General features: G+C 44.0%; 1 protein-coding gene, 4 long non-coding RNA genes and 1 other non-coding gene across 57 annotated transcripts; 2 read left to right on the top strand and 4 right to left on the bottom strand.

The window, feature by feature from the left end:
- Positions 1 to 17,754: 17,754 nt before the first annotated feature.
- LOC129641836 (uncharacterized) lies at positions 17,755 to 30,968 on the bottom strand. 2 transcript variants are annotated; one of them, XR_008709476.1, is made up of 4 exons: positions 30,824 to 30,968; positions 27,530 to 27,796; positions 22,877 to 23,050; positions 17,755 to 20,902 (listed from the first exon to the last, which is right to left on the bottom strand). It is a non-coding gene; the product is annotated as an uncharacterized LOC129641836 (long non-coding RNA). The 2 variants fall into 2 exon arrangements; XR_008709475.1 differs by having other exon boundaries at positions 17,755 to 23,050.
- Positions 30,969 to 117,284: 86,316 nt separating this feature from the next.
- On the top strand, positions 117,285 to 888,752 carry KCNMA1 (potassium calcium-activated channel subfamily M alpha 1). Of its 45 annotated transcripts, XM_055537192.1 has the most exons (31): positions 117,849 to 118,490; positions 344,672 to 344,833; positions 501,219 to 501,280; positions 559,780 to 559,873; positions 561,353 to 561,464; positions 623,031 to 623,106; positions 629,841 to 629,916; positions 633,254 to 633,424; positions 635,002 to 635,093; positions 654,423 to 654,533; positions 657,550 to 657,655; positions 659,391 to 659,473; positions 662,932 to 663,001; positions 668,719 to 668,874; positions 703,946 to 704,055; positions 720,316 to 720,384; positions 729,977 to 730,063; positions 737,672 to 737,748; positions 748,426 to 748,599; positions 780,516 to 780,609; positions 798,373 to 798,496; positions 803,249 to 803,473; positions 807,357 to 807,549; positions 845,383 to 845,496; positions 850,156 to 850,286; positions 867,817 to 868,011; positions 870,639 to 870,757; positions 872,823 to 873,047; positions 875,344 to 875,372; positions 882,464 to 887,249; positions 888,334 to 888,752. In XM_055537192.1, the coding sequence occupies exons 1-30, from the start codon at positions 118,158 to 118,160 to the stop codon at positions 882,613 to 882,615; spliced, it is 3,822 nt and encodes a 1,273-aa protein (XP_055393167.1). In that variant the 5' UTR covers positions 117,849 to 118,157; the 3' UTR covers positions 882,616 to 887,249; positions 888,334 to 888,752. The 45 variants fall into 45 exon arrangements, with proteins under 45 accessions (XP_055393159.1, XP_055393152.1, XP_055393033.1 ...); XM_055537201.1 differs by lacking the exons at positions 748,426 to 748,599; positions 882,464 to 887,249; positions 888,334 to 888,752 and adding exons at positions 741,480 to 741,488; positions 846,280 to 846,360 and having other exon boundaries at positions 117,870 to 118,490; positions 872,823 to 875,544; XM_055536844.1 differs by lacking the exons at positions 748,426 to 748,599; positions 780,516 to 780,609; positions 798,373 to 798,496; ... (8 more) ...; positions 882,464 to 887,249; positions 888,334 to 888,752 and adding an exon at positions 754,174 to 756,320 and having other exon boundaries at positions 117,900 to 118,490.
- Positions 320,769 to 320,840, bottom strand: TRNAC-ACA (transfer RNA cysteine (anticodon ACA)). Its single transcript has one exon. It is a non-coding gene; the product is annotated as a tRNA-Cys (tRNA).
- On the bottom strand, positions 629,876 to 630,574 carry LOC129621137 (uncharacterized). Of its 2 annotated transcripts, none has more exons than XR_008699017.1 (3): positions 630,380 to 630,574; positions 630,133 to 630,267; positions 629,876 to 630,009 (listed from the first exon to the last, which is right to left on the bottom strand). It is a non-coding gene; the product is annotated as an uncharacterized LOC129621137 (long non-coding RNA). The 2 variants fall into 2 exon arrangements; XR_008699016.1 differs by having other exon boundaries at positions 629,877 to 630,006.
- On the bottom strand, positions 761,413 to 768,537 carry LOC129621144 (uncharacterized). Its single transcript, XR_008699018.1, has 3 exons — positions 768,442 to 768,537; positions 767,603 to 767,825; positions 761,413 to 761,586 (listed from the first exon to the last, which is right to left on the bottom strand). It is a non-coding gene; the product is annotated as an uncharacterized LOC129621144 (long non-coding RNA).
- Positions 888,753 to 921,183: 32,431 nt separating the features above from the next.
- On the top strand, positions 921,184 to 1,016,573 carry LOC129620921 (uncharacterized). 6 transcript variants are annotated; one of them, XR_008698861.1, is made up of 4 exons: positions 921,184 to 921,321; positions 929,292 to 929,449; positions 1,004,966 to 1,005,126; positions 1,016,452 to 1,016,573. It is a non-coding gene; the product is annotated as an uncharacterized LOC129620921 (long non-coding RNA). The 6 variants fall into 6 exon arrangements; XR_008698860.1 differs by lacking the exon at positions 1,016,452 to 1,016,573 and adding an exon at positions 1,010,900 to 1,011,113; XR_008698878.1 differs by lacking the exons at positions 1,004,966 to 1,005,126; positions 1,016,452 to 1,016,573 and adding exons at positions 981,613 to 981,731; positions 984,225 to 984,979.
- The last annotated feature ends 41,264 nt before the right edge of the window (positions 1,016,574 to 1,057,837 follow it).

Here is a 1,057,837-nt window from a genome sequence, read left to right as displayed (position 1 = left end):
CTAAATTGTTCCCAACATTTTCTAGGCGTTTTGTTACAGGAAACTCTTCTGTTTATCCTGTTTGCCCTCATGCCTGGATAGAAGCTTCATGGACACCAGTAGTATCTTACTTAAAAAAAAAAAAAAAAAAAAAAGATCTGAACCAGGAGGGTAAAATAGTTGGATTTGCTTGAGTTAGGTAGTGGGGTGGGTAGGCATTCATGCTCAATATTCTTCAGTTTGTTAATTTATTTCCTAATCAGTAAACAAAGGGATCCTACTTCATATTGAAGGCCCCTTTCTGTTTCCAATTAGTAAGAGCTCTAAGTGTGTGAGCAAGTTTCCCCACACCCCAATCCCCATACCCGACCCCACCCTCTCCCCGCCACTCCCCTCCCACCCCCATCTCCCACCTCCACCCCCACCCCCATCTCCGGCAGGAAGGGTAAAATTCTTTGGTGTGAGAGTGTCTTAGATGTCAGGACAGGAAGCTAGGCTTAGTGGATATGGAGCGATAGAAGTTATAAGGCAAAGAGCCTGGGATCTCATCTCAGCCCCTTGTCTCTGGCTGAAGGAGTAGGAGCTGATTCAACACCTGTCACCAGGTACCCATTCAACCATCTAAGAAGTAACCAGCTCTTCCCCATCAATATGGGGGTGTGACCATTTGGGGAAATGACTGCAAACCCTCATTCTACTTGCAATCTCAGTATCAGATTGTACCCTGGGTGGCTGGGTGGGAATAAGTGGCAAAATTAACTTGATTGCTATTTCTTCCTTCTTTTGATCCTTCCCTGTCTTCACTTAATTCATGGCTGGTAAATAAAACTCCTAAAGAGACAAAAGGCAGCCCAGAAGAGACAAAGTCAGGGTTTTTTGATAACGGTGTTTCTGGGAACACAAAAGCATCTCTGAGGGTATGTTTGGGAGGTCTGTGGTGAATCGGTTTTTTCCTTAAAAGTGTGAGGACACAATACTTGATTGGCAATTAAGAGGAAAAACCAAGCCCTCTCAATTTCAGTTTGCCCTCTAAAGTGGCTGTTTTTAAATCTATGTATTGTATACATTCATATAAAAAGTTCAGGAAATTGAAACACACACTTCAGTGACAGAAGTTAAAAAACAAAAAACAAACAAACAAAAAAACCTGTGTAGGAAATCACCTCTATTCATTTTAAGGCACTTCAAAAAAAGCTCTGGTCAGCTCGCTGCTAAGGAAACGTCTTCAAGGTTGAGTTTGGATTTACTTGAGTATCTTGGATCTTTGTCCATTCCTCCTGGGACCCTGTTGCTCCTGTCTGCCCACCTCTTGCCTTCGGTTCCCCTTCTTTAGCTTTGCTACATTTGCTTCTTGGTGAAACCGCTCCATGTGGAGAGACTGGTACGTGGAAAGTCGTGAGGGCTTCTTCCCTGTGGTCTCACATCACCTTCCTTGTTTTGACACAGCTGCTGTTGGGAAGGCAGTTTCCTCCTCCTAGTAGCTGAGGTTTTGGACTTGAAGAGGATTTTCCAGATATCAGCTTGATTTCCAGCAGATGACAGTTGGTGGTTATCTCTTAGGGCCAGGTCTGCCCCCCACCCCCTGCACCTTCCACTCTGCTTATGCCAACCCCTCAGTCACTTAAGGACTCAGATCCAGTCCCACCTCCTCCAGGGTCCGGGAAGCACTGCCCCAGTCTGTCCCTCCTCTCATAGGGGGATCTCACCATTCTGAGAAGTGACATCACTTTTACTGTCTGTATCACTCATTTTACTCAAGGGATGCTTGACCAGAGGACGCCATGGCCTCTGGGAACACTGTTCTCTTCAGACAAGTCTGCTGTTTGGGTAGGAACATAAGTGAGGTTGGGGAGAAGTGGTGGGGGTGCGTGGTGGTGCCGCTTGAGTAGACCACCGCACCTGGAGAGCAATGCAGTGACAAATGCCACAGCCAACACCCCCACCTCTGGGTTGCTCATTCGTAGACACAACAAACCCTGCTTTACTTAACTAGTCTCACACTTGTCTCTTTTCTCTTGAGATCCTAAATTTAATTCTTCAGAGGAGAAAACACTTTTATGTTCCTTTGACGCCTAACATAGGGCTGGGTGTGCCAGAGGTTACCAACAAATGCATGTTGAATGAATGAATCAGTGAATGAATGAATGAGATATCTGAGTACCAACAGAGACTTCTGTTTTCCTTAATTCCCAAGTGTCAGATGACTATCTCAACATCCATAGTTTTTAATCACCTCGAATCCAGAATGTATAAAATTCTCCTTTATGGTTTTTCTCTTCCTAATCTGCCCTCCTTTCTTACTTTCCCAGCAGAAACCTCAATAATTTTGGAATCTTATCTCTCTAGGTACCTAAATCACCAAAGCCCACTGAGTTGGTTATTTTCTTTTGCTTCCATACAACCATGGCCTAGGTTTCAGGCTCTTATCACCCAAGCCTAGACTCTTGTAAAAAAGTTTCTGCTTTATTGCCTTGTACAACTCAACTAGGCTAATCTTCCTAAAACATTCCTTTATTCAAGTCACTCAGCCACATTTAGAAAGTAAAACTATCCATGGCTCCTGTAACCAGCGAGATACCATTCAGATGCCTTAGCCTGCACTCAAGGCCTCCTTCATCTGACTAGCTGGTTCCTGGCCTGCCTCTCTCCACCTGTACTTTGCAAAGTTCCTGTCCAGCTGGTTTGCTCACTGGCTCCCCAGCAGATCTCGGGCATTCTTACATCTCTTTCTTAACATTTTATCCTATCGCTCAGCCCTTTTTGTTGGATCTTTCCAAAGGCTGCCTGGTCAAGAAATCAACAAGTTCAGGTCCCATCTCTTTAATGTCTTTAGCACTAGCCTCTTGCAAAGACCACAGGCTATTTATCCTTGAAGTTCTTGAAACTCAGCCTTCAGGGCCCCACTGTCCCAAGCTCTGGGCCTTATTTTATATTTGTAATCTTTTATTATTTTTCTTAGAGAAGATCTCCCAATTGTATAGACTTCCAGCCTACACCAAACTCTCACCCACCTCTGCTCCTGACCATTGGTAGTAACTCATTTGCTGTGTAACTGATCTGTGGGCCTGAGTTTGCTCCCAAGTGCCTTGTTACAATAGGACACTTCCAGAAGTTCAGAGCTCACAGTCTCCTGTTTCCTTTACTTCCATTTGGATCAAAGCCACAAGAGTATGTTGACATGTATTTTGTGCAACACTTAATAGCTCCCGGATGGAGCAGAGACACAGAAGATTTTGCCCTTGGCTTCAAGGGACATATTGTTGGGAAGATTAGATTAAGTATGGACAGCTATGAAAGGAGGAAGGTAATGTAAGTACCATGAGAGAAGTCCGAACTGTGTGCTCCTGGGTTTGGTGTTGTGCCTACAGTGTCCCCACATCGCAGCAGGGCATCCTGGGTTTGCTGGGAGGGTGCAGATCAGCAGAGAGTAAGGTAGCCCACCGCCCTCCAACCCTGGACCTGTCTGCAAGCAGCTGGTGAGGCCCTGTGTCCTTGGTCCCACCAGCCAGCTTCTTCCTGGCTTCTCTAGCAACTCATGGTCTGAAAAGAGAGGTCCAAGTGTTTCCCAGGCTGCTTGCCAATGTACTGGGCTCTTAGGAGAGCAGTTACTGCTTTTACTTTTCAATGCCCATGAATTGATTTAAATTTGTAAAATCAATGAAACAAACAAACAAAAAAAGTCTATGCAGTTGTTGGACAGACAGAAAAAAGGGAGAGAACTCTAGGAGAGGCCCTGTGCGGAGGGGGTCTTGAAATTAAGCTTCATTAGCTTCAAGGCAATAGCCTCTAGTCAACCTCCTCCTTCCTGTTGAGCTCAACTATTCCTCATTTTCCTTCATATGAAACCCCTCACTCTCATCGCTTTTAAGAGTTTCCTTTGCTACATACAGATGCTGAATCCTCATTTCAACCATAGAGAAACGTAAGGAGAAGAAGCTATGGCTTGCTGTCTCGCTTGGGAGCCAGGAAATTGTTTTCCTGAAAAATTGGTACTGTTTCCTTCTACTAGGGAAGTCCAAGAGTCTCATGTCACCCACCTGCTCCTTGCTCTGCTTTCACTGCCAGGAAGTTCAGAGCTACAGTTGGGGCACAGTTAATTAACTCCAGTCTCCTGAGGCCAATTCTTTGTGATTTGATTTCTCTCCTCCCTCTCTACTCCCTGGCCTCTCCCACACTGGCCCTCCCCTTCTTGTGTTAGCAGGCTTTGGTTCTATTATATTTTAATAGATTTATATAGGTCAGTTTGAAGCTTTTGCTGAAGCCTCATTTCACAGTTCCCCGTGCCTTTTCATCAACTCCCTTTACGAGAAAAAACCTGGGCCCACCCCCAACTGGGGACTCATGGTGGCAGAGCTTTCTTCCCTTGAGGACTGAGCAAAAGGGTTTTCTCCTCAGCAGCTGGCTTCTCATGGCGGCTCCTCCTCTATCTGATCAGCAGCCCTGAGGCCTCCTTCTGTCACAGCTTCTGAAAAAAGCATCTTTAGGAGGCTTTTGCATATATGGGACCCATGTTGGACCCTGGCCTCCTAAACCCTTGAAGGGACTACCTGTTTCCCTTTCTCCTCATCTCCTAGTCTCCTTCCTGCCTCAGGGAGGAGAATAGCTCCCCTGAGGGCGTCTTTCTTTGTAAGCTCTTCCTCTTGGCCTTCCTCTCTCCACTGGTGACTGTGGTCTGGGCTGCTGCTGCTGCTAAGTCGCTTTAGTCGTGTCCGACCCTGTGCGACCCCATAGACGGCAGCCCAACAGGCTCCTCCGTCCATGGGATTTTCCAGGCGAGAGTACTGGAGTGGGGTGCCATGGCCTTCTCCTTGTGGTCTGGGAGGTGGGGCCAATCTCCGAAGGTTTGGTTGCCCTGGCAACATGGGTGGGGCTAAGCCTACCAATTGGATGACAGTTATTCAAGAACTTTCAGTTGTTTGCTGGGGAAACGACTCTTAACTGTATTTCACAGATGAGGGGCATGGCTTGATTAGAGTCATTCAAGCCGGGATTAAAACTCAGATTATCCTCTCTCGAAAGAGGCTATCACTGTATCTGCCAGGATAGCTCCAGTGTCACCTCCTGCTGTAAACTGGAAATGCTGGCCCTGAGTGATCTCAGAGATGCTCTTACCAAATGGCCAAATGTGACCTGATTCTGATCCAGGAGAAAAATCCAATGCCATAGTCCACTTAGGGCCAGTTGTCCCAAGTGTGGACTTCAGGATGCCCAAGTCAGAATTATCTAGGGTACTTGTTTCAAATGTCAGGTCCCAGGTCCCCTACCTATGCCTGGGGATGGGCCTGGAAAGATGAGCTTTAAAATAAGCTTCTTCGGTGACTAATGTTTTGAGGACCACAGATATGGGCGATGATATATCATATAGATGTGCAGGGATGAGCAGAAAATGATAATATTTACAGTTAATTTTTAAAGATCAACTTCATTGAAGTGTAATTTCCATACAATAAAATGGGCCTATTTAAAATGTACAGTTTGAAGGGCTTTGACAAATGTTTACACTTTTGTAACCATCATCACAGTTCGGATAAAGGACTTCTCCCTCATGCAATCAATTCCTGGCATTCAGCCCCAGCCCCAGACCTACTGATCTGCTTTCCTGGACAACAGATTAGCTTTGCCCTTTCTAGAGCTTCAATAAATAGAATTATGCAGCATGTCCTCTTTTGTATCTGAGTTTGCTTAGCGTGATGTTTTTGAGGTTCACTCATGTTGTTGAATTTATTATTATGAATTTATCATTAGTTTGTTCCTTTTTATGGCTGAGTGATTGATAGTCCTTTGGATAGACAAGACTTTGTTGATACATTCACATGATTTGGTTTGTTTCCAAATATTTTCTATTATGAATAAAGTTGTTATAAACATTCTTCAGTCCATCCAGAGTTAATTTTTGTGTATGGTTTGAGAAAAGGAATGAGTTTCCCCCCTTTTCCTCCGCAACTAATAAAGATGTATAGTTGTCCTGGCACCATTTATTTAAGTTTCTCCTTTTCCCCATTGAAAGTCAACTGACTATATGGAGTCCATTTCTGAACTCAGTGTCCCTATGTGGCTTACCCTTAAACCAATCCCCCCACTGTTGATTGCTATAACTTTCTAATAAAACTTAACATCAGGTAGTGTGAGTTCTTTAAATTCTATTTCAGATTCTTTTCATTTCCATGTGAATTTTAGAGTCAGTTTGTCAGTTTCTACAAAAAGCCTGCTGAGATGTTGATAAGGGATTACACTGAATCTGTAGATCAATTTAGGGGAAATTGTTAAGGATTTTTGAAGGATATTGAGTTTTTTGGTAATATGTTTCTTTGCTTTTGATGTTAGAATAATACTGGCTTTATAAAATGAGGTTAGATCTTGAAGAGCTGTATACAGCTCTCTGTCCATTGCAGTATTATTCACAATAGCTCAGATATGGAAATAAACTAAATGTCCATTGATGAGTGAATGGATAAAAAATGATATTTTATATATATACAATGGAATATTATTCAGCTATAAAAAAGAAATCATGCCATTTGCAATAACATGGATCCACCTGAAGGATGTTATGCTAAGTGAAATCATCCAGACAGAAAAAAGACAAATATTGCATGATAAATAGAACTCACAGAAGCAGAGCATAGAGTGATGGTTGTCAAGGATTGGTTGGTGGTGGTTTAGTTGCTAAGTTGTATCCAACTCTCTGCAACCCCATGAACTATAGCCTGCCAGGCTCCTCTGTCTAAACTGAAGGAAATGGGGAGATGCTGGTCAAAGGATACAATGTTTCAGTTATGAAATGAAATAAGTTCTGAGGATCTAATGTACAGTATGGTGACTATATTTAAATACTGTATTGTGTACTTGAAATATGCTAAAAGAGTAGATCTTAAGTGTTCTTACATACACACACACAAAAGGTAACTGTGTAAGGTGCATGCATGCTTGGTAAGTCGCTTCAGTCATATCCAACCCTTTGCAACCCTATGGACTATAGCCTACCAGGCTCTTCTGTCCATGGGATTCTCCAGCAGGAATACTGGAGTGGGTTGCCATTTCCTCTTCCAGGAGATCTTCACATTCAGGAACCAAACCCACATCTCTTATGCCTCCTGCATTGGCAAGCAGGTTCTTTGCTACCTGCACCACCTGGGAAGCTCTGGGTATGTTAAGCTGATTTAGTAATCATTTAACAGTGTATACATGGATCAAATTATCATGTTGTGCACTGTGTATACATACAATTTTTGTCAATCATACCATAGTAAGGCAGGAAACAATGAATTGGCAGCTTCTCTCATCTCTTTTTTGGAAGAGATTGTGTAGAAATGGTGTTAATTCTTAAGTGTTTGGTAGAATTCAGTGGTGAAGTCATCCGTGCCTGGAAATTTAATTTCCTTAATAGTTACAGGCCTATTCAGATGATCTATACCATGTTGGGTGCCTTGTAGTAGTTTGTGCTTTTGAAGGAATTGGTCCATCTCATCTATGCTGTCAAATTTATGTGTATAGAGTTGTTTGTGAGTGAAGTGAAGTGAAAGTCGTTCAGTTGTGTCCGACTCTTTGTGACCCCACAGACTATACAGTCCATGGAATTCTCTAGGCCAGTAGCCTTTCTCTTCTCCAGGGGATCTTCGCAACCCAGGGATCGAACCCAGGTCTCCCACATTGCAGGTGGATTCTTTACCAGTTGAGCCACAAGGAAAGCCCAAGAATACTGGAGTGGGTAGCCTGTCCCTTCTCCAGGGGATCTTCCCCACCCAGGAATCAAACCAGGTCTCCTGCATTGCAGGCACATTCTTTACCAACCGAGCTGTTTGTAGGGAAGTTGTATGTAGTATTTCCTTATTATTTTTTGATGTCTGCTGGGGCTGCAGTGATATCATGTTTCATTCTTGATATGGGTAATATGTGTCTTCTCTCCTTTTTTCTTTGTCAGTATTGGTAGAATTTTGTTGATTTTATTGAACTTTTCAGAGTTTTTGTTTCATTGATTTTCTATGGTTTTTTTTTTCTGTTTTCAATTTAATTTATTTCTGCTATTATTATTCTCTTCTGCTTGCTTTTAGTTTAGTTTGCTCCTCTATTTTTAGTTTCTTCTTATGGGACATTAGACTACTGATTTGAGGCCTTGTCTAAATGTAAACATTTTATTAAGTGCTATAAATTTCCCTATCGGCACTACTTTAGCTGCGTCACACAAATTTGGTTCTTCAACACTACACTAAATGACAGTCTAGTGTTCATCCTTTGGGCCAAGTTTCAGGAAACCTCAGTATAGGGACAGATAATAAATACCTTAGGGTTTGTGGGACCCTGATCTATGTCACTTCTACTCTTCTTTTTTCCCTTATAACATTTAAAAAAATAAATTTATTTTTCAGAGCTGGTATAGGCTCACAGCAAAGTTAAGGGAAAGGTACAGGGTTTCCTATAGACATCCTACCCCCACATTATCAAATCCTTGACATTTGCTACAATTGATAGACCTACGTTAACACATCTTTGTCATTTATAATCCATTGCTTACCTGAGGGTTTAGCCTTGGTTGTGTACATGCTATGGACTTGGACAAATGTATAATGACATGCATTAATTATATCATACAGAGTAGTTTCTCTGCCTTAAAAAATCCTCTGTGTTCTACCTACTCTTCCTCCCTCCCCCAACCCTAGCCACCATGGGTTGCCAATATTTTTATTGTCTCCATAGCATTGCTTCTTCCAAGAATGCCATATAGTTAGACTCATACAGTATGTAGCCTTTTTCAGATTGGCTTCTTTCATTTAGTAATATATATTTAAGATCCTTCTATGTCTTTTTGCAAATTGATAATTCATTTCTTTTTGACTCTGAATAACCATTCCATCTTTGGATGCACACTGCAGTTTTTTATCCAGGTATTCAGGAATAACTTTTTGCTTCCAGGTTTTAGCAATTATGAGTAAACATCTGTGTGCAGGTTTTTGTATGGACCTAAGTGTTCAACCCGCTTTAAGTAAGAACATAATTGCTGGATCATATGATAAAAGTATGATTAGTTTGGTTAGAAACTGCCAAACTGTCTTCCAAAGTGTCTGTACCATCATTCTACATTCCCAACAGCAATGAACGAGGGTTCCTATTGCTCCACATTCTCACCAGTGTTTGGTATTGTCAGAGTTCTTGGGTTTGGCCATTCTAATCGATGTGTAACATTTTAAAACTGTAAAACTATTCTTAGCTTGCATGCTATACAAAAACTGACTTGTGGAGCTATAGTTTACCAGTCTCTGCTTTGGACCCATTTACCATGTTCGCTTTCTGAGTATGTCAATAGCCTAGAATGGTGCATGTTCTGGCTGAGCTTTTTTTTTTTTTTTAACTATACATACAACACACACTCACACAATGCCTTACTTCTTCCAATTTCTCCACAACCTTCTCTTTTTCCAGGACTCATTTCAATTCTTACCATTACTTTCATGAAATTTGTTTTATCTGGTTCGTTCTACACCTGGCTGTTTCAGAAAACCTACTGCATGTGATTTTGCTCACACTATTTTATGCTACATGCATACTGCCCTGATTTACCACTTTACTGTTCCAGGTATCTTAATTTATTTCCACAACTAGATGGTAGGTTCCTAGAGAGCCAAGATTGATCTTAACAGCTATTAGGTTGGTCCAAACATAATTGTGGTTTCAGATCGTGAATTTTAAATCATTATAACTAGGCTCAAACACGTTTTTATTAATCAAAATAAGAACCATTATAAGCCATACATTTTTGCCAATGAGAAATGTTTGACTATTCCCGTAGTGTAAAAACCTGTGCTTCAGAGTTTGACAAGCCCTTGGGAAGCATTTTCTGCCTCCTCCTGGTTGTGGGACCGTTTTCCTGCTAAAAGTTGTTGAGATGTTTGAAGAAGCAGTACTCAGTTGGCGGGAGGTCAAGTGAATATGGCAGAGGAAGCAAACTATGCTTCAAAATGACGATATTTTTGATTTTTGTTCAACTCATGTTGTACCCACTTATTGAGCTTTTTCGCCTTTCCCATTTGTTTCAAATGCCGAACAGCCATAGAATGGTCTATGTGGAGTTGTTCTGCAACTTCTCTTGTAGTTGTAAGAGCATCAGCTTCGATGACTGCTCTCGGCTGGTGGTTGCCCACTTCCAGTGGCCGGCCACTGTGCTCCTCATCCTCAAGGCTCTCATTTCCTTGGCAAAGCTTCTTGAGCCGCCACTGCACTGTACGCTCATTAGCAGTTCCTGGGCCAAATGAGTCGTTGATTTTGTGAGTTGTGTCTGCTGCTTTGTGACCCATTTTGAACTCGAATAAGAAAATTGCTCGAATTTGCTTTTTTTGTCTAACATCATTTCCCTAGTCTAAAATAAATATAAAATAAACAGCAAGTAAGAAGTCATTAGCAAAAAAGCAAAGTGAGAAATGCGCACTAAAATGATGTGTAACATAACCACATTTATTTAAGAATGTATTTCAACATGAAATGGCAACGTTCAATAATGCAAAACTGCAGTTACTTTTGTACCAACCTAATACAATGTTAACAATTCTTTGTTTTATGACAACCCTTTCTGGTTTATAAAGTGTTCTCATGACCTTTTTCTTTTCTGTTCATCAGAGGACCATGTGAAGCAGTCTGGACAAGGAATTTTAGCTCTAGTTGACAAATGAAGAAACCAAGGCTCAGATAGTTGTCACTGTCTGAGGCTCATGACTAGTAAATGATGGGTCTAGGCTCCAGTGCTTCTCTGATAGCTTCCCTGATAGCTCAGTTAGCAAAGAATCCTCCTGCAATGAGGGAGACCTGGGTTTGATCCCTGGGTTGGGAAGATCCCCAGGAGAAGGGAAAGCTACCCACTGCAATATTCTGGCCTGGAGAATTCCTGGGACTAACAATCCATGGGGTTGCAAAGAGTCAGACACGACTGAGCGACTTTCACTTTCAGGCTCCCTGCTGCGTCAGCACCCTGACACCCAGCAGTGGATGGGTGCCCTGAATGCCCTTGGCTCAGTCTATAGCATGAATGCCTGATGCTGAGAGTCTGTGTCCATCTCCCTGGCTGTGTGGTTGAGTCCCTTTCATCCATATCTCTACTTCCTCCGCCCTTCCCCTGCTGTTTTCTGCCACATGCTACTGTTATTTTAGGGAGGACTTGGGCTGTCACCCTCTGGGAAGAGACTCTCAAGATAGGATCCTCGATCCTTTCATATTTGAAAATTCTTTCTCTAGAGAAAGAGGACTCGGGCCGAAACGTGCTCATTACCTGGAAAGGCCGCATTCCAGGGGTGGCCTTATGGCATAGGGCTTTCACAGCTCTCCTGGGGAGAGACTTGACCCACCATCACATGTCCTCCACGGGTGCATACTGAGGGTGGGGGCCTTCAGGCTTGCTGGGCTCTGGCAGAGGAAACTGCCTCTTTTATAGTGTGGTCTCTGCATTAACAGAGGAGATGTTGGTGGAGAAACTAGGGATGATGGGGTTTTCACAGCCTTAGTAAGCAACTTGGCCAACACGAGAGTGAGTGCAGGCCTGATCACCTCTGCTGTGCAGCAGAGATCCTGTACCTGTCCCCACAGTAAGTCCAAAGCCTTAAAGTTAGAGGAGGGTCTCCAGCCTGCACCTGGGATTTCAGAACAACCATCTCCCCTCTTGACACCCTAAGCCCAAGCCTGGACCTGCCTGCTGTGTGGCCAGCAGCCTTGCTCTCTCCATACAGGCCTGGCTCCCATAGGCTTGCCCATCTCCACCCCCACCCTGGAGCCAGAGGGCAACCTGGGCAAGATAACCAGCCCTGCTAGCTGCAAGTCCAACTCCCAAAGCTAGGATTTTAAAAGGAGAAGCTTGGGGAGTTCCCCAGCAGTCCCGTGGTTAGGACTCAATGCTTTCACTGACATGGTCCCGGGTTTAGTCCCTGGCTGGGGAACTAAGATTCTGCAAGCAGCATGGTTCAGCCAAAAAAAAAAGAGAGGCTTATCTGGACTCAGACATGGAGGCTCCCTGGAGTCCATGACAGACACACTCAGGTCCCAGGGGCACTTTCCGTGGGGCTCAGTGCTTATATTAATTCAGAGATAACACAGCATCCTACTTGGAAAAACTCATTTTCCTTTAAGGTCCCTTCCTTTGTTCAATCTTCTGCAATCCATTTTCTCCTTCAAGTCTTTCTGAGTACCTCTTCCCAGAAGTCTCTAAGGTTCTGTAGATTTGGGGGAGAATAAATAATAAACAACAAACACTATGGAGTATTGGAGCTTCCTTGGTGGCTTAGATGGTAAAGAATCTGCCCGCAATGTGGGAGACCTGGGTTTGATCCCTGGGTTGGGAAGATCCCCCGGAGGAGAGAATTGCTACCCACTCCAGTTTTCTTGCCTGGAGAATTCCATGGACAGGAGTTTTTGGGCACTCCAGTCCCTAGGGTCACAAAGAGTTGGACACGACTAGGATACTAACACTTTCACATTTCACTGAGCACTGAATACAGGCAGCACTGTTCTAGGCGCCTACCATTAACTTATTTAATCCTCACAACAACTTCCTGAGACAAACACTTGACTTATTCTGGAATTTCCCAGGGAGTCCTGGCTGCTTATCAAAGCAACATTAGGTGCAGATAGATAAACCTAGCCAGGGTAATCATAAAGTGGATTTCTGAAGGGTAAGGGGAGCTCATTAAGTCCATGAGAAGGTGGATTCTGGCTGGAGGCTCCCAATCCCATTTCTGTCCCTAAGCACTTAGGGAGATGATGTTTCTCAGCCTACCTTTCAGTTAGGCCAATACAACAAGGTGGGAAGGGGAATGATTTCCAGCTCTTCCAAGCCTGGCCCTAGGAGTCCTCGCCAGATCCTTGGCTTTCACTCTCCCTGTGAGAGGAAGCCTGAGATGGGGAGCCACAGAGTAGAAGCAGCTGGGCCTCAAGTCACCACTTGGACCAATGCTGTCCCGCTGAGCTGTCCAGCCTACATGGACCTGCATGTGATTGGGAAATGGACCTCACTGCAAAAGCTGCTGAGAGGTCAGGTCTTGTTTTCTGAAATGGCTTAGCCTATTCTGATCAATAAAGTCAGATAACTAGGTTCAGTGGCTTCACAGCCAGACACAGTGACCTAAATCACATTCCAAAACTGCTTCCATGGAGATACCAATGCTACCACTGGCAGTGAAGACACAGCAGCTTACACGAGCATCACTGTGGTGCCCGACAGTGGTCCCTGCAGATGGAGTCACTGCTGGGCCTCTGGGCCACAAGAGGAGAGCAGGCACCGCCCCATTCCTGCTCAAGTAGCGCGCAGCCTGGAGGATTAACGTGCGGGTCCTGCCCTCAAAGGCCTAACTGTCCAGGTGGAGGAGTGAAAACCCATAAAAGGCTATGGTCATGGGAAAGAAGGTGGTGAGAGCAGAGAGATGCTGGACTCTGATTCCTGCAAGGAGAGAGGCTTTTAGGTCAGGATGAGTGGCTTATGTGTTGTTGGGCTTCTGGTATATTGCCTAAATCTATGTCAAGTTAAGTCACTATTTTTTGCAATTTAAGAACCTAAGGAAAAATATTGAAGATAAAAATGAGTATGAATTTATATTTATTAACAACAGCAAAATATCCTACACCCCCAAGCTCAGTGTATGTATAGGTATGGATGTACATACCTCACCCTACTCTCTAAGTTCATTGCTAACTTCCTCCCCTTCTGAACAGCCCTATTCGGCAGAATGAAGTGAAAGACAACTTTTATTTGTTGCTGTGGCTCTAAGCCATTACATTTTTTAAGATCTTTTATTATGAATGCGCTAAACGTATAATGAATGCAAAGTCCTGCTCTTTAGTCAGTACTTTCTTTAATGATGCAATAACAACATTATCTGTGGCTCTACTATTATTCTTGATCATTGCTTGTTGAATTCAGTATCTGATAAGAGTTCTGAAAAACAAAAAATCCCACTGTATTAAAATGCTCTTTCAGGGGCTTTCCTGGTGGTCAGGTGGTTGGGAATCCACCTGGTAATGCAGGGGATACAGGTTTGATCCCTGACCCAGAAGGTTTCCACATGCCTTGAGCAGCTAAGCCCATGTGCCATGACTACTGAAACCCGTGCACTCTAAAACCCGTGCTCTGCAACACGAGAAGTCACAGCAACGAGATGCCCATGCACTGCAGCCAAAGAGAGCCCCCCACTTGCCATGACTAGAGAAAGCCCTCATGCACAACGAAGACCGAGCATAGCCAAAAATATAAATAAATAAAATGCTCTTTCAGACAGGTTTAATGTTTAAAACAGAGGGCTGTTAACACTGAATGTGTGGGAAACACATTTTTATTTTCTCATACCCATCAGTCATTCATTCTCAAGTCTGTTTCTCTGGTTAACAACATAAAACATTGCATTCATCAGTAACCACTTAAAATATAATCCCTGACAAAATGATCACATATTAGTAATCATACTTTTGTTATATGCTTGTGTTTCTGAGTCTTCCTGCGTCCCTTGAAGTTTCCTATCCTGCACATCTTAATAAAGGATTAATAAAGGACAGCAAAAGATTGGAAATGAGTCAAAGGTCCATAAAATGGAGCATGCCTAAATAAATTACAGTACATCTCCCAGTGGGATACTACACAGTTACAGAAAATAAGGAGGAGATGGTTCATGTTCTGAGATGAAATGATGTCCAAGGATATATTAAAAAAGAGCCAAGCACAGAACAGAGTACAGAGAGTGCACTCTGATGTAAAGGAGAGGTTAGAACATGTGTTAGCTTGCAAAAGTATGAAATACCTCTGGGTGGATGTATCCAAGAATGAGAAAACATCCGTTGCCTGTTAGGGCAAGGGGTGGGAGGAGCGGAATTGTGTGGCTGAGAGACTGGGTCAAGATAGAGAATTTTCAATGTATATGCTTTATTTTTACACACTAAATTCTTTAGTGTGTATTTGCTGAGGGTGAGATCTTTTATGTAACCACCATGTAATGATAAAAATCTGGCAATTTAACATTAAAATGCCATCATCTAATCCACCATATTTTGGTAACTTCAGCTGCCTTAATAATGACTTAGTAGTCATTTTTTCCCCCCAAGTCTAGGACTCCACGGAGGAGCACATGTTTCATTTAGTTCCCTTTAATGTGTATTCTAGTTTCCTTTAATTTGGAATGCTTCCTATGCCTTTCTTTTTGTCGACAGCAGCCATGATTAAGCCTCTTTAGGCAGCTTCTCCGGCAGCAGGTGTAGACAGTTGGGAGCTAGAACAGCAGAGCCTGGGGAATGGCTGTCAGCTTCAGCCGAGTTTGTGGTCTGATATATGGGACTCCTTTGAGTACTTCTTGAAGTGATGGAGTTCTTCCGGAGATGGTGATTCTATGCTCCTGGGGCACAGGCATCATAAATTGGGTCCTAGTAGAAATTTAACCTTTTTTTTTTTTTGAGGGCACAGGCTGGTGAGGCTAGGTAACATTTAGATTACAAACTTAGGTACATTTATAAAGGGAGGTTGTCTATAGCTTTCATTAGAATATTTTTTAGGCTTTTTATTATATGTTATTTTAAACACATATAAAAGCAGAGTAAACGGTTTAATGAACTTATTGCCCAGCTTCTTCCATTAAGCTGTCTTGCAACTCTTTTTCCCATGAAAAATATTAAGTAAAACCCCTCACACATCTTTTCTTTTTACCTTTAAATACTTCAGAATATATTTCCAACAGATAAGGTTTTTATTAAAAAAAAAACAAAAACAAAAAGAATGCTACTACTTCATTATCACATCTTATAAATTAATAATATTGTCTTAATAGAGTCTCATATCAGTGCATATTCTGTTTACAATCTCTCACGATGTCTTTTTGTAGTTGGTTTCTTTGTACTGAGATCTGAACAAGAAGCCATTCTGGTGTGGTCCTGAAGGACAGTAGTGAAGGAATATACTCCCTCGGGGCAGAACTTGACCCAGAGCAACTGGCACTCATTTGCCTGACATTAGAGATGACCAGAGATGTGGATCGACTTTGATACATGGGCAGCATTCCAAATTAATAGTTTGGCTGGCTGCTCAGGAACCTGAAAAGGACACAACTTAATGATCACAGTGGGAAGGTTTCTTGGAAAGAGATATGTGGGTAGATCTCTTTGAATGACCACAGAATGTGAAGATCTGTGTCCCAATAGTCACCTAAGAGTAATTATACCAGAGAAATTCTTCAGTAAGCAAGTAGATGAAATCATCTGTTCTCTGGAGGTTAGTTTCTTTTCCCAGCAGTCTCTGTCCTTACAAAGGCCTCACGATTGAAGTGGCCATGGCAGTAGTGCATAGGCTCAACAGCATGGACTGTCCACCTCCTGAAGCCTCTCTGTCGATGGTCTCTGCTGACTGGCCGACCTGCCCACAGCACACAGGCCAACACCACGCCCCCAACAGAGCGCCATTCTTTGGGAGAATCAGTGAGGCACCTCCATTGCAAGGGATGGTATTTTGATCTTCCTGACGCAGGTCCTTACTCTTGATATGGATTTGCTTTTCCTGCCTGCATTATTGTTTCCCAAACTAGTATCCGTGCATTGACAGAAGAAGTTATTCACCAAGATGTTATTCCACCTTGCACTGCTTCTGATGGAGGGATTTATGTCATAGCCACTGAAGTAGAGCAGTGAGCTCGTGCTCATGGAAGTCAATGGTTTACTGCATCGTCTTGACTACCGTATCTTTAGACGAAGTCTTGAAATCAGGTTGTATAAGTCTTGCCACTTTGTTCTTAAGTTTTTTGTCTGATTGTTCTATATTCTTTTCATTTTTCTTATAACTTTTAAAATAAGCTTGTCAATTTCTACCAAAAAATTTGCTGCGATTTGAATGGGATTATGTTGAATCTGTAAGGTGAATTTTGAGTGAACCAACATCTTAACAGTGTACATGGCATATTGCTCTATTTAAGTCTTCTTTACTTTCTCTTAGCAATGTTTTGCAGTGTTTTGGTTTACAGGTCTTGCATATCCATTTTGTTAAGTTATTTGTTCTTAAGTATTATATGGTTTCTGGTGCTATCGATACTGTGGTTTCGGGCTGGGCTTCCATCAGGGACATCTACTGAATCTTGGACTAATATTGGGGCTCTTTTGGCTCTGGTTTCTGCTGAGCCTGTCTGGCCAACTGCTGCTGTGTCCAGGATCTCTCCCTTCCTCCATCACTTTATTGTTTGGTTCCTTAGACCTTTCTCCTGAAGTTTCCTCTTCTCTTACAAACACATTACTTTTGCTATCATCTTCATTGTAGTCTGGTTCAATAGCAGCTCTTTAGTTTCTCTATAGTTAAGTCGGAGGAGGGTCAAGAAGAGTGGCTTATCCAGGGTTTAAGGTGAATAGCACTCCTGCCAATTTGCCCATTAATCTGCCTATTTTCAATCTGTGTGTCTAGTAGGTTAAGAGTATGTATCATGTAATTTATTGCCACTTGATTGTTGTTCCTTGCTTCAAAGATGCAATTCTTATGATCCTTACAAGGATTTTTATCTAGAGATTTTGTCTCTTCACTTGAGCATTTAATATCATAAGTGGCTTGTGATTTTGACTTTATTTTTTTGTCTCCTGTGGGATTAGAATTACTATTTTTTTTAATATCCTATTATTTTTATTTTTAGGCAACTCTCCTCCCTCAGCTTATTTTTCTGTTCACATGCAGAAGCTATAGTTTGTTTGTTTTTGTTTTTGTTTTCTGGATACCTTTTATTCCAGTATTTTGTTAACATTGTTTTTTAATCATAAACAGTTCCATTTTGTTAAGTTTTTTTGTGTCTCTTGTGGTGATTTGTTCTGCTAATGAATTACAGTGATTTTTTTCAAACGTTAAGCCAACTCTACTTTTCTGGGATAAACCCCACTAAGTCACATGTAGTATCCTGTTATATTTTGCTGGATTCAATTTGCTAATGTTTTGTTAAGGGTTTATAGTCACAAGAGATTTCTTATCAGGATAATGTTGGCATGATAAAATGATGTGGGAGTGCTTTATTCACCTCTCTTATGAAAGTGTTAATGTAAGATTGGTGGTTTTTCCCCCTTAAATGTTTGGTAGATTTCACCAGTGAAACCATCCTTCTTTTTTTTTTTATTACTTTCTTTTTTTTTTTTTTTAATGGGCTATTACTTTTTTTTAAATGAATTCAATTTTTTTCATGGATATAGTATTATTCAGATGATCTCTTTTATGTCAGTTTTATAATTTGCCCCTTTAAAGAAGAGGTAATTTCATTCTATTGATGAATTTTGGGGCATAAATTTGTTTATATTTCCTTTTATCATGTTAATGTTTGCAGGACCTATAGTTATGACTCCTCTTTAATGTCTAATGTTGGTAATTTGTGTTTTGTCTTGGTAAGTTTAGAAGTTTATCAATATTATCACATTTTTAAAAGACAACTTTTGGTTTAATTGGTTAATTGCTATTTATTGCCCATTTTCTATTTCATTATTGTTATTCTTGCCTTCATTTTCTACTTTCACCTAGTTCTTTTGGGTTTAAGCTGCTCTTTTCTTTTTTACTTTCTTACTGTAGAAACTTAGATGCTAGCTTTTAGAACTTCTTCCTTCTAAGTACTGCTTTATCTATTCTACGTGTTTTTTTGTTTTGTTTGTTTTGTTTGTTGTTTGTTTGTTTGTTTTTCTTTTACAGTTCTAATTGTGTCCGTTCCTGGGGGAGGGTGGGCTGAGGAATTTTAAAACCTCATCAGCTGTATCCCCCTCCATTGTGCCTGCTCATCAGATGCTAAAAAAGGTTTTGTGATCATAAAGTTCTGGACTATTTGAAACCAATTCAGTGTGGTTTTTAGGTAATTTCTTACTGAACCTACCAATTATATCCTTATACATAAGCCCTAGAGCAGTTGACTAACTGTTCAGGGGAGAGAAGGTTTGTGTCTCAGATTTTGTATTCTCTCTCCTGCTTCATAAAAGGTGTTGCTATAAAGAGTATTTCATATCAGCTTCCTTTTTCTCCTATTTTTCTTCATGTGAAATAGCATAAGCTCTATTTGAACCCAGGGTCATTTTTTTTTTTGGTTTGTATTAAGTTAAACCGTCTCTTCATACTCAGCAGGTTTGTTAGAGAAATGGTCTTCTAGGTTTGGTTCCAATTCAGCAGGATTAAGAAGTGGAAATATATTGAAATGAGGATAATAAAGGACATTTAAAATGCTATCAGAAATCCTATTTGGTGAAGTAAGAACAAATTAGTTTTTACTCCATTTCCCCCACATTCCATTTTAAAACAGGTGGCCTTTTTTTAAAGACAGACGTTTTCATGGGCATGTGATGCATTAGCCTTCCTGGACTTTCTCAGCAGGGATACAGACCTAGCCAAGTGACCTGAGGGTGTTGTCCCTGAGTTAATTTAGCAATTAAATATGGAGAGGAAATGGATAATTTTATAGTCTACAGATGTCAGAGGTTCCTTCTCAACCTTTCTCTATATTTTCAATGCATAAGTCTTTTTGAAAAACACTTGGAATTTCATTTCCAGGATATAGAAATTTGCAAGAGTCATTACTCTCTATGTATCAATGCAAGTAAGTTGTAGTTGCTAAAATCCGTAAGAATTTAAAATGAACTAAATTTCAGAGTGGAAAGAGCCTTTGCTAGGAGAGTGAGACATGAGGCTGCTTTCATCAAAGGGGTACGTATGGTGGCTAGAACAGCAGACCCACTATAGACAGGGAATTTTTGAAGATGCATTGAGAAGCTAGCTGAACAAGCTGACATTTCCATGAGCTGGAATGATGTTTAAAAATCTCTCCGCACCCCCAACCTTAAATGCTAAATGGCATTTATCCACCAGTTCTTGTCTGTAGGGCTTCACCAACTGCATGGCCCTAGCCTGGTGAAAATGAAGGATAGAAATCAGGGTGGACAGAGCGTTTGCTTGGAGCAGTCACCTATTGCTTCTAAGTCTTCACTGAGTACACAACAGCAGCAAGGACAGGAAGGATAGAACCCCTCAAGGCATGTATGCCTACCAATTCTTTACCAGTGAGCACACGGTCAAAGGTGGAACACATGTGAAGAAGCAGGAAGACTGGCCTGTAATTAAGAGGAAAAAATAGCCAATAGCGACAGAACCAGGAGTGACCCAGATGTTGAAATCAGCAAACAGACTCTTCAAGTATTATAACTGTTGAAGTGTTTACTGGAAAAGATGGGCAAGATGAATGAAAAGATGGGCATCTTTTCCACAGAGAATCTGAAATCCTATAAAGGAATAAAGTGGAAATTCTAGAGCTGGAATGAAAATTTTATTTGAAGGGCCTACCAGTAGACTAGATACAGCAGAAGAAAAGTATCAGGGGAGTTTGTAATTTCCTTGGTTCTGTCTTGCCGCAGCAAAAATTTGAAGTGATGGATGGACCAGTGATACAGCTCAGTTTTATTTGGCAAGCAAAGGAAAATACATCCTCGAGGCATGAGAGTGGGCCAACCCAAAAGACATGAAGAGAAGAGAGGCCCCAGGCTCAATTTTGGCTCCTCTTTTTTATATGTTTTTTCCTCCTCCCCTGAGCCTACCTTATTTAAATCAGGCTAGCCAGGAGGGCTGTTTGTTTTACCTGAGGTTCTCACTCCTTCCTTTGTTCTATTTTCGCTGGCTTTTCCCTTCTTTGTTTTTTAGCCATGACCATTATGGACTCCTTTTTCCTATTCTACCTAACATTCTCCTCTCAAGAGATGAGAGGCCCAATTCTTTGGGAAGAGGGGCGTTGAGGTCTCTCTGGCTACTTCCTGCTGAACTGGAATGGCAAGGGCCATTGGGCATTCCCAATGGGGCATTCCTTCTCTTGCTAGTTTCAAGCCTCAGAGCCCTTATAGTGGTGTCCACCTAAGGGTGAGTGTTATTTTCCGTGGTCAGCTATAGTTTTATATATCCTTGTTGAACTGGCACTGCATGTTGTAGCTTGCTGACCTGGACATAGATAAAACAGGTTAGACAATTGATAATATATGGAGCAATCATAAGCAGCATCAATATGGTGATGACAAGGATTAGCAGGGGCATTAGCCAACTCCGTATTTCCCCTCGCCAGGAGAAGGATCCCCCAAAGAGAGATTGTAGCCACCCTGAGAACTCTCCAGCTTGTTCTTTGAGATCCAGTAGGATCTGAATGTTTTTCTTGAGGACTGTAAGACTTTTTTAACTTGACTGGAGGTATTGACCCAGAAACAACACATCTCATTCAAGATGGCTCAAGTCCCTCCTTGTGCACGGATCAGGAGATCTATCTGCTGTCTATTTTGGAGTACAACCCCTGCCAAGATATGGTTGGCTCTTTAGAGCTATCCTGAGAAATCTTATCCCCAGAAACTTAATTTTGGGGGTGCTCATTAGAATGGCACTCATTTGTAGTTCTGAATAGGTATCTGAGATCTCCCAGGGGCTCACAGGTGTATCGAGTGTTCTTTCCTGTTTTCTTCCATGGCTTGACTCGTGAGTAGTGAATCCAGGAGTCATGTCCTGGTACCTTGACTGCTGTGGGGGTAGAGAGTATTACAGGGTAGGGGCCCTTCCATGTAGACTGGAGTTGAGCCTTTGGGAACCCATCTTTCCAGACTTTAATTAGGACTTGAGTCCCTGGAGCATATAGTGGTGACTCCTTAGAATCCTTTGGGTCCTGGTTGACACCCCACAAGCATATATCTTGTTGAAATTGCCCAGTGGCCATGGTACAGCACTGGAGGGTCTGAGCCTGTGATTCTAGGAAGAAGTCATTGACATAAACAAAAGGTCTCCCATATAGCATCTCATAAGGACTAAGACCAACCTGTTCCTTAGGGGCAATACGGCTGAGGAGGAGAGCTATTGGTAAAGCCTTCCTCCATCCAAGGGAGGTCTCCTGGGTTATCTTTTTTATCACTGATTTTAAGAATTGGTTGGCTCTTTCTACTTTTCCTGAAGACTGAGCCTCCAGGCACAATGGAGATAATAAGTAATGCCCAATGCTTTAGAGACCCCTTGGGTGACCTTAGAAGTAAATGTTGTCCCATTGTCACTTTGCAATGACCTGGGCAGACGAAATCTTGGAATGATTTCATGGAGCAGTTTTTCTACCATCTCCTCAGCCTTCTCAGTCCAGGTGGGAAAGCCTTCAATCCATCCTGTGAATGTATCTATCATGACTAATAGGTATTTATACCCTTGAGAAACTGGCATCTGGGTGAAGTCCATCCGTCAGTTCTCTCCTGGGTAGGTCCCATGTTGTTGGATGGGCTGGGCCAGCTGGGGTCTTCGAGCTCCTTGGGGGTTGTTTAATTGGCAAGTGGGACAAGAGGAGACCATTTGCCTTATAATCATTTGGAGGCCTGTTCCTCTGAAGCACCTTTCTAGTAATCTTTGGAGGGCCTTTTCTGCTAAGTGAGTGGGGGCATGTAAGGCATTAACCAACTTTCACTGGAGGTTCCCAGGCAGAAAAAGGAGTCCCTCCTTTTGGAACCACCCCATATGATCTTCTTGAAAGCCCTCACTCTTAGCTTTAAGAGTCTCTCCTTCAGTATATGAAGGAGTTTCTGGCAAATTAGTCTGCGGAACCAAGGTGGCAATCCTTATTAGGTCATTGTTCTGTAATGCTGCTCTCTTAGCTGCCTGATCAGCTGCTTGGTTCCCTCGTGCCACTTCCATGCTCTCTCTTTTTAGTGTCCTTTACAATGGAAGACTGAAACCTCAGCAGGCAGATGGACTGCCTCCAAGAGCCTAAGGATTTGATCACCATATTTTATTGGGGACCCTCAGGTGGTCAAGTGGCCTCTTTCTTTCCAAATAGCAGCATATGCATGCAGCACCAGAAAGGTATGCTTGGAGTCAGAGTAAATGGCTACTGTTTTTCCTTTTCCAGCGCTAAACCTCAAGTCAGGGCTATGAGCTCAGCTAATTGGGCTGAAGTACCTGGTGGCAAAGGTTTGGCTTCTAAGATCTCAAAATTGGAGACTACTGCATATCCGGCTCTTCTTTTTCCATTCAAGACAAAGCTGCTTCCATCAGTGTACCAAATTTCCTCAGGATTGGTCAGAGGATCTTCTGACAATCCCACTTAGGGTTTTGTCCAGTGGTCCAAGGTTTCTAGGCAAGAGTGAAAGGGGAGAGCCTTCAGGGGTAGGCAGGAGGGTGGCTGGATTTAAGAACCTCACAAGGGGATATAGTCAGGCCTGGCAGCACTACTTGATATCTGAGGGTCCTTTGATCAGACATCAATAAGTGGCCTCTTCCATTCAGGAGTTGTTTCACTTGGCTGGTAAAAATAGTTAGTTTGCCCCCAAAAGAGAGTTTTAATGCATCTTCTATCAGGACTGCAATAGCTGAAAGATTTTGAAGGCAGGGAGGCCAGCCTCAGGCAGTTGGGTCGAGCCTCTTGGATAAGTAAGCTACAGGCTGGGGCTCCGGTCCCAACCTTTGAGTTAACACTCCCAAGGCTATTCCTTCCTTTTCATGGACATAAAGTTGGAATGCTTTTTCTGGGTCTGGCAACCTCAAGGCAGGTGCTTGTTTTACTGTAGTCTCTACCTTCTTTTGAGGAGTTCCCCACATCAGTGGGACTGAATCACCCTGTCCCTTCAATCTTTCATATAAGGGCTGGGCAATTAGACTATGGTTGGGTATCCAGATTCTACAATACCCAGTTAGCCCCAGGAAAGCTTGCAATTGTTTTTGAGTCGTGGGGGAGGGCGACTGGAGGATTCCTCATGCTCGATCAGAGGACAGCCTCCTGGACCCCTGTGTAATCTGAACTCCCAGGTAAGTGACCTTTGTCTCGACCATCTGTGCCTTAGCATGGGAGACTTTATATCCTCTCTCTGCCAAAAAGTTTAGAACCTGAATTGCATGTTGTTGGGCATTTTTCTCATCTGGAGAGCAGATTAGTAAGTCATCTACATATTGTAATATTTTCCCATTAGGTCCCAGGTCTGGATATAGGAGATCCCAGTTAAGAGCCTGCCCAAACAGGTGGGGGCTATCTCTGAACCCTTGAGGTAATACTGTCCAAGTCATCTGTTGGTGTTTTTCTCCTGGAGCCTCCCACTCGAAGGCAAAAAGATACTGGGATTCTTTAGCCAGTGATATGCAAAAGAATGCATCTTTGAAATCCTGGACTGTAAACCACTTGGCATTGGGAGGGATTTCTCCCAAGATTACATAGGGATTGGGTACTGTGGGATGGAGGGGGACTACAGCTTCATTTATGATCTGGAGATCTTGAACCATTCGCCAGGTCCCATCCTTTTTTTTACAGAGAGAATCAGGGTGCTACACGGCAAATTGGTGGGGACCAATAGCCCACGGGCAAATAATTTATTTATTAGAGGCTGTAGTCCTTCCCAAACTTCTCTTCTGAGGGGGTAATTTTTCCGGTTTGGAAACAGTGGGAACTCAGAGGACAGTGATGACCAGTTCAGCTTGGTGGGCTTGTCCAGGACTCCCCTGGTCCCACACCTGGGAGTTAATTTTGTCCTCCCGTGGTTTTTGGTCCCTCCCTATTGGAGATGGTGTGATGGGTTCCTCAGTAGTAACCAGAAGCTGTAGGGCTCTAGGGGCTGAAAAACTTTCCATCACAAGGGTGGCTCCCAGTTTAGTGAGTATATCGCTTTCCAATAAGGGAGTAGGACTTTCAGAGACCACCAGAAATTGGTAGGAAAATATTTGTCCATCCCAGCAATGAAGAAGTGCTCAGGTGAATCTTTTTGTAACTCTTTTACCTGTAGCACCCAAAATGGTACAGGTTTGGGAGGATAAGGCTGCAGAGTAGGTTAGAACAGAGTAGGTAGTCCCTGTGTCAACCAAGAAATTCTCAGACCTTCCTGCCACATCCGGTTGCACCCTTGGCTCCAGCCCCGTGATGGTTATCTGTGACAGGCGGGCTGGCTGGAGCGGCCGCTTCAGTCTTATTGAACCATCGTGAGGGAAGGCTTGGCGCTTGACCTTAAGGCTCTTGGGTCCTGAGGGCAGAGTGCCGCCCAATGTCCCAACTGATGGCATTTGTAGCAAGCTGTTTTAGAAGAATTGTCATGGTTTGGACACTTTGGTCCAATGTCCTGCCTGTCAACAGATTAGGCATTTGCCACATGCCTTGTCCTTCAAGGACTTGGGGTTTGTCACAGGGCTTCCCTGGACGGTGGCAAGCATCAGGGCATACCTTGTCTCTTCCCTTTTCTCCCTTTCCTGGGCCTTGACCTCCCTCTACTGTTTTCTGTTATAAAAGGTATTGGTGGCTGTCTGGACCATTTCATCTAAAGAGGCAGCAGGCTCCTGCTGCTGTAGCTGTTGTAACTTCATCCTGATGTCTGATGCACATCAGAACAGGAATTTGTCCTTTAAAATCACCTGTCCCTCAAAAGAGTCTACGTCAAGATTGATAAACTTTTTGAGGGCCTCTTTTAGGCTTTTCAGAAAGGTAATGAGGTTCTTGTTGGACTCCTGAGTTATTGCTGAGACCAGGCACAGTCGCACAACTAATAGGCTTCCTTCTATTTCCATGGGTGTATTTCCTTAGGAGTGAGTCTTTCTGAAGCTTATCCTATCCAGTACTGTTGCATCCTTAGAGCCAGGCATGCCTGGGTCAGGGTGCAATGCAGATCCCCAGGCAGGTCGACGCATGTTGACCTTCTGGGACCCCTGGACTGCTAGGTCCCCAAGAAGGTTGAGGTATGACAAACTTCCAATGACCAGATTTCTAGGCATGTCAAGGCAGGTCGACCTCCTGGAACCCCTGGACTGGAGTTGCATATCCCCAAGGTCTCCAGCATGACCAGTGCTCGGTAGGATTAAGGGTTTATAATCTTAACTTGTTGCCAGTTTGCCCACCACAGATGGGAATAGATACCATGATGTAAAGCAATCCGAGCTTGTGCCCTGAGACTAGGAACCTGGTGAAACAGCCATAAGCCTTATCCTCTTATTGCTCTGAGGGGATGTAAGTCACTGATTTCCTCTCCTAGTCCTCCATAAGAACAGCTTAGGGTGTTTCCAATGGTAAACATTTCATTGTCATAGACCCACTTTAGGTAATAGCAGAAGTAATGACAAAGGAGTGGGTTATCTGGTCCTGTCATGGGCATTAGGAGTAGTTTAATAATGGGGGGTGGGGGGTGGAGCAATGTTGCCTACAAGGGAGCAGGGTCCTGGTTGTAGCAGTTAGTAAGTGGCTTAAGAACAAATTAATAAAAAGCAACAGACCAGATGTTCCATAAAAGTGGAATGGAGATTTGATCCAGGGTTATGTTTGTAACTTTAGTAGAAGGGTGGTAAAGGTTTGGGCCCAAACAGCCTGCAGGGATAACACCCAAAGTGGCAAACATTGTCCCTGGAAGCCCAATTGCCCTTGAAGGGATTCCACCAACAGATGGACTTCTAGTAGGCATTGTGTGCCTGTCACCCACCCTAGCTGGTTCACTGAGAGATGCTGTTGTACATGTTACAGGAAACATGGAAGATGAAGGCTGGAATATCCAGAGATTGGATATTATACAGTATTTCTCTCCCAAGGGCTAGCTATTTTCTGGTTGTCCCTCCAGAATCTTGTAGAGCCAACATTGTGGCCCAGACGGGGCTCAGGAAAAGAGCAAGAAACAGGAGGGAAGGGGCAGGGCACAACTTTTGAAAGAATGACATAACCCAAGGGCATAACATAACTGATTAAAATCAAATGAATCTAAGATGACAAGTCAAATTCAACTAAACCTTGATCCTCAATCTGCAAGCTAAATGACACACTCAGAGGGGTCAGGACAGTTCCAAGGCACTGTCAAAAGACTGAGGAGTGGGTGGTTCCCCAACTGTTGGAATGATCCTCCCACTCATTAGCATATGAAATTAGCTCGAAAAAACTAACCACCCCACATTCCATGACTGCCACACTCACCCCGTGAAATGGCCCACTCCCTGCAGAGTGTGCTTCTCTCTAAATCTGAACAAATCCACCTCTTACCTATCGCTGTGTCTCTCTCTGAATTTTTTTGCAATGAGACATCAAGAGCCTGAGCTTCATTGGGTCCTAAAACTAGGCATCATGGATTTTGGCTGGGCTCAAGTCCCAGTCGGATTTGACTGAGTAAGCATAGCACAGAGTCCCTGCCACATGGATTTGAGTCCCAATCTTAGATAAATGGTTTCAAGCACAACCTTCAGAAATGGAAAGATGATGATCTGATCAATATTTTGTAAGCAGTGGCATAGATGGAGAGAGGATCTGAAGGACAGGAGGAAAAAACAGTGGGAAAAACGTGCTGAGGAATCCCCTTCATAACCCGCTAGGAAATCGGCTAAATACCTGATCTGTGCTCACAGTTTTCATTGGCCTGATCCTTGGCACAAAGGAAGTTAAGGACAGAAGAACCCTCATGCACTTGGGCAACAGCTACTAGAATGTAGCAAACAGTGGAGCCTTTGGGACACACTGGGGAGTAGCCCCTGCCAGAGTCCCTCAATTGCACCTCCTGCAGCTCACCTATTTGCAGGGGTTCGAGGAAACAAGAAAAGAGAGATTGTAAAGGAATTAAGATTTTGTTAGCCCAAGTCCTTCAAGCCATAGGGGCGAGGACCTCCTACCTTAACTGGAGGCCTTCTGGAATCTGAGACTGAGCTTTCTGCTGTTTGTTTTTGCTGTCCCAGTTTCCAGCATGCAGGGTTTCTTGTCATTCTCACCACGCTGGGTTTTCTTCACGTTCAGCTTCCACAGCTTTCACCAAGTTAGGCTTCTGCTGTGCTTGGCCTCTGCCTCGTGGGGGCCAAGCTGAGGTTGTTTCGGCCAGGTTAAATCCAAGTCACGGCACCAGAGATGTCGGGGCAGTGTGTAATTTCCTCAGTTCTATCTCACTGCAGCAAAAATTTGAAGCAACGGATGGACCAGTGTTACAGCTCAGTTTATTTAGCAAGCAAAGGAAAATACATCCTTGAGGCGAGGGTGGGCCGACCCAAAAGACATGAAGAAAGGTCCCTCAGCTCAATTTTGGCTCCTCTTTTTATATGTTTTTTCCTCCTCCCTCTGAGCCTACCCTTTAAACTGGGCTACCCAGGAGGCCTATTTGTTTATCTGAGGTTCTCACTCCAATCCTCGGACTTTATTCTATTTTTGTGGGCTTTTCTCTTCTTTGTCTTTTATGGACTCCTTTTTCCTATTCTAACTACCTAACAAAAAGGTCAGGAACTTGAAGGTAGATTAATAAAATTTATCCAAACTAATACATAAGGAGAGAAAAATGAAATTGAATTTAAATTTTAAAAGTTACAGAAGAGTTTCAGATAACACTAGGATAATATAAAGCACTAGAGTATATACATATTTGGAATCCCTTAAAGAGAGGAGAGAGGAGCTTCCCTGGTAGCTTGGTGATAATCTGCCAGTGCAGGAGACTCTGGATTTATCTCTGGTCCAGGAAGATCCCACATGCCCCGGAACAAATAAACCTGTGGGCCACAGCTACTGAATCTGTGCTCTAGAGACCAGCACTCACAACCACTGAGTTCATGTGCCACAATTACTGAAGCCTGCACTTCTTAGAGCCCATGCTGTACAACAAGAGAAGTCACTGCAATGAGAAACCCATGCACCACAATGAAGAGGAGCCCCCACCCTCCACAACTAGAGAAAGACTGCGCAGCAACCAAGACCCAGCACAGCCAAAAGTAAAATTTAGAAGAGAAAATGGGTGAGAGAAAATATTTGAAGGGATTGTGCTTGGGAATTTTCAAAAATTAATAAATACTAATGTATTAATTCATAAATCTTAGAAGCCAAGGAAAACCCAAGTAGAATAAATGACAAGGAAAACCATACCAAGTCTCATCACGGTCAAACTGCTGAAAACCAAAATTAAAGAGAATATCTTAAGCACAGTCAGAGAAAAAGGACACAAAAGAAGTGAAAGACAAAGGAGAAAGAGAAAAATATACCCAACTCAACGCAGAGTTCCAGAGAACAGCAAGGGGAGATAAGAAAGCCTTCTTAAGTGAACAATGCAAAGAAATAGAGGAAAACAATAGAATGGGAAAGATTAGAGGTCTCTTCAAGAAAATTAGAGATTCCAAGTGAACATTTCATGCAAAGATGGACATAGTTAAGGATAGAAATGGTAAGGATCTAGGAAAAGCAGAGATTAAGAAGAGGTGGCAAGACTACACAGAAGAACTGTACCAAAAATGTATTGATGACGTGGATAACCACAATGGTGTGGTCACTTAATTAGAGTTAGACATCCTGGAGTGTGAAATCAAGTGGGCCTTAGCAAGCATCACTATGAACAAAGCTAGTGAAGGTGATGGAATTCCAGCTGAGCTATTTAAAATCCTAAAAGATGATGCTGTTAAAGTACTATATGCTAGCAAATCTGGAAAACTCAGCAAAACTCAGCAGTGGCCACAGGACTGGAAAAGGTCAGTTTTCATTCCAAGTCCAATGAAAGGCAGGGCCAAAGAATGTTCAAATCTCCATACAATTGCACTCATTTCACATGCTAGCATGATTATGCTCAAAATCCTTCAAGCTAGACTTTAGCAGTATGTGAACCAAGAACTTCCAGATGTACAAGCTGGATTTAGAAAAGGAAGAGGAACCAGAGATCAAATTTGCCAACATCCACTGGATCATAGAAAAAGCAAGGTAATTCCAGAAAAACACCTACTTCTGCTTCGTTGACTACACTAAAGCCTTTGTGTGGATCACAACAAACTGTGGAAAAATTCTTAGAGATGGGAATACCATACTACCTTACCTGTTTCCTGAGAAGCCTATATGAAGGACAAGAAACAACAGTTAAGAAACAACTGTCAAGAAACATGGAAGAACATGGAACTAAGAACTAGACATGGAAGAACAGACTGTTTCAAAATTGGGAAAGGAGTATGTCAAGGCTGTATCTTGTCACCCTGCTTATTTAGCTTATATGCTGAATACACAAACTGGAATCAAGATTTTTGGGAGAAATACCAATAACCTCAGTTATGCAGATGATACCACTTTAATACCACTTTAATGGCAGAAACCAAAGAGGAACTAAAGAACCTCTCGATGAAGATGAGAGAGGAGAGTGAAAAAACTGTCTTTAAGCTCAAAATTCAAAAAAGCTTAGCTCATAGCATCCAATCCTATCACTTCATGGCAAATAGATGGGGAAGAAATGGAAACAGTGACAGACTATTTTCTTGGGCTACAAAATCACTGTGGATGGTGACTACAGCGATGAAATTAAAAAACACTTACTCCTTAGAAGAAAAACTGTGACAAACCTAGACAGCATATGAAAAAGCAGAGACAGTTTGTTTGTTTGTTTTTCTTTTTTGAGCATTAGCAGTCCCAGACTCTTAGTTCTACAAGAAATCCTGCACTTTCCTTCAGCACAACCCAAGGGACAGACCCCAGCACTTGCCACCACCCTGGCATTCTTGGCCCACAGTGCTTTTGTGGTGAAGGAAAAAAGGCACTTGCCTTGGCCACTTGAGACATCTTTGTCAAACAAGACGGTGTCTTTGGAGAACAAGATGATGGAGGAGTATATGGACATGGAGTACATCTCTCTCCGCGGATACATCAGGAATACACCTTCAGACACAGAAGTGCATGCAGAACACCAGCTGAGAGCAGCTAGGAGTACCTGACCAGTTGGGAAAGAATATATAGAACCACACAAAACTTGGTAGGATGAAGGAACTAGGGGGAAAACAGGAGTGTTAGTAGGACTGGACCTGCCCTCGGCGGGTGGGGGAACAGAAGGAGGGGTCTGATCCCCACATCCGGGCAATTGTCTGAGTCAGAGGAGAAACGTTAAAGGCTGAGAGTGCAGCAGCTGATCTGTGGCAGCCTAAATGGAATGGAAATCAGACAGTCTTTGCCGCAGCCATACATACCCTGGACAGGGATGCAGGTCCCCTGGAAAGCGCAGCAGCTGGGAGCTGGAGTTTAGGGATTGTGGAGCAATCCCAAGGTGAAGGCTGCTGTTGACTGCAGAGAGACGGATTGAGGGGATGTGAGGGAAGAGACTGTGGTGGGAAATGCCTGTGGAGGAAAGCCGGGCAGCCGTGGAAGCAAGGCGATACTGCTGAGTCATGCGGAGGGGGTGGAGCCGTCACCATAGCCTCTCTCCCCACGACACGCCAGCATTGGCAGCTGAACAATAGAGAGCCTGGCCCATCAAACACCCGACACACTGAACCACAGAGTAGGACCCACCCAGGGTGCCCCTTTAAGTGCCTGATGTGCCAGTCTACAGAGTAGAACCCCAGCCGGGGGGCCTCTATGTGCATGATGTGCCAAACAACAGAGAAGGACCCCAGGAAAGGGAGCCCTCTTAAGTGCCTGAATGGGTGGAGCTATGGAGAAAGACTGGCCAAAGAGACCTTCTGATTGCCAGCTATAAGAGGCTTGAAAAAAGACTCTGATAGGGCCATAACTGCAGTGGAGGCAGTCTGTGTCCCTGCACACTTGGCACTTCCAGGATCCCTCCAAGCCAAGCAGCTGTACCACCTTCACGCTCAACTCTCATTAGGGCAAAGCTGCCACAGGCTAAAAAGTCTTGCATCTATGTGCACAGGGTCGGTTTGGTAGTGTCCAACTCTTGGCGACCCTGTAGACTGCGGCCTGCCAGGCTTCTCTGTCAGGGAGCGGATTCTCCAGGCAAGAATACTGGAGCATATTGGCCATTACTGGTTGCCATACCCTTCTAGAGCACTTTATTTCCTGTTGCCCTAGCCGCCAACTCCCCTGAGTACCTGGTGCTGCCAGAAACCCTGCAACCCAAGCAGCAGCATCACTTCCACTCCTGGCCCTCACAGGGGCAAACCCAAGTCCTCCAGGGCAACCTCAGGAGCAAACCCCAGTGGACGACCCACATGCATAGGTGGAAATAAAATCACAATTGAAACCCAGGGCAGTGTGGTTAAGGAAGAAGACCCAAAACTTTCCCACCAGCTGTACAAGCTGCAGATTAAATCCACACGATTAACTAGGCAGACTCTGTTTCTATGGAATATATAAAGGGTCATTGAGCACTCCCATAAAAGAAAGTGCACTCGTTCTGATAGCTGTGAACATTGGAGGTAAGAACACACTGGAGTAGGACCAGATTAGAATCTGAGCTGCCCCTACAGCAGGTCCAGAGATCAGCACAGTGTTGGAGGGCATCCTACGGAGAGATCAAGCCCTGGGCCTTTGGGGTGGGAGCACTCACACCAAGACCCTAGGCTACCATTAAACTAACCCTAGGGAGTATCAAATAGTGAGAACTCACACAAAGGCTGCTTGAATACAAGACCCAGCATCACCCAACCGCCAGTAGCACCCTGTGCAGGATGCCTCATCTAAACAACAAATAAAAATACAAACCAGTCATCAACAGACAGGATTACCACCTCAGCCTTGCCCATCAGAGGAAAAACAAACAAAAACTCAGCACAAATCTCACCCTATACGAAGCTTACACAAACCACTGGACCAAGCTTAGGAGGGCAGAAACCAAAAGGAAAAATTCAACCCTGATGCCTGGGAAAAGGAGACCTCAAACACAATAAGTTAAAAAATAATGAAAAGGCAGAGAAATACTACACAAATGAAGGAACAAACTAGAAACACAGAAATCCAAATAAAATGAAGAAATAGGTAAACTAACTGAAAAAGAATGCAGAGTAATGATAGTAAAGATGATCAAAAACCTTGAAAACAAAATGGAAAAAATTCAAGAATCAATTAACAAAGACCTAGAAGAATTAAAGAATAAACATACAAGACAACATGATGAGTGAAATTAAAAATACTCTAGAAGGAATCAATAGAATATCTGAAGCAGAATGAATCAGTGAGCTGGAAGATAAAATGGTGGAAATAACTTCTGAAGAGCAGAATAAAGCAAAAAGAATAGACAGAACTGAGGATGGTCTCAGAGACCTCTGAGACAATATCAAACACACCAACATTCGAATTATAAGTGTTCCAGAAGAAGAAGAGTAAAAGAGAGGATATGAGAAAATTTTTGAAGAGATTATAGTTGAAATTTTCCCCAACATGGAAAAGGAAATAGTTGATCATGTCCAAGAGGCACGAAGAGTCCCATACAGGATAAACCCAAGGACAAACATGCCAAGACACATATTAATCAAACTAACAAAGACTAAACATAAAGAATATTAAAAGCAGCAAGGGAGAAACAACAAGTAACATACAAGGGAAACCCAATACTCTTACAAGCTGATCTTTCAGTAGAAGCTCTGCAGGCCAGAAGGGAATGGCAGGATATATTTTAAGTACTGAAAGGGAAAAATCTACAAGATTTTTGTACCTGGCAAAATTTGTACCAAGATTACTGTACCTGGCAAGGATCTCATTCAAAACTGATGGAGAAATAAAAAGCTTTCCAGACGAGCAAAAATTAAGAGAATTCGGTACCACCAAACCAGCTCTGCAACAAATGTTAAATGGACTTATATAGTCAAGAAATACAACAGAAGAAAAAAGATATACAAAATCAACCCCAAACAATTAAGAAAATGGCAATAGGATCATATTTATTAATAATTATTTTAAATGTGAATGGATTAAATGCTCCAACCAAAAGACACAGACTGGCTGAATGGACACAAAAGCAAGTCTCACATATATGCTGTCTACAAGACACCCACTTCAGACTTAAACACACATATAGACTGAAAGTGAGAGGATGGAAAAATATATTCCATGCAAGTGGGAAGCAAAAGAAAGCTGGAGTATCAATCCTCATATCAGACAAAATAGACCTTAAAATAAAGATGATTACAAGAGATAAGGAAGGACACTACATAATGATAAAGGGATCGATCCAAGAGGAAGACAGAACAATTATAAATATCTATGCACCCAACATAGGAGCACCTCATTACATAAGACAAACACTAACAGACATAAAATGAGAAATTGACAGCAACACAATAATAGTAGGAGACTTTAACACCCCACTCACACCAATGAACAGATAATCAAAACAGAAAATTAATAAGGAAACACAAGTCTTAAATGACACATTAGGTGAGATGGATCTCATTGATATCTTCAGGACATTCCATCCAAATGCAGAAGAATACACCTTCTTCTCAAGTGCACATGGAACATTTTCCAGGATTGACCATATCTTGGGTCACAAATCAAACCTCAGTAAATTTAAGAAAATTGAAATCGTATCAAGCATCTTCTCTGACCACAATGCTATGAGACTAGATATCAATTACAAGAAAAAAACTGTAAGAAACACAAACACATGGAGATTAAACAACATGCTTCTAAATAACCAACAGGTTCCTGAAGAAGTTAAAAGGGAAATAAAAAAATTTCTAGAAACAAATGACAATGAAAACACAACAACTCAAAACCTATGGGATGCAGCAAAAGCAGTTCTAAGAGGGAAGTTTATAGAAATACAATCCTACTTCAAGAACCAAGAAAAACATCAAATAGACAATCTAACTTTACCCCTAAAAATAACTGGAAAAAGAAGGAAAAAAACCTCCAAAATTAGTAGAAGGAAAGAAATCATAGAGATCTGAGCAGAAATAAGAAATGAAAGAAATAATAGTAAATATTAATAAAACTAAAAGCTGGTTCTTTGAGAAGATAAACAAAATTGGCAAACCTTTAGTCGGATTCATCAAGAAAAAAAAAGAGAATCAAATCAACAAAATCAGAAATGAAAAAAGAGGTTACAACAGACAATGCAGAAACACAAAGGATTATAAGAGACTATTATGAGCAACTATATGACAATAAAATGGATAACCTAGAAGAAATGGACAGATTCTTAGAAAGGTTTAATATTCCAAGACTGAACCAGGAAGAAATAGAAATTATGAATAACCTAATTACAAGCACTGAAATTGAAGCTGTGATCAACAATCTTCCAAAAGACAAAAGCCCATCACCAGTTGGCTTCACAGGAGAATTCTCTCAAACATTTAGAGAAGAGCTAATGCCTGTCCTTCTAAAGCTCTGTCAAAAAATTGCAGATGAAGGAACACTTCCAAACTCATTCTACGAGGCCACCATCACCCTGATACCAAAACCAGACAAAGAAAACACACAAAAAGAAAACTACAGGCCACTATCACTGATGAACATAGATTTAAAAATCCTCAACAAAATTTTAGCAAACAGAATTCAGCAACACATCAAAAAGCTCATACACCATGATTAAGTTGGGTTCATTCCAGTAGTGCAAAGATTCTTCAATATACACAAATCAATGTGATACACCATATTAACAAACCGAAAGATAAAAATCATATGATCATCTCAATAGATACAGAAAAGGCCTTTGACAAAATCCAGCACCCATTTATGACTAAAACTCTTCAAAAAATGGGCATAGTACCTACCTCAACATAGTAATGGCCATATATGTTAAGCCTACAGCAAACATTATTCTCAGTGTTGAAAAACTGAAAGCATTCTCCCTAAGATCAGGAACAAGACAAGCGTGTCCACTTTCATCACTATTGTTCAACGTTGTTTTGGAAGTCCTAACTACAGCAGTCAGAGAAGAAAAAGAAATAAAAGGAATCCAGATTGGAAAAGAAGTAAAGCTCTCACTGTTTGCAGATGGCATGACACTGTGTATAGAAAACCCTAATGATAGCATCAGGAAATTAGTAGAGCTAATCAGTGAATTTCTCCATCAGAGGGCAGACAGACTGAAAATCACAGTTACAGAAAACTAATCAATCTGATCCCATGGACCACAGCTTTGTCTAACTCAATGAAACTATGAGCCATGCAGTGTAGGGCCACCCAATATGGGTCATGGTGGAAAGTTCTGACAAAACGTGGTCCACTGGAGAAGGGAATGGCAAACCACTGCAGTACTCTTGCCTTGAGAACCCCATGAACAGTATGAAAAGGCAAAAAGATAGGACACTGAAAGATGAACTCCTCAGGTTGGTAGGTGTCCAATATGCTACTGGAGATCAGTGGAGAAATAACTCCAGAAAGACTGAAGAGATGGTGTCAAAGCAAAAACAATACTCAGTTGTGGATATGACTGATGAAGGAGGTAAAGTCCAATGCTGTAAAGAGCAATATTGCATAGAAACCTGGAATGTCAAGTCCATGAATCAAGGCAAATTGGAAGTGGTCAAACAGGAGATGGCAAGAGTGAACGTCAACATTTTAGGAATCAGGGAACTAAAATGGACTGGAATGGGTGAATTTAACTCACATGACCATTATATCTACTACTGTGGGCAAGAATCCCTTAGAAGAAATGGAGTAGCCATCATAGTCAACAGAAAAGTCCAAAATGCAGTACTTGGATGCAGTCTCAAAAATGACAGAAAGATCTCTGTTTGTTTCCAAGGCAAACCATTGAATATCCAAGTAATTGAATATTGTAGACTATGGTAGACTTGGGGCATAGACTATGGTAATCCAAGTTTATGCCCCAAACAGCAATGCTGAAGAAGCTGGAGTTGACCAGTTCTATGAAAACCTACTAGAACTAACACCCCAAAAAGATTATAAGGGACTGGAATGCAAAAGTAGGAAGTCAAGAAACACCTGAAGTAACAGGCAAATTTGGCCTTGGAGTACAGAATGAAGTAGGGCAAAGGCTAATAGCGTTTTGCCAAGAAAATGCACTGGTCATAACAAAAACCCTCTTCCAACAACACAAGAGAAGACTCTACACATGGACATCACCAGATGGTCAATACTGAAATCAGATTGATTATATTCTTTACAGCCAAAGATGGAGAAGTTCTATACGGTCAGCAAAAACAAGACTGGGAGCTGACTGTGGCACAGACCATGAACTCCTTATTGCCAAATTCAGACTTAAATTGAAGAAAGTAGGGAAAACCACCAGACTATTCAGGTATGATTTAAATCAAGTACCTTACAATTATACAGAGGAAGTGACAAATAGATTCAAGGGATTAGATCTCATAGACAGAGTGCCTGAAGAACTATGGACGGAGGTTCATAACATTGTATAGGAGGCAGAGACCAAGACTATCCCCAAGGAAAAGAAATGCAAAAAGGCAAAATGGTTGTCTGAGGAGGCTTTACAAATAGCTGTGGATAGAAGAGAAGTGAAAGGCAAAGGAGAAAAGGAAAGATATACCCATTTGAATACAGAGTTCCAAAGAATAGCAAGGAGAGCTAAGAAAGCCTTCCTCCGTGATCAATGCAAGGAAATAGAGGAAAACAATAGAATGGGAAAGACTAAAGATATCTTCAAGAAAATTAGAGATACCAAGGGAACATTTCTTGCAAAGATGGGCACAATAAAGGACAGAAATGGTATGGACGTAACAGAAGCAGAAGATATTAAAAAGAGGTGGCAAGAATACACAGAAGAACTATACAGAAAAGATCTTCATGACCCAGATGCTCACTATGGTGTGATCACGCACCTAGAGCCAGACATCCTGGAATGCAAAGTCAAGTGGGCCTTGGGAAGCATCACTACGAACAAAGCTAGTGGAGGTGATGGAATTCCAGTTAAGCTATTTCAAACCTTAAAAGATAATGCTGCCAAAGTGCTGCACTCAATATGCCAGCAAATTTGTGAACTCAGCAGTGGCCACAGGACTGGAAAAGGTCAGTTTTCATTCCAATCCCAAAGAAAGGCAATGCCAAAGAATGCTCAAACTAGCACACAATTGCACTTATCTCACATGCTAGTAAAGTAATGCTCCAAATTCTCCAAGCCAGGCTTCAACAGTATGTGAACTGCGAACTTCCAGATGTTCAGGCTGGATTTAGAAAAAACAGAGGAACCTTAGATCAAATTGCCAATGATCCGTTGGATCATTGAAAAAGCAAGAGAGTTTCAGAAAAACATCTATTTCTGCTTTATTGACTATGCCAAAGCCTTTGACTGTGTGAATCATAACAAACTGTGGAAAATTCTTCAAGAGATGGGAATACCAGACCACCTGACCTGCCTCCTGAGAAATCTGTATGCGGGTCAAGAAGCAACAGTTAGAAGTGAACAAGGAACAACAGACTGGTTCCAAATAGGGAAAGGAGTACGTCAATGCCATATATTGTCACCCTGCTTATTTAACTTCTATGCAGAGTACATAATGAGAAATGCTGGACTGGAGGAAGCACAAGCTGGAATCAAGATTGCTGAGAGAAATATCAACAACCTCAGATATGCAGATGGCACCACTCTTATGGCAGAAAGTGAAGAAGAACTAAAGAGCCTCTTGATGAAAATGAAAGAGGAGAGTGAAAAAGTTCGTTTAAAGTTCAACATTCAGAAAACTAAGATCATGGCATCTGGTCCCATCACTTCATGGCAAATAGACAGGGAAGCAGTGGAAACAGTGACAGACTTAATTTTTTTGGCTCAAAAATCACTGCAGATGGTGATTGCAGCCATGAAATTAAAAGACGCTTGCTCCTTGGAAGGAATGTTATGATCAACCTAGACAGCATAGTGAAAAGCAGAGACATTACTTGTCAACAAAATTCCATCTAGTCAAAGCTATGGTTTTTCCAGTAGTCATGTACAGGCATGAGAATTTGACTGTAAAAAAGCTGAGCACCGAAGAATTGATGCTTTTGAACTGTGGTGTTGGAGAAGACTCTTGAGAGTCCCTTGGACGGCAAGGAGATCCAACCAGTCCAACCTAAAGGAAATCAGTCCTGAATATTCATTGGAAGGACTGATACTGAAGCTGAAACTCCAATACTTTGGCCACCTGATGCGAAGAACTGACTCATTTGAAAAGACCCTGATGCTGGGAAGATTGAAGGCGGTAGGAGAAGGGGATGACAGAGGATGAGATGGTTGGATGGCATCACCGACTCAATGGGCATGAGTCTGAGTAAACTCTGGGAGTCGGTGATGGACAGAGAGGCCTGGCATGCTGCAGTCCATGGGGTCACAAAGAGTTGGGCACAACTGAGAACTGAACTGAACTAATCAGTGAATTTAGCAAAGTTGCAGGATACAAAATCAATAGACAGAAATCACTTGCATTTCCATATACTAACAATGAAAAATCAGAAGGAGAAATTAAAGAATCAATCCCATTCAGCATTGCAAAAAAAATAATTAAATTCTAGGAATAAACTTACCTAAGGAGACAAAAGAACTGTACACAGAAAATTATAAGACACTAATGAAAGAAATCAAAGATGATATGAACAGATGGAGAGATATTCCATGTTTCTACATAAGAAAAATTAATATTGTGAAAATGACTATCTTCCAAATGCAATCTACAGATTCATTGTGATCCCTATCAAATTACCAATGACATTTTTCACAGAACTAGAACAAAAAATTTCACAATTCATATGGAAACACAAAAGACCCCAAATAGCCAAAGCGGTCTTGATAAAGAAGAGTGGAACTGGAGGAATCAACCTTTCTGACTTCAGATTGTACTGCAAAGCTACAGTCATCAAGATAGTAAGGTACTGGCACAAAAACAGAAATATAGACCAATGAAACAAGAATGAAAGCCCAGAAATAAACCCATGCACCTACGGTTACCTTATTTTTGACAAAGGAGGCAAGAATATACAATGGGGCAAAGACAGCCTCTTCAATAAATGGTGCTGGGAATACTGACAGCTACATGTAAAAGAATAAAATTAGAACACCTCCTAACACCACACACAAAGATAAACTCAAAATGGATTAAAGACCTAAATGTAAGACCAGAAAGTATAAAACTCTTAGAGGAAAACATAGGCAGAACACTTGATGACATAAATCAAAGCAATATCCTCTATGACCCACCTACTAGAGAAACAGAAATAAAGAGAAAAGTGAACAAGTGGGACCTGATTAAACTTAAAAGCTTTTGCACAGCAAAGGAAACTATAAGCAAGGTGTAAAGACAACCCTCAGAATGGGAGAAAATAATAGCAAATGAAACAACTGACAAAGTATTAATTTCCAAAATATATAAGCAGCTCATACAACTCAAGGCCAGAAAAACAAACAACCCAATCAAAAAGTGGGGAAAAGACCTAAACAGGCGTTTCTCCAAAGAAGACATGTAGATGGCTAACAAAAGCATGAGAAGATGCTCATCATCGCTTATTATTAGAGAAATGCAAATCAAAACTACAATGAGATACCACCTCACACTGGTCAGAATGGCCATCATCAAAAAGTATACAAGCAATAAATGCTGGAGAGGGTGTGGACAAAAGGGAATGCTCTTGCACTGTTGGTGGGAATGTAAATTGATACAGCCACTATGGAAGACAGTATGGAAATTCCTTAAGAAACTAGGAATAAAACCACCATATGACCCAGCAATCCCACTCCTAGGCATATACCCTGAGGAAACCAAAATTGAAAAAGACACAGGTAGCCCATTGTTCATTGCAGCTAGAACATGGAAGCAACCTAGATGTCCACCTACAGATGAATGGAGTATTACTCAGCCATAAAAAGGAACACATTCGAGTCAGTTCTGATGAAGTGGATGAACCTAGAACATATTATACAGAGTGAAGTGAGTCAGAAAGAGAAAGATAAATATTGTATTCTAACACATATATACAGAATCTAGAAGAATGGTACTGAAGAACTTATTTACAGGACAGCAGTGGAGAAACAGACATAGAAAATAGACTTATGGACATAGGGAGAGGGGAGGAGAGGGTGAGATGTATGGAAAGAGTAACATGGAAACTTACATTACCATATGTATAATAGATAGCCAACAGGAATTTGCTGTATGGCTCAGGAAACTCAAACAAGGGCTCTATATCAACCTAGACGGGTGGAATGGTGAGGGAGATGGGAGGGAGGTTCAAAAGGGAGGGGGAAATATGTATACCTATGGCTGATTAATGTTGAGGTTTGACAGAAAACAACAAAATTCTGTAAAGCAATTATCCTTCAATAAAAAAAAAAAGACAAAAAATTTCCATCAAGTTAAAAACAGAGAAAATAATAAAACCAATATACCACCAGCCTCCTTCTTATACTAGCAACACACTGTCCATATTATTTCACCTCTAACATGCTCATGCCTACCACCCCGTGACCCCCAAGTTATTTTGAAGCAAGTTCAAGATTTCATGTCATTTTACCCATGAAATTTTAGAATATATCTCTAAAAAATAACTCAAAATCTTAACCACTATTCTGTTATCAAAAGCTAAAAAAAAAGATTATTTTATATAATCAGAAAAAAAAAAAGCAGAGACATTACTTTGCTGTCAAAGGTCTGTGTAGTCAAAGCTATGGTTTTTCAAGTAGTCATGTATGGATGTGAGAGTTGGATCATAAAGAAGGCTGAGTGCCAAAGAATTGATGCTTTCAAACTGTGGCGCTGGAGAAGACTCTTAAGAGTCCCTTGGATAGCAAGGAGGTCAAACCAGTCAATCCTAAAGCAAATCAACCCTGAATATTCATTGGAAGGACTGATGCTAAAGCTGAAACTTCAGTATTCTGGCCACCTGATGTGAAGAGCTGGCTCATCGTAAAAGACCCTGATTCTGGGAAAGATTAAGGACAAGAGGAGAAGGGGGCGACAGAGGATAAGGTGATTGCATGGCATCACTGACTCAATGGACATGAGTTTGAGCAAACTTGGAGATAGTGAAGGACAGGGAAGACTGGTGTGCAGCAGTCCATGGGGTTGCAAAGAGTCAGAAATGACTTAGCGACTGAATAACAACAACCTTTAAAGATACAATAATGAGAATGTTGTCTGACATCTAATCAAAGACAGTAGACTCCAGAAGTCATTGGAATGGCTTCTTTAAAATGCTGAAAGAAAAAAAAATTATTCAAAATACATACTTCAAAGATGAAAGATAATTAGATATTGTCCCACAAAGAAAAGCTGAGAGAACTTGGATCCTGCTGACTTTCATTACAAGGAATCATAAAAAGTTCTCAGGCAAAATGGAAATGATTTTTTTATAGGAAGCACAGTTTTTCATTATTTTATCATTATGTTTAGCATCTTTGCATATTATTATTTGTCTGGAATTCTTAATATTTTCCTAGGATTTATACCCTAAAGTGGAATTACTAAGGACAAAGAATATGATTAGAAATGTTATTTTTACAACAACAAAAACTGCTAGTTCAGTTCAATTAGTTCAGTCACTCAGTCATGTCTGACTCTTTGCGACCTCATGAACCACAGCACGCCAGGCCTCCCTGTCCATCACCAACTGCCGAAGTCTACTCAAACCCATGTCCATTGAGTCAGTGATGCCATCCAACCATCTCATCCTCTGTTATCCCCTTCTCCTCCTGCCCTCAATCTTTCCCAGCATCAGGGTCTTTTCAAATGAATCAGCTCTTCGCATCAGGTGGCCAAAGTATTGGAGTTTCAGCTTCACCATCAGTCCTTCCAATGAACACCCAGCACTGATCTGCTTCAGGATGGACTTGTTGGATCTCCTTGCAGTCCAAGGGACTCTCAAGAGTCTTCTCCAACATCACAGTTCAAAAGCATCAATTCGGGAGGAGCCAAGATGGTGGAGGAGTAGAATGGGGAGAACACTTTCTCCCCCACAAATTCATCAAAAGAGCATTTAAACGTTGACTAAATTCCACAAAACAACTTTTGAATGCCGGCAGAGGACATCAGGCACCCAGAAAAGCAACCCAAGTCTTCGAAAGGAGGTAGGAAAAATTATAAAAGACAAAAAAAGAGACAAAAGAGGGAGGGACAGAGTTCCGTCCTGGGAAGGGAGTCTTAAAAAGAGAGAAGTTTCCAAACACCAGGAAACCTTCTCACTGCCGAATCTGTGCCGAGCTTTGGAAGCACAGAGGACAACATAACAGGGAGAAAAAATAAATAATTAAAACTCGCAGATTGCGAGCCCTACGGTAACTCCCCCAGCGGAGAAGCAGCGCAGACGCCTACACACGCCATTAGCAAGCGGGGGCTGGGCAGGGAGGCGCAGCGCGGGCTGCATCGCTTAGAGTAAGAACCTGGCCTGAATACCCTGAGCGCTATCTAAGCGAAATAATTTGGGCTAGCAAACCAGACTGTGGGATATCTACCACGTGAAAAGCCAGCCCTAACCTAAGACACCGCCAGGCCCGCGCACGGAACAAAAGACTGAACAGAGATAGCCGGCTGCAGACCTTCTCCCTCCGGTGACAGGCAGCCAGAGCCGGAAGAGGGCAATCGCAGCCCCAGAGAGACATTATCTATAAAACTGTAAGCAGGCTTCTTTGCTAACTAAAACTTCTTGGGGGTCTGGACGGTCAACATCTGCCTGAGAAGGTGCACCGGTTGTACACCCAGATAACCGAGTGGCGGGGAGGCGATAAGTCGCAGCATTGGCGCTCGCCAAACACCTCATCACCTGAGCTGCTCGGATCTGGGAAGAGCACAAAATGCAGGCCCAACCAAGCCTGCGCCTCTGAGGACTACCCGAGTGCCTGAACCTGAGCGGCTTGGACCTGGGAGGTGCATGCGGCCCCGGGCCGGCCTCTGGATGGTTCCTGGCGGAACAATCTAGAGCCCGAGCAGTGTGGGCAGGGAGGCTACACGCGCCGTGAGCGGGGGCAGACCCAGTGTGGCTGAGGCACTGCGAGCGCACGCCAATGTTATCTGTTTGCAGCATCCCTCCCTCCCTCTCCACAGTGCGACTGAACAAGTGAGCCGAAAAAAAAAAAAAAGTGTCCTCCACCGTCCCCTTTGTGTCAGGGCAGAAACCAGACACTGAAGAGACCAGCAAACAGAAGAAGCTATAACAGAGGGAAACGCCTTGGAAGCTACAGGCAATAGATTAAAACCCTGTGGTTACTACGGACTACATAGGAAGGGGCCTATAGATCTTGAGAAATATAAGTTGGACCAAGGAACTAGCCAAAAATGAACTGAACCCACAATACTCACAACAAAACCAGAGAAAGTCCTAGATATATTTTTACTATTTTTACGATCATTCTTTCTTTCTTTTCTTTTTTTTTTAAATTAAAAAAAAAAATTTTAAGTCCTCTATTGTTCCTCTAATTTTCACTTTTATAACCTATTACTTTGCAAAAAAAAAAGATCCTATTTTTTTTCTTCTTCAGCAAACTTCATATATATATATATTTTATAATTTTTTGACCTTGTTTTTTTTTTTCTTCTTCTTTTCTTTAACATTGTATTTTTGAAATTCCAAACTCTACTCTAGATTTTTAATTTTAGCTTTTTGGTATATGTTATCAATTTTGTACCTATAGTTTTTTTTATAATTTCTGTGACTTTTTTTTCCCTCTGTTTCTTTCTCTTCTTCTTTTATATAACATTGTATATCTGAAATTCCAAACTCTACTCTAGATTTTTAATTTATGCTTTTTGGTATTTGATATCAATTTTGTACCTGTATTTTCTTTATAATTTTTATGACATTGTTTGTTTTTGTTTGTTTGTTTGTTTTCTCTCTTTATTTTTCTTCTTCTTTTTTTTAACATTGTATTTTTGAAATTCCAAACTCTACTCTAGATTTTTAACTTTTGCTTTTTGGTATTAGTTATCAATTTTGTACCTATATTTTCTTTATAATTTTCGTGACCTTGTTTGTTTTTGTTTGTTCATTTTTTCTCTCTTTCTTTTCTTCTTCTTTTCTTTAACATCGTATTTTTGAAATTCCAAACTCTACTCTAGATTTTTAATTTTTGCTTTTATGTATTTGTTACCAATTTTGTACCTTTAAGAACCCAATCTTCAGTACCCATTTTTCACTAGGGAGCGAGATTACTGGCTTGACTGCTCTCTCTCCCTTTGGACTCTCCTTTTTCTCCACCAGGTCGCCTGTGTCTCCTCCCTAACCCCTCTCTACTCTACCCAACTCTGTGAATTTCTGTGTGTTCCAGACGGTGGAGAACACTTAGGGAACTGATTACTGGCTGGATCTGTCTCCCTCCTTTTCATTCCCCCCTTCTATCCTTCTGGCCACCTCTGTCTCCTTCCTCCTTCTTCTCTTCTCTGTATAACTCCATGAACATCTCTGAGCGGTCCAGTTGTGGAGTGCACATAAGGAAGTGATTACTGGCTAGCCCACTCTCTCCACTATTGATTCCACCTCATCTCATTTGGGTCACCTCTAACTCCCTCCTCCCTCTTCTCTTCTCCATGCAACGCTGTGAACCTCTCTGAGTGACCCTCATGGTAGAGAAACTTTTCATCTTTAACGTAGATGGTTTATCAGTGGTGCTGTGTAGAAGGAGAAGTTTTGAAACTACTGTAAAAATAAGACCAATAACTGGAAGCAGGAGGCTTAAGTCCAAACCCTGACTCCAGGGAACTCCTGACTCCAAGGAACATTAACTGACAGGAGCTCAACAAACGCCTCCATACCAACACTGAAACCAAGCACCACACAAGGGCCAACAAGTTCCAGGGCAAGACATACCAAGCAAATTCTCCAGCAACAAAGGAACACAGCCCTGAGCTTCAAGATACAGGCTGCCCAAAGTCACCCCAAAGCCATAGACATCTCATAACTCATTACTGGACATTTCATTGCACTCCAGAGAGAAGAAATACAGCTCCACCCACCAGAACACTGACACAAGCTTCCCTAACCAGGAAACCTTGACAAGCCACCTGTACAAACCCACACACAGCGAGGAAACGCCACAATAAAGAGAACTCCACAAACTGCCAGAATACAGAAAGGACACCCCAAACTCAGCAATTTAAACAAGATGAAGAGACAGAGGAATACCCAGCAGATAAAGGAACAGGATAAATGCCCACCAAACCAAACAAAAGAGGAAGAGATAGGGAATCTACCTGATAAAGAATTCTGAATAATGATAGTGAAATTGATCCAAAATCTTGAAATTAAAATGGAATCACAGATAAATAGCCTGGAAGACAAGGATTGAGAAGATGCAAGAAAGGTTTAACAAGGACCTAGAAGAAATAAAAAAGAGTCAATATATAATGAATAATTCAATAAGTGAAATTTAAAACACTCTGGAGGCAATAAATAGTAGAATAACAGAGGCAGAAGATAGGATTAGTGAATTAGAAGATAGAATGGTAGAAATAAATGAATCAGAGAGGATAAAAGAAAAATGAATCAAAAGAAATGAGGACAATCTCAGAGACCTCCAGGACAATATTAAACGCTACAACATTCGAATCATAGGGGTCCCAGAAGAAGAAGACAAAAAGAAAGACCATGAGAAAATACTTAAGGAGATAATAGTTGAAAACTTCCCTAAAATGGGGAAGGAAATAATCACCCAAGTCCAAGAAACCCAGAGGGTCCCAAACAGGATAAACCCAAGGCGAAACACTCCAAGACACATATTAATCAAATTAACAAAGATCAAACACAAAGAACAAATATTAAAAGCAGCAAGGGAAAAACAACAAATAACACACAAGGGAATTCCCATAAGGATAACAGCTGATCTTTCAATAGAAACTCTTCAAGCCAGGAGGGAATGGCAAGACATACTTAAAATGATGAAAGAAAATAACCTACAGCCCAGATTACTGTACCCAGCAAGGATCTCATTCAAGTATGAAGGAGAAATCAAAAGCTTTTCAGACAAGCAAAAGCTGAGAGAATTCTGCACCACCAAACCAGCTCTCCAACAAATACTAAATGATATTCTCTAGACAGGAAACACAAAAACGGTGTGTAAATTCAAACCCAAAACAATAAAGTAAATGGCAACGGGATCATACTTATCAGTAATTACCTTAAACGTAAATGGGTTGAATGCCCCAACCAAAAGACAAAGACTGGCTGAATGGATACAAAAACAAGACCCCTACATATGTTGTCTACAAGAGACCCACCTCAAAACAGGGGACACATACAGACTGAAAGTGAAGGGCTGGAAAAAGATTTTCCATGCAAATAGGGACCAAAAGAAAGCAGGAGTAGCAATACTCATATCAGATAAAATAGACTTTAAAACAAAGGCTGTGAAAAGAGACAAAGAAGGTCACTACATAATGATCAAAGGATCAATCCAAGAAGAAGATATAACAATTATAAATATATATGCACCCAACACGGGAGCACCGCAGTATGTAAGACAAATGCTAACAAGTATGAAAGGAGAAATTAACAATAACACAATAATAGTGGGAGACTTTAATACCCCACTCACACCTATGGATAGATCAACTAAACAGAAAATTAACAAGGAAACACAAACTTTAAATGATACAATAGACCACTTAGACCTAATTGATATCTATAGGACATTTGATCCCAAAACAATGAATTTCACCTTTTTCTCAAGCGCACATGGAACTTTCTCCAGGATAGATCACATCCTGGGCCATAAAGCTAGCCTTGGTAAATTCAAAAAAATAGAAATCATTCCGAGCATCTTTTCTGACCACAATGCAGTAAGATTAGATCTCAATTACAGGAGAAAAACTATTAAAATTCCAACATATGGAGGCTGAACAACACGCTGCTGAATAACCAACAAATCACAGAAGAAATAAAAAAAGAAATCAAAATTTGCATAGAAACGAATGAAAATGAAAACACAACAACCCCAAACCTGTGGGACACTGTAAAAGCAGTCCTAAGGGGAAAGTTCATAGCAATACAGGCACACCTCAAGAAACAAGAAAAAAGTGAAATAAATAACCTAACTCTACACCTAAAGCAACTAGAAAAGGAAGAAATGAAGAACCCCAGGGGTAGTAGAAGGAAAGAAATCTTAAAAATTAGAGCAGAAATAAATGCAAAAGAAACAAAAGAGACCATAGCAAAAATCAACAAAGCCAAAAGCTGGTTCTTTGAAAGGATAAATAAAATTGACAAACCATTAGCCAGACTCATCAAGAAACAAAGGGAGAAAAATCAAATCAATAAAATCAGAAATGAAAATGGAGAGATCACAACAGACAACACAGAAATACAAAGGATCATAAGAGACTACTATCAGCAATTATATGCCAATAAAATGGACAACATGGAAGAAATGGACAAATTCTTAGAAAAGTACAACTTTCCAAAACTGGACCAGGAAGAAATAGAAAATCTTAACAGACCCATCACAAGCACGGAAATTGAAACTGTAATCAAAAATCTTCCAGCAAACAAAAGCCCAGGTCCAGATGGCTTCACAGCTGAATTCTACCAAAAATTTAGAGAAGAGCTAACACCTATCCTGCTCAAACTCTTCCAGAAAATTGCAGAGGAAGGTAAACTTCCAAACTCATTCCATGAGGCCACCATCACCCTAATACCAAAACCTGACAAAGATCCCACAAAAAAAGAAAACTACAGGCCAATATCACTGAGGAACATAGATGCAAAAATCCTTAACAAAATTCTAGCAATCAGAATCCAACAACACATTAAAAAGATCATACACCATGACCAAGTGGGCTTTATCCCAGGGATGCAAGGATTCTTCAATATCCGCAAATCAATCAATGTAATACACCACATTAACAAATCGAAAAATAAAAACCATATGATTATCTCAATAGATGCAGAGAAAGCCTTTGACAAAATTCAACATCCATTTATGATCAAAACTCTCCAGAAAGCAGGAATAGAAGGAACATACCTCAACATAATAAAAGCTATATATGACAAACCCACAGCAAACATTATCCTCGATGGTGAAAAATTGAAAGCATTTCCTCTAAAGTCAGGAACAAGACAAGGGTGCCCACTTTCACCATGACTATTCAACATAGTTTTGGAAGTTTTGGCCACAGCAATCAGAGCAGAAAAAGAAATAAAAGGAATCCAAATTGGAAAAGAAGAAGTAAAGCTCTCACTGTTTGCAGATGACATGATCCTCTACATAGAAAACCCTAAAGACTCCACCAGAAAATTACTAGAACTAATCAATGACTATAGTAAAGTTGCAGGATATAAAATCAACACCCAGAAATCCCTTGCATTCCTATACACTAATAATGAGAAAACAGAAAGAGACATTAAGGAAACAATTCCATTCACCATTGCAACGGAAAGAATTAAATACTTAGGAATATATCTACCTAAAGAAACTAAAGACCTATATATAGAAAACTATAAAACACTGGTGAAAGAAATCAAAGAGGACACTAACAGATGGAGAAATATACCATGTTCATGGATTGGAAGACTCAATATAGTGAAAATGAGTATACTACCCAAAGCAATTTATAGATTCAATGCAATCCCTATCAAGCTACCAACAGTATTCTTCACAGAGCTAGAACAAATAATTTCACTTTGTATGGAAATACAAAAAACCTCGAATAGCCAAAGCGATCTTGAGAAAGAAGAATGGAACTGGAGGAATCAACCTACCTGACTTCAGGCTCTACTACAAAGCCACAGTTATCAAGACAGTATGGTACTTGCACAAAGGCAGAAATATAGATCAATGGAACAAAATAGAAAGCCCAGAGATAAATCCACGCACATATGGACACCTTATCTTTGACAAAGGAGGCAAGAATATACAATGGATTAAAGACAATCTCTTTAACAAGTGGTGCTGGGAAATCTGGTCAACCACTTGTAAAAGAATGAAACTAGAACACTTTCTAACACCATACACAAAAATAAACTCAAAATGGATTAAAGATCTCAACGTAAGACCAGAAACTATAAAACTCCTAGAGGAGAACATAGGCAAAACACTCTCTGACATACATCACAGCAGGATCCTCTATGACCCACCTCCCAGAATATTGGAAATAAAAGCAAAAATAAACAAATGGGACCTAATTAACCTTAAAGGCTTCTGCACATCAAAGGAAACGATTAGCAAAGTGAAAAGACAGCCTTCAGAATGGGAGAAAATAATAGCAAATGAAGCAACTGACAAACAACTAATCTCAAAAATATACAAGCAACTCCTACAGCTCAACTCCAGAAAAATAAATGACCCAATCAAAAAATGGGCCAAAGAACTAAATAGACATTTCACCAAAGAAGACATACAGATGGCTAACAAACACATGAAAAGATGCTCAACATCACTCATTATCAGAGAAATGCAAATCAAAACCACTATGAGGTACCATTTCACACCAGTCAGAATGGCTGCGATCCAAAAGTCTACAAGTAATAAATGCTGGAGAGGGTGTGGAGAAAAGGGAACCCTCTTACACTGTTGGTGGGAATGCAAACTAGTACAGCCACTATGGAGAACAGTGTGGAGATTCCTTAAAAACCTGGAAATAGAACTGCCTTATGATCCAGCAATCCCACTGCTGGGCATACACACTGAGGAAACCAGAAGGGAAAGAGACACGTGTACCCCAATGTTCATCACAGCACTGTTTATAATAGCCAGGACATGGAAGCAACCTAGATGTCCATCAGCAGATGAATGGATAAGAAAGCTATGGTACATATACACAATGGAGTATTACTCAGCCATTAAAAAGAATACATTTGAATCAGTTCTAATGAGGTGGATGAAACTGGAGCCTATTATACAGAGTGAAGTAAGCCAGAAAGAAAAACACCAATACAGTATACTAACACATATATATGGAATTTAGAAAGATGGTAACAATAACCCTGTGTACGAGACAGCAAAAGAGACACTGATGTATAGAACAGTCTTATGGACTCTGTGGGGGAGGGAGAGGGTGGAAAGATTTGGGAGAATGGCATTGAAACATGTAAAATATCATGTATGAAACGAGTTGCCAGTCCAGGTTCGATGCACGATACTGGATGCTTGGGGCTAGTGCACTTGGACGACCCAGAGGGATGGTATGGGGAGTCAGGAGGGAGGAGGGTTCAGGATGGGGGACACATGCATACCTGTGGCAGATTCATTTTGATATTTGGCAAAACTAATACAATTTTGTAAAGTTTAAAAATAAAATAAAATTAAAACAAAACAAAACAAAACAAAAAACAAAAGCATCAATTCTTCGGTGCTCAGCTTTCTTTATAGTTCAACTCTCACATCCATACATGACCACTGGAAAAACCATAGCCTTGACTAGACGGACCTTTGTGGACAAAGTAATGTCTCTGCTTTTTGATATGCTGTCTAGGTTGGTCATAACTTTCCTTCCAAGGAGTAAGCATCTTTTAATTTCATGGCTGCAATAGTGATTTTGGAGCCAGAAAAATAGTCAGCCACTGTTTCCAATGTTTCCCCATCTATTTCCCGTGAAGTGATGGGACCAGATGCCATGATCTTAGTTTTCTGAATGTTGAGCTTTAAGCCAACTTTTTCACTCTCTCTTTCACTTTCATCAAGACGCTCTTTAGTGCTTCTTCAGTTTCTGCCATAAGGATGGTGTCATCTGCATATCTGAGGTTATTGATGTTTCTCCTGGCAATCTTGATTCCAGCTTGTGCTTCCTCCAGCCCAGCATCTCTCATGATGTACTCTGCATATAAGTTAAATAAGCACGGTGACAATATACAGTCTTGACGTACTCCTTTTCCTATTTGGAACCAGTCTGTTGTGTCATGTCCAGTTCTAACTGTTGTTTCCTGACCGGTTTCTGAAGAGGCAGGTCAGGCAGTCTGGTATTCCCATCTCCTTCAGAATTTTCCACAGTTTATAGTAAGTGGATCTATCTCTTTGCCAAATTTCCCTCAGTATATTGAGGGCTATCATCAGTGTGAACTCACTTTGAGTTACAAGTTTAAGGAAGCCTATATTAATAATTGCAAATAAAATGCATCAGCCTTATTTCCTTCATCATTTCAGAAAAGTTTTCAGCTGGGTCAGCAGGTACAGACAACTCTTCACTTTAAGACAATGGTCCTCAACTCTGAACATTAACATCTCCTATTTCATAGAAATATTATTAATTCTTAAAACTGAATGCTTTACTGTGAATTTATATGAATTCAGTTTAGTATGAATCCTCAGGGACAGACATGCACATCTATATATCTATATTTTTAAAAATTCTCAGGTAATTCCAGTGTGTAGTCAGACTTAAAGGATCACTGCTTTAAATTTTTTAAAAGTTTGGTCAGTGTTTAGTAGCCAGATGGATTTTAACTGTTGACCTGTGAAGTACCTTTGACTTTTGCTTTCTTAGGGCTTGGATTTTCTTCTGATCATGGTTATACTTCAAAACTAGGATTGATGGATAAAATACAAGATGCTCAATTAAATTGGAATTTCAGATAAACAGCCAATCATTTTTTAGAGAATGTATGTCCCAAGCATTGCAGATGATATGCTTATCCTAAAAATGACTGGTTGTTTACATGAAATTCAAATTTAACTGGATAGTCTGTGTTTTTACTTGCTAAATCTGCTATGCTCATCATAGTTACACCTCAGGACACTCTTGATTTTCTGTGATATTTTCCTGCTCTTGCTGAGGACTGGTGTTGGGACTCTTCGTTTTATGAAGATGTTTGTGTCTACAGTAGATTTCAGCCTCATATTCTTTCTTCCCAGGGCAGAAACTGCATTCACCAGACTTCTGGAATCAGTCCACAAGGAAACTTTCAACACGCTCCATGAAGTCTTGGTGGCCCTGTGGCTCGTCCTAACATCTGTTGTGGGAAGCTTTGCTTTGGTGTAGGAACGGGTTCCCAATGGCCATAAGGTTTGTAATTGCCTCTTTAGACAGAGAGAGAATCTTCTGGTGCTTCTGCCTGCTGGTGAACAGAATGTGTGGTGTGGAGTAGGCATTTGTTCAGACAGCAGTCACTGGAACTCCTGATAGCTGTGTGCAGGTGAGGGGAGCTGCTGCCCATTACCCCAGGAAAAGGGTACAATAGGGCATGTTTTTGTTTTGTTTTTGAGTGTGTGTGTGTGTGTTTAAAAAATGTTGCTTCTCCCTTTAGTAAAGTCAGTCTCAGAGGGTGTGAACCAAATTGTACAAGTTGCCCTGGGGTGGGCGGAGGGAGAGGGGTCTCCTGTGTATAAAGGTGTTTGGACCTGAAATTTAGTGGCTCCCTGAGACTTGAAGTCAGGGGCACTTGATGAGGTCAAATGAAAAGAGACCGGCTAGAAAGCAAAGGGGAGTCTGGAAGTCATGTTGGATTCAGAGCCTGCCACCCCTAGAGTGATTTGGTGAATGCTAGCTAAGCATATCTTTCATGCACTGGAGAAGGAAATGGCAACCCTCTCTAGTGTTCTTGCCTGGAGAATCCCAGGGACGGGGGAGCCTGGTGGGCTGCCGTCTCTGGGGTCGCACAGAGTCGGACACAACTGAAGCGACTTAGCAGCAGCAACAGCTAAGCTTATGGATGAGAACTGGAGAACTGAAGTCTCAGAGCCCCACCAGGGGACCCCACTGTAGCTCAGAGGGAAACTGATCCAGTCAGAACATGCCACCAGCCCACCACCTGAAGCTGAAAGAGTGACTTTCAATAGTGACATCTAGTGGTGACATCTCACAATGGCAGCAGGGAGCTGAGCTTTTTCTTTATCCACCTGGTGCCAGGAAGCAGGACCCATAGAGTAGGCTTCTTAGGCAGGGGAGGAGGGAGGGCTTCTGTACAGAAGGTACAGAAGGGTAGGTGGGTACTTAGACAGTTAGGGCAAGTGGCTCAACTGGGTTCATATCCTTGTTCTGCCCCTATGAGGAATTGACAAGTTACTGCATCTCTTTCTGCTACAGCTTCTCTATCTGCAGAACGAGGACAATAACAGTACCTATCTTCTGAGGCTGTTGTGAGGGTTAGATGAGTTATGCATGCTAGAATAGTGCTTGGACATAGTAAGTGCTCAGGAAATTGTGCAGGCTGATGTTACTGTTGTTAGGAAAGATAAAAAGAGATGAGACGATGTTGGTGCCCAAGTGAGCTGACGCCACAACAAGCTCAGAGAGAGAAGCCATAATTCTCGCTTTGCAGATGATGTGCTGAGTTTCAGAGATGAAAGTGACTTGCCCAGGTGCATGTCACGTGATTTTATGGACATGATTTGAACTCTGGTCCTCTAATCTGACTTGTGTTTTCCTTGAAGCTTGAAATGACCTAACCTAAAAACCAGGTCTCTGTGATTCTTCGAGCCTGATAGGAATCAGATCCAAGGTTATTTATATGGCAAATGAATCTGAAGCTGAAGTGAACTCCATGGAAGAAAAAAAAAGCCCCATTTATATCACCTCTGATTTTTTATCCTTGACCCATTGTTTCTCTTCCATCTTCAGTGCCTCTGCCTTGGCATGACCCTCGTCTCTTACCTGAACTCGATAGTCATCTCCTAACTCCCTGGTCCTTCTCCCCTCTGTGCATATAGAAGCTTGGTCCTTCTAAACCGCACCCCCACCTCGGGCCTTCCAGTGTCTCCTCACCTCCTCTGAGGCTGTCGGGACAGTTGAGCTGTGTGCAGTCAAACCCCAGTCTCTCAGACTCTTTTCCTGCTACTTTGCTCAGAGCCGGGTTCTCTTTCTTTCTCTAATCAAAGCATTTGGACCCTTCTGTAGTACCACTCACTGTGCTGTATTGTAACCATTGTTTGCGCTCAGTGGTTCCAGGAGACTGTGCATTCTTTGAATGCAGAGATCATATCTGACCCCTTGGTGTCCCTAAGTGTCTGGTAGATTATCATGCTAGGAAGTGTTGATGAATGGGACCCATCATCCTTGGGCTTACTTAGGTTGCAGAGGTGGCCACTCCTTGAGCTTAGGGTCAAAGGCAACTCCTTAGTGTTTTATGGGTGGTATGAAATAGATGGGAAGAAAACAAATGGCCCTTATACACTATACTGGTATGAAAATTCTGTACCTTTTAAGAAACCTGAAACATTGCAGTCTGGCTCTGTATAAGAGCTCTTTAGTCAATAAACTAGACAAACCAAAAGTTTATAATTGCCAGAACTTACCGAGGTACTTTGTGGTGATATCAGCAACAGCTGAAGTTGGAAAGCTTAGAGGCAAGTTCCAAAGGGCAGTGACAGCCAGAGCCCTGGGGTTCTCTGAGGAGCTGTATGGGCATGGTGGGAACCCATGGCAGCCCAGCAAGCCTGCCAAGCTGACTGCCTGGCTTCAATCCCAGCTTGGTTACACTGGCTGTGTGCCCTGGGCAACCTGCTCTCTCTGTGACAAAGTTTACTGTTTACCATCAGATCAGATCTGTCTCCTGGGCAGACTAGTTCATGAGGAAATATGCCCCCTTTTCCCATCTGTCCCTTGCCTCACCACCTCTGCTTCTCGTGGTAGAGTTGATCCTTCTCCAGCGGATCTTCCCAACCCAGGAATTGAACCGGGGTCTCCTGCATTGCAGGTGGATTCTTTACCAACTGAGCTATCAGGGAAGCCCATAGTCGAGAGAGCACTGGGTTTTAAGACGGGAGGGGACCTGGTTTCTGGATCCTGATTGTCATCTATCAACTCTATGAACCTCTTGGGGCCCAGGATCTTCTGTTAAATAAGACAGTCAGACTAAGGCTCAGGATTCCTCAGGATCATCCAGCTCCAGATTGTTTGTCGCGTCATCTCATCCCCCATTGCTGACTCAGAGCTGACCGTTCATCAACCTCTTGAAGAGGGTGGCAAGGAGAGCCCCCATCTGCTGTGGCTGAGGGAAGCTCAAGAGTACCAAGCTCCACATTACATCAATGAGATGGGATGCCAGCTGCTCAGCTTGTGAGTCCCGCCTCCCCACCTTGCTGCTGCTGATGCAGAGGGTCTGAATGTTCCTAATGGGGTAGGTGATGATCACTCCTTGGGTGTCCGGCGTGGGCTCAGGGGATCTTGTCCAGTTGCCAGTTAAGCAACATTTCAGCAAAACGGAGACTGGCCTCTTGCTTGCCTTGCACACCTTGGGGAGTAGGGTGTGGGGGCTGGGAGCGTGTGAACCCTCAAGACACCAACCAGGGATTCCGGATCCTAAGACCTCTGGAACCTGTCCTGTCAGGGACTCAAGTCTTCAGTTTTTCTCCAATACTATGAGCTTCCCCATCTCCAAATCATTTCTTTCTTTAAAAAAAAAAAATTGCTTCAGTTAGCTAGAGTCAGTTTCTGTGTCTTAGAATCAAAGAGCCCACCGCCACTGGGTGGGAGGGATTCGGTTAGATGACTCATGGGTCTCTTCAGCCCTGGCACATGTTGAATGAGTGAGTCAATAAACGACAGACTGATGGAACGAAACCAGCTCTCCTCTAGTCTGAGCTCCGAGAGAAAGTAAAATTAGGGTGGGGGGAAAAAGAAGGTGAGGAATGTGACTCCATGTGAATTCCAGCCAGACTGAGAAGCTTGTTGACTGGACCAGGACTCGGATGAACACCAGGAAACCTGCCCCAGTGAGAGCTTCTTTGTTGACTGGGCGGTGACCTTAGGAAAGTCATGCCACCTCCCTAGATCCCATTTTTCTCTCTCAAAAGAAAAGGATCATGCCATGCTCTTTGCTCATCCCTCTTCTGTAGCTAAATGAAAATGCACGCATGAATAACAGCAGGCTTGGGGCAGCCTGCGTGGAGGGCTTCCTGTTGGGCTGTGAGCGATTTGAGGAAGCCGTTTCCATCTTGGTAATTGGGGCCAGATGCTTCAATGCAGACCCTGCTGACTCATCAACAGCTCTGCCTTCCTCCAGGCTGGGCTGGGGTCAGTTCTGAGCTGGTACCATCTGTCTTCACAGAAGCGCCTTGCCAGGGTGGTGCAGAGCGGGGATGCGGAGGAACACATATTTAGGGAGAGCACAGAGGGGTTCTGAAGGATGGGGAGTTTTTCTAGCTGGTGTGAAGATTTACTGGAAATAAATCACAATTTCTAAGAAGAAATTGGATAAATGAGTGTCTACACATGGAATTCAGAAGGGCTATGAAACGCATGTGTGTTTGGAACAGGAAATGTTCCGCAGAGCCCGTGCAGGATGTTTCCTGGCTGTTTGGGGGCTGTCTCGGGGCTGCAGGACCAAGCTCATGAACCGGGCAGTACTGAGGTTTGGGAAAGCGGGCTAACGGCTCTCTTAACCTCGTGCCCTTCGGTGCTTTCTGCTTCCCCCGCCTTCTGTTTGCCTCTGCCGTTCTTCCTGGTCCCCCATTCTTCCAGTTTCAGCCTCTTGTTTCTTCATGCTGCCTTCTCTGCAAGAACCCATTTTGGTTGCAAATGACTGACACTCAACCATAGCAACTTGGGGACACAGAGAGACTCTATTGGCTCCTGAAGTCAAGTCCTAAATTTGAACCACCAAATCTTCCAAAGAGAAGGGTACAGCTGGGCTTCAGGAATGGCTGGAACCAGGGCTCGGATCTGCTGGCCATCTCATCTTTGCTTTTCTCTGTGATGGTTTCACTGTCTCTCACCATAGTCCAGCTTCTGCCACATCCCACCAGGGAAACACGGCTGCCAACAAGGCCCTCGGCTCACTTTCTGCAGTTCCCACTACTGGAGAGGGGCTGGCTTTTGCTTTGGATCCCAAGGTAAATTAAGTAGGAAACCCAATTGGCTAAAAAATCACAGCTCAAAATCATGCCTGTCCTAGCTCTGCCAATGACTACTGTGTGACCTTGCAAAATTTACTTTGCCTCTCTGAACACCAGTTTTCTCATCTAAGGAATGGGGATGAACAGAGTTCCCAGATCAGAAGCAGTTATCACCTAGTAGTTGGGAATAGAGAGGCTCTGGGGCCAGACTGCCCTGTTCCAATCCTACTTTTGCTCCTTAGAAGCAGTGTGACCTTGGGCTGGTCCCCCAATCTCTGGGTGCCCTAGCTTCCTCATCTCTAAAATAGGAGCAATAATAGCATTTACTCGTGGGGCTGTTTGAGGATTAAGGGAGTTCCCTTCCCCAAAGAACGTGGCACAGTGAGTGCATCTCCCAGGCCATCAGTGCTGGCATCTGCTCCTTGCTGCCTCTGTAGCTCTTGATGACTTTTTTCAGCGTCTCTCCATGGCTGCAGCTTAAGTAAAATAGACGGTGACTTGATTACTCAGCTGGTGCCCACTCTACTCCTGTTACTGCTACTCAAGAACATGAGTAAGAATCAAGATGTTCTTATAGGAATAAACTTGAATCTCTTCTAATTTATATTTTAAAAGTGATTGTTCTTGAGCCTTGGTTCCCTATTATTAATGGATTACTTTTAAGGACAGATTCTGAGCTCTGTGTCAAGTGGTTCACATCCATCGTTTAATCGTCACAACACAGCAAGGCAAGTGTCCTTAGCCCTGTTTTACAGATTCAGGACGTGTGCCTCAGAGGAGAACAGTAGCTGCCTAGAGATCACATGTCTGGCTTATGGAGAAGCTGAGATTCAGAGCTAGGACCTCCCATCTGCTTCTCCACTCTGAGTTGAAGGCCTGCTTGCACATAAGCTGATCCTCTGCTGGTTGGGGTTTCGTCTTGTTCACCTGTGGCCCAGCAGCTTTCTCAGGATAGATGATAGACTCTGAGTGTTGGACATTGTGCCTCAAGTCTCAGTCCCCCTCCCGTCTCTCCCAGAGGTCAGGCGACGCAGCAGGGGCTCTGCAAAAGCCCCCTGACTCTGGAGACATGGGTGGAGGATACGGATGAAAAGAGCATGTCAGTTCCGCTTCCCACCAGGAGGTGGCGCCAGTCTACGGGCCAGGCCAGTCACCAGGGCTGTTCTCCCGGCTTGGAGCTGGCGGTGCAGCCTCAGGCCTCCTCAGCGCCCTCACTGGAGAAGCACCAGTTATTGGCATTATCTAGGGGGCGAGTGGCAAGGAGAGAGACCCAGGGGAGCAGCAAGAGAGCAGCAGGGAGTGCAGCTGAAGTGCACCGAGGGCTCAGGGCTCCTGCTTCCCTGGGGACTGCCAGGATGGCCATACAGCCCCAGCCGGGTGATGCTCGGGGAGCTGGGCCACCCTGGGCCAGGCAACAGGATTTTTCTGAGCCTGAGATGCTCTGAGCACAGCCTACACCCTGAATGTGAACAGTAAGAGGTAATAACTGAGGCATATCCCAGCACAGGGCTGGGGCTGTGTGTGTGTGTGGAGGGGTGGTGGGGAGAGGACCCTGGGACCCAGGCCTTCAGGCATGGAGGGCTGCATATCAGGCCTGGGACATAATGTCCAAATCAGAGCATGTGTACGACGAGGGAACCCCCCGACAGGATGCACGGCAGGCCGACACAACTCTTGTGAAACATGTTTGATGAACCATCATTCCATAAGATAACTACCACGTCTTCACATGTGTGCATGCCAGGGCTTCAGAACAGAAGAGGTCTGAGCCTCCTCCACCTCTCAGAGCCCACTGCGCTCAGTGCCCCCGGTCCCGTCGTCTTTCTGCACAAGGAACCTCAAGGTCCTTGACTCTTGTCTGATTGGTCTTCCTTCACCTGGCAGGAGGGAACCATGTGACTCCAAGTTCCCCTCTATCTCTGTTTCCTTAAAAAAATAAGATGTAGAATCCTCTTCAGAGATGTGGGGCTCCTGAGCGCCACCTGATTTAGGACTACTATTTATCCATTCACTCCATTCATTCATTCATTCAGTAATGACCAATCACTGCCATGTGCCAGGACCCCTGGCAGCGGCTGAACTCAACGGATACAGCCCACTGCTTCAGCAAGCTCTGAGGTTTAGTGGGGGAAACAGACAGTTGAGAAGGCAATTGCTGCACAGTATGAGAAGTGCCCCAGGGGGGGAAGTACACAAGAAATATCATGGAGAGCTTCCTGGAGGAAGAGGCACCTAAGGTGAGGGGGAGTCAGCCAGGCTTGAGAAGTGAGGGGTGGAATTGGACAGAGGGCTTCAGCACCTCCGTGTTTAGCAGGTGGAAGGCCGGGTTTTTTCTACCCCCTAGGTTACTCTCATCAGAGGGACCCACTGCCTGCGCTGGCAGGAAGTCCACTTCCATCTGTCCATGTCACTGCAGTCTCGTGCAGAAAAATCAAGAATCTCAAAGGGACTTCCCTGGTGGTCCAGGGGTTAAGACTCCATGCTTCTAATACAGAGAGCACAAATTTGATCCCTTGTTGGGGGACTAAGATCCCACATGCTGTGTGGTGTGGCCAAAAATAAAATATATTTAAAGATGTTAAATTTCATAGTAATCTGATATAATCATTTATTTAAAAATACATGAACAATCTTTAAGTCTATTCTGTACATCTGATAAAATTTCATTCTACCATTTTTATGCTTTAAAGTCTTATTATAGATTACTTTATCTTGCATCTCTGCAATAAAATTAAACACACACAAATTTAAAAAAAATTTTATTCCTTGTGATCACATCCTAGATTAAGCTATATTATAATTTTAATGAATACACAAGTGAGCAAAGCCATATGAGTAAATTAAAATTTTTATAAATGATAAGTATAAATGTAAAAAGGAAATTCATTTCTTAATAATATAAACTGAGCATTTAAATATTAATTGGTTCATTTATCCATTGTGGAATATTACTAATTGCTAGAATGAGAAAGAGTTCAGTTAATTTCTCTTTTTATAGAATATTTTTATAGAGGTAAGCACTGGAAAGTTTTGTTCACATAAACAGTAGGAATGGATGTATTTTATTGTAACATTGTCATATATATCATTCTTGGAACTTTTTATGGATGACATTCTTAAAAATCAATGATCTATCATCAAAAATCACTTTTAACATTACATCAGCTAATAGTTTGACTAAGTCCCCAAGTTTTGTTGAAAGCCAAGAATTAGAAATCATTGATTTGCAAAGGATTTGCAACCCAATCATTAGAGTAATTAATGTTCTCAGTTTCTGGGAAGTATATCAAAAAAGCTATGTACTGAGACCTATCAAATAACTATTAATTATCCTCTCATTCCTTTACAGAGGAACTTTTTAAAAACTGATATTCCCAAAAAGAGTTGGGAAATATGCAAGCATAAATTTCAGTTTACCTTTACCATCTTCATATTTTTGATGAAATGCTTTTGTCTCAGTGAATGCTTTAAACACATTTCCATCTAAACCTCGGAAAATGTTCACCAGATAGTCTAGGTGCAAAGCTAATTGTCATTGTCAAACTAATTAACCAAGTCAAGTTTACTTATTTCAAAATATGACACACACTCAGGAAAGTTCACTATGTAGAACTTTCAGTTCAGTTCAGTCGCTCAGTCATGTCCGACTCTGCAACCCCATGAATTGCAGCATGCCAGGCCTCCCTGTCCATCACCAACTCCCGGAGTTCACTCAGACTCACGTCCATGGAGTCGGTGATGCCATCCAGTCATCTCATCCTCTGTCGTCCCCTTCTCCTCCTGTCCCCAATCCCTCCTAGCATCAGGGGAGGGATTTTCCAATGAGTCAACTCTTCGCATGAGGTGGCCAAAGTACTGGAGTTTCAGCTTTAGCATCACTCTTTCCAAAGAAATCCTAGGGCTGATTTCCTTCAGAATGGACTGGTTGGATCTCCTTGCAGTCCAAGGGACTCTCAAGAGTCTTCTCCAACACCACAGTTCAAAAGCATCAACTCTTCGGCACTCAGCTTTCTTCACAGTCCAACTCTCACATCCATACATGACCACAGGAAAAACCATAGCCTTGACTAGATGGACCTTTGTTGGCAAAGTAATGTCTCTGCTTTTTCATATGCTATCTAGGTTGGTCATAACTTTCCTTCCAAGGAGTAAGCGTCTTTTAATTTCATGGCTGCACACCTTCTGAAGTGATTTTGGAGCCCCCCAAAATAAAGTCTGACGCTGTTTCCCCATCTATTTCCCATGAAGTGATGGGACCAGATGCCATGATCTTTGTCTTCTGAATGTTGAGCTTTAAGCCAACTTTTTCACTCTTCACTTTCACTTTCATCAAGAAGCTTTTTAGTTCCTCTTCACTTTCTGCCATAAGAGTGGTGTCATCTGCATATCTGAGGTTATTGATATTTCTCCCAGCAATCTTGATTCCAGCTTGTGCTTCTTCCAGCCCAGCGTTTCTCATGATGTACTCTGCATAGAAGTTAAATAAGCAGGGTGACAATATACAGCCTTGATGTACTCCTTTTCCTATTTGAAATCAGTCTGTTGTTCCATGTCCAGTTCTAACTGTTGCTTCCTGACCTGCATATAGGTTTCTCAAAAGGCAGGTCAGGTGGTCTGGTATTCCCATCTCTTTCAGAATTTTCCACAGTTTATTGTGATCCACACAGTCAAAGGCTTTGGCATAGTCTGACAGAATGTGGTCCACTGGAGAAGGGAATGGCAAACCACTTCAGTATTCTTGCCTTGAGAACCCCATGAGCAGTATGAAAAGGCAAAATGATAGGATACTGAAAGAGGAACTCCCCAGGTCAGTAGGTACCCAATATGCTACTGGAGATCAGTGGAGAAATAACTCTAGAAAGAATGAAGGGATAGAGCCAAAGCAAAAACAATACCCGGTTGTGGATGTGACTGGTGATAGAAGCAAGGTCCGATGCTGTAAAGAGCAATATTGCATAGGAACCTGGAATGTCAGGTCCATGAATCAAGGCAAATTGGAAGTGGTCAAACAGGAGATGGCAAGAGTGAATATCAACATTCTAGTAATCAGCAAACTAAAATGGACTGGAATGGGTGAATTTAACTCCAATGACCATTATATCTACTACTGCGGGCAGGAATCCCTTAGAAGAAATGGAGTAGCCATCATGGTCAACAAAAGAATCTGAAATGCAGTACTTGGATGCAATCTCAAAAACAACAGAATGATCTCTCTTTGTTTCCAAGGCAAACCATTCAATATCACAGTAATCCAAGTCTATGCCCCAACCAGTAACGCTGAAGAAGCTGAAGTCGAATGGTTCTATGAAGACCTACAAGACCTTTTAGAACGAACACCCAAAAAAAGATGTAGAACTTTATGGGTCAATAAATAACAAAAAAGCAAACACACTTAATTTGCTCTTTGCTGACTTTCCGGAAGCCCCACCTCATGGCTCTTCTGAGTCACACCACCTTCCCTTTGTCCTGGAGGGTTCCACTATCCTGACTATGGTGTTTATGCTTCTTTATAGTTTGCTATATATGGGTATTCACCCTGAACAATACAGTATTGCTTAATTCTGATTTTTTTAATAAATAGAAATGTACTGTATGTTTTAAAAAAATATGTCTTAATTTTGCTTGAGAAATCCAGCTTTCATTTATATGCAATGGCAGTCTGCTACATTTTCCTTTTGGTATAGTTGTCCATTGTTCAAAGTTACCACATTATATTTATCCATTCTGCTATTAATGAACATTTGAGTAATTTTTGTTTTGGAACTGTAAGAATCATGTTTCTATGAATAGGCATTTTGTTCAACCTAGAAGTAGAATTACTGAATTCTAGGGTAGGCCTATCTTCAATTGCATTATGCAGTGCCAACCTGTTTTCTAAAGTGGCTGTACCAAATTATACCCCTACTCTCAACATGAGAATTCCTTTTGCTTCACATCCTCACTCACACTTGGCGTGATCAGTTTGAATAGTACACGTTTGTGTATTTTTGTAACTCCTGGATACTTGTCATTCTTTGTACTTTTGTACTTATACATTTTGGTGGGTACAGAGTGATATCTCACAGTGATTTTAATTTGCATTTCTCTGATACTAAACGGAGCTGAGCTCCTCCTGTGAATTGCTTGTTCAAGACTCTTACCATTTGTCTATTGGAATATTTGCTTTTTGCTCTTTGTAGAAGTTCTTTTTGTATTTTGGATATGATCCCAATACCACTTATATGTATTGCAAAGATCCTTTTCCAACTTTTAAATGGTTGTTTTTGATGGAAATGTTCTTAATTTGCTGCTACTGCTCCTAAGTCGCTTCAGTTGTGTCCGACTCTGTGCGACCCCATAGACGGCAGCCCACCAGGCTCCCCCGTCCCTGGGGTTCTCCAGGCAAGAACACTGGAGTGGGTTGCCATTTCCTTCTCCAATGCATGAAAGTGCAAAGTGAAAGCGAAGTGGCTCAGTCGTGTCTGACCCTCAGCAACCCCAGCGACTGCAGCCTTCCAGGCTCCTCCGTCCATGGGATTTTCCAGGCAAGAGTACTGGAGTGGGGTGCCATTGCCTTCTCCGGTTCTTAATTTAATGGGGTCCAAATAGCAGTCCTTTCCTCATTTGTTACAGCTATCTGTATCCCAGTTAGGAAATTTTCTCCTACACTGGATCCATGAAGACAGTCTCCCATATTATCTTATAGAAGTTTCATTGTTTTATTTTACCTTTAGGTTTATAATACACCTGGAAGTGATTTTTGTATGAAGTGCGAAGTGTTATTTCATCCCCCTTCCCATAGAGATATCCAATATTACAGTTTTACTTATAAAAATATTGTCCCTTTTCCACTCTCTTATAGAGCCACACTTGTTAAATTGTGTGTGTGTGTGTGTGTGTGTGTGTGTGCTTTGCAAGGCTTCTGTGCTGTCTATTCTGGTCTTTAGATCTATTTGTCCAAATTACTGTGCTTTTAGAACAAATCTTGATATTAAGTAGAATGTGTTCCCCCAACATTTTCTTCTTGAACATCTGAGCCATCATGTTAGTTTGGGTTCTCCAAGAAGCACACCAAGATGGTATTTGTTCAGTTGCTCAGTCATGTCCAGCTCTTCTGTAATCCTGTGGACTGTAGCCCACCAGGCTCCTCTGTCCATGTGATGTTTCAGGCAAGAATACTGGAGTGGGTTGCCATTTCCTACTCCAGGGGATCTTCCCAACCCAGGAATCAAACCTGCATCTCTTTTATCTCCCGCATTGTAGGCAGATTCTTTACCACTGAGCCATCGAGGAAGCCCAAGATGGCATTAAATATTAATAAGTAAATTTTATTAAGGGAAATGCTTATCATCATACTCAGCTATATTAACACCAGTTCCTTAATGTCACCTATTACCTTGTCCAATTTAAGCTAATCGTGGCTTGTCTTGGTTTTATCATCATCTGCCTGAATGGTTCACTGCATTGGTGAACTCAGTAGAAAGTGAATATGAAATGTTACTCACATGCTGCAGTGTGTGCAAAGGACGCCTGAAGCTCCATCTTCGTGCCTATCTGCTAAATCGGCTAAGGTGCCCCTTCATCCGCTGGTCTAAAGCCCTTTCCTTGGCTCGCGACTGTTCACATGAGCGACACTCTCCCACAAACAACACAGTCTTGTCAGACACAATAATTTTCATCTGGGGAAGGCATGTACAGCGAACAGGGGTCGGGGTCGGGGAGGAGCTGGGTGAATCAGCAGATCTCTCTGTTGGAGACACGTGCCTCCCCCCACCCCACCCCCACCCTACCCCTGGGAAATTACTGCTCCACCCAGCCTTTCTCAGAGGGTGGACCGTGTGACGGAAAGTGCACAGGATGGTTCTAGCTGGGACACAGGAGTGATAAGAGTGTCTCACAGGTGAGATAGTTATTCCTCTTTCAACTCTCCTCAGTACTTCTGCGAAGGCAATGGCATGCCACTCCAGTACTCTTGCCTGGAAAATCCCACGGGCGGAGGAGCCTGGTGGGCTGCAGTCCATGGGGTCGCTGAGGGTAGGACATGACTGAGCGACTTCACTTTCACTTTCCACTTTCATGCATTGGAGAAGGAAATGGCAACACACTCCAGTGTTCTTGCCTGGAGAATCCCAGGGATGGGGGAGCCTGGTGGGCTGCCGTCTATGGGGTCGCATCGAGTCGGACATGACTGAAGCTACTCAGCAGCAGCAGCAGCAGCAGTACTTCTGACCACTTAAGAAAATCTTGTTTGGAGTTTGTAAGTTTTCAAAATGGCTGTAACCTTTGTTCATCTTTGTACAAAGAGAACACTGGGCTACAGACAGTGTCTGGTTAATATTTAATCAGTTGTTTGCTTTTCTGTATGTTTGTTTTTGCGGTCATCTCCTAAGTGGTAGTGAAGTCTTGCCAAGTTCCAAGGAGTGTTGTGAATTGGTCCTCACCAACAACCCCATGAGAGAGTCCTAGGTCCCCTGTTTTTCAGATACAGAAGCTGAGGTTCAGAGGATTTTAGTAAATACCCAGAGAGTCACAGGGAGAAAAGGGCCAGGCTTGGAGTCAATCCGGAGCCCGTATTCTTAGCAGCTACTCCCTACCATCTCCTCTGGGACAGTGATACTAAGTTTCCTATAGAAATTATTTAAATTAAAGCTAATTTAAATATAATTTTTAAAGTAAATAATTAAAAAGTAGAGGTACTAGTTGAATGTGGCAAAAATTGAGACAAAAGTCCTAGGAAGATCCAAGTCTGGGAAACATCAGTTTAGCCCAGGCTAAACCACCCTGCCCCGAGGGCTTCAAGTCTCCAGCTCTGTCTGGGTCACTGCCAGGAGTCAATGCAGAGCCAGCTGGGGTGCAGGGGAAAAGCAGGGGCCCATTCTGGTCCCCATTTAAAGGTTGTTGCAGGGTAACCCATCAGGATATGGGCTGATGTATATCCTTTTATCTCTTTCATAGTTTTTACCATGTAATTGTTTTACCCATTCAACAATATGGTGAAATATGGTGATAATATGATAGCATAAACCAGAGCTTTCTCAGAAAACGTAGTGGAATGGTCAAGAGGGGTTGTGAGGATGAATGAGTTAATACATGTCAAGTATTTAGAATAGTGTCTGGCACTACATATATGCATTTAAGGGCTTCCCAGGTGGTGCTAGTGGTAAAGGACCTGCCTACCAATGCAGGAGACATAAGAGATGTGGGTTCAATCCCTGGGTTTGGAAGATCCCCTGGTGGAGGGCATGGCGGCCCACTCCAGTAATCTTGCCTGGAGAATCGCATGGACAGAGGAGCCTGGTAGGCTACAGTCCATACAGTCGCAAAAAGTCAGACATGACTGAAGTGACTTCACACACACACACACACACACACACACACACACACACACACGTGCACTTAGAGGGGTGTTTGGGGTGAGGATGGTTAAAGGAGGAAGAAAATGGGCTGAGGGCTAGGGACCAGGAACTCTCTGAGTCCTGGAGGAAGCAAATCTTTAATGAACTCTAACCAGTCGCAGCTTCACAATTGATCTGTCTGATGTGTTTCAGGTGGTGGCACAGACCTGCCAGAGCCAGCTGGGGAACCCCAAACCATTCTGCCCTGGTGCCTGGAGAAGCAGCGTCTGACGGGGGGCCAAGCACCACCAGCGGCAGCGTACGGAGCAGACCAGTAACGGGTTCTTGTATCAACATTCGTCAGACACCTACCCTGTGCTGAGAGCTGCACAAAGCTGGGTACCGAATCGAGTATGTGTTGTTTCTTGAGATGGGTGCCATCAGGCAGAAGTGGGCTCTTAAGGCTGTCAGAGTTGGATTCTTCTAGACCTCTGAATGAGTCAGCCTAAGACCAACAGGACAGGATTAGGCAGGGACCCAGGCTACCCGGTGAGACAGGTGCTGAGAGCTGGGACGTGCTTCCATGCGCCTGCTGAGCTGCAGCACTCTGCTGGGCGCCCATAGACCTGCCAGTGGCTCCAGAGCAAGGCCTTGTATAGAATAAACATGTGCATGCCGTGCTCTAGTTATCTAACTGCACAAATCCTTTATCCCTCCGGGTCTCAGCTTTCCCATCTGCAAACTGCAATTTGTTACAGCACCTACCTTCCAGGGTTGCTGTGTGGACCAAATTAGCTAAGGCAGGAACGATGCCTGCTGCTGCTGCTGCTAAGTCAGGACACAGGCTGCTAGAGGACAGAGCCCTGTTTGAAGCCCCCGTACCCCCTTCACTAGGTGATACATCCCAGGCATGATGTGACGTCCAGCCCTAGGTCCTCTGAACTGACCACAAAGAGGAACTATGAAGTTCAGCACTTAGAGGGTAACTGGGACCCTGTATGCTCGAATAGACAAGGATTTGTTTTGTTTGATTTACATTGCTGCTATGGACAAAAATGTGGCCAAAGTGTTCATCTGGACAAGGGCACAGGATTAGTAAGCTAATGAGGATGGACTTTATCTATACCTTCATGGCTAAAGCGAATCATCTAAGTTTTAAATGAGATGCTCCTTGAATTTCCATACATGTCTTAGGTACACACAGGCTCAGAAAAAGGTCTTCAACAGCGTGAGACCCACATTGGCAGTTTAGCATGAGGCTCTGGAATCACACTGCCTTGGTTCAAATCCTGGCTCCACCACTTCCAAGCCAAACTAGGGGGATTCCTGGCAGGCATCAACCTCCTCCTGGGTAAGATGGTGATGATAGAGGCATCTGTTTTGCAAGGTTCTGTTAATTCAGCTGAGGCTTCGCCAAGGCTATGCTATATAAAGCACTTAGCACAGGGTCTGGCAAACAGGCTGCTGCTGCTGCTGCTAAGTCGCTTCAGTCGTGTCCGACTCTGTGCAACCTCATAGACGGCAGCCCGCCAGGCTCTCCTGTCCCTGGGATTCTCCAGGCAAGAATACTGGAGTGGGTTGCCACTTCCTTCTCCAATGCATGCATGCATGCCAAGTCGCTTCAGTTGTGTCCGACTCTGTGCGACGCTATGGACAGGCTCCCCTGTCCCTGGGATTCTCCAGGCAAGAACACTGGAGTGGGTTGCTATTTCCTTCTCCCCTGGCAAACAGGAGGTGCTCTGTAATGAGACCCATTACCATAATTAAGACACAGAATCTCACTTAGACTTACAAGGCGGTACCTTTGCGGCCCAAACACCAACAAATCATTCTCCCCACTTGTGGACATGATTGATAGCTCAGTCTGGAGTGCTGGCATCTAAGCTCCTACATGCCTCTTACCTTCTGGAAGTCAGCCCCTGCCTCTGTGCGTCTTTATATCCCCAGCCTGCACCCTCTCCCTTCGTGACCTGGGCCCAGTGCTTGGAACAGTGGGGTCTCCCTAATACCTATCCCCTCAGGCTGAGTGTGCCATCCATCAACTAGGGGAGGGTGGCACAGAGGACCGGCACAGTGGCAGTGCCTGGGTCCTGGACCAAGAAAATGATGCTGTGAGGACCCTGTAGACAGACACCTGGCTGAGACTTCAGCAAGGCCCTTTTTTGATTAAAAGTGGTACTTTCAGGGGACTTTCCAAGCGTATCATAATTGATGGGGTACTAATAGCACACACCAAGATTTAATACAGCCAGACTGGGCAGATCATTGAGCCCCTTCTGACTCAATTTTCATCTCAAGAAATAGGAATAAAAAACACTTGTTCCTTTAGGGTTTTGTAAGGATCAAATTAAATGATGTGTGATGTAAAGACTTTCTCTCTCATACACACACACACACACACACACACACACACACACTGTTTACTAACAACTGGTTTTCCATCTTCCACCCTGACACGCTGGTGGGAAGATAGGGGGGCCAACATGTAAGTCCCTTGGCCCTACATCACTTTGATCCCGTCAAGCTCCCCTCTTGACTGCAGCCTCCAGGAAGAAAAGGCTGGCACGCTGCTTACTGGGCAGGAGGAGATGGATCATCAAATATGGTGGCGATGATCCTAGTGATTCATCACTTCAGTGGGGTGAGGCCAGGAGTGTGACATCCCATCTCAGGTGGGAGATCCACGAGCTAAAGGTAATCCCTCTCTAAGGGCAGAGACCTCAGAGGTGAGTGCAAAACACAGCTCAGGTGCTTGCTCTGAGAGAGGAGGGCCCTGCTGACGACTCCACCCCCCTCTCAGGAGGGGTCTACTGACTCCAACTCCCCTCTCCTATGGGGTTTGATCAGCTTCAGTTCAGCTCTTTAGGACTCTGTCTCCTGGGCTTCTGAACTGGCCCCTGCCAGACTCCAGTTCTCACCTTGTCACTTACAAAGCTGTGACACAGAGTCGGATGCTTGGTAAATCAGGAGTCACCCTTGGCACTCTGACTCCAGAGTCTGAATGTTTTACCCCTACATCATTTTGTTGCCACCACTTGGATGGAAGGAAAGAAGGAAGGAGGAAGGCTCTGTTCCAAGTTGTGAGGATGGGATGAAAGACTCTGTGTGTGAAACTGCCTTTGCACATTCAAAATATCAAAATAGACTAAAACCATTGCCATTGTTAGACCAAAGCTTGTCTCCTTCAGAAAGAAGTTTGTCTTCTCTATGCTGGGCCTTCAGAACCTCTGACATCTTGAGATTCTCAGGGCTTCTCCAGCCTTTGGGACTCTCCTTACCCTCCAAGCTCTAAGGCTTTTCTCTCTCTCTGGGATGTGAGGGAGATAGGACTCCACCCCAGAAAAGGGAGAGTCGGAGTTTCCTGCCTTTGGCCACCTTGCATCTCTGTGTGACCTTGGGCAAGGCGCCCACCCACTCTGTGTCCACAACCACCTTGGTCTCTGATGAGAAGGTCACCCTGCCCTGCTGGTCACAGGGCTGGGAGGATGTGGGAGAGCCTGTGTGTAAATCAGGTTCTAGATCCCAACATCTGAGTCCTGACATCACCTGATGCCACAGAGACTGATAACAGCACAGACACAGAACACTTCCTTCACCAAGAGTGTTGTGTTGGACCGGGCTGCTTCAGAGTTTATATCTGTTTACAGGTTGTTATTGTTTGTTTTTTTTTTTTTTCCTTTTGCAGTAAAACTCGCATATAATGAATCTTATTACTCCAAAATGCTCTCTCATGCCTTGTCCCAGTCATTCCTCTGCCAACCCCAGAGGTAATTGCTGTTTTTTTTTTTAATATTTATTTATTTGGCTGCTCTAGGTCTTAGTTGAGACATGTGGGATCTTTGATCTTCGTTGTGGAATGTGGGATCCGGTTCCCCGACCAGGGATCAAACCTGGGCCCCATGCATTTGGAGCTCCGAGTCTAAGCCAGGGAAGTCCCTGTAATTGCTGTATAGATCACTTGTTTTAGCCATAAATTAGTCTTGCCTGTTTATGGGAGACTTTGACGGGCATTGCCAAGGGTCCCCTGAAAGATGGGGACCCATCTTTCAGTCTCCTCAGGAGAACAAGAGAGGCTTGGGACTAACAATTTCTACCTTCTCTTCTCCCACCTCTCAGCTTCTCCTACATCTGACAAGCAACACGGAGTAGAGCGAGTATTTGGGAGTTTGAAGGTGGCCCACCTTCAGGGAGCTTGCACCCTTCTGCCTGCCCCTGGGACTGGGCTGGACATAATTCCTGCTGTGTCCCTTTCTAGGAGGGTCTGATTGGCATCCCCCAGTGCAGGCTTTCTGCCACCATTTGCAGGATTGCCAGGTGGATGGGAGCAGGCACAGAAGGCAGGGGCTGTCACCTTCTAAGGACTGTCAGAGGCCAGTGGACATTGGTCCCAGGTCACACCACCTGGTTGGTCGCTGGTGGCTCTGACCCTGTAGTGAGGGGTACAGGAGATTTGAATCAAGTCTGAGCTGAAAAGTGGGAGCTCTAGATTACTTTTGGCTTAAAATTCTGGTGAGGAGCCATGTTTTACCTTTTTGTTTCAGATAGGTTGAAAAAATGCTCAAGAAGGAAATACAAAATCAAACTCTTTGCATGAATATTATCCCCAAGTTTTGGAAAATTCCCACGGGTACGTAGCCTGCCCTGAGGCCAGCCTCTCCCAGTGTCTGCTGTCCCCTGGGGGTGGCCAGAGAAGGTGTGCATGTGCCAAAAGCCAGCTGGAAGGATAGAAGCTGTGATTCCAGGGGCTCCTGAGAAGTGCAGAATGACATGACCTTAATCGACCTTTCCTGGGTGAAGAAGAGGCCCCACAGCAGGGGAGCTGGGAAGAGGATGCAGTGTGGTGCTGGAGGCTTCCTGAGCAATCAGACAGGGTGGGGGACGGCTCCACTGCCCAGCAGGCAGGACCTCTCTGCAAAGCCTGGAAACCATCACCTCCTGCTGTCTGTTGGTCAGGATGAGAGAAGAGAGTCTTGTGACCTGGATCACAGGTGAGGCAGAGAGGGCAGCAAGGACACTGGGGTGGGCAAGGAAGGAAGTCAGGAAGGTTGTAGCTGGGAGTGCCCTGAAGAGTCCCCTGAGTTGGCAGATCCCTGAAGCTGATGGCACGGAAGCAGGCCCCGGACGGGGAGGGGTCAAAGGACTCGCCTGGCAGTGGGAGGAGCCCTGAAAAGGCCAGGTGGCCAGGCTAGAAAATGATGAAGTAGTGGAAAGGGAGACCTTTTTTGCTTCCTGTTGCAGGATTTCATGAGTGAGTGTGTGTGTGTGTGTGTGTGTGTGCGTGTGTGCGTGTGTGTGTATGTGTGTGAGTGAGAACCTTGGGGGCTGACCCAGGAGCTTCAGGGTTACTCTGTGTCAGAGGTTCCCCCCAAATTTAGGAAGCCCTTCTGTTCTGTGTTCTTCAGGGCTGACACAGCCCCTCTGCAGCCCCAGAACTCGCAGGACACAGCCAGGTTGCACCTGCAAGACCAGCCGCGGCGGGAGGCCACCTGGCCTGCCTGGCCTCTCCCCTCCCATAACCTGAATGCAAACTCAGAGAGAAAAAACTCTTTCCCTCCAGCTGGGATCTCAGAATCACCAAGCACCTGTCATGAAACTCAGACTTGCCCTGGTCTGGGCACCAGTGACCCCCAGAGCTTGGCCCTAGACAGCACAGGCAGATGGCCAAATCCTACCCATTCAACAAAAGGGGGGAACAGGGCTGGTGTGTTGGGGTGGAAAGGGTTGTTATTGCTGAGAAGCATGAAATAAGCACTTTCTCATTTTGAATAGCTGGAGCTCTCCAACCTTAGACTGTAGAAACTTACTAGAGAGCTAGAAAGGCTCCATCACTGGTGATATCCAGGCTGAGACTGGATAGACGCTTGGCAGGGACCACGTGTGTGTGTGTGTTTCAGAGGAGGAACAATTGTGTGACCAACAACAGTTCACACAACTATTGTAGGCTTGCACTAGATTCATGTTTCCCCTCCATGTACCGTCCTCCAGACTTTTGAAATATCGGGGACCCATTTAATTATATATATATATATATTTTTTTCTCTTTAATTCTTTCTTTTGGCCACAAATACTTGTTTAAAGAAAACTTGCAATCAGTACCATGAACAACAACCAGAATCATGTGGTATAAATAGACAGTAATGGTTAAAATCATCATCACAACCACCACCACAATCTAAAACAGTGTTATCAAATCCTGGCTGTGTACTATCGTCTGCCTTGTTGTCTAGGTCAAAATGGAGATGGCAAGTTAGATGATAAAGAGAGATCCGCTCCCCAAAAGACTTCCCTTAAGATCATTAGAAAAGATGGACTTCCCTGGTGGTGCAGTGGATAAGAAACCTCCTGCCGATGCAGGGAACATGGGTTCGATCCCTGGTCTGGGAAGATTCCACACGCTGTGGAGCAACTAAACCTGTGCCCCACAACTACTGAAGCCCTTACACCTAGAGCCTGTGCTCTGCAACAAGAGAGACCACCACAGTGAGAGGCCCGAGCCCAGCAATGAAGAGTAGCCCCCACCCGCCACAACTCGAGAAAGCCCATGCAAGCATGAAGACCCAGTGTAGCCAAAAAAAAAAAAAAATTTCAGAATGAATTAAAAAGTGAACAGGCTGCTCCTAAGTGGTTCCATCCAACACCTGCTCGTATGGACATCACGCCCCCAACTTGGACCAGTTGTTGCCCTTGGTTGGTTCCTTCCGCTGCAGCCTCACATGGCCAGGGAAAGATGCCTCCGACCCCTGTTCCACCTTCTGTAAAATAAGGTGCTTGGCTGGCGAACCCTTGCGAGGGTCCCTTGCAGCTCTGACATTCCTCCCACCTTCACTTTTACAGGATTTCACTCTTAAACAGGATTGTTCAACTCCTGTGTGATTTTAGGGTGGGCTTTCAACAGCCATTGTCCAAGCAGGGAGATGGACTCCACTGTAGGTACCTGCTGGCCCCGCAGGGAAAGCCTGCTCTGCTCCTAGGCTTCCATCTCCAAACTCCCCAGAGCCTCCCCCACCCACCCTCAGCCCCCACCTCCACACTTCTGAGTCTGGGTCTGGCTTCATGTAAGCTAAATGTTGGTTTGAAAAATAGGATTCCATTAAAAGACATTTTCTTCTTGGAAGAAAAGCTATGACCAACCTAGACAGCATATTAAAAAGCAGAGACATTACTGACAAATGTTCATCTAGTAAAAGTTATGGTTTTTCCAGTAGTCATGTATGGATGTGAGAGTTGGACTATAAGGAAAGCTGAGCACCAAAGAATTGGTGCTTTTGAACTGTGGTGTTGGAGAAGACTCTTGAGAGTCCCTTGGATTACAAGGAGATCAAACCTGTCAATCCTAAAGGAAATCAGGATTTCCTGAATATTCATTGGAAGGACTGATGCTGAAGCTGAAACTCCAATATTTTGGCCACCGGATGCAAAGAACTAACTCACAGGAAAAGACCCTGATGCTGGGAAAGATTGAAGGCAGGAGGAGAAAGGGATGACAAAGGATGAGATGGTTGGATGGCATCACCAACTCGACAGACATGAGTTTGAGCAAGTTTCGGGAGTTGGTGATGGACAGGGAAGCCAGATGTGCTGCAAAAAGTCGGACACAACTGAGCAACTGGACTGAACTGAAAGGATGACTGTCTGCCTCCTTACACAGGCCTCTGAGATGGAGCCTGTTCTTATTTGATTTGTCCATGGGCACTTGCAATAGAAGGGGTAGGTAGGGGGAGTCAATTTATCACATAGTGTGAGACAGAGAAACAGGTTTCATTCAGGTCTTTGTTTATAACTTGGAAAAGTGTTTTGAAATATTTTTTTCAACATGCAGTCAGCAGGAGGATGCCCTGTTAAGAACAGAGCCTGTGCCAGAATATAGCAACAGCCGCTTGAAGCAAGGTCATGATGTGAAAGCTTGGCTGGAGGAAGGAAAGGTAAATTACTAGGTGATTATGCACTTCACGTAGGAAGGGTTTCTATAAGGAAATCCTTTAAACAGGCAATCCCTGGTGTGGTCAGGTTTTAATATGATGACCATGTTTCAACCAGATGCATTTCAGGGATAGATTTCCTCCTGAAATGACTAATCTCCTTTCTGACTCTATGGATTTTCCTATTCTGGGCATTTCACAGAAATGGAATCATACACTATGTGGTCTTCTGTGTCTGGTTTCTTTAACTTAGTATAGTGTTTTCAAGGGCCATCCATATTGTAGCATGCATCAGAACTTCATTCTTTTTTATGGCTGAGTAATAATATTCCATTGCCTGGCAAATCCCATGGACGGAGGAGCCCTCCGTCCGTAGGCTGCAGTCCATGGGGTCACTAGGAGTCGGACACGACTGAGTGACTTCCCTTTCACTTTTCACTTTCATGCATTGGAGAAGGAAATGGCAACCCACTCCAGTGTTCTTGCCTGGAGAATCCCAGGGAAGGGGGAGCCTGGTGGGCTGCCGTCTCTGGGGTCACACAGAGTCGGACATGACTAAAGTGACCTAGCAGCAGCGGCAGCAATAGTGGTATAGGGCTTCCCTGGTGGCTCAGATGGTAAGGAACCTCCTGCAATGTGGGAGACCTAGGTTCAACCCCTGGGTCTGGAAGATCCCCTTGAGAAGGGCATGGCAACCCACTCCAGTATTCTTTCCTGGAGAATCCCATGGACTGAGGAGCCTGGCGAGCTATAGTCCATAGGGTCGTAGAGTCAGACATAACTGAAGTGACTTAGCATGCATGTAGGAGTATGCCAAGTTTTATCCAGCCATTCATCAGTTCATCGATATTTGGATTGTTTCCTCATTTTTGGCTATTGTGAATAATGCTGCTCTGAACATTTGTATACAAGTTTCTGCATGGACGTGTGTTCTCAGTTGCCTTGGTATGTGCCTAGGAGTGGAATTGCCAAGTCACGTGGTAATCCTATATTTAACTTTTGGAGGAAGGGACAGACTGTTTTCCACAGCAGCTGTACCCTTTTGCATTCCCGTGAGCACTGTCTGAGAAATCTAGCTTCACAATATCCTCACCAACACTTGTCATTGTCTGTTCTTTTGTTTTAGTCATCCTAGTGAGTGGGAAGTTGTATCTCCTTGTGTGGGCTTGACTTGCATTTCCCTAATGCAAACCTGAGATTTAACCCCAAGTCTCGCTGGGCAGGGACCAGGCCACTGGTAGGTCTGGGGCCGTTTTCTCCCTGACTGGGGTGGGCGGGGCACATCCTCCAGGTTTCTCCTGTGGAGGGTGAGTGGCCCATTAACAGCTGTTTTCAGTACTTTTCCTCCTGTGATTTGAGAGCAGATCCTGGAAGTGCCTCTGAACAGGAGTCAGAGGATGGAGAAACACATCAAGGACCCTCAGATTCCAAGACCCCAGGCTGTGAGAGCTTTCTGCAAAGCAGCAGGTGGGTGGTGCCTGATGAGTCTTGATCCCAGCTGTGCCCCACTGACTACTCAAGGCCGGCACCCAGTAGGCATTTGGGGAACACCTCTTGAATGAATGGGCTGAATGTGAGAGTAAATGCTACCCAGTCCAACCCTTTTATTTTACAGGCAGGAAACAGGCCCAGCTAAGTCAAAGTTTATAGCCAACAAGTGGGACAAGCAGAGATGCAGGCCAGCCCTTTGGCTGTGCAGTTGAGAAGAGGTGTTCCTTCCATGGCCCCAGATGGCCAGGGCCTGCAGGATGCGTCTCCCGGAGGGACCCACTGTGTGCAGCCCCTGTCTCACCTCTCCCCAACTCCCTCTGATCTCCAAGAACATCTGCTCATTAGCAGCCCAACTTGGATAGTTGGGAGGCAGGAGGAGCCAGTTAACCTTTGCAGTTTGAAATGCTTTCATGGGAGTAAGGAAAGAAGGAATGAGAAAAAGGAATTCTTGACAATTATGTTAATAGCTGTAACTAATTAAAGACTTACTAAGGACCAGGCACTGTGAGTGGCTGCCTTGCACATTTTAATTTTTATTCATCATTCCTAAAATATATTATTGCCCATGGTCGGATGGTTCTGGTCGCTTCCCGAAACAATGCAGATGATGAAATCTTTCTAAATAGAAATGGGAAGAAAATATAGGTGGGCCCAGGTCTCCTAGATTAGTGCTCAGCCCAGCAGAGGGACTGGAAAAGTTCCCGCCGTGTGAACTGCGGGCTGCCCATGGTCCCAGGGCCTGTGTTCCCGTGGCAAGAGCCGGACACCTATATGGTCTTGGCTTCAGAGCCTAGTCCCAGCACGTGCATCTGACTAGTTCCCTTTTAACATCTAGAAGTAAGTTGATGATAATCCCTACCTCCCAGCCTTGTAGAGAAGACAGAATATGTGCAATGGAAAGGGTCTCAGGTCCACAGCTTGGCACACAGTAGGCATTTGGCAGTGGCTGGTTCTCTTTTTTTCTCCCACTGACAAACCAATGTCTACTTTCAAGAAAGAGGGTAGCCTTGCATCCTCTTCCCCCAAGGAAGCAGCGTTTTAACTGATATCACTTAGAAACCACAGGCTGAAGGCTGAAAAAAATGCATTTCAAAAGGTAATTTGGAACCCATGAAAAAACACCAACTTGTACACCTAAGAAAAATTGAAATGTCCTGCCATTTTTCAGCTGATGTAGGACAGAGCCTTGATAGAGATTTCCCCAAATGTGGTAACAATTCTGAAGATGTGCATGACATTACCAATAGTAAATTGTGAAGCTGAAAAGAACTTTTCTAAACGATCAATGGTAAAAACCCTTGCAGGGCCTTACAGACCCTTAATGACTCAGGCAAGTTTTGTCACTGCATCTTTTCCTCAGCTGCCTTTCTCAGCCTCCTGAATGGGGAGAGTAAGTTCTCAGACACACCTGTGCAATGGTTGAGCAGGAAGTCCTGACCTGCCCTGTAAACCTCTTGGGCTCAGGATGTCCTGCAGGTGCCCTGCGTGAAGACTGGGGACAGGAGAAATGCGCAGTGGAGGCCGCTATTTGGGGCTCGACTTGAGGAAGGCTGCTTCTCCTCTGGCACTAGGAGAAGGGAGTGGGGTCTGCTGCTCTGGGGGTGTTGCAGTCTCTTATTGCCGTCCGGACGATGTGGGGAGGAAGATAACAATGATTTCCTTCACTGAATGTCTACCAGATGAGACAAGAAGTCCCAGAATGCCAGAGATTAACATTCTTATCACCCTTGCAGCATGGGGACTCTGAACAGGTTAAGTCTGGCTTCAGAAGAGTACCAAAGAAAATAATGTTGTTTGTGCCTGAGAGTTGGGGTAAAACTTACATATGCTCCAGATGCATATTACTAACATATTATGTGCAGTGTAATAACTGGATCTATGCCCGCTTATTTTTCCTTTAATGATGTAACGGATACTGGTTAAAGAGCAGTTTAAGAGGGTAATTATAAAAATTATATATATATATATATATACACTTTAAATGTTTTACTAATTTAGTCAGTAGGAGCATATATTACTTTGTTTTTTTACTTTGTATTGCAGAAAACCTTCAACATATACAAAATAGAATAGTATAATGACCCTCATGTGCCCATCATCGAACTCTTATGAATTGTAGCCAAGTTTGTTTCTTTTGTATCTGTTCTCCCAACCTACTATTACTTTGAAGCAAATCTCAGATGGAAATAATTTTACTTAATCTGTAACATTTCAGTCTGCATCTGCTACAGGCTGAACTGTGTCTCTCCAAAATTCAAATGTTGAAGCCCTAGCCCCCAGGGTGATGGTTGTTGGAGATGGGCCCTTTGGGAAGTAGCAAGGGTTAGCTGAGGTCACGAGGGTGGGATGCTCATGATGGGATTAGCACCCTTGTAAGAGGTGACATCAGAGAGCGTGCCTCTCTCTCCAGTGACAGGCATCAACGAAAGGCCATGTGAGTATCTGGTGAGAAGGGGGCCACTTGTCACCCAAGGATAGTGCTTTCACCAGGCACTGACCTTGCCGGGACCTTGATGTCAGACTTCTAGTCTCTCAAGCCGTGAGAGAGAAATTCCTGTTGCCTAAGCCACCCAGTCTGTGGTATTTGGTTACGGCAGCCCATGCTAACTAGTACTGCATTTCTAAAAGATAAGGGTTCTTTAAAACAACCAAATATAACAATAACATTATCACAGCTACAAAATGTATCATTGAATCTTTCATTTCACCAAACATCAGCAGATGGACTTACGGGGGGTGGGGGGCGAAGGCCCTTCTCTTGAGTGGGCAATCAGCTTAGTGGCATCCTTTGTTGCCTTCAGTGAAAACCACATTCGTAACACGTGATCTACAATTTGCAGCTTCAGTTTTTTAATGCGGAATGAGAATCTAAAGATATTTTGGAAGATGTGATGACAGAATCCTCCAAAGTAGTTATTACCCTCCCCCACCATTTTTTATAGTTGTCTCACTCACACCTATTTTGGCATCATTTGGGTTTTTTTAGAAGCACACTTTTATCAAGCGTTTTCAAGGCATTCACCTTAGCATTCATAGAAATGACTCACTTTTATACTCATACTTAGTTTTTTTGCTTTTTTATTTTATTTTACTTTATTTATGGTTTTCTTTTTTTTAATTTTATTTTATTTTTAAACTTTACATAATTGTATTAGTTTTGCCAAATATCAAAATGAATCCGCCACAGGTATACATGTGTTCCCCATCCTGAACCCTCCTCCCTCCTCCCTCCCCATTCCATCCTTCTGGGTCGTCCCAGTGCACCAGCCCCAAGCATCCAGTATCGTGCATCGAACCTGGACTGGCAACTTGTTTCATACATGATATTTTACATGTTTCAATGCCATTCTCCCAAATCTTCCCACCCTCTCCCTCTCCCACAGAGTCCATAAGACTGTTCTATACATCAGTGTCTCTTTTGCTGTCTCGTACACAGGGTTATTGTTACCATCTTTCTAAATTCCATATATATGTGTTAGTATATTGTATTGGTGTTTTTCTTTCTGGCTTACTTCACTCTGTATAATAGGCTCCAGTTTCATCCACCTCATTAGAACTGATTCAAATGTATTCTTTTTAATGGCTGAGTAATACTCCATTGTGCATATGTACCATAGCTTTCTTATCCATTCATCTGCTGATGGACATCTAGGTTGCTTCCATGTCCTGGCTATTATAAACAGTGCTGCGATGAACATTGGGGTACACGTGTCTCTTTTCCTTCTGGTTTCCTCAGTGTGTATGCCCAGCAGTGGGATTGCTGGATCATAAGGCAGTTCTATTTCCAGTTTTTTAAGGAATCTCCACACTGTTCTCCATAGTGGCTGTACTAGTTTGCATTCCCACCAACAGTGTAAGAGGGTTCCCTTTTCTCCACACCCTCTCCAGCATTTATTACTTGTAGACTTTTGGATCTCTGCCATTCTGACTGGTGTGTGTGAAATGGTACCTCATAGTGGTTTTGATTTGCATTTCTCTGATAATGAGTGATGTTGAGCATCTTTTCATGTGTTTGTTAGCCATCTGTATGTCTTCTTTGGTGAAATGTCTATTTAGTTCTTTGGTCCATATTTTGATTGGGTCATTTATTTTTCTGGAGTTGAGCTGTAGGAGTTGCTTGTATATTCTCAAGATTAGTTGTTTGTCAGTTGCTTCATTTGCTATTATCTCCTCCCATTCTGAAGGCTGTCTTTTCACCTTGCTAATAGTTTCCTTTGATGTGCAGAAGCTTTTAAGTTTAATTAGGTCCCATTTGTTTATTTTTGCTTTTATTTCCAATATTCGGGGAGGTGGGTCATAGAGGATCCTGCTGTGATGTATGTCAGAGAGTGTTTTGCCTATGTTCTCCTCTAGGAGTTTCATAGTTTCTGGTCTTACATTTAGATCTTTAATCCATTTTGAGTTTATTTTTGTGTATGGTGTTAGAAAGTGTTCTAGTTTCATTCTTTTACAAGTGGTTGACCAGATTTCCCAGCACCACTTGTTAAAGAGATTGTCTTTAATCCATTGTATATTCTTGCCTCCTTTGTCAAAGATAAGGTGTCCATATGTGTGTGGATTTATCTCTGGGCTTTCTATTTTGTTCCATTGATCTATATTTCTGTCTTTGTGCCAGTACCATACTGTCTTGATAACTGTGGCTTTGTAGTAGAGCCTGAAGTCAGGTAGGTTGATTCCTCCAGTTCCATTCTTCTTTCTCAAGATCGCTTTGGCTATTCGAGGTTTTTTGTATTTCCATACAAATTGTGAAATTATTTGTTCTAGCTCTGCGAAGAATACTGTTGGTAGCTTGATAGGGATTGCATTGAATCTATAAATTGCTTTGGGTAGTATACTCATTTTCACTATATTGATTCTTCCAATCTATGAACATGGTATATTTCTCCATCTGTTAGTGTCCTCTTTGATTTCTTTCACCAGTGTTTTATAGTTTTCTATATATAGGTCTTTAGTTTCTTTAGGTAGATATATTCCTAAGTATTTTATTCTTTCCGTTGCAATGGTGGATGGAATTGTTTCTTTAATTTCTCTTTCTGTTTTCTCATTATTAGTGTATAGGAATGCAAGGGATTTCTGTGTGTTGATTTTATATCCTGCAACTTTACTATAGTCATTGATTAGTTCTAGTAATTTTCTGGTGGAGTCTTTAGGGTTTTCTATGTAGAGGATCATGTCATCTGCAAACAGTGAGAGCTTTACTTCTTCTTTTCCAATTTGGATTCCTTTTATTTCTTTTTCTGCTCTGATTGCTGTGGCCAAAACTTTCAAAACTATGTTGAATAGTAATGGTGAAAGTGGGCACCCTTGTCTTGTTCCTGACTTTAGAGGAAATGCTTTCAATTTTTCACCATTGAGGATAATGTTTGCTGTGGGTTTGTCATATATAGCTTTTATTATGTTGAGGTATGTTCCTTCTATTCCTGCTTTCTGGAGAGTTTTGATCATAAATGGATGTTGAATTTTGTCAAAGGCTTTCTCTGCATCTATTGAGATAATCATATGGTTTTTATTTTTCGATTTGTTAATGTGTATTACGTTGATTGATTTGCGGATATTGAAGAATCCTTGCATCCCTGGGATAAAGCCCACTTGGTCATGGTGTATGATCTTTTTAATGTGTTGTTGGATTCTGATTGCTAGAATTTTGTTAAGGATTTTTGCATCTATGTTCATCAGTGATATTGGCCTGTAGTTTTCTTTTTTTGTGGGATCTTTGTCAGGTTTTGGTATTAAGGTGATGGTGGCCTCATAGAATGAGTTTGGAAGTTTACCATCCTCTGCAATTTTCTGGAAGAGTTTGAGCAGGATAGGTGTTAGCTCTTCTCTAAATTTTTGGTAGAATTCAGCTGTGAAGCCGTCTGGACCTGGGCTTTTGTTTGCTGGAAGATTTTTGTTTACAGTTTCAATTTCCGTGCTTGTGATGGGTCTGTTAAGATTTTCTATTTCTTCCTGGTCGAGTTTTGGAAAGTTGTACTTTTCTAAGAATTTGTCCATTTCTTCCACGTTGTCCATTTTATTGGCATATAATTGCTGATAGTAGTCTCTTATGATCCTTTGTATTTCTGTGTTGTCTGTTGTGATCTCTCCATTTTCATTTCTAATTTTATTGATTTGATTTTTCTCCCTTTGTTTCTTGATGAGTCTGGCTAATGGTTTGTCAATTTTATTTATCCCTTTGTTTTGTTTTTGACCACACTATGAGGCATGTGGGATCTTAGTTACCCGATAAGGGATTAAACCTGTGCTCCCTGCAATGGCTGATTGGAGTCTTGACCACTGGATCACCAGGGAAGTCCCCTTAATTGTTTTATAGTATTTAGTTACAAATTAGCAATAACAAGTATGACTGGCACACATGTGTTTGGGAACAAACACACGTTGATTCCTTCTAATCATCCTTCTCTAAGAAGAGTCTTGGAATGCTGGAGAGTGGGTTGTGGGCATCATATAGTGGGTTCTACAGAAGCATTAAGAGTATCAAATGATTTGGTAAGTCTGTTAGGAAAAGACTGATTAGGTGAGCTTCTTCTGGGTTTTTTGAACATCTTTTTACATGATCACAAATGGTTCCACACCATTCATTTTATATATTGAATAGTGTCCATTGTACCATGTATCTTAACCCACATGTTTCTTATCTGTGGCCAAAGAAATTATTCCTGGTTTTTGCCTGTTTTGTTTTTGGCTAGTATACCAAATGCTTCCATGAGCCTTCACAATCAGTCTATCTCCAGGACACATTTCTTAGTTTGGAATTGGGTCGAACAAAAGATAGATGTATTTAAATTTTTTTTATTGATACTGAAAATTGTTCTCCAAGATTGTCACACTGATTTATACTGCCACCCACTGTATTTAAGAGTGTGTATTGCACACCTCCTATTACCAAACATTTTCATTTTTACCAATCTGATAAACAAAATTTAGTATCTTGTTTTTATTCTGATTTAATTTTGAGTGGGGTTTACCACTTTTCATGTGTTTCATGAGTATTGGCACTTGTTTTTCTGTGAAGAGTAAGTTCATATCCTTTGCTTGTCTTTTAAACAGATTTGTGAAGCTGTATTTAAGTTAACAATATCTGCCCTTTGGTTTTCTATGTGTGACATAAATTCACAGTGAGGCTGAGATGGTTGAGTATTCGTCAAAGGAAAGTGTACTCTGTCTTCTGATGTGTGGAATTCTCCTGGGAGGAGGTTGCCAGCTAGGGCTCCATGTTCCAGCCCCTTTTAGGGTAGGTGGGGCCATGTGACTGAGCTACAGCCTCTGGGCTGCGAGCAGGGATGATACACACTAGTGGGCGGACCCCAGCCCATTAGCATTTCCCAGCAACCCTCCTCAGCGATGCCAGTGGTCGAAACTGACAAGACCCCTGCCAGCCGGGCCTCTGGATGAAGTCGAGGAGAGCTGCCCTGCACTGTGCTGTTCATTGAAACCACTGAGCTGGAGCCATTATACATTTTAGGGTCTATCTTTTGTAAAAGTAGTAGTTAGCTTCTGCTAACTGGTACACAAAATACTTAGCAAGTAGCCTTTTCTAATTTTTGAATTAAATATGTGTGCTCTTTGTTTTTGACCTTTTCTATGCTACTTGTTTTTTCACCATATAGATTGAGAATTTTTCTTACATAGTCTTTTTTTTTTTCACCTCCAATAACTGTTGGGTTTTGTGTTATGCCAGGAAAAGAAAATCACCCTACCCCAAGATTATTTTTAAGTCAAATATGTATCTTTCTAGAACTTTCAAGGTTTACATTTTTCTTTAAAATTTTGCCCATATGTAGTTTATTTCAATGTAAGGTGTGAAGTTTCCAGCTTCATTCCCCCATCCCCTCAGTAATTAGGCTGATTCCCATACCATTTGATTGATTAATCTAATTTTAATACTGATTTGAATTGCATTTTATTTATACCAAGTTCCAATATGCATTTGGGTTTATATGTGGACTTGCTTCTGTTGAGTTTGTCTTTTAATGCACTGTCCCAAAGTTTTTAGTTACTGTAGATTTACAATGAATACTTATAAATACCTGGTGAGGAAGTCTGTTTTCATTTCCCCCTATCATTTTCCTAGCAAGTCTCATATCTTTGTTTTTGCAGATAAACTTTAAAGTAAGTTTGTCTTGTCAAAAGAAATCATATTGCTGCTTTAACTGGAATTGCTTTGAATGAGGAAAACAAATTTTTACAGCACTGAGATTCTGTATTCAAGATTTCATAATTCTTCATTTATTCAAATATTATTAACATTCCTCAGTGGATTGTTAAAAGTTTTTTTCATACAGCTCCTGGACAGTTCTTGTGAAATTTGTTCTAAGGCGTTTTATCATTTTTCTTGTTATAAATAAGAACTTTTCTTCCAGTAGACTCTCTAAGTGGCTGTTGTTTGTATAAGAAGAAACCGCTCAGTTCAGTTCTCTGCTTTGTTTTTAACATTTTTCAGTTGAATTGCACATATAGTCATATCATCTGGAAATCGTATCGCACCTGCTTCCTCTTTTCTAATGGACTTGCCTCTTATTTTTCTCCTTATCTAATTGCACTGGCTTGTACTTCCATAAAGACAGAGGGATCCAGAGTGGCAGCACCGAGTCCCACCAGGGGATGGAACCAGTGAGGCTGTCCGGAAGGCAAGCTGGAGGAGTATGCGGGGCCCCGGGGGAAGGCAAAAGGGAGGCTGCAGCGAGCTCTGAGCGAGCTGGGTGAACACTATGGTGTGGTAGGGAGAGCTGGGGGGGATTAAGCCCAGGCTCTCTCTGTGTTAGAGGGTGACATCTGAGTCAGCAGCCCCGAAGGCCATGTTCCCTGAATGCTGACCTTGGCGAAATGATAATAAAGTTTAGCTACTTTTCATCCCCTTCCTGAGCCCAGATTGGCTTCTGATCCCATGAGGCCTCGCGATCAACCACAAGCTCTCCTCCTGTGTCTCTCTGGATAGTCACACCACTGAAAGGGTCCTTGGAGCCCAAAAGCCACCTCCCGCCCCCAGGTTGTCTGTGGAGAAGGAATCACTAATGTGGGTGTTCAGGTGGTGGACAAGCTGGCAGGAGGGTCTCCTTGCACCCCTTCCTGTCTGGGGGGCCACCTCTGCCTGCCCCACTGGGGGGTCCATGGGCTCAGGAAATTGGGGGCTCAGTGGATGATTTCCTTCCCCCCAGATGCTGACTTGGTGGCAGCCCTGCTGGTGACCTTCTCCTTCCCTGGCCCTGGTACAAGGCCTCCTGGTGTCGTCGGCTTTCCTATAACCAAGCAAAGTGGGGCAGCGATCCCGGGTGGTGGCCCGCCGTTAGGTGACTGGATTTCACTATCAGAATGGAAAATCTTCAGGGGTTATTATTTTCCAAAGGGCTGGGCACCTCCCACCCTCATCTCCATGAGTGCCTCCTTGAACGCAATCCAATATCCTGGTGAAGATCACAGTGAAACCAAATCTGGTGTCTGCCGCCTCGCCTTAATCCCTGTAAGTCTTGAGCCCATCATTGAGAGCTGACCCAGCACTGGCACCCTGTGGCTACATCCTAAAATGACTTGGCTTGACATGGACAATGAGGGACAAAACCTGAGGCCACTGCCCTTAGGAATTTGGTCCCTCTTAAGCTGTGGGTAACAAGCGATCCCCAAATACAGACACCCTCGGCAAGCAGGAAAACCTCTTAGTCGAGGATAAAATTGACATAGAAGGGTCCTGACAAATTCGACGATGGGGCTCTGAACCATAAAAGAGTGGAGGAGCCAGTTCCCCTTAACCTTTCCTGAGTCCAAAGGCATCATTAGCTTCCTAACCCCTGTTTTACCCCCGACTCTTTAATCTACTCCAGAGAACAAGGACATTGGATTAGCACTATGGAGCCCTATCACATTTCTCATCAAGATTTATACACTCATCCTGTCCCCACCCTTTCATCCCTTCCCTTTCCCTCTGCTTACAGAATAGTATCCTCCCTGCTTCTGCTTCCTATCTGACCCATTCCTCTAGACTAAACCCAGTTTCTACTCCCCTAGGTCTCACTGGATGCTCCCTGCTCTTTCTGTTCTCAGAAGGCCAGGAATATTTGGAATATGATTAAACCTGCCTGCTTTCCTGCTCCTGCCACTCTTTTGCTCCTTGTTCTGTGGACCCTGAGCCCTTCTAACTAGATTACAAACTCCATGAGGACACGTGTTCTCCTTCTCTGTTATCTTTTTCGTGCCCCTGTGTCTGCTGCAGGCTTGGCACTTGGTTGAGAATTTTAAATACTTGATAGATAGTTTTCATTTTCTATCTCAAGAAATCATTCCAAGTTGCTTAAGGAGAAAAAAAAAAAACACAGAGAAGGCAAAACAGAAGAAATAATCAGGAAGCAATTGGATATTTTTCACAAGATGTTCTGAGAATGTCTGCCTCTGTGTAAGTGGGGCATGCTTGCCCTCATGGGTATACAGGTGGTACTTGGGATCCAAGCCAACATTAGGTTCATTAAGAAGATGCTTGCTGACCACCTGCACGTGGACGCGTTCTCACAGTCCTGAAATTTCCTCATTTGAGATGCCGTTTGCTTCACATGCTGTAACGAGCCCACAGTAATTACAGGGAGCTGAGGTTGGAATGCCTAATAAGCTGTGGATTAAGAAATGATGTGATAGCATCTTGCAGATTGTAATTAACACGCAATTCTATTATGTCGTATCAGAGCTTTGTCTTCTTGCTGACAAGTAATTCCCCCAAATAATCACTTGTCTTTCAGCATCTTGATGAAAGGACTAATCATAAAGAGCTCCCTCCTAGAAAGGCCAGTGGAACAATTTGGGGACAATTACACGAGCACCAGTAGCTGCTGGGCAAAATTACCTGGATTTGAATACATGGTGAGTGAGACCAAGTGAGGGGAATGAGGCCTTGGCTGGGCATTCAGACAGCACCTGCCTGTGACTGCCGGCTTTCTAGACACCCTGGAGTAGAAGAATCAAGCCCTCATCAGGAGGATTCAAAAGAACTCGAATCATTTTTTTCCCTTAAATGATAGTAGTCATGATTATCTGTAGAAAAGTTGGAAAATATAAACAACAAGATCACTACCAACATCTTGGTTAGCATAATCATTGTCATTCCCAATACCACTACCACCATGTTCATCATCATCAAAATTGTTACATTTAGGAGCTTATCCTCCATCCCAAATACTTTGCGAGGCACTTGAATGCTGTATCTAGGTCTAACCAAAATCTTACAAGGTGGGTAGTTATAGTTCCACTTTATACATGGAAAGGCTGAGACTCACACCTGTCCCAGCTCACACAGAGCAATAGCAACTAGAGGTGGACTTTCAGTTCAGGTCTGTGTGTCTAAAATCTGTGTTGCCATGCCTGTTTTTGTCCTCATTTTTAAGGTGGGATAATGACCCTCTCTCTTCTAAATAGTTGTGAGAGTTGAAGGAGATGGTGAATGTGAAAGTTCTGCAAATCATAAAGTCTTGAATAGATTTAGGGCTTGTTAGACAGTGTCTCGGAGAAGGCAATGGCACCCCACTCCAGTACTCTTGCCTGGAAAATCCCATGGATGGAGGAGCCTGGTAGGCTGCAGTCCCTGGGGTGGCTAAGAGTCGGACACGACTGAGCGACTTCACTTTCACTTTTCACTTTCCTGCATTGGAGAAGGAAATGGCAACCCACTCCAGTGCTCTTGCCTGGAGAATCCCAGGGATGGGGGAGCCTGGTGGGCTGCCGTGTATAGAGTCGCACAGAGTCGGACATGACTGAAGCGACTTAGCAGCAGCAGCAGCAGACAGTGCCTGGCATCCATCCAGGCACCATACCCAGCTGCCAATTAAATGAGCAGTATTCATTGAATGTGTTTAACTGGGTCTCACTGAGAAGCCGGGCCTGGGAAGATCTGTGCAGTGTTCTTCTGGGGCAGGGGGAGGAAGGGAGAGGAGTAAAGCTAGGTCCATGGCATGGGTGTCATAAGTTGAGAGGAAAGAGAATGATGACTCAGCCAACTGGAGTGGTGATTGCCGGGCAGTGGGGTTACCCCGATCATGTCCATCAGTCACCACCAAGAAGTACTTCCTCAACCTCAAGATACTGTGCTTAATAAACAACTCAAAACAAGTTCCCTAGGTCCTTTTCCAGTCAGATTCTCAACTTCTTATATAAAAATTCCAGAGCCACTGTGGGTGCTGGGGAACAGGAGGGGCATAAGTTTGAAGATGTGGGGTGAGCGCAGTGAAGGGTCTAAGTGTGAGAAGTGGACTGGAGCCAGACTTGAAGCAGTGTTCTCTCTGCTTCTGTATCTGCCTTCCTCACTGCCTCTTGTCTTAGGAAATAAGTAGAATTCAAAAGCTTTGTCCCTCTCAGGTGTGTATGAGTGTTGGAATCAGGAACGGGCTCTCTCATTGAAAGGCAGAGGTAAGGAGGTCCTGCTATCCTGAATGTCTACCCAGAATGCCAGCCAGGAGCCCCACCAGGCCTTGGATGCTGACCTCTGCTCCCATGTTGGAGGTCCTGATGGCGACTTGAGAAATTAATTGAACTTCTGTTGGGCAACTCTCCGCCAGGGCACCTCTCCAGCCTCCTGTGGCTTCTGCATTTGTCTTGGAAGATCACCAAGCCGGGAGTGGAGTTTGACCAAAAGTAGGTGGAATTGACTCATAAGCCAACTCAGGCAGTCGCTACCAAGCCAAAACAGAAAAGAGAAGGTGGATGGGAAGAAAAATTGGGCAGCATCAATAAAGATGGTACTTTGCTAGGAAGAAGTTGCAGCCACACCTGGGAAAGAGTGAGACTAGCTACATGCAGCCACACCTATCCTCCTGCTGGGGTCACAGAACCTGAACTTGACCTCCACATCTGTACCCTGTGTAGACGAACCCTCCAGGCCCCAATACTGAGCCACCTGGATCTGTTCCGGCATGCACAAGTAACAAGGCTGCTGATATCATGGGGATCTGATATCAGGCATCTTGCATCTGGATACACGACCTTGCGGCCAGTGAACCGGGAGAAGCAGGGAGTCAATGATGGCTATTCTGCTCACAGTTGTGTGGTGACACCCTTCAAGGGGACACCAGTGGCCATGATTTCTTTCTTGGTGCTGTGTTCTGTGTGTCAAAGTCCACTTGTGTCTTCATTCTTTAAACTGTTGCTAGACTTAAGAGAGAAGGCGGTGTTCATGGGGCATTTGCTCTGGGGAAGTTTTTAGAAGAGTGAGGATCATGGACAGAGAAGATTTTCTGCGTAGGGAGGAATGAATGAAGGCTTAGGAAATTAAGCTGCTGAGTTGTGGCAGTGAACACATGCTTGGATAATCTGAGCTGAAAAATCACCTAGGACTCAAAAAATGTGCATAGATGTATAATCTAATTGGAGTTCAGCAGCAGGGATCTGCCAGCCTATTAACCACTATTGATTAGTAGATTTTGATGCCGAAGCTGTCACTGGCCCACGGGCTGTGGAGGCTGCAGGGATTCCCAGGGAAAGAGAGGAAAGCTGTACTCAATGTCTCCTTCCTGCTCTGTGGCATGTTGCTCCTCTCTTCTGTCCTGTCCCACAAACAGATTTTCACAGAGAAGAGAGAGAGAGAGAGAGCTCTTCTGGTCAAAGTGGGTCTTGACCCCTGGGGATGTGGAGTACAAAGTCATCATATCTCAGCTGCATTCTCTACCTAAAGATAAATATGGTGGCTTTGAGAGGGTGTTGTGAGTCTCTCTGACATCCTACTTTTAGATGAACTCACAGGGACCTTAGATGAACTTCAGAAACAACACACTTAAATAACAGAATCTCCAGAGACTCAGCCTATCAAGTCCTGGCATCCCCTGGTCCAGGGCTGACCCAGCCAAGAGTCCTGTGTTGGTGCCCATGTGTCTCCACTCTGGAGTGAGATTTTAGGAACCATTTCTTTGAGCCCGTGACCCAAAGAATCCCTTACTTTTCATCCTGTTTCTTCAGTCTCTGGGTCCTTCAAGTTCTACCTGCTCCTCAGCCATGTTCCTTTCTCTATGTTTCATGTAATAGGAGCCACTGTCTCCTTGCCTCCCTTGTTCCAACCTGTCGAAACACCTGATGAGGCTCTAGAAACCGAGTTTTAGGAGGGATGTCTGAAGAAGGATGAGATGTTCCAACTGGAGAGGAGTAGATGCCAGAAAGAACCACCATCACGCTCTTCAACCTATTGGTAGGTGGTATGTGTATGTGGAAGGGTAATCAGATTTGAGGTGACTCAGGAGGTAGGACTAAGACCCATGGGTGAGAGCTGGAGGAGGACAGGTTCCAGGTCAGAATAAGGAAGTTAGCAGCTGCACTAGTTAGGAGCTGAGCCATCGTGCAAGCTGCTGATACTGGAGGAAGCTTCTCTGTTGTTTACATTATCATTGTCTTCATCATCTGTATCACCGTCACCATTTACTGAGCACTTACAGGTGCCAGGCCCTCAAATAAGCACTTCATTCATGTGATCTCAGCATCCCTTCTACTTAGTGTTACCTGATCTTCTCTCTCTATCCCCTAAACCCTCTGGCTTGTAGTTTGGGGGAGATGTTTGGAGCTTGAAACAAGGAATTTGGATAAGGCTGGAGAGTCTGGGTGGTCCTGGTAGGGAGGTACCTACAGAACTGCAGGGCTTAGGAAGCAAAGTATTTGCCTAATGCAAAAGTAAATGTGCCCTTCTGTACCTGATAGCCAGGCCTTGTTCTTAGTGAAGGGGGCAGATAAATGTGCTTGCTTACTTTGGCTCAGCCTTCCCTGCACCCACTTTTTAAATGGTATTTATTTGGCTGCACTGGGTCTTCGTCTCAACGTTTAGGATCTTAGTTGTGACATGTGAGACCTTATTCCCTGACCAGGGATGGAACCTGAGCCCCCTGCACTTGGAGCATAGAGTCTTAGCCACTGGACCACCAGGGAAGTCCCAGCCTTCCCCTTTTGATTCCCTTAGCCGCACATGTCATGAGATATAACATCATCACTCTCCTTTCAGCCTCGTCCCCAACCTACATGGAAAGCGGCACAGAGAAATGAGTTATGTGTAATGAGATTTTACATATAATTTTAAGATTTTGGTTTCCTCTTCCAGGGAAATGTTTTTCTACCAGGCTAATTTCTCATAATACAATGAAAGTCTCTGTTCCCTTATTATTGCAAGAATGTTATGGTTCTGAGAGCAAGTGGGAGTATCTTAGGGGGCTTGGCAGGAGGCTTGGTTCCCTTCAAGCCACGCTACATGGATAAGTGGCAGGACTGATAAGGATAACTAGAAGGAGGAATGGGAGTTATTGTTTAATGGGTACAGAGCTTTGCTGTGTGCTGATGAGAGAATTCTGGAGATGGGAAGAAGTGATGGCTGCAGGATACTGCGAATGTACCTCATGTCATTGATTTGTACCTTTAAATATGGTTAAAATGGTAAAAGTAAAGAAACAGCAGCTAGGCATAACATTTGGAGATACAAGGGTGAATAGCTAGCAGAGGAAACAACGGAAGCATTCACAGGGATTGTTCCTTTGTCAGAATCTTGTCCGTTGTTGGAGGGGGTGCAAAATGGCATAATCCTGCTGGGGAGCAGTTGGCAACATTGATCAGAATCACAGATGCCCATGCCCTTTGATCTCACAATTATTTACTCTGTTTATTCTAAGAGTGTGCCTGCTCTTGCACAAAATGACAGTGGACGAGGGTCTTCACTGCAGCAGCGTTGGAGTAACGGAAGGCTAGCCTCGGAAACAGTCCACGTGTCCACCCAGAGGGGGCTGGTTGAAGAAACAGGATAGAGAGACACCGTGAAGCACAATGTAGTTGTAGGATCTGTCCACAGTAAAGGTTTATCATGAGGTTAAAAACATCAAAGAGTCAGGTCAGATCAGTCAGATCAGTCGCTCAGTCGTGTTGGACTCTTTGCGACCCCATGAATTGCAGCGCGCCAGGCCTCCCTGTCCATCACCAACTCCCGGAGTTCACTCAGACTCACGTCCATCGAGTCGGTGATGCCATCCAGCCATCTCATCCTCTGTCGTCCCCTTCTCCTCTTGGCCCCAATCTTTCCCAGCATCAGAGTCTTTTCCACTGAGTCAACTCTATGCATGAGGTGGGCAAAGTACTGGAGTTTCAGCTTTAGCATCATTCCTTCCAAAGAAATCCCAGGGCTGATCTCCTTCAGAATGGACTGGTTGAATCTCCTTGCAGTCTAAGGGACTCTCAAGAGTCTTCTCCAACACCACAGTTCAAAAGCATCAATTCTTCGGCGCTCAGCCTTCTTCACAGTCCAACTCTCACATCCATACATGACCACAGGAAAAACCATAGCCTTGACTAGATGAACCTTTGTTGGCAAAGTAATGTTTCTGCTTTTGAATATGCTATCTAGGTTGGTCATAACGTTCCTTCCAAGGAGTAAGCGTCTTTTAATTTCATGGCTGCAGTCACCATCTGCACTGATTTTGGAGCCCCCAAAAATAAAGTCTGACACTGTTTCCACTATTTCCCCATCTATTTCCCATGAAGTGATGGGACCAGATGCCATGATCTTCATTTTCTGAATGTTGAGCTTTAAGCCAACTTTTTCACTCTCCTCTTTCACCTTCATCAAGAGGCTTTTGAGTTCCTCTTCACTTTCTGCCATAAGGGTGGAGTCATCTGCATCTCTGAGGTTATTGAGATTTCTCCCGGCAATCTTGATTCCAGCTTGTGTTTCTTCCAGTCCAGCATTTCTCATGATGTACTCTGCATATAAGTTAAATAAGCAGAGTGACAATATACAGCCTTGACATACTCCTTTTCCTATTTGGAACCAGTCAGTTGTCCCGTGTCCAGTTCTAAATGTTGCTTCCTGACCTGCATACAAATTTCTCAAGAGGCAGATCAGGTGGTCTGGTATTTCCATGTCTTTCAGAATTTTCCACAGTTTATTGTGATCCACACAGTCAAAGGCTTTGGCATAGTCAATAAAGCAGAAATAGATGTTTTTCTGTGTAAATAGAGTGCTCTCTTTATGTAAGAGAAGGGGAAATATCTGAATATATGTGTATCATATGTGCATAAAGGAACACTGGAAGATACATCTGAAGCTAAAGAAAGTGGTTACCTGAAGGAATAGGAGTGAGGAAGGGAGTGGGTGGACAGACCCAGATGGGGCTAGAGTCTCATTGTGTTTTTGTATATTGTTTCAATTTTTTAATTGCATGAATAAATTACCTAGTTTAAAAAAAAAGATTAAAAGATTAGTAAGGCCCTGTGCAAACTCTAAAATACTCTACAGATGTAAGAAGTTAATAATGAGACAATAACTATGATGATAATGCTTTAACAGCTTCTACTTGTGGGTGCTGTGGACATACTTGATCTCCTTTGTTCCTCCCACAGTGATCCTCATTGTTGAAGACAGGAACCGGGCAATCAGAGAAGTTAGTTCGATGGTCCAACACCACAATCCTAGTAAGGCAAGGAGCTGGGATTTGAACCCAGATCTCTCTGCTGCCACACGTGGCTCTTGACTGCACCACACCCCGCAACACCCCATTGCCCCATAGTATATTTATCTTATATGAGAGCCGTCTTTGTTTACACACTGCCAGTGCTTCTCCTGGCATCGCCACGGCCATTTTCCAAGCCAAGTTCAACTCTTACTTGTCTTCTTTATGTGCCATTCTTGGAAAACCCATCACCTTGACACCGCCAGCCGGCCCCAGTTCGGGTAGTCATTCTGTCTTCAGGAGGTATTTTTGGTCGCAATTTTCCTACACTGTCCGGACGGGTGCCATGATTAGGCACAACGGTTCTTTGCGGTTGCTCCTCGTCTTCCTGAAATATCCATCCAGGACCATGCTGGCCCCACTGCCTTGGATGGAGCCCAGAAGAAAGTTTTTATGGAACACGTCTTTAAAGCGGTTAACGATTTAGGAATGACTTGGCAACGAAGACATTATGCACACGTACGCACAACAAAACTTTTTCCTGTACTTGGACAACCTCGGAGCCGCACACTTAAGCCTGCAAATAGGGCCGGGTAATTACATGGTCCCAAAGGAGCCCCAACAGTCCTGAGAAAATTGACTTGGTTTCTGAAGTTTGGTTGTAAAAATAATTAGATCACAGGATATTTAAAAATAGGGTTCCAGAGGTAGAGCTGTGGGCTCCATCCTCAAATGACTTCACTCGAGGGACCCCAAGTCGAGAGTAAGTTGAGATGCAAAAGCACCAGTATTCGGCAGATGGAAATTCCAGGCTATATTTCCCAGGGCACGTGTCTGCTGCTGGTGGGATTGCCAGATGGAAGGAGAAGCCTTTTCAAAAGATTCCATTGGGGAGGTTCGCAGCCTGTGAGCGCCCAGTGTGTTTCCATAAATGAAGCCCAAACCACCATTTCCCAGCACCATGCTTGATGACTCGTCTCCACCACCACAGTTTACACATTTTTAAAGTTAATGATGCTCTGTGCCCAGAAAGCAAGGCAACTGACGTGCAGGTGCTCCCCTGGAGGGGTGAGTGATGGGACGTTGTGTGGAAGCTGAAGGACCAGTTTGTTTCAGGATAAATGGCCTTCTTGTGTTCTCTTTTTCCTATCTCAGCTGATTTCCTATAGCCAGCCTAGCATGTTTGGCTGGAGCATTGGGGTAGGAAGAAGAAAAAGCTGTGAGTCAGTTTGTTGGGTTTTTTGCTACAATTGTCAGCCAAGTTATCTCAGAATATCATCTCTCCCAGGTCATCTTTTCCACCCAGACTGAGCACAGGGTGACAGTCCAAGTCTCCCTGGCTAACCCAGAGTTTCTAGACCTGTTCCTGGTAAAGTTTGTTGGTGGGGACCTGGCTTTTCCTTTTGGTAATGGGTGTGTTGAAAACCCATTTTACGTTCTTCGAAGATGTCTAGGGTGGCTTGTGCTAGGATGGGGAAGAAAACTCTGAAACTAGTCTCTGAAAGTAGATGCTCAGTCTGACCATCTCGGTGGGGGTTTCCATCAGAAGCTTCGGAAGCGCTGTTTCCCCAGTAGCTCTCAGATGCAGCTGTGGGCTGTTGGTGAGGCCCGGGGGTCTCCCCCTGGGTGGGGACAGTTGATAGTGGTTGTTCTCAGTGGTCTATGCTGAGGGGAGTCTCTTTTTTCCTGTAGCAACTTTCAGTGAGCCCCTCCGTGAGATAATATTCCTGCGATTTTGTGGATCTTCCATACAAAGTTTCTAGCCTGTTTCCTGACAGCTCTTCTTCTTCTTTTTTTTAAATTATAGTTTATTTACAATATTGTGCTAGTTCCAGGTGCACAGCATAGCGATTCAGTTGTTTGTTTCAGATTATATTCCATTATAGGTTGTTACAAGACACTGAATACAATTCCCTTTGCTATATAGTAAACCCTTGCTGTTTATCTAGTTTCTATAGTTTGTATCTGTTAATCCCATATTCTTAATGTATCCCTCTCCCCACCCCCCCAGCTCCTTCCCCTTTGGTAACCTTAAGTTTGTTTTCTATGTCAGTGAGTCTATTTCTGTTTTATATACAGATTCATTTGTACTCTTTTTTTTTAGATTCCATGTATGTGACATAGTATTAGCCTTTCTTTTTCTGACTTAACTAAGTATGATATTGACCTACAAGACCTTTTAGAACTAACACCCAAAAAAGATGTCCTTTTCATTATAGGGGACTGGAATGCAAAGTAGGAAGTCAAGAAACACCTGGAGTAATGTAAATTTGGCCTTGGAATACAGAATGAAGCAGGGCAAAGGAACATAGAGTTTTGCCAAGAAAAGGCACTGGTCATAGCAAACACCCTCTTCCAACAACACAAGAAAGACTCTACATGTGGACATCACCAGATGGTCAACACTGAAATCAGACTGATTATATTCTTTGCAGCCAAAGATGGAGAAGCTCTATACAGTTAGCAAAAACAAGACCAGGAGCTGACTGTGGCTCAGATCATGAATTCCTTATTGCCAAATTCAGACTTAAATTGAAGAAAGTAGGGAAAACCACTAGACCATTCACGTATAACCTAAATCAAATCCCTTATGATTATACAGTGCAAGTGAGAAATAGATTTAAGGGACTAGATCTGATAGAGTGCCTGATGAACTATGGAATGAGGTTCGTGACATTGTACAGCAGACAGGAATAAGACCATCCCCATGGAAAAGAAATGCAAAAAAGCAAAATGGCTGTCTAGGGAGGCCTTACAAATAGCTGTGAAGAGAAGAGAAGTGAAAAGCAAAGGAGAAAAGAAAAGATACAAGCATCTGAATGCAGAGTTCCAAAGAATAGCAAGAAGAAATAAGAAAGCCTTCCTCAGTAATCAATGCAAAGAAATAGAGGAAAACAACAGAATGGGAAAGACTAGAGATCTCTTCAAGAAAATTAGAGATACCAAGGGAACATTTCATGCAAAGATGGGCTCAGTAAAGGACAGAAATGGTATGGACCTAACAGAAGTAGAAGATATTAAGAAGAGGTGGCAAGAATACAAAGAAGAACTGTACAAAAAAGATCTTCATGATCAAGATAATCACGATGGTATGATCACTCACCTAGAGCCAGACATCCTGGAACGTGAAGTCAAGTGGGCCTTAGAAAGCATCACTATGAACAAAGCTAGTGGAGGTGATGGAATTCCAGTTGAGCTATTCCAAATCCTGAAAGATGATGCTGTGAAAGTGCTGCACTCAATATGCCAGCAAATTTGGAAAACTCAGCAGTGGCCACAGGACTGGAAAAGGTCAGTTTTCATTCCAATCCCAAAGAAAGGCAATGCCAAAGAATGCTCAAACTACCACACAATTGCACTCATCTCACATGCTAGTAAAGTAATGCTCAAAATTCTCCAAGCCAGGCTTCAGCAATACGTGAACTGTGAACTTCCAGATGTTCAAGCTTGTTTTAGAAAAGGCAGAGGAACCAGAGATCAAATTGCCAACATCTGCTGGATCATCAAAAAAGCAAGAGAGTTCCAGAAAAACATCTATTTCTGCTTTATTGACTATGCCAAAGCCTTTGACTGTGTGGATCACAATAAACTGTGGAAAATTCTGAAAGACATGGGAATACCAGACCACCTGACCTGCCTCTTGAGAAATCTGTATGCAGGTCAGGAAGCAACAGTTAGAACTGGACATGGAACAACAGACTGGTTCCAAATACGAAAAGGAGTACGTCAAGACTGTATATTGTCACCCTGTTTATTTAACGTATATGCAGAGTACATCATGAGAAACACTGGACTGGAAGAAACACAAGCTGGAATCAAGATTGCTGGGAGGAATATCAATAACCTCAGATATGCAGATGACACCACCCTTATGGCACAAAGTGAAGAAGAACTCAAAAGCCTCTTGATGAAAGTGAAAGTGGAGAGTGAAAAAGTTGGCTTAAAGCTCAACATTCAGAAAACGAAGATCATGGCATCTGGTCCCATCACTTCATGGCAAATAGATGGGGAAACAGTGGAAACAGTGTCTGACTTTATTTTTGGGGGCTCCAAAATCACTGCAGATGGTGACTGCAGCCATGAAATTAAAAGACGCTTACTCCTTGGAAGGAAAGTTATGACCAACCTAGATAGCATATTCAAAAGCAGAGACATTACTTTGCCAACAAAGGTTCATCTAGTCAAGGCTATGGTTTTTCCTGTGGTCATGTATGGATGTGAGAGTTGGCCTGTGAAGAAGGCTGAGCGCTGAAGAATTGATGCTTTTGAACTGTGGTGTTGGAGAAGACTCTTAAGAGTCCCTTGGACTGCAAGGAGATCCAACCAGTCCATCTTAAAGGAGATCAGCCCCGGGATTTCTTTGGAAGGAATGATGCTAAACCTGAAACTCCAGTACTTTGGCTACCTCATGCGAAGAGTTGACTCAGTGGAAAAGACTCTGATGCTGGGAGGAATTGGGGGCAGGAGGAGAAGGGGACGACAGAGGATGAGATGGCTGGATGGCATCACTGATTCGATGGACGTGAGTCTGAGTGAACTCCAGGAGTTGGTGATGGACAGGGAGGCCTGGCGTTCTGCGATTCATGGGGTCGAAAAGAGTCGGACACAACTGAGTGACTGAACTGAACTGAATATTCTATAGGTCCATCCATGTTCCCACGAATGACAGTATTTCATTCTTTTTATGGCCGAGTAATATTCTATTGTATAATATTAATATAATATTTCATTATATATACTATGTATATGTAGTATATATCTTTTTCTTAAGCCACTTGTCTGTTGGTGGCACTTAGGTTGCCTCTATGTCTTGGCTATTATACTTAGTGCTGCTGTGAACAGTAGGGTTCAGGTGCCTTTTTGAATTAGAGTTTGTCTTTTCTACCCAAGAATGGGATTGCTGGATCATCTGGCAGTTCTATTTCTAATTTTTAAAGAAACCTCCCTACTGTTCTCCATAGTGGCTGTACTAATTTACATTCCTACCAGCAGTGAATGAGGGTTCCCTGTTCTCCATACCCTCTTGAGCATTTATTATTTGCAGACTTTTGATGGTGGCCATTCTGACCAGTGTGAGGTGATAGGTCATGGCAGGTTTGATTTGCATTTCCAGGCAGCTCTTTTAAGGACCGTGTTCCCATATTCCTACAGTTGGGAACTCACTGTAGAGACAGTTATACTTGGAGCTTCTACTCCCCTGTGAAGTGTTCCTGACATTATGGAGAGAATTCACCAGTCCTTGGTGATGATGTCTGATCCCAGGTGGCCCTTAGAAGCAGCTCCAACTCCCACTGTCTTCTAACCAGGTGAACCAAATCCCATGGATGAACCAAATCCCATGGATAAACCAAATCCCCTGACCTGCTGCTCCCTGGGATGGGCATACAAATCATCTCCATCATAACCCTCAGGTCACTTTTCTTTGGTACAACATAGTCTTGTTCAGAAAACACAGCTGAGATATGAGTACAGACCTCAAGCTGGCTCTAAGAATTTACTCATACTTTCACCCTGCAGAATAGACCACTTCCACTATTTTCTTCTGTTGAGATGGTGCAAGTCTTGTATTTCTGCATGTGGGAAGGCAGGTCTGATGGCAGCAGGCCCCTGGATATGGGTCTTGGTTTCTCACACAGGTGACCATTCTCCCGTTCACACTCCAGGGATCCATCCTCCATCCTCAACACTGTTGGCACCGTGGACCAGATAATTCTTTGCTGTTGGAGACTGTTCCTTGTTTCAAGTATGTTTAGCAGCCCTGGGTTTTACCTACTGGATGCCAGGAGCAACACCCCTCTCCACCAGATGTGATAAGTGAAAGAGCTCCAGTGATGCCAGCCTGCTCAGGATTCCCAGCACATGTCGCCCCACCTGCGTCTGGGTCTTTGCTCATGTTCCTACCATCAGGGATGCTTCTCTCCTCCCCAGAAGAGAAGACACCTGATTCTCTTGCCACTGGAATGTTCCCTTCCCTCCCTCTCCCACCAGTATTCCCTCTGAATGGTTCTACAGTAGCTTTGACTGTGTTATAGTGGTCATTGCTTGCTCATCTGTCTTGAGCTCCTAGGGACCTATGACAGGGTCCTAGTCTAGTTTGTAGACCCCATGGCCAGCAGAGTTCCTAGCACATGTACTCTGAGTGCAAGCCATGTAGCCAACAGCAGACTACAGGGTGTATCCTCGCTGAGGGTTGGCACACCCTGGTCACTTAGGATGGTCACACATGAATTGGCCCTGATCTTTTCAAGTTGATTAAATAGCTTGCAGTACTATTTCTTGGGGTGGGGTGGGGGGAGCGGTTCGTATAATAACATTTTATTCTACTCTCTCTGAGGCAGTTCCTTTTTAAAAAATAAATTAAAAAAATTATTTACTTGTTTACTTATGGCTGTGTTGGGTCTTTGCTGCTGTGCAGGCTTCTCCAGTTGCTGAGAGTAGGGGCTGCTCTCCAGCTGTGCTGTGGTATCTCATTGCGGTGGCTTCTCTTGTTGCAGAGAATGGGCTCGAGAGCACAGCTCAGTAGCTGTGGTGCGTGAGCTCATTTGCCCCATGGTCACGCCCCACGACCAGGATCCCCTGGTCAATCCCAGACCGGGGATTGAACCCATGTCCCCTGCATGGGCAGGCAGATTCTTTACTACTGAACCACCAGGGAAGTCCTGAGGCAATTCTTAACCCTCTTAATTCATGAAGTATATACATCCTGAATGCACTTTAGGGGGCTGCAGAGTCACTAAAAGTTTTGTGTATATGCATGAATAGACATTGATTTTTTTCCATCCCTGGGGGTGGAATCCCATAGGTTTCATCAATTTTCCAGATGTAGCCATGAGTTTAAAACTGTTAAGGATAATTATTTTAGTCGAATAACCTAGAGCTAACCATCTAAATATCCACTACTGACTTAGGGGTTGTGGGGGACAGAGGGAGGCACTAGACTCAGACCAGCTGTGAAGCAATAAAAGATGACTTCAGGGCTAAGCTGCACAGCACAGATTATCAGTGCAAAGGGGTCCTAGACAGGAGGACCAGATACAAGGCCAAGTGTCTGCGGAAGACCCTGGGAGGGCCCGTATGCCGTAGGATTGTTGGCTTTCAAGCTCTTTGTTCCAAAACTTGTACTGACTATGAAGAAAAGTGGCCAGTTATCATTACTTGTGATAGCTTCTTTAAAATCAATTCATATGTATCTTGAGAACCTGCTCTATACAAAGTTCTGTGCCTATTGCCTGGAGAAAAAGCACAGCTCTTTGGAGGAAAAAAAGCTTGTTTCCCTATGGGCTCATCTGCGTAGGAGTTTGGGGCTTTGGACAAACACTTGGCCTCTGAGTCTCAGAATTTCATTTGTAAAATAATAAAATCTCCTTTTGTGGAATCCTTCCTTATGTCAGGCTCCTTCCATTGAGAAATACCCTTCCCTCCATCGGTCATGAGGTTTTAACTGGGGGTTTTCACTGTAACACCCCACACCCCAGGCCAGGCAGACACGCGATGCTTGTTGCATCACAGTCGTCTGGTCCTCCTGAGCTCACTGGCGGGAGTGTGGCCGTGACTCAAACTTTGCCAGCTGAAGCCCTTCCCTGGGGTTTTTCCAGTGGGAGATCCATCTTTGTCCACTTGGGCCAATTTAAATTGAGGTGGTTTTCTGTAACCCAAATGGTATTAATTGTAACAAAGTACCTACATTGTGAGATTTATCAAAGTAGAAATTATATGGAGCAATTAACAAGGTACCTACATATTAAAAATATACATGAAAAAATAACAGACAGTAATGTTGCAATCAAAGAAGGATCTCTGTGTAGCCCATGTTTGAATCTGGGCTCCCAAAATGTGTTAGGCAGCCTCTTCCTTTGTGTCTTTAACACACAGTTTATCTGCTTGCAATGGCTACCACTCTTTACCCACCAATAAACTTATGTCAGTTCTACTTATTCTTTTTTTTTATTAAAATTTTAATTTATTTACTTTTAGCCGCATCAGGTCTTAGTTACAGCAGAGCACGTGGGCTCTTGTCGTTTCAGGGTGCAAGCTCTCCAGTTGTGGCACTTGGGCTCACTTCTCTGCAGCATGTGGGATCTTAGTTTCCCTGACCAGGGATCAAACCTGTGTCTCCTGCATTGGAAAGTGGATTCTTAATCAGTGGACCACCAAGGGAGTCCTAGCTGACCTTATTCTCGTCAAAAAGTCTATTTTGTCTGATAATAAACAGCCAACTGCTTTCTGTTGGTTAGAATGTGTCTGCTGCAGCTCTCCCCTGTCCTTTACTTTCATCTTTTCTGAATCTTCAAGTTATAGATGTGTTTCTGGGAAATAGCACATTCCTAAATAATTTCAACCCAATCAGGTGATCTTGTCTTTTAATTGGTTGGTTGAATCTATTTACCGTTATTGTAGTTTTAGATGTTTGAATGTTGTTGTTCAGTTGCTAAGTCATGTCCAACTCTTTGTGACCCCATGGACTGCAGCACACCAAGCTTCCCTGTCCTTCACTATCTCCTAGAGTTTGCTCAAACTCATGTCCATTGGGTCAGTGATGCCATCCTATCATCTCATTTTCTGTTGCCCGCTTCTCCTCCTACCCTCACTCTTTCCCAGCATCAGGGTCTTTTCCAGTGGTCAGCTCTTTGCATCAGGTGGCTGAAGTATTGAAGTTTCAGCTTCAGCATCAGTCCTTCCAATGAATATTCAGGGTTGATTTCCTTTAGGATTGACTGGTTTGATCTCCTTGCAATCCAAGAGACTCTCAAGAGTCTTCTCCAGCACCACAATTTGAAAGTATCAATTTTTCAGTACTCAGCCTTCCTTATGGTCCAACTCTCACATTCGTACATGACTTCTGGAAAAATCATAACTTATTATTCAGACCTTTGTCAGCAAAGTAATGTCTCTGCTTTTTAATATGCTGTCTAGGTTGGTCATAACTTTTCTTCCAAGGAGCAAGTGTCTTTTAATTTCATGGCTGCAGCTGCTATCTGCAGTGATTTTGGAGCCCAAGAAAATAAAACCTGTCAGTGCCTCCACGTTTTCCCCTTCTATTTGCCATGAAGTGATGGGACCAGATGCCATGATCTTAGTTCTTTAATGTTGAATTTCAAGGCAGCTTTTTCAGTCTTCTCTTCACCCTCATCAAGAGGCTCTGTTTGAACACATTCTATCATTTTCTTTTATTATTTCTGTTTGTCCTACTTCATGCTGCTCCCCTTCCCCCTCATCCGCCACCGTTCCCTTTTCTGTTCTTTGACTTTCACCCCTCTTTGATTTGGGAGCAATCCATTCCATTTTTATTCTTTCAGCTCCTAAAATTTTAACATATTCACCTGACATAATCTCGAGTTAATTCTTACATCTAACCCTCTTACAGACAGTTTAAGAATTGTGCTGTGCCTAACGCTGATGCACACGCTGCCCAACATGTTACTGAATCTAGTGTTTTGGTTCCAGCCTGTTTGGTCCTTCCCAAATCAGTCATTAATATTGTTGTCAGTGTTTCTTCCTCATTCCTCCCTTCTGCATTCCATTTCTTGCCCCCCAAAGTTCATCCTTCAGAAATTCTTCCAGGGAGACACTGTTGGTGACAGATGCTTTCAGTTTTCATTTGTCTAAAAACCTTTTATTTCAGCCTCACAGTTCAGTGGCAGTGTAGTTCTGCATCGAGTTCTAGGTTGACAGTCATTTTCACGCAGCTCCCTGAAGCCCTTCCATTGTTCTGCTGATCCTGGGCTCAGTTTTGCTGTTGAGAGGTCCACTGATTGTCATTCCTCTGAAGGTAAGTTCTTTTTTCTCGCTTGTTGTTTTTCATATTTTGCTCTGTGACACTGGTGAATTATGGTTTCGCCACAAAGCATCTCTAGCTGGGTTTTTTATTTATCCTGCCTAGAACATGGGCTTCCTGATTTATGAAGTCTTGTTTTCCATTAATCCTCAGTCATTATCTCTTTGAGTCTTCTCTCTCATCTTTCTCCATGATCAGTTTCTGGAACGCTCATTAGATATCCATGAGAGAAATTCGCCTTTTATCTGCTCTGTCTGCCATGCCAATGCACTTATTTCTATCTTTTTCTTTTGTAAACTGGCTGTTCTTCTCAGATCTACTTTTATTTGCCTAGCTCTTACAGTCCCACTGAGTCTAATTGCTATTTATCCTACTCAGTGAGTTTAAAAATTTTAGTGGCTATTAAATCTTTCTCCAGAAGTTTTTTTTGGTTCTTTTCCAGATCCGCTTGGCTTTTGTTCCACTGCATTCCCCTCCCCCCATTTTTCTATTTCTTTCTTTTATACCTTTAATAATTTAAAGTTACTAATTTTATATTCTCTCTGATATTATTCATTTACCAGAAGTTCTTGGCAGCCCTAGCTGATTTTGCTTTCCTTTTATCTATTGACATTTGCTCCTGATGCAGTGATTTTCCGTGGGCTTTGAAATTTTGGATTGTGAGTGAAGCTTTATCTTCGGAAAGTGAAGCTTTATCTTCAGAAAGCTTTCCCCATCTTGAGTTGAAGATATGTATCTTCTCTTCCAAGTTTTTTATTCTTGCCAGTTAAGATACTTTAATGTGTATATTGGGCTTCCCTGGTGGCTCAGCAGTACAGAATCTGCCTGCCAATTCAAGAGACTTGGGTTCAGTCCCTGAGTCAGGAAGATCCCCTAGAGAAAGAAAAGGCAACCCACTCCAGATACAGTCCATGGGATTTCCAGGGTTGCAAAGAGCTGGACACAACTTACTGACTAAACAACAATAACAACCACAGTATGTATATTAGATGCTCAACCATCTTTATTGATGGTATGGACAACCTACGAAAAGATAAATAAATCTCATTACCCTCCACCTTTTACTGGAAGGGGATTTATTTCTCTACCTCTTTCCCTCTAAGCATTTTTGCTTATGAGTCTGAGTTTTTTTTTACTATTGTTGAGACATACATTCTTGGGACACGAGAATGCAGCTCTTGTCTCTCAGAAGAAGAGACACAGGCAGATGTTCTGGAAAGGGGGGAAAGAGGATGGAAGAGTCCTTCAGTCACAGGAGGAGAGACAATATCAAGCAGCGTCAAAGAGGAGTGAACAAGACCACCATCATCTCCGGGTTGAGAGAGGGGGGCAAACACAAGGAGAACGTGGCAAGGGACCAGAGGGTGGGGGGAGGCAGCTCACAGTGTGGAGGCTAGAGACTTGGAGAAGGTGGGAAGAGGTATGTATATCGCCACCTTTCCACTTTTATTCATGATGACAGAGGACAGCAGAAGGCCAAGACTTACCACGTGCCAGGGACTGTGCTAAGAGCTTTGTCTGGATTCTTTCCTTTGATCCTCATAACATCTCATTGAGGAGGCACTTCTATTCTCCCTAATATACAGATGAGGACACTGCCATTGAAGAAGCTAAGAAATGTAACCCATACCCCACAGCCAGAGAGAGGAGCAGAGCTGAAATGTGACCCAGCTGTATCCTGCGCCAGAACCGAACATGGGTTGCCATGCCCTTCTCCAGGGAATCTTCCCAACCCAGGGATTGAACTCAGGTCTCCTGCATTGCAGGCAGATTCTTTACCATCTGAGCCACCAGGGAAGGCCACATGGCATGTGGTGGGTGCTTAGTAAATACTTGCCTAGTAAGCAACTCATGTTTTTTTCCTTTGTAGAGTTGAGGAGCTGAGCCTTGGAGCGGTGGAATAGCATGTGTTAGGGTAAGGTGCTGTCCTTCCCTTCTCCTCCCTGGGCTTTAAAGTCGTCACCGGAGGGACCCGCACCCTGGGCACTTTCTCTGGTGAGGAGGCTGGGCTGGGGGAGATTTTCGAGAAGCATGTCATCCTGCCAGTTGATAAAATGATGAGGAAGGAGTTGCTGCCTGAACAATCCCTTGGCAGGGTGACAGTTTTTAGGTATCGATCATGCTGAGTCCCATTATTATCATCCCCATCTCGGTGATGAGAAGAGACCACATAAGGGAGGGATTCCTCCCTTGTCCCCACCTCCTGCACACACAGCCCAGGCTCACCTTCAACCACTGCAGAACCTGAGACTTGGTAGGGTTGGAATGTCCAAACTGTGGGGTTTCCTCTGGCCTGTGCTTTGCAGGTAGACCCAGCATCTCAAGCATTTATTCTCCTGGGAAAGGAGAAAACCCAGAGTGACAGGTGTTGGGAGGGTGAGGGGTGGTGGGAATATTCACTGCCAGGAATTCGCCACCAGGATTTTGTGCCTTTCCTTTATAAAGGGAATAACTTCTTACTGCAGAAGTCTGGGAGCCCCCTTATTCTACGGCTGCAGGCTGCCTGTGAGTGGAGCACCCAGCAGAGGCCACTGACCCGGCAGCGGCGTGTCTGTCTTCCTTGGGTCTCTGGTCTCCTCATTGTCCTCCCTTCGCCTCCCTCTTCCTGCCTTTCTCTCTCTCTCTCTGTTCCTGTCTCTCTCCCTCTCCCTCCTTAACTTTTCCTGTCATTTCTACCCTCTCCTTCTCTGCTCTCCCGATCCCTCTCCCCGGGATGTGCACTTTGCTTTCTGTGAACTTTTCTACCGCTCCTTCTACCTCCCAACGCTCTCTCTCCAAAGGCACAGCATGACACCCCATTCTCTCACCCCACCATGCCTGAGAAGGTCCTGGCTTGCCTGCAGGCTCAGGGCTCATCCCACAGAGGCTCTTCAAAGCTCCTTGAGCTTACAGTTCATGAAAAGCATCCTGGCTCCAGGGAGAGGCCAAAAAGCTGGGCCTGCTGAGTTTAAAGTTCCTCACTGGAGAGTGTTTCCTGGGGTACCTGGGATGCCCGGCCCCTGTAGGGTGCCCAGAGGCCCCGATGCTGTGGGGACAAACTCCCAGGTTGCCTACCATCAGCCCCAGGGGACTTCTGAGGTCCTCTGTGCTCACCCACTGTGGGGACCCCCCTAGCCGTGGGCTCCCAATGCAACAAAGAGCCCCATGGGGCTCAGAGACCCAGATCAGCATTTTAAAGAAAGGTCAGCCAGAAGGGATTGCTGAGACCTGCTGGGAGCAGAGGGGATGATGGCTAGGGAAGTTCGCCAGCCCCAGGCCCCCAGCAGGCCCATCTGCTGCCCAGGTGGCATTTGAGAGGTCAGGAAAGGCACAGATAAGAAAGGGGGAGACTTGGACTCCAACTTCAGCTCAGGTGCCAGTGAATGAAGATCCAGGCAGATTACATAATATCTCCAAGACTCACAGTCCTCCATTTCAAAAGAAAAAGTCAGAGAAAATGGTCTCTAGAATCCGTCCAGCTCTGGCGTTAGGATGGTCCCAGGAGAGGGCTGAGGGCTGAGTGACCTTGAGGCTGCTGTTGTCCACTGATCCCAGGAAGGCCTCGGAACAAATACCAGCAGTGTGTGACTCTGGACAAGGGGGGTACGTGACCTTTTGAGCCTCAGTTTCCCCATCTGTGTAGTAAAGTAACACTTACTTATGGGATCCTGTTAGAATGAAAACAAGAGGGAAAGGCCAGGGTTTCTCAAAGGATAAGCCATATGGCCCCAGGCAGTACCCAGGCTGACTTTAGCTCATCTTCATCCTGGCACTCAGTGACAAAGTCAGGCCCTGCTCAATCCTTTCTCAAACCCAGTTGCCACAGAGACAGTCAGCATGACTGTAACACATCTCTATCACTCACCAATTTCCCCTTTAAGCAAAGGAAGTCCAGGCCTCAGGGTAAGGGCTGGCTGTTGAGAATATCAAGTTCTGATTTGATAACATCGTTTTTATTTATTATGTCTGTTTTTACACTTTACTTCTATTTATTCTTTATCTCCATGCTTGTATTTTATCTTATTTAAAAATTTTTTATTTCTTATTTAATTTGTCTTCTGCCCATAGTAATGCTGGTTTTCCAAGAAGGTCATAGAATATCCTCTTGATATAAATTTGAGTAAGTAAATGCAATCTCTTGGAGACAAATATTAAGTAGTAGTAAAGGCAGCAGGATGCTCTGGTGTAAGCTGTGTGGGTGATCTAAGAGTTGGGGGAAACATTTGCATAAACCTAGCAACATGTCAAGTGCTTCCTATGGTCCCTGACCTCTTTGGTGTATTTGTTGTTGTTTTGTTGCTAAATTGTGTCTGACTCTTTGGCGACCCCATGAACTATAAGCTCACCAGGCTCCTCTGTCCGGGGGATTTCCCAGTGGGTAATCATGACTGTCACTGCCCTCAAAGGAAGGGCACGTGCTGCCACATGCCGTTTCTCTGCCTGTCACCTCGGCTCCCAAGTTGTGCTGATGACACCCGTGTCCTTGTAGCAAGCCCTGCGGGCAGTGCAGGGATAAATCCTGTTCAGTCTCTAGATTAGTTCTGACTCAAATGGTCTCTCCCATCGAGTTTAATGGAAAGTCATTCCAATGGGCCACCAGATTATGAAACCATTGAATGTCTACAGTAGTGAGAAGGGGTTGGAATTCCCATCGGAGCCACTGTACTTTGTTAAACAGAGTATGTTTCACACCACCACCCTTATGGCAGAAAGTGAAGAGGAACTAAAAAGCTTCCTGATGAGAGTGAAAGAGGAGAGTGAAAAAGTTGGCCTAAGGCTCAACTTTCAGAAAACGAAGATCATGGCATCTGGTCCCATCACTTCATGGCAAATAGATGGGGAAACAGTGGAAACAGTGTCAGACTTTATTTTTCTGGGCTCCAAAATCACTGCAGATGGTGATTGCAGCCATGAAATTAAAAGACACTTACTCTTTGGGAGGAAAGTTATGACCAACCTAGATAGCATATGAAAAAGCAGAGATATTACTTTGCCAACAAAGGTCCATCTAGTCAAGGCTATGGTTTTTCCAGTGGTCATGTATGGATGTGAGATTTGGACTGTGAAGAAAGCTGAGCACTGAAGAATTGATGCTTTTGAACTGTGGTGTTGGAGAAGACTCTTGAGAGTCCCTTGGACTGCAAGGAGATCCAACTGGTCCATTCTAAAGATCAGTCCTGGGTGTTCATTGGAAAGACTGATGCTAAAGCTGAAACTCCGGTACTTTGGCCACCTCATGCGAGGAGTTGACTCATTGGAAAAGACTCTGATGCTGGGAGGGATTGGGGGCAGGAGGAGAAGGGGACGACAGAGGATGAGATGGCTGGATGGCATCACTGACTTGATAGACATGAGTTTGAGTGAACTCCAGGAGTTGGTGATGGACAGGGAGGCCTGGCGTGCTCCGATTCATGGGGTCGCAAAGAGTCGGACACGACTGAGTGACTGAACTGAACTGAAACAGTATGTATTACCTTATGAAGTAAAAGACACTTATGCATAGCCACCAATGTGTCTCAGTATAGTGTCACCAAGACAGATCTTCAGATAAGAGTCAAGAGCAAGTGAAAACAAAAACTGCAAGTCCATGACTATCCATCACCCAGGAAGTTCCCAAGATGATTAGGGCCGCTTGTGTATTAACTTTGTTCAACTCAGAGATTTCTATTGTGTTACAAGAAGGGAAGAACAAAATGAAATTTATATAGAAGCCAAGGGATGGTTCTTTAAACCTCCCATCCAGCATAGTGCCTTGCAGGAGATATATTTAACACAGCATCCTGGGGCTCCCTGGGGCTTTCTGAATGCAAAGATTTAGCCATGTGCCTGGGATTATCTGCCTCTAACAGTCTGGTCTGTCAGACCTGCATAGTGTAAGATATCTTTCTAGAAGTATCTGAAGTATCCAAAGTTTGTGATCATAAAAGCCCATGTCAGAAGTCCCCAGGGAGGAAGATCTCGGGGGGAGGGGGGCACTCAGTGGATGCCCCCAAACAGCTTCAGCACCTGGAAAAGCCACAGGTCGCTCCTCTCTGTGTTTGGACTGGTAGCCATCAGCACAGTGCTCTCTCTGGATTAGTAGGACAACTGAGCAAAATCCCCCCTGGTGGCAGACTCAAGGACTCAGGTCCCGACCAGTGGTGAGGACCTATCTTGCCTTCTTGTCCTCTAACACTATTCCTAGGACGGTGTTTCACATATGCTGAACATCTAACAGCCTTCTGCTGAAACCTGGCAAGCTCCTTCCATAAAGAGTTGTAATGAATTTTCCTCCTGAACTCAGCTTTCAGTTGTAGAAGCCTTGTTTCCTTAACAGCTTATTTACTTTGACTACCAGGATATTGCTAGATTGGAGTTTTGTCTTATTTTGTTTGTTTTTGCAAAAATGTTGCAAAAGCAGAATTTCTTGGTTTCACACAGATAGCCTTACCTCTCATTAAAATACCATGGTTTATAATTTGTTAGGCCATTAAATTATTATCTCACCTTTGGGAAGCAGGAAGTTTGGCAAGTGTGGGGTAGATACTAAAGTTGAAGAAGGGATGTGACTTCAAGGGTGCCAGTTGTCAATGTGAAACAAAGGGATCCAGCTTTGGATAATGTTATGCTAAAAGCAGACACCAACAGTGTAAGTCAAAATTAGAAGTCAATGAAAGCCACAGAGATGTCTGACTTTTGACTCATTTCTCCTTATTTCTCAAGAGGGTTTATAAGTGGGAAGGATGGTCTCCACATTGTCTTTTTTTTTTTTTTTTTTGCCAAAGCAGCAAGAGTTTCTAGGCAGAGGCAGGATTAAATCCCTTGATTCATCTGCACAGTCCACCCCTTTTATTTTTATATATCTGTATTTTTTTCTTTTTTCTTTTGGCCGTACCTTGCAGCATGCAGGATCTTAGTTCTCCGACCAGGGATTGAACCTGTGCCCCGTCCAATGGAAGCACAGAGTATTAACCACTGGACTGTCAGGGAAGTTCCTCCTCCCCTTTTATAATGTAGTCAGTAGAGGGCCTTGGAGCACAAGTGATAAGGAGTTGAGTTTTAGACTTGATCTTGAAACAGAGCCTGAACCAGAGCCTTCACAAAGATCTAATCAGGGACCTTCTATGAAGAGGATGAGAAAGTCTATCAGTCTGAGAGTGAGGAGTCCTGAGGACGACCTCTTTCCTTTGCTGTCTTCTTTTTCCCACTGTGAAAATGGGTGGGTGAATTTTTGCCCTGCCTATGTCCCAGAGACAAGGTCCACAGTACTGGTGCTCTGGTGGGGTGACGCTGCTCGCAGAGATGAAAGGGAGGTAGAGATTTCCAAAAGTCGAATGGGGTGAAAGTGCAAGACAGGTTCTAAGCAGGGCAGGGCCCATGAGTTGGGCCTCCCTTGCCCCAGTCATGGATGCAGTTTAGGGGAATGAAGGCTGCATTCTTTGGTTGGCACAGGGGCCAATGATTGAGGAAGGTATGGTGGGACCACAGACACTATGTTCCTCAGAGCCATTGGCTTTGATGTGTTAGAAGAGGGCAGAATTTTCCATGGGTTCTTTTTCCTAGCCCCCAAATTTTTCACTTGGAACTGGCTGATATAAAGCCCCGATGTGGGGCAAGGCTGGGAAGTAGCTCACAGGTAGGCTGGCTTGGACTTGCACCCATCTGGAAGACAGGCACTGGGCCTATGATATAAGAATGCCCATAGAAATCTTCAGGGCATCTTTTTGACTTGTATGAATCTCTGACAAAGTTTTAAGACTTATTTAAAAAGATGAAGTTTTGGAATAACCTAAATGTCAGCAGTAGACCATCAAATAGAATATTATTCAATTCTTTTTTAAAAAATGTTTTCTTGTAATTAAGATACATTGGGAAAATTCTGTGTTCCATGGCCCTCAGACTCACATTTGCACCTCATCAGTCACATGTCAGTCTAACTCCACCCTGTACCCAAAATCTCTGCTGTCATTAAGAACTGAAAACTTCAGAGGGCAGATTTGCAGCTGTAATGCATAATACAGAACACTTCATGAAAAAACAAAGTATTTTCTATGATATTTAATGACACAGAGGAGAATGCTTACAATTTAATGTTAAGGGAAAATAGAATAAAAATTAGATGTTCGATCTAACCCTAATTTTGCAAAAATACACACCCAAGAAAATGTGTGAAAGAAATACATAAAAATATTAATAATGGTTACCTGTTGATGGTGATCATTCTAAGTGAATTTTATATTATTTTATGAAACTTTAGGAGTCTGAGTTATTCTTATAAGTAGAAAAAGATACTTATAGTAAAGTAGAAAAAAACATTTATAGTAAACAAACCCTTCAAAGCTTGCTATCTGAGTCCCTCTCTCCATCCTGGGAACCAGTGCTCCCTTTTGGTATTCAAAGGCCCTTAAGTATGGTGCTGCCATGGTCCTATTCCTTTGTTATAAATCACAAAGAGATAAATTTCTCCAAAAGTACTTTCTTGTGATGACTCAATAGATTTAAGCCTCAGTTTCCTTGCCTGTAAAATGGGAGACTAGCCACTGTCTGTTCTGATGCTACAAAGAGATTATAAAGACTAAGGCATGGATTTTCCTGCAAAGATGAGCTCGATAAAGGACAGAAATGGTATGGACCTAACAGAAGCAGAAGTTATTAAGAAGAGATGGCAAGAATACACAGAAGAACTGTACAAAAAAGATCTTCTCGACCCAGATACTCACGATGGTGTGATCACTGACCTAGAGCCAGACATCCTGGAATGTGAAGTCAAGTGGGTCTTAGAGAGCATCACTACGAACAAAGCTAGTGGAGGTGATGGAATTCCTGTTGAGCTATTCCAAATCCTGAAAGATGATGCTGTGAAAGTGCTGCACTCAATATGCCAGCAAATTTGGAAAACTCAGCAGTGGCCACAGGACTGGAAAAGGTCAGTTTTCATTCCAATCCCAAAGAAAGGCAATGCCAAAGAATGCTCAAACCACCACACAATTGCTCTCATCTCACACGCTAGTAAAGTAATGCTCAAAATTCTCCAAGCCAGGCCTCAGCAATACGTGAACCATAAACTTCCTGATGTTCAAGCTGGTTTTAGAAAAGGCAGAGGAACCAGAGATCAAATTGCCAACATCTGCTGGATCATCAAAAAAGCAAGAGAGTTCCAGAAAAACATCTATTTCTGCTTTATTGACTATGCCAAAGCCTTTGACTGTGTGGATCACAGTAAACTGTGGAAAATTCTGAAAGAGATGGGAATACCAGATCACCTGATCTGCCTCTTGAGAAATCTGGATGCAGGTCAGGAAGCAACAGTTAGAACTGGACATGGAACAACAGACTGGTTTCAAATAGGAAAAGGAGTTCGTCAAGACTGTATATTGTCACCCTGCTTATTTAGCTTATATGCAGAGTACATCATGAGAAACACTGGACTGGAAGAAACACAAGCTGGAATCAAGATTGCCGGGAGAAATCTCAATAACCTCAGAGATGCAGATGACAGCACCATTATGGCAGAAAGTGAAGAGGAATTAAAAAGCCTCTTGATGAAAGTGAAAGTGGAAAGTGAAAAAGTTGGCTTAAAGCTCAACATTCAGAAAATGAAGATCATGGCATCCGGTCCCACCACTTCATGGGAAATAGATGAGGAAACAGTGGAAACAGTGTCAGACTTTATTTTTCTGGGCTCCAAAATCACTACAGATGGTGACTGCAGCCATGAAATTAAAAGACGCTTACTCCTTGGAAGGAAAGTTATGACCAACCTAGATAGCATATTCAAAAGCAGAGACATTACTTTGCCAACAAAGGTTCATCTAGTCAAGGCTATGGTTTTTACTGTGGTCATGTATGGATGTGAGAGTTGGACTGTGAAGAAGGCTGAGTGCCAAAGAATTGATGCTTTTGAACTGTGGTGTTGGGGAAGACTCTTGAGAGTCCCTTGGACTGCAAGGAGATCCAACCAGTCCATCCTAAAGGAGATCAGTCCTGGGTGTTCACTGGAAGAACTGATGCTGAAGCTGAAACTCCAATACTTTGGCCACCTCATGCGAAGAGTTGACTCATTGGAAAAGACTCTGATGCTGGGAGGGATTGGGGGCAGGAAGAGAAGGGGATGACAGAGGATGAGATGGCTGGATGGCATCACCAACTCGATGGACATGAGTTTGAGTGAACTCTGGGAGTTGGTGATGGACAGGGAGGCCTGGCGTGCTGCGATTCATGGGGTTGCAAAGAGTTGGACACCACTGAGCGACTGAACTGAACTGAACTGAAGGAAAGTAAGTTAAATAGTATTTTAACACAATGGTAATTTAAGGAGTCATGGGTTACCTGGTTGGTGGCTAAGACAGTAAAGAATCTGCCTTCAATGCAGGAGACCTGGGTTCAATCCCTGGGTCGGGAAGATCCCCTGGAGAAGGGTATAGATACCCGTTGAAGTATTCTTGCCTGGAGAATTCCATGCACAGAGAAGCCTGGTGGGCTACAGTTCATGGGGTCACATAGAGTCAGACATGACTAACACTTTCCCAGTAGTAGTTACAGCTTAGAAATCACGGTAACAATGTAAGCTCTCTTAGCACCTTTATCACAGCAGTGTATATGCTGCTAGGACTCACAGATGGATAATTAATATTATTGTGGTTGTAGATTTTTACATCTGGAGTTTTCTCTTTGGAATTTTCATATCTTTTTTTTTTTTTTTGGAATTTTCATATCTTCTATTTCTGTTTTAATAAGCCCCCTTTTCGAACTGAAACAAAATAATGTCATGTGCTGCCATAAAGGGCCACCAGAGGGCGCTAAATCCCTTACAGAACCCATCTGACTTCTCTGGGTCTAGGCCTGAAAAAAATGAAATCCAAGGTACATTCATTATGATGTTGGGTCTACATTTAAGTAAATAAGCCTCTTTGTTCTCCTTGGCTATTACTTTAGTTTCTCTGTCTTTTTAGTTTGTTTATGCACGTTTATTTATTTTAAATCAGTTGGGATTGTTCAGATTCAAATAATTTAGAAACGTGAAGCCCCGACGTGCTTTGAAAGCTTCCGTGGACACATGCTCACACATGAAGAGGCTGCCCTCCTCACCGAGAAGTTTATAAATGTGATGAGAAATGAATAGGTGGCTTGTGTTGTTTTCAGAACGGAGGAGGTTGGAATTTCTACTTTTGCAAAGACTTTTCCTTCTTGTGCAGTGGCCCTCAATTCCTGGCCTGCAGAAATACCTACAAGAGGTGGAATGCACTGGGGCAATTTGTAGGTGCTACTCTGTAGCCCTCGCATTCCTGAGGCTGTCCCAGGGAGCAGGAAGGCGGGGAGCGGGTGTGCATGTCAGGGTTCAGAGGACCCATCACCCCCAGAGTGGTCCTGCCATGGCGTGGAACCTGTTCATGCCCAGTTGTCGGGGGCCACATGGGCTGCTGTGTAATGGCTGCGGCAGAGGGCAGAGGCATTGCACCTCAGTTCTCATCCCAGCTGATGGGCCGTGGGATGCAGCACAGAAGTGTGGGTCACGGAGCGACAATTTTGTCCACATTCCCCCCACAACACAGACACACACACACACACACACACACACACACACAGACTGGCTTAGGGTTCAGAAGCTCTGATCTGAGTTTGGCTGTTTGTTTTTGGGTCACAGTATTACTTTCAGGATGGGGGAGGTTGGATTCTCCTTTTGTAAAGGTTTTTCGTTCTCGCTCATTGGCCCTCAATTCCCAGCCTGTAGACATACCTACAAGGGGTGAAACACACACAGAGACCTGCATGTTGTCTTTTTCATCCTTACAAACAGTCCTTTGAGGTAAGCAGGGCAGTTCCTGTTGCTATTCCAATTTACAAATGAGAAAACACAATGAATGAAGGGGTACTTGAGGTTCCCTTTTAAGTGTGAGGTATAAACTCTTGGGGCCAAGTGCCAGGTTTTCTGAAATCTGTGCCTGGTAAGGCAGTAGTGCGAGAGCTGAGCTGTGGCCTGATGAGGTCTGTTTCTGGTGGACGCTGGTGGATGGAGGCACTCTTTCATTTGGTGCCCACCAGTCAGGAGGTGGTCGGAGAAGGCAATGGCACCCCACTCCAGTACTCTTGCCTGGAAAATCCCATGGATGGAGGAGCCTGGTAGGCTGCAGTCCATGGGGTCGCTAAGAGTAGGGCACGACTGAGCGACTTCACTTTCACTTTTCACTTTCATGCATTGGAGAAGGAAATGGCAACCCACTCCAGTGTTCTTGCCTGGAGAATCCCAGGGACAGGGGAGCCTCGTGGGCTGCCCCGGGGGTTGCACAGAGTCGGACATGACTGAATCAACTTAGCAGCAGTAGCAGCAACAGTCAGGAGGTGGTGAGGGCTGAAGATTGTAGGAAGAACAGGATCTTGACTTTGATGGGGAGCATCTCTGAGGATCCTGCCTAGTCTAGGTTCTGTGTTGCCTAACACAGAAATTGCGAAAAGCTTTAATCAGCACAGGGATGACAAGTGATGAAAGAAGCAGAGGAGATGATGCCTCAGGGGCCTCCCAGCACCCTCTGGAAGGATGATGAGATGATGAAGGTGATGATGGAGGAGAAACCCAGTGAGGATTCTGCAGTTGGGGTGACAGAAGTCATAGCAACTGGTGGCCTTCTGCTCCTCACCTGCCCCCTCCCCACCCCGCCTGGTGTCTGAGGGGAACCCAGACTATGGGGAAAGTCCAGCAAGGCCTGGAGGTGATTCATTGGTTTGTAGAAGCTTAATTATGTGAGGAAAGGGAATCCATCCTGGGGGTTTCATATTCCACTGGGGAGACAGTTCTATCCTTTGCTGCTCTTTTAATCCTCATGTGTTTTGCTTTTAAATTTCAAATCTAAAATTTGAGGAAAGTCCTTAACTTTATTGGTACGCTGAGACCCAGAGGCAGCAAAGTATAGCCACTTAGAAGGCCAACCCAATAAATCAAGGACCCTCTGGGCTATGACCACCTTCCTGCACATCCCCACAGCATTTCTGGGGCTGACGCCCTCAACCCAGTGCTGGAAAGGACCCAGGGTCTCTGCATGCACAGGACTGGTGCAACAGGAATGTGTTCAGAGTGGTTTCTGAACACAGAGAACTTTTCTAATAGATGTGGGTCCCAAGCCCAATAAATGTGTTCTGAATAGAGCAGGGAAGGAAGCTTCAAACACCCCCTTGAACCTCGCTGCCCAGCTTGCCCTCCCTTGCCCCAGCCTGCCCTGCATCCTAGGGCCTCCAAGGGCAAGGGGAGGGGCTGAGCTCTGACTCAGGCAGAAACAGCACAGGCCTATACCTTGAAGGATGCTAACTTGGCCTTCACCACAGGAAGGGCTGAAAGGAACCTGAGAATTCCAATTAAGCTTAAACTAATGAGCTGGAAACTTTGGGGAAACCACTGTGGGCAATGAGGGGAGAGTGTGATCATCTCACTTTTAATTAGCGCTGGAAAAACCTGTGGTCCAGCTAGTAGCAGGACGAAGGGCAGTGTCCAGAGGGAGCATCAGAGGAGAATTCCCCTGGTGGTAAGGCACAGTGGCTGTTGAACAAACCCAGATGCCTTCTTCACCTCTAAGTGGGGAGAAGGGAAGATCCTAAGTGGGGAGAGGTGGCCTTGAAAGGAACATGAGCTGCGCTCCTCACACGATGGAGGCTGAGGCTGGATAAACGCAGAGTGACTTTAGGGAACTCTGTTGTCTCTAGGAGCTGGCACTGTCCCTGAGACCAGGTCTCCCCAGCCCATCTCTGGCTACTTTCTTAGGCAGCCTCTGTCGCTTAATAAGGAAAAGGCAACAAACAAACAAACAAAAACTACCATCTGCTGCTATCAAAGGGCACAGACCACCGCCAGGCCGGCACGGGGGACTGGGGCACCTAGGAAGGCGACAGGGAAGAGCCTGTAGGGATTTGAATAGGGGTCGATCGAGGGTGTGTATCCTGGAGAAGGGTCCTCCTCACTCCCGAAGCCCGAAAATCTTGGGGCGTCCGGCCTGTGCAATCAACAGCTGGTTACTTCTCCCCTCCCCACTGGGGTCTGCTTTGGGGAAATCGGCCTGCCACGGGCGCCCGACGGTACTCCTCGGGCGCGCCAGGGCGCTCGGCTGGGGGCGCAGCACCTTGGAGAGAGGTGTCGGGTCCTGCGCCTGGGTTTGGGGCTCTGTACCCTTCGCACTGGGACTCAGGGGTGCGTGCCAGGCCGCCGCCAAGGGGTCTGCCGGCCCCCTGCCTAACTCGGAGCTGAGGCGAGCCAGCGTGGCGAGCCTCCTCCCCTCCCGCCTCGGGCGGCCTGAGCCCGCGCCGGCTCCAGTTGCTGCAGCTGCTGTTGCTGGCGGCTGCGGGGAGCGCGCAGAAGAGGCTCGGGAGGCGAGGACGGGGACGAGGAGGAGCCTGAGCAAGCGGGGAGGAAGATCGAACGAAGGCCGAGGAGGCTCAGTGGCGTGGCGACGCGGCTCGGGGATCCCGGGAGCATGGGCTAGCGGCATCGGCGGCGGGCCAGGAGCGGTGAACCTGCCGCGGCCCGACGCACACCGGGGCGGAGAGCGAGAGCCGAGCGCAGCGGGGAGAGGAGGGGCTGGCGCGGGGGTGCCCGGGAGGGGGCTGATGAGACGTTATTAACGAGTTGCCGCCTAATAAGCCCAGAGCGGCGGGCTAGCTGTCCGACCGGCGTGCGGGGAGGGGTCCCGGGCCGGAGCGCGGCGCACACGCGTGGCGCACGGCGGGCGGCGCGGCGCGGAGCCGAGGGCACCCGGGCCGGCGCGCAGAGCCGGGGCGGGCCCGGGGGCGGCGCAGACCCCGGGCGCCGGCGGCTCGCGGCGCCCCCTCGCTCTCGGCGCTTGGGGCCGGCGCAGCCCGGGACGAGCGGGGCGCGGGCCTGGGAGGGGATCTGCCCGCGCGCTCCGTCCCCCTCCCCCCCGGACGGGCGGGCGGCCGGGGGGAGGGAGGGCGGGCGGCGGCGGCGGCGGCCCGCTGTATATATCTCCGCGCACCCCGCCAGGTCGCGCACAGCGCCCCGAGCCCAGGCGCCTCCCCGCCCCCTTCTCGCGCTCCGCGGCGGCAGCAGTAGCAGCAATATGGCTGTTGATGGGTGTTCGGGGTGGTGCCGGCGGCGGGAGGAGCTCCCCCGAGCCCCTGCGCCGGCTGCCCGTTGCTAGCTATGGCAAATGGTGGCGGCGGCGGCGGCGGAGGCAGCAGTCTTAGAATGAGCAGCAATATCCACGCGAACCATCTCAGCCTAGACGCGTCCTCCTCCTCCTCTTCTTCCTCCTCCTCCTCTTCCTCCTCGTCCTCGGTCCACGAGCCCAAGATGGATGCGCTCATCATCCCAGTGACCATGGAGGTGCCGTGCGACAGCCGGGGCCAACGCATGTGGTGGGCTTTCCTGGCCTCCTCCATGGTGACTTTCTTCGGCGGCCTCTTCATCATCTTGCTCTGGAGGACGCTCAAGTACCTGTGGACCGTTTGCTGCCACTGCGGGGGCAAAACGAAGGTAACGCGCGCCCCGGGCGCCTCCTCCCTGCGCCAGCCCCGCCGCTTCTCGGCGTCCCCTGCAGCCCACCTCCTTGCTCCTCAGCGCGCCGTGCCTCCCTCCATCCTTGCCTGCCTGCCCCTCGCCGTCTTCCCTTCCCTCCGCTCTCCCGGCGCCCGCCAATTGGGGCAGCGGCCGGCGCACCGAGGGTGAGGAATTGCCCCCAGCGGATGCGCTCCGGGACGCGGACGCCCCATCCCGACCTTTTAATTTATTATAGGGTTGTTTGCGGCAGCGGCTGGGGCCGAGACGGGGGACGCGCGCCGCTCGGGGGCCCGTGGTGCGGAGTTAGGGAGAGCCGACCGGGCGGGCACCGAACAAGCTGGGGGCCGTGGGTGAGCTTTCCGCGCGGCTCACCTGCCCGGGCTGGGCTCCTTGTGGTGGGCGAGGGGGAGCACGTCAACTCGCACTTTAGAAACCTGTTGGGGAGGTGAATCCGTGGAATCAGAAAAGGAAAATCCTATAGGCAGGGAGGACATCTTTTGGAACTAGGGAATCCCAAGGGAGGAACATGACCAGAGGGCGTGGGGCACCTGGAGGGGCGAGAGAAAGTTGGGGAGTAGCATCCCACTTTTAGAGACAATCCGCGGAGGCTGCCGCTTTAGGAGTGTAGCGAGGTGGCAAGCCTGACATCCCCTCCCTCTGTGACTCTTAGATATTATCCTGGAACTGACCCTCTCCAAGTTCTTCGGCATCTGTGTTCTCGCCCCCAGGCCACCGCCTTTAGGTCCGCGAAAATGCCACCGACCGCGTGGCGCTGGAGCCGGGGGTGGACCACCGAGAGCCGGCCAAGGCCGCGGTGCTCACGCGAGCCTCCTCCCCGACGTTGTTGAGGTGGCTGGATGTCGGCTATTCCTGGCGCAGAGACGCCCACCAGCACCCGGGCTCACTACACCTTATGCGCGGTTGCTAGGCTGACTGCCTGGTCTGTCGCGTCGTGTCCCTAGAGATGTCCTCTCTCCACCGCCCCCCCACCCCGCACTGGCTGAAGGTGCGGGGGGCAGCTTTTCATAGAAAACTGCAGGATAAAAAAAGAAAGAACTGGAAAAAAAAAGAGTGACCGGGCTGCTTTCTGTTTAGACCACTTTTTAATCTAGGGGTCTAGCCAGTGATAGCGTGTTCAGAGGGAGGGGGGATCAGAGAGGGACAGCGAACCGTGCATGGTAGAAGCAGATCTCACGTCTTTTCTAATAAAGTTAGTCCGAGGACCCCTCAAACTTCCACAGGGCATAGCAACTTGTAGCAGCCTCCTTAATTGCTTCTGAGAGGGAGTAGGTAAGACAGGGGCTATGGGTGACACAAGGGTGAAAGGAAGCTCTCTCTTTCTCTCCTGATCATTAATTATACATCCTGTCGGGTACTGGGGCTCAGCTGTGTTTTGTGGCAGCACATTTGTGTTTTGGAAAATACTGATGTGTTGGAAATAAGGGAGAAAAATAAAAGCCATCATCCGATCCTTCCTCCTACTTCTCTGAGACCTCCAGATGTTAGCCAGCCAGTTTTCTCTGGAGTTACCTTCTTGGTCATAGCGGTTTCTCCTTACTTGTCAGCGTGGAAGACCTCCCACATTCCAGAGAAGCCAGCAGGTTACACAGGATCCTAACCCTGGGACCCCCCTAGACCTGGCCCCTTGCCCAGCCCTCCTGACTGGGCGCCTGTTCATGTTGTCGTGTTGTTTCGTTGGTAAGTTGTGTTGGACTGTCTTCCGGTGACCCCATGGATTATAGCCCACCAGGCCCCTCTGTCCATGGGATTTCCTAGGCAAGAATACTGGAGTGGGTTGCCATTTCCTTCTCCAGGGGATCTTCTGGATCCAGGGATAGAACCCGCATCTCCTGCATTGCAGGCAGATTCTTTACCCCTGAGCCACCTGGGAAACCCACGCTTATTCATAGAGTCTTCTTATTCACACATTCCCTCTCCTCTGCCTCCCCAGCAGTCTTCAGTCTAGGAATGTTTTTCCTTTACAGAGATTCTGTGACTACCCTTGGGTGGGTGGGGGGTTGGCGGGGAGAAAAGAGTCGTACAAATCTCAAATGTTTTCTAGACTGATTTTAGTGAACTTTTAAATGACCTCTTATCTTTCAGGAACTGGGCAGGCTTGATCATACTGAGAACTTTTCTTTCAGTGAGTGAAAATAAGTTTCAGTGTTTTTGTGATCCTGGGGTTTTAAACGCAGCTTCTGAAGTCTTTTTACTCTAGGAGGTACATCAGTGCTACCGCAGTGCATGTGGGGAAATGCTGATTGGATATTTCACGTAAAGAGTCTCTTTCCTAAATGATGACCAAGCATAACTTCTGTAAGTTTTCTCAAGAAAATAGTTTTTTGGCAACAATCATTTAAAAAGAACAATCCCTTTATATCAAGCTATATTTTGAAGCTCCAATACATGCCAAGTTGACATAACCGGAAGTGTCTACAAAGAATCAGCCTGGAACGAGAGATGCTTGCAGTTGGTTGGGAAGATGTGAGGCCAGTATAGGATGAGATAGGGTTACTTTTTGTATCTTTAGAGTCCTTTTTAAAAACATGCTTAGGATCACGGCCCCCTGATTTGCTCAATTAAACAAGTGTGTGTAGCCATCTCATTTTGCCCAATAGTAGTTACTTGGGCCCTTTTGTAAACTTTTCTTTCTACCCTTGAGGTCTGTATTTTTACTGCAGTCTCTCTCTCTTTTTTTCTTTTTTTTTGTCCTTCATTCTTTTTGCTTTCCAAGTATTTAGTAGTTGTCAAGATGCCGTTCAGAAGAATGCATTTGGCTTCAGTTTGGAATAATTATTTTAGTGCTGGGTTTCCCAAGCAAACCAAAGCTGCTTTTCCTCACTATTCTACCAGCCCTCAGATATGTTCACCCTCATCCTGATTTAGCCCCAAGATGGTCTGACCTGGAGTTAGGGTCTTTTTCACATCTGAAACTCGAGGGGAATAAGCTTCAGCTGGAGCTCTGGAATTACAGCATTTGGCCTCTGGGACTGTACCATCCTTTTTGATCAAAGGAACCCGAAACTGGGTGTACATCAAGAGGCATCTCATCCTTAGTCCCTCTGACCTCCGAATCTCAAATCGTGAATGACTTCACTGTTCTGAAAAGAATGGCACATGGGCTTCTTTAGGGAACAAAAGACAAAAAAGAATCCCGTTTTCTCGCTGTTTGGAACTTGGGCACAGTCATTCCGGTATTATACTCTTTGCTGTACTTTTTCACCTCATGGTCTTTTTCTCTGATGGGTTTCATCAGAGCCCTCCGTTCACTTGGCTGTGACGTTTCCAGGTCGAAGCCAGCCGCAGACTGTACTGAACAAGGAGCTGCTCTGGCAGCCTCAATAAGGGTGTGACCTTGAAGGAGTGGTTTTAGTCTCTCTGGTCTCTTTCCTGCTGTGTGAAATATGGGGTTGAATTCTGTGACTGCTAGTGCCCCTTCCTGCCCTGGGACTCAGTGGAGGATAGTAGAAGGAGTTGGCGATCTATGGGTAAAGTCTCTAGCTCAGGACACATTTTGTAATTCTCCAGCTTCAGAGTGCTTATGTGTCTTTATTTCCACCTTCTGCTCTTCCTCCAGCCCACAGGCTGCTTTGCTTTAAATGCCTGGGGAAACTGAGGCCATTTTCCTACGGTGGTGTGGTTTGCTGGGAGGGGCCTCCTGTGGCCAGGCATAGACTCATCCTTTTCTCAGTGCAAGCCATCCTCCTCGGAGAAGTTTGTGTTCGATCAAGTCTGGTCTGCACGTAATGAATTATGGAGGTATTGTCTTCATGGCTGTGTCTGAGAAAACAACACGTTTTCTCTGTCAGGCTCGTGACTAATATAAACATCAGATCCCATTACGGCTTGGTGATTACCCAGGGTCTGGCCTGGTGCGTCCAATCAGGGCTGGAGCTTCGGAGCCTCAGAATTCTTGATTGCAGATTGGCCCCGGTGCCTCATCTCATCCTGGAGATCGGCGGCACTGGACGACCTTCAGATGCTCCGCTTTGATGGCATCACTTAGGGTGGCCTTGGAGAAGCGCTCAGGTCCCAGGCACTGGGGAGCTGCAGGTGACCTTCCTTGTCCTGAGAGCTTTTTCTCCTTGTTCCTGGATCTCCCTGTGGAAATGCACGCTTCCGTAGAGACACTGCATTCAGACAGACCCGAGTGCAAATCGTGGAGCCTGTGCTTGTTACCTGGGCATCTGTGGCCGGCAGCCCAGTTAAGCTGTTTGTCTTCACCTGTAAGAAGAGCGTGATGATGCTTCCTTTGTAGGTTTCTTATAAGGAGGGACATTACTGGGTATATACCACCCAGGAAATGCCTGTCACTTAGCAGGCCTGTCAGTGGGAGCTCTCATGGCTTCACAAGATGGCGAGTTTAAAATTTTCTCCTTAAGTCCTTGAACTTTTGACCCTGGAAGGGCACTAACTACAACAAATAGAAGTTTGAACCAAAAGGGACCTCTAGACCCTGAAGTTGATTGTCCTTGGGTCTCAGACTGAGATTTGGACTCATGACTCTTGGCTGCTGCGAGTCTGGCAGGTGGGGGAGGGGCAGCCTGGGAGGGCTCCTGGACATGGATGTGGATGTGGAGGAGAGCTTGGCAGTCTGGCTAGTGCTTTGATGGTGGGGAAGAGAGTGGATGAGCCTCGTCATCGTGCAGCTCCAGGAGCTGCAGACCTAGTGCAAGTGAGAGGTTTGGTGGCCACGCATGGCTGTCTAATGTCCCTTGAGAAGGGATGGATTCCACCCATTATCCCCAGTCCAGTGCTCACAGACCTGTTCCCCTGAGGCTCTGACAGGTTCCCCACCAGGGTGCCCTCTCCCCAGACCCGCTCTACCCTGATGGTCCCCAGAGCGGTATTTCCTCCAGTGTGCTCTGTGGAGCACATGCCCTTGAATTTACCTTGTGAAACAAAATTGAAAGTCAAGACACAGCGTACTTCCTGACATAGCTGACATAGCTGTGGGCCCTTGGAGAGTCACATCACAGGTTGGGAGAAGTTCCGCGGGAGAAGAATTGGGTATACTGCCATCGGCCATACTCACTTTGAGCAGCTCAGCCTAGGTGTCAGGGTCACTGGGTAGCATCCCAGAGTCAGCCTGTGACCTTGGGTAAGGACTTTGCCACTTTGTACCTTAGTCTCCTCATCTGTACACTAGGGATCGTCGCAGAGCACAGCCCCTTGGGATAGGTACTCTAGGGGACCCCACTTTATAGCTTTTCCTAGGAGGACACCAGTGACTTCAAACCATCTTCTGGCCCTGCTTCCAGGTGCCAGGGGCCTAAAGAGCTGCCCTAGTATGTGGCCTTGGGGAGAAAGGACTCCCAGGGCAAGGATCACTAGGGCCTTCTTTCCTGGATGGGGACATCCTCTGTGTGGCTGTTACAGGGAGTTCTTGCTTTGGGTCTCTCTCTGGCCAGGGCGAGAGGAGCCTGGTACTGAAGCAGTCAGGTTGGCATTGGATTACAATGCCAGGACCTCCTTCCCAGTGTGGGCAGCCGGGGTGTCCCTGCTCACAGTGGCAGTGGCCGTGCTAGCCTGTGAATCACAGGAGCGAACACCATCTTCCTGGGGCATCAGAGCTGTGGTGCCCCTGCTGGGATGCCCCTGTGGTTTCCACAAGAGGGGCTATGTTGGTGCCATGTTGCCACAGCTCCTGGAGCCCTGAGGGGAACCCTTTTCTCTGCAAGCCCTGTCTGGGGGTCAGGCAAGGTTGGCCTCCCGCAGGACCTCTGACCTCCCAGAGCCTTTCTGTGCATAGCAGGGAGTTCTTTTATGAAATGCTTCTTAAAAAAAAAAAATTATTTCGCTGTTTCAAGTCTCAGTTGCAGCACATGGGATCTCCGCTGTTCATTGTGGCAGGCGAACTCTTAGCCGCACCTTGTGGGATCTACTTCCCTGACCAGAGATGGATCCTGGGTACCTTGCATGGGGAGCGCAGAGTCCTAGCCACTGGGTCAGCAGGGAAGTCCCTGAAATGCATCAGGTGGAACGCTGACCCTGGGCACACGGAGAAGGACGCTCAGGGGGCCCAGCCTCGGAGGCAGGGTGTGCACTCTGGGGAGAAGGCTCCAGGGCTGTGCAGTTGGGATGTCAGATCCCCTCCTCCAAAGGCCAGAGGGAGCATCAGTGTGTTTGCTCCTGGTGCTTCTCACACCTTAATATGTACACGAATCACCTGGGGAACTAGTGGGATGCAGATTCTGATTCAGAAGGTCCAGGATGGGGCCTGAGACTCTGCATTTCTCATGAGACACAGGCGCTGGGCAGACCACGCTTTGAGAAGCAAGTATCCGGTCCCTTCCTCAGTCTCCGGGCAGTCCCTCTCTGAAGACAGGGCTATTTTAAAATATGGAAATTCCCATTTCCTCAGCATGGGAAGGATTGAGAAGAGGAAGGCTCACTGTGCCAGGACAACCGGGTCGAGAAAACTCGGCTCGGGCCTTTTCTCCTTGCTGCAGTTCAGTCTGGACCCTCGCTGCTAAAGCTGATTGTTGGCATGTCTTCGCCCAAGGAACCCACAGCACCCTTGGTTTGGGCTTGGGTCATGGTGGCCAGGGCAGCATCCTTCAGGTGTGTGGGGTGTGGTCTGCATGTCACCCACAGGCTCTCCCTCGTGCCAGTGGGTCCCACTGCAAGGGGTGAGACTTTCCGAAGTCCAGGATGGCAACTCAGCCAAACCACCCTCTTGCAAAATTAGAGGCTCTTGGTGGAGCGGGGGCTGCTCTGTGGTGAAGCTCCGGGAAGCCAGCCGCTGGCCATGCCCTCCGGACTGTTTGAAGTTGGTGGGCCGCAAAACTGCAGCCTGATTTTCCATAGAGACCCAGGTGGGCCTTCCCAAACCCTCTCACAGAGGGTGCAGTGTGAGAGGATTGGGCTTAAGACCTGATCACTGAGTGTGGAGAGATGGGTGGCCCTGAGCTGTACCGCCCTCCAGGGATACTCCTCCAGAATTCCAGCAGGGGCAGTTGGAAGTAGCTCGTTTTCTCACTCTGCTGTCGGGTTTTTCACGGCTCATACTGTCAGGGGCTTTTTCCTGGAGATGTGCTTTTTGTGTTGTTCCATTGTCAAAGGGGAGAGCCTGGAATAGACATTTATCTTGATCATCTTCAGCTTAGATGAAGGCCTTAGCATGATGCCTGGCACACAGTAGGTCCTCAAATAATTAAAAAAAAAAAATTTGGTTGCACTGCGCGGCATGTGAGATCTTAGTTCCCCGACCAGGGATTGAACATGTATCCCCTGCCCTGGGAGCATGGAACCCCAACCAGTAGATCGCCAGGGAAGTCCCAGTCCTCAGATAAATCTTACGGTTATTATTATTGTTGTTTTTGCTTTTGTTCTGTAGTAAGTGCATCCTGTGTTCCAGGAACCAAGCTAGGTGCTAGAAGAAAAAGAAGATCCGGTCTGTTTGATGAAGGGGAGGGAAAAATTCAGTTATCTTCTCATGGGTACACACATGTCTGGTCTCTGAGTTGCCTGCAAACCCGCCTGAGGGCAGGAAGAGTTGTGTAAATATAAGCAAACATGTATTTTGGGTGGGTCCTTTCCACAGTGGTTTTCGAGTGGGCGTGAGGGGAGCTGTGTGGGAATGTTATAGGTACAAATAGAGTTTGCTGATCTTTGAGTTTGCTGCTCTTTAGGGTAATTTCTTAGAAGCTATGGAGAAACTCTGAGTGAAAGAGATGGGTTTGATTCAGTGACAAAATGATATTTGAGTCACTTTTGAATTTAAGTTTTCATGCCACCCTGGTCTCCCCTGACCGGTGGGTGACAAGCATTAGCTCATGACGAGCCCTTGTTCTTGAGCTGTATGAGTCAGGCAGGGGATGAAAGGACAGCTTCAAAACAGTGGCAGCCTGAAGATGGGCTTTGCTTTGTTTGGGACATTATTTGGTGATTGTCCTTGGGGGATTGTGTCTAATTGCCAGTTTGGAAATGTAATTGGCACTCCGGGTCCAGAATGGATCTACTTAACATCGTCAAGCTGAGCCTCGGAATCATCTCCGTGTAAGATCTCATTACCTGGGTAACTAATGCTTCTTTACATGGCCAAAAGAGAAATTATTTAAAACATCTCATTTACTTTGTATTCTTTATGCTGCTTCACTGGCCTCCCTACTAGGCTTTTCCGGTTGACTCTGGGCCTTTCAAAGGAGTTAACAGGAACTTCTGTGTTTCTTCCTTCTCCCTTTTCTCCTGCTGTCCATCCTTTTCCTGACTTCCCTTCTTCCCTATTGGTTCCTGCCAAGTCCAGGAGCAGAGGGACTGAAGTTTGCAGGTTAGTGGACAGCAAGTGAGGGCTTGATCTCGCAAGTTTAGAAGCATGTGGGATTGTGACGTTGTAAGTGTAGAAAGGTACTCTGGGGCCGGGGTCCTACCTGCTCTTCAGCACCAGTGCTGGAAGCCCTCTGCTCCATCTCTAGAGGGGACAGGGCTGTTCATGGTCTTCTGAAGTCACCATTCCATGGGGGGCTCACACCCACCTTTGAATGGAAAGGTCTTTCTCCTTGCACTAGCCGCTCTTTGCTTCTGGGGTGTTTCTGGGACATACAGGACACGTCTTGGTAGGTGATGGATTTTGGATTCAGTCCAGTCCAGAAAGGCCCAGGGCTGGTTTAGGTTTAGGTGTCAGCAATGATCTTGAGATGTAGAATTCCCTTGACTTTTGTTGCTACCATGCAGGCCACCTTCTTTTTTTTCTCATGACTCTCTCTAGTCCTTCTTCCCCAGAAGTGGTGAGATTTCCCCATGTCCTGTTCCCCACAGTTTGCACTAAAAAAAATTTTTTTTAAAGATTTACTTATTTATTTATTTTGGCCTGTGGTGGGTCTTTGTTGCTACATGTGGGTTTTCTCTAGGTGCCGCAAGTGGGTACTACTCTTCGTTGTCGCTTGCAGGCTTCTCATTGCGGTGGCTTCTCCAGGCACACAGGCTTGAGTAGTCGCAGCATGTGGGCTCCGTGGTTGCATCTCCTGGGCTCTAGAGTGTGGGCTCAGTAGTTGAGGTGCATGGGCTTAGTTCTCTGTGGCATGTGAGATCTTCTCGGACTAGGGATTGAACTGGTGTCCCTTGCATTGCAAGATAGGTTTTTAACCACTAGACCACCAGGGACGTCGCTGTGTGGGTCTTACTGGACGCTGGGGGTGAGGATGTGGCTGCCCCTGAGCCATCAGTTCACCTCTTTGCCACTGGATCGTGCCTGGCATTTCCAAAGTTCAGCTTCTTTCAGAGTTTAGTGCTGGGCTTGGCTGACAGCAGATGTGATTTGGGGGTGATGCGAAGAATCCAGATGTGGAGTGAGGATCCTTTGTTAAGAAGCACAAGTTGGACTCTACTTTCTAGGTGTTGGCTGCTCCCAAAGGATGGAGAACAGACAGCGATCTTGAGCCTCTTTTTGAATACAGCTGCTTCTAGAATTGAAGATTATTCCTCTCCAACTGCTCATCTTATCTCTTCTCCTCTGGGCTTCTCTATGCCACTGCCGTCATTCTCCCTATTCTGCTGAGCAGAAACAAATCGGAGCAGAAAGAGAGCATACAAGAGGGGAGGGTGGAGGAGGGCAGTGGGGAGCAGGAGATGCTCACACAAAGGAAAGTAGAATTTCTCTTCTGGGAACTGGAGGTTAGATAAATATGTAATTGGATGGACTTTGTTTTTAGTCCCTTCAACCTTTGTCTTAATGAATAAATCATGATAAGTGACCTCACCCCCAAGGTGTGCAGAATGATATAAAGACTAGTGGAAAGCGTGCTTTCCCTCTTGGAAGAGTTTAGCTTTTCAAGTGAGAAGTTCCCTCTGATTAACTGCTAATGTGAGGTGTGTGTGGCCCTGTGACCCAGACGCCAGGGGTTATGAGGTTTCTGGGGGCTTTTCTTCTTTGTGCATCTGTTTACGCAGGAGCAGGGTTCTTTTCTTTGGGAGAGGATGCTGTATGAACTTGTTTTCTCTATACTTGACTTTGGAAAGTAGACTTTTTGTGGCCTTGGAAGGGGAAAAAGTAGATGTACAATGATTAACAAATGGAGAGCTCAGAGATAAGGGCCCTGAGGCTCAGAGGAAAGATCTGGAAGATGAAAGGGTTTATCCAAGTGCCGGGGATTTTCATGGCCAACATTAGCTGGCCACCGCTTAATACATTGTTTGTTTTCTTTATGCATCTGGGAGCACTTTGCTCATAGTGCTTAGTGGCATTGATTTAACTGCTCGTGAGTTAAGACCATTTCTCCCATAGATTGTGGCAGCCACAGCTGACCAAGTGGTAAGATTCTCGAAGAATACAGGAATGGAGTCTTGAGCCGAGCCCATCAGAGAAGTCAGTAATTTGCCTGTCTTAAAGAAATCCATTTCTTAATGTTCATGTACTACCGTCTTCCCGTAAGATTTCTTTTTCAGTTTGTGTTTCGAACTTTTGTCCTTAATCCTAAAGTATGTATATATGCATTGTAGAAGATGTAGGTGAGACAGAGAGGCACTAAAAGAAAAAGGGATGCCTCGAACCCATCACAATGGCTACTGTGTCAAAAGCCCAGAAAACAGCAAGTGTTGGTGAGGAGGTGGAGAAATTGGAACCCTGGTGTGCTGGGAATGCAGGGTGATACAGCTGTTAGGGGAAATGTATGGTGGCTCCTCAGAAAAGCTGAAAATAGAACTACCACCCGACCTAGCAGCTCTACTACTGGGTACATATCTAAAAGAAGATATTTGTGTATTTCTGTTCATATCAGCATTATTCACGATAGGTGGAAGCAACCCAGATGTCCAAAGATGGATAAATGGATAAACAAAACGTGGTATGTACATGCAATGAAATATTATTCAGCTTGAAAAAGGAAGGAAATTCTGACACGTGCTACAACATGGATGCCCCTCAAGGACATTATGTGGGGTAAAATAAGCCAGTCCTGAAAGGAAAAAAACTGTGTGATTCTACTTATGTTGAGGCGCCTAAATTCCTAAAGACAAAAGTAGAATGATGGTTATTTGGGGGGTGGGGGGATGAGGGAGTTGTTGTTTAATGGATATAGAACTTCAGCTTTGCAGGATGAAAAGGTTCTGCATGGTAATATGAATATACTTAATATTACCAAAAGGACTTCCCTGGTGGCTCAGATGGTAAAGCGTCTGCTTACAATGCGGGAAACCTGGGTTCGATCCCTGGGTCGGGAAGATCCCCTGGAGAAGAAAATGGCAACCCACTTCAGTACTCTTGCCTGGAAAATCACATGGATAGAGGAACCTGGTAGGCTACAGTCCATGGGGTCCCAAAGAGTCGGACACAACTGAGCAGCTTCCCTTTAATGTTACCAAATGGTGCACTTGAAAATGGTTAAGATGGTTAAGTTTATGTCTGTTTTCCCACTATTAAAATTTTTTTAAGAAAGGAAGAAAATCCCTCTAAACCCCACTTCCTGGAGTTTGTCATCGTATCTTTGAGCACATTCTTCACTGTGGTGCTCATGTTGGTTGGTGGGGCAGCTGATATCTTTCCTCCGAGGTCTGGTAACAGGCAGTCCCGGGAGAAGTTTCCTGGCTGGCCTTGTTTGGTTCTGATGGTACCCATAGTGGGAGCAGAAGGACGGACCCAGCAACCCTCTTTCTGCCGGTGAGTCTCGTTTGATAGTGTGTGAAGTGAAGGGACACTGGATTTTTTATTTTTTTGCCTCTGTCTTGAGGCATGTGGTAACTTAGTTCTGGAACCCATGCCCCCTACAATGGAAGCATGGAGTCTTAACCACTGGACTATCTGGGAAGTTCATGTGTTTTTTATTTTGATGTATAAGTAGCTATAGTATCTTAGGCAAGTCACGTCTCCGGGTGAAACATGCTAGTTTTCTCATGTGAAACATGCTCTCTGATTCATTTCAGGGAGATTTCAGTAGACAGCTAATTTTTTTTTTAATTAAAAAATTTTTAATACCAAAAACATTTTTTATTGGAGTATAGCCAATTAACAATGTCGTGGTAGTTTTAGGTGAACAGCAAAGGGACTCACCCATACATACACATGTATCCACTCTCCCCCAACCCTCCCCCCATCCAGGCTGGCACATAGCATTGAGCAGAGTTCCATGCGCTATGCAATAGGTCTTTGTTGGTTATCCATTTTAAATACAGCAGTGTGTACATGACCTTCCCAAAGTCCCCAATTATCCCTTCTGCCTGGCAACCATAAGTTCGTTTTCTAAGTCTGTGAGTCTCTTTCTGTTTTATAATAAGTTCATTTGTATCATTTCTTTTTAGATTCCACATGTAAGAGATGTCATATGACATTTCTGTGTCTCTGTCTGACTTACTTCACTCAATATGACACTGTCTAGGTCCATCTATGTTGCTGCAAATGACATTATTCCATTCTTTTTAATGGACAGCCATTTCTTAAATCGGATTTTAGAGCTATCACTCTTACCTGATAAAGAACCCAAGATTAACTTACCCAAGGCAGTGGGTCCAGGGAGCAGGTCTGGTTCCTCAGTGAATCCCCAGAGTGAAATTTGATTGACCTGTTCTCAGAACTTCCATATTCATTTTGATGAGGTGGCATATTTAAGAATTACAGTCTGGGGGCATAGGCCCCATTGGAAATACTATCAAACTTATCATTAAAAGAAAAAAGAGTCTCAGAAATAGGTTTTTGTGACTGTGTTGTTACTTCAAATGACATAACCACACTGTTATTGAAGTTTTAGTTTTAATTTCTGATGTGGGGGAGAGGCTGAAAAGGTCTTAGATTATAGTTGTTGCTGTTGTTCAGTCGCCAAGTTGTGTCCGACTCTTTGCGACCCCATGGGCTTAGATTATAGACTAGACTATAAACAGTCCACTATGATAGACTGGCTTTGTTGAGGTTGGGAATAAAAAGAAACATCTGATTTGAGAGGAGGTCATGCTTACTTTCATGCTTTTCCTTAACTTGCCCCAGAAGACAACGCCAAAGCGAGAATGTTCATCTCAGTCGTATTCCACGACATTCCAGCGGCCAAAATCAGGGATAAGATGACCACAGTGTCTGTGGCAAAGGAGAGCATGTCCGATGGAGTCAGTAACTTCTGAAATGCCGCCCCTCCCTGCCCCAAGCCCCCACCCCCGCCTCAAATCATAACTAGCACATCAGAACCTGCTGAATAGCCTCTTAGGTTATATAACATTAATCAGATTATGCTACCAGGGCCATGTATTAAATTTTAACTTGCCACAGATCCATTCTGTTAATACTTCACAGATCCACAGAGTGCCAGGTAGTTTGGGGGCTTTATCGAGCGAATTGGTGATGATGTAGGACTTGACGAGGCCCAGATAAAAATACTTTCCTTAGATTTTCTGCTATATTTTAACTTTTATTGGAGGGTTGCAGGCATCCTGCAAGTGTTTCTTACAAAATAAATGAAAAAATTGAAGACTGTAGTTTTTTTTTTTTTTTTTATCTGTAGTATTGAATAGTTGATTTCTGGCCATGAGCCAGTTAGGACAGAGAGTTTTTTGAAAGCTCTGGAAGCTTTTCATTTTCCAGTGACAGGCGATGCAAGCACTCTGCTTTTAATTGGACCCTTCTTTAAGTCAGGAACTGAAATGTTATCATGCAAATCTCTCCTGAGTTGCATGGAAACTAATAAAATCACGAAGGTTTCTATTTGTACTCTATGAACACAGACTGTAATGAAACTGAAACAGCTATCTCCAGGGATGATGCTATTTAAATGCTAGGCAAGGCTTGACAGCGGTTTTAATGGTGAAAAGAAAAGCCAGCAAGAGAGCACTCCCATTCTCTCCTCCCCGCCCCACCGTGCCGGTTCACCCCTGCCCCTCTTTGCTTCCTGACCTTGGAGAGATTCGCTCAGAGCAGAGACCTGTCATTGTTAGTACATCCTGCCTACCACCTGTTGTAGAAAACAGCACCTGTTCTCAAACATTCTCTCTCGGTCTTTTCTCTCTCTCCTCAGACATTGCATTGATCTCCACACTTACCAGTGCTTTTGTTTTGCTGAGTCTTTCTGTGTGAACTGGGGTAACTGGCTTTTTAGGGAAAGTTTTTAAGAAACTTTTTAAAGTAGTTACTATAGCATCGAGTGCTCCTTTAAAATTCCATATGTTTATTATGTTTTTTAAACCTCAGGACAGTCCTGCGGAGTGAACTTTTTTTTTAATTAATTAATTTATTTTTGGCTGCTCCAGGTCTTGGTAGCTGCACGCGGGCTTTCTCTAGCTGTGGTGTGTGGGCTTCTCACGTGTGGGGAGCACAGCCTCTAGGCACGAGGGCTCAGTAGTTGTGGCTTAGTTACCCCGCAGCATGTGGATCGAACCGTGTCTCCTGCATCAGCAGGTGGATTCTTAAGCACTGGACCACCAGGGAAGTCCTGGAGTGAACCTTTTTGTGATTCCCAGTTTGCAAATTAGGAGACTGAGGCATAGAGGATGTAATTTTCTTTCTTTTTTGGGTGACAAACTTTGAGCATTTGTGTGCCTGGTAGTTCCTAAGTGCTTTATATTATTTAATCCTCGCCACAACCCAACGACAGAGGCGGTGTCCTCATCCTCGGTTTATAGGTTAGGAAATAGAGACGTGGAGAGGTGGAGTGACTTGCTCAGGGTCACACAGTAGTGAGGGCCAGTTCAGTTCAGTTGCTCAGTCGTGTCCGACTCTTGGCGACCCCATGAATCGCAGCACGCCAGGCCTCCCTGTCCATCACCAGCTGCCGGAGTTCACTCAGACTCACGTCCATCGAGTCAGTGATGCCATCCAGCTATCTCATCCTCTGTCGTCCCCTTCTCCTCCTGCCCCCAATTCCTCCCAGCATCAGAGTCTTTTCCAATGAGTCAACTCTTCACATGAGATAGCCAAAGTATTGGAGTTTCAGCTTTAGCATCAGTCCCTCCAATGAACACCCAGGACTGATCTCCTTTAGAATGGGCTGGTTGGATTTCCTTGCAGTCCAAGGAACTCTCAAGAGTCTTTTCCAACACCACAGTTTAAAAGCACCAATTCTTCGGCGCTCAGCCTTCTTCACAGTCCCACTCTCACATCCATACATGACCACTGGAAAAACCATAGCCTTGACTAGACGGATCTTTGTTGGCAAAGTAATGTCTCTGCTTTTCGATATGCTATCTAGGTTGGTCATAACTTTCCTTCCAAGGAGTAAGCGTCTTTTAATTTCATGGGTGTAAGTCCAGGCAGTGGGCAGGGCAGCCCATGTGTCTAACCCCTGCACTGCTCACCTACAGTCACTAATCCTGCAGTGGTAGGCGGGCTCTGCTCAGCTCATCCCTGCCACATATTGAAGGAAACTTTGAAGACCTCTCTACATACATATAGTATGTAGAGAATCAGGCACCGTCCTTAGATAAGATGTGACATTCCCCTGGACAAGTTTGGAGAGTTCTATACTATCTGGATAGAAATGAACCTCGAGGGTTATCTAGTCCTCTGAGTCTCTCCTTGTCTTGGTTTCCCTTGCTGGTCAGTGGGCCAAGCACCTTTTCTCTACCCAGCAGGCAGGTGTGCTGTGGTGCAGCTGTGCATGTTGCTCACTGCACAACTGCAGGACTGCTATGACTTTCACATCAAATAATACAAGACTGCACTTTATGAAATAGGGCAAATATACCATATCCCTGTGATGAGGTGGAGGTGGAGGCATTGAATAACATTTTGGGGCATTTTTCTGATGATCAGTCTTCCTGGAAGTTTTGGATAAAAACATAGTTTTAATATTAACACATATACAGAAGCTATTAGGAGTAGGATGCAGAATTCAAATGTATTTTTAAAAATCTTGAGAAATGGGCAGGAATAGAGGTGCAGATGTAGAGAACGGACTTGTAGGCACAGAGGGGAAGGATCAGGTGGGATGAACTGAGAGAGTAGCATTGACGTGTATCCCCTGTGCTGTGCTTAGCTGCTCAGTCATGTTCAACTCTTTGCAACCCCATAGACAGTAGCCTGACAGGCTCCTCTGTCTAGGGGGATTCTCCAGGTAAGAATACTGGAGTGGGTTGCTGTGCCCGCCTCCAGGGGAGCTTCCCAACCCAGGGATCGAACCCAGGTCTCCCACATTGCAGGCAGATTCTTTGCCATCTGAACCACCAGGGAAGCCCAAGAATACTGGAGTGGGTAGCCTATCTCTTCTCCAGGGATCTTCCCAACCAGGAATCGAACCAGGGTCTCCTGCATTGCAGGTGGATTCTTTACCAGCTGAACTGCCAGGGAATGTAAACCAGATAGCTAGTGGGCAGCTGCCGTGTAGCACAGGAAGCCCAGCTCAGTACTCTGTAATGACCTGGAGGAGTGGGGTGGGGCAGGGATGGGAGGGAGGCCCATGAGGGAGGGGATCTCTGTATACTTAGAGCTGATTCACGTAGTTGTATAGCACAAACTAACACAGCATGGTAAAGCAATTTTACTCCAATTAAAAAATAAATTGAAAAAAACAAAAGCAAAACCCTTGAGAGTTTCGTGTGGGAAGGGCAGGGGCACTCATTCAGGAGTGTGTGGAGGAGTGAGATAGTTTGACACCCACCAGCAGAGGCCTCTCAGTAGACTCTGAACCAAGCATCCTGATGTGGAATGATGCCTGACATGCTATTTGCTCATATCTCAAGCTCTGCAACTGTGTTATTAAAAGAATGGAAATTCTATGAAAAGCAAATAAATATCTCTGAATTCCCTGGCCTGCTATAAATAAAGTGCATCTTGAATGTCGGTGGGCCAGAGAATTTAATCTGCACACTCAGAAGGAGGTAGTGGTAACTTATTCAGTGGCTGTGAATCTTCCCTTGCCTTGGAAAGATCGATCCCTCGCCCCCTTCAATTCCATGGCCTGAAAATACATTATTGTATCACATTATGGATTTCTTTCTAACCATTGGACACTGTGGCCTTGTGCCTGCCAAACCCAGTGCACAGAATATTTGGTAGCAGATACGAATGGGTCAGTCCACGAATCTTTATCAGTGTGGCCGTTCTTTTTCCAGGGACGCAGGGTTGTGTAAGACATAATTTCCTCCCTGGCAACACCGGTAGCCACATTGCATGGTTCTGGGGTACTATTCCCATGACAATCATGAATGATGGATGCCCTTGGAATTGTGCACTTTGCAGCCCACACGTCCATACATGTGACTTTTCTCGTCATCTGGCTGAGTGAGCATAATACAAGTGAAGTTAAAAATGTGGCATGAGGTCCATAATTCTTAAAGGCCAACCAAGTATGAGAAACGTTAAGAACCCGAGAGTCCAAAAAAGTGGACAGCACTGAGAATTGGTCAGAGTGGGGGTGGCCAGAGAGTCCACTGGGGCTGTGAGGTTGTAAAAGTGGACCCAGCCTGCCCATCCCTAGGCCTGGCCTCCAGGACAGGCTGCTTCCGTGACTTCTGAGCACTGTGACATAGGGGGCCTCCCGTGCTTGTTCTTAGCATGAGCTTTGGAGAAGGGTGAAAGCTTGGGTGCCTGCCCATGTGGGTCTGTGGGCAAGGAATAACAGGACCCCGAGGATTTGGAAAAGCCCTCTGTTGCTAGCTGTGCTATTTTTAGCTCCCTCCCACAGCCTCTGCTGTGTCCAGGTGTCTGTCAGCAGAGCATCCTGTGCCTGTATGGAAAACGGCTGTGGGGGTCCAGGCCGGCCGGCTAGGCGGAAGCAGTCTTGCTACCAGGCCTGGTGGCCGGGCCGGGCCTCAGAGGCTGGCAGGCTGCTATGGGTCCGTTGCGTAACTAGCCTTTCCGCTGGTCACGGTGCTGCTGGCTCTGGGTGAGGAGGTCAGGCCAGAGTAAACAGGTCCACAGTCCACTGCTCCTCCCCGAGCCCCAGCATGTTGGGCACACTCATGGGCCTGGTGATGGGCTGGTATGGGCAGGAGCTGCTCTTGCTCTAGAACTGTCTGACCATGGCTGCAGAGTGCCCAGGCCTGGGCTACCTGCCTGGACTGGGAATGGTGGAGATGGCCTGGCCCCATCCATGGCTAGTCCGGATGTGGTAGGAGGCTGGGCAGTGGCCTCAGAGATGGTTTACTCCTTCCTTTCCTACCCTCCACGCTGCCTCCCACATCCTTCATGGCTGGCTTGTGTGCTGGGAAGGTCACCTTCCTGGGAAGCCTTCTCTGCTAGCCTGAGTCGAGGCTTGGTCTCTCTACTGTTACTGCACCTTATCCTCTGTATCCTGTTTGAGCAACATCCATCGAATTCTCCCTGTGGACAGGGCTGGTGGTTTTCCTTTCTTTGAACTCCTGTGCCTCCTCCAGGTGGTCCCAGGGAGTGGGCAGCAGGTGTTGGCTGATCAATAATAGTGTGGCAGCTTGTCTTCAGAGAAGCTCCCAGTAAGCCACGGATCTGCTGTTCAGACTCTTGGGTAGTGCCCCCTGCCCTACTTTTGAAACAGGGCTGGCTCTGTGACTTGCTTATAATCAGTAGAATGTAGTGGGAACGGTTTTGCTTCTTCCAAGACATGGTCAGAAGCACCCTTGCAGCTTCCCTCGTGGCTTCCTGGAGAAGGAAGCACACAGGGTCCTTCTGGGTGTCACACACACTATTGAGCACTCCACCTGCTTCCTTGGGTTAATCTTCCAGGAGAGGCCATGAACCTGACTCAGGCTCGTATAGAGTAGCCTGACCACCCTGAGAGCTCCATGCTCTGAGAAGAGCAGATTACTTGGAGAGGCCTGGGGATGTGCTGCCGTGTGGAGGGAGAGAGACTCTCCAAGGAGCACCAAGGCACCAGACATGGTGGGCAGAGTCGATCTTGGAAGTAGATTGTCCAGCTCCAGCTGACATGAATCAGAGCTGAGCCAGCCAGCTCATCCTCCCTGAGTTTCTGACTTATCAATCATAAATAAAATTAAGTGACTATTTCAAGCCACTGCATTTTGAGGTAATTTTTTATCATAGAACTAGATGACTGGAACACTCAACTATTAAAGGGTGATCGTTCCACAAACTCTGACTTTTGCCCTCTCTCTGGGTTGCTCTTAGATTTCTTCCTGAGCTCTCTGAACCCAGCCATAGAGGACTTCCTTCACTTTGCTGAACTTTCTGTTTCTATACCCCTGGGCCTTCACAAACGCCATCCATTCTACTTGGAATTCTCTTTCCTTGACCTCCCTCTCCTGTTTGTCTAGTGACGTGCTGGTACCTGTTTAACCTCTAGGAAGAGCGCCTCCATTTGTAGCGTTTGTCGATACATTGGTGGCATTTGTCGGTTTTAAATATTCCCACCGTGGCTGATTCCAAGATAATCAGCATGATGGCGCAGAACAGGAGGCAGGTATGTTGTCCATATTATGTGTATGTGGAGACTGAAGCTCAGAGAGGCTTATTTCCCTCCGTAAATCATGGGCAGGCGTGGATTCTGGTCTGCTTGGCCTCAGGGACCATGGTTTTTCCGCTGCCCTCTGCTCATGAAGGACTTGGAGCCCATCGTGAGCACAGGCGGCGGCGCTGCTGGGCTATCCCCTTACTTCTAGGCTAGTGGTTCTTCCATTGCTTCTTGCTGGCTCTTCCTCATGCTTTCCACACCTAACCAGTCACAGATAAATTAATTTTTCTCTTGGACCATATTACTCTATCTAGATTCTTTGGTCATGGAAGTGAGAGGGTAACAGGCAGGAAGGCCAGGGATCTCCAAACGTAGGAAATAGCCTGCAAGTGTCAGACATTTTTATCTCTGTTAAGAGGCAGGAGGAAACAAACTAGCGATATTTTTTCCTTCTCTATACAAATTTAAAAGGAGGTTTCTCTTAAAATACTGTGTTGCCATAATGACACCTGGTTTCGGCTGAAGTTTAACTATTTTCAAACCTAGAGATAACCAATGCCTTTTTCTTATGGCAATGTTTGTCTTAAGCTATGCTAATGTACTATGCATTTACCCCAAACTCTGTCTTCAAGTCGGTTTCTGCCTCTTGGCTCAGAACCTACTTGACAAACCAGTATGTTATACTCAGATATTGTTCCCCTAATCTATGTAAATGAAACTATTTGTATGGTGGTCTGCCCTTCTTCAAGATTCAAGTTAATAATTTTATGGCCCAGGATAAACCATTTGGTGCCAGGATTATCCCAAAATACATCTTATGGGTGAGGGGCCTGGTGCCATTCTGAATTTTAAGACATTCCTTTCTTTCATTAACAGACTGCTAGTGACTATATAACATCCAGCTGAAGACTAGCAGGGGGGTACTCTTTCTGCCCCCTTCTGATGCCTATGTCAGAAGCTTTCTCTATCTCCTTTATACTTTAATAAAACTTTATTACACAAAAGCTCTGAGTGATCAAGCCTCGTCTCTGGCCCCGGGTTGAATTCTTCTCCTCCAGGGGCCAAGAATCCCGGTGTCTTTGTGTGATTCAACAACAACCTTTCAGAAGCATTGAACTAAGAGGGGCCTGTGAGTCCATCTTGAGGCTTGATTAATTCTGTGTATAAGACTAGGTTTGCCGCTGTAATGAGCAATGCCTACATATCGAGGGCTTAATATAGAAGTGTATGTATTGTTCATATAAAGTACCATTGATAGTGTGTGGGGGGTTTTGGGGGTTGGGGTAAGGGACTTGTTCCAAGCAATCGTTCAGGGTTGGTTCCTTTTTTCTGTCTCCCCTGCCCCCTCCCCCCACCCCACAACTTGTGGGATCCTAGTTCCCTGACCAGGTATTGAACCAGGGTACTTAGCACTGAAAGCGTGGCATCCTAACCACTGGACTGCCAAGGAATTCCCAGAGTTGGCTCCTTATGTCTGTGGATCTGCCATTTCAAAGGGGACGCTAAACGTCTCTGTTGAATCCTCTGCACCCATCTGACAGATATGGAATGAGAAGTAAGGATCGTGAGGTGTGGTTTTGTGAAAGTGATCCTGGAAATCATTCCCATCACTTCTGCCCACACGGTCCATTGGTCAGAACTTTCACATGGTACCTTAACTGCAAGGCATCCTGGGATATGTAGTGTTCCCAGGAGGAGCAGGAAGTGGATTTGGAGAGCACTCAGTTGGCAGACGGGGCTCCAGAGTGAGACAGAGTGAGGGGTTTTGCCGTCCGCTGCTGGCTCTACCATAATTAACGATGACCATGACCCAATAACCACTCTGGCTGTTAATACTGAAAATTAATACTCAGTGTTAAGATGGAATATTCAGAATAGAAATACTGAATGTTAAGACAGGGTGCCACTAGGTATCACACACACTGTTGAGCACTCTACCTGCTTTTCCTCACGTGATCCTCTCAAAAGGCCTGTGTCGTAGGTGTTGTTACCGTTATCCTCATTTTGTAGCTGAGCAAACGCTGTGGCTTGCTGTGGGTATAGCATGGGCCCAAGGGACGTCACTTACGAAGTAGCAGGATCTGATCCAAACTCAAAATACTCTGGCTTCGGAGTGTTAAGTCTTAGCCACTTCCTCCACCGCTCTGGGGTTCCCTCAGCTCTCCTCATTCTTGACCCTGCCTTCATCTTATAAGTTATTCTGCTTCTTAAACACCTTCAGGAACAAATGGACCAAGGGGTTTAAATGCCTCCTCCCTCCAGGTTCCAAAGAGAGCAGAAGAGAAGGCCATCTTGAGTGTCTCCAGGTGACGTTGACCCCTGTTCCCCGCCAGAGTAAGGGGTGGAGTGCCGGGGTAGGGGCACTGTCTCTGCCCTCCCTCTGATGTGAAAGGACCGTCTTCTCAGCTCTCTCCTGCTTTGAGTATTATTAATACCTTGATGGGGCTCTTTGGAATATCAAAAGCAGAAGGGGAGTGGATGGCAGAGGCTGGTTCCCCAGTCCCTTGGCTCTCTTGCTGCCCCATGGCGAAATGGGGCAGGAAATGTCATTTCCCTTTGGCCCATTCCATCCAGTTCAGATGTCATGTTTAGCAGAGTGAGTCCAAAAGTTCACTGCTGAGACAACAAGGGATCAAACATGAGGAAACGTGAGTGATGTGGCTGCTCTTTTAAAACTCAATGGGCCGTAACACACGTGTCCACCTGGGCAGCATCTCTCATTCCAGTTAGCTCGGTGTAGTTAGCAAGAGTGTGCCATCTGGAGCCAGACTTCATGGGCTCAAATCATAGTTTTGCTCCTTGCAGACTTAAGAGATCTTTTATAAATTGCCTAAACTCTCAGAGCCTCGGTTTACTTACCTGGAAAGTGGGACTAGTAACAGTAGTCACTTTATGTGGTTGTTGGGAGGATGCTGCTGCTAAGTCACTTCAGTCGTGTCCGACTCTGTGCGACCCCATAGACGGCAGCCCACCAGGCTCCCCCGTCCCTGGGATTCTCCAGGCAAGAACACTGGAGTGGGTTGCCGTCTCCTTCTCCAATGCATGAAAAGTGAAAGTGAAGTCGCCCAGTCGTATCTGACTCTTTGCGACCCCGTGGACTGCAGCCCATCAGGCTCCTCTGTCCATAGGATTTTCCAGGCAAGAGTACTGGAGTGGGGGGCCATTGTTGGGAGGATAACGTGTGTTAATTCTTAAGAGTAGCATCCGGTACAAGTGCTACATAATTGTTAGTAATATTGTTATTTCACTTTGGTCACCTTTGAGAGACTGACTCTTGCTAACATGGACTGTTACAATCACCTCCTAGGTGGTAACTCCATTTTCCAGAGGGATGGCTGGCATGCCTATACTCGTGTTGGAATGTAGTGTAACTGAAGCCCGGGACTGTATGCTGTCCATCTTTGCATCTGAAAGTCCTATGCCAAAGTTGCCTGAAATATCATCCCCATGTTGAGGACTCCAAAATGACAGGGTCTTTTTTATGTTTATCTCCGTTTCCTTAGCAACTTACACCAGTGTCCAGCATCACAAAATTCTTCTCGAATAAATGCGGGACTGAAAGAGCAAAGGATTTCATCCTTACTTGGAAAGGGAAGGTCTCTCCTTGGGAACAGGCTGGTGATAGCATCGGTGTATTCTTGTGAGTGTTGCTGGGGTGACATCTCTCAGCATTTGAAAGTCAATTTGATTTTAGAAAACTGTCCAAGGGAGTTTGCAGGCAAGTATAATGAATAAGAGAGGAAGCCAATGTGGGTAAGGTATTTCTGGTCCCCTAAATGTGTAATTATGATTGCACATAAGAATCTGAAAGTTCTGAGTGGTGTGTAAATTACCTCTGTAGGCGATTTCCAAAGAAAAGTTCTAGAAATGCTTTGAGTATTGGCAGCATTGGACCCAATGTGTCATTCCCCTACCAGCCTCCCCGCCACAGAGGGGAAGCACACGTTTTGAATGTTGACTTGGTCTCTTTAAATGTAGCCTTGGATTTGGACAAAGGTGGGCTTGGGTCCCGGCTCTGCCTTGCACTAGCGCCGTAGCTGTGGACAGTTCTCCTTGGCAAGCTCACTCTCTCCTGCAGTAAAATGTGAATACTGAGAATACTTGCCACTGGGGGGGTCTTCTGTGCAGGTTAAATGAGATGATCACCTTGAGCTCTTAGTGCCTCTTAGGTGCTTAACAGATGGCTCCTGCTATGATGCGATGGAGTGCTATTTTGACCCCTCTCCTCCATCAGTAGCCCTGGATGAGGATGCCAGGAAGATGAGGAGGAAGAGACCCTTTGAGGGAGCGTGGTAACCAGACGCCAACAGTGAGTACCAAATGAGAGTTGGATGAGACAGTTTTGTGGGTCTCTGGTGCTTTTGTAAGGATTTGGCTTTGGCTCTAAGTGTTCTGCCCTGCACCACCCCCTCCCCTTCCTTCCTCAACCTCAGACAGATGGAGATCATAGCAAAGGGGAGAAAAGAGATGGAAGGTGTTGGAAGGCCCAGAAGGTGCTTCTTCCAGAAGGCTGAGGGTCTGCAAAGAGGCTGTTGAGTCTGGTAGGCCCATCTCTCTTCTGTCCTGAGCAGCCTTCTCATCCTGTGAATGCCCTCAGAGGCCCAGTGAGCTGAGAATGGACAGGAGATCTTTGGGGCTGTAAGAGCCCCGAAGAAGGCCCTTCTCCAGCCTCAGCTTCCTTGCTGGGGTTACTTCTTATTTTTCTTTCTTTTTTTTAAATTAATATTTATTTAATTAATTAAATAATATTTAATATTATTTTAATAAATATTTATTTATTATAATTATTATTGCTTTACAGTGTTGTGTGAGTTCCTGCTGTACAGCAAAGTAGATCAGCGGCATATATACATATATCCCTTCTTTTGGGGGTTTCCTTCCCATTCAGGTCAGCACAGAGCATTGAGTAGAGTTCCCTGTGCTGCACAGCAGGCTCTCATTGGTTATCTTTTCATACATAGAATCAATATAGTATATGTATGTCAATCCCAGTCTCTCAGTTCATCCCACTGTCTGCCCCGCTTGGCACCCATATGCTTGTTCTCTATGGCTGTGTCTCTGTTTCTGCCTTACAAATAAGATCATCTGTACCGTTTTTTGTAGATTCCATATATATGCTTTAATATCTGATATTTCTCTGTTTCTGACTTACACCAGGTTTACCTGTCCCTTGAGTTTCTTCCATTGAGGAACATATGCTACTGATGCACTGTGTCAGGCCAGGTGCCTGATTTAAGGTTTACGTAACATCTGGTATTTGTTCTCGGACTTTTTCCTCCACTGGGGATTATGTGTTCTGAAGCATCAGAAACATCCTCTGTACACCAAGCTCCTCCAGGAAAACTTCCGGATCACCTTTCTTTCCCCCTTCCGCCCTGTCTTAGCTCAAGTTGATTCTGCCACAGTCCCTCAGTTAAGCAAATAGTTTGTTCTCTGGCAACTTGTCCTGTATGGGGCTGGGCTCTGAAGAGGATCCAAGGGTATCCCTTGTGGTGGTGCTTCCTTGGGGGAACCCACCGTAGATTGGGGCTGAGTGAGAGACAGACATGGGTGCTCTTTCCTCCGCTTATGCGGTGAGATGGGGAGGGCCGGGGATTTGGGCCCCAGGACCTGGGTGCAGCCCTTGCCTTCCCTGCTGATGCGCTATGTGGTCCTGGGCAAGTTGCTTTCTCTAAACCTGAGCTTCCTTGGTTGTAAGATGAAGACCATGGAGAAAGTTCTACCCAGCATGTGAGAACTAATCAGTTGCTAGTGGCCACCATGTTTAGTGTGGATCCAGGTGGAATGATGTCATTTAGCCGAAGCAGGTACATTCAAGCCCACTCTCAAGTCACCCTACACCAAGTGCTGAGTTAGGTCCAGGATGGAGACCAGCCCTGGAGAATTATACATTGCTTCACTTGTCCGGCTCTCTGGCTAGATTGTAAGCTCCTAACCCTGGATCGCTCAGGATTTGGCAGGTGCTGGGCTGTGAACTTCACTTCCCTCTGTATCCTCAGAACCAAGCACACAACCTGATACAAAGTGGGCACTTGGTGGAATTTGGCTAATGAATGAACACAGGGGCATTCAATAGACTCTTGCTGATGAATTGACTAATAGTCCACGCTGGTTACATTTATATTTTGGGCACTGAATCTCTTTGTTGTCTGCGGCTTCTTGAGCACTGAGGGTATTTAATTATCCCTTGAAGCTGAGGTTGAACCTTTCAGGACACCTTCACCAGGACTAGACCCGGCGCGCGTCCAGGCCCCGGGCGGCGGCAGCGTGTGGTTGCAAAGGAAGCCTCTCCCCACCCCGCTTTCCGGTGGCTTGGCCTGGGGTCCTGAAGTGTCTCACGCCCGACTTCCCCAGAAGAAAGGGTGTTTTGTGTGTTCTGTGTGTCTGAGCGTCAGACGGTGGCTTCTCTCCTACAGACAGTCTTTGCTTGTGTTTGGTAAAATGACAGCTTCGTCCTTTTCTCCACCCTCCCCGTCGCCCGGCCCCATCTCCTGCTTTCATTCCGGGTGTGAAGGGACCTCTGTCAGGCCAGCCACCCGCTCTGGTGAGATGAGCCAAGTTCCTCATCACACGATGCCGAACAGAATTACCGCAAATTGGACAGAGAAAGCAATTTTAGCTTGAACACAAACATCCTGTCAGAGAACAGAGAGATGATAATTTTTGTTGCACACAGGGAGTGACAGAACAGAGGAGAGCTGAAGCATCTATTTAGGCTAATTAGGCCTTAGGTGTGCACTGAGGTTGCTGTGTGAGCTGGCCTGTAGCCTGAACCACCTCCCCTCAGGAATCCACGTTCAGTTGGCCCAAATGCTCCCACGAGCTTCCTGATTTACTGTTAGCCCCACTGGGTCTGATTTTAGACAAAAGCATTGTTTTGGGGCCTGATTGGCTTTGCGTTCTGTACGTAGGCAGAACATGTATTGGGGAGAGACACAGAGCACCCCAGGTAGGGCTGCTCGGTTTCAGTCAACCAGAGTTTATCAGGCTCCTGGGAAGTTTTAAACCCTGTACTGTGACTGGGAGAAGGTGGGGCAGGGGACTTGCTATTTCTTGAGAGCTTAAAATGCGTTGCCTTCTGAACTGGCTGCCTTGCATCTTTGTTGTTGTTCAGTCACTAATCTGTGTTCAACTCTTTGCGACCCCATGGACTACTGCATGCCAGGCTTCCCTGTCCGTCACCATCTCCCAGAGTTTGTTTAGACTCATGTCCATTGAGTTGGTGATGCCATCCAAGCATCTCATCCTCTGTTGCTGTCTTCTCCTCTGGCCCTCAATCTTTCCTAGCATCAGGGTCTTTTCCAATGAGTCAGCTCATCAGGTGACCAAAGTATTGGAGCTTCAGTATCAGTCCTTCCACTGAGTATTCAAAACTGATTTCCTTTAGGATTGTCTGGTTTGATCTCCTTGCTGTCCAAGGAACTCTCAAGAGTCTTCTCCAGCACGACAGTTCTAAAGCATCAGTTCTTTGGTGCTCAGCCTTCTTTATGTCCCAATTCTCACATCCATACATGGCTACTACATCTTAGCTGATAAAATTCTCACAGCATCCTTGAAGGGCAGGTGCTGTTCAGGAGCTGAGACTCAGAGAGGTTAATTCACCCCTCTGGGGTCACACAGATGTCCTTGGAGCTGGAAGACACAAACCTTGAGAGCTTCCAGTCCTGTTGTGTGGTACAGAGTTCTAGACCATTCGAAATTATTCCCACAATAAACAATTACTATAAGCCTTTGCCTCATGAAGTGGATCCAGAAATGAATCAGCCCCAGGTTTGTCTTACTGGGAGCAAACAGCCTCTAGAGGACTCTTCACTTTCATTGTTTTGTTTGGGGCCAGGAGCTATGTCAGAGATGTGTGCAGGGCAAGGTGAAGAGGCAGGGACTTATTCTCAGTGGTGAGAGAGGAAGGCTCTCCCCACTAGAATGTCACGTTTGAAACATGCCGTGAAGGATGAGAATCAATCTGCCAGTCTTTTGACTTTCACTTTTAAAATTGAGGTCTAAATACGCACAGGGCACACATGGATCTTAAATATCAAGGTGGGTGAATTTTCAGTCACATATATACATACCTGTGTAACCACCAGTTCCTGGAAGCGAGAACCCTTCCTCATGTTCTGTGTTCAGGTAGAAAGATGAGAAGCCGACTGTGAATTCCTCTGAGGAATTCAGAGGAAATGGAGCTGATGATCCTTCTCAAACCTGGTTTCCATCATAAGGGGAAGGAAGATGAATATTCATGGATCTTGATCTCTTTTTGCATCATTTACATTTTGCCTTCTCTGGATTTGTGGCTTCCCACCTGCCCCTGGGTTCTGAAGAATAATTGTTTCACGCATCACATTCTTACTGCACTGGGAGGAAAAGAGGGAAGAAGAAAAGAAATTAGGCGAAGGGAAATTGACTAGACTCTGAATAGTTTAGCCAGCTTTGTGCACATGTTTTAGGATGTGCTGCCTCTGGCCACATTTGTGGAATATGTGCCTTGTCTTTGGGGTTTGTGGTAATAAGACCTGCTGCTGAGCCCTGATATGTGGTTTCCTCCATATGTTCTTGGATGGGGTGTGTTTGGATCTGGCCCTTGTGTGGGAGCAGAGGGAGCTAGGAGACAGTAGAAAGCCGCTGGGACTCCCATCTTCTTCCTTGACCACTTTTAGCTTAAATCATGCAAGGAGGCAAATGTACGCTTGGCCGTTTTGCAGACTTTGATCCCCTCTGTTGGGTTATGGTCACGTGCCTTTCTCTTCTCTCAGCCTCCTCCCCTGCTCCCCTGGCCCTGTCACCCAGGAGTGCCTGTTGTGTGCACTCAGTATAGCATCTTTGGGGAAGTTGTCTGTGGCTTGCCATCACAGGGACATGGAATTGGATTATAAGGTGATAAGCCGGTATCTGGTGATAAGCCAGTAGTATTCATCTGTAGACATTGGGTGAACATCGACCCTGGTGAATAGCATAGGATAAGTTTAGAAAAAAAATCACAGTAGCTCACACTTTTGAGAACTTGCTATGTGCCAGACCCAGAATGAAGGACTTTATATATCTGAGTCAGTTATGAGGCTTTTGATTTCTAGTAGCCGAAATGACAACTTTACAGAAATGCTTAAACATTTAAGGGACTTCATTGGCTTATAGAATTTAAGGGACTTCAGGTGAAGTGTGATCCAGGGGTTCAATGAAGTCTCCAAGGATTCAGTTTCTTTCTGTCTCTCTAGTCTACTTTCTTTACAAGTGGCCTCATCTTGAGGTTGCTTTGCCTCTGGTTTCCAAGATGACTGCCACAGCTCCAGAATACACATGCTGTTATGTTCCTGCATGGCAGAAAATAAAGCATCTTTGCTCTAGCATACCTTGCACAAGTCCTGAGGGTCAATCTAATTGGATAGGCTGAGGCCAGGTGGTACAGTCGGAACCTTAAAGATGCCTGAATGGAAAATAGGGTCTGCAAGAAAAGGGGAAGATGGACATTTGGAAAGCTGTCAACCAAAGTCCCCTACATATCAGGGTCAAATTTAGTTTTTACAACACTCTGTCAAGGTTGGCACAGTTATTACCCCCATTTACAGAGAAGGAAGTGGAGGAGGTACAGAGAAGCCAAGTAATTTTCCTGAGTTCACACAGCTTGTGGCTCGAATGAGGAGATGAGTTTTCAATGGTGCAGTGGTAAAGAATCCGCCTCACAATGCAGGAGATGTGGGTTCAATCCCTGGGTCGGGAAGATCTCCTGGAGAAGGAAATGGCATCCCACTCCAGTATTCTTGCCTAGAAAATCCCATGGACAGAGGAGCCTGGTGGGCTGGAGTCCATCGGGTCACAAAGAGACACCACTGAGCATTTACGCCCATTTCTTTTTTTAACTGAGATAAAATTCAGTCTTTTAAAGCGTACAACTTCAGTAGTAGTGTATTCGCACAGTTGCGCAAACATCACCATCATCTAATTACACGACAGTTTCATCCCTCTGAAAGGAAGCCCTGAACCTTCTAGGCAGTCACTCTGCACTTCCCCTCCTCCCAGCCTCTGGCTCATCTACTTTCTATCTCTGTGGATGGGCCTAATCTGGACTTTTCATATAAACAGAATCCCGTAACATGTGGCCTTTGTGTCTGGCTCTTTCACTTAACCAGCGAGCTGTTTTTGACTGGGATCTGCTGTGCTTAACCTCAAGATTCTCCATTCCTGTCTTAACCATCATTAAATAGGCAGTGCTGCCGGCTGGCTGGAGAAGAAAGAGATTCTGTGCAAGAAAGAGAGAGGGAGAAAGAGAGGAAGACTCCACTGATGGGCTGTTGACTTTTTGGGGAGCCATCAGACTGGGGCTCTGTGAGCGGGGGCCTCTGTATCCCAGTATCTTCCAGACCTGGACAGTGAGGAATCATTCTGCCTTCTCGAGCACCCACATACACCAGGCAGTATTTGAAGTCCTGGGAGGACAGGAAGGAAGAAGACTGGGTTGGGAGCAGGGATGGGCAGATAACAATCAATCGATAAATGAATTATTTCCAGCAGCATGCCGGAGAAAACTGGGGGATGGGATCAAGGGTGCTCGAGGGGCTCCCTTGGTGGGTGGCCAGAGAAGGCCTGTCTGAGGAGGTGTCATTGAGCTGAGATCAGCTTGAGGACAGAGGTGCCCGGGCAGAACTGGGGGGAAGAACGTGCTCCAGGCTGAGGAGCAGGAGGCGTGGGGCCTGAGGGTGGGACTCGGTGGTGTCCTCTGGTTGGAGATGGTTATCTCTGCCACCTTGTTCCTGCTTTTCCCTAGTGGTTCCTCCCTCATAGGGGCCGCACTCTACCTGCATCCTCTGCTCCGGAAGGGTTTGGCCACTGCCTGAAGCTGCTGGTGAGTGTCTGCCCTGAAGGCTTTGGCATCTGTTTGGGGCTTTATCTCTTTTTGTGTTCTGAGACTTGAGCTGAGACTTCCTCTTATTTCTGATTTAGTCTTGAATGTGCCAATCAGCTGCTTTTATTTTTTTTTTTTTAAAGAATGTGATTATTCAAAGACTTTCATGCTCTTTATCTTTAAACGTGCTGTCGACCAAATCCTGGGACTATTGTCCTAGTCTAGGTGAGCGCCCAATGCCACTTGCCCCTGGGAGCTCTGAGCCCTGTCTGTCAGTGAGTGTAGATGGAGGGGAAGATGAGGCTCCTGCCTTCAGGGAGTCTGTATAGTTGGGAGGAAAGATCTAGCCACAGTATAGAACCCTCATTGCAGAGTCCTGGGGTGGCGTGTTCTGGCAGAGTGGGGAGAGGGTATCAGGGAAAGTGCCCACAATGGATGGTGGGGGTGAGGTGGATTCAGGAGAGAACAAGACATCCACCATCCCTCCCTTCAGGGCCAAGTAATCCTGTTGTCAGGGCCTGATGAAACAGGTCATCTTCTCTTCGTTCTCACTTTCCCCTATACCCTCTCCCAACTCTGCCAGAACACGTCACCCCAGGACTCTGCGGTGAGGGTTCTATGTTGTGGCTAGATCTTTCCTCCCAACTATACACACACACGTGTCACACACGTGTGCACACACACACACATGGAAGTCTAGAGTGGGATGAAGGACCATGGAATGTGGCAGGGGTCTGTTCTCATCTGCTGCAGGGCCCCAGGAACGCTTCTCTGCAGAAGTGAGTCCTAAGGACAGAGGTGTTGGCCAGCCAGGGTGGGCAAAGAAAGTGCGGAGGAGTTGGTACTTTTTGACATCCCCATGGCTCCAGTGACCCTTCACGGAGGGGGTGGGCTGGAAGCTGCAAGGCTGGGGAGGACTTAGAGAGGCGATGACAGTGTATTCCAGGCCACAGGGACCCTAGGAGGGAAGACAGAGGAGGAGAACAACCAAAAGCTCTAGGAGGACAGGAAAGGGTCTCTGATGCTTGTGGCTTAACCTCCCATGGCTAGTATGGTGCCGAGTCTGGAGAAAGTGCACTCCCTCCTCAGGTGGACTGAGTGTGTGTATTAGTTTCTTATTGCTGCTGGGACAAATAACCATACATTTAGTGGCTGCTGCTGCTGCTGCTGCTGCTGCTGCTGTGTCGCTTCAGTCGTGTCCGACTCTGCAACTCCATAGACGGCAGCCCACCAGGCTCCGCTGTCCCTGGGATTCTCCAGGCAAGAACACTGGAGTGGGTTGCCATTTCCTTCTCCAATGCATGAAAGTGAAAAGTGAAAGTGAAGTCGCTCAGTCGTGTCCAAACCTCAGCGACCCCATGGACTGCAGCCCACCAGGCTCCTCCGTCCATGGGATTTTCCAGGCAAGAGTACTGGAGTGGGGTGCCATTGCCTTCTCTGTTTAGTGGCTTAAGACACCACAAATTATTCTCCTCCAACTCTGGAGATCAGAAGTCTGTAATTGGCTTCACAGGGCTGCTTCTTCTGGAGGCTCCAAGGGAGAGCATCCCTTCTTTGTGTTTTGTAGCTTCCAGAGGCCACCTGTATTCCTTATCTTCTGGCTCCTTCCTCCAGCTTCCAAGTCCATCACTCAGGTCTTTGTTTCCACCATCACATCACCTGTCAGGTCAGGTGAGTCCGACTCGAAGCTGGCTAGGGTAATTTATTGGAGACAGTCACAGGGAGAGGGCATGAGGCAAGGCCACTGCCATTGCCCAAAGTTCTTGTAGGGTCTTCCGCTTGGTCAGTGTGCCCAAAGTGGCACTGGAACCACCAAGATGGCCCTTTGCAAGAGTTTGTTGGCTGAACATGGTAAATTCCAGATGGCTCTGCATGCTTCAGAAAAGGAGGGCTCCAGGTCACCAAGGGAACCCCGTGATGGAGTGGTGCCATTTGCTTGGTCCCTCTCAACTTTGTGCCCCAGAAATGACTTAGGAAAAAGGCAACTTCCAGAAGCAAACATGTCTTTCTTGACTCTAAGGAGGGATGCTATGTCAAGGACCTTTGGGGTCTGAGCATTTCTCTGGAGGAGGGGCTGGTACCCGACTGTCTCATCTTTCCTTGCTGACAGTTGGAATGACAACGGGACAGGGTGAGCCCAACTTAGAGTCAGCCTGGCCGTCTAGCAGTTTTAGCTGCAAAGGGACGAAGGCAGAGGTGCCAGGGGAGGCCAGGGGGCCTTAGGAAGGGTGGAGGGTGGATTCTGAGGAGGAGACCCAGGCCACAGCCCTTCCAGCATGGCCGGAAGGTGGTGTGAGGGGATGCATCTGTGGCTGTGTCCCCAGAGCGGGGGTGGTGTCGTGGGGAGCGTGGATTCAGCTCTGGCTCTGCCACTCACAGCTGCATGACCTTGGATGAGCTGCGTATCCCTGCATGTTGGCTTTCTGTAAAATGGGCCTCTCCTCATGGAGTGTGCGCCCGTGTGGTGAGCTAATATGGGGGAGCATGTGGCATTTAGGAAGCACCCTAAGAATGAGCTGCTTCTGTTAACATTGCCGTGTTTCTTCAGCCCCAGGGCCTGCAGGGCCTGGCCTGGGATGTGGAAAAGCTTTCCAGAAAGGGGAGTGGGAGATGGTGCCCGCCTCCTCCCCCGGCCATGGCAGAGTGTGGGGAGGCTGCTTGGGGCTCACTCCCCTGAGACTCCGTGGGGGGCTGTCCCAGCAGAAGCCCACGTGCCCTGTGTGTGTGTGGATGTGTGTGGATGTGCAGTGGACACTGAGCAGAGGGCTGGCAGGCTGTGAAGCCCTGCCATCCAGCCTCTCCAGGGGCCACCCCAGAAGAAGAATGTGGGCAAAGCCCATGTTTGGAGACTGACCTGGCTTGAGGCTCAAGGCAGTCCCTTACTAGCTGTGTCATTTCTCCAAGCCTCAGTTTCCTGATCTGAAAGGTGGGAATCCCACCCACCTTGCTGGCACGCTTTTAGGCTTAGGAAAGATGAGGGTGCTGTTCACAGAGTCCTTCCCGGCGGTGGGCAGGGTGCCAGCTCTCTCCTGCGTCATCTGCTTGACCTCATTGAAGGAGGGCCTCCCATACAGCCCCTGGCAGCTCGAGAGGGGCCTCTTCTTCCACGTGGCCTCGGGGAACCATCCCGTGTCCCCGGGGCAGCAGTTGGGTGGGGTCCTGGTGAGGGGGTCATCCCTCTGCAGCTTCTTTGTTCCAGATGCTCAGGTGGCCACAATTAGAACTGCTGCTTTTTATGGCTCTTCCTTCGTGTTCAGCCTCCAGGCTGTTTTATGGGTCACTGTTCTTGGACCCACGCCTCAGGGGGAACCAGCCCTCTGGGGTGTCCCCAAGCATCTGTGGGCTGCAGTGGCATAGGGTGGCCACCCCTAGCTGCCTGTGAAAGGAGGAGGCTGGGGAGGACCAAGGCAGTAAAGCCAGGACCAAGGGTTTCCAGTCACCCTGAGGCCCTCAGAGAAAAGCCTTGAATTTCCAGGTGCCCACCTCCCATGAGAGCCGTTGGCTAATGTTTAGGAAGGGCGTGACCACCTGGTTTCTGCGCTCTGACCTCAGATAACCTCAAAAGACCTGAAGAGTAGAATGTGTTAACTTTTAAAAACGAATGGTGACTGCCAATTGTTTTTTTTTGAAGAGGCTTATTTTATTTCAGTTCCTATTTCTCTGTTTCTCACCATCCTTGACAGAAAGACTTTCTGTGTCCGCTGTGGTTTTACGGGAGGCAGTTTGGTGGAGGGTTAAAGGTGTGGGTTTAGGGTCACACAAATTACGGTGTGAATCCTGTCCTCCCCACTCAGCTGCCTGGACTGCCACCCAGTCTAAAGGAGCATTATTTGACTGTGAGCAGTTACTTCCCAGGGGCTGGGAAGAGTCAGCATCCTGCCATGCATAGGGCAGCCCCGGACAGACAAAAGTTGCCCAGCCCCCAATGCTGGTAGCTTCCTTAGAGAGACACTGTTAGTGGGTCCCCAGTAACACCTGGAGCTTATTGTACACTTTTATGCATTGGGCACTTTTGTAAGAGCTTCAGATTAACTCCATGAGGTAGGAAATATTGCATCATCCATTTAGAGATAGAGAACTGAGGTTCAGTACCTTGTCCAAGGTCACCCTGGTAGGAAGGGCTGGAGCTGGGATCAGAAGCCAGGCAGTCCAATAGAAGGTGTGCACCCATATCACCCAGCTGTGTTGCTCTGAGGCTGTTCTTTCTCCAAGAGACTATGGTTCTGCATGCATGTGGGGGTCTATGGAGGGAGCAAGAGGTGGTGCTCCCTGCAGGGCAATCGGAGAGGGTGGGCATGAGCTCAGGCTTACATATTGCCCCAGCTCTTCTCCCCCACCACTCACTTTTGTTTTAACTCAACTCTAGATTGTACTTGTAAGGGAGTTGTCATTTTATAGAAAATTTATTTATTTCTTTATGTGTAGCTGTGCTGGGTCTTTGTTGCTGCATGCAGGCTTTCTCTAGTTGCAGTGAGCAGGAGCTGTTCTCTAATTGTGGTTCATGGACTTCTCATCGCAGTGTCTTCTCTTTTTGCACAGCATGGGCCCTAGGGCGTGAGGCTCAGTAGTTGCGGCTCATGGGCTCAGTTGCCCCATGACATGTGGGAACTTTCTGGATCAGGGATGGAAACCCATGTCCTTGTGTTGGCAGGTAACCTTGTGTTGGTTGGTAACCATCGGACCACCGAGGAAGCCCCCACCACCCATTTATGACTCCTTCCTCTAAAAGTGGCCAGGACCTCAGAGGGTAGGAATGGGTGTTCAATCATTGAATGGATCTACATCCCCCATCCCCCCACCCCCACTGATATAGATGCTCAGTTGATCATCTGCATGTTTGATTCTCAAGCTCTAGACCACATCCTTGTGGTGGGACATCTGTCTCAGCCTTCTGATCAGTGGAAATGTTTTTCTCATTCCCGGACCCCTATTTGTGCTGTGGAAATCCACGCTGAAGTGGTAGAGAAAGGGAGGCAAGGGTGATCGAAGGAAGTCCAGAGGGAGGCTGGCCCTGCAGGGACTCCTGAGAACTCTAGCATCACAAATACCAGGGCCTGTGGCTTTATTTTTAGCAGTTTGAGGGGCCCCAAGGGCAACAGGGGAATGGGGGAATCCAATTTTTGGCTCTGTCTTGCTAATGGAACCTCTAGCAGCTTCTTTGCCTGATTTGTTTTGCTCTGAAGTCTGTCTTGCCTGCAGCCTCACACTGTACTTTTACTTCGACACAGCTTGGAAGAACGCAGATGATGATGTCAGCCATAGGACTCGGGGTCTTGCTTCCTGCCAGCTCCCGCTTTTCCTAGGAGGAAGGTGGCTATCCCTCTGGTTTCATGCCCTCCCCCTTCCTGGGCTCCAAGCAGCCAGCTTCTCTACCAGATGAATGACTATTCCCAGAGGTGTTTCCTGGGACTGCTGTGAGAATGTTCCCATGCCTGCTTTGGTTGCTTAGAAGCCTTGAGTCCATAGCAGGGATGAGGGTGGTTGCTTGGCAGGAGGGGCCTGCTGAGGGCTCGACAAGCAAAGAACAGCACGTAGGATGCTGGTCCCACAGCTATGGGACTGCCCCAAGGGCTGAGGGGATGGGGACCCAGCGCAGTGGTCAGATGTAGGGCAGAGAAACACTTCCTAACTTGGTGCACTCACTTTATTTCTTCTCCACCATCAACATTTAAAATCACACAGCTTTATTGAGACATCACTTATATATCATAAATATTACCCATTTAAATTGGTTTTGAGTGTATTCACAGAGCTGTGCGACCATCACCACCATCTAATTCCAGACCATTTTTATCGCCAGCCCTACCAAAGGAAAACCCTTACCCCTGAGCAGTCACTCCCCTTTGCCTCCTTTTGCCCAGTCTGGCAGCTGCTAGACTGCTTTCGGTCTCTAGGATTTGTCTGTTCTGGTTATTTCATATAAATGGAGTCATACAGCATGTGACCTCTCTGATCTCCATATCATGCTGTAAGAGTGAGCCTCTGTCCTTTTCTCTGAGCAGCTCTGTATGCAACGGACATGAGAGTCACTGGAACCCAGAACATTCATATCACAAGGGCATCTTTCTCTCCTACCCTAGGCTTTAGGGCCCTGATGAGGTGGGAGATGCCATCAGATTTTGCTGTCATATACTGGTGAGTTTATGCCTCACAAGTTAGAATAAATCCAGAAAGCCATCAGTCAAATGGAATGGTGACGTGTATAAAGGACGGTCTCATTCCTCGGTGTCCCTTAGTATGGTATAGTTTTGGTGAGAAGCAAGGTTAGTTTCTTAGGTGGCATCAGTCTTCTTGCAAACAAAGGAACAAGGGCTGAGCATCTACTGTTCCTTGCTGGGAACTCAGTTCTTCCTGGATATGTAAGCATTAGCAAGGTCTATGCCTTCTGTTTTGGCTCTTGGTCCAAATAATTTGTTACATCTCTTGACCAGATTGACTTTGGCCATGTCCTTAAAGCCCAATAAATTGCCTTGAGGTTCACATAGTTTCTGGTTGAGTCACTGGCCAGTGAAGTAGCCTTGATGCTTACCAGGGCCTGTTGGGAGGGGAGGGACCATGGAGATGACCTCTGACAATAAAGATACGTTTGGAACTAGACTGCAACTTCCAAATGCAGGAGCTGCTTCATCCTGGAGCTGGTGAGAAGGAGCTACCAATAGATACTTTGGTTCCTAGATTACGAAAGAGGCATAGATTTGTACTTCAAGGGTTAAAGGTTATGTGGTCTGAGTCTAAGGTGATGGCATGGTTTGTGTTTGATTGGCTAAATCATGACCTGTTTGCTTCTTCATCCACATTGCCAGACAGTTATGGAGTGCCTATCACTCACTGATCCACAGCACAAACTTGGCTTTGAACATAGCCTTAACTGTAGCTGCTCTTTGATGACCTATTTGAGATTGTCCTTTCTTTTCATCCACGAGGCCTTGGTTGGGATGGAGATCATCATGGTTCCTGGTGTCCCTGGACGTGAACTTGTTGGTGTAGCTGTGGGACCTTGGGCAGACCCTTCACTTGTGAGCCTTGATGACCCTCTCTGTCAAGAGATGTGATGCTTAGATGAGATCATGTTTCTGAATTTATTTTGGAAAGGTGGAAAGGGCTGGCCATAAAAGCCTCATGGTCAGACCTCCTATACATGAAGGGCCAGGGTGAAGTCTCTCCGTGGCTTGGCGGACGAGAAAATTGCCTTTGCTCAGCAGGAGGGACCTTTGACCATCTCAGTCTGGGCAGAATCATTAAGTACCCATTAGGTGGCTGCCGCTGTGTTAGGCAGCTTAACAAGCGGTTTCACACCCTGTCGCAGGAGGCAGGGTGGTGGAATGGAAGAGGTGTAAGGAGTGGAGCAGAGCCCTGGTGCACCCCTGGGCTCTGTCACCTTGAACAAGGTGTGTGTGTGTGTGTGTGTGTGTGTGTGTGTGTGTGTGTGTGTGTGGTAGCAACTTCTCCGTGTATCCTAACACCTAAAAGGGCTGTTGTGAGGACCAGGAGGGAATGTGTATAGACTCTTGGAAATGTTCAATACATCCTACTTCCTGCTCCTCCTTTTCCTTTCGATTGGTCTGTTTCTCTCACTTCACAGATGAAGAGACCTTGGGCCACTCCCTTGTATAACAATATTGAGGAGGGGGGCATTCCCATCTCTGTTTATATACCCTTGGGAGTGGAGAGCGGACTACAATCCCAGGCCCAAGGTATTCTCTCCAGTTTGGAATAGTTTTGTGTGAATCTTGAAATGCGCCAAGGTGGAGGGTGCAGTGTTTACATCACGATAATGAGCTGTTCATCTTGAGAAAATCATATGATTGGTTCCCTTCCCACAGTTGAATGTCAACCCATCTCTACGTCGTGAAAATTCATCCCATGGGATGTGGGATGTGGGATGTGGGATGTGGGATGAATTTTCATGACGTAGAGATGGGTTGACTTTCAACCTTGTCTTGATGTCCCCTTTATACAGGTGAAGGCCTGTGGCATTGTAGGAACTGGTGAGTGTTTGGGATGGAGGTGGAGGAGATTAACTTAGGGAGCTGTAGGATTGAAGAGCAAAGGCAGCCATTAGGAGAGCTCTAGAGCTGAGGTAGAATGACATCATTATGACTGGGGTCAGAGGCTTGATCTTGACCTTGAAAAGTCAGTGTTGGGTTGGGGTGTCCAGCACTTTTGCCTGGAAAATCCCATGGACAGAGGAGCCTGGTAGGCTGCAGTCCATGGGGTCGCAACAACTGAGTGACTTCCCTTTCACTTTTCACTTTCATGCATTGGAGAAGGAAATGGCAACCCACTCCAGTGTTCTTGCCTGGAGAATCCCAGGGACGGTGGAGCCTGGTGGGCTGCCGTCTATGGGGTTGCACAGAGTCGGACGTGACTGAAGCGACTTAGCAGCAGCAGCAGCAGTATAGCAAAGGGAACTGTGCTCAATATTTGTCATAACCTTTACAGGAAGGGAATCTGAAGATTACACACACACTTATTGATGTGCTATACACTTGAAACTAACACAATATTGTAAATCAACTACACCTCAGTTAAAATGAAAATCAAAAGCATATTAAGGGGGAGACAATCATGTGATGATCTCTTTAATTGCTGGAAAAGCATTCAAATATAATGCAGTTGGCATTTCATGAGAAAACATCAACAAATTCGGCACAGAAAGGAATTTTTTAAATTTGGTGATGGATACGTACAAGAATCTGTAGCCAATGTTATTCTGACTAGGTAAACATGGGACGCATCCCCTTCGAGTTAGGACTAAGACAGGAATCCTGCTACCTCTGCTGTTCACTGTTGAACTGTAGATCTGAGCCAGCGCAATAAGACAGGAGAAACACAAGAGAGATGTGAGCAACAGGCAGGAAGAGATAAAAGCGTAATTATTTGCTGGTGATCTGATCATCTGATTAGAGGAAATCCTAGACTCTGAATCTATAAATTCTTAGAAGCGACAGAGTTCAGCCAAGTGACCAAAGGTCATGTATGAAAATACATACCTTTCTCATAGACCAATGGCAAAAAACCGGAAAGCAAAGTTGAGGAAACCAGGGCTCTGTGTAGTGAGGGGTTTTGACATCATATGGATCATGGAAAAAGCAAGAGAGTTCCAGAAAAGCATCTATTTCTGCTTTATTGACTATGCCAAAGACTTTGACTGTGGATCACAATAAACTGTGGAAAATTCTTCAAGAGATGGGAATACCGGAACACCTGATCTGCCTCTTGAGAAATTTGTATGCAGGTCAGGAGGCAACAGTTAGAACTGGACATGGAACAACAGACTGGTTCCAAATAGGAAAAGGAGTTCATCAAAGCTGTATATTGTCACCCTGTTTATTTAACTTATATGCAGAGTACATCATGAGAAACGCTGGACTGGAAGAAACACAGGCTGGAATCAAGATTGCCAGGAGAAATACCAATAACCTCAGAGATGCAGATGACAGCACCCTTATGGCAGAAAGTGAAGAGGAACTCAAAAGCCTCTTGATGAAAGTGAAAGTGGAAAGTGAAAATGTTGGCTTAAAGCTCAACATTCAGAAAACGAAGATCATGGCATCCGGTCCCATCACTTCATGGGAAATAGATGGGGAAACAGTGGAAACAGTGTCAGACTTTATTTTTCTGGGCTCCAAAATCACTGCAGATGGTGATTGCAGCCATGAAATTAAAAGACGCTGACTCCTTGGAAGGAAAGTTATGACCAACCTAGATAGCATATTCAAAAGCAGAGACTTACTTTGCCAACAAAGGTCCGTCTAGTCAAGGCTATGATTTTTCCTGTGGTCATGTATGGATGTGAGAGTTGGACTGTGAAGAAGGCTGAGTGCCAAAGAATTGATGCTTTTGAACTGTGGTGTTGGAGAAGACTCTTGAGAGTCCCTTGGACTGCAAGGAGATCCAACCAGTCCATTCTGAAGATCAGCCCTGGGATTTCTTTGGAAGGAATGATGCTAAAGCTGAAACTCCAGTACTTTGGCCACCTCATGGGAAGAGTTGACTCATTGGAAAAGACTCTGATGCTGGGAGGGACTGGGGGCAGGAGGAGAAGGGGACGACAGAGGATGAGATGGCTGGATGGCATCACTGACTTGATGGACGTGAGTCTGAGTGAACTCCGGGAGTTGGTGATGGACAGGGAGGCCTGGCGTGCTGCGATTCATGGGGTCGCAGAGAGTCGGACACGACTGAGTGACTGATCTGATCTGACCTGATCTGATGTGGCATCCATGGCGGTGACTGTCTCCTTGTCTGTGAGCAGTGTGACAAAGGACAAGTAGCTTTATTTTGATTTTCATAGGGGAGGAATCTGTGGTTCCGAGAGGTTAGAGTGACCTTTCCCAAGGTCACTCTGTGCATCGGGAAAACAACTGGGACCTGGCTTCCTGGGGAGTTCAGTGCTCCTTCCCTGGTGCTACTCCCTAATTGCCCTCTTCAGACCTAATCCTTTCTACATGCTGGTCTCCCCTTGCTCATCTCTGGCAGAGGCAGGGCTCTGTGGGACCCATGGTCCAGAAGCATTTACATTTGTGTTAGAGTGTACTCTATGATTTCTTTTATATACATTTATTTTCACTTATTTGGCTATGCCAGGTCTTAGTTGTGGCATACAGGATCTTTGCTCTTTAGTTGTGGCTTGTGGGATGATCTAGTTTCCTGACCAGGGAATGAATGAACCCAGGTCCCCTGCATGGGGAGCGGGGGGTCTTAGTCCCTGGACCACCAGGGAGGTCCCTGTGATTTCTTCTATGAGCAGCATCTCATCCTTCCTAGAGCACTTGCGTGTGAGACGCTGGATGGGGCTCGCTTTGAGGGTGCCTGGTCTGAGATGGAAACAGGGAACACAGAGGCCAGCGGTAGTTGTTGGGTGTGTTCTGGATTCTCTCTCCCTCCATTTTGACTTGCCCAGCCCTCCACTGCTTCCTCTTAGTCCGATTTACATCTTTACTTTTTAATTTTATTCAATGCCTCTGCAACAGTTATAACAACAACATACATTCACTGCAACTGGGGGAATAAATAACACAGAAGAAAAGGTAGTCTTATTTCCTCTCTGACAGCTATCTGCTGCAGCTTCACCCCACTGGTGATGAAAGCCTTGTATACATTTTGCCAGTCACTCCTCCTGGTGCAAACAGGTTTTCCCTTCATTCAGTGGAATTGACAGACGCTGTGCTAGGTGCTGGGGGTACCCAGTGAGCCAGAGATGAAATCCCTGCCTTCATGGAGCTTGTCGTCTGGAAGGAGGAAGTATCTACTAGTGAGATATCTAAAGTGTCAGTTCTACTGAGAAAAATAAAGCTGAAAAAGTCCCCCACCCCCCTTTATAATTTTGAATGAAGATGTCAGGGTAGAATTTACTGAGAAGGCAAACTTTGTGCAGAGACCAGGGGACACGGGTTCGATCCCTGGTCCAGGAGAATTCCATATGCCATGGAGCACCTAAGCCTGTGCGCCCTAGAGCCTGTGCTGCCCAACAAGAGAAGCCGCCGCAATGAGAAGACTGTGGACTACGATGAAGAGCAGCCCTCGATTGCCGCAACTAGAGAAGGCCTGAGTGCAGCAATGAAGACCCAGCTCAACCTAAAATAAATAAATACATAAAAAAAAACAGTTGCCAAATATTCATGTAATGCTTGATTTAGCCATTCTCTTAAATATTTTTTTTCTAATTTTTCTTACATCTTATTTTTTATTGAAGTATAGTTGATTTATAATACCATATTAGGTTCAGGTGTACAAGATAGGGATTCAAAACTTTTACAGCTTATACTCCATTTAATCTTATTTTTATTGAAGTATAGTTGATTTATGGTACTACATTAGATTCAGGGGTGCAACATAGGGATCCAAAACTTTTATAGATTGTACTCCGTTTAAAGTTATTGTAAAATATTGACTGTATTTCCTGTGCTGTAGAATATATCCTTGTAGCTTTTTTATTTTATTCATAGTGTTTTATACCTCTTAATCCCTGTCCCCTTTCTTGCCCCTTCCCTCTTCCTTCTCCCCACTGTCAGCCGCTCTCTTCTGATGGACTTTCAGGCTGTTTCTTTACCCACTAGGGCAGTACTGTAATAAACACCCTTGTACATGTTGCCTTCCATTCTGGTGCTTCTATTCTCCTTGTTGGAGTGTGGGATTTCTAGGTCGGGGGCACGTGTATATTTCATTTTAATAGATAGTGTTCGATTTCTCTCCAGAAAGGTTGTGTGACTGCTTTCTATGGTAGAACTGTTCCTAAGGCTCAGATGGCTTTGGATGCAAGTTGCTAAATAGCTGCTCTGAACAGGGGAGATCACACCTACAAAAAAAGGACAGCCCTGGAATCCTCTCTCTCGGCGGAAGGTGTGTAGCCTTTTGGAGTGTGCTGCCGGGAACATCATGTGCTGTTTTGGGGAGGTTGCATTTGATGGTTGTGACGTCAGGATCACCAAGAGGATGAAAACACAGCTGCTGCTGTGTTGTTTGCATTATGGTTCATTTTCCATACACTGAAAATAAGCACAGCAGCTTATTTTGAGGAGCAGCATGGATACAGTCACACCTTGTCACGGGGTGCTGACTCGTGCTCCCAGAGCGTCTTAAGGAAAAGGCTCCCTCTGAGCATCTCATCTTATGCGCCTGCGCATGTGGGTAGAACAGCGGTGGGTGTGTGCTTGACCCTCTACCCCACCCCTCAACATTCCCACTGGGATCTGGTAAACTTTGAAGTTGACTTCTCATCTGTTTTATAGCTGTATATACTTGGGTGAGTCGTACTGTTGGGCACTTAGGCCGTTTCCTATCTGTCCCAGTTCAAACAATGAGTCATCTTGTGCAGGAGTCTTTTGGCAGATGTATGAGGATATCTGTTGGGTAGATTTCTAGAAGCAGAACCACTGAATCAAAAGGGATTTGCCACTTATGTGTTGATAGATATTATGAAACCGACTTCCCTCTGGAGAAGGACCAGTGTCCCCATCCAAGAGAGTGCCGTTGGCCACACAGGGTCTTGTCACATGTTTTGAGTTTGCCAAGCTGATGGGTGAGATGTTTCTCATCGCTGTTTCATTTTGTATTGATTTCTCAGGAGTCAGGGCAGACATTTCATCGGTTGAGATGTTTTTGTTTTATGTTTGTTTACTGTCTTTCAGACTCTTTGTCCTTTTTATTTTCCTGGTGGATTATTAGTCCCTTCTCTGGCCCCTTCCAGCACAGTCTGTCCACATTAGGAGGACATTTGACACTCTGATTGGATAACCTAATGTGTCTGACTATTTAGAGGTTGATCCATGTCATCTTTATTGTCAGGAGTGAAAATCTAGGCAATGGCGAAAAGGAAGTAGGTCTCAACCACAAACTCAATCATGGTTGGTTGCATTTGGGCAAGTATATGTACGGACTAGTCCTCAAACCGGTGAACTCTGCCATAACAGAGAACTCTTGGACCCTGGTGTCCATCAGTCTGGGAACATCATTTTTATGGTCTCATTTTAAACATTTATTTATTTATATGTCTGTGCCGGGTCTTAGTTGTGACATGTAGGATCTAGTTCCCTGACCAGGCATCAAACCCAGGCCCCCTGCCTTGGGAGTGCAGAGTCTTAGCCACTGGACTGCCAGGGAAGTTCCTGTATGGTCTCATTTTTATCCTATCATGGGTTGGAGGAAATATGAGGAAACTTGGCTGTCTGTTGCTATAACATTTTGCTCTCTTTGCTTGAATTTGCAACTAACTCTATTGCCCAAGTTTCTGAAGCAGTGACTCCACGGGTCACCCTGCAGTCCAGGTGGTTTACCTACTATCTCCAATGACCACCAACTTCGGTAACTTAACACAATGATGGACATCTCCCACCTCCATGATATTTATCATTAACACCCAAGTGGGTGTTCCTGATGAGGCAATCCCCAAGTGTCTGGTCAAGGATCCAGGTTCCTTCTGTCCATGGCTCTGCACTATCTAGGTCCCAGAGGCTGCCTCTGTGTCCCCAGCTGCCAGAGGGGAAAAGAGAGAAGGGGATTGTGTGAGGGAAGGTTTCATGGCAGCTGCCCTGCCCACATGCCGCTGACCAGAGGGAGGCTGGGCAGTTGAGGCCAGCATGTGCCCCAGGTGGTCGGTGCTGACCCCAGGTGCCTGGTGTGCCAAGATCTCCGAGTGCCATGTGGGACTTTGCATTTCCAGATTGTCTTCTCAAGTGTGATCTCACTCCGTCCTTTGACAGCTCTGTGAGGGAGAGGTAAGGTGGATGTTTTTAACCCTTTTTTGGAGCTGAGTGGGTCACAGCCTAGAGACGTTGGTACCTACGCAAGGCGAGGCACTTAGGTCTTGACACAGGTGCAGGGACAGTGGGCTCGAGAACAAAGCCGTCACCTGCCTGGCCCTTTCTGATACAACACAGAGCAGTCACCCATGCTGGGCATGCCTGGGCCAACCTCTGTGCGTGGGAGAATGGGACTGCTTGGTGAGGGGACAGCGGAAGCTGATCTGAGCGTATCCCCCACCCTGGTGTGTGGCGAGAGGGGGGAAGACGGCTCTTACCCTTTGACCATACCAGCTGAATGGTGAAGGGTGACCGTACTGCTACGGGTAGGAAGGCTTGGCCAAGGTGGCCCATGAAGGACAGAACTGGAGCTCACCTGGTGCCTGCAGAGGAGCTGTCCCTCACCTTGACTCTGTCTACCGTCCCTTTGCTATCATTTGCCTGATGGTAACGTGGAAATTGGGGCTCTCTTCTTCACACTCCCATTTCTTTGTATTTAATTATTTTGAAGCATTTGATGCTGCAGTGAGATCAGCATGTGAACTGTGATATCTCGTCTGTTCTATTTCGAGCAGCAGGGACGCAAATGTGGGATGATGCTGTCACCGCCCCTCTGAGTCAGGACTGTGCCTCCAAGAGCCTGCTGGATGGACTGAGCCAAGTGGCTCTGAGCACACTGTGTATGCTTTCTTCTCCAGGGTGGGCACCTGGGTTTCCTTGTAGAGTGAGTGACCTGAACTAACCTGGTCAGAGCCTCTAGGGACAGAGTCGTAGGTGGATGTGTGGATCCTCAAGGTAGCAGATATAGCTGCAAGCTACAGAATGAAGACGGGGTGTTAAGAGGCCAATGTGCAGGGCTTTCACTGTTGCTCCAGTTGAATGGCCACTGAAATTGATATGTGCAAAAGAAATGTGTGCAAAAGAAATACCATCTTGCCCATCACTTTTATTGGATTCTTACGAGGGTCACATGAGATAATGTGTATAAAAGTGCTTTGTAGATGGAAAAGCATGCTGCAGTATAAGGTATTATATTAATAGTAACAACTGTTAATCGTGGTGATTCATTTGGGGTCAGAGCTCTCATTGCTGCTACTGTTACTCCGGACATACTTCAAATCTGCAATTACAGGGCAGTTTCCTTTGGTACTTAATGATCATGGATTGTTGGTGCTGAAAAGAATCTTGGGGATTAACTAATCCAGCCTTGCTACTTTGTATGTGGTGAAACATACATGGAGGGAAGGGACTTGTTTGAGGTCTCCGGAGCCTGAGACTTCAGACTCTCAGTGCTAGAGTGGGTGGTTTTGCTTTTTGGGTTATGATAGCCTGTGCTTTTGAAGAGGCTAGAAACCAGGAGCTTTGGGTGGGACATTTATCCTTAGTCATTAGGTGGAGTTGCTGCTCTGACTCATGTCCGCTTGCTCACACTGACCCCACTCAGAGAGCCACCGCTTGAGGTTCTGGGCAAATTCGGACAGTGCTCACAGGAGAAGCTCAGATGCCAAGAGGGTTGGGCACAGAGTCCAAGAAAGAAGGGAGTAGGAACTGAAGTGGCTTGGCAGCAAGGAAAGGAGACCAGGGCAATTCCAGATAAAGGCAGGAAGAGGTGTCCCTGCTCCTGACCGAGGTCTTTATCAGACCCTACTGACCTCGTGACTCTCCATCTGCCCTCCCCGGAGTGGGGAGGGAATGCTGACCACCAGGCACTCTCAGGAGGTGTGGCTGCAGGACAGGGAGGCCCCCTTTGGAGAGAAGACTGGGGGATGTTCTGTGTTCAAAGGGCAGCAGGCTTACTGTGGATAGTATAGGGACCAGTGGGAGGAAGTTCTGGCAAAAGTGACTCTGGCCTCCTATTCGTTATTCATTTCTTGCCTGGTGGAACCCTTTACTGCGTCCTGGTCTTGCTCCCGTGTCACCTTCTAGATGAGGTCTAAAGGAACCCCTCTATTTCAACACGCACCTCTCACCACCCCCATACTTTGACCTCTCTTTCTGGACTGGATTCACCATCCAAAATATATTGAAAAGTTGGAAGTTAGTATGTAGAGTTCCTGTCTACACTTCACCCAGCTTCCCCTGATATTCACATCTTAGTAACTGCAGAGTGGAACCTAAACACTGAACTTTGGTGTAATGCTACCCACTCATTTACAGACCTCTTATCAACGTCACCGGTTAGTCCATGTACTCCGTTTTTCCTTTGCAGGGTTCTTTGCAGTCTGTGACGTGGCTTCATCTTTTGTGTCTTGGACATTTTTGATGAGCTTTGCCAGTTATTTTTACAGAGTATCCCCACGTTTTGTCTTGTATCTTCTTGTAGGTAATATGTACTGATTTTATTTTACTGTCTAATGGGTCTCCCCCTGAACTGGATTGCTGGCTTCCCCAGAGCAGGCTGCCTGATCTGTCTGCTTTGCTAATGTACCCCAACCCCGACTGGAGTGCCTGGCACCCATGCTGCGTGATACTTGCCGAGTGACAGCTGAGGTGGTGAACTCCCCAGCATTAGCTGGGCATCTGCTCTGGAATGAGAGAAATCCAGAGCGGCCAGGTGCTGGCAGAGCCTTGGTGGGTGGCTGGGGTGGGTGTGCCCTGAGTCCTCTTCCATCACTCAGATTCTGTGATTTTATAACCTGATGGGGATAGATGAGCTCAAGTTCATAAAACTCCACACATGTTAGCTGAACATGTGCTGGCTGTGGAACCCTCTGCTGGGCACTGAGCATCGAAGCTCTCAAGTTCATGTATATTCCCTATGGGCTGAAAGTCCAGGAAAATGGCTGAGAAGGAACAGTGGCCATGCTGCTGACAGTTAATGGTTTAAGTCTGCATCACTGGTTCCCAGATTCCAGCCTGGTTTGGATTCACCCAGCAGACTCTGCCACAACACAGATTGCTAGGTCTCACCTGCAGAGTTTCCAGTTCACCTGGTCTGGGGTGGGGCCTGGGAACTTTCATTTCCAGCAAGTTTCTGGGTGATGCTGATGCTGCTGGTCCAGGGACCCCACTTGGAGAACCATGGCTCTAGATTCTCAGAGGAGAAAGAGGCAACTGCCAATGAGCAGAAACTGGAAAGGCTTCATGGAGGAGAAGGTCAGGCTGGAGTGGGGTGAGATTTACACCGGGGGGATCAAGCCACACACAGCCGTCACATGCACACTGTGGGTGCCTTTTGTCTGCCTTTGCCCCATCCCGTTGACCTCTGACCTCACTGTGGCCTTGTCTGGCCTTCTTGGTTCCGTGAACAATCTCAGCCAGGGGAGTCTGAGCCCCCAGAAGAGGAGTCTGACTCAGCCTTTGACAAGAGTTGACCTTGGCTGGCTTGGATCGAGTCACTCTGAGGCCTGGACTCGGCCCGTGGTGCACAGGCTTTCTGGATGTGTTTATTTGCCTGGGCTGTGCCTGCTGCCTGCTGGCAACCTTGGAGGTGTTGCTGTTGGGCTCCGTGGCTCTATTTCTGTTTTCCCGTCTGGCACCAGCTCAGTGGGGGCAGATGAGGTGTGCGGCCACCCTTGCTTTCCTCCTGACTCCATGTTTTTCTTGAGGCTGGCCCTTGGTCAGGTGGAACATTTCCATCTCTCTAGAGTATCTGCTGTGGAAGCAGATGGGGTCTTTTTGGAAAGGGAAATTCTGAACAAGGAAGAAAGCCTTTAGGGAGACAAATAATTAAATTATGTTTGGATATATGACACAGTGATGGTAGGAATGTTTACATATGTGTGTGTGAGCGTTTAAGCTTCCAGAATTATTCAGGACTTTCAGTACTTTTAAGGGACATTCAGAAATTGATGTTAGAGGTAAGGGGGGTGGGGATGGGCGTCAGCAAGCTTGGAGAGGCAATATTGCTTGTGCTGTTGGAACACCGTGTGCAGGAAAGCAGCATGTTATACAAACAGAACCATAGTTGAGACAAGAGGGTGTTTCTGGTTCACCCTTGTCATCTTAACCAAGACCTTGAAAGGGTATCTCTCCTGAGATGTCACCTCCTCAACTATCCCTGGGCAGTCACCAAATGGCTCTCTCTTTCGTCTATGAACCAGAGTTGCTTTATAGCAGACCTCTCTTGTAAGTATTTGTGTATGGGATCAGGGATCAGCAAATTACAGCCTGCAGATCCAATCTGGCCCACTGCCTGTTTTTGTAAATAAAGTTTTATTGAAACACATTTGTGCCCATTTGTTGATGTATTGGCCACGGCTGCTTTAGCACTACAATGGCAGGGGTGAGTAGTTGCTCCAGAGATCCAATAGCCTACACAACCCAAAATTTTGACTATCTGGCCCTTTGTAGAGAAAGCTTGCCAGCCCTGGCACCAGAGAGTGAGCTTCTGGATGGCAGGAATGGAGTTCCATTCACCTTTGCCTCTTCTGTTCTCCTCTTGTAGTAAGTGCTCAGTAAATCTGTGTTGAAAGGCAGTGGGTCGCTTGGTCACTTGGTTGAGTGTGCAGGGCTGTTGGACCACTCTGTGCCCCAGTTTCTCTCTATAGAAAACCGAGTTCATTGATTTATGGTGAGGTTAGAGCAGGATACTAGAAATCTTACTGGAACTGTTGGCCTACCTTCGGATCTTCTTGATGATTCTAACCTCGCTCAGCACTGGATTTCTTTCTGAAACCCTTGCTCCCCTGGTACCACCCTCTCAGTGACCTTTTTTTTTTTTTTTTGCTTACAGATGAAAATACTCACTGGGCCTTTCATTCATGACCCTTTTCTTGGGCTTTTTTCTTTAAAATTTTTTTAAAATTTTATATTAGAATATAGTTGATTAATAATGTTATTTAGTTTCAGGTGTACAGCAGAGTGATTCAGTTATACATGTACATGTATCTATTCTTTCAAGTTGTTTTCCCACTCAGGTTATTACAGAATACTGAACAGCGTTCTCTGTGTTACAGAGTAGGTATTCCTGACCCTTCTTATTTTGACCCTGACCTACCTGTCTGCCTTGGTCTGTCACTTCTTCACTGCTACCTGCTGCATTCAGAATTTTCTGCATATTTAATGTATCTTTCCCTGAGACCCTCCCCGCTCCCATTTCTGCTTCTCTGCCCTCTGGTCTTGCACATCCCCTTGATGCTAACCCTGCTGGAATCATCTGACCTTAACCAGCATGAGTAACTATCGTTTACCTACCCAGGGTAGTGTTTTTTGTTGCTATTTTTTAATCCTTAGGGATGCTTGTTAACAATCTCCTAGTGTGGTTACGATGGTGACCCAAGTTTGAGGAAGTTAAAATAGAGTGCTTCACAGCAATATTTGTCTTTTTCTGGGACTCTCTGTTTTCTCCTCAAATAAATTGGAATCATCTTGATGGCAGAGCTGGGTCTTATTTTTTTTTTTTTTCTTTCAGAGTAGCACATTTATATGAAGATTAGGGCTGGGAGGTGATTTGTTGGTGAGATTACCTCTAGCAGCAGGCCCTGCGTCTGGGAGACACTCTGTAAATGTTTGCTTGTTGATCGATACAAGATAGGAGAGTGCTTGGGAAAGCAAAACAGGTTCTGTAAAGCAGGGGATTATCCCTGCAAGCCGGCCTGATGTATACCTTCTACCGATTCTGCGAAAGATGGCCTTACAGCCCTGCATGCTTAGCGGCACAGACACAGAAACTTAGCCCCTGAGAGCGCTCACCAGGCAGGATCCTGTGTGTCTTCCTAGCTCTGTCCTCTTCACTTTTATCTTCCTAAAAGTGCAAAAGCTCCTTTTTTCCCTCCCCCTTTGACTTATCCCAATAATGCAAAGCCATAGAAGTGCATGCTGCCAGGGAAAGGTTTGTTTGGACACTAAAGAATGTAGAAAAGGGTTTAGCTTGTAGAATGAGTTTCGCTTTCCTGTTTAAAATGCTCAGAGACAAGTGCAAATGTTTCATCTCCGCCCGGCGAGTTCTCCTGCCTGTTTGCCCGAGCCTGTCCTCAGTGGCCTCAGAAGGGGGTTTTTGCCTTCTACCGGGTGTGGCAGCACAGCCTCGTGCCGGGTCTCCAGGCAGATGCGGTGTCATGTCTTGTTTTCAGTGATGTGGCAGCAAGGTGATATTTCAGACAAATAATTACAAAGAGTGCTTTGTTTAGAATCATTGTGTGGGGTTATTTAGAACATGAGAACATTTAGAACATGTTGTCATACACTGAGAAGTGCTTTATAGACCACCCATCAGGGTTATAAACCCGTGTCCTGGTTAGGACTCTCTGTAACTGAAATAGGCAATTCTGTCTGTAATGGAAAGAGATAAAGCAACAAAAACAATTAAATAAAAACAGAACTAGGAGTCAACAGTGAGGCCCGATTTAGGAGAATTCTCTGCTGCTGCTAAGTCACTTCAGTCATGTCCGACTCTGTGCGACCCCACAGACAGCAGCCCACCAGGCTCCGCTGTCCCTGGGATTCTCCAGGCAAGAGCACTGGAGTGGGTTGCCATTTCCTTCTCCAATGCATGAAAGTAAAAAGTTAAAGTGAAGTCTCTCAGTCGTGTCCGACTCTTCGTGACCCCATAGACTGCAGCCTACCATGCTCCTCCGTCCATGGGAGTTTCCAGGCAAGAGTACTGGAGTGGGTTGCCGTTGCCTTATCGAGGAGAATTCTCTATACATCTTTAAATATTTACAGCCATCTAAAGCATATGTAGGAACCTTGCCTTTGACAAATAAGTGCTCTGATGGCATGTGGATAAAAACCTTTTTCTCCTGTTGTTTCCTTATCAGCGTGTTTATGTGGGGGAAAAATGTAGGTTTTAGAACTGATTTCTCCCCTCACTCATGATTTCACTCCATTAACATTAGGCTTAATTATTCCAACGTATTATATTAAAGCTGTTGCTTCATTAAAAAAAAATTTGAATGGGGGGACTTCGCTGGTGGTCCAGTGGTTAAGAATCTGCCTTGCAGTGCAGGGGATGTGGGTTCGATTCCTGGTTGGGGAACTAAGATGCCACATGCTGCAGAGAAGCTAAGCCTACGTGCCACAACTAGAGAGTCTGGGCTAGAGATCCCACATGCCATAGCTAAGACCTGATGCAGCCAAATAAATATTAAAAATTGAATGGATTATTAGCTTTTTAATAAAGAGTAATGTTTACTATCTACTGATGAGGGCTCAAATCATTTAATTTATTATTGCATCCCTGTTTGTTCACGAAACGGAACGCAGACTATTGCCTTCTAGAAACGGGGAGTTTTGGCTCTGCTCCAGTGAACATAGACAGCAGTGTGTGTGTGGCGGGGAGGGGAGTTCATGTAGGATCCAGGACATGTTTCACATGGAGCACAAGATGAGGCTGTCAAACATGAGACTCTGCAGCCTGTGTCTGATTGCTCAAATCGGTTTTCCTCTGTTGTCCTCAGAACCAAGAGCACAGGTGGGAATAGCTCAGTGGGGTGACCACGTGGCCCAGTGTTTCGGTGAAGACCGTCTGGCATGCAATCTCTCTAGTGTTCTGAACTGACTGGTTTTGGATTTACAAGTGGAGAGCATTACATACTGATTTCAAAAAAGTGTTGCATGAAAATTGAGGCACTTATATAGTGGAGATAGAAGATGCGTGTTGATAAACAGACTGTTTGATCTGGGCATTCAATTTCATGGTGATAGAAAGGGTGCTTGGTCAAATTGGCTTCTAGTTTTGATAAAAATGAGGTTCCAGAAGGCCAGTCTGGCTCATGTACTTTGAGAAGGAGGTTTCAGAAAGGAATGTTGGTGCATTCCCCCGCAGAAGTAGCACTGCTATAATCATTCAACCCCTGGGGTCTTGGTGCTGAAGAATGAAGGCATGAGTGAATTCAGTCTTTGTCCTCAAGGAACATATAGCGCACCTGCTCAGAAGGGTGTACCTAAAGGTGGTGAAGACCTGTGTTCTTGGATGCCGAAGATATCTGAAAACAGGGCAGGAAAGCTGTTCATCCGGGACTCACGAAGCGCATAGGCTGACTTACAGAGGTTGCATCTGAGCCCATCATTGAAGAATATGTATTTTACAAACAAACAGAGATGAGAGAGGTAAAAGGAAGAGAGAAAGTGTTCACATGCAGAGCATGTTCGAGGCAGGTTAATGAATATATTTGGAGAGCCTGTTATATGACTAGAGCTCCATTCGAGTGAAAAGAATGAGATAAGAGCTTGGTATAAAACCAAGTAATATTCCCTGTGCTTATCTTCACTCCTTACAGACAAGAATAATAAATGTTGTCTTTAATTGTGTTAATTTATTTGATCATGACAGCTGCCCGTTGAAGTAAGAATCATCTTTGTTCTCAAATTATAGAAGGGGAAACCGAGATGCTTGCAGTGAAGGGAGCTGCTTGGGTTCACGCAGTTGATATGTCACAGTGCCAGGACTCACGAGTGCTAGGCCGAAGCGGAGCTTGTAGTCTGGGCCGCGGCCGCAGGGGCTGCCGCTTCTCTCCCAGGATGCAGTGTTTCACCTCCCTCGCCAGAGTGTGAGCGGCTTGAGAGCAGGGATACGGTTCGCTCCTTTTGGTCCTGCCATTATCCAGCACACTGTGCAGTGATCTGAGCTTGGTAAATGCAGGCTGAGGACCAAAGATGCTCTATGGAGATTTTAAGGAGAAACTGGGCATACCTTCTGGGTTTAGAGGGACAGTCAGAGAAGGTTAGGGAGGATGTTTCTGGGTGAGAGGAGAATGCAAAGGGCTGGAGTGGGTAAGTGACTGGGCAGTGTAGGGAATGAAGAGTGCCAGTTCCTCTTAGGCAGGAGTGTGGGCTGCATGTAGGGAGCTGGATGTGATGCTGGGGATGTAGGTGGAAGCCAGTGGTGTGCCTTGAGGACCTGGGAGTGCTGGCTTTTCTGGGGAATTTCTCAGGGTCTGAAGGATGAGGTTAAACCTCCAACCTGTGAAGTGATAGTAGATGGCCAAACCCTCTCCTGACTCGAGTTTTGGTGTCTCTTTCAGAGATAAAGGCTGGAACTGCATGACCCACAGTGTGGACTCCAGGGAGCACTTCCACTGTTACAAACATTTATTGTACAACTCAAGTTACCACATTCTATGACTGGGGAGCAAATAAGAATTGTTCACAGATGAATGTTGCTTTCATGTATTGGTGCTTGTTGTTGGGAGAAGACGCAGTGGATAGTGGGGACCAAACCTGGCCCAAGGCATTCAGGGACTACAAAAGAACCAGCCTGTAGACTGACAGCAATTCTCTGATCTTGAGTTGCTGACTGGTGCGGTACCAAAGGGCTTCCCAGATGGCACTAATGGCAAAGAACCCACCTGCCAATGCAAGAGATGTGGGTTGGCTCCCTGGGTCAGGAAGATCCCCTGGAGGAGGGCATGGCCACCCACTCCAGTATTCTTGCCTGGAGAATCCCAAGAACAGAGGTGCCTGGCAGGCTATAGTCCATAGGGTCAGAAAGAGTCTGACACGACTGAAGTGACTTAGTACACACGCACGCAAAGTGCCAAAGATCTACCCTTTGGGGTTTTGTAACCAAGCTAAGTACCTGAAGAAATCAACCAACTGTCACCAAGTCAGGTCCTTGGTAAAGGATGATAAAGCATGACAAATGAAAGAGGAAGCAAGTTAATCATCCTATCCCATAAAGCAGGTCCTTGCAACATGCGTCATTTGTGAATAAGACTTGGCTTTTCAGAAATGGAGAATTCCTTTATTTTTTTCAGTGGAGAAAAGTTACTGTCATTTATTCATTAGGTCAGGGATCACTTACTGAGTGCAGCCCATGCTTACACACAGTGCAAGGCACAGAGAATTGAAGAACAAACAAACCCCCCAAAAAGTGGCCATTAGCAAGCGTGACCTGGTTGCTTCCATATGTTGCCTCTTAGCAGTGATGGCTCAGTGAGCGCGGGTGTGCAGATGTCACCTCTGTAACTTCCGGTCACCAAAGGGGAAAGGGGGAGGAGGGGTGAATCAGGAAGACGGGGTTACCAATATACACACAGTTGAGTTCAGTTCAGTCCAGTCGCTCAGTTGTGTCCGACTCTTGGCGACCCCACGAATCGCAGCATGCCAGGCCTCCCTGTCCATCACCAACTCCCGGAGTTCACTCAAACTCACGTCCATCAAGTCAGTGATGCCATCCAGCCATCTCATCCTCTGTTGTCCCCTTCTCCTCCTGCCCCCAATCCCTCCCAGCATCAGAGTCTTTTCCAATGAGTCAACTCTTCGCATGAGGTGGCCAAAGTACTGGAGTTTCAGCTTTAGCATCATTCCTTCCAAAGAAATCCCAGGGCTGATCTCCTTCAGAATGGACTGGTTGGATCTCCTTGCAGTCCAAGGGACTCTCAAGAGTCTTCTCCAACACCACAGTTCAAAGGCATCAATTCTTCGGCGCTCAGCCTTCTTCACAGTCCAACTCTCAATCCATACATGACCACAGGAAAACCATAGCCTTGACTAGATGAACCTTTGTTGGCAAAGTAGTGTCTCTGCTTTTGAATATGCTATCTAGGTTGGTCATAACTTTCCTTCTAAGGAGTAAGCGTCTTTTAATTTCGTGGCTGCAATCACCATCTGCAGTGATTTTGGAGCCCCCCAAAATAAAGTCTGACACTGTTTCCACTGTTTCCCCATCTATTTCCCATGAAGTGATGGGACCAGATGCCATGATCTTCATTTTCTGAATGTTGAGCTTTAAGCCAACTCTTTCACTCTCCTCTTTCACCTTCATCAAGAGGCTTTTGAGTTCCTCTTCACTTTCTGCCATAAGGGTGGTGTCATCACAACCACATACAAAACAGACAACCAACAGGGACCCACGTACAGCACAGGGAACTCTACTCAGTACTCTGTAAGGACTATATGGGGAAAGAATCTGAAAAAGATATATGTGTGTGTCTTATGCGCTCAGTCATGTCTGGCTCTGTGTGACCCTATGGACTGTAGCCTGCCAGGTTCTTCTGTCCGTGGAATTTTCCAGGCAAGAACACTGGAGTGGTTTGCAGAAATGGAAAATTCCTTTAAAATCTACACCTTCCCTGGGGTCTCCTCCCTGGGTGTGGTCAAGATTGAGTGCTGGAGACCAGGCCTTCCGGAAGTGGGGTTGGATGTGTTGCCCTTTTCTGCTGAGCCAGTGCTGAGGCTGAACTTGGAAGACAGGTGACAAGGATGGGCTGTCGGTGAAAACCACAAAGAATAAAGAGGCAGCACCCGTTTCTTCTGCCACAGAGCCAAGGAGATCATCCCACAACTTGGGGCTCACCTTGACCCTGCTCTGCCCGTATGGAAAGTTAAGTCACTCATCAGAGAATGGTGGAGCAGTTTCCATCAAAGATGGGCTTTTTCTCAAGAAGTTGATTATTATTGTTACTCAGATATCAGATGTTAGAAAATTAGAGCAGCGTGGGCTCCAAGGCCAAACCTTGTAGAGCCATTTTCTTTTTGGGATTAGAATCTCTGGGTGTTAACCAGTCCCCAGAGACCCTACATTCTGCACTGATGTCCCTATGTGAGAAATGATACCCAGGCTCTAGTAAGCCTGAGTTTGTCAGGACCTGGATTCCAGTGGCCATTTGTGTCCCCATCCTTCGTTCTGTGAAACTTGGTCAGTGATACATTAACCTGACTTCTGATGATCTTCAGTTGCTCAGAGTGGAGGCAGCTGTGGTCAGGCCATCATGAGGCTGAAAGGAAGAAACCCAGCCTGGGAGTCCAGGGAGCAGAGGCAAAGGGTCAAGACCAAGGAGGAGCAGGCAAAACCATGAGGACCAGGCTCTCAGTGGCCAGAGGTCAGCTGGAGTAGCCCTGCTCATGCATTGGGCATGAAGATGCCCATTAACCATGACGGTCCTGGACCTGTGAGTGATATTTGTAGCCAAAGGACGGTTGGAGGCCCACAGTGCTGCAGACTGAAGCAGGAGGGGATGGAGATGCTGGAATTCTCTCACCTCGCCAGAGTCACCTTTGCCCTGAAAAGTGGCAGATGGGGCTGGTGGCCAGGCATGGGTGCAGACAAAGCACACAGGAAGTGGGGCCTCCCTGGCTGGCTGCTTGTCCCTGCCTTGGGGCCGTGCCCATAGCTCAGCAGTCACAGTCTGTTAAATAAAGTCGGCTGAGAGTCTCATCTTAGCTAGATGGAACCAAACACCTGGGTGTCTGCCAAGACCTCAACGGCTCAGGTCAAGGCCCCCAGAGGGGCACAGCTCTGAGAGCTGCCCTCATGGGTGTCCTGGTGGGGGCAGGTGCTTCCTTCCAATTGGTCAAGAGAGGGCAACACTGCTTGCTTGGGGATTCCAGAGGGGACTGGTGTAGGGCGTGGCCAAGCAGAGGCTGTTTCCGGCTGCATGTGCACTTCCTCTGGTTCCTAAATTCCAGCTTGAAGAGAATGATATTAATACTAATTGTTAGGCTCTTATTCCATGCATATTAACATGTTTATGCCTCATAACAACCCTGTCTAACGGACTTGGTTATTTCTGTTTTACAAAGGAGGAAGAGGAGGAACTAGGAGGCTAAGTGACTTGCCAAGTGCATTCCACTAGTGAGTGTCAAGGCTGGGAATGGGCTGGGGTTGGGGAGAATTCAACCCCAGGCCCATTAGCTCCAGGGCCATGTACCAGGCTCAGTGTCTGTGTCAGTGACCTTGAGGAAAGACCCCTCATTGGCCCGGGTGGGGCTGGGTTGAGACACATTTGATCTTGCTGGAGAAATTGCCAATCTCCTCAACCTTTGACAAATATGAGAAGAGGAGCCTCAGCACCATATCCCAAGGGCATGTCTCTTGGTTTACTGAATTTTCAAAAAGAGGTTTTACTTTCCCTTTATTGCCCAGATGTGGGAGATGGACATGGGCTTGTAGAACCGGTCTCTGTCGTGCCTCTCTCCTACCCCTGCTTAAACTCAGATGCTCTTTAAAGTTTTCCCTTCACCTGTCAAGGGGCATGTGCATCTGTAGTCAGGGCCAAACTGGCTGAGGCTGGTGGGCCTTACGAGGCCATCCTCCATGTGGCCCCCATGCAGTGTTCCCAGTCACCACCAAGGTCATCATGGAATAAATGGGATGGCCATGTGAGGAGGGATGCCTGCTCCCCACGGAGGGGGAGAGTGGGAGGAGGAGGAGATTTGGGCTCAGGGCTGATTGGCCCAGGCCACTGAGCCTTTGTTCAGGCTTGAGTGTCAAATGGATCCTGGTATCTGCCCTGGCTTTGCCTTCTAGAACCTAGAATCAGGGAGGCACTTCACAGATGTAATTGCTAACTATGTCATGGTCAGACAGGCAGGTGTCAGAATTTGATGCCTGGGGTCACTAGTGAGTCATGTGACCTGAGCCAGTTGCCTTTGAGCAGGAGCAGCGACATAACTTGTAAGGGCCAGTGTACAGAGAACATGTGAGCCCCTTGTTCAGAGAACTGTTAAGATGGTGACTTCAACCAAGTGTGGGGCCTTTCGAAGTGCAGGGACCTGTGTGACTACGCAGATTGTACTCAGTCTTCCTCCTTTGCAAAATGGGGATAGTAGTATATCCACCATGGGCTTGTTATGCTCCAGCCATTTATCTCAACCCCTAGATATAACCAACTGCTTGCAGACTCGGTACCTCTCCATTTCAAGAGGCAACACTGAAATCCAGAGAAGTTGGGTCCCTAGGTCACTGGGCTGATCAGATGCAAAGCCAGGACCAGAATCCTGGACTCTGGATGCTCAGAAAAAGAAATCACTCATTTTTAGATTTGTAGGTGGGATACCAGGAGAAATCAGCCCCCAGAGCTGAGATAGGCCTGTAGAAACCATTAGGAAACCCTGTGGATCCACATACCACTCAAGAGAGAGACCCACCGGCTGAGGCAGGGTGCTTCCTGGAAGAGACGCCGCCTGTGTCTCATGGGGGCTCTCGGCTGTAGGTGGCCCAAGGCACTGTCCAAAGCTGTTGGCCTCTCATCCAGCTGGTTTAATTTAGTGCAGTCCTACAGGAGGCTGTGCTAATTATAGCCCACTGGCCATGCTGGTAGCTATAAATAGGATGGGGAACACCTGTTCAGTTATTAGTAGGCACTTACCAAGGTACCTACAAAGAGTTCAGCCTTTGGGGGCGCAGCAAGCACCTGGAAGCCTTGAACTTCGCTTTTAATTTATAGAGAAGTCAGAGGAAGCCAGTGGGGGGATGCGGAGTCTAGAACATGGTTTGGGCACCAGGCTGTGAGAGTTCGAATCTTGGCTTTTCACATTTGTGAGACCTTGGAAAAGTTACTCAAACTCTCTGTCCTTCAATTTCTCTTATCTATAAAACAAAGGTCTTAATAATATGTACATAATAAGGATGCTGTAAAATTAAACAAGTATATGTACTTTATATATAGACATATAAGAATTTAATCATTATAATACATAATTATCCTATTATATAATTATATATTAATCTGTGTGTGTGTATATATTATTTTAAAAAGCTTTGTATCTTAAGAATAAGAAAATTATTGGTTATTTATTACTGTATGACATGGCATGAGGACGGTCATTCTCCACCTGCCCAGAAATAACCATCGTGTGTGTAAACCTTGATCTTGGAGGAGCACTGGGTCTAGGGCCCTCCCAGCCTTGGGTGACATGGGGCTGTCTGACAGTTAAGAGTGTGGGTGAAATTTCAGTTCTGTTACTTCCCATCAGGCATGCTATCTCCCATCTATGTCTCCATTCTTCTTCAGTAAATAACGAGCATCTTCTGGAGTTTTGGCAGGATTAAATGAGATAATACCTCTAGAGTACTTAGCACAATGCCTATTACAGTTATGTGAAACAGTGTAATTTATTATTGTGAATTCTCTTCTTCTCCTGTGACTTTGGCTAAGACACAGCATCTCCAGGCTGATGTAGTTATGTCCCCTGGAGAATGGGGCAGACAGAGGGCAATAGCCTGAAAATGAGAGTTGAGTCACCTTCCTTTGCAGTTCTTATTGTCCAGCCGTTAGTGCCCCTCCTCCTGGGCACCAGGGCACCTTCTCTTTTTAAAAAATTTTGTTTAGTTTTTTTTTTTTTTTTGGCCATGCTATGTGGCTTGTGGGATCTTAATTCCCCAACCAGGGATTGAACCTGGCGCTCAGCAGTAAAGCAGTGAAAGCATGGAGTCCTAACCACTGGACAGCTGGGGACTTCCTGTTCCATGTCTTAACGATGCTCTTTGCTTCCTGTGTCTCTGTCCTTCTGCCCCAACTGGGTTCTGTGTGCCTAGCCCTGGACACAGCACGTAGTGGGCACCTAGGAAGCACGTCCCAGTGGGGAGTTGTGTTTGTCATGACGTAGGAAGAAGAGCTAAAGGGACAGGAATGGTTCGCTTTGTATGGAGAAGCCAGGGGCATGGAGGTAGGGACAGGACACGTGGGAGCGCTCCTGGGAGAGGGCACCTATTCCCTTTATCCTGTGCCTCCGAGCAAAGATATCAGGTACAAGTGTCAAGGAGGCTGATCTCCGTCAGGGTAAGGGTGAGTTGCTGGGCCCTGGGCCTGCTTGAAGGGAGAGGCCTGGGCAGAGCTCCCACCTGGGATTTAGGCAGACTAGTCCAGGCATGCAGCCTGGGTACCAACCATACCTACTGAGCCCCCCATCTGCTTTTTAACAAGATGCCAGCTGTGGGCATGGAAATCGAAGGAGCCCTGTTGTAGACCGGTGCTCCTTAAGCCAGGAGCCACTCTTACCAATCCACAGCTGAGAACATTCAGGCCATTATGGGCCGTGAATTCTCAAAGGTTAACTTCTGTCTCTGGATCACTGGGGAGCACTGATTTTTCTCCCTGGACCAAGAGCATCAGCCTCACTTGTTAGAAATGGAAATCCTCAGGCTCCACCCCAGAGGTGGGGAATGAGACCCCCCAGGGTGGGGCCAGCCCTCCAGGAGGCTCTGAAGCACTGAGCTAGATAACCAGGAGCAAGGACTGTTAGTCCCGGCTGCACAGTGGAATCAGTTGGCGGAAAAAAAAAGCACAAAGGCAACACCTGGGTCACGAAGAGCATCTGGATGTGGCAGGGCCTTTGGGAACATCAGAGGCTCCCCGGTGTCTCCTATGCAGCCAGGACTGAGAACTGGTGCTTTAGGCACATGTACTAAGTCTCAGCTTTCTCAACTGTAAATTGGGTAGAATTGTGTAGGATAACTCCTGGAGCCCGGGAGAGCCTGTCATGTGCTGTCTGGGACCTGGGAAAGCACACAGGAGACAGGTTTCCCCTGTCAGGAAAGCTGCAGCCGTGATTCCTGTGCTGAGACGAGGCAGGGCTGGATGTCCACTATGGCCTCAAGGGTAGAATTGTCATGCGGTGGCTGGCTGATCCAAGGAGTAAGTGCTGTGAAGACGATCCCCTGCTTGCTGCAGTAACTCTGTTTTGGGGAAGGAGATGGCTCGTTCCCTGAGAGCCCAGTGCAAGCTGCCCCTCGCTGCCTCCAGTGCCTAGTTCTGGGGCTCGCTTTTGGTGGGGTCCATTTGCTCAGTGCTGGGGAGATGATGAAGTCTGCCCCATTCCGGCTCCCTTGGATAGGATGGAAGGGTTGCTGGGGAGCTGAGCCCACTTGGTCTGAGCACTGGTGGTGGCAAGAATGAAGTTTACAGAAATATTTACCCAGAGTAATCCCTCTGCTACGCCACTGCCCGTCTCCCAGGAAGCTAGGTAACAAACACAGAGTTCTGGCTGTGATTTATGGAGGGGCGAACCGAGCCTTCCAAGGGCTGGGACGAGGCAGGAAAAAGGGTGGTGGTTCTGGTTGCCAGCACCGAGGGGCTCATGGAAATAGCCGTTAGTTCCAACTACAAAAGGGGCAAGCTGTGTGTACATTATATGCTGGATTCAAAACTGAATGTGGAATGTGATCATAACCTAATGTTAAAAAATGAGATTACGTGGTACTTCCTGTGTGCCTGGAGGGGCTGTTCTACATGTTACCTCCTGTGATCTTCAACAACCACCCCATAAGCTGTGTGCTGTTCTCTCTCCCATTTTAATACATTGTTGTTGCTCTTCAGTCACGGAGTCCTATCTGACTCTTGCTTTCAGGGGTTTCTGATGGTCAACCTCTGCATGTCACAGATGGGGAAACCAAGACCCAGAGGTTAGGTACATGCCCAGGAATCATAGTGAGTAAGCAGCAGAGACACAATTCAAAATAAGGTCCCAGTGGTTAAAGCATATCTTGAAAAACAAAAGGTTTAGTCAAACCTCTTCATGTTTTCCGGTTGGGAATGACTTAATTCGGAATACCTGGATTATGTAACACCAGAAAAATAATCCACAGGATATCTGTTCTGGAAAGGTTCACAGGAATTATCTAGCACAGTGTATGATCTGGCCACCTAAGATGGCTGTTTTCTTGCTCTCTGTATCCCCTGCTTCATCTACACCCTACTCACCTGACCTTCCTACAAGCTTGCCCCATCTCCAGCTAGAAATTGCGGTAATCTTTAGATCAGAGCATCTCCACTGGTAACTTACTAAAGAGGCCCTGAGGGATGTGTCCCTCTGTTAGTTTCCCTAGTAACTGACGAGCCCACCTGATGTCAATTACCTTTAACTGGTGTCCTCCCCCTGCCCCTCCCCTGAAGAGAAGCCTGCTGCCTCGTTCTACCTGCTGTCTGCCACGTGGGGTGGGGTGTCACTTCAGGACCTTGCTTCAGGCTTGTAAGTCACCCCACACTCTGCCCTCCCATCCATTAAATCATCAGTATCTCTGTCTCAGACTCCAGGCTCTTCCTTAGGTCTTGAAGTTGAGTGAATACAGGGCTTTTTGGCCTGCGGGTACAGCCCAATAATTGGTGGGGTCAGCCCAGAGACGGAGGAAATTCCCTTGAGCACCGAGATGTTGGGAAATAAGGACCTCTGGGAAAGGGAAAGCTGTGAAGGCTGTCCACTAAGTGGAATCCAAGAGTTGTAGGGGTAATCCCGGGGTGCCCATCCACTAATGTTACTGAAGGTGGGGTCTGGCTGCTCACTTCTCAAAAGCCAATAAGGAGGCAAGGTTGGTGGAAAGGAAAGTGTGCTTTATTTCAGAGGCCGGGCAGCTCGAGGGGAGGGTAGACTCCTGCCCAAAGGTCGGTTCCCTGCCACTGACAATCAGAAGACAACAGCATTTATAGGTGGAGGGAGCTACATGTAGAAAGAAGACAATCAGCTCTGACAGTCAACTTGAAATTGGTCATGTGATGGTCTGACCAGCGTCATCTTGATTGTTTTAAGTACAGTTAATCTTCAGTTCCAGGGTAGGTTGTTCCCATTGCTTTGATGCCAGTTCTCAGAATTGTGGCAACTTATGTCATGGCTACAGTCTGGTCATCCTGTACTTAACTTCTCCACCTGGTGGGGGTTTCCGTCTCTGTAAGACAGTTCACAGACTGTGGCTCAGAATATTATCTGTAGCCCTTGAGGAGGAACTGAAGGTTCTTGACGATGCTTACTGACTATTGTTTTGTCCTGTTTGAAAGCTTTTTTTCTGCATTTTCTCACTACTCTAATTAAACTTATTCTTTGGCAAAATTTTTTCTACAGACAAAAGGCAGGCAGAGGACATGGTGGGGAGGAACCATAGAGTCCTGCTTGATTTCACTAAACGTGGAGCCCAAAGGGTGCAGGGGAAACCCACGGTGGCTGTCCGCTTGTATGTGGGGCCCTGTGGCGGCCGTCCTTGATGAATGGGGGCCACCAAGAGGTCTGGAGAACAATGACCCCTTGTGACTCTGCTGTTCTATCAAAGTGAGCCTTTTGTTATTGGTTAAGCCAGCTTTTTAGAATTGGTGTTTCTGTTCTTGTGCCTTTGAGATGCAAATGATCTACCTGGAATCTTGGGAATTTTAATTTAAGATCCTAAGTGATCTCTTAGGGTGAAGAAAAATGAGAAAAGTCTTTTAAAACTCTACAGGAATAATTATGTTTGTGCTGTGCGCTCAGCTGCTTAGTCTCAGTCGTGCCTGATTCTTTGCGACCCCATGGACTATAGTCCACTGGGCTCCTCTGTCTATGGAATTTTCCAGGCGGGAATACTGGAGAGGGTTGCTATTTCCTGCTCCACGGTGTCTGCCCAATCCAGGGATCGAATCCACGTCTCTTGTGTGTCCTGCATTGGCACGCTGATTCTTTAACATCGTACAACTTTGGGAAACCTGTATAATTATGCTTGGGGAATGTCTGTCAATGATAGTCTCTCTAGACACTGGTAACTTGAAAGTAAACTAAGTTAAATGAAGAGAATTCATTAACTAGCTGGGTTATTTCAAATAGGATAAAATATTGAAACATGCATTGCTGGATGGGTCTAAGTTGACCTGCCTTTGCCTTCATAGGAGAGGAAGGCTAAAGCATAAGTTTTCCAAACAGGAAGGGCTGGTATGACAAACGGTTAACAATTACTTGCTTCTTAGTTTTTGCCAGAGATTAAGGTTTTTTAAGGGTTAAGTTATAATCAGTTATTGGAGAAGGCAATGGCACCCCACTCCAGCACTCTTGCCTGGAAAATCCTATGGACGGAGGAGCCTGGTGGGCTGCAGTCCATGGGGTCGCTAAGAGTCAGACAAGTCTCAGCGACTTCACTTTCACTTCTCACTTTCATGCATTTGAGAAGGAAATGGCAACCCACTCCAGTGTTCTTGCCTGGAGAATCCCAGGGACGGGGGAGCCTTGTGGGCTGCAGTCTCTGGGGTCACACAGAGTTGGACACGACTGAAGCGACTTAGCAGCAGCATAATCAGTTATATTTCTAGTTGTTCTAGCCAAGTTTGCTTTATCAATTACATTGTAACCAGGTGTTTAACCACCCTTTTAAGTCTTTTGTGATATACAGACAGTTGTTGTACTTTGGTACTTTTGCAAAAGTGCTTCATCTCCAAGAACTTTCATAAGGAGACCTTTTGATAAGTACAGGTCTCTGATCAACTTCAGATTATACTGCTGAACTGGGTAAGAAAGTAAAGAATCCTAACGGAAAACCTGATGGCTTCATAAAAACGGAAAGGGATTGGTGGCTGCGTGCAGTGGTCAATATGGTTTTAATCTTTATGTTTTTTGTCTGGAATATTACTGGTTTTTATGTTTTCCATTTATAGGGAAGCCCTTCCCCTCAAATTAGTTAAGACTTACATTGATGAGGTACACCAAACCTGTGGGTAGAATTTAAACATTTTTCTTTTCTTTTTTCCTATTCTCTCCAGAAGTTGGAGCCGCTTGAGTTCTGAGCAGCCTTCCCAGGTGCATGGGAAAGACTGCTTCCTGGCATGTGCAGGAATTTTAATATTTTGGGGACCTCTCAAAGAGAGACATCCACCAAGGAAGAGCATCATGTCAGGCTTTTGGCATGACTTTCCTGACCTTGAGAGGCTTTTTGGGAATTCAGTCTGAGATGCCTTCTGAGGAATTTCACCACAGGCAGATTGGAGCAAGCTATGTGGTCAACTGACCAGATTTGTTTCACAAATAAATTAGTCTTAATTTGGCTCTGTTTGGTGGAGATGTGGGTAACTTTAGAGAGAAAAATATTGTGTTTCAATGAGTGTTAAATTCTGGTTCTGCTGATTGAGGTCTGTATTTGAGACAGTCACTGTGTTGGCCATATTTTTGCCCTGATGTTCAGGATGGAGCGAGAATTCTTTAGTGAGGTTGTCACAGAGTGTAGCTGCTCATGACACATGTCACTGCTTGCTGTGAGTCTGCTGCTGAAAACACATGTACAGTGTTCACCATTTGGTATGATTGACAAAACGTATAGCCTTTAAAATGTTTTCCCATCAACATACCTCTGAGCTTGTTTGCAATATCTGATTGGTTCCCCCTCAATATGAGTAACTTGGCAAATCTAAAAGTGGTCTAGCACAGGTGTCTCTGTGGTAGAGAATCCACCTGCCAAGCAGGAGACACAGATTTGATCCCTGGGTTGGGAAGATCCCCTGGAGGAGGAAATGGCAACCTACTCCAGTATTCTTGCTGAAAAATCGCATGGACAGAGAAGCCTGGTGGGCTACAGTTCATGGAGTCATGAAAGAGCTGGAGACGACTTAGCCACTAAACAGCAACGACAAAGCACCAAGGAGCATGATGATCTGGCCCCAGGGCAAGCAAGCAGCATTCATCCCGGCTTTGAGGGACATGTACTTTGGTCTATTGAAAGACTTGCAATCAGAAGGGAGATTGATGGGAAAATCTTCACGTGTGGAGGTGTGGGGAACTCATTTTGGCTTATACATGGTTTAACTTAAACTTTACTGACCAGAGTGGCCTATTTTGTGGCCCGTCAAATATGCACTCTACATCTGCTTTGTCCATTGAGGGGAATGCATTTGAAGGTCAAAATGGAGTAACTGTGGTTCAACTAGGCAGACACTGGTGCTGTGATTTTAGACAAGTTCTTGTACAGTATTACTGAAAGCTTGAGTTTTCTGAGCTGTACTGCAGACCATGACAAAAGCCACATCATCTCAGAACGCGGTACTACTTGTATTTTGCTCGATGGTCATGCTTTCCCCTGTGTTGTGCTTGTTGGATTAGATTCATTTCATTGCTTCCCTAGCCCGAGTGGAGGAAATCCAGTCAAGGACTGGGGAGCAACAGCCTCCCTGAAAAATGAGTCTAATTGCCAAGCGCTCTCTGGCCATCACTTATCCAAGTACTTGGTACCTCTCCAGGTGGCTGATCTTTTCTGTGCCTTCTGAGAACCAGAGTGTGGATTCTGAGGCCTAGTCTCAAGATTTAGGGATGGTGGATTCCAGGGTAGGCATTTTGAGAAAGAACTCATTTATCTGGGTTCACAGCCCCTGGTTCACAATTCCAAAATTCCCGAAGCTCTGAAAAGTGAACATTTTTTCCATAATCTGGAGGCAAACCTGCCCTGAACTAATGTGGGATTAATGATGATCTCTGTTCATCCAGCTCAGTGTGAAGAGGGGGTAGTCTCCCTGAAGACATGGGAGTGCATGTGGCTGGGTCATGTGGTCCAAACCCCACAGGAACACAATTAATTTTCTAAAATCTTAACTCGAATTCTAAAACACATCTGGCCCCCAGGTTTTTGGGAAACTAGAGTGGTCCTGAGGTGTAAGCAAGGTGTTTGGTGTGGTTTCTTAGATAATTGAATTGTAGTCTCTAACCGTGCACTTATTTCCAACTATACCAAAGGCCCACTTCGTGTGTGTGTGTGTGTGTGTGTGTGTGTGTGTGTGTAGGCTGAAAATGCGTCACTTTATTTTGCTGAGCCACAGATGAGGAATAACGAAGCTAAATAAAACGAGAGTGAGAGGAATGTCTCTACATTCGTTGTAGACTCTTCTCATAGCTCCTCTGCTCTGTTTTACTATTTCCTTCCTCTTTGTTCCTCCTCCTTTAAAATATTCAGCTGCCCCCTTCCTCGGAACTGCTGACTGCACAGTGCTGTGTGGTTTTCTTTCTAACTATTAGTCTTGCAGGTCATTAAACCTTTCTGCTGCTGCAGCTCTTTCTTTCCCAGTAAAGGCTTCAGAACTTCAAAGTTTTTAAAGCTTATACCTTCAAGGGCCCTGGGAACTCTGGGCTCCTGAGACTAGAGGAAGGCGTACCCAGTGTTCATTTAGCTGCAGGAAATGGCACAGATGCAAGCTCTGAGAAATACTTGGAGATGTCTAAAAGAAGTCAGGCTGAGGGCATGTCAGACTTTAAGCCAGGATTCAAAGTGTGGCTTTTCCCAAGGCCCAGGAGACAAACTTTAGGTGCTTGCTGGGTGGGATGTTGGAAATGAGATTTCTGCATAAAACCAGCCTCTTCAGGGGAGCTCCGTCCTCAAGGAACAGATAGTCAGCAGACACCTGCTAGAGAGAGCCAAGGAAACAGACAAGGGGACTTAACTTGTTTTGACTTTGGCTTGGTGGTGGGTAGGAGAATGAAACAGTGTCTCCTGTGAAAATTTGCATGAACACAGATCTATGGTGACAGTTCGGCCTTGAATTTGTACTACCTGTGTGTCCCAAGGAACCCCAAGCTGTGAAATTCATCTGATATAATTTGGGGTTGGTAGCGTCATATTGTGCCTGGCAGAGTCAAATGAGAGTCATCTTTGGAGGACTGTACTCATAGTTCAAGTTCTGAAAGATTCTGTAGATAAAAGCCAGCCATTCCAACACAAGATTTTACCCTCAATTACAGATGAAGAAGCAAGTCCTCATGAATGAAGCAGAAATAACAAGCAAAGGAATCAAACCCCCAAGGGTTTAAGATACAAGACCAATGGGATATATAATGTCTTTAAATGTTAATAAAGTAAAACAAGTCATTGAAAACAATGAGCAGAAAACACTATACTAATTTTAAAGATCTACAGATATTTGAAGAAAAAACAAATAGGACATCCAGAAATGAAAAATATAATAACTGAAATTGAACATACCGTCTTCAGCACTAGGTATGTGCTATCACAGGTTCTTCTTATTAGAAGCATCAAGATAGCAGTTCTGAATAAGGCTGCAATAAGAACAACATTAAAAAGGTTAATTTGCACAATTTTGTACCATTGAATGGGGGCTTTCCTGGTGGCTCCCCCAGTAGCAGTAAAGAATCTACCTGCAATGCTGGAGATGCAGGACCCTCAGGTTCAATCCCTGAGTCAGGAAGAACCCCTGGAAGAGCGTATGGCAACCCACTCCAGTATTCTTGCCTGGAGAATCCCATGGACAGAGGAGCATGGTGGGCTGCAGTCCATAGGTCGCAGAGTCGGACACGACTGAAGCGACTTTGCATGCACACATGTACGATTGAATGCATCACACTGCATTAGAAAGAAAACAGATATGGAACCCAGGCAGTCTTTCATTTCATGACTGTGTGACATTTTGGGTTACTTCTTAACCTCTCAGATTCTTGGTTTCCTCTTGTGTAATCTGACCCTACAGTTTTGCTCTGAGGGTTCAACTAGACAGTTTTTACAAGAGTCTTGATTCCCTCTTCCTCCTTTGATTCTGAAGACTGCATCTCTTTCCCACCTCCTTCTCCCTGGAGAAGGGTCCTACAGTTTCCTGTTTAATTAAATTAGCTCCTCAGATGAATGAAGGGACTGTGTCATAATCACTGAGAGTTCCCCCAGGGACTTGTATGTGTTCAGGAGCTACACATTCATCTGGAAGCTAGGGGCTCTATAAGGAGGGGGCTGGGATGACTGAAAGTCAGACTGCCAACCAGAGGGGGTCAGTTCCAGGTAGCGAAGGCCTGGCTAGGCCTCCCATCCCAGGATGGTGGTGGATGGCACGGTTCTGACTTTGAGATGGGCCTGAATGTGGTTAATATGCTGACAGATACGGATTTTGGTCAGCTATAGCCTGCAAATCCTATCCCCAATTAACTTAATCCCAGCCCTTGGGAAATCTGAATTTTGCATTGAACTTGAACTCTACTTCAGGGCTCAGGCCCAATCTGTTAGTGCCCTGCAGGCATCCTGTCCTCTTGGTCAGCTCTCCCGGCAGGAGACCTGCCAGGACTGTCCCAGGTGGCTGCGCTGGACACCAGGGGGCCATGGGGATGGGAGGCACCTGGCAGGAGTGTCCCCATCTTCCTGGCTGTCTCCCTCTCCCTCCTTCCCCGGTCACCTCTCCCTCCTCTTGCCACTTTCTTTGCGTGCATTCTTTTCCTCCTCCTCCTTTTTCCTCTTCTCTTTTTAATCTCCTTCCTCTTCCCTTTCTCTTTGGCAGAGAAATGCAAGACTATTTTTTTGTTTGTTTGTTTTTCTGCTCTGGGAAATGAGTACAGTGAGGATTTGGGGGGTAGGTCTCGTCTGGGCTTGCCTAAACCCAGAACAGTCTTGGCACAGAGTAAGATTTGAGGAACTGTCAAATGGGGTTGTCCTGGACTTTGGGAAAGCTTCTGGACCTTTCCTGGTGTGAGTCCAAATAGTGACAGTGGAATTCTACCCAGGAAGAGCAGCTGTGAACCTGAGCAGCACTGGCCTCAGGGAGGAAATGGCAGGTCCCCCCTCTGCAGTGACACGGGCCCAGCCCGGCCTTGGAACTCAGCACGGTCAGGCCTGCGGATGACGTCACCTGCCTTCCGTGGGACAGCTGCAGCCAGCAGCAGGACACGCAGGAAATGCCAGCAGTAACTGGAAACTTTATTTTCAAAGGCTTCCCACAGCATTCGTGCATGGCAAGAATTGTCTGTACTGCGGGATTTTTCAGGTGGCTGCGCTGGACACCAGGGGGCCGTGAAGCCCCTGTCTTCCCTGGGGCAGGGCTCCTGTGGGTGGTATTCAGGGACATTCCCCAGAGGACTGCAGCTTTCTGTTCGTGGGATTCCATTGAAACAAACCTTCAGAACCCATGGGATCTGTTTGGGCAATACTCTTCAAGACCCCCTTTTGCTATTCCATTTAAAAAGTATTTTCTTCTTCTTTTCCTGTCTCTCCTGCCTCGTCGTCTCTGTGCAGTGGGTGAATGTAAGAGAAACGAAGCAAGAGAGAAACGCAGAGATTTAGAGGACAGACTGTTTTGAGGAGAGGCAGCCTCTGCCTGGCCGTATCCAGAGGTCTGGAATGGGGAAGAGGCATCGACTGGGTCTGTGTTCCCCCTGATAAGAGAATCGGAGCTGTGGGGAGGCACATTTCATCTTGGGATTGCAGTGGGGGTGAGGAGCTCACACCTCCACCCCTGCTGAAGAGCAGCTGCAGTGCACGGGGCTTGCTCATAAGCCTCGGCGTTAGAGAGAGTTTCTGCTTCAGCAGACAGCCTCCAGCACGGTACTCTAATGATTATGGGTTACTGGGCACCTATCCATCAGGCTTAGTGCTAAGTCCTGTACCTATCACCTCGTCTCATTCTTGCGACTGTTCAGTTGGGTGGGAATGATCATTAACATCGCTTTAATTGCTCTGCCAAATAATGTGAGTAGAATCAACTGAAGCCTCACACATGGCTTTCTCAAGTGTAGGTATGCCTTAGAAGCTCTTTGAGAGCAAGTTAAACACTTAGTCTCTCGGGCCTCCTCCCCAGAGTCTGAGGCAGGGCCCCTGAATCTGTTGTTCATGGTATACCCTAGCTCCTTGCTAGGCTTCCCAGGTGGCAGAGTGGTAAAGAATCTACCTGCCAATGCAGGAGATGGGGGTCAGGAAGATCCCCAGGAAGAGAACATGGCAACCCTCTCCAGTATTCTTGCCTAGAAAATCCCATGGGCAGAGGAGTCTGGTGGGCTACAGTTCATGGGGTCACAAAGAGTCGAACATGACTGAGCGACTGAGAATGAACACACACACACACACACACACACACACACACACACACATGTAATTAACTCACAAAGAATCCAGTGGCCTGAGGTCACAGGCTCGTAAGTGGCAGGGGCTGAATGGAATCAAGGAAGTCTGACATCAGAGCTCCCCTCCCCCAAGTCTTAACCAGCAGGATTTACTGGGTTGGCCAAAAAGTTTGTTCAGGTTTCTGTAAGATGGTGCAAAACCCTGAACGAACTTTTTGGCCAACCCAATACTTCTCGGCATGGTTTTGATATATGTTGAACTCACCAGCATTTTCTTGCATGCTTTTTTCTCTCCCCCTTTTTATCTCAGTCCTAGCTGTCACATGAACCTATTACCTTCAATTGTTGAGGAGACGCCACTTTGGGAGACGTGTGCTCCGCAGAGAAAGCTCTGTCTCTGCCTCCCTGCCTCCTCACGGTTTATCTCCTTTCAGGGAGCGCGTACTATGGGAGCTGTCATCTAAAAATGGACTGGCTCAGCGCTGCAGGGATTCAGGAGGGGGAAGGTGACCACTTGCAGGAAGCCGGTGTCAGGCGGGGGACTAGAGGACATCTGAGGTCCAGCCCAGTGAGGACAGTCACCGAGCGCGGCCCTCGACGGAGCTCCCACTGTCATGGGCCGGTGCTGCCAGAAGCGTGACTGGCGGGGGAGGCGGTGGCATCCTGGCCCCTCTCACCACCTGCCTGAGTTACTGCAGTTGCCTCCTGGCTGCTCTGCTCCGTTTACTTCACTGCCTTCTCCAGGCCGCCCTGCGCGCAGCTGCCAGATTAATCTCCTGAATGCTGATTTCATGATGTCACCCTGAACTCCCTTCCCTCCCGTCTGGGCGCAGAAGCCTGAGCTATGCCTCAAAGTCAGGCCGTTTGCCCTCAGACCCTGATTTGCCTTTCCAACCTCGCCTTCCTTGTCTGCTCCACCCCCCACAACCCGCCCCTGCCAAACCCCACTCTACCTGGCCTGGGCCACAGAGTGCCCTGAACAAGCCCTCAAGACACATCTGTTCTTAACTGGGGTTCCCTCCTCCTCCCCCAGGTGTTCAAGTTCCTTGTTCATTCAGGGTTCCATTCATTTTTTCATTCACTCAGCACTCATGGTGCAGGAAGAGGCTAGGGAGAGACAGAGACGTACAGAACAGGCCCCCTGACCTTGAAGAGCTCTTGGTCTAGGGTAGGGGCATGTAGGAGAGCACCTTTGATCAGTGTGGTGAAAGCTATTCCAAGCTGTGCACAAAGCCTCCTCTTCCAGGAAGCCCTCACTGATTGTTCCATCACTGAGAATTCACTCTGTCCTGGAGCTGTACAGATCCTAGTCTCTGTTCTTCTCTTTCAGCGCCTTGTTTTCTGCCCTGAAAAATTTACTTTCTTTTATTGCCAGTATCTCTTGGACTTTATCCTAAAGGAACATACCACACTACTGCACCATGTGCCTATTAATAGGAATATGTGTTTATATTGGGGTCTGATTATAAAGCATGCTCGTATTTGTGATTCTCCTGATTCTCTTAACAATGGTAGGGGACAGGCAGGACAGACTTGACTAGCCCCCGTTTGCAGAGAGGTAAGGCGCATAGTTTCTAAGTGGCAGACCCAGGATTGAGGCCCGCCACGTGTGTCTTACCACATGTGCGCTGCACAGCCCCACAGGAGGATGGATGGATGCACTCCCTTCACCGTGGACTCTCCCCTGGGCCTGCAGTGTGCATCAGGTGTGTTAGAGGAGGATGCGAGAGTGGAGAGGAGACTCTTGCACCCAAAACCCAGAGCATCCATTAAGGAGCAGAGAGGTACATGGGGTAACCCAGGCTGGTTAGGATAAAGGGTTCACTGTTCTCCTAATTCTTGTCATTCAGGCACTCCTTCTTGTCCTCCATGGAGACTGGCAATAGCTGATGGAGCTAGACTAGAAGGAATAGAGGGCTGGTGAGGAGCGGGGGGCTGAACTTGGATAGGATGGATGAGCAGAGAGCAGGTGAGCAAGGCCGGGGGACAGAGGCAGTCAGGAGACTTGCCACCTCTCCCTGGAGTTGGACGAGCTCTTGGGTTTCCTTAGCACCCAGAGAAAAGCGGGGGGAAAAAACTTCAGGCCCCACCACTCAGCTTAAAAATTTCAGAATTCCATGTGGTTCTTTAAAGTACTTAGTGGAGCTGAAGCCAAGGTATATAGAAAATGGAATCCCAGCTCCCTTTCACCCTGGCAATTGATTGTTGGTTTTGCAATTATTGTGAAGGTGCTGTTGCTGTGAACACTAGCTGGTTGGAATGCTTGGGCTTTTGAAGCTTAGCTGTTTGAGCTACCTACGTGTTAAAAAAAAAATCTTACCTTGCTTTAACAAGAACGAAGTGTGTTTCTTCAGCCCAGGCATGAATCAAAAATAGTTGAACTTTTTTTTTTTTTTTTTTTTTTTGCTCAAGTTTAAAAATAAAAAAAGTCACCTTTGGGCTGAGATCAAGAATGGAAAATTTCAGGGCATAAGAGTAATTTTTTTTCCATGTGTTCTGGCAATGGACGATAAGGCGTTTTGATGGAAGCTTGCATGGAAACATCAGTTGTGAGTCCCACTACATTATTGCTTTGCAGTGTTTCCTTGCTTAAGCTGTCCTCCGTGAAAGCCCCTTTCCCTCCTCCAGGTCCAGCTGAATATGCAGAGTGTAGGAGAGATGTGTGTAATTGAATATCAGCAACTAATTGGAATAGGCAAAAGAAGAGGTGATTAAAATTAATAGAAGCTTCAGCTTCTTCAAAGGTGATTTTTGTCACATAAAGTGCAGATTAGTATCCCAAAAGATTAATTGCTAAATCTCTAGATGGGGTAATGACAGGTGTCTAGAAATAACTGCCATGTCTAGAAAATTGTGTTGACAAATGAGAAAATAAGGATGGGACATTTCTGAATTTTCATAAAAAAAGTTCTGTGTAGTCCTTGACACTGTAGTTAATTTTGAAGGGTATTATGGTTAGAGTTTTATTTAAGAGACTCTATTTTTGCAGCTCAATATTATTAAGGTATGAAGAAACTGTTTTATGTATTTTGATTTTACTGTTTCTGACAACATCTTCCCGAGGAAGTATACTTTTGTGCAACAGACTGCCTCAGATGCTAATTCTAAATTTAGAAGCCACCTTCAATGGGTGCTGAAATCAGTCACACAAAATTCAGGTGCTTACTTAGAAATCTGAATACTTGGGAGGCTGGCCAGGTCTCTGGTGGAGATTTGGGCAGTTGACCTCTTTTAGGATCCCAGGGTTGTTAGGATGTGGCATTATCAGCTGTGGACCAGCCTCTAGACAGCCACATCAACACGTACTAATTTCGCAGGGACAATGGGCACACCCTCAAAACCCCAATCCGGGCCCCTGGGTTTTCATTTCATTTCTGTCACCTACTGGCCGTGTGACCTTGGCTGTGATGATTCATGTGGCAGCCTTGGTTTCCTCATCAGTAAAATGAGCGCGCTGAATCACGCATGCTCTAGGGTCCTTTCCAGACCTCCAACCCTGTAATTAACAAATTCAAGGATTCAAGTAAAAGCATTAGCTCTTTCTTACCTGGGCTGTTTGTAGTGGTCAAAAATGATAACATGTATTATTATCATTGTTGTCTGTACTGTACAGCATGTGGGATCTTAGTTGTCTGACTAGGAGCTGAACCTGGGCCCCCTACATTGGAAGTGCAGAGTCTTAACCACTGGACCCCTGGGAAGTGCGATAGCATTTTAAAAAATGCCCCTGCTGGTTAAAATAGCCATTTCCCTAAGCTCTGTGAATGCCTTCCTCCCTCTGGCTCCTTCCCTGATAGCATCTGGACCTCCCCACAAGGCAGCTCCTAAAGGCACAAGGCTTGGCACTGCAGAGGGTCTTCAGTCCTGGCCCCTGACTGCCTGGTGGAGGGAGCAAGTCACATAGCCTTGCTTACCTCAATCCATTGCCTGCAACATGGGGATTATAACTGTTGTTTAGTCGCACAGTCATGTCTTGACTCTTTGTGACCCCATGGATTGTAGCCCCTTGGGCTCCTCTGTCCATGGAATTTTCCAGGCAAGAATACTGGAATGGTTTCCCATTTCCTTCTCCAGGGGATCTTCCTGACCTGGGGATGGAACTCTCATTTCCTGCATTGGCAGGTAGATTCTTTACCACTGAACCACCAGGGAAGGCCTGGGGATTATGATAGCATTTACTTTATTGAGCTGAGGGTGAGATTGAATAATATATTAATATGTGAAATGCTTAAAATAGGATAAACGTAAAAGACGCTTGCTCCTTGGAAGAAAAGCTATGACCAACCTAGATAGCATATTAAAAAGCAGAGACATTACTTTGCTGACAAAGGTCCGTCTAGTCAAAACAATGGTTTTTCCAGTAGTCATGTATGGATGTGAGAGCTGAACCATAAAGAAAGCTGAGTGCCAAAGAACTGATGCTTTTGAACTGTGGTGTTGGAAAAGACTCTTGAGAGTCCCTTGGACTGCAAGGAGAGCCAACCAGTCCATCCTAAAGGAGATCAGTCCTGAATATTCATTGGAAGGACTGATACTGAAGCTGAAACTCCAATACTTTGGCCATCTGATGTGAAGAACTGACTCATTGGAAAAAACTCTGATTCTGGTAAGGATTGAAGGCAGGAAAAGAAGGGGATGACAGAGGATGAGATGGTTAGATGGCATCACCGACTTGATGGATATGAGTTTGAGCAAGCTTCAGGAGCTGGTGGTGATGAACAGGGAAGCCTGGCATTCTGCAGTCCATGGGATCGCAAAGAGTTGGACACAACTGAGCAACTGAACTGAACTGATATGAAATGCTTACAATAGGATAAACATTGTAGAAGGGATAGCTCTGTGTGTGTGTGTGTGTGTGTGTGGTCTGTATGTGCTCAGTCATTCAGCCATTTCCAATTCTTTGTGGCCCCATGGAATTTTCCAGGCAAAAATACTGGAGTGGGTTGCTATTTCCTACTCCAGGGCATCTTCCCAACCCAGGGACTGAATCCACATTTCTTCTGTCTTCTGCATCAGCAGGCAGATTCTTTACCACTGCACCACTTGGGAAGTGCTATATACACACCTTTATCATAGGGCTTTATTCTATATTGAGTGAGGTGATGTTAACAGAAGGAGCCTTTCCCTTGTCTTAGGCTCTTCCAAAGGTCTCACACTCTTCATTTTCCCTGTGGATGTGGGGTGCATCTGTGGGGACAGGGAGGTGGGATAAAGAGCTCTGGTTGCTTTGCTGGAGTCTCCACTTGAGGAAGGCCCTGGGCCCAGTGGTCCTCCAGCTTGTGGGTATTATTAGGCACTTTGGAAGTTCATAGGAGGCTCAAGGTGGAGGCTGGGCCCAAACCATTGCCGGCCCCAGCCTGGCTGTGGGCCTGGTGGATCAAGAAGTGTGTTCCTCTCAGAGCGTCCTGGTCAGAGACAGGAGGTCCGGTGTTAAGGTTTAGTCTGCTGGTGCCACTTGAGTGCTGCTCTTGACGGCTGAAGAGTCAGCTACTTAGCATCCAGGAAACCCGACAGCTGTGTTCAGAGTCAGACCTGCTTAGAAGAGAAGTGAAGGCAGCAGGCTGAGTGGACCGGAAGCCACTTACATGCTCCAGGTACAGGTGATGCTGCTTTTCCAGTCTCAGCTTCTTCATCGTTGTTAGGGTGGAGTTAGCTAGATCAGGGGCTTGCAAGCTCTGTTTTTTCCCTTGGGACCCACAATGAGAGATTCATTTTTTTAACCCGACACAGCCGTCCAGGTGTGTAATTCAGAGTGCCACGCAGTAGCACCCTCTGTGTGCAATGTTTTCTGTTTTCTATTCTGCTAGGTGGTTTTCTGCTTCAGCTGAAAAATGCCAGTTGTGAACTCTTAAATTGATTTTGTGATCTGCTCATGGGTTGCAGTCTGCAGTTTGAAAACACCAGGCTAATTGAGAGTTGAGGGCCCTCGCGGTTCTGTTGGGACAGCGGTGGGGGGAGCAGTGGCTTCTGGTTGTTGGACCAGAGACAGTGTGAAATGTTTAGTGGGTGATACCAACCAGATATTTAATTGCAGAGGTGGAGCCAGGAGCTGCTGCTTCCGTTTTGACCTTTTCTTTGAAAACAAGGGCTTCCCTGGTAGCTCAGATGGTGAAGGATCCTCCTACAATGCAGGAGACCTGGGTTTGATCCCTGGGTTGGGAAGATCCCCTGGAGGAGGGCATGGCAACCCACTCCAGTGTTCTTGCCTGGAGAATAATATGGACAGAGGAGTCTGGTGAACTGCTGTCCATGGGATTGCAAAGAGTCGGACACGACTGAGCAAGTAACATGTAGACTCCAAAGTGTGGTGACAATATGTGTAGGGTTATAGGTCCTTCTCCAGTATGCTCAGTCCCAATGGGAATGAAGTTAGGATTTCTAGCTGAAGAGGAGAGCTGGGGAGAACAGTAGACTGTGTGGTCCCAGCTGGTTCTCAGCAAAGTTGTCGCCTCCAGCCTTTCCACCAGCGCGACCCAGCCACAGCACCATGGATGGGGCACACATGGGGGTGGGAGGTGAGGTGGGGGTGGGATTCACATCCTTTCTCAGCTGCATACCCCGGGCACTAGTTTGGTCCTGGAGAGGCATCCACCTGCCCCACCAAGTGGTGACTTAGGAGTTGCTGAATCACGGGGAGGTCTGGGGTCACAGGAGAAGGATCAGTGTCATGGTGGTGGACATGCAAGAGTTTGGGGCAGAAGCTACTTACTAACATGTAAAAAGTATTTCAATATTTTAACACTGGTAGCACCGCACCAGTGCAGACATCTGAATTTCAACCCTGGGCGTGTGGCCTGTTGTCTTCAGTTGTCTTAAAGAGACCACCATGAGACGCCACCTCTTAGGATCAGCTGAGGGTGATCTGAATGCCTTCCGAGTGTTGACAGGGGCTGGGCTGACCAAGGGCATGACCAAGGATTATTAGATATTTGGGGCTGGAAGTCCCAGGCAAGAATAGCCCATCAGGCCTTTTCAAGTCAGTCAGCACATTTTTGGTGTAGCACTGGAGCCTGAATGTCCACTGCTGCCGTATGATAAAGCTGCATCAGCAGATCTCCATCTAAGGTCACAAATACTCTAAAGGAAGACTCATTAGAAAGTGTATTGCTTGGGGAGGCCCTGAGATTCACCCAATGGGGACTGTGCCAGGACTTCTGTCAAGATGCCTGGCTTGACCCTGACTTCCTAGCCTCTGTTTCTTAGGTGTATGTTGGGCCTCTGCTGTCTTCCATCTGAATGGGCAGTGGTCTTATTTGGAGTCCTAGTGTTGCTGTTGAGATGGGGCAGTATTCTCGACTGGGACACGCATGCCTAAGGACAAAAAAAATCCCCAGTTAACACCAGCTGTATTGTAGCAACCTGTTTTCTTAGAACTGGCCAGAAGCCTGGCTTCACTACCTCAGGACACCTGCCATCTGAGACACTTTCCGGGACTGCATGGAAGCTGGCGAATCATGGATCTGAGGTCTCAGTTGCTGTGTCCCATGGCTTTGATGGGTTCCCTCCCCTGATATCATTATGATCCAGTACATCTGATGAAATAGCTGTCTGCTCACGGCTGGGAGGGGAGTGGTCTTCAGTATACCCCTGACTCTGCAAGTCTGCAAGCTGAGGGAGGTGCCACCCAGGCATCACCTGACTCCTGGTGCCTGTCCTTCCTTTGTGTTCTTGTTTTTTGTAAAGACTAGAATTACAAACATTCCAGGAGTTACCTGCTACCTAGAGAAATGAGAAGCATTTTCCTTATACCAACCAGGAGGACTAAGAATGACCGCTTCACAGCTTTGTTGCGAAGACCCAGTGAGACTGAGCACTTGAGAAGGCTTTGCAGATTATGCAGCACAAGGGGAAAGAACTGATTATTATTTAATTACTATTTTGATTATTTAGCATTTCTTATCATCCAAACATCCAAATGCCTCATTTGACTGGTGCCGTCTTTCTCTAATTCCAGTCTGGGATGTTTGCTTACTTGTTCAGAAAATGATGTAACAAGAAAAAAAATCACCTCTCAGGCAGGCTGAGTTTCTTTCTTTCTGTTTATTATTTATTTTTGACTGCACTGGGTCTTTGTTGCTGTGTGTGTGCTTTCTCTAGTTGAGGTGAGCAGGGGCTACTCTCGAATTGCAGTGCTCAGGCTTCTCATTGTGGTGGCTTCTCTTGTTGCAAAGCATGGACTCTAGGGTGCCCCAAGGCCTGTGGGATCTTCCTGGAGCAGGAATTGAACCTGTGTCTCCTGCCTTGGCAGGTAGATTCTTAATCGTTGGACCACCAGGGAAGCCCCAGGATGAATTTCGGAACCTTGCCAGACAATGAATTTTTTTTTTAATATTGGGGAGGGGTTATGCCAGATTTCCCAACCCTTCTGATAGCACATTATTACTGTTTTTTTCTCCTACATTTTCAGTTCATCTTGGAAACCCTAAAGGGGATGAGAATTACCTTCTCTGTTACTGCTCAAGAGTCTTGCATTCACCATATAAACAGTATCAAACTGCATACTTGTTTCCCGTAAACTCAGTTGGGCTAATATTATGGACCCGTTTCTCTCACCTTTGGCTGTCTGGGTATTTGTATTTATCTGCACATCCTTCATGCCCTGGCCACACGTCATCCAGGAGGAGCTTACGCCCTCCCACTTGGTGAATGCCCATAACTCATGAACTCAACATCAAAGAGCTAATTGGGGACTTTGATTCCTAGTGCTTCTGAAAGCTTTAGGGCAAGATTAAGCTGCTTTTTAGCTGTGATTGACAGCTGCCAAGATTGAAATAATGAGCCCAGAGCTCCTGCTTCCCTGCAAACAGCTCTGGAGTTAATTTTTTTGCATTGTTCTCCATGCCTCGCAGAAACCTGCCTCTTGTGCTGGTCTTCACTTAGTGTATGTCACATCCATCTCCAGCCCTTTTGCCAGACTGAATTGCCAGAATTTTCTGAGTGAGTTATTTATTTTAGTCTGCAACCAACCAGCTGTTGCAGCTAGAGGACCATCAGAGAGAACATATGCTTGATTGCCTCCGTGACTTTCGTTTTCAGTCCTGACAGGGCACATAGGAGATGGGTTGGAGGCACTGGGCTATGACTGTGCCTGGGGAAATGCTCCGGCGGTTGTGTTTTCTTAGGCTGTTTTTGGCTCCCTGATGTGTATCCCAGCAGCGTGACCCTGGGTGTTGATGGAAGATGGCTCCCTGGTGTTAGGAATGGGGCGCTTGGCTGAGTGTGTCCCTGGTCATCTCAATCCTCAGTTCTGGATGGATCTGATCCATATCTCCAGGGTCCCTGGTCCCACTTGATGCAGCGTGATCGTGGCTTTATCACCACCTTCCTCCTCATCCACAACACAACCACTTCTGCAGGAGTACTTTTGAGGTGACAGAGGTCTGGCCCCTGAATTATGTTTTTTAATTCTTCCTAATCACTTTGAAGGCTCTCATTCTATTTTTAAAGAAGACAAGACAGGCTCAGTGAACTTAGATGATTGGTCCCAAGTTCCCCAAATGGTAGGTGGTAGAAAGTGTCTTGGAACCCCAAATTGAAACCCACACTCTTTTCTTGGGCACAGCACAGATTCACTCTGGATTCTCGTCCGACCCTCTTTGAGACGAGCTCAAAATGCTTTTGAAACCCTGTGTTTTGCTACTGATTCTTTGTAGAATATCAGTGTTTGCCTAAGTGAATTCTTGGGTAGTAACTCAAGAATGTGATAGTTCATTGGAATTGACCTCGCTGATTCCAGCACAGAATTGGAGCCCCCAAACACAGCCCAGATTTCTGACTTCTCTGGTACCACCTGCATCTCTGAATGCCCCGCTGTGGCTTGTATGTATGTGCAAAACGCACGGGGAAGCTGAGTTTGGATCTCTGTACTGTTCCCTTTTCATCTGTTTAGTTTAACCTCCAAAGCTTTATACCAAGTTCTTGGTGCCAAATGGAAAATGATGTTTTTATATTGCTTCATACATCATTCTTAACTCCAGCCTGGGGGTTGGGATCTTGGAACAATTCAAGACACTCGGCATAGGACTCTGCTTACAGCTATGAGAGGCTCTTGGATTTTTTTTTTTTTTTTCGTTAAGTTGGCTGAACCAGCAGAACTTAGTTTTACCATTGTTTTTTTGCATTCAGTTCAGAAAGAGAAGCTTGAAAAAGCAGGTGTCACCGAAGTGTCATTTTAGTAAATGATGTTTTTTTTTTTTTTCTGTTAAAAGAGAGGTTGACCCTTCTTTGATGCTGATTTTCAGGTTATTTCTCCAAGGTCTACATATCTTTTTTTTTTTTTTTATTCTCCTGACTATGGTGTTTTCTGTCCTGGATACTCACTTCTTATAAGAGTCAGAAACGACCCTTGATCCATCGAGTTTTATCTGCGCTCAGATCAGGTCCCAAGAAGCACCAAGGGCCTTGTGCCTCTGTCTTGCAATCACCGGGCATGTGAGGAAGGGTCCTGCTCATCCTGTGCCTGCAGCTCATCAGCCACATCTCCCCCCAGACCCCCAGCTTGCTTCCCTGGACTGAGTGCCCTCCCCTCCCCATCAGGGGAATTCCTTGTAATGCTTGTTTCTGTGGTGGTTGCCCGTGTGATGCCTCAGGGAGGCCTCTGTCGCTGGCATTTGACCTCCTTCTCACCACTTCTGGCCTTTCAGTGGAACTGGGCTGTGAAGGCATCTGCGAGCTGAAAACCATGGTGTCCCCTTTGTGGGACTCACCAGGACTATCCCGGAAGGAGAGGATTACTTCCAAATACACATTGCCGTCGCAGTGAGACTGGAGTAGCTGAGCTGGCCAGGCTGGACCAGAGGGTCTTGGTCTTTCCTCAGTACTCCATACATGCCATCCTCAGGGAAAGGGGTCTTCCTTGAAGACTCATGGCTGTGGCATCTGCTGAGCCCTAGCTGGAATCTCTGAGCATCACTGTGCCCATCAGAATTATTCAACTGAGGCTGTGTCTTAGTAGTGTGCTGTTCCGGTCATTGGGCAGGATGAGTTAAATTGGAAGCAATTCCTGGCCCCTGTAGAGTGGGGCTCCTAAATTTGGGTGATACTTTCTTGGAAAGAGCATTGATCATGGGGTTGAGGGGCTGCTTCTACTCTTTGCCTTCTCTGGGTCTCAGTTTTCTCATCTGTAAAATAGGACCATTAAGAGACTGGGTATACAACAAGACGGTTCAACTTATACAGTATTGTAGGTCAATATTAGTTCTCAAAGAAGCTGGAAAAAAAAGAAATTTGGTGTTTCTAAGAATTTTCTACTGAAGTCCTTTAAGGGGAGAGAAGGATAAAGGTAAATGAGCCCTCCCCCTATCTCTTCCCTCAAAATAGAGCAGAAAAATCCAGGGTCACCCACATTGTGCAAAATACTTCATAAACTTGTGCAAGGCGTTCTGTCCTTCCAAGATGTGTGTTTTATTCATTATAAAAATTGTGTCCTCCCTACATTTCCCCTCTTTTGTTCTACCCAGTTACGTGTGTATTTTTCTTGCAGCTTTGCTTGTATAAGAGATCCTTTGTCAGCTTTCAGCAGGTGTTCTGTGAAAATGTTTCCATATGTAGATGTACTTTTGATGTATTTATAGGTGATGTGAGTTCCATGTCCTTCTATTCCACCATCTTGGTCTCCTCCCTGCATCTTTGAATCAATTTTATATTCTATGAGTTTGACCCCTGAGTGACTATGTTGATCGCCAACACCAAAATCTTGGAGCCTTACCTCTGGGAGGCAGAGCTTGGGGAGCAGCGATTGGGACATGCTTGGATTGGAGGCGGCAGCATATAAAAATAGTACAACCACCCCCCCCTCCCCTCAATGGACTACTGTGTTCTCTGCTTGTCTCAGGGTTCCATTCTCACATTGTTTTAGGATCTTTCCTTTCCAGACTTAACAGTTACGTCAATGTCTTACCTTAAAAGTGCCCCATTTGGGAAAATGTACTCATAGGAGCCCACTCAGCCCTTGCCACTCTGCAGCCTCGTTTCTCCCTAGACCTGGGTCCCTAGGAGAGGCATAAGGTGCTTGTTTGGGAATGTTTTCCAAAGCCTTTTCTAGCTCTTCTGTTCTGTGGGTCTGCACGAGGTCACAGCGCCAAGACAGGCATGCTGACCAGGGTGTTGATGGCACAGCGGTATGTTCATCCGCGAGATACAAGAGACAGCCAGGCAGGGGAGAACAGTGTGAGGTCCCAGAGGGGTCCAAGGCCCCAGGGGCTTCCCAGCACTCCCAGCAGCAGAATGAAGATAGCTCCGGATGGTGTGGCACCCCTGGGGAGCACACATGCTCAGGTCTACACTGTAGGCATTGCGAGACCCAGCTCCAGCCAGAGCCAATGTGGGAGCCTCTGGGGAGAGGTGGTCCAGTCTTGCCTGGGAGCTGGGCCTGTCCTCCATCTTTTCTGACCCCTGTTCTCCCCACCGGATGCACCCGGGCTTCTGCCAGAGGCAGTTCTGTCTCTGCCTTCGTTTCCTTTCTTCTTCACTCTACCCTGGCCCTGGTGGTGAGCAGACCAGCCATGAGCACCACTGCCCGGCTCGGGACAGTCTGTTGGATGGCGAGGGCCAGGGCCCCTGCATGGCCCCTGAATCTTAAGTCATTCCTCTTCAGCCTCTCTCCCCTCTTAGCATCCTCCTCTTCTGAAAGTGAAGCTGTTCTCTCCCTGGATAAACCAGCACTTTCACCCTCCTACCTTGGCAATGGAGAAGAATACATCAAGTGGGCCAGCGGTCTCTGAATGTCAGTGACTTTCTCTCCAGTTTTACCTTTGTCTTGGGGAATTTCTTACTTCTTGCTGCTACCACCAAGATGCCAGTTCTAAGGGGACACCAATGGCACCCCACTCCAGTACTCTTGCCTGGAAAATCCCATGGATGGAGGAGCCTGGTAGGCTGCAGTCCATGGGGTCGCGAAGAGTTGGACATGACGGAGCGACTTCCCTTTCACTTTTCACTTTCATGCATTGGAGAAGGAAATGGCAACCCACTCCAGTGTTCTTGCCTGGAGAATCCCAGGGACTGGGGAGCCTGGTGGGCTGCTGTCTATGGGGTTGCACAGAGTCGGACACGACTTAAGCGACTTAGCAGCAGCAGCATTTTCCTCTAACCATGGTGACCAAAGCTTGAGTACATGGTTCTCTCATCTTGGCGTAATCCTTATGTACGGTCATTCCAGGTGTGTTGGTTTGACCTCCCAAAGGTGTGTACTGGTGGTTGTTGTTTTAATTTAAAAATTTTTAATTTTTATTTTCTATTGGAGTATAGTGGCTCAGACAATAAAGAATCTGCCTGCAATTCAGGAGACCTCGGTTTGATCCCTGGTTCAAAAAGATCCCCTGGAGAAGGGAATGGCTACCCACTCCAGTATTCTTGCCTGGAGAATTCCATGTACAGAGTAGTCTGGTAGGCTACAGTCCATGGGGTCACAAACAGACACTCCTGGGCGACTGACACACACATAGTTGGTTCACAGTGTTGTGTTAGTTTCAGGTATACAGCATTCTGATAGTTTCAGATTCAGTTATACATACACAGGCATCCATTCCTTTTCAGATTCTTTTCCTATATAGGTTATCATAAAATATTCAGTGTAGTTCCCTGAGCTGTACAGTAGGTCCTTGTTGATTATCTATTGATTTCTATCTATCTATTTGATATCTATCTATTGATTATCTATTATCTTGTTGATTATATGTAGTAGCAGGTATATATTAATCCCAAACTCCTAATTTACCTTTCCCAACATCTTCCCTCTTTGGTAACTATAAGTTTGTTTTAGAAGTCTGTGTGAGTCTGTTTCTGTTTTGTGAATAAGTTTATTTGTGTTTTTTTAATTCCATATATCAGTGATATCATGATATTTGTCTTTCTCTGGCCGACTTACTTCACTTAGTATAATAGTCTGTAAATCCATCCGTGTTTCTGCAAATGGCATTATTTCATCCTTTTTTAAATAGCTGAGTCATATTCCATTGTGTATATGCACCACATCTTTAATTCATTCCTCTGTTGGTGGATATTTAAGTTGTTTCCGTGTCTGGGCTATAATAGTTCTGCAGTGAACATTGGGGTGCGTGTGTCCTTTTAAACCATATTTTTCTCCAGGTATATGCCCAAGAGTGGGATTACAGGGTCATGTGAAGTGAAAGTGTTAGTTGCTCAGTCGTGTCTGATTCTTTGCAACCCCATGGACTGTAGCCTGCCAGGCTCTTCTGTCCAAGGAATTTTCAGAAGCAAGAATACTGGAGTCATTCCTTTCTTCAAGGGATCTTCCTGACCCAGAGATCGAACCCGAGTGTCTTGTATTGCAGGCAGATTCTCTACCATCTGAGCCCCCAGGGAAGCCCAAAACGAGTATGGAAGTTCCTTAAAAAAAACCTAAAAATAGAGCTGCAGGTTCATATGGTAGCTCTATTTTTAGTTTTTTAAGGAACCTCCCTACTGTTTTTTCACAACTGTTGTGACAATTTCCATTCCCACCAACAGTGTAGGAGGGTTTCCTATTCTTCACAGATTGTTGTTCTGTAAATAGGACTTCTGTCACCTGAGGCACTGAGTATCAGGCACCTGGTCCCTTTATAGGTATCCTATGGTGCTGGAAGGACCCTCCAGAGACAGTTTTTCTATCCTTCTTCCTCCATGCAGGACTGTATCAGTTATATTCTAGAGATATCATTTGCTCTTGAAAGGTCTCAAGAAATAGCCCCAACCACTTTTGAAAGTTTTTCTAAATTGAGGGTTGCAAAAAAAAATTTTTTTTGTATATAAAGGATAAAATAGGAAATTAGATTTTGTTGGCTATGCTGTTGCAACTACTCAAACGTGCCTTTGTAGCATGAAATCAACCACAGACGATATACAACAGAGGACCATGACTGTGTTCTAATAAAACTTTATTTACCAAAACAAACACTGGGCCATATTTGGCCCATGGGCTGTTAGTTTGCTGACCCGTGTTCTAAATGATCGTCTTTGGAGTCAACCCATTTCCTTTGGTCTTGCAAGTTCTGGGCACTGCCTGAGTCAGTTCCTCCAAGGGGATGGCAATTCCATGTTGACTTACCAGTCTCTGCTTCGAAACCCCTCTGTGAGAATACTTGCTCAGGAGAGGGCCTGGGTGGTTCTGGAAACATGTGCCTTTCCATGCAGAAGGCTTACTGTGTGCGGAAAGGCTGGCTGTCACCCCAAATTCTAGTTGATCTGGAAAAGACATGCAGTGGTGGGCCTGGATCAGGGAGCCCAGTCTTGGGTGAGGCTAAATTACTATGAATGCTCAGACACTTGGGTTTTTGGCTCCATACCCCTTCCCTGTCTTCTTAAAGCCAAGATAAATGAAAGTCAAGAGCTGTCAGAGCTTGGGCATAATATTTCAGGTTTAGTGGGTAGAGTAAAATATAATTGACCAGTTCTATTCCTTTTTCCGAGCCCTCATGATTCCTTAATAAGTCAGGGTGGGGATGGCAGGTCGGTGGGGAAGCAGGAGGGCTCTTTAGTAGATGTCCTGATTCTGGGAGGTACTGGCTTCTAAGAGGCAGATTCAGTATGACTTTTTTCAGCTTCATCTTTGTACAGGGAGTTTTTTAATGGAAATTTGAATGCTTGCAGCTAAACACCCTTGCTATTAGCATCTTTCATTTTGACAGAGGAGTTTTCTTCCTTGGCTCTGATGGATTATCCAGGCTGGGCTGGATTTCTTTGTGGAGTTATGGGCACTCTTTAGGGGAAACGTTTGGTGTGGTTTCTAGGACTAGACTGATGAACTGAGCACTGGACACTGCAAGTAATGGCCTTGGGCAAGATCCTTAACCTCTCCAGGCTCACCTGCACAGAGGATGGTGACACCATCTTCATGGTCGCTGGAGGACTGAATGGGGGTCGGTAGGTACATACAGCGGGTGCCGTATGAAAAGTGAAAATGTTAGTTGTTCAGTCGTGTCCAACTCTTTGCAACCCCATGGACTGTAGCCCTCCAGGCTCCTCTGTCCATGGAATTCTCCAGGCAAGAATAGTGGAATGGGTTGTTGTCCCCTTCTCCAGCGGATCTTTCTGACCTGGATATCGAACCTGGATCTCCTGCATTTCAGGCGGATTCATTACCAGGGAGATGCCCTGTAAAGGAACACAGTAATTTAGTTGTAAGAGTCAGGCTTGGTTCAACTATCCAGGTCTGTTTCCACATCCTTGAGGTTGTCTGTGTGCTTCCATGACTAGTAACCACTTAGCAGTAATCTTTTGAGATGTGAAGGAGGCCTGCAGGGGCCAGCAACTGCACAGTGGACAAGCATTTCTCAGAGTCAGCCTGTCCCTTTCTCTTTCTCGTGGATACATTCAGGCAGTTTGGGAGCCAGGCGGCACTTGGAGAAGGAACCCGTGTCTGAGAATCTTGAGATATAATCTTCTTGTGTGAACTTTCCCAGAGGAAGGCGATAGGAGTGGCCTGGGACTCCATATATTTTGGGGTTTTGAAGAGGCTACTAGCTTTGGACTTTGTACCAAAGTATTTATAGACTCTTAGAGGCTGGAATGTTCCCTTGTTCTTCTCCTGTGTGAGGTATCTTCTGTCCAAACACTTTCGACTTTCCCTGCTTCCTGTGTCCTGAGTGTCTGTGTAGGGCAGGGGCCACGCTCACCCTTGCCTGGCTGGTGGACCAGGGCTTTCCACAAGTCTCTGGAAGCCAGGACCCCCCAGCACACAGGAAGTCAGTGGGAGGCAGTGAGTTGAGGGTTCAGTGGAGGAGGGAGGGCTTGCAGGCCTGGAGAGGGGACAGAACGAGGAGAAACAGGGGGAGGAGGAGGAGGCAGTGGAGATGGTTCTCTCACTTTCACAGAGAGTGTGTGATCACAGCCAGCCTCACACAGACTTTCCCTCCAAATGAGAAGGGAGTGAGCAAATGTAATTTTGGTGTCTGTCTTTTGACTGATTCCCTGCGGAGTTTCCTTCTGGGCTGTGGCACTGAGTCCCCCGCTCCCTTGTAAGGGACGGAGGGGCCAGGAGAAGTGAGTTCTGATTTCCCCTGGAGGAGAGCCACCAGGAGAAAGTGAAGGGCTCTGTATAGGCCCTGGGGTTTCAGGACACCGAGGTGATATCAAGGACACGGCCGGAGAGGACTTCAGGACAGGGTAGTGGGGTCAGCAGCCCAGCTCGGTCTGGGCTGAGCTATACTGGGCCTCTGTTCCTTCACTGAGGCATGGGCCGATGTTTTCCAGGCCCTGTTCCATGGCCCCGCTGCCAACACAGGTGTGCATTTTGGTGGAGGCCTGCCGGCCTGTGCGCAACACCAGGGCCGTGGAATCTTTCCCTGGAACAGAACCCTGCTGGGAAGTGCGCAGTCCTGGGAGAAAGTGTTCCCGGCAAGGCCTGGGGTGCCCCTGTGCCCAGCTGCCTGTGGCTTGTGGCACAGAGGTGCCAGATTGTATGCACTGCCCTGCTGGAAGGCCTGTCCCATCTGTGTGTGAAAGTCAGACTCAGTGATTATAAACCAGGGAGGCCCCCGTCAAGGCCCCAGCATCCTCCTAGCCCTGCGAGCTCCTGGTGACGGGTGACGGTGTTGGGAGGAGTAGGGCTTGGTGGAAAATCTACTTAACATTTTCATCCTGCTCTCCCTCCCCCCACTACCAGCCAACATGTGTTAGGGGAGTAGAAACTCATTTCAATACGAATTGAATCTGTGAAAAAATATAATTAGGAAGATAAATTGAAAAATGCATATAATACACATCTGTGCCGTATATAAATTACTTGATCCACATCACTACAGCCGTCCATTAACCCAGGAAGTTAGGAGTCATGTGTGGCATGAAAGTCTCTTGGGAGATCTTCCCAGGGAACCCAACTATTAGGAACTGTTCAAAGTGGAACTGAAATGATAGCATATAGGTAAGAGCATCTTGGAAACTTCCTGATTCTGTTTAAATTCGTCATTCAAGAGGTTTATCACAGACCAGGAGAAAATGCCATCTTTTCTCTGTATTTAAAAAAAAAATTCTTTTTAAGCTTTATTTTGTATTGGGGTATAGCTGATTAACACTGCTGTGATGTTTTCAGGTGAATATCAAAGGAACTCAGCCATACATATACATATATCCATTTTCCCCCAAGCTCCCCTCTCATCCAGGCTGCCACATAACATTTAGCAGAGTTCCATGTGCTATACAGTAGGTCCTTGATGGTTATCCATTTTAAATATAGCAGTGTACACATGTCCATCTCAAGCTCCTTAACTATCCCTGCCCCCCAACCTCCCCCTCCCACCCACGCAATTCCCCTGCCAACCATAAGTTCATTCTATAAGTCTGTGAGTCTCTTTCTGTTTTGTAAGTAAATTCATTTGTATCATTTCTTTTTAGATTCCATATATAAGGGATGTCATAGGATATTTCTCCTTCTCTGACTTACTTCACTCAGTATCTTTTGCACCTGGTGTGGGATGGCTTGTGGGAGGAAGGCTGGGCAGATGAGGGTCATGTGATTTTTGTTTTCCTATATTGGAAAGCAGTGCTGTTTGGAAAGGGATTACACTTTTTTGGTGTGTCCCCACAGAGCAGAGTAAGGTAGATATTGGATCAGTACAAAGCATCGCTTTCTAGCAAAGCATTTTGATTAAAAACATGGCTTGAAGCCCAGATCTAGCACCTACTAGCTGGGGAGTCTCAGGAAAATTTACTTCTGTGGGTCTCAGTCTCTTCAACAGGAAAATGGGAGAACTGTAATGAAGCCTCATAACCTCATACTCTGAAGATTTAAAGGAGGATGTAGAAGAATATGAGTAGTGCATGGTTAGGGCAATTCAGTAAAGAGTGGGCATTATTGCTAGAACATATGATAGCAAGGGTAGCAATAGGAAGAAAAATTAGCTGTACTATAAAATTAAACTGGCCTACAGTGGGATGGGACAGTTGGGAGGTAGTGAGTGCATCATTAAGCTTGGGGATTTTGGCAACAGCTGGGAGGCTGCCTTCTTTTCAGGAGTGCTGTCTGGAGATATTTGGGTGAGATTTAGAAATCACCACTGAGTAGATTCAGTGATCTGCAAACTTGGCTGTCCCATCTAAACCATCTCTAAAAATAACAGTTGTTTTTGAAAATATTCACTGCAAGTAACTCAAGCAACACCAGTGTTCATAGAGGAATTTTTAAAATAATTCATAATCTCACAACCTCAAAATAACCATCTCGAACAGTAGGAGAAAAATCACTAAAGAATCTTTCTATGAGTATATACAGCTGGAAAAAGACATAGATCATAGATTGGCAGGAATAATTTTAGAATAATAGGATCATCTTAATGTTAACAGAGTATTAATTTCTTTGGCTTAATTTTCTAATAGGGCACATTGGAAGGAAATGTTGAGCTCTGGATAAATGTTTCTCCATTGAAACAGATAATTTTCTAAAAGATCTCACTAAGGTAATGAAAAATTTTAAGAGGTGGGAGTCATTACTTTCTTTTTTTATAAAATTTTACTGAACTATATAGTTGATTTACAATATTGCGTTTATTTCTGCTGCACAGAGTGACTCACTCTCTATTAAGTATTTTGAATTTTAGACTTTTGAGTCCATGAAGAAATCAGCACTCATATTCTTTTTTTTCTTCTTTCTAGCATTCATATTCTCCATCTTACCTTCTGCCTCTGGCTTGTTTTAGTAAGAGTATTGCTTTTATGTTGTTAAGATTGATAATATTTAATAAGTTCCAAAGTTGTTTAGTCTTGAGCCTTTCCCCTATGTAGGAATCCAATTTTCACATGTATTATTTCTGTCTCCAATTTGTTCAGCAATCTGAAGTGGTGTTATTTTGGTCTTCAGTTTGTTTTCTTTCATCTAACTTCTTTGTCATCCAACTTTCTTGTGTTATTGAATATATATTCTGATTAATTTCTACTACAGTATTAAACACTAGTTGGAAATTTCCTGTTTCTTTGGTTCTGTTTTTATTGAGACAGGGTTCTTCATCTTCTGTATGCTTTGTCCCATATTTTTCACCTGTAGTATCTGTACACACACAAATACCATGATATTTTTTAACTTGCTTATGCTGAACTTGGGTAGCTTTGTCTGATCCTTCTAATTGCGCTGATACTGTGGGCAAATGCTTTATGACTCTCTTTGGAGCTCACTCAAAGTCTCTGCCTTGGTGTCTGAGCTGTAGTTTGAGATGATTTCTGATGTCTGCTGTAGGGAATATGGGAATCTAGGAGGGTCAGGGCTTAGAGCTGTGTGTTCTTTTGGGTAGGGTTGGATGCTGCTCTCCTGAGAATTTGCTAAGTGTCCTGTTCCAGGGTTCCTTCCACCCATGGGGCATGTACTGTCTTCCATGGGGAGATGCCCTTGACATTTAGATGATCTCCTCAGTTAGGCATTGAGCCCTGGAGTCTGCACTTCTATGGGAGAGACCAAGGGAGGGACCCCAACTCTCCATAGCGGTTTTATAGCCCTCTTCCTAGCAGTTTCTGATTTGTCTCCTCAACGTTTTCCATATCAAGTCAGAAAAGGGGAAAAACAGCAAAGTAGACATAGTCGGCTTTTTTCCAACATGTAGTAATTAGTGAAAAGTCTCTTGATTTTGGCCTCACCAGTGAAGTTTCTGGGGGATAGGGGTAGGGACAGAGACCTCCCAGTTCAGTTCAGTTGCTCAGTCATGTCCAACTGTTTGCAACCCCATGGACTGCAGCACGCTAGGCTTCCCTGTTCATCACCAACTCCCAGAACTTGCTCAGACTCATGTCCGTCGAGTCAGTGAAGCCATCCAACCATCTCATCCTCTGTCGTCCCCTTCTCCTGCCTTCAATCTTTCCCAGCATCAGGGTCTTTTCCATTGAGTCAGTTCTTCACATCAGGTGGCCAAAGCATTGGTGCTTCAGCTTCAGCTTCAGCGTCAGTCCTTCCAATGAATATTCCGGACTGATTTCCTTTAGGATTGACTGAAAATCAATTGACAGAAACCTCCCAAATCCTATTCTCTGACCCTCACTCAGGTCTCCCCTTTACAAGGCATTTCTTGTTTGATCACTGCTGATTTTCCTCCCTCATTTTAAAAAAGTTTTTATTGATTTGTTTGATATTGCTTCTTTTTTGTTTTCTTTTGCCTAATTATTGAGAAAGGGAATTATTATGATCTGGCTCCACTGTGCCATCTTTCTCCAAAAGACTCTTTTGAGTATCTTCTGAAAAATAATCTTTCCCGTGCTTCAGCTAGAAACATAGAGTCAGATCTAGAAACATGAGGCAGAGAAATCTATATTTTAACAAAGTTTCCAAGACAGTTTTAACAATCACCCAAGTGTAGGATCCTTTTTAAGTTTCCTATAAGGTTCTTTCCACCCCTGAGATTCTGTGATTCATTCTGTTCTCTTTAAGAAGCAGGGAGGGGGCGTTAGCACAGGGCTTCTGTCATCTCTCTTTCCCCAGATATTCTCAGACGTGGTTTCCCCTCATTGAGGAGGAGGGGGTCACATATCTCTTCTTATTCTAATTATTTCTTTTGTGAACGGTAGGTAGGAGGAATGAGTTTGGAGGGCTGTCTCGTTTCTGCTTTCCGCAGTGACCTAACAGTACCCTCTATCTTTTAGGAGACCTGTACCTGAGTCTGTGTTACAGATAGTTGTCCTCAACTCTGCCTGAGCATTAGGGTCACTTTGGAAGCTTTGAAAATACTGATGGCTTGGGTCTCACCCCTGGAGATGCTGTGTTCATTGGTCTCGGATAGGACCCAAATCACTGGCCTTTTCTTAGAGCTGTCCTTGGTGTTCTTGCTAACTAACCTGCTGCCAGGATTGAGGACCACTGCTGTGCTGTGCTGAGTTGCTTCAGTCGTGTCTAATTCTGTGTGACGCTATGGACTGTAGCCCGCCACGCTCCTCTGTCCATGGGATTCTCCAGGCAAGAATACTGGAGTGGGTTGCCATGCCTTCCTCCAGGGGATCTTCCTGACCCAGGTGTTGAACCTGAATCTCTTAAGTCTCCTGCATTGGCAGGTGGGTTCTTTACCACTTGCACCACTTGAGAAACCCAGAGAACCAATGGGTTGTTCTTGTTTCTGCAGTGACTCATGGCCCTTTCTCTATTGCCTTCACTTACACTCCAGGCCTTGGTAATGGAGCATGTATTTTCCACCCACTAAATATTTCCCCACACAAAGTCATTAGGACAGTAGTGTGTTGTGGTTGAAAGCATGGGCTTTGGGGTAATAGAAACCTGAGCATGGCTCCTCTTTGTGCCCCTACTGCCTGAGTGATCTTGGGCAGGTAACCTAACCTCTCCATACCTCCATCTTCTTATGCAAAATAAGGATTTATTTTGCCATTTTGAGGGTTGTTTTGAAGACCCAAATTAATTTTGAATGACATTAACTACATGTTATAACAGTTTCTTTTGGGTTAGTGCTTGCCTGGTATATTCTTTACTGTCTCTTTATTCTCAGCCTTTTAATATGGTTTTACTTTAGACATGTCTCTTATAATCATATTAAATTTTGTTCAATTTTTTAATCTAATCTGATCATTTCCATCTCTTGATAGGTAAAGTTAATCTGCTTATGTTTACTATCGGGGCTTCCCTTGTGGCTCAGTTGGTAAAGAATCAGCCTACAATGCGGGAGACCTGGGTTTGATCCCTGGGCCAGGAAGATCCCTGGAGAAGGAAATGGCCACCCTCTCCAGTATTCTTGCCTGGAGAATTCCATGGACAGAGGAGCCTGGCGGGCTACAGTCCATGGGGTCACAAGAGTCGGACATGATTTGGCGACTGAACCACCACTGTATTTCCTATCATTGCTAATGTGATTTCTGAGTTTTCCCCCACTGTTTGATTTTAGGTTTCTGTTGATCAATTTTTTTTTCTTTGCTCTTCTTTTACCTTTCCTGTCCTATGAAATGCCTAGTTTCACACTCATTCCTTTTTCCCTTTGTTGGTTCACAAGCAAGAGATCATGTTCTATTCTCTTAGTGATTCTTCTGAACATTTTTAACATACATATTTAACCAAAACTTTTCTAGGAGCATTGAGAGTGATACCATATTATTGATAAAATACTGTATAGAAAAGATTGAGCAAAGTGCCTGATAGTCATTAAAATGCACAATAATTTCCAGTGGCTAGTTCTGCTCTTTCTATTGCCAACACTGAGGTTAATATTAATATCATCGCTTTACCCAGAGAGCTGCTGAGCATCACTTTTATCCATGAGCACATTATCAAGAAGCTGAACATGATGAAAATTATTCAGAAGAATTTCTAGTCTGAATAGTGATGTGCATGCTCAGTCACTTCAGTCATGTCTGACTCCTCACGGCCCCATGGACTAGCCTGCCAACCTCCTCTGTCCACAGGATTTTCCTGGCAATAATACTGGAGTGGATTGCCATGCCCTCCTCCAGGGGATCTTCCTGACCCAGAGATCAAACACATGTCCCCTGCGTCTCCTACATTGCAGGCATATACTTTACCACTGAATAGTGACAGTTTTTCCCAAAAGAGGGTCTGTTAGGAAAGAGCACTCTGTCTTGGTGCATTTTGGGTCTGGGCTCATGACAACATCCCTTTGCAGGAGTCTTCTCATTTACAAAGTGTTACATTGAGTATTCAATGAGATAAGTCTTTTCAAGTGCTTAGCACACAGTAGGTATTCCATAATTGGCCACCGTTTTATGGATACCAAGCTGAACTTCCCTTTTCAAACATCCTGGTCTTGACTTGTCATCTTACCCTGTTCCTCTGAAAGCCATTTCTGGGGGAGTATCCCTCTGGCCCTGATCCCCTGACCCAAAGCTCCTGTGGGATGAGCATGGAGATGACTGCTCTCAGCACCACCTGGTTGGGGCACAGCCAGGCAGGAGGCAACTCAGCACTGGGAAATCAATCATGATGATTCTGGGAGGAATTATCGGTGAATTAGTGGAATGCTGCGAGGGACAGTCCAGATGGAGGTAGGTGTAAAGTAGAGCTTTGCTGGATGGAGTTGTTTTTGCACAACATATTGATCTCCTTGGGGTGGGAGAAAAAGAGAAACAGCAGCTCCTTGCCGATCTCCAGGAGTGGCGGGTGGGAGAAGACAGGTGGGAGTCTGTGGGCCCCCTCAGCTGGCTTTTTTTAGATGTACCATCAGGTACTGCAGCTGTATCCCCACTGCTCCCTGGCAATGCAAAGGGCAGATTACTAAGCAGGGCTGGGCTGGCAGTGCACTTTGCTCTGTTTTTGCTCAGTGGCCACAGTGTTCCCAGGGGTAGGTGTTGCAGATACTCTGAGAGGGGGCAGTGCCCATGTTGGGTGCCCACAGTCTGAGCTTAGAACTGAGAAGTATGGCTGGGCATTCAGCCCATGGTTCCCCAGTGCCTGGATCTGATGAGCCCTAAGGGGGAACCTGGATGTTGGGGGATGAAGGACTTTGCCAGAGCTGGTCTCATCCCTAAAGATGCCTCCTAGATCAACCCCTAAGAGGACAGAGTTCTGGTCCCCAAGCCTCAATTCTGCTTTACCTCCATAGTATATTGTCTGGGACTTATCCCATCCGGGTGTCTGTTCCCTAACCTGTAAAATTAGAAATGCAGATATTTTAGTAGATGAGGGGTCAGGAGATGGGACCTAGGTTTTAATTCCAAGTTATCTCCATCATTGTGTGATCTTGGATAAGCCTTCTAATTTGGGTGCTTCACCATCTGTAAAGTACAAACTAATAACATCTGCCCTTGCTACCTGGGCCAGAGAAATTGGGACGGCAGATGAGAGAGTGGCTTTGCAGGCTCTGGAAGTGGGAGAGAGTTAAAGAGAAGAGGGAGTCTTGGGGTCATCTGCTTCTTACCTAGGGTTGGGGGAGCTGGAATATGGATGGTGTAGGTCACAGTGCCTAGCCTCTTCCCAGGGGTCCTCTTGGACTAGCCAGCCTGTATTAGAATCTGTTCAGCTGCCTTACTAGTAGGTGCAGGACTGCAATTGGAGGCATGAGGGAGACAGGTCGCTACTCTGCAGGAATAGGGACCTGCTGGCCGAGCAGCCCAGCTTTGGAGATAACTTGTGTGAAGCAGGGATGTGAAGCCAGACCCTGTGCTAACCCCTTCTCATGTAGGATCTGGCATACCACTGAATCAGCGTCCTGACGACCAGCCCTTTACAGGCATGGACCAATCAGATTGGATGTTGCTGGTATAACTGGAGTGGGATCCTGCTGAGTCAGGCTTTAACCCTTTAGTCATTAGGCTGTGGAAGGTCCAGAGGGGTCCTTGGAGGAGGGACCAGGGTTGGCGTACTTGGGGGCTCATAGACTGGGGACTTGTGATCTGGCTGGGCTGTTGAGAAGTGGCTTCATATGAGCCCTGGAATATGGTATATGCATGCTCCCAGATAAACATGAGGAATCTGAGATTGAGAGAGGTTAAGTGACTTTGCCAAGGCTACACAGCTAGTAACCTGGGATTTGAACCCAGGTCTGCTTAACTATAGAGTAAGGCAGGGATGCAGAGTTAATGATACCAATGAAGACTCTAGGGTTGGAAGGGGCCAGAGTCTTAGGGGTCATGGGGCTGCTTCAGTGGCCGAAGAGCTTGGCAAGGAGTCTTGGCCCATAAGACCACTATAGGAGTTCCTGGAAGCTGGTGGCCAAGGGTGAGTCTGAGTGGGTGTGTGTGCAGGGGGTAGGGTAGAGCACATGTATACAGTGTGTGTTTCAGTGTATGTGAGTAGGTTGTAGAGTGTAGCTTATGTCTCGAGTGTGTGTAAGTGTGTGTATAAGCATAGGAGTTGTGTATGTGTATGGTGTACAGTGGGTCTAGAGTTATGAGAATGTCTGAGTGGTGTGTATGTGTGAGAGTGTGTGTGTAGAGTGGAGATTGGATATATGTATGGTGTAGAGTGGGTCTAGAGTTATGTGAATGTGTGTAAATGATGTGCGTGTGTGAGTGCAGGGTGGGGATTGTGTATGTGTATGGTGTAGAGTGGGTCTAGAGTTATGTGAGTGTGTGTGTATGTGTGTGTGTGTGTGTGTAGAGTGCCTTCCCAAAGGCCCTGCTCTGCCAGCAGCCCACTCATCCATCATCATAATGGAAGCCCATTCCATTCCCTCTGAGCCTCGCCAAAAAATTAGAGTGAAGGAGAGCCATAAAGAACGTTCACGCCCCGGGAGGATCAGGCAGCATTTTACAGTCTGAATGGCCCATTGTGATGATTTGGGTGGCAGTGGGACCTGCGTTGCCACCAAAACTCTTAATGGATCCTTCGGAGCTGTTACATTCTGAATAACAGATTGTTTCCCATTTCTTAGGGCTAGGTAGGGTTTTTTTTTAAGTATATATTTCTTGTTTTTAAAGCAGAATGGAAGGAAGAAGGAGGAAGAGGGGGAGTTGGGGAATAAGCGATTGAGAGAGTTCAGACATAACTGAGTCAATTCTGAAGCTCTCAGTCAGGAGAAAGAGGATGCTGAGTAATTTTTGGTTTTTTGCAGTTATGGGAGGAGAAGTGCCGAGTAGGTAAACAGGAGTCACATGCGGCCATTTAGACCTTTGAGCCCAGATAGGAATTCTCTGGTCTGTTAGCGTTTCCTTCTGGAATCAAGATTCACTTAGAGCACTGATGTGTTGCTGATACTGAAGTGTGTATGTGTGTGTAGGTCTCAAGTAATTACAACGATGTCATGCCTCACCTTCATGTAATGTCTTCATGTAAAGTTTGGTACTTGGGTAATCCCCAAACTCCTAATAGCAGCCCTGTAAATTGAGGGTTGTAGATTTATGCTGTAAGTATGGGTGTAGGTTGTGGTTGTAGGTTATAGGTATGGGTATAGTTTGTAAGTATAATTTGTAGTTAGATGTTATAGATGTAGGTTGTAGATTATAGCTTGTAGCCATAGGTTGCTCAAGTGACTTGTAGGTATCGGTTACAGGTTGTAGTTGTAGGTTGTAGATTGTAGGTGCAGGCTGTAAGTATAGGTTGTTGGTTGTAGATGTAGGTTGTAAGTTACAGGTGTAGCTCACAGGCAGATGTTATAGATTGGAGGCGTAGGTTGTAGGCTATAAGTATATATCGTAGGTGAGAAATAGAACAAAGGGCTTTTCATTTCTTAAAGTCACATGCGTTTGGGAGCAGACATACCTGAAGCTAGAACACAGATCCTTTGATGCCGAGATTCCTGATCTTTCTGGGTATATGTTCTTTTTTGAGAAATGAGATGTGTTTCAAAGCAGTATATATATATTTTGCTATTATAAATACACATAAACATAGTTAGAGGAAGGACCTTGTCTCTAGTTGGTTCCCTTTTGGTGTATTTCCTTCAAGCCTCTCTACTTTGTATGGATTTTCAAATTATTTCCATTTCCTTAGCTGTGACTGTACTCCTTAGCCAGTTTTGTATGCGGCCTCCCTCTTCCCCCAACTATAACAGATCTGTGCTCCTATAAGGCTGGAACCATTTTTTATGGCTGCATGCTATTCCAGTGTGGCTGTACCACCATTTCTTAGCCTTTCTCTTGAGTTGGGTATTTAGGGTGTTTGTACTGTTTGGATGTCTAAGTAAGAAAACAGCTCCAGCAATCATCTTTGAGCTGAGTTCTCTTGAAGATGGTTTCCTGGGGCACGATGGGGCTGGGGATTTGTCACACCCAGGAGAAACTGGGGAAGGGCTGGTAACTCCCTGATGGGAAGCCTGGCCTGGGGTTACATGGCTGCCTGGCTCAAGTGTGCCCTTGGCAGGAGCTACCTTCCCCAAGGCCAGTGCTGGGCAGTGTAGTGGGCCAGCCCTGGGGTGGATAGAGTGAGAGAGAGAAGGGCTCTTTCTTCTTTAAGGCAGAAATAGGATTTCCAGGCACAGAGCTAGGGAAAATGAATGCCTCTTGGAGATTTGGTTTTACAGAGATAGTCGAGGTGGGTGCACAGTGGCAAGAGCAGCCACACCCTTGTGATCCTTCCATCCATATTCACCCCTCTGGTATTTCTACCCTCGGTTGTCAACAAGTAACAGGCAGTTCTCTGCACAACCAAAGCCCAAGCAGGGAATAGTCCTTCTTCCTATGTCAGGGTTGGGGAAAAACCCCACTTGGTGCTCATCAGAGGGATTTCAAGGGAGGTGTTTTCAGGGTTCAGTGAAGTAAAAGATCTGGGAAGAAATACACTGGCCTCAGTTATTCCCACCCAGTGGAAGCTTGCTTTGTATAGAGGACATCTGTCTTTCCCTTTGCTGGTCAGCCCCTCATCGGCTGCTGGCCTCTTACCCTCCTCACTTGATCAGATGGTCCAGAGAGCCCACTGGCCTGCAGGGGACAATTTGCCCCTTTTGACGTCATGGGGAGGCTCAGAGGTATCTCGATGGAGACAAATGATGAGTTAGCACATGCCTGCTTGGGGGATCCTTCTGCAGTTGACATATTTTATCACACCCGGCAGGGTTTGCATCATGCTGTAAGGCAGGGCAAGCCTCTCCTCTCTCCCAGCACCAGTTCAGTGCATGAGTGAGTGAAAGTCACTCAGTCGTGTCCAACTCTTTGTGACCCCATGGACTGTAGCCCACCAGGCTTCTCTGTCCGTGGAATTCTTCAAGCAAGAATACAGGAATAGGTTGCCGTTTTCTTCTTGAAATTCAGTACATTCCCCCACCAATTGCTGCTTTTTGTAGGCGATTATTTCTGGTGCATATTGACTTGTTACTGGAAACTGTTTGGGAGGGATAATGAGCTGGGTAGTTTTCCTCTTCATTTTTCTTTGTTATTGTTGTCAAATTCATATGGGTAACTGGGCTCTCCACTTACACTTTATTGATCCCTGAATTTAGGGGATGGCTCTGTAATTGACAATTACCTCCACCCATTGTGGCAGAGAGAAGAGCTGAACCTAGGGATGCTGACTGCTGGAAGCTGTACCATTCCAGGACCGAGGTTCTTGCCTGAGACAGGGGCACTTCTGCCCGGACCTGGCTTGACACAGCCAAATTGTCTGGCTCTGGTTTTCTTTTGCTGTCCTAACAGCGATCAGACCAGATGATACTGAGCCCTGGCCCACTCAGTGCTTACATTTTCCAGGCTGGGATGGAAGCCCTTTTCTTTGGTGGCCTAGTGTGTGAAGACTCAGGCACTTCTTCATTCACAGATGACACTGTCAACCCTGAGTAGTCTTGCCATTGTTTTTCCCAGGAGGCCTGATAGATGTGTGCTGAGTCACACACGGGCTCAGCCAGAGTCCCTTGTGACCAAGCTGTGCATTTTCAGGAAGGCTGGCAGGGCTGGTGATACAGCTTTGAGACTGGGACAGCCTGAATCTAGCGATGCCCGGATGGGGAATCAACCGTGACCTTGGCAGGGTGGGTGAGGGGCTGCCCATGCTGCCCTCCACCCCAGTGCTCTTGGCTGTCAGTTTGGCTTATGCATAGTTGAATTACTCTTGTTTCAGATTATCATGGAAAATCTTGCCGTCAAGTACTTAGGGCAGGATTAGGTAGAATAGGTGATAAAGGTCATCAGCATTATTTACAACCTCTTGACTTTTTATTCACCCCGTAGGCTGTGGATGAGCTGGATGCTTACAAGAGTGGCATTAATGAATCAGGCACACCCGAGTTTGGAGCCCAGCAATGGTGCCTTGGGCTGTATCAGCTTAAATATTAGCCTCCCTGCGCATCTGTTTACCTTCTGTCAGTGGTAGAAAACAGCGCTTATCTAAGAAGTTTGCTTGTGAAGACAGAGTGAGTGAAAGCTGAGTTTTGCAGCATCCCCACACCCGTGGGATGCTTTTAGGTGGGACCCAGACAAATTTCTTATTATAGTTGTGTATTTGAATACGTTGGTGAAAAAATAGAACTGGCACATCAGAACTCGTGATTTCACAGATACTATTGCTCAGGACAATGCTAATTTTACAAAAAGTGAGACAATTTAAAGTTGAGTTCAGGAAAAACGAGCAGTGAATTTTTGTGCATGGCAGGGAGACAGGAATTGGTAAGGTGGATGAGTTGAACAGAATTTTGGGTACTACCCAGCTCTGTTATATTCAAAATCTCATGGAGAGTACATGGTGGGAACACAATCTGTGTATCTTTGCTTTCTTGTCTTTTCCTGGGGCAGGGAGATGTAGGGTGCTGGTGTGAGACACAGAAAAATTGCCGGTAGCTCAGCTTTGTCTGTCATCATCCTAAATAAGGACCAGGTGGCCACTTTCCCTCATCTTTCCAGGGCAGGTGTTAGTCATTATGAAATTAGAGCCTTAGAGCTAGAAGCAGTCTTGGAGACAGTCTACTCCATTTTATAGTAGACTTTAGTGATTAAAAAATTATTTTACCAAAAAAAGGACTCAGAGAAATATACTTACTCAAAGACAGACAAATAATTAGTGGAATGGCTGAGACAAACCCTTTAAGTGTTTCCCTTGAAGACCTTTCTTTCCTCTGTGCTGCTTCATTGTTTGAAGTGTGTTCTTAGAACAAGACCCACCTAGACTTAGCTGTGTGTGGATGAAAAATGTTGCCTGCCTACCAGCAACGAAGAAACAAAGGATGCTGCAATCATCAGCTGCTACCATTGCCCCAAGGGTGAACCTCAGGGAACTCGGGATTGGAAAGAACAGGATACTGGTCCGAGATTGCTAAGTGAAAGTTGAAAGTGTTAGTCGCTCCGTTCTGTGTGACTCTTCGTGACCCTATGGACTGTAGCCCACAAGGCTCCTCTATCCATGGGATTTCCCAGGCAAGAATACTGGAGCGGGTTGCCATTTCCTTCTCCAGGGGATCTTCCCAAACCAGGAATCGAACTTGGTTCTCCTGAATTGCAGGCAGATTCTTTACCCACTGAACCACCAGGGAAGCCCATAGATAGCTAAGGTGCATATCAAAGGAATGATTTCAATGAACCCAGACTCTTGCATTTTCCCATACATAAAAATAGTGCTAAATTTAGTAACTTGAGATGTCTGGTTTCCTTTAATAGCAATTTTTTGATGTTCTGACTACTTGGTCATTGTTGCAAAAACCCCTATGTAGCCTGACTCCTTCCTTACCTCTTTGGAGCAGTTCCCCTGAACTATCTGAGAGGCGCCTCCTGGGTTTGAGTGCCCAGAGTTCTCTGAATAAAACACAGTGCTTAACTTTTAGGTGGTGCATGTTTTTTTCAGTGAACATGTGTAAGTCCAGGATGGTGAGGATCTTACTCTTCAGCATGGCCTATGTTTCTCCTTGTGGTGAGAGGATTGGACATCCAACTGTTTAGACCCTACGGGAAGAAGAGGAAATGAATTTTAAAATTATAAGTGCTGGCTTTTTGTGTCTGCCGTGTTTCAGGCTAGCTGTGTGACCTGGGGGTGCTACTGACCTCCCAGGGCTGCGTTTCCTCCTCTAGAAGAGGGTCTGGCCTGTGCAGCTTGAATGACCCAGGGTGTGGGACGGCCTCCTGCCCAGCTCCCTCAGTCAATGTTTGTGTGGATATGCCATGTTTTATTGGTCTTTTCCTCTGTTGTGGACTTTCGGATTGTTGCCACCTTTGACTGTTGTGAAGCGTGCAGCTATAAATGTTTGTGTACACGTTTTTATTTGAACACCTGTTTTTAATACTTCTGGATACATGCCTAGGAATCAAATTGCTGGGTTACAGTGGTAATCCTGTCTTTAATGTATCGAGGAAACGGCAGGATTCTTGAGGGTACGTTTTGGCCCCGTCTTCTGCTCAGGGCTGTGCCCTGCCCATACAAACTCTGAGAGATGGTCTGAACAATGACTGTGTACCAGGCAGGGTTTTGCATCCTCACTAGTCACCTCCAGGAGGTGGGCGCTGCTCCTGTCCCCAGTTTTCAGATGAGAAAACTGAGACTCAGAGTGGTTTAGCATCATACTCCTGGTCATACAGCTTGTGAGTAGTGGATCTGGGTTTTGAGCCCAGATGGCCCGTCTGCAGAGCCCAGTCTTGCCCTGAAACACCACTTGATATCTCAGGATGAGAATGTGCACAGACAGGGCCACAGGCTGAGCCCGGGGTGGGGACTCCTGATGTGTGGTGGAGACTATCTGTGCAGCATGATGCCCACAGGAGCCCCTGGGTTTGAAGGCTCTCTCTCTGGGTGCACTCAGCTGTACCCTTGATTTTTCCACTTTGTCTTCTCGCCACCCACCTTGCTGCCAGCCTCACCACCACCTTTCCTTTTAGTATTGGGTTAGCTAAAAAGTTCCTTTGGGTTTTTCCCCTAAGATCCTACATAAAAACCCGAATGAACTTTAGGGCCAACCTAAATGAATGAAAATGGTTTGTGACCTCTTCTAGAAATAATACCATAGAAAACCCCTGCCCTGTGGTTCGATAGAGGTGGGGTTGGGAAGGGGAGAGAGAAAGTGCTCCTTCAGCAGATCTGAGGGGAACCCAGGGGACCACTCAGCCTGGGGGTTTTCATGGTTCCTCCAGGGCTGCCACAGAGGTGACCCTGAGTTGGGCTTGGGCTCTGGTGTCTGAGCTCCCCCGCTCCCCAGGCTGCATGGCAGTCCACAGAGCAGTGTGCTTCATCGGCTGTTGCATTAGCAGCACTTACAGAGGATACCCCACGCTGGGCTTGTTTTGGAACCCATGATATTCCCCTCACTGAAGCTGAAGGTGGGGGACCCTGAGGAAGGGATGGCCTGGCTGGGGAGAGGGGCGAAAGCCCTCCTGGGAAATGAAGAGGGAGCCCCAAACCAGTTTGTTGTGTGGGAGATGGCCCAGATTATGGTTTACAATGCAAATTGGGAGCGTGCCAGGGCCATATTAATACTGCATGAGGCAGTAAGGGGACCACAGGCTTGAAACTGGAGCTCTGGCCTAGAATGGAACTGAACAGTGGGCCTTGTCTTAAAGGGACATGACGTGCTCCCAGAAGTATGTGCCGCATTATTTCCCTCTAATGCTGTTTACTATATTTGCACACAATGCCCCCGAAGGGTTTAAAAAGGAAATGGCAGTGTAAGCCGGGAGGTGTTTTTTTTATTACGCTTGGTAGCACCAGTTAATGCTCATCAACTTAATTATTGTTTCTTTTGTTACCTTGGTGAGAAGTTGGGGAGCGGGGAGGGGGGAGAGAGAGTGTGAGAAAGAGAGTGTGAGAGAGAGAGGAGGAAACCTATATGCCTACCTCTGTCCTCTCCCTAATATTTTGCTGAAATCTATCTTAGCCAGTAAGCTGATTGAGAAATCTGGGACTCTTTTAGAGGTAAAACAAAAATGAATAGCTCAAAACCACCGATACAGCATAGAATCATCTGTTCAAAGTGCCAGTTTTGACTCTTCTGCTCTTATGATTGAGTTCATGGCTGTGCTCCATTGTGTCCACGGACAAGGGCACGTCAGAGCGCTGTTTCTTGTTGGAATATGTGGACCACTCACATTTTTCTAGAAACCAAGCAATTACACAGTACAAATGTCTGGATGCTGTTGCCTTATGAGGAAGAAAAGGAAGTGTCAGGGATTTACTTGAGAGTGTAATCTCCATCCAAATGGTGTTGTAGAGTGTTTTCCCAGACACTAAAGGAAGATTCAGCTCTATATAGTGTAGCTTTAGTGTTACGTTTGCTTCAGAATGCATCTATTCTTTTCAAATTAGTTAGGTCACTTTTGGCTGCAGGTAATGGGAAACACTAACTTTATTTATTTATTTTATTTTTATTTTATTTAACTTTACACTATTGTATTGGTTTTGCCATATATCAAAATGAATCTGCCACAGGTATACATGTGTCCCCATCCTGAACCCTCCTCCCTCCTCCGTCCCCATACCATCCCTCTGGGTCGTCCCAGTGCACCAGCCCCAAGAATCCAGTATCGTGCATCGAACCTGGACTGGTGACTCGTTTCATATATGATATTATACATATTTCAATGCCATTCTCCCACCAACTTTAATCTGCTTAAGGAAATGTATTGCCCATAAGTAGAACAGAGGTGGCTGGGGTGGAGGTGGGGGCCCTCCAGCGTGGCTGGCTCTGTGGCCAAGTGATGTTTGAGGTCCTGACTCCTTCTGTGTCTTTGCTCTCCTGTCTTTAGTGACAGTTTCATCCTAGATCTGGTTCCTCTCATGGCTGCAAAATAGCTGCAGGAGTTCCGGGTTCACATCTGGATTTAGCAATGTTCAGGGGTGGGGACCGTCCCTTCTGGTGAGGCTTTTTAAAGAGAGGAAACCTTTCCTGGAAGCCCCTCCCTCATGTTCTCTATCTGTCTCATGGACCAGAAGTAGGTCGGTTGCTTGCCCCTGAGTCAGTCAGTGGGAGTGGAATGGGGGTGCCCACTGGTATTGATTATGTGGGACCTAGCAGCTGGGGAGAGAATGGGCTCAGCTTGCTTGAGGCCTCAGGGACAATGTGAGGAAGCAGTGGGAACCTGACAAGACAGGGCCATGCTAAAAAAGCAGGCGGGGGTGATGTGTGGCTGTCTCTTGCATCCATAAGTAGTGAAAGACAGCTCCCAGTTACCTGAATGCATGGGGCATCGTGGAATGCTGGAACTCAGAAGGGGAGTAGAGACAATCTGCCCCAATCCTTTCATTTTATAGATAAGGAAACTGAGCCCCAAAGGTTGGGGCAACTTGCCCAAAGCCACCCAATCCAGTGTGAGAATCAGGCTCCAACTGTGTGGGCATCGTGGGCTGGTGGGGTATTCTGGTTGATGTTACACAGTTTGTGGAAGAGCACCAGAACCCAGGGTGGGAGAGTAGTTGGCAGGCCTTCTGGAAACTATCTGTGGGGCCTGCCATTTTCATTCAGTGAATGTATCGATCCACCATTGAGCCTCTAACTCTGCATTCTCTGGGTGTTATGAGGAAAAGTATATTGTCCACAAGAGAAGTTTAACTCATCAAGGCATAGTCAAAGCTGATGTGTGATCTCTTCTGGAGACAGTTCTTATTTTTCATATTCTTTTTTTTAATATTTATATTTGTTTGTTTGGGTATGCAGGGTCTTAGTTGAGGCATACAGGATCTTTAATTGTGGCATGTGAACACTCAGTTGCAGCATGTGGAACCTAGTTCCCCAACCAGGAATCAAACCCGGGGCCCCTGCATTGGGAGTGTGGAGTCTTAGCCACTGGGCCACCAGGAAAGTCCCCCTATTCTTACTTCTTGATTCCAAAGACTTGCAGCTGATTCTGCAACACAATAAAGTGAAAGATGCTCAGTCGTGTCTGACTCTTTGCAACCCCATGGACTGTACAGTCCATGGCATTCTCCAGGCCTGCATGCTGGAGTGGGTAGCCCTTACCTACTCCAGGGGATCGTCCCAACCCAGGGATCGAACCAGGTCTCCCACATTGCAGGTGGATTCTTTTAGCAACTGAGCCTCAAGGGATGCCCAAGAATACTGGAGTGGGTAGCCTATCCCTTCTCCAGTGGATCTTCCTGACCCAGGAATTGAACTGGGGTCTCCTGCATTGCAAGTGGATTCTTTAACAACTGAGCTATCAGGAAACACAATAAGCGCTCCATAAACGCGTGTCCAGTTGCATCAATTAAAGCTACACAAGGTCTAGAAAATGTTGATTTTCTTATTTTCACCTGCACAAGATGGTGATAAAATCAAGTCGTGATAGTGATTCTCTGGACAAGATTGTCCAAAGGAAAATATTAAACCACCTGCCTGCCTGAGAATGAACCCGTGTGGCCTCATTTGGGGACTGTGGCCTTGATGATTAGGTACAAACCTGGCATCAGGCCTTGATGTGGGTGCAGCTCGCCGGTGCTGAGAAAGCCTGGAGCTCATATCCCTGAAAGTCATCCCTGATTGCCCTTGACCCCAATGTCTAGAGGAAGTGTGTCCTCCTCTTGCCTCCTATACAACCCCCAGGGCACTCCTCAAACCCTTCCTTCTCTCATTGTCAAGGAGGTTCTAGCTGTCTATTGTGGTCTGATGCCAGTTGCAGAAAATGTGGGTGGGGAGTAGCTGGCAGACAGCTAGCTCAGTCCCTGGGTGCCACCCTAAACAAAGCAAAAAAGCAACCCACAGCTGCCTCAGTGTGCCTGGCTTTTTTGTTTTCTCCCCTAGAACCAAGTTACCAGGGCTCTAAATCGTTCAGTACTCAGAACATCACCACCCTCCTGCCCCGCTCACCGTGTCAAGGTTTCTAAAATCAGGCTCTGGTTTCTGTGCCATCTTGAGAGTGTCAGAAACTCCAAAATACTTGAAGGTTCCCAGAGGAGAAAGAAGTAGCCCTCTTATTATTCTGATAGAGTGTCTTTTGCACCTTCTTGACTTTCTCAGCATTTGGATTCTTGAGCCCAGTTGGTCTGCGAAGGGAGAGCGAGTTCCATCAGCGCTTGTCCTCTTGTTGTGCCGATGGAAAGTTCTCTGCATCTGTTTTATTACTCAAGCATTCCACATTCCCTTCTGGCATCTCACGTGGTGCTGCTGCTCGCCTTTGTGGGGACCCGTCTTACTTTATAGGTGGTAACAGCTGAGCTCTCTATAGAGTGAATTTTTATAAAACAAATCCAATTCTCACATTGACTTCAGTTGGATAGTGAAGGTTAATTTCACCAAGGGAAATGTGGTTTAATCATTCCTTTTTTTTTTTTTTTCCTGCTAGTTGAACTGTAACATGATGCTTGAAAAGTAACCATGAATAACATAAAGTCCAGACATCTAAGCAAATGGACCACACCCATGTAATCAGGAAAACAGAACATCTTCAGAATTTCTTGAAATAAACACTTGAGATACAAGGCATGTGTGTGTTCTCTCTGGAGCATTTCTGCTTTCTAGAATCCACCCCTCTGATAACCGTCATGTCAAGCCTACCCATCATCAGACTGTGGGAATTTTTCTCCCAGGCAGGGGTTACCTGGCTTGCATTTCCCATGTCCCAGCTACTGTCTTTGTCTTTTTCATATGCATATTCATATACCCCCCTTTTAAGGAAAACCCAGCATATGAAAAGCCATATTTACAAATGAGATCAACTGCAGGCAATCTTACATAATACCAATGTTACTTTCTTTTTTTTTTACTGTTCAAATGGGTGAACTCCTCTCTTGGATTTATAAAATGACTTACCTTAGGAACCTATAACTATTTATTAAGTACTTACTGTGCTCCAGGCATTTTGACAGATACTGTGTGTTTATCTGAGATGTGAGTGCAGTGGAGACATGATCCAAGGTCAAGTAAGACATGGCTTTACTTCTCAAGGATGTGCCAGTCCAGAGGGAGACAAAATGTGCTTGCCCTTGAACTTGCTACCTAAGTGAGATATCAGAGAAGAGTTGTGAGATGGGAGAGGGAAAAACTGCTCCCGTCTGAGGGTGGTTCAGGAGAGCTTGTAAAGGAGGGGACATGTTACTCTGCCACTTGTGAGACCGTTAGGTGGAGTTTCAGGGTGGGGGTCTCCATCCTTCATGTGTCAGCACAGAGAGAGTTCCGTGAGAGGCAAAGTGATAGATAAGAAGTGATTTATTAGAACAAAACACTTGTGAGGCTTACATACAGGCAGGTGAGAGGGTGCTGTGCCTTGAGAACTTAGTGGGCTGCCGTTTTATAATCACAGGAAAAGTGGGGAGGGGGAAAAGACCACTTTCTCATTCTTGAGTAGATGTCATGTTTCCATCATTAGCTTCTCCTCTAGGTTGGGCAGACGAGTTTTTGTTCCTGCACGATCAAGCCAGGACTGTAAAAAAATATTTCAAGTCTCTGTACAATAAGCACTTCCATAAATTATTATTTTTTTTATATGTGCAGAGAATATGTCCTGCTGCTGCTAAGTTGCTTCAGTCATGTCCGACTCTGTGCGACCTCAGAGACGGCAGCCCACCAGGCTCCCCTGTCCCTGGGATTCTCCAGGCAAGAACACTGGAGTGGGTTGCCATTTCCTTCTCCAATGCATGAAAGTGAAAAGTGAAAGGGAAGTCGCTCAGTCGTGTCCGACTCTTAGCGACCCCATGGACTGCAGCCTACCAGGCTCCTCCGTCCATGGGATTTGCCAGGCAAGAGTACTGGAGTGGGGTGCCATTGCCTTCTCCGGAGAGTATGTCCTAGGGATCATTAACTTACTGAGTGCGCTGGGCAGGGTGTGGGTCTCTTGCCACCATTGTTTTATTGTCTGGGGGCATGTCACGTGTTTCTGTGGCATGGTTTTGTGGTTAAGCAAACATGCTTTCCTGAGTAATCATTAATTTACAGGGATCTCCCATATTTTTTCTACTGACAATCCTTTGGTGGAATTAACTATTTAATCCCTTACGTTGTCCTTTTTACCCTGTCCCCATCATTTGGAGATGTGACTCTGATGGAACTCATGCTTGCATTTTGATGTGAACAACACGGAAAGGAGTCTTACTATGTTTTGAAGGTAGGTTCTGCTATTTAATGTGTGAAGCTGAGTCAAAAGGAAGATGGAGGTTTGTTACAGGAAATTAGGGCTCTCTGCCTTAGCAGTTCTCTAAGTTCAAAATGTGATACAGTGGGTTTACCTAAATAATTGGTTGTCCTGAGAACCATTCTCGTGCAGTTTGCAGCGTGGCAAAGTTTGAACCTTTGGAGATTGCCCTCCGAGGGTAGAGGCCAGAAGCATACCCTAAACTGGGGTCCTCAAACTCTGCTGCCTATGAATCCTGCTCTCCTGGGGGCTTCCTCAAGCCCTGCTCCTGGGCAGCGGCAGCTGTAAGGTGTGGGTGAGGGGCTGTTGCTAAGAAAACTATTTCAGCGTCTTCTGACGTGTGTGTCTAAATTAGCATCTTTAAATACAATTCCCAGCAGTTACTTAGTTTTGAAACTACTGGGGATTTGGGGGGAGGTGAGGGGTGTTGAGGGGGAGGAGAGGCATGAAAAGGCAAACATGTTGGGGGTATTTTTTTAAAAAGTTAAAGGAAAGAATGTCAGCCGGGGGAAGCGCAAGCGTCAGTCATGGGTGTGGAACCCTTCTGTAGGATCAAAAAGTCCCCCTACTTTGCCCCAAGACACCAGAGGCAGCCCCGAGGAGCCAGTTGGAAGTGGCTTATGGGAACATATGGGAAGCCCTGAGTCCTCTTAGGGTCCCCAAAAGTCAGTGTATTGAGTTAGGATTTGGGATGGGCATATCTGACTGATAACCACCTCTAAGGCAAGAGTGTTCAGGTGTTTGGGAATCTGGATGTGGTACTGGGGTGGATGAGTATCATCACTCCCAGTGGGCTGAACAGAGAATGGGAATCTAATAATAAAAATGATGATGCTTAAAATAGATAACAACACTGCTCACATTTACTGGGTGCCTCCTGTGTATCACTGACTAAAGCTAAGAGCTTATCTTTTAACTTGTCTTACCTTCATAGCTGCTCTCAGAATTGATTCTCTCATACTTTTGGTTTAAAAATGGGAACTGAGGCAGGGAGAGGTTGAGTAACCTGCCCCAAGTCAGCCTAGCAGTAAGTGGCTGAACTGGGGTTGGAACCTGGCTTCCCAGCACTAGGGTGCCTGCCGCTAACCTTGAACTTTGCTGTCACCAGGAATGAGGCTCCAGGATGGAAACTGAGGAAACCAGCTGAGAGCAAGGATGTGGAAGGGGAAGACAGGGGATAGGGCTCAGAGATTTACTGAGTAGAGGATGGTGTCTCCTCTGACTTTTTAAAGGTTGCTTTTGGATGAGAGTGACAAAAAGGTGTCAGTCTATCCTGGGCATTATCAGCTTCTAGAATCCTGTCGACAAAGAACATGCCAATGAAGAAAACTTGGAAGGTAAATTTAAAAATCTAATAAAGTGTTTTAATAGGGAGGAGAGAAGAGGGTGGGAACCATACTCTTGGTATATAACTTTTATATTGTTTTGCTTCTTTATGTAAATATAACACCTATTAAAAACATCAAATTAAATACAAATGCAGTGAAACAGAAAAAAAACCATGCCAAGCTATGATACACCTCATGGCCTTTGCATGTACTGTTCTCTGTGGCTAGAATTACTGGTTCTGCCTGCTTTTTGTATGCTGGCTCCTTCTCATCGTCAGGTCTTAGCTTAAAACCACCGGGATAGAGAAGACTTCTAACCATCCAGCAATGCTCATTCAATGAATATATGTTGTGTGTCAGGCCCATTACTCTAGGGACATGGCATGTAGTAAGGAACAGACACAAATCGGTGTCCTTGAGGAGCTTCATCTATTGAGAAACAGAAAATACATAATAAATACACCACATAACAAATGTGTGCCACTAAACAGAGAAGGCAATGGCACCCCACTCCAGTACTCTTGCCTGGCAAATCCCATGGACGGAGGAGCCTGGTAGGCTGCAGTCCATGGGGTCGCTAAGACTCAGACACGACAGAGCGACTTCACTTTCACTTTTCACTTTCGTGCATTGGAGAAGCAAATGGCAACCCACTCCAGTGTTCTTGCCTGGAGAATCCCAGGGACGGGGGAGCCTGGTGGGCTGCCGTCTATGGGGTCGCACAGAGTCGGACACGACTGAGAGACTTAGCAGCAGCAGTGCTTTTGTTACTCACTTCACTACCCACTTTGGCTCTTTCAAAGCCCTTATCATGATCTGTAATTATTTTTTTTTGTTTACTTGGTCCTTGTTGGCTAACCTCCCTTGGTGAGCTCAGTAGCTGCGGCTCCTAGGCTGTAAAGCACAGGCTTGATAGCTGTGGTGCATGGGCTTTGTTGCTCCATGGCATGTGAGATCTTCCCGGATCAGGGATTGAACCCCTGTTTCTTACATTAGCAGGCAGATTCTTCACCACTGAGCCACCAAGGAAGCCCAGCTTATCTCTTTAAAATGGAGATGGTGGTGCCTGTTGCTCTTAGTCAAGGATAGGAGGGAGGGTGTGGGAACAGACTTGGGGTGAGCTGGCTCCCAGGAGCAGAGGAGTGTATGGTATGGGATGCCCAGGGGCCTCCTCTGGGGCGAGTGCTGCACTAAAGCCAGGCTGAGGGACAGTGGAGGACATGCCCTCTTCATCTCCATCCCTGGGTGGCATGGGGACCAAAGAGATCACATCATTGTGCTTCAGATGGTAGTACACTCATATTAACTCATGATAATATCTTATGATAGGAGCTAATGTTTAGGGAGTTCTGCTCTGTGCTAGATGCCATGCCAAGCCCTCTGTGTGCATCCTTTCGCTGAGTCCTCACTGACTCGGTGTGATGTGGGAATCTGCCAGATGAAGGGACTTGCCCAAGGTCACATAGCTGGTAGAGCTGGGAACCCGCCAGCTCCAGACCTCGCACTATCCAGCCCCTCGAACAAGTCCCTTTTCTTATTTCTAGTGTCGCTAAGCAGAAGACACTTACATTGTCAGAAGACCCCTAGCTTGAACTATAGGAAAAAACAATTCTCATTCTGTGTTTCACCAAGGAAGGTTGTAGCTGTTGAGATTTTCGCAGAATTACTTGGCTTTGTAAGCACTCATGGTATTTATTGTTCTTGCTTTTACTAATAAAAGCCACAATAACTCAGTAACTCAGTCTTTGGGTCAGAGAGGCAGCTGGCGGGGTGACCCTGGTTGGGATGTTAATACTCTTTTATTTTTTCAATTGGAGTATAATTGCTTTACAATGTTATGTTTCTGTTGTATGATGAAGTGAATCAGCCATACATATATCTTGGACCTTCCCTGCTTCACAGCCCGTTCTAGGTCATCACAGAACACTGAGCCTTAATACTTTTTTGCATTCTCCTCCCTGTTATCCAGGCTAAAGAAATGAGAACCAGCGCCCATAAATAATCATAAAACAAAAACAATTGATTGTCTGCTCCCTGGGGTGTTGACTGACAAACAGGGACTAAGCCTTTTATGAGGCTGACCTTCCAGTATGACTGGCGTCTCTGGTGAGCTTGAGCAAGTGCAGGGTGGGAGTTAATCCTTGCTTTGCAAGTTGGGGGTGGAGAAGCAGTTTTTGCTCTGGCCTCTCTTCTCGGGTACAGATGGTGTGTGGATCTCCTCTGCAGCCAAGGTGGAGCTGGTGCTGTTTTTCCCTTCCCTAAAGCGTCTTGGGTGATGGAGCAAGTCGTCTTAATCCCCCCTGAGCATTTTGCTGGCTGTGCGGCTGCATGGAAAATCTCAGTGGGCTGATCCAGGCCAGGCCCCGGCCAGCGAGTCTTCGAGCTCTGCGGGGCTGACGTGGCCTGCAGCTTGAAGGGAATGGAAAGGTCACATAGGCTCGGGACGAGGGAGCGGACGGAGCCAGTGGCATTGTCCGGTAACGTTATATGGAAGATGAAATTGTAGCGTGGAGTCGTGAGATGCCGGGCGGGGCAAAGAGACCTCAGCATTTTCCATGATTAACTTTCTAATAGTAACTGTGTGTACGGCCGGTGCTTAGCAACCAGGAGATGATCTCCGCGGAGAGCGCATTAATACAAGTGCACGTGGCTTCCCACCATGGTTGGGTTTTCCCCATTTTGCTTCTATTACTGTCTTGGGGAGCCACTCCGGAGTTCAAACCCCCAATCTGCTGTCCCCGATGGCAACGTGGGGAGGCAGCCGAACCTGTCTCCTCTCCTAATGGGTCCGCTCCCTCCATCTGGAAGCCCCAAGCCTTAGGTGACCACGGAGCTCCCTCTCAGCATAAGGCAGAAAGAAATGGGTGCTGAGTGAGGTCATGAGGAAGTGAACGCAGAGCCGGGTCTGCGCCCCCAGTCTCGCTTCCGGTCCTGGGTTCTGGAAAGCAGCCTCTTGCATTTTTCCTCCTGTCTGCAGCCACCTCCACGAAGGCATCGTGTCTTGGCCTGCTGGAAGGGACCCGTGAGCCCCAGTCCAGCCAAAAGACCAGCAGGTCGCCACCCTTCTGAACCTGGCAGTTTCCAGAGTCTGCGGTTTATTAGCTATGCATTGGTAGTAACATGCCCATACTCTGCTCGAGTGCCTCTGTTGCTTCCTGGAAGCTCCAGAGATCCAGATCTCTGTGTGGTGCAAAATCACTAGGAGCCTGGGCTCCTTCTGGTGGGTGCTGGTGACCCCACACCCATAGAGCCGAAAGACCCCCGTGCTTAGCATTAGCCTGTGTTTCAGAGGGGCTGACTTGATTGCCCGGTTGCTGCTGTGAAATTGCCTTCTGGTTGCTTAATAAAGGAGGCCTGGGTTCTGGTTACATTAGCTCCTTCCCATACAGCATGATATAGATCTGGAGCAGGAAAGGGAGGGAGGGATTCTTCCTGAGGACCCAGGGGAGAACCCTTTTCATCCCACTGTGTCTCTCCAGCTGAAGTTTGCACCAGGGGGAGGAAGCACCGACACCTCCACCTACCAACACACCTTCCCTGTGTTCACACTCATGTGCACACCCACACATGCTGGCCTGCTCCTCTTCCCCCTCATCTTACAGACACCCTCTGCTACTCCACTCCCTGGTGCCCAAACATTTCCACTTCCCAGACTTGCACACTTGCTCACACACTGCAGTTCCCCAAACATGCCTCCTTGCTGGACCCTGTCCCCCTCAGTCCACCTGTACACACTCAGATCCTCACCCTGCACCCCATCCCCTCACATGGGCGCCCCACTGTATCCTCTTGCACTCACACGGAAGGGGTTCCTGACCTGCTTAGTGGCATCTGAGTCACAGAAATGTGATGAGACCTGAGAGATGGAAAGTTCTGCAGGTGTCCTGCTCACTGATAGCAAAGGAGGAGGAAGAAGAGGCAAGAGTTCTGGCTGCTTCACAGGGTCTCTGAGGCCTCGGCCTCCTTTTTGAGAGGATCTTGCATTCATTTAGACATTTACTGTGCCCCTCTGTGTGGCAGGCACTGTCCTAGGCGCTGGGGACACTGCAGAGAACAAAGCAGACACAGGCCCTCTGCTTGGGGATTTGCTTTCTAGGTGGGAGCCAGACCATTAACAGGATCTTTAAGTAAACAGGATAAGTCAGGTGGTAATAGGTGCAAATGGATAAGTAAAGGATGGAAGGGGGAGAAGTAGTGATGAGGAAGTGCTGATTTACACAGGGCAGTGAGAAAAGCGCTTTGGCAAGTTGAATTTTGAGCAGATAGATGCTAAGGATGAGTGCTGGGGGAAGGAGGGATTGTGAAGGGGACTGGGGAGGGCTGGAACTCAGAAAACCTTTGCTCCTTGATGCTTTGCATGCTTCAGTTCTATACCGGGCTGCTTCTGTGTTCTGAGCTCTCCATGATGACCGGATGGAAAGACCCAGCCCTTCCTTGGATCAGCTCCTGGCTAGTCAAGTGGCCAGTGGGATGCAGGAATAGTGTGCATGCCCAAGAGAGATGTTCCCCAGGCTGGTGGACCCAGGGCTGGCGGCAGGGCACTGAAGAGGGGGCAGCTCTTTGGAGGAGCTGATACTTTACAGAATCTCCAGGAAGGAGAGGGGCTAGCCTTGAATGAGAGGAAAGAAGAGGGAAGACATTGCAGGCAGAGGGGTGACCCACAAAGATTTGGGAAATGCCCCCCGCACAATGTCTGGTGGAGGCTTCCTAGCAGTTGGGGGCTCCAGGAGTGCTGTTTACTCTTGCCTTCCTGCTCTGTTTGTGCTGGGCAAACAAGGGAACGAGACAGGTGTAAAATCCTTCACCTGGCAAGCAAGCTGATGCTGTTGTGGGATAAGCCCTGGGGCTCCCTGTCCCCCTCCCCAGTGCCCGACTGGGAATGCCTGACCCACGCTGCTCCCCATCCCTACTGGTTATTGTCCTGGTTCCCTCCTCAACGTGGTGGGAGCCAGATTTCCTGTCTCATTGGTCTGATCTCACCTTCTGGCCGGTGCTGCTGTTAGAGAGGCAGGCTGGGAAGGCTTTCCTACAGAGGAACATGCAGACCTGTGGATGTACCCACCTCTCGCTCTCAGGGAGGACAGGATGGTGGTCTGCAAGGGTTACCATTTGATGGGCTATTTCTCTTTTTGCATTAATTACCTAGGTTTGCAAACAGTTTTTCAGATTAAAAACCCAGGTCCTTCTAGCTTTCCTTGAGTAAAGATGGAAGATGGACACTCAGGGGCCTGTGTTCTTGTGGCGATGATTGGGGGAGAGCGCCCAGGGCTCCTCCCACCCAGAGCCCCCTTCTTGCCTCAGCAGCCTGGTTCCCAGGGGCACATGGGCAAGCTTGTACCCCTTTTTTTGCATTAAGGAAACAAAGACAGGATTGTTCTTCTGCAAGTTCTCAGGGATTGAGCCCTCAGACTCTTCTGGGTCATTTTCATTTCTCAACTGGAAGTTAGTAGGAGGGAGCCCCTCCCAGTTGTTTTGACCTGGATGTGATTATGTATCAGTAATAATGGGAAGAAGCAGGAGTGGGCAGGGCTCTAGACTGCACTGTTGAAAGACATAAGCCAAATCTCCCAATGTCTGTAAAAACGGTGTCTAGATGTGGGTCAAGAGGTAAAGGTCAGAGGTCCTTCTCAAAGCTTGAGCAGAAAGAGTTCACAGGTTACAGAGGGTGGGGACAGCTAGGGCCGCCCTGCCTCTTCTCTTACTCCCTCTAGCTGTCTTCTCCTTGCAGTCCATTCGCCAAGCCAGTTTCCCAGTGAATCTCTCTAGGAAGGAATAAGACGGTATTGATATGGTCAGGGTCTAACCAGATGGTCAACCCCTCCCCCGAGCGTGAGGTTCCCTTTGGCTTCTTGGATTCACATGTCATTTCCAGTAAGTGGGACGCCTAGGAGTGAGTCAGGAGGAGCCACTGCAGTGGGAACTGGGCTCTTGAGTCTGTACTGCCATGAGGAGTCATGTCTGCTCTCTGGTCCTTGCTCTGAGGAGGAGACTGAACTCACAGCGCCTGGGCAAGCTGCTGTGGCGTGGCCACTTGTGGATGGGGTGTCAGATGACCACCTGGGGAGTGTGCCAGTGGGGCAGCCAGGACCTGGAGTGATCAGCTTCCTCCTTGCCAGTGCTTTCCAAGGTCTAGTGTTGGCCTGTGGTTTTGGGTGAGGCCTGGCCCAACTCTGAGGGCGGGCCAGTGTGTCTTTGGGTACAGAAGTCTCATCAGGTGGCACTGCCAGGCCCTCCACTTTGAACGAGGCCTGGTGCAAGGGCAGTGGCGGGAACCACACACTGCCCGCTGCTGATATTAGCGGGGAGGCTCCAGGCACGGGTGCCAGGCAGGCAAATTGATTTTTCAGCCTGCGGAACTTCTAAAGATAGGCTCGGGTGGTGCTCTGCTGGCACCGGGAGTGATGGGCCATCTGTGAATCACAGACCCACCCGCTGTGGGAGCGCAGGCCCCAGGCAGGCAGCAGTGAGACAGGCCCAGATGCAGGAAGGAGGGCTAATGTGATGAGGGTGAGTCAGCCTGGCTGCCAGGCCAGGGTCCCCTCCCGGGTGGCCCCAAGGAGGGGCTCTGCTGCCTGGCTCCGGGAGGACTGTGGCTATCTGTAATTTATGTGGTTCCTTTGACCGGGTGGAGCAGATAAAGCCTGACGAGAATAAATGAATAATTGTCAGTGTGATCTGTGCTTCTCTGGCTCACAAGCCTCATATATTTAAGAAAATGGGTTGCTTGGTTTATTTCTTAAATCACCATTTAAAGTCCCTCCGCATTCCCATTCTGAATCCTCCATCCTCCCCTTCCTTTTCCATTCCTTTTTTTTTGAGTTACTTGGTCGGCTCTTTGGGGTGCTTGTCACACTCACATTTATGTAGCACTGTACAGTTTGCAAAGCACTTGCAGGCACCACCTATTTTCTGCGTTCCCTCCAGGCTCTGAACAAGTGCTGGGGAGGCAGCCCTGAACAGACAAAGGTGCTTACTCTCAGGAGGTGCGGCTAAGCCACTGCTCAGAACATCTAGGGAGACAACAACATGAAGTGATACCATTTTCTTTAGGATGAGTAAGAAAAGGCTCCAAGGAGGAGACAGGACCCGACCAGGTGGAAATTTGAGGGAAAAGCCTTTTGGGTAGGGGGATCAGAGAGTGCAAAGGCCCTAAGGTAGGAATAAGCTGGCTTGTTTCAGAAACCGCTAAGAAGCCACTCTGAATGGAATTTAAGGCATGAGAGAGGGGAGAGAGGAGGAGGCTGGCAGTGGCTGTTTTCTTGTAGGGCTTTGCAGGCAATGGTGCAGAGTCTGGCTTTCCTGCTCAATGTGATGGGGCGTTATTGGAAGGGTTTAAGTAGCTATGCATGTGATCTGATGAACATTTTTAAAAGCTTCCTGTTGTGGTAGTGAGGCCAGGACACAAGGGCAGGAGGAGAAGCAGAGAGCCTATTAGGAGGTTCCTGCACTTATCTTGCTAAGCTAATGGCATGACCATGGATTGGACTCTAAGGCTCATTTTAGATAACTCATCTCCATCCTTCCAGCAGCCCTAATAGGGAGAGAAAGGAAAACACAGAGGTTCAAAGAGTACCCATGACTTGTCCCATGGCCACTAAGCAGCAGGGCTAAAAGTTGCCGCCAGAATCCCCAGGTAAAGGCTTCCACTCTCTCCGCTTCTCAGTTGTGGTGTCTCAGGGGACCTCCCACCTCTCTCTTGCACAGTGTGATACTGGGTCCTGAGCGGGAGTGGGGGCTCCCCGTGGCCACTCTAGTGTTATCGCTGTCATAACAAATACCACTGACCGGGGTGGCTGTTAGTTTGGAAACCAGCCACTGTACATGGAGGGTAAGGAGAGATGGAAGAAAGAGAGAGCACCCCATGTTGATAGGTGGCAGATTATATAAGCAAGAGAACTTACCAACCAGGCTTGCCTTGGGTACATCTCTGCGCCCACCCACTGGAATCTTAAAGTTTCTATGGAGGCCTTAACTCATGGAGGCCTTAACTGGGTTCAGGCACATACTCCGTCCAGATGGTCTCAGCAACACTTTGCTCTCTCAAGGCTGTGTCCTTGGAGCAGCTCTCACCATGGGAATGGTGCAGAATGTTCATTCTAAGGACAGAGGAGGAAATGAGGAGCCTCTGGTTGCCCGGGTCCAGCTCACGGGTCAACCAGCAGTCGTGTCCTCTCTGGACCTCTTCCAACAGTGGCTCACACAACCCAAGTTGATGTTTCCGCTGTTCTGGAGGCTTGAAGTCTGCTATCAGGGTGTCGGCAGGGTGGGTTCTGCTTCAGCCTCTCTCCTTGGGTTGCAGATGGCTGCCTTTCCCATGTCCCCATATGGTGTTCCCTCGGTGCAGGTCTCTGTCCTCATCTCCTCTTCTGAGGCCACCAGTCATAGTGGGTCAGGGCCCACTGTAATGATCTCATTTTAACTTGATTACCTCTTTAAAGGCCCTGTCTCGGTATATAGTCGTGTTCTGAGGTCTTGGGGCTGAGGACTTCAATGTGTTGATTTTGGAAAGACACAATTCAATCCTTAACAGCCCCTGTCCTTAGAGAGCCAGCTTTGCGGGCAGCGTGAGGTTTACATGAGATGCTGCTCTCCCTTGACCCTCTCGGTTTGTCTCTAGATAATGATCAGCCGGTACTAAGATATTTGCAAGTGTTCACATACAGGTGTCCGGTCCAGTGCCACAAGCCTGGGAGGGGAGATGGGGTCCCCAGAGACAGCAAGTGCCTTGAGATTGTGCAACGTGGAGGCTGGGAGTGAGTGTAAACAATGGCATCTCGCACAGCCACCAGAGAGCACGCGGACGATGAGCTGTTCGCCAGGTCAGGTGGTCAAAGAACAAAGTTACCAGAAAGAATATCCAGTATTTATTGAGCACCTACTTACTAAGTGCCAGGTATGCTCCCAGTCACCCTGCACTCTATGTCATTATTGTTATCATCCCCATTTTAGAGATGAAGAAGCTGCACCTTGGAAAGTTTTACTAACTTGTCCGTGCTCCTTCGGCCAGGCAGTGGTGGGAATGGGGATTTGTGCACATGCTGTTTTCTGATCCCGAAGTCTGTTTGTTAAACATCTATGAAATGCTTCCTTTAAGAACTTGTCCCCGAAGAGAATGGATGTTTCAAGTTTTGAAGTAGATTTGATTTCTTTGCAGAGAGTAGACAGATTTCATCTATGTCTGCTGTTTAACTTGTATATGAGGCTTTTTTTTTTACCTGTCAGTGTTTCTCAAAATGGGGTCCCTGGAGGAGCAGATCAGCATCAGTTGAGAATGTATTAGAAATGCAAATTCTCAGACCTGACCCTGGGTCTGCTGAGTCAGAATCTGAGGCTGGAATCTATCCAGCCCTCTGTGTTTCAACCAATCCTCCAAGTGAGTCTCATGCTTTCTCAGTTTGGAGACCACCAGTCCACATTGATCCCAACATACTAGCCGGAGTTTGCTTTTGGAAATCCAAGGCTGGATGTTTCAGGTAGGAGGAGGACCAGAGCATCATCTCCCAAAGTTAGTTCCATGTGATGTTAGCGGATGTTAGGCCAGGTGTCTGTGGTCACAATGTTTGAGAACCGTGGGTTTCCTTATTGCAGACCTTTAACTGTTGACTGGGCTTTCCAGGCAGCTCAGTGGTAAAGAATCCGTCTGCCAGTGCAGGAGATGCAGGTTTGATCCCTGGATTGGGAAGATCCTCTGGAGAAGGAAATGGCAACCCACTCTAGCATTCTTGCCTGGGAAATCCCATGGACAGAGGGGCCTGGTGGGCTATGGTCCATGGGGTCACAAAAGAGTCAGACATGACTTAGTGACTAAACAACAACAAAACTGTTGATTGCTCTTTTGCTCTTTTTGGAGATACTAATGTTTATGTTCCCCACACTTATTTGACTGTGGAATCCTTTTTGTGCAAGCAAATCCCAGGACTGATGTTTGTTAAACATTGCACTCCCTGGAGGGTTCTGGGGGAGCTATAAGTGTTTGAATTGAAATCTTCACACTGATGAGTTTCCATCAGTCAATTAAGCGGTGTTTACTTGTAGGTATGCTGTGTTCCTTCCTGCGGTAGAAGCTACGAATGATTCCAGAAATGAAGGGGGATCATTTTTTTTTTTTATCAAACACCTCCTCTATGGCAGGCAGAGTGCAAGGCCCTACAACCTTAAGGCTTTGACCTCATCTGTCTCAGTTACCTAATGAGGAAAATGAAGCACAGAGAGGTGTAATTGCTTGTCTGACAGCTGGTAGGTAGTGAAGTTGGGATTTCTCTCCAAGACTGTGTGGACCCCAAACTGTATCCCTTTCTTTATCTGTATGACCTCGTGAAGCTCGCAGGGGGTGAAGGCAGGAGCCACTTTCAGAGCAGAAAACCAGAACCTCAAGTGATGGCTGTGAGTTGACGCTGTGAAGGAGGAGGCTGGAGGAGGCTTTGAGCCCTGCAGCGTTGATAATAGACGGGGTGGGCAGCATTTGATGAGCCATTCTTCAGCACAGTTTTAAAAAAAACAGCATTAATTATTTTTCTGTCTTAAATATAACACACGCTCCTGGTAGAAGACTCTGAAAATACAAAAAAACTATAAAAATGCATTCCCAATTAAGATGACTTTTCTTTAAAAAAAAATTAAAACCAGTGAGTTGAGGATGTAGAGAAATTGAAAACTCTCTGCATTGCTGGTGGGAATGGAAAGTGGTGCAGCTGCCGTGGCGGTTGCTTAAAAAATGAAGCATAAAATGACCATATGATCCTGCAATTCCACTATTCGGTGTATACCCCAAAGAAATGCAGACCACGACTGAAACAGATAACTTGTATGCCTATGTTCACAGCAGCTTTATTCATCATAGCCAAAAAGTGGAAGTGTCTGTTGACAGAAGAACGGATTAACAAAATATTAGCTTTAAAAGAAAAAGATTTTGACACACACTGTACCATGGATGAACCTTGAAGATATGATGCCAGGCATAATAAGCCAGTTACAAAAGCACTGACATTTGTGTGATTCTACTTATATGAAATATCTAGGGTTCTCACATTCATAGAGAGAAGAGGTAGGAAGGTAGTTGACTGGAGTGAGGATGGGGTGGGGAAGAATTAATAGAGTTGTTTAATGGGTCCAGCTTGTCCGTCGGGGAAGATGAAAAAGTTCCTGAGATGGTTAGTGCTGATGTTGGCACAGCAGTGTGGATATACTTAATGCCAGAAGACTGTCCGCTTAAAGATCTTTAAAATGGTACATTTTATGGTATTTGTATTTGATCACAATTTTTAAAGCATAAAGATGAAAGGAACTATTACATCCCAGAGGCGATTGCTGCTAATATTTGGATATGTTTCATATCAGTCTTTTCTCTATGAATTTAGATGCATAGAGAGATCCTTTCCCATCTCATTGATAGTTCTTTGAAAATATGCTTTTAAGTGATGCATATTCATTTTTCAAGTAGATGCATGGCAATCTACTTGAACAGATGGCTAACCTGTGTAACCGTCTCCCTACGGTTGGTCCTCTGAGTTCGCTTCGGTTTTTCCCTGTTTTAGGCTACGCCAAGGTCTGTATGTGTCCATTTTTATTCACGTCACACACTGTCTCCTTAGGACTGACTCCTAGAAGTGGAATGGTGCATGTTTTTAAGATTCTCTGTTCACGTTGCCAGGTTGCTTTCCAGAAGGATCGTGCTGCTTTCACGCGGTCTCACCCACAGGGTGTGAGAAGGAGTGTTTTTCTCCCATTTGCTTCCCTCCTTTCCTGAAAGGGAGCCTGGAGGATGCAGAGAGAGAGAGAGAGAGAGAGAGAGAGAGAGAGAGAGAGAGGCAGCCTGGTCCCTGCAGACCTCAGAGCTGCATCTTGGCCTGTGCCGCCTTCTCTTGGGCAGCGAGTGGTCACCTGGTTAGTGAGCTGAGACAGGGATGATTAGCATTCTGAACAGCCAGGGGTTCGGAGCAGGAAAGAACAGCCAGTTCAGGGATAATCCTTTGATACTGGTGCTGTGGTTCCAGTCTAGAGATTTTTATCAGGGCTGATTGCCAGGCCAGCTCTGGGCTGGGGCAGTGCCGGCAGTGTGCTGAGCCAGTCAGATGGGGTTCACTGAACCTCCTGATTTAGCCCTTTGATCTTATTTCACAGTTGTGGGGGGAACATTTGAAAGCCATCTCTGTGTTGCTTTTCTCCAGTTTACTCTGGTACTACATTTTAAGGAGTGAGAAAACTGCCTACTTTCTCATGGGCATTTTTCTGTCTAATAGGAAACTAAACCAGGTTGCAAGAATGTATATTATCCTATGATGTTCCATACAGTCATTTATTTTTTGAGTAAAAGAAAAAGAGAGGCTGCAAAGCATTTTCTGTTTTTTAAATTTTAGAAGTTTTTGGTGGATTGTAGAAACCTACCCTAGCCCATTTGGGAACTAGTGTACTGCTCTTTATACTGAGCTGACAGCATAAACACGGGTCTGGAATGAATGGCTGGCTTCTTCAGAATTAAGCTCTGCAATGGGTGGTGGGAGGGGCTTAGAATTCTGAGCCTGAGAGATGCTGGGAGCTGCAGGGTTTGGGGTCGCACAGAGTCGGACACGACTGAAGCGACTTAGCAGCAGCAGCAGCAGGGTTTGGAGGAAGAACTCTGTCTTCATCTCTCTCTCTCCTTCTCTCTCTCCCCACATTAAAAAGCCCCCTCCCCCCCCCCCCCACCAATACTTGGAAACATCAACTCTGTGTCCTTGGTTTCTCTCTGGGTGTAGGAAGCCCTAATAAGGCCCCCCAAAACATTTTTTTTGATTTGGGGTTGTTCTTAAAAGGATGTGTTTCCTGGCTTTAACCATACCCAGGGAGGGGTGGGGCTCCCTTGAGCTGTACCCCTTGGATGTGGAGATGATGGAAGGAGACAGAATGTGTCGTGGGCCTGGTGATCAGGTCTGTCCAAGGAGGCTCACTGTCTCAGAACTTTTAGGAGAAAGTCTTAATTAGCTTTCTAATCCCACATGAGCCAGTGCGGTTGAATTCACCCAAGAGGGAAGGGGAGTCACTCGGCTGTTTTCTAAGAGGAAATGAGAAAAAGAGAGTGTCTCTTGCAGGCAGCATGGTTTTTAGGGACTGGCTTCCTCTGTGCCTTTTCTAGTCTGTTGCCAAATCCTAGGAGTTCTCCCGCAGTCCTTCTCTGTGTACATTCCTTCTCTCCGTTGCCTAGTTCAGGCTGCCGTTGCTGCTTGCTTGGACTATTGCAATCGTCTTCCAGATGGCCCCGTCACCTCTCATTTCTGATTAGTCAGACATCTGGCTACCCAATTAAACTTTCTAAATGTTAGCTGATGATTTCACTTTCCTCATCAAATGCTCTTTCCTGACTCCTCATTAGCCAGAGGAAAACAAAAAGCCCAAACATCTTTTCTTGGTGTTCAAAGATCTCCATAATTCACCCCTGTCTGCCCTCCCCTCCATATCCCTGGCCTGGCATCTTTATTTCCTGCCTTGTGTGGTAGGATGTTCTGTCCTTTTTGCTTCCTTGTTTTTTAACCCTTTAGGTCCACTAATTTTCATAGCCTGGGGCCAAAGCCAGCTCTTCCAGGATGCTTCTATTTTTGGCATTCAGCCCAAACGTCATCTCCCCTTCCTCTAACTAGCTCTCTCCTCCCCCATTCCCTCTCTTAAAGTACTAAACTTTTGGGCCTTCTATTAGTTTTCTGAATACTAGGCTTATCTCCTTGAGCTTTGTGAGGATCTGAATCATCACTGCGGCGTGCCTTGTGCATGGCAAATATGCCATAGTGTTTCATGAGTAAATGTACAGATGGCTGAGGGTGTCTGGTGGGGCTCAGCCTTTGTTTTCACCCTGCTCTGCTGTTTGCCCTGACCTCGCTTGGACTGGTTCTTGCTGGTAACAACTTGCTGCCCAGGTGCCACTTCACTTAGGCCTGCTTGTGTATTTCCAGGCACGTAGCAAGGGGCGGCAGGTTAGTGATTCATGAGTGGGAGGAAGAGGTGATTGCCTTGAGAGCTGCTGACTCAGCTGCCCGTCGCTAACCTGGGGCTCCTCCGGGCTGTGAATCAATGAGCGGATGGCATGAATGAACAGATGGTCATGGAATTTCAGGGGACCCAGATCTCTTGGATCTGCATTTCCCAGCTTTAGAAGCACACAACTCAGGGCCTCATGGGGAGTGCTAGGAGCCTCAGTATAAACATGGCATATTTTTCTGAAGAAACAGTTCTTCTCGAGGCTTTGGGAATACATATTCTTTAATACTCAATCATAGTTATCACAGGGAGTAATGCAAATATGTAGGCATTTTAAAAGAGAAAATGGAACACTTTAAAGAAACTCCTTACCTGCAGAAGCCTTGCTTCAGGGCAGCCCCAGCTCTGAGATGGGAAGTTGGTGTTCATGTTTCATAACTGTGGAAGTTGTAATGGAGAGGTTTGCAGTGATCTGGCCTGTTCAGCACCCCTCACACCTGGTTGCTTGTCACCCCATCACTGCCTGCCTTCCCACCCCGTGGCTGATCTCCAGCAGAGTGTAGACTGTGATGAAGGATTAGACTTGATGGGTGCATAGAGCTGGGTTTGAATCCCTCTAGCAGTATAGACCCGGGGTCCAGAGGATGATGGGAGAAGGGACATTTGTGTTCATCTTCCCAGAGGAGAGACATAAAAGCTAGAAACATGGTAAGACTGAAAAGTACATGTGGACTAAATGACATAGCCAGTGCAGTGTAAGCCTGTGGGGATCAGTATGAGAAAAACATTTCTTTCAGGCAGGAGCATCACCCAAAAGGGGACCACTGGGAGCACTTCACCTGATGATGCCACTCAGTGGTACCCCTCATGGAGAGGCCCTCCAGGGCCACCCCTCTGCATCCTGCGATCTGCGATCGTCCCCTCCTTGTACCCCACCCCCCTTTCAGGCGTGCTGAATGTTGCATGGCTGTGTGACTTTGGGCAAGTCACCTGCTCTGGCCCTCAGTCCAACTTGTTAAATAAGTAAAGTTTTTTCATGCTTGATACGTTGTAACTGACCCTCTCTGCACTGAAGAATCCCATAGCACCTTCCACTGCAATTCCAACATGAGGATGGACCAGTCCTTGGCTCCTTTTGGTTTTTCTGAGAAATGGTTTACAGAATGCCAGCTTCCATGCAGGCAGGGATTTGCCTGATTCACCCTCACAACCTCACCTGCTGGAGCAGTGCCGGGCTCAGGATAGTTACTGGGCTGTTATCTGATGGCCAGATGCTGGAAGCAGATCCATTAACATGGGAGGGCAGCCAGAGCCTAGAGGATGTGCTCAGAACTTCTGAGAAATTTACTTACGAAAATGGTGTGAATTTAATGACCTCTTCAATGTGAAATAAAGCTACCAGGCTTTTCTGAATTGGTCTTTAAGAGCCTAAACTAAACTCTGGGTTTCATGGAACACTCTACCCGGAGGAGGAGGCTCTTTAGGGCAGGTAGCAGGGAGAGGCAGGCATCTTGAGTGGAGGAAATAAGCTGAGAAAGGGTTCAGGGGCAGCTTACTCAAGCATTCTGGCTTCAGTCTTCCCATCTTCCTGGCACATTCAACTAGAGATGAAGCACTATAGGAGGCATGTTCTCCATGTGAGAAGAAGTGCTGTGAAGAACAGGCGCTTCTGGTGTCAGAGCATGGTTACCAGTGGAAGCGTCAGGTAGAAACTCCTTTCGTGACTTTCCCCCTCTTTCCAGGCATCACAGCTGTTGTTTCATGGCAGCCTGAGATAGCACTGAGAAGCTGCTGGCACCTCAGATGCGTGTTTTAGTCCCAGCTGTTAGGTTTTTCTGCTGTGTGACTTTGGGGCTGCCCCGGAGCCTCTCTGTTTCCTGGGTCTCACTTGCCAGAGGAGGGGGTTACACTGGTTATTTCTAGGGCACTTGTAGCTCTAAGATGCTTGGGTGTATGATCTCATTGCGATGGCACACAGCAATAGTGCAATCCCTGCTGTATCTCAAATTTGAATTACATCTTTATGAGTGGAAAAAGCGTCTCCTGCCTCCTGGGACATTTTCATTTAACTCGGATGTACCTGACCCTGGTCTGTTTATAGACACAGAATTTGCTGTGTGGCCTGAGGCCTTAGCCTGCCCGCCTTAGCTCCCCACCCGCCTGGGGTAGCACCTGTTTGGCACTTGAAGGCTGTGTTCTGGCACGTGCCTGGGGCTCCCCTGAGTGTGGGCTTTCTTGCCTCTGCAGAGACCAGCACCTGGAGTCTTGGTCTGCGTCTACGTAGCTCTGCAGAGGTGCCCGGGGAGGAAGAATGGGGCTGGGAGGCAGGGATGGAGGGCGGTGTGGGCTGGGGACGGAGGCCCTGAAATGACAAGCTCAGTGAGTCACTTAGCATCGGCTGCAGCTGGAGAGAGTCGAGGAGGGAGTTATGGCGCTGCCTCATGCAGAAGGCAAGGGACCAACCATGAGATGGCGTTGGTTTATTCTCACGGGGGCGGCACATCCTTCTAGGGCACAAGCATGGAGGAGTCGGTACAGAAGAAGGTTCACTGAGCTGGGAGGTGGGAGAGCAGCAGGGTTCAAGGGGGAGCTCTGCCATGTGGCCCTGAATCTGATCGAGGGCCGTTCTTGTGCCATCTCACTGCAGGCACTGTGAGTGCTTTACAGAGGTGACCTTATCCCATCCTCACAGCCATCCCAAGACGGGAGGCGCTGTTCTTCTCAGTTTGTGGACAGTGAATCTGAGGCACAGAGAGGTTAAGCATCTTGTCAGAAGTCACCCAGCAATAATTAAATGGGATTCAGTGCTCCTGGCCCTGAGAGTCTATGGGCTCAATCACTACATCAGTGACTCCCAGTCTTAAACTTGTTATCAGAACCACCTGGAGGACTGGATCATGCCACCGCCTAGCTGCTGATTCTGATTGGGTCTGGGATGAGCCCAAAATGTGCAGTTCTTTGAAGTTCCCAGGTGATGCTGATGCTATGGACCTGGGACCACATTTTGAGAACCGATCTTCCACATCCCAGTCTCCTCGCTTGTGAAACAAAGGGTTGAAGTCTCCTACCACGAATGCCATCCTCTAATCATTCAGAATTATGTTTAGTTTGGGCCAATTTAATTTATGACAGAGCAATAGCGGTTTGATCAACTCGCCTACTGCTACTGCGTTTCCGTCACTTGTCTCCTTTTATTTTTGGCAATTTGCTGTTACATGTTTTGATGCTTTCCTACTTAGTTCATCAAGTCCCTGACTCCTGGATGGTCACTTTGGCTTATACGCTTTCTCAATATAAACCTCTTGCATTGTCTAATCTCTCTCTCTCTTTTTTTTTTTTTTCTTGAAAATCCCTTTATTTGGATACTGACACCTCCAATATGGCATTATTTTCTTTTACTTGATTTTTGCTAATATATTTTTGGCCCTTCTTTTAATTTTAACTTTATCAATTTGTTTAGGGTACATTTCTTATAAAAAGTATCGTTGTTCAGTGGCTAAATCATGTCTGGCTCTGTGACCCCATGGACTGCAGCATGCCAGGCTTCCCTGTCCTTCACTGTTGGCTGGAGTTTGCTCAAACTCATGTCCATTGAGTCAGTGATGCCATCCAACCATCTCATCCTCTGTTGCCCTCTTCTCCTCTTGCCCTCAATCTTTCCCAACATCTGGGTCTTTTCCAGTGAGTCAGCTCTTCACATCAGGTGGCCAAAGTATTGGAGCTTCAGCTTCAGCATCAGTCCTTTCAATGATTTAATTTTATATTTATTCACCATATATTATACCATGTTTTATAGTATATGTATGTTTGTGTATGTGTGTTTTATTCTAACAGTGACTATATTTTGGCTTTCTTTTCTTTTTTTTTAAATGTTTCTTTGTAGACTCCTTTGTCTTGCTCAAATGAACCACTTTAAATTTTGTTTTATAGTTTTTCACTAAGAATGTTAGCTTTACCTTCGTTGTTTCTCAGGTGCTTAAAGTTATTGAACCATATTTTGCTAATGGTTAATGTTCAGAATGAAACAGCTTCTCTTGACTCCCTACCAAGTCAGGTAAATAACTTAAAGCTTTTCTATCTTTTCACCCCCCTACCTGTAAAATGTTACATTTGTGCTTTTATTATGTAATGTGGTATTCTAAATCTCTCCTGTGTTATAACAGTTCTTACGTTGTTATCTTCCCTTTAAGGAAGTGTTGTTTTTAATTTTCATTTGGGTTAGTGATATGTCACGGTTATAACAGTTAACTTAGACCTAATTGGGAGTATTTATTGCCAGATCTTTATTCCCACAGGCATCCCCTACTATTGAATTCCTTATTTTGATTAATGTCTTGGTCATAAATGGAAAAGCTTAACACCCATGGAGCTTTGCTGAAAAACGTATACTTGTTTGGTGCACTTTGTATCTTCCAATGTGAATGACAACTTGGCCCTGCCCTTGAGTTTTGCAAAAGTCAGATACCTGCCTTGGTTTTCTTTCTTTCATAGGTAACCTGCCATCTTCTGTTTGGAGGCGTTTATATTTTCATCATGAAAGAAATAAATAAACATGGACCCAGTTATCAGTGAGCATTTTGACCTTCAGACCTAGTTCTGTCTTTACTGTTAGGAGGTTTTCTGGAATTTTCAGAGGTTTTCAATTCAGTTCATTCCGGATTGTCTGCCTGTCCTCTAGATGTGCAATCTTTTTGTATAACCTGCTGTCTTAGATCTCACAGTATTTCTGCTCACATCTTTCTTCTTCATTTTGGGAGTGTTTTTTAAATTTGTCCTGCACAACACATCTGATTTCAGAAGTTCCCTTAACTTTTCCTGTGGACGGAGAAGAGATGGTTTCTTAATGCTTCAGTTATCATAGGAGCTCTCAGGTACTGGGAACTATGCTCTAGGCTCAGTGCTAACCATTTGCTTGCTTTACCCCATATAATCCTTACAACAAGTGTGAGAGGCCTGTACTTCGCGTGTCCTCACTCACTGTATAGATTGGGGAAACAGATGCTCAGAGATGTCGAACCTTGCTCATCTTCACCCTCTAGTGAGTGCTGGGGCTGGAATTCAGGGTCATACAGTTTTCACAGTAGAGCCTGTGCTCTTAGCCATGTTGATACAATGCCTTCCCAGCCAGGCCATCATTTACAAATCTTTTTCTTCACTTTGAGTGCCGTGTTCTCAGCTTTTTGGGTTGAAGAATGTTTTCACAACTCTGGTGGGAGGTTTCTGTGTTTTTCATGCATAAATGTGGACTGTGTTTGTCCATATGTCAGGAGGGTCAGTTCTCCTGGGTCCCCTTTTCTGTCTGCCTCACAGCTGATAGAATGATCTTATCAGCTTTTCCACCAGAGCACGGGCTGATGAAATGAGGTCTTATAAGATCCAGTGGGCTGTAAGGCCAGGCTTCATGAGCTCGAGCTCTGAGTTGTTCCAGAAGGGAAACTTAATCCCTGTGATATTTCTTCCCCAGTTTGGTGAGCCCATTCCACCGAGAGCCAACCGTTTGCATCTGGCTCGCTGTTTGGCCTGGCCACCGTGCCGGGTACAAACTGTGCTTGAACTCGCGCTCCTTCCTGGAGCTGCCACCTGCCGCGTCAGGGACAAGCCCCTGCCCCCAGCCAGTTCTCTTCTTGGTGTGTCTGCCACGTGATTCCCAGGGCTTCCCAGGGCTGTGCTGAGGCTCCTTTGTGACGAGAGGAACCTGATGTGTGCGGCTTGTCTGCCCCCTGCCTGGCTCACGTCCCGATCAGTCCTTCAGCCTGGGCAGCTCTGCTCTGCAGGTCTTAATGTCCTCTACTCCCGGTTGCACAGCCATTCTGCCACTTCTCAAGAAGCCCGTCTGCCCAGGGGCCCACTGCCCTCTCTCTTTCCTTATCACTTTTCCCCCAGAGATTCTTCTAGATTTATGGCACAGGGATGGCACCTGTGCCTGGTTTCCTGAGCTGTGCCAGTTCCCCAGGCTTGCAGTCCTCATTTGGTTATGTTAACAGGAATCTGGACATGAAGGCGTCACAGCCTGTGCCAAGTTGCCATGCTGACTCATTAATGGACGGTTCCCTCTGAGACTGGCTGAAGGGCCTTGCTCCCTCTACTTCCTACGTGCGTGAGTGTGGGGAGGGATGGGTCACTGCTTCTGCCTGACTTCTCCTCTGCTTATTTCTTTCACTTTATCCTTTTCTTCCCACTTCAGATCTTCAGTCTTAGCAGGAGAAGAAGACTGTGGCCTCTGGATTTGATGCATTGAGTTGGATAAGTCCACTGTAGCCACAGCTTCTATGATTCTGGCAGCATTGCTCTTGGTGATCAAAGTCAGGCGAAACTGAGGTCTGTTTTAGTAGATTAAGAGACTTTATAATAAAGAGTTGGTCCTCTGCCAGCTCTCCTTACACATCACTGTCAGGCCAGGAACTCAGGATGTAGAAGCCTGTCTGGGGGTTTCTGGAACCCAGAGGTGGACATGCTCATGTAGCATAGATTCATTGTCTGGAGGTGAGGGCAGTGGTGTCAGGAGCAGACTGAGTGTGTGCGCTCACTCATGCTCACGGGGCACGGACTCGGTGTACCATTTCCAAATCCATCCGGGTCTGGTGCTTGGCACGCTCACTTCCTTGAGGTTTAGTTGATTGACAGTCACTTCTACCGAGAAACCTGACACTCCAGAGGCATTACATGTGATAAGCAAACAGCCTTGGCTCCCAGGCTGAGAAAGGATGATCTTTCCTCACTGGACGTTGATATTCATAAATGACAGTAGGTAATTAAGCACTGTCTGCCTTCAGAAAATTCATTAGGTGTGATGGTGGGGTTTTGCCAATGAGAGGACAGAGAACCAAGAGGGGACATGGTCAGGTCGGTGGTTAACTCCCAAGGCACGTTTGAGGTCTGCTCCCTGAGATGCTTCTTACTGCGATATATTGGCCTCTGTAAAGACTTGGGGTGTGGGGGGGCTGGTCCCTTTGTTTGCTTTGTCAACACAGTAGATGCTGATGACCTTGTGAGGAGGAAGAATCCAGGGGAGCAAGGTCAGAGGGTAGGGGGCTGATGAGGAAGGGGAGCAGGAAACTCAAGGAGGGGAAGACAATGAGTTTGGAGAGGCTGAATTTGAGGTACCCACGGGACCCCAGGTAAAGATAGCCAGTAGGCAGCGGGAGGGAAATAAGTCCATGGAGATGCAGTGGGTAGCATCAGGCCCCTACTTCGCTTTCTTCTTGGAAACCCATTCAATGTTTTGGAATGCTAGTTACTTTCCCTATAAAATGAGAATGTTCAGAGCTTCCTCATGTTCTGTTGTGAAATCAAGAGAGCCAGTTAGCATGGTGTTGCTTTGGGTCCCTTCTGGTCTGGCAAGTTGCTCAATATTTCTTCCTTGAAGTGCTTTTTCTGGAATAGTCTTTTTTTTTTTTTAATTGTTTTTATTTATTTTATTTGTTTGGCTGTGCTGGATCTTAGTTGCAGCACACAGGATCTTTAGTTGCTGCATGGGCAATCTAGTTCCCTGACTAGGGATTGAACCCAGGGCCCCTGCATTGGGAGCATGAAGTCTTAGCCCCTGGACTACCAGGGAAGTCCCTGAAATATTCTTTGTAACAGCCAGGAGGTGTTCAGGTCTCTGGAAGTCCCCTGGTGAGGATTTTGATGAGAAGGGTAACATATAGATGGGATTTGGTTGTCAGTGAGATGGTCAGGGAGGGTCTGGGATCCAAGATGGGCTGGCTAGGCCATGTGGTCAGGTGGGTGCAGCTGCTTGAAGGATAATTTAGGGACCCTGGAGGTGGGTGAGAGCCATCAAAGCAAACACGTCGAGCACTGTGTGCCTTTCAAAGCTGTCCATCCCCAGTGAGACTTCTTCTAAGGCCTCCAAGGAGGGCTCTGCGTCTTTATCGACCCATGCTTGCTGAGCCTCTCTGGCGGATGGTCTCAGGCAGCCTCAGGACCAGTGAGCTTCCCAGGGAGGAAGACTTCCAGAGACTGGCAGCCTTCTGTGAGAAACCACAGGGAGTAAGGCAGGAGTGGCTCAGCAGCCCTCTGCCTCCCCCTTGGGGAAACGCAGCGCCTGTCTCTGGCCTGAGGTCTCTTCGCATCCTCTGCCCAGCCCCTTGGGTTTGGGCCAGGGCACAGCTACTGTGTCCACCTGCACCAGCCTCTAGGGCAGCAAGCCTTGGCTTGGGCTTCCTGCTGGGTGTCTCAGGGGAGCATTCCGGGAAGTTTGTGTTTTCTCTCACAAACGAGACAACAGGGCCCAAGAAGTCAAGGGCACTTGTTGGCCCATGTTCTTGTTGGTGTGCTCACCGGGGGTGCAGAAGGTGGCAGGGGAAGGTTGTGTTCTGTCCTCTGGGTGGTGGGCAGCTGTCGGGGGCTTGAAGAGCAGGACAGTGGTATGCTGGGGCTGGGACTCAACGCCATGACTCAGAGTCGGGCAGCCTGAGGCTGGAGGGCACAGGAAGGGGACGACCAAAGTCAGGGCAAGCAGTTAGGAGTCCTTCTAGTGTTACAGGCACGAGGCCACAAAGGCCTGGGCTGGGACAGAGCCAGGAAGTTTTTTCAGACATGTAGCCTATTTCTTGGGGCTCCGCCCCAGTATATTAGTAATGTTAGGAATTCCAACTTGGCTTTAAAAAAACCTGTTTTTTTCTTTAGGGAACCCAAGTATTGCAGGTTGAATTATGTCCGCTCCAAAAGATGTTGAAATCCCAGCCCCTAGTACCTATAAATGTGACTGACCTTATTTGGAAATACAGTCTTTGTTTTCTTTTCATATATTTTTTTACATTGAAGTATAGTTAATTTATAATTTTAAAATAATTTCTGCTATATGGCAAAGTGGCTCAAAGTTATATGTATATTTATTATATATATGTATATATATATATATACATGCATTCTTTTTACTATTCTTTTTCATTATGGTTTATCCTAGGAAATTTAATAAAGTTCTCTGCTATACAGTAGGACCTTGTTGTTTATCTACTCTGTATATAAAAGCTTATAGGTGCTAACCCCAACCTCTCACTCCATCCCTCTCCCAACCCTCTCCCCCTTGGCAACTACGAGTCTGTTCTCTGTATCTGTGGCTCTGCTTCCGTTTCAGGGATAGGTTCACTTGTGACATATTTTAGATTATACATATAAGTGGTATCATATGTGTCTTTCTCTTTTTGACTTCACTTGTATGATAACCTCTAGTTGCATCTGTGTTGCTGCGGATGGCATTGTTTCGTTCTTTTTTATGGCTGAGTGGGACGGGGGAGCCTGGCGGGCTGCCGTCTATGGGGTCGCATAGAGCCGGACATGACTGAAGCGCCTTAGCAGCAGCAGCGGCAGCGGCGGCATTTCTTTGGGGCTTTCCTGGTGGCTTAGTGGGTAAGGAATCTGCCTGCCAATGAGGGAGATATGGGTTTGATCCCTCAGTTGGGAAGATCCCGTGGAGAAGGAAATGGCAGCTCTCTCCAGTATTCTTGCCTGGGACATCCCATGGGCAGAGGAGCCTGGTGGGCTACAGTCCATGGGGTTACAAAAGAGTCGGTCACAACTTGGTAACTAAACAACAATAAGTATTTCATCGTATAGATGTACCACATCTTCTTTATCATTCATCCATGGACACTTAGGCTGTTTCCACGTCTTGGCTATTGTCAATGGTGCTGCTTTTTTGAATTATAATTTTGTCTGCACAGGACTGGAATTGCTGGATCATATGGTAGGCCTGTTTATAGTTTTCTGAGGAATCTCCACACTGAGCTCCATAGTGGCTGCACCCACTTACAGTCCCCCCAGCAGTGTAGGAGGGTTCCCTTTACTCCGTCCCTCTCCAGCATTTGTTATTTGTAGACTTTTTAATGATGGCCGTTCTGACCCATACAGATACCTTGTTGTTTTTACGGGCATATCGCTGATAACTAGTGATGCTGAGCATCTTTCCTGTGCCTATTTGCCGTCTATAGGACATGCAGTCTTTGCAGACGATCGAGCTGAGGTCATCAGGGTGGGCCTTAGCCCAGTAGTGTGCGCTTGCATGCCTGCTCAGTCATGTCTGACTCTCTGTGACCCCATGGACTGCAGTCTACCAGGCTCCTCTGTCCGTGGAATTTTCCAGGCAAGAATACTGGAGTGGGTAGCCATTTCCCTCTCCAGGGGATCTTCCCGACCCATTAGCACTGCTGTCTTTACAGGAAAGGGAACTTTGAACACAGATAGGCACACAGGGAGAAGGCCAGGTGAAGATGGAGGCAGAGATGAGGGTAATGCACTTACAAGGCAAGGAAGGTCAAAGATGGCCAGCAGAGCACCAGAGCTGGAGCAGAAGCGAGGAACAGAGTCTCCCCCATAACCCTCAGGGGGATCCAACCCTGTTGGCATCTTGATCTCAGACTTCTGGCCTCTAGAATGTGAGGCAATAAATTTCTGCTGTTTAAGCCACCCACTTCTTGAAGCTTTGTGATAGCAACCCTTGGCAGATGAATACACCCAGCTTTCCAGACCTCATTTTTCCACACCCTGGAAACTGCTTCCACTGATGTCAAAGGATCATGTATGTGAGCTCCTGCCCTTGAGGAGTTCACTTCTGATAAGCCCTCCCAATCTGGCTATCAGAAGCTGCTCTCTGAGTCACGGGGAATCCAGGTAGCTCCTATGGGCAGAGGCTGCCAGTTCATAGCTTGCCCTTGGCCCTAGGCTCAAGAGGGGCTGGGATATGAAAGCTAGGACCTAGTTGTTGGGGAGCTTCTGGTCTGGTTGGTGAGACACTCAGACTAAATAGAAGTTACCTTTTAAAGTCAAGCCCAACATGGTGAGTTTCTCTGGCTTTCAAAGTCTTCTGCCATGGTCATCCCATTCTACTGAGAGACATGGTCAATCATGTGTACCTCCTCCAGCCCTGTATTGATTTTTCAGTGCTCGAGACCGTCCCTTTTATGTTACTTGTAGCCTCCACGAGGGCAGAAGCCTCTGCCTGTCTTGTTCACTGTGCAGAGGGGAGGCCAGCATGGCCTGGGGCTTACCTCCTTCCACTGGCCTGAGTGGGGTGTTTGATCAAGATCATCCTCTTCATGGAGGGAAGGAAACCAAGACTCTAGGCTGGAGTGATTTCTTCAATGTTTCACAAGCAGAACTAGGCACAGCGGCTCCCTGGCACAAAGTAGGCTCCCAGGAAATGTGCGATTTGATGGGCACCATGTCAGAGTTGTGTGTTAAAGGCTACCCTTAATGTTCCAAGTGAAAGAAGTGACAAATTTTATTTTCTTGGGCTCCAAAATCTTTGTGGACAGTGACTGCAGCCATAAAATTAAAAGACGCTCCTTGGAAGGAAATCTATGACAAATCTAGACAGAGTATTAAAAAGCAGAGATGTCACTTTGCCGAAGAAGGTGTATAGTCAAAGCTATAGTTTTTCCAGTATTTGGATGTGAGGATTGGACCATAAAGAAGGCTTAGTGCTGAAGAATTGATGCTTTTGAATTGTGGTGTTGGGAAGGCTCTTGAGAGTCCTTTGGACTACAAGGGGATCAAACCAGGCAATCCTAAAGCAAATGAACCCTGAATATTCTTTGGAAGGACTGATGCTGAAGCTGAAACTCCAATACTCGGGCCACCTGATATGAACAGCCAACTCATTGGAAAAGACCTTGAGCTGGGAAAAATGGAAGGCAAAAGGAGAAGGGGACGACAGAGGATGAGATGGTTAGATAACATCACCAACTCAATGGACATGAGTTTGAGCAAACTCCAGGAGATAGTGGAAGACAGAGGATCCTGGCATGCTGCAGTCCCTGGGGTTGCAAAGATTCGGACACGACTTAGTGACTGAATAGCAACAAAAGTGTTCCATAGGAGCAAAGCTTATATCCTTAGCTAAGACCATGGACCTTCAGGGACAGTGGTAACCTCTTTGCTGGAGCCTCTGTGCTCCCAGGCCTGCTGGAGCACACACTCCCCTCCTGTGCTGATTGACAGGCGTGGTATCCACGTGTGGCCTTTTGCAGGCAACTGCAGGAGGGTGATGAGCTTTACAAATCTGCCTGGTGCCTAAAATTGAACCGTACACATAATTCACTTGCTCAGCTGGGCCTGCGTTCCCTCTGCCATCCAGCCTCCAGCTCATGCTTGATGCCTTACAATTCTGGACTTCTTCAGCATGGCCGGCTTGTCCCAAATTCCTGACCTTTGGGCCTTGGGTCCCCATGGGCAGCTCATTGCCATCTGAATGAGCCCTGGCCCAAGGTAAGGCTTCTTCAGTGTTCTACAGCCTCTCGTCTGCTTTCGAAGCACCACACCTGCCTGAGGGCAGGTAGAGAAGGGGATGAGAAGCCCCCTCCCCAACCCCGGGAAGGGGCAGGGGTCATGATTTTCACCCAGGGCCCCCCATTTAGAAAGCATTGCTAGAAACTGAGAGTTATCATTGAGTCCATTTAAAGGACCCAACCCCATGCCAGGAACTCTGAAAAACACAGTTACTGTTTCCAGAGAGACAAGACCAGTGGAAAACTCTAGTTTAAACCCTCAGACTGGTGTTCAGGTACCCAGTCAAATTCCTGTCTACTAGCTTTGTTCTGAGGCAAAAGATTTCATTTCTTTTAACTTAATTTCTTTGTAAACTTCTACAAGGTCTTGGCGAGCAGTTGCAGAGCACGTGGCATGTTGTCAGGACCCAGTAAATAGGAGTCGAGAGTACCCACCCCCCCACTGCCTCCACTGCAGGGATCAGAGCTGACCCCGTGACAGTGCCTGCCAGGTGCCAGGTTCCTTTAAAGGCGCTTTTATAAGTACTAGTCACTTCACTCACATGGGAGCTCAGGGAAAGACAGAGGCACAGACTGGTTAGGAGGCGTTGTCCAAGGTTCCAGGATGCGAAGCTGGGGTTTGATGCAGACCATCTGGCCCCAGATCTGTGCCTTAAACATCCGCGCTCCATGGCCTTGTTGAGACCAGCATATGAGACCCTGGACAACCTGCCTTATGTCATCTTTCCCCCATACCTCCTAGTTGCCTCATCTTTAAAATTGGGATGGTGAGGTACCAAGTGAGACCTTTAGGAGAATTTTCTCTCTCTCTATCTTTTCTTTAAACTTTTTATTTTATATTGGAGTATGCATGCATGCTAAGTCACTTCAGTCGTGTCTGACCTATGTGACCCTATGGACTGTAGCCCGCCAGGCTCCTCTGTCCGTGGGATTCTCCAGGCAAGAATACTGGAGAGGGTTGCCATGCCCTCCTCCAGGGGATATTCTCAACCCAGGAATCAAACCCGAGTCTCATATGTCTCCAGCATCAGCAGGCAGGCTCTTTACTATTAATGCCACCTGGGAAGTTATATTGGAGTGTAGCCAGGTAACCATATTATGATAGTTTGAGGCGGACAGCTGAGTGGCTCAACCAAACATATACATGTATCCATTCTCTCTCAAACTCCCCTCCCATCCAGGCTGTCACATCACACTGGGCACAGTTCCCTGTACTCTACGGGAGGTCACTGTTGGTTATCCGTTTGAAAAATGGCAGTGTGTACCTGTCCATCCCAAACTCCTACCTTAGGAGACTTTTTTGAGCTTTGTAGAGGGTTTAAGGAGGATGGCTGATGCGTCCTAGGCACTCAGTACATGGTAGCAGTTCTTTCAGTAAGAAACACATGTATGTGCCTGTGTGTGCATGTGTGCTAAGTCGCTTCAGTTGTGTCCGACTCTGCCACCCTATGGACTGTAGTACACCAGGTTTCTCAGTTCATGGAGTTCTCTAGGCAAGAATACTAGAGTGGGTAGCCATTCCCTTCTCCAGGGAGTCTCCCCGACCCAGGGATTGAAGCCAGATCTCCTGCATTGTAGGCTGATTCTTTATAGTCTGAGCCATGGGGAAGCCCTTGTGTGTGCACAGGTGACCAAAAATGCAAGCTGTCACATACAGAACACCCACAGGCCGATACAGCTCTTTTACTATAGGTGTTTAGAGCATGGAACTCTGTGTGGCTGGATTAGGAGAGGTGGGGTGAAGTGTTCCAAGTTGAGGGTGTCCGTTTGGGCAAACGTAAGGGGAGGTAGGAAAGCAGAGAGCCAGAAGGGTGCCAGGAGCAGAGTTTGTGTGGGAATGCTGGGTGTGGGAAGCTAGGTTGGGGACTTTGGCTGGGAATTATGACCTGTGAGCTGTGGGGAGGCTCTGACGGGTGCCATGCTCGTGGGGGATCATTTCAGACTCTGCTGGCCCATTAGCAGTTGGGCTGTCACGGATGGGGGCGACTTCTCATTCATTCAAATCTGTGCCCATTTCTGATGAACAGAGCGGTATTCACAAAGGGAGGGAGCAGCAGGGCATGTGGGATGCTTGCCCAGTCCCTCCATCTGCTATCCCGAGAGGCCGGCCCGCAGGTCCTGGACGCGTCCAGGGCTGTAAGCTTATTGCCTTTCAGCTGCTGTTTGTCTCACCCATGCCTGTCCCACAAGGGGCATTAAAAATATCCCAGTGGCTAATAGCATTTCTCAAAATAACTGCTTGCAAAGTGCTTTGCTGGGGCGAATGGCTACTAAAATTAGACACCCTGGAGAGTGAGTATGTATGTGTGTGTGTGTGTGTGAGAATTTTGAACTCATTTCCTCCTAGATGAGGCCCACAGTTTTCACCCTTTTCTTCTGTGGTTCCTCCTTCTGTCACTGGGTGTCCCAGAGCGCTGTTTACCGGCTCACCCCCGTGATGCCCTCTTCAACCCCCAGTCCTTGGCTAATTGGAGCGGCTGCTGCCCTACATTGCCTGGTTGTCCTGCCCCGAGGAGCAGAATTTTGAAGAATCTTGGGGGGTGGGGTGGCCTCATTGTACAGCAGCCTCATTCCTCAGTGTGCCAAGTAATAATAGCACACCATGGGGGGAATCTCGCTCGGCCTGCACTCCAAAGGGGAAACTGGGCCACGAAGCAGCCAGGCAGCCCCACTCAAGGTGCCCTAGTAACTGAGGGCACAGACGCACAGTTTTCCAGACTCTGGTTCCAGGCTGAGGCTCTAGAATTCTTGAGTGGTCTCTAGTCCTTGGGACCACTAGGTCTCCCAAGGGCCACCAGTTCTCCTGTCACTCATGATACAAAAGGGAAGGAGGGTATCCTTGGAAGAGTTATGAAAACAAAGTGAATGGGCACTGGAAGGGAATCTGGATGCAGGGCAAAGGGAATTTGAAAGCCAGAGCTGGTTTTTCCCTTAGGTTGTAACTGCATCGAATGAGGTGGGCCTCGGTGTCCCCATGTTTGAAATGGACATTCAGTGACTCACTTAACAAGCATCTTTTGAGAGCCTTATGTGGGCCCGGCACTGGAGTTACCAAGAGTGTTCCAGGTGAAAGCCGGGTCTGGAGACATTCACGAGCCAGTGTGCTGTGTGTGTGGCAGCTCAGAGGGCCCAGGGCTCGCTGTGGTCCAAGGTGAGGAACGCTGGCTGTGTCACCGTGTCTGCTGGCCTTGTATCGTCCCTAGAGATTTGGGTCCTGGAGGCGAGAGCCTTAGGAGCAGGAATGGAGGCCCAGGAGGAGGGAATTTCCCTTTTCTGGTGGGAACTGTATATGATAGAATGTTTATATAGTAGAAGGAGCACAGGCTCTGGAGTCAGGTGGGCCTTCGTGACCTTAGGCTAATTGCATAAGATCTCTGAACCCTTCCCCCCCCACCCCAGCTATTAAATGTGAATCCAAAAGGTACTGACCTCCAAGGGCTATTGTGAGGATTACAATGAGGCCACCCTACCTCTCAAGATTCTTTGCAATTCTGCTCTTCAGGGCAGGACAACCAGGCAATGACAGACTGGATCCAAAGTGCCTCGGTGGTCCTGGTGTGTAGAAGGCGCCCCACACACTGTAGATATTGGAGGCGTTAGTTATATTAGTATTAATAAAAACTGTGTCTGCTGAGAAGTTCTGATAATCACTGCTTTCAATCAGGGGGCTGGTCATTTCATTTTTGAGTATTATCAAGCCACTGCTGTCTGTAAAGCCATCAGAAAGCCAGAGTCGCTTACTGGAAACCAGCTAGGCTAAGTTTTGAATGCGAGTGTGAGTAGAGGTAGGAGTACATTTTTTAAGGTTTCAATGTAATGAAACCTTGGTAAATCACATCCTATGTTAGATTCTTTACGGAAGCAGGATATTTAAGAGAAACCTTTTTCAGAAACCCATGTGTAAAGCCCTAAAATCGTTAACTCTTAAAGTTGGCAGGGGCTGCAGACATCAGGATATATAGTCTTCTAACTCAGGGATCCTTGAGTAGGAGTGAATTTGACTGAGCCGCCAGTCTCACCCCATGGGACATTGGACACAGTTGGAGTGTGATGTTTCTGTTACCTAGAGGGTAGAGACCAAGGATGCTGCTAAGCATTCCACAATGCACAGGACGGCACCCGCCTTCCCCAAACACACACAATAAAGAACTGTCTGGACCAAAATGTCAGTAGTTCTGGCAGGGGAAAGTGACTTCCCAAGGTAATGTCTGAGATGGACCTGGGACCCAGAACTGAGTTGGTTGACCAGAGGCCAGAGCTTTTCCTCTTATATTTAGTGCCTTCATCTCATTGTATGAAACAAATAATCAACTTTAATCATGCTCCTGAGATCTTATTTTATACTTTATTACTTCAAGTCACTTTCTTTTGTGATATCCTAAGTTTTCTGATTTGAGAAAGCCAGATTTCACTATTCTAGACCTGGCTAATAGAGAAGGGTCACTAGATTTAGTAAATAAAAACACAGGATGCCCAGTTACACCTGAATTCCAGATAAGCAGGATAGAGCTTTTGCTTATGTATGTCCTCTGCTATATTTGGGACATACTATTTTAGTAAATTAATAATAAAGTATTTCTTATTTATCTGAAGTTAAAAACATAGATGGGCATCTTGCTTTGACCTGGAAACCCTGTAATCTAGAGATCACACGCAGGCTGTGGGACCTTTCTATCCCTGCCTGAGGCTTCTGGCATTGCTCCAAGACCCCTCTGCCTGGAGGGGAGAGATGGTCAGGAGAGGGGAGGGTGGCCCTGAGCATGGAGCCAACATCTTCAGCTCTTGCCCACAGGTGTCTGGGAGGGACTGGCCATCCATACTGGGCTAAAGGGAAATGGCCTGTAAGCTGAGAGGGTGGCCAAGCTGTCCCATTTTATAACTGAAGAGATTAAGTGAAGTGTCAGCAAGTGAGTTATGTTCCTGGAACACCAGGTCTAGGGAAGTCCTGGCAACTTTGCTCCTGAATCAGGAGCAGAGTCCTGCCCATCCCACTGGCTTCTAGAGAACACTGCCACCTTGGCCCGGGGCGTGCTGGGGCTTTGGGCGCTGGCTCCTCGGCTGGGCCACAGCGCCTTCCAGCACTGAGGTGCTCTCCGTGCATGGTGCCTGGACTCTGGGCCTGCCTGCAGGGTTGGAGCTGGGCAGCTGCAGCAGTTCAGGGGAGAGGACAGCTCAGCGGGAGAGGACGGGGCAGGATGCACCCACAGAGCCGCCTCTGAGCTGTGGGCCTGGCTGCTGCCAGTCTATGACCTCAGCCCCTTTGTTCAGAAGAGGCTTAGAGGTCGAGGCTGTTAACAGGCGAGGTGACAGGAGGATGCTGACCGCTGCTCCGGCCTCTTGACCTCACACGTCCTGCCTTCTCTACTGATTCTGCATCTTTGCCTGCTAGTCCTGACAATGGGCTGCAAAGCAGGTAGAGGTCAGCTGCTACTCTGCTCCATCCCCTCCGCCTCCCCACCCAAGGTCTGGGCTTGCTGGGTGTCAGGATGCCGCCTGTCCCTCTCCCCAGAGCAGCTTCTTGTTGCGGGAATTCATCTCCACGGCCGTTCCTGAAGGGTGATCAGTTGACCATGGCCTTGATGGTGGCTTTTCTTCATGTTGACCAGGAACAGCTTTTGAGGGTCTTCAGGGGTAACTTATTCACCACATTGCCTGCCGTCTTGTGGGCATCCACGGGCCTCCTGAGGACCAGTGGATACACCTGACGGTGCTGTGTAGGCGCATAAGTGCATGTGAACCAGTACATGGAAGAGAAGAGCACAGCAACGCTATTTTGTAGAAAGCATCTGATGATAAACGTTGAGGTCACTGGTTCTCAGACTCGAGTGGGCATCAGCATCACCTGGATACTGTTAATACAGAGACCAGCCCCAGCTCAGGATTCCTGGCTCCAGAGTTCAGCGGTAGGGACCAAGACTTTGTACTTCTAACAAATTCCCGGGTGATGCTACTGATTCAACACCATATTTTGAGGGTCACCAGCTTAAATGATGGCCCTTCTCAAATGCCTTGTGTTTCAATTTTATTTTTATTAAAATATTCATTAAGTAACTAATCAGACAAATTGAATGCCTGCTATATCCCATGCACCAAGTTTGGGGGTAAAATGTTAAAAAAAACAGCCTCAGGGAACCCACAGTACAACAAGGGAACTGCACATTAAAAACAATTGCCAACTAATCTATTTGCTTCTACTGGAGTGTTATGTGGGAAGAGCAATAGGGGTGTAGAAGGGCCAGTTGAGAGGGATCTTTTTGAAGGTAAGCATGATAGTTTCCTTCTCTCTGCGTATTGCGCTTTGTGTGGTTTGTCTCCCCAGCTGACCTGTAGGAACCCTCAGGGAAAAGGCTGAAGTGAATCTCAATTTTCCTTTTAAAAGTGTTTTCTAATTCTGAGGACATGGTAGGCGACCAAAAAAAAAAAGCATTTGCCAAAAGAGGAGATATCAGTATCAAAGAAGTGATGCCTAGTGGTGGAATTTCAGACCCAAATGTGTGTGGGAGCTTACAGATTTGGATTCGATTATTTATGCCCACTTCTTGGGCTGACCTGGATAGAGACCAGCTTAAGCAGGAGGACACCCTCTCTGGTCTCCAGCATCAACTCACTGCCTGAGATCATGGGAAATACTGCTGAACATTTCACCTGCAAGAGTCTTGAAACCTGCCATGTTCTTAGAAAGCTCATTTCCAAGAGCTGGAAGTGGTCCTGAGCTGATGCTTAGCTGGGACCTGTCTTGGCCTGAGGGGACACAGCCTCACAGCAGGGGAAGCAGACCCAGGTAACTTTCTTTACACCCTGTGGGGCTGAAGAGGGAGGAGACCCCCTCTGTGGTAACTGCTTGGAGCTGTGAGCTCCAGCTGGAAAGTGTGCTCCTTGTTCTGAACAGGGCCAGGAGAGACCCTTGGGCTTTGGCCAGGGCCAGGGGCCGCCTTCTCTGTGACTTCTCCTTCATATTGTGTCCTCCCTGACTTCAGGAGTAGTGGACAGCAACAGAACTAAGCCTGCTACCTCCATCATCTATCGCAAAATTATTCATAATATCTCTTGCTGTGTGCAGAGTACCATCCTTTAAAAACACCTTTCAGTTCAGTTCAGTTGCTCAGGCGTGTCCGACTCTTTGTGACCCCGTGAATTGCAGCACACCAGGCCTCCCTGTCCATCACCAACTCCTGGAGTCCACCCAAACTCATGTCCATTGAGTCGGTGATGCCATCAAACCATCTCAATCTCTGTCGTCCCCTTCTCCTCCTGCCCTCAATCTTTCCCATCATCAGGGTCTTTTCAAATGAGTCAGCTCTTTGTATCAGGTGGCCAAAGTATTGGAGTTTCAGCTTCAACATCAATCCTTCCAGTGAACACCCAGGACTGATCTCCCTTAGGATGGACTGGTTGGATCTCCTTGCAGTCCAAGGGACTCTCAAGAGTCTTCTCCAGCACCACAGTTCAAAAGCATCAATTTTTCGGTGCTCAGCTTTATTTACAGTCCAACTCTCACATCCATACATGTCTACTGGAAAAACCATAGCCTTGACTAGATGGACCTTTGTTGGCATTTTTAAAATAATGTGTAGGTTTATAATAGATTGAAAAGGGTCAACAGAGGTGAAGAACAGTCAATATTGATGGAGCGCATGCCCTCAGACACAGTTCTGAAGCACTCTGCCTGTGTTCCTTCATTCAGTCTTGAAAACAACTCTCCAAGTGGGGGGTGAAGTTTCCCCCATTTTAAAGAAAATACTGAGGCTGTGAGAATTTCAGGAATTACTGAAATTGCTCCAAAAATAAAAGGGCAGCATCAGGTTTGGATTCCATGAGACTCCAGCACCGGGATTAATTGTTTCCCTGTCCTGCTCCAGACAATGGTGGGATGGGGGGATGGGAGGAAGATGAAGGCAGAGATTAGACTTTGGGGTTTGTGCCCTATCTGCTCCTCCTGGACCCTGGCTTCCTCCATAGTCTGTCCAGCTGCAACAGCCTATATTAGCCCCTCTTTCCAACCTCTGTTTTGATCTGCTATGGACATTTAATTTGGTTTGGATTGTGATGATGCTGATGACGATTACTACTACTACTATTGTTGCAATAACTATCTTAGTAGTAATTGCAAAGCCCCTGAGAACAGGCCCTGACTCCCTTCTGCTCTCCCAGGACCCCTCACAGCAGAGATCAGGGTGGGGCTGATAAACACTGAGGCTCACCAAGAGCTGGTACGTGGTCCACGCCCAGGGTGATTAACCATCTGGTTTGCTTGGGACTGTTGTGGTTTTAGCGCTGCGAGTCTTGCATCTTGGGAAAACCCTCAGTCAGCTCTGGGCAAAGCAGGACAGTTGGTCACTCTGTACCCCAATTGACAGATGAAGACACTGGTGCCCGAGGTGGGCAGGGTGGGCCTGGCAGAGGTGGACAGAGCATGCCTCAAGCCTCGCCATGATTCTTGATGGAGACTGACTCCAAGGCTTGCTCCCTGACTCCTGATCTGGTACTCTCTCTTCCGCAGCCTCCAGAAGTGAGGCTCAGTCTTCCGTTCTGTGCTCTTAAGACACAGCTTTTATAGGCAGCTGCTGTCTTCTCTCTGATTCCTTGATGCATCTCATCCTCTTTTGGAAAAATAACTTGGGCAATCAAGAAGCCTTGGCTGAAAGCTCCTGGTGGTGCACTTGTGATGTACTGGGGGCTGATTGGGGTAACTCTTTGAGGGGAAGTCAGGCATGCTCCAGAGGCTTGTGTTTCTGCTGCACTTCCGTGTGGTTTGTCTCCCCAGAACCAATTTTTGCTGAACCACGGGCACAGTGGTTCTTCAGCAGGGACAGGGGGCAATTGACAGATTCTCAGTTGAATCCTGGAGAACAATGCATTCTAGGCCAACACCCTCTAAAGTAGGATGTACAAAACTGTCCTTTGGAATATGTAGGAAAATATTAAAATATTTCTATTTTTGTGAGCTTTTTAAGTGATTTTCTGTGTACATATTACAGTATATGTAATACTCATATGGTATGGCTCTTGATGTATATATATACACACATGGGGGTATATGCTGATGGGAGCTGCTCTTCCAGAATGCTTGCCATATTTCTGCAGAAGTGTTTTAATGATAATGAAATCTCTTGGCTGGAGGATAGGTGTTTGAATCTCTTTCAGCAAGGGGAGGTCCAGATGAAGAACAGAGTGAGTTTTGAGATGTCCCTGGTGGCCCAGTGGTTAGGACTCTGTGCTTCCAGTGAAGGGGGTACCAGTTTGATCCCTGGTCAGGGAACTAAGATTCTGCAAGCCCCCCAGCACTGCCAAAAAAAAAAGTAACAGAGCAGTTTTCAGTGTAAATTGGCTTAGAACATCCCTCTGTTGATGTTTAACGGATGCAGATGGTACTTAAGTGTCTCTACGGATGGTGTGTACCCTATTTATAGTAACAAGTCTCGAGAGCAGTTCTGTGCAACACAGAGGTAGCTTCCTGCTGTCACGCTTTGCACACTTGTGTCGTATCTCTTAATAGGATGAATGTGTTAGCTGATGAGTGATGAGAGGCAGTGTTTGATAGAGCAGTGTTCTCAAAGTGGGATTCCCAGACCAGCAGCATTGAGCATCACCTGGGAACTTGTTGGAAATGCAAACTCTGAGGTTTCACCCCAGACTCCCTAAATCAGCAACTGGGGGTAGGGGCTCAGCACTCCTTGTTGCAGCTGATCATTCTGATGTGTGGGCAAAAGTGAGAACCACTGAGATACCCTGGCAGGAGCATGGAGTTGGAGTCCTGGCTCTGCCCCTCCTGCTTCTGTGAACTTGGGTAAGTTACTAATGGTCTCTTCGGAGACCTGGTTTCCCCATCTGACTACTGAGGGTTTGAACAACTCTCTCCCAACTTTAGTATGAAGATGGAAATAGGGGATAATTGATGTAAAATGCTTAGCCCCATGCAGAGCAAGTAGAGGTATTCAGTATCCAGCCTCAGGTATTGTTTTTCCCATTAATTGGATACGATGAGGGTGGTAGCACCCGAAAGGAGGAGGCCCAGAAACACCTGGTTCCCAAATTGCTTCCCTCACTAGCTCTGTGATTCTTGGGCAAGTGGATCTCCTCGATAAAATGTGCTTAACCACACCAGTCTAACAGGATCCAATGATTGAAGTGCTTTATAGTTTGTAAAATAATCCAATAAAAGAAATTTCTAGGGAGTTATTTACTGAGGTGACTCGTACTTTGTCCTCTGGGAAAATATATCCCCTTTCCTAAAATAATAACAGAAAAAGTCAAAAATCTCACCATGGAGGACCTGCAGGCTGGGTCACAGAAGACTGTTTTGTCCCCAGGACCACTTTATTTTTCCTCCCTGCCATTTCACTTCCCTCCTACCCTGATCCTATCCATCAAATCCTGTCTTCAACTTGCTTCCCCTGTGCTCTGATGCTGAGCCTCTATTAAAATGTCAAACGCAAGCCATGAAAATTCTGCCTGGCTTCCTGGAGGAGAGGAGGGTGGTGGTGACCGTCCAGCATGTCCTTCTGCCATTACAGTAATTGCTTGGGTGACCATGCCAAGGCATCAAATAAATCGCCTCCTCCCTTTATGTGTCTCGGTGCTGTTTTTTTGCAACATGAATTGTCCCAGTGCGGAGATAAGCTCTGCTCGTAATTTCACCAGATCCTTAAATGAGGAAAACGGGCAAACAGCTTTCCCTTGCCCACACACTCCCTCTTTTTTTTCCGTGATGGTGTCCAATGACAACACATCCATCTCCAGAGAGGCCTGGAGCCGGGCCAGCATGGGCTGCTAGAAGGTTCCTGTCCTCCCCGGAGAGTGCCGAGGGCCCTGAGAGGGTGTCTGCAGAGCAGAGATGGAGCAAGAGAGCTTTGGGGAGGAGGCCCCTCCACCCCGGGAATTACCATCCAGAGGCAGTAGCTCTTCTTGGGAGGAGAGGCATGTCAGTTTCCTCCTGCTTGCCTGCCTCGATGAGCCACTCGTTGATGAGGTGAGGGCTGATGTCACAACCATGACTCCTCATTAGGCTGCTGATGAATAAGGACAGCGGGAAAAATGAGCTGGGCTCTGCAGTGGCATTTCTCTCCCTTCCTGGCAAACTGTCGGGACGTCCTTCTCCTGTACGAGCGGAGGAGAGAAGGGTCAGAAAGGAGAGATTCCTGATATGCCGTTAGTGGTACAGCCAATTAAAAAGAAATTAAAACAGAAATCTCTGCTGGAATGCAGGCGTCTCCTCTCCTGGCCCTTCTAAACCCTCAAACAAATTAATTGGATGGGTGTTGACCTGAGGGGATCAGCTGAAGGCTTAGATACCAGTTCTTTCTGTGTGGTGGGTGGAGAGGAAGGGGCTGTGTGTGTCTCCCTCACAGGGGATATGAGGGTGAGTTGGGGGCAGTTTGGGAATTGAAAGGAGATTTGAGCATTTTGGGGCAGAGAAGGCAAAATCTGCTGGAATTTCACCTTGATGGGAAGCAGAGGATTGGGAGACAGACCCTCTCTAGCCCTGGAGAAAACCATTTAAGGATGTGAAACACTGATACCTCCTAATTCTTCTTCTGCTCTGCAGACTCGCAAGCCTCACGAGGGCTAGAAGGAGCATAAGGAAGTCCTTTGTGAATGAGGAGTGTTGCTGGAAAGGGGAGGGAAAAGTCCAGAATGTTCCCATGGTGCTGTCAGTCGGCAGGGAGATGGAGGGGATGGCTGCCCATTTGCCAGGCATACTTTTTTTTCAGAAGCTTTCTTCGCTGTTTAGTTAGGTGACCTGGGAAAGAGGCGGAAGGAGAAGGCTGCCTCCCTTTCCTGGAACCTGGACATTTGGAGTCACCTGGGTCCCTCCCTGACCTTGCCAGGCCCTCAGCCTGCTTTCTCCATAACCTCTCTTTCCTTTTCTAGACTCTCTTTTTAAGAACTTAGAAAACAGCAGCTGTGTCTCTTTGGCCCAGGGATCCAGATGGAGCATCTTATTGTGGTCAGGGCAGATGAGCAGGCGTGGAGCAGAGCCCTGCCCTGTCTGCTTCTGGCCACTGCTTTGTCCCAGGGTCAGCAGTGGCCTCCCTGGGAATGCTTCCCACCACACACTGAGCCATAAAAAATTCAACTGCAGGGTTATCAAATATTTAACTGCCAGATGAATGAATGCAGATTCTTATGAATTCTTTGCTTTGATTAAATAAAATTGAAAGATGGGGATTGTCTTCTCAGCACTTTAGCAAAAGGCGAGTCAGGCCAGCTAATTTCTGCCTGGGATCTGTCCCCAGGAACAGCTGGCATCCTGGTGAACCCACCTGCTCCACGTGTCTTTACCGACTCTATACTCCAGAGTTTTGGACTTTGCCCATGTTGTATTCAAGAAGGGCAGCTCTGAAAGACCAGCAGTCCTTTCCAGGAGATAAAGCAATGTCCCAACAGATCCAGATTCCAGTATCTTCAACCTTGGGTAGCCCTCAGTCTTCATTTTTCTTACCTGTAAAATGTGAATAATAATAATAATAATTATAATACCACCTTACTTAAAAAATGATTGTGTGATATAGATATAAAATGTCTCATACCTGGCATTTGGTAGGTTCTAAGAAATTTTTACTATCATTATTATTTTATTTTTATAATACCATCATTCAGTTGAGTATCTCCTAGGGTTTGGGAAAGCATGATTTTGGAGGCCTGCTTTGTAGGCTGTTGCCTGCAATTGTTAATTGCAATTGTTAGCAATTGAGCAGTCCTTTAACAAGCCTACTTTTTGTCCATTCATTCATTCAAGGCTGTTGGGTCCATTTGTTAACAATTGGACACCTCCTAAGGAAAATACACTTTCATTGGGGAAAAAACATATATACACTATTCATGTAGGTACATCTGTGTCTCTTAACATGCTCATCATGCAGGGAGAGTTAAAGATTCCTAACAGTTGAGGCTGCTAGAGGTGGAGTTATTAGGAAGGCTTTACCAGGAGGTAGGGTGAGGTGTGGGGCCAGCACTTAGGAGAAGCCTGCAGAAGTTCCATTGGTTTCAGAAGAATTTAGAGAGGAGAGCCACAACCCACTGTCTCCAAGTATGTAGCACCTTTGAGTTCGGCTAAAAAGATGCAAATCAGATATAATCTTTTGTCCCAGGCCTACATTTGTTGTCTGTCCTGCTCCTGGGGACATTAGGGAGCCATTTCCTTATTTTCATGGGCCATTCTAATAGTTTAGCAAAAGTAAACCCAGCCCTGTCGGAGTGCCTTTGGCTCAGCTGAAGATCTGCTCTGCTGGCGTGTAAGAGTATGCCTGGTGGGTGGGATGGGATCAGACAGGAGCTTTCCAACTGGGATTTGCCTGCTGGAGCCCTGGGTCACCGCAGCAGACCCTCATGCGGGTCCGAAACTGGAACCGGATCCTGTGGCCAGACGGGAGGCAGCAGGGCCAGCCCTTCCCTTTCACTGGCCTGTAGCCAGCCCAGGTCTGGTGGGAAGGAAGGGACACATCCTGATGTCTGAGTGCCCTGCGATCTCATCGTCGATGCTGAGGGCAAAGGCCTACATCACGCTTGATACCCATTGGCGTCCTAGTGGGTGAGGTCAGCGGGTCCTCAGGGAGGTGCATTGGACTTCTATCTTGGTTGAAAGCCAACCTGCCCCATGGGTCCATTCTCCTTGTTCACCTATTCAGTCAGTCAGTCGATGAGCAGATTATTTCCTGAGACTTGAGGTGTTGAGTATTGAAAAAATCTGCAGGCTTGAGATGGGAGAGGGCACAGGAATGACAGGCAGGGACAAGCCCCGCCACCCAAGGAGCCCCCAGTCCAGTCAAGGGAAGCAAGAGAGAGACACAGGAAAGGTTCAACAGCAGCTAGTACTGACCTCAAAGGCAAGATGCATGGGTGGCAATTCAGGAGATGTCCTAAGGCAGCACCTACTCAGTGCTGCAAATGTCCAGAGCAGGAGTGACCGGCTGGCCTTGGTGGGTGGGGCTTGTGGGGGAACCTGCCTCCTTGCCCAGCACCTGTGTCTCTGTTTCATTAGCTGCTTTATATGAGAAGAGAGAAATTCTGTGTCTTTCTAGATCCTAACAAGGGTGCATAGTGTCTGAGGACATTCTTTTCTATTTCCTAGTCCCCTCCTGCTGTCTTTGGAGGTCCTACCGGCACAGTGCAAGTTATTTGCAGAGAACAGAAGCGTGCAAAGAGGCAGACATAAAATCATCCATAATCACATCAGAAACATCTACTACTATTCACATTCTGCTTTATTTTCTCCTAACAATATTACCATTCATTTTTCTTTATAGTGCTGAGATCATAGAGTACATGGAATTTAGTGTTCTGCTTTTATCTTTAACATCAGCATATTATCAGCATTTCCATGTGTTACTGAAACTCTATAAACATATTTTTAAATGACTTATATCCCATGATTTGGACAGTCACCCCTTTTCTTCATATTTCTTCTTTCATTTTTCCTTTTTTTTTTGGCTATAATCATAGTTACACTGGATATCTTTCTATAGAATTATATGCATAAATTATATATATAACCTCATTTGTTCACTTATTTAAAAAACTTTGAGTTTATGTAATGTACAAGATGTGCTTTTCAGCCTTGAGAGAAGAGCTTTTAAACACTTGGATCCTGGGAATCTTATGAGAGGACTTGGGAGGAAACCATCTGAAATACAAAAAGGCATGTAGATGAACTACTTAAAAACATGCAGTTTTGTGATACTGTTATCTGTAGCCACTATCCCTGGCTTATGATAGGACGATGGGCAGGTTAATTGTCCTGGGCCTCAGTTTCCACAGCTGAGGTCACTAGATGGGTTTGAAGCTACTTCCTGCCTCCAATAGTCTGTGGTTCTTACTGGAAATGTAAGACCATCCAAGGGCCCCTCTTTCCTGATACCTCCCTGAGGCTGTGTTTGGAGTGTTTCTGGTCCACAGATGATGCTTATGGGCCTGGACAGAGCCTGTCCCCTTCCCCTTCTGGTGGGGATCACAGTGGTCATTAGCGTAGCCCTCTTTTTGCATAGCTAGTTTGGGGCTTGACTGCAGCCCAGCTCTGTTTGCAGTTAGCACAGAAATGGTGAGCAGAGCAACCTAGGAAGGAAGACTCTTCACCGAATGATGACATATCAAAAGAGAGGTCGCTTTTAAAACTCAAGCAGAGTAGATCTTGGACTTATGGGGTTATTCCTACCACGTTAAGCCCATGATAAACTCAGAGATTGCATTTTCCTGACAAACACTGAAGACAGAAATCTTGAAAGGCTTTAAAAAGATGCCACAGAATTAAATAAAGGCCTGGGCTGGAAAGATACCCTGGAGAAGGGAAAGGCTACCCACTCCATGTCTGTCCATGAACAATTTCATGGACTGTATAGTCCATGGGGTTGCAAAGAGTTGGACATGACTGAGCGACTTTCACTTTCACTTTTTAAAGAGTATTAAATTAAGGCTATTAAATTAAGGCTTTTCAAAGGATACTAAATTAAGGGAAAGGCTACCCACTCCACTACAGTCCATGGAGAATTCCATGGACTCTATAGTCCATGGGGTTGCAAAGAGTTGGACATGACTGAGCGACTTTCACTTTCACTTTTCAAAGGGTATCTGGTACCTGCAGAATATTTTAGTTGGGTGGTTTTGTGTGGCCACATTCTCTAGACCCAGAAGATAGCACCCGAATTTATGAGATATTGTTCTCAGTTTATAAACAGCATGATTGAGGCAAGCTTGCGCATTTAAATAGGAGCTGAGAGATGGGCTAGTTTCCTAAGGATAACAGTTCCTCCCTGGCGTTATGCTTCTAGCTTTCCTGGGTCAGAGAACTTAATTTTAACAATTCACAGGGAAGAATCTGGTTCAGGGTATTGACCTATACTCAGCTAACTCTTGAATGACTTATGAATCCAGTTATAAAAACAAACAAGGAAGGTGGTTGAGTGAGGTACCCCTGTCATAAATGACAGGCTGCCACCTCCTATCCCTTCCTAGTAAAAGATACCCTTAATCTGTCAGGATGCTCTTTAAAGCTAAGCCATGACACAGGCTCAGAGACCTTCTTAACAGTGCTTTCAGCCACTGCCAAACAAATGGAGTTCAAATATTTGCTTCTGGAGTAAAACCTTCTTGATACTCCTGGGTATTGAGGCATTCTTTCTCCTATGGGCAACAAACACCAGGCAGGAAAAGAAATCAACATTGCAAAGGTTCCTTGGTGGGCACAGAGGTGAGAGCCTGATAAATTGCCTTTCTCTGGGAATGTTGGTCCAAGGAACTGAGTGCCGTCTTGAGCAGGACCAGTGAAGATGAAAAAGCATAGATATCTTTTTTGCTATCCTTTTTGCATTTCACGCTATGATAATGAGCTATGTTGTATGCACATCCCAAAGGGCTTATCCCTGCATTTTATCATGTGTTCTCCATAGCAACACCTGTTGGTTAATCAAGGTTGCGTTATCTCCATGGAGCAAGTGATAGAGGCTTAGGACAGATAAATGCGCTGCATGAGGCAAGTCACGCAGCTAGGAACTCTCCCTAGAAACCAGGTGTCCCTGCCTCCAGGTGCCAGTTATCTTGGTATGCCTTAAAAAAAAATTTTTTTTTTAATCTGTCAAGTTTGTGCTAATAGGAATTCCTCTGGGGCAAGCTCATGTTTTATTTCTGCATATTTGATTACTTTTCCACCTCCATCTCAAGTTAGAACTAACACACAGGAAATGCTCAAGAAAATATTTATGGCCTATAACTCAGCAGATGGGTCGTTCATTCATTCATTCATTCACATATGTAAGAAACAAGGAGCTTTCTCTTTCCTCCCATGCTGGCCTGTCCCCGTCCCTTCTGGGGGTAAGGTGTGTCTTGAGTTTAATCACAAGAGCAATCCAGCTAGGAGGCAGCCCTGACATAGGCACCTGTGCAGCCAGTGATGACATTCTCTGTCCCATGGAGGCTTTCTTCCCCACAAAGAGGCTGGTCATTATGTCTTTATTTGCAGCCATTGACGGCAGGACCCACAAGCCTCTAACCAGCTCACGACCTGGGGTTAGACCTGCTTGAATCCTGAGTAGAGGGATCCTTGCAAGGAAGAACTTCCAGAACAGTGGCAGTGCCTCTGCTGCAAAGGGTAGAGGCCTGGGGGGACAAGGACCCCATACTTGGTGCTGGGGCAGGGCAGCAGGAGAGAGGCCAGTACCAGGAGGTGTGGGGGGATGGGAGGTAGATTGGATCTTAGGGCTGGAGGGAGGGGTGGGGGGCCTAATAGCTGGGCTCCCTCATCCCTCTCTGGACCATCTTTGTTTTCTGAGTTCTACTGCGTTCCTTTTGGGGATGGCCTTTTGACATGTGCTAATTATAAATTGTCCTTTGGTGCATTCCGAGAGTTCAAATAATTAGAATTTCTAATTCCAGTCCTCTGAGCTGCTCCCAGCAGCCTTATCCTGCGAGAGGGGCACTTGACACATTTCCACTTCTCCTGAAAGTCACTGCAAGAGGCTGGCAGTGCAGCCTGGAGCAAGGATCCAGATTTGGGGGCTAGGCATGGCAACCTCTCCCTGGGGTCCAGTGCAAATGTCCCAGAAGCTCTTCTCTTTGCGATTTGTTGGTTTCTAAAGAGGAACAATTTCAAGGCAAATGGACAGGGCAAAGTGTCTAACTGGGGTTCCCAACCTCTGGGCCACAGACCAGTACCTCCTGGTGGCATTAGATTAGAAATAAAGTGCACGATAAATATAATGCACTCAAATCATTCCAAAACCATCCTCCAGCCCTCACCATCCACCCAACCCCTCCTTATCTTCCATGAAACTTCCATGGTGCCAAAAAGGTTGGAGACCACTGGTAAGGGATAGGCCCCTGAGCTCTGACCCTAGTCTGGCCAGAGCTTGTGGGACTGTGGGCAGAGAAATTTTTGGACCTCAGTTTGCTTACCTGTAGACCGAGGGAATCAGAGCTGTGATTGCGCAGGGCCTTACCAGTTCTGAGATCATTTGAATCCATGAATTGTAGAAATAGTTCTGAGCTGGAGCCCTCAGATCACATAGTAACTTTGGCTGAGTCAGCTATGTGATTTCATTTGCATGCAATCTGATACCAAGATATTAAATAACTTTGTTCAAAGTCAAGATAAGAGCTTAAGCCATGGTTTTTGTCCCCCCCCCCCCCCCAACCTCATTGTCTTGCTTAACCTCCCTAGCCTTGGTTTCTTCAACTGTAAAATGGAAATGATAATACTCAGGTCATAGTATTGGTAAACTCTGTGTAAAATGCAAGGGCTTCCCAGGTGACTCAGTGGTAAAGAATCTGCCTGCCAATGCAGAAGACTCAAGAGACATGGGTTCGATCCCTGGGTTGGGAACATCCCCTGGAGGAGGAAATGGCAACCCACTCCAGTATTCTTGCTTGGAAAATCCCATGGACAGAGGAGTCTGGTGGGCTACAGTCCATGGGGTGGCAAAGAGTCAAACATGACTGAAGGCACACGTGCACACACATGTAAAATGCGAAGGTCTAGGCACATGTGAGGGCCCGTCAAACGGATGCTGCAGCCTTGCACTGAAGGAAGGGGCACATCACAGTTTCTCCATGTCTCATCCTTCACAGGGCTGGTCTCCTGAAGCATCTTTAGGCTCTTGTAGCAGTTTGGTGCCCAAGGTTGTCCTGGGGAGAAGATGGGAGCTCCAGGTCTTACTCTGACTGAAGACTCAGGCAGCATTCCAGGGAGTCACCTGTGGGGACTCAGAGAGACTTGGGTGTTAGTCCTGAGATACCCCTAGGAGTGTGCCCTTCCTTCTTGTCCATTAGTAATGGTGAGTGTGCTTGGATATTTTATCAGTATACTGCATGTACACTCTTGTTACTTTATTTACAGGATGTGGGGATAGTACCCAAGGCTGTGCAGCTAGTAAACAGAAACAGGACAGGGGCTGGTCAGAAACAGAAGCTTCCAGCTGCAGGAGGCAGCCCAACAGCCCCATCGCATCACCCCCGACCTGTGGTGCTTCTCTTGCTGTTGTCCTACGTTGCCTCCCGGGCCTCTCCCACTGGAGCCTGTGCCCCAAAGCTGCCCTTGCTAGCTGATATCCTCAAGCCTTAAAGTTGAAAGGAGAGGACATTAGTGATGGAGGGACGCTTCAGTGTTGCTTGGCTCAGCTCTTTCAGGTAACTGATGCTGGGATGGGGGCTAAGGTAAATGACTGAGTGGCTCCATGATCACATGTTGCTGTTTAGTCACTAAGTTGTGTCCGATTCTTTTGCATCCCCGTGGACTGTAGCCCACCAGGCTCCTCTTTCCATGGGATTTCCCAGGCAAGAATACTGGAGTGGGTTGCCATTTCCTTCTCTAGGGAATCTTGCTGATGCAGGAATCGATCCTGCATTGGCAGACAGATTCTTTACCACTGAGTTACTCGGGAAGCCCCCATGACCACACAGTTTGTTGAAAGAGCCTGGAATGATCAGCTCTCCTGATCAGGGACCCAGTGCTCTTTCTCTTACACCCTACTGCCCTTCTTTCCTTGACATTCCATCAGGGGTCATACACTGGTGAAAGCGAGGTACAAGACTTTTGGTTGGCTGATCTTTGAGGGAAGGAAAAACAAAGAATTTGAAGTCTCCAAACGGGGCGCACAGCACACGTCCTGTATTAGTCAACTCAAGGTGCAATAGCAAACACCCAGACTGAGGGGCTAGAGAACAGACATTTATTCTCTCACAGTCCTGGAGGGTAGAAATCTGAGATCAAGGTGCTGGCAGCGTTGATTTCTTTTGAGGCCTCTCTCCTTGTCTTGTGAGTGACCATCTTCTTCCTGTCTTCACAGGGTCTTCCCTCTGTGTGTCTGTATCCTCATCTCCTCTTCTTGTAAGGATGCCAATCAGATTGGCTCAAGATTCACCCTGGTGACCTTGTTTTAACCACTTACCTCTTCAAAAACTGTGTTTCCAAATACCGTCATATTTTGAGGTACTAGGGGGTTAGAACTTCAGCATAGGTATTTGAGGGGAAGATTCAGGCCCTAACACTTCTCATATTGGTGTGTCTGATTTTACACCTTCTATCCATTTGTATTCAGCCCTATCTTTATGGGGGTCTTGGTGAATGATCAGCAGAGATCCCAAAATGGAATGAATGTCCCAGGGGTGTTGGAGAGGGGGAAGCAGAGGGGCCTACCCATGACCACCCTGACCTTTACCCCATGGTGGACCTGCTTAGTGAGGACGGGAGGACCCAGTCTGCTCAGAATGCACGTGTTTGGGGCCGGCAAGGGAGCTGGTAGTCCTTCTAGGGAGCGTAGCTGATTAATATAATCATATTAACTGGCCCTCAAACAGACATATTTATAGCCATGGTGACACATTATTAAGGATCTAATTTGGATCAGGACTCTGGGAATTTTATTTTTAGGTCCAGAGGAGAGCCCTGAAGTCAGGTGACCAGGAGGTCTCCCCGGAGCTTTGTGTTTCTTCTCTCAGGGTAGGAAGAAATTTACAAGGTCCCATCAACCCACCCTTCCACATGGTGCCTGTATCACTGCATCTGTCCCCACTGAGCGACCATCCAAACTCCTCTAAATGCGACCTGTATTCTATCCCAGAGGCCCATCTTGACCTAGGAAAGTGGGAAGGAACTTCTTTCTACATCTTCTGTTCAGCTGTCTGGGTCCACACAGCTGGAGAGAACGTGTCCCCCCATTTGGCAGCTCTTCAGAGTCACTGGAGTCAGGGCTAAAGATCTGCTGGCTGTCACTGCTCCAGGCTGAGGGCCCCACTTCACCTTCAGCAGCTCCTCTCAGAATATAGCTCCGCCTCGATTTTTTGAAAAATGTAAATAAATGTTCAGTCCTGGGCTCTAGGACCTTCCCGAGTGCCTGCCTCATGGTACTGCTCCAGTTCTGGGTCCAGATGAAACTTGGCCAATTGTAGTCACCTGGCCTTTGTTGAGGAATTCTGGGGAAACCAGGCTTCTTCTAAAGGGAAATCACTCCACAGGCACCTGTGCTCTTGGTTTGGTGAGGAGAAAGATGGAGGCTGAGTATTGATAGTGGGAGTCTGACCCAGGTGAGGGGCAGCACCGTGCCCCTGGGTCAGGCCATAGCACAGAGGGGGTTGGCCAGAGCACCCTGACGTGTGATCCTTCTGGGAAATGAGCACCTGGGCAGCTCTGGTTTGCATGCTCCGCTCTGCCCACCCCAAGAGTGATGGAGTCCGTTCAGCCACACTTGTAGGTGACTCTGATGGTGGGAGCCTGGGGAGCGTCTTCTGCAAGGCTGTGTCCGCTGGCTCACAGCAGACACCTGCAGTGCCACGCACTTGAGACCCAGCTCTGCTGCTGACCAACCCTTCCGGAGACCTTGTGTGAGCATCCTCACTTCACTGATCTCCAGCTTCTCCCTGCTTCCTCTGTAGTTTTAAGGTTGAAGCACTATGATGCTGGTCAGTACACATGGACAGGCTTCAGAGTTCTCCCCAAATGTCACGGATGAAAGATTGCGAAGCTGCCTCGGTGTGCACAGATATTTATATTTTAGTGCCTAGCAACAACAATGAAGCAAAAAGAAATAAATTAGTTTTCAAGTGTGGGAAAATCAGACTTCAGAGGATATTTTGTAGAAGCTTCATACATAATAGGAGTGGGCTGATGGTCCCAATCCCACTTTTTCTCTGTTCCTTTTTAAAGCTCTGCTTTCTGTTAAAGGCGATAAAACTGTGTATGTGGGTGTGAGTCCAAGTTTCGGGACAAACAAATGGCTAGAAATTGCACTTCTCAGGGAAATGGCTTTTGGTGGCTCTTCCAGAGAAACTCCTGTCATTTGAAATGAGATGAGAGTTTCCCAAGTTAGATGCCAGCTAGATGGCAGATCCCATGGACAGGATTTTAAAAAGGATTAAATGACTCGTTCTGTGTGGTCAGGATTCTAGTCAAGTGGCTTCTTTCTACTCTTCTGCTTGGCTTGCAGCTAAAAATAAGATTCAGAAATTGGGTTTTTCTCTTCTGTCCTCACCACAGAGGCACCCTTGTGAGCACGGGCATTGTTCCCAAGGAGGGTCAGGTCTAGAGGACTCAGGTGGTGGCCGAGTCTCTCAGCAGCTCTGGGCACTCAGGATAAGGTGGGTGGCCTTTGGTTTACATTTCTGGGTGAAGCTCTTCTCTCTCTCTCTTTTTTTAAGAGAAGTTTTATTCTGTTTTTGGCTGTGCTGGTTCTTTGTGGCTGCATGGGCTTTCTCTAGTTGCAGAGGGCAGGGGCTGCTCTTCTCTGCTTTCTGTGGGCTTCTCATTGTGATAGCTTCTCTCGTTGTGGAGCATGGGCTTAGCTGTGGTGCACTGGTTCAGTTGCTCCGCAGAATATAGGGTTTTCCTGGAGCAGGGATGGAACCTGTGTCCTCTGCATTGGCCAGCAGACTCCTGTCCGCTGTCCCACCAGGAAAGTCTGAAACTCTTCCCTTGACCCACTTGGGGACTCCCTCTGGGTGCTTCCCCACAACCCCTGGTCCTCTCTTTGCAGCACTGAATGCAGGTCTCTGTTAATGTGGTTCTGTGGCATCCCCTCCTTGCTTTGCTCAGTCAGATTCATTTTCGTTGCTGGACCATCAGCTCCACGAGCTTGGGGACTGGGTCCATCTGTCATTGTAGTGTAGTCCGTAATCATGTGTGGGGTAAGTGAGCATACTTCTACTGCTAATGTCCTCCCCAGAGCAAGCACAGGAAGAGAGCTGCACCTGCTTCTCTTTCCTGGCTCCCGTCAAACCGCTGGTGACGAGTGAAGAAACTGGCCCCTGGGGTTTCTGCCAAATCCTGCATCCCCCTGGCAGAGGTACCAGAGGCACCTGCCCTCTGTACCCTCATTCCCCGTGACTGATGGGATTAAGAGATCCTTGGCAGCATCACTAGGTGTTCATCTGCTATTAGCTGATTAAAATGGGGGTGGGGGTGGGGGAGTGCAGAAATCTGCGTCCCCGGACAGCGTGTTCTTGATGCAATTGAAGAAAGACGAAAGAACTCTCTGAGACTTGCTGGTTTGTGTGGCCCTATTTTTGGCATCAGACCCATTGTGAATTGCTATCTTTCTCCCCAACCATCAGCTGGAAAATCCATTAACAAATTAAAATTCCCTTCAGAGGCCGACCGGCTTTAGTTTCTGGGTTTCTAAATGACCTTAATTTTTATCACCGATGCCGTGTAGGTTTGGAAGCTTCCATTGTCACCAAATCTCCTGCTACTCGTGAGACAGCGCAGTGCTGGGGTTTTACAGCTGGGCCAAGCTTCCGGGTTCCCGGGTGGTTCCCCTGGAAGCCTTATTGGCTTCTGAGGGTCTTTGTGTCACTTCTTTTTTCTCTAAATTAGTTTTTATTGAAGTATGTGGTGGTGGCTCAGTCGTGTCCAACTCTTTGTGATTCCATGGGCTGTAGCCTGTCAGGCTCCTCTGTCCATAGGATTCTCCAGGCAAGAGTACTGGAGTCAATTGCCATTTTCTTCTCCAGGGGATCTTCCCAAGCCAGGGATTGAACCTGGGTCTCCTGCATTGCAGACAGTCTCTTTACTGACTAAGCTACCAGGGGAGCCCTTACTGAAGTATAGTTGCTTTGCAGTGCTATATTTGTTTCCACTGTACACCAAAATGAATCAGCCATACGTGTACGTATATCCTCTCCCTTTTGGATTTCCTTCTCATTTAAGTCCCCACAGTGCATTAAGTAGAGTTCCCTGTGCTATACAGTCGGTTCTTATCAGTTATCTATTTTAGTATCAATAATGTATGTGTGTCAATCTCAATCTTTCAGTTCATCCCACCCTGCCTTGGTATCCATGCATTTGTTCTCCATGTCTCTGTTTCTGGTTTGCAAATAAGATCATCTATACCATTTTTTGAGGTTTCCCATATACTTATGCACTGATTTACAACACCCATTTTTCTCTTTCTGGCTTACTTCACTCTGTATGACAATCTCTGTGTCCATCCACTTCCCCACAAATGACCCAATGTCATTGCTTCTTATAGCTGAGTGACATTCCATCGTCTGTGTGTGCCACACCTTGTTTATCCACTGTTAATGCACATTTAGTTTGCTTCTGTGTCCTAGCTGTTGTAAATAGTGCTGCTGTGGATACGAATTTTTTTAGAGCAGTACACACAGTCAGCCCACTACCAGCACAGAGGGGCTAAAGTAGCTTGCCTGAGGTCACGGGGCTATGGGATTATAGTTCAGGCAGCCTGACTCTAGAAACCCCTGGTTCTGTCCATATAGAAAAAAATTAAAATGAAGACATGCCAAAGCAAGGTTATGCAAATTGCGATCTGTTTTAAATGTTTCCATGAATTAAATAAAGGAGTGCTTTTAAAAAGAAATCAAGTACCGTATGATCATGATATTCAAAGGGCAGTTACTTAATATGTAAACTTAATATTAATCCCTAGAGTATTACAAGGGTGAGATCTGATAAGCCCTGAGGATGAAATCTGAACTTGACAAGCAGTGGTGTCTTTATCCACTCTGTGAGTGCATCTCCCTGGATGCAGGCATAACCTCATCAGGGATGGCTTTGAGGCCCAAATCCCAGGTCCCTGGTGAATGTAGAGCTTGCTAGTGGCCTCAGTGCCTCCCTGTCTGCTTCAGGCAGACTTTCTGAAATTTTGTGACTCCCCAGTCTCTGGTCTTAGAATACTATGCTCTGTTTCCTCCCAAGTTTAGAAACTTGGGTTCTGGTGTCAACTCTGCCAGAAAGCAGCAGTGACCTTGGGAAGGTCAAATGCCTCCAACTTAACTTTCCTATCTGCACATAGAGGTATTGGAAGAAAAGGTGACCTTTATGGGCTCCAGCTGCTCCAGACATCCCTGCGACTCTAATGCTGTGACTAAGAGCTCTGTCACTCGATTCTGTGGCTGAATATTAAGCAAAACTGACTGCAGTGTCTGCAACCCTATTGGATCATCCTCGATGGCACCCAGAGCCCCTGGGTCTTCTAGTCACCAGACATGATATCCACTGAACACTACTCATCCACCCTTATTGTGGATGACTGCAAGGGAGACAGACCTTCCATCATGAAAAAACGCAATCAATCAAGAGGACTTGATTAAAGTATATTTATTTGGTGTGGAGCTTGTCCTACCAGCAGTGAAGCAATAGCCTCTGCGATGTAAGATTTGTTTTAACAAATGGATGTATAAGGCCAGGAGCCATGGGAAGTGACAATGCCTGTCAAATAGAGGTGGCAATAGCTTTATCACATGGTGGCCTTCACAGTCTCGCCCAGAGGTCACCCTGAGATCTTGAGAGAGGCTCTGCATTCTTCCAGCTGGGTTTTCTTCCTGCAGATTTCTGTCTTTCTTGTTTCCCTTTTCTCTATTTTTATTTACTTCCCCCACCCCTTCCTTTTCCTTTATTTTTCTCTCCTTTGTCCTTCTCTCTCCCATTCTTCCCTCTTTTCTTGTGAGTCCTATTTATGTGATTTAGGCTTCACTTTCTTCAAGGCTTCCAAATCGAAGGTGATCACTCACCTCCCTGGTAGGCATCTCCATTCCATATGTCATAACATGAATGCCCTCTGTTCTGTGAAGGGGCATCGTAGCATAGAGATCTCTCTTGCATAGATGGGTTATTTGCTCATATTCTCTCCTCTCTCTTACCTTTCTGGCCCCTGACTGTCTTGCTGGAGCCGGAGTCATCCTGCCTCATGCGCAGCTCTTTCTATGGCTGTTGAAGCCATCAATGATTGATTATAAACCACAGTGATGCCTTTCTTGAGAGTCACCATAATTGAACACATGCATGATATTTATGTTTGTGTGCTTGGTTGACCTTTGTCTCTCACTAAGAGTGTAAGCTCTTTGAGAACAGAGCTTTACAGACAGATCCTGTCTGTCTTTCTCACTCTTACTCTCCTGGAGCTCTGCACAGCATGTGGTTTGCACTAGGTTCCCAATGCATGCTTGTTGAATGACTGTATAAGGTCACTTGGGCTTTCTAACATCCTGGGAGGGTAGGTGAGTTGGTATGTCAGTCTCCTTTGGAGGTAAAAAGTAGGTCAGATAGCTGGGTGACTTGCCCAAAGCATCACCGCTATCCATCAGATGACACAGACCTGACTTGCTCCATTGTAGGGGACCACAGTGAAACTGATCCTTCCCCTGCCCATGGGGAGCTTCTTGTCCAGTTGAGGAGACCAGGTGAAGGAGGGGAAGGGCTGTGCGAGGAGCCTGTTCTTGATAGTGTGAGGAGTGAGGCATGGGCAGCTGAGCTTCAGAGAGGCAGGGAGCTCCGAGCCAGGGATGACGGATCAGTCCTGAGCCCATCTCTGCTTCCGTCTTCAGCAGCTGTGGTCAGTTTCTGCTGCTCCTGCCAAGGGTGTGCCTTTGCTAGACTTCCCCTCCTGCTAGCTGAGACCCCGCCAGAGTACTTCCTGGGGTGGTCTTCCCTACCAGGGCTGATTTGGGTCTGTTCTTTTTCTCCCAGCATCCCATGAACATCTCCATAGGTGCGGCTGCCTAGCCCCAGGTGAGGGGCACTGTGCATCAAGACCACACTGTGGGCGGTGCCCCTGTAGTTGTCATTGGCTGAGGGATAGAACTGGGAACCTGGCAGGGGCTGGCCCACTCTCTTAATATGATATAGGCCCAGGAGGGGCCCACCCCTGAAAAGCTTTTGTTTTACATTGGAGGAGGGTATCGACACTCATTCGACGCCTGCTGTTTGCTGGGCAAGGCAAGATGCTTTATATACAGTATCTATATCCCTACAGCCCTCTGGGGCTGACACTGTTATTATCCCCACTTTACAGATGAGAAAGCTGAGGCTCAGTGCATTTAAGTGACTCATCCAAGGTGGGTACAGCTCATAGGTAGCAGAGTTTGGATTCAAACTCAGGCTCGTCTAACTCCCCACCCCCCCCAACCCCGACCCTAGCCAATAAATATTTCTATGCTACCACAATGCTTCCTAAGACCTGGGAAAAGCCAGGCAGCTCCAGGGACAGGGGTGCCATCCTGAAGCCAGAAGGGAGGGCCTGGCCAGCATGTCTTTCTTTCCATTTGTGTTAGAATGTGCTTGTCGCTGTAGACTGCCTGGTGCCCTTGGGCCAGTGGCTGCCAGCTTTACCCTTGGCTGAATCTCCAGCCTAAGAGCCCTTGCCACAGCTCGGGAAGACCAAGCAGTTTGCCCCTAGTGCTCTTGGAAACAAGCCGTGGGCAAAGAGCCTTGTTTCTGCTGAGGTCTCTGCTACTTCCAACCTCAGAGACTGTTTTGGGTCTCCAGGTAAGGGCCAGAAGGACCCAAGCTGCCCTCCTCAGACTTTAACCTCTGGGTTGCTGGTGTGTGTGTGTACCATTTTGGGTGTACTTGTCTCTCATCTGGTTTTGGTTTAGAATTTGTGCCATATCCCTTTGTTCCCTTCCTATGGATTTACATACAACCACAGGCCTGTGTAGAAGACAGGTGCTTGGTCATCTCAGCCCCTGGAGCTAATGGAAGGAAGCAATGCATTTAATGAAACCAGATAAGCAATAATTTAGAGACTTTCTATCCAAGCCCTCTGATGTAATTTCCTCCCATGGCAGATTTATCTTCTCAATTCTGTTCAACTCAGACCAATATTAGAATGGCTTTCTCCTTCTTGTTTGCACACCAGCCTGGGTTGGCTGCCAAGGACACGGTACCCGGAAGCCCGGAAGAGAGTTTGCCTTACAAGGCAGGGAGCCCAGCTCCCTTTCTGGGCCCTGCCTCTCACTGGCTGTGTGACTTTGACTCACTCATTTAACCTGTCTGAGCCTAGGAAGCTTCATTTCTCAAATGGGTATTCAGTAGTGATACCTGAATTGCTTGAAGGGTCTATGTCAGGCCTGGGATTTCTAGATGGAATGCTTTAGGAGAAGGCAATGGCACCCGACTCCAGCACTCTTGCCTGGAAAATCCCATGGACGGAGGAGCCTGGAAGGCTGCAGTCCATGAGGTCGCTAAGAGTCGGACACGACTGAGCGACTTCCCTTTCACTTTTCACTTTCATGCATTGGAGAAGGAAATGGCAACCCACTCCAGTGTTCTGGCCTGGAGAATCCCAGGGACGGCGGGGCCTGGTGGGCTGCAGTCTCTGGGGTCACACAGAGTCGGACACTACTGAAGCGACTTAGCAGCAGCAGCAGCTTACTTAGCATTCCTCAGACTTTTTGCTTTTCTGTTAATAAGAGCTGTGTCTTTCTCACCTGCTCCCCTTCTTTTCCATTAAGGTTTAAAATGAAATTAGGAGGTTCTCTTCCTGGCCTCAGTGTGTCCTGCAAGGATCGTCTCCTGACCTCCCTCTCTGTGCACCAAAGATATCAAGAGCTGAAAAAGAGAGTGGCCTGGTGGGAATGGAATCCACGTGTGTGCGTGTTCAGTCATGTCCGACTGTTTGTGACCCTTTGGACTGTGGCCTGCCAGGCTCCTCTGTCCATGGGTCTCTCTAGGCAAGAATACTGGAGTGGGTTGCCATTTCCTCCTCCAGGAGGTCTTCCCAGCCCAGGTACTAAACAAGCGTCTCCTATGTCTACTGCATTGCAAATGGATTCACCTGCTGAGCCATCAGGGAAGCCCAGGAAAGAAATGATTATTTGTAAAAGGCTTCTCACTTCTTCAAGGGCTTGCAGGTGGAGGATCTGACATGAGCCTCCTGGAACCCATGGGAGAGAAACAAGCCTCATAGTCCAGATGAGGACACTCCAGTGCCCAGAAAGGTCAAGCAGTTTCCATAAAAATCACACAGAAATCTGATGGCAACAGCTGAGCCAGAATCAGGGGTTTTGACACCTAAGTTGGTGCTTCTCAAACTTTAATGCACCCAAGAATCTCCTGGGGATCTTGTGAAAATGCAGATCCAAAGGTCCGAGGTAGGGCCTGAGATTGTGTATTTCTAACAGGATTCAGGCAGTGCTGATGCATGACTTGGAGTAGCAGGGGGTTCCATAAAGCTGGGAGGCTGGGGTCTTTGCAGCCCAATCAAGTGGGAGTGAGCCCTCTTCTTGTGTGAAACCTCCCGCACCTCCTTACTGTCTTCTGTACCCTCAACTCTTTCCTGAGTTTTCTTTTCCTTGTGCAGGGAGGGCCTGGGCTGCTGCCCCAGTGCTTCCCGGCCCACTTTCTCCGGTTTCTTCTTGCTTGGGGCTGCAGTGAACGTCACAGCTCAGTCAGTTTCTGGGGGGCCCCCCTGGCTCACACACCTGCTGTTTCAGGCTCACAGTCTCCGTTCCAGGGAGATTTGATGCCTGAATTAACTCCCTCTTGGAGCAATCCACCACCTTGAGTGCTAACCTAGTTTGTATTTTTAGAGTGTGCTCCGTCAATTACTTAACTTGCAGAGCAGCTCTTCTGTGCAGTGGGGAGGTGCCAGCAAGGAGTGTTCTTCTTCCAGTTTCTGCAGGCTGCCCCCTCCTCCTTCCCAACTCTCCAGAGGTCAGAGTCCCTGTTCTTTGGTGCTGCATCCATATCATTTAGGATGGAGAGGTTATCCACCCCATTTGGTAGAGGTGGCGGAACCACTGAGGCCCAGAGCGGGTGTCGGCAAGCTCGGGCCATGCCTGGTGATGGTGCCAAAGAAGAGGGCTCCTCAACCCTTCACCTCCCCACTGGGGAGACGTCAGGACAAAAGGGCATCTTCCCAGGCTGAGCAGAGCCAGGCTCTCCCTGAGCCACTGCTTTGAAGACTGCGATTTGAAAGGAAGCCAGCTGGGGGCCGTGTCCTGGGTCCCATCAGGTAGAATGAGCTCCTGGCTCTGATTTTCTTTCTAAAGTTCAGCTGGAAAACCCACATGCTGGGAGACAGAGGCCAGGGCCACTTAAGCCTGTGGTTTCTGCCACACTCTTCCTACCCCAGGGGACCTTTGACTCCAGCCCGAGACAAGTGGCCGAATGACTTGGTTTGAGTTTCATGAGGTCTCGCCACCTCGGGTGGAGGTGTTAATGAGCAGCGCTTGCCAGGAAGCCAGCAACAGGCAGACTGGCTTCCCAGCTGGCAGGGCTGGTGGAGCCTCCGTGGGTTGGGGGCAGAGAACTGCTTTAAAGCTCCGGGGTGACACAGCCAGCAGCCGAGACTTCTTAACAAAGCTCTGCCCCTTTACTCAAGGCCCCTGGATGTGACAACTTCACCCATTCTTCCACCAATTAAACATGAGCGCCAGCTGTGTTCACAGTACCGGGCAGGATGCTAAGGGTGTTCAAGTCTCAGGGCGGGGCATCAACAGGGCACAGTCTTGTTCTCAGGGGCCTGAGACAGCTTCCTGGGAAAGCACGCTGTGTATATCTGTAAAGGTAAAAGCATCAGGCAGTGTGTACATGTATGTGTGTGTGTGTGTACATCCATGTGTATACAATGTGTATTGATCTGTGTGAGGAACTGGGCGTGTGGAGAGATATGTGTGAATGTGTATATGTGTGTGCTTACGTCTTTTTGCGTGTACATATTTGTGTTTGCATGTAAATGCTACTATAACATATCTTTATGTGTTAGTGTGCGTGTTTGTGTATATATCTGTGTGTATATATGTGTGTTTGTGTCACTGTGTGCATGTATCTGTGTCCCTGTATGCTCATGTGTGTTACATCTCAGTGTTTGTGTGTATATGTGTTTATATGTGTGCATATGTCTGTGAATATTTGAGCCTGTGTGTTCAGGCTAATGTGTGCATCAGTTCAGTTCAGTTGCTCAGTTGTGTTCAACTCTTTGTGGCCCCATGGATGCAGTACGCCAGGCTTCCCTGTCCATCACCAGCTCCCGGAGCTTACTCAAAATCATGTCCATTGAGTCGATGGTGCCATCCAACCATCTCATCCTCTGTTGTTGCCTTCTCCTACCGACTTCAAACATTCCCAGCAACAGGGTCTTTTCAAATGAGTCAGTTTTTTGCATCAGGTGGCCAAAGTATTGGAGTTTCAGCTTCAGCATCAGTCCTTCCAATGAATATTCAGGACTGATTTCCTTTAGGATGGACTGGTTGTATCTCCTTGCAGTCCAAGCGACTCTCAAGAGTCTTCTCCAACACCACAGTTCAAAAGCATGAATTCTTTGGTACTCAGCTTTCTTTATAGTCCAACTCTCACATCCATACATAACTACTTGTAAGACCATAGCTTTGACTAGATGGAACCATTAAATTCTGCAACTGAACAAGTCACTCTGCAAATGTCAGACTGGGACAGGTGTCACGATAGAAGAGCAAGCACAGTGCTCTGGGGAATAAGGCTGAAAAAAAGAGGGTGGGCCTTGGAAGGCTTCTTGAGCTTGGCCTTGAAAAATGAGTGGAGTGGGAGGTAGAGGAAACAATGCAAGAAGAATCTGAAAGGGAGGAGGGCGCATACTTTATTCATTCATTTAACAAACATTAATATAGCAGATATTATAGAGCAGGTGTTGTTCTAAGATAAAGGTTGGCATTGTGCTAAGAAACAACTTGCTAGGTGGTCTTGTCCTCCCCCTGACTTTATAAATAAAGTTTTATTGGAACACACATGCCCATTCATTTACATATTGACTATGGCTGCATTGGGCTCCAGGAGAAAGTTGAGAAATTGGAACAGAGACCATATGGCTGGCAAGGCCTAAAATACTGTTTGGTTCTTTCCAGAAAAAGTCTACCACTCTGTTCTATATCCTTTACAGATATGGACTCATTTAATCTTCATAATTTGAGAAGGTATTATTATGCCCACTTTACAGATGAGGAAACCTGAACTCAGAGATATCAAATACTATGCCAAACTCCATACAGTTAGGAAGTAGACGGAGTGTGAACCCAGGTGGTTGGGCTCTGGAGGGCCTGGGCTCTGGTCACCGTGCAGTGCTGAGAGCAGCCCCTCAGGGAAGGAGAACAGGCCGAGAAAATTTTGAGTGCAGGCTTCAGAGCACTGCCTTGACCTTGCCAGACTTTGACTTGGCTTTGGACAAGGGCAGCGATGTCTCTGAGCTCTGCTTCGGCAATTGCTATAATGTGAATATTCAGGGGCTAGCCTGCCTAATGGGAATATCAATCTCCAAGCTGTATCTTTAAGTTTTAGATACTTCTCGTAGGCGACAGCTGCATGCCATTAGCTGGGCACGGCTCACGAGGGCTTCTGCACCAAGCCTTCCTAATTTGGTGTACTGGTCAGTGTTTGTTCAGTTGCCACGTGCTGTCGTCCGTCTTGCTTGCCTGCCATAAATCATACATGCACAGAAGGCCTGGGATGTGTCTTTCTCAGTTGTGCAGGGAGAGAGGCTTCTCTTTAGGCTGGAGGATTCCAGGACCACAGTCTTATCAGGAAGGAGCTGTTAAAATGCCTGAATCCAGAGGACCTTCTACAAGAGCCGAGAGTCCTGTGCAGGAGGGATCATGAGGCTAGCAGGTGCTGTCAGGGCCTCCCAGGCCCCGACCCTCTCTTCCTGGAGCCACAGTGAGCCAGAGAAACTGGAGGTGCCCAGGGTCAGAGCCCCCACAAGCAGCCCCAGTCCGAGACTCTGATGGGAGGATAAATACCCCAGATTCTAGTTCTCACGTGGAACAGCTTTTAGGCATGTTCTGCCCCCACAGAATTTCCTGTGATGATGGAAATGTTCTATAGCTGTGTTGTCCAATATGGCAGCCACTGGCCACATGCAGCAATTGAGCTCTTGAAATGTGGCTAGTAAGACTGTGGAACTGAATTTTTTAATTTTAACTAATTGTCATGTCAAGTAGCAAGATGTAACTGGTGCCTGGGGTGTTGAGCAGGGCAGTTCTGCCGTGCCTCGCAGAGGTCCCCAGAAGGACCAAGTCTTTTGTCCACCTTTGCTGTCCCAACTGTCATCAAACTCTGCATTGAATCTCACCTTGCCCACTCCCTGACTGCTGCTTCCCTGGAATTGCCACCCAAACAAAGTGCAGATCTTCCTTGACTTTCTGCCTTCCTTGACTTATGTTGGGGTTGAAATGAAAAGTGAAAGCTCACTTGTGTCCGACTCTTTACGACCCCATGGACTGTAGCCCGCCAGTCTCCTCTGTCCATGGGATTCTCCAGGCAAGAATGCTGGAGTAGGTGGCCATTCCCTTCTCCAAGGGTCTTCCCGATCCAGGGATCGAACCCAGTTCCCCTGCATTCAGGAAGATTCTTTACAGTTTGAGCCACCAGGAATTATAGCCCAACAAACATATTGTGAGTTGAAATACATTGTGTGTGAAATGCATTTTGAGTCCAAAATGCATTTAATGCACCTCACCACCCAAACACCGCAGCTTAGCTTAACCTGCCTTCATTGTGCTCAGCACACGTGCATCAGCCTACTGTTGGGCAAATCACCTAACACAAGTCCTGCTTTATGTTGAAACTCTCATGTAGTTTATTGAGTATTGTACTGAGAGTGAAAAACAGAGTGGTTTTCCTGGGTGTGGTACGTGCGTCAGTTGCTTACCTTTGTGACTGGGTGGGTGACGGGAGCCGTGGTTCACTGCTGCTGCCCAGCATCTCGAGAGAGTGTTGTTCCATACATGGCTCGCCCAGAAAAAGGTCAAGGTTCAACATCTAAGTATGGTTTCTGCCAAATGTTTTTGGTTTTGCACCATTGTAAACTTAAAAAATCATTGAGTTGAAACATTGTAGGTCAGAGGCTATTTGCATTTTTCCAAATCCTATAAAATTGCCCCTTGTTTTAGTTGAAAAAGTGGTTGAATGTTGGTACTTTCCTGATTCAGCTTGCACTGAAATTCCCACTTTGGATTAGTGTCTGGTGGAATCCAACCTCATGCATGGAATGTTGAGGTTTATGTTGGTTTCTGTGTGCAAGGCATGGCAGGGCGGTTGAAGTCATTCCCTGCTCTGGGTTCAAAACTTGGCTCTGCCTCAAAGTAACTGTGTATCTTTGGGCAAGTCACTGACTCTCTCTCTGCCTCAGTCCTCAGTGAGGCTAATCCCATCTGCATGTCTGCTCTACCTGTCTTGTAGAATGCTTGGAAGGAATGAAGAAGCTCATGGAAGGGGCTGTTCACTTAAAGACGTGAACAGTGAGAATGTAAGGTGCTCTCCTGTGCTGGGCTGTTTCCAGGTGTGGGGTCCCAGCTGCACTTCCTGGGTGGAAGGATGCCTGATCATGGATGACAGGTTCCAGACACTGTGTGCCTTTGATGCTACAGGACTGGGCGCCCAGGCTGCCCCAGGCATCCCTAGATGGGGGCACCTGAGCCTGTCTTTGCATGCTTAGATCTTTTTTGGCAGGGAGCACTCAGCAGCTAGCATGAGCTCCTGAGCAGAAACTCTGGGAAAACTCACCTTGGCTGCTGTTAGATAAGCTCAGGGGTGTGATGAACTGATGGCTGCTCAGAGCGTCAGTTTGTTTCCCTTGTCCACAAAAAGGCTGTAAACAGTTTAACCAGGTGGTGAGTGCGAGGCTTTTAATTTTTAGCTTTTTCCTGAAATGGTACTGAGCAGGAGAGTGGCATTGCTAGTAGTATGGGTTTCCCATCTGTCTTCTAGGACTTCCTAGGGGTTTGTTCTTTCAGCTCAGACTGGCTTCTCTTGAAGTTCAGAGCCTTCCAGAACTTCCTCCCATGATGCAGGGAGACTCATCTGTCAGGGACCATTCAGGAAATCTTGGCTCCTGCCAGTGAGTGTAGTGGATGGAGTTTCTGTGGGGAGCTGGGTATAGGTGTGGGAAGAGATCCAGAGTCGAGCAGGAAATAGAGAGGTAACCAGGAAATGGTAATAGGAGGAAGCTGCTAGCATCCCTCAGGCTGGAGGGCCACGGGGCGGTTGGCTTCCTGGAGCCCAGGATCCAGCAGCACCTGGGGATGGGGGCACTGTGGAAGGCCTGCTGGCTGGGGCCAGCAGAGGAAGGGGTTTCTGGGGGAGGGATGGAGACCCAGAGGTGGGAGAGACACCATGCAGATTGGCAAGAGGGGGAGAAGTACCCTGGTTTTCCTTCGTGTGTTTACAGGGAATACAGTCTTCTACCTGGATATTCCTTTTGACAAGACTTCCCAGAGGAAGGGAGTCAGGAGAGTGTAGAGGAGGTCTCAAGGCTGGGTCTGAAGGCAAGCAGGCAGACGACTAGCATGGGGGCCTGAGAAAGAGCCATAGGATGAGATGCTCTCATCCTGGACCCGTGGATGAGGTTCAGAGAGCCTGTGCACCTCTAGGAAACACAGGCACTATTTTTCTATATATGCTTGTGCATTTTGCTCAAAAAAGTCAGTGTCTTTCTTCAGATTCTCAAGTTAGTCTGAAACCACAAAAAGATTCAGCATAATCAATAATCCAACCCTCATTTCTCATGAATGGGAAATCCAAGGGCAAGACGGGTTCCTATTAGGAAGCTATTAGAAAATAGGTTCAGAGAAGGCAATGGCACCCCACTCCAGTACTCTTGCCTGGAAAATCCCATGGATGGAGGAGCCTGGTAGGCTGTAGTCCATGGGGTCGCTAAGAGTTGGACACAACTGAGCGACTTCCCTTTCACTTTTCACTTTCATGCATTGGAGAAGGAAATGGCAACCCACTCCAGTGTTTTTGCCTGGAGAATCCCAGGGACGCGGGAGCCTGGTGGGCTTCCATCAATGGGGCTGCACAGAGTTGGACATGACTGAAGCAACTTAGCAGCAGCAGCAGCAGAAAATAGGTTAAAAAATAGGTTCCTATTCTCTTGGTCCCTATATGTATATCTATATCTATATATAGCTGTGTCTATAATATATATTCTGCTAACTGGCTGTTGTCCTTCGATCATCCCAGCTGAGCAAACCTATTAGGGAAAGTCCCTTCTCTGCTTCTCCAGAACCAGCCATGTGTCTCTTCAGCCATCCTGAGCTCAAGCATACAGACATGCTCTTGCAGCCCGTAGCAGCCACGCATTGATCTGCATCCTGGTGTAGGTACACAACCCAGTGTGCGGAGGATGCAGAGCTGGTGCTGGAGATAGAACCCAGTTCTTCTTCCTTTAATCTTCCTCCTTCAATAAGCATGTGCCTTGCATCTACCACGTGCCAGGCATTTTAACTCACTGCTGGGGAGACATTGCTAATCAAGATAGATGATATATCCATCTTGTTATGGGGGTAGAGATAGAGTTGGAAAACAAACAGAATAGTCAATCTAGGTAATTTCTGGTGGTGATAAAGGCCAAGAAGATAACAGGAAAAGGTGATGGGATAGAGTATTTAGAGTCAAGTATGAGAGCTACTTTTGATGGGGGAGGCCTCTGCTAGGAGATGTGAAGGGTAAGAGGGAGTTAGTTTTCCAAAATCTGGAGAGAAAGCATGTTTGATGGGCGTAAGAGCCAGTGCAGAGGCCCTGGAGTGGGGCTGAGGGAGCATAACAGCAACAAAATGGGCCGAATGAGAGCTCCTGCCTTAGAGTCTGACTTGTCTGACAGGCTCTGCCTCATGTAGGATCTTTTTGCTTTAATGGGTGAATGGGTGGCAAAGCTCCCCTTCCTTAGCCAAGCCCCATTCTCAGCAGTGTGTCTGGCAGGTGGCTAGAAGCTGGCATTCTGCCTCCTGACACAGTGGCTGATTTTTTTTTTTTTTTGGTATCTTTGAGATGCCAGGAGGATGGAGGATTGTTTCTGTTCAGGCCATCCACTGCACAAAAGCTCTGAGATCAAAGAGCATGGGCTTAATTTGTTTTGTTGATGTTGCAGAGGAAATCATGCTTCCTTGGACTGAAAGCTCTGAAGACTAAAAGCTGAATGGAGAGGGGGAGTTTGGATTAAATGAATGGGCTGGCCGGCTCTGACCCAGTTTCCACCCAGCACAGCAGTGACAGGGGAGGGAATTGCATTTCTCTCTGTGCTGGCCCCGGGCCGGTCACTTCTCCAGCTTGCCCTTTCATGGGAGGCGGGCCTTCTGTGCAAGTCAGGCCTGATGGAAGTGTCCTTGAAGGGAACTCGGGAAGGGAGGGGTGGAGGGTCTCTGATCTCTGTGTGTAGCAGCCCCATGCCCCACTTGAGTTCATCTTGGATGCTTCAGGCCTGCCTGATGTTACCCTGTCCCCTTAGCAGTGAGGGCAGGTGTAGGTTTAGCTGAAGGTCACTTTAATTTTTGTGTGTGTGTGTGAACCTACAGCATGTGAATGAACTGGGAGGAAAATTTACTAATCCTCTGGCTTGCAAAGGAACATCAGATGGGAAATTCTGAGGAGGCCCAGAGTGGGCTGGATGGGGTGCGGGGGGCATTCGGTTCCGGGGGTCCTGGGTTGGCTCCACGTTTCATTAGCTACGTGACTTGGAGCAGGTTACTTGGTCTCTTTTAGAGGCCTCAGCTTCCTCACTCTTAGCATGGGGGGAGTGATACCTAGCTGTCCTGTCTCTCAGGATTGATGACCCTAGAGGGATACAGGGCTTGAAACTGCTGCCAGGCACATAGTAGGCACTATCTGTTTGCTTTAGTGAAAGAGGCATCATGGAAAGAGATCAAAGCTGGTATATTATTCTAGAACCTTATAACTTGAAGGAGCTAGCATTACTATGTATTAACAGCGACAGGGAGGAAGTGAAGGTGAATGGTTGCAAGATGAAGAATCATCCAAGTTAGGGCTGATCGAAAGAGGTTAGGCAAGGCTGAAACACAAAATGAACTAAAACTGGTAAAAACAGCTAAAGATAGCCACAGACCTTTGTAAAACAATAGGCCCAGAGTTAGATGATGAACAAGATGGGATAGTATCACTCCTCAGGAAAGATGACACTGTTAGCAAAGAAACGAAACAGAAAGTGAGCATTTCTGTGTTTTCTCTCTGTTATCACCTAGAATGACCCTCTTCGGAATGAAAAAGGATAGAGCAAGTCTCTTGCAGGGAATTGGAGAATCATTTTAAAATGCATTTCTGAGGCCCGATGGGCTCCTTGGCAGGGTCTTGAAATACAGTGTGGATGTGATGATAGAATTGCTGGGGGGAGTCTTTTGATTGATGGTTCTTTTTATTAGGGGTTGTATTTCCAAGCTCATTTGCATGTCTGGTAATTTTCGATTGGACGCCAGACATAGTAAATTTTACCTTGGTAGGTGCTGGATATTTTAGTACTTCTATAAATAATCCTGAGCTTTGTTCTAGGACACAGTTAAGTTACATGGAAGCAGTTTTCTGCATTTGGGTCTTGCTTTCAAGCCTTATTAGATGCCTTGCGTACATGCTAACTCACTTTAGCCATGTCTGACTCTTTGCGACCCTGTGGACTGTAGACCTCCAGGCTCCTCTGTCCATAGGATTCTCTAGGCAAGACTACTAGGGTGGGTTGCCATGCCCTCCTCCAGGGGATCTTCCTGGTCCAGGGATCGATCCTGAATCTCTTAGTCTCCTGCATCGATAGGCGGGTTCTTTACCATTGGCACCACTTGGGAAGCCCTTAGATTCCTTAATCTAGGACTAAATTTTTTCCCACTACAGAGGCAATACCAGTCTGACTACCTGGATTAATTTAAGAGCTGCCATAAAATATCACCGATTGGGTGACCTAACAACAGAAAATTAGTTTCTCACAGTTTTGGAGCTACTAGAAGTCTGAGATCAAGGTGTTGGCAGCCTTGTTTCCTCTGAGGTTTCTCTCCTTGGCTTACACATAGTTGTCTTCTTGCTGTGTCCTCATGTAGTCATCCCTTTGTCTAATATCTGTATCCTAATCCCTTCTTAAAAGGACATCAGTCAGGGCTTCCCTGGTGGCTCAGTGGTAAAGAATCCACCTGCCAATGCAGGAGACAGGGATTCGATCCCTGGTCTAGGAAGATCCCACATGCCATAGGACGACTAAGCCTGTGCACCACAACCACTGAACCTGTACTCCAGAGCTGCAGCTGCTGAGCCCACACACCACAGCTCCTGCGGCTCACACGCCCTGGAGCCTGTTCTCCACAAGCGAGGCCACTGCAGTGAGAAGCCTGCAGCCAGAGAGTAGCCCGCACAGCAGCGAAGACCCAGCACAGTCATAAAAACATACATTTTAAAAGGGCATCAGCCATATTCCATTAGGGTCTACCCTAATGACCACATAGAGCTGTGTTCAAATGCATGGGGTAAGGGGGTAGGGTTAAGGATTTCAACATAGGGATTTTTGAGGTCATATTCAGCTCATAACAGTATTTTGATTTTTGAACTTTCCTGCTCTGGCTGGTGGGACATGACCTATTCCCGGCCCCACATGAGTTCCAGGGGCTGTTCTCTGTGCTCCTTCAGGGTGTTTCTGTCTCCCACCTTGGACTAAGTCTTCAGTACTTAGCTGAACACTCAAGAAGGTCTCTCTGCTGATCCTCAGAGTGTTGTCTGGGCAGCTTTTTCCTCTCGGGTGCTCTGTCCTGTGAACTCTAGGTGCCTGGGCTTCCCTGGAATCCCAGCTCTGATTCTTCAACTCAGCAAGACCCCTGGGCTCTGCCTGGGCCCTTTCCTCTGAGCTGTGGCCCAGATACTCCCCAGGCTGAAGGCTGGGGTATTCATGGGTTCACCTTGTTTGTTTCACAGGGATCACTGTCCTGCCCTGTCTGAGCTCCAGTGTCTGCAAACTCTTGTTTCAAATATCACACCTGATTTTTTTAAGTCGTTTTACTAGAGGAGGTAAATACACCCCCTGTTACTTCCTCTGGGGAGTCTTTGAATTGTGGGGAATACCTCTAGTGTTCTGGAACTTTTCATTCTAGCTCGTATGTCTAGTGGGTGTTAGAAGTTGAATTTTGGAATTTCTATTCTAATGATGTTGTGGCTTATCCCTGGGAATAAATTTTTGATTGGATTGTTAAGCTGAGTGCTTGTGAGCCTTTGGAGATGCAAGCAGTGGTCACAGGCGCCAACCTGGTCTCCATACAAACAGAACAAGCCGGACCCACCAGTTATTAAGGAGCCAGCGTCAACATGTAGGTCCTCTTTCACCTGAAGTCACAGCCATGAATTTTTAGTACATACCAGGATTTCCCTTGTGCCAGGTTTTGTCTTTATGGCAACCCAGTCAAACAGGTGCCAGCATCCCTGTTTTCCAGATGAGGAAGTTGCAGGGTGATAAAGGATATTTCCCAAATCTCCGGTTTGAACTCGGTTCTGCCAGCCCTTCAATGAGATGCCATTATTGCCCCACATCTTCATTACCATCTTAGTTAGGGAGAATCCAGGAGCTGGAACTTCAACCCAAATCAGCAAAACAAAAACAAAAGATCAGATACAAGATGAAAAATCTTTCTTTGTCCCTGCATTGAGATAAGAAAACATCCCTAGAAGCAGATGGAGACTAAACACTTACTCCGGGAAAAGGCCTCATTTTTAGAAGGGAACTGAGAGATTATTCAGTCCCTAATATATAGTTGGGGTTAGTGGCGGCCGGTGGCCAATAGCTCTTGTAACAATGTCACTGTCTTAGGATGGTGGCGTCACAGCAGCTTCCCTGGCAGGACTTCCCCTTGATGGCCCCCATCTTCATTGTATGGAGGGGCTTTTTGTATTACAATGAGTGTGTGTTTCTAAAGTATATAATTATTCCAGTAGCTGAATGGATACAACCTTGTCGATTATAAATAAATCATCACCTCGCCTCCGCATCACCATCAAAATGTCTTTCACACTCCAATTAAATTAACGCACTTATTTATTGTCTAATAAACTTTTTCCAAAAGTTTGCTCCCACCTCCGTCTCCATCTAGAGAAGAACCTGGTTAAATGTCACTGCTTTGCCCGCCTGTGCAGCCACCTCACTCTGTCCTTTGAGTGTGACTCCCTCCATGTGATCTGACACCTGATCTGGGGTCCTGTTTGTGGTCCTTTCTGAGATGTGACCAGATTTACCCCTTTGCATGGGAGACCCAGACTGAACCGGGTGGGAGGAGGCAACAGGCGGGGAGAAGATCAGAGTCTGGTAACTTCCTCCTTCTCATGGCAAGGTAGGGGTGGGAGAGGAGGGAAGAGCCTTGCTGAATTTTGTTATTAGTAAAAGAGCACTTTGCTCTCTTGGAATGCCATCTCACGTCCAGTTCAGTTCAGTTCAGTCGCTCAGTCGTGTCCGACTCTTTGAGACCCCATGAATCGCAGCACGCCAGGCCTCCCTGTCCATCACCAACTCCCAGAGTTCACTGAGACTCATGTCCATCGAGTCAGTGATGCCATCCAGCCATCTCATCCTCTGTCTTCCCCTTCTCCTCCTGCCCCCAATCCCTCCCAGCATCAGAGTCTTTTCCAATGAGTCAACTCTTCTCATGAGGTGGCCAAAGTACTGGAGTTTCAGCTTTAGCATCACTCCTTCCAAAGAAATCCCAGGGCTGATCTCCTTCACAATGGACTGGTTGGATCTCCTTGCAGTCCAGGGGACTCTCAAGAGTCTTCTCCAACACCACAGTTCAAAAGCATCAATTCTTCGGCGCTCAGCCTTCTTCACAGTCCAACTCTCACATCCATACATGACCACTGGAAAAACCATAGCCTTGACTAGACGGACCTTTGTTGGCAAAGTAATGTCTCTGCTTTTGAATATGCTATCTAGGTTGGTCATAACTTTCCTTCCAAGGAGTAAGTGTCTTTTAATTTCATGAGAGCTCCAAGCAAATACAGAGTCTCTGCTTTTATTTTCACTGCTGTTAGCAAAGTTTTGGTGGGAAGGAGACATGACATTAACTGGGGTGTTTTGTCAGAGTCAGGGGTGTTCCACAGAAAGTACTTGTTAGGCCTAGTTCCCTGTGGTGAAAAGACGTGAATTTCAGAAACGTTTTGTGAAAGTACACAAGCTTTGGCTGACTGCAGGCTTGTAATTGAGGTATATGCCCTGGGAAGAAAGAAAAAAGCAAAGACACAAGTCTAAGAATATATAGGTGCCCTGACATGGTGATGGCTGGCAGCCTTGCCCGTGAATGGGAGGGGCAGTCACTAGAATATGTGGTCCACACACTGCGGAGACTGCCCATGCCTAGGCAGGTGAGCACCTGGCCTCTGATTGAGTATACCCAGAGTGTAACTCAGTTCATGTGCCATGTCTTCCAGAAGCCATCTGCCTGCTTCAGGCTGGAAATGACCTTCCTTCTCTGAACTCCAGTTGTTCCCCATCCATGTCTCTGATGTTAGGGCTCTGGTCATTTTATTTCTGGGATCTGAGTTAGTTACATGCCCTCCTACATCCTTATCTGGTCTGCACCCTCCTCTGAGGATCGGGTCGAGGTCTAGGTCAAGGTCATCTTTTTGACCCCTCCAGTGCTTTGCATGGAGCTGATGTCACCTCTCACAGGTGGACAGATTACCTCAGACTTCAGTGGTTCTTTTCTTCAACTGCCTAATGTTATCCGTTAGGCGGGGTATTGCTCAGGGTGAAAAAAAAGAAGTGATGCTTTACTGTTTGATTCTAGGGTTCCTCTGGGTCAGGTGGCCCTTATATTTCAGGGGTCCAGGACTGATGAGGAGTGGCATCAGCTGGGATTTGAGGCTAAGCCAATAAGGGTTTGGACCTGCTGCATTAGCTGGCTTCTTGCCATGGGTCTCAGATGGGTCCTTTTCTCCTCTGCACTCAGGAAAGTGTAGGTTTGGGGCAGGACATGACTGGTGACACTCTGAAATTTCTAAGCTCTGTTAGAGTCAGTATATCCTTGTACTAAAAGGCTGTCTTAAAGCGGAAATAAAAGAGGCTTTTTGTGATAATAAAATTATGTGTTTATGATATAAAACTCAGGAAATAAAAGCATCGTAAAGCGAAAGCAGTATAATCTATAATTCTGCAGTGCAATGATCATATTCGGTGTCTTTTATTATTAAAATGTAATGTTATTCTGAAAGCATGATTGGATCGTACTTTATGTAAAGCTTTAAAATATATTTATTATTTAAAATGTAAGTAGCATATACGATAAATATTAAAATGATTCATGAAGATATAAAATGCAAAGGAAAAGTTCTATGCCCATCCATCCATCTGAATCCCTGAAACATTTCTCCAAAAGTATCTGCTCTTCAAAGATTATTCTGTATCTCTCCATGGGGTGGGGGGAGGGATGTGGAGAGGGAAATGCATATATTAGCTTTAGTTAAGGCTTATTTTTTACTTTATTCCCTGGTAGAACAGATGGTAAAGAATCCACCTGCCACTGCAGGAGATGAGGGTTCGATCTCTGGGTCAGGAAGATCCCCTGGAGAAGGAAATGGCAACCCACTCCAGTATTCTTGCATGGGAAATCTCATGGGCAGAGGAGCCTGAGGGACTGCTGTCTATGAGGTTGCAAAGAGTCAGACATGATTGAACACGAGTGATTGAACACACACACACTCACACACACACAAACTTAGAGATCCATAGTGAACATTTCCTCCTGTTGCTACTGATATTTCAATAATATCTTAAGTGGTACCACTGTACTCCATCATGTAGATGTCCCATCACTATTCTCTTTAGAACATATAGTTTTTTTCCAGTGTGTTATTAAAAGTAATACTTTGAAATAAACACATCTTTACATATAATATTGCCTCCCACCTGCTTATTTTTTCAGGACAGATTTCTAGAAACAGAAATATTATAGCAAAGGAAATATTATAGCTGTTGATAGATACTGTCAAATTATGATACATTTTTTTTCTATAGAAACAGGACCATTTTTCTGACCCATAAGTTCCTTTTGATGTTTTGAAGATTAAAAGAGTAATACCTGAAGACCTGCTCTTTTTTAAAAAGAATTCAAACAACACAGAAGTACTTACTTGCAATGAAAAATAAAATGCACCCCTTCCTCCTCAACTTCCCCTCTCTACTCAGAGGTAAGCCCTGATAGAGCCAAACTGGGAATTGGATGGACCTAAATTTGAATTCAGATGCTGTTACTGCTTAGATGTGTGATGGTGGATTAGTTATGTACTCTCTGGGCCATGGTTTCCTCATCTGTAAAATGGGTGTGTCAGCAATTGACTTGTCAGATAGTGTAAGAAGAAAATGGGTGTGTGGAGAGGTAGCCACTGGCCAGGGGGAGCCAGAATTATAATTACTGTCTTTGTTGAATGACGGATTGCTGCTCTCTGTGATGTGTGATCCACAGCCTCAGTCTGAAATCGTGCTAAAAAGCAATCCGCTTATTCTGATGAGCGCTGGTCCCTCTCTGCAAGATTGCTTTTAAATCTGAGCTGATAGAATCACCATGCTGTGAGCTCCCCAAGCAGGAGACGGTGTTTCCCGCAGCTTGGGGAGCTGCAGCTGTTCCACTGAGCTTTGGTTTGTGTTCTAGGGTGGTTGTCCAGGCCCTTTGAGTAGCAGGATATCATCACCCCATTGTTAGGATAGATGCACCTTGGCTTACTATTGCTGAGAAAGCAGGCATTAAGAAGAGTAAGGCAAGAGAAGTCCCAGCTTGAATGGGCACTCACCAAGTGTCCCCTTGAAGTGTCAGCCTGCTCAAGACTGTAGGCATGACACCATAAACCCTCCTATTTATACGACACTAAACCGTGCACACATCTTTAGTAACACTAAGCCTTGGGTTGTTTTAACAGCATCTCTCATTATAACTTTTTTTTAACATTTACCACACTGTTGCGCCATCTTTGCTCAAGTGTTGTGGTGAACAAGGCGGTTTGCACCCAGTGGCGGAACTGCTGATGAGAAGGGGCCACTAAAGCCCACAGCCCAGGATAAAGAAGGATGACCCACCACTGACAAGGCTGGGGGCCCAGCTGACCACTGTTCTGGATCCCAGGATCCAAAACGTCCCATGTGGTCCTCAGGCTGCAGGTGTGAGATGAAAGAGTGAGGGTGGATTGTGATTCTGGGGGAGCCAGAGGAAGGCCTTTCCTTGTAACAGTGTTCTGACCGGTCAGCCTCAGCAGCATTTTGTCTACATAATCAGTAGCTACTGGAAGACGGGTGGACTCCGTGAGAGCTCCCTCAACAGGTGGAAACATTAAATTATTTTATCTGTTTGCCAGATGTTTATTGAGCATCTATGGGAGACACCAAGGTTGTAATATTAATGGCCAGGCATGAAATGAGAACATGGGTACTGGTGTGGACTGGGCTGTCTGGAGACAGACCTTGGCACAAGATGTTTATTAGGGATCAACTCCCTTGAAAGGAGGGGCAGGGGCAGGAGTGGCCAGAGGGGTGAGGAGAGGGTGATACGGACTCTGCCAAGCCTCAGCCAGCCCAGCAGGGTCCTTGGAGTGAATGTTGCCCAGTAGAGTTGGTTCCATCAGCCCAGAAGGGCTGGGCTCTCTTCCCCAGATGCTCATGATCCCAGGAAGGCCATGATCTTGCAACTGAGGCTGACCCTGATGGGCTCAGCTGACCCCCTCCCTGGAGCTGGGCAGTGCTTCCATCCTTGTGGGGATGGGCCAGGGCATCCCACAGGCAGGCACAGCTGAGGATGCAACTGGAGCTCTGCCTGAACCTTGAAAAACACCTTGGCCTCTGGCTGTCATGAAGGAACAAGGAGAGCTTCCAGGGGAGTAAAATGGTGTGGGCAGAGGTGTGGAGGTAGGAAAATAGCACACGTGGAGCCAGAGTCAGAATGAAAGTCACCGTGGCTTGGATGTCTAGGCAGAGACTGATCGCCATTGAGAAACGGCCTGTAGGTACCTCTTGTGTGTGCCTCCCAGGTATTTGCTCTCTAGCGATCCTCTGAAGCCTGTTGTTCCCATCACCTTTATGGTCTTCCCGAGTGCCCCCAGATAGCCTTTGCTCCATGTCCTCCAGCCTGAGCACCTTGGGTCCCCGGGGAGATTATCTGCTTTTTCTGGTGCAGAGCCTGGATTTTCAGGGCTTATCACTAGTGAAGGTGGAGGTGACTGCTGGGGCAGCAGACCAGAGTCTTGAGCATGTCCTTGACCTGGCCACCCATTTTGGTTAATGGCTGTTCTGAGGAAGGTGTGGGGGGGGGTCCTGATAGAGCACCCCACCTCCCAGCTGTGAATCAGCCCTTGTCCTCTGACCAGCATCTGGGAGAAGCCACCAGCCAGGCGATCATACTTGCTGGGCATCTTGAAGCCCCTCAGGTGAAGAAAGTCTGGGCCTGATGGCTTGGTTGTTTTCATTCCTGAGTCAGCTCTGGAATGAAAGCATCTTGGTAGGTGGTGACTTGGTTCAGCTTCACTGTGATGCCCAGTGAAGAGGTCTCCTTGGCCAGGCTGTTGAGACATCAGGGGCTGTAAGGAAAGAGCGTGGGAACAGAAGTGTCATCCCTTGAAAAGCTTCCCCAGGGCCCAGCCAGGTGCCTCCTGCTCATCCTTCTCCTCCTCTTCTTTCCCTGGTCCTCCCCCAGCCTCCTGCCTTCCCCTGGCTCTCCAGCCTATGCTGACCCTTGGCCTATGAGGGCCACACCTTAGAATCCCTATTCCATAAAGTTGGATTTCCTCTCATGCATCCTCAGAGGCCCTGATTGGGTGCCATCATGGTATTTTGGGATTTGATGAGGGACGAGAGATAGAGTGACCTGGTGGCCTGTTTGTGGCTAACTTCCCTCAGCCTTGACTGATGATTACAGTGACGTGTGGACAGCAGGCAGGTCCCCAGTGCAGCCGCGTGGGATTGAGTTTCCTGAGCTGTTCCGTATCAGCCATCAGGGAGCCAGACTGCTGGCTGCTAAATGTGCCAGCTTGTACCTGCATGGGGCTTGGGTTTCAACCCTACCCTCCCTCCCGCTAAATGCTGAGCTCTCTTAGGAAATGTTGCATAGCTGAAATAACAATTACTCTACAGGTACAGTGATGGAAGTGTCCGAAGGTAATGTTAAATAGAAATTTTCATTAAAGGGTCTTATTGAAATAGGCCCTTCACTGTTTTTTGTTTTCTGATCTAGAAATCAATCATAGGAACCTTGATATATTTTTAATTTTCCATATGTGCTTGCATTGTACATGGTGGAGGGGGAGAGGGAGGGAGAAAGGGAGGGAGGGAGAGAGAGAGAGAATCTTTCTGTGGAAGATCCTGAATGGGTCCTTTCCCTTTAAACTCCCAACACAGCTCAGCTAACCCATGGGGCCTGCATCAGCTCAGCACACAAGATACTCTTGGAGCTTACCTTGATAGAACTCTGAGATACTCGCTATGTTTTTTCCTTTTTTTTCCCCTGTGGTTTTTCTGAGCCTGAACAAAGCTTGTTCTCTGTCTCTAAATACTGCTGGGTGGTTTTTGCGTTTGGAGTCTGCATTGTGGGTCTGTTTAAGGCAAGCCTTGGGCATCTCATAGGTGCTCCTGCGCTGCAGTTGGGTTGCTATAGAAACCGAATCTCACAATGTGGCGTGGGGCCTTTTCAGTTGTACATGTGCTGCTCCTGACCTGGGAATGACGGTGATGGTGACCTCTTTGCTCATGGCCTGAGCTGAGAAGTCCCTGTGCTAATTAGTGAGGCGTTTCAAGGCCCTGACCATGGTGACCACTATGGGAAAACCACCCTCCAAGGTGGTTTTCCCTTCGCTCAGGGGCAGCCTTTGCCTTTGGACAGGCTGCCTAGCTTTTCCTCCAGCCTCAGCAGCACTCACTGGGTCAGGGAGTCCTTGTGCTATTGGGACTGTCTGGGAAGCCCCTAGGATAACCTCCAGAGCAGTTGGGAACATGGACTGATACCACCCTGGGGACAGTCTCCCCCTTGTAGCATGGAGATGACCGAGGCATGTCACATGGCATTTTATATCTCACGAACCAGCTGATACAATAGTGAATATAACTGCCATGTGGCAGATTAAGCAGGCTCCGAGTCAGCTCACAGGTGCTGGTTCATTAGTAATTCCAATCAAAGACATTAGCTACTATTTAAGGATCTGGCAGCTTGGCCACCTACACCACACTTCATCCGGCAGCCTGAAGCTTTTGAAGAAGAGACGGAAAAGGTCGCTCTCTTCCCCGCTGCTCATCCTTGGAGAATTAACTTCGGTGAAGCATTGGGTGACTCTCAGGTTGAGTCTTCCCCCAGAGGAGAAGGCAGTCTGGACAAGTCAGGCGGGAAAGTCTCCAGCCATATTAAGCAAGCTCTGTGCTTGTCAGCTTTCTAAATTATATCCTTGTATTCTCAAAGCAGCCTATTGTAGGTGTTTTCTTGGCCCCATTTCTCAGATGAGGAGACTGAGGCTCAGAGAGGTTAAATAGATCACCAGTGTTTACTCAGCTAGGAAGTGGCACAGCTAAGATTTGACTCTGGTCTCCGATTCCAAACCCCAGTCCCTTCGTGTGTTCTCAAAGCAGCCTATTGTAGGTGTTTTCTTGGCCCCATTTCTCAGATGAGGAGACTGAGGCTCAGAGAGGTTAAATAGATCACCAGTGTTTACTCAGCTAGGAAGTGGCACAGCTAAGATTTGACTCTGGTCTCCGATTCCAAACCCCAGTCCCTTCGTGTTCCAACTCAGAGACAGTGCAGGGCCAGGCAGGCCTGACTCCTTGTGAACTGAGGTCTTTGTGCTTCCTGACGGCTGTCATTCTCTCTGATGGGCAGGTATCTCACCTGGTTCTCTGGCTCTTATCAAGTTCAACCTAGATGAACCACCCTAAGAAGAATTTTCCAAGGCTTACCACCACTCCTAAGTGGCTGTGAAAATGCCCATCAGGGGTTTAGTGATGGGTCTGAAGGAAGTAGGTATCTTTGGCAGACGCTGTGGATGCAGGGGCTTCAAGACCAGCAGGAGTCTACTGGGACCACCTTTCCTGTGGGAAAACATGCATTTGGAGGGGGTCTGGCCTCCCATGGGATACTGGTGGCCTCCAGGGCTTTTTCTCTTGCCTGGTTGCCTATCTTTCTGTGCGTACCTGTCCTTTTCTGGATCCTGGCTGACCCTGGGCTGTCATCATGGCATTGGTTGGGCAAACACATTTGCTGAAAACGAAACATGTGCTAGGAAGGAACATCCTCCCTACACCTGGGCCACCTGTGCAGAGTGAGTCACACTGCTCTGTCCACCCCCGGAAGCCTCCCCAGACTGGGACAGGAGGAGGGACAATGATGGGGTAAATAGCAGTTGTCAGACACTTAGGGAAATGAGTTCAGATTCTCACCAGACAGGAGCTGGAGCCCCAAGTACTGAGTGCTGGTTCCTGTTGCCACCTGCCATGCCACTGGGTTGTGGAGGGGACAAGGTGATGGGGGGTCAGCCACCCACAATGCTGAGTCAGTGCACACACACGGGCATGCTAGATGTGGATGAGAGCTGCCAGTGACTCTCCTGGGGAACACTGCCATGTGCCAGGTTCCAGGAGAAACCCTTTTTGTGTTCTCTTGCTCATCCTCATAAGGAACCCTGGGAGATCCACACACTGTTGTGCCCGTTGCACAGATGAGTAAATGGAGGCACTGTGTGATTAAGTCACTTGGCCAAGGTCTTACAGCTAGTGAAGTAGCGGGTCCAGAAGGCCAGGCCAGGCTCATCTGACGTTAGTCCTGGGTCCCCCTGAGGTTGCAGGGGCTGAGTGGGTAACCTAGGAGCAAGAGAGGGCTAATGCATAGAGTGCAAAAAGCCCAGCTGGGAGGGTGAGAGGACCAGTGGGGTAGGAGTGACAACGGAGGTGGCACTGGGAGGTGGCACAGGTGGCGAGGGGAAGGGGGCCTTGGGTGCCAGGCTTCCATTTGCTGGCACTGGGAACCAAGGATGGGTGTTCCTGCCCTCGAATGTTCGTTTGTCTCACCTCCCGGGTCTGGTCTGGGGAATTCACACTTGGGGTGGCTGCTGTAGCCTGGGAGTGGGTGGGACTCAGAGTGCAGGTTGGACGTGGGCACAGTGGGTAGCAAAGAGGAATGGCCTTGGAGGGGCTGGAGCCAGATCTTGATCCCATGAGTAGGGAGACACCTCAGAGAAAATGGGCCTTTCTGGTCTCCTGGGACATCTCTTTTCTGATCCCCACACCCCCCGTAAGAACTGTGAGTGGCCAAGTCCCCTCCACTGCTGGCTCCTCCAGCAGAGGGCAGTCCCCAGTGGACTCCAAGCTGTTCCGAACTTATGCTCCTGTGGCCTCGACGGAGTGAGTGAGCCCCCATGACCTTCACTTGGCCAACTGTGGGACCCTACCTTGGTATATGAGACAGAACAAATCTCAGCCTATTGCTCAAGCCTTCTATTTATAGTCAGCACATAATTAAGCAGATCCTCCTGTCCTGGACCAGAAGGGGTCGCCTGGCTGATGGGCCATGTGGTGAGTTTGTGGGGCCGCCGTGTGGCTAATAGGAGAGAGGAGAGTTTGGAAAGCCTCTTGTTGATGTTCACGCTTCATTTCTTCCCAGTATGTTTTTGGTCAACAGAAGGATTAAAAATAGCATTTAGAAATGTGTTCCCAAGTATGACCCTGGGGGGCTATTTGGATCGTAGTTGCTTGCTTCCCTGTTTGTATGGTATGCTCAGTTCTTAACAGCCCTAGAAAGAAAGCCCAGCAGAAGATTTCAGGTGTCCGCCTCCCTAGTTGGGTCTTGCTTTGCTTTGTCAAGACCCCAGAGTTCCTTGGCCAATGTCTATGATTCACTGAGTTCCCCCTTGAGTCTGGTATATGCAGTATATCACCTGAAGGCATTCTGGTAAAGATCCTTCTCTATCCTCACTCCAGCTCCTTCACAGCTCCCTGTTACCTACAGTCAATTTCAGACTCAGCCTGGTATCCGAGGCCTGGCCTCAGCTCACCTTTCCAGCAGCATCGTACCCTCTTCTCCTAAGCCACCTTCAGTCATCTGGGGCTCCCCGCTTCTCCAGAACTGGGAGAGGGGTGGCTACCTCTTGAATTTTGACTTCTGCTGGAATCCCCTCTCACTTCCTCTTTGCCTGTTCTCATCCTTCTCATTCTGCAAAATCCAGTTCACCTCCAGCCTCCTGGGATTCCTCCAATCTCAGAATGATCTCACGTTTTTCTTTTTTTTTCTCTGGACCTTTAGAGCAATTCTGTCTGAACACTTTCATTTGGCAATTAATCATGTTATGCCTGGCAGTGTCTTCCCCACTATTATCTCAAAGTGTTATTTAAATATTTCATCAGCATTTAAATCTTCATATTTGTCCTGCCACCTCAACTGAACTGAGTCTTGTTGGAAGGTGCAGAGAGGGTCATACGCTTCTCCAGCAGGCAGCTGGATGTATTGGTCTCATCCATGCAGATTCCACAGCCTCCTGTGTTTCATCCTTGCTCTGCCTCTTACTGACCATATGACCTTAGGAAAGTTTTCATTTCTCTGTGCCTCAGTTTCCCCACCTATAAAATGTGGATAAAAATCGCACCCACCTCATAGCGTTTGGAAGGATCCAGTGAGTTAATACAGGCAAAAAAGGGCTTAGAACAGGGCATGGTAGTGTCTGCTGAGATCTGTCCTATGCCTATTTCCCCTCCACCCAGCCCCAGCCCACTGCCATGGACAGAGTAGATGGGCCAGATCTGCTTATTTGTTTTATTTGGTGTCCTCTTATTTGTACAGATGAGAAAGCCCTGGCCCAGAGAGTGTAGGGGGGTTTCTTAAGGTCACACGGTAGGAAGCGATGGAGAGCCTGAGGTGGCAGAACTGAGATTCCAGCGCTTCAAGGGGAGACCTTTCTTTTCATATGCTGCCCCCTTGAGGGGGCTTTACTTTGCAAGAGGCACTCAGAGAAAGCTGTTATTTTATGCTTGAACACCTTTTCCCTGGAGCAGATGGGCTGGGGTTGGCAGAGGCACCACCGGCCTACAGGACTCCAGGGGGATCATTCACATCGATTGTTCACAGCGTGTTCCATGGGAATGGCCTCCCCTCGAGGTGTGCAAAGAGACCCTCCCATCATACTCCTGGGTCTAGTGATGGAGCCTGAGGCCTCCTGCATCTGGGAAACGCAAAAGCATCAGAGCCAACAAATACCATTCATCCCACTTGAACAGGTTAAAGGCCTCCGAAGGGAGGCGTGGCTCCTGTCCTGTACACTGCCTGTCCTCGTGTTCCCCTGGCCACTTTCTGAAAGACTCCTCAGAGACTGGGGAGGCATTTCAAGGTGGTGAACTATTCTCAAACACCTTCCCTCCCTGCTTTGTGCCAGGAGAGGGATCAGAGGCTGGCTGGGACATGTGGTATAGTGAGCTACACAGGTCCTCCAGGATCAACACCAGTTTCCTGCTGCCCCATCCCAACCCCAGGAGAGAGTGAGGTTGGGGGTGGGGGGGGGGCGGCGTCAGAAATTGTAACATCTGAGCTAAGCCTTAAAAAGTGTTTTGTAGGCTGCTTTTCAAATAGAGCCAAAGATGACAACTTTCAGACAGATTTGTGATAAAGCAATACATACAGTAAAATATAATGATGTTCATGGTAAAACCGTGTGTGATGCTAGTGATAAAGAATCTGCCTGCCATGCAGGAGATGTGAGTTCGATCCCAGGGTTGAGAAGATCCCCTGGAGAAGGGAATGGCTACCCACTCAGTATTCTTGCCTGAAGAATCCCCATGGACAGAGGAGCCTAGTGGGCTACCATCCATGGGGTTGCAAAGAGTCGGACATGACTGAGCGACTAATACCATGTATATGGTAGAATCTAGGTGGTGAGTATTCAGGTGTTCTCTGTAAAATTCTTTCAACCTTGTTATGTGTTTGAAATTTTTCGTAATAACATATTGCGAGGGGAGAGTAAGGACTTTGTAGCTGACTGCCCAAGTAGCAAATCCCCTCTCTGCTCCTTTCTAGTTATGTGACCTTGGACAAGTTACTTAAGCTCTCTGAGCCTGTTTCCTCATTTGTAAAAATGAGGCTAATCATAGAACATATTTTAGGGGGTAAGATAAATGCATTTGAAGTACTTCTTAGGCAAAGACTTGGGACAGTAACTGATGCACTTAATATCCAACTGATAAATATCATTGTTATTTTCAATTAGAGAGCTTCGTTTGGATGGGCTCTCAGAAGAGGATATTGAATTAGGCAATTAGAAGATTATTAGTGACCTGAAGGAATAATTCTAGGAACATAATGGGATGGGAGGAGAAGCCAGAGCAGGGGTTTCAGTAGAGAGGAAGGTGGTAGAGAAGTCAAGGTAGTAAGTCTAGACCTAGTTTGCAGAAGGCTTATTAGAAATTGGGGAGAGAACTGGGGTAATGGCTTGAGAGGGAAAGGAATTTGGCAGTCAGAGGAGACTGGCTTGTGGGCCTCAGGAAGAGAGAAAAGGGGCAAGAGATAACGAAGGTTATACAAGTGCTGCCTTGCTCCTCAAAGTGTGGTCCCAAGGACCACCATCAGCTGCATCACTCAGGAGCTTGTTAGAAAAGCAGGATGCTGATGTTTATTAGAGAAGCTCTGCGCTGGTCCACAGATTCAAACTGCAGGATGGGAAGGGCCCTGCCAGGCTGTGGCAGGATGCTCAGATGCCCAGTCACAGCCCGAGTCAGGAGGCAGAGTGAGGAGGCAGAGGCCGTGGGCCAGCCGAGCGTTTTGTCACTTTTCCCTGGGGTCCGGGGACCTCAGGTAGAGCCCCCTGGAAGTGTTCTGTTGCCTTTTTCTCTTGTCAGTATGCTCTAACAGAAGTGGGGTGTTGGAAGAGCCATGGGAGCCCACGCTGCCTGCCCTGTGCAGTAATAAAGGAGGGGACACATACCCACCCGACTTGACACACGACATTTCGAGGGCGTTTTGAACAGCTAATCCAGAGAACACTTCCAGGGTTTGTGCCACATTCATGGTGTCTAATTGAAAAAGAAAACATTAGATGCTAACAGAAAGATTAAGTGTATTGACATGAAGGCATAGATTTCTAGCATCTGTTGAAAAAAAATCAACTGATCTGGCCGCATGGGACCTGACAGTGATCTGGATCTGCTGGATGTGCTTTCTAGATCACCATAGTCCCTGCTGACCCTTTCCGTCCTGTGTCCCCAACCTAACTTGTTAAAGCGTTTGAGTCTGTCACTGCTGGTGTGTGTAGCCTCTTGCTTTTAGGAAGTGGCCAGTGGCAGCCACATTGAGGGACTTGCCCAGGGTCATCTGTTTTGTCCACAGAGCATGGTTCTGGCTCCGAGTGTAGGTCTCTTACCTCTGTATCTTATAACCCCTCCCTCTGTGGGTTTATAGGCTCTGCCACCGGAAGCCCGCTTCAATCTCTATGAAATCCCATGTCTACTTCAGGGGGCCTTGGTTTGGGCTCTCGGGGGCCTAAACAGTTGCATTAGGAAGTGTGTATATGCCTGTTTTATGACATTCCCACAAACCAAGTTCCCCTTGGTGAGTTGCTCTGAATTTTCTATCCACAAATGTTCCTATACCTTTTCACTCCAAAATTTTACCTGTTGAAAAGCCTATTTAATAGGAACTTGACATTTAAAAAATCAACCCGAATCCCACCAGCTTAGTGTAGCAGCTTTCCCTATCTTTCCTTTAAAAAAATGTTTTCAGTCCCTGAAAAGCTCTTCTTATTTTACCCTGTGCCACTGACAATGTATTTTAGGTTGACTTCCTGCCTTCCACCCTCCTTCCCTCCCCTTTCCTCCCCTCTCTTTTTCTTTCCCTTTCCTTCCATCCTTCCCCAGCTGATAACCGCTGAGTAGCACAATGCTTCCATCCTACATTTAGGGTTTATAACACAATGCTTCCATCCCACATTCAGAGTTTATCTCCTGAAGGAGGATACAGTTGCCCGATCCTGCTCAGAAAGCATCCCAGGCCCACCCTTGGTAATGGAGCACTCTATTCTGCCACCTGGCTTGCCAGATAAGTTCCAGATCCTTGGGGGTAGAGAAGCTCAGCATCAAGGCTGAGCTGGAAACACCTGTCTAGCCCTTGCTTTTCCATCTCCTTAAGTGGAACATTTCAGCTGAGGGATCATGTGTGTGTGTGTGTGTGTGTATAGGATATGACTGGACTGATAGAGTTTTAGGTACCAGGAACCCTCTCCCTTTCTAGCCTGGTATAATCAGGTAATTTTCTTTTGATACTTCTGACTCATAATAAGTTATCTGTTCCATACAGTCATCTTTACTGTGTATGGCTTTCTTAGAATGTAGGTATGTGCTTTTGAAACAGTCATTGAATTATATGCCAGCAGGCATATTTTAGTACACAGTCATCATAAAATGCAAATGTTATGCAAACAGTATTTCCCTGGGAAGGCCATGCTCTATGTTGCTAGAAACAGCCACTGCTTTTGGGGCTGCAGTAGCTGTGTTACCTTGTGTGAGTTACTTTACTTCTCTGTGCTCAGTTTTCTTTTCTATAAAATAGAGCTGATCATTCCTAACCCTGCTGGGAGGGTTAATTAAAGGAGAAACGGTATGTAAGGGCTTCCCTGGTGGCTTGGTGGTAAAGAATCCGCCTGCAGTGCAGGAATCACAGGAGATATAGGTTCAATCCTTAGGTTGGTAAGATCCCCTGGAGGAGGGCATGGCAACCCACTCCAGTATTCTTGCCTGGAGAATCTTATGGACAGAGGAGCTTAGTGGGCTACAGTCCATGGGGTCTCAAAGAATCGGACACGACTGAAGCGACTTAGTATGCATGCACGGGCTGTGAAGTACAAGCAAAAAGCCTGGCAAACAGAGCAGAGACTCCACATCCTTCCCTCTTCTTTTCCCTACAAGTTTTCTTTAGAGCTTGAGAACCTGCCAAGGAGTTAATAATCTGTTAACAAACACTTAAGTGTTCCAGGGAAGCTCAGCCTACAAAGGATTGCTTTTCAAGAGGGAAGAATCTTCTTGTAACGTAAACAGTCAACTCTGATTTAGCTTTTAACTTGGTAGGACTCTGGTTTAACCTGTTGAGTTTTCTTTGCCTAGTTCTACCTGGAATTCTTGGAACTCTTCTCCAGTTGGGTATGTAGCTTGTGAAGGCCAGCTTTGCTGGGGTCTTCCTAATTTCCTTAGGAATGGACTTTGGACTGGGTCATGGTGCTAGTCTCCTCTAGGGGATCCAGATCTGCCTTCCCTTCCTGGTTCAGACATGCTCTGCACCTCCCAAGACTGATTCACTGTCTCCACTTCTTGGGGGTCCTCTGATGAAATTCCACGCATGGTCTAAAATTGAGAATAAAACCATTTGAAAAGCCCTCTCTTCATTCTGGATTCTGGGTCCCAAACAATTGAAGACTGACGATTCTTCTCTCTGTTGCTGCCAGCTGGGTGAGCTGAGCTCTTTCTCTCCCAACTCTGGTCTTTTTTGTCCTGATTTGCAACCCATGGGATATATTTAACACTGGAGGGAGGGCAGAAAATTTGGAAACCTAATTCAACCAGCAACCCAGTGTTGCTTGAGCATTGTCTGACATCCTCGTGCCTGACTTTGATGTTAAGCCATAAACTTATGGTATTACTGATTCTAGGTGTTGATGGAAACAATTCAGGCTTCAGGGTTTCTCCAAGTGCAGGAAGCACACAGTGGGTGGTTTTGGTACCTTCCAGTGATACGCAGATAAGACCTTGAATCACCAGGCAGAAGAGAGTCCTTTTTCACTTTTCTTCCAGTCCTGATTATCACATGTAGAGTATCTTGGTTTGGTGTTTTGTTTTTAATATGTATTCATTTATTTAGCTGTGCTGGGCCTTAGTTGTGGCACACGGGGTCCTCGCTCTCCATTTCAGCATGCGGGGTCGTTAGTTGTGGCATGTGGACTCTCATTTGCAGCATGCGGTTCTAGTTCCCTGACAAGGGATCAAACCTGGGGCCCCCTGCATTGGGAACTCAGAGTCTTAGCCACCTGACCGCCAGGGAAGTTTATCACTTTGGTGTTTTGAAAACTTCTCAACTCTCCGCCTTGTCCCCTTTGAACAAGGCATGGCCAGCCTTGGCTGAGAGCCTCTGTCAGCAATGGCATCTGGCTGGAATTTCGTGACCTGGTTTTGTTTTGCATTTTGATTATTTTGAAAGTTATCTTCTATTTTTTCACGCGTTATACCAGTTTTTCACATATAGCAGTGTTCTAAGGTTTTATTGAGATATATTTAATTAAAAACATGAGTCTGCTTAAAGAAGAAGCTGAAGAAGTGAATGGTGCAGGTAGCAAGTAAATGGGGCAGAGTGTGTGGTGGGCAGGTGTGAGTAGCTTAGGAGGCATTGACTGAGTCCCTCTCCTGGATTAGCCCCCCGAGCTGCTGACCTCGACTCCATTTTTGACCTTACCATTGACAGATCACATTGGGGTAACTTCCACCAGCCAGATAGTTCCTTGAAGGTGGAGGCACCATCTTTTTTTTTTTTTTTTTTAATATTTTCTATGTATTTATTTCTTTTTGTCCGTGCTGGGTCTGTGTTTCTGCTCAGACTTCTCTCTAGTTATGGAGGGCGGGGAAGCCCAGGCACCATCTTTTGCATCCTTGTCATCCCATGCTCCTCACAGGGACCTCAACACATTATTACTCAACTATTTAACGCAGATCGTGATGGACTTGTGGTGATCCTGGTGCAGCTGATTTCCTAGCAGTCGCTTCTGCCATGGGGAAAGTTGTCCAGAAGTTAAGAGTTGGGCGTTACTACAGATGTCAGAGGCTATGCTAGTCCCCCCCCCCACCTCCTCAGTGGTCCACACAGCCCTAAGGCTTGCCTTTGTGTGTTACTTCAGCGAGGCACGTGCTGTGTGTGTATGGTTGGGAAGCAGGAAGAAGCTTGTGCTAGCTGGTGATGTGGGCATACAAGTCCTGAGTTGGATGAGGGATGGGTCCCTTGGAGGCAGTGGCATGTTGGTGCTATAAAACATTTAGGGCTGGCTGTGGCTCTGACTGCATGGCAATTATCTTTGTGGCCTGGGCTCCAGGCTTGGGACAGGTAAAGCACTGGGTGTCACTCAGCCTTGATGTCACCCTGTTGGTGACACGGTTGGTGATGATCTGTCAAAAACTTGGGGTTCCCTGCCTTCTGGGCCTGGCAGGGCCACTGCCTCCCCATGGACCGTATGTGGGGCCTTTCAAGTGTGCGGGGCTCTGTTTTCTCACTGGCCTTTCAAAAGGATTACGTGCATGGGTACCAAGTCTCTTCAGTCCAACTCCTTGCAGCCCTATGGACTGTAGCCTGCCAGGCTTCTCTCTCCATGGGAGTCTCCAGGCAAGAATACTAGAGTGGGTTTTCATGCCCTCCTCAGGGGATCTTCCTGACCCATGGGTCGAACCTGCATCTCTTATGACTCCTGTATCAGCCAGGGTTCTTTATCACTAGTGCCACATGGGAAGCTCCAAAGGGACTGGGGACAGACAAATGAGCCTCTTTATTTCCAGATGTCACCACTGCTCCTTGGTGTGGCACGGGACACCAAAAGTAACCTCCAAAGTCTCTTCCCACTTTAAAGTTTTTTGAATCTGACCCTGGATGATTACACTGAGTTACAATGTAACTCGATTACATTGAGTTACACTGGTGTCAAATGAGGAAATTAAATCAGGACAACCACTTGCTTTGGATGAATTTCTTGCAGGTATCATAATACAATAGGATTAACCAGTGAGCAGGTCATCTTTGTCTTGTTCACCACCATAGGCCCAGCACCTAGCATAGTGGCAATAAAAATAGGCTCATGAAGTGAAAGAACAGGAGGTGATTATGTGAGTTTTGTGAGAAGTGGTAAATGAGCCCAAAGGAGGCAATGTCCCTTTGGCTTCTTGGTAAGCATGACCTCACCCTAGTAACTTGACAAGGGAAAGGGAAAGAGAAAGCAAGAGTGAAGATGAGGCTCTGGGTCTGGAATCCTGCAAGTGGGAGGGGCTGGCTGTGTGCTTTTCTGATCCAAGGTCCCGGCCTCCTAGTCACTGACGTCTGTCCCACAGCACAGACTTTAGGGGGGGGGCTGCAGGCAGTCTGCACTTGCTGCTGTATTCATGTTGCAGCTGCTGAGACACCCGTTGGCTGCAGCTGCCCCGGGGCTGAGCCCTCCGCATCTGCTCAGAGGCCTGCAGTCACTGCTGTAGGCTTCAGACTGGCTGGAGCCGAGGTAAAGCAGCAGAGGGGTCCCAGGCCTTCCCTCCAGCCTGGAACCCTCCCCACTCCTCGTGCTTACAGCCCCTCTGCTTGGAAAGTCACAAAGGGCCAGGAGCAATCCCTGAGATCCTCTTCTGCTCCCTAGGACTGAAAGAGTATCCCCAGGACCCCAGAGGTCGCGAGGTACAATTATATTTCAGTCATTATGAAAAATTGTAGAATGTCATGCTGTCAATAGTTTCCCTTTTAATATTATTTTGATTGTTTTGCAATCCAAGAATGAGAGCCAATCTATGGTCCCTCCAGTGCTCAGTCTGGGCAGCCGAGACCACCAGGAGGGTGAATGATCAGTTGTTACATGTGCTTGGGAAACGTGCCTTGATACACCGCCTCCAGGAGGGACGCTGGGGGTTGACCAATGTGAGTTAGAAATCGATCTTATCTTTTGGAACTCATGCAAGTGCAGAGATGGACAGTGGACGGTTCAGAGGAGGGGGAAGCTGCTGCCTTTAAAAGGAGTAGTTCTCTCTGCAGCCCAGAAGGCCAAGATGAAATGTGATCAAGAGTGTGAAGAGGGCAGAGAGGAGTGGTGACCTGTGAACTGTAATCAAGGCATGTCAGTGGTTCAGCCCTTGACCTTTGTTGGTTAGCATACTCCAAACTTTATCAAAGCCCACTCTGAGCCGGCCCCGATATGAAGGTGCACTGTGTTAAGACAGAGATGAGTTAGGTTAAGTGTCTCTGGTGGGGATTGCACTTGGATGGGCTGGGGAGGCACATGTGGATGTGATGTTGAGCTCCTGCCTGTATCCTCCATGGTCATGGCCATTACCTTGGTGAGGTCCTCCTCGACTTCACCTGCAGCAAGTGCCTGCTTGGTTTGTTCTCCGGGGAGTACTATGCTGACATTCACTAGCTTGAGCTCCCCAGGTGGATGTTCTCAGTGGTTGGTAGAACCATATTGTGGCATGGTTGTGAGAAGATGGACTTTTGTTGTGGATAGCGTCCAAACCATTTGTGCAGAAGGAGGTGGACTGGGATTCAGGGCTCCAGGCTGCTAGGCGTAGCTCTGCCCCACATCTGTTAATGGGACTTAGGAACAAGACTGGCTTATGCTTCTCTTCATCTAGTCAGTGGGAGAAAGGTTGCCTGGTGTATTGTGCCTGCATACACATGTACATATAAAAATCTCACAAGGTATTCTTTAGCTCTGAAAGATGTAAACCGATAATAAAAGCATCTTATTTGAGAAAGATCACAAAACAGTTAAAGTTATTAAACAGGTTTCTACTTCCTGTGGTCCTTTTCAGGGTCCTTAATATATGATACTAAGAGGTTGACCAAAAAAAGCTTTGTTTTCCATAAGATGTTATGGAAAAGACTGAACGTACCTTTTGGCCAATCCAATAATACAGTAAATCGCTGCAGTGGGGTACAGTGGGCAGTGATTCACAAACTTAGTTGATCATGGAATACTTGGGTTGTAGAGGAGCCTACTAACCAATGTTCCTTCGCATCTACTTTGGGAACCACTAGTCTAGATAAGTGGTCCTCAATCCATGATGATTTTTGCCCCCAGGGGACTTTTGGCAAATGTTTGGAGACATTTTACTTGTCACAACGTGGGAGGGCAGAAGAGTGCTACTAGCCTCCAGTAGATGGAGGCCAGAGATGCTGTTAAACTTTCTAAGGCATACAGGACATGCGCACATCAAGTTTATCTTGCCAAAATATCATTAGTGCCAAGGTTGAGAAACCCTGGATGAGATGGTCCCTAAAGTAGCCTTCACCCTCCCAGCTCTAACTTTTGGGGGAGTGGGCCTTTTGGTGACACTCCGTAACTTGGTGCACCTGTTTACCCAGGGTGATGTCTGGCCCTTTCACGTCATTGCTCTCTGGAAGGCAGCAGAGATGAGGTCATTCTGCTTTATCCTTGTTGATACTTGAACATTCCTGGCTCACAAGCCACGTACTCGTATATCCATAACCGCGGTCTGCATCTCTGGGAGCATGAGGGCTGGTGGCCAGGTGAGCAGAACACAAAGTCTCCCTTTCCTGGGTCTTATTTCCACTCTCAGTGGCCAAGTTGGGGGAGCTCACTCTGCTCTGTTGCCGGAGAGACTTGGATTTCAAAGCCCACACTGCCTGCCGGGAGCCGTTCCCACAGACAGTGCTGAGATTCCAAGAAGACTCTTCAGCTCACAGAGATTCATCATCTTTATGAAGTTTTAAAATCAGAGATGGGTTTTACAGATACTCAAGATATTCTGGCTTTTTGTGCTTCCTCTTGACCACACCCCCTGCTCCAAACACACATTGTCCTCCAGTAACCAAAACACAATAGGTAATGGAAATTCCATCACAGCTGACCCCCAGAGACCCAAATGGGACCAGTGCAATTATGTCTGAAGCATGGTGCTGTCGTGACTAATTAGCCTTTCACAGAAGTGAATGCTCCCCTGTACAACTTCAGGGAGATCAGCTGGTTGTGGCTTAAGGTAGACTATTTGTAGTATCTCTTCCTTTTCTGGGCTTCAGAGGCACACATCCTCTAAGGAGTCCCTGCCACCACCGGACCACATGAACAGTCCAACTCAAGGTGGAAATATACTTCCTGCCTGCCTCCTACCCCATCAGTCCTGTGCTTCTTCTCATCACAGGGCGCCTCGTTATCTTCAGGGGCATGAGCCATTTACCGAGACACTTGTTTCTCCCTGGGAAGGCTGTGTAGGCAAGGATCAGCAGGCTTAGCGAGGCCAGCTCTGTCACCAATGGTAACTTAGAATCGTCTTGAGGAAGCCATGGTGGAATCTGTCCCCTCTCTTTTCCATCCTAGGTGGTGGGGTGCATTGTCCTGTGTCCAGAGATCAAATGAGATCAAATGAGTGAAATTAATGCAACAAATTTTACTGGCCACTGGCCCTGGAGTGGGTTGTAGGAAACACCTTTTTCAAAAAAACACTCAGTGATGGGTGACTTATTGGATGAATAAGTTAATTGGTTCAGACTTTTATTGAGTGTTAACCATGTGCTAGGGAAGTGCTGCTGTTTCTTCTGAAGGCTGCAGAGTCTGCAACTACAAGACACAGAGAGGGAGACGGAAGGCGCTGTAAGGTTTTGGGCCAGGTGTTGGGGGGCAGCAAAGATCTCCCACCATCACAGTCAGCCCCCATTCGGTGTTACAGGTTCTGGCGCTTTGCTGAGTACTTTCTGTGTCTCAGCTAACCCTGCAGCTCCCCATCTGTTCACCCACTCAGTCACCCACCCTGTCATCCACCCACCCAGCCCACTGCTAATCCTCCACCCAGCCATCCTCTATCCGCTCTCCCAGCTACCCCTTCAGCCACCTTCTGCAGTGGGCCTTAACAACCTCCATTTCCAGGTGAGCCAACTGATGCTTATGGGAGGTTAAGAACCACCCAAGTTGTAACCAGACCTCAACTCGTTTTTCCAGCACACTCTGAAGCCATGCTCTTAATTCTGTGCCTCCCACGAGTGCTGATTTGAATTCAGGTCCTTAGCGCCTAGCTTGTACCCAGTCTCCACAACCTCAGTGCTCCAGCCAGGCTCAGGGCTCTGGGGAGGGTCAGAGTGACCACCCAGAATGTGACAGCACCATGCTGCTTACATGCAGTAGGCAGGGCTTTCCAGCTTCAGGAAGGATTGTTGTGTGCTCAGAAATTACATGTTTACCTGTTAGAACTGAAATAACCTAAGAGGAATTTTTCAGGCCATGGCTACAACCCATAAGTGGATCATAAAATCAATTTAGTGGGTCACAACCAATGCAAAAAAAAAAAAAAAAGGATATGAAAGTACATCCCGAGTAATAAGGTTAGATGTTGTTCCATGAGCCTTGTGTTGCAGTTACTTATATACTAGATATGTATGAGTCACAATGGAAAATAAATTTCTTACTGTGGGTGAAGCTTACAAATTTGAAAGCACCACCCAGGAGGGGAGTTGGGCAAGCCGCCAGCTACAGAGACAGGCACGCTGTGTGTGCTCTTTGAAGCTCTGCTTGGTGGGTGGGTTGAAGGGGAAAAAGGACACAGCAGGTCTTGGCAGGTCAGTCAGCAAGGGTTGGCTGAGAGCCCACTCTGAACTGGGCTTTGTTGGTGTTTTGGGGGCTTCATGATGTTAGACAGGAGGTCCCTGCTGACCTTGAGTTCTTCCTTTCCAGTGCGAGAGAACAGCTCTTCCCAGCAAGGAGAGGGGATGTAATAGGCAGTGTCTACAAGAATAATGATGGAACAGTGCAATGTAGCTCTGGTTAAGAGCATGAACTCCAGGGTAGCCGGCCTAGGTTTAAATCCTAGCTCAACTCTATCTCTTACAGTTCACAGCTTTGGGTAGGTCACCTAATCTCTCTGTGCCTTAGTTTTCTCATCTGTAAAATGGGCGTAAGAAGGATACACACTGTGTGAAGTTATTATGAGGATTGAGTTAGTATTTACAGAATGCTCAGAACAATGCCTGGCCCAGAGCCACCATATATGTATGTATGTGTTTGTTATATCTGGTGGCTCAGATGGTAAAGAATCTGCCTGCAATGTGGGAGACTCAGGTTTGATCCCTAGCTTGGGAAGATCCCCTGGAGAAGGGAATGGCAACCCACTCCAGTATTCTTGCCTGGACAATCCCACGGACAGAGGAGCCTGGCGGGCCGTAGTCCGTGGGGTTGCAAAGAGTTGGACATGACTGAGTAGCTGATACTCGTTACATGAAGGTGAGCATATGAGCTTTATCTGAGTGTCAAACAGGAAGCTTTACCAAGGCTTAGAGCAGGCCTGGATGATTATTTTTCTAATATTCTTCTTCCCATCATTCAGTTTAGTTGCTCAGCCGTGTCTGACTCTTTGCGACCCCATGGACTGCTGCGCCCTAGGCTTCCCTCTCCACCACCAACTCCATCATCTTCCCATCGTGGTCATCCATAACTACTGTTTTCTCATCATAAAAATATTCTAGACACGGTGCAGAGTCTCCTATGTATGTCCTTCTGTCCAGGGAAGTGGGGCTTCTTATGTCCATTTCTCAGATGGCGATGTGGCTTGCTTAAAGAGGGGCCAAGCCAGGCCCCAGCCCCTGGTGGGTCTGGTTCTGAGACCTGTGCTTTTGAACCAGAGGGTGCATCCTGTCCTTGGCCTGCCGCCTCTGCTTTCTTTGAAGATGTGGCTGGTTTGGTCCTTTTCTGGCCCAGAGAAAAGGGTACTGTTCTCTCCACTGGGCAGAAGGAGGGTTTTGAAGCACACTGGTTCTGTGGAGTGCCCCAGCCCTCCCTGAGGGGTGACTCACAGAGCCACAGGGAGAGCTGGCTTCCCGATGGCGTTCACAGCTGCTGGAGCCCCCAGACAGCCTTGCTGGGGGCTGTGCTGGGGTCTGAGAGGTATCAGCAGCCTGCTGTTCCCCACACCTGGCTCATCCTCTCTCAGTCTGAGATGCAAGGCCCCGCCTGGGCGGGGAGCCCATGACAGATGCAGCTCCTCTTTGAAGTGCGGGACTGAAGAGACTTCCAAACAGGAAGCATGGCCCAGCAGAAACCCATGCATTTTTAAAGGCTCTCCTGCCTTTGGAAGAAGGTCCCCGAGAAGTGCTGGAATCATTAGGGTGCTTAGTTATCTGGCTCAGCTCCAGGGAACCCAGGATATCAGTTATGGTCTCAGCAGAAGTCCTGCCACCTGGGCAAAGCTGGAGGGCAGCCCGCCTGCCCCACCAGGGTGCCGGGCCCGCATCCTTTTGATCCCTGACTTATTAATGAGCTTTGATTGCTTGTTGCATGCCTACTGCATATTCACTAGACACAGTGCTGGATATAGATCTATATCTATAACTATAGAATATATAGTCTAAATATATATAAATATATATTTGTGGCATCCCACTCCAGTATTCTTGCATGGAAAATTCCATGGACAGAGGAGCCTGGTGGGCTGCAGTCCATGGAGTCTCAAAGAGTCTGACATAACTGAGCAACTGAGCATAATATAAAATATATAAACACATAAGAATATATATTATTAATTAATATGTATTATTAATAAGTATATGTTGATATATTATTAATATACATTCTTATTAATTCTTACACCCTGGAAGTAGAGGCTGTTTTTATTGTCTAAGAACCTCCTGTGAGCATTCCTTCCATGAGTGTTGCAAAGGTAAATTGTTGAATGAATAAATGAACATGGGCCTTCATTTCTAACCCCTTATGGAGATACAGAAGATCCCTGTGATGAGAGCACATGCCCACTGACAGCCTGTCTGAGCTCCGCTTGGCTGCTTACTGGCTGTGTGACCATGGGCGAGTGTCTTGACTTCTCTATGCCCCTGGTCCTCATCTGCAGAACGGGAGATATTCGTACTAGTTGTGAGGATGAGAAGGATTACAACCCCCTTGCCAAGCATTTCTTATCATTTTTATCTTACAGCTCAGGAACTTGAGTTTTCGAAGGGTTAAATAATCTGCTGCAGTTTGTGGGGCAAGTTTAGATTATAAACAAAGCAAACAAAAGAGGAGGCAGATCTGCAAAGCCGGGACTGTTTGTCCTCTGTGACAGCGTGCCATTCCTCTGGCTAGATTAATTCTCAGCTCTTAAGTCAGAGGCTGAGAGGCTGATGTTCCAGAAGTCCACCCTCCCAGACAGAGACTAATGTGCTGTTCATGGGTTGACCGGACGTTTGAAATGAGATGCTGGCCTTGGAAGGGATGAGGGAGGGAACACTTAGCTCCCAGATTTGGGGAGGGGAGGGACTCTGCTCATCTCAAAGAATCAGACCCCTCTTTTATTTTTCAAGGGCCTTGGGGGTGGGGGGGACAGCATCCTGAAAATCTGACCTGCTGCAGCAGAACTAGGCTTTACAGGCTTTGACCTACCTGTAAAATATCTGAAGGTTTCCAAGTTCACACTGACTCTGTGAGCAGGCAGCCCTGGGTTAGCGCGGACTGGAGAGGCAAGGAAGGCATTTGGTTGGTTCTCATTTTTATTCTATGGTCTCTGAGCTTGAGAATAGAGTCCCTACCCCCTGGCGTCCCCTTTCTCTTCATCAACAGTGACACGCTGTGTCCACATTCCCTTCTTGGCGCCGTCCTAGGGTATCGGGCACACAACAGTGTCTGCCTCTTTTCAGAATAAAAATTATACCCCTTATTTTTCAAAAACAAGAGGGGTATAATTTGTGACTAAAACCAAGGTGCTCAGACTGTGAAAATATCTGCTGCTTGGATGTTTCTGTGTCGCCTGAAAGCGAAAGTGAAGTCGCTTAGTTGTGTCCAACTCTTTGGGACCCCATGGACTGTAGCCCACCAGGCTCCTCTGTCCCTGGGATTTTCCAGGCAAAAGTACTGGAGTGGGTTGCCATTTCCTTCTCCGGGGGATCTTCCCAAGCCAGGGATCAAACCTGGGTCTCCTGCACTGTAGGCAGATGCTTTACCGTCTGAGCCACCAGGGAAGCCCTCAATTAGAGAAGTCATTTCTAGCTCAGATCTGGAGAAGAAACTCTTTATTTGTTAGTGAGAAGCCCTTTGTGAGTGTCTTCCAGTGAGAAACGGGACCAGTCGAGCAAGTACGGGCAAAGCCAAGTCTCCTTAATTTATTCATTGACTCTTCCTTTTTTTTTTTTTTTAGGCTAGGAAACAATCACATACTTTTGGCCAAAACCAGCCCTGGGGCAGGAATCCAACAAAACATCATACTAATTAGATAATCTAATTTCCAGAGAGAGACCCCAGCTCAAACTACTGCCTTGCTAGCAGTGATGCAGAGATGACAAAAGGATCAGTGAACAGAGGCCCATCATTCCCTTGAAGTTCACATGGACCCTCACCAAGGTTAGGGCTTGGCCGGAGCTTCACCTGAGTTTTCTGTGTGTGTGTGTGGGGGGGGATATCTGTAATAGTGAGAAATACCATGCTTAGAGGAAAAAGTGCTATAAACTGGATGACTTAAATAAACAGAAATTAACTTTTTCATTGTTCTGGAAACCAGAAGTTCAGAATCAAGGATTTGCAGGTCTGTATTCCTGAAACCTGTAGAGGAGGCTCTGTCCTCGCTCTCCGCTTCCAGGGTGGTCGTCCATCCTTGCATTCCCTGGCTTGCTGCTGCAACACGCCAGTCTCTGCCTCTATCCTCGTGTGGGCTTCTTCCTGTGTCTCTGTCTTCTCAGGGCCTCCTCCTCCCTGTTTTACTCTCTCCTCCTTCATAAGCACGCACATGATATTGAATTAATGACTCACTTGGTTACATCTCCAAAGACCTTATTTCCAAATAAAGTCGTGGTCACAGGTACTGGGGTTTAGGACATAAACATATTTGGAGGGGAATGCAGTGCAACCCATTATGTATAGACGCCTTGTCTGAACACTCAAGAGATGGATCAGGCTTTCTCCTGCCAGTGTGAAGAAGTGAACAAGCTGGGGTTCTCCTGGAAATCAGGTTCCTGGAAGGAGGAGAAAACTGCAGGTAGAGGACTTGAGCTCTGAATGTCCTTTTTTCCAGATCTGTGTTTCCTTAGATGGGTTCTCCAGACTAGCAGCATCTACATCAGCTGAGAACTTGTGAGAAATGTCAGTTCTTAGGCCCCACCCCAGACTTCAGTTCAGTTCAGTCACTCAGTATTGTCTGACTCTTTTCGACCCCATGAATTGCAGCACGCCAGGCCTCCCTGTCCATCACCAACTCCCGGAGTTCACCCAGACCCATGTCCATCGAGTCGGTGATGCCATCCAGCCATCTCATCCTCTGTCGTCCCCAATCCCTCCCAGCATCAGAATCTTTTCCAATGAGTCAACTCTTCGCATGAGGTGGCCAAAGTACTGGAGTTTCACCTTTAGCAAAATTCCTTCCAAAGAAATCCCAGGGCTGATCTCCTTCAGAATGGACTGGTTGGATCTCCTTGCAGTCCAAGGGACTCTCAAGAGTCTTCTCCAACACCACAGTTCAAAAGCATCAATTCTTCGGCGCTCAGCCTTCTTCACAGTCCAACTCTCACATCCATACATGACCACAGGAAAAACCATAGCCTTGACTAGACGAACCTTTGTTGGCAAAGTAATGTTTCTGCTTTTGAATATGCTATCTAGGTTGGTCATAACTTTCCTTCCAAGGAGTAAGCGTCTTTTAATCTCATGGCTGCAGTCACCATCTGCAGTGATTTTGGAGCCCCCAAAAATAAAGTCTGACACTGTTTCCACTGTTTCCCCATCTATTTCCCATGAAGTGGTGGGACCGGATGCCATGATCTTCGTTTTCTGAATGTTGAGCTTTAAGCCAACTTTTTTCACAGTCCACTTTCACTTTCATCAAGAGGCTTTTGAGTTCCTCTTCACTTTCTGCCAACTGAACCAGAAAATCTAGGGTGGGGCTCAGCCACCTCTGTTGGATGGTTCTGATGCTACAGTTCAAGGGTTATTCTTGTATGTTTTTGTCTTTTGTTCTTACTGCAGTGCTTTCAGATGGGGTTGCCTGTTGATGCTGGAAGATGTTTTGGGTTAAAGTAGATATTAATAGTTCTGGAACTTCCTAGTGGTCCAGTGGTTAAGACTTTGCCTTGTAGTTCAAGGGGTGTGGATTTGGTCCCTGGCTGGGAACCCCGTGGACTGTAGCCTGCCAGGCTCCTCTATCCATGGGATTTCACAGGCAAGAATACTGGAGTGGGTTGCCATTTTCTTCTCCAGGGGGTCTTCCCAACTCAGGGATTGAACCCATGTCTCCTGCATCTTCTGCATTGGCAAGCGGATTCTTTACCACTAGCACCACCTGGGAAGCCCTATTTCAGGCTCTGCAGGAGCCTAAAATCTCTTTGCCTTGGGGTCAAAAAACCAAAACAACTGATATTGTAACACATTCAATAAATACTTTAAAAATGGACTACGTTGGGACTTCCCTGGTGGTTCAGTGGTTGAGAATCTGGCTGCCCATGCAGGAGACATGGGTTTGATCCCTGGTCCTGGAAGATCCCATGTGCTGTGGAGCAACTAACCCAGCAAGCTGCAGCTACTAAGCCCATGAGCCTAGAGCCTGTGCTCTCTGCAGTGAGAGAAACCTCTCTCATGCTCTCTGCATGAGAGGCCAGCACACCAGAACTAGAGAGTAGCCCCCACTTGCCTCAACTCGAGAAAGCCCATGTGCAGCAATGAAGACCTAGCACAGCCATAAATTAAAAAAAAAAAAAAAAAAAGATTCTCTAAAAAGAATGATTTATGTCAAAAAATCTTTTTTTTAAAATTTTTTCTTAGATAGTAAGCTATTTATTTTATATAATATTTATTGGGTATTTATTGTATATGAAACACTATTGTACATCCCTGGTAGAATGCAAAGATGAATAAGGCACAGTTCCTGTTCTCAAGGATTGGATAATGTATGTGGAAGGGGGTGAAGGTGGAGACTAGAGGCTAGAAGAGTTTGTTAAATATAGTAGTTCAGTCCAGTTCAGTTGCTCAGTCATGTCCAACTCTTTGTGACCCCATAGACTGCAGCGTGCCAGGCTTCCCTGTTCATCACCAACTCCCGAGCCTACTCAAGCTCATCGCATCAGTGATGCCATCATATAGGTGAACCGGCCTCAAAACCTGAAATGTATGTTTTGCTGTGGCAGTGTTGGTTTTGTTTTGGTATGAGCCATTGTATAGTTCTATGGTCTAAGTCAAACAAGTTCTGTGACTAGCTCCGAGCTTTTGATATGCTTTATGCACTGAACATTGAAAATTTCCAGGAAAGGAAACAGTAGCATTTTCAAATTTCATTGATAAAAGAAGTCCTTCTGTACGGAGTATCCCATTGGACTGGCATTCTGTAGAGTATGCACTGGGAAACACTGCTCCCGTCCACATATGAAGGCATTCAGCAAACTTTTTATGAATCATCTTCTAAGAACCAGGCCCTGTGTTGGGGGAACAGAGCAGTGAAGACATAGTTTCTCTCTCCATGGAACTGAGAACTTGTGCTGGGGCTGGCAGACTGCAGGCTGTGGGCCAAGCCTGTCCTGCCGTCTTTTTTTTTTTTTTAATGGCCTACTAGCTCAGAAAGGTTTTTTCATTTTTTTTGAGCTGAAAAAATTTTTAATAAAGGATATTTTATGAAATGTGAAAATTCTATGAAATTCACATTTCAGTGTCCATAAATAAAATGTGATTGGAACACAGCCGCTCTTGTTTGTTTACGTTTTATTTCTGACCACTTTTGTTCTGTGATGACAGAGTTGATTAGTTGCCAAAGAGATTTTAGGCTCCTGCAGAGCCTGAAATAGGGCTTCCCAGGTGGTGCTAGTGGTAAAGAATCCGCTTGCCAATGCAGAAGATGCAGGAGACATGGGTTCAATCCCTGAGTTGGGAAGACCCCCTGGAGAAGAAAATGGCAACCCACTCCAGTATTCTTGCCTGTGAAATCCCATGGATAGAGGAGCCTGGCAGGCTACAGTCCACGGGGTAGCAGAGAGTCAGACAAGACTGAGCACCCATACGTCCAGAGCCTAAAATATTTGCCAGCTGACCCTTTACAGTTGACAGCTCCTGCTGTATGGAAGCACAGAGGCTGTGAGCAAGTATTTGTGGATGCCTTGAATGTTTTGGAGGAGGAGTGAAAGCGCCACGTGATTAAAGAGCTTTTCCTCAGTGGAGGTGGAGGGGCCATTAGGGAAGGCTTGCTGGAGAGAGAGCTCAAGTCTGAGTGGGAAGTCTAGAATATGACTGGGTGGAGAAGGTTGTTTCAGGGAATGGTACATGCAAATCCATGAGTCATAAAGGAGACCCACTCATGGAAGGAAGGGAAGAAAGTCCAGTATGGCTGGAGAGGAAGAAAGGTGAGGCTGAGAGTGGTTTCATATGTGGATCAGATATAAGGCAAAACCCAGACATCCAAGAACATCCCTGAAGGCCATGCTGAGGATGCTGAACTTGACCCTGAGAGCAGTGGGGAGTCATGGAAGAGTTTAAGCACAGGGATGATAGAAGTGATGTCAACTGTGCGAGATCTCTCTGGCTTAGTGTGGAGGATGGATGGGCTGCTAAGTCGCTTCAGTCGTCTCCGACTCTGTGCGACCCCATAGACGGCAGCCCACCAGGCTCCCCCGTCCCTGGGATTCTCCAGGCAAGAACACTGGAGTGGGTTGACATTTCCTTCTCCAATGCATGAAAGTGAAAAGTGAAAGTGAAGTCACTCAGTCGTGTCCGACTTTTAGCGACCCCATGGACTGCAGCCCACCAGGCTCCTCGGTCCATGGGATTTTTCCAGGCAAGAGTACTGGAGTGGGGTGCCATTGCCTTCTCTGGGAGGGTAGATGGGGCACTGGAGCAAAAGCAGATACCTTATTATTAATTATGAAGCCTAGCAGTCAGTCTGGGGAGAGAAGGTGTGGGTAGGGGGAAATGCGTGATTGGAGGTGCAGAGGCTTTCTGTGATACTCACCGCCTTCGTGCTGGACCCTGTGTGTTTTGTGATAGCCTTCTACATGATGGGCCTGCATCCTCTTAGACCCTGACTTATCAATGAGCATTGATTGCTTGCTGCACACACTACATATCCATTAGAATCAGTGCTAGATGTAGAGATATATTTATCTTTATTTAGAATATAAGTTTGTATAGATGTAGTAATTAATAAGAATATACATATTCTTGTTATATGTTGATATTTACAGATGTAGGTATGTATTCGTCTAGAATATGTATTTATATTCTATAGATATAAGAATTTATAATCAATATATTTTATAGAATACATTCTAAAGAATGTATAATATATATTTCACAGAATATATATATATTCTGTGAAAGTGAAAGTTTTAGTTGCTTGGTCATGTCCAGCTCTTTGCAATCCCATGGACTGTAGCAAGACTGCTCTGTCTGTGGGATTTCTCAGGCAAGACTACTGGAATGGGTTGCCATTCCCTTCTCCAGGGGATCTTCCTAATCCAAGGATCAAACCTGGGTCAGCCACAGTGTAGGCAGATTATTTACTCTCTGAGCCACCAGGTATGTGCCCCTATATATATTCTATATATATGAAAATTAATATGCCAGGATTCTGACCTCAGGATTCTTAATTGGAAGGGATGATGGATGCTTGAACATATCGAGGGCTGATAACTAGAGGAATAAATAATACTGTGAGGGGACAGAGAGTAAGGTTTGAGTGAATATCATTGAGAGGTGTTAATTCTTATTAAGAGATCTGGAGAGGCTTCATGGTGGAGGTGCCTTTAAACAGTTTTGAATAATGTCCTGCATTTGGAAAGAACTGTAATTAGTCCAACAGGACCAAAACAATGGACTTGTGACAGTATGAGGTGTGTATACAGCAAAGGGCTCAGGAAGCAGTGTGGCTGGAATGAGTGATGAGTGGAAGCTTATGGAAGGTGAAGAGGTGGTCCTGAGGCTCTTGATCTGGCATGGAACTTGACCTAGTCTTCTGACTGATTTAATGTTCTTGCCACTTTAATCAAGGCTGTGCTGAGACCATGAGCAACTCTCAGGAGTAAATCTGCAGGGCAAGAGAAGACTCTCTTTCTCTGATGGCCAGGGGTCCTGCCTACCTCATTTCATGACCTCCTGAGGCAAGTATAAACAATAAAACACACCCCCTCCCCATCGCCTTGTTTATAGGCTCATATCCAACAGCAGACTGTTATATTATCAAGTCCTCTAGGGTTCCTAGCCCTTTCATCCCATGGCTGTGTCTGTTTCTGACTTCTGCTTTGACATTCTTCTTCTGGGTGGTGCCTGCCCCTCAAAACTGTGAGGTGTTTTTTTTTTTTTTTCCAAAACAAATAACTTTTTATTGAAGTATGGTTGATTTACGATGCTATATTTGTTTCAGGGGCTTCCCAGATGGCTCAGTGGTAACGAATCTGTCTGCCAATGCAGGAGATGCAAGAGGTGCAGGTTTGATCCCTGGGTCAGAAAGATCCCCTGGAGAAGGGAATGGCAACCCACTCTAGTATTCTTGCCTGGAAAATTCCATGGACAGAGGAGCCTGGTGGGCTGCAGTCTATGGGGTGGCAAAGAGTCGGACACGACTGAGCGTGCATGGATTAGTTTCAGATGTTTAGCAAAGTGATTCAGTTATACAGACATTCACAAGTGCATATCTATTCTTTTTCAGATGGCTTATTATAAGATATGAAACGTAGTTCCCTGTGCTGCACAGTAGATCATTGTTGTTTGTTTTATATGTAGTAATGTGTGTGTATATTAATCCCAAGCTCCTAATTTATTCTCCTCTTTCCCCTTTGATAACCATAAGTTTGTCTTCTATGTCTGTGAGTCTTTTTCTGTTTTGTACATTCACTTGTATATATATTTTTAGAATCCACATATGAGTGATATCATGTTTGTCTTTCTCTGTCTGACTTCAGTTAGTATGATAATCTCTAGTTCTATTCATGTTGCTGCAGATGGAGTCACTTCATTCTTTTTTATGGCTGATTAATGTTCCATGTCCGTTATCCATTCATCTGACGATGGACATGTAGGTTGCTTCCATGTCTTGGCTGTTGTAAATTAGTACTGCTGGGTACATTGAGGTGCATGTATCTTTCGGAGTTAGAGTTTTCATCTTTCCTGGATATACGCCCAGGAGTGGAATTGCCGGATCATATGGCAACTGTAAGTTTTTTTTTTTTTTTAAGAAACCGCTATACAGTTATTTATAGCGGCTGCACGGATTCATATTTCTACCAACAGTAGGAGGGTTCCCTTTTCTCTACACCCTCTCCAACATTTATTATTTTAGACTTTTTGATAATAGCTATTCTGACCAGTGTGAAGTGATACCTCATTGTGGTTTTTTTTTTTTTTTAATCATTTTTCTAATAATTGGTGATGTGGAGCATCTCTTCATGTGCCTGTCGGCCATCTGAATGTCTTCTTTGAAGAAATGTCTATTTAGGCTTCTGCTCATTTTGGGGATTGATTTGTTTGTTTTTTTGATATTGAGATGTATGAGCTCTTTATATGTTTTGGAAATTAATTGATTGTTGGTCACATCATATGCAAATATTTTCTCAAATGATGCAACTGGCAGGGCTTTTAATGAGGTTTTTCTTGGTTCTTGGCCCTGTTTTCAGGGCTGTGATACAGGGTTACTTGCAGTCTGAGTCTCTGTCATGTCCCATAAGATACTTAATAAAGGTGGGTGATGATGGCAGGCCCCTTAAAAACAGTTTGGCTGATTTATTTTTAGATGTCTTTTCAAATGTGAAATAAAACAAATATACAGAAAAGTGTATAAAATATGAAAGTACAATAAAAAAGTGAATGATCAGGAGACAATCCAGGTAACCAACCAGGTCAAGGAATAGAATGGTGCCGGGGTCCCCAGGAGCTTCTCCGCATGTTCCTTCTCCTTACCTGGCTTCTCACCTCTGACGCATCAGTGCCAAGGAACGCTAGTAACAACTCTGTCCAGCTTCCAGTCAGAAAAGCAGCTGCAGAAGGAGAAGAAAAACAGAACCTTGGTATTCAGGCAACAATCTGACCTTTCTTCAGAGCAGCCCACACAAAGGAGGTCTGGTCTCCGTGAGTTCCAGGGGCCAGGCTGACAGTTGTTATGGAAACATGGGGCTCGCAGGATGGTGGCTCAGGTGATGTGGCCACAGCACTCAGCCGGGGGCTCCCCTGCTGTAGGGCTCTTGTCTCATTGCAGTTTTTATGTACTTCTGACAAGAAGCTCCTGAGATTTAAAAGAAGATTCCTCTCTCGTGTTAGCTTCCTCCCAGCATCCTCCTGACCCAGCCACACTTCATTATTGCAGATGGAGCACTACAGGAGGAAGAGAATGCTGCTGTTGATCCAGGGGAGACTGTGGGTCCTTAGGCGAGAATGTGGCAGAACTAAGTAAGAGTTCAGTAATCATTCATTAGCAAATGTGACGTGCAGGTTTCAGACAGCTTTGCAAGCTGATTTTTCTAACAATTGTCTTGGGCCCCTCTCTGATTAGAGTTTGTGTTTATGGAAGGATGCCCATCTGACCAGGCATAAGGGGAAAAGCAATCTACGTCGGAAGAGATGGCTGAAAGGCTTCTAGGAGAACGGTGTGTGTGCCTTTTGAGATTTCAGTTCTTGAATCACTCACCCCAGTAGCTCTTCAGTATTTATAATGGGTGCACTGCAATTAGATTTGCAAATTCAGAAAATTGGGGAGTGGTGAGGGCTCCCGTGGGGAGGGAGGCCCCTGTGTTTGCAAGTACGTGGGTTGCATGCACTTTGCTTTGGCTTCCTGTGGACTCTATTTCTGACTTCATCTTTGGGCTGGACCTGCTACTTTGTCAAGTGTGCCCTCCTGACCGAGGTCTGGAGACAGGGGAAGGGTGTGGGTGCCCCGGGGGCAGCGAGCCGCCACGTCCAGACGCTCGGTGTGCTCTGTCTGGGTGGAAAACCTCATCTGAAGCCAGACTGAATCACACCAGTTTCTAAGACATTCTTCAACCATGTTAGGCAAAAGAGTCCCCCGCTGACAAGCTGGGATAGAAGGAAACCTGATATAATTTTGGAAAAACCTTCTTCGAGAAAGAAGGTTCTCACAGCTGCTGAGCCTCTCCCCGACGTCCAGGGTTGGAGGGGTCCCAGGCCACAGGGAGGAGATTGATGGGTCCAGGGGTGCCAAGTGGAGAGTGGAGGCTTTGCAGGGCTGGGGTGCTGGCCATTCCCAACTCGCAGTAGAAGGAGAAGGAGAAGCAGTTGTCAGAACACAGTAGAAATAGAAGAACCCTCCCCTCTCCCCCGGCTGTTGAATTATTGTTATTATTTCACATTAACAGCCAGGCCAGACTCTCTTGCATTTGGCTGCTGTGTTGGAAATCCAGATCCAGGCTAGGGTTGTGGGAACCCAGAAGCATAGGAGGCTGGAGTTTCAGAGCCCAGCCAGGCTTCCAAGGTGGGTGCAAGCTCAGAGCACAGGGAGACAGGCCTCTCTGCAGACCCCCAGCAATCTGTGCCTGGGTCCTCACACTGCTAACATCACTGGGTCTTGAGTGTATCTGTATGCCTGATCACCTGGCATCCCTCTGCCTCCTGAGGTCTCTCTGACTTGCTGGGCCTTGGTTTCCTGAATGGGGGTCATGTTTCCCATTGGGAAAGGCTCTGGGGCAGGGGGAGTGGCCTTTATTGCAACAGCTCTTTTGACCTGAAGCCAAACCCCATCCAAGTTCAGCAAACGGAAGAGGTGGAAAAATATTCAGTCGGTGAGGTCTATAGGCATGTATTGGGTTAGGTCCTAAATTGTGGTGGAAATTTTCCTGGAATGGGTTAGATCCTTTTGTAAACAAGAACATTCATCTTTTTTTGACTGACGTGCCTAGTGAGGCGTGTGCCTCTCAGAAGCCCCATGACATGTATTCTTGTTTGGGATTTGGTGTTTGTATTTGAAAATGTAGCTGCTCGGAGGAACATCAGTGTGGGAGCCAGCAGTCCTGTTCAAGCTTCAAGTCATGGAAACTGGCCTGGTTGGGCCAGGATGTCAGTGGTGCCCGGGGAAGGGCCTGCTTTTCCAACGCCTCCTAAGCCGTGTTTTACTTTACTCATTCAGTGTGCATACCTGCTCATCACTTGCTGTATGCCACACACTCTGGATAGCTTAAAAAATGGACCTTGACTTCAAGGATCTTTCAGGCTAATTGGGGCATTCTGACATGCATGGATGAGAAGACAGCTAAGGCTGCCAGCCAGGGCCCGTGCGGTGTTGAGAGAGAGTGGATTGTGGGCACTGGGGTTAGGACATGGAGGGCTGTCTGTCATCTGGAGACGGCACCACTGGGCTCCTGGGGCTTGATGGAGCAGAATGAAGATGGGCGGAGAGAAATGCAGAGGGCATTCCTGGGATGGGAATAGCTGTAGAGGTCATGAGGACTGGGTCCTCCCAGAGAAAGCTGGTGGGGGAGCGGGCTTAGTTAGGAGTGGGAGGGCAGCCGGCAGGCCTGAAGACTGGGTCTTGGGGATATGGAAGGAGCAGATTTGGCCAAGGCAGTTTCCTCCTGGAGCTTACCCTCTAGTGGAGATGGGTGGGAGCTTACCCTCTCATGGAAACTGAAGGGGAATAAGTGCCCCCGGGTATAAGGCTGGGCAGTGGTAATGGCTATGAGGAAGAGTGCTGCAATCTAAGGGGATGAAAGGAATTCGCTTCCCTTGGCATTCCCAGGGACTTTGCTCACCAGTCATTCACCTTTTTCCTCCACGTTGCTTTTGTCTGTTGACTTGGAGGGCATTGTTCAACCAACCATCAGCAATTCATCCCACTTGCTCTCTGATGGTAAAGACTTTCTTTCCAGATGCCTTTTGAATGATGGTTTGGGGCCACAGAGGCAGTGTCTCTGTTTCCAGGGAGATTGTTTAGGTTCTGCACATTTCCTGCTGTAGAAGCAGCAGGGGCTGCCGAATTCAGAGTGGGGCTGGGAACTCAGGACTCCATGGTATGGCCCTGAGCCCTGAATACTGATGCAGTCCCTTCCCTCCGCTCTCGGGACCTGCTCCAGCTGAGCTGTTAGAGCCCTGAGGGACCTCATCTCCATCCCTTGGGTCCTATCTCTCCTGGCCCCAAGGCTGTCCCTGTATGGTGTGACAGACACACCTGGGTTCCTGGTCACTATGACCTCTCTGGGCCTGAATTTCCCATCTGTAGCATGAAGACTAGGGGAGTGGTCCATAGAGTTTCCTTTGGGTACTCAATAAACTTTAGAAATAATAGAGCATTTCAGAGGGTTGCCAGCTTTTTATTTTTCAAGCAAGAAAGAACCTGTCAAATGCCAGCTCTAGCATCATTGTCATTTCATTCAAAGGGCATGTTAATACCCAACCAAGGAGTGATGACATAACATCAGAGAAAAGGATATTTCTCCCCTGGGGAGGAGTGTTGGGTGTTTTTCACTGGCACACACACACATATTACACTGAGCTCCTGCTTTCCATTTCTACACTCCATTGTAGCACCGCGCTGCTCTGTGGCCCAGTGGGTGGGGACCACGGGCCCGGAGCGCCGGAGAGGCAGCCTCACAGGATGCTTTGCTGTGGGGAGCCAGATCTTCCTGATGCTCAGTCTGCCACAGGCTCCCTTCCTTCCTCTGCTTTGCACCTCTTGACCCTTCCACTCTCTCTCTCAGCAACTCCTCTCTCAAAGTGTGGATACTCCAAACTGCCCTGGGCTGCTTTTCAGGAGCTGGGAGAGGTGGAAGAGAGGAGGAGCCCATGACCTCCCTAACCAGATGATCTGGTCCTTCAGATGCCAAAACTCCACACCTTTGGATGGGATTCAGTTGTTTCCCAATCAAGTTCCCATTGTTGTTTTTATTCCATTTGCCTTTTTTCTACTCAGGTGGGTCATAAAAGTTAACCGGGCTATGATAGGCAGATTTCTGCCTTCTTTTGTGAAAATGAAGGTTTTGGATTTCCTCTGGGTCTTAGTTATCCTTATCCAGTCTGTTTTGACTAGAAACAAAGCTGGCCTTTACTTTGGTGAAGAAGACAGAGATGGGGTTTATTGTCTAGAAAAATCTGGATTCCCATCCTGATGGGCCCTCTATTAGCTATGGAACCTTGGGCAGGTCATTGTCCAAGGTCACACAGGTGCATACTCTGGCACTTAGTCGATAAAACTGTTCACTGCGTTCTCACCACCTACTTTGCATTCATCATCACAGTTGATCCTCCTAGATATTCTCTGAAGAAGGTGTTTGTACACCTGTTGTTCGGCTAAGGACACTGATGCTGGATAGAGTGGAGTGACTTGTACTACATTGTATAGCCGATACGAGGGGAAGTCAGGAAGTGGACTCGGGGCACAAGGATCCCCTGTGCCTGCCACCCTTTTTGTGCTGTGTCTTAGCCATGGGGGTGGGGGCGGGTCTACTCTGTCTTTTAAGTGAACAAGCTGTGTTTGCTTGAAGAAGCTTCTACCCTTCTAGGACCCTAGGCTTCTTTCTAAAGCGAAGGAACCAGCCTTATACATGTTCTCAGGTCCCTTACGGCTCTGACGTCTACAGATCTAGACTCTGAAATGCACTTCATTAAAAAAAGAAACACATCTTTTGAAGGGGTTTGAGTGCTCTCCATGAAACAAGAAGTCCCTCTGGATTGCCTTCCCATACAGTGCCAGATTCTTCCTACAGGGAAAAGGGACTTGTACTGAGCATATAGGCCTCAGTGGGATTTATAAGACTGTACTAACCATAGACCTGCAGACAGGCTTAGTGCCTCAGTGGCTTATCTTTAAAATGGGCATCATGGTGCCTAACTTACAATCTTGTTAATAGGATTCACCAAGCGAATACAAGGCATTCAGAAAATTGTGATCTATTATCAATCTTTCTGAATATCTGATCCTGCCTCAGACCTGCCTTCTGTGGTTACAAGTGATTCCTCAACTGGAAAACAAGTGTGATCTTTGTCTTCTGACTTGAGCCCCTGTGGTGGTTTTCTTGTGCCTATGGTTCTTGAGTCCTTCTCCCAGGTCAGGGCAGGCTGCCCTCAGACTGATATGGTAGCTCAACCGCCGTGTCTTTGCATGTGAGCAGGCTGTTGTGGGCCCAGCCCGGCCACTCTGGCTGAGAGGTCAGAGCTGAGGTCTCTGCTAATCCAATTCCAAGTCTCTGAGGTCCAGAGAGTGAACTCTGGACTGTCACTTCTCTGTCCCCATTTTGTTAAACTGATTGATTGAGAAGGAGATCGTTATTTTGCAAACATGGTGTATAGGCTGAGATGGATGCATCAGTCTTGAAAGTTCAGGGTTGACTCATTAATTTTAAGCAACAAGTGTGGCAGGTCTCACCATGGGATATATGTCTAATGGGTCACTCTATTCCCTAATTGGCACCCTCTCCCGTAGACCATTTTTCCAACACCCTATCCATACATGGCTGATTGTAACCAGATGTCTGTACTACACAATTCTGTTATTTAGAAGCCATAGGGTATAAGGCAGTTGTTTCAATGCTAGTAATAAGCAGCATTTTATAAGGAGATTCCATCTCTTCTTGGTACATTTTGCCTATCCTGAGGCAGCAAGGAAGAGGAAAAAAACATGGCCTTTGGTCTTAGAATAGACTGGATTTAAATTTCACTTCTGCCACTTTAAAGATGAGTGTTCTTGAAAATTACCCATCCTCTGTGAGCCTCATAACATTCCTACCTTGCAGGATTGTTGTGAGGATTAAATAAGATGGTATAAGACTGCCAAGGAGAGAACATGGCTGGTAGAGACAAGAAGAAGTCAAGGATTTCCTAACAGCCAGTTGACCCTCTCAGTCCCCAGGCATCAGGTGGGCAGTGCTGAACGTGAGAAGAGCCAGTAAGGACCCCAGTGCTTCCTTAGCATCTCAGGCTGCTGGGACATGGGGAAGCACAGGACTCACGGTCCAGAGGTCAAGGTTAGGTGGTTTCAGAGCTAGGCAGAACCTTGGAGAGTGTTTCCATTGCCCCTTTGAATTGGAAGCAAGGAAACATGAGGCACAAAAATGGTAAGCGACTTGTTAAAGAGCCCCCGGCCCTTTTCTGCTGCCACCCTTTCCCTTCCGTGATGACCTATGTCTTCACACACTGTGCAGGTGGGCTCCTAGGAGTGTGAATCTGGACAGGGTACCTGGGAAGCCAGAGCTAAAAATGCCCATGACGATGAGTTATCTTACAACCAGCAGAGAGACCCAGGCAATGCGATGGTTTTCTGACATCCCAGAGCAACTGGCCTTGTCCGAACTTCTTTTTAAGCTCCTGCAGGCTGTTTCTGTGGACGTGCTTCTCCTTCCCTGGACATGTAACCTGTAGTTAACAGACACAATAGCTGCTGCATGGGTTGAAGGTGGAAGTGTTAGTCTCTGAGTCATGTCTGACTCTCTGTGACCCCATAAACTGCAGCCAGGCTCCTCATGGGATTTCTCAGGCAAGAATACTGGAGTGGGTTGTCATTCCCTTCTCCAGGGGATCGTCCCGATCCAGGGGTCAAACCTGGGTCTCCTGCATTGCAGGAAGATTCTTTACTGTCTGGCACAAATGTGGTGCCCCATATACATCTGGGTCCTGGGGGGCTGATGAGGCTACAAGGTGCAGGGGAGCTCCCTCCTACTCGGGGCAGGTTGGATGATTACGACTTCCCAAGGGCAGAAACCAATCCTGCCTCGTCTCCACCCCCACCTGCCCAGTCTCACATGCCCACCTCCTTCCTCCTCTCTCTTTGCAAAGCCCTATGAAAATCCCAGCTGGTGGTGCCCACGTTATGCTTTATTTGCTTGAGCTGCTCGAGGTATTCGGCCTAATCCCTAATACGCAGGATTATTGGTACCTGGGAGAATCCTGTGGCTGGGCCACCCTTCTAGGATGTGAAGGGGGCTGTAGGGGGCAGCTGGAGAGGGTGGGAGACAATTTCCTCTTGAGCTGTTTGGAAGAAGTGGGAGTGGCTGGAGGGCAGATCTCCAGCCTTTAGGCCTGGTGAAGACCTATGGCAGAGGGATGGGATGATAGTCTGTGAGGGTGTCCTAGAGCCCTGTGGGTTTATAGGTGTGGATGTTCAGGCATTTCTGGGTCTTGGGCCAGGCTGCAGCACAGGATGTCAGCACATTGACCATGAAACAGAGCATCTTATAAAAGCTAACATGGGCCTATGGGTTTTTACTCAGTAGATTTCGAACTTCTTTTTCTGCAGAAAACCCCTTCACTCAGGTGCAGTCTATAGGTGAAAATGCTCAGTGTCACGGTGATTTGATTTTCACAGGGCCTGGGGGCCTTGCCTTCTCGGCTGCCACTTGCCAGCCTCCTAAGGCACCTGATCAAACCCACAATGCTGGCCTTTAAGGAACAGAAAAGTGTGGATCTAACCTACCGCTCCCCATTGTCTCCCAGATGGGGACTCTGTTTACTTTGCTTAGAGAGGTTGGGTGGCTGGTCAAGGCCACACATCCTGTGCCTGGCAAAGCCAGGGCTAGAATACAGGCTTCCTAACTCATATCCCAGAGCCCTTGGCCTTGCTGTGCTGTGCTTAGTTGCTCAGTCGTGTCCAATTCTTTGTGACCCTATGGACTGTAGCCCTCCAGGCTCCTCTGTCCATGGGGATTCTCCAGGCAAGAATATTGGAGTGGGTTGCCATGCCCTCCTCCAGGGGATCTTCCCAATCCAGGTCTCCCACACTGCAGGCAGATTCTTTACTGTCTGAGCCTTGCTACCATCCTTCTAACAGGAGACAAGGACTTCTGGATTCCTACTTTGTGCTCAGCTGAGGGAAGCTGCCTGCCAGGCTGCTGGCTCAGTTTTTCTTTATGAGAGAGGGCATGGAGGGGCAGAGGACTACTTCTGGGGAAGAGTGAGGGCGGGGGTTCCAGGCAGACTGAAGCAGGATCCATCAATGCAGGCTCAGGAGAAATGGCTTTCTGGTGTCGACCAGGGAAATGCGAGGATGAAGTGGGACTATGAGACATGAGGGGAGGGCAGATGGAGGTTTCTGGGTCCTCCCTTCCCCCACAGCCTTCTGGATGTTGAGCACCCAGGAAGTACTCCATAGCACCAGCCCTGGACAGAGAGAGGTCTAGACATGGGACTCCCAGGGATGGGAAGTGCTCTGGTCCTGGACAATGCCCCGCCCCAGAGGCTCTCCAGGCCCGGCAGCATCAGGCCAGGTTGCCCTATTAGGGATGCAGACTGCACAAGAGAAGGGGTCTCCTCCTCTGGTAGCATTTGCATAGAGAACCTCAGTGCTTAGCAGGAGGGCTCGCAACCTGTCAACTCAGCCACGTTCATTTCCCATCTGACACTCTGCTCCATGAAGGGTGATTTAGGGTTCCAAGCTGGTTCTTGGCCAAGAAAGGAACCGTGTTCCTCTGTTCTTGATTTAACTGTCCTCTTAAGGCACAGGAGCCTTGAAGAAGGGTCTCTGTGGTACACGCAGTACCCAGACGTCGGCCAAACTGAGTGTTCTGATGGTAACAAACCTCTCCTGGGCCCTTCACAACAGTCCATAATCCTTCCGCACACATTATCCCCGAGAAGAAGTCAGCTCAGGTGCTTGTCTCTCTTTGGTGTCAGACAGCTGGGTTTAAATTCTGACTGTGTCTTCCTGGGCCAGCTGATTAAGCCCTCGTCTGCAAATGAGTGCATTGAAACCTGCCTTGTAGAGTCATGGTGATGATGTTCAGAAACTGTGGTATTGTTTCTGAGTATTATCATCCTTACTTATTAGTGATATTATTTGTTCTAGATATTGTGCTTGCTGATGACTGACTTCCCATCTGCTACAGCTCTCCCTCTCTCCCTCCTTTATCTCCTTCTGGCCTCCCTCCCTCCTTCCCTCCCCTCTCCCTTTAGCCTTCCTTCCTACCTTTCACCAAGGTGCATCAAGTGCTTACTTACTCTGAGCTTATAATGTTTCATCGTTGAGGACACAGCCGTGAACAAAAGAGACAGAAATGCTTCCCTCATGGAGCTTATAACCAAGTGATGACTACAGATGGTGGAGGAGATCCTCGGGGAGGCGTGGGCCATAGATGGGGGTGATGGAGTAGGGGACTGGTGGGGGGGGGTGTCACATTCAAGGGGGTGGCAAGAGAGTTCTCAATGATGGGTTGAAGATTTGAATGAATAATAAGGGAGGGAGCAGCCGTGGCTATCTGGGGTGGGTGTTGGGAGTCAGCCAGTGCCATCAGCCCCAGCTGGTAGTGGGCCTAGAACATTCTGCCAGCACAAAGAGGCCAGTGAAGCTGAGCGAGCGAGGCGGGTGAGTGGGAGGCTTGTAGGATGATGGCAGAAGTGGGCCAGATCAGGTGGGTTGGACTGTGTGACGTCTCTGACTTGTCCTCTGAGTGGGATGAGAAGGACTTACATTTTGAAGCATAGCTTTTCTCCCTGACGATCACTGCTTAAACAACTCCCTAGATCCAACTGAAATGTTAACTAAACCCAAAACAGATTTGGAGCTTTGCAGGGGGTAGGTGGCCTCAGCGGGGATGAGCAAGGGGACTCTGGAATCTTCCTCCCTCCCCGAGGCAGTCAGCCAGCAGGTGTGGGGCCCAGGGTGGCCTTGGCACCTGGCACCTAGAGGTGAGTGAGTCCAGCTGAGCAGGAGCAGGTGTGGCCGAGGCACCCAGGGAGGGTGTGGCCAGCACAGCAGGCCAGCTGGCAGGACCTGTCAGTGCCAACATCCTGTTTGTGCCCAGGGAGATAACCAGGCCCTGCCCGTGACAGGCGGGTATCTGAGAGTTGAGCCTTGATGCCATCCTTGCCCGCCCTTGATAAAAAAGATGGTATTTTCAGAAAGTGCTGCACGCCACCTGACCAGATTATATGGCAGGACACATCTGTGTTTACAGAAGGGGTTTTGAGAAATGAAATGGCTTGTCCAAGGCCATCCAGAAAAGCTGGACTTGAGGATCTTTTGACCCTCAGAGCTCTTCTTACCACACAGAAGACTCAAGGCTCCCAGTATACTGGGTCCAATGCGGGAAGGATGAGAGACAACCGGGATCAGAGGACCAGAAGCAATGGGGTCCTGGGATTAGCTCAGGCCTGCTCTCCCTTGCTGGGCCTGGGCAACTCCCACTGCTGGGGAAAGCTGAGCCCCTTGAAGATGAGAAGTGTTGCCCTGTGGGGCCCCCACATCAGACCAGGTGGAGATTTCTGCGGTCCTAGGAACATGAGGACTCCAGATTGCAGGCTGGCAGGGCAAGGATCTGCTTGGGAGTGCTGGGTTCCCTGGGCTAGATGCGGCAGAATCATCCTGTCAGGAGCAACAAGAGGGAAGGGAAGTAGAGCTAGCTGCGGGGTGTGTCTTGGCTCGGTGGATACGGAGTGGGGCAGGGTGGCACTGGGCAACTGGGCCTGTGGACCATCCCCACCCCCCAGGCACTCTGTGTTCTCATCCATTCCATGACGGGGTTGACATCCAAAGGCACGGCTGAGGTCCCTTGTCAGGCTTTGATCTTTGACCTAATGGTTTGCGGGAAATGCCTGATCATCTAACAGATACATGCTTTGGACAGTGAATATTAATGTGGGTGACTATGGTCCAGTCAGGCTGTTGGCCGCAGGGGGCATAGGAGGGGTGAGGCCGCGTGCCCAGGCCCAGGCCCAGGCCATGAGAGCTGAGAGCTGCCTGTGTGGGCGTGTGATGGCAGGGGGCTGCCAGCTACTCTGTTCCCCAGGGTCCCTCCAGCCTCTTGGAGGCAGCCTGCCCTGTCCTCGAGTCCAGGCACTGAGATTAGAACTGCCCTGTGTTGCCCCCAGAAGCTGTGGCTTCTTATACACAAGACTCTGGTGGGAGAAAGGGCAAAATGGAGCCCCTTCCTTGGGTTGGTGCGGGGGGGGCGGGTGGTGGTGTGTGTGGCTGTGGCCTGACCTCCACCTTTCAGGACACCCCCAGGAACCACCTGGTCTTTTTTTTTTTTTGCTTCTCCTTCCTCCTTGTTCCTCTCTTCCCTCCAAGGCATCCTTTTCTTCATTTTAGAAGATCTCATGATCTTTCTGAGGCTAGGGTAGCTGGAGCCTGTAGCTGGTGGAGCTCTCTCTCTTACACACCCATTCACCACCCCTATCATACTCCACCCCACCTCACCATGGTTTCTTGGAGAGGGAGCAGGGATCAGGGCCAGCTCACTCCTGACACCAGGGGGAGCCTGTCTGGCCCAGCTTGAGTCCTCCTGGCAGAGGGACTGGGTCCTTCTCTGCAGTGGCAGGTGGACAGTGTGAGGATGGAAGGACACCCACTCTGCCGTTCAGAACAAAGCCCCATTCCCTGTCGTGGAGCAAGGAGAGAGAGCAGTGTCCTGGGACCCAGGGGCCCACCTCTCTCTGGTGCTCAGTTTCCTCATCACAAGGGCGGTTGATCTAATGGAACGTACAGGGATCTGAGAGGTCACTGGGTCCAGGGCTGCCTGTGTAGGAATCTGGGCTTCCGCTGTCCCACGGGAGTGCCACACAGCTCCTGCTGGAACCTCCACAAGTTGGGTGGGTGCCTTATCTCCTGGGGGCTCATTTCCTAGTTAAAGCCTCATAGCTGTTAGAACCTATACTCGTTTATCTTCTGTAATTATTAAGTTTTCACTACGGTCTGGTGTCCCTCCCAGGGCCTCCAATTGATGGCTTTAGTGTTAAGTGCACTGAATACCCTTGGAGCCAGCCTGTCCCGTCAGTGGGTGCTCAGCCACGCCAGCTGTAACTACCACACCCCTAGCCCTGTGCTAAGTGCTGTGCACTGCTTATCTCACATAAGCTTTGCTGCCGCCTTCCTGGGGTCTGCCTGCCAGTCCCCATTTTACATGGAGGAAGGCTGAGGCTTGTGGGCTAACATGCCCGAGGTAGCCAGCTTTACGTGGCAGAGCAGACCTAAGTCCAGATGGGTTTGCTGGAGTTCTCAGGCTCTGTGAGCCTTCCTCTGATAAACACCTGCTCTCCATTGGCCTGTCTGTAAAATGGGGATAATTTCACCTGCCAGGTCTAAGGAAGATAATGCAGAGAAAACACTTAATTTTTAGTTTCTGGCACCCAGCTCTGGCTTGATGAATGATGGTCAATCACTGTTGTATTGGACTCTGCTCCTTACCATTCTGCTCCCCTCAACTCCCACCCCTATATGTACCCAACAAGGCCACTTCTCTGGGCCTCTGCCCCCTTTCTCTGGAGCAGGGATTATAACTGCTCTTGAAGCTTTGGCCAGAGTGAGGTCAGAGGTGCAGAAGGACTTTCCCTTCAGGCCAAGGACACTAACCTGGCGGCCTAGCATCAGGCTTTGTGGTGTTCCCATCTCCCTGCTTCCCCAACCATCGCCCCCTCAAGTCCTGTCTCCCACACATAATTATGCTCACAACATGTAGTGTAAGCAAATAATAATGAGACTATTATCTCCCTTTAGTCTGTGTTTTTCCTTTCCTATCATAAAGTAATTAAAATAATGAATGCCTTGTAAAACAATAGGTAAGCGGGCTGGCACGAGAGCATTATCTGCCGTATACCTCTTGTGCTCTGAATTATTGATGCAGTGAAACCACTGTGTCTGGGGAGGACTCCCTGCCTCCCAGCCTCTTGCATGCCGATTGCCTCCTCCAGAGTCAGCCAGTGGCTGGGGATTTGTACCCCAGGATCGAGGAGCAGAGAGCTAGCTAGTCCTCCAGGTCGTGGCCCTGGACTAGTTCAGAAATGTCTCTAGGAGGCACTGCTCAAAAGGAGACACAAGCCTGTAATCTGAGGGCCTTGCCCTGATCTCTTCCCTGTGTGGGCAGAGGGAGAAGCTGGGATCAAGCTGGGGGTTAAGATGCACATCTCAGTTCATATCAGGGCAGGGATGATCGAGTCAGGCCAGAGTGATTAGAAGCAGTGGTTCTCACCCTGGGGTTCCCAGACCAGCTGCATCAGCATTCTCTGGGACTTATTAGAAATGGGGGTTTGGGAGTGGGGCCCAGCACTGTAGCTGCACCGGGTCTGAGTTGTGGCACAGGGATCTTCCATCTTCACTGTGGCGTGAGGGATCTTTAGCTGGAGCATGTGGGGTCTAGTTCTCTGACCAGGGATTAAACCTAGGCCCTCTGTGTTGGGAGTGTGGACTCTTAGCCATTGGACCGCCAGACAAGTCGCTCAGCACTGTTTCTCCACAAGCTCTCCAGGTGATGCCCTTGAAGTTTAAGAACCACTGCTCGAGGGTCTGTGGTTCCAGGAGGCACAGGGAGCGGTGAGACTAGATAATAAAACATGTGCTATCGTGTGCTGTTGGGCACTGTTTAATCCCAGCAACACCTAGAGGGCAGGCAGTCTTCCAAAGAAGGTCCCGTGAGGCCGAGTGGCTGAATCTACACCTTCAGTTACTAGAGGTTGCCCCTGGATCAGGGCCTCTGTCTCTTCCTGGACACCCACCTGTGCAGCCTCCATATGGCCAACACTCAGGGCCCTAACAGGCCATTGGGATTGGCCTCAGGTGGCTTGGGTAGCTGGCTCCAAAGACATCATCAAGCAGCCCCCAAATATACCCACCCTGTGCCCCCACCCCAGGGCTCCTTTTGGATCGTTCCAGTGCTGGGGAGCCCAGTACACTTGGAAATTAAGCATGAATGCCTGGTGTAACTGATGCTCAGTCTGTCTTCCCAATGCCCTGAGTCAGGGGTGGCTGGCGGGGGAGAACCAAGCGTCAGGAGCAGCTTCCTGCCTGCCTGCAAGTCCCCAGGAGGATGACTCATTCAGTGCCTCCCAGCTCTCCTTTCCTCCCTCTGTTCCACCCCCTCACCACAGACAAAGATTTCTACCTCTGCCTTCGGGTTTTCCTCCTCACTCCAATTTACAATGATCCCCAGGGTCAGTTTGTTTTATTAATGGATTCTAGCATTTTAAGAGACACAGATGTATAGAACAGTCTTTTGGACTCTGTGGGAGAGGGAGGGGGGGATGATTTGGGAGAATGGCATTAAAACATGTATAATATCATATAAGAAATGAATCACCAGTCCAGGTTCGATGCAGGACACAGGAAGCTTGGGGCTGGTGCACTGGGATGACCCAGAGGGATGGTATGGGAAGGTAGGTGGGAGGGGGGTTCAGGATGGGCAACACGTGTACACCCGTGGCGGATACATGTTGATGTATGGCAAAACCGATACAATATTGTAAAGTAAAAAAAATAATAAAAAATAAATGATGAACATAATTTTGCTGACATCTTTTTGAAACATCTATGTCTGCAAAAATAATCTCAATGGTTATTTGAGTAGGGGGCCTAGTTAAATTTAAATTTTAATTTAATTTTAAATGAATGTGTTTTAAGTATAAGTATTCCCATGCAATATTTTGTTGTTATTCAGTCCCTAAATCACGTCTGACTCTTTGCGACCCCATGAACATGAGCACACCAGGCTTTCCTGTCCTTTACTATCTCCCTGGTTTGCTCAAACTCTATGTCCATTGAGTCAGTGTTGCCATCCAACTATCTCATCCTCTGTTGCCCCCTTCTCCTCTTACCCTCAATCTTTCCCAGCATCAGGGTCTTTTCTAGTGAGTCAGCTCTTTGCATCAGGTGGACACTATTGGAACTTTAGCATCAGTCCTTCCAGTGAATATTCAGGGTTAAAATCTTTACATACTTAAACTGAAAAATTATTTGTTGTTTATTTGAAATTCAGATTTTGCTGGGTTTCCTGTATTTTACTTGGCAGCCCTTAAGCCCAGGCTCTGTAGTCAGTGAGGGGCTGACATTCATAACCCCTTTTATTCTTTCATTCATGTTTATTAAGCCAGCTTTATACCAGGCTCTCTGTTGGACACTCAGGATTCAACAGTTGGAGGATGCAGACTATAAAAGACATAAGTAAGAGATCTACGGAGTGTGTTACAAGTTTTAAGTGCATTGTAGAAAAATAAAGCAGAAAGGCAGCATCATTAGAAGATAGTTGGAATTTTGAAAGAGTAGCCAGAGAAGAATGATTGAAAAGATAATGTATGAAGCAAAGACTTGAGGGAGGTGAGGGGGTAAGCCATGATCCTTGGTGGGAGAAGAGTATTCTAGGCAGAGGACACAGTGCGTACAAAAGCGTACAGTTTAGGGCCTCATGTGAGACTGTTATCTGATGAGGTCAGCCTTGTTTCCTCAAGCACATTTTTAGCCACGAAGGGGAATTTACTGTCTCCTGTCTAAAAAAGTCTGTGTAGGATTTCAGGTGCCACTGGATCCAGGTGTTCCAATGATGACATTAGTATCCTACCCTTTCTTCTAGTTTCCTCTGTGTTAGCTTCATTCTCAGAGAAGGGTAACCTTTCTTACTCTTTTCAGCAAAATCGCAGGCTTGAGTTGTATTGGGTTGGCATAATTCATATAACCATCCTTGGCCCAACTGCTATTACCAAAGGGATAGACTGGTCTGATTGACCAGCCTCCACTCCTGGAGACAGTGTATACCTTTAGTCCCTTTTGAACCATGCAGACTGAATGAGAAGGTGGAGATTTCCTTCAGAAAATAGGGTGTAGTTGTAAGAAGGGTATGAAGGCTGGGCAGGTGGAGATTACAGAATGCCGACTTCACTTTCTTCCTGGCCACTCTCATCCTAGACAGGATGGTTTCTCTCCTGAGCTTTTTGATTTTTTTTTTTCTTTAAAATGGGAAGAGGATAATTTCATTCTTTCTTTCACAAAAATAGTTTAAGAGGAAACAAAGGAAAGATTCTTTTTAAAAAAAGATTTAAAAAAACAATCAAAGCCATAATCCATCCCTTCTTCCTGACCTCTGTACCTTCAAACCAGCTCCACCTCAGCAGGGGTCCATCTGGCTTTAATTCTTTTGGGTAGAATATGTTTTTTAAATCCTCTTGGTGCCCACGTCTCAATCCTTGTTCTCTCTCTTGCCAGGAGGCCCAGAAGATTAACAATGGCTCAAGCCAGGCAGATGGCACTCTCAAGCCAGTGGATGAAAAAGAGGAGACGGTGGCAGCCGAGGTCGGCTGGATGACCTCCGTGAAAGATTGGGCAGGGGTGATGATATCTGCCCAGACGCTGACCGGCAGAGTCCTGGTGAGTCCCTGGCCCCCTCCTCACATGAGGGGGCCTGCTGTCTGGCCCACGATCTCTGCTTTTATGGGGATGTGGTGTTTCACTCTGCCTTCTCCAGACCATTGGCTGTTGCGAGGCGGGGGTGAAGAGCGCTTATATGGGATCATGGAGAGACTGGCCTCTTTGTGCACATCTGAGCCAGTGGTCTGTGGGGGGGATTTGCAGAGTGAGCATGTGGGGCAGAGAGGGCCTGTTGGGGAGGATGTAGAGCATTTCCTCTGCTAGCAGAGTAGGTGTGCATTCTCACACAGTACACACACAGACACACACATACAGCTTGACTATCTTGGTGAGAAGAATGGATCAGAGAAATGTGTGCTCAGAATTCTGCAGAGGCTCTATAATATGGGATCTGGTGAGTTCTGAGTGTATGTGTTTGCTTGCACATGCACAGGTGTGCATGTGTGTGTTTGGTGGCTTTCTGAAGATGTTACTATTGTCCTCGGGCCGCCATAATTTTCAGAAATCCTGCCCTATGTGATCAGAATCGTGCCCGTGGTAGAAACCCTCGGTCATGCTGGTGATGAAACTCATCAGCAGCCCACCTGTGACCACTGGTCCCATGCTTGGAGCATTGCTGTGTGACCTTATTTCTGAGGTGGCTGTTCTCAGCCCCACCTGCAGCCTAGGCTCATCCTTTCCCTTCTCTGCACACTTACTGCATTCTCTCTCATCTGCTTGTTTGGAGCTAGGCTTCATTAACTGACTTCATGAGCTCCTGGTTCTTGGCAAGTATTGTGGGTGGAACAAGCCTGCAGTGACCGGTAATCCCTGTTTGCGTGGGGAACCTGGGACATGGTTCTTTTGGTGCAAAGACTGGGAAGATTGTGGGTAAACAGACATGAGCTGGTCACCTGGTCAGGCCAGGCTCATGCCATGGTTGGGCTTCTTCTCTGGGTAGCCCTGACCACCAGCTTTCTTGGGTCTGATGAGTCAAGAGTTTCCTTGAGAAGGATGTGACATTGTAAATAACTCCCTGTGATTCTGGAAGCTGTTTTGTATGGGCTGTCCTTCCTTGTCCTGATGCTGGGGCTCAGTCAAGAGTCATTTGGCTTAGACATAGAATGAATGGGGATGTCCTGGTGGCTAGGGAGTATCAGAGATCAAGCAAGGATGCTGAAAGGTAGATGCCGTCACTCTTGATGTTTCATGGCAAAGCTCAGTGAGAAGGTGACCACAGATGTTGGGAGATGGTGAAATTTCACCCATCAGAATCCTTGGGGAGAACTCTGCATTATATTTTTGATAACTGTCTCACGCACTGCTTGAGGAAAGGAGTAAGTCACTAAATGTCATGTTCAAGTCACCAAACTGGTGGCCAAACAGCCTTCAAGGAGGACAGGGCTCTGTTACCTGAGGGACCACCAGGGGCTGTGCCTTCTGAAGAATCTGGCTATGGCGTCATAGATTATGTTATTGTTAAGTAGTAGCAAAAAGAATCCCAGGGACGGAGGAGCCTGATGGGCTGCCGTCTATGGGGTCGCACAAAATCAGACACGACTGAAGCAACTTAGCAGCAGCAGCAAAATAGAAAGTGGGAAAATTTAAAGCTGGGATTATGGTAAGGAGGAGAGAGAAACTGGTGAGGCCAGTTGCTGTGTGGAGGAAGATGGGAGGTGGGTGGTCTGGGTTGGTGGGACTTAGGCTCTCCTGGGAAGCCCTGAGTGTCTCGTCAGGAATTGAAGGTGGCTTGTTATGGGTTGTGCTGTCTGACCATCACCCTCATCTCCCCTCTAGAGTCTTCAGTAAAGTCTCTGTTATTTTTTCACACTTGTGTGTGAGTAGATTCTGTGTGGGAAATTTAAGGTTGGAGTCTGGGTCTGTGCATTCACCTGGGTTGAAATGGAAGTAGTGCATTGTACATGTGTAGTACAATGAGAGAAACAGTGAGAGGAACAGTGAGAGAACAGTGAGAGGAACAGTAAGAGGGTGAGGGAACCGCAGACAGCGCGGTCGCACAGTGTGGTGCCTGCTGCTTCAGTGTGGTCCCTTAGGACCATTCTGTCTATCTTCATCAGCTAAGAGATACTGAGCACCAACTGTAGGCCTGGTGTTTTATCATCTCTGTGAAAAATAATGAATAATGCTAATTCCATCGCAGCATGGTTGGAAAGTATTGAAGGGATGTCTGGAGGAGAAATGCTTTGAATACAATGTTGTGTGAGTGTGTCTGTGGTGGAGAGGCTGAGTGTGGGGAAGCAGGGGGTCAAGGAAGAATTCACAGGGCTTCATTGGAGGGAAAGCCTTTGAGCTGAAACGTCTATTTCAAGGTGAACTGAGCACATTTGATGATAGAGACAATATAAAAAAGAAAAACATAGCTGAGCTTGAAAACAGGGACTACGTAGTGGGCCAGGAGCTGAGAATTATGCCTAATAAAACAGAAAGCATTTGAGTGGAGCTTGGCAATGTGGGTTAGGATCCTGAAAAGTTAAAGGAGAGGAAATGATTGCACAGTGAGGGAGCAGCGGGAGAAGATCAGGGGCATGGTGTGCTGGCAGTGAGGCTGGAGCTGGCAATACAGAGGCACCTGAGGGGCAGTGAGACTGGGAACGTGGGTTGGAGACAGCTTGTCGGCTCTTCAGATGCTGAGCTGAGGACTTTGGACTGGAATCATCCATTTTTGGGATGCATCACAGTTTGTATTTCCATCTACCAGCTTGGGTTGTTTCTACTTTTACTTCAGATTTTTATGGGAATATGATTTTTTTTGGGGGGGGGGAATATGATTTTTGATTTCAGTTTGGTAAATATCTGGGAATTGGATTGTTCTATTTTCTGGTAAGTTTAAGTTCGCAAGAAACTATCAAATTAGCTGTACCTACCAGGACTGTGTGAATGTTCTGGTTGTTTTTCATCCCTGCTGGTACTTGGTAATATCAGTTCGTTTTTAAAATTATAGCATTCTAAACAGTGTGTAGTGATATCTAAGTGTGGTTTTAATTTGTACTTCCCTATGTTTGGGGCTTCCCTGGTGGCTCAGATGGTAAAGAATCTGCCTGCAATGTAGGAGACCCAGGTTTGATCCCTTGGTGCGGAAGATCCCCTGAAGATCTTGGCTGCTGCTGCTGCTGCTAAGTTGCTTCAGTCATGTCCGACTCTGTGCGACCCCATAGACGGCAGCCCACCATTGCCTTCTCTGGAAGATCTTGGCTACCCATGTTTGAATATCAACATCTTTCCATGTCTTTATTTGCCATCAGTATATGTAAAGTGAAGTTTCTATTCAAATATTTTGCCCATTTCTAATTGATTTGTTATTATTGAGGGTTTTTCCCATTTTTATTGAGGATTATTTTCACTGCTATCTAATTGTCATCACCCCGAAAGGAAACCCTTTACCCTATTTTAGCAGTCACTCTCCATTTCCTTATCCCCAGCCCCTAACAACTACTAATGTACTTTCTATCTCTATGGATTTGCATATACTGGACATTTCATGTCAATGTAATCATGTGCTGTTTTTTTTTTTTCAAGTCAGATACTACTACTGACGACGTTGCTGAGAGCCTGTCGGGAGCCAGGCACTGTGCTAAGCCCTAAATGTTGTGATCAGATTGAAGGGCAAGGACAGTGTTGACTTTGTTCCTTAGCTCCCATTTTGTTATAGGGGTGCATGATGAGGAAGGCACGGAGCCAGTCTTATCAGTGAATTTATGTCCATTTTACAGTTGAGAAAATCAAGGCCTAGGAAGGGCAGTGAAGTGACAGAGCCAGGCTGGTACTTGCAGGCCTCCGGACTCCCCATCCAGTGCTCTTCCCGTGTCATCACTTCCCATCTGAAGATAATGCCTTCTTTTGAAGCTACTGTCGTCTGTTGCTTTGGCTGTGACGTGACTGTCTCTGAGCCCAGTTAGGTCCTGAGGCTGCTTGTTCTGATGCTCCTAACATTTGCGTGGACCAGCATGGCATGCTCAGGCCTTCTTGGCTGGGACTGCCCATGAGGCCAGCTGATTTCTGAAGATCTCATGGGAGAAAAGGTGGCCTGGGCTGCTCAGGTGCGCTCAGGGTGCATCAGTCCCACTGCCCGGAGAGCAGGAAGCTCTGAGTACAGGCGGCACCTTCAGAGCAGACCTCTCCTTTAGGGAAGGCAGGTCCGTGCTCTGAGCAGGAAAGAGATTTCCTACTGCAGTCTCAGCGTGCGAGGGGAAGCAGCTCTCCCTTCTCAGAACCCAAAGCTGTGTTTGTCTTGAACTGTCCAAATGTTTATCCTTGCAACAATGGGACTCGAGTGAGACTAGACACCGGCTGTGCAGTTTTTCTTTTCAATTTTTAATTTGTTTTCCTTGACGCACAGTTCAGGAGCTTGGCCTCCACATCTGGGCGCTTATTTGTCTCATTGTCACAGGTGAATCTCAAAACCAGGCAAGGCGGGGAAGGCCCAGCTGGGGAAGGATTGTCCAAGACAGCCTTGGCCTATCTGTGGAGTCACTGGTTGTCCGGATCTCTCAGACGAGCACACCGTTCATTCAGGAAGTATTTACTTCTCACCTGCACCAGGCATTGTTCCAGGCACCGGGCAGAGGGCAGCGAGCACCAGGGATTCAGCGTGTGCTTTATTCATGTTGCTAAACTAGATAAAAGGTTGTAGCGCTCAGTGTAAACAATGAGAAACGAGGGTCACTGTTTACCGGTGCTTTTATTAACTGTTAATTCTATTAACAACTGGATGACCACGTCTCAGAATAGCCCGTCTTTGTCTTGTGTCTCAGCCTTAGCTTTACAGAAACAGTGAGACCTCCTAGGGCCTCCTCTTTTTTTTAAAAAAATTTTTTTTAACTTTTTATTTTGTATTGGAGTAGAGCCAATTAACAGTCTTGTGCTAGTTTCAGGTGGCCAGCAATGGGACTCCTCCATTACTCATACATACTTACATATACATACATACATACTCATACATACATGTGTATACACATGTATCCATTCTCCCCAAAGTTCCCTCACATCCAGGCTGCATAGGGCTTCCTCTTAGAGTGATGGCTGAGGGTTTCTGTATCAGAGTGCACCCCCAGACTCTTAAGGATGACTGCTTTCTTAAGAGTAGTCATAAGAAAGTAGTACTTTCTTATCTCTTTCTTAAAGCACAAATACTTGTTATCTTCTGATTAGAATGTTGGTGCATGCTTAATTCAAAATTTTGGAATGTATTGGGAGAACTGATGATCAGTTCCACTTTGGGACCTGGAGCTGGTCCATGCTGAAGGATGTTTCAATGTCACAGTGAAAGCCGGTGAGATGCCGCCCAGCTGTTTGGGTGTTTCTGGGGACTCTTCTCACTACATCTCATGTTATCTGCTTAAGCACAGACTTGGGGTAAATAGTTCTTTGTGCCAGGATCGCTGTGGTCCTTCTGGTTAACCTCCAGTGAACACTCTAAATTGGGAAAGGGACACTGACCCCTTTTCTGTAGCGGTTGCTGGGAGGCAAGTTCTTGGGCCATCGAATATACACAGCGTCTCAGGGTTTACATTCTGTATTTGCATCCTCCCAGCTTCATCTCCGCATCTCTTCTCTTATTTCCCCTTTGCGTACCATTTGAACTTTACACGTTGTAGTTCTGTGCTCTGTAGAGTTTGGGGAACTAAATGAAATCTTTCTAGGAATAAGCCAGTACAGGCAGACCTCAGAGATACTGCAAGCTCAATTCCAGACCACTGCAATAAAGTATCACAATAGAGCTAGTCATGTGAATTTCTTGGTTTTCCAGTACATGTAAAATATGTTTACATTATACTAGAGTCTGTTAGCTGGGCAATAGCATTATGTTTTTTTAAAAACAATATATTATACATACGTTGGGCTTCCCTGATAGCTTAATTGTTAAAGCATCTGCCTGCAATGCAGGAGACCCCGGTTCAATTCCTGGGTTGGGAAGATCCGCTGGAGAAGGGATAGGCTACCCACTCCAGTATTCTTGGGCTTCTTGTGGCTCAGCTGGTAAAGAATCTGTCTGAAATGCAAGAGACTTAAAAAAAAATCTTAATTAAATCTTAATTTAAGAGACTTAATTAAAAATCCTTTATTACTAAAAAATGCAAACAATCATTTGAGCCTTCAGTGAGTCATTTACTATCATCAAAAGATCACAGATCACCCTAACAAATGATGAAAAATTTGACATATTGCAAGAGTTACCAAAATGTGACACAAAGATGTGAAGTGAGCAAATGATGTTGGAAAAATGGCACCTATAGACTTGCTCAAGGCAGGGTTGCCACAAATCTTCAATTTGTAAAAAACTCAGTATCAGTAAAGTGCAATAAAGCGAGGTGTGCCTATATATATATAAACAAAAAGGATAAGAACCACACAGAGTAGGCTTTTGTTTATATTGTTTGGTTGTGCTTTATAGATTCACAAGCCAAAATTAGTGTTAGAAATAGTCTAGGTCAGGGTTAAGTTTTTCTGTAATGGGCCAGCTAATAAATATTTTAGGCTTTGCAAGCTATAGAGAGACTTTGTCACAACTCCAGTCTGCCACTGTAGTTTGAAATCAGCACAGACAGTACATGGGTGTGACTCTGTTCCAATAAAACTTTATTTATAAAAACAGGTGGGGGACCAGATTTGTTTCATGGGCCATAGTTTACTGATTCTTGGTCTAGTTTGACTTCGTATTTCATAAACTAAGAAATTGAGAGGCAGAAATTGAAAGAAAAATTTTAGGTAGGAATTCCCTAAGATAATATAATACAAAATGGCGGTACCAGTGAACACATTTATAATGGGAAAAATTATAGGCATACAGGGTTTAGAGATAGATATAGGCACACACATCAACACCATCTCCATTAGCACCTTGTTTCTGAATATTCATATTAATTTCCACAGCTATCTCAGAGTGACTGTTTCCCTTGAAAAACTATGTATTGTGGCCAAGCATGGCCTCACCTCAAGGTGTGAGCACAGTCTACACTGGCTGGGTTGTGTAGCTGCTCAGCCCCTTTATAGATTCAGTGTTTTGTGCTCACTTCAAAGCCTGGTCTTGCCAATATATCTATCAGCTCCTTGAACAAAGATAGAGCCTTTAGAATTACTCTTTTTTTTTTTTGCTTATTGACCTCATATTCCCATGCTGCTATATTTAAATATTGCTCCAGGAAACAGACACATCTAATCCATGAATTGAAAATATATTCTACTTGCTTTACTGTCTGGGGAATGATTTGTTGAAATAAGGAGAAAGAAAAATGCCAGTCTTTCCTTTTATCTTCCTAAACATATGCATGCATGGCATTTTATATTAACATAGTATACATAGCCTAGACCATTCTATCCTTATCTCCTAGGGCCCCATAGAGAATATGTAACAAGCCTTTCAAAGAGAAATAATCCTATTGGCTTAATAGAGTTAAATAGGCGCATTCACTGCTGTGCTGTCTGTACCTGAAATCGGACCAGTTGAACAAAATGGAGAGCACGTGGGCAGAGCTTAATCACATAGGTGACACCGTTGACTTCATTTCTCCCTTTAAGTGCCTCATGGTGCTGGTGACATTTCTTATCAGCATCTTCTACTTTGTATTTTCAGTGGTGCTCGGTGGCAGATTCACATACCTCACATTTCCATCTCACTCTCTTCCTCACCTCCTTCCCTATCCCCCTTTTTTACATTTTAGACAAATGTACATAAAATTTCTATGTCCCTTACAGATGACGCCCCATGTAGCAGACAGATCTTGGGTTGCATAGCCTTTTTTTTTTTTTTTTTTTAAGTAAGAATGCCCCCATGCTGCTGCTGCTGCTGCTAAGTCACTTCAGTCATGTCCGACTCTGTGCAACCCCATAGACGGCAGCCCACCAGGCTCCCCCGTCCCTGGGATTCTCCAGGCAAGAACACTGGAGTGGGTTGCCATTTCCTTCTCCTATGCATGAAAGTGAAAAGTGAAAGTGAAGTCAGTCAGTCGTGTCCGACCCTCAGCGACCCCATGGACTGCAGCCTACCAGGCTCCTCCGTCCATGGGATTCTCCAGGCAAGAGTACTGGAGTGGGGTGCCATTGCCTTCTCCAATGCCCCCATAGTGAAATGGTATATCCTGCTTTTCATGCAGTTGGGAGTAAATTGAGATTTAATTTGAGTTTACTCCCCTGAGCTTCTTTTAAAGGAACTGGGTGGTAATCCACACTCCTATACCCCATGACTTAATAATGGCTCTTTATTTCATCCTGTGGATAAATAGAGTTTATATTTGCTGTTTGAATCAGTAAATCGAATAAGGAAAGCTTTATTTATTTTATTAAACATAAAGGTTTATCTGTGATGAAGGGTGCAATAGACTGCACTAGATTTGTTACTTGGGACCCAGCATCATTGGGTGGGAGAACAAGTCCGAGAAGTCACTGAATTCAGTAGGAACCCATGGTTAGTAGTGAGCTGTCTGTCACTGCAGATGTTCAAAGAAAGGCAGGATCTCATTTGGTGGCACTGCTGCTGATGGTTGGCCAGATTTCATCCTCATTACTTTAATTAGGGTCCACAGAAAATTAGATGTAGGAGATGCTCCAGAATAAAAATACTTCCCTGGAAGTTGAACAGATTTCTTGTCCCGTTTTCAAGATCGTCCAGTGAGTATCACCGTGTAAGTCCTGCAGTAAGAAAGACTATGGCCCGGCATTTCCCACTCCTGTTTCACCATGGAACCCTTACCCCATGAAGCATCTGTGGGCATCACAGAGAACAAACTTTGGGAAAATTTTACTTACCCCAGCTATCACCTATGGGCCAAATCTGGCTCACTGCCTGTTTCATACAGCTCACAAGCTCAAGATGGTTTTTACATTTTTACATGGCTTTTAAAAAAAATCAAGATTATTCTGTGACATGTGAAAATGATGTGAAATCATATTTAAGTGTTCATAAAGTTTTATTGGGACACAGCCATGTTCTTATTTACATGTTGTCTATGGCTGTTTTTGCAATGCACTACCACAGCAGAATTGGATAGTATCCGCAGAGTCCAAGAATCACCACCCTGGAGGAGTTACTGTTGGGTACTGGACAGAATGCATTTGGTGACTCCCAAACCAGACCATCAAGTTCCCCTTCTGCTCTGTGGCCAATAGGACTCAGAGTGGAGTCTCAGGAACTCAGAGTTCCTGAGAACTTGTTCCCACGGTTCAAGGCAATGGATGAGATGTACCATCCAGTCCCTTCTTATAGAGACCCTCTACATTTACTTCCACAAGTTCAACTAAATGATGCAGTAGAGAGAGTGATACAGGGGTCAGAGCTAGGCAGGACCCCAAATCCCACAGTTGACTCAGCACAGGAATTTCCACTTCCCACGGTCAGTGGAATATGTCTGAGAATTGTGCAACAGGGTCACTTTCTGTCTCCTGGACTCCACCTGCCTACATCCTCCTACAATCAGTGCACCCCAGGCCCAGCCCGGCAGCCCAGTGTCTGGTCCCTACTGTGGAAGATGCCCCTGGTCCAGGCCTGCAGGCCAAGTGCCTCAGCCATACCAGCCGCTGGACTGTGCTGCCAGTCTGCAGGGCATAGGCTGTGTGTGCCCGCCTCTCCAGCACATTTTGCAAAGAGCAGCTATTAATTTTGCTAGCTGGTGTGTTGGCTTCTCTACCCTCCCCCATGAAAATAAAGGAGACTTTCAGAAATTAATCCCCACAGAGTCCTGGGGGAAGGAAGAGCCTTCTGGCCCAGGAGCAGTCTGGTTCATCCCAGCTGTTCATCCCCGGCTTCCGCAGCCTCTGGTGGCCAGTACTTATGCTGCTGCCTCTTTCCACTGGGGTTTTTGCCAGGAGTGGGTGCCTGTTTTGTTCTTCTGTCTCATCCATCTGTTTGTTTATCCGTTTCTATCCACTCATCCATCCGTCCAATGCACATGCCTTCGCTGGTGTTCCCCAGCACACAGGAGTGAATATGGCACCCAGGCAGTGGATAAGGCAGGGCACTCAGTGCTCTCCCTTGTCTCTGTTGGCTCTGGTTTAGCTTCTCTGTCTGGACTGGGAGATAGCAGCCTACCCTGGGGCTGATCCAGCACCATCTGAATTGGGGCTTCTACTCTCTTTTGCTCCCCATCTGCCCTGGTGTCTCATTCATTTGGAGCCAGCAAGAAGGACAGGTGGAGCACTTAGCATCCCCAGATCGCCAGGTCCTGCTTTTCCTCTCTTCCTGGGACCTGCCTCCTTGGCGAGGGATGCTATGGTGCTTGGCACGTGGAGGGCTGCTCTGTGTGGTATGGCAGGGTGGTTAGGAACACAGCCTCTGTGGTCATTCTGTTGAATCTCAGCTTTGGGGCTTTCCCCCGGGCCAGTTGCTTCATCTTCTAGTGCCTCAGTTTCTTCATCCATTCAATGAACGTAATAATAGTCTCTGCCTTTTAACGTTCATTTTACTTTTTATTTTGTATTGGGGCATAGCCAACTACCAATGTTGTAATAGTTCCAGGTGAACAGCGAAGGGACTCAGCCATACATATACATGCATCCGTTCTCCCCTGAACCCCCGTCCCATCCAGGCTGCCACATAATATTGAGCAGAATTCCATGTTCTATACAGTAAGGTCCTTGTTGCTTATTCATTTAAATATAGCAGTGTACATCTGCCTTTTCATGTTGTTAGGAGGATTTGATGCATCAACATATGTAAAATGTTTAGAATAGTGCCTGTTATGTGGTTAGTGCTAATAAGCATTTGCTATTATTAAACAACAGAATGGGAAAGACTAGGGATCTCTTCAAGAAAATCAGAGATACCAAAGGAACATTTCATGCAAAGATGAGCTCGATAAAGGACAGAAATGGTATGGACCTAACAGAAGCAGAAGATATTAAGAAGAGACGGCAAGAATACACAGAAGAACTGTACCAAAAAAGATCTTCATGACCCAGATAATCACGATGGTGTGATCACTGAACTAGAGCCAGACATCCTGGAATGTGAAGTCAAGTGGGCCTTAGAAAGCATCACTACGAACAAAGCTAGTGGAGGTGATGGAATTCCAGTTGAGCTATTCCAAATCTTGAAAGATGATGCTGTGAAAGTGCTGCACTCAATATGCCAGCAAATTTGGAAAACTCAGCAGTGGCCACAGGACTGGAAAAGGTCAGTTTTCATTCCAATCCCAAAGAAAGGCAATGCCAAAGAATGCTCAAACTACCGCACAATTGCACTCATCTCACATGCTAGTAAAGTAATGCTCAAAATTCTCCAAGCCAGGCTTCAGCAATATGTGAACCGTGAACTTCCTGATATTCAAGCTGGTTTTAGAAAAGGCAGATGAATCAGAGATCAAATTGCCAACATCCGCTGGATCATAGAAAAAGCAAGAGAGTTCCAGAAAAACATCTATTTCTACTTTATTGACTATGCCAAAGCCTTTGACTGTGTGGATCACAATAAACTGTGGAAAATTCTGAAAGAGATGGGAATACCAGACCACCTGATCTGCCTCTTGAGAAATTTGTATGCAGGTCAGGAAGCAACAGTTAGAACTGGACATGGAACAACAGACTGGTTCCAAATAGGAAAAGGAGTTCGTCAAGGCTGTATATTGTCACCCTGTTTATTTAACTTTTATACAGAGTACATCATGAGAAATGCTGGACTGGAAGAAACACAAGCTGGAATCAAGGTTGCCGGGAGAAATATCAATAACCTCAGATATGCAGATGACACCACCCTTATGGCAGAAAGTGAAGAGGAACTCAAAAGCCTCTTGATAAAAGTGAAAGTGGAGAGTGAAAAAGTTGGCTTAAAGCTCAACATTCAGAAAACGAAGATCATGGCATCTGGTCCCACCACTTCATGGGAAATAGATGGGGAAACAGTGGAAACAGTGTCAGACTTTATTTTTGGGGGCTCCAAAATCAGTGCAGATGGTGACTGCAGCCATGAAATTAAAAGATGCTTACTCCTTGGAAGGAAAGTTATGACCAACCTAGATAGCATATTCAAAAGCAGAGACATTACTTTGCCAACAAAGGTTCGTCTAGTCAAGGCTATGTTTTTTCCTGTGGTCATGTATGGATGTGAGAGTTGGACTGTGAAGAAGGCTGAGCGCTGAAGAATTGATGCTTTTGAACTGTGGTGGTGGAGAAGACTCTTGAGAGTCCCTTGGACTGCAAGGAGATCCAACCAGTCCATTGTGAAGGAGATCAGCCCTGGGATTTCTTTGGAAGGAATGATGCTAAAGGTGAAACTCCAGTACTTTGGCCACCTCATGGGAAGAGTTGACTCATTGGAAAAGACTCTGATGCTGGGAGGGATTGGGGGCAGGAGGAGAAGGGGACGACAGAGGATGAGATGGCTGGATGGCATCACTGACTCGATGGCCGTGAGTCTGAGTGAACTCCGGGAGTTGGTGATGGACAGGGAGGCCTGGCGTGCTGTGATTCATGGGGTCGCAAAGAGTTGGACACGACTGAGCGACTGATCTGATCTGATTATTATTTTTGTTAATATTAAGGGAGCCTGGTCACCATAACGTGGAGGAAACATGAAGATGTGGAGACACACAGGGACAGGGAGTGGAGGATAAATCCTCTCCTGTGACAGTAATGGAGGAGCCCTCAGACATTGCCAAACTCAGACATCGTTTAGGAGTGCTGAGCCACCTCTGGGCATGGCCATCTAAATGGGGTCTGAGTATTCCAGGACCCAGGTTTGGGTCCAGCCAGGCTATGATATTTGGTCCATGCACACAATTCAGGCCCTGTCGTTTCTGAAGCTGGCTCATGCCAGCCTGACTCATCACTGTCAAGTCAGCCAGGAAATTCTCACTTCATACAGCATCCTGAGCTGGCTGGGGGCTGGAGGGCTGGCTGGGCTCTCCCTGGGAACTGTACATTGTAGGCACGTGTGTCACAGGAAACACCCTGGCAGGCTGACAGATGAATCTTGAGGAAAGAGGGACAAGTGTGCTCACTGTGGGCCCCGTATCCAGTCCTCCCTGGATGTGGGTGAGGCTGATGAACACCGGGCTGGTTTCAAAAGGCATGCCAGTACCTTCTGACATAGGGAGGTGTCTTTACTATTCATTGGCAGGCAGCAACCCCAAATCTGTTGGGAAGATGGAAGAAGGTGTGTTAAGTCACCAGAAGAGAAGGACACAGGTTCTACTGTATATGCCTGGACTCTCCTCCGAGTCATTCACCCATTCCTTCAAGCATTCCTTGAGTACCTGAGAGGTGTCAGACGCTCTTCAAGGCACTGGACACATAGGGGTTCTTCTAGCAAAGTCTGCAAAGTGAAATCATCCCAGGTGTTGAAAGTGAAAATGTTTTGTTGCATTTTCTTGCAGTGCTTTTGGGTGGCGAGGTGCTTGAAGGAGTTTGGTGATAAATCAGGGCCTGTGACCTTTCCATCCATCCTCGGACAGGACTGGAGACCCACCTCTTCTAATCCTGATCACATGTCCTGTGTCTTTCTGTGGCTGGATGCAAGGGGCCTGAGTTTAACCATATATGATTCATGTTAAACTGGCACACTCTCTCTCTCCTTCCCACTCTTTCTTTCTCTCTCCCTCCCCTCCCTCCCAGTTAGTAAAAGCTGGCGCCCCCTGGAGGCTCTGTAGGAAACAGAACATCTGTATTTGAAGTCCACCATCTGTGGCTTCCCAGGTGGCCCAGTGGTAAAGAATCTGTCCGCTAATGCAGGAGATGCAAGAGGATGGGTTCAACCCCTGGGGTCGGGAAGATTCCCTGGAATAGGAAATGGCAACCCACTCTAGTATTTAATTCCATGGACATAAGAGCCTGGTGGACTACAGTCCATGGGGCCTCAGAGAGTCGGACATGACTGAGCACACACACACACCAGGTACACCTCACGCTGGGACACTTTTTCATGCACCTTTTTCCCCAGGGCCTTCGGGAAATGCTCACAGTTTAGCACCGCCTGTTTGTCAGAAAGGTACCTGATGGACTGAGACTCTCCCTGGAGCCTCCATTTCAGCTGTGAAGAAGTTTGTTGAACAGGAAGACTCAAAAATAGAGCTGATAATGACAAAGTCGCCAGCCATTGTCATTGCCAGGAAACACGTGTTTGGAAAATCACACTCGGGACCACACACGAGCTGATGGTTCCAGGCTTAGTTTACGAGGCTATGTTTAGGAGGAGGCAGACTGACTCGTGCCTCTGGGCCCCAAACACCCCAAACTGGTGCACTCAAAGCCCTGTTTTTAGGGTCTGGGTTCAGAATGAGGCTTTTCCCAGAAAAACGACTACTTCAGAAGAATGACAACAACAGAAAATCTGCCCTAAAAACTTAATTGCAGAAAATGTCCTCAGGTGTTTGAGTTGTGGAGGGAAGTAGGACAGGACACTTACTTCTCTGCCTTTCTTAAGGAAATTAGGGCACTTGAAAGCGCAATTAAATGTAGCCAGGCCTCTTAAGCACTGGGGCTGTCCTTTTTGCTCATCTAATTAACTGTAGTTCACAAAATTGGCCCCGTGCTGACATGGAAGGCTCTAGGAAACTGAGGAGCCAGGGGCCTGTTTGAGTGGAAGCTCGCTTCCTGGTTCACAATCCTCCGGGGACACAGATCTTACCTGAGGACATCCAGGTTACCTATGAACTTGCCTCCTCCCTGGGCAAGCAGACCTCTGGGCCTTCCTTGTTTGCTGGAGGTGAGTTAATCCAGAAAGTAAATGGACTGGGCGTTCTGGTTTCTTGTACCTATGGAAAAGCCAGGATCCAGCGCATGACGCTGAAAGGTTGAAAAACCTTCACCTTCCCAGACTGCTTTTAGTGAAGAGGCTGAATTTTGATCTTTTCCCCATCATTTTTCTCTATTCAGCATTTTTTTTTTCTCTTCATTTCATGGTGGCTGTTGAGGAAGCAACTGTCCCCAGGGAAACGGAGCAAACAGTTCATGGAAAAGGAGAGAGGAAGACAAGGCCCACTCCCACATCACTCGCCCTCAAATTTTGGCTTTGCTTATACTAAAAATAGCTTGCAACGAAAGCTAAATGACAGAAAGGTAGCATTTCACAGGGCAGAAGCTACCGGCTCCCTGACCTCCACAGGGACCTGCTGGTTTTGTTAGCCTGTGGGCTTCAACTTGCCCAGGAAGGGGTGAGGTACAGAATCCCGCTGGGAGGGGACAACCTGTTTCCTTCTGTGTCATGCTGGATCTCTCTGGAGTTAGTTCTGTCAGTCAGGCACTCACAGAGCCTTCTGCCAGGGCTTGTGCCCCAGGAGTGACAGATAACTTCCTGCAATGGAGAGCGGCTGGTTTCAGGGGCTGCTTGTTCCCACAGGCCCCTGTGTGTGGGCTCCGGGAGAAGCTGCCATGAGGTTACTGTCTCCCCCAAGCCATGAGGTGGGCAGTATGGCTTCTCAACCACTTTCAACCTCTCCGGGAAGAAAGCTTACATCCTCAGGAAGGAGGAAATGAGTTTACTGACCTAGCTTCATGCAATGTATCCATCTGGGCCTTGGGGATTGGTGATGGTGTTTTAAGATCAATTTGGGATATGAGAGCAGAGGTTACCATCACTTCCTTTCATCTGAAGAACGGTGAATAGCGGAACACTGTGTTCTTAATCCGGGCTCTGCCATAATCTCTCTGGTGACCTTGGATAAGTCCACTCCTTTTCAAGGTCTTGGTGTATCCATGGATAAAATAAGGGGGACTGTGAAGAAAGCTGAGTGCCAAAGAATTGATGCTTTTGAACTGTGGTGTTGGAGAAGACTCTTGAGAGTCCCTTGGACTGCAAGAAGATCCAACCAGTCCATTCTAAAGGAGATCGGTCCTGGGTGTTCATTGGAAGGACTGATGCTGAAGCTGAAACTCCAATACTTTGGCCACCTCACACAAAGAGTTGATTCATTGGAAAAGACCCTGATGCTGGGAGAGATTGGGGGCAGGAGGAGAAGGGGATGACAGAGGATGAGATGGCTGGATGGCATCACTGACTCGATGGACATGAGTTTGGATAAACTCCAGGAGTTGGTGATGAACAGGGAGGCCTGGCGTGCTGCGATTCATGGGGTCGCAAAGAGCTGGACACGGCTGAGCAACTGAACTGAACTGAATAGTCTGTTCCCTTGCAGTTCAAAATGTTGCTATGTTTTCTCACTTCCTCTACTGTCCTTTATTCAGCAAAGGCAGCAAGTGGTGCATTTGGCAATGAGCTCAGCCCTTGGGGAACTGGAAAAGGAGAAAGAATAGTCCTTTCTCAGCTTCCAGATAAACTGGAGGGATGCAGAAAATAGTTAAGGACCCAATCTCCTGGCCCTGCTCTGGCTTGGCACTTCATTTAAGACAAAAACAAAAACTGTCCCTGTGTCATCAGTCCTCTGCCTCCCTCTCATCTCTTATGATTCTTTTCCTCCTGGACTCCTTTCCAGGTGTATCACCATATACAGAGAGAGAAGCAGGTGGCAGGAGGAGCAGGGCCTGTGACCGTGGAGTTGGGTAGGAGGAAGGATGCGGTAGGAGGAGGGGTCACATCCCAAGGGACCAGTTGCTCTTGGAAGAAGTGTCCTCCTGTAAACCACTTCAGTCTTGGATATCCCTCCTCTAGTTATCTCCCAAGAGTCAGAAACCCCTGAGAGGATCACGTTCTGATTTGGTAACCCCACTGGCACCAAAGTTGAACTGAAGAGCCTTCTTTCCCATGGAGCAGCCTTTTGGAGACCCTCGGGGAGGTCGGGGTTCTGCCCTTTGCTGTTTGCATTGCTTTGACAGATGTCAATGAAAGTCCCAGAGTTCCTGGAAGTCTGTTCCTCTTCTGGGCAGAGGGCAGAGGCAGCTCCATCTCTTGATATCTGTAAATGTTTCAGAAGAGGCACATTTATTTAAAGTCATGACCGACAGAGACACCCAAGAGGTGCTGAGAAGCGAGGAGACATTACCATGGCAAGAGTCATTTTTCATTTGGGGAGCAAGGTAGCTGATATACCTATATACCTATATACCTAGGGGGTTGACAGGAGCTGCCAGGCATTTAGCCTCCAAATTACAGCAAAGGTGTGAATACTGAGGTTCTTAGTGGGTTTGATGTTGCAGAGTTTCCCCTAAATGAAGCTTTATTTTCAGTAAACTTCTTTGATGAACTTGAAAAAAATAACCACAACAGACCCTCAATTGGCCGTCTATTTTGATGTTTGCAATTTAGTTCAAGAAAAGACCGTCCGTGTCCTTGGGAGTAAGGACTGAGCCCTTCCTTGGATGCTAAATGACAAAACATCATTGTTCCTCTGATCTGTGCAAACTTTGCAAACAATAGAATTTTCTAGTAGCTTTTCCTAGAAAGTTACATTGCTGAAGCAGATTTTCGTAGCTTCCTGGACCAGGAGGAGTTGCTGTGTTGGGGGCTCAGGGCTCTCTCCAACAATTCAACCTCATAGAGACGATGTAGCAAAATACCCTTCCAGCCTCCAAAGATACAGTTCCTCTTCCCCAGGTTATGATGGAGAGATTCAGATAGAACAGAAATAAATAAGTAACTTGATTCTCTTTCATTTAACTCTCAGACACAGCCTCTGGGGCTAATTATTTCTGCTGTGGATTTTGTCAGACCTTGAATCTCAATCCTTTTGCCATAGGTGGTATATTTTAGAAATACAAAATGACATGAAAAATAATCCGCTTTCCTGAAAGACAATTTTGTGTACATTAAACAGACACATTAAGCCATTTTACAAGTGAGATGTTTGTTCTCAGGGATCTGGAGGAAATCTGAATTTCTAATTCTGGGCTCTTTAATAATTTTCAAAAGAACTGAGGATAATAATTAAATGTCTTTGAACTTCCCCAGGCTGTCTTTTCTTCCATGATCTCACAGCATTTGAAAAGGAACAGAATTCTCTACCTTGATGAAATCCTTAAGAGGATAGAGGGGACATTGGCCTTAGGAGGAGCTTTTTAGCAGAATGAGGGAATCTAAGGTAAAGAGGCCCAAGAAAAATACACAGGGTCACTTTCAGAGCTTCAGACACGGGTGTAATGGAAGAGCCTTCCAGCCAGTCTTTTTCTTTATAGCCTTGGCTTAGCCTTGCCTTAGCCTTGCTAGGGCTTGGAAAAAAGGCCAAGGAAAAGAAGAAAGATCGATATTAGTTGGGGGCTTCTCTGGTAGCTCAGCTGGAAAAAAATCTACCTTGAATGCAGGAGACACAGGTTTGATTCCTGGGTCAGGAAGATCCACTGGAGAAGGGATAGGTTACCCACTCCAGTATTCTTGGGTTTCTCTGACGGCTCAGCTGATAAAGAATCCATCTGCAAGTGGGAGACTTGGGTTTGATCCCTGGGTTGGGAAGATCCCCTGGAGAAGGGAATGGCTACTCACTCCAGTATTGTAGCCTGGAGAATTCCATGGACTGTATAGTCCATGGGGTCACAAAGAGTCAGACATGACTGAGTGACTTTCACTTTCAAGGGTATCTGTAATGAGAATATATGTGACATCTAGCATTTTATAGCTCTGGAATTCAAGGATTAGAAGAGATTTAGTCCAGGGAAGGTGAACAGGTTTCATCTCTAGGGCCCATTCTGATTAATTGGTTGGCCAGATTGGTTGGCTTTGCTGGAGATTCAAGGCTGTGCGGCAGAGTAATTGGGATTATTACTCTACAGAATGCTGTGATTGATTAGTGATGTCTGCCATGAGCAATGTCTTGGGAGGTGGCAGTGCCAGTGTTTTTTATGCCTTGTTATGCCTTTGCTACCTCTGTTTTAGATCATTTTCCAAAAAGTCTATGAGTGATTTAAGTGAAGTTTGTCCAAGGTCACGCAGTCAGTCCAAAGCAACAAATAGACAAGAACCCATGTTTCCTGACTCTCTCTAATATTTGATACTGGAGCTCCATAGGTTAGATCTTAGAGAAGGAGAAAGCTGTCAGCTTCCTGGATGAGCCTTCTTTTTCTTTTCTTTCTTTTTCATATTGAAGCCTAGTTTCAGATTTTTCCATCTGGAGACTTTCTTCAGTGTGTGGAGAAGTGGAGGGGGTGGATTTCAGATCCACAGTGATTCTACAGACAAACAGAAATGCAAGCAAAAATTTTCCCCTTTATTAGGTCTCCTCTCAAAGCTCTTTCAGCACCGAGCACAGGTTGATCACAGCCCTCCTACTGCAAGGCTGTCCCCTTGGCCCACTCTCGGGGTTCCGTTCTCCCAATCTCTGAAGATGCCTTTTTCCACACCCCACTCTCTTGCACCATAAAAAGTTTTCAGTGGGGGTTTATGTGTCATCATTTTCTCTCTAGCTTCAGAAGCCTCACTTTCTATTTCTGCCTGTTTTCTCCCTTTGTGTTTTATCTCTTCAGGTATTCATGCTCACATCTTAATGACTATGCTTACAAAGATAAATACATTTTGCTTTTGACCAAAAGCAATTTCTGCCCTGACTTTGAATTGAAAAGTCTGTAAGCATTGCTGGGTGGGAACAGGGGGTAGAGTCCTCAGCTTCGACCTGGGAATCATAAAAGTTTGCTAAGCTTTTATCGCTTCCATCAAGATGAAAATGGGATTCCAAGGCTTCAGATGTGATAGATAAATAATAAGGAAGACTCCAGCTTTTGTCAGAGCAAAGCTCTCTGAACCAGTTTTATGAGTCAACCTATTATATGCGTTCTCTGGCATCTATTTTATTCTGATGTCAGAGAGAACCTTCCCCAGGAATTCATGCAGCACCAGGGATAGATAAGGATTTCAGACAATTGGTAGATCTTGGAAAAAAAACTCACAAATCATGTCCTTGAGCCATAACTCACCCCCACTCTCCTCACCCATTCCTCATTTTGCTCCTTACTTCTGCTGCGATGGGAATTGAAATAGAAAGTTCCACTAGCTGTTAAGACCCAGGCTGGGTTTAGATGCTGGGTGGTGATGGATAGGGTAATATGACACGACAGCAGTTCGATGCCCTAGGCTGCCTTTCACCTCTGAAATGGCTGGGATTCTTTGTCATGACTGAATTTTCCATCTTAGCATCAGTAACCGGCTGCATATACGTGGAAAGAGCTCAGCCTGCATTTCCAGGCACTCCTTAGGAGAGCTCTGAGTTTTACCCTCTCTGGAAACCAGTGCTGTCAGTTGCCCCTGTGCCACCCTGGATGGCTGGGAAAGGACCCAGTAAGAGTTTCCTGGAGCTTGTTTCTACTTGGAGTGATTTGATGGAAAGCTGATGTAGACATCTTACATCATGGCAGAAGCCATGTCCTATGGACTTGCCCTCTGTGCTTCTGCCTCCAACGTCCTGCTTTAGACTCTGAGGCCTCTTCCTTGACCCATGATGTGTGGGTCATAATGACTCCCCATTTGCCCCATCTCCTCCCTTTAGTCTGCCTTGCGTGCTATTGTCAGATGAATTCTCCTTAAAGCCAGCTTTGCTTAGCTTCCCCTATGGCTCAGAGACTTTCAGTGGCATCCCATGGCCTGAAGCCCAAACTGCTTATGCAGACAGTCAGTGCTGACCATCATCTGGCCCCTACTCGCTTTCCAGCCAGCCTTTCTTCTCTTCTCCAATGTTCTTGCGTGTTCAAATCGTTCTCCTCTTGAAAATGCAATGTGGGGTTTTCTCCTCCTCTGTAACCCATCACCCTTGTGCATTCTTTAGACTGTGCTGCTGCTGCTGCTGCTAAGTCGCTTCAGTCGTGTCCCACTCTGTGCAACCCCATAGACGGCAGCCCACCAGTGCAAGTGACCTATTAGTGCCTTAAATGTCCCCTATTTAAGGTATTGCCCAAGTGGTTAAGAGCACTGGCTGTAGAGCCAGACCAGCTGAATTTGACTTTTGCTCTGCCATGAACTCATGTGACCTTGGGCCAGTGATAGTCCTACAGGCAGCACCTAACCTTGTATTGAAGTGTTATGAGGATTCAGTGAGCTAATATTTATAAAGTACTTAGAACAGTAGCTGGCACAGACCAAATATTATATAAACTGTTTGTCAAATACAGTAAATGGTAAATACCTTGAGAACAGGAAGCATGTATTTTAATATTATAATCTCCTTTGTCTTGCACTGGGCTAAAATAATCCTGAACCAGATTGCTGTGAGAATGAAGTTAAAAGAGAGGGAAAGCACTTTGTCACTTCTTCATCCAACTGATATTATTGAGCATCTGGAAGTACCAGGCTGTCTGCTAGGTAGTTTGTTCATGATCAAAATGGAGTGAGATATGGTTTCAATATTCAAGGAGCTCACAGTCTAGGGGAAAAGATATAACTTTAAGTCAATGTCTAAGGACGTTGACTATGCCTATATGGATGACAAGTGACAAATATTATTCTGTTCTCACCCCCATGCTACAGATGAGAAAACCAGGGCACAGCACGAAATTTTTTACTTTCTATTATTTTCATTTTTAAATTTTTTATTGAAGTATAATTGATTTACAAAGATTAAAAAAATAATTTAGTTAAGACAGTACATCCAATAAGCATCAGGATTGGAATTTAAAACTGGATTTGTGGTGCTTCTCATTCATGAATGAGTGAAGGAATGAATGGATGTGTGAAAGACTATATTGGACCATCCCGAAGACCCATGGCTCTGGGAAAAGATCAGTCCAAGGATGTGCTTTACAGGATGAGTTCTCAGTCAGCTTGGAAAGGTGGTAAACGCCTGAAGCCATAACCATTTGTCCAGTCAAGCATTTTTAGCATTTTTGTTTTGGGATCCACTTCATCTCTATTGTCTTACCTTGATGCCCTCCAGGTATTTATCTCTGAGGCAAGGATGGTTTTATTTTCTGATCCTTTGGGTCATATCCAGGACAAAAGGTGGATGTGATGACGGAGAGAACAGGTTTATGACTGTTCCCTCTTTAATCTGTTTTGGTCATAACGGGACCATTTGGAAGGTTTCCGTGGGTACAGGGACAGTGCTTCGTATCTACTGGGCTTCATCAGCCACGGAATAATGATCAAGACATCAGGGAAAAGTCTGGAGTGAGGCTGGCTGGTTTCCATAGCAACCATCGCTTGCCTGAATTCTGCTCACACACTTCCTTCTTTCCACGCAGGCCTGTGTTTGTTTATTACTGGCTTAGCCCGGGGGTGCTTAAGTGGCCACGTAGGTACTGTCTCCACCTGCACTGCTGAGGTCACCCTCACAGTTTGGACATGGACCCACAGGTGAATTGGCCAGAGGCACAAAGTTTGCCCCACCAGGAAACGCTCTCCTTCGGGGCCTAGATCTTGTGCTGACGTCATCATGATGATGGCAACTGGGGGGTAAGGGAGCTTAGAGACGCTGATCTAGGACTAATAGAGTCAGACACCATGTAGGGTCTGGCAGTGAATCACAGACTGCCCTAGAGAGTGGTGGTGATGTGCATAGGTAAACAGATGGCTTGTTGTTCTCCCCTGGGATGGCCTTGGGCTGGCTGAGTGTGCGTGGACCAGAGGAACTGGATATGGCTGTCCAGCATGGGAACCACTAACCCCAGGTGGCTAGTGAGCATTTGAAATGTGGCCAGTCCAAATTGAGATATGCTTTGAGTACAAATTGAGTACAAAATTTTAACATGAAAGGAAGACTCCAAAATCTTATTGATAATAATAATTTTTATATTGATTGTATCTTGAAAGGGTAGTATTTAGGACAGTCTCAACAGAACCTAATCTAGGCTAAATAAACTCTTATTAAAATTAATTTCATCTGTTTCTTTTTGACTTAAAAAAACATGCTCCTGGATGGATAGGGGGATGATCGTACAATGTGAATGTACTTAATGCCATTGAACTTAGAAATGGTTAACATGAATCTTACATTGTATGTTTCACTACAGTTAAAAGAAGGCAAAAAGAAAAAATTATCCAATGGGAAAGGAACCATTTCTTTCAGGCCTCTTTCTTAGGACCATTTTTCTAAAAGCCCCAAGGACACCTCCCCATTTATCTCTTGGGCCAGAACTGAGTCACATGCCTGGTTCTAAACCAATTGCTGGTGAAGAAATGCAACATTGTGACTGGCTCAGACTGCAGAGGGCTACCAAGGAGTGAAGCCAGGGTCTCTGTGATGCGTCACTTGCATCCCTGAAGCAGGGTTCTCTGAAGAGAGGAGGGAAAGGGCAGCCAACACTGCAGCCTTAAAGATGTACAAAACGGGACTTCCCTGGCAGTCCAGTGGTTAAGACTCTGTGCTTCCAATGCAGGGGACATGGGTTCAATCCCTGGTTGGGGAACGAAGATCCCACATGCTGCTCAGGGCAGCCAAAGAGAGAGAGAGAGAAAAAAAAAAAAAGATGCACAAGAAAACGAATGTATGTGAGCTTCAGGTGAAAGCATTTTAAAAACTTCCTCCTCCAGCAGTTGTTGCTGTTCAGTCGTTCAGTCATGTTCGACTCTTTGTGACCCCCATGGACTGCAGCACCCCAGGCTTCCCTGTCCTTCACTATCTCCTGGAGTTTGCTCCAACTCATGTCCATTGAGTTCATGATGCCATCCAACCATCTCATCCTCTGTCACCCCCCTTCTCCTCCTGCTCTCAATCTTTCCCAGCATCAGGGTGTTTCCCAGTGGGTGGGCTCTTCACATCAGGGGCCAAAGGAATGGAGCTTCAGCTTCAGCATCAGACCTTCCAGTGAAGGTTCAGGGTTGATTTCCTTTAGGATTGATTGGTTTTATCTTGCTGTCCAGGGGCCTCCCATGTAAAGATTTGTCTTTAAATATCTACAGATTTAAATAAATCAATCAATAAACTAGTAAATAAATCAGTTAAGTGTCCCAAAAATGCCTCCTAGAAAACTTAAAATTATGTATGTGTCTTGTATGATATTTCTTCTGATAGGGCTGCTCCATAGCATTTGTGGTTAATCACAGAGTCTAGGCTATTCTCTCCTGTTTATAAACTTGATGAGCTTGGACAGGCTGCTTTACTGGGTCTCATTTGCTTCATCTGTATTATGGGAATAACAGTAACAATCCACTTCCTACGGTTGTGAGCTAACATATGCAGAGCACTCAGAACTGTGTCTGGCCCATAGGAAGAACCTGAGAAGGCTCAGCTCTCATCAGACTGCAGGGGGCCAGTGGCTGTTCCAGGGCCTCCAGGCCCTTCCTAACCTGGTCATCATAGCTCCTCCGGCAGGCAGAGTGCTGACTCTGAGAAGCAGAGGAATCACCCCAAAGGGAGATTTTAATCAGTTATGGCTGATGAGCACTTGATGGATGGCTTTCCTTTTCTGGATTGTCCCAAGATGATTCTTCTGAGACAAAGGGCCTCCTCCTGAGCCTTGTATCAGTTCTGAGGAAAATACAGAGGAAAATAAAAGATGCAGAAGAGGAAACCCTTGGTTGGGTGCCACCTTATCAGGTCTGAATTCACTGGAGTCAAGCCAATGGCTCTGGAATGAGCTGTTGCTTGAAGCTAGGGTGCCCAGCATCCTTGTGCTCAGAGTCCACCTTCTGACTCTGTTTAGGATCATCCCTATCAGGAGGGTGTCTGAGGGAAGGCAGGACCTGCATTTAAAGTTATTTCTGAGTCAGTGGAAGAAAATAAAGTCACAGTGAATTTGTGATTGCCCTCGCTGTTGTTTTGGACCAGGAATACACGTGGTGGATTTGGGGAGACCTCTGGGGAATGTGGGAGTGTTCTTTATGTCATTGAACTTAGATCACAGTAATTAGGTCTCAGCAAACTCTAGTCTCAGTTTAAATTGCTACTTATAACTTAGAGAAATAAAATTTCAGTGCTATAAGGCACCATACAAAGTACCCTAGAGAAGGAAACAGGCTTGGAAGGAGCAGGCTACATGTCATTTTTACACGGCAAATTAGTATCATTTTTCTGAAGGCGTTTTCCTTATATTTTCTCCAATCAATCATTCTGAGAACTTAGGGGAAAACAAAAATGAACTTTTGGGCCACCCTGATAAGTTTCCTCTATTTTAAATCACTCTGATTTTCTGTTCTCTGCATCTTTCATTTTTCTTTATAAACTTAAAATTCTCTAAAATAGTATTTATATACTTTGATTATTTGTTCAGTATTTTGTTTATCATCTATCTTCTCTCATCTGCATTAGAATTCCTACTAACTCCATAAAAGCAAAAATTTTGTCTGCCTGGATCACTGCAGTATCTTTAGCATCAACTTCCTGGAGTATAGTCAGTGTTGAATGAATGAATCTGTTGAAGGAGGGGCTGAGAGCTAATGGGCTTCAAAGATATTGCTAATGCAGAGTCTCTGGAGAGATATAGGGAGAGAGACTCTAAGGTCAGAACAGCACAGAGTTGTCCTATACTAAGTAATAAATAATGAATTTCAAAGAGGTCATAAGTCTTGGAACTTTGAGCTCTTTTGAAGTAGACAAGTCATTTCCCATCATGGTGCCCACTATACTGCTTGATGTAAACAGGACACAGGGTGGATGCTTAGAGCATCATTCCCTCAATAGAGAAGGCATTTTTTCCTACCAAGTTCCAGTAGTGTTTTACTAGGTTGGAGGAAGAGGAGCAGGTCTTCTAAATGAAGGGATGCTAGAATCAAATCTGTGAACACAGAAGCCTACTCTGTGCAAAGCTCTGAGTTGAATGTGGACCTGTGACTTGTGTATGAGTATTTGAGGGTTCGTGTGTAGGACAATGAGAGAAACAAGGATTAACATTTTTTGGCAGGTTCCTAAAAGGTGCTTTCATTCTTTGGAAAGGTAGGCTGAGCAAGAAAGTAATGCAAGAAAAGACTCTTTTTCAAGGAGCCAAAGTAAGGGCTCTGGATAAAAGGATTCCTTTGTGAGGGAAATGAAGGAAGGAGACAGAGGGGATGCTGTGGTTGAACCATGGCCTGAATGAAGACCTAAAGTAAGAGAAGTGCTTCTCAAAGTTAACAGTCCAGGCTAGACTAAGACTTTAAGAAGAATTGGGGGCTGACCCCTAAAAAGATTTGGGGGCTGACCAAGCCTGAGGTCTGGGTGTGGAAGCCAGAGACGGGAAGGAGATGCAGGATAGAAAATGCAGAATGTTCTTCATGCTTCATGTAGGGTATGAGACAAGGATGGCTCTGAGCGTGATACCTTCAACCTAATAAAGAAAGAGCTTTCAGATGATGTTATACAATATCCAAAATACTTTAAAAAAGTCTATACACACACATTCCTTCTTTTTCATCAAAGTGAACTGTAGCCCTAGCTAATAACAGATGCTCGTATTTATTAAGGATTTATTAAGTGCCACCTAAGGTACTGGGTATTTTCCCTGTGTTATATCTTTAACCCTCACATCTCCACCATGAAGTAAGTACCATGTTCATTCCCATTCCAGGACCCTATAGGTGAGGACACTGTGGTATGGGGAAGCTAAGTCAGTCACCTGCCTTAGTAAGGGGAAGCCCTGATAAAAATGCTGACCTGCATAGACATCACATGTTTTACCCTAGAAACATATAGCATGGCCTTTATCAGACAGGGATGAGGAGCGACTTGCCGTTGAGCTGTATGTAGTCTTGATACGATTTTATCTTGTTAAGGAAGTAGTTACCAAGAGGTTTAACTCCTGTCATGCTAAATCTGTAAAATAGCTTTCAAAGCTTTTAGTGTTAACGTTCCAAAATTAGAGGCTGCTTTATGAGAGTTTATCTTTATTTTTCATTACACTGTTGTTCTTTGGGTTGATTATTTTCTGCTTACGTTTGTCTGATTTTCTCCTCTGTCTCCATCCTAGATGCCTTTCGTAACCATTTCTCTTTTTTTCTTTTGTATCACTCTTGTTGTCTCCTCTTAGGTATTTATCCAGCTGTTTTCCTTACTTTCCCCCATTCTCTCTGTACCTATTAGTATCCCTTAAATGCCCATGAAAAAAGAATTCAAGTGTGTTCTTATTGCTTACTGAGTAGAAAAGAGTTTTAGGCTTTAATTTTAAAATTTTCGATGATTTAGTCAATCTCTATTTTAAATACAAAAACATTAAATTGCCTTTTAACTTAATTAGTATCAGAAGAATATTTTGATTCCCTGTTGAACAGTTGATGGGGTGGGGAGGAAGCCTCAGAATTCTGTATTAACCACAGAATTTGGTCCATTGTCTTTCTTGGTTATTTATTACTCAGTTTAACATAGAAGTTGTTAAACACTGCTTTTGTTTTTTAAGTGTCAAGGGAAGGCCTAGTTATTCCCCAAATATCAAATGAAACAATGCTTGTGAACCGAGAACTTCTGAATAGAAACCAGACAATTACCCAGGATGGCATCAGCATCTCATCTCAGTGTTTGTAATTGAACAATGAGAGTGAATGTGTGCGTAAAGGCCATGGAATGAGCCTTTTAATTTGAATCCGGGGATGGGGTGAAGAGCTGTCATTTACAACGTTACACAAATAATCCTACAATGAATAATAATTCTGTCTTGAAATTGCCTCCTTACATCCTTCCTGCCAAGTGATCACCGTAGATTAGTTGGTTTATGATGAAGATAAGAGTGCTTCATATTTGCATACACTTGATGTTCACTTGTCAAGATTTTCTATCATATGCTATCTTATTTGTTGTTTGAACATCTCGAATGCCCTGGAAGTAAGGAGGCTGGCACTAAGATCTCCCTTCACAACATGGAAGCTGAGGATCAAAGAGGGTGTGTCACGTGCCTTGCGACATACAACAGCAAATCAGCAGTGACAGTTGACCTAATTCAAGTCTCTAGACTCTGGGAGCCAAGGCTTTTCCCTGAATGCATATGGCAGAGGTAGATGTCATCCTGTCCGTCGAGCTGCTGGACCACTGACAGGCCCTCATCCTATCCTCTGTGCTCAAAGTAGAAAACGGAGCACTTGGAGGGGGGCTGGGGGGGGGCGGTCAACTCAGCAGCTTTGTGTGCCTCACCTTAGCAAAAGACAGATTCTCCTTCCTCTCCCTGAAGAGTCAAGACAATAGCAGACATCTTAAGCTCTTCCTAGCTCAGCCTTTGGCCCAAACCCCAGGCGCTTGTGAGATGGGAGTGGGGCAAAGAGGGGGTACAAACACAGGAATCGCAGAAAAGCGGCCCCCTCCCCACTTGCTCGCGTCCCTGTGACTCCCTTCCTCTTGGGTGGGCGAGTCAGCACATTTTCTCTTCACCGCTTGTCGACTCCCGGGCACCCTGGGGCTGTGGTGACCAGCATTGCTTCCGGTGGCTGATGACAGAGTGCTCTCAGAACTATGCTGTTTTTTTCTCAGATTTTTAAGCCATTTAAATGCTGGGGATTCTTTGAACTCCCTCTCCATCCCTCACCTCACTGCCAAAAAAAGAACTAACTTACTGGCACTTTACATCTAAATGTCCCCATGTTTCATTTAAAAAGTGAAACATTTCATTTTTTAAAAAGTTCACTTAAAAAGAAAACATACAACAGTTGATAAAATAATTATTTTGAAATTAACCATTTATTTTCAAGGGAAAAAAAAAAATCTGGCTTTTCTGATATTGATGGAAGCTTTCTTCTCCCTCAGGGTGACTTTCTACATAAGGCCCTGAGGTGACCATCCTTCATCATTTACATTTACATTTATCTGAGCCATTCAAAGTCCTCGGTGGTTCCTGGAATGAAAAAAAAAAAGGTGGGGGGATGCTGTCTCATTGCAGGTTGGGTGCAACATTCCCTGTGGGGTGTTCCATTGGTTCATTTATCTCTCCACCCAGGGTTGACTATCCCAGCTACCCAGGGAAACTGAACCTTATGGCTCTTTCTGATAGAGAAGGTTTATAGTGTCCAACTTCTGCCTAAAACTTCCCAGACCCTGTTGGAAGACAACTGGGTACCTGATTTCCCTGGAAGGGGGCTTTGCCCATGTGGAAATAAGGCACCCCCTCAGAGTGGTCAGGGAGAAGGCAATGGCACCCCACTCCAGTACTCTTGCCTGGAAAATCCCATGGACGGAGAAGCCTGGTGGGCTGCAGTCCATGGGGTCGCTAAGATTCGGACATGACTGAGCGACTTCACTTTCACTTTTCACTTTCATGTATTGGAGAAGGAAATGGAAACCCATCCCAGTGTTCTTGCCTGGAGAATCCCAGGGACAGGGGAGCCTGGTGGGCTGCCGTCTATGGGGTCACACAGAGTCGGACACGACTGAAGTGACTTAGCAGTAGCAGCAGGGTGGTCAGGGTACCCACCATGTGCCTTTTTGCTTACACTGCTCTCTTGGCCATGCCAGCAGCAAGAGCGCCCAGGATCTAGGGGGGCCGGGACCACATCCTGTCTGGGCACGTGGGATTTGGGTTACTTTGGATTTAGCAGGCAAGAAGTCTTGTTTCTGACATGTGTTCAGTCAACAAATTAAGAGTTTGTGGCATTCAGCACCCTTGGGAAGCAGATACGGAGGCCCGGTGAGTGTGCTTCTCAGGGATATTTATCAGAGAGTGTCCGTAAGACCAAAGTCCATGGATGGAGGGGAGCAGGCCAGGACTTCACAGAGGTTGGGCTGTGAGGCAGCCCTATTGCAGCCTCACCCAGTCCCATAGAGAAAGCTGGAACTCAGATGGTCTGCCAGCATTGCCCTGGTATGAGCTGAAATGGGCTTCTTTTTCCTCACCCCGATCAGTCATATAGGAGTTGGGCAGCCCTGAAGGGCGTGACCTTGGTCCAGGCAGCTCTTTGCAGCTTAGCAAACCCTGAAGAGGCTGCCAGCAGTCCTCCCAGCAGCAAGTGGGAAAGCGGGAATGGGGCAGATCAAGGCATCAACAAGGCTGAAGGAGACCAGTGATCCCCAAGTTTCCTGAAGGGGGGAGACTGGCATGAAAGGCTTTTGAAAGCAGGTCTGGACAGAATCCAAAGGTCCCAAGGCCTTGATGTCCAGCCTCTATGACCTACCACTTAATCAAATGGCCAAGGATGTGTTAAGAGGGAGAAATGTGTAAATGTTTAGAGAACAGTGAGTTGTGAGCTATAAATGGCCCTGGCGTGTTTATAAGAAAGGAGCAGGTCAGAAAGAAGCCCCAATAGGTTTTTTCCCCTTGGATAGAATTACCACACTGATGGATGGAGGGAGTGTTCTGGTTGTTAAATATTTGGGCCTTGAGAGTCTTCTGATGTAGTGCCTTGTGACAATTGCTTGCAGAGTGAGCTCAAGCTAGCTTCAGTTAGCTCTGGGCCACATGTTCCGGAAGGGAGGCTAGAGTTTGAAGTACATCTCCTTTTGTGGTTGTTGGCCACTCTGCCATCCAAGGGTGTAGAACTCGGGTCGTTTTGGAGTGCCCAGCCTTGGCATTGGAGAAGGCTTTGCCTTGGCTAACTTAGCACTGTGCGCGGTACTCCAGGTCTGGATGATTGTGGGGAGGCATTAGATGAAGGACACTTAGCGTGATGCTCAGTAAGACGTTGACATACATCAGGACCAATCAATATCTCTTTCCAGCTCCGTCTGCCGCCATCCACCCTTCCTGCAGCGCCCTCAGCAGCCTGCCCCGGTGCTCCCTGCTCACTGTGCATGTCCCCCTCCTCCTGCCCCTGGTCCTTCCTGCCACCAGGGGTTCCTTCAGCTGAGGATGCTTGTGTGCCCTCTCTCTAAATAGCCCTGCTCGAATCTTTAGGAACAAAGTTGAAATGACATCTCTTCCACAATGTCCTCCTGGATCCACCAGCCAGAAGCAATTGCTGCCTCTTCCAACTGCCATTTCAGTCAGTTAGATAGATCCAGTATGAAGGTGGGCATCATGTTTGTTTTTTATCAGCTGGCTGGGTGAGTAGACTGGTGAAGAGATGAATAGAAGGAAATATGGATAGAGGGATGAATGTAGTGTTTCCTGATTTAAAATAACAGCAACAGTGTTTCAGCTTTCTTAGCCTCCTCTGTCGGTGGGACTAGTAACAATAGCACCTACCTCATTGTTTGAGAATTTGATGGGATAGCGTTTGATATTAAAACCTAAGGTGGGATAAGTGTTAGTGATTGCTGTTGTTGTTATTTTGGGAAATAACTCTGTAAGATATTCAACCCTGTGAGAAAATTATTCTTGTGAAGATTGTGTGTTAAAATAAAAAATTTCTAGGGCTTGTATTTCCCCATCTAGACTCGCTGCCTTATGTTACTGATGAAGAAACTGAATCCAAAAGAGGGAAGGGAGAGACTTGCCCACACTCTCAAAGTTGGTGGCAGGCTTAGTGTCAAAATATAATTTTCAGAAGTTAAAAATGTGACTCATACAAATATAGAATGTGCACATGTCAAAAATTGCCTTTAGCTCTCTAATGAGGGGATCAACAAAATAGCGAAATGGAGTGGCATACGCACTGAGGAAAGAACACTGGAATAAGATTGCCAGATTAAATATAAAACTAGTTAATGTCTTACAAGGCCATAAAATCATACACTTGGGGATTATCTTTTCTACTGAACAGAAATCATTTGCATTTCTACTGGTCGAATGATCGTGCAACTTCACAGACTCTGAGCCTTTCATTGAAAGTAAACGACAAATCAGACAAAAGTGCTTTCACCTATATAATTAGCTATTCCTTTGGGCAGCTGTCAAACAATGCCCCAAATATGACATTGAAGGAATGTTCTTCCTTTAATCCTGATGATAGAACCAGGTCTTCTCAGCAAATCCACTCCTTCTCCTCCTCTTTTCTGCCCTCCTCATACACGCATAGAGTCTGGGTCTTTGCTACCATTTCCTTGTTCGCAAAATGAGGCTCATCATACTTCCCTCGTGGGCTAGTTCTGCTCGTGTGTGGCTTGGCGTTGGGCAGGTGCATGGAAGAAGGTCATGTAGTCCCAGTGTTGGAAGAACATGACATCCATAGGAGACGCAGACTTGTGCAAATAATGGCACCACCATTTGGCAATGATGGGGACAGGCAAGAGCAGAGTGCCACGGAGCCTAGACAGAGGGATGAGTTGGCAGAGGAGAGGAGGAGAAGGGACCAAGTCAAGAACATTAGATGTGGAATTTCCAAGCCCCATATCTGGTGGTTGGTGAAAAAAAGAAACCTGTGCTTGACCAGGTAAACAGCATATGCAAAGGTACAGAGAATAAAAAGTAAGGTTCTTTAAAAAAAAACAAAAAAACCAACCTTTTAATTTTGTATTGGACATAGCACAGCACACATAGCCGATTAACAAGGACTTCCCAGGGGACTCTAGTGGTTAAGAACCCACCTGCCAATTCAGGAGGCGATGAAAGACACAGGTTAGATCCCTGGGTCAGGAAGATCCCCTGGAGGAGGGCATGGCAACCCACTCCAGTATTCTTGCCTGGAGAATCCCATGGACGGAGGAGCCTGGTGGGCTATGGTCCACAGGGTCACAAAGAGTTGGACACAACTAAAGTGACTTAGCGTGTATGTACAGCCAATTAACAGACAATGTTATGGTAGTTTCAGGTAAACAGCAAAGTGACTCAGCCATACATATATCCTATTCTTTCCCAAACTCCCCTCCCATCCAGGCTGCCATATAACATTAAGCAGAATTCCATGTGCTATACAGTAGGTCCTTGTAATTTATCCATTTTAAATATAGCAGTGTGTATATGTCCATCCGGAACTCTCTAAGTATCTCTTTCCTCAATCTCTCCCTCCTCCAACATCTTTAAGTTCACTCTAAGTCTGTGAGCCTCTTTCTGTTTTGTAAGCAAGTTCATTTGTATAATTTCAAAATGTAAGGCGCTTTTTGTTGAGTGGATCTTTGTTGAGCTTTTGATGTGTGCCAAGTTCTCTTTGTTTGACCCTGGGGTGTGTGTAGAGAGTGGAGGAGATGGGAACCCTTACTGATGACATAGAAAACAAGTCCTAGTCCTTCTGGAGTGTTTCCAGGAGACTGGGGTCTTGGGTACATTTGGGAGAAGGGGTAATAGGTGGGGTGGTATGGAGACAAGCCAGGCTGGAGAGACATGACCTTTAGCTCAATGATGATATGAATGATAACCCTTGACCAAACAATTCATTTTTGGCCAAAAGCTTTTCTATACAGAGCCTGCAACTGCCTTCTAGGGAAGGGGAACAAGTGTAAGCACTGGTAACTGCCTCAAGAAGTTTACAGTTCAGCTAGGGAAATGGGAGACACATTCACAGGAAGAAGCCATAGTGTGTGATAGTGGGTAAGAAGACTGTTGGCTCAAGGCTTTTGGGGGAGGAAAACTCTTGGTGGCTTGGGTGGTCAGGAAACATTTCTGGAGAGGAGACCCTCTTGATTGGGTTGCGTAAACAAAAGAGAAGAGAGGCATTCTGGGCAGGGGAATGCTCTCAGCAGAGGCCTGGAAGCAGGGAGATTTCCCGGGGTTCCTGGGAGAAGAGTTTGAACAGGTAGGATGGGTCAGGTAGTGAAGAACCATGAGTGTCCAGCAGAAGTACTGGGGTCCATGTTGTATCAGGTTAAAAACTCAGATGCTGTTATGAGCTAGGAAGATCATGCCATGAAGGAAGAGGACCTGTTGGGGGCCATGCTTCATGGAGTGAGGGTCAGGGAGGGAGCAGCTGCCTTGGGGCTCTGGCTGATGTGGCCATGTGATCAGTTTGTGAATTTTCAAGGGAGGAAAGAAATATGCATTTTGGTGAAGTCTGTTGTTGTTGTTTTTTACATGTTGTCAACTAAATGAAAAGAAAAAATAAAGTCATTCTGTGGGTCAACAAATAGCCATGTGACCTGCAGGGCTCCATCTTATCATTTCTCTGTAGGCAGTGTGGTCAATGAAGGTCCTTACTGCTTGGGTACCTCAGGGCAGAGGGAAGAGGAAGATGCTGACCTAGAGAACTGGGCAAGGAGCAGGCAGCTTCAGAGTCAGGGCCAGGTCCACTGTGACGATGGGTCACAATTAATACCGAGCAGGGCTCAGCCCGACCAGGAACCACAGCCCCAGAACAGAAGAAAGACTGAAGGAAAGGTTGTGAGGTGTCAGGGTCAGAGTTGAGTGAACAGTGCAAATCCATTTTCCTTTCTTGTCTTTAAAGAAGCCTGGATGGTATTGTCCTGTATATGTGAGGAGGGCAGGAGCTCTAACCCTTAACACACTTGGGTTTATTGGAACGGTTCATAAGATGGGCTTGTGAAAAGAGCACTAAGCTAGAACTGGGAGGTCAAGTTATAAAAGTTTCTGCTGTTTATGGAGTACCCATGATGTGTCAGCCACTTCATACACATTCTCATTACTTCTCCTAATTCTCCAAGTTGCTATGCAAAGTAGAAAATACTGTGACTCTGCTTGTTCAAGGTCAAGGTCACAGAGCTGATCTATGGCAAGGCTGGTATTGGAACCCAGGTCGGTCGATTGCACAGGCCGAGTCCTTTCCCATGGTCTCCACCACTGCTCTGGCCACACTATGTCCTTCACTGTGTTCTATACCGCACTGACTGTGTGACCTTGTATAGGTCACTTCTACCTTCTCACAGAAGAGCAGGAGAGGAAACTTTAGGCCTGCCTGGTTCAACTTCAGGGTGCCATGGCTCTGCAATTGAAGTATTCGTATGTTGGGATTTTATGATTCTAAAGCTCTTTGAACGTTTAGCTTCAGAGAAAGAACTAGGAATCAGAGGTGTGTCATCTTCAGATAGGCAGTGGCAGCAGTGTTGAGAATGAACTTGGCAGCCCCGCAGGAGAGAATGTGCTCTTATCATTCTTGGAAGGGCTTTTTGTAGGAAATAGGTACAGAGTGTCTAAAAAACAGATATTCCTGCATGGCTGTCACTGAGGCCCAACCTGGGGGCCTAGCATGCAGCTTCTACTGTTTTCATCGTTCTGCTTTTCTGTAATCTATGAACGTTTGCAAACTCCCCAAAGGACCTGCAGCTTAAAAGAGAAATGTTATTGATGCGCTATGTCTGTTTTTGGCTTGCTGGGGTTGGTGCCCATCCAAAATGGAAGCATTAAGTTTTACATCTGTTTTATCTACATCAGCTCCTCTGTCCCCCAAATCCATTAAAAGATAACAGAAACAGAGCTCTCTTCAGGCAACATCCGATTGGTTCATATCTGGGGGACCAACGTGTCATGTCCCACCTTGCCGTAGCTGAGACACGCATTTAACCTTTACAAGGAGCCACCGAAAAAGACACAGCCAAACTTCCGTTTGCCCTTAGAGATTAGAGGAGGGTTTTTCTCTCAAATATGGAACTGTTTTTCTGACTCAGCAGGGAAAGGAGGTGGATATGAAAGCAAAAGATGTTCCCTGAATATTTTGGGTCATGGATCTTATTGATCAGACTTACGCAATTGGACATTTCTCTCGTGCCCACACATGTTCTCTCTTTTCCTCTGTCTCCTGCTGCCTCAGTAACTCCCAGAGAGATTTGTGAAGATAAGAGGCAGCGAGAGGATGGGCTTCTGGAATCTTGCTCCACTTCCTGGGGTGGGTAGAGGAAGGCAATCTTCAAGTATAGGAAACACGTTAGACCAATAGAAGGAGTTAGGTAAAGCCATCAGTCAGAATTGTTCCTTAAAACTTCTCAGTGAGATGACTCCTGTCCTCAGGTGATTCTGAAGTGCAATGGGCTGAGAAGCAGTGGACCCGTGGCCTCAATCAGCCAGAGCAACAGGAGCCCAGATTCTCATAAGCCCTCACCTTAGTCTAGAGTAGAGGTCCACACCTGTCTGACGCTCGGAATCACCTGGAGACTTAAAACAAAATTTCAGTGTCTAAGCCCACCTTCAGATGAAAGTGAAAGTAAAAGTCACTCAATCGTGTCTGACTCTGCAACCCCATGGACTACACAGTTCATGGAATTCTCCAGGCCAGAATACTGGAGTGGATAGCCTTTCCCTTCTCCAGGGAATCTTCCCAACCCAGGGATCAAAGCCAGGTCTCCCGCATTGCAGGAAGATTCTTTACCAGCTGAGCAACAAGGGAAGCCCAAGAATACTGGAGTGGGTAGCCTCTCCCTTCTCCAGCAGATCTTCCTGACCTAGGTATTGAACCAGTAAATGCAGCTGATCTATCAGGGAAGCTCCACCTTCAGATATTCTTACTTAATTGGTCTAGAGGGGATCCAGACAGCCATGTTTTGTAAATTTTCCCAGAGGACGTTGTTGTGATTTGTACTCTAGAGCAGAGTGCTTCTCAAACTCTGATGTTCAGAGTTTACCTGGAGATCTTGTTAAAATGAAGATTCTGAAGACTTAAAGAAATGATAAGACATCCCATGTTCATGGACTGGAAGATTTATAAGTAAAGACATATAAGTAAAAGTAAATTCTTTCTCAGTTTCTCTATGGATTTCAAATCAAAATCTAAGCAGGACTTTTTATAGGTAAAAATAAGCCAATTTCTAAAATCTATGAAAAGGCAAGTAGCTGGAATAGCTAAGATAATTTTGAGAAAGAATATATTTGGAAGGATCACATTACCTGATTTTAAGATTTGTTATAGACTATAGAAATAAAGACAATGTGGTATTGGCAAAGAAATAGACATGTAGGTCAATGGAACAGAATAGAGTCCAAAAATAGACCCACATCAAAATTGTTTCTTAACAGAGGTTTAAAGGCAATTTGATGAAGAAAGGATAATATTTTCTAGAAGTAAGTTAAAAAAAATTGGACATCCAAAATTAAAAAATGAAAAACCTCCACCTAAACTTCACACTCGTACAAAAATTTGCTCAAAATGGACCACATACATAAATGTAAAACTATAAAACTTTTAGAAGAAAACAGGGCGATATCTTTGTGGCTTGTGGTTAGGCAAAGAGTTCTTAGACATGGCATCAAAAAGACAATTCATACAAGAAAAATGGATCAGTTGGACTTTGTCAGAATTAAAAACTTTTGCTCTGTGAAAGACACTGTTTTGAGAATGGAAAGATCGGTTACATACTGTGAGAAAATGCTTAAAAATCACATATTTCACAAAGGACTTTGTATGTAGCCAGGATATGTAAAGAAATATTAAAACACAGTAGCAAGAAGACAACCTGATTGAAATATGGCAAAAGACTTGAACAAACACTTCATCAATTGTTGGTGACAAACACTTTGCAAAGTGTTTCCTTGGAACTAACTCCAGAGGTTAGGAGAATCCAAGAAGGATACACTGCATTATTTATCTAAGCATAGTCTGTCAGAGCTTTCTACTTTTCTCAAAGCTCTTGTGTATTATGCTCTTTAGATACCCTATATATTTTGTGGGGTCCTAGGCAGAGGTTCATCTCCGTATCTTGCAGGTAATAATCACGAGACCCTGGAAGGTTAATAGAGCTTGTTAGTGAAAGAGTAAGGTGGAAGCAGGTTTCTCAGCTACCAGAGCCCCCAGGGTCCCCATGAGAGGCAGATCAAGTGGCCTGAACCATCACGACATACAAAGCTCAGGGAGCAGATTCTCAGAACTCTACTGGGTAGTCAGCTGCAAACTCACACATGTGACTGTCAAGTTTAGGTTCAAGTACATGATGGCACTTTGTCAAGTGGTGAACCTGCAGAAAGCCATATTATCACCTACTCCTAATTGTCTTTTCTCTGCCTCCAATTAGAGGAGGTCCTCATGAAAGTTCCAGTGTTGAATGAGAGGCTCATTAGAGTCAAACCATTCAGGCTTCAGTCCTCCTGCAACTGACAGCTACCTTGTTGAGGGATCTTGAACAAATCAATGACCTTGTCTTGAACAAACCTTGTCTTGAGTAGGTCCCTGGAAATGGTATCTGTGCTGTTCAAGGCTTGGGAGTGGAAGATGTCCATGAATTGCCATTGCCTGCCCAAGGATGGCAGTGAGAAGAGCCAGGGGTCTGCAGGACAAGTGGGACCTATTTCCTGTGTTGAGACATTGGGGTGAGATGTTTCATGCTTCTGTTGTTTGCTCCAAGTATCACTGCTTTCAGTTGTGCTTTGGTTGATAACCTTAGATGATTCTTCTATGCAGTTGGTTCTTGCACCTCAATTTTCTTGACAATGATTTCTCAACACTAACTTCCTTGCAGCATACAACCTCAATTAATCCTTAGTTAACATACCACAGAGATGAAAGCCTTTTTTCCCTTGTTCCATTTTTTCCCCCTGAGCAGATTGGATTTTGTACAGCTCCTTTGGAAACCTGCTTTGAAAGCAGGTTCAGATTCTAGCCCAGTTCCTATTTATTTATAGCCTCAGTTATTTCAGCAACTGCTGTCAAATAAAAACTCTGGTTAATCAGAGACAGGTAAACATGCCAATTCTAGTTCATTGTCCAAGCAGCCCCCTCTGCTGTGGTGGAGGAACCATGCAACACTGGGGCCAGTCCTGGCTGCTAGAGGGCTGGAGACAAACACAGTTAAGACTTGCTCACCATTCATTCCAGGCCCCCAAATGATTATCACTTCTGTTATATGATGGAAAAAGAAAGAAGTTATGAGCCAGAGCTTCCAATTCTGGTTTGGCCACTTGCTGGTTCTATGACTTGTAAAAGTTACTTAGCTTCTTGGAGTCAGGATTTACTCATTTAAAAATGGCAGCATTACTAACTACAAATACAAATGAGCTCATGTATTTCTCTAGGACAGTGCTCAGTCAACAGTGGTTTCTTAATTCATGGTTCATTGAAGCTCTTTGATTAAATGTGAAGTCAAAATTTAGAGAGTGGAATGAATACAGGAACACATGTGTTCATCAAAGATCATTGAGAATCTGCTAGGCATCAGATATTATGAGAGCTGGTAGAGAAAATTAGATATTGTCCTGGGTGTCCCAGAGCTTACATGGTAGGGAAGAAGAGGAAAATGAACCTTGAAATGTACAATCATATGTATTGATCAGTCTGTTTTTAAAAGACCTGGAAGAGAGAAGTTGGTGGGAACAACTTGTCCTGTGGAGTAGTTAAGGAATTGAAGCAGCAGCCTTTGAGCTGAGACCTGAAAGGGAGGCGGGATGTGGGAATTAACTGGACAAAGAAGAGAAAGTACACATATCCAGTCCTGAATGCACATGTTCAAGGAAGGAAAAATAAAGCCAGGGGGATCCAAGTGTAGTGAACAAGGAGTGGCCTGGCTGAAAAGCAGCAAGAGAGAAGGATAAGAGCTCACGGGCATGCTATCTTATCCTGGGATCTACAGCAAGCCATAGAAGGGTTTTAAGCAAAGAAGTAATGTAATTCTAGTTATTAGGACCCAGTTGGACTGAATAAATGGTTACTAAGAATACACTGCCTACTTATGGAAAGAGCTCATGCACTCAGTGCTGAGGGCTGGCAGAAGGCAAGGGTGGTGGCCATTGTTAATAGTCTTTGGTTCTCCCTGACTCTGGTCTTTCATGGAGCTGGGGGCAACTCAGAGATGCTGCAGTCTCTGGGTTCTGTAGGGTTCTGCCTCACTGAAGCCATAGACTTTCTGTTGTCTTGGGACTCCCTAGGAGTGAGAATCCAGAAGGTTGTTATCTGTGTGGCCTCAACTGGATAATTCCAGCTTGATGATCTGATTCTACTATTGATTGGAAGAGGAATGGTGAGTCTGTGGCATCAGCTGGAATAAACTGGGTTAAGGAAGCTCACCCTGTATTTTTCAGGGAAAAAAAAAAGGTTATTCAAACTCAGTCAGTCGTGTCCGTCTCCTCTCACTGACCCTAAACACTCTGAAGGGGACATATGTTCTCTGTGCCCACTGCAGCCTGATCAGTGGAATGGCTTGGCCTGGAGAGAAGTGGCAACTTTTTTTTTTTTCTGAATGTTCCTCCTCTTTATATCTGCAAGGAGTCCAGGGAGACATTCATCAAAAGCCCCTTGGACAGATGCGTAACTCTTTATAAGCTAACTATCCAGGGGAGAGTCCCTTCTTGGAAGAGTGGGTGTGGCAGAGTGAGATAAGGGTGACTCAGGCAGATGGGCAGTGGCTCCTAGGTCCTGCAAGGCTGTAGCTGCCCTATAAGCAGGGCAGCCAGGTCTGTGGCAGAATGGTGGCCATGATCCTTCTGAAGAAGCTCTCACATTTATTCAGAGTCTGCTGTCTTCCAGGCTCTGGCCTTTCCTCAGGCCATCACATTTATCCTTCCCAGTGATGGTCCATTTTTTTTGATGAAACAGTGGAGACTCAGAGTGGTTACATAATATACCCAAATTCACATGGGCAAGAAGGGGTTGATATAGATTGAATGTCTGTGTCCCTCCCACCCTCCAAATTCATATGTTGAAATCTTCTCCCCACTGTCGATGGTATTTGGAGGTAGGGCTTTTAGGAAGTGAGTAGGGCATGAGGACAGAGCCCTCTTGGGATTAATGCCCTTATAAAAGAGACCCCAGAGAGCTGCCTTACTCTTTCCACATATGAGGACACTAAAAAAAGATGATCGTCTGTGAATCAGGAGGCAGTCCTTCGCCATGTACTACACCTGCCGACACCTTGATCTTGGACTTCCCAGCCTCTGGAACCATAAGAAATACATGTGTGCAGTTTATTTTTATTATAGGTGCTTGAACAAACCAAGACACAAGGTAGAACTGGATTTGGGTGCAGATCTTTCTGGCTCTTTCTGTTGTCTTTTAGACCATACCAACTCCTTATATGTGTGTAATGTCGGGGAGAGGGTCTGTGACGTGTTCCTCCCAAGCTTGGCCTGACGCTAGGACATTGTCCTTGGGAGGATACAGTGCAGGGGCATTGGACTGGGAGGATCCGGGTGTCGCCTCTGGCCTGTCAGTGGCTGTCCTTTTCTCCCCAGTGAAGCAGGGTCAGCGTGCCTGCCTTGTTGGCCTGCCCTTGCCAGCCTGCTGGGCCCTGGTGTGCATTAATGGATGTGGAAGTTCTTTAGGGAGGAGGGAGTGCAGGGGAGGAGGCTGAGGTGAGAATGGACAGCCAGCAGCCTGTAAGGGAGACCTTGGTCCTAGCTCAGCCACAAGTGGGCTCAGCTCTCAGGGAACTGAGAATCAGGCCACACTTTGCCTGGGCTGGGTCAGAAACGTTTCCCAAGCCCACGTCACCCGCTTCCATTTGCACGGTTGAGGGAGTGCCTGGGTGTGCTGCTCCCTGCTTGGGTGTGCATCTGGGCCCTCTAATCCCTGCTTTTTAAAGCTGAGAATTAGCTGGGGTGCATCTCTTGGCCCCCAAAATGGACCACATGGGCAGCAGGGAGCAGAGGTCACTCTGTCCTATCTAGCCGCAAGGGTCCCTCGAGCCGCTCCCAGCTGAAGCCAACGCTGGGACTTCCGGCCCCTCCTGCTCTCCTCCTCCTGCTCTCACCTCCTCCTTGCAGTTTCTCTGCCATTTGCAGTGGGAGGTGCTGGAACAATTAGGTGGCAACACCCTCCCAATTGTCTCTAATCTTCATGCTTTCAGAATCTCATTAGTTCCTGTGCTTTCCTGCTCTGCCTTCCTGTTCTTTGCTGCTGGCATATCCAGGGCTAGCCAGTTACCTTGCTCCTGGGGCAAAGATGGAATCCTAGGCTTGTGGCACCGTGACCTCCCTGGGAGGGAGGTCTGGGATTTAGGGGCACACACTGGGACTCCTCCATGCCTGCTCCACTTCAGGGCCACCTTCGCTTTCACATCTGCTGAAGTGAAGGGCTCTGGATTCAGAGTTGGGCAGCCAGGGGCCTGGTCTGAGATGTGTCTAACCTTGATGATGATGATGGTGATGATCGTAATACCAGTAATAGTTAAACTAGCTCTCATTTTCTACTCTCCTGTTTTGTGCCAATGTAGACCCCATGTCATATAATTCTAGCAATATCCCTGTGAGACAGGCATGATAGTCACTTTCCAGATAAGAAAGTTAATGCTCAGAGAGGCTGAGTGACTGCCAGCAGTCAGACAGCGGGAAGATCACTGAGCCGCAGTTTATGCCCACATCTCTTTGACCCCAAGCCCAGCTCTGTCCACTGGGGTGTTCTGACTCATGACTCACGGAGCCCCAGGGTCACTTACTCAGAAGCCCCCCTGGAAGTGGCAGGGCTTCAGGTCCTCCCAGCTCCCCTTCCTGGCAGTGAGGAGGCTCAGACCCCTGACCACACTAGTGCCCTGGCTCCTTCATTCCTCCCACACTGCCCCCTACCCCCACGTGTCTGCACGGAGCCCCCTGTGTGCCATTGTCTGAGCTGGGCTGCAGACTCTAGAAGGTACTGGACCTAAAGAGGCTCGAGGCAGCCTGACCCAGCTACTCCTAGTTTTCTTTTGGAGGCCTGAGAAACACATCTGGAAAATGGATAGGAAGGTGAGAAGAAGCAAGAAAAATGGGAAAAAGAAGACTAAAGACTGCAAAAGTGAAGAGGATGCCCATCCCTTCCACCCAGTGCTCAGGGAAATATCCATCTTGGAGTGGTCTGAGGGGGGCAGAGTGCCCACCCTAGTACCTCAGAGGTCAAGGTGAAGTGAGATCCTGCTAGCCTTGACTCCATACTTGCCTGAGACCATCAGAGACCTGAACCAGGAGCGCTTCCTTAGCCTGGACAAAGCCTTATGCTCCACCAGGAGCTGGGCCTCCCCATCTCTGGAAGGACTGGTAGGCCAGCAGCTCTCTGGCCCCTGGGCCTACAGAGGGGACAGTTCTTGGAATCTGCTCTCTCTGTCCACAGTGGCTACCCTGCTTCTCTCCCAGGCTCTCATCCTTCCTCCAAGGCCCACTCACTGCCACCTCCTCTGGGAAGTTTTCCCTGCCTGCCCAGTATCATGGCACCAGACCTTATTCTAGAACATCAGCTACATCACAGTCTCCCTACAACTTCATACATGTCTTTCTCCTTTTTTCTAAGACAAGACTGAGAACTCTTTTAAGCATAGGATGATCTCTTCTTCTGTGCTTAGTCCTGTGAAATATTTAAAATACCACTGGCATAATTCAGCATACACAATAAGTTTCTGCTCTTGCATACTTGGATCAGATTATTCTCCCTTTCCTTGTAGTGGGAATAATTAATTATCCTTATTACCATCTGCCCATAGTGTTTCTTTTTTTATAGCTTTGCTTCCCATTGCTTTCCCCTCCTTGGCTTTTTATTTGTTTATTCAGTACTCAGCCATTGAGCAACAATGGGCACTCGTCTAGGTGCTGGATGTGCAGAAATGAGCATATATGTAGCTTTAATTGTCTTGTGCAATTGAAAAGCACAGAATTAGGGCTGACTTGGGGTGAGGCTCAATTCATTGGCTTAATGATGTCACCCCTGGAGCTGAGACTCCCGTGGGAGCTCACTCAAGGGTTGAGTATATGAGGGGCCCTTGCCTGGGTACACCTCAAGTCTTTCCTGAATGAGCAGTTCATCTGGTAATGAATGAGGCCACCTAGGCTCACGCACACTTGTTCCTGGAGTTGGCACTTATCAGGTTTCATAATGAGAACAGGCTTTTTTTAGGGGAGCAGGTGTGCGGTAGATTCTGGATCCCTCCACGCTGTCTTCTGATGATTCTCAGAGAATCGCACGTCTCCAGTCTGATTTGGCTGAGCCTGTCTGTGTCACCCCCACAGGGCTGTGATGTTTGTTCCTGGAGCAGAGAGACATCTGTCATCCTCACTGAGCCTTGACAGATGCCACATTCAAATAAGCAGCACCCGTTTAACACTCACACAGCAGCAGCAGCTATGTCATTGCACCCTGGCTCAGACACTGCACCCTCATTTACCTGCCTTTCCTCCTACTGGGGATGCCTTCCTGCTGCTCCCACGCTGCAGGTACAGGACCAGGGTACCTCTGTGTGCCGTGATGCCCAACAGACTTGAGCAAGAGGATTTGCACCCAGGAGATGTGAAGAAGGCTCTCACTGCAGAATTGCGGGTTGTAAGCACCTGCTGGGCAGTGAACACATTTCTGCCTTTCAGGTTGGAACAAGTCTTGGATGGCTGATCCTGAGCATAATGGGAAAAACACACAGAACACCACCTCCTCTGGGATATGAATGGGTCTTTCTAGAGGAAGCGCCTCACTTGGCCCCTGTTACCTTCAGGAGTGAGAGCTTAAGGAAGTGATGTGGGCACGTATTGAAAATGGGGCTTACTTTTAGCATTAAGGGGGAACGGAGGATGGGCTCCTCATATTCTAAAAGAGGGGAGGCTTAACTGAGGATGGCTTTAAAACGAGATTTAGACGAAGCAACTCATGAAGATGGATGAGGGTGGTGGGATGAGAGGAGAAGAAGCAGGCATACATTCATGTCTAAGTATATGAAGGTCCTGCAAATATTTTATAATGATGTAGAACATTTCATCTTTCTTTATAAACTCACTCTAGTTTTTGGTACTTTATCACTGCCTACATGTGGCTGTAGCAGTAACAATCCTCAAAGGTGTTTGTGGACTTGCCCTGGAGAAGTCTAGGTTGAGGGTTAGGGTGGCAGAGAGTGTCCTGCTCCTTGGTAGGCTCCTGGAGGAAGAGGGCTGTCTGGAGAAAGACACTGGAGGGCCAGGTCCCTGGGGCCTCTGAGAGGGAAAAGAAGAGATGAGTCCAAAGGCAGGGGGAGGCAATCATTTGTTAGGTCCTAGGAAGTGTCCTGGTGCCATGTTCCAGATGGGAGGGTTGGGGAGATACAGGTTCATAGTTAACATCCATCCTGCTCGGGGCAGTGGGGGAGTAGTGGCGGTGGTGGGTGTAGAAAAGTGGAGAAGGAGATTGCTACCTGTATTTAACCAGATCTATTGCAGAAGGTCAGTAAGAGAAGTCCTACTCTTGACCATGCGTGCCTACAGAAGATTCCAGTGGAAGAAGACTTGTCTCCTCCTGAAAGCTTCCTGGAAGAATGTCTGACGAGTGCAACTGCATCTCAGCTAGAGTTGTTGGAGGGTGATAGAGAACAGTATGGAGGGAGCACTGGTTCTGTGACCGTCAGCTGGGCTGCAGGGAGTCCTGGGGGCTAGTTCTCAGCTGATCCTCACTGTTCCTCCTTAGACTGCCCCCCTCTTGGAGAGAGCTCTTCTACTTACATATTTTTTCTCATCTTGTGCTTAAATGTTTCATTTGGAAAAGAGGCTTGGGAACTAAAACATTTCTTTCTATCCTGCACCTGATGATCCTGCAGCTCTCTTGGACTTTAAGCTGATTTTGGGACGTTTTGTTTTCAGAGACACCAGTCCACTTCACCTCATCTTGCTTTTTATCTTTAAGTTCCTCTTTCTTTCTTTTTTTAACTATTTATTTATTCTATTTGTCTGTGCCAAGCCTTAGTTGCAGCATGTAGGATCTAGTTCCCTGACCAGGGATCAAACTTGGGCCCCCTGCATTGGGAGCATGGAGTCTTAGCTACTGGACCACCAGAGAAGTCCCTCCTCTTTCTTTCTTAAGCTTTGAGTTCCTAGGTTGGTCTTTCTGTATTTCTTCAGATTATGCTTGTGATTCATCCTTTGCATGTTGTTTTAAGTAATGAAGAGAGTCTGAACCCAGGAGTAAACCCAAGGGCCATCTTTATAACTTTGGAAGTTTCTGGAATCCATAAAATGTCCCTTTGGATACAGCAAGCTGAAGTTGAAGAAATACTAGCTTTTCCCTTAATTTAAATGACTGCATCCCATGGGGAATTTAATTTTAAAAATAAATTGCATTTTCCAATAAAGAGGAGAGCTCTGCTGGATAAGCAGTGAAGATGTTTACTTATAAAATGATTCTTTATTCAGCTCAAGAGAAACCTATGGGATAGAGAAGAAGAAGTGCTGAATGGAACCTATAAGACCAGATTTTTAAATCAAGGCTGAATTTATCATGTCTGCTTTTCAGTGAGCTCTACCTAAGCAGAGCCAAGCAGACCCTCTCTGGACCCTCCCCAAACCCAAGAGTGTCAGGGTGCAAATCCTGGGAGCAAAGGGATGGGAAGTCTTTCCAGCATGACTGCATGTATCATCTGGGACTTTTTTGTATGCAAATGAGAGAAATCCAATTCAAGCTGCTTAAGCACAAAATAAAAACAAAAAGGAAAGACTGAGGAGGGATTGGAGAACTCTGGTAACTGAAAACCCCAGAGGTTAGGTTTGGCTTTCTGTCTAGCTGACCCCAGGCACTTGAAGGGTGTCACCAAGTCCCTTGTTCTTCCCGGTTCACTCCATTTCACCTTCCGTATCATATTTGTACCTCTGTGTTGGTTTTATACTTTCTGAAACAGAGTCAAATGCATTTCATATTCACTTCTTACCCTTAACTCTCAGTGAAAAGGCAATTTCTTTTTTTAAATACAGAAGTTCCAGCAAAAATAACCAAAACTGACTCTTACTAGAACAGGTTGGTTTACACGGTTGTTTTTGAACCAATTACTGTGGCCAGGAAGATGGGTCTGCTGGTCTCATTGGGTCAGCCTGGTGTACACCCACTCCTGGAACTGGAGAGTTGTGTGGGGGGGGTGGGCGCGGCTCACTGAACCACAAAGATTGAGAGTGAGGGATTGTTTTCTTACCAGAGGGATCATGTATGCTAGGCAGGTAAAGAAATAGCTATCCACTATGACATGACTTGGTCAGGTAGATTTGAGGGGTCAACCCTGGGGTGATCCGTGTTTGCCAACTGATCCTGTTAGGCAATGTCTTCCTGTTTGGATATCTACAGAGTATCTCAGTTGCTGGTGCAGTCCTGCCATCTTGTTTCTAGATATTGGAAATTGAGCATGCAGAGCCTAATATACCAGGTTGATCTGGTGTATATAAGGCAAGGCAATCTCTTTGTCCACATTTCTTCCCCAACTGCAGCTAACAAATCACTTCCACCCAGTATGATTATTATTAATTTTAAATTATCAGTTGAGAGCTGATAACTGTTGGAGATTTAAAAAATTATCTATCTGCCTGTCCATCTGTGTCTGTCAATCTATCCATTCAGTTTTACATTTGAAATTATTTAATTTTATTAATTGAACACATTTTTATGAAATACCTATACTTGCCTATTATTGAGTACTTACTATATCCTGGGCAGTTGTGTATATGCTCTATAAATATTAAGTCAGCTCTTCCCCCAAAATCCTGTGAGATGCACACTTAGCCCTGTTTTTCTGGAGAGGAAACAGGGTCAGAGTGTTCTGTGACCTGTCAAAGGCTACTCAGCCTGGAGCAGGCAGAATGCTTGTGTCTTGGCCTGGGCTTGATGTATATAGAAGAGATACATAAACCAGGTTCTCTGCCCTTGAGCAGTAAGGAACTGCTGTGCGTTTGCAGTTACATAAAAGAATGAGTAATATGCTTCTATGGGAATAAAAAATAAAATAGAAGGAAGTGATTAATTTTGCCTGAGCCTGAGTGTAGTCTTGGAGGCAGGAAGGGACATTTGAGCTAGGTCTTGATGAGTGAGTAGGAGTTTCCCATGAGGATACAGTACAGAGGGAATTTGTCCTTTAACTGAGTTATGCATGAGTTTTGTATGAGTTGGAGCTGCTAGTTTCAGGAAATGTAATATCATCTTGGACTCTGCCTTCTCATTTTACTGCAAGGCCAAAAGGATACGCATTTGTATTAGTTCAGATATTTTCATTTGCAAAGAAGAACCCCTATACAAGGTAGTTTAAACAATAAAGGGGATTTAGCATCTCATCTCATTGAAAAAAATCACAGAATTAGGGCTGGTATAGGGCAAGCCTTGATCTGTTGGTTGAGTACTCTCACCAGGGTCTGGTTTCTTCCATCTCCCCATTCTGTCTTATGCAATTATTATTATTATTATTTAATCAAAAGCCAGCTCCTTTTGGAGCCCTAAGATGACTGACAAATCTTCTAGGGCTGTGTCTTCCTTTCTTATGCCCACCTGGAAGGAAGGTGGTTTTGTTCCAAGTTTCCCAGCCAGAGACCTGAGAGTCACTCTGATTGGACTGGCTTAGGTCACTGGTGCTCAGCCCTGAGCTAATTACTGTGGCAAGAGACAGCGCCCACTGATGGAGTCTGTTTCTCTGGAACTACATGAATCCTCAAACAGAATTTTGGGGACTGGTGGAAGAAGGAAGTGGACAGTTTCTTTAAAGGGAAAACTTTAAAGAAGGTTCTCTACAGAACTCAAGTTTGTGCATTCTCTATCTTTTGATCAGAGAAGGTACCATATACCTACTGCTCATAAATCTATATGCTGTAACTCTAGGCCTGACCTTGGGCAATCCAGCCACGAACTACTTTCTTCTTTCTGTTTTCTCATCCTAGTTTGTCCTCTGACCAGCTTGGTTTGACTTGGTCTGAGGACACCCACTCTTTCTTAGAATATAATGAATTTTGTGGGCAGACCAGGGTTCTGTGAGTAGGAAGGCATAAATAACACTCAGAATGGTCTAGAACTTCATAGCAACTAATTTTTGAGGCCATCATCAGAATGTCTTTCTTAAAAGAGGGTTAAAAAGAAAACTGACAGCATTTGCTAAAACTCTTCCCAACCTCCAAGACCACCACTCTCCCCTTCCTAGTGGAGGAACTAAATTTATTCTCAGTCATAGAATGGCAAAAAACCCAGGTGAAACAATGAGTGTACACTGAGGCTCAAGACATGTCCTATATGTCTTGTTGGACTGCTATGAGCCTTAGAGTCATTGCATCTATATTGCCTGACCTATAGCAGACACCTGATAAATGCTTGCCATTATTAATAATAACTATGTTGATTGAACTGCTTAATAATGTGAATCATTGGAGTAGAACTTGCTCACTTTTGGGGTGTTTGCTTCCAATATTGCCCCCTTGGACCTCACCACTGCTCAATGACGGGGCTTCTTCTTTTGTCCAGTGGGTCTCAGGATAGGGCTGAATGCCTTCCCAGGGTGTCCTAGTGGGAGTAGGACAGAGCCCATGGAGAGGAGTTTCCCAGTTCCCACCTCTTCCCTGTGCGGTCCCCACCTAATCTGCAGACTTCTCAGTCATTTATCACAGCCTCTTTTGAAATGCATGTGGTTTTCATCTGTAATATCCTGATTGTCCCATTAATCTCCTTTAAGCTTCATGAAAAATACAAAGGGCTGGATCAGGAAATAGTCACCAAGTTCTAATTTCGCATTCAGGGGATTGTTTTCCAGGGACGTGAAGAGACTGCTGTTTCGCATTTGGCATTTGGCTTTCCAGCTAAGTCAGGGAGAGCTGTTGCCTTCTGAATTATCTGTCACTTTTCAAGGTTGCATCTCTATTTTGCCCCTTGTGTGTCTGTACCTTTTGTTGCTTCTCTGTGTGCATGTGCTCCTCTTCCTAACGAATGCAGAACTGTGCTACTCAGAGGGAACACTAAGAAATGTGTTTTGATGAGACCTTAGAACAGCAAGAAGCTGGAACCTCAGATACCCCCTGTGCATATTCTTTAGTCCCTGACCATAAAACAGTGCTCACTAGAGAAAGAGCAGTGTGTGTGTGTGTATGTGTGCACGCTTCCCTTAAACAAGAGAAAAAGTTTATTTCTGTGCTCACAGGAGCCAACCAAAAAAGTAACTAACATGTTTCATGGTAAAGATTAAACACTTATAAGGGGCTTCCCCGGTGGCTCAGCTGGTAAAGAGTCTACCTGCCAATCTGGGAGACACAAGAGCTGAGGGTTCAATCCCTGGGTCAGGAAGATCCCCTGAAGAAAGAAATGGCAACCTGTTCCAGTATTTTTGCCTGGAAAATCCCATGGACAGAGAAGCCTGGCAGGCTACAATCCATGGGGCTGTGAAAGAGTTGGATATAACTGACCACACATACACATATGCACAAAGGCTTATAAACCTAACTTACTAGGGGGAAAGGGAGAAGGGAGAAGTGGCTTCTATGGAAGAACAGATAGGTTTGTTTTCATTTCTTCTTTTGACTGTGTCTCTTGGCTTTTAGGGTCTTAGTTCCCCAAGCAGATATTGAACCTGGGCCCTCAGCCATGAAAGCACAGAGTCCTAACCACTGGACCTCCAGGGAATTCCCACAGATGGGTGTCTTCAGGAAAGAGAGACGGGTTCTTTGGAAAACAGCGTGGTATAAGAAAGTGGTAATATTTGTCGGCACATGGACGAGTTATCTTTGCGTTGTCTTCAGGGTTGTAAAACACCCCACCAAAGGGATTTATGGTAGGTCTTGCACACACACTAACACCACCATCCCCCCACGACTCTCTCCAAGGTCCTGAATTCCAGTCCAGTGTTTAACATGGTAGCCACTAGTTGTGTGTGGCTATTTAAATTTATATGAAATTACTAGTTTAGTTACCCAGCTGCATTAGCCACATTTCAAGTGTTCACCGGAGAAGGCAATGGCACCCCACTCCAGTACTCTTGCTTGGAAAATCCCATGGACAGAGGAGCCTGGTAGGCTGCAGTCCATGGGGTCGCGAAGAGTCGGACACGACTGAGAGACTTCACTTTCACTTTTCACTTTTCATGCATTGGAGAAGGAAATGGCAACGCACTCCAGTGTTCTTGCCTGGAGAATCCCAGGGACGGGGGAGCCTGGTGGGCTGCCGTCTGTGGGGTCGCACAGAGTCGGACACTACTGTAGCGACTTAGCAGTAGCAGCAGCAGCAAGTGTTCACAGGTGGCTAGTGGCTACCATCCTGCATGACACAGAAAGCACATTTCCATTGACACAGAGAGTTGTGTGGGACAGCATTTAGCATGAAGGAGAAAAGGAGAGGCAACTGGCACACGGGTGTTAGCATTTAACTACAAAGTACCAGGCACAAATATTAAACAGTCCCCCTTTTTGACTCTGCATGTATTTCCCCTGCAATTTTCAACCCCCTGTATAACAGGAGAAATGAGAGACTGTTGTTCCCTGATCAACATAAACATTCCACCACTATGGAAATTTTTCTCCTAGAGAGAAATACAAATGTATATTTTGTTACCTGATATGAATAATGAACTTGTATAGCATATTACATGTGTTTCAATCCACTGGTGACTGGTGTGCATGTAGCCAGAAAGCCAAGGTAGAGCCTTGCTTATATTAGAGAGAGAAAGGGGTTCAGAAAAACTGTTAGACTAGTAAATATTCCTGTCCAGTCAGAACTATAACATCTCTGTTGACTACTAGGTGGGCAAATCTACTTGCGGACAACCCAGTCTACTAATTCATCTCAAAAAGCATACACCAGAAATGAATAGACTTGCTTTTGATAATGCTTGCTGCTGTTGGATTGATGTCAATAGGTGACTCAATAGATCAAGGGGATAAACCTCATTGCATGAATATTGCAATAAGTCCGTGGATCTCTTGGGGACCCACCAGACCTAATTTGGAAAATGACTGATTTAATCAGTTTACATAGCTTAATACACATCCTTGGGCAAGGGGTCTGCATTCTTCTGTCCTTGGGGGGAAGGAAAAGCAGAGGATAGTGTTGGCTGTCTGGGCTAATAAGAAAGTGCGGGAGGATCCAGGGCTGCCTCTGAGGTCTGAGACCCAAGGTTCAGAACCCAGTGCAGGGAAGGGCTGATGTCCAGCCTGAGACAGTCTTTTCCTGTGGTGCCTGGAGCCTCTGGTGAGTGTGAGGTTCACTGTGTTCCAGGTTGTCTGTGACAGGCCTACCAAATAAGCTGGTGTCTGGTGGAGGATATCTGTACAACTGTCAGAGTCCAGAAGTGTCAGAACAAGAGGATAATCTTCCCCAAATGTCTACATAGTCATGAGTTAATTGTGGCGTCCTGGGAATTTCAGCTTGAGGGTCATCTTTTTGGGTCATGTTTTTGGTACCCTTTGACCTTCAGTGTCCCAAGGTTGAGTGGTGATATTACAAGGAGAATTTCTTGGCTCTTCTCACTGAGAACACTCTTTAAAGGTTTACAATACTATAAAAATATTATACTGGGAAAGATTGAGGGCAGGAGGAGAAGGGGCGACAGAGGATGAAATGGTTAGATAGCATCACTCACTCAGTGGACATGAATTTGAGCAAACTTCAGGAGAGTCTGGCATGCTACAGTGCATGGGGTGACAAAGTGTTGGACACAACTTAGTGAATGAACAGCAACAACAACAACAAAATATCATTGTGAGACCTCCCTCCCCTTGCAGCATTATCTTAGTGATGTTTAAACTCTTTTGGTGGAGGGTCTCCTCCAAAATCTTTGCTCAAATGAAATTATAGTTAGAACCCAACGTACAGTGCAGATAAGGGTGGAGTATGATTGAAGGGAAAGAAAGGGTGGGGCCCTGATCACTGATGTTCAGCCCCCCTAAACCTTCCTCTAGCCCCTGAGTTAGCCCATGTCTCCAGTGAGTGATCCAGAGCATCAATCAGTAAGTCCTTACATCATTTCTGGTCATCACAGTGACCTGATGCTGGCCCAGCAATAGGGAGGCAGCTGAAGAGGAGAGAATAACCCACACACTGCTTGGCCCGGTTCAAGGCATGTCTGTCATGGCAGGAATGCAGGGGAAGGGACTCCTCTGAGGTCACTGGTGAGGTAGGGTCTAGATTCTCCCTAGGCTTTTCTCTAGAGGAGAGCCTATCCTCATAGAACTTGGCTCATGAGTTCCTCGGCCAGTTAGAATCTTTGAGCACTGGCCTCCACATAGCCTGTCTTCAAAGTAGTTCAGGGAGTCTGCTGTGAAGGCCCTCAGGAGGTTTTCCAGCCTATCTTGAACTTCACTCAGGCCGCTCCAGTTCCTTTTGCTTTGCAGACTCGGGTGTGGGAATCTGGATGGCCCTTCGGTGGTCTCCACCGAGGCTCAGGAGATCCATCATGCTTATCTGGCCCCTCACGCTGCCGCCAGAAACAAGACAACCGCAGGCGTGGTGTTAGTGGGTGCATTTGGCTTTGGTACAAGGATGAATGAACGCTGTCTTCCAAGGCCTCTTGTTTCTATAACATGTCATGTGCCAGTGAAGTGAAAAGTGTTAGTTGCTCAGTTGTGTCTGACTCTTTTCAACCCCCATGGACTATGGCTCACCAGGCTCCTCTGACCATAGGATTCTCCAGATAAGAATACTGGAGTGGGTTGCCATTCCCTTCTCCAGGGGATTTCCCCAGCCCAGGGATGGAACCTGGATCTCCTGCATTGCAGGTAGATTCTTTGCAATCTGAGCCACCAGGGAAGTCCCATTTGCCAATGCCTCAGTATTTTTGCCTGTGAAATGGGTATATAAATAAATATGTCTAGGACTTACTAGGAGATGAAAGCTCTTTGAAAATGTTAATTGCAGATCCAGACAGCTGAATGGCTGGCCTCTCTCTTCAAACCAGTTAACTACCATGCTCCGTAAAATATCATTACTGTTTTTGTTCTGAACATGAAAAAAGAAAAAGATGAAAGCTGTGACCTCTTGTCTAAACTTCATTAGTGATTTTTTGATTGACTCTGGATGCCAAAGAACTGCCTGTCAGTTTCCTATAGGGGAGAGCTGATGGTGGGGAGGAAAGGAACGAAGTTTATTTACTGATCTCAGTTTCCCTGTTGACTCACCCAGTGGGTTTGGAATGACATCCCACATCTCCGTATCTACCATAGCCATGGGGTGTGGATGTTACCCTTTTGCCCGCCCAGAGGAGGATGAGGGAGAATTCCAGTGATTACATGAAGAACGTGAGTTGCAGAGTGAAGGAACGCCTCCTCAAAGGCCGATTCAATTTTAGGAATCTTATGAAAAGCCATCCTGGTTTAGAAGCAGCTTCAAGAAATTTGGCACTGAATTTTAGCTTTGCTCAGACAGAGCAAGAAGGAAGGAGAGGCTGCTTTTTCTGGAATTCTAGGACCTTCCTTTGCAAGGTCAGCACTGCAGAGATATACCCTAATGATCCATGATTGCCTATATTTGGAACGGAAGTATTTAATTTGGTCTAATTGTGGCAATTTCTAGGAGTCATTGGGAAATTCAGCAGCTAATGAACGTGCCCCTCTTCTGTCAGATCCCTATTGGAATATTTAGTGTTCTCTTTTTCATACTTATCAGCTAAGGGAATTACCGAAATACATTTCTGGAGCCTACTGTGGTAAAGGCAGGGATATGAAAGCCTTCTTTCCCATCACTGAGTCCCAATATCGCAGGTGAATGCACACTTGTGTTAAAAACAGGCCATTGATTCCCAGCAGGCTCTGGCCAGAGCCTCTGCCTCCCAGGACCGTGCCAGACTGACCTCCTTTTCCTGCTGCCACTCCTTTTGGGGGCCTCCGTGGGTCTTCATTCAGTGTGGGGCTCGTGGGTATCCAGGCCTGCAGGCAGACCCACTTCTACAGAGCTGGATCAGAGGACAGAAGACAGAGGATGAAGGACATTGGCCTATTCATTTCCCCTTTTCTCTCATTTGGCATTATGCTCAGTTTTGCTAACAGCTGATGGGAGCTGTTCTATCTAGAGTAAATGACCCAGATGCATATTTCTGAAATTATATTTTGGGGCATTCTAGTCCCCCTCCAATTCTGGGGAGGCTGCGTACTCTATCTCCCTCTTGATGATTTTGCATGCACATTTACATCTTGAAGACCATGCAAGTCCTGTAGTAAAGTGACCTGGACAAGTTTGCCTTTGTTTATCCCAGTGGTTCCCAGGGAGACCGAGAGGTTGGGATCCTGATGTTGCTGTCCTGGACTGACTCATTCTTTGAATAAAGCTCACATGTTTCCAGAGGAAAACAAGCCTGCAAGTTTTCAGCATCTGGTTTTGTGCCTTTGAGCAAGTTACCTAACCATGACATGCTTCAGTTTCCTTGTTGGTAAAAGGGAAATGATGAAAAGTGCCTACTTTATAGTATAGCATTGTCATGAGAGTTAAGTGCTTTAGTTCAGGTCTTGAAATATAATTCCGTCCATGGCATTTTCCAGGCAAGAGTACTGGGGTGGGTTGCCATTTCCTTCTCCAGAGGATCTTCCCAACCCAGGGATCGAACCTGGGTCTCCCGCATTGTAGGCAGATACTTAACCATCTGAGCCATCAGAGGCAGATGGCTGAAATATAATATGGCCTGTGTTTGTTAGCTATTATTATTCATCTCATTAATTATTATTTTTCTAAAGTCTTTGGAGAAGAGAATGGCTGCCCATTTCAGTATTCTTGCCTAGAGAATTCCATGGACAGAGGAACCTGGTGGGCTACAGTCCATGGGGTTGCAAAGATTCGGACATGACCGAGTGACTAACAAAAGTCTTTTAATACTGTGCTGAGGGTTGTTATCGTCTTCTTTTTGTGTCGCAGAGTGTGGCATAGTGTAAGAATATCTTACCTAGGAGTGAAAGATGGCAAAGCACCATTGTTTTACTTAAGCCCCTTGGCAATCTTGCAAGGAAATTGCTGTTGTCTCTTTTTATGGCAGAGGAAGCAAAACGTCCCGAGCAGCAGAGAGGCTGGTCCTAAGTCACACAACACATGGAGGACTAAGTGGCTCCAAGTCCACCATCCCCAGCATCTCTGTAGAGCTGCTATGTCAACCCTTTATGGGGACCCAGAGACAGGAGGCTGATGTCAGCTCCTCGTGGATGCTCCTCATATGGCGAGGGAGCCCTCAGTCCAGATCTGAATTCCACCCCTCCCTAACTCCTTCCCTTTGTGCAGGTTATTGAGTTCTCTGCTCTATAGTCTCCTCTGCTATAAAATAGAAAAGGTAATATCCATGTCATCTGGGCACAGTGAGGCTAATAACATGGTGTGTGAGTGTCAAGTACAAGGTCCAGCGTATCGTCAGTACTCAGTAAGTCTCAGCTCACAAAGATGCTTGGAATCAGCTTTCAGGATGTTTTCCATGCAGGATCTCGTGTAATCCTCTCGACACCACCAGGAGATCTGGACTGTTTATTTTTCAGAGGGGGAGCTGAGTCACTGTGTGATTAAGTGACTTGGTCAAGGTCCTAAGGCCACAGATTATGAAGTTGAAACTGGAACCCCAGCAGCCTTACTCTGTTGAAACTCTTTCCCCATTCCTCTTCTTTAGGCCACGTACTAGAGTGCTTACAGGGCTGGTGCGGACCATCAGCAGGGCAGACTGGCAGTGGACACTTTGATCTTGTCTCTGTAGGACATTGCTGTCATTTGGGCTTGAAGATGGTATTCCTGGGGCAGGAGAATCAAGCAGAAGTTTAATACTGTTTCTCCAGGAAGGAAGTACCAACTTTGGTCTTGGGTTGAACAGTTCAGTCAGAGATGGTGGCTCATTCATATATGCATGCTTGGCTGGGTCAGGATCTGTGCCACAGCACAGGACCCAGAAATCCCAGTGGACCTCTTTAACAATCCAAGTGACCAGAAGAGACCCTTCCAGCAAGACAAACTGAAGAAGTCCCCAAACAGTCCTCCAGTTGATTGAGGAAGAACCCAAGCATTGCAGAGCAGTGAGAGAAAGAGGGATTACACAAGTTCCTAATCTGAATTCTCCAGATAAATTCTAGTTACTGATTTCAAAATCATGGATGCCCTTCAACTTGAAAGACAAGAACAGAACAAATGACCAGAGGTACAGATGTAAGACACTGGAACACGAGGGAGAACGGAACACAAGGGAGAGTCTGAGATTACCAGCATGGCTTTCCTATGGCTTTTGGAGTCCAGGGAAAGATTCAGTATGGGTTATTCACAGAGTATTGACTTGGATGTGCTGAGCAGTTGGAACATTTTTGTTTCCTAGACAAGAAAGCACACTCAGCTTTGTATGACTGGACTTTAAATTGCTCAGTGAAGCATCACTTGGTGTTGGCCTGAGTCTGTAAAGACCCACAATTTGGGAAGAACAACTGTTGTAGTATTCTCATGTTCCAGGGATGGTTGTGGAGAATAGCAAGTTCTATCAGTCACTGAAAGCACATTTCCTCCGGATATCCCTACTCTGCCTTCTTTGACTCAGGGTCCTGTAAACATTCCTGTGGGGAATGGGAGTACATACCCAAGGGTAGTCAGTACATGAATGTGACCAAGATTTGAGTCCGTGGGGATGGAGACAGGTACAACTGTGCAGCCATGGGGGTGAGGGGTGAGGGCAGAGCCAAGGCAGAAAGGGAGTGCCTCCCTCATTCATTGATCCAGCCAGCACTGACTGAGCACCCACTGTGTGCCAAGTGTTGGCACATTCATTGATCCAGCCAGCATTGATACAGCCCACTGTGTGCCAAGTGTTGTTCCAGGCATGGACATAGAGCTTGATGGATGAGAATGATGACTGGTGATGGATGTGTCAAGCAGGGCCACGCATCACCCGTCATAGAGTCAGCCATGGGGGCTGCAAGACAGAGGGGAGGGCTTGCTCCCTTGGGAGTTGAAGACCTGTGTTGTATGATAATGCTTCCTTAATAACTCTACTCTCAGAGCCAATTTAGTTGGAAAAGCACTTTACTTTCTTCCTTCGTTCCCTTCCGTCCTAGCCTCTAGCAACTGGTATTTATTTTGCTTCTGTTCCCCAGCCTGAAGGGTGGACATGGGCATGAAACCTATAACTTCATCTCTTTGGACTCAGTTTCTGAACAGAGGGAGAAGGGGGTCTTCCAGATCCACAGTCAGCCACGTGCTTCTCCGGGGAGGCACATCCCCCTGAAGCCTTGGTTTTTCTTTCTGAAGGAACTAAGTCCATGATTTCAGATCAGGGCAGTATCACCTGGTAATGGGGAGCCAGGAGACCTAAGCTGGAGAATGAGGTACAGTTCTAAGTGTCAGACTTGGGACCTGTGCCAGGGAGAGCAGAGTAGGTTGAGGGTTCCACTGAATCATACAGGTAGAGAATTTAGGACCATGCCAGATGTGTAGGGGGTCCAAGAAAAGTTAAAAACAAGTAACACTGGGAAGGAAAGCAGGAAACCCAAGGCAGTCATTCATTGAAGATTTATTCATTCAATCAAGAATCATTTCTTGAAAACTCAAGTCAGTAGGGCAACGATTCTGGAGCCAGACTGAGTTCAAATCCTGGTGCAGGATTTTGCTATCTTTGTAACCTTGAGCAAGTTACCTAATTATTTTCTGTTCCTCGGTTAGCTGTCTCATTTGTAAAATGGGCATAGTCAATAATAATAAGTTGGGGTTGTAAGAAAGACTAAAAAACATCATGAGCTACCTGTGTTTGTTAGTATCTTTTTGTTTGTTTATTCCATGGCTGTTCATTGGTCTGATGTTGTGATCTATCTAGGAGATGGCCAAGGTCCCTGCTTTTACCAGTCTTTTGTTCCAGTGGAAGAGGCAGATTATCTAAAAAGCAAATAAACTGATAGATTTGAAGATAGTGAAAAGTGCTTTAAGGAAACAAGAGACTACTGGGAAGTGAGTGATTAGAGGTGAGGATCACCAACATAGGACAAGGGGAGAGGGAAAGACCCACACAAAGATCATTCTGCTGAAAGCCATGAAATAAGCAAGCTTTTGGAATTTCTCTCTCTCTCTCTCTCTCTCTCTCTCTCTCTCTCTCTCTCTCTCTCTCTCACACACACACACACACAGGAGGGAGGGAGAAAGCCCTCCCTGAGTTTCCAAGAGAGGCAAGCAGGATGAGCAGCCCAAAATAAATACAGTTAAATAAAGATTGATTCTGAGGCCAAACAAGCTTCAAGATAATTATTTCTCCCGGTAGTGAATCATTATGGCTCACAAATGAATTCATCTTTTCATGTTTTCAGTTCCAAAGGTCCCAGATAGATGGATTAATCCTCTTTTTCTCCTGGCTTCCTTCACCTGATCCCCTCACCTCCTTGAATTAGAATGAAGGGCCATTCATTCGGAGAAATCTATTAACTCGCAGCTCCTAGACTGCTGGCTTTCCACTCCGCCTGGCTTGGGTTCTGCCTCTCAGGGCGAGAGCCCTCACGCGTCTCTGTTGTATCCCTTCATGTCCCCTTTGGGCCTGTGGCTGAGGCAGGAAAGCTCACCAGTTGCTACGGTGGCTCCTGTATCTTTCCCAGAGCCCACAGTTAGGAGGGATGTGGGAACCTAGGAGCTGGGCATCACTTCCGGGAGGCAGGGGATACCCGTGTGGTCCAGTGCGAGGTGGCAGAGCTTCCATCAGCCTGGGCCCCACAGTGGGAGCATGGAGTGGACCCCAATCCCCTTGTCTTCATTGATCTCTAACTTCCTGGCTTCTCTGGGCCTCAAGGACATGTTACTCCTTGTATTTTTGTAGGCTTTCAAAAACCTCTGCCAATGGACTGCTCAGCCTTGGATAGGCTTGTTTCTTTTAACTTTTCCCCTCTTAAAATAATTCCCACACCTCTTCCTGCCTAATCACTCTATCTGACATCTCTGCTCTATTTTTTTCCACATATTTGCCATTCTATGATATTACCTTATTTAAGTGTGTGTGTGTATATATATATATATGTACATATATGTATGTATTTCTGTCTTCTCACTAGACTGTAATCTTCCATCTGTTTATATATCACATCTCCTTGGTGCCTAGAACAGAGTCTGGTGCAAAGAAGATGCTCAGTAAGAATGTGAATATATAAAACAGAAAAGCAGACTCACAGATATAGAGAACAAATGAGTGGTTACCAGGAGAGGGGATAGGAAAGTGGGGAGGGACAAGATAGGTGTAGGAGAAAAAAGGATTATTTGGGGATTATATGAAATCATGTGCGTGAAACTTTTGAAAATTGTAAAGCACTATAGAATTTAAAGAATCTTTCATTTACTTTTTTTTTTTAAGTGGAAAGAAAAAAGAATGTGAATGAATGAGTGCCGATTGCCAGGGAGGCACCTCCCTGCCACCTGCTGCTTCTCTGGTCCCCTCAGCTCCGCTGTGCTGACTCACTAAAGTCAAAGTTGCTCAGTCATATCTGACTCTTTGCAACCACTTGGACTATACAGTCATGGAATTCTCCAGGCCAGAATACTGGAGCGGGTAGCCATTCCCTTCTTCAAGGGATCTTCCCAACCCAGGGATAGAACCCAGGTCTCCAGCATTGCAGGTGGGTTCTTTGCCAGCTGAGCCACAAGGGAACTCAAAAGACAGTAGGAAGTGTGGTGGTCAGGATGATGCACTTCAGAGCCAGGCTGCCAGGGCCTCAACACAACGTGCCAACTGTGTGACTTTAGCCAAGTTCATCCATACCTCAGTTTCCTCATCTGTGAAATCTGAGAGGAGCAGTACCTAATGCCTAGGATTGTTTTCCAGATCAAGTGAGTTAATACATGCAAACGGCTCAGAGAAGTGCCTCACTCATAGTAAGACGCTATGGGCTTCCCAGGTGGTGCTTGTGGTAAAGAATTTGCCTGCCAGTGAAGGAGCCACAAGAAACATGGATTCGATCTCTGGGTCAGGAAGATCGCCTGGAGGAGGGCATGGCAACCCACTCCAGTATTCTTGCCTGGGGAATCCCATGGACAGAGGAGCCTGGTGGGCTACAGTCCGTAGGTCGGACATGACTGGGATGACTTAGCACAGCACAAGTATTATCATTGTTACCAGACATCAGTGGAGGAGAGGGGCCTGCCCACTGGGCAGCCCCATCGGTAACCAAGAAGCCTGGCCTCAGTGCTCACCAGGGAGTGGGGGGGGTGCTGGGGGGGCACCTGGGGGTCCATTCAGCAAGAAGGTACAGCCACACTGAAACCTGGACCCTAGACCCCACTCAGTCTAGGGAAAGGATCCCTGGGAAAAGTGACTGACCCAGATATGGGCAGAAGATCCTTTTCTCAAGGTTGAAGCTCTCCATGACTCAGAGAGGCTGCATCCTCAAGGCGCTGTCCTTGCCCTGACCTTCAGCAGTATTTCCATAATGTTATTAAAAATTGAGGTATGCAGACCAAAAGAGTGACACTTTGCAGTGATGGGACTTCACCATGCTCCTCTGGGCACAGCGAACTTGTTCAATTACATGCTACCCCTGCGATGGGCCCAATCACAGGTGCACACATTAGCCTCTGATTATAGCCTTGTTGAGTCTCTCTTGACAGGAAGGAAATGAATTTACCTTGTGTCACCTCTGTAGTCTGCAAGCAGCCTTGGCTTCTGTGATAATAGGCCCTTTTGCGTTTTGTGAGACCAGGCAGGAAGTGTTCGCGTGGCCAGCCCTTCATGCGTCTGTGTGTTCAAGTCTGGGAGTGGCTTGAGCTGGTCATCAGTGAGTTACTGCAGGAAACACATTTAGAACAAACTGCTGGCACAGAGTAAGAGCTTAGGGAGGTTGGCTGTTTTTCTTTATTATGGGTGAGCTGCCTCTCTCACTAAAGGGGGAAGTTGGGGTGCTGGAGAAGCCTAGAGAGGAGGGCAGGGAGAGGGGTCTCTGGGGTGGGCTAGTTTATGTAGGTTTTGCTTCCCTTTGCGGCAGTAAGCTTCTGGAAGGAAGGAATTCTCCTTGCCACACTGTTCTGAGTTCTGCTCAGGAATTCCCCGCAGGCCAGAAAATGAGTTGGGAGTGGAGTCTATGATGCTGTGATCCTTCCAGACTGAGCTGCTGAATCTAGCTTTGAAGAGTGTGGGACTCCTGGTGAGGGGCAGCTGACCTCTCTCACCAGTGCATCTCCTCTCGAATAAATACCCTGATCCTTCAGCAACCTGTCCACAGGAAGCCACCCCTCCCCTCTCCTCTGACTCACAGCATTTAGAAACACAAGGAGTCTGGGGACTTCCATCCAAAGAACTGTGCTTGAGAGCTGGGGAAGGGCTTTCCCTTGACCTGCAGAAGGACAGGATTCCATCAGCACATCTTCTGGAAAATTAGCAAACCAACCTTTCCCCTACCATTTCCTTGGAGTTGTTTGCTCTTTGGTTTGTAAAGTGGACACATTTCCTGTCCCCAGTGAATTCCCAGGGGGCAGTATCAGCCTGCCCCTGTGTGGATGGGGCCGTGAGGTCCTGGGAAGCACTAATAGTTTGGTCTGGTCTCAGTTCAGAGGCTGAATGGGGCACTACCTCCGAGTCCTTTCTGGCTCTTCCCAGCTGCTGTAGCAGAGTCTCCTGGGGCATGAGCCACGCCTGAGAGGTTCCACTCTAGAGGGAGGGCACAGTGGCCTTCTGGAGGCTTGGGTGCCACTCTCTTCCCCCACTGCCAAGTCCACAGCCTCAGTCAAACCTAGTAGCAGTGATAAGAGCCTGGGCCTGGCCTGTGTGGGGATGGATCTTTGCCTGCAAGGAATGAAGTCTTCAGCGACTGGGAATACCAGGCAAATTGCCACATCCTTCCACTGTGAAAATGAATGGGAGAGGGGGACCAGCAAGGGAAGAGTCACATAGAGACCTGCAGAGAAATGGAGGAGGGGAAGACTAGAGAAAAGAGCCAGACAACAAGACAGACAGACTCATAGGAAGAATGATAGAAAATGGTCACTATAGCCATCGAGTATGTACCGAGTAGGTTCCAGGCGCCAGATGAGTGCTTTGTGTATTGTAGCTCATTTAATCTTAGCAATGGTAGTATGGTATAAGTACTATTCTCAACTCTTTTGTTTTCTGTAGTAAAGACAGAGGACACTCAGCAAAGTCAGGCGTCTTATCTAAGGTCACACAGCATTCAGTGGGAGCTCAGGACTAGAACCCAGGGTCTCTTGACTGCACAGCCCATATGCTTATCCCCCTGCAGAAATGCCTTGACCTTTGGTGTATGGCCAGTGTGGCAGAGCACCTCTGAGCCCCGCTGCAGGCCCACACAATGAGAGACATATGGTGCTGTCTTTTGTAGTAGAGATACCCTGGTATAGAGACTGCAGAGAAAGCAGATGGGAGACCATTATGTATCTCACGCTTGACCTTGTGTTATTAGGATGCTTTAGGGGATCAACAAAGAGCACCATTCTTCTACACAAAATGAAGTCTAGACGTAGGTGGCTGCTGCTGCCGGTTCAGCTGTTGTATCATGTCAAGGTCGACCTCTCTAGAATGTCAAGATTCTTTTGGGTTTTCCTCGTGGTTGCAAGAAGAAGGCGCGACATCATAACTACTGTGTATTTTAGGAAGAACAGAAGGGCAGCATCAGGTTAAGCTGTCTCGTCCTCCTCCTCCTTATCAGCCTTCTTCCCATGCAGAGTATATAACATGGCCATTCAAAGCTACAAGTGAGGTGAGTAGGCAGCCTTTAAGCCTCTAGGACAGGTAGAAATCCACCTTGGGCAAGCCTAACTGCAGTGTCTACAATATTCCCACAAACCAGTGAAGCCCACACCCAGTGGTAAGCTTCATTCCCTGCCCACTGCCCCCTACTAAGAGGGCATGCCTTTAGCTCCCATGGAAGATGCAGGCCAACCTGGACTGGCAGCCTCATCCAGGTGGTGGCAAGTGACAGGGGTAGGGGAGGTGGGGGCACTCAGCTCCTTCCTGCCCTGCTGCTGCTGGAGGTGGGGATGAACTCTATCCTGTCTGTCATGTCTGGGAAACTGGGACTGGAGTCTCTCAGCTCTCCACTGCCTGACTTCTCTGCAGCCTGTTGCACGGCTCACATCCCAGGAGAGGTGGCAGATTAGATCAGTGAAGGAGTGGAGAGGCTGGGAAGGGAGCCGAGGAGGCATGAATGTGGATTTGACAGAAGTTTCAAAAATATCGTATTATTGATTTGGAAGAGACATGGGAGAGGAAATTTAAGAGACAGGTGTTAAGAGGCTCGGCTGAGCTGGGTGTGAGAGAGGCTGCCTGTGTTTTGATTGGAGGTAATATCACACCAGGGCTTCTCAACCAATTTTTCATTACTCCCTGATGTGGAGCCTTTTTTTTTTTTTTTTTTTTTTTTTGCATTTTTTCCCTAATCATCTTCTCTACCCTTCCCCCAATGAAATTTTAATATCATAGATATACAGTATATCTGTTTAGGTACTGTGTGTATACCTGAGCTTTTATCTGTTTAGGTACAATATGTATATCTGGGGTTTTATTTTTTATTTACCACCTCTGCCCCCGGTACCCGTGTTTGGCCCCTTGGAGGAGATATGTCCCCATCAAGAGCACTGCAGTAGACACATCTCTGGGGTCACATACGGGTTTCCTTGGGGAGGGGAAGGACTGGCCCCACCCACTGTGCTTAGACCTTGTGCAGAAGGGGAGTGGGGCGGAATCTCCCATTTCTAGAGCACCTGTTATATGCCAGGCACCAAGGCGGTGCCTCATAGACATGCTCTCACCTGACAGGTCACAAATGAGGGCATCACAATTAAGAGGTTCACCCCTCCTTTGAAGAAACCCAGCTTGCCCAGATGCAGGAGGTAATGCTACCACTGTGATAGGATAGAGCCAAGTGTCAACTGTTAGAGCTGGTGGGGTGAGGACAGCAGGATGGACTGGAGTCTGTGGTGACACTTTCTGGAGGGGGTGGTTGGGAACAGGCCCTGAAGACCCAGAAATAAGACAGGGAGGCAGGCCAGGTGGCGGAAATAGCAGGAAGGTAGGAGGCTCGGGGCCCAGATGGGACTCTGGCTGAAGATGAGGAATCTTACCAGGGAGCTGAGGGAACCCAGGTTGGAGCCATCCCAGGCAATGCGAGGAAGCCCTGGGGAGGCCTGTTTATTCTTTGAGGTCAGGCTGGAACGTGGTCTTCAGCCAGGAATCCAGCTCTGATACTGAGCACAATGGCCATGAGGTGACGTGGTTCACAGGTTAGGGCAGGAGATGGTAACATAAAGGGCAGGCATCTGGGGTTCCTAACGCAGAAGATTTTGGAAATTAACTGGTCTTTTTGGAGTTTCCCAGTGGAGGAAATCTCTGAAAGAAAGTAGCAGAGTCTATGAACAAAAGAATAAAATACTAGAATCTTCTTTCCTTGTTCTCCAAAGACCTGCCAGCTCTCTCATGTTCTCCCATACAGGGTGATGGACCTCTACAGTGGACAGGTAGTCATATGGGCCCTTTTGGACATGATGGTCAATGAGAAAAGGCTTCTGTGATAAATGACCCCCAAATCTCAGTGGGGTGGTGCCAGGCGTGTTTTCCCCTTGTGCACATGCTCTCCATGCTTTATATGGTACAGGCTTCTGGAACCTGTATTGTCTTTCCCCCCAGAGCCTTATTTTCTCATATGCTTCCACGGGTGGGGGAAGAGAGCATGGGGAGAATTGTGCACAGCTCTGTAAGTTTCTGCCAAGGTGCAACTCCCACCACTTCTGTTGACATTTCATTGGCCATTGTAGGTTACCTGGCTTAGCCTGACTTCAGAGGGGACAAGGAAACATAATCCTGCATATAACCCACATATGAAAAGCAGGAGATATTTGTGAAAGACTCTAAGGACCACAATAGTAATAATGAGTGATAAAGATATTAAACTGATTTTTCAAGATTAGGGAGAAATATTTTCTTCCTCTAGTTTCTCTAATGATCTCTCTATTAATGCCCATATTGTGCTGTTCAGTAAATATTTGAGAAGACCCTTGAGAGTCCCTTGGACAGCAAGGAGATCAAACCAGTCAGTTCTAAAGGAATTCAACCCTGAATAATCACTGGAAGAACTAGAATCTGGACTTTGGCCCCTTGATACGAAGAGCCAACTCATTGGAAAAGACCCTGATGCTTGGAAAGATTGAGGGCGGGAGGAGAAGGGGTGGCAGAGGATGAGATAGTTAGATAACATCACTGACTCAATGGACATGAGTTTGAGGAAACTCCACGAGATAGCAAAGGACAGGGGAGCCTGGGATGCTGCTGTCCATGAGGTCACAAAGTAGACATGACTTAAACTGAACAACAACAACAAAATATTTGTTGGCCCAGGTAAAGTTAAAACTCTCAGGAATAAGGACTATGTTGATAAGAGACCTACAGATACTTACTGAGGACCAGGCACAGTGCTGTTACACAGAGCAAAATCCCAGTCACTCAGGGTGGTGGGTCTTCTGAAGCTGACAAATGAGTTAAGTTCCCTCTGGCTTCCAGAACACCCTGGGCATCCCTCTATCCTAGCACTAGTCCAGTTGCTTGTTGATCGACTCTCTAAATTAGGAATTGGAAGTGGGGTTGAGGAACCTTCCAGAAAAAATGGCCCGTGAACCAGTGGCAAGCACAGGCCACACACATGCTAGGTCTATGATGCATTCCTTTATGGTACTTTGCTTTCGACAGTGGTTCTTTCACCTTTATTCTGTCTGTTCCTTTAGGTAAGGCAGGTATTATTTGTCCTATTGAACGGGTAGGTAAGCAGTCTCAGAGTTGGCGCATTAACAACATCAGCTTATTTCCTTAAGGATAGAAGCTCATCTCTCTGACTGTGTTAGCTGAGCTGGACCTTTCAAGTTCAGGCTTCCCATCAGCTCCCAATGCCATCCATCAAATATTCTCAAATTGGTGGAGCTTAAAAATGACAGCCATTTGAAACTGAGTAGAATTCACTATTATTAAAACAGCATTCTAAATTTTAATCTTGTGCACCGACTCTTTAATAGCTTCTACTTTTGCTAAAAAATTATGGGCCATGCTCACAGACATTCAATTTAAATTCTGTCAGGCAAGACTGATTTCTAGTATCACCAGATTCCTCTTCCTTCCCTCCTCCCTCCCTCCCTCCCTCCCTCTCTCTCTCTCCCCTCCCCCTTTCTTCTGGGTTTGTTTTTTTTTTTATAGCACTGAGTTAATTTTTCACTGCTTGGTGATTTGACAGAGTAAGAACTCTAAGAGAGCACATCTTTATTTGCAACCCCTTTATCCTTTCTCTTCTAGTTGTTGTCCATCTTTCCAGTCTATGCGTTGGTGAATGAAGGCAGGCTCCTCTGTGGAAGTCAGATAGTGGTTCCTTTTTCTGGGGCATCTTTCCTCATTGTCATAATACCAAATAAGTTTAGCGATAAGTACTGGTGCCCTCACCGCACATGCTCTTTCGGTGCTCAGTCTCTTTGTAGCTGCAAAAGTCTCCCGGGAAACACTGGCCCTCTAGGAAAGACGCCTTCCTTTACTGATGCATCTCCTTCTGTTTTTCTTTTCTATCTTCCACCCACCCCGCCCCCAACCCCTTCCTGCAATGTTACCTTCTTCCTCTCATTCCCATCCCAGTTTCTTACCTTGTACCAAGATTGGGCTGGGGGACTGGAGGGGGTGGAATTGATAAAGAAGGATAGACAAAGGCAGATAAAGGATGAGCATGAATTTTGGGGTCAGACCTGAATTTCTCTCTTTGCCAGTGGCTGACTGTGCGATGCTGGAAAAGTCACTTCGTTTCTCAGAGCCTCAGTTTTCTCATCTGTAAAATGGGGTTAGTGATACATCTCTCCTAAAGGTATGTATCTCATACGGATCAAAGGAAAAAATGCACTTAAAGTGCAGTGCTGTGCACTGTACCTAACAGCATCTGTAGCAAACAGGCTGTTCTTTCCTCTTTTCTTCTCTTTGCCTTCCACATTCCAACCCAGCCTGTCTCAGCCCTAAATACCATTATACTCACCTCGGGGCCTCTAGCATGTGCCCAAATCCCCAGGCTTCAGTCTAGACCAGTTAAATCAGAATGTGGGGATGTATGGTTGTGGCTCTGTCACTTTAAAAATTCCTTGCAGGTAAGTCTGATGCATGCAAGAGTTGAGAATAGTTCCAGTTCCCTAGGGTTGCCTAAAGCCTGAATACACTTTTCTTTAGAGATCAGAGGAACCTTGTGTTAGTGCTTGTAGGCAAAGACCCAGATCTCTCATTAGTGCTGGGATGGGGTTTTAGCTTTTCTGACTGTGCCTAAGAGAATAAAGGCAAGAGATGGGGTGGAGTCAGGGTTCATGAGTAGGACAGGTGTTCTGTTCCTTTTCTTCTTTGGGATGCCTATGCTTCCCTTCCTCCATCATTCTTGCTTCCAAGGGGTGGGCAGAGGGGGATGGGAGGGAAGGAAAGAGGAGGAAGAAAGGAGGGAAGAGAGTGGTGTTCCTCCTGGTGGCCACTGTCCACACGTGGCTATTAGACACTTGAAATATGACTAGTCTGAATTGAGATGTGCTGTGTCATATACACACAGAGTCAGACATGACTGAAGCGACTTAGCATGCACACATGTGCCATGCTGCTGCTACTGCTGCTAAGTCGCTTTAGTTGTCTCCGACTCTGTGTGACCCCATAGACGGCAGCCCACCAGGCTCCCCCATCCCTGGGATTCTCCAGGCAAGAACACTGGCGTGGGTTGCCATTTCCTTCTCCAATGCATGAAAGTGAAAAGTGAAAGGGAAGTCGCTCAGTCATGTCCAACTCTTCGCGACCCCATGGACTGCAGCCTACCAGGCTCCTCTGTCCATGGGATTTTCTAGGCAAGAGTACTGGAGTGGGTTGCCATTGCCTTCTCCTACACATGTACCATATACATATTCAAAGATTAAGTATGAAGAGAAAATAATATATCTCATTGACACAAATTTTTAAAATATTTGGTGCATGTTAAAATGATAATATCTACTGGGATTGTGTAAAATATTACTAAAATTGGTTTCACTTTTTTCTTTTTACTTTTTAATGTGCTTACTAGAAGAATTTAACTAAACCGATGCAGTTGACATTATTCTGTTTCTATCAGACAGCATTGGTTTAACCTCCCCTTTGGCAGTGTATGCTTCACATATATATGAAATTGTGTCTTAATGTTTCCTACAGATAGACATTTTGAAGACAGGGACTTCAGTATCCTGTTCACTTTCTGTCTGCCAAACACCTATTATCAAAACATATTGTACTCAGCAGGCAGTAGTAGATGTTCTCTGTAGTTGTCCTTGGTGATGGTGGTGATGGAGATAATGTTGATATAATAAAGCTCAAATGTTATGTTGGGACTGTAATGCAAAGGTTTGAAAAACCCTGCAAGATGACACAGTTACATTTCTTAGAATAATGATCCTCAAGTACATCTTAATTGCTTGATTAATTTACACATATAAAGATCCTTGGTGCATGGAGCAGAAATATCTTCAGTCATTTCTGTTTCAAGATAGAACCCTTTTTAAAAAGTCTTGTGGTTAATAGTGAACTGTTGCTATGGGCCAGTACTAGGTAATAGGGCTGTGGTGGTGGATGAATGAGATAAAAGTCCCTGCTCTTAGGACCTTACACCATGTGTGAAACTAAACACATTTCCAAGATAAAATGTATACAGGTCAAATGGCATAATAAGCAGCCTGGGGAAAAACAAAACCAGGCAAAGGAGAGGACATGCAGTGGGGTCATGTGGATGACTTGGGAATCTTCCATGGGGCTCAGTTGAGTAAATAGCCATGATCAATATTCTAAAGAAGGTGAGCAAGTCTCTTGGGACTCCCGTTATCGTCTTGATTCAATAATTCGCCTAACATCATGTGTCTTTGATTCATTTATTCATTCAACAGATACATGCGTTGAAACCCTTTTGTATGCTTCTGGCAGCGGTGAGCCTTGGGTTCTCCTGCCCGTGGAGCTCACAGCTTAGTCTCAGAAGCATGAGAAATGTGCCAATTATACATCACACTCTCATCCTCTTTAAAGCAGATCCTCAATTAGGCAACACTTCAGCAGCTGCAGAGTGACTCTATCATATTCTCAGGTACACAAGTGCTTCTCGGAAATATCCTCTAATACAGGATGTACTGGAGCTGTTGCCTGGGGAGACTCCTCTCAAGAGGCCTGCGTCCTGCAAGCAAATGTGGCAAGGCGCTTGTTATCATTTTGAACCCAAAATGAGTCGAGGGCTAAAAATGGTGCAATTTCACTGCAGTGTGGTAGTTGGAATTTAGGCACGGAGTTTATTTTTGAACTGCAAGCACAGGACTGGTTTGGAGTGATGTGGTTTGAAAGGTCCCAGGCTATTCCCAGTAGAAGTTGTGTCTCATCCATTTAGTCCATTAAGAGAGGCACCAACAGATCCTGTGTTCAGGACGATCTAAGGTATTAAGACTCACATCCTACTTTATATATCACCTGTGCCTTTACATATTTCCCTTTGTGGGATGGGCTGGCAGAGTTGAGACCCACCCTGACCATGTGAAGCCATTCTGGAACTCCAGACAGGAAACAGCATGAAAATAACATGTTTCCTTGACTCATAGCTGATGAGTCTGCATTCTTTATGTAAGAGCCCCATTGGTCAAAAGAGTGAAGAATCGCTCTTTCATTAACTTCACCTTCAAAACTAGAAAAGTTATCTTTAGCAAGGGTAACACAGAGACTCATCACTGAATGAATCCAGTATCTCTCTGAGTGTGTCTGAAATTTGGAAGCTAAGATGAAGCTGACTAAATGACTCTTCTGAGAGCCACACACTTCTGTGGTTCCCACATCTCTCCTCTCAGTATCTAACCTGTCTTTTCTGAGTTCCTTGCTGCCACCTCACAGATGTGTTTATAATTCCCTGTCACTCCCAAACTCTCCTAGCTCTGCCTGATGACCCCACAAATCCCCAGTGTTCAATATCTGGTGCTCTGGGGAGGGAAGCAGATGGTGGAGTTGTTCATTCTGCCACCCTGGGAGGCAGGTGGAGGGGAAGCTAGGGTTACAGCAGCAGGTGGGGTTTCAGGGCTGAGCCTGAAGGAGACACAGCAAATCACCCAGGACCCAGGGCAGAACAGCTCACCTGGAACCAGCCCTTCTGGCAGCAGGTGGCAACAGCTGGGGGCCATTGCAGCTCTTGAGCAAGCAAAGAACTGTGTTGGGTAGGTGACTGCGTTCATGGACTATCACTTTTTGCTTACCACATCACATCTTAGCAGTGGCTGCACCGAAGCCAAGTTCTCTGACAAATAGGGTTTTGCTCACGTGTTTCTTTGGTTCAGGGCAACTTCTCATTTCCCCCTTCTCCTCCCCTGGCTGACTCCTGTGCCCTCTTTGGGTTTCAGCTTTAGCTAAGTGCCCAGAGTTTAGTGACAGGAGGCAGTGACATACACTGGCTTCCAGCAAATGCCAGTGCCCTACTGCCCCCTCCCCCTCAATCCTCTCCGAAACACCTGCCAATCACCTGCTGTGTTCTGTCCTCTGCATTTCCGGAGCCTGGAAAAATACACCTGGTGCTGTGAATATTTGTAGCCTTGAGTAAATCCCATCTGTGTTCATGATATCATTTAATTAATTACAGACTTTTTTGATTATCCACTGAATGAGAGGCAATGGCAGCCTGGAAAAGCCAAAATAGCCAAGAAAGCCAAAAATTTTCAGATAATGCAAAATTTATTTCTTTAAGGCTTTGCAGCCTTCTGTAGAGCAATGTGGGGGAAGGGGGCAGACTATCTATCTTCTTGATCATTGCCATGTTTACTAACTAAAAATGAGGATTTCAGTGTTTAAATATTATCAAATGCCTTTCGCTGCCTCTGTCTTCGGTATCATTTCACCCTTATTGGTTGCAGTCAAGGTGGAAAGAGTTGTTTATGGAAGTGGGTGTGTTTCATTGACCCACTGTTGTCGTGGTGCCATGTAACATAAAGCACATTGTATAAACCGAACATAAGGATGATCAGGGTTATCTAAATGGTTACTTATTATATTCCTCATGCTCAGATCTGCTGCCAGTCAGTGCGAGGAGCCTGAGAGTGTGCCAAGTGGTCAGTATGGGGTGTAAAAGTTTTCCAGATAAGTCACATGTGATACCTGAGCTCTTTGCTGTTTAAGCAGGTGTATCAGAGAGGATGGAGAGGGAGGGGACAATAGATCATTGGCATTTGTCTGAAGCCAGCGTTTGTTACAGTGTCCTTCAGTCTAGATTCCATATGGCTTTGGACACTGGAAAGAGAACTGAGCTAGGCTGACAGTGACAATAACGACACTGATGTCTTCTTACTTAACCCCGTCTCTGTGCCACACTTTTGTTTACCCGTCAACTTTCTGAAAAGAAGGTACTGTTTCCATTTTGCAGATGAGAAAAACCGAGTCCTCATAAGTTCTCACCTTTTCTACATCATTCAGCTAATAAGAGGTAGAACTGGGATTCAGACTTTTTCCTGGCTGCTTTCCCATGCTTTTCTCACTAAATCTTGTTCCCTAAACAGTCAGCCTGGGCTGTTTTGAATTTGCCATTCACTGGTAGCTGTGTGACTTGTAGAAAATCACATCAATCTGTGGACCTCAGTGATCTTTTCTGTATAATGTGTTGCATGCTAAGTCATTTCAGTCATGTCCAACTCTTTGCAACCCTATGGACCATAGCCCGCCAGGCTCCTTTGTCCATGGGGATTTTCTAGGCAAGAATACTGGAGTGGACTGTCATGCCCTTCTCCGGGGAATCTTCCCAACCCAGGGATCAAACCTGTGTCTTTTCTGTCTCCTGCATTGGCAGGAGGGTTCTTTCCCACTAGCGCCACCTGGGAAGCCCGTTCTGTATAATGGGGATGGCACTAATTGTCTGCTTTGGAGGGATGTTAAGAAGATTGAAGAAAGTAAGGTGCATGGCAGTGTTTAGGAAAGTAGTGTGAGTTCAGAATCAAGTAGGGTCACTATCATTGCTTGTCTTCCATCCTGACTGCTGAATGTTCTCGGTCATGGGCTGGGAAGACTGAGCATTCTTCACAGGAGCCAAGCTATTGGAGCCCGGGCTTTTGAGATTTGCACAGCTTGTATAAGCCTTGTGAGCCTGCTGAGCTGCTCTGGAAGCTGACAGAGTGGTGGAAAAGCAAGTGGAGGGTGGTCTCAAGCATGGGGTTAAGAGTGGCTCTGTTGTCATATGGGCTGAGGGCCCTTAAGCTCTCCATGGCTTTTAGGGGAATTGTAGCCCTTATGGATCTGTCTTTCATTTTAAGAAATTTATGAGCTTTTTTAATGTTGAACTCAGTGGGTAGGTGAGTAAACAAACTTTCTCATCTCTTACTTGATCTGTCTCCACATTTGCTCAGGAGGGAGATAGAAGCAGGCAATAATAGGAGCAGGCAGAGTGAAGGGCATCATGCAAACCAGGATGCAGGAGGGAATAAAGAAGTTTTCATCTTTGTTTAGTCTGACTTGGAATAATAATAACAATGAAAACCATTATGATATTAATAATAATAATTTTATACTTAATGAGTTCTTACAGTGTACTTTATATGCAATTTATATGCCTTACTTGTTTAATTTTTAAGTAAACTTATGAGCTCAGTGCTATTTTTATGGTTACTTTTATAGATGAGTGAACTGAGATATGAAGAGGTGAAAGAAATTATCTCCTGATAAGTGAGGAGTTAGGAATGGAATCCAGGCAGTTTGATTCCAGAGGCTCACTCTTAATGAATATTCTCTGCCATTTCTTTGCAGTAGGTAAACTAGAGAAGAGAAAAATTAACTCATTTCAGGATAGGAGATTCATGTTGTTCAATTTCTTATTATCCAGGCCAACAGAGGGGAGCCAGTGATTCCCTAAGTAATTTATGTTCGCTCTGGTATGCATTATGAGGTTCTTTTTGACAGTAAGTTTAGAATCAGGAGCACAATAGGTGAGGAAGCCCAATTAATGAGCCAAAAAAAACATTTATTCTCAATTATTGCATGTATCTGAACAAAATTCCAAAGAGTCTCTCTCTTTCTGCCTTGGCAATCTCTTAGAAGTCACGATTTTCTACCTGCCTTTTGCCGCTTGTCTCTTTCAGGACCACGGACAGGGCCCGGGTGTTGGCGCGGGCAAGCATTTTAGTTAGGCTATACTCATGTCCTTGGCTCAGTTTCTCTTCCACGGGACATTTTTCAAAGCCCGTAGGAAGTCACAGTAGCGTTGTCTGAGTACCCACATGCTGACATCAGAGTGTACAATGCTTAAAATATTTTCCAGCGGTAATCTACAGAGTGGGTAATGAGCCCCTTTCTGTTTTCTCTGGTCTTCTTGGGACTTGATGGACTTGACCCTTTGCTTTACACTGAGGCCTGCCTGCCTGCCTGAGATTTTGATCTTTCAAAGTGTCTGGTTCTAAAAATGCAAGAAAGAAAGAAGCATTTGCCCATTCTTCAGTATCACGGGTGATGCCAATGCACATTTATTGAGTGCTTGTTATAAACCAGACTGTGCCTTGAGTATTTTGCATATTTTATTTTATTTAACCCCCATAAGCACAACAGTCCTAGGCAACATGGATATCTATTTCAGTTTTATAGATGAAGAAGATGAGATTAGAGAGACTAAGTAAATTGCTCAAGGTAATTCAGTTAGGTCATAAACAGTGGAATAGAGCTCATATTCTGAATCTTAGGGTCATCCTGTATTTATTCCCTTGAGATCCTCAGAATAGAAGGGCAGGTATAACCTTTTTCTTGGCAGAAATATAGGCGATGTGATTATATTTGATAAGATTTGATGCTCAGTCTTTTGTCCTGTTAATGACCCAAACAGGGGGGTAGTGATATTCTAGAAGCCAGGGATGGCAGGTTAAGTTGCCTTAAGAGTCATAAGGCGTGGGCCCAGAAGTAAAGATGGGTGTGCCATGCAGAAGGGTTAATAAGCACCTCCAGTCAGGATCATTTTGCTGCAACATCTGTTGCTAACCCACTGCTGTGAGAGGGAATGTCATCCCTGATGCTGCCTGGAGTAACCTTTAAAACAGAAAACATTTGCCTGTTGCAGTGAGGACTGGTGTTCTTTTGGTTGGCTGACATAAATCCTCGTTTCTATGTTTCCCCACTGGTGTATTTGCATTTGTGTGACGGCATAGTGAGTAGGGATGACACATATGGATGGAGGGTAAGCTCAGTGTGGTGTCAACTAGTCTCATTAATAACCACTGAATTGTAATATCATTATGAGATGGAACTTCAGACCCTTCCAGAAAAATATTTTTCTACACAGCAGGGGAACCTGAGTCCCAGAGTGGGAAAACAGGACTGAAACCATTCAGGGTGAGTGTTTGGAGGAATTCCCTGGTAGTCCAGTGGTTAGGACTCAGCATTATCACTTTTGGGGGCCCAAGCTAGGTGAACAAAGAGCCCACAAGCCTCACAATGTAGCCAAAACAAAAAAACAAAAGTCAGTGTTCAACTACTAATCCAATGCTCTCTCCATGATTCTATGCCATCAAACATGCAAACACAATTAATAATCAGTAACATATAATGGCAGTAATATTATCAATAAAGCTTCCACCAACAGTAGAGCATTGGGCTGTATGTTTGGAAGTTTGTCAAGACAAAGAAAGCCATGGTCCTTCCCCTCAAAGAGGGGACTGACAATCTAGAGTTTGAGATTTAAAAAGATATCCTCATTAAAGAAGCCTATTTTGAACACTTATTATATGCCAGGCACAGTGCTATGTGCTTTATTTATACTGTGTCTTAATTTAAAACTTATAGCAAACCTATTATTAACCATGCTTACAGATTAGGTTCAGAGGAGTTAAGTAACTATTACAAAACCTTCCATTATGAAGCTCCACATGGGGGATGCAGTCAATCAGGTATAATGCTACTGCTAAGTCACTTTAGTCGTGTCCGACTCTGTGTGACCCCATGGACGGCAGTCCACCAGGCTCCCCCGTCCCTGGGATTCTCCAGGCAAGAACACTGGAGTGGGTTGCCATTTCCTTCTCCAATGCATGAAAGTGAAAAGTGAAAGTGAAGTTGCTCAGTCGTATCCGACTCTTCGCGACCCCATGGACTGCAGCCTACCAGGCTCCTCCGCCCATGGGCTTTTCCAGGCAAGAGTACTGGAGTGGGGTGCCATTGCCTTCTCCGAATCAGGTACAATAGATGCTTAGAAAAAACAGAACAATGAAGAAGCTTCATACAGATGAGCTTTGCAGGGGACCCTGAGCTAAGCCACAAAGATTGATTAGGATGGTGAAAATGAAGAAGGTAGACAGGACCCTCTATAAAGTGAGGAGTGCCTGAATAGTTTTCAAAGTGAAGGTGGAAGGTAGACTGGGGAAATAATGTGTAGAGTGGTCTGCAAGAGTGAATGAATGAATGACCTTCTAGGTACTACTGAAGGTAGCATTCCCTGACCAGGCCCCATCAAGTGCAAGGTGGCACTGGGCATACAGAGGTGAGAGATATAGACCCTGCACTAAAGAATGGGGAAGAAGACCCTGAAGTAGACAACTGGCATCCTGATGATAAGGTCTGGGCAAGGAGCCGAGTGAAGGGACCATGTGAACTCTGAGGAATGGAGTCAACCTCAGTCCTCAGTGGTTTGATGAGGGTTGGGGCTTTATATTGAAAACCAGAGGGAATCAGGGAAGGATTCTGAGTTAGGGGGTGACCTGGGTGGGTCGTCTCTTTGGGGAGACACTGCTGATCTTGTGGAGGGTAGCCTGGAGACTCTAGGGGCAGTGCAGGGAGCACAAAGTTCCAACTGGCAACTGGCCTTGAAGGTCATTCTCTTTCCTTGTCTACTATTCCCTGCCTATGAGCAGGACAGGGAAAGCTTCTGTTTGTGCTGCTCCCTGGTGCAGTCAGCTGCCAGAGCTGCATCCTGAAGCCCAGAGCTCCCCAGAGCCAGAGCTTGAGGACAACAGAGGGTATTACTCCACACAAAGGCTGCTGCCCCTCCTCAGCTGAGCTGGGGGCCTGTGTGTTCACCGTGCCAGCCATCCCGCCCTCCTCAAATCCCAGTGCTGAGGCTGGGCGGCTGCCAAAGGGCGGGCTTCCGGGAGACCAGGCTCACTGTAGGGGGAAGGAGGGGAGGGAACGCAGCTGGTGCCAAGAGAAATATTAACTTGACATTTAGAAAGCAGTGAATCCATTCACCGCGCTGCAACAATGAGGTGTTTGCATCCTGAGTCACCTTCTGTTTTCCTATTGTCTTTCCTCCTCAGTGGTCTGACCCAGCTAAAGTCTTGGCAGTTTAAATCAGCATGATAATGAAAGGGAGGCTTCAGATCAGTTCAGAGTTAATCTCTCTCTCACCCTGTCTCTCTCTCATACATACATCCCTATACACACACACACACACACACACACACACACACAGTCCCCAGACCTATAGTGATTTTGTTCCAAAGTCCACTTCTCCCTGGTTCCTTCTTTGATGACCCTGAATTTGCAGTTCCAGCTTAGACGACTTGGGCACCTTAAAATGCTTCTACCATGGCCTGGCTTTCCAGCTACTAATGAAACCATTTCCAGGCAGGATGGAGCATTGATTGAAATTTTGCTGTATGCATTCAGGAAGGCCAAGAACATGACAAAAATCATCTACATAGCCACGCATGGATTTTAGTATTTCAGGGCTTTTGCCCTTTTATCCTCTTCCCAGAGGCTTGGAGAGGTGGGCAGAGTGGATGCCATTCTAACTTCAGAAGCTAAGATCTGGACGGTTATAAAGTACCAGACTCAGTACTGGGTTATTTAATTGTATTGTATCATTCAGTTTTCAGCAGGATCCAGTGGGTCCCATTTAAAAGATGAGGCAACTGGAGGATTTTGGAGTGTTCTCAGCTGGGAATTCCAGAACTGGGAAGGATGCCATATCTCCCTGACTCTAAAGCTGCCATCCTGCTGGTGCAGGAGCATGGACCAGTCTGGAGTGTGGGCAGTATCCAGTGTGCGGCCCTTCCTCTGGTCGCATCCACTCCAGTAGCCTGCAGTGGTCCATGGAGAGTCCTGAGTGTTAGGAGGAGGGAACACTCCTTTTGCTTCAATGGCCATGCTGCCCCCAGAATCCTCAGAGAAGATATTGCTTCTTATCTCCTTGTCTTATTGAAACTGGATCTTGGCAGGCATCTGAATATGTGTTCCAGGGCCAAGAAGCTCACAAAATGTTCTGTCCAGAAATTGCCTCCAGGAATGGATACAGGTAGATGTATGACCGAGTTCCTTTGCAGTCCACCTGAAACTGTCACCATATTGTTAATCAGCTATACTCTAATTTAAAATAAAAAGGTAAAAATTACATGGCCTCCAGGCCTTACCCATGACAGCTGTAGACCAGTGGATGGTTCTGTTGCTTTGCTCCCAGTCTAAGCTCTAGAGCACACCTACCCTTGAATCCTCAGGCCCCAGGCCCCTCACTCTACATTATGAGGGAAATTCTACAGGCCTGATATGACACCTGACCTGTAAGTTTTGCAGTAGTATGCAAGGCAGGAGAGAGAAACAGAAAAACATATATAGAAATACATTTATGTTACGCAACTTTTCTGTAATCTCTGAGCTATCACTCAGCTTTCCAAAGCTATCTACACATTCATATCACCCCTCTCACAGCTTAGCAGGTACATGGTAAATCTCTTGCTGTAAAATTATATTACTGAAAAGGGATGGGCCTGAGCACATTTAGGTAGAGTGTAAAAAGCCAAGCCAGGGACTTCCCTGGTGGTCCAGTGGTTAAGAATGTGCCTGTCAATGCTGGGGGTGTAGGTTCTATGCCTGGTACCTAAGATCCCGCATGAGGTGGGGCAGCTAAAACTGAGTGCCGCAGCTACTGAGACTGTGGTATAGAGCCCCATGAGCTGCAACTGCTGAAACCCACGTGCCCTAGAGCCCGTGCTATACAAGGAGAGAGGCCACTGCAATGAGAAGCCTGCACACCCCAACTGGAGAAAGCCTGAGCACATCAACGAAGAGCCCGTGTGCTGCAGAGAAGACGTAGTGCAGTCGAAAGCAGCAGCAAACACATCCAGAGCCAAGTGCTGTTCCTTTTGACCTATCCATGTGCCCCTGTCCAAGTAGGTTCACCAGTTGGACCTGGTGTGGACCTGGTATGGAAAGGAAAGGCCATAGCTTACCCTTGACAAAGACTGTTCAATCGAACCTCTTCCCACCTCAGAACCATTCTTCCAGTCCTGCGAGGGATTCCCATTTGTCTCTAAAGGGATAATCAAACTCCTAGGAGCTTTGGTTTCCAAATGAGAGGACCAGTTATTTCTGTGACGCACCAGTCTGTTCTCAATATGAACACCAGCCTCAGACCTTTGCCTTCCATCAGAGGTTGATGGGAGCCCAGTGCTCTGCTGATTTAGTTTGGTTCAGCCACTTACTTGGTCCTGGCTATCATTTTAAGACTGAATAAATCAATCCTACTGGTGGTGAACTTGTATTTTCCTCCAGAGCAGTGGCTGCCAAATATGATTATTTATTGCAACTATCTAGGGTGTTTATTACTATGCAGATTCCTGGGAACTGCTTTACATTGACTAAATTAGAATTTCTAGAGGCTTTATATATTTTTAACATCTCAGTCCTCCTTCCAGGGTTTGGAAACAATGATCTCATTTATCTATTGGTTCCCAGGCAGAGGAGAATTTGCAATAAAATCCTCCCAGTGCGGGTACAGTGCAGCTAGTGCTCACTCCCATCCCCAGACTGACAACTTTTATTTTCCTTTTGAGAAGCAGGGCTCTCATCAAAAGCTCAAGGCGATTCCTCTGGTCCATCTTCTCTTTGCAAAGCACAAGTGGTGGGTCCAAGGGGCACTTCTGGGACACCCAGAGAACAAAGAGAAGGATCCTTGGATTCAAATAAACACAGCTGTGTCACATTGCTGTTGAGGTACACAACATTCTTTATCCCCTTGTCACCTCTGGTGGTGATTTCATAATGAGCTTGGAGCACAGACTCTAAGGACTGGAATTCAAGAATTACTAAGTAGGTATAAAGTGTCCCAAGACTACAAAGTGATAACCATTGTACATTTAATGGCCACCAAATAGCCATGAATTTTCCCACTCCTCCAAGCCCCTTGCAGTTGGGTGGTCTGTGAGCAGAAATGGTGCAGCCAAGTCAATGAAAAGCCCCGCCTGCTTCCTTATGCTCTCTCTTGCCCTCTCATGGTGATGGCAGAAGTTGTGTGCTGAGATGCTAGAATCACATGATAAAACCAGCCTGGATTCCTGAGTCATCTCTTTTAAAGAAGCTACCTTGGAGAACCACCAGACCCAAAGTGACTTTGCATGAGTGAGAAATAAATGATGAAAAGGTAAATTTGGGGAAGTTTACAGTTTCTCTGTTAGTGCAGTGTAACTTTACCTGTCCTGATGAATGGACTTTACATTGTCTGGAGGCCAACTACCCTTATGCCGGAAGCCTCTAGTTCTCGGTATTTGTAGATTGCTTCTCCTCCTCCTAAAGCCTGAATGGAACCAGAACTTTCTAGGAACCCTTTCAAGCTGCAGTAACGATTTACTGAAGCAGAAAAAGCATGGTTATTCTGAGCCACAGAAGAAAAAAACTTAGGACTGTTGTCTTCCTTCCAGAAAGGAATTAAAAATACCGGCATATGGACAAGGGCAGAAAACAACACTGCCTGATCTGGTGTGGATGTGTTCTTTGAAAATATTAATTACACACTCATGATGTCTAAAAATATTAATTGAAATACACACAACTTGTAAATATCTTCTTATTCTGTCTGCTGGATGACTTGGGACAAAACAGTGCTTAGTCGCACAGTCATGTCCAACTCTTTGAGACCCCATGGACTGTAGCCCACCAGGCTCCTCTGTCCATGGAATTTTCCAGGCAAGAGTACTGGAGTGGGTTGCCATGTCCTTCTCCATGGGACAAAGCTAGCTGAGAATTAATTGATGAATAACTAGCTACGATCTGTGTGTGTTTTCACTGACAGTATCCTCAGAATTTGGGCTTCTCCCAGCTTTTCTATCTGTGGGAGAAGCAGTTTCCTATTCAGGAGAATTTTACTGTGTAGCAGAATTATCTAATTTGATCCTTTCTCCTCTGACAAGGGCAAAGGTCACTTATTTAGAAATGGATACTCATGTGGTATTCTCGGAGTTGTATGTAAGAGGCTTATTTGGTGTATATGATAGAATGACATTTAGGGTAAGGTACCCAAGAAGAGGACTTTTGTGCATCATGATGTCAGAATGGTCTCCTTTCCATTGTGATCCATCACATAGCAAAAATTTCCACTGTGAGTAATGTACCTAAATGCCTTCCTGGAGACAGCACAATAGTCAGTCATTAACAGCATAAATTTGAAATTTCTTTAGGAAAACACCTAAGAGAATGGATCCCATCAGATCGGTTTTTCTCTTCAAATATTTTCTCAGAGTCTTTCTCTCTTCTCCTTCTGGGAACCCTATAAAGGAGAATTAGTGCACTTAATGTTATCCCAGAGGTCCTCTAAATTGTCCTAATTTCCTGTCTCTCTCTCTCTCTTTTTTTCCTGTTCAGCAGCAGTGATTTCTGTCACTCTGTCTTCCAGCTCACTGATCCGTTCTTCTGCATCATTTAGTCTACTATCGATTTCTTCTAGTTTTGATTTCAGTTACTGCATTTATCCTGTTTGGTTGTTTTTTATGTTTTCTAACTCTGTTGAAAACTTAACTTCTTGCTCTGTGCGTCCATTCTCCTCTTGAGCTTTTTGATAGTCTTTACAATCATTACTCTGAACGCTTTCTTGGGTAGATTGCCTACCTCCACTTCACTTAGTTCTTTTCTGACGCTGTATCTTATTCCTTCATCTGGAACATACTCTTCTGCCACCCTTGTTTGAGCTGTATGTATTTTTCTGTATGGGGTAGGTTTTGTTTCTCGACCTTGGAGAAGTGGCCTCTGTAGGAGGTGTCCTGTGCATCCTAGCTGTGCACTCCCCTTTTGTCACTCATGCTGTATGCTCTAGGGGTGCCCCCTAGGAGGGCTGTGTGGGTCCTTTTGTTGTGGCAGGCTGCCTGTGTGGGGTCTGGTAGACTTGGTTGGCTCCTAGTCTGGTTGGTTGCCAGGCCCTGCCTTATATGGATGCCGCTGGCTGCTGGTTCCAGGCCTGGTTACAAGGTGGCTGGTCATGGAATCCCAGAGAGCCCTGGGGCTAGTGCTGACTGACTGGTGAGCAAAGTCAAGGTCCTAAAGACTCTGGGGCTATTTCCCATCCACTGATATGTGAAATCAGATTCTGGGGTTAGTACCAGACTACTGGCAAGGCAGAGCTAGCTCCTGGAGTCTGGCTGCAGGGCCTAGGGATCCCAGAGTTCGTGTTAGATCACTGCCAGGTGTGGGGCTGGGGTGTCCAGTTGGGAATGAGGCCAGGGTGTCCAGCAACTGGCACTGGCCTGCTAGTGGATAGGACCAGGCCCCAGCTGGCCCCAGGGTTAGGGTCTGGCCTGTGTTGTGGGGGGTAGTTTTCTTCCATCTGGAGCTTGCCCCTTGGTGGGTGAGGCTGGTCTAGAGGCTTGTGCAGGCTTCCTGATGGGACGGATCCATTTCTATCCCCTGCTGGGTGGAGCTGGGTCCTGGCCCTCTGATGGGCTGGGCCGCAGCTAGGGGGCATGTCCAGAGGCTGGCATGGGCACTGTAGTCTTTAGGCAGCCTGTCTACTGATGGGTGAGGCTGTTTTCTCACCCAGTTAGTTGTTTGGCCTGAGGTGTCCCAGCACTGGCACCTACAGATTGTTAGGCAGGGCTGGGTCTTGGTGTTAATAAGCGAATGGCACCAGATTGTTAGGCAGGGCTGGGTCTTGGTGTTAATAAGCGAATGGCACCTACAGATTGTTAGGCAGGGCTGGGTCTGTGCCAGCTACTGAGGCGGAGGGGCTCCCAAACATGATTGTTGCCACTATCTGTGTCCCCAGGGTAAGCTTCACACACACACACACACACACACACACACATACACACACACACCCAACCCCACAAGTCTCTGAGACCAGCAGGTAGGTCTGGCCCAGGCTCTTATCTAATGACTGCTTTTTCCCTGTGGCCTGGTACACATGAAATTTTTGTGTGCACCTTTTAAGACTGAGGTCTTTGTTTACCCCAGTCCTGTGGGGCTGTTTGCAATTAAGCCGCGCTACCTCCAAAGCCAAATGCTCTGGGGGCTCATCTTCCAGGTGAAGGCCTCCCCAGGCTGGGGAGCCCAGTGTGGGGCTCAGAATTCTCACTTCTATAGGAGAACATCTGCACTAGAATTATTCTCCAGTCTGTGGGTCACCCACCTGGGGGTATGAGATTTGATTGTATCATGAGTCCACCCGTCTTCCCCACCTCCTTTTGGTCCTTTCTTTATGCCTCTAGTTGTAGAAGGTCTTTTCTGGTAGGTTCCAGTCTTTTTCCTCAATGGTTCTGCAAAGAGTTGTGATTTTGATGTATCTGTGAGAGGTGGTGAGTTAAACTGGCTCAATTAAATTGGCTCCTCTCCCATCAGATCTATTTTATGGAGGATGGGAAATCAGGCGGAGAGCTGCTTAAGGATGGAGTGTGGCAGGGATGGGGGGAGGTGAGCAGGAGGCTGCAGTGGAGGCCCCAGGCAGCCCGAGAGCATTGACCATGGACAATGAAGTATGTTTGGGTGATGAGCAGTCCAGATTTTTTCAGGGTGGATCGTGGGTTCCTGCCTTGGTGTATCATAAAGGTCCTGTGAGGTTGATTTCTTTCACATTAAACACAGGCTTCCTGAATGTTTTAGAGTTGTATTCAGGTTTTTCCTGTAACTTTCAGGCTGGAGTCATGTCATATTGTACGTAAGTCAGATGATCTGTCTGCTTAGTCTCAGATGTAGTGGGGTTGGCAGGTAAGGAGGAGAGAGAAGTGAGACAGAATCCAAATCAGAAAGTGCTTTCCTTCATGCGTCCTGGTCTGGTGAGTGACCGGGAGGATGGCAGGAGTGGGCAGGCCTGCCAAAGCTCTGACATTTGTGTGGTGAGAAGGGTTTGGCCCAGTGACACAGAGTGCCACTGGAAAGCCACCGGAGCACCTCCTTCCTTCTGTTCTTGCAAGTTTATCTGGGATCCAGGCATCAGCTTCAGAGTTCAGAGTCACATTCAGATTCAATTCTTAGGGACTTGTTTCTTTCCTTTCTTGCAGAAAACCTTCATGAGTTTTTCGGGGATATCACCTCCCTCTTAAAGGTATCTCATGTCCAAATAAGTCCCACTATTTCTTGTGTCCCCGTGGTGTTGACACCCACTTTCTCATGGCACTCACCAGACCGTATTTCTTTTGTGCCAGTTAGAAGCTCCTTCTCCAGAATTCCCCATGGGAGCCTCTGCCATTTTGTTTAGGAAAAAAATATGTTGATGAATGTCTCTTGAGAATGAGGGGTGAGACCTCAAGGAGAATGTTCAGCTATCAAAAGATGCCATCAACTTCCTTTTGCAGAGTGTGGATTCTGTTATCTAGAGGATCTTTTTTTAATGGTGAGCACCAGAATTAGTTGAGTATGAGTTTGCCTGTAGATCAAGGCAGAACTGAATTGTCGTGCATCAAAGAAGCTGCATGAGTCAGGTTAAGCCATGCTATGCTACAATAACAAACAACCCCAACAGTGGCATAACACAGGAAAGGTTTATTTCCTGCTCTTTCCACGTATAATATCAATCATGGGGACAGAAAGGAGGAGAAGGGAAGACTCTTTATTAAAGTCACTCTGTGAACCAAGCTGAATGAAACTCCAACTTGGCATTTACTTCCAGGATCATCCTGGTTCAAGATAGTGGTGCACATCTGGATGGAAAGCTTCCATCCAGAAATGGCATATGTCATTTTGCTCATTTATGGGTCAGCGCAAACTGCTGGTAACACATAACTTCAAAGGAGACTAGAAGATATACTATCAATTGCCCAGGAAAAGGGAAAAAAAATGCAATATTTATAAATATCCCTAATGATGTCCATAGAGGTGAAGCCCTATCTAGTGGGAGGATGAGGGTCAAGGGGCTTTTAGAGGGAGAGTGAGAGACTTAGGCTTCTTGGGTCCATGTTTCTACCTTAAGGGCTATATGGGGAAGGGTTGGGGAAGAAATCTTTGGTCGAACCATGGCCTTGAAGAAACTGGGTGAACTCAAAATCTCCTATGAGACCCACTTGTCCTGAGGTGCTTGATTTAAATCCATTTTCCACCTTACCTGTGAAATCTTCAACAGTCTGTGTTGGTCCCCGCTGCCTGTGTCTGGAGGCATGCGTTGGAGGCAAGGTCTCAAACAAGTGCCACATCCAGGGTATAAGTCATTCAGGGCAAAAGCAGAGGCTGTATACATGGCACCAGGTACTGGATAAACCAGAGATGGCCGACATCTGAGCTAACGTCACTGTTGTTTTTCCTCCTAGATCATAAATCCCTCAAGGTCAAGGACCGTTTCTTATTTATATGCATGTCCCCTGCAGAACACAGAACTACTCTGGGCACAGTAGGTGCTCCATTGCTTGAGGCTTGTTAGTGGGTGAATGAGTGAGTGAGTGAATATGCCCATCCCTCTCTACCCTGAGCTCTGAAGCCATGCTGTAGGCTTGCAGCCAGAGGATGATGTTGGGTGGACCAGAAAAGCTCTTCACTCAGCGAGCAGCTCTCCTCACTCCACACCCAGCCTTGACATCTAAGTCTGTTAAAGCAGTGTAGGCTCCCACTGCTCTTCAAGTGGGATGCAGAAAGCTTCCTCGACTGTTCTTGCTTATGCCGATGGATATTCGACTCTGGAGGGTGACTCCACCGATATGCTGGGAGGCACATGGCAGTGTGGGGCCCTGGAACAGGACACAGTTGGAGGATGCGAGGCAGTGGGATATCTGGGAGTTGAGAGTAATGGACAAGAGGCTGTCCTTGGAATTCCTTCCTTCACTTACCTCCTCATTCACTTATTACTCACTCCTTTACTCATTTATTTATGACTTCATTCATTCCTGCTGTCATCTGCGATGATAAGGTGGAATAATGCATATGGAGCTTCTGATACAATGCCTGGCATGCGATGAATGCAAGTAAATGTGTTTGTTCACTCTGTCATCAGCAGTATTTTCAGAGTGTTTTGTTCCAAGCATTCCACCAGACCCTGGGAATAGAGTGACGGACAGATAAAGAGGTCTCTGCTCTCAGGGAGCTTACATTCATGTGGATGAATGGAGTTATTATTACTTGGAAGTATTTGTGCTATTCTAGGAAATCACAGAAATCACAGAAATTGACAATTGCTTCTAAAGTAGATTAAAAACTAGTGGGAGACAAACCATAGACATGTGAAATATAAAACACAATGAGGCAGCCTGTGTGTGGCCCCAAGGGCTGGGTGGGCGGGGCTGTCAGACCCCCAGGCGAGGGGCGATCATAGCAGGCTGCAAGCTTTGGAAGGGTGGGGAGGCAGGGCAGGCTCTGCTGAGGGTGGGATGGGGGTGGGGGGTAGAGGAGAATGGATTCTGACTGCGGATCCTTCTCCCTTTCCTGCCTTTGTGACTGTGGGCAAGTTAATTAGCTTCTCTGAGTTCCTTCTCTGTAAAACTTCATAAGGTTGGTGTGAATTCATATTTTGTGAAGCTCTTGGAGCACTAACAAATACAGGAGATCACTCTATATAAGTTTGGGGTGGTGGTGTTGGGGTGTCCACATTGAAAGGTATGGCCGGCTACCTGGAGAAGAGTCCTCAGGAGCACTGAAAGATGACGGGTAGGCTAGAGCCCACTTAGATATCCTTCCTCAAGGAGACATTTAGTTTCCTTCTTTCATGCCTGTCCCTCTCCCTCCTCTGTCTTTTTTGCAATCTCCAGCCTCCGGGCAGTATCTGATTCACCTCCTCATTCCCAGTACCTAGCACAGGGCTGGAAAGATGGATGGTATGCCAGGATTGTTCAGTGAACCAATGAACAGCCTTTCATCCATGTCACTGGACTCTGTGTCTATTTATTCAGGATTCAACCTCTGTCTTCCAGGTCCCCAGACTCTCAGCTCAAGTAGTCCGGTAGCCTAGAAATCCTTGTATTCCTCCAGCTTCCCCAGCTACTGAATGTTGTACCACCACCCACCTTTGGCTGCTGGTCTTTCTCTGAGCCTCCCCCAGGGCACAGAGGGGACGGCGGGGGTGGGGGTGGAGTGGGGGTCTGCTCTCAGCAGGATACCCCTCGATTCATGACAGGTGATGGGTGGGAGCAGGGGCTGGACTCGTTGGTGAGGAGGGGCATCCATCTCATCAGCTATTGCTTCTCTATCCTGGGATGGCTCATTTTCCTGCTTGTTCTCCCAAGGCCAGAAGTAGTAATGATAACCATGACAATCATCATCACCATGACAGCAAACTAGCACTTACGGCAGAGTGTTCCTCCGTTACCAGGCCCTATGTCAACCACGTTACCTGCACTGAGGCGGATGTTCCTGTGCCCACCCTTATCCCCATGCCCAATCCCAGGAGTTTCTTGAGGGTGAATCCTGAATGTAGACCCCATCCGCACAGGCGCCTCCCTGCATCTCTTGCCCTAGGGTGCTCTGGTCTCCATGAGAGGCAGGCTAGAAGTACCAGCGGTGCCCCTCTAGCAATGATGGGTGGGTTAGTGGAATAGATAACCCAGCTCTCACCTTCAGTGGGACACCTGCGTTGAAGAGCCCCTGGAGGGACAGAGCCCTGGTCGCCCACTGTGCGAATAATTGCTCATCAGTTCACCCAGCACTGGTCTCCTCCCTTGCATGTCTCACTTACACTGTTGTTTCCCTGGATTGTCTTCCAGATAAATTACTTGTACCAGGTGTTGGACTTCAGGGCTGCTTTTAGGAGGGATTCAGCTAAAGACTCCTATTATTATCCCCATTTTGTATGTGCAGTAAAAGAAGTGACTTGCCAAGGTGACAGAGCTGGTAAGTGGTGCAGCCAGGACTGAACCCGGCCCAGGTCCAGAGTCTCTGCCTGTCACGACTGTGCAGTCCCTACTCGCCCTCTGACTGTGACTTATAAGTTGGGTACTGTTTGCTCCAAGACTTGGGACCCCCGAAGCAGACACAAATTTTCCCCACATCCCTAGCTCGGGCTCCTTGAGAACAGTCCAGATGGTAATCTTCCACCTGGTCCAGACAGAAGCCCGGCTCCCTCTTTGCTGCGTCAAGGAGCTGCCAGCCCCTTGCCCTTAGTATTTGCTGGCAAGACACAGTAAAAGCATTCCTGGATTAAAGGCACAGTGAAATGACACTTGAATTCTCTGGGGAACAATTCTGCTATGATGGATAAACATGTTAATTACTCAGAATTTAACCTCCAGCTGCTGCCTTTGCAGAGCATTCTCCTCTCAGCCTGAGCCTGAGGCCTGGTGGGGTGGACTCTCTGGGAGCTCTCTGGACCTTGGAGGTTCCCCACCCCTGAACACAGCCCATAGCCAGCAGATAGTAAGTGGAGACACCCAAAGTATGGACTCTGGTGCTAGATGGCTTGGGTTCGAATCCCAGCTCTACTATTCATAACCCGTGGACCCTTGAGCAAGTACTTCAGTCCTGACGTGCCTCACTTTTTCTATCTGTAAAATGGGGTCATTGTGAAGATTAACTAGAATAGCATCAATAAAGGACTTAAGAACTTTGATGTATTTGTGCTGTGAAAGGAAGTGTTTGCTGTGCAGATGGCTGCTTCAGGGCCCAGCTTTCCCCTTCAGGATTTGCTGGGTTCTTTTTTCTTTTATGTTCTCACCACCTCAATCCAAGCTTAGTGAACTTGAAATTCACGTTTCTCTGAGCCAAGTTTCACCCCTCCCAAAGGAGAGTGGAGTGAGGTACCTTTGCAGTCTTCTAGGATGTAAGTGTGTGTGTGTGTGTGTGTGTGTGTGTGTTAGTCGTTCAATTGTGTCCAATTCTTTGGGACCCTTTGGACTGTCACCCACCAGGCTCCTCTGTCCATGGATTCTTCAGGAAAGAATACTGGAGTGGGTTGCCATTCCCTTCTCCAGGGGATTGTCCCAACCCAGGGATCGAACCCAGGTCTCCCGCATTGCAGGCAGATTCTTTACCACTGAGCCACCAGGGGATGTGTGTAGAGGCCTCCCATTTTTCTACTTGAATATTGAGCATTTAAAGAATGCCTACTAAGTGCCAGGCCATACAGATGCCATTGAGCTGCATCCTCCAGGCAGACACGGCTCATGACTGCACACAGCTTTCCTCCAGGAAGGTGGAAGCACAGTGAGCCGTCTGCTGCAGCCTGGAGTGGTGGGTGCTATGACAGAGGCCAGAGGGTCCCCTCTGGTGGTGTTCCTGTAGCGCCGTGTGAGGAGGGCAGCACGTGGCAGCATAGGCTTTGGAATCCAGTCGTGAGTTCTGGTGCCCACTAAGCATCTTTGCTGTGTGACCTCAAGCGACACATCCAACCTCTCTACCCCTCACGTTCCAGTTCAAAAATGGGGCTGAGCTGATAGACTTGTGAAAGTTCAGACAAAATCCTAAGCCCAGTCACCCAGAAAGCACTTAGTAAGTGACAACCAGTATGATGACGCTGATATTGCTAAGGATAACCTCTCTAAGTGGGAGCGTCCTTGCCTAAAAATAGCTCCTCCCTCACTTAGCTTATGATAAATGAGAAGATGGGTACAAAACGCTTAGCACTTTCTGGGTGCAAAACATTGCCCGGTGACATTTACTCTGGGCTTTTTTTCATCAGTGCCCCTCCTCTCTCAGCTCCTACCTCACTTGGGGCCCTGGAGGAGCCCCACCTTCCAGTTGGAGCCCCAGTTGGGCTCCACGTTCCGCCAGAAGCCAGGCGAAGAGACTCCAGCCTTCAAGTTGCCTTACACAGAATCATAAACTTCTGGGTTCCCCAGGCTGGAAATGGCTTGCTGCTGATGGGATCATTAAGAGAGCCAGCCAGATCTGATCTCTGCATTCGGAGGTTTATTAATATCACCTCGAATTTATCTTCCTTGATGGGGAAATTTTGTCAGCATCTGATAAAAGCAAAATGCACAGTGGCCTTGTGCCAACCAGAGCCCTTTCTCTGTCATCAGCTGTTAGCAGAAAGCTAGTGCAGCAGCCTGCGACGGGGCTGATGAAAATGTAGGTGGGGAGGAGAAATGAGTTTTGTATCTTCAATGCGGAACTTGGACTTCAAAGCTCCTCTAGGTCCCTCCCCCAAACTGGGCTGTGAAAATCAATTTCAGAGCTGTGTCTCTCTCTGAGAGTGTATGCCTCACCCTCCAATACCCATCTGAATGCAGCACTCTGGATGAAACCATACTTGTCCCCTCTGAACATATTCATGTACCCCCATTCATCTTCCAGTCTAGAATGCCACCATAAAAGAATTATCAATGAGTGGAGCTCGTTGGAGATGAAAGGAGGAAAAACATCTTGGAGGAGTGTCAAAGGGCTTCAGCAAGAAGGATGCCAGGTTGAACTGCTGAGAAAGTGGGGCCCTTAGCTAGTGTTAGCTGAGTCGGATGGGGTATAGCTAAGCGGGAGGACTCTAGGGCAGAGAGAGGATCAGGTCATGAGTCCAAGGCAGTCTTGAGTCATCTTGCTGACGACCTGGCAGTGGGAAGCCTAAGGGTGGTAGGGAGTGTTTGGAGAGGCTGATCTGATGTATGGTGCTGAATGGAGGTGCAAAATGCTTTGGAATCTTTCTAGTTCAAAGACATCCTCAGCCCTTATAAAATGTCAAATGCCCTCATTTTACTAATGAGGGCATGAAGCCCAGAGAGGGCAAGCCATGTGCCCAGGATCACACACTAAGTCCCTGGTGGCAGGGCTAGAACTGGAATGGATATCTGGCTCCCCTGTCGAATAGTCTTTCCATCAGACTGTATTCCCACCTCTCTTCCATATTCGAGTAACTTTAATGGATCCCTTTCTATCTGTTAAGCAAGAGATGTTCTTCGTTGACTTTCACACCAACCTTGGGAGAAAGATGTTCTTGTGCCTTCTTTTGACACTTGACATCGTGGGGCTGGAAGAGTTTAAATGATTTGCCTAAAGCCACAAGCTAGTAGGTGGTAGACTTCAAGGCTCCAACCTAGCCAGCTGGCTCCAGAGCGTTTTTTATAATCCTTAGTCTCAACCAATGTTTCTCAAAGTGGGGTGCCTGGAGGAGCAGTATCAACCTGGGAACTTATTAGAGGTGCAGATTCCTGAATCAGAAACTCTAGGGGTGGGTCTGGCCATCTGTCTTTGAATACATTTGAGTTGGTCTGAACTATTTAAGCCATAAATCTTCCCAGGTTTAGAGCAAGTCTTCCTTGCCATGCTCTGTGAACCAGATTGCTGACTTCTCACACCTGAGGAAATTTACAAGGCCGTTGCTACTTCTCAGCAGCCCAGCTTCCGGTGTCCTCTTTTAACAGTGGAATTATTCCAAAATGCTGGGACTGGCATAGGTTTTCCACCACCCAGAGGGGTTAACAGTGCCTCTGGGCTCGAAGACAGCGAAATTATCATTGCTGAACCTTCTGTTGGCCAGAGGGGATTCTGAGAGTCCCGTCTGCTTCCATGTGAACTTGGACAATTTGGTCTAGTCAAGTGGAAAATTAACAAACCAGAAAGGAAGGGGACACAATTCGGGACCAAATGTTCATTGCTGCCAGACTTCTAAGCATCGCTCTTTTGAAGCCATTAGGAATCCCACACTGGAGATGTTTTCTTCTTGAGTCAACAGATATTTATCTTGCACCCACCAACTGCCAGGCATTTTGCTTAGGACTGGGAATAGGAAGATGAAAGAAGGTGGTCCCTGCTCACAGAAACCCACAGTCTGGCGTGATTATCTAGTGGTGCCATTCTCCACTGGGGAAAATACAATGGCTTTTAGTTGTTCGTTTGATGATGTCTAGTTAATAGAGTGTCATAAAAATAAATTCCCCCAATTACCCCACTGGTGATTGGTGACACTGTGTGCTAATGAAGGCAGCATTTTTTGGTGGTGTGGGATAAAAGCACTGCAGATCAGTGAAGGAGAGTCTGATGAAGACTTCATTATTTAATGAACCGTGTCCTTGTGAACAGCTGTGGTATAAACCAGCTAGGACAATTATTGTAAGTTGGATTATGTCTCCAGTAAATTGATTCTACTTTATTTGATTAAATTGGTTCTCCAAAGACAGATTCTTCCAAGTTGGGTCAGTGGGGTTCGGGGCGGGGGGGGGGGGGAAATCACCATTCAAACTTTGCTTCTAACTTTTAATCTTTGAGATGCTTTTGCTCTCAGATCTTAAGAGGAGACACGTGATGGCCACTCTGTTGTTATCAGCAAGACAACCAGGAACAATTATGTGTTTTCAATAGCCATTAGCATGCTCTGTAAAAGACTCACATTGTCTTCTCTCAATGAGTTTGCCCACAGGGCCAGCAGGAGACTGTGACCACTCCTTTGTGAGCCCCCAGAGTAGCCAGGCTCCAGCTCACCAGGCAGTTAGCTTCCTTTACACACAAATATAGGCATGCAGATGGACATGATGAAAAGAAAGGGGATCGATGTGAAATTCTTACCCTAACCCCTTTCTGCCACTTTCAGAGTATTAGGCACTATTCTTGCCTGGAGAATCCCAAGGACGGGAGCCTGGTGGGCTGCCGTCTATGGGGTTGCACAGAGTCAGACACGACTGACGTGACTTAGCAGCAGCAGCAGCAGCAATGCATCATAGTCCATGATGCATTAGTATGCTTGTGAAACATAGTTAATGGGTCATCACCGACATCAATAAAAAAATGAAAAAGAATGAAATAAAATATTATTTTATCTCAGTAAGTATTGCTTCATGAAACTGTATTTTGGTTTGTGTGTATGGGCATGTGGGTGTGTCTGATGTGATGTGTTCTGAGCCATGTTGGAATCCCCACAGCCAGACTCTCTGTAACAGCCAACTTCTGGATGAAATTCATTTCCTATGACAAAAGGAGTCTAGAAAGGCTAGATAACCACACATCCCAGATGTAGTCTCTGAGGTAGTGAAACCACTGGATGAATGTTGGATTTGTTAGTGGTTTTGGACTTAAGACAGGATACACCCAGTATGCTTACTTTTACCGCATGTGATACATTCTGATCTGTTCCATTCCCATGGTGTTTATAAAATGTTTGTCAGAACTCATTAGGTTGATCAATTTCATGACCCACCAATGGGTGACAATTAAAACAAAGAACCCCACCAGATTAGGTTACATTCAGATTCTCTTTCCACCTCAAATGCTGTAAAACCAGTATAAATCAGCACTGTATTTCAGTGTAAAATTCAGTGTGCAGCAGGCTCTCGGTTCAAGTTGTTTTAACCTCCCTACCAGCTTTGTGTGGAGTGTTTCCTACCTTTACAGAAGCCTTTTCCTTCCATGATTATCTTGTCCTAGCTGGGGCCTTTTCTTTTTCTGCCTAGTCTGGTTGGTTGCCAGGCCTCCCTTGTGTGGATGCTGCTGGTTAGTGGTGCCTGGTGGCTGGTTGCTGGATCCTAGAGGGCCCCAGGGCTATTCTGGCTGACTGGTGGGCAGAGTCAGGGTCTGGAAGATTCTGGGGCTGTTGCCCACCCACTGGCAGGTGAAGCCAGATCCTGGGATTAGTACCAGACTACTGGTAGGTAGAGCTGGTTCCTGGAGTCTGGGTGCAGGGCTCAAAGATCCTAAAGTTCCTTTGAGATTGTTTAGGGGCGTGGGTTCCTGATATAGTTGGCTATGGGGTTTTGAGGGGTCAGGAAGGTTTCACTGGCTTGCTAGTGGGTAGGGTCAGAGCCCAGCAGGTCCCAGGTTAGAGTGTGTCCTGCGTTGTGGGGGTGTAGTTTCCTTGCTTCTGGAGTCTGCCCCCTACTGGGTGAGGCTGGTCTAGAGATTTGCGCAAGCTTCCTGGTGGGCGGGGCCACGCCTGTCCCCTGCTGAGTGCAGCTGGGTCCCGGCCCCTCAGGTGGGCTGGCGTGTGTCTAGGGACAGGTGTGAGCTCCTTAGTCTTCAGGCAGCCTGTCTGCTGATGGCTGGGGCTGGTGTCCTCACCAAGTTAGTTGTTTGGCCTTACATGCCGTAGCACGTGTGCCTTCAGGCTGGTGGGCGGGGCCAGGTAACTGCTGCTGCTAATCAGCTGCAGCCAGCAGGGGCGTCTGTGGTAGAAGCTCCCAAAAATGGGGGCCGCTAGCACCGAGGCCCTCAGGGTGAGATGCAGCCGCCCCCGTCCCGCCTCTCCAGGAGCCTCCCCAAGTCCAGCAGGTAGGTCTAGCCCAGGCTCCTATCAGATTACTGCTTTTGCCCTGGGATCCGGGGGCTGTGAGAGTTTGTGTGCGCCCTTAAGAGTAAAGTGTTCCTAGACCCTGTCATAAACCTAAGAGTTGATGTATTGATGGGAGCAGCTGGAAGTTCAGGATGTTGTGATTCTTTTTTTGTTTCTTCTTAATTCCCCCTTTTGTATATGTGATATTAAGCAGACGATGAGGCGTTCCTCTTGAAAGATTTAACAAGCAAGGAGAAAGACCCACATTTCTGGGCGGAGAAGTCTTTGCCCTTCTATTTTGAAGAGTGGATCATGGGCTGTTTTCAAGTCTGTCTCTTGGTAATTGCACCTGACTTTAGGATTCCCCCCCCAAAAAAATTTTTTTTTTTTCCAAGTTGTGCCTTTCCTTCCAGAATTGTAAGTGAACACAATAATAGTACCTATTTACACTGTGAAGTGGATATTGTTACAGAAAATAGACCAGAGACTTTCTCACTTGTTAAGCTTGATAATGCCTTGTGAATGTATTATCTACAGAGAAACCCCTGTAGTTTTTACCTGCTGATGCTGTCTGCCTGTTGGAGAATAAATTTTGAATAGTTCTTTTTTTTCACCAAAAAAAATAAAATCAAAATAAGAGTCAAGTCTTTATTTGCCCCGATCCTGTGGGGGCTCCTGAAGTTAAGCCCTGCTGGCCTTCAAAGCTGAATGCTCTGGGGGCTCGTCCCCCAGGTGCAGGACCACCCACCCACCACCCCCCGCCGTGGGTGGGGAGTTGGGGAGCCCAATGTGGGGCTCAGAGCTCTCACTCCTGTGGGAGAACCTCTCCAGTTTGTGGGTCACCCACCCAGAGGGCACAGGATTTGATTATATTGTGTGTCTGTTCCTCCTACACGTCTCCTTGTGGCCTTCTTTATTGGCTTACATTGTAGAAGATGTTTTCCGGTAGGTTCCGGTCTTTTCATTGAAGGTTTGTTGTACAGATAGTTGTGATTTTTGTGTGCCCGTGAGAGGACATCAATTCGGGGTCTTCTTTCTACTCCAGCATCTTGGTTGCTCTCCCTAAGGTTGTTGATTGACTGAAAACCATCTGTTTTTAATCAATTATTGATTCCTTTGCTCATTCATTCCATTTATTATTTACCAGCTACTGTGCTAGGCTATGGTAATGTGAGGTGTGTAAAGTAAGTAAAACATGGCTCCTGCCTTCAAGGAGTTTAAAGTTATAGGGACACTGAGTAGGTCTGATTGGGTTATAAGGGTCCCAGCAGCTGCTTGCCCTGCATCCCCCTTGGGAGGAAGGACCCTTGAACTTCATCTCCAGCACATTTTCCTTGATGTTACTGAGTGAACTATTTGGCCCTGAAGTCTTAGTCCAATAGCAGAGTTTAACATGCTGTTGTTAATAAAAAATAAATTCACAACGAACACATATTAGTAAACGAAGGCTGGCTGAGGCGGTCCTTTCCCTCTCAGTTTCTTGGGAGCCCTAAATACTTCATTTCCTGAGTAGACCACTGATCCTGTGAGCTGACTTGCAGGGACTAACAGAATAAGATGGCTCAGGGTGCGTGCAAGCTTAGTCGAATGTCCGACTCTTTGCGACTCCATGAACGGTAGCCTGCCAGGCTCCTCTGTCCGTGGAATTTTCCAGGCAAGAATACTGGAGCTGGTTGCCATTTCCTACTCCAGAGGATCTTCCCAAGCCAGGATTGAACCCACATCTATTTCATCTCCTTCATCATCAGGGAGATTCTTTACCACTGCGCCACTTGGGAAGCCCGTGATGGCTCAGTGTTGAGAACTAATCAGATGTCTTATGTATGGACCAGCTTATGCTAAGGAAGGACTCTTGACTTGAATCCTAGAAATGTTCTGTTTAACTATGTGCCAGATGGTTAGAGGTGAACTGGGTCCAAGAGGATAGGGGGCGCTGGATGGTCCTTAAGGCCCCGCCCCCATGATGAGAGTCTCATCCTCAGATGTCCCTGTCAGTGCTGATCTTTCCTTTGCTCTGGACTTCTGAGGGCAGTTGATAGGGTGGCCACATGTCAGTTTAGAGTCATATGCTAAATTTTTTATGATTATTTTACTGCCCTGCAAGATTATATTCTCCTGGAAAGGAGCAGCTGGTTGCCTAGGTTCCATCGCTCCATGGCTCTGAGTTGCTCATCCTTCATACATAAAATGGGAGCAAGTCTGCCTACCCCCACCTCTCCAGTAGGCTCGAGGGGAGGGCCAAGTGACCACCCCTGGCTCTCAGGAAGGGCCATTACCCTCTCCCTTCAGCCTCTGCCACTCTGAAGAAAGCCAGCACTGGGCATATGGATTGCACCTCCAACCCAAGAACTCCCTTTTCCCCTCAGTCCGGCTCTGGAAACACCACCGTGTCATCAGACCTCCAGACAATCTTCCTCCACATTTGTTTTTCCCCTTTACCCTCTTCACATGCTGGCCCCTCTAATTTAGGTCATTCAGCCACAATTACAAATACTCCCCCAAACCCAAGGGGCTGTTGGAGTTCCCCGCTCCCTGCTTCTACTGGGCGCTCCCTCCTGCTTTGCCTTGGGAGCTTCCCTCACACTCCTGCAGTCAGCTCACCCCAGCACTCTCCATACTGAGTAGAATGACCTCTTACATGTTGTTCTTGCCTGAGTTCCTTCACCTGCACAGTCACAAGAGGGGCCTGACACTAGTGAGCTGTTACACACTTGAATTTGAGGTTTGAACTTAATAATGTCATTGAGATGGGATGCAAATGGCTGGGTGGGTTGACATTCCCACTAAGCTGGCGGACCATGGCTTGAGTGAGCCCTAGGAGACCTGCGCACCCTAGAAATGTGAGATAAGCTCACTGAGATGATCCATTGTCAGGGAGGCAGCATGGCTTAGGGAACGAATAAGCCTTGAGCCTCTGCATGAGGCAAATTGATTCCTGTCCCGTGGAATGCTCTATTTGTTTATGTCTTTCACACTGAAGTCTACAAGACAAGAGGCCATTCACAGAGACTGGCCTGGTTCAATAAGCCATTGAATTCTGTGGCATTGAAACTAGAAAGGTTTTGCTGGATCACCTGTAGTCCAGCCCCCTCTCTTCACAGATGAACAGGCTGAGGTCCACAGCTAGGGCGTGACTTGCCTAAAGTCAGTGAGGACTGTCACTGCCAGCATGTGGGGTGGCAGCTACCTGGTCTGTGAGAAAGTGGGATGTGTTGGTACTTCCCCTCCCGCTCATTGCCACCATCTTCTCTTGGGTGTCCTTGTCTTTCCCTGGAGCCAGGAGACAGAGAGGAAGAAGCATCCATTGCCATGGAAACCAGCCCAGAGCATGAGCAGGCTGCTCTCCACACTAACTGTAGCTGCTTAAACAGGTGCCGACGTTGATTCTGCTGCTAGGCTTCGCTGGGGGGCGCCCCGGCCAGTCACCGTATTTTCTAGGTGAGAAAGCTGGAGGAACTCATCTAACATAAATTATGGAGGCTTAGCAAAGTGGGCCACAGCACCTGGTGCCATTCTTTTTGCTTTCTTATACCAGCTTCCCCTCTGTCAGTGACTCCTAACAGGATTTAAGAATCTTTTTAGAAAGAGCTCAGCCTTGAGCTGAGTTTGGCCTTCAGATGCCAGTGCTAAACTTTTGAACTGACAGCATCTCTGGCTGGAAGGTTCTGTTTGTCAGACCTGCCAGAAGAATATTTAAAATGAAGAGTTGGATTTGGGGGAAAGAGAAAAAAGAAAACAATTTATTTTGCTTTCAGACATAGTTAAACCTCCTAAATGTGCCAGGAGTTAAGTTGAGACTTTAAAAATCGATAGGCTTTCATGTTTGTGTGAGACAGAAGAGTTCAGGGGTTGGAAAAGGCCTTATTAGGTCAGCTCATCCATCCCTCTGCCTCCAGGCCTATTCTAATCCCTCTTGTGTATAAAACTCTGGAGAAGGTGACTTCATCAGCCCCCATAATAATTTGTTCCACTGTCTAACAATTCTTGATCTTAAAACCATCTTCCTTATAGCAGGGCCAAATTCCTCCCGCTGCCTCCAAAGCTTCTCTGTCTGTGGTCCAGCGCTTCTCAGAAGCAGCTGGGATTTTTATGAAATGAGTGTGAACTTGGGCCTATTCGTCAGTATTCAAGTCTTGCCATTTCCACTCGTAGGTAAAATGACCTTGGACGCAAACCACTTCACTCTTCCAAGACTCACTTTCTTCATGAAAAGAGATCAATGTGTAGGTTACAGGAAGTAATACATACAAATATGCCTAATACAGCACCTGACATTTAGTGATGCTCAACCCAAGGTGCTGTGTTTTTTGGCCTGGGGAGGTGGGTGCCATGGTGCAGGCACCTTTTGGATCAATACCTCAAGTATAAGGAGGGAGATTCCAGAGGGAGGGGACATATGTACACCTACGGTTAATTCATGTTGCTGTATGACAGAAATCAAACCAATATTGTAAAGCAATCATCCATCAATTAAAAATAAATATGAAAAAAAGACCTGAAGTATGACTATTAACCTTTTAGTTGTTGGATCATAGGGTTGGTGGGGGGACTGAGAAGTGGAGCAGGAGGGGACAGCTGAGAGGACATTTGTGGAGCTTGGCCATTGACTGTTTGCCAACCAATACAAAAGGCTTCAATATTTTAGAAGGATGTTTGGTGGTACCAGTGCATCCTATCTAAAGTATGAGCCCTGGTGGTCAACCTTCAGAGATGCCAAGCAAATCCCTACATCCATGTCTTTATGCCACTGGTACCCCTGCCCATGCCTTTACTGCCTTTTTGAATCCCGCCCATCAAGGAAGACCCAGCTCAAATTCAGCCTCATACATGCATACGATTCATCTCTAAACCCATAACTCTCATGCCCTGCCTCCTTACTCCAGGAGGGAAGAAAGAGGAGGGAAGGTCGTTGGTGCATGGATAATTGAACCATTGGCTGGGTCAGGGGATCACAGAGCATTTAGCCTGAGAAATATAGATGAAGAAACTGGGCCAGAGAGCGGTCAGGGACTTTTCCCAGGCCGTCCCAGTCATCAGGAACAAATCTGGAACCTCCCTCTCCAGCCCCACTGCGTAGGCTTCTTGTCCAGCACCCCACTAGTGGAGCTGTTCCTTAAGCCTGGAATTAGAACAGAGTCAGCCCCCACCCTGTGTAGCACCCTCCTACCCCAGCACACGCTTGCTGAGTCACTTGGATGGGAGGCGGATAAGGGGAAAGCACGCTTTTGGGGGGAGATAGCATGCACCAGTGGGGAAAACTGGAGCCAGGCAGTGAGAGTGGGTGAGGTCTCCCATCCAGATCCCCTGCCCCATATTTTACACCAGGATCACAGTGCTGGGAAAATGAAAAGCATTGATGTCTTTCTTTCTTACCCATCTGGGCAAGGGGGTGAACTTTCAGCCACATGCTAGGGGAAGTTTTACTGTTGGTAAGATACCTGCTTGGCTTAGGTTTTAGAGAACCTGTTTCAAATGTAAATTCCTTAGACAAACTTGTTCTGCTGTCAGGGAATTGCTGATCGGCCTTTGAAGCGTCTGGATTATAGAAACATCTGGAGGGGGTTATTCAGGCCAAGAGGCTATGAGATGAATGTGTTTGTATATGCCTGTGTGTCTACGATCCCCTCTGCTGGCTGCAAATTCTGTCATTTCATCATGGAAAAATCCTTCTGGAGGAAAATGGCAGGTGCAAAGATGCTGATGTGGAAACCATATTTATGCACTGGGTTGGCATGTGATTGGCCCAGATGGGGAAAAAAGACAGTTGAGATGGCCAGGCTCCTTTGGGTAAGGGACACACAGTGGCTTCTGGGACAGTAGGGACTGGAGTAGGGTAGGGAAGTCTGATGCTTTGGCATACCCAAGGTTAGAGTTCAAATCCTGACTTTGCTGCCTTCCAGCTGACTGACATTGGGCAATTCTACAACACTTGAGGCTGGTTTGTGGGAAGGGGCTCCGTGTAAATTCTGGGGTCATTCTCATGGGCTTTCAAGGATAAACACAGCAGGGTAGCTCAGAGGAGAATGACCCAGAGCTTTGAGCTTCTCAGTCTCAGCCTCAGAGTAGGCTCATAGCATGAAGAAGTACACATGGTGGTGGAGAGACCTGTACATAAAGTGACCCTTGGGCTGCCATTCTGGCCACATCGCAGGGTTAGGAGGCTGCCAGCTGGCCTGCTCCATTTCCTGAGCTCCGACAAGGCAGCAGCCGGAATCTTCTTTGCCGGGATCTGGAACAGCTGCTGGGACTTAATAGTGCACTTAGAGGAATTACCTGGAATCACAGCAGGCAATAAGAAATGGAGATGCATCTCTTTAAGCCCAGCTAATGTCTGAGTAAGAGAGAACAAGGCCTTTCCTTCCATGGGGGGTGAGATGTGAAAAGGATTGACCTGTGATCGTGCTCTAAGTAATACCCATAAGCAGTGATTTCATCTGGGCGGTGCTCGGCATGGTACTCGGTTGGATAGTGTGTGAAAATGATGACTGGATCTGGATGGATCTCCTTTTAGATCAATTGTTCAAGGAAGCCACTGTCACCTAGGGAGTGACCACTGTCTTGGCCAGTACATGAGAGCCGTTGTGGACAGCACAGTGCTCTGAGCCTGTTTTCCTACTCTCTTTTCCCAGTTCATGTGGTATCACAATATCCATTGGTGTCCAGTATCCAACAGTGTCTTCTAATTCCATTCCCTGATACGGGCACTCCCATGGCACATCACGCTGCTGGGTGTACTATACCTATCTTCTAGTGGTTTAAAGTCTTTGGGGGAAATATGATTCATAAGTGTTTAAATAGTAGATCAAAATAAGACAGTATAAATTATGGTTATGAATTGAATAGAAGCAAGATAGATATATGTAGGACCAATGTAAATGTTCTTAGAGTTTAGAAGAGGGAGAGACTTCTGAAGTCTGGAAATGATTGGCTGTGGATGAGGCAAAGAAAACCAGAGGCCTGCACAGCTGATTGGAAAATGGACCTACTGCAGGGGGACCACGTCCCTTCTGCTAACTCTGCGCTTGATGCCTTTGAGCCTGAGGCAGTAACAGCCTGGGTTTAATAGCAGGAGGGTGGTTCTTCCCCTTCGTTTTGCAAGCTGAGAGTTTCACCTGGCTTAGGAACTGCTTGGATTGGCCATACAAGTACCATGGTGGCCTGGATAGGTGGTCACTTGACTCAGTACCAAAACTGGCTGCTGAGTGGTTTCCAGCTGTGACTCTGGATTCGAATCCAACTCTAATGAGATTGCATTCAAAGTGTGTTACAAATCACTGATGGCCATTTAGCTCTTGTACAACTCCCTGGAGCCGAGCCCTGTGTCGTGTCGAGCACCAATGGAGCCCAAGTTGAGGCTGACCCCAATCAGTCCAACCTCCTAGGTGTCTCTGTGGTCCACTTGCTCCTCACCTAGTTCAGGCCACCATCACTTCTTGTGTTGACAACTATGATCATGATCTAAAAATCTGACATTCCCTCTTCATCACACCCCCATCCAATCCATTCTTCCAACAGAGGCCAGGGGACATTTCTAAAAATGGTTTTCAACATACATATATGGAATATAGAAAAATGGTACTGAAGAATTCATTTACAGGGCAGCAAGAGAGAAACAGACATAGAGAACAGACTTATGGACATGGGGAGAGGGAAGGAGAGGGTGAGATGCATGGAAAGAGTAACATGGAAACTTACATTACAAAATAAAAAAGATAACAATGGTTTTCTAATCATGTTAATTCCCTTTAAGAAGCTCTTCATTTGTCCCCCTTGTACTTAAAAGAAAATCCAGTCTCCTTAGCACATGTTTTCTGCTCCAGAACTTTTGTCATTCTCTACGTAGTTCTCATAATGCAACTTCAAAACAAAAAACAACTGGCCTCGAGTTCTCTGGCAGGCAGTGGTTAGGATTCTGCACTTCCACTGCAGGGGGATCTAAGATCCCACAAGCAAATTAAAAAACCACCCTCTACCCACATGAATCCCTATACTGGGAATGTCTCCTCTCCATTTCTATCCACACCTTTGGCCTAGCTCCCTCCTGTTCTTCCCTCATGAGCTTCATCCCTTACCAGGCCAAGAGGGCATCTCTCATTCCATACCCCTCAGCTTGCTGAACTTTTCCTTTGTAGCACCTCATGAATTACTATGTGTTGTCTGAGTAGTTTTAGTTCGTTTGCTTGTTTGACATTTGATGTCTGTTTTCCCCTTCCTTTCCTCCTTCTGACCCCTCAAAAGTTCCCTGAGGGCAGGAACTATCCCCATCTTGTTGGCTCAGGACCCAGCTCCAGCCTGCAGTTCAGCATGATTCAGTGCATGTGTACAGAGGTGCTGGAGCCTTTGGATTTTTGAGAGCTTCCTCGCAGGTTCCTGCCATGTGTCCTGGCAGGCCAAGGAACCGCTGAAACTGAAATGAACTCCAGGCACCTCGGACAGATGTTTCTTCCCTTAGATGAGCTTTGTGCCTGGGCGCAGAAAAGAAGAAACTATGTTGACTCATAAACTGGGCAAATTTATAGTGGAAATTGGTGGGAGAGAATAAATATGAATCCCCGTGATGTCATTTTATGGGCTGCTTTATAGATTGTAATCACCCATTTAGAGTTTGCAGCCTATTAAATTTATTTGCGGAGAGCCAGGACTCTTAGGGACAGGATTTACAGGGCTGTGTGGGGTGTCAGACGTGGACCCAGGCCTTCAACACCTGAAAAAGGTTTTGGAAAGAGAAGGATAAGCAGTCTTTGAGTGGCTGGGACTCCAGCGTCTTTCCTCTAGCTTTCTTCCTAGCCGTACTTTTTTTAAACATTAAAAAAGAAATTTTGTATTATTTTAATTTTACCCTAGTCTTTGGGGGCCCTCCTTCCTGCTAGCTAAGTGGCTTTGTGGAATCTCCCATTCAACCCTTGGTGGAGAAGGCTTCCCTTCTGAGAGCTTGAGCAGGCCTGAGGAAAAGCTGCTCTGGGTTGGACAGAACCAGGTGGAATACAGTTCTGCACCTTGGCCTGTGATCTTGAGCCAATTTTTATCGTATTGGTTAATTTTTTGCCCTTCCTTTCTTCCTCTGTAAATCTTGACCACTGCCCCCACCCAACCTCAAAGGCTGATTGTAAAGATAAAGGAGATGAAATAGGAGAAGCACTTGGTATTCAAAAAGAACTAGAAGTAATAAAATGATTATGATTGTTGCTGTTTTGAAGTAAGCCTGGTTCAGCAGGAACAAAATATAAACTAAACATCAGGACACTTGGTTCCAACTCTGTCACTGACATGCTGGGTGACCTCGAGCAAATTAGTCAGCCTCTCTGTTCCCAGATTCTGTCTTAGGTCCTGTCTTAGGCAGTGCCAATGCTACCATCAGCATTCTCCTCCTCATCTCGGATTCTGACAGATTTGATTTTGAAAGTGGTGCTACTCAAAGTGTGGTCTGTGTAGCAGTATCACTCAGTGCCTGGTTGGAGATTCTCAGGCTCCACCCCAGCTCCCCAACTCAGAATTCTGTGGGGAGGGCCACACCTTTTGTGTTTTAACAAGTTCTCCAGCTGGTTGGTGGGCACCGTGAAGTCTGGGAAGCATTGCTCCCTGGTAGCTTCTGGCTCTAACACGCCACGCTCACAGTCCTAATATCACATCCGATGTTGGCTTCCAAGCAGCAGTCACTTCTGGGGCCTTCCTCCTTGGGATCTTGAACCACGGTGGTCTTTGGAAAGAGGAGAACAGAAGGAAGTAGGAGAAAGAGCGCAGGATTCTAAATCAAGACTCTACTGAGATTTGAACCCAGGTCGCCAGATGCAGCATCTGTCAATGGAGCCATTACTTAAAGTACGGCCTCTGCAGCCTCCTTGCCTAGTGACCTTAGCCAAGTTATTTGTATTTATCAGACCCCATTTTCCTTCTGTGTACATGGGGAGCATACCAGGCCCTATTTTATAGGGTTGCTGTGGGGATTACAGGAGTTGCATGAGAAAAGCCCCTCTAGGGCCCGCACATCACCATTACCGGGTGTGTTTGCTGTGGAGACCACCATTAGCATCCTCCTCCCCTTCCTCCTCCTCATCACGGCTTCAAGAATATAACTACCTAGGTCTCTGAGTAAAAATGGCAAGTAAGAGATTAGAACTCAAGTTTCCTAATTTGCTCTGTGACCTTGGGCAAGTCGTTTAAGCTTAGAAGGTAAAATGTCTTCATTGCTAAAATGGGAATGTTTATTTTTTTTCTGCTGATATTTGCTGAGTGTCTGTCATGTGCTGACCGTGGGCCAGGCCCAGACAGTGTAGCCTGGGGTGGGCAGATGTGGCCCCTGTCTTCTCTTCTCCACGCCTTGAGATTGTTGAGGAATTTGGCAAGATCATACATGAGAAAGCCTCTTGTGGTTGTTAATTGTCCTTGTTTGACAAACACAGACCCAAAGTATTGGAGCTAAACAGGGTTGACCATGTTCCTGTGCTGATAGACCCCTTAGAAAGAGGAGGAGGCCTTGTCTGGACAGCCTTAGACACACCTGCTTTCTGATTGCCTGACCAACTCCTGGCCCCTCCACCTGGAGGGCTCCCCTTCCGTGTTTTGAGCAGTCATTGGAGGTATTCCTCCAAAAGCTGTTGCAGACGTGAGCTAACATCTGCCTTTACCATGTCATCTTTGAAGTCTTCATTCTCTGCCTGAATGTGTTCCATCTTGGAGACCCAGTTAGGGGTATCTGTGCCTCAGGTGGCTCTGGAGTCTGCATCAAACAGGAGGTTGGAGCTGCAGAGGGGCAAGGAATGGGAGGGAAGGTCCTTTAGGTGGTGGTGGTTGGACTTCCCTTTGAGAAGGGGCTTTAAACATTTAAATTCCCATTTACTGTGGGAGTTGTACTTGGCTTTGCCCACAGCCTGTCTGTGTGCAGACGAGGTCTACCTGTGGTTTAACTCTCTGGGCAGTTAGAGGAGGGAGGTAATGACATTTCCCCTAATGCCGCATTTGAGGTGCAGCAGTCCTGCCAGTATCTGGGGTCTGCAAGAACCCAGCTTCTTTGGAGAAAAGGACCAAATCTTTCATGGCCGCACTGCCCCAGCTCACTTTCCAAAGAGAACCCTCTGTTCAAGTTTTGAGCAGGTTTCTGCTCCTTCCATCAGCCTAGGGGTTGTTGGTCGTCTGCCATAGGCCTAGCCCTTTGCTAGGCCGAGAAGGAGAAAAAATGATGTCATGGGCTCTGTCTTCCAGGAGTTTGGAAGTAGTGGTGAACTGAGTTGAAGTTACAGAAATAATGCCACATTTACACGAGGTGGAGTGTAATTTATCGTTTGCGTGGCATAGGCAGAAGGAGAGAACCTTACAAGCTTGGGATAAGGGAGGGCTCCGTGAAAGACACAGCACTGTAGCTGGACCTGATGGATGGTAATTTTCAAGGCAGGAAGCAAGTGGACATGGGATGGTTGGTTAATCTATAACTAGCACTTGCATGGGTGACTCAGTTTACCTATGTAGGTGTACAAACAAAATCATTTCTAACTTTTAGTCTTCTAATCAACTGAAATGTGACCAAGTTTTCATCCACATGTTTACTGGGAGGAGTTGCCCCTCCTCTGGGTTGGCCAAAGCTGTTGGGTCTAAGGAAACACCCAGTCACAGGCTTCTGGTCACTAATGTATGGCCACCTGGTCCTTGCTGAAACTGTTGTGACATCGAGTTTCTTTGGGTTTGGGCCTCTGCCTCACCTGTGCTGCCCTAGGATCATGGGAGTAGGAGTCTCTGGATAGACATGGAACTTGTACCAGTGGTACATCCTCACCAGGGTACCATCCCTGTCTGAGATCTTGCTGTCTCACTGCCACCAGGAGGATGTGAATCTCTTGCTTACCTCCTCCTTTGTCTTCTCCTACCTGTCTTCCGTGGTGCTCCCAAAGGTCCTCTCCACCACCATCTCTTCCATGAACCCCAATGAACCAGAAAAGCCTTTGTCATCAAGCTACCTATATTTTCCCATCTACAAAAACTCTCTCCTAAAATCCATTTGCTAGATATGAGCAGCCCATAGGGAGCACAAACATAAATTGGTATTTCTGGAAATTATCCTACCACTCAATTGAGAACCAGAAAAGCAGGAGTAACATCTTTAAGTAGCTGAGGTCCCTTTGGGCAAACGTTAATTTCTTGGGGCTGTGCTGGACTCAAGTACTAATTCTTCAGAGACTAGAAGGACCAGATCAGGCAGCTCCAACCAGTAACACACCTCTGGGTGACTTAAGACAAAGGCAAATATTTCTTTGACCATGTACCTACCGCAGAATGTCCTCCCTATGTCATTTTCCCATCGCAGCAATGACCCTGTCTGGAAGAACCAAGCAAACAAGGAGAGAGCCCTGCAGCATTCCCTGCTCCTGGCCTCAGGGACTGAATGCTGAGATCTGAAGGACTGGGGGAGAGAAGGTGTAGAGACCTTAGTACTCAGGTTCCTTCTCTTGTGGGGGTGAAGATACCAGGTGCGACTCATTGTGAATGAGGGACCTGAGTGGGGTCATCTCCAGAGACCTCAGAGTCTCTAAGACATGCTTGTTAGCTATTTCTAAGGCATAACAGATGGCAGGATAATATTATTTTTTCAGTCCCTTGCTAATAACATTCAGTCATTCTAAGATAACTCCTGAGTTGAGGAAGATTCTCACAGGGTAAAGAGGGTGCCCTCATTCTTTCTCTTTCCCACATTCCCTTCTACCTTTTCCCCTTCCTATATTTCTGAGTAGTGAGGTAGTCCAGCTCCGTGAGAAGGGCAAATGAGGTGTGATTTCGTAGATCCTTTATGGCCCTTTGGCCCATCAATACGTCCCATTGATTCCTTAGCATTAGACTGAAGTGTTTATTTTGTTGTTTCTTTGGGTCCAGGCATGAAGACAACTGCCAGTCTTATCTCTGACATGAAAGATAAGAAAGGATGATAAACTAATATAATATTAAAAGCTAATAATGTGTTGGAGTCAATAGATCTGAAAATGAGTAGACTGAGTGAGTATGATTCTCAGTATTATTGCTGATAAAGAAACAGTATTAGCATAATGGTTAAGAGCACAGGCCACGTGGGCTCAGAGTCTGAATTTGCTAGATTGGATAAGTTACTCAGCCTCTTTGTTCCTTACTTTTTTCATTTATTAAATGTGGACAGTATGAGTACTTGTACCTTACTTAGGGTTGCTAACAGATAAAACTCTTTGGTTAACATATATCAATACTTAAAACAGTTCCTGGAATATAGTAGGTACTATGTAAGTATTTGCTGAAATTCTATTGCCCAAGGTTTTACAGCTTGTCTTTGAAGTCCTGAAATTGAGATTTTTAGAAGCCAGTTGTTTAAATAGAAAGGTGTGCGGCCAAGACATTTTGGTGGTATGGTGTGGACCAAGGAGGACTGATGGGAGAGTTCTGTGTCAGAGCACATTAGAACACTCAGGGAACTTTTGAAAACCCCAGTGCCTGGGCCATCCATTCCCCACCGCCCCCGCCCCCATAACAATTCAATCAGAATCTCTGGGAGTGGGACCTGCTCCTTAGTATCTTTACAATCTCTCTCAGGTGATTTTGATGTGCAGCCAGGGTGTCGAACTTGGGGTCCACAGCTTCATAGTCTTATAAAGGTTGCCTTGTCACCTTGTTGCAATAGCTTCTGTTTTTCAGCCCCAGCTTTTATGGGTGGGCCCAAGCATTGGCATTTCTATGCAGCTCCCAGGGAGTGCTGATCCCCCTGGTCTGGAGGTCACACTGAGTGGCAGGTAGAGCCTAGCATTGGGGGGATTGTGCCTTCCTTGGTCCACATTGGAAAGTTGTGGGGGCCTAGTGGCAACTTAAGATTTCGACTGACTTACCTCTCTTATGGATTTTTATAGGATGGGGTTTACAGTTGGCTTTAGTAGTAGAAGTTTGTCGGAAGTCGCTAGGGAATTCCCTGGAGGACAGTGGCTAAGAGGCCATACTTCCACTGCAGGGGCCACTGGTTCAATCCCTGATTGGCGGACTAAGATTCTTCAGGCCATGCTGTGGCGCAGCCGAAATAAAGATATTAATTAATTAAATAAAATAAAAATGCAAACTTCATTAAAAAAAAAAGTCCCTTCAGTTTAGAAAAATGACCTTATTAGACTTCCAAATATAGAATAAGACAATGATTATTAAGCACCTACAGTGAACTGGGCTGGGCTTCCCTGGTGGCTCAGACAGTAAAGCGTCTGCCAACAATGCAGGAGACCTGGGTTCAATCCCTGGGTCAGGAAGATCCCCTGGAGAAGGAAATGGCAACCCACTCCAGTATTCATGCCTGGAAAATCCCATGGACAGAGGAGCCTGGTGGGCTACAGTCCATGGGGTCGCAAAGAGTCGGACAGGACTGAGCGACTTCACTTCACAGTGAACTAGGCCCTGAGGGGATGAAAGAAAAACAAGACTTGCCCTTAAGGCGTTTACAAGACACTTACCTTTGAAAAGGTAGATAATGGAGCAATGAAAGATAGAGCCAGTGAAGGTAATAGCAGTAATCCATCATTGTAAATGAACTCATTTAGTGTTTGCAGCATCCTGGCTATTATTGTTTCCTTTTCGAAGATGAAGAAATTGAGGTCAGAGAGGCTAGATAACTTGCCCAAGGTCACACAGCTTCTCAGTGGTGGAATGAGGGTTTATACACAAGATTGGTCACAGGACATTGTTGCTTAAGGAGCAGTGTAGGTGGGGAGTAATACAAAGATGCAAAAAAAACAGAATTCTCAACCAGGAGCTCTTGGAATCATCGAAACACCCTGTTCCCCAGGTCTAACACCGTGTTCCCCAGGTCTGGATCTGTGGATGGGGAGCAAGTTGACCCACCTTTTTGTAGAAAGAGGCTTGGAAATCAGAGGGAGGAGGACTGAATCCCAGGTCTGCTATGGCCTGCCTTCCGGCGACCGTGACAAGGACGTTCAGTGGGAAAGTAAAGGAAGGACCCAACCCTCCTCCTGGCTCAGCGTGCCTTCAGTGTTCAGCAGCTCTTCTCCACTTGGCCCTTTGCAACCCTGCTCCCAGGCCTTGGAATCTGGGATGAGAGGCCACCCTGCCTGACTTTAATTGGCTTTGATTTGCCACCGAGCTCTCCTGGCTGTCTGGGACTCTGCCTTCTGACCGGTTGAAAACATTAAGCTGTTGTGAGGTGCTCCCATTATTGTGATTTAAAAGCATCTTGGATGACTCGTGTGGCTTTTGCCAATTTCTCAGAGAATTAAACATTTATTGCCCAATCACAGAGTTTCTAATGTTGGATACACGTGGAGTTGTATGCACACCCCCTCTAGGGGGTCAATTAAAGTGCAGCTGAAGCTAGCTCATACTAATTCTCCAACGGGGTAGTATCTCTGTGGTCAGTGAAATGAGTAACGTTTATAATTTGCTGGAGTGTAGCTCCGAAAAGAGAACATGGAGGGGAAACAAGGTGTGTTATAAAAAGAAAAGCTTGGCATGGATGCAAGAGGGAAGGCAGAACTCCTCAAAAGTGGATCTAGTTTACCTGGAAACCGATTTACCTAGAAAATTGGCTTCTAACAATAATCCTTACCATTCATCGTTTTTTATGGCGTCCAGCCAGCATTAAAGTTATCTCGCATTCTCAGCATGGTTGATTTGGAGAATTAGATCATTTGTAAGTCAAAAGATTCTACGAAATTCAAAGTAGGTTAATATCCAGGTATCTCAGCTTAGCTGGCTAGTAAGAAGGAATCTTTTTTTTTTTGGTTAGGTTTCCTCATTTCTGAGTTTAAAAATGCCTTTCAGGACTTAACCTCATCTCAAAACAACAAAGGCTCTGCCTGAGGAAGAGCCTTTTTTTTGTACTGCTCTGTGACCTAAGTTAGTGAGAGCTTCCATTCTCCTGGAATTAGGGAGGAGGCTGCCATCTATTAACTGTCAGGCTTGGGTGGATTCAGACGTCATATGGTGATGAGACTAAGTAGAGCCATAATTCTCAATCCTGGCTGCATTCTGTTTGAATCCTCTGGGGAGCTTTACAGGCACACTCCCACTAATTAAATCAGAGCCTCTAGGGTGGCCCAGCTCCCTAGGATCCCAGGGAGCAGTCAGGGTGGGTAACCACTGGACGCCCTGCTCCTCTTGCAGGGCTTCTCAGGGTTTGGGTTTGAGAGCATGGAAAAGGGTCTGGAGGGGTTGGGGAAGGAAGGAGATGCTGGCTAGGGTGGCACCTTTTTCCCCAGGGGCATTGAACTAAGCTGCAGAATTCCCCAAGAAGAGGCGAGTCTTGAAGGAAGTCTTGCATCTGTTGCTGTGCATGAAATGGTCATGAAAATATTTCCTTCCTATATTTCCCTGATTCTAAAATATAATGCTGATTTAATAACTGCTTTTTTGGATGAAACGGATGGAAGAAAATGCTATATTAGGTATGTATTAAAATATTCATTGAAGGTAAAATATATCTTGACTTCATAATCATTCTGTGTTGGTACTCTTGGAATTGATCTAGTAACATAATGAGACAGTGATTTAAATACATGTGCTCATTTAATCCTCTCAACAGTCCTACTAAATAAGTGCTACCATTTTCTCATTTTATGGGGAAGGAGTTGAGGAATAGAGAGGTTAAATAAGCTGATCCAAGTCACAGAACAGATCAGTGATGGAACTGGGATTAGAACTGAGCTTTGGTTTTCAGAAGTAGTCCAGAAAATGTAATGAGAGCCAAAGCTGCATTTTTTCGGGTTTCTTTCTTTCTCCAGAGCCCGGGGAGGTGGCTTTCCCTTAATGAGGCAGGATTGTACCGTATAGTTGCTCCTGCTGTGTGCTGCGCAAAGATACCTGGCCAAGGAAATGAGTGGGCATGAGGCCCTGAGCTCAAGGGGCTTGTTTCTTCCAATTCCACAGGGGCTCAGTGTGAGATGATGGAGCCCTGCCCTAGGAGAGGAGCTGGTGGAAGTGCGCGGGGCTCTGCCTCCCCTTCGGAGGCTTTTTTGTCTCGTGCACAGCTTCATGGAGGATCAGTGCAGTGGACCTGTTTGATGGACAAGGACGAGGCAGAAGAACTTTGAGGTCCTTCTAGCTCTGGGGTGTTTGCGACTGAGCTTTCAGCACGAAAGTCTCTGCTTTCCCACGCAGTTTGCTCTATCCACAAGTACTGTGGAAATGGAGGAGGGTGGCGGGCTGACTGGGAACCACAGAGACAGACAGCTCTGAGTTCCTGACCCCAGGCCTCTGGCACAGATTTTGTCTCCTTTGTTTTCCCCTTTTCTTAAGCTCCTTGACGGGAAGGCAGACTGCATCTCTTAGGAGCTGCATTCCAGAGCAACCTGGGTAATGGAAAGTATAAAAACAACTTAAACTCATTTCCAAAGCCTGATGGGTTACACTGGCTTCTCAGAAAGTGTCCACTTGGACCCAGAATATGAAATCACATTTTGCGGCTCGCTGGAGGAGGGCCAGAGGGTTACGCAGCTCTAGGCATGGGCCAGATGGGAAATCCAGACACCGGGTTGGTAAGGGAGGTCTTCTTTGCTGCTCATTTGGGCTGCCAGAGTGGCAGTTCCTTAAGACCCATGCTGAAAGCCTTACAATGTGGCTCTTTGGGGAGAATTTCAGATTGGGAGGAATGTTTACTCAACAGGTGCAGCGTCTAGCTAGCATTACGATGATGTTTAAATGAGGGATGTGGGTGGCAGCAGTAAGGGGGGTGGATGGGTGAAGGTTGGAAGGTGTAGACCATATCACAAGCCCAAAGCATGCAGTATAAATGATCACAGTCTGCGAGCTCTGCAAGTGCATGATAAGAAAGCCCCCAAGCTCCCCTATGCATAAGCCTGTGTGACTGTAGAGTTCGCTGGAAGGCAGATATTTGTGGGGAAAGAGCTACAACAACCACCTCATCTGTTGTTCAAAGACGGCTTTGTTATTCCTTAAATGGGAGCATCATCTGAAGTTCTGGGGTACGGATTCTTTGGTGCTTGGAGGGTGGGTGTTGAGGCTCATCTCTGTTCAGCTGACCATGGTGAAGACCTCCTACAGACGGTCCTCCCTGCCTAAAGCCCAGAGTGGCTGTGGCTTTGTGGGCACTGGAAAGGGCAGCCCTGGTTGCTGAGGCCCACTCCTCTCTAGACTTGCTGACTGTCAGGCAGGGGGTGGCAGGGAGCCTTAATTGAGGGGACCTTTGGCAGATCACCTGACTCTGTAGGGCCTGAACTCAGATGGGTGTTAAAAGCAGCTGGGGACTTTTTTTTGGTTTAATTTTTCAGTAGAGTTACATGTCTCTTACTCATTACAAGATATTTCATGGTGCCTAAGTATGCATATTTAATACGCTTCTTGGGGTTTTTTGTTTTTTTTTAGTTTTTGGCTGTGCTCTGTCTTCATTACTGTGCACAGGCTTTCTCTGGTTGCAGCGAGTGGGGGTTACTCTTCACTTTGGTACATGGGCTTCTCATTGCCATGGCTTCTCTTGTGGAGCAAGGGCTCTAGGGCACACGGGCTTCATTAGCTGTGGTGCACAGGCTTGATTGCTCCTGGAATCTTCCTGGACCAGAATCTAACCTGTGTCCCCTGCATTGGCAGGTGGATTCCTATCCATTGAACCAACAGGGAGGTCCTCTTGGTTATTTCTGACGGCCCACTGAGAGCCCCTTCCTCCTCACTCTTGGGCATTTGTAGCCAGTTAGTTCTCATTGTTGACAAGCTTTGGTTTGCAAACTGAATTGGGTTACAGTTGTTGTTGAATTCTTACGAGAAAATTCATGCTGCTGGTTTGGATCACGAGTAGATGTTGCTAATTTTTTTCGACGACTTTGAGGGCCTGCCTTGGGAGGAAATGGTAAGCCAAAGGCCTTTGGGATGGATACCGATTTTGCTGCCCTGAGGGTTAGTCATCATCACTTGGTGTCACTGCTGGGACCACTGTCTGCGTTCATTTGGGGGACAGTTAATGGCCAAGTCTCCTCATTTGTGTTCCCCTCTTGGGAGTCCAGACAGGAGAAATTAACAAAGAGAGGAAGTGCATTTTCCATTCTCCACACCTGTGGTGTTCAGATCATCCTGGCAATAGAGAGGCTGAGGAACGGGAGAGCAGATACAACCTGGCTGAACAAGAAAATGGGTTTTATTTTTTTTCTCCTCTTCTTCACATAGGTAAAGGCTGCCTCTTTTGTATCATCTGTCTTAGTGTGCAGCCAAATTAATTGTGTGTATTTAGGGCTTAACTAGTCTTGCCACCAGACCTGTGTGTAGTGCTTCACAGTTTACAAAATAGGTTCACACACTAATCTCCTTTGACTTAATGAGATGATGATTCAATGGGTTATAAATCACCAGAGCAGAGCTGTGCACTGCAGCCCAGAGCTTGGGTGAAGCTGTCACTTGAATGAAAGAAAATGACAAAGGCTTGTGTTCCTCAAACAGAGGAGGGAAAACAGCTATAATGTTTCCACTGAGGTTCTTGCTATTATATCTTTAACTCTTTAACAATCTTGTGTTTAAGATATCTAAGAATTACGGTGACAACATCCTGTAGATGAAATGTGGATTGAGGCAAGCAATTTGGCTCCACATTACATTGTGTTGGGTGTGACAGGGCCACCTGTTTGGACTCAATTCTTGGGACAAGAGACGATGGGACTCTGTCTTGGGTTCTGTGGTTCTCTGGAAGCCAGAGGCTGTGATTATGCACTTTACCTCTCACAGTTTCCTCTGTATCTTGGCAAAGTCTTCTTGGCAGAAACTAGGTCCTCAGTCACACAGTGGGGGGTGGTCTTAATTTCTGAGGCAATAAAGCATTCTATATCCTCCTGAGATGTCTTGGGTGCAGTCAGCCGAATGGTTCAAAGGCAGAGGGAAGTTCAGGTTCACCATGGGCTATACCAGGGCCCCAGAAAGAGCTTTTTGGTTTTCTCCACATGAGCCCCCTGGACATTCTTCTTGTGTTTTCTAACTTCTGTTAAGCAGGTTGGCAGGTAGGACCTCTCATCTGTCTTCCTCTTGCCTGACAAGTGGGACCGACACGTGTTAGGGGAGAGATGCCATCCTGTTGAGAGAGTAGCAATTAGGCCAGATGGATGCTAAGTTTGCTCGTGTGGGGGGCTGCGGTGGCAGCTGTAGCAGGCTGACTAAGGGAGATGTTTGTCATTCATCAGACTTTATTGTAACTGACAGTTATGGAAAACCTGTCTCCACAGAAGGATCAGTCAGGGCCAATGAGCCACCACTTGCAGTAAGCCTGTCTGATTGTTCCCCTTCTGACACATCAATTAGACTGTTTTAGAGGTATGCATCTGTGTTAGTTTACAATCACTGCTATAGCAAATTACCACAAATTTAATGTCTTAGCACAAATTTATTATCTCACCATGCTGGAAGTTTAAAGGCTAGAATCTGTCTCACTGGGTTAGAATCAAGGTGCTGGCCAGGCTGGAGGCTCCTGGGGAGAATCCTTTTCCTTGCTTTTTCAGCTTCTAGATGCCACCTGCATTTCTTGACTCATGGCCCCTTCCTCACGTCCTTCTGACCTCTGTTCCTGTTGTCACATCTCCTTCTCTGACTCTGAGGCTCCTGCTTTCCTTTAATAAGAACTCTGTGATTACATTAATGTCCACCTGGATAGTCCAGGACCCTCCCCTCATCTTCAGAGCCTTAATTTCATCACACCAGCAAAGGCCCTTTGGTCGTGTAAGGTAACGTCCACAGTTTCTGGGGATTAAGATGTGGATGTCTCTGGGAGACGGTTATCCTGTCCACCCCAACTTCCAATGAATGATTTCTCTGTTTTAGTCACCAAAGCCTCAGGGAGCATTGCATTTGCTCTTTTTTAAAAAATAATTTTTAAGAGAGAAATTGTACTTGTAAAGAAAAAAAAACTACTTAAAAATATGTCTTCACCCCTGGTTTCTAGGGTTCCATGTCCCCAGTTCTTCTTCCCAGAGGTGGAAGCTATGTTCATCCTTCTTTTCCAGTGTACCCTTCTAGTGAGAATCGATGCGTATATAAGCATATGTGCATGCATGTGTATATATGTATAACTGCCCATTTTTGAAAACACAAATGATAGCTCATTTTCACACTACTGTATTTCATTTGTAAAAATTTTTATTGGGGTATAGTTGCTTTATAGGGTTGTGTTAGTTTCTACTGAAAAGCAAAGTGAATCATCCATCCATATACATATATCCCGTCTTTTTGGATTTCCTTCCCATGTAGGTCACCACAGAGTGCTGAGTAGAGTTTTCTGTGCTATGCAGTCTGTTCTCATTAGTTATCTGTTTTATACATTCTAGTGGATATAGGTATGTCAGGCCCAATCTCTGAATTCATCCCATCCTCTCTTTCCTCACTTGGTGTCCAGATGTTTTTCCTGTACATCTATGTCTCTATTTCTGCTTTGCAGATAGGTTCATCTATACCCCTTTTCTAGATTCCACATATATGCATTACTATACAATATTTGTTTTTCTCTTTCTGATTTAATGCACTCTGTATGACAGTTTCTACATCTATCTCTGCAAATGGTACAATTAATGATCTGTTCACAGCAGGATTTCTATACCTACCCTTTTTAACAGCTACATAGTTTTCCATTTTATTGGTATATCAGAATATATGCAACCAGCCAGCCCCTTGTTCAGAAACCTCATGGTTGTTTGTAATCTTTTGCTATAATAAACAATGTTATAGCAAGTACCATCTTCCTTTTTTTTTTTTGCACATGTGTGCCAGTTTATCTATGGCATAATCCCCAATGAGTGTCATTGACAGGTGCCAGGTTATGTGCATCTTAAACTTAGGTAGCTGTTGCCACATTGCCTTCCAAGAGAAGCATATCAACATGTACTTGGAGACCATGGCCTCTGCTGCTGCTGCTGCTAAGTTGCTTCAGTCATGTCTGACTCTGTGCAACTCCATAGATGGCAGCCCACCAGGCTCCCCAGTCCCTGGGATTCTCCAGGCAAGAACACTGGAGTGGGTTGCCATTTCCTTGTCCAATGCATGAAAGTGAAAAGTGAAAGTGAAGTCGCTCAGTCATGTCCTACTCTTCGCGACCCCATGGACTGCAGCCTACCAGGCTCCTCCATCCATGGGATTTTCCAGGCAAGAGTACTGGAGTGGGTTGCCGTTGCCTGACATTGCATGACATTGCATGGCTAAATGTCATGCTTAGCAGGGCCCTGCTGTGATCCTCACTGATTGCTCCTGGGGCACCTCTTTATGGATTGTTTCTGACCATGTCCACCCTCACTATCCAGGGGTTCAGTCCAGGATTTACAAGTCTCTTCACTGGGGGGCAGATTTGGACCCAGAGTTGAAACCAGGAGGGATGTGTATATTCAAAAGTATATTCATAAAGGGTCACTTTCCAAGATGCTATGTCAAATGCCGGGGACACAGCACTGTCTCCTTGAAAATCTCTCTCGTCTCTCCAAGTTGCCAGAGCCAGACAGGTTCCAGACTTTGACTCAAGGGCCAGGGTGGCAGGCCATTCTGGAAGGAACAGCCCTGAAAGAGGCACTGCATTTGCTGGGGATTGCAGCCCCGCTGGCTGGCGGGGGCCAGAGTGCTTGGATGTGACACAGCTATTATTTGTGAAAGAGATTTGATGCTTCATTAGAGAAAAACTGTGTACAGAAACCCGGCAGAGATTTCTTAATGGCGTTCTGATTAAAGGAGCAAACAACCTAAATGCCAGATTAGTAGCATTTCAGGGAAGAAGGCACGATGGGGACTACATTTCTATTTTCTCCTTTCCCTCAGCTTTGCTTGGCAGCATACATTGGTCACTTTGAGAAAATGAGAGAGAGCCTGGCTGATGTAGCAGAGAGAGAACTGAGAAGCAGAGCAAAGCATGGAAACTTGCAGCTCTCTGCTAGTCCAAGGGGGCAGGGGAGAGAGTCTCACCCTCAGAGTCTGGACAGCCCGGTGGACCACCTCAGCATGTGAGGGTATGCTGGTGTGCACGTAGCTTTCCGCTGGCAACTTTCCAAAATGGTTAAGGGAGGGAGGGATCATTAAGACCTTTGAGTGACAGGCTACTGTGCACACACGTGTTAACCTCTCCTCTCCTTTGACCTCAGAACACAAGTGGGGTCAAAACCCACACTTCAGGAGCTGTGCTGTCCCCTCTGTCCTTTGTGCAGGTTGGCTGGGACAATGGTTATTTGTCTCTTGGAAGGGGTAATACGTCTGGGTGGGCAAGCAATTTGAAGCAGGGGGGTTTGAGAATCTCTGTCTCTATGGACAAGTAAGGGACACTGTCTATACCTTGGCCAAAGTGATTCTGACTCTGAACACATACCGCACTGGTTGTTGCCCCACAACCTTTGTCGCGCTGTTTGGGCCTCCCTGGTGGCTCAAATGGTACAGAATCTGCCTGCAGTGTAGGTGACGTGGGTTTGATCCCTGGGTCAGGAAGATCCCTTGGAGAAGGGAATGGCTACCCACTCCAGTCTTCTCACCTGGAGAATTCCATGGACAGAAGAGCCTGGCAGGCTACAGTCCATGGGGTCTGAGTCAGGCACAACTGAGGGACTAAGACTTGTACTTTTTCTTTTCTTTCCTCTGCCTGAGTGCTCTTCCCCTCCTCTCATGGGTGGATTCTACTGCATTCTTCAGATCTTGGGGAGATGTGTCTTTGCCATCTGATACACCCTGTGCCCCTGACTCCTGCCACTTTGCTGCTGATTTCCTTCATAACCCTTAACACAACCAAGAACTATTGTTTCTTTGTTTATTTTGTTGTTTTCTTGCCCTTTGGGTTTCTCCCCACTGGAATGTAAGTTCTAAGAGAGCAGGGATCTGGTTAGTCCTCTTCAATGCCTGTAGGAGTCAGAATCCAATTGAGAAAACAGGGTGGATTGAGAGAGGGAATTGAATATGGGGAACTAGGTACCTGGGTTTAGGAAGAGTGGAAAGGTCAACTAAGCCACCTCAGGGAAACCCAGAGGTTAGAAAGAGGAGGGAACCTGGGCCTGGAGGGACCAGGGATGGAGGTGGTGATTTGGAGGAGATCCCATCGCTGCTGGAGGCACCACCTGAGGGAGAGGAGAGGAAGAAGGAGGCAGTCAGCAGAGAAGCAAGCTCTCGCCAGCTTCTCCTGCCCTCTGGCCTCCAGCTCCCCCCAGTGCTCCCATTGGCTGGAGCCAACTGTGAGCCAATTGTCAAGGCTCCCCCAGGGAAACATAGCCTGCAGAGGTTATCCCTGTCACCAAAACACAGCAGGGGAAAGGCAGGGAATAGATCTGAGAAGACCCTTGTGACTGGTACCTTGCTCCATCCCCAGCATCTCTCAAGCCCTTGGCACTTAATAGGTCCTCAATAAGCAGTGAATGGATGAATGAGTGGCATGTGTGAGTCCACATAAATCACTCCTGACATCATTTCTCATAGGGCAGACCCCTGTTAAAATGCCAGAACCCAAGAGGGAGCAACTCTGGGATTTGTGCCTGACGGTTGCTTCTTGTGGCCCAGATGGGTTCCATGCCAGGTGTTTCTGCTCTCTCTGCTGCCCTAGCCAAGGGGAAGGGAAAAGGATTTTTATTTCTGAAAATAACTCTCTTTCCTGAGTCCTTTAATCTGAGCCCGCTGATGCTTTTATATATGCAGGGTTACGTTACTTGAGGAATTCCTTTGAAGACAGTTTTCAATTTTCATTCCTATGTGATGTTTGAGACTCTTCCCAGCATCCTGGATTTATTCATGGCTGCAGGCTGTTAAGGGACCAGAGCTGAATCCCACATTCCCTAGGATCTCTATCTGGTGACCTTGGGGAACTGATTTCAACACTTAGGAACATCTCGGCTTCCCATGTGGCTCAGCTGGTAAAGAAGCCATCTGCAATGCGGGAGACCTGGGTTCAATCCCAGGGTTGGGAAGATCCCCTGGAGAAGAGAAAGGCTACCCACTCCAGTATTCTGGCCTGGAGAATTCCATTGACTGTATAGTCCATGGGGTCGCAAAGAGTCAGATACGACTGAGTGACTTTCACTTTCATAGGAACAGCTATTTGCCTGGAGTGTGGAATGCCTTGGAAGGAACATGAAATAATGAAAGAAACACTCTAAGTAGAGCACCAGAGGTTCCTTTCCCATTCCCCTGAAATGAAGTGGCTCAGTCGTGTCTGACTCTTTGCAACTCCATGGACTGTAGCCTACCAGGCTCCTCCATCCATGGAATTTTCTAGGCAAGAATACTGGAGTGGGTTGCCATTTCCTTCTCCAGGGGATCTTCCCAACCCAGGGATAGAACCTGGGTCTCCTGCATTGCCAGCAGATACTTTACCATCTGAGCCACCAGGGAAGCCCCATTCTCCTACCCCAACCAAACTGGGAGGTGGCCCAGGTGGCCCCTATTCCAGGTTCCACCCATGGCTCACACCAGCCTCAGCCTTGATTTTCAGGTTTCCTCCTGCTGACCATCCTCCATGGAAGAATTTGGTTGGAACAAAGGCAGTGGTTGGCCACTTATTAATATATCTCCTTGTTGTCTTGACATTTTTCCATGGTAAAGGAGTAATTGTAGGTTTTCTATGAATTTGTCTTTAAGGGTTTTCTTCCTTTAAAAATAATCGTAGTCTGCCTACACTGATTTATGTGAGTAATTTATGGAGTACATGTTTTTCCTTTGTCTTTGCTTCCTCTTTTGCTCTTTCTTTTTTGCTAAGGTGGTACCTTTTGCTGCCTCGCCCTCAGAGTTTTGCACAAGGGTTGAATTTTGAGCTGCAACAGTTTTTCCCATTTAAGTGTTAGGGTTGACTGGTGCTTTATCAAAACTTCCTAAGTACCTTTTATTATTGGAAATCTCTGCAGGTTCAAGTCCAGAGGCTTTTATTTAAGCCTCTAATGTAATAGTGATGCCCAACTGTAATTAGGACATTTCTGGAAGTTACTTCAATTGAATTGGAGACTGGAAGGTGACAGCTCATGGGGGCTGGCACTAAATTCATGAGAAAGAAATGCATAGGAAGATGTGGTTCTGGTGGACAGTGATAGAGAGTGTATATGTGTAATTTTCCAAGATCTGTCTGAATCGCTAATATGGCGGTAGGTGAAGGGCGTATTTTAAGAATGTTGTCTGGTGAACATCCTGTGTGTCGAATCTCCTCATCATCTTTCCACAGCCACTCCCAGTCTGCCTCATGAGACACTGCTGAAAAGTACGCCGCAGCTTTCCAAACAGTTAGCCTCTCCCTGATCAATTCACAGGACAGGGCTTAGCCAAGCTTGTGATGACGCAGGCTTCTCCGGGCTTTGAGGAGTACTGGTTGAGTTTTTTTGCACCCTGCTCTTCAGAAGCAGAATCATTGTGTTTTCCTTTGTCAGAGGCACTGTCGGGACTGTCAGAAAGTGGAATTTCCCACAAGACTAGAATTTCATCAGTTTTCATTCATAACCTGAGTACTTTCGGTTTTAAAGGACAGACTTGTTCTATTTTAAGTATTAAAGGAAAACAACTAACTCTCAATTATGGGTCTGTGCACTTAAGGAATTGTGAAATAGCATTGAAAGGCACAAAGAAATAATCCCCTCTTAGACGCCTCTTTCCACACATGAAGGAAGTGAAGTTCTAAGGGCAACCGCCCTTGGCTGCAGGGATTGGGGGCACCCAGGCCCTCAAACCCTTGTCTAACGGGAGGTTGTAAAGCCTAATTTGACTTCTTTCTCTAAGCACTACCAGGCCTATGACATCTTCCCTGTCCTTTCTACTCTAAAAGCATTTTAATGTGTTATTTCATTTCATCTCTCCTGCAATTGAAACCATTGAAATGTGTGAGATAATCGATAGTATTCTAAGTATGACTCAAATTAGAAAAAAAAAATGATGCAGAAAAGTCATTTTCTGGAAGAAAACCTATTCATGGGTCTTTTACACGTTTTTATTTTTTACATTGCATATGTGTATGCTAAGTCGATTCAGTCTTTGCGACCCCATGGACTGTAGCCCATCAGGCTCCTTAGTCCACAGGATTCTCCAGGTAAGAATACTGAAGTGGGTTACTGTGACCTCCTCCAGGGGATCTTCCTGACCCAGGGACCAATCCCAGATCACCTGTGTCTGCTGCATTGTAGGCAGATTTTCTACCGTTAAGCCACCAGGGAAGCCCACATGATAACAGTAAAATGGGCTCCCCGCTTTTTTGTGTGCAGTTCTAGGAATTTTAGCACATGCATAGCTGCTTGTGATCACCCTCATAATCAGGACACACACCTGTTCCTTTATTTCTCTAAAGCTCCTGCCTTCCACCCATAGCCTCTGGAAACCACTGATTTGTTTCCCATCACTATAATTTTGACTTTTTGAGCATCAGATGAGTAGAATCCGTAGTATATGACATTTTGAGGCTGCCTTCTCTTCGGACCTATTTTGGTTGAAGTACATATTCATCCTGTATCATTTCATTATATTGTTCAGTCACTCAGTTGTGTCCGACTCTTTGTGACCCCATGGACTGCAGCATGCCAGACTTCCCTGTCTGTCACTATCTCCTGGGGTTTGCTCAAACTCATGTCCATTGAGTTGATGATGTCATCCAGCCATCTCATCCTCTGTCGCCCCCTTCTCCTTCTGCCCTCAATCTTTTCCATAATCAGGGTCTTTAACAATAAGTCAGCTCTTCACATCAGGTGGCCAAAGTATTGGAGCTCTAGCTTCAGCATCAGTCCTGTATAAGCTTGGAAGAATTTGAGTGGTTCCCTGAAGGAGCACTTAGGAAATCAGCAACAGGGACTGGTAGACAGCTCTGAGACCTTCATTTCTGTCCCAGACACTGACACCTAATTGGGCCTTAGTAACTTCTGGCTGCTGTCCATTTCTCTTACATAAGTCAAGTGTAGGCTGTGTGCCTGGAGGGAGGCTGGCTGGAATTCCAGGTGCCTGCTGATAGTTGGAATATTATCCGCTTAGCCAAGTGTTCTGGAGCCATGGGGCTGCTCAAACACATTCCATATATGGTTATGGTGACCAACCACATGGAGGAACCAACCATATTCATGCAGGAACCACATGAATGCCTTCAGGAGCCCCACACCTCTGGGGCTGGGCTCTGCCAGGACAATGTGCTATCTACATGGGGACAGGAGGCTGCTAGGTTCAAGGTGGAGAATGCACTGCTCTGGTGTGATTGCCTGCCAAGGAGGTAATTGAGAGAATTGGCTTGGTGATCTCAATCTGACAGCTAGCAGGAGACATCCCAGGAGCTGGAGGAGATAAGCCTGTCAAGATCCTCCCAGCTGTTTTAGGCCAAGGTTTGTCACTGCTTCCAGGCAAGGTTTTGGTACTGCCAGAAGGGAAGTAAGCATATTGCAGCCTGCTTTCTCAAAGCCCCAAGGAATCATGGCTAAGTTGCATCCTGGAACCAGCATGTTTTCCAGTCAGCAGATGCCCATCAATCTGTCTTCTGGTTTAGCCAGTGGGTTGAGTTCACTTTTGTGACACAGCCTCAGGTTGTGTTATATAATCCCATCTCTTGATCTCTCAAGAAAACAAGCAAGCAAAACCCTGCTGAATTGGTTTGGTGAGAATAGACTTTCATCTTAAGTTTCAAATCTACTATAGCCGACAGTCTGTCAATTGATTCGCTATAACTGATTGACCATTGGCAGACACAGGAGATATAGGTATTCAATCCCTGGGTTGGGAAGAGCCCCTGGAGGAGGACATAGCAACCCTCTCCAGGATTCTTGCCTGGAGAATCCCATGGACAGAGGAGCCTGGTGGGCTATAGTCCATGGGGTCACAAAGAGTCAAACACGACTTAGCAACTAAACGACAAATAACTGCTATTAACCATTATTGAGGCAGATAGTGGAGTTGTTAAGAGCCAGACCACATGGGTTCCAAGTCCTACCTTGGCCTCTGGCTGGCTGGGTGACCCTCAGGCAAGTTGTTGACCTTTCTGAGCCTTGGTTTTCCTGTCTGTAAAATGGGGGTGACAAGAGTGTCTCCTTCACTAGTCAATACATTTAAGGAAACTAATAAAGGCCAGTATTTCATTATAAGTTAATTTTGAAGGTTGTATCTGAGCTCTTTACCAGAGTGTTGCTACATTCAGATTGAAAACTGCTCATCAGTCTAATAGTTTCACACTCTAGAGAAGAAAGCTGAGATCTACAAAGGCTTAGTAACGTGTCCAGGGGCAGAACCAGGACTAGAGATGTCCTTTGGCTCTTAATCCCTTTCTTCCGAATGCAAAGCAGACAACTGATAATCTGTATAAACTGGGTACTTGGTTAACTGGAACTCTCTATTAACTTGTCCTCTCATGCCTTGTCAAGACAAGAGTAATTTTCAGATCAACAAACCCAAGTCACTAGTGAAAGAAGTCACTTACTCGGGTGGAGTTTTCCGGTTAAGTGTATTTTTAAGGTGCTTATTCATCTGCATAATGACTACCATATGTGATACGTGGAGCTGTTCATAATGATCTGTTTACTTAGCTTTTTGTTTGCTGACTAGGAGAGATAATAGAGTTTATTGCCACTTGATCCCATGGGCCACCCCATCTGGGTCAACTTGTTTCTCCCTGGGACACAAATTTCTTTCCATCAAATTGTTCCAGTGACTAACAACTTGGTTAAGTGATGACAAGTTTGTTAATAGAGGAGCTCAAGATAAGGCCGAGTTAACTCCCTCCGCCCTCAGAGTTTGCTGCCTGCCTGTTGAGTGATCGGGGACCTGTCAGCCCTCCAAGCTGATGTGTGAGCTGATGGGAGTGGGGAAAAGCACTTGATGAGCTTTCAGCTTGTCCACGTGTTCCTGTGCTTCAGCACTCAGCCTGCCTCCCCTTCCAGGAAACCTCTCTCTCCCCCTCTCCTCGCAGACAGTACTCACGCCAGCTTCCATCTAAGAAATAGATGCCTTTGACTTACAAATACATTTTCTTGGATGCACAGAAGGTTTTGGCTTTTGCTTAGTCCACAAATCAGATAACTCCCATTGTCCATCTGAATGATCTGTGGTCAAATTTAGAATCCCAGGTTGGGATTTCCTGTCGCTGATGGAGTTTCTGGATGAGACAACATCATCTATCATTGCTAAAGCGAATGTGACAGGCAGGAGAGGAGGAACTAACACGGATTAAGAGCCTCTCTGTGCACATAGAGAGTGTGTGCTTTCCTGGGGCAGACTCCAGAATTGCACGGATCGTTTGTCAGGTGCTTCTGAATTATCTGTGTAATACGTTCCCATGAAGCAGAAGTTGATTGCATGCACAGCAAAGGGACTCCCTCCATGTGTATGTCTTTGCTTTTTCATTCATCTTATTAGTGTGGTACAAACCCTGAAGCATGAATTAACTGGATCTGTGACTGAATGAGTTCAGATTTGCTGAGCAGGCTGATTCAGGAAAGCGTCTTCTATTCCCCTGCTATTTGCAGTGTACAGACACCCTTCCTAAGAGATTGTGGCATTTATATTAGATGACGGCTGTAGCTCGGGATGAAACGTGATTACGTGTCTACTTTAATCCTCAACAGGTAGTGGTTCCCACTTGGGGTGTTTTAAAGGACGTGTGTACTGGTGGACTCACACGATATTTGGGTTGAAGGCATTGATAGACAGAGGTGGGAAGTAGGAACCATCAACTTAGAAATCTAACCTCAAGAGAGATGGGGGTCTGATTGAGGATGCATAAAATTTAAGTAGCCCACCTTCCATATATATATATATTAAAAAAAAATATATATATATACACACACATACACACACACACACGTATACACATTGCTGTTTGCCAGGGGAATTCACAGGTCTGTAAATTTCACAAATTGTAGTGTCTCACTCTGTTTTAGAAATGAATGGGCTAGGATTAATTGGGAGCCTTCCTTCCAAGGGGATATTGGAATTATTCTCAGCTGCCATGTGACACTGCTTGTTTATCCATAAAACCCCCACAAAGTGTGATAGAAGTCACTCTAGATGACATTGTGAGAGATGGACGTTACCAGGATTTCACATGGCGTGTCGCCCCAGCATCAATGATGCAGACTCACGTGGTGAGAGGGTTGTCTTTCCTTTTACATTGCTTGCCATCCACTTGGTTCTGTCATCTCTTTGGGATCTCTCTAATTTTCAGTCATCAGCTTCAAGCTCTGAGTCTTTGCTGGGCTAACAGTATCAAGAGAATCTGGATTTTTTTTTTTTTTTTTTTTTCTGTATGTTTACGGTTCCTTCCTAGTTATGACAAGTAAGGCAGGCTTTCCATTTCTGGTAGTAATATAAAGATCCATTTAAGAAACAAATTTAGAAAAATGCGGTTGTAAGAGAAACATATTTATAAGTAATTGTGCAGGTGGGACCCAGTTATAACATGCTGTCTCTTGGGATAGGATATGATGGAGGTTAGAGACCCTTCCATCGAGGATGATTTCAGGGGGGTGGGGAGGAGATGGGGATGAGCTCCTCTCGCACCTTGTAAATACTGCCACTCTTCCCAGCAGAGGGACGCTGATCACTAACCTTTACAGCGAAGTATCTTTCCAAATCGTCTTACTTAATCATCCCAACAACCCCGGGAGGTGTGTATTGCTTCAGTCTCTTTGTTTCGAAGACGTGGAAGCTGGCACTTGGAGGTTGTGGCTGACTTTCCAAAGACACATGACTGGGAAGCAGGCAGATCCAGCATTCGTACACAGGCAACTGGACTCCAGATCCTGGTGTTTCACCCTTATGCCACATCCCGTTTCACACCCAGTAACACTCCAGGCAAATGACCAGGGACACGGAAAACTGGAGACTGGAGTCATTCAGTTTACAACCTGTTGGCAAATTGAGTTGCTAGTGAGGAAAAAGAAAAACACATTTAAAAAGAAAAGAGAGAGACAAAACACCAACCTAAAATTAAACAGCTGAAACCTGTATTTAATCCATGTGACATCTTAATTCTCACCCCTTTCACCGTCCCTTCCCTGTTTCCCTCATGCCAGTGATTGTTAAAGATCAATGCATGGTCTTGAAATCCCCGCTTTGCTCTTCAACAATTCAACTCGATTATTGTCTCTCTCTCTCTCTCAGTCTGAACCACCAAAGTCTTTGGATTCGGAAAGCTTGGCTTGGCTCTCTGTCAGTATTTATACATTGACATGAACGTTTTTTAAACTTTAAAGGAGGGATCCTTTTGCAGCTCAGCGTGATTGAGAGTCTGTCAGCAGTATTCTTACATAGTTAGCTTGGCCATTGTAGGATAATATATGCTGTCTATAAATATACGGGATGTTCTGCTCAGCTAAATGCATTTACTCCTTTTTATAAGTTTTCTGGGTAAATTTCAAGACCTTCAGGATATTACTCAAGTTGGTAGATTTTATTAAACCTCCAAGAATATAATTAACTCATTTTACAAATTGTTAATGCTTACAGAAACTCACAATAAATGAGACTGCTTAAGAGGAAACAGGAAAAGGCAGCTTGTTAATGCTGATCCCATTCTCTGATATTGTGAGAAATAAATGAATGTTTATCACTCACTGCAGTAACCTTCATTTGAGAATTCTTTAAAAGGCAATTACATATGTTTACAGAGAAATAACGCTGCCGTTTAGTTCATTTTCAGCTTAACAGTCTCCCCTGAAAAAATGACTAAAGCATGCCTTGTCAGTCAAAGATATGTTTTAAGTTGGTTCTGCTTGAATTTTAACATCTTTATATGCCTGTATCACAACCTTGCTCATTAGGAGAAATATAAACAATTACTGATGGTCAATCTCAACCTGTCCTCAGTTGCATTTTACTCTGCTCTCCAACAGGCCTGCAGGACTTTGGTCCCCCTACTTTAGTTCAAGGCACTTACTGCAGGGGTATATTTCTAGCCCAGAGTGTACCCCCAGTCACCTCTCCCCAGTCATCAGGAACTGTCCTTGTCATAAGCCCCAAGTTTCATTCTTCTCCTTGGTGCTTGGGCTCCTTCACGTTGACTTCATACCCTTCTCTTTGTACCACTTTGTTGTCGCTGGGCTTTGCACATGCTGTTCCTTCTGTTTGGAGAATTCATTCTCTTCTTCTCATATCCCTTCCAACACACATCTTTCACATGGATAGCACTTCCAACTCCTTTTGAAGTCAACTTAAGTGCAACTTTCTTGGGATACTTCCCTTCACCCTGTTCCTTTGTTAGCTGCTCTCCTAGAATTGTGTTCTTCCTTCCTTCCTTCCTTTCTCTCTCTCTCTCTCTCTCTCTCATTTTCTCTTTCTCTTTCTTTCTTTCATCGTGGAGTTTGTGGGATCTTACTTCCCCGACCAGGGATTGATCTTGGGCCCTTGGCAGAGTCCTAACCACTGGAGTGCCAGGGAACTCCCTGTGCTCTTTCACATTCTTATCTCCGTTTGGGTTCACTCCCTTGTTGAGGGTGACTACTGGATGAGTGTCTCCCTATGTGGATAAATTGAGTTCCTTGAGAGTAGCTGCAGTCTAGTTTTTGCTACAGCTATGTCCATCCTCGGCATCTCACTCTGTGCCCAGCACATCATAAGCACTCAGTTAAGTATTTCTGGAATATGTAAGTGGCTAGGAGTGTTGGACAATCACCATGTTCCCTCCCTCTGCCCTCAGTGTCAAGGAATCCTGTTCTCCATCATCCTCCTTCAGTTTTCACCAATGTGACTTCTGATTTTGACCTAATATGACAAGTATGTGAAGGGACCAGAGCATTCCTGGCATTTGCTGGGATTTATCAAGAGCTTTACAGGGAGGCTGTCCGTCCCAGTCAGTCTGTACACCATGAGCCACTTTCCTGATCAGCAGCATCCTGGATAGGTGGGGGACCACTCAGGTTTCTTTTGGGGCTGCGGGACTGCTAGGCTGCAGTGGATAAGCTGATAGGGAAACGGAATCCTGGCTCTTTTCCCTTCTTCCTTGAGTCAGACAATGGTGGTTTTAAGTTCTATCTAGACAAACTGGAGACTGGCAGAAGAGGAAATAAAGTCTTACTGAAATTATTGATAAAGAGCGAAGAACATGTTTGTGAAGAAAGGAAACGGACATTTACATGCTGCTCACCGTGTTGCAGAGACCAGGCCGTACACACAACCATTGTTCCTTTCATTCATCCCTCATCACAGATGAGTAAGCAGACGACAGACAAAGAAGGAAAGGGCTGCTATTTAAACCCAGGCCTATGTGGCTCCAGAGCTTTTATATTTTCCGCTCAACATGATTCCAAACTTCTGTTCTCCCTGGTCTGATTTCAAAGGTAGGGAAGCTCATCCTGACCGAGGTGGGAATGTGTTTGGCCCCAGGGCCACTTGTGTTTCTTATCAGTCTGTTGCTACAGACTGGAGACTGGGAGGCAATGGAGAAAGGCAAAACAGGCAAAAATTATTCCGCAGCAGGAGTCTGTCCTCCTCCAATTCCCTGACCATTATCTGGTCAACAGAATCTGATCATGTGTGAGTTTATAACTTAGAGAATTCAAATGCACCTGCTCTGCCTGTGTGAACACACACACATACACACACATGAGAGAGAGAGAAGTGTTGCTGTGAGAGCCAGTGGATTAAAGATCAGGAAAGGCTCCCCAGAGTGCCCTTTGGCTTGAGATCTGAAGGGATGAATAAGTGACCTGATGAGAAAGGAGTTGGCTGAAGAGGATCAGAGAGAATGTTTCAGACAGAGCAGGCACATTTGCCCGAGCCTGGTGGGGAGTGGAGGAAGGCAGACCTGAGTCCCTGAGGACCTGCTATCGTGGCTGGAGCTGTAGAGGGGGCTGGGGCCTGACCTGGATGTCAGGACAGTGAAGGGACCCCAGTCTGCACCGATTCTGTTCTGCCATCTGTCAAGCAAAGAATAAAGCGGGTGAGGAATGAGGTCTTAGGGGTGGAAGGAAAGTGGAAAAAATTGAGGCAAACCGGCTGTGATAGTAATCAAAAGTGTTTCTAAGAGCATGTTAAAGGATAGAGGCAGAGCTAGCCGGTAATAAGGGTGGGGAGAACGAAGCCAGCTTTCCTGGGAACCTGCACTGCAGTCCCCCTTCCCAGAAAGCCCGATGAGCGCTTTATTGTTGTCATTGCTGCAACATCCAGGCACACAGCTTGGGGTGTCTTAGGGAAGCTCCTTCAAATCTCCACACCATCCACCAACCCTAGACAGCCATGAGTCTATTTTTTATTTCTATAGATTTGTCTATTCTGACACTGAATAGCAATTGAATCATTCAATATGTGATCTTTTGTGCCTGATTTCTTTTACTTAGCATAATTTTTTATCCATGTTGCAACATATATCAGCACTTCATTCCTTTTTATGGCCGCTCAGCTACTTCTTGACAGCCCCCCACCGCCCCCCGCCAACCCCCAGGGAAAGCATCCGGTCAGGGGCAGTTGTCAGCCAGTCCCTATGTGTGGTTGGAGCAGGGTGCCACAGAGTTAGTGATGGTCTGTTGGATCTCAGTGGTCTGGATTGATTGGGTCAGCTTGGACATAGGCCTCTCGGTTTCTCTCTTGCCCTGCTGAGCAGCAGCCATTCTCTAGCTGTCCCTTCCTGCTAATGGTTCTGGGTCTTGGGCTGTGAGTATTCCTTCTGTCTGGGACACCTTGTATAGTTTTATAGGTTGCTGCTGCTGCTGCTAAGTCACTTCAGTCGTGTCCGACTCTGTGCGACTCCGTAGGCGGCAGCCCACCAGGCTCCCCTGTCCCTGGGATTCTCCAGGCAAGAACACTGGAGTGGGATGCCATTTCCTTCTCCAATGCATGAAAGTGAAAAGTGAAAGTGAAAGTGAAGTCGCTTAGTCGTTTGACTCTTAGCGACCCCATGGACTGCAGCCCACTAGGCTCCTCCATCCATGGGATTTTCCAGGCAAGAGTACTGGAGTGGGGTGCCATTGCCTTCTCTGAGCACTGACCAAAGGTGCCCAGCTGAAGGCACAAGAAAGGGCTCACATAAAATCTGCATCCCATGTGCCAAACCATAGATTCCAGTATAGGACTGTGTTTCTTCCAGTGAGGGTGGGTGGGGTGGGGCGGGGCTTTTTCTAACCCTTACAAAACTGTGTCCGGGTTTTCAGCAGGACTGCCCTGTCGGTCAACATTTGTCAGAGCTGAGGTCTTGGACCCAGGTAACATGGCTTATATTTGAGTTAAGATTTAGGTAGTGATAAGATAGAGGATGAAATATTGGATCTACAGATATTTTATATATATATATTTAAAATATATATTTATGTATGCATTTATTTCTGTGTTGGGTCTTAATTATGGTATGCAGGCTCTCTAGTTGAGGTGAAGGTTTAGTTGCCTGGCAGCATGTGTGGTCTTAGTTCCCTGATGAAGGTCTGAACCTGCATTCCCTGCATTGGCAGGGTGATTCTTTTTTATTTTTAGAAGGCAGATTCTTAACCACTGGACCATCAGGGAAGTCCCTAGGGGTTTTTAAATTTATGGATTTGTTCTCAAAAGAAAAACATCCCTTAATCTGTATTGGATTAGCCAGAAAGTTTGTTCAGGTCTTTCCGTAAGATGTTATGGAAAACTCAAACTTTTTGATCAACCCAATATTTAGAGCTCTACAGCTGTACCATGAGCAAGAGGAATTTTCAACCTATTTTTTTCATCGGTTCTCATCTGAGTTCTGACATCTCATGCTGTTCCCATCTGTGTTTCTAACTTTGGGGTACATCATTTCTGTGGTTGAATTGGTGTTAAAAAATAATTTTCACAACAAGGGTAAAATCATGACTGTCAGATATCAAAATGAATACATGCTAAAGATTTTATTCTATTTCCTAATCAGGGAATCAGGCAGATGTTATAACCTATTGAAAAGAACAGACACACTTTGTGGATCAGAAATATTAGAATGAATGTGCAAATGTGCAAAAACTGTTTTCTCCACAGTGGGAGGGAGAAGTCAATTGGACCTCTCTTGGACAGGACAGAATTTACATGTCTATAGACAAGAAGTATTATTTGCATTGCTATCACTTTTCTACAATTTACAGAATTGCAAAGTGGCTTCCATACAATCAGAATCAGATAACCCAAAGGGGTGTTCTCCAGGGTCTGACAATGCATCTTCTTCTAAGGAGCCACACATTTTCCCCTCCACTGGTGATTCATGCTATCTCTGGGACATTGGTGAATATAGATTAGATTCCAAGATGAGGACAATGTTTTCTTAGGTCTCAAGTGGCCCCTGGTGTACAGTGTCCTTTGTTAGAGGAACAAGAATCAGGGATGTTTTCAAAGACACTGTGGTTGGTGGAAAGAACAAGGGTGAAAGGCACAGGGGAATTTGAAGGGAGGAACCTGTTAGACCAGAGACTGGGGAATAAGGCTGAATTTTATTCTTAAAATCATTACACACTTCCTATGTGACCTTTGGGCTTGCCATTTATCTCCCTGCCTCTTTGAGACAGGAAAATAAGTATTCTCTGTAAAGTGCGTTGAGGTTCCCTGATGAAAAGTACCAGTTAGCTGGGAAGTGGTGTTATTAATTTGTCCAGACTTGCCCTTTGTATTCCTTCTGGGTCGATTTGTCTTCCATTGCCTCTCTCTCTCCATCGTTAATTTCCACTGTAGCAAGTGAGGCCCCCATCATGGGATTAAATATTTTCAATGGCTGCTTTGGGATTTTTCTATTTACCCTCAAAAAAATCTGTTAGAATAAAGCCTAAAACACCCACCTCAGTTTCTTTCCTTTCCTTTAAAATGTTTAAGTAAATAGTCGATGGGATAATTATTCTAAATGTAGTAGAGTGTCACGTTGTCTTAGAAGACTTGCTATAAGTTCAAAATTAGTCTTGTCACAGCTTAATGGAATTCTTCAGCTCCACCAGGCAAGCCTCTCCTGCCCCAGTGCTGCAGGTGGTAGAAAGGAAAATGCTGAAGCTTCCAAAATATAAAAAAGGGAACATTTCTGAGATCTATGAGCCTAGAATTGACTCCATTCCTATAAATCACAAGGGAGTCTTCAGGTATATTTTTAGTCTATGAGAAAAAGGATTTAGGAATGTCTATAACACTCGCAGTTTCCTGTGTGTTGTATCTACTCAATCAGCTTCCACTAACAAAGCTGACTAGCCATGGGGTAGAGAATAGTGGCTGGGAGGCTATTTTCCTTTTAGCTGTGTAGCTTTAGTAACTTTGCTGTCCCTCAGTTTTCCCACTGGACTGAGGTCATGTGTGCGCGTGCTCAGTCATGTCTAACTCTTTGTGACCCCATGGACAGGCTCCTCTGTCTATGAAATTTTCTAGGCAAGATTACAAGATTATTAGAGTGGGTTGCCATTTCCTACTCTAGGGGATCTTCCCAACCCAGGGATGGAACCCTTGTCTCTTGCATCTCCTGCATTGGCAGGAAGATTTTTTACCACTGTGCCACCTGGGAAGCTGAGGTTCTATTCTTTCACAAACTGAGTCACATGATTCTTAACTTCTACCACATCCAATCCCTTGTACCTTGCTTTAGCTCCTGAATTCCTTTGGATGACCCAATATGGTGGTGGGGAGGGGGTTATTTTTGTCTTCATCACCTTGACAGGTTTCCCTAATGTTCTGATGAGGCTGGATTTTGGAGACTGCCACTCACTCCAGTATTCTAGCATGGAGAATTCCATGGACAGAGGAACCCATGGGATTGCAAAGAGTCAGTCACGACTGAGTGACTTTCACTTTCTTTTTGTAGTTTCCAGACAGATGCAGGAGTGAGGAACAGCAGCAGCATTTTAATCGAGTGCCCTGAATGTTTTTGCTTTACAGGACACAGTGCACTTAGGATTACATTTCTCACACGTATCACCTTTGTTACTTCTGATAGGTTATTTCCCCAGCCATAGTAGCTGCACTGATCATCTGCTTCTCAATTCCTAAGCCTTTTATTATCTCTCCTACCGATAGTTCCTTTTAACTGTACACAATCTGTTACGATTGTCAGGCTGTTTGTTGAGTATTCATTTTATCAGCCCATGGGACATATATATTCATTAAGAGAGAATCATATTTTATGTTTCCCTTTTGTTCTCTACAGCACCTAGCTGTCTTCCCTGGTGGCTCAGACGGTAAAGCGTCGGTCTACAATGTGGGAGACCGGGGTTCGATCCCTGGATTGGGAAGATCCCCTGGAGAAGTAAATGGCAATCCACTCCAGGACTATTGCCTGGAGAGGAGCCTGGTAGGCTACAGCCCATGGGGTCTCAAAGAGTCGGACACGGCTGAGCAACTTCACTTAACTTTCTTCTCTACAGCACCTAGCAGGTAGCCCAAATTACCACAGATGCTGAGCCAACTTTTTTCAAATTCTTAAATGCAAATTGCATTGGCTAGATGTGCACTGAGTTAAGTAGGCTGTCTGTCACAAAGGTCAAAGCACACTGATCATATACGTATGATCAGCAAGAGTGACCTGAGAAATAAGCCATGCTTATTTTTGAATGGTGTTGGGGTCTGTGTGATTGAGTTGGATGGCATTGCTTAACCAAAGGGTTGTTCGTTGTTCAGTCACCAAGTCATGTCCAACTCTTTGTGTCCCCATAGACTGCAGCATGCCAGGCTTCCCTGTCCTTCACGATCTCCTGGAGGTTGCCCAAGTTCATGTCCATTGAATTGGTGATGCCATCCTTCAATGGCAGGGTATAACCTTTTAACTGTTTAGATGGAAAGGAGATATCTACAACATCCTTTTGTCCCATGGAGGGACCCTTAGAAAACAAAAGGGCTCAACAACTCATTTCCATAGGGATAACTGTCAATTTCTCAGGCAGCTTTGAAAATCAATACTGGCCCAGTGACCCACAGTGCTTGGAGTCAAGCATAGCATTAGGATGACTAGTTAGTAGATTTGGAGAAGGCAATGGCACCCCACTCCAGTACTCTTGCCTGGAAAATCCCATGGATGGAGGAGCCTGGTAGGCTGCAGTCCATGGGGTCGCAGAGTCGGACACGCCTGAGCGACTTCACTTTCACTTTTCACTTTCATGCACTGGAGAAGGAAACGGCAACCGACTCCAGTGTTCTTGCCTGGAGAATCCCAGGGATGGGGGAGCCTGGTGGGAGGCCGTCTATGGGGTCGCACAGAGTCAGACACGACTGAAGCGACTTAGTAGCAGTTAGTAGATTAGTGGAAGAATCTTGTGCCTTGGACTCAGTTTGGTGCAATGTGTGGTGAGAAATGTGATCTGTTGAATCTATTTAAAAGATAGAGCCAGTTACGTGGTGAACAGTGATCCGGCCCTTTGTGGTGATTCCCGGACACAGAGAATAAGCCCCAGGAAGAATGTCACCCTCACTTTGAAGACACTCCCTGTTCATGGAGGTGGGTTGTCAGGGGCACATCTTGGGCGCTGGTGTCCATTTTGTGGTCCCAGTTTCTTTGTCGTGTTGGCACGTGGACAGTGCGATCGTTTCATCTATTAATAATTCCTCTGCTTGCGGAGACAACATAAATCATTCAGAAGTTTAAAAACTCATCGGCTAATGGACAGTCCCTTCATCCAGAACTTGGCCACATCATGGGAAAGCTTACCAGGTACCACCTCTGCATTTTTGCATTAGGCACCTTCTTCATTGGGTGGGGCTAGGACTCTGCTCCTGGCGTAGAGGTCCAGGGATGGTTCTTTCTGTTAAGATTTGGCCTGGAGCCCAGCCCTGCAAACCCTGCTGGTGGGTGGAATAGACTGAGATAGCAGCTTCTCACCTCCTACTCTGTTCCCCTGGGGGACAGAGGGCTTTATCCAGGGGAAGTCAGAGCTCTCTATTTGGCAGGGACAGCTTGCTGAGAACATCTTTGCAGATCTCACGGCAGAGACCCAAAGAGAGGAGATGAACCATGCAGTCGGCTTCTGTTTTAGGAAGGAGGAACGGTTATCAGAACATCACCTCTATGCCATTTAACTGCTGCGGGATGTTGGGCCGATGACCCAACAGTCCTGGGCCTTAGTTTCCCAGCTTATAATGTGGATATGATAGTAATAGTACTTATCTTCTAACATGTTTTGGTTTGATTAAATGAGTTATTACAAGTAAAATATTTAGAAGAATGCCTGGCACAAAATATATATCATATATATGGTGGCTGCTAGTAATACTCTATTATTAATTTATTATGTCATCAGTTTTATATTTGTTATATTAAGTTATTATAGGGTTATTATGTTATTAGTATACTCCCACACCAGGCTGTCACTAGGCTTTCATTGTGGTTTTGGTTCAAGGGAGTTCCTGGATTGATCTCTGTGTATGCTACACAGATTTCACTGCTCATACAAACCCCTGGAATTGAGTACTAGTTAAACCTGGGTCTGTGCAGGAAACTTCACATCCATGAGCCATATGCCTGTGGTATCTGCAGGATTAAGACCAGGTCTCCTGACCCCAAGGCCCCTCTCCACGGTCAGTGTTGACTATGCGAGGTCAGCGAGTGTTCTCTCATGTCCTCTGTCCACCCATTGCAGTGGGAGGCACTCTGAGGCTGTTATTCCTGACCTGGATGCAGATGCTGTTTGCAATATCTACATGTTAGCTTCAGAGCTTACTCCAGGCACATGGTGGGAGGCATATAAAGGATGACCCCGGCTCCCAAGTGGTCTGATCGTGGAAGTGATCATCTTATTAAATAAAAGTACATAGCGGGTACAAATTCTGTGTACATCTGCCGTGTCTGCTCTGAAGAGCAGCCCAGTTAACCAATGAGGCTATGATACATGTTGTCCACACTCAGAAAAGGACATTGTCGTGGGGACAGGAGTGACTAGAGGAAGGTTCATGAACAGAGCTACACAGACTGGTAGGGTTTGTGATTGTGGAGGAGAGCGACGAGGACAGTGTGCATGGGGGCACCCTTTGAAAAAGGTTCAGAGGCGAAAAGACAATGGCATGTGACTGGGGTGGTGAGGACCCCTGCTGGCGTTTCCCCCCTCTCTCTGGTGAACTGAAGACCTTCTCTGCAAACTCAGTGTCTGTTTCTCATTGCCTTCCTGTGCTTTCACCAAGGGCACCCTTGGGCAGAGACAGAAGGCAGCATCTCCTCACCCTTTACTATGAATGCAGCGAGGTGCAGAAAGGAGGTTGCATGCATGGATTGGAGCTGGGCACGTGCGGGACCTCCCTTGGCATTTTTTTCTTTCCTGGTGACAGTGTTACATGTGCCTGTCTTCTCCCTCTTCTACTTCTGCTGAGGAATGATAATACAGTGTAGCCTGCTGAGAACTGCCTGCAGAAAGGAAGGGTGTCCGTCCATCTGTTTTGTGGGTTTTGTTGCAGTTTTGTGTCTCTTGCTCGTGAGTAGCTTGGCCAGGTGTGCCCTCTCTGGGGCAGCAACCACTGAGTTGAAGGCAGACCCTTTGTGCATTTTCCCTCCTTCTTTGTCATCCATTCTCCTAACTTTACCACTGACTCTTACAAGGACTCCGGACAAATGAGTTCCTCTCTCGGTCCCAGTTTTCTCCCCTAAAGTTCAGGCCCAGGACAAGATGATCAAAGTTAACAGCCAGTGACTTTTTTGAATCCTTGGAATTATCCTTGGTGCTCAGTTTTCTTGGCTCTGAAACATCTTCCTTCACTATTAGGTTCCTGAGCCAAAGCCCAGATTTCCTGGGCTCAGGATCCTTAGAAACCTCCTGCTAAACTGGTGCTGGGTAAGAAGTCTGGAAGGGAAGCCCATCGCTTTTGGCCATCCCTTCAACTCTCTGTTGATGAACCTTTAGTGGATAAAGGCTCTCTGAGGTCAAAGCCTTCAAATAGAAAGTACCTGTGTCTATGTGGTTGACCATACCTGATCATCCAGTGATCACTCATGAAAGAGATTCTTAGATGATAACCCTTCCATACACAGGCTAATCATGGCCAAGGTTTTGCACTGAAGCAAAGATCTGAACAGTAGCCTTGTGATTAGTCCCTGTACCTTAACTGCAAAGGAAGCCACAAGCATCACTTTCATTTAAAGGGAGAATCTCCTAGAATGACAGACACCTTGGCAAGCCAAGTCCCACCCCATCTTCATCATTTCCCTTCTTAGCTTCTCTCCCGTCAAAGCTCACCACGAGATTACTTGTGACAGTGAGGTTTACCATCCAAAAGAAAGGAAACCCAATGGCACTTGGCCAACAGACCAAACTTACTCCATTTCCTCTGACAATCGATAACTGTTTAGTCACCTGCATTCTCCCCGGTGCTGTACACCTGCCTCCCTTTCGAGTCTCTGGGAGAGTAAATGGAGCCACGATTAAGCAGCCAGGGTTTGTGAGGCCCAGTGTGCTTTTGTTTCTGCCTTTGGCTCGCAGGCTGTCTTTGTAGGATGAAATAGTGGGCTTTTCACTAGGCATGGCTCAGCAAGTCTGCTGGTGTCTGTGCTTTATTGAGCAATAAATTAATGCAGAGCACTGCCAAGAAAACAGATAAATGGATAGGACAGCAAACACATTTTTAACAAGGAAAATGGCGTTGTTTCTCACTAGCATCATTTAAATGATTAGCTCAGTAATTGTGTGTTCCTTGATTGCAGGGGAGGAGGGGATTCTGATTAAACACATATCTGGGAGGAACCATGTGGTTATCCTTTGGAGGTTTAGGGAAGAAGCGATTTGTTTCAGATCCTGGGTCCTGTGAGAGGCTGGCATTTTCATCGTGTGTGATACAAATTCTGCCTGGGTTTTAAGCCTATAAATAGCATATGGTTCACGGCTGGGTGTACTTTCAGGCTCTGACCAAGGTAGTCACACTTGAAGAAGTTAGGAGAAATCTTTTATGATTTGTCAGGGTCATTAACTGTATCCCCTGATTAATAATGGCAAGAGGGAAGGAGAAAGGATGAGACAGGCTTCATGAGAGGAAGCTCCTTGTTGCAATGCAAATCTCACAAAGCCTAGAGAAATTCTAGATGTCATCATAAAGGTAAACCTTCAGTACTCAAGAGAAAGGCAACATAAGAATATACATAAATAAAAATCCTTCCCTGTCCTGTATGCACATGTAAATATCACACTGTGCATATCTTGTCAAAACTAATTTCTAGAAAGGGGCCTCGGTCTGTCCCTTATTCTGTGTGATGTCCCTTCTGCTGGAAATGTTATCTCAAATATAACAGGAGGTCAATACATAGGCACGGATAAATGAAATCATAGATGAACTGTTTTCTGCCCTCCAGTTCTGCCCTTTATTCCTTACTAGCTTAACCAGAGTTCTACCAGCTCCTTTCTCAACAGCTCCCACCTGAATGACCGTGCTCTCCTCTGCTCACCTGATTAATTCTTTAATTTTTTTGTTGGAAATTGAGCCCTTGCTGTGGACCATCTTTTCTATGGTCTCAATTTGACATTAAAACCTTATAGTATTGATCTTTTTAAAGATCCATTTTCACAAACGTTTCAGGTTGCTATAAAATTTTTATTTGCTTTTCTCTAGGAATAGATGAGGTGCATAAATGTGAATTCAATTCATCTCCCATGTATAATAGTTAATCATAATAGACTCTTCATGTAATAAGTACGTCAGAACATAATTTAGCCTTTATGGGATTTTTTTTTTCTGCCTCAAATGATTGGCCTGTGCACTTAATTGTTCAAGAACAAATGGTACTGACCTCCTAATTTTTGTTTTAGAAAAGCAGAGAAGAAAAATGGAAGGGAGGCAGGAAGAAAGGGAATGAAAGAGAGAGAAAGAAAATATGGATGTATATTGATAGCCATAAGTTTTTATTATAAGTTCTGAGGACTTGCAACTATCTTATAGAAAATATTTACAAAAAATAAGTCTCATAGGATTGGACATTGAAGAGGGTGGACACATTGATGCTTCTGTTAAAAGTGTATCCTGGTAATTTCTGGTAAAGAGAACTTCCCAAGCTTTCTCATCTCTGGTCCTTATAATGTTACCATGGATCTCTTCTTGATAGGGGGTTTGAAAGGAATGGCAGCTCTTTGCCAAGGATTTGCTTTGTTGGAACAAATCATTTGCAGTAGAAGTGCATATACTAAGATAAATGCCATTTTAAATGTAGCGTGCTTTACCCTTGGCAAAGAATCTTAAAGATGACTCAAAGCTTTTTTGAAACACTGCCATATAATTAAAGAAAGCCAACTTAATGATCTACCATTTAACATTATTCTTTACAGTTTTACTCTTGGACTGGAAAACAGTTGTAAAAATAGCTTCCTTTAATTAGAATGTGAAACATAACACATATAGCTGTATGCATATATATATTTACTTCATTTTACAAATTATTATTTGTAGAAACAGTCCACTCTGTGTGACCAAAAAATTTAGTTTAGGGACTGTGCTTTGTCCTTCCCATTCATTCATCAACAAGTATTCATTGAGGGTCTGCCTTATGCTGGGCATTAAGAGGAATGTAACATCCAGTACACAGCCTCAAGGGGCTTGACCTCTAGTTGGGGAAACGAGACATTTACACAAAAATAGTTAGCCATCTATACCAAGTAGTATGGAACAGAGTGTCCTCAGAATGTGAAAAATATGTGCATTGGAACATCAAGCTAGAAGAAGCAGGAGAATCTATAATCAAGGGGGGAATTCATTCAACAATTTTATATAAAGCAGCTACTATTTTTCAGCCACTGATCTGTGTCAAGGAGTGCAGCAAGGACAAAACAGACCAGGTCTCTCTTCTTATAGAGTTTATCTTCTCTTGAGGTTAGGTAAGCAGTGAACAAGTAAAGAAGTAAACAGGCAAAGTAATTTCAGGAAATGATAAGCCAACAAAGGATATGAATGGTGTAAGGGACAGGCCAGTGCAGTGTGCACCTGGGTGCACGGGCCTGCTTGCTGGCACACCCATGACACAGCTTTAGGAAGTACAGTCAGGAAAGGCTTCTAGGAGGAGCCTACCTGAGCTCAGACCTGAATAAGGAAGGGAGCCTGAAGAGGGTGGCATTCTATCCTGGCCGTGGAGAACTAGGAGGATACAGTTTGGAGGATGGGAAAGGGACTCACAGTCTGGAACGAAACACATCTGAGCCTGAGGTTGCTGTGCGTGGTATAAAGTAAGAACTCAGTAAATATTCCTTGAGTGAATCAGTGAATGATACTGCCATCTAGAAGGTTGGTAGCTATTGACAGGTGAGAGATATTTTCTGCGTCTTCCCGTAAGAGCATCCTGGAATGCACGGTATCAGTGTGCTCACTGCCCAACCAGTGGACATCATGGTAGAAAGTCATTTCTTTAATATCTGTTTATAGTGCACGTATTAGGTGGCAAAGGTAAAGACTTAAGTGTCTTACAGTTATTTACTTCATCCTCATAATTCTTCGAGGTAGCTGCTCTTCTTATTCCCTTCTAACAGATATGGGAATTGAGACACAGAGCGTGATCTGCTCAAGGTCACGTGGTGGTGAGTGAGTGCGCAGTTCTAGCCCTTAAGCTTCAGGCTCCTTGCCATGACAGGAGGGAGCATCCATGTCACTCAGGATACTTCCAAGCATTGTCATCCCAGACTAGTAGAAAGAGAATGGGACCTTTTCTAATTGTTTAAAGGTCTAGAGCTGTGCTACACCAGAGAATTCTCTGCAAGAAAGGGAATGTTCCATCTGGGTGCTGCCCAATCCAGTGCATACTAGCATGTAGCTATCAAGCTTTTGACATGTGGCTAGTATAACCAACTTCACTTTCACTTTCATGCATTGGAGAAGGAAATGGCAACCCACTCCAGTGTTCTTGCCTGGAGAATCCCAGGGAAGGGGAGCCTGGTGGGCTGCAGTCCATGGGGTCGCGAAGAGTCGGACACGACTGAATGACTTCACTTTCACTTTCACTTTCCTGCATTGGAGAAGGAAACGGCAACCCACGCCAGTGTTCTTGCCTGGAGAATCCCAGGGACGGGGGAGCCTGGTGGGCTGCCGTCTATGGGGTCACACAGAGTCGGACACGACTGAAACGACTTAGCAGCAGCAGCAGCATCACCAAAGAACTGCATTTTCAAATTTTATTTAACCTCAATTAATTTCAATATAAACCTCAAAACTAAGGCAATGCAAAATATTTTTCTGCCAAGCACTGCTTTGTTGTTTTAGTGGGACGGCTTTTCACTAAATGCAACAATTGTGGCATCACAAAAGACACTGTGGTGTTGACGTGGGTGTATTGGGTGCACAGGTTGTGTTTAGTATCTCATTAATAATTTTTAATAATACTTGCATGTTGAGCTTCACTGGTAGCTCAGCTGGTGAATCTGCCTACAATACAGGGGACACTGGTTCATGTTGACATAATGAATAAGTGAGTGAACGAATTTCCTCCTTGATGTATAGATTTCCCTGCTTCTCTTTGCTTGCTGTTCCAACGCACATATCATTTTTCACATTTTGAGGACACTCTATTCCATACAATTTAATATATATGTTTAACTATTTTTTGTGTATATGTTTTATCTTCCCAGCTAGACTACTAACACAATTTGTACACCCAACACAGCGACTGCAATACCACAAAGTCCTTGAGGCTCTGTTTTGAATGTTACATTCCTCTTAATAGGGCTTCCCTGATAGCTCAGTTGGTAAAGAATCCACCTGCAATGCAGGAGACCCTGGTTTGATTCCTGGGTTGGGAAGATCTGCTAGAGAAGGGATAGACTACCCACTCCAGTATTCTTGGGCTTCCCTGTGACTCAGCTGGTAAAGAATCCGCTTGCAATGCAGGAGACCTGGGTTTGATCCCTGGGTTGGGAAGATCCCCTGGAGAAGGGAACTGCTACCCACTCCAGTATTCTGGCCTGGAGAATTCCAGGACTATACAGTCCATGGGGTTGCAAAGAATCGGACACAACTGAGCTACTTTCACTTTTCCTCTTAATGCCCTTAAGTGCTTTGGATATATTGAGTTAAATATGAAATATTTAAAACGTGAATATTGCTTTAATTGTTTAAAATGGATATTAGGAAGTTAAAAGTTACAGATGTGGCTTGAATTCTATTTCTGTTGCATGGTGCTGGCCTGCAGTTCGCCCTCATGCCACTGGATAGGGTGCTTGACCAGACAGGAACTAGCTGTTGTGTTTGGATGGACACTGAGCCCTCACCCCAGTGACAGGTTCTCCAGGGACTTCTGGGTCCTCTCCATCCTCTTTCTTATCCCAGGTTCTCAGGGATCAACATATGCTATTGTTACTAACATTTTGCCAAGGGAGTGACACGAATTAGAAGTTTGTGGGAACTCATGCATTTACATGACCTTCATTTTGCTGAGAAAATGTGGATTTGGTTTGAGTTGCGGGATCTCTGAACCAGATCCTACTTATACCTTCTGCTCTTGCCTGTTTCTTGGGAAGGACTGAGCAAGGCCTGCATTGTCACTGGCAGGAAACAGCTGTCTCCCCATCTGAATACTTGAGGGCCAAACCCTGTACCTGTACCCAGAGGTGCCAAGGAGCAAGAGATGAGATGGCTGTGCTTGCTCAAAGGACCCTGCAGAGCCAAGGAACAGTTTGCTTAAACCACTCAGGCTACTCATGTTCAGCTGGCAGCAGATGGTCCAATCAGAATATTTGGAAGTGTATCTTTAACAAACAGCTTCAGTGAATCAAAGAGATATCTGCACCTCTATGCTCATTGCAGAGTTATTCACGATAGCCAAGATGTGGAAACAACTGAAGTCTCTATTGATGGTTGGATGGATAAGGAAAAAGTAATGCATGTAAATGTCTGTCTTCAGTGGAATATTACTCAGTCACAAAAAAAGAAAGAAATCCTGCCAGTTTTTAATAACATGACTGAATCTGGAGGACACTGCTAGGTGGAATAAGCCAGACCCATGAAGACAAATACTTCATGATCTCACTTATACATGGAACCTAAAAAAGTCTAACTTACAAAAGCAGAGAGAGTAGAATGATGGTTTTTAAGGGCTGGGGTGATGGTGGGGGGGATGTTGGTCTAAGAGTACAGCTTTCAGTTATAAGGTGAATAGCTTCTTGAGACACAGTGTATAGCGTGTAGACTATAGATAATAATGCTGTATTGCATATTTGAAATTTGCTGAGGGAGTAGGTCTTCAGTGTTCTCACCACACACACAAGAAAATGGTAACTATATAAGGGGATAGATGTGTTAGTTTGACTGAGGTAATCATTTTGACAGTATACACATATATCAAATTATTATGTTGTACACCTTAAATATATATAATTTTGTCAATGACACCTCAATAAAGCTGTGCCTATTGCACAAGACATTTAAGCTCCCCATGCCTCAGTTTGTCCACCTTCAGAATGGAGTTATCCTCTTTCTTCTTGAGGACAGTGGGTCTTCATTCAACTCCGTGCAATCAGTATTTCCTCTGCCCTCACCTCGAGCTGTCATGCCGAGTGAGTAGCACCATCTTGGTCCCTCCATTCGCTCAGCAAACAAATAGGATGGTTGCTCAGAACCTTTGGGTGTTCTGTTTTCTGTGTGTGAAATGCTCATCTTACTCTAGTTAATTCTTTCTCATCCTTCTTCTTTGGGGACATCTTCATGGACACCACAATCAACAAAGCTCATCTCTCCTCCTCTTTAGCGCCCTTCTTAGCATGTACAGTTTTTACTCATTCATGTGACCGTTGGTTGACTCTACCAATGAGTTACATGAGGGTGGGGCCCATTTTTATTTTCTGCTATGTGTCCAGGCGTTGCGCAAAGCTTGCTCTGCAGCAGTTAGGGTTTACTGTACTCATTACGTGTTTGTGGAATAAATAAGGGAATGGTGAGGACTCAGATGTGAACAGCACACTTTATACCCTCAGGGAAATTGTATTTGGGAGACTGAGAAGAAAACTAGTGATTAGTACAGAATAGGAAAAAATGCTTAACATCTCCCCAGGCTCCTTCGGAGGCCCCCTCAACAGAGCAGCAGAGGAAGATACTTTTGGAAGAAAGACTACAAGTTGTCACTCCACGTGCATCTGAGTGGCTTGATTTTTCAGTATTAGAAATAAGCAAAAAAGAAAAGGAAAAAGAAACAAGGCTTAAAAACATTCAACCATCCTGTGTTATTGAAGAGTATTTACAACAAAATCTAGAATAGCTACTCAAGATGATACAGTGACTGCTGTTGGAGAGATGGTGCAAAGCAGACCTGCGTTCTAATGAAGATAGGGTAGCCAAATGACTGCCAGAAGGTTCTTGCAGGGGTGGAGCCCAAACAGAAGGCATTGTTCTGGCCTCCCTCTATCTTAGACACTTCCAGGGAGAAAATGCACAGAACCACAGCCTTTGGTCCCTTTGTTTTTAGAGGCTATGAGGGCAGCTATTCTTTCGAACTATTTCTTCTGAACAATAAAGGATATCATTTATTGATGAGCTCCCATCTTCCATTTGGTACTACCTTTGGAAACCAAGAGTCCTCAGCCTTTACAAATCTGTACTCCTGTGTGGAACTAGGACTTCAGATAGCTAAGCCTATATATTGGAAATAAGTGTTTTAATCATTTTATTAGCAGTTGTTGTTGTTCAGTCACTAAATCGTGTCCAACTCTGCAACCCCATGAACTGCAGCATGCCATGCTTCCCTATCCTTCACCATCTCCGAGAGTTTGCTCGAACTCATGTCCATTGATTCAGTGATGCCATCCAACCATCTTATTCTCTGTCACCCCCTTCTCCTGTTGCCTTCAATCTTCCCAGCATCAAGGTCTTTTCCAGTGAGTTGGCCCTTCGCATTCAGATGGCCAAAGTATTGGAGCTTCAGCATCAGTCCTTCCAGTGAATATTAAGGGTTGCTTTCCTTTAGGGTTGACTGGTTTGATCTCCTTGTTGTCCAAAGGACTCTCTCAAGAGTCTTCTCCAGCACCACCAGTTCAAAAGCATCAGTTATTTGGCACTCAGTCTTCTTATTAGCAGTAGTGACATTATATTTAAATTCATGAGGTAGCTTTCTGTGGGGCAAGATATATCAACTTAATTTAAAAACAACAACAATATCTTTCTGGCATTGTCTAGTTCATTGAACTAGAGTGTGAAAATGGTTTTGAATGATGTTTCAAGATAGAGTTCTAGCCATTTATTTTTCCTTCTGGAAGTCTTTGAAGTATGTTGTTATAGATATTTTAAGGGAATTTTGTGCAAATAGTGCGTACCTAAAATAATTAATTTAAGGTGTTTTTACATCCATATTCAAAAAGAAAGAATGTCCTGAAAAGGAAAACTTTTCTTTTATGAGGATTTAAAAGCAGGGATTCTCAAAATAGGGTCAAAATATTCTCAACATATGTTAAACTGAGAGCCTCAGCATCTCTTGGGTCTTTTTTATCTTTATTGAGTTTTTTACAATATTGCTTCTGTTTTGTGTTTTGGTTTTTTGGCCATGAGACATATGGGATCTTAACTCCCCAACTAGGGATCAAACTTGCACCAGCTGCATTGGAAGGCAGTCTTAACTACCAAGGAAGTCCTCACCTGAATTTTTAAAGATGCAAATTCTCAACTCCTCAGATCCTCAGAATTAGACTCTCTAGAATGGGTTCAGCAGTCAGCCCCTGATTCCTAAGAAAGTCAGAGCCCACTTTGTGTATCAGTTAAAGATGAGGATGGGAGAAGAAGGGGAAGGTTGGGACCCATATAAGGTCTCTGTGGCTAAATGGGGAGAGATTCTGGAATCTAAAGGAGAAATTTGAATTAACTAAGGGACAGGATCAAACATCCCAGAGAGAAAAGAATCTCATGTATGGAATACAAGTTTCTTGGAGATAGCCACTGCTATTGAAAGGAGAGATATTTGTATCCCCCTGAGAAGGTGATTAAATTTGAGATTTGAAATATAAATATACTGCTGGATTCCACTTGCAAGTTCTCTGAAATTTTCTTCCATTTTTTCATTTAATACATATAAAATAAGATATATTATTTTAGCCATTACCGTTCTGTGGCTTAAGTACATTAGCAGTGTTTACAACCATTATCATTGTCAATTTCTCTTTCATTGACACAAACAGAAATTCTTTTTTTCCCATGGTTTTATGAGTAAAATTTTGTTGGCAATAGCCATTCCCATTTATTTATGTGCTGTCTCTGTTGCCGTTTGCACTATAGTATCAGACTTGAGTAGTTGTAACAGAGACCATGTAGCCTGCTGACCTAAAATATTGACTATTCAGCCCTTTACAGAAGAACAAACAGAAATTCTATACACACTAAACCACATATATCCATCCCCACCCCCTCCAGGTCCTGGCAAGTGTCATCCCATTTCTGTCTCTGTGAATTTGACTATTCTAGGGACCTCAGATAAGTGGAATCATGCAGTATTTGTCCTTCTGTGTTGGCTTTTTTCACTTAGCAGAATGTCCTCAATTGTCATCCAGGTTGTAACATGTGCTAGAATTTGCTTTCTTTTTTTAAAAAAAATGTTTGGTTGTGCTGCACAGCATGTGGGATCTTATTTGCCTGACCAGGAATCAAACCCATGCCTCCTGCATTGGAAGCATGGAATCTTGACCACTGGACCAGCAGGGAAGTCCCCTAGAATCTCCTTCCTCTTTAAGACTGAATAGCACTCTGTTGTGTGTATAGATCCCATATGTTTATCCATTCATCTGTCAGTGGACACTTGCGTGCTTCTACTTTTTGTCTGCTATGAACTTGAGTGTACAGGTATCTGTTAGAGTCCCTGCTTTCATTTCTATTTTTGCCTTTAATATACCATAAGAACTGGCAAAATTTGAAAAGTTGGGCAAGTTCAGTTCAGTCGCTCAGTCGTGTCTGACTCTTTGCGACCCCATGAATCGCAGCACACCAGGCCTCCCTGTCCATCACCAACTCCCAGAGTTCACCCAGACTCATGTCCATCGAGTCAGTGATGCCATCCAGCCATCTCATCCTCTGTCGTCCCCTTCTCCTCCTGCCCCCAATCCCTCCCAGCATCAGAGTCTTTTCCAGGGAGTCAACTCTTCACATGATGGCCATACATTTAGTCTTTGGTGACAATAAGTGGCAACTGGTGACCTGCTAGTGCCCCAGAAGTTTTCTCATCCTGTAAACCTAATTAAATTAACAGTCCAATTGGCCAAACTCGCATGCTTTTAAGCCAAACAATTTTTTAAAAAGCTCATTAGCTGCAAAATTGGAAACTCCACCAGCAGATGGAAGGTTTTCCCTTGGATTTTTCATTAATTAGACAGGAAAGCTCTTTCAAACTTTAGGCCTCGAATGGAAGATTTTTGTCTTGTTTGTCAAGACATCAGTTTTAATGCCATTGGTAAAAATATGCAGAAATCAACCTTTTGAATTTTATGATGCAATGACCTAAGGTTTTAATGTCATTAAACCTCATCTCTCAGGAAGTAGACAGTTTAGGGAAACTTTTCTGTCTTATTGTTACTATTGCTTTCCTTTATTTCAGTTTCTTGTTTCAATTGTAATAAATTTAGACCTTAGAGGAACACATTGAACTCTTCTGTATTTTTAAGTTGCACAGAATGAGATGAGCATGGTCAGTGAAATCCAGGATATAAGACAGATGATCCTCCTGTGGCAACTGAGGACACTAGGTTCACAGAACTGGCAGCCAACATGGATCCTCAGAGGAGAAGAGAGGAAGCAACTGACTTACCACTTACATCCCAGATTCTTCTTTGAACAGCACAGCAAACCAAGGAGAACCCAGCCCCTCGATATCTACTATATTAATCAATTTCTCCTCCACCCTCTGTAGAAAACCCACTATCGTACTTAATTTGTCTGTTTTTCAGCAGACACATAGTTTATAATAAGTGTGTTCTTAGCTTACATTGAGAAGGAGCCCTATTATTTTCTAGGGCTTCTCTGTATCTACAGTCATTTTGAAATTACTACCTAATTTGAAAATGGACAGACACACGTTGCTGGGAATGTAGTTGCTTAATAAATATTGGTAGAGATCCAGCATTTGTGACTGATCTGTGGACTATCCCTTTGTTTCTGTATTCTTTGCAATTTGTTTATGTGTGTTTGTGTATGTGTACATTTTTGTTGTCATTGTTCATTTACTAAGTTGTGTCTGACTCTTTGCGATTCCATGGACTGCAGCATGCCAGTCTTCCCTTTCTTTCACTATCTCCTGGAATTTGCTTAAACTCATGTCCATTGATCACTGATGCTATCCAATCATCTCATTTTCTGTCACCCCCTTCTCTTCCTGCATTCAGTCTTTCCCAGCATCAGGGTCTTTTCCAATGAGTCGGCTCTTTGCATCTGTGGCTAAAGTATGGGAGCTTCAGCATCAGTTCTTCCAGTGAATATTCAAGGTTGATTTCCTTTAGGATTGACTGGTTTGATCTCCTTGCTGTCCAAGAGACTCTCAAAAATCTTCTCCAGCACCACAGTTTAAAAGTATCAATTCTTCGGTACTCAGCCTTTTTTATGGTTCAACTCTCACATCCATACATGACTACTGAAAAAACCAATAGCTTTGACTATGTGGACCTTTGTCGGCAAAGTAACGTCTCTGCTTTTTAATATTCTGTCTAGGTTTGTCGTTGCTTTTCTTCCAAGGAGTAAATGTCTTTTAATTTCATGGCTGCAGTCACTGTCCACAGTGATTTTTAGAACCCAGTACATGCACATATATTCATGTACAGGGCTCCCCTGGTGGCTCAGTGGGTAGAGACTGCCTGTAGTGTGGGAAAGCCATGTTCGATCCCTGGCTTGGGAAGATCCCTGGAGAAGGAAATGGTAACCTACTCCACTATTCTTGCTGGAGAATTCCTTGGACAGAGGAGCCTGGTGGCCTACGGTCCACGGGTTCACAAAGAGTTGGACATGACTGAGTGACTAACACCATTGTATATTTATATTATTCCATATCACACCTCCTCAGGACATGGGCTACCCTTTGTTCCTACAGATTCCTAATCCTTGCCGTAATCTAAATTCTTAGCCTCTTCATGTAACACCCCTAATAAACTGGTTTTCACTGGAGTTGTAGTTTCCCCCACTTTTCTGTGTGGAGGTGGCTTGTTTCCTTATAGCCCAGGGATCACTGGACACTCTGGTCCTCCATTGCCTCTTCTATGCTGTTCAAAACCTTTTCTCTTGAGGTCCCGGCCATCTGACTAAATCCTCATTCTATCTATTCTCTCTGCTGCTGTCATCTACCTACCTCCAGGTCCCTCTGGCCATCACCTTCCAGTCTGTGCACTTGAATGTCATAGCTGGCTCCTGGGCATCCCAGATCCTGATCCTCCTCACTGCAATGCTGTTCAGGCCCACTCCACTTCAGCAAGGCTCCTACACCCTGCCATTGCAGGCAGGGATTTAAATTCTGAAGTCCCACTGGTGAGGGTTCCTATCTTCTGTTTTTCTTTTGCTTTCACTGCACCCAGTCTCCAGTTCATTCTTCAGTCTTTACTCCATGTGCTTCTTTATTTAACAAATGTTGGTTGAGACACTTTGCTAGCTCCTGGAAATTTAGTGATGAGTACAAATGGATATGGACCCTGTCTTCATAGAATTTACATTCCAGTAGAGGAGAGAGGAGTTAATCAAATGATTACACAAAGAAACATAAAATTTCAAATTGCCCCTGTGATAAGTGCCACCAGGTACAGACTGTACTCATGGAGACCTTCTCCCCTTATGTGAGCAGGGAAGTGGCAGTGGAGTTGAGATCTGAAGGATGAATAGTCTGAGTGGAAGTAAGTCTTCCAGGAGGAAGAGAGTACTTGTGCAAAGACCCTGTGGTTGGGGTGTGTGTGTGTGCATGTGTGAATAAGAACTCAAATTTCCATTAATTGGAGTTTAGAAAGGGAAAGCATATGAGATAAAGCCAGAGAGGAGGAAAATGGTCAGTTTTCAGGGTCTTCTAAGCTGTGCCAAGGATGTTTTTCTTCATACCAAAAGCTGTGGAAGTCATTTGCAGTATTTGAGGGAGGCCTTTGGAATTTTATATTATGTGTCCTGAAAATCCAGTTCATTCTACACTGTACGTATTGCATTTTTTGAGACACCAGCTTTGAATCCCCACAAAAATCACAGGTGTTTTTACTAGGCTTCCTTACATTTGAATAAGTCACAGTTTTACTCTTATCTGGAAGTCCCATGTATTTTATTTTAATGCTGTAATTCTAAGTACCAGCTCCTGAAAACTTCCTTTTTCTCCTTCCTTTCTTTGATCTTGACTATGTCTATACTTCAGCCATTGTTTGGAGTCTTGGTTTCCAGTGAATCCATTTATGGCATTTTTGTGTAAGCACTTCCCGAAGTCTAATGTAATGTGCCAGAATGTTAGGTTGGAAACTTAGGGGGCTCTTCAGCTGTTTAACTGGCACTGTCAAAATACTGCTTTTGTGCTTTACAAATGTTTTGTTATTTAGGATAACAAAAATACCTTTTTTGGTAGCAAGATGATGTCTTCTACTGAGAACCACTAATAGTTCAGGGATGAGAAAACCATACTTACTAGTCTTGCCAGATAGTGAAGAAAAAGAAATCTGTCCCCCTTCCCCTTGAGAAAGCGTTGAGACTCAGGGTGTGAGCTTCTTGGGGTGAAACTGGCAGAAATGAGTTTCTAGAGAATCACAGAGGCAGGAGGAGAGGGGCTGCAGCAAACCACCACTCCGTGCCCTGTAGCAGTGGCAGGGTTGAGGCATGGAGGTGGCAGAGCCAGGAGATGGCAGAGGCTGGCTCTAGGATTTTCGCTTTGTGGTAGGAGAAGCTACAGGGACAACTAACTGTGCTACTGGAAATGCAGACTCTGAACCTGGGTGTCCGTGGAGTCCTCGCTTGTGGTTTTTTGCAGGAAGCAAGCCTCTCTGACACAGATCAGTGTCACACACGGTACAGTTGGCATAAAAGAGCTCTGCCTTTTTAAGCCAAGTGTTTTTCATTCTTTCACCATCTAGAGTAACCTATCAAGGTCCCCACTGGATACACCTGTTGCGATCCCACCATTTCACAGATTGGAAAGCTGAGTCCCGGGGACGTTGTACGATATGCTGAAGAGTATGCTGCGTATTGTGGCAGAGTTGAGATTTGAACCCAGGAGAGCCTCCTGACTGGAGTCCTGTGCCAAACACCCAATGCAGCTGGTGCCTGTCCTTCCCTGGGCCAGCCAGGTGGGCCTGGAACATCAGGAATCCTCGTTGGTTTCCCGCTCCCTTTTTCCCCTTTCACTGTGGGAGTTGGCAGTGGTGTTACTTCTAGCCACCCTCCCCTCCCCTGGACATTGCAGAAGGGTCTATTTATATGTGTAGCATTTACAAAATTCACAAGGACTCCTGAGTAATTTAAACTTCTGGATTCCGTGATCCTTGAGGGCAAAGATCAGGCCTGACTTAGCAATTTCGGTTTTCTGTATCCCTCTCTCTCCCTCTGGGCCTTCTGTAGAGGAGTTCAATAAAGGTTGATTGTAGGGTTGTTAAATTTGCCAGACCAAACATTATAATTTGGATGCTAGAATGATGTTATCCTCATAAACAAACCGTCCCCAGATTGTTTTGCTTTGGAAGTCCTTATGTCTTTTTTTTTTTTAACATACAGTGAATTTTATTGTGTATAAATTATATCTCAATAATTAAAAAAAAAAGTAATGTGCCTTTGGGATCCTGTATCTAAAATTGTTCATTTTCTGAGGGGTCGCTGCTGCCAGTAGCTGGCTAGGCCCCTATCAGACATGCAGAATCATTAATTAGGGTCATTTGTTCTGCCATGAGCTGAGCAGAATGTGTAAAATCTGCTCAGGAGAGAATTAATGCATTCTCCTCTATGTACTTTTCAGAGTACTCCTTGCATGATTCTCAAAGCCTGCAGGCCTCATACAAATGTTCTAATGGGCCAATTGTTAAGGGGACATTTGTAAATTAATCTCTGACTTGAGCTAAGTGGTTTTCCCTAATGGGTTTAATTCAGTGACTCCCATTCTTGGCCACACATCAGATTCACTGGAGGAGCTTGTTAAAAATAGAGATACCCAGCTTCCTCCTCCCCTCAGCTATCAACCCTCTGTTCCATGGGTGAGGTGAGAGCATCTCTGTTTTAAGGAAAGCTCCTCTGGTGATCAGATTGGAGTGGCAGCCACCTTCGTGAACCTCTGCTCCAAATCCATGTCTGAAGGCTTGTGTAGCCTCAGGTGTGGATTCAAAGCTCTTGGGACTAAACCTGACAGCTTGAAAACCAGGTTCAAGAACAGACAACGTATCTGAAAAGCCAGCTTTCCAGCTTCATTCTCCTCCAAACCACACCCATGGGTCTGTCTTTTCCATAGGGAGTTCCGGTGACCTGAGAGGATATTCCATGAGCTTTGTCATACTGCTTTGCATTTTTCTGAACTTCCCAAGACATTTGGAAGGTCATCAGGGCCCACTAGAATTTCCACCATGGAAATAAAATGGCCATGGCTTCCATCTCTTTGCTCCCCATGGATCATCAGACTTCTGGTGTCAGGTGTTAGGGGACAGACATTCTTTTAGTACACTCTTTGTGTATGTTCCTAGCATTCTTCTGTGCAAACACACGTCATGTTTGATCTTGGAGTTTTGAAAACAGATGACTCACGGGCACCATTGTTCCAGTGACATTTATCAGACTGCTTTTGTTTTTAGGAATCTGGCGCTATGTAAATATCACTCAGGACTCGACCACCACACAGCATATGGATGTTTGCAGTAAACCTAGAACACAGCAATTAGCACTATGCAAGGTAGTCAAGGTGATTTGGTGAATGCAGACTGTAAAAGTTAGGAAGGCTGATCAGGCTTTCGTGGCAGGCGTAAGCTATGCTGAAAGGGACAACTCGTGTCATCCCATGTGTCAAGCTGTGTCCATCCACTCTTGTTTGGGATGGTTCTTTGTAAAGTGCGTGGTCACTATAAGGAGTGTTCTGTGACTCAGCTGCTGAAGGGCAAGTGTTTTCTGATCTCAACTTTTGTGCTTTTCTTGGTCTCATCTTACCATGTCCCTTGGGCTGCAGGGCCCCGATCCCTGGAACTATGGAAGTTCATAGAGGAATTCCCATTGGCTCTCCTCATCACTGAAGAAATATTAAAGTAGCCATAACATGTCGGAAGAAGGGAAGCTTTGAGAAAGAATTGGCCATTGAGACAAAAACTCCTATTGTTTCCACCCTTCCCTAGCTACTCCATTTATGTATGTACCACCTACTCAATATCTTACTATATATTGACTCTACTTATACCGTACAGTTGAGCACTAATTGCATAGTAGCCTCAGTTCAGTTCAGTTCAGTCACTCAGTCATGTTCGACTCTGAGATCCCATGAACCACAGCACACCAGGCCTCCCTGTCCATCACCAACTCCCGGAGTCTACCCAAACCCATGTCCATCGAGTTGGCGATACCATCCAACCATCTCATCCTCTGTCGTCCCCTTCTCCTCCTGCCCTCAATCTTTCCCAGCATCAGGGTCTTTTCAAATGAGTCAGTTCTTCACATGAGGTGGCCAGAGTATCGGAGTTTCAGCTTCAGCATCAGTCCTTCCAATGAACACCTAGGACTGGTCTCCTTTAAGATGGACTGGTTGGATCTCCTTGCAGTCCAAGGGACTCTCAAGAGTCTTCTCCAACACACAGTTCAAAAACATCAATTCTTTGGTGCTCAGCTTTCTTTATAGTCCAACTCTCACATCCATATATGACTACTGGAAAAACCATAGCCTTGACTAGACGGACCTTTGTTGACAAAGTAATGTCTCTGCTTTTTAATATGCTGTTTAGGTTGGTCATAAATTTCCTTCCAAGAAGCAAGTAGCTTTTAATTTCATGGCTGCAATCACCATCTGCAGTGATTTTGGAGCCCAGAAAAATAAAGTCTGACACTGTTTCTACTCTTTCCCCATCTATTTGCCATGAAGGGATGGGACCAGGTGCCATGATCTTAGTTTTCTGAATGTTGAGCTTTAAGCCAACTTTTTCACTCTCCTCTTTCACTTTCATCAAGAGGCTCTTTAGTTCTTCTTCACTTTCTGCCATAAGGGTGGTATCACCTGCATATCTGAGGTTATTGGTATTTCTCTCGGCAATCTTGATTCTAGCTTGTGCTTCCTCCAGCCCAGCGTTTCTCATGATGTTGTCTGCATATAAGTTAAATAAGCAGGGTGACAATATACAGCCTTGACGTACTCCTTTTCCTATTTGGAATCAGTCTGTTGTTCCATGTCCAGTTCTGACTGTTGCTTCTTGACGTGCATAGTAGCCTAGGATTCATCAGTTTAAGTGTTACTCCAGAAAAAGAGCATATTTTGTGACTCTAAGTGGGCTTCTTTCATTTTTCCTAAGGCCTTATGCATAGCAAATGTGAAATAAATACTTAGATGAATATTTGGGTGTACTCTCTAACATAACCATTACCACTTAGGCTAAAATCTAGTCATTTTGTGTAGTTGGGCTGAATTTTTTCATATTTAGAGTAGGGTTCTCAGACAATGAAAGATACGAGAGAGAACTAGCCCTTTGAGAAGATTTATCTCTGTTGGGTTCCTGTTTTCATGGCCAAATCCAAAGGGTTGATTCCTTTTCTGCAGCACCTGGATCTGGGATGACAGTGTAATCAAGCCTGACAAAGAGGCACTTAGCAAGTTTGAAAATTGCGTGCTTGGTTGCCTCAATAGAGGCAATTGATCAGAGAGAAGCAGATCCTCCCCCCATTGATCATTTTAAGTCTGGAGGCAGGTGGGTGCGGGATGGGGGTGGTGGGACAGTTTGGACACCCAGAACCTCATTGAGAGAAAGCCTTAAAGCCTTCCTGCTGAACATGTGGACCCAGGAATAGGTCCACTTCTCAGAATCTTCAGCTCCTGGGAGCTTTTGAGTCCTTTTCCTCCTGAATTTTCCTCTCCCCCTGATCCTAACAGCAATGCTGATACTTGAGTTTGCATATGAAGAGGCTAGGAAGAGTGCTCCCCTCCAGTCACTGGCTGATTTGCTTCAATAAGCTACACATTTTCCACATCACAGAGGCCAAGCTGGGGTATCTGGGGTGCATTAGTGTCAGCTACTTTGTCCACCTCCTCTGCCCTGATGCTGGGAAGTCATCAGCATTGCAGGATAGCTTAGATACTGAGCTTATTTCAGAATGATGTAGATAACGACTTGCGAGAATTGTATCCTTTCCTTTTTCTTTCCTCTTTCCTTCCTCTCCTCCTGTCTCTTCCATCCTTTCCCCTCAATCTCTCTCCAGCTTTAATGGCCTAGGCCTGGACAGCCACTCTGACAGAAGCTCTGCACTCACAGGTGCGCATGCGCGCGCACACACACACACGCACAGCCAAATTGATAGAAATTAGTCTTGCGTCAACTGTTTATGAATGAAGAGGAGGGCCTTCCGCTCTGACGTGGCCACGCCCCTTCTCTTTGCAGCATTATGAGAATGAGGTCAGGGCCCGGAACTAACTGCTTATGTCTCTGAAATAGCAGCACAGATCAAAATTAATCTTAAGCTATTTGATTTGCTGCCTCATTCAGATAATAGAGGGAAGAGCAGAGGCCCGTTGATGTTTTTCTTTGTTTTTATGTATAACTGTGCAAGAAATGAATGAATGAATGTGTGAGGGGACTGAAGTGAGTCTGTTGGCAGGGGCGGGGCGGAGGGAAGGGGCAGGGGGATTAGCCCTGGGCCACGGGTAATTACTGACAGACACGGCAGGAGTTTCCTTCAATTCAACTGGAGCCTGTTTTAGTTTTGAAAACAAAATGGAAGAATAAAGTGAGCGCTAGTAGTGTATTATTTTAATGCTTCCTTTCATAAGAAGAATTCGTCAGATGCTATGAAAGTACGTACTCCTTCTATAATGTCTGGTTGTTTCAACTGTCAGTTGTCTGCTTTGTAGCCCACCATCCATGGAATGAATGGACATAGCTCCACAAAATTTTATTATGTTTCAAGTGAATATGTATGCAGAGTTCAGTTTCTATCAGCCTGTTTGACACGTGCATACGTGCGCACACACATACACATGACTCAATTATGTTTCATCATCACATAAATCTAGATGCACATCCATCCACCTGCTGATGCTGCAGGGATGTCAGTTTGCAGGCAGGCTGAGGAGGCCGACACCTCCTGACACCCTTCACCCCGCAGTCCCTTTAGGATACTGGCACACCTGCCAGGCACTTTATTTCACGCCCCACCCCCCACCCCCGCCTCAGGCATTGTATGTGATGGTGTTTATTTTTTGTTCTCGAACTTCATTGTTGGCTCTTGGCATCTTTTTTATTTTTGTACATGCTTTTAGTTGCACTCCTAGTCTCCTTTATGAAAGAATAAATAAATTGGAATGTTGAGTGAGGACAGAAGCATCAGCATCAGCCTCATCTGCTACATTTTCATTTGATAGACTTTAGCATGACAGGTATTCTTTGAAGGAGATGCCAAAAACGTCTTTTGTATCCGTGGTGATTAATTTTGAGTGAAGAGTATAAAGAAGAACAAGGGTTGTCCTATACCTGGCTGATCATATTACCTAAGTTGGCTTCCTGCACTTAAACTATCTCCAGAATACTTGAGAAGTCATATAACCACACGCACGTGCACACACACACACACACACACGCACAGGCAATGAATATAGATATGCATGCATACGAGCACACATGTATGGACATTTGTACAGACACCAAATTTGTGCTTTTTGATTAAAATTTCTTGTATAGAAACTGAAAGTAAGTTAGTAAATTATTATTATTATTTTTTGTTAGTAAATTATTGTTTGTTAGAGATTGGGCTTCCCTGGTAGCTCAGATGGTAGGGAATCTGCCTGCAATGCAGGAGACCCATGTTTGACCCCTGAGTTGGGAAGATCCCCTGGAGAAAGGAATGGCAACCCACTGTAGTATTCTTGCCTAATGAATTCCATGGACAAACCATGGGGTTGCAGAGTCGGACACGACTAAGTGACTAACACTTTCACTTCACTTAGGATTGGGGGTAGGAACAGGTATTAACTGTACTGGACATGAGGGATCTTACTGGGCTGTTGAAAATGTTCTGAAAGTAGATGAAGTACTGGCTGCACAACTTGGTAAATTTACTCAAAGTTATTGAATTGTACACTTAAAATGGGAGTGTTTATGGTATGTAAATTATCTCAGCAAAGCTGTTAAAAGTTGATATCCCTAACTTTGAGTTCTTTTGGGGCCTAGGTTACATATAATAGGAAAAATTATATCACTGCAGTTGTTTTTACCTGCTCTTTCCCCACTGAGGTCTGTTGACTTCAGCTGTGGAGAAGTCAGACTCTGAGATAGCAGGGCCAGATAAAACCTGGTGCCAGGGGATACAGAAGTCTTCCCTGACCTCTGTTGGCCAGCAGCGAGGTTGCTGTCCACTGTGATGTGAGGAGCCAACAGAAAGGGGGAGTCTGTGGGTGCAGCAAGGGGACGACACTGCCAAGCAGGCCCCCGAAAGCACCATGTTTCCAGGCCGTAGGTGGGTGTTCCACAAAATAAATAAATAAACATCCCAGCATTCAGCTCTTAAGTGATGGCGTTTTTCTCTTCTTTTGCAGGTTGTCTTAGTCTTTGCTCTCAGCATTGGTGCACTTGTAATATACTTCATAGATTCGTCCAAGTGAGTATTCAATATGTTTTCTTGCCCTCTTTTCTAAAACAATCACAAACTTTTACATTGATCTTTAACACCAGCCTTTGCAAGAGCCTCCTTGAGTGTGGAAGACTTTTGGAGGAAGGCAGGGCTGTCTGTGTTAATTTTCTGAATGGGAAAGCAAGCTCTCATGAGAAAGACTACTTTGATTATACTGTCCTAGGAGGGTGAGAGAGGAATCTGGGGTCATCAAACTTTTTCGCTGGCTGTTACTGCTTTTAAAATAGCTGTTTCCTGGTGTGGTATTTGTGCTGAAGGTAGAAAGAAGTCAAGAGGTCTCTGATGTGAATTTGCAACCTCTGAGAGGGTCATGGTGTCCAACCAGTGAGGGTGTGAGCCCTGCTTGCCATGGCAGTTTAGAATCCTTTTCTTATTAGGGTTGCCAATGCTTTGCTCTTATTGGAGGTCAACTTAGAAAGCATGATGCTATCCTTTGCACTCGCAGTTGAATATTCAACTGAAGCATCGCTGGCTGGTGCTTCTTGACTCATGAAGGTAAGGAGATGGGACAGAGGAGTTTGTGATAACTCCCAGAGTGGAGGCCCACGGCTATCTGAGAATTCCTAGAGTGGACACTCATGCAGACGCTGGGGGTGCCAGCTGAGGGGACTGGTGCTCTGGGTGGGGTCTGTCTGTGTCACACACAGAAAAGGTTTTGTTTGAGGCAGAAGAGGGCGCTGAGCAAAGCTGCTCAGTGGTGGCCAGTTCTGCCCTGGTTCCCGCAGGTGTCGCCCCCACTCCCACTTGTACATCATTTGTTGCAACTGATCTGTCACAGGCTTGAAATTGACAGCATCTGGGAAACTGGAGCTGAGCTGGTTTGACTCCCTTCTGTGGGGGCATGAACCTGACACCTGACGGTGGCCTTAGGCTCTTTGTCTGCATTGTCCACGGTGAGAGTGTTTTTGATTCCCTGAACTCTCAGCCTAGTAGGCCTCGGTGCTAGAGTTTGATCTGAGGAAACCTGCTTGGTGTCCCTTTTGGCTCAGAGCCTGGTGTGCCTGAATTCTGAGCTTAGTGTTCTTTTCCTGTGGCTCAGGATGGTAGTAATTTCATGCATGCCTAAACTCTGAATTTCTCAGAGTTACTGGTCACCAGCCAAAGGATTTTGTGCATTTGGGTGCTGAGCCAAAATCATGTCAGGGAAGATAAAGAAAACATCTCCTCTCATCACCTGTCTCTGGGAATTGGCCATACCTAGAATATCAGCGGTCCTTCAGCCCATCTGCACGCACAAGGCTGGACTGCCCCCGCCCACCGCAGGTGGACTCTTAAAATGTTCTCCAGGATTGAGATTCCATGCACTTTTCCGTCAGCTCTTCCTGGCCAAGAGAGAAAAGAGCTTTTTAAGTTTGGAAAACTCCAACTGGTATGTCATCGAAGGTAAGCCTCATTTAAATATCTCCTCTTCATAATTCTGGATCATATTTGAATTGAACCGAATATCTTCTAGAGCCGCTTGTCTTATTTCTGCATTTTCTCCCCCAGGACTGAGGAGTGTTCTCAAAAGTCTTGGAGTGCACCCTGTGTCAGCTTCCATGCCAGGGCTCAGGAAGCAGTTGCAGGCATGTAGTCTGTGAGCCCGAGATAGGCAAACCCTTACGTGGAAGTGAATGGGGTGATCGGTCAGAAGGACCTTGGCGCCTTCTTTCCTTGTCTCTCCTTTTTGGCTCCTCTGTGTTTCTCAGAAATAAAATGCTCTTGTAAAATGGGTTTGACTCGTGTCCTTTTTCACAGCATCCACTGGGGAGTGGTCTTTGGCTCTCTCAGGTGTGGTGTTCTCAGCTCCAAGTGAGAGGCTGGATGGGAATAGAATTCCCCAAGGCAGAGCCCTCTTTCCTGGATGCCCCCTGCACCACCTCAGTGTCCTTTGGATTTGGCTGTGATTCTGCTGAGCCTGGGAAAGCCCTGGGAACCATCTCTGGTTCTGGTTTCCTTCATGGACTTGCAAAGAGTCTATTCCATGGATAGACTTCTGGTTCTGTGCTCAGTTTTTCCAAGCAAAAGTGCCAAGAATCTTTGAACCAAGACTGTCCTCCCTCTCCCTGGGGACTATTTTAGCCTCATCCTAACTTCAGTCTTTCTTCTGTCACTAAACTGTGTGGTTGGCATAGCGAGGCTTTGTTTATAAGATGATCTTATGTTTATTTGTGTAGCCCTTTCTACTTTTCATTGGAATTACTGCATTGGGTTCTGAAGTCAAACCTCAGGAGTCTGTCTATGGGTGACCTCATCAGTACAGTCGATACCAAGGGTCTACTCTCTTCCTGGGGAAAGTCAGCAAAGATGCTCCCTGTGAGTAGGGAGACAAATTAAAGCAGAAGCTATAAGGTAACCTCCATGATAAGCCACAGATTCATTCCCAAGAATAAAAAGAAAGTCCATTAGACAAATTATAATTAAGCATAGTAAGCAAGATAAAAAGTTCTATCCACATATAAGATGCAAATGAGAAGCGAGTAAGAAAGCAGAATATAAATTCTTAACGTGCATCCCTTTCATTCAAAACTGTCACCAGTTTTACACACTCGCGGTTTGCCTGGCCATCTGGGCATCTTGGAAAGAGAGCTTTAAGCATCTCTTGGAAGTTACGCTAAATCATCACCCTGGAAAAAAGTGCCTCATATTCTTCAGATGAATTTCAGTTATAGTATTTATACCCTTTAAGTAAATGGAAGACAATGCATAGGCTTTCCCTTTTGTGAACCTAATTGGGGAGACAATGAATGGTCCATGAAATGGCTTGTCTGAGTGAGTTTTAACCAAAATGTTGGGGGATGCTCAAGTTCAAGATGTGTGGCTCTCTGCACCTGGCCCTTTAAATCATGCAAGAAATACACGTTAATATAGAAAACAGGCTCCATTGGTCATTGTGGCTGACTCGGTGTCAAGGCAGGACAGTCAGTGCAGGTGGTATGAATAAACAGGCAATTCAGATAAATGTCATCGGTGGGTTTATGATCTTCTTAACCTTTCAAAGCTTATTTCACCATCAAGAGGCAGTGGGTAAGTCATTTCCAAAGACGACTGCTACACTTCTCTCCTTTTCCATTGTTAAGCCAAGATGGATCCCCAAACAGGTCTTTTTCATTCAGGGCTTTGAGAAGCCCTTCTTTGGGTTTAATTTTCTTAGGGTGGTCACCACAGAAGAATCACTTGTGCAGCCTCAAGTAGTTACTATCTGCTTGAGACAGATTGTGATCAGAGCTCCTGGTCTGGAAAGCCCAAGAGAATTACATGAAACCGTGTTAACAGGTTTCATTACCCCAGCAGCAGTCTCTTAAGAAACCACCCAAGCAGAGGGAGACGTTCCACCCAATGATTGGATGGACATGGGGAAGCATTAAGCCCACTGCACACAGTAACCCCACCTCCCCCCAAAATGTTAAATGGCCGCACGAGGCAGATACTGTCCCAGAGAACTCCATTTCCTTTTCCTTCTTTTGTCCTCCTAGTTTTATTGAGATATGATTGATACACAGCCCCGTGTAAGTTAAGGTGTACAGCATAAAGATTTGACTTAATGTACGTCATAAAACAGTTACCCCAGTAAGTTCAGTGAACACCCATTATCTCATATAGATACAAAATTAAAGAAAAACCATTTTTCTTCCTTGTGATGAGCACTTTTAGGATTGACTCTGTTAACGACTTTCATTTTTTAAAAGGTACCTGATTTAAGGTGCTTCAGCTCCTAATTCTGATGTCTCTCCATACCCACATCCCTTTGACTCCTACACACTCTGATCACCTGTGAAGCAAAGATTTTTTTAAAAAATTGTACAATGTAGTCAAAAGTGCCCCTGGACATCTCGTGGGTGATAATGTCACTGTTGCTGGTCCCATCCCTGTCTAGTTCCTCCCTTTGACATGGGAACAGTAATTCTTCTCTTAAAAAAAAAAAAAAAAAAAGACCCAAAGATGTCAGTGTGAGGGCAGGATCCACGGATTGCATAATGTATAAGTTCCTGCTGCTTCTAGAATTCCAAGGGAACTGAGGCTGAGACTCAGGGGCCTGGGTATTTGCCTTTTTTCCAAGGGCATTCTTGGAGAGATGACTCAACCTGTGTGAAGATATTTATTCCTGCGATTCGTGTTTAAACTCCACTAGTTCTTGCGTTGCAGTTAGGTGGATTATGAATATTTAACATTGCACACGCTGAAAATGAAGGTCAAGTCCTGCTCACTGGTGACTTCATTGCTGGCTCGCGTCTCTAAAAAGGCAGGCTACCTGCTGTGAGCAGAGTAAGGCTGAAAGGTTATGCATTGTTAAAAATTTCCTTAATGACTTTATCTGTTCCAGAATGGCTGGTGCACAGTGGGGGGCACCTGCTGATTTCATCGATCTTTGCTCTCTGCTTCTGGTGTCAGAACTGCTGTTCCGGAGGGTTGTGGACATTGGGAGGCGGTGGGTGGGGACAGCGGCACATGTTTTGGAGAGCATCTGATCCAAGGGCCAGATTCCAGGAAAACAGTGGTGTTACCGTGTGAAAACGGCCTTGCCCCAGTCCGTAGAACATTGTTTGTACTCAGTTATTCATTCACTTTATATTCAGTTCATTCATTCGAGACAACTTCATTGTGATCATGATGAATATTTTCCACATGGCCAAATTGCTTATGGTTAGGTATGGTTATTGACCAGACTGTTTTCATAGTCTTTAAAAATAGCATGGGCATCATTGATGTAATGGGGATACCCAGAGCTTTAGTAGAACTGGCTAGTTACTCTCCCATTTTACCTACCTACCTGAATCTTTACACAGCCAGGCCTCTAATCCCTTTGCCTAGAAATTCTCCTTAAAAGGAGAGAGAGGGTGGAGGAACATTCACTGATCCTGTGCTGTGTGCTGAGGTAAGGTGCTAAGCCCTTCAAAATTAATTATATGTGCAGTCTCATTGAATTGTCCTGACAACTTGATAGGGTGGGGACTGTGACCTATTCCACTTTACAAATGAAACTGCAGTATTTTGCCCAAAACCACATAGCTAGTAAGTCCTGGAGCTAGGATTTGAATCCACATATCTAAAGTCACCTTACTTCCAAGTCAAGGAGTAAAATTCCAGATGTGGAAGTGTCTACGTGGGTTCAGTAGATGTTACAGGAGAGTTCACATAGCCTCATCCTGCCAACTCATCTGTCTTGTTTCTTGTTTCGTTCTCCATCTCCCCGTTCCGCACCTTTGGGGCCAAGTCTGCAAGGCAGCCATGCTTACAAGGGTCCTGTGAGCTTCCTCACTGGGACATGGAGTGTTTGGACCATGCACTGTCTGATGTCTGTTTGAGTCTTGATTCATTTCTTTCTAAACTATGGCTCAAAAAAGAATGTCTTCTCTTTCAGTCGAGAGGCAGCATTTTGTGATGGAATAAGATCAAGTTAGCAAAGAACAAGGAAAGCTGATTGTTTCTTAAAGGCCTGTCCTACTAATTGAATTTTTTCCTGGTGGAAACCCCCTTTGCCCTCCCATCCTTACCTAGGTCTCTGAGCTTGTTATTTGGCAGGTTAAGAGGAGATAACCAGAGAGGCTATGCTTCCCCATTAGTTTCTTTTATCTCTTTAGAGTAGAGGGTTTCAGGATAGAGTTAACCTGTTACAGTTCTGCGTTGTGTGCTTCAGAGTTCGTTAGAGCATTATGTGTACATCAAATGGGTGGACTTTAGAAAAATTTGATTCCAAGTAGGTTTCTGTGTAGGTCTTTGAAACCGTGTAAGATATCTAGCCTCCAGCTCTGGTTTTGTTATTGCCCGTCACACACACAGGTGTTGACCTCGAGCAGACACCTGGGAGAACTGTGAGGACAATGTACGTTACTCCCAGAACAGTACGCTGGAACCTGTAAAGGACCACGAAATCTACTTTCCTTGTCGCCAGTAGCACACCCCCCGTCCCCACAGCAGGAGCAGCTGGTCAGCCTGTGGCACCGCAAAGGAAGCTCACCATTTATTCTGGACCCAGCTCCTTTATGGAACCTGGTCCTTCTAGGTAACGTTCTGAGAAATTGGCTCCAGCTCCCCACCTTCATGCCCTTTTCAAGACATCGAGGCACGCATTTAAACCTTTGTGGAGGAAGTCAACACAGATCCCTGTGTGTGTGAAGCATCTCCCTATTTTTCCCTTTTCCTTTTTAAATACTCCCTCCAATTTTCTCCATCCCTCACTGACATTTTTATTGCCAGGCTTTGGTTTGGAAAATTATGGGTAGGGAAAGTTCAAGGGCAGGATGTTCAGAACAGCACTGCACATCTGTGAAGGGAACACAACAGGAGAGCCAGCAGCTGTTGAAAGAATGGCATGTCAGATGGTGGAGGGGGCCAGCCCACAAAAAGAGGGCTGAGGGAGAGGAGACGCCTTAGGGGCAAAGAGGCTGTAAATAACTCCCAATGGGAAGTCCTGTCCTCGTTCGCAATTTAACCTTGAATAGCAACCCTCAATTCTCGGACATGGTTTTTGCAAATTGCCCGTTTTATATCAGTGGGCTGTAAGCCTGGTAGAGAAGACAGGTGGAGAATATGCTGAGAGGGTAAGCGACCTTGTTCCTTCCATCTTCCATGCTGTACAAGGGTCTAGGCTTTCTCGCTTGCTACTCACTGTGTAGGAGATGCAGAGGTACCACGGGCAATAGCAGCTAGAAACGTCAAGGGAACTGCTTATCTTCAGCATTTCCTGAGGCAAAAATCAAGGGCTGTTAGGAGTGGGAAGGAAGATGGAGCTAGACCTTCCAGGTTTGCTGCAAAAGACAGCTTTAGAGTAAAATGCTGCAACTTGCCGAGGCTTCAGAGTTCACTCAGTAGAGTTTACCCGGAACGGAGTTCACTGTTCTCTGTGCCTCAGCATCCTCTCCTACCGACTGAGAGCTACGTGACCTTCTTATGGTCGCCCCACCAACCGCAGGTAGAACTAGAGCCAGAAGTCAAAGTCCTTCCCTCCCAGGCCAGGCCCTTTTCTACTTGATCTTTTGGTTACTAAATAAAAGATAAAGATGTGACAGTATTATCCAGTGAATAGCAGAAGCAATAATGACTTTTTACACAATTCTGGACTTTCAGGCTGTCATTTTGGGGGAAATGTTAGGGATGTGGAAAGGAACAGAGATAATCCCAGGTGGAAAAGAGCAAACCCAGCCAGGTGGGTGCTTGGGATTAGTTTATTTTATTCCCATTGGCATGAGGCATTGAGTTTCTTAAATTTAAGATCCTGCCTTTTCTTTCTGTGCGTGTGTGTACTATTTCAGAGAGGAGGTTAGAGTCCAGCTCTGTTGTGGGAGGTTGACAAGGCTGAATGCATTGGTCTGGCCTGTTTGGAATTTGTTACACATAACTTTTGAGTACATTTTGCCCCACCGCTCATTTGTTTCCTCTGTGAAAACACTATCTCGTAACTGTGTCTATAAATCCATATGTACTCTACTCTCCAAAATTAGAATGAAGTATTTCTTCTCTTTTCACTACTCTCTAGAATTTAAAAGAAAACCTCAGATTATCTGACCCTCCTTAGGCCTCTGGCTTTAAAAAAAAAAAGAAAGAAAGGAAAGAATAATTGTTTTAGGGCAAATGAAGAAGATGCATTCCCTTTCAGACCCAGTTAGTTATTTATGTCTTCTGCAACTAGGGTGTGTTTATACCACCAGAGGGCTGGATCGTCTCCCCATTGCCCAGCATGGGCAATGGTCCTTTACCTAAAGTCGCAGCCAGGCATGCATTCAGCAACTGCTGAGAGATCAGTGTGAAAGCCAGCTGGAGGGAAAGATTAGAGTTCAGAACAGTTTGATGCAAATACAGGGGCAGAACACATGCTTAACACAACCATGGTTGTTCTGAGGTGTGGTGTTGACTGGTACAGCTTCATCATGGGGTTTATGGGCTGCAGACAGGAATGGAGATGTGACCTCTGCCTCTTCTTTTATTCCTCTTGTCCTTCTTCCTGACAGCCTGACAAAAGGAAGCTTTGGGGAGACCCTGGTCAGTGATGAGTCATTTGTGGAGTAAAAATAGAGTCCCTTGCAGCAAGGATGCCCTTGGGACTTTTTGGATATACATGTCACTGTTCCCAGAATTTGGGAGAAGGAAGTGTATATGTTTGTGTGTGGGTGTGCATGCACGTGTGTATATAGGAGACAATCTTGTCTCACATATAAATGGATGGGAAAGTATAGCATGGAAGGATTAGCCCCAAGTCTCATCATAATAACAGAGATGGGCTGAAAGCCGTGTACCTAACTTAAAGGTATCAATCAGGAACTCTTTGTGACCCCATGGAATATAGCCCACCAGGCTCCTCTGTCCATGGAATTCTCCAGGCAAAAATAATAGAGTGGGTAGCCATTTCTTTCTCCAGGGGATCTTCCATTTCCTTCTCCAGGGGATCTTCCTGACCCAGGGATGAAACCCGAGTCTTGTGCATTGCAAGCAAATTCATTACCGTCTGAGCCGCCAGGGAAGCCCATCGGTCAAGTAATAGATGTCTATTAAGTACTGATTGTACGTGAGGTATTTTTCTAGATACTGGTGATTTCAAATACTATGTATGAAGCTAGATTTTTTCCATTGAGCTTTTTAAATTATAAATATTTTCACGAGAGCATGGCCATAAATATAGGAAAAATACGGTAACAAAACAAGATAACCAGTGAGATATCACTAGGCTATATATCATCAGTTTCTAATAATGAGCTTTGTTAACAACAAGTGCTAAAGTTTCAGAAGCTGAAAAGATAGCTGGGTTTTATAGGGTGTTTGGCTCTGGGGCGATTTTGTGTTGAGGAAACAGAAAGCTCAGTCCCCCCTACCGACTCAAGTAATCCATAAAAGGGGCTCTTAGTATGGCATGTGCTTTTGGGCTTCTTGGATTTTCTTTTCAGTATGTACCGAGTCCAGTGAAGCCCTGCCTCAAAATTGGCCACTGAGATTAAGAATTGAGAATGCTTTCAGGATGGCAGAACAGAATCAGAAAAGCAAGCTGTCCCTGGTGGCAGTAACGCTCTTCTCCAATTGTGTCTGGTGACAAACCTTTGCACACGTCTACTTAGAAATATCCAGAAGTGACTGGATACAAGGCATCTGTTCCATCCTTTTGGAACTGAGGCCTGGGTGTAACATTCCTTACAGGGGCCTCACCTATGAATTTGCCACATGCAGAGCATCCATAGAGATGGTGGGAGACAAAAGTCATGGCTAAGGAGGTGGTGCTATGGGCAGACCCACCACGGCTCAACCTGGGATGCTGGTCTGGAGACTAGCATTTGCCTGGAGGGCTGCCCTGTGATTTCCATGGGCTCTGGGTGCTTTCGCATTCTTAAGTCCATTTCTCTACAAAAATACTAAAAGTTATATTTTTACTACTGTTTTTCTATAAAGATAAGTATAATCCAGGCTAGAGTCCTTATGACATGTTCATTATTATTTTTTTCTTCTGATTTTGAAGAAATTGGAACTCAGCCATTTTTGCGGGTCGCTGGAAGCATGGTGGGCCCTCGGCACTGTGTCTGCGGTGCCTGATGGAGAATTTGGCTCCCTTCCCTCCCTCCCTGTCAGCCCCAACCGTCTGGAAAATTTCACAGATAAGAAAACATGCCCAAAGACAGATGCTTTATACCACAGTCCTCCCGGTGTCATCTAATTGTTTCAGATGAGAAAATAAAAACAAACATTCCATTTCAAACCGTGTCTTATGACTTGGCTTTGGGAAATAGTAATGTCATTTGATGTCATTTAATAAAAATGACCCCTATAGATATGTCCATTAAAAAAGAAAAACTAATAGTCTTGCTTTTCTGTTGAGTTTTGAAGACACATGTGCTTTGTCCATCCTTATATCTGAAAATGAGCCTTGCCAGTGTAAGAGATCTGTTCACAGAAAGTGCCACAGTCAAAAAAGAACATTTCCTGGACTGAGGTGTGCAAGCTCAAGTGGAAAGGGGTGGGCAGATGTTAGAAGTGAGGCTAGCAGATATGTGAGGACCAGGATGAGCTGAGAGCCTGAGCCATCCCTGAAATAACTTCCCACCTGGTTGTCCCTAAGCAAAAATGCAGACTTGTGTGGGCAAATCTTCCCTGGTTCAAGGAAAAGAGAAGAAACTGGGCTTTCATGTTGAATCTCCAGTTTTAAAATATTGCCCATGACTCTACCACTTTTAAAAGTACTCTACACGCCAAACAAAACATCTCTGTAGGCCGTTTTCAATCTCTATTCTAAATGGTCTCTCTTTCTGGTCTTGAATTAGCTCTGATCCCTGACTGCCAGAAAATATTCTTAACTCTTGGTCTTCTGATTCCCAAAAAGGGGCCCTTCTCTTTCCATGGTGAGCAAGCCCCAGCTTGTTTCCCATTTAACATGTTTCCTAATGCTGCATAAGAGAATGTCCACCTTTCTCTAGACAAATACTGTATGTTGCAGCAACAAATCACCCACAACTTACTGTAAATCCCCAAAGACACATATCAGTAAGTCTACGTCATCCCTGAAAATAACATTGTTAGGACCTCATAAACATACACTCTGTTTATTTAAGAACTGCAAGAGCTTTTTAAACATGGTTGCTAAGTCACAAGAGTCTATTTTCCAGGACATAAATGGAAACGAACATAACCCCCTTAAATTGTCAGATTATTTATAAGAAATAAAGGTCCAAATCTGTCTGTTCTACTGGTGTATTACTTCACCAAAAGAGAGTTGGCTATACTAAGTGTGTCAGTGATAATTGCTCAAGATTATTTTCTGACAAATGGGCACATTTGAAACTTGGTTTAATCTTTAACATATGTTGGTATAAAAGCATGGGTTAACATAGATAAACCCTGGGTGTAATTTCATCAACCTTAAATTTCCCAATTTGCCAAGCATTGGGGTCAGCTCGTGAAATTCTTACACTGTGACCCCTTCAAGGACAAAATACAGCATAGCATCTCTGTACCTTCCTCTCCAGATACAGTCTCAAGTCTGAGCTATGGCTCCCTCTCCTGAATTTTCACTGATTGTGATTCTCTCAGGAAGAAACCATAGGTAGGGCTCCAGGGTCCACCTGTTAACATACTCTACCCACATTCCTGTTTATGCAGACATCCTATTCAGAGTCCTTGTTTCTTCCTTTGAGAGCTAGTGTTTTTACCTTGCCTTCCTAGTCCCCACAGAAAATGAGCCCATAGCCCGGTTGGAGATACACTTGATCTTGATGCCCTAGAGGAAACTGCAGGTACTGTCTGCAGAGAAAGGTGAAAACATGATGCTATTAGGTGGCTCCACCTGGCACATTGCTTTTCCTTCTAGCAGCGGGAGGAAATGGGTGAGGACTGCATTAAGGATTTTTCCCTCTTCCTAATAGCATGAACAGCAATAATAAGACAAGGTCTGTAAAGAGCAGCATTAATAATTGAGCCATGCAGCCTGTCTGTGCCTTCGAGCACAATCTGTTATCAAGTACGTGGTGAGGCTGGGAGACAGGCAAGGAGAGGGTACCTGGTGCCTGCGTGTCTTGTGCATGTGTGTGTATATGCTTGAAGGAGGCACAAATGGGTGAGGGTTGGAGCTGCAGCAAATCAAATGATAGAAAGCGTGTGTGCATTGCCATGCATGATGGTGGTGGTTCTTTTGTGGGTCAAGCACCCTTTGGGGGATTTGATTTCTTTGGAAGGAATGATGTTAAAGCTGAAACTCCAGTACTTTGGCCACCTCATGCAAACAGTTGACTCATTGGAAAAGACTCTGATGCTGGGAGGGATTGGGGGCAGGAGGAGAAGGGGACGACAGAGGATGAGATGGCTGGATGGCATCACTGACTCGATGGACGTGAGTCTGGGTGAACTCCGGGAGTTGGTGATGGACAGGGAGGCCTGGCGTGCTGCGATTCATGGGGTCGCAAAGAGTCAGACACGACTGAGCGACTGATCTGATCTGATAGGAATTTTTGCTTGTCAGGGATTCTCAAGTTAGTCCATGGACCCAAGTTAAGGATTCCTGCTCTGTTAGGGTAGTCTTACCTGCTCACTCACTCTGTTTTTTTGTTTGTTTTCCTGCCATTAAGATCACATGGCAGAGGGCAGTCTTCATACCCAAAGTAAAGATTGATTGGGAACCCTCCCCTTCCTGGGCATACAAGACAAGTCTCAGTGTGAGTCTCTCTGTGGTGTATACCTCTCCTTGGGTCATACCCCTTCCCTCATTGCATTTGAAATCTTGAAAATGTAGGGGCAATGCTGACGTGACTAGGGAAGGGAGGCCCTAGACTTCCCAGCTATTCCTCTAATACCAAGCAACTCAGGAAGCAGTATGTAAAGTGAGACGAATCTAAAGGGCAGAGCCTAAACACTGTGTATTCTGCCTCTCTTATTCATTCTGAGTTAGCACCTGTTTTTAGGGGCAGTTTTCCTCCTTGAGCTATGAGTCAAATATGCAAATAATCTCCAGTCAAAACCACTCCTTCTGAGATGCAGCTCTAGGGCACAGGACCTGGGCATCATTTGGGTGCCCAAACAGATGCAGAAAACAGCTGCCACCTCTCTGCAAGACTGTGAGTCTTCCCTACTACTGGAGAGTCTCTGGGGATCGTTGTGGACACATCGAACCTGTCTTCAGAGCAGTTTGACAGAGAACAGCAGGGCGGTTTCTTAGAGAAGCCCCATCTCCCCTGAATTCCCTGCCTCCCTCAGATTCCTTGCTGTCTTAACCTGTCTGCAAGTTGGTCGACTATGACCATTTAATTGGTGTGGGGAAGGCGGGAGGGGTGGGGAGAAGCAGGCAGGGGTGACTGGAGTTCTGGAAGATAGAGATTTCCTGGAGATGAATGAGGGGAAGCATAATGGACAGGCCTGCGTACGGGGCTGCATGCAAGCAGAAGGTTACTGACCCTTGCTTAAAAAGAGCATTGACTGAGGAGGAAACTTTTGCCAGCTCTCTCTTCCCTGAGCTGGTTGGGCCAGGACTCTGCATTCATGTGTGTATGAATGCCCTGTCCACTGAGGGGCAGCAGGGTTAGCTGGGAGCTCTGGCTGGGAATGAGAATGGGTGGAAAGGAAAGACAGTGCTTCCTGGTCGTTAGCAGCAGGCTCTGGAATCTGACCTTCCTGGGCTTCATCTTGCTCTGCCTCTTTAGTGCCGTGTATCTTTGGGTAAGCTGGTTAACCTCTCCAAACTTGTGCAATGGTGTGAAAATGGTGATGAAGGATGATGATATTACTTGGAGTAGTGTGCGGAAAGAATTAGGTGATGCATGTAAAAGCTCTTAGTACGCTGCCTAGCATGAAAGTGGCCAAAAATGTATTAAATATTGTTGTTTTCCTTTTGAGGTTTATTTTGAAACTTTTAATCATTTCTTTAAAGGGACAAGGTGTAAACACATTAAAGTTAAGGGAAAAAAACAAGATGTATTACAAAGCAGCCATGTGGTTAATTATCGAGGTAGTGGGCAAGACCTGAGTTTCTTAAAATTGCAAGTCTCAATTTATTACTAATTTGTAAAAGCAATAGAGTGGGACACAGCAAGCATCTTTTTTTTTTTTTTTTTAAAGGAGATTGAACAGACTTAGATAAAAATACTGCTTGGGAAGGTCAATATGATTATATGAAAATTTTCTCTCAATTATGTACACAGATCTTTATATAATATATAAACATATGTGTGTGCTGGTTTGTGACGTAAGATATATTTCTTCATTTGGGTTTTGCTAAAAAGTGGTTTGAGAAACACTAGCTTTAAGTCCAGAAGAGGGTGTGCTTTCTGGGCTGCAGTAATTTAGGACATCTTCAAGTAGGAAAGAAGACTAGATCTGGGTCCCCAGGCATGGGTGGAGCTTAGATAATACAGAAGAAGCAGGAAAGGCGAGCTGTCCACAGCACCACTCATTTCTGACACCACCTGCAAGTTCAGGGAGCTCCCCAAACCACCCCTGACTTGTTAGAAGGACCATAGAACTCACTGAAAGCTGTTATGCTCACAACCAATTTACTACAAGGAAAGGGTATAGATTAAAATCAGCCAAGGGAAGAGGCACACAGGCCAGACCAAGCCAGGGAAGCACTCAACACACAGCTTCCGCACAGTTCTCTCCCTTTGGAGTCATGACAGTGGTTCTTTTCTAGTGTTGATGTGTAACAACATGTGAGGAATTCTGCAAACTTGGGAAGCTCACTGAGCCTTGATGTTCAGAGTTTTTATTGGGACTCAGTCACATAAACTTGTGTTGGCTGACCTTCTTCAGCCACGTTGGAGCTTGACAGCTTCCACCTGACCCAAAGCCTCCACCATATATCACGTTGTTGGACTTTCTCATGTGGTTTACCACCCTTTCCCTACTCCCAATCTTACTGTTCCTACCTGGCTGACCCAAGACCCTCAAAAGACTTTGTTCAGACATGACATCCCAAGGGCTGAGAGATTGCCTCCCAGCAGCTGACAGCCAAGGGCAGACGGCTCTTGGGCAAGGCTGACACCTTTGCAGCTGAGTCAGTGGAGGGACTGGGCTGGCTGGAGAAGGGGTCTCTCTTGGAGAAGGCTGGGAGTGGGTCCTTTGACTACATCCATGAATAGCAGAGGAGAAGGAAATACTACCTTACAAGATGTGGTGTTTCCAGGGTCTGCTAATGTTAGCAAATCACCATTGAACATGATTATCCATCTCCTTGGCACCCACCTACACCCAAGCTGAATAATTTGTCTGGTGAGCCGGCAGTTGGTAAAAATGAGACTGGGCACAGGGGCCAGGAAGGGGACTGCTGGAGGCATGCTTCTCATGTGACTGAGCTGCCCCAGGCACAGGGGATCCCTGGTTTGACCCCATTTGCTGCCACCTCAAAGTGACCAGCACTCTTCCTGTGCCCTGTCCTTTTGCAGACCCAGTGGATGGGCCTCCAGGTGCCCTCAACAGATTTGGTAAGGAGAGCATCTGTCTTCCTGCTCCAGTTTAACTTCCTTACCATAAGGCTTGATGAGGTCAAAAGCAGAAAACACTGAGACCTCAAGCTGGGGATAAAATGCGGATCTGGCATATCATCAGGCCATGCTGCCCCCTTGCCACCTGACAAATGAGACAAACCCCAGCCGGGGACAGTTTGTAATTGTGCAATCAAATTAACTTGGATTTCAGCTTAATGAAGTGCTTAATGTCCCGAATGAGGCCGAGCCCTAATATTTAGAGAAGCAAACTGGACCCCAGGAAAGCAAAGAACAGACTTCAGCTTAGTGCCTATTAGTATTAATTGTGCTTGCAAAATAAACCTTTTCAAAAATTCATCCTTTCATGTGAGACAGTCCATTAGCACCTAGTTTTGCTATATTTTTGCTGAGGGGTTTTTCTGCTGTGGCTCATAAACAGGACAGTGGAAAGAACATTTTATTGAAAATTTCTGCTGAATTCTACATCCTAGGGCATATTTCTTAACTTTACAGGATCTCAGCTTTCTCAGCTGGACAATCAGAAATGTCCCCCTCTTTTTCTCCGAAATTCCTATTTTAGTCTCCCTAGAAGTGTCTTGTTGTAGTTTAAAAAAAAAAAAAACCTGATAATCTGGAGGCAGGTAGATGTGGTTACAAAATCCTGACTCTGTTACTCACTAGCTCTGTGACCTTGGGAAGAATATAACTGCTCTGAGCCTTTATTTCCATAGCTGTAAATATGGATAATAATTATTCTGGCTCCTTAGTTCTGAGAACAGTAAATGAGACGCCGCACATGAAGCATTTACTACAGGACGTGGGACATGATGGCACTTATTAAATCTGATGATGATAATATAAATGTGAGATTATTTTCAGTATGAATTATACATCACTAGCTTGGTATGGGTAATCTTTATTTTCATTAAGATGATGAGTTCACTCTTGTTTAGAAAATGACTGATGATTCAGTAATTAGCTCAATAAATATTTATTGAGTGGCTATTATGTGCCAGGCACTACATTAAGTACTAGGCACTAACCAGTCGCAGTGTCAGAGGGACACAGGCAATAAGCATGTCAGCAAATAAATAATAATTTAACTTGATGATCCTTGCTGTGAAGAAAGTAAAACCGGTAATGGGAAAATTGGGGTTCCTTAGCTTGTTATGTGCTCAGGAGTCCTTTGGTGGTCTTGTGAAGACTATGACTCCATCTCTCAGAATATTTATAAATGCATAATATAAAAACACTGGATTGTAAGAAAACCAATTATATTGAAATACAGTTATCATAATAAAAATAAACAAGTTCATTATTGAATGTGCCTCTTGATTAGTGCATTATTATGAAGACCAAGAGCAATGGTTCTAATACACTCCTATAATTTTAAAGTAGGATTAATGTAAATGATATTTTGAGATATGTGCATCAGTTATAATAATCCCACATGTATATATCTGGGGTTTTTATTGCTAGCAAACAAAGTCAGAAGTATGATTAATACTTTTCTAGTTTTCTGCTCACATTTTTATGTACATATAAAGAAATGCCACATCTGAGTTAGAGGGTCATAAAAGTAAAGATGTAATTTTTCTCATCCAAGTTGATAGACTTCCTGAATATTATCCTAGAACCTCTTGGGAATTTCTGGCCCCTGGGTAAGAACCTTTGGAATAGAGTGTGATTTGTGATGGGGGGTGAGCTGTTTTATTGAGAGAGAAATCATGTGATTTCTACTTTTAAAAGTCATTCTGGATGTATAGGTTAACAAACTAGAACTCATAATTCAAAATAAAACATTTATAATTGATTGATTTTTGATGAGGTGCCAAAATCATTCACTGTTGAAAGAGTAGTATGTTTTTTAAGAAGATGCTGGGACAACTGTATAGCTACATGTAAAAGAATGAGGTTTGACCTTTACCTTACATCGTATTCAAAATTAACTCAAAATGGATCAAAGACCTAACGTAAGAGAGGACTGTTAACCTTTAGGAGAAAATAGAGGTAAACCTTTGTGACAATAGATTTGGCAGTTAATTCTTAAGTATGATACCAAAAGCATAAGCAAGAAAAGAAATACGTAAATTGAACCTCATCAGAATTTAAAACCTTTGTTTCTTAAAAGACACTATCAATATGTGAAAAGACAGCACAGAATGGGAGAATACATTTGCATATTGTATGTCTGATAGGAGACTTGCATCTAGACTACATAAAGAACTCTACTACTCAGTAATAAAAAGACAACTCAATGAAAACATGAGCCAAGGAGAGAGATTCATCAACACATTTGTCATCAGTGAATAGTAAATCAAAACTTCAATGAAATACCACTTCACACACACTAGTATGGCTGTAATAAAAAAGATAGCTCATAACAAGTGTTGGCAAGGGTGAAGATGTGGACAAATTGCAACCTTTGTAAACTGCTGATGGAAATGTAAAATGATACAATAGCTCTGGAAGACAGTCTAGCATTTCTTCAAAAATTTCAGCATGGAGTTGCCATAAGACATGGTTATTCCACGCCTAGGTATATACCCCAAAGAAATGAAAATAAATGTCAGACACGACTGAGCGACTGAACTAAAACTTGTACCTGAATGTTCATAGTAGCATTACTTATAAGAACCAGAACATGAGAACAACCTAAATGCTCATCCATGGACAAATGGGTTAATATAACATGGTTTATCTATGCAATGGAATATTAGGCCATAAAAAGGAATGAAGTACTGATATATGCCACAACATGAATGAAGCTTGAAAACATTATGCTAAGTCAAAGAAGTCAGTCATAAATTATATGACTTTATTCATGTTGAAGTTCAGAATAAGCAAGTGTATAGAGACAGAGGATAGATTAGTGTTTGCTTTAGGCCTTAGAGAGTGGGAAGATTGGCAGTTGACAGCTTAAGGATGCAGAGGGTTTTGTTTTTTTTTTTTAGGTCATGAAAATGTTCTGAAGTGGATTGTGGCGATGGTTGCACAACTCTGTGAATATACTAAAAACTATTGAGTTGTACGCTTTAAATAGGCGAATTGTGTGGTATGCAACTCAGTAGAGCTGTTATCAAAAATAGTCCTTTTGACTATGATGCAAACGATAGAGTGTAAGGCCCAAGATTTTTATCTTACAAAGAGAATATGTGGGAGTCTGATATTTCATTAGTCCCAGCTGAGAAGGTTATCTCTTGGGCTAGGAGGGATGGAGGTGGTGAGCACATACTATGAGGTATCATGGACAGAATGTGCTGTTTAGTTGAAAATAGAACTCAAGAATGACTTCTAGGCTGTGAATCTTAATAACTAGTATTTTCCTCCTAGAAGACCAGAGTTTCAGTTCCAGTCTGTAGAAATGTTGAGAGGATTAGTGGCAGACCTAAAAACGACAAACTTTCAGAGAGCTGGGCAGCCAGGTGTTACCACCATCAATTTCACTGTACCTTTAACAGGGAAAGTATTCACTGTATACCTGCACATACTCATACATCTTTACACACACACTCTTGCATTCAAGGCAATGACGTAAAAACTACATACTTCAGAAAGCCAAGCCAGCGTGGAAAGAATGAGCCCTGAGCCTCGTGACTTCTCAGGCCAATGCAGATTTGTTCAGTGGAAACAGATTGGAGCAAGCAGGAAAGAAGCTGTTTGAGAATTTATGTATCTTAAACATGTCCATCAAGCATAATTTTCTCCTAGTCACATGTACAAATAGTAAAGGAGAGAAAAGTGTCATTTCAGGGTTTTGGGTATTATGAGATTTTGATGTCAGCAGAATAATGGATAAAAGAACCATGATTTCTCCAGTCACTTGGCCCCAACTAAAGCCCAGGCTTAGTAAATCATCAATCCTGGGTGGGTTAAAACCCAGGTTACTTAGGGTTCTTCTCTAGAGACAGCATGGCTTCAGTAATGGATAAGAGCTCTGGAAATTAAAGCAATAATCATTTTGTTAAGAGATTATCCACTTCACTTCAAGCAAAAGCAAATGAAACAGATTCTTTCTGAGCATGTAATTCACTCTGTTGAGGAGAGTCAAGAGTGTTTCATGATGCTGAATTCTCCAAGGATGGTGCTTACCTAGAAATAGAAGGCCTCTCTCCCTGGGTTGGAGATGGAGAAAGCCTTCCCAAAGACCTTAGCCTTGAGCCAGAGAAACAGGAGTTGGGATAACAATCAGTTATGCTTGAAGAAGATATATTTCCCTTAATATTTTTCTCCTTTCCCTGTAGTGCCCTTGGGGAGCAGGAATATCCAGCTGCGTTGTCCAGCTGTGTTAAATTAATTGACAGAGGGCTCATTTCTGATCCCAACTCCACCAATGCAACTTTACTGTACAAGTCTAGGTTAGGCAACTCTGTGTGGCTCCCTTTCCTCACTCACAGAGGACAGAGTGGGATAGAGAAATTGAGGGATCATTTTCCACACTTTACCACCCTTGGTTGTCTTTTTTTTTTTTAATTGAGGTAAAATTCACGTAACATAAAATTAGCCGTTAATCATATGAAAGTGTCCAATTCAGTGGCATTCAGTATATTTCCTGTTACGCAGTCATCACCTCTGTCTAGTTCCAAGACGTTTCATCACCCAAAAAGGAGACCCTATACCCACTAAACAGTCATTTCCTGCTTCCCTGTCCTCCTTGCCCCTGACTGTTACCGATCTACTTTCTGTCCCTATGGATTCACTTCTTCTGGACGTTTCCTATAAATAGAATGGTACATATGTGGCTCTTTGTGATATTTGTGACCCTATTTTCAAGGTTCATTCATGTTGTAGCGTGTGTCAGTGCTTCATCCCTTTTATGGCTGCATAATATTCCATTGTATGGATATATCCCATTTTATTTATCCTTTCATCTGCTGATGGGCATTTGGGTTGTTTTCACCTTTTAGCTATTGTGACTAATTGCTGCTATAAACACTTGTACACAAGCATTTGTTTTAGTTCCTATTTTTAATTCTTATATATCTGGGAGCAGACTTGCTGGGTATCTAACAGTTTTAACTTTATGGGGAATCACTAAACTATTTTCCATGGTAGTTGTACAGTTTCACATTCCTACCAACAATGTGTGAAAGTTGCAGTTAGTCCACATCCTTGCCAACACTTGTTATTTTCAATTCTTCTGTTTTTGTTTCTGTTTGCTTATAGTCATCACTCGTTGGTTTCTAGAGTAGAAGCAGCTCGCGCTCAGCGTTTGATACCCACCCTGGTCCGTGTGAGGCAGTTTGTTCCATCTTCCATGGCGGTTTTAGGAGTGGACCAGCAGGGCAGTGTGGGAAGTGCAGGTCTGCCTCTTTCTAGGAGTGCAACCTTGGCCGAATTGTGGTCTCTGTATGTCTTGACCATTTTATCTGTACACTGGCCATGGTATTGCCTTCTTTAGCACTGAGTGAAGATAATGAGTCACTTCATTCCATGTGCCTAGAAGATAGTAGACTGAGTAAACCATCTTCTTTCTCAGCAATGAATACGAGTAACGGGAATGGGATGGATTTCAAATAATCTACTTTTAAACTCTCACTATTTTTGGTATTGGAGTTCATCATAGAGTGCGCTCTTTGCAGCAGGTTCCCTGTCAAATCATGCTTGATTAAATTAACAATTGAAATTTTAATATATCTATTCTCTGTGTATACCTGTTGATGAGGGTGAAGGAGATAAATGTTCATGATGAAATCAGGAAGATAAACTGGGCTACTTTTTGATCTTGAGATTCTCCAGGTGGATGACTCACCTTTCTTTTATTTTCCGCAGTGTCCATGGTTCAGGATGGACTTGGAGTAGTTATTGATCAGACCATAACTTTCTTATCATTCTAGCAAAATGAAAAAACTGTGGACCACAGGCTGCTATATTAACTTTGGAAAAGTCAGCAACTATTTATATTATTCACAATCTAAACTTACATCCCTACAGAAAAATTTCAACCACACCTTCTAAATAACACTCACTGATAGGTCCCAGCAATATTTTAATAGTGGATTTTTCTTTTCTTGGTCTTAAGTGCTGTAGGTCCTCACATGAGTGCAGAGGGTCACTTCTCCCTTGGAGTCTGGCCCCAGTGGAGGGAGGTGCCTTGTGACTTGACTACAGGTGGCTTGAGCTGGAATTTCTGACCACTGATGGGTGGTTAAATAATGAGAGAGAATGAGAAGAGCTGGGAGAGTGTTTAGATCCAGTGCCCAAATAGCTCAGAGCCTGGTAGACCAAGGAGACATCTGGACAGGGTAATAAATTTTCATGCCTTCAGACTGGTATTCTTTATAATTTATTAAATACTTATTTAGTGAAGAGACTGAGCTTCCTGTTGGGGAAGAGAGGGAGGGGGAGGAAGAAAACTATTACAGAGATACCCCTAAGTCCCTGGCCACTTGGCTCCAGGAGTTCGGAGACCCTCTGTTGGTCTTTGAATTTATCCTTACAGAGGCTTACCTTCTCACAGGTGGTTTGCCCCAGCATTCTTCCTAATCATGTGTGGTAAGTACTCTTGTTGAAAATCCCATTTTTTGATCTTGTTATGTTTCCAGTGATTTCTTGGGTATCTTATACATTGACCTCCAGGAAACTGGCCAGTTGGTCTACCCCCCTAATTCATCTCTGGCCGAGAATTTTCCAGAAAGCTTGTAATGGAATGTTTACTCTGTGGTAGGCATTGTGCTAAGCTGCTTGTGTCACCTGTTCATCCTCATAGCAGCCGGTAAGGTAGGTGCCAGTATCGCCCCCGTAACAGGTGAGGGAGGCTTCCCTGGTGGCTCAGACAGCAACGAATCTGCCTGCAATGTAGGAGACCTGGTTTCGATCCCTGGGCCAGGAATATCCCCTGGAGTAGGAAATGGCAACTCACTTCAGTAACAGGTGAGGAGACCAGGGCACAGAGGGGTTGGAAATGGCAGCTAGCATACGGCACAAGGAGGGTTTGAGTCCAGATTTTTAACTTTAATCCCTACATTTGTCTTGGACAAAATTGCATATTATTTCTTTCGAAGTCGGGATTTCAGATGCTCTGATAATGATAGCAAATGAAAACAGCGTGGGGACCATTTCATCCTAAAACAGTGCATATACACACCCTTGTGATTTGTTTCAGAATAAAAAACGCTACAGTCATGAAGTATCTATGACGTAAATCTTTCTGAGAACTGGTGCATCTACAAAGGTGTTTCTGTTTTAATTTGGTTCCTAGGAAGTTAGCATCCCTGTCATAATTTGCATTTGGCAGGACTTTCCAAGTCACTGGCTGACCACAGCTTTAAAATGACGGAACTCTGAAGTTCACAGGCATCTTTGTGGGCCTGCTGCTAAGTTGCTTCAGTCATGTCCGACTCTGTGCGACCCCATAGACGGCAGCCCACCAGGCTCCCCCGTCCCTGGGGTTCTCCAGGCAAGAACACTGGAGTGGGTTGTCATTTCCTTCTCCAATGCATGAAAGTGAAAAGTGAAAGTGAAGTCGCTTCAGTCGTGTCCGACTCTGTGCGACCCCATAGACGGCAGCCCACCAGGCTCCCCCGTCCCTGGGATTCTCCAGGCAACAACACTGGAGTGGGGTAGCATTTCCTTCTCCACTTTGTGGGCCTGGTGAACCTCAAAACCAGAACCTTAGTTTAGTCAGACACTCTGCAAGGAAAGTGATTGATCGCTTCTCCTATCTGCAACTAATTACCAAAAAATGCCAGGAACTTAACAGGGAAAATTTTCCACCTCCTGCTTTTCTCTGTGGACCTCAAATTGCTTGATTGTCTGTCTGTTTCCAGGGTGTTGACGTCAGTGCTGATGGCATGCACAGAATAATTATCTAATATGCCATAAACTCCATGCTATGGTCTGGCAAAGGAAATACCGCCCCAGGCAAAGGGAAAGTCAGATCATATAGAAAAAGCAACCAGCTTTTCCTTAATTACTCCCTAAGAAGGAGAATTCTAGCTCTTAAGATGAACTAAAAGTACAAAAAGAGCATATTTTGCAATGAGGGAGGTACAACTCTTCCTTAGAATACTAAAATTGTTTTCTGGGCATTCACTTAGTAAAATGGAGAAAATAAGAAATTTCCAGTTATGCACCCAGGAGTGTGTGGCTGTCCTCATATAGCATCCCACCCTTTTATCTGATGCTCCTCCTTACAGGGTGAACGGGTGTCCTCAGAGTCGGTATGACTCATTCCTCTTCTCTCCTGAATCCATCAAGTCCTGAGCTGAGAGAAGGGAAGATAAATGACTCCCAGTGGCCATGTTGTAGATTACTTAGTGCTAGTTGTCAGTTCTTCTCTCCCTGGGAAGGGTTTGAAATGAGATTGTTTTCGACAGACTGTGCATGATAAATGATTTTCTGAGTAAGAAATTGCTTTCAGTGCTGGATCTCACCAAATCACCCTGACACATGTCTGTGGCTGCCGGGGACCTTCTGTTGCCATCTCCTGCTTGGGGACAGGGTGGCGGGAGGGGCGTGGGATGCTGGAGTCTTCAGGCAGGATCGGTCCAATTGGGTATCTCCTACCTGAAGACAAAAGAAGGCCAGGGACCTTTATTTCTGGACTGTGCATTTGGTCAGTTCCTTTTTGCTGATGTGAACAACCTTTTAGCTGAACATCCAGAATACTCGAGACCTGAGAGAAGAAGTAGACAGACTGCAGGGGTGGATACATCTGCTAGTTCTGGATTCTGCTGTTGTTTCCATGTTAGGAGTAAGGCCACTAATATCAGTTATAAATAGAATAGCACTATGGACTCAGCGGGGGCACGGACCCTCTAGGCAATGTTCTCAACCTCTTATTAGTCCGTGACCCTTCCTGAAAAATCATAAAAATAGCACGTGCTCCTTCAATAGTATTTGGCATTTCAAAAGAGATTGAATACCATGTCTGAAATCACAAAGGGCTGGTAGAGCACGCCTATTCCAGCCTTTCAGAGCCCTCCTTCCTCCCCTAGATTCTGGGAGAACATGGGCCTCTTGCCTAATAGTCTCATATCTCTTGGCAACAGAAGTCCCAGGGCACTGGCAGGAAGTTACCTCTAAGCTAGAATCTGGGGTCTCAGCAGTAGCACCTCGGGGCTGTTAGTCATGGCCCAGGTGAGGTAATTAAGATAATGATCCCCTGGGAGGGGTCCACAGTGCTGTCTGAGCTGCGAACAGGACCTCCTTTTGGTTTCAAAGGAGGTTGCTACCCTCCTTTTTGTGGACATGTGGCCACCGACTGCCTCCCAGGTCTTAGTCCCTAGGCTCCTCCTGAAGTCACAGAAGGAGGGCCACAATGCCTTTCTAGTGGTGGTTACACGGTGGCCAACAGCCCAGGCCAGCTCTCTGAGCTGTCTGTGACCAACTATAGGGGTGTCACAACCTTCTTAGGTAGATAATGGGGGCAGCACCAGCATCTGAGTCTCAGGAGCTCCAGCTCCAGGGCTAGATGCTCTAAATTGGTACTCCAGCAGATGTGGGTCTAGGGCAGGATGGGCATAAGAGGAGGGAGCAATCAGCAACTTGGTGGATGAAGAAAAGCTGCTCTACCAGCTGATGCTTGAACTGGGTCCTGAGTCTCCCCAAGGCACCCTGGTCTTTAGCATCATCCTCTAGGCTCAGGCTCTAGATGCTGGGTTACCCCATAGCCTTTCTTGTGGTGTGAGGGCCCTGCAAAGGAGATGTGCTTCCGCGTATGCTCCCTTTAGATCCAGAGACTTGGGAGCTGTATGCAGAGAGGAGACAGGCATACCCATGTGCTCAGCTCTGTTTTCAAAACAGACTTTCAAAGTCACTGTCATGTGGGATCAAAAGTGTGCTAGGAACCTTTCAGAAGGAATGTGACTCCTCTCCCAATTTGGGATTAAGAGTCACAAACTTGGACCATGCCTTGTTGGTTAGAATGGAGCTTGGAATAACTGACTTTCTATTCTGGGAGCAGACACATCTAGCGCTTAGGTGAACAGAACCCCAGGTGTGTCTGGGTCTGTGGAACCATAACATCCCACATATATAGCAAATATGGCAAAAGGAGAGAGAGGCTGAGATTGAGAGAGAGTGACTCATGGAAAGTCCCCTTTGTCTGTGCCCCAGTGTTAGCAGCAGGCCAATAGCAGAGGCATGGCAGAAAAAGCTGTCCAAATCCTTCTGTGGGCACCAGGTTTGTGCTGGGAGAGGCAGCTGATTTGCTCAAGGACTGCCCTCTCTGGAACTTGCGTGATGTCAGGCGGATATACCAAGTAGTGCCGCTTTCTGTATACTTACTGCCCCGGTTCTCTGGCTCACTGGGCTGTTTGGTTCTGCAAGTGAGTCAGCATCACCAAGGTGCTCCTCTTCACTGTGTCCATGACCCCTGCCTAAGCTCACTCTCTGTGAAACTGTGCAGCCTTAGGGAAATGACCCTTGGGCAGGGGACAACCCCCTAGAAATGAGGAAGGAAGGGAAGCCAGGGAAGCATGGTATTCCCCCTGGCAGTGGCTCTTAGAACATTTGGCCTGGGTTTCCTGCCACCACGTAGGCATGTCCAGTCAAGAAAGCATCCCAGGGGGTCTCCACTGTCATGCGGTTCTCATTGTCGATTTACTCTAGGCACGCTCTCGCTCTCCTGTACTCTCCTTTACACTTGTTTTGTTAAAGACAGTTTATTTAGCTGGAGAGTGAGGCTGATAATTAGAACTTTAAGGATGACAGTACAAGTGGGCAAGAATCACCTGAGCAGTGTAAGATGAGCAAGTGGCAGGGTCAAGTGTCATCCAGAAAACCAACACAGTCTCTGTCGCAACATGGTCTGATGAGAAAGAACTGTGACCACTATAAATGGCTTCCAAATTACAGTTCATCACAGCCAAAGAGAAATGCCATAGGTATTTAAATGCAGTTCAGCTCTTGCAGTAGCACACACCAGATCCAGTTTGTAATATAAAATCAAATATCTAGAGAATAGTCATCAGTTCCAGTCCCTGACCTAGTCTCAGCTAATTAGGCTGAAGGTTGATGTTGATTTATTTTCCTTTTTTTTTTACTGGCAGTCAGGACAAGTTTGTTTTGGGAAGCAGAAATGCAAAGGTGGGTTCTTCTTATCCCCCGTGTCTTCCTGGCCCTCTCTCCCTGGAATCTGGCCAATAAAACAGGAGCCAACTAATCAAGATATTTCTGGAATCACTGCTGCTGTCCTGGAAGCCCCAGCAGCCAAAGGATCTAGAATCATCCAATTGTCATTCACCCCAGAGAGTCAACTGACCTAGGTAGGACCAAGCTGCCTTGGGATGCAGGAGATGTGAATCTTGCAGCAGAACCCCTGGCGACTGGCTGTGCAGCCTCCCTCAAGTCACTTTAGTGTCTTTACAGTGATGTAGCTTCACATTTTACACAACTGAAATATTCAGACCTCACTTATCATGTTGGGGGGCGAGGGGGCAGTAGATTAAAGTGGGCGGGGAAGCAGAAGATTGGAAGTTTCTTTTAATTCAGATTGGACATTTCACTATGAGATCCATAAAAGGAATTACAGTCTGATATGATGCTCAGAAAAGATGTCTCCTACTATCTGATTCTTGTGGATTTCCTAGGGACCGTCCCAGCCTGATTATCTCTATAGAGCAGTGACCTTTATCTGTAACAAAGCCTGGGATGCACCTCCCAAAGACAGGAGAGCAAGTTCACCACGAATGAGCCTAGATATACCTTTTTTCGCCTGTAGAGAGGATTTTTGTTTTGCTTCTTCTGTAGATGAATGCTATGTATTTTCATGTATTATTTTGTTTAATCAAGCAGTAATCCTGGAATGAAGATGTTATCATCATTTTACAGATGAGGAAAGGAGGCTTAGGGAAGTTAGGACACTGGTCTAAATTCATGCAACTTGGAAGTGACAGAGTTGGGATCTGAGTCTGCCTGGCTCCAAAATCCAGACTCTTCCATTCTGTATCTTAAATGTCCTTGTGGTACAGTGGTTAGGTAGGTATGGAGTAGTTCTTTCATGCTTAATGCTCTTTTTTGGAAGGTAGTGGGGAACATAGACTTTCTGAAGAGTTTTATGAAAATTGTAGACCCCTGGGTAGGCAGAGAGTCAGGAAACAGCTAGACTCTACAGTTTTGCACTCAATTTCCAGCAGTCCAAGGGGCTGTGGACCCCATCTGTGGATTATTTAGGCCTACTTGAGCCTTGGGATGTCAGGATAAGCTGATTAGGGGTTGGAAAGCTTCATTAAAAGATTTGTGGGAATTCCCTGGCAGTCCATTGGTTGGGACTAGGTGCATTCACTGCCAGAGACTGAATTCGATACCTGGTTAGAGAACTGGGATCTCACATTCCTTGGGGTATGGCCAAAGATACAGAAGGCAAAAGGTTCATTAATAGCTTTTGGAGAAAACAATTGGGTGATTGGAAGGCCTTTTCCAGAAATTTCCTATTGGTTCTTTAGGAATAAAGAGCAGGAAAGGAGAGGGGAGGATGCAGAGGGGATGAGAGAAGGGAAGAGGAAGAAAGATAGACAGCATTAAGGAATTATCTGACAAGCAGTAAAAGCAATTTGCATTGTGAATAATTAAGGTTGTTCAGACCCTAAGGACTTGGCTGAAGCACCATTCACAAGCACTTTCTTCTTCAGGTTAAAATTAATTGGAGTGTTGGTTTATTTATCTTTTCCCTCGGTGAACCAAATGATTCATCCTGATTTATAAACTTTCCCCCTATCCACTCTCTGTTAATGTCATTGGGGGTGAGTAGCTGATGATTTGATTGTGCTCCCCAGGGCCAGTGTTTGTAAGACCCAGATGCAGGTGACCATGTCACAGACAGCTAGAGACTTCTCAGAGCCCCAGAATTTCTAGTTCCAATTAAAATAAATAAATTTATATTAAAAAAAAAGAAAAGGAAAACAGGTAACCTTATGAGTATGGGTATGCTATATGTATTCAGGCACACTTTTTTCACAGAAAGTGGAATATATGGCTAAAAGGGGGTAAAAAGGGTTAGACCCAAGAGCTTGAGGAGTTTTAGATTTCAATGTGTAATGTGTGAAAGTCACTCAGTTGTGTCCGACTCTGCGACCCCATGGACTATACAGTCCATGGAATTCTCCAGGCCAGAATACTGGAGTGAGTAGCCTTTCCCTTCTCCAGGAGGTCTTCCCAACCCAGGGATCAAACCCAGGTCTCCCGCATTGCAGGTGGATTCTTTACCAACTGAGCTATCAGATTTCAATACTAGATAGAATTCCAACCCCTAGGAAGGAAACTGGAGAAGGCAATGGCACCCCACTCCAGTACTCTTGCCTGGAAAATCCCATGGATGGAGAAGCCTGGTAGACTGCAGTCCATGGGGTCGCTAAGAGTCGGATACAACTGAGTGACTTCAGTTTCACTTTTCACTTTCATGCACTGGAGAAGGAAATGGCAACCCACTCCAGTGTTCTTGCCTGGAGAATCACAGGGACAGGGGATTCCGTGGTGGGCTGCCATCTATGGGGTCGCACAGAGTCGGACACGACTGAAGTGACTTAGCAGCAGCAGGAAGGAAACTTAATACAATTCTGCTTCTTGTATTTAGAGACGACACCTTGAGAGGGTCCCCCTACTATGAGAGTGGCCCATGTAGAATGCACCACCATGACACAGAATTCTTTCATATGGCTTATCTCCTCTGCTACAGGTTCTCCTGAGATTTCAGAAATAAATGAGACTAGGAAAGATCTTTCAGCCTGGCTCTGAGGATGCAGAGCATCCATCCCAGAGCCTGTGGTCAGTCAGTGGAGACAACTGCAGAGGAGACCTGACTCTGCAGTGATCTTGAGAAGTTGCAGAGCACATGGCTATGTTGTGGGTCTAGATTCTGACCACGTGGAGTAGACACTTTGCTCTCACCCTGACCAGTATATGACCTTGACCAAACAGGCTAGAGATTAAAACACAGCTTTGACAGCCAACTGCCTGAGTTCACATCCTTCCTGATCACTCGCTGGCTTGGTGAGCTTGGCTTTGGCCTCCTCTCTCTGCCTCACTTTCCTCCCCTATAATAGAAAGATAATGACATAAATCGTAACACAATTAAGGCTGTTATGAGGATTAATTGAACCAGCATATGGAGGCATTTAGAACAGTGCCTGCTGTGTTTAGAGGATTAGAACAGTGTTCTTAAAGAATTTTAGTTTTATTATTATCCTTTGGACTCTTAAGTTTCAGGTTTTTCTTATAGAAAGGCACTGATGAAAATGAGGCTGTCTTGAGGAGGATGAGAAAATACAGCCAGTATGCGTAGAACAGTGCCGGGTGGAGCATTCATGTTCATCCGTGTTTGCAGCCGTGGTGATAACCCCAGTGACAAGAAACAAACCAGCAGGTCTTTGCAGTTCCCACACGGATTAAGACTTGTGGTTGCTGAGAAACCTTGTAGCCGGTCAGAACCCTTAAAATGTTGATCTTGACCTCTCCTGTCCTGGGTGGCTTCAGGCAGTGCCTGAGATGCAAGGCCTGGGGCAGCATGTCACTCATCTCGGTACCCAGGATGCCAGGCCTGCCTGAGTATGGGGTTTACATCTCCATCCACCACCTCCCAGTTTGGGCACAGTGGGCCTGAGTGCCTGTGTCCTCTGTGGATTAAGTTTCTGGTAATAGTGCTTTGAAGAAATGAATGTATTAGGTAGGGTTCTTTTTTGAAGAATGATTTTAAGCTTATATTATGCTGATGTAAAGCAGGAAAAAATAAAATCGGTGCTCCTCTCTAGGCCCTGTGCTCTAGAAGGACAAAGTTTATTTATTAAGCATGCCTGTGAAGCAGTAGCTTTGGAGACGTGTTTTCACTGCTGATTCTGGCGACAGCAGCCATGTAGAGTAATGATGATCACTAGACGAAGAGACCCTGGCAGGCACTTCAAGAGCAGAGGATGTGAAAGATTTGGGGATGGATCTAAAAAAAGAAAAATATGTTGTTTTAAAAAAAAGGAAAAAAAAGTCTTATAAGTGTTGAAATCTGACCCAGAGTAGAGCAAGATTTCTGAGATCATAGGTATTTGTGGGCTATTGGTGGGAATGGGCAAAGCTGACGTGCCTCTCTCATTGATGCGGTTGAACCACAGGGTGGGGCTTAACTCTGAAGGGCCTTCTTCCTTCTTCCGGGGTTGAGCAGAAAATGCCCACAGGAATCAGGTGGGATGTAATCCAGTAAGGAGTGGTGGGGACTGGGTCACTTGTCTACAGGGGACACGCACTCAACTGTAGTGAGTTAATCCCCAGTAGGAACATGAAACAAGTCTTTCAGATCTTTTTATTCCAGTGATTATGAAGATACAGTCTTTTTTTTTTTTTTTTTCTTAATGCAGTACCTTTGATTTTGAAAAACCACATGGGTGGCTAGTAACCTTTGACTGTAGAGGAAAACCAGGGAGCTTGTTACTTTGTAAGCGCAAGGCAGCCATAGGTGTCACCTGGGAACGGGGGGCTATACTCCTTCAACTTTCACCACCACCCTCTCAGCTGTCAAGAGAGAAGGGCTCACAGCGTTTGCGGGATCTGAAGGAGATGCTCGTATTCTCCAAGCCTTTCCATCCCATCACCTCCAGTGGTGGTCCTAGAATCTTACCCAGGGCTTACACTTTCTCATCCTTTTTCGGAAAGCATTCCTGCATCCTTCCCATTAAAACATTATGGAAATTACTATTATGAATAGGATAGACGGGCATACTTTCAAAGCCTTTTAAAAATCTCTTGGTCTCATGACATTCCTGTCCATTAGCGACCCAAGGGAGTAATGGGGTATTTATGTAGAGATGGGCCCCCCTTGAAAAAAAAACAAAAACAAAAACAAAAACAGAATTCAAATGGAGATTGGGAATTGACTATTCTCAACACAAAAGGATTTTTCTCATTATAAAAATTTCCATCCCAAGGTTCTATCACAGTATTCTTGTTGAATTTATAATAGGATTTAGTTTATAAATCCATTTGATCTACACATAATTTTCAGCAAAACATCTGCAGCATAAATTGAGGTGCACCGCTGTACTTCACACCACTTTTTTTTTTTCTCATTTTGTTTTTCATTTTCTGCTTTGTTCAGTGTCATCTTTAAGTATCTCTGTGTTTTCGTCCTTACAGTTTTGGAAGACTTCATAGCAAACCCACAAATTAAGTGTCGGAAGCCCAAGAATGGCCAGAAAAAATCTCCATAATTGAATAAGTGGATCATAAATGAATCATAATTCCCCTTTCTTTATTATGTACCGGTTGTTGGAAAGAGATGGTCGAGGAAAAAGTGGGGGATGAAATGATGCAGATTGATCCGGCATCTACATCTCTATGTATACATGCCCAGTCACTTCAGTTGTGTCTGACTCTTTGCAGACTGACTACGTATGGACTGTAGCCTGCCAGGCTCCTCTGTCCATGGGGATTCTCCAGGCAAGAATACTGGAGTGGGTTGCCATGCCCTCCTCCAGGTTTCTTCCTGACCCAGGGATCAAACCCGTGTCTCCTGCATTGCAGGTGGGTTCTTTACTGCTGAGTCACCAGGGAAGTCCCCTACACCTCTATAGCCAATACTCAAAAAGGAGGGTTTATTAAAACATCAATAACACCAGCATAAGGAAGGCCTCTGCTCTCAAGGTTTTCACTTTGAACTTTTCATTTATGATGCTGCTGCAGAGAAAAGGCTTAGGCACAGGGCTTAGAATCCTGGCTCTGCAAGGTCCTGACAATGGGAATTTTCCACAGCCCATTTTCTTGTGTAAAATGGAGCATAATGCTTATCCTGAAGGATAGCTGTAGAAGATTAAATGAATGATGTGTTCAAAGTCAAAGTCACCTGCGAAGCTAGTGTCCAGCTAATAACACTTGTTTGATAAATGTTGGTTCTTTTTTCTCACAAATGAGTTCAGAATTGAAGTTATACTATCAGGAAGTGAAAATATGATTTTGAACTCATGGGAATGGGTGGGGTCATGCAGAGGAAAGAGGAAAAAGTGGCCCAGAGTGGAGGGAGGAGGGCTGCCAACATTGAGAGGCTTGGAAAAGTAGGAGCAGCCTGGGTGGGAAACTGAGATAAGAACATGACCCAGGAGGGTGGGGTGATGGGAGCCAAGGGTTGCGAGTGTTTCAGGGAGGAGGAGATGGTCTCCTGCCAGATGCTACTGAGACATCAGGGAGGACCAGGGTTCACAGTCATCTGCAGAGTTTACTACACAGGTGTCATTGGTATCCTTACAAGGGCAGACTTAGCAAGTGGTAGGGAGAGGGGGACCAAGATGGAGCTCTTTTGGAAATTTGTCTGACAGTGAATTGGGAATCTGAGTGGGATCTGGGCTCAAGGGAAGTTTTGTTTTATGCAATGGAAGATAGCTGAGCAAGTATATATTTTCGTGCCCATGTTCCAATAGTGACAGAGAGATAGCTAAGGAAGCACAGACAGAACAAAGCTGAAAGAGCATCCAAGGAAGGCATGGACTTTTGTAGGAGGAGAGGAACCTGCTCCACTGAATGAGAAGGCAAAAGAAGGACTGGGTGCCTGTGAGTGCAGGCGTGGAGGGCTGCTGGGAGGAAAGAGTGAAACTTGATCTGATTTCATGTATTATTGTTAATGACAAGTGAGACCTTCAGTTGAGGATAATGGTGCAGAAAAGCATATGAGAAGTTACAGGGGGAAGAGAAACTGAAATAATGGGAAATTGGAAAACAAACCATTTTAAGAGAAATAGCCATTTGCCAGTTAATACTGAGTGTCAGTTTGATTTATGAGATCATGAGTGTAAAGTGAACCCAGCCATTTCACTTGTGTAGATTTTATCCAGGAAATTTCGCTGCCCAGGAGCCCGTGTAGAGCAGAGGAAGAGTTAAGACCATCATGGGGAGGATTTTTGTTACAGATGGAGGGTGGCTCCAGATGGTAAGGCTGGATTGTGGAAATTAGGCTACATGAGGTGGGGCATGAGATGAGGTAGGAGCGAATGGCTGGCTAGGGGCTGGGAGTTTGGAGGTTTCCTGAGGTTGAAGAATGATGCCAGTGGGGACTCGAGCAAGTGAGCCCAGGAGGTAAGAGGTTGGGGTTCAGGTATCAGATATGCCGCAGCTGCTGTCACTGGCCAGGTCCAGAGCGGTGTCCATGGGCTGGGTGGGGGGCATGCAGCACAGGGAAAGGTCACAGGTGTGAGTGCAGCAAGGAACTGAGAGGCTAGCTCTTCTGATGATCCATCTGTGTCATAATTACGAGAAGAGAGTCAGTGGCGTGAATGGGGAAGACTGTGAGCCAGGAGTTGGGTCTTTAGTTCCCTTTGGGCCCACTTGTAATTGTGTGCGCGATCAGGATACATTTTGCTACCCTGTTTCTTGTGCCTTGAATACAACTTCAAATTTAATATCGATGTACAGGAATCAAAGTTTCAGAAATTCCAGTTAGTCCCTTATAGCTCCTATTTTAATATTTTAAGGGTGATTGTTTGGGTGACCTGTCCTTGGAGATGTGGGTGCTTCTCCCCTCACACGAGCCTTCTCCAGGTCTCTTCTGCTGCTGCCTTTGATTTGCATAGAACATAAACATCAAGGATTTGATTAAGAAGAGAAAGATGAATAGAAAGTGCAAGCCCAGATGCTGAAAGCTACCTTCCTGGTCTGCAACCTCAGCTGCATTCCACGCGTGTAGGACCAGAGCTTTTTGCTCTTTTGCAGGGTGCCCTGTGAATCAGGCCACGTTGTTACACATCATAATTGTATCATTGCATGTCATAACAATGGGATTTCAACAGTTATTATTGTACATTCTAATTATGTGATTACTCAGGCTTCCACCAATTATGTAATTAGATTTAATTACACCAATTGCACAAATAAACGATAGTCAACTACAAATTACTTAAAATAAAATCCAGAACTGTGCCTACATTGGCAATTGCCCCAAAAACAAGACAAGAAAACAAGAGAAGGAAGAAGGCTTATGAGACCAATTAGCAAGTGAAAGGAATGGTGTGGTCGGGACGGATCTTTGAGAACCATCGCGGGGCAGCACCTTGTTCGGAAGTTTCCTGTCTGTTTTTCTTCTAACAAAGTGTGGTGGTAAGAACTAAGGATGTCAAAAGCAAGACTATTTATCTGCCTCTGCCATGTCTTTAAGAGCAGATAGTTTTTATTTCTGTAATAAGGAAAGGGGGAAGGGGAGAGAGGAAGAGGGAGCAAAGAGGAGGAGATTGATGAGAGAGACTATAGCAATTTTGACATTTAGTGCTTAAAACCACTGCAGTATGACTTAAAGAGCCCAGAATCAAATACATTCGAACAATTCCTATTTATTATTTGGATCTTACCTTATTCCTTACCTACTCCATTCTGGCATTTTTGACTTTTGCTTTCCTTCACCCTTGATTTTGTTTCATCAAACTCCTCCTGAGATTGTTATTTGAAGTTAGAACTTTAGGGACAGGAGCCTGGTCGTTTCAAGACTTGTGAGACCAGAGGCTAATAGAGGAGATAGCCTATATTTAGAATATGGATTATGGAATGAATATAGCACTCATCATTTTTCATTTGCCTTATCTTGGTTTGTTGGGTAGTTTTGAACTGGGGTGCCGAGGTTAACTTGAACACTGGGTGCTGTATCACATGGGGCCAGCTTTCTCTCTATGGAGACACCCAGAGGAGTGGCCATGTCTGAAAGTAAGTTTTCTCTGGCTCAAGTCTCAGAGCCAGAGTAGAGAACAGTGATAAATGTCACAGTGTTCCCAGCTTCTCCTGTGCCCAGGAAAAGTGCTACCCTGGTGCTGCTAGAGAGGAGAGGCAGGGAGTGCTTTGTGGAGGTGGGAACTGCTCCCATCTGGGAGGGTGGGCTCACCGCCTTTGTGCTCCAACAAAGAGATATAATTGGTAGGTGCCATTTAAGCACATATATACTTAGGGAAAATTATCTGCTGGGCTTGGCTGAGTACTGCATAACCACTGAGCACCAGGCTTGCTTAGCATCTGCTCTGGGATCTTACAGTGGTTGACAGGATGAGGATTACTTCAAACATACACATAATGGCTGGTGCGTGTAGTTGACACTGCTATAAAAATAAGTCTTAATGCCATTGCAGGTCAGGTTGGGGGATCAGTGTGCTGGGTTAGCTCTTGCCTGTGCAATAAAAATGAACAAACTGCATAGCTAACAGTAGCACAAATGAGGAGGGAAATGTGCATTTATATCTAAACATAGGCATATTCATGCATTCTTTTCTCTTGTGGGTTCTTCTATGGAAGCCTCCATATATACAGTGGAATCTAAGGGACCTTAATCTACACATATTCATCTGTCCTTTGGTTTCTAGATAGTCCCAGAAATGTGTTTTACTTTCTATGTGACTGTGGTAGGCATTCATTCCTGCATGGAGGTTTTCTAATTTCTAGAGTTAGTGCAGTTTTTTGCAACCCCATGGACTGTAGCCCACCAGGCTCTTCTGTCCATGCTATTCTCCAGGCAAAAATACTGGAGTGGGTTACCATTCCCTTCTCCAGGGGATCTTCCTGACCAAGAGATCGAACCTGGGTGTCCCACATTGCCAGCAGATTCTTTACTGTCTGATCCACCAGGGAAGTAAGTTCAACCCTCAGCTATAGAAAGGGCTGTACAGTTATGTTGGAAATTAAGAGAGTAGAGTCATGCTCGAACTTTGGAGCCCAAATCTCTCTTCTACATCTCCCCAGCTCCAATAAGGTTACGGCAGTGCTGATCAGCAGGTTTGGAGCAGTGTGGTATTCTACTCTCCACCCTCACAAACTTAAGAGTGTGTGAAATGGAAGATGTGCTGATATTAAGCAGCCAAAGCTGTTTTCGAAATGAAAGCCAAAGAAACGTAAGCTGTTTGCACAAATCAACTTGCCAAACTGTCATAATCTGCACTCCAGATTCTTGGCCCAGCACTAGCCACTCTTGGTTTGTTCTTCTAACCAGAAATGCCAGTGCAGAGATTAAAGTGCACTGTGCTGATGGCTAAAGGCTTGAGAAAGAGCCAGCATCAGAGTCTTACAGAGACTGCCCCACCTAGGCTTCTACCATTTGTCTGCAATTCTGGGATAATTGGCTCAAGGGAAGAGAGTCTGCAAAAAGGCATCTCACAAGCACAGAAGCACCACACAACCTTAATAGGTATCAGCAAAGGAAAGAAGAGAGGGCCCCCACATGGCCAGTCACAAGGAAGCAGCCATTCCTTCAGCCAGTACGTATCAGATAATCAGGGGTCAGTTCAGTTCAGTCGCTCAGTTGTATTTGACTCTTTGCGACCCCATGGACTGCAGCATGCCAGGCCTCCCTGTCCATCACCAACTCATGTCCATTGAGTCGGTGATGCCATCCAGCCATCTCATCCTCTGTCGTCCCCTTCTCCTCCCACCTTCAATCTCTCCCAGCATCAGGGTCTTTTCAAATGAGTCAGTTCTTCGCATAGGTGGCCAAAGTATAGGAGTTTCAGCTTCAACATCAGTCCTTCCAAAATCAGAGGGTCAGGTACCCACTTAGCTCGTTGTCATTAAGGGATTCTGACATTAGTCCTTATATTCTCTCTCTAGGCCTGTAAGTGGTTTCTGGATTTATTGAGAACTTGCTATATGCAAAGATAAGCCCTTGATGAACTGATCTCATTGTATTACTCAGTAACACTATTGTGATGTTCTCTGTTTGACTAATGAAGAAAGGGAGCCTCACCAAATTTAAATAACTTGGTTGAAGTCACGCAGTTACTAACTGGGACCAGAATGTTAGCTCCTGGTCCAAATCCAGAGTTCTTTTTCTTAAGTCCAAGATGGTACATCCTGTTATATGCCAATATCTGTGGAATCTTGGATAATTCATCATTGTGAGCATGTTTTCAAAGTGTGGGAGATTTGCATGGGTGGGTTATTTTGGGACACTCCTTTATTAATGAACATAACAAGATGAGCTTTGGGGCAGGCTGGCAATTTCTTCTTCACATAGGAAAGCAGTTGACAAGGAAATGTTCTGTTTTGCCGTCCAGTGAGATTGGAAGTATGTAGTTAAGTGTAAGTCAAAAATTAGATGTCAAGCATCTTTCCAGGTGCATATATTATAGACTGTTAAATTATCAAGAAACTCCTTAGGTTGGAATAAGAGAGATGAAAATCCTTTGATGTGGGTACAAGCGTCATATATACATGGGAAGTGAGGTGGCAGCAATCTCATGCTAATCATCATGGTGTGACAAGGGAAACACTATTATTAACCAGAGACTTAATCTTATTGAGGTTGATCTAGGACTTCAGTCCCCTCTCCCTCTCCCTCTTTCTTCCTAGCTTGTACTTTCCTCTTCTTTTCTTCACTTCCTGCTTTCTTCCCTCCCCCTTTTCAGTCCTTTAATTCCTTCCTTCGGGCCTCCATTTATTTGTTTATTCATGTAGCAGAGTTTATTGAGTCCTACCATGTACGATGTTCAAGGTACTGTTCGGGCTCTGGTGAAGCAATGAATAAAACAAATACGTTTCCTGCTTTCATGGAGCTTGCATTTCAATGACTGGACAAAAACATGGGGCTTTGGAGAGACAGAAAGCAGATGCTTATGACTGGATCTTAGTGGGCAAGAGAGAGTGATATGTGGAGTAGGAAACTTAATTCAGAAGCAGAGGCGGCCCCGTGTGCAGCGAAACCTACTCAAGGCACATGGAGGCTTGGTTCCTTGTTTCACGTTTAACATCTTCAACAGAAGTCAACTAATGAGCGTTTACTAGGATCCAGTGGCTGTCCTAAGTGCTTGTCACATTTTAACTCATTGAAACCTTACAGCTCTATTCACCGGATTTTAAAACATCTCTACCAAGTTGAAAAGCTATGAATTCAATGTCAGATTGATAATTCTAAAAATCCTTTTTATTGAATTAACAGAGTGAGGACACAATGACATTAAGATTTTTTTTTTTCTTTCCAGCTTTAAACAGTGGTGATGCTGTTCTAATATAATGGCCTTAGCATTCATACACACATACATACATACATACATTTTTTTTTCAATGCAGAGAAGTATTTTATACTTAATGGGATTGTTTTTAAGCTTTAAATTAAACTAGTGTTCTCCCTCTTTATGGTGGAACTGGCTCATTTGCGAATGGGTTTACTAAATGGATCCATTTATTGTGTTTGCTCTGTTCACACTATGATATTATGCTGTTCATAGTTTTGTCTGAACCAAAGTGGTGTTTTGATTCATAGAATTTTGTTGCTGCTCATAATAAATGAATATCATATCTTTGCTTCGCTACTGTTGGCTCACACGTAACTACAGATTGTCTTAGAATTGCTTACACAAAGCACAATGTTTTTTTTTTTTGCAATCTCATATAATTTTAGAAGATAATCCTGATTTTTTTTTAATCAATTTACTATTCATGGAGAGTCATGGCTAGAAGGAGCTGTCCATCAAAATATATGCTGATTTGAGAGGACAAATTAAAGGGAAAGTCAATGTTAAATGATTTGAACACTTGGTTCAGAGACAGTCTCTAAGTGGACCTTTACCAGATGTGCAGTATTGAGGAGTAGCTGTGGTAGGCCCCATCTTCATCGATGTAAGACTGTATTAAGTGTTACTGTATTTTTCAAAGTTTAGAATGCATTGTATTCAGCATTACTTGAACAGTAGAGCATGTTCTTGCATATCCAGTAAGACTGGTCTGTTTGCAGGCACACCCTTTGGGTTCAAATCCTCATCTAAACTCTTGCCCCCCCTGCTTTGTGTTTTTATGGAGATCCTCAATTTGGGTCTGTTGCTACTTCAACACTTTACTGGGTTCCTAGAGAAGTGGATCAGACAGATCTCTAGATTTTCGGTTTATGCTGCTAATATGTTAATGCCAAGTTTGGATCACCTTCTTAATCTAAAGCACAAAAAATAGACATCATGTGAAGAAAAGGAAGAATAATGAATTGAGACGCCAGTCATCTCTATGTATTCTTTCCATCCTGGCCTCCCTATGACAGAAGACAATCCTTCTATAAAGAGAAAAATACTGATTCATTAGTTTGAGAGAAATGAGGTTTAATCTGGCATTAGGCATTTTGTTTTGGGTTGCCTAAGTGACACAGAGAAATCAAGTGCCCCCGTGGAGATCCTTCCCATTATAGGATTCAAAATCTCCTGTGTCCCTTTTGGAGCTTTGGCTTTTCACAGCCAATGGGTCGTGGGACTCACTGAGTGGTGAACCTTGCTATCTCCAAGACCATTCTCACTCTAAGCCTTAAAATCTCCTTATACATCATAGGGGAGGTAACCTGTAACTCTCTTGGAACATGGAAGGCACCCATAAATTAGTCTTTTGAGGATACGGCATCCACTAGGCAGTGTAGTAACATCATGGCTACAATACTTACTGTCATACTAATCCATATGGGAACTCTAGGCCCATTTAAAGTCAAGTGAGAGGTTGAGATTTCTCTAGAAGGCTTGGCAACTCATCTAGGTGTTAATGGATTGTGATCAATTGTCCCCAGATCCATCCATTTCTTTGCTCTATCCTTCTCCTCTTCCTTAAACATTTTTTGAGGGCTTACTTCTTGGACAGTCTGCTAGCAGGAACACAGACACAAAAAATGACCCCACGGTCTCTCTTAGGGAACTCACGATCTATAATAAAAAAGGGAGAGAGACGAGAAAACAAATGACCACTGAGTGAGTTAGGAGTGCTACAGTGAAAGCAGCCATGAAGCAAGGAAGAGCCAGAAAATGGTTCACCTCCTTCCAGCTGAGGGAAGGATTACGGAAACCTTCCTGGAGGAGGTAACCACTGAGTTGTATTACAAGGTGAATGAGTAAGAGTTTTCAAGCAAATAGCATAGGCATGAAAGAGAAAGTTGACTTCACCAGTGCATTCTTTCTTAGCTGGCGTTCATTCTTATGGATCCTGGATTGTTCTGTGAGTCTTCTGTCTTCAACTGGTTAAGAAATTCTTAAAAATATATATATAACACAGTTAAGATAGGACCTTCTTCAAAGTAGGAGCTTTTGGCTCCTCAGGGAATGGTTCAAACAGCTCATTTATTTCCAGTTTGAGCTGTTCTGATTGTTTGTCTTTTAAACAACTAGGGAAAGATGGAAGTTTCAGACGCTTCATAAGCCCAAACGACCTGCAGGTAATAACAGTGTTAGGTTAACAGCAGGGCCACATCTTCTATTTCAGGAAAGATTGAATTGACTCTTCCTGGATATTTGTCTGTGAGGCTTCAGTTCCAGGAGATTTTATTCTTTGTGCGTTTCTCCATTTTTCTTTTGTTTTAGAGAAAACGTCTTAGAAAGATAAAACAGATGACATATTTCTTGAAAAAGTCATTGATATTTTAAGGATCTGTCTTTACTGCCTTACTTTGGCTTGAGTTTACTTCCAGAAGAATTACCTAGGACAACAACATTTTGGTAGATAGAGTGGATAGTTACCCTTGGGTAACTTGGAGGATGCTGTAAAAACCTTTACTCCAAAATATCTCTTTCTAAATTGCAATTTAGAATTTTATAATTCTACAATTATAAATTCATTCTTAAAGTGTTTTAGGTTATTTTTTTAAATCTAAGTATCTCTTCATAGATCTTGTTAGATGTTCAAGCTAAATTTAGAAAAGGCAGAGGAACCAAAGATCAAATTGCCAACATCTGATGGATCATAGAAAAAGCAAGAGAATTCCAGAAAAACATCCACTTCTGCTTTATTGATTACACCAAAGCCTTTGACTGTGTAGATCACAGCAAACTGTGGAAAATTCTTCAAGAGATGGGAATACTGGACCACCTGACCTGCCTCCTGAGAAATCTGTATGCAGGTCAAGAAGCAACAGTTAGAACTGGACATGGAACAACAGACTGGTTCCAAATCCGGAAAGGAGTGCGTTAAGGCTGTATATTGTCACCCTGCTTATTTAACTTATATGCAGAGTGCATCATGTGAAATGCCAGGCTGGATGAAGTACAAGCTGGAATCAAGATTGCCAGGAGAAATATCTATAACCTCAGATATGCAGATGATACCACCCTTATGGGAGAAAGTGAAGAGGAACTAAAGAGCCTCTTGATGAAACTGAAAGTGGAGAGTTGAAAAGCTGGCTTAAAATCCAACATTCAAAAAATGATTATGGCATCCATTCCCATCACTTCATGGCAAATAGATGGGGAAAAAAATGGGAACAGTAACTGACTTTATTTTCTTGGGCTCCAAAATCACTGCAGATGGTGATTGCAGCCATGAAATTAAAAGGTACTTATTCCTTGGAAGAAAAGCTATGCACAACCTAAACAGCATATTAAAAAGCAGAGACATTACTTTGCTGACAAAAGTCCATCTAGTCAAGGCTATGGTTTTTCCAGTAGTCATGTATGAATGTGAGAGTTGGACTATAAACAAAGCTGAGCGCCAAAGAATTGATGCTTTTGAACTGTGGTGTTAGAGAAGACTCTTGAGAGTCCCTTGGACTGCATGGAGATCAAACCAGTCCATCCTAAAGGAGATCAGTCCTGAATACTCATTGGAAGGACTGATCCTGAAGCTGAAGCTCCAATACTTTGGCCACTTGATGCAAAGAACTGACTCCTTGCAAAAGACCCTGATGCTGGGAAAGATTGAAGGCAGGAGGAGAAGGGGATGACAGAGGACGAGATGGTTGGATGGCATCACTGACTTGATGGACATGAGTTTGAGCAAGCTCTGGAGTTGTTAATGGACAGGGAAGTGGGGCGTGCTGCAGTCCATGGGGTAACAAAGAGTCAGACACGACTGGGCAACTGAACTGAACTGATCTCTTCATATCACCTTGTACCATAATTAAGCAGGTATCAATTATTGGCTCCTTAGTATGGGAAATATGGAGCTCCAGGAAGGGACATGAGGTTGAAAAAAACAAACAAAAGGATAGCTTAGTCCAGGAGCAGCTTTAAATAAGGGGAGATCATCATAACATCAGCAGCATCTCTCAACAAAGCTCGTCATCCAACATCTGCTTACCTGAGGAGATTCCTGCTGATTAAGCTAGGAGTTTCCTTATCACATTAGTGACCTATATTTATTGACAGTTGATTTTGTCTTGAGGGATCGTCTGTGAATATTTGCATAGTAGATAAACAACATCTCTGCCTCAATTGATATTCCTCTGAGAAAGGGAGGAAGCTGGTTAATACTGATTGGCATTGCAAGCTTCTCTTGTACCTCTTTTGTATCTTTTGGAGTTGAACACATTACTACACAGATAACAGGCGCCAAAGAAATGACTTCTAAAGAAATCAGTTTGTACATATTTTTTAAGGAGCATATTAAAAAAGCAGAGACATTACCTTGCCGACAAAGGTCTGTCTAGTCAAGGCTATGGTTTTTCCAGTGGTCATGTATGGATGTGAGAGTTGGACTATTGAAAGCTGAGCACTGAAGAATTGATGATTTTGAACTGTGGTGTTGGAGAAGACTCTTGAGAGTCCCTTGGACTGCAAGGAGATCCAACCAGTCCATTCTAAAGGAGATCAGTCCTGGGTGTTCTTTGGAAGGAATGATGCTAAAGCTGAAACTCCAGTACTTTGGCCACCTCATGCGAAGAGTTGACTCATTGGAAAAGACCCTGATACTGGGAAAGATTGAGGGCAGGAGGAGAAGGGGACGACAGAGGATGAGATGGCTGGATGGCATAACTGACTCGAAGGACGTGAGTCTGAGTGAACTCCGGGAGTTGGTGATGGACAGGGAGGCCTGGCGTGCTGTGATTCATGGGGTGGCAAAGAGTCGGACATGACTGAGCAACTGAACTGAACTGAATTGATTACCATAAATAGAATACCTGCCTGACACCTGGCTGAGATAAATGTAAGCAACCAAAATAACTGATTATTTTGCTATTATAACTTGATTTTGAAATAGTTTCAAGGAGTTGCAAAAGCAATTCAAAGTTACTGGGCACATTTCCTCCAATGAGAGTACCACATGTTGAGTACTGAATGTTACATAGCCATAGTATGTTGTTAAAACCAGAAAACTGACATTGGCACAATATTGTTGACTCACATACTACCTTTTTTAGCTTTCTATTGGTTTTTAGAAACACTTTTTTTTCTGTATGGTTTGAGGATATTTTATTGCATGTTTTTATATTTTCACCTCTCCAGTAAGAATACAGAATTCTTCCATCAGTACAAAGAAATGCCATTGTGAGATGCCAGACTTTAAAAAAAGATCAATAAATTGAAAAAATACACCAACATTTTCATAAGGTCACATTAATGAATTTTAAAATGGTACTTGTTTCAAAATGACAGATTGAGGTTTAAAATCCCACTAAAAACTATTGTAATTCAGTTGACTACTTGTGAATATGGTATATGTGGGGTTTTGTTTAAATCATTTTTTTTAGCCTCTCCAAATAAAACCTTGGTCACTTCTGTTGATCAAGGTGGAAACTTGCTATCTATGGAAAAATTTTTCTCACTGTGTCATGTTCATCTGATACCACAGGCGGATGGGTGCATATGGATGTGCACACAGTTATCACTACTTCTTGGCAGGAACACAGGTTTGGGCAGGAGCAGGTGAAGCAGAGATACTGAGTTGCTGGGGAAGATACTTGGGAACAACGGTCGGAGCTCTTATATCCTGTGATTTTCCAGTTGGTTTCTCAGAAAGTTGCTCAAGAACGTTAATTCTGGGGAGGGAGCTGTGTAGTTTTCTTTTGGTTTGAGTCAAGACAACAAGAGGGAAAATACCACTTTTGATAGTATACTTTCCCTTTAGAAGTTACCCAGAATGTTCGATGCTCACTTAACTTTCTTGTAGAAGGATGGTGGGGACTTAGTACTCTTAGCTGATGAAGCAGAAACAGGCGAGTTTTGTTTATGTACTGTTGTGACCATGTGATCATGCTTGTCTGGTGGATTTTCATTTGTTCCAAATTCATCCTAATCTGGAGCTTCCATGAAGCCAGGACAGGAGTACAAATGCTGATATGAAGAAAATGAACCCGCTGCCCTCAGACTTTGTGAAAAAGAAAACATGATTAGCTAAACTCACAGTAAGAACACAGACCTATCACATTATCTTTTGAAATGAGGTCACGGTCCAGGGGCTGCCCCACTGCGATGCCTTCCCAGCTGTACCTGACCATTTCCTGAGTGTCTGCTAAGAGCCGGGTAGCAGTTACTTTAGAGAATATAAATCTGTGTCCCTGGAACCAGCAGAGTGCAGGTCACAGAAGGAAAACCGCAGAGAAAATTGCCAAATGAATGTACGGACTATTATAGTTTTGTTCAAAACTACATGTATACCTGTGGCGGATTCATTTTGATATTTGGCAAATCTAATACAGTTATGTAAAGTTTAAAAATAAAATAAAATTAAAAAAAAAAAAAAAAAAGAAAACATTCAACTTAAATGTTCAAGTTTTGTAATCAATAAAAGGGAATAAATTGCGGTCAAGTGGCAACAGCTACACCCTGAGGCATGAGGAGAGGTGCTGGGAGGAAAATGGATTTCGTTTCTGCCGGCATCCGTCCACACATTCCAGGGATCCTGGCGGGTGTCCAGCTCTCTCTGAGCATGTGAGGTTGAGGGCATGCCCTGCCCATTCATGGGTGTAATCACAGGCGCAGGGAAGGTGAAGGTTGAGCTCCTGTGTCCAGAACATTTTAAGAGGACTACTATTTCTGGTCAGAACCAGGAGAGAGAAAGTGTGAGTTGGGGCTAGATTGCACCATCCTTTGAGTTGTGTTCAATCTGTCAGTGATCATTCCTGTGGCCTTGATATCAGAAAGGGGCGTGATAGGCCCCTGCTGAGTCAGTAGTATTTTTGTTTCTTTAAAAGCAAATTTAAACTTCTGTTTTTATTGTTTTTGCTATTCAACTGATTTTGATAGAAACACCTTTAGGAAATCTCACCTGTAGCTAAGGTTCTGTGAAGCGGTCAAGGTACACATGGGGTGAACTCACTTCTGACCTGTCGTGCATGCTTAGATGATGAAAAGATCACTCCCCTCAGGAGTGGGTTTAAAGTCAGGCTCATAGGTGGCTTTCGGGGATCATAGTAGCATAGGGTTACCTACCCTTGCACCTACCCGAGTTTTCATAACTGATGGGTTCCTTTGATATCATGCTTAGTACTGGGAGTCACCATGAACTCTGTAATTAGTATGTAAAGGATTTTGGTACTTAACCATCTATATTTATCTGACCAGCTCAGCTCTGCATCTGTAACGATCTGTAACCCAGGAAATCATGGTGTGTATCTTCATGTAACAGATGCCTTGCTTCTCCTGAATTTTCAAAGCGTTGAATTGATAATTACCGATGATGTTAAAGAGTCTAATGAGTTATTTGTTCAATGCAACATACATTATAAAAAGACCTGCATATATTGGGTGGGCCAGGGACATCATCTCATCTGAGTAACAACTAGTTCTGTCCCCACCTTGCCCCCTCTGTCTCTCCCCTCCTTGTCCCCAGAGCTGCCTCTCCTCACGTGTAATGCCAGTGCTCTGTACAGTGTTTTGTTTAGAGTGGTTTGAACATTTTTCTGCCTGTGTCTTTCATTGCTGAAGTAACTCACCTCTCTCATATCGACTCTTACCCAGGAGCCGCACTGCAGACTCTTTGATGTAGGTCTTTTCTGCATGGCAGCTAAGGCCAAGCTGTGATTTTCATTGCATGATGCAACCTCACCCTTTCGGTTGTCGCCTCCAGGTTAACCGGATCCTTTCCCTGCACCGCCCATGCATGTCACGTGCTTCCCCGCCAGGCTTGGACCTGAATGTAGTAAGCACCTGGCACATGCATGGAATCGAAGTGGCGAACATTCTGATACACTAAAGTCCTAGCATCTAAGATTCTCTTTGCCTGTCATTGAGGGCCCCCAGTTTGCCATGATATCACAAAGGCCACTCAGTCCATTAAAAGATCAAGCCTAGAGAGTTGGGAAAGAGAGAAATGAATCTTCTGTTGTTAAGGATAGGCTGAGCAAAAGTTAATGACAAAGAATTTAGAAGTGAGAGTCATTTTTCCAAAAAGCATTTTACCTACAGTCCTACAGATGCCCACCTCTGCACAGATGTGGCCAAAGTGATCAGAGTTACAATACCTTATCACATCTTTCTGAAGACTGTTACCTCATTTGCTTTTGCTTAGATCTAATCATTTAGATCTAATCTTTTGCTTAGATCTAAATTTATATACCTAATTTAAAAAGTACCTCTTACGCTACATGTCCTGGGGAATGTGATCATGGATCTTTCTCTTAGATTATTGTATTAACAGGAATACCACTAATTCAACTTTAAAAGATGTGAACTGGTAGCACTAAAAAGGACGATCATAGCCATTGAAACATGTTGACATTGCATTTGCATTATTAATTAGTAATTGCAATCATTTTCTCTCTTTAAAATACGTTTGCCTTAGGGCTTTCTTTAAATGTGTGTGTTTTTTTTTTTAAACATGTTTTGTTTCCTCTTTTTTACTCCCTTTTATTCTCAGAATGGACTTTTATAAAGCATACTTGTCAGGAACTGTTTTCTTACTAGAGTTTTTTGTTATTTTATATAAACAGAGACATTTTAGATTACAGTGGCTGTAAATTGAGTAGGATGACAGGTGGGCATTAGCAGACTTCTGATAATCCTAGGGTAAGAATAATGATTCCTAGAGATTCTTGGCAGTACTAGTTTGGCAGCACCCCTTAGATTAAAACTATTCACTGAGCAGCCATAATGACACAAAATTGAAGGCTTTGTATCTTGTTTTTAGTTTTCCCTCATGAATCGTGAGTTCTTTATATCTGGGGGATTTAGTAGATTAAAGCTCTTACCATACTTCTATTTTCTCCTATTTTATTAAATGTATCCTAGTCACCCTATATAAACAGGCTTTGCTTCGAATTTCATAACCTGTCCTCTTGGTCACCAGTGTAAAGGTCCTCTGAACGGAGGCATTTCCCTTTCTGAAAGGGGCTTAGATGGCATTATTGTGCAGACAGACCTGTGCAGAGCAGGTGATGCTGCCTCCAGCGTGTTGAAATGCTCTCTCTTGCCCAGGGCTTTTATCTGGGGTTTTGTAGATGAAACAACTGATCCTTCTTTTCAGGTTCTTCAGCAAAGAGACTGATTCCTCTTTCTCTGAAAACCACAGTGCTTCTGGGTAAAATGAAAGAACTTCTGAAACCCAACACAGTGTGAGGATAAGTGGGTCCATTTGTGGAGACAAAGGAGAAGATCGTAAGGAATCAGATTTCCAGGGTCTTCCTGAGTCCTTCCCAGAGATGGTTTTATAGTGATGGGAAAACAATTCTCAAGGAAAAATCAAAGGTGTGGCAATATAATTGAAAAGAGGACCTGCAGAAGGAAGGAAGGAAAAAGAAACTTCACCCCATGGAACATGTCATTCATGATATTCTTTACTAAATTTGGACCCAAAATCATGGGGACACCATTGATTGATAGGATAGAAAGAACTATTTTTTTTTTCTGAGGCATGAGCAGGACTATTTTGATAAATAAGTGATTTCCAATGCTAACTGGAAATAAGCAAGAAAGAAAACTAAATGAAGGAAAAGAAATATTCTAAGAGATAAGTTGTTTTCATGAAGTAGTTAAGGATAGTATAAACGAGTGTATACTTGAAGATACTGTTGTAAAATCATAGGGTTTAACAAGTTACCATTTTCCTTGTTAGTGATGATGATTTGTTTCTAAGGCAACTTGATATTCTATGGAGACGTTGGTCTCCATGGCCCAGGTCACTTTATAACATTCCTAAGGAGTGACTCTTCTTGCTTTGCACTCGGCAGACTCAAGACTTCTAATCGGCAACATCTCAGACTCTCCTTTTTGGCTGTGAGGCTGCTGAGCTCTCAACAAAATTCCTAAATAGGAATACTTGTGAAACTTTCATGCCTCAGCTGTCAGCCAAAGACAGGGCTAAGACACAGCTATTTTATTTCCTTGCAATAAAGGTATAATTGTTCTGTATGCCAGATGTCAGAAAGACTTGTACCAGGTCTTTCTCTGTGTCTTCTTAAAAATCAAACACCAAAAAACAAATGAAAGAGAAAAAAAAAAAAAACTCAGGATGTCAGAAACAAAGCTATCATCATTATCCTTTGGCATCACTTAAAATTTGTATGTAGCTTTTAACAAATGGCAGGGTCCTGGTGTTGAGGATATATGTTATGTGACAGTGTTTTTTATTCTTCAAAGTCAAGTTGCAGGTAAAGGGGGCAGCTGTTTCTTTAAATAATTTTTTCTCATTACTGTCCCCAAAGGGCCTTGGACCGCCAACAGTCAGTGCCAGGTAGGCCCTCAGTGTTAGCATTCTTCATCAGGGTAGCCCTTTGAATGAGACCACTGGGGGGAATGCTTGCCATTCTGCTTGGGTCCTGATGTGGCTGGGGTGAATAGCAGGGTTAAAACTGCAGTAGTTCTTTTAGGCTGCGAAGTTTAAAAATAAAATAAAATTAAAAAAAAAAAAAAAGAATGTTAGATTTTGTCAAAGAGAATAGGAAAGGGAGCTATCTCATGCCCCCTGGCAGTGAGACTGCCAGGCTGGTCCCCAGCACAGGCTTCCCTACCCTAATCCTGGCAGGTAGACCCATAGCAAGGAGGCATTGCTAAGGTCAGGCTGTCCAGGTGCATCAGGATTATGTCAGGGAGGAAGACAGGGCTGGAAGCATATGGCTTAAGCTGAATAACTAGGAGACAAATGAGTGACCAAGAAGTGCCTAGAAGAGTCTAAGACAAATATAAGAAGGGTCAGAGAGAAGAATTTTGAAGTCTATATCTAATAATAGCCCAAAGAGATTCCATGATGATTTGAAAACCTGTTGTACTGTGGAAATCCCAACCCACCTGCTCAACCTTGCCCCAATGAGCCAGCTTTTGTAAATAGAGGGCCCATGCTTTTTCTAGGAGACTTTTGGCAATTCGGAGAGCTTTTTCTGTGGGCAACCTTGAGGCTGAAGTGCCTTGAGACTATCCCAGGCTATCCTTCAATCTTGCTCTCCCTTTAAGAAGCAGGCACACCAGACAACTGCTCCCCCCGTGTCTCAAAGCTGATGATTGGTTATTACTAGTTAGCAATGATTGTTTACGGGCCTTTTAAAACTTGTTGAAACATTTAATGTCCAGGAAAAAAAAAAAAGGCATTGGAGACAGAAGGCAGTGGTGGGATGACTGCTCGATTTTTCCTTCCTCAAGTCTAAGCGTTTGTAGACGTGAGCGGAATAGGGCTCCAGGAGTCAGAGGTACTACTGACCATCCCCTTTCCCCTATGCCAGGCACTATGTCTGAAATCTTTCTTCTCCATTCAGACCTGGGACTTCGTTTCCCCTCTTTCTCTCCCCATTTCTAATCACCTCATCCAGGCTGTCTGGTGTTGTGGATGGTCCCAGAGTGAAGCTGGAGTTGGGTAGAGAACAGACATGGTGCTGGAAGGCTATGGATCCGTGCACGAGCGTGTGCCCATTCACGGGCACCACCCCACGCCTGTGCGTGGTTCACTGACCCAGCCCTTGAAGAACTCTGTTTCATAGTATCTGTGTGTGAGTGTCTGTGCACCAAGGGCTGTTTCAATCATGTACTCCATCACGTCCCTCTACTAGAAGAATAAGAGTTCACTGCAGAGGAGCTGACTCAAGTGAGTGGAGGTAGAGAAACAAGGGAGTAAGTAAGGATCATTCAGTCAGCCTCCTCAGACAGTTTGGTGAAAACTGAAGCAGGGCTCATTTGGCAAGACTCTGTTTAACACAGTAGCTTAACTCTGATTTATTACATAAAAGTTTCTGGCAAATACAAATAGTAATTCCACTCTGGTAACAACTGTGATTGAAATAATTGTAGTCTGTAAATAAACTGCAGAAAACAAGCATTAGTGGGTAGGTTGTCTTGGATATCATTTCACGAGTCCAACACTGAAGAAATACATAATCTTATGGACATAGAATTGGAAGAGATATTCAGAAGACCTGTGACTGGTTCAGCCCCCTCCCTTTCCTCCAGACCCATGCTAAGCCATCCAGGTAAATGAAACTCTTTCCTCTGCTCAAGACCCGAAAAAAGGAGAATACACATGTCCTGTGGCCCCTTATTAAAGTGACTCATGGTCTTCTATGCTGGGAAATCTTGGTTAATTATTTAGTATTTATGAGACTTGTGTGACTGCCTTCATGGAAATATCCTTTTCCCAGTGTTTCTTTTTTTCAGTGTTACCCAAAGTTAATGTTGTAATACATAGAATCACACCAGATGTCAGCTCACTGCAAATCCTATTGGGTATTTGAATTATATTGCAACACCTGATAAGGAGGCAATAAAGCAGATACACAAAAAAAATAGAGTGTGAAATAACTAATTCTGTCTGTTTTTGTTCATTTGGATAATTGCCTTTGGGGGCATTTTTCTACAAACATTTCTTATTATCATTATTACTATTATCTTTGTTTTTAAGATAACTATCACTTGTTCAGTAATTAGTCTTCACTCATTATCTGATTTCATTCTCACAACAACCTTTGAGGCTTGTGCCTTATATCCAGCTTACAGATGAGAAAACCAAGGCTTGGAGAGGTCAGATCATGTGCTTACCATTCTGTATGGCTAGTAAGTAAGAGTTGGTATCTTAATTCTTCTGTTGAAGTCTAAAACTACCCAACTGCTAACCACTCTTGAAGTCAACTTATAATGCCCACATTTCACTTCTGATTTACTTATTTGAGTGCTTTAGTGGATTAGAAGATGGGAGAGACAAAGATGAGAAAGAAAAGCTAAACTCAGATAGCATATTGAAATCTTGTGAGAAAATTCAGAAGAGCTCCATAAGAAAGTGACAGAGGCTTCCTGAAAACAAATCGTCTTTGTGTTTCATTGAAAAATCCAGTGTATAAGGAACTGACATGTTTTGTTCTCTCCATCAGCAATCTGTGTCACTTCCTTTGTCTCCTAGAAGAATGCTTAATTATTAGGGCTAATCATTCAGGTAGGCACCCTGAGCCATACAGCCACTTTGAAGTCTACTGCTACCATTGTTCAAGGTTCTCTGATCACTCAAAGCTCAAGAAGACAGAGCATGTAGGATTCCAGCGAGTAGTGAGGGTTTATAAACTACCTCTCCATTTGTTCCAATTCATTTCAACATGACCCTAATGAGGCATATGCTTGTGGCTGTTGGATTACATCTCATCAGTTGAGCAGAGGCATAATTAGAAGCCTGCTGCTGTCAGAAAGATTAATAGGCCGATTGATACAAACCCATAACTGAAGATTTCCCAACAAAGCCATTTAACCAGCTGGCTTGAAATCATGGTACGGCAGTACTGCAAGTAACAAAAAATGTTTTCTGTGCACATTAGAGCCATTGCAAGATCTAAGAAAAGTGTTTTAAGATGAAACAAAGGGCCTATTCTGATGTTATTATTATTGTTAGTATTGATGAATAAATGAACGAATAAATGAACAAATTTACCCATCAACGGTAACAATATCTCAGAAGATAACAACTTCAAGATGTTCGATGATAAACTCACAATGATGGTGAACAGAACAGGTCGACTTCTGTTTGGTTAAACTCATAAAAACTACACAACTTACTGAATACGTGCCCTACCCAGTATAAACACCAAAGCACCCAAACTGGAAAGATTAACTCTTAAGTGCATAGCTCTGTCAAGGCAATTAAGATTGCCTTGACACTGAGAAAAGCAAACAGATAGAAAGCCTTCAACTTGGATCCATTCAAGACCTGGGCACTCCTGACGTGCTGTCTAGTTTAGAAGACCATGTTCTACATAAAGATTCTTGCTTTATCATTGACTAAGAAGTATACCATTCACAAAATCCACTATTGTTATTAGCTTGCAAGAGACCTAAAATTCTTGCAAGAGACCCAAGGTACCAGCTCATGGTAGGAAGAGCTTTGACCTGGAGCATGGTAGAAAATAAAACTAGAGATGGAGGCTGAGACTGGGTTTCAGAGGTTTTTCTCAGCCAGACTTCGAGTTGATGCATGAGGCAGGATGGCGGATGGTGGATGAATTTTAGGTCTCTTTTGTGAGACAGAAAATTATATGAACAATAACATTGATTTCTAATTTGGAGTATATTGTAACATCTGGCCTCTCTTTTAAAATTTCTTGGTCTCAAATATTCTGATTAGCTGGGTGCTTTTATTTCTATTTCATGGGCAAGAAAACCAAAGCATTTTACTTATCCCATATATCCTAACAATACTAAAAAATCACAGTTCACTTAGATTTACTCCCTCTTCATCACAGATAGGTTTCTTAATATCCATGACTATATGATGTAATTTTTCTATATTTTGATTGAATGGAATGCAAAACTTTCTAATCCATGATTAGAAGTATTAATAGTATCTAAGGATTATCATCCATTGCTGTATACATTCTTGTTCTTCTAGAATAAGAGAAGCTGAGAGAAAATTGAGGTATCCATCCTAAGACTATGGAAAACTAGGATTTATTTCTCTATAAGCAGAGGAACTTCCCTCAGCAGTTAAGGTCAAGCTCCATGACACCATGACTATGCAGGGTCCCAGGAAGGCCTTTTGGGGATTAGTAATATCTCATATGTCAGTCTTTACAGAGGAGGGTTAGATACAGTTTGGACAGTTGAGCTTCCTCTGAATTTTACCAGAACATTCCACAAACACATACATGTTTTTCCAGGACAGTGTTACCTCCTCCATAAATCAGTCACACCCCATTGTCAACTCCTATTGATTCATATAAGCTTCATGCCAGGCCCTGTGGATAGCAGATCCTATGCCTTATGCTGTTTCTTCTTCTCCAAGGATACTGCAATTGGTCTGGAGAAGGGAGGTGGTATGGCAGAAGGGTATTGAGATTTCTATCCCAACTCTACCACATAGCTGCATGATCTCGGGTAGGTTTCTGAGCCTCTGCTTCTCTGTATGAAAAATGGGGAATAGATCAAAATATCTGCTACTTGATTTTGCCAAGTTGTGAGGACAAGTACAATAGTATGTGTAAACTCTATGCAATTGCCAAGTATTATTATATTGAGTAAGAACCAACATTCCAAAGCAGTTTAGAATTCCTTACTCTTAGTGCTATGAGAATTCAAGATGGGAAAGTTCAGTGATGGCAGAAGCCAAGGAATGCCTTCTGGCTGGCCTTGAAGACTGCCTGAGGTTTGAACTCAAAGAGGAAGGACCATTTGAAGAGTTCACAGCAAAAGCATAGAGTTAGAATTAGGAATATGAGAGTCACATACATGAAGTGATGAAGGCACCAGCTCATGGTAGGAAGAGCTTTGGCCTGGAGCATGGTAGAAAATAAAACAAGAGATGTAGACTGAGGCTGGGTTTTAGAGGTTTTTCTCAGTCAGACTTGGAGTTGATGCATTAGGCAGGAGAGAGCCACAATGGTGGATGGATGACACCTTTTAATTAAATTAATCTGGCAACATTGCAGAGGTGAGACTAGGAGGAGAGTCTGGAATCATTAAATTTATTGTATTAATTCATGTCTGCAGTTCTATGGGCCTGAACTCCCGTGGTCCATAATCCTGGTGGGAATTGAGATGGTTTCATCCAATTTAAAAAGGGACTAGCCACAAGAGTGAGGAGAATGTAAATGTTGGAAATTATTTCCCAAAGTGCTATTTTGTTCCTCAGCTACTCCCTTCCCTCTCATGCAGTTGTTTATTAAATTATTTCGAATGTCTGCTGCTGCTGCTGTTGTTCCTAAGATGCTTAACATTTCTTTATCTCTTATAAACGCCATTCTCCATAACCTCTCCCCATCCAGCCCTCATTATTTTTCCTTTTAATCTTAAACTAAAAATGTACTCCTCAGGCACTCTCTGGTTGTTAATTGGTATGTCATTGGTGAAGCTTGCATGGTGGCGTTGTATTTATTGGGTTGGCCAAAAGGTTCATTTGGGTTTTTCCATAAAATCTTACAGAAAAACCTGAATGAACCTTTTGGCCAACCAATAATTACTTCCTTGTATTGTCTTAATTCTGCTCCACCCCCACCCACCTTGTTCACATCTGAAACTCAGAGTCTCCTTTTAACCCCTTGATCTCAGCACTTAATTTAGTAGTAGGCAGGTGGTTGTCCAGAGATGGGCCCAAATGCTTAACCCTCTTTATTCAGGTCTGAATGGGAATCACCTCGAACAGCAACACCTTTCCCTAACGTGTAGTTGCAGAAGAGTTCTTCAAGAGCTGTGATTCTCAAAGTGTGGTTCCTGGATGAGCAGCAGCATCTGGGAAATGCAAATTCTTAGGGTCCCATACCAGACCCTCTGAATCAGGAGCTCTGAAAAATGGGGTCCACCAGTGTTTTACCAAGCCCTCTAGGTACATGCTGAAGTTTTAGAAACACTGTTCTGGGGAAATGTTTTGAAAGGTTTGGGCAGCCAGGCTCAGAGAGTTAGGAAAACAGACTTCGGAAAACATTAGGAAAAGTTTAGAGGCTGAGAAGAGAGGCAATTACTTCCTTCTTGGAGATAGTCCAGACATCACAACTGCCAGAAGTGAGACTGTCCTTAGGCCCCTCCCCTTTGAAAAACAACCTGGGCAGTCATTGCTTACTTCATGCTTTGGAAAGACAAGTTCTTAAGTCAGTCTTCAAGAGGGACTGTTGGATCTTCCTGCCCAAAGGTCTTCACCTGTATTGTTAGATAGGTGGAGAAAAAGATATATTTCCCATTTTGGTCAGTCTCATTCTCCTCTATAGAGACATTTGAATACTAAGAATGTGCTTCTTGATGGTCAAGAGGAAACAGAGGTTTGTATTTCAGTCTCTGTTCTACACTGAATGTTTATCCCATCAGAAGCAGCTTTTTATTGAGGTTCTTCTGAAGGTGCCCCAATCATAGTGTCCTGATCAAAATGCTAAATTTGCCTAAAGTTTTAGTACCAGGCTTGATCCATGGACTGTAGGAGCCTAGTAATTAACAGTCTATCAACTTACCAAGTATCTTAGGTCCTCTAATTAGTAGGTTACTAGTTAACCAAGAACAATTGAGACAAAGTCAGCTCTACCACCAGGAGTAGTGTTTTTATTTCAGTTTTTAAAACCCTCCTTTTTTATCTGTTGGCAACATGTCTATAAAAATCCTATTCTAATGTGGGCATGCCTTATCAGAATGGAGATCCAAATTTAAGTGTGTAATTCAGAATCACTTCCCTTTGTAGGAAAAAAAAAAAAGTGATTTCTTTTCTAGCTCCTAAAACTTCTAGACAAGGAACTCTTCTATTTTATACAAAAAGGAAGAAGAGTTTATATTTCATTCGCCATTCTACAATGAGCATTAATCATTAAGATAAAGTCTCATTGGGAGGAAAATAAATCCTGGCTAGTATGGCCAACCCTTTTGTTGTTGAATTCTGTATTTTCTTTTTATAAGATCAATGAACTTCTCTGTGGGTTGTTTCCATTTGAGGAATGAAATGATGAGGCTTTAGAGTCTCTGCTCTGTGGTCTTTGACTGTATGAGTCTGTGGGATAAAGGCACTCAGAGGATTTATCTCAGAGGGGATCCTGATAAACAGTTCTGATCTCTCTTGAGAAAACTAGGCAGGAGATTTCTCCTTGGGCTCTCATGCAAAGAGCTGAGAGGGATAGAAAATAAACTGTCTGATCACTCTGGTCCTATCTGGGTTCCAGGGGCCAGCTTCTTCTGTCTCAGAATTTCCTGTTTCTCTCCTACTTCATCTTAGCGGAGTGGCTCATATTACTGGTGAGCTTCAGCCAGAGGGAAAGCTGCCAGCCCTAGCAGCATAATTTACTCCCTTTATTATTTCAGCTCAAAGTATAAGTCTCAAGGAATGATATAAAAGGATGATTAAATTAATTCTCTAAAATTCTGAAAGACCAGAGAAAAGGTCTATTATGATTTCAACGTTGTTTTCTGTAAATCAGGGTGTTGTAGAGGTATACTTTTCAGCACAGTGTTCTTTACCATCAAGCTCTCTTATTGCTGCCTTTGGGGATGGGCAATATAGGAGGAAGTAGCAGAAATGACCAGAGAAGGCAATGGCACCCCACTCCAGTACTCTTGCCTGGAAAATCCCATGGACGGAGGAGCCTGGTGGGATGCAGTCCATGGAGTTGCAAAGAGTCGGACATGACTGAACGATTTCACTTCCACTCATTGGAGAAGGAAATGGCAACCCACTCCAGTGTTCTTGCCTGGAGAATCCCAGGGACGGGGGAGCCTGGTGGGCTGCAGTCTATGGGGTCGCACAGAGTTGGACACAACTGAAGCGACTTAGCAGCAGCAGCAGCAGAAATGACAAAAAAGGCAAAGGATAGTGGAAATTAGTTGCTACAGCCTAATTCCTTATACTCTCTTAATTATCTGCTTCCATGTATGTTGAACCAAAATATCTTCAATGGTACTGAGCTAGCATCTCTTCCCCCACTGTTCCTTTCTCTTCCACAGCCTAGCAAATACTTTCCCTACTCAGTGTGTTTCAAGGTTACTATGAAATTGACCACAGAAGCCATGGAATTAATAGGAGTTAAGGAACTCACAAGGACCCCCAAATGTGCCACCAATGACTATTGTGAAGACAATAAATAAGGTGATCTTTTGGCCTTGGTGAAGTGGTAGTGGGTTTTCCGTAACAGACTTGGGACATCTCTGTCCCCTTGGTAATATACACATTAATCTTGATGTGGACAAGTTTACAAGGCACAGCCAAGTCACTGCTGGCACAAGGGAAGACATGAGTACAATATTGTATTTCCCTGCAAGATCCACCCCCCACCCCATCCTCAATCTCTCGCTCACTCTTACGCACACACCTACACCCACACATACACCATTTACTCTTCAGTATTTTGGTAGCACATCATATCTGTAGCTTACATAGTATAGAGATGCGTGGTCTCCTCATCCCTTGGGATCAATAGTGGACTTCTGGTCAACCTAGTTCATATACTTCTTTCCACTGCACCTAGAGTAGCAAAGAATTCTAACACTTGTGGACCCTGTGGGTCTTGCTCTTAAAACAAAATTCCATCATAGATTGAGGATTGCAGAAGTGTCACTTGTTAACTCCTGTCCTGGATTCTCCTTTTTTCATTGAATCTGAGTAAGAGAGCAGGCAAAGAGCAGTGGCAGGCTATGGTGTTCAGTCTCTTTTGCTCCTGCCTTCTTTCATCATTGGAGTAAGCAAATTCCATGCTATCTTTCCTCCCGCTTTACCTTAGTGAAAACCGAGTACTTGCCATTTCCTTTATACAAATGGTTTTCAGTGTTTGTTTTTTGTTCAGTCTGCCTAGTTTGTAAATGCAAATGTAGATTCCTCTTCATGCTTGTCTGTAGGGTTTTCCACATATCTGTGATTTGGGAGATGACAAAGGGCATGTTTGACTTCTAATACAGATGAAGAATGGATAAATCCAGTGCATGTAACACAATCAGAGAGTCCCACAGGCTGAGTCACCCTGCCTTTAAGTGGGCCCTGCATATCTGTACTGCACAGATTCCTGCCTGTTGAACAACCAAGAATTGCCCTTACTGAAGTACAACTATACTAACTGGTATTGCGTACAGCAATTTCCAAAGTGGTGATACTTGGAAATCCTCCATCCTGCACCTCTCAAGTTAGCCCTCTCCCATCCTGGAGGTCCATGTTGCTTCCCATCTGGGGAAAGTATTTTACTTCTCCCCATCCTCCCCTATCCTTTCCCTCACCACACCTTCTTGACGTTCCTGGCCTGAGTGGTTCCATTGGCTTACTGATAACAGTGTCCTATACATATTCATTCACAGCTTTGAAAGGCTTATGAGGCTTTCCTACTTCCCATCCAGCCCAAACTTTGGGACTTTTCACACTCTGATCCTCTGATCAGTTTGATGCAGGAAAGCACACGGAAGCCACGTACCTGTTTGTATAGTTGTACCCTTTTGAACTGCCTACTCTCAAGCAAAGTAGAATGTGCTGGGGGTTCGCATTGGCTGCTTGACACACACAAGGGCAATTAACCTGCATGCCAAAAAATAAAAATAAAAATTAACCCTTAGAGTACTGCTTCAATAGATTGATTTAATGGTCTTGAATTCTACCAGTTGGGCAATGCTTCTTTCCCCAGATCAGAGTGCTGCATACAAGTCCATATTTAGTTTCACCAGAACATCCACCAGGATCCTCTCCTCCACGGCTTTCCTGAGATGCTCCTGGTCGTTTATCATTAATCAGCCAATGGCTTTTAAAAGGTCCAAAACACAACTGCTGTGTTTAATTGAAAATGGACTTCATTTCTAATGTGCTGGAGAGTGGGAGGGACTGCCTTTAGCTTAGGTTTGTGTCCTCTCAAAGAAAGAAGTCAGTTCTTTAAGGGTTAATATGAAATTGAGGACTTTGGTGGTCTCTTCTGCTTGTGTTTCCCTCAAGGTGTCTGCATGATCCTCTTTAGATTCTTAGCTCAACTGTTGAATGATGATGGAAACAATACCTGTATCAAATGACGAAAACAAAGAACAAAAGACTGTATGGTTGAATGGAAAGACCCCTTGGCAATGCTTGCTTGATGATCACAGGGGATACAAAGACCAAATGTTTTATTTTATGAACGTTCATTTTGTCCTCTTCCCTAAGCACCGTCACTGCACAGCGATATGGAACATGTGATGATGCGTTTCATTTACCTCTTGCTTTTCTCTTCTTCCTGTCTAATAGCCCAATAGAATCCTGCCAGAATTTCTACAAAGATTTCACATTACAGATCGACATGGCTTTCAACGTATTCTTCCTTCTCTACTTTGGCTTGCGGGTAAGTTTGAACAACACTGCTCAGTATCACAATGGAGCGTGTGAGTCTTGTACCTAGGGACCATTCCCCATCAGTATCTGCTCCCGCAGGCAAGATGAAGCCCAGTGTTTGCGGGGGAGACAAGAGACCGAATTCTGATTTTCATTTTGTGAGAGAGCCCTTTCCTTAGGTCAGCATTTCCTTATGTATATGTTAATTTTGTTCTGAGCAGGAGAAATAAGGATTGAAATGACTATTACACCCTTACTGGTCTACTGTTCTTCATCTCTCCATTCACGCACGAATGCATGGTTGCCTTAAACAGAAGGAAATTTTAAGAGCCTTCCGCTCTTAAAATTATGTTTATCAGTGCTCACTTAACTGAATCCTGAGAGAACAGTGAGTTGTGAGGGTTGAAGCAAGGGGGTAGATTGGCAGAATTGAGGGCTTGGAGGATTTATCCAAACCATGTCTATAAAGGGAGCTGTACAGGCTGTGTGGGTGAATATTTACAGTGGAGACTTTAAGAAACGTGAGGTCCCTCAAACTGCCCTATGATGCTATTGAAAACCACAGAAAAATGTACTCCCTAAGCTTTCTCCAAGGCTCTCAGAGCATATAGTCACTCTCTAGAAAAGACTGTAGATCCAAATTCTAAGATAGAAATAGCAAGGGACTGGCATAGATATAAGAACATAACATCTCCCTCTAGGCCCCCATGAAAAACTGAAATGTACCCTTTGGAAGAAAGAGTATAGTTTGTTGTAGAGCCCCAGTTTGGGTTCCCTGAGTCATAAAGCAAATTCCCACTAGCTATCTCTTTTACATATGGTAGTGTATATACTTGGAGAAGGCAATGGCACCCCACTCCAGTACTCTTGCCTGGAAAATCCCATAGGCGGTGGAGCCTGGTAGGCTGCCGTCTATGGGGTGGCTAAGAGTCGGACACGACTGAGGGACTTCACTTTCACTTTTCACTTTCATGCATTGGAGAAGGAAATGGAAACCTACTCCAGTGTTCTTGCCTGGAGAATCCCAGGGACAGAGGAGCCTGGTGGGCTGCCATCTATGGGGTCGCACAGAGTCAGACACGACTGAAGCGACTTAGCAGAAGCAGCAGCAGTGTATATACTTCCATGTTACTCTCTCCATTCCTCCCACCCTCTCCTTCCTCCCCCATACCCGTGTCCATAAATCTGTTCTCTATGTCTGCATCTCCATTGTTGCCCTGTAAATAGGTTCATCAGTATCAACTTTCTAGAATTGAAGGGTGGGAAGAGGTGGGAGGTAGGGGGGAGGCTTAAGAAGGAGAGGGGACACATGTATACTTATGGCTGACTCATGTTGATGTTTGGCAGAGACCAACACAATATTGCGAAGCAACTTTCCTTCAATTAAAAATAAATAAGTGTTTTTTTTGGGGGGTGGGGGTGAAGAGTATTGTTTGCATGTCAGCACCATGCTTCTCATTTTCTCTCTCTCGTGTTTTCTTTCCCCCAGTTTATTGCAGCCAACGATAAGCTATGGTTCTGGCTTGAAGTGAACTCTGTGGTAGATTTCTTCACGGTACCCCCTGTGTTTGTGTCCGTGTACTTAAACAGAAGTTGGCTTGGTAAGTCGATCTCTCTCCCTTCTTTTTCACTGGCTCCTGAGCCATGGCTGAAATATATAAGGTGGTGCATCTGGGATGCAATGGAGGTCTGAGAATCCACAGAAAGAAACCTTCCTGGATTTGTGTGAACAAGTCTCAGAGGTTTAGAAGTTGATGGTGAGAGTTTTCTCTCAGAAGCAAGCACCAGCCAAGAAGAATGTGAACAGTGAGTGCTTCAGAGAATTCAGTTTTATCATTGTTGAAGCCCAGTGGTCATCATGGTCACAGGCAGAACCTCTACATTCATGGTTCTCTTACTCTTTATTCAACAGACAATGGGCACAAAGCTTTCCATGTCACAGGTTCAGGTGCCCCAGGAGGCCTGCCTGCCAGAGTTAGCTTCTGTCTGCTTCACAGTTTTGTGATGGGTGGACCCTGTGTGGTTTAATTAAAATTGTGAGCTCCTTTGTGGGGGTGGGATAAGATACCTTCACCTTGAGGGAGATCCAGCTTCTTCCCTGTGTGAATGGAGGAGCTTTTGCTGGAGCTGTGTTCATACCTCACTTCCTGTGTTTGCTTGACAGGTCACTTCCTGCATCAAGTCTAGGATAATTTAGTGGGGAAAGTGAGTAACTCAGAGGATGGTTAAGGGGCCAAAGGTTTAGAGAGACAGCTGTTGGGTTCTCTTTGCCACACTGAGGAATTCCCTCACAATGTTCTTGCTGTTACAAGTCTACAGGGGAAGAGGGGAGGCTGAAATAGGACTTGGAGGACTATTTGTGGGTTCCCTCTGTCTTTATTTTCAGAGATTTTTGGTCTTAACCTATTTCTTCAAAGTAATATATATATATATATATATATATATATATATATATATATATAAAATAGCATCAATAGTCAAAGATGTATAAAGAAAATATTAAGTACCTCTTCTGCCCACATCCATCTCCATCACTACCCTCTGCCCAGGATGCTCAGTGTTACAGACTTCCACATCTTTCCTTTGTGCTGATTTCACCACCAGCAAACACAGATGTGCACACATCACAGTGTTTTAGAGATGGTGGTCTTTCTATGAAATCATTGTTATCAGTCACATCACACTGCCGTTGACTCTCTTACTGCTAGTAAGTGACGGCCATCCCTTCAGCTCTGTAATGATTCGTTTTATGATAGTTGCACAAAATCCCATACGTTGCTCTAGCGCATTTATTCAGCCGTTACCCAAATGATACACCGCATGATTGTTTACTTTTCTGCTATCAACAGTGGTTTGGTAAGCACTCTCATCCACGTATCCATACAGTTCTATCTTTAGAGAGAATTCCAAGTTCCTGGAAGAGGACTTGCTGGATCAAAGAGTATGTGTATTTTAGTTTATAGATATTAATGGATAACTTTTCAAAAATGTTGTGTCAAAATATGCTTCTGCTAGCACTTTTGATGTCCTTGCTAGTCCTGTAAATGTATTCTATACCTAGTATCAAGTACTTTTAAAACAAGAATCTTTTATATATGGTGTGGGCAGTAACGCATACATGTATGTATGTATGTGTGTGTTTATCATGTGGATTCTATTTTCTGCTAGTTTTCTCATTTGAGTTGTATTCACTTGCTCAAGGGGAATGTTTTTGCTCTTGATCTGAGATGTGCTCTCTTAGATGGGATTTTCTGGCCAGCATTGTGAGACCATTAGAGCCAGACACCCAAGTGAAAAGCGTCCTGAGTATCCTTTCATGGCTCTGATGCCCAAGATCCTGGCCACTTCAACTGAGCTCTGAGCCCACCTTGTGATGTGAGGAACTCACTTTTCTTCCCTCTACCTGCTGTTTTTCACCTGTAAAATAGAGGTTGGGCTAGATGATCTCAAAGATTCTTTCATCAGAAAATTTCTAAACATCTTGCATTGTTCATGGGAACTTTGAGAAAATTTGGGATCCTGGTTGTTGTAGAGGACTAGAAAGTTAGTAAACTTAATCACCAGCATACCTGGGTCAAAGTTATGTATGGACTGCTAACCAGAGCTCTTTCTAAACCATCATTGTGATGCGTATACACACACACACACACACATACCAAGTAGACAAAGGAAGGGAGAAAAGGAAGAGAGTGGGAGGGAGAGAGGGAAAGAGAGAGAAGGATGGAAAAGAAAAGAGAATAAGGGAGGAGGAAGAAAAGGAATCTGCCTTCTCTTCTTGGTTGGGCTCTACTTCCTCTGTGTACTTGAACAAACACTACTTTTCTGGACCCTCAGTTTTCCCATTGGAAAAATGGGAGATTTGGACTTAAACTACCTTCCAGTCCATGTACTTCCCAAACCTGAATTTGATGTCAGGGTCCCTTGTGGTCCTGGAAGATGGAGGGGACCCCATCCTGACTGTGGTGGAGACATCCCACCTCTGCAGCCAGCAGGGCTCACCCCTGGTGTGGAGTCAGGTCTCCTTTTTTTGCGTGAGTGAAAGTCTCCCTGAATAGTCACAATTAGGAGGACTTAGATCTTGTAAAAACCCATTCCTTTTTGTGGATGATGTCATTCTGATTTTGGAGGGGTTCTGATCTAGTAAAAATCTATCTGCGCAAACAGGAAAATGGAAGAAAGAGGAAAGGGGGTTGGGGGAGGGATAAATTAGAAATTTGGGGTTAGCAGATACAAACTATTGTATATACAATAGATAAATAACAAGGGTCTACCATATAGCACAGAGCTTCTCAGGTGGCTCAGTGGTAAAGAATCTACCTGTAATACAGGAGACGTGCATTCGATCTCTGCTTCAGGAAGATCCTCTGGAGAAGGAAATGGCTACCGACTCCAGTATTCTTGTCTGGGAAATCCCATGGATAGAGGAGCCTGGCAAGCCACAGTCCATGGGGTCACAAAGAGTTGGACATGACTTAGGGACTGAGCACCCATGTACTATATAGCACAAGGAACTGTATTCAGTATCCTGTGACACCCTATCATGGAAAATAATATGAAAAATTATATATATGGCTTCCCAGATGGCACCAGTGGTAAAGAACCTGCCTGCCAATGCAGGAGATACAAGAAATGCAGTTTAGATCCCTGGGTTGGGAAGATCCCCTGGAGGAGGGCATGGCAACCCACTCCAGTATTCTTGCCTGGAGAATCCCATGGACAGAGGAGACTGGAAGGCTACAGTCCATGGGGTTGCAAAGAGTCTGACACAACTGAAGTGACTTAGCACACGTGCACCGATAAATCACTTTTCTGTGCACCAGAAACGAATACATTGTAAACCAACTATACTTCAATTAAACAAAAAAAGGGGCAGAGATAGAAAAGAGAAGAGTAGTGAGAGATGCTTTGCTTCAGTTGTAGTTGCTTTTCAAAAAAAATACGCTCTAAAATATGCTTTAATTTGCTCATGAATTGAACAGGGTTATAAAGCAGCTATTATGTGCCAGGTACATTTTCCATATGATTAGGAAACAACAGTGAATAAAGTAGGCAGCATTCCCCCCCCGCCCCCACCTCTGACATTGCAGTGGGGGAAGAACAGGGAAAAAAAAAGGCTAATAAATAAGTAAATTATATAGTATGTTCGGAAGCATAAGTGCTCAGTCACTTCAATTGTGTCCAACTCTGTGATGCTATGGACTACAGCCCTTCAGCCTCCCCCTCTGTGGGATTCAAGTGCTATTGAAACTGGAAACCTTTGAGGCTATGAGATAATAATAACTACTAATAACCTTTCTCCTCTTTTAGGAGAAAACACATTTAATGAAATACTTTTGGTTCTTTGGTGACTAAGCCTCTTGGGTGAAATCCAAAACTGGTCTGCCTGTTATGGAAGAGAATTCAGTATAGTAATATTTCAAGGAGGTCCCCATTGTGATTTAATACATAGGTTATTGCACCATGAAACAGTTATTGTTCTGATGAGCTGCCAGAGATAAAATGAACATTCCCATGAGGTGTGGCTTATAAAGTAAGGAATAATTCCATTAAATAGGGCATTTCAGAAAGCGCTGCCCTCCTCTTAGTAAATGAAAAGTACTGCCTTTGCTGGCAGAGGTTTAGGACAAAATGCAGGAAAATTGAAGTCTGTCCCAAATCTGCACATACTTCTTGCTGCTGCTAAGTCACTTCAGTCATGTCCGACTCTGTGTGACCCCATAGATGGCAGCCCACTAGGCTCCCCTGTCCCTGGGATTCTCCAGGCAAGAACACTGGAGTGGGTTGCCATTTCCTTCTCCAATGTTTGAAAGTGAAAAGTGAAAGTGAAGTCGCTCAGTCGTGTCCGACTCTTAGCGAGCCCATGGATTGCAGCCTAACAGGCTCCTCCGTCCATAGGATTTTCCAGGCAAGAGTACTGGAGTGGGGTGCCATTGCCTTCTCCGACATGCTTCTTGAGCCCACGCTAAGTCGTGTCGGACATTTCAGTCATGTCCAACTCTATACGACCCCATGGACTTCAGCCTAACAGGTTCCTCTGTCCATAGGATTCTCCAGACAAGAATACTGGAGTGGGTTGCCATGCCCTCTTCCAAGGAATCTTCCCCACCTAGGGATCGATCCTGCATCTCTTATGTCTCCTGCATTGGCAAGTGGGCTCTTGCACACCTCGGAAGCCGGGTCGAGAGCAGGACTGTGCTGCAGCTGGCTCCATGGGGGTAAAAGTGAAATGACCATCACATCCCCTGCCTTTACCTTTTCTGGAGCGTAACTTGCATCACATTTGACTTCCGGCTCTTAACACATGGTTGCATATTATATAGTACAGTCTTTATTTTTTTGCATGCATCGTCTTAGTCCATTGGACAGTCTGTTAATAAAAACAGCTAGTATCTATTCCGGTGGTGCTATGCACTGGGCCCTGTGATGAACCCTTGCATACGTGAACTTGGTCCTTAGAGCAAACCTGTAAAGTAGGAATTATTTTCCCATTTTACAGATAAGGAGATGTGGGCTCAGAGGAGCTCTCTCTCTTGTCCAGGATTCTGTAGCTTGGGAGTGGGGGAAGGCCTTCCTTACCCAAAATCTAGTCTGACTTCATGCCCGTTTTCTTATGCTGTTCTTCTGCCTCTGTTCTGACCCTTTTGAGAGGCTGGGGGTTTTGAGGACTGGGCTGGGAATAACTGAGCCACTTTTACTGCTTTATGTTGGCATCTCTCTAACTCATCCTGTTGCTTCAGGCAGGCAGGGAGAGGAAGAGGTCTTACTTAAAAACACACAGCTCATAGCTCCTCCTCTTCTCACTCTTCCTTATCTACTGCCAGTTTCTAGAACTAGAGCTAGCGTGGAGGCTCCTGAGTCCCAGACTATCCTAGCAACTTGGGGACTGGACCTGCTCTGCCTGAAGAGAGAGAGAGAGACTGGGGGCAGGTTCTTGATCAGTAGAGCTGATTGGCTCAGAGTCCCGTTCTGGCCTCCACCGCCTCAGTTCACATGGTGCTCAGCCACATGTTCATGGGTTGCTTTGAGCACGGTCATTTTCCCTGCCATAAACTCAGTCTTCTCACCTCTCCTATGGGGATAATGATAGCACTCACCTGAGATGAGTGGAGTGGGGATTCAGTGAAGTGTAATGAGTGACCAGGCACACAGGACCAGCTTTGTGAACAGAAGCCATGGTTATCCATGGCATAGAAAGCCTTTCTTTCTAACCTCCCTATCATATTTTAAAGCCCCAGAGAAGAAAACAAACCAGAATGGAACCAAAAATAAGGCAGTGGGATGTGAGGACATCCACGTCGGCAGGCAGCAAGTCAATGCTTATTTTAATTCCTGTTCCCACACACCAGCTTATTCACAAAATCCTTATCCTGCCTCACTAAAATAAATGTACCTTGAAATGAGAGATGGGTCTTATTTTGAGACTTGAAAAACATGCTCTGGGGAGAACTCTTTTGTCTGTCTGTCTCATTCTTGTGGGAACTATGTCCCAGGGTGGGCCAGTGGGCTGTGCCTCCTTTGTTTACGGATATGTCTTTGTTGAGGGGCATCTTCCAGAATTAAAGGCAGCCAGTAGAGGAAAAAATGATACACACACATCAGCCAGTCATCTAACTGACTGTTATTGAGTACCTACTGTGTGCCCAGTCCTGGGGTAAGAGGGACACATGCTTGGCCACCTTCTGTCCTAGTTGTACTGTGATTTCCAACCTTGCCCACCTCCTCTCTGACTGATGAGATCAGGGTATGACGAGGAGCTCCAATCACTGTGTTCAAAAACGAGAGCTGCTTCTCTAGTCTGTGTCAGACCTGGCCTTAGGCCTTTCAGTAAACTCTGCTAGAAAATAGAAAACTTTGCCTAAAAAGTAGAAAAATGAGTTAGTGTCCAGTCATGGAACAATTAAAATGATTGAGTATCTGCTTATAAATGTATGCCTGGGCAGTGACTCTCTGTGTCAAAGGTGGTTAAAACAGGACTGTGAAAAAAAAAAAAAGTACAGGTCCTTAAAAACAACAACAACAGGACGAAACACAGTTCCTGTTTGAGACCAAGGTTTCAATTTAGTTTTGGAACCAAAATAAACACGCATGCAGCAACAGCAGGTAGCGCTACCCACTGTATAATTACGGCCGAAATTGCGAGGTCCAGGCTGTCAGGGCAGTGGGAGTTTGGAGGAGAAAGCTCACATGGGCAGAGGAAAGAGAGGAGGCTTCTGCAATGGGCTGGGGCTCAGCTGAGGCTTGTGATGTAGGTGAGATGGGCAGAGTGGGAAGAAGTGAGCATTCTGCAGGGAGAGGCGCTTGCCACGTCAGAGTGGCAGGTGCCCACGCATGGTAAGACCGCCCGAGATAAGAAAGTAGTTTTACAGTTTGCCAGGCATCAGATCAGCCTCATAACCCTGCCAGACAGATGCATTAGCGTCCTATTCTTAATGCAACACATATCTATTATCTTACAGTTGCGTAGGTTAGAAGTCCAAAACAGTCTCTTCAGGGTTGTGCTCCTTTCTGGAAGCTCCAAGGAGGATTCTATTTCCTTGCTTTTTTCAGCTTCCAGAACCAACCCACATTCCTTGTGGTCACTTCTCCATCTTCAGAGCCAGCCACAGAGGGCAGAGTTCTCACAATGCATCTCTCTGATCTCGCTTTCTGTTGTCACATCCCTCTCTGCCTCTCTTTGCTTCCTCGATCTTCGACTTTTAAAGACCTTTATGATTACATTGGAGGGTGATCCAGGATGCTTTCCCATCTCAAAGTCAGCTGATTGACAGCCTTAATTCCCCTGCTACCTAAGTTGCCTTTTGTCATTTAAGTTACCAGATTCACAGGTTCTGAGGATTCACATGAATATTTTTGAGGGGCCATTACACTGCCTTCCCTGATAGCTCAGTTGGTAAAGAATCCACCTGCAGTGTAGGAGACCCTGGTTTGATTCCTGGGTCAGGAAGATCCCTGGAGAAGGGATAGGCTACCCACCCCAGTATTCTTGGGGTTCCCTTGTGGCTCAGCTGGTAAAGAATCTGCCTGCAATGTGGGAGAGTTCGATCCCTGGATTGGAAAGATCCCCTGGAGAAGGGAGAAGAGAACGGCTACCCACTCTAGTATTCTCACCTGGAGAATTCCATGGACTATATAGTCTCTGGGGTCGCAAAGAGTTGGACATGACTGAGCGACTTAACTTTTTCGTTCTGCCTACCGAAAGGGGTATTATTATTATTATTCCCATTTTGCCAAATAGGAACCTGAGGCTCAGAGGGAGTGAGTGACTTGCCCAAAGTCATAGACAGCCAGAAAAATTTAGAGCTGGAACCAGTGCCCTGTTCAGACTGGCCAGTGGCTCTCCATAGTCCGTTGGAGTCCATAAACTCTTGTAGGCATTTAGGGCCCTGTGGGCCCTTGACTCTGCATTTTTTCAGCTTATCATGGGAGGAGACCCTTGGGGAGATCTTGTTTGGAGCTTGAGACTTTCCCCTGCCTGCATTTCTATGTAACACTGGGTCTTTTCTTTCTTTTCTTGGGAACAGATGAATTACCAGATAAATGTGCTTGTTATCATTGTATGTAAGCAAGTTAGAGAGGTCTGGGTTCCCTTTCCTTTGAGGCTGTACTAGTGAAGAAGAACCTATTTAATTTGCATATCCTTTGCTTAAAAGCCCTCTTTCCTTAGATCTCATGTTTTCTTGATTTTGGGGGAGTTTACTTAAGGGTGGAGAGAAATGGAAATGCAGAGTGCCGGATGAGTGAATGAGGCACAATGGCCTGTCACCATTCTTCCTAGGAAAGCCATGTGTTGGGTCAGACACTCTCCCCTTTAGTGGTCAGTCTTCCAGGGGCTTTACTGAAGTGCCAGGAGTCTCTGTATTGTCCATTCACTTTATAATGTGGTCCCAAGGCCCCTCCCTTGCTTGAAGAACCCCACAAAAGGCAAGGTGAAGTTCATATCAGGACCTTCATTGACTACCCTCTGCATTGGGGGAGAGTAATCAAGAATAAAAGCCTTGCCCTCTTGCACTGTTGGTAGGAATGTAAATTGACACAACCACCATGGCGAACAGTATGGAGGTTCCTTAAAACACTAAAAACTAACATCAGTTCAGTTCAGTCGCTCAGTCGTGTCCGACTCTTTGAGACCCCATGGACTGCAGCCTGCCAGGCTTCTCTCCCCATCACCAACTCCTGGCACTTACTCAAACTCATGTCCATCAAGTCGGTGATGCCATCCAACCATCTCATCCTCTGTCGTCCCCTTCTCCTCCTGCCCTCAATCTTTCCTAGAATCACGGTCTTTTCAAATGAGTCAGTTCTTTGCATCAGGTGGCCAAAGTACTGGAGTTTCAGCTTCAGCATCAGTCTTTCCAATGAATATTCAGGACTGATTTCCTTTAGGATTGACTGGTTGGATCTCCTTTCAGTCCAAGGGACTCTCAAGAGTCTTCTTCAACACCACAGTTCAAAAGCATCAATTCTTTGGCATTCCATAAAACTACCATATAACCCAACAATCCCACTGCTGGGCATATACCCTGAGAAAATGATACTTCAAAGAGACACATGTACCTCTGTGTTCATTGTAGCACTATTTACAATAACCAGGACATGGAAGTAACCTAGATGTCCATCACTAGATGAATGGATAAAGAAGTTGTGGTAAATATATGCAATGGACTACTACTGCTGCTAAGTCACTTCAGTCGTGTCCGACTCTGTGTGACCCCACAGAGAGCAGCCCACCAGGCTCCCCCGTCCCTGGGATTCTCCAGGCAAGAACACTGGAGTGGGTTGCCATTTCCTTCTCCAATGCATGAAAGTGAAAAATGGAGTACTACTCAGCCATAAAAAGGAGCAAAATTTGGGTCATTTGTAGTAATGTGGATGAATCTGGAAACTGTCATGCAAACGTAATTCAGAAAGAGAAAAACAAATATATATTAACACACACACATATGTATGTATATGGAATCTTGAGAAATGGTACTGATGAACCTATTTGCAGGGCAGAAATAGAGATGCAGATGTAGAGAAGGGACTTATGGACACAGCAGGGGAAGGAGAGCGTGGGACATATTGAAAGAATAGCATTGGCGTATTTACACTGCCACGTGTAAAACAGATAGCTCGTGGGAAGCTTCTGTATAGCGCAGGGAGCCTAGCCTGGCACTCTATGATGACCTAGAGGGCCTAGAGGGGTAGGATGGGAGAGGGTGGGAGGGAACCTCAAGAGAAAGGGGATATATGTATACTTATGGCTGATTCACGTTGTTGTACAGCTGAAACTAATACAACATTATAAATCAATTATATTCCAATTAAAAAGTATACTCCCTAAAAAATTAAGTCCAAGAACTAAAATATATATATATTTATATATATATATTTTATATATATATATATTTTATATATATATATATATATAAAGAATGAAAGCCTTTGGATGGTTTCACTTTCTAGACTTCGGTAATTTTTAGCGTATTGAAATTTAAAAAACAAAAGCAGAGTGTGATTTTAGACAGGGAGTGGAGGCAGTGCTCGGCACACAGTCCTACCTCCCTGCCTCCCTTCTCCTTAGACTTCCCACCCCGGCCCCACCAGGCTGCATCTGTCTTGCTCATCTTCCCTCACGCCTGCCTCAGGAGTGAGTTTTTCCCTTCCTGTCTGAATGTCATCTCTCTCTCTGCATGAATGCACAGCTCTAACCCCACCTCCTGGGTGAAGCTTTCCCTTTCTCCCAGTTGGAACGAATTCTTCCCTGACCTTTACTTCCTTCATTCTTGTGATTTGTGTTGTAAGAGCTATATAATCAGTCCGTTTTCTCCTCTCAGTTAGAAGTCCAGTCGTATGGATAGTGTGGCAGAGGTCTTGACCATCTTGTTTTGTTTTGGGTTTTTTTTTTTGTCATGTTCCTAGCATCTGGAGCAGTGCCTGACACACAGTTTGTGCTTATTGAATGAATGAGTGAATGGGTGTCTCTTCTTGCACTAATGATAATAATGAATAATGAATTTAATTGCTTAAGAGCAGACACTGGGCTCAGCATTTCATATGCATTATCTCAGTTATTTAATAGCAGTCACGGCAACCCAAAGTCTAGTTTTACAATTTAAAAAGCTATGGTTTGGGGATTAGTTAACTTCTTCAGGTAGTAAACAGTGGATTGAGAACTCAGCCCAGGTCAGTCTGATTCTAAAACCTGTGCTTTTAAAAAAATGACTGCGTGAGTGGCTTGCCAGACCAGCAGGCAGCGTCAGCATTGCCTGAAAACATGTTCGAAACAGATTCTTAGAACCCAACTCAGACCCAATGAATCAAAAACTCCAGCAATGTGTGTTTTATGAGCCCTCCTGGTCATCCTGATGTCCACCCAGTTTTGAGAACCACTGTCCTAGGCTGTGCTGGGAAGGTTCTCATATTCGGTGTCCATCAGAATCCCTGAAGAGCTTTTAAAACTCTCGATGCTCAGGCCAAACCTCCAACAAATTAAATCGGAGGATCTAGGTTAAGGGGCAGCGGTGGCCCAGGCTCAGCACTTTTTTTTTTAACACTCCCCAGTTGCATCTGAAGCACAATAAAGAAACACAGATTCTTAGAACCCAACACAGACCCAACGAATCAAAAACTCTGAGAGATTGCGAGAGATTGCGAGACCCACTTGCATATATATACATGTATGCGTATATATATATAGAAGATATATATATATCTTCTATGACTGTTGAATGGATTCCTCCCTAGAAGAGTGCTTCCTAAGACTCAATGTGCAGATGAGGCACCAGGAGATCTTATTCCAGTGCAGTTTCTAACTCAGGAAGTGCAGGGTGAGATCAGAGACTGCTTTCTGCAGGCTACAGGGGATGCAGATCATGGGGGCCACTCTTAAGTAGCATGGTTTTCCAGTCTAGACCATGCTGTCCAATAGCGTAGCCACTGGCCACATCTGACTATCTATATGTAGACCAATCAAAATTAAAGTAAAAACTCAATTTTTCAGTCATACTAGCCATATTTCAAATACCTGAGAGTTTCACATGGCTAGTGGCTAAGATATTAGCAGAGATATAAAAAGTTTCCATCATCATAGAAATTCTCTTGGACCCCACTGCTCTAGGATGTGAGTCTTGTGACAGAAAGTACTATGAACTTTTTCACTTTTTGTACAGCTGGGACACTCGTGTATGCAGTGCAAGCTTAGCAAATGTTTATTGAAGTTATTTTTAGTGGAAGGATACTAATGGTACAAAGTTTGTATCAAAAAGAAGTAAATAGCTTTCTTAGATGGATGCGAGGGAATTCATTAATATGGTGAATGAAATGAAACCCCACACTAGCCCACCCAAACTGAATTAAATGCACTTAAGGCTTGCGTAGACAAAAAGGTGTAATAGAGGCCCTGGCTCCAGCCCCACCTTTATCTCCAGAACTCTGAACTCTCTTTTGAGCTCTGAAAAGAAAGGACTCTGGTTCCCCCTACAGGACTGTCCTGGAGTTTGCTGGATTAGAGTGAGATAAGTCTGATAGAAGAGGGAAGGGGGGCAAATGAGCTCATGGTCAAGCGGGCAGTGCGTGGTTAGCATAGGGAAGGGCAGGCTGACTTTGCCCTGCCGTAGGGTACCTGGCATCTGATAATTTGACCCAACCACCATGGCCAAGGGGGTTCCAGGTCACAGTGCCCAAGGTCTGGAAGAAAGGGCCTTTGAGAGTCCCCAGAGGCCACCTACTCCAAAACTGAGATTGCTGGACTTTTATCTCCTACATCTAGAGTCTCTAAAGCTCAGAGCCTTAGAAGTAAACTCTTCCCTGTAGTCAGTGGTTTTATTTAAAATAATAATAATAAAGAAAATTAGAAGTTTTTGTTTTTTTTTAGTTTCTCTTTTTGGGGTCAGATGTGTTTTGGGAGCGGAGAGAGATTGAAAGAGAAGGGGGGAGAAAGAGAACATGCTTTAAAAGAGAGTTCTTCTGTAACCAGAGTAGAGATGGATATATTCATATTATACATTTATATTATACATATTATCTGTGTACGTACATGTATGTATGTCATGTACATATAGATCATTATCTCAGGTAGTAATCCAGATGATGCTGTGAAATAGGTCATTTTATAAAGGGGGAAACCAAGGCATGGAGAGATTCAGTAACTTGCCGAAAGCCACAGAGTGGTAAGTGACAGTGACTTTGGACCTGGACAATCTACCTTCAAGGTCCATGTTTCTTAATAATGTACTATGCTCGAGATATAAGTGTATGTGACAATGATAGTTATCTTAAAAATTTTCCTAGCAGTCTTGTCCAATAAGATCGAAGACTAAATGCAGCTTCCTCCTTGCTCCAGGCCCCTGACAAAAGGCAGAAAGACTCCCTATCAGTACTGCATTGGTTCTCCCAGGTGGGAAAGGAAATTGAGAAGCAAAGTAACTCATTCCATTCTTTGGAAAAATTGAGTTAAGGATAATTTCTGTAACATACCAGCTTCCAAAGTACTTTTTTAAACTTTTTTTTTTTACTTCCAAAGTACTCATCCCCCTCTTCTGAGCTTCTTGCTTTATTCCATATGAGTACCCTGATGCTGCTAAGTCGCTTCAGTCATGTCTGACTCTGTGCGACCCCATAGACAGCAGCCCATGAGGCTCCCCCATCCCTGGGATTCTCCAGGAAAGAACACTGGAGTGGGTTGCCATTTCCATCTCCAATGCATGAAAGGGAAAAGTGAAAGTGAAGTCGCTCAGTCGTGTCCGACTCTTAGCGACCCCATGGACTACAGCCCACCAGGCCCTCCATCCATGGGATTTTCCAGGCAAGAGTACTGGAGTGGGGTAGTAAAAATAACCCATGTTATTGCTGTTGGTGCTATGGTGGTACTGCTCAATCATGTCTGACTCTTTGTGACCCCGTGGACTGTAGCCACCATCCAGGCTCCTCTGTCCATGGGATTTTCCAGGCAAGAATACTGGAATGGGTTTCCATTTCCTACTCCAGGGGATCTTTCTGACCCAGAGATTGAGCCCAAGTCTCCTGCATCTCCTGCATTGCAGGCAGATTCTTCACCACGGCGCTACCTGCTGTTAGTCCATCTTGAATGGACCATCATGTTAGAGATTATGGGCTCTACTCTTTGCCTGAGCTTTTATTTTGTGGGGTGGAGGAAGCCTCAGTGGCACCATGCATCTCGGCAATGGCATTGAGACTGAATTGCTGTTGTGGGCCAAGAGAAATGAACTTATTAAGTTCTATTCCTGTGACTGGGCTCTGAAAAAGGCAGCCCCAGCAAAGTGGAATGATAAAAGTTTAGATTTTTTTTAAGGAAGCTTTGCTGTCCCAGTAGCTGCTATAGCTGTAGAGAGATTATTCCCCTGTAGGAGATTTCCAATTGTGCTTCCTTGATATTGCTTTGTCAGGGACATGCTTTAAATAAGATGCCCTCTGTAGGTAGCAGGGATTCTAAATCCTCTCTGACTTGTACAGCTCTGTGATGTGCCAAATTGGAAATAACATTCTAAAATGAATGTCTTCCAGGAACAAATTCAGCAGTAGGTTTCCATCGATGCCAAACACTCTCCAGATGGCTGTACTTCATCTGGGGTATTATTGGAACAGTCTCCCCAAGCAACCTAAATCTCTAGGACTGGACGGATATTTACCTTCCCATCATCTTAAAAGAAAAATAGATGCCTCGATTCTTTTCGATGAGATCAAGGGCCCCTGATGGACTGACCTGGCTAGCTGATCCAGTAGGGAGAAAAGAAGCATTGGGAAGCAGCGCTGAGACATTTGTGCACTTATTCACCTGAATACCTACTGAGTGCAACTCATTCCTAGAGTGGCCCACAGATGGGGAGAACGTAGCTCTGCCTTAAAAATGTTGATAATTTAACTGGATGGGTACTTTATAAGGAAGAATGAACGTTAAATGTATAAGCGTTTGGAGGAGGAACAGAGGGTAGAAAGTTGGCCATCCCAGCCCAAAGTAGATCCCAGGTATCTAAAAAGTAAGCATATTCCTCTAGAGCGGTATTGGTTAGCACCTCACTTGGGAATTCTTTAGAAGTGAACGTTCTAGGGCCCATACCCAAACCTATAGATTCTTTGGGTGGGTTGGGGGGCTGAGGAATTTGGTTTAATGAATTATCCAGGTGATTTTAATACATGTTGAACTGTATATTAGATACACTAATATATTAGTGTACATGAGTGTATATTCTAGTAAACTTGGCAATGTACATGAGAATTGCCTGGGAACTTTGAGACTCCTCCGCTATTGCCAAGCCAGGCTGTACTTCAGACCAAGTGTGAATGGCTGGAGTAGAACTCAGCCATTGTAATGCTTTAGAGTTCCCTGGTTAATTCCAGTGTTCAGCCAGGTTTGAGAAGCCCTCCACAGGAGTGGTAATCAGAAACATACCTGGATGCCTGAAAAACTTAGAAAACAAGAACAAGTACATGTGATCCCCTTCCCAGATCTATTGAGTCAGAGTCTTTGGTCATGATGAAGAATAGTTGCCTTGGAACACTGACATGACATTTTCTGGATATTAATAGATCAGTGGTCCTCAAACTTTGGCGTGCATCAGAATCACCTGGAGAGATGGTTAAAACACAGATTGCCGGGCCCCATTCCCAGAGTTCTGATTCAGTGTATCTGGGTTGGGACCTGAGAGTGTGCCTCACTCACAAGTTCAAGAGGAATGGCTGATCCTATTAGTCTGGGGTCACACCCTGAGGGGCTTCCCTGGTGACTCAATGGTAAAGAATCCACCTGTAATTCAAGAGATGCAAATCAAGAGATTCCTCGGAGAAGGCAATGGCACCCCACTCCAGTACCCTTGCCTGGAAAATCCCATGGATGGAGGAGCCTGGTGGGCTGCAGTCCGTGGGGTCGCGAAGAGTCGGACACAACTGAGCGACTTCACTTTTACTTTTCACTTTCATGCATTGGAGAAGGCAATGGCAACCCACTCCAGTGTTCTTGCCTGGAGAATCCCAGGGATGGGGTAGCCTCATGGGCTGCCGTCTATGGGGTCGCATAGAGTCAGACATGACTGAAGAGACTTAGCAGCAACAGCAGGTTCCATTCGTGGGTTAGGAAGATCCCCTAGAAGAGGGCATGGCAACCTGCTCCAGCATTCTTGCCTGGAGAATCCCATGGACAGAGGAGCCTGATGGACTATAGACCATAGGGTCTCAAAGAGTTGGACACAACTGAGCGACTGAGCACGCACACACACACACACACACGCACACCCTGAGAGCCCCTAGTCCAGCCTAGTATGAGACTGAACTTGACGTCTGGTATTGGCTGATCTGCCAGTTTCCAGGATTCTTGTATTCTGGTAAACCTTACTATTTTTATGTACCAAAGTATCAGTTTCTTTATTGTTGCAATCCCTTATTTTAGTATGTTTTTGAATTAAAATCAGAATCATTTATATCATGAGATATACCCAGCATATTATAGTCCACATTATAATTTCAGCTTGAACAGAGGGGCCCTCTCTAGAAAGATCTCTGATCTTTCATGTGTAACTCTGTGCTAAGATATTTCAGGTCCTGGGTTACTGGTGAGATGAGGACCTTTGTTTGTGTTTATTAGTCACTCGTATTTCCCCCAGAGCCAGTTTGGGTTAATATCTCTTCCTAGACTCCCTTGAACTGGCGTAGAGTTGGCTCATTAAGGAACATAGAAAGAGGATGTATTGGAGATTTGGAAAGAAGAGGTGGTGAGAGAGATCCCAGGTTCATTTCTCATCCTTTCCCTCAAGCCTGTCCTCTCCTTCTGGGATACAGTGGCTCAGCTCCCTTCTCCAGGGAAGGATTCTGTTAGGGCCTGACTCTCCTCACACTCCAGGGTGATTTATTTTAGCATATATTCTCTCCCAGTCATCCTACCTGGATATACTAAGATGCCCGGGCCTAAACTTTGGCCTCCTGGCGAAAGTTAAGGGCAGATGATGGGTGATGAGTAGAGCTTCATTTTTAATGAAACACATTGTATTGCTAGAAATAAATGCCAAATACCAGCATGACACCGCTTTGCTCCCATATGACAATGACTAAATTCAACTTCTGTCTTCCCAGATGAAAATTTAGCAACCTACCCCACAAAGGGTACTGTTCACTTCATTATTTCCTGGGTGGATTGAAAAACAGCCTCCTGGACAGACTAGGGGCACAGCAAACTTTTCCTTTTTGTAAAAATTCAGTCTTGCAGTCTTTGACCCTTATATTCTTATCCATCCTCCCTTTCCACTCCTGTTGTCTGCCTCCCTATGAATTTCTCCCCTCTTTTCTCCAACCAGAACTACTGAGTGCCACCCCCACACCAGTGACAGATACATCTCATCCCTATGACTTAGGTAGTCTGCCTATCTAGCTGTCCTCTCTAAACATTTGCCTGAACTCATCCAGTTATGATCTGGCCTCTTCTAAAACCATTAACATCTGAATCTTGAATGGGCCATCTTCTGATATTGGCTGTGTTTTTATAAGGAATATTATAAGTCCTCACTTATGAAACTAGATCAGGAATCGACAAATCTGGCTTGCTGCCTGTTGTAAATAAAGTTTTATTAAAACACAGCCACACCCATTCATTCACATATTGTCTTTGGCAATAAAAGACTAATGGCGCACAAAGTCTAAACAATTTACTACCTGGATTTTTACAGAAAGCTTGTGATCTGACCCCTCTAGATCAGCAGCCGCATTTTATACTCTTGTACATTCCTCTAAAGTTCTCGTGCAGTTTTGCACACAGTAAACTACTAATAAATTTTGATAAACTAGGCATGAACTTTCCTCTGATATCAGTTAGTGATGTTTCAGTAATGATGTGAAATTTTACTTTTGCTGTTGCTATTTTCATTAGAGGTACCACGTATTATGTATCAGGTAAAAGCCCCAAGCTCTTTCTGCACCTGTCTCATTTCATCCTCTTAACAGCCCTATGAGGAAGAAGAACCTGGACCTGAGGGAGGTGCACCATCTCCTTAGCATTATGACTTCTGCAAGTGATACAGTAAGGGTTTGAACTCAGGGCTTTGTGATCTCAGAACCCGAGCTTTTAATTACTACTAGGTCATCACTGTTCTGGCTTCCCAGGTGGCGCAGTGGTAAAGAATCTGTCTGCCAATGCAGGAAAGGCAAGAGACACGGAGTTTGACCCCTGGACAGGGAAGATAACCTAGAGTAGGAAATGGCAACCACTTCAGTATTCTTGCCTGGAAAATTCCAGAGGAACCTGGTGGGCTGCAGTGCATAGCTGCAAAGAGTCGGACATGACTGAGTGATGGAGTGCACGTGCATGCGCCCCCCCCCCAACACGCACTCAATCTCAGTTCAGTACTAACCCTTATATTTGATGAGAGATGGAAATCTTCAAAAACCCATTCAGGGAGATGAGGCTCATAAGCAAAACTGGCATGTGGTAGAAAGAGAACCAGGAGCAGGTAGGTAGTGACCCTAAAAGCCAGCACCTTCTTAGATTTTGTTCACTGGGCTCTTCACTTGCCTTATGGTAATCTCAGCCCTAGTTAAGAAACTATTATATTGGCCCTTGTTTTATTATTTTTATTTTCACTTATCCACTCAACAAACCTTAAAACAACTGTGATGTGTTGCTGTGTTGGCCTTGGAGTTTATACTGAGTAAATTGTCTTTCCCCTAAGGTGGGAAAGACAAGTCCATGAAGCCCAGCTTGTAAACCCAAATGTTTACAGAAACAGGAAGATGACAGATGAGTGAAGCCTGCCAGGTGAAGAAGGTCTCTAGCTGCGGAGTGAATACTCCTCTTGGAAGCATAGCTGCTGATTCTTTGACTGATTCTTGATGTATTGACACCTTCCCGTGTCCAGTGGCAACTTCTCCCCTCCCCCTACCCCTCTCTGCGCCCCCTCCCCCCCTTCCTCCTTCCCCTCCTCCTCTTGCCCATCCCCCTTCCTCCTTTCCCCTCCTCTTCCTCTGGATCAATTATTTTTGACCACAGCGACTTGCATTTTAGAAACTGATATAGGCTATTTCTCTGCTTGGGACACAAGGAATTGTGGTGTCTTCTTTGTTCAAAATGGTCTTCTTAGACTTTATTCCTTTTTACGACATGTCTTGACCTGTATCATTACAAAGCCTATGACGTGGTGTCACTGACCAGGTTATAGCAGATTCACAACTAAATATTCTTAAGATGGTGGGTGAACATCTTAGGTAGCTTAAGACATCATAACTTGACTTTGCAAACCGAGTCAGAAATCCTTTCCCAAATGTTATGGCTATTGGAGCAATGTGTACATTGTTTGCAGACCTCTTATTCTGAGTTTTTGTTTTTTTTTTAGTTCATCTTAGGTGATAACGCATTTGCTTCTCTCCTGTTAGGCAAAGCACTTCTAGTCTGGTGGAGAGGAAGGGACTGCAAACACAAAGGGACCTGTGAGAAATGCAGATGCCACACACTTTTCCCTGCGCTCACCTGCCCATAGGGTCTGTCCTTTCAGGAACTCAGAGGCTCTCTGCAGCCCTTCATTCAGCACCACCGCCTTTTCCAGGCCGCTGTTCTGCAGATTTGCTGTGCAGTGCTGCCACCTAGTGAGGGAAAGTAGGAATGGACGCCACAGGAGCTGCTGTCCTCAGACTCGGCTCTTTCCTGAATCCTGGTTAACTAACCTTGGCTGAAATGAGGTGTTACGTTATTAATGCCGAAAAGATAATCCATTCCTCAGAGGGTCTCTATACTACGTGGAGAGCCCCCAAAAGATGACTGTCCGTGCAATAGCTAGGGTTTTGAGAAGGCAGCTTATGTATTTAGGCTAAGCATATGCTACAACCAGTCACCTTAAAAAACCAAATCTCCAGGGCAGGTCAAGAAGAGGAATTCTAGCCTGATTCCAGAGTGAATATCTTACCTGTTTCACTAAAGTGAAGGACCATCTTCAGTTGTCTATATAATCTTGTTTGGCCCAGGAGGATATTTTCCTCCCATCTTTTGACTGAGTTGGTTTGGGATTTGAAAGAAATATTGAAATGATCTGTCACTTTCCTTTTTGTACATCAAGCTGCTAGCTTCCAAAAATGAAAGATTCTGAATATACATGTTTGTCAAACCTAAACAGAAATAGAAACTTTATTAATAAACTTGAGTGTAGTCATAATACATATACTTTAATATAGCAGCATTGAAACAGAACTGCAGCGTTGAAATGAGACGCCGCTGTGTTAGTAACTATTATTATTTCATTCTTTCCTCCTGGGAGGTGACTTGGCAGAATATTACCATTGATTACCATCGGGTGGGTTTCATAGGTCATTTCTATAAAAGATAATAGAGCTTTTCATATAATGTGCTTTTGGTCCTCTAGTAGATGCAGAATAATATGAAAAGAGACTGAAAAAATGGTGAATTTTTTTTATCGTGAGCTGCCTCAACTCATTTCAGGGAAGAGAAAGTTTGTTTTGTTTTTTTCTCCTGTTATGACATTTATATCATTTCTGTTGACTCTCTAGCTAGACTTTATCTCAGCCAAGTTGAAAAATATATATATTTTAGATGGAAAAAAAAAAGATGGGAAGAAACCATAAAGGAGTGAGGGCTACAACAGAAAGAAAAGCAGAACTCTGGTTGCCCTCTTGCCTTATGAAAAGTTTAGAGTTTTCAAGGGGGAAATGCATTGGAGCAGTTGGCCGTTTTATTCCAGGGCTAACAGGAATCCTGGGAGCTTTGTGGTTGGTGAAGGGGCACTTCAGTTATCTGGCTCTGTCTGCTGTCGAAGGAGATAGTTCACAGGACAAGAAACACAAGTACCCATGGATGGAAATCTCCTTTTGACCAAACCACTTCCATAGGATGTAGGTAGCAGAGGAAAACAACAGCTTCCAGTGGGAAAAGAGCTCTGGAGTCATCCTGGAATTAGGTTTTCAGAGCCCCATAGGTTCCGGTATCTTGTAAAAACAATCACCAGCGTGTGTGTGTGTGTGTCCAGGAGGACAAGCAGGGGCAGATTCATGTATGTTTGGGTGTGTTTTAAAATAGCTGCCCGTGTCAAAGTTGCAATCTAAAAATGTGTGTGGAAAGAAAATCTTTGTGATTCCTAGCTCTCATGGGCCAGTTTATGAAGCCCATGTCATCTCTCTTCTCTGCTGGTGTGTGTTCAGCCTGGCCACCCTTTATGCTGAAGACCTTGAGCAGACCTTGGCTGAAACCTCAAGGTCTACTCCCTGTTCTCTGTCAGCAGTGATCTGTGGAATGGATTGGTGTGGGCCGCGTCGCCTTGGGCAGAGTTCATGTGTCATTCAGGAGACGATGCATCAGGCTGCAGAGGCAGACGGAGGCTGCCTTATGTCCATGGAAATGAGTGAATCAGAAAGCCAGATGGGGGCTGGCTCTCAGGATGGAGGAATCACAGAGAGCAAAGCCAGAGGGACGTAGGAACAACATGTCCTTTATTGTACATATGAGAAAACTGAGGCCCAGGGATGCCAAGGAATTTGCCCACGTTTCTTCTCCTAATTAGTTAGTTCTTCCCTGTATTCAGCACTGACGCCTGCGTGCCTCTCAGGGGTCAGGCTTTGTTCTCCGCACTGGGGTTATGAAGAGTGTCACACAAGGAGCAGAAGCTTGTCACAAGTCAGTCTGTAAGCGAAACTTGATTGTGAACCAAGAGTCTAGAGGCAGAAAAAGGGGGAAAGGAGAAAAAGAGATCCACGTTGGTGTTGTACAGTTTGGGCACTGATTTGAAAATCTGTAATGATGACAGTAACTATCAGTATATAATGGTAAGTGAGCCTGCGTGCCTTTTCTTAGCACCCATCAGATTTGTCATCACAATGGTGCTTGTAAGGTTATTTCTTAGTCTCTATCCTGCTCCAGACCCAGACCATGCATCCCACCATGCAGGTACCTTTTTTTGGCCCTATTTTTTTTTATCCCTAGAACCCTCCAAAACACTTGCTAATGATAATGATCCAGCTCTAGTTAGAACAATTTTAAGTGCACTAAAAAGTTCCATTTCAGAGAATATCCATGGAATTAGTAATTTGTACATATTCACTGATATTGTTCCTTCTTGGGTCTAAAATTCCTAACAGTGAAACAATAATTACCCCAAAGGGAAGAACACTTTTCTTTCTCTATTCCACCAAGGATTCTTTGTTCAGACTAAATTTAAAGACTTTTATGTGTCAGAAACCCAAAAGGATGAGGGCTGGAAAATGGAGATGAATAAATCATGTTTCCCACTGAACCAGGAATCAAGTTCCCTACTCAACCAGCCTAGAGGAGGAGCCTAACATAAGAAGCTAATTACCATACCATGTGCTATGCTGTAGTAAGACTGTACACAGTCTTGCATCTGGGTCACCTATACACATGTTAGAGAACGGAATGATTAATTTAGGGAAGGTAATATTCATTAAGTAAACAATAAAATAGTAAGGCTGCCCAAGTTCCATTCTATAAGATAAGGATCAGCAAACTCCTATAAAGAGTCAGATGCTAAATGTTTTAGGCTTTATGGGGATGGACATGCTGTCTCTGTCACAATTATTCAACTATGGCTTCCAGCAGAAAAGTTGTCATAGACAGTACGTGAAAGTATGGGCCTGGGTATATCCCACTAAAACTTTGAGAACACTGAAATTTTAATTTTATCTAATTTCATGTCCATGAAATATTATTGTAATATTTTTGAATTATTTAAAAATGTAAAAAAAAATTCTTGGCTTGAAGATTGTATAGAAAGAGGTACAAGGTCAGATTTAGCCCACAGGCTATAGCTTAGTATCCCCTGATATAGGAGTAGATTAATGGTTAGAGTAAAGGTTTTAGGAGATTTTTTAATTGATTGATTCATCCATTCAGGCATTCGTTGAGGACCTGCTCTGTGCCAGGCTGTGTACCAACCAATGTGCATATAACAGAAATGAGACACAGTGTCTGTCTTCGGACGGGTTAGCATCTAATTAAAGAAGACACTTCTAAAAAATAAAAGTGTAATACACTGCAATATTTAAAATGGATAACCAACAGTGACCTACTGTAGAGCACAGGGAACTCTGCTCAATGTTATGTGGCAGCCTCTCTGGGAGGGGAGTTTGGGTGAGAATGGACACATGTTTATGTTTGACTAAATCCTTTTGCTGTGCACCTGAAATTACCACAGCATTGTTAACCGACTGTACTCCAATATAAAATAAAAGTTTTAAAAGATAAAAATGCAATAAACATATGTAGTGCAGTGACCTAAGTTCAGCACAGGAAAGGCTCATGAGTTCTGTTCCTGGAGATGGAGTTCTTTACATCATGGCCTGAACAATGCCCAGAAATAGACAAGGAAGGAACCACATGAAGAAAGGCTCAGAAGCAGTTTATTTTGTTGGACCAGAATCCCTCTCCTTCAGGTAGATGTAATGACAAAGCCCTGGAAAGGCAGCCCTAGGAGGAAGGTATCATATCTGCCAGGATTTGGAGTCTTGGGTGAAGGAGTTTGCAGTGTGCACATCTGATCCTTGGAATTGTCTCTCTGAAAATCTTTTAGAATCCACAGTCTCCAGGGAAGCATGTGGAGAACACCCTGTGGAGAGAAGTCAGGATACAGTTAGCTTGGAGACAGGGTCTGCTTGAGAATCAGAATCTTGTGGAGAAGTCTGTGTTCATTAATGCAGAAGCAGGAGTTATGGAGGGGTTGGGGAGATCAAGAGAAATATTAAGGAAAAAGACCCTGATGGGCCTTGTGGCTGATGGATGTGTGGAGGATGAGGGAGGTAGAAAAAGTCTAGAATGACTGGTTTGGATGTCCCCTCATGAATGGTACCATCCACCTCACAGACAATAGGAAAGTGGACATGTTTTAGGAGAGGGTAAATGGATCTTTTGTGCTTCCTTCTTTGGTGAATTTTAAGAGAGTTCTCATCATAAGGTTTAATTCCTGTATCTGTAAAACAGGAATAATTACTTCTGTACTTTTTTGGGGAAAGAAGTGGGGAAAGACTTGGAATGACCAGCCTCTCTTGGCAGTCAGAATGATGATTAGTCACTGATGTAGAGACAAGATCATTACCCTCAGCAGGTCGGATCTCTGAAGGATGAGTCATGACTGTGTAGTAAATAAGAACCACACTGTCCACTTCATTAATATATGTGAGGCACTCTCAAATTAATTATGGACTTGCAGCCTACACCTTTCAGATGTCACAGGCATCTTTCCAACATTCTCCATTTTCAGATTGGAAAATCCATATGGATGGAGTGATTTTTGCACTGTCAGTTTGCCTAGCTGGTGCTCAAAAACTTCCTGAGAGTTCTCTCTCTCATTTTTTGCCCATTCCGGAGTGGAATTTGTTTTTATTTTCCATGCAAATTTCACAAATTCTGTTAAGAACCATTGTTTTAAAACTTCCAGATATTTCTCATCTTGGTGAAGTGAAGTGAAAGTCGCTCAGTTGTGTCCGACTCTTGAAATTCTCCAGGCCAGAATACTAGAGTGCGTAGCCTTTCCCTTCTCCAGGGGATCTTCCCAACCCAGGGATCGAACCCACATCTCCCACATTGTAGGCAGATTCTTTATCAGCTGAGCCACAAGAGAAGCCCAAGAATACTGGAGTGGGTAGCCTATCCCTTCTCCAGGGGATCTTCCCAACCCAGGAATTGAACCGAGGTCTCCTGCATTGTGGGCGGATTCTTTCCCAACGGAGCTATCATGGAAGCCTAGGTAGAGACCCCCAAAATAACCTTTGCCATTGACTTTTATTTTTTATGTTTTTTATTTTCCATTTTTTCTTACATTTTATTTTTTTGCTTAAGTATAGTTGATTTGGATTTTCCAGAAAAGAATACTGGAGTGGGTTGCCATTTCCTTCTCCAGGGGATCTTCCTAACTCAGGGATCGAACCTGGGTCTTCCTAATTGCAGGCAGACTGTTTACCCTTTGAGCTACCAGGAAATTCCCATATTAGTTTCCAGTATAACACAAAGTGATTCAGTAATACATGTATATTCTTTTTCATATTCCTTTTCATTATAGGTTAGTATAAGATATTGAGTAGAGTTCCCTATGCTATACAGTATGTCTTTGTTTGTCCTCTGTTTTATATGTAGCAGTGAGTGTATGTGAAGGGGGCTACCCAGGTGCCTCAGTGGTAAAGACTCCCCCTGCAGTGCAGGAGGTGCAGGAGACGTGGATTTGATCCCCGGGTCTGGAAGATCCCCTAGAGGAGGGCGTGGCAACCCACTCCAGTACTCTTGCCTGGAGAAGCCCATGGATAGAGGAGTGAGCCTGGTGGACTACAGTCCATAGGGTCATACAGAGTCGGACACAACTGAAGCAACTTAGCACACACACACGTATGTTAATCCCAAACTCCTAATTTATCCACACCCTCTCCACTTTCCCCTTTGGTAACAATAAGTTTCTTTTCCATGTCTATAGGTCTATTTCTGCTTTGTAAATACATTCATTTGTATCTTTCTTTTTAGATTCCACATATAAGCAATATTACATGATATTTGTCTTTCTCTGGGTTTTTAGATAATTTCCTTAGAGAGTAAAAGTATTTAGAAAAAACCATTCCTAGCTCCTCTCAATTGGCTTGGATTTTCCCAGTCTCCATCGTGATCAAAACTAGAGGCAAAGATACTATCTGTCCATTGTAGTCAGAAAACAATAAAACTCTGTCTGTCTTAATTTCTGACAATGGAAAATCTTCCAGGAAAATATTAGTAATGATACAGATAACATAAGGTTAGACACTAAAAGGTTTTGCATAATACTTTTCTTGTTTGTCTGTTTCTGGCCAGTTTTAATTCAATAATCTATTATGTTCCAACTAATGGTTTATTTCTCCATCACCAACAATTTTGCACCTTTCAGAATTCTTTTGGGGATTCCAGAGCAAATGGCCTTAAGCATCAGCTTAATTGTCTGGGAGATTTTCTTTGCTTGTTAGAACCGTTGGGTCCACAGCATTATCTGCATGGGGGAGTGATTCCCCTGCCGCTGCCAGTTTTACAGTTCCTCGCTTATAGGATTATGGTTCATTTTACATAAAAGGATACTTGGAATGGGGCTTACTCAGAGTGCTGGTTTTGGGTGCTTTTAACTGGAACCAAAGTGATTACAGTTTGAGGAGACTCCATGTATCTCTTGGAGCCTGGAAAAAGGTAGGAAAGCAGGATTTGGGGATGCAATTTGAGATTAATACATGATTCAACAGATAATATGTTAATCTTAGCTCTGCACCTGCCTTGCACGGGATACTGTGAAACATAAAACACACTTTGAGCCTAGAATAGCTTATTTTTATTATGAATGTGGGAATTCAAAATACCCATTTCAACAGGAGTGTAAAGTCTTAAAGTCTTTGATGAGTATGAGATATATGACAATATATATAACAACGAGAAGGAAATGGCAACCCACTCTTGCCTGGAGAACCCTATGGACAGAGGAGCCTGGCAGGCTACAGTCCCTAGGGTCACGTAGAGTCAGACAACACTTAGCATGATGCACATATAACAATATATATAACAGATTAACATATGTTAAATATAGTTTAATATATAAAAGTGAAAGTGAAGTCTCTCAGTTGTGTCTGCCTCTTTGCGACCCCATGGACTACATCCTACCAGGATCCTCTGTCCGTGGGATTTTCCAGGCAAGAGTACTGGAGTGGGTTGCCATTTCCTTCTCCAGGGGATCCTCCTGGCCCAGGGATTGAACCTAGTGTATTTTAAATATATGTATGTAAAATGTATATCAGTATACCCTCATATTTATACATAAATATGTAAATGAGTAAAATTTGTCCATAAATAAGTAATTGGGATAAATTTACATATTAACATATTAATAAGTGAAAGTGTTAGTAAAGAATCTGCATGCAATGCAGGAGACTCAGGTTCGATCCCTGGGTCGGGAAGATTCCCTGGTTAAAGGAATGGCTACCCGCTCTAATATCCTTGCCTGGAGAATTCTATGGACAGAGGAGCCTGGTGGGCTATAGTTCATGAGATCGCAAAGAGTTGGACATGACTGAGCAGACCAGCACTTTCACTTTGCATATTGATAGCTGTATAGAACAGAGGAATACATAAACAGTTAAATAATAGCACTGAAGAGTAGCCATGAGAAGATGTGCATTGAAATGTAAATAGACACATTTTTTATTTTGGATTTAATTCACATATTACCCATATGTTGATTGCATGAGACACACACATATCTATATACACATAATTGAGTTCAACTTAGGAGGAGAGTTAACTAAATGATAGAAACTTGTGTGCCTGACTTTCTCAGATCAGGTATCTGGTCTGAGCACAAGGCAGTAACTAATATTAAAAGCAGTGGAATATACCAGTGGGTCCAAATGGAAAATTCTCCCTGTCCTGCTCACCTTGCCCTGAGTGAGTGAATGCGGCATCAGCAAAACAGCTGTTGTTTATTTCCCTACCCCACATCTGTCCTTGAAGACCATCACGTGGGTGAGGAGCGGGCAGACAATGTTTCCATCATCAGGCGGCACCAGCCAAGCCCACGACCGGCCTTATTGAGTGGACGAAAGAGCCTTGGAGAGACTGGGCCTCCTAGAAAAATAGGCTTATAAGTCAAGAGCAAGGTGGCAGCTCCCTGTGGAATTTGGTGGCAAGAATGAAAGCAGGCCTGAATTATGAGTTGTTGAGTCTTCTGCTGAAGCATTCAATTCTTAGCTTGAAAGAAGCCTCAGTGTCAAAGGAGTGTATGTAGGGGAAGAGTGGTCTCCATGACAGACAGAAACTAGGCTGTACCAGGATAGCTTCAGTTGCCATGTCTTTGTGAGACACATGTTTCTGTGACTGTCCTGCTGCATGAAAGCAGTTTGTGAATGCTGTTGTATTTAACCAACTCTGTGAGTAGGGCTTCTTTCTCTCCCTAGTTTGGCAGGTGTGGATAAGGACGTTCCAAGAGGTCTGCGATTGGTCCCATGTCTCACACCTGGAAAGTGACATGGCTAGGGCTGGAATTAAGGCTCTTTTTTCCAATCACATCCCTACTCTGATATGAGAACCATAGCATGGCTCTGCCTTCTTAGGTGTTGACCAGTTTATGTTTAGATGTATGTTTAGATGAGGGAAATTATTCTCTGGTTAGGGAGCCCCCTTTGTGTGGCAGTTGAAAGCAGAGAGATGTGCCTGTTCCATGGGAACTTGCTGGGAAAATGGGATTTGAGTTGAGCCTTAAAGCATAGTTGGAGTCTGACTCAGTGGAGTGGAAGGGTGGGGGGTGTTCCAGAAAAGAGCATAAGGTAAGCAGAGGGAGGAGTTTGCCTGCTTCTCTGGGGAGCCAGCAAGTAGATGAGTCTGGATATTTCTGAGTATTTGTATGTGTGTGTGTGGTGGGGGGTAGCTGATGGATCTGCATTGGTGGCAAAAGTAACTCAAATGGATTTACCCCCAGTAAGGCAGGCTGGTTGAAGCCCTCTTTGAGAAAGATCAGGAAATTCGAGGAGAGCCTTCCCTGTTAACCCTGTTATGTTCCTTCTCTTTGACGACCTCCTACAGATGCACAGTAGATGGAATTCATCCACTTACTTGTTGACTCCTTCCTTTCACTTCATTTTGTTTCACTTGACACACCTTTATTGTGTACCTACTGTGCTCCAGGCACTGTGTTAAGACTTGGTGAAGTTAGTAAAAGAAACCCTCAATGTTAGGCGAATTAATACACAAATGAGTGAACAAAAGATATGGGACAGTAATGTAAGAAGGAGGAGAGGGGACTTCCCTGGTGGAACAGTGACTAAAGACTCTGTGATCCTGATGCAGGGAGCCTGGGTTCAATCCATGGTCAGGGAACTAGATCCCACATGCTGCAATTAAAACCTGGTGTAGCTAAATAAATAATTTTTTTTTTAAAGAAAGAGTAAAGGCAGTGATACAGTAGAAGAAAAGGAGGGGAGGAGATGGTGATACTGGACTGTTTTTGTTATTTTCTAATACAAAAGCAAGAAATGTCATGTATTTTAAAAACTGAGCTAGAATGCCATTCTGGGGGCTTAGGGAAAAATCAAAATGTATGAGAGCTCTCCTCAGACCTTAGATGGCTTATGGTAGCATCTAAAATTGCTGGCAAAATTATGACCTTGTAATTCACAGCTGTGTCATATATTCCTTAGCATACAGTGTGATTTATATACCAAGTCAGTTGCTTTAAAAAGGAATGGGGAAAATACTCACACAGCAGAATGTTTATACAGTGTTGTTATTTTTAACGTATAATTCTTTCATCTAAACCTGCAGTGATAGGAGGGGTGGTGTTCTGTGGGTCAAGGTTATTGACATAATTCTTGCAGGGTGGGGTGGGGGTGTGAAGATTACTTACAACACTTATACACTGGGGCTGGGCTACAATCGCCAGAACACAGAATCCTACCCACTGTCTCCTAAAGAGAGCCATCCTCTCGAACCCCTTCTTCCCATTATACTAAGCATCTACCAAAGCTTCATCTTGACTTGCATTAAACCCAAGCAAACTTTTTCTGGGAATTGTTTCTCCTTAGGAAACAAAGGAGCTCTGTAGGACGGCTTGTCAGGAAGCCATAAATGGGATTTTTTTCAACATGTTTTTCGAGTCAGTATGGTTTTGATCCCTGTGAAGGAGTAAGGGAAGGAGTCAGGAGTAGGCTAGGGCCTGTGGAGGAGGGACTGTGGGAAATATCAGATTCATCCACTTCTTCCTTCTGTGAGAAGGTGGCGGGAGAGGAGACCCCATAGCCCAATAATCAAGGGTGAGAAGCCCTGAAAGTTGAGTCCAGAGACCCAGTTGTGGTCCAGGCTGGGCCCCTGCCAGTCTGGTTGACCTTGAACAGCTCACCTGTAAAAAGGACAGGAGCTCTTGCCTTTGCTACTTAAGGGAGTTTTTGCAAAGATCAAAGGAAATACCTCTTTTAGTCCTGAGCCTATGGCTAGGATTATTTTTCACTTGCTTTGCCTGTTTCGTTTTCCTCTCGTTGCACACAGCCCTTTTACTTCAATGAAGAGTCTCAAGGACAATGACCTGACTCAGACTTCCTTCTCTCTCAGTGCTTTTTCTTTTGTTTAGTCTCATTTCTGTCTTTCCACTTATTCCTGATTGTTTTCTCTGAGCTTGTTAAAAATCGGGTCTCTTGCCTGGGTAGGGCCTGTTTGTACTCCTTTGATGTGACCACATGCTTCTCTAGTTAGAGCCTTCTCTCCTAGCTCATTTCTGCCTGCCCCCGACCCATGAGGCACCAGAAGCTAGGATAATAGAGGCAGTTCATTGCTGAGCAGAAGGACCTTGCTGGGCCATTTGGGATGCAGGTGACCAGAGGCTATGGCTCACTGCACCGGTCCTGGAGAAGGTGCCAGGATGCTGTTCCCATTAAAGGCAGTGGGGCTTGGAGGGCACGGAGGTGTCCTGTTCAGAACCTCCTAGCCTTTGGCCATCCCTGAGGAACTTGACCTTAGGATGACGGGCAAGGCACTGGGGCTTGGAGGACACTGCAGTGTCCTGTTCAGAACCTTCCAGCCTTTGGCCATCCCCGAGGAACTTGACCTTAGGATAACGGGCTTTGATTTTGGTTAGCATGTTGCTTCCTCAGAAACCCTGAACTTGCTTCCAGTCCCTCCAAGATGAGCTCTTATTTTATTCCAACATGAAGATCTTATTTTATGAGATCAAGAAAAAGAAGTCCAGATATCTTAATTATATGTTTCCAAAGTAATTCTTTTATAATTTTTATAAAAATGACACATTGTCACTTAAAAGAAATGGAAGCAACAGAGAAAATGCAAAGAATACATCAAACTAAAACATCATAAATTTTTTGACAACATTAGGTGAAGATCATTTTAAACATCTTTCTGTGTATTAGATGAATGTTAGATAAACAGAAATTTATATGAAATGAGCTCATACTGCATATGCTGCTTTAAAAATAAAAATGTCAAATTTAAATTTGTTTGAACATAATTGGAAAAGTTGAAGTGAAGGAATCGCTAACCATGGTAACTTTTAGTTCCTTAAGGCTGTGGGTATGATTAGGAGAAAGCAATTGGGAAACCTAATAGAAGTAGAGTCGTGTTTTAACTTTATTTTTTAATTTGATGTAATAAGGATGAACTTTCTGCTGTGAAAGGAGAGAAAATTGCCACATTTCCATTTCCTCCCACATCCTTTCCCCTCACAAATTAGTTGTGTTATTATTTGTAATTTGTCAAGGTTTTATAACATTCTCTTCTAGAACTAGAGTTCCCATTTTCATTTGGTTTTAGTTAAGAATTTTAAGATGTGAGATACTTAGCCCAGGTCTTGTTTTTGCATAGCTGCTTCTTACAGGTTTAGTGCTGAGGGTATGGGGAAGGAAGATCCTTGAGTTGAGGTTCAGGATTAGGATGAAATCTCTTGGGTGGGAGGGGTGGAAAAGGGGAGAGGAGGCCTGAGCGGCTACCAGTCATGGACCTGGGGGAAGTAAAACAGTGCAGGGGTGTTGTTGACCTCAGGATCAGGACTGCCGAGCCGTGAACCCTGCCCCATCACCTAATTGCTGGGTGGGCTTGGGCAAACTCTTTAACCTCTCTGTGCGTCAACTGCTGCATCTGTAAAATGGGGACAAATTACCGCCCCCTCTTGTATAGTTTTGAGGGAATGAAATGAGTTACTTAAAAATGCTGAGAAAGGTATCTGACCCACTGTAAATGTTTCTCTTATTAGAAAATCATGCTTGGAGACCAGTATGTAGCTGGTGGTAAAGCCTGTTCTAAGAACCTCCCATGCATCTTCCTACTCTAACCATTTTCAGGAGTCTTTTAAAATGTCAAATCTCTTTCAGTCTGATCATGTCATTTACTTGCTTTAAACTCTTTTATGCCTTTCCTTGTGCTTAGACTAAAAGCCAGTATTCTCCACACGGCCTCCAAGGCCTGCCACTGGGTGCTTCTTCCCTCTTCACCGACAGCAGGCAGAAGGTGTCCTCGCCGCTTCCTGGCTCTGAACACTGCAGCTGCCCCTCCCCACGCTGGATGAGGTGCTGCTGCTTCACCCCGGGGCAGCTCTTCCTCGCCTTCAGTCCTCACCCATCTCTCCCCTCCTTAGAAACGCCTGGTATGTCTGGCTGGCCACAAAGTCTAATGTGGCCCCCATAGAAGTTTATTTGCTTTGTGACCATGGGTAGCAATTTGTAATTGTTTGTTTATTTGGTTGTTTATTCTTATAGTCTGTCTGTCCCTCTAGATGGTAATTCCTTGAGGCTTGGGATCATGTCTGTCTTATTCATTGCCACACAGAAAAGAGTATAATGCCTGGCACCAGCAGGCCCTCAGTGTACAGTTAATGAACAAAATATTTATCTATGTACCTATAGATAGCTGTGCAAAAATAGATCTATCTACCTATCATCTGCCTTTCTATTCCTACCTGCCTACCTGGTTAGGGGGCAACAGAGGATGAGATGGCTGGATGGCCTCACTGATTCAATGGACATGAACTTGGGCAAACTCCGGGAGATGGTGAGGGACAAGGAGGCCTGGTGTGCTGCAGTCCATAGGGTCGCAAAGAGTTGGACATGACCTGGTGACTGAACAACAACAACAGCCTACCTACCAATGTACACCTTACTTTTCATTTCACAGGATTATTCTGGTGTTAGAGGATTTGAGTGGAATCACACACTTTGGAGAGTTCAGTAAGTAGCAGACAGACTTATGCCCATATAGATAGAGGTAATCACCAAATAGCTTGATTTATTCAGGCAGTATTCCTACCTGCTCTCATCCATTTTTCTCTTTACATGACAATTATGAGTCAATAAGAACTCAAGCCAGGATCCTTGTGGGAGGTTCAAGCAGGAGATTTGAAAGGCAGGTGACATTCAGTGAGTGCCAGCTGTGTGCTACCGTGTTGGACACTTTGTGCTCTATTTTACTCGATCTTCATAGCAACCTATGGACTGGAGTCATTTTCCCATTTACAAATGATACTGGAAAGATTATTTAATCTCTCACAGGTAATAAGTGGCAGAGCCAGGACTGGACGTAACTGCCAGTTAAGGGACAATGATGCGGTAACCACCGACCAACCTCAGACAGCTTGCAAGGAGCCCTTTCTTTGGAGGCATGAGCTGAACATATGGGTGTCAGAAAGAGTAATTTCAAATGGAAAGCTAACACCAGCATGAGCCTAAGAAATGAAAAGTAAGGGAATCATCAGTGTGGGTTTGAGTTCACCAAGAAAGGAGGTGAAAATCAGAGGATTTGGGTGGAACTAAGCAAGCATATTTGTCAGCAGAATTTGGTGGGGGTGGGTGAGCTGAAAATTATGGAATGGTTTCCTGGATAAAATTCATCAGTCTCAGGCCTTCTTTTCCCAAAATGTGCTTCAAGGGATTCTACGTTACAGAGAAAGTTGGTAAGCATTATAGAAAAAGAGCACTATGGTTGAGTAACTTTGGCAATTTCTAGTTTAATTAAAGGATTTCTTAACTGCAGGAATTCTTAGAGCCTTACTCATTGTCAGTTTCCAAGAACAGTACGTGGCACCTCTCTGGACCTCTTCTGATGGCCTTGGGGTAGTGTTCACCTACTTGGCATGGCCTTCCAGGGGTGTTAGGGAAGAGCCGCAGTATCTCCTTGTTCTCGCATAACAGCAACCAGCCCTCAGGAAGTGGAGGCACAGTGCAGAGAGCAGCGATAACACCAGGTCGTTTCTATACGGGCTTCCCAGATGGCTCAGTGGTAAAGAGTCTGCCTACCAATGCAGGGGATGCAGGTTTGATCCCTGGGTCTGGAAGATCCCTGGAGAAGAAAATGCAACCCACTTCACTATTTTTTGCCATAAAAATCCCATGGACAGAGGAGCCTGGCAGGCTATAGTCCCTGGGGTTGCAAAGAGTCGGACATGACTGAGTGACTAAAAACAACAACGATACTTCTGTATACTGTTTCCTTTAAGCCTTACCACAACCCAAGAGGTAGGTTTTATTATTCCTTGGTGGACAGGTCCTGTTGATACCCCCACCACACCCCCTTCCTCTTACCTATCCTGCAGGTGGAGGTGGCTGGAATTTGAATTGCCAGCATCAGCATGTCTTTGCCTGGGGTCTTTATCCAGTCTCTGAAGCCTACCTGTGGGCCTCTAGGTCATGAGCACTTAGGGATTAACAGTCCCCTCAGCCAGTGGAGAGCTTTGAATTCTGCCTTCTACACAGTCCACCATGATACTTGCTTGATAACTTTTCATCGCTACCTTTTTTCCCTTCCTTTTCTCATGTCTCTCCTCCCCTCCTGGTGTTTCCTGAGATCATCTCCCAAACAAATAATGGGCAGCCAAATTCTTTTCTCATGTTTTGCTTTGGGGAAAGCCAAACTGAAATAGTCCATTTTATCCCCACTGCCCCGCCCCGCAAAAAAAAAAAAGGCAAAACAAAAATACAATAAAAATAAAAATTGAAAGTCTCCAAGAGGTTGCATAAGGTAGCCCAACTCACAGCTTATAAATGATAATGCCAGGATTTAAATTAAATCAATGAATTTATTGAGCACCTAATATATGCCTGGAACTAGCCTAGGTGCTGAGATGATAGGGAAAAAAGAATCCTCTGTCTTGAACAGTAAACAGAAATAAATTAGTCCAGACCTGTCTTCAGAGTCTCTGCCCTTAACCATAGTACTCTATATACTCTCTAAGCATAGATGCTTGACCCCTTCTGATCTAGGAGGCCTTTTTCATATCAGATCCCTGTGTCAGAAGCTGTGATATTCAGCTCCTATACTGCCCTTTAGGCCACCCCAAAATGTATCAGATAAAGGCTTTTGGTCCATGATAAGTGCTGGAGAAAATTGCAAGGTTTTCCCAACTCAATGATTTTCCTGCTCAGTGTAACATCTTTCTCAATTAATGAGTTGCAGTTAGCATTTATAAAAAGAAACTGTTCCATAAGGTGAGGCCACTGAGATGTAACACTTGTTCCAAAGCTGTCCTCCTGGTGTGAGTGGGATCATTTGGAAATTAAGCATCTTAATAAGCTCCAGCATCCAATACATCTGGTCCAGCTGGGCGGGCAGGCTCTGAGACAGACACGTGGAAGTTTACAGGAGTGAGTCCCTGCTCCGCGGACAGCAGCCTCTGTTCATGGTTACAGGGTAGCTTCAGAAACTGTAGCGTTATGAGAATGATTCTTAGTTTTCCTTTTTGGCAACTTTAAAAATATTCTTTTTTGTTCATGAATGACCTATAGAAGCACAGAGACATAATTACAGAAATTTGATGGGAGACATTAGAGATTATCTACTACCAATTCTTCACCTTTCTTGATTCCTCCTCCCTCTGCTCCCTGCCACTCCCTCCCTCCTCCTCCTCCCTCCTTTCTTTCCTCAAGTGAGAATTCTAAATCATAAGGAGAGAAAATGACTTGTTTAAGGTGACAGGGTATGCTGAAACATTCCTGAACCTAGAACCCACTTAGTTTAAGCTATCATACAGGTATTCTTTTCATACCCACCAGAAATCTTAAGTTTGTACGCTTTTTCTTCTCTCTCTCAGCACTTCAGATGTAAGAATTCTATTGACAGCAAGTCTACATTATCAACCAATGTATCGTTTTCACATCATCTCTGGATTTCTGCCCTGTGGACCATGCTCTCAGCACTCTTAAGATATTCATAGTCAGTTCCAATAAATGGTTATTTATTTGCTGTTTTTCACTTTTGCTTTTATTTTTTTTGCTATTGTTTGTGCTCCTTTAGAGGAGGGACCATGTCTTACAATGTTTCTGGCCCTAACAGCTCCCTCTAAAGGACCAAGCGTGGTAGGGATGCTATGAATTATTGCTGATTAATTCATGTCTTAAATCAATGTTCTTCCCCTTGGTTTACTGGGTTTGAAACTGGTTCCTGTTGATTTCCTCTCTCGTCCTCTCATGCAGTCAGTGAAAGAGCCACAAGGAAGGTATCTGGTGGAAGAAGAGGGCAGGGGTGTCCTCTTTTACCCGCCCCCACCCCCTCCCAATTGAATAATCAGTCCAGAATAATAGTGAGTTGATTTTATTTGCAGACCCACATCTCAGGCAGGCCATTGGTAAAGAAAAACAGCATAAGTAATAATGCAAGTGTGTTTTCTGTTTACATCCTCAGTTTGTCTGTGGCAGGAAGAATCCACTTACTATTGACGATAAAGGAGTGACCCACCTCATTTATTTTCACATAAATCATGTCTCTGCAGGCATTTTCATAGTCCCAGACCAGCTTGCTGCTGTTTGTCTTATCTTTGAGATTGTCCTGCTGTGCACGGGCTGTTTCGTAGAGATCAAGAATCGCTGCTTAAGTGTGATCCATCTTCATCAGTGAAGTAATATACTGTAAGGACTTTTGAGATGTTATCTGTTGCCATGTGACCATTAAGCAGATGGTTTTGTGCCTTCTGCCCTGGTTCTGTGAAAGGATGACGATTTTAGTCCTCAGCTCCTGTCACTCAGAGCCTATAGGTGGAGATGGGTGAGGCTGATGGAACTGGTGGGGGTCAGTAAAGCCTGTCATTCAAACTCATATCAGGGACCTCCTTGTGCTCAGGGACAAATCAGGGTTGGGGATGTAGGCTGAGATTTGAGATGGATTATTCCACTAAGCGGCGCAAAATGTGGATTTGAACTGGGCAGCTCCACAGCTCAAGGTCTTGCCTAATAGATGCTGTAACTGCCTGAACCAGTTGGCAAAGGTTTTGAGCAGAACAAAGGGTTTATGAGCTAAGCCCAACTTATATTCATTTCCACATTTCTTCAACACATATTTAGTGAATATTACCATATGCTGGACACTGAGGATATGGGCAGTAAGAGACATAATTCATGTTGCCATTTATTTTTTGGAAGAATATGCTGATGAAAGCACATGAGCCAAGGACTTTGGAATCACAAAGTGGGACTTGCTTTTGATCTGGACAAATTGGTTTATACCTTTAGCATAGCTTTATTCAGAACTTACTAAAAACAGGATGCGCATGGGGAAGGGCATGACAATCCATCCTTTGGCAGAAACTTTTTCTCCTCTTAGGTTAAGAAGATTTCCAAGTCCTTGCACATCAAAACCAGGGATGTGAATCACCCTTGTTCATCAAGGGAAAAATCATTTTAAGCAAAAGCAACGTGCCTGGCTGTGCATTACAGATTCTACACAAAGAAGAGGGACACAACCCCTGATCTTGAGGAGTTCATGGTCCAAAATGATGTATAAATACACAAATTAGGCTAGGAAAGTAAAAACAGCATGATATCAGACACTGCAATGAGTGTTACAGGGAACAGAGGAAATACCAAGAGTTAGTAGCTTGAAAATGCACCTGTTGGCAAATTATTCCTTCCTCCCTCCAAAATGTCATTAAATCAGAGGCTGGCAAGCTAGGGCCTGCAGGCTAAATCTGGCCCTCCAGCTATCTTTGAAATAAAGTTTTATTGGAAGGCGGCCAACCTCATTTTCTTACTTATTGTCTGTGGCTGGTTTTTGCACCACAGTGGGCAAGTTGAATAGTTTCAACCGAGACTGTGTGGCTCACAAAGCCCAAGAGATAGTTATTATTGGCCCTTCATCGAAAAAATGTTGCCACCCCTGATTTCAATTATCCAAATTTATCCTGCTGTTAATTTAAAGCATCAGAACAAAGCATAGCTGGTGGCAAATTAACCCCCCCCCCCAAACCAAACACTTCATTTTCATCCTCTGAGTTTACCTTAAATTAATTTTGAGCATCAAAATTAAACATAGCCAAATCCCGAAGGCACCTGAGGCCCTTATGAAAATGTTTTTACTGACCTGAGATTCAGTGTTCTGCTTTCTGCCTTTATAGAGAGGTAAATCAAGAGCGCCTGTTTGGAAGAAATGCCTCTGTTCTTTGTAAACTGTAATTGAAGATATAATTCACGGTGTTCCTCAGTCTTTATTCAAAGCCGCTGGCACAAAAATTCTGCTTGAACTTCATTTTAGGACAACGTGGATCTCTGAATTGACTTTATAGGTTTTCCCAGTTCACAGTCACAACCCTGGTATGTTTCTCTCTTGCCATAGGTGACAGAATAAATGCAGAGCCAATTTCAGAGAGGAACTTAGTAACAGACTCATTACAGGTGCCAGAGCTGGGACTAGGGTGAGGCGAGAGAGAGGCATAGGGCGCAACATTTAAGGAGGCACTCATTCTCAGGGCAATGAAAGGTGGAGTTGGCTGTAAAATGTGGTACCTCCTTAAATTTTGTGCCCTAGGTGCCTCTTCAGCCTTACTCTTGTCATGTTGCTGGCAGGTCCCTGGTGACATCCATTCCCTCTACTTCCAGAAAGCAGGAGCCCTGTCCCAGTTTATCCCTATATGTAGGTTTTGAATTTTTTATGATCACATAAGCTGATTGAGGGCATCCCTGGTGGCTCAGTGGTAAAGAATCCACCTGCCAATGCAGGAGATGCAGGAGACACAGGTTGGATCCCTGGGTCAGGAAGATCCACTGGAGAAGGAAATGGCCACCCACTCCAGTGTTCTTGCCTGGGAAATCCCATGGACAGAGGAGTCTGGCAGGCTACAGTCCATGGAATTGCAGAGTCAGATAGGACTTAGCAACTAAGCAACAACAAATTGATTTGGGTTCTCCTTGCAGTAGGAAGGGGTGCAGATCTCAAAAATCAAATCAGTGGGTACTTCAGAGACCAGAACTGCCATCTGTCCCCTCTGGGTCCAAATGTCAGGCAAGAGGGAGGCACAAGCCATGTGTCAGCTTCCTGGTGGGGGCCCAGCCTGGGACGTAGGATTAGGGAGGATTAGGCCAGTTCTCTTCATTGAGCTCAGGTTTTCATGTTGAGAAAGAGAAGGGGATATTGGATGAGGCTGGATCTGTTTGTCTGCAGTATCACATGGTATATCAGGACAGACAGAACCTGTGATTTCGGAAGTGGAGGAAACTGCAGGGATTAGGAAGTTCAGTGGTAGTGGGTGGTGATGGGAAGGCTGGGGAGGGTAGAGTGGGCTGAATCTCAGACTGTTCTGCCCCTTAGATGGTTAGTTCTTGGGAGGAAGGAAGAGAAGGAGGGAGAGGAGGAGAAAAGGAGGGAAAGGAAGAAGGAAAGAAGGAAGAAAGGAAAAGAAGGGAGGGAGGGAAGCAGGAAGATGGTATACAGTGCAGGGAAGCAGAAGAACTGGAGATCAGGCAGAATTTTCTTGAATAGCAGAACCAGGGACCAAAGCGAAGTACCCTTTATCCTTGTAATTTGAGGCCTGTGAAAACACCACAAACTTCAGATTTCCAATATTAAAAGAGTAGGGCTGTGGGGAGATGGCCTGGAGACACTTAATTCAAATAGTCTGGAAATTGGGAAATAAGTTATAGTACAAATAATATATGCCTGGTCGTAAATTCATCCTTAAGAGATTGGCTGGCTCTTTTGCCAAGTAAAAATAGGGCCATGACTTGCCTACAGGTGGAGTTGGTTTTAGTCCACAATTTGCCCCTTTCTTCTTTATTCTCTGCACCCTCTCCCCTCCCCCATGCCCGGGTGGTACTCTAGTTTTTCTTTCACCCCCAACAATTCCTTATTTCTAATCTATGGATTACAATTCCTAGGCAGGCATGTGTTTTAATAGGACCAGATCATTAGATTCAAGGAAGAGGGACCAAGTATGGGGACTTCGGAGAAGACCAGGAATGGGCACTGCTTATGTAACATATTCTCTGTTAGGCATTGAAAAACATGTTAAATCAATTTAGTTTCACAACCCCTTAGAGGCAAAGTTATTTTTTTATATTTTATGAAACCTGAAGTGATAAGCTTGCAGGTTTAAACCCATAAACGTGGGTTTATGCACCCAGGTTCTCAGTGCATAAGGAAGGAAGCCAGGGTTCAAACCCACATCTATCTGATATTTAGGTCATTCTTATCATGTAATACTGCTGCTCGAATGACAAAATTTCAGGCATCAGTGAGTGAGTGAGGGGAAAAGTATTCACTTGGGGGGTCTTCTGCTAAAATACGATATATAGGTAGTCATCTTTCCTCTCCAGCTAAATGCAGTTATAGAACATAAACTGCTCCACAAAAGGGTTAATTCCTTGGGGATGGATTTATAACTGATCATACTTGCATCTGCAGTCTGTTTAGCTCAGTATGTGACTCACAGTAATAATAGTAGCACACACTCATTGACACTGTATACCAAGGATGATTTTAACTGTTATAGATGCATTGTTTTATGCCTGACAAGCACCCTGTAGGTAGGTTACTGTTACTATTCCCATTTTATAGTTGAGGAAACTGAGATACTGTGAGTTGAAGGAATTTGCAAATGTTCACTCCCAAGCAATGGCAGAGCTGAAATTTGTATCCCGTCGTTCTGGGTCCAGAATTCTGCCTCTCTTCCAAACAGGTGCTTAATTAAAATCTGTAGTTGAATAAATGTGCTACCACATCAGTTTGTATAGGATCTAGGGAATTGGGTGTTTGTTGATTTCACCAAAGGGTTCAACTGTGTCAGTTAAATGCTTGGTCAGTATTTTTGAAAGAATGGATTAATATTCCTATGATTTTCTTTACTGATTCCCTCACTACCCCCAACCCCATTCTGTCGATCAAGGATGATGTTCCACGTTGGCAACAGTGGGCCTTCAGAAACAAAACCATCACTGAATCCCATAGGGTAGCACCCATGGAACACACTGGACCATTTTTCAGGGTCATTTTTCATAATACTTAGATGCCCAGAAAAATGCAACCAAATTCATTTGAGTGTGTGCATGTATTTGCACGACTTCCCAGGTGGCTCAGTGGTAAAGAATCTGCCTGCCAATGCAGGAGACACAGGAAATGTGGATTTGATCCCTGGGATGGGAAGATTCCCTGGAGGAGGAAATGGCAACTGACTCCAGTATTCTTGCCTGGGAAATCCCATGGATGAGGAGCCTGTTGGGCTACAGGTGGACACAACTGAACAACTGAACAGGCACACATGCATATGTTTGCATAGAATTCTTTTAATATTTAAAAAAATTATCATTAAAAAACCCTGTTTTTTTTTTAAATTTTATTTTATTTTTAAACTTTACATAATTGTATTAGTTTTGCCAAATATCAAAACCCTGTTTTTATGGCAGACAGTTTTATTTTGAGAAGTTTTCCCCTATTTTAAGGGTCAGGGACTTGAGGCGGAGTTTGGGAAATTTCCCAAGAGCATGTGGATCATACATGGAGATGCCAGGACCCAAATTCCAGAAGTCTGGCTCTAAAGGCCACATCAACGGGGTCTTCTGAAGAAGGTGGCAGACCTGTTCTGTGGATAGAGGAGAGGGTTTGATTATTGATGTTGGGGGTCCATGTTGCCTGTTAATGATAGGGTGTCTGTGGCAGGGAGATAGATCAGTCTGGCCATGCCCTAAGACTGGGGTAGATTGGTTTGGGAATTGTCATTTACCACCTTGTGTCAGTCTCTGTGCAGAGACATTATTTAATCTAGACAGTAGCCTGTGAAGTAGTTTTAACCCTTCTGTTTGAGAGATGAGGAAAGCGAGGCTCTGGGGTTGGGGCAGGGAAATGGGTCACGTAACTTGTTCTACTACTCAGCTGTCATGGTACAGCTTGGGTGCAAGTCCTCTGCTGTCCATTAAAACAGCTGTCTTTTGAAGTCATTGGGGTTTGTCTTCCATCCTGTCCCCTCAGAGTTGGGAGGGAGTTTAGAGGGTTAAAGCAGAGGACCTGTGTGTGCGACATCAAGGTCAGTGGTCCCCAAGTTGTACTAGTCACCTCTGTTTGAATTCTTCTGGTGACTTCTAGGAGGCAGCCTTTCTCAATATTCTTGGTAAGGTATGTTAGGCATACCATAAACCACCTGGATCTTAATGGTGTGGTTCAGTGAGTTTTTACAGATGTATGCAGCCGTGTGAAATAGGCTGTTACTCATCTCAAGATACAGAACATTTCCATGACTGGAAAATTTCTTCATGCTGCTTTCTTATCGATATCTGCCCTCTTCCCTCAAACATAGGTGATCATTATTGTGATTTCTGCCATTCTAGCTTATTCTTGCCCACCTTTGAACTTCATTTACGTGGAATCAGATAGGATATTCTTTTTTGTGTACAACCCCTTTCACTCACAGTAAGGTTTTTGAGATTTATATGTGGCTTGTACGATAGATGTATGTTTAACTTCAAAAGACACTGTATGATTTTACAGTTCCACCATTAATGTCTGCGAGTCGTAGCTCCTTGTTTCTCTGTTGACAGGTAGTATTGTCAACGTTTCAATTTTGGCCATCCTAATGGATTTGTAGTGGTGTTTTATTGAGGTTTCAGTGCGTATTTCCTTAAGTTCTTCGTCAGATAAGCGTATTGCAAATATTTTATCCCAATCTGTGGCTTATCTTTTAATGATCTTAAGTGTCTCGATGAGAAGTTTCACATTTTAATGCTATTTATCACTTTGAAAACAGCGCTTTCTGTGTCCTAAAACATCTTTACCTACCCCACTGTCCTCTAGATCCTCTCCATGGCTGCTTTTTACAAGATTTATATTTAGCTTTTACATTAAGTCTGTGATCCCTCTCAAACTAATTTTGTGTATATTATTAGAAAAGAGTTGCGATTCCTTTCTTTCCCTTTATAAATATACAGATTTTCCACTTCCATTTATTGAGAAATGCCCCCTGTCTAATGGGATTGCACTGGTACTTTTGTTGTAAATCAACTTTCTGTATACACGTGAGTCTATTTCTGGCCTCTTCTCTCATTAATCAGTTTGTCTTTGTTTAGGCCATAAAATGCTGTCTTAACACACTTAATTACACGTATGCTTATAGTTTTTATTAGAAAACAGTGTTTTATTTTGTCAGACTTTTCCCTGACATCTATCAAAATGGTCATATGAATTTTTTAATATGTTAATGTGGTAAATTACACGGCTGGTTTTCATTTGTTAAGCTACTCTTGTATTCCTGGAATAAACTCCAATTGCTCTTGATAAATGATCTTTTTTACATACTTAAAGATTAATTTTACTAGTATGTATTTAAGGATTGTTGTAACTATGTTGATGAGGTATATTGGTCTGTTAATTATTCTTTTTTTTTTTTTAGTAATGCCCTTGTAGGGTTTTGATGTCATGGCTATGCTGACATCATAAAACAATTTGGGAATTGTTTCCTCTTCCTTTACTCTGTAAAAGAATTTGTCTAATATCAGTATTATTTCCTTCTTAAATGCTGGTAGAAGTCTCCAGTGAAAACCATCTAGTCATGAAATTTTCTTTGTAGAGATTTTTCTTCCCCTCAAAATAAAGTTTATTGGCGAGAAGAATTTTTTTTTAAGTTCTCTTTTTTAAAATTTTATTTTGATGAAATATAGTTGATTTACAGTGTTTTGTTAATTTATACTATATTGCAAAGTGACTCAGTTATACATATGTATATGTTCTTTTTCATATTCTTTTCCATTTTTTTTTAAATCACAGGATACTGACTATAGGTCCCAGTAATATACAATAGGATTTTGTTATTTATCCATATTATATATAATTGCTTGCTCTGCTAATCCCAAATTCCCAGTCCATCCCTTCCCAACCCTTCTCCCCCTTGGAAACCACATGTCTGTTCTCAGTCTGTGAGTCTATTTGTAGATAAAGTCCTTTGTGTTGTATTTTGGATTCCACATATAAGTGATATCGTATGTATTTGTCTTTCTCTTTCTGACTTCATTTAGTATGATAATCTCTAGGTTTATGCTGCAGATAATGCTGCAAATAGCATTATTTCATCCTTTCTGTGGCTGAGTAATGTTCAGGTGTATATATGTACCGTGTCTTCCTGATTCATTCGTCTGTCGGTGGTTGTTTATGCTGTTTCCATCTTTTAGCTATTGTGAAGAGTACTGGTGTGAACATAGGGCTGCATGTATTTTTCTGAATTAATTATCCTTTGTTTGGGTATGTGCCTAGGAGTGGGATTGCTAGATGGTATGGCAACTCTATTTTTAGTTTTTTGAGGAACCATCATATTTTTTCCATAGTGGTTGTACCAATTTACATTTCTACCAACTGTGTAGGAGGGTTCCAGTTTCTCTTTGTGGAGAGGTTTCTAATTGAAGTTTTGATTTCTTTAACAGATGTATGGTTGTCTGGATTTTCTGTTTCTTCTTGTGTCACTGTTTTAAAATTTTCTACTTCATTTCGTTTTTAAACTTACAGCCATACTATTGTTCATTATTGTTTAGTTATAAGTCATGTCCGACTATTGTGTGACCCCACAGACTTTGGCCCTGCCAGGCTCCTCTGTCCATGGGATTTCCCAGGCAAGAATACTGGAATGGGTTCCCATTTCCTTCTCCAGCAGATCTTCCCAACCCAGAGATGGAACTGTGTTTCCTGCTTGGGAGGTGAATTCTTTACCACTGAGCCGCTGGGAAGCCCCAGCGTCCACTGTAGCCCTTCATTATCTTCTTAATGTCGATAGGATCTGTAGTTACGTCTCTCATTTTTAGAGGGCTCTGGGTGTTAAAAAGTTCATTTCACATCCGTTGTTTCATTTTCTACTCATTGAGTTTCTTTCAAATCAGGAATAGATCATTTTCTTCACTCTTTAGTATATTTGTTATGCTTTTGACACAAGCTGAAAAAAAATTCCCCTCACCACAACCTTTATTTCTTCTCACCTATCCATCTGCTTGCTACTCAACCATTAGGATTCAGAATTAATGTGAACCCCCTTCTGATATGCACATCATAATGTATTCCACGCATGCACACATCCAGCTACACATATGCCTACCACCACACACATACTCACATAGATAGCTACTTAATGCCTTTCCTTTGCATCACTTTACTCAAAGTACTAATTTCTTAAAATTGTGATAGAACCTTTATATTGTTTCTTTCTCTTGGTAGATGATAAGCACCATCAAGGCTGGACTTGTATTATTCCTGTTGGAAGCTAATACTTAGTACCTATTGCAATGCTTGGCACATAATAGATCCTTGAGACATCCTGATTGGGTGAACACACCAATCTACACTGAGGAGAAATAAGTTGTTCTCTTTGAAAATTCTATCTAATAATATTAGTTTTGCTAGAAGGCAGTGTTGAAAAATAGGTAGAGATCAGGTTATGGGGAGCCTTGACTAACAACTTACAGAATCTAGATATTTCTTTGTTCTTATTTTTCATATTTTCCTCCTGTCCCTCCTATGTCTTTGTTACACTCAGTACCCTGGGGGATAGAGGGGCCCACCCCCGGTTACAAGGAAAGATGCTGAGAAGTCAAGACAGAGAGCGAGGGGATTGGGGGTGGGTGTAGCAAGAGTGTCTCCTCCTGTCTGCCTCTACACAGCCCAGTGTTTCTTCTCTGCCTCAGTCCTATGCATAGGATTAGCAGAGGATTTGAGTATTTGGGTTATGTTGGTAGTGGGAGGTGGGATGGGAGGAGGGGCCCATTGGTTTTTCTCTCTAGTTGGGCATCACATCCTATAAAGAAACCCTTCCTTTGAGCTCTCCATCATTAGACAGGATCATTAAAATTAAAAAAAAAAAAAAATCACCCAGGGGCCCCAAACGCCTACACTCTATTCTGTACCCCCTGATTTGAGGAATTTACAGCCTTTCCTCCTTCCATTCCCCTAAACCATGTCCAAAGGAGCTTACGTGGTAATTTACAGAATGAAGCTGATGGATCAGCTTGTAGGACATCGTGGATCAACACGTGCCTCCCTCCCCTCCTGACTGCCTTTCTGACGTGCTTCATGTCGCTGATGCTCTGCGATTCTTGCATTTTGGCGGGTGGGTAAGGGAGGACAGAGATGCTGGTGAGCCATACTGGGCTGGACTGAGGACCTGTCTGCAGCAAAGGTCAGAGAAACACAGGTCTAGAGCATCAGCTTGTGCAGGAAGTGATTAAAGGCAGCCTGGAGCCCAGCTAGCTCTCTGCCTCCACCATGATCTCCAGTAAGATTCTGGTCTACCATTACCCACCCAGCAGCTCCAACACAGAGGTCTACAGACCTGCCAGGCGCCGCAAAAAGTCCCTGGGAGATTTGTTCCAAAACGGCTTCCGGGTGAGGTCTGGGCCCAGCGCTGCTGAGAAGGAGGAACCACAGAGCTTCAGGCAGTCAGTGGTGTCTTGCTGCAGAGTTTGCACCTCTTGGGGTAAGAAATCCCCTCAAAAGCATCCTGTGTTCTGAGAGGCTGCCCAGGAAAGAAGAGCCCTCTCTGTGGACAAGTGGACAGGTGATAGGCTTCTCCATTCTTCTGTGCTTAGCATCCCCCCTGAGCACAGATGTGCTGGGCCAAGCAGAAACCTGGTCCTTCCTTCTTAGAGGAATATAACTGGTCTCTAGAGCGACTAAATGTTTCTGAGCTATTAAAAAATATATTTTAGCAATGTTGGAGAAGGCTTGGCAAATGACAGAAACAGCCTCCTTTTTTATTTATTAAGTAATAATAATTTCCAGTGAGTCAGCATTTTTTAAGAAAAGCATTTGAAGCTGTCGACAGTATTTTTTTGTGTTTTTCAGGGATAACAATGCTGTTTTGGTTTGCTTTCTTCTGCTTTCAAATCGGGCCATGGTAATGCTTTCTTGCCTATCTTGGATGGTATTTCAGTATTCTCACCCAGCAGAGATCATAAGAAATATCCTCTGGCAGATTTTCTTGTCTCCACTGCTTTCCAGTAGGGATTTGGTTTTATTCGAACATCTATAATGTATGGGGGTTTGAAATAAATGGCTTAACTTTGCATTTCTGGATCTAAAAATTCCAGTCGTAGGAAGAGATATCTTTTATTTCCAGAAAGGTTAGTGTTACAAGCAGCTTCTTTAAAATGAAGTATAGTCCCTTTGAAACCCAGCTTAAGATTCTGATGTGCATGGGCCCAGCTCGACTGTCTCTGCATTATATAACTATGTAGAGCAAAATTCCAATTAGCAAGCAAGGGGTAGGTGAGTCCCACTCAATCGTTTTCATTAGAACGGGCATAAAAGACCTCTCTGAGCTGTAACATCTGCATGAACTTCATTTGGAATCTACATATTCACGCCCCCATGTCTGTGACCCTAGATCTGCTGACCAAATTGTTCTGTTTCCTCTTTCTTCATGTCAAGAAAGAACTACTTGGTGCTTTATAACACCCAGCATTGCCAGGGGCCAATATTAAAGCTGCTAGAGAGATGAGTGCAAATGACGGGATTATTAAGCTAAGAGAAAATAGAGCATTTCCTGAGAAAGAGTCAAGGAAGTAAAACCACAACTTCAACTTAGTATTTAGTCTCGTTACTTTACCCTTGAAAGGGGTTCTCACAAATTCATTCATTTTCAGCAGTGAGTGCTGACTATGTGCCTGGCATCGCTGTTTGGGAAGATGATGGACATGGCGGTGAACAGGTGAATGAGGTGCTCTTGCAGCGGAGCTGACGTTCTCTAGAGGAAGACAGGCAAATGAACAAGTGAATATGATCGCTGTAGATTGTAATAAATACTGTAGAAAAGAACAGCGTAATGGGAGGTGGAGTCCAGGTTGGGTGGCTAGAAGAGACCTCTCTGAGACAGTGTCAGTTGAGCCAGCCTTGCCACCATCTAGGGGAAGAACATTCCAGAAAGGAATGGAAGGGAAAGCCCTGAGCTGAGTATACACTGGGAGATATTCTGGAGCAGAGTTGCGCTGTGGAAGGTGTGGGGATGGGGAGAATAGAGATGACATGCGAACAGACTAGATCATGGAAAACTTTCAGAGCAGGGTGAGGAATTTGAACTTTATTTCCAGAGAGATGGAAGCCACCCGAGGGCTTTTAGCTGGGAGCGATGTGATCTGATTGATGTCTGCAAAGAACATGTTGGCCACTTCTAGGAAATGGATGGTGGGGAGTGGTGGGCTGAGGGAATAAAAGTGAAGACCAGCTTGGAAGCTGCTGGCCAAATTAGAGGTAACAGTGGCTTGGACCACAATTCTGGCATTGGAAAGGGAAAAAATGAGTTTTTAAACATATATATTTAAGAGGTGGTTCAACAAGACTTATTTGTTTATTTATTTTAAATGTTTCCTTTCTGGTTCCTGTATTCAAATAGAAGATTCTCAAAGTGCAGCTTCATCTCTGTGCTTTCAGGGTCTAAGACAGCGAGTGACTGGTGCAGAGAGGTACTCACTGCACATGTATGTCATGAAGGAATGAACAAAGGAATGAATAAATGAACGGATAGGCGAGAATCCCAGTTTGAATATTAACTGATGTTTAGTGTCTGTCAGAAAGGAAGCAGGACTGGGATAAGGTAGGGTACAGAACAGCCTGAGAAATTATCGAGGGAAAAGTTTTGAAAAGGTCAGACAAGCAAGCACTGTTTATAAAACACAAATTCGGACTGGAGAAACAAAATCCCAGGGGCATATGAGAACAAGAAAGACAGTCCTCTTCCTCCAGCTAGGAAAAAAAGGCTCTGATTCTCTCTGTGTTTGTGGGGAGAGAACTTGGTCCGGCAGTGATGGAGCTGGGGGATGGAAGGTGGTACCCAAGGATGGGAGCAGGGTGCAGGGACCACCCTGGAGAAGTCTCCCTGGGCTTGGGTCTGTCCCTTCTTACCCTGATGATTCTTATCCTTAGTGTAAGCTCTCAAGCTTCAAGGCCAGATGACTTTGACCTTGTCAGACACCACAAAAATAATTGCTTTTTGGGATTTATGTGGGGGAGGAGGGATTGGAAATGACAGAGGTTTATTTGAACCTTTCAGCTTTTTGGATTTAAAGATTAAGAAGTTAAAGGGAATGTAAAACAGCAAATTGGAAAACCCTTTCCACCCCAGGCTGGGGTATGTTTGCTTTTGTGTTTTCTCAGTCTTGTACTGCGGTGGGACCTTGCTTACAGAAATTGCTCAAGTCCTTTCTGTCCTGGGATGGTGGGGACCCTGCTTGGTGAATGATTCATCATTTACTTGCGTGTCCCTCAGTCTCTGTCAGTATAATAATTCTGTGTCCATCTGAGAAAGAAGTCCTAAATCCCTTAACTTTTCTGGTCAAGCAGCACTGAAATTACATGGCACTGGATCTCAGGATGCCCCACTTGGCTGGTCAGGTCCCAGGTGCCAAGTGTGACACTCTGGAGAACCAGGAGTAGCCAGCGGTCCTTCCTGCCTGGAGCCACTGGCCTTGGGTTCCTGAATTGTTGAGAAGGACATAGGGCTCAGAATCAGAAGACCTGTCCTCAGTCTTGACTTGCCATTAACTTTATAACAACAGTAACAAAAAATTATGCATAAAATAGGAATTTTATATAATTATAGATAATTTTAAAAACTCGATCCTACCTTGGTGTCATAACTCTGTCATCATTTTATTCACTTTCTAGTTTCTATTTTTCATATGCCTATAGTTTTCATAGTTTTATCAGAGAGAACATGCACTTTATATTTTTAAAATGTTTCCAATTTGCTGTATTTTTATTATAATAAAAATGCATAACATAAACTTTTCCATGTTAACCATATCTTAATGCTCAGTTCAGTAGTGTTAAGCATATTTGCATTGTTGTGAATACTTTCACCGATTCCAGAATATTTTCATCTTGCAAATGTGACACATTAAACAGCTACTCTTTTCCCAGACTCCTCAGCCCTTGGTGATCACCATTATACTTTCTGTATCTACTTCTTTAACATTGTATCATAAGCATATTCTGTCTTGCTATATTATTTTTTCACCATAATATCCCATTAAAAAAAGAGGGACTATATTTAAGAAGACTTATTTTTAGATAGCAAGCTGCTTTCTGTTTTTCTTATTTAATGAATAATTTTGCAATGAACATCTTTGTTTCTGTAGCATCTTTCCATATTTTTTTTTTAATATTTTCCTAGGCTTCTTTCCTAGAAATGGAGTTAGTTTGATTTATAATGTGGAATTCTTTTCTGAAAATGCTATTTCTGGTTTAGTCCCCAAGTTGTGTCTGACTCTGCAACCCCACGGACTGTAGCCCGCCAGGCTTCTCTGTCCATGGGATTTCCCAGGCAAGAGTGGGTTGCCATTTTCTTTTCCAGGGGATCTTCCCAACCCAGGGATTGAACCCGGGTTTCTGGCATTGCAGGCAATCTCCTGCATAGCAGGCTGATTCTTTACTAACTGAGCCACCAGGGAAGCCCCTGAAAATGCTGTATTGATATTATATGAAAATGATATATCAACTTACAATTCCCCCATCAAATTATAAGACTTTCTCCTTGTAGAGGGATCTCTAGTAGGTGAAATTCAAACATATTGTTAGTTATGTAGAATAAACAAAAGTCACTATATTTTAATTGGCATGTCTTTTATTTCAATCAAGTGTAATAATTTCTAATGTTGCTTATTAGTTATATTTCCTATTTCATGGTAAGTCTGTTTATGACTTTTTGCCTATTTGTGGACTACTGATATGGTACATCCTTTTGACATTATGAAGAATTTATCCTTATTATGTCATATTTGATTTGTTTTTCTAGTAGATTATCTTCTTCATTTCGTTTATTGACATGTAGAATTTTGATATTTTTATGGTGACATTTAAAAATTTTTATGATTCCTGTCACATCTGAGTCTAGAAATTGTTCCTTTCTTTAGAGGGCTAATAAGTATGTAATTTTATTTTCTTTAGTTTTCCTATGGCTTTATTTATATTACATTTTAATCTCAATGTGATTTCAATTGTGGGATGAGGTGACTGTTTAATTTCATTGTTAACCAGCTGTTTCATTATTATTACATAATGCTTTTCTCCCCATGAGTTGTGATGACTTCTTTATCATGTATTAAATTCTTCTCTATATAATCTCTTCTACCTCTCCTCTTGTGATTTTGCTTATCCTAGGGCTTTGTGGTAAATGTGGCCTATATGGTTTCAGTACTTTGGGATTTCATAAAATTTCTTTGTGGCCTAATACATATTCAGTTTCATGACTGTTCAAAGGTTGCTATTGAACATTCCTAATGTACTGGGTATAATAATATATGCATGTGTCTATCGATCCATCCATTCAGATAGAGGTGTACAAATATACCCAAAGGAGTTAAATGTTATCTGAACATTGTTTGTGTTTACGTTTTGGCTCGTTTCTGAAAAGTGAACATTCGGGTCTCCCCACTGTGACGTGGCATTGTCAGTTTTCTGTTTGATGCATTCTCACCAGATTTGGTTGTATATGAGCCTCAAAGATACAGTCTTAGTTGTGTAAAGTTTATTTCACTGTTACATATTCTTGGTGAATTGTTCCTTCATATCAATATGAAGTATTACTATTTCTTTTCTACATTTTCATAGTAGCTGCCAATTTATATGATATCATTATTGGTTTCTTTGCCCCCACCCCACCACCTCTTTTTTTTTTTTTAGTCAGCATTTGTTGTACATATTTTTCAGCCTTTCATTTTCAACTTTCCTTGTTTTCAGTGAATTTCACGTGAAATGTATTATTGCTTTTTTATATTATCTGAGTGTCTTGTCAATTGGCAGATAAATTTTAACTTACTCCATTTTGTTGTGGTTACTAAAATAATTAGGTTGTATTTGCTGATGCAATAACATTTTATTAATACTAATTAATATACTCTATTCTTTTCTTTTTTCATAATTGTTTTTCTTTAATTGGCTTGATAAAATTCTTTTGTTCTTTTTTCCCCACTGAGATCTGGAACTCTGAAGTTTTTGATACACATACTTAAATTTTTCTATTAATATATATAATTAATAGTACTTTCTCCTGAAGCAAGACAAGAACCTTAGCACAACTTTCTTACCTTCTGTCCTCCATTCCTCCATCTTCCACATGGTAGCATCTAGAGATTTTACTTTTAGATCATTATTATTATTTATTAGTTTTTGTAATGTTCAATCAACACATAAACTAATTACTTTTACTCTTTTCCCATATTGCTTCCTGTATCTCACTTTTCTTTGGGATTTATTTTTCTTTCAGCTGGTGAAATATATCTTTTTTTGTGCTTGCTAAGTTGCCTCAGTCAAGTCTGACTGTTTGTGACCCCATGGACACATGGGGTCAGATGGACACAAAAGACCCACCAGGCTCCTCTGTCCATGGAATTCTCCAGGCAAGGATGCTAGAGTGGGTTGCCATTCCCTTCTCCAGGGGATCTTCCCAACCCAGGGATCGAACCTGGTTCTCTTGCATTGCAGGAAGATTCTTTACTGTCTGAGCCATGAGGGAAGTCTGAAAAAGAAAGCTTCAGGAGGAACATTCAGGGTCACTCAGCGGTTTCTCTTCCAGGTTCTACTGCTCCTTCGGGAACTCCTTCCTGTGCTAGCCCTCCTCACCTGTTGGTGGTTTAGTTGCTAAGTCGTGTCAGACTCTTGCAGCCCCGTGGACTGTAGCCCACCAGACTCCTCTGTGCATGGGATTTCCCAAGCAAGAATACTGGAGTGGGTAGCCATTTCCTTCTCCAATGGATCAAACCCAGGTTTCCTGCATTGCAGGCAGATTCTCTACCGATCTTTTTTAGTTCAGAATAATTTCTCCTGAAAATTGTGACGGTATCTTTCCTTTGTTTTCTTGCATCCAGTACAGCCAGGAGAATTCTGACAATAATTTGATTCTCATTGCTTTGGGAGTATATATCTTTGCATTGGTTCTGAAATGTCTCTGTAATATGCCTCTGTTTGGGTCCTTTGAAATTTAACCTGCGGGACACTTAACAGACCTTTCAGTCTGAAGATGCAGGGCATCATTTTGATTTGGGAAACTTTATTTTAATGTTTGAAAGTTTTCCTGCTTTCCTTTTTCTTTTTGGCTGCACTTCATGGCTTGTAGGATCTTAATTCCCTGACCAGGGATTGAACCCAGTTCCCCAGCGGTGAAAACACTGAGTCGTAACCATTGAACTGCCAGGGTATTTTTCCTGCTTTCTGTTGCCCTTTATTTTTCCCTTCTGGAAACTGAATTACATAAATGTTGAAAATTCTACACCTGTCTTCCTTGTCTCTGAACTTCCTTTTGTACTTTTCATTCCTTTTCCCCTTTGTATGACGAGACCTCTGCTTGACAGTCTAGTTTGTATGCAACTGTGTCCTTTCTCCTAATAGTTGGTTTTTTAAAGTTTTAATGTTTAAAATGTTCATTTCTTTTGCTGAGTCGACATATTTTCTCACAACTCTATATTTTTCAATCAAGTTTTTCTAAAATTGTTGATCTGTTAAGGTAGCATTAAGTAGAAATTTGCTAGACTGTGTACCTTTCTTTAAAGAAAGCTTGACTTTCCTCAAATATTTGGCGATTCTTAGTTTTGTGTTCTTTTTTGGATTTGGGATTTTTCTGTTAGCTTCTATTCAAGTGTGGTCTTTGCTTAATGTGCCTGGTCTGAAGAGTGCTGGGGTATGTGGAAGTGTGTTTTGTTCCAGTGACTTGCAGCTGTGGAGACAATTTCTTTCTTCTTGGAGTCACCAGTTTTCATGCAATATTGCTCTGATGACTAAAATGCTCACGCTACTGCTTTGTCCTGGCTGCCCCTATTTGGTACCCATCTACTAAAATGCTCACGCTTGCTACTTTGGCCCGGCTGCCCCAGTCTATCAGTGAATGTCCCAGCCTTCCTCTTCCCAATGTCAGTCACCTCATCTTATCTTTTGAACAGTTGCTTTCTCCTTCTCTATGACCCCAACAATCTGTCTTTGTGAAATTCATTATCAAATTTATTGACCAAAGACACTTCTGATATTTTTTATTAGTATAGACATATATGTTTCTTAGTATATATGTTATACAAATGTTAAGTTAGGTTCTGAGCTCTGTCAAGGTAATGTCCAACAGAATATCCACTTTTCATCTACTAGCGTTTTGTGATTTTCTCTTACGTGCTATAGTTTTTCTCCCTTTCTTTTTGCCCACGTGGGATATTGCTATTTTTCCCCATTCAGTGTTATGCTATTATTAGTATTATTAGCATTATTTTAATGAGATTTTGAGAGGAGGCAGAGATAAATTATTCTATCCAATTTGTTAAGTGTAACCACAATGCTCTAGGTTATTATTTTAATACAGGGATGAATTATATATAATTGGCATTTTATGTAGAACTTTAGTATCACTAATCTTAGGGAGATTGTTTTACTTTTGTGCTTTGAGAGGCAGTTTTGGGTACCAGGTTTATGATTATCTTATACCAAGTTTCATAGTTTTGCATCTTTTTGTGTCTTATGGAATAGTTTAGAATTTCAATATAATGCACATGTTTTTAAAAATGTAATAAATTATATGGGAGCAAAGTCTCTGAGGGGAAGCTATCTGTAAAAAATTTCAATTTATATTTCAATTATTATCCTGTAATGGTTTTCTTTTTTGTGTGTATGAACTTAACAAAGTTTACATTTTTTGAAAAGTCATCCCTCTCACTGCAGATTTCAAGTTTTATTAGTCCATAATTGTACATGATTTCCTTTTCTATCTGTTGCTTTATTGGTTTTTATTTTGTTTTATTATTGTTATTTTTTACCCCCAGAAAATGATTTGAAAATTTTTATCACTTTTAATCTTTTTTAGTTCTCTAACTATTCAAGTATAAACACTAAAGTAGAAATCATCTTTTATTCTAGGGTTGTAAAGACTACTTTTTTCCTAAGATCTTGAGCTGAATGAATTATTTTATAAGTAATCTCTTACATGCTACTGATTTCTTCTAGTTTATAGTTAGTATGTTCTTTAAAAGTGAAGAGGCAGCGTGCTTCATGGATATATTACTGGTTTTAGAATATTCAAATGGGTACTAAGGGAAAAGGAAACTTGCCAACTATTTGGGGAAAAAATAAAACTTAGTCCCTTTGGCATATTATTAACCAAAATAAATATGTCAAGATGGATTTTCAAGTTAAAGGTCAAAAGAAGAAAAGATACCCTAAATGGGTGGTTTGCACACTTGACTGCACGTTAGAATCATCTCAGTTCAGTTCAGTTCAGTCACTCAGTCATGTCTGACTCTTTGCGACCCCATGAATCGCAGCACGCCAGGCCTCCGTGTCCATCACCAACTCCCGGAGTTCACCCAAACTCATGTGCATCGAGTTGGTGATGCCATCCAGCCATCTCATCCTCTGTCGTCTTCTCCTCCTGCCCCCAGTCCCTCCCAGCATCAGTCTTTTCCAATGAGTCAACTCTTCGCATGAGGTGGCCAAAGTATTGGAGTTTCAGCTTTAGCAGCAGTCCTTCCAGTGAACACCCAGAACTGATCTCCATTAGAATGGACTGGTTGGATCTCCTTGCAGTCCAGGGGACTTTCAAGAGGGGGGAGTTATAAAAATTGTCTACACCCAGGTTGTCACCTAGGGCGATTAAATCAGAATATCTGAGGGTGGGAGGCAGACACCAGTGTTGTTCTACAATTTCCAGGTGATTGTAATGGCAACAAAGTCTGGGAAGCACTGACTTGCAGTCTTGTTACTGGTGTGATATTGGACCAAAATTGGTGACATCGTGGAGCTGGTTAGAATTGCAGAGCATCAGGCCCCACTTCAGACTCAAGGAATAGAGTGTGAATGTTAACAAACCCTGGATGATTCATGTGCACGTGAAATTTAAATAGCTGGTCTCTAAAGCTGGCATAGCAAGCTAGGCTCCATGGCTTATTTATTTGAATACAGTTTTACTGGAATATAGTCACATGCATTCATTTACATGTCATTTACAGCAGAGTGGGTAGTTGTGATAGAACCTAAAATATTTACTGTCCGTCCATTTATAGAAAAAGTTTGAAATGCTTCTCAACCGTAATGGCTCATTTGGATCATCTCAGAGCTTTAAAATTCCCTCTGCCTGACTGTACCTCAGACCCATCAAGTCAAAATCGAGGAGGAGGAAGTGAGACCCGGGTATCAATAATTCTTAAAGCTTCCCAGGTGATTTAAATATGCAGCCAAGGTTGAGAACCAGTGCCCTGAAAGTACAGAGGGAAAATGTGCATGCATTAAAAAAAATCTATTTTTATGATGGAAATGGAAATTTTTGAATATCAAAGAAACAATATTGGAAGTCTGATACATTTGACCATATAGCAAACTTTGGAATTCAGGGGGAAAAGACACCTTAAATAAGTTTTAGACTTAGGGGGAAAAAAAAACTTTGAGCAAAATTAAAAGAATGGTGAACAGTGGTATAAAATATACAACATATATTCTCATTATGACAGCTCAAATATAGTAATAAGATGAATACACAGATAATCTGGCAGAGACTACTATAAACCACTTTAAAAAAGAAAGTAAAACAACTAATGAATATATGAGAACACAGTTAATTTCATTTGTTAACTTAGAAAAACAAAATGAAACGGCGGTAAGCTCTGTTGGGGTTACATGTGTGTGTGCTCAAGTCAGTCAGTCACGTCTGAGTCTTTGTGACCCCATGGACTATAGCCCACCCAGACTCCTCTGTTCATGGGATTTCCCTGGCAAGAATACTGGAATGGGTTGCCATTTCCTACTCCAGGGGATCTTCTCAATCCAGGGATTAAACCCACATCTTCTCATGTCTCCTGCGTTGGCATCTGCATTGGCAGGTGGATTCTTTACCGCTGTGCCACCTGGGAAGCCCCTCTGTTTGGGGTTGGCGCCTGTCAGATCAAGACTCCTGCTTTCATTCTTTTCCTCCCTTCTCTTCATTTCCTTCATCTTTTCTTTATCAAAATACAGACTCTGGTGGGGTTGTAGGCAAAGAGCATTTCCCCTCTGATGGAAATGTAAATTGTTAGGAGAGTTTGGCAGGAGGATCACAAGTGCTGTGAGCGCTTACTTGAATGCTGATATTTAGAATCTGAACCGATTGGCCAACCACGTCTGTGCCAGGGCAGTGGTTACAAGCTTGGGCTTTATGGCATTACACAAGTGTGGAATGAAATCTGGCTGTGTCGCTTACACACTGTACTGGACACACTCGCTTGTCTGTTTATTCTTAGCTGTTGTATGAATTAAATAAGATACAGCTAAAGGGTTATGCATGTAGAAGTAATTAAAAATAACATACGATCAATCATAATAGATTTACTTCATTGTCAACATCATCATTTCGCCATTAATTGAAAGTAACAGGAATGCTCTGTACTCTGTGTGTGTGTATGTGAATCTTTATCAGCTTTCTATTTTGTCTTCTTCACTTTTCTTTGAAATTGTGAACAATACTGTGCTGTTTCACAATGCCATAGCTCCATGCGATGAAATTGCTGTCTGTTCAGTATTTCCGATGCACTCAGCATGCTTCTGCAGGATCCTTAGTCTTCTGGACCATGCCTCCAGGGCAGGCTTCAGCGCCATCACAGGGAGCGAAGAAGGGAGCTAGGACGGGGTGGAGGGCTCGGCTGCAGTGCAGCTGCGCCAGAGGCCTCGTCCATCCCCCTGCAGTCCTGCAGCTGGAGAGCCCTTCGGCATTGCTCCAGATCCAGGCAAGGTGGCAGACCTTTGTCCCCACATCCACCAGCCATGGGGGCCACCCTGCTGATGGGTGTGGGCAAGGTCCCTCTTCAGGAGCCAGTGCTGAATACAGATCCGGGAAAAAGATCTGGGCTGCACCCCACAGCAGCTGCTACAGCCCATGCTTGTTATTTATTTAATACAGTCTCAGAGTTTCTGTAGCATTCTTGTGGTTAGTCATTAGTGTGATGAGCTTGCCATTTTTTTCTTTTAATATGTGGGGTACCTATGTCTAAGTAATGCCCCTTTTCTAACCAATACAGAGTACAGAAAAAGAAAAGTCCATTTTTGCTGCTGCTGCTACTGCTAAGTCGCTTCAGTCGTGTCCGACTCTGTGCAACCCCGTAAACGGAAGCCCACCAGGCTCCCCCGTCCCTGGGATTCTCCAGGCAAGAACACTGGAGTGGGTTGCCATTTCCTTCTCCAGTGCATGAAAGAGAAAAGTGAAAGTGAAGTCACTCAGTTGTGTCTGACCATTTTTACTACTTAAGTATATAATAGGGAGCATGTAGAGGAGTTTATTGTATTTGGATAGTTTAAAGGAACTGGCTTGTGAAACAATCTAGACTTTTGGAGGGCATAATTAACATTTCATTTTCTTCACAACTCTGTTATGGCTGTTTTCTATCTCCTAAAAATATAATTTTATTTCAGAGAAATTTTAACTTATATAGACTAAATTATAAGAATATAATGTTATAAAGCAAAGGAGATGAATATTTGTTGCTTAGGCATTGCCCTTTCCACTGTTTCCTTTTCTTGGCCTCCTTATGGAATGTGAGGTTGCTGTCCATTCTCTTTCAGGACCTCTCTGGGTTCAGCAGCATGACCGTGGGTCAAGGCTCTTTCCTGGTTAGGCTCCTTCTTATTTCCTAAGTGTCAGCCCTGGCCTCTGTCAAGTGAACCTTCAGAAGTCATGGCTTTTCCCTCTAGTAGACAATGTGTAATCTCAGGGTTCCACAAGCAGAGTAGCTAATCTTTAGCTCTCTGCTGTCTAATTCTTTCTCAGAAGTCTGATTCATTCAGTTCAATTCAAGCAAGTGTTTGCTGAGTATCCACCTTATGCCAGGCACTATTTTAGGTACATGGGATACAGCCGTGAACAAAGTAAACATCAGTCCCTCTCCTCCTAGAGGTGGCGCTATGGATAAGGAGACAGAAGGTAAATTATGTAAATAAGTAAGATGCTTGTGCTTCATGCTGGGGAGAAAAGTAAAACAGGCAAGTGGAATGAAGAGTTTTTTGGGGGTGGGTAGGGTTGTAGGGGGAATTGTGCTTGTAGACAGCATAGCCAGGGAAGGTCTCACTGAGAAAGTTAACGCTGATCAAACACCTGAAGGAGGTGAGCGAGTGCACCGTTTGGGGAAGAACTTTCCAGGCAGAGGGAAGAGTAAGTGCAAAGGTCCTGAGGCAGGTTCACTGAGGAAGCCATTCAGATGAGAGGTTAAGTATTGATATTAATAGCATAAGGGGGAGGAGGGGGTCAGCAGGTCTGGAAGGAATGAGGACTGGCCTTGCTTTAGGTCGCTGAGGGAGTTTGACTTCTCCTCTGTGTGGAATGGGCACATTGGAGGATTTTGAGCAGAGGGGTGGCATGACCCATTTTACCTGGTGACAGGCTCTCTGGCTGCTCGGCTGAGGACTGACCACAAAGTGTCCAGTGGGGAAAGCAGTTAGGGAGCTGTTGTGATATGTGGCCGGAAGGATCAGCACTCCAGACCATGCATTTCTCCAGAGTGTCCAGCGTAATCTGAGGAGAGCATGTAGACTGATTATTTTTAAGTATTTATTATTTTATTTGTTCATCTTGTCTGCCTCAGGGTTTAGCTGTGGCACATGGGCTTAGTTGCTCCGCAGCATGTGGGATCTTAGTTCCCAGACCAGGGATTGAACCTGCGTCCCTTGCATTGCAAGGCAGATTCTTAACTGCTGTACCACCAGGACAACACTGGTCTGTTTTTTTAACCGGGGTGGAATATTGTTTCACATTTGCACTAGTGAAGCTTCGTGCTTTGATAGTGACCAGCACAAGGCGGCCAAGTAAACAAAGCCCACAGCTGTGTAGTACGTGAGAGTGTTGCTTTGCATCACCCCGAGCCCCTTTGCCAGGGAGACCTTCATCCTGGGTCTCCATTCTGGGCTCTCCTCTTCTGCTGAGAACCAGCTTGTTTTCCTCTTCTGTACATTATTAATCTTAGAGTGTCTTCCTGCTTGCTCTCCTTGGGAAAGTGCTCAAACCCAGGTCTCCAGCTTACAGCCAGCGAGAGAATAGGGCCTAGTGACGGCTGCATTCTTTTTTCCTTACCTTTATTTTCACACACGTATTTCTCTGAGTTGCTTTAAAATGTGACAAGTGACCAACAAATAACATAGGATACAAAAGGCATTGCTTCACGATAAAGATATGCCATCAAAAGTGTGGGTCATTTGTATTCTATTTTTGTTTCCATAAATGAAAATTCACTCACACACACACACAATTTTTCAGGATGAAATTATCAGTGGCTAAACATTAGCCACTGATAATTTCATCCTGAAATTATCATATCCTGACTGGTTTCAGTGCTAACTGCCAGTCCTTGCCTATGTTGAGCTTCTGAACGTGTTATTTTATCTCCCAGCGATATGTGACAGTGATGCTGGAGTCAGATCAGCCATCCAGGTTGGGCTGGGTGCTTAGAACTAGAGGGAACGTTTATTTAAAACACTCACTTTCCAGCCTGCCCCTCTGCCCATTGTGATATAATAAGACTTTGGAACATCTTTGCAAATGTTTTGTACAAACAATACATTTTCTGAGAACTTGGATACTTGAAAGTATTTTTTTGTTGCCTTTATTATTGTTGAACAACTACTTGATGGGGTACAAAAATCTTGGGTCAGACTCTCTTTGTTTTAAAATTCTGAGTTTTGCTCAATTGTCATTTAACACTTACTGATATATAATGAAATCTTAGTTGCATTTATTGTAACCCTCTCCCCCACCCTCTTCACTTTGATTTTTTTAATATTTTCATTTATTTTAATGCTTAAAATTTGAAGGATACGAATAGGCGATTTCTTGGTATCAGTCTTACAGAGCCGGTCATTCATTTTGCCTTGCACTCCTGTGATGTCCTGGCCATTATTTATGATGTGCGTGTTGTCTGCACTTCCCTTTGGAACGCATTTCACTCATAGGTTGGGTCTCTGTACTCTCCACTTCGTTTCTGTTTCCTTACATTTCATTTTTTTTCCTCCCTTTTCTCATGTTCTCTGCCTCATGAGACGGCACCTCCGTTTTGCCCTCTGCATCCAGTTTTCAGCAGTGTGAAGTCCACCTTTCATCAGCTCAGTCAGGACTGAGTTTTGGGCTCGGGAGCCTTTTATTTCATCCATATCCCTTCTCATCTCTGTACTTTCTTGTTTAATAAAAGTAAGATGAATATCATTCACAACAGAAGGCAGATGTTTTCTGAAAAATCTTCTGTCCGTGAAGTTAAATCCTTTTAGATGAGAAATTTTCCTTTTGAGCCACATCCTCTTGTCCTTCTGTCTGTGCGCTTTATGTTAGCTTTTCTTTTTACCTTGTGCGTGAATGAAGAATCATCTATCTGGGCCCAGTGTGGAGCCATTTAGGAGAACACCTCCCATCTGTCTTCTTTCCTTGATTCACCCTGGGGTCATAAGAGAATCACCACTGCCTCTTCTCTCTGCTCTGCACACCTTCCCCGTTTGCTGCCTCATATAAGGCGCCAAATAAAGTCTTACCCACTGGCTCTGAGCTAACCACTCACAGTTTAGCCCACTCTGTGCTCAGCTCCACGCATGACACGTTTGGCAGCTTAATATAATGCTTTCAGAAAATATGCACAAGAACATCCCCTTGAGAGCAGGTGTGCTGTTGAAAGTGTTCCAGAGCTGTGATAATCAGTATTTTGTAAACAGTACTCCTACAAGACTGCCAAGCTTCAAAGTCCTGTGCCACTCAGATTGCTTTTGACTCACTAATTTGATCTCAACAGAAATACATTTTACTCTTGGCTATTAAAACCCAACAATAATTTGTATTTCCTTGAATCTTCACTTGGGTCTTCCTTCCCCATTTCCCTCTCTCTCTTCACATGTAGAAACACTGCTTCTTCTTCATTCAAGAGAGGTTGCTGATTTCTGAAGAAGAAGCATTTATCTTGACATTCAATAAAATGGAATTATAGAAGTTTTGAATCCTGAAGTTATGGGGTGTGAGATCTTACTGATTTGATTTTTTTTTTTTTTTGATTGGGAGAAAAATATAAACTTTGTAGGAAACAGATAACACCATGGGCTATACTCTTCATTTTATCAGGACTGAAGATAAAAATTGAAAAAAAAAAAAAATTCACCAAAGAGGTGAGGTTATCCGATTTGTTCCTAATCGGCTCTTAGCACAAGGGTTATGCTGAGCTATTCCCAGTATTTTTCAGAGACAGAATCCTCTCAAACAGCCGTGCAACTTAGACACAGTGCTTTAAATCAGAGATGGACATGAGACAGCTCAGTGAACTGGGCTCTCCCCACCAGAACTTCCTCTGCTGTAGCTCCACACAGGCTCCCTTTAATGAGAATGTCAGTTTACCAGCTGAGATTAAACCAGTCAAGGATCAGGATGAAGGACTACATCCAAGGTACTGGATGGTTCAGTCTTCTGCAGGAATTTCATATCCCCTCAACCTTGGCAGCTCTAAATCCAGCAGCAGAGTGTAGGCATTAAAACTACACATTGAAAATAATGCAGCTCTAATTTCATTTCTCTTTCCAGGTTTGAGATTTTTAAGAGCTCTCAGACTGATCCAGTTTTCAGAAATTTTACAGTTTCTGAATATCCTGAAAACAAGGTAAGATGTTCTTTCTCCAATTTTTTTTTTTCCTCCTTCTGGTCCCCAGTGCTAAGCTGTAAATATCAGGTATATTTGCTTTCATTATGATAAAATTAGTGTTCTTTTGTGCACAGAGACAATGCTCCAATCCAGAAATCCAGGGAGAGTCTAGCGCTGGATCTTCTGCAGGACAGGGGACTCTGTGGTGAAGAGGAGAGAAGGGGGCATGTATGTGGGGGAGTAGAGGCAGTTTGGGGGCACCACGTGGGGTTGCTTGGGCACCAGCCACAGCATCGTGGAGAGAGGAGCACAGTGGGTGAGGGATAGGTCTGCTCATTGATTGGGAAGTCCTTGCTCACAGGTTTTAAATCACCCCTTTATTACATCACTAAATAAGAAATTGAACCTGGCCATGAAAGCAGTGGAAGCAATGCTCTTTGAGAGGCAATCACAAGCCTCACACGGCACACAGAAAATCATTTCATTTCAAAGTACATTCTAGATGTTCACTTTATAGCCCGTGTAGCCCCTGGGGCTTGCTCTGTGAATTGCCTTCTGGGGAATACCTAAAAACCTCCTGCTGAAGGCACCATGACTACTTCTGTTAACTGTGTTATGATCTGGAAAACACTACTGGACCAGGAGAAAAAAATTCCCCAGAGACCCTTTTCCTGATGGCCTGCAGGTTCTCAGAGCTGGCCTGAAACCAGGGCTGCCTTGATGAATAAACTAATAAAAGGGGTTGGACGTCTTTTAATGGAGAATAAGTACAGGTCATAAATTTCTCTCATAGGAAATTACACTTTGAGAAACTCACTGCTAATGTTCCATTTCCTCTTCGGTTGGCCTTAGCGTGTTTGATAAATGATGAAAAACAGGACACCTCCGAGTTTGTGATTTATAATTAATACATCTGCACTCAGGGAGGGGGGCGAGGGGGACTTGAACTTAGCATTGTTTTCCCAGTAACTGAGGCTGGGACTCAACTTCCAGAATATGTCACATCCAACAAGTGTGACAGGCTATTGGCTTTCCTCTTAGGGTCTTAGTGTTTTTTGTTTATTTTTGTTTGTTTTAATTCCAGATTGATTTCCCCTTGCTAACTATTCATCTATGTGAATAGGGGAATAAATTCATTTTCTGTTAGTCAAGTTAAAAAGAAAATGAGCATCAAATGCCCTGGTAGTCTTCTACAGTGTGTTCCAACACCCTTACTGTCATAACCCTGGGGTCAGAATTTGTTGGTGCTCCACTGTGTACTATTATTAATATAGGATGAATATTGTTATTCTTCTGATTGACAGTAACCTTCATTTCTACCATTTTATGAGTCTTGTGTGCAATGGACCCATATTACTCTTGAAATTAAAATGATTGACAAAGCTAGCCATCCCTAAGGTTTGCCTATATCATATTTGCTACACTGGGTTTTTTAAGGTAGACTTGGTGAGGACCCAGTGCTGATCACAGGGGCTGCATTTAAGAGACACTCATGGGGATGGTGTTACATGGAGCTATCCATACTGTCTAACGTGGTAGAGTGCCTCCACCTCCCTGCTTCATGATTACTTGTTCAGGAGTCTTTTAATCCTCTGACCCCAAGGTGCCATCACTCCAAGGAATAACATGGAAAGAACTGTGTTCTCGCCTTCCTTGTACTCCATGCGAATCCTTTCTGGACTTAGGAGAATGATAAGCCATCTGTGTAAAATATCTTTTTCTGGGCTTTTGCCAAGAGATCCACCAATTTCCCACTTCCTGGGGTGGGGGTGGGGCAAGCTTTCCTTTAGGTGTAGGAAATAGCGCTGGCGTCCCTGGGGAGACAGTCCTCCTGAGAACTCCACAGTTAAGGCGGTTCCTTCTCCCAGTGCACAGGAGGGGAATACCTGAAGCAATGAGTTAGGGTAACAGGTGACTTTCTGTGTTGGGAGAGTCATGAGGTGGTGGGCTACCACGGAGTCTGCCATCCTAAGCCCCAAACATTTCCCCAGAATCCTGCTGCCCACAGAATTAAACTCCTCTGTCATGGGAGAATGGTTTCCATCTCAGCCTCACGCTTGGAATTGTCCCACTTCCTTTGGCTTACGGTCACAACGATGTGAGTAGGTCAGTTCAAGCCTGAATTGAGCACCCACCTGTGCAGCAGTGAGAGGGTGCCAGGATTGAGTTCTGCTTTCTGAGAGCCCCTGAGGGAGGGAGAGCCGACTATGGTTGGTACTGGGATGCAGACCTTGGGAGGCATAGAGGAGAATAGTTAAGTAAGCCTCAGCTTGAATGAGGGGCAGTCAAGGATCCTTTCAAGGCAAAGAGGGTGTCTTCAGTAAGCCTTGTAGACAGCCAGGTGTCATCCTGGTGAGGCTGGAGACTGGGCGTGTGAAGAGGGAGGGGGTGCAGCTGACTTTCAGTCACGGCAGCTGCAAAAGGAACGTAAGTGAGAGAAGAGAGCCCTCGGAGGGACTTCCTGATGACTCAGTGGTAAAGAACCTGCCTGCCAACGCAGGAGACGTGTGTTCAATCCCTGGGTCAGGAAGATCCCCTGGAGGAAGGCAGGGTAACCCACGCCAGTATTCTTGCCTGGGAAATCCTGGACAGGGGAGCCTGGCGGGCTATAGTCCATGGGGTTGCAAAGAGACAGACACGACTTAGTGACTAAACAACCACAACTGTTCTACCGTGTCACTTATTTCCCACATAGCATTCCATGCTGTGTACAATATTTACCATCATTTACCTAAACAACACACTTTTTTTTTTTTTACATTTTGGAAACTGAAACCACTGTACTACCTAAATGGCCTCAGAAATGGCTCCAAGTTTAAAGGCCTTTGAAAGAGTATTAAATACACAGACTTGCAGGCAGAGGCCACATCATGAAGGCTCTCAGATGTCATGAATTCCACGTGGAAATTGTATGGAAAGTGGGTTTGAAACATCTAAGCCATCGATGTTTAGATGTCAGGGAGGCAGTTTTCCAGGCATTGGTACTAGGGACTGGCCTTAGAAAAGGGAGAGAGATTGAACGATATTTAAGGCGTAGAATTGACAGAACTTGAATTGTGTCTTAATAGCTCAGGCCCTTCATCCCCGTGGGATACAGTGCAGTTGACTTTGAGGGGGTTTCACACCTGTCTGGCAAAGGTAACAGTGAAATAAAATAAGGACATTGGCACCTATCTGTATTCTCAGCCGGAAGCAAAGAGGAAGATACTAATCAACCAGAACTGGGACGAATTTGTGTTTCTCTCTGGAAGGAGGATGACATTTTCAGTGTCAACCAAAACATGTCTTGGTAAATTCACTGAGTGAAGATAACCCCCATGGTTCTGTGTTTTTAGTGATAATCTTGGAAAGAGATGGACGTTCATTCTTCCAGTATCTACAGAGACACACACACCATCTCTCTCAGTCTTTCTCTTTCTCCCCTCTTATCTACAGAGTCCTGAGAAAGGTCTCTGATCTGTAAAAACAGGGCGGTCTCTGAGTCTGCCTGTGGATAATGATTCATTGTATCCTTTTGTGGCTAGTGAGAACTCATGGGCCAGGGTCCCAGAAACAATAATAGAAAACAGGAAAGTGAAGTTAAGCTATCATGCAAAGATCACACTTTTTATCCCTTATCAGGAGAATGCTAGAATCTGAATTGTTCCAATCTCTCTCATCCTTAGGACCTTAGGGTTCAGTCCAGACTTCTGAACTTGACCCTCAAGTCTTTATCTCCAGTGTCCACCAGAGCCCACAGACCTGCCCTGCAACCCTTTTCCTCCTTCCAGGGAGCTTTTTGCAACCTGGTGAGGTTCAAGTTTTAGAATATGGAGAGAGTGCCCCAAGAGTTAATCTTGTATCTCTTGCATAGAGCTTTTAGATGATTGCCCAGTCATAGAGTTTAATTTGAAAAGCAAATCCTAATACTGGGGATCTGTAGTAATGCAGATGCCATAAAAATAATCAGATTTCAGTGCTTAATAGAGACTCTTTCAGCAACAATGATTAAATGTTCTCTACACAACAGAGAGCTCCCTTAAGCGCTATTAATATCACTGTGACAATCACTTAGAGATTAATAATCACCATATTAGGTCATTTTCCAAAGCACTATGAGGCCTGGAGACTCCCATAGTTTTAATATCTCAAGAGGGCTCTGCATGGTTATCGTTGGGACACTGCTTTGTTCCAGCATCCAGGACTATCTAAGTGAGTCACCTCCGCACTGAATTATCTTCGGAGAAGTTGAACAACACAGGCATCCCTGAGATCTCTTTCTTTGCTACTGACTACGTGTTACTCATGAGTCTCTCACTGTCCAGTATTAATGTGCCTCAGAGGAGGCTTTTACTTTATTCTGGCCTTCCCTTGAGAAACTGGTTGGGCGGTGGATATGGTGGTAACCTCTCTCCTCTCTGGGGCAATGGCCTCTGACCCTCTTCAGATCCTATGCAAGAGTGTGGGGGAGTCATAGCTTTGCTTTCACAGCAAGGAGGACTTTCTGGTGGACCCCAGTCTGTGACTCTTGTTTTGCAGCGTAGTGGACTAAAGGGCAGTCTTTGGGGCCAAACTGCCTGGGTTCAAATCCCAGCTCTGCTGCCTGCTTATGTGAACTTGGGTCAGTTTCTTAACCTTGGGACCAACTCATAGAGTCTTTATGAAGATGAGATAAATTCATATACATGAAATACTTAAAACGGCAGCGCGCGTGGTAAATCCTGTGAGAGAACCGTGCTAGCCATTCTTATCAGGGTGATCTTAAACTCTCAGAATTTCAGTCGTCCATTTTCCCTTGAGAAAGAGGTGGAAGGGGTCAGAGATCAATCTATTAAGTCCGATGGGCTTAACCAGCCTGTGGGCAGTGTTACATCCCTCTGGGAAGACTGAAAAAGATAGAACATAGGGTTCTTTTCTGCGTGATGCAGTTGGGAACACAAGAGAGTCAACTAGAAATGTAAAAACGATGGCTTAAGAGCATGGGATCGGCGTCCAGTGATTAGCTGGAGATAAAAAAGCCGCGGGTCACTTAGTATTGCCATGGGTGGAGTTACTTTAAGGAGGAGGTATGGGCTATACCAAGCTTTGGAGAAAGGGAAATATTCAGTAGGTGGGGAGGGCTCTCAAGCTGAGTCATAGCATAAACAGTTTTGGCAGATATTTTTGGCTTTGATAGAAGTTGCAAGAGTTTATGTAGAAAGAACAGTGGTAGGAGAATATCTGAAACTTCAGCGGGTGTGGAAGGAGGCAGTGTAGACATAGTGTTTTAGTCCACGAGGACCTTTGGACAGGAGAGCAACCCCCTGACAACAGTAGTTGAGGAGCTGTACAGCCAGCGGGAGTAAACGGGGTGAAGGCAGGGAGGAAGAATGCCGAGGGGCGACCAGCTCACTCTGTGCAAATTCTTAGAGGCCCTACTGTGCGCTGGGGACTCACCACTCCCAGGCTTCTGGCCGACAAGGCCCTTACTCTCAGGGAGCTAGATATCTAGTGAGTTCCAATTGATCTTCTCAAAGAACACCAGTGGGTGCGGAAATTTTTAGGCGTAAGATTGCTGGGGAATAGGATATGCCTATGGCCCCAGAGTCCCACTCCCCAGCTGGCATATTGATTACAAAGGGAACCTGGCACCTCTCAGTGGCGCCACCTGGGGCTCCCACGGATACCAAGGGACTGAACCTGGTGTAACAGAGTTGCAATTTCCTGATGGGATGCCATCCCAGACAGGTATTCTCAACAGATGTATTGAAACAGGATCTTGTCAGATAAATCGAGAATATGGGACTTTCTGGATAACAGCAGGCTTGGCTGCATAGAAAATAAAATAATCACAGAAAGACATAATAAAAAGGGTGTGTGTGTGGGGGGGTGTAGGTGGGGCATGTTATATGCAGATTAAAGGAGAATAAAGCAGAGAATGGAAAATACATAGCCTATGGGCCAATCAACCCACTGCCTGTCTTTGTAAATAAAGCTTTATTGGAACACAGCCACAACTAATTCCTTTATAGGTCTCCTGTGTATAGTTGCAACAGAGACTTTATGTCCCAGCAAAGCCTGGATATTTACTATCTGTCCCTTTGTTAGAAAAGTTTCCTGACTCCTAGATTAAAGCCACATAATAATCAAATGCAGCACATTATTATCTCTATTACTTCCTTAGGGTGAAAACATGAGAGCATCAATAAGCCTAATTTTGGAGCAACTGCAGAAATCTAGCTTGGGAGTGAATATTAGATGACATTACTGAATCTGTGTTAATTTCCTTAGGTAGGACAATTGTACTATGATTGTTTTACATGGCGTCCTTCTTAGGTGTTGAGTGCTGAAGAGTTTATAAGGTTGTGTTGTGATGTCTACAACGTAAATGGTTTGTAAATGGTTTCACCCAGAAAAAAAAGAGAGGGAGAAAATATACAGATAAAGCCAATGTGGCAAAATGTTAGGTGAAGGGCATCCCAATGTTTATTATACTTGTCTTTCACTATTTCTGTAGACATTAAAATGTTCAAAGTAAAAAGTAATAAAAAAATTTTTAAACAACCAGAGGGGTTTATTTAGGGACCACTCTCAGCAACTCAGATTTCATCTTCCTACAGGCTCCAGCCTGAACTACATTTGCTGCCTTTCAGATCCTTCTCTTATGACAGGGAGGAACACTGGGGGCTTAGGGATGGGCTGCCTCCTCCTTAAAGGGGCGCTGTTGCTCTGGAAGCCTCTCCCAACAGGGTCTTCTGTAACTTGGGGATCTTGCTTTTTGTCTCTTTGCACAGTAATTCCATCAAGCTGGTGAATCTGCTCTCCATTTTTATCAGCACGTGGCTCACAGCAGCCGGGTTCATCCATTTGGTAAGTATCCTTGAAGATGCTTCAGTTCTGACTTTTCTGGAAGAAGACTGTCTCAGAGTCATTTTATTACCTGGGAGACAAACTTCAGCCCTGCTGGAGAATGCAGAAAAAGGAAAAACAACTGCACAAGTTGTCTAGGTTTCCAACCCTTTTAACCTAAACTAGTTCCAAATGGTGAGTCATGTTCACACTCTAAACCTGTGTTTTTCAGCTCACCTGTATAGCTGAGGCAGGGGCTTCTGTAGATTTTTTTTTTCTGTCTGCAATAACCCCAGCAAACCACAAGATGGCAGTGCTTCCTAAGCAATCTCTGGAAAAGGTTGGCGACCAGGTTGGAAGTCTGATCCCCATCTGTTGAAGTGAAGCGAAAGTTCCTCAGTCGTGTCCGACTCTTTGCGACCCCATGGACTATACAGTCCATGGAATTCTCCAGCCCAGAATACTGGGAAGCATTGTTACCTACCTCCCATTGGGATTTTTGTGATTAGCATTCAAAGGAAAACTTCTGAGCTATAACTCAGTTACTGGATCTGATGGTTCCCCACCCATTCCCTTCTCCAGGGGATCTTCTCAACCCAGGGATTGAACCCTGGTCTCGCGCATTGCAGGTGGATTCTTTACCAGCTGAGCCACACATCTCTTAATAACAAATAACAGATTCCTCAGTTTCTCTTCACTTTCCCCTTATAAGAGCTTCCTTCGTGGCTCAGCTGGTAAAGAATCTGCCTGCAGTGTGGGAGACTTGGGTTCTATCTCTGGGTTGGGAAGATCCCCTGGAGAAGGGAATGGCTTCCCACTCCAGTATTCTGGCCTGGAGAATTGCATGGACTGTGTAGTCCATGGGGTCGCAAAGAGTCGAATGAGTGACTTTCACTCACTCCCCCTTACAAAAAGGCCTCTTTGATTCTTCTGCTTGATTACCTATCAAGTTATTTTGCATCTCAAAAATGTTAATTCTTTTAAATTAACAACTCACTGAAAGCCTTATATTATGAAGTCAAGCTGTACTCACATTCCCAAGGCAGATTTCTGTCTGCTTTTAGAGAGTATAGCTATTTTGAGAAATGTGCTTCATACAAACACAAATTGTTACACCTGGAAGGAGCATCATCTAACAGAAGTTTTGAGTAAAGTTGCCCTTCCCTTGCTGAGCTTCAGTCTGCTTAATGGATGGAAGGAAGCATAGTTACCTACCTCCCATTGGGATTTTTGTGATTAGCATTCAAAGGAAAACTTCTGAGCTATCACTCAGTTACTGGATCTGATGGTTCCCCACCCTACCCACCCTTTTATGCTGATGGGATTCTTGGATGAAATCACCCTTAGATAATCACTCTAACTCTGCCAAGAGTCAAAAAGCACAGATATGGAGGGTTAGTTGGTTGTTTTCGGTCAGGAGTGACCTCACCTTACTGGTGTGTGAAGTACTGGGTTAGACAAAAAGTTTATTTCATAACATTTTTTGGAAAGACCCGAATGAACTTTTGGGCCAACCCAGTACATTCTGCTTCACCAGGAAACCTCCATGAGAAAGGGCACATGGAGGACAGGCACTGATGTGTGCCAGGTCTTGGAAACTTTCTGCAGAGGCAGGCTGGCGGCCTGGAGGGAGGCTTGGGGCCGGCCATCCACAGGGACCATTCTGGCAGGTCACAGGCATTGGCCTTTGGGTGTATGGTAGGGCTGGGCCCCTCTCCTCTGCAAAATCTCTCCTACCTGCCTCACATTTGCTGGCAGATCATAGGTGATGGGAGAACAGGAAGTGTTTTGTGAGTCTAAAGCAGAGATGGACAACTGCAAGTGAAGATGAAAGAGGAGAGTGAAAAAGCTGGCTTAAAACTCAACATTCAAAAAGCTAAGATCATGGCATCCGGTCCCATCACTTCATGCAAATAGATGGGGAAACAATGGAAACAGTGACAGACTTTATTTTCTTGGGCTCCAAAATCACTGCAGATGGTTACTGCAGCCATGAAATTAAAAGAGGCTTGCTCCTTGGAAGAAAAGCTGTGACCAACCTAGCATATTAAAAAGCAGAGACATTACTTTGCTTACAAAGGTCCATACAGTCAAAGCTATGGTTTTTTCAGTAGTCATGTATTGATGTGAAAGCCATAAAGAAGGCTGAATGCCGAAGAATTGATGCTTTTGAACCGTGGTGTTTGAGAAGGCTCTTTGAGAGTCCCTTGGACTATAAGAAGATCAAACCGGTCAATCCTAAAGGAAATCAACCCTGAATATTCATTGGAAGGACTGATGCTGAGGCTGAAGCTCCAGTACTTTGGCCACCTGATGCAAAGAGCTGATTCATTATAAAAGACCCAGATGCTGGGAAAGATTGAAGGCAGGAGGAGAAGGGGACAACAGAAGATGGATGATTGGATGGCATCATCGACTCAATGGACATGAGTTTGAGCAAGCTCCAGGAGATGGTGAAAGACAGGGAAACCTGGCATGCTGCAGTCCATGGGGTTGCAAAGAGTCAGACACGACTGAGCAACGGAACAAAAAGAAGTCAGGGACAGAAGCCTTCCACACTCATTGCCTCTGAGAGATATCCTGCTACACCTGCAGAGATGAGTTGTCCCCACAAAAAGCAGAAACCCTATGGGCTGCAAAGCCAAAAATATTGACCGTCTGGCCCTGCACAGTCTAAGCTTGCTGGTCCTTGGTCTACAGAGCGTACAGTTCGGGATAGTTCTCCTGAGCTCACATTTTGTGTTCCCGAGGGAGGCTACTGCAGTTTGGAGGGCAGAGTGGTCCCTGATTTTCTGCAAATCAGGGAGAGCCTAGTCAGACTCTGAGAGATGCTGTTCAGGGTTTGGGCGCATAATCTGAAGGAGCAGGGTCCCCCAGGCATCTCCTTGGTCAAATGGATGAAAGGAGGAGGCTTTCTGTGGGAGGGTCCAGGATTTCTTTGGGACTGAGCAAACTCTAGACCAGGGCATGGCTCTCTGGCTCTTTCCTGGAAAAGAATGCTGTGACACACGGCTAGAAGCAGTGCCCTAAAATTCTGCTGGCCTCAGGTCTTTAACAATGAGACGAAAATGGACTCTGGATACGTACGTCAGTTCCTTCCCTCTCTGCCCCCATCAGCCTGGTGGGTATGTGACTTTGACTCCACTTCTTCCACTACCTGCTCAGAGGCTGTGAGCCCAACTTACAAAGCTCCCCTTGGGGCAGCAAACTCCTGCGACTGAAGATGCAGAACATCCCAAAGTAGCCTAGATGCTGGAGTTGTGGTGTTTCTGGTTTATTACGCCTATAATGTTGTGGTGTTTCTGGTTTATTATGCCTATAATGTTTTTCCTTTCTCTCCCTTGTCTCCTTGATTTAGGTGGAGAATTCAGGGGACCCATGGGAAAATTTCCAAAACAACCAGGCTCTTACCTACTGGGAATGTGTCTATCTGCTCATGGTGACCATGTCCACTGTTGGTTACGGGGATGTTTATGCAAAAACCACTCTCGGGCGTCTCTTCATGGTCTTCTTCATCCTCGGGGGACTGGTAAAAATGCTTTCTTACAATGTTGATTTTGTGATCATTGATATTTTCTGTTATCCATTTTCTGCAGGCTGTGTATTTGAGCCTGTGTTTCTGCATTAGAAGCAAGTGACTGCCTTAGTGTTACAGTCCAGTTAAGGCAATCCCAAATGCCATGGTGCCTTTTCTGCCGATTTCTTTTGTGTACTGAGTTTGTTTCCCTGAGACCCAGGCACAGTGTCCTTGTGAGGGACGGCCATTTAGCCGGGAGCAAACCTAATTGTCTTAAGAAAGGGATGCTCACTTATCAAGTGAGAGGGTCTGTGCCTCATAATGTAATTCAGCCTCTGATATTCTGCAAGGACAGGGCTATCACCTGACCTGGTAGATAATGTTGATACTCTGTAGACAATTTGCGGTTTCAAGAGCTCCCCACCCCCATCCCGGTCCTCCCCAAACTTCCAACAAACACTGTGGCTGGGCCCTTGCCCTAAAGAGGAGGGTCCCCACCCCAGAGGACAGACAGCCCACTAGTCCCCAGATGGACATCACCACCTGAGCTGAGTGTGGTTTTGTAAACAGACCACAACTCCCTTACACAGCGACGCGGGTGGGTGTTTCTGCCCTCGCTCTGTAAGTCAGAAAGTTGCACTGTTTGCTTTTCTGGCCTATGCAGATCACCTCGGTGGGTTACCATGTACTTTTCAAGGGGGATTTCTGGCCACTCGTCGGCGGTGACTGAATTTTGTCTTTCAGAGTAGCCCATTCCATGTTTAGATTCTTGCTGTGTGTAAGGTAAACCTAAACTCACACACAGCTTTCACATATGTACACCGCACATGCATTTATCTCATGCATACACACTCTGTTTTGTATGCATATGGCATATACATTTGAGAAATGTATGTAAATGTACGTGTGGTGTGTACACGCCCACAGCGTTCCTATGGTACCCGGGAGGTCCCTGCAGGTCACACGACCGCGTTATCCAGCCACAAGCACAATGTTTGTTGGACAAAACATGGCAGATGTGTGTTTCTCCTCACTATTCTTTCCTCCCATGTGATTTCCTAAATTTACCTTTTGTGCTTTTTAGTGATCCTTTTTTTAATGGAAAAGTTCATATATTTTTAAATCTTCTCTTGGTGTTTATTGTCTTTAATCACTCATAAAGGCATGGATTCTCATTTGGATTTTAATTAGAAAGAAAGGTTTTCTCTTAAAATCGTGTGTAAGTTTATGAATGATTGTGTGTGTGTGTGTGTTATTTCTCTAGCATGCCTCCCCTTATTTCTCTTCAGGAAGTAGAGCTAATGTCTATTTATTCCTGTCTCCTTTACATTTTTCTTAACTGATTTTTTTGTTTTTTTTTTTAGTTGTCTAGGTTGGTTAATGTTTGTTTTTTGTCCTATGTAACTTCAGAAGCTTGCTCTTTTTTTTTTTTTTTAAATCCAATCCAGCCCATGAATATGTACCTTTGCAGTTCTAGTCCTTTTGTGTTTTCAGATCTTAGTATTTCCCCCCTCCCCCTTCTGAAAAGGTCACCCCCTTTCTTTGGCCTGTCTTTTTAGTCTCTCTTCTGTCTCCTATCTTCTCCTCAGGCCATGTTTGCCAGCTACGTCCCTGAAATCATAGAGTTAATAGGAAACCGCAAGAAATACGGGGGCTCCTATAGTGCGGTTAGTGGAAGAAAGTAAGTATGCCAAGAGGTTTTGCTGCCTCCACTGTGGTAGAATCCTCTCTGCATGCCATTTTTTTTTTTGGCTCTTGTTTCTTTGTTTCATGCATGTAGGCAATGTTTGCCCGCTACGTGCCCGAAATTGCTGCTCTCATCCTGAATCGGAATAAATTCGGCGGGACATTTAACAAACATGGAGGCAGAAAGTAAGTCAGTTGTATCAGAAGAGATGTGGTTGAGTGACTTTCAGAGCCCCTCTGGCGGTGACACCTGAATCCTGCCCTCCTTACACCCCACCTGAAGGGCCACATTCCGTGTGGGGAGTGATGTCAGAATGACCCCTCCAAGTTATCACGAGGACCAACTACTGAGACCTGTTCCCAGCCACAACTCTCTTCCCCACCCATCTTTCCAAGAGACATAATAGGTTTGTCCTGGAAGGAGTCCATGTGTTACTGAACTCCTATTTTCTATTCTGATCCCTAATGTGTAAGCCCAGTTTATTCATTCTTTATATTAATTAGATGATTGATTACATTCTGGTCCCTAAGACTAAAAAGGTGCCATCTTTTGGGATTTTTGTGCAGCCAAACCATGGGCTCATACCCCAGCAGGGAAGTCCCAAGGAGGGCAAGATCAAGATCACATTGGCACACTGGTCACCAGGAGACCGGGTCTCTTTAGCCAGGAGGCACCAAGCTTGTCCTCAAAGGGACCCATTACTCAGTTGAAGTTCCTTCTGGACAAGAAAGATGTTTCTAGTATACCGGGGCACTGTGCAGGCTTCCTGACGCATCTTTTGTTTGGCTTTCCATACATGAATGCTTTCTTCTCGGGGGCTGTTTCGATTTGTGTTCACATCACTTGGTCAATATCACAGTCAGTGTGGCAGTGTTGCCAGCGGGAAGTTTTACTCCGAAGCAGATGGAAGGCCTTGACTGCTCTGTCTCGAAGGAGAAGATCCGAGGGAGGCAGGGTCGAAGCATCCATCCTGTACTGTTTTTCTTTCAAAGCTTTTTCTGAGCATTGACTTTTGTTTGCTTTTGAGTTTTGGTTTTCATTTTATCTTCCATAGAGTAAGACATACACATCTTTATGTACAGCTCAAGGATTTTGTACCTCTGTACACACCCAGTAACTACCACCCAGACCAAGATACAGAATAATTTTATCACTTTGCTCCTTCCCCAGTCATGGAAGTTCCTATTATGGAATTAGGGTTTTTTTTTGTTTTGTTCTTATCCCATACATTTAAAAAATTTCACTCAGGCGTATCTGACTTACCTACTCCATGGACTGGAGCCCACCAGGCTCCTCTGTCCATAAAATTCTCTAGACAAGAATACTGGAGTGGGTTGCCATTCCCTTCTCCAGGGGGTCTTCCTAACCCAGGCATCAAACCCAGGTTTCCTGCAATGCAGACAGATTCTTTACCATCTGAGCCACAGCTTTTGATTAAATTTAAATACATATTTGTTAATTTTTACGGTGTTGTGTTGGTTTCTGCTATACAATAACACAATCAGCCATGATTATGCATTTTCAAATGAACTCTTCAATAGCCTATTTGCTCTTTAAAAGAAAAACGAAAGCACTAGCATCGTGTTTCCATCCACCACCTCCTCCTTGCCTGACAGTCACATTGGAAGGAGCCCACCTCTTCTCCCATCAGTGATCCCACTGCGTCCTGAGCTCAGGTGTCCAGTCCTCTGTTTAGAAAATGAGGAGGTGGGGAAAAGGACTCATTTTCTTGAACTACCCACAGGACACCCGTTTCTTTTCAAAGGCACGGAGGACAGAGGAGGCCAGTTGGCGTCTTTTCCAGGGAGGCAGCCGTTCTCCCACCTCCCCTCTGATGGAGCCCTCCTCCTCCTATTATCGTAACAGCCCTGGATGAGATGAAAACCAAGCTGTTCCGATTTCTGGGCCATTGGTTAGATCCAAAAGGCCAAATAAGTCCAGAGATTTCCACTGGTCATTTATTCCATGCCAAGAGGAAAACAGCCTCTTGGTTCGTTTTGCCTTGAAGGTGCGGACAGGTCGCCATAAAGCAGAAGGCGCTCGGGGCACGCAGGCTGCCTTTCTGGCCTCCCCAGGCCACTGTCTCAGCCAGCCTTCCCCCTCCCTCACCGCCCCTGAAGATGTCAATAAAGTCAATTGCCCTGATGTCTGTGTTGAAAATATTTCCCGACTCTCACTCAGGTACATTTTTTTTTTTCCCTTCCGAAATAGCTGCCATAGTCCAGTGTGGGTGGGCCTGCTGGCGGGGGGCTTTTGTTGACGGGTGACCCAGATGAGGCCCTGAGACCCACGTCACTCACCCACTCCAGTCCCATCCGGTTGTCCCTTGGCCTTGGCACCTCTGCTCAAACCCCCGGGTCGAAGGCTTCAGATCACAGACTTCCCGCAGCTTTTGTTCTGGCTCCATCTCCATCATCTTTTATCACTACTTTTACCCTGGTTTTTTCTCTCTTCTCTTCTCCCTTTATGAAAATGCACGCTTTGCCTTTAAAGTTCCTCTGGGTCTCTGAGGTCCCCCGACCCTGCGGACAGAAAATAGGTTCTGTCATCAGCACTGGGACTGTTCGCTTTACTTTACGCATTGTTTCCTGGTTCAAAAGCTAATTACTAAGTAGTTTAAAGAAGCCCTTTGGTCACTTAGATCTTTCATCAGAAAATATAAGCTTGGGAAAGGAACGGTAATAAAGGGCCATTAGCACCCTTTGTTTGATGTTGTTTTTCTAGTCAGTAGAACAAGATTGATGAAATGTTATGTTTGGCCAAAATTTGAGTTTTCATTTGGAATTCAGTGTTGAGAGAATGGGCTGTCAGAATCAATAAGTTTTCTTTCGCTTGGGATATGGGCATGTGGTAGTAATTAGCAATATAAGGTCTTTAGTTGAGCAACCAAGCATGGATTCTGGCAGCAAACATAATGAGAAACTACAGTTGTTCTATTTCTAACGTCAAAAAGTTTCCAGATAAAATTAAATGCGTTTGCAAAAGAAAAGCAGCTAAACTTTGTTGAAAGATAGAACTCATACTTAAAATAGTGTGCTTCGCCCTGTGTTTTTGTGTGTGCATAAATATATGTGTTGTACCCACGGACATATGTCCATGCATCAGTTCTCCCTAAGATTTCATCAGATGGATGCCCAGAAAGTAACTTAAACGTATACATAGTTAAGGGATTTGTTTACGTGTGCACATTTTGCTTAGAATATAACTTCTCTAACAATGCATTAACTTGTCAGAGAACTCAAGGTAACGCGTGACCCAAAGCCATGGAGACACATGCATTGGAAATTCAGAGATTATTTAAAGTCAAAAAAATTGGGGTAGAGAACCATGGTGTTTTGTTCACACAACACCTAATTTCAGGGTTTTGGAGAATATGAAAATTTCAGTGGCACCTCATTTTCATTTCTAATCTATGTTGGCATAATAGAAACAGTTCATGTAATGTCCCCAGAACATCCTCACCAGCAACACAGCGTCCAGGGCTTACAGTTGCTCACGCTCACATTCTTATCAACATCCCTGGCCTGACCTCCTACAGGACACCCAGAGCCAATAGTAGATATAGGGGTGTGTGTGTGTGTGTGAGTGAGTGGAGTGTGTGTGTGAGAAAGAGAGTCATTTTCTAATTTATCCATTATGATGTAGTCCCTAAGATAGGGACTTGGTCAATAACCAAAGGTCTAACCAGTATCTTGTCAGGCAGTGTCTCGAGCTGAGGTCTTGGGAACAATTTGTCTCTTTGGGCTGAGACCTTAGATCTTATTCAGAAAAGTAGCCCTTCTGTAGCCCAGCCTGCCTTGGGGCCACTGTCTCCACTTCTTTCCCTTCCTGTAAGTTCAAAGCCTCTCAGAGGTGGTAGAGTGGATGGGTGAGGCTCCCATGGCCTTTGGGATCCCAGCTTGCTCTTCTTCCTCCCACAGCTCCTGCTGTTTTCCCCAGAGGTTTCCTCTCTGCTTGTGACTCAACACACTCCTGGTTAGTTTATGAGAACTGACAAGATCATGGTCTGAGGTCACATGGCCAAGGGCCATGGAAAATAATCAGCCAGAGAGAAGAATCCATCTGCGGTAACCCCCTTGTCAGAGACAGCTGGACTGGGGAGCCATCCAGGCATTGGACTTCCCATGATGGGGCTCCTGGGGCCTGAAACCAAAGCAGCCCCGGCCCAAGTGGTTGGGAGATGGGAGGCTAGATGGGTTTGGATGGTTCTACTGATTCCTGGTAGCTAAAGGCTCGGAGGACATAGAGAAAAGGATGGACAGTTGAGGACAAGGAATATGGAAAGGGGGCCAAGAACTGAATGTAACTTACTGGGAGGAAGATCCTTGGCTGGGTGAGGAGTCAGTGTCCCCTTCTAGCTGGGGAATAGGTGTCATAGATGAACCTGGCTCTAACTCCTATTCATGAAATCTGTCTGTGAAACAGAAATGTACAATAGATTCTCTTAGACCTCCTTATATAGGTGGAGGAGTGCCACATACTTCTGGAAATGAGAGCATGAATCAGTAGAACCCAAGTCTTGTGACTGGCTTCTGTGGCAATGGGAATATCTATAGGTGCTTCTGTCCTTCTGCATCCCCATGGCAGCCGTGTGAGGAAGGTATCACCGTCATCTCCGTTTGCAGTGACTCGCCTGACATCACAACCCTAGTAAAGGGTTAGTCTGGGACCTCAGCCCAGGCGCAGTCTGCTCCACTGGGCCATGCTGCTTCTCTAGATCACCTCTTGAGACTTCATTCTGCTCTAAACTCAGTGATCCCATCACTGTAACTTCTTCCACCTCCACCTACAGTGGGGCCAGAACACTGCATATAAGATGATGAGGAAGGTAAAGGCCTGAGCATCATTTGGGGCCCTTTTCCCCTTCTACTCACCTAGTGCCTCTAAGGAGCCTGGCCCTAGTTTTTCTCATTTGGTTAGATTGGAAAAGTGTTTACCTCTTGAACATGTCTAACAATGAGGGGCTCTTAAGGATGGAAAGAAAGATCATTGGCCAAAATGAGATTTGTGGGTTTCTACCTGTTCCTCCGCTTCCTGGTTCCATCCTTCCTGGGAAGGTCATTTCCTAGGGGGCCAGCTGTGGTGGGATTGTCGTGATCTGCCAGACTTGGACTCTCTCCTGGGCACAGCCTACCTGCTTGTCATCTGAAGAAGAGCATTCTTTGCCCTCGCAAACATACCTACCTGTGCCTTTCACTTCCCCAGCTGGTCTGCACACTCAGGGCACTTCTGTAATTGTGGTTTCTTAACTGTCAGTGAGAACTAGAATAGCAGCTGCCCGTCTTGGAAAATCCTGGGTGGGTTCCCTGGGTTTATTTCGTAGCTTTGAGTGAAAATCTCGACCCTCAGGAGGCAGTGTCCTCCTGGAAGGAGTTTGGGGGGTCTACCTTCAAACCTAGGTGTGGCCTCAAGGTTGCAAGAAGCCGCCTTAATACCATAGAGGTTGGCCAACTTTATCATGGGGTTCCCAGGTGGCGCTAGTGGTAAAGAACCTGCCTGCCAGTGCAGGAGACATAAGAGACACAGGTTTGTTCCTTCGATTGGGAAGATCCCTCGGAGGAGGGACATGGCACCCCACTCCAGTATTCTTGCCTGGAGAATCCCATGGTCAGAGGAGCCTGGCGGGCTATAGTTCATAGGGTTGCAAAGAGTCCCACATGACTAAAGAGCAGCAACAATGTCAAGACTTTATCATGCTTTTCCATTTAAAGATGAAGCAGAGTACTTTATTACATCCTTCAATGTCAGTGCTCATACTTTAGAAAGCATTCAATAATTTAGAACAGAATTGCAAGGATGAAGAACACAGGGCACAGTGAGTTGCCTGCCTCGCTCTCCACTTGGTTCACTTGCTCAGGCTGTGACCCTCTCTCAGGACCACATGTCGGGCAGCTGTGCATGGTATCTGTCACGTGGAGGCTACATGTCCCGAAGGTGACAGGCAACGGCAAGGGTAGGAATAAAAGGAAATGCCAAATACAGATTTTAATACACGCAACACAAGCAAGAATGATCCAAGATTCTGTTCTAGAGCAAAACAGGGATGGTTTACAGGGATAAAGTGGTCTAGGGAGATGACCCCTCAGAGAAAGGGCTGTTACAGCCTACTCAACAACTTTCATTACTGCCTAGACAGAGGGGAGCTAACACTCCAGGTTTTAAAATTAATATTATGGGAACCCCTCCTGCAACTGTTGGTCTTTAGTGCTACCTCCAAGGGACTAGGTCTTTAAACATCTCATTTGTGTTTCAGGCCCTCGTTTGCCTACAGCAGTGCTGTCCACTGGCTTACCAGGGGGGGCCATGCTGCTTCCTGAGGATGAGGTCATTTAATTTTGTGTCTTTCCTCTGATCAGAAATAAGCCCTTCACCTCCCTCACATCCTGCGTTCTTCTCTGAGACCACATTCTATTCCCTCCTGCCCAGCTCTTTTGTATCAACATGAAATTCCACTTTCTCCACTGCTTCTTAAAAAAAAAATTGGGATCTTAAATGTTCCGCTGCACCAGGACAGGGATTATTTCTTTATAAAGACTCATTTAATCTACCCCCATTGTCCGTTTCCAGTCCCCCAAAAGAACTAATGTGAGTCCTGCCTTCATCTTCATCTCATCTATGTCTGTTTTCTGAGCGCTTGCAACATGCCAGATGCATTGTACAGGCTCATGAAAATCTCCAAATTCACCACATGGATGGAGGAGCCTGGTGGGCTGCAGTCCATGGGGTCGCTGAGAGTCGGATACGACTTCACTTTCACTTTCACTTTTCACTTTCATGTAGTGGAGAAGGAAATGGCAACCCACTCCAGTGTTCTTGCCTGGAGAATCCCAGGGACGGGGGAGCCTGGTGGGCTGCTGTCTATGGGGTCACACAGAGTCGGACACAACTGAAGTGACTTAGCATAGCATAGCATCTTGAGCGATACATTACATTAGGGGGAGTTCAAACTCAGAGCTTGTGTAAACCTCCCTTCTTGGTTCCTACAATAATACTTTCTCCTCTGCTCATTCTGAGATGGTCTGACCCCAGTGCTTGGAAATAGGATGTGGGGTTAATTCATAGGGTGTTGTCTTGGGTTGAGCCCCATGTCCTTTTCCTTCCTGTCTGTGTGTAACACAGACAACATTCCCCCTCCCTCCTCCTCGGCCTGTGAATGGGGTGCTGTTCCTAGGAGGGATGGTGTCTATAAGATTTCTGCATCACAGACATCCCTCTGGCTGAAATGTGACTGCTGCTTTGCTTTTTATACAAACTTCAATCCCTCAACAAGTAAGCTGTTCAGCCCTCTAGTCATGGGGCCCATGTGATCCCCAGCCTAAACTCTCAGCAGTGTTTTCAGATTCCTAGATTTTAAAAGCCATAAATTAGCAAATCATCAACATATCACCAGGAAGGATCATCTGGTAGCCATTCTAGTCAGAAGAAAACACAGGCCCCAATAACTGATCTTCACAGAGATATGAAGAACTGTAGACAGACAGATACAGTAAATAGGAAGACAAACAGATAATTCAAGTTGACAGGCCATGTTGGACTGATTAGGCATTCTGCTTTGATTAGCATTAAACTTTGGGGGGAAGGAAAAAAAATGAGATTGTCCTAATACTTTGGAAAAATGACCCCTTGACTACTTCTGAAATTCAGTACCAAGGGGCAGATACTGAAAATGAGGGTTATTAGATGCTGTATCATGTAATGTAAAGTGCCAGGTATTCCTTTCCAACGAGAGGGGTCTTTATGGGTGTGGATGTGGGCACTTCTTTCTTTGCATCTGCTTTGGATTCTTGTAAGCCACGTCTTCAGTCCTGTTCAAAGTTGGAGCTCTATTTAGAGAGACTTGGATGCATATTAAATCTATTTCCTGATAATACTAATGGAATGAAAGCTTGTCTCCCCCCTACCCCACCACCGCTTCTCTGCTGTCTCTCTTTCCTTCCACACACTTGTCAAAATGTTCCAGCTATTGTTCTGAAAATAAGAATAGACATGTAGGTGGGAGATGAACTGTGTACCTTAAAAAATAAAAAGTCATATTCAGACTTTGACTTTCACTTCATGTATTCTATCTTCCATTAAAGAAAAAGAATTCTGAATATAACTTTTCTGATTAGAATCCCTGAAGATTCTTTCTGCCTAACCTCACATTTGATCGGGTGAATCCTTGTTGGGCAGATTCTAAATCTAGAGGACAAACACAGCCCTCCGAGACTACGTGGCGCTGTTTTCTCTCTCCGCTATGTCATTCATTCCGATAGCAGTCTTCACGGAGTTGTGCAAAGCGATTACTAGTAGATTTGGGGTTTCATCCCCCTGCTGCCATCACACACTGAAAATAAACCAGGAAACCTTCTAACTGCCCAAGTCCAGTGTCTCTCTTTATTATAAAATAACTTTAGAAGCTGATGCAACATGATATTCATGGAAACTTGATTCTGTGCCTCTCAGGGTTTGCACCTCCACATCTGGTACTGGTATTGCATTAACCCCCCAAACCATAGGGGCTTCTTCAAATGTGAGTGCCAGTTGTCAGTAAAAGCAAACTTATCTCACCTCCAAGACTTTATCAATAAGGACACATGTTCAGAGATAGATGTATGCCCATCTCGTGAGAGGTTTTATGGCCCTACCCACTGACCTCAAAGGCAAATGCTAGCTAGTATATAGAACAGATTTAGGAAAGCTCCCATCCCAATATATTTGCTCAACTAATAATTATTTGAGCCCTGTTATGTTCCAGGCACTGTGCTAGGTGCTATGGGTTAAAGGATGAGCAAGAAGATATGCTTCTTGCTCCCCTGCGGCTTACCTGAGACTTTGATGAATCAGAACCACCCAAGAGCTAGTGGTGGCTATGTAGAAGCTGGATTACAGAGGAGCCTTGTCTCTGTGAAATGCTCTTTTGGCAGGAATTTTGTTCAATAAAATCATGAAGGTATAAGTCAATCATGAAGACTGCAAGCCATTTAGACGGGATGCTCCTAAAAACATTAGATAATTCACATTGGTAGATGTCTCCATTGGAGTAGTTTAGGGCAAAGGTAACAGAGAGATGACTTGTGGACCTAAAAACCTATAAATCTAATGACGGAGCCCGTAAAAGGGGTGCAGAGACATTCAGGAAGTAGAGGGGCTGCTAATGGCACTTTGAGTTCTGGGCCTCTCCATATCTAGCGAACTTCCCTCTTTGGTGTCTTATGCTTTATCAGTCTCTGGAACCTGTGGACTTCTCCCAGAACTTGTGTGTGTGTCGGACAGATGATGGAGGCTCAGGGTGTTGGGTCTACTTACAGTGGATGGCTAGCAGCACATGGCTAGCAGGGGCAACACCCTTGGGTGTGGCTGAGGAATGAGGCCACACCCAAGGGTGTGTCAGGGTCAGATCAGATCAGATCAGATCAGTCGCTCAGTCATGTCTGACTCTTTGTGACCCCATGAATCACAGCACGCCAGCCTCCCTGTCCATCACCAACTCCTGGAGTTCACTCAGACTCATGTCCATCGAGTCAGTGATGCCATCCAGCCATCTCACCCTCTGTCGTCCCCTTCTCCTCCTGCCCCCAATCCCTCCCAGCATCAGAGTCCTTTCCAATGAGTCAACTCTTCGCATGAGGTGGCCAAAGTACTGGAGTTTCAGCTTTAGCATCATTCCTTCCAAAGAAATCCCAGGGCTGATCTCCTTCAGAATGGACTGGTTGGATCTCCTTGCAGTCCAAGGGACTCTCAAGAGTCTTCTCCAACACCACAGTTCAAAAACATCAATTCTTTGGCGCTCAGCCTTCTTCACAGTCCAACTCTCGCATCCATACATGACCACAGGAAAAAACCATAGCCTTGACTAGACGAACCTTTGTTGGCAAAGTAATGTCTCTGCTTTTGAGTATGCTATCTAGGTTGGTCATAACTTTCCTTCCAAGGAGTAAGCGCCTTTTAATTTCATGGCTCCAGTCACCATCTGCAGTGATTATGTCAACTTAACTGTTGTTATGGGAGGGCCATATCCCAGCAGCTTCTGTTCTAGGGCCACGAGGCATGCAGGGGTGTTTGGGAAGGCAGTGGGGTCAGTTTGCACATCAAAGCTAGCATACTTCCCCTCTGCCAGGTGAAATTAAGAACCACTTCTTTGCTTGGACTCATTCTCCCTCTGTTCTGTCTTCATCCCCAGAGGGTGTAGCTGATCTTGTCTTTCATCTTCTCTTCTCTTGGTGCCTTGTGTTCAGAAGCAGCATTATCAAGTGGAAACAGGCAGATCTGATTTGATTGGAACAGAGGAAAATGATGTTCAAGTGCCTGGATTTCTGTGTTAGAGCAAAAACCCACCTAAAATTGGAAGAATCAGGTCAAAGGAAGAATGGCTTACTTAAAAATGACCAGAGGCCACCAAACCCTGCAGTAATGGATGAATAAAAGGCAGAAGGGCAAGGGTGTTGTGGAGAGACACAGGGAAGAACCAGTGTTATTTAAGAGATTTGGGCAATTATAGAATTGCTTGCTTAAGAAGCTATATAAGTCCTCTTCCATGAAGGAAGGAGGAAAGAGATAAAACCAAAATAGTGGTGCTAATACCTGCATACTGGGTTATTGTGAGAATTCAGTGAGAAACTAAAGGTAAACAAATCTACAGTTAAAGTTCTTTGGTTATAGGCAACTGAAATTTATTCTTGCTGACTTCAGCAGAAAAGGCTTTTTTGGAAGGTTAAAGTATCTTACAGCATTCAGACAAAAGCTGAAGATGCCAGAAAGGACAGAGGTGAGGCTGAGAAGCAGCGCTGGGATCCAGCAAGCAGAAACTCAGAGAAAGTGCTCACAAGGTTTCACCATGAGGATCCGTCAGTTCCCACCATGAACTTAGTGTCACTTCATTTAAGACTGAAAAGCATTCTTGTCCTAGTTTGGGCAGGAACCATGGTTGAAGGTCCCAAGACTGTATTTGATTGGGGAGGAGTGGTTCCCCAAATTTAAAATGAGGTGGTGTTCTCTAGATTGGACAGAGCCTATGCTCCAGATGAGGGGCAGCTTCTTAATTATGCCGGCAAGCGGCAGAAGCAGGCTTATCTGCATCTCCCCTCCTCACCCCTACATCCCTCCTTCTTTTCCCCAGTCCAGGGTTTAGGTTTATGCTTAATTTTATCATGAATGCCATTCTAGACAACCAGAGAACTGGGACCTCACCATTGTCCCGATCATTGCATTTTTCTTTGTAAGTATTTTGAAGACATTGTTAAAAAAAAAGAAGAAAGTGTGTGTGTGTGCACACAAGCGTGAATGTGTGTGTGTGCACACAAGCGTGAATGTTTGTGTGTCCAAAACAAACCTAGCACCTAATTTAAGAATCTGTACATTTAGGGACTTTGCTGGCAGTCAACCTTCCAGTTCAAGGGGTGCAGGTTCAGTCCCTGTTTGGGAAGCTAAGATTCCATAAACCTTGCAGCCAAAAAGCTATAAAACAAAAGCAATATTGTAACAGATTCAATAAAGACTTTAAAAATGGTCCACATCAAAAAATCTTTTTTTAAAAAATACCTATACTTTTAGGTAACTGCAAATTTCATTCTATAGCCAAATCCAGTGAATAAAGATCAAAAATTAATTACTAAACCCTGAACTCCCTCATTTGATGTCATTTTAAAATTTAGATGTAGACTATTTTACTTTTTCCCAAGAAATGAGGTGCTGTTGAAAGAAGGGTGCATGTTAGACTGTAACAAAGTCAATATCTCCTGCTCTGAGGTTCTTAGTATTTATTTTTAAGGCTTGGGCTGAGGTTCCTTTTTGGCAACAAGCTACGCAAGGTGTTGGCCATTCCTCTTGCCTGGTAGCTTTTCTGGTAGCTCAGCTTTCCCAGTAAAGCGTGTGTCTGCGATGCAGGAGACCCGAGTTCAATCCCTGAGTTGGGAAGATTCCCTGGAGAAGGCAATGGCACCCCACTCCAGTACTCTTGTCTGGAAAATCCCATGGACGGAGGAGCCTGGTAGGCTACAGTCCATGGGGTCGCAAAGAGTCAGACAGGACTGAGCGACTTCACTTTCACTTTCTTTCATGCCTGTTATAATTGTGGAGGTCTAGTTGTGATTTGGGATGATGGAGGTACAGATACAGATCCCTCTGGATGGTTTAGATCCTGACTGTCTGTGTAGGATGAGACGTGCCCTCTTTGTGCAGAAAGTTATGGTCTGGTCAGGGCATCCCAGTGTTCTCTGCTGGGCCTGCCAGTAGTCTGTCCTCTGACCTTGGGGCTCTTTTTTCAGAGGTGCCTTTGGTGCACTGCTGGAATCTATTTGCTCAGCCTTCTGCCCCCATTTAAGGAAACAGCCAAACAGCCTGTCTCCTCCAGAACAGCTCTATTGACAGCTGGATAAGATGATTACTTTATTCTCTTCCTCACTAGGGGGGAGAAGATATTCCCTTCCTTTGTGATTAGCAAAGTGCTAGATGTGGGTCCTGGGTAGACAATTATCTCTGAACCTCCTTGGGTTTTTTTTTGTTGTTGTTGTTGTTGGCTTGCTTTTGTTTTTTTTCATCTGTTTTAATGGGCGATGGTTAAAACCATGGGACCCTGAGCTCCATACACACTCACAACTGTTTTGTTTTCATTTTTTGTCTTGTTTACATGCACTGTTTTCTTACAAACTTGAGACACAGTGATAGATCAGAAGTGGTAGAATCAGCCAATGACCTGCAGACTTGCAGTGGACTAACTAGAAAATGTCTTCTACACTTCCCATGACATAGGGTGTCCAAGCCAAGCATACTTCACCAACCAGTCCACTGATCAACAGTGAGTTCTTGAGGGCCCAGAAAGGTTTAGGGGTTCTGAGCTGGGTCTCAGGGCAGCCCGGAGTTAGCAGCTGTTTGCTGAAGATGACCACCCCACTGGGAGGCAATTCCTTTGGGATGGGCTCCCAGTATAAGAGGCAGTGGGAAGGCAGGACTGGGGTTAGCCTTCTTCCTTCAGGCAATGGGATTATGAGCCTTAAGGGGAAATCTGGGTAACAGTTGCTCTAAAGGACATGCCCCGAGTCGGGGAAGCACTACCGAGTGAGACACACTGGAAAGCTCAGAATCTTCTTGAATCTCTCTCATAAGAGACAGTCTTGGGGAGAGAGTTATGTTGACCCCTGACGGTTTCAGTTCAACGTAGGAGGGACAACGTGAACTTTGGGTGCTGACCACTGTGTGATCTGGGTTGTGGGGTCTTTTATCACCTCTGCCCTGCTTCCTATGTGGTAAAATGCTGCAGAATTCCCTTGACAAGTCCTTCTTAAAATTCATTCCCATCAGACACAGTTCTCCAGTAGTGGGAGGTGTTGGGGGTGAGAGCGAGGACGAGCCAAGCATGATTAGAAGGCTCAGCAGAGAGACAGGAAAGATTCTAGCATATGTATTTGATATAAATATTATAGTTTTACAGAGACATCTAGATCAATATATGCCACATTTCATCTGCCTCTTTGACAAAGTGAGCGCAATGTATTCAGGGAAAGCTGTATAGGATTTTCAATTTACTCTGTATGATTTATTGTGACAGGATAGCTATGGGTTTTTTAAGTTCTTTATACTTGTTCCAGTAAAAATGGATATAGTATCTTTAAAAATAAACAGCCCAGAGCTGTGCATTTTACATTGTCTTCCTAGAGCGAGGCTCAGCTGAAGAGAGATCTGAGACCTCCCTGCCCTTGTGGGAAGTGATGCAGTCAGATTCTCAGTCCTCACTCTTGAGAGCTTTTTTTAAATTTTTTTTTTTTAGAGTGGGGGTTTAGTAAACAGGGAACTGCATTGGGAAGCTATGGCAGACGTCTAGACTAGATAGGCTGGTGTGAACACGGTGGGGGCAGACAGCTGGAACACTTGAGTGGGTGCAGCCCCAACAGTCTGGGTCTCTTCATTTTCTAGTGACTGGCCCCAGGTCACACAGCATAGGTCCCCCCAACTCCTGAGTCCTAGCCCAGGCTCCTTTCAGATGCACCAGCTGCTTTGGTATTGCAGACATCAAAGCAAGGGGATAGGCCTGCCCTTCCTCTGGCATTCACCTTGCACTGAGCTCTGGACCTCAGTTTCCACATTGAAATAATGCAGACAGCAGACTAAACATTCACCAAGGGCTGTCCTGATGCTAAGATACATGGAGGACGTGGAAAAGAGCCTATCGTCATCGCAGATCTCTTTTTCAAAGGCCACTGGCTTTAAGAAACGTTACCTGAGTCTTTCAAAAGGTGTAGACATTGGTTCTCATTGACCTACACTCAACCTCATTCGATCTCCGGATGCCTCATTCGCTGGAACCTTTGACTGGGAGACCCTTCTCTGTCCTCATCTTATGCCTTCTGCCATAAGTCAGTTCCCCTTAGTGATCCATTCAGAAAGACACCAGTGGAACTGAGTTCTAAAATTGAATTTCCAACTCCACTGGGGCATTCCAGCATGCTTGGCCCATCTCCAAGAAGAGAGGAGTGAGACTGAGGATACTGTGTGGGATTTCATTCCCAAAGTGGAGATGCGTCTTAATGGGAGGGAAATATTGAATGAGGATGTGCCCATGAAATAAGCAATTAGCACTTTTGCGATAGAGCCTGTAATAGTCAAGCATCATTCCTCTGATTGAGTCACACTCCACCCTTGATGCCAAGCCTGCTCCATGACATGTTAGTGTTGCCCATTCTAATTCAATCCATCCCCTCTTTCTGGAGCCCTGATCCAAACCAGGCATGCTTTCTTATACTGGATGAGTAACTTCTTCCCACAAAGTGCCATCGGCTACTATTTTGGCATTTAAGATGCTTCCTCATGTATCTGACTGAGATGGGTCTTTTAATCCAAGCCACTAAAATTAGTTTATCCCAAGAAAGAGTTGTTCACACGACTTGACAGAACTTTAAAAACCAAAGAGGTCATTCCATCAGAAATGATTTTTGATGTAGGTTTGTTAGCCATCTTCACAAACCAAGTGGCCAGGCCCTTAATGACATCAATCATTAAGATTACTGGTAGTCTTGAAAAGTTTGAATGCAGAGCCACAGATGGGAAGAGCATTAGAGCCCTTCACAGCCAATGTTCCTGAATGTTCTCTATTGTCAGTGAATCTTTTATTAGATTTTTTGTTCTCTTGTGGGATCCTTGGGCTGGGCATAGTATATAATGCTGTAAAGGTGGTATTTACATCACCTTGCAGCCCTTTGGCTTGCCAAATTGTGTGCCTTCAATTAACAACTTGGTTCTGAGTTTCTGCTGTTATTCAGCCTTTGCTGTCCTGAGCTTGCCAGCCTGGCTGACTAGATGCAGCTGGTATCTATTGATACCAGGCTGCAGTGATGCTTTAAGTGAGGGCCTCTCTCCTGTCCCAGGGAGGACCCTCCAATGTCTCCTCCACTGTATGTCTGAGGGAACCTCTCATTGACCTATTCCTGTCTGTTGTAAAGGAGTAGAAGCTGAAATACCCAAGCCTCTGCTCTCTCTCCACGTCTTCACCTTTGTCTTTGTGAGAATTAGAGTCAGAGACCCGGATCATGTCCTGGGCAAGTGACTTTACCTTTGGTGAGATGTCAGGCATGTGGCTTAAGGAAATTGAGGTTCAGAGAGTTATTTGAAAAGATGCAGAGAGTAGGAATGTGGGGTTGTTTGAGGATCAGATGAGACTCCAAGAGCTACAGAGCACTCCATATCTATTACATCCTGATTTACAGACATCACATGAATCCTACCATTTAATCATGCTTACAATGGCCCAGACTCTTTAGTAGACCCTTCACATGTATTGTCTATTTACATAAATCCTCAAGATAACCTCATGAATCAGGTACTAGCTCCAACCCCTCAGAGACTCTGACTTTATGGTTGTAAAATGCAGAATTGGTACCTTGCCCAAGACTGTTTAGTTATTTAGTGTCTGAGCTGAGCTGACACAGGGCTATCAACATATGAATCTCACATGGTAGATTTGTGGGTGTCAAGGAACCCGACAGAGATAATTTTGGATGAGGACCTTTTTGGCGTTCTTCAAATTGAGCACGGTGAACAACCATTACTATGCTTCCAAGGAGGGCACACCCTGCTCTCAATCGCACAATATTTTCAATCACTGAAGATGTGAGACATTCTTGCTTCTCTTCTCCCCAACAATAACAGCCTTCTTCAAACTAGTGCCTCTGGAATTTTCAAGAATCCTGAAAATATTGCTGGAAAAAGAATGTTTCCCCGTTCACCGTCCATTCCCTGTACTCCCACAGGGCCCCTAGCGCTCACTCCCTCAGTTACGGGCTGGTGAGGAGCAGATCTCCTAATGCAGGTGCTGAGTCAGAGAGGCAGCTTCACCCCACCCATCAGTTCCAACTGCATTCAAACATTTTCAATATGTGGGCTCCCTGATAACTTCCACTGTATGGAAAACAAAGTGGAGGGAAATGATTATTGGCACAAAAGGGGGAAGCTGTAAATCTTCAACTCAGATAGAGGACAGATTGGAACAATATGGGTTCTCCAAGGTTGCCATGATAATGTACCTAATAACTCTTCTTGGGCAAAAAGGCAATCTGCTTTCAATCAATCTCGCTTTTTTCCTGAGCAAAAATACCAATTATGTTGAAGGGAGATTTTTTTCTTCCTTTTTTGATAAAGACTGCTCTCCACCTCAGAAATCATGCTATAGCTTAAAGATATATATTTTTTCAATTGTCTAGAATGGTATTGGATAGGCCAGCATCAAATGAGAAAAGTCAATCCTTTTTTTTTTCTCCCCTCTCCTGCCAACATTTGTCTGCTTCTTAAGAGAGGTGAAAGCTAATTAAAGGCTTAAGGGATAATATTGATTGCATTGGAATATATTTTATATGTACCCAGCACATTTTCAACTAAGAGAACCCTGACTCTTTCTAAGGCTGAATAAATCAGCTGCCTGAGTCTTTGATTCAAGGGTGAGAGGATGGACTCACCTCCTTCCCCTCCACTTCTCACACATTTGTCCTAGAGATGAATGATCTCACAAGAGGAAGAAGGAGTGCTGGCAGATGTTCATTCAGTTCTTTGCGTACAAGATAGAGAAGGATGAATGTGCTGGCATTTCCCTGGACTGATCATTGATTTGAGTCCTGCTCTGAATGATAACCAGGCTTATGTGGGTAAAGAACTTTGAGCTTTGCAGTGCTTGGTGCAGGAGGCTGGATGGGTAATATTAACCTCTCAGCTCCCTCATCTATTGAATGGGGATAAGTAGCTTGCCCAGAATCACACATATCCTTGGTGGCAGAGCAGGGAATCAAACCTGCCTTACTATCAAGAAGGGTCCCACTCACCTATCTGTCCTGCAGAGGTGCCCATACATTGAATTCATTCTGGCCTCATTCTCAATCTTGGAAGTTTGTAGGCAGAAAGCATTAGAATTGTCCCCCAAACAGCCCTGTTGTCTTTTGTGGAGATGTCAAATTAGGAGGGAGATGGGGTTTTTTTGGTCAGTTTCTGAACATGCTTGGCAAATTCAAAATCAGAAATCTTATTCAGAAAATGCACATTTATTTGCAGCCTCTTTTGTCTATATAAATGCACATTTGCCACAAGAATCATTTTTTCAAGATATGACCCGACAAAAATGTGTATAATCCAGTTGTTCAATTTGCATCATGTTTTCTGACATACTGTGCATTTCAGAAGGGAGTTACTCATACACATTTGGGGACATCAAATTTGGATCAGTGGCCAGGGGACCTCCCTTAACCTAGCAGGTACTGGCTTGAGAGTCAAGTGGTCATATTAAAACATCTCTTCTGAGGAAACCCATTGACACCCTCCCCCCGCCCCCCAACAAGGGCCTCCACTTGCCCGATCGCTAAGTGCAGCTCCGTAACAATAACAGTCCATAATGGTGATATTATTAACTGCGTCGTGCAGATTATTGATTTACTCTTTGTTCTGCATCATTATCCTTTCACCAATGAGTTTACTGCATTATTCTCACGTACTTAGTCAAGCACCAAATTACACCGAAAGGGCAGGCTCTTGTAATGGCACCTAATGGAACATCACATAAGTGATCATCACTGCCTCCTCTTAGGAGTCGCCTCCAGCCAATGAGCTCTCTGCCTTACTGGAATGTGCACAGAGCAATTATGGAGTGCAGGGGGCCTGGCCATTCTAAATTTCTCCCACAAAATTACTGTGCTTCATGCTCACCACCTGCCCATGCCTCACAGCCCAGCCAGGGAGTCAGCCTCTGTCGCTGTCAACATGAGGGGCACAGGGATCTGGGCTGAGTGAGCCTTTTGCTGCAGTCTCTTTACTAGAAGCTGGCAGATTTCATCTCCACAGTCAGTCTCTTTGATACTTTTGTATCAAAGAGCTTACTCCTGATTGAGCGTCATAGATAGCGAATATAAATGGCCACAGTATAGCCCAGTGTCAAAGTCAGATTGGTCCAGGAGCCCAGAGATATTGGCGGGGTGCAGGGGGGTGAGGACTGTTCTTCCAGTAGTCCTGGAAGATGGGCTCATCTCCTCAAGGGGAGCCACTACTTCTGGAGACAAGTCCAGAGCACCCCGAAACAAAGGCAAACCATTCCATCCTCATCCCTTCCTAGCTTTTCTCCCCTGTCCAAAGGTAAATTCCTTTGTCTCTTGTGGAAATCTCAGGCACCCTAAGGAAGCAGCTAGCTGCCTGGGGATGCACAGCCTGCCTGCGGCACCATCTCAGATTCCATAGGTGTCGCATCCCACATTTAGCCCTGAGTGATGCTCACTTACTGTAAAGTGTTACATGCTCCCATTGTCGGAGGAGTTATGGCAGAAAAATGCAAAATTTCCTTTTTACTGCTTATGGCCAGCAGAGCCCATAACGTGTCAAGCCGCACATTAGCCACCCTGATAAAAGTCCGCTTTCTTACACACAAAATCATCGTTTCAGCAAGATTTGTTATCTCATTACCTGATAAGCTCTATGTCATAAACCAAGACTCATTCGGTAAATCTCCAGGGAGGACGCTTTGTGGGCAGAAAGGGAGAGATATGAATCTGCAAGGGGCTTGATAATGCAGCGTTTAAGCGCAAGCATAATGTCACTTATTTTTAAATGCATAAAACCACTTGGCCAAGCGGTTGGGCTTTTAATAGGATTTTGTGTAGCATCAGGTGAGAAGCCATATGCTTTTCTGTCGAGGAGTCTCTGAGCACCTTCTGGCCCTGCTGCTTTGCCTCACAGCCCTCTGGGGAAGGGAGCTGGGGCTTTACGAGCCTCCTCAGAGGTCATGAATGCTTCCCTGCAGCTGTGCGCTTTTCTCTGTCTTGCCAGGGGTGGGTGCCAGGGCGTCTCTGGAATGGCCTCATCTAACTGGCCTTTCTTATTCAGGCACATAGTGGTCTGTGGACACATCACACTGGAGAGCGTTTCCAACTTCCTGAAGGACTTTCTGCACAAGGACCGGGACGATGTCAATGTGGAGATCGTCTTTCTTCACAAGTAAGAGGCCGCCGTGGTTTTGAGACCCTCCAGCCAACCAGGCAGCACAAGGGGGTCCCCATGAGTGTCTGTAGGTGGGGTGGTGTGGGGGTGGCACCGGAGGGCAGGGCAGAGTTGACTCAGCCACCATCTCTGCTGGGCTCATTGGAGAGGATGTTCTAGGAACGATGGGAAGGAAGCAACCCAGTTGTTTGGTGATGAGAGTAGCACCTGCCTCTGTGGAGGTGACTCTGGCAAATGACAGTAGGTTCATTATTGGTCAAACACATCATTATTGTCCCCGAAGCTGTCTGGATCTGTGCAGTCCATGTGCATCCACAGTGTCTGGTGTGGATTCTCTATGAGCGTAGGACTAACATAGTGCCCAAGCAAGACACAGAAGTAACAGTAAGCAGGGTGCTAGGCAATAACAACAGTAACAGCAGCTGTCATTCCTAGGAACCTTCAGTGTAGGACACAGTGCTGGTCACCATAGGCTCTCCTTAAATCAGAAGACGGAGCAAGAGTGCATGCTCAGCTCAGAGGACGATCTGGATCCTGACTCAACTAAGTCCTGAACCAATTAAGTCCCTGGGCCTCAGTTTCCACATCCATAAGATGGGAAGCTCAAAATGGTTTCTACCTACCATCTTGGGCTAGTAACAGAATGAAAAGCAAATTCATTCCAAGTATACAGAGCAGTGGGCTTCCCTGGTGGCACCAGTGGTAAAGAACCCATCTGCCAATGCAGGAGTTGTAAGAGATGCAGGTTCAATCCCTGGGTTGGGAAGATCCCCTGGAGATGGGCATGGCAATCCACTCCAGTATTCTTGCCTGAGGAATCCTATGGACAGAGGAGCCTGGAGGGCTATGGTCCATAGGGTTGCCAGGAGTTGGGACACAACTAAAGTGACTTAGCATGCACACATATAAAGAGAATCAGACATACAGTAAGTGCCCAATAAATGTTAGCTGTTATCATGTGAGAAAAAATATATTAGGCTATACAGTGGACTTAGGTGGTAGGACTTAATCAAGTTTGTTTTGTAGGGGAGGAAACCAAGCTATCTCCCTTCCATCCAGTGCTGTTGAGATCTTTTGCCTGGTCCCCTTTTAGGTAAAAGGTAGCCCACCACAGGGATGGAGAGATGGAGAATGCAGGCACGTTCACGTGGGTGACGCTGTCGTCCTCTTTTATGGAGATGGGGTCATCATGGGGCAGGTCTTAGCCCCTCATTGCCAAGGGGCAGAGCTCACATGCTGGTGTTGGCTGCACCCGGGATTGACCGCCCAGGACTCAGTCCTGCTCTGGGATCTCACTGAGGTTGACTTCCCTACAACCTCAGTGAAGGTTATCCTGTACATCTGCTTCCTTTTGACATTTGTGAATATGGAACTGGCAACCATGTTTGAGCACCAGCATTTTTCTTCTTAGCACTGACTTCTCCAAGTTCTGAAAGGACTGGGCAGACCATGGACACAGGAGCTCAACCCATAGATCCAGTTAAGTGCTCAGCCACGGAAGACCAGCTGTGGGGCCCATCCTCTGCTGAGCATGTGGAAGGTTGAAGACAAGTCATCCTTCTTGGACATCTCAAGATGAGCACGTGTGCAGCAATTAGAGCACGACATAGTTCTATTAATGTACTGATGTCAGTTTAATCAGGTGGCAGAATCACGTGGGACATCTGTATTGGGGAGAGACCACCACTCCTTGTATTATCAGGGCAGGCAGACTTCCTGAAGGAGGCCCTGCTTGTAACGGATCTGGAAGACCGGTTGGACTTGAACAGGCAGATGTATTTCTCTCACCCACTGCTTTAGTCCAAATCAACAAGCTGGCTGCTAATGCTTCAGTTGCTAGGATTTACCTTTGTGTCCCCAGCATCTATCATTGTCAGCCCTGTCGTCCATGGCCCAGTTAATTAACCTCTCCAAGCTTTGGGTTAATAACATACCTTCCTCTAGAGTTGTTCTGAGGTTTAAATGAGTTAATATTTGTCAAGTGCTTAGAATGGTAGCTGTTGCATAGCAAATGCTCAAGAACATTAGCAGTTATCATCATTACTAAGTCCTATGTTGGGCAAGAGTTGATTAACTCAGTCCTTGGCACCTAGTAGGTTCTATCTGAGTGTGATCTCCCAGTGCTTAGTGAAGTACCTAACAGAGACTAGAGATTTCTCATCTCTGCAGAATTAATAAATGAATGGATAGGTTAACCAATGTTTTAATCCTTGTCCTGCAATGGGAAAGATTGCAGGGTGTGGCTCAAGGCTGAATCAAGAACGATACTGGGAGTGGATTGACTCTGTGTATGTCTACTCAGAGGAGACTTTTTTCTGATCCAGTTCCTGAGGTTGAGAAGTCCATGAGGTGGGAAAGTAGGGAAAAGGCTTTTGGTGAAAGGAACAGCAGGAAGCTCTGCCAGGAAGACCTTTGACTGATCCCTGATGTCACAGCCTCTGTTCTTCATTCATAAAATAGTGATTCCTGGTGGGCCAGTGGTTAAGAATCCGCCTTGCCATGCAGGGGACATGGGTTTGATCCTTGGTCAGGGAACTCTGATCCAACAAGCCGTGGAGCAACTAAGCCCACATACCACAACTACTGAGTCTGCACCACAGCTAGAGAGTCCATGCACAGCAAAGAAGGATCCTGCATGAAGCAAGGTCGATCCCGCCGTGCCGCAACGAAGACCCGACACAGACGAATAAATCAATCAATAAAAGAAAACAGTGAGTGAAATGAAATTTTAAAAAATAGGGATTCCATTTGTGATGAAGACATTTTGCCGCATAGGCCTCAGACTCTATAAAGGTTATGAAACTCTTCATTTTAACTTGGTACTGGTTTTGATTTTCAGTTGGGCTGGGGTTTTACTTCTCTTCAGTGTGAGCCTCTTATTTATGGCAAGAAAGAGGGTGCTTTGAAGGTGAAAGTCTTTTCTCTCTCTGTGGAAATTGGAGAGAAGGGAGGCCACAGAGGCTGAATACCTGACTCTGTTATATTAACAGCTGTTTCTTCTCTCCTTGCACAGCATCTCCCCTAACCTGGAGCTGGAAGCTCTGTTCAAACGACATTTTACTCAGGTGGAGTTTTATCAGGGTTCAGTCCTCAATCCACATGATCTTGCAAGAGTCAAGGTAAGAAGGAAGAAGTGACTTCTGCTTTTATTCAGTCTAGGGGGTGTGTGACTCTGGGGTGACAGGACATGCCTCCTGACCTGGCCAAGAGTCCCTTCCAAAGCCCTTAGAAAATAAATCAGATACTACCAACCTTGATATCACCTTTGCACTGGTCCCAGGACTTTGTTCTGCTGGCACTTGGTGGACCAGCTATGAGCAGTCCATACGTGGACTGCTTGTACATAACATGCTAGACATCACTGGGCCCCTCAATATCAGCACTGCTAAAGGAAGCAGACCAGTTGTGTGGACTCAGTGGTCTCATATGACATAGCAATCAACTCATCCCCATTTTGAATACTTAAATTGGACTCAGCGTAGCTCTGAAATCTGTTATTTATATCAGGAAGGAACATGAAGGATAAAGTATAAATAAAGTTTACCCAAGCCATCAAACATTTTGAGCTTCCTTTTTTTCCTCACCAAAGACTAAAGGTGCAAAACTAAGCATGTAGCTATCTGGCAGCACTTGGTAATGGGCTAGTCTTTCTGTCTAGAACCTACTAAGTTAGAATCTTCTTATAAACGCACCTAAGACTAACAAGGGAAAGGGATATAGCAAAATGGCATCCACTACTGTACTCATTTTATATGGATTTTGTAAGCATGTTCCATATTTTCATGCCGGTGGGGATAGATGAATATTCTGAATCCATTGACATCTCAGTGCTTACTGTGGTCACTACATAATTCAGTAAATAATGTAATTGGCAAGCATGAATAAGCCAAAAGAATTTGGGCAAATTCTTTGCTTTATGAAAGAAAGAAAACTGGAGACAACTTGTGACATACCATGGAGAAAACCATGCCCTCCCACCAAATGCAGAAGTAGTCTGTCGTGAGCACAACATCCCAAGTAGGACAGACCAGAGCCAGCATGGGAATTCTTTCGCTTACAGAGTCTAGTTACTATTATCCAGACACGATCCAAGTTATGTCTAATGTGAAATCTTATGAGAACTTGGGGGAAATAATTATTGTCCATGGACCTGATTTAGTTGCAAGCAATTCTTAGCACAACTTGTGATCCTCTCAAAGGAATAAGTCTCTGTTGGCACATGTTTAGCTAAGTCTTTAGGTTGTCTTTCAAGGTCATCTGTAACATACCATTTCAGACTCAGATTTGTTGTCTTTTGAATATCTGAATGCTAACTGAATACTAAACAGTACTGAGCCGTTATCTGAGTTAGGGCTCTCATTTCCTCTTATTCCACATTTAAGATGTGAAAAAAAGGTTAGATGAAGGACTTAAGAGTCTAAATTTCTGAATCCTCAATGACTCAGTTAGCTTGGTAGCCTGAGAGAAGGGGTTTCACCCACCTAACACCACTTCCCAATTGGAAAAGTTGGGATGATGGTGCAGATGGTGGGGAAAGGAGGTGGAGAGGGACTGAAAGCCTTAATTAATTGTTACCTCAAGACAGAAAGCTTCTGTGTAAGAGGCTATGCAAAATGAAAAGTGTAATTACCAAGGTACACGTTGTCCCTTCCAGCAGCAACAAGATGAAATGTTTATACCATAACAAGAACTTGCAACCTACTCTTTTGACAAAAACTATAATCTTTCAGGATTATTATTTTTTTCTCTTCCTTGCAAAGCACCAGGTTCCCCCAGAGCTGTCAGCAAAGAGAGGCCGCAACCAAGGATGGCTATTCATATTTCTGTGTTCTGTGATTTTCTTTGGTGTCTTAGATAGAGTCAGCAGATGCGTGCCTCATCCTTGCCAATAAGTACTGCGCGGACCCCGACGCTGAAGATGCCTCCAACATCATGAGGTAATCTCAGGGAGGCGGGGAGGGCTCGGGGCTGGGTGCTCTGTGGCCGCTTGCTGTTCTATTGGGTCCCTCTGCAGAGCACTGTCTCTGCAGGACCTGCTTTCCTCATTAGCCACCTTCTAGCTCACCACCTGCATAGGCCCAGGGTGGGGGGAACTGAGGCTGTGATGGGTGCAGAAGGCAACACAAGGCATTGCCAACCAAAAGGTCAGCCTTAAAAGATACGAGGGCTCACAACCAGACGTGGGGTGCAGAACTAGCAAAGGAAAGATAGATTTCACTGGGAATATGCCTAAACTAGGGGGGCCTTTTGGAATATCTGGAAGTGTTCTTGGTTGTCATAGTTAGGGGACAGTGCTGCTCATGTCTAGTGGGTAGAGGCCAAGGTTACTACTCAGCATCCTACAATGCACAGGATGGCCCCCTGTAGCAGAAAACTGTCCGGCCCCCAATGAGGAGCCCCATGTTAGAGCATCTACAGCACACTCATTAATATCTCCCACAAAGAGGGGTTTGTTGATCAATTGGCTTGTTTCAACCAGTTTCCCCAAACGAAATCGTTTTCTTTACTGAAAACCTCCTCAGTGTTTGAATACTCATATGAATTTCTAAGGTAATGTTATGTGGAGAGTTTCTCAAACCTATTTGACTACGGTCCCCCCCACCCTTTTTTTTTTAACAGAACGCCTCCTGGTGGGGGTGGGGGAGGGGGAGTGGCGGTCAGTCTTTGGAAAACGCTCCCCAATGCCTTTGTTGTCAATAGGCTGGGCCCATCTAAGCCCATTTTCAGGCCAACTTCTGCTCCTTATTGTTTTTATCATTTCAGGAGAAAATATATTCTGTATTTTTCTTCACATAGACCCATGGGGTCTTGGGGCTATGCGGTGACCAGAAAGATAAGATATTTTGCTCCAGACAGTCAAAGCTCTTTTTGGATTCTTCTTGACTGGAGCATAAATTGCAGAGTAGTTAAGAGAACTGGGAGGGGATCCTAAAGAGAATCTTCTGGAGAAAAGATGAACTAAGAGGAAACATTTCACTCCCACTAGATTCCCAGGAACTCTTGGCGAATTGTGAACAGCCATCCTTTGGGTCTAGACCGAGATTCCCTTCTCCCTGCAGCTTGGTTTCCTGTGTCCTGGAAATTTACCTGGGGCGGAGGCTAGGAAGTTGCCTTTGTACCACTACAGTGCGCGCCTGTCCTTGGCTTGGCTTTTCCTCAGTGGGGTCATGAGCTTTCCCATGAGTGAGGGGGCGGAATTCCTCTGGAGCACGTCCGTCCTCTCAGCACCTGGTCTTTGTATCTGGCAAGTGACATCTGGCCCAGTGTGCTCGTTCTGCTCACTTTTCTTCGACAGTATGCTTAGCGCAGTCATCTTACGAGAGTCAATGCGCAAACTCCAGTAGGCACGGGGCTTCCCAGGCTGCAGGGAATTGGAATGGGGACCTGCTGCCACATCTGGGCCTGTCCCCTAACCAGTCACAGCCCCAAAGTGACCACAGTGGCCCCAGCCGAAGGTGCCTCACTTGACTGTTTCCTTGAACTAGGATTTCTAGCCTTCACATTTTTGTGTCATTTAAAGTGACAAAATTGTAGCTTTTTAAGAACACTGTTTTTCAAAATGTCAAATGGAAAACCAAAAGAAGATGAAGCTTAATGTTTTGACCCCATGGAGAAACTTGGGGCTGGTACTGCCTTTTATTTTACTTTTTTAAGTGAATAATTGATAACAGTTTCGAAGTGGGCGTTTCTTTTCACAATATTCTGTTTAAGCCCTGACGACAGTAGGGTTAACATGAAGACATATAGGGCACCTTATGCCAAGGCATAAAAATGACTGAACAAAGGTAGTATCAGAAGTGTGATTGAGCCATCCATTAACCAGAATCAGAACTAAGGCCCAGCCAGCAGAAGGAAGTGGGAAGCTCAGGGTTAAAAAATGGGCTCTGTTTTTCCCTTATTTGTATAATCCTCCTTTCTCCTTAGTTTAATGAGACCAATCTGCCCCTTCTGAAATTAAAATGTCAAAGATCCGTTTGAAATGAGCTAATGCAGAAAACTGGCTGATGCTGTGAACTGAATTCCGAGAGCTGACAGAGGCTCAAAGTCCTTGAGTTATAAGCAGGGGCCAACACAACACTTTTTCAAAAATAAAATGAAATCCTTCAAGTGTAAAAGCCCAGGGTGAATTTGTGCCGGGAGAGGTTTCTGCATGATCCATTTCCTAAATTCACAAGTGGTCGCTTTTCAGACAAAGCTGCTTCCTGGCTGCTTTCTCTCCATCTTTGCACAAAAAGGGATGAAGCGTAGAGCGCTTCCTGGTGGGAAGTTTGTGGGGGTGGTCATGATAAACGCACTTGCATTTCTGATTAGGCTTAGGAGGTGGGCCTTTTGTGGAATTCCATTCTTTAGCCTTCCTTGTCACAGAAGGAAATGTACAATGTCACCTCTGACAGAGTCGGTAATGACAAAAACCATAACTTACACATGGAGAGAGCTTTTAATGATTTCAAAGCATTTTCACATCTGGTTTTTCATGTGCTGCTCATACCAAAGCCTGTGAAATACATAAAGCAGGTACCCTTGCCCGCAGTGTCCAGATGAGGAAACAGTCACAGAGTGCCCAGGGATTTCCTGAAGGTCACCCCGTTTGTTAGTATAGCAGCTGGGACTAGTATGCAGGTGTTTCTAGTCCTCTGTTCCCAGCCCCTCCCCTTTCAGCATCGTGATTGTTATGGGGAACAGAAGGGAGGGCTGAGATGGGGGCAGGCAGTGGTTAATACTAAATATGGACTGAGAGCAGTTCGGGGGAATTTTCCAGCAGACCACGACCTCCGCAAGGCCTTGGCACTTATCTAACCGGCATCAAAGTCATCATCTAGATGCTATTAACTATCAAAGGCTGAGTCATGGATCCCCTCCTAAGAGTCCTGCTCAGAAATCATTTCTGTGAGAGTGGCCATGTGTGCGTGACAATTAGAATCATTTGTCAGGCTGCTTGTCTGATTTGTCACGTTGTCTCATGTTGTTGGAATATTGAACTCAGAGCAAATCATTTCTCGGCTCCTCCCTAGGGTATGTGAGATGGCAAACCTCCGTTGGCCCCACGAGTAGAACTTGCTTTATTTAGATGCCTAGGTAGGCAGTAAGCACGTGACACGCTGCTCCAGACCCCCCATGCCTAGTACACACACGTTGTCATCATGGCATCACAGGATCTCTTTCTTCTTTCATGTCTAAGACATGGTCTATGGCCGCTGTGTGATTTCCTTTTCACACGACCATGGGATATGGTGGTGGAAACACAGTTTAACTTGGCCCAGTGCCCACAGCCCCTCTGAAGGCCCTGGCTGCTGGCCCCATAGTCACTCCATTTGGATGTAATCAAATTAATCTCCCCATCAGACTCCAAGGGTGAGGCAGAGCCTGGCTCAGCTTTTGTTCTCTTCTCTTTCAGAGTCATCTCCATAAAGAACTACCACCCGAAGATAAGAATCATCACTCAGATGCTGCAGTATCACAATAAGGTAGAGTAGCAAGCCTGTCCCAGGCTCAGAGGTACAGGCAGGGTCCAAGCTCTCATGAGTGTGAGGTCCAGCTGCACACTCACGTGTGTGCATGCATGTGCACACACACCAGTGCCATCCAGAGACCTGGAGAAGGAGGAGTGATGGGTGAAAACCTCCCAGAACATTTCTTCAGTCCAGACACCTTGTTTGCAGGTGGTCCCTGGAGGGAAACTGCTTCACGTAGTGACTCGTTTATTCAGGAAGCATTTGTTGGTCCCCTGGGTTCAGAAATATCCATATGCCCTTAGACTCCACTCCAACAACCTCCGTTTCTGTGTGCTGCACTCATTTCTTCCATCGGTATTTAATGAATACCTACTATTTAGTGAGCACTTGGCCTGACTCCTCCAAGCCCACATGGAAATGGTATGTGCTCAGGGATTTTGCAGTCAAGGTGAAGAGTATCCCAGGTGAGTGAGGGCACTTTTCTCCCTGAGACCAGGTGAACTTGGGGGGGTGGACCGTGCATGGGTGGAGAATGTGGAACACAGAGTTCTCAAACTCAAGGTGAGAATGTACACAGTTGAATTCAGGAAAACAGCTGGCTCTCCAGAGATTAAACATAGAGGGATTTTCCTAGTGTTACAGTTTAGGGGGAATCAGAAAGAAACCCAGTGTTGGAGTCTATGCTGTTTTCCTTATGATTCCTTCTCCATAAACCATAATCCTGTGTCTCATTCAGGGGCAGTACTCCTTTGCTTGGCTGTCAGGAGACTCCAAGGAAAACAGCTTTGGGGGAGGGAAGGTGGCGTCTCTCTGTGTTTGATGTGGAACCAGTTATGAGAAACTGGAGGCTGCTCAGTACCTGCCGCCAGGTGTCCTGTCTGGACAGAATGACTCCCTGCTGGGTTGTGAGTGAGGGTTTGTCCCATCTTATGGGCCATATTCCCTACAAAATAGGCAGTCAGGTGACCCAGAGAGGACTCCATTCTGCCAAATGTGCCAGTGCCCTGCCATTATTTCTTAATTGCTGGCAAGCGCTGTCCCCCCTTGCTGTGTGGAAGCCCGTCAGAGGTATTGTGGACCGGAGCCTGCTGGCAGTGACTAGGAGGCTGCCCACGGCCCACTGCCGCCCAGCCCTCCCAGGTGGTTCCCCTGCAGACTGTACTGGGCTCCAGCCAGTGGGTTGGGTGGTGGGCACCCAAGGTCACAGTGTCTTCTTTGTCTCTGGAAAACCCAGGACACTAAAGAGAAAGTGAGGATGTTGGTAACCCATCAGCACCAGTCTGGAGAAGTCTTTTGACAGCAGCCCCTGTAGTGGACGTGAAGATTATGAACAAGGCTGTGGCTGGTGAAAGCTCTTGAGGCTGTGAACTCTCCCTCCTTCCTCTGTGATTTGAAATTTCAGTTAGTGTGGGAGTGCCTTAAGCCATTGTTTAGATTTGGGGCTGAATTTAGATTGAATAGGAAAATGAATGTTGTATGTTTAGAAAGGGATGTCAGTTCCTTTTCTTCTCCTTCCAATGAGTGCTGATACAGCATCTTCAAGGAATTAAGGAGAATTTCAGCTCTATGATTCTTGTCAAACTCAGAAGTAGTTCTGTGGACCTAGGGTCCAGATGCCACTGGTCAGTATTCACATGATCAGGGCAAGCTGAACGTCTTTTACAGCCTCTGCCTTGTCATTATTCAGAAACAGTGACGAACACATCAATCGACCCATAATTAATTGCTTAAAACACATTTTGTTTAGAACCACCCCAATCTATTTGGGTATCAGAATTAGGAAAAGTCACTTATAAGACTTTGTTCTTGTAGTCTGTGTGAGAGTGAATGGGGGCATAGTGACTTGTCACAGGGCTCTTTTCATTTCCTTTTCCTCTTGTAGAGAAAGAACAGGAAGTCCACTGGTCATTATTTGTCATCTCATTCGTTGTAGAATTGCAAATAGGCGTTCTTCACCTTGCTTTACAATTTTGCTGGTTTTTTAAGATCCTCCTAGCTGCCTTTATAATATTACTTTTCTTCATTTCTTAGCACTTTCTCTTTACCCACAACTAGATGCCAATAGATCTCCATCCATTAAAATTGCTTTCAAAAAAACAAAACAAAACAAACTTGCTTTGGGGAAAGAACCTGTTGTATGCATGTACACTTACATGACTGTCAGCATATTCCAGAGGATACTTGATTGCATAATTGAATACCAACCTTAAAATAGGAAGAACTTCAATTCCGCATGATCTGTTGATGGCGGTCTTCTAGGATCTAGGGATGTAGGGAAGCGGTCTTTTTCCATATAAAACTGGTTCTGACTTTGTCGTCATCATAATCTCAGACATTCATGTCATACTTTACAGTTTTAGAAGAGCTTTGACATCCATTATCTCGTTTAACCCTCAGTTAACCATCTGTGCATTTCAGTATCTCAGTGTCACTGCAGACCATGGGTCTAAGTTCTGTCTCAGACAAAGCATCTCTGAGGAGTATAACTCATGGTCACTTGGCAGACAGTGAACTAAGACAGAACTGCCAACTGCCACCCTCTCATTCAGTCGAGCCACAGGCTTTTGAACCAAATTGTGTTCCTCTGAGTAGGACTTACAGAAGGACTGAGGGTCTCCAAAGTCTATCTGTTTCCCCCAGTAGAATTCAAGGAGAGAAACACTCAACCTCACCATCTCCCAACATGGAAAGGAGATGGCACAGGGTTTTTTCTTATTTGAGTGCAAATGGCTTAAAACTCTTGAAGGAAAGAATGGTTTATGACATCTTGGAAAAATGTCACTCCTGATGATTTCACTATCAATGGATTTTTAAAATGTTCCCAGCAGACTCTAGAAAACGAGATCTTTGTCTATGACCTGAAGCCAAGTCCCAGTGGCCCAATGGAGACAGAAGTTCTCTGAGCTTTCTCACTGTAAATCCTTATACTTGAGCAGAAATGTTAAAGTGTTTGCTCTGAGATGACCTTCTTTCTTCATCATGGTGGCTTCCCCAAAGTTGCATGTGTAGTTAGAGATGGCACTGTGGCTGGAATCTGTTTGTTCTGGTTTCCAGAACAGCCTATTTTCACGTTCCTTTCGTCTCAAACAGAGGAAAACTCTGGTCCTGCCTTAGCAGGGCTGGTTCTCCAGATGAGAGAGGATTTGCCTCTAGACTCCTACATAGTAATAGGCATCTCCCACTGGACCCACATTTTCCTAAAATGAAAAAATAGAGAGTCACCAGAAGCAAACAAGTTGAATTCCTGGGTCAGTCTCCTCTCTTTTTTTTGGGGGGGGTGGAGGGGAGGTGAACACAGTCCTTCCAACCTTTGGCAGGTCCCTGGTGGCTCCCTGCTCCACAATTGGGGAAGATATGATAGCCAAACAAGGCTGACAAGTGAAACAAACTTGACATTTCTGTGTAACAACATGTCTAAGGAACTCAATACCAGATGGGTACATGAGGGACCCAAGACCTCAAATCCTAAAATTGGCACATGGGGATGTGAAAGATCATCTTAAAAAGATTTTTTTATTTGTTTGAAGATGCCATGAAGGTTACACGGTGTCTGTCTGGGGCTTGGACCACCCACATCTCCTTTCACACTTGATGATTTATTTGTTCATGACTTAGATTTAATTTATCCTCATTCTTCTCAGATGATGCTCATGCAGATGAGTGTTTTTCCACTTAGCCTGATATATTTTCTATGATGCCAGGGACATAAAGGGGAAAAAATGGGCTTCTTGAGCCAGTGAAGGATAGGGAGAGAAATGGGATAAAGGGCAGGGTAATTAATGGAATTGGGATGTGATGAATTATGATGTGGGAAGGTCTCTGATACTTAGCTTGACAGAAATTCCCATCTGCTATAGCCCACACATGGGACTATTTTAACTGCTTTCACTGGGGAGGATACAGTCAGCTTTCCCAGGAGTAAACACTGCTGGATCAGGATTCACAAGATTGTTACAGAACAGGATTTTGTAAGAGGGAATTTCACAAGAGTGGTATTTCTGAAAGCCAAGCTTGGAGCCATTGGACTTGGTCATGGCTCCACAATGGAGTCTTCTCTTTCTAGTAGCACACCTATCGTATATTGCCCTGAGAGTGAAGGACTCCTCCTTTGTGCTCCTTGTGTTTGCTGATACCTGCAGAGAAATAGTCATTTCAGGGCCATAGAGTCTTGGCATTAGTAGAAGCCTAGAAGGGCCTGACTCAGCCTCCTGTGCAAAGCATAAATCTATCTACTGAGTCTTGGAGAAATGCATACTAAGTTTTAGGGACAAATACCTTGCAATTTTGGAGGTAACTTTCTCCAATTACTAGGCAAATTACATCCTTAAAAACTTCCTTTATAAAACAAGCCCAAAGCTTCTTTCTTATAATAGACACCAGTCAGTCATTCCTAATTCTGGCCCTTGGACCAAAGCAAGACAGGCCTGGTCTCTCCTGGTCACAGCAGCACCTGAGCTATGTCCAGGTAACCATCCTGCCTTCCTGGAGGTGTGGCGCTTCTTCAGGCTGAATGCTGTTGGCTCCTTAACTGTTCTTCAAAAGATGTTTGTTTAGAAACCATGTTTCGTCTTAAAGCCTGTCATTTTTCTCTGGGAGTTATTCAGTTGTCAACTTCTCTTTAAATCTGACTGTTTTAATCTGACAACTGGATCAAGTGCTGGGGAAGTAGCCTGACCAGTTCACAGCAGAAGAGGATATTTGTATATCCCCTGATCTGGAGACAGTTTCTGACTAACTACCGTTGGATTTTTCTGTAATCTGTCACAGATTGGCCTCTTTTGGAGATTTTTAGTTTACCCAAACACTTTTTTTTTTCTGTCCCCTCATATCTGTTGCCAAATAAGGGCTTCTCATTTTGGATTTATATAATTGATTTTTTTAAACCTAAGTGCTGTACTTGACATTAAGGCCTTTTGAATCTTTTCTGGTTGTTTCTTTGGCCCATTTTCCAACTCTGGAGAACTTTTGAGCCTTAGTTCTTTCATCTAGTGTATTATCTCTGACTCTCTGCTTCATGCCACTTAAAAATAATTGGATGATTATGCCGCTGGGTCCTCGTTTCAGGGTCTGACCTCGCTGGTGAATAGGATCAGTCCATCTGCAAGAGATTGTAACATGTCTCCACTGTGACATGCCTGATAATTTAGGGCAGTGCTTCTCAAAAAATGGTTCCTAGCTCAGCATTACCTCGAACCTGTGAGCAATGAAAATTCTCCAACCTTACCCCACCCTCAAAGAGTCAGAACCTGTGGGGGGAGAGGGTGACAGTTTGTAAATCCTTCAGTTGATTTGGATGCCCACTCAAGCTCAGGAGCCATAGAGCAAGAGATCTGGGAAGGCAGATAAAAAAGATATCTAAAATATACAGGCATCTGACAGTCTTAAGGTTTTTCGGAGAGCCAGTTTAGAACAACCTAGCCAGACATTCTAGTAGCACAGGTTGACGTGTCTGTCACAAGAGGAAATTCTCTCTGGACTCTGTTTGGCTCAGTGACAAACCCAAGGGGAAGACTTGGACTTGGTAGATGCAGAAGCAGAGTTGCAGGGAGACTGAGATCTAATGCACAGAAGAGCTGAATAAAGCAGGAAATGCCAGACCCAGGCAAGGGAAAGGAAGGCGGAGTCTGGATGACCCTGAGCAGTTGGGAAATACTGCGTGTCCCAGAGGAGACTTTAAACAATTGAACATTTAACAAAGTAAGGTCTCATACCTGTTTTTGTTTCTGCAGGCCCATCTGCTAAACATCCCGAGCTGGAATTGGAAAGAGGGGGATGATGCAATCTGCCTCGCAGAACTGAAGCTGGGGTTTATCGCCCAGAGCTGCCTGGCTCAAGGGCTCTCCACCATGCTCGCCAACCTCTTCTCCATGAGGTCATTCATAAAGGTAACGTCTCGTCCGATTAGAGCGCATTAGCCCCGGATTCAGTTTGTCGTGGGGTTGAGTAGAGAGCACAACTTAAACTCAAAACAGATCGACGGGCTTTAACCACTCTGGTTAAGGAGAAATTCCTTGTTACAGATTTGGGCACAAGGCCAGCTTTTTTCAAAATTATGTTTTTATTTTTATTTGGCACATCCATGGCCATTAAATGATTGTTCAAAGCACGATCCTCTCTCTTTTTTTAGATAAACCACATGTTTATCTATCAACAAAGCCTCCGCTGTTAAAACAAAAATATGATTTATATACATTCCATATGGCACCAGAGCGCCTAAAGAAAAGAATTATCATTTTGCTCTTTTACATCAAGTGGCTGCTGGACCTCTCACTGTGCGGATAAATGCAGACCATGTGTTTGTGCTGAAGCCCAAACCCCAACAACATAATTCATTTATTTATTTCTGCACAATCAAGGAGGCCAGCAGGGCCCACATGCCATGGTTGTTTGCATGAAGAGTCAAGGGAGGAACTGAGTCCTGGGCCACAGGGCCCTTTACACCACGAGATGGGCAGTCTGGACATACTCATCGGGTGGTCAGCAATGCACCCCCTAGGGTGACTGGGCAGCCTCTCCAAGTCCCCACAATGGCCCCTGACCACTGGACTGACTCAGACAAAGGAAGACCCAACTCTGTCCTCACAGGCCAGGCCAGGAGTGTTTCTAGGACATCGGGTTGAGGACCCAGGACTCTGCTAAGTGGGTTTTGAGAGCTCTTGGTGATCCTTATCCTTGGATTGCTTAGCCTAGACAGACAAGGTAGCAAACCAGCGCAGTAGATCCTGTCTAGACTGGGCCTCCTTGATTTGGTATTGGTGGCCATTAGCTCAAGATCTAGCCTTATATTCCTCTCCCTGTTATTCGTGTATTTACATTCCGCTTCCTGAATTGTTAATGGTTGAGGTAGGAAATGAGTCAGTCACTAGGAGATCCTGCAAAGGGGCCAGAAACTCTGAAATCGAAGGTGTGAACTCTCCAGCCTTTTGCTGCCGTTGTTGCTGCCTCCACCACCAGCGGTCGGGAGTGACCCTGGATGCAGAGACAGGGGTGGGTAGGGAGGATGGGAATGCAGGTGATGAGCTAACTCCCTGTCAGGGCTCACCCTCAGTGTCCGTAAGTTGTGTGACTTAGAATAGGATTTTCATCTCAGAACTCACCCTCTCTGTCCAACTAATTACATTATTTAGCCAATTTATAGTTAACGTTACAGAAAAGAACAAATCATCCTGGAGTCCTTTCAATCACTTTAGTGACAGATGCCTTGATGAAAATATCCTTTACTTTACTATGTGCCCAGAGACCTCAACTCTGCAGAATCCTGGCTCAGACCCAGCTCACAAATAAGGACATTGCTTTTCTTTAAATGGCTCCTTTAATCCAGGCTGCCAGTCCCTGCCTGGATACAACTGAAGGCAGGCAAATAGAGGCAGCAGGGAGGTCTTTGTGGCTGGACCCAGAGACGAGCCTCAAAGCCAGATGTAGCCTGGTGTCTCCCAGGGCTCTTACATTCAACACAAGGAGCCCAGACCAGGATAAAGGACTGTCACCAAGTGAGCTCCTCTGGCTTGTCCAACAAAGCTCTGGTGGTTTCTTCCAGCAGGGAATTACCCACAGGACCAGCACACATGGTCTGGGGACTTGGGCTCTGCTTCCTGGTGTTGATGGAACACGGCCTTGGCAGGGCCCCACCCTACATGGGGCACTTGACATGCGTATGTTTTGATTTTGTGGTGCCTGCGTGGAAACTAGATCTGCCTGTCAAGACAATTAATAAAATGGATGTGACGCTGATCCTTCAGTGTTATTACCAGCAGGGAGAAAAAACTTCTGTCCAAATTTCCTCAAGACCCTAAAGGGCCTCACCTCTGTAGCCAAGGATGTCCCTTCCAGCCCTTGCTAATCCCACTGGCCAGTTCCTATTTAGGAAGAGCCTGCGGGAGAGGCCTCGTCGGGCCCTGGTATAACTCAGAACACATTTCCCTCCCAGGGTCATGTTATCATGTGATTTGTGTCCAGGGCCAACCCCTCCATGTTTGGAAGTAGCTCTTTGAATATGGCCTTCACCTTCTGACATTCAGGTGCTCTTTCTGATGGAATTTGCTAAGGCACTGCTACTGTTGCTAAGTCACTTCAGTCGTGTCCTGACTCTGTGCGACCCCATAGACGGCAGCCCACCAGGCTCCCCTGTCCCTGGGATTCTCCAGGCAAGAACCCTGGAGTGGGTTGCCATTTCCTTCTCCAATGCATGAAAGTGAAAAGTGAAAGTGAAGTTGCTCAGTCATGTCCGACTCTTAGCGACCGCATGAACTGCAGCCTACCAGGCTCCTCCATCCATGGGATTTTCCAGGCAAGAGTATTGGAGTGGGGTGCCATTGCCTTCTCCGTGCTAAGGCACATGACCTGTATATAACAAGTGATATATTTTTTTTTCTTTTGAAATAAGGACAATCTGAAGCACACACTCCCAATTCTGCAGGGTTGTCTTCGTGCTCTTATCTCTTATCCGCCACATTCCAGATCCTTGTTTCTTTTAGGTCATATTAAACACCATAATGAAGCTCTCTTTGGCATATTTTATGTATTTTCTCACATTCCAGGGGTCACAAAGCCTTATTTGGGGTGTTGGATGGAAAAGAGAATCTATACCTGGATTACTGTTTGCAGAAATGGCTTCCTTCTACAGTGTCCCCTGGGTCCTGTGGTAGAGAGTTTATCTTCCATGGGGAGAGGCAGGCCTGTAGGCATGAAGGGAAGCGGGATGAGGCTTTGGCAGGACCTGATCCCTTGAGAAAGCTTAGCATTTCTGGAAGCCAAAGGTGGAGTGGGAGCTCACCCTCTTCCTGGCCCTGGGCAGATATGATGTCTGTTCCTTCCTCCTGTGGAATCCATTGTAACCTGACCCTGCTGAAAGCAGACAGGACGAGACTGAAACAGGAATGATGTATCACAGTAACTGTCCACCAGGCTTTCAGAATGCACGAGGCCAAAAAGCCAAGCCTGACAGTGAGTGTGATAAAGTTCCATGAAAGGAAGAGGGACTGCTGATAAATGGAAGATACCAAAGAGACCCACCCCTGGGGTATCAGAAAATACAGGGGAGCACCTCTTTATCCCTTCAGCAAGGGCACTTTCAAAGACCTTTTGCCCTAGGGTGCCAAGTCATTGCCCCTGAAAGCCTTCCTCTGAATTGATCTAAACTTTTGGGGAATCAGTTTATATTTTTAGCTTATATCTTTGGGGTCAATTAATTCCTTAAGTTTCCTTGTATGCGTGTATGCATGCTAAATCACTTCAGTTGTGTCTGACTCTTTGACACCTATGGACTGTAGCCCACCTGGCTCCTCTGTCCATGGGATTCTCCAGGCAAGAATACTGGAGTGGGTTGCCATGCCCTCCTCCAGGGGATCTTTCTGACCCAGGGATCAAGCCTGTGACTCCTGTATTGCAGACAGATTCTTTACCTCTGAGCCACTGGGAAAGCCCTTAAGTTTCCTTAAGAATTCCTAACTGTTAAAGACTTATTTCTGACTATTTGTCCTTAATTTGCTCCAGTTAACCTTCAAGACATGGCCTGTGTAGTTTCTCGTGTGCTGGGATTTGTTGAACAAATCCACCCTAACTTTATAAGTCAGTACCTTTAATGAAAGCAGCTCAGACTGGTCACTCAGGGGTCTTGTGGCTCAGCAGCTTGTTGCTTATGATGCAGGTGAAGAAGCATTTTGTCCATCAGGACCCAGTTCTCACCCTTGAATGCCTTGAAGGAGTGCAGGCAAGTACCCTGATTCCTGGGACTTGTCAATATCTACGTAATCAATCAGGCTCAGAACATCCTGTTCATTGACTGCTATCTGATCTCCTACCACCTGCCTGTCAGGTTCAAATGAGTATCTTCCTAACATCTTCTGGACCGACCAAGACAAATGAACTACTTAGCTTATCTGCTGTTGCCTCATCCATGAATAAGTGGCCATGTGTATCCTCTCCTTGGCATCCTCACTTGGATATAATTAAGATCCATTGATTTAGAAAAAAACATTTTTTTTTTAGAGATTTGCCATGTAATATTAAACTTTGTCTTCAAAATATCTGGTTTCAAGCTGGGGCTTGACCTGCTGTCTTTGTGAATTGTGCTATTATTTTTACTAGGATTAGCTGTCCTTGGACATGCTGAATTATGTATGTGGGTGTTGTATTTTAGAGAGTGATTAACTCTTGATATTTCTTTTCAATCTGTGCTGCCTTCGAATTTAGCATATTTAAATTGTCCTCAGGATCGCCGATGATTTTAACTCTGCTAATCTACCATTTTACACACACACACGCAGAGCCTAAAACATGGTATGTATTCCATAACTTTTTATTATTTGAATAAATTGATTGTGAAATTGGAGGAATACATGATGCACTTCTTTTGTTTTCCCTGTTTTACAAGATTTGGAATTTATGGGTGAAATTTGCTGAAGATTGATTACAGCACAGTCTCTTCTATCACATTGTCTATTTCTGAATAAGGAAGCTAGGGAAATCAGGCCCATGTTATTCAAGTTGTATCTTTTTAAAAAAATACATTTATTAATTTGACTTCGCCAGGTCTTAGTTGAAGCATGTGGGATCTTTAGTTGTGGCATGTGGGATCTAGTTCCCTGCTTTGAGGGTGTGGAGTCTTTTAGCTGCTGGACTGCCAGGGAAGTCCCTCAGACTGTATCTTGGCCGAGGTGGACTTGGCTGTATGTAGAAACCATTTGCTCAGTATTGCCATTGTCATATTGAGATAAACTGTCAGCAGTGCAGAGTCCAAGTACTAATTGTAGCCAAGGGAATTGTTTTTAGTACCTTTATTTTGGGTTATATTTATGTATATATGTGTGTTTGTATGTATGCATGTATAAAAACATTATGGTTTAGGAGATGGAAATAGAAATCAAGAATCTTTAGTAATAGCTAGACTATATTGGGTTCCAACTATGTACCAAGCCCTGTGCTAAATGCAGTATGGGCTTTGTCTCATTTAATTTTCACAAACCACCCAAACTTGGCAATATTATCATTACCTCTGTACAGGGACAGGTTCTGTGGGTTAAGGAAAGTTTAGCACCTTGTGTGAGAATGTAAAGCTCAGAATTGGCAAACTCACATGTCAAACCAGGAATGCTGGTTTCAAGTCCATCCTTGAGTATTTCTAGAGGAAGTAAGATAAACGATAAGAGGGAACCTTAGCTTTCTGTTGTTTATGTTATGGGAACTCTTGATTCAATAGAGATTCCCCGGGCACCTACCATATTCCAAGCAGTGTGCTAATAACCCTATTATCCTTATAGCTAAGAGGTACTCATAAGCTTCAGGAAGCTTCTGTTCTGACTGGGATATCTGGGCACATGTTTGCACAGCCCTATCCTGTGGCTTTTGTTGGCCTTTCTCTCTGGTCAGCTCTATAGGGGCAGAAGTCATGGCATTAGACAGGTGAGGGGTTAACTTAGGCTTGGATGAGTCAAGGTGGGAAAATGAACAGGCTCTCAAGAAGGAAATGACATTACACATGGCCTATTTAGGAGGCGAAGCTGATTGACTTAAGTAGGTGCTTCTGGGAGATAGCAAGCAATTCTTATTGGCTGATGGGTGTGTAAGCTCTGGAAACCAGAAGTATTCATCTAGGTGAGGGAGGCATGTGAGAAGCAGAGCTCAACCCTGTGTGGATTGGGAGAGAGGTGGGTGACAGGGTCTCTGAAATGGGGCCAAGACTCCAACTGATAAGGCTGGGATCCAAGCGGCTTTCTGCTCCAGGAGGAAATCCTAATGGTGCCAGAGAAGAGGGTTCACTTGGCAAAGTAAACCTACTTGGGGTGTTAGATAGTGAGATGCAAACTGTTGCTTATTCCATACCCAAGAATGATGTCACCCTGATCACAAATGCTGTAACAGTGGACTTCTACAGACATCTGTCACCAGTGGAGAGCTGCTTCTGATACACATATATTCATTTCCTCGGTCATCTCATTTATTCTCATAAATCCTATGGATGACTCCCAGATTTATATCTCCATCCAGAACCCGACCCCAGTGTTGTTTATTTAATTGCTGCTTAACATCTTTATTTGAATGTTTCATCCCCTCTGAGACCTAACCTATCCAGAGCTAAATTCCTATTCTTTTTCTGTAAACCTGATCTTCTCCCATTGCACTATTGGCAAGATTATCCTTCCCATTGCTCATGCTATAGTTCTGGGATTCCCCCTTAGCTCCTTTCTTCCTTTCATACACCATATTCAATTCAGCAAAGAATCCACTTGATTCAACTTTCAAAATAAGCCCAGAATCTGTGTACTTCTCATTGCCTCCACTTTATTATCAGATCCAAACCACCATCATCTATCTCCTAAAGTATAGGTCAGCATCCTAACTGACCTCCCTGCCTTGCCTTATCCCTCTCCTATTAAGCGTGAGTCAGATCCCATCACCCCTCTGCATAAATCTCTCCATGGTGTCCCATCTCATCAGAATAAAGTTATTACAAATGTCTATAGGTCCCATGAAGTCAGGTTCCTGTGGCCTCACAGACCTTGTCTCCTAAGTCTCCTGCTCCTTAACATCATCCACATCCATTTAGCTGATCTAGGAGTTTTGCACTGGCTGCTTCCTCTGATGGGAATGTTCTTACCCTAGATAGCTTCTGATTTCCCTCTATCACATCCTTCATGTCCTTGTTTAGTGTTAATTTCTCGGGGAGACCTTTTTCTAAAACATTAAAATCACATATTTAAAAAGGGATTAAAAACAAACTTTTTGTTGAAGTATAATATACAAACCGGAGTGTGCATCTGATAAATGGACAGCTTGTTGAATAGTCACAAAATTGCACTCCTGTGTAACCAGGGCCTAGATTAAGAAACAGTACATAATTAGTACCTCTAGGAACCACTGTTTTTAAGCCAGATGACAGTGTATGTGTGGGTCTGTTTGGGGGATTTCTTGGGGGAGCATTGACATCTCTACAATGTTGAGTTCTCCTATCTATGAAGATGGTATACAAAGGGATATATATGTACATAAAGGGATGCTTTACATAATAAAGGGATGCTTTATAAATCAGCAGTTTCCCTGGCAAATGTAGGAAAAACAGGAAGAAAGTGACCAAGTTTCACAAATTTTGATGGGGCTTCTGAGGGTCCCTACCAGGAGTAGATGGCCCACTTTACCATATTTTCTAGGAAGGATCTGTATGCTCTCTTAGACTTCATGGGGAGGATAAAGTTTCCATGTGAGAAAAACATCAGAATTGCATTTTTAAAATGTGCATCCCCCTTGCCTCCACACCCCATATGTCCACATCCTTGTTGACTCTCTTGGCTTTGTTTTTCTCCGGGGTATTTATTGTGTATTGCCTCTTTTCCCAGAAACAGTGTAAGCATCCTGAAGCCTAGAGCTACTTGCTTCTCCCCAGTGCCTAGAACAGCATCTGATTCACAGTAGGTTCTCAATATATGCATTTTGAATGAATGAATGGTCTGATCCTTGTCTTACCAGCCTTTATTACGGATAGCCAGGACCAGCAGAGACTTAAAATTTGAGGTGATTATGGTGCTGAAAACTTTTCCCTCTGCTACTATATGTGGTTCCTTTGCCAAATTAAAGAGCTTTGACTCCATATATAAACTAGAAATTCAAAGCTTTATAATGCTTGGTGAGGATGCATGGAGTCTGGTTAGATTTGGTTATAAACCATTTTGACTGCCAGAAAATCCAGTCAGTGTGTTGTTTAAATTCACAAATCAAAATAAATGCCCATGAATTGAAATGAATTTGCTGAACTTCAGTATCCCATTTGTGACAACATCATTGAGTACCTTCTTTCCATCCTACTTTAATCTCATTAGATGAGGGGCTCTACCTGCCTCCCCCACTGCTATTGACTCTGCCCAAGATGACTAACACCCACCTGAACGCAAAACAACTTCCCTGGAAACGATTTCAAATGAAGAGAGAATTAATCCATGAACTATTAACAGGGATTCTGTTCCCCTCTGGCCCTGGTAATTTCTAGAACATTGAATTAAAGAGTTCTCAGACCTTTACAAATTCTCAAGGCAAACATTATTAGCAAAGAGAAGCCCATACAGCATGTTAGAAGATTGCCAGAAAATGTCAGTGGAATTTCTGAATAAAATAAAAATGGTTGAAACTCCCTTTCCCCATCTTCTCCCCTTCTCCCTCTTTTCTTCCCTCTAACATGATTAGAAAGTCATTTCATGTGTCTTATATGTTTGGTCAATCAAAGGCAAACGTACATGATTGATGGTGACAGGGAACACATTTAATTCATTATTCTTTACTTTGCAGCAAAATGATTTGTGTAAACTGTCTGCCTAGCATTAAAGGTAAAACAAACTTAGAAACCCCAAAATGTTATATTTTTGTCTAATATTTTCCTTTTGGTTTTATAGCTGTAATCACATATGGATTCTTTTATTTGGCTCTTGGCAAGGACTGAGCAAAGGGGAAGTAACACAGATTACATAATATGCAAAGCCCTGTGCCTGTTGAGGATGGAGCCCCAGAAACTGCAGTGGCCAGGACTCAGTGAAACCCAGGAGAAGCTGCCATTCCCCCTGGCCCTTATCAGCTGGTAGGCTATTGTCACTAACATGAAGGAAGGCGCTCTGGACCAAGCCTCTGGTACAACATCAAAACAAGCTCTTTCAGAGATTATTGGCCTTTAATTAATTGAGTGCATTTCTGAGTACACTTGGGCATCTTCCTCACCTTCCCCCCACCCACTACAATTTCTAACTTTTAGGTTTTATGGGTGCTAACCACCATCACTGACTTTTCAAGCAAAAATCTCAAAATGCTGTTAAACTATTAGGAATAAAATCTCAGATTCCCTTACTAAAGCTTTTGGTTATCCCTGCCGTAAAGTGATATCAAATATAAATCTATGCCCAGAGTAATGATGAGGGACCTGGACCTCTGAGATGACCATTTTACATATCTCAGGGGTGTGAAGCAAGAAACCACCACTGATTTGATAAGGGAGCTGTTTTGTCAAGATCTTTAGTTACCATAGCATCCTAAATGTGCATAGCACTTGAGAGTTTAGAAGATAATGCATTTCAGTTAAAATACTGTCATTTAATCTGTAGGGTAGGAAGAAATAGGAGAAGGGAAAATAGAAGATGGTCTATGGGAATGATAGTGCAAAGGCCAGATCGCTGCTGGATCTTTATGTTCTTCACTCAGTACTTGCCCGACAATTACCCTTTGCTTTAAAGGTAAACGCTGCTTGGTTTTGTATTCAAATTAATGGCTTCTAAGAACAGAAATCACTCTGCAGTATTTGCAAAAGTAGTATCCTAGGTTTCTCCAAGTATGCCTAAATACATGATATGAAAAATAAGATATTTTTCAAAGGTGGGAAATTCTTGTATCTGCCCTCATTCCCTCCATGTCACCTTAGAATGGAAAAGACCCAGGCAAGACTGATAAGACCATAATGCCTTGTCATTTGGGAGAATTTGTTGCTCAAGTCAAGTGCTGTTTTGGATCCAGGGAGGGAGATGATGACCAATTTGCTGAGCGGGTATGTAAAAAAGCTAAAAACCATACTCCCAACCCTCTAAAGGAGGGTATCAGTGGGTCAGAATGAAGATGCTGGATTTCCAACATGGGGATCATATGAATAAAAGGACATGAGATCCAGAAGAGCTAAACAGTGCTGAGAAGAAGAAAGGAAATTTTCTTACACTGTCTTTCCCAGGTAAAGTTTTTAATTTTGGAAGTTCAGAGGTTTTCTCAAAATGTTAGAGAGTTTCCATATGATCCAGCAGTTCTACTGTTAAGTATCTACCCAAGAGAAATGAAACCATATGTATTCATTTCCTCTAGCTGCTATAATAAATTACCACGAAGGTAGTTACTTACAACAGATTTTTTTTCTCTTCCTTTTCTGGAGGCCAGAAGTCTGAATTCAGTTTCTCTGGACTAAAATTGAAGTGTTTTCAGGGCATCTGTGGATCTTTAAAATTAGGAGACAGGTATTCTGCTTCCAAAATATAATAATAGGACAGCCATAACAGTTATAGGCATTCCCATTCCAAAAGGAAAAAAATGGGAGAAAGAAAGAAGCTACTAGCCCCAAGTACCTTCAAAATCCAACCGAACAAGTTCCATTGGGTTTTTAGATCTGGGAATAATCCTCTGTGGCTTAAAATTTGCCATCGGTAATGTGATTTCTCCAAATGTGTTCTTCAAAATTGCCCTGGTTATTCTAGTGCTTTTGGCTTTTCATATGTATTTTAGGATCAGCTTTTCTATATCTACAAAAAAAAAAAAAACAACCTACTAATTTTGATTGGAATTGTGTTAATCCTATAGATAAAGTTTGGGGGAACATTAGCATTCATGAACTTCTGTTCCAATCCTTGAACATGGTGTCTCCATTTACTTAGATAATCTTTAACTTATTTTATCGGTGTTTTGTGGTTTTCCGCAAACAGATTCTCTATGTTTTTGTTACGTTTATATGTAAATATTACATTTAGGGGGAGATATTTTAAGTGGTGTTTTAAAAAAATTCAGGTTCCAGTTGTTCATTGGTGGTAAGTAGAAGTAAACGTTATTTTTCTATGTTGACATTGACTCCTTCACTATATTGCACCAGCTGGTACTTGCAGGATGTTGAATAGGTGGAGTGAGAGCGGACATCTTTGATTTATTCCTGCTCTTAGGGGGAAAATAATCATTATTTTACCATTAAGTGTAATATTAGTTGTAGGTGTTTTGTAGATGTTCTCCTAAGGTTGAGGAAGTTCTTTTCTATTGATAATATAATGAGAGTTTTTTTTTTTTTTAATTGTGGATGGATTTTGAATGTTGCCAAAGGCTTTTCCTGCATCAATTGATAAATCATGTTGCTTTTCTTCTTTACACTGTTAATATTGTGGGTTACATTGTCTGATTTGAGAATTTTGAACCAGACCCTGTACATTCCAAGACAGACCCCCACCTGCTCATAGTGTGATTTATTTATGTCTATTATCTATTTCTGTGCTATATATCTATAGGTAGATATATAGATTTGCTTTCCTAATATATTTGTGAGCATTTTTTTATGTCTGTGCTTGTGAGTAGATACTTTTCTATAGATTTTTTATACTATCTTTGTCTTTAGTATCAGGGTAAAGTTGACTTCATAAAATAAGTTGAGAAATCTTTCCCTTCTATTTTCTAGAAGCGATTATGTAGAAATGGTGGGGTTTTTTTTCCCCTTAAATGTTTAGTAGAATTCATTAGATTTATTTTACCAAAAATTTTTAAGTAGCTTCAGTCGTGTCCGACTCTGTGCAACCCCAGAGACGGCAGCCCAGCAGGCTCCCCCGTCCCTGGGATTCTCCAGGCAAGAACACTGGAGTGGGTTGCCATTTAAAGACTAATGTAATTAGTTAGAAATCTGTTTAGATTATTTTATTCAATCTTGGGTGAGTTGTTGCAGTTTGAACTTTCTAAAAAATCAGAAATTAGTTGAACTTATCTGAGTTGTTCAATTTATGTATATAAGTTCATAGTTTTCTGTTGTCCATCTAATGTCTTCAGGACATTATAATAAGGTCTATAATAATGACCTCTGCTCATTCTTGATTTTTAGATTTGTCTTGTTCCTTCCTTCATTCCTCCCTTCCTTTCTTTTTTTTGGGCACATAAATTTTGCTGATCTTTTCAGAGTTTTTGCTTGTATTATTTTCCTTATTTTCTGTTTTCTTTCTGCTTGCTTTAGGTTTATTTTACTCTTCTAACTTTTAAAGATGAAGTGTAGTTATTGATTTGAGACTTTTCTTACTTAATGTAAGCATTTAAGGCTATCTGTTTCAGTCTAAGAATTGCTTTAGGTACATTCCACAATTTTTGAAATGATGTATTTTCATATAGTTAAAATATTTTATAATTTCATTTGAGGCTTCTTCTTTGACCCATGGGTTATTTAAATGTTTGTTGCTTAATCACCAAGTATTTAGAGCTATTCCTCATATTTCTATTATTATTTATGGTCTGATTCCATTATGGTAAGGGAACCTACTTTGTATGATTTTGATTCTTTTTAATTTGTTAAAGTATGTTTTACATAATCTATCTTGGTGAATGTTCCATGCAAGCTTAAAAAGAATGAATATTCTGCTATTGTTGGGTACAATGTTCTATTAATGTTCATTTGGGCCAGTTGGCTGATGGTGTTCAGTTCTATACCCTTGCTGATTTTATGTCTACTGATTCTACCTATTACAATGAGATGAATGTTTAAGTCTCCAATTATAATTTTGGATTTGTTCTGTCAAATTTTGCTTTGTGAATTTTGAAACTCTACTAAGTATATATATGTTTGGATTGTTGCATTTTCTTGATGAATTGAACTTTTTGTTATTATATTTTGTCCCTATATCCTTGGCAATTTTCTTTGTTCTAAAGTCCAGTAGATTTCAGATCTGATTTAATAGACCCATCCAAGATTTCTTTTTGATTAATGTTTTAGTAAAGAAATATATAGGTTCTCATGATTTTTTTTTGAAACAAACTACCTCTTTAAATTCTAAGTGATTTTCCTATAGCCAACTTATACTTGGATCATTTAAAAAATTACTCTGTGAATCTCTAGACCATTTATATGTAACATAGTTATAGATATGTTTGGATTATATCTAATATTCTGTTATTTGTTTTCTGTGAATTTCCTCTGTTTTAGTTCTCCTCTTTCCTCTTTATTTTCTTCTTACAAACAGTTTAGATTTCATTTTATTTGTAGTGTTTTTTATTATATAACTTTGTATAGTATTTAACTGATTACCCTTGGGATAATGTGCATACTTAACTTTCCAAATCTACTTAGATTCAGTGGCACATCAGTGTAATGTGGAAAACTTACTAACCTATACCTCTCTTTACCCTCCCCATTTTTGTTGTAGTTGTATTGTTGAAAACTCCATCAGACAGTGCTATAATATTTTCCATTTCAATTGTTCTATCTTGATTCCTGATGTTCCAACTTCCCCCTTGGAATCATTTCCATTCTGTCTTCCTTATAAATGATTTTTCTTCATCTGAGAATGTCTTTATTTCATCTTCATTGCTGAAGGACATTTTTGGTGGACACAGAATTCTGGGTTGATTAATCTTTTCTTTCAGTTCAGTCACTCATTTCATGTCTGAGTCTTTGTGACCCATGGACTGCAGCATGCCAGGCTTCCCTGTCAATCACCAACTCCTGGAGCTTGCTCAAACTCATGTTCATTGAGTCGGTGATGCCATCCAACCATCTCATCCTCTGTCGTCCCCTTCTCCCCCTGCCTTCAATCTTTCCCAGCATCAGGGTCTTTCCAGTGAGTCAGCTCTTTGCATCAGGTGGCCAAACTATTGTAGTTTCAGCTTCAGCATCAATCCTTCCAATGACTATTCAGATTTCCTTTAGGATGGACTGTTTTGATCTACTTGCTGTCCAAGAGACTCTCAAGAGTCTTCTCCAATACCACAGTTCAAAAGTATCAATTCTTCAGTGCTCAGCTTTCTTTATAGTCTAACTCTCACATCCATACATGGCTACTGGAAAAACCATAGCCTTGACTAGACCTTTGTTGGGAAAGTTATGTCTCTGCTTTTCAGTATGCTGTCTAGGTTGATCATAACTTTTCTTCCAAGGAGCAAGTGTCTTTTAATTTCATGGATGCAGTCACCATCTGCAGTGATTTTTGGAGTCCCCAAAAATAATCTCTGTTACTGTTTCCATTATTTTTCCATCTATTTGCCATGAAGTGATGGGACCAGATGCCGTGATCTTAGTTTTCTGAATGTCAAGTTTTAAGTCAACTTTTTCGCTCTCCTCTTTCACTTTCATCAAGAGGCTGTTTAGTTCCTCTTCACTTTCTGCCATAAGGGTGTTGTCATCTGCATATCTGAGGGGTTATTGGTATTTCTCCTGGTAATCTTGATTCCAGCTGAAATCAAGCTGAAATCTTTTCTTTCAATAATTAAAATTTTTGTTTCATTTCCTTCTTGCCTCCGTTGTTTCTGGTGAGAAATCTGTAGTCATTGGAATTATTAACCTATAAGTAATGAGTCATTTTTCTCCAGTTACTGTCAAGATTTTCTTTTTGTATTTAATTGTCTCTTATCTGATTACATTGGGTTTAAGCATTATTTTTTTGAATTTATTCTGTTGGGGCTCACTGAGATTCTTGAATTTCTAGCTTCATCTTTGGCAGAATTTGGGACATTTTCATTCATTATTTCCTCAAATATATCTTCTGCAGCATACTCTTCCTGCTCTCCTTCTGAAATTCCTATAATGCAAATGTTGGACTTTTAAATATACCACAGGGCCCTAAGCCTTTAGTCATTTTCTGTCTCTGGTGGCTCAGTGGTAAAGAAACTGCCTGCCAACACAGGAGATGCAGGTTTGATCCCTGGGTCAGGAAGATCCCATGGAGAAGGAGATGGCAACCCACTCTAGGATTCTTGCCTGGGAAATCTTATGGACAGAGGAGCCTGGCGGGCTACGGTTCATGGGGTCACAAAGAGTTGGACATGACTTAGTGAGTAAAGCAACGATAAGTTTATTGGTTCTTTCTTTTTTCACCTCTGCAATTGAGCTTATCCAGTGAGTGTGCTAGTTGTTATATTTTCCAATTCTAGAATTTCCATATGATTCTTTCTTTTATCTTGTTTCTTTACTAACGCTTTCTGTCTTTCATTTCTTTATAAAAGTGTTCTTAGTTATTGGAAGATTTTATAATAGCTACTTTAAGGCCCTTGTTACATAATTCTAATATTTGTGCCATATAAGCATAGGATGCAAGTTGAGATTTTTTTTAATTTATTCATATGCCAAGGTTTTTTTATTATTATATTCTGGACACTTTGGTTATTTTATTATGAAACTCTGCTGCTGCTGCTGCTAAGTTGCTTCAGTCGTGTCCGACTCTGTGCGACCCCATAGATGGCAGCCCACCAGGCTTCGCCGTCCCTGGGATTCTCCAGGCAAGAACACTGGAGTGGATTGCCATTTCCTTCTCCAATGCATGAAAGTGAAAAGTGAAAGTGAAGTCGCTCAGTTGTGTCCTACTCTTCGCAATCCCATGGACTGCAGCCTACCAGGCTCCTCCGTCCATGGGATTCTTCAGGCAAGAGTACTGGAGTGGGTTGCCACTGCCTTCTCCATGAAACCCTGGGTCTTGTTTATTTTTACTTTTTTTAATATTTTATTTTGTATTGGAGTATAGTCAATTAACAATATTGTGATTGTTTCAGGTGAACAGTAAAGGGACTGAGCCACACATACATATATTTCCATATTCCCCCAAACTCCACTCCCATCCAAGCTGCCACATAACATTGAGCAGAGTTCCCTATGCTATGCAGTAGATCCTTGTTGGTTATCCATTTTATTTATTTATTTATTTTACTTGGAGGCTAATTACTTTACAATATTATAGTGGTTTTTGCCATACATTGACATGAATCAGCTATGGGTGTACATGTATTCCCCATCATGAACCCCCCTCCCACCTCCATCCCTATCTCATCCCTCAGGGTCATCCCAGCGCACCAGGCCTGAGCACCTACCTCATGCATCGAACCTGGACTGGTGGCTATTTCACATATGATAATATACATGATTCAATGCTATTCTCTCAAATCATCCCACCCTCACCTTCTCCCACAGAGTCCAAAAGTCTGTTTTTTACATCTGTGTCTCTTTTGCTGTCTTTCATATAGGGTCATCGTTACCATCTTTATAGATTCCATATATATGTGTTAATATACTGTATTGGTGTTTTTCTTTCTGACTTACTTCACTCTGTATAATAGGCTCCAGTTTCATCCACCTCATTAGAACTGATTCAAATGCATTCTTTTTAATGGCTGAGTAATATTCCATTGTGTATATGTATTGGAGAAGGCAATGGCAACCCACTCCAGTACTCTTGCCTGGAAGATCCCATGGACGAAAGAGCCTGGTAGGCTTCAGTCCATGGGGTCGCAAAGAGTCTACTGAGCGACTTCGCTTTTACTTTTCACTTTCATGCATTAGAGAAGGAAATGGCAACCCACTCCAGTGTTCTTGCCTGGAGAGTCCCAGGGACAGCAGAGCCTGGTGGGCTGCCATCTATGGGGTCGCACAGAGTCGGACACAACTGAAGTGACTTAGCAGCAGCAGCAGTGTATATGTACCACAGCTTTCTTATCCATTCATCTGCTGATGGACATCTAGGTTGCTTCCATGTCCTGGCTATGTAAAAAGTGCTGTGATGAACATTGGGGTACATGTGTCTCTTTTAATTCTGGTTTCCTCTGTGTGCAGCGGTGGGATTCCTGGGTCATATAGCAGTTCTATTTCCAGGACTTTCCACACTGTTCTCCATAGTGGCTGTATTAGTTTGCATTCCTACCAACAGTGTAAGAGGGTTACCTTTTCTCCACACCCTCTCTAGCATTTATTGTTTGTAGACTTTTTGATAGCAGCCATTCTGACTGGCATGAGATGGTACTTCATTGTGGTGTTGATTTGCATTTCTCTGATAATGAGTGATGTTGAGCATCTTTTCATGTGTTTGTTAGCCATCTGTATGTCTTCTTTGGAGAAATGTCTGTTTAGTTCTTTGGCCCATTTTTTGATTGGGTCATTTATTTTTCTGGAATTGAGCTGCAGGAGCTGCTTGTATATTTTTGAGATTAATTCTTTGTCAGTTGCTTCGTTTGCTATTATTTTCTCCCATTCTAAAGGCTGTCTTTTCACCTTGCTTATAGTTTCCTTCATTGTGCAAAAGCTTTTAAGTTTAATTAGGTCCCATTTGTTTATTTTTGCTTTTATTTCCATTACTCTGGGAGGTGGGTCATAGAGGAGCCTGCTGTGATTTATGTCAGAGAGTGTTTTGCCTATGTTTTCCTCTAGGGGTTCTATAGTTTCTGGTCTTATATTTAGATCTTTAATCCATTATGAGTTTATTTTTGCGTATGGTATTAGAAAGTGTTCTAGTTTCATTCTTTTACAAGTGGTTGACCAGTTTTTCCAGCACCACTTGTTAAATAGATTGTCTTTTCTCCATTGTATAGTCTTGCCTCCTTTGTCAAAGATAAGGTGTCCATACGTGCATGTATTTATCTCTGGGCTTTCTATTTTGTTCCATTGATCTATATTTCTGTCTTATGTCAGTACCATACAGTCTTGATGACTGTAGCTTTGTAGTATAGTCTGAAGTCAGGCAGGTTGATTCCTCCAGTTCCATTCTTCTTTCTCAAGATTGCTTTGGCTATTCTAGGTTTTTTGTATTTCCAAACAAATTGTGAAATTATTTGTTCTAGTTCTCTGAAAAATACCATTGGTAGCTTGATAAGGAGTGCATTGAATCTATAGATTGCTTTGAGTAGTATACTCATTTTCACTATATTGATTCTTCCGATCCATGAACATGGTATATTTCGCCATCTATTTGCCTCATCTTTGATTTCTTTCATCAGTGTTTTATAGTTTTCTATATATAGGTCTTCTGTTTCTTTAGGAAGATTTATTCCTAAGTATTTTATTCTTTTCTTTCCAATGGTGAATGGAATTGTTTTCTTAATTTCTCTTTCTGTTCTCTCATTGTTAGTGTATAGGAACGCAAGGGACTTCTGTGTGCTAATTTTATATCCTGCAGCTTTACTATATTCATTGGTTAGCTCTAGTAATTTTCTGGTGGAGTCTTTAGGGTTTTCTATGTCGAGGATCATGTCATCTGCAAACAGTTAGAGTTTTACTTCTTGTTTTCCAATTTGAATTCCTTTTATTTCTTTTTCTTCTCTGATTGCTGTGGCTAAAACTTCCAAAACTATGTTGAATAGTAGTGGTGAGAGTGGGCACCCTTGTCTTGTTCCTGACTTTAGGCGAAATGCTTTCCATTTTTCACCACTGAGGATAATGTTTGCTGGGGGTTTATCATATATGGCTTTTATTATGTTGAGATATATTCCTTCTATGCCTGCTTTCTGGAGGGTTTTTTAATCATAAATGGATGTTGAATTTTGTCACAGGCTTTCTCTGCATCTATTGAGATGATCACATGGTGTTTATCTTTCAATTTGTTAATGTGGTGTATCACATTGATTGATTTGCAAATGTAGAAGAATCCTTGCATCCCTGGGATAAAGCCCACTTGGTCATGATGTATGATCTTTTTAATATGTTGTTGGATTCTGATTGCTAGAATTTTGTTAAGGATTTTTGCATCTATCTTCATCAGTGATATTGGCCTGTAGTTTTCTTTTTTTGTGCCGTCTTTGTCTGGTTTTGGTATTAGGGTTATGGTGACCTCATAGAATGAGTTTGGAAGTTTACCTTCCTCTGCAATATTATGGAAGAGTTTGAGTAGGATAGGTATTAGCTCTTCTTTAAATTTTTGATAGAATTCATCTGTGAAGCCGTCTTTGTCCTGGGCTTTTGTTGTTGGAAGATTTCTGATTACAGTTTCTATTGCCATGCTTGTGATGGGTCTGTTAATATTTTCTATTTCTTCCTGGTTCAGTTTTGAAAAATTATACTTTTCTAAGAATTTGTCCATTTCTTCCAAGTTGTCCATTTTATTGGCATATAGCTGCTGATAGTAGTCTCTTATGATCGTTTGTATTTCTGTGTTGTCTGTTGTGATTTCTGCATTTTCATTTCTAATTTTGTTGATTTGATACTTTTCCCTTTTTTTCTTGATGAGTCTGGCTAATGTTTTGTCTATTTTATTTATCTTCTCAAAGAACCAGCTTTTAGCTTTGTTGATTTTTGCTATGGTATCCTTTGTTTCTTTTTCATTTATTTCTGCCCTAATTTTTATTTATTTCCTTCTACTAACCCTGGGGTTCTTCATTTCTTCTTTTTCTAGTTAGCAGTAACACAATAATAGTGCAAGACTTTAATACTCCACTCACACCTATGGATAGATCAACTAAACAGAAAATTAGCAAGGAAACACAAACTTTAAATGATACAATGGGCCAGTTATACCTAATTGATATCTATAGGACATTTCACCCCAAAACAATGAATTTCACCTTTTTTTTCAAGTGCACATGGAGCCTTCTCCAGGATAGATCTCATACTGGGCCATAAATCTAGCCTTGGTAAATTCAAAAAAATTGAAATCATTCCAAACATCTTTTCTGATCACAATGTGGTAAGATTAGATGTCAACTACAGGGGGAAAAAACTATTAAAAATACAAACATATGGAGGCTAAACAACACACTTCTGAATAACCAACAAATCACAAAAGAAATCAAAATATGCATAGAAACAAATGAAAATGAAAACACAACAACCCAAAACCTGTGGGATTCAGTAAAAGCAGTGCTAAGGGGAAGGTTCATAACAATACAAGCTTACCTCAGGAAACAAGGGAAAAATCAAATAAATAACCTAACTCTACACCTAAAGCAACTAGAAAAAGAAGAAATGAAGAACCCCAGGGTTAGTAGTAGGTCTTGTTTAAATTTTGCAAACACGTTGATAATTTTATGGTGGCATGTTTAATTGACCTGTTTTATTTTAGACTGCAAGTCCTGACCAAGCTTCTATGGGTTGTAATTCCAATATGAGTTGAGTTTTCAAAACATTGGCAGGGCTATTTGGATGTGTCCCACATCGATCTCAAGCTGGGTGATAGTTTATGCTTTGGTTTTCAAAATCTATATATACTATGTACTGTCAGTTTCTTCCTTGCACAGCTCAGGGTGAGCCCAGGAGTTCATAACTAATTGTAAGGAGCTACTTTAAGTTCTCTTTCTCTGTGATCTCCAGGGGAATTTGAGCTTCCATGGGGTCTTCTTTTCTATCCTCTGACCAGAAAGCTGGGGCTCCTGACCTGGACAAACCAGAGGGAGAACAAAGAGAGACTCTCTTGGGACCTCAGATCCTCAGGCCAGAAAAGTTTTTCCTACCTCCTCTTATCTGGTGGGCTGCCGTCTATGGGGTTGCACAGAGTTGGACATGACTGAAGCGACTTAGCAGCAGCAGCAGCTTATCTCCCATTGCCACTACTGCTACTGCCACCACTGGGTGCTTAGGGGTTGGGGTCCAAGAGAAGAGAAGAAAAGCAAAAAATACCCTAAGCCATGATTTTCCCCACTCTTCCTCTGAGTATTAAGAACCCTTTCTACTGGTTTTGAGTCAGAGCAAGAGCTTCTCTTGGAGCTTTCTCTTTTCACATTCTTGTCTTCATTTACAGATTTTGGTTTTCCTTGAAATTAGGCTAGAGGATACCAGAGTAAAAACAAACTCTGCTGATTGCTTCCAATTCTGGTCGTTTCTCGTTACCTGCTTACTGTTTATGTCTCAGAGTCTTCAAGTATTAGCTCTATGCATTTTTTCCAGGTCTAATAGATGCATTCAATGAAAGACACATGATGGAATGTCCTTATTCTATTTTATTCAGAGCCAGAAACCCAGATATCACTTTAGAAATGATATTCTGTGTTTGTCCTTTGTAGCTGGACCAGGGGGAATACTGCCTCTAAGGCAGTGTCGTCATCATCATCATCATCATCATGTCCTTTTAGCATATTCAGCAGTCGCTGTCTTTAGGGCTGAGTTTGAGGTAATCAGCCTTTTTCATCAGTGACTATGAATAACATAACCTGGCAGGCTGCATTACAATGGAATCCTATGCATTTCCTGGTAGAACAATAGGAGGTAGCTCTTTCCACTTCACACTCATTTGGCTGATTTAGAGAAACTTTGGGACACCTGTAAAATGACGCTGAGATCATTTTAGGCATCCATCTGCCGTCTTGAAAAACAGCATGCAATAAAACCTTTCAACTGGGTATAATTTTTGTAGTTTTTATCATTAGCTGTCACACACATCCCATGGTAGCAAGAATGATGCAGGCCCACTGATTAGAGTTTCAGGTACAAAGAAATATGGGGGTCCTGCCTCAACACTGTGCTTTGCGTACTCTAGGGGTTTGGAAGTAGACCAGGAAGTGAGTGGAATTAACTGATGTTATATAAGTGAGAGATATCACTTCCTCCCTTTTCCTTTCCCTGTTGGCAGGTAGAGTATCTCTGTCTACCAGGAACTAGCAGACAGCTCTATGCCCATTGACCTTGGTGTGCAGAAGCTCTTTGCTATGATCAGTCTGCCAAGAAAAGTCTGTTTTTCTTGGAAAAGTCCATACTTATGGCATTTCTTTTACAGACAGTGGCTTTAATCAGTTTCTTTTTCCCCCCTAGACTGTGACAATGGGGCTTCCCAAGTGGTGTTAGTGGCAAAGAACCCGCATGCCAATGCAGGAAATGTAAGAGACACGGCTTCAGTCCCTGGGTCAGGAAGATCCTATGGAAAAGGACATGGCAACCCACTCCAGTTTTCTTGCCTGGAGAAATCCCATGGATAGAGGAGCCTGGTGGGCTACAGTCTAAAGGGTTCCCAAGAGTCAGACACAACTGAAGTGGCATGGCATAGCATTGACTCTGACAAAATAAATATCATTCCTTAAGGACTTTCTATTGGTTTCTTGTTGGCGATGAGAAATCTTTTTATTTTAATGGTTGGGTATATTTTTCTTCTCCTTAAATTTAGTGAGGAAAGTAACAGAGAAAGAGGAATATTTGGTGCCTGTTTCAGAATTTGGATAAAGTATTAGACTTGATCATCCACAAATCTTGGATGGTGTCTCCCTATCCAAGTAGATCCATGGAACATGCTATTATTCAAATGTGCCCCTACATCCTCACCCTTCCTGCTCTCCCTCACTCACGGAATGTGAATGGAATTGTGCAGCTGTGTGGTGGGCAGAGGCCTAGGTTAGAGGGAGTGGTTGTAAGGCTCTGATTTAGAACATGATTTGTTGTAAGACCTTGCACTACTTGATTAAGCTTTCTGGGCTTCATACTACCCACCGTAAGAAGTGGAAGAGCTTAGCAGACTGTTGAAAAATTACCAATATATGATGGCACTCACCCTCTTTATCCTTCTTAAGGTGGTATGGTTTAGGTTTGCAATGAGACCTGATACTGGATTAGGGTTGGGCCACTGATGGGAGAACACAGAGGGGTGAACTTTATCTAAAACTAACCCCTAGGGTGGTGTCAAGGCAGCCTACCCTAGATTACTTATGATTTGCCTGAATACATTTTCTAGGACTGCAGCATTATTCATTAGCCTAAGTGACACTGGGTCCTTTAAATCCCTCAATTCTCTGCCAAAAACCCACCCCTGCCCCAAAGCTAGAAGCTTTTATCTGCATATACAGGTGAAATCTGTGTGTGCCTGGCTTTTCCCAGGTGTCTCAGTGAATGGAGATTTGCTGACTGTTCTTTCCCATATGTAATGAGATTCCAACTAGCAAGAGCAGCCCTGCCCAGGACAGAGCCCTGCAGTGGCAGTTTCTGGAAGAACAGCTGTATGCTGGGCTGTGTCACCTATGGAGAAATCTGAGAGTGCAGCAACCTCCTGGGTCCTGCAGATTACATATGACCTATAGACAGCATATTAAAAAGCAGAGACATTACTTTGCCAACAAAGGTCCATCTAGTCAAGGCTATGGTTTTTCCAGTAGTCATGTATGGATGTGAGAGTTGGACTATAAAGAAAGCTGAGCACCGAAGTATTGATGCTTTTGAACTGTGGTGTTGGAGAAGACTCTTGAGAGTCCCTTGGACTGCAAGGAGATCCAACCAGTCCATCCTAACGAAATCAGTCCTGAATGTTCATTGGAAGGACTCATGTTGAAGCTGAAACTCCAATACTTTGGCCACCTGATGCAAAGAGCTGACTCATTTGAAAAGACCCTGATGCTGGGAAAGATTGAAGGCAGGCGGAGAAGGGGACGACAGAGGATGAGATGATTGGATGGCATCATGGACTCAATGGACATGAGTTTGAGTAAACTGTGGGAGTTGATGATGGACAGGGAGGCCTGGTGGGCTGCAGTCCATGGGGTCACAAAGAGTCGGACATGACTGAGAAATTGAACTGAACTGATGGACTTGAACTTGCTCATGGGACCAATGAGCATAGGGACAGAGAGACCTCTCGCTGACCAAAAAGGATCTTCACAAGTCGTCTTTTTCTTCTCATCTTATACCAACTGGAGGACATCATCCTGGAAATTTTCTGGGAATACTGAACTATAACAAGAGTAGAATCTAGTGAGTCTCTACTTAGAGGGATGTGGGCAGAAGTCAAGCCCAGAAACCAGAAGTAGCTAATCCAGTCAACGTTATCAGGGTCTTTTTGTCTCAGGGGTCCTTTCAGGAGACCAGACTGGGTCTTTCTATATCAGATTACATATGACCTTTCTGATCACATATGACCTTTCTCCCATTTGGGGAGACATCAGTTCTTCCAAATGCCTAATGTCTCCCATATCATCCTATCTATTCAGGGTGAACTTGGGAAGGGGAGGAGGCAGGAGGACCTCCAGGGAACACTGCTATCTTTAGGGGATATACTCAAGCTACTTAGTTTTTCTCCTCAACCCAGAGGATCATTGGATGATTAGTGATGTCCCAGGTTTTTCTACCGGCAGCTAAGCCATGAATCAGTGGCCCTGCATCTAACAAGCTATGTTCCTTTGTGTGAGTGATAGAGATGTCCTCATAATTACCATCACTGGCATCATCACTATCATCATCAGTAGCATCAGCATCATCACAATCACCAACATCATTACCATCATGAACACTCATTATTTATAATGCTAGAACATTTATAGAACATCTACAGAGTACACGTCCAATAAGTGCCATCTTTTAATATGATTAAACCACCAGAGTACCTATCACATCACAGAGAACCACTCAGCAAACATTAGCTATTTGTCAGGTACTATGCAGGTCAGGAAGCAACAGTTAGAACTGGACACGGAACAACAGACTGGTTCCAAATAGGAAAAGGAGTACATCAAGGTTGTATATTGCTTATTTAACTTATATGCAGAGTACATCATGAGAAACGCTGGACTGGAAGACACACAAGCTGGAATCAAGATTGCCGGGAGACATATCAATAATCTCAGATATGCAGATGACACCACCCTTATGGCAGAAAGTGAAGAAGAACTAAAAAGCCTCTTGATGAATGTGAAAGTGGAGAGTGAAAAAGTTGGCTTAAAGCTCAACATTCAGAAAACGAAGATCATGGCATCCGGTCCCATCACTTCATGGGAAATAGATGGGGAAACAGTGGAAACAGTGTCAGACTTTATTTTGGGGGGCTCCAAAATCACTGCAGATGGTGACTGCAGCCATGAAATTAAAAGACGCTTACTCCTTGGAAGGAAAGTTATGACCAACCTAGATAGCATATTCAAAAGCAGAGACATTACTTTGCCAACAAAGGTCCATCTAGTCAAGGCTATGGTTTTTCCTGTGGTCATGTATGGATGTGAGAGTTGGACTGTGAAGAAGGCTGAGTGCCGAAGAATTGATGCTTTTGAACTGTGGTGTTGGAGAAGACTCTTGAGAGTCCCTTGGACTGCAAGGAGATCCAACCAGTCCATTCTGAAGGAGATCAGCCCTGGGATTTCTTTGGAGGGAATGATGCTGAAGCTGAAACTCCAGTACTTTGGCCACTTCATGCGAAGAGCTGACTCATTGGAAAAGACTCTGATGCTGGGAGGGATTGGGGGCAGGAGGAGAAGGGGATGACAGAGGATGAGATGGCTGGATGGCATCACTGACTCGATGGACGTGAGTCTCAGTGAACTCCGGGAGTTGGTGATAGACAGGGAGGCCTGGCATGCTGCGATTCATGGGGTCGCAAAGAGTCGGACACGACGGAGCGACTGAACTGGAACTGGACGTTAGTGCTTTACAGGGATCACTTCATTCCATCTATCTTCCTAAGAAGTAGGTACTGTTGTTGTTCTTATTTTTCAGATGAGGGGATCGAGGCTTGGAGAGGTTATACAGTTTGGCCTGGGGCATTCAGGGAGATGGGATTTGAACTCAGAGGCTGCATGTACTTTGTTACTTCCTGCCTTGCTACTGCACTCGGGATCAGGGCTCCTCTTAAAAAGAAACTGCTAAGCCCAGCTAACCACCTAAGCAATTTTATAAGCTGTCCACTTTCAATCTCTGAACCAAATGTCTTTTTGATGAGGCCCAAAATCCACTCTAGGAAGCCACAGAGGGGAATTTCTGAAGTCATTTTAACTTCCTGTGAAAATATTCTCTAGCTGGCAAGAGATTTTCTAGATAATAATGAATACACAGTAAAGCGGGTGCCTCTGCCCTGGATACCTGGCTCACAAATAACCCATTTGGCTTCCCAATCATCCTGATACCTAAAACTAGCAGAATTTATGCTCGTGGCTTGAATGGCTCTGTTCAGCCAGAAAGCCAAAGTTTATGGCTGAAACCCTTTGCTCTGAAATGAAATCTAGTCTCTTTGGCCCGACTTTATTAGGCTGTATTGTACAGCGATAGGAGACATAAGTATCCAGAATCTGCTGTCACTAAAACAGGACTGAGTTGGCAAGCATTTTTATCCTCACACTCAACACTTTGTCCTACAATGGAAAAGTTAAATAAAAATTAGGGATACAAATTAGAGCCATTTTCTGAAAGTTTCATTTTAATTGAATTAAATATAGCCATGTCATTGTTCCCTCTTTACACAGCCCACATTGAAACGGAGACTAAGCTATCATTGGGGTCCCTGAATCAATGGAGAGAGACTAAGTAGATAAATCTGGATGCCTGAAATATTTTTTAGACTAATGACCACAGCAACCAAAACACTGGGATACCCATCTTGTGTTTAATTATCCACAAGCTTTCACTGTAACTGGCTCCAGTATTTAGTGATACTTATAGAAAGCATCCTTTTTTATCTCTTACTCAAATCTGCTAAGCCATGATTGAGTCCCTGGTCCTCAAAGCCATGATGGAGAATACGTGTTCCCTGTTCTTCACTCTCTTTGGGAGTACCTCTTCTACTCTAAGTGTGATCCATCTTTGGGGAGTATTGATGTTATCTGTGAGCTTGTTATACATGCAGGATCTTAGACCTTATTCTAGGACTACAGACAACACATTTTCATCAGAGTCTGGGAAGCACTGGACTCACAGCTTTAAATGTTTCCACTGGTAAGAAATTATCCTGTATTAACATCAGTGAATTTAGTGAGATTCTCCCCAAACTGTCTAAAATATTGAAGATTTTCTAAAAGCATAGGTAATTCTCCAGTGATTTGTCTCATCAGAAGCAACCTTATGATTCCTGTGCTGATTCAAGTGCTTCTCTAACTCCTTCCTTTTCTCCCAGTTCTTAATTAATTAATTAGTTAATTAATAGCCAACAGTTGTTTTTGACCTCAGTTTTAGGAGCAATGGAATTGCCAAGTACAGCCTTTGCTGGACTCTATTTCCTGCTGAATTGTTGTTTGATCCTACATTGAAATTCAGAGAGTAAAATAAGAAGACTGAGGGCTGGGTCACATGGGAAAGAGAGCATAGTCATGGACAGAGCAAAGGGGGCTCCTTTTTGCAGGCAGGGTGGTGGGACTGTAGCTAGTAAGAACGAGAACTTCTATTAGATTGCTGGCAAATACACCAGTTCCTGAGAGTCCCTCCTTTCATATTCAAGTCTCTAAGGTATTGGATCTAAAATTTAGAAAATCATGAACCACTTACTAAGTAGCCCAAGATGTTCTGTGTTGACAAAATTTCCCCCAAAAATGTATTGCTCAGCAAGGTCTGGGAAGTTTAAAAATCACCCAATTATACACATTCCCTATGAGATACCAAGAATGTAGAATTTTTCAGCATTCAGAAGCACAAATTGATTTCTTTTATGGTTACACCTAATGTTGTGAGTTATCAGTACTGAGTTGTGATTGGATGCCTAGAAAAATTAGACTTCTTTGTCTCTCTCCAGTTTTGTCTTGCTCAGTTCAATTAGACAAATATTAATTAAACACTTCTTTTAAGGACCTAATAGGGTAGTATGCTGCTTGTTCTAGAGGATACAAAGTTGAATGCATTAGCAAGGAGCTTGTGTTTCAAATTCCACTTTATTATAGTTCTTGTCAGTCATTAGAAGTCTCAGATGCTGTGATGGTAGCTAACTATAACTAATGTGTACTGAGTGCTTCCTGCAAGCCAGGGAGTGTTCTAAGCGTTCTTTATCCATCAACTTATTTAGCCCTCCCAAGCTCCCCAGAGCTGGGCATGATTGTGTTCCGAATAAGGCAGGACAGAGCACATCAAATCGGGGAACCCAGGGAAGACCACACAGATGAGGTGGCATATGATGGGAATTTCACAGTGAGAGTTGGGTTCTGACAGTAGAATCAGGGAAACAAAGTGGTGGGGAGATGAGGGAGAGAGAATGTTAAGAACAATATCCTGGTCTCCACCAGTTCCTCCTTGAAATAAAGGATTCTGCAACTAAGTATCATGTTTCCTGCTATGGAGATTTAAAACTCATAGTAACATGTGAAGTACTCTGCATTGCACTAAGAAAAGTCCCCTTTTGGCTTTGTGAAATCCACTGCTTCCCAAATGTATTTCATCATCCATTCAACAAATATTGAGCTACTGCTGTGTTCCATTCACGGTCCAGGCATTACAGACTTAGATGAAGTTTTCTGCCTTTAAAAAAACCTACATTTTAATGGGGACTAACAGGACTCCTTGTTCACTCTCTTATGTTCAAGGCGACGCTTGTTAACAAGTTCTGTTGAGTTTACTTTGGGAAATCTTGGTTGGGAATAATCCTGCTTTACTGGAATTTGGGAAAAATTGTGAGAAGTAAGGTTTGTAAGATAGAGTGGGACCAGTGTAACTGCGAATGCAGTCTGTGGATGGGTGCTGTGAACTATTTGCCTCTAGAAAGAGTCAAGTACAGGAAATGAGAGGAAGTGCTTAGGAACTTCTAAGTTCCTAAATCTTTGACAAATTCATTTTATATTGGTTGAATCTAATGATAAAAGTTTTGGACTTGTACTTTGCATCTCTTGTCTATTCTTTTTTTTAAGAAATTCATTTCTGTTAGATTTTTGCAGAAGTTTGAGTCTGCCAAACAGTGAATATTAGAAATACAAACAAAACCCAGTCTCTTACCCCAAATGGGTTGAGAGGCTGTTCTGGAAAGCCCTGCCTGCCAGGGGCTGCATTACTCCCCTGAGGATTGCTCGGCAGATGTCTGCTTGAGAACACTCACTTGCTGCTTGCGCTACCCAGATGAGAATTATTTTTAGTAGTATTTTAAGAGCCTTATTGTTTGAAGTACAAATGAGAATGTTCTTAACTAATATCAAGATTGCAAAACCAAGTTCTATTTGGACAGATAGTAAATAGGCCCATCTCTAAAAAGGTCTGACATCACTTAAGCATAAATACCTTTCTGCATTGAAAAGGAAAAGAAGGAAAGGGTAGACAAACCTACATATTGAAAAAATTACCAGTTTCCTGCCACATAGGTGATACTTTCTGAAATTATAGGTAGTAATTCTTTTTAAAAGTTATCATATCACTCTTTCTGCTAACCCATCCTTTAACTGCAGTTCCTCTAGCATTCTTTGTTCTGTGTTTTCAGAAATAATCTGAACTGGAGTAACATAGGAGGTGGGGTGGAGGTGGGAAATGCCCTGTATTCTGTGGTCTGTTAACCTCTCTCTGCACACTTCACATGGACTGATTTCTTTTTTTTTTCATAATGCCTGATGGAAGAAATCTCACTTGATAGTCTGCAGCCCACTAGTCTGGGAATAAGAGATTTGGCTCAAGTCCACCCCAAAATTTATCTTTGGAGTTGTTTATTTATTCGTTCAGTGCTGAAGCAACCAATTATCTGGCATTCCATCAAATCCCAAATAATGTATTTTAATTGACATTATCCCGAAGCCTTTGGACAATCTGAGATCCTTTGGTCCTATCCTCTCATTCTGGAAAATGCAATCTGAAATAGGCCATAATGGTGGAATGCCAAATCATTATGGGGTCCCTGAAATCCAATGCCGTTCTAGGAAGGGCAGCCGGCCTGAGTCCACATCCAAGAAGTACAGCGTTGATATGCAATTTGGCACAGAGGAGAGATATATTCTGAAAAGGTGCAAATCACCATTGGTTTCCCATCTCTTCTGCTTTTCTGTCATTTCAACTGTATCACATGTTTCTTCCACCCCTAGAAAGCTGTGCAGGGAGGCATTCTTTGTTCTGGCACCCAGGAGGACCTGAACTGCTGCTGCTGCTGCTAAGTCGCTTCAGTCATGTCCAACTCTGTGTGACCCCATAGACAGCAGCCCACCAGGTTCCCCTGTCCCTGGGATTCTCTAGGCAAGAACACTGGAGTGGGTTTACCATTGCCTTCTCCGAGTGCCCAGCCTAGAGCCCACCAATGCTGATCCCATTTTTTAAAAAATTGTAATTAAGAGCTTGACACATTCTGTGGGGGTTCCCTCTTTTTTGTGGGAATAAATATGTTGTGTGGGATTAAAGATACATTGGCCAGTTCCTATCTCAGCGCTGTGTTTTAGACTGTCACAATACAAAGGACAGAGATCAAGTATAATTTATATGCACAAATATTCAGATGCAATTAATTAATTCTAATTAAAGACTTATGATTGAAAGCTGTACATCCTTTAAAGGAAGAATATTGAGAATTTGGATAGGTTTTTAATCATAAATGTAATAAATGCCTGTTATTACAATAGCTTTCTTCTCTCAATTTTAGGTGACGCTGGTGTGTTTGTTATGACTCACCTCTTCTTATTGCAGCTATTAACATAATGGTCATTGGTTTTTATAATTTCCTTTTAGTTCGTTATTTTTGATGTGCACAACATAACATATATTTGGATTAAAATAATGTACTTGTTTTCAATTAAATAAGGATTGAGGTATGATAGTCTTTGGAATCATTTACATGACTCTGGAGGTAGGGACAGACTTTTGCAAAATTATTTAGCTGTAATCAACATGGTTATTCAGACTCTTCACTGGAAACAGAAATCACAGTGATCATAACATACCCCAGCTGGGAAGGTTGATTTTTCACATTCACTGGGTTGTTAGCATTAGAGAAACACAGTTTCACTCTAATCAGAGAAAGCATAAAATATAAAAGGTGTCATTACTGACCCACCATTAGTAACACATGCAGAATCTGGGATCAAGAAGGTGTTACTTCCCCCAGAGCCAAGGCTGATGTTTCCAGTTGGATGGTACCTTTGATGATGGAGCCATCAGCCCACGGATTGGTGTACAACCATTTACTTAAGGGATTGAACTAGGCTGGTTGAAAAATTAGATAATGAAGGGCAGATAAATAAGACCATGAGAAGTGTGGATGAGCGAGCCCCACGGCTCAGTTCTGTTTTCTCACTGAAGATCTGTGAGTATTTGATGAATAAGGACCCAGAGCACATCACCTGCTCATCTTTGCTAGGTGATCTTCTAAAGCAGCAGGAGTTTGATGTGACAGCCAAAGGAGAAATTGCTGCCTCAGGAAATGTTTCGCCTTTGACTGATTGCTGAATGGCTGGCAAATTAATTTTGGCACCTTTACCTAAGTCATTTTGCTCCCATTCCTCCATTTCTCTGCTGGAAAGTATGTATTCACATTACAGTTAAAAATATGTTGACAACACAAATGTGGAGAACAGCATGTACTATTTCAGGAAAGAAGTTGTAGGCTGGGATGGTTCCATTTTATAGAATAGAAGTGATGTCGTTGTGCTCTGAGAGGAGGCCTGAACTCTCCTTTCAGCTCAACTTAAAATCAATAATACTTCTCACTGACTTCTTACAAAGTCAGGGGCTCCAGGGTTTAAGATATTGAGTACTTGAGGAGCTTCTGTTCTAGTATTTTCCTCTTAGTTAATATTTAGCAAAGCTTTTATATTTAGCAAACCCTCTAAGTCCACCAAAATCTGAGTACCATTGCTTCCTTATACATTTGCCTCTTCAGTCTCTAGCAAGAGATAATTTGGGGGGTGGTTAATAGCATGAACTCTGAATCCTGTTTATATGACTCATTGGCTTTGTGACCTTTAGCAGGTTACGTCTCTGTGCCTCTGTTTTATCATCTGTTAAAGGGACTCATAATGACAATAACTCACTGTACTCTCTGTAGATCTCTTTGTTCACTGTCATTGAACAGTGCCAAGGTTTTTTTTTTTTTTTTGAATTTTATTTTATTTTTAAACTTTACATAATTGTATTAGTTTTGCCAAATATCAAAATGAATCCGCCACAGGTATACATGTGTTCCCCATCCTGAACAGTGCCAAGTTTTTAAACTCAATGTATTTCACACTAATTTTTCCTTTTCTAATAATGTATCTTATTACTGCTGCCAAAAAGTAAAAGGAATGTGCACTTTTGCTCTGGCTCTTTTCAAAATAAGTGAAAGGTGCTATGCTTGAGACTTACAAAAGTAAACTTTGATAAGACGGGTAATTGAAGCCCTTGCCTCAGGATGAAGATTGCTGTTCTGTTGTCTCAGTTGGTGACATGTTACAGTGTCATAAGGCTGGGTGCTGGCTCCCTGCCTCTCCTGATGTGACTGGCCTGTTCCTGTGGTTGTTCTGTCACAACTTGTCATTCTTGCCCTTAAGGATTAAAAGGTGTAAGTGTTTATTATAATTACTGATTCTTCTTATGTTGTAGTATCATCTTGTAAATTAATTGTGGTCAAATACATACAACATAAAATTTACCATTTTACCATTTAAGTCATTTTCAGTGGGGTTTTCTTTTTTCTGGGAACATTTATTAGAACCTGAAAAACTTGTTATCAATAGGGAGACTGTGTTAAAGATATAGAAATCTGAAAGGGTTACGATAATGACTTTAAACTCCTCAGCTTTTAGACTGTCCATTCAATGCTGCTCCATCTTACACTGTAGATACTGAGAATCTGCATATGTCAGTCAGTTCAGTCGCTCAGTCATGTCCAGCTCTTTGCAACCCTATGGACTGCAGCACGCCAGGCTTCCCTGTCCATCACCAACTCCCAGAGCTTACTCAAACTCATGTCCATAGGGTCGGTGATGCCATCCAACCATCTCTTCCTCTGTCGCCCCTTCTGGAGTGGGTTGCCATGCCCCCAAGGGAATGTTCCTGACCCAGGGATTGAACACAAGTCCTCCTGCATTTCCTGCACTGCAGGCAGATTCTAGGTATATGTTGTGCTTTTTCTGGCAAATAGAAAAGTATGCCAGTTCAAATAAAATTCAATCAGTAACTGGAACGACTCTTAAGACACAGAATATGCTCAATAAATATTTGCTGAAAGGATGAATCAATGAAAAAATGTATGCTAAGTTCAAAAAAACAGTAATAGTGATACTCTACAAAGAATTTGTTTCTACTTAAATTTAAGAAGTTTAATGATGAACCTACAATAAAATTTGGTCTCAAGGGTAGTTCCATTAGGCCACAGAAGCATGAAAATAGTGATCATAACCAAAAGAGCCAAATTAAAACCATATTAATTTAGGAATGGTATCAATAATAATAATTAAGATAAAGTTTCATATTTTCATTATTTTTAAAAATCAAGTAGAATATTTAAATTAGCAGCATAAGCAATATATTATAAAAGGAATGTCCCTGCTGAAAGAATCAGCTGAATTCTACTTCAAGAAAACTATTTGCCCATGAAACTCAACTATAAGGATTTATAACTCGTAATCCATCAGGTAGTATCCTATTTACCAATAAAAATTATGATAATATAGTGTCCCAACTATTATATATTTCAAACTATTTACTAATGCAGACTAAGCTTTCTTCAGATTAGTTAGCATTGACGGCCTTTGCTTATGAAGTCAAGAATATGTTTTTGAAAAAATAAATTGAAGTCTTGTGAAAGAGAAAGATTAAAAAGTTTGTGCTTAGCTAAACACATCGCAGTTAATTTTAAGTAAATCATAAAATTTAGCAATAGAAAAGGTTGAGTCCTTTCTTTGTTTTCCTTTTTTAAAAGACCCCACTTTGGGGAAGACTAATGTGTAGATGAATAACCATACCCAGCAATACTGCATAGTACATGTCTAATCTGTGGGAGTAGGTCAGAAGCAGCTCAGACTAATGGGGATAACCCACATGATTTAATCACCCAGCCCTAGCACAAAGCAGACAAATAGCAGAGAAGCAGGGAGCAGTCAATTTGTTTCTACATTATTCCTAGCTTTTGTAGTTCAGAGTGTCACCAAGTAGATAGTAGGTGTGCATTTCCTACTGTTTCCAAGTCTCTTATATCTCCCCCAGGTAACTGATTATTGAGCCATAAGCAAGATACATTTCATTCATTACCATGCAGGACATTATTAAGAGTCACTTCCCTGATTGGCTGGGAAGCTCTCTTTCTTCCTCCCCCTAATCTAACCTCCAGTGGGAGTGAACTGAGGAGGTGGCAGCTTACAGATACCAAGAACCACACAGACTGCTTGTTTTCCTGGCTTGGGAATCCAGGACATCCGCAAACTCCCAGAGGGGCTCAGTGTTCTTGTTGCTATTCACTTTATATGGTTTGAAATGGTTGACTCCATGGTAAATCCCTTCCAGAAATGCCTAGCATGAAGAAGGCTGTTGGGAAAACCAGTTGAACTTGATTAATTATGGAAAAAAGACATTTAATGAAGTTGGGATGGAGACCTTTCTGAAACTACATTTAACTTTTAGTGATATTCAAGTTAGGGTTGGAAAATTTTACTTTTTCCAAAGTAAAAATAGATACATTGTTTTGTGTTATACATAATGCTCATTGAAAAAGCCTTCAGACTACACAGAAATCTATAGATTTCCGTATTTCATAGTCATTCTATGTCTCAAAGATAACAACTGCTACTGTTTTGGTATAGAGCTTTCTGTATTTTTCTATGGCTTTACAAACATTTAGTTAATTATAGGATATTTAAAAAATAGAATCAGACTATATATGCTATTTAGTAATGTGTCTTTTAATGTAATTTTCTCTATGCAGAAATTTTCATCATAATTTTTAATTGCTTTCCTGTATCCAGTGGTATAAACCTACCATTTGTGGTTTCTAATTTTTCACAAATAGAAGTATATTCTTGTAATATGTATGTGTATACTTATATACTTTTTTTTTTGCTATGAATACTTAAATTGGAATTGTGTAAAAAGAGTATTGCGCTCCAAAATCACTGCAGACAGTGACTGCAGCCATGAAATTAAAAGATGCTTGCTCTTGGAAGGAAAGCTATGACAAACCTAGACAGTGTATTAAAACGTAGAGATATCACTTTGCCAACAAAGGTCCGTATAGTCAAAGCTATGGTTTTTCCAGTAGTCACATATGGATATGGGAGTTGGACCATAAAGAAGGCTGAGTGCCAAAGAATTGATGCTTTTGAATTGTGGTGCTGGAGAAGATTCTTGAGAGTCCCTTGGACTGCAAGGAGATCAAACCGGTCAGTCCTAAAGGAAGTCAACCCTGAATATTCACTGGAAGGACTAATGCTGAAGCTTTAGTACTTTGGCCACCTAATGTGAAGAGCTGACTCACTAGAAAAGACCCTGGAGCTGGGAAAGATTGAGGGCAGGAGGAGAAGGGGGCAACAAAGGATAAAATGGTTGGATGGCATTGCCGACTCAATGGACCTGAGTTTGAGCAAACTCCAGGAGAAAGTGAAAGACGGGGGAGCTTGGTGTGCTGCAGTTCATGAGGTCGCAAGAGTTGGACGTGACTTAGTGACTAAACAATAACAAAAAAGAGTATGCGCTTTTGTAAATTTTGGTAACAATTAAAAATTGCTCTCAAAAAATTGTATCAAGTGTGGTGAGTGCCCATGCCTCCACATTGTTAGAAATCATACCGGAAGATGTGGTGCTCTAGGGTGGACAGCTAGTCTACGAGTTTAGGGTCATGAAAGCGTCACGTGGCCATGGGGCTGGTTCCTGGGTGTTGAAGTGACTCACTGTTGCCCAACCAGTGCATTCGTTTGTTTGCCAGATGGATAACCTGCTTTCCTTTGTACAGTCTACTGTCCTATCTTAAACCCTTCTCCTATGTTCTTCTCCCTTAGATTGAGGAAGACACGTGGCAGAAATACTACTTGGAAGGAGTCTCAAATGAAATGTACACAGAATATCTCTCCAGTGCCTTCGTGGGTCTGTCCTTCCCTACTGTTTGTGAGTAAGTGACCATTAACCATATGCTCTTTGGCTTTCACGAACATTCAATGTGTCCCTTGCAGGAAAAACATCTCACCTGTAGCCACCACAGTGCGGCCATTGACAATTACCGGTGTCCTGTGCTCAGCCTTCTGCGACGAAGGGGAAAGTTGGTTTCTGCTTTGGGGGTTTCTGCTGACTTTTCTTAGGCTTGGATCCTTCATATGCACTAAATTATGAACTGCAGTTTTTCCTGTGTGTCTCAAATTATGCCCCTGTGATATAGACACTTGTATGAAGGGTGGCATGAACCCGTGCCTCTGATTTTACCAGGGCAAGACCAAGTCGTGCTAGCCCCTTGATAAAAGAAATTTTAATTTCTTTCAATCAAGTCAGATCATAAAGACATTAGAGAAGCTACTGTTCAAAGTGCTTTCAGTATTTGCTGAGGGAATGTGGAGCCAAATGTACACAAAGAGGCTTTTAATAGTCCTGAGCAATTTAGCCCCAAGATGGACATCTGCCACATTATAACAATAAAAAGCCTTAGTGCCTCCTTCTACTGGCTCAGCAGGATGGATTTGAGCAAGGGGTAGCCCTAGCCTGCATGACCCTTTAAGGTAGAACAGGTGATCATTTAAGGGCTATGATGTCAGGAGCTCCAGGTGTCCCAGACCTCAAGAAGTTTTCACCAGGACAATGGCTCAGATGTTGGACAGAAGTCAAATAGATGCTTTGTCCCCATGAAAACACAGACTGGGGATGCTGCAACATGCAGCCCCATCCTTTGACACTGTAGCAAAGACTTTGGTAAACTCAGTCTCACTGATAAAAACTGACGAAGCAGGAAAATCTGGGAACTCGTTGGGCTGAGGAAGAAGAGATATTCCTTTGTGCTGTCTGCATGCCTGCAAACCAAAGCCACCTTCTGGAAAGGACGACCTGAGGAGGACAGTCCTGGGGGCTCTTGGGCTCCTCACAGTTTCCTGTTCTCTGAACAGCAGAGAGGGGCCAGAGCACCCGGTAACTGGGTGTTTACCTGTCAGTGGCTTCCATCAGTGAGCACAGCAGGTGCACCCTGCCTGTCCCCGGGCCCAGACCCTGAGCAATCCAAAATCGTTTGACTGTTTACTGAGATTTCTCACCCTGTCTCAACGTGGAAGTTTAAATGCTAAATGGACTGGAAAAGCGAATAGGTAATTGATTCCAAAGGAGTTATTTTCTGAAAATGGATGCCCTATTGTAACTCCCATGTGTTCCTTTCTTTTAGAGCCATTTCTCATTCCACCGTAGAAAGGAGTTAACCATTCAGAGGCACTGGGTCCTGGAGCCCTGAGGCAGTCCCAGGGGATTTTTCTCTACCTTGGAACGTGGACTGCCTAGGATAGAAAGCCCAGGAGGATTCAGGACTTGTATTAGAAACTGGTTCTATAGAAAGGCAGTTGAAGCCGCCTATGTCTAACGTATGGGTGGTCTGAGCACACAGCAGACCTGCCAGGGCCTGGAGTCCCCTGTGGCACTGGGGACATGATGGGGGACTATGCGAAGCCCCCTTCTTTGGCACTTGAGCCTCCCTGACTTGACTGGTGTCAGCCTGAGTGCTCCCTTGGAAGTCCATTCATCTGTGTCCCCCAACCCCGCCCCCCTCCCCGGCCCCCTGCTTTTCGACTGCTTCTCATTTTTGCTTCTGGGAACTGAGGCAGTTCATTGTAACAGTGTTAACCTGCAGGGTTCGGAGTGCCCTGTCTGGAAGTTCCAGCTGGGTTATCTCTGGGGTCAGTTTGACTCACATATTTGTCTTACACAGTGTTTACTTTCTTAAAACTTGGTCACCAGTGTTTCAGATAAATGGTTTTTCTCATAAAAACTAGATTAACAACCTCTTTTGAAAATTTGATAAACCAACATGGGACCTGCATCTCTACTGAGGCTTAAGTAGCTCCAGTTCACTGTAAGGAGGGGTGTAGTGAAGGATCATTCCCTCCCTGATGTCTTAAAGTGGCCAAATTCGCGTTTACATTGGGGCCTGGCCTCCTCCCTGGGTGAGCTAGCCCACTCTGACATAGCGGGGTGTGTGAAACTTCTCTGCCCACTGGAGCCGGCTCAGGAACTGGACACCAGTCTGTAAATATTCCCCTTGATTGATTTTCATGTTGACAACATGTTCTGAGAAGGAGAAAATCCTTCAGACATACCTTGTTGTCGGAGAATGTAGTATTTGTTTGGTACAGCTTCTAGAATACAAAAAAAAAAAAATGATGAAAAACTTGTGAGTGAGAATCTGCTCAACTTACTGCTATTATTCCTTTAACACAATGATACAGCAGAGGTAGAAATAATCAATAAAGAAAGGACATTTAATGAGATTTAGGAACATCCCAAAACATTGAAGCTCTCCTCAAGCATTTGATTATCTGGAGGCTTAATTATCTGTGTTTTCTACTTTAAATTAAAGAAAAGCCATAACTCAAAGTTACCAGCAGTTTAATGATAAGACTCTTCAATTCAGGTTAATTAAAGCACAGCTGTAATTAGAGTGTGGGGCTGTATATCACTGGGCTGGCACATAAGTATTTTCATTACAGTAAGAATTGGCTATTCAATTTCAAGATGACATAAAGGACGCCAAAATATATTTTCAGCTGGTTCATGTAAAAGAAAAAGAATTGGGGAATATTCCGGGTATAATAAAACACAGATAAAATATACAGATTTTCAGAGCCGTTTCTGTAATTATGCACGGCATTAAAACAATATGCAGCCAATAACGTCTTGAGGCATGAAAAGAAATAAATTTGCTCTTCCCCTGGGCTGGCAGAGTGCCCCCTTGCAGGGTAGGATCACCACACCGGAAAGCTTGGAGTTTCTCAGAAGCTGGGAGAGTCATGCAGTGAAAAAATAAAGAGGCAGGATTAATAGGTGAAATTTGAGGTCATTCCCCAAGAGAACAGAATGCGGGAAGAAGAAAGCAAGGGCAGGAGGCCCCTGAGTTTAACTCTTTTAAGCATTTCAAGCAGAGTGATGCTTTCTCCGGCTCAGGTGAGACTTGCATGAGCCATTGGTCTCCATGTGTGCATCACCAGAAGTCACAGCTTTGTTCCAAAAATAATAATTTAGAGAAAATACAATATCATTTCTAAATATAAATATCATTTACATTTTCTCAATGAATCTTCACCACAATCCTGTGACCTTTCTGTGACTATCACCATCCCTGGTTTATAAAGGAGGACACTGAGACTCAGATGTTGGTGTTCCCTTCCAAAGACACCGAGCAGACAAATTACAGAGCCAGGCCTCCTGTGCTGGGGCCTTATACAATTGAGAACAGCTTGGAGGAGCTGTTAGCTGAAGGCTAGCTAATTAAGACTCTCCTGGGGAGCTTATTAAACAGAGATTTCTAGACTCCATCTCCAGATTTTTATATCTGGGATAAGCCTCCCAAATCTGCATTTGTTTTGCAAGTAAGTCAGGTGATTCTGATCTGAAGTCTGATGACTCAAAACCTCTACAGACCCCATTCCTCCACACAGGCTGGAATAACCTCTTATTTCCACTTCAGTCCCTGGGTTGGGAAGATCTCCTGGAGCAGGGAATGGCTACCCACTCCAGTATTCTTGCCTGGGAAATCCCATGGATAGAGGAGCCTGGAAGGCTATAGTTCATTGGGACACAAGAGTCAGACACAACTTAGAGACTAAACCACCCCACTCTGGGCTTAGCTATTGGGATGCTTTTCTCTGATTTTAGCCAAATCATAGAATTGTAGGTGGGTCACATCTTATAAGCTAAAGTTAAGATTTGTGTCTTTGTGGCAGCTTCCTCACCATCTCTCCTTTTTCATGAAAGGGTATTCTGAATCTCTATGGACATTAGAAGTGAGTCTACCCACTACCATGCCAGGCAACCTGCGACTGCTCTCCCCACTCTCTGCACCTAATCCAAATTAGAATAGGAAAAAGGCATGGGGGTTCTGAGCCCTTTAATGCTCTCTGTCCTCTGGGGATCATAAAGCAGTTTCACATAAGCACCAAATGCAGAGAAAGACAATTCAAGATACAATTGGCTAGATACCTCTTGACCTTGAGGGCATCATGGTGGCCGTTCCTAGAATACCCTTAACATGTTCCTTTTAAGGACCAGCAACTCCTGAACATCTCCTCTTGGTTTTTGCATGGCTGGCTTTCCCCTGGGTCTGTGTGGCAATAAGATCAAGGCAGAGGAGTTTTGGGATCTGAAGGAGAGGGTGCCATCCACTGCTCTCTAAACACCAGTAAACAAGCTGCTCCATTTCCCCTCGTATTCCTCATCTTCTTCAGCAAGGGACTGTGGAGAGTGCAGATGGCTAGTGCCAGCCAAGCCTACAGGAATCCAGGGGCTAAGGTATGAGGCTATGTTTGCACCAAGGGGTCCTGTTTTTGAGTAGTTTGAATAGTAGGGTGCTGTGTGATATCATGAAGTATGAGCTGTGGAGTTGCAAGGGTCACACCCCCAGATCAACGACTTGCTGAATATGTGATTTGGACAAGATGTTTGATTTCTGCCTATCCTTCTCTTGATAATTACCAACTGCCTGACCATCTCTGAAATCAAAATGATAGAACTTTTCTCAGTACCAGCTGATGTCCTTTTCCCCTCTTCTGCTGCCTTCTTGCCACCATCCTTCTATTTTGCCCCACTGAATAGACTGTAAGCACAAAGAAAGAAAGAAATATATCCTGGCATTTCCAAGTTTTGTTTACTCAACTGTTTATAAAATTCTACCATCAGTCACCAGCCAGTTAATCAGCTAGATATTTAATTATCTTGGGATATTTGTCCCAGTGTGTAGGCATGATGCTGTCCCTAGAAGAACCTACAATTAGATTTGATTAAATATATGCTCATTAAAGGGCATCCCAGGTGGCACTAGTGGACCTGCCTACCAATGCAGGAGACGTAAGAGAAGCAGGTTCGATCCCTGGGTTGGTAATATCCCCTGGAGGAGGGAATGGCAACCCACGCCAGTATTCTTGCCTGGAGAATCCCATGGACAGAGGAGCCTGGGGGGCATCGGTTGCAAAGAGTCTGGCATGACTGAAGAGATTTAGCATGAGTGCATGCTCTTTAAAAGATTAATACCAATACTTTCAAATGCCAGGGAAAGGATTGTTTCCCTACAGCGACTGCCTTCTGAAAGTTTGCAGTCTGGCCAAAGTAAACAATAGCCATCCTCAGAGGGTGATGAGTACGCCCACTGATGAGTGTTTGATGAGTGCACGCAACTAGGGATCAGAGACTGAGAGCTGCAAGGACAGGGAGTTCCCTGTAGGCTGGAGGTGCAGAAGAGGCTTCTTGAAAGAGATGACACTTGAGGTGTGCCTTGTATAGAGGTTGGGTTCAGAGAAGAAATAGAGAGAGAGAAGAGGGAATTCTAAGTGATAACGAACCAGGAGGCTGAGAGCCACACAAAACTCTCTCAAACACTTAGATCTCTGAGATTTTCCAACAAGAACAAATAGATCTCCCCTTTAGGTGGGAGAAGGAGACAAATCCGAGTTCTTCTGATGTGATGTTTTCATGGAGAAACTGTGATAGTATTTTTTTATCATGAGAACTAGCAAATGAGAGGATGCACCCCCCACCCCCGCCCCGCTCACCCCACCTCCAGGTAGGAAAATGAGGGCAGAGGAGGGAGATGGGGGAAAGAGGAGTGAAGGAAGCCACAGGCTCACAGGTTGGTACTGCAGGAACACTGAGTGCCAGGTCCTGAAGCTCATGGTGAGCAGATTAGCCAGTCAGTCATCCCTTGTGAAATATAACACTCCTCACTAGCAAAATATAGATGCTTAATTGATGCTTAATTGTATCAGGTTTTACAGCTCAGAAGGGTTAGGACAAAAGATGTGTTTAAAATACTACATGTCTCTCTGTGTCCCCCTGCAGCTGGTGGAACAGTTAAAAGTCATAAAGTGGTCAAAAAGTCAAAAGTGGAGTATTGCATGCCTGGGTGACTTGAGGATCTCTAATTAGATGTTACCTGGAGTTTTGCACTGTAGCCTGGGTACCAGCCTGGGGGCTTCTATGCTAGTTTAAAACAGTGTGAGGGCTTCAGGGTGTAGTCCTCCATTCCCTCATCCACAGGCATTCAGGGCCCCTCACACTGAAAAAGTCATGCTCTCATCCTGGGCTGTTTGGCATGGACAGATCTTTCCAGTGAAGCCACTTAAGGAAACTTAAATTTAAGACTGCCTAGAGAAAGCTAGGAAGGATATGCCCATCTGAATGCAGAGTTCCAAGGAACTGCAAGGAGAGATCAGAAAGCTTTCCTAAGTGAACAATGAAAAGAAATAGAGGAAAACAATAGAATGGGAAAGAATAGAGATCTCTTCAAGAAAATACCAAGGGAACGTTTCATTCAAAGATGGGCACAAAAAAGAACAGAAATGATATGGATCTAACAGAAGCAGAAGATTTTGAGAAGAGGTGGTGAGAATACACAGAAGAACTATACAAAAAAAAAAAAAAATCCTAATTACCCAGGTAACCACGATGGTGTAATTACTGACCTAGAGGCAGACATCCTGGAGTGCAAAGTCAAGTGCAAAGCTAGTGGAGATGATAAAATTCCGGCTGAGCTATTTCAAATCCTAAAAGATAATGCTGTTAAAGTACTGCACTCAATATGCCAGCAAATTTGGAAAACTCAGCAGTGGCCACAGGACTGGAAAAGGTCAGTTTTCATTCCAGTCCCAAAGAAGGGCAATGCCAAAGAATGTTCAGACTATCACACAATTGCAGTCATTTCACATGCTAGCAAAGTAATGCTCAAAGTTCTCCAAGCCAGGCTTCAATAGTATGTGAACTGAGGAATTCCAGATGTTCAAGCTGGATTTAGAAAAGGGAGAGGAACCTGAGATCAAATTTCCAACATCTGTTGGATCATAGGAAAAGCAAGAGAATTCCAGAAAAACATCTACTTCTGCTTCATTGACTACAGTAAAGCCTTTGACTATGTGGATCACAAAAACCTGTGTGTGGAAAATTCTTAAATAGATGGGAATACCAGACCACCTTACCTGCCTCCTGAGAAATCTGTATGCAGGTCAAGAAACAACAGATAGAATCAGACATGAAACAATGGGCTGATTCCAATTTGGGAAATGAGTATGTCAAGGCTGCATATTGTTACCCTGCTTATTTAACTTATATGCAGAGTACATCATGTGAAATGTTGGGCTGGATGAAGCACAAGCTGGAGTCAAGATTGCCTGGAGAAATATCAATAACCTCAGATATGCAAATGACATCCCCCTTATGGCAGAAAGCAAAAAGGAACTAAAGAGGCTCTTGATGAAGGTGAAAAAGGAGAGTGAAAAAGTTGGCTTAAAATTCAACATTCAAAAACAAAGATCATGGCATTTGGTCCCATCACTTCATGGCAAATAGATGGGGAAAAAATAGAAACAGTGACAGACTTTATTTTCTTGGGCTCCAAAAATCACTGCAGATGGTGACTGCAGCCATGAAATTAAAAGCTGCTTGCTCCTTGGAAGGAAACTTATGACCAACCTAGACAGCATATTAAAAAGCAGAGACATTACTTTACCGACAAAGGTCCATGTAGTCAAAGTTATGGTTTTTCCAGTAGTCACGTATGGATGTGAGAGTTGGACCATAAAGGAAGCTGAGCACCGAAGAATTGATGCTTTTGAACTGTGGTGTTGGAGAAGACTCTTGAGAGTCCCTTGGACTGCAAGGAGATCCAACCAGTCAATCCTAAAGGAAATCAATCCTGAATATTCGTTGGAGGGACTGATACTGAATCTGATGCTCTAATGTTTTGGCCACTTGAAGCTAAGAGCCGACTCATTGGAAAAAACTCTGATGCTAGGAAAGATTGAAGGGAGGAGGAGAAGGGGATGACAGAGGATGAAATGGTTGGATAGCATCACCGACTCAATGGACATGAGTTTGAGCAAGCTCCAAAAGTTGGTGAAAGGCAGGGCAGCCCGAAGTCCATGGGGTCTCAGAGTTGGACACAACTGAGTGACTCAACAACAAAGAGAAAGCTGGAACTTCCCTGATGGCTCAGACGGTAAAGGATATGCCTGCAATGCGGGAAACATGGGTTTGATCCCTGGATTGGGAAGATCCCCTGGAGAAGGGAATGATTACCCACCCCAGTATTCTTGTCTGGAGAATTCCATGGGCAGAGGAGACTTGTGGGGTTGCAAAGAGTCAGAGATGACTGAGCTATTAACACTTTTTTTTTTAGAGGAAGCTGGGTCTCTTGCCCAATGAAAACTACAGTTAGTTTGACTTGAGTTCTGTGAAATCGTTAGAGATGATTTCTAGAAGAAGACATCAGAATTTGAACATGGAACAGAAAGAAGGCAGCAGGCTGTATTATTATGTGATAGATTTATTTAGCCAGCTGCAGAAATGAACATTTTGTGAGAATTTATGGAGAGGATCAAGTTTCACCTTTAAAAAATATTTTTCCTTGAAGAACCAGCCCTATTCATTCAATTATCTGAGGGTATTATAATTAGGACTGAGCACATAATGACAGGAATACAACATTGAAGATTATTTCTACTATAGGGACTCAGAAAGTGACTAGTAATCCTTCAACATGTGAATAAACCAGTGACCATAAAATCTATTAAGACTCTTAAAAGCTACAGAGGCAACGACAAGTCTAGAATTCTCTACAGGACAGGTTAGGGAGGCAGTCCAACAGAAAATGCCTGGACTGGACTTGATGCTGGATGCACATAAGAAACACGCAGTTTATGTTTTATATTTCTGATGAATAATACTAGCAAAGCTTTCTTTAAAAATGCACTTACTGATGCTTTCTGAAAATGCACTTACTGATTTTTAGGCAGATGTTAATTGCCCATATGAAAGAATATAATTATATTTACATTCAAGTGTCTTAGGTGTGCAGTGGAAATATTGTGAGTTTGGGTATGTTTGAAGGTGGGTATTCTAAAGCCTCCCCACTCCATCTTTTTCAAAGCTACTGGGAAATCTGAACAACATTTTTCATGAGCATTTTAAATCACTTCCATTTTCCTGGTACTGAGTCTCACAAATCCCACTGGTTCAAAGCTTCTTTAACTAGATGTTTTCATTTTGAGAGCTTATCATTTTAAATCAGAGCTCCTAAATGTGCATCTCTCTTTTTTTTTTCTTCGTTTTAGCCCCTAGATCCTAAATATCTGGTTTCCCAGTGCAGTGTTCACATCCTCATCCACTCTGATTACATGTGTCAGCCTGACATTCCCAGGGTGCCTCTGGACAACTGAAGAGGGGCTGGCGCTTCAGGGTGGAGCTAGGTTTGGAGGGCACAGTGAAAGCTGCCTCTTCTGTCCTTGCCCCTTCACTCCTGGGTGAATCATCTTCAGTAGCCCCAAACAACATCTTTGCATACCCTCCCTGAACACATTAGAAAGTATCAATTCTACAACAGGTTTCTATGCTTAATTCATACAAGCAAGCAGTCTTTCTAGTCAAGGGGGCTGATTTAATAGCAAGAACAATTTATTTCCCTCTGGGTAGGTGGAAACAGTTGGACTCTAATTCTTAAGAGCCTTTGTTCAGGAACATCTGGGTTGAAACTACTGTAGTTAACAGATGATGTTGGCAGTTAAAAAAAAAAAGGCTTTGTATAATGTTGTCAAATTTGGTAGACCTCTACTTAATAATTATCAAGAAAGCAATCTAACTTGTTATTACAACAGTTTCATTGCAGATTGCTGGTTTAAGACCTTTTTGTGACAAGCAGTGCTTTTTTTTTTTCCTTGAAAAAAGAATTCATTTCAATTCCCCTGTAATTATTTTTGCATCCAGTGGCAACTTCCTGCCTTGAACATATTGGGACATTTTATTTTAGAAAACAAGAATTAATTTCTTGCTACCTTATGGATGATTTCATCTTGTATATCTCATTGTGGAAGCTTCCTGGCTTCCTTCTTGTTTTTTCCCTCACACTAAGCCTCCTTTCTCTTCCCACCCCAGGTCTGTATATGCTCAAGCCATAAGAATGACTCTGAAGATTAGATGAGAAAAACCTATTTTGCTTTACAAAAAAATGGTGTCAAATGATGCAAGTAAATATTTAATTTTAGGACATCAATTCTAAGTAGTCCAAAGGCACATCTTTTGTAACAGGATCTGGGTGGGGGGTGGTTCCAAGGAGAAATTACTGTCTATACCTTAGAACTGTACTTACCTCAAGTCACAGCAGATTGAAGGCAAACATTAAATTCCCAGAGCATATCACTCTTGTTAGTTCCTTCTACACCTTTCTTTTCCTGTCTGCTTCTAACCCACAGGTTAAAAAGCATCTTGTTTCACGATTCTAGACTCACTTCTAATCCTTTTCTGCCTAAACTAGACTCTCTTAGTTTACACTTTATCTGTTGTGGATCATTCCAGCAGCTCATGAGATTTTGGTTCCTGTTGTTTCATACATGTATTTAATCAGCATTTACTGAAAGCTTACTCTTTGCAATTTGAAAAATGCCAGAGAGACAAAGCATATGCCGTGCACTGAAGAATCACCGTCTGAGGACAGAGACAAGTAAACACGTATGACCACACCCCACCCACTCTGTTTACTCACCTTGATTTGCCCTTCCTCCTGGACCCCAACAGAGGCTGTACCCTGACTTTCACCAGTTTTCTACGGCAGGAACTAACAAAAAAAAACTGTAATTTTAAACAGGGAAAGATGTAGTTCTGTTTCCAGTGTAAATTGTAAATTACTTAAGATTTGTGGAACCAGAGATCAAATTGCCAACATTTGTTGGATCATGGAGAAAGCAAGGGAGTTCCAGAAAAACATCAACTTTTGCTTCATTGACTACATTTAAGCATGTGGCTGTGTGGATCACAACAAACTGTGGAAAATTCTTAGAGATGGGAGTATCAGACCATCTTACCTGTCTCCTGAGAAACCTGTATGCAAGTCAAGAAGCAACAGTTAGAACTGAACATGGAACAACGGACTGGTCCAAAATTGGGAAAGGAGTATGAGAAGGCTCAATATTGTCACTCTGCTTATTTAACATCTATGCAGAGTACATCATGCAAAATGCCAGGCTGGATGAATCATAAGCTGGAATCAAAATTTCCAGAAAAAATATCACAATCTTATATATGCAGATGATACCATTCTAATGGCAGAAAGTGAAGAGGCATTCAAGATCCTCTTGATGAGGGTGAAAAAAGAGAGTTAAAAAGTTGGCTTAAAACTCAACATTCAAAAAACTAAGATCATGGCATCCAGTTCCATCACTTCATGGCAAATAGAAGGGAGAAAAGTGGAAGCAGTGATATTTTATTTTCTTGAACTCCAAAATCACTGCAGACAGTGACTGCAGCCTTGAAATTAAAAGCCACTTGCTCCTTAGAAGGAAAGCTATGACAAACCTAGACAGTGTATTAAAAAGCAGAAACATTACTTTGTGACAAAGGTCCATAAAGTCAAAGCTATGGTTTTTCCAGTAGTCACGTACAGATGTGAGAGTTGGGATCATCATGAAGACTGAATGCCAAAGTATTGATACTTTCAAATTGTGTGCTGAAGAAGACTCTTGAGAGTCCCTTGGACTGCAAAGAGATCAAATCAGTGAATCCTAAGGGAAATGAACCCTAAATATTCATTGGAAGGACTACTACTGAAGCTGAACCTCCAACTCTTTGGCCACCTGATGCAAAGAGCTGACTTATTGGAAAAGACCCTGATGCTGGGAAAGACTGAAGGCAAAAGAAGAGGGCAGCAGATGATGAGGTGGTTAGATAGCATCACTGACTCAATAAATATGAATTTGAGAAAATTCTGGGAGATAGTAGAGGACAGAGGAGCCTGGCATGCTGCAGTTCATGGGGCCGCAGAGTCAGACACGACTGAGCGACTGAACAACTACAACAGTGCCTATCGGGGACAGACAGCAACAGACAATTAGAAAGAGGAGGTCTGGGACCTTAGGGAGTGATGGGGACTGTGGCACATTGGAGAGCACATGTCCTGTCCAGAGGGGTAAGTGCTTTGAAAGTCCAGTCCCTTTTAGCCATGTGGAATGCAGCTCTCATATGGCCAGATCTGGTTTTCAAGGAAAACTGAAAGCTAGCTTTTCTATGAAGTCACTTATTGGTATCTAATTCTAGTTCTTTGTTTGCCGTTGTTATTGTTTTTTAAACCCTGTACTGACCAAACAGAATATGTCTGCATTTTGTGCTTCGGGCAACCACTTCACTTCCTTTGCTTTTATAAGAAGCAGCTGTGTTGCACATTGCACTGAGACTTGGTTTCCACTTTTGACATTTCTCCATGAAAGTTGTTTAATCTTGAACAAGTTGCTTGATTTCTGCTTTTGGCTTTTCTTCTTAAACACCACTTGACCTTGAACACGTTGCTTTTCCTTCTTTGAACCTCAGCTTGTCCTCCGTGTGAGAAGGGCAGGGCCGGTCAATCTTGAAGTGCCTGAGTCTGAAAAACCTATGGTTGTGAAACTGTTTGCATTTACACGCACACCTCTTTTTATTATGCTTGTCTTTATTGCACTTTGCAGACCCTGCATTTTGTTTTGTTTTTTTTTTTAACAAATTGAAGGTCTGTGGCAAGCCTATTCAAGCCAAGTCTATCCCATTTTTCCAGTAGTATTTGCTCACTTCATGTCTCTGTGTCACATGTTTCTAATCCTCACAATATTTCAAACACTTTCATTATTATTATATTTGTTATAGTGATCTGTGATTAGTGATCTTTGATGTCACTCTTGTAATTGGTTTTTTGGCAATGGATTTTTTTTTTAATTACAGTATGTTCATTATGTTTTAGACACGATGCTATTATTGTGCACTTATTAGACATGGTAGAGTATAAACATAACTTTCTCATACACTGGGAAACACAAAATTTCATGTGACTTGCTCTGTTGTGATATTGCTTTGTTGAGGTGGCCTGGAACCAAACACACAGAACCCAGGATCTCCCTGTGATCACTTTGTTTGTACCACTTAGTCCCTGTCTTCTTAGTCCCCTTGGCCAGAGAACAAAGGCTTGTTTTAAGTCAAAGAGTTCTTGAAAGAGGCCTCTCTACGCCCACATAGAATCATTTTAGATATGGATTTGAGAGTTACAAAAGAAGACTCAGGTCTACTGGTCCGCCCTGGGCTAGGTGAGGAATATGCACAAAGCCATGTAGATTTTAATGACTTTTCTGAGTTATAAAGCGGCTTTCTTTTTATATAGAGTTGGAAAATGGTATTGTAGTAGCTAGGCAGACATGATTCACCCTAACTATGAACTATTTCTTCCCTTCTCACCAATACAATCAGGTCATTAAAGCAATTAAGGTCCTTGATGCCAAGAACCATCAGAATCCCTAATGGGAGTGGCTATTGCTCGAAGGATTTCAGCAAATCAGCCTCTTCATGATCTGTACTGAGTTAAGATCAGCCTTCTCCTCAAGTTTGGCTCTTGGTTGCTATTTACATTAAAAAGTGGTTACTTAATCTGGTAATTTATTTCAACAAATATTGCACAAGCCATCTGATATTTTAAACAATTTAAGCTCCAGAGGTAACAGCCCCATAAACGGTGTGTGTTAGTGTGATGCTCTATCAAACACAACTTAAGAACAGCACTTTTCCAGCTGTAGTTGGATATGTGGGTTGGTGTTTCAGCAGCCTGCATAATCAGCACAAAGCCCAGGTCATTAGAGTCTGCTGGCAGGAATCAGAAAACCTGCAAATCACCGGGAGAGTCCAGAAGTGCCTGGATGCAAGTGGTCCTCTGAAATCTGACTGTAGAAAGCAGTGTGGGGGACCATGACGTCCCAGGCAGGAATGAACAGCGGTCCTTGTTCCCACCAGAGCGCCTGAGGCCTTCACCAGCACGCTCCCTGCAAACAGCACGGCCACAGGTTCAGCGCATCTGATGATGTCACTTTTCTCTTTAGAACCAACCCAGAGCCTCCCAGTCCACTTGGAATAAGCTGCAGATTCCTTGCTGTGGCCAGCAAAGCCTTCACAATCTGATTCCCGCCTCTCTCCCTGACCTGGTGACTGTCACTCTGCTGTCACTTCGCTTTGTCCCTGTCGCTCTTTTCACTCAGCTGCAGCCTCCCTGGCTGTAATGCTGGTCCTTTTCACCTCAGGGCCTTTGCACTTGCTGTCTCCACTGCCTAGAAAGTTCTTTGCCCAGATGCCCTCATTGCCTGCCCCTGATCATCATGCTCCAGTGCTCTGTGCTCTTGTTTTAATTTTTCAGAAAGGACCCCCTGGACCATCACAGATAACACACCTCCCGCGTTACTCTTTAACCTCTTAGGTGTTTTATTTTCTGCACAGTATTTGTCCTTATCTGGAAAGGTATTATGTATTCACTGGTATATTTGCTATCTACCCTGATATATTTGCTATTCACTGGTATATTGCCTATCTACCCCGATATAAAATAGGCTTCACTGGGGACAAAGATGTTGTATATCCTGCCAGGTATGAGCTGGGGACTTGGGGCAAGTTGCACGGGCTTTCTGAGCCTTAGTCTCATCACTTGTAAAACAGAACCATCAGTGTGTGCTTAGTCGCTCAGTCGTGTCTGACTCTTTGCGACCCCATGGACTGTAGCCCACCAGATTCCTCTGTCCATGGGGATTCTCCAGGCAAGAATACTGGAATGGGTTGCCATGCCCTCCTCCATGGGATCTTTCCAACCCAGGGATCGAACCCAGGTCTCCCACATTGCAGGCAGATTCTTTACCATCTGAGCTACTAGGGAAGCCCAGAAACACCAATGGAAGTCTGAATAACTGGGGTCATATCTCCCTCTTAGGGATATTATGGGGATGAAATGAGAACACCAAGAGCCTGACCTGTGACCCAGCACCTCCTCCCCCTCACAATGCTGAAGCCCAATAACCATCAACTCATTTCTCAATCTATCAGTCAACCAATGTTTTTCTGTCTAAAAGTCCTTAAAGCATGAGTGATAATGCCCATTTAGGAAACTTTTGATACATAATGTATATAATTCTTTGTTAGTTTATGTGAGCTCTTATTTCTATGAGTTTATAAATATATGTTTTCACATCTTTCACACATGTTATTTATATCTTTGTACCTACAAAATAATATCCGTCGATCTACCTTGAAATATTCTTCTAAAAGTCATTTTGAATGCTAATACTATACTGCATGCTATTTTATCTTTGCCTTTTTATTGGACATTTAGGTTACTTTCAGTTTTTTTTACTGTGTATTCGTAGTACTTCCATGAGCATCTTTATGCATAAGTATTTTACTGAACTTTTTTTTTTGTTCTCTTAGAACCAAACATGAGTAAGCAGAACTCATTCATTTCTTGAGTTTTCTGTATCAGGTTCAATGTACAGTACTGTAGGGAATTCCAAACAAGTCCGTGACTCTTGAAGAAGTGGCACTGGTTGAGGAGATAAAGTTCAGACACATGAAACCGTGGGAGGCAACCACAGCCGGTATAAAATCAGCTAAGGGCTAAACGATGTGGTCGCACACAAGGTGCTGGAGGTGTTCTGAGACAGAAAATCAGAGAGTGACGGTGGTCTGGGAAGGCCTACATGGAAGGTCCAATTTGACTTGGGCCTGGAGATTGGGTTGGGAGCAGAGGAGGCTTCCTGCGGTAGAAAGCGTGTGAGTGAAGACCTGGAGGCAGGAGCCAGCCAGCCTCTGTGCAGTCTGGGCTGCGGGTCGGAACACCCGGCAGATGCGGTGAAAGAGCTTGGATGGAGCCAGGAGTCGCGGTGCCGTTCTCACGTGCTGGGCACTTACACGGAGGCTAAGGGTTATTACCATCATTCCAAGCGCACAGGGGTCTGCTCGGAACAACAATATGAGCCATTTGTACAAAAGACCGAAATGGAATCCAAATAACAGGTCCAGCTGCTCCAAATACCTCCCTCCCCCTGGAGTTAACATTTTACTACCCGACCGAGTAACTAATGAATCTGGCCCAGCATAAATCCCCAGGCAGAAATCCCTGCTTGGGGTGTGTGTCTAGACATCCAGACCTGAGTGCAATTTGCACTTTGAACATTCAGCACCTTATCACTTGTGAGAAATCAAGTTTAATGGGGAGGATGGGGAGGTGTGGCTCCTAGCCCCCTGCCTCTGGCACAGAAACTGTTGAATAGGGGCCCCTTGGTTAATGACCGCATCAGGAGATGGAAAGGTCGTAACAGTGTTTTTTGTGTGGCTTTGGTCATTTGGAACCACTGACTGGGAAGCACTTTCTGTCTCATTGCAGGCTGTGTTTTGTGAAGCTCAAGCTTCTCATGATAGCCATTGAGTACAAGTCCGCCAATCGAGAGAGCCGGTAAGTTCGCCGTGACCCAGCGCCCACCTGACGTTTATGATGGTGAGCATGCAGGCTGGGAACATTCGGTTCACTTCTTTCGTAACGCATTATTTATTTGTTTGGAACCCTAATGCAACACTTCTCTGACTTGAAGTCACATTTCAAGGTGTATTTAACTAGATCCTGCCACTTCTATCCCAGACACACCTGGCATCCCAAACCCCACTGGAGAGACTGTTTCTCCAGGGGAAAGGAGTGAGGCATCCAGATCTCCACCTGATCACACCAACTTACACTTTTCACCCTCTAAATATAAAACGAGGGACAGACCCTGTTCTTAAACCCATGTTTACTGCTGTGAGCAAAAAGCAGGTGGACTCTGGCCTCCTTCAAAGCAGGCATGGGGCAGAGCCGTGATGGGAGATCACAGCTCTCTTGGAGCCAAATTACAAGCAGCCTATTGTGTACCATATGTGTTTCTCCTGGTGCAACTGAAATCCAGGTGGCAGAATATCAGCTTCATGTAAATTAGCCCAGAGAACAGGGCTTGGAGGCAGGAGCCCTCTTTATTTATTTATTTTGTACTTAATTATGTGCAAATCAGACTGATGAGGGACCGGGTCTGGTCGAAATAGATAACACTCCATTCAATATATGAGTTTGTGCTGGAAGGAGGAAGCATTGCCATTAACAAGGAATTTTTGTTGGAGTACTGGACGCATTACAGATAAAAGAGAGATGACGTTTTGCTCCTCAATTCTTATCAATAGCTTTAGAAGAAGGAGAGCTTACTGAGAAGTGCTCAGGCTTATGTCCCTTGAACTGACATCCATGTAAAAAAGTTTACCTGTAGGTGTCCATGGGAATGGTGGAAATATCCTCCAATAAATGCCTTATTAACTGACTGCAGGGCAAGACTAGAAGGTTCCTGCTATCATCATTTAAGGAGTTTCCATTTTCTGAGTGAATGACTCAATAAAGCCAGACTTTGGCAACCTACTCCAGTATTCTTGCCTAAAAAATTCCATGGATAGAGGAGCCCGGTAGGCTATAGTCCATGGGATCGCAAAGAGTCAGACATGACTGAGCAACTTCATTTTCACTTTCTTTTCAAATATGTAGTCCGTGTCTCTATGACCCAAACAAAGCAAACAAACAAACAAAATCAAACACTGGATTGTGAGCCAGTCAATCCAATGTTCTCTGTTACCTTAACCACCAGATCAGATTGCTCACAAAGTCAATCTGATCACATATTAAATAATTTTGAATATCCAAATCAACCAAAAGGAAGACAAAATGGTAGATTTGGTGACCACATGGTAGACCATGGTCTTAGCAGTTGACAACTATTTATGTAGATATACGTTTTTCTTCTCTGTGCTGGCAAAGTGAAGAATATTATTTGCAAAACACCCCAGAGTTCTTGGCTATTTGCTGTTCAACAGATAAAGTGGATGTTTCTGGGATTGTTGCTTCTCCATGTTGTTGCCAATATACCCTTGTACCTGTGTAGGGGAAAATGTGTATCCTGGGTTTCTGCAAATGATATTCTCATGTTGCCAAGTTAGTAAATCTTTGTATAATTTAGTGCTCTCTATCACTTCTGTGCATCTCTAAGGGAAAAAATGTCATCATGTGGGTGATGCTGAAGAGTGTTTCTCAGCCATTCTGGAATAGTTCCATGGCAGGAGACCGCACCCTGTACCTTAACCAGCCATCTCCCACCTGCCACTTTTTGGTCACAAAGGAGGGAGAGAGAAAGACTGTTAATGGTTTCAATGTGAATCCGCTGTCACTGTTCTAAGAAAAATAACTCAGTGCTCTCCCTGAAGGCACAATCTTTTATTTGATAGATGCTCCAATTAATTCACAAATCAGAGATGTTTTCAACAAAGCCATATTTGTACATACAGAGAGCTTTTAGAATTTCCTTTTTCAGAAAAGGGAGAAAAGAACCAATAAGACTTGGGTTTAGCTTTCTGTCTATAGCTCCCAGCTTTTATCCTCAAACATGGCTTGGTCTCAGTGTGGAAGCACATTGGTTCTTGTGGAAAAAGGTGTGTTGGAGGGAATGTGGATCATGCCTCTGAGAAAACACAGGACTCAAACACAATGTCCGTGTTAAAAAGAACTGAGCTTCTGACCCTTCCTGAGATACTCATTTTGATTTTGTTCTTCATTTAAAAATGTCCCATTTGCCTTCCTCTCCCATTTCCTAAGTGACTGGGTGTTAACATTCAGAGGACCGCCCCCCCCCTTCTCTTTTTCCACCCTGCCCCGTGCCTCTGACCTGTGTCAACTGCCTCCTTTGTTGCCGTTTCACCCCCATGATACTGTTCCCATGCTTTGCCAGAAAACCTTGTTTTCACATGCATCCTTCAAATAACTTGAAACAAAGGTTTTATTCCTTCTTTCCTTCTGGTGTCAATCAACTAATTATCCAATTGTTTGATTTTCAATTCTTTTCTTGTCGTTTTGCAGAAGCCGAAAGCGGTATGCTCTCTTCGTTAACTTTCCTCCCAACTTCCACCCTCCGTCTTCACGTCTAACCACAGGACTAACCCTTTGCCAAGAATTCAGGAAGATAGAGACTATATATATGTGTATACATATATATAATCTCATTCCCTTGTCTAGCCCCGTATATACATATATATATATGTGTGTGTATATATGTGTTTTTATATACAAACCTCTCTCCAACCAGAGTCCATAAAAACTGAAAGTAGCATATTGCCTTTCTTGTTTGATTTGTTGATTCTTTCGGATCATGCACTAACTTCTTTGCAGGAAAGCTACACAAAAACAAAGGCCCAACCCTGTTTTCAGTCATGGCATCAGCGATGGGAGCAAACGCTAGTAGAGCTGACAAAGGAGAACGCGTCTCTCCAGCCCTCGGTGTCTGTTTCTGTCCTGTCCTGATGTGCTTTGGTGCCGTTTGTCTGCATACCACATCCACATTCCCAGTGACCTCCTCTGCCCTGTGTCCCGTTTCCAGCTTGTAGAGACAAATTTGTGTCCTTTTATCCACAAAACAGAGACCAAGCCCTTACACTTAACTCTCTTTCCGTATGCTAATTTTGATGATAACATTTGACTGTACTTTCTCCCTGGGCCAGTACTCAGTACAGACTTAGAATGCTGCTACTCAATTGCCAGGTCATCACATTTGATTTGCTGAATGAGTACTGTTTATTGAGATGAACTCATGTTTCTCTTTCTTCCCAATGTGTTTGGGCATATTTCTTAATATGCAGTATCTCAGTTTTCACCATGTGATCTCACCCTGTTTTGCTGCTGTTTTATGTTGCATGAAGCACGACCAAATCCTCATCAATAGATTCCCCCCCCCCCCAACTTTTTGGGTTAATATTTGCAGTGTTGTTTTCTCAAAGACAGTATTGTTGAAAACATACTATTGAGATGCCTCTTTGTTCATCTTCTCTAGAGTTGTTTTGTTCTGTGGTTGTAATCACTGCCATGTGTTTTTGTCTGTAATTGTGTGTGTGTGTATCTATCTATCTGCAACTCTTTCCAAAATCAGATTCTTCTGTGATTTTCTTGAGTAGAGGTGGCTTCCTGTCAGTTTGGTATTATTGATATGATCCAACTGCAAGAAGTTACTGCAACACTTTGCATCTTCAAAGGTCCACAGTGGTTGCACCTCTGCTGTTGGCTTTTGGCCTTTGACCCCTTTTATCTTGTGGTGAGGCATGTTGTGATATAGGCATGACTTGTTCTGAAGTGTATCAGAAAGTGACACGGTTTGCTCCCAGAACCAAATATGCAGCATAGTCCTTCCCAAACGAACTCTCTTTCCCATCGCATATGGCTACTGTTTTCCTTATGTGCAAAATAGATTTTAAAATGACATTTCTAAAATTACTGAGATGGATTCAGGCTAAACAAGTCCTTGCTCCTGTCATTGGCAGACCATAGAGGTGGTCATTTGAGTGTGACCAACTGGGAGCAATCTTTATTATGCTGTCTCTGTGTAAGTGAATTGGGCTTAAACATATTGAAGCATGGAATACTCACCGTGCCCTTACGTATATTTTATAGGAAAAGTGCGTGTGTCTAGTTGCGTGGGACTCTAGCAGAATATATTTTAAACCCAAGAAGAAATGAAAAGTTCCAGAAAGTCAGTAAGATTTGTGATTTGGGGTTTCTTTAGGCTGTGCCTGAACATAGCCCATAAACTGCAGGGCGACCACTGGTCAAAGTCCCACCCAATAGCAACCTCTGTGACCTTGTGTGGTCAGAAATACCACCCCCCAGTGGCATTATTCATCTGGGCACAGCGTGAACTAAAGTGCTAGATGTCCTTATCTTTTTGCCCTAGTTCATGAAGTCCCGTAAGCTTGCTAGACACAGATATAATTGCCATGTTATCAAGTACAAACTGTTTTCTCATGTGAGTGATATCTTTGTAATTGCTCAGGGAATGGTACGCTACACCTATCAAAACTGAGGGGAGGGAGGAGAGAAATACACACCTGTCATATTTATCCATAATGGATAAAAAGTTCACTTTAAAAAAATGTGTTTCAGTTGAATGACTAATTCTTGGTTGTCTCCAAAATTAGCGACCAAGTAAAGTTTATGATGATTGAAGAAGGGATAACTAGATGTTTCCCAGTTGTTATGCGTAAGTGGTGGAGAAAGGGAACAAATCATTTTGCTATCAAACCCCAAATCCCCAGGAGTGTGGTCACTCCTTTGATAGCCCCAACTGGTGAGAATTGCAGCTTGGTCTTTGGAAGAACATCTATGACTACCTTTCTCTTTATTAGAGAAGGAACGAGACACTTCTGTAACTGAGGCCACTGCTTATGGTTTTCACTCATTCAAGAGAGTTGAAATGTGCCTATTGCAGGCAGGGCTTTAAGCTGATTACTATGAGAAACTTCGGAGAAGACAATGGCACCTCACTCCAGTACTCTTGCCTGGAGAATCCCATGGACGGAGGAGCTTGGTAGGCTGCAGTCCATGGGGTCGCTAAGAGTCAGACACGACTGAACAACTTCACTTTCACTTTTCACTTTGATGCATTGGAGAAGGAAATGGCAACCCATTCCAGTGCTCTTGCCTGGAGAATCCCAGGGACTGGTGAGCCTGGCGGGCTGCCGTCTATAGGGTTGCACAGAGTCGGACACGACTGAAGCGACTTAGCAGCGGCAGCAGCAGCATGAGAAACTTGCTTATAGAAGTAAATAAAATAGGATTATGGTTTTCAGTCTTTTATTTAATTATGGTTTCCCTACAGAAAATAAATATTTGCTCCATAGGGTATATAAGGAACCAAAAAATAAGTCTAGATACAAAACTAGGAAAAAGAGAGGGAGAGTAAGAATCCTTGGGGAAGGGATCACACCAGCCCTTTGCCTCCAGCTGTTACTGAATGTTTTCAGTTGAAATTAACAAGGTCATAGAAAAAAAAGAGGAACATTTATAGTTCCTTGAATTAAGAAAAAATCCACCCCTGCCAAGAAGATGTCCCTATTGGAATTCTGCTAATTGATATTTAGGCTTTTTTTTCTTAGAGATTTCCTTGATTCTTCACATGACACATCTTGAAGTTTATCTCTGATAAGCTAGTGAATTAGACAAAATTGGAGCAAAAGCCTGTTTTAAAATGAGGCACAGGGAGGGAGACTTTTGGCAGCCATAAAAGCCAAACAAACTTAACATCTTTTGAGATCAAAGATCTTTGGAAAGATTTACATATTCCCATTAGAAGGTCAATAGCATATTCTAAGGGTAGCAAGCATTTGGCAGGGAAAAAAGTTACTTCTGTCTAGGATCCTTATCTTTTTATAGTTTCAAAGAGAGGAGGATTTAATGGATTTAAACTTTCTAGATTTGGAATGTGGATAGAAGACTCACTGTCTAAAATATCAAAAAGAGTAATAGATTTCCTTAAAGAGACTTTGAAACTTTGTACCCTTACACAGGAAGTATTGTATGTAATGGTCCCCTGAAATCAGGGGCACGTGCTTCTTTACCAAACCCTTAAATCTATGAGTGGAATCCAGCACAACAAACTTCTTTGTGTATCTAGATTTCTTTCCTTCATTATTCTCAAGAGCTGAGCTCAGTCTTTTGATTCCCACCCAGAAGGCTGCCTTAGCCTGAGCAGGATACTTACTGCAAATGATGCAGCCTTGAATCTCACACAGAGATGATGTGAAGCCTCCCCTCCTGTCCAAAAGAGAACAAGAGGGCATCCTAGAATCACACAGTCAGTGATGTCCTTGGAGGTGCTTACAGTGCCTTACACAAACAGCCACGAGGTTTAAAGAACAGCGAGATACTCCACTGTGCAGCCAAAAGCCAGTCCAGATGAGCCCATCTCCAGATATGGCATGGGGATAAAAATGCTTTGGATATCTCCGTCAGCACAGAGGTCTTCCAGTACCAGTAAGATGCCTCCTAGGTAGTTTATTGGAGAAGGCGATGGCACCCCACTCCAGTACTCTTGCCCAGAAAATCCCATGGACGGAGGAGCCTGGTAGGCTGCAGTCCATGGGGTCGCGAAGAGTCGGACACGACTGAGTGACTTCACTTTCACTTTTCACTTTCATGCATTGGAGAAGGCAATGGCAACCCACTCCAGTGTTCTTGCCTGGAGAATCCCAGGGACAGGGGAGCCTGGTGGGCTGCCGTCTCAGGGGTCGCACAGAGTCAGACACGACTGAAGAGACTTAGCAGCAGCAGCAGCAGGTAGTTTATTAGCACCAAAGATCAAATGGAGAGCAGTGAGGCTCTGAGAGATTGTCTACCTCTTGTTTACTTGCTGTCATTACCTTGCTTACTAATAATAGTGACCATGTGTTAAGGACCTGCTTTGTGACCCCTCACTCAGGACATAGTATGTATGGTATGTACTTTAATTCGCTTTGTGACACTGTAAGCTAGCAATCATTCCCCCCATTTTACAGATGAGGAGAGTGAGGTTTATCAGCAGGTCCATGCCCAAGGCCAGAACCTGAGCTCGGCTGTCCAACACACACACCTGTTCCCTTAACCAACACAGGCATCAAAACTGAGATTTGAACACTAATGTACCTTCCATCAGTGCCCAAAAGCTTTCCTCTCCGCCGCACTGACTTGACTAAAGCAAGCTTGGATGCTGTAATAAATTATCTCAACCTGCTGTCTCCAGAATGACAGTCCCAAATCCTCACTGTACGCCGATTCTTATTCACTGTTGCTAAAGAACAAAGGAAATGAAAAGAAACTTTCCATTGATAGGAACTGTGACACAATGGGCTTGATCACTGGAGTACAATTAATGAAGCATATGATGAAAAAAAAAAAAATGAAACAGGGTTTTGTGTGAGGCTTGTTATGTCACCCAGACATTGATGAGTGTCAAATTTCTCCTTTTGAATTGCATTGTTAATTAAAACTACGATAGGATTTCTTTTTCACTCAGAAACTTTTACATCCTTATATGAATACACATCAAAATGTAGGCTTATTCAACTTCAAGAAATTAGTTCCTTTAAACTCCAGAAGGACTCAGAATTTTCATGTATATTTCTGTATATTATTCTGAAGTGTACAGTTCTTCTTCCTATAATAACTTTATCTAATTATGGCCAAGGTATTTTGGTATGAAGTTCTATGTTCCATTCTACGGGGCCAGCTAAAGTAATGATTTCATTAAAAATGAAATACACTTTTGGCTTTTTCTGCAATAATAAATAAAAAAAGCTAATATACATTAGCTTTCTATGCATCATCTCCCTTAATCCTTTGAAAAAAAGTACAGCAGACTATGCTTATCTTCATCTTGTATGTGAGGAAGTTGAGTTCTAGGGAGGATTAGTAACTTGCCCAAAGTCAGACAGTAACTGAATGGTGGGGTTGGAATTTGGACCCAATTTCTTATTGCAGAACTAGGGCACAGAAGAACTGCCATACAGCACAGTCATGAGGATAAGAAAGTGCAAAATCCAGCCTTCTGCTTTTCTAAAACATCCCATTTGCTTGACTTTGAAACAGGGACCCATCGAAACTGTGATAAGCTCTGACCCTCTTCCTCTATAATGGTGAAAAGTCAGAGGGCTGCTAAACCAAGGTGAAGAGTGGTTGATGGGTGTGTTCAGGACGTACCTGTACGGAGCTCCTGTCCCTTGCAAACTGCGCTTTAGTGTGACCTGCTGCTTCCTGGCTTGTGAGGAATCTCACTGTTGCCTGTGGTTGTAGGGCAGAACCCTCAAATCTTCAGACGCTTGCTATCATTCAGTGTTAATCACAGTGATCTCACAGGATCGATTTCCTCCTGTCAGGTCTTGTTATTGGTAATAATCGATGCTTCTGTGACTGCAAACATTTTGCAATAATGACCTGCTCTGAGTTCTCCAAAGAGAACAAAAGTTCACCTGGGTCCTTCCTGTCTTGCTACAGATGCATTACTGTGCCAGCCACGCCGCTCTTCTGGATTGGTTTTACCAGCAGTAAAAGATGACGTCTTAAATGCCATCCTCCATTTTGATTGTCTTAGACAGTGGAGGAGTTCCTTTAGCTTGATTCCAGACATCTATTACCATAAACACCAGCTTTTCAGATCAAAAAAATAACTCTGTGATATCTAGTGCTGCATTTACAATGCCTCAGTTCTGTGTCCCTTAAGCTCAAAGCCTCATCTCAGTCTCTGTGCAAAATAGTCTGTATTCTGCTTTTGATCTGAAGACAGTTAAGTTTGTTTGTTTCATCCATTTATTAGACTAGGATACATTTATCTCTTCTGTCAGTCCAAACACAGTTTGGTCAGCTAATCTATTTATACCACTTTGAAATAGGACAGTGTATATTTAGGTTTATACTTCCCCCGTGGGGGAAGTTTTTTTAGGGATAATTTGCATTTGTTTTTTCTAATTACAAGTTGGCCCCAATCAGGATATACTAGACACATACGTTATTCAAACACTCCCATACATTTTTGTAAACAGCAGACTGGAATCATTAAGTATTTCCAACTGCTGGCATTTTTTTTTTCTCATTGTCAGGGTAGATGCAATTCTTTCTACCCAGGCTGCACATGGAATCCACTTCCAGGTCCGTATCAGTGTTATGCAGATATTCTGATTGCTTCTACATTGGTTACAGGCATCCCGTACCATTCCCTGCAGTAATATGTGGTGTGTATACATGTATGTTTCTGTATGATATAGGGGTCCCATTAATGCCCTGCCATCGAATGGAAAATCAGTGTAGCCATAGCTCTGTTAGACCAATAACACTCAACACTGACCATTAACAGTAATTTCCAAAACAATACATGATTAGGAACTTTGCCTCAAACCAGAAGCCCATGGCAATCCCATTGTACAAACTCAGCCCTAAAATCTGGATTTGCTTTGATATCTGCAACTGGGAGTGTGCCAGCCTGGGAACCTGGCAGCAGAACTTTATGATGGCATCGTCCAATTAAATGTGTAGGGCCATGGAGATCAGGCTCTAGACAAAATCTTTGGGGAAAGCATTAGACTAGTGGGCCCCCTATAAAGTTAACAATATGGTGTAGCCTTTAAGGTTTTCTTCAGAACATGACCTCATAACTATGTCTTTTTTTGTTTGTTCTTGTTTCACTGAGCAGTATATTAATTAATCCTGGAAACCATCTTAAGATCCAAGAAGGTACTTTAGGATTTTTCATCGCAAGTGATGCCAAAGAAGTTAAAAGGTAAGAGTTTATTTTCACTTGCCTTCCTTTTTGGCTCAGCTGTACCTATCTCCATGTACTGAGTTATGCTTTCAATGTGTACTGGGCCCTAACCCCAGAAGTGCTTAACATGTCTATTTCCATCAAATGGTGCTGAACCTTAGGAAAAAGGGATTGTGCTTTGACATGCTTCCCCATGGGCTCCTCATCTCACAATGAGTTCCATACCTTTGAATTAGAATAATAACATTTTAGACCTAGGAGACCCTAGATACCTGGTCCTGCATTTTCCAAGTGAAGAAGCTGAGTCTCAGGGAGATTAAGTGATTGTTCAAGATCATCCTAATTCCTGATGACCCAGGACAACATAGGAAAATGGCCCCTCATCTAGTGCTCTTAACATTATCCGGGCAAATTTACTCGAGAAGTCTCCATTTTCTACTTTAAGTGTCAAATGGGATCTCAAAAAAGTTTGGATTAATTTCAGATGAAATGCCAAACTGGCTATATTTCTATTGGTGGCCTTTCTAGATAAGTGGCTGACTTTGTCAGGTTTAATTCTTAAGCCTCTGTAGGTACAATCCAGGATTTCATTGGCCTCAATGTTTCATGACACTTTTGTTCATATTCTCAAACCTGTTTAAACAGCCCAGGAAATCATAGGACTTTCTGCAGAATACCATGGAGTGTTATTATATTTGATTCTAGCCTGTGAACTAGAAAAAATTTACGAATAGAAAAATGTGACTCAGAAGGTCAGAAAGGTCACTCAGCTCAAGGACATGCTATGCTATGCTATGCTAAGTCACTTCATTTATGTCCAACTCTGTGTGACCCCATAGACGGTAGCCTACCAGGCTCCCCCATCCCTGGGATTCTCCAGGCAAGAACACTGGAGTGGGTTGCCATTTCCTTCTCCAATACATGAAAGTGAAAAGTGAAAGTGAAGTTGCTCAGTCGTGTCAGACTCTTAGCGACCCCATGGACTGTAGCCTACCAGGCTCCTCCGTCCATGGGATTTTCCAGGCAAGAGTACTGGAATGGGGTGCCATTGCCTTCTCCGCAATGTTACATAAAATATCTTAAATAAATGATGAATTGTTCAGGTGTCATTTTTATATTAAGCCTGTTGTCTTCACTGGGCTTCCCAGGGGCTCAGTGGCAAAGAATCTGCCTGCCAGTGCAAGAGACACAGGTTTGATCCCTGGATTGGGAAAATCTCCTGGAGGAGGAAATGGCAACCCACTCCAGTATTCTTGCCTATAACAGTCCCATGGACAGAGGAGCCTGGTGATCTACAGTCCATAGGATCACAAAGAGTCAGAAACGACTTAGCAACTCAACATAAGAACACTGTCTTCATCCAGTGAGCTCCTATTCAAAGCCAGGCTGATGCTGGATATTGTACAGTCTTTGCTGCTAGTCCTCAAAATAACCTGGTGAGGTTGGTCTTCTGAAACTCTCTAGGTTTCAGTTTCCTCATCTGTGAAATTGAGACAAATGATTTGTACAAGGCCATGCAGCATATAAGCAAGTGGCAGAGCCCAACTGGAACTGGTCTTTCCTTTTCTAAGGAAATTTTTGACCACAGTTAGAAACACTAGTGAATTTGTATGCAGAGTTCCATGTGCGCCAGCTGTGTTCTAAGTTGCAGACACCAGACGTTGATGAACTCATTTAATCCTCTCAACAGACTGTGAGACAGGGAGCATTGCTACTGCCATTTACATGTGAGGAAACTGAGGCACAGATTAGTAAATTAACTCGCCCAAAGCCACATGTCTACTGAGTCATAGGGCCAGGGTTTAAAACCAGTAAGTCCCATTCCAAGCTTACATTCTTATTTGCCAAGAGGTGAATCTGCCATTGCTGAGCACAGACCTATAAGATTTGACAACTGACACTTATTTTCTTCCTCTTCATCCCCTCTTAAAAACTGGCCCTGCTAGTTATAAAAGCTTTTAGGGGGACTTCTCTGGTGGTTCAGTGATTAAGACTCCATGCTCCCAATGCAGGGGGCATGGGTTCAATCCCAGGTTGGGGAACTAAGATCCTGCGTACCTTGTGGTACAGCCAAAAAAAAAGCTCAGAAAAAGAAAAAGGGGTGTAGAAGCTAAAGAAAAAAATCCTTGAGACTGAGGTATCAAATGACTTAAATTTACTTCTGCAAATTTGAACAGGATTGTCATTATTCAGGTGAAAGAGGAAAAGCTCCTTATTCAGTTCATAGAGCCTCTCCTTTTCCTGGAGTGCCCCCCAAACTAGGGTCACCTGTAAGAGGAAAGCGAGGCTAACTGGGACTGAAGCCCCTCCAGGTCTCCTGGGAGAGAAGGTTGATCCCTTGACCAGACACAAGACACAAAAGCTGGAAACAGTGCTCCGCATGCACAGGGGGCTGGGGGCACAGTGTACCACTGATCCCATGTGCCTCCCAGATAGCAAATCTAACACGAAGCTCCTATTTGTGTAATTCTATTTCCTATTGCATTCTCACTAATGAATGCCACAAATACCAGGCCGTCCAAAAAACAAATTACCTCCTGTGTTAGGGAGTACAATATGTCTCATTTAAGTGCTTTATGGTGTTTCCAAATACATGCTGGCACAATCAGCCTCAACACCAGCCTGTAATTTTCCGTGGTGTGTGATGTGTCAAGAGCAAATGCTGTCAGTTAGGGGATTGAAAACCACAGAAAGGACATTGGAGGTTTGCAGGAAACTAAACAAGTTTGCTAAAATGGAAAAGTAGATTATGATGATCTAGTATTGAGTTTGCACCCTCGGTTGCAAAAAAAGTGTTGGGGAAAAGTTAATGGATTGTAGCTCAGAGAAACTTTCAGATGCGGTGCTTTAGGAAAAGAGGGGTGAAACCCTCTGAGCATTATCTTACTCCTTCATTCATCAAACATCTGCAGGTCACTCACTTTTGAGAACACTCTGTACTAGGTGCCAGGGAAGCAGTGGTGAACAGTGGGGAGGAGACACTGCTTTCATGGCCTCACAATCTAGGGAGGAGAGAATTGCAGTTTTGTTTGTTCATGTTGCAAAGAATTAATGCAACGGTCACTGATTTAGATTGCGGGTAAATGATGGTTCATGGAAAAAGCAAGAGAGTTCCAGGAAAACATCTATTTCTGCTTTATTGACTATGCCAAAGCCTTTGACTGTGTGGATCACAATAAACTGTGGAAAATTCTGAAAGAGATGGGAATACCAGACCATCTGACCTGCCTCTTGAGAAATCTGTATGCAGGTCAGGAAGCAACAGTTAGAACTGGACATGGAACAACAGACTGGTTCCAAATAGGAAAAGGAATACATCAAGGCTGTATATTGTCACCCTGCTTATTCAACTTATATGCAGAGTACATCATGAGAAACGCTGGGCTGGAGGAAGCACAAGCTGGAATCAAGATTGCCGGGAGAAATATCAATAACCTCAGATATGCAGATAATACCACCCTTATGGCAGAAAGTGAAGAGGAACTAAATAGCCTCTTGATGAACGTGAAAGAGGAGAGTGAAAAAGTTGACTTAAAGCTCAACATTCAGAAAACGAAGATCATGGCATCTGGTCCCATCACTTCATGGGAAATAGGTGGGGAAACAGTGGAAACAGTGTCAGACTTTTTGGGCTCCCAAATCTCTGCAGATGGTGATTGTAGCCATGAAATTAAAAGACGCTTACTCCTTGGAAGGAAAGTTATGACCAACCTAGATAGCATATTCAATAACAGAGACATTACTTTGCCAACAAAGGTCCATCTAGTCAAGGCTATGGTTTTTCCAGTGGTCATGTATGGATATGAGAGTTGGACTGTGAAGAAAGCTGAGCGCCGAAGAATTGATGCTTTTGAACTGTGGTGTTGGAGAAGACTCTTGGGAGTCCCTTGGACTATAGGGAGATCCAGCCAGTCCATTCTAAAGGAGATCAGTCCTGGGTGTTCATTGGAAGGACTGATGCTAAAGCCGAAACTCCAATACTTTGGCCACCTCATGCGAAGAGTTGACTCATTGGAAGACTCTCATGCTGGGAGGGATTGGGGGCAGGAGGAGAAGGGGATGACAGAGGATGAGATGGCTGGATGGCAATACTGACTCGATGGACATGAGTTTGAGTGAACTCCGGGAGTTGGTGATGGACAGGGAGGCCTGGTGTGCTGTGATTCATGGAGTCACAAAGAGTCGGACCTGACTGAGTGACTGAACTGAACTGGACTGAACTGAACTGAACTGAAGTGATGGCTGCTCTGAGGGAGAGATATATGAGCAGAGATGGAGGTGATGACAAAGAATCCATTGAACAGGGATCAGAATGGAAGAGGAGACATGGTGGTAACAATTTTGTCATGTTTAGGGAACTGAGGGGGTGAGATGAGGTTAGAGGGAACAGCAGGGGCTGGTTTCCATAGGACTTTATACAGAGGCTGTGTTATTACATGGAATCATGGATGGTCTTAAGCTGGAGATGATGTATTAAAAGGTGTTTCCATCTGCATGGTAGAGAATAGGAGGTAGTGGGAGTGGGGGAGAGGAGGCCCATGGACTTGGGGGCTGCTGCAAGAGGTGAGTAGAGGTGGAAAGAAGTAAGACCAACTCAGAATACATTTTACAGAGTCTGTAGGACCCTCTGATGAACTGAATATAAGAAGTGAGGGGAAAAGAGGAATCAAGAATGGAGCCTAGATCTGGAGCTTACACTGTTTGGGGGAATGATGGCTCCATCTTACTGAGGTAGGGTAAATTGGGAAAGGAGCTAGTTCTGGGTGGTAGGAAATCAAGAATTCTATCTAGACTAGGATAAGCAGGCAATACACACTAAACATACACATGGAGATGTCATACAGCCAGTGGGACCTAAGATTCTGGCATTCTGGGAAAAAGTGAGGGCTGGAGATGTACATTTGGGTGGCTGCTGTATCAGTGAGGGTCCTGGCAAGAAACAAATGACATGCTTAAATGGGAAAAGGGAGGCGAGTTTTATGAAGGGACCATGTAAAGCTATGGGCACAGAGTTAAGGAAAACTAGCAAGTGATGACAAACCACCCCAGCGCTCACAACAGACAGGAGCCACTCTTAGCCCTGGATCTGGAGACTCAAAAGAGGGCTGTCAGAATGTGGAGAGAAAGGCTGCAGTGTAGGAAACACTGCTTGGCAGGAGCCGGGTCCTTCAGTAAAGGAATCTCATCACTGCCAATTCCTACCACTTTTCACCCTCCAGTCTCCTGTTGGCCCCTTCCATTGGCCAAACACAACAGGAAACCTGAGGACAAGGAGACCCTAAAGGCCAGCTTTGCAGGATGCAGATCTCGTCTTGATGATGGATGGGGCAAGGTCACCAACTGGAGAAGGGGTCGGGTGAGGAGGAGAGGGAATGGCGAGAAAGTTGACAGGGAGGAGGATCCCGAGAAGTGTGAAAAGACCCCTGGCGTGCACAACCATGGATTTAAAGCGAAATCAGTTGGCATAGAGGTGTGTTCCTTTCGCCAGCAAGGCTCAGCTGCTTGAGTACAGGTGTACGGAGCACCAGGGCTTTGCCAGGTAAGCATGGAAGGCAGAGATGGGTGGGGAAGTGCAGAGAAGTGCCTCTTAGCAAGAATCAGCTGGAGCTTAGATACTGTGCCCTCGGTTGGGGGGAGTGCATCTCCAGGTCGCCACAGGCCCCTCCACCCCCATTTCACTCATTAAGTTTACATGTCTGGCCCTTTGCATATTTCGTTTTCAGAATCCAGCTTTAATTCATGAAATAATCATACTTTACGTTTTTAGTCATCTATTCAGACCCATCACTGTCTCACCATCTCTTTAGTAGAGATGTGTTAAGACCTTGGGCTCTGGCACTAGACTGTGTGAGTTCAAATCCAGGCTCTGTTACTCTTCTCTTTGTGACCTTGGGCTTAACGTCTCTGTGCTTCAGTTTCCTTATCTGTAATTCAGAGATAATAATCATATCTCTTTCAAAGGATTGTTTGAGAATCAAATATGTTAATGTGTTAATGCTTATAACATGCTTAAAACAGCTCCTGGGCTATAATCTGTGCTCTATAAATGCATTTTTTGTTACAATTATTATTATTATGTGTAGAGACATCAAATGGGGGAGAAAATGTCCAAGGGAAGTGAAAGAAAAATTGCTTCCTCCTTTCCTGTCCTTCCCCTTTCACGGCAAGTCATCACTGATTGGGTTCTTAGCCACACTGTCACTCAGGCAAGCAATCAGCTACCTTTTGTTTTTTGCAAGATGGTTGAGAACTGGCATTTTAAGCAGTGGCTGAGCTGCTAAGGTAGAAAGAGCTTTGGGCTTGACTTTAGAAGTCCTGGAGTCGGCTAAGGTCTAGACAGGATGACTTTGGGCAGATCATGACAACCTCCTCGATTTACAGATGAGGACCCTGAGTCCCAGGGACTTCGGCTGCCAGATCTACACAATCTCTTCCAGATCCCAAAGTCTTAAAGTTGGTTTCTAGCCACTGCCAAACATAAATGAAGTCCTATGAAAAACAAAAAGGAACTGAGAATAACATGGTCAAGAAATGTGTTTCTTTCTTTATAGCCTAGGTCAAGGAAAGACCATGTTTATCCTTGGCATTCAGTTGCATGTTGGGAGTGATGAAGGTGGTGAGCCAGAAATTTTGTTAGTCTCCTTATTCAGAAGGTTGTTCCGGTGAATTTTATCACTGTCACGGTACCCACCCCCCTCCCCAGTACTGAAAGGATACAGGCCCCCAGTGCTGTTTTTCCAGGCCCTGTACATTTTAAACAGTGCCCCAGTGATCTTGCTTTGTCTCATCCAGAATATATCTCCAGCACAGCCAATGCACCTTGTAATCACATATTGACACTTGAGTCACATGAGGGGATTTTCTTGTTGATTGCTGCCTGTGGGTCACCTTTCTACCCAGGTTTAGTCCTCTACCCTAACCCTATAACACCCTCTGCCCAACCCATCCCTGGGGTCAAGTGAAATGTGCTCCTTAGTAAGAAGAAAACCTTCACTGATGTAGTATTCTCAGGTCTGGAGAGTGTGGGAGTGGGTCCAGCCTGTTTGGGAGTAAATATGGGCTATGAAATCCCAGAAAGAATTTGACAGAGGACCCCCATGACTTTCCTTTCTTCTTCAATTTCTTGCTTACCTTGGCTGACAAGAGAATGTGCTTTCAAATATCAGTGACAAGGCTGATATTTTTATTTGACTGAGGAAAGTCATCCTTGTGCCCTTTTAATGCCTCTTTGATCAGACCATGAGGATGTCAGGGATGTATTAAACCTCCCACCGAGGGCCCAGACCTGGTTGCCCAAGTGTTCTGATGAATGGCATTGGGGCTGTTCTTGAAAATGCAAGCGGGGAGGGCAGACGTGGTGTGTCACATCAGCAAACCCTCTCCCAGCTCCTTTTCAAATAAAAGTTTATGAAAAGAAGCACTAACTCAAATTGCAGAATCCTGTGTTTGAAGTAAATGGTCTTGCAACAAACATTTCCGTCTATAAATGTCTAAACCTTTCAGAAGATTAAAGGAAATTAGTGCTGGCGTGTTTCATTAATTTGGCACCATGGTGGAGGAAATGCGGTCCTCATTTCACTTGGGTGGATTATGAAATGTGTCAGTTTTTCCATTCTCTCTCTCCAGGGCATTTTTTTACTGCAAGGCCTGTCATGATGACATCACAGATCCCAAAAGGATAAAAAAATGCGGCTGCAAACGGCGTAAGTAGAGTTTCTTTCCCCTCCCCTCCCTCTCTCCTTCCTCTTTCCCCCCAATTCATTTCCCTTCTCCTTTCCTTTTTAAAGAAACACTAAACATCAAGAGAGTTCTTGAATATGTTTATGTTTCACCCCACAGTTTAAAGAGACATGAAATACATTCTCGTCCTCACTTGATCAGAGCAGAGGATGGAAAATCGCCACCATCAACACCTCGGTGTGAGCCTCACGCCTAATCCCCACTTCTTGACTCTGAAGGGATGCCTAGGTAGCTGTGTCCATCAAACACAGTAGATGCGATCTAGGTGTGAGACGGCGGACAGCCGAGGCCCTGGAGGAGGGAGTGTTTTCGCATGGTGATTTTCAGTGGAGCAGGGGCTATCAAGTGTAAAGGTGGCTGTGTTAGGGCCGAAGGGAAACTGAGTCTGAGGGCTTGGGAGCTGACTGTCTTTCCACTTGGGATCCTTGCTGGATTGGTTACCAGAGGTCAGAGTTTTCAGTTGTGATACCCTCAGACTGGCCTAAGGGAAGAACTTGGTCATCATCACCAATGGACTTTATATACCGTTGCCTGGTGACCAAACCTCAAACACCACTGCTCTTCGGGATGGATAAGGTTGGGCTCAACAGCTGCTGGCCCATTGTCTCAAACTCCCTACAAAGCAGCCAGTGGGACTTCTTGAGGAGGATATGGTAACTCAGGAATGGTGGATGGTGAACTCTTGACCTAAAGCATTAGGACATCAAGTAAAGCTTGCAGTCATTACATTGCATTGTCTAGTAGAAGTTGTTCACAACCCTGGAGAAAACAGCAATAGTGATTCCTTCCTTCCCGTGGTGTTTTTCATGTTTCCAGAGCTCTTGAGCTCTTTACGATCATTATTATCTTTGATCTTCAGCATAACCTTGCATAGTTGTCAGCGGGTATTATTAATCTCATTTTACAGAAAGAGGAAAGTGAGGCTCCAAGTTTAGTGGGAGGATGAGATTGATGAGATCACACAGATCCGACAGACGGGTTCAGGCTCACCTGAAGACTCCTCTTGATGCTGTTCCTTAGTCTTTTTAGTAAGCGAGAAGGGCAAGGTGAGTGATCTTGGATCTGCAGAGTAAGAACCCAGTGATAAGAGATCACCCCACAAAATGCTTTTTCACAAGCACACACATGGGCTTGTGTCAGTCTTGTGGCAAATGCTCATGGGAAGCACTCTTGATCTAGAGAAGTTTCTTCAGAAATATTCTAGGGCTGATTCACATGCTTGGGGCAGCTTTGGTCCACGGACTTAACACATGGTCTCCTTTACCCATTTCTGAGACCTCTCCATGCAGAGTATCCATACCTCTAACTTCTTGGGGCCTAAGAATGCTCTAATTCTGGAAGCCTACCAGGAAGAGCATCTAAAATCCTGTAAAGACACAGAACAAACTCACTTCTCATCCAGTCCCCCACACTCCATAACTCAAAAGGCCCTTCTCACTGGGCAATGCACCCACTCAGCTCAGCTCAGTTGGTTGGAAACATAGAAACACAATTCAGTTGACCAGGCATCGCCTGGATCACTTCCATCAGAAGGAACACAACATCCCAAGGAAGAAGTACATGGGAGAGAAACAAGTATGATAGGATGAACCCTTGTCAGAAAACCCTTGTAGTGGAGGGGTTTGGGGAATGCAGGAGAGTACTAATGCCAATAACCCTTGACCAGATACTTGCCAGAGAATCTGGCCCCATGGGGTATCAGTGAAATGGCAAGGCTCCCTTCACTTGGTCGGTCATTCACATGCGTTGAGTGCCTTCTTTGTGCAAGGCACTATTCTTGGAGGCAGGGAGGGAGCAGTGAATAAGACAGTCCCTGCCCTCCTGGATTCTTCACTCTAGTGAATGGAGATAAGCAGTGAGCATAGAAATAATTAAATACCTTCAGAGAGAGACAAGTGCTCTGAAGAGAGAGGAGACTGCCTGAGAGTGTGAGGGATCTTGTAAGAGATGCTGCTTTAGCCAGAAAGGTCTGGAAGGCATTCTTTGGGAGATGATGCTGAAGCTGAGATCCAGTCCAGGTAAACAGCAAGGGCAGAGGCAGGGATAAGTTGGTGGTGTTTGAGCAAAGGCAGGAAGGCCAATGAGGCTGGTGGGGTTGGGGAGAGGTTGGTAGGAGATGAGGTCAGGCAGGGGCCATGGGAAGAAACTTGGGTTTTAGTCCTATAATAAATACAGCCATTGCAAGAGTTTAAGCAAGTTAATGATATCATCAATTCTTGTTTTAAAGAATCTCCCTGGTGACTAGACAGAGAACAGGCTCTAGGGAGGCGAGAATGGAAATGGCAGGGAATGGCTCCTGCTTGGATGCTGACTCCATGTTCCTCACTGGGCAATGACGTGGAACCCAGCAGTCAGGTTTTTAAGTCCCTGGAAATGAGGGTTTGGCCTCTAAGATATTTTTCCATCTTGATTCCAGGCAAGCAAGCGGCCACTGACTTTAGCTTCCTCCTGGAGAGAGAGGGACGTAATTGTTTGAAATAATTCTACTCTCATTACCTTTAACATTGGTTCAGCTAGTGAATCGAATGATCTCCCATCCTACAGGGCAGCACTGCTGCTGCTGCTAAGTCGCTTCAGTCGTGTCGACTCTGTGCGACCCCATAGACGGCAGCCCACCAGGCTCCCCCGTGCCTGGGATTCTCTAGGCAAGAACACTGGAGTGGGTTGCCGTTTCCTTCTACAAAAGGACTGTCCCCGCAGAGCCAAGCGGTGAGATAGGGCCTCGCTCCCTCTCTCTGCACCCTTCTCCCCTTCTGGGCCTCGTCGAGGCCTTCAGCTGTGAGGCTAATGCTTGCTAACAGTCAGAACTGTCCACATACCGTTCTTCCTCATTAAAAGGCCATAGCAGCCTGTGTTACAGAGGGTGGGATGCAGATGCATATGTGAGCAGGGTGGTTAGAATAAAATGAATGATTAAACTTGAACTTCCCTGGGCATGCTGGGCAGGTTAGGAAATTGGGGAAGATAGGGTTGCCAAGAAACTTTTGTTAGAAGGAGCTAGAAGTTTTAATAATGCATGCAAGTCGGGTGGTTTCCTGCCTTTGAACACACATTGCCTGTAACCCTAAATTGGAGAGGGCAGCAGACCCACGCTCCATTGTCCAAACCTGGTAGGCCAAGTATTAACAATTCATCCTGGAATGATATGTCTCTGGGAGGGCAGAGCTGATGACATCCCTGGATTTTATTGTTTTCTAACCCTCCCCTCCCAACCTCACTTTTCCCTTTCTAAATCTCCCCACCCCATCCCCAACATCCCCATTCACCTTCATTCAGTCTTAAATGTCTTATGTCATACTACCTGGAGAAATATTGAGTGTGGACACTCTGTTTCTGGAAATTCTGTGGTAGTATAGTTTAACTTTTGCATTTTTTCCCATTTTTTTCATAGTTCTCCATCCAGGAAGAGAGTCAAATTCAGCTGTCTGGCCAAGGAGCAAGTTCTCAGAATCTGCTATTTACTCATTTTCTTTTTCTGTGTAACAAATCCGGTCTAATGATTTCCTTTTTTCTCCCCCAGCTTCTAAAAGTTTGCCAAAAGGTGGACTCCTAGGGGACAAGTCATGTTCTAAATTGCTGTGTTTTGAAGGAATTTTCTTTAACTTCTAATCATTGACATATTTTTGATTTATTTTTTTTTCTCATTGCTGCCTTGGAACACGGCCCCTACTCTATTTTAACTGCACACTGGTAGTGATATATTGTGAGTAAAACGGGTTCCCAGCAGCCCAGAGTCCAGTTCCCCCTGTCTTTCTCTAGAAGAGATACTTCTTTTATTTTCTGTACAGTTGCAGTTTCTTTTTTTCTTTTGGTATTCATGTTGCATGTAGCAGTAACATCATGCCCCAACTTGGTCTGCAGAGTAGCCTGGAGCTGGAGAACCCTGCGAGCAGGGAACCCCTCTCTGTTCATCCACCTCCCACCCCCTCCATTGCCCCCCCATGTTCCCCCCCTGCCAACCTCTTGCCAGCTTCTGGCGTTGTCTTATTTTTCCACTTGAAAATAAGACCTTGACAACAGCGTTTGTCTTGAAGGCCTTGTCTCAGGGACCTTGAGGGGACACTGAGTCGGCTGAGGTAATTACCACCAGCTCTAGAAGCCTCATCAATTGGGGATCATTGTCATGCTTGCCTTTGATAAATTATACTTGGTCTCCTCTGCTATTAAGCTTGAATTCCTATCCTGAAGGAAACACATATGCTACATATATATTCCCATGTTGTGATATATATATGATATGTACCAGTACTTTATATGTAAAAATGTACATTTTTATATATAAGCATAGAGATATATAGAGAGTGATACATTTATTACACCATATGTGCCTCTCTACACGAAGTAAGTGCTTGAGAGAGAATTAATTGGACACCCAACTTTGGGACTGTAAGTACCTAAATTGCCTTACTGGAGACAAGTATTTCCACAGTGGTAATTATTTTCTATAGTCCGTGAAGTACCTTTGCTTTAAAATAAAATTTCTCCCTCAGCAATACCCACTAGGACATACCTAGTTCCTGTATACCTAGACATCTATGCAAGATCTGCTTACTTGTTTAAGGCAGAAAGGGATGGCTCAAAGACTATGTTCCATTTTATTAATGAGCTGTGTAGAAGCCTGGATGAGTAAATGTAAGTCTTTGAGCCCTAAGTTACTCAAAGAATTAGACCGTCTCTCCCAGCAAGATGTGGCAATTGATGATGACCTTTGGGCCAGTGTTTCCGTGTGTGCCTTAGAACAGTGCTGCTTTCCACGGCACCAGCAACAAGCATCCATCTTTACTCGTGTACAAGAGACCCAACCTATAGACCAGTTCGGTACAGCAGCCCTGGAATGTGGAGATGTTTCTGCACCTGGTTCTCTCTTACTCCTTTGCAGAAGAAGAAGAAAGTTGGTCATCTGGTTTGGGCTAGTCGTTGGAGGGTATGGAACACTCTGTGTACCAACAAAACCAAAGTGACCTTCAATTTGGGGCAAAATTCTGCCAGAACTGGCTCCGTGGCTCCCTTTATCTGCAGAACATCTTGAAAAATGGCTTGAGGACATGGACGGCTTTCCTTCCTGCCAAGCTGCCTACTGTATCTAGTGGAGGGAAACCATGGTGTCAGTCCGCAAACAACTCCAGTGCCAAATTCTTCTGTCTTCTCCAGCCACAGTACAGCGTTCAGGGCAGGATCACCCTACTAGCTCTGTGCTCTCTTCTGCTGTCATTAACCAGCTTTTTTGTTCCCTTCTTTCCATTGCTGGAAAACTACCTGGGAAGGTCTTTCTCATCCCTCCAGAAGCTAGTTGGAGAATTTCACCAAGTGAAGACATCACTCCCCATTTATAGGACTTGAAAGAATGCTCTCGGATTCCCATCGTTGTATCAAACAAATGCCTCCGTCTTACACCTCAGTGGACTTTTTCTTCCATGGATATTTTGACTTAAAATTTTAGTTGCTGCCGAGCATACAAAGAGCAGCTCTAGAGTTCCCCCTTCAGCAAATAATCCACCCTTCATTGGACTGATTTTAAACATGAAGTTGCAATCTGAATTGAAGAGCAGGTTTTTGTTGTTTTGTTTTTTCTTCCACTCCAGTCTTGACTCGAATTGCTCCGTTTGAAACCTACAGTTTTTTTTCCCAGCAGTTGGAAAACTCCACCTGAGCCTTTCAGTCCAGCACTGCTTTTCCTGCCCCTTCCAGCCCACCCTGGAAATTAAGATTCTACAATTGGAAATTGGCTGACAATTTGGTTGCTGATTCAAGAGGCAGATGGTGTGAGAACGGGATGGAGTCCAACTCCCTCTTCCATTCCAAGCTTGGCTCTGAAGGGCTAACCAGCAGAGAACCTGAACTTGACAACTGACTGTCAGCTTGATACAAGGAAAGAGCCGTAACCAAGCTAGTCTACAGCAGCCCCTTCTCTACAGGTTTCCTTTCTCATGATCAAGACCTTTGCATGTATAGGAACAGTTGTCCAAGAGTGTGTCTGAGAAATCTTCCAGTTTTCAACACTTGAGTAAACAGCTTTGATGATGTCCATGAGGAAAATACTTTTGTCTCTAAAAATAGCACTAGGAAGTCATAATGGAAGTATTGGATGAATATCCACTTCATCGTGGTGAAGGAAAGGACATAAAAGCTTTTTCTCAAATTGTAAAACTGCTAGGACAAAGTTCTTAGAGGAGAAACACCTTTAGACCTAGGGTCTAATTCTTGGCAACCACATAACCTCTTTGCATCTGTGGCACTAGTCCAAGAACAAGAACCTTACGACGTGGGCCAAAAGCAAACGGAGTCTCCAGGGGCTTATATTTCTCTACTTTCCCAGAGTTAAGCCAGCCGATGGGGACAATTAATTGAGCATAAAGTTCCAAGAACGCTGAAATGGAATGACATGTAGCTGCATCATGGACACCTCTCCGCAACACACTCTTGTCTGTTCCCTGTCTCAGGAAGCTATAACAGGGCTCTAAGGAGACTGTAAGTCTCCCTTGGACTGCAAGGAGATCCAACCAGTCCATTCTGAAGGAGATCAGTCCTGGGTGTTCACTGGAAGGACTGATGCTGTAGCTGAAACTCTAGTACTTTGGCCACCTCGTGCGAAGAGTTGACTCATTGGAAAAGACTCTGATGCTGGGAGGGATTGGGGGCAGGAGGAGAAGGGGACGACAGAGGATGAGATGGCTGGATGGCATCACTGACTCGATGGATGTGAGTCTGAGTAAACTCCGGGAGTTGGTGATGGACAGGGAGGCCTGGCGTGCTGCGATTCATGGGGTCACAAAGAGTCAGACACGACTGAGCGACTGAACTGACCTGACTGAAGGAGACCCAGCCAGCTGGTGCCGAAGCGGTCCTGCTCTATGGTCCATGACTGCACAGCCCATGCAAGCTGCCACTTTTGACCACTCTAGGACCATGTCCTGGAATCTCTCTCGCTTTCATCCTGGCTATCCCTTAAAAATCTTCTGTGGATTGGGAGAAGCCACTGAGTTGAAATGACACTGCAGGGTTCAATTCTTAGAGGCACGCAGCATCTTCACCCAGCTTGGTCGGACGGTCTGTTAACTAGCTGCTCTTCCACACGGATCCACTAGATGTCCTCACAGGTCTACTTAGCATTACCATTGAGATCCTGTGGAAAACTCCCTTTTCTGAGGATGGAGATTGGGGAAGAGAGCATTAGGTGACTAGATAAAAAAAGAAAAGCAGCAAACACCAGAGGAGAGAGGGCACTCTATGTGGCCAGGGAGTAGATAGTAACCTTAACTTCTGTTTTAAATAAATACTGAAACTTTCACAATTGCCCTTTGAAACCTAACCTTGGGAGTTTTAAGTGGCACTCTGATATCTGAAATTAACCTTCAAACCTACATCAGCTCTAAAAGAGGAAACAATCATGGAGACATGGAAATAAAAAACATCAGTTAATTCTGAACAGCCTCAGTTCACTAAAACAAAAACGAAGGATTAGGAAGCAGAGAGAGAGAGTCGAGGCGGATGAGGACGGTGTTTTCTAAAGTTGGAGATCCATGACTTAATTTTGATATAATTTTATTTTACGACTTGAAAGTGTAATTTTACACACAGAGTATCTACTTTTCCTGGAACGGCTACTACCAGAGGGACACATCCTCATCCATTTTTAATTAAAGAGCCTGTTTGTGACTCATAACATGGCCCAGTGGAAGGTTCTTCCTGGCTGGGACATAACATCCTTCAAGCCCGATGGATCACAATCACCAGGAGGAGGTCAGAATGGGCCTTACCTTTTAAGAGAGTGGACCCAGAAGTATATAGGTGAAGACACCTGATGGGGGATCAGTGAAAATGGACTGTTTCAGAAGGAAAGCAGAAGTGCCAGCCTCCTACCTGGTGGCACCTTGGTCTAGATGCTGTAATTCACAAAGGTTTATCAGCGTGTGGGGCTCAGTCATTTTTAACTGTTTCTGTCTTGTCTTTCAGCCTCTCATTGATCATTCTTGCTGATGTTGTGTGTGTGCGGTGGTGCTTGTTTGTCTCCTGAGATTTCTATTTTGGATTTGGTGTGACTGTGAAACTGATGACTGGGAAGGAATGACAAGAAATAGCATGCTTTCTTTCTTATGCATATGCTGCTTTGGAACGTGAGTGCTGACAATTAACATTTAATCTTCTTATAGCAAAAGTTTTTGTTTTTTTTTTTCCTTTTTGCTGCTTTGATTACCAGTTTCAGCCTGTTCCTGCATGCTAACACTATGAAATTTTAGAACAATGCATGGTCTCCAGAAGAGCCAACAGTAACAATTGCAAACAGTCCCCGAGAGGCACTGATTTGAAGTTTGTGTTTCCTCCTGAACCCTTATCAAGTAGGAGGTTTCAATCACCCATTATGATGGGTTTACCCCTGACAAAACCGTTTCAAAAGTTATTCCATCCCTTCCTCCCTCCCCTTGTCCTTAAAGACAGTATACATATAAGAACTTTTTTTCCCTATAAATGTGTCAGAGTCTATTACTGTGTATGAACCCAAAATGGCAGTATGAAAACGAAAACCAGGCACTGTTGCTAATGAGAAGCATAGCATTTCAGAGTTTGATGGGCTTCTCTTCTGCTACAGCATTTGATTAAAATTTTTTTTCAAAACAATTTATCTACAGCGAAACAAAAAATCATCTTCGTTTCCCTCCTCTGTGTAAATAACAAGTCAATATTTCCAGTAAAAGAACTGAGAAGGCAAAAACAAGCAAGTGGTCTGTGAGTTGGGCACCAGATCTGGATGCATTTAAAATAACTTGATTTTCATGTCTTCCACCGAAGACTGTTTTCCCTTTCTTGACTTCAACAACTGCTGTTTGGGGTGTCTGGGCAATCATACCGTGCCTTCTAAATTCTTCTGATTCAAATGCTATAGTGGAGTTTTTTTCTTTTTTTTCTTTTCTTTTTTTCTTTGTAAAAGCTAAGCTCAGGAATGACGCATCGAACAGGGCTGGGGCTGCATGGTGATGACCTGAACAGCTGACTAGCTAGGATGCTAACAGAACCTGTCGCTAGAAGTGTGAGCCAAGATCACGGGAATGGAGTTGCTGCTGAAGAGATCTCTCATCCATCTCCCCCAGTGCCTGTTCCTCACAATCATAACGTTCCCCCTGCTTGACAAATAGACTGGATGGCAAGTCATAAAGGTCTTAGAACAGGACTTGACCCATTGGAGAGATTTAAACCTCTCTTCCTGGTGACGGTAACATTCCAAGAGGGCAAAACCACTGGCCATATTTTAAAGTAAGAGTGTAACCATTTCTCCACTAAGGAAAAAAAATGGGGGAAAAATGACTTTCAAAATGAAAGGTATGGGCACAGGGAATAACACCTCTGCAGTCTAGCTGACTATTTGGCTGTGATGCTTGGAATAAACATGAATTCTTCTCCCATCTTGTGAGAGGAGCAGGCAGGCATGCGCTAAGGATAAGTCATGATGTTTGCCTGCTGTAGCCTCAAAATGAGGTACAAAAGGTTCTCGTTGTGCTGAAATCTAAATTGGCTTGAAGGGTGGAGGTGAAGGGCCTTGAGAACTGTAACAGTGGGGTCCAACAAGTTTTGTAGGTTAGCACTCAAGTTGGATTCCCAGGCAGTGCAGAACCTATGATAGTGGCTTAAGACAAGCTCTCAAGGCCTCATGCAGATCTCAGTAAGATATTTTACATGGGATCTATTCTCTCATCTCATGTTTTGTAATTTCTCCTCTATGCTGGCCAGTATTTTCTGTATAGGAAAAAATTATTGTTAACTAATAACCCTATAACTTTCTGAATTTTTGGTGGGTGGGGAGAGAAAAGCAGATGCGATTTTCATTCTCTGAGCTGTGAGCAGAAAATACACCCATGAGGAGCTTAGTGCATTCCAACAGACCAACATCTCATATGCTTCTGGTGATTTCTTATTTGTGAAATGCTTTTAATGTCAAATATGCAGCGTTCGCCTTGAGTAGCTGCATTTCTTACATGGACAGATTTGGATATTTGTTCTGTCAAGAGTAAATTTAAATTCCTGTAGGCATCATGTAAACTCACTCTGGGGAAGTTCAACAGAGGCATCCTCAGATTCGATATTAACATGTAATCGTTTCACATCTAATTTGATGAAAGCTTATCCCAGCCTCTGCCTAATGCCCAGAAATGGATGGAAATTAGAAAGCCTACATATTAGATATTCTTGCATCTTGCAAAAAAAAACCCCACAACATTTATTGTACCCAATAAGGAATTAATTGATTGGCTGTGTGTATATTCTGTCCTCCTGTATTCATCGTGCCGGGGGAAAAAAATGTTGTTGCGTTTGTGCTGTCTCTAACGTGTGTTGCTTCCTATCCAACAACACTGTTCTCATCCGCCATGCCTTTCCTGTGGTCACTTGCTTTACATAGGGGAGAAAAATAATACGCAGCCGCCTTGGAGGACTCTACAGGCCACTGATACTTTCTCTGCTCTTTTCGATGTACAACCAAACTGTTACCAAGAGTCTCTCTGCATTTTATTTTTTCTGGGTCAAGACTGTTAATGTGAACTAAGACCTGTGTTCAATCCCTTCAGCTCCCTTCCAGCTGCCTCACTGTGTGTGACTTTGCCATTAACTACCGCTCTTCCTCTCCTCCCATCCAACCCCTGTGGTTATAGCCAAGATGTCCATCTACAAGAGAATGAGACGGGCATGTTGTTTTGATTGCGGACGTTCTGGGCGTGACTGCTCGTGCATGTCAGGCCGTGTGCGTGGTAACGTGGACACCCTTGAGAGAGCCTTCCCACTTTCTTCTGTCTCTGTTAGTGATTGCTCCACCACTTTCCGTGCCTGTAAGTTCAACCCCTACGCACAGAGTTCCATGTCTGTGCTGTCTGTGGCGTCATCCCCGTCTCGTGTCGTGCCCCGTGTGCTGTGCTTGCCTCCCACCGCATGTGGTGACGTGTCGCCCTTGCTGCCTGTGTCACTGTGTGTGTGCTGGGGAGGCTTCCCTCCCTGTTCTGTGAACTTAACGTTTCTTGTAAGAGCGTGCAGGCTGTGACATTATAATCCAGTGACATTATTCCTCTCTCCTTTAAAGAAATTAATCTGACAGCACATCAAATGCTGAATTGATACAGAGATGCATGGAAATGTATACCTTCCTCTTTGGGGAAAGGCGTCAGACATTGGATTGGGTTGAAAGGAGGTAGGAAAACGATGTAGAGAGAACAAGCCAACTCTGGCATAAAACTGCTTTTAGTGAGCTTAGATACTTTCCAAAATACAGCAGGGTTTCCATGCAGATGGGTTTTTTTTTCTTTTCTTTCAGTGTCTCCCTAACTTGTATCTCGTTCCTCTAGTACCGGATTGCCTCCTAATGCTCTGAAAAAGAATATCCTGAATCTGCCAACCCTTACAGGCTGGTGGATTCTAGAGTTTTTCCTCCCAATGATGATTCATTCAAAGGATCAGTCCATTACAAACTTCCTTTTCCCCCTGTTTAACTAAGCTGTCTTGTCACAATGGTGATTCTGAATAACAGCAAAAATCATAAGCCAAGAATCTCCCCGGTTTCCTTGTGTCCATTGTACAGTCCTTGGGGTCAGTCTTTGCCCCCCGCAAGCTCAGAGGGGTTACAGAGTCTCTCGTGGTCTTGTAGTGGCAGCTGGCATGTCTGAGCCTCACCACACCCCCGTTCCTCACCTTCAGCATGGACTTTGCTAGTGTTTTACTGAAACAGTCGTAGGTGATATTACTGAAAGTTCCAGCTTATTCACTGAGGGTCCTCTTCTAAGGGCAGACAAGGTTGTGGTTTGCATGAGGACTTGGATGCCTTCAAGGGTGGCTGTCACCTCATTCGGTAGCGTGAACAGTAGAAGCCGATCCTTCCGTCTGTGTTCATCACTTCCTCTTGGAAGCACCCACCATATTTGTTGGTAACCATATTATCCATTATCTTTTCTTCTAAGTGCCCAGAGCTGGTTCAACTAAATTTTCACCAGCAGCAGTTACTTCATACTGGCACCAGGGGGCGGGGAGGGAAGAGCAGTTCGCTCTTGAGAATTTATCCCCATGAGACGTTAGCTGGCTTACATGCTAGTGTTGAAGGTGAGCCCAGCATGATGTGCTTGTATGGCTGTGACCCATGGGGTGTCCTGGGCCGAGGGAGCCCTCATTTCACTGTATGCATTGGAGTGTGGCAAGCCCGGTGCTGATATTTGAACTCACAGTTGAGGTCTGAGACGTTATTTGTGCTGGGAGCAGTCTTAGGGGCCTTTGGAAAAGTCTGATCTAGGACCAGAGAATCATCATTGTCTCTGGTTTGTGATTCACTGCTCCTTCACAACAGTGCCAAGGGACAGGATTAATTGTTTTTACAGTGATACTGAGTAGATGTAGTGTGAGAGAGATTTTGGACTGTCCCAATCACAGTGGCCTAACATCCTCAAAAGGAAATTTCCTTTGAAAATTTTCAGATGCCACAGTATGTGCCCTTACTCCATTCTTCTCATCACAGATCTCTCCAGTTCATATGACACCACCACGGTGAGCTGAGTCACAACCATGCTAAGAACCTGTTTGTCTGTGATATGTGGCAAGACACCAGGTTCAAAGACAGGAGCTGGGGAGGAGGGGTGGTAGAGGGGTGAGCTCTAGTGAGCTCCAGTTTGACCACATCTCTTTGATTGATGGCAGCAAATGTAAGCACCAGCCCCCTCGGTGACCCACCTAAGGCATGACTTCTATTTTGAAGTAACCACCAGGCTCTAAAACCTTGGCCAGAGATCTAGTGGAGAAAAGGAAGGAGCCACTCAGGCTCTAAACTCAGGCCTGTGGTCATGTCTTGGCACTGGCCGCCTCTACCAATCACAGCAAATCTACGTCCCCTGCTTGAGGCCCATGATGCCTAGTATGTGCAATTTCCATCTTATGCAGGCAAAACCATAATTGGAGGGATTTCTCAGCTCTGCAATTTAATCCAAGTGTTGATGGAGACCAGGAGAAGAATTAAGGGTGGGATTGTCCCATCTACTCAGAAGCATCCTGCGCATGAGATTGTTGTCTTTCTATGCATCCAGCATCAGCCCCACTATTGCGAATGTGGAGCTCTGGGCTGTATGTCGAAGGCGTAACTGGTACTGACAGCTCAGGGGGGAGGTTTGCCTCCTCTCTTTCATCAGCCTCCCCGCCGTCGTCACTCCATCATACAAAAGCAGATTTCATCCATCCCTGTGTGAGTCCACTCACCTTTGACCATTAATAATAAGTTAGAAAAATCCATTCCAATTTGAGCCCCTCTGTGGGCCCACGTAAGCCCTTCTTCTCCAATTAAAGGATGTCTATGTCTATGCAGAATTCCGCTGGCAGAGCTCCAATAGCAATCCCCGGCCTCCCCTAGCTAGTGGTGGGGTTGGGTGGTGCCCATTGGACAGGGCTGGTTGCCTCAAAAAGCAGTGGTGAGAGTGGGCTTTTCATTAAATATGAACAGATGTGAGACGTAGAGGGTTTGACAATTAGAAATGGCAGCAGAAGGGCCCTTGCATCAAAGTAAGGTCAGATGGGCGGATCAGATTACTTCTCTTACATTCTTTAGTTGTTCTGAAAATCATCTTGAATTAGTGTCAGCAGAACCATGATGGGTTTTGCCCTTTGTCTTTTATGCCGGGGCTGTATTGTTTCCCAAGACAGTCATTAAAGGTCATTATACTATTATGGAGCTTGCTTTGGTCGTGGTTTCCTAGCTGAGCCAGTGTATTTTGGAGACTCGCTGATTCACTCTCTTTTGCCTTTCCTCTACCTCTTTACTTTTTTTTTTTTTCCTTATAAGGGGAAGTATTTCTGTTTTCAAGGGACATTAAATTGAAATGCAAAGTCCCATTATGTGTTTTCTGAAGTGGGAAAAGAAGTAGCCAGCTCCCAGAGGAGCAGTGATATATTAAAAGTGTTCACACAGTTTTAGAAATCTGCCTCCTAACAGCAGGGCCTGCCTGCTCCGCGCACCTCTCCTTGGAGGCGTGGCCCCCTACACATTCCCTGTGTTGTTAAGTCACACGCTTTTCTCACAGATGTCTCCTTCTGTTGAACTTGTGAGATGTCTGTGAACACTGTGCTGACAAAAAGATTTTCAGAGGAGGAGGAGTTCTTTACAAAAGACCTAACAAGCAATGTCAGAAAAGTTAGACAAGGAGTGACCAGGAAGGACGCATCACAAGACTATTCTGTCTATTTTTGGCAGGAATGAGCCATGCAATATGGTAGGTTAGAATTGGTGTGCATCATTTTGGGATCATTCTGATTCTGTTTGTACTTTGCCTGATCCTAAATAAAAGTACCAGCTATCTTAAAAGATGCTCAGATAGTATGGGCCCCAGAGTTTTCACAAGTAGCTATGTTCTAGTACTCTCAAACACACACACACACACACACACATATATATATGTCTGACAGTATCCACACACACACATAAATATAGATTGAAGTTCTAATTGGTTCCACTTCTCTTCCATATAATTTTGTAAAATAGTGTCTTTTCTCTGTTTAGAATTTATTCTTGTTATTTCAGCCTTGCCTGATATTTGATTGTTAAGTCTAATATAAAGGGGACAATCCAAATTATGATACAGTGACAACATAAGACCCTATTGATTCAGACCTGCTGAGGTCTGCCTGACATGGTGCTGGCCACAAGCCATCAGTAACCCCGGCATGAACAAATTAATCATGAGCTCGAAGAGAAATAGATCTTTCGACTTGCACACGGAAATAGATTCAGCTAAAGGACATGTATGATCACTCACACTAGCCTTTCAATTTACTAATAGTTTAAGCCTGCACAATTACATACACCCACTTGTGCATTGCTGTAGCTAATTTTAAATGGTGCACAACTTTTCTTTTGGGTGTAAATATAATACAAGGAGGCATTCAACTCTAATGGTTTGGTCAAGAGAAGTCCAATACGATTAGGTTGACGGGAGAAATACCAAGATCAGTTTAGTGTAATCTTGAGTCTTGTGAGATAATAAACAAAAATCAGCTTATCCCAAGTAGCCTTTGGTTTGTACAGGCAGAGGATTAATGTTGTCAGTAGAACTAAAGTCACTCGACAGCACTAATGACATTTTGAAGTATATAAAGTCAGATACTAGGGCAGGGGCGCAAATAGCTCCAGAACAGTGTCTGTAATAGGACTCTATGCCAACAGTCACCAATGCCTGTTGCAGGGAGATTTAATTTAATAAGCTGCCTTTAAAAATCAACAGCACATAATTATCTCAGTCCTTTTCTGTAGGTATAGTTTTGGGTGACTTCTTCAAGCTCCCCAATCCTAAATTGTGTTTATTTTACTCTGGACCTTGAAACCAAAGGCTTTTTCTTCCCACGACCACCATCAGCAGTAGAAAGAAAAGGGATAGTCAAAGCACACTCAGCCCAAATCAATCGAAATCATGGTTTGCCCTGTATTTTTTAAAACCCATTAATTCTGGATCCGCAGTATCTCCCATTTGTTCATGCTTGCTGGTGGAATCTCTCTCTCTCCCTTATCCCTCTCTCCCTCCCCAGTGTCCATTTACAGCTACAAATACTGCAGCAACCTTTGGCTTCTGCCCTACCTCTTTAGGCTTGGCCCATGTGCCCTGATTTGGCCAGTTGCACTTCATCACAGGAAGGGAAAAACAGGAAAGCAACTCAACCTGGGAAACCATTTAATCATTCCACGCATAATGGACCTCAATGGGAATCTTAGGGCACTTTTGTTGGTAGAAGGCAAGACTGCAGAAGCCCACGTCTGTCCCTGGATTTTCTGGTAGCCACATTCAGCAGCAAGGTGACACAGTATATTCTTTCCTACAGTGGGCAGCTCACTGTAAGACAGTTTGCACTTTGTAAGACAACCATCCTGTTTCGGCAAAGTTTCCTTCGAAATGAACCCTTTTAATTGTCCATCTCTAAGGACATCTCCATACAAATCATGTTTTTATTCATAATAAATAACTGCTTTTTCTATTATGACACAGGTCTAGGGGAAGCAACTGACTTGCATTTGGGGACCATGATGTGCTCTCCTCTTTCTCTCAAAAATAGTACCATCGAATTCTTCAAGATAAATATGCTGTGAAGAGACACTGCATGTAGATGAAAGAGAAAGGGAACAGTAGGCAAACAGCAGCCAACTTTTTAAAAGAAATCCTTTGAAACAGAGCTGGGAGACAGGAAGTAGAATGGTCAGACTGAGGAGAGGAGAGGGAGCTTTGTGTGCATCCCTGTCTGTGGGACACCCTGCTTCCCAGGCATATGATGCCTTAATAAGGGACTGGGCTCTTCAAGGACAAACCGGAAAAGGCGTTGGCATGCCACAAGGAAGCTAAACAGAAGTCCTTATGCAAGGTGACATGGAAATTATGTTTGCATTTTTATTTCAGGACAGTGACCAGTTGTCACCGTGCTCGCCCTGACAGCTCCTACCACCAGGCAGCGGACCCTGCCTCTTACCTCCATGGTGGAGGGCAGATGTGGCCAGTTGGCTCGCCATCTCCCCCCTCCTCCCCTATCGCAGGCGACAGATGCCAGGGCCAGCCCGCCTTTCACTTGAGCTTTCTTGTCAAGGCTGTGCCTTGAGCCCAAATCCTGACCTTTACTGTATGAAATAAAGTCCTGATGAACAAGCAGAGGTTTGAATTAGAGCAGGCTTGGAGCAAATGTCAAGTCCATCTCTGCCTCCCTCCTCCACCTGCACCAGGAGCCTGGATTAGACCCAGGCTGGAGTTTGCAGTGCCTTAGGCTTTTATGGGTCTGGGGAGACATAACTTATTAACAAAGAGTTATTAAATTTTTATCAATTTTACAACACAATGTAAATGCCTCCTATGAATCTACATTGTATTCATTATCATTTAAAACGTTAATTAAGTCAAAGTTGCATTTAATTTCTCTCTAAATGGGCCTCTGGGAAGAGGCTTTTAGAAACATCTGTGGGAGCGTGTGGCTCGTGGAGACAGGGAATCCCCCAGCCCGCATTCAGGACAGCCCCCTGAGTTGATTGCTATCGCGTGTCTGTGGCTAATTTGTTGTGATGCGATGAGGCATTGTCTTGAATTAGCATCAGACCGAGGATGGTGTAAAGCCACTGGAGAGAGGCTTGCAGGGCGGCGGCCCAGGCTACGCTGCATCCTCCCTGCAAATCCCATCCAGACGGAAATGAGCAGTTGATCTGAGCGCTCTGGTCTCAATCAGGCTTTGGGACCTTCTCTTCTCATATGGTGCCCATCATGTCAGTTGGATGCTTCTCTGATCTGAGATGGACGCTTGTCATCTGGCCCAACAGATTTAGGAGATTTGCCAGCATGCTTATAGGAAAGTTCTCAGCGTTTGGGATCTCTTTGATTCGCGTTTAAGCCTACAAGCAATGAAGCGCAGAACGGCATAATGGGAACTGTTTTCAGAATAGAGTGGATGTAGAGAGTACACACAGGTCATCCTCATTGGTGAGGAGGGAAGAGTGGCTACTAAGATTTGCTGGAAAATCACTTTCCCCTTTTGAAGCAAGGTTGACACCTCTTCTCTTAGTGTATATATCTTGCATCATCTAGGACCCAAGGCTTGTTTATGTAGCAGTGCTGGGAATTGGCCAGTTGCTAAACTTGGATTCACATTAAGACTAGCCTTAGTATAATATCTGCTCTTACTATATATTTCAGTCATGTCTGTTTGTGACCTGTGACCTGTAGCCCGCCAGGCTCCTTTGTCCATGGGATTCTCCAGACAAGAATACTGGAGTGGGTTGTCATGCCTGCCTCCGGGAATCTTCCCAACCCAGGAATCGAACCCACAGTTCTTATGTCACCTGCATTGGCAGGCAGGTTCTTTACCACTGAGCTACCAGGGAGGCCCTTACTATATGCAAGGGACTCTGCTAACACTGTAAGGGGGTGTGTGTATACATGTGTGTTTGTTGTTGTTAAATTGAACACCCATGTAGCATTTTCTGCATTGCAGGTGCTATTCTGTGCCCTTTACAAATATTATTTAATCTTTACCATGAGGTAGTAATCTTTATTTTCAGTTGAAGCAATTGTAAATGACACATCTGTGCATTGACAGATAAGGCAACTGAGGCACAGAGAGGTTAAGAGATTGCCAGGACTCACACAGTGAGTCAGTGGTGGGGCTAGATTTGAGGTCAGGCTGGATGGTTAGATCTGCAGCCTTTAGCAGATTGACTTACTGAAGAAGATGGATAGGTTGGTCTGTCTCCAAGGAAGGGGAAGAAAGACGAGGGTTCCAGTCCTGAGAGCTGGAGATAGTGTGGAGATTGTTGTGAGAGAGGGAGGGCAGTGTAGGGGCCTGGAGGCCACCTCCTGTTGGTCAGCTGAGGAAAGGTTCCACAGGACGGAGCAGTTCAGATGTGCTTCGGGGAATGGGAGGCAGAGAGTGTCCTGCCTCATAGCATGAGAGAGGGTGTGGCAGCAGAGGATGGGGGCTGGTGCCTCCCAACAGCTGGCCACCCCGTTTGGCTGGAGCTTGAGACCTGTGCCCGGGAGTGCCAGCAGAAGAGCCTTGAAGGGTGAGTTGTTGTTCAGTTGCTCAGTCGTGTCTGACTCGATGGACTGCAGCACACCGGGCTTCCCTGTTCATCACTATCTCCCAGAGTCTGCTCAGACTGATGTCCATTGAGTCGATGCTGCCATCCGGCCATCTCATCCTCTGTCACCCCCTTCTCCTCCTGCCTTCAATCTTTCCCAGCATCAGGGTCTTTTCCAGTGAGTCAGCTCCTCGCATCAGATGGCCAAAGTATTGAAGCTTCAGCATCAGTCCTTCCAATGAATATTCAGTGTTGATTTTCTCTAGGATTGACTGGTTTGATCTCCTTGCTGTCCAAGGGACTCGGAAGAGTCTTCTTCAGCACCACAGATCAAAAGCATCAATTCTTCAGTGCTTAGCCTTCTTTATGGTCCAACTCTCACATCTGTCCATGACTTCTGGAAAAATCACAGGTTGAGTAGGGCCCTCTTATTAGCATAAAAAGCATTCTAGGTATTTGCTAGGGGAATGGGCCATAGAGGCTTTGTCTTGGGAAGACTTCCATGGCAGGCATGGAAGGAAGGACTGGACCTGAGGAGGTCCTGAGTAACCCCTCTGTGAGAATGAAGAAGACCAGCGAGTTGGGGCTATGCCAGGAGGAGGAGGGAGCAAGCTCCCCTCAGAAGCCCAAAGAAGGAAGACTCCATCTAACAGCCTCTAGGACTCGCAGCTGAAGCACATTATCCAGATACAATTCCAAGAAATTAAATCCTTTTAAAAGAAACTTGAATTAATGGCACTGAAGTGGCTGAATTCCATTAGTTAAATTTCTTGAGCTTAATTCTCCCCAGGTGACCCAGCAGTCACTGTGATTCCGACTGGGGCTCTGTGAAGTTGTCTTCTAGGGAATTTCCTGAAGTCATGGCTGGGAAAGAAGAAGAGGGCAGCAGAGGATGAGATGGTTAGATAGGATCACTGACTCAATGGATATGAGTTTGAGCAAACTCCAGGAGATAGTGAAGGACAGGGAAGCCTGGCATACTGCAGTCCATGGGGTTGCAAAGAGACACCACTTAGTGACTGGATGACAATAAAAACAATATGGCTGGGACTAGAGACCTACTCGGAGAAGGCAATGGCACCCCACTCCAGTACTTTTGCCTAGAAAACCCCATGGATGGAGGAGCCTGGTGGGCTGCAGTCCATGGGATCGCTGAGGGTCGGACATGACTGAGTGACTTCACTTTCACTTTTCACTTTCATGCATTGGAGAAAGAAATGGCAGCCCCCTCCAGTGTTCTTGCCTGGAGAATCCCAGGGATGGCGGAGCATGGTGGGCTACCATCTATGGGGTTGCAAAGAGTCGGACACAACTGAAGTGACTTAGCAGCAGAGACCTACTGGGCTGCCTCCACTGCCCTTTGTCTTGGGGATCCACTCCATCAATTTTCTTTTTTGAATCAGTATTTCTTTTTCCTCCCTGACCAGCCTCCCATTTTCCAGCAAGACCCACATCTTGAGTGTGTTGGTGGGGATAGAGCCAGGCATCTCTGAATCAGTGGCATGAATGGCCTTGACCTAGGCTGAGCAGCAGAAACAAAACCAAGGAGGGCCACCATCGGGGCATGTGACCAGCCTAAGGGTCGTGACTCAAGCTGCCTGCTGTGGCTTCAGTTAGAGCTCCTGGGAATTCTTTTTTAAAATCCCTGTGTATGGCAAGGCAACTTTCTCCTCCCATCTTTCTCAGAAACACAGAACATCTTCCATCTATGGAGGGAAGAAAATAATCAAGTGCTTCACATCCCATTCACTGAGAATCCACTGTCATTTCCAACCACTTATCCGACTCCAGTGGAAATACAAAACACATTTCCTGTGAAGTATGGCCACACAAAATCCGAGGAAGTCATGTGGCATTTCTAAGTACCATGGTGCAATTTTATTTTCTTTTTCATTTCTCAGTGCACATGAATTTGATCTGAGTTCACTGTGTCTGTATGTGAGCATACAGGACTGGAGGATTTATGCACACCTTCAACCCCAAAAGGTGGTTGAAACAGCACAGAAAAGCACACGAATCCTGAGCTCTCAAGCAGCGATAGAGCATGCATGCTGAAAATGCCATGTTCTCAGAGGTCTACTCCTAAACCAACACTTTTCTTTTTTGGGCCATGCTACATGACTGATGGGATCTTAGTTCCCTGACCAGGGATCTTGAGCCTGCACCCCCTGCAGTGGGAGTGCAAAGTCTTAACCACTGGCTGCTCCCTCATACCTAGATTTACCTTGAATTACCTAGATAATCAAGGAATCATCCATCCTCACATTTGCTTACCAAAATTTTGCTTCTCCAGCCAAACATTTTTTCAAAGAGAATCTGAATGGACAGAAACAAGTTCAGCGTTGTCAGATCCACACAGTTAAAATTTCAGATAGCATCAAAAAGACTTTTTGATAAATAGTGCCTCGTTTGCAGAGAGCTTCAAGACAAACCCCTAGATTTTTGTTCTGAGGAGGCATTCTTCTGATGTCTAGCTCAGATGAGCTGGGGGAAAAGGGTCTGGAGATTCCAAAGTGGCCCTCCTTCTCTGATCATTTCATCTGGTCATCCATAGGAGGAGCTACCCTCCCACCACCAAGGGAAATAGCAAAAGGAAAACTCTTCCTACCTCTTCTCATAAAACGGAAAGTCCTGGTTTTATCCCGTTCTGTAGAATAGGATGAGATACTATACACCAAATACTCCTAAAGCTAAAGAGAAAACCCTGTGCACGAAGTGGAAGCTTTTGAAGCAGGTCTGCGTCAGGGACAATCAGCTACACTGGAAGACTTTGAAGTGAAGTGAGAAAGACTGCTCCTCGGAGCTGGAGCCACATAAGATGGTACCTACAGGGGCGCTCTGTAGACCACCAAGCAAGGGCTGTCTTCTGGGAGTGGAGCCGACTGCTTGCCTGAATGTGATCTCCATTCGAGCCCTTGCCAGCTTTCTGGGCTGGAGCCAGTTGGATTGCCACTCAGTCAAGAAAAGACCTGGGGAACTGCCTGCCTTCCCTCCAGGGCCAGAAATATACTACACTCACATTCTTGGCTGAGCTTTGTGTTTTGGCAAAAATACCTGAATAGGAGATGGCCTGAAGGGTTCCAGTTCAGTAAATATTTGATGAATGAATGAATGAAGGATTCTCAGCCATCGGCTAAAGGAATAGAAGGTCTGCCAGAAGCCAGACGACCCCAGATCTGTGAAGTTTCCTAAAACTTTCTAAGCCGCTTACAATATAGTATGTACATCTGTACAGATATAGGTATACAGATGTAATGCATGTGTGTGTACAAGAAGATTCAGAGGGAATAATACAGCAAGAAAAAAGAAAAACTAGGACATAACTGAAGGATCTTGAAAAATCATCAGCTAGGAGTTACAATCCATATTCTTTGTGAAAGTTCAATACTGGGAAAGAAGATCTAGAAACAAATACCAAAAAAAAAAAAAAAAAAAATCACAGTAGACAAAAACCACCAGTGTTTCAAATGAGGAAAGACAGGGATACCACCATACAAAGTATGCTCATGTAGTGTGTTTATCCCAGAAAATCAAGGACTTGTGGTATTTGCATTCAGTTTTACTAATTTTGATGAACTTGGTCACTTTCATGTGAGTCAGGGTGACACAAACATAATAATGCATCAAGCGGGGTCATGTGAGAAATGGGTCCATTTGTAGAGAGCTGTGACTATTTGTAGATGACCCGGTCAACCTGCCGAAATGTGGAGACACATCTAAGGCTGCTCATGGCTTCCATGTGGCTCAGATAATAAAGAATCTGCCTGTAATGCAGGTGACCAGAGTTCTATCCCTGGCTTTGGAAGATATCCTGGAGAAGGGAATGGCTACCCACTCCAGGATTCTTGCCTGGAGAATTTCATGGACAGAGGAGCCTGGCAGGCTGGGCTACAGTCCATAGAGTTGGAAAGAGTCGGACGTGACTGAGCGACTAACACTTTCGCTTCATGACTATTAAGATCATTGACACTGACTTGTGGGCAAATCAAGTCCTGCAGCACCAGAATGACAATTCCTCTCGCCTTAAGGTGTCCGAAGGCTTCATGTCTCATGGATATTTTCTATTGTATCATTTTTCTGTGTGTTCTGCTCAAGATAAGAAGTAGGCAGGGAGCTTTCGCCATTGCTCACAGAGCAATCCCAGGATGTAGCAAGTGTTCCCTTACCTTTGAGTGGTTTTGAATTGCTCTCTGCATTTTGTCAAGGTTGATCTGGTCATTTCTTCAGTGCAGATGAATCAGTTTCCACATATGGCTTATAACATATCCAACTGAGAGAACTCATTCACAGCGATTCTTCAAAGCCCAAGCCCTAAACAGGTGTTCCTGAAAAAGGAGGTACAATGACCTGCAGAGGAAAGAGATGCACAGTGAAAATGACAGAATGAAACTTGCCATGAATGCAGATGGGGAGGAGGTAGAGATTCAGGTCATGTGGCCTGGAGGTCTAGGGATGTAGATGTGAAATATGCAAGGTGCTAGTTTCTGGGAGGGCCGCTCCTTCACAGATTTCTTCCATGAACACAAAGATGGGTCTCTGATAGGCTAACATCTCCTGTCTTTTCTCTACATTATAGTAGGGAACTCCCAAGCTATTCCCACTCACTGTGTAGTGAACTAAGTGATCTCCTTGGCAATTAAAGCTTGACATTCTTGGGAACCTTCAGGCAGGGAAAAAGAAGGAGTGAGATTTGTACATTTTCTGGGGACTTAGAGAACAGTCCTGATGCAGTCATGTTTTGATCTGTTCACCAAATGGATGTTTGGCAGATGCTGATTGCTATCATAAGAATAATGCCTTAGGCACCGACATTGTCTCATTTTATCTAGGCAGTCCCAGAGTCGACATCATCCCTTGCTCTCAGGGGCCTTTGCACCAGCTCTAGAACCTCTCTATTCCTTAGTCTCCTCTTCTGAAAAAAGGAGACAGTAATAGGGCCTCACGGACCAACTGTGACTCTGTTTCTCATCATTCTTTATCTTACTGAAGTTGCCTTATGACTTTTCCATCTCTAAAGTAGGCATAGAGATAGTGAATTCAGTGTATTTTTGGAAGAAGGTTGGAGAGCAAACGAGGGGAACAGAGGACTGGGAGAGAGAACGTTTCTTTCCTTTTGAATTCCATCAAAATTTCTTTCTTGATGGTGATCTTGACCTCAGCTGATCTTTGAGGCCTGAGTGGTGTTGAGGTTTCATAACATCACCTCTTCCAAATTTCTTTACAAGCAGTTGGGCTCTTCTGCTTGTTGATTTCCCTGTTAGTAAGATTAGTGCAAGGATCAGGGTCAATGGTACCAAATACCCACACCCTGCCTTTGTCTCTTTCTTTGAGCAGACCTGATGTGGGGACAGTCTAGAGATGGCTTGAGTGAGTATTGATACACATTTTGAAATCCTAAGGGTTCTGTGTGATCCTGCTCTCTCCTCCATCCTACTGATGGCCAAGCCATCTAGTTTGATCTCCAGATTACATTTCAAGCCCTCTCTTCTCCTTAGTGGCATTGCTAACTTCAAGCCCTCATTTTTTCTCTCATCTGTTATACTACCGCTGCCTGCCACTTAATTAGTCTCTCTCGCCACTAAACCGCCACTGCATTTATTATGTTAAAGCACAGATTTCATCATGTTGTTACCCCATTTAAAGGAGAAAATAATAAACTTTTGATGGCTTCTCATTTTCAATAGGGCAACCTCCAGCCTTCAAAGCCCTTCACAGTTTGACGTCAACTTGTTTTTCTAGTTCCATTCTCCATGTATCTTTCATCTAACTTTTCTTTAAAAAATGTCTTGTTTTCGTTATAGACACATTTGTATAACTTTTCCCTGTGCCTGTGACTCCTCTGCTTTTCTAGCTGATAGAAACTTATTCATCCTTTAAAGCAGAGGCCAGCCAGTTGTGGCCCTTCTCCTTGTTTTAGTAAATAAAGTTTTATTGTAACACAGTCACAGCCATTCATTTGCATATTATCAATGTCTGCTTTCAAGTCAAAACCACAAAGCTGAGTAGTTGCAACAGAGAGCAAAAGTAAAATAGTTACTACCTGACCTTTACAGAAAAACACTCGCTGACTCCTGATTTAAGCACATAGTTCAAATATTGCCATCTCTGTGAAGACTTCTTCACTGCCCCACCCCCCTCAAATGGGTGTGTCTTCTCTAATTCTGTTAACAGTTCCTATAAGCCTCATTTATTATTTTAAATTGGAGGATGATTGCTTTACAGTATTGTGTTGGTTTCTGCCATACAGCAATGTGAATCAGTCATAACTATATATGTATGTATGTGTATATATACACACACACACATATATTTATATACACACACACCCTCCCTCCTGAGTCTCCCTCTCGCCCACCCCATCCCATCCCTCTAGGTCATCACTGAGTGCCAGGCTGGGCTTCCTATGTTATGCAGTAACTTCCCATTAGCTATCTATTTTACACATATGTATCAATGTGTATATATATCAGTGCTACTTTCTTAGTTCATCCCCCCTTCTCCTTCCCCTGCTGTGTTCAAGTCTGTTCTCTATTCTCCACTCCTTCATTGAAAATAGGCTCATTGGTACCATTTTTTGATTCCATATGTATATGCATTAGTAAACGATATTTGCTTTTCTCGTTCTGACGTACTTCACTCTGTGTAAAAGGTTGTATGTTCCTCCACCTCACTACAATGAACTCAAATGTGTTCCTTGTTATGGCTGCATAATATTCCGTTGTCTATATGTACCACAACTGCTGCATCCATTCATCTGTTGATGGACATCTAGTTTGCTATAAGCCTCATTTAGAGCGGTTTTCATACTGAGCTTTGTAGAAATAAACAATGTGCACACACAACTCTCCTTGGTCTTTGGATTCCCAGTGTATTACACACAGCAGCCAAGGCACACAGTAGGAATTCAACACAGATTTGCTGAATAACATATACACTGTGTTGGGATTATGTTTCCACAGTTTATTAGGCACGAATCTCAAGAGACAAGAGGAGATGAGCTTAGAGGTCTTGCTTCTTGTTTCCTCGTGCCGTCTTGACCAAAACATTTGTTTCTGAGCAGCTGCTTCCTTTGACTGCTAGAGTACTCTTGAAGAGCTGGATGCAGAAATGACCACTGTTTCTTCTTTCTTCCACTGCTTCTCTGGTAGGCTGAGTGTTTGGAGTCTGTGGTCGATCTGGGGATGCTGATACATTCCCTTCTGTATGTTATCAGGCCTTTGAGTCTTAGTGGTTGAGGTGCGAGTTGGGAATGCATGGCAGACCAATTGTTTCACTCCTCCTGGAGTAACCTCACAAAGCCCTTCAGATCTGCAGTACATTTCTAACTCAAACAAGCCACTTTCATCAAACTCTGATCCCCCATTATTTGAATTTGTCCCAACTGGTTTGAAGGCAGGGCTTGTACCTTTAATCACTCAGACCCCAGTCAGCTGCGGGGACCTTCTCTCGCTGTGTTAATACACTGGATGACCCACTCAAGTCTCTACAGCCCTAGATTGCAGAGTCCCACACACCCTCCACATCTACCTGGAATTGCTTCTGGCAACCCTGTCTCTCCCCATGAGTGGGAACCAGCTGAAACGGGAGAGAAGATGCTCTCTGCTCATGCTCGAGACCCTCCTCCTCAAGTCCCCTGGGATAGGTAACTGGAGATGCCGTAGGCTTACAGGAGGCACTCTGACATTTGATTCTCTTTACACATGTCTTACCCAACTTAGGTGGAAGAATGGAATGTGGAGGGATTCCACAGTTCCCATCAGAAAAAACAAAATTGAGTATGTGTGTGTGTGTGTTAAGGGATGCTCCTTTGGTTGCTGGACCAGCTTCTTCTTCACTGTAGTTGTTAGAGATTAAATCTCAATACGTTTTTGAAATTAGAGCAGGCTTCCCATCAGCTGAATGGGCAGTGGCACTCACCCACTTCCCATTATGATCCAAGAACAGCCGTACCTTCTTCTTAAGCTATAGAATGTTATCAGCGTGGTCGTTTGGCTTGAGATCAAATCACGGCAACATAGGAACTGTCATTTTTCATTTTCTGGGGTCCTTTGATCCCATTTGGGGTTTTTTCATTTCAAGTGAAAAATTTGATTCCTATTTGGATAGATCTATCCTGTAGAGTGCTTTTTAGTTTTTTTCTGTTAGAGATCAAATCAGACTTGTAAGTAGTGTGGTCATTAGTTATCACCGCCAGATTTCGCAGCCTGCACTTTATTTCTGTTCTTACAAAATCACCAGCCTTCTCTGTTGCATACCGATCACTTGCCGTAAAGCCGCAATATGCCTTTCCCGGGTGCTTGGATGTTAATTTATTTCACAGTTTCCTTTGCTGATCTAATCAGAGTCACCTATCACATTCCTGTTTCTTCCTTTTATTGCGGTCCTTTGCTATCGCGTTTGTATGATCTTTTTCTGGAAAAAATGACAGGTACTGTTTCTCACTCTATCAGTGACTTATATGCTCTGTGACTCCTATGGTGCCATTTAAAAAATATAACCTTTTACAGATGCAATCTTAGTTGTTTATAACACAGGTTTTGTTATATGAGAAAATTCCCTAAGTGACACATTGGTTTAAGTCCAGTTTTTAAAGATGGGAAAAATATTCTCTGCAAAAACATTTTCCTCTAAATTGTAAATGAAGGGAAAGCTCCCATTAGTAAGATTATGATGCATTTTTCCTTGTTTCTTAGTACATTGAAATGTGTGAACACCATTTTTATATAAGTGATCAAGTTGTGGAGTTTAATAACATGTTGTTAGAGGAAAAAGAGCCATCCCTTTTGATTTATTTGGATATTTACTGGGTGACTTACAGTGCTTTACGTATTAGAATTGGTTTGTCAACAATTAACATTCTAGGTTTTTATATAACCCATACTTCAGGTAATAGAGGATTATTAAACTGCAACCAGTGTGTTAGAAATCTGCCGACTGGTAATAAAATTCTTATGTATAACAGCAGCTGAAAAATACTGCTGTATATTTATGCATAGATTGCAAGATAGATGATGGCCCCCACGCTGCAGAGGGCCTCGAAACGCCGGTCTACCAGCAGGTGGCGCTGCTCTTCTATAAATGAAACCTTCCTGGATCACTCTAGGTCCTACCCTCAGCCATCCACTCCCTGCTTTTTCTTTTACAGATTCTCTCTCCTTTATTTCTCTGCAATGAATTTCTAAAACTATGTTCATTTGTTTTTCTGTTGAGGAGACAGCCCTCAAATAAGGCAACGCCTTTAAATTGCAAAGATTTCCTTAAATCCAACTTGCTTGATTTAAGGCTCATTTGGAACAAGTCCTAGTTAAATAACTGTTGCTGTTCTTAAAAGGTAACTACACAATACCATATTTTCACCCCTAAGACTGGATTACCTCTGCCATCTGATCATTGTTATGCAGCAAGTCTCATTCTTAACTAATGTTTATTTATACGAATTAATTTCCTAGGCTTCATTCCATACCAGGATAATGAGGGTCATTTTTATAAAGGGGGCTTTTGTTCCAGATTAATGTGCTATATAAAAATGATTTTAACATAATGCTCTTTCATCAAGAATTACTTTGGAATCCAAGTTAACCAAAGAAGGTTGCTTTTCTCCTTGGGCCAGGACTAAATTTCTGACAAACAGGCTCAGAGGGTTTTTTGCTTTTGTTTTCTGATAAGATTATCCACACAAAGGCTGATCAGCTGGTCAACAGTGAGTGGGGAGAAACAAATGTACAGGCAAAATTTACTTTTGTTTTTTGTTTTTAATCCACCCACGGGTAATTTTTCAATCTTTTAAATTTGTTTAAAGACATAACTACATATTTTTACTATTTTTTTTTCTTTAATCTACAGTATTGCTTTTTTACAGGGTGTTTGCTATAAACATGGCTTATTTAGGAGACAGTGGATTTATTGAGATTATGTAACGGGGAAATTAAAATACATTCCAGGATGACTCATATATTGGGTTTATTTTCTTCATTGTCAAATGGAGAAATTTCAATGCAAATATTTTACTCTTTTTGTAATTTAAAACTTTGAAACAATTAATTTTGGGAATCCTATAGGAATTTTTCTCTGAGTTTTTTAAAAAACTTTTTCTAGGCATTCTAATCTAAAGGGGTGTAGGTTAAGGATCCAGATGACATCATGTACATTCTTATTTTATCCACTTATATGCTTTTGGCAGAGAAAATCCTGAAGTGTTATTGGTTAGGTGAAACCATGAAGTATAGGATTGGGGGCAACATTTCCTTGCAGTGAATCCACTTGAAAACACTGGCTTTGTTGAAAATGTTTTTCAAAGTATTGATTGCAATCGGTTTTGTAGCTTCAAGTTCTGTGTATATGGACTGGGATCAACATGTATAGTTGAAGACAGGAAATAACCACCCAGGGTCAAGGGTAGATTTACCTGGCTGGGCTTTGAGGAAGCAGCCTGTGGGTTTCACAAGACCCCTTTCCCAGGCATTAAATAACTTTATTTTCCTGTGAAATATTTTACTCTCTAGAGTAAAATCAAGGCCTCCAATAGACCTGGACGGTTGCCAGGGGTCTCTTCCTTATCAATTCCGTGCACATGTGTGTGCATCTTGTCTTGAACCTTTATAACTTCTAAGTGGCCAGAAAGAAAGTAGACTGAATTACGGGGATTTCTGGTAGACTTTTCCAAGATGCAAACCTCATACTGTCCTCTCTGGATCTGAGTATTGAAATCAAAGGAAAAATACCTTCCAGAGGATTCAGATTATTACTGTATTATCCAAATCCCGCCATTTGGATTTCAAAGCCTGTACACTTTCTGTGTTCCTATGTCCCCCAAATGTGCCTTTAAATAAATCTTCCTACTCCAGCCAAACTGCTTTTCCTTTAGTCCCTAAACTTAATGACCCCCCATTTCCTTGTCTTTGCTCCAGCTCACCTCCCCACCCAGCATGCCCTTCCCACCCCTGGTTTATTCAGCATCACAGCTTGAGTGCCAGGCCCTGTGTTTGGTTCTGGGGATACACAGGTGAATGAGACTGACATCTCTCGCCATCCAACTCTTGTTTCCAGTCTTATTTTCCCTGACCTCTCAGACCTTTTCACCCTTTCTCTCTAGGGGGCATCATTTAGCCCTCACTTGATATTATCATGCAACCTTGTTATTTCATACAACTTGTGAATTTTACCCAATTATAGATAACTCTAATGCAGTTGGCTTGTTACTCCAACTAGACTTGTGGATCTATTTTATTGTACATCTTGAAAAAGATTTTGGAAAAAAAGAAATGCCTAACCTCTGATTCCTCAGGATTTGTGTTGAATTGCTTTGGTGTTCTGTAGAGTTCTCCAGTTTCTTCTATTGAAAGGAGGAGTTGAGAACCATTTCCCTTGGACCAGAAATCCTGCTTTTCCTAGTCTTTAGTGCTTTGGGTTGAGTCTTTGGGTAGGAAGTTGTGGATAATTATTTGTGGTTGTAGGGTTATGAGGCCTTCAGTCCATGGCTGGCTCCTGTGATATCTGGCAAGTAACAGAAGAGAAGATTAAGCCCAGAACCGTTACAAAGCAGAGCTGAAAAACTCCTATGCTTAATTAATGCCAGTCCTCAGAAGGGGAAGGGTCTTGCCAAGGCTACACAGTAAGTCTAAGCTTGGACCTAGCTAGACCTGGGCTCCTCACCACTTGGCTGTGCTTTTTCCCTCTGCAATGATACCTCCTTGGTAACTAGGAGTTATTTCTTAGAAACTTTACTAGGGGCTCAGCACTATAAGAGATTCAGAGATTTGTAGATTGCATTATGAAACTTACATGTCTAATTGGGGAGAAGGCATGGAAAATGGGAAACAAATAATAATGCAAAAAAAAAAAAGAGATATCAAAGGGATGTGAGATGAGAAGTGCCAAGGGACTTTAAAGAAATGAAGGATTCTGCCTTGTTAGAGTCATCTGGGAAGGCTCCCTTGAAGCAAGCTAACCTGTTTCTTGAAGGGTGGTTAGAGTAGGGAGGTGAAAGGAAGGAACAGATGAGGAGTCGCCACCCCTCTACCTCATCATCCCCCTGGCCCTCCTATCATCTCCCAGGCACATGCCCCAATCCCATGACCTCCCACGAGAAATCCAAGGAAAAGCCCCTCACAATCAGGCAACATGAATTTCCTGTAATTTAGAGGGAACAGTGGGGCTTCTCCATGTTTCCATCTGACTTTCATTTGTTGTTGCTCTGAATGGTTCCAGCCTTCTTCAATTGAGGCCCTTTTAAACGTTTTCTGGCTTTTCTTGTTTTTATGACACTTGGCATAGCCTAATTATTTTGACCCGAGCAGTTCACTGGGGCCATATGAAATATGGGACAAAGGTGACTGTCGACAGGAGTAGAGAATGGGGGTGGAGTGGTGAATCTCACCCCATTCTAGTAGCTGGATACCAGCTCAGTTGCCTTGGGCAGAGGAGAGTTTGTGAACCCATTTGAGTAGGAAAAAATCAAAATAAAGCAGATTGGCCTTGTGATGGTGAAGAGCTCTAATTACTTTGACTTCTCAAAGCCAAGATAATAATGATGGGTAACATTTATCAAGAGCCTGCCAGGAACTCTTCTTAGCACTTTTCAAGCTATTCCCTTTTCTTCATTTTTTTCAATCTATCCTCACCACCACCCTGTGAGGAAAGATTATTCCCAGCTTATAGGTGAGAAAAATGAATTTAGGTAATTTACCAGATACTCAAGTTCAGACCGAACAGAGTGGTTTCAAGTCCTGTGTGCTTAACCATTCTCCTCACTGCAGCTCAGTAGTAGTTGATGTATGTAGAGGGATCTTCCACCCCAATGCTCCTTGTCTCAGGAATAGCACGCTTCAGTGCCACTGGAATCAGAGCCAGAGATGCTGACACGGGGTACCTGCCATGTGACTGGGGGTCCAGGAGGCAGCATGGGGGTATTTGAGGAGCTGGTGAGCTCATGTCCTGTGAGACAGTTACCTTCCTAGGATGGGAGCCCAGTCTTTTGCAAGGTTTTTAAACAGTTAAAATCCATATTTTTTTGGATAATCTTTAAAGATTATCCTACATGTAAAATCTGATGGAGCAGCCAGATGGTGCTATGCAGAGCACACCAAGACAGTATTTGTCTCAGCATATGGTCACTGGTTATCTCGCTTAAGCCCACAGCATCTCCAGATCTTGGTGTTCTCATCTGTTCTGCGTGGATCTTGTGACATTGGGGGAGTTGTGTAAGATGAGACCTCTAATGAAGATCAGAGTTAGGACTTGAACAGGTCACCTTACTCCACAAACCCATGTCTTCATGCTGTTCTCACTAACAGACTTCTGACAGCAAATGATCTGGAGGAGAAGTCCACAGACCTGGGTGCTCCTGGGTTGGTATTATTAGTGTAGCCTTGAGCCCAGGGAGGGTCAGGCCTGCTCATGCCTAAACCCGGTCCAGCCCTGCACCTGCATTCCGCTTGCTCTGTGTTGACCAGAAATGTCCTGCCGTGCGCTCCCATTTTCAAATGTGGCAGGGGCTATGTCTGAAGATAAATTATGGTAGAATACGGATGATGATTTTATAGTTTGAGAACATCTTTAGAAGGTGACTATGCCCTTAGGAAATATACTAAATGCTGTGTCTAGTGTAAAGTCACAATCCAGACTGGTCCTTACCTCCCAAGGTTAAAAGCATACAGTATTTCTAAAGTGTTCTGGCAGGGCATTCTTCATCAGGCCATGCAGTGCGCCTGGGTTACACTAAAAACCCATGCATTTTACCTTCATCTGAGTTTCAGAGAGAATATCAGTGCAGTCATGTGGAATACATGTTAGAATGCTAGGGGGCTCTTGACAAGACTGGCTCAGTGGCAGATATGGTGTTTATGGATGAACCAATAATAATAATGATATTAGTAATAATAATGGTCCTTATCTGTATAGCGTCTTATGGTTTAGAAAATAATTTAACATACACACAATTAGATCCTAGGCTGATCTTCAAATAGAATCATTGGGGCAAGCATTAATTCTGAAGACATAAATACCAAAGTGAAAATGGAAATGAAAATCTGATTGACATCTTCTGCCAGTCTTGTTTACTAGAAGCCGTTTAGCGGGAGGAAAAACAAAAAGAGAAAGAAGGTATCCACTGAGTCAACACACGTAAGCAAATAAAAACTTCTACCTCAAAGAGGTAGAGTAAATACACATTGTGTTCAGCAGGAGAATTTGATGTGAGGTGTGAAATTAAGTCCGGGAGACCTGACCCTTTGCTTATCTTCTGATTCTCACCCTAGGCTGGTGGTATATCTCAGATTCCAGAGGCAGCATGATCTTTCCTCCACTCCTTTGGGTGTCTGACAATCTGTAAATCCACAAGGAAGCCTTTCTTGCAAGGATTTTCCTGAACAGTCTTATACAGACAGCATGAAGTGATCAAAAGAAGGAGTCATATTTTACATTTGCCTTGTCCAGTTCTGAACAAGGGAGCATGTATACACACAGGCAGGGCAAATTAAGATAACTTCTCTGTAACCACAGGCAGAGTCCAGTGCCTAGAACACTCTTGAGAAATGGCCAGGCAGGGCTGTGGCCAGAGTGGGAAGAATGAGACACTTGCTTGAGGCACCAAATCTAAGGAGTCACCAAAAACCGTAGTCATCAAGATACATAACGTATGCTCAGTCACTTCAGTCGTGTCCAACTCTTTATGACCCTATGGACTTGTAGCCTGCCCAGTTCCTCAGTCCATGGGATTCTCCAGGCAAGAATACCGGAATGGGTCGCCATGCCCTTCTCCAGGGGGTCTTCCTGACCCAAGGAATTGAACCCACATCTTCTTCATTGCAGGTGATTACTGATTGAGCCACCAGGGAAGCCCCAAGATAAATAATAGGTTCATGCAGTATTTTAAAGCATCAAAATGCAAAAAAAAGCATGATGAATAAAATGTTAGAATCTCAAATAAAGGCAGGACAAATAGTGATTTTAGCGTTGGCATTTAAGTACTGAATTTCATAAGTCAGTAGGGGTTAGAATAACGAACCCAGCACAACAGGCGGCTCTGCCATCTATGTGAGCACTTGAATTGTTCCAGGAACAGTGTCCAGCACCTTCCAGGCATTTTCTCTTGATACATTTCAGAGAGACCAGATTGCCCTACAGTAAATCCAAATCTATTTGATAATAAACCATATTAGAGAGTTCCTTCACAGACTCCATAAATTCCATTACGGTTCATTTTGTCTTTGTTAAACATTTGAGTTGAAAATTACAATCCCTTTATTCACAATGATCATTTCAGACACACAGCTCAAAAGGAACAGCATTAACTTTAAAAAATATACTAGCATGCTTGAACCTATTCAGCACCATAGCTTCATAGACTCCAACTGATGATTTTTATTAAGTATACTGCAGGAGGGGAAAAATCAAGAATAATTATAAATTCATATATACATCTCTTATGGGCATAAGGTGACTCGAATGGGATGAATGCAGAATTTATCTGTTTCCCCAAGAAAATCACAGAGATGTTCTGATTAAGCCCATAATCTAGTCAATGTGAAATTCTAGCCAAACGTATGGGGCACATTTTCTCTTCTGAAAGTACTTTTGATAAGAAATGCATTACAAACTCATCAGTTTGGCTTCCTGTTAACAAAAAGACAGCAGCCGTCTGGATCATTCTGGGTTCACAGTGAAACTGCCACACCATGTACCCTGCAAGTAAAGCTGTGCAAGTTTGACAAGGGGCAGATGAATCCAGGAGTTATTGTGCAGGGGTTTAAATCTATGCGGCAGCTGACGGTTGAAATAATCATCTATATATCGCTCTGAGCTATCTGGGGAAAGGTTGACGCTGTATATTTTCAACATATCTAGTCTAATGGTTAATCTGTTGTCTTGGATGGGCTCTTGCCGGGTGGACTTGGAGCACACACTGACAGGTCCGAGGAATTGCTCATGGTGAATGAGGTTGGCCTTGATTCTCAAAGTGCGCGGTGGAGGGCTCTAACTTAGCTCGCACGGGAAAATGAGAAACTCCCCTGACTGGTCTCCCCCAAGGCAGAAGAGCCTGCCAGACAAATAGCAGATTTGGTGGGAAGGACATTTGAGGCTCTAAACTATTAATACTTCCATCCCTCCCGACTTCCCTCCTGACTTGACTTCCCCTCCCGACTTTTCCACATCTGTGCACTGGAAGTGAGTTCCGTATGTGTTGCTTTCATTGTCTGGCTATCTTGGCAGATTGGAAAGAGCATTGTCCTTTTTGAAAACTGCAAAGCTAGGAAAATGTGAGAAGATAGGAGCAGGAATCAGCAAACCTTTGCTATCAAGGGTAAATGTGTTACACTTTGCGGGCCACACAGTCTCAATTGCAGTTATTTATCTCTGTGTAGTAGAGTGCAAACAGCCAGAGATGCTAGGTAAACAAATGCCCGTGGCCATGTAATGATAAGACATTAGTTAGAGCTACTGAAGTTTCCATTTCATATCATTTCAATGTGTTATGAAATATTATTCGCCTTAGAATTCCCCTCAACCACTTAAAAATGTAAAAATTATTTTTAGCTTATAAGCTCTACACAAATATGTTCCACAGTATAGTTTGCTGATTCCAGAACTTGAGAAATATAAAAAGAAAGACGGCAGCTGTTGGTGCCAGGAACTTGGCAGATTTCATCCTTATTCTGAAGCTTGTCCCCACAAAACGTGTACTACATGTGTCACGGTTGCAGAAAGAAGTGAGACACATTTTTTGACCTCAAAGCTTTATTGGTGTTGGGAGTAGCAAGCAGGGAGAGAAGGAGAGGAAAGTTGAGAAGAGGCTGTTTTGGTTGAACTCCTATACATTTTCTTTCTGTTTAATTCAAAGTAAAAGTTTTCTTCTACTGTCTTCCCAACTCCAAACTCCATAGTGAAAATTCAAAGACATTCTTGCAGTTCTCACTTCCGTTGTGTATTTGCTTTTAAACTTTCCTTGTTTTCTCTGTCTTCATCTCTAAGAAGCTTATACATTGTAATCTTTTTTTGAGATTCTTCTTTGCCCTTGAGGTGATGGAGACAGTTCTTCCAAGAAAAAGAGAAAAGAAAAGTACCGAAGGCAACTGGATTGCCAAGAGAAATTTTCTACCGAATACTGAGCAGGGCAAGAGCACCGGGCAAGTTGTAATGACAGGTCAGATTGTTAGTAAAGATATTTGAGCTGAGATTCTAGATACAGGAGACTGGGGAATGTTGGACTCTAACCAGGATGCATATAGAACAGGAGGCTATGGTTTGAGATGGGGTGCGTCGGTACAGAAGGTACATCTACACCACCAGATTTGATTCTTGAGGATCTGTTAGGCCACAGTATTTCTGTAGAGAACATTACAAACCAGGTCATGTGGATTCTGTTAATATATTTATATAGTATTTCTTCTCTTTCCCATGCAGGAGCTGAATTCTTTCATTACTCTGTGTTGATGGCCTCAAACTTACACAATTCAGGTTTCCTAGGCAGTGAATAGAGCCAGAAATATACCCTGTGATTAACTTCTACATAACCCATTGTTCCTTAAAGTCTCCCTCCCATTCTCCTATTAGCTCCACAAAAGGCAGAAATGAAAAAGCTCCAACAAGCCTCCCCTTCCCTGCCCCCTCAGTCTCCCATGGGGTGCTACTCCCCATGCCTGGACTCAGGCAGCCTGGGGACTCTTTCCACCCTCATTTTACATGGTAACAGGTCATTGTTGTTTCCAGCCTCCATCCTCTAGGTTTTCCAAATAAATGTATTTACTGTTTCTCAGCTAGAAGTTGTAAAATGATCCTGCCTGATACTGTACATGGTAAAGTGATTATTCAGTTGTAGAGAGTTATGTATATCGTGTTGGTGATATTATTAGTGTTCACATTGCTTTGGGTAGGGAGTATCCTTCATCTTTTAATGAGCTCTGTATTAATATTCACCATGATGTTTCCAAACAAATCAGCTTTTGGGGGGATTGATTTTATCAATAATACTGCAAAAGCTTCACCAAACTTCTTGGTGAAATATGGTGCAGTGGTAAAGAAGCAGCCTGCCAAGCAAGAGATGTGGGTTTGATCCCTGGGTTGGGAAGATCCCTTGGAGAAGGAAATGGCAATCCACTCCAGTATTCTTGTCTGGGAAACCTCATGGACAGAGGAGCCTGGTGGGCTGCAGTCCATGGGGTCACAAAGAGCCAGATGCTACAGAGCGCACACAGATACACACACACACACTAGGTTGTCAGACCAGAAACTCTTACTTCCGGGATATCACCCACTTTAATTTCCCCGTGTTCTTGAGCTGCCTACTGACCTTGTAGGCATAGAACTTGGCTCAGATGCCTGTCTTACTTTATCATAGCTGCTCAGCCCATTGATGGGCACATAGCATTCCCACCACAAGATTCATCCTGAAACAATCGTTAAGTGCTCCTTTATAGCAGTTATATGACCAAACTCACAGGATGGGTTATTTATCTGGCATTTGTTGTTCTTGTTCTTATTTTGCCTTCATTGCTTATGGGAACATACATACCCTCACCCGTTTGGTTTGAGTGATAGACAGCCAGGGTTCTGGTGGTCTATAATTGTAAGACAGGAAACATCCCTTTGTTAAACAGGTGCCATTGTGTGCTGCAAGCCAGGGATTTCTCTTTCCTGGCTACACTGTAAGACCTTGGAGTTTGCTAGCCCAGATTTCCTAGTGAAAGTCTGAGGCAGTCATCCTATAGAGAGGTTGAGTCAGCCTGGGAGTTTTGTCTATCATGAATCAGTTTGTTGAAAAATGACTGTATTACTACAACTTACTTGATTTTTCTTGGGAGGAAGGGAAGTTTGATAAACCCAGGAAACAGGAAGCACACTTGTTCAATCTCTAGTCCCACAATTTCATAAGTTGCCATTTTTAGTAAAACAGCATTCACATCCTGAAAGGCTGAAAACACACACCCGATTCTGATATCACTCACCATACAAGGAGATGCGACACATCACTCTTTCTTAGGAGTGGCAGACCCCTGGCATTTAATGCAAGTTAAGCAGCGGTATCACAACCAAGGGAGCTAACCAAGCCAGTGGTTTGAGATGAAAATGATAGTTTCACATTGAGGGTTGATGACTTGGACTCTAATGATTATTCAGGAGGATGCATTTTAGCAGGGTTTAGAAGATAATGAGTTTGGTCTTTCTGCAAAATTGAATTGTCTGTGTCTGTGTATATATCATGGGGGGAGAAAGGAACTCTGTATATTTGGGGAAATGATGACACAAGCAAGATTGTCTGCTGACACATTATCCCATCTGACATCGATAACAATAATGCGGCGAAAAGAATTCCAAGAAGTCATCAGGGGGAAAAGAGGAAAAACCCTGCAATTTAGCTGTGAGGGAAGAAACTTCCATTTTAATTTAAAACTATAATTTTGTTCACTGTGAAAACTGGTTTGGAGCTTTTCCAATGAAAAATTTCACAAAGGATTAATTTCCGTTTTCTTTTCTTGTTATTGTTTGGCAGTCAAGGTTGGAGCTAGATCACGCTATCCCAAAGACCCATTTGAGTTCAAGAACACAGCTCACAATTCTCAGCTTGTGACCGAGCCAGGTGAAGGAGCTCTGGAATCCATCCCAATTTTTAATAACTGCACCCCTTAATGTTCTACCTTAACATGCTGAGCTCAGGGGGAGAAGGAAGATGTGCTACTGTGGATTTCAGCATGCATCTAGCTTGTTGGGCAGCAAAATACCAAAGAGAAAACCCATACAAAATGATAAATAATCATTAAAACTACTCTCCCCCAAAACTCGCAGCTTGCACAGGACTCCAGTCGGAAGCCCTGTTAGTTCGATGCCTCTGCGTTCAAACCACTTTGCATGCCTCTTATTCTGAGTGATTCCAGTGTGAATATGACATTACTAATGATCTGCTAAGTGTGTGCAGATGTGGGTTTCGCCAGATGTGGTGATTAATAACGTAATGGAGATAGCCAGTTGACTCATGTTTATGGGTTGTTTGCCTTTTATTACATTTCCGAGTTTATTTGCTTTGAACTATTTTTTAACTGCAGCCAACAAACTCACCTTTAAGTCTTGGAGGGCATCATCCCCCTAAACCCTGTTGAGGAAACAGGGACAAAGGAATGTGCCCCAGGCTGGAGCTGAGAATTGGGTCCACTACAGGTCAGCTCTGGACTACATAGGCAAGCTGAAATTGTTGCCCATTTTACTCAAAGTGCCCGTGAAGAGGCATTGATGAACCTTTACACAGTGTTGGCGAGTTGGCTAGGCCAATAAAGAAAGGGATTTCTCTTTTTTTAAAAAATGCAGTAAAGTATATGATCATCTTGAAGGGAGCCCGGAGTTCTGGCCAGTGTTTCTGGAAGACGTTGCCTTGCTTTTGCTAAAAAAAAGTGCCGATGAAACGTTGAGTAAAATGTTGTTACAGATGTTCGGCTCTGCATTAAGGCTGTTGGAATTACCACCACATCTTAAATCAATTCCCAGAACATTGTCTGGAGGTTATGTCATTGAAATAATGAATCCTCTTTAGTCAAGGATAAGCAAACATGTTAAAACATCATTGTAACTTTAAATTAAACTCCAGCGCAAACCAAGGGATCTGAAGGCTCATTAGATTTGCCTGACATTTTTCTAGCACTGAGTCTTCCCAAACTGTAAAACTGTTAGATTCAGTGCCCATTAGACAAGCGAGCACTGGGAAGTTACAAGAGCACATTAAGTGTTATACTTAGGGATGCGCAAAAACAAGCCCTTGAATTTTATGAGTACTCAGAGACTGGATGGAGTTCAGCTCCTATAAAAATTCCACATTGGATTCCTGAACTTGTTTGTGTTTTAAAGAAGCTGGTAAGTCAGGTTCCTCTAAAAGATCTTATCTTCCTACTGCTTCCACAGCAGGAGGACCTTAGTGGAAATGCCGGAGACAGAGGTGTATTATAATTAGCCAGAAACCAGGCTAACTGTGAACCTGGACGTGTGTGTTGGCATGAGGTAGTGGCCCATTCCTTTAATACTTGTCTTTCACCAAAGTAAGTCTCCCTTTTTAATTCAATTTTTATTCCTCTCATGTAGTCACAGAAGCCGTGAAATGAAAATTATATTTTATAGCCTAACTAAAAGTTTTCCTCAATCTGCTTTCCTTAAATATGCAGAAATTGATGGAATCCATATAAAAGGATAATAATTAAATATGGTTTATATCCTACTTAGGAGGCAGAAGTGATCACGGCTCCTCTAGTGGGATCTAAGCCACGTGTAATGGTCTCCATTACACAGCATTCGTATATTTAAGCTGGAGACATTTCCCTGCACCCCCCCACCCCCACCCACCCTGCCCCATCTCTTCAGGGAACAGATCTGCATTTCCAGTACACGAGGAAACCTTTGAACATGCATTTCATTTAAGAGAACAAATCCCAGTTTAAATGCAGTATGATTATGATGGATGAGCTTTCTGAGTTGTGATGAAAATAAATCGTTTACTTGCATAGTAGGTGCCTGACTTTAGCACCAGAACTAGGTGTTTCCCTGGAGCTGGCGAACAGGTATTAACTTCCAAGTCTTCCCTCTGAAGATCACTGCAGGTAAACAGATAGCGACCAGGTGCCAGATTAATGGGCACTTAACAAGAGAGGGTTATGTATCATTAGCCCAGTGTAAATGAGGAAAGTAAAGTTAAGCAAAAGAATCCAGCAGAAATGCCAGAGACTGTGACTTCCTACAAACACAGGCTTATTGTATAATTGGATAAAACCGTGGCAACATCTGGTGGACTTGACTAAAGCTAGGCTAGGGTAGGTAAAAAACCTTTATGGACATTTCATCCTAACTATAAGAAGGCTTGTGTGATAAGAAGAAAAGAATTTCCACCTCCTACTAGATCAACTCACATGCTACTCAACTAATCTAGGTCATCTTGAACAAAATACAACCCTTGCAAGTGGCCCATATTAAAAGATGACTTTGTATTACATGGGTAGTCAGTGCAAGACTTTCTACCCCATCCCAAGGTGGGCAAAGTGCAAAAGTACACTTACACCCGTACATATTCTCTCTGTCTCTCAATCTTACTCCCTTTCTACTCCATCATTGCCTGGGATGCCTGGCCCCTCTCCTAGGAAAGGAAGATAAATGCAGGTCAAGAACAGAGTGCCTGCTTGCTTGCTGAGAGATGCATATCACCTCTAAGTGATTTTTTTCAATACCATTTATGTGGCTTCTATTTATTTCCTTTAATCTTTTAAGTGCTGTTTAGTCTCTGTGATTTGCTTGTGGGTACTCATTTCTGATAAGATGTGTTATCCTTCCAGCCACATAGTTCCTTCCTGGAGACCTAAGTGACTGATAGGGTCACAGCCTGAGCCTGGGCCTCTGGCGGGCAGATGGGGTGGGGTGGGGGAGGGGAGCCTGTGCAGGGGGAGCAGCAGGTGATAGAGTGTAAGGGCTAAGGGCATTTGCAGGTCATTTATCTGCCTTTATTTCTTCTGGTCACACTCTCACTTCCAACTACATTCTTGTTCCATTTCCTTGTGTCAGCCAAAAGTTAGACAACCCCAGACTAAGAGTAGAATAAAGGAGTGTACTAAGGTGATACTTGGAAGCAGGGTAGTTGGATTATCATGGTCTTTCCTGGTGGACTCAGACTGTAAAGAATCTGCCTGCAGTGCTGGAAACCTGGGTTCGATCCCTGGATTGGGAAGATCTTCCTGGAGAAGGGAATGGCTACCCACTCCAGTATTCTTGCTGGGGAAATCCCATAGACAGAGAAGCCTGGTGGGCTATAGTCCATGGGGTTGCAAAGAGTCAGACACGACTGAGTGACTAACACTAACACTGGATTATTATAAACTCTTTGAGGCTATATATCATAACATGAAATGTATTTAGTGTTTTCAGGGAAGTACCATATCATGCACGTTCTGATATGGGTCTTCCTGGATAATATCAAGCAGCTGAGATGGCATCTCCTCCCCAACTTAAGCCTTGTACACCTTTAACACCTATCAAGCTTCTTTTGATGTTGTCCCTGCTAATATTTCTCCTCTTAGCTTTAAGGTAACTGCATGTCATTTTGAGTTTCAGGGATGCTTCCTCCCAGTCTGTGTTGCAGTCAACAATAAGAATCCAAGGATCCTGCTTTTCCCTCTTGACATTACAGCTTTAGCCTGAATCGTGGGGGTGGGGAGAGGAAGACTAGGATTTTGCTGCTGGTGCCCTTGGGTGACAGGCTGGGTATGCATCTGCTAATTAGCAAGCAGCTCTCTTAAAAAAGAGGCACGATGCAGGCTACTACATCTCCAGAGCTTATTAGTGGGTGTCTTTGGGCAAAAGCAGTAGAGTATGCTGTGTTGTTTGTGAGCAGAGCTTCATATTGCTTAGCAATCTATGTGGTTTAAACATTTGGAAAACAACCTGTGGTTTCCAATACTCTCTGCTGCCCTGCTCTCCTGCCCACCACCCCTCTCCCTGCAATCCCCCGCATCATCAGAGATATCATTCAATGGCAACCTCCTCCTTCGTTTGGGTGCTTGCAGCCCCTTTCTCCCATCTTAATGAATTGAGAAAGGACCCCACATGCACAGCCCCACAGGCCCTCTCTCCTGGGAGGTGGAGGGACAAGAGCTGCATTGGGCTGGGATTCTTGAGCCAGAACCCACCAATGTTCCCAGTCCTGATGGATTGAAACATTGGCTGTTAAGGCCTCCAATCCTTGCCTCTCCAAGGCTCTTTTCCTCTGGCGTGCAGGAATTAGGAACCAGTTTTGTTGGTTCATTTGCAGAAGCAGCCAGCTGGCAGCTCTCATGCTGCTGCTGCAAAGACAACTCTGTTTCTGATTTTTGGTCATCCAGCAAGGCAAAGGAACCAAAATGAATTCTAAGCAGAATGATGGCGTCTTCCCATATATACATCCATATTTTTGCAATTTCTGTTCTTTCTATTGGCAGGGTGTTTATAAACTGTTTTAGTCTTTGAGAGTGCATGTTCAAATGCTGGAGTGTTGAGAGGTGATGCTCTCACCTCCTCTAAGCCGGGCTCTTTGACTAACGCCTTGGTTTTTGTCATTGGGTCCTAAGACACGGCCACGAATTCCTAGTGAGTGACTGAGCCGTAAGTGTGTGTCCTTTGATATCTTGCCTGTATTTCACAGTCTGTCCTCAAACTGTTCATAATCTCATGAGCTGCCTGTATTTCCAGTTGAAGATGAGCAGCCGTCGACACTGTCACCCAAAAAAAAGCAGCGCAACGGAGGCATGCGGAACTCACCCAGCTCGTCGCCCAAGTTGATGAGGTAAGGATGGATGGGGGCCCGGGCTGTGCAGCGGGTCCCCTGGCTGTGGGTCCCCCTCTCGCTCCATCTCCTCTCATCGCCCCCCCACCCAACCCTCCAGGGCCCAGCGTGTCCCCTCCCTAGTAAGCTCGCAGGGGAGGAGGGGACGAGATCGTTAGATGGCTTCTTAAAGGCTGGAGTATTTATTCTGTCAGCTTGTCAGCAGTTAATGATAGAGCTGAAAAAATTCTGTCATGAAAAACAGTTTGAAAAGCTGTTTGAAAAATACATAGGCTTTAAAGTCTGAGCTGTCACCCTGTCCTGTCTATGTGTAGTTCCTAAACAGCAGTGGCACTAATGACAGCCGCAGCCAATCAGAGGGACGCGTGTGGTTAGTTTGCCTCCGGCAAGTCTCTTTCTGCTGGAGTCCCTCCGAGGACTGTTTTCTGTACTTAAGGCCATATGTGAGATGTATCATCACAATCAAAAATGAACCTGAAGATTACCTTCTCTTTATCCTGTCGATTGAAATCAAATTTCTGTTAATTGATTTTGACTGATAAAAAAGTCTAATAATCTGTGGACTTGCCAAAGCAAAGTTCAAAAGTAATCCACTTCTGCTCAGGCTAAAAGCAATATTAATTATGGAATAGAGCTTGTGTGCACTCTTGCTCTCTTTCTCTCCTTCCCTCCCTCCTTCTGCCCCTCTCTCTGCTCCTCCCTTGCTCCCTTCCTTCTTTCCTTTCTTCCCTTCTCTCGATCTTGACTGCAGCTTCCTCTAGGAAAAGGCAAGTGAAGCCAATTTTCAGTAGACTTCTGTTGGTTCCTTTTCTTGCCCTCTTCATCTTTCCTCTCCCTTTTTTTGTCTCCGATTCGTCTACCAATCCTAGTGCTTATTTCCCCATCATCCTCACTCTCCACACCTCAGTGAAACAGGGATGATTTCAGATTTGCACTTTCCCTAAATGTTGCCTGCCATGGAAACACCTGCCATCTTCATGGTGCTTTCTTCTTCTCATTGCCACTGGCCACTCTCCTCCCTTTGATGATTGATACAAAAATCAGGATGAATTCCTCCTCCTCCCCACCTTTTCCTAGCATTCGCCTCTTCCTGCCTCTCCACAACCACCTTTCTAGGATGGAGACAGGGCAGTTCTTCATGTGGTCGAGAACACAAGTCCCAGAAGACTCACCCAGCCCCATGTCCTTTTCCATCACAATCCCCTCTCGCTGTTCAGTGTTTCCTGTCTCCCATTTGCTCAGTCTTCCTTGGGTACTGCTGATTTACCTGCTTGTTTACAGTTTATGAGGAGAAATAAAACGTGCCAACTGCCAAGCCCTTGTTTTTCCGGTGCCACTCGTCATGCTCGCATCCATTCTCTATTGACTCACTATTAGGTGATCGCCTTATCTCATGCTAATGGTTTTATCCACTGAAAATACAGAGAAGCCCAGGCACTTTCTTTTGCCTAAATTTAGAGAAGCAAATAAATAAATAAAGAGAAGTCTGAAAAATCTGAAACCTTTGGAGCCAAATTCCCTGTCCCTGTTTGCTATGTAAAGTATGGCTCATTTCTTTGATCTTGAGTAATAATAATTCTGAGGAGTTATACTGTTTTCATATGCTTCAAAGCTGTGTCAAAGTTTTGCTGCTTAAGGGTACTTCTTTATTCTGTTGGCTCTTGGGTACCAAGATGACAGGTCTTCTGTACGAGGTGGAAGCTTTTTTAAGTCGTAGCCTTCAGCAAAACATCAAATTACCAAATCCGGGGTAACATACTTCTACACAAATGCCTTTCCTGTAGATATATTATACCCTATATATTAAATACTTTAGTGTTACACGCTACATTTTATGTGCAATAGAAAGTGATGGTTTGAGGTAGCCTTGGGGGGACTTTTTTTCCACAAGCAGAAAAAGCAAGTATATACCGTATCAAGTATGGTTTTTACAGGACTTTCTGCCCGAAGGCCTTTGTAAATAAGTAATGATCAACAGATTGGCTGTGGGTTTTTGAAAAGCATGCCTGTGTCAGTTTGCATGATGGGGGAGAATTTTCAAAGTGGGTCTTGCTTTCATTGCCTGTCGGAGAGGGGCTGAGGGAGGCAGTCATCCCGGGCTGGGGCTGTCTGCTCTGCGGTACATCAGAATTGCTAAACATGGGTCAGGCCGTGAGCTGAAACTTGCCGAGCTACAGAACTCAGGTTTCTGGTGTTGCTGCCTTTGGGCTGCTGCTATGGCTGTGGCTGTTGTCGCTGGAGCTCTTTACCCCGCCAGCCCATGACGACCTGGATCAGTGCTCAGTTGGAACGGGCTGTCCCATGACAAGGCAGAAAATCTTAGACATTCCCCTCCTTGACTGCAACTTTCTGTGTTCCAGTACTTTACAGAGTCAAGATGGGAGTTTGTCTGTGGAGACTCCATAGGCTCTGTGGAGCCCTGTTGCTGTTGCCCTTCATTCCCAGGGTAGGAATGAAGAGCCCGTGGGTGGTTTGGTTTGAATCTCCAACTCTGGCCATGAGGTTGCCAGGGCTTATTTTTTTCTAGCTTCATCTTGCTGATTCACAGCAAACAGAGTCCCCCCACCCTCCACCACATCTGCAAACACTCCCTATCTACTCTACAAGAGATGGGACTCACAGGTCCCATTCCTTATGACCTGAAACATCCATAAAGGAGGCTAATGACTCATTTGAAGTGGGTGTTTCGACATGAGTTTGTGGCTTGCTGCTTGAGCAGAATCAATCATTGTGAATGCGGGCAGATTTTAGTGGCCTATGGGCAGTGATAGGAATCATTCCGAGAGAAACTGGTGAGCCCAGAATGGGCCGGGCTGGGCTCTAATTTACCACTGTGGCCTCTGCAAATAAAACAGACTCCTGCGTGAGGGGTCCTTGCAAGCCATCTGCCGGCAGGAATGCAGCAGGAACTCTGGACTAATGGTCTTTGTCTCCCCTTTGTTCTGGTAGCAGGCCTACCCTGGCTTCTGAGTGTCATTTCACTCTCTGCAGCATCATTAGATGAGCTGCCTTGCTTGGTGTGTCTGGATCCTGAGGCAGTATGTTTTTTCAGTCACCCTGACACAGAAAAGTGCCCTCACAACCAGACTGAGCCAATGGCGAGCACCTGTGCTCCAAGTCAGGGGGCTGTGTGTCATGATAGAGACCTTTGGCTTCAGATCCCACAAGGGAGTGGACTGAAGAGGTGACCAGGGCCCTGTTTTTCTTCTCCCTCTTGGTCTCTTAACATGGAATGGTTTAAGGAGCCTCTCCTAGCTTTCCTCTAAAATCACCAAGCACCTGTTGCCCAGTTCTCCCTACTCAGCGGGTGTGTGCCCTGTAAGGAAAGCTGTATCTTCCTTCCATTTAAGGCTCTAGAGCGAAGCACTTTGTCTCTGAATAACCAAGTCAAGGGTTCTTAATTAGTAAGGAATCTAGTAAGTAATCTTACTCGAGTAAGTCTTACCTAGTTGGGAAGATATGAACCTACATGGGTTAGTTTCGAAACCCATTTTGTTCACTGCTTCATTCCTGCAGCTGCTGGAGGGAATAGGGCAGTGCTCAGGCCATTGCAAGTGGCTTGATGTGGCTGGAGAAAGAGGTTCTTAGAGTTGACAATATGAGAGTGTTCTGGCTTCATTAGGGTGCTGCCAGATTCCATTAGGGCTTCCCAGGTGACGCTGGTAGTAAAGAACCCCCCTTCCAATGTAAGAGATATAAGAGACACAGGTTCAATCCCTGGGTCAGGAAGATCTCCTGGAAGAGGGCAAGGCACCCCACTCCAGTGTCTTTGCCTGGAGAATCCCCATGGATAGAGGGTGGTGAGCTACAGCCTATAAGGTAGCAAAGAGTTGGACACAACTGAAGCGACTTAGCATGTACACAGACCCATTGACTATTCAATGAAATATATCTAGAATGACTTTCTAGGGAAAAAAAAAAAGCTCATTGGACACCATTTTGACTAGAGTTGAAGGAGATTCTTGGATTCTCTGAAGTCCAGCCCCGTTTACTATCACATTCAGTTTATTTCATGACCACCTTCAAGTGATTGCCTTCACAGATGCTTTTTGGCTGTTGAGAAGATATCTTCAGTGGATAGACCGGTATGGGGAAAATGCCCTGGATCCTTTGCTCTGTCCTCAGATGCACCCCCAAAGGTTATGCCTTTCAGCTGCCCACTTCTATTTCCTTTCTCAGATTAATTTTTATCTGGGAAAGGTTTAGAGAGAATCTACTGTACTCAAGATATTGTAGGTCTTTGAGGGTGTAAAAATAAAGTGGATTATAGTCTTCAGATTATATGGATTTAATGAAGTGAGTGGAAGTCACTCAGTTGTGTCTGACTCTTTGTGACCCCATGGACTATACAGTCCATGAAACTCTCCAGGCCAGAATACTGGAGTGGGTAGCCTTTCCTTTCTCCAGGGGAATCTTCCCAACTCAGGGATAGAACTCAGACCTGTGTCTTCAAAAGGCTCATGGTTTAATATGGGAGACAGACAAGAATATACAGCAAAATATAATAAGGGCAGGGTGGTGACCTACCAACGTAGGCTGAGAGAACAGAGAGAGCCCTCATTGCCTCTGGTTTGGGAGGCTGAGCCTGGGCTCTGAAGGATGAGGAGAATTCTTGACTAAGAGCACTACCCACCCTTGTCCACTGTTTACCAGGTGCCAGGCATCATTTCTAGAGCATTATGCCTGTTATTTCATGGAATCCTAACTACATGAGGAGGGACCACTGTTTCATTTTATGGATAAGGAAATTGAATCACAGAGATATAAAGGGCAGTAAATCTAGTAAGTCTTACCTAATTGGGAAGGTATGAACCTAAATGGTTTAGTTTCCAAATCCATTTTATTTCCTGCTTCACTCCTGCACCTGCTAGAGACAACAGGGCAGTGCTCAGGCCATTGCAAGTGGCTGGAGAAAGAGGCTCTTAGTTGACAGTACGAGAGTGTTCTGGCACTTAGTCCTGTTGTAGACTAGAACCTTGCAGGTTTTTGAGGAAGCGATACCCAGCTTGTGTTTTGAGAGGCTCACTAATGATGGTATAAGGAAGGGTTTAGAAGCCTGCATCTGGGCCTTCTGGAGACACTGACACATAAATTCAGAGGTGTGAAGAGAAGGCTTGTCCCCGCCTTGGCCTCTGCCTAAGTCCTTTGAGTACCAAATCATTCAGGGTCTCTGTCAAGCCGTGGGCCAGATGTAGGCTAAACAATCTTCCCAAGAAGGACATATAGAATTCCTGACATCAGTTACACCGCTTCCCTCAAGTGCTGGGGGACTTGGGATAAGACGCCATGGGCCCTGAGATCTACCCAGGGTGTGTTGAGTAGACACTTTCCACAAAGAGATAGCCCCCAGCCAGGCTAGTGAGGATAAATGACTATGCCCCAGAGAGAAATTGAACACTGTGAAAGGAGCTTCATATCCTAAGACCCAGGAAACATGAGCGGTTTGTTTTCTGAATGAAAGTGGAAATATGATTGGAGAAAAACAGATTATCCTCCTTGTGGGCACTAACTGATCATTAAGTGAAATAAACTCATCTGCTTGTTAAGTTCCATCCCCTCCCTTTTGATTCATACCTCTCACTGGGTCTTTTTGTTAGGATTGCCAGCTTGAAAGGTTTTAGTAATAGAAAATGGCAAAGTGGCCTGAGTCCACTCAGAGTTGGAGACAGAATGCCATTCTTACAATTCCGTCCACTGAGCAGAATGAAGAAGGAAAGCCAGGACAGCTTAGCTGAGTAAATTCACCTCTTAATGCACAAACAAATCACAAGTGACAGGCCCCCACAGGACTGGAGAGGAAAGAAATGATGAGTCTCGTCATCCCAGGGCTGGGGTGAGTTGGACACAGCTCCCCAGACACAGTGCATGCACAGCAGAGGGTCATTATCCCATCCCATGGTTTCAAGAGCATCTTGTCCACTCTCCTCCAGGACTGAAGAACATGTCAGATCTCCTTGCTTGTCTCCCAAACATAAAGGCACTAATTTCCTTCTTCCTCTGAGAACAGTGGCTGCCTAGCAAGAGATGACATACTCAGGAGCAACAGTTCTTGATTGCTTATTTGTTGGGCAGGGAAAAAAAAAAGTGCAAGTAGAGATACAGAAAGTGTGGCCAGAGTGGCCTGAAGGTTTTCTCAAGGTGGCTCCCAGGATGCCTATCTGGTGGGATTTGGGGGTGGGGGTAGGGACAGCCATGTCTCAGGAGAGATGAGCATTACCCAGGATGGTGAAGGCAATGGTGAAAGATGAATTAAGGTTGGAGCCAAAATCCCAAAGTCAGGATCCTTGCAACATAGCAGGAAATAAAATCCACCCAGAAATAAAATGTACCCAATAATGAGGCAGATCCATTGAGTCAGAACCATTTATGGTACTGAAAACCCAAATATGGGCCCTTTAGAGGAGACCACCTGAGACCCCCTCCAGTCTTCTCTGACTGGTGCAGCCAGAGATGCGTGTGTGTGACCTGCTGCTCCTGAATGGGGCTCTGAAGGACTTAATTAATACCTGCCAGGTTGCCTTCTGTGGAGTGGAAGTGTTGGAAACCAAGGAGGGTAAAAAACTGAAATATATGTTGTACTTAATAAGAATGAATATTTCATTTACTTTTTTATGCTTATTTGCTGATTAGCTCTTGGAGATAGAGGTCAGCAAGAGAGAGTCACTTGCATCTGGGTTAGAAATTTCCATCAAATGTTGACACAACCCCTAAAATTCCAGAGAGTCACAGAAAGAGAGTCAGAGCAGGTGATCTGGATTTGCTTTTGTCCCCAAATCTACATTCTCCATTTGAAAAGCAGGGACTAGAGTGAGGCATGTGAGGTATCTCCTTCAACTCTGCACTGACGCCCCTCCATGGTCCCACTCTGGTCCTGTCCTTGTTGAACAGGACTATAACCTTCCAGTCTGTATGTTCCAAATAGATGTTAACTCTGATAGGATTGACTTGAACCACAAAGCCTGTCCATCTGGGTGAAACTTGACAACAATGATCCTTAAACTTTAGCATGCATCAGAAGGATATAGAGCACCTTGTTAAGACAGAGTAAGTCTGGGCTACACTGGAGAATTGCATTTCTTCAAAGCTCCCAGGTGATGCTGAGGCAACTGGTGTGGGGCCACACTTTGAGAACTGCTCCTTACATGCATCAGAGCAGTGGGAGAAACTTCATGTGATGGGGTCCCTTCTCACAGAAATATTCAGACCTGGAGTTGGAGCACTAAACAGTTGCTTAGTTAAGAACATCTGTATTGACCACCACTGGACATCAAACATGAGTGCTTTGTGCTGATGGCTCTGGGCACCTACCAGGTAGCTTGAATGGTTACAGACATATTTATAGGGTCTCCCTCCCAATCACCACGCACTATTACAGACACTGTTCCTGTAAAGTGGGAAAAAGCCCAAGAGCCTTGACTGTTCCCCAAACAAACTGTTACAGGAATCAAAGTTGAATGGGCTTTCTCTGGACACTTTTTCTGGTCTGCTTGGAAGGTCTGGGGCACTCTGTTGAAGAGATAGTCAGAGACCAGAGATCATTCATCATCAGCTTCTCTTGGTACTTGGTTGTTTATCGAGCATCTACTAAGTCCTCTACTGGGTTCCAGAAATGTGTGCAGGAGTTAAATATGAGTTCCCTGCCCTGAAGAACATCACCAACTAATGGATAAGACAGTCATGCAATTTATTATCTCTGAAAGATCATCTCACTTCTGTAAGAGTTCCTAGTCATGTCTGCCTGAGGTTACGGAGGAGGACAGCTCAGGAGGAGCATTTGATGCAAATTATGAGGCTTCAGGCTTTTGACTGTGTGGATCACAATAAACTGGAAAATTCTGAAAGAGATGGGAATACCAGACCACCTGACCTGCCTCTTGAGAAACCTATATGCAGGTCAGGAAGCAACAGTTAGAACTGGACATGGAACAACAGACCGGTCCCAAATAGGAAAATGAGTACATCAAGGCTGTATATTGTCACCCTGCTTATTTAACTTATATGCGGAGTACATCATAAGAAATGCTGGGCTGGAAGAAGCACAAGCTGGAATCAAGATTGCCAGGAGAAATATCAATAACCTCAGATATGCAGATGACACCACCCTTATGGCAGAAAGTGAAGAAGAACTAAAAAGCCTCTTGATGAAGGTGAAAGAGGAGAGTGAAAAAGTTGGCTTAAGACTCAACATTCAGAAAACGAAGATCATGGCATCTGGTCCCATCACTTCATGGGAAATAGATGGGGAAACAGTGGAAACAGTGTCAGACTTTATTTTTCTGGGCTCCAAAACCACCGCAGATGGTGACTGCAGCCATGAAATTAAAAGACGCTTACTCCTTGGAAGAAAAGTTATGACCAACCTAGATAACATATTGAAAAGCAGAGACATTACTTTGCCAACAAAGGTCTGTCTAGTCAAGGCTATGGTTTTTCCAGTGGTCATGTATAGATGTGAGAGTTGGACTGTGAAGAAAGCTGAGCGCTGAAGAATTGATGCTTTTGAACTGTGGTGTTGGAGAAGACTCTTGAGAGTCCCTTGGACTGCAAGGAGATCCAACCAGTCCATTCTGAAGGAGATCAGCCCTGGGATTTCTTTGGAAGGAATGATGCTAAAGCTGAAACTCCAGTACTTTGGCCACCTCATGGGAAGAGTTGACTCATTGGAAAAGACTCTGATGCTGGGAGGGATTGGGGGCAGGAGGAGAAGGGGACGACAGAGGATGAGATGGCTGGATGGCATCACGGACTCGATGGAAGTGAGTCTGAGTGAACTCTGGGAGTTGGTGATGGACAGGGAGGCCTGGCGTGCTTCGATTCATGGGGTCGCAAAGAGTCGGACACGATGAAGTGACTGAACTGAACTGAACTGATGAGGCTTCAGAAATGTCCTGATACCCTTACTATGGGACATAATAGATACTCAGTAAAATCACTTTCTTACCCCTGGGATGAAAGGCCTACAAAGGCAGGAGAAATAACCCAATTTTATCAAGACTCCCATTTCCCAGGAGGACCACCACAGGATTGGCCTCAGTCTAGATGGGATGCCTGTAATGATAGGAAAGGCTGCATCATGTAGGTAGAATTGAGGTCCTGAAAATCAAGCAAGGAAAGGAGGCAATTTAAAAACCATGTGGTAACTTTCTCTTTCATACCTTTTGTTTGATTGGTTGGTTTTGGTTCCTTGTACTTAAGTATAAATTTCTGAAGGCCAGCTCAGAACCTACTGCCACAGGAAAAAACTCAGATTCTCTTCTTAGGGAAACTGTGCTCTTTAAAATATAATGCCAGCTTCCTCACAGCAGGTTTCCTAGAGAAGGGATTTGTGGTTTTGCTTTAGGCTGTTGTCTTCAAGGCAAGCTTTTTGTGTGTCTGCTGTAGCTGGGCATTTATTTCACTTCCTGAGATTAATTGATGGCAAGTGGCATTCCTTGCTCTGCAAATCCTCAAAACAATGATCTTTTATTCTTTTTTTGAAGTCAGGCATGCTTAATTTCTAGCTGTGGACTTTGGAGGTGTGAGCTGAGATTCAAGAAGCATAGCTATGAAAAATTTAACTCACTGGGGCTTCTCAGTTGTTATAAAAATGTGGGTATTCCTAAATGCAGTCTTCAGATATTAGGACAAGAGAAAAGCATGTCTAGCCTTAATTGATTATTGAGGCTCTCCTTAGCACATTGTCCTGACAGGGGCTCATGGGGAAATTTTCTACTGATTATTCACACCAGCTGTGCATTTCATAAATGCCCGACATGCTGCTTTTCCTTTCTTTGCAACATAGGGCACTGCGGCTTGGGGTACTGCAGTGGGGAATGAACATGATCCAGCTGCTTCCTGCAAGTGGGAAGGCGTGAGATAGGGACCAGGCATCACTGACTTCCAGTTAAGAAGACTTCTCTGGGCAAAGCCTTGTTCTCTTCCCTCTAGCTGTGTTATCTTAGACGCATACTTAGCCACATTCTGTTTCCCATCCATGCAAATGGACCATAATAACAGAAATTGCCTGTGTCGTTGTGATGAGTGCATCATAAAATGTAGGTAAAAGTTTTACCACAGCAACATTTGTAAGAGCTCAACCCAGGATAGCTATTCATCTTAGTAGCAAGAGTAGTAGCAGTAGTAGTAATATCGTAGTCAGAGGAATAGTAGGAGAACCCATCTTTATTATTGAACCACTCTCTCTTTCCTGTCTCCTTTCACCATTATAAGAGCTACAAATATATGAGTAGATTCTTTGTTGTTGTTGCTCAGTCGTGTCTGACTCTTTGTGACCCCTTGGACTGTAGCATGCCAGGCTTCCCTGTCCTTCACCATCTCCCAGAGCTTGCTCAAACTCATGTCTGTTGAGTTGGTGATGCCAGCCAACCATCTCGTTCTCTGTCGTCCCTTCTCCTTCTGCCTTCAATCTTTCCCAGCATCAGGGTCTTTTCTAATGAGTCGGCTCTTCACATCAGGTGGCCAAAGTATTAGAGCTTCAGCTTCAGTATTAGTCCTTCCAATGAATATTCAGGATTGATTTCCTTCAGGACTGACAGGTTTGATCTCCTTGCAGTCCAAGGGACTCTCAAGAGTCTTCTTCAATACCACAGTTCAAAAACATCAGTTCTTCAGCACTCAGCCTTCTTTATAGTCTAACTCTCACATCCATACATGACTACTGGAAAAACCATAGTTTTGACTATACGGACCTTTGTTGGCAAAATTATGTCTCTGCTTTTTAATACACTGTCTAGGTTTGTCATAGCTTTTCTTCCAAGGAGCAAGCATCTTTTAATTTCATGGCTGCAGTCACCATCTGCAGTGATTTTGGAGCCCCCCCACCCCCAAATAAAGTCTGTCACTATTTCCATTGTTTCCCTATGTATTTGCTATGAAGTGATGGGACTGGATGCCATGATCTTCGTTTTTTTTAATGCTGAGTTTTAAGTCAGCTTTTTCACTCTCCTCTTTTAATTTCATCAAGATGCTCTTTAGTTCCTTTTCACTTTCTGTGAAGAGGTGGTGTCATCTGCATATCTGAGGTTATTGATATTTCTCCCACCAACCTTGATTCTAGCTTGTGCTTCATCTAGCCTGGCATTTCGCATGATGTACTCTGCACATAAGTTAAATAAGCAGGGTGACAATATACAGCCTTGACGTACTCCTTGCCCAATTTGGAACCAGTCTGTTATTCCATGTCCGATTCTAACTGTTGCTTCTTGACTTGCATACAGATTTCTCAAGAGGTAAGTAAGGTGGTCTGGTATTCCCATTTCTTTAAGAATTTTCCACATTTGTGATCCACACCATCAAAGGCTGTGGCGTAGTTGATGAAGCAGAAGTAGATGTTTTTCTGGAATTCTCTTGATTTTTCTATGAGCCAACAAATGTTGGCAATTTGATCTCTGGTTCCTCTGCCTTTTCTAAACCCAGCTTGAACATCTGGTAGTTCTTGGTTCACAGACTGTTGCAGTCTAGCTTGGAGAATTTTGAGCATTACTTTGCTAGTGTGTGAAATGAGTGCAATTGTGCAGTAGTTTGAACATTCTTTGGCATTGCCTTTCTTTGGGATTGGAATGAAAACTGACCTTTTCCAGTCCTGTGGCCACTGCTGAGTTTTTCAAATTTGCTGGCATATTGAGTACAGTACTTTAACAGCATCATTTTTCAGGATTTGAAATAGCTCAGTTGGAATTCCATCACCTCCACTAGCTTTGTTGTAGTGATGCTTACGAAGGCCCACTTGACTTCACATTCTAGGATGTCTGGCTCTAGGTCACAACATCATGGTTATCTGGGTCATTAAGATCTTTTTTCTATAATTCTTTCATGTATTCTTGCCATCTCCTCTTAGCATCTTCTGCTTCTATTAGGTCCATACTATTTCTGTCCTTTATTATGTCCATGTTTGCATGAAATATTCCCTTGGTATCTCTAATGAAGAGATCTCTAATCTCTCCCATTCTATTGTTTTCCTCTACTTCTTTGCATTGACCACTGAGGAAGGCTTTCTCTTCTCTCCTTGCTATTCTTTGGAACTCTGCATTCAGATGGGTATATCTTTCCTTTTCTCCTTTGCCTTTCACTTCTTTTCTTAGCTATTTGTAAGGCCTCCTCAGACAAACATTTTGCCTTTTTATATTTCTTTTTCTTGGGGATGGTTTTTGATCACCACTTCTTATGCAATGTTAGGAACCTCTGTCCATAGTTCTTCAGACACTCTATCAGATCTAATCCCTTGAGTCTACTTGTAGTATTACCAATAGATTATACAGTATTCCACTGTATAATCATAAGAGATTTGATTTAGGTCATACCTGAATGGCCTAGTGGTTTTCCCTACTTTCTTCAATTTAAGTCTGAATTTTGCAATAAGAAGTTCATGAGCCGAGCCACAGTCAGCTCCTGGTCTTGTTTTGCTGACTGTATAGAGCTTCTCCATCTTCAGCTGCAAAGAATATAATCAGTCTGATTTCAGTATTGACCGTTTGGTGATGTGTAAGCAAAGTATAAAGAATGATAATAATAATAGTAGTTAACATTTAGTGAAGGCATGCTCTGTGCCAGGTGCATGGCATGTCTTTACTCAGACTGTCCTTAAATTGAACCCATTAGTTAATGATGCCATTTAACACTCCCATTTTACAAATGAAGAAACTTGCACAATGTAACAAGTAGTAGATGAGCCAAAATTTGAAGACAAACATTTTGGCTCTGGAGCCAGTATACACAAGCACTCTGCTAGAGAAATACTTGGTTTTCTTCTATCAGTGGTATCCACTTCCAAAAACTCCCTTGGAGGATCAGCTCTCTTGGTCCCACTGAACAAATTAACTGGCTGGTGTCTTGGCTTCTTCTTTTTCTTTGGATGGGGTTGTCAGAGGTATTGATCCTCAAATGCATAAGTTAAAGACCAGGAAGCCTCCCAGGCAGAGCAGATCTAATTGGGTATGTATGTGGCCCAAACTCTTTTATGAAGATATTGTGTATTTCTGGTATGTTTCCATGTATTCCTAAACTGATGGCAGGATGCTTCTTTCCTTTAAATGAACAGCTGAGCCCTAAGGTGCAAGAGGACAGCCAGGGTCATCAGTGTAGTGACATCTGGTCAATTGTGCCCATTTTTATTCAAGATACACAACTGTATTAATTAGCTCAGGCTGCCATAATAAAGTTCACAGAGTGAGTGTCTTAAACACAGAAATTAATTTTCTTATGGCTCTAGAGGTTGGAAGTTCAAGATCAAGGTGTTGGCGGGATTGGTTCCTTCTGAAGCCATGAAGGAAGGATCTGTTTCAGGCCTCTCTTCTTGCTGGTAGATGGCCGTCTTCTCCTTGTGACTTCACATCATCTTCCCTCTGAATGTGCTTGCCTGAAGTTCCTCCTTTTGTAAGGACAACAGTCATACTGAATTAGGGCCTGCCCTAAATGACTCCATTTTAACTGTGTTACCTCTTTAATGAGCATATCTCAAAATATAGTTACAGTCTGAGATGCTAGGAGTTAGGACTACAACATACAGATTTTGTGGGATGGAGGGGGATACAATTCAGTCCATAACAACTACACAGCAGATATCCTTCCCTCATAGTTTCACCCTAAAACAAGGCATGTAGGTGGTAAGTAACAAATGAGCCTTGAATCAATTATGGTCCGTTTGGTGGGAGTTGGGATTACTTTGTGAGTTGAGGAAGCGAATAGTTCAGATGCGAAGGGCAGTATCTAGGATTGGTCCTCGGTTCCAACTAAGTCTTTAAAGGAGTTTTCTGAGAACTTGTGAAAGTGACTCTGTTCGTCATTTTGTAAACTAATAATGATGAGATTCAATGTTCGGGGAGGTTTCTGATGGTCCTTCTTTCCATGTATAACAAACTGCCTTATTCTCCTGGGCCTCCCCTGACCAAAGCACTGTTGATTGACATGCTCAAGGGGCAGAAGTTCCTGTGGAATGACTGACTCTTTACTCTTCACCTATGTCAGAGATCTCTCAGTAGCCTAAGCCAGCCTATGTCACTTGCACTGATGCAGGACCAGACATGGCAAAGAAACATATCCTGTCTGGCCCAGAGTAGTGACAGCCTCTCATGCTGCTGGAATGATTCACATTCTAAGATTCCTCCCAGACATCTAGTGAATCTAGTTAATGAGGAGCAGTTCTAGTCATCAGTCTTCAGGATAAGTGCTACTTATCCTCCATCTTTGCTCCAAAAACACCTTTTCTATGCTTACTGCATGCCCTCCAGCCTTTTGATATCCAATAGTGGTTAAAAAATACAAACTCTTTCCAGGCACCTCTTGTTCGTTGAGAGAACAGTGCTTCAAATCTTAAAGATCTTCGAGGCTCACCCAACATTTACAATGAAATCCCCTCTGTATCCACAGCTCCTTAGGAATGTCTCCAATGATGAGCGATCCACTGCCTTGGGAAACAACTCATGTCATTTAAAAAATACTTCCCATTTGTATGACATTCTTCCTTTTTGGAAACTTGAGTTTGGCTCTATCTAAATACCTAGTCTGGGCTCCATCAGTCATATTCAATCAGCTGAATCCATCTCTTCCACTTGACTCCCAGTGCACACCCGAGTGCCACTTGGGAGCCTGGCCTGAGTCTTCTCGTAGGTCAGGCAATACAACATCTCCAAGATAACATCTTTTGTTTTGATCTTCTTTGGGGCCTCAATCCTCTGAATGGCTTCTAGTGGATCATGACTAAAATAGGCTGAGATTCCTTCTCACCTTTCAGGGCTCAGAGCAAATGTTACCTTCTTTGCGAAGGTCTCCTTGATCACTCAAATACCAGGCAGTTGACAGCTTTCTTGGTGTTCTCAGACCACCTTGTACATTACTTTGCTATAACACTTGCTGCAGTGTATCACAACTGTTGATGGGCATTTTCTCTCTTGCTCAATGTATGATAACCCTTTCTTTAACAAGGGACTGAGCCTTCCTCATTACAGTCTCCTCCGTTCCTGGCACAGAAGAGGGGGTTCAGGTTTACTGGGTGCTTTACTGATTCAAGAAACCAAAGGTCAAATTTCAGGTACCATGACTGCTCAGAAAAGGAAATATATTTATTCAGGGAGATTTTTGACAGTCTTCAGATGATCCTCTTTTAGGAACATCCTGCTGCTAAGTCACTTCAGTCGTGTCCAACTCTGTGCGACCCGAGACGGCAGCCCACCAGGCTCCCCCGTCCCTGGGATTCTCCAGGCAAGAACACTGGAGTGGGTTGCCATTTCCTTCTCCAATGCATGAAAGTGAAAAGTGAAAGTGAAGTCGCTCAGTCATGTCCGACTCTTCGAGACCCCATGGACTACAGCCTACCAGGCTCCTCCATCCATGGGATTTTGCAGGAAAGAGTACTGGAGTGGGGTGCAGGAACATCCTGGATGACTTATATTTAAATGATCTTGGGGCAGGCTGAGAGGCTTGCAGGAAGCACAGAGTGCAACGTGGTTTACCACTGAGACCTCCCTGATGCTTCTAGATGTTCCAGCACAAATCCTGGCTTGCAGCTCTCGTGTCAAATAATACGTGGGGTACCCAAATCCTCGCCCTAGTTAATGAGGCTTGACATTACAAAGCTGTCTTTTTCTTCTCATTGAGGGGCAATTGATCATCAGGCTTGCTTGTTTACTTTTCTAAGATGAGGGTTGGAGACCAGTACAACCAAGGGATGATTCCTCCCAAGAAAGATAGGAAATCAAAATGTATCTCCTCCCTTGCAAGGCACATATTTTCCAAAAGGAATTTGGGCAGCTTGCTACATCATTTGCTTGCTTGCTCATATTATATGAATATAAATCCTGAATATTGGGGGCAGGAATACTCAGAAGTATTCCTTGAGATAATACTTCCTCTCCAACCAATAAACAAACTGACTCTGTATCTTCAGGGAAAATTTGTTAAGACTCTCTTCCAACTAAAATACATTCTAGGGCTAGGAAGATACAATCTATTCTGTTCATTTTCTCAGACTCCTTGTTTATGGTGAGTAGTGGATATCTATAGCACTCTTCAAAAATTCTTCAAGGACAAAAATATTCAGGTTTTCTCTTGCCATGATCTGTAACCCATTCTTATCAGCAACTGCCTTTTTATTTTAGCATTTTGGGCTGAGTTCAGTGTTTGAAAGGTGACCTGCTGGTTTACAACACCTCCAGACTTTGCAGCAACCCAACTACTGAGATGTTATTCTGAGCTGATTGTTCTTCTCCTTTAAGATCAGATATGACAGTTCCTGTAGTAATCTGGCATGTTCATGGAAGATAACTTTGTAGGATTGCCCTGCACAATATTTGTCATTTGGTGCAGCCTAAAAGAAAATTTGCAGGAATAAATAAAAGCAGTGAGAGTCTTCCCATCTTAAGTGGGATTGGGAGGCCTGCTAGGAGGGCCATGGTAGGAATCCTAAATGTTCAATTCTAGGTCTCTGGACCATATCAAAGGGACTGCTATTATACTGTCTACGTTCCAAACATACTGATGAGAAACATCAGAGACATTTCAGAGGAAGAAATATTAAGAACTAAAAGTTCAATTTTACACTTGAAATAGATGGTCTAAAAGGTAAAATAACTTTAAACTTGGGGAGTTTCAACTTATTTATATTTTCTATTTCAAATTGATGAGATTATTCAGGGGAAATAGTTCCACTGTACAGATACGTAATTATCCCTGGGATACTGTCCTAATTTTACATGGTCGTTGTTGTAGACACTCAAATACCTCCCTCAAAATGGAGGTCCAGAATCTCTGTCAGAGATAGAATCTAGACAACAGATATGGGCCAAGATGCACGATTTATATTTCTTATGCTGTAAGCTTGTTAGAGCTGCCTGATTCTATTGTAATTCTTATGGTTGTTGGTAAGGCTCTGCCAGTCCGCTGGAGGGGAAGCCTCTACAGAGACATCTTTTTTCTCCACCAGTAAATAAGGCAAGAGCAAGTGAATGGAGCTCTGAGAATTCAAGACAAGTTTATTAAGATGCCTCTGAGCTCGAGGCTCTCCTCTATGGAGGGAGCGTGGCAGCTGGGAGGTGAAGGTGCAGGTGGGGGCAGTGCTTCATTGGACACTAGTGCAAATACAGTTCTCAAGGCGAGGAGAGAGGGTGTTGTTTGGTATTGAAATCATGTATTCCAGATGTGGGCATTTGGTAGTCAATCTGCTCTGAAGTGACATGCTGCTGAATCTTTAAAGGGCTTCAGCCAGGGAGAGCAAAATCTGATTGGGCAAATTGCTAAAATATTTAAAGTGCAGCCTGTTAAAGCTTTTACTGCGAAGAGCATCACGTCAGAAGTTGTAGTCAGAAAGAGCGAGTAATTGGCTTTCCATCCTCATGCCAGTCAGTCAGCATGAGGCTCTATTCCTATTCTTTCCTCTTCATTGCCAATGCTAATAACAACCCTTTGGGTGTGCCTGCGTGCGTGTGTGTCATGGAGAGACTGGATAGCTGGTAAATGAGAATAGAAGGAGTGAGACATCCGTAAGAAGGGAGACTGAATCCACAAAGTGATGTGAAGTCCATTGTAGAGAAAGGGGAATGGGAAAGAAAGGCAGAATTACTACCCAGCACAGGTCACCTGCATGTCCAGGAGGTGGTGGAGGTTCGGGGCAGTTATCTTTCACAGGATGGGTTCTGCAAGTAAAAGACTGGCCTTCAGTGACAAGTGCTTCCTCCGCTTCTCCCACCTCCTCTGAGATGTAATTCAGGGGGCACTTTCCATTTATAATTTATCACATTTTCCACTTAGGTCTTCCTGTACTTTTCTCCCCAGGCATGACCCCTTGTTAATTCCTGGCAATGATCAGATTGACAACATGGACTCCAATGTGAAGAAATATGACTCTACTGGGATGTTTCACTGGTGTGCGCCCAAGGAGATAGAGAAAGTCATCCTGGTGAGTGACAGGTTGCAGAATCTGTGCCATCCGCTTCTGTCCCAAATTATATTTGCTGTGAATGAAGTTTTCCTAGCTGGGTGGTGGGGTGTTTGTTCCTGGCCCTAATTATTTTTGGTAATTAATATTCAGGACATATGTTGAAGCAGCTAGAACTCCTATCAGAGCATGACCCAAGAGTGGAATTTTTGATCTGTGAATATGTATTGGCTCATTACCTTAGGGTGTGAAAGCCATCGTGGGAGGCAGTATGTACCATATCCTGCAGGCGTGGTTGTCAGGCCAGAGCATGCCTATGCCATTAGCTGTGTGGCCTTGGATCAGTCCCTTGAAGAATTTGCTCTTCGTCTCTTATGTGTAGGAAGATGGGATGAGACTGACCCTAACTCATAGAATTGTAGTGAAGATTAAAACCCAACATAGGACTCCATAAACTTACCTATTTTTATTATATATTAAATGCCATGAAGAAATCTGAATGCTACCTGTATCATCATTTGTTTATAATACTGTCTTGTATCTTTCTAGATAATATATTTGCATATTTGTAATCCTTCTTAGCTCATGAGGTAGGCAGGCAAATCCCACTTGCTTTGATGACAAGGATGACCATGATCCACCCCGGAAAGGCTGGAGCTCATATCCCCGTTTCCTGGTTGACTCATCTCAGTAGCAGCAGTGGGCTTCTTCTGGTCTGTCTCAGGAATGTCAGAACAGATAATAATCCATGCTATTCTTTAGACTTGTCCGATTAACAGCTTAAGGTTTTACGCCTACATCGGCTTTCCTACCAGTTTATTGTCTTGCTAATCCATGCAAAATGGATTAATAATCAGGAAGGTCAGATGGAAAGGCTCTTCCTCCCTTGTGCTTTCTAATCCTCAGATTGCTGAGGCCTGCTCCTTTATGTCAGCCAGGAAAATCCTATCATTGCTGACATGGCCACTGTTCCTAAGAAAGGAAGGTTCCAGTTCCTCAGAATGCCTTTGTGCTCTAATCCACTAGGTTTTTCCCTGTGTTTTATCTGAATATGTGTGTGTCTTCTCAATTTAATTATAATCGAGCATTAAGAACCAATACAGCTCTGTTCTGGAGGCTGTTTGGGAGGTGTGAAAGTTGCAGACAAAAGCATAGAAAGTCAGAATTCTCAGGAAGCAATCCTTTTCCAAGGAGTACAAATGGTTCTCATTACAAAGCTGCTGCTCTTGTTTATATTCTGATGTTGTATCTGCCCCACTTTTGCTCTGGGGATATAAACTCATCCTGGTGTTACCCACCTTGGGGCATGTCAGAAGCTGGGTTGACATTTTGGGATGCAAGCTTTTTCAATGGCTTGCCTAGATAATCCTAAGAAGTGCATGGCTGACACTCAAAGCACCCTACCAGCCCCAAAGAGTTTAATGAAGTGAGTTACTACTCCTTTCATCTGAAAAATAGGATCATTTAACAAAACGTATTTAACAAACCTATTACGTGTTAGACACTTGTTCTTGTTGCTAAGATACAACCTCTGACAACAGCTGGTCTCATAGCTCTTGTAATCTAGTGGGGACAAAGACCAGATCTAAAGATAGACAATGACTATGTAATAACATTTTAGATATTGATAAAATGCTATGAAGAAAATAAAATGGGGTCATGGGCTAAATCAACCCTGAATATCCATTGGAAAGACTGAAGCTGAAGCTTCAAAACTTTGGCCACCTGAAGTGAAGAGCTGACTCATTGGGAAAGACCCTGATGCTGGGAAAGATTGAGGGTAGGAAGAGAAGGGGGCAACCAGAGGATGAGGTGGTTGGATGGCACTGACTCAATGGACATGAGTTTGAGCAAACTGTAGGAGATAGTGAAGGACAGGAAAGCCCAGCATGCTCTAGCAGCCCATGGGGTTGCAAAGAGTCAGACAGGACTTAGCAACTGAACAACAGCAGCAATGTGGGCTAGAAGGGGCTTCCCGGGTGGTACAGTGGTAAAGAATCCACCTGCCAATAAAGCAGATGCCAGAGACATGGGTTCAATCCCCGGGTCAGGAAGAACCCCTGGAGAAGGAAATGGCAATCCACTCCAGTGTCCTTGTCTGGGAAATCCCACAGACCAAGGAGCCTGGAGGGCTACAGTCCATGTCGTCAGATGCAACGGAGCACCCACACATGCATGGGGTAGAAAGGGACTTGTAGGTGCTGTTTAGACAGTGTGGTCCAAAAAACCTGTTGTCAAATAACCCTCTCAAAGAGATGAGAATGCTTGCGAGAGCCAGCTGCATGAGGATTGTTTGTGCATGTAGGACACTAAGTGCTTTGGGAGTTAGAAGATTTGAGATGGCTATAATTTTGAGAAAATGACCATCTAATTAAAAGATATAATGTACCATGAAACAATATATTAAAAGCTAAGCGTGACAAGACACAAAGTACTGTTTCACTCCAGCGTGTATTTAAGTGGCCAGGGAAATCTTATTAGATACAAACAGGTTGAGCTGAGAAGGGGTTAATGGCCATGAAGGCCCCACATACATGGACTAGGCCTTGAAGGATATATAGGAAAAAGAAGATACACACGAGTGGTTTCTCCATTGGGTCTAATATCTGACTGAATCCGTCTCCCCACGGCTACATCCTGGGAATTGGGGTCTTTACCAGGTTCTCCAGGTGATACTGCTCTGGTTAGTCTGAGGATCTCATGTGTTGGACACCAGATCTAAGCTCCTGGGATTAGCACAGTGAACGGCCAGTCTGCTAACTGGTGCTTTCCCTAGCTCCACACGTCTAGATTTCCGGCCCCTATTCTGAACTTAGTTTTTATTTCCCAGGCTTCCTGAAGGGAGCTAGCCTCCCAAATGACCTGGCCAAATAAAACTAATCAGGAATCCCATCACAGCACATTACAGACAGGTTGACCCTCTGCTGCTGGTACCTAGACATGCATGCTCCATCCAGCCAAGATAACTCACTCATCCATGAAGCAGTGATGGGGATGTGACTCCCTAGCGGCTCCTCCTTGGTCACCATTTATAAGACATGTTTTATGGCCTGCATCTTAGATGTCCCTGTACTGTTGCAGAGAGAAACCAATAATGGTGACAGCCCCTGCTTTATTCTAACGATCAGGGAGTAAAAGCTAGCTTCTTCCTCTCCTTGGGGGTTGCTGTAATAACCCTGACATTGTCATGAATTGCAATATTGGCATTTAAACAATCAATACACTGGTCAATTCTAGAGATTAAATTGAGCAGAGTTTGATATGTGCAGTGGACATTAATATGCCTCCCCAAAAGCATTGTAAGCCACATGGGGCCATCCAGACATGCAGTGGGTGGACTGGGAGGAAGAAAGGAAGTTGGGAGGCATTGGACCAGAAAGAGGCGGAGAAAGACCCACAACTGGCCTCCTGTGTTGCTCTTTGCACGAACACAGTAAGCAGAGGGGCCAGCAGGGCTAACGGGTTAATTGTCCTGGGAAGCTTTAACTGGGGTGCTTTTATTTTTTCATTTGTCTCCTTTGTGAATTATAGGCCTGGAGTTGGGGGAAGACAGGGGCCTGTTGCTCTTGCTGTTATGATCCTTCTCGTGGTTGTTTGGGAGTCTTCCTCTGATGACTTAACACAAGTGGTCACTCTAGTTGTGTCCCTGGAAACCCTAAGGCAGCAGTGGATAGTGGTCGGCAAACTCTCTCTGTAAAGGGTCATGTAACAAAGAATTTAGGTTTTGCTGGCTGTAAGGTCTCTGTCACAACTAATCACCTCTGCTTTTGTAATGTAAAACCAGCCATCGGCAACACCTAAATCAGTAAGACCAGCCGTGTTGTGATAAAACTTTCTTGGAATTTGAACTTCGTATAATTTTTACGTAGTATGAGATATTTTTCTTTTGATTTTTTGCCAACAGTTTTCAAACATAAAAACCAATCTTTGCTCACTGGCCAGAGATAAGCAGGTAGTGGGTTAGATTTGGCCTGTGAGTCATCGTTTGCTAGCCCCTGGCTTTGGGCTATCATTTTCTACCTTCTGATGTAGTAATGTCCTATGGGATCCCATTGATGAGTCTAGAATTCAAAGCTCATCTCTTGAGCCAAGGCCAGCATGAGTCTGACTATTTTATCATCATCTCAGCAACAAAGGAAAACAGTTTTCTCAACAATTTCCTGGAAACTAAGACTTCCTTTTCCAAATGACGTCAGTATTGCTCTTCTTTCTTATTTCTGCCCCTGAATCCTGTTCATATGTATGTATGGCATAGCTTCCTTAAATCTTTTTAAAAAGAAAGTAGTGATGTGTGTGAATATATATTTTTGTTGTTGTTTAACCACGAAGTCGTGTCTGACTCTCTGCAACCCCATGGACTTCATATTTATTACATCAGTATAGTTTCTGTACATATACTCGAGTTATAGGCATATATTCCCTGGTGGCTCAGATGGTAAAGAATCTGCCTGCAATGTGGGAGTCCCAGGTTTTATCCCTGGGTCAGGAAGATCCCCCTGGAGAAGGGAATGGCTACCCACTCCAGTGTTCTTGCCTGGAGAATCCCATGGGCAGAGGAGTCTAGCGAGCTATAGTCCATGGAGTTGCAAAGAGTCAGACATGACTAAGCGATTAACACATGGCATGGATATAACATTGAAGAAATAAAAAATAATAGTACATAGCAAGCACTCAGTGACTGTTTACTTGTTATTTTACAAAAGTGATTTTCTAGTCCCTTGAACAACCCCGTGAGGTCTTCTCTCTAATGCTTGTGCTCTTCTCCCCCGGCAGACCCGAAGTGAAGCTGCCATGACCGTCCTGAGCGGCCACGTGGTGGTCTGCATCTTTGGCGACGTCAGCTCTGCCCTGATTGGCCTTCGGAACCTGGTGATGCCGCTCCGTGCCAGCAACTTTCACTACCACGAGCTCAAGCACATCGTGTTTGTGGGCTCCATCGAGTACCTCAAGCGGGAATGGGAGACACTGCATAACTTCCCCAAGGTTTCTATCTTGCCTGTAAGTCCAGGGTCACGTTACCAATGCTTCTTTCTCCTTTGTATTCACAAAAGAGAAATCCCAGATGAATATAATGGTTGTAGCTTTGATCATGCCTCTGCTTCTTCATCTGGTTATGGGCCTGAGGACCCAGCCCTTCCCCTACTCTCTGTCTAGGAATATCCAAACCCTGAGAGACCTTATTAAAAGGAATTTGCAGCCAAGTTCAGTCACTCATCAGACATGGAGTTTAGCTGGTATCAAATGTATTAACCATATCAGTGTCTAAACACTCTCTCTTACCTACCCAAACCCAGTGCTTTGCAATATTATAATGCTTATAGTTGCATTTACATATGGAACTATTTATATCACTTTATTTATGGCATTACAACTGCTTGGAGAAATCTTATTTTATCTTGTTCTGTTTTTAACTAAATGTATTTAACAGAATTTTTATTTCTGCTGTGCAGAGGACCAACCCCTTCTGCTGGCCAACCCCTGCTTCCATCATCGTCATTTAGAAACCCTGTAATGTTTCCATGCCATTGCATGTGTACACATTTGTGCCCATGTGTGCCTGTGATATTATTGATTATAAAACACATAAAAGGAACAGTTTTGGACTCCACAATTTAATGGGAGGGCATGGAATTCATGATTTGAGAGTCATGCAACTACTTCCTTAATTAGTAATCAATATATTTTCTATAAATTCCCAAATAATTGGAGAGCACTTTACATTTTAACCTTTCCTGTAGTTCTTCAAGCTACAAATCCATGCAAATGCTACTTATTCTTCAAACATTTTTCTTGGAAGTTCATATCCCTAAAACTGAGGGACACAAATTTGATTCTATATTTCAAGAAGTCTGGATTTTTTCCCCCACTTTTGAAGCTAAAATTCATTTTTTTCTGTTATTAGCTTCTAGAATCTCAGAAATGGAAAGAATCAAGTAATATAATTCAATAAGGAAGACATAAAAATCTATCCACAAGCAATGCCGTTTGTAGCTACCATGTATCCTTATATACACCTAGCACAAAAGACAGTTGATATAGACAATAAATATATAAAGAAGTGAGAGAAATACAGACAGAGATCTTTTGGATGCTGGACCCCAAACTCACTGACTTGATGAACACATGTGGTGAAAAGCAAATAGTCTTACCCAGAAGAGCAGAAGCAGAGATATACCTTGCTAATTTCAGGAACGTGATAGTTGTGATTATATATTTCCACCATTATTTTTCCTACATGTGCCTTCCTACATGGCCTTGGGAGCAATAGACTGGGGTACAAAAGTATTTTGTAAAGAGCGTATTGTTTTTCTGGGACACAGGAGTCCACGTGTATGTTGGAGGTCTGTGTATGATGTTTGCTATGTATGGATGTTTGTTGTGTATGCTTCCTTCTTCATGCCCTTGTGCACATCGACTCATCTCCCTATGTCTATGTGAACTAGTTCTCCTGTTTGCAGCTTCTCCTATTTCAAACCTTCCAAAATTTAGCACACTCAGGCATGGCATATTTGTACAAAATGGGCCTTCACCTTTTTCTTCACCTATTTCATTCCTTAAACAGGGCCCCACATATGGGGCCATCCCGGAGAAACACGGACTTCTCAGGTGGTGGTGGTGGTGCTGCTGCTGCTAAGTCACTTCAGTCGTGTCCGACTCTGTGCGACCCCATAGGCGGCAGCCCACCAGGCTCCCCCGTCCCTGGGAGTCTCTGGGCAAGAACGCTGGAGTGGGTTGCCATTTCCTTCTCCATTGCATGAAGGTGCTAGTGGTAAAGAACCCACAAGCCAATGCAGGAGACTTAAGAAGTGTGGCTTCAATCCCTGGGTCAGGAAGATCCCCTGGAGGAGGGCATGGCAAATCATTCCAGTATTCTTATCTGGAGAATCCCATGGACAGAGGAGCCTGGAGAGCTACAGTCCATGGGGTCGCAAAGAGTCAGAAATGACTGGAAGAACTTAGCACACGTAGAGAAACACAGTGTTTCTGTGTATGTCATTTGTATTACTTGAGTTTTGAAATCATGTGTGTACAGCTGTACAGGGATTGTCTTATATCACAATTACTGTTGGATTTTCTGCAAGGTGAAAATTAAAAGAATATGGATGTAAGCAGTTGAAGCTTATGCCTTGGTGAAATGATTCAGGAAGTTGGTCAGACTTATTTTGCACCAAAGACCCCAGGAAAAGAGGGGAGAGTTCTTCTCTCAAAAGATCCTGCTCCAGAGCTTGGAACTAGCACCTTCCCCACGCTATAGGCCTCTTCCTCCATAATTCCACTTTGAAGCAATATTTTGGAGGCTGAGAATAGAATCATTACTGCCACTGAGTCATAAAAAGAGGGCTGATGGCCTTGATCTCTGCGGCCAAGTCTAGTATTCTCCAAGTCCCCTTTCCAGGAAGGAGAACAAGAGGAAGGCTTCCAGAGATATAGGCAGTTGGCAGACCCTCTCCCTACTGGCTCAGTGAGTTGAAGGTAGCTCAGATCTCTATGAAGGCACATCAGAAGCTGGATTCAGGCTGGAGGATGAGGAAGGCTGGTAGCTGGCCGTGAACTCCAAAATGATGCCTGTGGGGCCGTCTTACGTGGGATGGCCAGATTATTCAGCCATAGCCCTCGACGAGGACACAGAGCATGTGGGGGTCATGCCCCTATCCTTCAATCCTAACCCTTATATTTTACCATTGGCTACATTTCTGACCTTTCTGTCATTCCCTCCTTGATCTGTTTTTATTTTTTCCCCATTGTTTTCTGTTGTTATGGGACATTTCAAAAAATCTGTTTACTGGCTTATTTATTTTTAATTACTCTGGTAATATACAAATACGTTCTTGTTATAAAATATTCAAACAAAAAAGAAGTATGTAAAGTCAAAAACAAACTTTTCCTTCCAGTCTTATTCCCCTCCCCAGGGGTAATTACTGTTATTAATTTAGTGTGTACTTTTTCTGAACTTTCTCTCTGAAAGTTTGTATATGCATTCATGCATGTATAGTTCTATTTTGTGGGTTTATTTTTACATAAATGAAATCATACTTTCTGAATTGTCTAGAACTTGTTTTTTGTTTGTTTGCTTTACTTGCTCCTCTCTCTTTGAGATCCTTCCAAAGCAATACTTACATGGAGAACTCTTTTTCAGTCCTTTTACCTACTACATAGACTTCCACTGTAAATCTATCTGATGATGTATTTAACCAGGCCTATGTTCTTGGACAATGACTCGACTTCCTTGTTTTTTTCTTGCTGAAAAGATTCAGTAAAATGATATGACGTGAAGCTTTACCCACCCTTCCATCTCCCCTTTGCAAGATGCACATTGATTGCACTCTCTCCCACCTCTTCCAAACTGAGCGCTGCATTCAGCCCCACCTCATCACACCATGCTCCCTGGCTATTTCCCCTTGGCTGCCTTGGAAATTCTAGTTGGAGCTGCTGTCTTTCTGTCTGAGACAGAAGTGACTTGCTATTAAATAAACAGGCATTTGAAATCCACCCCTTTGTTACATTCTGAAAGCCAGAGGTTGCCACAGGACAGTTACTTAAATCAAGACAATTTCCAGGCAGGAAGAAGATGTAGAACCCTGGCATTATTCCTCTCCCTCGTTAGTTAGTAATAGCTTGATTGAGTATTGAGAGCAAGCCTAAAATGCTGCCATCAGCACCAACTACCCTTTAGATTAGCACACAGCTCCTATTCCCTTGAATGTAGTTAGGCCAGCTTAATGTCAAGGCATAAAAAAGATACTTGTTAAATAATTTCCCAGAGCTCCGGCTCAATCTTTAATTTGTTTTTATTTTTTCCCCCCGTTTCCCTCTCATCCCTCAGTCTCATTTTTGCTTCTCCTTTTTTTTTTTTTCTCTTTCTCTTTCCTCTATGCCAAAGGGTACACCATTAAGTCGGGCTGATTTAAGGGCCGTCAACATCAACCTCTGTGACATGTGCGTTATCCTGTCAGCCAATCAGAATAATATTGATGATACTTCGCTGCAGGACAAGGAATGCATCTTGGCGTCACTCAACATCAAATCTATGCAGTTTGATGACAGCATCGGGGTCTTGCAGGCTAATTCCCAAGGTAAGGACAGCCTGTAATACTTCTCTGCTGTGCCTACAGGGGACAGGGCCTGGCAAGAGGGATATCCTTCACTCAGTAATTCAAAGAGGCTCACATCAGCCTGCCTGGTAGTGAAACCTGCTGTGGCTGCCGCAGCTTTCAAAGGGACATCTCCTGCCTCTTCTTGCCAGCCCAGGAAGCGGGCTTGAGACCTGAACACCCACACTCACAATAGACTGCCATCCCGAGAATAATCCAGCTTTTGAAACACCACCCCCTCAGCCTTCCCAAACAGTGGCTTCATGACCAAGGTCACCAGCAAAATGTCAGAGCACTGAAACGATGCTGGCCAAACAGTTCCCAATGTTTCTGCCGGACACATATTTTTGCCATTGACCTGGATTAAGCTTTGCCATTGTTAGACCTGCATGGGGGTGTTAAGCTTTGTATTGTTATAGGCTGATCAGGGGATGGTGGTCTCTGAAGAGTGAGGACTATATGGACACTCAAAGTCATTTAGCAAGAGGTGACACTTTCAGCCCGGGAAGCGTTCTCTGTAGGAGGCATGGCAGCTTTTAATGACACATCTGCCATCTCTGCTCTGCCCCAGTCTTTCTTGTCTTTTGCTCTGGGATCCTGGGCAGATGGTAACAAGTAAAGATGTTGTCTAGGAGTCTCAGAGAAGCAGCATTGCTGAACCCCTGCAACAAACAGCCTCACTCATCATGGCCTTGACAGGATAGGATGGGAAGTTTTCTGCCAAGTAACACCTCTGTGTGGGTTTGCCATGAGCTGGAAAACCATTGTCACACGTGGTCTGCTGGATGGGTGGCATTGGGTGGCTGATGGGGACCTGAATGCCATCACCCCAAGAGTAAAGGTAGATGATGCACAGCCCATGAGAACTATAGCCACTGGGCTATGAAGCACCATCTTGGTGGTTTGATAAAGCTCCATCCTGCAGCCTAGGCCTATGTGCCACATTATCTTTGTCAACTCAGCATCACCACTGCCTCCTCCTGAGGTCTCCTCAACCTCACAGTGAAGCCAGGAACGATAGTTCCTAGAATCCCTTTACCTGCATGGTTCTGGGCTGGAGTCTACCAATGAAACAGGACTCTAGGGCCTGGAGAGAAAAAGAAGCCTTAATTCTTGGGAGGCAGTTATAGCCAGACCTTGAACAGATGCAAGGTTCAAAGCCACTCTCAGCGGAAGCTTTGGCAACCACTGACTTTGCTACTTGAAATGGAGACTCGGGTGTGAGTTTCCCTGAGGGTCCTGAGGTTCTGCTGAAGTTCAGGAGAACTTCCCCCTTGGTGTTGCAAGTGAAATGGATATTGCTGGCCTCTTTGACTTTGCTCCTCCAGCCCTTCTCTAGGCAGTGTCAGCCTCTAGTTTTCATCTTACCTGTAGCAGAGTAGCTTCTATTCTTGACATACCCTGGTTGATACAGCCTGTAGCTTGGTTTTGGCCTCTCCACTCCACCTCCTTTGCCTTGCCCCCCAATTTAAATCTTGGTCTCCATTTGCTCGGTCATGCCTGCTGGACAGAGCAATGTGCCAAGGCCTGAAGAAAGAGCCTAAACTCTTTCCTGCCTCCTGCACGGCCTGCTCAGGGAGCTGAGATGACAAAGGATGAGAGGAAACAGTGAGCTTCTCTTCTTGGAGAAGGAAGAGGCAAGCTAGGTTTTGGTTTCTGCGTTTAAGGAGTTGATCTTCACTGTGTCTTCCCACCCATACCCCAGCGTGGGCATCACACAGGGACCATGTAGAAATGCAGACTCTCATGCCACCCAGACCTGGTCAGAACCTGCATCCTAACAGCATCCCTGGGTGACTGTGTGCACTACCTTAAGGTACAAAAAATATTCACATTAACAGCATGGGGTCCAGTGGACACACGACCCAACCCAATTAGATGCCCCTCTTCTCCTGGCAGGAACTAGCAGAGGGAATGGAAAAAAGGAGAAGCAGAGGAAGTGCTCCCTTCAGGTGGAGAAGGAACCAAATTGGGGGGCAGGTGGGAAGGAAAAGACTCCCTTTCCCCAGCATGCCAGCTTCCTCTCAATTCAGTAATCATGATTTTCAAGGTCCTAGTTTAGAATCTTGACATACAGTATAGTCACATATGCATCTGACGTCGGTGTTCCTTCCAGCTCTCTTAAACCTTTTCCCAGTCTCTGAGATCCTATTTAATGGCCAAACTGGTTTTAAAAAAAATGCTTCCCCTTTCATCTAAGATACTCACTCAATCTCAAAAGCCTTCTTAACTGTTTTTATCACAGCAATAAGCAAGAAAAGTAGATCTTGGAAGGAGAGAAGGAAGAATAAGGGAACTCATTTTTTTCTGCAATAAAGAGGGGCTCTTTTGTGTAAACAAGCATACACAAACACACACACACACCCCAGAAGAGGCAGAGGATGTGCTGTATGGCTGGTGGTAGTCTTCAGAGACTCCTGGTTGGCACTGGAGTGGAGTGTACATCCCCCAGTAACCAGCAAGCATTTCATTCAACTCTTAATGAAGGACTGTTGAAGCTGTAGCCTCACTGAGTCCATATTCCCCCTTGCTTTCTTATTCTACCTGCTCCTCTCTTGTTCTTGACCTTCTAACACTTCCCTGTGCTGACACTCTGACCTTCTAAAAGCGGTGGCCCTGTGGTGGCTATCAACGTAGGAAGTCACTCCTCCTTGATGGGTGAGCATTGTAAATTCACCTCTGGTTGCCCACTGTACAACCCACTTCTCGGGTTCATCCCAGTCCATGGGATCAGATGGACAAACAGATTCCAACTGCTCCCCCTCCTTGAGACCCCAGTGACCCACTAGAATGTCCCCTGGTCTCAGATACTTTTGTTACCTTTCATCTGGGCATTTGGCATGACCAAGCTCCAAGTGGATTGGAATTATCCTGGGTCGGGAAGATACCCTGGAGGAAAAAATGGCAACCCACTCCAGAATTCTTGCCTGGGAAATCCCACAGACAGGGGAGCCTGGTGGGCTACAGCCCATGGGGTCACAGAGAATTGGACACAACTGAGCTATTGAGGTTGATCGCCACTCCCCACTTTCATCACTCTTTATTTTGTAGTCCTTATGAGATCCATTGCTTTGTTTCACCTTCAGAGCTATGTTTCCATCTCTCCAGAACATAGCAGGTCAGAACTGTGGACCTAGGACAGATGTGTGTCCTCTGGGGCCACAGTCTTCATGCAGCCTTACGGCAAGTTGTTCTACAATGAAATGAAACAAGATGTGTTTTAACATTGAGGCGGCAGAGTCTTCCCTGGGATTTGTGTCCAGACACTTGACATTGCGTGTCACTTGCTCTCCTAGACTCACAAAAGCTCTTTTTCCTCTTCTCTTTTCACATTCCCTTTTGGTGTCACTGTTCTAGCCCACATGGTGTCAGGGCTGGCCCAGCATAGGGATTCTGGACCAGATACTTTCTGAAAAGATCTGAAATGTGATGGCTGGTTGTCAGAAACAATTACAGAGAAAGGCGGCATACTCCATGCTGGACGGTATATCCGATGTGACAGTTGGGTCTATGAGATGCAGCTTTAATATACAGCAGGCAAGACTGCGGTGACAATTATATAAAGCAGGTGAAGCCGCTTCTTGCTGGTCAGCAAACATCAGCTCAGAACCACTTTACAGCTCTTTACCAGCAACTAAGTGCCTTTATTTACAGAGCGCCTGTCACTTGCCTTTGGCTGGAGAGCTGGTGTATTATTTAGCACACATTTATCTGGGGAAAACATTTCAATTTAAATCAGCTGGTACAACAGTGACTCTTGCCAGACTCTCTCCCTGTGGTTCTAAAAGATAGGGACCGAGTCTGGTCTTGCAGTGCAGGGTGAGCAGAGGGAGGAAGGGTCTATTCTCAGAGAGCTGCTTGAGTCAGACCCTGAAAGGAGGATCATGCGATTGAGTTTCCCATTATGTGTTTCTTGCTGTTAAAGGAGAGGTGATTTACAAGGTTATATTAGTTTCAGGTGTACAACATAGTGATTCAATATTTGTATAGATTATGCACCATTTAAAGTTATTATAAAATATTGGCTTTATTCCTTGTACTGTACAATGTATCCTTATAGCTTATTTATTTTATGCATAGTAGTTTGTGTCTGTTAATCCCTTATTCCTATCTTATCCTATTCTCTTTCCTCTCTTGACTGATAACCACTAGTCTGTTCTGTATATCTCTAAGTCTGTTTCTGTTTTGTTATATACATTCACTTGTTTTATTTTTTATATTCCACATGTAAGTGATAACATACTATTTTTGTCTTTGACTTATTTCACTAAGCATGATACCTTCCAGGTCAATCCATGTTGTTGCAAATGGCAGAATAAAAAATTTTTTATGGCTAATATTCGTGTGTGTGTGTGTGTGTGTGTGTGTGTGTGTAGGCCACATCTTCTCTATCCATTCATCTTTTGGTGAAGGCTTAGGTTGCCTCCATATCTTGACTATTGTAAATAATGCTGCTATGAACAGTGGGATTCATGCATTTTTTTGAATTACTGTTTTTTGTTTTTTTTTTTGGGGGCGGGGCATATACCTAGGAGTGGAATTGCTATATTATGTGGTAGTTCTGTTTTTAGTTTTTTGCTATTATGCATTTATATCTAGTTATGAAATGAGCATCTATGGTTTCTTCCTGCTTAACCTTCTAGTAAGAGTAAGTTTTAAGGGAAAGAAAGAGGAGTAAGTGAGTGGCCACTATGCGTCAGGCACTATAGCACCCAGAACACACATGAGTATTGAACAGTGCAGATCTAGAGCGTAGGCTTATTGCCGTGCTAAGCATTTGGATTTATACAAATATGATGATTAAATCTATCTTTTAAAAAGATGATAGCAAAAATATGACCATGGTTTAGAGGTGGAAAGAGATGGTGGCGTGAGCTACATGAGAAGACTACTTCAGTGGACTAGAAGGGATCAGATGAGGTCTGACAGGACAGGTTAGTGATGTTAGTGGTGAAGATGACAGAAATTGACATAGATCTTAAATAGAGAAAACAGCCGTTGAAGACTGGTTGATGGGAAGGAAGTGTGGATGAGCAAGGATGAGGAATTGGGAATGCATTTCAAGGCTGGCCACTGAGTAAATGTAAAAGTGATTAAGCAAAGGACCCAGAAGAAGAAACAGGATTGGGAGAGAAGGTAAACATTTTGTCTTGGTTCATTTGTGTTGAAATTTTCTGGATAATATCCAGCAAGAAATAAGAACATATGGTTATAAGGATAAAGTTAGATTTGAAATTATAGACTTGGGGGTCATTGGTGATAGACAATATATAGGACTTGAGGATGGATATTTCTCAGGGAGACAGGCAGGGCAATTAAGAGAAAAGGGGTTCATATGGAACCTTGGAAACATCAACATTGAAGGGACAAACAGAGGCAGAGAACCCAGTGAGAGGGCTGAGGACAAAGATTTAGGGGAACAGGAGTAGGCGGTATGAAGGTAAATGAGAAGAGAGTTGGATAAATTCCAGAGCCACCATCTAGTCTCCTTATTGTTTGTCCCTATACATGTTTTCTTGAGTAGACTCCGGGCTCTCTGAGAAACAAGGACTCTTCCTTATCTTGCTCAGCTTCATGTCTCCAGTTTCTCTAAGCACAGGCCTGACACAGCGTTGGCATGCCAGAAGAATTTGCTGGGCTGAACTGATTTGAAAGGAAACGGTGATTAGCACTGTCAGATACTGCAGGAAAGTCCAACAGACAAGGGCCTGAAATGCCAGCGGTGCATTTGACCCTCAGGAAGTTCCCGATGATCTTAGCAAGAGCAGCTGCTGGAGCTTGTTACTGGTAGAAGCCATCATTCAGGCGGCTGAAGCCTTAATGGTAGGTAAGAATTGGAGACCCTTTATTACTCTTTCAAGTGGAGATAGGGAGAGAAATGGGATAGTTCAGAGGAGCTCAAAGAAAGGAATTCCTTTTTGTTTTTAGAAGAGGGGAAAATACGCCATAGTTGTTGCTACGTACGACTAGGGTGAAGCCCCAGAGAGGGAGAGAGTTTGAAGCTATAGGACAGAGTTGTTAAATGATAAAGAGGAAATCAGAGAGAAGCAGGAGAGATCAGGTGACCTTTAAAAGGGTAAGAAGGACTCCTGTTCCTCTGAGTCAGAAAGCTGGATGGGGAAGATGAAGCTGGAGGAAGCTTCAGTCTGATGGCTCCTCCTTTCTTTATGAAGCAACCAGCTTGGCCTTCCTTGAGGAGTTAAGGAGTTGGACAGTTTGGACAGGGAACTGATGGTAATCAAGGGTCAGTGCAGACATCACGGGAAACATGTAAGGAGATGGTTGGATTTAGAGGGGGCTTGTAAGCAGATAAGCCAAAACTGAACCAAGAAACAAATCCCTGTGAAGTCAAAGAACAGGATTGTGAAGTAAAGGAGTGGGAGAGCCAAAGGGGGGGAGGTTTGAATAGAGAGAGGAATATGTGATGACCTCAGAGAATGAAGTGTTCCCTGCAGAGCCAGAACAGAGCTTGGTGGTCTTGCCCTGAAAACAGTTCTTCTCCACAAGGACTTTGAGCCCAAAGCAAAGATCACTTGGTCACCACCAACACCATCGCTACCACCGTCACCACCGCCCCTGATAACAACCACCGGAATAATGCTTATGCTTAATGAACATTTCCTGCCGTTCTGTGGTAGGTATTTTGTCAACCAAGACAATATGCATTTCTCAGAGCACCAGTTTCTAGCCTTGGCTGCACATTGTAATCACTTGAAAAATGTTAAAAATAAAAATATCTGTGCCTGGGTTGCCCCTTAGCAATTGTGATTTAGCTGGTGGAAGGTTGTACAACCTGTGCATCAGGAGTTTCCGAAGCTCCCTGATATTTCCCAGGTGCAGCTAGGGTTGAGAACCACTGTCCAGAACCACTCCTCTGGTCAGTCCTCAGAGGAGATGCATGAAATAAGAAGGTTACCATTTTGATTGTGAAAAGGAAGAAACTGAGGCTTAGAGAAGCTAAGTAATAATTTTAACCTGAATCTCCTGCTTTCCTGGAAATCCTAACCTTTAAACCACTTTGTTTCTTTAGAACAATTCTGTTGTCTTGACAGGGCTTACCAGGTAGCTTAATGATAAAGAATCCACCTGCATGCAGGTATACACAGGAGACTCAGATATGACCCTGGGTGGGGAAGATCCCCTGGAGAAGGATATGGCAACCCACTCCAATACTTCCTGCCTGGAAAATCCCATGAATAGAGGAATCTATCAGGCTAGAGTCCCTGGGGTCGAAAAGAGTCGGACACAACAGAGCCACTAAGCACGTATGCCTGTTGTCTTGACCTGTTGGTCTACATTCTTCTTTTTGTATATTTTTGGGTGATCATTACCTTTCCCAGTATTAAAAATCCTTAAGTGGAAAAAGGGGGTGAGGGAATACAGTGGGCAATCAGGCTCTGTCTTCTGCCCAACTGGCTATGTTTGTCATCTGGTTCTGTCATGTTTCAAAGTGACAAGTAAAGGATATTAGTTGCCCAGTAGATGGAACTTCTTATTGACCACAGCTTTTGAAAGGTGGAAGAGCTGAGATCTAGGACTACATAGCTTTTAAATACCAACATTGCTTACCTTAAAGCCAGCAGCATGCTTCTTCCAGTGTCTGGATCTCTTCAAGAAGATGGCGGGGGTGTATTTTCATGCCTGGGCTAAATTCGGTTGTTGGTGTTAGGGTTCCTCTCTTGTTCTTCTTCCTCTTATATGCTTTGCATTCGTCTGATTCATGCTATCTGTCCTGAAGTTGTCAATCCAGTCCCACAAACATTTATTAAGCATCTGTCATGTGCCCAGACTGTGCATGGCAGGCACTCTTGAGGAGTCAAGAGTCATAATGCACATTCTCAGTCTTTGCAACTTCCTGCTGCTGCTAAGTCGCTTCAGTTGTGTCCAACTCTGTGTGACCCCATAGACGGAAGCCCACCAGGCTCCCCCGTCCCTGGGATTCTCCAGGCAAGAACATTGGAGTGGGTTGCCATTGCAACTTCCTAGCAAATATATAATTCTTTTTCAGGATGCTGGTTGATTCCTGTAAGAGAATTACCATCTATTGAGGCTAACATTGGGGGCAAAAAGAGAAAGAGAGTGGGTTTGAGAGACACTCTGGAAAAAAGTGCACAGGGTTTCAGTAGTTGGAAACAAATAGAACTGGCTGTAGTCAGAGGCAGAATGGCGGTAAGGAGGACAGCGGTACGGGGGACGTGTTTGAGGGACAGCAGTCAGTACAGTTTGGCAGGAGCATGGTGTATGTATCAGGGAGCAGGGAGGCATGAGGCTGAAGAATGGGTTGGGCATTGAGGAACTTTTTTATTTTACTTAAGAAGCTATAAATAATTTTTTATGAGTCTGTATGTTAGGAAGCTATAAGTAATTCAGTAGGCACTAGGGAGCTACAGAGAAGGCAATGGCACCCCACTCCAGTACTCTTGCCTGGAAAATCCCATGGATGGAGGAGCCTGGTAGGCTGCAGCTATGGGGACGTGAAGAGTCGGACACAACTGAGCGACTTCACTTTCTCTTTTCACTTTCCTGCATTGGAGAAGGAAATGGTAACCCACTCCAGTGCTCTTGCCTGGAGAATCCCAGGGATGGAGGAGCCTGGTGGGCTGCCGTCTCTGGGGTCACACAGAGTCGGACATGACTGAAGTGACTTAGCAGTAGCAGGGAGCTACAGAAGATTTCAAAGCAAGAGAGTGATGGGATCGGACCTGAGCTTTAGAGAGATTGACCTGGCAGCTGTATGAAGAATTGTTTTGCCTGGAAAGAAGAGGATGCAGAGATACTGTGTAGGAACAGTGGTTACCCAAGAGGAGATCAGGAACCTTGAATCAGAAAAAGAAGGGGAGAATCTCGTGTGAGATGAGATGGTGAAACGGACTCCATGAATGAATGTGAGCTTCCTTCCTGGTGATGGAAGGCAGGACCCATGCATAGGAAGAAGCTTGTGGAGAGGATAGACTGGCTGTAGGAGGATGCAGTGGGAATCAGTGTTGGTCAGTTGGTTGTGTTGGGTTTCAGTTGTGATTAATTTCTGCATGGACTCAATGGAAAAGTCCAGGTGGGCCTGAAGGTGGGTGGAAATGAAATCCTGAATCCAGGAGAGGGTCACACTTAGAGATCCACCCCCTTGCTCATGTTCTAGGAGTGGAGAAGAGCCTCAGGGGAGAGGATCCTGAAAGCAAGCTGAAACACAGAAATCTGAAGACCATTTTAGAAAGGACAGAGGGAACCATTGGTAGAAGCCAGAGAGTCACAAACTGAGCTGAGTTCTCAATGTCCTTGAGGAGGGAGGAGCATGTGCCTCAAACTCGGAACAAACGTCCACTGCCTATTTTCCTCTAAATAAATTTGTTTATGTTTTATGCCTTCTTATAGCCACAAGTTTAAAAAAATTATAATGGACTTACATAAACACACCAGCAGGCACACAAGCTTGAGACACATGCACGTGTGCACACACACACACCATGGCTCCTCCAGCCCTCCATGACCCTCAGGCACAGTCACACTAAGTAATATCCATGTAGAAGCAGATACTCTCCTTTGTCTGAATTTCAGCAAAGGTTAAGAGCCTCAAGTAGGGAATGACATTTTTCTTTAGAAGTATGGCTGTAGTCCTTGGAGAGCCAGCATTAATTGGGGGCACAGGGTACATCCTAAAGTCTGAGATAGCTTTTACTGTTCCAGAGAAGAAAATGTGACTTCTGCTTTATATATGAGGGAGATCTTATGAATTAAGATCTCTAAATTATATTGGACAACAGGAATACAGATTCAAAAGGGACCTTCCTAAACTGGAACTATGGGACAAAATCCACAGAATGGAATGGAATGAAGACCACTCAGCATTAAGTTTCAAATAATTACTCAAGACAGGCTGGATAAACCTTGCTGATAGAGGTGCAATTTGTTTGGAGCAGTGATTGTTTCATCCTGGCTGGTCTGAGAGGGAGTGTGTCAAGAGCTATGAAGATCTGAAGGAAGGCATTGACAGACAGGGAATGCTGCCAAGGGGACAACCAGAATGGGGAAATGCTTGACTACATGTCACTTGCCCAGCAGTTAAGAGAATGAGGCTAGGGACTGAAAGGGTGATTTTAGCCTCTGCTCCGTGGAACAAAACTGGGATTGATGGCTAATGATTAAGGAGAATCAGATTTTAACCTCGCAGAAGAAAGGCATGTCCAGCACAGAATAGCCTGCCTAAAATGATGGTGAGAGTCCTATCGCCACACAACCATTTGCCAAAGGCAAGTTCCTGGCATGATCTTTTTGACGGCAGGGAAATTGAATGAGATGAGTTCTCTGGTCCTTTATAACTGTGGGTCTCTGTTATTTTCTTGATTTTGATGATACAGAGCTCTGTGTTTTAGAAGGTCTTACTCCAGAAGGGGAGCTACACTCTTTGGCAGAATCGGGGTCATACCAGATCTCTTAGTGGAAACTTTCATGCCTTCCAGAATGGCCCTGTCTTTGTGTCTGAGATGGGGAGTGGCCTGCATCGGGGTGAGCAGCTGCACATCTGGCTTTTGCATTAATTTGATGGACCACCCCCATCTTCAACTCCCATGTCACCCCTCAACACCTGCCCTTTCCAGTTTTCTCCCTCCCTCCCCTCCCCCAGCACCGCTTCCACCCTGCACCCAGGACTTCTCCCGCTTGCAAGTGTACCTATACACATATCCTACACACATTCTCCCTGAAACCAGAGAAGGCTTTCTTTCAGCCTCCCATATAACATTTCATTACCACAATATTCTCTCTCAATTCTGAACTGGTGGTGGGGGAGAAGCCATTTCTCTTTATACCCACCAAACGAACAAAGCTCAGCGCTAAAATATTTTTCTTCAGTTGTAACTGAAATGGCTGTTGGCTTCCGTCCCAAAAACCAGAAAGACAATTATACTTAACTGTTTAGAGATTTATAAATACCACACTGGAGTAGCCTCTAGGTAGTAACTTTAGATACCCAGCCCAATAATTTTCTTTTATTGGTTTGTGATTTAGATCTTATTTTGAGTCCTCTATAATAAGAGGAGTACATTTCATTAAAAGAGCTTACTAAACAATAAAGAAAATCTGGCTCAGGGCTCTGAGCGGGTCTCAAGTACAGAAAGGGGCCTGCCCCATCCCGTTTCTTGCTTGGACATCATGAGATCCATCTCAGCACAGTGGGGCACATGTATTTCAGCAAAGCAGTCATTGCAGACCTTTTCTAAATGACTTCAACGTGAGAGAATTTTTCCTACACAGCGTATTTCACCACATGAGAGATGCTCTGAAGACTGCCATCTACTATTCTGGCAATTGATTGACACTGAAGGGAACAAGGAAAAACCGCCACCATCACAATCTGTAACAGGAGATCGAGGAAGGAGGGATACTTTCTGAACCTGTGGAGGCTTTTAGACCCTCCGTAAAACGAGGTCTAATTAGGGGAGTGGAGATGGGGAAGAGAAAGTCAGAATGGACAGTATCACTTATTCCTTTCAATAGCCTGCTTAGCAGAATTTGCTTCCTGACTCAAGCTGTGCCCAGCTTGGGACAATTGCAGTGAGAGGAAATCTGAGCTTCAGAGACAGAAAACAGATGTGGGGAGGTGTTGGGGTGCAGCTGAACTCATTGTCCAAGCATCAGGCTTTCATGAGCTGCTTAGCTACTCAAAACTCATGTGCCTAGTTAATGCTCTTTTTAAAGAAACCACAGTCCCCCCTTTTATCTTCAGATGAATAATGTACCATGCACGTTCATAGACAATATCTCATTTAATCCCCCCAATAACCTGCTCAGGCAGATGTGATTTCTTTCTATTTTACAGATGAGAAAACTGAGACTCAGGAAAATACAGTCACTTTGCCCAAAGCCTCTTAGCTCAGATCCTCAAACTATTTGATTCCAAAGCCTGTGCTTTTTTTTTACTACATCAGTCTGTTCTCAAAAGAGAACAAGTGTTATTCTGATACAAGCAGGCCTGCATCTATCCATCTGCTTTTCAGGCTCATGGAAGCATCCCCGGGGACAAGCATTCAGGGAAATGGGAGCACTCAAGGCTCACCAGACTTCCAAACTGCCTCCTGTGCTCAAGGGCTAATTTTGTTCTGAATGCCCTTGTCTCTGGACATCCTCATTTTGTGTGACCCTGACCCTCTGTACCCCAGCAATCAGAGACACTAGGACCCTCTTGGTACCCAACTTCATTGCCATAACAACTGGACAGACAAGAGCAGAGTTGGGAGAAGAGTTCTTCTTACCTGCCTCTGTGAACAATATAATTGTTGAACTTATTTTCCTGTTAATATACATTTGATTTTGAAGCTGTCAGAAAGAAGGTGGAAAGTTTGAACCAGACATTGCTTTCTTTTGTTCAGAAATGTGTAAAAAATTTCCAGATTTTATCTACTTATCCCACTTTCCAGGTGGAATTTTCCATGGAAGGCAGAGAATGAACAGATTACTGTAGCTCCCAGAATCTAGGATTTCAGGGTGTGTGTTATGCTGAAAAATGGCCCAGATAAATTGTCCTCTAGGAGGAAAGTGTGGTTGTGTAATCAGTTCAGTCCAGTCACTCAGGCGTGTCCGACTCTTTGTGACCCCATGGACTGCAGCACGCCAGGCGTCTCTGTCCATCACCAACTCCTGGAGCCTGCTCAAATTCATGTCCATTGAGTCGGTGATGCCATCCAACCATCTCGTCCTCCGTCATCCACTTCTCCTGCCTTCAATCTTTCCCAGTATCAGGGTCTTTTCCAGTGAGTCAGTTCTTCACATCAGGTGGCCAAAGTATTGGAGTTTCAACTTCAGCATCAGTCCTTCCAATGAATATTCAGGATTGATTTCCTTTAGGATTGACTGGTTTGATCTACTTGCAGTCCAAGGGATTCCCAAGAGTCTTCTCCAACACTGAAGTTCAAAAGCATAAATTCTTTGGTGCTCAGCTTTCTTTATGCTCCAATTCTTACATCCATACATGACTACTGGAAAAACCATATCTTTGACTAGATGGACTTTTGTTGGCAAAGTAATATCTCTGGTTTTTAATATGCTGTCTAGGTTGGTCATGACTTTTCTTCCAAGGAGCAAGTGTCTTTTAATTTCATGGCTGCAATCACCATCTGCAGTGGTTTTGGAGCTCCCCAAAATCAAGTCTGTCACTATTTCCATTGTTTCCCCATCTACTTGCCATGAAGTGATGGGACTGCATGCCATGATCTTAGTTTTCTGAATGTTGAGTCTTAGGCCAACTTTTTCACTCTCTTCTTTCACTTTCATCAAGAGGCTATTTAGTTCTTCACTTTCTGCCATAAGGATGGTATCATCTACATATCTGAGGTTATTAATATTTGTCCCGGCAACCTTGATTCCAGCTTGTGTTTCATCCAGGACGGCATTTTGCATGATGTACTCTGCATAGAAGTTAAACAAGTAGAGTGACAATATACAGCCTTGACGTATTACTTTCCCAATTTGAAACCAGTACATTGTTCCATGTCCGGTTCTAACTGTTGCTTCTTGACCTTCATATAGATTTCTCAGGAGGCAGGTATTCCTGTATCTTTAAGAATTTTCCACAGTTTGTTGTGATCCACACAGTCAAAGGCTTTGGAGTAGTCAATAAAGCAAAAGTAAATGTTTTTCTGAAACTCCCTTGCTTTTTCAATGATCCAATGGATGCTGGCAATTTGATCTCTGGTTCCTCTGCCTTTTTAAACCCAGCTTAAACATCTGGAAGTTCTTGGTTCATGTACTATTGAAGCCTGGCTTGGAGAATTTTGAGCATCACTTTGCTAGCTTGTGAGATGAGTGCAATTGTGTGGTAGTTTGAGCATTCTTTGGCATTACCTTTCTTTGGGATTGGAATGAAAACTGATCTTTTTCAGTCCTGTGGCCACTGCTGAGTTTTGCAAATTTGCTGGCATATTGAGTGCCGCACTTTCACAGCATCATCTTATAGGACTTGAAATAGCTTAATTGGAATTCCATCACCTCCACTAGCTTTGTTCTTAGTGATGCTTCCTGAGGCCCACTTGACTTCGCATTCTAGAATGTCTGGCTCTAGGTGAGCCGGATAACCAGACCATCATGGTTATCTGGGTCATGAAGATCTTTTTTTGAATAGTTCTTCTGTATATTCTTACCACCTCTTCTTAATATCTTTTGCTTCTGTTAGGCCCATACTATTTCCATCCTTTATTGTTCCTATCTTTGCATGAATAGTTCCCTTGGTATCTCTAATATTCTTGAAGAGATCTCTAGTCTTTCCCATTCTATTGTTTTCCTCCTATTTCTTTGCATTGGAAAGGGTGGTTGTATAATCAGAGAAGGTAAAAGAAATCTTATCATTTCACTGATTCACTGAAGCCCCTGATGAGATTCCATATGAGGATCCTCAGTTCTTTACCTGAGCATTAGTTTTGTAAGTTGCCTGAGGTTAGTCCCTGCTCTTTCCATGGTCCATGCCATTATGACACTATAGGGATTTCTAGGCAGAAGTGACATAGATGTGTAAAGTGAATAGTATGACACAACTTGAATGTACATATTTACTGATATGGGGGCTGGAACATTCTAGAGTACCTTGCAAAATGCATGGTGTGAGTCCTTTGTAATTGCTGAGGCACAAATGAGATCCATATGCTGTGAAGATAGCACGCATGCCTCAGGCTATCAAATGAACCTAGCCAATTATCCTGTGTATTTTTGTCTCTACCCATCCTTTTCTTTAGAAAAATTATTTTAATTTACTTATTTATTTGGCTGTGCCAGTTCTTAGTTGCAGCACTGAGGATCTTTGATCTTTATTGCAACATGTGGGATCTAGTTCCCTGATCAGGTATCAAACCCAGGTCCCCAGAATTGAGAGCACATAGTCTTAGCCACTTAACCACCAAGGAAGTTTCATTACTCATCCTTTTATAGGCAAAAACTCATGTGAAGTCCTAAAACCTTTATTTCCTTTTTTAAAAAAATAGCCCTGCAAAAAAGTCAAGTGACTTATAAATGACTTTAGTTTTGGATTGACAGAATATTTAAGGGTATGAGTGGTTATACTTCAAGGAGTGTTCTGGAGGAAATTATTCCCTCACTGGAAAAGCAATATAGTAGTCGTTGAGCATCTTGTTACATATCTCCTGTAAAGAGTTTCTCCCAGATATCCTAAGTACCACATGGCCATCACCACACAGTGTGTTATGAGAAGACAGAAGTTGCTTTGGGCTGTGATGCTCCAGAGTCAGTGGAGTTGAATTTAAAAATAGGTGTGATTATTGTTAGTAAAGGGGCTGCAGGCAGATGGAAAGGGCTGGGGCAAAGTGAGAAAAGGCATACAAGCAGGAAAGGTCAAGTTTCACAACAGGGCACTTGGCTATATGTCTACTGATGACATAGCTGAGGGGCTTAAAGATCTCAGAGTGTCAAAGGAAACGATTGTAGGGGAGATCACTGTTAACTTGGATAGGCTCTCAAAGAATGGCCTTTCCTACCGTCTTGCTGACCTCCCCTCTCTCACCCATTGTCAGGCATTTAAATGCTTAGCATAGCACCTCACACCTAGTAAATACTCAGTAGAGCTTGGTGGAGTGAGTAGATACATGATTTAATCCCTATATCTGTTGTTTGCAGTCTGCTCTGCTTTAGCTTGCCCTCCAGTGAGATAAAGCAGTTCAATTCCTCTGTTAAATACTACATCCTTTCCTTCCAGGCTTCAGCCACTGTCCATTCATTTGATAGCTGGGCACTGGGCAAACGTTCCAAAGATCAAAGACATTGAACTTGTTAATAAGAGCCATGGTCAGACTTGTCCAAGAGTTCTCTAGTGCAAATCATCTCATTCTTTTAATCTATGCTAATAGCTCCTGATCCTCAACATTTTACTAGCCTCACTGCAGGTATATTTCACTGTACCAGCCCAAGGCCTGAGGAGGCTGTAGCATTGAAAGCTTCAAAGTTCAGTAACATAGAGAAAACATCTCTACTTTCTGCTCTAGGGGGCTTGGAATGGTTTCTCGGAGCTTCCCTGGCCACATGGAGATTGGTGCTGTCTCCTCTCAGCAGCTGATGGGCAGCCAACTGTGCTCTATCGCCTGGGTGGGGAGTAGGCAAGGGCAATACAGCAGATTGGTTTTGTTGCTCTGCTTATTGATATTGAGGGCTCCCCACGTGGCACTAGTTGTAAAGAATCCTCCTGCCAATGCAGGAGATACAAGAGATGCAGGGTAGATCCCTAGGTCAGTATGATCCCCTGGAGAAGGCACTGGCAACCCACTCCAGTATTCTTACCTGGAGAATCCCATGGACAGAGGAGCTTGGCGGGCCACAGTCCATGGGGCCCACGAAGAGTGGGACATGATTGAGCGGCTGAACACAATAATGGTGAATCACAAGTGGACCGTCAGAGGGATGAGGCCATTGTGTAGGGTCAAGGAACCAAGTTTTAAATCCTGCTTATGTCAGTCATGTGGTATTTAACTTTGGATAAGCACTCTGATTTCACTTCTTCATCCCAGAAATGGGGTTGGTTAGAGTGGCACCACCTAAATATCCCGAGGGACTGTGTGAATCCAAGAAGATGATGACTGCAGAGTGGTTTCATAAAACATCAAGGGCTTTAGAGATTGCATTGTGCACTCAAGTTAACCATGGTGTATGCAGGCTCTAGAACTGAAAACTCGGATTTGAATGCAGTTCTGTTACCCACTAGGTGGGGATGAACTATTTAACCTCTCTGTCCCTCAGTTTTCTCATTGAGAACACTAACTGTACCTGGTTCATCAAATTTCTTTGAGATATAAATGAGATATAGGACTTTCTCTAGTCCATATGTTACCTTTACATGAGTCAGAAAAAGTCAGTTCTTTCTTGATATACTTTACTCCCATCTGTTGAAAAATTCTCATAATGCACTGATTATCTTTGAACAGTATGCTTTTCTACCATCTGCTGGGGGGAAAAAAAATCATAATAAATATGCAAATATAATGTGTCCACAGTATGAGTGATGCCCACTTGGAAGCTGTTGCTCAGTATCTGACCTTCACAACCATGCATGGCTTGAGTGGATGGATATAAAACAGTATTGAGGGTGTAGTTAGAGATAAAGCAAATTTAGCCTTTTTGCTATTCAGTTGAGTCAGTTCAGGCACTCCTTTGTGTCAGACTCTTTGTGACCCCATGGACTACAGCATGCCAGGGTTCCCTGTCCATCACCAACTCCTGGAGCTTGCTCAAACTCGTGTCCATTGAGTCAGTGACGCTAGCCAAACATCTTATCCTCTGTCATCTGCTTCTCTTCCTGCCTTCAATCTTCCCCAACATCAGGGTCTTTTCCAAGGAGTCAGTTCTTTGCATCAGGTGGCCAAAGTATTGGAGTTTCAGCTACAGCATCGGTCCTTCCAAAGAATATTCAGGACTGATTTCCTTTAGGATTGACTGGTTTGATCTACTTGCAGTCCAAGGGACTGCATGGGTCTTCTCAAGGGTCTTCTCCAACACCACAGTTTGAAAGCATCAATTCTTTGGCGCTCAACTTTCTTTATAGTCCAACTCTCACATCCATACATGACTACTAGAAAAACCATAGCTTTGACTAGACAGACTTCTGTTGGCAAAGTAATATCTCTGGTTTTTAATTTGCTGTCTAGGTTGGTCATAACTTTTCTTCCAAGGAGCAAGCGTCTTTTAATTTCATGGCTGCAATCACCATTTGCAGTGATTTTGGAGCCCCCCAAAATAAAGTCTCTCACTATTTCCATTGTTTCTCCATCTGTTTGCCATGAAGTGATGGGACTGGATGCCATGATCTTTGTTTTTTGAATGTTGAGTTTTAAGCCAACTTTTTCACTCTCCTCTTTCACTGTCATCAAGAGACTCTTTAGTTCTTCACTGTCTGCCATAAGGATAGTATCATCTGCATATCTGAGGTTATTGATATTTCTCCCAACAATCTTGATTCCAGCTTGTACAACAATCTTGATTCCAGGCCGGCATTTCACATGATATACTCTGAATATAAGTTAAATAAGCAGGGTGACAATATACAGCCTTGATGTTACTCCTTTCCCAATTTGGAACCAGTACATTGTTCCATGTCCAGTTCTAACTGTTGCTTCTTGACTGAATACAGATTTCTCAGGAGGCAGGTAAAGTGGTCTGGTATTCCCATCTCTTGAAGAATTTTTCAGTTTGTTTTGATCCACACAGTCAAAGGCTTTGACATAGTCAATTAAGCAGAAGTAGATCTTTTTCTGGAACTCTCTTGCTTTTTCTGTGATCCAAAAGATGTTGGCAATTTGATCTCTGGTTCCTCTACCTTTCTAAACCCAGCTTGAACATTTGGAAGTTCTCAGTTCACATACTGTTGAAACCTTGCTTGGAGAATTTTGAGCATTACTTTGCTAGTGTGTGAGATGAGTGCAATTGTTCAGTAGTTTGAATATTCTTTGACTTTGCCTTTCTTTGGGATTGGAACGAAAAGTGACCTTTTCCAGTCTGTGGCCACTGCTGAGCTTTGCAAATTTGCTGGCATGTTGAGTGCAGCACTTTCACAGCATCATACTTTAGGACTTGAAATAGCTCAATCGGAATTCCATCACTTCCACTAGCTTTGTTCATAGTGACGCTTCCTAAGGCCCACTTGACTTCACATTCCAGGATGTCTGGCTCTAGGTGAGTGATCACACCATCATGATTATCTCCATCATTAAGCTCTTTTTTTTGAATAGTTCTTCCATGTATTCTTGCCACCTCTTCTTAATATCTTCTGCTTTTGTTAGGTCTGTACCATTTCTGTCCTTTATTGTACCCATCTTTGCATGAAATAGTCCCTTGATATCTCTAATTTTCTTGAAGATATCTCTATAGTCTTTCCCATTCAGTTGTTTTCTTCTATTTTTGCTACTAATATTTGATAATTTTTCATTTTCTTTCATTTGCTCACTCAAAATAGCAATTAGCAAGGTAGGGTTAGCCATTTGTATCCATCAACCAGATTTCCTGTTGATTCTGTTCATCAGTAGGTGTGCATGGGATGCTGATGGTGGTAGAAACCAAGACCCCTTTGGGAAGTAAGCCATCAAGGTTAGGGAGACTTACAATAGCCTACAGAGTGTTGAAGAAGAATGAGGGCAGACTCATTGTGACCACTGGAGTTTTCCCTCATAGACAGGCAGTGTGGTATCCCTCAATGGAGCTCTTTTAGGAAGCAGAAAGGTGAGGCCTCCGCTCAGTGATAGAAGCCCTCACACACAGCTGCTCTGTGGCAGTTGGTTATGGAGGAGCACTGACAATTGGGTGAAATGACATCAATCCAGAGCTGCTGCTGGCTGAGTGGAGTTCATGCTGCTCCAGCTAGATGGTAGGTTTTACCCAGCCTTCCTCCTTTACCTCTTTTTTCTTCAAAAAATATAATTTAGGCCCTCAGCCTGGGACCCTGGAGAATGACTTGTTCTTCATTGAGAAAGGGGTCTTGCATCCTTTTAAATGCCTAATAAAATAATGGGTCCCTTCCTTAGTCCCCCTCAAACACCCCCCACCACCACCACATGCGTGCATGCTCAGTCACTATAGTCAGGTCCGACTCCTTGTGACCCTATGGACTGTAGCCTGCCAGGCTCCTCTGTCCATGGGATTCTCTAGGCAAGAGTACTGGAGTGGGTTGCTGTGCCCTCTTCCAGGGGAACCCCCGCCATAGGTCTGTGCAGAAATATTTGCATATGCATTCAAGAAATTTACCAGGCCCAGTGTCTTTTCACCTTAGCTGCACACTGTAATCAACTAGGTGACTTTTTTAACCCTGCCAAGTCCAGGCTGCATCCCAGAGCGACCAGGTCAGACTCTGAGCATCAGAGATTCCAAGGTGCAACTAGAGTTGAGAAGCGCAGGCCTCTGCTCTTCTTTAGGCAAAGTGGCTATCTGTGAGCCTCCTATCAGGGCTGCAGAGTCACTAAGCTCAAATCCCCATGGACTGGCAGCCTCCTAAGGGTGATAACTGGGGATTTTGGAGGGCATCTAACTTTGACTCATGAACTTCCAGCCTTCCTCTATTTCAGTTTAGAAAGAGCAGAGGAGATAAAGTAGGGGAGTGTGCATGGGAGAGACCAAGGCAGGCGGGGGCAGGTAATTCTCAGAATGCCTAATTGGCAGAGGAAATGGGAAATTTTTGAAAATCAATCAGTCTCTGGTTCTAATGACAAGGAAAGACAGTAAATAATGAGAGAACATCAGGGTTGAAGTTTCACACTTAATCTATAAACCTACTTTTAACAGGCCCTTGGGTGATTATAAATTCATGATACCTTTCTTCTTATTGGGTTATATAAGGCTGTTCCACATTTCTAAAGGCAGCCCAGGTGTGTCTCTTATTTATTTATCTATCCATTTATTTATTTATCTATTTACATTTAGGATATTGAAGAATTTTTTTAAAGCCCTGTTTTTTATGAACATTAATTATATACCATGCAAGGAAGCAATTGCCTGTACGTTATGAAATATTAAATCAAAATGCTTCCCATTCCCAGATGTCCCAGAGATAAATACAGCAGTATATTGAAGCCCCCTCTTGGAGCTGTTTTGCCTGCAAATTTATTGTTTTGTCTCCATTTTCAGAAAGCCCTGTTTTCTGTGAAGTATAGCACTCTAGGTAGTTTTTAAGGCGCAAACTCCTCTGGAGTTGCCTGTGTCGGCAACAACTCTTATGTAGATGGTACACGAGGGATGGCGTGTTGATCGGCTCCTTTAAGATGACAAATGGGCAGAGAGTGTTATTGTCTTTGATTGCACGCCTTACATCATCTGTATGTAGGAATAAGAGGGCCATACTTTATCTTTAGCCATTTTATAAATATTTAAGTCCTTATAGTTGCCTAAAAATATTAAAGCATATTTTACAGTAGTCGGAATATAAATATTATATATAGCACACGATACCAAAGTAGTTTAATGAATTCGTAATTTTCTGTTCACATTTATTGGAATGTGTTTTATGTTCCAAGAGTTCCATTTAAAGAATAAGATACCATTCTGCTTCCTGACAACACACCAAGTGTTGGCTGGCGTTTCGGGCGGGGGTCTCAGTCCCAGTGTCTGTAGAGGCTCCCATTAGGAAGCAGGGAGGCAGGAAGTCAGGGCCCTGAGATAGATTTCCCCCATCTCTATATTTAAAACTATATATAAATAACTCTTTGAATAAACAATTCTGGTGCTTATTTAAATCATTAAAGCATTCCAGAGAGAAAACTTTTTATAGCCCCTTTCCTCTATTCGAGGAGACTAATTCAGAGAACCTCAGTCAGAACAATAAAGATGTAGTTTGCAATTTTCCCTTCCTCTCCACCCCCTTTCATAGGGGCACAGACCCTGATGGCCAGTATGCTGCCCAATGCAGGGTATTATTGGTTTGGGTGGTGCCTTCCTGATGCGTGCTGAACATTTCTCTCTACGTTAGAGTCCCCACTTGGTCCTTCCCTTTCCTAAGTGCAAAGAAGTGACAGGGAGACTATTACTGCACCTCTTTTCAATTTTCCAGTGAAATATAAAGACTTCCCTCTTTAATATTTCACAAAGTTTCTCCGGCTCCCAGCGGGAGTCCATGCTGGGTAATGTTCGCTAATTACCGACAACAAAACTAGACATACAACGCTGGTAAATTACCTGACCCTTTCCATTTTAATGAGACAACAAGGATTTCTCGAAGTGATGTTGTTTCACTGGTTAATGGTGTCAGCAATGTTGTAATTGTGGGTTGAGACACATTAGCTGAACAACCACATGTAGAAAGGGCTTTCTCTCAACAAGCCCTTTGGAGACTAGAACCATATTATCATTAAGCCTCTGTCATTTGCATGCTGCTAATCACTTACTTTATTATCCCGCATATCCATTGTCTTTCTTTAATTGCTCTTTAAATTAAAATTAAAAATAGTTCTAAAGCCCACAATGACTGGGATAGCATCTTGATTATGAAGATAACTTCAAGAAAATGGAACAACTGATAACATATTGCCAGGATTATGAGCTAGTCCCACTGTTCTGTACTCTGCCTGCAGGCCCCAGGGGCCTAATTGTGGCAGTTTCTCTTCCTTCAGCCCACACTGTTTGTTTAATAAATGGTTATTTATGGCCTTTTCAGCCATTATAGCAACTTTGGAGAAAGTACATCCTTCTCATTGGTTTTGGCGCTGAAATTTCATTCTCCTGGCAAAGGTATAAAACAGAGTTGAAATGCAGGATCTGCCCTACAAAGTGTGAGGGCCTCTGAGAAGAGATCCTCTTGATTCTTCATGTTAGTTTCTGTAGGAGCTTATTTTTTTTAATTTAGGGTCTTAAAAGAGACAAACTTCAGAGCTGAAAGAAACTTTAGAGTCATCCCCATTTTATAGATGAAGAAACTGAGGACCAGAGTGGCCTCTATGACTGTGATCACATGACAGGAGATGAACCCAGATTGTCTGTTAATGAGTGGATTGGATGCAGGGCTCCTGGAGGGAGGATTAGCTTTATGGGCTACTCCTGAGACAGGATATTATCTCCTGCCTGGAGCTGCGATATGCACGTTGCTCAGTTGTCATGGTGCAGCGCATTTAGTACGTGTCTCTCATGTGCCTGTACTGATGTGTTTTTTGATGTGAAGTATTGCAGGTGACATAAAAGACTTGAGTTCGATCCCCGAGTCTGAAAGATCCCCTGGAGGAGAGCATGGCAACCCACTTCAGTATTTTTGCCTGGAGAATCCATGGACAGAGAAGCCTGGTGGGGTACAATCCATGAGGTCACAAAGAATCAGACTTGACTGAGTGTCTGAGCACACAGCACATATGCCAGGATATTAGAAGGAAGGGCTACTGTCTCTCACTTTTTCGAAAGATGATCCCAGAAATGACTACAGACATTCCTGAATACTGAGTGGTCGGTCAAACTCAGACTTATCATGGTTCTAATATTGCATACAGTTCCCCAGAATTAGGATGATAGATTTTTGAGAGCCGGAAGCCACTGGGAAGCCATTGGGAAGCCATTGCTTTATCTGCCTCAGTTTTACTCATGGGCAAACTGAGTTTGGATAACATGTTGAATCTCTCTAAATTCTCACAGGGATTTAGGGGATAACCTGGAGCTAAAACCCATGTCTTTTGATTCTCTGTTTTTCTGTCAACATCACCAGTCTATCACTGACATCATCATCATCAAAAATAAAGTAGTATTTATAAAGTGCTTACTCTGTGCTGGGCACTGTTGCAAGCAGTTTATCTGTATTTTTTTAACTTTTGATTTTATATTGAAACAATAATATATATTTAATTATTATTGTATTAATATTATTGTGTTATAAATTTTATATTGGAGTTTAGTTGCTTAGCAATGTTATGTTAGTTTCAGGTATACAGCAAAGTGATTCAGTTATACAAATACATATATCTATTCTTTTTCAAATTCTTTTCCCAGTTAGGTAGTTATGTAAAATTGAGCAGAGTTCTCTGTGCTGTATAACTGTATTATTTAACTCATTTCATCTTCATGTCATATTACGCTTCCATTTTATAGGTGAGGAGACTGGGACATAAAATTAAATTGCCCCAGATCACAAAACTAGAAACTGAAGGAGGCAGCACTCAACCTAAGCAGTCTAACTGCAGAATTCCAATTCCGTGGTGTTAGGGCTCATTTCAGGATGTGGTCCAAGGATATCGATCATGGTGTAAACAGAGATGTTCAAAATCAAACTAGCACCAGTCAGCCCCTGCTTTAGTGAAGATCTGTGTGTGGGGAATGCCTCACTCTGAAAATACAAGATCCCAGTTACATATTCATTTGCCAGCATCAACATATATGCAGGAAAGCCTTTAAAACTTCAAAGGAAACATTTACAGTGCTTTCTTTTAAAAGACTATCACATGTTTGGAACCTTAGCCACTATCTCCGGCCAGGCGTCCTGTCTCTAGAACCTGTCGGAGACAGCTGGCAGAGAGTTGTCAGTGATGGGATTCTGTTCTTCCTGAATTGCAGGCCAATGCCTTGGACTACTTGGCAAGTCCATCTTTTACAGCTACTTAATTTTCTGGGCGCTTAAGATACGGGTGTTTTAGTCTGCTCGTGATTTCCTAGCCCTGGTTTTTGCTTAGCTGGCCATTGGTTTGTATTAAACCAAACAACTGGGGCCCATTTGGCATTTGGTATTTTAAATGTAAAAGGACATTTGAGCTACATGGCAAATGCTGAAAAACAAAGCCCACAGCATTGAGAACATAGAGAAACTGTTTATAATGTGAGGGTGGTTACATTTTCAGTCAATCTATCACTTTAATGAGCTCTTTGCATTTCTTTGATTAATGCTCACAAAAGTGGGAGAAAAAGTTGATGTAATGGAAACAAAACGGTATATAGTCTTGGCAGCGTGAGGGTTTCTGTGTGTTTTGCTAGTATCCACTCTGTATCGCCGCCTCGCAATATGTACGTCTACCTTTGCCCTGGCATAGTATGCCTCTAGTTTACTGGAAATGTGACCCAGCATGGAAGAGAAGATTCTATGTTAGTGGCAAAACGGCCTTTGTTCTCTTGTAATGGCAGCAAAGAGGGAGGGTCCAGAAAAGGAACTAAAAAGTAATAATAATAATAAAGTAGAAATAATAGAATTTTCCATGTAGTTCAATAATAATAATGATACAGAAGGCTGATATAGTTCATGCCATATTGAAATGAAGAATCCAATAGCTATGACTATATGAAAAGAGAACATTAAAGATACTTAAAAAAAATTTAACCACTAGTATATAGTAATTGGTACATGCTACTGCTGCTGCTAAGTCGCTTCAGTAGTGTCCGACTCTGTGTGATCCCAAAGATGGCAGCCCACCAGGCTCCTCCATCCCTGGGATTCTCCAGGCCAGAACACTGGAGTGGGTTGCCATTTCCTTCTCCAAATGTAATTTTTTACAATAAGCAGGTATTACTTTTGCAAAAATGAGAAAGGTTTTTTCCTTTATGCACAAAATTGGTACATAATCAGTAGTAGTTCTTATTTTAAAATAATGAATAAAGGAAAGGGAAAAAAATCCAGCTGAAGATATCTTTATGAAGTAACTATATAAGGGGAGAAAAGCTGGTCAAGGTAGCTTCCTGGAGGTGGTGAAGGAAGGGCAGGAGCTAAGCTGAGGGCAAATCGAGGGGACAGCATGTCTTAGGTGGTTAAGACTTGGTGGGAGCAGGGGTGGGAATCAGCAACTGCAACTCTTCTGTGTTAGAAACCAGCTCTAACTGCTCCTCTGTTTGGCTGAATGCACAGAGCACTATACGTTTCCATTGGTTCTTTGAAAAGTGAAAGTATCAGTCACTCAATTATGCCCAAATTCTTTGCAATCCATGGATTCTCTGTCCATGGTTCTCTAGGCAAGAATACTGGAGTGAGTAGCCATTCCCTTCTCCAGGGGATCTGCTTGACCCAGGGATCAAACCTGGGTTTCCTGCATTGCAGGCGGATTCTTTATCATGTGAGCCACCAAGGAAGCCTTGGACCCATGTAAGCTCTCAGCATCCTTTGCTCTGAGATTGAATGGCTCATAAAATGGTAGGAAGTTGAAATAGCAGAGAACTGGGAACCTTGAAAACTCTTATTTTGACAATGTTTTCCTAAAGCCTCTTAATCTGTAACTGTTGGTCACATCTATCCCAGAATCTTGTTTTCCCCAAGTTTAAGTAGAACAAAATGACCTTTAGGATTGACACAGCTCAGTAGTATGAGTCCCTCCACCATGTCAATCAACTGTTTTCAGCCCATGAAGATGACAAGAAGTTGTGAGGTTTCATGCTTTTTCTTTCATTAATTTATAATTTTGGTAATTTTTTCCTCCTTGCACAAATAAAACATATTTACTTTACAAAATTTAGCAACTATGTATAAACAAAGAGAAAACAAATACACATTTCTTATAATTTTAGCATTCGGACATAAGAAAGTTAATGTTAGTCTTGTTTCTGCAGATATAAATATTTTTCTCCTCTAAAATGGATCACACATAATCATATGTACCTGTTTTTCCCCCCCACACAATTTTATCATGACCATTTTCTCCATGTCATAAAATGATTTTCTGCATTATTTTTAGTGGATGCATACTTGACTTAATCAGTTTCCTAAAACTGGATATTCAGGCTGTTTTCATTATAACATTGTTACTTAATAACTACAAATGAAGAACATAACCAAATCTTTAATATGAAGAAATATTGGCTCTACATATATTTTTAGAAATGAAAAATTTTAAGCCAAAGGGTATGTCAGATTTTAAGTCATTTGATCTGTATAGCCAAAGTATGTCTTATTTTTAAGTTGTAAGATGAATTTGGAGGAGGTAAAAAGCGATTGAGAAGTTGTGGAAAATTCATCATGACACCATGAACTTTTGTGCAAATGAAGATGTTAGACCAGGTGGATATTAGGTTTCTTTCCAAATCTGTGGTCTTAATTGTGCTTGAGTTGTAGCTAGTTTCCTCTCCTTCCTCCCTCCTTCATTCCTTCTCTCCTTCCCTCCCTTCCTTTCTACACCGGCCCCTCTGAGAGACAGGTATTAAGAACAGTAAGCTCTTTAAGTTTACTTTAAGGAAAGAGACTGCTTAGAGAGACGACTCTTGCAAACATATTTGTTAAGTCCTGATTATATCTTATGAAACTTCATGGGCAAATAGCTATGGAGAACTTTGGTTGGTTGGTTGGTTGCTTGGTTGGTTCAGTTTCCTTTGGTTTAATTTAGACCCAAACAGAAACTCCAAAAAAGATCAAGTACCTTGTGCAGCTTCCCAAGGCTTTCATTAATTACAGTCTCTAGAAAAGAGTATTGTTAAAAATATCAATATTGCTGATTATAAATAAAGAAATGGAGAGGGAAGTATTAACCCAGGTCTCATCCCTGGACACTGGAAGTGAACAAGAAAGCTTCAATGAAGATATAGTCACTTGTTTCAATAGAAACTCAGACATTCATGCACTATTGTACCAAGAAAAAAATAGAGATTTTTCTCAGTTACTGTACTGTTTTGGCATTTTTGTTACAAGTAATGGAAATCCAACCCCCAAAGGCTTAAATAAAAAGAAAGTCTTATAACTGGGGTGCCTCTGACTTTGGGCACATTTGAGCCCAGGAGCCTATGTCAGAGCTCTGTCTCACTTTCTTTATCCCTGCTTGCCTTTGACCCTTGGTGAGCTAAATGGTCACCAGCAGCCTCATACTTTTATCCTTCTTTAGCATCTTTTCCATCAGTTCTTGAGGAGAAAACAGTTTGGCCCCAGCCTGCAGACCAGCCATATGTCCAGGATAATGGGGTCGATCTTGCTGGCCCTGGAGTCAGACTACCTGGCTTCCTGTTGCCACTGTGTGGACAGGGTGGGAGCAGAGTTTCAACACACACACCCCACCACCACCACCACCCCACAACACACATACCAAACACTGTGGAATGGGTTTCTCATGTAGAGAGAAGGTTTAAAGGAAGCAAGTAACAACAAAATGAGCTATTCTGGCTCTGCCACCAACTGGTCTGTGACCTTGGACTTAGTAACTTCTCTGCTCTGAGCCTTAGTGTTCTTCATCTGTAAAATGGAAGTAATGATTAGAGCGTTTCCAAAGTTCTTCTATCTCTAACAGAGTGATTGGCAAAGAGGCAAAAAGAGACCCAACTGGTGTAGTTTAGGTTCCTCAGAGCTCTCTATTAATATAATTTATAAAACTTTGACTTTAGGCTCTAGGTAGGGAACAATTATCAGCTCCAAGCTCATGAGTTTCTTAGAATGAAGCAAAAATAACACAGTTGAAACTAGCAAGGGTGTTCTCATCCCCCTTCTTCCCCAGCATTGACTTCCAGTAACCTGTTGGGGGCCAGCACCACCTCCTGCTTCTAAGTGGAGTGTGGTCAGAGTAGCCTTTGGCCAGTGTCAGGAGAAGTTGCTGCCTTGACAAATAATCATTTTTTATTGAGTCAACTACTGGTCAGCTCCTGGCTGTCATGACAGGACTCCAACTTTGTGGAAAGCCACTGAAAACGACTATGAAAAAATATTACAAGGTTCAACTGGGGTTTTCCCTTGGCCAGATTTCTCTTGCAGACTTTTCTTAAAAAAAAAAAAAAAAAATCTATTTCCCAATCAGCCTATGCATGTGGACTTTTCCCCACAAGTTAAAAAGCAATCATGCTTCTATATATGGAATTTTCTTTACTTCAGCTGCTGAAGAATTTGTTGGAATACATACTGCAGAAATGATGGCTGCGGCTATTACTATGCTTGCTCAGGGGAGCGATTCAGATGCCTCATTTATTGGAGCTTAATAGATTAAAAGTCCAAATTGAGTCTCATGATATAAGCCTAATCAAGTTCTAATCTGCATAATTTTCCCATAAGCAGCAATGGGAAATTTGGATAATTTATGTTTCAGCGGTTGCCAATCATGTGTTAAATAGCATTGTTGCATTTACTTATCAAAATATTTTTATTGATCTTCACTTCATCTGACATTTGGCTTTGGGGTTTTTTTTTTCCCCTGGTATTAACAGGAAATTTAATTCATCTCCTAGATGATGTAATACGAGATGTTTCTCTTGATTTTAACATGTCTTTATAGATCATTTTTAATGGTGATCTTTCCCTTTTACAACTTCATATTGAATACCTGTCTCAGCAAACCTAGATGACTCTGCCTAATTTATTTCCCTAGTTTAACGTAGCATATGGATTTCTAACCATCATTTATATGCACACAATAAAAGATAATTTGCCCCACCATTTGAACCAATTCCTTTATGTTAAATCTATGGGGGCGGGGGAGGCACTTACCTTCCTTTCTCCATCTATTTTAGGGGAGGTGATTTATAAGAATTTCCATCTCCCTCTCTCCCTGGAAAAGCTTGGGGATTTAACCAGGGAAGATTTAGAAAGTACTTTGTGTTTTCCCCCACGGAAAAGCACTGTAATAAAGCATTTATTATATGTACTGAGTTGTGCATGCTACCATACCAAAGCAAGTTAAGCATAACTGCAATGGGTCCCAGCTGTTATCTGCTATTGTTTAAAAGTGAAAACAATAAAAGAGTAAGACTGGCTCAGGCCTCCAACTTGCCTGCCAAGCTCGGCACGTGAGAAAGAGAGACCATCACAGAAACAGAGGCCGTCACACTCGGAGGGAAGGCAGCAGGGAGCAGGCTAACCCTTGGCCTCTGAAGTCAGACTGTCTGGCCGTAGCCCCCTAGATGTGCCCCTTACCAGCTGGGATACTGAAGGAAGTTGTCTGAATTCCTCTGAATCTTATTTTCCTCATATGCGAAATGGTAGTATTAGCAGTTCCTGTACTTATAGGGTTGTTGCTGCAGCTAAGTCGCTTCAGTCGTGTCTGACTCTGCAACCCCATAGATGGCAGCCCACTAGGCTCCTCTGTCCCTGGGATTCTCCAGGCAAGAACACTGGAGTGGGTTGCCATTTCCTTCTCCAATGCATGAAAGTGAAAAGTGAAAGTGAAGTCGCTCAGTCGTGTCCGACTCTTAGTGACCCCATGGACTGCAGCCCACCAGGCTCCTCTATCCATGGGATTTTCCAGGCAAGACTACTGGAGTGGGATGCCATTGCCTTCTCCTTATAGGGTGGCCTGTGAAAAAACACCCTTAGTTTAGCTTTGGCATGTAATAAGAAAGAATATGCCATGGCCTCCATTAGAGGAGGCCCTGGAGTCCATTAACCTAGGTTCAGATTTAGATCTGCTTAGGCCTAGATGTATCCTCTGGGGCAAGTTGCTTAACTCATTGTTCTTCAATCTCCTTATCTGTAATACAGCACTATCTACATAGGATGGTGGTAAGAACTAAAGTTAAAACAAGAGCAGGTTTTGGTACATGGTATTTCAGTCACTAAGTCATGTCTGACTCTTATGACCCCATGGACTGTAGCCCGCCAGGCTCTTCTGTCCATGGGATTCTCCAGGCAAGAATACTGGAATGGGTTGCCATTTCCTTCTCCAGGGGATCTTCCTGACCCAGAGATTGAACCCGAGTCTCCTGCATTGCAGGCAGACTCTTTACTGACTGAGCTACATCTTATAATCCCAATCTATAGGGATAGGATTTTGGTAAGAATGAAAGTTCAGAGAAGGCAATGGCACCCCACTCCAGTACTCTTGCCTGGGAAATCCCATGGATGGAGGAGCCTGGTAGGCTCCAGTCCATGGGGTCGCTAAGAGTCGGACATGACTGAGCGACTTCACTTTCACTTTCATGCATTGGAGAAGGAAATGGCAACCCACTCCAGTGTTCTTGCCTGGAGAATCCCAGGGACAGAGGAGCCTGGTGGGCTTCCGTCTATGGGGTTGCACAGAGTCAGACACGACTGATGCGACTTAGCAGCAGCAGCAGCAAGAATGAAAGTTAAAACATGAGCAGGTTTTGGTACATACTGAACACTCAGTAAGTGTTGGATTTTACTATTTTTTCCTTAAGGTTCTATTTAAGCCTGCCGCCTTCATTCTCTGTTATCTTAGTCTAGATCTAGAACATTCTTACCTTTACTTTGAGTTCTATAAGGAACATGACATTGAGTCTTTCTCATTTTTGAATGTACTCATAACTTCATTACCCTGGAACCCTTTTCTAGCCATTCACTCTGGTAGATCTTATCTGAGTCAGAACCTGTCATTGCTTGTAACCACGGATGCTCCTTGGATGCTGTGTCTGTATGCATGCATGCAGCAGGTACCCAAAACAGTTACTTTAAAAAATGAAACCTTAATAATCTTGCTATTACTGAGTCTCTTCTCCTTGAACCTTTTGGGCATAGGCCAAGTGTTTGTGTTAAATTCTTTCACGTGAAGCCATCTAAACAGAAATGGCCTTGTCATATTTAACTAGAGGTCAATTAATCTTCCAGTAACTTCCCTGATACAGACCAAGTGGTGCTCACCAATGAATCAGTCAGTTCAGTTCAGTCGCTCAGTCGTGTCTGACTCTTTGCGACCCCATGAATCGCAGCACGCCAGGCCTCCCTGTCCATCACCAACTCCCGGAGTTCACTCAGACTCACGTCCATCGAGCCAGTGATGCCATCCATCCAGCCATCTCATCCTCTGTCATCCCTTTCTCCTCCTGCCCCCAATCCCTCCCAGCATCAGGGTCTTTTCCAATGAATCAACTCTTTGCATGAGGTGGCCAAAGTACTGGAGTTTCAGCTTTAGCATCATTCCTTCCAAAGAAATCCCAGGGCTGATCTCCTTCAGAATGGACTGGTTGGATCTCTTTGCAGTCCAAGGGACTCTCAAGAGTCTTCTCCAGCACCACAGTTCAAAAGCATCAATTCTTTGGTGCTCAGCTTTCTTCACAGTCCAACTCTCACATCCATACATGACCACAGCAAAAACCATAGCCTTGACTAGACGAACCTTTGTTGGCAAAGTAATGTCTTTGCTTTTCAATATGCTATCTAGGTTGGTCATAACTTTCCTTCCAAGGAGTAAGCGTCTTTTGATTTCATGGCTGCAGTCACCATCTGCAGTGATTGTGGAGCCCAGAAAAATAAAGTCTGACACTGTTTCCACTGTTTCCCCATCTATTTCCCATGAGGTGATGGGACCGGATGCCATGATCTTCGTTTTCTGAATATTGAGCTTTAAGCCAACTTTTTCACTCTCCACCTTCACTTTCATCAGGAGACTTTTGAGTTCCTCTTCACTTTCTGCCATAAGGGTGGTGTCATCTGCATATCTGAGGTTATGGATATTTCTGCCAGCAATCTTGATTCCAGCTTGTGTTTCTTCCAGTCCAGCGTTTCTCATGATGTACTCTGCATATAAGTTAAATAAGCAGGGTGACAATATACAGCCTTGATGTACTCCTTTTCCTATTTGGAACCAGTCTGTTGAATAACCAGTCATAAAAAGAACATCAAGTACTACAGATTTTGTTGAGCTGAACCCAACAGTGGTGTACGTGATTGAGAACACAAATGTTGGAAAAGAATGTAGAGAGTAGTGAAAACCATTTCAAAAGCCCAAGAAGCAAAATAGGAAAGTTCATGTCCTTAAATAAATAGAGGAAGTGGAAATTAAGTCTAGAAAACAAGACTCCAGAGACCTTGCAGTTGCTGTAATGAATTAAGAAGCTTTCTTTCATGAGACTGGACACCAGTCTTTCAACATACTAAAAAAATTCTTAGCCATCTGATATCCAAAATACTCCTTCCTTAAATATTTTAGGCCATATTTTTAATCACTGAGTTGATCTGGTTATTTCTACTAAAATATGTTCACACTACTAATACCTTCCCATTAATTTTTCATGATTTTCTCAATGTGAACATTCTTTTTAAAAAATCTCTACCAAAAGCTACCTTAGTTCTTTAGCCATAGGGAAGGGGGAAGCAATGAAAGCTGTTCCTTGCTACAGATATTTACTATGTACTTGGTAAAATATTAACCTTGGTAGTCAACATTTTAAAGTTTTTGCTTCATTCCAGACATTGTACTAGATGTTTTGAACATAACTATTTCATCTCATTCTCACAACTGCCCTGTATAAGAGGCAATTCCAATTTAGACAAAGATACAGAGGTTTGGAGACTCTGTGCTATGTGTGTGGTTATGTTTCTTATGAGTAGATGAGCCAAAATTTAAACCTAAGACATCTGACTCCAATGCACACGCTCTTAACTATTCCACTCCATTCCTTCTCTGTGGGCCAGGCAATTTGTAGACAGTCTGGGATGCTTAAATATATAGAAAATTCAGGCTTTAACCTAAAGTTCCTCTACAGCATATGGAGTAAGCAGGCTTGGCAGAGGGCAATGTTGGGCCCATTTCTGCCTGATGTCAAAGGAATAGAACACGTAATGTAAACCCATCATATCTGTGCCTGAAGATTGAAATGGGGCAGGGCTTTCAATGTAAGGAGATCAGGTAGTCTTTAAAGTTATCTTTGGCCCAGAACCTGCCTCTCATGTCCACACTCAACAGAGAGAAATGGGAACACATCTAAAGAACCAGGAGGCCATCTTGGTAAGAGCTTAGGCTGCGGCTGTGTTTACTTAACTTGAATCTTTTCCTGATTGAGAACTTTTCATTCTATCCATCCAGTGCCAACATTCCTCATCATCTCTTCTGGCAAAATGAGTGTGTTTCTAAAATTAACTTCCTGAGTGTTAGTTCAACTAACGGAAGGAGCATTTCCCAGTTTCACTATCCTCTAGTTGTAGATCAGGGTCCCTGGAGGATACTCCATGTGCAAGGACTTTCACACGCAGGACCAGAGCACTGCTTTATGTAGAGGGCCTTAAAGTTCAACCAAAGATGTTACCCACTGCAGCAAACAAGGGAATGAGGAACAAGACAATCAGAGAACTGGATACAATTTAGACTTGCCCCTTTATCAACAGCTGCTATGATGACTAGGGTAGCTGCCAACAAATGATACCAAAGGCCGAATTCACTCATCCCTTTGGAAGGAAAGTGCCTGATTTTCTATTCTTTTCAAGGTCACTTCAGGAATCTGGGTCAATCCTGCTATTTCAAGCCACGATTTTCCTGTATTAGAATCTCTAAGAAAGAAACAATGCTAAAGAACATTCTGTTCCTCTTTAACACAACTCTCCAGGAAGGGTTAAAAAAAATTAAATAAAATCTATTTCTTTTGTCTTTGCCTCTTGCTTGTAAAAATGTGTGGCTATAAAAGTAGCAAATATTAAGTGACATTATCATTGCTGAAGTTTTCTTTCCAACAAAAGCACCTCGTTCTTGGGGTCACGTGTAGGAGAGAAAAAGACCTTTAATGGAGAGATGTCTTTGGACATCCACCATAGTTTGTCAGTTGCAGATGCTAATGGAACCAGGCTTGGTGACTGAAGGGGAAAATGGAATATGAAAGCAAAATGCAAGAAGCCTAAGAAGCAAGCATGTCATTTCTAAATGAAGGTTTCATGCAAAGGAATTGAGTCTTTTCACAGCTGAAAATGGAATCTTTAAATAAGATAAAATAAAAGGATGCTTTGGTTTGTTGCAGGTTCTGTAATGAAATACAGTTTTCCTAATACCGTGTGACCTGCATTTCTCCCTGTTTTATGGGTGCTATTCCTTGATGTACAAACCCGTATTTTCTCAAGTCAGCATTTGATGATGGATGTCAAAATACAGGCCATGTATTATGCATATAGCATTACCGATTTAAGGTGTTTACTTGTCAAGTTGAAGAAATTCACAAACGTCACATCCACTGAATCTGCTCAGCTGTCACTTGCAGTTTTTCATGCTTTTGAATGAAACTTCTGATGAAAACAGTTTAGTTTTCCCCTTCACTATTCTAGGGGAAGAAAACAGGTAGCATTTCAATTGCGTGTTCTTGGTTATGTGGATGGCTGAAAACACACACTTTCCCAAGCTTAGAAAGACGGACCCTATATTGTCATTCAAAATTACTTACCTGTGCATAGTGTATCAATATAAAGAGCAAAATTAAGTGCAATCAGGGAGTGAATGGTGAGTGGAACATTTTTTTTTTCTTTCTGAAAGTATGGCACTCAGTTGGATGATATTTATATACAGGAGAGCAGAAAATAGTAAAACTCTTTTATATTTTTCTGGCGTCTCATGCAGGATGCACTTCCAAAACAACAGGCAATTACATGCACTTGTCATTTCATTTCTGGTGGATAAAGATTTACACATACCTTAATGCCAAAATCAACCCACTCTTGTCACATTCCTGAGTAAGTAAGGAACCGGGTCACATCATCTTTGAAATTTTGTTCTTGGAAAATTAGCAAGTGACTTTGTAATTCCCTAATCCATCGATAAGCCCAGGTAGCCATCCGCCAAAGGCAGAGAAGATAAAGTGAACGTGAACCTCTGTCGGCCTGTTCTATAAGGCGGAGGCGGAAGTTGGGCATGGCGGCCAGCACAGTACCGGTGCTGCCACTTGCCACACGCTTCACTTGGTGAAATTAATTTGCACCAAATGAGTGTATGAAGAAAATAAATGTCTCATGTCTGTATAGCTATGTACATCCTTAAAGAGGCAGCCCTTTGGCCTAGCTGGGATGCTTTTCCACCTTCCCTCAATTGAAGATATGGTTGGGCCAAACTCATTCTAATATGTATTGAGATTTTGGTCTGAAACCCAAAAAAGCCAAAACTGCAAAAATCAGAAACCACGTAGGCTACTCTCTGGTTTACTGTGCCCACATCTACGTTCTACCATGTGAAGTCTGTGTCAGGCACACTGGGAAGTTCAAGGGTCCACTCTAAGTAGGTAGCATATGCATCAATCAAGACTATTTCAGTTGCAAGTAAAGTCTTCAGTATGGCTTAAACAGAAGGGGGAAATATACATATATATAGTGTATGTGTGCGCAGATGCTCAGTCGTGTCCGACTCTTTTCAACTGTACCCTGCCAGTGAACTGTACCCTGCCAATTCTCCTCTACCCTTGGGATTCTCGCAGCAAGAATACTGGAGTAGGTTGCCATTTCCTCCTCCAGAGGGTCATCCTGACCAGGGATCAAACCTGCAGCTCTTGCATTGGAGGGGAATTCTTTACCATTTGTGCCACCTGGGAAGCTGTGTATATATGTTAATATGCAGATTCATTTTGATATTTGGCAAAACTAATACAATTTTGTAAAGTTTAAAAATAAAATAAAATTTAAAAAATATTTAATACATAATACAAAGTACATAAATATACACATATAAAATATCATTGTTTAACTCAGCATTTTAAAAAACTAAGATCGCAGCATCTGGTCCCATTGCTTCATGGCAAATAGAAGAGGAAAAAGTGGAAGCAGTGACAGTTTATTTTCTTGGGATCCAAAATCACTGGACGATGACTGTAGCCATGAGGTTAAAAAACACTTGCTCCTTAGAAGGAAAGCTATGACAAACTTATACAGCATATTAAAAACAAAGGCATCACTTTTCTGACAAAGGTCTGTATAATCAAAGTTATAGTTTTTTCAGTCGTCACGTATAGATGTTGGAGCATATAGAAGGCTGAGTGCCAAACAATTGATGCTTTCAAACTGTAGTGGGTGAAGAAGACTTTTGAGAGTCTCTTGGACAACAAGAGATCAAACCAGTCAACCCTAAAGGAAATCATCCCTGAATATTCTTTGGCAGGATTTATGCTGAAGCTGAAGCTCCAATACTTAGGCCACCTGATGTGAAGAGTTGACTCATTGGAAAAGACCGTGATGCTGGGAAAGATTGAAGGCAAAAGGAGAAGGGGGCAGCAGAGGATGAAATGGTTAGATAGCATGACTGACTCAATGGACATGAATTTTGAGCAAACTCCAGAAGACAGTGGAGGACAGGGAAGGAAGCCTGGTGTGCTGCAGACCATGGGGTCACAAAGAGTCAGACATGACTTAGTGACTGAACAACAACAACAATCTCATTATTATGTATATAATATATATGACATCTCTTTATATATATTATGCATTTTATATTATAATATCATTTATAAATGTATAAAATCTCATGTAGTAAAGAAATCCTGAGATCAGTTGGTTTTAGTTCTAGGGCTGGTTAATTCAGGCAGTAGGGAAAATTATTCCTGTCCTTCAAACTTTCTATCATTGGCTTCAGCCAGCTCATTAAGCTGGCTTGTCCCTGGCTAGTTCCCACCCGAGTTACAAGGTGGCTGCTACAGTTCCACTCACTACAGGCACAGAAGCAATGCCCAGTGGATAAAAGAGAATCTCTTCTCGTATGATTCTTTTTAAAGGCAAAGAAGGACTTCCTAAAGGCCCCAGGCAGATTTCCTCCCACTTTCTCTTGGCTAGAACCCAGGTTTAAGTCACTCACTGGCAAGAGAATAAGTAATCAATTGGTTTAAGATAACAGTCAGGATGGGTTAGGATATGCTGTGTTAACAACAACAGCCCAAACATCAACAAAACAGATCTCAGTGGCTTAAAGCAGCAGAGATTGATTTCTCACTCAGAATGCTTTGTGTGTCTGGGTTATTTTCCAGGGCTGCTGCCCAGCCTGCATCTCCATGGTAACCCATGCTCTCGCTGTTGCCACAGCCTGGGGAGAGGGATGGCAAGTCAAATACTTATACCAAAAATGATGATATGCATTGTTCTGTTTGCTTTTCATGGGCCAGAGCATTTCCTATGTCACATGGTCATGTCTAACTTCTCAGAAGCATGGAGGTGCAATCTGTGTGGAGGGAGCAGAAATCTGTGAACAAGATCAGTAACTGGTGTAAAGACTGGTTTTTAGGGATCTGTCAATGTGGGTTAGAATTATTTATAATACGATAACCCTGTATGCGAGACAGCAAAGGAGACACAGATGTATAGAACAGTCTTTTGGACTCTGTGGGAGAGGGAGAGGGTGGGATGAATTGGGAGAATGGCATTGAAACATGTATAATATCATATGTGAAACGAATCGCCAGTCCAGGTTCAATGCAGGATACAGGATGCTTGGGGCTGGTGCACTGGGATGACCCAGAGGGATGGTACGGGGAGGGAGGTGGGAGAGGGGTTCAGGATGGGGAACACGTGTATACCCGTGGTGGATTCATGTTGATGTATGGCAAAACCAATACAATATTGTAAAGTAATTAGCCTCCAATTAAAATAAATAAATTTATATTTAAAAAAAAGAATTATTTATAATAGTCTCACACTTTGTTCTTTTGAAAACAACTCATTAGAGTTTATCCTGGAAGTGTTAATTTTTGACCTATAAATAATGCCTTTTTTTTTTTTTTTTTTTTACTGTGTATATACACTGTACTCTCATTATTTCCAAGTTTTGCACATTTTTTATTTTTTTCCTTCCTCTCTTTCCTTCCCACTAGGGTTCACACCTCCAGGAATGGACCGATCCTCACCAGATAACAGCCCAGTACATGGGATGTTACGCCAGCCCTCCATCACGACTGGGGTCAACATCCCCATCATCACTGAACTAGGTAGGAGTGAACGTCAGCTTTGGGTGGATTTTTTTGGTCCTCTCTTCCAACCATGCAGGATATGAGGAGTTTGGCCTGTCTCTTAGCTCTCTTACTGTGGTAGGCTCTAATGGTGTATTTTTGTGGGGGAGAAGGGGAAAACTGGAGAAGAGTATGAGTAGAAATATGGCAGATGACCCAGAGGAAAACTGATCTATCTTTCCTCTGAGATGAATAGACAGTTTCCTGCATGCTGGTCACTGTTTGTAAAGGGTCATGAGATGATGGGTTGGAGACTGGGGCATACATTTGGGAATGGGGAGGAAGGGAGGATAGGTATAGTCCAAGGGTTTTTTTCCCAGTGATTCTCATTGGAAGCATCTGTGGAAGTTCCCTCCTCTGAGGTACAAAGCCTCAGGTCTAAGCCAATCCCATTTTGAGAACTGCATAGAAACACTGGCCTGATGTGTGATAATTTTACATTTAATCTATTCTAGTTAAACTCTTCAGCTGAAAGGCATTTTCAGTGACTGTCACCCTGGTCCAGAAAAATGACAGGGTTTTGAGGGCCACGATCATTGACCGGTGGGATCCAGCTTTTAACCTGGCCATGGCATTTCCTGCTATTATTTGTGAATTTGCAAAACTGCTACAAGGTCTCTTCCCCGGAAGATAAACACTAAACTACCTTTGGTCCTGGGTCCCTTTACTTCAGAATGCTTTCTCTGTTATTCCCTCACTCTTTTCTTTTTCTGTACTTTCCTCCACTCCCTTTCCCCAACCCTAAATGCTGTATCCAATTAGCTAAACCTGGCAAGTTGCCTTTGGTATCAGTCAATCAGGAAAAAAACAGTGGGACGCACATTCTAATGATAACCGAACTGGGTAAGAAGCACTGTTTTCTTTCACATCAGTATCTCCTTTCGTTTGTGGTTGGTGTTTCCGACTATCACCAGCTTGTTTTTTATTTCACCGGCTGTAGCAGAACGGCTACCCCATGGCACTGCTTTGAATGTGTTTTATTTGTGGCTCTGGTTGGAATCGACTGTCTTGTTCTGGCCTTTCTTAATGATTTTTTCCCCACACAGCATCAGTAAACCTTTGATCACACCCATCTGAGCTGGCAGTTGTTTCCAAAGCATCTTTGCTCTAATTCATTTCCTTTAGCCTGGGCCTTCCCCCCGCCTCCCCATGTGTCCCCCTGCTCCTCCTCCCACCTTCTCCCTTCTATTCCTCTTCCAACACACTGTCAGTTTGACTGACATGTCTTCACAACTCTCAGAGGAAGTCAAAGGAGAAATATAAAAATTTTAAGATAAGAAACCTAAGACGGTGCCTTCCCTGCAGCTGTTTATTTTCCTTTATTCTGACTTTATTTGCCTTTTTTTCCCCCCTACTTGGCCCTTTCTCAGAAGCTCTGGTTTCTGAAGCCATAAAAGCAGCGAGTTCCTAGGGGACCCTTTCTTGCTAAAGCCAGGTCTTCAGAAAGGATGCAGAGGATGAGGTTAGCAATCACCAAGGCCCAGCCCTGCACTCTGACCCCCACCCCACTGGCCCAGAGTCCTCTCTGGGAGATTCAGAGAGGACTCATCCAGAAGATGAAGGGCTCTGGTCATGACGGCATTTGTCAAACTTTTCCACAATTCCCTATGACTTGGTTAATAACTCAATGAAAAGCACCCATCAGCAGCAGGTCTCAGAACTAGGGATTGATCTTCTAGATAAAGACAGCAAGTGCTGTTCAGTGGAGGGTGAATTGAGAGGTAGGGAGCACCTGCCTTCAAATGGCTCACAAATGAAACTCACATGCCATTTTCTTGGCCCCAAAATATATTTCAAAATAAGAGAGCAGGCTTTTAACACAGTAATCTTGCTTGCCAGGTGTCTGGAAACAAAGGAATAAATTGTCCACCATTCAGCACTGTATTATTGTCGATGGAGCTATTTTTCAGGACAAATTGACTCAGGTCAAGGAGCAGCACACTATTTTATGTTTCTAACAGTAGGACAGGTGTCTTTTTCATGTTTAGAGAAGTTGGTTAAAAGCCTACGGGTGGATTGCTCTTCTCAGAACCTTAGGTAAGAGACCCAGGGAGCTTGTGTGGCCCAGACCTCTAGGTGGAAAATTCATCCAGACATCTCTGTCTCAGAAAAATTCAGCAGTGTTTCAAAATCATCATTGCCAGGAATTTGTTTGGAATTGATGCACTGCCAAATAACTAGAATATCTTGATTTGCGACTAGTAGAAAAGAAAAGGCTTGATACCCCCAATCTGTCCAACAATTCAATTATTCAGTCAGCATATTTGAGTACCCTAAAGGCTTCATCCCTTACCAGATTTCTTTTATGAACTCAGAGAACCTTCCATGTGTTCACTTCACCTTCACCCTCTGCCTTAAGACCAGTTTTCCTACTGGGCATACCACATTTGGCAGTTAGACCATCATCCTCTGACCACCTCACCTTCCGTATCCACACAAATATTTACTGTCTACTACTTATTCTGAGATGTCTTTGCATTGCACCAGGACAGGTTCCAAAACACGAAAGGTGCCAACGTCAAACAAACTCGTTACACTGGGTAGTCTGTCCCAGTCTTTGCATACTTGAAGAGTCCCAATTGATGTTAGCAGGTCAAAGGATTCTAGAAGGTCCATGTGAAGGAAATTTGTTTGAAGCTCTTTAATCCATTTCTCAGTTGCATTTGATTACCAACTCTTGGGGGTGATTGTTTTCATCTCTTAGCACCCACATAATTATTGTTCTGTGAAATAGGTTTCAGGTAATACTGGCTAGGTAACCCAGAAGGGTACCTGGGATATTGAACCTGGGCTTGTGCCCTGGAGTGTTTTTCCCCAAATATTTGAATCCCTAACTGGCTGACAGTCTCGTCGTCTGTCAGGTCTAGAACCAGACGCTCCCTATCATCTTGAGAAGAGGTAACCAACATGTCCTTTAGGGAGGGTCCATGCACATGCCCTCCTCAGCTCTAAGTAATTAAAACCGCATCCCTCTGCATCTTGTCCCAAGTTCACATTTTCCCATTCACAAAGCAGTTAAGTCTTCTAAACTGGACCCACAACATACTTCTGGCTTCCACGTGACTCTGGTAGGATCCTTGAGCAAGGCCTTCCTTGTGTCTTCTGAGAGGGGCAGAGGGAGGCTGGGAATTTTCATAATTTCATGAGATCACAAGAAAGGCTACTATTTATCAAGATGCTGAACTGGGCTCACCAAGGAGAATCCCATAGGAACCTCCTAACAGCCTATCAGGAAAGTTGCTAATAGTCCCCCTGTTTTACAGAGAAAGAAACCAAGGTGCGGAATGTTAAAATGCTTTGCTCAAGAGAATTAGTGACAAAGCCTGAATCAGAGTTCACTTGTTAGATCCTGGATTTTGCATTTTCACTAGCCTGTAACTTAAGTGCTGCTAAGGCAATAGGGAGCCAGACATGATAAACTTCGGAAGAACAGAGAGCAAAAATTTTTCCCCATTAGGATCTTTCTCCAGGGAAACAGGATGGTGTCATTTAAAAATAATTCCATGCCCAGCCTTTTATCCTATTATCATTTATTCTGCTTCATATGATAAACGAAAGTTTTTTTAAAAAAAGAAAAGTTCTCTCAAAAATTCCTTTTGGAAAAAAAAAATTAAAACAATAACTCTAGAAAAGAGAATCAGCTTTAGAAAGGATTCAGAAAAAGGAAACCTCATCTATTCTTTTCCTAAAAGCATGATAATTATTCCAGAAATCACGAGTGCTCATCTCCTCCCCCACCTCACACCCTCCCCCTCCCCATTACTTGCTTTGCAAAACTGATAATTTCTGAAGCCAAGATGGGAATGGAAATTAATTTGTCATTTAATTTTTAATAAGTTAAAGACATCTCGGTGACACAACCAATCAGTCTGCACGTGCATGCCAGAGGAGGCCTTGAGGAATCCTCAGATGGAAATGAAATACAACATCAAATGCCGTGTCTGCTTGAGCTGAAGCACATAAAAGATTGAGCTGTTTAGAAGGGGAAAGGGAGAACGTGGGCGTCCCTGTGCAGCTTGGGATGCAGAGCAAGTCTTTGTCAGCCACAGCCCGAGACAGCCAGGGGTACATCCCACCTGGAGTCGCCTTTATACTGAACGGGATCTGCTGGATGTGGGCCTGGCTTCAGGGCTGGACACCAGGCACTACCCAGATCCATGCCTGAGGCATGGAGGTGCCTGAGGGTGGATCCCTTGCTAGTTGTCTTTGCTATGCTTCTAATCTAAATGGCTTTCTTTTCCTTGTGGCTAACCTTCCCATCCCAGCATGGCTACTCATGGCTCCTCATCCTTGAAAGATGTCCATCTCTCAAAGGACTTGGCTACCAAAAAACACCTCAGAGTGTTTTTCATCATGATCCTAAAACTATACCAGAGAACTGACCAACACCAGTGTACCCTAGCTCCGCCAGCTTGCCATGGAGCATATCCACTTGATGTCTCTGCTCTTCAGGTCTGGGAACCTTGAACAAGCACCTCAGAGCAGTCCATTGAGTCCCACCGACCCCTACCCCGAGCTCCATCGACAGCTTCTCCCATGCTTTTCTTTCCTTTCCAGTGACCTCAGTGTTTCTAAACCTCTGACTTTACGGCCCACATGTAGTTTTTCAAGCTAACTCCTACTTCATACTTTTCCTAGTGAACGATACTAATGTTCAGTTTTTGGACCAAGACGATGACGATGACCCCGACACAGAACTGTACCTCACGCAGCCGTTTGCATGTGGGACAGCATTCGCCGTCAGTGTCCTGGATTCACTCATGAGCGCAGTAAGTGGGGGACACAGGGATGTGGGGGTGGGGTGCTTCCAGTGCATAAGGGGCATGGGCTGGAGCTTGAGCTCCACAGGAGAGCAGAGCCATGCAAACTCGCCATCTGGTAGGAGGTGCTGTTGTTAATCTAACTAGTACACAGATAAACATCTGATTATAAATTCTTGAAAGTGCAAGGAAGCTTGTGAGTAAATATAGGTGAGCACTTGACCCAGTCTTGGAACTAGAGAAAGATTTCTCCAAAGAAAGAGTATCTATTTTATGTCAAGATCTGAACAATGGAGAGCGAAGCTTTTGTGGGGAAGAGTACCCCACCCCCTGCCAAAGAAGGACAGCAAAGGAAAAGACCTGCTAGGGAGAAGGGTACCTGCCAGGCTCAAAGGAGATAGGGAAAGCCTGGGTAGCAGGACCTGAAGGAGCAAAAGTGGGGGAAAGGCAGAGCTGGACCCATAGGGCCTCAGAACCCATCTTCATGTTTTTGGTCTTTTTCTTGACATCAGTGAAGAGGCACTGAAGGGTTTTAAGGTGGCAAGTGATGTGATCGGGTTTATGTTTTATGGGATTGCCCAGGCAGGAGGGTGTGGAGGGTGGCTTAGAAGGCAAGATGGCCACAGGAAGTCTAAGTAAGGGGCTGTCCTGCCCTGTGGAGTAGGATAGAGCCCGCAGAGCTGGAGGGAGGTGGATGCATCTGAATGGTGTTTGTCAGCAAAATCTGTAGGACTTGGGAACAGACTGAATATGAGCAAAAGGCAGAAGAGGACAGAGTGTCAGAGTGCCAAGGGTGACTCCTAGGTCACTGTCAGTCATGGAGATGGGGTCCTGGGAGAGGAGTGGGTGTGAGGCAAGGCCTGGCCGGGACTCTGGCACAGGGTAGGAGTTTACTGGTGGCAGAGAGAAGATGGTGGGCTGGCCGAGGGATCCAGAGCATCTTCAGTTGCTTTTATAACTTGATATGCATCAAACAATCAAGGCATTTGTGTTTTCACTTGTGAGACCAGAATCAAATGACAAAAAGGTCCCATCTTGAGACTTCCCTCGTGGTCCAGTGGCTTCGACTCTGGCCTCCCAATGCTGGGGGGGCCTAGGTTCCATTCCTGGTCAGGAAACTAGCTCCCTCATGTCACAGCTCAGAGTTCTCATATAGCAACTAAAGATCCTGCATATCACAATTAAGACCCAGCATATCTAAATTAAAAAAAAAAAAAAAATTAGGTACCATCTTAAAAAAGCAGTCTTGAACTGCAAAAAGCAAAGCAGACTAGAATGGGGATTATAAAGTGTTCCCACTGAGTGGCTTTGTTTATTATATAGAAAAATCTTCTTTTTGGAATTTTCAACTTCACCATTTGTAAAAATATAGACATAGGCTAGATAATAACTGACCTTTGGAGAATCCACCCACATACACAAAAAAGAGTTTTATTGAACTAATTAAAACTATAAACATAGCCCAGAGAGTTTTTATATACATACATTTCTTCAAGTGCTTAAGAAGGCTATTCTCTTGCATATGTTAAACAACTGATGTGCTAATTATGCATTATTCTCATCTATTCATTAAAGCTAATCCCAGAAGGACCTCTATTTGAGGAAAGAAAAATCATAAAGCTTTTTAAGACTAATTTAAGTAATTCTATATTCCTGAATGTGGTCCAACTACGAGCATATCTTAGTGAAAAATCAGAATTATGCATTTAAAAATAAACATGAAACAACATTCATCTGAATTAAGGTCGACTGGGCTTCATGCCATCTCACCACTTGCCAAGCCGAGGAGGAGAGTGAGCAAGAGATCCCTAGAGAGGGCCATCTTGGTTTCCCAGGGCTCATGACCTTTCTGATGGTGTGAGGATACTGAGCCTCATCTTTCTACCTGCCAGTGATGTTGGGCCCCGTTTGGGCCAATTCCCCAGGCTGGCCAGAGGGCCTGATGGAAGCAGCAGGATATGCTCATTACGGTGCTGGATTCTCTGTAATAGGCCATGCAGTCTCCAAATCCAGTTACCAAACAGATTTTGGTAACTCCTCAGAAGTTTCATTTTACTTCTGATCCTAATCAGACAGATTTCAGAAGACTGTTCTCACAAAAAGACGATGAAACCATTTATAATAGATTTTATTCAGAACTATAAAATACTTGATCCAAATTTTTTAAAAAATCCAAATTTACAAAATTGTTCCTGTAGATCAGACATGCAGGATATTCCAGGTGAGACCGGCTACATAATTTGAAAGTCTACTTTTCCATAAGTTACTGCTGCTGCTGCTAAGTCACTTCAGTAGTGTCCGACTCTGTGCGACCCCATAGACGGCAGCCCCCAGGCTCCCGCGTCCCTGGGATTCTCCAGGCAAGAACACTGGAGTGGGCTGCCATTTCCTTCTCCACCATAAGTTACTAAGAATTTCAAAATGATGGCAGCAGAGTGCTGAACCAAATGAGGGGCTCTTCTGAGCATGCACTTTGGGCGACAATGCAGGCCACACACCCAGCAAACCAGCCCTGGTTGCAAGGAATGAACCGACTCAGGAACTTCACCTCCACACAGTCAAGGGGGCACATGGTGGCCATGGGGTTGGAGTGGGAGTGCGCCTAGATTTGAGCTGCATTACTCTCTCTACGGCAACACTAGTGAGTCAGTTCTTGGAAACTCAGCTGAGAAATCAAAGTGTGAAATTAAAAAAAAAATCTGTTTCTAAACTCCTTTGAAATGCAAACTGAAATGTTTGGCAGAGCATGGCTAAGGTGTGTATGAATACAACAGCCTGCTAGCAAAGTAGCACTTCTGAATTCCAGCCTGGGAAGAAGGGGTGTCGGGAATCTAGTAACGCCATTGTAATGATCAGCAGCAGCATTATTTATGGAACGTCCAGAACTGTACAGAGCACTTCATTATTATTATTTTGGACAATATTATTTTAGGCAGCGATGTGAGTCAACCTGGTTTAAGTGTTGAGGCAACACCTATTTAACTGATCTACTGTTGTGACTTCTCAAATCATAAAACAGAATGCCTGTCCACTTATTCCAGGCTTTGTTTTCATTGTCTGGGATAAGCAAGTTCCACAGTGAGGTCTCAAATTTGATCTGGTTCAACAGACCCAGTTGGATCTAGACCTTCTGATAACAGATTACTTTTGATTTCTTAGCCTTCCACCACAATTGTAATTTATGACAGAACAGGAGATTATCTAGTACCAAGGCAGTAACTGGAATATAAATTGAGAAAGTGAGAATCCAAACAGCAGGAGTCAGAGGTAAGCTTCCATCTCAGGCACTTGCTCATGAGCAACATCACAACATTCGCACACACATCTCTTTAGATGTCTATGATCTCCTTTTTCTAGCACTGCTCCCCAAATTGCCATTTAATAATGTGTCTAAACATTCCCTGAATATTGTCCTTCATAACTCAACTCCTGCTGCTTACTGCTTCATTTGTGAAAAAGAACAGTGTTATGATTCATCACATGCATTCCCAGAACAGATAGCGATGTTACCAACACATCCTCCTAGCTTTCTCCTGTGAACCCACAGCAGAAACACATGATGAGAGGGAAGAAGTATGCTTATGGATATATGCCTCTGAGAAGAAGATCACAAGATGTACATTTCTCAGAATCATCCAGTTTGTTGCTCATATATATGTGAAAGATAAAGCCTCTCTGTGAAACTGGCACATGGGTATTTAGATTTCTTTTTCACACAGCCCCCACTTTCCCCTAGTCTCACCTCAATTTGAGTTACCTACCCTAGAAACAAAAAAATTAGTCAGGGCCTCAGGAGCCAGACTGCTTGCATATGGATCCCAGCACTGCCACTTACTGTTTGCATAGCCTTAACCTCTTTGTGCCTTATTTTTCTCATCTTTAAAATGGGACTGCTAATAGTACCTACCTCATAGGAAGGCTTTCCTTGTGGCTCAGCTGGTAAAAAAATTCTGCCTGCAATGTGGGAGACCTGGGTTCAGTCCCTGGGTTGGGAAGATCCCCTGGAGAAGAGAAAGACTACCCACTCCAGTATTCTGGCCTGGAGAATTCCATGGAGTATGGTCCATGGGGTCGCAGTCAGATACAACTGAGCGACTTTCACTCACTCACTCACCTCATAGGACTGTTGAGATGATTGAATGAGCTAAGGCTGTAAAGTGATTTGTTCATTGTTGTTCAGTCGCTCAGTTGTGTCTGACTCTTTGTGACCCCATGGACTGCAGCACGCCAGGCTTCCCTGTCCTTCACCATCTCCTGGAGCTTGCTCAAACTCATGTCCATTGAGTTGGTGATGCCATTCAACTATCTCATCCTCTGTTGCCCCCTTTTCCTTTTGCCTTCTATCTTTCCCAACATCAGAGTCTTTTCGACTGAGTCGGCTCTTCACATCAGGTAGCCAAAGTACTAGAGCTTCAGTTTCACCATCAGTACTTCCAATGAGTATTCAGGATACTCCAATGAGTATTCAGGATTGATTTCCTTTAGGATTGACTGGTTTGATCTCCTTGGTATCCAAGGGACTCTCAAGAGTCTTCTTCAACACCACAGTTCAAAAGCATCAGTTCTTTGGTGCTCAACCTTCTTTATGGTCCAACTCTCAGACCCATACATGCCTACTGGAAAAACCGTATCTTTGACTAGACAGACTTTTGTTGGCAAAGTAACGCCTCTGCTTTTTAATAAGCTGTCTAGGTTTGTCATAGCTTTTCTTCCAAGGAGCAAGCGTCTTTTAATTTCATGGCTGCAATCACCATCTGCAGTGATTTTGGAGCCCCTCAAAATAAAGTCAGCTACTGATTCCATTATTCCTCCATCTATTGGCCATGAAGTGATGGGACCAGATGCCATGATCTTAGTTTTTTGAATGTTGAGTTTTAAGCCAATTTTTTCACTCTCCTTTTTCACCTTCATCAAGAGCCTCTTCAGTTCCTCTTCACTTTCTGCCATAAGGGTGGTGTCATCTGCATATCTGAAGTTATTGAAATTTCTCCTGGCAATCTTGATTCCAGCTTGTGCTTCATCCAGCCCAGTATTTTGCATGATGTACTCTGCATATAAGTTAAACAAGCAGGGTGACAATATATAGCCCTGATGTACTCCTTTCCCAATTTGGAACCAGTCCATTGTTCCATGTCTGGTTCTAACTGTTGCTTCTTGACCTGCATACAGGCTTCTCAGGAGACAAGTAAGGTGGTCTGGTATTCCCTTCTCTTGAAGAATTTTCCACAGTTTGTTGCAATCCACACAGTCAAAGGTTTTAGTGCAGTGCTTAGCACATGGCAACCTCCATATGCATTTAGTGTTATTAATCAATACATTTTTGGGCACTTACTAAAGCCTAGGCACTACTGTTCATGCTGAAGATCCAGTATTTGCTGGAAGAAGAAAGATGCGGTCCCGTGCCCTCTTGGGGTTTGAACTGTCATTTTAGGGGGTAGTCACTGCCTCATGCCAGTAGCTGTGTCAGTGGGCACCTGGACTATAGCAGATAGGGATAACTAGTTTGAAGAACACAAAATAGTTTGAATGGGTGTGGAGAACTACACTGAAAAACCAGAGGAGTACAGCTGAGGGTGAGGATCTTTAGCTTTGTGAGACAGAGAGCTGACCTCTCTGTCAGAAATAACTGAACTTATGTTGCTAAGATGGGAGAGTAGGACCTTCTGGAAGAGGGAACCACACGATTTACTTTGCTAACTGTGCTTGCGTGAAGGGCTGAACCCTTGAGGTGCGTTATGGAAAAGGCTGAGTTCTCAGGCAGCCCAGTGCCCTGTGATGTCAGTTACATAAACAAATTCCTCTCTGTGGCTGTCCTCCTCGAACTCCATTCCAGAGTCACCATGTAGACTGTTCGCAAGGAGACAGGCGGCCCATGGTCCGCCCTGTGGCAGGTGAGCCAGCACCACCGTGGGCACGACGGACGGACTCAGAACAACTGCTGCTGCCATCGTCAGGCCAGGCAGGGCTGGGGTAGGAAAAAAAAAGATCAAATAGTTCTCATCCCTCGTGAAAGAAAAATACTAAAAATAAAAGTCTACACCATGAAAACTAGCAAATATAAAAAATGGCAGCTATGACATGGAAAATGACAATTTTAGAGCAATTATAAACGAAAGGCAAAGTGCCATTAAAGTTAAGGCAATGTTATTAAAAGATGTGTTAATTTTCAGTTAAATTTTCTATAAAAGACCAATTAGTTTAAAAGGCTTGACAGCATTAACTGTGAAACATAAGCTCTGGTAATTATACTTTGAAAAAATAAAAAAGAGAAGGATGCTCCAGCGTGTTGGAGACACGAGCGCAGAGGGACCTCCATGGAACAGGCTAGATGGCGCTGTGGGCGCAGATTTCCCTGTTGTAACTCGCTGGTCCTTTCCCTAGCACTTCTGGGTTTACTCCCCAAAGTTCAGAAGCTAAGGGGCCACTCATGTGATCTGGGCCACCTGATACTGGAGCTGAGAATGCCGAGAGAAAGCAGTGTTCTAAACTGGTTGCATTGTCAGCTGGTTGTTCTTTTTATAAGCTACCCTTTATTGAGTATTTGATGGGCTTCCCTGGTGGCGCAGTGGTGAAGAATCCTCCTGCCAATGCAGAAGACGCAAAGGAGACTTGGGTCTGATCCCTGGGTCGAGAAGATCCCCTGGAGGAGGGCATGGCACCCACTCCAGTATTCTTGCCTGGAAAATCCCATGGACAGAGGAGCCTGGCGGGCTGCAGTCCAGGGGGTTGCAAAGAGTCAGACGTGACTGAGCACACTGAGCATTTGTTGTTCATTAAAATTACACAAAGTATCTCAGTTAACACTATCCAATAATCTGGGTTTATTTGTTTTTAATCCCTTTTATATGGATAAGGAATCCAAAACCCAGAAAAGTTAGGCAACTTTCCTATTGTCATAGCCATTGCAAGAGATTTTAAATAATAGCAACTAAATTCTGAAGTCTGTACACAGATCTAGGGGTGCCATGTTGCCATACTTAGGTGAAAAGTCTGCCCAGACCAGACGTGGAATCCGGACTTTGGCACTGGGAAGAGGGACTCCCATATTATTCAGATTACACCCGTGTCTGGATCCCAGGCACTGAGCAGAACCCTGGAGAATTCTGTTCTCTTTAGCGCCCCAAAAACATGTGACACAGGAACAGCCATTGCAAAGGCTTCTGCTGAAAATGAGGGCTTCCCTGATGGCTCAGTTAGTAAAGAATCGCCTGCAATGCAGGAGACCCTGGTTCGATTCCTGGGTTGGGAAGATCTGCTGGAGAAGGGAAAGGCTACCCACTCCAGTATTGCAGCCTGGAGAATTCCGTGGACATTGTATGGTCCATAGGGTCGCAAAGAGTCAGACCTGAATGCATTCCTGGAGACAGGTCCTTCCAGGTTTGGAGATTCTGTGCCAGACTTTCTCACAAGGCTTCTAGCACAAGTATAGTGAACAGGCCCATGCAGAGCACAGGAAAGACTAGGAGTACAAAAGCTTAGGAGGCAAAGGAACACACCTGTGTGTTACAGAATTCTGTGTTTCTTCCATCTGGTGTCTCTGTTACCCAGGGAAAGAATGGTGCCTTCTGGGTCAGATGAGCTGTGGAGAGGGTTGTTCTAGCTGCCACATCCTCTACAGTAATAGTCTTTGATAACTGGCATTTGAAGTCCTAGCACCTGGTTTGCCCTCGTGATGCTTAAACTGTCACTTCCTAAGCAGAAAGCACTGGATGGAATGCTTAATTGCAGACCTATCTATGTTCTGTGACTGGTACCCCAGCCCCATAAAGAAATTTGCCCCCTAAAATGACTGGACATCCTTTATCAGGGGAAGCATTGTCTTTCCACCAAGTTGCTCAGATCACAAAGAGACGTTGAAGCATGCTCAGAGCACACCTGTATGTGGTGTCAGAGGACTTCTCTGCAGCTGAATACTGAGGTGCCAAAACGGGAGCAACACTGCTCTCTGACAGGTGTCATTATACTCCGTCACAGCAGAAACTGTTGCCCATAGCTCTGCTCCTTGATGCCTGTATGAAAAAATCAAGGAGAGAGATCTGGGATAGTGCCAGCTCAGGGGCCAGAGAATTGTGTTCAGTGTTGTGAGTGGTTCTAGAATTGTGCAGGGACCTCTGAAACCCTCTGACCCACCCTGAAATTATACCCCTTGATGGGCAATTTTGAAAGTGACACACTTTTGGAATAGCATACAATTTCAGTCCAAACCAAGAGCCAGGGATTAGTAGGTGCTCAATAAATGTCAGTGACTGATTGATCAAAAAGATTAAGCTGTTTCAGCGTAACTGATTTTAGCACAGAAAGGGAAACACTTTAAGGTCAAATCTGAAAGATTTGACAAAACAATAACCTTTCATGTTGACCTCCCTGACTTATTGTTGCAAAGCAGAACTTAGAGTGTTCTTTGTTGAAGAACCATCGACTGTTTTCCTTAGAAAATGAATTCATGTTCCATGGGAAACTTTGGAAAGTGCAGATATATATAAAGAAGAAAATTTAAATAAATCATATTCCCAACACACAAAGATCAGCCTGGCTAGTATTTTGGTATATTTTCTTCCAGATGGTTAGATAAATATGGAATCATCCAGTTTTATATCTTGGGGTTTTTTTTTTTGCTTTTCAGAGTTAGTATTTTTATCAGAGTATCTAATCATGTCATTTTCTTGGGAATCATTGTAATGGTCTCCATGTAGGACTTCCTGAGACTCAAACATATGGATGTCCCAGAATCTTGTTAAACATTATCTATTGTGGGACATTTCAGGTTTTAATCATTTTTATTATAAAAATAACTAACCCTGTGATAAGTATTATTGTACGTAAATCTTTGAGCAAGAAGAAACTTATTACTTTGAGGTACACTTACTGGGTTTTAAACAAATATGAACATATTTAAAACTCTTGGTATCTATCGCCAGATTATCCCCCAGAAACAATTGTACTCTTGCACCACCGAGGTGCTGTGTACATGCCATCTCTTGCACTTTGGTGAGCAGTGATTATCATCTTCCTTAGGGGGTCCTTCGTTTGTGTTGGTGGTAGTTCTGAAGTATCTATAATTTTAACTTGTGTCTGCTGCTAAGTCACTTCAGTCCCGTCCGACTCTATACGACCCCATAGACAGCAGCCCACCAGGCTCCCCCGTCCCTGGGATTCTCCAGGCAAGAACACCAGAGTGGGTTGCCATTTCCTTCTCCAAGGCATGAAAGTGAAAAGTGAAAGTGAAGTCACTCAGTCCTGTCCGACCCTCAGCGACCCCATGGACTGCAGCCCACCAGGCTCCTCCATCCATGGGACTTTCCAGGCAAGAGTACTGGAGTGGAGTGCCATTGCCTTCTCTATAACCATGTAAATGCATATGGTCTTTTGTGAATTTTTCTATAGATTTTATGCCTAAATTCTGCTTGCCGAACAAAAGAAGTCATCAGGTATCCTGTTGGTGTGTTAGTCGCTCAGTCGTGTCCGACTCTTTGTGACCCCATGGACTGTAGCCCAGCAGGCTCCTCTGTCCATGGAATTTCCCTGAGATAGGTTAAATATTCAGCTATATTTTCACCAGGTTGTTTGTGGCTATATTTTCTGCCTTTAACTATTTTATAACATTTACCTCCCCACCCACCCCAACTTTGTTGAGATATCATTGATTTATATCATTGAGTTATAACATTATAACATAAGTTTAAAGTGTACAATGATATATGTCTATATTGTGAAATGATTACAACGGTAAAGTTAGTTAATACATCCATCACCTCCCAGTTACAATTTTTTCTTGCTGTTGCTGAGAACTGTAAAAATCTACTCTCTTAAGCAGTTTTCAAATACATAGTACAGTATTGTTAACTTTATACAATGTGTTATAGTGTGTCATATCTCCAGAATTTATTAATTATATCCTATGACCACTTTCACCCATTTCTCCCAGCCCCCACATCCTGCCCCTGGCAACAACCAGTCTGTTCTCTCTTTCTATAGGATCGGTTTTTTTTTTAGATTTCATATATAAGTAAGAGTATAAATTATATTTCTCTGACTTCACTTAGCTTCATGCTCTCAGAATTCATCCATGTTGTTGCATAGGGCAAGATTTCCTCCGTTTACAGCTAAATAGTCCATTGTGTATGTATCTGCCACATTTTATCAGTTCATCTCTCAGTGGGCACTTAGACTGTTTCCATGTCTTAGCTATTGTAAACAATGCCGCAGTGAACATAGGGGTGAAAAAGATATCTCTTTGAGATAGTTATTTCTTCTCCTGTGGATATATACCCAGAAGTGGAATTGCTTGGTCGTATGGTAGCTATATTTGTAATTTCTCAAGGAACCAGCATACTGTTCTCCATAGTGGCGGTATCAGCTTACATTCCCACTGGCACTTTACAAAGGTTTCCTTTTCTTCACAACCTCACCAACACTTATTTCTCATATTTTTGACAGTAGTCATTCTAACAGGTATGAGATGATGTCTTACCACGGTTTTGATTTGCATTTTCCTGATGACTAGTGATGTTGAACATCTTTTATAAAGTACCTGTTGGCTATTTGAATATCTTCTTTGGAAGAATGTCTATCCCATTCCTTTATCCATTTTTTAATCAAATTTGGGGTTTGTTTTTTTTTTTTCCAATGAGTTGTATAAATTCCATTTGCTTCCTTTCTTATAAATTTAAGTAAATGTATTTTCATAGTAGGAAATATATAAAATGAATTATAGGAAAAAATGAAAATGGATCAGAATTCTGTTTGTTACCAGGAATTAATTTCCATGTAAAATTTTGGGGTACTAAATATTTAATATTTACATAATATTAAAAATTTTTATATGCTATATATCTTTGGAGGTCTTCATTTTTAACATGAGTTTAACATGAGATCTTAGTGATTTTTGGATCCTGCTTTTTTTTAATATATTTTAATATTATGTCATGTAATTGTTACCATGCCATTAAATACTCTCTGAAAGCATAATATTAGTATCTGTACAATGTAAGTCACATAAGTATATCATTATTATTTAATGATTTCCATATTGTTGAAAAAAATTTTCCAGATAGCAATTTCCCCTAAATCATTTGTTGAGTAAACGTCCCTTCTCCATGGTGTGTCATGCTTTCTTTATTGTATTGAGAAATGGAACAGCATTTTTTATAAAGGGCCAGATGTTGAGTATTTTAGGCTTTTGAGAGCCATATAGACTCTGTTGACAATATTCAATTCTGCCATTATAGCACAAAAACCATTAGTAAACAAGTGGGCATGTGTGTGTCTCAATAAAACTTTATTAAAAAAAAAAAACAAAAACAGCTGGCAGTCTACATTTTTCCCATGGCCTTGATTGTTAACTCCTGTATTAAGGTCATATAACTACTAGAGTATGGTTCTCAAAACTTTGAAAGACAGTTGCATCAACTGTTTCCAGATAAAATTTAGCATAATTTTATCAAGTTTAAAAATGTATCAATTCACTAAATATCCTCTTGCTACTTCATTAATTGATGCTTTATTATTTCAACCTTCTATTTTTCTCAGATAAAAAAGAACAACCAAAAACAATTATTTTAAATGCTTAGAATTATTAGTTGACATTCTTTTATATTTACTGATAAAAGCAGTTAAGGTTCTGAATTTGTCTCTGTAGCTTTGGCCTCAATCCATGACGTTTTTGTGTGTTATTTTCAAATAGTCTTTAATTTTTTAATACTGTATATTCTTGAGTTTTATTTCCATCTTGACCTGTAATTATTTAGGATACTTTTAAAAAACTTTGAAGTATTGGGTTATTTACTTTTCTTTCCACTATTATGTTTATTTTTAAAATATAGGCCATACATCTTATATTTTAGTATGTATATTGAGATTTTATACTTTGGGCCATTGATCATGATTTGTTAGCATTACTTGGAAGCTAACTAAAAATGTTGTAAAGTTTAGCACAAATGTACTAAATGCCCATATTATATCCTTCATTTCCTTATACTTCTGGTCTGTTTGAGCTGTGAAAACAAGAAACACAATGATATTTCACATATCCCTTTTACATATGACTCTCAATCTGTATTTATTTTACTATAATGGTTAATTAGTTTTGTTGTCTATATTTTAGTTCTAATATTTTCTCCATAAATGTTATATTTTTTGTCAATTTTAACTATGAACATGTAGTTAATTTGATAATAAAAATTTAAAAATTTTTCCTTTAAATATACTTTCCTTTGCTCTGTGTGTGTGTGTGTGTGTGTGTGTTTTCCTGTCTCTGAAGATACCAGAGTTTGATTTTGATTTTAGTTTTTGAACAAGTTTGAGAACTTTGCCATTTTATCAAATCATTTAGCTCATTTATGTTTAGTTATATAGTCTATAATGCTAAAATTTGCATTATACTTTATGCTTCGATAATAGTGTCCTTTATTATCTATCCTTGGGCATTAGTCTATTTTTGTATGCTTATTTTCTCTAATGATGTGTAAATTATACATTCTGTTTTTAACTCTAGTTAGTGGATACCATATACTCTATAAATGTACTTGAAGCTACATTTTATTTATATTATTATCTAGAAAATTTAGTAGCTCTTGATTTCTTCCTCTGTATGATCAGGGAATTTACATGTGTCTTTACTTCCATCCTCCTTTCTCCTACCTCATTTTTCTGACTTTTAAAAATGATTTAATATTACTGATAGATAATTTTGTCATATTTTTTCTTTCAAGAATTACTTTTGACATTTACATTGTTTGATAATAATATATCCTTCAAAAATTCCATGTTTTAATATATTTCACCGGTATTTTTATTTTTTATTTATTTTTTTTAATTTTATTTTTAAACTTTACATAATTGTATTAGTTTTGCCAAATATCAAAATGAATCCGCCACAGGTATACATGTGTTCCCCATCCTGAACCTTCCTCCCTCCTCCCTCCCCATTCCATTCCTCTGGGTCGTCCCAGAGCACCAGCCCCAAGCATCCAGTATCATGCATCGAACCTGGACTGGCAACTCGTTTCATACATGATATTTTACATCACTGGTATTTTTAAATAAAGTTTGCTCATTTTTGTCCATTTTAAAATTTGGGTTACTTTTCTTTATGTTGTTGAATTGTAATATTTTTAAATATATATTTGGATACTAGGTCCTTATGGGATATATGGTTTGCAAATATTTTCTTTCACTCTGTAGAATTTCTTTTCACTTTCTGGATAGTGTGATTTGTGCACAGACAGTTCTCACTGTGATGAAGTTTAATTTACCTATTTTTTTCTTTTGTTGCCTATGCTTTGGGTGTCATATTTAAGAATCAGTTTTCAAATCAAAAGCATAGTGCTTTACTTCTATGTTTTCTTCTAAGTGTTTCATTGTTTTATCTTTTATATTCAGGTCTTTAATCCATTTTGAATTAACTTTTGCATAGGGTGTGAGGTAGGGATCCAAATTTATTCTTCTGAATGTGGATACCCAGCTGTGGTAGCAATATTTGATTAGGAGTCTATATTCTTCCTCTGTAGAATGATCTTGGAAGCTTTGTTGAAAAATTAACTGATGCAAAGTGTATGAGTTTATCTCTGGATTCTCAATTTGATTCCAGTGGTCCATAAGTCTATCCTTAGGGCAATACCATACTCTCTTGATTATAGTAGCTTTGTGGTGTGCTCCAAAATCAGGACGTGTGAGTCCTCCAGTTTTTTTTTCCTTTTCAAGATGGTTTGGTTATTTAGGGCTCCTTGCAATTTCACAGGAATTTTAAAGTGAGCTTCTTCACTTCTATAAAAATGGTCTTTGGGATTTTGATAGCAATTGGAATAAATCTATAGATTGTTTGGGGGAATATTGCTATCTTAAGAATAGTAAGTCTTACAATCTGTGAATTTAAGATGTCTTTCCATTTATTTATATTTTCTTTATTTCAACAGTATTTTGTAGTTTCCAGTGTACTAATCTTATATCTCCTTGGTTAAATTTATTCCTCAGTATTTTATTCTTTGTGATGCTATTGTAATAAGAATTGTTTTCTTAATTTCATTCTTATGGTTTTCATTGGACATGCATGGATTCACAAGTGATTGGCTTTGTATTCTGCAATCTTAGTGAATTCATTTATAACCGAGAATACCATTTTAGTGGATTCTTTAGGATTGTCTATATACAAGATCATGTCCTCTGTGAATACAGATAATTTTTCTTCTTCAGTTTTTATATGGATACCTTTATTTCCTTCTAGCCCTGGCTAAGACCTCTAGTGCTATGCTTAATAGAAGTGGTGAGAGCTGGCTTCTTTATCTTGTTCCTAATGTAAAAGGAAAGCTTCCAATCTTTCACTTATAAGTCTGATGTTTTAATATATGTCCTTTTTCACATTGAGGAAATTCCCTTCCATTTCTAGTTTTTTGAGTGTGTTTATCATGAAAAAGCATTGGATCCTTTTCAGGCATTTTTAAATTATATATATATATATATATATATTTTTTTTTTTTTTAATTTTAATTGGAGGCTAATTACTTTACAATATTGTATTGGTTTTGCCATACATCAACATGAATCTGCCATGGGTATACATGTGTTCCCAATCCTGAACCCCCTTCCCACTTCCCTCCCGATACCCTCCCTCTGGGTCATCCCAGTGCACCAGCCCCAAGCATCCTGTATCCTGCATCGAACCTGGACTGGCGATTCATTTCTTATATGATGTTATACATGTTTCAATGCCATTCTCCCAAATATATTCTTTTTAATTTCAATATCTTACATTTTAAAAGAATTGAATAAGTTGTATGAAGTCAGCTTTCTTATCATCTGATTTTTGTTTGTTAGAGATACTCACTATTTTTTTTAATTGATTTTTATTCTAAAACATATTCTTCCTAAGTTTTTCTTTTACTTCTTCCAGTTCTTCCAGTAAATATTAAAAAAATATTTATATTAGCTATTTCTCTCTGTACATTTGAGCAAGACAGAGGTCTGTTTTTCACCACGAAGTCATTAGTGTTCTGCCGTCCACACTTCATGCTGGCTAACTCCTCCCTGGGTGTTGATCTAGAAGGATAATTATAGCACAAAGGCCTTTGTCAAAGTTCTGTGTCGGGCACTCCCTTATTTAATGCGCCGCAGAGCTGAGGTCAGGTGAGGGGGCTTCTGCTTCTAACGCTGGTCTATTGAACTATAGAGAAGACAATTTACCTCTGACGACTTTGGGATATGTGTTTATATGTGTGCCCAGAACCAGTTTCTATGAGAGTTCACCTGTGGTGGCCCACATGGCTCTGGTCACCACTCAGCATGTAGTCCCTATTAACCCTTGCTGGCTCTTTGCTAAGTTTAAATGGAGTCTTAGCATGGAGGCAGCCTGAGAAGTGCAGATTCAAGGGTGAAATGAATGGCCTTGGTTTGCAACCCCACCCCTCTACCCCACCAAAAAAAAAAAAAAGCCAGAAAAGACTTTTTGAAAGGGAAAATTGGACATGAATTGACCTGTCTTTTCATCAACAAAGGCCCAAGTTTCTTTTTTAAATTTTTTATTTTGTATTGGGGTAGAGCAATGTTGTGATGATTTCAGATGAACAGAAAAGGGACTCTGCCATACATTTATGGTTATTTGTTCTTCCCCAAACGTCCCTCTCATCCAGGCTGCCATATAACATTGAGCAGAGTTCCATGTGCTAAACAGTAGGTGACAAAGGCCCGAGTTTCTGATATCAGTCCTGAAAGTATTTCTCAGTGCTCCCTGTGCACGAAACACTTTTCTAAATGCCTCACAGGCATTTATATAGTTATATAGTCCTTGTAACCCACTCTCAGAGAAGGCGATGGCACCCCACTCCAGTACTCTTGCCTGGAAAATCCCAGGGATGGAGGAGCCTGGTAGGCTGCAGTCCATGAGGTTGCTAAGAGTCGGACACGATGGAGTGACTTCACTTTCACGTTTCACTTTCATGCATTGGAGAAGGAAATGGCAACCCACTCCAGTGTTCTTGCCTGGAGAATCCCAGGGATGGGGGAGCCTGCTGGGCTTCTGTCTATGGGGTCGCACAGAGTCGGACATGACTGAAGCGACTTAGCAGCAGCAGCAGCAGTAACACACTCTATTATATTTTATAGATCGTGACACTGAGGCACAAAAATGAGAAATAACTTTCCGAAGTCATGCAGCTACTAAGTGGTGAGGTTAGCGCTGAACCCCTAGCCTGCCTCTCACCCCTTAACCACACCAGCAATAGTTCCTCCTATATTTGTCCTTCTTCAGCTTCTCTGCCCCCCAGGGAGCATCTAAGCTCTGGCAGATGATACCTTCTCCTTAGGGCCTGACTGGTTCTGAATCACTTTCCTAGTTTCCTGTTGCTGTTGAAATTTTGCATCACTTTGGGTGCTTTTGTGAGTACTTCAATAACCTAGGGATTCTAGCCTCACTAGCAGCTACCATTTTAACTCAGAAGTCCTCCTGGAATTCTTTGCATATAAACTTGATCTTAATCATGGTGCTTATTTTACGGATGAGAAAATCAAAGACCAGAAAGATTAGACAACCTCCCCCGAGATGTAGAACTATGATGGCCAAGCTGTAGAGAACTCATCCTTTACCTGGTTTGTTACCCACTAGATTTTTGCCAGGTGAACTGTCCAAAAAACTGCTGAAGTAAAAACGCAGCTGTCTTGCCTAACCTGCTTCAAAAGATCCATCCATCCTCAAAAGCCACAGGCAAACTTTAGCTTGATATTATTTAGCCTGTTTGATTTCTTCTTACACTTGAAAATGGAAAACAGACCCTTAACTGAGATTTTCCTTGAATTAGGCTGTGTGAAAAATGCCTTTTTGAGCTCTTTTATTTGACATCCTATTAATTTTTTAAAACTCCTATTGTTTTGTTCCTGACAGACCTGTTATGTTTCAGATGTGAGACAAATGTACACATTGAGGGAAACTTCCTTAATAAGCTATGTTCACCTCAGACCACAGAGGTTACTTAAAAACAAAAATACCAGGGTATCCACCTTGTCATACATTTATCTGGCATATTTAATTGATAGAAACTTCTGGTTTAGCCTATTATCAAAGTATGTGATAAATTGTTGAACACATGGCCTTAATGATGCTCTTGGCATCTCACTCTAAAGAGAGAAGTTCTACCATTGTTGGGGGAAGCAGCTTCCTGGCATGTAGATTGCAGAAACTCAGAGGCCATCCTGCCTGGGTCAGGCTGCGTTTTAGTACATACGCCCAGAGTCCCTTAGCAAGCAGGAGAGGAAGCCGTATTTACATCCCTACTAGCACCAATTATGGGAAACACCAACCATTTCGACTTTAGCCCTTTAATAAAAATCCACTGAATTTCAGGTTTTAAAAGTCAGGCTCTCATGGCAGAACCAAGTAGGAGAGAAAAGAATGGAATAATTGGAGGCTGCTGTCTTTTCACTTCCCACATAAAACTATTTGAAGAGACAGGCCAGAACTTTAAACAGGAGACATCAAGAAAAGTAATTTGAATGTCGGTTGTCGTGACTTTAGGGTGTGTGCTTAAAGGACTTTGCTCCCGTCTCTTCCCAGACATACTTCAATGACAACATCCTTACCCTGATACGGACCCTGGTGACTGGAGGAGCCACACCAGAGCTGGAGGCTTTGATCGCCGAGGAGAATGCACTCCGCGGGGGCTATAGCACCCCCCAGACGCTGGCCAACAGGGACCGCTGCCGTGTGGCCCAGTTAGCGCTGCTGGATGGGCCCTTTGCGGACCTGGGGGTGAGTTCAGGGGGCAGAGGGCACCTGAGCCTGTTATGTGGAAATGACCAGATCTGAATGTGTCAGGCTAGCCCCCTGCCTTTGGTTCTTTCCACATGAAGAGAGCTATCAGAGGTGATGCTTGTGGTTGACTGTGTATCAGGCACTGTGCTTTATGGATTCATTCATTGAATCCCCACGGTGACCCTTTGGCATAGATTCTCTTATCACATGCTCTAAGGAAACTAGGGCTCAGAGAAACCGAGGACTGGCCCTCTCAGGGAATTTGCACCAGGAATGCTGGCTTCAGAGTCCATGGGCTTACTGACTCTCCTAGAGTATCTTCTGCCACAAGATGGGAGGCCTCAGGTGGTTTCAGAAGCACACAAGTTAGGGAACCCATTCTGCAGGTCTTAGCATGGATCAGGGCTGCTGCTGCTAAGTCACTTCAGTCGTGTCTGACTCTGTGCGACCCCATAGACAGCAGCCCACCAGGCTCCTCCATCCCTGGGATTCTCCAGGCAAGAACACTGGAGTGGGTTGCCATTTCCTTCTCCAATGCATGAAAGTGAAAAGTGAAAGTGAAGTTGCTCAGTCGTGTCTGACCCTAGCGACCCCATGGTCTGCAGCCCATCAGACTCCACCATCCATGGGATTTTTCCAGGTAAAAGTACTGGAGTGGGGTGCCATTGCCTTCTCATAGATCAGGGCTACTTAACCCCAACTGCACATTAATTGGTCTGCCAGAGTGCCTGAAGCAAGCTGGAATGTGGTGCCCAAAGGGAGGCATGGGTCACCTCTGCAGCGAGGAGCGGGGCTAGGGGAGAGTGACTAGTTCCAGCCTCAGAATTAGGAGAACTCAGTCTGGAATTAGAGACATAAGGGATCCACATGAGAGGCTATTTGTTGGGCCAGTGGGTCTAGAGACACATAATAAGCTATGGTGTTCTGAAAACCACTAATGTCAGGGTCAGGCCCAGAGTCCTGGCCATCAATGTTTTTTAAAAGCTCCTATGGACTTATATATCTCTGGAAGAGGGCATGGCAACCCACTCCAGTACTCTTGCCTGGAGAATCCCATGGACAGAGGAGCCTGGTGGACTACAGTCCAGAGTCACAAAGAATCAGACAGGACTGAAGTGGCTTAGCACACATGCACGTGGGCTCTTAATTCTGGATGTGGACTCAGCCACTCCCCCACTGCCCTCCCTGCTACAGAGGTGACCCCGACCTCCCTTTGGGCTCCACGCACCAGCCTGCTTCAGGCACTCTGGCAGAAGAATGCAGTCTTAATTGACCCTTATTCCCAGCCCAACTCCATGAATGTATTCAACGGCTGGAACCAGCAGTCTTAAGAGTCAGTAAGCCTATTGTATGAACAGTACTGCCTGCCACCTAGAAAGTCCAAATAGTGGAGAAGGAGCCAAGGAAAGGGTCACTTTCTCCATGTCTTCTGAAACCGGGATGCTAATTTGCACCGTGTTTTAGATTGGTGAGGGACAAAAATCTGTGTTAGACTTAGAGCTTCTTTGAAAGGTCATCTCCATAGCTAGTGGCTCTTTTTATCTATCATTTACTCACTGGTACACCTCGGTGGTAAAGAATCTGCCTTCCAATGCCAGAGATGTGAGTTCAATCCCAGGGTCGAGAAGATCCCCTGGAGAAGGAAATGGCAGCCCGCTCTGGTATTTTTGCCTGAGAAAATCCCATGGACAGAGGAGCCTGGCGGGCTACAGACCATGGGGTAGCAGAAGAGTCGAATATGACTTAGCGACTAAACAACAACGCTTTAAAAGAACAAAGACTTTAAATAATGGTAAGATCTGGTTCCAGTTGTGTTCTCAAGCATGAGGCCCATCTGGCAGTTTCAGTAACAGGAAGGACAGATGCAGTCACTTTATTCCCAGTGAAGTCAGCCCTTGGTGCCCTTCCTGTGTTAATGCCTGAAGCTAGCTGGCTGCAGGAAGCCAGTGCTTCTGGGTGAGTTTGCTTTCACATTCCTCATCTGGCTCCAGACCCTTGGAAAATGACTGTGAACTGATTAGAACTGTGAATCCCAGTTATTCAGCCTGCAGACCTCCAGCTCCTGGGGAAACACATTCTCTTCCACCCTTGCCATCTCCAAGGTCTGTAAATTGTGCTTTTCACACAGTCCTTCTCTGAAAGAGCCTATCACCATAGTACCTGGTGGGGTCTTTTCTTCTGGTAGTGATTTTAATTATCACTTGAGCAGTTTTGACAACGCGGTCAGATAACTGTGGTTGCAACTGAGCTGGGGCTAAACATCATCAACATTTTGCAGAGCTGATTTCTTCTCCTTAGCCGAACAGACATCTGAGACCTTCAAGCTTATATCATACCTTAAAGTAAGGAGAGGCACCAGCTCCTTAGAGCTCTCATTCCTGCAGATGAAAAACTGGAGAGAAAAGGAAAACCCATTCTTATTTGATCCCAAAAGTCACCAACATTGGGGTGTGGGCTATAAAGCACATTTAACTTCTTCAGCCACTGTTCCTCGGCACAGACCCTCTGACTCAGGAGACACTAGTGTGAGCTTTCATAAAAAGGCCCTTCCCTCCCACCCCCAGGACCTTTACTTTCAGGCAAATAAAAATGATTTTTCTCTCTGCTCTTTTGTTGTCTCCCAGGATGGTGGTTGTTATGGTGATCTGTTCTGCAAAGCTCTGAAAACATACAATATGCTTTGTTTTGGAATTTATCGGCTGAGAGATGCTCACCTCAGCACCCCCAGCCAATGCACGAAGAGGTGAGTATGTTTCTACTTTGCCCTCCCAAAGGCAGAGACAGAAATGCCCTCTCTTGTCTCCCACAAGGAGGGCAAAAGTCTACATGCGTGTTCTCAACATGCAAACTGCTCTGCCCATATTAAATCCAATGCTGACTTTGGTGGTGATTATGGGAAGCTTCTTTCTTTCATTACAATAGCAAGTATAAAGACATTGTGGGGAGAATTCAAGTTTTATGGGATAGTTCCATCCATCCATCACCTAATTACACAAGTCTGAAGGAAAACGTCCTCCAAACTCCTGCTACTGGGATAATTCTGTTGGTATCTCATATAGAAATATTTCATATTGCTACTGTTTAAGGTAAATGATTCCTTTGCCCTGTCTTAGACATATATATATACCTACACACACACACACACACACACACACACACACACACACACACCTGTTATTGTTGTCTAGTTGTTCAGTAGTGCTCGACTCGTTGCAACCCCACGGACTGTAGCTGGCCAGGCTCCTCTGTCCATGGGATTTCCCAGGCAAGAATATTGGAGTGAGTTGCCATTTCCCTCTCCAGGGGATCTTCCTGACCCAGGAACTGAACCCATGTCTTCTGCTTGGCAGGCGGATTCTTTACCACTGTACCACCTGGGACGCTCTCTCTCTCTCTCTCTCTATATATATATACACACACACACACGCACACATGTATATATATTTAATTTTTATTGGAGTATAGTTGATTTGCAGTGTTGTGTTAGTTTCAGGTCCACAGCAAAGTGATTCAGTTATATATATATTCTATTTTCATGGACACATATATTTTTACTTAATGTATTTTTCAGTTGACTCACTTTTTTACTTTTATATATTTATTTTAAAGAAAACTGTGTATTATTGCCTGAAGCAGAAAAAAGATTACAGTTCATGTATGCTAGTTATATTTCTCTAATACATGTTAAAGTAAATTCATAGCAGCCTAAACTTAAAAGTACATCCTAGAATTGTCAAAGTCAGTGTGTTTGTATAATATACCTCAGGAAACAATGCCATAGAGATAGATGAGTGTTTCTCAGACCTACTTGCAGAGTAGAATCTCTGGGGGTGCTTTTTAAAAGTACTCTGATTACTCTGACTTAACTGGTATGAAATGAAAATATGAAGTTTGAATGCCCAGAGATTATGCAATAGAGCCAGAATTGAACATAATTTCTGTAGTCTAGCGGATTCTCAAAGTTAGGTGAGCATGAGAATCATCTGTAAAACTTATTAAAACACAAATCCCCAATGCAGAGTGTCTGACTCAGTAGGACTTGAGTGGAGTTGCTTAAGAATTTGCATTTTAACAAGGACCTACTGTATAGCACAGGGAACTATATTCAATATCTTATAATAACCTAAAATGGAAAAGAATCTGAAATAGAACATATATATATATATATATAACTGAATCACTTTGCTGTACACTTGGCTGTATATCTGGCCAGAGAACCACACTTTTGAGATCCATTACTAGAAATGAAATGGTGATTTTTTAGTCATATCTGATATTAATTAGGGAAAAAGGTGATCTTTGAGAACAGTTAAAGCCTGAGGGACACATAGGCAGGGAGGTGTTTTATAGCTTTCCATTTAGTGAAATCCTTCACCAACGTTGATTTTTAAAAGATAAAGAGGGAGAGAGGACTAAGGTTTTGCTAGATGGTGGTAAACAAAGATACTGTGATACGGGTATGAGATTGTTGTAAGATTCTAGGATAAGAGATGCAGGGCAGTCCTTGAAACCTCCTGCATGCGCTTGTGCCTCTCGGGATCAGAAGGGAACTTGATACTGTACTGAAGTGGGTATACAGACCACAGGAAGCACCACTTGTTTCTCCCTTGTCTAGCGCTAATTCAGAATCTCTGGGAGGGCTTATGGCTGACTTCCTCTTTGGAGCTAAACAGATTTTGTTCCACTACGAAGATACTGTCTAAGGCCTTGGGCTGGCTGGAATCCTTGGGTAGACCTGGTTTGGCTCAGAGAGGTGGAATCTCCACCGCCTTATCCTCATTCTGTACTTCTTTGCTCTCCACATCCAGGTACGTCATCACCAACCCCCCGTACGAGTTTGAGCTCGTGCCGACAGACCTGATCTTCTGCTTAATGCAGTTTGACCACAACGCCGGCCAGTCCCGGGCCAGCCTCTCCCATTCCTCCCACTCGTCCCAGTCCTCTAGCAAGAAGAGCTCCTCCGTCCACTCCATCCCATCCACGGCAAACCGACAGAACCGGCCCAAGTCCCGGGAGTCCCGAGACAAACAGAAGTACGTGCAGGAAGAGCGGCTCTGATGTGTGTATCCACTGCCTCCGTGTGTGAAACTGTATCTGCCACTCATTTCCCAGTGGGTGTTTCCAACAGTAACTTCCCCCATTTTCCCCTGTAGTCCCCCCCTTTTTTTTTACACATATTTGCATATGTATGATAGTGTGCATGTGGTTGTCATTTTTATTCCACCACCATAAAACCCTTGAGCACAACAGCAAATAAGCAGACGGACCAAAAGTTATTTATGATTCTAGGGGAAAAATAATCCAAAGACATGCTCCAGACATAAATAGCTCACTGCAGGAATGAGTTCACAGATGAGAAGGGAGTGCTTGTGATCCCCACGTCAGTTATGCAAAGCAAGTTTAGTTAGTGTAGAAAGTTTATTCTGATGTATCAGTTTTATCAGGGTGCTTTGGGTTTTGATTTCGTTGTTGTTTTCCTTTCTTTCCTTCTCTTGATTTTTTTATATATACACAATAATATATATATACACACACATGTATTTGAAACAAGCAACCCAAAAGCAACAGAAACATATCTATCAGTTGTTTCTACTCTCTGGGCCGAAGTATCTCAAAGCATTTGAAAGTCTTTCGCCATTTGTGTAGATGATGAAATGCACTTGCTTGTTAGAATATCGGAGATTTTTTTTTAGTTATTCACCAAGGTCTTTTGTCCCAGAGCTAGCTTCCTTTGAGAGTGTACAGGAACATTTCTACCCTTACTGTGGCGGAAAGACTAGTATTCCATTCTTGGATGTATCAAATGCAAGTCATTTCATTTAAGTGAAAAGAGGTTTGATTGCATATTGTTATTCTGTCTCCTTATGCTGCCATATGAATAGCTATGTTTTTTCTCTCACTTTTGACATTTGGGATGAAAAGCCATATGTATCATAAATATCAGATGTAAGTCATTAAAAACTGCCTTCCTGGGACTTTTACATCTTTTAAAAGGTGAATTACCTACCTTATGTACAGAATAAATAATGCTCAGGAAAGAGCAAGTATTTTTCCACGCATTCTCTGGGGACCTTTTTACTCCCCTTTGTTTGATCAGCTAGGGCCCCAGTGCCACAGAGGAGCAAGGGCTGGGGCCGTGGTAGAGAGAGAGGAAGATAAACCCAGCGGCAGATCATGCTTTTCTAGAAGCCAGCATGCTAAATAAATCAGAATGTAGGAGGATCAAGCCACAGTTGATTCCACAAAGACAAAAGCCAGCTTCAACTGTTGGCACAGCTGCATGGTGCTGGCTGATCCAGAGCAGAAAGCCAGTGGGAGAAATTCCTCATCGTCAGTTTCTTTAACGTAGCCAATCTACTTAGGCAGGTGAATGACAGTCATAGAGAAGGCCCCCTTGTCATTAACAGATGGGAGAGAAGAAAAAGAGTGCAACAGTGAGCCAAACACATTTTGGTATAATTCTTTTTTTATTTCATTTTCTTTCTTTCTTTCTTTTTTTAAACAGTTAGTAAGCATGAGTAAAAAAGTAGAGAAATACCCTTTTTTCAATATGCAGTTTTCAGATATTTTATGCATGCAAACCATGCTTTAGGCAATGTACAGTAGGTCTTAAATATTGGCCAACTCCACCATAATCAAATTCTTGTGAGGATGGACTAGCCTTGGGCTGCTATATATATAAATATATATATTTGAAATGTTTATTTGAAAACAAATTTCAGTGAACAGCACAGGTGTTGGGGGGGGGGAGGAAAATGGCACAGCTGTAACCATCTCTAAAAAGGTGTTTTTATGGTGAATGTTTTGGGTTTAGATTTTGAATCCCCTGTCCCCCTAAGCATGATAGTTTTTGAGATCTGCTTGCTGTGTGAATTGACAAGCACTTTTACTGACGAAATAGTGAGGCTTAGTCAAAATCTCCATCCCCACACCCAAGACAGGGCAAGGCAGTATTCCAATCAGTATTCGAGTGGGCAGTCATTGTATACATGGATATTAAAAAGCCCTATGAGTGTAAGATTTTTTCAAATTATTTTTGTCCCTATGTATTGATTTATACATTACATACAACTATCTTTTTTATATATAATTATATATATACACATATATACGTATATATATGTATATGTATATATATATACATACACACACATATCCCCTAGTTTTGGATCATGAAGAGCTATTCATGCATTCTTTGCAAAGGAGGTTATAAAGTTATGCCCTCAGAACATTTATAACTATAAGAATGTGCCAGTTAAAGTGCTCAACAGGAAATATGACAGTTTAAAAGCATTGTAAAACTCACATAGCTTACTTCTCTCTCTAAAGTGCAACAAGGATGAATAGAATGGGCCAAGGTATGACAATTAATGGTTCTGCATGACCTAGCCACTGCTGGGGGTTTTCTTCTATAACGTTGTCCTTGTGAAAACTTTTGTGAAATTAAAAAAAAAAAGGAGTTACAAATTTTATTCTGTTATTGGTTTGTTTATTTTTATTTTTATTGTTCTGTTTGTGGGTTTATTTATTTTGTTTTGCTTTTTTTCCCCCTCCCCCCCCCCCTCCCCTTCCTTCTTCTCCCCCTTCCTCCACTTTCTAAATTGCTCAGTGCAATGAGGCTGTCCTGCTGCTACTGCTAGACCCCTTAGAGTTTGTTTTGGTGTTCTTGGGGTTGGGGTTGGGTAATCTGGGGGGAACTTCTCTCCATCTGGCTTGCCTTTCAATCTGCACGTGGCCTCCCTGCCCACCTTGGTACCTTGCTCCAAGTTCAAAAGCATTTTCCCATCAAGAAACCCAGCTTCCTCCACCTCCCCCCATTACCATCACCCCAACCGAGTACCCCATCAGTCTGTCCACATCTCTGTGTTTATCTTGGCAAGACCAACTAAATCAAGTGACAATGCCAAGTGATAAACTTTTCTGGAAAACATTTGCAGCTCTTCCACTTGGCAAACCTGCTTCTTGGTGAATAGTTTACCCTCCTTTCGATTTAAACCAGGAGGATTATTAATGGTTAAAAAAAAAAATTTGGTCTTCTTGAAGTTGGATCAGAATGACTCCCAAATTAAAGCTGTTCAGCTATATGTATCAACTCAATAGCCCATACCCAGTTATCTGGGGGTTGATGATTCAGTCTCTGTATTACCTGGGTCTCTTCTCCCACCTGCCTTTCAGACATTTGTGAAATCCCAACCAGAGATTGGGCAGATAGAGAGAAGTAAATCCAAAATGCGTTTTATATACATTCTGTTAGCAGCTATGATGAGATGATCTTGTGATGGGAATGGAGGGGGAACAGACTGACTTGCAATGAAATTTGGGGATATTCTCTGGACTTCAGGCATACAATTGAAAGTTGATTATACTTGGCTAATGATATATTCAGTGATGAAAAAGGGATCATTATTACTTCTATTTTTTATGAGTCCAAACTACAATATTGTTCTTTCCTCAGTTGAATGAAGACTCTCTTCCAGTGTTTTCCATGTGACCCCCAAATTCTCATCCTTCTTTCAGGTTTTCTTAGCAAGGAGGCATTCAAGGTTTTCATGTGATACCTCTCCTCTTCCTTCTCCCCACCCAAAGAATAAGTAGGTCAGGGTGGAAAGTGAAAGGTTATTTGAAGAGAAAGTATGTGTACTTAAAGAGAACAACAGCTAGAAACTCAATTATCTGCACCATTCTAAAAGAGAAGCAATTTGTAAGCCATTCAATTCAATTTGTTTTAGGCTTTGAAAGGGGTGAAGCTCTAGTAAATGGATAGACCAGGAGGCACAGTGAAACCTCATCCTCAACACTCAGGTGATCATGAAATCAACATCCCAGGCCCCTTCCTGAAGCCAGTTCAAATGGATAGAGAGAGACTTGGACCCTTACAGTTAGATTTCTACCACCATTAGGAGAGGTTTCAAATTCTGAGTTTGTTTAGTCACTAAGTAGTGTCCAACTCTTCTGCGACTCCATGGACTGTAGCCCGCCAGTCTCCTCAGTCCATGGATTTCCCAGGCCAGAATACTGGAGTGGGTAGCCATTTCTTTCTCCAGGGGATCTTCCAGACCCAGGGATCGAACCCAGGTCTCCTGCATTGCAAGCAGATTCTTTACCATCTGAGCCACCAGGGAAGACCATACAGGCTATGACCCAGAACCTTACTCTCCATATGTGCTCAATAAGTATTTTTGAAATAAATTGATCTTAAATATTGTTATATCTTTAGTCATTTGATAAATTGTCTTCACCTCCTTGGTTTATCTTACAAAAATTCAAGGAATGCCTGTAGGTGTTTCACAGTGCTATCATGCTGTTGGCACTTTCTTGGGCTGAGTACACAGCTTCTGAGAGAAGGGAACAGTCCTGTGAGTTCAGTGAGAGGAGAGACTTGACTGTGCCTTCTGCCAGCATCATCAAGATCCCAGATGACCAGAAAAACCTTTTGACTGGCTCCTCTTCAGCATGGGAAAAGCTGAAAGGTGTCTGTATCCCAATAGAGGCAATTAAATCAACCTGCCAGGTTTCTATAGCAACAGGCTCCTGAAGGAGAAAGAAGAGGGTGAAGAAACTTCAGGGACTGCAGAAGTCAAGACAGGGTAAAAAAAAAAAAATCAGTCTCTCAATCAGCTTCTTTCAGCCCATCACTGCTTTGTCATAAGGTGATGAAGTAGATGTGGGCACCCGTCACTAACCTGGCAGACTGTGTCCCACCATGAAGTTGTACATCCATCACCTAGGGAGGTAAGAGGGATTATTCCCTGCCACTTGAAAGAGAGGAGTGAAAGTCAGTCTTTATTGAATGTCAGGAGGGGGCAGTTGTTCTGCTTAGGGAACGGCAGCATCAGACTTACAGTTAAAAGGGGTCGCACTGGAGAACTGCAAAGGAGCAAGACAGCTTTTATAAGGGAAAATTACTCTGATTCTATTGCAGTTTTCATTTCTAGCCATACTTTGTCTATGGAAAGGAAAGGAGACAGTAGGGGTGGGTGGGGTCCACTGGGGCCTTGGGGTCTGCTGGGCAGAGGGCGAAGGCCAGACTAGCTCTCAGAAGCTCTCACATAGTATTACCTTTGAAGGATTGAGCTCTTTGTTAGCTCTTACTGTTCTCAACTATTATCTCTATCCAAATGGAATCTTTCCCTTTCAAACCCTTTCTGTTTCAACCTCAGCTAGTGGTATAGCAAGAAAAGGCCCAATTATTCCAAATACCTTTGCTGTATCATCATCTCCCTTTTCATGTGCTCTTCTCTTGGGAGTGTTAAGAGAAAAGGCCAGATCCCACAGCACTGACAACCCACAGCACCAGAAAACCCAGCAGTTATGTCAGCCCAGATCACGAGCCCTTGTCTGCCATAGCCCACTCCTCTGGGATCCTTCATGGCTGGAGGAAGTCCTGACCCTTATTCTAGACCTTCGAAGGTCAGTGATGAAAGTAGCAACGGAAGACATGGATGGCTTGCAGGTGGGGTAGGGCACCTGCCAAGTTGAAAGCCAATATTTCAAAGACACAAGTACCACTGAATGTTGTCACCCCTTCCTTTCCTCCTCTTCCTAAGGAGGGATATCCAGTCAAATCCTTCTTCACCATCTCTGCTGCCACAATCCCCATTCTTCTGGCCAGCCCCCAGGTTTACACACCTCAGTTCTCCACCCCTAGTTCATCTGTAATCACACCAAAAGGTATCACCTATTCTTATGTCCTTTGGCACTGAGAGTACTCATATTCATGCTAACCTTATGCATGGTTAACTAACTGTAACTAAAAACTAACACACTCCAAGTGCTTACCATGAGTCAGACACTCTTCTAAGCACTTTATGTGTATTAACTTATTCAGTTCTCCAGAGAACCTCAGATGGAGATGCAGTTAGTATTCCCATCTGAAAGGTACAGAAATCAAGGGACAGATTTGTTCAAAGTCACCCAGCCAGGAAGTACCAGAGATGTGTTTAAAACTAAAGTCCATGAACTTTATGCTATAATGCCCCCTAATATTACCAATAACACTGATAGCCTTAGCAGCTCACATTGATGTATCATATATGTAGATAAGTGCTTCGTGGACACTAACCCCTTTCATCCAAACAACACCATTAGAAAGACCATTAGCCTCATTTTACAGAAGAGAAACTGAAGTTAAGATAAATTATGTAACAACTCACTCAGAGCCAGGAATTAGTATGTGAGAGAGCCAGACGCTCTCACAGTAGCCAGACCATAGGTAAGATGCTTGGCCTTCCGTACTGTCTATGCCATCTCCTTGGTTGCAGCGGATGGCTTGTGGCCTGTCTGGTCTTGAAAGGTGATGCCTCCCAGTGGCAGTGTCCTGACTCTCTGCAGTCATTTTCTGGGTTTGATCTTATTCCACCAGCCTACTTGTCACAGACTGAAATGCCACTCCTTCCTTGACTTGAGGCACGTCACACATTCTACTCACAGTGATGGAACCATGTATCACATCTTCAAGAACTTATTAACAAATGAATTTCTTTTTCTTTGACAGGGAGGAGGGCCTCAAAACCAGATCCATTGCCCTTCTCATTCTAGGGATAAAAATAAAGCCCCCAGAAGTCTTTCTGGCTTGTGGGATATGACAGGGAGAGGAGACCAGCTCAGGGCTTTGGACTGACCTTGGACCACTCCAACACTCACTTGAATTCCTTCCCTGAGCACTCTTCCTTATGGCCAGTTTTGTAAGCACCCAGTGATGCAGCTCCTTCTTTGGAAGGCACAGTTCGATAACCCAAGGTGTCATTGTCAAAGCAAGGCTCTCTCCACTGGAGCAGAATGACTGGCAGTCATTACAGTGTGGTTCCTGTCAAGCCTTTTGGGAGAAGCACCTTTGCCCCTACCCATTTTAGCATCCATCTGTTTCCATTTCTTCAACATCTTATCTAACCGAGTCTCCAACAACACAGCTGTTTATATCTTACAAGGCACCTGAATTAAAAAGCCTGTTTCTCAGGCTCATCACCAGGATATGCTTTAAAACAACTCCTTTCTGTGCAGAAGCTGAATGGCCAACACAGGGATGACTCTGCTTAGCTTATTTTTATGGCAAGAAATGTAAAAGGAAAGAAAGAAAGGCACTTAAATGGGGAAATAATGTTCTCTTTCTTACAGACAGCAGAAGGAAATTGATACTCTCTCTGCCGTGAAAGGTCAAAATGCCAACTTTGAGTTGAACTGTAAAGACTAAATTCTGAACAATTATTCTCTTCAGCAGTTGTAAAAATTTCAGCAAATTGCAGCTGTCTTAGGTCTTTCACCCAGAAGACCTACTCGTTTCCATCAGCAGAGTTCACTCTCCCTTCCAACCTGGCATGTCCAACCTAGCACTAAATCCTTTTGCAAAATCAGTCCACAGAAGGGTACAGCCAAAACCAAGAGCAGCTCAGGCAAACAGCACAGACTCTGGGTTCAGCTCTTCTGAAAATCATCCTTACACGTAAACCATTGGAAAAAGTCATAGTTTGAAATTGTTTCATCGGCCTGGCAATGCTTTTAAAACATGATAACCATCATACTTTACTCCTCTCTGAAAGGTTAGTTTAATCGTAGATCACAAAAAAATTGGTTTCCACAAATGCGTAATGGTTCATCTATGTCACACTTGAACTAAATGGTTTTTTAAATGGAGCTGAAATTATTTTGATGTGTACACAGTCCTGGATTTCTATACAACCTTTTTTAACCAGCCCATCAGGAACCTTGCCTCTAAAGCCTCATTAATAATTCAGATGTGCTGATGACTTTAAAAGATCTATGGAATTGAAGCTTAGGAGGAAAAAAAAAAAAAAAAAACTCTGCTTGACAAAAAGATAAATGAATGTAGAAAGAAGCTGTAGGAGTCTGGCAAGCTGTAGATCATCTCAGAACAGATTGTAACTTTATCATTCTGTCAGGGGGAATAATTTAAAGCACTTAATCAGTTAGCTTCACTGTGAGGATGTAGCATTATGAATTCCTATCGTCCAATCTGTTCAAATCAAAGTGAACTTAATTATAATAGGTGAGAGAGCCAGTGCAGAAAGGAGAGGGGGGTGGAGAATGATGCAAGAGGCAGGAAGTTTCCTGAGGAGGGGGTATACCGAGCTGCTGAACAAAGGATAGTGAGTGAGCTTTCTTAAGGCTCAACTTAGTTTAGTGTCTACGCTGGGGACCCAGGGCCCTGGACACAGCAAGAGGAAGCATGCACCAAGGAGAGACAAGCAGAGTGGTCATGAGCTGATCGTAGGTGTCGGATCTATAAATCATTAGCCATACAGGGACACATACGCATGGCCCTCTATCAGGATCAAGCCAGGTGAGCAATTTTGTTAACATATCCAGCCAGGACCACCGACAAGGCAGTTACGAATTGTTCTGAAAGACAGAAGAAGAGGCCAGAGAGGCCGTCGTTTCTAGCAGTGGGCGTGCTTGAAAGCTTTTTCCTTTTTCTTTGCTTTTCCTAAAAGCTGCTAAAATGAGGCATACGATTCTCAAGTTAGAATGCACTGTTTGCCCAGTTCCTTTGTATCTATGCACGTGGCTGATTTCCCAGAATATTCCAGTGTAAAAAGGTAGGGATAAGGGCTGAGTCTTGTGAAATAATACTAGCTGCCAGGAGGATGCTAGGCCATTGCATCCTCACCCCAGCCTCTGAGTGCCCTGACTCAGCATTCTCTTCAGCCATCTCTGGATCTAGGGTGAGAATGAAATGCCAAGACTCTGTCAAGCTCCCTTGTTGACAGCTTGGGTGATTATAGTCGGTTAAGATAGTGCCACTAGGAATTCTTTTCATAACTTCATACCAAGAGAGTTTTATTGAAATTAAAGCCATCTCAAAAGCCTTTTAAAACATTGGTTGCTAATCTAATGTTTCACCCTCACTGGCCAGCAAAAATCTGTGGGCTTACTTTAAGACTCCCAAAACTGGCTTCAAAAGAAATAAAGGATGTACCTCTAAGTGAGCTTGTACAAGGAAAGCCAATTAAAGGCTGGGAGGAGGAAACCCTGCAGCGGATTCTAGATCTCCTAATCTGTGGAAGGGACAGTGTCCCTTCATCTCCACTCAAATCAATGGATGCACAAGTCTTTCTTTAGGTGCAACACCCATGCCTAATACTGGTTATATTTGTCATCTCCTCACCACCAAAGCTTTTCAGGCCACCAAAGGAACCCCAGAGAACACTGCCAGAGTTAATCTTCCAACCCCTCTTTATTCTCTGAAGTCCACCCCTGGTGCCTCCAGGTCCCAATAGCCCGTTGGTTCATCACTTGCTACAGGCAGCAGAGGTATGTTTCAGGTTCTGGGGTTCTCCCTACACTGTGCCGTCTCTTTTAGCAATTACTCACTGTCAGCTTCTCTCGATTACCTTTTTGCATTTTTCAATGAACTTTCCAAAATCTTTGGCCTAGGACTAATTAAGCTTCTAATTTTTCCTTCTTGTTCTCTATCCGTTTTGCCCTTTAGCAGAAAAGAAATGGTTTACAGATGAACCGGATAATGCCTATCCCAGAAACATTCAAATCAAGCCCATGAGTACCCACATGGCTAACCAGATCAACCAATATAAATCCACAAGCAGCTTGATTCCACCAATCAGAGAAGTTGAAGATGAATGTTGACTCCCAGGAGACCAGAACTATTTTTTTTAAAGCCTGACAAACTTCATAAATGGTGACGTGAATTTTCTTCCTCTTAACATGCTGAATCACTGGTGGAAACGTTAGGATAAGCAAGAATTGCAAGAAAAATAGACAGATCTTTCTCCTTGTCTGCCTTGAATATTGCTTCCATGTATTTTGGAAAAGAAAATGATTTCATTTATAAATGAACATACTAAAATAGTCCTGTATAGCCTCTAGCATTTTAAATTATTTTTATTTATTAGAAAGAAAATATATTTTTTCTTTTTTTCTCATTGTCAAATATCTTCCCTATATCTAACAATGCAAAATCAAAATGCCTAAGTGGCCAGACTCCTTAATGCATATTTCTCTTCTTTATCTCTTTCTTTGAGGAGAGTGACGGTCACCCCCACGATTAATTGTAATTAAGGAAACTGGATTATTAAGGCAGTTTTAAAATGGCCCAATAATGTAAACATGTATTTTAGTAAATTTAAAAAAAAAGACAAAAGGGGGCAGGTGAATTTCCTGGATGGATGTGTATTTTGGCTACACTGACACCAGCTCTTAATAAATGGAAACACTTATTTTCACATTCAAAAGTCATATTTTTGTAGTTTTAGTTTTCATCCTGTATTTCTTATCCTTTTGTTCGTATATTTAAAGGGAAGACCTTCTTGCAGCTTTTCTACAAATGGCAGATCGGGTTTACCCTGTCAACTAACAATACCAGGAGGGTTGTGAGCATGCCTGGGATGTGGAAGTTGAGGACCAGATGCACAGAAGACATTTCTCTGTTTGTTGTTCCAATGGCGGGGACTCCTACATGCTGTTATGCTTCTCATATCATATCTCCAAACCAACCAAGCAAGTAATTTCAACTTTGGTAAGGTCTGGTGGACTCTCTCCCCATCTCCCAGGTCCAGGGCTTTTAGCCTGAAAGTTTGTAAACATCAATGAATAGTTCTACTTAACAATAGGATGGGATAACACATGTATGCGATTCACTGAGTTTTTGTGTAAAAGCCAGAAAAGTTTCGTGATCGAGGAGACGACTTTTGCCCAGATCTAAATTTTGCAGGCTTTCCTTTAGTTGCTGGCACAAAACACAAAACTTGTAACAGCAACCTAAAAAATAATAACACAAGGACAGCTACGAATACACTTAATACAGGCTATTAGAAAAGGCCTTTGAAAATTACCAGTGATGAAATTTTATGCACCAGCCACTTCAAACTGTGGTCAAAAAAGATTTCTCTAGCCATCAGACACAATTCTGATGTGTCTGAGCTCTGAAGTTTGCATGCCCAATGTCACAGCATCCCAGCAATTATTCCATTTCAGATGATTTTCAACTTCAAAACGATAAATCTTTGATCGAGTCATCAGGGTCTCTGGAGCAGCATGAAGTATGATTTTTATTTTCTTAAAAATGTTAATTGTGGACATTCAAAAAAGAAAAAAAACTAACTAACCAAAATATCCCCCCAAAGTCCCATGCTATCTCTTCCATTAGGCCATGACCCCGTGGTACATAGTATGTTACTGCAAATCAGATCAGAGCCAAGCAATGAAACCATCATGAAAACATGTCCACTAAGTACTCCAATTACCACCATAGGCAAAATGAGCTTCCAACTCTGTCCGGTCCCTGCAGAGCCAATGTCGTGTTTCCACCTTGTAGGCGTCGTCCTGAAGTGACTTGTCAGACTGTGGTTACCCTGTCGTCACATTTTGTAGAATTAGTTCTATAAAAGTATTGTGAATATAATGTATGTCCAATTGGATTGTTTAAAAACTACTTATAACCAATCACTAGTCTACTCAGCAGACTAAAATGATGTCAGCTGTCTATTCAGGCTTATACACATTTCTTGGTTTCCAACAGAAGTTAAATGGGTTTGTGGGGGTGAATCCCTTGCTAAGATTTGACAACTCTTCTGAAAGCTAGGCCTTCTTCTATTATACATAATAATTTTGCATTGGGGTCACCTTCGTATACATTCTTAGTACATCAACCCACGCTCTTCTTTCCTTCATGAACCCTAGTGGGTTACTGATAACTTGATAACCATTTCTGAATTTGTCTTAACTATTTGATCTCCTCTGGCAGGCAGTGATGGCCACCACCTAAATGTCCTTCCATTAGAGAATGTTAGGCCACAGTGTCCCATGCCCGCTGCCCTCTCTTCCCCATCTCTCCAAACCGAGGGACAATGGAAACGCAAGTACAAACTCCATGCTCTTTACAGCTAGAGGTTTGAATATAAACCCTTTTTTTTTTTAAATCAAAATGGCAACGATAGCTTCCTAAAGCAAAGGGCTCCCCTTCAAAAACCAGTTGGCAAGAATCCATTTCCTTCTAAGGTAGAGCAAAGTCATGCTGTTTTGCCTTTGTTAATAATGAATTGTTAGGGGCCAGAAAACACAGCTATGCATTTTTTTAAAAAGGAAATCTATAAAATGGTTGGTTGTTGGCTCCGTTGGCAAAAACTCATACCTGGTAGATGGAAAGTGAAATGAAAATAGAAACAAGATCATAAGATCATTGAAGGGCTTGGAGGAATGCCAGAGCTTCCTGGTTTGTTTCTACTTGTTGAGCTCTCTGGCCTGGAGGAAGTCCTCACCACCCTCTGACAGACCCCTCTTGCTGGCTACATTCAGCGTAGACCAATGAGGGCTATCATTGGTGTAGTCTGTGTTACAAGGCTCTGATGTCCCATCCCACTTTAGGATTCCAGAAAAGCCATTTTCCTAAATTAATAACTCAAGTGCTTTGGGAATCAGACTCTCCAACAAGCTATTGAAAAAGCAGAAAGCACCTACTTATCAAAGCATCATCCTCATCTTTTTCATTAACATAACTCTTATTTTCATCTGAGCAATTTTGCATTTTAAAATAGTCTTGAGCCAAGATAAAACACCTTCAGTAAAAGTGGTTGTGACTAAGGCATACAGGGAACACCCAGAAGCTCTTTCCTTCCAGAGCTTGGGGCATCTTATGATGTACTTTGTAAAAAATTTAATTGAGGGCTTTAAACAAACAGGAAATTAGAACTGTTTGGTTAGGGTTAGAAGGGAAGAAAGTGAGAAAGCATAATAACATTGGGGATGTTTTCATGTCTAAAAGCAAAAGAGTCCAAGTTTCCTACTTACGTTTTAATTATGATGGTTCAACAAGCTACATCTGCAGATAACTAGCTCTACTCTTAGGAAATGTTCTTGAAACTCTCTGAGTCTCCGTGACCTCATTTGTAAATGAAAGTGATTCATCTAGATGACTCCTAAGGTCCTTTTCAGATCTGAGAGGATGTGATCTGAGTTAAAAGTGGGAGCATGGAGAAAACCCTGTTCTGTCCTTCCTGCAGCGTTGCCCAAGCAATGCTCCTGAGGGTGGCGCCTCTTCTGCTCCGGGCACATGGTAGTTAGATTTGTTCCTCTGCTTTAGATTTTGGAATCTCTTTAGGGTTAAAATACAAATTTCAAATTTTAAAGCCACCTGAGTCACTTTGATGTGATTTTTCTATGTATTCCTAGGATTTTCTTCTCAATTTCATCCCAGCCTACCTTTTTTATTGGCTCAATTTCCATCAATCCCTTCCTCTCTAACCCATATCTCCAATATGTAGTTAGAGGCTCACAACTCCCAGATTCTGGATATGAATCTAGGCACTAGGACGTTACTAGTCTTACTTCTCACTTCATTTCCTGTCCTCTGTTTATTTGATTTTCCCCCTCTCTCATTAGTAAACCAGCTATTTCTTTCTACATTTCTATCTATCATTTTTCTTTGTCAAAGAGAATCTCAGTTAAAAAAAAAAAAAAAAGAAGAAGGAACAAAAGGAGGCAGAGGGGAAGAAAGAGAGAAAAAAATACAAACCAACTGGGATGTGAGTCACCTTACCTTATAAGTGACTAAACCAATCATTCAAATTGGACATGGTATTCCACTGCAGAATCTGTCCATTCTCTATGGAAGCAGAGGGAAACTAAGATGAGACTTCAGAGAAGGCACTAGAAACTAACTATCTTCAGGGCCAAGCTAAGATGTTGAGGCTTCATCCAAAAAGTCATGGAAGGTCACTAAGTGTTTTAAACAAAGAGTGATGAATTGAACTTGTGCAAAAATGAACCTGTGCATTTTTAGATCGTATGTTTTGAGAAGTCAGTTCTTCCTGGAAGTCATCAAGGGCAGATAGGCAGGACTGAACATTTTCTCAGCAGCATGGAGTTCTCAAAGTCAAAGACTCCAACTCAAACAAACTCCAAGTGAAAACTCAGCATGTGAAGTCCTACCTTCCTCAAATACGTGTTACCGACACTCATAGCTGTTGAAGTCCCACTGGCAGTATAGAGGTTGGTCTGAGGGCTGGGAGTTGGGGCAATGGTTGTGAATCTAGAAATGATCCTTTGTGAAAGGAACACTTAATTTGGACCTCAATACAAGAAACTTGTGGAGGAACAGGAAAGAATGCAGGCAGCTGAGAACTGTTGTATTAATTAGTTCTAAGTGGAAGAAGCTGAGCATTATCTATAAAGGCAGGTCTGGCAGTCGAAAGGCATGGAGAAAAATGGAGCTGGGGAGAGGGTCGCGGCAGGTCCTGTGGGATCTGGACATCAGAAGCACAGAGGTATGTACACAGTGTGGCTGGGTCTCTAAAGGAGGAAGGGTGGGTGTGGAGGATTTTTTGAAGGCAGCAGAATGTGGCAATGGCAACTGTATTTTTACGGGCTAAAAAAACAACAAAAAAAGTAGAAGCTGCTGGGAAAGGAGATCGCAGGTACTCCAGAATCAGGAAAAGGGGAACTAATAGAGATGGAAGCATTAAGAGAAAGAGAGGGTGGGTCATATATGAGGCTGGAAATGAAAGAGACGGTGACTTGGAAGTAAGGAGTAAAAGGACTCACTTGAAGAGGGCAGGGACATCGCTGGAGTTTGTCAGGATGCCTGGCTCTGGCAGGCAGTCGGGTTGTGCTCCATGTTACTTTGGATGCTGTAGGCAAGGGAGGTCGCACAGGACTTTTAGGCCACTGGAACTCTTCCCAGAGAAGGACCCAAAGAGAGGGATCCTGAGGTGTGCTTTCTCTTTTGCCTCCCTGTGCTTGTCGTTCCATTGTTCCCCATTCTCACGTCCTGGCGGCTTTGGTGTCAGCGTTGCTAAAACAGACGCGACAGTCTGTTGCTTTAGTGGCTTTTCTGGATATACAGCATGAGGAGAGAGGGTTTTTGACTCAGTGAAGCCAACCTTAATTTCTAGGTAGATTTCAAATTTAAAAAGCTTTCCTTTGGTCTGTTTATCCCCTTGAGGACATCTGTGTTTCTTCTCCTCCACCTTGGTATTTGGCAAAGCAGGGACAGAAGTGACACCAAAGGTCTCCAGTGTGCCTGCCTTGGGAGGCATGCCTGTGCCCGCTGCTCAGAATCTTAGATGGAAATGTACACACGGCACCCACACGTGCCTGCCAGAGCAAACTGGAGCGGCCGTCAGGTGGGATTCAGGGTCAGTGGGAGAAGGCAGCCGACAGGTATTGGAGCCCCACCAAGGTTGACGGAGCCCCATTTCCAAAGCACCCCATCCCCCTGCCCCAGAGCAGCCTGCCCCCCTCCCTTCCTTCCACTGAGTACAGCCTGACACATTTGACCAGAACTGCAACATTTCAAACATAAACCAAGGTCTGCCTGGAAATCCTAATTAAAAAACGTTCCATTCCCAGGTGGCGCAATCACATCCTGTGTAAAACTTCTGGCTCACATCCCACCCCCCAGATGCTGAAAAGTAACCATCCCTCACTTAACACCAAAACCTGCACTCAACGTTTCTTCAGGGGATAAAGGGAAAAAAAAAAGTATGCTTACACAGAGGTCAGCCTACTTGTTCATTAAGGAAAAAGAGCGTGGCTTATTCATCTGTCTTTCAAACGTTTGATCGTTGGCATGATGATGATGGCGGATTACTAGGACCTAACCAAATCGGAGGAGAGACTAAATGCTGGTGCTCTGAAATGATCTACCCTGTCATCTGTAACAACCAGTGATAACTCTCTTGTCTTGTAAAAAGGGTTTGTACATAACTTGTACATGGTTTCATTTTGTATTTTTCGCAGATTAAAAATTTATGTATTTGTGTTCTAAATCGGTGAGTGTGCCTTTTGTCTCCAGCACCCACACTTCATGGGTGGGGCAGGGGAGGGGAGAGTGGAGTCTGTGGGTCCCCATCGGGCTGCTGTGCCTCTCTCTGGTGACGGCAGAGTTGTGGACTGATCAGAGCCATGGAATGCCCTTCTATTGCCTTTGCAACTTCAAGTGCAAACAGAGCCCTGCACCTCCAAGGAGACTGTCAGTAGGTACCAGCCCAAGACAGCAATGGATGGCAGAGGAGAGGAAGAGCCTCTGTCATTCGATGTGGTGCCTGGGAGTCAGTCCCTTCAGGGTCACACCATGGCCAGAGGGCACACACGCTCCTGCGGAAACCTTCAGCATGCAGGTTGCTATAGAGATAGACAGCTTTTAGGTAGCCCATGGGAAGCCAGAACATATCTGTCCTCAGCCACTTGTACCCAAGCTAGTTACTCTTTTCCTGATACCTGCACAGCAAAACAGTGCTCCTTTCCCATGAATTTGGCATATCAAGACAGCTATCAGTTTTCACTCATCCCACCCCACGCTCACCCCCACAGAGCAATCGATGAAACTTTATCACAAGGCAAAAAAAAAACAGAAAAAAAAAAATCTCTTAAAACTTGATGCTGTGGTTTCTGAGCCATGATTAAAATCATCTTCAGGATACAAAGTTTGAACAGTTTTAGGGAGACTGGACTCCCAAATTTAAGGCTGATCTAGCCTGGAGGAAGAGGAGGAGCTGAGAATGGAGAAAAGCCACCCAAGTTGTATGTATGTAATGTGTATGATGACTGGCACTTAATATATTCGAGAGATTATCTCATTTGTTTATGAGCTGTATTTACTGAATAGTGATTATGTTCACCTTCCTCTACTGGGAGCTGGGGATACAACAGTGAGTAGCATCATGACTCCAGTCTCCAGTTTGGGGAGGAATAGAACCAACAAATCAACAGGTAATAGTCACATATTAAAAATTAACCTATAGGGGTTAGTATGGTATGCCAATGGGAAGGCATGAGAGAAGCATTTAGCCATTTCAAGAACGGTCGACCAACTGATGGATACTTTGAGAAACAAATCCCTGTTTTCCATAAGCCAATACTAGCCTAAAAGTGAAAGTGAAAGTGAAGTCGCTCCGTTGTGTCTGACTCTTTGTGACACCATGGACTGTAGCCTACCAGGCTCCGCTATCCATGGGATTTTCCAGGCAATAGTACTGGAGTGGATTGCCATTTCCTTCTCCAGGGGATCTTCCCAACCCAGGGATTGAACACAGGTCTCCCACATTGTAGACAGAGGCTTTACCGTCTGAGCCACCAGGAAAGTTCCTAATACTAGCCCAAACTAGAACTCATTTCCAGCAAAAGCAGGTTCACCTGTCAGAATATGCCAATTCCTGACAGTCTTTGGATTCTGGTTTCTCAACTTGCCTTCTCCAATATTTGCTAACAAATCTGAACGTTGTTGGGGAATGTAATTGCAGAGCATATGGTTCTCATTAGTTAGGCAAACTTCACTGCCAAATTCGGCTCCAAAGGAGGAGTCTGCATAAAGGATGAAGTATTAGGAAGAGATCAACAGTGATGGAGAAAGCAAATAAAAGAGAAGAGACAGTGAGTTACAAAATAGCAGGCTCGGCATACACAGCGTGATGAATGTGGAGCATATTTTTCTATTTTTTGAGAAAACAATATATGTGAATTTGTGTTTAAATCTCCCTGTAGCAAAAATCAAAGTAGACCATTCACCAGAATCAATGTTAACTGCTTTGCCATGTCAGATGAGATAGATTCTGCCTGGAAGAAAAACGGGGTAAGGTGGGGAAACAGAACAGACAGGGTACGAAAGAAAATAAAAGCATGAATGATATCAACATGTAAATACGGGCTCAGGACTATTTTAAATGTTAATGGATCAGGCCTCTGAGAGAAGAAACAGGATCTCATGCTTACTAACCTTTCACGTTCAAAGAGTCTGAAAATGTAGGCTAAGAATCAGAGATAAGAGGTCCACCAAGACTTGGAAAAAATGATTGGACGAGGTGGGGGCGTTGGGTATCACCAGGCAGAAGACAGTTGTCCTGCCCAGGCCAGCTTCTGAAAATTGTGAGAGGAGGAGACAGGGCTGTGCCTGCACCAAATTCACTGTGGCTGCTTGACCTGTACCATCCAAGAGTTAAAGTGGGGGTCTTCTCACTGCCCACCTCACGCTCCCTAGTTTTCAGTCTGTTGAATTGCCTCACTCATACCTAACAGGTCTGTTTTGTAAATAATCTTTCTTTAAATTATAGTTGATTTAAAATGTTTCAGGTGCATAGCAAAGTGGTTCAGGTATACATCTATGGATCTATATGTAGCTATTCTTTTTCAGGTTATTTTCCAGTACAGGTTATTGCAATGTATTGAATATAATTCCCTATGCTATAGAGTGGTTCCTGGTTGTATATCTATTTTATATATAGCAAGGTGCATCTTTGAATCCCACATTTCTAATTTATCCCTTCCCACTCTTTGGTAACCAAAAATTTGTTTCCTATGTCAATGAGTCCATTTCTAATTTAACAGATTTTTTAAAAGGCAGTTTACCTTAATCACTTCTTTCCAAAAATAACTAACTTTGTAGAATCAATAATCTCTTCCTTGTCCGTCTATCTCTTTGGTTAACATGCTCTTTACCTCAGTGGCAGGCTACAGCGACAAGCACACATGTTTTAGTTGGCTTGGGGCTACTGGTAAAGTCAGCTGATGAAAGCCCAAGGAGCAGCCCACGGGCATAAAACGCCAGTGCACCGCAGAGAGCAGCGAGCGTGCTCCCCGGAGGAGGGAGAGCGAGCAGCAGCTAACCCAGCTGGGTGATAAGCAGTGCTTGGTTTCAAAGGTTTCTGTCTTGGCTTTTTCTGGCTGCACCCTGTAGCATGTGGGATCTTAGGTCCCTGACCAGGGGTCAAACCCATGCCCCCTGCATTGGAAGTGCTCAGTCTTAACCACTGGACCACGAGGCAAGTCCCAAGAGGATTTGTAACAGAAACAGTTGCAGATTTCTATTAATGAGAGATGAGTTAAATGACTGCATTCATCCATTCAGTGAAGTACTAGACACTCAGGACAAAGGATGAAGTAGATTCATGTTTATCAGAGGTTGGCAAATGGTGTCACACAGGCCTGAGGCCTATTTGTAAATCAAGTTTTATTGAAATATAGCAATACCTTTTCATTATGTATCATCTCTGGCTGATTTCCTGCCATAAACAGTAAAGATGAGTAATTTCACCAGAGACTGTATGGCATGTAAAGTCTAAATTATTTACTATATTACCTTTTACAGAAAAAGTTTACTGACTCCTGGCCCATATTGCATACGGGGAGAAAATATAATGTATAGAAAGACTCTATTACTGTTAACTGCTTAGATATATTTATACATTTATTAAAATTTGGAAGAAAATTAGCCCAAACTATAAACAATGATCATGAAGGAAGGGCAGGAGGCAGAGGGGGAAAATTAAGAAATATTTGTATTTTTGATAAACTGTTCCAAATGTTCCGGGAAGAACAACTAGGAAAGCTAACTATTTTTTGTTCAAAGACAAAATGTTTGTTGAGGGCCTTGGTGAGCTACAAATACAGTGACAAAAGATATTTCTGACTTTGTATTTAGAATTTTTTTTGTGACTTTAAATGGATTCATTGTTTTAACTCATAATTTTTATTTTTGTTTTTCTTATCTGGAGATCCATATGCATTTTGGTTTATTGACCAGATATCTAGTGACTTTCCTAAATTTACTTATCAATTCTAATAATTTGGCTTTATTCCTTTGTATGTCCTATGTACACAATCCCAATTATATCTAGCAACATGGAAGTATTATTTATTTTCAACTATTATACTTCAATTACTTTTTTTTGCCTCATTGCTTTAGTGAAAACCTCTTAGGATAGTGTTTTAACAGAAAAGATGTAGTGAGTATGCCTTGTTGTCCCAATATCAGGGAATATATGTATCACATTTTCTTATCCATTCATCTATTGATGGACATTTAGGTTGCTTCCATACCTTGGGCTTCCCTAGTGGTTCAGAAAGTAAAGCATCTGCCTGCAAACAGGAGACTTGGGTTCAATCCCTGGGTCAGGAAGATCCTCTGGAGAAGGGAATGGCTACCCACTCCAGTATTCTTGCTTGGAGAACTCCACAGACAGAATTCCATCGTGGGCTACAGTCCATGAGGTTGCAAAGAGTCAGACATGACTGCGCAACTAACACTAATACATTGGCGACTGTAATAATGCTGCTATGAACACGAGTGATTGTTATTGCTGGCTTTCTTTTAACTTCCATTTGCGCGGAATACCTTTTTCCATCCCCTCACGTTCAGTCTGTGTGTGTCTCTAGATCTGAAGTGAGTCTCCTCTAGGCAGCATATGTATGTATCTGTACCCATTCAGGCACTCTATATCTTTTGGGTAGAGCATTTCATCCATTTACATTTAAGGTAATTACTGAAGGCAACGGCACCCCACTCCAGTACTCCTGCCTGTAAAATCCCATGGACAGAGGAGCCTGGAAGGCTGCAGTCAATGGGGTCGCTGAGGGTCGGGCACGACTGAGTGACTTCACTTTCACTTTCACTTTCATGCATTGGAGAAGGAGATGGCAACCCCCTCCAGTGTTCTTGCCTGAAGAGTCCCAGGGACGGGGGAGCCTGGTGGGCTGCCGTCTGTGGGGTCACACAGAGTCGGACACGACTGAGGTGACTTAGCAGTAGCAGTATACTCTATTACCATTTTGTTAATTGCTATGGACTTGCTTTTGTAGGTCTTTTTATTTTTCCCCCTTCTTTGATTCTCTTCTCTTATGATTTGATGACTATATTTAATGCTACATTTGGATTCCTTTTTCTTTTTTGTGTGTGTATCTATTACAGATTTTTGGTTTGCGGTTACCATGAGGTTTTTGTATAGCGGTCTATATATATATATACATGACAGTTTAAAATTTCTGATCTCTTAATTTTAAATACCCTTGGCCAGGTTGGTTTATGGGCCCTGCTTTGTGGGGTTGCTGCTAGCTGCTGGTTATTTGGGCCTGGTCACAAGGCAGAACCACAGGGAGCCCAGGGCTAGTGCAGGCTCACTGGTGGGCCAGGTCAGGGTCCAGAAAACTCCAGGGCTGTTGCTCCCACACTGGTAAGTAAAGCCAGGTCCTGAGATTCATGCCAGACTACTGGCAGGCAGAGCTGGGTCCTGGAGTCTGGTTACAGAGCCTAGTGGTCTCAGAGCTGGTGTCAGATCTCTACTGGGGGGACGGGGGGCTAGCTTCTGATACAGTTGAGTACAGGGTCTGGGTGTTATCCTGAGGTTGTGTTGGCCTGTTAGCAGACAGGGCCAAGGCCCAGCTGGTCACAAGGTAGGGTATGGCCTGATGGGGAAAGTGTGGTTTTCTTGGTTTTCTTGCATCAGTGTCTGCCTCCTGGTGGGGAGGCTGGTGGACGGAGCTGTGTCCTGGCGCCCTGGTGGGCAGGGCTGTGTCTTCAATCAGGTCTAGAAATAGCTGCAGCCTGTCTGCTTATGCAGCCTGTCTGCTTATGCATAGGCCATGTCCCTGCCCAGGTTGTTTTGAGGCATCTCAGCAGTGGTGGGCGGGGCCAGGTCTCAGAGGTAATGAGCAAGAGGGAGGAGCCTAAGATAGCATGCCAGCAGTTTCCTCACATTAGAGGGAGCTCCCAAATATGGCTGCCACCAGTGTCTGTGTCCCCAGCATGAGACTCAGCCCCCCCTACCTCACCACCCTGCCTCTCCAAGGGGCAGACCAGCAGGTAGGTCTGGACCAGGTTCCTATTAAATGACTGCTTTTGCCCTGGGTCTGGGTGTCTGTGAGGTTTTGTGTATGCCCTTTAAGAATGAAGTGTCTATTTCCCCCAGTCCTGCGGGGCTCCCGAAGTGAAGCCACCCAGGCCTTCAAAACTAGATTTCCAAAAATAAAAAAAATAAAAACAAATTTCCTGGGGGCTTGTCTTCCTGGTGCAGGACCCCCAGGCTGGGGAGCTTCTTGTGCAGCTCAGAACTGTCATTCTTATGAGAGAATTTCTGCACTAAAATTATTCTCCCGTTTGTGGTCATCTACCCCAGGGTGGTAGTGGTGGTTTGGTCACTAAGTTGTGTCTGACTCTTTGCAACCCCATGGACTGTAGCTCTCCCTGCCAGGCTCCTCTGTCCAGGGTATTTCCCAGGCAAGAATACTGGAGTAGGTTGCCATTTCCTCCTTCAAGGGATCTTCCCAATCCAGGGATTGAAACTGCATCTCCTGCATTGGCCTGCAGACTCTACCACTGAGGAGTCCAGTGGGAATTGATTTTATCGTGAGCCTATCCCTCCTACCGCAAGACTGGCTGTGAGATAATGATTATTAAAACTGGGTGATGGATACATAAGGTTTATTATACAATTCTGTTTATTTTTTATATGTTTGAAATTCTCTGTAAAAACAATTTTTTTGACAACACCAAGTTTTAGTAATGGTTTGGAGTAACTAATACTCATAGATGTTATTAAGTCAGGTAACTGGTACACTTTTTGGTAGAAATATAGCAGTCTCAGGCTTCCCTGATAGCTCAGTTGGTAAAGAATCTGCCTGCAATGCAGGAGACTCTGGTTTGATTCCTGGGTTGGGAAGATCCACTGGAGAAGGGATAGGCTACCCACTTCAGTATTCTTGGGCTTCCCTTGTGGCTCAGATGGTAAAGAATCTGCCTGCAATGTGGGAGACCTGGGTTCCATCCATGGGTTGGGAAGATCTCCTGGAGAAGGGAAAGGCTACCCACTCCAGTATTCTGGCCTGGAGAATGAAACAGACTGTATAGTCCATGGGGTCACAAAGAGTCAGACACAGCTGAGTGACTTTCACTTTTGGGCTTCCTCGGGTAGCTCAAATGGTAACGAATCTGCCTGCAATGCGGGAGATCTGGGTTTGATCCCTGGGTCGGGAAGATACCCTGGAGAAGGAAATGGCAATGCCCTCCAGTATTCTTGCCTGGAGAATCCCATGGACAGAGGAGCCTGATGGGCTACAGTCCATGGGGTCACAAAGAGTCAGACAAGACTGAGCGACCAACACTTTCACTTTCATAGCAGGCTCAAGTATATTTGAAGATGAGCATAATGTACCACAAATCAATTCCTCTTCTGCATATATACTGTAGAGGTACTGTCAAAGATGGAGGATACAAGGAGGCAGGCAAAATATTTTCAGAGCAGCACACTTTTGCATGTGAAAAAAGTTGGAAGCACTACAAACGTCCATCAACAGGAAACTGGACGGATTATGGTACATTCATCAAATATATTTCAATAGAGCCATAAAAGTTAATGAACTATAACTACATAAATTAACTTTGACAACTCACAGACACAATTTTGAGGTGTAAAAGAAGAAAAAGGAAAAAAGCAAATTTTAGAAGAACCCATATATTTTATACAAAGTTTTAAACATATTTAACAATGTTATATTCACATATAAAGGATTCACCTATAAAGGATTAATTGTAGATGGTATAAAATTATAATGAAATGCAGAAGAATGGCTGGTGCTGAATTGTGGATACTAGCTACCTGTAGAGGAGGGAGGAAACATGTTTTGGAAATATACAACATGGGCTTCAAATATATTGGACCTACATTAAGTGTTATGCTTTGTTTTACACATTACACAAGTGTTTATTTTAACATATCATTTTTTGGTCTGAAGTTTCAAAATTTAAAAATGTCAAAGTGTGTGAAGGCATAATGGAGGAATAAAATAAAGGTTATGAGCTTGGCAGACTATGAGCATAAAAGAGGAACCATAGACCGGGCCAAGGTGCTCATAGGAAGCTCCCTGATAAGGAGACAATCGTGCTGAGTCTTGAAGGATGAAAATAAAAAGAATGCATTCTTCTATGAAGCAGAAACAGAAAGAATATTCAAAGTAAGATGTGGCATTTTTTTTCTTGGGCCAGCAGGCTAAATCAAGGAACCTGACTTTTTTTTCTTTTTTAATCTTTTTACAGCCTAGGAGCTAAGAGTGATTTTTACATTTTTTTTTAAAATGGTTACATTTTAAGTAGCTGTATAAATATTTACATACTGTTCTCAGTTTCACCTCTTGGTCCATAAAGCCTAAAATATTTGCTATCAAGTACTTTTAAGAGAAAGGTTTCCTAGGTGGCACAGTGGTAAAGAATATGCCTGCCAATTCAGGACAGGCAAGAGACATGGGTTCAATCCCTGCATCAGGAATATCCCCTGGAGGAGGAAACGGCTACCCATTCCAGTGTTTTTGCCTGGAGAACCCCATGGACAGAGGAGCCTGGTGGGCTACAGTCCATGGGGTTGCAAAGTGTCGGATGCGACTGAGTACCACACACACACACTTGAAGAGAATGCTTGTTAATCCCTGAAGCTTTTTTTATTGAAGTATTGTTGATTTACAGTATTATGTGAGTTTCAGGTATGCAGCATAGTGATTTAATATTTTTGCAGATTATCCTCTTTTTAAGGTTATTACAAGATAATGGCTCTAATACTCTGTGCTATACAGTATATACTGTTGCTTATCAACACCTGAAACTTTAAATGCTTGTTTCCTAGTAATTCTTGGTGTATCTTCCTGATTCTGAGACAGAAACAGAAAACACTCTTAGTTATAAAACTTCGTGTGGTCTCAAGGGAGTAAGTGCAGGTTTGTATTAGTTGCAAAGGACAGAAATAGAACTAAGACAACCTTAAACATAAAGAGTGAACTATTTGCTTATGGGTCTCAAAGTCCAGGGTTAATGTCTTCAGGTACAGTGTAATTCACATAATCAGATGGTATCGAGAATTTTGTCCCTGTGTCTCTAGACTCCACTTTCCTCTGGGTTGACTTTATTAACAGGTAAGCTCTCCCACTGTAATGGAAAAATGGCCAACATCAGCTCCAGGCTTATAATTGAGCAGCTGTGCAACTTGTCATTCATGATTGTTCCAGGAAAAGTCTGAGGGCACATATTCCTTATCCTGTCCACCCCTGGATCTGGGGGCTATAGTGTCTCCTTGGATAACAGGGCCCCAGAGAGCAAGAAAATTGCAAGACATTTCCACAAGAAGCAAGAATGGATTCAGATGACCCTAAGCGCTGGTTGGCAGACACTATATTTGTTTATCCCGCAGCTATTCCACTGTCCTCCCCCTCCTGCCTCAAGATCCCAAGGCTGATGATAAACTGATTTCCTGTTCTTTGGGTATAATACATTCTTCATACACTTCCTATCTAGTCTGCTTACTTTTTGGTGCACCAAGATTTTGGATTAACTCTGTTTTGCTTTCACTGTGAAGCTTTGACTTCACATTTGCCTTGTAACTCAATGACTTTCTTGCTTTGATTTCTTAACTCTTTTGAAACTTCAAGTCTAATGTTTCTCCTTTTCTATCCATACTAAAAAATTAGTGGGAATTATGACACATGCACAAAAACCTCAAATGAACTGATAATTTGGAACACCTATAATATGAATTAAATTTTATCTTGCCAACATAATTGTTGGCAAGATAAATTTTGCCAACAAATTGTTCAACATAATTTAAAAGTTTCAGATGGTAATCCACTTCTTTAGCCAGTTTTACCAAAGACCAGTTTCCACCTAGCAGTAGGAATAGACAAAAGAAAGACAGAGGTGAGGAAGTAGAAATATTCTGCCACCTTTATAGTGAAATCTGGCTAAAGACTATTGACCTAAAACAAATAGACTGCTAGTTATTTCTCCAGCAAAAAATAAAATGGGTTTATTTGGGATCGGTAAAGGATAACAATTGAGGGTCTGCAATCATGGCAAGTCAAGAACAAGTCCCCAGTGAAAATAAAAAGAACTTCTTTTTAAAAAGGGGAAGAGGAAGTTGTGAGAGTCCATTGGAGGAATTGAGAGTTTGAAGTCTAGTGGCTTTTCACTGGTTGAGTTGTGGCAGTTTCTCATTGGCTGAGCTCTTGCCATGCAAGAAGCAGCAGCATTTCTTCTTTCAGTTGGGCTCATCTGTCATTGTAGGACGTGAGAGTTTCCCCTTCTGGCCTCCTATTTTTTTTTTTTTTCCATTCTATAACACTATTTTATTAATTTATTTTAAATTAATTTTGATTGGAGTATAGTTATTTTCAATGTTATGTTAGTTTCTACTGTACAGCAAAGTTAATCAGCTATTTGTATACATATATCCACTCATTTTTGGATTTCCTTCCCATTTAGGTCACCACAGAACACTGAATACAGCTCCCTGAGCTACACAGTAGGTTCTTACCAGTTATCTACTGTTGACTATTTTAACTGAGGTTTTTGTTTATTGTTATAAGGCATGTGTCCTCAATTCTAGATAATGGAATGAGAGTGCTCAGCTTTCATTATTGTCATTAATATGCCATTTGATTAGACCACACAGTCTCCCATGCCAGGGAATTGGCATGGGAAAAATCCTCAGGTCCTGGTACTCTTGCTTAAAGCAGGAATTCAATCTAAATAACAAGTTTGGTAGGGAAAAAAAAAAAGACATTGCACACAAGTATGGACTCCCTTTGGCATCACGTTTGGAGAAGAGATGTGGGGGTTTCAGGAAACTCCCATTTGAATGGAGGCCCACTAGTTGTGGCTACAGAACCAACCATTAGACAGCCAGCTCCAAGGAATATCTGCCAGAAGTTCTCTTCCCAGCCTCTGACACAACCACACCAGCCTCAGGTCATATCCCCCCACTGCTGAATGTTTCTCGGCTACATAGGCTCATGGCATGGATTCAATCCTCCATCTCTGGCACTGGAACTACCTCCCCATTAATGGTACGTCCAGGCCTTCCCCTGTACAATGTTCTAATCAGGAGCCAGGTGTCCCAGTCCCGGCCGTGGTGGCCTGTGTGATTGCACCAATTTCATCCCCTCTAACTCATCACTATGTGCACTGTATTTCCCTCTCCCCACACTGACGCCAGGTCACATCGTCCACGAGTACAGCACGGCCAGGAAGGCAGCTGGGTAATCCGTAACCAAACTGCCTGGATTTGAATCCTGCTTTGCTGTCCATGAGTTATTGTCCTCTGTTTCACCTCTGTTCCTCAGTTTCCCTGTCTGAACAAAATGTGGATAATAAGGACCTTCAATCATCATTATGGAGATTGTGTGAGTTAATATCGGTAGACTTGCTTAACACAATATCATGCACATCATGCTATACATGATGATCAAAATAACAGCCCATCAAATGCTGTCTTCTTTAGACATAGCAGTTAGTTTCTAAGCCATCACATCTACATTTCCAAAGCCAGGAATGGAAAGCTGTCAAGGATAACGACAGGCAGAAGAGGAATTGTGCAAAAAGGAAACCTGGAAGGGACCAATCAAAAGGGCACTACACATCCCGTCCCAGGAATTAGCCTTGAATCCATGCTAAGCTCCCATGAAGCCAGGATCTAAAACCTCGATCTCCAGAAATGGAGACAGAACCAACAGAAGAGGGAGCACAGACCTCCAGCTAGAGAATTAATAAGCTCTGTCCATTAAAAAAAAATCAAGCAGAAGTGCCTAGCTGTAGCTACTGAGACACTTCCTGAAGGAAGGTGGCTGACTTTTTATCAGATGTGTCACTTGGAGAAATAATTGCTGGCAATAATGTTGCAATAGCAGTCTGCTCAGAGTATTATTTATCCATGTCTGTTCTATCTTTCAACTTCAAAGTGACCGCTGCCTCACAGAGCATGTCAAAATGACACCACTGTTGTTAATGACAGTGGCCTAATGCAACACACAGAAGTCAAGTGATTTCTCTAGATAGGCAAAGGAAGAAATAATCTTTCATGGAAAATCAAGGCTTGAGTGTGTATGCATATCCTGAAGCTCCATCTTAATTTGCAGTTTGGGGAGATGGAACTGGATTGCAGATTTATTCACCTTCAGGAAACACTAGAATATGAGGAAGGTAGGGAGAGGTGAGACATGGATGAATAAAACCAATAAAGAGATTACAGAAAGGGGATGGGTTTTTTCTCATTTGTTTTTACCAGTAATTTGCCCCCCATATTGCTAGTGACCAGACTTCCTTGTTATATCAGGAAAAGCAGGGAATGGATTGTGAGTAGAACACTGTCTTTTAGCTCTGTTCTGCTTCAGCAACCTACTTGTACCACCATACCTTTATCTGACCATCTCCCTTCACCTCTCCTGTTATTCACCTCAGGAAAGTGGCACTGGGACATCACAGCATCCTTAAATCCTTTAACTTTGGCTAAGACTCCCCATTAATCATTTCATTTCCGGAAGTACTTCTACCATACCTGTGTGGTTAACGTGGTTTGGTCAAATCAGCTGCACTCTCCTACTCTCCGTAGTCTTATCTTCTTCTTCACCTTTTGATTTCACATATTCTGGATCAACATAGCCTCCCTTCTTTTTGGTTCTATCTCCAAGCTCATGTTAAGAATCTGGTAATCATGATGATGGGCTACTTGACATGCTTTAGTTCACCTGAGCCCACATTCTTAGTCCATTTCCTCATTTCTGGTCAGTTTCTTTTCGTATTTCTGTAACAGTTCTTTGTAAAGTTCAGTGTGCATAATAATAGCCAATTGAGGCGTTTTTGAAAATACACGTTAGTTATTTAAGATCAGCAGAGAATTGTGATTCAGGGTCTGCAACCATGTCAAGCCACGTGCAAGTCCTTGAATGGCAAGGGAAGAGCACTTTTATAGAGGGGAAAAGGAAGTTAGTTGGGAGGTCTATAGTAAATAAAAGAGCTCCTGGCTTTTGATTGGCTGACTTCTTGCCAGGCATCTTTTTTCTTCCTGTTGGGCTCTGCTATCCTCACAGGGTATGAGAGCTTCTCTCTCGACTCTACTTGAGGTTTCTGTTTGTTTTTACGTTTCCCCCTTTCTTATTTTTTTAATTTATTTTTTAATTGGAGGAAGATTACCATGTTGTATTGGTTTCAGCCATACAACAACATGAGTCAGCCATATTATACATATATCACCTCCCTCTTGAGCCTCCTTCCCCTGCTTCCCCATACCAGCCCTTTAGGTCATCACAGAGCGCCAGGCTGTGATGGGCTTCTTGCTTTATACAGCTCCTTACCAGCTATCTAGTTTACACACACGTCAGTGCTACTTTCTCCATTTGTCCCACTCCTTCCTTCCCTGACTATGTCCACAAATCCATTCTCCATATCTGCATCTTCATTCCTTCCCTGTAAATAGGTTCATCAATTCCATTTTTCTAGATCCTGAAAGGTTGCTATGAGCCCCGAATGACACCGGGATTCTTGGTCTCTGGAGGTAAGGAATTCTATCCAGGGCCAGTGACGAGGCTTGATTGCTCAGAGCTTTTGTGTAATAAAGTTTTATTAAAGTATAAAAGAGATATAGAAAGCTTCTGACATAGACATCAGAAGGGGGCAGAAAGAGGCCCTCCTTGCTAGTTTATAGCAAGAAGTTATATACCTATTCAGTTCAATTCAGTTCAGTCACTCAGTCATATCCGACTCTTTGCGACCCCATGAATCGCAGCACGCCAGGCCTCCCTGTCCATCACCTACTCCCAGAGTTCACTCAGACTCCCGTCCATCGAGTCAGTGATGCCATCCAGCCATCTCATCCTCTGCCATCCCCTTCTCCTCCTGCCCCCAATCCTCCCAGCATCAGGGTCTTTTCCAATGAGTCAACTCTTCGCATGAGGTAGCCAAAGTACTTGAGTTTCAGCTTCAGCATCAGTCCTTCCAATGAACACCCAGGACTGATCTCCTTTAGGATGGACTGGTTGGATCTCCTTGCAGTCCAAGGGACTCTCAAGAGTCTTCTCCAACACAACAATTCAAAAGCACCAATTCTTTGGCACTCAGCCTTCCTCACAGTCCAACTCTCACATCCATACATGACCATAGGGAAAACCATAGCCTTGACTATTAGCAAGCGGCTAATTAAGACAGGAAATGTCTCAAAACTGAGAGAGTGGCACCAGACCCCTCACCCACAACACACATTTTGGGATAGCATTTGCATAAGGTAAGTCATCCAGAGCCATAAAACAATTAACATGAATCTTGAAGAAAGGCAGGTTTCCAAGCAAATACATAGTTTCATTAACATAGCTTAAGAAAAACATTTCCATAAGAAAAGCACATTGGTTAGCTCAAGGTTTGAGAAAAGTAAAGTTCTGGTAGAACCAGGTGGAGTTGTGAATTTTAAAAACTAACCTTTCACTTTTATATAGAGAAGGGGGAAAAAATATCTGACACTTGAGGTTTGTTTCCTCCTGCCACTTAAGAGAGAGAGGAAAAAAAAAAGTCTTACACTTACTTGCAGTCCATTTCCTCCACTTGGGGATCCCTAGCCTTCCTGCCTGCTACCCTTTCAATTCCATATATATTTGTTAATATATGATATTTGTTTTTCTCTTTATGACGTACTTCACTCTGGGCTTCCCTTGTGGCTCAGCTGGTAAAGAATCCGTCTGCAACGTGAGAGACCTGGACTCTATCCCTGGGTTGGAAAGATCCCCTGGAGAAGGGAAAGGCTACCCACTCCAGTATTCTGGCCTGGAGAATTCCATGGACTGTACAGTCCATGAGGTCTCAAAGAGTCGGACACGACTAAGCAACTTTCACTTCACTTAACTCTGTATAGCAGGCTCTAAGTTCATCCACCTCACTACAAATGACTCAAATTCATTCTTTTTTATGGTTGATTAATATCCCATTGTAAATATGTACCACGTCTTATTTATCTCTTCATCTGTCGATGGACATCTGGGTTGCTTTCATGACCTAGCTGTTGTAAATAGTGCTGCTATGAATATTGGGGTACATGAGTATTTTTCAATGATGGTTTTCCCAGGCATTTTCCCCTTTCAATCAAGATTTTTCTAAAAGCATTGTAACTGGGAGTCAGTTATCCAGTTTCAGTAGTTTTTTGTCCCTCAAAAAGGAAGGAAGGACGTTTCACTGGTGTGGTGTCTCACATTGGAGGGAAAGTGTATAGATGGGAAAACGATTGAGGTCACATTTGAGTGACAAGATGGGGTAAGAGGGGAAAATGTCAGGCATTTTTTATAATAGACATTGGAGATCAACGAAGTGTTACATCATTGTCAAAGATTTGGTGGCAAACTTCCAACTGGCCTGGTCTGGATATCTTGGGAAAGCTGTCTCCTCGGAGGTCATCCACTTCAGTCCTGGGGAATCTGTACCTTCAGCTCACTGCAGGATGCGCAGGCCAGTCAGAGTTTGGTGCTGTCTTTAAGTGAGCTATGTGAAACCTAGAGTCTGTTCCTTGTAGTTCGATGGCCTAAGGGTTCGTTAACAGTCCCTGATAGAGGCCTCTCCAGCAAGATTGAGGAGAGTTAATTCTGGAGATGCTTTTCCAATAGACAAAATCTCCAGGATACAAGGTGTTATGCTTAAGGTCTTGGTCTACACAGAGTGCACTGTGAAAAGATTGCTCTACCAAAGCATGGTTATTTTTTTCTCCATCTCCTCCCTAATCAAGCAACATCTCTTGTATAACAGATGATGATTGATTTTATTATTTTTTAAGCTTTTTATTTTATATTAGAGTATAGCTGATTACAAATGTGATAGCTTCAGGTGAAATGCAAAACAACTCAGCCATACATATACGTGTATCCATTCTCTCAGAAACTCCTCTCCCACCCAGGCTACCATTTAACATTGAGCAGAGTTCTCTATGCTACACAGAAGTCCTTGCTGGTTATTCAGTTAAAATATAGCAGTGTGTACAGATAGATCCCAAACTTTCTAACTATCCTATCCCCTCACCATTGCCCCCTCGTAACCATAAATTCATTCCCTAAGTCTGTCTGTCTGTTTCTCTCTGGTAAATAAATTCATTTGCATAGTTTCTTTTTAGTTCCATATATAAGGGATGTCATACACTATTTCTTTTTCTCTGACTCCACTATGACAGGCATGGTTATTCTTAATAGAAGCAATTAGGCCTTTACACTGTTGTAGTATCTCTCCTTTTATAAGTTATGGGTCAAAAGAAGAATGAACCAAGTGTATTGAGCATCCTATGACTGTCCCAAACAGTGAGAGTTTGAGTTCCAAAAGGGGTAAATCTGAGATTTAGAAGGACCAATGGCAATGTTTTGGGGTTAGGTATTTGGAGGGCCTCTACAAACTTTTCCCATAGAGTCTTAATAATACCTTTAGTGCAATAGAATAAACCAGAGGTTTGAGGGTGGGAAGCACAGTAAAAGTGCTATAAAATTGGGCAAATAGTACAGACTTTTCCAAGTACCTGGCTAATAAAATGAATTCCTTGATCACTGTGAAGTTCAAGAGGAGTTCCACAGGTAAGGATCATTTCTTCCTTAAGGACTTTATTTATCGAAGAGCCAGTAGCCTGTCTGCAAGGAAGGTCTTCAGTCGAGACAGGGACTAAACTATATTTATGTACATGAGATTGAGGGAGTTGTATGAAATCCATTTGCCAGACTTCAAACGGCCACATGTCTGAGAGTAGTACCAACAGACTTCCCTGATTTTAGACAAATGGGACCACAGAGGTAGGACCTTTTGTGGCCGGTAGTATTTCCCCATCAATATTGATTTGTGAATTCTATGATTTTGTCCATAGACCAGTGGTTCAATGCATGTGCAGTGATGAGAAGTGGGAATTTTAGTCTCTGGCTGGACTGGATTGGGTTAGGATTAAACTAGAGCTTGCTCTTTTTATCAAACCAACAATTGTCAAATTTCCATTCTTGTTTTTGTTGAATTTCTATTCTTGTTCCATTCTGGGACCAATTGTTTGGCTTCTCTAGCCAGTTTTCTAAAATATAATTTGAGGAAATATCCCTCTGAACCATGACAGAGGTTTAGCTGCTGGTGGTCCCTGTTATTGGCAGCATTCCTTGAGGAAATACTACCAAGGTGAGTTCCTTCAGTTCCCAGAGAGTCAAGTGTAGAATGGCCTGGTATCCTAATAGCGAAAGTGACATGGAAAAGTATTGCATCCAGTGATTCCTGAACATAGGGGCAGTGCTAAATTTTATTTCTGTGGGAAGTAAGGAAGCAACATTGCTTCTAAAAAATATTCCAAAATCATAAGTTACTTCAAAATCATATCTACTATTTTTATAAATATGGCAGTTTTGTCCTTGGCTTTAAGCCCTTGTAAGAGTGTACAATTCAGTGTTGTGATGACCTAGAGGGGTCAGATGGGGGGTGAAGGGAGGCTCAAGAGGGAGGAGATATTTGTATACACATAGCTGATTCACTTTGGTGTAGAGGAGATATTTATATACACATAGTTGATTCACTTCATTGTACAGCAGAAGCTAACACACACTGTACAGCAGTTATATTCCAATAATAAAATTTTAAACATACTGAGTGACTCAAATGGTAAAGAATCTGCCTGCAATGAGGAGACTTGGGTCTGATCCCTGGGTCAGGAAGATCCCCTGGAGAAGGAAGTGGCAACCCACTCCAGTATTCTTGCCTGGAGAATTTCATGGACAGAGGAGCCTTGTGGGCTATAGTCCATGGGGTCACACAGAGTTGGACACGACTGAGCAACTAAAAATACTGAGGGAACCCGTAGGGTGGCAAAGCTAATAAACTATTTGAAGTACTTAAAGGCAAGGGGGTTAAAAAAAAAAGAAAATGTTAGAATAAGATCCATAGGTTAGGTATAAAACTGATTACTTTTTTTTTAAAGGAGTATATAAATCAGCCTTTTGGGCTGAAGGGCTTCCCTGGTGGCTCGGACAGTAAAGAATCTGCCTGTAATGTGGGAGATCTGGGTTTGATGCCTGGGTTGGGAAGATCCTCTGGAAGAGGGCATGGAAACTCACTCCAGTATTCTCACCTGGAGAATTATGGACAGAAGTGTGTGGCAGGCTACAGTCCATGAGGTAGCAAAGAGTCAGACATGACCGAGTGACTCGGCATAGAACAGCCATAGGTACAGATGCTGCCCAACAGCATCAAAAGAAGTTGCAATCACATACCTGGTACGATATTTGCCATCGTCACCTTTTCAATAAGAACCATCAGTGAACCAGGAGAAGTCAGTTTACTCAGAGGAACTTCCTGTACGTCATCACGAGGAGTCAGGAGGTGATCTGACAGTGGTAAGCAGTCGTGAGGAAGTTAGTTAGTGATGGAGGGGAGAAGAGTAACATGGTTAATGATACTATAATAGAAAAGGATTATGTGAGGAGCAGTTAACAAAAGAATTTCATAGGTAACGAAGGGGCTAACTGAGAGATGTTGAGTGTGATGAGAATTCAGGAGGGCTTCTACTACATGAGGTACAACATGGTTAAAGGGGATCCCACCACAATTTCTTGGAGGTTTTAATCAAAAGGGCACTGACCATAATGGTTCTATGGCAAGGGCAGTGTCCCAGTGCCACAGAGTCCAGGTCCTGACTACAATAGGCTATGGGTTGATGGTGGTCCCTGTGTTTTTAGGTGAGTACGATAAGAGCTTTTCCATCCTTTTCATATACAAAAGGAAAAAAGGAAGCTGATAATTGCCATGCCCAAGAGCAGGTGGGTTCATCAAATCCTCTTTGAAGGCCTAGAAAGCTATGTTGTCCAGTTTTCCCCATCAAATTGGGTCAGGGTTGTTGCCTAGCCACCCAGTCATGTCCAACTTTTCACGACCCCAACTGCAACATGCAAGGCCTCCCTGTCCCTCACCATCCCCTGGAGTTTTCCCAAGTTCATGTCCATTACATCAGTAATGCCATCCAGCCATCTTATCCTCTGATACCCTCTTCTCCTGCCCTCAATCTTTCCCAGTATCAGGGTCTCTCCAATAAGTTGGCTCTTTGCATCAGGTGACCAAAATATTGGAGCTTCAGCTTCAGCATCAGTCCTTCCAATGAGTATTCAGGGTTGATTTCCTGTAAGACTGACTGATTTGATCTCCTTACTGTCCAAGGGACTCTAAAGAGTCTTCTCTAGCACCACAGTTCAAAGGCATCAATTCTTTGGTGCTCTGCTTTATTTATGGTCCAGCTCTCACAACCATACGTGACCTCTGGAAAGACCATAGCCTTGATTATACGGACCTTTTTGGCAAAGTGATGTCTCTGTTTTTCAACACACTGTTTGTCAGAGCTTGTCATGGTTGTTACTGTTTAGTAAAAACATAACAAGTTTTGGCCATAAGAGAGAAATTTGGGATCAAATTTTGGCAGTAACCAAATAGCCCAGGAAAACTTCATAGTTGACATTCAGTTGTGGATTTGGGGAAACTCAAGACATCATGAAGACTATCTGGATCTAGATGTATCTCTAACTCTGATGGCAGATGCCCTAAATATCAAACCAGCATTAACGCAGACTGAAAATTTTCTTTGGTGACTATCTCTCTCTAAGGTGAAAAGTTTTAACAAGTGGACACTATTTTCCTATGAGGAGGCTTGAGAAGGAGAGCAAAGAAGCAAATCATCCATATATAGCAACAAAATAGAGCCTCTAGGGAGCTTTATATTGTCCCAATTGGCCTTCAGGATTTGTGAGAAATACAAAGGACTCTCAGTAAAACCCTGAGGCATTACTGTCCAGATGAATTTTTTTCTCTCAAACGAAGGCAAAAGGTATTCTTGAGCTGCATCAACTGGAATATTAAAGAATGCATTGCATGGATGAGTTATAGTAAAAAATGTACTTCCAGCGGGAATGGACGCCAGTGACACAGGAGTGTAAGAGACAGCAGGGTGTCCAGAACGACAGTGTGGCTTAGCGCTCAGAGAACCTTGACAGACCTCCACCCTTGGCCGTCAGCATTCTCACCAGTAAAATAGGGTGTTACAAGGGAAAATGAGACCTTGAGCCTTGTAGTCTCCTGTTATGGACCTTATGCCTTGAAGGCTTCTTTACTCATTGGCTATTGATTAATCCTAGGAAGAAGGTTTGAGGGATCTAATTTGAATCTTGATAGATTCACACTGAATTTTGCCAGTTGGTTGGAGATTTTGCCCTTAAGGAATATGGTACCTGATTCGATAGGGACAAATTGTCAGTGTTTTCAGAATCAGCTCTAGTACCGTCCAAGATGGAACAAATAAAAGATGTCAAAGGGTCATTTAATTCATGTGGTTGGTCAGTTGTGTCCAACTCTTTGTGACACCACAGACTATAGCCCACCAGGATTCTCTGTCTATGGAATTTTCCAGGCAAGAGTACTGAATTGAATAGCCATTCCCTTCTCCAGGGAATCGAGCCCAGGTCTCCTGCATTGCAGGCCGCCAAGTTCTGGAATAGTTTCCTCTTTTAAGAGAAAGAAATTCTCACATGGTACTTGTCTAAGAGATCTCAGCTTAATAAATTCATGGGCGCTGAAGAATGAAAGAGAAAAAGTTGTGTATCTCTTAAAGGATCTAAACAAAATGGGATAGGCTCAAAGACAGGAACCTCTTGAAGCACAATAGAGATCCCACTATTTGAACTGTTTTTGAACTCAAAGGCAGGATCTGCTTTATAATAGAGGAGTTGAGCACCAAATGTGTGGCTCTGGTGTCAGGACTGGAATAGACTCACCCTCATCCTGGAGAAGTGTTCCCCCAAGCCAATCAAGAGGAAGGATCGAGAGGAGCCCTGTACTTCCTCAGAATCCTAGCATTAGAATTGAGGGGATGTTGGAAAGGCTGATTAGGATTTAAAATGGGTAGGCAACAAGGACCTACTGCATAGCACAGGGAACTCTGCTCAATATTATGTGGCGGCCTGGATGGGAAGGGAGATTAGGGGAGAATGGGTACAAGTATATTTATTTATGGCTAAGTCACTCTGCTGTCTACCTAAAACTATCACAATATTGTTAATATGCTATGCTAAGTCACTTAAGTCGTGTCCGACTCTGTGCGACCCCATAGACAGCAGCCCACCAGGCTCCCCCGTCCCTGGGATTCTCCAGGCAAGAACACTGGAGTGGGTTGCCATTTCCTTCTCCAATGCATGAAAGTGAAAAGTGAAAGTGAAGTTGCTCAGTCATGTCCGACTCTTAGTGACCCCATGGACTGCAGCCTACCAGGCTCCTCCGTCCATGGGATTCTCCAAGCAAGAGTACTGGAGTGGGGTGCCATTGCCTTCTCCGGTTAATAAGCTATACTCTATTATAAAATAACATGTGTTTTTTTTAATGTTGGTTAGAGAAGTGAAGGCGCCTGAAACACTAAAATTTGTAACAATCTCTTTTCCAATGTCCTGGTTCTTTGCAATAATAGCAGAAATTATAAAGGTTTGGTTCTATTTGGGAAGCTTCATCTGCTAGAGTTGAAAAACCCAGAATGTTGGTGATCTTCCATTTGGGTGACCCATCTAGAATGGGAGAGAGCTGGTTTGCCAAACTAAGTAAAATCTGGAATGGACATAGTTTACCATTCCATCCTGGTTCTTTTTAATGGAAGAGAATGTCTCAGTTCAGCCCAATAATAAGCATAGGTTGAAAGCTACGCAGGTAGAATCAACACCTGAAGGAAGACCAGAGTTTTCTTTAAAAATTGTCTACAGCTGTATTATAATAGTCATGAACAGGTTCATACGATTTTTGTGTGCAAGCCTGAATTCTCTTCCAACAACAGGCTGTAGACAATTCTAGGAATTGCTTGATGAAGTCTCCTAGCAATTGCCTGGGTTTGGTGACAGAAGTTAGTAAGCTAAACAGTCAAAATTCTAGCGATCTTCCAGGACTTCCCCAGTGATTTTCATCCAACGCTGATCCCTGCCTTCATCAATAAGCACATGAGCTAGCCAGTATAATTCAGAGAGACTAGGTTGATAAGTTTGAATGACTGTATTAAGTCCCTAAACAAATCTATGAAAATATTCAGTTACTTTGGGAAAATCTTTGACTATGGCTCCCCATTCAGCTTCAATGCAAAGAATATAAAAAATAAAGGGTTTAGCTTCTAGATGCTCAGAAGGCTTTTTTTTAATTGGACTATAATTGTTTCACAGTGTTGTGTTAGATTCTGCTGTACAATAAAGTGAAGCAGCTATATGTGTTCATAGATCCCCTCCTTCTTGGACCTCCCTCCCGCCTCTCTAGGTCATCACTGAGCTGAGCTCCCTGTGCTCTGCAGCAGCTTCCCACTAGCTGGCTGTTTCACACACGGCGGTGTATACTTGTCAGTGCCACTTTCCCAATTCACCCCACATTCTCCTTCCCCCTCTGCGGCCACAGGTCCCTTCTCTACATCTGTGTCTCTTTTTCTGCCCTGAAAATAGGTTCATCTGTACCTTTTTTAAAAAATAGATTCCACATTTATGCATAAATATATGTTATTTGTTTTTCTTTTTTAAATTTATTTTGTATTTTTTTATTTTTTTAAATTTTATTTTATTTTTTAACTTTACAATATTGTATTGGTTTTGCTGTATATCAAAATGAATCCACCACAGGTATACATGTGTTCTCCATCCTGAACCCTCCTCCCTCCTCCCTCCCCATACCATCCCTCTGGGTCTTCCCATTGCACCAGCCCCAAGCATCCAGTATCGTGCATCGAACCTGGACTGGTGACTCATTTCATATATGATATTATACATGTTTCAATGCCATTCTCTCAAATCATCCCACCCTCTCCCTCTCCCACAGAGTCCAAAAGACTGTTCTATACATCAGTGTCTCTTTTGCTGTCTCATACACAGGGTTATTGCTACCATCTTTATAAATTCCATATATATGCATTAGTATACTGTATTGGTGTTTTTCTTTCTGGCTTACTTCACTCTGTATAATAGGCTCCAGTTTCATCCACCTCATTAGAACTGATTCAAATGTATTCTTTTTAATGGCTGAGTAATACTCTGTCGTGTATATGTACCACAGCTTTCTTATCCATTCATCTGCTGATGGACATCTAGGTTGCTTCCATGTCCTGGCTATTATAAACAGTGCTGCGATGAACATTGGGGTACACATGTCTCTTTCAATTCTGGTTTCCTCAGTGTGTATGCCCAGCAGTGGGATTGCTGGATCATAAGGCAGTTCTATTTCCAGTTTTTTAAGGAATCTCCACACTCTTCTCCACAGTGGCTGTACTAGTTTGCATTCCCACCAACAGTGTAAGAGGGTTCCCTTTTCTCCACACCCTCTCCAGCATTTATTGCTTGTAGACTTTTGGATCGCAGCCATTCTGACTGGCGTGAAATGGTGCCTCATAGTGGTTTTGATTTGCATTTCTCTGATAATGAGTGATGTTGAACATCTTTTCATGTGTTTGTTAGCCATCTCCATGTCTTCTTTGGAGAAATGTCTATTTAGTTCTTTGGCCCATTTTTTGATTGGGTCATTTATTTTTCTGGAATTGAGCTGTAGGTGTTGCTTGTATATGTTTGAGATTAGTTGTTTGTCAGTTGCTTCATTTGCTATTATTTTCTCCCATTCTGAAGGCTGTCTTTTCACCTTGCTTATAGTTTCCTTTGTTGTGCAGAAGCTTTTAAGTTTAAGTAGGTCCCATTTGTTTATTTTTGCTTTTATTTCCAATATTCTGGGAGGTGGGTCATAGAGGATCCTGCTGTGATGTATGTCAGGAGTGTTTTGCCTATGTTCTCCTCTAGGAGTTTCATAGTTTCTGGTCTTACATTTAGATCTTTAATCCATTTTGAGTTTATTTTTGTGTATGGTGTTAGAAAGTGCTCTAGTTTCATTCTTTTACAGGTGGTTGACCAGTTTTCCCAGCACCACTTGTTATTATGTGTTTTTCTCTTCCTGACTTACTTTATTCTGTATGACGGACTCTAGATCCATCCATGTCTCAACAAATGACCCAATTTCATTTCTCTCTCTCTCTCTCTCTCTCTCTATATATATATATATATATATATATATATATATATATACACACACACACACATACACACACACACACTTCCCCAGTGGCTCAGTCAGTAAAGTGTCTGCCTACAACATGGGAGACCTGGGTTTGATCCCTGGGTTGGGAAGATCTCCTGGAGAAGGAAATGGCAACCCACTCCAGTATTCTTGCCTGGAAAATCCCATGGACGGAGGAACCTGGTAGGCTACAGTTCATGGGGTCACAAAGAGTCATACACGACTGAGCAACATTTACTTTACACACACACACACACACACACACACACGCACGCACATACATTACACACCACATCTTCTTTATTCATTCATCTGTTGATGGACATTTAGTTTGCTTCCATGTCTTGGCTATCGTAAATAGTGCTACAATGAATCTTTGGGGTATATGTTTCCTTTTGAATTATGGTTTTCTCAGAGTATATGCCCAGGAGTGGGATTACTAGATCATACAGTAGTTCTATTTTTAGTTTTTAAAGGTATCTCCATACTATTCTCCATAGTGGCTGTATCAATTTACATCCCCACCAACAGTGCAAGAGGGTTCTCTTTTCTCCAGAAGGCTTATTTTTAAAGGGACAGGGTCTAACAAGTTCAAAGGAAGAGAGAGTGGGACAATTTCAGAGGAAAGGGAAAGTTCTGATGAGAAAATTAGTCCAGGGGAATTTAGGGTATAGAGGATGCATAGGCAGGGAAGATGAAGATGGTTCCAGAGGTAGAGCCTGGCCATGGGGGCCCAGGAGAGATACCAAATGGTGCTGGAGGCAGAACCTGAGACACAGAAGCCAAGAAGAGGAGTCCAGGGCTTCAGGAGGCATTTTATTTTTCGTTAATTGTTTGTTTGCTTCAGTTAATCTTAAAATCTTACTCTATAGAGAGGCAATTTTAGGCTCTTGATAATGTTTGGAATCCTCAAACTATCAATTAAAATAGGCATTCCACTCTGTTCTGGAAATTTTTAAATTATTGTAATCCAATTTGGTTTTACAGAAATAAAGTTTGGGAATTTCAGAAGTTCCCCATAATGTTCATTGATATTCTAAATTGTTGTTGCTCAGGTTGGTCTGTTTATTTGGAACTGCACCTGAGGAGGAACTGCACCTGAGGAAGAACTGCAGTTTTAAAGATTTTTTTTTAACACAGTTTTATTTATTTGTTTATACTTATTTTTGGCTGTGCTGGGTCTTTGCTGTTGCACACAGGCTTTCTGTAGTTGGGGTGCAGGGGCTTAGTTGTGCCATGGCATGTGGGATCTTCCTGGACCAGAGATGGAACCAGTGTCCCCTGAATTGCAAGGCAAATTCTTAATCACTGGACCACCAGGGAAGCCCAGGACTGCAATGTGTTTATTTTGGGCTGTGCTGGGTCCTTGTTGCTGCGCGGGCTTCTCTCTAGTTACTGTGAGTGGGGCTACTCTAGTTGTGGAGCTCAAGCTTCTCATCGCGGTGGCTCCTTTTGTCTCAGAGCACAGGCTCTAGGGCGCATAGGCTTCAGCAGTTGTGGCCTGTGGGCTCCATAATTGCGGTCCCCAGGCTCTAGAGCACAGGCTCAATAGCTGTGGTGCACAGCTCTCCAGCACGCTGGTTGCTCTCCAGCATGTGGGATCTTCCAGGACCAGGGATCGAACCTGTGTATCCTGCTTTGGCAGGTAGATTCTTTATCACTGAGCCAACACAGAAGTCAGAGTCTCTATAGGAGAGTTGCCCTGAAAGTATTTATATAATTGAAATTCCATTTCTCAGAAATTTCTCTCTAGAGTAAAAGAACAACTTTCAAATAGGGTTAGGGTTACAGCTTACAGCACAAACAGCTCAATACCAACAGCTTGCAACTCAAGCAGTGTGCAAGCTAACACCAGCCAGTTCTGAGGAAAGAGCTTGGTCCTGGAGAAGCCAGGTCAAAGACTTTTTCAGCCAGGTTCCAGACAACAACCTCTGTTCTAAAGGGATGGACTGATGGCTTCTCAGCTTCCATTGAAATTTTTTTTATTTTGAAATCAGACTGATGTGCCAAATGAATATTGCATACAGAACAAGACCTTAACCAGAAAGATCTTAAAATAGATCCTAAAAGAAGTCTGGAGAGCTTCAGATGCAAAGAGGGAATGAACTGGGATTCTGAAGAAAGACATACCTTCAAACTTCAGGGTTGGTAAGAAAAGCAGTGAGTGACAATGGGCTTACTTGTGGATATTGTACCTGTTAGCTCACCAGCCTGGAGCCTTTGAGGTTCTTCTCTGTTCCTTATACAGGCCACCTAGATGTTAACTTAAAGCAAATAGACTGCCAGATATTTCTCCAACAAAGATGGATACATTGGGGATCAGCAAATAATTACAATTTGGCATCTGCAGCCATGGTGAGCCATGGTGAGCCACATCCAAGTTTTTGCAGGGCAAGAAAAGGAGAACTCTTTTATAGAGGGAAGGAGGAAGTTGAGGGGACCAGAGTAAAAGAGTTCATAGCTTTTCATCAACCGAGTACCTGCCAGGAAAAAAGAGGAGTCTTTCTTCTTTCTGCTGGGCTTCCCCTCTGGTCTCCTGATTCTACTTAATTGAGGTTTCTCTCTCTCTTTTTTAAAACAACATCACGAAAGTGTTTATTGCATAGTTCAGTGCTTGGAACATAGAAGATTCTCAACAACCAGTTCCTGAGTGAATGGATATGCCCTTAGAGGCTTTGCTGCTGCTCTCCTCTCTGCCTTGCTGGCACATCCTGCTGGGTGAAGATGATATTGTGGCACCCCTTGGGCATGCTGTTGGGAATTTCCCACTTTCCCATTATGTTTCCTACCTGGAACAATCATGGTCATTTTTCAAGCTCAGCTTAAATATCAGCTCTTCTGTTAAGCTTTCCTTGAGTCAACTCTCTCTTCCCAGAGGAGTTAATCCTCTCCTTCTTTGTACTTCCACACCCCATGGTGAATGCAGATTCCAAGTGCTTTGAGCACTAAGGATTCATTATTTGGTATATGTATTATACTTTACTCTTTGATTACAAACTGAACTCCTTGAAAAGCCTTTGTTCTTTTGATTATAGCATCAGCATGCATAGGAAACTGAATTTTTATTTGGTCTAGTTGGGTAGAGAACTTGAAAGCAAGAAGACTAAGAACTGTTAACTCAATTGTATACATTAAACAGGTATGCCTAGATTTAATTTTTAAGCAAAATAATAATAATAATGGTTTGCCTTTCCAGGATGTTTGAATCATCTTTACTTAGTATTATTTCCTTCCTCTTATTGGCTAATTTGTCCCAGACATCAGGAAAAGCCAGGTCCTTGTTCCCCAGGAGTTTTTGAGAGGAGAGCAGGTTTCAAATCCGTGGATTTCTTGCCTCCAAAACTTCCCACGTTCCAGTGAACAAACATAAATTTGAAGACCTTCTCTCCAAACCAAAGCAGTGATGTAGATCAAGTTGCAGGAGAATGGGAGACCAGCTGTGGAAGGTCAAGGGAATGTTGTCATCCTGGCACACAGAGCTTTAGAACACAGTGAGGTGCCAGTCCTTCAACTGTTCCCAAATATAACCATTTGGTTACAGCATGTTACAGTTCCTGAGACCCAACACCTGCTCACTTTCCCAATGAGTGGCTGAAATATGTGCTCTAATATTTGAAGGTAAACACATTTCCTGTCTGTTTGCACAAGGTTTCTGCAAAGACAAAGGCAAATTCTTCTTATTGACAAATTTCCTACTTCTAGCTCAAGATCATCCTGTTGCTTTACTACACTTTATGATTCTCCAGAAAAGTAAAAAAAAAAAACTCCAAAAAAACACCAACTCCAGAAATTTTGGAAATTTTTCTCAAGTTGTTGGCACTGAGAGACTCAACTGAAAGACTGTTCCACCATTCCTGAGGTATCCTAACTCCTAAAAGAATGCTATGTACAGCCCAGCTGGTCTCAAGCCTCAAATGTGGAAGCTAATTATTGAAGTCATATTCTTCTTGATTTGAGATCTTTTAATGGACGTCTAGAAGCTTGGCCATCACTTCACACCTGCCATCGTGTCAATCAGTTGGAGGAAAAAAAATTTTTTATGTCAATCAAGAAGTCCTTGGGGATGTTGTAACCTGTTATGATGCATTACCCTTTGACCGCTGTGACTTAAAGGCTCTGGCACTGAAGAGCATGTGCCAGAAATAATTAGAAGCTAATCTTAGCATTCACATATAAATGAAGCATTTAGTATGGGAGTGTTTATACCATCTGAATAAGAAGGCTGAGAAGTCCATCTTCCTTGGTGCCCCATCAGCATTACTATTAATTAAATGTAGTGAGTTGAGATTCAAAGTTGTTGCCCTAACACTGCAAATATTTAACACCCATGCGAGGACTATTATCCTGTATTAATGTCCTGCCACAAGTGTTAACAAGGCCAGTATTGCAAACTGACTAATTCTCAATGCTCCTAGCACCCCGTGGTGAAAGAGATGGATTCTCCAGGAAACAGCCATTGTGGAAAACCGCGATATATAGGGCTGAGGCTGGCCTTACACATTTTAGTGGTTACAAAAATGTCTCCCCCACCCCTGGTGAGTTACAGCTCACTGAGCTGTGACGCTGAATCGCCGTATCTCTCCCAGGAACTGCTCTGTTGTGCCTGGGCTCAGGGCATTCATCTGAATGACACCAACCTCAAAATCGGAATTTGGGCTTTAAATCTTGAGCATGTGATGTTTTTTTCTTTATGGACCAGATTTCAGAGAGCCCCCCAAAAGAGAGAATCACCAACACACACCCAGCTTGCACTTGTTCACAACTCATCTTGCCCACTGCAACATCCTGTCCTTAGAATGACCTTACAGAAACAGGAGAGCTAAAGGGAATAGCTGCAAAGATGAGAGTGGCTGAGGAGTAAATAAAACAATAGGAAGGCAGCCGGGGGCCGTGGTGCCCAGACTGAACCGGAATAAAACAAATTCATTATACTGTAAATTGCTCATGCTATATGGAGTCTATTATGAGGAGTTTGTGAGAACTGGGAAAGGGGGGTGGATTCCAACTATTTTCAGAGCCCATGGATCACCCGAACACCCCCACAGCCAAAGAAACCTAACTCCTGATGGATTGCTCGTGGTTGAGCAGGGTGAGTAGAGAGTAGGTAAATTAAACCCCCAGATAGCCTTATCTGTGGTGTGAAGCATTTTACACATCTTTCTTCTACATTTGGGCTGAGGATGCCTGAGAATTATTTGCCATCCTCAGGGCACAATACAGGGCCAGCCAGAATGTCTCGTGCTCAGCATATTTCTGCTGACTTCCAGAGGATTGTCCTGAAGTGTGTTAAAGCACTTAGCACATAGTAAGCTCTCAGTAAATATCAGTGATCCAGTAGCTGAACAACCACTTCCTCCATTTAAACTCCACCCCCTCCACCACGGACGTGTAATCCACATTACAAGATGTGAGCTTTCTCATCCTCACACAACTGTTTCATTTATTCCTTCTATTCACTCATTTAACAAACACTAGAAGAGCAGTTCCTGTGTGCCAGGCTCTTTCAGTCACAGGTTCTGGAGTCCTATACAAGCTTTGGCATCAGAAGGATCTAGGTTCAAATCGCAGCTCTGTGAAATTAAGTTCCTTACTATCTCTGAGCTTCAGTTTCCTCATATGCAAAATTAGCATGATAATTCCTCCCTTGAGATACTGTGAGGATTAAAAGAGCTTGTGTAGTGAGATACTTGGTGGTGGTGGCGAAGGTGGTTTAGTTACTAAGTTGTGTACAACTCTTGGAACCCCATGGACGGCATCCTGCCAGGCTCCTCTGTCCATGGGATATCCCAGGCAAGAGTACTGGAGTGGGGTGCTGTTTCCTAACACAAGGTAAGCTTTACAGATGTGGTAGCTTCAAGGCTCTCTACCTAAATCCAGGCATCGCTGTGACCCTTACCCTGTTTTACACAGCCCTGGTTAATTATGTTTTCCTCTGAAATCATCAGTACTTATTGTCTGTTCTACCAAGTTGAGGTCTTGGCTTTCTCATTTACTTGGTAGTCGTTCTTCCTTTGCCTGTTATTCCATGAATCTCTACCTTTGACTTTGCCCATGGAGAAGTATAGTTGCACAGGAGCCCAGAGCACATTAGGAGCTGGAGATTGAATCCGGATAAAGATCAATGCAGGGGAAAAACTCACTTCACAAAGTTAGAGTGAGGCCTGATGAAAGATGAATAGAATCCTTGCAGGGTAAAGCAGAATGAAGCCCAGAAAGGAGAGGAAGAGAGTAGTTCCTGATGGGCTATTCCAAAGAGAGGGGCATATTCTACAGTTGGAGAGTCCCTAGAGCATGAAGACTCGGAGGGGGAAGTTGTGTGAGGGCACTAGTTCATCACACCTGGATGGGGACAGAGATTCCTTGTGGATTATGGGGCGCTCAACATAGTTGGGGACCACCTGCAGAAATGTTTACCATATTTCATCATCTCTAATCGTTAACTCTTGTTGGATATAAGCAACTTCAAGTCTCCTTGGTAGGAAGAAAGTGTGCCATAGGACTCTGCCTCTGCACTCCTGAAGCCGTTGGCTTGTCTGGATGTTTAGTCATAGGCTAGGATCCAAGAACATAATTGTAAGGAGTGGACTGATAAGAGTAGGAGAGAAAGAGTAGCAGGAAAGAGGTAGAAAGAGATGAGAAAGCGGCAATTATGGCCCCTGAATTTCAGTGTTACAGTTTTTAAAGTGAGATTCTAACCCTCTGAAATTTTGAGCAGTTTTATGTGGGCAGTTCTTTTTTTTTTTTTAATCTCTAAGAAGAGGGTTAGTAGATTTCCTCAGATTCTCAGAAGACTGTGCATTACCCTTACCTGGCTTTGCTCAGAGGAATGATGTGGGCTGGTCTATGATCCCTTGACATCCACTGAGCCTTCTCAATGGCTGCCACTAGGGGCGGGAAGAAAGGGACAGAGGTGGTGGTGATGTCTGTGTGGTGTTTAGTCTCTAAGTTGTGTCTGACTCTTTGTGACTCCATAGATTGTAGCCTTCCAGGCTCTTCTGTCCATGGGGTTTTCAAGGCAAGAATCCTGGAGTGGGTTGCCATTTCCTCCTCCCAAGGATCTTTCTGACCCAGGGATTGAGCCCAAGTCTACTGTGTCTCCTGCATTGGCAGGCGGATTCTTTACCACCAAGCCACCTGGACAGAGAATATAGGGCAATTCCACCCCTACCCCACCAAATTCAGTAAGAGCACTTTTTAAATTTTATTTTTTCATGTAGAAATAGTTTTAAATTACACAAAAGTTGGAAAAATAACTAGGAAAAATGAAAACTAGGATTATCTAGCTGAAAAGGGTCCCTTAGTTCTCTTGTATCCATTCCCACGATTGTAGGCAGGCATCCTGCAATGGGTGCCTTGTGTCGACTCGGCGTCCGTGGCTTCATCATGGATTGCAACCACATAACATACTTTACGCTTTGCTGCTTTCCCTACTGATGACTCTCTTTCTCACTACCTATTTTCATTCTTGCCATGTGGACAATTTAACTGACACTTAGAAAGACTATTTAGTGGCATAGAAAAATATTTATAATTAAACCCTAAATGGAAAAAAGTAAAACCCAGTTACACAAAAACTTCCTGAGAAGTAATGAATAAAAGGTAAATTATTTGTGATACTGCACATCCTTATGATTCTCCTGGTTATTTCTCATGGCTACAAGTTGGCTGCTATTGCTCTCGCCATCATATCTACATTCCAGCAGAAACTAAGTAGGAGGAACAAGGAGAAGAGGACATTGCCTAAATCAAGCAGCAGAAACTTTCCCAGAAATCCCACAGCATGATTCTACACGTGTCCCATTGACCAGCACTTTGACACATGACCAGACCTGGTTGGGAAATAGACAAAGAAAAAGGAGGTTGGGACTGGAGTTGGGATCAGCCAATCAATAACTACTCCAGGTGGCAATTGAAAAGTCACCTTGTCTAACTTTTGATCTTAAAATAGGAATCAAGTCAGGCCAGAGTCAGAGAAGGCGGTGGCACCCCACTCCAGTACTCTTGCCTGGAAAATCCCATGGACGGAGGAGCCTGGTAGGCTGCAGTCCATGGGGTCGCGAAGAGTCAGACAGGACTGAGCAACTTCACTTTCACTTTTCACTTTCATGCATTGGAGAAGGAAATGGCAACCCACTCCAGTGTTCTTGCCTGGAGAATCCCAGGGACAGGGGAGCCTGGTGGGCTGCCGTCTATGGGGTCGCACAGAGTTGGACACGACTAAAGCAACTTAGCAGCAGCAGCAGGCCAGACTGTGAAAAGAAATTTTCCTCCTCTCTCCTTTGCTCTCTTCTCCTCTACTCTCTTCTGTATTATAAAATGTAAAAATGTCAAGGGATGCCTTAATAGTGTTGAGGTTCATTGCTCCTCAATGCCTAGCTGTGAGTTTCCCTGTTCCTGTATATATGCCCTCCCTCTGCTCCACCCCTCGCCCACCCCCAACCCCACTCCAAGCCCAGCAGGAAAGCCTCCCTCCCTAGAAAGTTCCCCAATCAGCAGAATCAGCTGTGCCTCACCTGGTCTTCAGCCTAATGAGTTTCACCTCCCTGTCAAATCGTGAAATTATACAAACAAGCCAATCACATCCCTCCATGTGAACAAAGGGTTACCTCACTCTCTTCACCACAAAGCCTGACTCCTAGGGCGGTGGCTGGCTCTCTGTACTCCCAAGTACAGTCCTTGCATGGTCCTGCCTGGCTTGCGGCGTCCTCCTCCTCTTCTCTGTGAGTACATGCAGCAAGTGATCTGTCTGGCGTCTGGTGGTGTGTGTTTAGCCACCTACTGTTTAGAATGAAGGAATCATCCCACACCAGTGGGGTGCATAGGAGTTGATCAGAATACCTGTGCTGATACCACAAGAGAGAACAAGATACATGCAGGCCTTGCCCTTAGGAGGCTTACCATCTTGTGGGAAAGGTATTTGCTTGTATTCTGTGTTTGCTGCTCCAAGTACTGGTGTAGGGTGCTATGGAGAGAGAGAGAGAGAGAGAGTATGTGAGAGTGAGAGTGTGTGAGAGAGAGACTGTGAGAAAGAGAGTATGTGTGTGAGACAGAATGAGTGTGAGAGAGAGTATGAGAAAGTGTGTGAAAGAGTAAGAGTGTGAGAGTGTGAAAGAGTGTGTGAGAGAGTGAGAGTGAGAGAGAGTATGAGAAAGAGTGTGTGTGAGAGAGTATGAGAAAAAGAGTGTGAAAGAGTGAGAGTGTGAGTGTGTGAGAGAGACTGTGAGAAAGTGTGAGAGAGGTGTGTGTGTGAGAGAGTGTGTGTGAGAGAGAATGAGTGTGAGAGAGTATGAGAAAGAGAGTGTGAAAGTAAGAATGTGAGAGAGTATGAGAAAGAGAGTATGTGTGAGAGACAGTTTGTGTGAGATTGTGTGTGTAAGAGAGAATGAGTGTGAGAAAGAGAATGTGAGAGTGTGTGTGTGAGAGAGAATGAGTGTGAGAGTATGAGAAAGAGTATGAAAGAGTGAGATTGTGTGAGAGAGAGTGTGTGAAAGAGTGTGAGAGACTGTGAGAAAGAGTGTGAGTGTGTGAGAGAGAGGGTGTGAAAGAAAATGAGTGTGAAAGAGTATGAGAAAGAGTGTGAAAGAGTGTGAGAGTGTGTGAGAGAGAGTGTGTGAAGAAGAGAGTGAGAGTGTGTGAGAGAGTGAGAGAGAGGGTGTGTGTACTGCAGAGAAGTCTGGGTGAGACTGAGTTACCTAGGCAGAGGGATTAGAATAGTCAGAGAAGGGGCTTTGAAATTCAAGCTGAGAGTTTGAAGAGCTAAGAATAGAGGGGGGAAACTGCAGAGGAACTGGCTGAAGCAGAAGCTGGAGAGGGACACAGAGGCCAGGTCAGGGCGAGTCTTCTCAGCAGAGCAGGGAAGTTCAGGGGTTTCTGAGCAGGCACTGGCACGCTGCCTTCAGCAGGAGTACACGGATGGACATTTGCTTTTGGGAAGACCCCCGTGGCTTCAGTGTAGAGGATGGCAGGGCACCGGAATTAGGAACCAAAGAAACCCAGGGAGGCTTTGGCAGTGGTCTAAGCAGAGTGGCAAAACTTTACGGGAGGGACTGTTTGTGAGGTCCTGGACTAGTAGACACAGAGAAACCCATGGTCTCTTAGTGTGACTTGACACTCACGGGCTTTTGTTTTTACCTTCATCGTAAAGGTCAGGGAAGGGAAAGCTACCTGCTTACACAGGACAAGGCATCAGTTGCTCATGACATACGTTTTATATTAGAACGTTCTGCATCTGCCAGTAAAAGAAAATAGAGCTCCAGTGGCTTACACCAATTGGGACTTTCCGCCCCCGCCCCCCCCCCCCCACAAAGAAAGGTGGTTGGTTCAAAGGAATCAAAGCAGATGCCACTTTTGGGGTCTCCCTCATTGTCCCATGGAGGCTTCTGCAGCTGCATCCATTATGCATTCAAGGCAGGAGGAAGGGTAAGTGAGAAAGCCTGCGCTGGCTTTCTGTGACTTTATGTATCCTTGTAGCGGAAAAGAAAAATGTTTTACAAATGACCTTTCCCAAATGACTGCTGCTTAGTCCTCACAGACATGGGCTACCCCAGCTGCATGGGAAGCTGGGATGGCAAGCATCGATTTTGAGGACCATCTGCAAGGAGGTAGAAAGGGAGAAGGGTGCTGGTAATGGCAATTCAGCAGCCAATCAGCCACAAGTGTCTTATACTGGAGGGGAAAGGGGAAGCTGTGGAGGCAAGCATGCAGCAGGGGTCAGCCACAGTCGTGAATTTTATGAAAGGTTTGCTGGGAAACTACATTTAAGAAAATATATATGGTGACTACGATTCCCTTGACAGCACGACTGAGTGATTTGCAATGTACTTGCATTTCATGGCCCTGGTTCCAAGTACCGTCACCCGCTTTCAAGTCAGACACTTGAGTTGTTTCAGAATCACCAGGCTGGTCTGGTATTAAATTGCACATGTGTACGTGCACACGCAGACCTTTCAGGAGCCCCCAGTGTATGGTGGTGAGCGTGCTTGCTCTTCTGGTGGCCGTGGCATCAGCACCGTCGATTTGTTTGGGCAGATATGCTTCTTTCTAAGACTGGAACTCCAGGAAGATTAAAACTACCCTCTGCCCCAGGTCTTTTGCCATAGATCTGAAATCTAAATTCCTTGAAAGCAGTTTTATGCCTATGGTATCATGTGATTCTCATGGCAGTCCTGCAAAGCAGGCTTGGCTCACCATTTTAGAAGAGCAAACTGACCCAAAGAAATGAAATGATTTGCTTGTAGTGTGTGAGGGTCAGCAGCCCTGCTCCAAAGGAAGACTTCTGGGTTCAGATCCCAGCTCCTTCTAATGCTGGGCGACTCAGAAGACTTTGAAGCGAGGCCACTGAAATACGGGAGGAAGACCAGTATTGACAAATGGAACTATAATTCTAGCTTAGGAAAATCTGGGAAAAGACTCTTATGTGTCTGTGTGATAATAAATCACCCTGAAACTTAGCCACATAAGCCACCCATTGTTTTATCATGCTCATGTATTCTGTGGTTTAAGAACCACAGGGGATGGTCTGTCTGCTCTATGATATGTGGGGCCTAGTTGGGAAGAGTTAGATGTTTGAGTTGCTCCATTACTGGGAGCTGAAGACTTTCAACTTACATGTCTGGTCCCTGCATAGGAATGACTCCAACGTGGGCTCAGATGGGACAATTGACTTATGTACCTGTTTCTCAAGGTGGCTTGAGCATCCCATTTTTTAAATTTAATTATTTTATATTAAAGTATAATTGATTTACAATGTTGTTAGCTTCAGCGTTCAGCAAAGTGATTCAGCTATACATACGTGCTGTGCTTAGTTGCTCAGTCCTGTCCAGCTCTTTGCTACCCCATGGACTGTAGCCCACCAGGCTCCTCTGTCCATGGGGATTCTTCAGGCAAGAATACTGGAGTGGGTTGCCAGGTCTTCCTCCAGGGGATCTTCCCAACCCAAGAGCTGAACCCAGGTCTCCCACATTGCAGGTGGATTCTTTACTGTCTGAGCCATTAGGGAAGCCCCAGCGATGCATATACACATATCCATTCTTTTTGTATTCTTTTCCCATATAGGTTATTACAGATTATTGATTAGAGTTCCCTGTGTTATAACAGTAGATCCTTGTTGATTAGTTCATTCTTTTTTGCAGTTGAGTAATATTCCATTGTATGTATGCATCACATCTTCTTTACCTATTCTTCTGTTGATGGACATTTAGGTTGCTTTCATGTTTTGGCTATTGTAAATAGTGCTGCAATGAACATTGGGGTGCCTGTATCTTTTCAAAGTATGATTTTTTCTGGATGTATGTCCAGGATTGGTATTTTTGGATCATGCAGTAGTTCTATTTCTAGTTTCTGAAGGACCTCCATACTGTTCTTTATAATACTTGTACCAAGTTACATTCCCACCAAAAGTGTAGAAGGGTTCCCTTTTGTCCTCATCCTCTTCAGCATTTATTGTTTGTAGATATTTTGTTAATGGCCATTCTGACCAGTGTGAGGTGATACTTCATTATACTCTTTTCTAGTTTGATAATGTTTATTATTTTATTTTACAGTTTTTGTTGAGATGTAATTTAATACCTAAAATTTCAACATTTTAAAATGCACAACTCAGTATGTAATATACTTTTCAGTCAGTTCAGTCACTCAGTCATGTCTGACTCTTTGCGACCCCATGAATCGCAGCACGCAGGCCCCCCTGTCCATCACCAACTCCCGGAGTTCACTCAGACTCACGTCCATCGAGTCAGTGATGCCATCCAGCCATCTCATCCTCTGGCGTCCCCTTTTCCTCCTGCCCCCAATCCCTCCCAGCATCAGAGTCTTTTCCAATGAGTCAACTCTTCCCATGAGGTGGCCAAAGTACTGGAGTTTCAGCTTCAGCATCATTCCTTCCAAAGAAATCCCAGGGCTGATCTCCTTCAGGATGGACTGGTTGGATCTCCCTGCAGTCCAAGGGACTCTCAAAAGTCTTCTCCAACACCACAGTTCAAAAGCATCAATTCTTCGGCGCTCAGCTTTCTTCACAGTCCAACTCTCACATCCATACATGACCACTGGAAAAACCATAGCCTTGACTAGATGGACCTTTGTTGGCAAAGTAATGTCTCTGCTTTTGAATATGCTATCTAGGTTGGTCATAACTTTCCTTCCAAGGAGTAAGCATCTTTTAATTTCATGGCTGCAGTCACCATCTGCGGTGATTTTGGAGCCCCAAAAAATAAAGTCTGACACGGTTTCCACTGTTTTCCCATCTATTTCCCATGAAGTGATGGGACCAGATGCCATGATCTTAGTTTTCTGAATGTTGAGCTTTAAGCCAACTTTTTCACTCTCCTCTTTCACTTTCATCATTCACTGGTTTTTAGTATATGTGCAGTGTTGTTCAAACATTGCCACTATCTCATTCCAGAATATTTCCATCACCTCAGAAATGACACCCAGTACCTCTTATCAGTCACTTTCAGTTCCCATTATTCCTTTACCTGAAAAGCACTAACCTACTTTATGACTTCATGGGTTTGTCTATTGTGGACATTTCATATACATGGAACTGTATAGCATCTGTTACTTTGTGAATGACTTCTTTTGTGTAGCATAATGTCTTCAAGGATGAGTATGTTGCAGTGTGTCAACCCTTCATTCCTTTCCATGGATAAATAACACTCCATTGTATGACTGCTTCGTTTGTAAACTGATCAATTGATGGACATGTAGGTTGTTTCTACTTTCTGACTATTATGAATAATGGTACTATGAACATTTGAGGATAATATTTTTGTGCGAACATGTGTTCAGTTCTTGGGTGTATACCAAGGACTGGAATTGTTGGGTCATATGGAAACTCTATGTTTGAATTTTTAAGGACCTGCCACAGAGTTTACCACCATGATTGCTTTATTGCAAGTCAGTTGTATAAGAGGATTCCAATTTTTCCAAATCCTTGCTAACACTTTTTATTTCCTGTGTTCTTGATTATACCACCCTAGTGGGTGTGTAGTGGTATCTCATGGTTGAGACTTGGTATTGACTTGCATTTCCCTAATGAGCAATAATATTGAGCATCATTTCATGCACATTTTGGTCACTTGTACAATCTCTTGGGAGATATGGTTATTCATATGCTTGCATAGTTTGTAATTGTTCTTCTTTTTTTAACCAAATTATTGGAGTATAGTTGCTTTACACATTTGTGTTAGTTTCTGTTATACAGCAAAGTGAATCATTTATATGCATATGTATATCCTCTCTTTTTTGGATTTCCTTCCCATTTCGGTCACCACGGAACAACAAACAAAGTTCCCTGTGCTATTCAGTAGCTTCTAATTAGTTATCAATTTCATACATAGTGGTGTATATATATCATTCCCAATCTCCCAATTTATCCCCTTCCTCCCTTTCCCACCTGGTGTCCATATGGTTGTTCTCTATGTCTGTGTCTCTATTCTGCTTTGCCAATGGGTTCATCTGTACCATTTTTCTAGATTCCACATATGCATTAATATATATTTGTTTTTCTCTTTATGACTTACTTCTTTCTGACAGTCTCTAGGTCCATCCACATCTCTTCAAATGGCACAATTTTGTTTCTTTTTATGGCTGAGTAATGTTCCAGTGTATATATGTACCATATATTCTTTATCCATTCCTCTGTTGATGAACATTTAGGTTGCTCCCATGTCCTGTCTATCGTAAATAAGACTGCAATGAACATTGGGGTGCATGTATCTTTTAGAATAATTGTTTTCTCCCTATACATATGCCCAGGAGTGGGATGCCCAGGAGTGGGATTGCTGGGTCATATGGTAGTTTTGTTCTTAGTGTTTTAAGGAAATCCCATACTGTTCTCCATAGTAGCTGTATCAGTTTACATTCCCACCAGCAGTGTAAAAGGGTTCCTTTTACTCCATACCCTCTCCAGTACTGTTTGTAAACTTTTTGATGAGGCTATTCTGACTGATGTGACGTGATACCTAGTTGTAGTTTTTATTTGCATTTATCTAATAATTAGAGATACTGGTCTTTTCATGTGTTTGTTGGTCATCTATATGCTTTCTTTGGAGATATGTCTATTTAGGTCTTCCATCCATTTTTTTGATTGGGTTCTTTGTTTTTTTAATATTGAGCTGAATGAGCTGTTTGTATATTCTGGAGATTAATTCCTTGTCAGTTGTTTTGTTTGCCAATATTGTATCCCATTCTGAAAGCTGCCTTTTCTTTTTGTTTATGGTTTCTTTGCTGTTCAAAAGTTTTTAAGTTTAATTAGGTCCCATTTGTTTATTTTTATTGTTCTAGGAAAAAAGTGAAAGTGAAGTCACTCAGTCATGTCTGACTCTTTGCGACTCCATGGACTGTTGCCTACCAGGCTCCTCAGGTGACGGTCCATGGAGGTTTTCAGGCAAGAGTACTGGAGTGGTTTGCCATTTCCTTCTCCAGGGGATCTTCCCGACTCAGGGATCGAACCTGGGTCTTCTGCATTGCAGGCAGATGCTTTACCATCTGAGCCACAGGGAAGCCCAATCATTGTTCTAGGAGGTGTGTTATCAAAAAAGATCTTGCCCTGATTTATGTCAAAGAGTGTTCTGCCTGTGTTTTCCTCTAAGATTTTTTTATAGTGTCTGACCTTAGATTTAGGTCTCTGCTCCATTTTGAATTTATTTTTATGTATGCTATTAGGGAGCATTCTTACTTCATTCTTTAACACGCAGCTATTCAGTTTTCCCAGCATCACTTATTGAAGAGACAGTCTTTTCTCCATTGTATTTTCTTGCCTCCTTTGTCATAGATTAAGTAACCATAGGTGTGGAGGGTTATCTCTGGGCTTTCTATTCTGTTCCATTGACCTATATTTCTGTTTTTGTGCCAGTACCATATTGGCTTGATTACTGTAGCTTTGTAGTATAGTGTGTGATCATGGAACCTGATTCCTCCAGCTCTATTTTTCTTTCTCAAGATTGCTTTGGCTATTCAGGATCCAGATGGCGCTAGTGGTAAAAAAAAACCCATCTGCCTATGCAGGAAACTTAAGAGACTTGGGTTCACTCCTTGGGTTGGGAAAATCCCCTGGAAAAGGAAATGGCAATCCACTCCAGTATTCTTGCCTGAAGAATCCCATGGACTGAGGAGCCTGGTGGGCTATAATCCATACAGTTACAAAGAGTCAAACACAACTGAAGGACTTAGCACACACCACATACAAATTGTAAAATTTTTTATTCTAATTCTGTGAAAAATGCCATTGATAATTTGTTAGGGATTACACTGAGTTTGTAGATTGCTTTGGATAGTCTCATCATTTTCACAGTATTGGTTCTTTCAATCCAAGAACATGGTATGTCTCTACATCTGTTTGTATTGTCTTTGATTTCTTTCATCAGAATTTTATATTAATAGTTTTCTTTGTACAGGTCTTTTGCCTCCTTAGGTAAGTTTATTTTTGAGTATGTTATTCTTTTTGTTGCAATAGAATATGGGATTGTTTTCTTAATTTCTCTTTCTGATATTGCTAGTGTATAGGAATGTAAGAGATTTCTGTGCATTAATTTTATGTCCCGCAACTTTACTAAATTCATTGATTAGCACCAACAGTTTTCTGGTGGCATTCTTAGGATTTTCCATGTGAAGTACCATGTCATCTGCAAATAGTGACAGTTTTATTTCTTCTTTTCCAATTTGGATTTCTTTTATTTCTTTTTATTCTCAGAGTGCATGGCTAGGACCTCCAAAGCTATGTTGAATAATATTGGAAAGCATCGACAGTCTCGTCTGGTTCCTGATCTTAGAGGAAATGCTTTCAGTTTTTTTATCATTGAGAATGACGTGTGCTATGGGCTTGTCGTATATAGCCTTTCTTACATTAAGGTAAGTACACTTTGTGCCCACTTTCTGGAACATTTTTATCATAAACTGCTGTTTAATTTTGTCAAAAGCTTTTTCTGCAATTATTGAGATGCTTACATGGTTTTTATTCAGTTTGTTAATATGGTGTAACACATTGATAGATTTGTGTCCCTTCAAGAATCCTTGCATCCCTGGGATAAATTCCACTTCATCATGGTGTATGATCATTTTAATGTGTTGTTGAATTCTGTTTGCTAGTATTTTGTTAAGGATTTTTGCATCTATGTTCATCAGTGATATTGGTCTGTAATTTTCTTTTTGTGTGTGTGATATTGTTGTCTGGTTTTGGTATCAGGGCAATGGTGGCCTGGTAGAATCAACTTGGGAGTATTCCTTTCTTTGCAATTTTTTGGAAGAGTTTGAGAAGGATCGGTGTTAGCTCTTCTCTAAATATTTGATAGGATTTGCCTGTGAAGCCATCTGGTCCTGAACTTTTGTTTGTTGGATGATTTTTAATCACAATTTCAATTTTATTACTTGTGATTGGCTTGTTTATATTTCCTATTTCTTTCTGGTTCAGTCTTGGAAGGTTGGACCTTTCTAAGAATCTGTCCACTTCTTCTGGGTTGTCCATTTTATTGGCATATGGTTGCTTGTAGTAGTCTCTCTTAAGGCTTTTTATTTCTGTGGTATCAGTTGTAACTTCTCCTATTCTTATCTAATTATTGATTGAGTCCTTTTCCTTTTTGTCTTGATGAGTCTGACTAAAGGTTTATTAGCTTTATCCATCCTTTCAAAAAATCAGCTTTTAGTTTCATTGATCTTTGCCATTGTTTTTTGTCTCTATTTATTTCTGCTCTTATTCTTATGATTTCTTTTCTTCTAACTTTGGGTTTTATTCTTCTTTCTCTAGCTGCTTTAGGTATAAGGTTAGATTGTTTCCTTGAGATTTTTCTTGTTTCTTGCGGTGGATTCTATTGCTATAAACTTCCCTCTTAGAACTACTTTCATTGCATCCCATAGGTTTTGGGTCATTGTGTTTGGGTTGTCATTTGTTTCTATGTATGTTTTGATTTTCTCTTTTATTTCTTCAGTGATCGCTTGTTTATTTAGTAGCATATTATTTACCCTGCATGTGTTTGTGTTTTTACAGTTTCTTCCTGTAAGTGATTTTTAATTTCATAGCATTGTAGTCAGAAAAGACGCTTGACATGATTTCAGTTTTCTTAAATTTACCAAGGCTTGATTTATGCTCCAAGATGTAATCTGTCCTGGAGAATGTTGCACTTGAGAAGAAAGTACTCTGCTGCTTTTGGATGGAATGTCCTATAAATATCAATTAAATCTTTCTGGTCTAATGTGTCATTTAAAGCTTGTGTTTCCTTATTGATTTTCTGTCTGGATGATCTGTCCATTGGTTCAAGTGGGGGTGTTAACATACCCCACTATTATTTTTTTACTGTTGATTTCCCCTTTACTGGCAGTTACCATTTGCTTTATGTATTGAGGCGCTCCTATGTTGGGTGCATAAATATTTAAAATTGTATCTTCTTCTTGGGTTGATCCCTTGGCCATTATGTGGTGTCATTCCTTGTCTCTTTGTTTTTTTATAAAGACTGTAACAGTCTTTATTTTCAAAACTATTTTGTCTGATATGAATGCTGCTACTCCAGCATTTTTATTTCCATTTGATAGAATATCTTTTTCCCCCCTTACTTTTAGTCTGTATATTTCCCTGTCTGTATATGCTGATAGACAGCATATATATGGATCTTGTTTTTGAATCCATTCAGCTGGTCTGTCTTTTGGTTGGAGCATTTAACCCATTTACATTTAAGGTAATTGTCAATATGTATGTTCCTATCACCATTTTATTAACTGTATGGGACAATTTCTACCCTGTGGGTTGTTTGGTGTGAGGTGTTTTTCTGGGTCTTTTTCTTCTCTTGTGTTTCTCATCTAGAGAAGTTCCTTTAGTATTTGTATAAAACTGGTTTGGTGGTGCTGAATTCTCTAAGCTTTTGCTTGTCTATTAAGCTTTTGATTTCCCTGTCAAATCTGAATGAGAACTTTGCTGGTCAGAGTATTCTTTGTTGTAGCTTCTTCCCGTTCATCACTTTAAATAGTGTTTCTGCTGAAAAATCAGCTTATAACCTTATAGGGATTACCTTGCATGTTATTTGTTGCTTTTCCCTTCTTGCTTTTAATATTTTCTCTTTCTCTAATTTTTGTCATTTTGATTAACATGTGTTTTGGTGTGTTGCTCCTTGGTTTATCCTGTATGAAACTCTCTTTGCTTCCTGAACTTCAGTGAATGTTTCCCTCCCCATGTTAGGAACAGTTTTTAGCTATTATCTCTTCAAATATTCTTCAAGCCCTTTCTCTTTCTTGACTCCTTCTGGGACCCCTACAGTGCAAATGTTGGTGCATTTAATGTTGTTCCAGATGTCTCTTAGACTGTCCTCATTTCTTTTCATTTTTCTTTCTTTCTTCTATTCTGCCATAGTGATTTCCATCAATCTGTCTTCCAACTCACTTATTTACTTTTCTGCCTCATTTATCCTGATATTGATTCCTTCTAGTATATTTTTCATTTCAATTATTGCATTGTTCATCTGTTTGTTTTGTAAAACTTCTGGCTTTTTATTAAACATTTAATGCATCTTCTTCGTCTGTGACTCCATTCTTTTTCTGAGATCCTGAATATCTTTACTTTCATTCTCTGAGTTATTTTTCTGGCAGATTGCCTATATCCACTTCTTTTAATTTTTCGTATGGAGTTCCATCTTGTTCTTTTTCTCTGGGATAAATTTCTCTGCCATCTTATTTTGTCTAACTTTCTGTGTTTGTGGTCCTTAGGCTGCAGGATTATAATTCTTATTAATTCTGGTGTCTGCTCCCTGGTGGGTGAGATTGTTCCAGGAGCTTGTGCAGGCTTTCTGGTGGGAAAGACTGGTGTCTTCTCATTGGTGGGTGGAGCTAGGTCTTATCCCTCTGTTGAGCAGGGTTTGTCAAGGGCTGTGTTGGCTCAGGACTACTTTCATCTGCCTGTCTGCTGATGGGTGGGGCTGTGTTTTTATCCTGTTTGTTGTTTGGTGTAAGGTGTCCCAGAAATGGAGCCTGAAGGCTATTTTGTGGGGCCTGGTCTCACTGCCAAAATGGTAACCTCCAGGAGAGCTCATGCTGATGAGTATTCCATGCGGTATCTGCCACCAGCGTCCTTGCCTTCACAGTGAGCCATAGCTGACTCCCACCTCCCCAGGATATCCTCTAAGACCTGCAGGTAGGTCTAACTCAGGCTTGTATGGAGTCACTGCTTTGTCTTGGGTCCCAGTGCACATGAAACCTTGTGTGAGTCCTCCAAGAGTGGAGTCTGTTTCTCCCATTCCCACGGAGCTCCTGCACTTAAGAGCTCCTGCACTCCTGCATTCAAAGCCAAATGCTCTGGGGGCTCCTCCTCCCAATGCCAGACCTTCAGGCTGGGAACCTGATGTGGGGCTCAAAACTCACTCCTGTGGGAAAATATATCTATTTTCCAATATGATTATTTTCCAATTTGTGGGTTGCCCACCTGATGGGTATGGAATTTGGTTATATCATATAAACACACTTTCTATTTTATCATTGTGGCTTCTTTGTCTTTGGGTGTAAAATATTTTGTGGTAGGTTCCAGTCTTTTCTGTTAATGATTGTTCAGCAGTTAGATGTGATTTTGGTGTTCTCATGAGAGGAGGTGAGCACAGGTTTTTCTACTCTGCCATCTTGTCTCTTGTCCCTGGGTTCAGTCAAATATTCAGTCCAGATGGTCTCAAAAACACCTTGGTCTCTCAAGGCTGTGTCCTTGGAACACCTCCCACTGTGGGAACAATGGACAGAAGGACATTCCAAGACAGGAGTATGTGAAGTGCCTCCAAGTGTATAAGACTAGCTTCCAAGTCAATCAGTAGTCACACCTTCTCTGTGACCTCATGAATCTCCGGGCTCCAGCCCCAAGGACCCTATGGCAGGAGCCTGACTTGGACATCCTTGAAATGTGGGCATCAGGGAATTTTTACAAGGTGGCTCAGAGTTCTGAGATATTATGTGCCAGTGAATAAGGCAAAAGCTGAGCAGCCCTTTGGAAGTCGCACAGGGTCATTTTCACTGTGCTATATCAGCTAAAGTAGTCTCAAATCCACCTAGATTCAAGAGGAGGGGATTCCTTCTAGTGAGGGGGTATTTGTAGCCGTATTTTAAAACCTGTGCAGACACTAATCTATATTAGCTACCTTTATTTTGAATTTTACCAAAGAATGTTCAAACTACTGAACAGTTGCACATTTCTCACACACTAGCAAAGTAATGCTCAAAATTCTCCAAGCTGGGCTTCAACGTATGTGAACTTTGAACTTCCAGATGTTCAAGCTGGATTTAGAAAAGGCAGAGGAACCAAAAATCAAATTGCCAACGTCTGTTGGCTCATAGAAAAAGGAAGAGAGTTCCAAAGAAAAAGGCTTTTGACTACGCCAAAGCCTTTGATTGTGTGGATCACAACAGTGGAAAATTCTTAAAGAGAAAGGAATACCAGACCACCTTACCTACCTCCTGAGCAATCTGTATGCAGGTTAAGAAGCAACAGTTAGAACTGGACATGGAACAACCGACTGGTTCCAAATTGGGAAAGGAGTATGTCAAAGCTGTATATTATCACCCTGCTTCAGTTCAGTTCAGTTTAGTCACTCAGTTGTGTCTGACTCTTTGCAACCCCATGGACTGCAACATGCTAGACCTCCCTGTCCATCACCAACTCCTGGAGTTTACCCAAACTAATGTCCATTGAGTCGGTGATGCCATCCAACCATTTCATCCTCTGTCATCCCCTTCTCCTCCCACCTTAAACCTTTCCCAGCATCAGGGTCTTTTCAAATGAATCAGTTCTTCGCGTCAGGTGGCCAAAATATTGGAGCTTCAGCTTCAACATCAGTACTTCCAATGAAAACTCAGGACTGATCTCCTTTAGGATGGACTGGTTGGATCTCCTTGCAGTCCAAGGGACTCTCAAGAGTCTTCTTCAACACCATAGTTCAAAAGCATCAATTCTTCAGCACTCAGCTTTCTTTATACTCCAACTCTCACATCCATACATGACTACTGGAAAAACCATAGCTTTGACTAGACAAACCTTTGTTGACAAAGTAATATCTCTGCTTTTTAATATGCTGTCTAGGTTGGTCATAACTTTCAAGCGTCTTTTAATTTCATGGCTTCAGTCACCATCTGCAGTGATTTTGGAGCCCCCCTAAATAAAGTCTGTCACTGTTTCTACTGTTTCCCCATCTATTTGCCATGAAGTGATGGGACTGGATGCCATGATCTGTTTTCTGAATGTTGAGTTTTAAGCCAACTGTTTCACTCTCCTCTTTCACTTTCATTAAGAGACTCTTGAGTTCTTCTTCACTTTCTGCCATAAGGATAGTGTCATCTGCATATCTGAGGTTATTGACATTTCTCCTGGCAATCTTGATTCCAGCTGTACTTCATCCAGCCCAGTGTTTCTCACGATGTACTCTGCATATGTTAAATAAGCAGGGAGACAATATACAGCCTTGATGTACTCCTTTTCCTATTTGGAACCAGTCTGTTGTTCCATGTCCAGTTCTAACTGTTGCTTCCTGACCTGCATACAGATTTCTCAGGAGGCAGATCAGGTGGTCTGGTATTCCCATCTCTTTCAGAATTTTCCACAGTTTATTGTGATCCACACAGTCAAAGGCTTTGGCATAGTCAATAAAGCAGAAATAGATGTTTTTCTGGAACTCTCTTGCCTTTTCAATGATCCAGCAGATGTTGGCAACTTGATCTCTGGTTCCTCTGCCTTTTCTAAAACCAGCTTGAAGTTCATCTGGAAGTTCACAGTTCACGTATTGCTGATGCCTGGCTTGGAGAATTTTGAGCATTACTTTACTAGCATGTGAGATGAGGGCAATTGTGCGGTAGTTTGAGCATTCTTTTGCTTTGCTTTTCTTGGGATTGGAATGAAAATTGTCCTTTTCCAGTCTTGTGGCCACTGCTGAGTTTCCAAATTTGCTGGCATATTGAGTGCAGCACTTTCCTAGCATCATCTTTTAGAATTTGAAATAGCTCAATTGGAATTCCATCACCTAGTCCCATCACTTCATGGCAAATAGATGGGGAAACAGTGGAAACAGTGACAGACTTTATTTTCTTGGGCTCCAAAATCACTGCAGATGGTGACTGCAGCCACAAAATTAAAAGATGCTTGCTCCTTGGAAGAAAAGTTATGACCAACCTAGACAGCATATTAAAAACCAGAGATATTACTTTGCCAACAGAGGTTTGTCTAGTCAAAGCTATGGTTTTTCCAGTAGTCATGTATGAATGTGAGAGTTGGAGTATAAAGAAAGCTGAGCACTGAAGAATTGATACTTTTGAACTATGGTGTTGGAGAAGACTCTTGAGAGTCCCTTGGACTGCAAGGAGATCCAACCAGTCCATCCTAAAGGAGATTAGTCCTGAATATTTACTGGAAGGACTGATGTTGAAGCTGAAACTCCAATACTTTGGCCACCTGATGCCAAAAACTGACTCATTGGAAAAGACTCTGATGCTGGGGAAGATTGAAGGCAGTAGAAGGGGATGACAGAGGATGAGATGGTTGGATGGCATCACCAACTTGATGGACATGAGTTTGAGCAAGCTCTGGGAGTTGGTGACGGACAAGGAGGTCTGGCTGCAGCCTATGGGTTTGCAAAGAGTCGGACACAACTGAGTGACTGAAGTGAATTGATTTTGAGTTGATATTGTGGATGAGAAGTACATTGTACTTTCTTTTCAGAGCCTTTTATTTCTAAATGTGTTTATCTGCCCCTAATACTATCACTTACTGACCATGGAATCTTTCCTAGTGTCTCTAAATCCCTGAGATAATAAAATGGAAATAATACTTAGCTTTCTGTGAGAAGGATATGTGACTATGTATGCAAAGTTCTTTGCAAGAACCTATTCTACATTTATGCAATACACCTAGTATTCAGGTGCCAAGCTCTGTTCTAAGTGTTTCACATACCTCACTTAATTCTCATTTACCTCTATGATGTAGACTGTATTGTCATCCCTATTTCAAGGATGAGTAAACAGAAGTGCAGAAAGGGTAGTGACTTACCAATGGTCACAAAGCACATATGTAAAGAAAAGACCAGGACTTAAACAAAGTGAGCTGGTTCTATTGTCTGCCACCCTCAATCCCTCTGATATGCTGCTCAGTAGATAGTACAGATATAATTTATGCATGCATATATCATTTCTTGAACACCCACAAATAACAGTATGAGCCCAGGATTTTGGTTCGCACAAAGAATCTGTTCATCTAGAACAAGGGTCTTCAAATGATGACTGTGGTCCAAATCTGGACACTCCTATTCATTGTGTATTACCATGGTTGCTTTTACACTATCGCAGAAGAATGGGATAATAACGACAGAGACTGTATGGCCTGCAAAGCTGAAAATGTTTCTTTTCTGTCCCTTTGTAGAACAAAGTTGACAAAGTCTTGTTTTCAATCTTATCTGAAACACTTTTCCTAAATTTCTTGGAATTTCACACATGTTGAACCTTGTCCATTCCTTATTTAACAAATTTTTATTGAGTTAATGTATGGCAGCCAGTCTTCTAGACACTGGAGCTACTTGATAAATAAGAAAGGCATGGTCTTTACTCTCAGTTCAGTTCAGTCGCTCAGTCGTGTCCGACTCTTTGCGACCCCATGAATCGCAGCACGCCAGGCCTCCCTGTCCATCACCAACTCCCGGAGTTCAATCAAACTTATGTCCATCGAGTCAGTGATGCCATCCAGCCATCTCATCCTCTGTCGTCCCCTTCTCCTCCTGCCCCCGATTCCTCCCAGCATCAGACTCTCAGGGAGTTTTTATTCTGGTGGAGGGAAATTAAAAAAAAAAAAAATACACCAAAAATCAGTGAGTAAAACCAAATAATTGTAGATTATAATGACAGCAATGAAAGAAAGAAATAACAAGTAACTGAAGTTAGAGGATTTCTTATACATTCATTTCACAATAAATCTCATTGTGAATATTACTGCAGCTAAAAGCATCTCAATAAGTAGATACATGGAGAGGAGAAAGTGTGAAGTTGTCACCTCTGACAGCAGAACAGAAAGCCTTCTAGGAAGTGTGGGAGGAGGGCTGCTCAGAGCTCCTGCTGCCTCACGGTGTGATTGTGAATTGCAAGTCAATGGTCAGCCTCATTGTATGATTTTTCTCCCCTCTATCTGAAGCAACTTGGATGCAGACATGGAGAAAGCAGAGAGTGAGTTCAACAAAAGTTGAGGTTTTAGAGGATAGTAATAAATGGAAATAAGGGAAGAGGTGAATGGGCACATTTAGCCTGGAGACAGATTTACTTGGCTTGCCTATTGTATTGAAATTAGGCATTTGAATTCCTTTTGATAGAACACAGTCAATTTGGTTCACCATGTTTGCAGACTTTCTTGCCATGCTCTGTCTTGCTTGTTGCACTTGTTTAGGTTTTCTGCCTGCCCTTGTAAACTCCTGCGATGGCAAACACTGAATTATAGTGATAGATGACAGGCTCTTGCTTGCATGAAGAGAGAATATCAGAACAGAGAACTAAAGGATTATGAGACAATGGTAGGATTCATGAACTGGAGACTGAACTTTTGATGAGGTCAGATGAGAGCTAAGGAATTATAAAAGTGAGGACTGGAAATATAGAACAGTCTCTTGAGAATAGAATATAAGAAATTAAGATTCTGAAAGTAGTAGATTGTTCAGAAGTTAAGAGTGTGACACTGGGAGTGAGTCGCTGAGGTAGGGAGAAGCAAACTGTTACATGTACATACAAACATATACATGAAACGTGCATAGAACATACATATATAAGCCTACATAAATTCGTACACACACAGGTTTGAAGTGCTTTTAATAGGCTACCTGACATTCACATTTAGGAAAATATCTCCACACAATGAGGATGCATTTTTAAAGGTTTTTCTAGGCACATGATGAAGAGAGTTATTATAAAATGGCCCAAATGCAATTAGCCAAGGGCAGGCCTAGGCTAGAACATGAGAAATCCTTTGTCTTTTCATTTTTTCTACAGAAAAACCAGGGTAATCGAATTATTGAAAACATACCTAAGGCTTCAGAGACCTCAAAACAATGACTGCTGCCTACGCTGGTATCTCCCCATACATCAACATACCGGTTCCCTCCACTATCGGAAAGTAGAGTCAGCCTATGAAATTTTTCATGAGCCAAAATGTGTAAAGTGGAATAGCTGTTACCTTGAGGCACCTCTTGCAAATTGGTGCACTAAATAAGTGGAGATGAAGCACAGATGCTCACAGATACAGTTCAAGGCCCTGGCAGCTTGATGCTGAGCTGTGGAGTATAGTTGTTGGAGGAGCTTGGTGGTACCACTCTCATGGCCTAGGGTAAGCCATGCCTCTATCAGGGCCTGCTGCAAAACAAATGCTGATGCTTTCTCTGTTTTTCACCTTTTCTGTATATGCAAAAATCTTTGGATTTCTTTCAGTTTGAAAAGTGATACTTAAGTACAATCTTTCCTAAAATTGGAATGATGTAAAGCAAATTTTTGAGACGTGGAGGATACCTGTAATCTCACCACTGTGCATCTACAGGTTGTGGAGTGGGGCCAGGTCTTGGTGCAAATGAGGTAGAGGAAGAATTCCAAGATTGCACCCACCAGCCCTGGCTTCTTCCAGGTGGTAGAACCAACTCTCAATTATGGCTGATGCTAGTGTCTCTGTCCCTAAAGTGAGTCACAGCCACCCCACCCTCAGGGAGACCCTCCAAGTTCAACAGGAAGGTCTGGTCTAGGCTCCTATAGAGTCACTGCTTTTATGCTGGGTCCTGGTGCACATGAGATTTTGTGTGTGCCCTTCAAGAGCGAAGTCTCCTTTTCCCCTAGTCCTTGGGAAACCTCTGAAATTAAGCCCTGCTGGCCTTCAAAGCCAAATGCTCTGGGGGCTCATCTTCCTCTGCAGGACCCCTGGGCTGAAGGAACTCAACATTGGGCTCAGAACACTCATTCCTGCGGAACCTCTGTAGTTTGTGGGTCACCCATCTGGAGGTATGGGAGTTGCCTTGATTATATCATGAGTCTGCACCCCTACCCATCTCATTGTGGTTCCTTCTTTGTGTCTTTAGATGTAGAAGATCTTTCCAGGTAGGTTTTAGTCTTTTTCTTTGATGGTTGTTCTGCAGGTAGTATGGTTTTAGAGTGCTCATGAGAGATGAGTTCAGGGTCTTTCTATGCCATGTTGGTTCTGCACTCCAGTAAACTTCCTTTTATTATGTACGGTAACATATTTAAAAAATTCTGGGCATGAGCATGTAAACATATTTGCAGGGAGGTTATTCAGCCTATGACAGTATCACAGATACTAAATTGTAAAGTAAATGGACACACCAAAATACAAATTTTCAAGGGAGATAACTGAGCTGATTTCATGGCCCTTGAAACCCTCAACTGTTTTCTGGGTATAAAATTGTCAAGAGTGGATTCTGAGAATTTTTTTGGTGAAAGCTAGGCTATGAGTCCTAAGTAATAAAGGAGAGGAAATACCTTCTCCATAACATAATGGCTGATGGGCAACCACCTGGGGAATAGATATATGCCCCTGGAGTTTGACCATTGTCAGATCCACGTCTGAGGAATATCAAAAAGAAGTGTGGCTGCTGACCTGAGCACTGGGATCAAGGGAAAGTAAAAGTAAGTCTGCATTTGAAAATAACCCTGCACCTGACAAGGCATGGAGTTGTGTGTTTCCTGTGGACCAACAGTAAGTCATCAGAGGAAAGAGTGAACCTGGGACCATTTAAGAACTCTACCACTGAGTACATAGCTCAGTTGGTAAACAATCTGCCTACAATGCAGAGGATCTGGGTTTGATTCCTGGGTCAGGAAGTTTCCCTGGAGAAGGACATGGCAACCCACTCTAGTATTTTTGCCAAGAGAATCCCATGGACAGAGGAACCTGGCAGGCTACAATCCATGGAGTTGGAAGAGTTGGACACAACTTAGTGACTAACCCACCACGACCAATGAGTACCACTTAGAGTAGTGACAGGATTCCAGCAGAGAGGCCTGGGAAGAGGAGTTCTCCAACAAAATAAGGCTGCAGAAAGGCCTGGAAGGAGATGTATATTTCTCAGATCATAGGATTATAGTCAGAGGAACCCAGAAAACACCTATAAGAGAAATCATCACTTTAAATTCCACTCTACCTTCCCTGTGAAGGGAAAGGAATCCTTCTTTAGAAGAAGTTACTGTCAGCTTGCATGTCTACATTTCTGTTATATATTCATAAAATAAATAAATTGATGGAATTGGACATGAACATGTAAATAGAAAGGAATATGTACAAAGGTGCTTAATATCATTAGTCATGAGAGGGATGCAAAATAAAACCATGAGATACTATTTTATATATATATATATCCTCCTATCCAAGATGCTGCTGCTAAGTCACTTCAGTCATGTCCGACTCTGTGTGATCCCATAGACAGCAGCCCACTAGGCTTCCCCATCCCTGGGATTCTCCAGGCAAGAACACTGGAGTGGATTGCCATTTCCTTCTCCAATGCATGAAAGTGAAAAGTGAAAGTGAAGTCGCTCAGTCGTGTCTGACTCTGTGCGACCCCATGGACTGCAGCCCACCAGGCTCCTCCGTCCATGGGATTTTCCAGGCAAGAGTACTGGAGTGGGGTGCCATTGCCTTCTCCACCTATCCAAGATAGGAGGATCTTTTTAGGCATACCATTGAGAATGGCTAAAATTAAAACAACCTGATAATATCAGGTGTTAGAAAGGATGTAGAACAAATGGAATATCTTATGTATGGGGATTTCCTGAAGGTCTGTGAGAGAGAATTGGGCTGTCCCCACATAAAATAAGATTATTTGAGAGTTTCCAGAGAGCATTCTACAGTGATAAGAATAAAATACTTGGTAAATTATTTGGAAGTATTTCCTAAAGCTTAGTTTCCATATGCACTATAACCCAATGACTTTACTCTCTGATATGAACCCAGTAGAAATGAAAGCTTATATATTTATCAAAAGTAATATACAGGAATAATCATAGTAACTATAATTAAACATCCCACCTGGAAGGAACTGTTGTGCCCACCAAGAATGGGATAAATAATGTGTGGTAAATTCAGACAGTGGAATAATACACACTATGGGAAAAACACAAACTATTGATACACAGGCTAGCATGGATGAAGCTAAAGACTCAAAGTGGATGATATTAGACACAAAAGAGTACACAAAATGTTTATATGAAAGTTTAAAACTAATCTGTAGAGACAGAAAATTACAATAATGACTACCTGTAGGGGACTAGTGACTGGGAGGAAGCATAATCAAGTCTTCCAGGATCCAGAAATAGTCTATTATCTTGATCTAAATGGCTGTTACACAGTCATTACACATATGTAATAATTCATTTAATCGTGAACTTAAGATTTTTGAATTTTTTGTTGTACATCAATTCAAAAGAATATTAGTTCTTTTGTAAATACAGGACTAAAATACAGGGCTATCTAGCCAAAAACAAAGAGAAAATAATGCATAAAATAGATCCATTGTACTTTGAGTGACGAAAGTCTTAAAATCAATGTGATGAATTTATTCAAGGCAATGGAGATAAAGATGGCCAAAATAAAAGAAGGAAAATTTCGCTAGAAATTTATTTAAATCTATTTAAAAGCTTCGATAAAATTTCTAGAATTAAAAAAAACACTATATCTGGATTTAGTTTTTAATTATGATAGAGAAACTGGTGCTGAATTCGCCTTCTCGTTTTTAATAAATACAAAAAACCCACAAAAGTTTATAAAGCATTGGACAACAGGGAGCTCAAGACTGACCCCTGAAGAAGAGAAACTGAAGTAAGCTACACTTAAGGATGATTGTCTTAGCCCTCTGCTTGAAGGCAATTTTTAGATTATGGTGCAGTAAGCTAAGCTTCAAACCAAGTTCAGTCATCTTGATGAATCAAGGAGGTGGAGATAAGGGTTTGGGGTAGCTGAAGAGACTGGAGTCTGTGGGAAAGATTCAAGATAGGAGGAAGCTATGCAGAGATGAGACCCCATAAGTATGCACAGCAGTTCCCTAGAAGTCTGTGACTAAGTGTTGGACTATATTTGCTCAAGACAAGTGGAGGATTTCCAAAAAGTTCATCAGAGATGAGACTAGGACAGAGAAACTAGAGGTCATGCAAATATAGGAACAAAGCAAATTCAGCTGTAGTGAAAAGTTCTCATTAACTCCTTGTGGACATCTCAAGCATCCAACTGAGATACCAAAAAGGTCAAACCTAAGAACAGGGGCCTACTCTAGAAAGCCTACTCTAGATCTTCCCTGATAAAGTTTAAAGCCAACACCCGACACAAATCTATAGAGAGTGCAGAATTTGAAAGATGAGTCCTTCCAAGTAGAAATTTTTTTAATTAAGGAAGAGATTCAGTTCAGTTCAGTTCAGTCGTTCAGTCGTGTCCAACTCTTTGCGACCCCATGAATCGCAGCACGCCAGGCCTCCCTGTCCATCACCAACTCCCCGAGTTCACTCAGACTCATGTCGATCGAGTCAGTGATGCCATCCAGCCATCTCATCCTCTGTTGTCCCCTTTTCCTCCTGCTCTGAATCTTTCCCAGCAACAGGGTTTTTTCCCCAATGAGTTGGCTCTTCACATCAGGGAGCAAAAGTATTTGAGCTTCAACTTCAGTATCAGTCCTTCCAATGAATATTCAGGACTGATTACCTTTAGGATTGACTAGTTTGATCTCCTTGCTGTCTAAGGGATTCTCAAGTGTCTTCTCCAGCACCACAATTTGAAAGCATCAATTCTTTGTTGCTCAGCCTTCTTTATGGTCTAACTCTCACATCCATACATGACTACTGGAAAAAACCATAGTTTTGATTATCCAGACCTTTGTCAGCAAAGTGATGTCTCTGCCTTTTAATATGCTGTCTAGGTTTGTCATAGCTTTTCCTCCAAGGAGCAAGTATCTTTTAATTTCATGACTGAAGTCACCATTTGCAGTGATTTTGAATCCCAAGAAAGTGAAGTCTGTTGCTATTTCTATTTTTTCCCCTTCTATTTGCCGTGAAGTGATGGGACCAGATGCCATAATTTTAGTTTTTGAATGTTGAGTTTTAAGCCAGTTTTTTTTTTTTTTCACTCTCCTTTTTCACCTTCATCAAGAGGCTCTTTAGTTCTTCGCTTTCTGCCATTAGGGTGGTATCCTCTGTGTATCTGAGGTTATTGATATTTCTCCTAGCAATCTTGATTCCAGCTTGTGGAATCACCCAGCCCAGCATTTCACATAATGTACTCTGCACATAAGTTAAGTAAGCAGGGTGACAATATATAGCTTTGATGTAGCCTTTCCCAATTTTGAGCTAGTTCGTTGTTCCATGTCTGGGTTCTAACTGTTGCTTCTGGACCTCCATCAGGTTTCTTAGGATGCAGGTAAGGTAGTCTTGTATTCCCATCTCTAAGAATTTTCCAGTTTGTTGTGATCCACACAGTCAAAGGCTTTGGCATAATCAATGAAGCAGAAATAGATGTTTCTCTGGAATTTCCTTGCTTTTTCTATGATCCAGTGGATTTTGGCAGTTTGAGCACTGGTTCCTCTGCCTTTTCTAAATCCAGCCTGTATATCTGGAAGTTCTTGGCTTATGTGTTGTTGAAGCCTAGCTTGAAGGATTTTGAGTGTGACCTGCCTATCATGTGCTGCTGCTGCTGCTGCTGCTAAGTCATTTCAGTCGTGTCCGACTCTGTGCGACCCCAGAGACAGCAGACACCAGGGTCCCCCGTCCCTGGGATTCTCCAGGCAAGAACACTGGAGTGGGTTGCCATTTCCTTCTCCAATGCATGAAAGTGAAAAGTGAAAGTGAAAGTGAAGTCGTGTCCGACTCTTTGCGACCCCATGGACTGCAGCCTACCAGGCTCCTCTGTTCATGGGATTTTCCAGGCAAGAGTACTGGAGTGGGGTGCCATTGAAATAAGTGCAATTGTGCAGTAATTTGAACATTCTTTGACATTGCCCTTCTTTGGGATTGGAATGAAAACTGACCTTTTCCAGTCCTGTGGCCACTGCTGAGTTTTCCAAATTTGCTGGCATACTGAGTGCAGGATGTTAACAGCATCATCTTTTTGGATTTTAAATAGATCAGCTGGAATTCTATCACCTCCACTAACTTTATTCATATAAATGCTTCCTAAAGCCCATTTGACTTCACACTCCAGGATGTGTGGCTCTAGGCAAGTGACCACACCATCAAGATTATTTAGATCATTAAGAGTTTTTCTGGACAGTTCTTCTGTGTATTCTTGAGACCTCTTTTTAATATCTTCTGCTTCTGTTAGGTCCATACCATTTCTGTCCTTTATTGTGCCCATCTTTACATGAGATAGTCCCTTGGTGTCTGTATCTCCAATTTTCTTGAAGAGATCTCTAGTCTTTCCCATTCTATTGTTTGCCTTTATTTCTTTACATTGTTTACTTAAGGCTTTCTTATCTCTCCTTGCTATTCTTTGGAACTCTGCATTCAAATGGGCATATCTTTCCTTTTCTCCTTTGCTTTTCACTTCTATTATTTTCTCAGCTATTTTAAGGCCTCTCAGACAACCATTTTGCCTTTTTGCGTTTCTTTTTCTTGGGGATGCTTTTGATCACCGCCTCCTGTACAATGTTGCGAGCGTCTGTCCATAGTTCTTCAGGCACCTTGTCTATCAGATCTAATCCCTTGAATCTATTTGTCATTCCCCTATATCATCATAAGGGATTTGATTTAGGTCATACCAGAATTGAACTGTGTACTTGAATAAAAAACAACTTTCTGTAGAAGAATATAATATAATCTAGGATCTTTCCAAAGTATTATCAACAGTATCTAATAGAGAATGAAAACCCACCAGATATGGGAAAATGGAGACAAGTATAGCTTCCAGTCAAGGAAAAAGATATAGAAATAGAAAACAGCTAAGTTGGCCCAGATGTTATAGTTAGCAGGCAGGAACTTTGAAGCAACTATTATACATATATTAAAAGAAGTAATGATATATATATTCAAGGAGTTAAAGGGAAATTTTATTTTCTTTCTCAAAAAATATGCTGACATACAATTAGTAATATTATATATAGGATTTTAAATATTTATTTTGTCTGTGTCAGATCTTAGTTGTCACATGTGGGGTCTTTGCTGTGACATGCAGCATCTTTTGTTGTGGCTCTTGGGCTTCAATCTTGTTGTGGCTTCAGAAAAATCAACAAAAAGTATAAATATTGGAAATAAAGGGGGCAAACTGTGTTATAAGAATTTTTTTTCTAGAGTAAAAAGTTCAGAAGAATCCACAAACTATTAGAAGCCACAATATTTTTAAATAGGAGATCAACATAAAATGTAGTAATAGTTTTTAGAAATAGTAATTATTTCATAAATTAGTAAATTAGTTCTACATGCTGGTAATGACCAATTCAAAAATACAATTTAAGAATTGTAATTCCCAACAGCAACAAAGCTTTAGAACATCATGGATAAAAGAGTTTTATTAATAGACATGAGAAATAACTAAGTAAATTGAGAGATACACTGTGTTTATTTTTGAAAAGTTTCAATCTTCACAATTTTAAAATTTTCTCTAAATGTATGTATAGATTACATGCAATTTCACTCAAAATATGTGTGAGGGAGAATAACTTCAATTAACGCTAGAAAGCAGATGGCAGATAAAATGGTCAAGAATGTTCGCTATGAACCTGCTTTCAAGTGCCAAGACAGACCAGTGTCAACAGATACCACCTTGGGTGGAAGCCTTGGGTTTTCCTGGCATGTGATAACATCTTCAAGAATAGAGGAATGCAGTGCGATTGGAATTGGGTACTATTTAGACTTGGCAACACCCACAATTACATACTTTCTCTCAGCCACTGGATTCCTGGTTTTGGTCTCAGTGTTTATGCCAAACCAAAGCAAACAAACAATCATTAATGTGTAAGAAGTGGAGTCTAAACTTCGTAAACAGGAACAAGTTCATTTCTTTAAAAAGTCGAATAAAAAATAATGCCATCACAGCGTTACCATTGTTGCAAACTAGACAAATTTCTTTGAATTTTGCCGTCAACTTTTCAATCCTACCTCAACTCAGCATTTTTTCATTTGGCACCCTCCACATTGGAAATGGAAACAAATTCCTGCCATTGACCTGAAGTGGTTCAGACTCAATTAGAGAATAAGAGCTAATGAGAGGCGATGACCAATGACATCTCCGAAAAGTGATTTAAACTATGACTTCTGCCTGCTGTGTCTGTGTTTAAATTCTTGTAGATAGAACAAAGATGAACCCATTTTTGGCAAAACTTATTACTCTGCAGATTTGGAAGAAATTATGGTCCCTGATGCCAAAGCCTTATGAAACAAATCAGCTCTGCATACAATACTAGAGCAATAAAGTTCCAATCTTTAGGAAGGAATCAGGGTGGCAAGGATTTTGACTTTAAATTCTTGACCCCATCTATTGAAAATCCATGAAAATCCACCTCATCAGCAATTATTATTTGAGTATGCTGCTGCTCCTGCTAAGTCGCTTCAGTCGTGTCTGACTCTGTGTGACCCCATAGACGGCAGCCCACCAGTCTCCTCTATCCCTGGGATTCTCCAGGCAAGAACGCTGGAGTGGGTTGCCGTTGCCTTCTCCAATGCATGCATGCATGCTACGTCGCTTTAGTCATGTCTGACTCTGTGTGGCCCTATGGACAGCAGCCCACCAGGCTCCTCTGTCCATGGGATTCTCTAGGCAAGAATACTGGAGTGGGTTGCCGTTTCCTTCTCCGTATCTGAGTATAGATAAGTGAAAATTCTATATGAAGTGCTTGGGGTACATTTAATGGCCTAAAGAAGCCTGGGGTAAAATGTAATATGCATCCATGCAACCTCCCTCAGCTGTCTTCCAGGATTATTAAGTATCCAGCACTGTAAACTCCTACTTGTTTCTTTAAAAATTGTTAAAAGCTGAAATGTCAACATGTCAATAGCAGGGCAATATCCAAATCATATATTGTTCCTTCCGAAAGGCTGGAAAAAGGCAACGTACATCCCCCGATGAGCACAATGCTAATTACAGAGCTAGTGACATGCCTGTGGGATTTCCCTGGGGAACTCATCTTTTTATCACATGTTACAGCTTTGTTCAGTCTCAACATGCTCTCCAGAGCAGATTTCCTTTCTTCTACAGGCTCTGAAGAGGAAAGTTGTTCAGTAACTCAGTTGTGTGTGATTCTTTGCAACCGCATGGACTGCAGCACACCAGTCTTCCCTGTCATTCACTATTTCCCAGAGTTTGCTCAAACTGACGTCCGTTGAGTCGGTGATGCCATCCAACCATTTCATCCTCTGTCACCCTCTTCTCATCCTGCCCTCAATCTTCCCCAGTATCAGGATCTTTTCCAATGAGTCAGCTCTTTGCATCAGGTGGCCAAAGTATTGGAGCCTCAGCTTCGGCATCAATCTGAAGGGGAAATTGCTTTCTATAAAATCTACCTATGACAGGGCTGGCCAGGTTCAGGAACCTGTAGTAGCATCATGCTAACAAAACAGAGAGACACAGAGGCCGTCCTCCACTGAGAAGAGGGATTTGATTCGTACTAGTATTTGGACCGGATGTTGGTGATTAATGGTCACTACCTGATTTGGGAACTTATGAAAAATAATACTGCCAATAATTTACATCTCAGTCCTCTGTACCCTTTCAGTCTTCTTCCTCCCTTCATACACACAGCTTTGGGAACATGGTTTTGGGACCATGAGCATGTCACATGCATGCTTTGCACACACACACACAGACATATATTTAGACAGGATGTTATCAATACGGTGTGCCACTCTGAATCTGTAATCCCTGTTTAGCTAGACCCAGATGCATAACTCAAAGTCATAGAAGGCTGTGAGATTTTGCATTACTGCCTTTCTCTTCGGAGAAGGCAATGGCACCCCACTCCAGTACTCTTGCCTGGGAAATCCCATGGATGGAGGAGCCTGGTAGGCTGCAGTCCATGGGGTCGTGAAGAGTCGGACAAGACTGAGAGACTTCACTTTCACTTTTCACTTTCATGCATTGGAGAAGGAAATGGCAACCCACTCCAGTGTTCTTGCCTGGAGAATCCCAGGGACGGGGGAGCCTGATGGGCTGCCGTCTATGGGGTCGCACAGAGTCGGAAATGACTGAAACGATTTAGCAGCAGCAGCAGGATGCACAGTGTTGAGAAATCACGGCCACATATTGGTTGGCATGACCTGGGGTCCCAAGAAACCAAGAACTTCCACTAGTAACTGAGGTCTCAGGCAGAGAGAGTGATGGAGAATAGGTCCCATAGAGACAGCTCTAGCCACAGGGTCAGATTCCTGGAGTTCTTTGGGTAAGTGGAACTCTTCCCAGCTCTAAAACTCAAAGGCTATGACCCAGAGTTGGCTCTGTCTTGCTAGCCAAGGAGGAGAAACAAAAAATGTTCACTGAAGTGGCATTGAACTGACCCGGCCAGAGATTAACATGTTCTTTCTCTCGTTTATTCTCCCAAGTTACATCGCGCGCTCTCAGTCATACTTCTGAGAGAGCCAAGATGGACAACAAAGTGCTGTTAAGTGTCTGCTGACAATGTATAGAAATGAAGCGATTGTCAGCAAAGGCTTCTGTGAGGGTTGGAGGGATGGATGAGGGCAGTTGTTTTCTGAAGTACACTTGTCAGTCTGTGTTAATAACTGCCTCTGACCTTTCCCTGACAAAGACTCTTTGCCGGCTACCACACTGAGCGGCCAAGAAAGATTTAAAATTTAAGTCCTGACAACAGGGGACACACAGCACTTTGTTTTCTCCAAAACCTTTGCCTGTCCTGGAAACTCTGTGGAAGGCAAGAAAGACGTGTGAAAAATCACAGCAGGGCCACTCTGTGGAGCAGGCATGCTGCTAAACTCAAGATCCTCATGCTTGCAGCTACAATTCAGGTACTTAAAAAAAAATCAACTAAGGCACCAATTCTTCTTTTGCCTCAGGGATAAGTGACTAAAAATAACTAATAAATATTTGTGAATCCCTTTCCACCACTAAACCGGTTCTAACCTCCCACTATAGACTCCCCCTCCAATAAAACTGATCTTTCTATTCAACCCCAAGTCTTAAACTGATGACTTGGTTGGGTTCTTGTTTCAAATTTCACCTGCCAGCTTTCCCATAGCCTTGTGTAGTTTGATAGCCTGCTATTCCCAGAGCCCTTGCCACTAATTATGAGCTCTTTTATATTATCCTCAGCTGTTATTTAGCTAGAATCTTCTCTTTTGCATCTGCACGAAGCTGTCCAGCTTGGCTTGTCTCTAGAAGCAATACAAATTCAAAGCTTTTATGTAAAATGGGAACCTAGGAGTCAAAGACACTGTGTTAGGTCTGAGGAAAAAGCAGAAAAAGGTCAGCTGTGAGCTCTACCCTCAAGGTACTTGTGGTCCAGTGGTGTAGAGGTAGCTAGGGTGGGAGCTGATGGAAGAGACCATTCAAGGCTGAGGAGATAACTATTAAGCTGAGGTCAGTGGAAGAGTATGACCCAAGATCAAAAGAGTTGTAATGCCAAAATTCTTTCAGTTTATATGTGCCCAAACCGGGGCCCAGCAGGTAAAATTATTTGCTATTGGCAAGGGTCAGCACAGTCAAGGTGGTATAATACTCGTTGTTGTTTGTTCACTAAGTCGTGTCCAACTCTTTGCGAACCTGTGGACTGCAGCACACCAGGCCTCCCTGTCCTCCACTATTTCCCGGAATTTGCTCAAGTTTATGTCCATTCAGTTGGTGATGCCATCCTACCATCTCATCCTCTGCTGCCCTCTTCTCTTTTTGCCTTCCATCTCTCCCAGCATCAGTATCTTTTCCAATAATACTAGTGGAAGCTAATAATAACAATTACATACATTTTATGAGCTCTTGTCCTGTGCTAAGAGCTTTACATACGCTTGCTTGTGTCATTCTCACCACCACCCAAGACACTGGTCCTACCTTGCTTTTCTCCAGGTTTACCAAGGCTGAAATTGAGATGTACAGTGACTTTTCCAAGGTCACAGAGTCAGAGAGTGGGTGAGCCAAACAGACCCCAGGGTCTGTGTGACTCTGGCCCTCTATTGTTCTAATTTCCTTCAAAGAAGAAGGAAAAATTAAGATGAAGTTAAAACTCCTACCTGGTGTGCGTGATTTCCTTGCTCTGTGTGGATCCTGACCCTGGTTTTCACCCAGTTCAGGGCTACAGGTGTCATTAAAATCATCAATCACAGCCAGGTCTTTCACTAAAGGGCTTTGGTTACCTTGCTTGTAAAATGAGAAAGTCAGACCAGATAATCTCTGAGGTCCTTGCTGGTTCTTACAGTCTGTGATTCTATGATTCCAAACAAAGGTTGCCATCCTCAAAGACTATAAATTTCAACTCCTTTCACAAGGCCTAAAGAGGAAGGAATGGGAAGGAAGAATTGATCGCATGCTTGTGCAAATTTAAGTAATAGAGAACAGAGATGCTACCCTTGTGGATTCCTGGGTGATATGCATGACTTGAAAAAAGAAGAAAGGTATTTCATGCAATACCACAGGGCGCCTTTAGCTCAGCCTTTCTTCCTGAAATAAAAATACAACTGAGTTTTTCAAGTTAGTTGGTTGATGTATCACTCTGTTCCCCCTCATCATTCTCCTATGATTCAACAAACATTAGAGAGAAATTTTTCTGCTTAAATTCCTTCCTGCAACAGAAGTAAATATCTTACTTTTATAAAATACATTTCTTAAAGATAAAATACAGTACTACAATGCTGTTTCAGATAGATTTGCCATAAGTCAGATACCCTTGTTCAAATAATAGACTATGAACATAATCCATCTTGGGGAGCCAGGAAGTACAGAAGTTGGTCTTATTAAGGTGCTCTGTTATGCGGCCTAGTCACTGACACAATGAATTGTTTTCCAACTGGGCTGTGGCTGCCACTGTAAGTCTTTGGCTTGAATGAAAAGGCAATTAAGAACAGCAGTTGGAACAAGGAACTCGAACTAGATGCTCTTCTTTTTCCAGTGCTAACATAATTAAAATGGTGTTTAACTGCCAGTTGGCTAAAACTAAATAAAAAGGTGCAATTAAGGGCACTGGTGAGACTGACTATATCTCAAAAACTCTCTCTCCTACCAGTGCTATTTGAGTCTTTTTCTTTTTTGCAGAAGTTTCTTTCAAGGTGTGGTAAAAGTTTCTTTCAAGATGTGTTACAAATCCTAGTTCCCTGATTCACAGTCTTTAGTTATCTAGAGTTAGTTGGCTCTAACAGACATAATGCACTCCCTGCTGCTATGCACGGGGCCATTAGGGTGACCGTGTTCAAAACCCATAGCCCAACTTCCTTTCTTATGTAACCATGATAAGAAAGCCTCAGTCTCCCAGGACTGAGCAAAAAATTGTATTCCATCAAGGTCTGTATAAATAATCTATTACTATGTAATAAAGTACTGCAAAGCTCAGTAGCTTAAAAAAATACAAAACTGCTGTCTCTCAGCTTTTTGGGGGTCAAGAATTTGGCTTGGTGAGGTCATTGATCTGAGGGTCTCCTGCAAGGCTGCAGTCAAGGTTTAAAGGCAGTTGGATCTGCTTTCCAGCTTACTCATTGGCTGCTATTGGTCTTCAGTGTCTTGAGGGCTGTTGGACTGAGGACTTCAGTTCCTTGCTGGCTGCCCTCTGTTCTTTACTATGTGGCCTTTCCAATATGGCAGTGTGTTTCATCCAGGCCAGCAAGACAGAGTCACAGTCTTTTGTAACCTAATCATGGAATTGTTATCACATTGCCTTTCCATGTTCTATTGGTTAGAAATAAGTCACTAGGCCAGTCAGTTCACACTCAAGGGGAGATTACACAAGGCTGTGCATACCAGGAAGGTGGGGAATCACTGGGAGTCATCCTAGAGGTCATCCCCTAGCAATAGATATGATTCCAAGGTCAACCACTACAAAGGGGATTTCAAGGCTTGGCCAAGCTTCATACAGTAATGAAAGGCCAAAGTCTAATTAATAGCCTCCTTCCCAATTTTTTGGAGCAAAATCATTCTAGAAAGAATAGAATCATGAGTTATAGGTGCTCCTTCTCATTTCCACTACTACCTACATATGTGTGATCATCATGGCTACTACTAGAAACGAAATCTTTTCCTATATAGTGATTAAAGTTACACTGTTGCATTATTTCTCTCAGAATTTAAAATAGCAGCTCTTTTGGTCTACTGGCTATTGATATGGGTGTGACCTAAAGTATATAAAACTGTTCTGAATCTACCAATAATTCCTTGTGGCAACTTAGGCAAGTTACCGTCTGACTGTGAGACTCAATTTGCTTCCTTAAAAAGCAATAAGTTTACTTTAGACGGGGACTAAGCTCCCTACAGTTTCGTCATTAAGTGTTTTTATTTGGGGCCCATCAAAAGAAGTACTAATGAAAACCTTACAGGATTTCTTTATGGTCAGTATGCAGTCACCAGCTGAATGCATCTGGTGTCTGTCTGTCAGGGTTCTCCCTTCTAAGCAACAGAAATGGACTCTCACTAACTAAAGTTTGAAATCATTGTTTGAGGGAGAAGGAAGTTTATTGGAAGGATAATGGGGGCTCATGGACTGACAGGAAGAGTAGAATAACTAGGCCGCTGCAAGGGAAGTAGCCAAGCCTCCTCCAGGGGCTGCAGCAGTGGGTCCACCTCCCTGGGGCCTCTTCGTATTGAGGCATGGCACCACATAGCTTATATTCCCCTATGTCTTCTCTGATTAAGCTGATATTTAAATCATAAGGAAGAGATTCTGATTCAGTTCAGTTCAGTCTCTCAGTTGTGTCTGACTCTTCACAACCCCATGGATTGTCGTATGACAGGCTTCCCTATCCATCACCAGCTCCCGGAGCTTGCTCAATACATGTCCATCGAGTCGGTAATGCCATCCAACCATCTCATCCTCTGTCATCCCCTTCCCCTCCCGCCTTCAATCTTTCCCAGCATCAGGGTCTTTTCCAATGAGTCTGTTCTTCACATCAGGTGGCCAAAGTATTGGAATTTCAGCTTCAGCATCAGTCCTTCCAATGAATATTCAGGACTGGTTTCCTCTAGGATGGAGTGGTTTGATCTCCTTGCAGTCCAAGGGACTCTCAAGAGTCTTTTCCAATGCCACAGTTTAAATGCATCAATGCTTTCCCTTGACTGTGGGGGTAGGATGATAACCCCACAGTAAAGGAAAAGAGTCATGATTTCCAGGCCCATCAAAATCACAAGTGATGAGAGCAGAGCATTTCCAGAAAAAAGGTGATGTTGAGTAGTTTAAAGCAATTTACATCATTACTTCCAGTCTAAAGGATGGCTGAACTAACGGACATTTTTAGGAGACAACTTAGGAATATGTTATCCACAAAACTTGGTGGCTTAACAAATTATAGAATTATTATCTCATGGTTTTGGTGGGGGGAAGTCAGAAGTCTAGGCATGATTTAGCTGGGTCTCTAGCCTTATTTCGGAGAAGGCAATGGCACCCCACGCCAGTACTCTTGCCTGGAAAATCCCATGGACTGAGGAGCCTGGTAGGCTTGTAGTCCATGGGGTTGCAAAGAGTCGGACACGACTGAGCGGCTTCACTTTCACTTTTCACTTTGATGCATTGGAGAAGGAAATGGCAACCCACTCCGGTGTTGTTGCCTGGAGAATCCCAGGGACGGCGGAGCCTGGTGGGCTGCCGTCTATGGGGTCGCACAGAGTTGGACACGACTGAAGTGACTTAGCAGCTAGCCTTATTTAGGGCTTCCCTGGTGGCTCAGCTGGTAAAGAATTCGTCTGCAATGCGGGAGACCTAGGTTCGATTCCTGGGTTGGGAAGATCCCCTGGAGAAGGGAACGGCTACCCACTCCAGTATTCTGGTCTGAAGAATTCCATGGACTGTATAGTCCCTGGAGTTGCAAAGAGCCGACACAACTGGGCGGTTTTCACTTATTCACTCACTCACTCACTAACCTTATTTAAGGGCTTCCCAGGTGGCGCTAGTGGTAAAGAACCTGCCTGCCAATGCAGGTAGATGTCAGAGACATGGGTTCTATTCCTGGGTTGGGAAGATTCCCCTGGAGGTGGGCATAGCAACCCACTCCAGTATTCTTTCCTGGAAATCCCAAGGACAGAGAAACCTGGCAGGCTATAGTCCATAGTGTCACACAGAGTTGGATATGACTGAAGCTACTTAGCATGCACACACTAGCCTTATATATGGGTCAAGTTAGGGTTAGTTGAGTCAGCTTTGATTTAAGTATGCCTTCCTCAACCAGTAGTTACTCAGCAGTAGCCACATCTATTCCATTGGAATGTAAGCCCCATGAAATCAGGACTCTCTGGTTCATCGATGGTTCACAAGTGTCTAGAACAAGGCCTGGCACATAGTTAACTTTCAATAAATATGGTTGAATAAATGCATTGAATGGACTTGTCTGGTACATATGTACACTGGTATAAGTGAACTATATCCCATACAGAGTTTTGATTTCTATCTCATTGTAATGGGGAGCTGTGTGTCATAAAAATTACCACATGATGAGTATCATGGGACACTTTGCGAATTTCTCTGAACTCGGACATCCTAAGCCACTTTTCTACATAATAACTGCAACAGGTTTTTTTCTTTCTGAAGTTTCATTGAGCACTGTAAAATTAACTCCTTTGAATTTATTGGCCATGATATATAAAAATGTGTATCATTAAGCCTTTCATAACAGGCCTCAAGAACCATGAACTGTGGGCATAAGTAGTTTCATTTGTCTGTCCTGTCTTGTCCATTCCTTGGGATGTACATTAGCAACTATGCTGCCATTTTGGAAAATATCAAGATCCCTAAAAATGTTCATACCATTGGATCAAGTATGATCGTAATTTGGAAGTTCAACACGCTGAAGTCTTTAAAACTATTGCTTTTTGGTAGTAAAATGTTACCGCACCCATTTTAGCAGTGAAGAAGCTAAATAGATTTAGTTCCTTGTACAGTCTTCAAGTGTCACATAATCACTGTGCTGGAAAGTTGCCCTTTGGTCATTTAGTTCAGTTCTGACTTAATGTGAGAGTCTTCTCCATACTGCTTGACTTGCTTGCTATCTTTCCATGGCTGATGTGATTGGCAGAATAAAGAGCCCCCTCCAAAGATGTCCATGTCCTAATCCACAAACCTGTGAACATGTGATTATACATGGCAAAGAGGCATTAAGTTTGCAGGGAGGATTGAGGTTGCTAACCAGCTGACCTTACGAAAGGGAGATCTTCCTGGATTATCTGGGTGGGTCCAGTGTAATCACAAGAGTCTTTAAGAGTGAAGGAGGGAAATAGGAGGAGAAAGTCAGGACATTTGACTAGAAGAACAGTCAGAGGACGGAGACACTGCCGGCTTTGAAGATGGAGGAAAGGGACCATGTGCCAAGGAATGCAGGCAGCCTATGGAGGCTAGAAAGGCAAGGTGACAGGTTTTACCTTAGAGCCTGCAGGGGAATGCTGCCCTGCTGACAGTGTGACCATAGCCAGTGAGGCCCTTTTCACTTCTGACCTCTGGAACTCTATGATGATAAATTTGAGTCACTAAGTCTGTGGTAATTAGTTAGACCACCCATAGCACGCTGAGGTAGATGGATAGTTTGTCGTGTCTCTAAACTGCTTCCACATTTCAGGCCTTGCAAGGCAATGTGGAAACAATGGACTGAATATTTATTGACCAGGATATACCTGAAAGATGGGCTTTAAAATATATTTCTGAAGTCTCACCTCGAATCTTAACCTAAAACCACATTCCAGTGCATTGAATTTACATAAAAGATTTTGGCATACTGTCTTGTAATTATATGCTGCTTTTGACAGTCTTGGTTTGGATGACCTTTCACATGTGATGGTACACTATGCCTTGAATTCCTCCGGTTTCCAAAATTCCTAGACCCAGATCTGATGAGTAATTAACTTTCTTTGAATACGTGAATAGACTGTTTTAATCGATGAAGTTGAAGACCTATTCAAAGGCTTATTCATAACCTATAGCCTGAGCTTCTCAGGGATTTAATAAAGAGTGTTTTCCTCTCATATGGTTTACCAGCCTTGAATTGTTAGAGAGGAAATCAAGAAGTCATCATTATATGGCTGCATATTAATCATTGGATTTTATAGTTGGTCATAGTTCTTTTATTTATTACCATTTTATGCATCAAATGCAATATTCAGACACATATAGACAGTTACACAGATTCAGGGACTTATGATCTAGGAAAAGTGGGCTTGGTTTCTCTGTGTGTGTGTGTGCATTTCTAATTATGTCGGGACATCATCCAAAGATGTGACTGTTGTGAAAAGATCACAAATTAACTGGCAAGAATGGAAGGCAACCCGGAGTTTTTTGAGAGCAATCTTAGAGCTTGGAGAATTCATAAACCAAGTAAACCTTCTGACATAACTATAAAATGTGGTATAAACCCTAGAAAAAAATGGCCATCTTGAAAGGGTAACAGCACTTTTATGAGAATTCCAACCGCACCATGGCAACATCAACCCGTCAAAGCAAATGAAGGGTAGTAAAAGTAAAATTAAACATGATGAAGGGGACACCAGCTTGCTAACAGCTTTCCGAGCAGTAAAGCTTTCAAATGTTATCTCTTCATTGGTCTGTTCAATCACACATGCCTGCTACCAAGCTTTATCATATTATGTATCTTTCTCATCACTGCCGCCTGCCACGGGCTTGATGGACTTGTCTGTATATTCACAAAGGAGGGGAGGAGAGGGCTCCCCTTCCCCCCACGGTAGCCCCCTCCTTGTGAGCCCTCATCTCCCTCCTGTAATTCTTCTCTCCCACTGTCCTCTCTTGCCCTTGCTCTGGTGTCCAACACGAGTCTCTCTTGCATAACAAAGGTTGCCGTGCAGCTCTGAGCTTTGGGGACTAAATATAGATCAAAGCCCCATCCTACCCTGCATCACCCAAAAGACAGATCCCAACGTGCATCTGACTTTGTCCTCTCTTTTCGTCTAAAAATCAGCATCCTTTCTCCTCTTGGTTCTCCTCCCAGCAACTAATCCCTCTTCCCTACCCCTTCTCTGACCTCCTGCAGGGAAGATTGTGAAGGCATTTTCATGTGTTAACTAACAGACTTGCTAATCCCTTGGATTGAATGCCTTCGCCCTGTTTTCAGGGACCCAGAAATCTTAAGGTTACATTTATTCTCTGACCTACTCAACCACCAGGGAGTCAGGGCAAATTCTAGCCTTTCAGTGCTTTAAACTCCTTCCCAACTCTATTTCCCAGTTTTCAACAAATAAGGTACCCATTCATTGTGTGGACAGTGTTTGTAATGCCAAATACCTAAGCCTGTAGACCATATGAGTTATTCAACTATATGGGAAGGAAAAAGAAAAACAAATGACTGATCAGCCATTTTAGGCTTCCCATAGCCCACACAGTGGTGAGGAGATTCGGGGGGCAAAAAAAGCTGGGATACCATGCTGTGGTGCTTACAAATAGTCAGTAGGGGGTGGAAAGGGAAAGGAGAAACCAAGACAAGAAAGGCAGAGTTGTTGCAGCCAACTGTCTCATCAGATTGCCATGTTTTAGCCTGAGTTTATTGTCTGTTAGTTTTGGTAATTGAATTGCTTTCTATACTGTGGGCTAGTAGTATTTGAGCCCACCTCCTTTTTCTATAATCAACATTAAAGTGTGTTCCCAGTTTAAATCAGTTCCTTTGATTTATTCATCCATTCAACACATACTTACTGAGACTCAACGGCATGCAGAGTAGGACTTAGATTGCATTTGAAGTCTGAGAAAGGGCAGCACAGAACTCAGCCACAGGCTAAGGAGAAGATCCTTAAATGGGCTGAGCTGCCTCCCACATCTCTGTCTCCAAATGTTTCTCTCCATGTCTGCCTCCTTTGAGTCAGGTCTTAGGCATTTGGTTGTCCTCGCTCTAGCTTCCAGCCGGGAACCCAGATGTCTGCATTTGCTGATTTTCCATCTCTTTTTCAACTCTGAGAGGGTTATCATAGCCTTCCACACCTCCTGTCTCCAGTGGCCGCTTAAAGTATAAACATTTATTGGGGGGAAATATTAAAAGTATGAATGAGATCATGGTTCCAAAAAGGGCCCATGAGGATTCTGATAAATTTAATCATGTGGTGTGATTGTGCATGTGTGCGTGCGTGCACACACACACACTTTGCTGCTTTATTCTTTACTTCAGTTGATCCTAATTGAAACAATCAGGCATCTTCTCCAAATATGTAAGGAATTTTTAAATCTAGTTTATTATGTCATAGCTAAACCTTTGTACTTCTTGGAAGGTCCTCATTATGCAGGACAGAGGACTCCTTCCAGCCCCCAAGAGTGGGCTCTTGTCTAACAATCAGAAATGAACTGTCCAAGGAGAGACACATGCTGACAAAGCAAGCGACTTTACTGAGAAGGGGCACCTGGGCGGAGAACAGGAGGATAAGGGATCCCAGGGGGCGCTGCTCTGCTGCATGGCTCAGTCTCAGGTTTTATGGTGATGGGATTAGTTGTCTCTGGCCAGTCATTCTGGCTCAAGGTCCTTTTTGGTGGTGCACATGTTGCTCAGCCAAGACGGATGCCAGCAAGGAGATTTCTGGGAGATTGGTAGGACATGTGGTGTCCCCTTTTGACCTTTCCTGAATTCTTCCAGTTGGTGTTGCCTTGTTAGTTCCATGTTCCTTACCAGGATCTCCTGTAATAAAATAACTCATGCAAATGGTTACTATGATGCCTGACTAAGGTAGGTGGTTTCAGTCAGTTCACAGCAAGTGGAAATCACATGAATCATATCATCACAGAGACTTGGGGTTGAAAGCAGGGTTGAGAGCTGGATGAACAGAGGACGGGTTTTCTGTTCATAATCTCTTACCAGTTTACTTGGCCTTGGACAAGTCACTTTTATTTTTAAGCATAGATATAAAGGTGGAGAAGGAGATGGCACCCCACTCCAGTACTCTTGCCTGGAAAATCCTATGGATGGAGGAGCCTGCTAGGCTGCAGTCCATGGGGTTGCTAAGAGTTGGAAACAACTGAGCGACTTCACTTTCACTTTTCACTTTGATGCATTGGAGAAGGAAATGGCAACCCACTCCAGTGTTCTTGCCTGGAGAATCCCAGGGATGGGGGAGCCTGGTGGGCTGCCGTCTATGGGGTCGCACAGAGTTGGACACGACTGAAGTGACAGCAGGGATAAATGAAATTATAAATACAAATACATACCCACCTGTATCTTTAGCACCAATCATATGTGGCCGCCCTGTACTAACTGTATCAGTTTGCTAGGGCTGCCATTACAAAATACCACAGATGGGGTGGTAAACAACAGAAATTATTTTTCCTCATTTCTGGAGGCCGGAAGTCCAAGAGTAAGGTGCTCCAGATTTTGTTTTCTCTGAGGCCAGTCTCCCTGAGAATAGCTGAGCTCTGGTTGTGTCCTCACGTGACCTTTCCTCTGTGTGTGTTCATCTGGCAACTGTTCTTCTTATAATGGCCTCATTTCAACTTAATCACCTCTTTAAAGACCTTATCTCCAAATACAGTTACATTTGGAGGTATTGGGGATTGGGATAGAACTCAGCCGAGACCGCTAGATGCAAGGAGACAAAAACAAATGGGGCATAGTCCTTGCCCCAGAGGACCCAGTCACTAAAACAAATGAAACTCATTGCGCTATGGAATAAGACTTGTGGCAGTAGAGGCCGATGCTGAGTGTAGGGAGGGTGCCGGGAAGAACCGGCAGTCAAGTTGCCTTAATTCACAGAAAAGGGTGGGAGGGAGACAGTATTTGTACTGGGTCTTGCCGTGCTTGTAGTAGTTCTCCAGGTCATGGGGAAGGGCGAGCAAAGAAATGGGCATTTGATATGGGCAGATATTTAGGGTCAACTCAGTGGCTCTCGTAGCCCAGTGCTGTCTCATATTAAGGACCTCCTGTGATACTTGAGAGAAATGTGTCCCAATAGCTCTTAGCCAGTTAGATCCCTGCTGCTGCTGCTGCTGCTGCTACTAAGTCGTTTCAGTCGTGTCTGACTCTGTGCGACCCCAGAGACGGCAGCCCACCAGGCTCCCCCGTCCCTGGGATTCTCCAGGCAAGACCACTGGAGTGGGTTGCCATTTCCTTTTCCAATGCATGAAAGTGAAAAGTGAAAGTGAAGTCGCTCAGGCGTGTCTGACTCTTAGCAACCGCATGGACTGCAGCCCTCCAGGCTCCTCCGTCCACGTGATTTTCCAGGCAAGAGTACTGGAGTGGGGTGCCATCGCCTTCTCTGAGTTAGGTCCCTAACTGGTCTAAATCTCATAGAAGCCTATTTAAATGGTGGTGAATTCTGTAGTCTGTTATAGTACTGTCCTAAGGTCCTTGGAGACAGAAAAGACACTAACCCTTTCTTTGCATAAACTGAATAGGAAGTTCAGAGACTACTGAAATAACTGGAATAACATTATAAGGCAACAAATAAATGGTTCCAAAGAATACTTGCCTCTTTCCCTCTGGCTAAAAAGAAGGATGTTATACTGAATCTTCTTTACATTCTGCTCAAGGGATCAAATGGTCTGTGACAGTGTTCCTCAAACTTGAGTAATACATTAAAAAAACTCACAGTTCTTCCTTTGTTATCTTAAATTATTAATGTTATATAAGTGCATAGATGCAAAAGCCATACTTCCTGGGTTTGAATCTAATCTTAGATCTACCATTTATTGGTTATGTTGACCTTGACCAAATCACTGAACTCTCTTTGCCCCAGTCTTCTCATCTGTGAAATGGGGATAATAATAGCTATATTCATAATATTGTTATAAGAATTAAAGTAGCTAATATTTGTTTTATTAGGTTCTTTTTTTAAAATTACATTTAATTTCTGCTGCACAGTAAAATGACTCATATATATTCTTTTCTTTTCCATTATGGTTTATCACAAGACATTGAATATAGCTTCCTGTGCTACATAGTAGGACCTTCTTGATTATCCATTCTATATATAATGGTTTGCATTTGCTAATCCCAAACTCTCTAGTAGTTTTTGTGTGGAGACTTATGTGTTTTCTATATATAGTATCATGTCATCTCTGTATAATGGCAATTTTACCTCTTCCCTATCCATTTGAATACCTTTTATTTCTTTTTCTTGTCTGATTGCTGTGGTTAAGACTTCCAATACTTGTTTGAAGAGAAGTGGTGAGAGTGAGCATCTTTGTCTTGTTCCAGATATTAGCAGGAAGGCTTTCAGCTTTTCACTGTTGAGTATTACATTAGTTGTGGGTTGTCATGAATATGTCTTATTATATTGTGATATGTTTCCTCTATACCCACCTTCATAAGAGTGTTTTTTTTTTTTATCATGAATCGATGTTGAATTTTATCAAATGCTTTTCCTGCATCTATTGAGATTATCATGTGGTTTTTATCTTTTGTTGATGTGATGCATCCCATTGATTTGTGAAAGTTGAACCATACTGTGACTCTGGCATGAATCCAAGTTGGTTGTGGTACATGATCTTTATAATGTGTTGCTGGATTTAGTTTGTCAAATTAGTTAATATTTGCAAAGCATTAAAAACAGATAACCTGGCATATATTAGGTGTTATATGTGTTAAATAAGATTTTCTATAAATGTATAAATATAAAACTAGTAATGAAATCTTGATGCATATAGCTCTTCCTCAACTATAAAATAAAACAAAAGCTGTGCACTATATAGCAAACTTGAAAATTAAGTAAAAAAAACTATAAAAGCAATACAAATCAAATTTAAAATATTAATTCAGTGTGACAGATCTTATTGTTTACACTAACCCTAACTCAAAGAAGTTGTCATTATTTATAAAAAGAGCCTCAGATCTAGTTCTATAATGAACTTATTTCCCCTGTATTTTGAATTTAATCATATGAATGCACAGGGCATTTGCATGCAAAGGAAGCTTTTCAGAATGAGGCAAATACTATCCAGACCTTGTTTGCTAGGTCAGGAAAATCAGACCTCATTTTCTGTCAATACTTGTTAGAAGTCCTAGAATGCCAATTTTAATTAAAGATATCAGCATTACATTATTAGTGAAACCCACACAAAATTGTTCTCTAAATTGCAAAGTTGCTCAAGTCAGAAATTTGGAGGCCATTCATGATTCTACGTCTTTGTCCTCATGTTTTAACTGGCCAAGAATCTCTCTAAAATATTCACTGACTCTGCCATCTTCTTTTTATCTCCTTCTAACTATATGAATTCCTGAGACTGTATTTAACCCATGGAGTTAGAGACTCTAGTTTGAGTCAGGAGGTACTCCATATGCTAGTGATCTCTGTGAAAACCACGCAGGAGGATGGCTGCATGAGAGTGCTGTTTATACAAGTGGGGTTACACGGGACTCATGCATGCACCTCTTCTTTGTATTTCTTTTTTTTTAAGTTAAACTATAGTTAATTTACAATGTTGTGTTAGTTTCAAGTGTATAGCAAAATGATTCAGATATATGTATATATGTATATATAGTGGCTCAGACAGTAAAGAATCAGTCAGCAAACCAGGAAACCTGGGTCAGATGCCTGGGTTAGATCCCCTGGAGAATGGAATGGCTACCTACTTCCATTATTCTTGCCTGGAGAATTCATGGAAAGAGGAGCCTGGCAGGCTACATGTAGTCTATGGGGTTGCAAAGAGTCAGACATGACTGAGTGACTAAAACTACTCCTCGTGTGTATATATACGTATGTATGTGTAATGTATATGTAGTCTTTTTTAGATTCTCTTCCATTATAGGTTATTACAAAATATTGAGTATAGTTTCCTGTGCTATACTCTAGGTCCTTGTTTTTTACCTATTTTATTATATGGTAGTGTGTATATATTCATCCTAACCTCCTAATTTATCTCTCCTCTCCCATGCTTTTTGCTTTGGTAACCATAAGTTCGTTTTCTATGTGTGTGAGTCTATTTCTTCTTTGTATTTCTTTTGAACAGAACTCTAGGTTCTAGAGTAACCCAGAGTTACCCATTGGTATGAAGTCCTTCATCAGTGGAGAGCTCAAAGCAATTATCTTATGGCTTTCTGACTTCCCAAGTCCATATTACAATCAAATCTAACCTAGAAGCTTCTTTCTCATATTATCTTTTATGATGTGATCTGTTGTCCTCTGCAGCCTAAATCAATACATTTCATCATTAAAGAGTTCAACCTCTTTGTAAAGAGCTTTGGTTTTTCAACTTGGTTGGGGTTGGGGCAGAAACGCCCTGCTCTGCTGACCCGTAGGCCACTGGCCTTTAATAAAACTCTGCAGAATGTGTGTACTTTTAGTTAAAGCACAGAATCCTGGAAAGCTGGCATGCAATTAGAAATAACCAAGTTCAATCTCTTTGTTTTATATGTTGGGAAGTCAATGCTGAACTTCTCAAAGACAGCAAAAGCCTTAAAAAAATTGTATTTGTTGGAGTATCTCTATTAAGTATGAAGAACACAGCAAATGCGTATTTTCTTGTTAGAAGCACTGTAGTCTAGTTCAGGGTGCTCTGGGATGGTCCTGGTACCTCCATCGTTTGGCTACAGGACTTTGGCTCAAATGTGGAAGCCTTCCTTGACCCATTGGTTAATGCAGAGAGGCAGATCTGACTCCCCTATCCTCTGTTTTCAGGCTGCTCAGGCCACCAACCTGTCCCAGCCGTTATCGCACGTTATCACATGTATGCGTACATCTGTTCTCTTCTAGTACAGAATTTCCAAATTATATCAACACATGTCTTGCTAGCAAAATGATTCTGAGGTCAAATAATTGAAGTGAAGTGTTAGTGAACTTCTCCTAAAACTTAGAGTATTTAATATGCCCAGATGCATTACAAATCTCCATCAGGGGCATATGTAGGAGGGTTGAAATTCACATTTTTTTTTTTTTAACTGAAGACTTTTATTTTTAGGATGTGTCTGGTGGGACCTGGAAAAACAGTATGTTACCTAGATTTTAATCTTCTATCCACAGTTATATTGACTTAGTCCTCTTTATGTCCTAAACTCAGAGCACTAGGCTGGGCACATGATGGGTTATCAAACATATTTAATGAAAGAATGATTAAAGTTATGTATTTTCCCGAGTTCTCAATCTGCTTATCTGAGATATGTAGAATTAAGATTACATGTTATTTTGTTTGGTGATTCTAACATGTTTAGAAGAACGATTTGAATGAACATACATTGCTAAACTGGGAAATACTTTGTGGATTTTTTTTTTTTTAAGGTTTCTAATCAGTTGACTTTATTCTTTCCATTACATTTTTTTTTAATTGTATTGGTTTTGCCATACATAGACATGCATCTGCCATGGGTGTACACATTTTCCCCATCCTGAACCCCCCTCCCACCTCCCTCCCCATAACATCCCTCTGGGTCATCCCAGTGCACCATCCCCAAGCTTCCTGTATCCTGCATTGAACCTGGACTGGCGATTCATTTCTTATATGATATTATTATTACTATCATCAGAACCACCTCTACCAATCTATTACTATTAATATGTATGTCACAGAAAATTGTTTCTTTTAACCTTTGCCCTACATGGAGTATTAAATAGCTCATAAGTTTCATTACTATGATATATATAGCTTTAAAATAGAGTCAGGTAGAAGTAAACTTTACCAAACATCTCCAGGTGAATCATTTGCTAGAACGTTACTTTCCAAGTTGCCTCCTTCTGAAAAAAAGGATACTCATATATCTAGATAATTCGCCTGCAGCCCTCATTCATCTGATTATAACTACATATAATAATTATTACTACAGCTATATGTGTGTATATGTTTATTTTACACATGCATGTTAATTGTTCAATAAATGCACATATATATGCAAATATGATTTATCTAGCCATTATTATGAGTTATATATGGTTACAGGCACTTTACATTTATTATTCTTACCCCCACAATAACTCTGCAAAAACTGGCATTATCATCCTTATTCTAACAAGAGACAGCTAAGGCCTAGAAATATTTGATAACCACCCAGAAGTATAGGGACCCTGTGCCTTAATTCTTTGAAAGAATCCTCAAGATGCACTTGCTCAGCCTAAAAAGACTTGCTCATAGCTTGCATTTATAGTGTTTACAGTGGTAAGTTATGGCCCACGCCCAGAACAAGAATATCCAGCCTGAGTTGGGGGCTGAGAGTGGCCAAGCAACGGAGAGTACTGTCTGAAGCCTAACACTGCATTACTGTAACTGTCTCCCTGGTGAGCCAGCAGTTCTCCTATTTGTGCCTCCACAAACCCCCACCCAAGTCAGTGTGGCCACAGGTAACGGGCGACAGGCCCTTGCAATCCAGCTCTCCTCTTCTCCACTGCTCAAATGACACCTGAATTTGCCTTCTGATGCCAGGGTTATAGGGGAGTCATCAGCACCACACAGTCACCCTCAGCCACGCAGCGTTGACAATGCAGTCATCTGCCAGCAAATGGGCTGAGTGGTTCCTGCATGAGGCTGTCTGGGCCTTATTTGGCAAAGTCAGATGACTTACCTTCCTGCCTTCTAACCAAATGCAAACAACAGAGCTCTCCTTTACCCAGAATGGGAGCATAGTTTTCTCTGTTTTTCCCGCACACGTTCTGAGATTCATGCAGAAGCCACAAAGGCAGAGGGAAAATATCTCAAGACAAAATGCTTTTGTCCCATCTCCTTAATTAAAGATTTGAACTTATTTTATAGAAGGCTCTTGGAAACCAATTACAGTATTTCCTGCACATTTTTTTTTCACTAAGGAGTGTGTTTCCAGTGTTATACCTGGCAGCTTCGTCTTCTGGGTAGTCAAAATTTAAAAATTTCATTTAGCCCATGGATACGGTAAAGACTGGTTTAGAGACATGTGGGAACACTCAGACAAGGCACAAAGCCCTGGTGTGCTATTAATGCTGACCAGGTGAGGAAGACACTCTCTTTCCCTTCTCTCATTTTCTTCACAGTATACTATTATGAAAAATTTCCAACATACAGAAAGTGGAAAAGATTTCACAGTGAATAACCCCCCACCCCATTAGGTTTTATTGTACTTGCTTTACGTCACATCTATCTCTCTGTCCATCCTTCTGTCCAATTACCAATCCATCTTATTTTAATACATTTTAAATAAGTTGCAGACTTTGGTACACTTCACTCAAAACACTTCAGAATACATGTCCTTATTTAAATCAAATATTTATGTATCTCTTTACCTTTGAATTTTAAGGTAAAGTTTGCATACAATATAATGTAGAAATTTTCAGTGGACCCTTCACTGAGTTTTGACATCTACACATACCTGTAGAATCCAAACCCATATCATGGTATAAAATATAAACATTACTCCAGAAAGTCTCATGTCACATTCCAGTCAACCTATGACTCCACCTCCCTAGCTGCTACTGCTGCTGCTAAGTCGCTTTAGTCGTGTCCGACTCTGTGCGACCCCATAGACGGCAGCCCACCAGGCTCCCCTGTCCCTGGGATTCTCCAGGCAAGAACACTGGAGTGGGTTGCCATTTCCTTATCCAGTGCATTAAAGTGAAAAGTGAAAATGTAGTCGCTCAGTCATATCTGACTCTTAGCGACCCCATGGGCTGTAGCCTACCAGGCTCCTCCATCCATGGGATTTTCCAGGCAAGAGTACTGGAGTGGGCTGCCATTGCCTTCTCCGTGCCACCTCCCTAGAGGTATCCAATATTACAATCTTTTCCCCTCTATAGATAGAATAGTTTTGTTCACTCTAGAGTGTCATATATATGGAATCATAAGAGTAGATAATTCTTTTGGGTAAGTTTCTTCCCTCAAGATAATCTTTTTGAGATTCATCCATGCTGTATCAGTAACTCATTCCTTTTTTGATTGCTGAGTATTATTCCCTATGTGTAGATATACCACAGTTTGTTTATCCATTTACCTGGTTATGATTATCTGGGCTGTTTCCAGATTTTGGCTGTTGTGCATAATGTGGCTGTGAATATCTGTGTATGAGTCTTTAAGAACACATATGCTTTCGTTTATTTTGGGTCAATAAGTAGAGGTAAAATTGTTGGTGATGGGGTATATGATATGTTTAGTGTTATAAGAAACTGCAAACCTTTTTTCCAAGTAGTTATCTCATCTTACGCTCTCACCTACCACGTTTGAAAGTTCAGTTTGCTCTTTATCCTCACTGACATCAGGTGTTTGTCTTTTTAATTTTAGCCTTTCTGGTGGTATAGGTATCTCACTGAGGTGTTAATTTACATTTCTGAGATGACAAGTGATGTTGAGCGTTTTTTTCATGTCCTTCCAGCCATTCATATTTCTTCTTTTGTGAAAAGTCTACTCAAAACTTTTGCCCAGACATTTTTATTTTTTTTAAAGGGAGGGCATAGAAAAACATTGGCCCTGATTCCAGAGAGACAAACCCACCACCTTGAGCATGTGCTTGTATTAGGAAGCCTCAATCCTTTTCTGCCTTTCTGCTCCCTGCTCAGGCTCAAAAGAACCTAAAGAGATAATTTTTGAAAAATGTTGGTCACCTTTGCTGGGTGCTTCCAAGAGGGAACAGGAAGGGGCAGCTTGTTAGCAAAGCCTGGTCCCTTTGTGAGATGTTTGCAGAATGATTGATTTACAATAAAGTGGTTCCTGGTGGGTGCATGCAGGTGGAACTGATGCGGATCGATTCCAGTGGTGCTAACTAATCAGCTGTTTAAACTGGCAGGGAGAGTGCTCGGTGACAGACGCAGAGCGACCATCATTTTCCCCCTAAGATTACAAATTAACTTGTTGGGGTTTGCTGGGCTGTGTGACAACCTGGAGCTCAGCCACAGAGGAGGGGAGGGTGGCTGTGCCTTCAGAGAGGCCTCTCTGGGATCTGCCTTCCTGTAAGGCTGGACCTGGGCAAACAGCACTCTGGGCTGGAGGAAGAGAGATCCCATCTAGGAAAGAGTGGGGATTTTCATCCTCATTGAAATTCATTTCTACCACCTAGGTGAGGGGGCCTGGATGAATTTTAAAGGGTCCTCTCCTGTTCCTCTTTTCTTTGTTTCTGTTAGCTATTTGCTTGACCCCGTGGCAGACCCATCTCTCTTTGTTTCTTCACATAGAATGAACACACAGGAAACCATCATTTTTCTCCATCTGGTCTTGGAAAAAACTCCAGATCCTCAAATTCAAGCTCTTTCAGTTTGAGAAAGTGAAAGTGTTAGTCATTCCTTGTGACTCTCTGTATCCTACTCTTTGCAACACCATAGACTGTAGCCTGCCAGGCTCCACTGTCCATGGAATTCTCCAGGCAAGAATACTGGAGTAGTTGGCCATTCCCTTTTCCAGGGGATCTTCCCAACCCAGGGATTGAAACCATGTCTCCCACACTGCAGGAAGATTCTTTACCATCTGAGAGGCCCCTGGTTTTTGTTTGTTTTTAGGCTTTTCTCTCTCTCTCTTAAAATTTTAATTGGAGGCTAATTACTTTATTATATTGTGGTGGTTTTTGCCATACATTCACATGAATCAGCCATAGGTGTACATGTGTTCCCCATCTTGAACCCTCCCTCCCACCTCCATCCCCAACCCATCCCTCAGGGTCATCCCAGTGCACCAGCCCTGAGCACCCTGTCTCATGCATTGAACCTGGACTGGCAATCTATTTCACATATGATAATATACATGTTTCAATGCTATTCTCTCAAAACATCCCATCCTCACCTTCTCCCACAGAGTCCAACAGTCTGTTTTTTATATCTGTGTCTCTTCTGCTGTTTTGCATATAGGGTCATCATTACCATCTTTCTAAATTCCATATATATGCGTTAGTATACTGTATTGGTGTTTTTCTTTCTGACTTACTTCACTCTGTATAATAGGCTCCAGTTTCATCCACCTCATTAGAAATGATTCAAATGTATTCTTTTTAATGGCTGAGTAATACTCCATTGTGTATATGTACCACAGCTTTCTTATCCATTCATCTGCTGATGGACATCTAGGTTGCTTCCATGTCCTGGCTATTATAAACAGTGCTGCGATGAACATTGGGGTACACGTGTCTCTTTCGATTCTGGTTTCCTCAGTGTGTATGCCCAGCAGTGGGATTGCTGGGTCGTATGGCAGTTCTATTTCCAGTTTTTTAAGGAATCTCCACACTGTTCTCTGTAGTGGCTGTGCTAGTTTGCATTCCCACCAACAGTGCTAGAGGGTCCCCTTTTCTCCACACTCTCTCCAGCATTTATTGCTTGTAGACTTTTGGATAGCAGCCATTCTGATTGGCGTGAGATGGTACCTCATTGTGGTTTTGATTTGCATTTCTCTGATAATGAGTGATGTTGAGCATCTTTTCATGTGTTTGTTTAGGCTCTTCTCTTTATAGCCTGATTATACTGTGGTCCCTTTTAAGCATTGCAATATTGGATTTTACAATATTAATTACAAAAATTACAAAACTTGATCCTGACATTGGGGAGGTTTTAGGCTGAAGAAGCCAGGGAAGATGACGAAGAGGTTGGTGTAAGTGTGGTGCAGTCATGGCCACAAGTGGATGGCCTGGCCTAGCTCCAGACTCGAGCACTTATGACCTCTTGCCCACAAAAGTCTTTTCATACATTATTTCATCCTTGGAATAGCGTCATGTGATGCACAGGGACCACCATCTATTATATGGGGAAGCAGAAGTTATCACATGGCACCCTAAGTAGATGCTGAAAGTCATGAAATCTGACCTCAAATGCAGGTCTTTGGGTGTTAGTCTATCTAATTATGGCTCTGGAAGCCTGAATTAGCAGGCTAAATAATACATGTGCTTACATGAAGTGTCTGGAATGGCATTCCAATATAAGAAGGTGGACCTGTTAACAACCTCCAAATTAACATTTCAAAAGGATTTGTTTCTTCAGAACTTGATACTGTTATTCTAAAGTGCTTCTGGAGGGATAACCAGGTGAGGGCTGGGACAGGCTACAACCAGATATTAAAACTTAGTCTAACGCTCAAATAATTAAATCACTGGCCCCAGGGATAAACAGACAAAGTAGAATAGGTGACCTTGTAAAAGTTTCCAGCTAGTATTTGAGAAGGCAAAATATGATAAAGGAGATATCAAGGACTTGTAAGGAGAGAACGAGAAGACTAGTCAACGAATGACTCTGCAATCACGGGAAACTTATTAAGGGGATAAAGTAAATTTAGATCCTTAACAGATGATATGCTCCAAAATAAATACCAAATATTTCAAGATTTAAATGTAGAAATGCAAATTATAAAACTGTTTAAAATATTTAGGTGATTAACTCTTTGGATTAAGAAAGACTCCCGTAGTAGAAAAGCAAAGGGAAAATCGCAAGTGAAAATGTTCATGTATTTAGTGCATAAAAATAAATTGCTATGTCTTTATAAAACAATATAGAGATTAAAAACCAAGAGTGAACTAGGGGGAATATCTGTATAACTAATGCTGATGGGCTAAGATCACAATATATAAAGTTCTGTTCAAATAGGTAAGAAAGAGGAATCTCAATGTTATATTGAGGTCAAGAAATGAAGAGATGCATTAAAATGGAGGAAATAAAAATGTTAAATTGGCTTTTCTTTGTATAAAAAGTGTTAGTTGCTCAGTTGTGTCTGACTCCTTGCGACCCCATGGACTGTAGTCTGCCAGGCTCCTCCATCCATGGGATTTTCCAGGCAAGAATACTGGAGTGGGTTGCCATTTCCTTCTTCAGGGGATCTTCCTGACCCAGAGATTGAACCTGGGCCTCCTGCTTTGCAGGCAGACTACTGTCTGAGCCAGCAGGGAAGACTTTTCTTTGTATATTCACCAGTAAACAAAGGATTAAAAATTAAGATAATAGAATATTTTTCATGTATCAGATTAGCAAGGATAAACATAGGGTAATACTTAATGTTAGTGATCATATGGTAAAGCTGACACTCTCGTATACTTAAGGATGAAGGTTAAATTGTATGATTTTTCTGGTCTGTATGCCTATATGTTGCACCTCATATTGCTTTCCCTTTGCTCTCTGTTCTAGGATGAAGGGAATTTTTTCCCCCCAGTTGCCTTCACACAGATTTTCTGTATGCCTAGTAGGTTCTGAGACTTCCTGTCTCTTCCCTCCCTCCCACTCCTCCTCCTCATGTCTCAGCCCCATCCTTAGCTCCCCTCCTCCACTTTTCTTTGCCCCCTTCTTCTCCCATGTTTATCCCTTTCCCCTTCCATTCTTTCTCTTCCTCAACCACTTTCTTTGCATCTTTTCCTAGTTGAGGCTTTTTCATCCTTGAAGTCTCAGATCAAACATTACCTGCTCAGTGCATCCACCTTATTCTCCCTGAAAGTGTCACATTATTTAACTATTTGCTCTCACACCACCTTATAACTTGCCCATATGACACTGCTGCTGCTGCTAAGTCGCTTCAGTCGTGTCCGACTCTGCAACCCCACAGACGGCAGCCCACCAGGCTCCCCCGTCCCTGGGATTCTCCAGGCAAGAACACTGGAGTGGGTTGCCATTTCCTTCTCCAATGCATGAAAGTGAAAAGTGAAAGTGAAGTCGCTCAGTCATGTCTGACTCTTAGCGACCCCATGGACTGCAGCCCACCAGGCTCCATCCATGGGATTTTCCAGGCAAGAGTACTGGAGTGGGGTGCCATTGCCTTCTCCACCATATGATGCTAATCATAATCAAAATGTATATATTTATAATGATTTGACTAACATGTTTTTCCCTTCCAGGATCACATAGGCTGTTGTCACATTTAGTCAACATTGAATCCCCTGTATCTAGCCAAAAAGACAAGAGAGTTAATACATATTTGTTGGATGTTTTGACTTTGACCTCCCAAAATGTCACTAGAATAAACTGAGGCTTAAGCAAAGCTAACTTGAGTAAACCTACTGCAGTAAGGGAGAGCAAACCTTGACAGAGTCTTAGTTATGCCTCAAAAGAGGGTAGTCATGGTTAGAAATCTATACAGTTTGAGGATTGATTGGTTTAAGGCAGGCTTTAGTGTTAAAGATTTGATAAGGAATGGCCAAACTATGATACAAGAGTTTAAGACTGGTGAGTGTTGTAAGATAAGGATCTTCAAGCACGTGTTCTAAGTAAAAATAGTTTGATATGTGAGCTGTTTGCTCATGTGAACAATCTATTGTTTTGACAAGTTCTGTTTATCTAGATGGGCAAGCTAATTATTCATATAACTTAGTTTCCAGAAAAGTTCTGAAGCTAACAGCGAAAGTGATTTATTGGTTTATAGCCTTATCTTTATGGGCAACAACTTCCAAGAAGAAAGAGTAAAATCAAGTTCATAGAACTGTCTTGAGGTCTCAGTCCTGGGAGTTAAACTTTGTAACCACAGATCTCAGTTCTGAGATGAAGAAAGAGAAAGCTGTTTTGGCAATATGTAATAAGGTCCTTAGACATGTTTTCAAAACATTTTATAGTAGCTCGTTTCTAAGAGTCTATCATTAAAAAATCAGGAGCACAAAGTTTTATGTGTGGGGTTTGGAGGGTCTCTTTGGGAAATTGAGGCAACCATGAGGGAGAAACATGATCCAGGCCTTGGGAGAAAAGAGGGGCTAGAGCATATATGGAGGGGGAAACAGGTGAGGCAAAAACAAAAAAACTTGCCCAGCTTTTTTCAGTTTTCCTTTGATCCATTTATGGAAACTGGATTCAAAATCTATTGCGTGATTCTCTTCTTCTCTGTTCCAAACTGGTTACATATGTGCATGCACACACACATACACACACACACACGACTTAAATTCCAGGAATGTCTACCATTATATCTCTGTCTCTGCAGTTATCAGCAAGTGATAGACACATTGTTCTCAGTTCACGTCAATCAAGCAATCACCTGCTGAGACTTCCTGGTGGGGAAAATGCTACAGATGCTATGTAGTGACAAGGCTAAGGTTTTTCCCCGAATATCTTGTTGTTCCATTGCTATGTCATGTCTGACTCTTTGTGACCCCAAGGACTGCAGCATGCCATGTGACCCTGTCCTTCACCATCTCTAGGCATTTGCTAAACTCATGTCTATTGAGTCAGTGATGCCATCCAACCATCTCATCCTCTGTCACCCCATTCTCCTCTTGCCCTCAATCTTTCCCAGAATCGAGGTCCTTTCCAGTGAGTTGGTTCTTTGCATCATGTGGCCAAAGTATCAGAACTTCAACTTCAGCACCAGTCCTACCAATGAATATTAAGTACTGATTTCCTTTAGAATCTCCTTGTTGTCCAAGGGACTCTCAAGACTTCTCCAGCACCACAGTTCAAAATCAATTCTTCAGTGCTCAGGCTTCTTTATGGTCCAATTCTCACATCCATACATGACTACTAGAAAAATCATGGCTTTGACTACATGGACCTTTGCTGGCAAAGTGACGTCTCTGCTTTCTAATATACTGCCTAAATTCTTCCAAGGAGCAAGTGTCTTTTAATTTCGTGGCTGCAGTCACTGTCCACATTGATTTTGGGAGTCCAAGAAAATGAAATCTGATACTGTTTCCACTTTTTTGAAATTTAAGCCAGCTTTTCACTCTCTTCTTTTACCTTCATCAAGAGGCTCTTTAGTTCCTCTTTACTTTCTTCCATTAAAGTGGTATTATCTGCATATCTGAGGTTGTTGATATTTCACCTGGTAATCTTGATTGTAGCTTGTGAGTCATCAAGCCCAGCATTTCATATTATGTACTCTGCATATAAGTTAAATAAGGAGGGTGACAATATACAGCTTTGACGTTCTCTTTTCCCAATTATGAACCATTGTTCCCTGTCCAGTTCTAACTGTTGCTTCTTGACCTGCATACCAGTTTCTCAGGAGGTAGGTAATGTGGTTTGGTATTCCCATCTCTTTAAGAATATTACAAAGTTTGTTGTGATCCACACAGTCAAAGCCTTTAACCATAGTCAGTGAAGCAGAAGTAGATGTATTTTTGGAATTCCCTTGCTTTTTCTATGATCCAGCATATGGTAGAAGTTTGATCTCTGGTTCCTCCATCTTTTCTAAATCCAGCTTGTACATCTGGAAGTTCTCTGTTCATGTACTGTTGAAGCCTAGTTTGAAGGATTTTGAGCATAATTTTTCTAGCATGTAACATGAATGCAATTGTGTGGTAATTTGAACTTTATTTGGCATTGCCTTTCTTTGGGATTGGAATGAAAACTGACCTTTTCCAGTCCTGTGGCCACTGCTGAGTTTTCCAAATTTGCTGGCATATTGATTGCAGCATTTTAATAGCATCATCTTTTGGATTTGAAATAGCTCAGCTGGAATTCCATCACCTCCATTAGCTTTGTTCATAGTGATGCTTCCTAAGGCCCACTTGACTTAGTACTCCAGGATGTCTGGCTCTATGTGAGTGACCACACCATCATGGTTATCTGGGTCATTAAGAGCTTTCTTGTACAGTTTTGTGTATTTTTGCCACCTTTTCTTAATCTCTCCTGCTTCTATTAGGTCCTTACCCTTTTTGTCCTTTATGGTACCTATCTGTGTATGGAATGTTCCCTTATATGTGTGTATGCTAAGTCGGTTCAGTCATGTCCAGCTCTTTGCAACCCTATGGACTGTGGCCTGCCAGGCTCCTCTGTCCATGGGATTCTCCAGGCAACAATACTGGAGTGGGTTGCCAAGCCCTCCTCCAGGGGACCTTCCCAACCCAGGCATCGAATCCTTATCTCCTAGGCTCCTGTGTTGCAGGTGTAGGAGATACTGGGGAAGCCAGTTCCCAAAATGTTCCCTTGGTATCCCCAACTTTCTTAAAGAAATATCTAGTCTTTCCCATTCTTTTGTTTTCCTCTATTCCTTTGCGCTGTTCACTTAAGAAGGCTTTCTTATCTTTCCTTGCTATTCTCTGAAACTCTGTATTTAATTAGGTTTATCTTTCCATTTTTCCTTTGCCTTTCATTTCTCCTTTCCTAATCTATTTGTAAGACCTCCTAAGACAACCACTTTGCCTTCTTGAGTTTCTTTATCTTGGGGATGGTTTTGGTCACCACATCCCATACAATGTTATGAACCTCTGTGCACAGTTCTTCTTCAGGCGCTCTTTCTACCAGATCTAGTCCCTCTAATCTATTCTTCACCTCCACTGTATAATCATAAGGGATTTGATTTAGGTTATCCAACTACTGAATGGCCTAGTAGTTTTCTCTGCTTTCTTCAATTTGAGCCTGAATTTTGCAATAAGGAACCGACGAACTGAGCCACAGTCAGCTCCAGGTCTTGTTTTTCTGACTGGATAGAGCTTCTCTATCTTTGGCTGCAAAGAATATAATCAATTTGATTTTTATACTGGCCATCTGGTGATGTCCATGTATAGAGTTGTCTCTTATGTTATTGAAAGAGGGTATTTGCTATGACCTGTACGTTCTCTTGGCAAAACTCTTTTAGCCTTTGCCTGCTTCATTTGTTACTCCAAAGCCAAACTTGCCTACTAGTCCACTATCTCTTGTGGAGAAGGAAATGGCAACCCACTTCAGTACTCTTGCCTGGAGAATCCCTTGGACAGAGGAGCCTGGTGGGCTACAGTCCATGGGGTCACAGAGTTGGACACGACTGAGTGACTGACACACACACCACCATCTCTTGACTTCCTACTTTTGCATTCCAGTCCCCTATGATGAAAAGGACATACATATATATATATATATATATATATATATATATATATATATTTTTTTTTTGGTATTAGTTCTAGGAGGTCATGTAGGTCTTCATGGAATCATTCAAGTTCAGGTTTTTCAGCATTCATGGTTTGGGGCATAGACTTGGATTGCTGTAATGTTGAATGGTTTGCCTTGGAAACTTGGAAACAAACCAACATCATTGTCATTTATGAGATTACAACCAAGTACGGCATTTTGGACTCTTCTGTTGACTACGAGGGATACTCCATTTCTTCTAAGGGATTCTGGCCTACAGTAGTAGATATAATGGTCATCTGATCTAAATTCACCCATTCCAGTCCATTTTAGTTCACTGATTCCTAAAATGTCAATGCTTACTCTTGCCATCTCCTGTTTGACCACTTCCAATTTACCTTGATTCATGGACCTAACACTCCAGGTTCCTATGCAATATTGTTCTTACAACATCAGACTTTACTTCCATCACCATCACATCCACAATTGGGTGTTGTCTTTGCTTTGGCTCAGCCTCTTCATTCTTTCTGGACTTATTTCTCCACTCTTCTCCCGTAGCATATAGGGCACCTACTGACCCAGGGAGTTCACCTTTCAGTGTCCTATCTTTTTGTCTTTTCATTACTGTTCATGGGGTTCTCAAGGCAAGAATATTGAAATGCTTTGGCATTCCCTTCTCCAGTGGACCATGTTTTGTCAGTCCCTAACTAGCAGGGACATGTCCTTCAGCCACTCAACATAGCTGGATGACACGCCTGGTCTTCTGGTTGTCCCACTGCTGGTCCTCATTGAGTGTATAACCCTTCACTGGGTGTTGGCTGTCAGTTAACACGCTGCCAGGGGTCGAGGCAAAGGCCTTGGTGGAGTGGCTGGGAAGGAGTTCTGGGGAAGGCTGGAGCCCATGTTGGAAGACACCCGGGGTGGTGGACCCCCCTGGCCTCACCACTGCCACTGACCACCCTGGAGCTGATCCGCTGAATATCTAGAGGTCTTTCTTTGACTCTTCTCTATCATAACAATGTATATAATGGGTAAAACTCACTTTTCCTTTGGTCAGAATGAAAAAACAAAGAAATGTTTTTTCATACTGAAATCTTTGGTATTGAGTGTGTGGCAACTAAGACCCTAGGTAATTAGTAAGATGGTAGGAGGTCAGTTGTGGTTCTACTTGAGTGCATAGTTCCTTAATGGCTGCCCTTATATGCTGAACTATGAAGGCAGCTTCCAAATAATATCCCTTAACAATAAGAGATGTGCTAGAGATGAGAGGCAGCATTTGGCTTTCTTGAAAAGCATGATGCACTATCGATCTGAGACATTTTGGATGAAAATTATAAGCTGCTTTATATGTACTGAAGAGGGAAAGCAGTTCCCACCAGGACCTAAGGTGGGGTCACCAAGAAAAATCATGATAGATAAATCCCATTTCTTGTTTCTGATACTGTTTGTAGATCAAGCATATGTATACATTGTATCTGGCTTTTTTTAAAAATGGCATTGAAGCAGAGACATTACTTTGCCAACAAAAGTCCATCTAGTCAAGGCTATGGTTTTTCCAGTAGCCATGTATGGATGTGAGAGTCGAACTGTGAAGAAAGCTGAGTGCTGAAGAATTGATGCTTTTTAACTGTGGTGTTGGAGAAGACTCTTGAGAGTCCCTTGAACTTCAAGGAGATCCAACAAGTCCATTCTAAAGGAGATCAGTCCTGGGTGTTCTTTGGAAGGAATGATGCTAAAGCTGAAACTCCAGTACTTTGGCCACCTCATGCAAAGAGTTGACTCATTGGAAAAGACTCTCATGCTGGGAGGGATTGGAGGCAGGAGGAGAAGGGGATGACAGAGGATGAGATGGGTGGATGGCATCACCGACTCAATGGCCGTGAGTCTGAGTGAACTGCGGGAGTTGGTGATGGACAGGGAGGCCTGGCGTGCTGCGATTCATGGGGTTGCAAAGAGTTGGACATGACTGAGCAACTGAACTGAACTGAGTGACTGACCTCAAAATGGTTTTATGGACAAATGGGTTGACATACTCAGTAAGGTGGCTAGTACTTGGTGGAAGGATTGTGTCTAAAGGGTATGGATTGGTGGCTTGTACGGTAAAGAATCTGACTACAATGCAGGGGACTTGGGTTTAATCCTGGAGTTGGGAAGGTCCCTGGAGAAGGGAATGGATACCCACTCCAGTATTCTTACCTGGAGAGTTCCACAGACAGAGGAGCCTGGTAGGCTACAGTCCATGGGGTTGCAAAATGTCAAACATGACTAAGCGACTAACACTTTCACTTTTTTTCAATTTTAACCTGCATTAATATATTCATTTCAACTTGTGGCTATTCAAAATAACTATGAACCAGCAGAGGTTAGTCATAGTGCAACAGAAGTTTTTTTTTTTTTTTTTTTTTTTAATGTAGTGCTAATACCCTGTTAGATCGAGGTCATATTCAGGGTCATTTAAAACTATGTCCTATAACAGAAAATCTGTAAATACCTCCTGCCTCACATTATTCTAAAAAGACATGAGATTTATGAGATTTGATGTTTTGATCATGATGAAGGGTTTTTTTTTTTTTTTTTTTTTTTTGGCCTGCATTACCTGACATCAAAAGCTCTTGGGTCAAAATATATAGCTTCATTGATTTATTAAACTGGATATAGAAACATGTTTTCATAGTACATATCAGTGTCAAATCTATTTTAGCCAATGATTGTTAACTTCAACAGCAAGCTCACAAAACTTGTAAATGAGTTAGAGCTCATTATAAAACAGTCAAAGTCTTTGAAAATAAGAAAATATATGAATATTGTATTGCTACATTTCATTAATAGTCATTTGCCTAGCATATATCATCATGCTCATATCACTCCAATCACCACCAAGATCATGTTAGAAAGTCAGGCTATTAACATGTGATGATTAGTCATAAACAATAGGCTACAGATGTCAATTACTTTGTAATTACACATAATGTAAACCTCATAATGTATGTGGTAATCAGTTAGAAAACAGAACATAACTTTTCAGTTCAGTTCAGTTCAGTCGCTCAGTCGTGTCCGACTCTTTGCAGTCCCATGGACTGCAGCACGCCAGGCCTCCTTGTCGATCACTAACTCCAGGAGTATACCCAAACCCATGTCCATTGAGTCGGTGATGCCATCCAACCATCTCATCCTCTGTTGTCCCCTTCTTCTCCTGCTCTCAATCTTTCCCAGCATCAGGGTCTTTTTAAATGAGTCAGCTCTTCGCATCAGGTGGCCAAAATATTGGAGCTTCAGCATCACAGAACTTTTAATACTACAATATAATGTATTCTATAAAAGTTATGAAACAATATATTTTATTCCAATGAAAAGGTGACTTTTGAATTCCTGAATTACTAGGCAAAATCAGCCAGCCATATAGAGATGGGAACAGAAAGTTCCAGGCAGAAGGAGGGACAGGAAAAGACCTAAAGAGGGAATGAGCATGGTATATTCTAGGAACCAAAGGAGTCTTTCATATTTGTAACGGGGAATAAGGGCTATAGTGAATCTGGTTAAGGTTAAGAGGTGGGCAGGGACCAGTTTACGTAGTGATTTTCGGTCCACGGATAAGAAGCTGGGTTTCAGATTAAACAAAGTAGGAAATCCTTGGAGGGCTGTAGGGAAGAAAGAAATAATATCTGATTTGTTTTAAAAAGGTTCCTTCTCGGATGTTGAAGGGATTGCTTCAACATTACTTCTATTACTTCAACAAGAATAGCAGCAGGGAGACTGTTTAAAAAATGAATGCACTGAATTGACTAGTCATCTATTTCACATATAGTAATATGCATGTTTCAACGCTATTGTCTCAAACCATCCCACCCTCACCTTCTCCCAGAGTCCAAAAGTCTGTTCTTTATATCTGTGTCTCTTTTGGTGTCTCGCATATAGGGTTGTTGTTATCATATTTCTAAATTTCATACATATGCATTAATATACTGTATTGGTGTTTTTCTTTCTGACTTACTTCACTCTGTATAATAGGTTCCAGTTTCATCCACCTCATTAGAACTGATTCAAATGTTTTCTTTTTAATGGCTGAGTAATATTCCATTGTGTATAGGTACCACAACTTCCTTATCCATTTGTCTGCTGATGGACATCTAGGTTGCTTCCATGTCCTAGCTATTATAAACAGTGCTGTGATGAACACTGGTGTACACGTGTCTCTTTCAATTCTGGTTTCACAGGGCACTCAAAGCTGGTGCACTGGGACAACCCAGGGGGATGGGATAGGGAGGGCGGTGGGAGGGGGTTCAGGATGAGGGACACATGTACACCCAGAGCTGATTCATGTCAATAGATGGCAAAAACCACCACAATATTGTAAAGTAGTTCTGTGTCTCTATAGTAGGTTTTCTGAGAGACTGTATTTTTGTATTTAAGGGCTTCCCTGGTGGTGCAGAGGTTAAAGCATCTGCCTGCAATGTGGGAGGCCTGGGTTCGATCCCTGGGTTGGGAAGATCCCCTGGAGAAGGAAATGGCAACCCACTCCAGTATTCTTGCCTGGAGAATCCCATGGACAGAGGAGCTTGGTGGGCTACAGTCCACGGGTCGCCAAGAGTTGGACACGACTGAGCGACTTCACTTTCACTTAAATAAATTAATTTTTAAAAAATGAATGTGTTAGTCTAGACAAGAAATGGTGTTGGCTTGTACTACGGATGAAGCTGACAGATGGAGAGAAGTAGAGGCATTTTAAACATATCATCAAGGTAGAGCTAAGAGGATTTGAAGTTATGGATGAAGTGGAGTATGAGGGAAAAGGATGCTTTAAGGATAGGACTAATTTGGGAGCTTGAGTGAATTTAGTGGATGGTTGTGCTGTTAAATATGTATTAAAAATGTATACTGAGCATCTACTGTGTGGAGGATACTTTTTTGGACAAGATACATTTTTCTAACTTCTAACAGATTGTGGATGCAAATTATGTAAAATTGTCATCAATATTTCTATTTTATTTCAAGTAAATATTCTAAATAAGCATGTTTTCCTGCCTCGTTATCCTGTTGTTGTGACATAGATTAGGGGTCGGCAGACTTTTCCTGAAAAGACTGAGAGAGTAAACTTTTTAAGCTTTGCAGTTTCTGTGAACTTTGTTGCAACTACTCTACCCTGATAATGTAGTGTCAGAACAACCATGGATAACACATTAAGGAAAGAGCATGACTGGCTTTCAGTAAAACTGTATTTACGGAACAAGTAGTGGGTCACATTTGGTCTCTATAGTTTGCTAATCCCTGACATAGACTGCAGATCCCCAAACAAGACAACCAAGAGTGAAAAGGAAAATCAGATTGTGAATAAAGACGCCAAGTACTTATTTATTGATTTATAGTTGTCATTTATTTAATTTCTTTATTTCAGTATTAGTTTTAATAGTCCTTCTTCTGGTTTCTTCAGGGTCCCTGCTGCTGCTGCTGCTGCTAAGTCACTTCAGTCGTATCCAACTCTGTGCGACCCCATAGACGGCAGCCCACCAGGCTCTCCGTCCCTGGGACTTTCCAGGCAAGAACGCTGGAGTGGGTTGCCATTTCCTTCTCCAATGCATGAAAGTGAAAAGTGAAAGTGAAGTCGCTCAGTCATGTCCGACTCCTAGCGACCCCATGGACTGCAGCCTACCAGGCCCCTCCATCCATGGGATTTTCCAGGCAAGAGTACTGGAGTGGGGTGCCATTGCCTTCTCCTCAGGGTGTCTAACTCCATTTAATCTTAAGACTATAAATCATGCCACTTTGCTCTCTACCACAAGGGTAGGACATTACCCATGTTGGCCAAACTGAATTGTCCCTTCCCCATGGTCACAATGATTGGGTTGGAGGCAGGTACACGATTCAAGCAAGGCCAATCAGAGTCTGCCCTGGACTTGATATGTAATTAGTAGGAGGCAATTTCTTCACTGAGGGTCTAGTAAGACAGGGGCTGGAGATCTGTAACATATTTTGCCAATCATTTTGGTTAGTGCTTATGTTCAGAGCAATGCCGGCAGAGATCAACAGAATGAAGAGCCATAGCAACATTGTTTGGGAAGTTGAATCCAGCTATGTCTAAAGTCAGAAACATGCCAGGACTTCCTGGTTATGTGAGTCAGTGAATTCCATTTTAGCTTCCGCTAGTTTGAGTTGGCAGTCCATGGGGTCGCACAGAGCCGGACATGGCTGAAGCGACTTAGCAGCAGCCGCAGCAGCAGTTTGAGTTGAGTTTCTATCAGTTGCAGACAGAAGACTGATGATAGACAAAAAGACTGCTGCACTGAATCTGGAACGGGACAATTAGCATTCGAATCCCTTGAATGTGCCAAGCATAATACATGCTAATCTTAGTTAAACTTAAGATAGCTTTATCTTTAAGGTTGAGAGAACAGGGGCTCAGAGATGAGTGATTTGCCTGAAGTTATGTAAATTTTTGGTAGTTATGATTGGACTGCTAGTATTTCTAACTCTGAAGCCGATGCTATTTATATGGTACCGTGTAGTAAGGAAGCATAGAAATTAAATGGAAAAAAATAGTAAAGTATAATTTTTGGATTTCTATTTCTCTCAAACTAGTTTCTTCTAGGGCTCCAAAACTGAGGAAATAAGATGATTCTTGAAGCATCAGAAAGATTAGATGTAGTATATGACCTGTTAAGCGATCAATCATGGATGGACTTTCAAAGCTGCTTTGAATCTTAAAATGGGATGTTTCTAGCCTAATTTTCCACAGGCTAAAGCTGGAAAATGTTCCTTTTTCCTCCTGCTTAGGGAGACCAGATTTCATATGTATGCAGGAAATGCAGAGCCAGGCAAAGAGTTCATTTCCATATCTCTAAGTGGGCTGTGTGCGCTTGACAAGGAAGGGCAAGTAAGGAGTATAAAATCACCATCAAAGATTCATGCTGAGGACACTCTTCTTGAGAGCTATATGGAGATGGCAGTACAAGAGGGGCTTCTTCCTAGGTAGAAAGAGGTGATAATTAAACATAATTTGTAGAAGAAAATTAATAGTGATGGACTTAAATCCTTTATAGCAAATGTAAATTTCAAAGCAATTTTGTGTGGAGAAGGAAAAAGCTATAATATATGGCTGAGTGGTATATGCTGACAGTAATGGTCCTCTTGTGCAGTAAGTTATTAAAGACTTTCATCTCGTGGTTTTCAATAACGAAAAGGGAGGCAGTCTGGGGGCATTTTCTGAGCTATGTCCCTTCTGTTGATTTAGCTTGTAAAACCAGTAGGTTATCTCAACAGCTGTATGGAAAAGGTTAAATTTGCTAAAAGACTAAAATGTGAGAAGCATCCTATTTTAGAAAAATGCATTATTTCTTCTCTGAGACTAACAAACTATGACCTTGGGCAAGTCATGCAATCTCTATGGGGCTCGATCTTTACTTCTTGTTCAAGGATCTTATCCATGGCTTTTCCCAATTTCAGTAATCTACGATTCCTTCATCTGGTAAAAATATCCTCTTGGGAATGAAGAAACTTCAGGGACATATTGCTTGCAGTCATTTACTCTCTCTCCCCTTGTTTTTGAAATGGATTCTAGAATCAGTTCCAGGATCGCATGTCCTTCATTGAACACGATATAGAGATAATGGAGAATCAGAGTCATTTCACAAAGCTTAATGTTCAAGCTTTCACAAAGATCTATGGAAGGAAAAGTTGTAGGAAAACCAATAGCTCAGCTTAACTGGACCACCGTACAATGGGTTGACTATGGGATGTGCTTGAATAGTCCTGGCTTGTGAGGACTGGACCTTGAGAAAATGAGATATGGGATTCTGAAAGAAAGGGAAGATCAAATATTTTTGATAGTTTATTGCATTTATTAAACTTCTGAGGGTCGAATATGGAAAGTTAGTATTAATGTGTCATTTTATAGACCTTAATCATTCATGCTCTAGGACAGAACTGGTCATCTTTCATTAGTATGTTTTTTAAAACTGATTGACAATATTGACTCATTATTGCTCACTCAAGTCCAAACTACTCAGATTTATTTAGGTTGTACCTGTTGTTCTTTATCTGTCCCAGGATTCCATCTAGAATAATAGCTCTTTAGAGTATGCTGCTACTGCTGCTGCTGAGTCACTTCAGTCGTGTCCGACTCTGTGCAACCCCACAGACGGCAGCCCACCAGGCTCCCCCGTCCCTGGGATTCTCCAGGCAAGAACACTGAAGTGGGTTGCCATTTCCTTCTCCAATGTGTGAAAGTGAAAAGTGAAAGTGAAGTCACTCAGTCGTGTCCGACTCTTCGCGACCCCCTGGACTGCAGCCTACCAGGCTCCTCCGCCCATGGGATTTTCCAGGCAAGAGTACTGGAGTGGGGTGCCATCGCCTTCTCCTTAGAGTATGACACTTACTCAAATATTTCTTGTTTTTAATGACTTCGACACTTTAGAGGAATACTGGTCAGGTATTGAGAAGCATGTTTCTCAATTTGGGTTTGTCTGATTTTTTTCCCCCTCATGATTAAACAGGACTTCCAGGTCTTTAGAAGACCACAGTATCTGTAAAGGGCTAGCTTTATCACATCATAAGTGCACACGCTACCCATATGACTTATCACTCAAGATGCTAAATTTAATCACATGGCTGAGGCAGTTTTGTCAACTTTCTCCACTGTAAAGTTACTCCTTGACTTTTTCTATACTGTGTTATTTAGAAGGAAGTCAGTCCCTCCCACAATTAAGGGAGTGAGGAATTACGATCCACCTATTTCGTGAAAGAGTAACTATATATAGTGTTAGGAATTCTTCTGTATGGGAGATTTGCCTGTTCTTATTAATTTATTTATTACATCACTATAGGCTCATAGATATTTAGGTTTAGATTTATACACTGGGTTATATTCTAATACATGTTATTTATTTTATTGCTCAAGGCTTCAGCTTTGGACATTTGGAGCTCTTTCTGTTGCTTCTAGGACTTCCCTGGTGGCTCAGATGGTAAAGCGTCTGCCTACAATGCGGGAGACCTGGGTTCAATCCCTGGGTCAGGAAGATCCTCTGGAGAAGGAAATGGCAACCCACTCCAGTACTCTTGCCTGGAGAATCCCATGGACAGAGGAGCATAGTAGGCTCCTACAGCCCATGAGATCGCAGAGAGTCGGACGCGACTGAGAGACTTCACTCTCTGTTGCTTCTACGCCCCTCTGACATATCCTGTTGGGTCTTTGTTTTTCCTTACCTTCTGACACTATGAGATGCTCCAGGCTCATCCTGTATATTCTTTCCTTGGCTTTCAAAACTGTCATTTCTCCTGGAAGTTCTAGTTTCCTTTATTGGAGAATGATGTTTGAGGGAGGGAGGGAGGAATGGGGAATACATTTTTAATGGATACAGAGTTTCAGTCTAGGAAGATGTAAAAAGTTCCTGAGATGAATGGTGGTGATGATTATATAATAATGTGAATATCCTCTGTTAATGCCACTGGACTATACACTTAAAAATAATCAACATGGGAAATTTTATATAATGTATATTTAGCACAATTGATCTATGCTTTATCTAAAAAACACAAACCTCACAACTTGTTTCCAATGAATGGGAGTTCATACTTTCCCACATTCTCACTAGCATTTAGTTGTCAGACTTTGTCTTGGGTTTTTGTTCTGGCTACCCTAATAGGTGTGTAGTGATATCTCAGTGTTTTGATGGGGGCATCTCATTATTATCTTAATTTTCATTTCCCTAATACATATGGGGCTTTCCAGGTGGCTCAGTGGTAAAGATTCAGCCTGTAATACAGGATATGTGGGTTTGATCCCTATGTCTGGAAGAACCCTGGAGTAGGAAGCAACAACCTACTCCAGTATTCTTGACTGGGAAATTTCATGGACAGAGGAGCCTGGCAGGCTACAGTCCGTGGAGTTGCAAAAAACGATTAAACAACAACAATGAAATATGATACTGAGGGTCATTTCATATGCTTGTTTGTCATTTGCATATCTATTTTGCTGGTGTGCTGAATATTTTGATCTTTTAAAACTTTCTTTTTTTCATTGCTGAGTTTTAAGAATTCTTTGTACATTCTGGATACAAGTCCTTTATTAGATATGTGATTTGCAAATATTTTCTAGCAGTCTATGGCTTCTCATTCTCTTAACCATGTATTTCACAGAGCACGTTTTTAATTTTAATAACATCCAACTTGGGGTCATTTTTTCATGGATTATTCTTTGTGTTTTTGTATCTAAAAAGTCATAACCAGTGAATATCATACTAGTTTTCTTCTAGATGTTTTATAGTTTTCATTTACCATTTAGGTCTCTATACATTTTGAGTTAAGTTTATATAAGTTGTGAGATCTGTGTCTATATAGAGAGATGTCTAATAGTTTCAGTACTGTTTGTTGAAAAGACTATTCTTTGCCCAGTGAATTGCCTTTGTATCTTTGTCAAAAGTCAGGTGATTAGGTTCCTGTGGTATCTTTATTCCCTTCCATTGATCTATGTGCTTATTCTTTCACCAAAACTGTACTGTCTCTAAAATGAGGCGTAAGACATATTATGTCTTTTTTTAAAAAATTTAATCTTTCTTTTATATTAGGGTATAGTTGATTTACAATGTTTTTAGTTTCAGGTATGTAGAAAACGAATTCAGTTACATACATATCCATTGATTTACAGTTTTGTTTCCCGTATAGGTTATTACACAAGATTGAGCTGAGTAACTTGAAGAATACAGCAGGTCCTTGTTGACTACACATTGTATACAGTGGTGTGTATATGTTAATTCCAACCTCCCGACCTCTGAATGTGTCCTTTCCCTGACTTTTCCCCTTTGGTAACCAGAAATTTGTTTTTGAAGTCTGTGAATCTGTTTTTGTTTTATCAGTAAGTTCATTTGCATCATCTTTTTAGATTCCACATATAAGTGATAGATATGTGTCTTTCTCTGACTTACTTCAAGTAGTATGATAATTTCTAGATCCAACCATGTTCTACAAATGGCATTATGTCATTTCTAGTGGCTGAGTAATATTCCAGTGTGTGTGTGTGTGTGTGTGTGTGTGTATCACATCTTGTTTATCCACTCAGATATATCTGTCGGGACATTTAGGTGGCTTTCATGTCCTGCTACTGTAAAAAGTGCTATAATGAACAGTGGATGCGTGCATCCCTGAGAACCACAGTTTTCTCAGGATATATGCCAGCAGTGGGATTACTGGATCAGATAGTAGCTCTATTTTCAGTTTTTTAAGGAACCTCCATACTGTTCTCTATAGTGAATGTACCAGTTTTCATTTCCAACCACAGTACAGGGGAGTTCCCTTTTGTCCACACCCTCTCTAGCAGATATTGTTTGTAGACTTTTTGAGGATGACCATTCTGATATTGAGCCACATGAGTTGCTTGTATATCTTGGAGATTAATACTTGTTGGTCACTTCATTTGCAAATTTTTCTCCCATTCTGTGGGCTGTCTTTTCATTTTATGGTTTCCTATGCTATGCAAAAGCTTTTAAGTTTCATTAGGATCCATTTGTTTGTTTTTATTTTCACTACTCTAAGAGGTGGATCCCCAAAGATACTGCTGTGATTTATGTCAAAAAGTGTCCTTCCTATGTTTTCTTCTAGGAGTTTTACAGTGTCCAGCCTTACATCTAGGTCTTAAATCCATTTCGAGTTTACTTTTGTGTATGGTGTTAGGGAGTGTTCTAGTTTCATTCTTTATACATGGCTGTTCAGTTTTTCCAGCAGCATCTACTGACGAGACTGTCTTTTCTGCATTGTATATTCTTGTTTCCTTTGTCACAGGTTAATTGACCACAGGCACATGGGATTATTTCTAGGCTTTCCATCCTGTTCCATGATCACTATTTAGCTTTTGTCCCAGTGCCGTACCGTTTTGAATACTGAGGTCAGGATTCCTGATTCCTCAGCTCCATTTTTCTTTCTCACAATTACTTTGACTCTTCGGGCTCTTTTGAGCCTTCATACACATTTGAAATGTTTTGTTCTAGTTCTGTAAAAAAAATGGAACAGGTAATTTAATACGAATTGCACTGAATCTGTAGATTAGTTTGGGTAGTATAGTCATTTTGACGATATTGATTTTCCAATCCAAGAACATGGCATTTCTTTTCATTGATGTTATCTTTGATTTCTGTCATTAGTATCTTATAATTTTCTGAATACTGGTCTTTTGCTTCCTTAGGTAGGTTTATTCCTAGGTATTTTATTATTTTTGGTACAATGGTAAATGGGATTGTTTCATTAATTTATCTCTGATTTTTCATTGTTAGTGTATAGGGATGCAAGGGATTTCTGTGCATTAATTTTGTCTCCTGCAGCTTTACCAAATTCATTGATGAGCTCTGGAAGTTACCTGGTAGCATCTTTAGGATTTTCTATGTATCATATCATGTCATCTGCAAACAGTGACAGTTTTCTTTCTTTTCCTATTTGGATTCCTTTTTTCTTCTTTCCATGGCTAGGAATTCCAAAACTATATTAAATAAAAATGGCAAGAGTAGACATTCTTTTCTTGTTCCTGATCTTAGAGGGAAATGTTTTTAGCTTTCACCATTGAGTATGATGTTAGATGTAGGTCTATCATATACGATCTTTATTATGTTAAGGTTTACTTTATGCCCACTTTTGAGAGAGTTTTATCATAAATGGGAGTTGAATTTTGTCAAAAGCTTTTTCTGCATCTCTTGAGATGATACTATGGTTTTTATTCTTAAATTTGTTAATGTAGTGCAACAAACTGATTGATTTGTAGATACTGAAAAATCCTTGCATCCTTGGGATCAATCACAGTTGATTGTGGTATATGTTCTTTTTGATGTACTCTTGGATTTGGTTTGCTTGGTACTTTGTTGAGAATTTTCATGTCTGTGTTCATCAGTGATATGGGGCTGTAATTTTCTTTTATTGTGGTATCTTTGTATGCTTTTGATATCAGGGTGATTTTTGTCCTTATAGAATGAGTTTGGGAGGGTTCCTTCCTCTGCAACTTTTTGGGAACAGTTTCAGAGGCATTGGTATTAACTGTCTCTAAATGATTGGTAGAATTTACCTGTGAAGTCATCTTATCCTTGTAGTTTTGTAGCTCAATCGTGTCTGACTCTTTGTGACCCCATGGACTGCAGCATGCCAGGCTTCCCTGTTCTTCACCATCTCCTGGAGCTTGCTCAAACTAATGTCCATTGAGTCCATGATGCCATCCAACCATCTAGTCCTCTGTCACCCCTTTCTTCTCCTGCCCTCAATCTTTCCCATATCAGAGTCTTTCCCAATGAGTCAGTTCTTTGCATCAAGTAGCCAAAGTATTGGAGCTTCAGCTTTAGCATTGTCCTTCCAGTGAATATTCAGGATTGATTTCCTTTAATATTGACTGGTTGGATCTCCTTGCAGTCCTTCTGTGGACTGCAAAAGCATTAATTTTCATGTCACAGTTCAAAAGCATTAATTCTTGGGTGCTCAGCCTTCTATATGGTCCAATTCTCATATCCGTACATGACTATTGGAAAAACCATAGCTTTGAGTATACGGGACTTTGTTGGTAAAGTAACATCTCTGTTTTTTAATGTGCTGTCTAGGTTTGTCATAGCTTTTCTTCCAAGAAGCAAGCATCTTTTAATTTCATGGCTGCAGTCACCATCTGTAGTAAATTTGGAGCCCAAGAAAACAAAGTCTGTCACTGTTTTCATTGTTTCCCTATCTATTTGCCATGAAGTGATGGGACCAGGTGCCATGATCTTAGTTTTTTGAATGTTGAATTTTAAGCCAGCTTTTTCAGTCTCCTCTTGCACCTTCATCAAGAGGCTCTTTGGTTCCTCCTCATTTTCTGTCAAAGCTGAAGCTCCAATACTTTGGCCAACTGATGTGAAGAGCCAACTCATGGGAAAAGACCATGGTGCTGAGAAAGATTGAGGGCAGGTGTCATCTGCATACCTGAGGATATTGATATTTCTCCCAGCAATCTTGATTCCAACTTGTCCTTCATCCAGCCCAGCATTTCACACGATGTACTCTGCATATAAATTAAATAAGCAGGGTGATAATATACACCCTTGACATATTCCTTTTTCAATCTTGAACCAGTCTGTTGTTCCATCTCCGGTTCTAACTGTTACTTCTCGACCTGCAGACAAGTTTCTCAGGAAGCAGGTAAGGTGGCCCAGTATTCCCATCTCTTTAAGAATTTTCCAGTTTGTTATGATCCAGTCAGTCAAAGGCTTTAGTGTAGTCAGTAAAGCAGAAGTAGATCTTTTTGGATGTCTCTTGCTTTTTCTATGGTCCAACAAATGTTGACAATTTGATCTCTGGTTCCTCTGCCTTTTCTAAATCCAGCTTGAACATCGGGAAGTTCTCAGTTCATATACTGTTGAAGCCTAGCTTGGAGGATTTTGAGTGTGACCTTGCTAGCATGTGAAATGAGTGCAATTGTGTGGCAGTTTGAATATTCTTTGGCATTGCCCTTCTTTGGGATTGGAATGAAAACTAACTGACCTTTTGTAGTTCTGTGGCCACTGCTGAGTTTTCCACATTTGCTGGCATATTGAGTGCAGCAGATTAACAGCATCATCTTTTAGGATTTGAAATGGCTCAGCTGTAATTCCATCACCTCCACTAGATTTGTTCATAGTAAGCTTCCTAAGGCCACTTGATTTCACACTCCAGGATGTCTAGCTATAGGTGAATGATCATACCATCATGGTCATCCAGCTCATTAAGATCTTTTTTGGTATAGTTCTTGCCACCTCTTCTTAATATGTTCTGCTTCTATTAGGTCCATACTGTTTCTGCTCTTTATTGTGCCCATCTCTGCACAAAATGTTCCTTTGGCATCTCTAATTTTCTTGAAGAGATTTCTAGTCTTTCGCATTCTATTGTTTTCCACTACTTCTTTTCATTGATCACTTAGTAAGGCTGTCTTATCTCTCCATGCTATTCTTTGAAACTCTGCACTCAGATGGGTATATCTTTCCTTTCCTCCTTTGCCTTTCAATTCTCTTTTCTTAGGTATTTCTAAGACCCTCTCAGACAACCACTTAGCTTCTTTCATTTTTCTTGGGGATGGTTGTGGTCGCAACCTGCTGTGCAATGTTATGAACCTTTGTCCATAGTTCTTCAGGCACTCTGTCTACCAGATCTAGTCCCTTGAATCTATTCGACACCTCCACTGTATAATTGCAAGGGATGTGATTTAGGTCATACCTGAATTGCTAGTGGTTTTCCCTACTTTCTTCATTTAAGTCTGAATTTGCAATAAGGAGTTCATGATCTGAGCCACAGTCATCTCCTGGTCTTGTTTTTGCTGACTGTGTAGAGTTTCTCCATCTTCGGCTGCAAAGGACATAATCAGTCTGATTTTGGCATTGATCAGCTGGTGATGCCCATGTGTAGAGTCATCTCTTGTGTTGTTGGAAGAGGGGTTTGCTATGACCAGTGCATTCTCTTGGAAAAACTCTATTAGCCTTTGCCCTACTTCATTTTGCACTCCAAGGCCAAACTTGTGTGTACTCCAGGTATCTATTGGCTTCCTCTTTTGCCTTCCAATCCCCTATGATGTAAAACACATCTTTTTTTGGCGTTAGTTCTAGAAGGGCTTGTAGGTCTTCATAGAACTGTTCAGCTTCTTCGGTTGGGGAATAGACTATGTTCTCTTAGACTTTAGTTTGGGCTTCCCTGGCAGCTCAACTTGCAAAGAATCTGCCTGCAATGCAGGAGACCCCCGTTTGATTCCTGGGTTGGGAAGATTCCCTGGAGAAGGGATAAGCAACCGATTCTGGTATTCTTGTTTGTTTCAATTTCAGTTATTTGTGATTGCCCTGGTTTATATTTTCTATTTCTTCCTGTTTCAGTCTTAGAGGGTTGTTTCTTTCTAAGAATTTGTCCATTTCTTCTAGCTTGTCTGTATTATTGGCTTAATCCCAGAGGTGTTCTGATAGGCAGTTGTTGGCTCAGGAAGACTCTAGAGAGCCTTTCTGGTGATGGGTGGGGCTGTGTTCTCACTCTTTTGGACATCTGACCTGAGGCTTCCCAACACTGGAGCCTGCTGGCAGTGGGTGGTGCTCCATCTCTGTGCCAAATGGCCACCTCTGGGAGAGCTCACACTGAGAAGTCATCCCTGGGTCCTCTACCACCAGTGTCTGTGTCCCCACTGTAAACCACAGCCAACCCCTGCCTGCAAAAGAGACTGTCCAAGACCAGCAGGTAGCTCTGTCCCAGGCTCGTGGAGTCACTGCTTTCCCCTGGGTCTCAGTGCATGTGAAACCTTGTGCATTTTCTAAGAGTTGACTCCCTGTTTACCCCAGCCCTGTGCAGCTCCTGTACTCAAGCCCCAGTGGCTTTTAAAGGCTAATACTCTGAGGGCTCCTCCTCCCCATGCCTGAACATCAGGCTGGGGAGCCTGGCATGGGGTGCAAAACTTCCTCCTGTTGGAGAAACTCTGTGACGTAATTATTTTTCAGTTTGTGGGTCACCCACCCTGGTGTGGGATTTGAGTCTATCGAGAGAGCACCTTTCCCACCACCTTGCTGTGGCTTCTTTGGATGTAGAACATCCTTGTTGGTAGACTCGAGTCATTTTTGTTGATGATTGTTCAGCAATTAGGTGTGATTTTGATGTTTTCGTAAGAGGAGGTGAGCTCAAGTCCTTCTACTCTGACATTTTGTCTCTTCCTCCTATTATGTCTTGAAGTTTAGTATGTGATCACTGCAACTTTGTTCTTCTTGATTCAGTATTTTGGAACTATTCTGGGTCTTTTGATTGTCCCTATAAATTTTAGAGTTAATTACCAAAAAAGCTGCCGGGACTTTGGAATTGTATTAACTCTGTAGAACAAGCTGGAAAGAACTGACAATTATGAAACTTCTAATGTATGAATATAGAATATTTATTCATTTATCTAGATCTTTTGTGATTTATCTTATCAGTGTGTTATAGTTTTCTACATATAGATCCTGTACATATTTTTTTATTTACATGGTGTTTAAAAATTTTTTTTAATTTGTTGTTTCTTTGCTTATGTTGTTGTTGTTGTTCAGTCACTAAGTCGTGTCTGACTCTTTGTGACTCCAAGAACTGCAGTATGCCAGGCTTCTCTGTCCTTTACTATCTCCCTGAGTTTTCTCAAAGTCATGTCCATGGAGTCAGTGATGCCATCCCACCATCTCATTCTCTGTCACTGCTTCTCTTGCCCTCAATCTTTCCCAGCATTAGGGTCTTTTCCAATGAATTGGCTCTTTGCTTATTTAAAGGAAAGTAATTGACTTTTGCATACTGGCCTTGTATCCTGTAAACTCTTAATTTCAAGGGTTTGTTTTTTATGAGTTTCTACATAGACATGTGAACTGTGAATAAGAATAGTTTAATTTCTTTACAAGCTCTATAACTTTTTCCCCCCTCTTATTGTACTACCTGGGATCTCTTTTATAACATTCAACATATGTAGTAACAAAGGGCATCATTTTTTTGGTCCAAAACTTTTAGCAAGAAAGTATTCTGTATCTTATAGTGTTAGCTATAGGGGCTCTTTGGGTCACACAGAGTCGGACACGACTGAAGCGACTTAGCAGCAGCAGCATAGGGGCTCTTTAATATATACTTCATTGGTTAAGGAAATTCCCTTTATCCTAGTTTCTAAAAATCCTAAATGGGTGCTGATTTTGTTAAATGTCTGTATTTGTTGATATGAGAATATCATTTTTCTCATTCAGTCTGTTAACATAGTGAATTTCATTTGTTCAATGATATCAAATTATCCTTGACTCCCCAGAATGAACCCTGCTCAATAGTGCTTTATTAAGCTTTTTGTATGTTACTAGAGTCAATTTACTCATATTTTATTAAAATCTTTTATCTATGTTTGAGATATTTGCATGGGGCTCAGGTTGAAGCACTGGAGTGGTGGCTACGCAGTGCTGGAGTGACTTTGAGGAGATATCCCGCATCCAAGGGCAAAGGAGAAGCCCCAATAAGATGGTAGGAGGGGCAAAATCACATTTATAATCAAACCCCATAGTCACCAGAGATGCTCAGAGGGCTCAAACATACTTTGTATGCACCAGGACCCAGAGACCCCACAGAGACTGAGACAGAACTGTGTTTGGGTGTCTCCTGAGGAGGCACAGGTGAGCAGTGGGCTGCTGCGGGGGCAGGGGCTCTGGGTGCAGCAGACCTAGGTCTGCCATAAGCCCTCTTGGAGGAGGTCACCATTAACCCACCATAGAGCTGCCAGAACTTATACAGGATTGGAAAACAGACTCTGTGAGGGGACAAAGAACCCTGTGATTACCAGAACCCAGGAGAAAGGAGCACTGACCCCACAAGAGACCAACCCAGACTTGCCTGTGAGTGTCCAGGAGTCTCTGGCAGAGGTGTGGTCGATGGTGGCCTGCTGCAGGGCTGGGGGCGCTGAGTGTAGCAGGGCATGCATGAGACCTTTGGAAGGAGGTCGCCCTTATCTTCATTACCTCCACTGTAGTTTGGCATGAGCCCCGCCCTTCAACAGAAAGTGAAAGTGAAGTCACTCAATCCTGCCTGACTCCCTGCGACCCCATGGACTATATAGCCTACGAGGTCCCTCCAGCCACAGAATTCTCCAGGCAAGAGTACTGGAGTGGGTTGCCCTTTCCTTCTCCAACAGAAAATTGGATTAAAAATTTATGGAGCATGGCCCCGCCCATCAGCACAAGACCCAGTTTCCCCCTCAGTCAGTCTCTCCCATCAGGAAGCTTCCATAAACCTCTTATCCTTCTCCAACAGAGGGCAGACAGACTGAAAACAACAATCACAGAAAACTAACCAATCTGATCACATGGACCACAGCCTTGTCTGACACAATGAAACTGTGAGCCATGGTGGTGTAAGGCAACCCAAGACAGATGGGTCATGGTGGAGAGTTCTATTAAAATGTGGTCCACTGGAGTAGGGAATGGCAAGCCACTATAGTATTCTCGCCTTGAGAACCCCATGAACAGTATGAAAGGGAAAAAGATAGTACACTGAAAGATGAAATCCTCAGGTTGGTAGGTGCCCAATATGCTACCAGAGATCAGTGGAGAAATAACTCCAGAAAGAAGGAAGAGATGGAGCCAAAGCAAAAACAACACCCCGTTGTGGATGTGACTAGTGATGGAAGTAAACTCTGATGCTACAAGAGCAATATTGCATAGGAACCTGGCATGTTAGGTCCATGAATCAAGGCAAATTGGAAGTGGTCAAACAGGAGATGGCAAGAGTGAACATTGACTTTCTAGGAATCAGTGAACTAAAATAGACTGGAATGGGTGAATTTAACTCAGATGACCATTATATCTGCTACTGTGGGCAAGAATCCCTTAGAAGAAATGGAGTAGCCATCATAGTCAACAAAAGAGTCCAATTGCAGTACTGCAATCTCAAAAACAGCAGAAAGATCTCTGTTCGTTTCCAAGGCAAACCAATCAATATCACAGTAATCCAAGTCTATGCTCCAATCACTAATGTTGAAGAAGCTGAAGTTGAATTGTTCTATGAAGACCTACAAGACCTTCTAGGACTAACACCCAAAAAAGATGTCCTTTTCATTATAGGGGACTGGAACGCAAAAGTAGGAAGTCAAGAGATACCTGGAGTAACAGTCAAATTTGGCCTTGGAGTACAAAACAAAGCAGGCTAACAAGGCTAATGAATTTTGCCGAGAGAACGCACTGGTCATAGCAAACACCCTCTTCCAACAACACAAGAAAAGACGCTACACATGGACACCACCTGATGGTCAATACCAAAATCAGATGGATTATATTCTTTGCAGCCAAAGATAGAGAAGCTCTGTTCAGTCAGCAAAAGCAAGGCCAGGAGCTGACTGTGACCCAGATCATGAACTCCTTATTGCTGAATTTAGACTTAAATTGAAGAAAGTAGGGAAAACCACTGGAGAAGGCGATGGCACCCCACTCCAATATTCTTGCCTGGCAAATCCCATGGATGGAGGAGCCTGGTAGGCTGCAATCCATGGGGTCACTATGAGTCGGACACGACTGAGCGACTTCACTTTCACTTTTCACTTTCATGCATTGGAGAAGGAAATGGCCACCCACTCCAGTGTTCTTGCCTGGAGAATCCCAGGGATGGGAGAGCCTGTTGGGCTGCCATCTATGGGGTCGCACAGAATTGGCCACAACTGAAGCGACTTAGCAGCAGCTTAGCAGCAGTAGGGAAAACCACTAGACCATGTATGACCTAAATCAAATCCCTTATGATTATACAGTGGAAGTGACAAATAGATTCAAGAGATTAGATCTGATAGAGCACCTGAAGAACTATATTCAGAGGTTCGTGACATTGTACAAGAGGCAGTGAGCAAGACCATCCTCAAGAAAAAGAAATGCAAAAAGGCAAAATGGTTGCTGAGGAGGCCTTATAAATAGCTGAGAAAAGAAGAGAAGTGAAAGGCAAAGGAGAAAAGGAAAGATATATCTATTTGAATGGAGAGTTCCAAAGAATACCAAGGAGAGATAAGAAAGCCTTCCTCAGTGATCGGTGCAAAGAAATAGAGGAAAACAATAGAATGGGAAAGACTAGAAATCTCTTCAAGAAAAAGAGAGGTACCAAGGGAATTTTTCATGCAAAATGGGCACAATAAAGGACAGAAATGGTATGGGCCTAACAGAAGCAAAAGATATTAAGTAGAGGTGGCAAGAATACACAGAACTATACAAAAAAGATCTTCATGACCCAGATAACCACGATGGTGTGGTTATCTCACCTAGAGTCAGACATCCTAGAATGTGAAGTCAAGTGAGCCTTAGGAAGCATCACTACAAACAAAGCTAGTTGGAGGTGAAGGAATTCCAGTTGAGCTCTTTCAAATCCTGAAAGATGATGCTGTAAAAGTGCTGCACTCAATATGCCAGCAAATTTGGAAAACTCAGCAGTGGCCACAGGACTGGAAAAGGTCAGTTTTCATTCCAATCCCAAAGAAAGGCAATGCCAAAGAATGCTTAAACTATTGCACAATTGCACTCATCTCAAACGCTAGGAAAGTAATACTCACGATTCTGCAAGCCAGGCTTCAACAGTATGTGAACCATGAACTTCCAGATGTTCAATCTGGATTTAGAAAAAGGCAGAGGAACCTGAGATCAAATTGCCAACATCTGTTGGATCATCAAAAAAGCAAGAAAGTTCCAGAAAAACATCTACTTCTGCTTTGTTGACTATGCCAAAGCCTTTGACTGTGTGGATCACTACAGACTGTGGAAAATCCTTAAAGAGATGGGAATACCAGACCACCTGACCTGCCTCCTGAGAAATCTGTACTCAGGTCAAGAAGCAACAGTTAGAACTGAACATGGAACAACAGACTGGTTCCAAATCAGGAAAGGATTGTACGTCAAGGTTGTATATTGTCACCCTGCTTATTTAACTTGTATGCAGAGTACATCATGTAAAATGCTGGACCGGATGAAGCACAAGCTAAAATCAAGATTGCTGGGAGAAATATCAATAACATCAGATATGCAGATGACACCACCCTTATGGCAGAAAATGAAGAACTAAAGAGCCTCTTGATAAAAGTGAAAGAGGAGAGTGAAAAAGTTGGCTTAAAGCTCAACATTCAGAAAACTAAGATCATGGCATCTAGTCCCATCACTATATGGCAAATAGATGGGGAAACAGTGGAAATGGTGACAGACTTTATTTTGGGGGGCTCCAAAATCACTGCAGATGGTGACTGCAGCCATGAAATTAAAAGATGCTTGCTCCTTGGAAGAAATGTTATGACCAACATAGACAGTTTATTAAAAAGCAGAGACATTACTTTGCCAACAAAGGTCCTTCTAGTCAAGGCTATGGTTTTTCCAGTGGCCCTGTATGGCTGTGAGAGTTGGACTATAAAGAAAGCTGAGCACCAAAGAACTGAAGCTTTTGAACTGTGGTGTTGGAGAAGACTCTTGAGAATCCCTTGGACTGCAAGGAGATCCAAGCAGTCCATTCTAAATGAAATCAGTCCTTAATATTCATTGGAAGGACTGATGCTGAAGCTGAAACTCCAATACTTTGGCCACCTGACATGAAGAGCTGACTCATTTGAAAAGACCCTGATGCTGGGAAGGATTGAAGGCAGGAGGAGAAGGGGACGGCAGAGAATGAGATGGTTGGATGGCATCACCGACTAAATGGAGATGTGTTTGAGCAGGCTCTGGGAGTTGTTGATGGACAGGGAAGCCTGGCATGCTTCAGTCCATGGGGTCGCAAAAAGTCGGACACGACTGAGCAAGTGAACTGAACTGAGATATATCAGCCTGTAGTTTCCTTTGCTATAGTGTCTTTACCAGGTTTCTATTTGGGATAATTATGGTCTCATAAAACTAATTAGGATGTGTTTCCTCATGAAGAAAACATTTTAAAAGATACTGTGGAGAATTGGTATCATTTTTTCCTTAATAGTTCAATAGAATTCACCAGTAAAACTACCTGGACCTGGTGATTTTATTTTTGGAAATTTGTAAATAGTGAACTCTGCTTCTTTAATAGTTATGTTGTACTATTCAGAATATCTATTTCTCAAATGAGATATGGAAATTTTTATAATTTAAGACATTAGATCATTTTCAGTTCAGTTCAGTCACTCAGTCATGTCCGACTCTTTGTGACCCCATGAATCGCAGCACACCAGGCCTCCCTGTCCATCACCAACTCCCGGAGTTCACTCAAACTCACGTCCATCGAGTTGGTGATGCCATCCAGCCATCCCATCCTCTGTTTTCCCCTTCTCCTCCTGCCCCCAATCCCTCCCAGCATCAGAGTCTTTTCCAGTGAGTCAACTCTTCTCATGAGGTGGCCAAAGTACTGGAGTTTCAGCTTTAGCATCATTCCTTCCAATGAACACCCCGGACTGATCTTCAGAATGGACTGGTTGGATCTCCTTGCAGTCCAAGGGACTCTCAAGAGTCTTCTGCAACACCATGGATCAAAAGCATCACTTCTTTGGCACTCAGCTTTCTTCACAGTCCAACTCTCACATCCATACATGACCACTGGAAAAACCATAGCCTTGACTAGACAGACCTTTGTAGATCATTTTATCTCTTATCAAATTTGGGGGCATATAGTTGTTCATAGTACTTCTTTTTATCCTTTTACTGTCCTTGAGACTAGTAGTAATGATCTCTCTCTCATTCTTGATATTTGTAATTTGCATCATTTTTCTTTTTCAGGTGTAGGCTGTGTAGAGCCTTTTATCAATTTTTATTAATCTTTTCAAATAAACACTTTGATTTATTCATTTTCTTGTGTTTTCCTCTTTTAACTTTTGTTGATTCCTCCTCTAGTGTTTATACTTTATTTCCTCAGCTTGCTTTAGGTTCAATTTGTTCTTCTTACTGTAGTTTTCTTAGGTGGATGTTTCAGAAATCAACTGTAAATTTCTCTTTTTTAAATATAAGTAGTTAATGCTATAAATTGCTAAAGAACATTTTCATGTTATATTTTTGTTTAGTTTAGCATATTTTAAAATTTCTTGGAAACTTATTTGACCTAGTGATTAATTAGAAGTGTGCTGTTTAATATCCAAATAGTTGGGCGTTTTCCAGCTATCTTTCTGGTTCTGACTTCTTGTTTAATTCTGCGGAAATCTAAAGGCATACTCCGCATGATTTCTATTCTTTTAAAAATGTTAAGATGTATGCCATGGCCTAGTGTATCATTCTATTTTGGTGACTATTTCATGTGTTCTTGAGAAAAATGAGTATTCTCCTGTTCTTTGATGGAGTATTCTATTTATGTCAATTTGATCAAATTGATTTATAGTGCTGTCCAGGTCACTTATGTTTTTACTGATTTTTGGCCTGCCTAATCTATCAATTACTGACAGAGTTGTGTTGAAGTCTGCAAATATAATAGCAGACTAATCTATTCTCCTTTCTATTCTATTAATTATTGCCTCATGCATTTTGATGCTCTTTTGTTAGGTACCAATAGGTTTATAATTTTTGGTGTGCTCTTGGAGGACTGACTTCCCTCTGTCATTATGTAATATCTTTCTTTATCTCTGATAGTCTACTTTATCTGAAATTAATATAGTTACTCCAGCTTAATTTTGATGTTAAGCATCTTATATCACTTACCACTGCTTTCCTTTATCTGCAGTCTTTATATTTAAAATGTCTTTCTTCTAGATGACAGATAATTAGGTTTCTTTCTCTTGTCTGACAATCTTGGGCTTTTAATTTGTTAGTCCATTTATAAGTGGCTTTTGATATAGTTGGATTGAATTCTGCCATCTTTGTAACTGTTTTTTAAACATTACATTTGTTCTTTGCTTCTTTTTACCTCTTGTTTTTCTTCTTTGGTTTTTAGTTGATAATTTATGATTCTCAATTGTTCTCAATTGTCTCCCCTTGGTATATCATTTTTATTTCCTTTTAACATGCTTTTAGTGATTTCCTTAGGGCTCACAATATATAGATTAACAATATAAATCAATTTTCAAATGACAGTATACAACTTCATGCATAGTGCAGGGACCTTATAACAGAGTATTAATTCCTCCAACTATCCCTTGTGAAATTTCTGTAATATATTTCACTTACACATAAGTTACAGTTACTCAATACATTACTACTTGATTGCTTTTAGATGAAAGAAGAATAATAAAAATATTTATTTTTACCTTTGTTCCTTCTCTGACACACTTCTGTAGATCCAAATTTTTGATCCAGAAAATTTTCATCTGTCTCAAGAAATTCTGTTAGTTTTTTAATTGGACTGTTCTGCTGGCAACAAACTTGCTATGGTTTTGTTTTAGAAAGTCTATTTCTCGTCTACTTTTACAAAATACTTTTGCTAGACATTGAATTCTATGTTGGTTATTTTCTGTCAACACTTGGAATATCGTGCAGTATTCTGCTTTTGCTTGCGTGGATTCCAATGAGACGTTTGCTGTGTTCGTAGCCTTGTTCCCTATATTGGGAAGGTTTTCTTCTTTCATTAGTTTCTTTCAGAATTTTCTCTTGTCTTTGGTTTTTCTATAGGTTAAACATATCAATAATAAGTCTAGATGTGGTTGTTTTTTGTACTTATCTTGCTTGGTGTTCCGAACTTCTGCAATCTGTGGTTTGGTGTCTGGGAATAATTTTGGTAGCATCTCAGCAATTATTACTTCAAACATTTCTTCTGCCCCATTCTTTCTGGTGTTGCAATTATACACACACACACAGAGTTCTCAGGGTTTTGTTTTGTTTTTTTTTCTGTTTGTGTTTTAATTTTGTCTTGATTGATCTATCTTCAAGTTTAGTAGTTCTTTGCTTAACTGTGGGTAAGTCTATTTATGAGCCTCGTGAAGGCCTTCTTTAACTGTGTTTTGATTTCTAACATTTACTTTAGAAATTTCTACAATTCTGCTGACATTACCCATTTGATCTTACATGCTATTTGTTAACATATTAAGGCATTTCAAATAACCATGATTATCTGTTAACTCACATATCTGAATGTGGTTATGATTGCCAAGTCTTCCAAAACTGTGAGTTTTCTAGTATGCCTTTTAATAAAAAATTCAAAGTTGACATGTGTCCATAGTCACTGCAGGAAATACACCTTTAGAGGGCAGGATTTATGGTAATCTACATATGAGTTGGGCTGTATTTTAACGTTTGCTGTAGCTATAAGGGGTAGAGATTCCAAACTCCTCTAGTGTCATTATTTATTTCCTCTTTTGGCTTTAAGGTTTGCTACACTATTTCTCAGAGAGCTCTATGTTTTATAGATTTTCAGTTGTAAATTCTCTGCTACACTGATTGTTGGTGTGGGGGCTGAGTGCAGATAAGGTAAGAAAGTCTTTCGGTGGAACTTGGTCTCAGAGTGTGGCCTTCACCCCTGTTTCTATTCCTTTTCAAGGCATATAGCTCCTCCCATCTTCTTTGTACCCAGTTCCTGATATATTTCCTTGAAACTGTCCCCTGTTCATGTTTCTTTTCCCCTGTTTAGATGAAATACTAATCCTAGAGAGGACTACAAGGGGAAGAAAATCTCTTTCCCTATGTGAGATAAGGTTTCAGTATTCAGTTCAGTAGCTCAGTCGTGTCTGACTCTTTGTGACCCCATGAATTGCAGCACGCCAGGCCTCCCTGTCCATCACCAACTCCCAGAGTCCACCCAAACCCATGTCCATTGAGTCGGTGATGCGAACCAACCATCTTATCCTCTGTTGTCCCCTTCTCCTCCTGCCCTCAATCTTTCCTAGCATCAGGGTCTTTTCAAATGAGTCAGCTCTTCACATCAGGTGGCCAAAGTATTGGAGTTTAAGCTTCAACATCAGTCCTTCCAAAGAAATCCCAGGGCTGACCTCCTTTAGGATGGACTGGTTGGATCTCCTTGCAGTCCAAGGGACTCTCAAGAGTCTTCTCCAACACCACAGTTCAAAAGCATCAATTCTTCGGTGCTCAGGCTTCTTCACAGTCCAACTAACTCTCACATCCATACATGACCACAGGAAAAACCATAGCCTTGACTAGATGGACCTTTGTTGGCAAAGTAATGTCTCTGCTTTTGAATATGCTATCTAGGTTGGTCATAACTTTCCTTCCAAGGAGTAAGCGTCTTTTGATTTCATGGCTGCAGTCACCATTAAGACCCCACATAATCTCACAAATAATAACTATGTACATTGAATAAGTAAATAACTTTGTGAGATAATAATTTTAAAGCCAATAAATACCTGATGTAATACAGATTTATTGCATTCTCCATGGAGCAAAGAGAAAATTTCAGAATAGGTGCTGTTTGGTGGAGAAGGTTAGAGCTCACTCTTTGGAAGGTGTATTCACTATTTTGCACCTCTTTCTTACTTAACATTTTGGAGTTTATATTTTTGGACTCAAATAAAATCAAAGAGGAGGAAACATCGATCTTGGCAAAATAATAGTAGGTCTAGAAGCACATTGAAAGAGAAGGCAATGGCACCCCACTCCAGTACTCTTGCCTGGAAAATCCCACGGACGGAGGAGCCTGGTGGGCTGCAGTCCATGGGGTCACAAATAGTCAGACACGACTGAAGCGACTTAGAAGCAGAAGCACATTGAAACATTTGAAAAAAGTGCACAGACTAAAGAGCTGAAGAAGAACTCATTTGGCATATATTCACAAATAAAAACGTTGTTCATTGAGCTATGGCCTGCAGTTTAAATTTGTTCCATATGATTGATAGTCTCTGGCTAGAAAGTGTGTCTAGTAAATTGGTGAAGGTTTCTGCTTGAAAATATAACAACATCTTAGAAAACATCAGATCTTAGACAGCATTTACTTAATGTGTTTTTAGGTGATAAGTCACTATGCCAAGGAAAAAAGGAGTCGTTTTTCCAAGTTATTATGGTACAACATCATTAACTGAGCACTCTCTATGTGAGGTAATTCTGTTACTCATTATTATAGTTTTTATTTCATTTAAAGTCTGGAGTCAGTTAATTAGTAACTGTTGTTTCCTCCAGACCAATGTAAAAGTTTTACATGCTTTCATTTTCCTGCTTTTTTTCCCTTGTCTCCACCAATGTCCATGTGGAAAATGCCTAGAATATTAATTCATATTGTGGAGATTTTTCTTTTCATAATACTTAGACCTACCAACGAGTAGTTCTCACTTCCATCAACTATATATTCACACATACCCCTGTTTCTTTCTGGATTAACTTTCTTCCCTGATGATGTACTTTATCCTCCAAAAAGTAGCGATTTTCAGAAAGAGCCTAAGACGAAACTCACGCTTCCCTGATAGTCTTTGTGGTCACTACTCCTAGGATCAAAGTATTTCCATCTGTGCTCACAGGCGTTTCACTGTCTGTCTTCTCGTGTCCAATATTGTTGACGAGAAACCTGTGGTAACCTGAATTCTTGCAGCGTGTTCTGAGGCAAAGATGTGCAAGCAAGTAGATTTGCCCTTTGCTAACAATGCCCTGAGGTGTACACAAGATATGTCAATACAGCTTTGGTGCTCTTGTTGTGTGTGCTTTAGTCTTGCTCTGTCATCCCTTTCAATGTACTACTTAGTAATGACCAGTTATGACTTGGAATATTGCTTTGCATTCATTCTCTTCCTTTCTCCAAAACCGCTATTACATATTATATTGGGACTTCTATCCACAAAATGATCTGTCCATATTTAAAATTAGGTTATTTATTTCTTATAGTGAAGTATTTGCTATTTTTTTTTTAACATATTCTGGATACCAGTCCTTTATCAGATATGTGATTGCAAATATTTTCTACCTATCTATCTGTGGCCTCTCTCATTAGCTTAACAGTGTCTTTCAAAGAGCAGAAGTCTTTAATTTGGATAAAGTCCAATTTATTATTGTTTAAAATATTGTAAAACATGACATTGAATATTTTTCATTTTTGAATATTGATATTAACTTTTTTAGCATCATTTGTTGAAACAGCTATTTAGTCTCCATTAAATAATATTTCCTTCTATGTTGAAGGTAAGCTAATCAGATATCTATCTCTAGTTTCTTTATTCTATTTCATTGTCCCTCTACCTTGACTCTAACATCACAGATTTCAATTACTGTAGGTTTAGAACAAATCTTGAAGTCAGATAGCATAAGCCCTCTGACTTTTCAAAGTTTTCCGAAGTCTTTTTTAGCATTTCCAGGTCCATGAATATAATATACCTCTCCAATTATTTACATTCTTTTCAATTTCTCTCAGTAGGAAAGAAAATTCCTCAACCTGATGAAAAACTATAGCGGACATCATCGTAAGGGTGAACGCTTTATGTCCATGATAGGAAATGAGGATATGTGATCTCACCAACTCTGTTTAATGTTGTGTAGGCGATCTTATGGAGAAGAAAATGGCAACCCGCTCTTGCATTCTTGCCTGGAGCGTTCCATGGACAAAGGATCCTGGAAGGCTACAGTCCATGGGGTTACAGAGATTTAGATACGACAGACTGACTAACACACACACGGGAAATCTTAACTAGTGCAATAAGGTAAGAAAAACAAACAGATTTAAAAGGAACGAAGACCTGTTGCACATAACATGAAGCTATGCAAACTGACAAGGGACTTTAGTAAGATGGCAGGACACAATGTTCATATACAAAACTGATTGTATTTCTATAGACTGTAGGTGAAAGTCACTCAGTTGTGTCCGACTCTTGGCAACCCCATGGACTATACAGTTGATGGAATTCTCCAGGCCAGAGTCCTGGAGTGGGCAGCCTTTTCGTTCTCTGCCGTTGCGGCCGCCTGTGCTTGTGCAGGGGGGATCTTATACTAACAATCAATAATTGGATTAATTAAAAGTACCATTTGCAATGTCAACATGAAATTTTTACAGATAAATATAAGACAAGCTATAAAAGATGAATATGTTGAAAACTGAAAAATATTAGACTTACACAGTGTTCACACATCTAAAGATTGACTAAATGTTAGTGTCCAATTTTACAAAATGAGAGCCTCAATGCAATCTCAATCAAATTCCCAGCAGGATTTTTAAAGACATCGACAATTTGATTCTAAAGTTATGGAAATGCAAAGTCTAGAATAGTCAAGCCTATTTTGAAAGTGTAAATCATCAGTGTATGAAGCAAGTTAGCAGGACTTACTATTAGGCTACAGTAATTAAAACAGTGTGATAGGCATACAGTTTAATGGACTAGACAGTTACAGAAATAGTATTGCACCTATATGGTTAACTGATTTTGAATAAATATTCCAAGGAAATTCAGTGGATGGAAGACCTTCCTTTTCAACAAATGGTACTGAAACAACTAGACCTCATATTGAAGAAAATGAACCTCAACCCTAATTTCACACCATACATAACTCATCATGGATCATAGGTCTAAAATTATTAACTAAAAATATGAAGAAACATTAGTGGCCTTGAATTAAGCAAAGCTTTTTTAGCAAACACAAAAAGCATGAATCATAATAAAATACCCAGAAATAAACTTAGCTCAGGAAGCAAAAGACCTATACTTTGAAACCTGTAGGAGACTAGTAAAAGAAAAGAAATGGAAGACACAAACGTATGGAAAGATACGCCACATTCTTGTATTGAAAAAATATTGTTAAAATAACCATAGTACCCAAGGCAATCTACAGACGCAGTACAATCTCTATAAAAAAAACTATCTTGAAGAAGAAACACAGCTGTAGGAATCGGGCTTCCTGACTTCAGCCTGTACTATTAGTATGAATGGAGAAGGCAATGGCAAGCCACTCCAGTACTGTTGCCTAGAAAATCCCATGGATGGAGGAGCCTGGTGGGCTGCAGTCCATGGGGTCGCTACGAGTCGGACGTGACTGAGCGACTTGACTTTGACTTTTCACTTTCACACAATGGAGAAGGCAATGGCAATCCACTCCAGTGTTCTTGCCTGGAGAATCTCAGGGACGGCAGAGCCTGGTGGGCTGCCATCTCTGGGGTCGCACAGGGTCGGACACGACTGAAGCGACTTAGCAGCAGCACAGTGATCAAACAGGTCAATGGAGTAGGACAGAAAAAGTCACCTGGTCTATGACAAAGGAGGCTAGGCTATACAATGGAGAAAAGTGTCTTCAAAAAGTGGTGCTGGGAAAACAGGACAGCTACACGTAAAAAAATAAAATTAGAACATTCTCTAACACTATACACAAAAATAAACTCAAAGTGAATTAAAGGCCTAAATGTAAGACTGGATACTATAAAACCCCTAGAGGAAAACACAGGCAGAACACTCTACAATGTGTATCACAGCAATATTTTTTGAACCCTTCTCCTACAGTAATGGAAACAAAAGCAAAAATAAATGGTACTTTTAAAAGCTTTTGTATAGCAAAGGGAAGCAACAAAATGAAAAGACAACATACAAGATGAGAAAAAATATTTGCAAACAATGTGACCAACAAGGGGTTAACTCCAGCATATTCAAACAGCTCAATTTCAAAGAGACAAGTGACCCAGTCAAAACATAGGTGGAAGATCTAAATAGACATTTTTCCAAAGAAGACAGAAGGCCAATAGGCACATGAAAAATATGTTCAATATTGCTAATTACAGTAAGCCCCTACATATGAACAAGTTCCATTCTGAGAGCATGTTTTTAAGTCCAACGAAGTTAGGAAGCCAACTAACACGGTCGGCTGTATAGGAACTGTAATGTAGTAGGTTTATAATACTTTCTACACAAATAATACATAAAAAAACAAAAACTGAGACATTTCTAGTCCTATAGCAAAGTGCCTTGAAAAGTACAGTAGTACCAGCTACATCACCACTGCTTTGATGCTTGCTTCCAGACATCTGGGCTTGAAATAAAGACTCTGTACGACTGCATACAGTACTATAAAGTTCACAGAAGCACAGTCACTCGTACGGGGTGCATGCCTCTGGCAGTGTATGCCAGACAGGTGAACTAACTTATGTGACTGGGCATGCGAATGGACATTTGTATCTTTGAAAGGTCACAATTCCACGGTTTCTATGTGGGGGGCTTACTGTATGAGAGGAATGCAAATCAAAGCTATGATTACAGATTACCTTGTGCCAGTCAGAATGGTCATCTCAAAAAGTCTACAAATAATAAATGCTGGAGAAGGTGTGGAGGAAATGGAAACCTCCTAAACTGTTACTGGGAATGTAAATTGGTACAGCTACCATGGAAAACAGTATGGGGCACCTTAAAAATAGAGTTACTGTATGATCCTGTAATCATCGAGAAAAGATGAAAACTCAAAAAGATACATGCATCTCAATGTTCTTAGTAGCACTACTTACAATAGCCAAGGCATGTAAAGAAGCCAAATGCCCATTGGCAAATGAATGGAAAAAGAAAGATGTGGTATATATAAAAAGACCACCAACCTTAGTCTCGGCGAAGGTATGAAATAGATCTCTCATACATTGCTGGTGTGAATACAAAGTTATACAGTCACTTTAAGCAACATCTTGGCAGTCTCTAAGAATTCACACTTACCTTTACCATTCGATCTACCATTCCCACTTCTGTGTATCCCTGGCTGCTCAGCGGTAAAGAATCTGCCGACCAATGCATGAGCCGCAAGAGACGTGGGTTCGATCCCTATGTTGGAAAGATCCCCTGGAGGAGGGCATGCAACCCACTCCAGTATTCTTCCTTGGAGAATCCCATGGACAGAGGAGCCTGGTGGGCTACAGTCCATAGGGTCGCAAAGAGTTGGACATGACTAAGCATGCATGCACAGTTACCATTTGATCCAGCATTTCCACTTCTATTTATTCAAGGCAAATGATAACATAGGGCTGTTGAAAGATTTGTACTCAGATGTTCATATGGGTCTTAGTCTTCACAGCTAAAAACTAAACCAAAAACATAGTAATCAGTGAATTAAACATTATGGCATATCCATTCAAAGAGTTCTATTCACCAGTATGAAAGCATACTATTGAAATAAATAACCAGCTGCATGATGAATCTCAAAAGCATTGTGCTAAGTAAAGGAAGCCTAACACAAAAGACAATCTTATGATTCCATAAGAATAAAATTCTAGTAAAGGCAAAATTACAGAAATAGTATCAGTGGTTGCCTCTAACTGTCATGGAAGGGTATTGACTGCAAAGGAGCAGGACAAAACTTGAATTATTCTGTATCTTGACTGCTGTTATTAAATGACTACATATTTGCCAAACTCATAAAGTTGTACGTTGAAAATTTGTGATTTTTTTTTCTTTTTGGTATGTAAAGTTCTCAACATATATCTTTTAAAGTTCTCTACATATATCTTTTGGGATTTTACATACCAATTAAGTTTTGGTATGTAAAGTTCTCAACAAAGCTGATAAAAAAGAAAGGCCCAGAAGTGACAGAGGAATTAAAGAACCATTTCTCTTTGCAAATTAAGAGTTGAGGGTAATAGACCACTTGGAATAATTTTATTAGATCAAATTCAGATATGACTCTGTTAAAAAACTCTTCCAAAGAGTTTAACTGTGTTCTTTGCTGGTTTGTTTCCTTTTCCTTAAGATGAAGGATCAATTGTTCCTTTACAGGCAAAGAACCTTTAAAATTTCAGTTTTGATATGAAAAGGGTAATCAAATGCCAGAATTCTCATTTGCACATTTCCTTCTAGGGACAGTATGAGGTAGGGGAGGTTTTGATTATCTGGGTTGGCCAGTTCTCCCGCTCCCTCACAAACTCCAAGATGGGTTGTCCTGCCTCACCATGATGGGCTCAGACATGAGCCTGCACAAGGAAGGACGTTGTGAATCTTTCCCTTGCTTACCTTAAGAGTTGCTTAGGCCTAAAAACTGTCTAGCTATAAAAGATTTGTAACACAACAGGAATTGTGGACTCGAGATGATTCTAACTACAGTGAAAAAAGCCCAGAGGTGAAGGCAATCCTTTTCAGCCATTCTTGTTAGCTTGCCACACACCTATCAGTGGCTTCATTACCAACACAGTCGCACACAAGTATTTAAAAGCTTACTTCTATTTGGAACATCTTTATCCCATACCTTTTATGGAGTTTTCATCTTCCTTAACTGTCATCTTCAGCATTTGCAGCCCTTCTCAAGAAAGAGGAAGAAAAATAAGCTGTGTGTATAATATATGATGACTCACCCTGTTGTTATCATCGCTCACAGGAGAGATGGGGAGTCATAAGGTATGACTTATCCCTCACTCCCTCATGCACAGAGATAAAAACAGAAATGCCATCCCAACATTTAGGCAAGATATACATACCAGGAATGTATGAGAACAATAAATTGTCCCAGTGACGCCAATATTCTTTCCACAATACAATGGTAGGATGGAGGGAAGCATGAAAGCTTTTAGAATAAGATCACTGTGCAACCACAGTCAGTCTTTATATATTTATTTGGATAAAAATTCTCCTATAGTTTTGGTATTCCAGCAGCTACAGCAATCAAAGAGTCTCTAACCACATCTATGAATATCTGCACAGGAAATGAGTACATTTAAGTAGATGGTCAGAGAAGGCAATGGCACCCCACTCCAGTACTCTTGCCTGGAAAAGACAGAGGAGCCTGGAAGGCTGCAGTCTGAGGGGTCGCGAAGGTCGGACACGACTGAGCAACTTCACTTTCACTTTTCACTTTCATGCATTGGAGAAGGAAATGGCAACCCACTCCAGTGTTCTTGCCTGGAGAATCCCAGGGATGGCGGAGCCTGGTGGGCTGCCGTCTGTGGGGTCGCACAGAGTTGGACATGACTGAAGCGACTTAGCAGCAGCAGCAAGTAGATGGTTCTCTGGTTCAAGAGCTAGATTGGCCTGCGGGGTTTAGAGAACCATGAGACACTACAAACTTTCTGAGCAAAATGACCTAACAAGGAGCTTAGACTTTGTAACCTTGAACTTATTCTTACTTAGCACAAATGTAGATCCCACAGCACCATCCATGTTAATGTCTATGCACAATGGCCTGTTTCTGGATTTGCTTCAAGATCACATTTAAGTGTTTTCCCATATTGCAGCTTTGTATATTTGGAAAGTAGAAAATCATAACAGTCTATTCTGGTCTTTGTATGAGATACATAATCACCATCCCACCAAAATGCAAGCCCCCAAATTGCAATTCTATAGGAATTTGTGAAGCTGTGGTATTAAAATCCCAAAAGATACATGTAGAGTAACTCAATGATATTTACAGTTCCATATATTTTCTCCCCGGCAACATGTAGCTCTTTAAAGAATGTTCTTAAAAATAGTAAACATATTTCAAATTTTCTTACCTGTACAAATCCTGTTGTACATTCTCTTTGCAAAGCAGCATGAGAACCTAGAAGAAAAAAATTAAAAGACCATTCCAGAAAGGTTTTATATATGGACTCTTGTTTGTTGGAAAATTCATCTTTCATCCTTAGTGAGACTATCAGAACAGCACGGGAACCTTAAAGACTGTTAAGATGATTAAGAGCCACATTTAATACTTGCTCCAGTAGCATCTTGACAAACATTTTAATTTTATATCTCTCAAGTAAGCCCATAAAACAGCATGATGTAAAAATTCTTAACAAATATATTAATAAAAATTTAAACATGCATGTATCACTTATGCTCTTTTGAGTTAATTACATAATATTGCCTTGTATACACCTTAATTAGATTAAATATTGATCAGTGCATTTTCCCATTGCCATTGATATTTCATTAACACCCAACAACTGTCTTGTTATATCTCGATGTAATGTTAAGTTCATTAAAGTGTCTGCCTAGAAGTGAAAAGTTATGGAAAGATCTACAAAGCAAGCCCTTTTATACATAAACAGGGTTGGAAACTTCAGCCTATGAATTAAAGTAGGGAAGAGAAATTAACCTCTATCTAGTATAAGGATTTAAAGTAATTAGATTTCTTAATTACAATGATCCATACTGTTTTTTTTTCTGTAAGGTTTCAGGAGTAATATCAGTTAGACTAGGTTCATCTATCACTCTGTATTAAGGAAGAGGTTATGAAATATTACAATTATTCCTGAGGATTATGGTCTTTGTTTATTTCAAAAAGAACCTAGATTTTAAACAGCATCAAAGATGTCTTAGCATGTGATTAAGGCTGTTTATTTTCATGCTGATGAGCTGCGAGCTGTTTCAATGGGGAGATGCTGTAATTTTCCCATGATCTGGAAAATAATTCATGGCACTTTTTATGTTGTCATTAACTGTCACATCTCTTGAGTTAAATATGAGCCCTGTCATTTGGAAGTCAGAAAGTGGCTCCTAAATTTCTCAATTTCATTAGCAATTGATTCAAATCATTTCCCGAAAATAGTCTGAATTGACATATGAATTGTAGTGGTTCCTCAGCTTGGTGATTAATTAATCAAGCCATCAGGTTCACATTAAACTATTTATCAATCACGATTTCCTGCTTTTCAGAAAAAATTAAAAAGCACTCTAATGATATTTTATGAGTTTTGAGAAAAATTAAAATAGGATCAAAAAAAGTAATTTGTCCTTCCTAATTCATGAAGCTCCATGATGTCAATTTCTATCAGGCAAGACACTACAAAGAGGAGATAGGACTAGAATCTCTACCCCAGGGAAGGCACGAGGGTCATTTCTATAGGTCATTTCTCTTTATCCATAAAATTAGAAAACTGAACTAAATAATCTCTTATTTTCAAAGTTATGTTTGTGAATTAAAATGTACTTTGGTAGTTGCGGTCACTTTTAGTTTTATGATTTTGATGTGCCATTGTCCTTATGTTAGAAAAAAAAAAATCAATTTGGGATTACTGTGAGATCCTCAAAGGCTCCATATTAAAATTATAATCGATGTTCTTGGATCAGCTATGGACACTGCTCTGCAATTTGCCCTTGAAATATAATTTTCCCCCCAAGGCCACATTAGTCTGGGTGTTTTCTAACGGGCTTTTATAACAAGGGACCAGAGTCAGTTGCTCTGGCCTAGAACGACAGTATCAACCTTTCCAAGATTGGGCCACACCAAAAGCTATTATTTCTTGGCTGAAAAAACTGCTGGCAAAACATCATGTGTTTGATTATTTAATTTCATTCAAACTTTTCTGAGTTCAAATAGCCAGTTCTTTTCATAATAAACCACCAGCCAACTGAATTCAGTTCCCTTTCTTTCAAATGTGCTGTGTGAATAACTACAAAATGAATGTCTCATTCTACACAAATCCCTCTGGTATTATTTATAGAAAACTGAAGAGTCTCTCTTAAAGAGAGCTGTGTTTTAACTGCTGGGCTGACTCTGGTATCATAGGACAGAGATTACAAGCCAAACAGGAAAGACACTGACTGTGTAGACCTTCCATTCCCTGCCCACAGTGCTGGGACAATGGTCAGAGGAATGGTGTCTAAAATGACGCAGGAGAAAAGTATAATTCAAAAAGATACATGTACCTAGTTTCACTGCAGCACTATTTACAATAGCCAAGACTTGGAAGCAACCTAAATATTTGTTGATGGAAACAAATGGGACCTAATGAAACTTAAAAGCTTTTGCACAGCAAAGAAAACCATCAACGAAATAATACGACGATCTATGAAATGGAAGAAAATATTTGCAAATGATGCAACCAACAAAGGATTAATTCCCAAAATATACAAACAAACAGCTCATACAGCTCAGTATATTAAAAAAAAAAAAATCCAATAAAAAAATGGGCAGAAGATCTAAATAGACATTTCTCCAAGAAGACATACAGAAGGCCCACAGGCACATGAAAAAAATACTCAAGACTGCTAATTATTAGAGAAGTGCAAATCAAAACTAAACAGGTACCAACCACCTTACAATACTCTAAATGGCCATCATCAAAAGTCTGCAAATAATAAATGCTGGAGAGTGTGGAGAAAGGGGGGCGTTCCTACACTGTTGGTGGGAATATAAATTGGTACAGCAACTATGGAGAACAGTACAGAGGCTTCTTAAAAACTAAAAATAGAACTACCATAAATAATCCTGCAGTCCTACTGCTAGGCCATCTATCTGGAGAAAACCATAATTCCAAAAGATACATGCACCTCAGTGTTCACTGCAGCGCTATTTACAACAGCCAAGATATGGATGCAACCTCAGTGTCCATCGTAGATGAACGCATAAAAAAGATGTGCTACACATATACAACTGAACATTACTCAGCCATAAAAATGAAATAATGCCATCTGTAGCAACATGGATGGACCTAGAGATTATTGTACTAATTTAAGTAAGCCAAAGACAAATGTCAGATGATATCGTTTTTATGCAAAATCTAAAAATATGATACAAATGAACTCATTTACAAATCAGAAATAGACTCATAGACATAGAAAACAAGCTTATGGTTACCAAAGGGGAAATGGTGAGGGTGGGGAAGGATTAATTAGGACTCTGGAATTAAAATATAAACACTATATAAAATAGATAATCAATAAGGACTTCCTGTATAGCACAAGGAACTACACTCAAGATCTGGTAATAATCTGTAGGGGAAAGAATTGGATAAAGAATTGTCTATCTACCTATCTGAATCACTTTGCTGGACACATGAAAATAACACTCTAAATCAACTAAACGTCAATAAAATAAATAAAATGACACTTTTCATGGCTCCTTCCTCAGCCACCCCCTTCTCAGAAGGGTTGGGGCATTTGTAGTGGCTGGTTCCCCATGGATAGCATAGACTGCAAAGGAGGGGCCTTGGACTGAGAGAGGAGCACAGAGAAATCATCCCAAGTGGGGTTTCCCTGGGGACTGAAGTGACCTTCTCTCTAAAAGCTGGGAAAATGCTTCTCACCCTGGGGAAATTTGGGGTCTCCCCTTGGATTGTGGTGGTGCTGGGGACCCCCATACCTTTACCCCTGCCTCAGACACACATACATTTTATGAATGAGAACAAGAGCCAGAAAAGTAAGTAACTTGCCCAAGAATGAAATTTTTTGGAAAGCTATGGTCTATAGAGGAATGGGGTGGAAATGGAAAGGCAAAAAGGGTTATTTGACACACAAACTCACAAAGCATCTCATGTTAAGACTTTATATTCATACAAAGTGGAGTAAGTCAGACAAAGATGTATCATATGATATCACTTATATGTGTAATCTCAAAAAAAGATACAAATGAACTTGTTTACAAAGCAGAAACAGACTCACCGACTTAGAAATTAAACTTATGGTTACTAAAGGGGAAAGGGACAAAGAGATAAATTAGGAATTTGGGATTAATAGATACGCATTACTATGTAAAATAAACAAACAAGGGCTTACTGTACGGCACAGGAGACTATAGTTGGTGTCTTGTAATAACTGTACTGGAAACCGACATATAATAGATATACATAGGTATGTATGACTGAGTCACACTGTTCGCCTGAAACACTGTAAATCAACTACAACCAAAATAAATTATTTTAAGAAGAGACTATCTCTAAATGATGTCATTCACACAATCTCTAAGATGTATGACAGAAATGGGGAAGAGATAAAGTACATCACACAACCCGAAATTTGTGTTCCATTGTGTGAGAATATTGTCTATAACCCCCATTTTATCAATTCTGTGATAATCTTAATGTAGCAAATAATATTAAATTTTTAAAGGTAAAGAATTCATTTACTCAGCATAAACATTTAAAAATACAGCATATAAAAATAACACATATAATTTTTATAAAGCTGTTTCAGTTGCATTCCTCTCCCCTTCCCCCATATATTGGAAGTCTCAAGAAAATGGAGACGCCCAGGCCTCTTTGGCCCTCACACATGTACTGCATCCTTCATTTTTGTCTATATAATGCCAGAGTTCCACCCTGTGGGAAGACAAAGCAAGTATAAAAGGAAAATAACACATGGGAGACGATGTCACAAGTACCAAACGAATCACCCAAGCCCTACGACAGCGTTGGTCCATTGCCAAAAGACACCTCCAATTATATTAATTAGGAGAAGGAAAAATCCCTCACCTCTAGATCATGTCCTGCTTCTGCTATTTTGTTATAATGCACTTGTAATGCATAACTATCCCGAGCCCTTTCTGGAATATGCCATGCTTTCAAACTCCTGGGCTAGTACCACGAGGATGGAAAGGAATTGCATTTGCAAATGTCAGCCTACCTCATCCATCTCCCCTCATTCAAACAATACGCATTTGAGGTTCAGCAATTGGAGTTATATATTTTTCCTTAATGTTGTTGTAAGGTAATGGTTCTCTTATCTGAAATTCATCAGCCTGCTATAAATTTAAACTCCATTACTGCCAATAGAGAAAAGCTAAGCACCAAACCACTTTCAATAAATTTGCACTTATGCAATTGAACTGATACGGCCTCAGAGGAAAAGGTGAAACTCGTCTTGAGATATTTAAGTTAGTCTGAGTCACTGCTTCGTCTGGTGTTAAATTGGATCCATCGAGAAATGTAGGGCAGCACTCATCAACCCTGAGTTATAAGAAGAGATTTTAGGCTGAAAAAAATTCTGTCTCCAGCATTCATTATTAGACGGTGTAATTCTAAGAAACTGCCGGCTGGCTCTGTTATTTGGCACAACTAAATGTTACAAATGCAAACCCTGATAGATGAATATTTTATGAACAACATTAACCTGGCTTGGGTAAGCCCAAGTCCTGGAGATTTGTCATGTCCAGTCATGAAGTCCTAGTGGGGACGTCTATACACTCATAGCGAAGAGGGTAATTACAAACATTTGCACAAGGCTTCAGGATTTATAGGTAACAATGCTTTTACTCTATACACCCACCCGGATAAAACATTTGTTAGTTACTATATTCTATTTCTGATGAGGAAACTGAGGTTCAGATATATAATCACCTTTACTGGCTGTCTGAAAGTACTGATTTGATATCATGTCCTTCAGGCTCTGTGTTTTTGGTAGTGGAAGATAAAGAACACACCCAGTTCATGCTTTCATGAGTCTCCATGGCAGACCACAGAGAATGATCACTGTGAATCGTTAAGTTGTCGCCTCAATGATGCATTGCAGACAACTTCCCTGGAGAAGTAGCACGCTCCTGACCACAGTATTGTGTGCAAAAAATAAATGCTAAAACAAAAATAAACAAACACATACCCAACACCCAAATCAGCACCCTCAAAAGTTTGCCAAAATCTCTTGGTGAAGAAGGACATCTTGATCAGGAGCCAAAAGAGTGAAGTGTATTCTTTGGGTCCAGAGAATCACTGGAGCACCTCCCTCGGAGGGTCAGCCTCTAGAGGGTGACCACCTGAAGCAGTTCAGCTTGGGGAGAGGGGTCTGCTGGCCAATCAGAGTGGATGGTTTCACAAGCAGAGGACATGACCAGACAAGAGCTCCCAGGCCATTAGAGCCTGAGGATTTAAAATTTTAAGATAAGTTCTATTTATGGTTAGGAAAAAAAAAAAAACAAAAAACAAAACACCTCTCTGTGGACTCGAGCATGGGAAGTTTAGCTCTCAGGATGTAACGAGCATGACAAATTGTGGGGGCTTAGCTGTCAGACACACAGGCACACAACCACAACGCTCCCCAAGCCCTTCTTCCATCTCTACCCTCAGTACCCATTCTAAGGCCAGAACTGGTATCACATACCACTTGCAAGAACTGAACAGCATTTGTACTTAATTGGATGATATACATTATTCATGAGCCTTGAGTCTGTGATGATTTTGGCATTCATTAGGGGGGAAAACGGGGCATTAGTTTTCTTGGTACAAAACATTCCGTATTAAACTTCATTTGCAATCCACTTTTCAATGTGAAGAATTAGAAATACTTTTAAGCAAAGTTTAGGAACTATGAAATAGCTAAGAAAACAAGCAGCAGTAACTTCTAAAGATGGCAAATAAAGGAATAAAAGCTAGGATTTTCAGATATCTCAATACTCAGAGCTCTAAACTTTGAGTATAGGAGAGGGAGAGTCAACTTAAAATTCAAGCAAGTTAATAAAGATTGCAATAATAATGATAAGTGTTTGTATACATATACATAGATAGTTTATATATATGTGGTACATATATATAAATACCTATATTTTACATATGAATATATATGTATATGTACAAACATATTTTACATATTAATATATATGTATATGTACATACATGTACACACATATGTTCAAAATTTATTTCAAAGAAGTGGTGAATTGTGCATCTATTTTTCCAAAATTAAAGGAACCATCTCCTGAGAGATAACCGAGTCCTAGTTTAGGGCTGTATCATGCCCGTTTTCAAAGCCTATCACAAGCTTTTTAGACTGAAGTTCAATCTATCTAGTTCCCCTTTTCACAAGTATATCCAGAGTCTCAGAATTGAGATCAACTAAGTCAATCCTTTTTCTCTTGCAAATGAAGAACCTGAGGCACAACGAGGGGTTGAGGAGCCCTAGTGCCCAGAGGATAAAAGTGAACAAAATTGGGCTTATTTGGCAATGTTCATGCACCCCTGCCCTGCATGGTCACAGCTCCCTGAGAAGGCCTTTTCAGAGGCTCTGAAGTCAAACAAATCTGGTGCAAATACTGCAGGCTCATGGGGAACCTCCTCATCTGGTTAAGCCTGGATTCTTTAATTATAAATGAAGATACATTTTGGAGGTTTGTTAGAAGGTTTAGTGGGGATAACTACAGGTAGTGTCCTTAGGATAATGCCTAGAACATGCTGCTGCTGCTGCTGCTCAGTCACTTCAGTCGTGTCCGAGTCTGTGCGACCCCATAGACGGCAGCCCACTAGGCTCCTCTGTCCCTGGGATTCTCCAGGCAAGAACACTGGAGTGGGTTGCCATTTCCTTCTCCAATGCATGAAAATGAAAAGTGAAAGTAAAGTCGCTCAGTCGTGCCCGACTCTTTGCAACCCCATGGACTGCAGCCTACCAGGGTCCTCCGTCCATGGGATTTTCCAGGCAAGAGTACTGGAGCGGGGTGCCACTGCCTTCTCTGCTAGAACATACTAAACACACATAAACATTCACAGTGATAGTCCTGTTTTTATTATAGAGTCTGGACAGACAGTCTACCTGCACAGTCTAGCTATTGCTTGCCCATGTCCCACACTGGTGACATTTGTCTACTTATCTCAGTTAGACATGGATTTCCTTAGATCAGAGTCCTCTTGTACTCCCACAGAGTATTCTCCGTGCCTGACCTTAAGTCAGTTAGCGAGTGCTCAATAATGACACGAATTCTGTTTCACATGGTGGGATGTTTTATAACATGTAGTCCTTCCACACGCCCTTATGATGACGATGTACCTGCCATCAGAAATTGGTGCTCAGGGGCTTCCCTGGTGGTCCAGCAGGTAAGGCTTCCTGCTCCCAACACAAGGGGCCTGGATTTGATCCCTGGTCAGGGAATTAGGTCTTGCATGCCACAACTGAAAGATCCCATAGGTGGCAACCAAGATCCTGCACGCCGCAACTAAATATCTGGTACAGACAAATCAATAAATATTAAAAAGATAAAAGAAAAATGATTGGTGCTGATTCTGCATTCTAATACTGCTTTAATCCCAGGTACAAGACTACTGACAAGCAAAGTTCCTCTCTCTGTCTCAGTTAATGCTCATGAAGGCTCAGGCAGGCAGATACCATCAACCCCATTTAACAGAGGAGGATAGTGAGTTTGGGGCAAGAGGGAGCTTTGTGCCTGAAATCCAGCAACCAAGGGATAGGCCTGGAGAATAATCTCAGGGTTCCCACCCTACGTTCAGCACGGATTCCACTCAGTACCACTTGTCTCAGTGTAGACTCACTGTCTACTACGGTGGGTTCAGCACAAAGTAAGGATGGTGTTTTCAGAAGTTCCTGGTCAGGGAACCAAGATGCCACATGCCGCGGAGCAACTAAGCCTAAGCACCACAGCTACTGAGCCCTCTGCACCACAGAGAGTGCATGGCTACAGTGAAGATCTCGAATGCCCCAACTAAGACCTGATGCAGCCAAATAAATAAACATTAAAAGATGGAAGAGTAGGATGAATAGGATGGCTCATTTCTGGAAGTGTTTCATTTGAGAAGGCCCAAAGCCAGAATGAAGGGACGAGGGATTGCTCGTCACTGAGGTCTGAAGCATAGCTCCAATGGAACTCATTACAAAAGCGAAATTTCTTTGAAGTGTCACACTAAAATCCATGTCCATTCGAGTTAACCCCAGGTTAAAATATTTGTGTTTATTTTAATATACATTTACTCCTTAAATCTAAAGTAGGCATTCCAAGAAAATGCATCATTTTATCATAGCATCCCTGGCCCATAGCTGTACATCGAGATTCAAAAGAATGATTGGGAAGCCATCTCTATGCTAATCCCCAAATCTCAGCTCCAGTCCAAGGGTATGAGGACCCCTCAGTCTGTTATCATCAGGGCACAGCTAATGGTCCACAGTGAGCAACTGGGCTGACCCTCCGTCCATTTTTCTTAAAGAGCCACTGAGGATGTCTGCTTTCCCACAAAAGCCCTAAGAGCAGCCAAACTCATTTCTCTTCTGTCCATGTGTATTAATTCCTGTTTCTGTAATGAGATACAGAGGAGAAAAAAGGGGAAGAGGACTGATGTGGAATCAGATTGGGCCTGATGAGTTATGGAGCCTGCCTCCTCATCAGCGATGTAAAACAGCCTGGGCTCTATTTACTGCCACTGTCAGCAGGGTCGATAAATAACATTTTCAGTGACATGAAGAGGGAACGCGTGAGCTCAATGAAATGAAGTGGAGCCAGAGGGAGAGGCAGACAATGCCCTTTTTCTCTTCCGGGCCTGGCAGGAGTCACCTGTTTGGCTGGGAGAGAAAAGGGGTATAAATTCGGCTTGACTTTTAAAAAGGGAGGAGGATGCACCCCCAAGAGGAGGAGAGGGCTTTTCTGCTGAGGCAGAAGTCAAGGAAGGGCATGGTCCATTGTCACCGTCCCTCACTCCTATGTTGAGCCACCCCCCATCTGAACCAAAAAGCCATAATCAGCTGGCCTGGGTGGGCAACACCCTATCTTCGCAGCCACTTCAGAGAGACGTGTTTGACTTACTGTTTATATTTGAGAAAGAGTACAGTGCTAAGGTGGAATTCAGAGGAGTTGTGCTGGATGATTGTCAGAGGGCTGAGGGGATGCTGACCATTAAAAGAGGCCTCCATGGTTTGAGGGCTGAGGTGGGGTGACCCACAGTGCAGCAGAATTCCAGTTACCTTCAACAGTTCAGAGGTTAAGAATTGACCCTAATCACAGAATTTCCACTTTGAAGGGATCTCTGAGGTCATCGTGTCCAACCTCCCACCAAACATCAGAATCCTCTCCTCAGTACATGTGAGGGGCATACTCAGCCTCTGAGCACGGGGGGGGGATCATGAACTCTCCATTTTAGGCCCCCTCCAAGCTGCAGGGGTGAATGAGGCACCTGATGTAAGACAGTAGCCATGAGACCTGCAGTCTGTCCGCTTTGCGAGGCGGGTGAGACTGGCATTCTGCTGGTGGGCTGGGATACCAGGTGGTACCCAAGTGGTCCCCAGGCAGCCCTTCCTGCCTTTGCTTTGGGGATAGTTTGTAACAAGATGTTCTCAGCTGAAAGAATAGCAAAGAAGTTCAATTTCAGGTACAGTGAAAAAATAACTGTGAGTACTTCACTTGCGATAATGTTTCTTTTCCCTGGACACTTTCCTAGCATGTTCATTAGGGTGGTTAAGAGTCATGCATAATATTTCAGACATTTTGTGGCATTTCATTGTTTTGGCAGAAACCAATTGTGATGGTTCCAGAAGCATCTGGGTGAGCGAGAGGAAGAAAAGGAGGAAGTCAGTGTGGGTTAAGAGGAAGGGGAGGCAGAGAGAAGAGAGAGATGCATAGAAAGACAGCAAGAAAGAAAAGGGAAAAGCAGGAAATAGGAGGGAAAAGAAGATGTATGTGTGCTAAGTTGCTTCCAACTCTTTGTGACCCTATGAATTATGGCCTGCCAGGCTCCCCTGTCCATGGGCTTCTCCAAGCAGGAATACTGGAGTGGGTTGCCATGCCCTCCTCCAGGGATCTTCCTGACCCAGGAATCGAACTTGCGTCTCCTGCAGTTCCTGCATTGCAGGTGGACTCTTCACCCCTGAGACACCAGGGAAGCCCAAAAGAAGATGGGGGCTGAGGAAAAGGAGAGGTGAAAAGGGAAGAGTAAGAGAGACTTCAGCAAATTCTGCTCTCTTCAACTGTCTCAAATTTATAAACACTGTTAATGGGTAGAAAATGACATCACCAAATAAAGCTCTTTTCCAGACACTGTGTTGAGAAGTGCCAAGAAATAGAATCAGAAGATAATATATATACAGCTCTTCTTTGACTTATGATGGGTTATGTCCCTATAAATATATCATGAGTTGAGAACATAACAAATTGAAATGCATTTAGCATATCCAACTGATGGAACATGGTACCTTAGCCTAGCCCACCCTAAACATGCTCAGAACACATACATTAGCCTACAGTTGGGCAACATCATTTAACACAAAGCCTATTTTATAATCAAGTGCTGAATCTCTTGAGTAATTTATTGAACACTGCACTAAAAGTGAAAAACAGAATGGTTGCCTGGGTGCTGAGTGGTTGTAAGTGTGTTGGTTGTCAGTCGGGGCTGACTGCAAGCTATGGGTGCCACTTCCAGCATCCTGAGAGAGTCTTGTAATACGTATCAGTTGCTCAGGAAAAGATCAAAATGAAAAATTCAAAGTACAGTTTCTACTGAATGTACATTGCTTTCACGTCATCATAACACTGAAAAATCATAAGTTGAACTGTCATAAGTCACAGACTGTCTGTCTGTATTTTCCAGATTCTAATTCCAAGTATCCTTTGGGGAAATCCAGTGAAATCCTTCAACAGGAATATATCAGAATTAAAGTCCTTCTTAATTAATACTCATAATAGGGGGTGCTTACTAGATGCCCTGGAAAAGGAAATGGCAATTCACTCCAGTATTCTTTCCTGGGAAATCCCATGGACAGAGGAGCCTGGTGGGCTACAGTCGATGGGGTCACAAAAATTTGGACACGACTGAGCAACTAAACAATAACAATAGCAACTAGATGACATGCACCGTTCAAAGTACTTATCGGTATTAACATATCAAATCCACACACTGCCCACAGAATCGGCACCATTACCATGCCTTTTTTGCTAGCAAGCATAGGAGAAGGCAATGGCACCCCACTCCAGTACTCTTGCCTGGAAAATCCCATGGATGGAGGAGCCTGGTAGGCTGCAGTCCATGGGGTCGCGAAGAGTCGGACATGACTGAGAGACTTCACTTTCACTTTTCACTTTCCTGCATTGGAGGAGGAAATGGCAACCCACTCCAGTGTTCTTGCCTGGAGGATCCCAGGGACGGGGGAGCTTGGTGGGCTGCCATCTCTGGGGTCGCACAGAGTCGGACACGACTGAAGCGACTTAGCAACATAGAGACTAAGTAACTGTCTAGGGCCCCAGAACCAGGAATATAGGAGCCAGGATTTGCTCTGAGAAAGTCTTGCCTCAGAGCCTGGACTTTCTACTGCCTTATGATTCTGCTTCCCGTTCACTTGTAAATCATCTATTCATTCAATAAACATTTACCGAGCCCCCCCCCCCTCAGTCAGGCTCAGAGCCTCCCCCAGCAACAACACCTGGACACAAAGGATCAGGCAGGAACAGGTGCATTCCTGGCTCTGACGGACAATGGGTCTGATTGTTGAGGCTTCACAACGAATGGGAACTGCACAGTTTTTTGTTTCCATACTCTTGAAAGGATAAACAAGATAAACACACAGGAATACATTTCTAATAAGCTCTCAGACACTATCAGTGTTGATGGTCGGGAGCAGGGGCACGTTTTAAGGACCACTGGTTTTGAGATAGTACTGTATGAAGAGAATAGAAGCAGAGACTTAGATTGTCAGTGAGAGGTTTCCAGGGGAAGAGGCAGATGGAGACAATTTCTACAGACCTGGAAGCAATAGGCAGATGCCACTTGGGGAAATGGATGTGATGGGCAGAACCAGGAGTGTAAAGCTGGTGAGGGAAAGGAGGTGATGCTTCAGAAGCCCTTCAGGGGCCAGGTAAATATAACAGAGCTCTTACGTTGTCCAAGAGAGGGCCATGCCCCACTGATGATCCCACTGAGGTACCACAAAGGGTTTGTTGTTTCCAAGAGGTACAGGTATCTCTTGACATCAAGGCATGTCAAATTTCCAGTCACTTAGCTGTGCTTCCTCCATCTTCTCTTGGAGAGAAACTGCCCCAGGCTGGACCGACCTCATGTTTCTGTTGCTGCACAAGAAAAACATGCACAGGTTAATGATGGGGCTTTGTCCACAGTAAGACCCAGCTCTTTATGGGGATCACCAAGGTGACTACTGCTGCAGATGGTTTTGAGAGGGACTGGAAGGTCCCACTGGCTGCTTAAGAGGTTCCAAACCCTACTATCTTAGCATTCTCACTAATGTATGCAATCACCATGTGACTTCTATTAACACGGACGTGTATTATATGCAGGAAAGGTTATCTGGTACTATCAAATTCGCATGAATACAGGTGTGTAGAGAGAGGTTTATCAGGGTATCTACTTATCCATGGCTGGGTTAGGGGAGCAGAGGGGTATATATCTCAGCCCCTGACAGATGTCTCCATCAGCACAGAGGTCACTGTTCTTTATGCTCCCCAGACTGACAGACACATGCGTACACAGATATGTCCAGGATCACTCAGATGTACACATGTTCAGTTTGATATTCACTGACCAGTTCATTTCAGTCCATGTCACAGCTGCCTCGGGGCTCATACAGGTAGATATGTGTGTGTGTGTGTGTGTGTGTGTATATACACACACATACTGTCTCTGGAATTGCTGTATGGTCCTAATCACAAATAGACAACACAATTTTAGGAGGCACATCTTAGGAGTAGATGGAGAAGGCAATGGCAACCCACTCCAGTACTCTTGCCTGAAAACTCCCATGGACGGAGGAGCCTCGTAGGCTGCGGTCCATGGGGTTGCGAAGAGTCGGACACGACCGAAGCGACTTAGCAGCAGCAGCAACAGCTTAGGGGTAGAATGTGAGTTGGGTACCTCAGTGTATGGTCATTACGAATAAGTGAAATATAGCATAAAGAAAAGAGAGGAGTGGAGACCACTCAGATTGGATGGGGGAGAAGGGGTGAGAGAAGGGAATGGATGGGCAGCACTCGGGCACTGGATGTCAGCTCCTTCCTCCCAGGCTCGTGGCCTAAGACTCCGTTGAGGAGACATGGCTGTGGTCTAGCAGAGGCATGATGGTACTAACCTACTCTCTGAATAAGATAGCATTTTGGCCTGGAATGGTAGAGTAGCACAAATCTTGCAAGATGTAAACTGAGAAAAACAAACAAAAGAACCCCCAAATATCAAGAAATAATAACAACAGCAGAAATTTCCACATCGTTTAAGCTCTGAAATATAGATCACAGTTTGAATTTTCTTTTCTCCTGCCAAGAAGTATACTTCATTGAGGAACTTAAGTTGTCTGGTCATTATGCTGAGATGACATAGCGGGGGTGGTGGCATGAGGTGGTAGTATGGATAATGAGGTCTAATCCTCCCAACCACTGCAAACCCTGCTACTACAAACAGTGATACCACACTTCTGGAAATTTGACTTGCCTTCATGTCAAGTGACTCTGGGCATTCCTGGTGGCTCAGCGGTAAAAGAATCAGCCTGCCCATGTAGGAAACATGGCTTCAGCCTCATTAGGAAAGATCCCACGTGCTACAGAGCGACTCAGCCCACGCGCCACAACTATCGAACCTGTGCGCTAGAGCCCTTGAGCCTCAAGTGCGGAGTTCACGTGCTACAAACTACCATCATGTGCCCTGCAACCCGTGCTCCTTCACAAGAGAAGACCGCAATGAGAAACCCGCGCATAGCAACGAAGAGTAGCCCCGGTCGCAGCAACTAAAGAACAGCCTGTGTGGCGATGAAGGCCCAGCACGGCCAAAAATAAATACATGAAATGATAAATTAAATTTTTTTAAAAGGGACTCTTTCTTTTAGATATGTGGTTAGCAAGACCCAGTGAACTTTAAAAAAAAACAAATCCTCATCAGATCTTGATCAGCAGGACTGTTAATGTTTTCTGTCTTTCAAAATCTGATATATGTCAGGTACCCAGCTTGTTAACTGCTGGTTTGGTCAACATTAGTTCCTGCTTCAGATGACTGCTCCATTTATCTTAGCTTAATACATTACCATGCCAACAGAGGATGGTCTATAGGTATTCTTTCATTATGCTCGATAGCATTTTGAAGCAGGCTTCAATTTAAAGTGACACACAAATCTAACTTTCTTCACCCTTTAATTTGACTCACTGGTAACACAATTTGGGCATAACAGACAATATACTGTCTATTAACAATTTGATAGTGAATTACTGTTAGAGTCTGTCATCTGAGTATTTATTTAACTGAGCTGCATATGATCTAGTTGAACATTTCATGTATTTGTATTTTGCCTTCTGGCAACCTGTGTAGAGAGCACATTCAGCATGGCATATGAAATATGCATGCGCTCTCCCTTGAAAATATTTATAAATGTAAGAGGTTAATAGTGAAACACTTAAACAAGGATGACACAATGGATTCTACTCCCATATGCATAGTTATTATTGAATTTTTAAACTCATTAAGGGAAAAAGTCTGGAGGAGGGGCTTTAAGAACTAGGGACACTGCATCAGCATGTGTGTTTCTGAAGCTCTTGCTGGGGGTAAGAGATGGGGAGAGTTTGCAGTTAGCCACTAGACCACAGAAAAACACAAAAAATTCATTGACCTTTTTGTGAATGGGGTAGGAACATTTTTTTTTTAATTTGTTGCTATATAAAATGATAAAAAGGACCTCGGAGAAAATTCAGATTTGTCTATAAGCACTATTAACTCAATCACAATAGCACTTATAGGTCTGAAAAATAACTGTATATACACATACATACACCTGTACATGCACACATACATCCATGAAATAATACAAGGTATATATGTCTATGTGTGCACATATGCATGTGTATATACAAATATATGTATGTATGTACATACATTCATATATGTACTTGTATGTATACATTCACTGTGTGAAGAAAAGCAATATCTCACCTTCCATGTTCTCAAACTTAGTTTTCAGCCATTCTTCTCAACTCATTCCTTATGTGTCCTTCAAATAGTCTTGGATTATTGCCTTGGTTATGTTCCTTTAAACTTTTCAGTTGATTTTATTTTGCAAGGTGCTTCATTCCCAGAGTCTTAGTCAGGATTATTGTTATCAAAAGTGAGAGAGACTTTCCAGTTACACCAGACAACAGATTTCTTGCTGTTTTTCTTTGGTTGCTGTTCCTTTGTTTAACTTAGTTTCAAATAGGTCACAGGTCAGGCAATGGTAGATCCAGGGGCTCAATGATATTTTCAGGGCTCTGGCAGTGTTGCCATGTCTGGATTCATTCCCCACTGAATGACTGTATCATTCGCAGGTAAGTTCTCTTCCCGGTAGTGAGAGATAGTATTAACATCCCTAGACCTTTATACTAATGGTTCATCATTGGAAAAAATAGGGACATTCTTTCACTGTTAAGAGTTAGAATCTCAGGGAGATTTCTAAATGGCCCTACCTGGTTCACACTGCCAATCACTGGATCAATCACTGTATTTGTTTACATTCCAGGTCTAGCTGGAGACAGAGCACAGCTTAGGACCAGGGGGCTAGAAGTGGAATTTCAGTATAAATAGCCCCATCAGAACTACATGTAATATTGTGTGCTGGGGGTTGGGGTTGTGAGTGGGAAGAGTAGCTTTCATAGGAAAGGGGAATTAGAATTCTCCTTACCTACCCAGGTGCCTTGACTCCGGATCACCTCATATGGTCATCTCTCCTTATCTTACCATGTACAGGACTCTTGCCCTCCACCCAGGTCTCAATTTCTTTCTTTTTTTTTTTTTTTTTCCCTCTAAGTAGTCTTTAATTTATAGCTGAAGTTGCCCAGGACTTTCCAGGGAAGTCAGGAGTCAACAGGAGCCTAAGAGATAAAACACTGGCATGGCCAATAAGCCTCAAAATAAGCAGTAAAAATGGGCAGATGGCCTCCATTCAAGAGTCTTGGAAAAGTAGCCAGACATTCTGTGCTCACTTAATAGACATCAAACAAATCACACGCAACCACAAAATAGATTCTGCTAATGACCACTGGCCGAATCACTGGAAGAAGAAAAACAAAGTCTCAATCATGTTTGTTAGCCCAGTTCCTCTTTCCATCTTCAAACTGTCTTGCCATTGAATCGAAGCCTTCCCTAGAATGACTTGTGGTGTAGTACATGGTGTCAAAATTCTAGAATAAGGTAGATGTGTGACAATGAGGGCAAAGTCCCTAATTTCTGTAAACTTGGCTTACCCTTTATCTGTGGTATGGGAATAAGAATATTTCTTTCATGGGACAGTTGTGAAGCTTCCATCACTTAACCTCTTTAAGCTTCCATTTCATGATCTGTACAATGGGCATATGTATAGTTATATTTTACTCATAGGATACACTAGAGATGCCTATTTAATATCCTTCCTGCTCTTTTTCCTTAGTGACAATAATTCCAGTTTTGGTAGGGATGCAACATGCCATGATTTTTAAAAGACCCAGCTTTTCTTGAATATAGGAGGGGTAGATGAGATCTACTACTCATCTACCCTTGGATGGAAGACGGTGGAAATGGTTAAGAGTGATGTACAGGAATCCTTTTGAAGGGGCTGATGAGAGCTACCCTCTTTTCCCCTTTTCCTCCTTTCAACTGCAGTTATGATGCAATGCCTTTAACTCCAGCAGCTATCTTGGACCCACGAGGAAAAGATAAAGAGAATTGCTGAGACTTTGGATCTGAAATCCTTGACTTGCTGAGACAATGCCAACAAACCCTTACTTCTAGATTTCTTGTTAATGAGAACAACAACAAAAAAATAAATCTTTTGCATTTAGTCCTCTGTAGACAGGGCTCTTGTTTCTTGCAGCAAAATACAATATGCAATTACACGCGTTTTGTTAAAAATTCAAAGAAGTAATCTGTATAAAGCACTCACTGCAAAAACCTGCAATATTGAATCTAAGAGACTTTAATGCTGTTGTTTTTGTTCTTACTAGAAAAGGTGAGTGGAACATTTTCTCCTGTGTCAGAAGTGCCACCTGGCTGACAACAGATGTACAGATTGATTTATAAGACGTGCTTGATTTCAGAAATGTTAGGGGCGCACATTTTCTATCTTAATATCAATGAAATAAAATAATAACAATAGCTACCATTTATAGAGCAATTCTTATTCATAAAGTTAACAGTGCTTGCCAGTTATAAGTATTGTTTCCTTTCCTCCATTCTTGCCCCTTCTTCTAATGCAAGGGTGTGTCCGTGAAGGAGAAAGCAGCCTCCTTCAATAATATGTAAATGATCATAATTTCCAGGTGCACTCAGGAGTAGCCACAGTGAACAGTGCCTTCTCACTATAAGTAAACCTCAACATGCATTCTGGGGGAAAAATGAGTTTTGTAGCAAACTGTCTTTTACAGGGGACCTGACAAGGCTGGTCCCTAATTCCAGTTGGCTCTTCAGAGCAGGTCTGATTAATGGGCTGGAATTAGTACTATTGGGACAGACCAGTTCATTGAAATATTCAGAGTCTCCTATCAATGTCACCCTCCACCCAGTCCTGGTGGGGAGGCAGCCTCCACCAGCAGCGTTTCCATGACGATGCAGTACATTTAGTCAGCAGCACCTCCTGAGTAAACAGTAATCCTTCAGAAAAACAAGAAGGTCATTACAGCAACTTGTCAAATCAATGCAGAGGGTGTCGAGGCCGATTAAGGCATCTTCTCTTGCAGCTGACACAGTGTCAATAGTACTGGGCCACTACTGCTCAGGCAGATGATTGAAGTGAAGTGCCCATCAGTCAGGGCGTTGAGGTGGACTAACGATTCCCCACGCTGCCTATTAGAGCTACATGACAACTCAATCCTGTTTGCTGGCAAAGAGAGAGAGAGGGAGAGAGAGAAAGGGAGAGAGGGAGAGAAGGGGAAAAAATAGTGACCTTGTTGCTTTGTTTGAAGCTGAATTAAATTGACAAGAGCAGCTAATCTTTACCTAGGGCGATTAACAGAATTAAGGGCCATAACAAAGGCATCCAAGGTTTTAACATCAATGCAGGGGCTCAGGGATGTTTATGATGGAGGAATCTCTCCTTTGGTATTCAGGTATGATCCAGATATGTATTCTGGGCCAAGCCTTGTCCAAATGAAGCGTGGGTAATCCCATTAACACCCTGCCAAAGCCACATGTAAGGACACAAGGCATTCACTGAATGTGCCTCTCTCTGCATCAGCCAGGAAGCCTACTCTCACCAGTGGCTCTAGCTGATTATTTTAGACTTATAAATCAGGGTTGAAGAAAGCCATAAATACACAGAGTTGTTGTTCTTTTTTTTTTTTTTTACAAAATATATTTCACTAGAGAAACATTTTGCCTTATTTTAAATCTTCTAAGACTATGATTCCACAGCAATTCTTTCTCCAAACCATCCAATGGTTTAGCAAAATAAGAGAAGTGCCTCATGGCAGAACAGAACTCCTGAGGAACGAAACGAGTAGTGTGAGAGATACTTGGATGGAAATTATTATTTTTTCCTCACTTACTGGAACTCACTTACTTCTCTTCTTGATGCAATTAAAATCATGGGATCTAGTGTGAACAAATTGGAATGAATTAAAAGTGATATCAAAGATAAAAATTATATATATATATGCATATATATGTGTGTGTGTGTATACATATATATATAATTACACTTAACATTTGCTAAGTATACTTTTCAATAACCAAAAGCAAGGATCATCAATATTTTTCTTTTTTTGTAGAGGGCCAGAGAGCAAACATGAATGTAGATTTACTCTGCATCTGAATGCAGATTTCCAAAGAATAGGAAGGAGAGATAAAAAAGCCTTCCTTAGTGATCAGTGCAAAGAAATAAAGGGAAAACAATAGAATGGGAAAGACTAGAGATCTCTTCAAGAAAATTAGAGATACCAAGGGAACATTTCATGCAAATATGGGCACAATAAAGGACAGAAATGGTATGGACCTAACGGAAGCTGAAGATACTAAGAAGAGGTGGCAAGAACTGTACAAAAAAGATCTTCATGACCCAGATAACCACGATGGTATGATCATTCACCTAGAGGCAGACATCCTGGAGTGTGAAATCAAGTGGGCCTTAGGAAGAATTACTACAAACAAAGCTAGTGGGGGTGATGGAATTCCAGTTGAGCTCTTTCAAATCCTAAAAGATGATGCTGTGAAAGTGCTGCACTCAATATGCCAGCAAATTTGGAAAACTCAGCAGTGGCCACAGGACTGGAAAAGGTCAGTTAGTTTTCATTCCAATCCCAAAGAAAGGCAATGCCAAAGAATGCTCAAACTACTGCACATTGGCACTCATCTCACATGCTTGCAAACTAATGCTCAAAATTCTCCAAGCCAGGCTTCAACAGTACATAAACTGTGAACTTCTGGATGTTCAAGCTGGATTTAGAAAAGGCAGAGGAACCAGAGATCAAATTGCCAACATCTGTTAGATCATCAAGAAAGCAAGAGAGTTCCAGAAAAATATCTATTTCTGCTTTAGTGACCACACCAAAGCCTTTGACTGTATGGATAACAACAAAATGTGGAAAATTTTTTAAGAGAAGGGAATACCAGACCACCTTACCTGCCTCCTAGAAATCTGTATGCAGGTCAAGAAGCAACAGTTAGAGCTGGACATGGAACAACAGACTGGCTCCAATCAGAAAAGGAGTATGTCAAGGTTGTATATTGTCACCCTGATTATTTAACTTATATGCAGAGTACATCATGAGAAATGCAGGCTGGATGAAGCACAAGCTGGAATCAAGATTGCCAGGAGAAATATCAATAACCTCAGATATGCAGATGACACCACCCTTATGGCAGAAAGTGAACAAGAACTAAAGAGCCTCTTGATGAAAGTGAAAGAGGAGAGTGAAATAGTTGGCTTAAAGCTCAACATTCAGAAAACTAAGATCATGGTGTCTGGTCCAATCAATTTATGGCAAATAGATGGGGAAACAATGGAAACAGAGAAAGACTTTATTTTCTTGCGCTCCAAAATCACTTCGGGGGATGACTGCAGCTGTGAAATTAAAAGATGCTTGCTTCTTAAAAGAAAAGCTATGATTAACCTGACAGCACATTAAAAAGCAGAGACATTACTTTGCCAACAAAAGTCCATCTAGTCAAAACGATGGTTTTTCCAGTGGTCATGTATGGATGTGAGAGTTGGACTATAAAGAAAGCTGAGCACCAAAGAAAGATCCCATGCAGCTATGAAGACCCCATGTACCGCAACTAGGACCTGATGCAGCCGAATAAATAATTAATAATAAATAAAACTGCATAAAAAATTGAGTGGTAAACAATATCAAAGGCTTTAGGAAAGGTCCACCTAGATAAGAAATAAAGAGAAGCCTTTCCATTGGTCAATAAGATGATTATTGGTAATAAGTTTCAATAGAGTGATGAGGGCAGGAGCCACATGCTAAAAGAATGCAAAGGAAAGTCATGAAATAGAGACTCTTCCAAGAAGTTTGGTGAAAAGAAACATATTTTATAGTAAACTTAGGAAAAGGCACGGCCCACAGAATACAAAAATCCTACAGGATTTTTATGATGATTAAATTAAACAACAAAGTGGACATACAATACTCAATAAAAGCTATCTACCATGATTATTACCACAGCTACTAACAATACTACAGTTTTGTGGATGATAATCACTGAGTTGGGGAAATAGGAATATCACATGCTTTATGGGTTTGGTGACTGTGTTGACTAAATGAAAATTTTGACATGTGACCTAAAGTGGTAAAGAATATTTATTTGAAATTAGGACATTACAATAGACATGATGGGCAAGGTAGATATACAGGTAACAAGTTTTTAAGACAGTATTCTATTTTGTTGTCATGTTTGCTGCTAAACTGAGGTTTGATGACAAGTCTATTTGTAACTATTTTTAAAACTTGGAGCTATTCTAAACTTGTTTGATGAAATCTGCCTTTATATTTGCATTACATTTCTATGCAACTTATTAGTTTATGTTACAGACCTACTCAATCATATTCAATAAAATGCTGCCAGAAATGGGGAGAGTAAGAGTGAGAGTGAGAGAATCCATCCCCCCTTGCAAAAAAAAAAAAAAGTCTAAATCAGAGAAAGCATCAGAGAAAAATCAGAAATGATAGCTTTCATTACTGGTCTTGAGTCCTGCTGGGCATGCATCTATATCCTAGAACTTTAGCATCTGTGACACAAATCACTATTACAGATGTTCTTCTGTATGGAAGGAATGGAATCTAGAAAATATCCAAAATGCACATTTCTGAGAGGGGCCTGGTACACTTAGTGAATAGGGAAAAACATCCTACAACCCACTTTAGAGACAATCATGCAGAAGTCTAGTTATTTCTACAGAGAAGAATCAGCCACCAAAACAATGAAGGCTCCATAGTCTGGGAAGAAAGGCTTAACGAAACACTTGCTTTCAAATAACTATTGTCAGTTCTGGTCACTGATGAGCTGTATAGTCTTGGGTTTACTACCCATAGAGCCTCAGCATTTTTTAATCTTTGAGTATAAAACTGCTGTGCTGCTCTACAGTGACACTTTGAGAACTTCAGGAGAGTTGAAAATCACAGCAGCTCGCTAGGTCTACACTTTGCATATATCCTATAAAAATAAGAAAGAACAATAAGAGGAACAAGTGAAGCTACATAAACCCTGCAGTCTCAGCATAACTAAACCACAGAGGATTATCAAACTTCACAATAACTGGAGAAATAAAACTCATCAAATCTTGTGATCTCTCACTCATACTCCTACCAAAAGCTTAACAAGTTTGAAAAAAACTATAAGAAAATGAGGAGAGGGAAGGTAAAGGTACATAAAGATTTTTCAAAACCACAGCCAAAAAGAGAAAGTTGACCTTAAGTGTGAAAGTACTTTAAAAATGTCTATTGACAAATATAATTATTGATGACAAGAAGGATGCTTAAAAGTACACATGATTTCACATGGCAGCTTTTGAAAGGCATGGCTTCAGGGAGAGGAACAACAAAAGGAAAGGGAGATGACTCCCTTGACAAATAGAAAAGGAGAAAAGAAACAAATTGGAAAAGTTTAGAGTTTTGGAAGAGAACAAGCAAAACAAAAAGACTAACAAAAAATAAAAGACATGGACCATATTCCTCACCTCTCTCCCTCCCTCCCATTCTCTTTCTCTCTCTCACATATACACACACACACACACTCCACTAAAGAAATGGACTTTAGAATTGGCAGAAGAGGGCAGCATTGAATTAGAAATCTAAATATTATCAAATCTTTAAAAAAATCCATGGGAAACAAGAATCTATTAAAAATTATAATATGGATCAGAAAGGAAGAGTCAACTCAATTAAGCCGATGTAAATTCTCCCTCAAAAAATAATCATAAAGTAGAAATAACTTGCAAGAAAACACTGCAGACTTAATTACATATAAATGAGCAAGCCTTTGGAAATATGAAAAATCACCTTGAATCAGAAATTCAAAAGGCAGAAACAAAAATATAAGAAAAAAAAGAAAGGACAGTTCATCAAACCAATGAAATAAAATGATTAAAATAAGCAAAATTATTTCAGAAATTAAGACTAAATTGCAGGATTCTGAGGGAAAAATAGATTCAAATGAAAATTTAATAAACGGTATGGAATAAAGGTAGGAAATATCCAAGATAGTGGAAATGAGATACATCAAGAAGGGAGAAAGACAGAAAAAAACTGTTAGTAATGGGAAACAGGCAAAGAAGAAATAACATACATATAATTGGATGGCCAGAGCAAGAAAACCAAAGTGATTTAGTGTATCTAATATTTTAAAACTGTAATTCAATACTATTTCCAGAAACAAAGGAAAACTTAAATCTACATATTGAAAGAACCCATAAAATTATTGGGAAAGTAAACATGGATGATCAACACTGAGATAGTAATATAAAACTATTATACTTCAAAGATAAAAGAAAAATCCTTATGGTTTCAAGAATACACACATGTCTTACACTGATAATACAGACACACTTCACACACTGATAACAAAGAATATATTATACCTTCTTCTACACTACTTGTGGGTCATCAAAAAATTGATCTCATATTAAGTTACAAAGAAAAGAGTAATATGTTTCATAAAATAGAAATATAACTTACTGTCTGATTACTATGCAAAAAACCCTTGAGCACTTAAATATCACTGAGAAAATAAAAAATTCCAAACTCCCTTCCACCTGTAATTGAAAACTACCTCATGTAAAAGGAAAGTACACATTGAAAATGCAAAATCGAAAAAATTAATGATAATGAAAGCACTGATTATAAGAATCTATGGATACACTTAAAGCAATGATTTTCAGAAAGTGAATAGCCAAAAATACTCTCATAAATAAAAATGAAACAATGAAAGTTAAAAACTTAAATAGTCAGCTCAACAAAAATATAAACAATGTATAAGAAAACACTAAAAGAAAGCACAAGAGAAAATAACACAGATATAAACAGAAGTTACTAAAGTACAGAATGGCAAAAGCACAGAGAGAAACCACTCTTGCACAGGTGCATGGGAAAGGCTGACAGTTGAAGCATGCTATCCCATGCCAGAGACTCCAACCTAAACACAAGGTAATGCTAAAAAATTTACAGATGGAGTACATTATATATAACAATAAACCCTAAACTCAGTTCAAGACCTAACTGGACTGACTAAACCCCTCAATGGCTTGCCAGAAGAAATATATGCCCATTTCTAGGCAAAAATATTATTTACGTCAGCCTCAACTGATCTATACACAATGTCTGCCATTCAATCAAAAATGACAAGATGCTAAAAAGCAAAAAATGCACCCACTGCTAAGAGAGAAGGCAATCAGCAGAATAATGCTCAAAGGTAAACCAGATGTTCGAAACATCAGAGAGGGAATCAAACATAAATACAATTAACATGCTAACGGCTCCAGTAAATTGGTAAGCAGCATTCATAAAAAATAAAAACATGGGTAATTTTGGAAGAAATAAGCTATAGGAAATATCTATTCCTAGATGAGTCCTAGAAAGAAAAATTGGTAATAGCACTCTTGAATAGCACTCTTGTTGGACTCATTGGTAGACTGGCACAGCTGGGGAAATAATCAGTTAAGGTGGAGGATAAGTCATCAGCAATGACCCAACTGAAACATAAGCAGGAAAAAGAATGGAAGTGCAGAGACACAAAACAGAGTATCCTAGAGTTGTGAGACAATATCAAGTCATGTCAGTAACAGGAAAAAGAGACCTAATATATCCAAAATCTGGTTTTTTGTTTTTCCTAAAAAACCCTCACAATATATACATGCTGTTTGAGCAATAAAATGGGGAGGGGGGTGGGGGGAGGTTCAGGATGGTGAACACATGTACACCCGTGGCGCATTCATGTTGATGCATGGCAAAACCAATACAATGTTGTAAAGTAATTAGCCTCCAATTAAAATAAATAAATAAATATATATATTGGAAAAATAAATCAATTAAAATAAAAACATTAGGAAATGTTGCAAAGACTCAGAAGTCAACATAAAGTGGCTTCCAATGGCCAAATCTAGGAAATTTTAGGGAACAAATGATGACACTAATCAGTTATAACCCATAGATTAAAATAAGACTCTGTGGCTTTATACTGATATATACTGATATTTATATAAATGTACATTTATACATTTATATGCTGATATGAACAAATAAATAAGACAGCTTTTCTTTATAGCATAATTCCAACTAAGTCATGTAGAAGAAATTGTGGAAATAGAAAGTCATCATTTGAGACACATCACAGTAAAAATTGTTTCAGGCAAAATTGATTAGTGAATACTAAAATTAGTGGGTGGAAGTATGATGGGAAACAGGATATTTATATTATCTCAAAATATCACCACACAATATACTTACAAGTGGAAAAAAATAATAAGTACAGTGAAGAAACCAAGCATATGTCCCCTTAAAGTGATGTTAACATTATCAGTAATGTCACAAATCAACAAGTGCTTCTTGATATGTTTTAAAAAGAACAAAATATCAATTTTTCAGTATTTCTGAAAAAATTAAATTAAAATTAAAATCAGAAAGAAATCATGTAGAGACAGCAGACAAACTTCCACTGAGGATCAGGCTATGAAATAAACAGCCAGTGCTTCTCAAACGTGCTGAGGTCATGAAAAATAAAGCAAGATTAAGGAACTGTCCTAAATTCCAGGAGATACTAAGCAAAAGCATAATAACTAAATCCAGTGTGATACCTTGTATGGAATATTAAACCAAAAGAAATGGTATTAGTGGGAAATTGATGATATTCAAATAAGGTCTATAGATTAGATAACAGTAGTATATGTGTAGTATTGTATCAGTCCTACTAAGATATAACTGTTGGGGATTCTGGGCAAAGAATATTTGAAAAGTCGTTTTGCAACTTTACTGTAAGCCTAAAATTAAAAACCAATACAATATTGTAAAGTAATTAACCTCCAATTAAAATAAATAAAGTTATATTTAATAAATAAATTAATTAAATAAGTTGTTAAAATTTTTTAAGTAAAAAAATTAATAAGTAAAGTGACAAAATACTAGGCTGCTGCCAGTGGTCATACTTCTCAATGGACTTTTCAATGCACAAATGTAACCACTTCCCTCCTTGTTCAAAAGCTTCTGAGCCTCTGGCCTTCCTTACCTGGTCCCTGATGGCCTCATCAGACTTAGCTCTTGTTCTTCACAACACCTATCCTAGATTTCCACCATCTCCAACTCTTCAAATGCACGGAGCTCCCTCAAGTCTATGGAGGTTCAGGAGCCTCCTTCTCCAAACCCGCAAGACCAGTGCTGGACCTAGTGTATCAGATATATAGAGCATACTTTTTAACACCTCTCCTAAATGATGAAATTATTTTCAGTTGAAATTGTATAAGAATTCATAATATTATAATTGCTATTTTCCTAATGTGCTCACTAGTTTAAAAACAATGCGCAATTTTAAAAGACCAGATGCCAATTTCAAAGGTTTGTACACAATCTTTAAAGATTTCACGTAGAAATTAAAATCTCTTCTTACCTGTAATAAAACTCTTACTGTTTTTGTTTTCAATTTTGAATCTAATAAGAGGTCACTTGGCAGGAAATAACTTGTCCTGTCATCCTCCCAACCATTGTGCTTATTTGGAATCTATTGTTTAAATTCAGGAATACATTGTACTACAGAGGGTGGAGACAACATCAGGGGAGAACGCATCTATACTGTGATGAACTGACCTTGGGAACCAGTGAGTGCAGTCAGGTGTGTGCTGGGGGATGGAGGAGTTGTGGGTGGTGAGTTGACTGAGAGTTCTCTGAATTCACTTACAGATAGAGTGAAATATTTCCTAAAGGAAAAGCATCCAAAATGTGCCAATTTCTTGTTTATGTATATATTATTTAAACTAGACCGTAATATCAGCAATTTCTTAGAATTTACACCAAGAAATTATTTTGGAAAGAAGGAGAATCTTATTGCTGACATTGCCTAGAATTTATTATCACATGGAGATATTAAAAAAAGAAATCTAACTTTTAGTCTCTTTTGTTATTATCTTTAATTTCCCCACAATGCACCCCCTCACTGGCTGCTCCTCCCATCTTACCTGTGGAATGCACTCCAGAACACCCTGTTTCCTTTTTCCCTTACATCTGTCACCCTGTTTTGTAATAGTTTATTGATGTATCTATATCATAGATATTTTGAGCTTTAGAAGGCAGAAAGGCCTTATTTATTCATCTCTATATCCCCAACATATAGATGCACAATTCGATTCTTAATAACTGTTTGCTGGAAGAATGATTCAATGAATACATGCATACAAGAAATGGGCCAAGACCCAAACATACATGCCCATGACAAAAGTAAAAACTTCCAACTTTAACACTGCTCAAATTCTTAAGGCTTTACAGATGGAGCCTGTGTGGACTTGTGATAATGTGGAGGAGGCGGTCCCAGTCGAAGGCTGTGCTTTCTTATCTGTACAGCACAAACATCGCTGGCGTATAAGGAGGTGTCAGACAATGATAGGTTTGTGTCGCATCTCTGCCACTTAATGGCAACATTTGAAATACCTGTAAACTTGTTTGACTTCACTAAGCCTCAGCTTCCTCATCAGTAACAATGGGTATAATTCCTACATAACAGGGTTCTTTGTTGTCAGGTCCCTGGCATAGAGTCTGGTTATGATGGCTACCATCCCATTCCCTTTTCCCTGTAAAGTGATGCTTCAAAACACTCCCAATTCATTCATAAAATCAAAAATATGTCTTATATGTGCCATAAGATTTCCTTTAAGATAAGAAACATATGTTACAGTTTCAGGATGTAGTGGTTGTAAATAATTTTCATCGACTACACGATTCAGTCCCGGAACACCAGGCTTCCCCTGATGTTATCAGGAGCATCCAGGGTGCCTGGAGGCTGGCTGACAGAGGAACTGGAGACCTTATCCTAAACCCTGCTGGAGGCCTGCATGATACCAATAGAAGGCCACAGAGTCCCAAAGCCAGAATTAACCAGCCTCGTGTTTGTTCCTTTCGATAGATACTTAATTGGTGTCTGTTAATCAGCCTGACTGGCTTCCAATAATCACAATTTATTTTCCAACTTGACAGGACATGCTTAGAGGAAGAGAAAAAGAGAGCACACAGGGGACTAAGTGTAGCAATGCATAGATAATCAACATTTTTAATTGAATTTCAGGTTTGAACTTAAGCCTTTCATCGGAGATTCTATATTGTGTCTATCCCAAGCAGAATAATTCTACTCCTTTTCCCATTATTTTAAATTGGCCAGCAAACAAAAGAAAACTGTGATGTCTGAGCACATATGTTTCTTGGGTACATTAACCGAAGTGATGGAAGCAATAGTTTAATCCAATGCTACCTATTAGAACATTTTGCAACGCTGAAAATGTTCTGCTCTGCATTGTTCTGTTCTGTGTTATGTAATGCGGTAGCTATCAGCCACATGTTGTTACTGGGCACTTGAAATGTGCATAGTGAAGGTGAGGAGCTGAATTCTTAGTTTAATTAATTAATTTAATTTTAAATAATGTAAATATAAATAGCCACATATGGCTAGTGACTCCTGTAATAGACAGTGAAGATAAGAGACCACAATAAAAGCAAAGTCTATTGAATATCATCATACTCTCAGAGTACTGGTGTTGGGGCTGCGTTGCTATGAGGCCTGCCTGACTCCACGCTACACACTCTCCTGAAGGGTTCTGTCTAGTTTGTGCTCCTCCAAGGTATCTTTAAATTGCTCCCTCTGACTTCTAGCTATTATTCACTGATGTCTACTTCATAAGCTGCCCTCTGCCTAGTGTTCTAAGGCCTTTGTATCTGGTTTGTCTCATTGTTTTCTGCCCTGCATGCATTTCCCTTCAGGAAATAGCTTTCCAGTTTTCTTTGGAAAGCTGTCTCTTCTCTTCCCCTACACAAGATTCAGTGGATTGGGTACAACTGACTCTATCCTGGGACTCTAGGATTGCACACTGTGAGTGAGCCAAGCAAAGCATTTTGTCCCTCTGACCTCAGTAACTGGTGCAGAGATTGACACATGGAATAAATCTATCCAATGAGACAAGCATGGAATCACTTGCTGGGGTCATTATAAAAGTGAAGCTCCCTTTCCATTGGGATTGCGAATTAACAGAATGGAAATATGAAGTGTTGGTGGTCATTAGTCATCATGAGAGAGGAGGATGCTATAAAATTGGAGAAGGACATTCTTGATGCTACCTTAAAACACCTGGATCCAGGTACACCTAAAGATATGTACACCTAAAGATATTACCACAACAAACTGTGGAAAATTCTTAAACAGGTGGGAATACCAGACCACCCTACCTGCCTCTTGAGAAATCTGTATGCAGGTGAGGAAGCAACAGTTAGAACTGGACATGGAACAACAGACTGGTTCCAAATAGGGAAAGGAGTACGTTAAGGCTGTATATTGTCACCCTGCTTACTTAACTTATATGCAGAATACATCATGAGAAACGCTGGGCTGGATGAATCACAAGCTGGAATCAAGATTGCTGGGAGAAATATCAATAACCTCAGGTATGCAGATGGCACCACCCTTGTGGCAGAAAGCGAAGAAGAGCTAAAGAGCCTCTTGATGAAAGTGAAAGAGGAGAGTGAAATAGTTGGCTTAAAGCTCAACATTCAGAAAACAAAGATCATGGCATCTGGTCCCATCACTTGATGGCAAATAGATGGGGAAACAGTGGAAAGAGAAAAAGACTATTTTCTTGGGCTCCAAAATCACTGCAGATGGTGACTGTTGCCATGAAATTAAAAGACATGTGCTCCTTAGAAGAAAAGTTATGACCAACTTAGACAGCATATTATAAAGCAGAGACATTACTTTGTCAACAAAGGTCTATCTAGTCAAAGCTATGGTTTTTCCAGTAGTCATGTATGGATGTGAGAGTTGGACTATAAAGAAAGTTGAGCACCGAAGAGCTGATTCTTTTGAACTGTGGTGTGGAGAAGACTCTTGAGAGTCCCTTGGACTGCAGGGAGATCCAATCAGTCCATCCTAAAGGAAATCTGTCCTGAATATTCATTGGAAGGACTGAAAGCTGAAGCTGAAGCTGAAACTCCAGTACTTTGGCCACCTCATGCGAAGAGTTGACTCATTGGAAAAGACTCTGATGCTGGAAGGGATTGAGGGCAGGAGGAAAAGGGGACGACAGAGGATGAGATGCTTGGATGGCATCACTGACTCAATGGACATGAGTCTGAGTAAACTCCAGGAGTTGGTGATGGACAGGGAGGCCTGGCGTGCTGCAGTCCATGGGGTCTCAAAGAGGTGGACACGACTGAGTGACTGAACTGAACTGAGCTGAAAGATATGTATACTAATAAATTTTTTTCTTTCCTTTCCTTCCATCTTCCATCTTTCCCTTTCTTTCTTTTAAACTTAAGCAAGTTTGAATTGGGATTGCAGAACGTTCAAATAAACAGGATTCTAAGATACAACTTACTGAATCAACTTTCTAAAAATTTGACCTCTTCCCACATCTCCTTTATCTTAGCAGTGCTACTATAAATGTAGCTTCTAGTGGAATCCAGCACATCTCTCCACCTGCCTTCACTGTGTCTTTGCTTCTGCTGTTTTTTCCATGCCCATCATTAACACTTTCTTTTGTTATTTTCTCCAAATAAACTTCTGAGTTCATTATCCAGGTCAAAGCCCCTTTCCCTCTGATTCTCTAGCTCACCTCCTCTCCCTCCTATGAGCTCTTGCACACCACTTAAGCCACATTTACTCTCCTGCACTCACTGTACTCTACGAGTTTGTTTTTTGCACCAGCAACACTCAGAGCCTCCTTGAGGGCATACATTGCATTGAATCCATTTTCAGCTCTTGCAAATAACCTCTCTCAGGACCCAGTGCAGTGTGGGTGTGTTTGCCTGAGTGTCTGTGTATATGAATACTGGCAGACACCGTGAGAGGCAGCCTTGACAGGAAAACCACTAAAATTTGGCGTGAGTGCAGAAGCTCCATAGATCAGATCAGATCAGATCAGTCGCTCCGTCATGTCCGACTCTTTGCGACCCCATGAATAGCAGCACGCCAGGCTTCCCTGTCCATCACCAACTCCCGGAGTTCACTCAGACTCACGTCCATCGAGTCAGTGATGCCATCCAGCCATCTCATCCTCTGTCGTCCCCTTCTCCTCCTGCCCCCAATCCCTCCCAGCATCAGAGTCTTTTCCAATGAGTCAACTCTTCACATGAGGTGGCCAAAGTACTGGAGTTTCAGCTTTAGCCTCATTCCTTCCAAAGAAATACCAGGGCTGATCTCCTTCAGAATGGACTGGTTGGATCTCCTTGCAGTCCAAGGGACTCTCAAGAGTCTTCTCCAACACCACAGTTCAAAAGCATCAATTCTTCAGCGCTCAGCCTTCTTCACAGTCCAACTCTCACATCCATACATGACCACAGGAAAAACCATAGCCTTGACTAGACGAACCTTTGTTGGCAAAGTAATGTCTCTGCCTTTGAATATGCTATCTAGGTTGGTCATAACTTTCCTTCAAAGGAGTAAGCATCTTTTAATTTCATGGCTGCGATCACCATCTGTAGTGATTTTGGAGCCCAGAAAAATAAAGTCTGATACTGTTTCCACTGTTTCCCCATCTATTTCCCATGAAGTGGTGGGACCAGATGCCATGATCTTCGTTTTCTGGATGTTGAGCTTTAAGCCAACTTTTTCACTCTCCACTTTCACTTTCATCAAGAGGCTTTTTAGTTCCTCTTCACTTTCTGCCATAAGGGTGGCGGGAAAGAGACTCCACTCCTGGAGGGTGCCCACAAGGTCTCATGTGCACTGGGATCCAGCACAACGCAATACCTCCAAGGGAACCAGGGCGAGACCTACCGAGGGGCCTTAGAGGTTTCCTGGTTGGGGGGCAGGGGTTGGCTGTAGCCTGCTAGGAGGCAAGAACAGAGGCCCCAGGGAATACTGATTGGTATCAGTTCAGTTCAGTTGCTAAGTTACGTCTGACTCTTTGTGACCCCATGAACTGCAGCACGCCAAGCCTCCCTGTCCATCACCAACTCCTGGAGTTCACAAAAACTCATGTCCATTGAGTTGGTGATGCCATCCAGCCATCTCATCCTCTGTCATCCCCTTCTCCTGCCCTCAATCCCTCCCAGCATCAGGGTCTTTTCCAATGAGTCAACTCTTCACATGAGGTGGCCAGAGTACTGGAGTTTCAGCTTTAGCATCAGCCTTCCAATGAACACCCAGGACTGATCTCTTTTAGGATGGACTGGTTGGAACTCCTTGCAGTCCAAGGTACTCTCAAGAGTCTTCTCCAACACCACAGTTCAAAAGCATCAATCCTTCGGCGCTCAGCTTTCTTCACAGTCCAACACTCACATCCATACATGACCACTGGAAAAACCATAGCCTTGACTAGAGGGACTCTTGTTGGCAAAGTAATGTCTCTGCATTTTAATATGCTATCTAGGTTGGTCATAACTTTCCTTCCAAGGAGTAAGCATCTTTTAATTTCATGGCTGCAATCACCATCGGCGGTGATTTTGGAGCTAAAAAAGATAAAGTCAGCCACTGTTTCCATTGTTTCCCCATCTATTTGCCATCACGTGATGGGATCAGATGCCATGATTTTAGTTTTCTGAATGTTGAGCTTTAAGCCAACTTTTTCACTCTCTACTTTCACTTTCATCAAGAGGCTTTTTAGTTCTTCTTCACTTTCTGCCATAAGGGTGGTGTCATCTGCATATCTGAAGTTATTGATATTTCTCCCAGCAATCTTGATTTCAGTTTGTGCGTCTTCCAGCCCAGCATTTCTCATGATGTACTCTGCATATAAGTTAAATAAGCAGGGTGACAATATACAGCCTTGACGTACTCCTTTTCCTATTAGGAGCCAGTCTGTTATTTCATGTCCAGTTCTAACTGTTGCTTCCTGACCTGCATACAGGTTTCTCAAGAGGCAGGTCAGGTGGTCTGGTATTCCCATCTCTTTCAGAATCTTCCACAGTTTATTGTGATCCACACAGTCAAAGGCTTTGGCATAGTCAATAAAGCAGATATAGATGTTTTTCTGGAACTCTCTTGCTTTTTTGATGATCTAGCAGATGTTGGCAATTTGATTTGTGGTTCCTCTGCCTTTTCTAAAACCAGCTTGAACATCTGGAAGTTCATGGTTCACATATTGCTGAAGCCTGGCTTGGAGAATTTTGAGCATTACTTTACTAGCATGTGAGATGAGTGTGATTGTGCGGTAGTTTGAGCATTCTTTGGCATTGCCTTTTTTTGGAATTAGAATGAAAACTGACCTTTTCCAGTCCTGTAGCCACTGCTGAGTTTTCCAAATTTGCTGGCATATTGAGTGCAGCACTTTCACAGCATCATCTTTCAGGATTTGAAATAGCTCAACTGGAATTCTATCACCTCCACTAGCTTTGTTTGTAGTAATACTTTCTAAGGCCCACTTGACTTCACATTCCAGGATGTCTGGCTGTAGGTGAGTGATCACACCCTCGTGATTATCTGGGTTGTGAAGCTCTTTTTTGTACAGTTCTTCTGTGTATTCTTGCCACCTCTTCTTAATATCTTCTGCTTCTGTTAGGTCCATACCGTTTCTGTCCTTTATCGAGCCCATCTTTGCATGAAATGTTCCCTTGGTATCTCTAATTTTCTTGAAGAGATCTCTGGTCTTTCCCATTCTATTGTTTTCCTCTAGTTCTTTGCATTGATCACTGAGGAAGGCTTTCTTATCTCTTTTTGCTGTTCTTTGGAACTCTGCATCCAGATGTTTATATCTTTCCTTTTCTCCTTTGCTTTTCGCTTCTATTCTTTTCACTACTATTTGTAAGGCCTCCTCAGACAGCCATTTTGCTTTTTTGCATTTCTTTTCCATGGGGATGGTCTTGATCCCTGTCTCCTGTACAATGACATGAACCTCATTCCATAGTTCATCAGGCACTCTGTCTATCAGATCTACTCCCTTAAATCTATTTCTCACTTTCACTGTATAATCATAAGGGATATGATTTAGGTCATACCTGAATGGTCTAGTGGTTTTCCCTACTTTCTTCACTTTTAGTCTGATTTTGGCAATAAGGAGTTCATGATCTGAGCCACAGTCAGCTCCCAGTCTTGTTTTTGCTGACTGTATAGAGCTTCTCCATCTTTGGCTGCAAAGAATATAATCAATCTGATTTTGGTGTTGACCATCTGGCGATGTCCATGTGTAGAGTCTTCTCTTGTGTTGTTGGAAAAGGGTGTTTGCTATGATCAGTGTGTTCTCTTGGCAAAACTCTATTAGCCTTTGCCCTGCTTCATTCCATACTCCAAGGCCAAATTTGCCTGTTACTCCAGGTGTTTCTCGACTTCCTACTTTTGCATTCCAGTCCCCTATAATGAAAAGGATATTTTTGGGGAGGTGTTAGTTCTAAAAGGTCTTGGAGGTCTTCATAGAACCGTTCAACTTCAGCTTCTTCAGCATTACTGGTCAGGGCATAGACCTGGATTACTGTGGTATTGAATGGTTAGCCTTGGAAACGAACAGAGATAATTCTATCGTTTTTGAGATTGCATCCAAGTACTGCATTTCGGACTCTTTTGTTCACCATGATGGCTACTCCATTTCTTCTAAGAGATTCCTGCCCACAGTAGTAGATATAATGGTCATCTGAGTTAAATTCACCCATTCCAGTCCATTTTAGTTCACTGATTCCTAGAATGTTGACATTCAATCTTGCCATCTCCTGTTTGACCACTTCCAGTTTGCCTTGATTCATGGACCTGACATTCCAGGTTCCTATGCAATATTGCTCTTTACAGCATCAGACCTTGCTTCTATCACCAGTCACATCCACAACTGGGTGTTGTTGTTGCTTTGGCTGCATCTCTTTATTCTTTCTGGAGTTGGTTCTCCACTGATCTCCAGTAGTACACTGGGCACCTACCAACCCGGGGAGTTCCTCTTTCAGTATCCTATCATTTTGCCTTTTTATACTGTTCATGGGGTTCTCAAGGCAAGACTACTGGTTTGCCATTCCCTTCTCCAGTGGACCACATTCTGTCAGGCCTCTCCACCGTGACCCGTTTGTCTTGGGTGCCCCCACACAGCATGGCTTAGTTTCGTTGAGTTAGACAAGGCTGTGGTCCATATGATCAGATTGGCTAGTTTTCTGTGATTATGGTTTCAGTGTGTCTACCCTCTCATGCCTTCTCACAACACCTACCATCTTACTTTGGTTTCTCTTACCTTGGACAAGGGGTATCTGGTCAGGCCGCCCCTCCTGACCGTAACGAGGAGTAGCTCCTCTCGGCCCTCCTGCACCCATGCAGCCATGGGTCCTTGGATGTGGGGTTGCTCCCCTCGGCCACCTCCCCTGACCTCGGGCATGGAGTAGCTCCTCTCAGCTGCCGCCCCTGACCTTGGACATGGGGTAGCTCCTCTAGGCCACTCCTGCGCCGTGGCAGCCTGGCACTCTCGGTCCCGCCCCTGACCTTGGGCGTGGGGTAGCACCTCTAGGCCACTCCTGCGCCGTCCCAGCCTGGCACTCTCGGTCCAGCCCCTGACCTTGGGCGAGGGGTAGCTCCTCTCCACCGCACTCCCGCACGGTCCATCACAGCCGCTGCGCTTCTGATTGGTATAAGTTCTCCTGAAGGTCTCCATTTTGGCACCAAGACCTGGCCGCACCCAACAGCTTACGGGTTCCAGTGCTGGAAAGCCTCAGGCCAAAACCCCAGCAAGACAGGAACAGAGTTCCACAGGTGGAGGATAAACTGTATGTTACTAAACACCAATGGATTTCTGAAGAAATCAAAGAGGAAATAAAAAATAGGTAGAGACAAATAACAAGTGGAGACACAAAATGATCCTAAACCTATAGACGAAGCAAAAGAAGTTCCAAGAGGGAAATGTACAGAAATACAATATTACTTCAGGGAACAAGAAAATATCAAGTAAACAACCTTATCTTACACCTAAGGCAACTACGGGAAGAACAAACAAAACCCTTAGTAGAAGGAAGGAAATCATAAAAATCAGAGCAGAGATAAATAGGGATGAAGAAAGCAATAGAAAAGATGAATGAAATGAAAAGCTGGTTCTCTGACACATTTAGCCAGACTCATCAGATAAAAAAGAGGGCAAAGCTCAAATCAATAAAATTAGAAATAATAATGTAATTACAACAAATACCACAGAAATACAAGGGATCATAACAGACTACTACAATAACTATACACCAATAAAATGGACAACCTAGAAGAAAGAGACAAAATCTTTGAAAGGTACAGAAAGATTGGACCAGGAAGAAATAGAAAATATGGACAAATCAATCACAAGTAATGAAATTGAAACTGTGATTTAAAAACTTTCAACAAACGAAAGTCCAGGACCAGATGACTTTACAGGTGAAATCTATCTACCAGTTGGAGGAGAGTTAACACTATCCTTCTGAAACTAAAAAAAATTGCACAAGAAGGGACACCCCCCAACATTATCACCCAGCATTCACCACTATCACCCCAACATGAAAAGCAAAGACACCACAGAAAGGAAAATCACAGTATCACCAATGAATATATATGCAAAAATCCTCCACAAAATACTAGCAAACAAATTCAGCAACACATTAAAAAGATCATACACCATGATCAATTTTGATTTATCCCAGGGATGAAAGGGTTCTTCAATATATGTAAGTCAATCAATGTGATACACAACATGAACACACTGAAGAATAAAAACCATATAATCTTTGCAAAATAATTATCTAGATGGAAACCTACTGTATAGCACAGGGAGCTCAGCTTGGTGCTCTGTGGCCTAGATGAATGGGATGGGGGATAACAGGAAGGAGCTTCAAGGAGGGGATATATGTATACAGAGCTGATTCACTTCATTGTGCAGCAGAAACTAACACAACTTTGTAAAGGAACTACACTCCAATCAAAAAAAATAAAATAAAAAATAACTAAAAAAACCCTATGATCATCTCAATAAATGTAGAAAAAACTTTTGACAAAAATCAACATGCATTTATGGTGAGAACTCTCCAGAAAGTAGGCATAGAGGGAACTGACCTCAATATAATAAAGCCTATATATGACAAACCACAGCAAACAGCATTCACAATGGTGAAAGACTGAAAGCATTTATTTTAAGGTGAAAAACAAGATGTCCACTCTCACCTCTTAGTGAGACATAGTTTTGGAAGTTCTAGCCACAACCATCAGTGAAGAAAAAGAAATAAAAGGAATCCAAATTTGAAAAGAAGTAAAACTTCTTTTACTTGTCTGTAAATGTCATTGTCTGCAGATGGCATGATACTGTACATAAAAAAATCCCAAAGATGCTACCAGAAAATTACTCATCAATGAATTTGGTAAAGTTGAAGGATACAAAGTTAATACACAGAAATCTTGTGTATTCCTTCCTATACACTAACAACAAAAGATCAGAAAGATAAATTAAGGAAACAATCACATTTACCATTACATCAAAAAGAATAAAATACCTAGGAATGGCCTTACCTAAGGAGGCAAAAGACCTGTACCCAGAAAACTATAAGGTACTAATGAAAGAAATCAAAGATGACACAAACAGATGGAGAGATATACTATACTCTTGAACTAGAAGAATCAATACTATGAAAATCATGAGATTACCCAAAGCAATCTACAGATTCAGTGTAATCCCTCTCATAGTATCAAAGGCATTTTTCACAGAATTAGAAGAAAGAAATTTATAATTTGTATGAAAACACAGATGACCCTGAATAGCCAAAGCAATTTTGAGAAAGAAAAGCAGAGCTGAAGGGATCAGGCTCCCTGAATATATATACAAAGCTGTAGTCATCCAAACAGCATGCCACTGGCACAAAAACAGAAACAGAAATCAGTGGAACAGGATATAAAGTCCAGAGATAAACCCATGCACCTATGGTCAATTAATTTGTGACAAAGAAAGAATATACAATGGAGAAAAGACAGTGTCTTCAATAAGTGGTGTTGGGAAAACTAGAGAGCTACATGTGAAAGAATGAAATTGGAATACTCCCTAACACCATACACCAAAATAAGCTCAAAATGGATTAAAGACCTAAATGTAAGGCTGGATACTATGAAACAGAGGAAAATATAGGCAGAACACTCTGTACATAAAGTTTTTTTTTTTTTTTTTTACCTACCTCCTACAGTAGTAAAAATAAAAGCAACAAAATAAAAAAGAAACCTAATGAAATTCAAAAGCTTTTGCACAGCAAAAGAAATCATAAACAAAACGACAACCCACAGAATGGGAGAAAATATTACAAATGAAGTAACTGACAAGGGATTAATCTTCAAAATACACAAACAGTTCAAGCAGCTCAATTAAAAAAAACAACAAGAAAAATGGGCAGAGATCTAAACAGACATTTCTCTAAGGAAGACATACAGATGGGAAAAGATTCAACATTAGAAATGCAAATCAAAACTACAGTGAGGTGTCACCTCACACCAGTCAGAATGGCTATCATCAGAAAGTCTGCAAATAAATGCCGGAGAGAGAGTGGAGAAAAGGGAACCCTCCTACACTGTTGGTGGGAATGTAATTTGGTATAGCCACTATGGAGAACAATATGGAGGTTCCTTAAAAACACTAAAAACAGAGCTACCATGTGATCCTGCAATCCTATTCCTGGGTATGTGTTCAGAGAAAACCATAATTTGTAAAAATACATGCACTTCACTGTTCAATTGAAGCACTGTTTACAAAAGCCAGGACATGGAAGCAACCTAAATGTTCACTGACAGAGGAATGAATAAAAACGTGGTACATACAGACAATGGAATATTATTCAGCAATAAAAAAGGACTAAATGTCATTTGCAGTAACATGGATGGACCTAGAAATTGTCATACTGAATGAAGTAAGTCAGACAGAGAAATACAAGTATCATATGACTTACATGTTGAATCTAAAAACAAATGGTACAAATGAACTTATTTAATACCAAACAGAAATAGAGTCATAGGTGTAGAACACAAGCTTATACTGGGGGAAAGGATAAATTGGGATATCGGGACTGCCATATACACGTTACCATATATAAAACAGATAATTAATAAGGACCTATTACTCTAGCTCAGGGAACTCTACTGAATTCTCTGCAATAACCTATATGGGAAAAGAATCTTTATGTAAAGTTTAAAAATAAAATAAAATTTAAAAAAAAAAAAAAAAAAAAAAAGTGGAAATCTGTATAACTCTATAGCAGAAACTAACATTGTAAATCAACCATACTCCAATAAAAATGTAAAAAAAAAAACAAAAAAGAAGGCCCCAAAATTCACTAAAAAATGTATATGAACCACCCTTGGCTTATTTTTTATTTTTGTGGTAATTTCATTCACACTCTCAATCTAGGGTAGTGTGGGTTGTTTGTGGTTTATGTCTTTATCCAGGTATAAAGTTGCAAAAAATGGAGAGGATTAATTATAGCTGACATGCAAGGGGTGGACTATGAAAGGCTATAGAAACAGAAGTTTAGGAGACAGTTCATTTGTCTCCTAATGATATTATCATCCAACAAGAATGTGTTTACAAAAAGACCACTCAATGCCTCCAAATAAAGTCAATGGGGGATACAAGACAAAGTAAAAAGTTCTGTTTCTGTGCTCAGGCCACCCCAACCAGCTTAAGTCTAAAAGCTAACATTTCTAACATAATAGTGAACAAGACATGACAATATATAATGAACTCTGTGGGGCTGATCAGTGGTTTAGATTTTAAGAGATGTGGGAGAACAATGAGGTTTGCAGGAGTTACTAAAATTGTCTTAGAGAAGGTAGGACTTAGGCTGGGTTTTGAAGAACATATAATAGTCAAATGAACAGAGAAGAGATTTAATTGAGCATAAAAAGAACATTTAAAGAAGCAAAATGTTGTTGGCTTTTAAATTTAATAAGAGGGATTCGGAGGTCTGCTTTTTTATGGTTCTGACTGAGAATCCCTTTTAAATGTCTTAAGCAATCAGAGGCAGGGCCTCCCAGTTTGGATGTGCAGATTGTGCATGTATATCCAAGAAGGCTCCATTCACAGGGTAAGCATCATAGACGTGCACGTATTACAACATTTCCTTGCAGATGGTAGTAAAGCACCTTGCTCTCACAAAATTACTATGCTAATGAGTGAGTGCTAGAAGTAGACCTCTTAAGGGAAGAATGTCTTTTTTTATTCTTACAAAATCACCCTATGGGTGATTGGAAGCTTGAGATTGAGAGGTAGGGAGAACACGTCCTTTATGGTCAGAATTCATGAATTCTCCTGTCTCTGAATTCATCCAGCAAGGTCTCAGGAGACCCTTAGGGTAAAAGGAATCACATCAGTTCTCAGGTTGTTTTATTGGGTTGGCCAAAAAGTTTGGGTTTAAGACGTTATGGAAAAACCCAAACGGACTTTTTGGCCAACCCAAAAATTGAGGCCCTATTTCACCTGAGGGATTTTACATGTCTCTCTTGAAATATCAGGTCACAAAATAATCAGAAAAAGTCAAAGCAAAAAAGAAGTTTGGGTCAGATGGTTGGTATAGAGAATCAGTTCAGTTCAGTTCAGTTCACTCACTCAGTCATGTCTGACTTTTTGTGACCCCATGGACTGCAGCACGCCAGGCTTCCCTGTCCATCACCAACTCCTGGAGCTTACTTAAACTCATGTCCATTGAGTCAGTGATGCAATCCAACCATCTCATGCTCTGTCACCCCATTCTTCTCCTGCCTTCAATCTTCCCCAGCATCAGGATCTTTTCCAATGAGTCAGTTCTTCACATCAAGTGGCCAAAGTATTAGTTTCAGCTTCAGCATCAGTCCTTCCAATGAATATTCAGGATTGATTACCTTTAGGATTGACTGGTTTTATCTCTTTGCAGTCCAAGGGACTCTCAAGGGTCTTCTTCAACACCACAGTTCAAAAGCATCAATTCTTCGGTGCTCAGCTTTCTTAATAGTCTAACTCTCAGACATATATGACTACTGGGAAAAACCATAGTTTTGACTAGATGGACCTTTGTTGGCAAAGTAGTATCTCTCCTTTTTATTATGCTGTCTAGGTTGGTCATAGCTTTTCTTCCAAGGAGCAAGCGTCTATTAATTTCATGGCTGCAGTCACCATCTGCAGTGATTTTGGAGCCCAAGAAAATAAAGTCTGCCACTGTTTCCACTGTTTCCCCATCTATTTCCCATGAAGTGATGGGACCAGATGCCATGATCTTAGTTTTCTGAATGTTGAGTTTTAAGCCAACTTTTCCAATATCCCCTTTCACTCGCATCAAGAGGCTCCTTAGTTCTTTTCTGCTTTCTGCCATAAGGGTGGTGTCATCTGCGTATCTGAGGTTATTCATATTTCTCCCGGAAATCTCTATTCCAGCTTGTGCTTCATCCAGACTGGCATTTCACATGATGTACTCTGCATACACGTTAAATAAGCAGGGTGACAATATACAATCTTGGCATATTTCTTTCCCTATTTGGAATCAGTCTGTTGTTCCATGTTTAGGTCTAACTGTTGCTTCTTGATCTGCATACAGATTTCTCAGGAGTCAAGTAAGGTTGCCTCGTATTTCTATCTCTTTAAGAATTTTCCACAATTTGTTGTGATCCACACAGTCAAAGGCTTTGGCATAGTCAATAAAGCAGAAGTAGATGTTTTTTCTGGAACTTTCTTGCTTTTTCAATGATCCAATGGATGTTTGCAATTTGATCTCTGGTTCCTCTGCCTTTTCTAAAACCAGCTTGACCATCTGGAAGTTCATGGTTCACATACTGTTGAACCCTGACTTAGAGGATTTTGAGCATTACTTTGCTAGTGTGTGAAATGAGTGTAACTGTGTGGTAGTTTGAACATTTTTTGGCATTGCCTTTCTTCAGGATTGGAATGAAAACTGACCTTTTCCAGTTATGTGGCCACTGCTGAGTTTTCCAAATTTGCTGGCATATTGAGTGCAGCACTTTCACAGCATCATCTTCCAGGATTTGAAATAGCTCAACTGGAATTCCAACACCTCCACTAGCTTTGTTGTAGTGATTCTTTCTAAGGCCCACTTGACTTCACATTCCAGGATGTCTGACTCTAGGTGAGTGATCACACCATTGCGATTATCTGGGTCGTGAAGATCTTTTTTGTACAGTTCTTACATAATTCTTTTTTGTATAGGAGAAAGTTTTATATAAGAGAAAGGAGCAGTGACCCCACAAGAGACTGACTCAGACTTGCCTGTGAGTATCCAGGAGTCTCCGTGGAGGGTGAGTTGGTGGTGGCCTGCTGCAGGGTCTGGGGCACTGAGTATGGCATTGTCTTCATCACCTCCACCATAGGTTGGCCTCAGGTCAAACAACAGGGAGGGAACACAGCTCTTCAATGGAAAATTGGATTAAAGATTTACTGTGCACGGTCCCGCCCATCAGAGCAAGACCTAGTTTTCCCCTTAATCAGTCTCTCCCATCAGGTAATTTCCATATGCCTCTTATCCTTATCCATCAGATGGCAGGTAGAATGAAATCCACAATCACAGAAAACTAATCAAACTGACCACATGGACCACAGCCTTGTCTAACTCAATGAAACCATGATCCATGCCCTGTAAGGAGCATCCAAGACAGATGGGTCCTGGTGCAGAGTTCTGACAAAACATGGTCCAATGGAGAAGGGAATGGCAGACCACTTCAGTATTCTTGCCTTGAGAACCCCTTGAACAGTATGAAAAGGTATAGAGAATAAGTACTACAAATGTTCTCTGTGAAGAAAATCTACTGTGCATTGGTGGAGAATCAACTGACCTGGACCTTGAATGAGCACTAAATGTTTATCATTATTTACAGGTGGTAAGAGAATTTCCATACAAGAGAAGGTGCAGAAGCAGGAAAAATAATCTGAAGAGACAGCATACAGAATGTGGGAAATATTTCTCCTCTAAAGCATATGAAATTGACTTCTAGCTTCTGGTATGACATGTAAAGAATTTGGAAGTTAGCACACTCAACCTCTCAACAAGAAAAAAGCTACTAAAGTGAAAAATCAACACTTCTTGAGTCATCAGAGAATTGAAGTCATAGAATAAATCATTGCCCTGAAAACTGGAGAGAGAGGTAGATACACAGAATCACAGTTCACTTAGAGCAGAAGTCCAGGAATAGAAATTGTCAATGAACCCAGTTATGGTAGGAATACTTAGAGTGTAACTCAAAAATTTCTATAAATTCAGTGTAGACTAGTATGAGAGACAAAGTCTTAAGTGGAATGACCATGTACTTCTGTGGACTTTTATCTCCAGGACCTCTACTAGGTTCTCAGGACATACACTGGAGAAACATTCTCTTGTGTTTCTGATGGGAGTGGGTGGGTATGAGAAGTAAAGAAATAACCATTTTGAAATACTCCCAGAATATTTTGTTCTGCTTATTCTGTTCAACCTAATAAGGGAGTTCATCCTCAGAATGGGAGAAGATATTAGGAAATGAAACAACAAAGAGTTAATTTCCAAAATATACAAACAGCTCATGCAATTCAATATCAAAAAAAACCAAAACCTAATCAAAATATAGGCAAAAGACCTAAACAGATATTTTTCCAAAGATGACAAAAGATTGGCCAACAAACACATGAAAAGATGCACAATATCACTAATTCACTAGAGAAATGCAAATCAAAACTACAATGAGGTATCACTTCATACTGATCAGAATGGCCATCATCACGAAATATGGAAACAATAAATGCTGGAGAGGTTGTGGAGCAAAGGGAACCCTCTTGCACTGTTGGTGGGAATGTAAATTGATACAGCCTCTATGGAGAACAGTATGGGGGTTCCTTAAAAAACTAAAAATAGAACTACCATATGTCCCAACAATCCCACTACTGGGCATACACCCCCAAAAAAACATAATTCAAAAGAAACATGAACCCCAGTGTTCATTGCAGCACTATTTACAATATCCAGGACATGCGCTGTGTGCTGTGCTAAATCACTTCAGTCATATCTGACTCTTTGCAACCCTATGGACTATAGCCTGCCAGGCTCCTCTTCCATGGGGATTCTCCAGGCAAGAATACTGGAGTGGATTGTCGTGCCCTCCCCCAGGGGATCTTCCCGATCCAGGGATTGACCCTTGTCTCTTACATCTCCTGCATTAGCAGGTGGGTGGGTTCTTTACTGCTAGCACCACCGGAGAAGCCCAGCCAGGACATGGAAGCAACCTAAATGCCCATCAACAGAAGGATGCATAAACAAGATGTGGTACATATATACAATGGAATATCACTCAGCCATAAAAAGGAACAAAATTGGTTCATATGTAGAGACCACAGATGGGACCTGAGACTCTCATACAAAGCAAAAATAAACACCATATTTTAACACATATATTGTGATCCACAGTCAAAAGGTTTGGCATAGTCAATAAAGCAGAAATAGATGTCATTCTGGAACTTGCTTGCTTTTTCGATGATTCAGCAGATGTTGGCAATTTGATCTATTTCTGCTATATTGACTATGCCAAAGCCTTTGACTGTGTGGATCACAATAAACTGTGGAAAATTCTGAAAGAGATGGGAATACCAGACCACCTGACCTGCTTCTTGAGAAATCTGTATGCAGGTCAGGAAGCAACAGTTAGAACTGAACATGGAACAGACTGGTTCCAAATAGGGAAAGGAATACGCCAAGGTTGTATATTATCACCCTGCTTGTTTAACTTATATGCAGAGTACATCATGTGGAATGCTGGGCTGGATGAAGCACAAGCTGGAATCAAGACTGCCGGGAGATATATCAATAACCTCAGATATGCAGATGACACCACCCTTGTGGCAGAAAGCGAAGAAGAACTAAAAAGCCTCTTGATGAAAATGAAAGAGGAGAGTGAAAAAGTTGGCTTAAAGCTCAACATTCAGAAAACTAAGATCATGGCATCTGGTTCCATTACTTCATGGCAAATAGATGGAGAAACAGTAGAAACAGTGGCAGACTTTATTTTCTTGGGCTCCAAAATCACTGCAGATGGTGACTGCAGCCATGAAATTAAAAGATGCTTGCTCCTTAGAAGAAAAGCTATGACCAACCTAGACAGCATATTAAAAAGCAGAGACATTACTTTGCCAACAAAAGCCCATCTAGTCAAGGCTATGGTTTTTCCTGTAGTCATGTATGGATTTGAGAGTTGGACTATAAAGAAAGCTGAGCGCTGAAGAATTGATGCTTTTGAACTGTGGTATTGGAGAAGATTCTTGAGAGTCCCTTGGACTGCAAGGAGATCCAACCAGTCCATCCTAAAGGAGATCAGTCCTGAATATTCACTGGAAGGACTGATGTTGAAGCTGAAACTCCAATACTTTGGTGACCTGATGTGAAGAGCTGACTCATTTGAAAAGACCCTGATGCTGGGAAAGATCAAAGGCGAGAGGAGAAGGGGACGACAGAGGATGAGATGGTTGGATGGCATCACCAACTCAATGGACATGAGGTTGAGTAAACTCCGGGAGTTGGTGATAGACCGTGAGGCCTGGCGTGCTGCAGTCCATGGGGTGGCAAAGAATTGGACGCGACTGAGTGACTAAACTGACTTACTGACTGAGGGGAACCCAGAGGAACTAGAGAAGGCAAAAATAAGAATAAAAGAGAATAAATTAGTCTCTAATACCTACAGCTGCAACAAGCAGCAAATACAGCCTAAATTCTAGCCAGATAAACACAGAAACTCACAGCAAAGGCATATTTACCTCACTTTCTTTAACCCAATATATCACATCTAATTATAAACAAAAAATTACAAGGCATGTGAAGAGGCAAAAACACAGCTTTAAGAGACAAAGCAGGCATTGGAGCCAGATTCAACTATGGCAGAAATTTAGAATTCTCAGACCAGGAATTTAAAATACTTTTGATTAACATACTACAGTTCTAATGGAATAGGTGGACTACAGAGCAAATGGATAATATAAACAGAAATATGGAAACCCTAAGAAAAAATTAAGAGGAATGTAAGAATTCAAAAACATTGTCATAAAAATTAAGAATGTCTTTGAAGGATTCATCTGTAGACTGGACATGCTGAAGGAAGAATCAGTGAACTAGAAGATAAATCCACAGAAATCTTCCAAACTGAAGGTAGAGAGAAAATGCAATTTATCAAAATGTGTGGGATGCAGCAAAAGCAGCGCTTGGAGGGAAACTCATAGCACTGAATGCACAGATTAGAGAAGAAGAAAGACCAAAATCAGTATCTGAAGCTTCCACCTTCAGAAACTAGAAAAAGAAGAGTAAATTAGCTCCAAATAAGAAGAGAAGAATAAATAACAGTCAGAACAGAAATCAATGAAATTGAAGCAAGGAAATCAGTAGGTAAAATCAGTGAAAACAAAAGTTGGTTCACTGGGACTTCCCTGGTGGTCCAGTGGTTAAGAATACACCTTGCAATGCAGGGGACACAGGCTCAATTTCTGGTCAGGAAACTAAGATTCCCACATGCCGCAGAGCACCTAAGCCTGGGACCTGCAGCTACTGGGCACTCATGCTCTGGAGCATGTGTACCACAAC

The sequence above is a fragment of the Bubalus kerabau genome, chromosome 1, assembly GCF_029407905.1.
Source record: "Bubalus kerabau isolate K-KA32 ecotype Philippines breed swamp buffalo chromosome 1, PCC_UOA_SB_1v2, whole genome shotgun sequence".
Taxonomy (NCBI): domain Eukaryota; kingdom Metazoa; phylum Chordata; class Mammalia; order Artiodactyla; family Bovidae; genus Bubalus; species Bubalus kerabau.
Note: the sequence above shows the minus strand (reverse complement) of the source record. Positions and strands in the feature narration are given on the sequence as shown.

What these genes read in the sequence shown, in the direction of transcription:
- KCNMA1 (XM_055537192.1), top strand. Translation starts at nt 118,158, where the DNA reads ATGGCAAATGGTGGCGGCGGCGGCGGCGGAGGCAGCAGTCTTAGAATG. An exon ending in TCTTCATCCTCGGGGGACTG is followed by an intron (nt 633,425 to 635,001) that starts GTAAAAATGCTT and finishes TCTTCTCCTCAG; the next exon opens with GCCATGTTTGCCAGCTACGT. An exon ending in TCGTCGCCCAAGTTGATGAG is followed by an intron (nt 780,610 to 798,372) that starts GTAAGGATGGAT and finishes TTTTCTCCCCAG; the next exon opens with GCATGACCCCTTGTTAATTC.